The sequence below is a fragment of the Chiloscyllium plagiosum genome, unplaced genomic scaffold, assembly GCF_037043375.1.
Source record: "Chiloscyllium plagiosum isolate Xiang-an unplaced genomic scaffold, Cpla_swu_hap1 HiC_scaffold_14, whole genome shotgun sequence".
NCBI lineage: Eukaryota > Metazoa > Chordata > Chondrichthyes > Orectolobiformes > Hemiscylliidae > Chiloscyllium > Chiloscyllium plagiosum.
Window position 1 is genome coordinate 34830937 of NW_028270152.1, and position 1153433 is coordinate 35984369.

The 1153433-nt window shown below is 41.1% G+C and overlaps 7 protein-coding genes, 1 long non-coding RNA gene and 1 pseudogene across 35 annotated transcripts; 4 read left to right on the forward strand and 5 right to left on the reverse strand.

The window, feature by feature from the left end:
* Positions 1–41926: 41926 nt before the first annotated feature.
* On the reverse strand, positions 41927–98188 carry LOC122558998 (transketolase-like). Of its 2 annotated transcripts, none has more exons than XM_043708052.2 (14): positions 97977–98188; positions 93507–93624; positions 90428–90541; positions 89934–90031; positions 84948–85139; positions 82448–82575; positions 80830–81023; positions 73652–73816; positions 71625–71781; positions 71085–71215; positions 66431–66514; positions 51536–51632; positions 50116–50238; positions 41927–43623 (listed from the first exon to the last, which is right to left on the reverse strand). In XM_043708052.2, the coding sequence occupies exons 1-14, from the start codon at positions 98081–98083 to the stop codon at positions 43451–43453; spliced, it is 1881 nt and encodes a 626-aa protein (XP_043563987.2). In that variant the 5' UTR covers positions 98084–98188; the 3' UTR covers positions 41927–43450. The 2 variants fall into 2 exon arrangements, with proteins under 2 accessions (XP_043563987.2, XP_043563989.2); XM_043708054.2 differs by lacking the exon at positions 97977–98188 and adding an exon at positions 94133–94719.
* LOC148147950 (uncharacterized) lies at positions 58547–75556 on the forward strand. The gene is made up of 3 exons (XR_015759394.1): positions 58547–59125; positions 74459–74638; positions 75117–75556. It is a non-coding gene; the product is annotated as an uncharacterized LOC148147950 (long non-coding RNA).
* A 5248-nt stretch (positions 98189–103436) lies between the features above and the next one.
* On the reverse strand, positions 103437–176422 carry dcp1a (decapping mRNA 1A). 4 transcript variants are annotated; one of them, XM_043708056.2, is made up of 9 exons: positions 176325–176422; positions 158201–158241; positions 143941–144068; positions 132839–132905; positions 130820–130958; positions 126525–126647; positions 125030–125737; positions 119823–120035; positions 103437–106015 (listed from the first exon to the last, which is right to left on the reverse strand). In XM_043708056.2, exons 1-9 carry the CDS (start codon positions 176376–176378, stop codon positions 105935–105937), a joined length of 1554 nt encoding a protein of 517 aa, XP_043563991.2. In that variant the 5' UTR covers positions 176379–176422; the 3' UTR covers positions 103437–105934. The 4 variants fall into 4 exon arrangements, with proteins under 4 accessions (XP_043563991.2, XP_043563990.2, XP_087850412.1 ...); XM_043708055.2 differs by lacking the exon at positions 176325–176422 and adding an exon at positions 175673–175885; XM_087994286.1 differs by lacking the exon at positions 176325–176422 and adding an exon at positions 158334–158423.
* Positions 176423–187170: 10748 nt separating this feature from the next.
* LOC122559001 (voltage-dependent L-type calcium channel subunit alpha-1D-like) lies at positions 187171–859838 on the forward strand. 13 transcript variants are annotated; one of them, XM_087994295.1, is made up of 50 exons: positions 187171–187301; positions 208809–209121; positions 211967–212072; positions 456561–456700; positions 511205–511356; positions 512453–512605; positions 514789–514985; positions 528470–528573; positions 554576–554745; positions 566824–566898; positions 573467–573557; positions 579893–579919; positions 584209–584369; positions 594634–594859; positions 600138–600345; positions 604271–604391; positions 607779–607893; positions 612555–612645; positions 612772–612820; positions 615356–615485; positions 622328–622457; positions 625646–625705; positions 635150–635256; positions 646492–646579; positions 646672–646779; positions 646873–646925; positions 652004–652150; positions 652684–652885; positions 658924–659082; positions 662188–662298; positions 682195–682224; positions 684936–685019; positions 699134–699178; positions 699639–699767; positions 704452–704517; positions 704853–704944; positions 709259–709418; positions 717143–717270; positions 721657–721753; positions 726825–726927; positions 742268–742369; positions 748551–748681; positions 817006–817122; positions 819990–820357; positions 824178–824204; positions 826547–826696; positions 827277–827443; positions 831340–831461; positions 841631–841951; positions 856661–859838. In XM_087994295.1, exons 2-50 carry the CDS (start codon positions 208949–208951, stop codon positions 856952–856954), a joined length of 6387 nt encoding a protein of 2128 aa, XP_087850421.1. In that variant the 5' UTR covers positions 187171–187301; positions 208809–208948; the 3' UTR covers positions 856955–859838. The 13 variants fall into 13 exon arrangements, with proteins under 13 accessions (XP_087850421.1, XP_087850420.1, XP_043564004.1 ...); XM_087994287.1 differs by lacking the exon at positions 187171–187301 and adding an exon at positions 207719–208098; XM_087994288.1 differs by lacking the exon at positions 187171–187301 and adding an exon at positions 207719–208098 and having other exon boundaries at positions 699146–699178.
* A 2624-nt stretch (positions 859839–862462) lies between these two features.
* chdh (choline dehydrogenase) lies at positions 862463–949247 on the reverse strand. 4 transcript variants are annotated; one of them, XM_043708073.2, is made up of 9 exons: positions 949167–949247; positions 919660–919780; positions 904859–905755; positions 890161–890312; positions 872977–873106; positions 872746–872880; positions 867770–867912; positions 863925–864027; positions 862463–863141 (listed from the first exon to the last, which is right to left on the reverse strand). In XM_043708073.2, the coding sequence occupies exons 3-9, from the start codon at positions 905610–905612 to the stop codon at positions 862738–862740; spliced, it is 1821 nt and encodes a 606-aa protein (XP_043564008.1). In that variant the 5' UTR covers positions 905613–905755; positions 919660–919780; positions 949167–949247; the 3' UTR covers positions 862463–862737. The 4 variants fall into 4 exon arrangements, with proteins under 4 accessions (XP_043564008.1, XP_043564006.1, XP_087850423.1 ...); XM_043708071.2 differs by having other exon boundaries at positions 919654–919780; XM_087994297.1 differs by lacking the exon at positions 949167–949247 and adding an exon at positions 921709–922080 and having other exon boundaries at positions 919654–919780.
* A 42460-nt stretch (positions 949248–991707) lies between these two features.
* Positions 991708–1042805, forward strand: il17rb (interleukin 17 receptor B). Of its 2 annotated transcripts, none has more exons than XM_043708079.2 (12): positions 991708–992144; positions 996514–996535; positions 998686–998823; positions 1000352–1000467; positions 1006446–1006572; positions 1008386–1008427; positions 1010204–1010358; positions 1021423–1021497; positions 1021632–1021707; positions 1029475–1029519; positions 1038840–1038926; positions 1039869–1042805. In XM_043708079.2, exons 1-12 carry the CDS (start codon positions 992073–992075, stop codon positions 1040549–1040551), a joined length of 1638 nt encoding a protein of 545 aa, XP_043564014.1. In that variant the 5' UTR covers positions 991708–992072; the 3' UTR covers positions 1040552–1042805. The 2 variants fall into 2 exon arrangements, with proteins under 2 accessions (XP_043564014.1, XP_087850101.1); XM_087993975.1 differs by having other exon boundaries at positions 992108–992144; positions 996514–996539.
* A 40074-nt stretch (positions 1042806–1082879) lies between these two features.
* actr8 (actin related protein 8) lies at positions 1082880–1114273 on the reverse strand. 3 transcript variants are annotated; one of them, XM_043708083.2, is made up of 13 exons: positions 1114024–1114273; positions 1108922–1109092; positions 1107899–1108009; positions 1107423–1107527; positions 1105751–1105924; positions 1104302–1104395; positions 1102912–1103044; positions 1094704–1094857; positions 1093055–1093150; positions 1091980–1092120; positions 1091507–1091771; positions 1089897–1090060; positions 1082880–1083324 (listed from the first exon to the last, which is right to left on the reverse strand). In XM_043708083.2, the coding sequence occupies exons 1-13, from the start codon at positions 1114135–1114137 to the stop codon at positions 1083181–1083183; spliced, it is 1866 nt and encodes a 621-aa protein (XP_043564018.2). In that variant the 5' UTR covers positions 1114138–1114273; the 3' UTR covers positions 1082880–1083180. The 3 variants fall into 3 exon arrangements, with proteins under 3 accessions (XP_043564018.2, XP_087850424.1, XP_043564019.2); XM_087994298.1 differs by lacking the exon at positions 1114024–1114273 and adding an exon at positions 1113863–1113984; XM_043708084.2 differs by lacking the exon at positions 1089897–1090060.
* Positions 1114274–1120382: 6109 nt separating this feature from the next.
* selenok (selenoprotein K) lies at positions 1120383–1130568 on the reverse strand. 6 transcript variants are annotated; one of them, XM_087994302.1, is made up of 5 exons: positions 1130534–1130567; positions 1126133–1126223; positions 1125928–1126014; positions 1122406–1122495; positions 1120383–1120761 (listed from the first exon to the last, which is right to left on the reverse strand). In XM_087994302.1, the coding sequence occupies exons 1-5, from the start codon at positions 1130550–1130552 to the stop codon at positions 1120758–1120760; spliced, it is 291 nt and encodes a 96-aa protein (XP_087850428.1). In that variant the 5' UTR covers positions 1130553–1130567; the 3' UTR covers positions 1120383–1120757. The 6 variants fall into 6 exon arrangements, with proteins under 6 accessions (XP_087850428.1, XP_087850426.1, XP_087850430.1 ...); XM_087994300.1 differs by lacking the exon at positions 1130534–1130567 and adding an exon at positions 1130452–1130516; XM_087994304.1 differs by lacking the exon at positions 1130534–1130567 and adding an exon at positions 1129661–1129682.
* A 5512-nt stretch (positions 1130569–1136080) lies between these two features.
* Positions 1136081–1144221, forward strand: LOC122559254 (transaldolase pseudogene; annotated as a pseudogene).
* The last annotated feature ends 9212 nt before the right edge of the window (positions 1144222–1153433 follow it).

A 1153433-nucleotide genomic window follows, 5' to 3' on the forward strand; every position in this document is an offset into this window, starting at 1 on the left:
TCTCAGTTTTTCGTCATGCAAAACAGCCAAACCAATAATTTCTAAGGGATTGGTGGATGCTATGACCAAAAAGGTTTAAACTTACCTGAATATGAAATCAGGAAAGACAGGAGCGAATCCACATTCTGCTGATCTGTACTTATCTGCTGCCCAATTGTTTCAACTCTCCTCCTGACTTATGTGCTGTCTTCAGTCAGTGTTCCATCACACCCCCCTCCCCATGTCTAGCAAAGATTCCACCATAACAGTTGGTTGCTGTAGCCAGTTTATGGAATGAAACAGTTTAGTGTTAGCAGAAGACCATAATTGGTCAGAGTCCATCAAAAAGCCAAGATGCCAAAATTGCCCATTTCCAGTGATTCAACATCAGAAACTGTCGTGTCAAAATACAAGCTGCTCTTTGCCTTTTGTTTTTAAATCATCTTTCACTGTTTGCTGAAGTTTCTGCAATTTCTTGCCTTCCATTGTTTTTTACAGCATTGTAACTTTTCTTTATGTTTGTGCATTTGAGGACAAAATCAAATAGTTCATGCCATATTAAACATTAGAAGTGGGGACAAATGCTCCTGCTCTTAATATGTATGTCAGTAGAATCCCTAGGGTGCAGGAACAGGCCATTCAGCCAATAAGTCCACACCGACCCTCCAAAGAGTAACCATTCCCCAGACTGGGAAAATAAGACAAATAAAACAAGATGAAATCGTAGAAAAGTGGTGGTAGACATTTAGGGAGACATTTCATATCTCTCAAAAACAATATATTCTATTGGAAAAAAAATTGTATCAGAAGGATGAATCTACCCAAAGTTTCTCAGTCACACTTGACATTATAATAGTTTCCAGACCAATTGTTCAAAGAAAGTGCAAGGAATACACTCAATGAACACATTCGTCAGGCTGCCTTGCAAATGTATTTCAACCAGCTGATGTAAAAATTAAAAACTCTTGTAATTATAATAGTACTTTTTCAGGACCAAGTATACTCTATCCTACATTTTTGAAGTTATGGCTAGGAGTTCTGTAACTACTACCACCAGTGGTTTCTATTTTTTGCTATTTCTTAATTCAAGACAAATTAATTCTCCAACTTGATATCCTGAGCCAAGATCATTTCTCACAGCAGAACTGATCTCATTCTTTATTAACAGAACATTTCCTTTTCCTTGCTTCCTGCCTGCTTTGATGTTAACTGATGTACTGAACATTTCCAGTACTTTCTGTTTTTGTTTCAGTTTTACAGCAGATTTCTGTTCATTTACATGTGTCTATTAGTTAAAGTCAATGCAACATTTCCTCATTGCTATAGTTAAGTATGTTCTCAAGATCTGGAGTGGCTCCTAAACCCACAGTCTTCTTCTGGAGAAGTGAGATTATGACTATTGTGATAAGGTAGAACAATAACCAAACAGAAATTTCTGAGATGGAGAATGATAGCTTTTATTTGGATAGCTTTACAACCTGTCAACTCACATTATGTATAAATTATTTGGATGAAATATTTCAAACTAGAATATCTAATTTTGCGTATTATTCCAAATTATGGGAGGAAGCATACTAAAACCTTTGACAGTCCTCAGTGATATAAATTGAAAACAGGAATGAAGCAAACAGATCTTAGATTTATGATACTGTATAAAAATAAATCAAATTCAAAGAGAGCTCTTGTATGGATAATATCAAAGATGCATTAAGCCATGATTCATAAATTAATCACTATTGTGATCATTTGATTCAGGAATGCACAGCATGGAATTCAGATGGTTCAAAACACGCAATGAAGGCACTCCCGCATTGCAGAGCTGGTGTTCTTACAACTGACTGGCAGTAATTCTTATTGGAATTTGAATTATTGAAGTACTCATTTCACAGAGGGACATGAATAGCCCAGCCGTTTTGCCCAGGGTAGGGGAGTTTAAACCTAGAGGGCATAGATTTAAGGTGAGAGGGGAAAGCTTGAAAATGACTTGAGGAGCAACTTTTTCACACAGTGGGTGGTGCGTGTATGAAATGAGCTGCCAGATGAGGTGATGGAGGAGGGTACAATTATATTTAAAAGGCATCTGGATGAGTACATGTAAAAGAAGAGTTTTGATGGATATGGCAAATGGGACTAGATCCATTTAGGATATTGTATCAGCATGGATGAGTTGGACCAAAGGGGTCTGTTTCCTTGCTGTGTAACTCTGTGACTCTATCACTCCATAAGGTATTGGTCATCATTTTTCTTGTATTTCTTTGATAATTTGCATCTTCTCTCTGTTTGCAATATTTTAAATATCGCCCTGCGTATTTTTCAATTATCTTTCGGACCAACATTTTCAGTTGCAATAATCAGAATTCTTATAGAAGGAATTGTTTTCCATCTACTATCATTGGCAGGTAAAAAGATGCAGGAAGCATAGGCAAGTCTGCTTACATAAGAGGTGAGTGCCTGCATGTAACCTGAACCAATAAGTTGAATTTTTCAACCAAGATACAACCATCTGGAGATGTTGATGGTGATCTGCTTTCACTGGTTTTGCTTCCCTAGACAGCCAGACAGGTGGTTTATATCTGGTTTACTAATGTCCTTTAGAGAAGGAAATCTGCCATCCTCACCTGGTCTGGCCTACATGTGACTCCAGAACCACAGCAGGTTGACTCTCAACAGTCCTGTGAAATTGCCTAGCAAACTACTCAGTTGTATCAATAGTGACAAAGTCCCAACAAAGAAATGAAACTGGGCAGTCCATCTGGCATCGGTCGAGGTACCGGAAACAACAAACAGCCCTATCGACCCTGCAAAGTCCTTCTTATGAACATCTGGCAACTAGTACCAAAATTAGGAGAGCTGTTCACAGACTAGTCAAGCCCTTCCTGATGAAGGGTTTATGCCCAAAATGTCACTTCTCCTGCTCCTCAGATGCTGCCTGACCTGCTGTACTTTTCCAACACCACACTGTCAACACTAGTCAAGCAACAGCCTGACATAGTCATACTCATGGAATCATACCTTATTTACAATGTGCCAGACACCACCATCACCATCCGTTTATATGTCCTGTCCCATCGGCAAGGCAGACCCAGCAGATGTGGCAGAACAGTGGTATGCAGACAGGAGCGAGTTATCCTGGTAATCCTCAACATTGACTCCAGAGCTGGTGAAGTTTCACTGCTTCAGGTTAAACATGGGGAACAAAACCTTCTGCTGATTACCTTCTTCCCTCGGCTGATGATTCAACAGTCCTCCATGTTGAACAACACTTAGAAGAAACACTGATGGTGGCAAGGGCACAAAATGTACTCTGGGTGGGTGATTTCAATGTCTATCACCAAGAGTGGCTCATCAGCAGCACTACTGATCAAGCTGTTCAGGTCCTAAAGGATAATTTGCATCTTCTTTCTGTTTGTAATATCTTAAATATCGCCCTGGGTATTTTTCAATTATCTTCAGGCCCAACATTTTTAGTTGCAACAATCAGAATAGCTGCTAGGCTGAGTCTGCGGCAGGTGGTGAGGGAACCAACAAGAGAGAAAGACATACTTGACCTCATCCTCAGTAATCTGCCAGTTGCACTTGCATCTGTCCATAACAATATCGTTAAGAGTGGCCACCCACAGTTTTTATGGAGGATGAAGTCCCACTTTCACATTGAGAATATCCTCCATCCTGTTGTGTGGCACTATCAACCATGCTAATTGGGAAAGACTTCAGAAATTCAGAAAATCTAGACTGAGAAACCATGAGGCACATGGGTAGATACCAGTCTTGTAACTATACTGGAACTGCTGGGCTAGGGGAGTGGCAGGTTTTGGAGAACAAGTCTTCAGTATTACCAGAATGTTGTCAAGGCCCATAATTTTGCTGTATTGAGTGCCTCCACCAGCAGTATCTTGACCAGAAACTCAACTGGACTTATCATATAAATACAGTGGTTACAAGAGAATGTCAGAAGCTAGGAATACTGTAGTGAGTACCTCACCTACTGATTCCCAAAACCTGTCCACCATTGCAAGGCACAAGTCAGGAGTGTGATGGTACACTCCCCACATGCCTTGATTGGTGCAGCTCCAATAACCAGAAGCTTGACACCATCCAGGACAAAGCAGCTATTTGATTGATACCATATCCACTCTCTTCACCATTGATGCTCAGTAGCAGCAGTGTGAACCATCTACAAGATGCATTGCAGTAATTTGCCAAAGATCCTTATCAACACCTTCCCACCCCATGACCACTTCAACCTAGAAGGACAAGGGTGGCAGATACATGGGAACACCATCACCTGCAAGTCCATTCCAAGCCAGTCACTATCCTAACTTGGAAATATATCACTGTTCCTTCACTGTCATTAGGTCAAAATCCTGCAATTGCCTCCTTAATAGCATTGGGGAGTCTACCTCCAGCCGGTGGACTGCAGCAGTTCAAGAAGGCAATTCGCCATCACCTTCTCACAGGCAACTTGGGACGGGCAATAAATCCTGGCCAACCAGCAATCCCATGTCCCACAAGTGAACTAAAAACTAGCCCGATTCTGTCATTCTATTTCACTCTCCTTATGTTTCTGAATTAGGAAACACCATTAATATGCATGACTCGCAATTTAAATTCATAGCAAACCACCAATTTAAAACCGCAAGACACCAGTTGAATAGCAGGTGAAAGATGCCTTGCTTGTGTTTCATCACAGAAAACTGCCAACAATGCATGGACGCTGGCACATGTTTTCCAAAATTACAGGGCGTCATGTGTACATGTGTCCATATGGACAGAGATGGATTATTTTCTATTAATGAGGTCACGCCTGTGAATACATGTGCAATATTCTGTGTGTGATTACCTGCTAACACCATCATAGACAACAGAACGTTGCTTGAAAAAAAAGACAATTTGGATGGCCATTCAATAATTAGGATTCCCTCTTTATTCCAGTCTTGATATGATGTTTTAACTAACATAAAGCAAAATATGTTTCATGTAGGAATATATTGTCATAATATCTGCTACCATGTCCTTCAGCACATCCTATCAGCTGTAGTTTGAGATATAGAAGTTTGATGGTTACTCTGGTACTATTAATAATGTCTGGGTCTTTTAGAAAGCCTGATAAGTTAAAAGAGTGTTGTACCTCTCTAATTGCCATACCTTTTACGTGAGGAATGTGATAAAGATATTTCTCCAGGTACTGACTTGACATTTGAATAAACTGGCTTATTTTGCAGAGGTCTGCTATAGTGACCTGGAATGATCCGATTGCAAAGAAGCTTATTCTTATAGTGATCTAGATAGCTGCATTAAGACAAGTCTTCTGGTACCATATAGGTAAAAACAATGACTGCAGATGCTGGAAACCAGCAAAATCTGCTGCTCGTCGGATGCTGCCTGAATTGCTGTGCTCTTCCAGCACCACTGATCCAGATTCTGGTACCACATGCCTATTTGTCATTCACAATCTCTGAACAGCAGCTATTAATAAAGTAGTGCAGGTAGATGCAGAGAAAGAGAGAGGAAAGCAAGTTACAAAATAATCTGGGATAAATCCATCGGATTTCAGGATCACAATACCATTAATGATTTGAGAACCATGAATCTGGCAGCAGTTCAACAAGGTGGCTCCCCATCACCTTCTCAAGGGCAGTTAGAGCCAGGCAATAAATGCTGGTCCTGCCAGCAATGATCACATCCCATCAATGGATATAAAAATACACTGCACACTCTGCAAAAACGGCACAGAAAATACACCTAAATGGGAGCGTCTTATTAACCTTACACCCTTGGAATCAGGAGCATGGGAAGGTATGGAGAAAGACAGCATAGCAAGAAGCAATGCATGTCTCAACAGGAGAGAAAGAAATTACATGGTAATATGACAATTTCCTAACCATCTGATTCAGCTGTATGCAATTCTCCCTCCAATAGGAAGGATGTTGCGAAAATTGAAAAAGTTCAGAAATGATTTACAAGAATGTTTGCCAGGGCTAGAGGGTTTGAGCTATAAGAAGAGGCTGAATAGGCTGGGGTTGGTTTCCCTGGAGCATCAGAGGCTGAGGGATAACCTTATAGAAGTTTATAAAGTCGTAAGGGCCATGGATAGAGTAAATAGATGAGGTATGCAGAGAAGATGTTTCCACTAATAGGAGAGACCAGGACCCAAGGGCATGACCTCAGTGAAGGGACAACCCTTTAGAACCAAGATGAGGAGGAATTTCTTCAGCCAGAAGGCAGTTAACCTGTGGAATTCATTGCCACAGAGGGCTATGGAGGCCAAGTCATTGAGTGTACTGAAGACAGAGATAGTTTCTTGATCAAGGATTACAAGGAGAAGACAAAAGAATGGGATTGAGAAACATATCAGCTATGATCAAATGGTGGAGTAAACTTAATGGGCCAAATGGCCCACTTATATGCCTATGTCTGATGGTCTTAAGGTCTTCTTTCAGCTCTGTCAAGTGGTAGAATCAGGCTATGATTGGACATGTGCAGCACCATAAGGCAGAATCGGTGGTTAGTCAGGTGTGTTTGGGATGGGAGTATGAGAAAACTCACTAGACCTCGCGGAAAACAAAACCAACATGAAATGCGATTAAATTGACACTTTATCAAAAATGTAAGTATAGTGATTGTCACAAAGTCAGCCAGGTGGACTTCATGGAAATATGTTCCGTGAAGGGGCTGTTAATCTGATCCAATCTGGGAGTTGTGGCTGACAAATAAAAACAGGAATGTCCCCCCTCCCCTTCACTGTTTGATCACATTGCATTGCCCTTTGATGTCAAGGGCACTGCTTGTCACTGGCCACTCGGGTATTTCCTTTCTTCCTGGTAGTGGAAATTTGAATAAAGAATCATGCACCTTGTGTTTTTTACTGTGTCTCACACCTGCACACGCACAACATGGGTGCTGGGGAAAAAAAAGCACTACTGCAGTTAGGCAGTAGTGTGTGGAGGTAAAAGAAAAAGAATAGGAATGTCAAACATCCTAGGGAAAAAAAGAAAAAAAGAAGAAAAAAATTGACAAAAAATAAAAATAAACAGGAATGTCAGACATTCTGTTCACTCCGAGACCTGGCTCTGAGGAAGCTGGATCAGTGTCAAGGACTTTCCACGTGTAAATAAAGGGTGACTTGGTGATGGGATACCAGCCTCTGTGAAGTTACTTCAATAAGATTCATCCAAGAATCTTCTGCTGTATCTTCATCCTGCCCCAATGTTTGGAGCTCATTGAGTTTTTATGTTTTGGTTTTTCTACAGCCAGCTCCATGTTACAACATGTCATTCCTACCTTAAACATCTTTCCTGAGTGCCATGAAAGACTCAACTCGCATGCTTATCCTGCAGGACAATCATTGCAATATTGTCCTGCTTAATCTCTAGACTACAGAATGAAAATTGTGCACATGACACCAGTAGTATTTGAAGTATAGATATTAGGTGCATAGAAAGTGCCTTCAATTATCTTTTCATTGTTCATAATAAACTATTGACCTTTTAAGAACACACCATTACATACTTCAGCACTTTCAGCAGTGAGAAACCCCCACAATTGTAAGGAATATTAAATGACGCTTGTTAACACTCCCTTCTTTTCTACTGCTTTCACTGTGCATATTAATGGATGCTAAGCAAAAATTCAAAGATTTAAATTTATCCTACCCCTATGTTTTTGTCCATGCAAGTGCTGACTTCTTTCTGTTATCAAGTTTGAATGAGATGCTGGGCACAGATAAAGAACAGTTGTGTTTGATAAGAGCAGCAAATTAGCATTCAGGTGAGCAAATACCACATGCCTTGCTGTCGATAAGCAAGAAACAGTATGTAATATTCAATCTGTATTTCACATTTATATGCCCTGTTCCAACATATTCACTCTGTGTATAGTTAGGAAAGCCAACATGAATCATATTTTTCAGTTCCAAATATAATGATTGAAATTTATCTTTTTTTTAACCCATCATGAGATATAGGCATGAATAATACAGCTAGCATCTCATCCCTAATCGCATTTACAAAGACAATGATGGTGAGCGGCATTGTTGAATGCTCCAAAGCATTGCTGGAGACACTCTAGTACTGTTAGATAAGGAGAAAGTGAGGTCTGCAGATGCTGGAGATCAGAGCTGGAAATGTGTTGCTGGAAAAGCGCAGCAGGTCAGGCAGCATCCAGGGAACAGGAGAATCGACGTTTCGGGCATAAGCCCTTCTTCAGGAAGGAGGACTATCAAAAGTTTGATGTAGCAACTATGAAAGAACAGCAGCATATTTCAGAAAGGTATATAACTTGGAGTGGAACTTGGAGTGGTGTTCCCAAGCACATTTTTAAAATTCATTTGTGGGACATGGGCATTGCTGGCTGATAAGCCTTTATTGCTTGTTCTCCTAGTTGCCCTTAAGAAGGTGGTGCTATGCTGCCTTCTTGAACTGCTGCAGTCCATGTGTTGTAAGTAGACCCATGATGCCCCTAGGGAATGAATCCCAGAATTTTGACACAGCAACATTGAATGATCAGCGATATATTTTCAAGTCAGGATGTTGAATGGCTTAGAGGGGAACTTCGAAGTGGTGGTGTTCCCAATTATCAACTACCCTTGTCCTTTTAGATGGAAGTGATCATGGGACTGGAAGGTGCTCTTGAAAGAGCCTTGGCGAATTTCTGCAGTACATCTTATAGATAATACACACTGCTGCTACTGAGTATTGGTGGTGGAAGGTGTGGACGCTTGTGAATGTGGTGCTAATCAAATGGGTTGCTTTGTCTTGGACGATGTCAATTTTCTTGAGTGTTGTTGGAGCTGCACCCATTTAGGGTGCACTCCTGACTTATGCCTTGTAAATGAAGAACAGGATTTGCAGGGAGTCAGAAGGTGAGTTATTTGCTGCAGTATTCCTAACCTCTGACTTGCTTTTGTAGCCACTGTATTCATATGGCAAGTCCAGTTGCATTTCTGATGAATGGTAATCTCCAGGATATTGATAGTGGGGGATTCGGTGATGGCAATACCATTGAGTGTCAAGGAGTAGCATTTATATTGTCTCTTACTGGAGATGGCCATTGCCTGACATATTTGTGTGGTACAAATGTTGTGTTGTTGTTTTAATTTAGGATAATATCGCAAAATAATGAGGGTGTGGAAGTGGTCACTTTGGTAATGAAATTACAAGATTCACACTAACGATGTGACAAGAGTGGAGGTTATAAGACTATAAGAGATTAAGCAATGGGAATGGGAGTAGGTCTCTTGAGCCTGCTCCACTATTCCTATGTCCACTGTAACACTTGGTTCGCTGACTGATGAAGAATCTATCTATCTCAGCCTTAAATTGACACAAGGACTCTACCCCCACAGCAATTCTCAGAGAAGAAATTTCTCTGTATCTCAGTCTTAAATTGACACACTTTGTTTTCTGAGACTATGCCCTCTAGTCTTAAACTCTCCCATGAGAGGAACTATCCTCTCAGCAGGAAGATTTAGGGCAGAGTGGTAGATGTTGTCTACATGGACTTTAGTAAAGCCTTTGACAAGGTTCTGCATGATAGACTGTTTAGTAAAGTTAGAATCAAAAGTGTGGCGCTGGAAAAGCACAGCCAGTCAGGCAGCATTTAAGGAGCAGGACAGTCAATGTTTCAGGCATTAGCTCTTCTTCAGGAAAGTGGGAGGGTTGAGAGATAAATGGGAGAGGTTGGGACTGGGGAAAGGTACCTAGGAATGCAATAAGTAGATGAAGGTGGGGGGTGATGGTAATAGGTTGGAGCAGAAGGTTGAGCGGATAGGTGGGAAGAAGAGGGCGGTGTTGGAGGTTTGGATCTGGGATAAGGTGGGGAGTGACGAGATGAGGAAACTGCTGAAATTGATAATTATCCCATGTGGTTGGAGGGTCCCAAGGTGGAGGATTAGGCATTCTTCATGTAGGCATCGGGTGGCTAGGTTTTGACGGTGGAGAAGGCACGGGACTTGCATGTCCTTGGATGAGTAGGAGGCGGATTTGAAGTTACCTGACATGGGGTGGGGGGGTGGGGGAAGGCTTATTTGGCGCATGTATTCCAGAGACGTTCTCTGAAACATTCCACAAGTTGACATCCTGTCTCGCCAGTGCAGAGGAGACCACATCAAAAGCAACAGACACAGCTGATGGGGTGTTTGGATGTGCTGGAAAATCTCTGCTGAATATGGAAGGATCCTTTTAACCTTGGATGGAGGTGAGGAGGGGAGGTGTGGGTGCAGGTTTTACACCTCTTGTGGTGGCAAGGGAAGGCCCGGAGAATGGAGGGTGGGTTGGTGGGAGGGGGGGTGGGGGACCTAACGAGGGAGTCATGGAGGGAATGATCTCATCAGAATGTTGAAAGAGGTGGGGAGGGAAATATCTCTGCTTATGGGGCCTGACTGTAAGTAATGGAAATAGCGGAGGATGATGCACTGTATCCGGAGATTGGTAGCGTGGTGAGGACAAGGGAGGTTCTATTCTTGTTGCAGTTGGAGGGTTGGCGTTCAAGGGCAGAGGTGCAGGAAGTGGAGGAGATTTGCTGGAGGGCATTGTTGACCATGTGGGAGGGGAAATTGCGGTCCTTGAAGTAGGAGGCTATCTCGGATGTTCTGGAGTGGTATTGATCCTCCTGGGATCAGATGGAGGTGGAGGAATTGGGAGTAAGAGGTAGCATTTTTACAGGATGGAGGGGTGGGAGGAGGTGTAGTCCAGTTAGCTGTGGGAGTTGGTGGGTTTGACGTAGATATCTGTGTTGAGTTGGTCACCAGAAATGGAGATGGAGAGGTCCAGGGAGCCGAGGGAAGTGTCCAAGATGGTCCAGGTGAACTTGAGGTCAGGGTAGAAGGTGTTTATGAAGTTGATGAATTGTTCATCCTCCTCATGGGAGTGCAAGGTGACGCCAATACAGTCATCGATGTAGTGGAGGAAATGGTGGGGAATGGTGCCGGTGTAACTGCGGAAGATGGACTGTTCCATGTACCCGACAAAGAGACAGTTATAACTGGGGCTCATACGGGTGGCTAAGGCTACCCCTTTAGTCTGATCACATGGGATTTAGGGAGAGCTTGCCAGCTGGATACAAAATTGGCTTGATCGGAGATAGAGAGTGGTGGTAGAGAGTTGTTTTATGGAATTGAGACCTGTGACCAGCGGTGTTCTGCAGGGATTGATGATGGGTCAGTTTTTTAAATGTTTGTCATTTACATAAAGTATTTAGATGAGGATTTAGGACGCAATGGATAGTAAGCTTGCAGATGACACCAAAATTGGTGGTAAAGTAGACAGTGAAAGAGGTTATCTAAGGTCACAAAGGGATCTTGTTCAATTAGGTCAATGGGCCAAGGAGTGGCAGATGGAATTTAATTCGAATAAATGCAAGATGTTCCATTTGGTAAGATCCACAAGGGCAGGATTTATTCAGTTGATGGTAGGGCCCTCGGGAGTGTTTTCAAACAAAGGGACCTCGGCGTGCATGTGCATGTGCATAATTCCTTGAAAATAGAGTCATAGGTAAACAGGATGGTAAAGAAGGTGTTTGGCACACTTGCTTAGACCATTGAGTATAGGAGTTGGGACGTCATGTTGTAGTTGTACAGGACATTGGTAAGGCCATTTCTGCAGTACTGCGTACGGAACAAGCCGCCCTGCTGTATGAAGGATATGATGAAATTGGAGAGAGTAGAGAAAAGATTGATAAGGATGTTACCAGGACTGGAAAGTTTGAGTTCTATGGAGAGGCTGGATAGGCTGGGAGTTTTTTCACTGGAGTGCAGGAGTTTAAGGAGTGACCTTATAGAGATTTATAAAATCATGAGGGTCATGGATAAGTATTTTCCCTGGGATGTGGGAGTTCAAAACTAAAGGGCATATTTTTAAGGGGTTAGGAGAAAAATTTAAAACAGACCTAAGGGCAACCTGTTCACACAGAAAAGGTTATGGAAAAGGTTTGTTTATGAAATGAACTGCCAGAGGAAGTTGTAGATGCAAGTGCAGTTACAATATTTAAGACATTGAACAGGTAGAATTTAAATTTATTGTCATATGTAGTTGTTATAAGTCGCCCTACCATGGCATGTATAATAGTGAAAGAAGTCACAAGTAAAATGATAATTTACAAAAAAGTAAATTTAAGACAAAAGTTCATCAAAGTCCATTTAAAGGCTTCTGGTCCTTAGAAAGATGATCAAGATTTGATACACATAGCTATCCACGACAAGAATGACACACTGGGACGTCGGAACACTGAGCCAGAAGCGCTCGCCAAAAATTAAGCCGAGCAGCCGACAAGACCTCATACCTGGACAAACCCTTCAGTCAGAGATCACTCTGCAGGGCCAAGACCATCACGCCGGGAAAGACCACTACTCCGGAACTCCAGAAGCAATCCATCACGTAGGAGAAGCTCTTGGCTGAAACTGTTAAGTGAAACTAGGATGGATTTTGATGTTAACTATACTATTCTATACTAAAAGTAAAGGTGAATGGGGAAGATGAGCAACAGGCTCCTGGGTTGAGGAGCAAGCATACTATACTGCTACTCAGCCACTGCCATCTTGACTAGGATGGTACATGAATAGGAAAGGTTTAGAAGGATATGAGCCAAATGCAGGTAAATTGGACTGGTTTAGTTTGGGAAACTTAGTCAGCATGGACAAGTTGTACAAAAGGTTCTGTTTCTGTGCTGTAAGACTCTATGACTACAGCATTTACCTTATCAAGATTATTAAGATTCCGTTATGTTTCAATGAGATCACCTCTCATTCTTCTAAACTCCAGTGAGTAGACCCAGCCTGTTCAGCCTTTGCTCATAAGACAATCCCTCCACACCAGGGAGCTTCCTAGTGAACCTTCTCTAATAAATAATATCTTTCCTTAAATACAGTATTCTAGATGTGATCTGTACAGTTGCGGTAAGACTTCCCTACTCTTATTCTCCAATCCCTTTGAAATAAAGGCCAACATTCCATTAGCTTTCTAGATTATCTGCTGCATGATGTGTAATGATGATGCGCTTTGGTTGATGATCAGTGTACTTTTAGATTACTTACAGTGTGGAAACAGGCCCTTCGGCCCAACAAGTCCACACCGACCCGCCGAAGCGTAACCCACCCATACCCCTACATTTACCCCTTTACCTAACACTACGGGCAATTTAGCATGGCCAATTCACCTGACTTGCACATCTTTGGACTGTGGGAGGAAACCGGAGCCCCCGGAGGAAACCCACGCAGACACGGGGAGAACGTGCAAACTCCACACAGTCAGTCGCCTGAGTCGGGAATTGAACCCGGGTCTCTGGCGCTGCGAGGCAGCAGTGCTAACCACTGTGCCACCGTGCCGCCCACTGCCACCGTGCCGCCCACGGTGTACTTCTCCTAACACAGGACAGCACAGTCATAACAGCATGTGTATGGGTATGGAAGTGTTTGCAACTATTAAACTATTCTCAGGGGCTGTTAAGGGCAGAAAATACATACTGTCCAGCCCACATCCTAGAAAAAAATAAATAAATAAGGGAGATTGTGTTTACAGAAGCTCCAGTGGTCAATAGCTAATGAACATGGAAACATAGAAAATAGGAGCAGGAGTGGACCATTTGGGCAGTCAAACCTGTTCTGCCATTCAATATGATCATTCCTGTTGCCCTAGTTCTTCTAAAGGTAGAACTCACAGATTGGAATATGCTGTTGAAGGAAACTTAGTGAATTGTTACAGTGCATCTGGTCAGCGGTACATACACAAAGGTGTGATGGTGGTCAAAGCAGTCAAGGTTTAAGGTCATGGATAAGAAACTTAGTGGGTTCCATTATCCTAAATAGTGCCGTATATAGGTGTGAATAGGGTTAATACTCCACTGAGAGCAGTAAAGTCTATTTACTATGATGATATCATAGACACTTTGGCAGAATAAAAAAGGAGTTTATAAGAGACAGACCTAGGGATGGCATGCTCTGAACTGTTTCTGCCATAATGTAAGTGATACTAGTGTAATTTGAAAATAGTTGCAGTGATGCAATAAACTTTATATTTTTTATTCAACAAGACTCCGCTAGTTTCACCAATAAGGTGAATATCCTTTGGGCTAAAAGGTACCCATGCACACCAAATAGTATTTAATTTCTTGACTGCTGTTGTGGAGTCACACAACATTTCATTACCTGAGTGACTCGCACCTTGCAGTTTGTGGAACAGCTCTGGGAAGTCAAAAGGTGAATTACTTGCTCCAGAATTTCATAATCTAACCTAAGAGAAGTACTGCATTGTTGAAGATGCATTATTTTAGAGGAGATCTTATACAAAACTTGATCAGAACTAAATTACAGGATGATGAACTCAGGGTCAATGGCCTATTGAGTTGCAATGAAATTCAAGCCAGGGATGGTGGGCATAATTGTTCGCTTGACCAAGATAAGGCCACAGTGTGTCTCTGTGACTGCCATAAGAAACGATAGCCACAGAAGCATAGTGACCATGTTACTTTACGAACAAAACCAAAGGCCTGGACTAAAAGCTCATAAATGCAAGTTCAAATTCCACCATAGCAGTTGGGAATTTCAATTCAACTAATTAAATACATTTGGAATAAAAATCTGCTATCAGTAGTAATGACCACCAAATTAGCACACTGTCGTAAAACCTACCAATTCATGAATACAACTCAGGGAAGCAGATCTGCTGTCCTTACTCCATCTAACTGATATATGGCTACTCCTTAACTGGCTCCTGAAAGGGCCAAATGACCCAATATATTGAATTTTTATAAAAACTGATGTAGTAAGTTGAATCTGCACAGCCTACAACAATCCAAGAAGGGGCTTATCAGCTTCTCAAAGTGCTGAATGTTTTAGATTTACAATAGATCTACTGGCTCAAAACTGGACATCCATAAGGTTCTGTGGGTCATGAGCTGCAGCATAATTGTATTCAACTACAATCTGCAATCTCAGGGCTTGGCATTTTTTAAATTCACTTGTGGAATGCGCGCATTGCTGACTGGCCAGCATTTATTGCCCAAACACAGTTTTCCCTGGGAAGGTGGTGATGAGTTGCTGCAGGCCATATGCTGTAGGTCAACCTACAATGTCCTTGGGGAGGACATTCTCCACACTACCATTACTACCAAGCCAGGATACCGACACTGGTTCAGTAAGGTATGTATGAGAAAAGGCCAGGAACAGAATTAGCCATTCCTAAAAATTCGAGTCAACTAATAAACTACAACACAGGGATTGATACATTCCAAACAGTGGAAGCAGCATGTGATAGACAGAGCTAAGCAATCCTATGAACAGTGGGTCAGATCAAAGCTCTACAGTCCTGCCAAATTCTGTCTTGAATTGTTTTGGGTAATTATATAAACGTGGTTAGTGTAATGTGCTGGAGCCAGTTTGGTAAAGGACCTTCATCTTCCAAATGTTTTGGGGAAGTCCCATGCTGTCATATATCTTGGCGAAGGTGTTAATGATAGTTGATGCTCAACCTTTGAGTTTGCACAGATGCAAGTGTCATCTGTACACTGTAGTTCAATGACAGGATGAGACAACTTTGGATCTGGACTGCAAGGAGCAGAGGTTGAACGTTTGTTCTGTAGATCAGCTCCACTTCAACAGGGAGCTTGATAAGGGTGAGGTGAATCATTGTGGAAAGAAAGAGTTAATTTAATTAAATTTACTTAACACAATAAAGATAGCATATCAGGAGATGTGTCATGACTACAGCATGACTCCTGGATTCTATGGCAATTTCTAGTAAACACATCTGTGATAAGTATCTGAAGCTGATGAGCTTCAGCTCAGAGTTTTTGAGCAAGAGGCAAAGCTGCAAGCATGTAACCCTTTGGGGAGAGGTTAAGATACCCAGGCACTTTGTTCCAGAATGCAACCACATCCCTTTGATTAGCGTTATTTGACTTTGTCAGTGATCAAAAACAGGAGCGTATGACTGTGAGTCAGGTAGCTAAGGGTATAAGTAGGTTGGAGTGGAGATCCCTTACAATTGGTCGACAGTTCCGTTTTTTGCAGCTTGCATGGGCAAGATGGAAGGCTGCAGTATGAATGAATTGATAGACCATAGTACCATGGTACAGTCGGTTCTTCTATTATGCGATAGTTATGTTCTTGTGCAACCCCACGTTATAGAAAAATTACACTTTAGAAACAGCACTTAAAGTGTTGGCACTTTAATTGCATTACAGCCAACACATGTTGTAAAAGTTTACGCTGTAGAAACAACATCTTCAACTTGTCAATTATGTTACAGCAAATTTGAGGTGATGAAATGTGCGTTATAACAGAACGATCTGTCCAGGAAGCTATTCAACAAGTATTAACAGGAATGCAGCAATCATTGGGAGTAGTATAGTTAGGGGCATAGGCACCATTGTTCAGAGCTGAGGGTATGAATCCAAGTTAAAGCTGTGTTGTTTGCCTGATGCCAGCGTTCAGGATATCTATTCAGAGCTGGAGAGAAATTTGTAAGGATGTTCCAGGTATGTACGACCAGGTAAGCACCAACAACATAGGTAAGACTGGAAAAAACATTCTGCATAAGGCAGTATGAAAAACTAGGCACCAAATGAAGCACCCTGTAAATTTAATGTGTGGCTCAAATTGAAGTATATTCTGCTTCATAGGGCATTGGTACTTATATTGGAGAAAGAAGGGGATCGTACTGTTGGGATGGACTTCACCCGACATTGCTGAGGCTGATGTTTTAGTGAGTCAGGCAGCATCCAGGGAACAGGAGAATCAATGTTTCGGGCATAAGCCCTTCTTATGCCTGAAACGTCAATTCTCCTGTTTCCTGGATACTGCCTGACCTGCTGTGCTTTTCCAGCAACACATTTTCAGCTCTGATCTTCAGCATCTGCAGACCTCACTTTCTCCTCAATGATGTTTTAGTGAGTCATGTCAAAAGGCCCTTAAACTAAATGGAGGGAAAATTGTGATTTCAAACATGAAGAGTGTGCCAGTAAGTAGAACCAGAGTTTACAAAAATAGTCAAAAAAAAGAATTAAGCGTTCTGCATCTGAATTCCCACAGCATTTGCAATCAAACAGTTGAATCGTTAGTTGAAATAGAAGTCCATACATGCCCATCAGTTACTGTTGTTAGATGTGTCTACAAGGGAGACAAAATGATGAAATAATTGAAATAACTTCTCAGAGACCAGTATCCCATCACCAAATCATCCTCTATTTACACATGTATTTCTGTTCATTAAAGGGGGCATTAGCTCCTGTAGCGAGAGATGACCTTAGTTCTAAGATTCAAGATGCAGAATCAGTTTGGTTAGACTGAAGAAATAATAAGAGGTAAAGAAGTTAATTGGGAGCTGGTTATAAGCACCAAACAACAGCGACAAATTAAATCATTCTATACATCAGATAACAGAGGTGCATGTAACAAGGGGAATGCAGTAAGCATGGGTAAATCAACTAGGAGAAAGTGAGGACTGCAGATGCTGGAGATCAGAGCTGAAAATGTGTTGCTGGAAAAGCACAGCAGGTCAGGCAGCATCCAAGGAGCAGGAGAATCGACGTTTCGGGCATGAGCCCTTCTTCAGGAAGAAGGGCTCATGCCCGAAACGTCGATTCTCCTGCTCCTTGGATGCTGCCTGACCTGCTGCGCTTTTCCAGCAACACATTTTCAGCATGGGTAAATCAATCTACATATAGACTGGACAAACTTAATTAGAACTAATGTTGTGAAGGATGAATCTTTGAATGTATATGAGGTAGGTTCTAGAACAGTACTTGAGGAACTGACTAGGGAATGAGAAATCAAGTTTGACAAGTTAGTTGGAGTTTTTTGAGAATGGAGAGATAGATATATAGAGCCTTGGTCAGATCACACTTGGAGTACTGTGTGTCACTTTGATCTTCTTACCTAAGGAAAGATATGATTGCTATTGATAGAGAACAACAAATGTTCAACAAAGTCATTCCTGAGATGGTGGGATTGCCCTATGAGGAAGGATTAACTATATTTTGCCAATGATCTTGAGACATTAAGAGAATGGGAGATGATCTCAATCAAACATGAAAGGTTCTTATAGGGATCAACAGGAGAGATCCAGGAAAGCTGTTTCCCTTGGCTGGCTGAGGAGTCGAGGTCTAGAACCAGGGATAAAGTCTAAGATAAGGGGCAGTCGATTTAGGAAGGCAATAAAAAGGAATTTCTAAACTCAGAGGGTGATGAATTGTTTGAATTCTCTGCCCTAAATGGCTATAGAGACTTAGACATTGAAAATGTTGAACACTGAAACTGACAGATTTTCACATTTGAAAAACATAAAAAAAAAAGATTGTGCAAGAAAGAAGTGTTGAAATATAAGAATAGCAAAGATGTCATCAAGTTTGAAGGCTGAATGGCCTACTCCTGCTCCTATTTCTTGTGTTTTTTGTTTTCCTAAACTCCCCGCCATTAGAGATGGCAGTTTTCAGCTGATTTAATTCACTCCATATGACATCAAGAAATTGCTGAGCATACTGGATACAGCATAAGCTTTAGGCCTTAAAAAAAAAATCCCGATATTAGTGCTGTAGATTTGTACTCAAAAACTAGCTGTGCCTCTCATTTCAGTACATCTACAATATTGATATCTACCTGGCAGTTAAAAATTGCCCAACAACGTCCTGTTCACAAAAATCTTTGACTAATCAAAGCTGGTTAACATGGTTCTGTCAGGTAAGTATCCAGTCTATTCCCAATCATCAGCAAAGTGATATACATTGTTGCTAACAGAGCTGCCAAAGTGCACTTCCTCTCTAATAATTTGCCTATCGATTTTCAGTTTGTGTTCTACCAGGACCACTGTTGCAGAAACCTCGTTACAGCCTTGATCCAAACATTGTCAAAAAATCTAAAATTGAAATGAGAGCGACTATCCTTAATGCAAACCAAATGTGGCATGAAGGAGACAAAATTGAAATCAGTGTGGAGCAGGGGAAAATCTCTCCACTGGCAGGAATCATTTCCAGCACATGAGATGATGGTTATGATGTTAGGGGTCAATCATCTTAGTCCCAGAAAATCACTGCATGAGTTCCTCAGATCCAAAATTCTTCAATGTTTTTTTTCTGGGATCTGCCCTCTAGTGTAAGGTTAAAAGTAGGAATGTTCACCAATGATTACAATTTTCAGTTCCAATTGCAACTCCACAGATAATTAAGCATCTTTTTGTGTGCAGAAACATGGACACCATTCCAGCTTAGGCTGGTAAATGGTAGGAAACATTTGTGTTGTGTAAATATCAGGAAATCTCCAAATAAAGAAAGTCTGACTGCCTCCTCTTGACATTCTAAGGCATTACATCATTAAATTCCCCATAATTAACATCCTGACAATCACCACATAAATGCTGTAACTAAGAACAGGTTTAAAGCTGAATATTAAGACAGTAAGTCATCTCCTGACTCCCCACAGCCATTTATTTCCTGCAAAGCACAAGTCAAGAGTGTGATGAAATGCTTTCCTCCTGTTTGAATGAGAACTGCTCCAATATATAGCTCATCAAAACTCAACGCTATCCATGACTCACTTGACTGGCACTCGAATTCACTATTGTAAACATTTACTTCTTCCAGCTCCACTTCACTATGATAACATATTTACCATATTAGCATGTTTTGAGAATATTTACCATAGATAAGTTGTACACAGAAACTCACCAAGGTTTTTTTCATATCATGGTCCAAAACGCTACTTCTACTATGGATGGCCAAGGCCAGTAGGCAAATGGGAACACACCAACCCTCTATTCTACTCCAAGGCATGCACCATCCTGATTTGGAAATATCATAATTCTTTTATCATTTGTGACTCAATATCCTGAGAACTCTCTAAAGATCAGTTCTGCAGAAATGTCTTCTTCATATGGATTATAGTCATTCCAAATATTCAACTCCATATTCCGAAAGACCTGTCCTGAACAAATAAAACAAATCAAAATACCTTTCAAATCAAATGCCCTTTCAGCGTCCAGGGGGCTTTATAGTCTTTTGTCTTTATAGATTTGTTAGATGCAAAACTTTTAATTCATATGTTTTAATTCATTATTGGATGAAAATGCCAACTAAATGTATGTATATGTGTTACCCTAATATTTGAGTGAAAATAGCAGACAATATATCTACTGTGAAACTTTACTTTGGAAAAGTCCATTGTTGGCATCCTGCCACCTGCAGAAGATGATTGACATGCAGTAAATCAAATCAATTGGGAATGGGGCAACTTTGCTGAAAGCTGAAGAGACCAATCTATAAAGGTCAGATTCTGTTGCAAATGTGACATGTGAAATGGTTAACAGATTGTATTGTAGATTACTATTTTCAGTGTTAGTGCCTATAGCCATTATCATTATGGTGGCCCATACAATGGCCCACAGGTGATGCTCCCATTTTCTTTCCTGGGCTTGTGTCTCCCAGGTGTGAAGGCTATTGTTTAGGGCCTTAAAGGCATGCTTGCAACCATTCTTGATGTTCAGTGTAAAGGATTCTACTGGTCTTCTGGTTCTGACTTCCTTGTCTTGCAGAAAATACCTCCACATTTGTTTACGCCTGTTTTCCATCCTGCAAATGTGCCTGAGCCAGCAAAGCTCTCTCACCTTGATGGAAGCTAAAATTCTGAGGAGGTTTGCCTTTGAGAAGATTGCACCATTTGAGATTCTGTGCTTTCATGAGATGTTGACACAGTGAAGATGGAAAATGTTGAGTTCTCTTTCTTGATAGTTGTAAGTCATCCATATAACATGGCACTAAGGATGCAGGCATCATAAACTAACTATTGGCCCTAAGGATCAGCTTGATTTTATTCCATGCACATGTTGTGTGTTGGCAAAAGATGGTAGCTATTTTACCTATTGATGTACTGAAAAGACAGACTGCCTGTCACTGTGAATCCAAGGTAGCAGAATCGAACAACCACTTCCAATAAGCTGGAGGTGCTGGTTTTGGACTGGGGTGTACAAAGTTTCCTGAAGAAGGGCCTGTGCCCGAAACGTCGAATCTCCTGTTCCCTGGATGCTGCCTGACCTGCTGTGCTGTTCCAGCAATAAAGTTTCAACTTTGATCTCCAGCATCTGCAGACCTCACTTTCTCCTGTACAAAGTTACAACCACCTGATTAAGGAGCAGCGCTCCAAAAGCTAGTGCTTCCAACTAAACCTGTTGGACTATAACTTGGTGTTGTGTGATTTTTAACTTCCAATGAGGTGTTACTTATAGCACAATCAAGGATGGAGATGACACATCCTGTCCTATACTTACTCTTATCTTGATGTTTGTTATTACAGACATGAGAGGAATAATCCACAAGTCTTTGTAGCTAAGATTATGTGTGAGTCACTAGCACACCTTCATTGATGTACCTGAGTGCCACATCAAAATGTGCTATATTTCTGTGTTTGCTTTTAGCTATGACTGACTGTAGATTATCATCCAACTAAGTATACTGGTAAACTCCTTCTGTATCTATAGGGCTGTCAAAAGAACAGAAACATGATGAAAAACAAAATGTGGAAAAGGACACAACCCAAATTCACTCCATTCTTCACTAAAAACTGTCAGATGTTGTGCCATTATAGGGCAGTTGACCATGAAAGGAATGACTGAGGCTGAGGAGTTTAGATGGACAATCATTCTTCCCAAAATCATGGACAGTCTTGCTTTGCTGGACTACAACATAGTAATTATTGAAATGATGCTAGTTTGTAATAATGCTCTGAATTCTCAGTTTTGAGCATGATAGCATTTATCTGTTATCTATAAATAGTGCACTATTTGGAGTTTTTGGATTTTTATTTGGTTCTGCTATTTTTTGTATTAGTCACAGAAGCGGTTTGCTCATTATCTTTCTGTAAGAAGTTTGGACAGGTGATTTTGAAAGGATTCAACATAGTTTACATTTCATGAATTTAAATAAGACAGTAAGTTTAACTGCACTCAAAAATTGCAGAAAAAAATTTGCACTCAACTGGGGTGTCCATTAAATTTATGTACACAAACCATATCATTAACTGTTGCATAAGCACCACTCCATCACACTACTACAAAACATTTAGTAATATAACACAACCCCAAGTTGTTGAATGTAAAAAATCACACATCACCAGGTTATAGTCCATTGGAAGCACTAGCTTTCAGAGTGCTGCTCCTTGTACACCCCAGCCCAACACCGGCATCTCCAAATCAAGTTGTTTTCTGCAGCTTGTGTCTATTTGCTATTTGCTACTACAGTGTTACATGGGAGGAGTTGCAGTAAATTTAATTTAAGGCCTGCTCAAATGTGTATGAGCCAACATCAGGAAACATTAGCTGCACTCTTTCAGAGAAAATAGTGGGATCCCAGAATAGTAGTATTCAGGTCTTCACTGTTTCTGCAGAGTGATAAGCATTGCTATTTTTGGCTCAAGTACATAGATTGTTTAGTTACATAATATTAAAATGCATTTCCTCATTCTGGCAGATCTGTTGGAAAATAATGACTTTTGTTCTATTTTCATTCATGTGCTGTCACCCTACGATTTAGTTCAGCAGATCATTTAGTAGCCATGAAATCCAACTATTCCTTAAAGCTTTTACATTATATAGTGTTTTTTTTTAAATTTTCAATAAAATATTTTTATTTGGTTATGTGACCTGCATTTATGGAAATGAAATTTTAAAAAAGACTTATCTTTCATGGTAAAATACCAAATGTATTTTTTCAGTAGGTTGCTGATTTTCTCCCTCTTCTCTCTGTCTCCCTGTGCCTAATGTAAACTCTTTAAACTGTTTTACTTTTGTTACTGCAAACCAAATTATGTTCTCAGAAATCCAACAAAGAACCTGCATCCCTGCAATATTGTGATTTTTAACAGGAAGACAGAACAGTTCAAATAGTTTATCAGGAATTTCACATATTAGCAGACCTCATTGTTTATCCTTTTGAGTTAAACTGACCAGCTGTTCAGGAGTTGTTTTGTTATAGCTTGAATGTTGCATGGTAACCACAGGATGACATAGATCATTTCCCTTCCAGAGGTTTTCAGCCAAGTTGTTCATTAGATGGATGATCTCATGATTTAAAAAAGGGTGTTCTGAGTATAATGTGCGCCAGAGTCCAGCTGTGAAAGCTGAAAGACTACAGGGCATTAGTTCTTTGCCCTTCTGTTGTCATTTCAGGAGTTAATATTATTGTTTATGCCCCTTACAATGTGCCATCTGTTTTAAAAAATAGATTCCATTTTAATTGCTCCCTCTGAAACCTCAGAAAAAAAATACATTTTATCAGAGTAATATTATACTGCTTTTGTTTGATTCATTCATGTTCACAAGGATAGTTTAAGTTTTAATGCGCTGTTAATTAATATTTAGTAAAAACTGCATGTACAATTATAAATCAAAGTTATTGATAAATTACAAAAGCAAAACACTACAGATGCTGGAAATCTGAAATCAGGACAAAAAATGCTGGAAGAGCTTCATAAGCCAAGCAGAATCTGTGAAGAGAAACAAATTTTAATGTTTCAGGTCAATAGAACATCTTTGGTAAAAGCTAAAGTTGGCATATCTTTCTTAAAATAAGAATTGCAGGATTGAACAGCCTGTACCCTATGCAGTCAATGTGCATTCTACTAAATTTAGAGATGTAGAGGACAGTTTTAAGCTGTAGGTGAAATTATATATTTTGCACTGGCTTATATGGCGAGATTTATTTTCCAAAAATATAATGCACTATTAAAAGACTTTACTGTATAGAACTAGGTTTCAGAAAATACCATAATTCATAGATCTAGAATAAAATGGTTAACGTATACAAGTACTTTCTGGCAGAGATCCTGTGATAGATTCAGAGCAAAATACTGGAAATAAGTTAAAAATAGAAAATGCTAGAAATACTCAGGAATTTTGGCAACATCTATGGTAAGTCAAACAAAGTTAATGATTCAGATTGGTGACCCTTCAGAACTGTAATGTCACATTTGTTGTATTTTCTCCGATGACCACTGCTGGCTCCTTGCAGTATTTACTATCTTTACCAGTGAGTCTAGTGCTGGGTAGGGGTTGTTTGACATAGATCACTGCCACCAATCTTCCTTTGCTTTTGCATTATCCTGAGCCTATCCAGTGATTAATTGGAGTATCTACAGAAAGGCATAGTTCTTAGATAACAAGAAGATCCATTGCATGATACCAAAAAGTAAAATTACATTTGGTCAGGAATGGTTACAAGGACCTTAGACATATTGTACAAATATATATGTTCTCCCTGCAAGCTAGAGTACAAGTCTGTCTCTACCAACAGACTGTGTGGCATTCGTGGAATAAGTGGAGCCAATATATCAAGAACAATAACCACATAAAATCTTATACAAGATATTCATTGAATATTTATTTCCTCTAGATTCCCATGATACAATCATGTATATAGCTATTTAATATTTACTATTATCTAGCCTAAAGTCACTGACTTCACAAAGGCAAATGGTCTGGATATTTTGCACTTTTCTCAGAATACACTGTCTTTGGATTTGGGAGAATGCTAGATCTCTTGCTTAAGAACTGTTGACCCTGGTTCTGATCTGTGGATCATTTTTCCACTGGAGCAATTTTTAAATCTCTTGATTTCATTTGTAGAAGGTATTACTCTTTGCAGACATTTTTGTTGGTCCATTACCTTATTTGGAGGACCCTTCTCCTGAATTTCCTTCCTGGAAGACAGCTGTTCTGTTGAAATAAGCATATTTTCCTTGTGGTTTCCTGGATTTCTGGACCAGATAATTGCTCTCTAACCGGAAGAGGTAGTTTCTTTTCTCAGTGTTCTGAATGTTTTGACCAGGCCGTTTCTTCTTTTTGACTGTGTGCTGGATCTGTGGAAATTGGTCTGACTCCCATGAATTCACATGCAGCTATCTCTCTCAAATTGTTGACTAGACATTTCAGTCACCCATTGTAATTGTTTGACTGGCACTGGCTTCTGTTTTAGAAGACTTACGATTTAACAGTTCCACCATTTTAGCAAAATCTGTGACTTCCAATATGTTAACAATGTTAAAAATTGTTTTATACCAACATGTGACCTCACTTGATTCTTTCAACTCTACTCTGACTCTAGGAAGCCTAATAAAATCTTCGATAAATTGCCCTTGACCATTTGGTTGACAGCTTTGTTTGCTGTTGGCCCAGTTGTTCTTTGGGAAGTAATCAATCTCAAAGCTGTGTCATGCATGTAGACTCAAACGTGAGGAATGTTGATTGCAAAAGTTGTACACATTTTCAGCAAATGAACACATGGCTGAAGAAATGGTGCTTGAGTGAAGGCATCTCCAGGCATTGGGATCATTTCTAGAGTTATAGCAGGACTGGGCTAATATCCTTGCAGGGAGATTTGTCAGTGTGGTTAGAAAGGCTTTTGTATGATCTAGTTGAGGGAAAGATGGGTGGCACAGTGGTTAGCACTGCTGCCTCACAGCGCCAGCGACCTGGGTTCAATTCCCACCTCAGGCGACTGACTGTGTGGATTTTACACATTTTCCCCATGTCTGCGTGGGTTTGCTCTGGTTTCCTCCCACTGTCCAAAAATGTGCAGGTTAGGTGAATTGCCCATGCTAAATTGCCCGTAGTGTGAGGTGAAGGGGTAAATGTAGGGGAATGGGTCTGGGTGGATTGTGCTTCGGTGGGTTGGTGTGGACTTGTTGGGCCGAAGGGCCTGTTTCCACACTGTAAGTAATCTAAAAAAACTCAGAATTCAGAGAATAAAAATAAAGCAGTTTATAGGAAACAGAAAACTGTGAATGAAAGTATAAAGCAACAGAACTGGAAATCAACCAGATTTATCTTTCAGAATATCACAAAGAAAGCAGAATTAAAAGCATACAATCTGAATGTGTACAAAGTTTGCAACATCATAGGTGAATTGGTCGTGTCAGTCAAAATTAAAAGGTATGATTTCATTGTCATAATGGAGGTGTGGCTACAGGGTGAACATGGCTGGGAAATGAATTTTAGTTTTTCAACATTTAGGAGGGAGAAAAGGAATTGGGGTGGTGCTGATAATAAGGGATAGGATAAGTGTATTGGTGAGAGATGATTTTGAATACTAAAAAAAATATAGAATTTGAAAATGCTGGAGAAACTCAGCAAGTCTGGTAACATCAGTAGAGAGAGAAACAGATTTAATGTTGCAAGTTCAACAGAACTCTTCTTCAGTTCCAATGAAAAATCATATTGGTTTCAAAAATTGAATTCTGTTTTTCTCTCTACAGGCACTGCCAAACTTGCTGAGTTTCTCCATCACTTTCTGTTTTGATTTCAGACTTGCAGCATCTGCAGTATTTTACTTTTGTGTGGAACTGAGAAACAGCAAGGGGCAAACCACATTGGGATGAATGGTTCTCAGCCACCAAACAGTAGTATAAATCAGGAAGTTAGTGGTACATATTGCAAGAGGAATGCAATAATCAGACATGATTTCAACCTACATGTAAACTGAGTAAATATAATAAGTACTAATGCTCTGGAGGGAGAATTCTGAGATCATGATTGAGACAGTTTTCTGGAGCAATTTTTTGAGAAACCAAGTAGGGCCCTGACTATTTTTGATCTAGTATTCTGCAATGAGTAAGGACAAATGAATAATCTGGCCAAAGAACCTTGAGAGAATAGTGACCATAGTGTGATAGAATTGCCTATTATTTGCAAAATATTCATTCCATCTGAAACTTGGGTCTTAAGTTATGAAAGTTTGAGGAGAAAACTGGCTGTGGCTGTATGATGGTAGATAGGCAATGACGAGTATTTAAAGAATTAATGCTTGGTTTTGAAAATGTACACATTCATTTCAAACAAAAATACTCATCTGGAAAAACAAGAGAGCCATGGCTAACAATGAAAGTAAAGCATTAGATTAACAGAGGAGGCCTATATAGTTGCCATATAAAGGTTATAAGCCTGAGGACAGACTTTATTTTAGAACGCACCAAAAAAAGATCAATAAATTAGTACAGAGTATAGAATATGGATATAAAGTAGCAAGAAGCATAAAATTGCATTGGAAGAGCTTGTAAAGGCATGTAAAAAGGGGGGTGGGGGGAAAGCAAAGACAAATGTGAATCTGTTACAGGCAGCGACAAATGAAATTATAATAGGAAATAGAGAAATGGCATTCCAGAGGAAGACACAAAAATCTTCCTGAAATAAGATCCAAGATCCAAGAGCGTGTGAAACTGAAATAAACGAGCATCAGTGAAAAAGTAGTATTGGAAAAATTTATAGGAATGAGATTTGACTAATCCCTGGGTTTCAGTGACCTTCTCTCTGGAGTGTTGAAAGAGATGGCTACAGAGATACTGGATGTATTGGTGATCATGCCACTGTTACATTGAGAGCAAAAACAGAGAACTTCAGACCAGTTCGTCTGATGTCAATAAAAGGGAAAATATTAGATTCTAGGCGGGAGGCCTGTCACCAGCAGTGTTCCATAGGGATCGATTCTGGGTAATTTATATAAATGCTTTGGATGACAATATAGGAGGCTAGGTTAGAAAGCTTATGGACGACACCAAAATTGGTGGCACGGTAGACAGTGAAGATTTTCTAAGATTACAAAGGGATTATCATCAAATGCACCAATGGGCTGAAAAATGGCAGATGGAGTTCAATTTGAATAAATGCGAGGTGTTGCATTTTGGTACAACAAACAAGGGTAAAGCTTATACAATTAATGGTAGGGCCTTGAGTAGTGTTGTATAACAGAGGGACCTGGGGGGCAGGCACATAATTCTTTGAAGTTTTTGTCACATATGGACAGAGTGGTTAAAAAAGGTGTTTGGCACACTTGCCTTCATTGCTCACTCCTTTGAGTATAGGAGAGGGTTGTACAGGTCTTGCAAAGATCATGTTGAGGTTGTACAGGACATTGTTGAGGCCTCTTCTGGAATACCCAGTTATAGAAAGGATATTATTAAGCTGGAGAGGGTTGAGAAGAGATTTACTAGGGTGTTGGCAGGTATGGAAGGTTTGAGTTATATAGACAGGCTGGGACCTTTTTCACTGGACAGTAGAAGGTTGAGAGGTGATCTGATAGAAGTTTATAAAACAATGAGGAGTATAGATAGAGATAATGGTAGTTGTTTTTTCCCTAGAATGGGATTTCAAGAGTAGGGGTGAGAGGAGAGAAATTTTAAAATGACATTATGGGCAAATGTTTTACCGAGGTTCATGAGTGGATTGAATTTCTTGAGGAAATGGTGGATGTGGGTACAATTACAACGTTTAAAAGACATTTGGATAAGGGCATGAATAGGAAACGTTTGGAGGGATATGGGCCAGGGTCAGGCCAGTGGAACTAGTTTAGTTTAGGATTATATTCGGCATAGACTGATTGGACTGAAGGGTCTGTGTCTGTGTCTATGACTATGTGGGTATTGGATCTTTAGAAAATAACTATCTGATTTGACAGCGTCAACTTTGATTCAGGAAGTGGAAATCATTTTTGACAAATTAGTGTTACTACCATGTCAGCAAGGAGTATTAGTGCATATTTGGATTTTCAGAAGACTTTTGATTAAGTCCCATAGAGAAGTTTAGTAAACAGCATTAAAGTACATGGAACTGGGGGTGAGATGTGAGCATGGATTGCGAAACAATTAACAGACAAAAAACAGTGAGTAGCAATGAATGGGCCATTTTCAGCTTGGTAGAGGAGTATTGCAAAAATCAGTAGTATTCCATTGATTTGGATGTGAAGGCCAAATGTATTTTATTTATCAAATTGAATATGTTTCAAAGAGGCTTTAAGGGGATTTAGGAGAAAGTGAGGACTGCAGATGCTGGAGATCAGAGCTGAAAAATGTGTTGCTGGAAAAGCGCAGCAGGTCAGGCAGCATCCAAGGAGCAGGAGAATCGACGTTTCGGCAACTTCAATTCCTGAAGAAGGGCTTATGCCCGAAACGTCGATTCTCCTGCTCCTTGGATGCTGCCTGACATACTGCGCTTTTTCAGCAACACATTTTTCAGCTTTAAGGGGATTTAAACAGGCTGAGTGAATGGGCAAGGGCATGGCAAATGGAATATAATATGGATAAGGGTGAGGTTATCCACTCTGGCAAGGTGCTGAGTAATTCTTAGTTAGTTCGAGGTTGGAAAGTAATGATGTCAAAGGACCTAGGTACTTTCATTTATAAGTCATTAAAAGCTAGCATATCAGTGCAGCAAGCAATTCATGGTGCATATGGTATGTAAGCCTTTATTGCAAGAGTAATTGGATATAGTAGCAAACAAGTCTTGCTTCAACACTGGTAAGACCCAACCTGTAGTATTGTGCATAGTTCTGGTCCTCTTTGATATTCATCCTACAGAGGGACAGCTGCAGATGTTCATCAGAGTGATTCCTGGATGATGGGACACTCCAATGAGGAGAGATGGAGGAGAGTGGGCCTGTGTTCTCTGGAGTTTAGAAGAATGACAGGTGATCTCATAGAAACTTGTAAAATTCTTAAAGGGATAGATGAGTAGATGCAGAAAGGATGTTTCTCTTGGCTGTGGAGACTGAAACCACAGATACAATCTCAAAATAAAATGCAAACTATTTAGGACTGAACTGAGTCTGAATCTATTTATTTATTTGTTTGTTTGTTTCATGGGACCTGGGCACCACTGGCTGGCCAGCATTTATTCCCATCCATAGCTGCCCGATGAGAAGATGGTTATAAGCTGCCTTCTTGAACTGCTGCAGTCAATGTTCAGCAGGTAATCCCTCAATCCCATTAGAGTGTGACTTTCATGATTTTGGTCCTGGATTTTAGCAACACTGAAGGATCAGCAATATATTTCCAAGTCAGGATGGTGAGTGGCATGAAGGGCAACTTGCAGATAGTGGTGTTTTCATGCACCTGCTGCCCTTATCCTTCTAGATGAGATTCCCTACAGTGTGGAAACAAGCCCTTTGGCCCAACAAGTCCACACCGACCTTCCAAAGAGTAACCCACACAGATCCATTTCCCTCTGAGTAATGCACCCTACACTATGGGCAATTTAGCATGGCCAATTCACCTAACCTGCACATCTTTGGACTGTGGGAGGAAACCAGAGCACCTGAAGGAAACCCACGCAGACACGGGGAGAATGTGCAAACTCCACACAGACAGTCGCCTGAGGCTGGAATCGAATCTGGGACCCTGGTGCTGTGAGACAGCAGTGCTAACCACTGAGCCACCGTGCCGATGGAAGTGATCATGGATGTGGAAGGATCTTTGGTAAATTTCTGCAGTGCATCTTGTAGATAGTACACACTGCTGCTACTGAGCATTGGTGATGGAGGGCTGCACTCATTGAGGCAAATTGGGCGTATTCCATCACACTGCTGACTTGTGCCTTGTAGACAGTGGATAGGCTTTGGGGAGTCAGGAGGTGAGTTACTCGCTGCAGTATTCCTAGCCTCTGACCTGCTCTTGTAGCCAGAGGATGGTGAATCTTCGGAATTCTCTAACAAAGAAGGCTGTAATAGCTCCGGCATCTATCCTTACATTCCTATATCTATTGTAAATCTGTGTTATCGAGATGCTGTTTGTAATCTGCTGTCTTCAAGCTTGTATTTTTGTACTCAATCAATTCTATTCAAATTCTATTGCTGCAAAGTTTGTGAGACACTGCAATGTTGTAGTGATTTCATTATTTTCCATTCTTTTAAAGTATATCGATTATAAATTACCTCATAAAAACAGAAAATTCTGGAGAAACTCAGCAGGTCTAGCAACATCCGAGAAGGATAAAACTACTAAAATTTTCAGTCCAAATGCTTTCCACGGAACTAAGAAGTGTGTATTTCTGAAATTCTGTACTGAATTCTTTTTTTTCAATTGGCTGTTCTGCAAGAATTACTGACCAGAAATGTTTTAAGATCTGTTCATTGCAATATTATAACTCATTTGGTTTTTCCCCATTTCTGTATGTTTTTCTGCCTCTTTTAACATCTAGTGGCTTCCCACTTCTCAAATTTCTCCACCTTCAGCGTACAAGATGGAACATTTCTGCTTCATCCTGGGCAAAATGGACATTTTCCCACTTACTGTAGCTAAGGCATTACAATTCCACATCTTCCAAACCTTTTTTTAAAGTGCTTCCCTTTTCCAGACCTTTCTTCTTCTGTTAGACCCTTTCACTGGATTTCTTTTAATTAGGTTCTTTTCAGCTTAAGTAAATTTTAAGGCCTCACCAGTTCTGTATCCCTGTTTAAATTTATTTCCTAGCCCTTTCAGCTACATCTTATGGAACCTAATGTTGAAGATGACAATGCACATTATGAGTATACAATGGCTTTAAGAGGTGCATTTTGTCCTGTTTTTTGCTGCTTTTAATCATAATTCAGATTGTTTCATTTCCTTTTCAAGTTTCAAGCTGTTTCATTTTCAACCTCACACTTTGATCTATGATAATACATCCCCTATTATATTTCATCTATCACCTTGTTACTCACTCTTTTAACCTATTTACATGTCTTTGGAACCTTTGTGTATTTCTCAGTGTTTTCTCAGTTCCAGCACAACTTTCATGTTTATAAGCTCTAGGTCATGAATATTAAAGTACTTTCTTGACCATCTTGTCTTTGTGAAATAAAGTGCAAGTTTCCTCTGTCCTCTGCGTTTTTCTGAAACCTAACAATATTTCTATACTCCTGTCTTGTCAGCCAAGATGTATTATGTTATACAACTAAAGTGGTCCAGATTTCCAGAATCTGAAATATTTTGCTTTGATAATTCTCTATCTTTCAAGCATAAAACAGGACTCAATAAACTAAAACACGTCTATTACAGCACTTATATCTGAACAAGTTCAAAACTACAATCAAAAATAAAGCATAATGAAAATTATGTAGATGTGAATTCTGGACTTCATTGGAGCTAGCTCCTGCTTTGAGTGAATGTTTTTGACTGTATGGGGGGGGGGGGGGGGGGTAGTAGTAGTACAATCAGTGCATAGCAATGCATAGTTAATGTTCTATGCCATCTAGGGTGTAAGCTTGGTATGGTGAAATAAATCATGAAAACAGAGATAGTGAGTATTTAACACAAGCTATAATGCTTCCCAAAGACAAGGTTGTGATTTCAATGTAAAATATGTATGTTTAGAATACACTGCACCTATCAATGAGAAGATAAATTACAGTTTTAAATATTGCTTTATGTAATTTGTCACATTTTCTCTTGGTTACTTGGCATGGCACTTTCCAAACAGATAAGCAGTGACACTTGAATGCTCATGACTATATGCAGAATCAGTCCAATTTTCAAACTGACATGCTAATTGCATCAAAGCTAGAGACACTGTGTAACTTTATAAACATATCTCAGTATGTTGTTTTACTTTTAACTTTATTCTGTGTGCACACTAAAATTTCACTCCAACTAGCAGAGACACCAGTTACAATGCTCTTTCTCCATTTTCCCCCAATCCTGGCAAAATCTACAGCTTTATTCTCTCCTACATCCTCCCCCAGAAGACTCTAGTTACAATTCTCACACACTATCTCCTCCCAAAACCCAGGAGAGAATCCAATTGACTCCGCCTCCTCCTCCACTGCATTATTATCAAGACTGGCCTCTAGTGGCCTTTTATAAAAGAGACTTGTTGTGATGACTTAAAAAACACTGAGTTTGAGTTCAGCAACACAGATTACTTACAAGCATATGCTGGAGACACACTAGTAAAAGTCTCTCTGAAACATGGTCAGCATTACAATTTATAGACTTAACTCTCACATTTCATTCTGATATTTTTACTGTTCATTTGTTATTCACTATCTTTGCACTTTCATCACAGCTCTCAACAATAAACAGGCTTTTATGTTTTCACTATGTCTCCTGCCTAGCCCTTTATCACTCTATCACTGTTGATTCAAACCATAAGGTTATTCAGTTTTAAAGTTGCATTTTTTAGCGAGCTTTCCACTGAATTTGTTTCATAATCACTCCATGGGGTAAAAACACTGACTGCAGATGCTGGAAACCAGATTCTGGATTAGTGGTGCTGGAAGAGCACAGCAGTTCAGGCAGCATCCAAGGGCTTTTACCCAAAACGTCGATTTTGCTGCTCTTTGGATGCTGCCTGAACTGCTGTGCTCTTCCAGCACCACTAATCCAGAATTTCATATCACTCCATGCCTATAGTATTCCTTTCATGCTTAGAAAAAATGCTCATACTTACATTTGTCTAAGGCAAAAGAGTGCATTTAAATATCAATCAGTTGTCATACTTCAGTCCCTCCTGTTAACTCTTAGAAGTCCTTTCTAATGTATTCAGAGTAACAGCCTTCGGATAGCACATCAGTAAGTTTATGAAGTTACATTAAAGCATTCTAAATTGTTAATAATATCTGTACAAATTAATAACAGTCTTGTTCTTCAAGTCCTGGTTTCTGTGAGATCTTAATCCTTCCTTTGACATTCCTTGTATCATTCGGGGCCTTTCATAGTTATCTCCTTTCTGCTTTTGCATGATTACATGTAATACTCAGGGTGTAGGCAGATCTTGCTGACATACAGAGTGGGTGTTTCTTATATGGTGCGGTGTGTTCACTGACTGCCATTAATCTGGCAGTTTGTCTGAAATAATGCATTTAAAAGATCTGCTTCTGGCCTCCTGATGACAGAAACAGAACTCGAGACATTTAGCTTGAGCTGAGACGATTGGGAGTGATTTTACCCGGCATTTTTCCTCTTACAATCTCTCTGCACAGAATATATCTGAGCTGACCCACAGGACTGTTGTTTTCATATTTAGTCAATGTTTCCAAACAGTTATTAATAACCAATAGAATCATAGTCATAGAAATGTAGAGTACAGAAACAGACCCTTTGGTCCAACTCGTCCATGCCAAACAGATATCCTAAATTAATCTAGTCCCATTTGCCAGCATTTGGTCCATATCCCTCCAAATCCTTTCTATTCATACACTCATCCAGATGCTTTTTAAATGTTGTAATTGTGCCAGCCTTCCTCTGGCAGCTCATTCCAGACCATGTATCACCCTCTGCATGAAAAAGTTGTGCCTTAGGCCCCTTTTAATTCTTTCCCCACTCACCGTAAACCTGTGTCCTCTAATTCTGGACTGCTCCACCCCAGGGCACTTGCCTTTCATAAGTGGCACTTTTCATTACTATTCATGTGATTAGGGCTGGGAGCTTCCTCAGCAGTGGCACAGGAGCAGTTTAATTCCTGATCACATACACAAAATTTATTCATTCTTTTATTTTATCATCTGTGGGATACACGTGTTGCTGGCTGGCCAGCATTTATTCTCTGTCCCTAGTTTCCCTTGAGAGGGTAGTAGTGAGTTGCCTTCTTGAACTGCTGCAGTCCATCTGCTGTGAATTGACCCACAAGGGCATTACAATGACCCACAATGCCATTAGGGAGGAATTCCAGGATTTTGACCCAGTGACAGTGAATGAATGATGGTATATTTCCAAGTCAGAATGGTGAGTGGTTTGGAGGGTAACTTGCAGGCTGGTGTTGCCATATAATCTGTTGCCCTTGTCTTTCTAGATGGAAATGGTCATGGGTTTGTAAGGAGCTTTCTGAGGATCTTTGGTGAATTTCTACAGTGCATCTTGTAGATAGTACATACTGTTGCTATTGAGCATCAGTGGTGGAGGGGGTGAATGCTTGGAGATGTGGTGCTAATCAAGCAAGCTGCTTTTTCCTGGATGGTGCCGAGCTTCTTGAGTGCTTTTAGAGGTGCATTCATCCAGGTAATAAGGGAATATTACATCACACTTCTGACTCGTGCCTTGTAGATGGTAAGTGGGCTTTGGGGTGTCAGGAGGTGAGATATTCGCTGCAGTATTCCTAGCCTCTGACCTGCTCTGGTAGGTGTTTAAGTGGTGAGTCCAGTTGAGTCTCTCATCAATGATAACACCCAGGATTGGGGAATTCAGTGATGGTAACACGATCAAATGTCAAGGGGCAGTGGTTAGATTGTCTCTTATTAGTGATGGCCATATCGTCAGAGCCTGGCCCTTTTGTGTGGCGAGAATGATACTTGCCACTTGTCAGCCCAAGCCTGGATGTTGTCCAGATCTTTTTGCATTTGAACATGGACTACGTTGGAATCTGAGGAATTGTTAATGGTGCTGAACATTGTGCAACCTTAGGCGAACATCCCCACTTCTGACCTTATGATGGAGGGAAGGTCATTGATGAAGCAGCTGAAAAATGTTGGGCTGAGGACACTACCTTGAGGAACTCCTGCAGAGATGTCCTGTAGCTGAGATGACTTTACCTCCAACAACCACAACCACTTTTCTATGTGTCAGGTACAGCTTCAGCTATCGAAGGGTTTGCCCCTTGATACCCATTGCTTCCAATTTTGCTAGGGTTCCTTGATGTCACACTCGGTCAAATGCAGCCTTGATGTCAAGGGTTGTCACTCTCACCTCACTTCTGCGAATTCAGCTCTTTTGTCCATGTTTGTTCATAACTATAATGGGAGGAAGAACTGAGTGACCCTGGCAGAACCTAAACTGTGCTGCTTGATAGCACTATTGATGACACCTTCCAATTGGCCGGGTTGGATTTATCCTGCTTTTTATGTACAGGACATACACTGAGCAGATTTCCACATTGTTAAGCAGATGCCAGTGTTGTAACTATACTGGATTAGCTTGGCTGGAAGGCTGGGGCGGGAGGAGGTTCTGGAGCATGTGTCTTCAGTAATCTGGCTCGAATGTTGTCAGGGCCCATTGCCTTTGCAGTATCCAGTGCCTCCAACTGTTGCTTGATATCATGTGGAGTGAATCGAATTGGCTGAAGACTGGTATTGATAATGCTGGTGACCACTGGAGAAGGCCAAGATGTATCAGCATTTGGCACATCTGGCTGAAGATTGATGCAAAATCGTCAGCCTTTTATTTTCATCCTTATCTTAAATGACTTCTTTGTTTTGGGAATCAATTCCAGCAATACACTTTGTCTCCTTCTCGTGGAATACTTCCTATCCCTGAACTTTGTTTTCATGTCGCTTAACAAATTCCATTAATTACTACCTTATCTCATTCAGGAAACCCAGAGAAACCGACAGGCAAATATATAGTTAATAAAATGCCTTCAAAATCAAAACTCAAACATTACTATTTGATTTTGCTTTGTTTTTCCCTCTTGGATGACACCTTCTGTTTTTCCTTAACAGCAACTTGTTTAATTATATTTTGCATCACCAAATCAACACAATTTAAATAATAGTGTTCATGGGCAGACATTTTCCCTCCAAAATTGAAACTATTTCTCTTCAAAAGAACGACTTTTTAAAATCACATTCATTACAACCATCAAGATAGTGTGTTGATGGGCTGAGTCTTATCTTGTTTTGGCAAAGTGTTATTTTTGTCAAGTTTCATGGACAGTTTCTGTCCACAAGACGTAGTAGGTTTTCTCATGCTTTCATCCCAACCACATTACAGTAACTATTTATAAAATTCCTCTTGTAACTGAGATGTAACTGCTGTACCCCTTGTTGTCTGCAGTCTGGATTTTCTCACCCACTGTAACCAAAAGTACTCATCACTGCCGCAATATTCTGGGATCCTTTAAAAGGATGTTGTGTATCTGAGTAGATCTGTTAGTTTGGAGTTGTGCTGCATGGTTCGTGATATTTGCAGAAAAGGGGAAATTGGGACTCTACTTTGCAGGCAAGAATATTGAAGCCATGGTGGATGGGCAATGCCGAGGAAGGACACCCTCTTCCCACTGGCCCATCAGAGGAGGCCATGTCAGTCTGGTTTGAGGTTGCCACCCGTGTCAGTAGACTTAGCAGCTTAAAGGAACACTCAATGGTGCAAAAAAAAGGTTTGGTCTGCTAGGGTAAGTGCCACCATTTTCTCTGTCACCTCACACTCTACTATCTGCAACCATACGTCTCCGACCAAGGCTCACGGTCTACCACTTTACACTATTGCATTCTACATCTTCCCTCACTTACTCTCCCCACAAAATCCACCCCACATGACTAACCTTGCATGGCCTCTCTGCTACCTACTCACTCACTTGAGACACCTCACCATCTTTCCATCACACCAAGTGTCCCTGCAGCAGCACCGCAATAAGAGATATCAGTGCACTCCAAAGTGCAGCATTAAAGTGCTAAAGCATACTGTAAGTGGATTGGACATGTGCCATGATAGCGAAGAGAGATTTGCATATGTCAGCCTGCGCTTGTGGGGTGCAAGTAGCTGTCTGGAGCATGCCCTGTGACATTGATGCAGATGTCTAAGATGGAGGTCCAGAAGAGCAAGTGACAACCCAGAGTCACAAGGTACCCCATCAGACTTCCAAGTTGGTAATTCTTGGAATTATCAACAGATAGTAGAATGGGACTTTGCATATTAATGAGGTGAGATTAGGTGGTAATTTTTTTATGCACTCGGATATGGGCATTGCTGGCTGGCAGCTTTAATTGCCCATTCCTAGTTGGCTTTGAGAAGTGGTGGATAGCTTCTTGAACTGCTTCAGCCCCCATACTGTAAGTTGACTTACAATGACCTTAGGGAAGGAAGTCTCTATTTTGCTCCAATGACAGTTAAGGAATGGTGATACATTTCCAAGTCTGAATGGTGAGCAGTTTGGAGGGGAGCTTGCAGGTGGTGGTGTTTCCATGTATCTGTTGCCCTGGTCCTTTTAGATAGAAGTGGTCATAGGTTTGGAAGATGCTGTCTAAGGATCATTGGTGACTTTCTGTGTGCATCTTGTAGATGGTACACACTGCTGCTACTGAGCATTGGTGGTGCAGAGAGTGGATGCTTGTGGATGTGGTGCTAATCAAGTGGGTTGCTTTATCCTGGATGATGTCAAACTACTTGAATGTTATTGGAGTTGCACCTATCCAGGCAAGTGGGGAATATCCATCATAAATTAGGAACGTTCTGAGGGAAATGCACAACAGAAATGTGGAGTAGGGAAGGTGGAAAAAGAGAAAATGCTGGAAATTCTCAGCAGGTCTGGCAACATCTGTAAGGAGAGAAAAGAGCTGACGTTTTGAGTCTAACTGACCCAGAGGGCTTTGACAAAGGGTCAGTTAGACTCAAAACGTCAGCTCTTTTCTCTCCATACAGATGCTGCCAGACCGGCTGAGATTTTCCAGCATTTTCTCTTTTGGTTACAGAAATATAGAGGTTGTTTAGGAAGCACTTGCTGATAGTGCTGGACAGGTTTGTCCCACGGAGGCAAGGAAGGGATGGTCGGTTGAGAGAACCTTGGGTAATAAGGGATGTGGAACATCTAGTCAAGAGGAAGAAGGAAGGTTAGTTAAAGGTTGAGGAGGCAAGGATCAGACAGGGCTTTAGAGGAAAGAACAGAAGAGTGGACTTTGGAGAGCTAGAAGAAGGCATGAAAATATGTTAGCGGGTAGGATTAAGGAATACACTCAGGCATTCTACACTTATGTGAGGAACAAGAGGATGGCCAGTGAGGGTAGGGCCGATCAGAGATAGTGGAGGTAACCTCTGCCTGGAGTTACAGGAAATAGGGGAGGTCCTTAATGAATACTGTGCTTCAGTTTTCACCACTGAGAGGGATCTTGACATTTCTGAGGACAGTGTGAAACAGACTGTTATGCTAGAAAGGTTGGTGTTAGGAAGGAGGATGTGCTGAAAATTTTGAAAAACATAAAAACAGATAAATCCCCTAGGCCAGACAGGATATACCCAAAATTACTACAGGAAGCAAGGGAAGAGATTGCTGCACCTATGGCGATGATCTTTGCATCCTTACTGTCCACTGGAGTAGTACCAGATGATTGGACGATGGCAAATGTTATTCCTTTGTTCAAGAAAGGGAATAGGGATAACCTTGGGAATTGCAGACCAGTCAGTCTTACATCAATGGTGGGCAAAGTATTGGAGAGGATTCTGAAAGACAGGATTTATTAATACTTGGAAAATCATAGTTTGATTAGAGATAGTCAGCAAGTAGGTCACGCTGCACAAACCGTATTGAATTCTTTAAGGATGTGACAAAACATGTTCATGAAGGTAGAGTAGTGGATGTGGTGTGCATGGATTTAAGCAAGGAATTTTATAAGGTTCCCCATGGTAGGCACATTCAGAAAGTAAGGAGGCATGGAATACAGGGAAATCTGGCTGTCTGGAATCAGAATTGGCTGGCCCATAGAAGACAGACGGTGGTGGTAGATGGAAAGTATTCAGCCTGGAGCCCGGTGACCAGTGATGTTCCGCAGGGATTGGTTCTGGGACCTCATCTCATTGTGATTTTTACAAATGACGTGGACGAGAACATGGAAGGGTGGGTTAGTAAGTTTGCTGAGGACAATGAAGGTTGGTGGAGTTGTGGATAGTGTGGAGGGCTGTTGTAGGTTGCAATGGGACATTGACAGGTTGCAGAACTGGACTGAGAAGTGGCAGATGGAATTCAACCTGGAAAAGTGTGAAGTCATTCACTTTCGAAGGTCAAATTTGAATGCAGAATACAGGGTTAAAGGCAAGATTCTTGGCATTGTAGAGAAACAGAAGGATCCTGGGATCCACGTCCATAGATCCATCAAAGTTACCAGTCAAGTTTTTTTTAGATGATAGGATTTGTTAAGGTGGCATATGGTGCGTTGGCTTTCATTAGCGGGGGATTTACTTTTAAGAGCCGTGAGGTTGTGCTGCAACTATTAAAGTCAACCCCCTTCTAATGAAAGCCCTGGTTAGACCACACCTGGAATATTGTGTTCAGTTCTGGTCGTCTCATTATAGAAAGATGTGGAAGCTTAGAGAGGATGCAGAGGAGATTCACCAGGTTGCTGCCTGGACTTGAGGGCATGTCTGTGAACAATGGTTGCAGGAACGAGGGCTTTTCCCATTGGAGTGAAGAAGGATGAGAGGTGACTTGAGAAAAGCATACAAGATATTGAGAGGCATAGATAGAGTTGATAGCCAGAGATTTTTCCCATGGCAGAAATGTTTATCACGAGGAGGCATAATTTTAACGTAACTGGAGGAAGGTTTAGGGGAGATGTCAGAGATAGGTTTTTACATTACATTACAGTATGGAAACAGGCCCTTCGGCCCAACAAGTCCACACCGACCCGCCGAAGCAAAACCCACCCATACCCCTACATTTACCCCTTACCTAACACTACAGGCAATTTAGCATGGCCAATTCACCTGACCCTGCACATCTTTTGGACTGTGGGAGGAAACCGGAGCACCCGGAGGAAACCCATGCAGACACGGGGAGAACGTGCAAACTCCACACAGTCAGTCGCCTGAGGCGGGAATTGAACCCGGGTCTCAGGCGCTGTGAGGCAGCAGTGCTAACCACTGTGCCACCATGCTGGGTGGCACACAGAGAGTGCTGGGTGTGTGGAATGCTCTGCCAGTAGTTGTGTAGAGTCAGATACATTTGGGACATTTACGTGACTCTTGGATAAGCACATGGAATATAGTACAATGAAGCGTATATCAGTTAGTCTGATCTTAGAGTAGAATAAAAGACTGGCACAAGATTGAGGGCAGAAAGGCCTGTACTGTGCTGTACTGTTTATGTTCCATGTGTCAATGTCATAACACAATTTCACAGCCAATTCCTCCTTCTTCCGCTTATGATCATTTCCTTGATGTTGCTAAGTCATGCACAAAAGCTAGTTCATTAAGGGACTAAGCTGCCTTTGGTTTAGACAGTGAGCAATTCCATTATACATTAACCATCCATTTGCTGGTACCTGCTATGTGGGAAGCAATTAGTGTGTTGATGTAGGTTTGCTTGCTGAAAAAGGTTCATTTTCAGATGTTTCGTCACCATATTAGGTAACATCTTCAGTGAGCCTCCAGGTGAAGCACTGCTGATGTTTCCTGCTTTCTATTTATATGTTTTGGTTTCTTTGGTTGGTGATGTTATTTCCTGTGGTGATGTCTTTCCCTGTTCTTTTTCTCAGGGGGTGGAAAATGGAGTCCAAGTCAATGTGTTTGTTGATAAGAGTTTCGGTTGGAATGCTATGCTTCTAGGAATTCTCGTGCATATCTCTGTTTGGCTTGTCCTAGAATGGATGTGTTGTCCCAGTCGAAGTGGTGTCTTTCCTTAGCTGTATGTAAGGATACTAGTGAGAGAGGATCATGTCGTTTTGTGGCTAATTGATGTTCATGTATCCTGGTGGCTAGTTCTCTGCCTGTTTGTCCAATGTAGTGTTTGTTACAGTTCTTGCATGGTATTTTGGAAATGACATTAGTTTTGCTCGTTGTCTGTATAGGGTCTTTTAATTAGTATCTCCACAACACACGTCACGAGATTAAATTAGATTCAGATTTTTTTTGTGTGTTAAACACGAAGTGTGGCCACATCCAGCACCATCTTGAACCACTGCACGATTTTACTGCAATAGAGTCCATCTTTCTCTCTTCTTCTTCACTATTGGGGTAACATAATTCAAATCATCCCATTACTAAGTATTTTGGAAAACAAATTACTAACTGATTTGCTCCAATTGAGACTTGTGCTTCCAATGTACTTTCACTTTCATGTACATAAAAGAAATATTGCTGATTATGATCATTTCACAAGGTCTTATTCACCTTAATGTGAATCTTATCTTCTCTTTCTATAGTGCTAATACCAAGAGTAGGTGACAGAACCCAACCCTCCAGGAATCACAAACATCCTACAGTTGGAGAAAAGGCCAAATTAAACAAAATGAATTATCAATGTAGGAGGTGCTCACATGAAAAGATGCTTGGTTTCTTTCTTCAATTATATATTCTTGCCAGAAAAATGCTAGTTAGGTTTTCCATTCATTCAATTGAGAAGCATATATCTGCCAAAGTACTGTAGAAAGCTCCCGGGCATTAAACACATTGGTTACATCTTTCATCTGACAGAACAGTGTGGTTCAAATTAGCACACACGTTAATGCTGGATGCAGTTGCTCATAATAATTAATTGCTTAGTGAGGCAAAATTCAGATTCACTGACTCACAGCTACAAGAAAACCTCAGAACTCATTTCTCGGTTGTTAAAAAAAATTTATTATTTTGCCATGCCACAGCACCTTGCAATCAAATGTTGCATTTCTTACCTCCTCAATTTTAAGTTGAATATATTTGTAGAGTCTCAAATTGTAGAAGCAACATTTTAAAACACTTGTTTTAATTAAAATATTTTAAGTCATAAAATAACCTTTTTTATATTATGCCAGCTGTAAAATGGAGGCAGTGAGTTACTTATGCATCTCTGACTTGTACAAAACTCCATTATTTATTCTTTCACACATCAGCCAAGTTATGAGTGCTTTGGTTCTGTGAACACAACTGAGTTATAAGATTCTGAAAATTAGCTACATCCACACGGTAGCTATTTGAAAAAAAAAGGTTTTGGTGAGAGAATGATGCAACTTAGTGAATTAAGAATCTTGCTGTGTCGAGTGAAACTCAAATGCAATACAGTGTAGAAATTAATTTTGACTATATTAAATGATGTAAAGCAGCAACAATTATAAAATACCTTGATGAAGGAGAGGGACATGAATGCGTTTACTGAGGAAATTCCAAAGCACAATTGCAAGAGAAGGTATAATCAATTATGGTGGAGAAATAAGGCCAAATTCAGAGGAACAGCTTTCAAAGGGAAGTAGCTATAAGCCATGAGAAGGTGCAAAGTCAAGAAGGGATTTAGACACAAACAATTAGATTATCAAGGGCAGGGTTACAGGTGAGCAAGACAATTTGTGAAATAGGATCCAGGCAGCAAAACTTCTGAAGAGTGTAGTTTGTGGAATGGCTGATGGTTTAACAAAACTGCTTTAGTTGAGGATGAAAGTGGGCAAAATTACAGAGGTGGAAGTGGGAACTCTTTGTAATGGAGAAGATATGGGAATGGATGCTGTCATGGACCTAAATAGGACACTGAGGTTTTGAATAGTCTGGTTCAGTCCAGGAAGATAGCCTGGGAGTCGAGTGGCGAGTCACTGTCAAGAGCATAGAGTTTAATATGCTTGTAGGACATTGCTCTGTTTATTTTAGCACAGACATTAGCTTATTTATTTTAACTGCATTGATTCCAATACTAAAATAGATCACAGAGAAAAACCATGCAAACATATTAAGCATTATTCTAGTAATAACATTAACAGTCACTTCTAGTTTCTGGTGTCTTTAAACCTCATCTAATCTTTGGGAAGGTAGCCTTTTTAAATAATTGTAAGGGGAAAGAAAAGACTAAAGTAGGGTTTTCCACAGGTATCACTTAAAAACAAATCAGGAGTTGTAACCATCTGTACACCATTAAATGGACATATTTTGTGCATATCAGCTCACCAGCGGAGCAGAAACAAACAGTTGCTGTAAAACAATAGGCAATTTTCACTATAAAGACTATTTTCAAAGTTTTTACAGTTAATTTTCATAGATTATCTTAAAGCTTACAATTAAGTAAATTGAAGGAAAACCTGAAGTATATTTCTAATATAAACAAATCACTGAAAAGAATAGAACTTCAGCCCATTGTGCTACACCATACGGGGACTCTGTCTAGTTTGAAATGATGTCTTTCACAGTTTTCACTATTGCCTTTGCATCAATCTCAAACCTTTCCAGTAGCTCTGCTGGTGTTGCACTAAATGGTACACCAGACACTGCCAGGCGGTGTACTATAATGGTAGGTTCTGAAGCAAGAGCAGCTGCCACTGCTTCACCAAGACCACCTGCAAGCAAATAGAAAAGCTATTCATGTCAACAATTTAAGAATAAATGCATCATCTGAAACAGCATTTGTTAAATATATACACATCAAAAAATAAATACTAATTCTGCAGTGGTTGTTAAAGTACCCCTGTATATGAGTAGGCTCCGGTATAATAATTATCTCCAACTGTTAACGAAGGCTATAATGTGAATATTAAGTTAGTTAAGGAAGTTTCAGAAAACAGTTATATGAATTGGGGAGGGATATGGATGTATTGGAAGAAGATGAGCAAGCAAGTCCATTGATCACAATTTCGCACTTGGGAGTACAATAAACAGCAATCAGATTTTATTACTTTAAACTGAGAACAAGACATAAGTTAGATATTGTTATAAAGCAGTAACATAATGACATTACATTATGAAGTCAGAGATTATGTTCTCACAGAGACAACTAATAATTTTGCCTCCTACTATGTTCAAACAGTCAACAAGAGTAATTTCAGAAACTGATAGTATGGTTTAGTCTTCCCTTTCTGGCACCAGATGCCAAATCTTTGCTGCTGTCAATGTTCTTAGTAAGACCCAGATTCAGGAAGCATTAACACATCAATTAAAGATGATTCTGCATTTATACGAGTGTAGTTTATCTTCATCAGTTATACATTGCACCCAAGAAGTAATCTGTTTCTATATTTCTGCCATTTGCTGTCACTTGGAAACTCCATCATGAGCTCTTGTAAACTGCATTTTAAAAAAATAGAGGAAGTGCCATGTAGGGGACACACAGGTCATGCACAAAGTGTGATCCCTTTAAGAATGCCGTATGCCAATTTTAAAGAGCATGTAAAGTGCAAGAATTAGGTTGTATATAGCAAAGGGAAATCAGCGGGGATATTGGCTCGAGAGAAAAGGGAACAAAGTGGTAATATACAATGCTATAATAATAATAACAAAAGAAAAGCTGAATAAAATCTTATCTATCAGAATTTCATCTATTATTTCTAACAATAGTATTGAAGCATATTCTGTAGTTTCTGAACATTTCTATAACATTGTACAGGGACTTGTGGGATAAACTGAATTGATCTTTTAGAAAAACTGGCATGAATTGATGGGCTGAATAATTTCCTTCTGTGTTGCAACCATTCCATTATTTGACAGATATTGGAGTGCTTGGTGATTTGCCTTGCTATGGCTGTCGGATCTTTTTAAAACAGATATGCTTCTGATTTCCCGAGATGGTCTACGGTATGCAACCTATGATTTTACACTGCATGCTTTTTTTTTTAATCTGTGTTCTTGCCAGCATTTATTGAGTGTAAGATGGGTGATCTGTCTCAATCCTAACAAAACTTTGTGAATTGGCTTATTCAAAGACAGACAGCAGCAGTAGAAGGACATTTTTCTGATTTGTGACCAATGGTATTCCACAGGGATCAATGCTGGGACTCCTGTTGTTTGTAATATATAGAAGGAGAATGTAAATGGCCTGATTAATAAGTTTGCAGAACACACAAAGATTGGGGGAGCTGCGGATAGTGAGGAGGATTGCCAGTGGATGCAGCAGGATATAGAGAAGCTGGAGTCTTGGGTAGAGAAATGGTAGATGGAAAAGAAATTATTCAGACAATACAAGGTGATGCATTTTGGAAGATCTAATGTAGGAGGAATCGGCACACTGTTAATGGCAGAACCTTTAGTAGCATCAACATATAGAGGGATCTAGGCATACAGGTCCACAGTTCCCCAAGAGTAGCAACACTAGTAGCTAAGAATGCTTGTCTTTGTTGGAGGGGGCACTGAGCCAAAAAATTGGCGAGTTATGTTGCAGATGTATATAAGTATTGTTAGACCACATTTGGAATATTGTATACATTTACCAGAAGGATGTGGAGGCTTTGGAGAGGGTACAGAAATGGTTTACCAGGATGTTGCCTGGTTTGGAGAACATTAACTTTGAGGAGAGATTGGGCAAACTTCGTTTGTTTTCACTTGAACATTGAGCAATGAGGGGACGACCTGACAGAAATTTACAAAATTATAACAGGCATGGATAGAATAGATTGTCAAAGTCTTTTCTCAAGGGTAGAAATGTCAATTATTCGGCAACATAGGTTTAAGGTAAACGGGGGTAAGTTTAAAGGAAATGTGAGGGGCAAGTTTTTTTTTTACACAGGGTGATAAGTTCCTGGAATGTACTGCCAGAGCTGGTGATGGAGGGGGAAACAATAGCAATGTTTAAGAGGCACCTTGACAGATACATGAAAAGGCAGGGAATAGAGGTATATGGAGCAATGAGAGGTGCAAGATATTTAGTTTAGAAAGTCATCATGTGTTGGCATAGTCTTGGTGGACTGAAGGAACTGTTTCGGTTCGAACAAAGAACGATACAACACAGGAACAGACCCTTCTGCCCTCCAAGCCTGTGCTGACATTTTTTTTAAAGATTAGATTAGATTACTTACAATGTGGAAACAGGCCCTTCGGCCCAACTGCCCCGCCGAAGCGCAACCCACCCATACCCCTAACCTAACACTACTGGCAATTTAGCATGGCCAATTCACCTGACCTGCACATCTTTGGACTGTGGGAGGAAACTGGAGCACCCGGAGGAAACCCACGCAGACACGGGGAGAACGTGCAAACTCCACACAGTCAGTCACCTGAGGCGGGAATTGAACCCGGGTCTCTTCCATTTTGCCCTTCCATATTAAAAATGTCATCATTTAAAGGATCCATAAGTTTCTATTCCCTTCCTGTTAATATATTCGTTGTGGTGCTTCTTGAATTCCACTCGTGACTGCTTCCATCACATCATCTGGCAGTGCATTCCAGGCACTCACCACCCTTTGTGTGAAAAGGTTGCCTCGCACCCTCTTTTAAACTTCCCCCTTGCATCTTGAACCTGTGACTCCTAGTAATTAACTTCTCCACCCTGGGAAAATGCAGCATACTTTCCATTCTACGTCATTCTCAATCTTATAAACTTCTATCAGGTCATCCCTTACCCTCCTATGTTCCAGTGAAAATAAATTTAATCTATCCAATCTTTTTTCACAACTAAAATTCCCCACACTAGACAACATCCTGGTAAAACTTTTCTGCACCCTCTCCAAAGTATCCACATCCTTCTGGTAGTTGGTGACCAGAACTGTATGTAATATTCCAAGTGTGGCTTAACTTAAGTTCCATAAAGCTGCAGCATAAGTTGCCAATCCTTATGCACAATGACCCTATCAATCAAGACAAGCATGCCATTAGCCTTATTTACTAGCTTATCTACCACACTGCTACCTTTAGTGATGTGGACCTGCACACCCAGATCCCACAAGCTTACCAATACTGCTAAGGGTTCCGCCATTCAGAGTATAATTTTCACCCGTACTTGACCTTCCATAATGCATCACCTCACAGGTCCAGATTAAACTCCATCTGCCATTTTTCTCCATATGCCTCCAACTGATCTATACCCTGCTGTATCCTCGGACAATCCTCTTCACTATCTGCAACTCCACCAATCTTTGTATAGTTCGCAAACTTGCTAATTAGACCAGCTACATTTTCCTCCAAATCATTTATGTAGACCATGAACAGCAGATGTCCCAGCACCAATCGCTGGGGAACACCACTAGTCACAACCCTCCATTTTGAAAAGCATCCTTCCACTGCTACCCTCTGTCCCCTTTGACTAAGCCAGTGTTATATCCATCTTGCCAGCTCACTCCTCATACCATGGGACTTCAGCTTTTATACCAGTCTGACATGAGGGACCCTGTCAAAGGTTTTACTGAAGTCCATGTAGACAACACTAGCCACTTTTCCCTCATCAACTGTTTTTGTAACCTCCTCAAAAAACCCAATCGGGTTAGTGAGGCACGACCTCCCTCGCACAAAAAACATTGCTGTCTAACGCTAATAAGTCCATTTGCTTTTAAATATGATAGATCTTGTCGCGAAGAATCTTTTTCAATAATTTCCCTACCACCGATGAGACTCACAAGCCTGTAATTTCCAGGATTATCCCTGTTACCTTTCTTAAACAATGGGAAAATATTAGCTCTTCTCCAGTCCTCTGGGACCTCGCCTGCGGCCAAACAGGATATAAAGATGTTCTGTACTGTTCTTTGAAAATGCAAAACATTTGGCTCATACAAGGAACTTTATGTGGAACCGCAGGAGGTGGCCACAGATACTAAATGAGTATTTTGCATCAGTATTTAGAGTCAGAGTCAGAGATGTGCAGTATGGAAACAGACCATTCGATTCAACTTGTCCATGTTGACCAGATATCCCAACCTAATCTAGTCCCATTTGCCAGCAATTGGCCCACATCCCTCTAAACCTTTCCTATTCATATTGTGGAAAAGGACATGGAAGATATAGACTGTAGGGAAATAGATGGTGACACCTTGAAAAAATGCCCATATTACAGAGGAGGAAGTGCTGGATTTCTTGAAACACATAAAAGTGGATAAATCCCCAGGATCTGATCAGGTGTACCCGAGAACTCTGCGGGAAGCAAGAGAAGTGATTGCTGGGCCCCTTGCTGAGATATTTGTATCATCAATAGTCACAGGTGAGGTGCCAGAAGACTGGAGGTTGGCTAACATGGTGCCACTGTTTAAGAAGAGTGGTAAGGACAAGCCAGGGAACAATAGACCAGTGAGCCTGATGTCGGTGGTGGGCAAGTTGTTGGAGGGAATCCTGAGGGACAGGATGTACATGTATTTGGAAAGGCATGGACTGATGAGCACGTGGCTTTGTGCGTGGGAAATTCCTTTCCTGAAGAAGGGCTTATGTCCGAAATGTCAATTCTCCTACTCCTCGGATGCTGCCTGGCCTGCTGTATTTTTCCAGCACCACACTTTTCAACGTGGGAAATGAGGTCTCACAAACTTGATTTGAGTTTTTTGAAGTAGTAACAAAGAGGATTGATGAGGGCAGAGTGGTGGGTGTGATCTATATGGTCTTCAGTAAGGCGCTCGACAAGGTTCCCCATGGGAGACTAGTTAGCAAGGTTAGATCTCATGGAATACAGGGAGAACTAGCCATTTGGATACAGAACTGGCTCAAAGGTAGAAGACAGAGGGTGGTGGTGGAGGGTTGTTTTTCAGACTGGCGACCTGTGACCACTGGAGTGCCACAAGGATCGGTGCTGGGTCCACTACTTTTTGTCATTTATATAAATGATTTGGATGTGATCATAAGAGCTTTCGTTAGTAAGTTTGCAGATGACACCAAAATTGGAGGTGTAGCGGCAGTGAAGGTTACCTCAGATTACAAAGGGATTTTGATCAGATGGGCCAATGGGCTGAGAAGTGGCAGATGGAGTTTAATTCAGATAAATGTGAGGTGCTGCATTTGGGAAAGCAAACTTAGCAGGACTTATACACTTAATGGTAAGGTCCTAGGGAGTGTTGCTGAACAAAGAGACCTTGGAGTGCAGGTTCATAGCTCCTTGAAAATGGAGTTGCAGGTAGATAGGACAGTGAAGAAAGCATTTGGTATGCTTCCCTTTATTGGTCAGAGTATTGAGTACAGGAGTTGGGAGGTCATGTTGCAGCTGAACAGGACATTGGTTAGGCCACTTTTGGAATATTGTGTGCAATTCTGGTCTCCTTCCTATTGGAATGATGCTGTGAAACTTGAAAGGGGTCAGAAAAGATTTACAAAGATGTTGTCAAGGTTGGAGGATTTGAGCTATAGGGAGAGGTTGAATAGGCTAGGGCTGCTTTCCCTGGAGTGTCAGAGGTAGAGGGGTGACCCTATAGAGGTTTACAAAATCATGAGGGGCATGGATAGGATAGATAGATAAAATCTCTTCCCTGTGGTGGGAGAGTCCAGAACTAGAGGGCATAGGTTTAGGGTGAGAGGGGAAAGATATAAAAGAGACCTAAGGGGCAACTTTTTCACTCAGTGGGTGGTAGGTGTATGGAATGAGCTGCCAGAGGAAATGGTGGAGGATAGTACAATTTCAACATTTAAAAGGCATCTGGATAGGTATATGAATAGGACTCCCATTGGCCCATCTGATCAAGATCCCATTGTAATCTGAGGTAACCTTCAGTGTCCACTACACCTCCAATTTTGGTGTCATCTGTAAACTTATTAACGAAACCTCTTATGCTCACATCCAAATCATTTATATAAATGACGAAAAATAGTAGACTCAGCACCGATCCTTGTGGCACTTCACTAGTCACAGGCCTCCAGTCTGAAAAACAACCTCCACTACCACCCTCTGTCTTCTACCTTTGAGCCAGTTCTGTATTCAAATGGCTAGTTCTCCTTGTATTCCGTGAGATCTAACCTTGCTAATTAGTCTCCCATGAGGAACCTTGTCGAGCGCCTTACTGAAGTCCATATAGATCACACCCACCACTCTGCCCTCATTAATCCTCTTTGTTACTACTTCAAAAAACTCAAATCAAGTTTGTGACACATGATTTCCCACACACAAAGCCACATGCTCATCACTGGGCTGGTCCAAGCACATTTTAAAATATTACCTTCGTAATAGTGATCCTCCACAGTGATAACATGCTTTTTCTTGGTGCCTTTAGTACAACATACAATAGTTTTATCATCAAGTGGTTTAATTGTAAATGGATCAACCACTCGGATAAAGATATCTGTAAAATGAAACATATTTTTGATTAGATTATCATCTGTTTATACATCATGCAAACACTTTGACTATTTCTAACTGCAGTTTCTGGATACCCCATGCTCACAAGGAAGATAGATTAAGTAGAACTGAGAGAATTTGAAATCTCCAACTTTTTGCAGGAGGATTCCCAAGACACTGAATTCCTTGTTCTCATCTAGAAATCCCCTCATGCTTTTGTCCCCAACCTCCTCCTATCCTACATCTTCCCACTATTGAAACCCCCCTTGAAACAAGCTTTCAATTATCCATGGTTGGACAGCAGAGCCCACATTGACTAACACAAAATAAGTAAATAATAATAATTATGGATGTAGGTTTGCTCACTGAGCTGGAAGGTTCGTTTTCATAAGACATTTCGGTAGTACCTGTTTCCTTAGGCATTCATGAAGGAATTACAGCTGTTAGCAGGTGGTGCTCTGTCGGATGGCATTGGTTTCCCATTTTCGGGCCAGTATGTGCCCATAGGTGTTAGCAAGTTTTGAGATTTGTCGCTCAGGTTGAGGTTCTGGATGCAGGTTTGCTCGCTGAGCTAGAAGGTTTGTTTTCAAATCAAAGATTAATCTTCCAGCTCAGCGAGCAAACCTACATCCAGAACCTCAAACTGTGCTACATATCTTCTCAAAACTTGCTAATAATAATAATTATTAGTTGCACACTAATTATTGGATTTGACTTTTTCTTTAACACAAATCAATGTACTACTACAAATGCTGAAAAGCTAAGCTAAAAGTAGATAATGTGGATACAGAAATAGTGAACAGAATTAATGTCTCTTTCCACAGATGCTATCTAACCTGCTAAACATTTCTAACATTTTCTGTCTTTGTCAACTTTCTTACCCGGTACTTATTTAATAGAATGAATATTAATCTCTATGAATTCCCACCCAGACCTTCAGCAATGAACCTAGTTTAACCACTGTCATTCTAAAGGGAGTGATGCATTGTCAGATGTTGCAGTGCTACACTGTACTCACTAATTCATGTAGAAATGAAATTCTTATTCAATGCCAAGAAAATCATTTTTATTCTAGGAGTTAGAAGTTAATGAGAAGGATTCTATAAAGAGGTAATTACATCACATAATGTAAGATGCATCTCAGTGTTAGTTTTAATATGATCTAATAGAATATGATCAATTGTGATACAAAAAATACTGTAGCGAAGAATTTGCTTGTACAGAGATTGCTCATTAACTTTAAAACCAGCAAAGACAAATTTACTTTTATATACTTTGAACACCAATTATTTTATATTTACCCTCTTCAGCTAATTTAGCAGCTGCAGTCAACGCTTCCTGCATTGTCACCCCAGCAGCAACAACGGTAACCATATCCTTATCAGTCTTCTTCAGAACCTGTCAGAACAAACAACTACCTTTTACAATTGCTAGAATTTACAAATTTAAATAATTATAGAATAGGCTCCACAATTAGCTTGTTTTTTGGAAGGCATGGCAGAGGTGAAGGGCCTGACCACCTTTGGAGTGACTTGAGAGGAGTTTTCTGAAAGGCCTATGCCTGGTTCTTCCTCTTGCTGGGTTTAAAATCTCCCTACTTTGGCATGTGATTAATCTGTTTCAAATGTGTAGAGATGGAAAGAAGTCAATGCTTCAGAGAATGCAGGTGCTCAAGAAATGTTCACCTAAATCATTAACTTTGGCTTAGTGGGACGGGAACTCTTAGGTGACATATTTTTCTCTTGGACCATAGAACTGTAGACCACACATGAGGTACTGACAGATGGAATCAATACAGTGGCTGCAGAAACATTTATTAGGAATCAAAAATGTCACTTAATTGCATTGTCCACTAATTTATTTTGAAACTGCTGTTTTGTCTCTCTTCCAACGTCATGGAATCCACATATAAAACAACCAGAATCTCGTAAATGATCTGTAATTCTTTGGTCTAGAAGGCTTTGAATCCATCAACATTGACTTTTCTGCAGCAGCACTTCTACTGCCTTTTCTGGGGCAATGGTTCATCCAGCAATCATCAGCTCCTGCCTTGACACAGGTGATGCAAACATCCTTGTCTTTATCTGAATATGGAACTGCATAGTTAACAGGTGTCAATATCCGCAATAAGGTGTTGCCATGAGGCACATTAAGTTTGTGTCTCTGATAAAACAGGTTGTTATTAACAGACTATGCTCTGGCCATTCTATGAGGAGGATTGTATTGGTGTTTCTTATCAATCACACTTTTCAAAAGGTTTGTGTCCCTCCAAACTCCAGCACCGAAATCACCAAGGTTAAATTATTTTTTTTCCCTTTAGGACACGGGACAAAGGCTGATCAATGTTTGAGTTGAAGAGCAAGATAATGCATGCAGTGAAAAAACAAAGGGTTTGAGGCACAAATTGCGACATAAAAATCATTTAAATGCAACAAGAAGGGTCATGGAGAGAAACAAGACAAAGACCAACCCAGCAAAGTGCAAGGAAAAGTGGGGAAGAAACGCAAGAGTACAGAACAAGACAGAGATAGAAGGTAGGATCCAAGTTATTGAGTCCAGGCTACTGAGTGGTGAACGACAAGATGTTGTTTCTCATTCAGAGCTAAACTGGTGAGCTAAACTTGGTCACTGCATCCCTGGTTAAGATGCTTTCCGCATCTTAAAAGTCTACCAGTTGAGGGTTACTCCTGAGGAGAACCAACTGTGTGATATTAGTACTTTTCACACATGGTTGGGGGTTACAGGGAGAGTGGGTTGGGGATCAGAGACCATCTTGATCTCCCGGATCTGTGCCTCCGACTGTCCCCAGTTTAGGAAAATAGGAGGGCTCACATAACCCAGCAGGCAGGTCATTTTGGCTTTCCAGTCCAGAAATGAGTTGCTTTTCTCATCCCTGTGGGGAGAAAATGGCAGGTCAAGACTCTTTCTTCCAGTCGGGACGGTAGTGGAGTGGGATGCTCTAACTAGAGCTCGTCTGCTCCTTCAGTTTCCTTCTCTTTTTTTTCCCTTTTGTCTCTCGGTGGCCTCGGTCAGGTCTCTTGACTTGTGGTGGGTCCCAGCTTGGTCTCTTGGCAGCTCATGGCTGATCCCACATTGCTCACCAGCTCCCAGCCTGGTCTCATGGTGATCTGTCAGCTAGTGTCTCAGCTTTGCATGCAAGATGGACCCTGCCCGGGTACGGTCCCAGGCACTTTGGGAGATCGGGCAGGTGGCAGTTTCGGCAGCAGCGACAGTATCTGTTGCAGCGATGTCGAGAACAGATAACAGAGCAAGATCAATGGAGGACTCAAAGTCTGTTGAACTTTCTAACTATGTTAAACTAGTTTAAATTTTAAAAACTCTAATGTGAACTATTACTAAAGGAAGATTCGAGCCAATCAAAGACAGTAGTGGTAAGTTGTGTCTGGAATCTGAGGACATAGGAGAAGCGTTTAATGAATACTTTTCATCAGTATTCACGTTGGAGAAGGGTAATGTTACTGAGAATATGGAGATACAGGCTACAAGATTAGATGGGATTGCAGTTGATAATGAGGAAGTTTTAGCAATTTTGGGAGATCTGAAAATAGTGAAGACCCCTGGACCAAATGGGATTTATCCTCGGATTCTCGGGTAAGCCAAGGAAGAGATTGCAGAGCTTTTCATCTTTATGTCATCATTTTCGACAAGAGTAGTGCCAGAAGACTGGAGGATAACAAATGGTATTCCCTTGTTTAAGGAGAGTCAGGACAACCTTGGTAATTATAGGCCAGTGAGCCTCATTTTCAGTTGTGTTAAGGTGTTGGAAAAGGTTATAAGAGATAGGATTTATAATCTGGAAAGGAATAATTTGATTAGGAGTAGTCAACATGGTTTTATGAAGGGTAGGTCATGCCTAACTAACCTTATTGAGATGTTCGAGAAGGTGACAAAACAGGTGGATGAAGGTAAAGCGGTTGAAGTGTATACGGTGGTGTATATGGAATTCATTTTGAGAACGCTTTTCATAAGGTTCCATACGGTAGGCTATTGCACAAAATACAGAGTTTCGGCATTGAGGGTGATTTAGCGGTTTGGATCAGAAATTGGCTAGCTGAAAGAAGGCAGAGGGTGGTGGTTGATGGAAAATGTTCATCCTGGAGCTCAGTTACCAGTGGTGTGCCACAAGGATCTGTTTTGGGGCTTTTATCAATGATCTGGATGTGGGCATTGAAGAATGGGTTAGTAAATTTGCAGATGACATTAAGTCAAGCAGAATTGTGGATAGTGCAAAAGGATGTTATGGGTTACAGAGGGACACAGATAAGATGCAAAGCTGAGCTGAGAAGTGGCAAATGGATTTTAATACGGAAAAGTGTGAGGCAGTTCACTTCGGAAGTAGTAACAGGAATGCAGAGTACTGGGCTAATGATAAAATTCTTGGCAGTGTGGATGAACAGAGAGATCTGTGTGTCCAGGTGCGAAAACCCTGAAAGTTGCCACCCAGGTTTAAGAAGGCATTTGGTGTGTTGGCTTTTATTGGTTGGGGGATTGAGTTTTGGAGCCACGAGGTCATGCTTCAGCTGCACAGTACATTGGTAAGGCTGCACCTGGAGGATTGAGTGCAGTTCTGGTCACTGCATTATAGGAAGAATATGGAAGCTTTGGAAAGGGTTCAGAGGAGATTTACTAGGATATTGCCTGGTATGGAAGGAAGGTCTTATGAGGAAAGGCTGAGAGAACTGAGGTAGTTTTCGTTGGAGAGAAGGTTGAGAGGTGACTTAATGAAGACATATAAGATAATCAGAGGGTCAGATACAGTGGACAGAGAGAACCTTTTTCCTCGGATGGTGAAGACTAACACAAGGGGACATAGATTTAGGACAGATATCAGGGGTAGTTTCTTTACTCAGAGAGAAGGAGGGGGGTGGAACTGCCTGCCTGCAACAGTAATAGACTCGCAGACGTTAAAGGCAGTTAAATGGGCATTGGACATACTTATGGATAATAATGGAACGGTGTAGGTTAGATGATCAGATTAATTTCACAGGTTGGCGCAACATTAAGGGCTGAAGGGCTTGTACTGAGCTGTTTCTATGACCTGTTTCTTTACTTTTCTAATATTCTAAGAAGTAATGTTTAACTTTTTAACTGTTGTTTCTCTTTCTACTTTGTACCTAAGCTCTCTTTGTACTTAGGTACCTTGGTATTAAAATGGCACTATGTGTGGTGACATTCTACACTTTGCACTGTACTCCTGTACTTGAGTACACGTGACAATAAAATCTAAAAAAATCTTACATGACACATAACTGACCATCTGAAAGCTTTGTTTGTTGACAGGTCGAGAAAGTCACCCATGCAACTTCTCACCCAGAATTTAATTAGTGAGATGGCAAGAAGGGAAAATGTTTCTTGAGGACCAACCCATCCCATTATTTCCCCTTTTCACCAATTCCAAGGAAATGAAAACTGCACTTTATATGTTGTTCCACAGTTTAAACAAAGATAGTCAGACATACACACTGAAAAATACAGTGCTCTAATAATCAGAATTTGAACCATAAGTCCAACAGATAGAGAAGATTAATATTTTTAGGTTGTAAAAGGTGTTCTGGAAACAAAGAAGAACAAAAGGAAAAAAGTGGAGGTGTGGTGGCATGGAGAAAAGATGTCCCAGAGTAGTAAAGTACAGATTACTTGACTAGAACTGAAGATCAAAAAAGAGCATTACATCTGTTTGTAGATTCTATAGGCATCAATTAGTGGGAAAGATGTAGGGAAAATAAATTTGCAAGGAAATTACAGAGGTGCAAGAATTAATAAGATGCTGTAATACAGGACTATAATCATCTGTACATGCACTGAAGTTGTAGTAGTGTAGTCAAGACAGCAAATGCTCCCAGGGAATGTGTAAGAGAATTTTCCACAGCAGCTTATTTCCAATCCAAAGAGAATGGAAGCACTTCTAGACTTGGTTCTCAGGATCATGCGCAAGTAGAAGATCATTTTGGGAACACTGAACATTACAGACATTTTATGGCAAGGAGGAGAGGTGGCAATATGCTGGCATCACTGGACAACTAATCCAGTCTAGTGCTCTGAGGACATATGTTCAAGTTCCACCATGGCAGTGGGTGAAATTTAAGTTTAAATGATAAAAGTCTGAAATCGAAAACTAGTCTCAGTGATGGTGACCATTAATTGCTGTTAAAATCATTAATATATTTCCAGTCATAAAAGCCCAGCTAGTTTACCAATGCCCTTCGGGGAAGGAAATCTGCCATCTTCATCTAGTCTAGCTTATGTGACTCCAGACGCAGAGAAATATGATTGAGTTTTAACTTTCCCATAAAGCGCCAAGCAAGCTACTCAGTTCAATGGCAATGAATGATGTAAACAAATATTAGCCATGCGATCAACAAGAAAGAAAAAAGAAAAAAAGAAAAGAAAAGAAGAAATAAAAGAAGAAAGAAAGACAGAAAGAAAGAAAGAAAGATTAGCAAGAAAAAAGACAAAGAACAATCCATACTAAGAATAATTAACTGGGTGAAAACAAAATTCAATGGCTTGATAAACTGGAATCAAAAAATAGGCAAAACTGTAACCGAATCAGGTGGCAGAACTGATGGTTCAGATGCCAAAGTTCATTTCTTTAAAGGAAAAAGGTAGGGCAAACAAATCAAAAGCTTCAGGGATGGGGAAAAAAGAAGAGAACCAAGCTGAATATAGAACGTTTAAAAGAAAGTGAAAAATCATGTAAGGGAAGCAGAGAGATTTTATAAGGTGACAGGTTCCAAACATAAATGGAAAACCTTTTGTACAGTGGTGAATGCTATGTAATTTATCAGGATAGTTTTAGAATATTGATTTCAAACTACAGGCGTATGAATGTTGGATACTTTTGTGAAGGGTTTTTTAAATTCATTTATGGGACGTGGGTGCCACTGGCTGGCCAGCATTCATTGCCCATCCCTAGTTTCCCTTGAGGAGGTGGAAGTTTGTTCTGTCCTTGAACTGTGGCAAGTTCATGTGCTGTAGCTTGACCGAAAATGTCTTTAGGGAGGGAATTCCACAATTCTGACTGAGTAACAATGAAGGAATAGTGATATGTTTCCAAGTCAGGATGATGATTGATTACAACTAGGAGAAAGGGAGAACTGCAGATGCTGGAGATCAGGGTTGAGAGTGTGGTGCTGGAAAAGCACGGCAAGTCAGCCACGATACTGATATATGCAAATTACATAGCATTCACCACCGTACAAAAGGCTTTCCATTTTTGCTTGGAGCTAGTCTCATTACAAAATCCCTCTGCTTTCCTTACATGGTTTTTCACTTTCTCCTCATAAGCCTGATTCCTGATGAAGGGCTTATGCCCGAAACGTCGATTCTCCTGCTCCTCGGATGCTGCCTGACCTGCTGTGCTTTTCCAGCACCACACTGTCGACTGGTGATTGGTTTCAAAGGGAACTTGCAGTTAGCGGTTGTGTTCCCAGGTATCTGCGGCCCTTCTCCTTCTGGTTGGAGGTTCAGAAGGTGCTATCTAAGGACCTTTGGTGAATTGCTTCAGTGCATCTTGCAGAAAGTACGTACTGCTGCCACTGAAGATCAGTGCTGGAGGGAATGAATGCTTGTGGCTGTGGTGCCAATCAAGCAGGTTGTTTTGACATGGATGATGTCAAGACATGAGTGTTGGAGTTGCATCCATTTCGACAAGTGGGGAGTATTCCATCATACTCCTGACCTGTGACTTTGGGGAGTCAGGAGTGGAGTTACTTGCCAGTGTTCCTCGACTCTGGCCTGCTCTGAAAGTCTGTGTTTATATGGTGAGTCCAGTTGAGTTCCTAGTCAATGGTAACCCCCAGGATATTGATAGTAGGGGATTCAGTTATGGCAACACAGTGCAGTGGTTGGATTGCCACTAATTAGAGATGGTTATTGCCTGGTATTTGTGTAGTGTAAATACCACGTGCCTCTAGTCAGCACGAGTCTGGATATTGGCCAGATCTTGTTGCATTTGAACATGGACTGCTGAGGAGTTGCGAGTTGTGATGAACATGTGCAATTATCAGCAAAATCCTTCATTCTGACCTCATGATGGACGGAAGGTCACTGATGAAGCAGCTGGAGATGTCCGGGCCTAGGACACTATCCTAAGGAATGCATGCAGAGATGTCCTGAAGCTAAGGTGACTGACATCCAACAACCATAACAATCTTCCTATGTGCCAGGTATGACTCTAACCATCAGAGTTTCCCCTGGGTCCCACTGATTCCAGTTTTGCTTGGGCTCCTTGATTACACAGATCAGTTGAATACAGCCTTGATGTCAAGGGTTGTCACTCGCACCTCCACTTTGGAATTTAGCTCTTTTGTCCTTACTTGAACCAAGACTGTAATGAGGTCAGGAGCTGAGTGGCCGTGACAGAAACCGAACATGGCATCACTGCACATGCTGCTTGATGGAAAGTGTCATCAACAATGCTATCACTTTACTGATGATCAAGACTGGACTGATGTGGAGGTAATTGGCTGGGTTAGATTTATCCTGTTTTTTTGTGAACAGGACATACATGGGTAATTTCCCACATTGTCAAATAGATGGCAGTGTTGTAATTGCACTGAAATAGCTTGGCTCAGGGAGTTGTTAAGTTCTGGAACACGTCATCATTACTATTGACAGAAAGTTGTCAGGGCCCCTGGGCTTTGCGGTATCCAGTGTCTGCAACCATTTCTGATGTTATGTGGAGTGAATCGAATTGGCTGAAGACTGGTATCTTTAACGCTGGGGACCACTGAAGAAGGCCAACATGGATCATTAACTCGGCATGTCTGGCTGAAGACTGCTGCACGTGCTTAGCCTTAGTTTTACCTCTGATGCGTTGGGCTCTTCTATTGCTGAAAATGGGGACATTTGGGGAGCCTTCTCCTCTAGTGAGTTGTTTAACTGTCCATCATTCAGAACTGCAGAGCTTAGTTAAGTCAGTTGGTTGCAACATCACTTTGCTTTATCTATCATTTGCTGCTTATGCTGTGTGGCATGCAAGTAGTCCTATTTAATAGCTGCACCAGATTGTCACTTCATATTTTCTCCATTGAACTAGGGCTGATTCCCTGGCTTGATGGAATGTTTGAGTAGGGGATATGCTGGGCCATGAGGCTGCAGATTATGGAGTATAATTCTGCTGCTGTTGATGGCCAACAGCTTCCTGTGGTTGGAATGTAAAAAAAATGATTACACTCTGAGTTTATGAGAGGCAAGGTAAACTTTTAAGACCATGAGCTTTGTTTGAAAGAATCCATGATTCAGCCAGTTTTCTTGTTTGATTAGTAATCAGGGGGTTATTAACATTGAGAAAATTTGGCTTTCAGAATGTGAAAAATTCATTTCAGCAAATTTAAGAACAACTCATTGAATTGTCTTCGTCATCTATATCAAAGACACTGCAATGAGTCAGTTAAAGTTCAAGCAGTTAATTTTTCCGGACTTGAGCCTCTGTAATGGACAGCATTCGGAAAAAGGTTGAAAGTTTATTTTCCTTTGTGCTTTCAATTTTTTTAAACATCTCCATACTTAGATAGATAGTTCAAAAAGATTTTCAGCCCAATGTGCAAATATTTCAGTTACTAGTCACCATGTTACCAAACTAAACAGAATACTTATGATCTATCAAGCCAGGCTCCTTCTAGGATTTGACTTGCCCAGTAGGACCATCAACTGGGATAAGAAGCATATGAATAGTAAAAGTTTAATAATAACAGTAATAGTGGGGTTGATTAGAAACCAAAAAGGGGCATTTTTGAGGTAATAGATTAAGTTAAAGTTAGAAATACATCAGTAAAGGATGAGGCACAGAGGTAAGAGACAGTGGAAATCTCAGAGGCAGTTGTTATAATTTTCTAGTTTTCTTTATACTTAGGAGTGGTACAGGGGATGCGGTGGCAATGTTAAAGTATTTGGGAAACTGGTTAACCAACTAATCAATTTATGATAGTAACTACAATTTACGATTAATGATGGCTGACTTTTAGAAAACAAAAATTCAGGTGAAAATTGACAATCATTTGGGGAAATATCGTTTAATTTAGGAAAGTCAGCATGGATTCAGAGTACATCATGTTCAATTACTTTACTTCCCTTACCTTTGCTGAGTGACAGTCATTAGATGTTTTTTGGATCGATAGAAGGTTTGTAATGGAGTTCTCCAATTATCATTTTTGGGATCTTTGTTCTCCCGAAATACATGAAAACCTAAACCTTCATGTACTGGGAAAGCGCAGCAAGTCAGGCAACATCCAAGGAGCAGGAGAATCGACATTTCGGGCATAAGCCCTCTACAGGAATGAGGAGGGTGTGCCAAGCAGGCTAAGATAAAAGACAAGGAGGAGAGACTTGGGGGAGGGGCGTTGGGAATGCGATAGGTGGAAGGAGGTTAAGGTGAGGATGATAGGCTGGAGAGGGGGAAGAAGATTGCAGGTTAAGAAGGCGGTGCTGAGTCCGAGGGTTGGGACTGAGATAAGGTGGGGGGAGGGGAAATGAGGAAGCTGGAGAAATCTGCATTCATCTCTTGTGGTTGGAGGGTTCCTGGGCGGAAGATGAGGCGTTCTTCCTCCAGGCATTGTGATCCCATGGACTGGCGATGGAGGAGGCCAACGACCTGCATATCCTTGGCGGAGTGGGAGGGGGAGTTAAAGTGTTCAGCCACGAGGCGGTTGGGTTGGTTGGTGCGGGTGTCCCAGAGGTGTTCTCTGAAACGTTCCGCAAGTAGGCGGCCTGTCTCCCCAGTATAGAGGAGGCCACATCGGGTGCAGCGGATGCAGTAAATGATGTGTGTGGAGGTGCAGGTGAATTTGTGACGGATATGGAAGGATCCCTTGGGGCCTTGGAGTGAAGTGAGGGGGGAGGTGTGGGCACAAGTTTTGCATTTCTTGCGGTTGCAGTGGAAGGTGCTGGGAGTGGAGGTTGGGTTGGTGGGGGGAGTGGACCTGACGAGGGAGTCGGAGAGGGAGTGGTCTTTCTGGAACGCTGATAGGGGAGGGGAGGGAAATCTATCCTTGGTGGTGGGGTCTGTTTGGAGGTGGCGGAAATGACTGAGGACTATACGATGTATCTGGAGGTTGGTGGGGTGGTAGGTGAGGACCAGTGGGGTTCAGTCCTGGTGGCGATTGGAGGGGTGGGGTTCAAGGACAGAGGAGCGGGAAGTGGAGGAGATGTGGTGGAGAGCATCGTCAACCACGTCTGAGGGGAAATTGCGGTCTTTGAAGAAGGAGACCATCTGGGTTGTTCGGTATTGGAATTGGTCCTCCTGGGAGCAGATGTGGCGGAGGCAAAGAAATTGGGAATATGGGATGGCGTTTTTACAGGGGGCAGGGTGGGACGAGGTGTTTGGACTACGTTCAGACTGCATGGACTCCGGACTACATTCAGACCACCTGTCTACAGAACTGACTGACCCCGCATGGACTCTGGACTACGTTCAGACACAGCCACATCTCCTTCCTCAGCACCTATCTATGGAGCCGAATGACCCCGCGTGGACTCCGAACTACGTTCAGACCCTCAGACGTGGTTGACGATGCTCTCTACCGCATCTCCTCCACTTCACTCTCCTCCGCCCTTGAACCCCGCCCCTCCAATCGCCACCAGGACAGAACCCCACTGGTCCTCACCTACCACCCCACCAACCTCTAGATACATCATATCATCCTTTGTCATTTCCACCATCTCCAAACAGACCCCACCACCAAGGATATATTTCCCTCCCCTCCCCTATAACCGTTCCGGAAAGACCACTCCCTCCTTGACTCCCTTGTCAGGTCCACACCCCCCAACAACCCAACCTCCATTCCCGGCACCTTCCCCTGCAACCGCAAGAAATGCGAAACTTGTGCCCACACCTCCCCCCTCACTTCCTTCCAAGGCCCCAAGGGATCCTTCCATATCCGTCATAAATTCACCTGCACCTCCACACACTTTTACTGCATCCGCTGCACCCGATGTGGCCTCCTTTACATTGGGGAGACAGGCCGCCTACTTGTGGAACATTTCAGAGAACACCTCTGGGACACCCGCACCAACCAACCCAACCGCCCCGTGGCTGAACACTTCAATTCCCCCTCCCACTCCGCCAAGGACATTCAGTTCCTTGGCCTCCTCCATCGCCAGACCATGGCAACACGATGCCTGGAGGAAGAACGCCTCATCTTCCGCCTAGGAACCCTCCAACCACAAGGGATGAATGCAGATTTCTCTAGCTTCCTCATTTCCTCTCCCCCCACCTTATCTCAGTCCCAGCGCCACCTTCTTGACCTGCAATCTTCCTCCCGACCTCTCCACCCCCAGCCGCTCTCTGGCCCATCACCCTCACCTTAACCTCCTTCCACCTATTGCATTCCCAACGCCCCTCCCCCAAGTCCTTTCTCCCGACCTTTTATCTTAGCCTGCTTGGCACACCCTCCTCATTCCTGAAGGGTTTATGCCCGAAATGTCGATTCTCCTGCTCCTTGGATGTTGCCTGACCTACTGCGCTTTTCCAGCAACATATTTTTCAGCTCTGATCTACAGCATCTGCAGTCCTCACTTTCTCCTTCATGTACAGGGCACAATTTAAAATTTTACAAAAAGCACCATAAATGGAAACAGTGAACTACGAGGAGGATAGCGTAGAACTTCACAGGACATCAACAAGTTGTGAAATGTGAAAAATAAGAGACAGATGAAATTTAATGCAGAGAAGTTATGAAGTGATTCATTTTGTAGGAAGAATGCAGACAGACAACATACAATTAAGGGCATTACACTAAAGGGTGTGCAGAAGTCAAGGGACCAGAATGCATATGTGCAATAGTCAATCAAGGTGGCAAGACAGGTTGAGAGGGGATACGTAGTAAGCATAGGGACTTTATTAAAACAGCATAGAGTAAAAGAACAAGGAGGTTACATTAAATTTGTACAACACTGTTCAGCCTCAACTGGAGCATTGTATCTAATTCTATACGCTTTACTTCAAGAAAGATGTGAAGACCTTAGAAAAGTTTCATGAGAACAGTTCCAGGGATTAGGAATTTCACCTATGTAAATAGATTGAAGAAATTGGTACTTTTTTTCCTTGGAGAAGGTTAAAAGAAGATCTGATAAATATACTGAAAATCTTGAGTGATCAGGACAGAGCAAACTGGGAGAAACTATTCCATTGACGGAAAGATTGAGAGCAAGAGGGCACAAATTTCAGATAAGTCTAAAACAGCATTAGGGACACCATTACTGGACACAAGACTCCACTAAGTGAGAGAGACAATTTACTTCAGGGAAGGAGGTTGGTGTAGGAACCAAGTGAATGGTTCTGCATGGATAAGAGGCATGGTCAACGTGAGGTCAGGTCCAGTGATGTATAAAGTTTGGGTAGGTGCAACAGTTCTGAACAAGTATGTGAACCATATGAAAGCTGCAAACTTGCAAATAGAGCAGGTAATGGCACTGGAGAAAATGCTCATTCTGAGAGCCACTGCAGTGATCAGTCACATGCGATGATAAGTTGATTCTGATTATCTCAACTCTATGCTAGAGACATCGAAAGATTCCGTCTTAAGATTATTGTCATCATAAATTCAGCAGTTAAATTTCACCTGGGTAAATTTTTAATTTCTCTCCATAGCCGTGTCCCTGTATGATCCATTTGAAATTACACCAAGTGCTGTTAATAATTATGCAACTTGACCCATTCTAGGGAATTGGGTCATAGACTCCCTACAGAGCAGAAAGAGGCCATTTGGTCCACCAGGTCTGTACCGATCCTCCGAAGAGCATTTCACCCAGACCAAAACCATTCTGTAACTCCACATGGCTTTTTACCATGGCGAACTTACTGCCAGCAGCTCACCCACATTTGTGGGAATGGCTGGATAAACCCTAGACTCAATTACACATCGACTATGCAGGTTCTTTCATGAGCTCAACATTCTTAGTCATTGTGGATGCCCACACTAAATGGTTGGACGTACAGAGTTCATTTGTAAAATATGGGGACAATGACAGAAATGGCCAGGCTGTGCAAAATCATGAAATTGTGTCTTGGTCAACATGCAAGGTGGCCTTCACCCCTTTGATAATCCCTAGACCTTCCTGAAAGGTTTCCAGGTATTTAATTAGGACTTCACTCAGGCAAGCATTTTCTAATTGAAACATGCTGAGCCAAGCTTGGTGAATCTTTTCAACCAACTCTGCCCCAATAAGCTTGGACCTGAGGATTTTTACTACAATCAGCTGCTTCTCATAACAGATTAGAACCAAAGTTGTACCCTTAATCTGTAAATGTTCCCCACTATAGATTCTCAATCCAGCTAAGGTCTTGTGCAAACTTAAGTGTTGGAGCCCACAGCGAATTTTGTTAACAGCTGCTTCTGAGCACTGAACAGCCACGTCATTATGGACTTTAGTTAGAACCCAGTGACCATGCAACCAGCTTATTTTGACTGGTTCTGATTTGGATGTTGCTAATTTGTTCAGGATATGTCCTGAGCGAGGTTATGCAATTGTCTTCACATAAGTGGTGTTCCCCAAACCAGATTTAGGTGGACTTTCCAGGGTATGCACTACCCTGGATCGCAGCCTATGAGTTCTCTTACTCAATTTAAATTTAGTGTCTCGGGTTCGCATACCGACAGCAACTACAATGCCTTGCTGGCCCGGATCCTGAAGAAAACTTTAGCTGTGTGGCCGAGGCTTGGCTTTGTTTTGGAGTTTTCCTGTGTCCCTCTGTTCAGGATATGTCTGAATAAGGCGTTACATTTGTCTTCACATAAGTGGTGTTTCCCAAGCTGTCGGACTGGAAAAGGTATCCACTTCCATCAGAATACCCTGCAACTCGTATGGTCCACTTGCCACACTTTCCAATGATAAAGCCAGTTGTAGTACTTGTTTGAAGTCCAGTTAGACTTCAGCTAATAGGTGCTTTCGCATGATTAGGTCATTAATCCCACATATCAAATGGTCTCTCAGCATCTCATTAAGGTTAAACCAAAGTCACGTGCCTCTGCCAGTCATCTTAACCTCAACAAAAATGTAAGTATGGATTCTCCTTGTTCTCAAATTGCTGAGTAAAACCAATAGCATCTCAAAATTAGAGATCGCTTGTGTTCGTAATATTCCTTAACTAAATCTTTCAACTCTTGAAAGGTTTTAGTACCTGATGCCCCAGGGAAAGTTAGGCTCCTAATAACCAAAAAGGCTACAGGTCCACAAGCTGTCAGAATTACTCATCGCTTTGCATCTGCCCTAACATCATTTGCCTGGCAAAAAAAAAGCATTCCTTCCATAAACCCAGTCTTCAATGGCAGGATCTAATGAGTCAAGCTTCCCAAATATTAGCAGGATGCCAGAAATGCTTACCCCAACTCAAAGATGACTGCTGCAAGTGAATTTCTTCAGAAGCGTGCTTTACTCTTGTCGTCATTGAAATTACTCCAAAGAGGCTGGTATCTTGTCACCAAGTCACCCTTTACTTACACGTGTGAAGTCCTTGACACCGATCCAGCTCCCTCAGCGCCAGCTCTCAGAGTGAACAGGATGTCTGACACTTCAGTTTTTATCTGTCACCTGGGCTCCCTGGTTGAGCCAGATTAAGAAGAAAGGTTGGGTAGACTGGGCTTGTTTTCACTGGAAAGCAGGAGGTTGAGGGGCAACCAAACAGAAGTTTGTAAGATTGTGAATGGATAGAGCGGAAAGTATGAGACTTTTTCCGAGGGTAGAGGGATCAATAACGAGAGGGCACAGGTTCAGTGCAGGGGGCAGGGTTTAAAAGGGATGTGGTGGTGAGTTCCTGGAACGCGTTGCCTGAGGTGGTGATGGAAGCAGCATTTATGAAGCTACCGAATGAATACATGAAGAGGAAGAGAATGGAGGGATACGGAAACTGTAAGTGAAGACAATTTTAATATGGAAGTGCAAAATGTGTCAGCTCAGGCTTGGAGGCCCAAACGCCTTGTTCCTGTGTTGTATTGTTCTTTGTTCCAACAGCCCCAGTCAGGGAACTCATGTTCTACGATGACCACCTGGCTGACTTTGTTACAATCACTACACAAACATTTCAAGATAAACTGCGACAGTTTTTGAAAGAACAAAATCCTAATCTCGTTTGCTAGCCAACAGTAGTTGAATGCTCATTCAGACACTGGGACAAAGCCAAGAAACAAAAACACAATTAAAGATTTTACATGAATTATTTTTATTTCATCACCTACCTTAGCTTTTCCAACTTCAAACATTTCAGTATTTTTATAAATTATAGTAGTTTCTGGTCGGGTAGTTCGGATGAAGCAAATACCCTGGAGGCATAAAGCAAGGATTCAGTTGTGAAGGATTCAAATCTTACAACTTGATCTATGGAGAAGATTTTAAAAATCGAGTTGATTATAAAACAAGAAAAAATAACTCTTTGTAGTTTTATCCATTATTTAAGTGTATGCATCATGTCAAACTTCAACAAGATGTGCTATTCATGAATTTGAAGTCTTAAAGATTGTTCATTACTGCTAACATTTGCTAACAGATTTTACTTTGAAAGTACTTTCTGAACAATGACAGTATGATTTTACGGTAGCACTGTATTACAAATGCTGGGCATTATATGATCGTGATGTTTCTGAATATCCCCTTTATCTTAAGGTAAAGCTTAGAATTCTGGAAGCATCCAAGTTTGAAGACATTCTGGTGAAACACAAGCACATACCTACTGACAGCAAACCCATATACTGTAAAGCACTTCTTTTACAACAGAGAGGAGTGGGCAGGGCAGGGAAGCAACTACAAATACATGAAGAAACAAGGCAGCTGGTATCATGAGGGCACAGAAGGACTTGTATGTGCTTTCAACAAACAGGATGCTTCTAAGACTCAGTGTTCTGTTTGTAAGGAAGGAGCTAGAACCGATGGACTTTGAGATTTAAGAAATAAGCAGTTGCTGCTTTAGGCCTTGCCCACAGAAGCCAGATTTGGAAGATTCTGGCTGAGAGGAAAGGATAACAGACTCCAGGGAGAAGCAAGTCTGTTGTAGAGCTGGGAATAACATTTGGTCTTGTAATGCTATAAATCTATCAGAACTACTGTGCACTGTTCGAGAGAGACTTTAAAAAAGTGTTAAGTCCCATGTTCAGCAGCATAAATTGACCTTTATTCAGAGCTCCTTCCCAACACAGTGTGGGAAAGGTCTCTTGGAAACAAACTTCAACATACTCTGACGCTCCAATTAAAATACACAATATTTATATATTCTGCAGTGCAAAGATTACAGCAACATTTACATCAGTGTTAGCCACATCCCCTCCATCCAATCCTTTGAACAATCAACTCAGCATGTCTGGCAGCATCTGTGAAGAGAAATCAAAGTTCAAGTTTCAGGTCAGGTGACCCTTTCTCGTGTTCTGAGGAAGGGTCACTGGCCCCGAAAAGTTAACTTTGATTTATCTTCATAGATGCTGCCAGACCTGCTGAAGTTTTCAACCAACCTCTGTTTTTGCTTCCGATTTACAGCATCTGCAGTTCTTTCAGTTTTTAAATATGTGATCAATGATGGACAACTTCATGGATAACCCTAAGTCTTCCCATGTTCTCATGATGTTTGCCATACATTCTCATTATCTATCCTTGGGGTCTCTCAATACATCTTACACCGCACCTATTATTCATCCTGCCTGCTATCAAGTCTGCCTGCTATCAAGTCTCCCTGCTATCAGGAACATTCCAACACCGACTGCTGTGTTCAATTTATAATTCTCTCCAACCATCTTATGTTAGCTAAAAATCACAGTCAGCCATTTAATGTTATCTTCAGCCACTGACAGCTCAAACAGCACAACAAAAGGGCTTAGAAGACTTAACTCCATTGTTTTTAATTAGTTAATGCAAAAATAGCTTTTTAACAATATTGTGGTAGTTGCCTGTTTGTTTATGATTAATCTATTTTGATTTTAGCTTGTTTGTTACAGAAGAAGCTTTTTTTTAAAATATATTTATTACTTTTTTTAACTTTACAAATATATAAAATTATTGAAAAAATCACAAATATCAGTATAATAAAAAGAAATAAAACACAAATTACAATACAACTACTATCTACTAACCTACTCTATAATACAAAGCAAATCCTAACACTGTGCAAAGCAACACCAAAAAAAAAGCAAAAAAACCCAAAAAACTCACAAAATACAGAACAGCTATGCTCGGCATAAGGCTCCCAAACAAAGGAACGGGAGCATTGTATACATACCCGTATTAACTCGGGAGACCCCCTCCAGGGCCCAGGGCTTGACAAATCTAATCATCCTGGTTAAACAAAGGCCCTAGTTAAGATAACTGATAAATCTATATCCAAATAATTCAAGTAGGGCTGCCATGTCTTATAAAAATGGTCTGTTGTGTGGTGGACCACGTTTGTGAAAAAGTCCAAGGGAACGTGCTCCATAATTAATTTCTGCCATCCAAGCAAGGCCAGTGGCTTCTCAGACACCCAATTCATCAGAATATTCTTCCGTGCACAGTATGCAAGAATGTTAAATAGTTTCTTCCTATGCCCGTCCAAAGATGGTTAATTTGGTAGACCTAAGAGGAGAGATATTGGGACTACTTTGACTTCAGTCCTCAATATCCTCCCTATCTCTCCCGCTACAGCACTCCAATAAACACGGAGCCTGTGGCATGTCCAGAAGCAATGGGTAAGAGTACCTACACTTATTTTACATTTGGGGCACACTGAAGATGCCCCTTTTTTAAACTTCGCCAGACAGTCTGGTGCCAGATGAGCCCTGTGCAGAACTTTTAACTGCGTAGCGCATGTTCTATTACAGATTGAAATCTTTCGAGTAATCTCCCACATGTTCTCCCATGTTTCAGAAGAGATCTCCACTCTCAGCTCTTGCTCCCAGACCTTACATAACCGGTTAATATCCTGCCAGGCCTGCCACCCAACAGGCAATAGAGAGCACTAACCGAAAGGGTGCTTGTGGAGCGTAGCAACAACCTCTCTGTATTGGGCTTATAGGGCTTAGTGAGAAGCGTAGTCTTCTTCTGGATGAAATCCCTAGCCTGAAAAAAATGGAAAAGGTCTCTGCCTGGCAACCCGTATTTGCGGCTCAGTTGCTCAAAAGACATCATAACCTCCCCCCTCAAACAAGTCTCCCAAACCAGAAACTCCCCTCGCTGCCCATAGTTTGAACCCTGAGTCCATCATCCCTGGCATGCCAACTAAAGGTGTAAGAGGTGAAGTCTTGGATAAACAACTCTCACTCTGACGCATCACCCTCCATGCCTTGATTGTACTAATGACACTGGGGTTCCGGCAGTGGTCCATGACTGTCCTCATCTTATCCATGAACAATAGATTAATAAGAGGGCATTTTGCTTGGGAGGCCTCAATATCCAGCCATATTGAGTTTGGATCGTTACCTACCCAATCGCAGACAAAGGACAGCGGGGAACTCAATTGATACATTCTGATGTTTGGGAAATCAACTCCTCCCCCTCCTTGAGGCAACTGCAATTTAGTAAGTTTGATTAGGGGCCACCCACGATGCCCAAGGAACCAAACCACCCTATAAGCTTCCGCAGCGTTGACCTGGGAAACATTACAGGGAGCATACACATGGGATAAAGCAAACGAGGAAGAACATTCATCTTAATGAGTGATACTCGGCCCATTGAAATTGGTAAAGCCTCCCATCTCTGGAGCTCTCACCTAATATTGTTGGGCAAGTGAGCAAAGTTAGTCCGAAATAACAGAGCTGAAAATGTGTTGCTGGAAAAGCGCAGCAGGTCAGGCAGCAGCCAGGGAACAGGAGAATCGACGTTTCGGGCATAAGCCCTTTTTCAGGAAGGGCTTATGCCCAAAACGTCGATTCTCCTGTTCCCTGGGTGCTGCCTGACCTGCTGCGCTTTTCCAGCAACACATTTTCAGCTCTGATCTCCAGCATCTGCAGACCTCACTTTCTCCCGAAATAACAGATCAAACTTGGGGATGGCAAAAAACACCGGTATGCCTTGGCTGTTAGGCAGAGCTGTCCACAGCAGTTCTACAGAATCGCCGCCATCTGCCGAGTCGCCACCATCTTGCCGAGTTGCCTACAGTCGAAGTTTTAATCTGTGAAATACTGTCCACTAGTTTATTTTTGTTGATTGGAAATTCATCTCTCTTTCAAGGTTATCAGTCTCTTCTGGGATCTAAATGACTATCACCTTCAAGTCAGAATTGTGGTGCAGTTTCACTCCAGAACCTGAGCACACAACCCAAACTGGCACTTAATGCCAAATTAGTAATAACATATTGTCAGGGTAGTTGTCTTTAGAATGTTTAATGGGTATGCCTGCTGGTGTGGATCAGAAAGATTTCATAGCCTTATCCAAGCAATCTCAGCACTTCATTAATTGCTCAGCTAAGTACAATGAAAATATTACTTAGTTATTTATCCAATTTCCTGTTTTCTGAGGCCTTGTAATGCTCGTGGCTACAAAGCAGTGACTATACTCTGAGAGTAATTAATTGCCCACAAAATGCTTTGGGACAGCCAAGATTGGGAAATTATGATCATATCTTTCTTTCTTAAAAATAAATGAAAGGCTCTGTTAATAAGCTCAAAGCTTTGTTTGGATTTAAAACCATCCAAACCAACAGCTGTCGAATGACTTTGAGCATGTGCCCTCCATTACTGGAGATAAAAATTGTCAGACTGCCATCACCAATTTGTTGCTTTAGGTGAGGTTTGATACTGCCTCTCGCAATGAATGCAGTACATGACTTCTCAAAAAGTGGAAGAATTGGTCTAATAAAATATGTGGCTTTAAAACTGGTCAACAATTAGGAATAGTGCAATTTTAGATTGCACTGTTAAACAGTGCATTATGTACCTTGGTATTAGCAGCCAGTTCTACTGCCCGTTCAGTTGACACAGCATCACTTGGATAAAAAATTGTTGCTGTGGGAATGGCTCGGAATAAAGCAAGATCTTCCAAACCCATCTGGGAAGGTCCGTCCTCACCTTAGAAGAATTAGTAGCATTAGAAACATTCTCACAGTCCATCTCTCGTTGTTCAATTTGAAGATGTATTGTAGAATCAGCAACATACAAGATTCAAATTTAGGTTTTGTTCAGTTAGCCAATAAGAACAATATACCATAGGAAAATCAACTGTGGCTTGCACTTAATCACTGTCCACTGACCTCTACTAGAATTGAATGTCTGGACTTTTAAGTGAGCTCAAGATAATTAAACAGCCAGCTAACTGTTTTCTTCACTTACGTGCAAATTATGATCACTTACACAAGGTACTAAACTCCTCTGCAAGCTCAGTCTTCAGGACAGGTACAATGCTGCAGAAGGACAATAAAGGATGATCTTCCTGAATAATTAGCAAGTAATCTTGTGAAGTTAGTAAAATTAAACTCACCAATTGAGACACCACAGTGGGATCCAACAAGATTGATATTGCTTTCAGAAATTGCTGCCATGCGAATTTGATCAAATGCTCGGGAGAAAAAAGTAGAAAAAGTGCTGACAAATGGAACGGTCCTGTCCCGTGCACAACAACCAACACCAACACTTACCTGTAAATGAAATACAGGACCAATAATAACTATTTGCCTCACAACAACAGCAGAATGAAACAAAGGTTCCTTTTCCCTTCATTTCTGCCCACTTACTATTCTTCACAAGTTGCCTACATCAAGTGGTGAAGGAAAATAAAGCAGGAAATTCTATCAAACAGACTAAGGTCACTCAACTCTGAAATATTTTAATTAAAGAATACAAAGGAAATTCTTTTATATTCTCAGGATTTTCTAATCTATATATTTTACAAACTATCTTGACAATAAATGACAACTCAAGTCTTAACTTTTTTGCCAAAATTCATCCAAAAGTAGTTCATGAATATACTAGTGGCAGCCCAGAGGCAAGGTCTCAACTGCTGATACACTCAGCAAGGATAATACAGTGACATGAAAAGATGAACACTACAAATTAACAGAAAAGTTAAAAAGACCAAACCTGTGTATATTTTTGTTTACTTTCATGCTATATTATGTGGAATAAAACATAGAAGATGTTAAACAAAAACAGATATATCTGGAGAAACTTAGTAGGTCTGGCAGCATCAGAACAGATAGATCTGAACAAGGGTCACTAGACTCAAAACTACTATAACTAAGCCTCGCAATCCACTTCACCTTTAACGACAGGATCTACAAACACATCAACAGGATCACCAATATCAGAACTTATCGCAGAAACAGTTATGCAGATATTAGAACGAACAGTCCTCCCCAGGATCCAACTCAAGCTTTGTGTCATCCACATAGCTGACCCATTTCTCATCAGACTAGGGCAAACTAGAAGAAACCCACAAGCACATAAACACCATCCTTACCGGTATAAAGAGGAATGGAACAATAACCAACTCACCCTCCTAAATGTCACAGTAGAACGAAAAGCCAATGGAGAGCTGCAGCCCAGTGTTTACAGGAAAGTCTCACACACTAACCTGATACTCAACTACAGGAGTTGCAGGGGGACATTATTTAAACAGACTACAACGCATTGCAGCACCCAGGAATAAGAAGCCGAGAAAAAACACCTTTACAATGTACTCGGGAACAACAGTTACCTGATAAGTGCAACTCACAACAGACGTAAACAGGAAGACGCAACATGCCCAGTGAAGCCAGCCATTCTATCATACATCAAACACATTCCAGAGATGGCTACCAGACTACTCTGGCCCCTAGGCATCATAGTGGCCCACAAATCTACCAGCACACTTAAATAGCTCCTGATGAAGTTAAAAGACACTGTACCCACAGCCAGCAGAACGAACATCATATACAAAATACCCCACAAGGATTGCAACAAACATTATATTGGACAGATGGGCAGGAAACTAGCCACCAGGACACATCAGCACCAACTCGCCAGCAAAAGACATGACCAACTATCAGTGGTATCCATACACACAGATGAAGAGGGACATCGGTTCAACTGAGACAATACATCCATCCTGGATCAGGCTAACCAAAGATATGCACGGGAATTCCTAGAGGCCTAGCATTCAAACTGAACTCCATTAACAAACATATAGATTTGGACTCCAATTACCAAGCTCTCAGAAACAGAACCGGAAATAATATCACCTACCACGACAAAAAAAGACACATTAATAGCAAGCAGGACACAACATCAACCTTTCACCGGAGGCTCAATGGCAATGTTACCTTACATGGTGAAGAAACATCTGGAACAAACCCAATAGCTCAGCAAACAAACTTACAACCTCAAAACCTTAACTCTGCTTTCTCTCCACAGATCCTGCCAGACCTGCTGACCTGCTTTAGTAATTTGGTTTTGCTTATGTTATGTGGAATTCATCTACTCCAGTTGTCTGTGGAACGTAAGAAAATAAAGAAGTAAAATAAAAGTTACCATGTTCTGTTCTGCTATGAAACATTCAATATAACGCTTGGGGTATTCCTTTTTAAACATTTCTGAAAATGTTGAGTTCTTTGTATCCCCATCTAATGCAATAATACGGTCATTGCTATGACCTATTTTTGCCAGGGCAGTTCCAAAGGCTTTTCGTGTGGCTACCTGGAAAAATAAAAGAAAAGGTAAATTGCACTTAATAAATGAATACTTAATTTTCATTTTTAAAAAGGATGAAGCTTTGATACAGCAGTAGGTTATTCCTTTCGAGGATGTGTGTTGCTAATATATACTGAAGGAGATTCCGTAAAATATGTTTTGAAGGGAAGAGTGAAAGAAATTTATTTTATGTCCATGAAATGTTTCTATTTCAACCCTCAGAGTAAAAGGTGACATGCAGAGACTCTTCAGTGCCTTTTCTAAAATATTTACATGCAACACACATGCCTCAAAAGTGGAACTATTTATCAAAACCTGAGAAAACCTCAAGAAAATAGAAACATTTGTTTAAATATAGGTAGTTCTCCTATAATATCGTCGTTGCGTTCCAGCAAAACCTCACTTAATAGAAAATTGCTTAACAGAAACAATGGGGGCTACGGGCAAAGTGGGGTTAAGGGCAGACTAGCAAAAAAAAATCATTTACGATAGCTCAAAAATCACCCAAAAGTCCAATGCAAAGTACAGCACAGCCTTAATGGAGGCTGAAATTAACGAAACAAAAGTAAATTTAACACAGTACATTTTTAAAAATGTAAGAAAGGTGCTTTCTCGAGTATTTCTCACAGAATGCCGCTCTTTCCGCAGCTGACATCAGCGCGTGCGCAGAACGCACGAAGATCAGCGCCGACATCGCGCATGTGCAGAACAGCAAGAACACCAGCGCACAGGCAGAATGGAGCAGAGGTTTCAGCACGCACAACGGCGCATGCATAGTACAAAGCAAGCAAATTGAACTCCGCTGGAATCACACTATTGCCAACAGAGGTAAGAGTTCTCCAAAATATTGTTCCCTAGTTCATCAGCAACATTATCGCCAAACCGCGCTGCCGACACGTGTCATTCCAGAACTGCCTGTACACTATAACCAAGTAACAAGAAATGATACAGTAATCTTGGGTCATCTAAAACCTTCAAAAATGATGTAAATGAACTATATTGCATAAGCACATGGCTGTAACACAATTAAAGATAGTTTTTTAAATAACTCAATGGTTGTGTCCTTGTGCCATCCCGCATTAGAGAAAAATTGTGCTTTAGAAACAGTGCTAAAAGTGTAGACGATGTAATCGCGTCACAGCCAACATAGGTTTTAAAAGTTCGCACTTTAGAAACAGTGACCCTAATTCGACAATTGCACTACAGTGAATTCATGTTAACGAAATTATAGCAGAATAACCTGTACATGATTTCATTTGTTTCATTTTATGCAATCTGGATCAAGCTTTTCTCCATTTCTCACTAGTTTGCAATACTTAAATTTAACAGAGAAGAAACTCTACTGGGATCAAGCTATAACTGAAAAGAAAATGTTGAATTGCACCTGTTGAACAGCAAGATTTACCACTTTGGCTCAATTTACAAGGAGTGAGCCAATAAGTTACAACTTGGATTCTCTGACAGACTTGCATCCCACATTTTGGCTGACTTACTTCTGATTCTAATGTAACAGCATAGGATTAAATAAAAAACAAATTCTAACACATTACACTGCTTATTCCACAGGATTACTAAAGGGCAAAACAGCGAGTCTACTCCCATTAGTTAAAATGACTCGGATTTTTCATCAGCATTATTATAGAGCAAGCTGAACAACAAAGTCTAAGTCCACACAGACACAGTTAAAACAAGAAATCTAGAGCTGCAGCCTGATATTCCCTGCTTCTCCACAAACTGCACCAATAGAGTCAGCATTGGAAATCACATATTTACCCAATATAAAAGATTATCAGAAAACTTAAGGCTAATGCATTCAATGTATGCACATTTTTAACATAGTGATATATCTTAATGACTAACACAGCTTCTGGCATCAAACATGAGCATTTAATTATTCTGGAGAGATTCAGAACTAGGAGTCAGATGAGGAGAAACTTCTTTACACGGAGAGTTTCTAGGATTTGGAATGCGCTCCCTAGGAGAGTGGTGGAGGTGGATTCTATACAATGTTTCAAAAGAGAGCTGGGTATGCATTTGAGATTGATGAATTTAGCAGGCTATAGAGATAGCGTTGGAGGATGGGACAAGCTGAGTTGCTCTTTTGGGAACTAGTACAGACATGATGGGCCAAATAGCTTCCTTAACTGTAAAATGAATAATTATTGCTTTTATTTTTCCTAAACCTATCTTTCTTTTCTGTTTCATTTCCTGTACATGATTTTACCTGCATATTCTAACATACATCTATTGTTGAAATTCTGTATGTCTCAGGGAAGCATTTTCAGATGAACAACGAAGGAACAGCCGAGCCTCTTCGTAGGTTGTTGGTTAATTTGAACATTAAATAATAAATAACATCACAAATATCTCACTAAACTATTGTTTCTCAGCAAAATCTGCCAAACACTGGTTAACCCTTAATCTTGGGTTTGATCACTGAAGTAATTAGTGTCATAAAAGAAACATGAGCCATTTAAAACAAAGGATTCAGATTTCCATTAATATAAAAGAAAAATCACTTTTCTTTAAGATACATATGATAATGCAGCACAAAAAGAGGCTCTTTGGTCGACCATGATAATTCTGGGTCTTTGAAGGACCTTGCTAATTAGTCCCATTCTTCCAATCATTGCCCATAGCACAGCAATTATTTCTTGTTCCAAATGTTTATTAAATTATCATTTGACAGTGATTATGCAATCTGCTCCTCCTTATAAGTACCACCTGAATTATCATAAAGTAAGTCTGTCTGTTGCTGATGATCATGAACGGAGACTTCATCATAAATTAGAGCAACATGGTTATTTCCATCGTTAGAGTGAGCAGGCCGCATATATACTTGACACGAGATGCATCATAAAAATCTTCAGAGCAAAAGCAATATTACTCTGAACTACCCTCTGAAATGGCCCAGCAAGCCACGCAGTTGTATCAATTGCTATGGAGTTTTGACAAAGAAATGAAACTTGACAGACCACCTGGCATCGACTTAGGTACCGGAAATGACAATGGCAGAAACAGCCCGATTAACCCTGCAAAGTACTGCTTACTAACATCTGGGGGCTAATGCCAAAATTAGGAGAGCTGTCTCACAGACTAACTAATCAACGACTTGACATAGTTATACTCCCATACCTTACAAATATCACCAACACTATCACTGATATCTCCGGTCCTACAAGCAGGACAGATAGTAGATGTGGTGGTATGTTAGTATATAGTCAGAGGGAGTTGCCCTGGGAATCCTCAACATTGACTCTGGACCCCATGAAATCTCAGCTTCAGGTTAAACATGGGCAAGGAAACCTCATGTTGATTATGACGTACCATCTTCCTATGGTTGATGAATAGTAGTCTTCCATATTGAACAACAATTGGAGGAAGTATTGAGAATGACAAGAGCACAAAATGTAATCTGAGTGGGGAATTTCAATATCCACCAACTAGAGTGGTTCTAGCACTACTGATTGAGCTGGTTGGGTCCTGAAGCTGATTGGATCTGTAGCAGGTGGTGAGGAAACCAACAAGAGGAAAAAACATACTTGACCTCATCCTCACCAATCTGCCAGCTGCAGATGACAGTATAAGTGTAAGGATGACCACCGTAAAGCCTTTGTAGAGATGAAATCCTGCTTCCAAATTAAGACTATCCCCATCGTGTTGTGTAGCAATATCACCATGTTAAATGGGACAGACTTTGTACAGAGCTGTCAAAGACTGGGCATTCATTAGGCGCTGTGGGCCATCACAGCAGCAGAATTGTACTCCAGCACAATCTGCAACCTCATGGCTGAGCATATACCCCACTCAATCACTACCATCAAGCCAGGGGATCAACTCTGGTTCAAGGGAGAGTGCAGGAGGGCACCAAAAGAGTAGCAGGCATACCTAAAAATGAGATGTCAACCTGGTGCAGCTACCACACAGAAGTACTTGCATGCCAAATAACATAAATAGTAAGTGATAGGCAGAACTGAGAGATCCCTCAACCAACAAATCAGACTTAAGCTCTGTAATCTTATCACATCCAATTCTAAATGCAGTGAACAATAAACAACTCACTGGAGGTGGAGCCTCGACAAATATGCCCATCCTCAAATGATGAAAGAGCCCAACATATCAGTGCAAAACACAAGGCTGAAGCATTTGTACCAGTCTTTATCTAGAAGTACCAACACATTACGGGCTACTCCCACTGGTCCCCAGCATTACAGATGCCAGTTTTCAACCAATGTGATATCAAGAAACAGTTAAAGACAGTAGATACTGCAAAGGCTAAGGGTCCCAACAATGTTCTGTCAGCACTAAAGACTTGTGCTCCAGAATGTGCCACTGCCCTTGCCAAGCTGTTCCAGTACAGTTACAACACTGGCATCTACTATGTGTAAAATTGCCCACGTTGTCCTATACACAAAAAAAGGACAAATCCAACAAACCAACTACCACCCCATCAGTCTATTCCCAAATATCAGTAGGAAGTGATGGAAATGGTCATTAACAATGCTATCAAGTAGCACTTGCCTAGCAACAACTTGCTCACCAATACCTACTTTGGATTCTGCCAGGACCGCTCAGTTCTTGACCTCATTACAGTGTTAGTTCAAAAACGGACAAAAGAGCTGAATTTCGGAGGTGAGTGAGATCAACAAACCTTGACTTAATTTGACCAAGTGTGGCATTAGGAGCTTTAGCGAAACTGGAATCAATGGGAATCAGGGTCAAACTCTCCGCTGATTGGAGTCAGACCTAGAACAAACAAAAATTGTTGTGGTTGTTGGATGTCAGTCATCTTCGCTCCAGAACACCTCTTCGGGTTGTGTCTCAGCCCAACCATCTTCAGCTGCTTTATCAATGACCTTCCCACCATCATAAGGTCAGAGGTGGGGACATTCGCCAATGATTGCACAATGTTTAGCACTATTAGTGACTCTTCAGAAACTGAAGCAGCCCATGTTCAAATGTAACACAATCTGAACAATCTCCTGCGCTGAATCCTAAATATTATGTTTGATATGCAGTGAGTATCTCCTGAATGATGTGTGAACAATTCGAGGATCAGAGGCAGAGCTTCTCGATGGTATATTACACCACTTCAACCAGGATATTGATTTGTGACTTTTCAAACTGTTATTCTTTTTGATTTTGACATTATGGATGTATATGGTATTAGCCTTCAATATTAAAAATATTTTCAGGTGTTGAAGATAAAGAAAATTGGCATGGCAAGGCCATTCCAAAAGATAATAGTTGTGCCACACAGACACTAGGCAATGATATGTCCAAAAAGAGAGAATCTAACCACCACTTGGTGACATTCAATGCTTTTACCATCACTGAATCCCCCTCTATCAACATCCTGGGGATTACCATTGACCAGAGATTCAACTGGAGTTGCCATATAAATACAGTGGTTACAACAGCAGGTCACAGACTAGAAATACTACAGCCAGTTACTTACCTCCTGACTCCACAAAGCCTGCCCATCATCTGAAAGGCACAAGTCAGGACTGTGACTGAAAACTCTCCACGCTACCAAAAACACTCAAGACTCTTGACATCATCCAGAACAAAGCAGTCTGGTTGACTGGCATCAAATCCATAAACATCCATTCCCTCCACCACCAACACTTAGTAGCAGCAGTGTGTACTATCTACAAGATGCACTGCAGATATTCACCAAAGATGTTTAGGCAGCACCTTCCAAACCCATGACCACTTCCACCGAGAAAGGGAAGGACAGTAGTTCCATGGAAACATCACCACCGGCAAGTTCCCCTTCAAGCCACTCAACATACTCACTTAAACATATATCACAGTTCCCTCAGTGTTGCTCAGTCAAAATCCTGGAATTCCTTAAGGGCATTGTGTATCTACTAACAGCACATGGACTACAGGAGTTCAAGAACGCAGCTTGCCACCACCTTTTTGAGGGTAACTGGGGACAGGCAATAAATGCTCGCCAGCCAGAGGTGCCCACATCCACGAGTGAATTAAAAAGAATTGAACCACTTGAATAATGTCAAACATATAAAGGAGGAAATTTTCTTTCATTACTAAAGTGCAAACACTGAGTTTAAATCAAGTGATCCCTTCTCCAACTGAATAAGCTTTATCAGAATTGTCCTGGGGATTTCAAAAGACCCACAGCAGAATTTAGGACAGCTTTCTTGTCCAGGAACTCACTTCAATGTGTACCACTGAAGAAAAAGAACGGTTTCATCATTTTGAGGCTGTCTTCAGATGAAAACCAGTGAGCTCAAATTATAGGGGCGGCACGGTGGCACAGTGGTTAGCACTGCTGCCTCACAGTGCCGGAGACCTAGGTTCAATTCCTGCCTCAGGCGACTGACTGTGTGGAGTTTGCACATTCTCCCCATGTCTGCGTGGGTTTCCTCCCACAGTCCAAAGATGTGCAGGTCAGGTGAATTGGCCATGCTAAATTGCCCACAGTGTTAGGTAATGGGTAAAGGTCGGGGTATGGGTGGGTTGCGCTTCGGCGGGGCGGTGTGGACTTGTTGGGCCGAAGGGCCTGTTTTAAAGTGGGCGGCACGGTGGCACAGTGGTTAGCACTGCTGCCTCACAGCGCCAGAGACCCGGGTTCAGTTCCCGCCTCAGGCGACTGACTGTGTGGAGTTTGCACATTCTCCCCGTGTCTGCGTGGGTTTCCTCCGGGTGCTCCGGTTTCCTCCCACAATCCAAAAATGTGCAGGTTAGGTGAATTGGCCATGCTAAATTGCCCGTAGTGTTAGATGCAGGGGTAAATGTAGGGGTATGGGTGGGTGCGCTTCGGCGGGTCGGTGTGGACTGGTTGGGCCGAAGGGCCTGTTTCCACACTGTAAGTAATCTAATCTAATCTATCTATACCCTTAATCCCCACCACCCTGCCACAAATACTGAGTAATCTGATCACTAAACCCTCCCAGCCTGCATATATTTCAGGTCCATTGTCTATGTAACCAAGGTTCTACATCATTTGTGGCAGAATGTTAGAGATGTATAATGTTAGTTTGAATGTTTACCTTTTCAGCATGCTTATATTTGGGTGGCGCACCAAGTTGGATGTCTTCAATATTCACAGTTGATGCACTTTCCACTGGCTGCCCTGGGGTAAGTTTCTTGCCCTCTAGGATCCTACATTTGATTGCTTGAATAGTTTCTTGCAGCTTATCTTTTGGAATGGCCTTGCCATGCCAATTTTCTTTATCTTCAACACCTGAAAATATTTGAAATATTGAAGGCTAATACCATATACATCCATAATGTCAAAGTCAAAAAGAATAACAGTTTGAAAAGTCACAAATCAATATCCTGGTTGAAGTGGTGTGATATACCATCGAGACGCTCTGCCTCTGATCCTCGAATTGTTCACACATCATTCAGGAGATACTCACTGCATATCAAACATAATATTTAGGATTCAGCATTCACATTGAGATATATTTTCTGGTCAGTAACTCTGACTTTTTGGAATAATGCGGCATTACTGATGGGAAAATTTGGGAAGACTTCCAATTTTGAAACTCATCCATATCACATATCATGCATTTTCATTACCAAGTAAATAAATGCAGAAGTTCCAGACTGAAATAGGCCAAGGTGTTTCTTGTATGTTATCTTACAATTCATTTTGACTGTCATACTTGAATTTTTTTTTTAAACTGTTTACATTGGTTGGGGGGGGTGAACAGAAGAGCAAACCGAATTTTTCTTTTACAATATTATTGGTTGTATCAACATCTGTGACAGCTTTTGTCACTGATGAGAAAACATGGTATCAGAGCAGGTTGTTAAATGTAAATTAACCTGAGGCCTCTCACCAAAATGGAAGCTCCAAATAGAAATTTCTTTTTCTAATTTTATAGTTATGAGGCTTCAAACAAGCCTCAAAGAACAACCTATATAAATGCAATAACTTTAAATTAATAGAGTGGAGGAGGTATGCTCTCTATTGAGGTTCTCTTCACCTGTTAACACATGATATTATTTGCCAAATGATGTGGCCCTGGATCTCTTTGCTCTTATACCTCAAAATATAAGGTGCACTTATTTGTCCTGCCAAAATGTACCACTTCACAATTATTGATATTGAAAATTGATGGTATTTCTGATCTCACACATGCATATACTACTCTGTACACCAGTAATTTCAAGAATAGATTCCACTCTCTCTATTCAGTTTGTTCACATTGCTTTACCAGGTATTCACAATCAGTTCTTACTTCCCAAGCAGCAGTTGTGAATCTTACAGCAGCCCACAGTCCTCCCAAAATATGAATCTGCTTCTGACTTTTTTTTTGCCCTGGGTTTAAAGTCTCTGCACACACTGAAAAACCTACTTCTCATCAGCAGCTTAACAGACACATCCCTTCTGAAATTCCATACTTCCAGAAATGTATTAATTGCAACTTCTGCTGCTGAATGATGTTCTGACCTTCACACAGCAGAATGTGAATTTTAGACTACAGTATCAGTTAATGTCCCAGTACACGGTTTCAGTGAGCATGATTATCATCAAGTTCTGATTTTTGGGAAACAAAAATACAGACAGTAGTTTGTTTGCTTTCACTTTAGTGCATTGACTAATTCTCTAAAACAAAATGAAACAGTTCCATACAAACCAGTATGTATTCAGTGTACCTTCAATGCCTTTTCCTTTAGTGGTCTTAGCAATAATAACACATGGCTTGTTTTCGACCATGGTGGCCTGCCAAAAGGCTTTGCAGAGTTCATCAACACTGTGCCCATCTACCACTTCAGTAGTCCAGCTGTACATAAGAGTTTAGAATTCATAATTAAGCCATTACAACTCAACTCAAACACTAATCTGAGCAGTAAAACATAAGGAGAGAAATGCATGATACCATTGTCGGTTTCCTGTTATACAATGTATTTGTATGCAAAAGAAAACACATACTATTTGCAGTAGAGGCAGTTCAAAAACAGACAAAATGGAAGTGAGTTCAGTTAAAATAAAAGCTCTTTGGCAGATGCAAATGCAATTGTCTTTAAGAACACAAATACAAAAAGAAATAATTATTTGCTAAATCTGTACCCCTGCTAATCATTTCATCTCGACCTTGTCATAATCTCAGCATTCTATCTGGCTCTAAAGGAAGTTCCTGACTTCTTATACTAACTGTCATAAACACACCCTTTTTAAAATTCATTCACACAGATCTCTGAAAGTTGCCACCCAGGTAAATAGTGCAGTGAAGAAGGCATATGGCGTACTGGCTTTTATTGGTAGAGGAATTGAGTTCCGGAGTACTGAGGTCATGTTGCAGTTGTATAAGACTCTGGTGCGGCCGCATCTGGAGTAGTGTGTGCAGTTTTGGTCGCCATACTATAGGAAGGATGTGGAGGCACTAGAACGGGTGCAGAGGAGCTTTACCAGGATGTTGCCTGGTATGGTAGGAAGATCGTATGAGGAAAGGCTGAGACACTTAGGGCTGTTTTCATTGGAGAAAAGAAGGTTTAGGGGTGACTTGATAGAGGTGTACAAGATGATTAGGGGTTTAGATAGGGTTGACCATGAGAACCTTTTTCCACGTATGGAGTCAGTTATTACGAGGGGGCATAGCTTTAAATTAAGGGGTGGTAGGTATAGGACAGATGTTAGGGGTAGATTCTTTACTCAGCGAGTCGTGAGTTCATGGAATGCCCTGCCAGTAGCAGTGGTGCACTCTCCCTCTTTATGGGCATTTAAACGGGCATTGGATAGGCATATCGAGGATAGTGGGCTAGTGTAGGTTAGGTGGGCTTGGATCGGCGCAACATCGAGGGCCAAAGGGCCTGTACTGCGCTGTATTTTTCTATGTTCTATGTAGTCATCATTTACTATGCAAGCATTCACTGCCTGAAGGGCATTAGTGAAATGGATGGATTTTTAGCAGTAGTCATATGTTCACTGAAGCTAGCATTTTATTTTGCTGACTTTAAATTTCACCAACTGCCATGTGCGATTCAAACCCATGTCCTCAGAACATATGCTAGTTGCAGGATGCATGGCAAAGCTGATTTTGTCTGATCACATTATGATTTTCTAAATGCTTCATTCAGTCTTTGTGTTAAAATAAAACAATTGATTAATTATTTAGGATCTTACGCATTCTAAATTACATCAAATTGCCTAGGCTAAGTACCTGCACATTAAATGAATCATTAGAGAGCACATTTAGCAATCCAAGGAACTGAATATCAAGTATGCCTTCATCAAAGTATTTAAGTCCTTTATTTGAATCAATAATGAAGTCAAAAAGATACGAATAAGATTAAGTGGTAAAAAGTACAGAGTGGAGAACGTATACATGCCATAATTTCTACCAAATGGTCAGGACGTGTATTTGTTGCGGATCAGCATGAGTTTACATACCTGCTGCTGATTAGTCAATTGCAGAATGGGTTGCTGTGTTGGAATAATTTAGTCAAATGTTGAGGCCTACAAATTCCAAGGAACTCTTTTGGTAACCATTGTTCTTTTCAGAGCAAATTTTGCATGGTTTAATTATAAAATGTTCTTTCTTAACACTACCGCTCACTATGAAAATGGTCTCACAAGTTTTCAAATCAGAAACATGGCAAAAATATAATAGTGCTAACATATAAGACTGTAGGATTTAGGAGCAGATTTAGGCCATGAGTCCACTCCACCATTTAATCATGGATGATATGTTTCTCAACTCAATTCTCCTGCCTTTTCCCCATAACCCTTCATCCTCTCACCACTCAAGAATCTATCTTTCATCGTCTTATATACATTCAATGACTTGGCTTCCACAGCCTTCTGCGACCATGAGTTCCACAGCTTCACCACTGTCCAGCTGAAGAAATGCCTCCTCATCTCAGTTTATGATTATTATTCTATTATGTGATTTGATTTGGTTTATTAACTTTCAAACCTCTCAAGAGAAAATCAGTTAAAAGTGACATGAAAAAGTGATATTGCTATGGATTTTGCCATTTATAATTTATTATTTTTACATTTAGAAATTTTATTCAGTGTTATTTCCCCCATAACCTATAACCTAGGTTCCTATTCAAGTATCCACAATTGAAAGGTCAAATATTACTCTTTGTTTACTCCTATAGCAGTCATCTCGTGAAATACGGAATATGAACTACCAAGTTGAAAACTTACCCAAAAGCTTCACAACGTTTGCGGTAGGCTTCAACTTTGTGCTGCAGTGGCGCAGGGTCACTTTGACCCAGGCGGTTAACATCAATAATAGCCAATAAATTGTCGAGTCTGTAGTGAGAAGCAAATGCCATTGCCTCCCAGACTGAGCCTTCAGATGATTCTCCATCTCCCAACAGGCAGAATACACGGTAACTGGAGGTTGGAAGGGAAACAAAATCAGTAATTCCACACGAGGTTAATATATTGGCTACCTCTGACTCTAATACTTTTATAGAATCCCTACAGTGTGGAAACAGGCCCTTCGGCACAACAAGTCCACACTGATCTCTGAAGAGTAACCCACCTGGACCCATGCACCCAAGTAATACATCTAACTTACACATCCCAAACTCATGTGCAATTTAGCGTGACAAATTCACCTGACCTACACATCTTTGGATTGTGGGAGGAAATTAGAGCACCTGGAGGAAACCGAAGCAGACACGGGGAGAATGTGCAAACTCCACACAGTCACCTGACGTTGGAATCAAACCTGGGGCTCTGGCTAACCACTGAGCCACCATACTGGCCTTAAAGTGGGCTACATTTCTTTCAGTTCCACAGAAATTGAGAGATAATTTTGTGAAAAGACATGAGAGATCATAAAAAACATCCAAGTTTGGGTTTTTGACCATTTACAAATAAATGAAATATAAAACAAGGAAGTTGAAATTCTTCCTTCACACCAGTTTTTAAAATTGTGCAATCAGCCTTGACTTATCCAATTTAAATAAATAAAAATTTGAGGCTGATAGTAAACAAAGTCACGTTTCCTGCTTATTCATGACATCATACAATCCTTACAGTCCGGATGCAGGGTATTTCATCCATTGAATCCACACCGACACTCCGAACAGCATCCCATCCTATCCCTGTAACCCTGCATTTCCTATGGCTAACCCACCCAGCCTGTACATGCCTGGACACAATGCGAAACTTAGCATGGCCAATCCATCTGACTTGCACATCTTTGGACTGTGGGAGGAAACTGGAGCACCTGGGAGAAACCCACACAGACTTGGGAAGAAGGGGCAAACCACACAAACAGTAGGTCCCTGGCATTACAAGGCAACAGTGCTAACTACTGAACCACTATGCCGCCCAAGTGCTTATGCCCAAGCATTTTTCAATCAGCATTTCAGATTTAATAACGCAATATTCTCATAAAAAGCCAAACACAAATGGCTATTTCTTCAGAGTTGAAATGAAAATGGTGAACTTAATATCTCCATATGAATAAGGACAAACTTGTTCTTTATTTGGCATATTATACTGGGATGTAACTACAGAAAAGAGTCAGCCCTAATGATACATCCTTGGAAATTGGTACACAATTTAGGTTACTCAATTATTAAAGACAGTACCATACTTTAACATCATTTACTTTCTTGAAAAAACAGCAGATCATACCCAGAGACAGGATATGATCCATGATGGGTTGAGAATTACGAGCTTACACTTTTCAGTAAAACAATTATTTAACATATCTAATTAAGCTTTTTGCAGACACTGTTTTGGTCAATTTTGGGGTGTAATCATAACAAATGTAGTACCAATCTCCTGTTTATAATCAATGTTCAATGAATATGTAACACTATTGTAATGTTATAACACTGCTGAGACTGTTGCAAGGTGGTTATTATGCAAAAATAAGTTACTTAACTCATCAGAACAAAGTATATAAGATGCTGTTTAGTTCTGTTTTGTTGAAGCATTAAAATCTGGTGCAACGAGCAAAAAAAAACCAAAGTACTATAATAGTCCCAAAAGGTCTCTTATTCATGGGTCCTTACTTTAATATGTTGCAAGAAGAAACTGTAAGCTCTTTAACAGAAAAGCTATCAAAACCTAAATAGGTAGTCACTATGACTAAGCAGATTTCCTTATTTTAAAGTGACTGGATCTCATGGCAGTAGTTCATGCACAATAACTGATGCATAATAACTTCTCACCAGAGTCTGTTGTGCCAGGTTTGGGTCCCCATCTACTAACTAAAGTTGGTGAACTTCCAAAAGAAAGAAACCAAGACAATTGCGGATTTATTAACCATATTTTGTATGGTAATATTGACAAAGTGATGACTGAAACATTTAAAAACGTTAACAGAGATTGGAAGGATAAATGTAAACAAATTAAATCCTGAACAACACAATGTTCTGACACACCCTGGTCATCTCAACGAATTCAAATATCAGCCTAAACATTCTACCCTCACCTGGCCACTTGCCCTCACTTAAAACTTTCCAAATTTTTAACAGCTTTACAGCATTTTACTATTTCCTGCAGTAGTAGTGTTTGTAGTTATCATGGCTTTTATAAAGTAGCACCATATGCAGTAATGGCATAAAGTAACTTTTAATACAACACAATGAGATGCATTGAGTCTAAAGATTATGATGGAGGTAAAAACAATGACTGCAGATGCTGGAAACCAGATTCTGGATCAGTGGTGCTGGAAGAGCACAGCAATTCAGGCAGCATCCGAGGACAGGCAAAATCGACGTTTCGGGCAAAAGCCCTTCATCAGGAATAAAGGCAGAGAGCCTGAAGCGTGGAGAGATAAGCTAGAGGAGGGTGGGGGTGGGGATAGAGTAGCATAGAGTACAATAGGCGAGTGGGGGAGGGGATGAAGGTGATAGGTCAGGGAGGAGAGGGTGGAGTGGATAGGTGGAAAAGGAGCTGGGCAGGTCGGACAAGTCCGGACAAGTCAAGGGGATCATGTTGCTGGAGGTTAGAAACTAGGGTGAGGTGGGGGAAGGGGAAATGAGGAAGCTGTTGAAGTCCACATTGATGCCCTGGGGTTGAAGTGTTCCGAGGCGGAAGATGAGGCGTTCTTCCTCCAGGCGTCTGGTGGTGAGGGAGCGGCGGTGGAGGAGGCCCAACACCTCCATATCCTCGGCAGAGTGGGAGGGGGAGTTGAAATGTTGAGCCACGGGGCGGTGTGGTTGATTGGTGCGGGTGTCCCGGAGATGTTCCCTGAAGCGCTCTGCTAGGAAGCGCCCAGTCTCCCCAATGTAGAGGAGACCGCATCGGGATCACCTTCATCCCCTCCCCCACTCACCTATTGTACTCTATGCTACTCTATCCCCACCCCCACCCTCCTCTAGCTTATCTCTCCACGCTTCAGGCTCTCTGCCTTTATTCCTGATGAAGGGCTTTTGCCTGAAACGTCGATTTTGCCTGTCCTCTGATGCTGCCTGAATTGCTGTGCTCTTCCAGCACCACTGATCCAGAATCTAAATATTATGATGCCTGATTTAGATTTACATTAGAACTAAGTGAATGGAGCAAGCTGAAGTTAACAATGAACTGTAAAGCAGCAAAAAGATTCAAGTATCCATGTACACAAATCACTAAGAATTGGTGCATAGGCACATAAAGTAATCAGAATGTTTAGCAAAACATCATTTTCAAATCTACTTCCCTTGGGAAAAGATTAAGTGATGGCTCAGATGGATAGAACATTGGTAGGGCCCACATTTGCAATACTGCACCATTTGGAAATATATATTGTCTTTGAAGTGGATTCAGCCCATAGTTACCAGAATAAGTGCTTTAACGCTTATATTTTCAAAAAAATATACATCCACAGATTTTGTTTGTGTGAGTAGGTTAAGAGTGATCTGGTAAAGACATTCAGAATGATAAAATAAGACTCAATAGATGTTAATAGAGAGAAAGAATTTCCTTGGGCAAAGGAATCCAAAACAAAACAGAATATTCTTAAAATCAGAGCTTTGTTATTTATGAGCAAATCCATACAAAGCTGGTGCAAATCTGGAACTCTCCTTGCAAAAAGACAACGAAAATCGGATCAATTGAAGTTTTCAAAACTGAAACTGGTTAACTTATTTTTTGGTCAGGCAAAAAGGGGAAGGATCTAAATCAAAGGCAAGTAAATTGATGATGAGGTCTGGTTAACTATAGGAGAAAGTGAGGACTGCAGATGCTGGAAATCAGAGCTGAAAATGTGTTGCTGGACAAGCGCAGCAGGTCCGGCAGCATCCAAGGAACAGGAGAATCGACGTTTTGGGCATAAGGGCTATGCCCGAAATGTTGATTCTCCTGTTCCTTGGATGCTGCCGGACCTGCTGCGCTTTTCCAGCAACACATTTTCAGCTCTAGTTAACTATAATCTATTAGTTGAGTGGTTTACAAAGAATGAAGGTCTGAATATCCTGCTCTTGTTTCTAAATTTGAAAAATAAAAGATCAGCCTTTCAGTTTAGTGGTCTTATAGTAGATTTAAATTAACATAGAAAGAGAAGGCTAAGGAGTTTTTTTAGAATTATTCAATAGTGGAATGTAAGTATTGTTACCACCCATCGTTAACGGCCCTTGCGAATATGGTATGTCATCTTCCTGAAACACTGCAGTCCACATGCTATACGTATACCCACAGTGCTGGTAAGAAGGGAGCTCTGAGATTGTGGGGTGACGTGGTGTCGAGATAATGTCACTAGACTAATAATTCAGAGATACAGGACATATGTCTGGTGACACAAGTTTGAATTCCACCAAGGCAGATGGTGAAATTTGAGTTCATTAAAAGCTGAATTTATTTCTGATTAACACCAGATTCACTAATATTCCTTAGGAAAGGAACTCTTATCCTTACCTGGTCTGGTCTACACATGACTCCAAACCCATGCAATATGACTGACACTTAATTGTCCTCAGTTAGTTCAAAGAACAATTAGGGATGGAGAAGCAACCGAGTTCCAAGTCAGTGTAGTGGGAGACTTAGAAGGGAAACTTATTGGTGGTGTTCTTCTGATGCATCTGCTACTCTTTATCAACTAGGTGTGGGGTTGAGGGATTTGAAATGTGCTGTGAAGATTGGAGATTGAAGTTTTCAACATATCAACACATTTAATTTAAAACATAACATTCAATACAAACAGCAGATAATGGCTATTTTTGAGAGATAATGATATAAAACGTTCACCTGGCTTTATCAAAATATTTCCCAGTATAAGCCATGCCAGCAGCAGCTCCTAGACCCTGCCCCAAGGATCCAGTAGCAACATCAACAAAAGCTAGTTTCTGAAAAGACACGAGAGGCAAAATGTGACTTCGAAACAAATAAAATAGAAAACAATACCCATGTAAGCAGCTTTAGATAAATATCAATTGTATAAATAGACATAAATGTTTATCACTCCTCTCTCTCCCAACCCTAAAGAAGGTGTCAAGTATCTTAAGGTCTGTAGCTCCTCTTACTCTTCCTCGAGCTTTTTGTTTCCTAAAGCATGTTGTCATGGATTCAGAGAGCAGGCCCGTACCTTGAGCCAGGCTGCAAAGTTTTGAAAATCAAGGAGCGACACTCGTTGCTCCCATTTTCTAACATAATGCTGATGGTATGTCTTTTTTTTTAAGATTACCTTTCCTTTTCAGAACTCTTCTCAAAGTAAATTAATGCGATATTTTCTTAAGACTCACCGGAACAGGGTGCCCTTCAAGAATGGAACCCATTTTCCTCAGTGTTAGCAACTGATTTACATTCAGGTAACCAGCTTCTGCCCAAGCTGCATACAAAATTGGAGCTGCATGGCCCTGAAACACAGAAAATAGAATTTTGACACAAACTCCTTAAATATGCATCTTGCACTTTTAACTTTGTCATAGGTGATCAGCTGTGTTTTTCCATGCCCAATTCTGTAAAATACTGGAATCAAAAATCAACACAGAAATTTCTAAATGCTTGTTCTTCCACCAGACTTCTAACTGTCTTATGCACAAGCCTTGCCAAGAATTCTTTGCACAAAAGGGTTGGTTGCTCTCAATATTTTAAGCGTCATTCCACGGACTTGCAGGGAGAGACGGTAAGGTAGAAATTTGGAAGCAGCATCCTGCCCCTCCCTCAAAGAAGCAGTTTGTTCAATCTGAAGGTGGAGATTATTTAAAAATTGAAAATCTATTTATAATCGTAATTTTTCAGAGTACAACTGATTACTTGGGGGATTGATTGTCATTCAGAGACTTGCTTGGAGCCCATTTATACTAGGGAACAGAATTAACTAAAATAAACTAGAACACAATAGGGTTTCACCTCTATGTGTTTTGAGAGAGAGAGAGAGAGAGAAAATGTCTCAATGGACGAGGAATTGTTAAGGGCATGTCTCAATGGATGAAGAATGGTTAAGTGACTTTGTCCTCTGGTGTTATATATTCACCACACTTTATCCCATGAGAAAGAATGAATAGAAGGCAAAAACAGATCCATTCCAAATTCCAATCTCTTTGCTGACATATGCTGTCAGCAAATGCCCAGAAGTTATAGATACATGATTAAAGTTATGGCAATGCTGTGATCAACAGTTCAAATGCAAAGAGAAATTGATTAAGCAATCAATATGCTACAGTTAGCACACATTATACAGCCAAATGTATGACATTATACATGGCACACTGCACTCATAACAGGGATCAAAATATTTCTTTCCTCACAACTGCAGCTCTTGAGGCTCTCCCAAGGGTGACCTTTGGATTTTCAGGGGCTCCTTTTTCATTCTCATTAACTCGTTCATTAGGTGATATAGTTGATTTGTAATATCACCTGCTGCACTTGAGCTGACATAATGGGGAATTTGAATTCACACAGAATCAGAATTCGAATAATTTAACAATATACTCAATAATCATCATCCATTAAACTTAAAGCCACAGTATCCAAGGAAAGCATTAACTTCAAACACAACTGTATTTACATTGGACCTTTTTAACTGGCCAAGATAGCAACAAATGCTTTTCTAAAAAAAAACCTGACTCACCCATAATAAAAGAATCATTATATACATAATGATGGTAAGGGTCACTACAAAACAGTCACAGGTTTGTCTCTAAAACAGTCACTGCACTTCAAGTAATTCATAGCACATGAAACACAGATATGATAATGCACGCAAATGTAAATCTTTATGAAATAAAACTGTTTTGCAAGAAATTATCTAATTGGCAATGTTCATTATAATAGTAATGTTCATTCTATTCAGGTCTCACTCCCCAGCTGCAGTGTCACTTCCTACCAACCCTCTGTTCAGACCTTCCAAAGACAGTAACTCCTGCCTTAGCTAATGGGGAGAATGGCTCAGGCCCTATTCAGTGAGGATGACCTGAACCATTTGTTCACCATGCAAACTTGATGCTGTAATATGGCACATTAATTCTATCCTGCAATCTCAGTCAGATTATTTCTCACTCTATATCATGTAAGCAAATGAAGTGGCCGAAGGCTGTTCACCTTTGGTTCTGAGAGGTGCCTAGTTTATCTCCAATTATCCTAGAATCATGCAAAAAATTGAGCAATCTGAAAATAGCTACTCATGTGAGTCCTTTGCAATTGCATAAGTGGTGCCTGCCAGCAAGAAAATGCTGCTGTCAAGCCAAAAAGTCATTCTGTCGACTATGCAAATGAGATATATGAATTTCAGTTCCAGTATGACACGAGGTTAGCCATACACTCCAAAGACTGTCAGGCTGAGTCAAATAATGTATCCCTTTGGTTGTTTGCAATAGGCAAGGGAATTACTGTACAGAAGCAGCCGCTGCTTATAAAACTCAAAACAGTGTGCAACACTAGACATAGTTCTGTAATTGGATAATATTTGCTAAATACTCACAATTATGTGAAGAATTATGATGCCAACCTATTTAAGATTGTCTATAGGGACTTCCAATATTGAGTAGTGTGAATCTGGAAGCTAAATATATTAATACACATGGCTCTGTCCTTTATAGATAGAAAGTACATGAACACACAGCATGCTTGTTTCAACAAAGCAAATAGGTGGAAGTGATTTTCCGGTTAATTTTTCAGGGCAATGCCTCTATCAATCAGAATCGACTTGCCAACCAACTCAAACTCTTTTCCATTACAGTATAGATGTTGCTTTCCTTTCAATTGGTATTTCATGCAAATTATTACTATGGGTACAAGATGAAAAGCTTCAAAGTGTCTCTTTTCAACAAGGTTAAATGATTTTTTATTTGTTAATCAAAAGCTTGATGAACTGTCGTTATAGTTACAAATGTTTCAGCTAAACATTTTAGTTGGTAGCACTGCTGTTCTTGTCCCTTTTCATCTGATAAGTAATTTCATACATAATACTTCCCTGAAAGGATTTTAACTGAACAATTATTTTGTATTTCAGATAAGATTCATTTTGAAAATCAGCACAAAGCTGTAGAGTCAAAATCCACGTGCTATAAATTAAAGTCATTATGCACTTGCCTCTCATTCAAAATTTTAGTTATGTTAATTTTTAACAAGAAAATCTCAGATTATTACATCTTCTCAATTTACCAGTCTATACAATAATATACTAAATTTATAGGTCCGTGACTCTCAGGAAAGATTACAACGTTACATGTAGTACCTGCTTTCTTAGTCTCACTTGCTACAGATAAAACTTCAATGGCCCTTCCTGAATGGCAAATTGATAACTTAAGTATACAATAAATTTTAATGTAAAATATGATGTCAAGGTATATTTGTAATGTTTACAGCAGCGATTCTTACCTTTGAGAGTACAAACCGATCATTGTTAGGGTTCTTAGGATCATGTGGTTTGTACTTCATGGCATGGAAGAATAGCACAGACATAATCTCGGCACAACTGCAGCATGATGTGGGATGTCTGTAAATCAAACAACATGCTGACACGTCACACAGTTCATGCTCTGTTATTGATGGTTCAATTCTGCAGCATTTCCTTTCAGAGTAAGCAAAAACTTGAGATTTGTTTTATCTTAATTCAGCAACTCCTACAAAATATCATCCCAATAAACTGCGTTCAGAAATGCAGGCTATTTTTAAAATTTGCAAAACTGGAATACATTTAAAACTAAAATTATGTTGTGAAACTGTGCTGTAATGATTTGTGTGTAAAATCTTTGCAACAAGGAAAATCTGGGAATATACAGAGTACCAATAAGCTCATCATTACTTATTAAATCATAATAAACTGAAAGCACAGATTTCTGAGCACCTTTTAAACTAACTCTTTCCTTCTTTTGTACAGAGGAAATAGATTTTTCTTAGTATCTTAAACATACAAAAACAAACAGAAAATGGTATGCTGTAAAGTTTCAGTTAAACTAAAATAAAGTTTTACTTTTAAGAAACAAAACAATAATTCAAATTACTTTAAGGCACAGGTGCCAACATTCCTTGGATTCATGACCTTCCCTTCCTAGAATTCAAACTTGTCAAAAATCAAACTTGTTAAAACATTAATTCAATCAAAATTAGTCAAAATATTTGTTCTGTCAGACTTCGATTTGCTAGCATCTGGAAGGAAATGCTGTCCAACCCCAGAGATATTATTCGCAACTAATGAGCAATATTTTAATTTGTTAAGTAGATAGAAACATTTATTTACTTTAACAGAAACTTCACTGGATCAATAAATTGGTGCAGCAAACCACATTACAACTTTTTTTAGTCCATACTTCTCATGCAGGTTAGAACACATTCCATGTTGCTTATATCCTCAATTCCATCAGACAAAATCTCAAATGGAACTGGAATACTTAGACAAACTAAACGTTTATTAATATTAATGTTTAACATACTCAAACCTTAAGTAATCCTTTCATGCCATACTTAACCATATTTCCATCAATTCTGCATCTTGTTAATGTGACCTATACCTGGAACAGTACAAGGGCAATAAGAATAAAAGTAAAATATCACCAGTTTTTAAAAATATGGGATGTTGACTTTGCGAGCTGGGCATAATTTATTACCTATCTGAAGTATCCTCTAGATGGTGATGGTCGGCCTTCATTCTGGTGAATATAACCCAGCAGCTAGGCCATTTCAGAAAGCACAAAGAGTCCAGAAGACATAGGAGAATGTGGAATCACATATGGGGAGAAACAGGTAAGGGCAGCAGATTCCTTACCCTAAAAAGAACATTGGTGAATAAGATGTGTTTACGTTTAATGTTTTCATAGTCACCATTACTGATACTATTATTGTATTTCAGCTTTATTTTATTGAATTTAAATTATGCTGCTGCCATGTTGGATTTTGAACTCAAATCATTAGTAGATGATCTATACTCTCAGCATAGCCACAATGTTACCATATCCATAGTGACGCCAGCATAAAGCACAGATGACCAATTATTTTTCTGACAGCTTGCTTTTGGAATGGCAGCTAATAAGATAAGGTCCATGCTGATTCTGCAACGGACTTTCCATGGTGAAACAACACTCAGCTTGCATAAATTAGCACATTTATTTTTTACCAGCAGTTGTAAACACTCTTTGAATAAATACTTCAATTCAATCTTCAATTTTGTTTGTATTATAACCAAACCGCTCTGAGGAATTATTTATATTGAATTATGCTCTGTGCCTCCTTGCTACTGGGCAAGGCAACATAATAAAATCAAGTATGTCTCCATGTGTTAAAGAATAAATAAATAAATAACATAATAAAGATGGGACTGTCTGTAATTTGATATCTGGTCTGTGCTGAATTAGCATATTTCACTGGGTCAGCAGTTCCACAAGGTTCCACAATTGGTCTCAGCACCCTGAACCTGTGTTCTCAACCACGAGCAGAACTTTAAGGTCATCTAAGTGGTAAGCCAAACATTGATTTGTTTGCTAATGAAATGTAACCACAGGTTTTTCTATTGACTAAATCGTTATCTGATTTTTAAAAAAATATAATTTAGCAATAAAACTTATTCACAGTATATCATTGGAAACTTTAATGTCCTTAAAAATTTCAATTATTTTTAATATAGTACTAAAATACATGCAAATGTAAAAATACAGCCTTTAGAATGTTGGGTTTTGTTTTTATTATGGTGGGACCAGGTTTTATTTAAAAGAATGATTGGTGACACATCAAGTGCAAAAGGTTGAGAACCCTGTCCTTGACAAAATACAGAAATATGTCAGCAAGAATTGCTGATTCTGATGATGATCCTGGAACGTCTTTGAGAAAGATTGGGAAAGCATAAGATTAGTCTTGGTGATCTGCATGATGTGCCTCATAAAGGTGATGGCCTACTGGTACTACCGCTCAACTATTAGTCCAGAGGTCCTAGTAAAAGGACCCAAGTTTCCATCCTGCCATGATGGATAGTGGAATTTGAATTTGATAAATCCCTGGAATTAGGAATCTATGGTGACCATGAAACCATTGTCACAAAAACCCACCTAGTTCACAAGTGCCCTTTTAGGAAACTACCATCCTTACCTGGTCTCGCCGACATGTGACTCCAGATTCACAGCAATATGTTGACACTTCTGGGTAAACAGAGATAGGTAATAAATGCTGGCCTGGCCAGTCATGCGTACATCCCATGAATGAACTTAAAAAATCAAATTTGAAACTAAATGTCATTAGCAGCAACGTGGTGGTGGCAGCAGCGGCGGTGGCGGGGGCAGCATCCATAATCACGAAGTTGAAACAATGAGGGGAAAAATGTCTAAACTGCAAAATGAAACAGGCTTACAAACTGTACACTATACAATCTTCATTTTACAACAGTAGCCATTGTTTATGAACGATGCATCTTTACCAATGATTGTAAAACCAAAGAAAAGGAATTAATTTGGATTAATTCACTAGATTTACAAAACACCATTTCTGCAGTATTTCACTGTTATATTTGGCATTTTCAGTTCTGCCTCCTTACCCACTTTTTTCACTGTGGATCTTTTACTTAGAGTCCAAAAAGATAAAATTATTATTCTTGAAAGCTAGATTCATTTACTGAAGGCATTCATTCCTTGACAATGTATTTACTGGTATTGAAACTGTTCCAAAATAGACATTCCTTGACCACAGAGCTCGAAGACTTGTCAGTTAAAGACGTATCACGACTAAGGTCATTCCTGTTTTCACTTAACATTGACACAAACAATGATCATCAGTTGGCAATTAAGAATGATGCTGCTTACAACCACGCTCCTGGATAAATTGTAGCGTCCCCAATTATAATAAGCCCAGAGTTTTAAAATTAAAATTTGGACTTACTCAATGTGCCACTGGCAGGGAATCAAGGAAATCACTGATTACAAGGAAACTCACAATAACACATAATCCACTAAATATTCCATAATCGTATCATTAAATCACGCTTACCACCCCAGAGAGGAAAACATGAGCTTCTACGAAGATGGAATATTGCATTAGACTGATTAAACAAGAATTGACGCACAGTAAGCAACATAAAGGCAACTATAACAACTCAGTAAAACGATGAAAAATAAATGCTAGAATTAAATCGTTGAATATCAAAAAGTCCACATTTATTCTCCTGGGAAATATATTAAGACTCCCCTGTTTCAACACAGTCCTCTGGTCTTGGGGGCGTTACCCAAAGATGACAAACAAACCAATATCAAAGTAAGAGCACATCTGCAGTCCTCACTTTTCCCCAATATCGAAGCAAATCCACTGCAAAATGTTTTACGGATAACAGTAAATTACAGGTGTGGGTTAACTATCTGGCCGGAGAGGGTTCTCCAACTCCACTGATCGCCAGATCGTTGAAGTTTGGGCGGTGCTGGAGGAAGAAAAAATAATTTGCAAACAAACAGGGTTAGAAGCTGGTGATGTGAGGGAGCCCTGGCCTCGCCTCCACCGCCAGGCCCCGGCAGCCATCACAGCGAGAGCGCGCGTCCTGCCCCCTGCCAGGGCACACAACAACCAACAACATTTACTTTATTATCATCACCACCACCATCATCATAATAATTAAGAACATATCTTGACATTTTCCGACATATTGTTTCCCCTTCACTTTCTGACCAGTCTGGAGGGTTATTTTTAAAAAATGTTCACACATGGCGGCGGTTAAGATTTAAATCTCAGCTCAGCTTCCCGCCCCCCGCCCCTTTGGATTCAAGCTGCTCCCCAGTGGACGGGGTGGGCATTTAAACTGAAACTCCCACTCGAGGCAGCAAACTTTAAATCTTCCGGTGATTTTGTGATCTAACCACCGCCGGTTGGGGCACCTACCCCGATCCGGCCTCGCTGGTGGCAGTTATGGAGTGAATCCTCAGAGTGTTGGCCATGTCCTTCAAGGCCTGCAGGGTGTTCGCGTCTGGTCTATGATAACACGCCATGGCCCAGCTCACTGGCTCTTGTCAGCGGTGATTGAAAGAGCTCCGAGACGCTGATGGTATGTGAGAGCAGAGAGCGAACTACACGACAACCCCCGGCTTGTCCCCGCCGCCCACCGACGCCGACTGAGAGGCGGAGCGTTGATGAGCCAACCGCCTCCTACTGGCTTCCACCGACAAACTGTCAGTGCCTTCTCACCTCAGAACACATTGTAAACTACACCGCGCAGAACTATCTATCTGTGTCCTAAAGTTACCGCATTCATTTAACTTTCATCAAACCTCGAATACGAGCGGCTTATAATCTAACCGTATAGTTCGGTAACGGTCAGGCACTGATACAACCAAACAGAAAGAAAGACTTTAGGGAAAAGTGTTGGGTAAAAGTGCTCAACATTTTCAAATCAGAAAATGACAGAACTGTTACGGAACAAAAGGTGACTGTTCAGCCCATAGTGCCTGCACTCTGAATGAGTATTATGACTTAATTACTCTTTAGTTATACATTTTCTTCTCTTGACTATTAGCATATGTCTGTGCCTTCTCATTCATAAACACTTAATGATTGTGAAAACTTCTATCAAATCTCCTCAGCCACCTTCTCTCCAAGGAAACTAGTCTCAACTTCTCCAATTTATCTTCACAACTGAAAATCTATTCTCAAAAACCTTTTCAGCACTCGCTACAATATGTTCACATTCTTCCTAAAGTATGGCACCCAGATATAAATACAATACTCCACTCAAGGTCTAACACAAGTTCAGCATAATCTCCTTGCTCTTGTACTCTACTACTAAAGCTAAGAATATTGTATGCCATGTTAACTGGTCACTCTACCTATGCAGCCACCTTTAGTGACCTGTGCACACATACACCCATGTTTCTTTGCTCCTCACAGATCCATTGTTTTCTTTCCATCAGATAGCTAACTTACCAATTCTGCACAATGAACTTCATCTGCCCACTACACCAATTTATCAATGTCCTTTTGAAGTTTAACACTGTACTCACAGTTTAAAGTGCTTCCATATTTTGTGTCATCTGCAAACTTGGAAACTGTTCCCACATACCAAGACTTAGGTCATTAAAATGTTAAAACAAAATATATTGATCCTAAAATGTCTACCTACGGAACTCCATGATCATTCTTCCACCAACCTGAAAAATTCCATTAATCATTACGCTTTGATTTCTATGCCAAATTGAAATTTGTATTCATGTTGCTACTCATCCATTTATTCCATGAGCTACAGAGTTTCTTTCAAGCATATTTAAGGGCACTGCAGTGAACAAAGAACAAATACATATGTTCAAAAGCATTTCTCATCATTGAAAAAAATATCAATTTTTAAGCCCTTTGTATGCCATGCACTTTTCCTCAGATGTAGGGAAAAACACATGTTTTGGTTAGTTGCTGTGCTAAGATTATGTTATGGCTGCTAGAAGGTACGTTCCTCAAAAAGACTATCCTGAGCTTTGCCATTCCCTACCTGTTTGACATCTTCCACATTGAAACTGGAAACTAAATAAACACACCAGTCAGTGGCATATCTTGTAGAAACACTAATAGCACCAAATAGCAACATTTCTAAGTTTAAGATCACTTGTCTTTCTAGATGGAAGTGCTTGGAGGTTTGGAAGGTGCTGTCTAAAGATCTTTGGTGGCTTTCTGTAGTGAATCTCAGTAGAGAGTATGCACTGTTTCTACTGAGCATCAGTGGAGAGAGTAGGATATTTGTAGAAGTGTAGCCAATCAAGTATGCTGCTTTTTCCTGGGTGGTGTTATGTTGTTGGAGTTGCATCCATCCAAGTAAGTGAGTAGGATTCCATCACACTTATGAGTTGTGTTCTGTAGATGGGGCTTTGGAAAGTCAGGTGGTGAGTTACTCACCATGGTATTCCCAGACACTCACCTGCTCTTGTAGCCACTGTGTTTCTATAGCAAGTTCAGTTGAGTTTTTGGTTGATGGTGACTCCTAGGATGTTACTAGTGGGGGGTTCAGTGATGGTAACACCAGTGAATGTCAAGGGACAGTGTTTAGAGTGTCTTTTATTGGAGATGTTTGTTTCCTTGTGTCTGAAACTCAGCTGTACTCACCGTACAAACAAGAGGAAGACCACAAGTAACTCCAATAGAAAATGTTTTTCTGAATCGAATAGTACGTTTATGTAGGTTCCTTGTTATGCCACTTGGTTTTTTTAATTTTCCTGATTTGCTGTTAATTGACTGAAAGTAATCAGAACTGAGGAGGTGTGAACTGCACAAATCAAAAACAGGCAAAATGACTGGTCCATAGAAGTTCTGAGGAAACAATTGATAGTGGAAGATTTTCTTTGATCTTTTGGCATTAACAGAGTGCATTGCTGTATGCGTAATACAAGAATAAAATCAGCAACGTGGCTTAGGTACCCTCACAAATGAACGAGTTTAATTTCTGCAGAGTCTGATTTTAATTGTTAAAAAAATTTCCCAGAAAAAGCACTCAGGCTTATTTATTTTGAAAGGCAAAACATGCAATCTTAGCTTTTTCCAATTATTCAAGTGGAAAATGATGTTTTCACTGTCTGTTAGTGTCAATTGGATAAATCAGCACTTTAATTTTGTGTGCTTAAGTATGCAAGCATAATCAGCCATCTTAATCATTAAAACAAAACTAGTGAGACACTGGACATTACTTCTAAATTAAAAACCCATTTGTCTGTATGGCTTCATACCATTTCCTTTTATACTTATGCCCTAATATGTACATACTTTCCTGGTACTTTGAGCATCAAGTCTGTCCACAACAGTAAAACCAGGGCTTTGGTGGCCATAAGGTCCAGATTCAAGCCTGACATGTGCTGGACATGTCATGAATATGTCTAAACAGGTTGACTAAAAATATCTACAACAGTAAAATTACAGTATAAAAGTTGCCCAATTTCTCATAATTGATTTCCTATTGGATTTATGAAAATAAGAGGCAAGAGTACAATGATTTATTAACAGACATTCGTTTCTCTTTACTCTTTGTGAGATGTGGGTGCCATTAACAATGCCAGCTTTTGTTGCCCATTCCTAATTGAACTTGACATTAGTAGCTTCCTATGGCTGTTTATAGGGCAGTTAAGAGTCAGAGTCAATCATATTGCTGTGGCTTTAGAGTCACATGGCCAAATCTGGCAAGGATGACAAACTTCCTACTACTTCATTCCCGAGAGGACGTTGTGCTTCAAAACTCGTTTGTGTAATGATATTTGACCTGTATCACAAAGAAATGTGGAAATATTATGTTGTAGCCGGAACACGAACCTGGTTCAAGGCAGGGTGTTAAATATTTCTGGATACATGTTCATGAAGGAAAGGAAAAAATGGTGAGGGGTCAGTATTGTTGTACTGCTGAAGATATCTCAGAAGGGTCAATATGACAGAAGTTATTTGCCTCCGAGATAAGGTGTTGTTTATAAGGACATCAACTGTGGAAAGCATGTACAGGAACAAAATGTTCAAGGAAATTAAGTTTCTCTTTTGGTCAACCAGGGAGCTCTGAATTTATGAAAGGTGCAAAAATTACAGGTTAGTTATAACAAATGACTTCAATTGTCCAAATATTGACTGGGAAAAGAGTGTTGTGGGTCAGTTAGCTCAGTTGGCTGGAGGGCTGGTTTGTAATATGGAGTGATGGCCATTATGGAGGCCCAACCACAGTGGTATTCTTTTTCGTCTAATGAGAAAGGAAGCACTTCTAAGACATGGTTCTTGGGAATGAGGTAGATCAACTGTTCATAGATGATCATCTAAGGGTTTGTTGTATCATGTGGTGTAGGCTGGTTCCACAAAGACAAAATAATCCAGAGTAGTAATAATTATTTGAGAAAAGCCAAATGGATGAAGAATGTATGAAATCAGTTGGAACCAAAAGCTGGCAGCAAAAGCTGGCAGTTGGAACCAAAAGCTGGCAGCAAAATCACAGTAGCTGACCTAGAGATAATTCAGATAGTTGAGGTATTCTCCCGCAAAACAGAAAGGTGGGACAAACAAATGTTGAACTCCCTGGTTTTATAAAATGAATAGAAATTAAGATAAGGACAGAAAAGTGAGCTTTGACAGATGTCAGATAGAAAATACAATGGAAAACAAAGCTGAAAGTTAAGAGGAGATAAATAAAAGTAAAGAGTATGAAAAGAGACTGGCAGCTAGCATAAAAAGGAAATCCCAGAGTTTTCTATTGGTGTTAGAGACCAGACCCCCTCAAAACATTTCAAGTAGCCCACAGCCGAACTTTTCTAGTTGTTTTAAGCAAAGTGGATGTTCCAGGAGTGACACAGCTGGCCCAATCAGTTAGTTTTAGACAAAACAGAATTTATTTGCAAGATTACAAAATGAAATACAAACAAGAGAGAACAGAATATAGAATAACAACCTATCCGAAAACCGAACAGATTATCCCAACTTAATGATGTTGTTTCAACTATTTGCAACAATCCCCAAAAATACCCCTTGGCACAAAAAAAAAGGAAAAATTAAACATTGGGTCTTACAAGAGAGATGGCAGAGAGATTCAGGATGGAATACCTTCTTCCACATAGCGGTTTCTTTGACCAGCAGCCTCAAAACTGACACTGCTTGCTCTGAACAGCCAGATTGCTAAAACCAAACCAAATTAAAGCTGAGCTGGGAGAACTGGCCACTCCCCTTTCATTGTACAGTATGTTTTTTTTAAATTAAAAGCTTCCCCAAGTAGATCAATCCAGACATTTTGCAGCCTGTGTCTTTAGTACCTCCTAGAAAAAAAAAAGGACAACCTAACCTTGTTAAAAGCAGCAGGAGCATCATATTGGTATACAAGTTGAAAAAGTGTGTTAAAAGGAGGGGAGCTGATTAGGAACTAGAAGAGTTTACACATGGTGGTAGAGAGCATAGCTCAGGTATTGAATGATTACTTTAAATCGGTCTTTACCAAAGACGACAACATTATTTTTCAGTCTTTCTTAGATTTGGTGGTGTTAGAGAACTGCAAATGTTGCACACTTTTTTTGAAGGAGAATGTGAAGATAAGCTGAGAAACTATAGGCCAGTCAGTTCAATTTCATGGTGGGGAAACTTTTAGAAACAATAATTCAAGACAAAATTAATGGTTACATGAACAAATGCATAGTGATTCCTCCATTCATTGTCAATTCCAACAATATCCGTCCTGGAAATGACTTCACACCTCTTGACAAGTGTGGTACAAACCCAATTCAAGAGTATGCATATAAGTTATGCATCTTTATTGCACAAACAATAAGTTAGACAAGACTTGACAATTTAGAATTCACAAGTTAATCTATGTGTTGCTTATTAAAAACATCACAGACCAGTACAATTTTATCATAGGTTTAAAGAACAAATTTATTAGAAAAATATAATTGCAGAATTACAAAATGAACTTGATCAAAATACCCATTGTTCCACAGAATAGCTATTTTCTGAAAAAAAATTGTACATAAGGAGTGAAAATCCACAAACGTGGCATACATTCCACACATACAAAGCAAACAACGAGTAAGTTGTGAAATGGCTAAATGATGGATTGACGTTTTGTTTTACAAAATGCTGTCATGTTCCATATCTTAACTTGGCAGGAGGAGAAGTATGGGGGAAGAGAAGAGATGTGCTGAGTACAAGCATTTTATACATAGTATAAAAAGGTCCCCATTGTGACCAATCACTGGACAGCACAAACAAGAGTATTTCAACATGCTTTTCCCTCTAAAAATGTTGCTGGGAAAAAAGAGAGATAAGGAGGGAAGGAGTCTTGAGAAGATTAAGTAAAAGGGAAGGTTAAACCCCAAAAACATGCAGATTGTTTAAACAAAATTGTGAATTTGAAAGATATTTTTGCTAATTGGTTGCAAACAGACATGCATTAGGCCATATCAATTTACTAATTAAAGCCATCACAACTAATATCTACCTAAATTTTCCTCAAAAAACAAGTTATAATCATGGTACATTGAGAAATACGATCCAACCCTTGGATTTTGATTTACTAAAGGATGTGACAACAGTATGATAAAATGTTTTTAGTTTATTGAACAACTGACATACATTCTTCTAGCTGAAGATTCTGCTTCACTATCAAATGGAGTTCACAATAATATGCTGGTATAATGCAAAAAGACACCATTATGAATTGACAGTCACAAATTGAGTGTTCAAGTAGAAAAACTGTTCCCATCAGCTCTCTTACAATGATTATACATTTGATTTGTACCTTTGATAAATTTACCCTTACAACAAGTTAGATGTTTCCACTAATGTCAAACTAGGGACTTGAGTTACAGAACAAGGGGACAAAATTTAAAATGGAGATACAAAGAATTTTCTTCTCCCAGAGGGGAATGATATCCAAAAACTCTGTACTTAAGAGTGTTGTGGAAGCTAGATCATAAAGGAGGTAGATTTTTAATATATCAGAGCTGATGGCTTGCATTCGATCAGCCAATAACATTGCTAAATATCAGGGGCAGACCTCAGTGACCAAATGGCCTGTTCCTGCTTCTACCACTTTTCAAAATCATGGAGTACAAGTTTAATCAGGTCTTTAAGGTGACCCCTTTCTTCTCGCCCTCAAAGTTTAAAGATACATCCATTCTGCATATCAGATACTTTTTAAATGACTTTTTAAATGACAACTACGCACAGTAGCAATTTTATTTTTATATTCAATGTACAGGTTAACTCCCCATTGGTGGGATTTTTCCAAGTCTTCAAAAGGTGAACTTGTATATTGACACTACAATAAGTTTACCAGTTTACTATTTTTAGGATCAGTGACTACAAATAACTTTCAGATATATTATTTTAAACAGTCTGGTGTATTGACAGTCTTGAATTGACTATTACATATCATGCAAACCTATATTTTACTTGCTTAGATGGGAAATTCCCTTTTGATTTTGACATGCCTGAAAAGATGTAAAAGCAGCCACAGTTTGTATCAATTCAATATACAGCTAGTAATATAGGGTAGAGGTTTGTGCCATAACCAAGAAAGTGTCATCAGATTTTCCTGCTTACAGTGATTGTAATAGACATGCAAACATGCGCAAGTTTATTTTATTATAAAACATGGTCAGTTTTGAACTCTCTTCATTTCATGACTGCTTTTCTTTAAAAGTTTGAATTGAATTTGCAATGTACAGTAAGCATACAGGGTCAGTGGAATAAGAACTAATTAATGATTTGAAAAGGAATTTAGTGATGTCCATAAATAGACTAACTTAACTTATATTGCATATTTATTTGAAAGGAGAGTCTGTCACTCAAATACAAGTTTGTAAAGCATTTCAAATTTACTTAATTGGAAAATCTACCAAAAAAACTTTCCTCTGCATCGAAGCAATAAAAACTACTATTGCTTTTGAAAGTGTACAGCAAGTTGTATTTTCAAAAATTGAGAATTCCACAGAATACTTGTTTTATGACTAAAATATGACAGAACAACTGAAACAAATAGATAAACAAAAGACAAATTCCAAAAAGGTACCAATGTAAAACCACGTCATTTTACGTGTTCCTTATAGAGAAAAAATAGGAATAACTCATTGTACCTTTTAAGGCATCGTATATATGTATAATATATACACACACATCTGTTTTACCAAATATTTTGAGAAGTGCTTATGATATTTAAACTGAAAATAGAGTAATACCTTTTCGATGTAAACAAAGACTGATGCTCACAAAATACGAATGTAGAAGTCAAGACAATTAGTATCATGAAGTAAAGTTGTATTTTCACAGTATAAATGTTGCTCAGTACAGCAATTTGCATTATTTGTACTTGTGAAGACCTGTTACTCCTGTAGTTCAAAGTAAGTTGTTTTTCATAATTTGATATTACCTACATTCTTTCGAAGAATTTGTAGATAGGCTTCATGGATTGTGTTCAGAAAATCAGAGTCATTCTGAAAGTCAAAAGTTCATAATTTAATAAAACAAACACACCATTGCTTTATTCAACTGCATAAGATTACCCACATTTGTCTCCTATTCCAATAAACATGTAACTTAATTTAACTTGCAATTTAAGGGTAGACCCACAACACACCTGAAAGAAATGAGAGAAACTGCTTCTTTCAACATCAAAGCATTCAAGTTGTTCAAGATTTCCCAATCTTGTGTAGTGTATGCTACATGCATCATATGAGCTAGCTCCCTTCATTTTGCAACAGGTGTCAATAGTGGAGAAAAAAATGCTTTGCTTTTACCCAATTTTCTCCAGCAAGTGACTTATTACAAAGCCTGGAGCAAGCAAAGATCGAAGAGGAAGAAAAACCTTGAAGGGCTTTTCTGGGTTGCAAAGGCTTAGATCATAGTGTGCCAATCTGCAATGGATCTTGGGACAATATGTTCAGCCCAAGGATGAAGTACTAGAGTCAAAGTTGGTAGCGGATCTGGAGACAGTGGATAATGTTCTGTTGTGAAAAAGTCATGATTAACCTCTATGGAGAAAGTCATCCACAGCTTAGAAGACTCAGAAATGTGCTACAAGTATAATGTAACAAAAATCAATCCACATTGTAATTTTCTTGTGTTCCGATGTCATATGTCCATGCCTTATTCACAAGAAAAAAAACTAACATTCAAAATCATAATTTACATCCGGTTCCCTTGTAATCCTGCTGCCTTTAATTATGTTTAAAATTATCACAGCAAAAAGGTAGGTAATCTTACTTTTATCAAAAACATTCCTTCAAAAATGGAAATGTTCATATTTACATTAATGACCAATACACCATGCAAACATTTCATGTAATAACCATCATGAATCTAGACGACAATTGATGGAGCTTCAAATCTTTTTGTTAGTCATTCACTTCATCAATTGACAAGACACCAAGGACGTGTACATATCGGAGAGAACGCAGAACTGGTTTAACAAGTATGGTTCCAAGGATGAGAAACTTCAGTTAGGATAGATTAAAAGAAGTGGAGACTATTCTCCTTGGAGAGAAGGTGGCAAAGAGGAGACTTGATAAAGGTTTTCAAAATCATGAACAGGCTGAAAGAGCATATAGAGAGAACTGTTTCCCTCATGAAAGGGGCAAGATGACAAATTTAAAATGATCAGCAAAAGCAGCAAGAATGACGTGAGAAACATGTTTTCGCTCAGCATGTGGTTAGAGTCTGGATACACTACCTGGAATTGTGGTGGAGCAAGGTTCAATTGAGGAATTCAAGAGGACATTAAATATTATTTAGATAAAGGAGAGTGTGCAAGGGTATAAGGAAAAAGCAGGAGATTGGCATGAGGTAATGATTTTTGTTTGAACAACTGATGCAGGCATACTGGGCCAAAAAGCCTCCTACTGCACCCTAACACTTCAGGTGATTCTACAAAGACAAATTTCTTGCTTGAGACATGAGATTTAATTTTACAAGTGCATTTTGTCACAAGCATTCATATAGAGAGATGCAAGTTTACACCAGGGAGTTGGGCATTTTATCGACTATGTTCCAGACATTGTTTTATCATGAATTTTCATATCATCTGTAGACATGAAGAAAGTACACATTGTGGAAGGCCATATGGTAAGGATAGATTATCTTTAATAATAAAATTGGTCCAAGCTAGCTGCAGGTCATATTGAAAACTTGACCAAGAATAAATAAATCTGTCATGCACAGATAGTTGTTATTTGACGAAACGAACAATTTAGTAGCCACTGAGGAAGATTCGTGGCTCAGAGGTAGAGTCCTGCCTCTTGGACTCAGAGGCCTGGGTTTAAAGTCCCACCTGTTCTAGAGGTATAACATCTGAATACATTGATTAGAAAAAATTTTTTGAAAGAATGATATACCACTGCCTTAGAACTGTAGTATTATGCTGGAGTGATTTTTAAAAAAAACTTAAGATTTTGACAAAGAGCAATACATATTCAACCTCATCAGTTGCTTTCCCGTGCTCCCATTTCACAAAGTTTCGTTGAATAGCTTCCTAACTCAACTCACGCTTAGATGCAGGATTATTAGTCATCTGATAGAAAGGCATGCGTCACTACAATGGGGACGATAAACTTCTTGAAATGAGACAAGTGTGAATGTAAAATAGTTAATTAAGTTTCCAGAAGACCATTTGTAATTTCACAAGGTCTTTGTATAATTGAATTCTAACTTGTGCATAATCTAAAAAAACAGATTAAATTCTAATGTCAACGCAACCTGAAGTCAAGGTTTGGTCTTAAATTTCTTTGGAAAAAGAGCCCATTAATTCCAAAAACAAAAATTAAATCACGTGGAGATAAAAGGGTTCCCAAGAAAGATCAATGGTCCCAAAACTTTTACTCTAATTTCTTTTTACAAATGCTAACAGACTTAGATTTTCCTACAATTTCTGTTTCAGATATCCAGCACCTGCAGTTCTTTCAGATTTTTAAAAAACTCAATTCTTAACATTTTCAATATTGACTTTGTTAATGTAAAACCACGATGAATTTTCTTAGTCGTTTCTGCTGCTACCAGGAATGTTCACCATAAAATACTACTAATTTGTAGTACTCTATCCCTATGCAAAAAGACGAGTTCACAAGAGCTATCCGAATTTATACAAATAACTTGCTGGCATAGATTTAATGCTCAAAGACCATTCAGCCCAACGTCACCAGATGTCACTGTATTTAGAAATTGGTTCAACCTCCTTCACATTTCAAAGAAAATTCATCTTGAACAATGTATGTCCTTGTGATACAGAAATATTTTTAATCTCCATAAACCATCTTCTATATATGTTAAGGGTTATTGATATAGAATGGTCTCAACGAAAATTCTTCTGTACCATGGAGAAGCAATAGAGACAAGAAAACCATAGAGTGAAGTGCCATGGCTTTAAGATGGCAGTCATAGTCATTCTTCCCAATGGTCACCACTGTGTTTGCACTTGTTGTACAGATTTTGTTAACGGATAAACAATGAAAAGGGGATACCAAGAGAGAGAAAGTGAATGGTGTTATGGGCAAATTAAGAGGAAAATGCCTGATGTAATGTGCAAAAATGAGCACCGGACCTGCCCTTGAGCACATCAGTTCTCCCTATAAACACAGGCAAACAGGCCTTTTCAGCTATGTCAAAGAAAAAACAACTTGTATAAAAACATTTTTGGTCACCAGCTGCTTTGACATGATACTGCAACCTTCTTACAATAAACACCAGTCATTCACTATTTTGTTAATAGTTTTAGTCAATTTGTACTACAACTATGGTTTGATTTACATGCATATATTCAAGAACTATTGTCAAAAAATAAAATGTGTACTTATTAACAAACAGATGAAAGAGGATGTTGAGAAAATGTGTATGATGGCCTTTAGAGCAGAAAGCTTGCTACATTTAAAGTGACATTCCATCTTTGTTATTATTCCACGTTGAACAGGACTATTCACTTCTACAAAAAGAGATCAGCTGATTTTTTTAAAGCATTTCATTATTTTGAAAAAGGCATGAAAGGTTAGTCCTCGTGGTCATCCAACAATACCATTCAAGGGGCCCACTGCTTCTGAACACATAGAAAATGGCTATGCATTCTGGAAAGCAAGTTTAAGTTAACCAAATATTAAGTCAACAATCGTAAAACAAAGCTCCAAAATGCTCCATAACCCACTCAGTAAAAACCACTGCAGATCTCAACACACAAGGTGCTGTATAATAAGTCGGCACCATTTTAATCTGTTGAAAGTCCTATCAGTTGATTGACAAATTTAGCTTGGTGACTGAAATCACCTTTACCCTTGTATCTCAAGACAAGATGGACGAGCTATTAAAGCAGAGAACTCAACTACAAGTATACCTGATATTGCATGTTAACATCAAATTGATAACAATCATGAGTTCACTGAAAGATTGTACGACATAAAGGACTTAACACTTCACTTGTTGAAATATCCAAATGTTTATTTTGTCATATGCAATTTTGTAGTTTACACTTAATATTTCATGAAATATGATGGTTTATGTAACACTGGGACCAGAAAAGGAATTAGCCAGATTGAATGATACAATGTCAGAAGTCAAGAGGAGGCAATTACACCATTCATGTTCAAACCGACTCCATTAGTCTCTGTTCTCCCGTACTTTCCACAGAGCAATACAGATCGTCAGTGTTATAAATGCTGACACTGTTAAGGTTCAACAAGAACAGTTTCAGGTTTGATGCCAATTGGAGTTCTCTCCCCACTCCTGCACCTTCAATGGTTTGCATTGCCCGCAACAGGCTTCACATGTAAATTATTCAATTGGAAACACAGGTAATTTACTGGTCGTGGTTAATAGATGGAAAAATAACAGGTGGTTTTGTGATGGGGAGAATAAAATAATCAGTTGTGTGCAAGAGTATTTCCAATTATACAGAGCAAAAGAAAAAAAGTTAAAAAGGAAGAAAAAAAAAAGCAGCTGTGTTCTTTCCCAAAACTTTTTTACCCACGTTTGCTGATCTGCAGTGTCCTTTGCCAGGCATTGCATGTGAAATGATTCAATTGGAAAATAAGCATGATTTGGTAGTGTTGTTGGTGCTGGTTTGGTAGTGAAAATTGCCAGAGGTGATTTCACAATGGGAAAAGCTGTTGAGTTGCGTAATAGCACTCTGGATATATAAAAGAAGAGCTGAGTCTTATGTATTAGCACTTTGTTTTACCACTGGGTGGCAGCAGACTCCAGTCGAATGCTCTCCATGCAGGAATCGTCCCACTTTCTGTGTGGAGAGACATGGAGAGGAGGCTATTGCATGCAGGAGAGTCCTGCAACTGTAGATTAAGGTGTTCATTTTATGGCGTGGAGTATGTATACTCATGTATATGTTCGTTTGGCAGTTGCATTTCCTTATTTTTGGTTGCATATCTGCCCCACATTCCTGATCTTTGGACATAGTGTGGTGTGGGTAGAGCAGAGGAAATCTTGTGCGTTTGTTCCTGGGCCTGACCAAGGTGACGCTCAATAGGCCCAGGCAGCAAGCAATGGAGGGGGATATTGTACTAGACTGCTTGCCCCTCTGCTGCAACTATGTCTGTGCCCAAGTGTTCTTAGAGAGGAAGCATTTGGAAACACTAGCTTTTGGAGCGCTGTCAGCTACCTGATGAAGGAGCAGCACTCCGAAAGCTATTGCTTCCAAATAAACCTGTTGGTACTATGACCTGTTGTGATTTTTAACTTTGCCCACCCCTGTCCAACAAAGACTCCTCCACATCAAAAAAAACAGATTGTCATCCATGGTCATACTCATGTCAAAGATTCCCAGTGCTGATTTCCTTCAATTCAGCAGTCTCACTTGACCTTTGGCTCCCTAATATTTCCACAAGGTTATTTGTGCCCTCTTTTGGGAAGGCAGAATGGTGTTCAATGTTTCTGCCATTTGCCATTTATTTGTTCCCCATTACAATTTCTCAATCTTCTGACTGTAAGGAATGTACATTTGTCTTTACTAATCCTTTCCCTTCATATTTTTACAGAATATTCTGAAATGGAAGGGCAAGTAGCCAGAAGACATAAAAGAGGTAAAAACAATGACTGCAGATGCTGGAAACCAGATTCTGGATCAGTGGTGCTGGAAGAGCACAGCAATTCAGGCAGCATCCGAGGACAGGCAAAATCGACGTTTCGGGCAAAAGCCCTTCATCAGGAATAAAGGCAGAGAGCCTGAAGCGTGGAGAGATAAGCTAGAGGAGGGTGGGGGTGGGGAGAGAGTGGCATAGAGTACAATAGGTCAGTGGGGAAGGAGATGAAGGTGATAGGTCAGGGAGGAGAGGGTGGAGTGGATAGGTGGAAAAGGAGCTGGGCAGGTCGGACAAGTCCGGACAGGTCAGGGGATCGAGTTTCTGGAGGTTAGAAACTAGGATGAGGTGGGGAAGGGGAAATGAGGAAACTGTTGAAATCCACATTGATGCCCTGGGGTTGAAGTGTTCCGAGGCAGAAGATGAGGCGTTCTTCCTCCAGGCGTCTGGTGGTGAGGGAGCGGCGGTGGAGGAGGCCCAGCACCTCCATATCCTCGGCAGAGTGGGAGGGGGAGTTGAAATGTTGAGCCACTGGGCGATGTGGTTGATTGGTGCAGGTGTCTCGGAGATGTTCCCTAAAGCGCTCTGCTAGGAGGCGTCCAGTCTCCCCAATGTAGAGGAGACCGCATCGGGAGCAACGGATACAATAGATGATATTAGTGGATGTGCAGGTAAAACTTTGATGGATGTGGAAAGCTCCTTTGGGGCCTTGGATAGAGGTGAGGGAGGAGGTGTGGGCGCAGGTTTTACAGTTCCTGCGGTGGCAGGGGAAAGTGCCAGGATGGGAGGGTGGGTTGTAGGGGGGCGTGGACCTGACCAGGTAGTCACGGAGGGAACGGTCTTTGCGGAAGGCGGAGAGGGGTGGGGAGGGAAATATATCCCTGGTGGTGGGGTCTGTTTGGAGGTGGCGGAAATGTCGGCGGATGATTTGGTTTATGCGAAGGTTGGTAGGGTGGAAGGTGAGCACCAGGGGCGTTCTGTCCTTGTTGCGGTTGGAGGGGTTGGGTCTGAGGGCGGAGGTGCGGGATGTCGATGAGATGCGTTGGAGGGCATCTTTAACCACGTGGGAAGGGAAATTGCGGTCTCTAAAGAAGGAGGCCATCTGGTGTGTTCTATGGTGGAACTGCTCCTCCTGGGAGCAGATACGGCGGAGGCGGAGGAATTGGGAATACGGGATGGCATTTTTGCAAGAGGTAGGGTGGGAAGAGGTGTAATCCAGGTAGCTGTGGGAGTCGGTGGGTTTGTAGAAGATGTCAGTGTCAAGTCGGTCGTCACTGATGGAGATGGAGAGGTCCAGGAAGGGGAGGGAGGTGTCAGAGATGGTCCAGGTAAATTTAAGGTCAGGGTGGAATGTGTTGGTGAAGTTGATGAATTGCTCAACCTCCTCGCGGGAGCACGAGGTGGCGCCAATGCAGTCATCAATGTAGCGGAGGAAGAGGTGGGGAGTGGTGCCGGTGTAATTACGGAAGATCAACTGCTCTACGTAGCCAACAAAGAGACAGGCATAGCTGGGGCCCATACGTGTGCCCATGGCTACCCCTTTGGTCTGGAGGAAGTGGGAGGATTCAAAGGAGAAATTGTTAAGGGTGAGGACCAGTTCGGCCAAACAAATGAGAGTGTCGGTGGAGGGGTACTGTTGGGAACGTCTGGAGAGGAAAAAACGGAGGGCTTGGAGGCCCTGGTCATGGCGGATGGAGGTGTAGAGGGATTGGATATCCATGGTGAAGATGAGGCGTTGGGGGCCGGGGAAACGGAAGTCTTGGAGGAGGTGGAGGGCATGGGTGGTGTCTCGAACGTATGTGGGGAGTTCCTGGACTAGGGGGATAGGACAGTGTCGAGGTAGTTAGAGATGAGTTCAGTGGGGCAGGAGCATGCTGAGACAATGGGTCGGCCAGGGTGGTCAGGCTTGTGGATCTTGGGAAGGAGGTAGAACCGGGCAGTGCGGGGTTCCTGGTCTATGAGGTTGGAAGCTGTGGGTGGGAGATCTCCTGAGGTGATGAGGTTCTGTATGGTCTGGGAGATGATGGTTTGGTGATGGGGGGTGGGGTCATGGTCAAGGGGGCGGTAGGAAGAGGTGTCCTCGAGTTGGCGTTTTGCTTCAGCGATGTAGAGGTCAGTGCGCCAGACTACCACTGCGCCCCCTTTATCCGCTGGCTTGATGGTGAGGTCAGGATTGGAGCAGAGGGATTGGAGGGCTGCGCATTGTGAGGGTGAGAGGTTGGAGTGGGGGAGGGGGGTCGACAGGTTGAGGCGGTTAATGTCCCGGCGGCAGTTGGAAATGAAGAGGTCGAGGGCAGGTAATAGGCCAGCGCGGGGTGTCCAGGTGGATGCATTGTGTTGGAGGTGGGCGAAGGGGTCCTCGGAAGGTGGGCGGGAGTCCTGATTATGAAAGTAAGCTCGGAGGCGGAGGCGACGGAAGAATTGTTCGATGTCACGGCGTGTATTAAATTCATTGATGCGTGGACGGACGGGGACGAAGGTGAGTCCTTTGCTGAGGACTGATCGTTCGTCCTCAGTGAGGGGGAGGTCTGGGGGGATGGTGAAAACTCGGCAGGGCTGGGAGCTGGGAGCTGGTGTGGGTGTAGAGCTGGGAGTGGGGTCGGAGCCAGTACCTGGAGTGGGTGTGATGGTGGGGGGAATGGAGGTAGAGTCATGAGCAGGGGTAGTGTTCCTCTCGGGGTTCTGGGGGGTGGGGATAGTGACAGTGGGGTCTGTGGGGGGCGTGTCAGCAGCATGCAGGTGAGTGGCGCTGGTGGGGGCGGAAGTGGTGGCAGACACGGCAGTAGGGGTGGCGGAAGTCACTGTGCATGTGGCATTGGCGATGATGTGAGGGCCGGAAGTGGCTGTGGGAGTGGCCATGATGGGGGCAGAAGTGACATCATCAATCAGCGTGAGGGTGGTAGCTGCATCAGCCGCATGGCTAATGGTGTTTCCGAGGCCAGGGGAACCTTCTGGAATGTTCAAGGAGCGCTGGTTATGGAGCTGGGTAGATAAAAGTTTGTTGTACTTACAGTTCAACCAACTCCCATTCCTCGACATGATGGTACAGAGAACACCGAATGGAGAATTCACCACAGAGGTATACAGATAAGCCACACACACAGACCAAGTCCTGAACTACGAAAGCAACCACCCCAATACACACAAAAGAAGTTGCATCAAGACACTATTCAAAAGGGCCACAACACATTGCAGCACACCAGAACTGCAAAAAGAGGAAGAAAAACATCTCTACAATGTATTCGCAATTTCATCAACAGATGCCGAAGGGAAAGTCAACCGAATGAGGACATGCCAAAACCCAAAGGACTAGCCACGTTACCATACATCAAGAACATTTCTGATCTGACAGCCAGACTACTACGACCACTAGGATTCATAACAGCACACAAACCAACAGCCACTCTCAGACAACAACTCACCAGGACAAAGGACCCAATACCCAGCATGAGCAAAACCAACGTGGTGTACGAAATCCCAGGCAAGGACTGCACAAAACACTACATAGGACAAGCAGGAAGACAGCTAACGATCCGTATCCATGAACACCAACTAGCCACGTAACATGAGTTCAACTAGGACAACACTACTATTATGGGACAAGCCAAACAGAGAACAGCTAGGGAATTCCTAGAGGCATGGCACTCATCCACAGATTCTATCAACAAACACATCGACCTGGACCCAATATACCGGCCACTGCAGCGGACAGCTGGAACTGACAACCGGAAGCGGCAGAGACAAACCACTGTAAATGCCAGAGGAAACAACACAGAAGCGCTTCACAGGAGGCTCCCAAGCACTGAGGATGTCACCTAGACAGGGGACGAAACGTCTGCAACACGAATTCCCAGCTCGGCGAACAGAACCACAACATTAGGTGATAAGTTCTGATAGAAGAAGTATGTAACATAAGAATGGATAGCATGGAATATAATAGGTTTTTCCCATTGAAATGTCAAAAACCTGTGTGTCTCGGTTTAATGCGAAAGGGGGAAGTTTAAAAGCGAGGCAAGCTCGTATTTATTTTTACACAGAGGGTGGTAGATGGCAAGGGAAGTGGTGGAAGCAGAGATGAAAGCACCTGGGCAGGCATGAACAGGCAGGGGATAGAGGGATATGAATCATGTGCTAGCAGATGGGATTAGTTTAGACTGGCATCACAGTCAGTCGAATGGCCTGTTCCTGTGCTGTACTGTGCTAAGCTTTAATGGTCAGTTTCTTTGTGCCCTGTAATTTTACTGTGATACTCTATTTTCCCTTTCTTGATCCTCTTTTGCTGAGCTGCAAAAAGGTTTCCAATCCTCACATTTGGTCTTTATTTTGGCAGTTTTGTACATCTCTTTGCATCTAATATTATCCCCAATTTCTTTTGTAAGCCATTGTTGGGCCACCTTTCCTCTCATTTTTCTAAGTCTTCACCAAATTCAACTCCCTGCATCAAGAAATGGATGCAAGCACTAAATATCATTAAATTCCCCAGCAGTACGCAAAAAGCAGGACAAATCCAACCCAGTCAACACCATCCCACATACAAGCAAATGATTGCAGATGCTGGAAATCACAGCAGGTCAGGCAGCATCCATGAAATGAAAGCAAGCTAGCCCCGAGACTAGATGAATCTTCATCAGATCTGATGGGACACCAGCAGCTTCAAAAAAAGAAGAGATTCTCAGTCAATTTAAACATAATTCAAAATTGGCTGTTAAGTTTCTGGAGCTTTCAAATATGACCTGGGAATTAGGATGCTCAGTCAAACGTAATTCTATACCAAAAATCTTTTCGAGGAGATTTCAATGCTATTGTAATTAGTCATACGAGATTTGGACAGTACAATGAGGCTGCTACCAAGGATAAGATGGATCAACAGAGGAGTCTCAAACAGCTTAAATGGCTAAGCATACAGAAAACATCTAAAGCAAATTTTCACAGCTGGAGCTTAGTCTGGCCACAAAGAAATTCCAAAGGTGAGTAGATAATACCTTATAAAAAGCTTGAAAATAGAGAATCATATGCTGAAATCGGAGTTCTGAGTGATTTCAATAAGATAATGATAATCTTTCTTGATGATGCCTTGCACACAAATCTTGGTGATGGGTTTTCCAGTGATCGTTCTTGTGGTGGAAAGAAGGAAAACGTTGGACCTTGTCAATGGGAAGCCAAGAAAATAAGAGTGCAGAAGATCTGTGTACCCACTGATGCTTCTTGCCACTATGTGGACCTTTTGAATCCTGTGCACAGCAGGGCCTTCCAGAACAGGAAGTCAGTTGGTTGACACACCAGTGTGTGGGGAACCTGAGCCATTGCATGCCCATGAAGCTTAGAGGGAACATTGGTGAAGAGCACAGTAACCATTGTAAGTCTGATTCTCATAGATTCTTTTGATATTACATTCAACATTCGCATATTGGTCTGTGAAATGAAAATATTCAAGAACTTTGACAATGGAGATGAGTGAAGAAATAAATTGTGCTGAACCATGCCTCAGGAAGTGAAATAAATGTTATAATGTTTACAGTACACAATTTGTACAAACAAGTTTGATCAATTGAATAATTTTATCATGGTTCGAGATGTGTTCTTCTGAATTAGAGAGTAATCAAGCACTGCTGGAGCTGGGGGAAGACTGTCACGTTAAATAGTGATCCCAGGGAATTTGAAGAAGTCTACAAAAAAAACCTAGTTTTCAGGATATTCAAAAGTCATTGTTTCTTTTGACAACATCACATATAAACTGCCTTAGGTTTTTCTACCTTAAACATGGCCAGGAACTTGGAATCAAAAGGGGTTAGAGAGTATTACATCATACACTTGTCATAGAGTCAGAGACGTGCAGTACGGAAACAGACCGTTTGATCCAACTTGTCCATACCGACCAGATATCTCAACCTAATCTAGTCCCATTTGCCAGCACTTGGCCCATATCGCTCTAAACCTTTCCTATTCATATACTCATTGAGATGCCTCTTAAAATGTTATAATTGTACCAGCCTCCACCACTTCCTCTGGCAGCTCATTCCATACACACACAACACCCTCTATGTGGAAAAAGTTGCCCCTTGGGTCTCTTTTATATCTTTCCCCTCTCACCCCAAACCTAAGCCCTCTAGTTCTGGACAAACACACTCCAAGGAAAAGCCTGTCTATTTGTCCTATCCATGCCTCTCATGATTTTGTAAACCTCTATAGAGGTCACCCCTCAGCCTCCGACACTCCAGGTAAAACAGCCCCAGCTTATTCAGTTTCTCCCTGTAGCTCAAATCCTCCAAGCCTAGCAATATGCTTGTAAATCTTTTCTGAACCCTTTCAAGTTTCACAACACCCTTCGAATAGGAAGGAGACCAGAATTGCACAGAATATTCCAAAAGTGGCCTAACCAATGTCCTGTACAGCCGCAACATGACCGCCCACCCCCCCCCCCAACTCCTATACTCAAATGCTCTGACTAGTAAAGGAAAGCATACCAAACACCTTATTCACCACCTGCAACTCAACTTGCAAGGAGCTATGAACCTGCACTCCAAGGTCTCTTTGTTCAGCGACACTCCACAGAACCTTCCCATTAAGTGTATAAGTGCTGCTCTGATTTGCTTTTCCAAAATGTAGCACCTCGTATTTATCTAAATTAAACTCCATCTGATGCCACTCAGCCCATTGGCCCATCTGATCAAGATCCCATTGTAATCTGAGGTAACCTTCTTGGCTGTCCACTACACCTCCAATTTTGGTGTCATCTGCAAACTTACTAACTATACCTCTTATGCTCGCATCCAAATCATTTATATAAATGATGAAAAGTAGTGGACTCAGCACCGATTCTTGTGGCACACCAGTCTGAAAAGCAACCCTCCAGCACCACTACCCTCTGTCTTCGATCTTCAAGCCAGTTCTGTATTCAAATGGCTAGTTCACCCTGTATCCCGTGAGCTGAAAATGTGTTGCTGGAAAAGCGCAACAGGTCAGGCAGCATCCAAGGAACAGGAGAATCGACGTTTCGGGCATAAGCCATTCTTCAGGAATGAGGAAAGTTTGTCCAGCAGGCTAAGATAAAAGATAGGGAGGAGGGACTTGGGGGAGGGGCGTTGGAAATGCAATAGGTGGAAGGAGGTTAAGGTGAGGGTGATAGGTCAGACTGGGGTGGGGGCCCCTTGACCTCTTTCCACCTATCGCATTTCCGACGCCCCTCCCCCAACTCCCTCCTCCCTACCTTTTATCTTAGCCTGCTGGACAAACTTTCCTCATTCCTGAAGAAGAGCTTATGCCCGAAACGTCGATTCTCCTGTTCCCTGGATGCTGCCTGACCTGCTGCGCTTTTCCAGCAACACATCTTCAGCTCTGATCTCCAGCATCTGCAGACCTCACTTTCTCCTGTATTTCGTGAGATCTAACCTTGCTAACCAGTCCCTCATGAGGAACCTTGTCAAGCGCCTTACTGAAGTCTGTATAGATTATGCTACTTGGGCAATCCTGTTTCTCACAATCATTACACAAATTGCCAACGGCAAAGTTTTATGTGCAGGGTGCAGGATATCAAACATAAATTGGATAACACATAATATTTGAATTCCACACAGTGGTGCTAGAAAAATGATGAAATCCTAAGCAGCATGAATTCAGAGGCAGTAATATTAAAGATATGATGCTGTATGTTTGCCAGCAACACATCACTATGTTATGAAGTAATGTTAAGTGAGTTGAGCTTGGAGTGAGCATAAATCAGAAGCAACAGAATGCCCATTATTAAAACGGATGATAAAATACTTTCAGCCCAGATGGAGGCCATTCATCCCACTGAGTTTGTGCTAAAAATTAATTTCGCTATGCCATGTAATGCAATTAGGTTGAAATCACAGAATATGCCTAGAATATTATTCTTATTAATAAACCAAAAATATGCCAGTTCAGATTTTATTCAGCTTTTCTTTAAATACAATTGCAGAACTCTTTCACATTGCTCTTTCCACCTACCAAAGTTTCCTTTAACTTCCCTGCATTGTGTATAACCTATTTCTTGTATTATATAGGCGCTTGAAAATTGCCACATTGCCCTCACATGCACATCTTAAGAGTCATTCTTTTTTATATGAACGCTTCATCCTGTGTGGCACATTCCTGATAAGGTTTACAGGAGACAAGACAAATGACAGGAAACAAGATCGTACTTACTTATCATTTAAAACAAAAAGCCAACTGAAGAAGATAGAGTGCATTCATATAAAAGGCTTTTTATTACCTTTATTAGATGAGTTAATGCTTCCTGAAGCTGAGTCTTACTGAGAACAGTTGGTAGCGGTGAAGATCGAGATTCTGATGCCAATGTTAAAGGGGAAGTTGAACCGTATTTCCTTTCAGTTTCTGAAATCATTCCGGTTGAATGTTTGAACATACCAGGAGACAAAAGCATGGATGGACCAACTGAGGAGGTGGTAGTTGGTGTGAGAACCACCTATAAAAGAACAACAAAATTTAAGTACATTTTGTGGCCTGACAAAGCTGGAAAGATAAATTCTACCCTCTAACCTACACCTTCTTTGTTGGCATCTTCATGTATTTCTTGTAAATGCATTTGTTGTCAGCAAAAAACTGATTAGGCTGATTTCAGGCCAATCCTAATATTCTAATCAAAATGCACAATGAACGGAAGTAAAATAATGCAATGATGATAAAATATTTGAATATAAATCCATGTTTTCTTCAAGTTGGCTTATGAAATCTGAACATCCGAATAAGTGAGATTTTAAATTTTTCCATACTTATTTCATAATTTGTCAATAGAATGAACACATTAACAACTGATGTTTTACAGTGCATATTGGGACTGAAGTAAACCTTTTACAAATTACAGTTTTAAAAATACAAAGCTAACGCGGGGTTCAAAATTTTGGGTTCTAAACGCACCATTTTCCTACAAAAACAGAAATTGCTGTTAAAAATTCAGGTCTGGCAATTTCTGTGAGAGAAAAAGACAATTTCATGGTTTGGGAGTAAACAGATTAAAATCATACAAATACTGCTTAAAGTATTTTGTTTCATCACACAGAGGAAGCCCACTAACTACATTTGTTTTAGAGACAATTCACAATGATATAAAATTATATAAAGCTACAAAGTTTGCATAGGATATTATTACAAATAAGTTATGAAGACTTGTCATTGAATAAAGGCTTCAGTTTTTCTTGAATTACAATTGCAGAATTGAACAATCCCAGTTTATTGGAATTTGGGATTTAAACAATATTTTTTCCTCATCGTCAAGTATATAAATAAGAGGCGTCAATGGTCAATAATGTTTCAGAGCAGGAATAACTTCATTACCATAATGCCCCATAAGTTCAGACGATAAAGCTAGTTTTTCAGAAACTCTGAATGCTCCTACATAAAGGATAGCCATGTTTTGATTCACTGCATAGCACCATATGTAAAGCATCTCTATTTTCATGTTAATACTCGTTATTATCAGATAATGGGAGAATACTTCATTACAAAATTCTTCCTGGTCCCAAGAATCCTGAGACACCTCTGCATCAAGTTTATTTTCTTATTAGTGGAAGTTAACTCAAATACAATAGCTGACTACATATTTCATTTCATTGTTTATAATCAACTATATTTTTTCATATTATTCAATGCACTCTCAGTAAAAGCAGTTTAGGGATCAATTCGTGAGTAATTGTAGTTCATAGTGTTATGAAAGTGTAGGTGTGTATTGTACCTTCAAGAGAGAGAGGAAGCTAGCAAGGACTGACTGAAAGCACAAAGTGCTGAACAAGATAACAATGTAACGTTTGGTTGAAACAAGTAGTTGGCATTGGGTTACCATGGAACAAAAACAAATTCAAATTCAGCCAATTTAAATTATGCTCAAGATACCAAAATCCAATCGAATTTGAATTTCGTGTTTTGATTACATCAAACCAATTAAACGATCTGACATTTTGAACAGTTAGGGAGAGACCAAGTAAAGACTGCTAGCCAAATAGCTTACTGAAAGGTACCTGTCCGTAAGAAAAGTTGTGCAGCAGAAGGCAGAAGAGATGACAGATGACCATCAACAGAGCTGACTGGGTTTGAAATGTGATTTTTTATGTAATCGGGTTTTTAAAAAGAATTGGACCTGTATTGTAGAGTGGTATGTAAAATATAGGTTAAGAGAAATGAGGTGTAATTAGTGGTTTTAATGTTCTCTGTTGGACTTCGAATAAAAGTGTTAATTTTTACTTTAAGTAGTGAAATCTGGGTTAGTTCTTTGCCTCTCGAAATTTAACAGATTACGACGCGAGATGGACTTCTATGTGTCGGGTTTAAATTAGCAGAGGCATTGACCCAATGTTGTAACAATAGCTTCATTGATCAAGTGTATTATTGACCTGAACATGTATAACAGTAGTCAAATAGGCAAAAGAGAAAAAAAAAGTATGGGGCTCACATGAGCCCTATAAAAATATAAAATAACTTCCTTTTTCATGTATTCCATCCTCTTCTAATAAAGTCCAACATGATATATGCTTTTGTAACTGATTGCTGCATCTACATGCTAACATTACATTCCCTGTGCAAGCAAGTATACCCAAACCCCTCTCACCATCAACAGTTAGAGGTTTCATGCCTTTTAAACTATTTTCTATTCTTACGAAAGTGACTTAAGTTCGCACTTTCCCATAATTATGCTCACTAAGCACTCCACTCATCTTTTTGGGTTTGCGTCCTTCTCACAAACTTACAATCCCAGCTAGCTTTAGAACACCGTTAGAGACCAAATTAACTGCAAAGAGAATCCAAAGTAGACAAGGATGCAGCCAGAAGACCACAGCAAGCCAGGCAGCATCAGGAGCTGAAGAAGTCAACATTTCCTGGAGGGAGGGAGGGTTATACTTGGGACTGGAATTTGGGCCATAGGTTTACTTTTTTTACTTTGAAGTAAAAGCTTTCGCAGTGCTGCTCCTTCATCAGGTGCTAGCTACCTGGAGAGCTGCTCTGAAAGCTAGTTCTTCCAAATAAACCTGTGGACGAGAATCTAGCATTGTGATTTTTAACCTGGTCAGCTTTGTAACTCTAGCAGACTCAGACACATTAGTTTATTCTCCTCAATGACAATCAGCATCAATATAAACCATAAATTGCTGTAACCCCAGCATTGATCCTTGCTGCACTTCACTATGACAGCCTAACAACTTAAACAATTTATCCCTACCATACTTCCTCTTTATCAATCAATCCTCCTACATAACTAGATTTGAGAATTTTAAATGTCAGTCATTCAAAAAGATGAAAAGATAAGCCCAACAATTAAAGGCCAGTGAATATAAAACATTATATTGTGGAATGTGGCAATATGGATGCAAAAGTAGCTGAGTTACAGTAAACAGAAGATCAGTGAACACAGTTTATTTTGGGACTGGAGCAAGTTATATAGTGGAGATTCCCCAGGGACTGGAATTTGGACCACAGGTTTCCAGAAAATCTATATTAATGATCTAGCATTTGGTATGATGGGTATGCAGGGCAAAGTTTCAAATCTGAAGATAACAGAACTTTGAAATATCATGAACTCTTAGAGGAATAGAAGTACAATTTAAGAGGACATAGGCTGGTAAACTGGACAGACATTTGACAGATGAAATTAAAATATTGAGAGAAAGAATGAAGAAATGTAATAAATAATCCAATTCTGAAGGTAATAGGAGCTGAGGGATATTGAGTTATATGCACAGAAATCAGTGAAAGTGGAAGGACAGGCTGAGAAAGTGGCCAAGGTATACAGGATCCTGGGCTTTTTCAGTCAGGTCATACAATACAAAGAGAAAGCAGTTGAGATGGAAAGTATTAAAAGCTGATTTAGCCTCAACTGGAGCAATGTGTCTGATTCTGGACACTACAGTAAGGCGGCTTTAGAGAGGGTGCTGAAATGATTTCCTACAATGGTTCCAGGGACGAGGCACTTTTGTTACAAAAGGATAGATTAGAGAATTTGTAGCTACCTTCTTAGAGAAGATGGAGAGATTTGATAGAGCTGTTCGAAATTGTGAAAAAAGGTCTGCACAGATAGGTAGGGAGAAACTTATCCCATTGTCAGTTGGGTGAAGAACCAGACAGCACTAATTTAAGGTTAAAGGCAAAACGGAGAGATAATAGGACAAATTTCTTTTGCACCACACGCAGTTAGCAAGTGTGGTCAAAGTATATTTGATTATGGCTTTTAAAACGGGTCCTGGTTAATTATCTGGTAAGAATTAAAATTACAAGGCTACAAGGTGAAAGGTAGGGAAGTGTGACTACCAAAATTGTTCTTGCAGACCCTGCATGAATTCAACACACCAGAAAGATTCAATTTGTGGTGCAGCTATTTGATGATTAGGTAATTAGTACAACTTCTAAAAAATATTATAGCAATAAATCAAATTCTACTTTTAGCATAAATTTAATGGAACTAATGGATCCTTCTTCTCTTTGCTTCATCCATACAAAATAAATTAGTCAATAAACAAATGAATTAAAGAATAAACAATAAAACTAGAAAACCCTACCTACTTACTTGATCTTGTGGAACTATAGTTGATTGATTCCCAATAATCAGGACTGCATGTGTTAAAGCTTTAGCCTAAGATAACAACTTGAACTCATTATAGTGGGATTTCATTATAAAAAGAAAATAAAACAGTTGGGCTGAATGTTTTTCTTCCCCCCCAGTTTTACCTTGTTAGTAACAGGGAATAAGTCCTGGATGAGAATTTTTTTGGCAATTGGCTATACCCATCACATGCTCTCTGGTGTTTGTCAATTTGACACATTCAACTAGATCACATTTAACTTCAGAATCTTAACTAATTTCTTAAGTAAAATAATTGGTTAAGATCATAAAGGACACAAAAGCCTTGCTTGCTTTTCCACTAGGTAATAGATTTTGATATTGCCTGCTAGGGTAATATCAAAAGCAAGGTGGTTTGAAAGTTTTGCTAAGTTTTCTTTAAAAAAACAAAGGTAGCCTTCCGTGATGTGTCTTAATTTTTTTCCAGAAGGGGCAAGTCTCTTCGGGATAACAAGCTTGGCAGATGATAAGCAAGCTTGTTTTGTGTGTCCATACTCTATTGGATCAGCAATCTGAATCTGGCTCCATCTTTTCCCGTATAGATTGGGAAAACAAACATTAGTCAATTTTGCACTGAAAAAAGGGTAACTGAACATGGAGGGTATTTATGTGCCTGGCTTCTTCACATTTGCATTCAAATACTTGGATTCCTTTTATGCCAATGACTTAGTGCAATAATCTAGTTTATTGCAAAGCTGACTATATTTCTTGACATCTACCTTCTCCCTTGCCCTCCTGTGACTAACCAACCACCCACTCTTGAAACCTTTGACTTCAGTACTGAACTTGGTCTTGATTCCTAGTTTGCAGCATCCCAGGAGATTAACTGTAAATGACATTTCAAAAGTTTGTACCTGTAATGAAGTTTCTGTGGTCCTTACGTTTGGTTCTTTAAAGCTTTCTGGTGTAACAAGTATTGGAGAAAAATTGGCCGCTAATGATGGTTTGCCGAGATGCTGCTGATCATGCTGTTGTGTCAGTTTGAGTTTCTGAAGCAGCTCATGACCTTGAGATCCAATATCTGAAGTGCTTCTTTCACCAGTGCTGTTCTGTGGAGTTGGATTACTTCCTGAAGGCAGGTTCTGGTTAGTGCATGTTATTTCAGAAGAAGCTGGGCACATCAGTGGTGATACTGCTTTGACTTCTTGTTGCAAATTCTGACTGTGGCCATTAGTGTTGATGGTGGCAACACTCTGATTAGAAGTAGCTTCAAAAGTTAGCGAAGACTGAAAGAGGGGACTGGCAGAAATATTGTACAAAGGATTAGTTTTTACATCAGATTTTTGGAGAGCAGCCGGTGTCATCAATACTTGTGCAGCATCTTCTTGGTAATTTGATCGGGAAAAGTTGATTTTGTTATTCAGACTCTCGGGGCTTCCCAACTGCTTAAGTTCTGTCGCATGTTCATAAGGGAGTAGCAAACCTAAGTTTTGACTTCTTAATTTGGTGTCTGGCTGTGTTGCCAATAATATTTCTTGGTTAGAATTCATTAAGTGCTCTTTTGAAACAGGTGTTCCAAATAACTCCTCTACTGTCAAATGTTTGGTACCTGAAAGAATATGCTAAAAGAGGAAATAAAGAATCAGTATTAAAATATTTGCTTACATCTTCATTGTCATAATTATTGGAGAAGTAGAAATTTCCTCTAATTAAGTACTGACCAAAGGCAGTGGTTCCTGCTACACAGGCGGTTCTCTAGTTCTAGAACTACTCTTAATGGAGTCACCAGACAAGACAAACCAGAGAGTCTGAAATGCAAATCGGTTTTTGATTCCATGCCCATCACCAAAAATGAATGTTGTCTTTTCTACAGTTTTTTGCTATTAACACGCTCATCCACCTCTTATTTTGACAGCTCACTATTTCAGTGCACCTGGTCAGCCTTCTAGGTTATACACCCTGAATAAAATGGAGGCAATTCAAAACATTGATGTCTGATTCTAACTCACGTGAAGGACCATTTTCATAGTTTTCTTGTGCTTGCTGATTTACATTGGTTCTCAGCCTGGCAATGTCTCAACTTCAAAACTCTCATTTAAGTTTTCAAATCTCTTGGGTCTCAACGTCTTCCCATTTCCTCCAGTCCTTTAACCCTTTAAGATCTCTGCACTCCTCCAGTTGTGGCCTCCTTTATTTCCATTACTTGTCATCGGTAGATGCATTTTCAGTGATCCTGCGCTCTGGTATTTCTTGTTTAAACCCACTTTCATGTGTCCCAAAAATCCTTGTGGCCCAGCGTCAAAGTTCTATTTGATAAAACTCCTGAATAGTGTCTTGGGATGTTTAGTACATTCAGCTATTCTATAAATCCAAATTGCTGTTGTTAAAATTATCACTCAGTAAAACTACCTTGTTGTGGTGCTGGGCTGGAGAGGAGGTAGGTTCGTCTATTGACTTTTTCACTGCTAGGCCTACAGAGTTGTGTATGCCTGGAGAACTTGATAAAATACTTGAGTCACCAAATTGACATGTCTAAAAAGAAAAAAAAGTCAAACACTATATTCAATATTGAATCAACTATTAATATTTTAGCAGTGGTGATATTAGCTAATACGACAGAAAGGACTAACAATCCAAGATCAGACTACAAAACATAACTGATCAAATGGAAAACCTCAAACTACTCAAATTCTTGTATCTGCTTTCATTGCACGTCACTAGATGGTTCACAAACAAAAATGCTAATTTAATATACAAAATTTAATTTAGAACTGATACAAACTAAATGTGATTATTTTCAGCATTTATGTACTTTGATGTAGCAGCAAATGTTTAATTGTAAATCTAACTGATTACAAGAACATAAAACCAGGCAAACAGAATACACAATTCAAATGATTTGACTTAATCTTCAAAAGGAAAAGTCAGGGAGAGCAGGAAATGGTGGCAGAGTATGTTTTATACAATGACATTACATGTTAAAAAAATTCCTTTTATTTTCAAAAAACAACCTTTCTCAGGGTGACTGAATTCCTGTGACAGGGCTATCAAAGCTTTTGTACTCGAGCAAATAGATAGGTACATAAAGCCATGTTGACAAACAAAATCCCATCAATTTTTATACAGTGCGAATGTTGGTATATTAATACATGGTGTTCTGGAACCTCAAAATTTAAAGAGGACAAGGCAGCCAAACAAAAAAAAAACAGAAAGCAGAAACAGGACTGAGCTACTTGAGCTCAGGAGTCACACACTGTAGGGTAGATGCCCCTGAAGTACAAGATTTATTTCCAAACCAACTTACTAATGGCTCCAAAGGCATCCAACCTCAAAGTCATTCTTAAATCAGAAAAGCCTGATGAATGGCTCAATTTTCTCTAAGCTTGTCTAAATTGTTAATTTAAGATAAAGATGCAGATTTGGGTCTTCTGCACATTGTATGATTCATAATCAAAGTGTAATTCCAAACCACAAACTTTAATATCACAATCATTATAGATAGCGTTTTTTTTTTAAAAATCATGTCAAAATACATCTTTGTGCAGTTTTGCATTTTCTTTCATTGTTTGTATTTTCACTGTCCAGTGTGGTTGACATAGAAATACCAATTTTTACAAGGTTGTACAGGTACTCTTAGATTAAATGAGGTTAAGTTTACTTTTTTTCCTTTGACTTAAAGTAATATTTTCATATCAAAAATGGTGAATACAATTTGTTTTTGCTTTTTCATAAAATCTAACTGGAAAAATGTGACTCTTACAGCATGGGGACAAAAATAATCTTCCGGAGAAAGATAAAAAATATTGACAAGTTGATTGCACAAAATAGGAATAAATGCATCAATATGGAGTCTCAAATTTTCAATGTATTACCCTCATCTGAAAAAGATCAAAACAGCTTCAAATTATTTTGCAATAACCAGATGTCACTAAAGAAGCTCTCACTTTAATATTTGAAACCAGGATAGACAGAAATCCGATTAACAGCTCAGATTAAAATCATGCATCAAAACCATTTTTGCTCACTTCAGAATATCAATGACATTCTTTGTGAAGTATTATAAAGATTCCAAATAATTCTTCTGAAAATTCTGATTTACAAAAATGATGTTTTTCATTCAAACCTCAATTGTCCAACAGAACTTTCATATTTTAATTATTAATTTATGAACTCCCCAGAATTTCATGTTGTCAGAATTATACTGATTTCAGTAGATGGAGGGATTTTCTCCTGGAGGTTTTAAAACTGTACCAAAGCCCATCAAACTTCACAGAACAATTCCAAAAGCACATGCCGGCCACTTGAATTTTTAAAAAATTACAAAATCAGCCTGTCTCTCAGGTCTATTAAAAAAATGCACAGAGTTAATAAGGTTTTCTAATTCATTCTATTATCCATTACTTTTCCTGATATGCAGGAGTGAGCAACTGAACCATGGTGTCCCAAACCTCCACAGACCACTGACAATTTCTGCCTCAGTGCTTCCCAACCATGGGAGATGGCTGAACAACTGACTAGCAGTATTAAACATGGCCAAGCAGTTAAAGTCTGACCAGTCTCTGAATAAAGACTTTGCACAAAATTGTTGACAGCTTCAGCTAGTAGCCCTTTCATATCTCGACTCAAAAAGATGAAAATTAGCCAACAAAATTCAAAGTAATCTTTTGCGAAAAAAAACCTAAGAATTATACTAATTCATAGAATTACAAAACAGGTAGAACTATAGAAAGGTTACAGCACTGAAAAAGGTCAACCAGCCTATTGTATCAGTGCTGGGTGCATAAATTAATTGCTCATTCTAAGCCCATTTTCCAGCACCTGGTCCGAAGCCTTGGAGATTACAACACTTCAGGTGCAGATTTCAATTCCTTTTAAATGAGTCAAGGGTTTTCACCTCAGAAACTGGGCATCCAACATGGTGAAATAAAAGTGTTTCCGCATGTTCCTTTTAATCCTATCAATCTCCTTAAATCTATGCTCCACTCTGCTCGAGGAGATAGTGTGAACAGGGAAAAAAAAAATCAATTTAATTGCCCCATTATTTTGTAACCTCAATTAAGTCACCCCCAGCTTCCTGTTCTCGAAAGAAAACAATCTTAGCCGTCCAATCTTTCTCATAGCTGCAACTTCAAGTTTTTGCAAATTTAAAATAAAATATAAATATCCTCTGTACTCTCGACCAATTACATTCCATTGTTATGTTCTTTCTGGAAAACTGCAGCCTGCAGCCAATTTAGGACAATGTTTATGAAGAATCAAGGCCTCGAAGAGTATGCACAGGAAATTGAATGTACTGCTACCAAGGATGAAAGACTTTGGTTGTGTGGAAAGACTAGAGAAAAATGGGATTATTCCTCTGCTAAACGGAGAACAAAGGAAAATATGATATATGCATTGAAATTTTAATAAGTTTGGACAAGAAGAAGTAAGAAGAAACAGGTTCTAGTGACCAAAGGATCAGTAAATGGAGGACACAAAGTGTAATGCAAGAACCAGAAGTGATTTGAGAAGAATATTTACACTTCCAGTTAGGATCATTTAAGAGTTAATTTGACTTGAAAACATGATAGGAGATTTAATAACAATTTTAATAGGAAACTATATCTCAGAAAGGAAAGATTTGCTGAGTATTGAGGATGATGCAGGGGAGCAGAATAATGGGATAACTGTCAAAAAGACAATACAGGAGTGATGGGCTGAACAGTCTCCCACTGTTTTCCACCATTCAATGATTCTCTGACACACCAAAATTGTGATCCATTTTAGGGTCCAACAGCCTTAACTACTGTTTTTTTCTCAGAAGCATGGAGATTTAGAAACAGAAAATGACCTTTTCGTTCTTCAAGCCTGCTCCACCATTCAATATTATACCTTAACTAGTTGTGGTCTCAGCTCCACTTTCTTGTCCGTGCCTCCCCCACTTAAAAAAAATAAGTTGAATTAGATGAAAAAGCCCAGTATCCACTACATTCTGGCGAAGAGATTTCCCTTCTGTCTCAGGAAGGGAGAGCTTTTATTCTTAAATAATGCCCATGGTTTTAGTCTCCCCTACAAAAAGGAAGAACAGTTGTTGTTTTTGGGTTAGTTAGAGCATTTACACTCACTTTTACTGACTGTACGTTTACCAACACTAGCACACTTCATTGAAAATGTTCTGTTTTGATTAACTACTAATTTCATTTAAGAAACCTGTTTGTCAGACTGTTTTTTTAAAAAAAATTTGGGTAGAGATAAGCAATTTAAATGGTCATCTTGGTAACTGGAGAAAGTACTTTTGTTGTGGATCAGTGGAAATTGAGTGAAGATTTATTCCCCAGCCTCAAAACAGCATGTAATCCTCGTTTGTTGAATTTTCATCATAGAAATACTCAACTGTTCTTCAAATAAATAGACACATAGGTTTACAAGTTTACTTAAAAAGAAACTGAATATTCTCATCTAAACACAAGTCATGTGAAAGTCCATCATCCAGAAAGATAATGGTTACGAGTCAACTTCTAGTCTTCATTCTTGAAAATTCTAAGATATTATAAATCCTCAGTCTTTGAAAGCCAAGCAAATAATCTTGATACAAATATGCAGAATAAAAATTCTTGTTGAATTTATGTATTGCTGAGTGGTGTTTCTAGGACAGTTATTTATTAACTAACACAAGGTGGAATGACTGATCATTGATAATTGCTTCAAACAATTTAAATCCTTACTTGTTCATACTCTTCCTTGGCTTTGCTAAGCATGTCTAAGATATCAATAGGATTTTCTTCATCGTATCCACTGGGCTTGTTTGGAGTGGTTCTTCCTGGAGATTCTTGCTGAGCTCGCTGTGCTTCCATTTGTACTACTCTAAGAAGGCACAAACATATGTATCACAACAAGTAATTACCTAGGCACAAACATTACCCCACTCCAATCAGAAGGTCTAAATTTGAGCACTGATCAATTTTTAATTTAATCTATTTTGGTGTGGTACACACTTTAAAAAAAAATTAAAGTAATTGACAAGGAAGCAGGGGAAGAAACTGGAGAAGCGGAGGCATTGTTCTGTTGATTGTAGCAGAGATCTGGATAGCAGAGTACACTTGGGGACATTTGGGAAGAACAGAATCAGGTGATATCTCCTTTGTCTTAATTAGTCACGGATGAAACCTTCCACAATGTATTTATTATCTCAAGAGATCTCAATTAAATCATTTCCCAACAGAGTAATACAGTCTTTGAAAATTTATTTCTTTTACCTCAAAATTTTAACATATTTCAGAGTTTGTGATTTATAGAATGGATGTATTTAGTTGTGGAGGACTCCTGCAAAAGCTTTGTATGAACCCAATTCACATAGCGTCATTGAGATGTACAGCATGGAAACAGACCCTTCGGTCTAACCCGTCCATGCCAACCAGATATCCCAACCCAACCTAGTCTAACCTGCCAGCACCCGGCCCATATCCCTCCAAACCTTCCTTTTCATGTACCCATCCAAATGCCTCCTAAATCTTGCAATTGTACCAGCCTCCACCACTTCCTCTGGCAGCTCATTCCATACACTTATCACCCTCTGCGTGAAAGGTTGCCCAGTATGTCTCTTTTCATATTTTTCCCCTCTCACCCTAAACCTATGCCCTCTAGTTCTGGACTCTCTGACCCCAGGGAAAAGACTTTGTCTATTTATCCTATCCATACCCCTCATAATTTTGTAAACCTCTATAAGGTTACCCCTCAGCCTCCATTGTTATCTTACACAGCTACAAAACGCAATGTTTTCACAGTTGAAGTAAACTTTACATCACTTAGTTCCAAGTTGCACAATTACATTTTGGTCACATCCAACAAACTAGTCTGGTAGTCCAAAAGTGCCTGTTCTTCAGCGTCAGAACAACGATTAACTAATTTCTCATCCCCATGACTCGAGATTTTTAGAAGTTCATGACTTTTACAGTCTCAAGTAGTAGGAAACCCTGATATTAGATACAAGATCACTGAATGAACATCAGTGATCTTGTATCATTTATGGGCGGCACGGTGGCACAGTGGTTAGCACTGCTGCCTCACAGTGCCAGAGACCCGGGTTCAATTCCCGCCTCAGGCGACGCTCTGTGTGGAGTTTGCACATTCTCCCAGTGTCTGCGTGGGTTTCCTCTGGGTGCTCCGGTTTCCTCCCACAATCCAAAAATGTACAGCTTAGGTGAATTGGCCATGCTAAATTGCCCGTAGTGTTAGGTGAAGGGGTAAATGTAGGAGAATGGGTCTGGGTGGGTTACGCTTCGGCGGGTCGGTGTGGACTTGTTGGGCCGAAGGGCCTGTTTCCACACTGTAAGTAATCTAATCTAATCTATTTTGGAGGGATTACATTATACTGATGACAGGGGAAAATTATTGTCTGAGGTAACTATCACTTTATTGGCAATCCAGAAACACAGGGTAACAGAAATACTTTCAAATCAACATGTTCAGAGATGTCAGCACACACCTCCAAAGGTGGTGGGACTTGAACCCAGGCCTCCTGGCTCAGCCCTGCCTAATGGATTAAAACACAGTAATTTAACAAACCTGTTTAAAACTTGCACTCCAATTGAACATCTCTGAAACTAACAAAAATGCCCAGGCCAGGCAGTAAAAAATAAGTTTGACCTCAATATGAAATTTTGGAATGGAACATTATAATTGAAAGCACAATAACATCTTATGTGTTAAACTGATTTAACAGTATGCAATTTTTCAGGTCTTACTTTGACATGAGTTGTGCAATTCGTTGACAGTCATTCTTGTCATAAAACCAGATGCTGTAAATGGACACTAATAAAAAAGATAAAACAAAATCAATTTTTACACCTCAAATGTTTTTCAGAGAACTTTAATTTCTTATGCTAAAGATATTTACATATACAGAGGAACCTCGATTATCCGGCATTCGATTATCCAAATTTCAGATTATCCGGACAAGATTGCAAGGACCCCACGCTTGGCTAAACTGCATTATCCGGGATTCGATTATCCGAACAAAATACTGTTTGTATTTTGAACAAAATCTGCCCTGTGGCAGTCAGATAATCCAGGTTCCTCTATTATTCGAGTAATGCAAATTTTTTGTTGACTAGGTGAGTAAAGATCCAATGACAGTACCTTCTAAACCCATGACACTTCCTTCAAGAAGGATGAGGACAGCAGATAATGTGGGAAGACCACCATCTGCACCTTGCCCTCCAAGCCACTCACCGTTCTTACTTGGAAATGTATTGTCATTCCACTGTTGCTGGATAAAACCCTGGAATTCCCTCCCTAACATTACAGGTCTACCTCTAGCACATGGACTGCAGCAATTCAAGAAGGCAGCTCACCACCACACTCAAGGGCAACTATGAATGGACAATAAATGCTTGTCCAGCCAGTGTGTCTCACAGTCATAATTATAGAGCGAGAAATCATTCAGCACAGAAACAGATGCTTTGGTCCAACTCGACTCAGTCTCCCAAACTAATCTGGTCACACTTGCCTGTGTTTGGCCCATATCTATTCATTTTTTTAAAAATGTAACTGTACCAATTCCTCTGGCAGTTCATTCCACATACCAACCATCCTCTAAAAATGTTGCCCCTCAGGTCTCTTAAGTCTTTCTCTCCTCATCTTAAAATTATGCCGTCTAGTTTTCAACTCCCTTATCCCCCAAAAAAGCCTTTGCTATTCATCTTATCCATGCCCCTTATGACTTTATAAATCTCCAAAGTCACCCCTCCAGTATGCTCCAGTAGAAAGAGTCCCAGCCTCCCTTATAACTCAAGCCCTCCAGTCCTTTATGACTTTCCAAATGTTTTATTACTTCCTTAATAGATTTCAATACTTTTCCAACAAGTGGGAGGCCAATCAGCCCATAGTTACCCACTTTTTCCCCTCATTCATTTTGAACAGGGGCATCACATTAGCAATTTTTCAATCCTCTGATACTTCTTCAAAATCCAATGACTTTTGGAAACTTACAATCTATGTATCCACTCTGTCTGAGCTACCTGTAGGAACCTAAGATGAAAAAAAGGTAGCACTGTTTGGCAACCAAATGGTCTCCTAACTTTTATTGCCACGACCAAGGGGAGAAAGGTTGCATGAGGTCTATATACACACACCCCAAACACACACATTTCACCCAGAGGGGGGAAAAAAACATTTCTCCAATTGTTCTTGGATATCTAGTGATCACAGCATGAGCATAAGTGGCAAAGATTTAACAGCAAGCCATCTGTCCAACTACTTCAGTTAATAGTGCTGAATGGAGGAAGAAAAATAACTAACAATACGCAAGTAGGAGGGATCTCAAGACCATGAAAAAGATAAAACAAATACTCAATTTTAAACTCACCAATTCACAGCAATTTGCTAACTCTTTTGAATTTTTTTAAAAAGTGCATTTTTAAAAACTTAGCTGACGGTGGATGATAAAGCAAATGTTAGAACTGCTTGTATTTAATGGTCAACAAATATTTTTTCTACACTGAACTCCTTCACTGCATAATCTTAATGGCCCAACAAGCTTTTATCGGAGTTACATGGTTGCTAAAAAAGCAGACATACTAAAGATATGTAATCATAAATGATAGCTTAATGGGCAACTTAAAAATGTGAACTGATTACTTTAAGAGAGCCACCAGCTATATCAGCCTGTTAGCTGATATCTCACGTTGTGTTTCTGGCAGGGTTACCATTAGTTCTATTTGTACTATTGAAGAACACATACAAATGTGACATTATATTATATATAGTGTTCATCACCACAACTGTTCATCAGTTTATTTTGTAACATTTTTGCATGTAGTTACAATTGAAGCTTTAAAACTTTTTCACTTAGTCATAGAGATGTACAGCATAGAATCAGACCCTTCGGTCCAACCTGTCCATGCCGACCAGATATCCCAACCCAATCTAGTCCCACTTGCCAGCACTTGGCCCATATCCCTCCAAATCCTACCTATTCATATACCCATCAAAATATGCCTTTTAAATGTTGCAATTGTATCAGCCTCCACCACTTCCTCTGGCAGCTCATTCCATACACTTACCACCATCTGCATGAAAACGTTGCCCCCAAGGTCTCTTTTATATCTTTCCCCTCTCACCCTAAATCTAATGTCCTCTAGTTCTGGACTCTCCGACCCCAGGGAAAAGACTTTGTCTACTTATCCTATCCATGCCCTTTATAATTTTGTAAACCTCCATAAGGTCACCCCGCAGTGTCCGACGCTCCAGAGAAAACAGCACCAGCCTGTTCAGCCTCTCCCCATAGCTCAAATCCTCCAACCCTGGTAACATCCTTGTAAATCTTTTCTGAACCCTTTCAAGTTTCACAACATCTTTCCGATAGGAAGGAGACCAGAACTGCACGCAATATTCCAACTGTGGCCTAACCAATGTCATATACAGCCACAACATGACCTCCCAACTCCTGTACTCAATACTCTGACCAATAAAGGAAAGCATACCAAACGCCGCCTTCGCTATCCTATCTACCTGTGACTCTACTTTCAAGGAGCTATGAACCTGCACTCCACGGTCTCTTTGTTCAGCAACACTCCCTTGGACCTTACCATTAAGTGTATAAGCTGAAAATGTGTTGCTGGAAAAGTGCAGCAGGTCAGGCAGCATCCAAGGAACAGGAGAATCGACATTTCGGGCATAAGCCCTTCTTCGGGCTTATGCCCGAAACGTCGATTCTCCTGTTCCTTGGATGCTGCCTGACCTGCTGCACTTTTCCAGCAATATATTTTCAGCTCTGATCTCCAGCATCTGCAGTCCTCACTTTCTCCATTAAGTGGATAAGTCCTGCTAAGATTTGCTTTCCCAAAATGCAGCACCTCACATTTATCTGAATTAAACTCCATCTGCCACTTCTCATCTGGTCAAGTTCCTGTTGCGGTAACCTTCTTCGCTGTCCACTACACCTCCAATTTTGGTGTCATCTGCAAACTTACTAACAGCATCTCTTATGCTCGGATACAAACCATTTATGTAAATGACAAAAAGTAGAGGACCCAGCACCGATCCTTGTGGCACTCCACTGGTCACAGGTCTCCAGTCTGAAAAACAACCCTCCACCACCATCCTCTGTCTTTTACCTTTGAGCCAGCTCTGTAGCCAAATGGCTAGTTCTTCCTATATTCTGCAACATCTAGCCTTGCTAATCAGTCTCCCATGGGGAACCTTGTCGAATGCCTTACTGAAATTCATATAGATCACATCTATCGCTCTGCCCTCATCAATCCTCTTCGAATTTTTTGAAGAAGTAATAATCAAGTTTGTGAGACATGATTTCCCACGCACAAAGCCATGTTGACTATCCCTAATCAGTCCTTGCCTTTCCAAATACATGTACATCCTGTTCCTCAGGATTCCCTTCAACAACTTGCCCACGACCGACATCAGGTTCACTGGTCTATTGTTCCCTGGCTTGTCCTTCCCACCCTTCTTAAACAGTGGCACCATGTTAGCCTCCCTCCAGTCTTCTCGCACCTCACCTGTGACTATTGATGATACAAATATCTCAGCAAGAGGCCCAGCAATCACTTCTCTAGCTTCCCACAGAGTTCTAGGGTACACCTGATCAGGTCCTGGGTAGTTATTCACCTTCAAGACATCCAGCACTTCCTCCTCTTGTAATATGGACATTTTGCAAGGTGTCACCATCTATTTCCCTACATTCTATATCTTTCTATCAACTTTAATTAAGAATATCTTGTTTGAGAATAATTCACAACAAAATTCATTTTAAAATATACTTAATTCGACAAACCTCCATGAAAAAAACACAAGAACCAGGTACAGGGGCATCAATTCAGTCCCTCAGGCCGACACTGCTATTTCTTATGATCATGGCTGATCTCATCTTGGTCTCAACTCCGCTATCTGGTCTGCTCTCCATAACCCTTCAATCCATTATTAATTAAAAAAAAAATCTTTTCTTGAAATTTACTCCATGTTCCAGCATCCACTGCACTCTAGGGTAAAGAATTCCAAAGATCCATGACCTTTAGAAAGAAGTAATTTTGCTTCATTTGTTTAAATCTGCTACTCCTTAGCCTAAAACGGTGACCTTTATCTACTGGTTCTTAAAGATCCATTTAAAATGGCCATACTATAGAGGAGTTGCTTCCATGTGATTAAAGTGTTTTTAAAAAGCAATTGTTAAGTGACTTCTAGTTTACTTTAGGTCATCTGCCTGTATAAGCTCTGAAACAACAATGATTCGACTCAACAAGCCATGGTAAGAAAACAGAATTAACAGAGAAACATATACTGGCCAAATTGCATTCTTCTGGGCTTGATGTTCAAACATTTGTTGCGAATTGAAAAGTTCTATTACTATTCATGGGAAAAGAATATAAATCTAAGTGTTATGATATTCAGTAAGTTAAAACATTTAATTTTAAGGGTTTATCATTATATTACACTTACAGAACCATATGCTATTGTTAGCAAACTGACCAGTAACTTGCATGGTTTCCTGTTTTGCACTTTCTTAAAAAAAAACTCGATTCACTGGTTATTGAACTAGATTATGATAATGCAAACAAGTAAAAATTCATCAAGAAATGAAATCCATTCATAGTTCTTGTTTTCATTTTGAAAATGAAAAGAAAATGTAGTCAGCATGTTGACAAAAGCAAGCACATATTTAAAGTAGTACAAAATAAGTATTTAGTAATGCTGCACAGACATACAAATCCATAGCCACAACTCTCGATATACAAATCTCCCAATCCCAACCAAGATTCCATGACATTTGTATGAATCTCCTAAAATGGATGATTTTGCTATCAATTAGCTATAATTCTATACAATTGAACGAATGCAGTTTAAGCTGAAGACAGACTATTACAGAATTGAAGCAGAGAACAGGAAAAAGCAATTTCTTTTCAAGTTTTGCCTCTCAGATGCAGATTACTTCTTTTGGAGTCTTATTTATTATTCTCGTTTTGATTTAGCTTTCTCAATCTCTATTATTGATGGATACAGTCCTGCCCAAATAATAAAGAATGGGGGTAATTATTATAAAACAACGCTAATTCCACTTGAGTGTATAATGATTTAAAGATTAATAAAATGCTCTAATAGTAATGGAAAAATATAGCATGGGACTACATGGAAATTACTGCAATCGGATGTGTGATGCCAATAACTGTTCTAAGACTTACTCCATTAACATTGACTCAGAGGTGCCGGTGTTGAACTGGGCTGGACAAAGTTAAAAATCAAACACCAGATTGGGTTTATTTGGAAGCACTAGTTTTCGGAGTGCCGCTTCTTCATCAAGCGGTTTGAAGGAACGGCGCTCTGAAAATGAGTGCGTCCAAATAAACCTGTTGGACAATAAACTGGTGTCGTGTGACTTTTAACTCTGTCCATTAGCATTCTTACAGAAGCTTTGGTTGAAAACTTAGAATGAGTGTATTTGGAAAATAAACTTTTGCGTTCTAAGTATTTTTTTTGAAAAAGTTAAGTGATCTTATCTGTACACTTGTACATATTTAGCTTTATTCCTCGGTGTTAAACATTTGATCAGATTCTAATATACACACACTATCCTGTGCACATTTTAGCTTATTACTACCATTGCTCTAGTTGCTTCAGATTTACAAATGAAAGACAACACACACAACACACAACACAGTTATACATCTATTAACACACACACAGTTATACATCTATTACAATTCACACAACTAAGTAACTAGATGCTACACAAACTTAAGATCGTGGCTGGGAAAATTAAATCCAGTGTGCAAAGTCCAGACGTGTCATGTTTAAAAACGTGTAATGTTAAGAATCTAATATCATCAAAGGTTGTCAGTGTCCAGTTAATCATTATTGGATAAGATTGGACATGAATATCTGATAAGAGTACAAGGTAATCTCATATTGGACTGGGTACATCAGTTGAATTGAAATTACTTTATATATGACATTTCCCTCAGCCACAAACCTTTGCCTCAGGGTGGGCCAGAAACAATGTCAGGATAAACATTACCATTATAAGTCACAAATGCCTCACATATCTGTTGTCACTGATAAGGTTAGCTGCCATTACATGTCTCTAAATCAGGCATGCATTAACTGTGACACTGCATGTCTACGCGCATTTAAACTTATTGAAATCTGTCTCCAACAACTGGAGAGTGGATTAAAGCAACTGAATCATCCGTGCTGTGCTTAAGTGCACTTGGATGGAGATACAAGTACAACAGACTGACATTCACAGTGGGCTGTTGATTTGAAGTGGCTTCTATTTTCAAGGATGGAGCTGGATCTACTGCACAAAATGCTCCAAAAATTTTTTTTTTTTTTAGAATTGTACTTTTATCAGTAGCTAGATGGACACCATTCCATCTATCCACAAATCTTCAGTAATATGACTGAAACATAATGTTTACTCAACACAGTTTTCACCTCTGATCCAATCTTTGGGTATTGGACTCCTCACTAAAGAAGATGGATTTCAAAAATCTTTCAAAGAAGCTACTTTTTAAAAAATGGGGTTCTTGTCAAGAACTCTGTGCCAAATATACAGGGAATGTTATAAGTGAAAGTGATATAGTACCATATAGTTTTAAGACCAAAGCAGGTAAGTGTTCACTTCGTTTCCTGTTTGAAAAAAAGTGTTAATATTTTTAATATCACAGAACAGCAGAGTAACAGTATCCCAAACATGGCTGTTTGAAAACCAAAACAGTTAAATAAAACAAAAGTACAGACTTGGGAATTGCCTAACATTTATGCAATTGACCCTGCCCTTTTGTATTCAATGTTTATATTTAGCCCTCCTGTCTTGGATCCAACTCAGAATGGTGAATTGGTGTTCACACAAAATGCAGAATTTAAACAGCTCAAGACTGTATTGTGGGTTCATGTGTGTTTGGAACAGGCAACTCAAAACCAATAGAAGTCTGAAATCTGGCACTATCAGTTTAATGGATATCAGATGTGGGACACTAAAATACCAATGGAAAATTAATATGCTTAACCCTTTTCGATATTAATACTGTATGAATAATTGATTTATCCTATCTTGTAAAACATTTCTGACAATGGTATAAGTATATTTACTGGAATTAGGTTGATAGTTGTTCAATGATTTACTGAATTTATTGAAAATTTATAAAACAAAATTGTTTTGAAAATATTTCAAAATACAGTGTAAGAACTTTCAAAATCTTTACTTGTTGAAAGCCTATTTTCTCGTTCACCATTAAATGTGATTTGCAAAACCAGACAATACAAATAATTGTTTTAAATTCTAAAACATATGGATATGGAAGCAACGATAAAAGCAAATATATTGAGGTGTAGATCATTCATTGTTTCAGGTGTGTTTAACAAAAATTCTTCCGGAATGTGCAAACTATTAAAGTTTTGAACAAAGTTGGGTTATTATCTTTTAGCTGCAGAATCAAGATTAGAATGGTGCTGGAAAAGCACAGCAGGTCAGGCAGCATCCGAGGAGCCTGCCTGACCTGCTGTGCTTTTCCAGCACCACTCTAATCTGGAGTCTGATCTCCAGCATCTGCAGTCCTCAATTTCACCTATCTTTTAGCTACATTTAGGTGGAAGAACACAACTAGTTTAAAAAAATGGACGTGACCCTATTATAACTAATTCATTAAGTTGCAGTAAATAAAAAAAAAGATTGTTGTTGTTATAACTTGTCCTTCATATAGCAGATGTATATAAATACCAAGGACAGCTGTGAGATGCAGCAAGATTTATCTCTATATTGGAAACAGTGCCCCAGTAATAGGGAGTAGGATTTTGGATCTACACCTGGATCAAGGCTAATAAAGTCAATGATAATCATGCTGCTACCATACAGGCCAATATTTATTGCATGGAATCATGTGACAAAACTGACAAGCAGAGGGTGGTATGTATATGGAATGAGCTGCCACAGGATGTGGAGGAGGCTGGTACAATTGCAACATTTAAGAGGCATTTGGAAGGGTATATGAATAGGAAGGGTTTGAAGGGATATGGGCCAGGTGCTGGCAGGTGGGACGAGATTGGGTTGGGATATCTGGTCGGCAAGGACAGGTTGAACCAAAGGGTCTGTTTCCATACTGTACATCTCTGACTCTAATGACTCTAAATAGTTGCTGGTTTTCTTCACTGATTTTTCTTGAGTTGTTTTACACACATTTAGGAGAACATAAATTTTTTTTGAAAAATAATCAATTTTCATTATTTTAAACTTGAACATAGACAGATTCTTTCTTAATACAACATTTTTTCCATATCTGGTCAAGTAGCTAAAATTAGTGCTCCATTCTGACTAGATCTAATATATCCCATATTCATTGTAGTGTTGGAATGAACTCAAGTACTATATAAAGAATTCTGAAATCATCATACCCTATTAACGACTTGTATGAGGAAAGTGAATGTACTACAGTCATGTTTGCAGATGACAAAAAAAGGCAAGTGATGAGGATGACAGTCTGCAGAGGGACATAAAACAAGTTAAACAAATGGGCCTACTTCTGCTTTTACATCTTATGGTCTTTCACAGCCGAATGACAGTCGTAGGAACAGTTGATATCTTGTCTCAAATTCACAAAAATAATTGTTGTCCAGTTTTATAAAATCACCAATTAAGAGAAAAGGAAAGCAATGTTTTATAACATGTAAATAATTCTATTGTAAACACATAAATGAGGGCATTTAAGGCTCAAAACATTTCAATAAACTACAAAATAGCTAAAACCATGTTACAATTAGTCCAGGTTTAATGTGAGTTATTCACTACAGTCTATTTGTTAGTTATATATTCATAATTTCAATGACAAGTAGAAAGATATAAGAAATGGTGTTAGAATTCAAAATAATAATGACTTATAATTATTAAACTAATCCTAGTTTTAAGAGCAAATTGCTTATCCTTTAAGATTAGGATATTACTCCACTTCAAAGCAACCAAATACCATTTTTGCCTGATCACAATTTCATAGCTAAACATTTCTGCCATGTCAGGTTTTCTATTCAAGTCTGGGATGATTAAAGGGCCAAGGACTTTTTTCACTATCTTAAAGATGCTTCCCAAAAAGGTTGCACTCATTTTATGCACCCTGTGGCCAGTAAGGATATACCTTTCTCAAAACAAAATCCAAATTGAAAGAAATGAAAAACTTGCATTGCATGGTGCCTTTTGTGACCACATGGCATTCTTCAAGCCAATAAAGTACTCTTGAACAGTACTCTTCTGTAGGAGGTGCAGCATTTAATTTGTGTACAGAAAGATCATACAAATTGCTGTGAAATAAATTACGGTGGTCTGTTTATTAAGCAGTTGAGGGGAATGTTGCAATGTGAGCTTTTACATTCACCTGAAAAGAGGATCTTGGTTTAAGGTTTAACTTAATTGGTGCAAGTCTAAAAGTGCAATACACACTTAATACGGAAATATCTTGTGGTACAGTGGCAGTATATCTTTGAACCAGGAAGCCTGGGTTGAAGTCCCAACTGTTCCAGGTGTGTAATAACATCTCTGAATAGATTTATTAGAAAATAATCACCACGTTTTCAAATCTGTCATGTTGGAATTACTGTCCTCTTACTCAGAAGTAAGATTACTACAGTGGAGTTAAGGGAAATCCCTCTTCCCATGTGAAGAAATTACAAGGGGAGAAACAACTTAAATCAGGAGAAAGTAACAGAAAATCTTATTTTAAAAATGTAACTTTTGATTCACTGATAGAAAATCTCAGAACTGTTTCCTAACGTACTATTAAAAAAGTCATGAAAAATGTCACTAATAACAAAGCGTATTACTGAAAGTTCCCTTCTTTCCAGACCTTACCCTCCATTTCCATTTGAACTAAATTTGAATGTGCGCTTTGACTTTTTTGAGCTTCAAGTATTTATGTGGACTGGATTGAAGTGAATACTATGTATCTATTCCAATGCCCCATGTCGGCATTTAACAAGTTTTCAAAAACACCACCATAAAGTAACAATTAGATTTCATTCTTTTGGGTTAATTTTCCACCAGAAATTATCACCTCCACTGTGTTGGTTGCTGAAGGACGAGATATCTATGTGTATTAATCATTGAAGGTTGCATGATAGATTGAAAAAAAGTAGTTAGTAGAGCATATAGCAAGTTGGTTTGATCAATAATTGCAGAGTACAAAAAACAAGGAGGTTATGATACCTTTATTGGCCTCAACTGGAGTACTGTGTTCAGTTTTGGGCACGACATGAGGAAAGATATGAAGACATTGGAGAGGTCTGCCAGGACCATGACTTTTTATTTTTAAAATTGTGGATTGAAATTAGAAAACTGTTTTAAAAACCAGTATTTGAAAGCATTGCTGTATATTTTGAAATCAAGAACCCTGACAACCATTACAGACATTGTATAAACAACTGTGTGAATAAACAGAAAAATTAGATATTATAGGAAACCTAATTTGAAAAACTTCAGAATAGCTCTCAATTACATAAAAACTTAAGCAACACACCAAAAAACTATTGTCTGATACATAATAAGTTGTGATTTATAGTTTAAATTTGAAAGGTTTTTTTTCCTCAGTTCAAGGTGTTAATGCTGAAGATTAGATTATTTTCCATTTCAGGCAGTGATGAAATCAAATGTTCCTTGTTTACTTATTGACAGTCAGATGCAGAGTAAATCTCCTTCAACACTTTGTCCAGCAATATGCTTCAGTCTTAACTTCAGATAGGCACCCCCAACTCCGTGTTTTTTTTCACAATTGACATTAATTTAGCATCTAATGAGTAGACCAGTTCAGTAACTGTCCTGAGCAGCACTTCAAGTTTAAAATAGATCAGTACTTACAGTTTGAATTTCTATAGAGAAGAAATGGGTCTTGGAGCTGAAACTCTAGATCTTTGTTGATGGGTTCAACTAAATTTTTCATGTTAAGTCGATTCATGATTGTAAAGCCATGGTAAGGAGATGCTGACCTGTGAAAAATAAGTTTTTTTAAAAATCTCAATTTTAATTTTAAACAAGACAATATATCAAATAGGTAATTAATACTTAGCACATTCCTGGAGAAATGAACACGAATTTCCATTTTATCAATTTTTTTTTACTAGTCTAAAAGGAAACTATTTTCTGAGACTATATTAGATAAGCATGCTTTTTTCCTGCTTTGGTGCCATCCACAGGTTCTAATCAGGGGCCCCTCTATAATTTTGTTTGCTGCCCTACTACATAGATTTCCAAACATCATTTACTATTTTTGTTACAGTACTTAGTAGGATATCTGCTCAGATGTATATAAATATACTTATTCATATGTGGCACAATGGCTCAGTGGTTAGCACTGCTGCCCCACAGCGCCAGGGACCTAGGTTCAATTCCAGCCGAGGGTAACTGTCTGTGTAGAGTTTGCACATTCTCCCCATGTCTGGTGGGTTTCCTCTGGCTGCTCTGGTTTCCTCCCACAATCCAAAAATGTGCAGGTTAGGTGATTTGGCCATGCAAAATTGCCCATAGTGTTCAGGGATGTGTAGGTTACGTGCATTAGTCAGGAGTAAATCTAGGATAACTGGGTAGGGGAACGGGTCTGGGTGGGTTACTCTTTGGAGGGTTGGTGTGAACTTGTTGGGCCAAAGGGCCTGTTTCCACACTGCAGGGATTCTATGAATATGCCTTGGGGATCAATATGCAAATGGATTCCCTACAATTCACCACATATCAACAATTCCAGCCACTGAATAGTAGCCACTTACCTTGGCATTTTCTAAATGCGAGAATAAGGTAAATATGAAGCAGCTGAAAAACTGTTTTTCCTACAAGTCAGCTTTTCACTATAATCATTATAATCATGGATCAATTTTATTCACACAAAATGCAAGTGCCGTCACCTCAGACAGGACAATTCAGTTTCTCCAGAGAAATTTTGTTGACCCATTATTTTCGTGAATGTTGGCTGAAATTTGTAAGACTGCATCATATTACATACTTTTTAAAAATTTACTATGAAATTACTTCCAAAATGTCTCTGAATAGGCAGGTTTCTTGAAATAAAAAGCATTTAAATTTATAAAACACCTTTCATAAACTCAGGACATCACTTCACAATCAAGAAATTTTGAAGGGCAGTCATTGCTGTATTGTAGGAAACAGAAGCCAATTTGCAAACACTATCGCACAAACAGCAACAAAATATATTAAATTGAGTCTTGGTAATATAAAGAGGGATAAATAATCAGTATCTACTAATACCATTATGTTAGCCAATAAGTGGAGTGGGACTTGCAGAAGAAATCAAATCAAGTCTATTTATGAGGCAGAGTCTGTTTTTACTCAGCATAGTCAACTTAAACAGCATAATAGTGAGCAAAGTCTATTTAAAAAGCGTGCTTCTAAACACAAAACAACTCATGACTGAAATGCCAGCATAAATTTCACATAAGAGCACTGATTCTCCAGGAAAAAGTAAAAGGTAGTTACACACGAAGTGCTCATGAAATATGAACTGAAGTCACTTCTATCAGTCTGTTCTTAGGTCATGAGTGACAAGGGAATTACCCAATACTCTCCATTTGAATCAAAAATTGTGCTTTTCCATATAAAGATGTAAATATCTGTGCTCTTGGAATAACATCACATGACCCTTTTACATCCCCCTGAGAAAATTGATATGGCCATGAATTCATGGCATAATCAAAAGACAATTTTTGGCAGTGCAGCATTCCCTCAGTGGTGGAACAGAGAATAACATTGTTGGATCGCTTTGATGGAGGTACTTCTGATGTTTGAACATTATTGAAAGTCTTGAGACCCATGTGTCAGGACACTTTTTAAATTTCTCACATTAGAGTCAGAGATGTACAGCATGGAAACAGACCCTTCGGTCCAACCTGTCCATGCCGACCAGATACCCTAACCCAATCTAGTCCCACCTGCCCATATCCCTCCAAACCCTTCCTATTCATATACCCATCCAAATGCCTCTTAAATGTTGCAATTGTACCAGCCTCCACCACTTGCTCTGGCAGCTCATTCCATACACGTACTACCCTCTGTATGAAAAGGTTGCCCCTTACGTCTCTTTCATATCTTTCCCTCTCACCCTAAACCTATGCCCTCTAGTTCTGGACTCCCCACACCCCAGGGAAAAGACCTTATCAAATTTATCCTATCCATGCCCCTCATGATTTTGTAAACCTCTATAAGGTCACCCCTCAGCCTCCGACGCTCCAGGAAAAACAGCCTCAGACTGTTCAGCCTCTCCCTGCAGCTCAAATCCTCTAATCCTGGCAACATCCTTGTAAATCTTTTCTGAACCCTTTCAAGTTTCACAACATCTTTCTGATAGGAAGGAGACCAGAATTGCACACAATATTCCAAAAGTGGTCAATGTCCTTTTATAGCCGCAACATGACCTCCCAGCTCCTGTACTCAATACTCTGACCAATAAAGGAAAGCATATTAAATGCTTTCTTCACTATCCTATCTACCTGCGACTCCACTTTCAAGAGCTATGAACCTGCACTCCCTTGGACCTTACCATTAAGTGTATAAGTCCTGCAAAGATTTGCTTTCCCAAAATGCAGCACCTCGCATTTATCTGAATTAAACTCCATCTGCCACTTCTCTGCCCATTGGTCTATCTGATCAAGATCCTGTTGTAATCAGAGGTAACCTTCTTCGCTGTCCACTACACCTCAAATTTTGGTGTCATCTGCAAACTTACTAACTATACCTCCTACATAAATGATTTGGATGTAAGCATAAATGATGAAAAGTCCTTGTGGCACTCCACTGGTCACAGGCCTCCAGTCTGAAAAACAACCCTCCACCACCACCCTCTGTCTTCTACCTTTGAGCCAGTTCTATATCCAAATGACTAGTTCTACCTGTATTCAGTGAGGTCTAACCTTGCTAACCTGTCTCCCATGGGGAACCTTGCCGAACGCCTTACTGAAGTCCATATAGATCATATCTAACGCTCTGCCCTCAATCCTCTTTGTTACGTGAAAAAACTCAATCAAGTTTGTGAGACATGATTTCCCATGCACAAAGCCATGTTGACTACACCTAAATCAATCTTTGTTTTTCCAAATACATGTACATCCTGTCCCTCAAGTTTCCCTCCAACAACTTACCCACCACTAACGTCAGGCTCACTGGTCTACAGTTCTCTGGCTTGTCCTTACCATCATCCTTAAACAGTGACACCATGTTAGCCAACCTCCAGTCTTCTGGCACCTCGCCTGTGACTATCGATGATACAAAAATCTCAGCAAGAGACCAAATCACTTGCCTAGCCTCCCACAGAGCTCTAGGTACACCTGATCAGGTCCTGGGGATTTATCCACTTTTATGCATTTTAAGACATCCAGCACTTCCTCCTCTGTAATGTGGACATTTTTCAAGATGTCACCATCTATTTCCCTACAGGCTATATCTTCCATGTCCTTTTCCACAGTAAATACTGATGCAAAATACTCGTTTAGTATCTGCCCCATCTTCTACGGCTCCACACCAATACCGCCTTGCTGATCTTTGAGGCGCCCTATTCTCTCCCTAGTTATCCTTTTGTCCTTAATGTATTTGTAAAAACCCTTTGGATTCTCCTTAACTCTATTTGCCAAAGCTATCTCATGTCCCCTTTTTGCCCTCCTGATTTCCCTCTTAAGTGTACTCCTACTGCCTTTATAGTCTTCTAAGGATTCACTCGATCTATCCTGTCTATACCTGACATATGCTTCCTTCTTTTTCTTAACCAAACCCTCAATTTCTTTAGTCATCCAGCATTCTCTATACCTACCAGCCTTTCCTTTCATCCTAACAGGAATATACTTTGGATTTGCGTTCTCATTTTTGAAGGCTTCCCATTTTCCAGCCGTCCCTTTACCTGCGAACATCTGCCCCCAACCAGCTTTCTAAAGTTCTTTCCTAATACCGTCAAAATTGGCCTTTCTCCAATTTAGAACTGCAACTTTTAGATCTGGTCTATCCTTTTCCATCACTATTTTAAAACTAAAAGAATTCAGGTCACTGGCCCGAAAGTGCTCTCCCACTGACACCTCAGTCACCTGCCCTGCCTTATTTCCCAAGAGCAGGTCAAGTTTTGCACCTTCTCTAGTAGGTACATCCACATACTGAATCAGAAAATTGTCTTGTACACAGTAAACAAATTCCTCTCCATCTAAACCCTTAACACTATGGCAGTCCCAGTCTGTGTTTGGCAAGTTAAAATCCACGACCATAACCACCCTATTATTCTTACAGATAACGGAGATCTCCTTACAAATTTGTTTCTCAATTTCCCTTTATTAGGGCATCTATAATATAATCCCAATAAAGATGATCATCCCTTCCTTATTTCTCAGTTCCATCCAAATAACTTCCCTGGATGTATTTCCAGGAATATCCTCCCTCAGTACAGTTGCAATGCTGTCCCTTATCAAATTCACCACTCCCCCTCTATCCTTCCTGTAGTATTTGTATCCTGGAACATTAAGCTGCCAGTCCTGTCCATCCCTGAGCCATGTTTCTGTAATTGCTATGATATTCCAGTCCCATCTTCCTAACTATGCCCTGAGTTCATCTGCCTTCCCCGTTAGGTCTCTTGCATTGAAATAAATGCAGTTTAATTTATCAGTCCTATCTTGTTCTCTGCTTTGTCCCTGCCCTGACCATTTGTCTTGCCTTTTTTCTCAACTGTACCAGTCTCAGATTGATTTCTTTCCTCACTATCTCCCTACGTCTGACCCCCCCCCCACTAGTTTAAATCCTCCCGAGCAGCTCTAGCAAGTCTCCCTGCCAGTATATTAATCCACATCCAATTTAGGTGCAATCCGTCCTTCTTGTACAGGTCACTGTAATTTTAGTAGAAAGGCATAAAGAATTGGGAAATAGCCATTTTTAAAATGGAAAGCTATTTATCTATTCCCTCACAATAATAACTTGCTTGCTTATTGCATTTTGAAAATGCCCCAAGATGCTTCACAAAGGCATTATTAGCACAATTTGATATTCACTATAAAAAACACGAGAACTGACAAAATAAATTTGGTCAAAGCCATAGGTTTTAAGGAGGATCTTGAAAGTAGTTAGTGTTACAACACAGGGTAAACCATGCTGCAAATTTAAACCAGATGCACAGAAAAGCTCACCTTGCACCGTAATCTGTTCAACTGAGTGGCAAGGAGCTATCCCAATTATCATTATTTAAAGAAAAAATTAACAATTTTATTCTTTAAGTCCGAAAGAGAACATTAGACAACTACTTAGAACTCCTTTCTCTTAAACCTATTTTTTACCTCCCACTCTATAATACTGGTCTGATAAAAACCCCGACAAAGATTTACAAAAAACAATCTTGTTTCAAAACCAGCTCGGTGTGTTAATTCTCCCCTGTAGATTCTTCTGGGTCATCTTTTCTTCAGTCTTCTTCTGCACAAATTTCTTATGGACAGGTACCTTTCAGAGAACTATTCTGCTCACAGTCCTTGGTGCTTGGCTGGTCTTTGCTGTTCTGGCCAACTGTTCAAAATACCCGATTCTCTTTATCCCAAAACATCGGACCATCTCATTGGTTTGATGTCATCAAAACATTAAAATTCAAATTCAATTAGGATTTTGGTATCTTGGGGCATAAGCTGATTGGCTGAATTCAAATTTGTTGTGAACCATGGCAATGCAGTTCCAGTTTTTGCGTTTCAAACCAACTGTTATATTTTTAAATTGTTTAGCACACTGTGCTTTCAGTGAGAGCTTTCACACTCTCAAGTAGTACAGTACACATCTACACTTTCATAACATTAGTACGAAGAAGGGATTTAGGGAGAACATTCCAAAATTTAGGGCAATTTATTGACAACACTCTTCCTCACCAGGATAGAGATCAATTGGTAATTCCAAAACTACTTGCTCCTCATAGCCCAAGGGGTTACTCTTTTTTTTCTCCATTTGCTTTTCTAGTTGGGGAAAACACAAAACTGAATAAGATTATTTAAATTTCCACTACTTATTCTAATGTATAGCCCAGTTTTGAAACAATCTTGATCCATGTATCCAGTTGCCATATCAAATCAACAAAGATTGTCTTCTAATTAGAGGACCAATCCTGCTGCCTCTTACTGTCAACCTTTCTCTGAGCAGATTCTAATTGTGATAAGCTGTTTATAAGTATAAAGAAATAAATGGTAAAGCAAATGCTTCAGTGAGTTATAACAGAAATATTTTGAAGTCCTAACACACAGTTATAACAGAACTCTTACTCAGTATGTGCCCTAACATCAAAACAAAGCAATCTTTAAGTTCACAACTAAGTTGATGATCTAAATTCACTTTTGCTCAAGTTGAATAATACAGAATCCATCACGAAGCTTAATTCAACCTGACATCAGAGTTATCCGCGTTTAAAAAGAATCAGCGTACAGTCAAAATCCATTACTTAAATAAAGCAGGGCTCTCTGTCTCCAAAATGTCACTTATACTTTGGAAGATATGTCTCCTACTCATACAAAAATTGATTAAATGCTACAAGAAACAACTTACCTCGTTTTTGGCAATGCCGAGGGTTACAGGAAATCAATTTGTTTTAATCCTAATTTATATTTCAGCAGGAGAAGACTTAGTTAAAAGGTAGATTTGTATATGTGAAATTGTTTTATTTTGAAGAGATGTATTCAAAAGAACAGTACAGCACAGGAACACACCCTTCACCCCACCAAAACTGTACCAATACATGACTTCCTAAACTAAAATACTTTTACCTCTATGTGGTCCCTATCCCTCTATTCCCTACCTATTTATCTGTCAAGATACCTCAAATGTTGCTGCTATATTGGCCTCCACCACCTCTGGCAGCACATTTCAGGAACTTATCCTCAGTGTAAGAAAACTTGCCTCTCATCTCCTTTAATTTAGCCCCTTCTACCTTAAACCTATGATATCTAGTATTTGGCACTTCTACCCCAGGAGAAAGACTGACTACCCATTCTTGCTTTGCTACTCAAAGGCGTGGTGACAGAGATCGGCGTGGGATCACCAGGAAGACCATCACCGACAGATTCGCGGCTTCCGCGGGGTCCACGGCTATCGGGAACAACACAATTTCTGCCGTCACCACAGCCGCTTCCGCCCCCTGGGTTGCTGTCGCCGCAGCCACTTCCGCCCCCATGCCGATCTCCATCACCATGCCTAGCCCCGCCCCACACCAATCTCAGTTTGCACGCCAAACCCCGCCCCCACACCGAACCCCACCCCGCCCCAATCTCCGTCCCTGCCCTGATTCCCGCCCCCATGCCTAACTCCGCCCCCACTCCCAGCTCCAGCCCCACACCAGGTCCTAGCCCCCACACCAGGTCCTAGCTCCCAGCCCTGCCGTGTTTTCACCATCCCTCCAGAACTACCCCTCTCTGAGGATGAAAGATCAGTCCTCGGCAGAGGCCTCACCTTCATTCCCCTATGCTCTCAGATTAACGAGTTTAACATGCGGTGAGACATCGAACAATTCTTGCGCCGCCTTCGCCTCCGTGCCTACTTCTTCAACCAGGATTCTCGCCCACCCTCTGATGACCCCTTCTCCCGCCTCCAACACACCCCACCCACCTGGACACCCTGTGCTGGCCTCTTACCTGCCCTCGATCTCTTCATAGCCAACTGCCGCCGCGACATTAACCGCCTCAACCTCTCCATCCCTCTCACCTACTCCAACCTCTCACCCTCGGAACGTGCAGCCCTCCACTCCCTCTGTTCCAACCCCAACCTCACCATCAAACCGGGAGACAAGGGAGGCGCGGTAGTAGTTTGGCGCACCGACCTTTACACCGCTGAGACTAAACGCCAGCTCGCGGACACCTCCTCCTACTGCCCCCTTGACCATGACCCCACCTCCCACCAAACCATCATCTCCCAGACCACCCATAACCTAATCAGCTCAGGGGATCTCCCTTCCATGCCTCCAACCTCATAGTCCCACAACCCCGCACCGCCCGGTTTCTACCTCCTGCCCAAAATCCACAAACCTGACTGCCCCGGCCGACCCATTGTCTCAGCCTGCTCCTGCCCCACCGAACCCATTTCTGTATACCTCGACACGGTCCTGTCCCCATCTATGTTCAGGACACCAACCACGCCCTCCACCTCCTCCATGATTTTCGCTTCCCCGGTCCCCAATGCCTTATCTTCACCATGGACATCCAGTCCCTGTACACCTCCATCCCCCATCACGAAGAACTCAAAGCCCTCCGCTTCTTCCTTTCCCGCCGTACCAACCAGTACCCTTCCACTGACACCCTCGTTCGACTGACTGAACTGGTCTTCACGCTGAACAACTTCTCTTTCCAATCCTCCCACTTCCTCCAAACCAAAGGAGTAGCCATGGGCACCCGCATGGGCCACAGCTATGCCTGCCTCTTTGTAGGATGTGTGGAACAGTCCATCTTCCGCAGCTACACTGGCACCACCCCCCACCTTTTCCTCCGCTACATCGATGACTGTATTGGTGCTGCCTCGTGCTCCCATGAGGAGGTTGAACAGTTCATCCACTTTACCAACACCTTCTACCCCGACCTCAAATTTACCTGGACCGTCTCAGACTCCTCCCTCCCCTTCCTAGACCTCTCCATTTTTATCTCGGGCGACCGAATCAACACGGACATTTACTATAAACCGACCGACTCCCACAGCTACCTAGACTACACCTCCTCCCACCCTGCCCCCTGTAAAAACGCCTCCCCATATTCCCAATTCCTTCGTGTCCACCGCATTTGCTCCCAGGAGGACCAGTTCCAATACCGAACAACCCAGATGACCTCCTTTTTCAAAGACCGCAATTCCCCCCCAGACATGATCGACGATGCTCTCCACCGCATCTCCTCCACTTCCTGCTCCTCCCCCCTTGAACTCCGCCCCTCCAATCGCCACCAGGTTAGAACCCCACTGGTCATCACCTACCACCCACCAACCTCCATATACATCATATCATCCGTCGTCATTTCCGCCACCTCCAAACGGACCCCACCACCAGGGATATATTTCACTCCCCTCCACTATCAGCATTCCGAAAAGACGACTCCCTCCTTGACTCCCTTGTTAGGTCCACACCCCCCAACAACCCAACCTCCACTCCCAGCACCTTCCCCTGCAACGGCAAGAAATGCAAAACTTGCGCCCACACCTCCCCACCTTACTTCCCTCCAAGGCCCCAAGGGATCCTTCCATATCCGCCACAAATTCACCTGCACCTCCACACATATCATTTACTGCATCCTCTGCACTCGATGTGGCCTCCTCTATATTGGGGAGACAGGGCGCCTACTTGCAGAACATTTCAGAGAACACCTCTGGGACACCCGCACCAACCAACCCAACCACCCCATGGCTCAACACTTCAACTCCCCCTCCCACTCCACCAAGGACATGCAGTTCCTTGGACTCCTCCATCGCCAGACCATAGCAACACGACGGCTGGAGGAAGAGCGCCTCATCTTCTGCCTAGGAACCCTCCAACCACAAGGGATGAACTCAGATTTCTCCAGTTTCCTCATTTCCCCTCCCCCCACCTTGTCTCAGTCCCAACCCTCGAACTCAGTACCACCTTCCTACCTGCAATCTTCTTCCTGACCTCTCCGCCCCCCACCCCCACTCCGGTCTATCACCCTCATCTTAACCTCCTTCCACCTATCGCATTTTCAACGCCCCTCCCCCAAGTCCCTCCTCCCTACCTTTTATCTTAGCTTGCTTGGCACACTCTCCTCATTCCTGAAGAAGGGCTTATGCCCGAAACGTCGATTCTCCTGCTCCTTGGATGCTGCCTGACCTGCTGCACTTTTCCGGCAACACATTTTCAGCCAACATCCTGGTTAAGCCTTTCTGTACCCACTCCAAATCTTTCGGGTAAAAAGGAGAAAGTGAGGACTGCAGATGCTGGAGATCAGAGCTGAAAAATGTGTGGCTTGAGGCATGGCACTCATCCACAGATTCAAATCAATAAACACATCGACCTGGATCCAATATACCGACCACTGCAATGGACAGCTGGAACTGACAACCGGAAGCGGCAGATTCAAACCACTACAAATGCCGGAAAAAACATCACAGAAGTGTTTCACAGGAAGCTCCCAAGCACTGAGGATGTCACCTAGACAGGGGACGAAACGTCTGCAACACAAATTCCCAGCTCGACGAACAGAACCACAACAGCTTTTAAAAGATTCCCACATGCCAGACCTGGAATTACCCTTAAATAGCTGCCCCCAATTTACATTCCCCTGACCTGCCTAATATTGTGATAGCTAGCCTTTCCTTAATTAAGTCCTTTCACCCAAGGTCTATTCTTATCTGTAATAACTTAGAACTTACAGAATTATGCTCACTGTTAATGTTTTTAAATTTATAAAAAGCTGCCCATTTTGAATGCTAATTTTGCATACTTTTATAGAATATTTGATGTAATGATCCACATACATCGCTTTCTCATTAAATCATAAATTATTTGACCAAACAAAAAACATATTTACAAATATGTTTTGGGTAACGAACCAGGCCAGGTGTTAGAATTAGAGGTAGGTGAGCACTTTGGGGATAGTGACCATAATTCGGTGATTTTTACACTCGTGATGGAGAGGGATAAGTGTGTACTACAGGGCAAGAATTATAGCTGGGGTAAGGGAAATTATGATGCGGTGAGGCATGACTTAGGATGTGTGGCTTGGAAAAGTAGACTCCAAGGCAAGAGTGTAAATGATATGTGGAACTTGTTCAAGGGGCAACTATTGAGTGTCCTTGATAATTATGTACCTGTCAGGCTGGTAGGAAAGGGTCGTGCGAGGGAGCCGTGGTTTAATAAGGAATTGGAATCCCTTGTTAAATGGAAGAGGGCGGCCTATCTCAAGATGAGACGTGAAGGTTCAATTGGGGCGATTGAGAGTTATAGGGTAGCCAGGAAGGACCTGAAGAGAGAGCTAAAAGCAGCAAGGAGGGGACATGAAAGGTCCTTAGTAGATAGGATTAGGGAAAACCCTAAGGCTTTCTATAGGTATGTTAGGAATAAAAGAATGACTAGGGTAGGAATAGGTCCAGTCAAGGATAGTAGGGGGAAGTTGCGTGTGGAGGCGGAAGAGATTGGGGAGACACTGAATGAATACTTTTCTTCAGTATTCACTCAGGAACAGGGCATTGTTGTCGATGAGAATACTGAGGCACAAATAAGTAGAATGGATGGCTTTGAGGTATGTAGAGAAGAGGTGTTGGAAATCCTGGAAAAGGTGAAAATAGATAAGTCCCCTGGGCCTGATGGCATTTATCCTAGGATTCTCTGGGAAGCAAGGGAGGAGATTGCAGAGCCATTGGCCTTGATTTTTATGTCCTCTTTGTCTACAGGAGTAGTCCCAGAAGACTGGAGGATAGCAAATGTGGTTCCCTTGTTCAAAAAGGGGAGTAGGGATAGCCCTAGTAACTATAGGCCGGTGAGTCTCACTTCTGTTGTGGGCAAAGTCTTAGAGAGAATTGTAAGGGATAGGATTTGTGCACATCTAGATAGGAATAATGTGATCAAGGATAGTCAGCATGGTTTTGTGAAGGGCAAGTCGTGCCTCACAAACCTTATTGAATTCTTTGAAAAGGTGACGAAGGAGGTTGATGAGGGGAAAGCGGTAGATGTGGTATATATGGATTTTAGTAAGGCGTTTGATAAGGTTCCCCATGGTAGGCTACTGCAGAAAATACGGAGATATGGCATTGAGGGTGAGTTGGAGGTTTGGATTAGGAATTGGCTGGATGGAAGAAGACAGAGGGTAGTAGTTGATGGCAAAGTTTCTTCATGGAGTGCCGTCACTAGCGGTGTTCCGCAAGGATCTGTTTTGGGACCATTGCTGTTTGTCATTTTTATAAATGACCTGGAAGAGGGGTTAGAAGGTTGGGTGAGCAAGTTTGCGGATGACACGAAAGTCGGAGGAGTTGTTGACAGTGAGGAAGCATGTGGCAGGTTACAGCAGGATATAGAGAAGCTGCAGAGCTGGGCAGAAAGGTGGCAGATGGAATTCAATGTAGCTAAGTGCGAGGTGATTCACTTTGGGAAGAATAACAAAAAGATGGGGTACTGGGCTAATGGTCGGATACTTGGTAGTGTGGATGAGCAGAGGGATCTTGGTGTCCATGTACACAGATCTCTGAAAGTTGCCACCCAGGTAAATAGTGCGGTGAGGAAGGCATATGGCGTACTGGCTTTTATTGGTAGAGGAATTGAGTTCCGGAGTCCTGAGGTCATGATGCAGTTGTATAAGACTCTGGTACGGCCGCATCTGGAATATTGTGTGCAGTTTTGGTCGCCATACTATAGGAAGGATGTGGAGGCATTGGAACGGGTGCAGAGGAGGTTTACCAGGATGTTGCCTGGTATGGAAGGAAAATCGTATGAGGAAAGACTGAGGCACTTGGGGCTGTTTTCACTAGAGAAAAGAAGGTTTAGGGGTGACTTGATTGAGGTGTACAAGATGATTAGGGGGTTAGATAGGGTCGACAGTATGAACCTTTTCCCGCGTATTGAGTCGGGTATTACAAGGGGGCATAGCTTTAAATTAAGGGGGGGTAGATATAGGACTGATGTTAGGGGTAGGTTCTTCACTCAGCGAGTCGTTAGTTCATGGAATGCCCTGCCAGTAACAGTGGTGGACTCTCCCTCTTTATGGGCATTTAAGAGGGCATTGGATAGGTATATGGAGGATAGTGGGTTAGTGTAGTTTAGGTGGGCTTGGATCGGCGCAACATCGAGGGCCCAAGGGCCTGTACTGCGCTGTATTCTTCTATGTTCTATGTTCTAAATTTGAAGCTTATCGCTGACTACACTAACCAGTCCCATGCTACAGGGATCTGTATTGTGTTTTCCATGGATCTTCTGCAGAGTCTAAGTTAGACGTGAGAAAGCTGAACCGAAATACATCATCACCAGACTACTTCACTTCCCAAAACATTGCTTGTAGATACTATAATTGGATGGGAAGACAAAGGGTTCACTTCACCATAAGCTAACTGGTGTCACCAAATGGCAAATGTATCACTGAACATGGAAAATGAATTTGAAAAATCTGTAGTTTTCTTAAAGTTACTAATTTTTGTTTTGGCCAGTAAATTAAATGAACTTAGGCAGTGCCCTCCAATGGAAGCTGGACAATGAAACAAGAAAATGTTTGAAATATAGCATTCATACTTTAAACATAAAGCAAATAGACTTACAAATGAACAAATCAGTTGACATAAAATCTCTTTTTGTAGATCAAAGTTCTTGTTCCTCAATGATCTTTCCCTCACAAAAAACAACAAATGATATTTTTCACATCCTGAGCATGTCCATGACTAGTAGGCATCACATGGTATACAGGGTCTTGCAGACAAATATATTTTAGCTTAATGGCAAGATATCCTTTCGTCTTTGTTGGAACCTTGTTACATTTTGACTCATTTTAGTCTAATTGGACAACATTGCTCCCTGCTGTTCCTAAACAGGGCACTTTCTGCAATGAGTGATGGGCTTTTATTAGAGAAATAAGGGTGCCAAAGTGTTTGCAAGTCAAACAATTACTTTTAAGGAACTGTCATCATTGCATTGGTAAATACCAGCAACCACTTCTTGTACAGCCAGATCCAAAGCAGCACTGACATAACTATTTCACCTTTCGAGACATTGAGTGATAACTACTAGTGAAGATTCTTCCCCTGCTTTTCTTGAAACAGTAATAATTGGATCTTTCAAATCCACACAATTAGCATCTTGACAATGCAGTATTCTTTCAGCAATATTATGAATGGTCTAACTAGATTATTTGGTCTCACTATTGTGTCTTATTTCCTTCACTGGCTGAAACTGGGACATTGAGCACAGTCACTGAGCAACATTTTAACAGTTGATTACAAATATTAGTTCACTTAATCATTACATTTAATATGGTATTGAAATATATCACTGAACAGTTTTCATTCTTCACTTGCCCCTCCAGACCAGCAAGTGGTGGTGAATTATATGCTTGTTAAAGTATGTTCTCCTGCTTTGGGATATAGAAGAGTAAACCTTGAAAAACAATTCACTGGAAGTTGCATTTAAAAACATTCCTGGTATACACAAACATACCTGGTATATACAAACAAAGTACCTTCTACATCAGTCTTCTCCTGTGGAAGAAAAGAAAACAAAGTTAAGCCATCCAATGGCAAGGCTCTCACAATTCTGAAATAAAGCATTTATTGTAACCTGCAAAACTTACCTCTTGCCCTGCAACACTTCATTTGTTAACTACAAGAAATTCTTCATAACTCAAAAGACAATTAGATTACACGCTAGTTTAACAACTAGCTAATTCAAGCTGAACGTCTCTCAATTATGAGGTCCACTACTTTCCTGCAGACTACTAGGTGCAGTATGATCGTCCACTCTGTCAAAACAGTAATATAACTGAAGTAAGTATGATGCAGACTTTAATGACAGTAGCCAAGAAGTTGTCAGTTTGCCCCATCAAGGTTCTTACCAAATGAAATGATGTGGAGATACCACTGTTGAACTGGAGTGGACACAGTCTGAAATCACGCAACAGATTGATTTGAAAGCACAAGCTTTCGGAGCTTAACCCCTTCATTCTACGCTCCAAAACCTTGTAATTTCAAATAAACCTGATGGACTATAACTTAGTGCTGTGTGATTACTAAAAGAAAACCATTCAATGGAAGGTTAAATAGAGTCATGGAATAGTCATAGCACAGAAGATGGTAATTTAGCTAGTCATGCTCACACCAACTCCCTGAACAGCAAATCAGCTAGTCTCATTCCACAATCCTTTCCACGTAGCTGTGAAACCTTTGTTTCCCTTCAAATCCTTAGCCAATTCTCTTCTGCCAATGACCCTATTCAAGACCATCAGTTAGAAGAAGAAATCCAGCTACCAGTAATTAAATGACAACTACACGACATTTCACTTGTTTAATAAAATCAAAAACTGTATTATACATCAGGAAGAATTCAACAAATTAAGCTTGATTACATCAACCCAATCACTGATTAGGACTTACGCTGTAAACTCACTTCTACCTTAAGAGTTTCCTTCCTGTACCAACTCCACAGGGTTGTTATTTTTTGTATAATCAATTCAAAAAATGTAATGGAAGTCCTTCTGTTAATTTCTCTTAAGCTCCAGCACTGACTGTTGAGTCTCCAGTAGTGGCTCAAAACATTAGAGAACACCCCTTGGTCTTCTATAGTTTCAAACCGGAACCAAGCTGATTACTTCTAGCAGGACTCCAGGTCTTCTATAGTTTCAAACCGGAACCAAGCTGATTACTTCTAGCAGGACTCCAGTTGCAACACGATTAACTGACTCTTAGAGGATTTCAATAGATTGATTTCATTAACTTATGGCTAAATAAATATTCCAACTTTTAACTTTTGCCAATTTTGGCTTATGGAAAATATCAGCTCCAAATTGCAGGCTACAGCATTGTCTATCAATCTTGTATTTATGCTGTTTAAGATGGAGGATGTCTGTTTTTCTCTCTTGTACTATAGCCAAATTTGTGGATTCCACAAGAATAGGTAGGAAGGCAAGTGGTAAGCATGGCACAAAAAGTGTCTGCACAGGTTAAGCAAGTGGACCAAAATTTTACAGATGGAATATAATGTGGGGAAACGTGAGGTTATACACGTTGGCAGGAAGATTAGAAGAGTTGAATATTATTTAAGTGAAAAAGGACTACAGAAAGTCACCAAACAGATGGATTTGGGAGTCCTTGCACATGAATCATAAAATGCTAACAAAAGTTCAACAGATAATAGGGAAGGCAAAAAGAATGTTGGTCTTTATTTCAAAGGGATCAGGAATCTAAAAAGAGAGATTTTGCGAAATCTATACAAGGCAATAGTCAGACTGCAGCTGCAATACGGTGAAAAGGGATCCAAAATTTATGTCAGGGTAGATAATTTGACACTCTCAAGATTGGAATAATAAAAACTTTCATTTTACTGAAAGTCTATTTTATTTCTGCTGTCAGTTTCATGCTGAAACACTACAAAGGTATTTTAATCAAATATAGGAGTTTGGAAGTCATGTTACATCTGGACAGGACATTGGTCTTAGAATATTGTGTGCAATTCTAGTCTCCCTCCTGTTGGAACGATGTTGTGAAACATGAAAGGGTTCAAAAAAGATTTACAAGATGTTGCCAGGGTTGGAGGATTTGAGCCATAGGGAGAGGCTGAATAGGCTGGGGCTGTTTGTCCTGGAACATCAGAGGCTGAGGGGTAACCTTTATGGAGGTTTATAAAATCATGAGGGGTGTGGATAGGATTAATAGGCAAAGTCTGTTCCCTGGGGTGGGGGAGTCCAGAACTAGAGGGCATAGGTTTAGGGGGAGATGGGAAAGATTATTTCACGCATGCATGGAATGAGGTGCCAGAGGAAGTAGTGGAGGCTGGTACAATTGCAACATTTAAAACACATTTGGATGGATGTATGAGTAGGAAGTGTTCAGAAGGATATGGGTCAAGTGCCTGCAACGGGACGAGATAAGGTTGGGATATCTGGTCGTCACGGAGGGGTTGGACCAAAGGGTCTGTTTCCATGCTGTACATCTCTATGACTGAGATAATGCTGGCATTGGAGGCAATCCAAAGAAGGTTCAGTGAGCTGATCCCAGGTACAGAGGAACGATGCAGTGAGGAGAGATTGGGCCTGCACTCACTAGAACATAGAAGTATAACAGGTCACCTCATTGAAATATGAGATTCTTAAGAGACTTGGGGTAAATGCAGTATGGTTGTTTCTTCTTCTGAGAGAGTTTAGGGCTGGGGCCTAATCTCAGCCTGAGGGGTCACACATCTAAAATTGTGATAACGAAAAATTGTGACAAGGAGAAATTTCTTCTGAAGCTAGTGAATCAGTGGAAATCTTCATTGCAGAAGGCTGAAGTTGATTTTTAATTAGTAACAAGGGTAATGGAGAAAAAGCAGGAAAGTAGAATTGAGGACACAGATCAGCTATGATCTTATTGAATGGCAGAGCAGATTTGATGGACTGAATGGCCTACTTCTACTCCCATCTCTTATGGACTTCCAAGGAACTACAACTACAGAAGACCCAAAGATAACACAGTCTCTTAGCTGCCTTATCAAATACAGTCAGTCTTGCTTGCCATGGCTAAACTGAATTTAGAAATAGATGAAAACAAAAATTTTCTCTTCATTCCAAGCATCGCAAAAGACAACGTTACACAAATGGTCAGTTCCCAGATAAAAGTTCTAATTAATTTCCTTTTTATTCCAAGACTTTTGTTTAATGTAGGAAATCACATGAATAACTGGTCAATTAGTGCAATAACTACAAACATCATAGCCAGCATTTTTCAATGGCCAGATTGTGATTTCTGCAGCCTGGAGGAGAGTGGCACACAGGAACCCTGTGGAATACCTGATGCAATAGACTCTAAAGGAATCGACTGAGAAATAGAATCTATCCTTTATACCATGGTCCTGACACCCTGCAGTCTAACCTCAACACCCAACCCTGCCATTCCCTAAATTCTAAAATCAACCCGTTTGGAAATATTTGTACATACTCCTGCAGCAAGTGAGACTGGAGCCTGGGCTTCCTCGCAACCCACTTTTTTTTCAAATTTCTGAATCAACCCCTTCAGAGACGTTATCACGTAACTCTGTAGGTGGGACTTGAACCCAAGCCTCCTGGTCCAAAGATACAGACATTCCCACTGTACCACAATAGCCCTCATTCCCATGTCTCCAGTTCTTTCATTCAGCCCACCTGCTGTTTATGATCTTAAATTTCTAGCTGTTCACTTCCTAAGTTACAATAGCCCTGATCTTTTAAGTACAATGTTGTGGCTATTACGGAGACATGGGTAGAACAGGGACAGGATTGGCTGTTGCAGGTCCCAGGGTTTAAATGTTTTAGTAGGGTCAGAGGTGGGAGTAAAAGAGGGGGAGGTGTGGCATTGCTTGTCAAAGATAGTATTACATCTGTGGAAAGGACGATGGATGAAGACTCGCCATCTGAGGTAGTTTGGGCTGAGATTAGGAATAGAAAAGGTGAGCTCACCCTGTTAGGAGTTTCTTACAGACCTCCTAATAGTCCTAAAAACGTAGAAGAAAGGATTGCGAGGATGATTCAAGAGAAGAGGGAAAGTAATAGGGTGGTTGTTATGGGGGACTTTAACTTTCCTGATATTGATTGGGAAAGCTATAGCTCAAGTTCGTTAGATGGGTCAGTGTTTGTCCAATGTGTGCAGGAGGGTTTCCTGACACAATATGTAGATAGGCCAACAAGAGGTGAGGCCACACTGGATTTGGTTCTGGGTAACGAACCAGGCCAGGTGTTAGAATTAGAGGTAGGTGAGCACTTTGGGGACAGTGACCACAATTCGGTGACTTTTACTCTAATGATGGAGAGGGATAAGTGTGCACTACAGGGCAAGAGTTATAGCTGGGGGCAGGGAAATTATGATGCGGTGAGGCATGACTTAGGATGTGTGGCTTGGAAAAGTAAGCTTCAAGGCAAGGGCGTAATTGATATGTGGAGCTTGTTCAAGGAGCAACTATTGAGTATCCTTGATAAGTATGTACCTGTCAGGCAGGGAGGAAAGGGTCGTGTGAGGGAGCCGTGGTTTAATAAGGAATTGGAATCCCTTGTTAAATGGAAGAGGGCGACCTATGTAAAGATGAGGCGTGAAGGTTCAATTGGGGCGATTGAGAGTTATAAGGTAGCCAGGAAGGACCTGAAGAGAGAGCTAAGAGCAGCAAGGAGGGGACATGAAAGGTCCTTAGTTGGTAGGATTAGGCTTTCTATAGGTATGTCAGGAATAAAAGAATGACTAGGGTAGGAATAGGTCCAGTCAAGGATAGTAGTGGGAAGTTGCGTGTGGAGGCTGAAGAGATTGGGGAGACACTGAATGAATACTTTTCGTCAGTATTCAATCAGAAACAGGACATTGTTGTCAATGTGAATACTGAGTCACAATTAAGTAGAATGGATGGCTTTGAGGTATGTAGAGAAGAGGTGTTGGAAATTCTGGAAAGGGTGAAAATAGATAAGTCCCCTGGGCCTGATGGTATTTATCCTAGGATTCTCTGGGAAGCAAGGGAGGAGATTGCAGAGCCATTGGCCTTGATTTTTATGTCCTCGTTGTCTACAGGAGTAGTGCCAGAAGATTGGAGGCTAGCAAATGTGGTTCCCTTGTTCAAGAAGGGGAATAGGGATAACACTAGTAACTATAGGCCGGTGAGTCTCACTTCTGTTGTGGGCAAAATCTTAGAGAGAATTGTAAGGGAGAGGATTTATGAACATCTGGATAGGAATAATGTGATCAAGGATAGTCAGCATGGTTTTGTGAAGGGCAGGTCGTGCCTCACAAACCTTATTGAATTCTTTGAGAAGGTGACTAAGGAGGTGGACGAGGGGAAAGCGGTAGATGAAGTGTATATGGATTTTATTAAGGCGTTTGATAAGGTTCCCCATGGTAGACTACTGCAAAAAATACGGAGGTATGGCATTGAGGGTGAGTTGGGGGTTTGGATTAGGAGTTGGCTGGCTGGAAGAAGACAGAGGGTAGTAGTTGATGGCAAAGGTTCATCTTGGAGTGCCGTCACTAGCGGTGTTCCGCAAGGATCTGTTTTGGGACCATTGCTGTTTGTCATTTTTATAAATGACCTGGAGGAGGGTTTAGAAGGTTGGGTGAGCAAGTCGGAGGAGTTGTAGACAGTGAAGGATGTGGCAGGTTACAGCGGGATATAGATAAGCTTCAGAACTGGGCAGAAAGGTGGCAAATGGAGTTCAATGTAGCTAAGTGTGGGGTGATTCACTTTGGCAAGAGTAACAAAAAGATGGGGTACTGGGCTAATGGTCGGATACTTGGTAGTGTGGATGAGCAGAGGGATCTTGGTGTCCATGTACACAGATCTTTGAAAGTTGCCACCCAGGTAAATAGTGCGGTGAAGAAGGCATATGGCGTACTGGCTTTTATTGGTAGAGGAATTGAGTTCCGGAGTACTGAGGTCATGTTGCAGTTGTATAAGACTCTGGTGCGGCCGCATCTGGAGTATTGTGTGCAGTTTTGGTCGCCATACTATAGGAAGGATGTGGAGGCACTGGAACGGGTGCAGAGGAGATTTACCAGGATGTTGCCTGGTATGGTAGAAAGATCGTATGAGGAAAGGCTGAGGCACCTGGGGTTGTTTTCATTGGAGAAAAGAAGGTTTAGGGGTGACTTGATAGAGGTGTACAAGATGATTAGGGGTTTAGATAGGGTCGACAGTGAGAATCTTTTTCCACGTATGGAGTCAGCTATTACAAGGGGGCATAGCTTTAAATTAAGGGGGGGGGGGGGTTAGGTATAGGACAGATGTTAGGGGTAGGTTCTTTACTCAGCGAGTCGTGAGTTCATGGAATGCCCTGCCAGTAGAAGTGGTGGACTCTCCCTCATTATGGGCATTTAAGCAGGCATTGGATAGGCATATGGAGGATACTGGGCTAGTGTAGGTTAGGTGGGCTTGGATTGGCGCAACATCAAGGGCCGAAGGGCCTGTACTGCGCTGTATTCTTCTATGTTCTATGTACAAAAACTTCTAAGCCTGTTTGAATTTTATTTACTTCAGGGTTATTTTACCAGGTTCTCAACCAGATACCACCATTTTCTGCAAATGAAAACATTAATCCGAAAATCCAAGAGTTATATTCTAAAATATACAATTATAGATTAGATACTCAACATTTTTCAAAACACAACTGAATCAACCTCCACTACATGCTCAGGGGTAACATTCAAGATCCTTCTGTTTGACTCTAAGATGAGCAAAAGTCCGATAGCACGGAGATAGGCCCTTTGGCCCAAACTGGTACATGTCAACCAAAAATGTCCACCTACCCTAACCTTACTTCCCTGCACTTGGCCCATATCCTTCTAAGCCTTTCCTATCCATGTATTTATCCAAATGCCTTTTAACTGTTGTTAAATGTGCTTGGCTCAACCACTTCCACTAACAGCTTATTCCATACGCGTACCACTCTGTGTAAAATGTTACCCCTCAGGTTTCCTTTTATTCCTTCCCCTCTAACCTTAAACTGATGCCCTCTAGTCCTCGATTCCCAAATCCTGGGAAAAAGACTGAGTGCATTCATCCCATCCATGCCTCTCATGATCTTATACACCTCTAAGGAGCTCCCTCAGTCTCATATACTCTAAAGAAAAACGTCATAGCTTGTCCAACCTCTCCCTATAACTTAGACCCTCGAGTCCTGACAACGTCCTTGCAAATTCCTTCTGCACTCTTTCCAGTTTGATAACATCCTTCCCACAGCAAGGTGACCAAAACTGAACACAATACTCCAAGTACAACCTCACCAACATCCTGTACAATTGCAACATAACTTTCCAACTTCTATGAAGGCCAGTGTGCCAAAACCTTTCTTCACTGCCCGATGTACCCATGACTCCACTTTGAGAGAACCTTGCACCCGGAGTCCAAGATCCCTCTGTTCCACTACACTCCTTAAGGCCCTACCATTCGCCATGAAACTCCTACCTTGATTTGACTTTCCAAAACACAAGTCTTCACACTTAGCTATATTAAACTCCATTTGGCATTTGTCAGCCCAGCTGGTCAAAGCCCTGCTGCAATTTGTGACAACCTTCCTCTCTGTCCCTATTACCTCCATCTGCAAACTTACTAATCATATCTTGCACATTCTCATCCAAATCATTGGTATAGATAATAAACAGCAATGGGTCCAGCACCAATCCCCAAGGAACTCCACTCATCACAGGCCTCCATTCCGACAAGCATCCTACCATCAAGCCAAATCATGTTGAGTTTGTTGGAGTTATATTTGCTGCAAGCTCCGGAGAGGTTTCTCATTGAATCTTACCACATTAATTGTTGTTCCCACCCCAAAGATTTGTATCATATCCATTTTTCATCTCATCCTACCACACACTGTTCTCAGAACAGCTCTCTACACACTGGATATCCTAGAACTGACCAACATTCCTGATGCAAATACCATTTTCAAAAGCACATTATACAACCAGACACACACTGTCAGTCCAGAGCTGCCTTGCATGGTTTCTGACACTGGGCTCAGACTTGGCAAATGGGGAGATCTGTGCCCCATTTTGCAGACAGTGGCCTGGAGGTCCTGCTAGAAGGGACGGCATACAGGTGGGACATCTTCTTCTCAAGGACTAGGGTTGGAAGCCATATCATCAGATCATGATAAACTGCTCTGAGTTTGCCACTGTTATAAAACACAAAGTTTGCCACCTGGAGGAAAGCCCAGCATCTTCTGTTACCTCACACTCACTCTCTGCTATTGTATTCACCTCCCTCAAAGCTTTAACACTGTATTGCCTTAAATACCTTCCTCACTTGCCATCCCCCACACCAACAATCCCCATTACCACTAACCTTGCATGCCCTTTGTGCTGGCTACTCATTCACTTGGGATACTTTCCCATTTCCACCTGCAGTATTAGTTGCGCCACTCACTTTCACCTTCAGTTTGCTGTTGGTTCTTTTGCAGTCACATTATACCAACACCCCGTGGTTCTTCACCCTTCTGCAAATTAGAACATTTTCCTCCATTTTCTGTGCCTGGGCCATTCAATGTTTCAGTCACCCTGACCAAACTTTGGTAAGCAAAACAAACCCAGCTACTCCAATTTATTTATTACTTAAAAACTGGAACAGAAATGGAAACAATAAATTCACAAGTTTTCTATTAATAAAGAATCTTTCACAGATTTCACTAAGTCAATTAAAATGAGAGTTTTCCTCAAAGTTGACATGTCATCTCTCTCGTTCTAAGTGGCCTTCAGATCTTGAAAATTTTAACTTGAGGTTAGTCACACAGAAAAAAGGATTAAATGAGCCCCCTCAAAAAAGGACAGAGAATAGAGTGGGAATTATTAGTACCCGATGTTGAGGCGTTGGGAGTGGGGGGGAAAGGTTTGTCAGATGTAATTAATTGAAACATTTAATGTAAATTGAACAGATGCTCAATATGTCAATTGCTCCAGTCAGTTGGTAAATCATAACTCAGACGATGAATAGGGTTTTAAACTAAAACAGTGGGGTGGTGGGAGTCTATTTGAAGGAAAGTTTAGAAATATAAAAAGAAACCAAGGAAACTGCAATTTCGCAATTTGGTAAAGACAAGGGAATGGGACAGAACATGATATACAGCCTACAAGCCAGTTATGCTAATCAATATGACCAATGCGAATCAGATTGTAGCCTTTGTGCCACTCTTGTTCCCTCACAACTCAAGTCTTCCAAAGTCCCAGAAAGATACTTAGGTAAGGTTATAAATATTTGAGCATAGGCTGTCCATATATTTATGAAAAGGTTCTGGGATAAGATAGCTAATTAGTTTTGTGCCTGATGCAAGGTTAATATGTTTCATGTTCTCATGGCAAGGAGGGCAGAGGAGGATATTCCTGCAATCAGGTAATAGGCTTCTTTACAAATCAATGAACATGAGTGACAATAAAGGTTCTTTGTGGTCAGAGAGAGAAAACACTGCTTGATGTTGCAAGGTACAACAGCCGGATGCAAAGGGAAGATGGTCTTTATTCAAGGAGGTATATTCTGCAATCTTCTACAAATCCTTGGAGATGGATTCTGTTTCCCCCAGCACAACAAAAGAGGCTTTGTTGCCAGTAGTAGCCTTAAGAATCATCTCCAAAAAAATGAGGAAAGCATTTATAGACATTAATCAAAATAATACTGCTCATTAAGAGCAGATAAAAACTCATTGGAAACGGAATAAAAACTGTAGACTGCTTGAAAAAACTGTACGCCCCTGGAGAGTACATAGGGTCTACGAATACAATGGTAATGTAGATTCTACAGAAGAATAGGAAAATAATGTCTAAATAGCTAGCTGGAGTTTTTTGAAGTAACAGAAAAGTTCAATGAGATTCATGCTGTTGATGTGTATATGGAATTTCAGAAGGTATTAGATTAAGTGCCAAACAACAGATTTGGGAGGAAAGTTATTGGTCATGGTATATGAGGGACAGTAACAATGTGGATACACAATCAGCATTGACAATAATGGTTAATGAATATTTTTCAGGCTGGAAGATGATTAGCAATGCGGTTCACACAGATCAGCATTGGGACCTTTCCTTTACTAATATAGAAACATAGAAAATAGGAACAGGAGTGGGCTATTCAGGTCTTTTAAATCTCCTCTACCATTCAATATGATCACTGCTAATTATCCTATGCAGCATCATGATTCCACTTTCTCCCCATACCTTTTAATCCCTTTTGCTCCAAGGAATGTATCTAACTCACTCCTTCTTGAAAATACATATTATGATCGAGCTCTTGGTGTGTAGGAGGTAATTTCAAAGTTTGTAGATAACACAAAACTTAAGAGTTGTAAAATGTAAGGATGACAGTATCAGACTCCAGGGGACATTGACAAGTTTAGGGCGTGGGCAGATAAATGGCAGATGAGTTTCAAAGCAGAGAAGAATTTTAGTAGGAAGAACATTAAGAAAATAAAGGATAAAATTCTAAGGGAGTGTAGGAGCAGAAGGACCTAGGTCTGAATGTCCAGAGATCACTGAAAGTGGTGGGAAAGATATAGAGTGTACTAAGTTAAGCATACAGTATCCTTGGGTCTTAGTAATTGGGGCATAGAGTACTACAGCAAAGAGATGAACTTGTACAAGACACTTCTTAGACATCAGCTTGAGTATTGTGTACAGTACTGGTACTACATATTAGGAAGGACATGAATGCATTGAACATAGTGCAGAAGCGGTTTACAAAAATGGTTCCAAGGATGAGGAACTTCTGTTATAAGGGCAGATCGAAGTTAGGACCATTCTCATTTTAGAGTAGAAAGCTAAGAGTATGTATGTTTTCAAAATCACAAGCAAACTGGATAGAGTGAATAGAGAAAAAAAAACAGTTCCCACTTATAAAAAAAAAGGAGCAAGAACGAAAGGCTATAGATTTGAAGTGATCTGCAAAAGAACCAGGGGTGAAGGTGAGGAGAAACCTTTTCACTCCACAGGAAGTTAGGGTCTGGAATGCACTTGAAGTGTGGTGAAGGCAGATCCCATTCAGGCATTCAAGAGAGTGGGGTTGGGAGATAATCTGGATAAAAATAATGTGCGAGGTTGTGGGGAAAGGCACTTGCTAATGTTGCCTATTAATAAGCAGGTATCGACACAATGGCTTCCTTCTGCACTGTAACACTTGTGAAAGTATAAGTTGCTGACAAAAAGGAAACAGTCTTTTAATATATTTCAATCATTTGTGACAAAATTTTAAAGTGTGAAACCTTATTGGGTAATCCTTTGAACCAGTATTGAAAATTCAAGTATCTTTTTAAAAATGTTTCCAATCTCAAATAATACATCATAGCAAATTCAAAATAAAAATTGCAGGATGCCAGGAGTCTGATGAAGAATAGGTAGATACTCTATTGATTCAACATAGATTGCTATTAATATGTACCTTCTTCCTCAATATAATTTTGATCCTGATGAATAAAACCTTTGGCGGTGCATTTGAAGAATCCCAGCATTCAATATTTAACAAGGTCCTGTCCTGCTCCATTTACTAAACAAATACTTGCCAACAGGGAAGTCACTGAATATCAATCAAATATCTGACTTTAGGTATCTCAGTCAAGTGACACCACAACAGGTATCTGGTTCAATAATCCATCCACATTATGTTAACTAAAGAGCAAATGACCTTTCTTGTTGAATTCTAACAAAAATTACAACCAATTTACAGTTATAATGCTCAATTTTTTTTGCATGCACTATTCAATCAAAGGTAATTACATATTAGTTATACAGAGATTCAGCCTATCAATCCTGTCCTGGTCATCTCAAGAAATAAGTGACAATAAAAAGCATGAAAATAAAAAGCATACAATATGTAAAAAAAACCTTGATCGACTCAGGGATATTCAAGTGCAAAATAAAGTGAGCAGAAAAAATGCAAGGGATATCAATTTTTTTTAAAATTATGTTCAAAAAAGATGGAGTGGGAGCATATCGTTAATTAAAATTAGAAAATGGTGAACATGCTTAATAATTACCTTGTATCAGCAGACAAAATAATCAGCATGCTTAACATCTAGAAGTAACTACCATTAAATGAGGGACAGTGATGAACCAAAAATAATACAAGGACCTAAAGGAAAATTGTTGCCCTGGTTAGGTAATCTGCTGAGTGGTTGGAAATGAGAAAATAAATGTGACAGCGAGGTTCTCTAATTGGCAGGATGTGACTTTCGCGTAATGCAAGGATCTGCATTGGGGACTTCAATCAATCATGGAGATGCTAGGGTAGAACACCACATATCCAAGCTTGTCCAGGATATATAGATAAGCAACACATGTTGTACAAACAAAATCATTTGCATCAATAGCTCTAATTTTATTTGAATTAACAATATTAGCAAATGAATTAATGTGGGCAACGTATGTACTTTAGCTATGCAAAGCCCTGGTTTGACAACAGCTGAACTACTATGAGCAGTTCAACCAATAGGATTGTCCCATTCCATTTCCAGTGATGTAACTTGTCCTATATTTCTTTCATGAGCTAGTCATCTGAGAATCACCTTTTGCAGCTTGTGTAGTGACAATATGTTCCCATTAACCTGAAGCTGATGGTAAAATGCTCAAATAGCAGCCAAACTTACAGACAGCAGATTCAAAATTCCATGTATTTTCATTCACTGAAAATCTTAAACACCCCATCAACCCCAGTTGAAGTGGCACTTCCTTCATTTCATTTTTAAAAAAGTTGATCACTGCCTGGACTCCACAGGTTAAATTACAATGGACAGATCACATACTAGGCGACATAGCTATGGAGAAGGAGAGGACTAGGCAAAATGGAAGGATATTTAATTGGGGAAGAGGAAACTATGATGTGATTAGACATGAGTTAGGAAGCATGGATTGGGAGCAATTGTTCCATGGTAAAGGCACTATAGAAATGTGGAGACTGTTTAAGGAACAGTTGTTGCAAGTGATGAATAAATATGTCCCTCTGAGACAGGCAAGAAGTGGTAAGATAAAGGAACCTTGGATGACAAGAGCGGTGGAGCTTCTCATCAAAAGAAAAAAGGTAGCTTACATAAGGTGGAGGAAGCTAGGGTCAAGCTCAGCTCTAGCGGATTACAGGCAGGCAAGGGAGGAGCTCAAAAATGGTCTAAGGAGAGCCAGGAGGGGGCACGAGAAAGGCTTGGCAGAACGGATTAGGGAGAACACAAAGGCATTTTACACGTATGTGAGGAATAAGAGAATGGTCAAAGAAAGAGTAGGGCCGATCAGGGATAGCACAGGGAATTTGTGTGTGGAGTCTGAGGAGTTAGGGGAAGCCCTAAATGAGTTTTTTGCTTCTGCCTTTACGAAAGAAACGAACTTTGTAGTGAATGAAACCTTTGAAGAGCAGGTATGCATGCTGGAATGGATAGAGATAGAGGAAGCTGATGTGCTGAAAATTTGTCAAACATTAAAGATTGACAAGTCACCAGGGCCGGACCAGATTTGTCCTTGGCTGCTTTGGGAAAAGAGAAATGCAATTGCTTCGCCACTTGCGAAGATCTTTGCATCCTCGCTCTCCACTGGAGTCGTACCTGAGGAATGGAGAGAGGCAAATGTAATTCCTCTCTTCAAGAAAGGAAATAGGGAAATCCCCAGCAATTACAGACCAGTAAGTCTCACGTCTGTCGTCTGCAAGGTGTTAGAAAGGATTCTGAGGGATAGGATTTATGACCATCTGGAAGAGTATGGCTTGATTAAATGCAGTCAACATGGCTTTGAGAGGGGCAGGTCATGCCTCACAAACCTTATCGAGTTCTTTGAGGATGTGACTAGAAAAGTTGATGAGGATTGAGCAGTGGATGTGGTGTATATGGACTTCAGCAAGGCATTTGATAAGGTTCCCCATGGTATGCTCATTCAGAAGGCCAGGAGGAATGGGATACAGGGGAACTTAGCTGTCTGGATACTGAATTGGCTGGCCAACAGAAGACAGCGAGTGGTAGTAGAAGGAAAATATTCTGCCTGGAAGTCTGTGGTGAGTGGTGTTCCACAGGGCTCTGTCCTTGGGCCTCTACGGTTTGTAATTTTTATTAATGACTTGGATGAGGGGATTGAAGGAAGGGTCAGCAAGTTTGCAGATGACACAAAGGTTGGAGGTGTCGTTGACAGTACAGAGGGCTGTTGTAGGCTGCAGCAGGACATTGACAGGATGCAGAGATGGGCTGAGAGGTGGCAGATGGAGTTCAACCTGGATAAATGTGAGGTGATGCATTTTGGAAGGTCGAATATGAAAGATAAGTACAGGATTAAGGATAGGATTCTTGCCAGTGTGCAGGAACAGAGGGATCTTGGTGTGCAGGTACATAGATCCCTTAAAATGGCCACCCAAGTGGACAGTGTTGTTAAGAAAGCATATGGTGTTTTGGCTTTCATTAACGGGGGATTGAGTTTAAGAGTCGTGAGATCTTGTTGCAGCTCTATAAAACTTTGGTTAGACCACACTTGGAATACTGCATCCAGTTTCTGGTTGCCCTATTATAGGAAAGATGTGGATGCTTTGGAGAGGGTTCAGAGGAGGTTTACCAGGATGCTGCCTGGAATGGAGGGCTTATCTTATGAAGAGAGGTTGACTGAGCTCGGACTTTTTTCATTGGAGAAAAAGAGGAGGAGAAGGGACCTAACTGAGGTATTCAAGATAATGAGAGGCATAGATAGAGTCAATAGCCAGAGACTATTTCCCAGGGCAGAAATGACTAACTCGAGGGGTCATAGTTTTAAGCTGGTTGGAGGAAAGTATAGAGGCGGGTTCTTTACAGAGAGTTGAGAGAGCATGGAATGCATTGCCAGCAGCAGTTGTGGAAGCAAGGTCATTGGGGACATTTAAGAGACTACTGACATGCATATGGTCACCGAAATTTGAAGGTGCATACATGAGGATCAGTGGTCGGCACAACATCATGGGCTGAAGGGCCTGTTCTGTGCTGTACTGTACTGTTCTATGTTCTATTAATGACTATTTAGAAGGTTGTTGTGGTTCTGTTCGCCGAGCTGGGAATTTGTGTTGCAGACATTTCGTCCCCTATCTAGGTGACATCCTCAGTGCTTGGGAGCCTCCTGTGAAGCGCTTCTGGTGATCTTTCCTCCGGCATTTGTAGTGGTTTGAATCTGCCGCTCCCGGTTGTCAGTTCCAGCTATCCGTTGCAGTGGCCAGTATATTGGTTCCAGGTCGATGTGCTTATTGATTGAATCTGTGGATGAGTGCCATGCCTCTAGGAATTCCCTGGCTGTTCTCTGTTTGGCTTGTCCTATAATACTAGTGTTGTCCCAGTCGAATTCATGTTACTTGTCATCTGCGTGTGTGGCTACTAAGGATAGCTGGTTGTGTTGTTTCGTGGCTAGTTGGTGTTCATGGATGCGGATCGTTAGCTGTCTTCCCGTTTGTCTGTGTAATGTTTTGCGCAGTCCTTGCATGGCATTTTGTACACTACATTGGTTTTGCTCATGCTGGGTATCGGGTCCTTCGTCCTGGTGAGTTCTTGTCTGAGAGTGGCTGTTGGTTTGTGTGCTGTTATGAGTCCTAGTGGTTGCAGTAGTCTGGCTATCAGTTCGGAAATGCTCTTGATGTATGGTAGTGTGGCTAATTCTTTGGGTTGCGGCATGTCCTCGTTCCGTTGTCTTTCCCTTAGGCATCTGTTGATGAAATTGCACTGGTATCTGTTTTTGGCGAATACATTGTAGAGGTGTTCTTCTTCCTCTTTTTGCAGTTCTGGTGTACTGCAGTGTGTTATGGCCCTTTTGAATAGAGTCTTGATGCAACTTCTTTTGTGTGTGTTGGGGTGGTTGCTTTCGTAGTTCAGGACTTGGTCTGTGTGTGTGGCTTTCCTGTATAACTTTGTGGTGAATTCTCCATTAGGTGTTCTCTGTACCATCACGTCTAGGAATGGGAGTTGGTTGTCCTTTTCTTCCTCTCTAGTGAATCGGATTCCTGTGAGTGTGGCATTCATGATCCAGTGTGTGTTCTCTGTTTCTGTGTTTTTAATGATTACAAAAGGTATCATCCACATATTTGACCCAGAGTTTGGGTTGACTTTGCAGTAAGACTGTTTGTTCTAATCTTTGCATTACCGCTTCTGCTATGGAGTCCAGAGATGGGTGAGCCCAGGGTGTGCTGGTTGTTGAATGTGAAGTGTGTTGTGAGACACAGGTCCAGTAGTTTGAGTATGCAGTCTTTGTTGATAGGTTTCCCCGTCTTGTTGTCTGTTCTGTATGTCCAGCAGGTTGGCTATTGTTTCTCTGGCTAGGGTTTTGGCTAGCCACTCTCAGACAACAACTCACCAGAACGAAAGACCCGATACCCAGCATGAGCAAAACCAATGTAGTGTACAAAATCCCATGCAAGGACTGCAAAAAACACTACACAGACAAATAGGAAGACAGCTAACGATCCGCATCCATGAACACCAACTAGCCACGAAACAACACAACCAGCTATCCTTAGTAGCCACACACGCAGATGACAAGCAACATGAATTCGACGGGACAACACTACTATTATAGGACAAGCCAAACAGAGAACAGCCAGGGAATTCCGAGAGGCATGGCACTCATCCACAGATTCAAATCAATAAGCACATCGACCTGGACCCAATATACCGGCCACTGCAACGGACAGCTGGAACTGACAACCGGGAGCGGCAGATTCAAACCACTACAAATGCCGGAGGAAAGATCACAGGAGCGCTTCACAGGAGGCTCCCAAGCACTGAGGATGTCACCCAGAGGGGACGAAATGTCTGCAACACAATTCCCAGCTCGGTGAACAGAACCACAACAACGACCACCCGAGCTACAAATCTTTTCACAAACTTTGAATTTAGAAGGTTGATTGGAACAAATAGGGGAGGTAGAGAGTCTGGTGAGTCTGATAACAAAAAGGTACAGTACAGAGAACTTGAACCAGGCATTTAAGGAGTACAATTAGAAAATACTTTTACAAACAAAGTTTAGACACTTCTTTTAACAGTAAAAGATGTAAGGTCTATCATATTTTACTTAAAGAAATTGAAGGATTTGGCCAGGGAAAAGAATATAGACTCACATCACAACTCAGTGCTAGACTAATGTTATTTGAACCTTTTTAACAAATTTTAATAACATTATTTGATGATTAATGGAAGATGTTGTATAAACATACTCGGGTGAAAGGAATAGAAGGCTACGTTTCATAATAAAAGTCTGGTGCGAACAGGTTCGTGAGCAATATGAAACTGCTGAGCATGAAGGTCTTTAAACTCTAATGCAGGCTGTTAAGTGTCTATCTTCTCATCTAACTTCGATACTCAGTGCTTCAAGATATTAGATTTGAACAAGTTTAAGTTACAGGGCAAAAGCAAACAGCAGAGACACAGCCGCGTTTCGAAATCTTCAAAGGCTTCCCAGAGAAGTAAAGCAGTTGGTACAGATCGCTACCGTTTTGCTCATTTTTTTTTCCGCACGAAATTAAGAAACACTATCTTACCCACTCACTAGCCTTTGGGTTAAAAGTGTACAACGCAACTTGGCTGGTCACATCAACGATACTTGAGATAAAAGGATCATTTTGCTTCAAAGCAGAGAGGCTTATATCGCGGCCTTTACTCAGGGCCTCCATGTTGGATTTCCTAAGCTGTGTAAAGGAGAAACTCAAAAACTGTTCCCTCCCCCTGACCTCCTTCCCGGAAAGACAAACCATTCACTGCAGCAAAATATCCGCACGCTTAAACAACTCACTTTGCAGAATCAAATGGAGGAGTTTTTTTCCCCCCTTTCAATTCCCATCAGTAAAACATTAACGCATTTTGCCTAATGAGAGGTGAAACTGTAAAGGTCTGTTGACCCAAAATAAAAAAAATCCCTCCTCTTATAATAAAGGATTTTTTTTTACGATGATTTTGCAGCCGTCTCTTCAGAAATTTCCTGGCGCACAGAATTCACTGCAAAGTTCTGACCATACCTTGAAATATAATAACTGATTAGTGTACACACGTTGATTTATTATTGAGAATTGATTTTTCAAAAATTATAAAATGCCAGTGCTCAACCACAAAAACTCCCATTTCCTTTAAACAAAAATGAACTGCGGATGCTAGAAATCAGAAACAAAAACATTAAGTGCTGGAAAAACAGCAGACCTGGTAGCATCTGTAGAGACAAGCAGGGTCAATATTTCGCGTCCAATGGCCCATCTGAAGAAGGTAATTTCTGTTTTGATATCCAAATTCTCAAGACACAGAGAACACACACAAGGTGTCCAATTCTTTATTCAATTTCCACCACAGGAAGAAAGGAAACACCCAAGTGGCCAGTGACAAGCAGTGCCCTTCTCAGAGGGCATTGCTGTGTGATCAAACAGTAAAGGGGAGGGCAGGGATTAAATCAAAATAGAGTGGCGGGGGGGGGGAAGACGTTCCAGTTCTTCTATTCTGCAGACGAACAATCTCATTGATCAAGTCTGAATAAACAATTTTGCAATTTTAGAGACATATCAATTGTTACTTGTTTGAAACAATTATTTGTTTTATTCTACAAAACTTGAGTCTTACTAAAAACAGACAAATTTTGTCAAAGCTGTTCATCTTTAAATCATCAGGACATTCCAATACATATATCATATTTTACACTGAATGAATAAAGATAAAGTGATCAAAGTTTTACCATGTCATTAAAGTGATCAAAGTCTTGCGCTGTCATTAGAGAGACAAGGGTGGTTTAACTTGCAGTAAGGGGAGAGGTTGATAAAGGTTAATCTTTTTTAGTAATTATCTATTGTGCAGGAATTGAACCCACTGTACTTAAATATTAACTGTATGTTGCAAACCAACTGAGCTGAAGGAACCTTCTCAAAGAGAGTGCTGCTTGATTGATAAATGGACTCTGTTAATAATGATTGACAGTTTACCACCAAGCTTTATTTACATGCAAACCAGGAATGTTTGCTCTGATTGGTCAAGCCATTATCCTGAGGAATGAAAAAAGGGAATACGGTCATGGTTCAGTAAAATTGTTGTGGAGAATGAAGATCCAAAGACTAGATAATAATGATTTTGAAAGTGTAATTGTAAATGAATCAGAACAGAGTTTTGTTTTCTGGCATGGTCACAAAAGGAGGTTGGGTTGTGAATGAGCGGCGAGTGAGACTGATATAAACAGACTGTGAGGTTGGACTCTTAGTCTAGGAAATGATTCTTGCTTTGGGAGTTTTGTTGAATGAATGTGCATCAGGACCTATGTTCCAATCTTGGATGAACCCTTCTGTCATGTTTCCTGTAGTCCAAGGCAAAGATTATATATAGAGAAACTTTCTCATCAACAATTGAAACATGCTGTGGCGTAATGTTCTGCCATCTGGAGGTAGCAAGAGTTCTGCAATCATTGGGTACCTCAGGGGCAGGTGTGCATCTTGTCTGTTCTCTTGTCTTGAGAAGCCTGTGTTATCTAAGGATGTATGCCTCTTTCAATATTTGAGGTGCTGTTCCTCAACATTTTGTTGCATTTTAGCCACCCAGGCAGTCAGATTGGAGGACTTAGAAGATTAGAATCCCGACAGTATGGAAACAGGCCCTTCGACCCACCCAGACCCATTTCCCTATCCTATATTTACCCCGACTAATGCACCTAACACGCTGGGCAATTTAGCATGGCCAATTCACCTAACCTGCACGTCTTTGGATTGTGGGAGGAAACTGGACCACCCAGAGGAAACCCATGCAGACACAAGAAGAATGTGCAAACTCCATACAGACAACTCGGGTTCCTGGCACTGTGAAGCAGCAGTGCTAAACATTGAGCCACTGTGCTGCTCCAGGCCACCGTGCCGCACCTGAGCCACCGTGGCGCAGACTATTTTTTAGTCTGCTCATGGAACTGGCCTTTAACAGGTCCAGTCAGTGAGCTGTTGAGGAAGTTAATTGATCCAATTATCTGATTCTTTTTCTCGGATATATCTGGTGTCTATGTAGATGGAGAATCAGTATCCACCAAGACTAGAATTTGTCTGTAATCCGTTATGAGGAGCACATAGCACCCTTTTTGAGGGATATTGGAAGGCTCCACTACAGCTATCTATCAATCATTCTCATAGTCCCATGGCCTGCTTGATAATTGCTTGAATTAACCCTAGAAAATGTTGTATTTCTCCCCTGCGTATGTGTTGGATCCCTAACAGGCAATAGCAGCTGTGTCTTCAATGAACAGCCCTTGTCAACCAATATCATTCTTGACGGTGGAATGAACAAATGTTGGGGTACCTCATTGGGTCTGACATCTGGGATTTCCTCAGTATGTAAGTGTCACAGTTGCTTGACTGAAATGTTGCAAAGACCTGGGGAATCCTTCTGTGCAGTTGCGGACAAAATGCACATTGATTGGAAGGCATTCCTGTTGATAAAGGCTGTTGGCTACATGCATGAAAACCTACACCTTGTGGGGGTGGAATCCAGAAATGTCCCTAAATCCTTCAGTACTGTCAGCCTAGCTGTCTACATTGGTACAAGAGTCCACATATTGATAGTCACTATATTCAGGAGAGCCGATCTTGATGCAGAGATGAGCTACAGACTGGGAGTTCCCACACATGTTTCCAATAGATTCCTGGAATGATCCTGAGGCAAAGAAATTCAGCACCACATCGCTCTTTCATGCCACAAACATTGAGTGCCTACCACAATGATGCAGCTCAACCCATTTGCCAACATAGCACATAGCTCTGTGCAAACCTACCTAGAGAGGCACAGTCCCTGGTGACACTATTTATCTGACAATTGAAGGTCGTTGAGGCTCAGCTAGTAACCCCTGTATGGCTGGTGACTTCTTCTTCATACAGGAAACTGGATGCTTGTTGATTAGTTTGATTTTATTCTGCTTTATTGTTGTCACATGTAACTAAGTACAGTGAAAAGTTCTGTCTTGCGAGCAACATAGGCAGATTATAGCAGACAAAGACATACAGATCATAGGGTGCTTAGACAGTGAGGCATACAAGGTTACAGCTACATAGGCAGTGCACAAAGCTTAGATCAACACTGGATCAACATTAGGTTTGAAATTTGAGAGGTCTATTTAGCAGTTAAATAGCAGCAGGGAAGAAACTGTTCTTGTACCTGCTGGTGCATGTTTTCAAGCATCTGCATCTTCTGCCTAATGTAAGATTGGAAGAGAGTATAACTGGAGTGGGAGGAGTCTTTGATGTTGGCTGCCTTTCTACAGCAATGAGAAATATAGTTGGAGTCCATCGATGGGAGGTTGGCTTCCGTGATGATCTGGGCTGTCTGTCATTTCTTATGGTCCTGGGCAGAACAGTTGACCTGCCAAGCCATTATGGACCCAAATAGAATGCTTTCTCATCTGTAAAAGTTGGTGAGGGTCCTTATTGACCTGCCAAAATTTTTGTTTAGTTTTGTTAATTGTGTTCAATTCCCAGGAAAAATGGCTGTTGCACTTTAGAAATTGTGTATTCTTGATTGCCATTTCCCTGGTTACAAAGGCGGTAGTTTATTTTGTACTTGACAAACTCTGCAACTGTTTCAATCTGTGTTCTTTGTCCTTACCTATCCTGGACACCAAAGAGGACATCTAATTAAATGCTTTGTGAAACATATACTGAGATATGGATCAAGACAATCCCATTGGAATTGTAATTTTTACCTTTTCAGAAATTACATACTTGACTCCCCACATAGCATAACTTTTAATGACTGACAATTCACTCTTTTAGTCAGTGATTGTGTTGTCATCCATTTGAAATATAATTGTATACTCTTGCCAATACAGGATACCTACCAATTGTTCTACTAATGTCTTTCAGAGCGACTGACAATTCATTAATGAAAGGAAGATACATTAGCCCCATTTGTCTCTATCTCAGCTGAGGATGTGAATCCAAACAATGCTTTGGCAATATTATGATCTCCTAACTGCTTGTACTTAATGTTTTACTGTTAGGCAGACATAATCAAAGCCTGCCTCTGCTTTCTGGTTGTTATTAAAGTGGCTACTGGTGACTTTAGATTCAAAATAGCTCTCAATAGCTTTTAATCAGCTTTGATTGTGTGAAACTACAACATACAAGTGCGTGTGAAATTGTCTCACTCCAAAACTACGGTTTCATGTTTATCTGAATATAATGTCACTCATTGGCACAAAGAGACCATGTAGCAAATGCAACTGGTCTCTGTTTATCATACATGAGGGATAAAAGTACTGTACCACCCTGTAGCTCAACATTTCAATTCCCCCTCCCACTCCACCAAGGATATGCAGGTCTTTGGACTCCTCCATCGTCAGACCACAACAAAATGACGGTTGGAGGAAGAACGCCTCATCTTCCGGCTAGGAACCCTCCAACCACAAGGGATGAACTCGGATTTCACCAGTTTCCTCATTTCCCCTCCCCCCACCCTGTCTCAGTCAAATCCATCAAATTCAGCACCGCCTTCCTAACCTGCAATCTTCTTCCCGACATCTCCGCCCCCCCACCCCAGTCTGACCTATCACCCTCACCTTGACCTCTTTCCACCTATCACATTTCCGACGCCCCTCCCCCAAGTCCCTCCTCCCTACCTTTTATCATAGCCTGCTGGACAAACTTTCCTCATTCCTGAAGAAGGGCTTATGCCCGAAACATCGATTCTCCTGTTCCCTGGATGCTGCCTGACCTGCTGCGCTTTTCCAGCAACACATTTCCAGCTCTGATCTCCAGCATCTGCAGACCTCACTTTCTCCCCTGATAAAAGTACTAACCCTGTATGGAGAGGCATCACATGCTAACTTAATCTTTTGGATGCAGCGTAATGTATGAGCATTATACCTTCTTCCAATTTAATTTTTAAAAACTGGTATGCCTCGTACCACATTCTTATTCAATTCCATGGAACACTCAGTATTAATTCAATGGTACAATAGGTTGTCAATTTTGATATAAACTTATTGTCATAATTCACTAAACCCAAAAATGTCCGAGCTCACAGACCATCTGAGGTGCATTTCTTAGTTCCTGAATATTATTTTAAGTAGGATGTGATCCATCTTTATTTACCCTGTGACTCAAATACCGTATAGAACATTGAAACATTTCACATTGGTATCCCTTACTTGAACTTCAACCCTATTCGAAATGTTGAAGCAACATATTCAGCCTGTCATCATGACTGTCAACTTCAAGCTGAAATAAGTATGCTATCTAAATACCAACTACTTCATGAATTCCTTTCAAAATTTGGTTCAATACCCCTTGAAAAATTCCAGGAGCTGAAGAAGAACTAAATGGCAGCCTATGAAACTGCAATAGACCCATGTGCGTATTAAGAATTAAATATGACTCTGACTCATCATCTCCCTCAAGTTGCAGACAAGCATTTTTTAAATCTAATTTTGGAGAAATCTGGCCACCTGACAAGATTATGAATGGATTCTTCATATTTGGCAAGGTATCAGGTGGATTACATTCTAGTACATAATTTATGGTTACTTTATTATCCCCACATATTCTTGCACAATCTTTTGACTTTGATACTACCACAATGGGAGCAGCCAACTAACTCTGTTCTATTTTAAAGATTATGTTATCAGTGTCAAGTCTTTTCAGTTCTTGATCTCTTTCTCCCTTATAGCATTGGACACTGTTCGAGGCCTGTAATAAAACCTACCTGTGTTCCTTTGTACGATGTACATTAGCCTTAAATCTTTTAATCAGTTTTCTGTTTCAGTGAATACCTGGGAAATCTTAACAATCATGTTATCATCTGTTGTGAATTTTGTTTATATGTGAAAAGCTCATTCCAATTTAATTTAAGTGCTGCTGGCTAGTTTCTTTCCTAAGAAGGTTGGCTTTTCACCTTTCACCACAATGATGTGCAATGATTCTTGAAAGCGACAGGAACCAACACATCCCCTTATGGAGATTTTCTCTTCACCATAACTTGATAACTGAGTGGTTTCTCCCTCTGATACTGACTGAACCTTTGACTTATAGAGATTTAGTATTCATGGATGCACCCACATCAAATTCCAAGTTCACCAGTCCTCCAACCACCGCTACATGAATGACAATACAAAGTGAATTGAAAAAGGATGTTCTTCTGCTTTGGATTGTACAGGCTTCAATTTATCCCTCAATGACCTCATGCTATTTGGCCACTGAATGCAAGTGACTGCCATAGGGTCGTCTTGTGCTGCAGTGGTAGTATCCCTACCCTGAACTGAGGGGCCCGGATTCAAGTCCTACATGCTCCATAAGTGTGTAATAACATCTCTTAAAGGGTGATTAGGAAAATATTTTTTCATTATGCATACTAGTCTCCTTTCTTTCTGCAATAACATTTTCACAGCTTTTACTCAAAATTTCATTCTGAATGTTTTGTCTTGGTTATGGAGATAAGGCCTCAAATTCTGCTGCACCACAGATATTAATCCAATGCACTTTGATTCTCTCTGTCACACACACTTGGAAAGGCATTTGTGTACTGTCAGTTAATTATTGACATTCGTTAGACCACATTTAAGCCTGCACTAGCAATAAATGCCACTATATAAAGAGGAAAAATAAGTATCTTGGACCACTAGTGTTTAGAATATCATTAGTACTACAAAAAGTTCCTACTCAGCTGTCAGTATTAATGGCAACATTACCAGTATTATTGGTCCCATCACCAATGTTAATGAGCCATCACCATATTACTGGCACAATAATCAGTTTTACTGGTACCATTAATGTGACTGTAATGGTACCAAAATCATTGGTAAAATTGTCAGTTTGACAGGCTGTCATGACTGGCAAGCTAGTCTTCAAAAACAGAGTTGCAAACACAACCCAGTCCTTCACACATGCCAATCTTCCATTCATTGGCTCCATCTACACTTCTCACTAGCTTGGAAAAGCAGCCAATATCATCAAAGACCCTTCCCAATCTGGTTATAGTGTCTTCTAACTGCTTTCATCAGACAGAAGGTAGAAAGCTTAAAAACACGTACCAACAGGTTCAAGAACAGCTTCTACTCTGCTGTTATTAGACTTGCGAGTGAACATCTCAAATTTCAAATCTAATATTGATCTTGCTTTTTGTGCACCTTCTTTACAGCTGTAACTTTGTATTTCTTGCTCTATTAAATCTTTGACTGCTATGACCTGCCTGTACTGTACACAAAACAAAACTTTTCAATGTACCCAGGTACATGTGACAATAATAAATCAAATCAAATGAAATAACAATTTTCTGTCAAATACAGATACTGGTATTACTGTGTTATTCCTGTTGACAATTTGAGGATATTGGGCTTCCATTGTCTTGCTTTCCATCCAAATATTCAGACCTCTTCTGCATCCCTCATCTATTCTAATGGCCTGGGGAAATTAAAATGTTAGTAATCACCATAAAGATGATCTATGTGAAAATCTGGATTCACAGGGAAGGTGAGGGGATATTAAAGCAGAGAGAGGATCCACAAAGACAGGAAGAATCAATAAGGAGATTGTGGTACCTGCTGCCCTAAATTTCATATCAAAGCTCTGTTTGTATTTCAGTAGTGTGAATCAGCCTGATAAATTGTTTAGTAGGGTGGGTTCATTCAGCTTGACCCACTTAGCTTCTGGGCCTGAATCAAGTTTCAACGTGGACCAATCTTCCAACATATATGTATCTTGACAGGAGATAGTTATTAAAAATCTTAAGAATCACACAACACCAGGTTATAGTCCAATAGGTTTATTTGGAAGCCATAACTTTCAAAGCGCTGCTCCTTCATCAGGTAGCTGTGGAGCTGGATCATAAGACACAGAATCTATAGCAAAAGATTACAGTGTGACACAACTGAAATGATATATTGAACAAACCTAGATTGCTGTTAAGTCTTTCACCTTTTAGAATGGGTTTTGATTGATTAATATATACATCACAGAACTTCTTTTAAGGTTAATGTTCCAGTATACAAATACTATGGGAAGGATAGAAAGAGGGGCAAGAGAGGAGGGGGAGTAGTGTTTTTGATAAGGGATAGCATTACTGCTGTACTTAGGGAGGATATTCTTGGGAATACATCGAGGGATGTTATTTAGGTGAACTGAGAAATAAGAAAGGGGTGATCACCTTATTGGGATTGTATTATAGATCTCCTAATAGTCAATAGGAAATTAAGAAACAAATTTGTCAGGACATTTCAATTATCTGTAAAAATAATATGGTAGGGGATTTTAACTTTACAAACATAGATTGGAACTGCCATAATGTCAAGGGTTGAGATGGAGAGGAATTTGTTAAGTGTGTACAAGAACATTTCTGATTCAGTATGTGGATTATCTACTAGTGAAGGTGCAAAACTTGACCTATTCTTGGGAAATAAGGCAGGGCAGGTGACTGAGGTGTCAGGAGGGCAAAAGGGGACATGAGATAGCTTTGGCAAATAGAGTTAAGGAGAATCCAATGGGATACTATCAATACATTAAGGTCAAAAGGGTAACTAGGGAGAGAATAGGGCCCCTCAAAGAACTGCAAGGCAACCCATTTGTGCAGCTGCGGGAGATGGGGGAGATACTAAACAAGTATTTTGCATCAGCATTTACTGTGGAGAGGACATGGAAGATATAGAATATGGGGAAATAAATGGTGACATCTTGAAAAATGTCCATATTAGAGAGGAGGATGTGCTGGATGTTTTGAAACACACAAAACTGGGTAAATCCCGAGACCTGATCAGGTGTAACTTAGAAATCTGTGGGAAGCTTAGGAAGTGATTGCTGGGCCCCTTGCTGAGATAAGGAAAAGCCAGGGAACTATAGGCCAGTGAGCCTGACATTGGTTGTAGAAACATTGTTGAAGAGAATCCTAAGGAACAGGATTTACAGGTATTTGGAAAGGCAAGGACTGATTAGGGATAGTCAGAGCTTTGAGTATAGGAGTTAGGAGGTCATTGTTGTAGCTGTACAGGACATGGGCTAAGCCACGTTAGGAATATTGTATGCAATTCTGGTCTCGTTCCTATTGGAAGGATGTTGTGAAACTTGACAGGGTTCAGAAAAGATCTACAAGGATGTTGCCAGGGTTGGAGGGTTTGAGCAATAGGGAGAGGCTGAATAGGCTGGGTCTGTTTTCCCTGGAGCATCGGAGGCTGAGGGGTGACCTTATAAAGATTTATAAAATCATGAGGGGCATGGATGGGATAAATAGAAAAGGATTTTTCCCTGGGGGAGTCCAGAACTAGAGGGCATAGATTTAGGGTAAGAGGGGAAAGATATAAAAGGGACCTCAGCGGTAACTTTTTCATCCAGAGGGTGGTATGTGTATGGAATAAGCTGCCAGAGGAAGTGGTGGAGGCTGGTGCAATTACAGCAATTAAAAGGCATCTGAATGGGTATATGTATAGGAAGGTTTAGAGGGATATGGGCCAAGTGCTGGCAAATGAGACAAGATTAGGTTGGGATATCTGGTCAACATGGACAAGTTGGACTGAAGGTTCTGTTTCCATGCTGTACATCTCTATGATTTTATGACTCCAAGTCACATTCTCGAAATAACTTAAGGTTGTTTAAAAAAAAGGTGACATCTCAGGTCAGACAATGTATTAAAGGTGTGAGGTTGAGTCTGTCTGTATCCCAATCTTGAATCAGACTAGTTCTATTTCCAAAAGGAATTTATAAAATATTAAATGGATTAACTGCCTGCAGATTTTGTGCTTTTTGAGCAAAATAGAATATGTCTGCAAATATAATTCTACGAGTACAAATTCACCCCATATACTTATATGTGTGCGTGCATGCATAAGAAAGAGAGTATGTGCATTTGATTGTGAGTGCATGTGTCACCTTTTTTATAAAACCTTAAGTTATCTAAAGAATGTGACTTAAAAGAAGTTCTGGGATTTACATATTAATGAACCGAAACCTGCAAGACATTGTAAAAGATAATTTAGGTTTGTTCAATATATCATTTCAGTTTCATGACACTGCAATCTTTTGCCGTAAATTATGTGTCTTATGATCCTGCTCTACAGCTACCTGATGAAGGAGCAGTGCCCCAAAAGCTAGTACTTCTAAATAAACACGTTGGACTATAACCTGGTGTGTGATTTTTAACTATGTCCACCCCAGTCCTACACCAGCTCCTCCACATCATTTGAAAAATCTTGACATTTTTCACTTACAAATTGACAAACGAAGTAAAGGAGGTATGTCTACCCCTTTAAACTTCAACTATAGTAGCGATCAGATTTTGCATAGATTAGCATGCAACACGAATTGAATGCATCATATGAGACCGCACTGCATCATCACCACCCAGGCAAAACAAACTGAGCCATCTCAAGACCGGGTCACGAGCGGGCATGTGTGCTCGCTTTAGTCAGTGTCTATATAATTGCTTACTATTACTTTTTATTCTTTTTTACAAACATTTTATGGCTTCTGTCCAATTCATGACATAATTTGTCCGCATGTTTGCAACAAACATTGCAATTAAAAATGTAGAACGGTGTTCAGTCACGTGGCTCTATAATTTGCTCTTCGTTTATTCCTTTTTATCAAATTACAGTAAAGGTTTAACTGATACCTTTCGTCATGTAATCTGATCATTTTCATTGTAGTCGACTGTATTGTGCAATTTTAAGGTTTTTCTTTATAATTAACAAAGATCCAATAGATACGTCTTAATAAATAATTCATCTTTAATAAATGCGATACGACACATCTCATTCTGCCTATATATTATTTAAAACCAGAGTCTTAAATAAGTGACTTCACATTTATAGGCTTTTCTTATTCAATGTTAAAGTTGTGCCATAAAACACAAACAATGAACTTGATTGTTGTAATAATTGTTGAATTCGATTTGCTTTTTTGACACTATCTAATGTTGGAGTAAAGTGGGTCATTACCGCGTCTCTATGTTTCGCTCGAGTAACTCAGACGAATTAATAATTCATGTATTAAGCTCCGAGGAACAATGATTTCCTGCAACCTGAAATCCAATATCCGACAGTATTTTACATCGTGGTTTTACATTCGTTTATAACTGTAGTTGTAAGCCCAGCGGAAAGTTATGTTCCCTTTCCAAAAACATTACCGATAGCTTTATTTCCTTCGTGAGACTTTGGAACATGGCTGTATCCCATGTTGAATTGAGCAGGCAAGTACGATTTTTAAAATTTCATTTCCTCAGTGGTATAAAACTTTGTTCCCCGCCCCCTTCTTTTTATGTTAACTTCAATCATACTTAATCAAAATGTAAGAATCGTCCACTCACTGACAGATTCTTAAAATTCATTAACACAATTAGTTTAATATACATTTCGAAATATTTCATTAACGCTTTCATAGTGCAGGCTACTGTGTCTATGTCCGAAATCCGATAATTGTAAATAGTTTTATTATTGCAAATAATAAAAACAATAAAATAAACTATAATAACAGTATAATTACTGCGGGTGCTGACACAAACACAAGGAATGCTGGAGAAACTCAGCAGGTCTGGCGGCATTTAGGGAGAGAAATACCTCTGTTATAATTCTTCACCGGACTCCAAACGTTAATTCTGTTTATCTCCACAGATGCTCCCGCACCTGCTTCGTTTCTCCAGCATTCTCTGTGTAGTTTGATGAGCTGAACTGTTGTCTTTAGATACAGCATTTTAAAAAACTAAACAACAAACTGGAGAAAAGTATCTTTAATTCTTAGATAAAACAATGACCTCAGCAAATGTGTCTAGAAATATTACATTTTACAATATCTCGTCTTTACTAATAACCTACTTATTCTATGTGACAATTAATTTATTAATCCTGAACAAAATATTGAATTGTAAAAATATAAATCTCAGCTTCTTGGTTTCTGAAGATGTAGATTTCAATTACATCTTCTTGATCTAATTGTTAAATGCACTTGTTTACATTTCTAGGTCTTAACAGTAGTCAGTAGCTGTAACTTAATACTCTCAACATTTACTAATTAGTTAAACCTTGTTTAATTTTAATCAAAGGTTTTTTCAAAGATGTTGTGATTTTATATATTGATTTGCAGTATCTGCAGCACTTTTATGGTGAACTAATTTAAATGAAAACTTGCTTTGAAATCAATGTGTTTTGCATCCCTTACTTTAATTCTGTATGTATCAAAATTATTTATAGTTGTGCACTATTACATTAATATTGAACATACACCATGTTAACATAATGAACTTTTGTGTGTAGTCCATTGTATCTGCGATAACATATTTTATGGGTGCCTTATTGTCAGCATTTTTACCATTTGTAATAAGTGTGTTGTCATAATTGAAACATTTTCCTAATTTTGAAGGAATTGACTTAAAAAAATTACTTAATGCATTGCCAAAATTTAAAATAAACTCTCCTCTGCATGGGAATAATAGTACATATTATAGTTGTCATATGTAGAATAATTTGACTCCATGATTTATTGAAAATATAACTATTTTGGCAGGAATGTTACTTTTTTAAAAAAATCCTAAAAGGATAATGCAATATATTCTTAATTAGTAATGTACAAGTGTGAGTTGAAATAGATCCAAATATGTCAGTGATGTTGTGTAGATTTAACATTATTAAATATTGCTTCATATTAACAAGATAAGGGAAATAAAAGAAGAAAAACAAACAAATTTGGGCAATTAAAAATAAATCAGCAGAGTTAGGAGGGTTTAAGACTTTAATTTGTGCTTTTTTTCTGTTTGTAAAACATATGTCAAAACTGAGGAATAAACACATGGGGAAAATAGTAAAACCTGTTTCCATCAATGCTCCTTGAAGTAAGTCAAATGTCAATGTTCTCTCTGTTAATTTTTGTGAAAAAGTAGATATTCATAGACTGGCAACTGTCAGAATGAGCTGAAAATGTGTTGCTGGAAAAGTGCAGCAGGTCAGGCAACATCCAAGGAGCAGGAGAATCGACGTTTCGGGCATAAGCCCTTCTTCCTGAAGAAGGGCTTATGCCCGAAACGTCGATTCTCCTGCTCCTTGGATGCTGCCTGACCTGTTGCGCTTTTCCAGCAACACATTTTCAGCTCTGATCTCCAGCATCTGTAGACCTCACTTTCTCCTCAACTGTCAGAATGAAGTGCCAATGGACAGCTCTGATAATTGCTACCCTGTCCAAACATGATTAAGAAGCACAACAATTATTAAGGAGAACAGCTAACTGGTACCTCTTCCAAAAGGGAGCAAGACACATGACAAACATTAATTAAACAACTTTTATTAGGACAATATTAAAGAATTTTTGATGAACATTTGCAACATCATACAGCCAGAAAATTAAATTCTGGATCAGTAAGTTTAATCACGGGGAATTATTCAAAGTATTACACAGAAGTGCTTGTAATGAGGAATTTCCCATTAGTCAGAATGGGTATAGTGGCTATTATTAACATATGAAAACATTTTAAGGTGCTTCACAAATGAGAATATATGATGGCGAGATGTGCTGTGCAGTACCTTGGGTAAAAAGATAGGCTTTAAAAGGTTTTACAGATGGAGAGAGAAATGAAGATGAAAAAATTTATGATTTTCCCGTATCAATAAATAGAAATATGTATTATGTGACATAAAATAGAAAACTTTATTCCTTACACTTTTCTGATTTACTTCTTCATTATGTTTGCATTTTCTTTGACATATTTCTCTTATTTTGTTGCTATTTCTTGCCTACTATTAAATGAGACACAATATTGTAATTGGAAATGGAGTCATCATCACACAGCAGCAGGAGGAAAAGGCAGCCCTGGGACTACAGAGAACAAAAAAACTCTGTGTGATTCACAGTAGGTGCTGCTATAGGCAGCAAATGCATTTAACAGAGTCAATTACTTAAGCATAATGAATAAGCTGTGCATAATGAGAAACAGACTCATCAAAGAGACTCAGGCTGATCTACGCCACATTTGCCATAAATGCCTGGGGGATGGTCATCAGTAGAATTTAGAATTTAACTTATTATCATGTATACTGGGGCATAGCGAAAAGCTTTGTCTTGCGAGCAATTTCGGTAGATCACATAGTTAAATAGCATAGAAGCAAATAATAGGTAAACAGTGGCAAAATCAAAAACACAGAAACAGACGTATGTTATGTATTACCAATGGCATTAAAGGCAATCACCTACCCTCTCCACTTATATCACAAAAATATTCCATGTAATCACAGGGGAAAGCCTCAGACTTAGACTTTTCTTTAGGTTTATGAACATTCAACATTTTTTAGTGTACAGTATAATGAAAGAATGACAAACAAATGGTGTGAATTTATGTTACTTTGTTAGTTACTATGTTTTTTTGATTTTGTATTTTTGCCTTTGATCATCATTTTGCCCTTTTGATTCAGATACCTTAGTAATAAGTTTGCTTTTAGTGAGGAAACAGCACTGGTGGATGATTACATGGACAACTGGCAAGCTGCAGGGCATTTGGAAAGGTGCCATTTATACCATGACTAACTCAGAAGGACTTATCCTACTGCCAGAGATCTGCTTCATCTAGTGTTATTTGTTAATGCTTTGTAAGGGTAAATAATTACCAAAGATGTGAGTATTCATCAGCTGCTCCTATGCAACTCGATATGTGCCATTGGTGGAGGGCATTGGCTCACATTAGACATTTATCTGAGTGAGCAAAAAAGTAGTGTTGCCTACAACTCTTCAGTAAACATCCTGAAGCTGAACATAATTACATGGTGGATTGTGGGAACAAAGTCTTAGTATTGCAGTATAATAATCCATGAGATACTCCCGAAGTACTCATGTCATATTTAACCAAGACATACACTGCAAAGGCCATTGATTTTTCCAAGTACTCAGTGGTATCCTGTAATGCAAATCCTGCCACACCATCTAATTATGTGGGAAATGGAATTACTGTGTGGCTGTAAAGTTGGTCAATATTCAAACCATCTTCCAATCAATGCATTGAAGCAAATAAACTCTAAGTGTGATGCTGCTGCTCTTACACTTTTTGTTTGAAGGGAGCAACATGAAGATTTTTATTTCCACTTACTTGTAGGACAGAGGTTCAGGATACTATCAATCACTTTCCATCACCCCATGACTTGATACCCTTTAGGGGTGACTCACCTTTTTTATGAGCAGCTCAAAGAGTGATTTGGCTTTTTTTAAAAGCCCTTCTTTGTCAGTCATGAAAAATGTGTTTATTTCTTTTTAGAATGGATTGGATGAATAGACAAGGTCTTTACTCCAGGTGGGGGAAGTCCAAAACTAGAGGGCATAGGTTTAAGGTGAGAGGGGAAAGATTTAAGAGGGAACTAAGGGACAACTTTTTCATGCAGACGGTGATGCTTGTATGGAATGAGCTTCCAGAGGAAGTGGTGGAGGCTGGTACAATTACAACATTTAAAAGACATCTGGATGGGTATATGAATAGGAAGGATTTAGAGGGATATGGGCCAAGTGCTCGCAAATGGAACTAGTTTTAATAAGGATGAATAGTTGGCATGGACGACATGGACCAAAAAATCTGTTTCCATATTGTATAGCTTTATGACTCTATGTAGTTTTCATAGTTGAATTAAAATGTCACAGAAGTTGAGTTGAAATTACGAAACAAATTATAAAGGCTTATTAAGTGAAATAAAAAGGAATTTTATTATCTATTAAGTTCTAGAAAAAGGTTATAAAATTGCAACATCAAATACATATACAGGTACATGTGGTAAGTTTAAAAAGGAGTGTGTATCTAGTACAGACAAGAATAATAAACTTTATACAGTTTGAAAGTCCTTAGATTGCTTGCTGTGCTCAATTTTTAACCTAAAACTAGAGTTGTTTAATTGTTGATTGGTATTCTCAGCAGTAATAAAGTTTGTAGATGTCTTTATGTCCTTGGGGAATTATTGTTTCCACAATTCACTTCTTCACTGGGGACAGTCTTTTGAGAGAGTGAGATGGGAGTGGGACTTTCAGCTTGTTGTTCCAAATTCATTTTTCTTTCTTCCTGCACAAAAACAGTCAATGAAATTTCGTTTGATTGTATATTCCCAAATTTGGCTTCATTGTCTTCTCAAACTGAACATTTTGATGTCCAATATATATACTTGCTATACAAATGTGCATGAAGGTACTTTTGGCACAGTAATAATGTCGCAACTCTGAGCCAGGAGGCCCAGATTCAAGTCCCACGTACTCCAGAGGTGTGTAATACCATCACTAAATAGGTGATTGAAAATATCTAGAAGTATAAATTACCCAGGAGATGTGAATTTTTTAAGGCTGCCCCATCTGCCTGGTTTCAATGACTTCAGACAAACATGGGAATATCCATTCAACTAGTTTTGTTTCCTCCCATATTAGTTTCCTGAAACTGCTTCAATCTGTGGTCAGGTGATCATGGTAGCCATTTTAAGTCAGTGTTTTGTTTTAATCTATTTGTGCCTACAGAATGTCTCACGTGTAATAATCAGATGATGCAAGTTAACATTTGATAATGCATGATTGTAGTGGGTCTCATCAGCAGTAATAATGAGTCAGCATACATAGAGGAGGTGCATTGGCTAATGGACTGGTGCAGAGCCAACAACTTGTCTCTGAACATGGACAAAATAAAAGAGATGGTTGTTGACTTCAGGAGGGCACAGAGCAACCACGCTCCACTGGACATCGATTGCTCCCCTGAGGAGATCGTGAGCAGCACCAAATTTCTCACCTGGTTCCTCACCACCAACTCCATAGCCAGAAAGTCCAGCAGTATCTTTACTTTCTGCGTAGACTGAGGGAAACCCACCTCCTACCCCCCAGCTGCACCACATTCTACAGAGGGTTCATTGAGAGTACCCTGAGCTGCTGCATCATTGCTTAGAATTGCACCATCTTGGTTGTAAGACCCTACAATGGATAGTGAGGAGACCTGAGAAGATCATTGGGGTCTCTCTTCCCTCCATTACAGGCATTTACACCACACGCTGCATCCAAAAGGCTAAGAGCAATGTGAAAGACCCCACGCACCCCTCACTCAAACTCTTCTCCCTCCTGCCATCTGGCAGATAACGGGACATTCGGTCTCTCATGGCCAGACTGTGCAACAGTTTCTTCCCCCAAGCCATCAGGCTCCTTAACACTGTATGACCGGACTCTTTTCCATCTGAAATTCTTTGCACGACTTCGAATTGCTGCTAGAACAATGTCTATTAATTATCATTAATTGTAATTTGCGTGTTTTACACTTCTTATATACTTTATGCTGCCCTTTGTATGATCGTGTATTTTGTGCTGTCCATGTAGCACCTTGGTTCTGGAGGAATGCTGTCTCATTTTTTACTGTATCAGTTGTATATGGTAGAAATGACAAATAAAAACTACTCTACTCTACTCTACATTCACCAGTATTATAATACCCATTGTATGATTGTTATCTTTTCCTATGGTACATCTATCTGTGCTGATCTCTGCTTAGAGGTGGAGTACTGAATGTTATTCAGGGTCACCTGACGAACCACTGTATTTTCTTTTCTCAATAAGGAGAATGGGTGCAACATACGTTTATTTATCCATCGAAGGACAACATCACTTAACATGCATTATTTATCAGTTACACACAATGTGTAACACACATTGATGAAACATTTTGAAAAAGTCATAAAAGACATGAATATGGAATATACCAGTCGTCTGTTAACATTTCCAAATTTCACATTACTAATTTCTTTCAGATTCTCTGTCTAAATATGTCAACTTTTATTTCCTCATCAATGGGCAATTTTCACAACAACCTGTATTTATACATGCAGTCTTTTTAACAATGAAAAACATTTCAAGATACTTCATAAGGATGCAAGGAAAACATCTGAATGTAGATCCAGAGATGAAATTAGAGGGGAAAAGTAACATTTTGCAAAACTGCATTTTAAAGAGGCAAGGGAGGTAGAGAGTTTTAAAGAGAAAATTCCATGATTCAAGAGACACCGCTGAAAGCATGCCTACTATTTGTTGGATGAAGAGGAGGTGGTGTACAAGAGTCTGGAGTTACAGGAGCAGAACATTCAGGGAAGAGGGAACATGGTGGTGCAGAAGTGACAAATACAAGGAGTTATAAGACCAAGTAATTCAAGTACAAGATTTAAATTGTCATTTAAATAATACATTATAAATTGAGAAAAAACATATTTACATAAATAAATCTGTTTTATTTCTACTACTTCACTACATTCTTGCTATTTATGTACCAGTAAACTACAATTTTCAACAAGGGATCATATATGGGATCATGTTTATAAGTTGGAAGTTCATTTATCAGGGACCCCTTGAGCAAATTAAAACATTTATCTCATTATAAATTCTTCCTTACACACATGCAGACAGATAAACAGTTAGAGGGAAATAGTTATAGGCCAAGGTAGTTCAGTGGTTCCTACTCATGGGTTGCTGAGATGATATTTATGCTGGAAAGAACATTGTCTTAGAGTTGTCTGTCCCCAGATGGTTCCACTGACTTTTCAAGAAACACTAATAAAAGGTAGCTGACTTACCAATTAAAAGTCACAGCTTTTACCAACTGCTGAAGAAAAGATGAATTAGTTTTCTTCAGGTTTAAAATGGTTCTTAACTGAAGAGAACAGAGAGACAGTGTCTGAGGTGGAGATCAAAACACTTTCTATCTAGCTTGTTCCCAGCCTGAGAACCAATCACACAGTTGTTGGAAGGAGAAAGGATTTTGTCATTGATAATTGGTCACTGGTCCAGAAACTAATCAACTTCTTGTTGCCACCCATCTGTATCTGTACCATGAACCCCTTGGCTCTAATTTGCCCGCATTCACTTCAATTATTGCTTGTTCAAACAGACATTTGCACAACACTTGCAGTAAGTCTCAGGTTACTTGCTTTGCAAAACATGCAACAATCCTTTAAAATACTAGTTTTAAAACAGTATTTTAATTATTAATCCACAATTCTGAACAGCATAAAAATAAAAAGACACAGACATTACAAGGTTCATTAAAGGATTTATTTATACGTTCTTGAGAATTGGCATCACTCAAAAGGCCAGAAGTTATTTCTCATCCTTAAGTTGCCCTTTGTGATGATGGTAAGCAGCTTTTTTGAATAGCTGAAATCCCTGTGATAAAGCTACTCCCAATGTGGTGTTAAGTTGAGAGTTCCAGAAATTTGGCCAACAACAGTGACAGTGAAAGATGGACATCGATTTTGAAGTCAGGATAGTCTGCACTCAGAGGAGAATTTGCAAATGATGCAGTTCCTATTTGCCTACTGTTCTTGCAATCATGATTGTCATTGTTGCTCTTAAAGTTTTATTCTGAGATATTGTTTCAAAGCAATACCTCTTTTTGATTTTGTTAGCTGATCATTGAAGTAAATGCATGGGAACTCATTTCTCCAAGTAGAATTTCTTAAATGACAAAACAATAGCTGAATTCTGATTCCAATTTAAAATATTGCACATTACTTTTGATTTAAGATTTTGGAGAAGATTTGTAGCTCAGGTTGTGAGTCAGTTTGTCAGTTTGCTCGCTGAGCTGATGGGTTTGTTCTCAGACATTTCATCAGCATGCTAGGTAACATCATCAGTGAGTCTCCAGTGAAGCGTTGGTGTTTTGTCCTGCTTGCTATTTATGTGACTTGGTTTGTTGTGATGGGTGATATCATTTCCAATTCTGTTTCTAAGAGGTTGGTAAATGGGGTCCAAATCTATATGTTTGTTAATAGAGTTCTGGTTTGAATGCCAGGCCTCAAGGAATTCCCCACATGTCATTGTTTGATCTGGACCAGGATGGATCCCAGTCGACCTGGTGTCCCTCTTCGTCTGCGTGTATGGATACCAGTGATAGTTGGTCATGCTAATTGGTGGCTAGTTTGTGCTCATGTATCCTGGTGGCTAGTTTTCTGCTGATTGTGCAATGTAATGTTTGCTGCAGTCCTTGCAGGATATTTTGTATATTACATTCATTCTGCTGGCTGTGGGTATGGGATCATTTAAATTCATCGGTAGTTGTTTTAGTGTGGCAGTAGGTTTGTGGGCTAGCATGATGCCAAAGGGCCAGAGTAGTCCAGTGATCATCTCTGAAATGTCTTTCATGTATGATAGGGTTGCTAGAGTCTCCTGGCTTGTTGTGTCTTGCTGTTTTGGTCTGTTGTGCAGGGATCGGTGGTCTGCACTTATCATACTTCCAGAGTGCTGCAGTGTGTTGTGGCTTGTCTAAATAGTGTCCTGATGCAGCTCCGTTTGTGGGTGTTGGGATATTTGCTTCTATAGTTGAGCATCTAGTCTCTGTGCGTGTGTCTTTTCTGTAAATGCTCAACAGCAGTTATTCATTGGCTTTTCGTTCTACCATGACGTTCAAGAAGTGGAGTTGGCTATTATTCTCTTCTTCTTTGGTGAACTTTAGACTGATAAGGATGTTGTTTATGTGTTTGTGGGTTTCTTCTAGTTTGTTGCATTTCATGATGACAAAGGTGTCATCCACATAGTGGATCAAAGCTTGGGTTCGATCATGGGAAGGGGTGTATATTCTAACCTCTGTATAACTGCTTCTACTATAAGTCGTGATATTGGTAATCCCACAGGCAATCCATTGATTTCTTTGTATATCTATTGTTGAAGGTGAAGTGGGTTGTGAGGCATAGGTTCAGTAGTTTAAGGGTGCTGTCCTTGCTATGGAGTTGGTGCTGTCAGGCATTTGTATTGCTGGTTTGTCTGGCAGTGAGGCAAGTGTTTTTTTGGCAAGGGTGATGTTTATTGATTTGAAGGAGACCATAACCTCGCCGTCCTCTATCTTGGTGTCTTTGATGGTGTTAAGGAATTCTTGGGTGGAGTGGATGAAGTGAGTTGAGTCTTCTGCCAGGTGTTTTAGATTTTTTGCAGTTAGTTTTGAGTCCATTCAAAACATTAATTTTATCTGTTATAATGTGCTACTTTTACTTTTTTATTAATTTAATTTACATTCAGAGACAGACATCAAACCGGCAGGTAACTAGCCATCAGGATCTATGAGTACAAACTAGCCACCAAAAGGCATGATCATCTATCACTTGTATCCACATACACGGACAAAGAAGGACATCACTGACTGGGACAATGCATCCATCCTGGGACAGGCCAAACAAAGATGCGCGGGAATTCCTAGAGGCCTGGCATTCAAATTGGAACTGCATTAACAAACATATATATTTGGACCCCATTTACTAACCTCTCAGAAACAGAACTGGAAATGATATCACCCAACACAACAAATCAAGACACATAAATAGCAAATGGACACAACACCAATGCTTCACCGGAGGCTCACTGATGATGTTACCTAGCACGGTGACGAAATGCCTGAGAAGAAACCCAACCAGCTCAGTGAGCAAACTGATAATCTGAACTTTTGGTTTAATTAAGTTCACTAATTTTAGCTGAATATCTGTTATAATGTATAATAAAAACAGAAAGTACAAGATAAATTAGGCAAGTTTGTTGCAAATGTGGATAGAGAAACAGTTATTTTTGAGTCCCTTCAAAACATTTATTTCTTCTGTAACAATATGTTGCTTTTATTTCTTTTTTTTACATTCAGAAACTAAATTAACATTTTATATTTGATATTTATTCTGAGCCCACTGTATCTTTCATCTAAGTATTATCTGTATGACAGCCACAAGGGAGTGTTACATAGAACATAGAAGAATACAGCGCAGTACAGGCCCTTCGGCCCTCGATGTTGCGCCGATCCAAGCCCACCTAACCTACACTAGCCCAGTATCCTCCATATGCATATCCAATGCCCGCTTAAATGCCCATAATGAGGGAGAGTCCACCACTGCTACTGGCAGGGCATTCCATGAACTCACGACGCGCTGAGTAAAGAACCTACCCCTAACATCTGTCCTATACCTACCCCCCCCCCCCCCCTCTTAATTTAAAGCTATGCCCCCTTGTAATAGCTGACTCCATACATGGAAAAAGATTCTCACTGTCGACCCTATCTAAACCCCTAATCATCTTGTACACCTCTATCAAGTCACCCCTAAACCTTCTTTTCTCCAATGAAAACAACCCCAAGTGCCTCAGCCTTTCCTCATACGATCTTTCTACCATACCAGGCACCATCCTGGTAAATCTCCTCTGCACCCGTTCCAGTGCCTCCACATCCTTCCTATAGTATGGCGACCAAAACTGCACACAATACTCCAGATGCGGCCGCACCAGAGTCTGATATAACTGCAACATGACCTCAGTGCTCCGGAACTCAATTCCTCTACCAATAAAAGCCAGTACGCCATATGCTTACACTCCTAGGCTCCCATTGAAATAGTGCCACTTATTGTATTTTGAATTCTTCTTTGAAATTCATATACATATAACTGTGTTACTAAACATGTCAACACAAACAAAAACAGTATTTATTTCTATTTAAAATAAACTTCATATTCAATATCAAACAAGTGAAGAGGGGACTCAGTAGCGCACACACTTCCTTCAAGTTGTGTTAACTCAACCTATTACCATAACGTGGCACTGGGCGGCACGGTGGCACAGTGGTTAGCACTGCTGCCTCACAGCGCCAGAGACCTGGGTTCAATTCCTGCCTCAGGCGACTGACTGTGTGGAGTTTGCACGTTCTCCCCGTGTCTGCGTGGGTTTCCTCCGGGTGCTCCGGTTTCCTCCCACAGTCCAAAGATGTGCAGGTCAGGTGAATTGGCTATGCTAAATTGCCCATAGTGTTAGGTAAGGGGTAAATGTAAGGGTATGGGTGGATTGCGCTTCGGCGGGTCGGTGTGGACTTGTTGGGCCGAAGGGCCTGTTTCCACACTGTAAGTAATCTAACCTAAGTAATCTAATCTAATCTAAACGTAACTTTTCCTTGATGCTTTTCTGTACCTTGATGATGCTTTGTAATGACAAAGCTAATAAAATAAATATTTTAATTAAGAACTTCCTTCTCACTGATCAAGCTTTACACCAAATCACACTCACCAACTTGCGATGAAAACTCTGTTTAAATCTGTATGGCTATATGATGTTTTACGACATCAGCTGAGACAATCTATGATATTCTGAATCAACAGTGCACAACACTTGTGAATGTTTCCTATCTCTCAATGTTAGTGGATTCTTTAAAATATTCAGGTGAGATGTTAAAGGATTATTTTTTTCTGCTGCCATGTAAAGAAATTGAATGTCCTTGGGGATGTGTTTTTCTGTCTTGCAGGCAGGATGTGACAATCTAATCACACTGTTTTAAGGAATAACCTAATCACTTTACATTGCTTTTGAGTGGCATGTGACTATGGGGGAGTGGCAGGGGGTTGTGTCTTGCATGCATGACTGACTGTGATGGAAAATCCTGTATAAAGGGAGATGGTTCCTTTGTTCAGGGAGCCTCACTTGACACACTCCGCAAGCATCACGAAGAGTGTTAAGTGATCCTCCAAAAGCTGAAATTAATTGTGGCTGTTTGCAGAGGTTGGTGTTTTGCAGTTGCATTAAGTGTTTAAAATCTCAAAAAGGCAATCTAACATTTGGCGATAAGTGTTGGATTCCAACATATATGGAGCATCTAGGCGGACTGAGTAAATGATCGCCTGCGGGACATAACGTGAGACAGATGGGCCCACTCGGTAAGATTTACCTTGATCTCTCTCACTAACCAATCACTCAGTTGACCATTCTTCTCCAGGACTCTGTAGTGACTGAATCTCTGAGATAACTTACGCATTTGTATGCCAATGAGTTCGTCCCAGGGAAGTTCAACTCCCCCTGAAGTTTGGAGGTGAGAGTCCTCAGAACTATAAATTACTGGAAAGTGAGGTTCGAGTCCCCCTGGAATTCAGAGGTGGGACTTGAGGCCCTGGAACACTGTACATTGATAAAGGATAACTACTATGTCTGTCTCAATCACCCTCCGTCGACCGGCTGTTAAGAGGGAAAATCCCTCACGCGAAGGTCAGGACCAGGAAGTGGGTATAGAGGACACTGAACTAGTACATAGAGATAAGTTAGGAAGTTGAGACATTAAAAAATGGGACAGACGTTGGATAAGTCAGGTGTCTGAACCCCTCTGCATTGGTTATGCCGGGAAGACCCCCAAAATGAGGAACGATCCAGGCACCTGTCAGGATGCTCAAATAAAAAAATTGGGAAATGAAATTTGGCTGATGGGAGGGACTTGGGACATAGAAAAATGTTTAAAAGCAGAGGAGGCAATTTGGAAATGTAATACGGGGACTAATTGGAAAACTTCAATATCCATATGGAGAAAGTTAAAAATCACACAACACCAGGTTATAGTCCAACAGGTTTAATTGGAAGCACACTAGCTTTTGGAGCGACGCTCCTTCATCAGGTGATTGTGGAGGGCTCGATCGTAACACAGAATTTATAGCAAAAATTTGCACTGTGATGTAACTGAAATTATACATTGAAAAATTGATTGTCTGTTAAGCCTTTCATCTGTTAGAATACAGTGATATTTTCACTTCTTTCATGTGTAAATCACAAAACCCTTTTTTAAAAAGTTGCATTCTCGGGTTAGCTGTTAACAATGGTGATAGCTAGACAATATGTTGAAGGTGTTAGCCCCCTGTGTTCTCTGACTATGACCTGATGTTTAGATTGATTCTAATCTAAAAAGTGAGATAACAGAGTTTTACATAAATTCATGCAGTTTTTGAGCTCAGAGTTCTACCTGAATGTATGCAGCTTTTGAGCAAAGTGCAATGTAACTCTGCAAGTACAAATTCACCACACAAAATATATGTGTGCATGTGGGTCTTTGTCTGTCTGTGTGTGTGTGTGTCTGTCTGGGGTGGGGGTTGTGAGTGTGAGAAAGTGAGTGTGAGAAAGTGTGTGTGTGTGTGTGTGTGTGTGTGTGTGTAGTGAGTGCAAAGTGTCTTAAGTCTGTGAGGGGGTGCATGTGTGAGTGTGGGAGTGTGTGTGTCTTTCAGGGTGTGTGTCGGTAGCTAAGTTCGATACCCATAGGGAGGGCCTCAACCGGGACTTTGGGTTCATGTCACATTACAGGTGATCACCATTGCACTACACACACACACACAGATATTCCTACACACACATACTCTCACATACACACGGACACAGGTAGATACAGACGTGCACACGGACACCCACACACACCCTAATAGACACACACACTCCCACACTGACACATGCACCCCCTCACAGACTTAAGACACTCTGCACTCACACACACACATGCACACACGCACACACACTTTCTCACACTCACAAACCCCACCCCAGACAGACACACACACACACAGACAGACAAAGACCCACATGCACACATATATTTTGTGTGGTGAATTTGTACTTGCAGAGTTACATTGGACTTTGCACACTTTCCTCGTGTGTGATCATGAGGGAAACCCTAAGTCTTGGGAGGTGCTGAAGAGTCAGTGTGAGGATTATGATATTGTACAGAAAAACAGGAAAAATTGAGAAAGGAAAGGCAAAATAAGGAATGAGGGTTGAAATGCCAAGCCAGACTATCAAGTGGGAATAAAATAGAGGTACCTCCTGGCATGTCTGGTCTGCCAATAATGTTTCAAAATCATGACACCAATGACCAGCTATGGTCACAATGCAGATTGCTGACCTCCTCAGGGACATCTATTCAGAACTCACTATATGTCTGAAATCTCCTCAAAGCTATCCTCCTCCCTCAGCAATTGGCCATAATCAAGTGTGCTGCCCATGTAATAGTTAATACAGACATCAGCAATGGCAATGCTAGAGCTGATCGAGCTGCCAAAGACATGGCAACAGCCTGCAATTCTTTGTGCCCTCTGTGAACCGCAAGTGCTAAATCGATTACCTGCCTCAAAAACAATGGGCATACCAGACATCGTCACAGTGCAGCGTTTCCGGGGGGACATCCCTGACCCAGAAAAACAAATATGGAAGGTGCATGAGTTTTCACACTCTGCACCAAAACGCATCTAGATCACTCCAGTTCGCCAAGTGTGTATACCTGATTCTTTGTCACCAATGCTTATTGACTATGTTCATACTGATACCCACCTTGGCAAGGAGGGAAAGAGGGAGGAAATGTAAAGATGCTTTCAGCAGCTAACATAATCTCTAAAGTTTCTCCATTCACAGGTAAGGGATGCCTTCGGACTACCGCCCGCCCCTTCACAACCTGATCCAAGTCCCACTTGACTTACCCATCCCCCTGGAAATGTTACTCATTGCGCACTCAGCGGCATAGTCACTTTCCTGGGAACCTTGCTCAGTGTTTCTGGTGGACAATTGACCCCAGAATGTCTTGCACTCATTCTGGCAATCCCTCCTGCTCTCCCAGCACCAGCACTGTCTGCTGGACTAGGGGGTCACAATGGATTCAATCAGCTCCCTACTCATGAGCACGAAAAGTGATGAAGCTAACAACAGTGAAGAAGAGGTCTGTAGGCTTTTTGTCAGTGGCTTTCCTATGGATATTAAACCACGTGAACTTCACTTTCTCTTTCGACCAGTTAAGGGTTATGAAGGTTCACTGATCAAGCTAACATCAAAACAACCAGTTGGCTTTGTTACATTTGACAGCAGAGCAGGAGCAGAAGCAGCAAAGAATGCATTGAATGGCATTCAGTGTGATCCCGAAAATCCTCAGATGCTCCGGTTGGACTTTGCAAAAGCGAACACAAAGATGGCCAAAACTGATGGCTCCACCTTACCCCACAAATATACACCCTGCCTTGGGAGCACATTTCATTGCATGGGATCCTTACAACCTTGCAGGAACAGTACTGATCCCTGCATCTCTGGAGGCCTGGACTCCCTATCCACTATACACAACAGAACTGACCCCTGCCATATTGGATTTTGTTTTCAGGTTGGGCTTTACTAAAGGAGATTTTAGATAACTGGCTCGATTCCAGTGAACTTGGAGGGGGTGGAGTGGTCACTAAGGACTGTGGATTTAAGAACTTTACTGGTGAACACTTTTTTTTCCACTTGGGAAGACCCTGGGGATCTAGTAATTCTTGTTGTTATAGTCATTGTATGTGTGTGTCAATAACTTGCTGAAATTCTGGCTGTCAGATTCTTATGAATAAGCTGGTAGCGCCTTTTTCAGCCCCATTTAGTTAGTTATCATGGAATCATAAATGGAGGGAATTAGATGTTTAAAGGTTAATTTGTTCTTCTGACATGTAAGAAAATTGGATGCCCTGAGTGGTGTGTTTTGTCTTGCATGGGCAGGATGTGACAATCTAATCATACTCTATAAATGCTGTAGTTTAAGGAATAACCTAATCACATATTGTTCTAAGGAATAACCTAATCACTTTACATTGTTTTTGGGTGGCATGCGACCAGGGGGAGTGGCTGGGAGTTGTGTTTTGCGTGCATGACTGACTGTGATGGAAAACCTTGTATAAAGGGAGGATGGTTCCCTTGTTCAGGGGGCCTTGCTTGACATGCTCCGCAAGCATTGCAAAGAGTGTTAAATGATCCTCCAAAAATTGTACTTGCTGAAACAAATCATGGTTGTTCACAGAAGTTGGCGTATTGCAGTTGCATCAAGTGTGTAAGAATCTCAAGAAGGCAACCTAACACAGAATCGAAATCTATATTGTTGCCAAAAAGCTAATCAGTACTTCCTTTGCCGATACCATATCTGTATTTCAAGTTTTACTGAAATCCATCCATTTCTTTTTGACTAATGCTTTCTCCAGTGATAGTCTCCAGACAGGCATTTACTATAAACCCACAAACTCCCAAAGCTACCTGGACTACACCTCCTCCCACCCAGTATTCTGCAAGGTCCTGTTTTCCCATTTCCTCTGCCATATCTGCTCAGATGAGAAGACATTCCATTCCCAAGCATCCTAGATGCCCACCTCTTTTGAACAACATGCTGATCCCCCCTCTGTCATCCAGACAGCCCTCCACTGCACCTCCTCCATTCCCTGCTCTACTGCTCTTAAACTGCCCCCTCCCCGCCAAACACAATAAAGACAGGGTTCCTGTTGTCCTCACCTAACACCCCACCAATCTCTGCATCCAACGTATCATTCTTACACATTTCCATCAACTCCAATTCGACCTCACCACCAAGAACATCTTCCCCTCCCCACCCCTCTCTGCCTTCTGCAAGGTCTGTTCCCTTCTCCAATCCTTGGTTCGTGGATCTCTCCTCATCAATCCCCCTGAATCTCCAGGTATCTTCCTCATAACCGTAAAAGTTGCAAAACCTGCCAACACACTAACCCCTCACCTCCATCTAGGGCACCAAACAGTCCTTTCAGGTGAGACAGAAGTTCATCTGCCTCTCCTCCAACTTAGTTTACTGTATCTGGTGCCCCCAATATGTTCTTCTCTACATCGGTGAGAGCAAACATAAACTCAGGACATGTTTCACTGAGTATCTCAGCAGGGCCCGCAGGAGTTGACCTGACTTCCCAGTCATGGCCCATTTTAATTTCCCTTCCCACTTCCTTTCCAACATGACCAACCTTGGCTTCCCCTATTGTCACAGTGAATCAGATCGCAAATTGGAGGAACAACACCTCATCTTCCACCTGGGCAGTCTACAGCCTGGAGGACTCAATTTCAAATGACCTCCCTTCAGATCCCCTGACTCCCTTTCCAGCCCCTCCCCCACCCTTCCATTCCTCTGATTGATCCCTCCAGCTACCAACTGGATTCATTCCTCCCATTGACCAATCAGATGGTACCCTCTACTTGTGTTCACCTTTCCTACCTCACCATCCCACCCCTCTCCCCACCCAAAACCCTCCAATATTCCCCCTTTTGTCTGCAGCTCCCCTTACACCCACTCCCATCCCTGAAGACGACTTACACCTGAAACATTGACTTCTCCACTTCCTGATGCTGCCTGGCTTCCTGTGTTTTTTTAGCCACCTGCTGGTCTACCTTCGATTCCAGCATCTGCAGTTTTTTTGCCTCTAACATTACCTCGCCTACCTTCAGTACAATAACTTTGTCTAATTCTGTATATTTGAGCTAATTCATTAAAATCCTTTGTTGTAGATATTCACAACCTCTTTGTCACATAGATGCAATAGCTAATGATTTCCCAATGCATTGCTCACAGTATGTTGGTAGGGGAGTATTAGAAGTGGGGTACTTTAGATAATGGACGACTTCAGGTTTGTGGTGAATATTAATATTTAAGGTCAATTAATGTATATCAATCATTTGGTCTGCTAATGTCAACCTTTATTGTAAATCACAGGATACAATGACTCCGTAATGTGTTCTATTTTCTCTATTTCCTCTTCTGTTCTCCTGCTTCATTTATTCACCTGCATAACTCTCTATAGTCCTGAGCTTTTACAAAGGGTCAGTTCGACTCGAAACGTCAGCTCTTTTCTCTCCTTATAGATGCTGCCAGACCTGCTGAGATTTTCCAGCATTTTCTCTTCTGGTTTCAGATTCCAGCATCCGCAGTAATTTGCTTTTATCTCTATAATCCTCTGTTCTCTCTTTTTTTGTCTCCTTTCCTGAGTCTTGCTCGATCCTGTTTTCCCTTTCCCACTCTCTTATTTTGGTCTAAAATGTAGATCTTGTTCAATAGGTAGTATAAGCAATGGTCCAGAGAAATGTAGCCTAAGTTAGATTTCGAGATGGGGAGCAACAGAGCTCTGAGTTAGAAGTTCCATAATCCCCTCCTCCCTCCCCTAATCCTTATTATCCCTTTGTTCCCTCTCCCTCACTCCCCATTTCCACTTCTCTTCATCCACCACTTACAATTTTAATTGTCACTCTTACCCCATCTCTCACTCCTGCATCAGTTTTGTCCCAAAGCCATTTTTTTTCCGGAATTGAGTCACAAATTTTTCAAATTGTTTTTTCTTTAGGCATTTAGTCTATCATAAATACATTTTAAAATAAAAAACACTGTTAAAGATATTGTTAGTCTCACTGCTTAGTGCTGTGCAAATGGTGAAGAGAAACCAGCTCATTGCAGTGCAAATCAAGACTTTGTGTTCAGCCTCTTGAGCATGGGATTTAAAATCACTGAAACCCTTTGACTCAGGAAAAAGCGAAACACAGCTGACATTAGACTCTCTCATGTCTGCAGAACATTTTATCTCTTGTAAGTTTGTTATTTAAGATGACCAGGCAATCTAAATGGTAGAGGTTAAACTATTCATCATAAAGGGGTAGAAATTATGTATTGCTGATATACAATAAAAACTGGGTATGGGAAAAATGTCTGTGCCAAAACAAGTAGGCATAAGGCCCAATCAAAATTGCATCTTAAACTACACTTAGACTGTTGACTGTAGACCCAAATGCATAACTCCAGATAGCTTGGTAGCCAAGCAGACATTATTGTTGAGTTCTTTGTTCTTTTTGTTTATCATTGAGTATATATGGTCCAGATAGCAGCTTCTGATATGCCCGAGAAGACGTGGAGTGTCACAATGCTTATGGAGTTTATAGAGCATATTCCGCTTTCTTGGTTCTTTTTCTTTGAAGAAATTTTGCCACTTTACATTCATTGGTGTTGCCACAGTTGCTGAAGAACATTGAGTGGGACAAGGTTCAATGTCTATTTTTAATGCCTGAAAGAATGGGCATCACAAATTTAGAAGTGAGACCAACAACTGTGCAGAATGAATGCAAGCAGACTCATTGTTAAATTGGTATGCTGTGCATCTGAAACAAAAAATCCACAAATAATTCCAATATCAACCTGAATATATTCACAGGGAGATGGAAGAAGTAATGTTTGATAAACTTATACCTAATGTGGAAAATTCTATGTGTGGAGGGGTTTGGACTTGCTTTTATCACTCACAATCATAATTATAAGAAGCATGGAAAGGTTCAATCAATAAGGTTTTTTATGTGTTATGTGTTATAAGGTTCTTCGCTATTATTTGTGTCTTGAAAATTATTTTGAGTACGCCATTATGTGTGCAACTTTCAAGCTTTGAAACACTGACGATTTCTTTCCGATTAGTTAATATACACATTTGGACAGAAAAAAAAATCAAAGGTACGCTGAAAAAACAAAGTCCTGCCAGTTTTCTGATGTAGGATAATAACGTTTTCTATTTCACTCCTGGAACTATTGACACACTGACAGTCCCAAGTTGCTGCCATTAAAAGTAGAACGCTTACCTGAAATGCTAGTCTTATTTGATACACGGCTAAAAGCAGATGCATACTCCTTACGCAAATATATCCATTTGAACAAATGGTGACCTGCTGCAGAGGTGGGGGTAAATGATGGTTCTCCAACCCCCATCTTGTCCCCGGTTGCTTGGCAACAGCACTTTTGCCCACTGTAACTCTAGGCCGATTGGGATTCAGATGCCTCTGCCCTTCGGGAGAGGGTTCGATGCTTGGAGATGGGAGGGGTGGCATTTTCCATTCCTCGCCCCCCCCCCCTTTCCTAAACCAGGGATGATGTTCAAATGAAGCGAGAGAGGACACCTGAAAGCGCGCTCCCGTCACCCCGGCCGAGAGCGTCCTCCTCCTCACACGAGCGCGCCCCTTATCTCTGTCACACGAGCTCGCGCCCTGTACCATCGAGCGCGCTTTCTCAACGTCTCCCCACGCGCCCGCATCCCCCAAATACCTCCCGACCCCGCACCTCCCACCATCTCGCGCGCACCCTCAGTCGCCGCTCGAGCCCAGTGTGCAGCTCATCCCTGCTCCGCTCCACTGCTCGCACGGTTCCTGTCAAAGTCAGGCCGACAGCAGCGGCCGGGGGCCGGCAGAGAGAGGGATACAGGGACAGGGGCGCACCGAGCCAACAACGATGAAACCCGTCGGCTAAACACCAACGGAGCCCGGATGTTACACAATGATGCTGGATAAAAAAACGGAGGGAAACGAAATAGCGGCCGCTGTTTGACTATCATGGGGGTCTGGGGAAGAAAAGCCGCCTCGTCATTTCATTTTTAGTAAATTTATTTTTCGATGCAATACGAAAGTGGCGAGAATGTATGAATTAAAGGAGCCCTACGAAGGCAAGTGATGTGAGGTTGATTACAGTTGCACAATCGAGGATGCTGTAGTGACTTTGAAGGTTTTAATTCATATATCTGACATTCGCCCTAAGCTATTTTCTTTCTATTTGATTTACGGTAGATATTTCACTTCTGACAAAGGAGCAGAAGAGTCGACCGTTCTTTCGGATTATAGCATAATTCGGTTAAACCTGGTGGTTAATAAACATTTGGATTTTAAATAACTTTTTACTTAAACAGTTTTAGTCCATCTAAGATTTAATTATCGCATCATGCTGAATAGGGGGAAACACCCTTGGTTGTGGATATTGCAGACTTCGATTTCAGTATACCTGCTTCAATGGAATACATTTTGTGACAGTTAATGTGCCAGAAAGATACACACGCCGTCCTCGTCTGTTTAAATAAACACAATTTGTTTCAGATTGGTGTGTAAGGCAGTGGTGACATGAAGCCTCTGAATGTAGCCTTAAAGTAACCTCGCAATAATGCCAGCTGTTGAACCGTTGTGTTGGATATTTTTGCAGTTTTCACATGTTCGCTGTTGTTGGTTTTAAATACAAAATCATGGTGTGTTTACTCTCGACGATTTCAAAAACGGGTTTGTTATTTAGTTTGAAGGATTGCTTTAAAGCATTACACCTGGTAAACATACCACCCTTTTAGATGAAAAGGTCACTTCCACATCTGATTATGTCTTTCTTTCACAGGAGTAAATTATGCCAGCAACAGACTCCCTCTATCTAGCGACGGACGGGGTTTCCAGTCAAACTCCGAATTACCCAGGCCAGCAGCACTATCCTGGCAAGCTGCTATTGACGCGGCTAGGCAAGCTAAAGCTGCCGCAACCATGAACTCGACCACGGAATCCAACAGTGCAGCAGCCCAAAGAAAACGCCAGCAATTCGCCAAGAGCAAGAAGCAGCAGGGCAGTACTGTGAATAACAGGCCAGCCCGTGCCCTATTCTGTTTAAATCTCAACAACCCCATAAGAAGAGCATGTATTAGTATTGTAGAATGGAAGTATCCTTTTTCCTTTGCTCTTTGTCACGCGTATGATGTGCGTAAGAGCTTTAACACAACACCGTGAAAAATCAGAAGCTGCGTGTTCTACTTTTTGAGTATCTTCCTGCAAGGTCACCGCAGCATTTACATATTGCACATAAAATGCGACTGAATATATAGGATACTGTATTTGCAGGCAAAACGGTAGCAAATCCTCAGCAAAACTAATTCTAGTGGAAAATATCATTCAGCAAATTACATGTAAGGACAATATGCCATCAGCATTAACCTCAAAGTTTCTTGCATCGTTTTATAAAAATAACAAAATCAGGGCAAATTGAATGAACTGAATTCAATTGAACAAAGTGTTTTCTTAGGAAATCTATGATACTTCAATAAGCCCAATTACAGTACGTTACGATTGGCTATTTATTTGAAGGTGAACTCAAACTTTGGCACGTTGTATCTGGAAAACTTTTCAAGCTCATTCATTATGTATGTTCCATAATAGTGACAAACAAATATGTGTTCTTGTAAGTTAATTGCGCAACCATAATTTTCTAACATAAGTAATATTAGAAAATGCTGTAAGTACTCAGAGGTTAGGCAACATGTGTGGAATGAAAAACAGAGTTAACATTTCAGCTGGATGGATGACCTATCATTAAAACTCAGTACCAAACAACTGATTCCCTGAAATGGATATCTGTTGGCACCAAACATTAGTGCTTCAATATTTGAAACATTTTACACTTAGTCATAGAGTCATAGAGATGTACAGCACGGGAATGAGACCCTTCAGTCCAATTCGTCCAAGCCAACCAGATATCCCAACCTAATCTAGTTCCATGTGCCAGCACTTGGCCCATATCCCTCTAAACCCTTCCTATTCATATACCCATCCAGATGCCTTGTGGGCGGCACGGTGGCACAGTGGTTAGCACTGCTGCCTCACAGCGCCAGAGACCCGGGTTCAATTCCCGCCTCAGGCGACTGACTGTGTGGAGTTTGCACATTCTCCCCGTGTCTGCGTGGGTTTCCTCCGGGTGCTCCGGTTTCCTCCCACAGTCCAAAGATGTGCAGGCCAGGTGAATTGGCCATGCTAAATTGCCCGTAGTGTTAGGTAAGGGGTAAAGGTAGGGGTATGGGTGGGTTGCGCTTCGGCGGGGTGGTGTGGACTTGTTGGGCCGAAGGGCCTGTTTCCACACTGTAAGTAATCTAATCTAATCTAAAAATCTTGTAATTGCACCAGCCTCCACGACTTCCTCTGGTACCTCATTCCATACATGCACCACCCTCTGCGTGAAAAAGTTGTCCCTTAGGTCCCTTTTAAATCTTTCCCCTCTCACCTTAAACCTATGCCTTTTAGTTTTGGACTCACCCACCCCAGGGAAAAGACCTTGTCTATTTACCCTATCTATGCCACTCATGATTTCATAAACCTCTTTTAGGTCATTTCTCAGCCTCTGACGTTCCAGGGAAAATAGTCCCAGACAATTCAGCCTCTGATTATAGCTCAAACCATCGAACTATGGCAATATCCATGTAAACCCTTTCAGGTTTCACAACATCTGTAGCAGGAAAACCAGAATTGCATGCAGAATTCCAAAAGTGTCCTAACTATGTACTGTGCAGCTGCAGCATGATGTCCCAATTCCTATAGGATCCTTAGAATTCCTCCAGTATGGAAACAGGCTCTTTGGCCCAATGAGTCGATACTGACTATCTCAATACTCTGCACTGACCAATAAAGGCAAGCATACCAAACATGTTCTTCACTATCTGATCTGCCTGCAACTTCACTTTCAAGGAACTATGAATCTGGACGACAAGGTCTCTTTGTTCAACAACACTCCCCAGGACCTTACCATAAGTCATGCCCATTTGTCATTCCGGAATACAGCACCTCACATTTATCTAAATTAGAGTGTGTCTGCCACTCCTTGGCCCATTGGCTCATCTGATCAAGATCCTGCTGTACTGCGAGGTAACCTTCATTGCTGTCCACTGCACCTCTCATCTTGGTGTCATCTGCAAACTTACTAACTATGCCTTCTATGTTCATATCCAAATCATTTATAGAAATGATGAAAAGCAGTGCACCTAGCACTGATCCTTGTCTGAAGGGCAACCCTCCACCACCGCCCTCTGTCTCCTACCTTTGAATGGTATCCAAATGGCTAGTTCTCCCTGTATTCCATGTGATCTAACCTTGCTAACCAGTCTACCATGAGGAACCTTGTCGCATGCCTTAGTGAAATCCATATAGATCACATCCATCACTCTAACGTCATTAATCTTCTTTGTTACTTCGAAAAACTCAATTAAGTTAGTGAAACACTTGTATGCTAACAAAATATGTAATCAATTTTAATTGGCCACAAATTTGTTTTCTTTTGCATAATGTTTTCCAAAATTACTTGTAATGAAACTACTGTATTTCATGACTCAGAGATTTGAAGGTGAACCCAATCCAGATTAGATTACCTACAGTATGGAAACAGGCCCATCAGCCCACACTAACCCTCCAAAAAGAACCCACCCAGACCTATTCCCCTATCCATCTCTGACTAATGCACCTAACACTATGGGTAATTTAGCATGGGCAATTCACCTGTGGGAGGAAACCTGCACATACCCAGGGAGAATGTGCGAACTCCATACAGGCAGACACCCAAGACAGGAATTGAACTCAGGTCCCTGGTATTGTGTGGTAGCAGTGCTAACCACTGAGCCACCATGCCACCCACAAACTATCCAGTGATTTAAGATGTTTATGAAAAATTAAAGGATTTTGTTGATCTTCATTAATTATTTAGTTTAATTTTCATTGAATCAGTGCATTCCTTAACAAGACGTGCAGGCCATTTGATATCTTTATATTGATTGCTATTTTTGCCAATTGTGTGGCCTTAGCTGTTTACATACCTTTCCCAGAAGATGACTCAAACTCAACTAATCATGACCTGGTAAGTGCTCTGATTACTTCTACCTAATTACTCCTGTTAGTCTTATTTAAATATAGATAGATAAGCAACAGAAGAATCTTACCATGGGCTCAATTCTGCCTAAAAAGGCAACATTACTATTGTGGTCCAATATTCTGGATATAATATTGGATATAATGTTGCTATCAATGAAAACACCTCTAGATGCACAGATTGTCAAATTTCTTAAGATGGTACAATGTTTTCTTGTGCAGTGCAGTGCAGTGCTCACTTTCTGCAGACTTGATTGATTTTCATAGACTACACTTATTTTTGTAAAAGGGCAGGTGTATTACAAAGTTTGTGTTTTTCGTTCAGAATTGCAGAATTATACAGTGAAAAGTGAATTACTTTCCAATGTTGATATAAACTCTTTTCCTGGTGGTGATAAAGTCTTTATTAATACTGCTGTTAGTATTTAAATATTTGAAGCAGGGAAAATGAAGTGTAGTGAAGTGTAGTCCACAGTAATTTTCCTAGCATTTTATATTGTACTGCTTCTTGACTTTTCTCCCCAAATCTCATTAATGCATCAAGATTGTTTTTCTTTGAACTGATTATGCTTACTTGTTGGTCTGCTAGAGCTGAATAATGAGTTGTAACAGTAATCATGTTGAATAATTTCATTCATAAGTAATTAATTCATTAATTCCAATCATAAAATAAAGATCAAACAGATAAGCAAGTACTCCAGATATGAGCAATTTGTTTGTGTTGGGGAGTCTTAATTGGCATTGTGATTGTAGAGGAGCCTTTTGCAGACAATGTTGTACTATTTTCTGTCTGATGTGGTTAGAATTTAAGTTCAGCTTTGATACCAATCAGATGAATAATACTTCAAAAATTTTTTCCCTTTCCTTTTGCATGTAAAAAAAAGTTTAACTTCTGAATGTACATGTGGCCAAATGAGTAACAATGGTGCTCATCAACATGCAAGCGTTGATGGGATGTGGCTACACAATAGGTAAAAACAATGACTGCAGATGCTGGAAAACAGATTCTGGATTAGTGGTGCTGGAAGAGCACAGCAGTTCAGGCAGCATCCAAGGAGCTTCGAAATCGACGTTTCGGGCAAAAGCCCTTCATCAGGAATAAAAGCAGTGAGCCTGGAGCGTGGAGAGATAAGCTAGAGGATGTTGGGGGTGGGGAGAAAGTAGCATAGAGTACAATGGGTGAGTGGGGGAGGGGATGAAGGTGATAGGTCAGGGAGGAGAGGGTGGAGTGGATAGGTGGAAAAGGAAATAGGCAGGTAGGACAAGTCCAGACAAGTCATGGGGACAGTACTGAGCTGGAAGTTTAGAACTAGGATGAGGTGGAGGAAGGGGAAACGAGGAAGCTGTTGAAGTCCACATTGATGCCCTGGGGTTGAAGTGTTCCGAGGGGGAAGATGAGGCATTCTTCCTCCAGGCGTCTGGTGGTGAGGGAGCGGCGATGAAGGAGGCCCAGGACCTCCATGTCCTCGGCAGAGTGGGAGGGGGAGTTGAAATGTTGGGCCACGGGGCGGTGTGGTTGATTGGTGCGGGTGTCCCGGAGATGTTCCCTAAAGCGCTCTGCTAGGAGGCGCCCAGTCTCCACAATGTAGAGGAGACTGCACCGGGAGCAACGCATACAATAAATGATATTAGTGGATGTGCAAGTAAAACTTTGATGGATGTGGAAGGCTCCTTTAGGGCCTTGGATAGAGGTGAGGGAGGAGGTGAGGGCGCAGGTTTTACAGTTCCTGCGGTGGCAGGGGAAAGTGCCAGGATGGAGGGTGGGTTGTAGGGGAGCGTGGACCTGACCAGGTAGTCACGGAGGGAACGGTCTTTGCGGAAGGCGGAAAGGGGTGGGGAGGGGTCTGTTTGGAGGTGGCGGAAATGTCGGCGGATGATTTGGTTTATGCGAAGGTTGGTAGGGTGGAAGATGAGCACCAGGGGTGTTCTGTCCTTGTTACGGTTGGAGGGGTGGGGTCTGAGGGCGGAGGTGCGGGATGTGGACGAGATGCATTGGAGGGCATTTTTAACCACGTGGGAAGGGAAATTGCAGTCTTGAAAGAAGGAGGCCATTTGGTGTGTTCTATGGTGGAACTGGTCCTCCTGGGAGCAGATACGGCGGAGGTGGAGGAATTGGGAATACGGGATGGCATTTTTGCAAGAGGTAGGGTGGGAAGAGGTGTAATCCAGGTAGCTGTGGGAGTCGGTGGGTTTGTAAAAAATGTCAGTGTCAAGTCGGTCATCATTAATGGAGATGGAGAGGTCCAGGAAGGGGAGGGAGGAGTCAGAGATGGTCCAGGTAAATTTAAGGTCAGGGTGGAATGTGTTGTTGAAGTTGATGAATTGCTCAACCTCCTCGCTAAAAGCACGAGGTGGCGCCAATGCAGTCATCAATGTAGCGGAGGAAGAGTGGGGAGTGGTGCCGGTGTAATTACGGAAGATCAACTGCTCTACGTAGCCAACAAAGAGACAGGCATAGCTGGGGCCCATACGTGTGCCCATGGCTACCCCTTTGGTCTGGAGGAAGTGGGAGGATTCAAAGGAGAAATTGTTAAGGGTGAGGACCAGTTCAGCCAAACGAATGAGAGTGTCGTTGGAAGGGTACTGTTGGGAACGTCTGGAGAGGAAAGAAATGGAGGGCTTGGCGGCCCTGGTCATGGCGGATGGAGGTGTAGAGGGATTGGATATCCATGGTGAAGATGAGGCATTGGGGGCCGGGGAAACCGAAGTCTTGGAGGAGGTGGAGGGCGTGCGTGGTGTCTCGAACGTATGTGGGGAGTTCCTGGACTAGGGGGGATAGGACAGTGTCGAGGTAGGTAGAGATGAGTTCAGTGGGGCAGGAGCATGCTGAGACAATGGGTCAGCCAGGGTGGTCAGGCTTGTGGATCTTGGGAAGGTGGTAGAACCGGGCAGTGCGGGGTTCCCGGACTATGAGGTTGGAAGCTGTGGGTGGGAGATCTCCTGAGGTGATGAGGTTCTGAATGGTCTGGGAGATGATGGTTTGGTGATGGGGGGTGGGGTCATGTTCGAGGGGGCAGTAGGAAGAGGTGTCCTCGAGTTGACGTTTGGCTTCAGCGGTGTAGAGGTCAGTGCGCCAGACAACCACTGCGCCCCCTTTATCCGCTGGCTTGATGGTGAGGTTGGGATTGGACAAGAGGGATTGGAGGGCTGCGCGTTGTGAGGATGAGAGGTTGGAGTGGGGGAGGGAGGTAGACAGGTTGAGGTGGTTAATGTCCCGGCGGCAGTTGGAAATGGAGGTCGAGGGCAGGTAATAGGTCAGCGCAGGGTGTTCAGGTGGATGCGGTGTGTTGGAGGTGGGCGAAGGGGTCCTCGGAAGGTGGGCGGGAGTCCTTATTGTGAAAGTAAGCTCAGAGGCAGAGGCGATGGAAAAATTGTTCGACGTCACGGCATGTATTAAATTCACTAATGCGTGGACGGAGGGGGATGAAGGTGAGTCCTTTGCTGAGGACTGATCGTTTGTCCTCCGTAAGGGGGAGGTCTGCGGGGATGGTGAAAACTTGGCAGGGAGCTGGGATCTGGTGTGGGTGTAGAGCTGGGAGTGGGGGCAGAACCTGTAACTGGAGTGGGTGTGATGGTGGGGGGAATGGGGGTGGAGTCATGAGCAGGGGTAGTGTTCCCCTCGGGGTTTCGGGGGGTGGGGGTAGTGACAGTGGGGTCTGTGGGGGGCGTGTCAGCAGAAAGCAGGTGAGTGGCGCTGGTGGGGGCGGAAGTGGTGGTGACAACGGCAGTTGGGGTGGCGGAAGTCACTGAGCATCAGCGATGATGTGAGGGGTGGAAGTGATGTCATGTGTGATGCATGAGGAATTGTGAGGGGTGGAAGTGGTTGTGAGAGTGGCCATGATGGGGGCGGAAGTGGCATCATCAATCAGCGCGGGGGTGGCAGCTGCATCAGTCGCATGGCTAATGGCGGAATAGGTTCTGATGCCAGGGGAATCTTCTGGAATGTTTGAGGAGCGCTGGTTATGGAGGTGGGTGGATAAAAGTTTGTTGTACTTACAGTTTTTGATGTTTGAGATGGAATTGAAATGCTGTTTGTTGAGAGTATGAATTCTCCTGAGGATGTAGTACAGAGTGGGTCCTTTGCAATTCTGAGAGAGTGTGGCCCTCCGCTGAGGCAGGGCTGACTGTAGCGAGGTTAGGTGCCGGCGCATTGCTGCAAATACAATAGTACAGTTGAACTGTAGGAAGCCTGATTGGAGCCAGTATGAACATTCCCCAATGCTAATGTTGTTGGTTTGGAGAGAGAGAGGTTGAATGGGGATTGTGATAGAGATAGCAACAGAAGACTTTAGATTTGATTCTGGGACCTGTAGGAAACCCTTGGACCAAAAGGGAAAAAAAATTGTAACAAACCAACATTGCTTGTTCTCATGGAACCAGATCTGTGTTCAGGGATGTGCAGGCTAGGTCAATTAACCAGGTAAATGTGGGTTTATGGGGATGGGGCAGAAGTGGGGTGTGGGGAGGTGGGTTTTGGTTGGGATGCTGTTCAGAGGATCGGTGCAGACCCAATGGGATGAATGGCTTCTATCTGCACTGCGGAATTCTTTGATTCCATGACAATTTGTTTTGTTGGGGAAACAATGTGGCTTTGCAGTTCAATGCTCTTGTTTGGGCTGTGATCAGGAGTTGTCTTAATATCATCATCAGATCCTCATCTGCATCTTCAAATGGTGACCCTAATTGCTTCATGCAAGTGTTCTTGATCCTTGTAAGATTAGATGGAAAGCCAGTGGTGAGTCTCCCATTTAATTTTAACTGCGCCTCTGACTAGTTTCAGTTGCTTGTTGAGAGTTAAAATTTCTTTCAGACCTTGATTAAGAAGACAAGCAGCTGTTCTGCTCTTAATCCTTTTGCAGTTTTGTCTGTTACAGAGAGCTGTAAATTATCCTATCTATCTGGGGAATGATTTTTCCTGTATTCTGGCTCTGCCCAGTTAATCAGTTATATCATGTTCAAATATGCAATGCATCAAGCTGCTAGCTCACACCAATTTCCATCTCCCTGCTCTTGTGCATGACTTAGGAGAAGATCCAAAGGGCTTGTTCTCTAATTTTCTGCCATCCCTTCATGAAGTAAACTTATTTCTTCGATGTCACCCCGAATATGTTGAGAAAAAATGATCATAGCAATGTGGTCACTGAGCACAAGTCCATGATATGCTTATCCACTGTGTTAATGTACCTGTGTATCATACATCTGTGATGCTGCCAGACCCACTGAGATTTTCCAGCAACTTCTGTTTTTGTTTCTGACTTTAGCATACACCCTGTTCCCTGCCTAACATCTCTGTCTCAGGCTTGCTGCAGTGGTCCACCAAGCTCAGCACAAGATGGAAGAACAGCATCTCATTTTCCGCTTGGGAACCCTCAGCCTTGTGGTGTCAATATTGAGTTCAATAACTTTAGGGCCTGAGCTCTCCTGTGTCCTTACTGCAACCCCCCCCCCCCCCCCCCCCCCCCCCGGCCTTGTCGTCATACAATCTGTCATTACATACAACCCATTGTTAGTCACGAACAGTCCCCATTAATATCTATTCACCCCATAGCCAGATCGTTATCCACTCCTTCGGTTGTCCAACTGTTCTTCTCTCTCTTTGGACTCTATCCCCACCTATCATTTATGCCCTTCCTCCTCCCCACACTCTATCTTCTGCATATAAATCCATTTTACTATCTACCATCAGTCCCGAGGGAGGGTTGCTCTCCACACAAATGTGATACTTTGCAGCTAAGCAGTTCCGTAATATTCTTTATTTGTGCAAAGTTTCTCAGCAATTCTATCCAATAAAGTCTTCCCCCTTTGGGTTTCATGGGCAGCAATGTAAACGTTTATCAATCCTCTCTCTGGCTCAGGGTTGCAAGTCCTTATAGTTACATTTTCCAGTATTCCCTTTCAACTGACCTTAACTAATGACTCCTCATTTGTTGTTTGGGCACTTCTACAAAAACTCTGAGCTCTATATGGCCTTTGAGCTATTTATACAGCTTTACACATTTCTGACAGTTTTAGACAGCTCATCAGGTACCTCCAAGAGCTCCTGTCTCCTTTTCTGATAAACCAGAAAAAAGGACCTTATTCTGAAGGCGATTTGCTGCTGCTTCCAAGAATTCCCTTGTTTTCATTTTTTCTGTTTGATTTCTCTTCCATCTATATCTGTGTGCTAATCGTCTTGACCCTCCAGCTTCACTACTTGTAGCTCTTCTTTATGCCTGTCAGCCACATGACTTCTGATTTTAATTTCTTCCTCTTGGTACTGTTTCCTGGTTCAGGTTCACATGATCGCAGGGACCGTTATTTCTTATCAACTAAAATTGAATTTTATCTTTATAATCGATTCAGACTCTATGAAGTCCTTTCCAAACAAACATTCTTAAAATCAACAATGTATTCAATAGAAATTAATTTACACATTTTCCTTACTGTACTGCTTTTGGGTCAAAAGCCATCACAGGATACAGGCTGTTCATGTGATTAATTGTTTCAGCATGCTTTTCAAAAAAAAGTAACTAGTACAATGGTGCTTTGCTGTTAAAATTCTTACACAAGAGATTATTGACAAACTTATTGAAAAGGTCTCAAAAAATCAAATTTGAACTATAAATTTAAAATGTGGCCTAACAATGTTATAAGTTTTTCTTAAAAGTTAACAAATCTATAGAAATGGGCATGCTAGAGTATGAAAAAATTGGTTGATAGATTTATCTGTGTAATTGTCAGAAAATATCTCCAAATCACATGGGATATAATCACATTCAGTGTGGGTGGGCTTAAGCATATATATTTCAAGTACTGTTCTATTAAATCCCAAACGTTTTTTGCTGTAGTCATATTAAAAATAATAGGGTGGTGAAAAGGGGATTTAAACCCAACAGAAGATTTGCCCATGAAGGTAAAGGACATGGCTAAGGTACTAAATGAGCACTTTGCATTTGACTTACCAAGGAGGAAGGTGCTGAAAAAGTCATCATAAAAGAGAAGCTAGTTGAGTCATCAGACGGGCTAAAGATTGTTGAAAAGGAGGCACCAGAGAGGCTGGGAATATTTAGTCTCAGGGACTGGATTAGGAACATATGGGAAATGCAAAGGTGAAAATTTAGAGGGATATGGCCATAACCTTCCAGTCTCCCTGGATAGAGGTGGTGCCAGAGGACTGGAGAATTGTCACTGTTATAAATTTGTTTGAACAATGCTTAAGGATAAGAACAGCAACTATATACCAGTCAGTTTAACCTCTGTATTAGGAAGCTTTTAGAAATGATAATTTGGTCACTTGGATTAATTAATGGGGATTAGTTAAGGAAAGTCTGCATAAGTTTGTTGAGGACAAATAATGTTCGACAAATTTGCTTGAGAAGATTGTGATGAATGCATTTGAAGTGGTATTGTGGATTTCCGAAAGGTATCAGAGAAAGTAGCAATAGACTTGTCAGAAAAGTTGAAGTCATAGAGTCATACAACATAGAAACAGGCCCTTTAGCTCACTGTGTCTATCAACAAATACCAAAATGCACTAATTCTGATTACCTGCACTTGGGCCACAGCCTACTTTGCGCTGGCATTTTAAGTGCTTGTTCAGATGCTTCTTAAATATGTAAATGTATCTGCCTCCACCACCTTCTCAGGTACTGCATTCCATATTTCTGCTACTTTCTGGATGAAAAAAGCTTTCCTCAGATCCCTCATAAACCACTTACTACTCATGGTAACTTATGCCTACTGGTTTTGGACACATCTGCCATGGGGAAAAGATTCTCACAGTATAGCCTATGTATGCCTCTAATAGTTTTATTTGCTTCAATTGGATCTCCCCTTAGTCACCACTACTCCAGGGATGACAATCCAAACTTATCCAGTCTCTCTTCAAAACTCAGACTTTCCATCCCAGGCAACATCCGAGTGTATCTCCTCATGATCCACTCCAGTACAATCACATCCTTTTGGTAATGTGGTGACCAGAACTGCACATAAAATTCCATCTGTGGCCTGACCAATGTTTTATGAAGGGGACTTCCATGCTCCTACATTCTACACCACACCCAGTGAAAACAAGCATCCCGTATGTATTCTTCACTCCCTGTCCTGCCACCTTAGGGATCCATGGACTTGTACACCAAGGCCATTTTGTTCCTCAGTACTCCCTATGGATCACCGTTCACTATGCATATCCTTCCCTTATTAGACTTCCTAAAATGTATCATCTCATACTTATTGGGATTAAATTCCAGTTTACTCTGACCAGTTTACCAGCTCATCAATAATGTAGTCTGAGACCACCAATGTTTGTGTAATTGCAAACTTACAAATTAAACCTTCTACATTCACATCCAAGTCATCAATAGCAAGTTTCCCAGCACTGTTCTCTGTGATACACTGTTGGTCACAGGCTTCCAATCACTCAAACAATCCTCCAGCTTCAACCTTTGCCTCCTATTTGCAAGCCAGGTTTGGATCCAATTTTGTGTTTGATCCCTTGGGTTCTTACTTTTTGGACCAGCCTTCCCTGTGGGATCTTGACAAAGGCTTACTGTAAACCATATCAACTGTACTTACATCAACTATATTTAATCACATTTTCAAAAAACTCAAATTAGTCAGACAGGATCTTCCTCCAATAATTCCAGTGTTAACTATCTCTGTTCAATCCCTGCCTTTCCAAATAATCCTGTCCTTTAGATTTCTTTTCTAATAATTTCCCCACCACTGATATCGGAATAAATGGTCTGTAATTACTTGGACTGGCACTGCTGCCCTTCTTAAACAAAGGGACCAGATTAGTACTTGACACTTGATTTGTGGCTAGTGAATTATTAAATATCTCTGTCCAAGTCCCAGAAATCTCCTCCCTTGCCTCTTGTATCAGGCTGGGATGCATCTCATCAGGCCCTGGGGATTTATGTACATTTATGCCTGATAAAACATCCAGTACCTACTCCTTACTAATCTTAATATGCTCTAGAATCTCATCACCCCAACTGAAATCTTCAGCCACAATGTTTTATGCTTTGAGAATAAAAATGAGAAATATTTACTTAAGACCTCACATCCACGTCCTCTGGCTCCAAGCACAGATTGCTCCTTTGGTCTCTACCTGGCCCTTTCACTGCTAATCCTCTTAGTATTAGTATACTTATAAAATACCTGGGATTTTCCTTAATCCTATGTGCCAATGGCCTGGAAGAAATGGAATGATGGCAGCATGGACAAAAAGTTGGCTGAGTAATGGCAGATTAGTGATGAATGATTGATTTTCTTTTTGGACAGAAGGATGTTAAATAATGCTGTTTTCCAGAGGTTTGTATTATGATAACTACATTTTTTGATCAGTATTAATGATCAAGATTGTATATGCATGCCACAGTTTCAGAATTTACAGATGACACAAAGTATGGAAGTATCACGAACTATGAGGACAACAGCAATAGATTTCAAAAGAGTATCGACAGGCTGGTGGAATGGGCATACAAATGGCAGGTGAAAGTTATGCTCTGAAGTGTGAAGTATGCATTTAGGTATGAAGAAAGAGGAAAGGCAATGTATAATAAAATATATCATTCTAAAAGGGATGCAAGACCATAGGGGCCTGAGAGTTTCTGCGCAAATGCTTTTTTAAAGAGAATTATCTGTTGAAAAAGCAATTAAGAAAGCACAAATAGCAGCATAGAACTCAAGACAAGTTATGGTGAATGTTTATAAGGCAGTGGTTTGATCTCAGCTGGATTGCTGTATCCAGTTTTGGACTTGAAACTTGAGGGATGATACTATGGCATTAGAAAGGATGCAGAAAAGGTTGAAAAGAATGGTTTCAGTGGTGAAGTACTTAAATACATGGATAGATTGGAGAAACTGCTATGTTCTCCTGGCGAAGACAAAGTTGAGAGGAGATTTGTTTGAGCTGTTCAAAATCATGAGGGGTCTGGGTAGAGTAGATTGGGATAAACAGTTCCATTGGAGGAAAGGTTAAGTACCGGAGGGCATTGATTTAAGGTGAATGTGCTTTGAGTTCTAGTCTCTCCTGTAAGTGAACGCATCATCTCATCATCTACCCTGTTAAGGATTTTGAGAGTTGGGAGGTGAAACTAAAATGGCAGGGGTTTGGAAACCTACACAGGGATACAGAAGCTCTTTTCTCTCCTTACAGATGCTGCCAGACCTGCTGAGATTTTCCAGCATTTTCTCTTTTGGTTTCAGGTAAGGATGGCAGTTTCCTTCTGTAAAGGACATTAGTGTCATGAGAGGCTCTTGGGGAAGAGTGACCAAATTACCTGAGAATGAGAACATAGAATGCCTTTAGAATAGGCACAGGATAGTGATCTATAGTCATTGATTTTGAGACGAGGGTCCTGAATGTATATAAAGGGAACTACGAAAGTATAGGGCATGAGTTGGCTAAAATAAATTAGGGAATGAAACTTAAAGGGATGATGGTGGATAGGCAATGGTAAATATTTAAAAAGTGCATAAAGAAACTGCAACAGTTGTTCATTTTTGTCTGGCACAAAATTAAACATTAAAGACGGCCTGACAATGACCAACAAAGGAAATTAGAGATTGTATTAGATTCAAGGAAGGGGCATACAAATTGGTTGGAGAAAAGCAGCAGACTTGAGGAATGGAGCTAATTTAGATTTCGGCAAGAGAGGACAGAGGTATTAATTGAGAAGGGAAGTAAGCTGATTGTAAAAGCTTCTATAGGTGGGTGAAGACAGATGTAAGTCCCTTACAGTCAGAAAGAGGGGAAATTATAATGTGGAACAAAAAGCAGCAGACATATTAAATACATGTTTTGATTCTTTCTCCACAAAAATGGACAAAATAACATCTCAGAAACATTGAGAACACTGGGTCTAGTGAGAGGGAGGAACCAAAAGAAATCAATATTAGTAAGGAAATCATGTTGGGAAAATTGATAAAAGTAAAGGCTGATAAATGCCTACGGCCCAATAGTCTACATCCCGGAGTACTTAAAGAAGTTGCCGTAGAAATAGTGGATAATAGAAATGGTGGTCATCTTTCAAAATTCTGTATCTCTGGAGCAGTTCACATGGATTGGAAGGTATCTAATGTTATCCCACTATTTAAAAAGGGAGGTAGAAAGAAAATGGAATGTAAGAATGGTTAGACTGATATTGTTAGTATGGAAAATGCTACAGTACATTATAAAAGATTTAATAGCAGAATACCTGAAAAACAGTGGCAGGATTGGACAGAGTCAACATGTATTTATGAACAGAAAATGATGCTTGACAAATCTACTGGAATTTTTCAAGGATGTAGGTAGTAGAGTTAAAGGGGAGTCATTGGATGTGGTTACTTGGACTTTGCAAAGGCTTTTAAATAAGGTCCTTTATAGGAGATTAGCATGTAAAACTAAAGCACATGGGATTGGGGATAGTGTACTGACATGACAGAGAACTGGTTGGCAGACAGGAAATAGCGTAGGAATAAATGGATAATTTTCCATGTGGCAACCAATGACGAGTGGGATATTGCAGGGATCTATGTTTGGACTCCAGCTATTCATGATATGTTAATGACTTAGATGAGTGAACTAATTGTAATATCTCCAAGTTTGCAGATGGCAAAAAGATGGGTGGGAGGGTGTCCTGTGAAAAGGATGCAAAGTTGCTTTGGTGCGATTTGGACAAGTTGAGGTGGCAAATGCATGGAAGATGAGATATAATGTGAATAAATGTGAGGTTATCTACTTTGGAAGCAAAAACATGTGGGTAGATTATTATCTGAATGGCACTAGAATGGGAAACTGAGGTGGGGAGAGAGGTGTGCACGGGACCTGGGTGTTCTTCTACACTAGTTGCTGAAACTAAGCATGAAAGTGAAGGTAGATGGTATTTTAGCTTTCATAACGAGAGGATTTGATTATACAGGGACTTGGTGAGACGATGCTGAAAGTATTGCGTGCAGGTTTGGTTTCCTATAATGATGAAAGATGGCTATGGAGGCAGTGCAACAAAGTTTGACCAAACTGATTCCTGGAATGGCAGGACTGATGTATGAAGAGAAACTGGATCAGTTAGGACAATGTTCCCTGGAGTTTAGACGAATGAGCGAGGATCTCATGGAAACCTGTTAAATTCTAACCAGGCAGGGTAAATACAGGAAGGAAGTTCGCAATGACTGAGGAGTCCAGATCATGGAGCCACAGTCTAAGGATATGGGTGAGCCATTTAGGACTGAGATGAGGAGAAGGATCTTTACCCAGAGAGTCATGGGCCTGTGGAATGGATTGACAATTAAGAACAACAAAACAGATATCACTGTATAAAAAGTATGGGATATAGCTATATATGTTAAGCATTGATTGTTTTAAACTGCATGATGAATTTGAGAAATGTCAATAATCATATTTTGTAATTAAGGGAGGCTGCAAAATAAAATAAGAGGTCATAGTTTTACGGTAAGATACTGGCATAGATCGAGGATTGACTAACAAGCAGAAAGTAGAGAGCGGGGATAAGGGGGTCTTTTTCAAGATGGCAGCTGGTGATTATTGGAGTTCGACATAAATTGGGCAGTTTTCAAAAAGATATATTCTATAGGTGGAATCTTGACATCAGCATGCAGGTGAGATTCTGTTGGGATAGCCATTTGTGTGGGCTTTAGTTTTTAGGAAAAAGGTAAAGTGAAATTTACATAATTAAAATACCAAAGTAGTCAATACATTTTGATGTATTTTGATTGGCATAGAAGATTTGGTCCACTAAATTAGAACATAGGTATTAAGCCCACTATATCTTTATAATGTTCATTACATTAATTACAATGTTAATATAACCTTGCTACAAAGATCAAATGTTTATCTTGCAACAAAAAAGAGAAATATATTAAAATTGAGTTTCTATGTGGCAAGAAAATTGTAATTGTACTCATTCTGCATAACATGTTTTAATTGCTACAATATTCTAATCTAGGGCCCTTCAAACACAGTTGATGGGGGCAGGTTTTTAATGTGTTTAACATTAATAATAATCTGTCTCTAAAGATTTATTTCTGCTGTGTTAGGATGAAATGATGTGAAGTAACATGTATGGTAAGTTAGTTTTATACATTGTGCCTCAAAAGGAAATTCACCATTGCATTTGAAAACAATTTAGATGATTTGCTTTCGCTATTATTTATTTACACTACTGCATATTTGAACATTGTCTTTGTTATGTTCAATTACGATATATGGCTAAATTTAGATAGTGTAGAAAATTGTACATTGTATACAATGCAGATACACTCAGTGTTTTATTAATAATAGGATTTAGTCAATTCATTTCAATTAGCATTGTTTGTTTGGTTTTGGTATCGAATGATCTCTGTTACTTTCAAACCACTTACTACTTCATGTACTGGGTTCACATCCTTCCATCTGAAAATGGTGTCTTTAATTTGGCTTTTACAGGTGTTTGTAAAGTGTATAATACTATTCCATCCAGTATTACCTGTTTTGCCTCATTTGAGTTGAACTTTCTAAAATTATCTTTGCTTTCCTTGGTTGGGGGCGCTCCTGATTTTTGGATTCACAATGAGCTCTAAGTTACTTTGGTTTACCTTCATTGTCACATTATGGTTAACTTTGATCAATGGAGGAATCATACAATGAAATTTGTCTAATTTGGAGCAAAATATTTCATGTTGTTTGGCACAATGCTCATGGATTTATTAGTGGTGGAGGAAAAATGAATGAGGTTTTAGAAATGCAAAACACCCATACTCTTGTATAAAGGCCTTAATAGAACAGCAGCTCATAGCTATCATGTGTAGATAGTATAAATGAATTGTGCATAACCTTGAAAACATTTCCAATACATAACCAGGATAAGAAAAAAAAAATAGGAGGTGTTAAACTCACTGTTTAGTTGTTTTTCACCTGATAAATAGGCAAATGGTAATTTAAACATTTGACTTGGACATTTTGCATTCATTTTAATAGATGGGGAAATTAACTTTTTTTTCAGAGAAAGCCTGGTAATAAGTCAGCAACATTCCTGTCCAAAACAGTTAGGGTAGTCGCTTAAACATTCAAGCAGTGGTCTACATCTGTCTGTAGAACTTCAAATGCAATCTTTAAGAAGAAATGGATGAAGCATGCAAGGTATTGAGGCAGGTATTGAAATGCCTGATGAGTAGATCTCAAATTAATCTTTGGAGGTTTTGCCCAAAAAGTAAGTGTCTTTTTTTTAAGGTTTTAGCAAGGATGAGTAGGAGCCAACAATAGTGAGTTTACCACTTACTAACTTTATTGTTGAGGGGGTTTGAGGAAAACCCTTTGACTGTATTGTGTGACAACCATCTGAATCACCAGAGCAGTAGATTCTGTTTAGCATTTCACTCAAAGAAAAACACTTTGAATGATGTGACACTTTACTCATTATTCCAGCAGAATGTCACTTTGATCATGTATTCATGCCTTGGAGAGTGGTTTTAAGCTCCATGTTTTCAATTGAGAAACAGAAGTATTGCTAATTGAGCCAAGGTGCTATAGAAGCAGTGTTGCATTCAAATCATCTAAACGGGATCAGTAAATTTATCCAAAGTGCAGCTCTGCATTACAAATTAAATACTTGCTGATTCAGTTGTCTTACTCCCAAAGGGTGTCAAGTCACCAGTGCTATAAACTGTAACAGAAAATAGTTGCCAAAATTCCTGCTCCGGTTCATTATTTACTTGTTCTTTCTGAAAGGTCAGTGTGTGGATGTCTAATAACAGACCTGTTAATTTCTTTTTATTGTCATGTGTTCCGAAGTACAGTGAAAAAGTTTGTTTATTGTAGAATAACTTGGTAGAATTCAATGCAAAACTTATATGTGAATAAGATACTTGGAAAAGGTGTGTGACTGGTCAAAGCTAACTCCATCATGGGCCTGATAACTTTCTAGTGAAAAGGTGTCAAAATTGGCAAGATAAACATACATAAAATAATAGATTTTTTCTAAATTGGTGACTTGGCAAGTATTCCAGTACATTACTGTAGATTGCCACCAGCCAGTTGGAAAACCCAGGCCACGATCATTTTGACTTCTAATATGTATGTTTGGCATCATCATAGTTCTTTTTATATTTCAGGAGATCATTTACTTTTGGGAGATGCATTATTAAATTAAATTTACATTTAACTTGGGAGGGTGATGATGTAGTGGCATTGTCACTGGACGAGTAATTCTGAGTTCCAGCTAATGTTGTGAGGATATGGATTTGAATCCCACTTTGGCAGGTGGTGAAATTTAAATGCAATTACAAAATTTGAAATTAAACATTCGTCACATGGTGACCATGTAACCATTGTAGATTGTCATAAAATCCCATTTGGTGCAGTAATGTCCTTTTAGAGTCGAAAAACTTTCACCCTTGTCTGTTCTGTCCAATATATGCCCTCTGAAATGGTTGAACAACCTGCTCAGATCTACTAAACTGCCACAAAGGCTAAACAAAAAAAAAGCAGATGGAACACTTGGCATCAGTCCATACATCGGAAATGACAGTGGCAAACCTAGCCCAGAGGATAGTGCAAAGTCCAACTTGCTAACATATGGGTGTTTGTGTTAAGGAGAGTAGTCCTTATACTAGTCAAGCAACAGCCTGACATGGTGTGACAAAGGCTTATTATTGTTGTTATTATTTGAAAACTTGGGTTATAAGGTGGAGGAAAAATAGATTTAAGATTTGTCTGAATTTTTAAAAAGGTCAAAAAGCAATTTTGGACTGAGCTAAAGACAGCATTTCCAAGAAATCATATGACTTTAGCTGAATGAATAGGAAGTACCCCTGGTGAGATAATCACAAAGATGTTTGCTGACATGAATTTTACAACCCAGAAAGAGGCGCTCAAAACAGGTTCATTCAGAGGAAACAAAGATCCATAACAGCAAAGGTGCTGTGAGCAGCAGTTACAAACAGTCCATGCTGGAGAGAAGTTATGAGTTGGTTGGAAGAAATCTCTCGAAGCAGAAGGCTGTGGAGATGTCACAGAGGACATCGTCCTACAAGTCTGTTGAGGATAAGTTTAAGAAACTCTTATTCAGTGTTATGTTGATCTGAGGTAGTAGCTTAGAGTAATAGAGTCAAAGAGATGTACAGCATGGAAACAGATCCTTCGGTCCAACCCATCCATGCCGACCAGATATCCTAACCCAATCTAGTCCCACCTGCCAGCACCCAGCTCATATCCATCCAAACCCTTCCTATTCATATACCCATCCAAATGCCTCTTAAATGTTGCAATTGTACCAGCCTCCACCACTTCCTCTGGCAGCTCATTCCATTCCTGTACCACCCGATGTATGAAAATGTTGCCCCGTAGGTCTCTTTTATATCTTGCCCCCTAATCCTAAACCTATGCCCTCTAGTTCTGGACTCCCTGACCCCAGGGAAAAGACTTTGCCTATTTACCCTATCCATGCCCCTCATAATTTTGTAAACTTCTATAAGGTCACCCCTCAGCCCCCGACGCTCCAGGGGAAACAGCCCCAGCCTGTTCAGCCTCTCCCTATAGCTCAATTCCTCCAACCCTGGCAACATCCTTGTAAATCTTTTCTGAACCCTTTCGAGTTTCACAACATCTTTCCGATAGGAAGGAGGCCAGAATTGCATGCAATATTCCAACAGTGGCCTAACCAATGTCCTGTACAGCTGCAACATGACCTCCCAACTCCAGTACTCAATACTCTGACCAATAAAGGAAAGCATACCAAACATCTTCTTCACTATCCTCTCTACCTGAGACTCCTCGTTCAAGGAGCTATGAACCAGCACTCCAAGGTCTTTTTGTTCAGCAACACTCCCGAGGACCTTACCATTAATGTATAAGCCCTGCTAAGATTTGCTTTCCCAAAATGCAGCACCTCGCATTTACCCGAATTAAACTCCATCTGCCACTTCTCAGCCCATTGGCCCATCTGGTCAAGATCCTGTTGTAATCTGAGGTAACTTTCTTCGCTATCAATTTTGGTGTCACTGCAAACTTACGAACTGTACCACTTATGCTCACATCCAAATCATTTATGTAAGTGACAAAAAGTAGAGGACCCAGCACTGATCCTTGTGGCATTCCACTGGTCACAGGCCTCCAGTCTGAAAAACAACCCTCCACAACCACCCTCTGTCTTCTACCTTTGAGCCAGTTCTGTATCCAAATGACTGGTTCTCCCTGTATTCCATGAGGTCTAACCTTGCTAATCAGTCTCCCATGGGGAACCTTGTCGAATGCCTTACTGAAGTCCATATAGATCGCACCTACTGCTCTGCCCTCATCAATCCTCTTTGTTACTTCTTCAAAAAACTCAATCAAGTTTGTGAGACATGATTTCCCATGCACAAAGCCATGTTGACTATCCCTAATCAGTCCTTGCCTTTCCAAATACATGTACATCCTGTCCCTCAGGATTCCCTCCAACAACTTGCCCACCACCGAGGTCAGGCTCACTGGTCTATAGTTCCCTGGCTTGTCCTTACCTCCCTTCTTAAACAGTTTGCCAATCTCCAGTCTTCCGGCACCTCACCTGTGACTATCGATGATACAAATATCTCAGCAAGAGGCCCAGCAATCACTTCTCTAGCTTCCCACAGAGTTCTAGGGTACACCTAATCAGGTCCTGGGGGTTTATCCACCTTTACCCATTTCAAGACATCCAGCACTTCCTCCTCTGTAATCTGGACATTTTGCAAGATGTCACCATCTATTTCCCTACAGTCTATATCTTCTATATCCTTTTCCACAGTAAATACTGATGCAAAATACTCCTTTAGTATCTCCTCCATTTTCTGCGGCTCTGCACAAAGGCCACCTTGCTGATCTTTGAGGCGCCCTATTCTCTCCCTAGTTACCCTTTTGACCTTAATATATTTGTAAAAACCCTTTGGATTCTCCTTAACTCTATTTGCCAAAGCTATCTCATGTCCCCTTTTTGCCCTCCTGATTTCCCTCTTAAGTATGCTCCTACTTCCTTTATACTCTTCTAAGGATTCACTCGATCTATCGTGTATGTACCTAATATATGCTTCCGTCTTTTCCTTAACCAAACCCTCAATTTCTTTAGTCATCCAGCATTCCCTATACCTACCAGCCTTCCCTTTCACCCTGACAGGAATATACTTTCTCTGGATTCTCGTTATCTCATTTCTGAAGGTTTCCCATTTTCCAGCCGTCCCTTTATCTGCGAACATCTGCCCCAAATCAGCTTTCGAACGTTCTTGCCCAATACCGTCAAAATTGGCCTTTCTCCAATTTAGAACTGCAACTTTTAGATCTGGTCTATCCTTTTCCATCACTATTTTAAATCTAATAGAATTATGGTCACTGGCCCCAAAGTGCTCCTCCACTGACACCTCAGTCACCTGTCCTGCCTTATTTCCCAAGAGTAGGTCAAGTTTTGCACCTTCTCTAGGAGGTACATCCACATACAGAATCAGAAAATTGTCTTGTACGCATTTAACAAATTCCTCTCCACCTAAACCCTTAACACTCTGGCAGTCCCAGTCTATGTTTGGAAAGTTAAAATCCCCTACCATAACCACCCTATTATTCTTACAGATAGCTGAGATCTCCTTACAAGTTTGTTTCTCAATTTCCCTCTGACTATTAGGGGGTCTATAATACAATCCCAATAAGGTGGTCATCCCTTTCTTATTTCTCAGTTCCACCCAAAGGTTTGAGGGAAAGGCATGAATTAAAAAAATACTTCAAATTAATGCAGAGATGTTTGCTAAAGGAAACTAATTAAAACTGCCAGCTGAACAAGAAGCTTTGGTGTGGAGACAGGAGTGACCCTTCACTTCGGTATTATTGGGTGAAATAGTTGAATCTTTCTTTCTGATATTTGGCATGAGTTAATTTCAAATAGTTCCTAAATAGTATAACATTGTTTGTAATTTTATGTGTAATTATCTTTTTTTTGTTAAGTATATTGGCAGCCTCTTATGAATATGTTCAGTAACTGACCTGCAGAATAAGTAAAATCACTCTGGGATCTTTTCCGATATTACCATTATTTGGCATCATGGATCACAATGACAGTCATACTGACTGAATCACACCTTTCAGCTATGTTCTCCCTAATTTCTACAACTGCCATGTGGACGCAAAGTCAAGATTAGAGTGATGCTGATTTTCCTTGGATGCTGCCTGACCTACTGTGTTTTTCCAGCACTACTCTAATCTTGACTCTAATCTCCAGCATCTGCAGTACCCTCTGCATTCTGCCCATGTGGACTCAGAGGTCAGTCTGTGGCAGTGGCTGGTGAAACCAGAATTGAGTGCCTTGGACCATTTGCATGTGTAAACCCTCAGAGTGACTGCACACCCTGTAGTTTAGAGCAAGGTTGCCTTCCTGAGAATATCTCATACGCCACCGTCAATTTCCTTCATCTCTTCTGTCCCATCAGCAGAATATATTCACCAAAGGTTGTGACAATTGACATGTACTTGGGAAAAAAAGTCAAGGTGGTCGACCTTAATATGACTCCAGATTCTGCTAATTAAGCCATTCATGCTGGCTGACAAATCAATACTCCTCCATGTTGAATGCCACTTTGAACAAGCACTATGAGTGGAACATGCACAGGATGTTGTCTGGATGGGGGACCTCAATTTTCATGATCCAGTGTTGTTTGGTAGCATCACATCTATTGGCGCTGGCTGATTCTTAAAAGACATAGCTGCTGGATGTGTCCACGGCAGGAAGCACCAGAGGAACAATTTACCTGACCTTGTACTCACCAGTATACCTGTTGCAGATGTGAATGTTGATGATACTATCAATAATGGTGACCACTGCACAATCATTGAGGAGATGAAGTTCCATCTTCACATTGCCTGGCATTACCGCTGTGCTGCGTGGGACAGACTTTAAACAGATGTAACATTTCAAATCTGGGCATCCATAGGTGCTATGGGTCATGTTTGTTGCAGAATTATATTCATTCAGAGTCTGTAACTTCATGACCTACCCAATCCCCATTCTTTATTACCATTAACCTGGATTCAGTGAACAGTGCAGGAAGACATGCCAGAAACACTCAATGTAGTATCAAGAAATGGGTGAGTCCATTGGCTACTGCAAATGCTATTGACTCTGACAATCCAGCAGCAATAGTACTGAGGTCCTGTGGTCCAGAATTAGCTGCACCTGTAGCCAAGCTGTTGCAATACAAGATTGATGTCTTCCTGACAACATGGAAAATTAGACAGCCAGGGGATTGGAAGAACAGAGCAAGCCAGGCAGCATCAGGAGGTGTAGAAGTCGACATTTCGGGTCTGAATGTCGACTTCTACTCCTCCTGATGTTGCCTGGCTTGCTGTGTTCTTCCAGCCTCCTGCCTGTCTACTTTGCATTCCAGCATCTGCAGTTTTTTGTCTCTATCCAATATGGAAAATTACCCAGGCATTCCCTGTCCAGCAAATGAAGAATGACTCCAAGCTGTCCAAGTAATGCTCCATTAGGCTACTCTCAATCATCAGTAAAGTGATGGAAGGGGTTGTTAACAGTGTTATCAAGAGGCACTTGCAAAAGAAAAATGTGCTCACTGACCATCAGTTTGGATTCCACCAGAACCACTTATCCCCAACTCTCATTTCAGTCTCAGTCCAAACATGGCCAAAGGAGCTGAACTCGAGGAGTGACTCCAGGAGTCACTCCAAGAGAGTGACTGCTCTTGATATAATGACTGCATTTCACTGAATATGGCATTAAGAATATCTTGCAAAACTGGAGTCAGTGGGAATCAGGAGGAAACTTTCCATTGGTTGGAATCATACCTAACACAAAGCAAGGTAGTTGTGGTTGTTGGACATGAAACATATCAGTCCTTTGCCATCTCTGCAGGAATTCTGCAGAGTGACCTTGGCACAACCATCTTCAGCGACTCCATCAATAACTTTCCCTCCATCATAAGATCAGAAGAGAGGATATTTTCTGATTGCACCAAATTCAGCATCATTTGTAACACACCAAATACCAAAGCAGTCTGTGTCCATCTGCAGCATGACTGGACAACATGCACGCTTTAGCTGCAGTGGTAGGTAGCATTGTCTGGTACTTGGGTGGAGCAAATAATAATATCCAACAGTTATCACCCTTTCATGCTTAATGGCATTGCCATCAATGAATCCCCCACAATCAACAATCTAGGGATTACTATTTAACCAGAATCTGAACTGGGTCTATTGTACAAATACTGTGGCTACAAGAGCAGTTGAGAGAATGGGAATTCTGCAGTGAGAAACATATTTTCTGCCTCTACAAGGTCTATCTGCTTGCCTGGATGAGCAGCACCATTTGAGAAGCTTGAATTCTTCCAGGATAAGGCAGTCCACTTGGGTTGGTGTCTCATTTGCCAACCTCCACATTTACTCCCTTCACCACTGATGCATTGTGGCAGCATATGTACCATTGACATGACATTTCTGCAATGACACCTTTGACCTTTATTTCCTTGAAGCACAAGGCAGTGTGAGAGCACCTTCACCTGTAAGTTCTCTTACTAAATTTCATACCTTCCGGACTTGGAACTATATTGCCGTTCCTTCACTGTTGCGAGATCAAAATCCTGGAAATTCCTTTTAAATTGCGATATGGGTGTTTCACACCTAAGATATGCCAAAATTAATTAAATGTTAGTTTTAATGTGGTACTGGTTTGTTATTTTGGTGGCATATCCAGAGGTCAATAAAGAAGTGTCCCAGCTGATTTTAACGTTGAAGCTTATTTAATTTTGCAAAATCTGCCTCTTAATCCATGGTTAGGCAGGGTTACATCTTGAGATTACTTTCTAAGCCATGTGCCAGTGCAGTTAGGGACAAGAAGATATTGCAGTAAAATACATGGCTAAAAAGTTGGTGTAGTTGGGAAGGTTTCGTTGGAATGTCTTCAGGGGCAGGTGGGACCAATACAAGAAAGCCAAGGTTGCACTTAAACTGGAAGGGCACCAATATCCTGGCAGGGAGCTTTGCTAATGCCATGCAGGAGGGTTTAATCTAGAATGCTGGCAGTGAGCGGGGGTGGGGGGGTGGCGGGGTTGGGGGACTGTGGTGGGAGCCACTACAGTAGGTCAGCAAGTAAAATGACTGGGGGAGGAGTCAGACACTAAGGCCAGTTACCAAAATGCTTTTGAAAGTTTTGCAACTAATAAATTAGTGGTCTCAAAAATCAGGGTTCTGAGCTGTATTTGTTTTAATACATAAAGTATGACAGGTAGGGCAGATGAACTTAGAGCTTGGATTAATATATATCGCTATTATTTCACTTGAATGTTGAAGGATAAAGGGCAACAAAATTATGAGAGGCATGGATAGAATAGATAGTCGGAATCTTTTTCCCAGGGTAGAAATGTCAATTACTCGGGGACATAAATTTCAGGTAAAAGGGGGTAAGTTTAAAGAAGATGTGAGAGGCAGGTTTGTTACACAGAGGGTGTTAAGTCCCTGGAATATGCTGCCAGAGAATTAGAATTAGATTTTGCTGTCATGTGTACTCAAGTAAAGGAATACATATGTACAGTGAAAAGTGTACAAAGTTGCCTTTCCGAGGGGGATATAATAGTAAATTTTAAATAGCATCTTGACACATAAATAGGCAGGGAATAGTGTGATATGGACAGCAAAAGTCTTAGTTTAGAAAGGCATTATGTGTGGTGTAATCTTGGTGAGCCAAAAGGCCTGTTTCGATGCTGTACTATTCTTTGTTAAATTTCTGCTGTACAAATCCAGGTAATGATCATCTCCAAAAAAAAATCCAAGCATCTTCACTTGACACTCAATGGCATTGCCATTGCTGCATTCCCCTACTATCAATATCCTGGACATTACCATTTACCAGAAACTGAAATGGACAAACCATCTAAGTATTGAGGATGCAACAGAAGGTCAGAGGCTATGAATTCTGCAGTGACCACCAACCTCCAATCTCTCCAAAACCTGTCCACTATCTCCAAGGCTCAAGTCAGGAGTGTGCTCTCCACTTGCCCTGATGAGTGTAGTTACAGTAACTCTGAAGTTCAACACAATCAAGGATGAAGCAACCTGTTTGGCTGCCCAAGCTACTTAAAGGCATTCAGAGAGGCCACTGTGTACATCATCTTCAAGATGCATTGCAGCAACTTGCCAAGGATCATTTAACAGCAACTTTCAAACCTACAACTGATTTACTGCCTAGAAGAGAAAAGGCAAACGATATCGTATACCATTCTGATTTGGAATCTTAACGAGCTTCTTTCACTGCCTTTTTCCACTTGGTTTAAGGAGCAAATAGGAATGGGGAAAGATGCTTATCTTACCAGCGATGTTCATATTCCAGGAAAGAATATTAAAAGAAATGTTACGACAGAATGTACATGGGGGCATATTTGGATATTATGGATCCATTTGCAATTACTGAGGCAATGTAGCAATTGTACCTGTATGTAACAAGATCTGGACAGCATCCAGCTTTAGCTGACAAGTTGTAAACACATGAAAGAAGTGAAACTATCACTGTATTCTAACAGATGAAAGGCTTAACAGACAATCAATTCTTCAATGTATAATTTCAGTTACATCACACTGCAAATTTTTGCTATAAATTCTGTGTTACAATCGAGCCCTCCACAATCACCTGATGAGGGAGCGTTGCTCCGAAAGCTAGTGTGCTTCCAATTAAACCTGTTGGATTATAACCTGGTGTTGTGTGATTTTTAACTTTGTACACCCCAGTCCAAACACTGGCATCTCCGAATCATAAACAAAGGTTGTTACTCACAACTGACAGGAAATGACTATTTCTGAAGAGAGAGTACAATCATCTCCTTTTGATATTTGATGACATTAGCATTGTCACATCTCCCATGAGCAACATCCTGTGGACATCAGTCAGCAAGACCTGAAAGCTTGAAAGAATGAATGTCTGCTGAAGAACCAGAGGACAAGCATTTTTGAAGTTGCAGAATACTATCACTGTCTTGACTGAGCACACCACAGGCTTGCTAGAACTAAAATTAAGATGTATTGACCAGTCAAAGATTGCAATGTGTATCCAATCAATTTGTTCAAATTTGTGGTGACATGTTGTATTTTACATATCTACAAAGAAGTATTGTTTTGCAGACAGTTACAGTGACATCAAGAGGGGTGACAATGAGTCTGGTTGAGGAGTTTGGCTATTAAGGAGGCTTGTTAAGGTGGATGAGGAGGCATTAGGCTTGAAGAGTTCCAGAGCATGTAATTGAACAAATTACAGGCTGAGAAATTAGTTGTGGGTCAGATGTTAGGTACAGAAGGTCACAGACAGGAAAAAAAAACAGAATGGCAGGAGTTGTCAGACTGGAGGAGGTTTCGAGAAAAGGAAAGATTCTGCCATGAATTGGAGAATGGAAATTGTGACCTGTTTTGGGGATGCTTCCTTAGGAAATTCAGAGATTCTTTGTTGCTTTACAGTAATATGAATACAAAGTTCTGTGTTTTGATACTGAAATTGAGAGTAAGAAATACAGTTGAAGATTTCATGGGAAGATTTCTAAAATTGCAAGTAAAAGGTTTGTGGTGGATACTATCAACTGGGGTTTGAGGAAGAGAAGTTTCACTATTGTGTGACTATGCACTGTAATGATCCTCGCTGCTATTATTACTAGACAAATCATTTCCCAGACTGAAATCTGGCTTGACAGGTCATATAGTATTTGTTTTAGTTTTAATAAGGTCCTTCACTGAAACACATGCATATAATGCTGCAGATTTGATTTTAACATTAAAACAGTGATTTATGATGCAAAAACAACCTAGCTATTTCCATATTACTCAAGATTAACAATTTTAGAAGCTTGATAAAATATAATCCATTAACCCTAACTTGAACCCAACAGTACTCTCTTGTGTTGCTAATGCTAGAGAGAATTCCTTTCCCTGTTATATCTGTAGAGGTTAGTTTAATTGTGATCTCATTATGCAGTCTTAAATCTTATAATCTCTTCTTTGAGTCTTCATACAATTGAGCTTAGCCTTTCTTAGCTTCGAATAACTCCTCCAGGGTTTTAACTGATCACCTTTGGTCTGGAGCTTTCGAATTAAACACCTTACATTAAAGTACTGCATTTCACAGTTATAAACCGTCTCCCTACTTTAGTACCACCAATTTATACATCCAGCTTAGCTGAAGCAAATGGATGTTTTCCCAGCTATGAGTGTTTACTCCAAGTCAAAAAATCTGGAACCTTCTAACTGAAGCAAAATGCACCACTGTGTACTCTGTTAGCTTGTAAAATTCTCCCAATGTAAATAAATTCCCATTAGCTTCTCTTATAATGTTACTTATAGAGGTAGGTTTGCTCGCTGAGCTGGAAGGCTCGTTTTCAGATGTTTTGTCACCATATTAGGTCACATCTTTAGTGAGCCTCAGGATGAAGCACTAGTGATGTACCTCACTTTCTATTTATATGTTTGGGTATCCTTGGGTTGGTGATTTCATTTCTTGTGGTGGCGTCATTTCCTATGGTGATGTCATTTCTGGTTCTTTTTCTCAGCGGGTGGTAAATGGGATCCAAGTCAATGTGTTTGTTGAGGCATGGCATTCCAACCAGAACTCTATCAACAAACACATTGACTTGGATCCCATTTACCATCCCTTGAGAAAAAGAACAGGAAATGCCATCACCATAGGAAAGATGCCGCCACAGGAAATGACATCATCAATCCAAGGAAACCCAAACGTATAAATAGAAAGCGGGCTATACTACTGGTGCTTCATCTGGAGGCTCACTGAAGATTTGACCTAATATTGTGATGAAACATCTGAAAATGAACCTTCCAGCTCAGCAAGCTACAAATCTTCTCAAAACTTGCTGTTACTTAAATTACCATATCTACTGAAGTATTTGGAAGTTTTTCATTAAAACCACTCACAGACTCATACTAAAATCATGCCATTAGTTCAAAATCCAAATCCTGAATGAAATTACATTAAAATATATAAATCTCACAGCTTGCATCATAGCATTCATGATCTACAGCTTGATAGCCAGTCATGTCAGCATGTCAAATGCAACTTTGCTTAGATGTTTCCAGAGTTTACAAGTAGTTGTCACTCTTTCAGATGAACATAGAAGTTCTTTATTTCTACACTTACTTAAATAGAATAGCTTTAGTTAGATTAGGAAAATTGAATCCAACATAATAAATTCAGAACTGCCCAATTCTCTCTCTTATGCTAAAACGTAATGATGGAGTGCTAAGTTACTTTGCCTTGGATTATGTCAAATTCCTTAAGTGTTGTTGAGCTCAACTCATCCAGAAAAGTGGAAAGTATTCTATCACAGTTCTGATTTGTGCCTTGTCAATGATAGGCTTTGGGGTCAGTTGGTGAGTTATGTGCCACAGAATTTCCAGTCTATGACCTGGTCATGCAGCCATAATATTCAATTGACTGGTCACATTTTTGGCTAATGACCCAGGATGTAAGGTATGCCAGTTATCAGTCTCAATGTTGTCCAGGTCTTCCATGTGACCATACAATGTGATAGTATCTGAGGAGTTGAGAATGTTAATAAATATGAATATAATAGTTGCCAAATATTCCCATTTCTAACCTTGTTTCGGAGAGCAGGTAATTGATAAGAGAACTGAGCATAGTTGTATTTGGGACAGTACCCACTCGGATTATTGCAACGATGCTCCAGTGCTAAGATGATTAACCGCCATCAACCACAACCTTCTTCTTTTGTGCTGGGTGTGGATATTTTCAAATTAACTTGATCAGAGATGTTGGGATACACCTCTGGAATAGGCAGGTCTTCTGGTTCAAGGGTAGAGATGCTGCCACTGGACCACCAGAGCACATTGTGCTAGGTATGATTACAACCATTGGAGGGTTTTCCACTTGTTCCAGTTAACTTCAATTTTACTATGCCAATTATTTAAATTTAATGAATAAAGCAAGGAAGAAGACCCTGTGATAGAGGCAAAGTATTTGAACTTTTTAATAAGGCTGGGCTATTTTGGACTAAATTCACAAAATGTTTTTTAGACAAATATGCAGCTCTCAGGAAAGGCTGTGGATGCTTTGTAAAGTGACATTTTCAGGACAGAGATTATTAGATTGTTGCTACGTAAATGCTTTAAGAAAGTTGGGAAAAAAAGTAAATTGGGTTGAGGTCTTAATCAGCCATAATCAAAATGTATTCTTCAGCTTAAATTGTTTTTACGCAATAACTGGTTGGGATTAGATTAGATTCCCTATAGTGTGGGGCCAACAAGTCCACACTGAGCCTCCGAAGAGCAACCCACCCAGACCCATCTCCCTCTGACCAATACACACAACACTATGGACAATTTAGCAAAGTCAATGCACATCTTTGGATTATAGGAGGAAACCTATAATCAGACACTGGGAGAATGTGCAAACTCCACACAGTTACCCAAGGCTGGATTCAAATCTGGGTCCCTGGTGCTGTGAGGCTGCAGTGCTAACCGTTGAGCCACTGTGCTGCCCTCTATTATAAACATATCCATCATTTTGAGGGCAAAAGGGCATCTGGGACCTTTAATGAAGGGCGGGACCAAAATCAAATTCCTCCATGAAGGAGAATTGGGGATTGAGAAAAACACAAAGAGGATGAATTAGAGTAAGTAACGAAGAGTTAACTTGAGGGCTATTATGGACCAGGCCAGACTCTGTCGAAATATTTCAAGAAAGTAGCCCGGACCCTTTGCTAGTGGTTTTAAGCAGGTGTAAGTGGATATTCCAGGAGTGATGCAATTGGCTCAACCGGGGAGAAAGTGAGGTCTGCAGATGCTGGAGATCAAAGTTGAAACTTTATTGCTGGAACAGCACAGCAGGTCAGGCAGCATCCAGGGAACAGGAGATTCGACGTTTCGGGCACACTCAACCACTTAGTTTTAAACAAAACAGAATTTATTTGCAACATCACCAAATTAAACACAATCAAAAGAGAACAGAAGAAAGAATAACTTAACCTATCTGAAAATCCACAGATTAGTCCCACTTAACGATGCTGTTCCAAATTCCTGCAACAATCCCCATAAACACCCCTTGGCTTAAAAAGGTAAAATCAAACACCGGGTCTAACAGGAAAAAGGTCAGACAGAGAGAGAGAGAGAGAGAGAGAGAGAGAGATAGAGGATCAGCATGGAACTGCTTCTTTGACCAGCAGCCTCAAAAACTGACTGACTGCTTGCTCTGAACAGCCAGACTGCTAAAACCCAAACCAAAGGAAAAGCTGAGCTGGGAGAACTGGCCACTCCCCTTTTATTATACAAGTTTTTTTTTAACTTAAAAGCTTCCTAAAGTAGATCAATCCAGATATTTCAGAATCTGTGTCTTTAAGATCTCCTGCTTATAAAAAAAACAAGGACAACATAACCTTGTTAAAGGAGCAGCATCATCACACCTCCCTCCCTTAAAAAAACAACCATCAATATTCAAAAAAGGCTTTGTTTTAAAACCCCTCCATCTTACACAATTAGTATGCTACAACACCCATATACATTACATTGACAACAATCATGGAAAAGTGCATTACTATATTCTGTTTCAGTTCATTTACTCCTGCACCAAATGTCTCAATTTCTCATCCAAGTCTCGATAATGCATAGACAGTCACGTTTTCTCGCCCTGCCACATGCACAATTTTCAAAATGAGTGGCTGTAACAACAAGCTCCATCTAAACAGTCTGGAATTTTTCTCGTTAAATTTCCCACAAACTTCAATGGGTTATGATCAGTGTATATGATTGTCTCAGATACATTAATGGTAACATAACATTGAAATGTTGTAACGCAAACACCAAGCTCAAAGTCTCCTTCTCAGCTGTAGAATATTTCTGCTGATGAATGTTCAATTTCCTGAAGAAACACCCAATAGGTCTTGTTATTTTCTTGCCATCTTCCTGTAAGAGCACAGCACCGACGTCCACATCATTCACATCGATAGCCATCTTGAGTGGCTTTGCATAATTAGGCGTGGCTAACACTGGGGCAGTGGTTAACACATCTTTCAGGCTGTCAAATACCTCTGACAGTCCGCTGTCCACTGAAACCTATTGCCTTTCTTTTGCAATTTAGTGAATGGAGCAGCTACAACGCTAAAATGTGGTACAGATTTCCAATAAAATCCTCTCAATCTCAGGATTGATAGAACTGCTCTTTTTGTTGATGATATAGGAAACTTTCCATTTACCTTTGCTTTTGCATTCTGCGGGGCCATTTGTCCATGTCCAATAACATGGCCCAGGTAGGTGACTTGGGCTTTGGCAAATTCACTTCGTCAGGTTTATCACCAAGCCTGCGTCCTGTAGCCGATCAAACAATGCTGATAAATGTTGCAAATGTTCCTTCCGTGTGTGACTAAAAATCACCAGGTCATCAAGACAAACTACACAATTGGGTAATCTGGAAATGAGATTATTGATTAGTCTCTGAATTGTGGCTGGCGCATTTTTCATACAAAATGGCATGACTTTAAACTGATACAGTCCATTCGGCATTGCGAAAGCTGAAATTGTCTCCGCGCTCTCGGACGAAGGTACCTGCCAGTATCTTCTGAGCAAGTCCAACTTAGAAATGTAAGTTGCTTGTCCCACCTTTTCAATACAGTCTTCAAAACGTGGAATTGGATATGCACCAGTCTTTGTAACTGCATTGCCTTTGCAATAGTCCACAGATAACTGTTGGGTACCACCTGGTTTTGGCACCATTACTATGGGTGAGCTCTGGAAGGTAACTCAATAATTTATCTCGATTTTTGACAACTTTCTCATTGTCCAATTTAATTTGAGGAACGTCCAATTCAGAATCCTTTGTATTGTAACCAATAACACATTCTCCTTTTGCTTTTCTTCCCAATCCAAATATCTTTTGAGCATATTCGCATGACACACACTGAGATTTCTTTCTGTCTGGAGTCCTTATCAAATAGTTCACCTCACTCAGTCTCCTTTTGACTTGACAAGATCCACTAAGCCTTGATTTTAAAGGTTCACCTATCACTGGGAGTATCACTGACACAATATCTCCAATAGCAAAATTGCCAGTTTTTAATTTCTTGTCTGCTTCCTGTTTCATTGTACGCTGTGATACATTTAAATGCTGTCTAGCCAGCTCATCAGCTTTATTTAATCATTCCCTAAAACTTGACACACAGTCCAAATATGTGGTTTCTGAATTCTGACTTACCAATTTCTCCTTAATCAATTTAGCGGTTCTCTCAGTTCATGCCCAAAAATGAATTCAAATAGAATGAATTTGATCAATTCATTTGGTGTGTCTCTGATCGCAGAAAGTACAAACGGAATTCCCTTATCCCAATCATCTGGATAGACTTGACTCGAAGTCCTCAACATGATCTTTAATGTCTGATGCTACCTTTCTAGTGCACGCAGCAACTCTGGATGATATGCAGTTGATTTGAATTGTTTTATTCCTAAACTGTCCATAATTTGCTTGAATTATTTCAATGTGAAGTTTGACCCTTGATCCAATTGTATCTCTGTGGGTAGTCGTTTCTAATGAAAGATTTGAGTAACCCCTCTGCAATCCTTTTTTGATATTGCTTGATAGAATGGCCTTTGGAAATCTAGTGGACACATCCATTATTGTTAACAAATACTGATCAAATAGAGCAGGTGAGTTGGCTAGATAGTATTTGGAAGTAGCACAGCAAGTGACGAAACAGGCAGCAGAGCAGAGTTCAAATATTCATAATTTTGCTTGTGGCAATCAAGTGTTACTATTACTTCCAGTGGTAAGTGGCAAGGCTTAGTGAGTCTTATTAAATCGAAAGGCAATTGATTGAGGTGAACTATTTAATAAGAATGACAGGCAGAAAGAAATATCAGAGAGTATGTCATGTGAATATGCTCAAAAGATATTTTGATTGGAAAGCAAGGTAAAGAGAATTTTACTGGTTACAACACAGAGTGGAGAGCTAAATTCAGATGATTCTGAATTGGACATTCTTCAAATTAAATTGGATAATGAGGAAGTTCTCAAAAATTGGAATACATTATTGACTTAGCTTCCAGAGGAAATTTGAAATGACTTAAAAGGGTTATTGAAAGCCATGGAAAGATATGTAGGAATATGCTGGGCAAGTTATTGGAGGGAATCCTGAGGAACAGTATTTACCTGTATATGGATAGGCAAGTCAACATGGGGATAGGGATAGTCAATGTGGCTTTCTTCGTAGGAAATCATGTCTCACTAACTTGATTGAGTTTTTTGAAGATGCAATGAAGAAGATTGGTGAGGATAGAGCGGTGAATGTGATGTATATGGGCTTCAATAAGGCGTTCGACTAGGTTCCTCAGAGTAGACTGGTTAACAAGGTTAGATCGTATAGAATATAGGGAGAACTAGCCATTTGGATACAGAACTGGCTCGAAGATAGAAGAAAGAGGGTGATGGTAGTGGTGCGAGGTTGCTTTTTAGACTGGAGGCCTGTGACCAGTGGTGTGCTACAAGGATCGGTGTTGGGTCCACTACTTTTCATCATTTATATAAATGATTTGGATGTGAGGTGTAGTTAATAAGTTTGCAGATGACACCAAAATGGGAGATATATAGTGGACAGCGAAGAGGGCTGCCTTAGATTTTGATTAAATGGGCCAATTGGCTGAGGAGTGGCAGATAGAGTTTAATTTAGATAAATGTGAAGTGCTATTCTGGTAAGGCAAATCAGGGAAGGACTTAAAAACTTAATGATAAGGTCCTGGAGAGTGTTGCTGAATGAAGAGACCTTGGAGTGCAGGTTCACAGTTCCTTGAAAGTGGAGTCTCGTGTGGATAGGATAGTGAAGAAGGCGTTTGGTATGCTTTCCTTTATTTGTGAGAGCATTGAGTATAGGAGTTGGGAAGTCATGATTCGGTTGTACAGGACCCTTTTTGGAATATTGTGTGCAATTATGGTTTCCCTCCTATAGGAAGGATGTTGTGAAACATGAAAGGGTTCAGAAAAGATCTGCAAGGATGTTGCTAAGAGTTGGAGGATTTGAGCTCTTAGAAGAGATTGAATTGTCTGGGGCTGTTTTCCCTGGAGCGTCAGACTGAGCGGTGACCTTATAGAGGTTTATACAATCACGTGGGTCATGGATAGGGTAAGTAGTCAAGGTCTTTTCCTTGGGTTTGGGGAGTCCAGAATTAGAGGGCATAGGTTTAGGGTGAGAGGGAAAAGATTTAAAAGGGACCTAAGGGGTAACTTCTTCATGCAAAGGGTGGAACAATTACAACATTTAAAAGGCACCTGTTTGGGTATATGAATTGGATGGGTTTAGAGGTATACGGGGCAAGCATTGGCAAATGGGACTAGAATAATTTAGGATATCTGGTCAACATGGATGAGTTGGACCGAAGGGTATGTTTCCGTGCTCTACATCTCTATGACTCAAAGACAATACAATCAAAGTGAGTTGCAGCAAATGAAGCTCACCTATTGTAATGGTGCTAAAACCAGATGAAAACCAATGATTGTATTGCAAAATCAGTGCAGTTGCAAAGTCTGGTTCATACCCTATTCCACATTTGAAAGACTGTATTGAGATGTTGGGACGAGCAACTTATATTTTGAAGGTGGACTTACTCAGAGGACACTGGCAGGTACCTTTATCCAAAAGAACAAAGGAAATTTTGGCTTTCGTGACCCGGAAGGACTGTACCAGTTTAAAGTTGTGCTTTTTGATATGAAAAATGTGCCAGCCACATTTCAAACAATAACCAATAAAGTCATTTTGAGATTACCCATTTGTATGGTGTGTATCATTGATATGATTTTTAGTCACTCATGGAAGGAACATTTGAGGCATCTATGGGAATTGTTTGATTGACTTTAAGAGGCAGGCTTGGTGATAAACCTGGCCAAGAGTGAGTGCATAAAAGCCCAAGTCACATTCCTTGCCATTGGAGATGGGAAAATAGCCCATGGAATGTAAAAACAAAAGTAATTGGTGAGTTTTCCATTCCATTGATGAAGAGGCAATTGTTTGCCAGATACGCCTGCAGGGAATAGAGCGATATGGACCATGTGCAGGCAGATGAGATTTGTTGAGAATGGCATCATGGTTGGCATAGACACGGTGGGCCGAAGGACCTGTTGCTGTGCTGTACTATGTACTATGCTTTTGTTTTCCATTTCCTTGCCCAATTATCTTCAGTAAATTTCAATCTGATTATAATAAGTGCTGTAAGAAGGAGCTAACTGCTAAATAAGATCAGACAAGGTTCTTTAAGATACCCAAGGAGCAATCACAATCATTTTATTCAAGACTACTTTCAATCACCTAATATTTGACCTATTAGGAACAATAATGTTGCCATGGGTCAATGCATAGCACATGGAGATATCACTGCTCTATGGGCCTTTAGTTTCATGTCAAATCTGAAAACTGAAATCTAGTGAAGTGAGAGTGACTTCCCTTGACATCATAGCTAGATTGGACAGAAGGTGGCATCAAGGAGTTCTGCCAAAAACTGGAGTCAATGGGAATTGGAGGGAAGACTCTTCGCTGGTCAGTCATACCAGGCACTCAGAAAGATGGTGTGGTTGTTGGAGGTCAGCCACCTCAGTTCCAGGACAACTCTTCAGGAGTTCTCGCATGATCTCTCTCATGCTCTCATCTGCTCTCTCACACTCTCTTGCTGTCACATTGTCTCTCTTGTGTTCTCTGTTACACTCTCTTTTATTCGCATGCTCTTTCGCACTCTCTCTTTGTCAGACTGTCTCTCTCACATTCTCTCTTGCACTCTATCTCTCTCATGTGCTCTCTTGCAAACTCCCCCATCACACTTGCATTCACACTGTCTCCGTTGCGCACTCTCAAATTCTTCCTCGCATTCTTTCTCATGCTCGCTCCCTCTCATGTTCTTTTTCTCTCACGCTCTCTCTCATACACTCTGTTGTGTACTCTCTCATTCTTTCTTGCATACTCTCTCTCGTGTGCACTCTCTCTCACGTGCTCTCTTTCATGCACTGTCCCCCTTATGCTGTCTCTGTCTTTCGCAAGCTGTCTGTGTCATGCATTCTTTCTTGTACACACCCTCATTCTTTCTCTTGCGTCATGTGCTCTCTCTTGTCTGCTCTCTCAGAAGCTCACACTCTCATTGCTCTCTCATGCCCGCTGTACTGTGTACTTGCTGTTGTACTTTATCTTGTGCTCTTCCTTGTGCTCTTGTAGGATCTCACTCATCATCTCTCACATGCTCTCTCTTGTGATTTGTTCACAGGCTGTCCGTCAAGTGGGCTTTCTGTCATGCACTGTCTCACTCATTCCTCTCATTCTCTCTGTGTGCTCTCATTCTCACTCGTGTGCTCTCATTCCTTTTCGTGTGTTCTCATTCTCCTCTCTCTCTCTCACTTGCAGGCTGTCTTGCTGTTTCACTCATGCACTCGCTTTTTCATGCTCTCATTCTCTCATGTGCCCTCTCTTGTGTCTCTCTCTCTCTCTCATGCTGTCTCTTATGCTCTCTCATGCACCTTCTTGCATGCCTTCAGTTGCACTCTCTCAATTCTCTTTTGCCCGTGCTTTCTGTGTCGTGCTCTCTCTGTCTCGTGCTCTCTCTCATGTGCGCTTTTGTTGTCTCTAGCGCACGCTCTCTCTTGTGCTCTGTCTCTCACGCACTCTTTCTTGCTCGGACACTCTTGCTCATACACTGTCTCGCGTTCTTGCACTTTTGCGTTCTCACTCTCGCATTTTATCTCTCTCTCTCTCATGCTCTCTTGCACGCTCACCCGCTCTCATGTGCTGTCTCTCTCTCTCATGCACACTCCCCCTAACTTTATCATGCTCTCTCTTTCATGTGCTTGCACTCTCCATCTCACATGGTCACACTCTCACACTCTTGCTGTCTTTCATGTGTGCTCTCTCTTGTGCTGTCACACATTTTCTTGTGCCTCTGTCTCACTCGTATGCTGACTCTTTCGACAGTAACATTTTATAGCATTTTGTGTGTACCTACACTAGTTAGAATCCAGTGGTTGAGTATGGCAACTTTCTTCTACCTTCTCAAAGGCAATTAGCAATGTGCAATTAATGCTGGCCTAGCCAGTGATCCAATTTCCATGAGTGAATTAAAAAATGGTACTTTTCTTGCTGCTATACTCTGTCACTGCGGAGAAATGATGACTTGATTTATATATTTTGTCCCAAGAATGGGGCTTACTATCATACTCTTCTGAAGATGAAAGCTACCAGTGAGCCAATAGTAGAATTCTGGATTAAAAATAATTGCATTTATTCTTGTTCAGAGAGAACCTTGGTTGGACCACCATTATATACTGTGTGTAGATTTGTTTGATGCATTATAAAAAAGATGAGGAGGCACTGGAGGGAATCAAAAAGATTTATAAGAATGTTACCAGAATTGCAAAGTTGTACCTAACAAGAAAGAATAAACAGACCGTATCTCATTTCTCTGGAAATAGAAGGGTGAGAAATTGATGTAATAGTGGTCTTTAAAATTGTGAGGTTTCGATAGACTTAATACGAAGTGTTTCTGCATGTGAAAACACAGAAACCCAGAGACCAGCAATATAAGAGTCATCAAGAAATGAAACAATGAATTTTTAAGCTATTTCCTCACCAAGACAATTGTGGCAAAGTGTAATTTGCTACCATGAAGAGTAATTGAGATGAATAGTGCAGATGCATTTAACAGGAAGCTAGATAAACAGAGGTGGATTATTCTGAGAGAGTTAATTCGGAGGAATGATAGGAAGCTAAAGCCGAGCACAAATGCATGGGCTTAATATTGGGATATGACATAATTTTGTGTCAAGATTTGAGAGCACAAAAGCAAGTCTCTGTGGAAAATATTTTTAAAATTTCTGTTTGTATACATGAGTCCAATTGCCTCACCCCATGACAAATGTACCTGCTTTTGACTCTGACTTCTAAGTGTGATGTCACCTTCAGGAAAACAAAAAAAAACAAGATGTTGCTATATAATTGGAAGCAATAAATAGGAGAAATTGTACAATATCCTATTATGGTAATGGAGAAATAATTAAATTTTGCCTGCACCTGTAGTATTTGAGAGCACAATTCTTACTCATAGCTGAAACATTTAGTATAATATTAAACATGGACTATTCAGTAATACAAATACCTGATGTATACAGGCACATATTAAAGCATAACTTCAGCTTGAACCCAAATCTTTCCTCAAGCTTTTTTGTGAAATATTGTGATTAGTCTACATGCATGGTTTGTAGGTTTCAAAAAATTGGACTTCACTGGATTGAAAACTCCTTGCCGATGGTTTTTTCTATCTAATATTGATTTTGTTTAGTGTGTACATGTAATACTATTTATATTAGATTAGATTAGATTAGATTACATTACAGTGTGGAAACAGGCCCTTCGGCCCAACAAGTCCACACCGACCCGCCGAAGCGAAACCCACCCATACCCCTATATTTACCCCTACCTAACACTACGGGCAATTTAGCATGGCCAATTCACCTGACCCTGCACATCTTTTGGACTGTGGGAGGAAACCGGAGCACCCGGAGGAAACCCACGCAGACACGGGGAGAACGTGCAAACTCCACACAGTCAGTCGCCTGAGGCGGGAATTGAACCCAGGTCTCAGGCGCTGTGAGGCAGCAGTGCTAACCACTGTGCCACCGTGCCGCCCACAAATATTGTTTATTTGAATTAGATGACAATATTTCTTGCATTTCCACCCACTAGATTAACAATATAGTTTCCATGTATTGCTGTCAGTAACTGGAAAAAATTAAATATATTTCTTTTATCCTCATGCAAGCATAATTTCTGAACAACTCCCATTGAAACGTCACGAAGAGAGGATTTCCTTTTAATATATGGGTTTGTTGTACTGCTGGTTAAAATGCACCATCTTAAAATTTTACCAAAATGGGGCGATTGATTAAAGTACTATAGTAGCTACTGAGGTGGCTAACTGAGTTAGTTGATGGTAAGTTTGCAATGTAGACTAATGCTAACAGCATGGGTGTAATTCCCAAACAAGTTACCATGAAGGATTTGATTTCTCAGCCTTCCCCTTACCTGATGCATGGTGACCCTCAGGTTACATCACCACCAGTTCTCTCTCTCTAATGAGAGAGCAGCTGATAGTGCTACTTTACTGCAAAGATAGCTGCTGATTAGGCCGTAATTATAACTGGTGACTTGCAATTTATGAAATATTTTTATTCTCGTAAAACTGAACAATGGAAGTCAAGATCTTCTTATCCATTAGTTGGATCAATCACTTTGTGCCAACATTTGATGCCTTAAAAAGGGAATTTAGTCATGTTGCAGCAGGATAATGCCTAATATTAACAATGTTGAAATAATTTTTAAAAAGTCATTTCACGCTCTCATATAAATTCCTATATCTTAATGGCAGTTATCCCTTTAAGAATGAGTCAGCAGATATTTTCTTAATCATCCTGGTCAGAGGTGTGATTATACACCTCTGGAGCAAATGGGATTTGAATCCAGGCTTCCTGACTCAGAGGTAGTGACATTACCATTAACCACATCTGCCTATCAGATTCATAGAGTACAGCTGATTATCATTGGAGCATATGTTTAAGGACAGTTTTCTGCTCACTTGAGGTGCAGTGGTGGTGTCCCTATCCCTGGACTTGCAGACCCAGGTTTTGTCCCACTTGCTTCAGAGGTCATAGAGTAATAGAGTCATATAGCATGGAAACTAACCCTTCAGTCCAACATGCTGAACATAATTCCAAACTAAACTAGTACCGCCTCCCTGCTCCTGGCCCATATCCCTCCAAATGTTTCTTATTCATGTACTTATCTAAATATCTTTTAAATGTTGTAATTGTAGCCTACTCACCACTTCCTCGTGAAGTTCATTCTAAAAGTGAACTACCCTCTTTGTAAAATATTTGCCCCGCATGTCTTTTTTAAATCTCTCTCCTCTCCTTAAAAAGATACCCCCTTGTCTTGAAATCACACATCCTAGGGAAAAGAAAACTATAATTATCTCTATCTACACCCCTCATTATTTTATAAACTTCTATAAGGTCGTCTCTCAACCTCCTATGCACCATTGAAAAAAGTACCAGCCTATCCAGACTTTCTTTAGAACTCAAACCTTCCATACCTGGCAATATCCTGGTAAGTCTCTCTGAACCCTCTCCAGCTTAATAATATCCTTCCTATAACTGGGCGACCAAAACTTAACACAGAATTCCAGTAGAAGCTTCACCAACATCCTGTACAACCTCAACATGACTTCCTATACTCACAGGACTGAATGAAGGCAAGCATGCCAGATGCCTTTTGAACCAACCTGTCCATATGAGACAAACTTCAAAGAACTATGTACCTGGCCCCCAGGTCCCTCTGTTCTACAACACTACCCAAGGCCCTACCATTCATTGTATAAGCCCTACTCTTGTTTGTTTTACCAAAATGCAATACCTTGCATTTATGCAGATTGAGTTCCATTTGCCATTTTCAGCCCAATGACCCATTAGATCAAAATCCCTTTGTAACCTTAGAAAACCTTCTTCACTGTCCAACAATTTTGGTGTCATCTGCAAACTTATTAACAATGCCTTCTATATTGTTTTATAAATGACAAACAAGGAGACCCAGAACCGATCCCTGGGGAACACTGCTGGTAACAGGCCTCCAGTTTGAAAAACAACCCTCCACCATCACTCTGTCTCCTGCCGTTAAGTTAATTATGTACTCAATTGGCAAGGTCACCCTGAATCCCATGGGACCTAACTTTACTAACTAGTCTACCATGCAAACCTTTTCGAAGGCTTTACTAAAGTCCATGTAAACAATGTTATTGAGTGTGTTGAAGTAAGTTTTAAAAAATCATTATAACTCTCATATAAATTCCTTACCATTAATGACGGTTGTCCCTTTAAGAATGAGTCAAGATGGCAGTGATCTAGGAAGATAGCATTGTAGGGCTCTGCACCGCATCGCAAGCGGGATGAAGAACTAGCCTGCCCTACCCGGGCCACTGCGATATCCTGGGACTCTGGAAAGATTGTGGAGTCTCAGGAAACGGTCAGAGAGCATCCTACCTTGATTTTTGCTGTCCAGGGATACTGAAGAAGGGAGGAGGTACGTCCGAGGCCGGGCCCACGCCCCAGCCTGCAGGATGCTCGCGCTTGATTTCTTACGAGGTCCTGGTGAAGAAGCTGGCGAAATCTCACAAGATGTTGGGCAAGCAGATAGAAGAGAAGTTGGACCTGATCTCTATCATGCTGCAGAAGCATGAATAGCAGCTGGGAGACCTGGCGAAAAGGGTGGATGAGGTAGAACACAGAGTCACAGTGGTGGAAGTTGATACCGGTTCCTCCAACGTTAGGATCCAGGCCCTGGAGTCTGTAATTTGCTTGACCAGGTTGATGACCTCGAGAACAGAGGCTGGAGAAAAAATATTTGGATTGTCGGTCTGCCAGAGGGTAAGGAAGGTGAGCGGCAATTGGAATTTATTGAGGACTGGTTGCCAAAATTCCTGAAATTGGAGGCTGGAATGTGAGGCTTGAAGATTGAGAAGGCTTACTGGGTCACGGCGCGGAGGTAAGGTCTGGACCAATGTCCTTGTCCTATCTTGGTGCGATTTCATCACTATAGAGATAAGCAGAGAATCGTGGAAGCTTCCAGAATCCAGGGAAAGGATCCAAACACCTGAGTTTACGAGGGTTTAAGATCATGTTTTTCCAGGACTTCTCAGCAGCAGTGATCCATAAGAGAAAATCCTATGATGGTGACAAGAAAAGACTGAGGGAGCTGGGGATCCAGTACTCTCTGAAGTATCTGGCAGTGCTTTGGATCACCTTAGATGGATCTGTATATCTCTTTGACACGTCAGAGAAGTCAAGAGACTTTGTGGACAAGTTAACTTAATCTGAACAATTTAGTATGTACAAATCGTCGTGTTGTTTGGGTATGCCTCTGTTTTTCTTTTAAAAAAAGAGGAAGTCCAGTCGGAGCTTTGTTTTCCTTTTTTTATTGACAATAATCTGGTCAAAACTATGATCGGGGGCGGTTGGGATGTGTACTTTCAATTTCTAAATTAAGTCATACCAGAGAATAGATAGAGTACTTGCCCTTTTTTTCAAAATTTCGATGTTCACATTGTTATTTCATGGTGTATTTTCTTTCTTTACTGCTTGTGTTTGCGGTGCGGCTCTAGCTAGGAGGAGGGAAAACGGTTGGGATGGCTAGATGCCTACTTCCTGAAGAAGGGCTTATGCCCGAAACGTCGATTCTTCTGCTCCTTGGATGCTGCCTGACCTGCTGTGCTTTTCCAGCAACACATTTTTCAGCTCTGATCTCCAGCATCTGCAGTCCTCACTTTCTCCTACGGGCAGTTTATGCCCAGTTCAGGTATTTAAATGCCCTGGCTGCAATATTGGCAGTAGGATGGGAATTTGAGTTCTGGGATGTGTAGTTGCCCCCTTTGGCCAGGGGGTGAGTTTCCCAATTCAGCGCCACTGGCGCTTTATATGTTGGTTTGTTTTTTCTTTGTTATAGATAATGTTTGATAGCTTTGTAGGTTTGTTATCTGTTGTGTTTTAGTTTATGGAGTTTTTATGTTTGATGGATCTTGCAACCCCTAGGCTTGGCGATTCCTCTCTGGAATCTAAATGTTACTGCAGAAGGTTATGGCTAATGACTTGATTAAATGGTGTAACTGGAACATCAAGGGGAGTCACTCACTAATTAAGAGGAAGAAGGTCATTTTGAGTCTTTGAAAGAAAAAGGTGGATATTGCTTTATTACAGGATGACAGGGAGCATTTGAAACTACAGCAGAATGGCTTTGATCGAGTTTACTTTTCATCTTTTAAGTGGCTATATTGGTTAGGAGGACTCTCCCATTCAAGTTACTAGAGTGTGTTAAAGATACACACGGGAGGTTTGTAATCCTCAAAGCCCTTATAAACGGGGAAGAATATGGTGTTTTAAATGTCTCTTGCCGTCTGGCCATCCCCTCAAATTTCTGGTCGATGCGTTCTCTAAATTGATTAGTCTGAAGTCTCGGCATATCATTATAGCGGGAGATTTTAATTGTCTTATGGATCCCACACTAGACAGGTTGCCCAAAGGCCCCCAATTCCGTCTGTACAAACTAAACAATTAGTGGATCTGTCTATGGAGTTAGAGTTGGTGGACATCTGGAGGCGTCTCCACCCTACAGGCAGGAATTTTACGTTGTTTTCCAATCCACACAGATGTCACACCAGGATTGATTTTTTTTCTGACCCCCATGGTAACCCTGGACTTGTTGGCATCTTGTACAATTAGTAATATTACTATTATTAGTAATATTATTAATATTAGTAATATTATTTGATCACACTCTAGTATACCTGTTGGTTAAGATTAAGGATGCTAAAGAGGGCCCGAGGCACTGGTGAATGGATCCTTTTATCCTTAAGGATAATACGTTTGTGGAGTACTTCTCTAAGGAATTTAGGGTTTTCCTAGACATTAACTCATGCTCGGTTAGTAGACTGTCAGTCCTTTGGGAAACTGCCAAAGCCTTTCTCAGGAGGTTAGTTATTTCCTACTCTACCAAGAGGAAGTGGCAGTAGGGTGAGCAGCAACGTCTCCTCAAAGTACGGTTGAAGGCAGCCGAGAAGGCTTACTTTGACAGGCCCTCGTTGGCCAAGCTTTAGAGGATTATGGTGCAGTGGTCTGCGTTGAATTTCATGCTCACGCAGACAGCAAAGAAGGAGTTTACTTTCGCAAAACAATGGTTATATGAGAGTGGTGACAAGTTGGGCAAGTACCGAGCATATCTCGCCAGGAAAAGGAGTGCCCCTCAAGCCATTACGTCGATTAGGGAAGGGTCTGGGAACCTAACACGTGATTCAAAAAGATGAATATGGCATTCCAGAGATTTTGCTCTGAATTGTACGAAACTGAGCGTTCCGAGGAGGGGTGGGACAAGATGGAGTCTTTTTTCAAGGATCTGGAGCTCCCAGGTGTGACTCCCATACAAGAGTCTTTTCTCAATGTCCCTTACCAGAGCAAGAGGTGCAGGAGGCTGTGGAGCAGATTCAGAGTAGAAAGATGCCCAATCCTGATGGACTTGCCAGCAAATTCTATAAGGAATTTATAAACATATTGTCAGGCTTAATACTTAACATATTCAATGACTCGTACAGTCATGATTGCCTCCTATCATCTCTAAGAGAGGCTAATATTTCACTTATTCTTAAAAGGAAGGTCCCAGAGGACTGTGCTTCTTACAAGCCCATTTCAACTCTTACATGTGGACTTTGAAATCATCTGGAAGACTCCTGCATTAAGGCTGGAGACCGTGTTACCTTCTATTGTTAAAGAAGACCAGACGGGCTTCATAAAGGGCCACAGATCCTCCAATGATGTTAGGAGGCTACTTAATGTAATTCAAGCATGTCAACAACAGTCAATACAGGGTTTGGTGATTTCTCTAGATGCGGAAAAGGCATTTGACCGAGTTGAGTGGCCGTAACTCTTTCACACTTTGGAGCGATTTGGCCTGGGTGAAACCTTTATACGATGGGTAAAGTTTCTCTACAGTGACCATCTTGCTGCGGTCATCACCAATGGGGTACGATCAAATAATTTTAACATTTTTAGGGGTGGCCTACAGGGCTGCCCCCTTTTGCTACTGCTTTTTACATTGGTGATTGAACTGTTGGTGGAGGCCATCCATAGGGATCCTAACATATCAGCTCCAGAAGTGGGGTCAAAATTACATAAGATTTTGTTGTACATGGATGGTGTCCTCATTTTTTTTTCCAAATCCAGCAGTTTCAGTGCCTCACCTCATACAGTGCATTAGCTCATTTGACACCTTTTCCGGGTACAAGATTAATTTTGCAAAATCAGAGGCTATGCCTATGGATGGTCTTATGAAGGTGCTAGGTCTTGAGGGTGAATCTCAATTCCCATATAAGTGGTCACAGGTGGGTTTTATGTATTTGGGCTTTTTCATTACTCCAGTTCTTGATCGGTTGTTTAAAGCTAATTTTGTTCAATTATTCCACAAAATCAAACAAGACCTTCAACGGTGAGAGGCGCTTCCGGTCTCATGGTTAGGTCAGATAACGCATATAAAGATGAATATTCTCCCCCGTTTGTTGTACCCTGTATGGATACTCCCCTTGATTTTCAATAAGTAAATGTTCAACAGACTGAACGGCTGGTTCAGCTCTTTTATCTGGCATTGTAAGCGGCCCCTTATTAAATTAGCTAAACTGCAATTGCCTCACAGACTGGGGAGTGGATCTGCTGGACATTTAAAAACTATCAACTAAGCTTGCTTTTATCTTACGTGAGTGATTGGGCTTGTGGGGACCCTCTTTCAAGATGGTTAGATATTGAAACCTTTCAGGCAAGGTACCCCCTTACTAGCTTGAAGTTTTTGGACAAATTGAGGACAGTTAAGGAATATTGCCGTAACCCAGTAGTTATCAATACTGTTAAAGCATTGAGGGCAATTCGGCAGAGGGAAGGCAATATTGGAAAAATATCTTCTTTTACACCTATAGTGTGTATGCTGGTTTTTCAACTGGGGATGATGGATTCAGGACTCAAACACTGGGCAGCTAGGGGTGTGTCTTGCATAGATGATTTATTTGAGGGAGACACAATGATGTCCTTTGATCAGTTAGCACGGAAATATGAGCTATCTAACTGGGACCTCTTTTGTTTTTTTCAAGTTAGCGATTTTATTTAAAAAAATCTACACTTTTGACTGAGCAGGAGAATCGATGTTTTGGGCATAAGCTCTTCATCATTCCTGAAACATCGATTATTCTAATCCTTGGATGCTTCCGGACCTGTTGTGCTTTTCCAGCACCACTCTACTCTGATCTGCAGTCCTCAGTTTTTACTATACTTTTGACTGATCCCTACAAGTCTGACATATAGAGAAGTGTGCTCTCAGTGCTAAGAGTACACTTTCTGTTAGTACTTTATATTATCAATTAGGGGGGCAGCGCCTCAGATGAGTTTGATCGACTCTGCAGGGTGTGAGAGAGAGAGCTAGGCATTGGGGTCTCCTGAGATGCATGGGAAGATATTTTGGAAAAGACAAGAAAGATGTCAATTTGCGATCGGACCCATGATTTCCAGTTGAAGATTCTCCACAGGGTCCACTTGGCTCTGGATAGTTTGTCAAAATTTAAACCAGGGGTATCTTCAGCATCTCTCAAGTGTAAAGTTGGTACGGGCACTCTTATCCATTGTCTCTTATCCTGTGGTAGGTTTCAAACATACTGGAGCGCTGTGGCGAGTGCAATGGAGGGGATTTTGGGTGCAAAGGTGGAGAAGGATCCGATTTCTCCCTTTCTTGGCCTGCCCAGTGTGTTCCCTGTAGATGCGCATAAGACAAAACCTTTCAATATCCTCACTTTCTGCGCAAGAAAGAATATCTTTTTCCGAGAAACCCCAGGCCTGTCGGGTTGGTGGAAGATTGTTATGGAGCTTATCCCTTTGGATTTTCTCACAAGTATGGTACACCACAAAACTGAGAATTTCTATAAGACATGGCAGCCCTTTTTGGAATACATGTAACTGATTTGTCTGCCACACTAATTAGAGCTTTTATATAGCCATAACGATTGTGTTTTATGAGTCCAATATCCAGAGAGAGGGAACTGTGAATGTATCAATAGGTGAAAATTAATGTTGTCAATATTTGAGTTAGTGTTTTGTTTGGCTGCGCTGTATTTTTATTATTTATTAGTTTGTTGTTAGTTTTTTTTAGTTAAGTAATTTGGGTTTTTATTATATATCTATATTTTTATATACGTATTTATACATTTGGACATGAGGGCGGTTTGGGTTTTTACATTTCTTTTGGTGTTCTTTCTTTGTATTGTTTTGAATTGTATTGCATTGTATTTGTGTTAATATTTAAAAGTCTATTTTTCAATAAAAAGATATTTTAAAAAATGAGTCAGCAGACATTTTCCTCATCATCTTGGTTAGAGGTGTTATGCTCTGCTGTCATCAATCGTTTTGGTCACCTCCTCGCACAAAACCATGCTGACTATCCCTAATCAATTTTTGTCTTCCGACATGTCCATAAATTTTATCTTTTATAATCACCTCCAAAAATTTACCCATAACCGAAGTCAGACTCCTAGGTTTATAGTTCCCCGGTTTCTCCTTACAACCTTTCTCAAACAAAGGTGCAACATTAGCCACCCTCCAGTCATCAGGCATCTCACCCGTAGTTAAAAAGGTGCAAATATTTCTGCTAGGGGTCCTGCAATTTCTCGCCTAACTTGCCACAATATCCTGGGTACACTTGATCGGATCCTGGAGATTTCTGCACCTTTACATCCCAAACCACCTCTTCTGTAATGTTTTTGAAGCATCAAAATTTATTTCTTTACATTCTCTGGTCTCCATTTCTTTCTCCACAGTAAAAACTGACATGAAATATTCATTTATTTTTCTCTCTTACCTTGTGGAATTTAACACAAAGATGACCTCTTTGATCTTTAAGGGCCCCACCTTCTCTCTCGTTACCCTCTTGCACTTAATGTATTTATGCTATATCTTTGGATTATCCTTATCCTTGTCTACCAATGCACTCTCATATCGCCTCTTTGCCTTCCTGAGTTCTTCCTTAAGAATACCCCTACATTCTTTATATTGGTAAAGAGATTAAATTGAACTAAGTTGTCAATATCTAAAATAAGATGCTCTTTTATTCTTGACGAGAACTTAAATATCTTTATTCATCTATTGTCCCTTAATCTTACCAGCTTTACCCTTCACTTTAACAGATACATAATGCCTCTGAACTGTCGTCATCACACTCTTGAAAGCCTCCACTTGTCAGATGTCCTTTTACCTGCAAACAATCTACTCTAATCAGCTTTTGAACGTTTTTGTCTCATACCATTAGAACTTGCCTTACTCCAATTAAAAAAAACTTTTATGGAAGGCTTATGCTTTTTCATAACCATTTTGAAACTAATCGAATTATTATCGCTAGAATCAAAGTGTACCCCCACTTTTACTTCCGTCACCTGCCCTGCTTTATTGCCCAAAAGAAGATCCAGTTTGTGTGTAATGAGAAAAAAAAGGCAGTTTTCTGTCTTTTCTTTCTGCGCCTCTATATATAAGTAAATAGAAAAAATATATATAACTAGAAAAGAAAAAGAAAATGCAGTTTTCTGTGTATTAATTTTCTATCCCACTGTAAAAAAAAGCAAAATATGGAATTAACCAGGGGTAATTTGGTAACAATGGAAAAAAAACACTGATGCAGGAGCCCTCTTGTAGCGCAATGGTCATATACCTAGCCCAGGACCAGGAGGTTTGTGGTCAAGGGTAGCATGGTGGGTCAGGGGTTAGCACTGCTGCCTCAGTACCAATGACCTGCGATTGATTCCAGCCTTGGGCAACTGTCTGTGTGGAGCTTGCACGTTCTCCCTATGTCTGCATGGGTTTCCTCTGGGCGCTCCCATAAATTGAGCTGAAAATGTGTTGCTGGAAAAGCGCAGCAGGTCAGGCAGCATCCAGGGAACAGGAGAATCGACGTTTCGGGCATAAGCCATTCCTGAAGAACGGCTTATGCCCGAAACGTCGATTCTCCTGTTCCCTGGATGCTGCCTGACCTGCTGCGTTTTTCCAGCAACATATTTTCAGCTCTGATCTCCAGCATCTGCAGACCTCACTTGCTTCCATAAATTGGCCATGCTAAATTGCCCATTGTGTTCAGGGATATGTAGGTTAGGCGCATTAGCCAGAGGTAAATGTAGAAAAACAGGGTAGGAGAATGGATCTGGGTGGGTTATTCTTCAGAGTGTCAGTGTGAACTTGTTGGGTCGAAAGGCCTGTTTCCACATTGTAGGAACTTTATTCTATTCTATGAAGTTACATCTGCTCTAGAGGTGTATAATAACATTTTTGAACAGATTGATTAGAAAAGCAAAAAGTAGAAGGGTGGAAAAAAAGGGCTTTTGGGACCTTCTTGTGGAACATTGAAAAGAACAAGGTGGTTTTCTTGGGGCCCACTTGTGACACAGTAACATAATGTCCCTACCTTTGAGCCAGAAGGCTGGGATCTAGTCCCATCCACTCCAAAGGTATGTATTAACATCTTTGAATAGGTTCATTAGAAAAATAGGCTAAGAAAGGACAGTGCTCTCGTGGCACTGTAGTATTGTCCCTACTTTTGAGCCAGGAGGTCCAGGTTCAAATTACACACACTCCAGAGGTTGTAGGAAACCTCTATTTGAAAATAGATTAAAAAAGGCTTTTTTTTAGCACTGCCTTTAACAAAGACTTTGTTTGTAAATTAGTTAAGCAGAAAACCAGGGTCATTCACTGGTGGTCGAAAAGTGTGGCTGGGAAAACACAGCAGGTCAGGTTGCATCTGAGGACCAGGAGAACTGATGTTTTGGGCATAAACCTGACCTGCTGTGTTTTTCCAGTACCACACTTTTCGACTCTGATCTCCAGCACTTGCAGTCCTTACTTTCTCCTCATTTACTGGTGGTGGTGAATAAATGCAAAAATACCATGGGTGATTTGTTGATGGTAAAAATTTGTTCAGTTGCGTGTAAAAGCTCTTCTGGATATTAAAAAATAGTGGTTTTCTTGCATTGCCTTAACAGGTTTTGTATGCAAATTTGATTGGAAAACACAGGTGATTTACTGGCGATGAATAATAAGTTTAAAAATACTGTAGGTAATTTGTTTGGGGGGAAAAAAAGTCAGGTGTGGATTAAAATAAGACAAGGATGGTTTTCTTTGAGGGCATTTGTGGTACAGTGGTTCTGCTCCTACCTCTGAGCCAGGCAGCTTGAGATCAAGTCTCACCTGCTGCAGAGGCGTGTAATAACATATCTGATCAGGTTGATGAGATAAACATTTCACACTCCTCTGCAATGTCAAATAGATTGTTTCAGTCAACAAACAATTAGACTTTTCAATTGTATTACTCAAAATCATAACAAGTGCAGTTTTCTTTGAGGGGGATCTTCTGGCACCAAAGAAGTGTCCCTATCTCTGAACCAGGAGGCCCAGGTTCAAGTCCCACTTGCTCCAGAATATATAATAACATGTCTGAACAGGTTGATTAGAATTTTTTTAAAAAGGTCAGCTTTCCAAATATCTATAATTGAATAGTAAGGCAGGCTTGCAGGTCTTAATAACCTCTTCCTGTTCTTAATGGTGTTACCAATTGTGTGCACTTTTGCTGAATGAGTATTCACTGAGGACTTCTGGTGACAAAAAGCTTTTTGCTGGTGGGTATTGAAACTGGAAGGGTGGTTTTCTACATTGCCCTTGCTGAACTTTGTAGAGGGCATAAGCCCTCAGGCATAAGCCATTCCTGAAGAAGGGCTTATGCCCGAAACGTCGATTCTCCTGTTCCCTGGATGCTGCCTGACCTGCTGCGCTTTTCCAGCAACAGATTTTCAGCTTGCTGAACTTTGCACAAAGATTGATTAATTGGAAGCATGTTGATATAGTGGTGGGGGATAATCGATGAAAAGTATCATGGGAGATTTGACACTGAGAGGAAAACCATTCAGTTGTGTTTAAGAACAGTCTGCATTTTAAATAAAGAGGGAGTTTTCAGTTTATCCAATGTGGAGGGGGCCATGGCAAGTCAGAAGACTTATTTGTTCCCCACACCCAGGCTTAGCTAAATATGTCCAGACAGTGGGCTGTGAAGGGGGCCATAGTTCCTGACTGCCTTCCCTTTGTCTGTAGTTATGTTTATGCTTGGCTGTCTTTGGAAAGGGAGCACACAATGTCCACCAGTGCTGTCAATTCCTTCAGAGAGAGGTGGGCACTGCAGGGGGTGGAATTCCTTATTTCCCCTTCAAATCCATTTTGATTTATTCCTCTCCTCCTCTCCCTATCTTTCCCTCACTTTTGATGTTATTGCAGTGCCCTGATAGGTTTTTTATACAAATTGGTAACTAATTGGAAACACAAGTGATTAGGTTATCAGGTCATTGAATTGTACAAAATGGAAACAGACCACATAGTCCATGTTGACCATGTTCCTAAGCCAAACTAGTCCCACTTGCCTGCTTTAGGCCCATATCCCTCCAAATCTTTCCTATTCATGTACTTGTCCAGATGTCCTTTAAATTTTGCAAATGTATCTGCACCCACCACTTTCTCTGGCAGTTCATTCAACACATTAACCACTGTGTAAAAACGTTGCCCCTCACGTCCTTCTTAAATCTTTTTCCTCTCACCTTAAAAATATGCTTCCTAGTTTTGAACTCGCCCACCAGAGGGAAAAGACTCTTGCTATTCACCTTTTATAAACCTCTATAAGGTCACTCTTCAACCTCCTACCCCAGTAAAAAAATAATCCCAGCCTATTTCTATAACTCAAACCTGCCATTCCCAGCAACATCCTGGTAAGTCATAGAGTCATAGAGATATACAGCAATGGAAATAGATCCTTCGGTCCAATCTGTCCACGCCGACCAGATATCCTGACCTAATCTGCCAGCACTTGGTCCACATCTGTCTGAACCCTTCCTATTCATATACCCATCTAGATGCCTTTTAAATGTTGTATTTGTACCAGCCTCCACCACTTCCAGTGGCAACTCATAGACGCACCAGTCCCTGTGTGAAAAAGTTGTCACTTAGGTCCCAAATAATCTTTCCCCTCTCACACAAAACTGATGCCCTCTAGTTCTGGACTCCCCCACCCCAGGGAAAAGATCTTGTATATTTACCCTATCCATGCCCTTCATGATTTTATATATTTTATAAGGTCACCACTCAGCTTCAGATGCTCCAGGGATAAACAGCTCTAGCCTATTCAACCTCTCCCGATAGCTCAAATCCTCAAGCCAACATCCTTATAAATCTTTTCTGAACCCTGTCAAGTTAATATCTTTCCAATAGCAGGACGTCCAGAACTGTACACAGTGCTCCAGAAGAGACCTCACCACCATCCTGTACAACCTCAACATAATGTCCCAACTCCTCTACTCCAAGGTTTTAGCAATGAAGGTAAGCATGCTAAATGCCTTCTTAATGACCCCATCTACATGTGATGCAAATTTCAAAGAATTATGTACATGAATCCCTATGTCTCTCTGTTCTATAACACTACCCAGGGCCCTACCATTAACTGTGTAAATCCTGTCCTTGTTTGTTTTACCAAAATGCAATACTTCACATTTACCCAAATTAAGCTCCATCTGCCACTCCTCAGCCTATTGACCCAACTGATGAAAATCTCTTTGTAATCTTAATTAACCTTCTTCATTGTTCATCATACCACCAATTTTGGCTGTGGTATATGAATATGGAACATAGCATGCTGATTTGCTGGTGGATATAAACCATTCAGTGATATGTGAAATCACTTCTGGATGTAAATAGAAGAAAAAAAGGGCAGTATTCTACCTCATCTTTGAGCACACAATCAGGGAGGTGATGGGGTTGGGTGACAGGGAAGTGGTGCATGTGTGCGCAAGTCAGAGGTCTTCCTCATGGGTCTCCTGTGTCTGGTTAAAGTAGCTATCAATAGGTCCAGTCAGCAGGCCATGGAGGGGTTCATAATTTCCAACTATCTGCTCCTCACTATCTGCAACTACATTTGCACCCACATGCCCTTTGAAAGGGAGTATCCAATATCCACTTATTCTCTCAAAAGTTTCAGAGACAGTTAGGCATTATGCTGGGTTTTAAAAGAATGAGGGCAGTTTTCCCAGTAATGGGAGTTAATTGAGAAGAGTTGTGAGCAGACTGGAGTCTGTAGTGAACTATGGAATGCAACTAAACAATTGTAGCAAACAGATTTGACTCCTGCTTACCTATTTAGTTAATGGATAATTAACTTGTAACAGCAAAGGGTTAACTTTGATTTCTTCAGGTGAGTAGATAAATAATAATGTTTTTTCTGATGAAAGTATTGTTTCCAGAAGCTCTTGACGTGAAATGGTCGTCGTGTTTTTGTCTCTCCCCAACTGTGATTACCCATCAATATTTTTGGAATTTGAGCCATATGAGCAATGGAAGAATGAAGCGGAAATGTGGCAACTGATTATTTCCCTAATTAAGTAGAAGGTGCGTCTTTGCTTTGTCTTTACCAGGCAAAGGTAAGATCAGAAGTAAAGTATTTTCAGAATGATGCCAGTGACTTGGGTACTGAAGAGGGATTTCAATTTATGGATAAGATTTACAAAGAAGACTGATTTATTGGGAGCCGACAAGGCCACGGTTGACTGTTAATAGATTAAATGAGATGGACAGCCAGTGCTATTGAGGAATGTATAATTGATTTTGATAGGTTATTTAAAAACTTAAAAAAAAAACTACATGTTCCTGGGACTGTGCTTGTGTTATAATTATTACAATGTTCACAAATCTCACATATGGATAGATGCTTGGTTTTAAGAAGGGTTCAGCTTTATAGTAAATATTATATGTCAGAACAAATGCAGGTAGTACTGAGGAAGTGGGGAGGCTGCAGCAGGTAGTACTGAGGAAGTGGGGAGGCTGCAGAAGGATCTAGACAGTCTGGGAGAGTGGTCCAGGAAATGGCTGATGGAATTCAATGTGAGCAAATGCGAGGTCTTGCACTTTGGAAAAAAAAATACAAGCATGGACTACTTGCTGAATGGTGAGAAAATTCATAAAGCCAAAGTGCAAAGGGATCTGGGAGTGCTAGTCGAGGATTCTCTTAAGGTAAACATGCAGGTTGAATCCGTGATTTAGAAAGCGAATGCAATGTTGTCATTTATCTCAAGAGGGTTGGAATATAAAAGCACCATTGTGCTACTGAGACTTTATAAAGCTCTGGCTAGGCCCCATTTGGAGTACTGTGTCCAGTTTTGGTCCCCACACCTCAGGAAGGACATACTGGCACTGGAGCGTGTCCAACGGAGATTCACATGGATGATCCCTGGAATGGTAGGTCTAACATACGAGGAACGGCTGAGGATCCTGGGATTGTATTCATTGGAGTTTAGAAGATTAAGGGGAGATCTATAGAAACTTACAAGATAATACATGGCTTGGAAAGGATGGACGCTAGGAAATTGTTTCCGTTAGGCGAGGAGAGTAGGACCCGTGGACACAGCCTTAGAATTAGAGGGGGTAAATTCAGAACAGAAATGCGGAGACATTTCTTCAGCCAGAGAGTAGTGGGCTTGTGGAATTCATTGCCGCAGAGTGCAGTGGAGGCCGGGACGCTAAATGTCTTCAAGGCAGAGATTGATAAATTCTTGATGTCACAAGGAATTAAGGGCTACGGGGAGAATGCAGGTAAGTGGAGTTGAAATGCCCATCAGCCATGATTGAATGGCGGAGTGGACTCGATGGGCCAATGGCCTTACTTCCACTCCTATGTCTTATGGTATTATGGTCTTAAATAAATGCTTTCCTTAAGAACCTTTTGGGAAAACAGCCATCTTACTAGATTTTTGAATCAAGACGAAAAAACTAGATTGGGATGGCAGTTGAAAGTGAATGAATCCTAGCATTGCATTGGGAATGATTAGGTGTTCAGTGTGAGTCAGGTGTGTGCCAGGAATTGCCCAAAAACCAGGAATTGAGTATTTGAAATCACTCATGATCTGAATAAGGTTATGGAAAAATGAATCAGCACTGATATTGGAATGGCAATGAAATTTCAAATAAAACTTATATACAGTAGTATGTAAATGATGTGATCAGGAACATGTGTGAGAGTGTAAATGTTATAGTTGTGCACATTGCTGCTAAAAGTCGATTCAGTACTGTCTTTTTGTGAGAGTAATCCTTCAGCCACTGATGAAATGTTATGCATGTTTATTGTGGATCAGCCAAATTGCAAGCTGCACATGGCTCTGGCTTGGGCAGCACTTGCCAAAAATTCTTTGTAAATGACTAGGGTCTGTCGTCTGTATCAATTTGCATATGACGATAATCTAAAATTGCCTCATAATATATGTGATCCTGTGATCATGATTGAGCAAAAATAGACACCAAGCTTATTCAAGAATTGCCTGTCTAAAGTAGATTTTTGAGTAAATACCAGTGGAGTAAATACCAGAGTAAAGACAAGTAGAGGAGTCTATGGAAAATACAAACTTTTCCAAGAGGAAAATCAAGTGGTAAGGCTATTGTGATGAAGCTGTTGCTTTAACAGTGTTATGCTGTCTTTGGCTTTTTTTTCCAGCAAGGTTGTAAGAGACAAACTCCAAAAAGTCTGAAGGGTGAAAGGTTTGAGGACCAATTTGTCTATAGTTAACAGATACTGCCTCAGGCAGAAGGATTTCAAGTTTTAAAAAAAATTGTACAATGAAATGGGAGTGGCCAGTTCTCCTAGCTCAGCTTTTCTCTGGTTTGGTTTGGTTTTAGAAGGTAGTGCGAAGAAAGGCTGCTGGACACAAAGAAGCAAGTCAAGCCTGGTAGTCTCTCTCTGACTTCTATCCTGTAAGAACTTGTTTGATTTCACTGTTTATGCCAAGGGGTGTTTATGGGGATTGTTGCACATATTTTGGAACATCATCATTAAGTAGGATGATCTGTTGGGTTTTCAGATAGGATAAGTTATTTGGTATTCTGTTTTCTGTTCTTTGTGTTTCATTCAGTAATCTTGTTTAAAATGAGGTGGTTTGACCAGCTGATTCTCTCCTGGAATACCCTCTTTACACCTGCTTAAAACAACTTGCAAAGTTAATGTCAGGACTACCTTCGTGAAATGTTTTGAGGGGCCTGGCCTGGTCCATAAATGAGTGGGGCTTATCCGGGATTTGTTCTGTAGTTCCAAATTGGGATTCAAGTTGTTGGACTTGACGTCAGCGAGTGGTAGGTGTTAGTGTCTTTTGTTCTGGGTGTTGATTTTGTTTGGTTTAAATAGAGCTTGGGATAGCAATGGCTCTTTCAGTCACCAAGAGATTTCTGGGGGAGGAAGAAGTGACCTTGGGGGTTTTACAAAAGATGATTTAGGCTAAGCTGCTGGAATTAGCAGACAAGATGGGGTTGGAGCTGTCCCTTCCATGAGGAAAGGAGAGATAATTACAGCAGTAGTTCAGCATTTATATTTACTAGAAACACAATCAGAACCCTTTAGAAATGGCTAAAATTCAATTAAAAATGAAACAGCTTGAGTTAGAGGCAAAAGACAAGGAATTACGATTAAAAGCAAAGGAAGGATAAAGAGAGCGAGGAGAGAGAAAAAACGAGAGAGGAAAGGATGAAAGAGAGCACATTTGACTTCAGAAATTGGCACTTAGACAGGAGTTTAAAAATGTGCTTCCTGGAGTAGGGAGAACTCATGTGGAAGAGCAGAGAATAAAAATGAAAGGACTAGCAGCTGAAATGGCAAATGATTATGAGTTGGTCCAGAAAGCAAAGCTTGGCTTTCAAAATCAATTTCAAGCCATGAGGGATAGAAATTGAGGAAAAGAGAAATTCTCATGTGGAGAGGGAAAGGTAGATCTTGTGAAGATCATGTGGATAACAACATAGGTAAAAAGTAAAAAGAGGTGGGCGGCACGGTGGCACAGTGGTTAGCACTGCTGCCTCACAGCGCCAGAGACCTGGGTTCAATTCCCGACTCAGGCGACTGACTGTGTGGAGTTTGCACATTCTCCCCGTGTCTGCATGGGTTTCCTCCGGGTGCTCCGGTTTCCTCCCACAGTCACAAAGATGTGCGGGTTAGGTGAATTGGCCATGCTAAATTGCCCGTAGTGTTAGGTTAAAAGGGGTAAATGTAGGGGTATGGGTGGGTTGCGCTTTGGCGGGTCGGTGTGGACTTGTTGGGCCGAAGGGCCTGTTTCCACACTGTAAGTAATCTAATCTAATCTAATCTAAACCCTTGAAGGGGACAGATCAATTAAAAGGCTCCAGTGTTTGCACTACAATAAAGTAGGCCACACAAAATCATAGTGTTGGTGGGTTAGGAGAAGCACTGGGAAGCCAGATGTAAGAAAACAGGATAAGCCAGGGAATTTTGTTGGAGTGGTATAGAAAACACAGTGGAGACTAGAAAGTTGCACGAGAATGTTCAAGCTGGTTGGAGGTTGGTTAAGGAGGAAGTGCCAGATCTTCTTAAACCATATACCTGCGAAGGTTAAATTTATTCGCATAGGGCAGGAGCAACAGGCAAAGAGGTTATAATAACAGGATCCTCTCAGTCCATGATGCTCTGATGAGAATGAGGAAATATGTACTTCTGAAGGACTACTGCCAGAAAAGATGCGATAAAAAAATCCGCACTCTTAATACGTATACTGGCATTTTAGGAACCTTTTACAAGAGTCTCAGTTGTTTGCATAGGTACCCTACCTCAAACAAAAAGTGGGAATAAGTATTTGTTAATAATAGTGGATGTGTTGATTAGATTTCCAGAGGTCGTTCCATTGAGCAATATCAAGGCTAAAAGGATTGTAGATTAGTTACTCAAATTTTTCACTAGTTACGGACTACCGACAGATATATAATCAAATCATGGTCAAACTTCTCATCAAAATTATTCAAAGAAGTTATGGAGAACTTAGGAATAAAATAATTCAACTCTACTGCATACCATCCAGAATTGCAAGGAGTGCTTGAAAGATGGCATCAGACATTAAAGACCATGTTGAGGGCTTATAGTCAAGACTGTCCAGATGATTGAGATAAAGGAATTCTGTTTGTGCTGTTCACAATCAGAAACGCACCAAATGAATCAACCAAATTCAGTCCATTTGAATTAGTTTTTGGACATGAAGTAAGAGGACCGTTAAAATTGATAAAGGAGAAATTGGTAAGTCAAAACTCAGAGACCATATATTGGGGCAATGTGTCAAATTTTCAGGGACGATTAAACAGTATTTAAAAGTATCACAGAATGCAATGAAACAGGAAGCAGAAAGGAAATCAAAAATTTGCAACTTTGCTATCGGGGATAAGGTGACTTCCAGTGATAGGTGAACTTTTAAAAGCAAGGTTTAGTGGACCTTATCAAGTCGACAGGAAATTGAGTGAGCTGAACTACTTGATAGGGACTCCCAACAGAAAGAAATCTCACAGAGTGTATCATATGAATCTGCTCAAAAAATATTTTGACCAGGAAGGAAAGCAAGAAGAGAATGTGTTATTGATTACAACACAGAGTAAAGAACTAAATTCAGAGGATTCTGAATTGGGGCATTCCTCAAATTAAATTGAACAATAAGGAATTTGTCAAAAATTGGGCTAAGTTACTGAGTTGCCTTCCAGAGGAAAATCAAAATGACCTAAAAGAGTTAGTACAATCACATGGGGAGATATGTGGAAATAAATGGGGAAGTACTAATCTAATCATGCATGATGTTGATACAGGAGATACTGTTCTGATTAAGCAACATCCTTAGATGCATAACCGTCTGAAGTTTGCACAGGTTCAAAAGGAGATTGAATGCATGCTCCAAGACAACATAATCAAAGTGAGTTACAGTGATTGGAACTCACCCATAGTAGTGATGCCAAAGCCAGATGGGACCCAACAGTTATGTGTGGACTATCACAAAGCCAATGCAGTCACAAAGAGTGATGCATATCCAATTCCGCGTTTGGAAGACTGTATTGAAAAGGTGGGACAAGCAACTTATGTTTCAAAGTTGGACTTGCTCAGAAGATACTGGCAGTATCTTTGTCCGAAAGAGCGAAGACAATTTTGGCTTTTGTAACACTGAATGGACTGTATCAGTTTAAAGTCATGCCATTTGGCATGAAAAATGTGCCAGCCACATTTCAGAGACTAACCAATAAGGTCATTGCCAGACTACCCAACTGTGTCATTTATATAGATGACCTGCTGATTTTTAGCCACATGTGGAAGGAACATTTGCAACTTTTATCAGAATTGTTTGATCGACTTCGGAAAGCAGGTTTGTTGATCAACCTGGCTAAAACTGAATTTGCCAAAGCCCAAGTCATCCTCCTGGGCCATGATATTTTGTCACCGAGAAATGGCTCCACAGAATGCAAAAACAAAGGTAATTAGGGAATTTCCCATACTATTAACAAAAAGAGCAGTTAATACGGTTCCTGGGATTGAATGGATTTTATCAAAAATTTGTACCAAATTTTAGCAGTGTAGCTGCTCCGTTCACTGAATTGCTAAAGAAAGGAAAGAAGTTTCAGTGGACTGCAGACTATCAAAATGCATTTGACAGCCTGAAAGCTATATTAACCACTGACCCCATATTAGCCACACTTAATTGCGCAAGTGATGTGGGTGTCGGTGAAGAGAAGTAGATGATAGAAAAACATAGCGGGTATTTCTCCTGGAAGTTGAACATTCATCAGCAGAAATATTCAGCAGTTGAGAAGGAGACTTTGAGCTTGGTGTTGGCATTACTACATTTCAATGTTTATGTTACCAGTAATGTATCTGAGACAATCATGTACACTGATCATAACCCATTGAAGTTTGTGGAGAAAATTAAAGACAAAAATTCCAGACTGTTTAGATGGAGCTTGTTGTTACAGCCATTTAATTTGAAAGTTGTGCATGTGGCAGGACGAGAAAATGTGGTTGTTGATGCATTGTTGAGACTCAAATGAGAAATGGAGGTGTTCAGTGGCAGGAGAACCTCAAACTCAAATGGGATGTAGTTGTGCATGTTTGTACATTTATAGTCAGTGTAATGTATATGTTTGTTTGACAATACTAGCCAGTTTTTTTAAGGAGCTTTAAAATGAAGCCGTCTTTGGATATTGATGGTTCACTTTTTTTTAAAAGGGCAGTGTGTGACAAAGCTGTTCCTTCAACAAGGTTATGCTGTCCTTGGCTTTTTTTTCCAGAGAGTTTGTAAATGACAGATTCTGAAAAGCCGGAAGTGTGAAGAGATTTAGGGTCAATTTGTTTTGTAGCTGACAGATACTGCCTCAGTTGGAAGGATTTCAAGTTTAAAAAAGAACATTTGCACAATGAAATGGGAGTGGCCTTCTGCCAGATCAGCTTTTCTCTTGTTTGGTTTGGTTTTAGAAGGTAATGCAAAGAAAGGCTGCTGGACCCTGAGAAACAAGTCCAGCCTGGTATTCTGTCTCTCTGACTTCTACCCTGTAAGAACTTGTTTGCTTTTATTGTTTGTGCCAAAGGGTATTTATGGGGATTGTTGCACATATTTTGGAACAGCATCATTAAGTAGGATGATCTGTTGAGTTTTTGGATAGGATAAGTTATTTGGTATTCTGTTTTCTGTTCTTTGTGTTTCATTCAGTAATCTTGTAAATAAATTCTGATTTGTTTACATTGAGGTGGTTTGACCAGCTGATTTTCTCCTGGAATACCCTCTTTACACCTGCTTAAAACAACTTGCAAAGTTAATGTCTGGACTACCTTCTTGAAATGTTTTGAGGGGTCGAGCCTGGTCCATAAAACTATGGATTGACAAAAGGAGAATACAAGAATGGAGAATGAAAAAATGTAGTTCAAGTTGGAGTAATAATTCAGGAAATATTTCTTGGAGGAAGAAAGTGTTGCATATAGAGGAATTGTCTAGAGATGTTGCAGCTTGTCAAGGTTACATATTGGCAAAAAGTGGTACAGAAGTAAAAGTCCCCATGATCAAGAGGTTTTTGTAACCACCAATAGATGAGAAGATAATGTGGTAAGCGAGGCTTAACAATAAAGTTTGAAAATTGAGAAGAAGTTTGGTAATACTCAGAGGCTGCAGATAAAATGTGATTTGCTTTTGAAAAGACCATTCAAAAGCTGAGAACCAGTAAGGCCATTGGTGCAGACAGAATCCCTGTTGAAATCTCTTCTTTTTGGAAGGAGAGTATGCAAGGGAACCTGAGACATCATATTAGAAGAAAGAACAATACAGCATAGGAACAGGCCCTTCAGCCCTCCAAGCCTGCACCTACCCATTTTGCCTTTCCATACTAAAACTGTCATCACTTACGGGATGCAAATCCCTCTATTTCCTAGCTATTCATGTATCCACCCAGGTGCTTACTGAATGCTACTAGCGTGTCTACTTCTACCACTTCCTCTGGCAGCGTGTTTCAGGCACTCACCACCCTTTGTATGAAAAACATGCCTCACACATCTCTTTTAAACTCCCCCCCACACTCCTTGAATCCTTATACTCAGTGCTCCTTCCAATGAAGGCAAGCATGCATAGGTCTTTTTTACGACATTATCTACCTGCATTGCCACCTTTGGAGATCCGTGGGCTTGAAAACCTCAATCTCATTGCATATCAATACTGCTAAGAATTCTGCCATTCCTTGTATAATTTTCACTTGTACTTGACCTTCCAAAATGCATTACCTCACATTTCTCCGGATTAAACTCCATCGGCCATTTTTCTACCCATGTCTCCAAATGATCTGTATCCTGCTGTATCTTCTGATAATCCTCCTCACTCTCCACAACTTTGTATTTTCCACAAACTTACTAATTAGACTAGCTACATTTTCCTCCAAACAATTTATATAGATTACAAAGAGCAGAGGTCCCAGCAATGATTCCTGTGGGACCCTAGTCACAATCCCCCCCCATTCTGAAAAAACATCCTTCCACAGTTACCCACTGTCTCCTATGATAAAACAAGTTCTGTATCCATCTTGATAGCTCACCCCGATACCATGTGAATTCATCTTTTGTACCAGTCTGCCACGAAGGACCTTGGTAAAGGCTTTCACTGAAGTCCATGGAGACAACTTCAACCGCTTTTCCCCTATCAATCATCTTCATCACCTCCTCAAAAAACTCGATCAAGTTATTGAGGCACGACCTCCACCTTCACATAAAACCTTGCTGTTTTGCTCATCAGTCCACTTATTTCTAAATGCATATAGATCTTGTTTCCAAGGCACTTTTCCAATAATTGCCCTACCACTGATGTGAGGCTGACAGGTCTGTAATTTTCTGGATTATCACTGTTACCCATTTTAAACAATGGGACAACATTAGCTGTTCTTCAATCATCTGGGACCTCACCTGTGCCCAAAAGTATTCAAAGATGCATGTTAATGCAACTTGTTCTCTTATTTCCCTCAATATTCTGTGATAGAGCCCATCAGGACCCAGGGGCTTATCATATATACTCGAGTAATAGTCGATTTCATGTAAACATCGACCCTCTATTTTTGGACAAATAACCTGGAATTGTCCACATACCTCGTGCAAATGTCGATCCTAGTTCTTCACAGATACAGATCAATGTTTATGAGTCAGTGTGCCGGCCATCACGTCCCGCTCCAACTTTCCAGTCTGCCGGTTGTTCCACTCCGCTCCTGGTCTTCTAGCTGAGTGGCACTCCAGGTTTTCAGAATTATCGTAATTCATTTTTTTCTTTATTCATTTTGAGATCAATTGGGTTTCTGCTAATGATACGTATGAATTTTGATAGGCATGAATTTCAGCCCCTCAAAAGTAATATTCATGTAATAGTCGGCCCATAAATTTAACCTTAAAAAGTAGTCAAAAAAATTTGACCATTGCAGGCACTTGAATATAAACGGTATCTAGCTTAATACTTTTTAATACGTACAACACCTCTTTTTTAATAGGAACTAGGCTTAGAAATGTGACAAATTAAAAATTTGTCATGATCTTCCAGGAAGGAGAAAAGCCTGCATATGGTATCTATGGGAAGGTATCTACAGGGAGGTATCTCCACTGATTGTCACAGAAAGGGACATTGCAAACATCTTCCTCAATTATTGCCTCCCAGTGGCTGAAAAGCTCTTTTCAGACTTAGATTGTGCCTTTGTATTGTATTGTATGTGATCTTGACAACTAGGCAAATTAAGAAAAAGTGCAGAGAGCAGCAGCAATCTCCATACTTTCTCCTATTTGACCTTGCTCAGGCCTTTAAGAAGTTTGATTTAAAAGCGCGTACCTCCGAGGTTTCGACCTCAGTGCTACAGCGGGCGCACAGAGAGGGGAGCCGGAAGGTAAGTGGAGACCAGTTTAAATTAACGTTTTTCTTTTTGCAGTCTGTGTTTTTTTTTCAACGAGGAGCGGGAACCCGGAAGTCGTCAACAGAGGCTTCTGGGAAGGTAAGAAGTTTGAGTGGAGAAGGAACCTGAGACACTACACGTGTAGTGTCTCTCACCCTCCCTCCTCCTCTAACCTAACAAAAAGGACTCAGTCAGCTGAACAGGTAAGCTACTAAGTGTTCTTGTTTTGGAGACTAAGTGTAGAGTTATGGCAGCACAGGCAGTGGAATGTACCTCCTGCAGGATGTTTGAGGTAGGGGTGACCACCGATGCTCTTGCCGACTTCGCCTGCAGGAAGTGCAGCCAGTTCCAGCTCCTCACAGACCGCATTAGGGAACTGGAGCTGGTGTTGGATGAACTGAGGATTATTCGAGAGGCTGAGAGGGTGATAGATAGAAGCTACAGGGACATAGTTACGCCAGAGAACAGAGGTAGCTGGGTAACAGTTAGAAGTGGGAAGGGGAGGAAGCAGGCAGTGCAGGGATCCCCTGTGGTCGTTCCCCTCGACAATAAGTATACCGCTTTGGAGACTGTTGGGGGGACGGCCGAGCAGGGGTAAGCTGCAGTGACCGGGTCTCTGGCACGAGGTCCGGCTCTGAGGCCCAGAAGGGAAAGGGGGAGAGGAGGAGAGTGCTAATTATAGGAGACTCTATAGTTAAAGGGACAGACAGGCGGTTCTGTGGACATGGGCGAGACTCTCGGCTGGTTTGTTGCCTCCCGGGTGCCAGGGTCCGAGACGTCTCGGACCGTGTCTTCAGAATCCTTAAGGGGGAGGGTGTGCAGCCAGAAGTGGATGTGCACATTGGCACCAACGACATAGGTAGGAAGAGGGGTGGGGAGGTCATTCAGGAGCTCGGAGTTAGGCTGGAAGCTAAAAGCTAGGACGGACAGAGTCGTCATCTCTGGGTTGTTGTTGGTGCCACGTGACAGTGAGGCAAGGAATAGGGAGAGAGTGCAGTTGAATACGTGGCTGCAAGGATGGCGTAGGAGGGAGGGCTTCAGGTATTTGGAAAATTGGACTGCATTCTGGGGAAGGTGGGACCTGTACAAACAGGATGGGTTGCACCTGAACCAGAAGGGCACCAATATCCTGGGAGGTAGGTTTGTTAGCACTCTTCGGGGGGGTTTAAACTAATTTGGCAGGGGGATGGGATCCGGACTTGTAGTCCAGCAAGTAGGTTAGCTGTTTTTCAGGATGTCCAAGAATGTAGGGAGGCTGTGGAGAAGGTAGCACTGACAGGAAATACTTGCGGACACAGAGATGGGCTCAAGTGTTATACTTCAACGCAAGGAATATCAGAAATAAGGTGGGTGAACTTAAGACGTGGATCGGTACTTGGGACTATGATGTTGTGGTCATTACGGAAACGTGGATAGAAGAGGGCAGGAATGGTTGTTGGAGGTTCCTGGTGACAGATGTTTCAGTAAGATTGGGGGGGGTGGGTGGTAAAAAAGGAGGGGGGGGTGGCGTTGCTAATTTGAAATGGAAAACGGCTGCAGAAAGGAGTTCGAGGGGGATCTGGCTTTGGAGGTAGTATGGGCTGAAGTCAGAAATAGGAAAGGAGCAGTCACCTTGTTGGGTGTTTACTATAGGCCCCCCAATAGCAGCAGAGATGTGGAGAAACAGATTGGGAAACAGATTTTGGAAAGGTGCAGAAGCCACAGGGTAGTAGTCATGGGCGATTTCAACTTCCCAAATATTGATTGGAAGCTCTTTAGATCAAGTAGATTGGACGGGACGGTGTTTGTGCAGTGTGTCCAAGAAGCTTTCCTAACTCAGTATGGAGATTGTCTGACCAGAGGGGAGGCCATATTGGATTTGGTACTTGGTAACGAACCGGGACAAGTGATGGGCTTGTTAGTAGGTGAGCATTTTGGTGATGGTGACTACAATTCTGTGACTTTCACCTTGGTTATGGAGAGAGATAGGTGCGTGCAACAGGGCAGGTTTTACAATTGGGGGAAGGGTAAATACGATGCTGCAAGACAGGATCTGAGGAGCATAAATTGGGAGCATAGGCTGTCAGGGAAGGATGTCGTTGAAATAGAACATAGAACATAGAAGAATACAGCGCAGTACAGGCCCTTTGGCCCTCGATGTTGCGCCGATCCAAGCCCACCTAACCTATACTAACCCACTATCCTCCATATACCTATCCAATGCCCGCTTAAATGCCCATAAAGAGGGAGAGTCCACCACTGCTACTGGCAGGGCATTCCATGAACTCACGACTCGCTGAGTGAAGAACCTACCCCTAACTTCAGTCCTATATCTACCCCCCCTTAATTTAAAGCTATGCCCCCTTGTAATACCCGACTCCATACGCGGGAAAAGGTTCACGCTGTCAACCCTATCTAACCCCCTAATCATCTTGTACACCTCAATCAAGTCACCCCTAAACCTTCTTTTCTCTAATGAAAACAGCCCCAAGTGTCTCAGTCTTTCCTCATACAATCTTCCTTCCATACCAGGCAACATCCTGGTAAACCTCCTCTGCACCGGTTCCAGTGCCTCCACATCCTTCCTATAGTATGGCGACCAAAACTGCAGACAATATTCCAGATGCGGCCGCACCAGAGTCTTATACAACTGCATCATGACCTCAGGACTCCGGAACTCAATTCCTCTACCAATAAAAGCCAGTACGCCATATGCTTTCCTCACCGCACTATTTACCTGGGTGGCAACTTTCAGAGATCTGTGTATATGGACACCAAGATCCCTCTGCTCATCCACACTACCAAGTATCCGACCATTAACCCAGTACCCCATCTTTTTGTTATTCTTCCCAAAGTGAATCAACTCACACTTAGCTACATTGAATTCCATTTGCCACCTTTCTGCCCAGCTCTGCAGCTTCTTATCCTGCTGTAAACTGCCACATCCTTCCTCACTGTCAACAACTCCTCCGACTTTCGTATCATCCGCAAACTTGCTCACCCAACCTTCTAACCCCTCTTCCAGGTCATTTATAAAAATGACAAACAGCAATGGTCCCAAAACAGATCCTTGCGGAACACCGCTAGTGACGGCACTCCATGAAGAAACTTTGCCATCAACTACTACCCTCTGTCTTCTTCCATCCAGCCAATTCCTAATCCAAACCTCCAACTCACCCTCAATGCCATATCTCCGTATTTTCTGCAGTAGCCTACCATGGGGAACCTTATCAAACGCCTTACTAAAATCCATATATACCACATCTACCGCTTTCCCCTCATCAACCTCCTTTGTCACCTTTTCAAAGAATTCAATAAGGTTTGTGAGGCACGACCTGCCCTTCACAAAACCATGCTGACTATCCTTGATCACATTATTCCTATCCAGATGTGCATAAATCCTATCCTTTACAATTCTCTCTAAGACTTTGCCCACAACAGAAGTGAGACTCACCGGCCTATAGTTACTAGGGTTATCCCTACTCCCCTTTTTGAACAAGGGAACCACATTTGCTATCCTCCAGTCTTCTGGCACTACTCCTGTAGACAAAGAGGACATAAAAATCAAGGCCAATGGCTCTGCAATCTCCTCCCTTGCTTCCCAGAGAATCCTAGGATAAATGCCATCAGGCCCAGGGGACTTATCTATTTTCACCTTTTCCAGGATTTCCAACACCTCTTCTCTACATACCTCAAAGCCATCCATTCTACTTATTTGTGACTCAGTATTCACATCGACGACAATGCCCTGTTCCTGAGTAAATACTGAAGAAAAGTATTCATTCAGTGTCTCCCCAATCTCTTCCGCCTCCACACGCAACTTCCCACTACTATCCTTGACTGGACCTATTCCTACCCTAGTCATTCTTTTATTCCTAACATACCTATAGAAAGCCTTAGGGTTTTCCCTAATCCTACCGACTAAGGACCTTTCATGTCCCCTCCTTGCTGCCCTTAGCTCTCTCTTCAGGTCCTTCCTGGCTACCCTATAACTCTCAATCGCCCCAATTGAACCTTCACGTCTCATCTTGAGATAGGCCGCCCTCTTCCATTTAACAAGGGATTCCAATTCCTTATTAAACCACGGCTCCCTCGCACGACCCTTTCCTCCCTGCCTGACAGGTACATAATTATCAAGGACACTCAATAGTTGCTCCTTGAACAAGCTCCACATATCATTTACACTCTTGCCTTGGAGTCTACTTTTCCAAGCCACACATCCTAAGTCATGCCTCACCGCATCATAATTTCCCTGACCCCAGCTATAACTCTTGCCCTGTAGTACACACTTATCCCTCTCCATCATGAGAGTAAAACTCACCGAATTATGGTCACTATCCCCAAAGTGCTCACCTACCTCTAATTCTAACACCTGGCCTGGTTCGTTACCCAGAACCAAATCCAGTATGGCCTCACCACTTGTTGGCCTGTCTACATATTGTGTCAGGAAACTCTCCTGCACACATTGAACAAACACTGACCCATCTAACGAACTTGAGCTATAGCTTTCCCAATCAATATCAGGAAAGTTAAAGTCCCCCATAACAACCACCTTATTACTGTCACTCATCTCCTGAATCACCTTCCCTATCCTTTCTTCAATGATTCTAGGACTATTTGGAGGCCTGTAAAAGACTCCTAACAGGGTGACCTCACCTTTCCTATTCCTAACCTCAGCCCAAACTACCTCAGATGGCAAGTCTTCATCCATCGTCCTTTCCACCACTGTAATACTATCTTTGACAAGCAATGCCACACCTCCCCCTCTTTTACCCCCACCTCTGACCCTACTAAAACATTTAAATCCTGGAACCTGCAACAGCCAATCCTGTCCCTGTTCTCGCCATGTCTCCGTAATAGCCACAACATCGAAGTCCCAGGTACCAACCCACGCTGCAAGTTCACCTACCTTATTTCGTTTACTTCTTGCATTGAAGTATACACACTTCAAGCCACTTTCCTGTTTACAGGCACCCTCCTTGGAAATTGATGCCATGTTCCTAACCTCCCTACACTCCAGGCCCTGCACCCTGAAGCTACAATCTGGGTTCCCATGCCCCTGCAGAGTTAGTTTAAACCCCCCCCAAGAGCACTAGCAAACCTCCCCCCAAGGATACTGGTGCCCCTCAGGTTCAGGTGTAGACCATCCTGTTTATAGAGGTCCCACCGTCCCCAGAAAGAACCCCAGTTATCCAAAAACCGGAATCCCTCCCTCCTGCACCATCCCTGTAGCCACGCATTTAAGTGTTCTCTTTCCCTATTCCTCGAATCTCTATCACGTGGCACGGGTAACAAACCAGAGACAACAACTCTGTTCGTTCTAACTCTGAGCTTCCAACCTAGCTCCCTGAAAGCCTGTCTAACATCCTCGGCACTCCTCCTACCTATGTCGTTGGTGCCAATATGGACCACAACTTCAGGCTGCTCTCCCTCCCCCTCCAGGACCCGGAAAACACGATCAGAGACATCACGTACCCTTGCACCTGGGAGGCAACATACCAAACATGAGTCTCTCTCGTTCCCACAAAACCGCCTATCTGTGCCCCGAACTATCGAGTCCCCAATTACTACTGCTCTGCTCTTCTTCATCCTTCCCTTCTGAGTAACGGGGACAGGCTCCGTGCCAGAGACCTGAGCCCCGTTACTTACCCCTGGTAAGTCATCCCCCCCACAAGTATCCAAAACGGTATACTTGTTCTTGAGGGGAACGGCCGCAGGGGGTCCCTGCACTGGCTGCTTCCTCCCAGTCCCCCTCACTGTCACCCATCTATCTGCCATCTTTGGAGTTACTACTTCCCTATAACTCTGATCTATGACCCCCTCTGCCTCCTGAATGATCCGAAGTTCATCCAACTCCAGTTCCAAATGTGGAACTTTTTCAAGGAACAGATACGACGTGTCATTGATATGTATGTACCTGTCAGGCAGGAAAGAGATGGTCGTGTGAGGGAACCTTGGTTGATGAGGGAGGTTGAATGTCTTGTCAGGAGGAAGAAGGAGGCTTACATAAGGTTGAGGAAACAAGGTTCAGACAGAGCATTGGAGGAATACAGGATAGCCAGGAGGGAGCTGAAGAAAGGGATTAGGAGAGCTAAGAGAGGGCATGAAAAATCTTTGGCGGGTAGGATCAAGGATAACCCCAAGGCCTTATCGTATGTGAGAAACATGAGAATGACGAGAACGAGGGTAGGTCCGATCAAGGACAGTAGTGGGAGACTGTGTATTGAGTCGGAAGAGATAGGAGAGGTCTTGAATGAGTACTTTTCTTCAGTATTTACAAATGAGAGGGACAGTATTGTTGAAGAGGAGAGTATGAAACGGACTGGTAAGCTAGAGGAGATACTTGTTAGGAAGGAAGATGTGTTGGGCATTTTGGAAAAACTTGAGGATAGACAAGTCCCCTGGGCCTAACGGGATATATCCTAGGATTATATGGGAAGCAAGAGAGGAAATTTCAGAACCGTTAGCAATGATCTTTTTGTCTTCACTGTCAACGGGGGTGGTGCCAGGGGACTGGAGAGTGGCAAATGTTGTGCCCCTGTTCAAAAAGGGAATAGGGATAACCCCGGGAATTACAGGCCAGTTAGTCTTACTTTGGTGGTTGGCAAAGTAATGGAAAGGGTACTGAGGGATAGGATTTATGAGTATCTGGAAAGACACTGCTTGATTAGGGACAGCCAGCATGGATTTGTGAGGGGTAGGTCTTGCCTTACAAGTCTTATTGAATTCTTTGAGGAGGTGACCAAGCATGTGGATGAGGGTAGAGCAGTGGATGTAGTGTACATGGATATTAGTAAGGCATTTGATAAGGTCCCCCATGGTAGGCTTATGCGGAAAGTCAGGAGGCATGGGATAGTGGGAAGTTTGGCCAGTTGGATAGAGAACTGGCTAACCGGTCGAAGTCAGAGAGTGGTGGTAGATGGTAAATATTCAGCCTGGAGCCCAGTTACAAGTGAAGTTCCACAGGGATCAGTTCTGGGTCCTCTGCTGTTCGTAATTTTTATTAATGACTTGGAAGAGGGAGTCGAAGGGTGGGTCAATAAATTTGCAGACGATATGAAGATTGGTGGAGTTGTGGATAGTGAGGAGGGCTGTTGTCGGTTGCAAAGGGACTTGGATATGATGCAGAGCTGGGCTGAGGAGTGGCAGATGGAGTTCAACCCTGTCAAGTGTGAGGTTGTCCATTTTGGAAGGACAAATAAGAATGCAGAATACAGGGTTAACGGTAGGGTTCTTAGTAAGGTGGAGGAGCAGAGGGATCTTGGGGTCTATGTTCATAGATCTTTGAAAGTTGCCACTCCGGTGGATAGAGCTTGTAAGAAGGCCTTTGGTGTATTAGCATTCATTAGCAGAGGGATTGAATTCAAGAGTCGTGAGGTGATGTTGCAGCTGTATAGGACCTTGGTAAGGCCACATTTGGAGTACTTTGTGCAGTTCTGGTCGCCTCATTTTAGGAAAGATGTGGAAGCTTTGGAGAGGGTGCAGAGGAGATTTACCAGGATGTTGCCTGGAATGGAGAATAGGTCGTACGAGGATAGGTTGAGAGTGCTAGGCCTTTTCTCATTGGAACGGCGAAGGATGAGGGGTGACTTGATAGAGGTTTTTAAGATGATCAGGGGAATAGATAGAGTAGACAGTCAGAGACTTTTTCCCCGGGTACAACAGAGTGTTACAAGGGGACATAAATTTAAGGTGAAGGGTGGAAGGTATAGGGGGGATGTCAGGGGTAGGTTCTTTACCCAGAGAGTGGTGGGGGCATGGAATGCGCTGCCTATGGGAGTGGCAGAGTCAGAATCATTGGTGACCTTTAAGCCGCAATTGGATAGGTACATAGCTGGGTGCTTAAGCTAGGACAAATGTTCGGCGCAACATCGTGGGCCGAAGGGCCTGTTCTGTGCTGTATTGTTGTATGTTCTACGTTCTATGTTCTACGTTTAATTCTGTCAAGTGGGAGGATTTATGGAGTGTGATGATACTGCTCCTTTAACAAGGTTATTCTATCCTTGTCTTTTTATAGATATTTTTATTAGAAATTTAACATTTTTACAAGTTTACAAAAATAAACAAAACTCTCAGATATAAACATTGAGATACAATTAACTCAAATATACAATAGCCAAAATTTAACAAGAGACAGAAAAAAAAAACGAAAAAGAAGAAAAAAACACAAAACTCAACTATCTCCTAATCTAACCTACAACTAACCAGAGTGTATATTTAAGTCTCTTACACGCTCGGAATGTGTTAACATCAGAAGTAATAAAACCCGTATTCGTGCGGGATTCCTCTCCCGAGCGGCCCCGGACCAGCCAGGTTTGTAATCTCAATTAACTAAAAGCCCTTGTTAGGATAGCCGAAATATCTGTATTTATGTAATTCAAGAAGGGCTGCCATATTTTATAAAATAATTCGGTCTTTCGGTGCACCATATTTGTGAGGAAGTCAAGGGGAATACATTCCATAATTAATCTGTACCAATTTGAAAGTCCAGGGGGGCCCTCAGCCACCCAGTTTACCAAAATATTTTTCCTTGCACAGACAGAAAGAATAGAAAATAGTATCTTCCCGTGCGTGTCCAGGGAGGGAAAGTTCGAAAAGCCCAAAAGGAGGGATACAGGGTCCACTTTAATTTCCGTTCCTAAAGTTTCTGTCAGGGTACTTGCTACTTTAGTCCAATATCTACGGATCTTATGACAGGTCCATAGGCAATGTACAAGAGTGCCCACCTCTATTTTGCATTTAGGACACATTGGAGATGCTCCTGCCTTAAATTTGCCAGTCGAACCGGTGCTATATGGGCCCTATGAAGTATCTTCAGCTGGATAGCCTGGGTTCTGTTACAGATAGTAATTCTTCTAGCATTTTCCCAAATATCATTCCACGTTTCTATAGAGATTTCTAGTCCCAAATCCTGATCCCATGTTTTAAGCAGATTATCCATATGTCCCGATACTTCATCATGTAGCAAATGATAAATAGTACTGACGGAAGATACCCCCACTGGTCGTAGGACACTACATTCTCTATCTGATTTATAAAGACTATCTAATAACGTAGTCTTCTTCTGTATATAATCTCGAATTTGGAAGTATCGAAAGAGGTCTCCATTAGGTAATCTGAATTTCTGACGCAGCTGTTCAAAAGACATCAGGACCCCATCTTTAAATAGATCACCTAAACATGAGATACCCCTGGATCTCCAGAGTTTAAAAGTGGCATCTGTAAGCCCCAGTTGGAATCCCCATGCTCCCACTATCGGTGCATAGGGGGATGTTTTATGTGAGTTGCCCTCATTTTGCCGCATTATATTCCAAGCCTTGATTGTATTTAGTATTATAGGGTTTTTACAGTGATCTGTAATGATTTTCCTCTTGTCTGAAAATAAAAGGTTAATAAGTGGGTATTTTATTTGAGAGGCCTTGATGTCCAACCAGATTGATTGTGGATCAGACAAGACCCAATCAGCTATGTAACTTAATAGGGAACTTAACTCCTATTTCCTAAAGTCTGGGAAGTCCAATCCTTCCCTTGTCTGTGGAAGCTGTTGCTTCTTCAGCTTAATGAGTAGCCGCCTATGATTCCAGATAAAGGAACCCAGCCAGCCATGTAATTTACATAAAGCCGTCCTCGGCAACATCACCAGAAGCATTCTCATAGGATATAGGAGACGGGGCAGGACATTCATTTTGATTAGTGCTATTCTACCTAGCCAGGAAATTGGAAGGTCTCCCCATCGCTGGAGGTCCTGCCTTATCCTTTCCAGTAAATGCACAAAATTAGCCTTATACAACTGACCAAATACTGGAGTAATAAAAATGCCTAAATATAAGAAGCCCTCCAGGGACCAACGAAAGGGAAAAAGGGATCCGTCCACTAAGTGGGGTATCATAGCAAGGCCACCCATTGGCATAGCCTCCGATTTTGAAAAATTAATTTTATAGCCTGAGAATGCGCTAAATGTATTAATAACTTGGATTAGGCGAGGTACGGACATCAGAGGATTACTGAGGAATAGAAGAACATCATCTGCATAAAGGGTAATTTTATGTTTACCTGTACCAATCCTCGGGGCCGTTATATTAGGATCAGCTCGTATAGCTTCTGCTAGTGGTTCAATTATTAGGGTAAATAACAATGGCAAGAGGGAACATCCCTGACAACAGCCCCTACCCACACTGAAGCTATCCAAACCTAATCCATTGGTAACCACAACCTGCTTTGGGATCACGATACAATGTTGAGACCCATTTGTAAACACCTGTCTAACGCCAAACCTTTCCAATGTGTAAAACAAATATGACCATTCAACCCTATCAAATGCCTTTTCCGCGTCTAATGAAACCACTACTCCTGGTATCTTTCCCTGATGACAGGCTTGAATCATATTCAAAACCCTTCTAATATTATTGGATGATCTACGGCCCTTAATAAAACCCGTCTGATCTTCCTTTATAATATGTGGCAGTATCCTTTCTAGTCTCAGTGCTAACGTTTTAGAAAGGATTTTAAAATCTACATTTAGCAAGGATATTGGTCTGTATGACGTACAATCTTCTGGGTCCTTTCCTTTTTTAAGGATAAGAGAGATATTTGCCTCTTTCAGCGAAGGCGGGAGACAGCCCTGACTATATGCATAGTTATACATGTCCATAAGTGGACCAGCCAATATTTCTGTAAATTCTTTATAGAATTCAGCTTGAAAACCATCTGGGCCCGGTGCCTTACCACTCTGAAGTTGCCTAATTACATCAAGTATTTCTTGGACTGTAAGAGGAGCATTTAGGACCGATACTTGTTCCGGAGTTAGGCCTGGAAAGGTCAAAATTTTTAAAAATGACTGCATCCTCCTCGTCCTATCTTCATAATCCTGCGATTTATAAAATTCAGAATAAAATTCTCTAAAGATCGCATTAATCTTTTTATGATCATGAGTCAAAATACCCGTACTTTCCTTGATAGACGTAATAGTCTGAGGGGCCTTATTTTTCTTTGCAAGAAATGCTAAGTATCTACCCGGTTTGTCACCATATTCATATAACCTTTGTTTTGCAAATAATATTTCCCTCTTAGCCATTTGAGTAAGCGTAGTGTTTAGAGCTGTCCTAAGAGCCGTAATGCTTTGCAATTTAATAATAGAAGGTCTATCAGTGTATGCTGTTTCAGCTGCTTTTAAGCGAGCTTAAAGCAGATGCTGTTGTTCTCCCTTCAATTTCTTCTGGGTTGCTGAATAGGAGATGATCAAACCTCACGTGCAAGCTTTGGTGGTCTCCCACATCATTGATGGGTTGCTAGCTGTACCTGAATTAATTTCTAAAAAAGTTTTAAATTCTTGAAAAGTACTTTACAAATTTACTATCTTTCATTAGGAAGGGGTCCATACGCCAATGCTGAGGGGATGTCCCATTGTTCCTCGCCTTAGTTTCCATATATACAGCAGCGTGGTCGGAAATTGCTATACTACCTATTTTACAGGATGATATGGAATTTAAAAAAATCGAGGGGGCAAAAACATATCAATTCTGGTATGACATTTATGTGGATTAGAGTAGAAAGAAAAATCTCTGCCCTGTGGATGAAGACATCTCCATACATCTACTAATCCTAATTCTTTGTTCAGATCCATCAATTGTCTAGATCTGGGAGATACTCCTGCAGTACTCCTGGGAATCTTATCTATTTCCGGATCCATAATACAATTAAAGTCTCCCCCTATAATTATATGACGGGCACCAAAAGCCATCAATTTTGAAAAGGCTTCCGTTATAAATTTAAAGGGGTGTGCCGGGGGGGCAGTACAAATTTAAAATCCCATATTCCTCTCCATTTATGAGGGCTTTAATCAAGATATATCGTCCAGATTCGTCTTTTATCTGCTTTAGGATTTTGAAAGGGAAATTCTTTCCAACAAGAATAACAACTCCCCTGCTTTTTGAGCTAAAAGAAGAAAAAAAGGCCTGGTCAAATCCACCCTGTCGTAATTTCAAGTGTTCTTTATCCGACAGGTGTGTCTCCTGTAGGAGAGCTATATCAACTCTTTCCTTCTTAAGATTTGATAATATTTTCTTCCTTTTGACTGGCGAATTACTCCCCTTGACATTCCAGGTGTACCACTTAACCGACTGATCAACCATAATCATCTGGGCCAATCCGAGACCCCTCGGGAGAGGGAACCCTATCCAGAACATCCCGAGCATAGAGCATATAAAATTTACAAAAATAAAGCCTCTCTAATACACCCACAACAATACAATAAAAAACCATTTCTAAATAAAAAAAATATAAAACGTATCTAAGTGGAGATTTTCCCCCTTGTTCCCAGGGGGTGTCACTTCCTCTCCAAAAGTCCATCATATCCTCTCCAAACCAATGCCCCACCCTTGACCCAGGCACTCCTCAATAAAATGAGGAGAATTCAAATATAATACAAAGCTCGAGTTAACAGTGAGCACCCACCCCCACCCACCCCAACACCTGGATATATTTGGTAATGTTAATACCATATATAAACATATAACTATAAAATTACCACCTCAACAAATAATAATTAAATATAATAATACAAAATAACAAGGGAAAATAACTCCGCTCCTATGGACAGAGGTAAAATTGAATAAACTAACCACCTCTCCCCACCAACATTAACCAAAGCCCCCAGCTTTTATATATATAGATATATATATATATATATACACACACACACACATATACATACATCCCTCATATATACATAAAATAATAAAAGAAAACAACCCCGGTGGGGCGGGGGGAAGGGAGAAAATCAAATCCCTCTCCCCACTCCCCATGATAATATTAAACAATAAGGTAAGAGAGAAAAAAAAGGGGGATATAAACCAAAGTGGAGGGAAAGGCAAACCAACATCCATTATGTCCTACAGTTTATCTAAGAGAGTCCAAGAATTCCTTAGCCTTTTCTGGCGATCCGAAGTTATATACGGATCCTTCATGGTTAAAGCGTAACATCACTGGGTAGCGTAAGGAGTACTGAATATTTAAGTCCCTTAAACACTTCTTCGCCTCGTCAAATGCCTTCCTCTTTCGAACCAGAGCCGGGGAAAAGTCCTGGAATAACATGATCTTGGATCCTTTAGAGATCATAACTTGGGGGTCTTTTCCGAGATTTCTAGAGGCTTCTAGAAGTATCTGCCTCTCCTTGTAGCTCTGCAGCCGGAACAGGACCGGGCGTGGGCGCTGGTTCGAGCCGGGCCCGCGTATTGCGACCCGGTAGGTCCATTCCACCGTTACCTGGCCTGTTCCAGCCTCCAGATTTAAAAGCTGTGGCAACCACTGCTGGAGGAATGCTGTAAGCTGGCCTTCCTCTTCCCGTTCGGGAAGGCCCAGCAAACGAATATTTTTTCGGCGACCTCGATTATCGAGGTCGTCAATGTAATTCTCTAAGGTCCGGACTCGCTGTTCGAGAGTCCGGACCTGATCCACGGCCGATTGTGCTGTAGTTTTGGAGGTCGCGGCCTTTAGCTCCGCTCCTCCGACTCGGTGCTCGATTTCTTTAATGTCTCGGTCGTGCTTCTGCAGCGCGGCCGAGAGTGAGTCCCATCGATTTTGGGACTCCTCGATAAAAGCGTCAATCTTCGTATCCAGCTTGGAGATCATCTCCACAAGGCTTGTTACTGTTGGTAAGTCCCCCGGGGCGGCTGCGGACGCCTCTGCTGCAGCTGGAGAGTGGGGGAGGGGGTCCTGCTTGTTGAGAGCTGCGGGCTCCCTTCCCTTTCGTCATTTTAACTAAAGATTAGATTGTTTAAGTTTAATATTAAACAACTAATTAAATTAAACAACTATTATAAATGATTTGGCGAGTGTGGTGGGGGTGGGTGACCCACTTACCCAAGTCTTGGGAGGAGCACTGTAGACTCAGACTTGCTGGGTCGCCGCCATCTTGGATCCCCCCATCCTTGGTTTTTTTTTAAAGAGGGGCCGTGAAGACAGAGATGCTAAAATGCCTGAACTGGCTACATTAATATTGGCTAACAGATGCTGCCTAAGTCAACAATCAGAAAAGGCTTTCAAGTTTTCTTTTAAACTACTTGTACAATAAAGGGGGAGTAGCCAGTTCTCCCAGTTCAGGGTTTTATCTAGTTTTGGGTTAGTTTTAGCTGGGGACCCAAAGAAACAGCTCCATGCTGATTCTCTCTCTCTCCCTCTCTGACATTTCTCTCTTGCAAGCACTTGTGTTTGAAGTTACTTTTTTGCCAAGGGGTGTGTGTATGGGATATTGCAGGAAATCGGAACAACTCTTTGTTGAGTTGCGTTTTCATGTTGGTTGGGTTTTCAAATAATTATGTAATTCTAAATTTGCCTTTCTTTTGCTCATGTGTAAATAAATTCTGTTTTGTTTAAAACTGGTGTCCCTCCTGGAATATTCACCTTGAATCTGCTTAAAACACCGAGAAAAGTTTGATTCTGGGCTACCTTCTTAAAATGTTTTGAGGGGATCTGGCTAGGTTCATAACAGATTGGGGAGTCTTTGCAGAATCAAATCTATAGTTCCAATTTTGGGATTAGTGTTGTCGGTGTTACTATCTTTGGTACCGGGTGTAGAATTTGGTTGGTTCAAACAGTGCTTGGTGTAGCAATGGCTCTTTCAGTCACTAAGAGTTTTCTGGTGATGGAAGAAGTGACTTGGAGAGACTTGCCAAAGGTGAACAAGGCAAAGCTGCTAGTTTTGGCAATCAAGCTGGAACTGGAGTTACCTTCTCTGTAAGAAAAGGGGAGATAATTACAACAATAGCTCAGTGTTCAAATTTGCTGGAAATGCCATCGGAATCTTTGGAGATGGCAAAAAATTCAATTGACAATGAAGCAGCTTGAGTTAAGGCAAAAGGAAAAGAAAGAGAAAAAGAAATGAATGCTTTTGAATTAAAAGCAGAGGAAAGAGAAGAACGAAAGGCTCCAGGAGAACAAAAGGAAAAGGACAGAATCACTTTAGCAGAACAAGAAGAAAAGGAGAGTAGAAAGAAGAAAGAGAAAAGGAGAAAGGGGAAAGAAAAAGAGGGGGTTTGAACTTCATAAATTGGTACTGAGACAGGAAAGTCAGCTTAAAAGTATAGAGATGAAAGCTGAAGGTAAGCTTAGTGAGGAAGAGTGTGAGGATGGGCAAATCTATGGGGGCTTATAATCAAGTCTATCCAGATGACTGAGATAAGGGAATTCTGCTTGTACTTTTTGCGATCAGAGAGACACCAATTGAATCAACCAAATTCAGTCCATTTGAATTTGTTTTTTAGCATGAAGTAAGACAACTGCTAAAATTAATCAAGCAGAAATTGGTAAGTCATAATTCAGAGACCACATATTTGGACTGTGTGTCAAATTTTAAGGAACGGTTAAATAGAGCCGGGGAGCTGGCTAGACAGTATTTAATAATATCACAGCATACAATGAAACAGGAAGCAGACAAGAAATCAAAAACTTGCAATTTTGCTATCGGAGATATTGTCAGTGTTACTTCCAGTTATATGTGAACCTATAAAAGCAAGGCTTCGTGGACCTTATCAAGTCAAAAGGAGATTGAGTGAGGTGAACTATTTGATAAGGACTCCAGACAGAAAGAAATCTCACATAGGATAAATTTTTGAGTTACATTCCAGGTGAAAATCGGTATGACCCGAAAGAGTTATTGCTATCGCATGGGAGGATAGTGGAAATAAGGTGGGAAGTACTAACCTAATTATGCATGATTGAGAGATAGATGGTGCTGTTCCAATTAAGCAACACCCTTCAGGCGCAACCTTCAAAGGTTGATACAGGTTCGGAAGGAAATTGAATGCATGCTTCAAGGTGACATAATTGAAGTGAGTCGCAGTGACTAGAGCTCACCCATAGTAATGGTGCCAAAACCAGATAGTATCCAATGGTTATGTGTGAACTATTGCAAAGTCAATGCAGTTACAAAATCTGATTCATATCTGATTCCAGTTTGAAAGACTGTTGAAAAGGTGGGACGAGCAACTTATATTTCTCAATTGGACTTGCTCAGAAGATACTGGCAAGTACCTTTGTCCGAAAGAGCGAAGATAATTTTGGCTTTCATAACGCTCAATAGACTGTATCAATTTAAAGTCATACCATTTTCTATGAAAGATGCGCCAGCTACAATTCAGAGACTAACCAATAAGGCCATTTCTGGGTTATCCAATTTTGTGATATATTGATGACCTTTTAGTCACACATGGAAGGAACATTTGCAATATTTATCAGAACTGCTTGATCGACTTCGGGAGGCAGGCTTGGTGTTAATCCTGACTAAAAGTGAATTTGCCAAAGCCCAAGTCACCTCCCTGGGCCATGTATTGGACATGGACAAATGGCCCCACAGAATGCAAAAACAAAGGTAATTGGGGACTATCCCATACTGTTGACAAAAAGACCAATACGACAATTCCTGGGATTGAGTGGATTTTATCAGAAACTCATACCACATTTTAGCAGTGTGGCTGCTCCACTTGCTGAATTACTAAGGAAAGGCAAGAAGTTTGAGTGGACAGTGGACTGTCAGAAGGCATTTGACAGTTGTGTTAACCACTGTCCCAGTGTTCGTCATGCCTAATTACTCAAAGCTTTCTATAGATACGGGTGATGTGGGTGTCAGTGCTGTGTTCTTACAAAAAGACGAGAAAATGCAAAGACCTATCGGGTATTGCTTCAGGAAATTGAACATTCGTCAGCAGAAATATTCGACAGTTGAGAAGGAGACTTTGAGCTAGGTGTTGGCGTTACAACATTTCAAAGTTTATGTTACAAGTAATGTATCTGAGACAATCATATGCACTGATCATAAACTATAGAAGTTTGTGGAGAAATTTATGAATAAAAATTCTAGACTGTTTAGATAGAGCTTCTTGTTACAGCCATTCAATTTGAAATTGGGCATGTGGCAGGACGAGAAAACGTGATTGCTGACGCATTGTCGAGACTTGGATGAAAAACGGAGGCGTTCGGTGACAGGAGTCAACAAACTGAAATAGCATGTAGGAATGTATGTTTGCATGATTATAGTCAATGTAATGTACATGTATAGTAGTGTCCTAACTATGTAAGATTGAGGGTTTTAAAATGAAGCTGAAAATATGTTGCTGGAAAAGCGAAGCAGGTCAGGCAGCATCCAAGGAACAGGAGAATCGACGTTTCGGGCATAAGCCCTTCTTCAGGAATGAGGAAAGTGTGTCCAGCAGGCTAAGATAAAAGATAGAGAGGAGGGACTTGGGGGAGGGGCTTTGGAAATGCGATAGGTGGAGGGAGGTCAAGGTGAGGGTGACAGGCCGGAGTGGAGTGGGGGCGGAGAGGTCAGGAAGATAATTGCAGGTTAGGAAGGCGGTGCCCCTCTCTCTACAAGGTTTTAAAATGAAGCCAACATTGGATATTGATGGTTCATTTTTTTAAAATGGGGAGGTGTAACAATGCTGCTGTTTTAACAAGCTTATTCTGTCCTTGTTTTTTAACTGTGAGAGGGGTCGTAAAGAGGTGCTGAAATGTCTTAACTGGCTTCCTTAAAAATGGCTAACGGATGGTGCCTAAGTCAACTATCAGAAAAGACTTTAAGCCTTTTTTTAAAGCACTTGTAGCTTTAAAAACTTGGGGAGTAGCCAGTTCTCCCAGTTCAGGGTTTTTTCTAGTTTTGGGTTAGTTTTAGCTGGGGACCCAAAGAAACCACTCCATGCCGATCCTCTCTCTCTCTCTCTCTCTCTTTTTCTTTCTCTCTCTCTCTCTCTCTCTCTCTCTCTCTCTCTGACATCTGTCTCCTGTAAGAACCTGTGTTTGAATTTACCTTTTTGCCAAGGGGTGTGTTTATGGGATGCTGCAGGAAATCGGAGCAGCTCTTTGTTAAGTTGCATTTTCCTATTGGTTGGGTTTTAAAATCATTGTTATTCTAAATTTGGTTTTATTTTGTTCATGTGTAAATAAGTTCTGTTTTGTTTAAAATTGAGTGGTTTGATCAGCTGCATCACTCTTGGAATATTCACTTTTTATCTGCTTCAAACAACTAGAAAAGTTTGGCTCTGGGCTACCTTCTTAAAATGTTTTGAGGGGATCTGGCCTGGTTCGTAACAGGAGCATCCTCCTCAAATTTGTTTGCCTCCAGAAATTTATTATCATCCTTTGCTTGCTGCATGTCATGGTTCTCGCCAATATATTTACCACAGTCCCAATAAGTGTGCAAACTGGGGTCTTCAGGGCTATGTCAAAGTACTAGTGTTCTTTTCCATCTTGCTTTCCCTAAAGTTCCCCAACCACTTCATATCCACAAAGCCTCTTGTGTTGAGATAATCTACAGAATAGGTGTGAAACTGTTAAACCTGTGTCACCTCCAGTCCTTAGCTAAGACAACCTCAATCTCTGTTGTTGAGTTATATCATGCAGACAGCGCTCTCTGTGCATACACTCTGGGTACTCTCCAATTGTTGGTGAGGCATATGAGAGAATAGACTTTAAGCTAAACATCTCGGAGAGCAAGCCCTCTACCAGCCAGTTTCCACTGCACAATACCGTCCCAACTTTGAAGATTAATGTCCAGCTACTAAATTATATGCATCAATTCCCATTCTTAGGAGCCTGCTCTCAGTGAGAGCATCCATCGAAAGTGATATTCAACAACCCTGACAATGTACCAGTGTAGCCTTTGGCTATCTGAGGAACAAAGAATGTGAAGATAAAGTTCTCCAGCCTGACCACAAGCTCATGGTCTACAGGGCAGCAGTGAAACCAGCCCTGCATTGTGCATTTTAGACATGGGAATGTAAAGCAGGCATCCAAAATCCCTTGTATCACCAGTGATACCTCCAGAAAGTCCTACATGTCACATGATAGGATAGCTGCACCGATGTCAGTGTCCTCTCCCAGATCAACATCCCCAGTATTGAAGCACTTAGAATGATCATTCAGCTTCACTGGATAGACCATATTGTTTCCATGCCTCACTTGAGTCTTCCCAAATGGTGTTACCTGGAGGGCAGAAGAAACGCTTGAAGGACATAAAATGCAATATCCCCACTGAATCATTGGAATCTTGAGCTCAAGCTCTAAACTTGAGAAGAAGAATATGTAAAAAGTGGCAGTTGTTTCAAGCATCACCAACAAGCCCGCATGGACATCAAGCAGAAACAATGGAATAAACATTTGAAAACTTGAGCTTTCCATTGTGACGATATTATGGCTTTAAGAGGTGTATTTTGTCTTTTTTTTTAATAAGGAAAGGTTGAGGCAGAGTTGCAAAGCAGTCTGTTCAAAGCCAATGGAGTAAACAGCTTGTGAGGCCTTTGGTTTTTTTTTAAAGGTTGGAACAAGAGAAGCTGGTGCAGAGGAGAAGGGTTCACATTTTTGGATCATTGGAATCTCTTCTGGGATGGAAGTGACCTATATAAGAAGGATCGATTGCACCTGAATTGGAAGACAACTGCTATACTAGTAGGGAGATTTCCTAGAGCTGCTTGGGAGGATTTAACTATTAAGGTGGGTGGTGGGGGGGAGAGGGGGTGGAGTGAGACCCAGGAGAAAGAGATCAGTCTGAAACTGGTCCAGTTGTGCAAAGGAGCAAGTCAAACAGTCAGGGCAGGCAGGAACAAAGCAGAGAACGAGGAAGGACTGATAAATTAAACCACATTTATTTCAGTGCAAGAGACCTGACAGGGAAGGCAGATGAACTCAGGGCATGTTTGGGAACATGGGACTGGCATATCATAGCAATTACAGAGATGTGGCTCAGGGATGGAAAGGACTGGCAGCTTAAACTTCCAGGATGCAAATGCTATAGGAATGTTAGAAAGGGGGGCAAGAAAGGAGCAGGAATGGTGTTTTTGATAAGGGATAACATTACGGCTGTACTGAGGGAGGATATTTGTGGGAATTCGTCCAGGGAAGTTATTTGGGTGGAACTGAGAAAAAGAGGGATGTTCACCTTATTGGGATTATACTATAGACACCCCAATAGTCAGCGGGAAATTGAGAAACAAATTTGCAAGGTGATCTCAGTTATCTGTAAGAATAATAGGGTGGTAATTATATTGGATTTTAACTTGGCAAACATAGACTGGGACCGCCATAGTGTTGTGAGTTTAGATGGAGAGGAATTTGTGAAGTGCGTACAAGAGAATTTTCTGGTTCCGTATGTGGATGTACCGACTTGCAAAGGTGCAAAACTTGACCTACTCTTGGGAAATAAGGCTGTGCAAGTGAACTGAGGTGTCAGTGGGAGAGCACTTGGGAGTCAGTGGGACCAGTGACTATAATTCTACTAGTTTTAAAATACTGATGGGAAAGGATAGACAGGATCTAAAAGTTAAACTTCCAATTTGGTGAAAGGCCAATTTTAATGGTATTAGATAAGAACTTTAAAAAATTGATTGGGTGAGGATGTTTGCGGGTAAATGGACGCCTGGAAAGTGGGAAGCCTTCAAAATGAGATAACGATGGTCCGGAGACCGTATGTTCCTGTTAGGGTGAAAGACAAGGCAGGTAGGTGCAGGGAATGCTGGATATCTAGAGAAATTGAGGTTTTGGTTAAGGAGAAGAAGGAGGTTTATGTCAGGTATAGACAGCAGAGATCGAATGAATCCTTAGAGTACAAAGGTTGTAATAGTATATTTAATAGGGAGTTCAGGAGGGCAAAAAGGGGACATGGGATAGCTTTGGCATATAGGGTTGAGGAGAATCCAAAGGGATTTTATAAATACATGAACGACAAAAGGGTAACTAGGGAGAGAATAGGACCCCTCAAAGATAAGCAAGGCAGTCTATGTGTGGAACTGCATGAGACAGGGGAGAAACTAAATGAGTATTTTACATTAGTGTTTACTGTGGAGAAGGACATGGAAGATACAGAATTTGGGGGAAAAGATCATGACATCTTGAAACATGTCCATATTACAGTGGAGGAGGTGCTGAATGTTTTAAAACACATGAAAGTGAATAAATCCCCAGGACCTGATAGGTTGTACCCTGGAACTCTGTGGGAAGCTAGGGAAATGATTGCTGGGCCACTTGCTAGATATATGGGTCATCGATAATCACAGATGAGATGCCGGAAGACTGGACGTTGGCTAACGTGGCGCAACTATTTCGGAAAAATGGTGAGGAAAAGCCAGGGAACTACACACCAGTGAGCCTGACATTGGTGCTGGACAAGTTGTTGGAGTGAATGCTGAGGGACAGGATTTACATGTATTTGGATCGGCAAGGACTGATTAAGGATGGTCAACATGGCTTTGTGAATGGGAAATCATGTTTCACGAACTTATTGAGTTTTCTGAAGAAATAACAAAGAGGATTGATGAGGGCAGAGCAGTAGACGTGATGTGTATGAACTTCAGAAAGGCATTTGACAAGGTTCCTCATGGTAGAGTAGTTAGCAAAATTAGATCACATGGAATACAGGGAGGACTAGCCATTTGGATACAGTACTGGCTTGAAGGGAGAAGAAAGCGGGTGGCGATGGTGGGGATTTGCCTTTCAGACTCAAGGCCTGTGACCAGCAGTGCGCCACATGGATTGGTGCTGGATCCACTGCATTTCTTCATTTATATAAATGATTTGGATGTGAACATAGGTGGCATAGTTAGTAAATTTGCAGATGACACCAAAATGGGAGTTGTAGCGGACATTGAAGAACGTTACCTCAGAGTCTAATGGGATCTTGATCAGATGAGCTAATGGGCCAAGGAGTAGCAGATGGAGTTTAATTTAGATAAATGTGAGGTGCTGCATTTTGGAAAGGCATATCAAGGCGGGACTTGTACACTCAATGATAAGGTCCTGGGGGGTGTTGCTGAACAAAGAGACCTTGGAGTGCAGGTTCACAGTTCCTTGAAAGTGGAGCATCAGGCAGATAGGATAGTGAAGAAGGCATTTGGTATGCTTTCCTTTTTTTTGTGAGAGCATTAAGTATAGCAGTTGAGAGGTCATATTGTGGCTGTACAAGACATTTGTAAGACACTTTTGGAATATTGTGTGCAGTCGTGGTCTCCCTTCTATAGGAAGGATGTTGTGAAAGTTGAAAATGTTCAGAAAAGATTTACAAGGATGCTGCCAGGGTTGGAGGGTTTGAGTTCTTCGAAGAGGCTGAATAAGCTGGGGCTTTTTCCCCTGGAGCTTGGGAGGCTGAGGGGTAACCTTATCGAGCTTTATAATGTCATGAGGGGCATGGATAGGGTAAATAGACAAGGTCTTTGCCCTGGGGTAAGGGTGTCCAAAGCTAGAGGGCATAAGTTTAGGGTGAGAGGTGAAAGATTTAAAAGGGACCTAAGGGCCAACGTTTTCATGCAAAGGGTGGTGCGTGTATTGAATGAGCTGCCTGAGGAAGTGGTGGAGGCTGGTATAATTCAACATTTAAAAGGCATTTGGATGGGTATATGAATAGGAAGGGTTTAGAGGGTTATGGGTCAAGTGCTGGTAAATATGATGAGGTTTATTTAGATATCTGGTCGGCATGGATGAGTTAGACTGAAGGGTCTGTTTCCGTGCTGTACTTCTCTATGGCTGTATAACTCTAAGTAGCCTCAGTCAGTGGGGTCAAGGTCCCATAGAACCAGGATTTTTAGTTTCAGCTTTCAGTAGTTGCAGGGTTCTTAAGCTGGATGTGAAAGTATTTATTCCTCTCCTTGTCATAGCTAAAAGCTGGGATTCTATTTGTTTCTAGAATTGTACATAAAACAGTCTATTTACTGAATTTGCCTTTGCCAAGCTTGTGTTCATGGGATGATACTTTTTTGGAACAGTTAATTAATAGTTGTTAATACATATTTTTTTTGTCAAGCATTTCCATAGTGTACAGTTAGGCCAATTATTTTATTTTTATTTTGTATTTAGTTTAACTGAAGTGTAAAAATAAAGTGGGTTTGCTGAAAGTAGATAGTTTGACCGATTGAATTGCATCAGGAACACAATGTTTGACACTTAACCTTTAAAATAAGAAAATGTTCGGGTCTAGACTATCTTCTGAATATATTTTGAGGGTGTTCAGTCTAGTCCATAACGCCATTCACGCATTCCAAAGAAGCTTTCATACATTTGAAATGTTAACTCTGTTTTCTGTCCACAGATTAGCATCTGTGATCTTCTGATTTTCTTCAGCAATTTCCATTTTTGTTATTGTTCTTCTGGAAAAACTGGGCAAGGACACAGCAAATGCTGTAATACGAATCTTCAGTACTATTGTTGGAATGTTGTCAGGGCCCATTGCCTTTGTTGTATCTAGTGCCTTCATCCATTTCTGGATATCAGATGGAATGATTCAAATTGGCTCAAGACTGTTGCTAGGAACCTCTGAAGAACTCGGCGCTTCTGGTTGTTTGTTGCAAATGCTTTGAATTTATGGGCTTGTTCCCCCGTAATTGGGGTAGGGATATTTATGGAGCTGTCGCCATCACTGAGTAGTGTAATTGGCCACCAGAATCCAGGACTGGTTGTGGCAGAACTGCAAAGTTCTGATCTGTTGGATGTGCAATTATTCGTCCTGTCTACCATTTGCTACTTATGCTGTTTAGCATATGTTGTAACTTCACTTGGTTGACCCTTCATTTTTAAATAAACCCGGTGTGCTTCTGATGTGCTATCTTGCACTCTTTCTTGAGATGGGGGAGGTGACGATCTTGTCACTGGACAAGTCATCTAAAGACCCAGCTGGTGCTCTGGGAACTTGGGTTCAAATCCCACTGTCGTGCAAATTGAATTCAAATATAACATTTTGGAGTAAAAGTCTAATGATTACTGTTAAACCATTGTGAAGAACTCACCTGCTTCCTTAATATCTTATACAAAGGAAATTTTAGTTGGTCTGGCCTGTAGTGTTTCCATAGCAATGTGGCCAACTCTTAGTTATCCCATGAGAGCACTCAGTTCTGACAAACTGCAAAGAATTCTCAGAAAAGTTATGAAACAGAACTGACTACCTGATACTGACCTTACCAAACAACGATGGCAAGCATGTCCCTGTTAACGCTGCAGAGTTTCCTTTCCAATGTCAGGCTGAGTGCTAAAATTGGAGAGCTGTCTCACAGACTGATTAATCAATGCCCTGACACAGCCATGCCCATGGAATCACACGTTTACAGACAATGTTCCAGAAAGCACCATCACCATCCATGGGTAGGTCCTATTCCATGGCATGCAGGTGTGCGCTGTTGATTCTGGACCCAGTGAAATCTCATGGCATCAGGTGAAGGATAGGTAAAAAAATCTGACCATGGTATATATATAAACTGCCCCACCGAGCAGACAAAATTTATTTGATTAATTTGTAACCACCATAAAAAGGAAGCACTGAGAGTGGCAAATGTACAAACTGTACTCTGGTATGGGATACTTTAATGTTCATTAGCAAAAGTGGCTTGGCAGCACCAATACTGACCTGGCTTGTCCTGTTCTGAAAGATATAATTGTCAGACTGACTTTGTGGCAGATATTGAAGACTCAAAGAGTCATCCTCATGAACTCATTCTCACAAGTCTGACTGCTGCAGATATATCCATTCATAACAGTTCAATAGGAGTGACTACTGCACAGTCCTGGTAGTCAGAGTCTTGTCTTCAGCTTGAGAATACCCTCTCTACTGTATGGCATGGTCATTGTGCTAAATGGTATAGATTTCAAACAGATCGAGTAACTCAAGACTGAGCATCGGTGACACACTGTGGGCCATCACCAGCGACAGAACTGCAGTCCACAACATGCAACCACATTGTCTGGCACATCTTTCGCCTTTTAAAATGTCTGAGGCTCAGTGGGATTGGTAAGCCATTTGAGGTCTATACCTTTGGAAACAAAATCCTCCTGGTTAGCAAAGACAGTCAGAAAGTAGGTCAGCTTGAGGAAGGGTGGGACACTTTTTTGTAGGTAAAACTCAACAGCCTTTGTTATTCACAGGAGGTGAGGTATGAAGTTGGGCTAAGATTCAAGGAGGAAATGGAGGTTGCCAATATTCAGATTCCATTTGAGTTAATAGCTACGGCATTGGATGTTGTTTCTTGTGAGACTGGCACAGAGTGACTTTGGTCTTGGCAATATTTCACTGGAGGAAATTATGGCTTATCCACAACTTAATGACAGGTAGTCGGACAGCACAGCAGCATTAATGGTCGTGCTAAACTAGAAAGGCACAATATTTATGCTTAGACACTGTTGGACTCCAAAATCTGCGAAAAGTCAGTAGAATTTGGTTTCAGGAGAATCAGTTGATCCTTTTGTGTGACTATGATTTATTTAATTAGCTAATGACAGTTTACTATAACCAATCTTAATTATTGCTTTTGCCATATCACTGACTATACTCCGTGAAGTGCTACCATAGATTTTAAGTAGGAACTCTAAACTCTTAAATTTGCTGTTAGAAAGATATATTCAGCTAGAAGTCATTCGGTGACCCTTTCAGGTATAGTTCGTTTGTGAACAGTTGTTTCAGCATTATCTGATGAGATATTGTGATTTCAAAATGATGTTACATTGGTCAACGTACAGTCCTACATGTTAATACCTTTGTTCCTTTGCACAATATATTAATATTCAATTCAGGAAATTTAAACAATAAAATCCACTGATTCAATATAGAGTCATAGAGATGTACAGCATGGAAACAGACCCTTCAGTCCAACCCGTCCATGCCGATCAGATATCCCAACCCAATCTAGTCCTACCTGCCAGCACCCGGCCCATATCCCTCCAAACCCTTCCTATTCATATACCCATCCAAATGGCTTTTAAATGTTGCAGTTGTACCAGCCTCCACCACTTCCTCTGGCAGCTCATTCCATACACGTACCACCCTCTGTTTGAAAAGGTTGCCTCTTAGGTCTCTTTTGTATCTTTCCCCACTCACCCTAAACCAATGCCCTCTAGTTTTGGACTCCCCAACCCCAGGGAAAAGATTTTGTCTATTTATCCTATCCATGCCCCTCATGATTTTGTAAACCTCTATAAGGTCACCCCTCAACGTCCGATGCTCCAGGGAAAACAGCCCAAGCTCCTTCAGCCTCTTCCTATAGCTCAGATCCTCCAACCCTGGCAACATCCTTGTAAATCTTTTCTGAACCTTTTCAAGTTTCACAACATCTTTCCAATAGGAAGGAGACCAGACTTGCACGCAATATTCCAACAGTGGCCTAACCAATGTCCTGTACAGCCGCAACATGACCTCCCAACTCCTGTACTCAATACTCTGACCAATAAAAGAAAGCATACCAAACACCTCCTTCATTATCCAATTTATGTGTGACTCCATTTTCAAGGAGTTATGAACCTGCACTCCAAGGTCTCTTTGTTCAGCAACACTCCCTAGGACCTTACCATTAAGTGTATAAATCCTACTAGGATTGGCTTTTCTAAAATGCAGCACCTTGCTTTTATCTGAATTAAACTCCATCTGTCACTTCTCAGCCCATTGGCCCATCTGGTCAAGATCCCATTGTAATCTGAGATAACCCTCTTAGCTAACCATTACACCTCCAATTTTGGTGTCATCTACAAACTTACTAACTATACCTCTTATGCTCACATCCAAATCATTCATGTAAATGACAAAAAGTAGAGGACCCAGCACCGATCCTTGTGGCACTCCACTGATCACAGGCCTCCAGTCTGAAAAACAACCCTCCACCACCACCCTCTGTCTTCTACCTTTGAGCCAGTTGTGTATCCAAATGGCTAGTTCTCCCTGTATTCCGTGAGATCTAACCTTGCTGATCAGTCTCCCATGGGGAACCTTGTCGAACGCCTTACTGAAGTGCATATAGATCACATCTACTGCTCTGCCCTTATCAATCCTCTTTGTTACTTCTTCACAAAACTCAATCAAGTTTGTAAGACATGATTTCCCACACACAAAGCCATGTTGACTATCCCTAATCAGTCCTTGCCTTTCCAAATACATGTACATCCTGTCCCTCAGGATTTCCTCCATCAATATGGGCGGCACGGTGGCACAGTGGTTAGCACTGCTGCCTCACATCGCCAGAGGCTCGGGTTCAATTCCCGCCTCAGGCGACTGACTGTGTGGAGTTTGCACATTCTCCCTGTGTCTGCGTGGGTTTCCTCCGGGTGCTCCGGTTTCCTCCCACAGTCCAAAGATGTGCAGGTCAGGTGAATTGGCCATGCTAAATTGTCCGTAGTGTTAGGTAAGGGGTAAATGTAGGGGAATGGGTGGGTTGCGCTTCGGCGGGTCGGTGTGGACTTGTTGGGCCGAAGGGCCTGTTTCCACGCTGTAAAGTAATCTAAAAAAAAAATGACCACCACCGAGGTCAGGCACCATGTTAGCCAACCTCCAGTCTTCCAGCACCTCACCTGTGACTATCGATGATATAAATATCTTAGCAAGAGGCCCAGCAATCACTTCTCTAGCTCTCACAGTGTTCTAGGGTAAACCTGATCAGGTCCTGGGGAATTATACACCTTAATGCGTTTCAAGACATTCGGCACTTCCTCCTCTGTAATATGGACATTTTGCAAGGTGTCACGATGTATTTCCCTATATTCTATATCTTCCATATCCTTTTCCACAGTAAGTACTGAAGCAAAATATTCGTTTAGTATCTCCCCCATTTTCTGCGGCTCCACACAAAGGCCGCCTTGCTGACCTTTGTGGGACTCTATTCTTTGCATAGTTACCCTTTTGTCCTTAACGTATTTGTAAAAACCCTTTGGATTCTCCTTAATTCTATTTGCCAAAGCTATCTCATGTCCCCTTTTTGTCCTCCTGATTTCCCTCTTAAGTATACTCCTACTGCCTTTATACTCTTCTAAGGATTCACTCAATCTATCCTGTCTATACCTTACATATGCTTCCTTTTTCTTAACCAAACCCTCAATTTCTTTAGTCATCCAGCATTCCCGATACCTACCAGCCTTTCCTTTCACCCTAACAGGAATATACTTTCTCTGGATTCTCGTTATCTCATTCCTGAAGGCTTCCATTTTCCAGCTGTCCCTTTACCTGCGAACATCTGCCTCCAATCAGCTTTTGGAAGTTCTTGCCTAGTACCATCAAAGTTAGCCTTTCTCCAATTTAGAACTTCAACTTCTGGATCTGGTCGATCCTTTTCCATCATTATTTTAAATCTAATAGAATTATGGTTGCTGCCCAAAGTGCTCTCCCACTGACACCTCAGTCACTTTTCTTGCATACTTCACAAGAGTAGGTCCAATTTTGCACCTTCTCTACTGAATCAGAAAATTTTCTTATACATACTAAACAAATTCCTCTCCATCTAAACCCTCAATACTATGGCAGTCCCAGTCGATGTTTGGAAAGTTAAAATTCCCGACCATAACCACCCTATTATTCTTACAGATAGCTGAGATCTCCTTACAAGTTTGTTTCTCAATTTCCCTCTGACTATTAGGTGTCTAATATTAGATTAAAATGGTAACATTGTATGTGTCTATGATTGTTTTGCTATGTCAGGATCTGTGTAATTTGATTCTAGTAAGATATTTTTGGTGGCTTCATGACATGAAAAGTCAGGACTAAATAGAAGCCTGTGTACCGTTGATACCTTGCTGCAGCTGAGAGTGGAACGAAGGAATTCTCCAAGCGATATTTGCTAGATACAGTTGGTAAAGCTGGGATCCAAGAGAAATTCACTGGTGACTGTATGAAGTTAGCTCTTTGATACAAGCTGGAATTGTATTTGCAGTAGTAGAGGCAGTTGTGGGGAATTCAGCCTCGAGTGACAAGACCAAACTAGCAAAATATGAATCGTTCTCGAAGCAGTCAATCAAGAGGTGTTTTGAGGATGTTCCAAGGCGAGGTACAATTCGTTTGCCTATAATGCGCGTTTCATCAACACGATTTGGCTCTTCCGCGATTGGTGAATTGGGGAATGATTTTTTTTAAACTCGAACTCCCGTTGGCTATTTAGAAGAAGACTACACCTTAGATCAAATCTTGAATTTGGATGAGACAGGTTTATACTGGAAGTGAATGCCATCCAAAATTTACGTTTCTGAGAATGAAGGACACGCCTTAAAGTTGCAAAGGTTTGTATGACTGTGTTGTTGGGTGCCAATGCCAGTGAAGAATTAAAGCATAAGCCTGTGTTGGTGAACCACTCAGCCAAACGATTAGCCTTGAAAGCTGACCTTAAGTCCACTCTAGGTATTTACTTTCAGGCCATGCAAAATAGATGGGATGACAGGGCAATTTTTTTCTGACCTTGTTGATGTTTTTGAGGATGTTTTTAGAAGTTATTGCAGGAGAAAAAAATTTGGATTTCAAAATTCTCCTCATTCTGGAAAATGCACCAAGTACCAATGGTGATCTTTTTGAAAACATCAAAGTGCTATTTCTACCTCCAAACATAACCTCTCTCATTCAAATGATGGACCAGTGTGCAATAGCAGCTTTTGAAGCTTCTTATTTAAGGTGTACATTCAGGAGGCTGATACTCAGGAGGATAATGAGGACAGTGTTCTTCAATTTTGGAAGAGCTTTAACATTAGGAATGCTATTGACATCACTGTGTATGCTTGGGGTTATGTCAGTTAGGACTGCTTGCATGCAGTTTGGCAGAAGCTTCTCCCAGATTTTCTTCATGATTTTAAATCTGTTAAACCATCAGAGGAGCTTCCAGTAATCAAAGAACATTGTGCCACTTTTGCAAACTAAGTTGGATTTGTAGAAGTGGAGACTGAGGATGTCGAGGAGCTGCTCGAGTTACTTGTTGCTGTGGGGGAAATTGAAGTTGGAGATGAAGACGATGAAGCTCAGGGTGCAGCACCGTGAGAGTTTTCCACTCCTCTTTTGTCTTCTATCTTGAGGGAAGTCGAGAAACAGTTTTAGCTCTTAGAAGACAATGACCATAATGCAGAATGCAGCAGGGTAGCAGTTTGTGGCATAAAGTCTTATCTGGTACCCTTTGAACAACTTCTTCATGAAAGAAGAAAGATGGCAAAGCCTCAAAAAGTAGATGCCTTTTTTCAGCCAACCCCAAGGAACAGTCTAAGAGCAATGAACCACAGCCCCTACTTCCAGAACTGCACCTGAAAGTGATGATGATGCTGATGATGACCTTCAGCCCCTGTCTTAATACTGTATTGTAACTCAGCAAACTCAGAAAGCTCTTCAAATTACTTTCCAGTTTTTCAGGGTAAAGTGTTAAACTTATTGTATTATTTCATTAAAATATATTATTTTGACATTTACTTAGACTGGGCTATGATTTATGTTCGGTTAACTACTATTTTTGTTTAAATTTTTATTGAGATTTTTGGTGGTCCTCCCCAACCCCATTTTCCCATAGGTACTGTTATTTCTATTGCATGATTTTCTATAACGTGAGGTCAAATGAGAACGCAACTATCATGTTGGAGAAGCACAGATTATATTTTGAAATGAGGAATTTGAATCCCTTGGGAAGGAGAGAAAATTTTGATGAGATTTGGTGACATAAATTGTCACCAATATTTGGAGATGTTTTACCTTGACTGTACCTGCCATTTAAATTGCATTCTGTGCAGTGTTTGGCCACGGTTTGTCTGATAAATTGTATTTATAGCATGTTATTCCTGAATGTTAGAGTTGAAGTTGCACATGTATAAACATAGAAAATAAGAGCAGAAGTAGGCTTTTGGGACCTTATGAGTCTGCTCTACCATTCAATATGATCATTGCTGATCATCCACCTCTGTAATCTGTTCGTGCTTTCTCCCTGTAGCCCAAAGGACTTCATTTAATTTTCTCTTGAAAACATTCAATTCCTTAGCCTCAACTGTTTTTGTGGCAGAGGATTCTCAAGGATTAGTACTCAGTAAAGAAATTTCTCCTCATCCCAGTCCTAAAAGGCCTACCCCATATTGTTGGACTGTGACCCCTGGTTCTGGATTTCCCAGTCATCAGAAACATCCTTCCTGTGCTTACCCTATCTATTCTTTGAATTTTATAGATTTCTATGAGATCTTCAACTCCTCCACTCTGTGGTAAACCTTGGTATGCTCCCTCCATAGCTAGATCATATTTCTTCAGATAAGGAGATAAAAACTGAACTCAGCAGTCCACATGTGGCCTCACCAAGACCTCATTCAATTGCAGGAGAAAGTGAGGACTGCAAATGCTGGAGATCAGAGCTGAAAATGTGTTGCTGGAAAAGCGCAGCAGGTCAGGCAGCATCCAAGGAGCAGGAGAATCCTGATTCTTGAAGAAGGGCTCATGCTCGAAATGTCGATTCTCCTGCTCCTTGGATGCTGCCTGACCTGCTGTGCTTTTCCAGCAACACATTTTCAGCTCATTCAATTGCAGCAAGACAACCCTTTTCTCCTTCACCACCTGCTGCACTTGCATGGTTACACCCAGGTCTGCTTGTACCTTCTTCTTTCTCAATTTATCACCATTCAGATAATTTGTCTGCTTTTTTGCTACGAAAGTGGATGACCCAAAGTGGAGATTCCAAAACATTTTTTCCAGATACATTAAGGACAAAAGGGTAGCTCGGAAGAATAGGGGCCCTCAAAGGTGAGCAAGACGGCCTTTGTGTGGAGCCGCAGGAGATGGGGGAGATACTAAATGAGTATTTTGCATCAGTGTTTACTGTGGAAAAGGACATTGAAGATATAGAATGTCTGGAAGTAGATGGTTACATATTGAAAAATATGCACAATACAGAGGAGGAAGTGCTGGATGTCTTGAAACGTGTAAAAGTGGATAAATTTCCAAGACCTGATCAGGTGTACCCTAGAACTCTGTGGGAACCTAGGGAAGTGATTGCTGGGCCACTTGCTAGATATATGGGTCATCAGTAGTCACAGGTGAGGTGCCGTTGGCTAACGTGGTGCCACTATTTAAGAAGGGTGGTAAGAACAAGCCAGGGGGCTATAGACTAGTGAGCCTGATGTCGATGGTGGGCAAGTTGATGGAGGGAATCCTGAGGGACAGGATGTACATGTATTTGGAAAGGCAAGGAATGATTAGGGATAGATAACATGGCTTTGTGTGTGGGAAATCATGTCTTAAGAATTTGATTGAGTTTTTGAAGACGTAACAAAGAGGATTAATGAGGGCAGAGCTGTAGATGTGATCTATATGCACTTCAGTAAGGTGTTCGACAAGGTTCCCCATGGGAGACTGGTTAGCAAGGTTAGATCTCATGGAATACAGGGAGAACTAGCCATTTGGATACAGAACTGGCTCAAAGGTAGAAGACAGAGGGTGATGGTGGAGGGTTGTTTTTCAGACTGGAGGCCTGTGACCAGTGGAGTGCCATAAGGATCGGTGCTGGGTCCAGTACTTTTCGTCTTTTATATAAACAATTTAGATGTGAGCACAAGAGGTATAGTTAGTAAGTTTGCAGATGACACCAAAATTGGAGGTGTAGTGGACAGCGAAGAGGGTTACCTCAGATTACAACAGGATCTTGACCAGACGGGCCAATGGGTTGAGAATTGGCAGATGGAGTTTAGATTACTTACAGTGTGGAAACAGGCCCTTTGGCCCAACAATCCACACCGACCCTCCGAAGAGCAACCCACCAATACCCATTCCCCCACACCTAACACTACAGGCAATTTAGCATGGCCAACTCACGTTACCTGCACATTTTGTTTGGACTGTGGGAGGAAACCAGAGCACCCAGAGGAAACCCATGCAGACACGGGGAGAATGTGCAAACTCCACACAGACAGTTGCCTGAGGTGGGAGTTGAACCCGGGTCTCTGGCGCTGTGAGGCAGCAGTGCTAACCACTGTGCCACCGTGCCGCCCCAATTCAGATAAATGCGAGGTGCTGCATTTTGGGAAAGCAAATCTTAGCAGGACTAATACACTTAATGGTAAGGTCCTCGGGAGTGTTGCTGAACAAAGAGACCTTGGAGTGCATGTTCATAGCTTCTTGAAAGTAGAGTCGTAGTTAGATAGGATAGTGAAGAAGGCGTTTGGTATGCTTTTCTTTATTGGTCAGAGTATTGAGTACAGGAGTTGGGAGGTCATGTTGCGGCTATACAGGACATTGGTTAGGTCACTTTTGGAATATTGCATGCAGTTTTGGTCTCCTTCCTATCAGAAGGATATTGTGAAACTTGAAGATGTTCAGAAAAGATTTACAAGGATGTTGCCAGGGTTGGAGGATTTGATCTATAAGGAGAGGGTGAACAGGCTGGGGCTGTTTTCCTTGGAGCACCGAAGGCTAAGGGGTTTATAAAATCATGAGGGGCATGGATAGGGTAAATAAACAAAGTCTTTTCCCTGGGGTGGGGAAGTCCAGAACTAGAGGGCATAGTTTAGGGTGAGAGGGGAAAGATATAAAAGGGACATAAGAGTTATTCATGCAGATGGTGGTACGTGTATGGAATGAACTGCCAGAGGAAGTGGTGGAGGCTAGTATAAGTGTAACATTTAAAGGGCATCTGAATGGGCATATGAATAGGAAGAGTTTGGAGGGATATGGGCCGGGTGCTGGCTAGTGGGACTGGATTAGGTTGGGATATCTGGTCAGCATGGACGAGTTGGAACAAAGGTTCTGTTTTCGTGCTGTACATTTCTATGACTCATATTCATCCACTTTTTACTTTATTAGCCATACGTGTGCCCATTCTCTCAACTTGTCTATATAATGCTGAAGCATTTCTGCATCTTCCTCATAGGCCACCCTCCCACTCAGCTTGTGTTGTTGCGAACTTGAGATAATACATTTAGTCCTCTCGTCTAAATCATTTAATATATATTGTGAATAGCTAGGGTCGAAGCACAGATCTCTGCTGTAATCAACTAGTCACTGGCTCCACTTAGAAAATGAACTATTTATTCCTAATCTTTGTTTCCTGTCTGTCAGCTAGTTCTCTATCCATGTCAGTACACTACTCTAATCCCACGTGCTTTAATTTTACATGCCAATCTCTTCCATGGGACCTTATCAAAAACCTTCCAAAACTCCAAGTAAACTACATCCAATTGCACTCCTTTATGATCACTACTAGTTAAATAGTTGAAAAATTCTGGTAGATTTTCCAAGCATGGTTTCCCTTTCGTAGATCCTAGTATGTCTGATCCTATCACTGTTTCCAAATGCTCTATTGGATCTTTTTTAATGTTCTGTGGTATTTTCCTCCTGCCACATCAGGCTAACTGGTCTATAACTCCCTGTTTTTCTGTATGTCCCATTTTGAATAGTAGAGTTACAGTAGCTACCCTACAATCTATATAAACCATTCCAAAGTCGTGAATCTTGAGTAATTTGTCATAACTTCTTTGGAGATCATTAATCTTAATTAACTGTGATGACATTTGATCACCATACTGTTGCATTAGATTTTAAAAATTGTTACAAAGTCAATATAAGAAATATATTTGTTGAATGGCCAGTCAATTATCTCCCAGAGCTCTTTAGCAAGGTCTTTCATGACATCAGTAAACTAAAACACAATCCATAGTATAATCTGATGTAAAGCAATAGCATTAATAACAATGCTCTATATCTACTGCGATTATGTATGAATCCTTTCAGTGAAACATTTTCATGGAAGTAAGTAAATGTGCTATTGTAATATCGTATTAAATTTGGGTTAATAGATTCAGCTTAACATTGAACCAAATGAAATGTAAATCGTGATGATATTATAATTGAGATGATTATCCTAAAGGTTGTTTAGTTATTTATTTGCACTGTTTGGTTAATGCCATCAAGAATATAATTTATAGCAGATCTTTAGTTGCCCATGGTGGTGAGACACCTTAAATCACTGTTTACTATCTATAGGTTTGATGGGTTGCAGTCTCCAGAATTCTGACTTGCCAATGATGAAGGAATGGTGTAAAGTATTTCCCAGTTAGGTTGGTATGTGACTTGGAGGGGAACTTGAAAGTGCTTGCATTTCTATGAATTTTCTATGATTCTTGCTCTACATAGTAGATTTGGTTAGTTGAAAAGGTACTGTCAAAGAAATGTGGGCAGCACAGTGGCACAGTGGTTAGCACTGCTGCCTCACAGCGCCGAGACCCGGATTCAATTCCCGTCTCAGGTGACTGACTGTGTGGAGTTTGCACATTCTCCCCGTGTTTCCTCCCACAGTCCAAAGAAAATGTGCAGGTTAGTTGAATTGGCCATGCTAAGTTACCCATAGTGTTAGGTGAAGGGGTAAATGTCGGGGAATGGGTCTGGGTGTGTTGCGGGTCGGTGTAGGCATGTTGGGCCGAAGGACTTGTTTCCACATGGTAAGTAAGTAATCTAAATGTTGGTGAGTTGTTGCAGTGCATCTTGTGGATAATACACATGGCTGTCATGGTGCAGTGATGTTTGAGGAAGTGAACTTTAAGTTGGTGAATTGGCTGTTGATTAAATAGGCTGCGATGTTGTCAACTTTTGGAGTACTTTTAGTTATGCAGCAATTTAGGCTGGAGGAGAATATTCCATCACAATCCGGACTTGTTCCATGGTGGTAGTGGAAAAATTTTGGGGAGTTAGGTGATGTATCATTGCAGAATACCCAGTCTCCATACCTGTCATTGCAACCACAGTACTTAACTGGCAAGTGCTGTTAAGTGTTCAGTCAACTGAATTTTAAGGTTGAATGCTATAAACTCAATAATGAAGCAGTGGGTTGATTCTACTATTGACAGATAATTCTTACTAGAAATAATTGTGTGGTGATTACGAAACCTAAATAAATGAGAAAACTACAAAGGTAAGAAACATATACATGATTAAAAGGAGAGGAATACAACTGGATTGTAACTAATTTATTTAGTTCAATCCATTTTAAACCTTCACAAAAGAAGTAGATTACACTTTCTGTGAAGTTATGTTGTGTGGTTAGAGATCTTTGAGCAGACATAATAGGACTGTTGATATTATCCATTGTTTATTCACTACTAGACATTCTTAGTCTTCAAAGTGTGAAAACATATTAAAGATTTAGTTGGTCATTTTATTGAGGCCAGTATGTTCATCTTTGGGATTAGTGTTCTGAGTTAGGTGGAAGAACAGTGTTTCAATAATTGTCATCCACTTGATAATTGCTGATAAATGGCAAATATCGTTCCTGCTACTTGAGTGGGCAATGATCATCTCCAGTGAGTGGGAATTTAACCATCTCTCCATGATATTCAATGACATCATCGTCATCATTGAAACTGCTACTAACGACAACTTGATGATTACCATTTACCAGAGACTGAACTGTTGTGAAACGAGAAGGTCAGAGGCTGGAAATTCAAAGTAACTCTCCTCCTTACTCCCCAAATTCTGTCTACCACAAATGAGATTTTTATGGAATAGACTCCACTGGATGACTGCAGTTCTAACAACACTCCAGAAACTCAGCACTACCCAGGAGAAAGCAGACTGCTTGGTTAGTAACCTAACTAGCACCTTAAATATTTGCTCATTACATCACTGATGCAGAGTGTTTTACATACAAGAAGCACTGTAACAATTCACGATGGCTCCTTTGACAGCACCTTCCAAACCATCAACCCGTATAAACTGAAAGGACCACAAATGCATGGGAACATCACTGTCTGTAAATTCTACTCCAAGACATTCGGTCATATGGATATAGTGTGGAAAAATTACATTGAGGAGCTGATCAACCAAGATTTGGAATTATGGGTCAGGCTGGATTTTCCTGTACTGATGTTCAGTGTTCAAGGCAGCAGTGAACCTGATGGCTATGAGCGGAGGATGGTGGGTTATTGTGAGAGCTTATTGTGTTTTGGTTTGAGGACACAAATGTCTGTGACCATCTAGCTGGAGCGTGGCAGTCTCCTGGTCCTTGGTGAAGTCCAGGTAGCTCCATCTTTGATCTTGTTTGCTCTGAGGTTATGACATTTATTTTCTTCTTGGCTCATCCTCCCGTACCACTATCTTGACGTATGGGTTTCAGTCCTTCCTGCAAAGATGTTTCACCCCGCCTTGTGTTTTGACCAAACATTTGAGAGAAATACACCCAATACCAGCTGATACATTGCTTATGTTTATGCCACGAGTTGTGGTTGGAATTCTTGTGCCACAGTCTCAGCACGTATTTCTCCATAGCTGAGTTCCCTTTGTGTTCTTCAACCAATTAATTAAGGGTCTATATAATTTATACATATGGTCATGACTGTATCTGCTTATTTCAGCTATTCAGTCTTTGATAGATCAGGTAGGCCATGCTATGTGTGAAAACCACAGTATCTAATCCTAATTTATACAGGTCTTTCTTTGGGATCATGGTGTCAAGGCCTCCTCCCCTTGTTGAAATAGCGAGTACTGGAATGGACATGACAAAGTTGACAAGCTGCCAAACTCTGGCAATTTTGACTTCTGCCAAGCTCTGTTCATGCCCCAGTGAGATTTGAATATTTTGCCCACAATGCATAGCAGGCATAAGTCACTATAATTTTTAAAAAAATATATTTATTCGCAAAAAAAGATTTTTTGACTTTACAAAAATATAAAGTTATTGAAAATACAACCAATAACAAATACCAGTATAACAAAGAGGAAAAAAACCCCACAAATTCCAATACAACTACAGTCTACTAACTACTAACTTACCCTGCAATACAAAATAAAACCTAACACTGTGCAAAACAACACCAATAAATAAGTATGTGACCAAAAAAAAAGAAAAGCAAAAGAAAACACAAAATAGCCATGCTTGGCGCAAAGCTCCCAAACAAAAGAACAGAAGCATTGTATATATACTCACATTAACTTGGGAGTTCCCCCTCCAGGGCCCAGGGCTCAACCAACCGAACCATTCTGGTTAAACAAATGCCCGAGTTAAGATAGCCAACAAATCATTTGCAAGTAACTCAAGTCGGGCTGCCATGTCTTATAAAAATGGTCTGTTGTGTGGTGTTTGTAAAAAAAATCCAAGGGAATGTGCTCCATAATTAATTTCCACCATCCCAGCAAGCCCGGCGAGTTCTCGGACACCGAATTCATCAGAATATTCTTCCGTGCACAATCTGCAAGAATATTAACTTGTTTATTCCCATGCCTGGCTAAAGATGATAAATTCGGTAGACCTCAGAGGAGAGATATGGGGTCTCCTTTAACTTCAGTCCTCAGTACCCTCCCGCTCTCTCCTGCCACAGCGCTCTAATAAACACGGAGCCTGTGACATGTCCAGAAGCAATGAGTAAAAGTACCTACACATATTTTACATTTGGGGCACAATTAAGACGGCACTTTTTTAAACTTTGCCAGATGGTCCGGTGCCAGATGAACCCTGTGCAGAACCTTTAACTGCGTAGCGCATGTCCTATTACAGATTGAGATCTTTTGTTCTTCATATTTAGATTTAGATTTAGATTAGATTACAGTGCAGAAACAGGCCCTTCAGCCCAACAAGTCCACACCGACCCGCCGAAGCGAAACCCACCCATACCCCTACATTTACCCCTTACCTAACACTACAGGCAATTTAGTATGGCCAATTCACCTGACCCTGCACATCTTTGGATGGTGGGAGGAAACTGGAGCACCCGGAGGAAACCCACGCAGACACGGGGAGAACGTGCAAACTCCACACAGTCAGTCGCCTGAGGTGGGAATTGAACCCGGGTCTCTGATGCTGTGAGGCAGCAGTGCTAACCACTGTGCCACCGTGCCGCCCACGGTGTTCTTACATGTTTCAGAAGAGATCTCCAATCCTAGCTCTTGCTCCCAGACCTCACATAACCAGTTAATATCCTGCCAGGCCCTGCCACCAAGCAGGCAATAGAGGGCACTAACCAAAAGGGTGCTTGTGGAACGTAGGAACAACCTCTTTGTATTGGGCTTATAGGGCTCTTCTGGGTGAAATCCCTAACCTGAAAAAAACGGAACAGATCTCTGCTGGGCAACCCGTATTTGCGGCTCGGTTGCTCGAAGGACATCGTAACCTCCCCCTCAAACAAGTCTCCCAAAGTGGAAACTCCTCTTGCTGCCCATAATTTGAACCCTGAGTCCACCATCTCTGGTCGGAACCTTGGCATACCAACTATAGGCGTAAGTGGTGAAGTCTTGGATAAGCAACCCTCACTCTGAAGCATCACCCTCCATGCCTTGACCATACTAATAACAATGGGGTTCTGGCAGTGGTCCATAACTGTCCTCATCTTATCCATAAACAGCAGGTTAATAAGAGGGCACTTTGCCTGGGAGGCCTTGATATCCAGCCATATTGAGCCTGGATCATTACCTACCCAATCGCAGACAAAGGACAACAGGAAACTCAATTGATACCCCCTGATGTCTGGAAAATCAACTCCTCCCCCTCCTTGAGGCAACTGCAATTTAATAAGTTTGATGAGGGGCTGCCCACAATGCCAGACAAAGGAGCCGAACTAACCCATAAGTTTCTGTAGCATTGGCCTGGGAAACATTATAGGGAGCATACACATGGGATAAAGCAAATGAGTAAGAACATTCATCTTAATGAGAGATATTTGGCCCAACCATGAAATTGGAGAGCCTCCCACCTCTCGAGATCCCGCCTAATATTGTCGAGCAAGTGAACAAAGTTAGTTTGAAATCACCGATCAAACTTCGGGGTAATAAAAATGCCTAGGTATCGGAACTCCACCCGTGACCACTCAAAAGGGAACCTAGGGTCACCTTCAATCTCTGGCACTTCCTTGATGTTCCCCAAAGGCTTAGCCTCTGATTTTGCAACGTCAGTCTTATATCCTGAAATAGCCCCAAATGAATTGATGCATTGTATCAGATGGGGTACGGAGGTCGTGGGTTTGATAAAAACGGAAGGACATCATCCACATACAGTGTAATCTTGTGTACTCTCGATCCCACTTCCAGAGTGATTGTGTGGGCATTCTGATGAATGGCCTCTGCCAGTGGTTCTATCACCAACATAAACAACAATGGTGAAAGGGGGCAACCTTGCTGACTACCCCTACCAATCCTAAAGTTCCCAGACTTCACCCCGTTAATGATGACCGTGGCCAGAGGATGGTAATATAAAACATCCACCCACCTAGCAAAGACCCCACCCAACCCAAACCACTCTAAGACATAAAAAAGATATGAGCTGAAAATGTGTTGCTGGAAAAGCGCAGCAGGTCAGGCAGCATCCAAGGAACAGGAGAATCGACGTTTCGGGCATAAGCCCTTCTTCAGGAATAAAAAAGATATGGCCATTTCACCCGGTCAAATGTTTTCTCTGCATCTAAGGAAATCACTAACCCCTGAATCGATCGTTGCTGACAAACTTGGACCATATTCAGCAACCTTCTAATATTATTAGAAGACCTACAATCCCTTATAAAACCTGTCTGTGTCTCTTTAACAATATCGGGCAACACCTTTTCCAATCTTAGACAGAATCTTGAAATCTGAATTTAATGGAGAGATGGGCGTATATGGGGCACAATCCTCAGGAACTTTCCCCTTCTTAAGAGTGAAGAAAATATTAGCTTCGCTCAAAGATGGTGGTTAGCATTCATGCATATAGGAGTGAGTGTACATCTCCAACATTGGCACTGACAGAATCCCTATGAACTCCTTATAAAACTCACCTGGGAGACCATCAGGGCCAGGTGCTTTCCCACTCTGAAGTTGCTTAGCTGCCATCTGTATTTCCTAAACTGTAAAGGGGACATTAAGGAGACAAGCCTGTTCCAAGGTTACCCCTGGGAGGTCCAGGTTCTTAAAAAAAGGCCTCCATTTTAGCCCACCTGTCCTCACAACCTTCAGACTGATACGATTCAGAGTAAAAACTCCGAAAAGCCTCATTAATCCTTTTGACATCGTATGTAAGGACCCCAGCACTGTCTCTGATTGCAGTAATGGATTGGGGAGCACGCCTTTTCCTAGTCAGGTACGCTAAAAACTTCCCTGGCTTGTCCCCATACTCGAACAGTGTTTGCCTAGCAAAAGCAAGTTCTTTCTTTGCGATTGGTGTAAGTATTGAATTCAAGGCAGCCCGGAGGGCCATGATCCGTTGTAGTTTAGTCTCCAAAGGCTACGCAAAATGTGCCACCTCGGTGGCTTTCAACTGTCCCTCAAGTGGATGCTGCTGTTCCCCCTTCTGTGGTATCTGGCTAGCCGAATATGAAATAGCTCATCCCCCAGCAAAGGCCTTAATGGTCTCCCATAGAATAGACAGACTACTAGCCATGCCTGAGTTGATAGTCAAGAATTCCTGAAACTCCTTCAAAAAGTATTCCACAAATTTGGAATCCTTAAGGAGAAAAGGGTCCAGACATCAGTGTAGACCCTCACTCTTGGCTTTAACCTCCAAATATTCTGCCGTGTGATCAGAGATAGCCATCCTCAATTTTACAACCCATAGTCGAATCCAGAAGGGCTGAGGGAGCCAGAAAGAGATCAATCCTCATGTGACATTTATGTGGGTTTGAAAAAGAGGTGAAGTCCCTGCTGGTAGGGTGAAAATATCTCCAAATGTCCACCAGCCCCAACTCCTTGCATAAGTCAGTCATCTGCTTGGCCTGGGAAGAAATAGTTGGGGACCCACGAGGCATCCTGTCCACTGTTGGATCCAAAAGTCATTGAAATCTCCCTTTATAATAATGTGCCATGTTCCAAAGGCACTCAGCTTAGAGAAGGCACTAATCAAAAATTTGAGGGGTGGCGCCGCAGGACAGGAGACATTTAAAATGCCATATTCCTCCCCATGTATCAGGGCCTTAAGTATCACAAACCACCCCTGCTCATCTTTCACCTGCTCTAATAATGTGAATGGAAGATTTTTCTGGATAAGTACTGCCACTCCCCTACTTTTAGTAGTAAAGGATAAAGAATACTTGGTCATAACCCCCTTGTTGTAATTTCAGGTGTTCCCCGTCATCAAGATGGGTTTCCTGCAACAAAGCGATATCAACCCTTTCCCTGTTAAGGCTAAAAACACTATTTTCCTTTTTACAGGCGAATGATTTTCCTTAATGTTCCAGGTGCATGATTTAACAAGACACCTAGCCATACCCCCTCTCAAGAGACTCTTGAAACCCTGGGAGGGAGAACCCTGCTTAACCCCGCTTAGTGGGTGGCACGGTGGCACAGTGGTTAGCACTGCTGCCTCACAGCGCCAGAGACCCGGGTTCAATTCCCGACTCAGGCGACTGACTGTGTGGAGTTTGCACATTCTCCCCGTGTCTGCGTGGGTTTCCTCCGGGTGCTCCGGTTTCCTCCCACAGTCCAAAGATGTGCAGGTCAGGTGAATTGGCCATGCTAAATTGCCTGTAGTGTTAGGTAAAGGGGTAAATGTACGGGAATGGGTGGGTTACGCTTCGGCGGGTCGATGTGGACTTGTTGGGCCGAAGGGCCTGTTTCCACACTGTAAGTAATCTAATCTAATCTAATCTAAAATGCGCCGAGCACAGGTAAATGAAGATTCATAGAGTTGAAGAATTGTGTATACAAAAACTACTCTATCATAACTACAAACAACTATTACTATCAAATAACTACAAAGAAAACCAACTATAAAACCTTGAACAGAAGACTCTCAGCCCTGTCCCTAGGGGGCGCACACACTACCCATCCCCTCCTTCACAGCTCCTTCAAGCCTGGACTGTGCCTCAACCTTAGGGGAAAAAACAAGGAGATGATCCTTAAATCAACAAAAAAAAGAAGTCAGGATGAGCACTCTGCCCATTCCCGGTTTCATGTCACTCCTACTTGTGACTAAAAGAGAAAGAGAACAAACAAAAAAAAGGAGACAACAAAGGGCATCCACAAAATTTCCCATAATAAAATCCAGTTATTAAAAAAAGGAACAACATATTCCAAGTTCTTTTTTAAATTATTAGGGAGAGAGAAAGAAAAAAAGGAAGGAAAAACACAGGGAAAGAATGAAAAGAGGACGAACATTAACCATATTCTTCAGACCAGTCCATCTCTTTAAAAGTGTCGATAAAGTTTTAGCTTTACCTGCTGAGTCAAATGTATAAACTGAGTTCTCATGACTGAAACAGAGCACTGCAAGGTACCTCATGGAGTACTGGATACCCAGGTTCCTCAGCTTCTTTTTAACTTAATTGAAGGACTTCCTCTTTCAAATTAAAGCTGCCGAGAAATCCTGGAAAAATCATGATTTTTGACCCCTTATGCAGCAGTGCCTGTGGGTCTTTCCCCAGCAATCTGGAGGATTCTATTACTTTTTGCTTGTCCTTGTGAGTGGAAGTGCATTAGGACCAGGCGGGGGCGCTGTACCGGCCCAGACCTGTGCACAGAGATCCGATAAACCCTTTCAATCTGCAGCTGGCTGGACTAGATTTGAAGGCCTAGGAAGTAGCTGACTGGCTGCCCACCTTCTTCACCCTCTGGGAGCTCAACAATCTGAAGATTCATCCTTTGACCTCGATTTTCATGCTTCTGTAACATGGACGCGATGGATCTGGGCACAAATCTCCTCAAGCGCAGCCCCAACCTTTGAGGTAAGTCTCTCCATCCCCGCTGCCAATTCCTGTGAGTCTGTCAGGTCCCCGGAGGGTTTGGGAGAGACTGCTGCTGTTGCAGTCTCTGGTGTGCCCGGTGCTGCAGGGCAGCTGTTTGCTCACTCCTTTTCCTTTTGGCATCCTTCCCACTCCCAAATATTAACAAACGTGTTCTGTAAGGTTTTAAACTAATAATTCCTTCACATAATTTGGTCAGGGATGGCAAAAAACACCAATCCGCTTTGGCTGTTAGGCAGAGCCGTCCATGGCAGTTCTACAGAATCGCTGCCATCTTGCTGAGTCCAGTCATTATATATTGAAGTCATTTATTGCTACACAATCACTGATATGGAGTATGTCCAAGGACTTCTTCAAGTAGTACTAGTGCATTTTTTAAAACAAAACACAATGTACATTTTAGAGTGCTTTGATACCTATCCAGCCATAAATGTAGCTTTGTTTTACTGAAAATGAATACAAATACTATGCAAATATGTAATTTATTATGCTTCAAAATCTACAAAGATTGGCTAAGATTTATAAGGAATGGATTTATGCACTTTTCAAAAACAAAACTTAATTGTGATTGTAACAGTAAACGTTTGTTCATTTTCCATTAAATTGAAACAAGCAACCAATTGTTAAGAATTTGTCTGTTGTAATTTTCAAAATGCTGTTTCTTTCATTCACCAAATATGTAAATCATTATGCAAATTATGCAAGTGGAATTACAATAGTGAGAATAGTGTGAAGATTGAAGTGGTGCTACCCTGAAAACATGGCTGATGTGTTTTTAGTAATAGGAGCTGTTTAAAAAAAATTGCTTTTTGAAAATGCTGGTGACATATAGTCATAGAATTCTTACAGTGTGGAAAGAGGCTATTTGGTCCAACAAGTCCATACTGACCCTCCAAAAAGTATCTCAACCAGACCCATTCCCCAACCCAATACTCTACATTTCCTATGACTCATACAACTAACTTACACATCCCTGAATTCCATGGGCACTTTAGCATGGACAATTCATCTAACTTGCACATCTTTGGACTGTGGAGGGAAACCGGAGCACCTGGAGGAAACCCACACAGACATGTGCAAACTCCACACGGACAGTTGCTTGAGGCTGGAATCGAACTCAGGACTCTGGTGCTGTGAGGCAGCAGTGCTAACCACTGAGTCACTGTGCTGCGGGTAAATAGGATCAAGAAAGCATACAAAACCTCAAAGGCACAGGGTGATAAAATTGAAGAGCACTGGTTTTCAATGCAACATGGTTTGCTAAATCTCTAGTAGTTCGAGAACTTGTTGGCTTGAAGCCAAATTGAAATTGGGTCTTGAGTATCAAGAGGACTGCAGGTGTCAACAGGGTGTTGCAGTGTGGCGTGCTGATGAGCGTCTCAGAATTTAGGATGGCCGATCTTGGTGTGGGAAGAATATGGAAACTAACATGTGATGTGTGATCTGCCCCAATCTGACCCCCTGTATTTCTGTGAAATCAAATCTGTTACTGACTGGACAGAAATTAACTAAATGTATTCTTTTTGTTGTAGCCTTACAACTGCCCATCATGCAGACTTGTTCGGCAACTTAAGGCCTTGATAAACCATATCGAACCCAGGTTGAATTCAGTTTATGAGATGTTTCGATTGAAATTTTACAACCTTATTAAGGCCTGTATTTGTAAATGCAGAATACAACCAATGTTTTCTTTTTAACAGGTAGAATTGTTAAATTCTAGTGAATAAAGAACTATTATCCGATATGTTGTGTTATTTGTTTGTCTTTTTCAATTTGTCTTCTATGCATAAATTTGCAGAGAATACAATGTGTTTTAAAGATTACAAGTACTATTTTTCTGTGCTTTTCATTCTGGATTGAAAATACATTTTAAAACCAAGATTGTGGAAGGAATTTCTGCACTTTTTTAAAGCAAGTTCCTGAAACTCATTGTAAGCTGTATTTATACCACTGCTTTGTTCAAACAGGGAGTGAGGCTGTAGATATGCTGGCACCCGAGGGTGTGTGTACAAAGTTAATTTCAACAAGTAGTTGATCAGTGACAGTTCACAAACCAATTGTGAATGACAAGTGTCATCAGCCTGACAACTATCTGAATTGTTTCTGGAAAACTGAACAGCTTGAGAATGTGAACAATATAGGCAGAAGCGTTTGGGCCTCTGTAAAGGTAGATGACTTTTTTTCCCAGTAAAATAGCTAAAGCCTGAAGAAGCCAATTTATTTTCCCTCACCAACTGCTATAAGCTTTAGCCTTTAACAAGTAGCTAACATTCTTTTCAATGAATGGGCATATTGCTTGTACCTTCTGCAAAGAGATGAAAAGGAACTGGAGAAGGAAGATTAATGAACAGCAAGTCCCAGCGAGCAAAAGGTAGCCAGACATCTATGGATCCTGTGGCTGGGGCCCTTCAATTCCTTCCCATTTGTTCCCTAACCTATAACACTAAATTCCTTTCTTTGTCTGTATATATTTGTGTCTGGGGATTTTAGAAAGGGTTCGAGTTTTAACTGAGAGAGTTATATGTTGACAGTTCATAAGATTCTGACCACCACAAAACAACTATTAGCACTGAAATAAATTGGTAATAATTGTTAAGTACAGAAACCTGGTCTACATTTTTGATTAACCTAAGTATATCAGTCAAGTAAATTAGGGACATTGTGTACTTCAGTTAAAATTGTTTACTTTTGTGAGGACTCCATAATAGTGGAGCTTAATTTCTGGTGTGCTACCCCAATAAGGCACAACAGTGTCTGTGGAGTTAAAGGTTAACTATAATTTCACCCCTAAGTATAGCAATTGAGCATATGCATAAGGAGAAAGTGAGGTCTGCAGATGCTGGAGATCAGAGCTGGAAATGTGTTGCTGGAAAAGCGCAGCAGGTCAGGCAGCATCCAGGGAACAGGAGAATCGACGTTTCGGGCATAAGCCCGCATGCATAAGGAGTTGTGTTCTCGTAATGTCAGGTCACATGGAACTGGAACTTGAGTTCCTAATATTCCAGAAGATACCCTTGCATACAGCCCCTTGTATATAGTTATGTTTAATAAAGCCTTTTAACTTTTAATGCTCATTTCCAATAATTAGCCCTTATCCTATTACATGATGATAATGGTGACGAGACCAATGGCACCAAAGGCGAGTGGCAAAGATCAACTGAAGTGAAAACCAGAGATAGAACAATGCTGTGGGTGAAGGACGAGGCCAGCACAACAATCTGACCCGAGAGGTGGGAGGGGAACTTAAAGAGCAGCAACGAGTGATGGTCTTTAGAGCCAAACTAAAGTATCAAACTAAGAGAAGGAAAACCTACGTAGAAGCTGAAAGTGTGAGATAAACCATACAACAGAGTACATGGAAAGAAATAAGAAAATCTTTTGGCTCCAGTGAGTAAAGCCATTCAGAATCAGAAGCCATTCAAGAGAATGGGGAAGAAACAAGCACTCAAAAAATTCACCAGTGACTAGCACACACAGAAACAAGGTTGGAGCTGAGGGCATTAGTTGTGTTTGTGCTGAGTCATAAGTCAAATTCTGATCTCTGAAAATTATGGTTGATGAGGAAGCTAATTTTAAACTAAATGCTGGGGCGTTTGAATTCATGCTTTTAGATGGAGCATCATGGATAATATTAGGAGTTCTTCAAACATCTTCCATTCAACTTGGGACATGAGAGTATTCAAATCTGTTCAAGGACAAAAACACACTATACTTCATTACAGTTGGACAATTCACAGCAACTGTGTGTTGTTTCTAATCATGACCCTTCTTTATTGAGTGGCGCTACTATACAGCTTTAAACCTTCTTAGTTTATCTGATGTTAAGGTTACTGAGGTTTACTCAATGAACCTGGGGCAGTCTCCACTTCAGAACTTTCATCCCTAGGATGGCTGAAGATATTACAGATCTTGCATTTCCTTAAAAACAGAGGCTACAGATAACGGAAAAAGTGAAGCCTGCAAATACTGCAGATGCTGGAGATCAGAATCGAAGAGTGTGATGCTGGAAAAGCACAGCTGGTCAGGTTGCATCCAAGGAGCAGGCGAATCAACTTTTCGGACATAGGCCCTTCATCAGTCCTGATGAAGGGCTTATGCCCAAAACATCAACTCTCCTGCTCCTTGAATGCTGCCATACTGGCTGTGCTTTTCCAGCACCACACTGTTCACTACAGATAATGGAAATGAAGTCCCCAACTTTGAGGGTAATCATCCACAACAGGATATTCTAGACCTTAGTTTGCTTTTTAAGGACCAGATGGAACAGAATGAAGCTGCTGGACATACTGTAGTGGAAGGAGAGATCCCAAAATTTTCCGTACCTTGGATTAGGATGCTATAATTCATAAAGATCTGATATTTTGTTTTGAGGATAATCACTCTATTGTTAAAGAGGATAGGCAAGTGGTAAAACTGTCTACTTATTCTGTGCAATAACAACATTTGTACTAGTAACTGCAAGTAGATTTAATAATTCCTCCTCTCATAAAGGCTGGAATGCTATAGGGAACTAGAAAGATACTGACATTCTAAAGAGCCCACTTACCTCAATACCTGTTACAGATGACTACAGCATTTGCCTCGCTCCAGGAAGTTCAATGAAAGACAGAGGATAGTGTTAGGTGCATTAGTCAGGGGTAAATATAGGGTAGGGTAATGTGTCTGGGTGGGTTACTGTTTGGAGGGTCAGTGTGGACTTGTTGGGCCGAAGGGCCTGTTTCCACACTGTAGGGAATCTAATCTATAAGAAACCTGCCAGTGTTTCAGGCTAAATGCGCTGAATGGCCACAACTCAAACAGTTAAAGACCCAGCTGTATAAGAAGAGCTTTAACCACAAATTAGCATTGAACCTTCAGAGATTCTTGATCTGCAAAACAGCAGCTGAAATTTGCAACTGAGATATGTCAAGTTATGGAAGACTCAGGCTTCTGTGGGTGGCACGGTGGCACAGTGGTTAGCACTGCTGCCTCACAGTGCCAGACACCCGGGTTCAATTCCCGCCTCAGGCGACTCTCTGTGTGGAGTTTGCACATTCTCCCCGTGTCTGCGTGGGTTTCCTCCGGGTGCTCCGGTTTCCTCCCACAATCCAAAAATGTGCAGGTTAGGTGAATTGACCATGCTAAATTGTCCATAGTGTTAGGTGAAGAGGTAAATGTAGGAGTATGGGTCTGGGTGCTATACGCTTCGGCGGGTTGGTGTGGACTTGTTGGCCCGAAGGGCCTGTTTCCACACTGTAAGTAATCTAATCTAAAAAAAAATGATGTGGGAGGACTAAATATAGTAATGCAGAATGCCTTTGCAAAGCTTAAAGTTGAGCTTCAAGGAAGTTCAAACAAGAATTGGAGCAATCTGACAACATGTTGTCTGACTGTTGAAATAAAAGCCAAGTTATTATCAATCCCACAAGCCTTTGTGACTGAAAAAGAAAAGCTGATAAATATTTTCTAAATCCTGTACAGACAATCTATGTTCTGATGCAAATAGCCCAGCAAGCAGATGCATTGATAGAGGAAATTATTTCTCTATCACAAATATTCAAATATTCAGAACTCCAAGATCACTGTGAGCACTTAGTTGAAGAAAACCTGCTGGTACAATTCATGAGTGATGACCGAAAGAAGCGAGGACTTGTTAATTATTGAGATCACCTGCAGAGTGCGGATGAGCTTTTGAAAAAAAGCTTAGCATTGCGCTGGAAAAGGCTGTGGCTGTTTTCCCTGAAGCGTTGGAGGCTGAGGGGTGACCTTATAGAGGTTTACAAAATTATGTGGGGCATGGATAGGATAAATAGACAAAGTCTTTTCCCTGGGGTCGGGGAGTCCAGAACTAGAGGGCATAGGTTTAGGGTGAGAGGGGAAAGATGTAAAAGAGACCTAAGGGGCAACTTTTTCACGCAGAGGGTGGTACGTGTATGGAATGAGTTGCCAGAGGATGTGGTGGAGGCTGGTACAATTGCAACATTTAAGAGGCATTTGGACGGGTATATGAATAGGAAGGGTTTGGAGGGATATGGGCCGGGTGCTGGCAGATGGAACTAGACTGGGTTGGGATATCTGGTTGGCATGGACGGGTTGGACCGAAGGGTCTGTATCCATGCCGTACATCTCTATGACTCTATGAACTTGCATTCTAATCTGCAGATTACACTGCTACGTAAGAACCTGTTGTAGATAATGACTTGGCAATCTTTTTCCTCCTTAATGAACTGCTATTTCTGATGGAGTAACAGAAATGTTATTATCTGCAGAGAAGTTGCTATCCCAATTCGCCCTGTGCTCATCTTCCAAGTCATTCTAAGGAGGTTCATACATGCTTCCAGAGAGCTGAGAACACTGTTGGAGATGAATGCTTCAAGTGAAGGAGATTTGTGGCAGAGAGAGACAGAAGTGGAAGGAAAGGTTAAATTTTATGATAAAAGGGGGGACCGTGGAATCACATTAGGAAGATGTGGTCTAAGGGGCTAACTAAAACTTCTAAGTATAGCTGTTGAGTACACGTATAAGGGGTTTGTCACAGTGACGTTTGATCACATAGAACTGGAGCCTGAGTCCATAAGATTTTGAATATTCTCTCTTACAATCTCTTGTATATGGTTGGGTTTAATAATGCCTGTTAATGTTCAATTACAAGAGTATAGACCTACTCTTAGTACAGTTTCTTGATTTTCTTGCCCTTTTAATGAAATGTTTATATTCAAAACTCCTTTGTTTGCATGTGAAAATGTTTTAATTATCTATTGATCAAGACTTCATATGTTAAGGTCCCACAGAACCAGGATTTTTAGTTTTTGTTTTTAAATAGCAGTTGCTGGGATCTTGAAGCTGGGTTTGGAAGCTACAGTATATCTCTCCCTGCTACTCTCTGTCACAGAGTTTTCTCGATGTTTTTCCACCTGGATTAGAGAATTACATGTGAGACAATCTATTTTACCAAATTTGCCTTTGACAAGGGTATGTTCATGAGATGTTACTATATTGGAACAGTGACTGTTAGGTAGTTAAATAGTCTATTATACTGTTAAATTTTCCAATAAAGTTGAGTTATTCCAATTCCTTCTTTTGTTATATTTTAATTACAGTGTATGAATAAAGTGTTTTTTGTTTCAAGACTGGTAGTTTGACAAATCAAATTGTATCCATAATGCAGTGCCTGTACTTGCCTTTTAAATGAGATAAAGTTAGGGTTTAGTATATCTTCTTATTATGTTTTGAGGGAATTTTGTCTGGTCCAGTACAGTAGACTTGGAGTGATTGGACTGACCCTGGGTTGCAAAAGGAAATGAAAAATAGAACATAGAACAGTACAGCAGAGGAACAGACCCTTCGTCTCATAATATCTGTGCTGACCATGATGCCATTCTAAGCTAATCTCATCTGCCTGCACATGGTTTGTATCCCTCTATTCTCTGCCTGTTCATGTGCATGTCTAAATATCTGTTAAAAATCCCCTCACGTAAACCTATGCACCATTGTATTTGACATTTCCACCCAGAGAAAAGGACTCTGAATATCCACTGAATATCCTCTGAATATTCATAATTTTCGACACTTCTATAAGGTTACCCCTCAGTCTTGAGCAAAAACAAACCAAGTTTATCTAACCTCTACTTATAGCTCATACACTTCAATCCTGGAAAACTTCTTTTACACCCTCTCTAAAGTGTCAGCATAGTTCTTATACTGTGGCGACCAGAACTGCACACACTCGTCCAAATGTGGCCTAATGAAAGCTTTATACAGCTGCAACATTACTTGCCACATTTTATACTCAGTGCTCTGACCAATGAAGGCAAGCATGCCATATGCATTCTTTTACACCTTATCCACTTGTGTTGCCACTTTTTGGGAGCTATGGACTTGCATGTCAAGTATTAAGAAGGAGTCTTTAAAAACATCAAGGTATTTATGTTCCGGTGAGAAGAACTCTGTATGTCAATGCTCATAATGGTCTTGTCATTGATGATATATTTTCTTCTTGCATTTGACCTCTCAGAATACATCATCACCACACAAATGGCATCACCAACCCAACGAAACCCAAACATATAAATAGAAAGGAGGAATGTTCAGTAGTGCTTTGCCTGAGGCCCACTGAAGATGTTCTGGATCAGTGGTGCTGGAAGAGCACAGCAATTCAGGCAGCATCCGACGAGCAGCAAAATCGACGTTTCGGGCAAAAGCCCTTCATCAGGAATAAAGGCAGAGAGCCTGAAACGTGGAGAGATAAGCTAGAGGAAGGTGGGGGTGGGGAGAAAGTAGCATAGAGTACAATAGGTGAGTGGGGGAGGAGATGAAGGTGATAGGTCAGGGAGGAGAGGGTGGAGTGGATCGGTGGAAAAGAAGCTAGGCCGGTCGGACAAGTCCGGACAGGTCAAGGGGACAGTGCGGGCTGGAAGTTTGAAACTAGGATGAGGTGGGGGAAGGGGAAATGAGGAAACTGTTGAAGTCCACATTGATGCCCTGGGGTTGAAGTGTTCCGAGGCGGAAGATCCTGGCACTTTGCCCTGCCACCGCAGGAACTGTAAAACCTGTGCCCACACCTCCTCCCTCATCTCTATCCAAGGCCCTAAAGGAGCCTTCCACATCCGAAGTTTTACCTGCACATCCACTAATATCATTTATTGTATCCGTTGCTCCCGATGCGGTCTCCTCTCCATTGGGGAGACTGGGCGCCTCCTAGCAGAGCGCTTTAGGGAACATCTCCGAGACACCCGCACCAATCAACCAAACCGCCCCGTGGCCCAACATTTCAACTCCCCATCCCACTCTGCCGAGGACATGGAGGTCCTGGGCCTCCTTCACCACCGCTCCCTCACCACCAGACGCCTGGAGGAAGAACGCCTCATCTTCCGCCTCGGAACACTTCAACCCCAGGGTATCAATGTGGACTTCAACAGCTTCCTCATTTCCTCTTCCCCCACCTCATCCTAGTTTCAAACTTCCAGCCCGCACTGTTCCCTTGACCTGTCCGGACTTGTCCGACCTGCCTAGCTCCTTTTCCACCTATCCACTCCATCCTCTCCTCCCTGACCTATCACCTTCATCTCCTCTCCCACTCACCTATTGTACTCTATGCTACTTTCTCCCCACCCCCACCTTCCTCTAGCTTATCTCTCCACGTTTCAGGCTCTCTGCCTTTATTCCTGATGAAGGGCTTTTGCCCGAAACGTCGATTTTGCTGCTCGTCGGATGCTGCCTGAATTGCTGTGCTCTTCCAGCACCACTGATCCAGAATCTGATTTCCAGCATCTCAGGCATTGTTTTTACCCCACTGAAGACATTACCTAGTAGGGTGACGAAACGTCTGGAAATGAACCTTCTAGCTCAGCGAGCAAACCTACATCCAAAACCTCAACCTGAGCTACAAATCTTCTCAAAACTCACTACAACGCCACCATTTTCATGACATCTGCAACTTTTATCACCTTCATTTTTATCCAAGTCATTTGTACATATTGCAAACAACTGATCTTTGCCAAGAAACTCTGGTCACAGATGTCCAGTCAGAAAAACACCCCTCCACAACTACCGTCTGTCTTCTATGATCAAGCCACATTTGTATCCAACTTACCAATTTAACAGTGGATCCCTTGTGACTTAATCTTCTGGACCACCCTATCTTGTCCAACCTTGTCAAATGCTTTAGTAAAGTCCATGTCGGCAACATTCACTACCCTACCCTCATCAATCATCTTTGTCACTTCTTCAACAAACTCAATCAAATTTACGAGACGACTTCCTGCACAAAGCCATGCTGTCAATCTCTATTAAATCCATTCTTCTCCAAAGGTGACTAAGTGCTATCCTCAAGAATCTTCTCCAATAATTTCACTGATAATGCTCATTGGCCTATAATTTCCTTGATTATCCCTGTTTCCCTTCTTAAACAAAGGAACAACATTGGTTATTCTCCATTTTTCTGGGATCTTGCCTGTGGCTAAAGAGGACACAAGATGTCTGCCAAGACCCAGCAATTTCCCCCCTAGCCTTCCTCCATATCCTTGCCGTCTGTATTTTGTATCCTGACAGGAAAAGGCTGCTCTTGAACTCTGATCAACAATAGAATCTTTTCACTGAGGACTTAACTACCTTTAATGTTTTTCAAGACCAGCTCCTTCTTAATATTGACTTGCCCTAGAATATCAACCTACCCCTTCCTAATTTTACCATCATCCGTGTCCTTCTCCTTGATGAAAACTTAAGCAAAGTACTCATTAAGGACCTCACCCACTTCCTCTGACTCCATGCAGACATTTCCTCCTTTGTCATTGATTGGACTTACCTATTCCCTAGCTACCCTCTTGCTTCTAATACATGTATAAAATGCGTTGGGATTCTCCTTAATCCTACTTGCCAAGGATATTTCATGGACCCCTTTAGCCCTGCTTATTCCTTATTTAAGTTTTTCCCTGCTTCATTTATATTTCTCAAGGACCTTGTCAGATCTCAGTTTCCTAAACCTTCCCTTTTTTATGACTAAACTGTTAATATCTCTTGTTATCCAGAGTTCCTGAATCTTGCCATCTTTATCTTTCAATCTGACAGGAGTATTCTGGTCCTGATGTCTGATCAACAATGGAGTTCTTCTCACTTTTCTAAAGCTCTTTTTGTGACAGAAAGAGATCATGATAAATTCACAGAACTCCATCATTTTATTATAAAGTAAATTCTAAATGTATTTCAGCATTCATGTTGCAGTACAACAAATTATTCTGCAAATTCTGGAAATACTTCAATATTACTTGATTGTATCAGATATTCAAGCATGCTGTGTTTGTTTTGCTGATGTCACCTAAAAACTATCATGTCTGTGGAAGATCATGCATAGTTGTATTGTGTAAATAAACTTTTTTGAGTGTGCAATAACAGTGAAAAGCTTTGGTCAGAAACTGGCACATTCGCTTTGCAATTAACACAAAAGGAACGTAAATTTGAACAGTTTTTTGTGTAAATGTTCACCATTTTCTTTCTATTAAATTAAAATTGCAGAAATTCATTATGAAGGAATAATAGCCTTAGTGTCCATACATCTATTAGAGTCTGCCTTGAATAAACTTTACATTGTATTTATGCAACCCTCTGAAGTAAAGAATTTTAAAGATTCACATGTCTTTGAGTGAAGAAATTTCTCGTGTCTCAATCCTTGAGAAACAGTGGTCATACCACAGTTTGAGAGCAATTTTCCATAACATTATTCACACTAAGCATGTTCCGTAAACTAATTTCAGGTATAAAATTTGCAAATTGGCACATGCCAGAATAATGATCATGACATTTTTGGTACTGTGTAAAAAAAAAATTGTTGTCAAGTTGGATTTACATTGAAGAGATTAATTGTATTTGAAATGGTCTCAGACTTCATTATTATGAAAATCTCAGCAGGTTTGCATTCACAGTATCATTTTTGATAATCTGAGAATTTATTTTTCAACTCTGATCTTTCTGACCACAGTAGGAAAAGAATGAAATTTATGTAATTTATAACAACCATAATCAACCTTCAGGTATTAATTCTTGTCAACCTTTAAAATCTTTGAGAAATTGTATTTAAAATGTCTGTTCAAAAGGTGATACAATTTTATTGACTGATTCTTGTCTCTAATTTACTGTCATCAAAAAAGAAAATCTTCAAGTATATGTGTTAACTGATGTAACTTTTAAAACTTAAAATAGTGTATTTGATCACATTTTACTTGAACAAACATGATCCAGTCAAGAAAAGCTAACATTTCATTTCTTGTGCCAGAGATTGTGTTCAGTATTCTGCATTTAGTGTAAGGGGTTAAAGTCTCCAAATCCAAGATTTAGTTTCATACTCATAGACTCATAGGAGCTTCGAAATCAACGTTTAGGGCAAAAGCCCTTCATCAGAAATAAAGGCAGTGAGCCTGGTGCGTGGAGAGATAAGCAAGAGGAGGGTGGGAGTGGGGAGAAAGTAGCATAGAGTACAATGGGTGAGTTGGGGAGGGGATGAAGGTGATAGGTCAGGGAGGAGAGGGTGGAGTGGATAGGTGGAAAAGGAAATAGGCAGGTCGGACAAGTCCAGACAAGTCATGGGGACAGTGCTGAGCTGGAAGTTTGGAACTAGGGTGAGGTGGGGGAAGGGGAAATGAGGAAACTGTTGAAGTCCACATTGATGCCCTGGGGTTGAAGTGTTCCGAGGCGGAAGATGAGGCGCTCTTCCTCCAGGTGTCTGGTGGTGAGGGAGCGGCGGTGAAGGAGGCCCAGGACCTCCATATCCTCGGCAGAGTGGGATGGGGAATTGAAATGCTGGGCCAAGGGGCGGTTTGGTTGATTGGTGCGGGTGTCTCGGAGATGTTCCCTAAAGTGCTCTGGGGAGACTGGGCGCCTCCTAGCAATGTAGAGGAGACCGCATCGGGAGCAACGGATACAATAAATGATATTAGTGGATGTGCAAGTAAAACTTTGATGGATGTGGAAGGCTCCTTTAGGGCCTTGGATAGAGGTGAGGGAGGAGGTGTGGGTGCAGGTTTTACAGTTCCTGCGTTGGCAGGGGAAAGTGCCAGGATGGGAGGGTGGGTTGTAGGGGGGCGTGGACCTGACCAGGTAGTCACGGAGGGAACGGTCTTTGTGGAAGGCGGAAAGGGTTGGGGAGAGATAGGAAGTGTCAAGGTAGGTAGAGATGAGTTCAGTGGGGCAGGAGCATGCTGAGACAATGGGTCGGCCAGGGTGGTCAGGCTTGTGGATCTTGGGAAGGAGATAGAACCAGGCAGTGCGGGGTTCCCGGACTATGAGGTTGGAAGCTGTGGGTGGGCGATCTCCTGAGGTAATGAGGTTCTGTATGGTCTGGGAGGTGATGGGGGGTGGGGTCATGGTCGAGGGGGCAGTAGGAAGAGGTGTCCTCGAGTTGACGTTTGGCTTCAGCGGTGTCGAGCTTACTTTCACAATCAGAACCCCCGCCCACCTTCCGAGGACCCCTTTGCCCACCTCCAACACATTGCATCCACCTGGACACCCTGTGCTGGCCTATTACCTGCCCTCGACCTCTTCATTTCCAACTGCCGCCGGGACATTAACCGCCTCAACCTGTCTACCTCCCACCCCCACTCCAACCTCTCACCCTCACAGCGCGCAGCCCTCCAATCCCTCTGCTCCAATCCCAACCTCACCATCAAGCCAGCGGATAAAGGGGGCGCAGTGGTAGTCTGGCGCACTGACCTCTACACCGCTGAAGCCAAACGTCAACTCTGGTATCATATCCTTCCCCCCACCACCATTTTAGCTAAGTAGGTATCTTGGCAGCTTTAGCTCTTGGGCTGGTGTTAGACATGAGATTCAAGCATCAGGTTCAGGCAGTAGCCACTGGATGCACTATCATTATGTCCTCCTTTAACCTCTTTGGGACTGGCTGTCATGCCAGCAGTGGTCACTGCTTGAGCCTGGTGTAGCTGGGTTACAATTCAGTTGGTGGGCATCTCACCAAAATGCAACTTCGTCTCCAGTTGGAGTGGAACTTTCAATTTCAGCCAAATAATTTCTCAACAAATGGGAAATCTTCCTTCTGAAAAATCCTCCCCTATAATGTATGTATTGTAATGACATTAATATTTATAATTCATGTGGCTATTGGAACGAAGAAATTTGATTATATTTGAAAACTGATTCACAGAGTGTGAACCATGTTCTTTTTCATGTTGGTGCAAACACAAAATTAAACACATAATAATGAGACAGGTATGTGTAGATTGCTTATCCTAAAAAGAAACAAAATGTGTTTCAATAAGGTCACTTAATGGCAGCTAGTCAGTGGAGATGCATTTTTGACAAGAGATGGAAGGGAAATCTATAAAATTCAAAAACAGTGAAAAGATATCATGAGAGAACATGAAACTTCTCCAATGTAGTGTTGGAAGGCCTGGTCGAGACCAAGGATCTGAAGAAGACAAGAAAGGAAGCTTGTGAGTAATGTCTCAAAACATGGAGGAGCTCTGATCCAAACTGGACTAATGCTTTGAGTTGAATATGGATATTTTTTAACTCGTATTGAGCTGGTGGACATTTTCATGAACATGACCATGACACACAGTGGCCACATATGATGAAGGGCTTTTGCCCGAGACGTCGATTTCGAAGCTCCTTGGATGCTGCCTGAACTGCTGTGCTCTTCCAGCACCACTGATCCAGAATCTGGTTTCCAGCATCTGCAGTCATTGTTTTTACATCATGGAGACTGCTGCTATCTTGATTCTGGAGAACTGCAATGCTTTTAAAGCATTTCGAGATAGTGAGAACTGCAGATGCTGGAGAATCAGTGGATGAAGAGTGGAGGTGGAAAAAAACACAACAGATCAAGCAGCATTGGAGGAGGACGGGAGTTCAGGTCCTGATGAAAAGTTCTGACCTGAAACGTCGACTCCCCTCTTCCTTTGACGCTGCTTGACCTGCTGTGCTTTTTCCAGCCCCACTCTTTATCCACTCCGCTTTTAAAGCACTGCACCACTCCTTTAAAAAAAGGGCATACAGGACCTCTTAAGTGATTTTAAAGTTGTTTATTAGAAGCAACAGTTTAGAAATGATGTCTAAACAGATAGGAATAGCAAATGACAGATGAGAACTTTTACAGAATGGGGGGGGGGGGAACAAATAGCAAAGTGTGTGTTTATCTCTGCAGCTTGTATTAGTAGCATTATACTCAGTAGCTGAAGTGCTGTGAAGTTGCTTCTTGGTCTTCCTCCATCTGAAGAAAGCAATTGTGAGGAGGACCGTCTCTCAAACCCCATTAACATAATTCATTTTAGGAGCTGGTTTGTTTACTGGTCGTCACCTTGTTTGAATAGTTCTGACCAGTGACCAAGTGACAGGTAGGTCGTCATGGTGTCCAGTACTTTTGGGTGAGGTCATCTGTTAGCTTAACATAACTCCTGTCAGGATCTTATATAGACAAGCGGGTACATGATGCCATGTTATCCACTTAGGCTTCAACATTGATGTTCCTGTATCAGGAGTGCACAATATCTGAGTCTAATAGTGCCGTTCTGGTTATGGCGGTTCATCTTTTATCTAAATCGAGGAAGAGAAAGTGAAAAACAGTCTTGAATTTTGGCGTTCCTTTAAAAATGGAATTGTCCTCGTATTTACAGTGTAAATGAGATTTCATGTAATAGATATCACAGCAGAAAATTAACTTGTCAAAATTCTAGTATATGGAAACAAAAAGAAGAATTGCAAAAAAACCCATTGAATTAGCGTTTACCAATTCATTTAGTGCTAAAGGCACCCTACCATCAGTGTATGTTTCAAGAAAATAAGAAATATTTATTCTTAGAATGGTATACTCACCCTCGGGTGTAGGGAGGGAAGGGGACAATGATCATCTGATATTATAGTGGCTGCCCTGTGAACATTGGTCAAAGGGGTTAAAGCAATTAGTTGGGTACTTGCTCCTAGAAATATAATAGAACAATAAGTGCTCGGCTTGGAGAGGAGTACTCAGGGTAGGAGGTGAAGGATGAAGCCTGCAGGGACGAGAGTGGATCTATGTTGGAAAAGCAGCTCAAGGGCAAAGAGAATTCAAGAGTCAGATTCCATGTTCCAGTTACCATGCCAGGGCTAAGTTAAATCTGTGCTGGAGAATATGTGCATTGTCCAATAATAGTGTAGAGATGGGCAGAGGGGAGTTCTTCTTGGTTAGTTCTCATCAAGCAGACCTGATAGACTGCAGTTCTCATTGGGCAGTTTGCTGAGAGCAGTCTTCATCAAGCAATCCTTAACAGGCCAATGGAAGACAGAGTTGAAACTTTATTGCTGGAACAGCACAGCAGGTCAGGCAGCATCCAGGGAACAGGAGATTCGACGTTTCGGGCACAGGCCCTCCTGAAGAAGGGCCTGTGCCCGAAACGTCGAATCTCCTGTTCCCTGGATGCTGCCTGACCTGCTGTGCTGTTCCAGCAATAAAGTTTCAACTTTGATCTCCAGCATCTGCAGACCTCACTTTCTCCAATGGAAGACAGAGCAAAGGAGGGGAGGAAGACCAAGGGAAGAGTTCAGTTAGTGAGCAGGATATTTCCACTACCACTTTATCAAGACCAAAATTTTAGCATTTGAAAACAAAAGGAAGAATTACAGAAAACAAAGAGGCCATGATGCCCATTGAATTAGTGTCAATGTTCTGTGCGACAGCCTATTTGTTGTCTTATTTCAGTGAATCATCCCCAGCTGTCAGGATTGAATAGTTTAGATATGATGCATAAATTAGCTAGATAAGCAAATTACTGCTTCTTCATAAACTCGGTTAACCATTAGAAAATTACTTGCAAATTCTTTACTGCCTAACTGTGATCATGTACCCCAATGATCAACAGCATCCTCCTCCTGGATGTTCACAATATTAGGCCTGCTAAGTCTATAATATTCTTAAATATACCATTTATTTAGGGAAAGCTAAAGTATAGTCAGTACAGTAGCTATGGTTTCACAGTTGATGTGAAGAAAGCCCTTCCTGATGAAGGGCTTATGCTTGAAACATTGATTCTCCTGCTCCTCCGATGCTGGCTGACCTGCTGTGCTTTTTCAGCACCACACTCTCGACCCTAACTTTCACAGTTGATGTACCTACTTCCGGTATTAGCATTGTATCTGGAATCTTGCTACACATCCCTTTCTTGAAAAATGACTGCAAAAGGTAAGGAGAGGATACTTGTGTTCTTTGATGAAGTGTTGTTGGTCTGGATGGTGGATGTAACGAGGGATATCACTTCCCTTGTCACTGCCAAACACCTATCAAGCTGTTCAACCCAGACCAAGATGGTACACTTTGCACCTGGCCCTTCAATGCTCATAACTACTTGATGTCAAGCACAGTAGAAGCTCAACAGCCCTTCACATTCTAAGCTGTTGCCAATAGGGATACACCAGTTCACTGCATGAGGATGAGTCACACACATAGCTGATTGTTAATAACTTCTGTTAAATATTATACACATATTGAATAAAGTAGAAAGTTTTGATTTGATTTTATAATCATAATTTGTATTGAGTGAGGGGAAGATTTACTACGCTGGAATAAAGAATTCCAATTGGGTGCTCTTAGAACAATTGGGAATGAACTGTGGATGGGAGGGGTTGTTCAAATGAAGCATTTCTGGGTGAGTTGCTTTCTGAGGACTCTGGAATTGAGAAATGTTTAATGGCAGGTGCTGCTCATACCACTTCATTGTCATGCTTTATTCCTCCTCCACCAACTTCATAAAGAAAACTGAATCCTAAATATCATGATATTAGGCAGCATGTCATGAATGAGTACAAATCTGAAAATAGCTCCTCCAAAACTAACCAGATGACAGGGGTGTTGCTTGAATACATTAACATTCTTCTCATTGACATTTCTGGTATTACATCATGGTTTTTTTTAAATACAGTTGACAAGATCAGTGTTGGGTTTGGATGGGTAGGAGGAGTTTGCAGGGTACGTGGTATTGGTGAAGAGCAAGTGGAGCAGATGTAAAGGTGCCGAGAGCAGATCACAAAGGGAGCTCAAATGGTGGTAAAGAAGAAAAGAGATATTAAATATGTCTAAATGTTATGTATGAAAACAAGGAAATGGGTCCATTTTGCTGAGAGCAAAGCTAACAAGCGTTGCTTGGAAGGGGGTTGGGGAGGTTGGTGTTGTAATCAAAATGGAGGACAGAGGTCATGTTCTTAAGCTGTTTAACTTGATGTCAAGTCCTGAAGGCTGTAAAGTGGGGCTGTATGAAAAGAGTTGTGAAGCAGAGACTGAAATGTTCTTTCATCTTCCATTGAGCTATGATGGAACAAGTGTAGCAGGCCCAAGGTGAACATGTTGGTTTGGGAGTAAGGTTGTTTATTAAAATGGCAAACAACTGGAATTTTTTCTGGAGATGCTCTGCAAAATAGTCACATAGTTTTCATTTGGTCTTGTCAACGTAATGAAGACTGCAGTCTGAGGAGTCAATACAGCAGACTAGATTGAGTACAAGTACAATATTGCTTAATTGAGAAGGAATTTAGAGCCTTGGATGGTGATGAGGGAGGAGTTGAAAAGGCAAGTGCTAAACCTTCAGCAATTGCATCGGAAGGTGCCATGGGGGTGGTAGTGAAGAGGTATTGGAAGTGATGGGGTGATAGACCAGAGTGTCACAAAGAGAATGTTATGGTATGCTGACAGTGGAGAGGAAGGGAGGGGAAAATATACAGGTGGTGGTAACCCACTGGAGGTGGCAAAAATAGCAGAGACTCATGGAATGGAAAATGGGGACAAAGTGAACATTATCATTGTCCTGTGAGGGAGGGGAAGAATGAAGGCAAAAGTGCATGAAACAGGTTGGAAACAGCTGAGGGCCCTGTCAGTCATGCATGAGAAATCCTCGGGTGACGAGAAAGGAAGACATTTTCGAGGCATGCCTTCAGAAGTGGCATTGTTGGAATATATGTTTTGGAGAAATGATATGGAGTCCTTGCAGGATGCAATGTGGGGAAGTGTAGTTGAAGTAACTGTAGTAGTTGGCGGTCTGGAATGGATATTGGTTGACAGCCTATTCCTACAAATGGAAACAGGAATTGAGGAAGGCAAGGGAAGAATCAATCAGATAGAGATGCGAGAAGGATGGAAATCAGAAGTAAAACTGATGCATTTTCTGAATTTTGAACAAGCACAGGAAGTAGCACCAACGACATCACTGATACATTGAAGAAAGTGTTTTTGCTTGGGAGGCCTTAAGTAAAATTGGAACAAGGAATGTACCACATACCCCAGAAAGAGACAGGCACAACTGTGTGTTTATAGCCACACTTTTGACTTTGGGAAAGCTAAAAGAGTTAAAGCAAAGTTGTTCAAAGTAAGAACTCGACAAGCCTGACATATCCATCCCCCATTAGGATACCCACTTCTTCCTTGAATAGACCAAACAGTCCCCATTGACCACCATCCTCTTTTGCTTGGCTGAACTTGTTCTCACCTTCACCTTGTCCATCTCTGAGCATGACCTCTGTCTTCCATTTGATTATAGCCTCTATCTTCATATTTAGTTTATGTCTTGTTGGCTTTGCTCTCAGTGGATCAGACCTATTATCTCCTTTTCACACCTATCATTTATATATATTTTACATCACTCTCCCTTCTTCACCACAATTAACACTCCTTTTTGTCTTTTGCTCAGGGTGTCCACAGCATATTAATCATCTAGATTTTGTTGTGCAGGGAGCAATTTCAAAGTTTGCAGATGACATACAGTTTGGAAGAATTGTAAACTGAGAAGAACCGTGCAGAACTCCAGAAGGATATAGACAGAATCCTTGGTTTTATGCATAGGGGCATAAAGTACAAGAGCAAGTAGGTGATGCTGAACTTGTATCAGAACTTATTAAATCTCACCTAGAGTGTTGTGTACAGTTCTAGGTGCCACATTATAGGAAGAATGTGGACACGTTGGAGAGAGTACAGAAGCAGTTTCCAAAGTTGAGGAACTTCATTTCTGAGGATAAATTAAAGAAATTGCCATTATTCTCCTTGGAAAGAATAAAGCTGAGGAGATCTGATAGAGGTTTTAAAACTATGAGTAGGCTCATAAAAGGAGCAAAAACAAGAGAGCATAGATTTAAAGAGATCGACAAAAGAAGTATGGGTGAAGTGAGGGAAGACTTTTCCATGCAGGGTGTAGTTAGTTATGAAATGCACTGGCTAGTACTGTGATAGAGGTAGGTTCAATTCTGGATTTCAAGATGATATAATTTGGATAAATCTAATGTGCAAAGGTGATGATGCTTAATGATGCTCATTTGAAGAGCTGGTGCAAACATGATGGGCCAGGTGGCTGCCTTATGCGCTGTAATACTTCTATGCTTCTAGATCTGTTCCCCTTCCACTCCGTCAACAGCATAAAGTCACCATTTTTAAGTTCCTTTTAGTTCTGCAGAAGCGTCATTTCAGACTTAAAATATTAACATTGTTTCTCATACAGATGTGGCCAGATCTCCTGAGCATTTGCAGAATTTTCTGGTTTATGTTCTCTCTCTCTCTTTCTGTCTCTGTGTCAGGAATGTGATTATCCAAGTACAGAGAGCCCCTGTAACTTTGATATACTAGTGCATAGAGAACGGAACTATCATGATCTCACCTGATGGAAGAAATCAGTGACAGAAAATTTAAGCTCGATGATGATCTTGCCCGCTGCAGCCCATGCTTTACTGCTTCAGTTTCAGGCTCAGTTTGTGGCTGAATTCTGGCAGTACCTTCCTTGCGGATACGCAGGAATTTAACTTGGAGAAATTGAGGTTAAGAAACACCATGGATATTGTTAGATATCTATGCTAAGTTAGCTGATTTTTCATTAATATTTTTTAACCAATTTTGGTTTGGAGCTATGAACTACGAGCTGAGAGTTGAAGGCGACCTTTGGACTGGAAGCAGCAATGTGCTTAAAAAAAACTTATTTGTTCATGAGGCCAAACCTGAAAGTTAATTACAGGTTGTTTCTTATCAAAAAGTGCTCTGTGGAGACTTCAACTCTGGTCTGGAGAGGTCTTAAGTTCAAACAGTTGTCAGCTGTTGAAGGTTAACTGGGACCTCATACGGAGAGAACCAGTCTTACAAAAAGAGGCCAGAGTTTGACCTGGTTTTTGGATTATGTTTTAAGTCAGAAGTATTGTGCCTATGAAAGTTACAAGACAGAGGTTTGATTGCTCCCCGATTGTCTTATCATTGTTAGCTTATTGAAAACTTGGAGAATCTGTTATGAGAATTAAGTTAATATTCCTCAGTGCCTACTGCAGGATATTTGCATACATCGGTGTCATCAGAAACCAAACAAGATATAATCATATGTGCCAATGATATTACAAATTATGGAGTACTCAAGTGAACTGACTAGTTACATCTTTTGTTTTTCTCTTTTCTTTTGTCACTGTATCTGCTTGTCTGTCTGTCTTTGAGTGAGAGTAGGGCTGGAATGAAGGAAGTCTGAGTTTAAATCGTAGACTTTAAGTAGATTACTTTGTTTAACTTTGCTGAAGTTACTTATTTTTGTAATAAATTAAATCTTTTGTTTATGCTTTAAACCTGGTGACTAGTATTGATTGTTCAGAATGTCTGGGACTGATTATTCAAAATGTTTGGTTTGGAATTATTGGGTTAATTTTAAAGGTCATTTCTAATTTTACTGTGTTGTTAATGCAGAGGTAGGAAGGCTGATTAGAAATGACTGTCTGTCTCTGTGTTGTAACATAATTGGAGGCTTGAGTCCTTGGAATGCAGACAGTGTAGGCCTGGAGTTGGATTATTAGATTACATTACTTACAGTGTGGAGACAGACCCTTCGGCCCAACAAGTCCACACCGACACTCCGAAGAGCAACACACCCAGACCCATTTCCCATAAATTTACCCCTTCACCTAACACTAAGGGCAATTTAGCATGGCCAATTCATCTAACCTGCACATCTTTGGACAGTGGGAGCACCCGGAGGAAACCCACGCAGACACGGGGACATTGTGCAAATTCCACACAGACAGTTGCCTGAGGAGGGAATTGAACCCGGATGTCTGACGCTGTGAGGCAGCAGTGATAACCACTGTGCCACCGTGCCGCCCATGGTGGTACTTAGAATGGGTAATTGGACACCAAGTTTGTTTACAGAATTAAAATGGCACTGAATATTGTTAAAGGTTTTTTGAAAGTGGCTGAAGTTTCTCTGGTATGTTGCTGGGTATGACCAAAGGTAAACTAACAGAGTTAGCCAGCAGACTGGAAATAAAGTTATGAGAGCAAACTAAGTTGGAAGACATGATAGATTTAATAACAAATCAGTTGGGTTTAGTGGAAATAGAGATGCTAAGTGGTACACGTATCACAATGGAAGCAAAAATTTTAGTTAATTTTGGGATTTAGTTTCTGCATCTTGCCCTACTTTGAATAGCTTGTTATCATGATTATATCATAGTCCTGTGTAGCTATTTATGCTTGTCGCTTTTTAACCCTACCTATCATGCTGTCTGGATACATGAATGTGCATTCTAAACTATTGTAGATTGTCTTGCATTTCCCTCTGTCTGATTCTCCTATTTGTGAACTATTCTCTCATACTACTTTCTTTGCTAGTCTTCAATGCATTCCAATTATGCATCCCAGTGCCCATTACCATGCTAAGTTAGCTTCAACCTGGTTCCACGTATGCCTGACTTTGCTGGGAGGATGTACTTTTTAAGAAAAGTGTTAGGGAAAGGTTTGGCCCTATTCCCACTGAGTAACAATCAGATGTACTCAATAAACCAATATTTCCCTTGTGTCTTGACACACTGGCCTGAAGAAAGAGCTACAGTTTCATACTTCAGCACGTTATAGAAAAATATTAGGTAAAGAAGTTAAAGTTGATGATGCATGTCAAATATATTATTCACAACAAATGGGAATGTTCATTATACTGTATTTGTACAATGAGAATGCCATGTAATGTTCTTTAACACAATCAACTTTGAAGTCACTTTTTTTATTGTGACGACAGCGATTTTTTCGTTTATAGGGCATCTGATTGACTTGAGAGTATGTGACTGTATTTTAGCACCTGCCGGGAGGCTGTGCCTAATTAATTAGCAGCAGCTGGCTGGATGAATGGCTTAGATAGAACTATTTCAAGGTCATTCATATATTTTGCTGTCTGTAAATGTTTTTCAGATTGAGTTCTTATGTAATATATTTTCTCTTTAAAGCCTCTGATATGGTATTGCTGTTTTTTAAGATTTAAGGGGGGTGTAATATTTGTATTTGCTTGTTTTGACCATGTTGCTGTTTCTAGCTACATAAATAGTCCTTTGGATGCCATTGCTGAGTTTTCATAGTTTGGAATAATATCTGACTTGGCATACTTAGTCATAATTGAAACAACATAGACGCTGTATTTAATCTTGTTCTCAGAGAACATGTTATTTAAGGAGTAGTTTCTTTGTAAAATAAAAAAAAATTAAGATCTGCCATTGAAAATTATTTGGAAATATATACCATTCAATATTTTGGTAAAATGTGAATTGCATTTGTGTTCACAGACATGTTTCTTTGATTTCTCTGTTAAATTTCTCAATATGGCTAATTCAATGGAGAATAGTCAGCATATTTATAAAATGTAAATAAAAATTGTTACTGTTTAGTAGGTAGCCATCTAGTTCTGATTAATCTGCATAACTATTGATGAGTAGTAATTTTGATGTCTTATGATACAAAAAAGTTTGGCATTTAGTGAATAATTCCATCACACGTATTGATCTATTTTGTGTAATGTGATATTACACTGTTTGAAATTAAAATCAAATAGTGAAGGAATGCTTTACAAATATTTGTAGCCAGCAGCTGGTATTGGTGGAAGTAATTGCTAAGTTACAGCTTTTATAGATGTATTTCTCAACACCTTGAAAAGTTTGCTTTTAGAACAAATCTCATCATACTTTTATTGATATAGCCATACAAAGGACTACGGTATTGGATTGTGAGCTATGAAGTGAACACACTTGCATATCGGAGAAGGTTCTGGGACTGCACTTATAAATTAAAGGTGACCCTTTTAAAGCATTATCTGACATGTGCAATCATGATCTCAACTGGTGTTGGACAGTTGCCAACTCGGTAAAAGATAGCAATTACTTTGTTTCTTTTTATTTTCTTTTCGTCCTTTTTTTGTTTCTTCACAAGTCATCGAATCATAATGCCTTTCATTTTCTCTATCTCATGTACTTTAATCCCTAACCCAATCTATCTGTACTTCTCTGACTCCTTCCTTGTTAGGCTTGATGACTCCTTGGCTAAGCTGAGAGCTGCCTTGTAAGTCAACAAAACTTGTATTCGTGAAGGATCTTAAATGTAATATTACCTTTATTTATTTATTTCAGTAATATTACTGTGTTTTTCATGACCAATTTGGAACAAAATATTACACTGAGCCTCAGGATGATAGGTAAGGTGACCAATGGCATTTTTAAAAATTCATGCATTAGATTAGATTAGATTACTTACAGTGTGGAAACAGGCCCTTCGGCCCAACAAGTCCACACGGACCTGCCGAAGCGTAACCCACCCAGACCCATTCTCCTACATTTACCCCTTCACCTAACACTACGGGCAATTTATCATGGCCAATTCACCTAACCTGCACATTTTTGGATTGTGGGAAGAAACCGGAGCACCTGGAGGAAACCCACGCAGACATGGAGAGAACTTGCAAACTCCACACAGAGAGTCGTCTGAGGCGGGAATTGAACCCGGGTCTCTGGCGCTGTGAGGCAGCAGTGCTAACCACTGTGCCACCATGCCGCCCATCATGGGATGTGTGTGATGCTGGCTTGCCCAGCATGTATTCCTGTATTCATTATCATATATTCCTAATTGCCCTTGAAAAGATGGTAATGAACTGTTTTCTTGAACCTCTGTACTTCATTTAGGTGCAGGTATAGATCATAGGGCTCATAGGTTTGGAAGGTATAGTGGAAGAACCGAGATTAGTTGCTGCAGTGCATCTTGTAGAGCACCACTCTTTTGCCACTCTTTATCATTGGTGGAGGTAGTGAATGTTGAAAATGAAGGTTGGGTGCTGAAGAAGGCATTTGGCATGCTTGCCTTCATTGTTCAGAACATTGAGTATAGGAGCTGGGATGTCATGTTGCAAATGTACAGGACATTGTTGAGGCCACGTTTAGAATACTGTGAGCAATTCTGGTCGCCCTTCTACAGGAAGTATGTTGTTAAACCTGAGGGGTTGCAGAAAAGATGCACAAAGATGTTGCCAGGACTGGAGTGTTTGAGTTATAGTGAGTGGCTGAAAGGGCTGATGCTTTTTGCTCTGGATCTTTGGAGGCTGAAGGGTGACCTTATAGAGGTTAAGGCTGACAGGGTGGCTCAGTGGACAGCATGGCTGCCTCACAGCACCAGGAACTCAGGTTTGATTCCAACCTCGGGCGACTGTGTAGAGTTTGCATGTTCTCCCTGTGTCTGCATGGTTTTCCTCCGGGTGCTCCAGTTTCCTCCCATTGTCCAGGTTAGGTGGATTGGCCATGCTCAATTGCCCATCATGTCCAGGGATATGCAGGCTAGGTGGGTTAGCTATGTGAAATGTAGATATAGGGTAATGGGGAGGAAGGGGGATTGGTGGTGAATTGATGGGATAAAGTTTTGGAGGGGTGGTGTGGACTTGATGGGCCAAGTGGCCTGCCTTCACACTGTGGGGATCTGTAATAAAAATCATGAGAGGCATAGATAGGGTGAATAGCCAAGATATTTTCCCAAGGGTGGGGTCTCCAAACCTAGAGGGCATAGGTTTAAGGTGTGAAGGGAAGGATTTAGTAAGGATCTGAGGGATAACCTTTTCATGGCGGTGCCTATATGGAATGAGCTGCTAGAGAAAGTGGTGAAGATGGGTGCAGTTACAACATTTAAAAGACGTCTGAATGGGTATATGATGGATGTGGGTCAAATGCTGGCAAATGGGACCAGATCAGATTGGGTTATCTGGTCGAGTTGGACCAAAAGGTCTGTTTCTGTGCTGTGTGATTCTATGATGCTATGATAAGGTGCCAATCAAGCAGGCTGTCATAATGTTGAGCTTCTTGAGTACTGCTGGACAACCAGGAAAATTCAGGTTATTACTCTGACTTGCGCTTGACAGGCACTTGGGGACTGATTTGCCAAGAATTTCCAGCCTCTGACCGACTGACCTCTGACTAATGACATTGGTGCCATGGTGGGGTGACTTAGAAAACATTTTACTGTATTTTTCACGTAAAAGTATACATGACAATACATTTCCATTTTATTCTATTCTACTCTTGTTGCCACTGTATTTATATAGCAGGTCCAGTTCAGTTTTCAATTAATGGTAATTGGCGGCTTCTTGATAAATATTCAGTGATGTTAATACCATTGAGTGTCAACAGGATAGTTCAATTCTTTGTTTTAAATGATCATTGCCTGGCATTTATCTGGTGTGAATATTCCTCACCATTCATCAGCCCAAGCCTGGATGTTGTTTAGATTTTGCTGCACATGAACACTGGCTGTTTCAGTATCTGAGGAATCATGAATGCTTCTGAATATTGTGCAATCATCAGCAAACACCCCTATCGCTGACCTTATGACAGAAGGAAGGTCATTGATGAAACAGCTGAAGATAATTTGGCCTGAAGAACTCCTGAAGTGATGTCATGTGGCTGAGATGATTGACCTCCAACACTCATAACCTTGATGATAGGTATAACTCCAACTAATGATAAATTTTTCCCCATTCTCATTGACTCCAATTTGACCCCTGCTGTAACATTTGGTCAAATGTGGCCTTCATTTCAAGTGCAATTATTCTTACATCACCTCTAGAATTCATGATTGAACTAAAACTGTGAGGATGTTAGGAGCTGACTGTCTTAGGTAGAATCCAAACTGGGTATCACTTGAGCAGGTTATTACTGAGCAAGTGCTGCACGGTAGCATCATCGGCAACCCCTCTACCACTTTGGTTGAAAGTAGACTGATAAGGTATTAGTTGGTTGGGTTGGATTTGTAATTTATTTCCTTGGCAAAGCAGTAGATTTTATGAGTATAAAGAAAGGTAAAGAGATGTGATTAAGGAATTTCAGTGCTTCAGACCGAGGCAAATTAAGGCACCCAAAGTTTAAGCAATTAAAATTGGTGATTCTCCAGAGATTGGAGTTGATGAACTTGGAGTATTGTTGGAAGAGATTAGGGATCAAAAGGAGTGAGGTCACAGTGAATTGAAAACAAGGACTAGCCACCAACTCAGACTCTGTCAGCAATCAACAATTTTTTTGATCATTCCCTGTAGAACATCCAATGTCGAATAAGGCGTTCACCATTCAGTCGGACCTGTGCATAATTATTTATTGCCCCAGACAGATCTTCAGCCTCACTACCGCCAATTAATTTTTGAAAATGAATATGAGTACTTGTGTTTGAATTATAAAGAAGGGTCACTGGATCCAAAATGTGAACTCTGCTTTCTCTCCACAGATGCTTCCAGGCCTGCTGCGTATCTCCAGTAATTTCTGTTTTTGTTACAGAGTAGCTTAGTTCTCTTTCAATCCTATCCTCATTCAACTATTTAAAATTGTCACGGGTTGTTGTGATCCATGATCTGTCTGATTTCAGCTCCCATTGTTTTATATTACCATGTTCCTTCAATATTTATGTGTTGCTACATCGTGAGCGTTCTACCTGCATCATCGCAAAATCACCTAGAAGCTTTCTAACTTGCTGAAAATACAGAACTCCTAGATAACCCTCAGCAAGCATGTGGAGGGATATGGGAAATTGTGACTGCAGGATCAGAATTTTATCATTGTGCAGTGGAGGAAGAGAGCACACTTCTTGGTGAATCAGTGCAGAGAGCATGAAAGAGTCAGAAATTTTCAGGCATAGCATATAAGGGACAACTATGAGAAGGGGGACAATTAGTGCATGACTGAGAGGTTGTACTTAAATGCACGTAGCATACAAAACAAAATTAATGACCTTGCAGCACAAATTGAATTTGGCAGGCATGATGTTTTGGGGATCACAGAGACGTGGCTGTGAGGGGATCAAGGGTGGCAACTAATATCCAAGGATATGCGTCCAATTGAAAGGTCAGGCAGATGGGCAGAGGGAATGAGGTCACCTTCTTGGTAAGAAATTAAATTAAATCTAAAGCAAGAACTGATATCAAGTCAGAAGTTATAGAATGTGTGTGTGTAGAGTTGAGGAACGGTAAAGAAAAAAAGACTGTTGGAGTCATGAACATGCCTTCTACCAGTGGTTTGAATGTAGGAAAGAAAATAAATCAGGAGAAAGAAAACATATGTAAGAAAGGCACTGTTACAATAATTATGGGGCATTTCAGTATCTGGTGGACTGGGAAAATCAGATTGATAGTGGCTTTCGAGAAAAGGAATTTGTGGAATGTCTAGAGCAGCCTGCTGTTCAAACCCACTAGGAAACAGGCAATTCTGGATTTGATAATGTACCATAAGGCAGACATGACTAAGGACCTTAAGGTGAAGGAACCCCAAAGGGACAGTGACCATTAACCTGCAATTTGTGAAGGAGAAGCTGGAATCTGATATAATGGTAATAAAATTGAGTAAAGATAACTACAAAGACAGGAGAGGCCAGAGTTGATTGGAAGCGGAGGCGAGCATGTAAGAGCAGGTGGAGCAGCTTTCTTGGGGGTAATTTGGGAGCAGAGCTGAAATCCATCCCAAGGAAAATGAAGCATATTAAGGGGAGATCAAAGCAACCATGGCTGACAAGGGAATTAGGGACATCATTAATGCAAAATAAAAGTATGCAATGTGATGAAGGTTAGTGGGAAGCCAGGGGATTGGGAAGCCTTTAAAAAACAGCAGAGGAAACCTAAACAAAAAAGCAATAAGGGAGGAGAAAATTAAATATGAGAGTAAGTTAGGTAGTAATATAAAAAAAATTGCAAGAGCTTTTTGGATATCTAAAAGGTGAGGGAGAGAGAGACAAGAGAGGACATTGGACTGTTGGAAAATGAGGCTAGAGTAGTCGTGGGGAACAAAGAAATAGTGGAGGAACTGAATAAGTCTGAATCAGGTTTCACAGTGGAAAATGCCAGCAGCATATTGGAACTGCAAGAGAGTCGGGGGCAGCAATGAATGTAGTGACCATCACTACACCCAGATTCACTATACTCCAGAGTTCTGAAGGGGATAGCAGAGGAAATTGTGGAGGCATTGCTTGTGATGTTTCAGGAATAAATGAAGTCAGAGAGGAGTGGAAAATGGCAAATATGCACCCCTGTTTAAGAAGGGGGTCAGGCAGAAAACAAGAAACTATGAGTCAATTAGCCTGACCTCAGTCACTGATAAGATTTGCAAGCCCATGATTAAGGCCGAGGTTGCAGAATACTTAGAATTTCATGGTAAATTAGGGCTGAGTTAGCATGGCTTTGTCAAGGGGAGGTCATGCCTGACAAATCTGTTAGGAGATAATGAGCAAGTTAGAAAGAGGAGAGCCTGTGTATATAATATATTTGAATTTTCAGTAGACCTGTGACAAAGTGACGCACATGAGGCTGCTAAATAATCTGAGACCATATGGTGTTAGCGGTAAGGTACTGGCACGAATAGAGGATTGGCTGACTGGCAGAAGACAGAGAGTAGGGATAAAGGGTTCTTTTCTCAGGATGGCACCAGTGAATAGTGAGGTTCTGCAGAGGTCTGTGTGTGACCAAAACTATTCAGGATATATAGTAATGATTTGTGAAGGAACTGTTGCTAAGTTTGCAAATAACACAAGGACAGGTGGATGGGCAGGTAGTGTTGAGGAAGTGGGGAGGCTGCAGCAAGATTTGGACAGGCTAGGAGAGTGGGCAAAGAAATAGAGAAATGGAGATGGAATATAGTGTGGGAGAGTGTGAGGTTATGCAGTTTGGTTGGTTGGAATAGAGGCATAGACTATTTTCTAATAGGGAAAGGTTTTGGAAATCTGAAGCACAAAGGGATTTAGGAGTCCTATTTCAGGATTCTCTTAAAGTTAACATGCTGGTTCTGTTGGTATTTAGGAGGAACTGAATAAGGTTTCACAGTGGAAAACACCAGCAAGTCATGAGTTCATGGAATGCCCTTCCAGTAGCAGTGGTGGACTCTCCCTCTTTATGGACATTTAAACGGGCATTGGATAGGCATATGGTTGATAGTGGGCTAGTGTAGGTTAGGTGGGCTTGGATCGGCGCAACATCGAGGGCCAAAGGGCCTGTACTGCGCTGTATTTTTCTATGTTTCTATGTTCTATGTTCTATATTGGAATTGCAAGAGAGTTGGGGGTAGTGATGAATGTAGTGACAAATGCAATGTTGGCATTTATTTCAAGAGAGATTGAATACAAAAGCAGAAATGTAATGCTGAGGCTGTAAAAGGCTCCTGTCAAACTTCATATGGAATATTGTGAGCAGTTTTAGGCCCCATAGCGAAGGAAGTGGAGGGGTCTAGAGGAGATTTGGAAGAATAATGCTGGGATAAAGGACTTGTCATTATGAGGAGCAGCTGAGGATTCTGGGTCTGTACTCTAATGAATTCAGAAGGCTTGGGGGGGGGGGCGGGATCTGGTTGAAATTTGCGGAATACTGAGAGGCTTGGATAGAGTGGATGTGGAGAAGATGTTTCCACAAGTAGGAGAGACTAGGGCCTAGGTGTACAGCTTCAGAGTGAAGGAACTACTGTTTAGAACTGAGATAAGGAGAAATTTCTTCAGCCAGAGAATGGTGTAAATAAGGAATTCATTGCCATAGAAGGATGTGGAGGCAAGTCATTGAGTGCATTTAAGACAGAAATTCTTATGTTCTTGATTATTAAGGGGATCAAAGATTATGGGGAGAAGGCAGAAAATTGAGTTGAGAAACAAATTAGTTATGATCGAATGGCAGAGCAGATGCAATGGGCTGAATGGCCTAATTCTGCTCCTCTGTCTTATGGTTTTATATTTACTGTATATCTGATTTAGGTTATCATCACCAGATTGCTAGACTAAGTTAAGCTGTCTGGTTCATCCTTCATCTGTGAAAATGGCACATCACTCCTAGATCATTCTGGGGAGCAAAGATAATGAACCATTACTTTAAACCCTTTCATTTGTTCTTTTCCCTTCAACATCTCGGCTAGTTCATTTAGGACTCTTTGTGGGCTCTGTCACAATGATTGAGATCATCTGTTGAACTGTCTCCACTGCTTCTTCCCTTCCACACTGATCCATGACTCACCCATACTTGTTATACTATGGCCTGAATCTCATGTCATTCACTAGTTTCTTTCACATCCTCTCTCTTTGCTCTTCATGAGATCTTATCTCCTCCTCCATTGGTCCAATTCATGTAAGCTACTGACCAAACTTTCCTCTTGATCTTCACACTCGCTGACACTGTTGCAGGCTCTATTTCGGATGTACTGTCTTCTTCCTGTCCAAAAGTGCCATTATCACCCATATCACATCAAAAAAGGCCACTCTCAGTTTTTCTGTCCTTGCAGATTAATATTCCATCACCACATCAGTTAAGTTCTGAGCATGTTATCACCTTCCAAATTTGAGCCCATTTTTTCTCCCTGTTTGAAATTCTCCAATTTGGTTTCTTTTCCTGTCTTGACAGGAAATCAAAGTTATGATTGAGATCCTCCGTGATTGCAACAATGGAGGACTGATCACCCTGACCCTTCTCAACCTAATCGGACTTTTACATGGCTGGGCATTCTCCAGCTCAGTGGTACAGGCCTAATTTTATTTCACTCTTCCCTGTATTTTTTTCCTTCCAACCCTGCACCATTATCTCTGGGGGTATTCCAAGTATAAAATATTAGCCCTTTCTTTTCATTCACTTGAAGATATTACCTGCCCTTAGATGGGCAACAGTTTTCTCCAGTGAAACAATGACAGGGTCCAAAACATCATCATTGACGCCCCCATCCCCCAATGCACACTAGCTTTGCCCCGATTCCTTTCCCACAAAAGCTAACATCTTAATTGAACTAAAACTGTGGTTGTGTCTCTACATCTGATTTAGGAGTTTTGGATTTAAGTCCCACTTGCCCTAGATGTATGTAATAACATCTATAAACAAGTTGATTGGAGAATATCTATAAACTGTGGTATTCTATTTAACCTCAGGCTTTCAATTCCATTTCCATTCACCAAAGAGACTGCATATTTTTTTTCTGACTCATTTTCAAGTTTGTTGATTTTTTTCATTTAGCTTGGCAATGACTCTAGACTGTTAAGTCACCTCAGTTTCAAAGCCTGTATAGTACCTTGTATGAGTTGGACCAATTGACATGGGCATTCTTTTCAGTTTGGAATTCTTCCTCCATAGCTGTTGACTGCTGTATAGACTTTTTAAATTTACTCATCAGCTCTTCATCCTGTTCCTTTAAAATTTCTCTTTCTGCTATTTCATAATGTATCTAATTTTTCTTGTCTCAATTGTATTAGAGTTCAAAACTTTCATTTCAAGATGAAGTTCCAATGGTCTGTCAGTCTGTGCTTTTAATTCTGCATTCAACCAACTCTTCTGATTCATTAGTAATTTCTTCTCCTGTTCAAGGTATTTTTAATGATACTTCATAGTGACTTCTGATGCTTAAAGTTTATCAAGTACATTAGGTTTAAATTGAAGATTTGTTTTGATTGAATTTGCTTCTTCCAGTTTATTATTTAGATGTTTCAACTCCTCATTCAAGTATTTTACTTCTGGTGATCAATACTTATTTGTTGTAACCAGTTCACATTATTCCTTTCATTCATGAACCTTGATTCTCTGATGCATTTTTCTTTAGTAGATGCTGGTTCCATTGACATTTATTCATTCCTTGGTATGTGCATCACTGGAGGAGAAAGTGAGGTCTGCAGATGCTGGAGATCAAAGTTGAAACTTTATTGCTGGAACAGCACAGCAGGTCAGGCAGCATCCAGGGAACAGGAGATTCGACGTTTCGGGCACAGGCCCTTCTTCAGGAATCACTGTCACTGTATTAAAACCCATTCCCTTTCTGGTATTGTCTTTTGTGAAGACTGGTTAAGCATTTCTATTCCTCCTACTTGTTTACATTTTTGCTTCTGACAATTTACTTTTACATGTCCAATCTTAAAGAAATGAAAACATACTGGTTAGTTAACATTATTTTTTTCGCTATACTTTTTTTTGTTGAATAGAACAACCTTTCCTAAACCCAGTTCATGCTTTCCAGTTTCCCCATCTTTGAAGTTTTCTTTCCTCCCCTACCTACTTCTCTCTCTGGAGTTCAACCTCAAACATGTCTTTCAATTTCAGGTATGAAGTTTCTCATTTATTTTTCAAACTGCGTCATCTCAATTGAATTTTACACAACTGAAGTTCCACTTGGGTTTGATTCCTCTTCCTCCAGTCCCAGATCCTGTGCTATTACCTCACCTGTATCTGCTTTCCAAGCCCCTGCTCTTAACTCTAACTCTAAATCAGCCTAAGTATAAAGGTTCCATCTCTTATACTTGTTTGTGGATTTCAGAACCTGCGAAAGCCCATAAATTACATGACAAATGTGGACCACACAAATGCATTTATGATCTGATTAGGGACCAGTGACTTTTTTGTTCAAGTAGTCATATTGTGCGATCCAGGTAAATAGTAAGAGAATAAAATCACAATACAGGGGAACCTCGATTATCCGAATAACAATTATCTGAAAATCGGAAGGAGATCTCGAGGTCTTGACAAAAACATTACATCAAAGATGTGTGTCCAACACTAATCGCGTCTTTTGTTTATAGTGATTAAAAGTGCTGCCAAGAACAGTCCTAGACTGATGGGAGCGCAGGCACCGTCTCTAAATGACTGACCTCCCACCCTCTCTCTTCCCATATTTTCCCTGGAGTTCTACACAGGCGTGTACCCTAAACCCTCCTTTTCCAGATAATCTCTCCAACATTGTCCTGTACAGGGCAAAGATGGAATCTGTCAAAAAGTTTGCAGTTAAAAAGTTGTGTGTGTGTGTGTGTGTGTGCACGCGCGTGTGCGCTCTATTTGGAGCCTCACCCCCCCAAAAGGCAGCAGCAGCAGTCTTGTTGTTGGTGTCCAGTCGAGCTGCCCCGGAGAAGTGGGGGTGGGGTGGGGGCGGACGCGGATACAGACACAGACACGGACAGAGGTTGGGGATGGACAGGTGGGGGGGTGGTGTTGGGAGTAGGCGGGGGCGGTGTTGGACGGGGTTGGGGCAGGAGAGAGAAAGAAACCAGCAAAGGTAAGAAAGTTTCAGCAAAAAAGGGGTAGATGAGATTTTTGTTTGAATAATCAATCTTTCTTTAGCACCTGTTTTCTGGCAGAAGTAAAGTAATGTGATCTAATTTTGTATTTTCCACTTTTGAAATGTAATGGTTAATCAGTATTTCCACTGGTAATGGAAACTCTGGAAAGCTCAGGGATATTTCTATAAAAATGCAAAGTCAAAGAGCCATGCCAGTATCCTATAAATCAAAACCCCACATTAAACCCATGAATTTTCCACATTATTACCTTTTGAACCACATAATTAATTCTGTAATCTGATTGACTCTATGCCGGTTTTTGTTCAGTGTTTTAATTTGGACTGTAACTCCTCAAACTCTCTCAGCAGAACATTCCTGCTTTTACCAATGTTACTGATTCCCATATGGATCACAACTAAATTGTTCCCCTTCCAGTCCAGTTCTTGTGCACACGTGAGATGTCCTTAGCCTTGGCACCTGGCAGGCAACATAACTTTGGTGTTCCCAGTCTTAACTGCAGAGAAGAGGTGATGATATCCCTGATTACACAATGTCCTGTTGCTACCATATTCCTTTTTACTCCCCACTACTGGAATGGTATCCTTCACCATAGTACCACAGTCAGTCCGCTCATGTATGCTATAATCCTTATGCATCAAAAGAAGTAGCAAGCACATTGTATTTGTGGAGGTTGAGGTACCTGCATTGCATGCTGATCCCTCATAACTGCCAGACTCACAGTCCCACCATGACCATTGACAAACTCTGAAAATTTTGCCAAACCTAACCAATGACCACCCCCCGCAAAATCTGCTGATGCATCACAATGCCTCCAAGCTGTACTCTAGCTGAGCAATGCTGGGCTAAAGTTTTTAAATTTAAATATTAAAACTGAGTGATATGTTTTGGTAAGCAGTAATATCACCCTGTTTATGGAACAATGTCTAATTGTTATTCTTGTGAAGCATTCTACGATCAAATGCTTCACAGGAATATATTGCGACCAAGTTAATGCTGCAAGGTGTTACAGAGATGTAAATCAGTGAGCTCTGATGTTATCAGAAACTGAGAATGGTTTGAATAGTTTATGAATGTCAAGGGAATCTGGAGATTATTTTACAATGATAAAATTCCACTCCAGCTCTGAATGTTTTATATATATTTATATAACATAATAGCTACAACAAGAACAGAAAATGCAGATACTTGAAATACTCAACAAGCCCAGTAACATCAGTGGAGAAAGAAATAATATTTCTGGTTGTATCTACAAAAATGTCCTTGATCTAAAATGTTAACTCTGTTTCTCTTCACAATACTTGCCAGACCTAATTTCTGTTTTTATTATATTGACTGCAGTTTGAATCATGGCTTAATGAACATTGCCATGTTGATTTCTCTTAATTATGAGGAAGAGTAAGATAATCTATTTTGAAAATGTCAGGAAACTGGGAGCTGACATATGCATTATAATTTCTTAACAAAATTTCATGAGTTGTAAAAATTCAGAATGGAAAACTAGAGTGTTTATTGAAACAACCCTTTAGAATACAATATTTATCTGTTCAAAAGTAGTATTTTGATGCAAATTTATTGAACTGGGCTTTCTTTATAACAATTTGTGAAAAAAGTATGTAACCGTAGAAGAGTACTCGTGTCTCATTTAAATTTAATTTAAAATTGCTTTTGTTGTTCCGAAGTTTATTTTATGTATCTGCATGTTAAAATGACAAAGTCGAAAACTCAATTCAGCTGTTTGTTCAGATTAGTTCACTTGCATTCGTGCAGAGGTGTGGCTTAATTTGGAAGCACAAATCAATGTTATATGTCAGTTGTAATTTGATGTAAGTGATTAATTCATGGATGTTTAATATTTCTCATTCACTAAATTTTATTTATTTTGTTTTACTTTTGATATTGAATTATTTCATCAAATAATCTTTCACCATTTTGAGTGGGGAATACGTTAATTGTTTTAGGTTTCGATTCATTTGAATCATTAGTTTTATTGTTTTGTACAACATTGAAAGTCATGCAGAGAATGTTAAAGAACAAAGAAAATTTACAGCCCAGGAACATGCCCTTCGGCCCTCCAAGCCTGAGCCGATCCAAATGTATTGTCTAAACCTGTCGGTCAATTCCGAAGCATCTGTATCCCTCTGCTCCCCATCTACTCATGCATCTGTCCAGATGCATCTTAAATGAATCTACCATCCCTGTGTCTACCACCTCTACTGGCAATGCGTTCCAGACGCCCACCATCCTCTGTGTGAAGTACTTGCTGCATGTATCCCCCTTAAACTTTCCACCTCTCACCCTGAAAGCGTGACCTCGCATTATGGAATCCTTCACCCTGGGAAAAAGCTTGTCTCTATCCACCCTGTCTATACCCTTCATGATTTTGTAAACCTCAATCGGGTACCCCCTCAATCTCCTTTTTTCTAGTGAAAATAAACCTGACCAACTCAACCTCTCTTAATAGCTAGCACCTTCCACACCAGGCAACATCCTCGTAAAACTTCTCTGCACCCTCTCCAAAGCGTCCACATCCTTTTGGTAATGTGGCGACAGTATTCCAAATGAGGCCGAACCAACATCCTCTACAATTTTAACATGACTTGCCAGCTCTTATACTCCACACCCATCCAACAAAAGCAAGCATACTACATGCCTTCTTGACCAGTCTATCCACCTGTGCAGCAACCTTCAGGGTACAATGGACCTGAACTCCCAGATCTCTCTGCCCATCAACTTTTCCCAAGGCTCTTCCTTTCATTGTATAATTCGCTCGAGAATTAGTCTTGCCTAAATGCATCACCTCACATTTGTCTGGATTGAAATCCATCTGCCACTTTTCTGCCCAACTCTCCAGTCTATCTATATCCTCCTGTATTCTTTGACAGTCCCTTATGCTTTCTGCTACTCCACCAATCTTGGTGTCATCTGCAAACGTGCTGATCATACCAACAGTGCCCTCTTTCAGATCATTTATGTATATTACAAATTTGTGCCAACAAACATGTTGGTACATGTTTGCAATTTTGATGCTTAATCTGATACTTGCATTTTCTAGAATCTTTAATAATGAATTGTCCATTCACTTTCATTGAGAAAACAGGTAGTGCAAGTATGCAGAACAGCAAATTGACTGAAATCCCTGGTTAAAATCAGGATTCAACTGTGGGTAGCACAGTGGCTCAGTGGTTAGCACTGCTGCCTCACAGCACCAGGGACCCAGGTTTAACCCAGCCTTGGGTGACTGCAAGCTCCACACAGACACATTCTGTCCTTGGGTTTCTGCCATATGCTCCGGTTTCTACTCACAGTCCAAAGATGTTTAAGTTAGGTGGATTGGCCATGGCAGATTGCCCCGTAGTGTCCATGATTAGCAATGGTAAATTTGGGGATGGTGTGGCGGTCTGGGTGGGATGCTGTTTGCGTTGGTGTGGACCCAATGGGCCAAATGACTTCTTTTGAGGAGGCTTTTAGAAATGGTAGAGGAAAAGTAAAATATCAAGGCAAAGAAGTTTAGAGAAGAACTATCACCTTACGCTGTCCCTTTCATTGCTGAAGTCAACTGAATATTTTTTAAGTATAACATAGGAAAATGGCAGCAAATCTTTGTTTCTCAAGGCTCTGCGCTGAATAAATAGCCAATAAATAAATGTTCAGATAGTTTGCTTTTTTAATAATGCTGGTTGACAAATAGGTATTGGTCAGAATTCTGGGGGAACTCCCGTGTGGCTCCATTTCAAAAGATTTAGCAGTCTTTTACATTGACTTAAATGGAATATGAGACCTTAGATATTAAACTAATCCGCCCCCACACCCATTTATCAAATTAGATTAATAATTTGGCCAAGATTATGTGCTTCAGTCATTGACTCAAAACTTATGGCCATGCCATACCAGAGGGCTAGAAAATTGAAAATTATGCTCACAGGTGAGAGTCTTGAAGAGAATGCACATGGAATGGTGATACAAAGTAAGGCAAGACCATGGAGAGAACTTTGGGCTTTCTACGAGAGAACAGGAATCCAGGGAACACTGTAAGGACGAATGAAAATTTAGATTGGAAAGGGTGCAAGTAATGTTTTGGATGAATCATACTGTCTCTTATTTTCTTCCACCTCATGCTCTATTTTTCCTCACCCTACTCATACTGCCTGACCAACTGTGGATTCTTTCGTAGCTTCAAATTTCCTCTTTTCTAACAAAGTCTCAATTGTTATTTCTGTCCTTTGCCACAAAACAACATTTGTTATCTTGCTGGAAGTGCACTCCATCCCTGGTCTGCTTAATTAGAGTGATGTTGAGGGTGTTCAGCCCTGCTCCAGTTACTTAGCTTCTCATGCCTTGGAGTTGCAAGCTATTTTTGTTGAACATAATTGTTAATACATTACATTTGCACTCAAATTTTCTGAAAAAAGCATTCAGTTGGATTTGACTCTTTCACTCCATGTGCTCTTTGTGTTTGTGGTTTTTGTGATTTTTGTCGCTGCATCCTTTTACTGCTTTCACAGAAATCGCTATATTGAAAATTATCTCTTTTTTAAAGTCATTTTTCAACTGTTAATATTTTAATCTTTCTGTGCCTATATGCTTCAGCTCTTCTTGCTGCACCACACAGTGGTTTCTGCATGAAGAAATCATTTAAATAATTTTGATTTTCATTTAGCTTCATTCTGTTCCTTTATGATTTGCATGAGTCCATGCACACAATATTAGAATTAGATTTATTGTCCATATATAAGTGAATTCATAACATGCCCAAAGTACCTAATGAATATGACAGCACTTTTTTTAACATTACTTAAACATTTTAGAATTTGTCTCTACCTGCTTCCCCTAACTTATTGCTGAGTTTTTAAAAATTCTGCCTTGATTGTAGTCTGTATCATTTTTTTTTTAGCTTGCCCAACATTCTGCAACCCTTACTTACTCCAGTCTGCTTAACATGTGGCTAATAAATACGTTTGGTGAAATTTAACTTCACATTTTTTCCACATTTCTCAACAGTCTGTTGATTCTCATCCATCTGCTCTGTTTAATTCCCTCCCGCTTAAACCCATTTTCTGCTCCATTATCCCTGTTCAAACCATGGTTGCCGCATGTTTAAAAATAAAAATAAATCAATGTCAAAATTTCTACATATTGTGGTTTCTTTCACTCTTTGAAAGCAAAATAAGGAATGTTTAATGAGGATGTACCTTTTCTAAGTGGAGATAAAGAAGAATTTAGTTTCCAAATTATTTTAAAGCTAGTTGAACATAAAATCTGAAATATTAATTCCTGTTGATTAATTTCTTGCATGTCAATCATAAAAATCAAATATTTTCACTTTCTTCCATGTGAGAATAAGTTGATATGAAGTTTTTATTAAAATAAATCATATTACATCATATAGATAAAAGTAAAAATACAACAGTGAACATCCAGAAGTGTAAGCTACTATTAAACACCAGAAATAGAGAGAGCTAATGAAGAGTATGATGTAAAAAAAATTATTAATTGAAATAATTAAGTTATTCTAAGAGAATTAGCATTTGAGAGAAAATATTTGTAACGTTTGTTTAATCAAGCACAACTTATGGCTTGTTGTTATCATCTGGAGAATTAATTTATCATTCAACTAATACTGGCTCAACTTCAAGATTTTTCATTGTGTTTACTAACAAGAGGCTTATGAAATCAAAGCGGTTCAAATTGCAATCATTTATTGATATGGCTCTGATATTTCCTTACATGTCAGCACAAACAGAAACAAAGTGGATCAGACTGAAGGCAAATGGGATCAAGCAGACAGGGATGATAAATATCTAATTTGTTCTCTGCTATTGTACAATTGTTTCTAAACAAAGTTACTGCAGTAATTTAGCTCGGAGAACAATTACTGAGATAAGTTGGGGGATTGGGGAATGTTCATATAACTTATTCAATTTTGTATTTAAATTATCTTTGTTGTTTCTGCATGCAGAAATAATTCAAACAATTTTGATTTTCCTCTTCCTTTACTCTGATCCTTTATGATTTGCAAGAATCCATGCTCACAATATATAGGCAAATCCACAATATACCCAAAGTGACCTGTTCTGCAATTTCCCCCATAACTGCAACAAAATCAATCCGATTCAATTGTCTAGAGGGTTAGATGTTTGCAGTACATCCCAGAAATTGAATACTTCAGGTTAGTATGCTGTGCTGTATTGGAGTGGTGTAATATTGGTGATAGTATCCTTTAGATGAAGCATTATGCCAGTACCCATTATGAATGTTTAGCAAACATCAGTTTGAAAAGTTCCAATTATGTCCGAGCTACTAAAAATAGTGTGGTTACTTCTGGATGTTACCATGAGATATTTTGAGTGATGGGGTCTATTATTTACCATCCATATTTGCCTCATCTTATGTTCACTTCAAGACAATTTAAAGTACAGATAAGGTTTGATTAACAATAGTTAACATTCCTGAAAATCACTGATTTAAGTGAAAGTGCATTATTTGAAATAGGTACTCCCATAGAAACCTGTGCCAATGTTTGGATTACTTCGCTGGAAGTCATCCAGGCCAATTTGACATCTTTTTCACAGAATGGATCTTCGACTACTGCATATCTTTTCATGATATATTAAATAAGACTCTCTGCATTCCCACTACTTGGGGATGAAATTGCTTGTTACCATGAATAGGCAATCTTATTGCCATCCTTTGTTGGACATTTGAAATAAGGATCATATACATTGCAGGCTTGATGTGCAACAAGATATGAAACTAGATGGATAAACAATGAAGAGAAAATAGAGATGACAGTAGTCCCAGATATAGCTCAGTGGGTTGGAACAGTGCATAGCGAGGGAGGAAAAAATGTCAATCATCCATTAAAGACCACCGCTAGCATTGCTTGTACATTCGCCACGTGTTGGTGATCAATAATAATTGTGTTATCACAAATCAGGTGTACATTATTGAATAATGCATTGGAAAACAAAATCCGTCTTATGGTGAAACAGTGTTATTTGAAATGGAAATTGTGTTAAATGAGGACTACCGTATCAAGGTAAATAACATTAAGAAAAAGTATGAAATTTTGACATGTTTTGCTACCTTTATTTTATTATTATATCTATGATTTTATCAGGGAAGGTGGTGTCTTTAAATTCTTTATGGTCATATTTTGTTTTGCTGTGTGGGTCGAGGACATTTCTCTGACCTCCACAGAAATAATCAGGCCTCTGAGTTAACTGTCTGGTTTTGCACTGATCTGAGTCTGGTGAACTACATTGTGTTACCTGCTTAGGAAAGGCAGCTTGTAATTTTATTCAGGTGGATGGCAAACCAGTGCCATTGTTGGAATGAGCAGATAGTCAATATACTGTGTTTATCGATCTTGCAGTCAAAAATTGATGGTATTCTGTGCTTCTCCAAGCGGTGGGATACCTGACCACTCCTAAGGTCTGTGAAGTTCATCCTGTCTTTGGCCCTGTACCTGATCAACAGGTGTAAAAGTTGAATCATCAATACAGTTGTCTGTGGGCAGGGATGGAGATGCAGGAATGCAGTTATTAAGGAATTACCGATCACCTTTTAAATGGCAAGTTTACTGGCGTGAGGTTTTACCTGATGTGGCAATGCTTATGTTATCTCTCTTAAAATAAGAAGCTAGGCATGGGTATTATAGTATTGAAGATTCTACCAGACATTTATTACAACTATTATGTACAAACATTATATTCCTTAGACATGTAATTTCCAGGGCTAACATTAAGCTTTAAGTTTACAATAGAGGAGCATGCTTCCAGTAAATTTTCATGTTTCAAGTGATTTGACGAAGGTTGGAGTAAGAGATCTTTTTAACTTTAGGTCACGTGCTGTGATGCAGTGAAGGTCTGATCATGTCTATTCAAAGTGTGCTTACATATTGATTATGAGACATCGCATAAGAGTGATAGTGTAGTGTGATGGGGCTGTTGCAAATGGTGTAATAAAATAAGTTAGCACCCTTTGAAGCAGAAACCTTATTGGATTTATATTGAAATACTGGATTGAGAGGAATAGAGGAAGCAAACTTTGGGGCGGTATGGTGGTTCAGTGGTTAGCATTACTGCCTCGCAGCACCAGGGAGCTGGGTTTGATTCCAGTCTCAGGGCGACTGTTTGTGTGGAGTTTGCACAATCTCCATGTGTCTGTGTGGGTTTCCTCTGGACGCTCTGGTTTCCTCCCACAATCCAATGATATGCAGATTAGGTGAATTGGTCATGTTAAAATTGCCCATAATGTAGGTTATTAGTCGGGGGTAAATGTAGGGGAATGGCTCTGCGTGGGTTACTGTGTGGAGGGTCGGTGTGGACTTGTCGGGCCAAGGGGCCTATATCCACACTGTAGCGATTCTAATTCTAAAATTTGCTATTTCATAAATCAATTTAATTCATACAGCCCCATTCATTGCAGTTAATTTGCTTTAATGCCTTCAAAAACTAAGCATTGGAAAACGGAGACCCACTTCAATGAATCTATAATCAATTGGGCTGCTTTGTTCTGGATGGCGTCAAACTTCTTGATTATTGTTTCATCCAGGAAAGTGGTGAGTATTTAATCACACTCCGAAGTTGGGCAATGTAGCTGGTGGGTAGACATTGGAGTTTTGGTGGGGTGAGTTACTTGCTGCAAGATTCAAAGAACAAAGATAAAAGAAAATTACAGCAGAGGAACAGACCCTTCAGTCCTCCAAGCCTGCGCCAATCTAGATCCTCTATCTAAACCTGTCGCCTATTTTCCAAGGATCTGTATCCCTCTGCTCCCTGCCCACTCATGTATCTGTCTTAAATGATGCTATCATGCCCACCTCTACCACCTCCACTGGCAACGAGTTTCAGGTGCGCACCACCCTCTGTCTAAAGAACTTCCCATGAATATTTCCCTTAAACGTTTCCCCTCTCAACTTGAACTTGTGACCCCCTCGTAATTGAGTTCTCTACTCTGGGAAAAAGCTTCTTACTATCTACACTGTCAATACCTCTCATGATTTTGTAGACCTCAATCAGATTCCACCTCAACCTCTGTCTTTTTAATGAAAATAATCCCAATCTACTCAACCTCCCTTCATAACTAGCACCCTCTCATACCAGACAACATCCTGGTGAAACTCCTCTGCACCCTCTCCAAAGCATCTACACCTTTCTGGTAGTGTGATGACCAGAACTGTATGCAGTATTCCAAGTGTGACCAAACCAAAGTCCTGTACAACTGTCACATGACCTGCCAACTCTTGTACTCAATACCCTGTTTGATGATGGAAAGCATGCCAAATGCCTTCTTGACCACTCTATTGACCTGCGTTACCACCTTCAGACTTGAATACCGAGATCTCTCTGTACATCAATTTTTCCCAGGCCTGTTCCATTCTCCATATAGCTCGCTCTTGAATTGGATCTTCCAAAATGCAATACTTTGCATTTGCTCAGATTGAACTACATCTGCCATTTCTCCACTCAACTCTCCAATCTATCTATATTCTGCTGCATTCTCTGATAATCCTCTTGACTATCTGCTACTCCACCAATCTTAGTATCACATGCAAACTTGCCAGTCAGACCACCTATACCTTCCTCCAGATAATGTTTGTATATCACAAACAACAGTGGTCCCAGCGTGGATCCCTGTGGAACACCACTGGTCACAGTTCTCCATTTTGAGAAACTCTTTTCCACTACTACTCTCTGTCTCCTGTTGCCCAGCCAGTTCTGTACCCATCTCACTAGTGCATCCTGGACCCCATGTGACTTCACTTTCTCTATCAGCCTACCATGGGGAACATACGTTACTGAAGTCCATGCATATGACATCTACACCCTTCCCTCATCAATCAACTTTGTCACTTCCTCAAAGTGAAAAAGCCTCTGACCTGGTCTTGTGGCTAGTCCAATGTTAGATTCTCTCTTGTTGAAGATGGCTGTTGCCCTCTGCTAGAACCCTCTTTCTTATCCATTTTTGTGATCATTTTTGGTTAAAACAATGAGCTGATGGTTGAAGGTGACCTTTTGGACAGTGATCTGCAATTTGATTTTTTTAAAAAAGAGAGCAAACACACTAATATTTATTTCTATTTGTTGTTCAAAAAACATGGCTAGGAACAAATGGAATTTTGAAGGTCATTGATTGCTTTAATTTTACTGTAATATGCAGACAGAGATAGGGAGCTGATGTGATTTTGTTGTGTGGCTGTGTTATAACACCTGGCACTGTGTGGTGTGAATGTTACTTGCCACTTATTAGCCATGTCTGGATAATGTCCATGTATGGCTGCATTTGAACCGGGTCTGCCTCAATATTTGAGGATTCTCTAATGGTGCTGAACATTGTGCAATCATCAGTGAACATCCCATTTCTGACGTTATGATTGAGGGAAGATCATCGTTGAAGGAGCTGGAGATGAGCTTGGGCTTACTGCCATACCTTAAAGTCCAGCTTTGATCGTTCATTCCTGATGAAGGGCTTTTGCCCGAAACATTGATTTTCCTGCTCCTCTGATGCTGCCTAACCTGCTGTGCTTTTCCAGCACCACTCTAATCTAAACTCTCTATCCTAGACCTGAGATGATTGAGCTCCAATAACCAAAACATCTTCCTTTTGAGACAGGTATCACTCCAACCCAAAGAGTGTTTTCCCCAGACCAGCATTGACTCTAGTTTTAGTAAGGCTCCTTGATGCTATGATCAGCCAAGTGCAGCCGTAGTGTCAAGGGCAGTCATTCTCACCACCTCTCTCAATGCCTCCGGTAATAACACATTTGTGTTTGACCCCCCCCCTTATAAAACCCATTTTCCAAATCAAGATTTTAAAAATGACACTTAAACTTTACTCATTCACTTCTTTCCTGCTTTTCTCTCTCTCATTTTTTCATATCCCAGTTTACTACTTTCTTGTGACCTGATTTGATTCTTAAATTTCCCTGTAAATTGTTCTTGTTTATTTAATCCTGTACACACTATTGGCTCTACTGCTCACTGAGATTCAGATGTCCCTTCACCCACACCATGTTGTTATCGGTTTGCACTCCACATCAGTTACACACAAAATATTTTTGAGCTGAGTGGTGCAAGAGTAAATATAATGGTACACATCATGAGACACGCTGTTCCAGCAAATTGTTTAGATCTGTAGCTTCGCCTTCCCTGAAGGTGCAGTTCTTCAGTTCTCTGTGATAATATATATTTAGCTCGGTGTACAGTAAGTTCAGTGACCATGAGCATAAACTGTATGATCAGCATGTCTTCCTGTTGACAATAGTATTACATTAGTCATTTCAGTTTTTTTTCTGATCTTATGATGACCCAGCAAGAACACCTCAGCAATTTTGAAAAATTACTGACTAAACATAGAGAATTCAAGCCACGCAGAAGTCCATGATTTTTGAAGCCTTTTTTTTCTGACAGAATCTGCAGAAAGTCAAATGGTTTGCTCATTGAAAAGAAAATAAAGAGAAAAAGAAAAAGATTGAGTTGCTGAGAATTGCCTGTCTACAATATCATTCTTAAAATAATAAAATGTTTTAAAAATGAGCCCAAATGATTTTTACTGGCTCTAATGCAACGAGGGGTACGTTGGGTTCCAAGAGGTCAATTGTGTTAGGGGATTCTCTAATCCGAGGTACAGACAGATGTTTCTGTGGCCAGCAGCAGAAAAGCAGAATGGTGTGTTGCTTCCCTGGTGCCAGGAACAAGGATGTCTCAGAGAGGGTGCAGAATGTTTTCACGGGGGAGAGGGGCCAGCAGGAGGTCATTGTCCACATTGGAACCAACGGCATAGGAAGGGAAAGGGTTGAGATTCTGAAGGGAGATTACAGAGTGTTAGGCAGAAATTTAAAAAGGAGGTCCACGAGAGTAGTAATATCTGGATTACTCCCGGTGCTACGAACTAGAAAGGGTAGGAATAGGGGGATAGAGCAGATGAATGCATGGCTGAGGAGCTGGTGTATGGGGGAAGGATTCGCATTTTTGGATCATTGGAATCTCTTTTGGGGTAGAAGTGACCTGTACAAGAAGTACGGGTTGCACCTAAATTTGAAGGGGACTAATATACTGGCAGGGAGATTTGCTCGAGCTGCTCAGGAGGATTTAAACTAGTAAGGTGGGGAGGGGTGGGACCCAGGGAGATAGTGAAGTATCATTAAAAATACCTTGAACAGGAGAAGAAATTACTAATGAATCAGAAGAGTTGGTTGAATGCAGAATTAAAAGCACAGACTGACAGACCATTGGAACTTCATCTTGAAATGAAAGTTTTGAACTCTAATACAATTGAGACAAGAAAAACTTTCCAAACATAGACTGCGACTGCCATAGTGTTAAGGGTTTAGATGGAGAGGAATTTGTTAAGTGCATACAAGACAATGTTCTGATTCAGTATGTGGATGTACCTACTAGAGAAGGTGCAAAACTTGACTTACTCTTGGGAAATAAGGCAGGGCAGGTGACTGAGGTGTCAGTGGAGGAGCACTTTGGGGCCAGCAACCATAATTCTATTAGATTTAAAATAATGATGGAAAAGGATAGACCAGATCTAAAAGTTGCAGTTCTAAATTGGCGAAAGGCCAATTTTGATGAAATTAGGCAAGAACTTTCGAAAGCTAATTGGGGGCAGATGTTCGCAGGTAAAGGGATGGATGGAAAATGGGAAGCCTTCAGGAATGAGATAACTGAATCCAGAGAAAGTATATTCCTGTTAGGGTGAAAATAAAGGCTGGTAGGTATAGGGAATGTTGGTTGATGAAAGAAATTGAGGGTTTGGTTAAGAAAAAGAAGGAAGCATATGTAAGGTACAGACAGGATAGATCGAGTGAATCCTTAGAAGAGTATAAAGGAAGTAGGAGTATACTTAAGAGGGTAATCAGGAGGGCAAAAAAGAGATGTGAGATAGCTTTGGCAAATAGAATTAAAGAGAATGCAAAGAGTTTTTACAAATACATTAAGGATAAAAGGGTAATTAGGGAGAGAATAGGACCCCTCAAAGATCAGCAATGCACCCTTTGTGTGGAGCCGCAGAAAATGGGGGAAATACTAAATGAGTATTTTGCATCAGTATTTACTGTGGAAAAGGATATGGAAGATATAGACAGTAGGAAAATAGATGGTGACATCTTGCAAAATGTCCATGTTACAGAGGAGGAAGTGCTGGATGTCTTGAAATGCATAAAGGTGGATAAATCCCCAGGACCTGATCAGGTGTACCCGAGAACTCTGTGGGAAGCTAGAGAAATGATTGCTGGGCCTCTTGCTGAGATATTTGTATCATCGCTAGTCACAGGTGAGGTGCCGGAAGACTGGAGGTTGGCTAACGTAGTGCCACTGTTTAAGAAGGGTGTAAGGACAAGCTAGGGAACTATAGACTGGTGAGCCTGATGTTGGTGGTGGGCAAGTTGTTGGAGGGAATCCTGAGGGCCAGGATGTACATATATTTGGAAAGGCAAGGACTGATTAGGGATAGTCAACATGGCTTTGTTCATGGGAAATCATGTCTCATAAACTTGATTGAGTTTTTTGAGGAAGTAACAAAGAGGAGTGATGAGGGCAGAGTGGTAGATGTGATCTATATGGACTTCAGTAAGGCGTTCGACAAGGTTCCCCATGGGAGACTGATTAGCAAGGTTAGATCTCATGGAATACAGGGAGAACTAGCCATTTGGATACAGAACTGGCTCAAAGGTAGAAGACAGAGGGTGGTGGTGGCGAGCTTTTTTTCAGCCTGGAGGTCTGTGACCAGTGGAGTGCCACAAGTATCGGTGCTGGGTCCTTTACGTTTTGTCATTTACATGAATGATTTGGATGTGTGGGATATAGGTGAATTGATGTTATTTCTGCAAATTATAAGTTCTGATACAGAGTAAATGAATTCACATTAGTCTGTGATTGTTTTCTCAGCTAGGAGCTGAGTTAGCAAAAATGGGAATTACATAGAGGAAGGACTTAGCATGAGACGTGATTACAGAACAATGGTAGAAATACAGGCACTAGATAAAATGCTGTGAAAAGAGGCCTTTATAAACATCTGTTTCCCACTTGTACAGAGACACAGGAACAAACCCCAATTAAAAGGGCTTAGTGATAAGATGCTGTGAGGGCAGCGTAGATGGAGGGAGTAGATAATGGTAAGCAAAGGATGGGATGATGTCAAACAACTTTATAGGAGGCAGAGATAGACATTTGTCACTGACAAGGCCGGATAAACAGAGGTTGTGGGATCAGTCTTAAGGAAATGAGTGACGTAAGCGGAGGAGGGAGCAAACAATGGAATAAGGAAAAAATATGGGGATTCAACTGTATAATTTTCGAGAGATTGTTGGATTTGGTGTGCATTTGTCATTGCCTTACCTGGCATTAGACATGGCACCCACTTGCAAGTGTACAAATAAATGACACTGTTTTAGATTTTTGGTCTCGGACTGAAATTATTGAAGTGAGTGAGCTTTTGTTTCTCACAATTGGGGGCTGTCCGGGATTTTCTTTCAACGCTAGGGGGAGTGGCTGGCCTTGGACACTGGGAAGACGCGTCGCGTTCCCCATTGAGGAGCGGTCTCGTGTCCCGGTTTGGTCTGTTCCCTTGGGTGACTGGTGTGAATCCTACAAGAGAGACATCGGAATCAGATAGTGATAGGAGCTCGATAGACGATACGGTGGAAAAAAGGGGCCAGGCAACTCTGTGCACAGACCAGGGTAAGAAAATTGACTTTTAAGTGTTGCCTTGGTGGCTGCGATTGAGTTTTAGTAGTTAATAAGGGACTAACGAAGGAACTCAATATGGATTGTGCTGTGGGTGAGGAAAAAGCCTCCGGGAAAACAAAGTAAGGAAAAGGCAATGGAAATGGAGGCGGGGTCCCTTACAACATACCTCCGAAAAGTCCTTTGGGCAGGATTTTGTGGAATTGGCAAAATAATACTTGTACAAGGGAGAAAGATGATTAAATATTGTTGCTTTGTATGGACTAAGGAATCCATTCTTCGTCCCGCTGTCTTCTGGCCAAAGTACAGATTGGACGAAGACTGGGTTTGTAAATATCTGAATTTATATGTCAATGTGCAAGGGAGAGAGAGAATGAAAAGAGCTGTACAGCTGGTAGGAAGTTTAACCCTTTGTGATTTGGTTTGAGTGAACATTTGTTTGTTGGTGATTGAATGTTTGTGTTTTATTCCCTGGAGCTTGAGTTCCAGGACTGTTTTGAATCTGATTTTTATTATGGAAACTTAACATGATTTCTTTTAAGGTTAAGGATTCTATCGAGATTATGAAAAAAAAATGATAACTCCTGTTCTTTTTACAGATCATGATTGCCTTACTATCAGTTTCTAACTAATCTCTTTTATCTTTACATAAAAGCGATTTATGGAGGACAGTTGAAGTTTCAGTTCAACCTTAGATTGTAGTAAAAGCAAAATTCTATGGTTACATCTGTGACCTTGGATTCAGCCATTGTTCGTGCATTAGAAGTTTTTTTAAAACTTGAGTAGACAAATTCTTTTAAGGCAGCTCTGATTATTTTACGACCTATAGTATTGTAGTTGAGCAATGATTGGTCAGGACTATTTAAGAAAACTAATTTTGGGTTTAAATTAAAGGACTAAAACTGGGTAATTGCAGTGAATTGCAAAATTGGGAACTGTATGCATTTTGCATTTTAACTATTAAATACTGAAGAAATGAACGTAAATATATAAATAAATTTATAAGTTAGGAACCGGTTTTAAAGGTTAGTCAAGCATGAATTGATGAATTGGTGTTTGAAGTTATGGGGAGCTAGAAATATTGCAATATTTCTTTAAAGAAAGAAAAAGGGGAAGAACGTAATGACTTATCCCCTTCGGGAGGTACCCATAGGGGACAAAGAGATTGGGTTTGTAAGTGCCCCCCTCACCAGTGGGGAGGTTAGAACATTTAAAAAGGAAATGAAGGTCCTGGTTGAGGATCCGGTGGGGTTGTCTGAACACATTGATCAATTTCTGGGGCCCAGTCTGTATACCTGGGCTGAGTTAATGTCTATTTTGAATATACTATTTACTGGGGAGGAAAGGGGACTTATACGGGGAGCTTCTATTAAAATATGGGACAGGGAACACCCGATTGGAGATGGGGATGCTGGACAGGGAGAGGTGAAGTTTCCCCTCAAAGACCCCCAGTGGGAAAACCAAAACCCGGAGCATAGAGAAGAAATGAGGGAATTGAAAGACCTGATTCTAAAAGGAATAAGAGAGGCAGTTCCAAAGTCACAGAATTTGACCAAAGCCTTTGAAGTTTTACAGGAGAAAGATGAGACTCCCTCAGCTTGCTTGCAAAGATTAAGGGACTCAATGCAGAAATATTCTGGAATGAACCCTGAGGACCCAGTGGCACAGGGTCTTTTGAAAGTACATTTTGTGACAAAAGCATGGCCAGACATACAGAGAAAGATACAGAAGATAGAAGGGTGGAGTGAAAAACCATTAGATGAATTGTTGAGAGAGGCACAGAAAGTGTTTGTAAAGAGGGAGGATGAGAGACAAAAACAGAAGGCGAAAATGATGGTAGCTACGGTTGATGAGGTAGTTAAGAGGAGAATGGAACCAATAGTGAGCAACCGGAGCAGCGGGTGGCAGCATGTAGGATAGAGAGGGAGAGGGAGAGGACAAGGGGGAGCATTTGATAGAGGGTTTGGGCGACAGGGACAGAGATGGAAGTCTTCACAGGCAGAATGCTATTATTGTGGAAAGATAGGGCATTTTAAGCGGGAGTGTCCTCATCTACAAAGGGAAGAAAGGGCAATTCCGCTTATGAATTTTGATGAAGAATAGGGGTGTCAGGGGTTCCTGCCCTCGGGGGCCCACCAGGAACCCTTGATGAACTTGAAGGTGGGACCCTGTAGGGAAGAGGCAGTCTTCCTAGTAGATACGGGGGCAGCACGGTCATCGCTGAATTTTAAAACAAAGAAGGTAGAAATGTCAACACGATCAATTACTGTTTCGGGGGTAAAAGGGGAAGGATTTACTGTTCCGGTATTTAAACCTATGATGATAGAAGGTCCTAAGGATAGGGTCACAGGGGAACGGCTGTATATCCCTGATATTGGAAGTAACTTACGAGGGAGAGACTTAATTATCCTCTTAGGACTAGAGATTGGAATTCAGGAAAAAGAATTAGTTGTACAACTGGCGATGTTGACAGAGGATGCAGAGAGAAAGATCGACCCTATAGTATGGGCTAGAGAAGGGAATCGTGGAAAACTACAGATCCCTCCCCTTTTAATAAATTTAAAACGGAAAGGGGACGTTGTCTGTGAATGACAATACCCTATTTCATAGAAGGTAAACGAGGATTGCAGCCAGTAATTGAGGGACTGATTAGAGATGGACTGTTGGAGCCATGTATGTCTCCTTATAATACCCCAATTCTATCGGTGCGGAAATCTGATGGAACTTATCGATTGGTGCAGGATTTTAGAACATTAAATCGAATAGTACAGATCAGGCACCCAGTGGTGCCAAACCCCTACACGTTATTAAGTAAGATCCCTCATGACCACAGATGGTTTAGTGTGATAGATTTAAAGGATGCCTTTTGGGCTTGTCCCTTGGCGGAGGAAAGATTTGGGATTATCCCCCTATGAAATCTTATTTGGATTACCTTATCTGGGAACGAATGGAGAATTGCCAATTCCCGAAACTAAAGATTTGTTTTTAAAGAAGTATATACTGGGCTTGTCCTTCTCTTTATCTTTCCTCAGTGAGTGAGCTTTTGTTTCTCACAGATGCAAGCAAAAGAAGTACAGTTAGTAAGTTTGCAGATGACACCAAAATTGGAGGTGTAGTGGACAGCGAAGAAGGTTACCTCAGATTACAATGGGCTCTTGACTGGATGGACCAATGGGATGAGAAGTGGCAGATGGAGTTTAATTCAGATAAATGTGAGGTACTGCATTTTGGGACAGCAAATCATAGCAGGACTTATACACTTAATGATAGGGTCCTAGGGAGTGTTGCTGAACAAAGAGACCTTGGAGTGCAGGTTCATAGCTCCTTGAAAGTGGAGTCGCAGATAGATAGGATAGTGAAGGAGGCATTTGGTATGCTTTCTTTTATTGGTCTGAGTACTGAGTACAGGAGTTGGGAGGTCATGTACAGGACATTGGTTAGGCCACTGTTGGAATATTGCATGCAATTCTGGTCTCCTTCCTATCGGAAAAATGTTGTGAAACTTGAAAGGGTTCAGAAAAGATTTACAAGGATGTTGCCAGGGTTGGAGGATTTGAGCTATAGGGAGAGGCTGAACAGGCTGGGGCTGTTTTCCCTGGAGCATCGGAGGCTGAGGGGTGACCTTATAGAGGTTTACAACATTATGCGGGGCATGGATAGGGTAAATAGGCAAAATCTTTTCCCTGGGGTGGGGGAGTCCAGAACTAGAGGGCATAGGTTTAGGGTGATAGGAGAAAGATGTAAAAGAGACCTGCGGGGCAACTTTTTCCACACACAGGGTGGTACATGTATGGAATGAGCTGTCAGAGGAAGTGGCGGAGACTGATACAATTACAACATTTAAGAGGCACTTGGATGGGTATATGTATAGGAAGAGTTTGGAGGGATATGGGCCGGGTGCTGGCAAGTGGGACTAGATTGGGTTGGGATATCTGGTCGGCATGGACGAGTTGAACCGAAGGGTCTGTTTCCATGCTGTACATCTCTATGACTCTATGATTATGACTCTATTAATTGGACCAAAGATGATAAAACTGCTCATATTTATGGGCTTGAAGTATCTGTCACTATTTTTCTTTCCTGATGAAGGGCTTTTGCCTGAAACGTTGCTTTTCCTGCTCCTCGGATGCTGCCTGATCTGATGTGCTTTCCCAGCTCTACTCTAATCTTGACTCTAATCTCCAGCATCTGCAGTACCCACTATCACCTATCTGTCACTATTGTCTTCTGTGGCATGCAGAAGTTTATGCAACCAAATGAATATTTGACCTTATTTCAAATCCACTTTTGCAATATTTCTAGTTATTTGTTGGATGATTAGTCTGGAAGACTGGTATTTCATACTGCTGGGAATTTTGAATTCTCTGTCATTGTTTTGAATGAAAATAGTGATTTGGGGAAGAACAAACGGCACATTACCAAAATGCTTCATTACCAAATAAACAATCTTTATCAGTGTCTTTAAATATTTATATTAATTCACATCATTTGCACTGAAAGAATAGATTCTGCAGGAACCTAAAAGTACATTAAGCTGCACTTGATCATACGTACAAACCATACGAAAGGAACTGCCAGTTGTCACCATATTCATAGCAACCAAATAGAAAAATTCTTGCTGCTTATGGAGGAAATAAAATATATTTTATTTTAATGTTCTTTCAAAATAAGACATACTCTTTTTATGTTCTGCATTATGCACTAAAGCTATTTGGCAGTTACACCAAGGGAATACTTATGTTGTTAAAGTACTCCCAAACATTCTCATCTTTTGCCTCAAATTTGGTAAATGTTTGATAAGCTAAGTTTGGATTCTTAGCAATAACTAGCAGCATGGAATAAAGCAATTTTTACATTTTTTTCAAGGAATGTAATTTTTTTAGGTAATATGTTGGAAACAAGCAGATGTGTTTTATAAAAAAAGATGCACATTGTCCCCATGTCTGCAATAGTTTCCACTGGATGCTCTGGTTTCCTTCAACAGTCAAACAATATGCAGGTTAGGTGGATTTGTCATGTGAAGTTATGGAGAGAGGATGGGATGCTATTCAGAATGTCGGTGCAGACCTGATGGGCTGAATGGCCTGTTTCCACACTGTGGAGAATCTATGATTGATTCTGTGAACCTTTGCAGGGAACTTGATGTTTGGCACAGTTATATACTATATTAAATTACTATAATCTTTCATTCTGTTCCATTGATCATGGCTGTTACTATCATGATTCTTGTCCCGTGGCTTTCACTCGTTTCAAACATTTTCACTTCAGATTTTGGCTGCAGTGTACATCACAATTAATGGGTGCTTAACCTGTGTTCCCAATGTGACTTAATCATAGAATCCTACAGTGAGGAAGCAGACCATGTGGCCCATCCAGGCTGTACTGACCCTCCTAAGAGCAACCCACATAGACTCATTCCCTCCCTAACCTTGTTCCCTGTATTCGTGCATTTCCCATGACTAATCCACCTAATTTACACACCCCTGGGCAATATGGGCAATTTAGCATGAACAATTCACCTAATTTGCACATCTTTGGATTGTGGGAAGAAACCTGATTTCTTGGAGGAAACCCATGCAGACATGGGGAGAATGTCAAACTCCACAAAGGTCAGAGGATGTATTCTAACACAAGTCCCTGAAGCTGTCAAGCAGCAGTGCCACCTCGATAGCTACGTGTTTTCTACTGTCTGCTGATGAACCATTGTGAGCCAGCAATTTTGACATCAATGTCTCTTGCAAGTCTCTGAGTAATCTGGGTCTTCTGTCACAACACTTTCGCAAAACAACAACGCCATTTAGCTGTTGTTCTGAAATCATTTGATTTAGACCACTGAAGTGTGCTGTTCTGGTTTTGAGGTAACCACCTTGATGATTATCAGACTGCATCGATAAATGCTTCCACACCAATGGCCAGTTCCTGGTCAAATTTGAACAGCGCATTTGGAGTTGGGCATCTTTTTAGGGCACATTCTTCCTTCTTTCAAATTTACACTAGTTTTTTCCGCTAACACTAAATTAGTTCACCATGTATAGTCATTTGATGAGTGAGAAAAAGTTCTGACTTTTAGTTTGAAATCAGCTTCATACTTCATATTATTTGCTCATGAACCCTGTTTCTGTTCATCATTTGTGATTGCTGCATCGACATCTTTATGTGGGCAGATCTTAAAAACACTTGCACATCTTTGATACACACCCTGTATTGCCTGCTTCATCGTCTGTGCTGACCTACAGTATAAATTAAGTAAGGTCAGAAGTTACACGACACCAGGTTATAGCCCAACAGGTTTGTTTGAAATCACAAGCTTTCGAAGAGGTAGCTCTCTGATGTCGTGTGACTTCTGACCTTGTCCACCCTAGTTCTACACTGGCACCTCCATGTTTTAAATTAAGTAAAGCATGCATTTCTGGATGAGAGATTGAGGATAGCATTTTGGAGCTGAAAAGGGGGTCAAACCCTTATCCTAATATGTGTAAAGGTATTTTTTTTGTACTGAAAAGAATTGTATTATTTCACATACTGGACCAACAATTTTTGCTGTCTTCAAAAGCGGAAAGGTATTTTGATTAAGCTGTTTGTAAAAAAAATATTGCTACGTTAGCTCTTTAAAAAGATAGTTTTAAAAATAAGTTAAATTTAACTTTCTGGTAGGAATTTCCATTGGTATCATTGATTTTTCTGCTGAGCACATGAAGATGCTGATGACAGCATGCAAGATGCATTCTATTATTATTCATAGGATCCATTTTGCAATGGGTCCCTGTTGCACATGCACTAGTTACTAGATACTGGATACACAAAGAACATGTCGTGGATGTCTAGCTTCAAATGTTTGCTGCAGTTGTTGTGTCTGTGACTACATATCAGAAATACTTCACTGACATAAACTAAATAAAATTCCTGCAATTTTATATTTTTGAGAAATTATGTAGGACTTAAAAATGTTGCAAGATCTCAATGTATCTGTGTGGGTAATTGCAATTTGAGAGTGTTTAATGTGTGTTTGTTTCTGGAAACATTCCATTATCGTTATAATTAGTATTATAATTGGTCTGACTTTCAGAGTGTTTCATTGTTATTATTGTTCTAGGAATATTTCTAAGGAAAATGAATAATCTCAGTTTTTCACAACTAGAAATGGAGTGCTTCATTCAAGCACTCCTCTTACCTATATAAGGATATAAAGGTCTGAAACGATTAACAGTGAGGAGTGCCATGTTTCAGAGTTACTTTGTTCCTTGACTTGCTCTTATTTGCTTTTTCTAATCAATTTGCGCTTTTCTGATTCAGAATTATCCTCATCTGTCTTTCTATTTCTACTCGATGTAGGACACCTGCCCCCCCCAAAAAAAACTGAATTAGCAAATCTCCCCATCAGGACATTGGTCCCTTTCCAGTTCAGGTTAAACCCATCCCTTTTGAACAGGCATTTTCTGCCCCAGAAGAAATCCCACTGATCCAAAAATCTGAATCCTTGCACATTGCACCATCTCTTCAGCCATTGGTTTATCTTCCCAATTTTTTTATTCCTACTCTCATAAGAATGTGACACCGATAGTAATCAGAGCTTTACTACCTTTGAGGTTCTGCTTTTTACCTCTTATATTCACTCTACAAAGCCTTAACCTTCTCCCTAACTGTATGGTTCCGACCACTGTGTACAACAACTCCGTCTTCTCACTCTCGCCTTGGACAATATGCTTCAACTGTTTAGAGACATCCTTAACCCTGGCAGCAGAAAGCCAACAAACTATCCTGTATTCACACTCATGGCCACAGAATTTCCTTTATAATAATTATTCTTTTAAATCTTGACAAACGCTGCTTAACATAAGATTCATTCTTACTGCCCAAGATCTGACTGCCACATGTATTTTCCTCTGAGAGACTATCCCCTTCAACAGTGCCCAAAACGGAATACCTGTTTGAGAGAGTGTAGTGATTGGAATGAGGTTGGCCAGGTGGATCTCAATAAGTATGAGTTCCCTGATTGTCCTATGTTAATAGCCCCAATCAGGGAGTCCCAGCTGACAGGTGTGAGTCTCAGGCATTCTCCTCTCTCGGGACTGGCTCTGTGCTTGCTGGGCAGAGCCCATGTACAGTGTATGTGCAAATAAAGGGTGATTTGATGACAGGATACCGGTCTCCGTGGAGTTATTTCAGAGAAGGATAGCTACAGGAGACTTCTGAACTACCTTATTACCTTTTCTGACAGTCACACATCTATCTGATTGATCCTGCTGTATAACTTCCTCTCTAAATTTACTAACCATCTCACTCTGTATCTCTTGAATGCCTTTAGTGACGTTAAGCCTAAACATAAGCTCTTAAAAGCACTTTATATATTTTTTTTTTAAAAAGCCTTTCCTTTCTCACCCACCGGTTTTAATCTTAAGCATGCAATAGATTAAAAAATTAATCATTTAAAATCTTAAAAATCATTAAGCACTTAGCTGAAACTCATCACTGAAAAAATGTCTTCTCTCAAATCCTCCATCAGTCAACTTTCAAATCTCTGGGTAAACAGAAAAAAAACCTCTTTCCAGAGCTGCAGAGCAAATACTTGAACAAGCCTTTCCCACAAGCTGTGTGTGTAAAACAATCTCTCCTTTGCGTCTTTTTCACTTTTTTTTAACTAAAAAAGTTTCAAACAGAAATATAGCCCTCTCCTTTGCATTTATTTTCACGTAGTTTCTTTTGGACTAAAGAAGTTCCAAAAAATGATTTAAAATGGAAATTTTTTGCTTCTGCTATATAATAACCATAAGAAATCCACAAAAAGCCTGCAACTCAGGAGCAGCTGAAAGATCCACACTACTCTTGTTCCACCTTTTTTTTAAGTTACACCAGCAAGTAATGTTTCTTTATTAAACCAGACCAAGTAAGCAATGTGAATCCGTAAACAGCATGTGGCAACAAAGATACCACAAGCTGATTTCCTGAAACTCAGGCCTGATTTGTGAATCGGGATTGAAATTTTGTAAATTGGTTAAATACTGCTCAAGTATTAGTTGCTGTTGGAAACTTGAGCTTTGATCCTTATGTTGTTGGGTGTTAATTTGGATAAGCTGAAGTTGAAGATTTTTTAGTGTATAGTACAAAATGTGTTTTGCTATGAGAAGGTGAACATTAATTTATTGAGAGTTGGAAGATTCCTTCATATTAATAATAAGTACTGTTTGTTTGGATTTTCAAATGCAGTCTGTGGTATTGTTTTAAACCTATTTATTTCAGTAGTTATCAGGATTGTGAGGTTGCAGATAATCTAATGCTATGCATGAAGTATAAACAGTGCATTTAACCATAGTTCAAATGTTTTACACAGATAAAACAATTAATTACTGAAGCCTGTCAAAGGATTTTGCTTAATGATGTCATAATTGAAAATGTACAGATTGTTTTATTTTCAGTGGTGATCATGACTCAGCCCTTTCCCATTGGTCTGTGCAGCAAAATCTATGATACTTTAGATTTGCGCTGAAAGGGCAGTGTTGTCTTGGTAACATGATGAATATATTAAATTTTAAGTCTGTAACAAGACATGCGTAATGATACAGTTGGTGTCAAGGGAAGCCAGTTTCAATATCAGTAATTTTGTCTGCAATGCACAGCACCTGGAAACAACAGTACAATACATCATAGAACAGAGATATATTTTTGTTGGAGATTTTCAGTTTCTAGTCTATGAAGCATTGGTGATGTTTCCAAAGCTGTCACCAATAAAAGCTTTTTGTATCTGAATTAAATTAAACTGAGCTATATTTGAGTTTCCAAAAGCCAATACAACCATTACTAAATTCAGATTCACAGAATTATAGTATCATAAATTTATTAATTGTGCAGAAGTCAGATACACTAATTTGTCAAATGCTTCATTAAACTGACTAGAAGAAATTACATGGCCATTGGTCACATTTTGGCTTTCATAATTCTCTGAGTTAGCATAGGATAAATGACAAATCAGCACATTAACATGGAAGACTCCTGAAAAGGTTTCTTTTATCAATTTTGGGCAAGTAATAGAAATTTTCCAATCAACCTGTTCAGCGATATCATTACACACCTCTGGAGTAGGCTTCTTGGCTCAGACGTAGGGACACTTTTAATGCACTACAAGAGCTTCTAAGCCTACTGCAGTTGGTATTCCAGATAATCTTCAGTCTAAGTATTAATCAGGCCTGTGTTTAAGTCCCACCTGCTCCAGAGATGTCATAACATTTCTGAACAAGGCGATCAGAAAGTATCCTCCCTACTCTGGGAGGTGTGTTATAGCATGTCTGAACAGATTGAATTAAATTTTAGAAGAGGTACTTTATCTGGCTGTTTTGATGCAGTGGTAGTGTCTCTATTTTTGAGCCAGAAGGCCTGGGTTTAAGTTCAAAGATGTGTCTTAACACATCTCTTTGGTTTGACTTAAAAATACCTACAAGATGAAATTTGGGACACTTGTAATGTAGAGGTAGTGTCATAAAATATCTTGCAATATATCAGAGATGTTATTATATACCTCTGGAAGAGATGGGAATTGAACCCAGCCTCTTTGCTTAGAGCAATCATGAGGTTCCCCATGTAACAATGGAAATTACTGTGTTTTTGAATGAGTAGATCAGTGTTTGAATGATGATACACCAAGTAAGTTTCAAAGGGAAATATGGTTTTGGACACAGCTTACCATAGAATTGTACAAGAGGAGGCTGGCCAACAAACTCTTTGAGTCTGCACCAGCTCTTTCTAAAAGCAATGCAGGGGCTCTTATGGCACAGTAATAGTGTCTGTTCCTCTGGGCCAGGGGCTTTAAGTCCTTTCTGCCCCAGACTAGTGTTATAATGTGCCTGAACAGGTTGATTTAAAATATCGGAAAGCAATCCAGTTTTACTCGCTCGCCCACTCTTTTCCCACATCTTTTAGATCTTTTCTTTTTCAAATAGGAATTTCATGTTTATCTAATTCCTTTTTGAGGTATACTTTTGAAGCTGTATTTAACACCCTATCAAACAGTTTATTCTAATATTTAAACACTTTTCACATAAAAGTTGGCTTTTCCTCTTTCAATCTCCAGTTCAATTGCTGGGTCTCTTTAAATATTTGCCTCCTGCCACAGGAAACTATTCCCTTTTACTTACTCTATCTAACTCCTTCTTGATTTTGAACACCTGTTAAATCTCCTTTTGGCCTTCTCTAGTCCAATGAAAAACATCTTCAGTTTCAGTGTAAACCTTGGAGCTATTCCAGTAAATTTCTTCTGTGCTGAACCTAAGCCCTTCACTTCTGTCCTAAGTATCTTGCCCAGAATTGAATGCAACATTCCAGCCAGGGATTAATTAATATTTTATATACATGTAGCATAACTTTCAGGGATTTCAGCTATCTCTTGTTTAACACTCCTAATGTGTTCCCAAGCAAACATCATATTCCCACGAGAAAATATGTGATAAAGATGTATCATTCTTAGACTGAAAAACCTATTGGCTGGCTTGAACCTAACTGTCCCAAAAATCCTATTACTGACTCACCAACTCTTATACTAAGTTACTTATCTCCTGCTCATTGCTTCCCACTTCTTGATTGCTACTTGCTTTCCCCTAACCCTTCCACTCAATGTTTCAATCCCTCATCCCTGAATGCTTGTTGTTTTCCTCATCTGACTCTCACACTCATGCTCTCATAATCTGGCCTTCTCCCATTCCCTCCCTTTTACTTCCTCCCCTTCTCGCTTCCTTGGCATATCTTTTTACTTCTCCTCTCCTAAGCCCTTTCTTACGGAGAGAATTTCACTTGTGGGTAGTGAGGGTCGAGGAGAAGGAAGAAGTAAGGATGAGGGTTTAAAAGGGAAGTGATGATTTTCTTTAAAAGAAACACTGTAGCCCCTGTAAAATGAAGGTGGAAGCAGTCCTCAACAGAGAATTTCATAAATTTGCAAACATGCTATTATGATGTGCTTTAAAACAGTCTAAGTATTCATCAGGCCTGTGTTTAAGTCCCACCTGCTCCAGAGATGTCATAACATTTACCTCTGTAAATAAAAGCCAGGGATCTCACAAGTTTGATTAACCTGCCTTGTCACACACGCCAGATTTTTCTGTTTCTGTATGATCTTTAAAATTGTAAAATATAGCTTTCATTTTCTCTTTCCATTTTTTTCAAAATATATTGCCTTACTTTTCCATGTTGAATTTTGTCTGCTTGGTCAATATGCCTTTGAGGTCAATTCCTGTTGCTCAACTGTTTGCTACTCTAGAGAAAGTGAGGACTGCAGATGCTGGAGATCAGATCAAAACGTGTGGCACTGGAAAAGCACAACTGGTCAGGTAGCATCTGAGGAGCAACAACATTTCAAACATAAACTCTTCACGTTCCTGATGAAGAGCTTATGCTCAAAATGTCGACTCCTCCTCCTTGAATGCTGCCTGACCGGCTGTGCTTTTCTAGCACCACACTATTTGACTGTGTTTGCTACTCTTCCAGATTTTGTGTTATCCACACATCTTTGAACTTGTATCTTTTTCTACTGATTAATATCTCATAGCTTAGTAGGGATACCAGTTTTGCTTAATTGTTTTGATGAACGAGCTGTTGAACTATGAGGAGCAGCAGCAGCCTCCTCAACCAAGATTAGCAGCCAGTGGGCCTGTTCGAAGAACACAGGTGAGAGGAATAAGGCATGAATTGATCCTCATGATATTATCTGGTTAACTTAGTTTTTTCAGCATTTTTGCTATATAGTCATTCATTGACTCATGTTTTAAATGTTTTGTGGACTGATTGGATTTATTCCTGTCAACTTATGGTATAACCTTTTTTCATGTTTCTCTGGTTTCTGGAGTTGGGAGATGGTGAATGGATCATTTACCATTTTGGAATTTTTGACTAATTTAACTTAGATACTTGATTTTTAAAAAAATATTATTTCTATTTTTACCTAAATTTACTTCAACTAATTAGTTTCACTGCCAGAATTATTATTTTGTTACTTTTAAGGCAGAAATCTTGTATTCTACTTGATTAAAATTTAATTGATACTTACTCTCCTCTCATAATTGAGTAATTTAGTTTCCAGCAACATATAACGATAAGCATGGAAATCAGAAACAGATAACTGAAAGTTAATGCTGATTTTTTGCTGGTTTTTCCATATCTTCGTTTCCCCATTCCCAACAGTGAGCAATTCTTTATTTGTTACATTTGGATGACATCATTGTCATGTGGCATTAGGAATATGTAAAATGAAATGCACCAATTAGTTCTAATTTACAAATATACATTAGGGTAATTACTTACCAGAATTTCTTCTGTAATTATTACACAAATTTTGCATTCTTACTATCTAACTGGTGAATGATGTACAGTGCACAATGAAACATGAAAGTAAATTTTCAGTTCAGTAAAACTTGCACTCACTCTACCTTTTAACCTTTGGTCAAGTGAGAAGCATATAAACATCTTTAAGCCATATTCTCTCCCTATGCACTAGGTTTTCAAAGGTAGTTACGAACAAATAAAGAATCACTGAAATTCAAGTACAGCAAGCATTTACTTGGATTGTACTCATGTGAATTCTTTAGTTCGAGCCAACTATCATAATCCTCGTCGATAATACTACATTTTTAAAAATATATATATTTTTATTGTAAAATAAGATAATTTTTTGGATATTACTACAAATACTAAACAAAATAATTCAAAACAATACAAAGAAACCCACTAATTACATAAATAAATAATAACTAATAGCTACCAACTAACTAATAAATCAAGACAATAATAATAATGCAGCTCAATGAAACAAAGTAATAGCCCTCGACCACTGACAGCATAAATTTATACATATTCATGTATTTGTTGTTCCTCCTCTCTGGATATCAGATTTATTAAACAGAATCGTCCTGGCTATATAAAGGCCCTTATTATTATGGCAGACAAATCTGTACCCAAGTAGTCTAAAAAGGACTGCCACGTCTGATAAAAATTCTCAGTTTTATGGTGCACCATACTGCAAGAATTCAAAGAGATGTGTTCCAATGACTAGTTTACGCCAGCCTGACAGCCCTGGTTAGGGTTAGGTGGGAGCTTCAGACAATCATCCTAACAGAATGTCCTTTCTTGGACAAAACGTGAGGATACTGAAAAGCTTTTTTTTGTGCACGTCTAATGGACGTGAATTAACAAGGGCAAGAAGAAGAGATACCGGGTCCATCTCCACCTTTGCTCCCAAGACTCTCTCTATTTCACCTACCACAGCACTCCAGTATGCCTGCAGCCTGTGGCAGAACCAGAGACAATGACTCAGTGTACCTGTACTCATTTGCATGTAGGCCATATTGGAGATACTCCCGCTTTAAATTTTGAAAGGGTCTGGAGACAAGTGGATCCTGTGGAAAATTTTAAATTGCAAGGCATGGGTCCTGTTGCAAATTGAGATCCTCCTTGCATTTTCCCAGATATCCTCCCATAGAGATCTCAGAAGAGATCTCAACGTCAAGCTTACTCTCCCTACCATTTGGAGCCGTTCGGACTCGTCTAATGGACCCTCTCCCAATAGATGATTGACATTGCTGACAGAAAGTATGTTCTCAGCACTCAGCACCCTCTTCTCTGTGTCAGATCTATAAGAATCAGTTAGAAGTGTGGTCTCTTTTTGTATGAAATTTCTAATTTGAAAAAAAAGGAAGAGGTCTCTACTGGACAACTCTTATTTCTGAGCCAACTGATCAAAAGACATCAGTATACCCACTTGAATAAATCACCCAGGCAAGACACAACCGTAGCTGCCCATACTTTAAATCCTGAGTCCATCATGCCAGGCTGAAAACCTGGCATACCAACTATGGTTTAAAAAAAAATGTTTTGGCAATATTTTCCTTACTCTGATGCATTGTCCTCCATGCTTTAACAGTATTAACAACTATTGGGTTATGACAATATTCCTTAACTGTCCTCATTTAGTCCAAAAACAGCAAACTAGTAAGGGGGCAGGGGGCATCTTGCCTGAGATACTTTGATGTCCAACCATAGTGAGTGAGGGTTCCCCTGGCCCAACCATTTATGTAAGATAGCAATGAGCTTAATTGATAGCATTCGCATAGGATACTGCAGAATGGGGGAGGGGTAGGGGGGGAGAATGTTCATTTTAATGAAGCTGTCCGACATAACCAAGAGATCGGAAGCACCTCTCATTTTTGAAGAGCTTGTTTGATTCTGTTGAATAAATGGGAAAAATTGGTTTTAATTCATTACTCCCGGATGGGAGTAATGAATATACCTAAGTAGAGAAAGCCCTCCTATGACCATCTAAAGGGAAATCTAGATTCATCCTCAGGACCAGGCATTTTTGGGAAACCACCCATGGGCATGGCATCTAATTTCACAAAGTTGATCATGCAAGCTCAAAAGCTGCCAAACGAATTAATGCATTGTATCAGATGAGGCATAGAAACTGTTAAGTTTGATAAAAAGACAAGAATGCCATCTGCATACAATGCAATCTTATATGACTTTGTCCCCACTTCTGGAGCAGATATATTGGGATCCCTATGTATTGCCTCTGCCAGGGGTTCAATCATCAATGTGAAAAGCAATGGTGATAAGGGACAGCCCCTAAGAATATTAAAATTACTTGACCACGCACTATTGGTGAGGACCGCGGCAAGAGGGTCAATATACAAAACCTTTACCTGATAAAGACCTCGTCCAAGCCAAATGGCTTTAAAGTATAAAAAAGAAATGGCCACTCAACCTTGTCAAATGCCTTCTCCACGTCTAAAGAGATCACTAATCCCTGTGCCAATCATTTTTGACATACTTGGATCATATTAAGTAACCTCCTGACATTATTCGACGATCTGTGACCTTTTATAAAACCCGTCTTATTTTCCTTAATGATGGAGGGCAACACAGTTTCTAGTCTTAGTGCAAGAATATTAGATAGGATTTTGAAATTGACATTCAGGAGTAAAATAGGCCTACAGGATGCACTGTCTTGCGGGACCATCCCTTTCTTAAAAATAAGAGAGATATTTGCCTCTCTTAAAGATGGTGGGAGGAGGCCATGACCACGTGAATCATTAAACATACTAAGCATCGGTCCTGATAGTGTACTTATAAATGCCTTATAAAACTCACTGGGAAGTCCATCAGGACCAGGCAACTTTCCATTTTGAAGCTGCCTCACAGCCTTCTGCACCTCTTGCATTGACAACGGGGCATTAAGGAGAGACTCTTGCTCAGGGGTCATTCTTAAAACAAAGATTCTACCCTAACTCGTCCATCCTCACAATTTTCAGACTGGTAGTTTGGAGTAAAATTTCTGAAGTGCCGCGTTAATCCTTTTAGAATCATGAGTTAAATTTCCTGTATCTTCCCTGATCAAGGTAATGGCTTGGGGAGCACTCCTTTTCCTGGCAATATATGTTAAGTACTTGCCCGGCTTATCCCCATGCTCAAACAGCCTTTTTTTGGCAAATGTCAGCTCCCTCTTACCTGTCTGTGTGAGCATGGAGTTCAGTGGGGACTGAAGCATTGTGATCCTCTGCAGTTTAACCAATGAGGGCTGATCAAAATATGCCTTTTCAGCTGCCTTCAGATGTGTCACAAGCAAGTGTTGCTGCTCACCCTTCTGTTGTTTCTTACTGGCAGAATAGGAAGTAATTAACTAGCCAGCATAGGCTTTAGCAGTTTCCTAGAGAATCGATAGATCACTGGCCAAGTCTGAATTGATGACTACAAAAAAGCCCTGAATTCAGTAAAGAAGAATTCGGTAAACTTGCTATCCTTCAGAATGAAAGCGTCCAGCCGCCAGTGTGTCGAACCAACCATAGTATCCTTACTCTTGACCATTAGATACACTGGAGCATGATCAGCAATAGTGATATTGCCAATTGTACATGACACCACCGAGTCCAAATGCGTTGCAGGAGTCCAAAAAATATCAATCCTGGTATGGCATTTGTGCGGATTGGAGCAAAACGTAAAATTCCTGCCAGTAGGGTGAAGGTGCCTCCAAACATCTACCAATCCTAGTTCAACGCACAAATCCCTTAATTGCTTGGATCATGAAGAAGATCTCGGGGACCCTTTAGGCAATCTGTCCACTGAAGGGTCTATTAGACAATTAAAATCTCCCCCTCCCCCACAATAATATGCTGAGATGCAAGGTTAACCAGTTTAGAAAGTGCATTTATCAAGAACCTGAGGGGGTTGGGCCGGGGAACAGTAAACATTTAAGATCCTGTATTCTTCCCCATTTATCAAAGTGTTAAGGATTACAAATCTCCCTTGGTAGTCTTTAATACAGTCTAACAATTGGGAAATTCTTCCCAAAAAGTATGGCCACCCCCCTCACCTCACCATTCCCAGTATTGAAAGATGAGAAATAAACCCGGTTATAACCATTTTGTTGCAGTTTTACTAGCTCTGCATCATCTAGGCGTGTTTCTTGCAATAAGGCAACATCCACCTTCTCCCTTTTAAGACTGGAATGTACCTTCTTCCTCTTGATCGGCAAGTGCCTCCCCTAAATGTTCCACGTACACCACTTGAACACACCCTGAGCCATAACCTTCAATAGCACCATTTAGACTTCAGAGAGGGAGAACTTGAACTACAAATCATTGAGCTTCAGTACAAGAAAGTCCACAAAACACAAAAACTAAATAAACTAAGACAGCTACAACCAACAAACCTACAAAACTTGCAAAAACTACGTACACCAAAAATGGAAAAACAAAAAAGCACTAAAGGCACTTTTATAGGAATTTACCCACCATTCAAAGGGGACACCTACACATCTCAAAACTCTACTAACCATCCCCACCACCCTCTTAACTTCTACTAGCTAGGGTCATGCCACAAACACAGGCAATCCTGTAAGGAAAAACAGGATTAGTAATATACACAAGTAAGTTCAATGTAAATATGTCACCCATCCCTTGGTATAATTTAACTTAGAGTTTAAAGGTAAATACTCTATCCATCCCGCACATAATTTAATACAACTTATTACCAACAAAAGGAGACTCCACTAAGTCCTCTCTAAGGAAGGACAATCCCAAACAACTGTGTTATCTGTGCCTTTTCAATCGACTGCGTGTCCACAAAGTTCCTTCCTTTCTTTGAAGAATCAAATAAATGCATTATAATTCCTCCAAAGCACCACAGGATAGCTTAGAGAGTAGTGGATCCCAAGCTCTCTCAATCTCTTCTTGATGCTGTTGTGGGGCTTCCCTTTCCGAATCACTGCTGTTGAAAAGTCTTGGAAAAACATTACCCTGGAAACTCGCCCTTGGATCCTTCCCTTGGGCTCTGGAAGCTTCCAAGATTCTCTGTTGTCTTTATAATGAAGGAGCTGTACTAGGACAGGGCGAGGGTGCTGGTCCATTCAAGGCTTTCGTATCCTGACACAGTGTACTCTCTCAAATTTTATCCTTCCCTTTTCAGTCTCCAAACTAAGGAATTCGGGAATTACTTCTCAAAGAATTCAACTGGCCGCTTACCTTCTGTCCCTTCCAGCATGCTAACAGCACGAAGGTTCTTTCTTCTGCCCCTGTTTCAAGGTCATCCACCAGATCCAGCAAACCTATGTTTCCAGGGCTTCAATCTGACTCTTAGCTGAATTAGCTCTGCCTCCACCCCTGTGGCCCAGTGCTTGAGCTCATAAGTCCTTTTTCCCAGGTCTTGCAGCACAGCAGAGACCGAGGCCAGCGTTTCCTCTATTTTTTTCTTCACTCTGCTTCCCAAGGACTGCGCAAGATTTGGCAAGCTCCTCAACCAAGGCCTGGTGAGTAAACAAGCCCGGCGCCTCAGTGGATTGAATTGCAGCCTTGGCCCTGGGTGAACTTCCTCCTTTATTCAGCATTCTCCCACAGCAAAAACTAAGTTAAGTAAAATTTTCATGTCCTGTAGCCCTTTTACTTTTTTTTTACTCACAGTAACATGAATGGGACGGGTTCTAGTTCTGTCCTGCTGATGTCATGGCGCGGAGCCTAGCAAACGTGATCCTCCTAAGTCGTTGCCATCTTGGACCCCCACCCGATTAATAATACTTGATAAATCGGACTCCAAGATGAAACCTGGTTTTATTTATCATAAGTTTAATTTGGTATTTATCAGTCACTGAACATATTCACAAAAGAACACCAAAGATTCTTATAGGGAAGTTTCTTAAAGGACAAGAATATTAGCTTTATTACATTCAACAAGAAGTTATTGAAACAGGTTTCTTACAAATATCAGAAATAGAGATGCAACCATTTTATCCTAAAAGCAATCTTACAGATACTCAAGGCTCAGTGACAGACTCTGTCTCCAACTAAAAGTTCTTGTTCAGTTGACATTGCTGTTCTAGTTGGTTTCAGAAGAATTCTTCTTACTAACTTGTAAGCCACCAGGACCTTTTATTTTCTGCCCACAGTACAGAATATTTTAGAGACTGCGAATTATAAATGCTGTGGTAATTGATCATTTCTCTCTAAGTGTCTGCTTTTCTTTGAAGAGGCCTGTACACTACCTTTCTAAATAAACTTGTGTCAGTCTCTGACAGTCTATGACATAGAACATCTTGTTGCTAGGCAATGGCCCAATTTTTTCTCTCTCCGATTTCTTTTTCAATGCAATGGACTATAAAAAAGATAATTTAAATGCATGTGGACAAACATTCAGACAACCTGACACCACTCAGATCCCTGGAGGGCTATGGGCCAAGTTCAGGGGGTGGGACTAGTTTAGTTTGGAATTATGGTCAATATGGACTAGTTGGACTGAATAGTCTGTTTCCATGCGATATGATTCTGCGATTCCATCTCAGAAATGTAACTAAAATGATGTTCTTCCCTTCTTAATTCTCTCAATATAATAATGCAAATCAGACCTAAGGCTAAACATCATTTCTTCATTTTGGATCCCATGTTCCCAAATCATAATAAATAATGAACCTTTGTCACAATCCTTTCTACCATTTTGCTCTTTGGATGTTGTCAATGCTTGGTTACATTTTCTCCTATACCTAAGAAAAGGGTAATAAGACCTTCCTGAACTGCTGTTGTCCTTCTGTTGATAGTACTGCCAAGATATTGTGATTCCAGTATTTTTTGATTTGATTTGATTTATTATTGTCACATGTACCTAAGTCAGTGAAAAGTTTTGTTTTGTGTGCAGTACAGGCAGATCATACCATACAAAGTGCATAAGAGTAATACAATAGATGAGGAATTCAATGTTACGGCTGCAGAGAAGTTGCACAAAGAGTGAAATCATCATTAAATTAAAAATTTCAGAGGCCCATTTAGAAGTCTGATGACAGCGGACAAGGAGCTGTTTGATGTAATAGTGATGAAAGAATGTTGGCATTTTTGTTATCAGTTATTTGGAAGGTGAACTTGGTGTGTTAATATTCCTATGACTTGTTTCTCCTCAGTAGTAAAGTTTTTCTGATGAAGGGTTACTGGACCTGAAACGTTAACTCTGCTTTCTCTCCACAGATGCTGCCAGACCTTCTGAGATTTTCCAGTAATTTGTTTGTGTTTCTGATTTCCAGCATCTGCAGGTCTTTTTTGTTTGTAAACCAATCTATTTACTGATAACACACATTCAGAGTTTTCAACACACAGTAACCTACATTAATTCCAAAATTCCTTAATGAATTTCAGAAGCAAACAAAATCCATTCTACAGTACCCAACAGTAGCTCTTGTACAATAACTTCACACCAAAATTCCTTTCCCTAACATCTTGATAGTTTTAAGGTAACTGTGACTTTAAATTCTAGTCCGGAACCTTTGAAAGTTTATTCCTGCAGCTGTCTGAGTTTAAACAAACTCAGCAACAAGTCCTTTTCAGAGTTTTAACCCCACATTTCCTATCTGGGAATATTAGTAGGTATAATCCAAGGTAATCGTATTACTACATTCTCCCCTTTTCAGGAGCACTGCCTTATATATCTCCATGCAATGACTTCATAGGAGAGCCCAAAACAAAGTAAAACTGAAACAAAAGTCTCTCTTTCTCTCTCTACTTTCGGTGTTTCTCTTAGACTTAAAAAAATTGAGGTCCTTGTGGCACAGGGTTAGTGTCCTTCTATCTGAGCCAGGAGACCTGGGTTCAAGTTCTACCTGCTCCAGAGGTGCTTAATAACATCACTGAACTGGCTGATCAGAAAATATCTTAAAAAGATTCTGGTCTAAATTCCTAATATAAAACCTTGAGGTATAGTTGTTTGTCTTGCTAAGTCATAAAATCCTCAAGTAAGCAAATATCTTTTAGGCTGACAAAGTAGTCCTCACAAAATCACTATGGTTACAGAAAGACCTGCAGGTTAATCATTAATTTAAGATACACAGAAAACCCATATGTTACAACTTAAGATACAAAACTTAAATTCAAAATATATGATATTAAAAACATATGCAATTTGGATAGTTTATATCACCAACTCAGGGAGGACATCTAAGTAGAATGCTCCACTGTGTTACCTAAGTTGGTCTTTGCCTCTGATTTCTGTGGTGGCATTTTAGCCTTCCCTATCTAGCCAACCACCTTGCACAATGGCTGTAATCTGCAACCAACACTGATCTCCCACTGAGATCCATTTTATTTTATATGGCAAGGTTCCGAAGCTCTGTATTTCCCGAAGGTTTCCCGTAAAATTAGAAAAATCTGTAATATTAAAGATTTGACCAGCTTAATTTACTTTCCTGCTGTATCCCATGGTAACCACCTCTCACTAACCTGACTGTCTTCAACAAGTTGGGTGCTGTTGACTCATGGGTGATTTAAAGGCATTTTGGTAAGATAAACCAGGGCAGATCTGACACAGTTAGTGGTAGGGCACTGGGGATTGTTGTTGAACAGAGAGACTTAGGGGTGTAGGTACACAATTCCATGAAAGTAGTGTCACAGGTAGATAGTGTAGATAGTGAAGAAGATTTGGCATGCTTGCTGTCATCAGTCGGAGCTTTGAGTAAGGAGTTGGAACATGCTATTATGACTATACAGGACCACGTTTGTCAAGGTATTTTCCCCAGAGTAGAGGAGTCCAAAACTAGTGGGCATAGGTTTAACGTGAGAGGGGAAAAATTTTAGAGGGACCTGAGGGACAACGTTTTTACACAGAGGGTGGTGTATATATAGAATGAGTTGCCCGAGGAAGTAGTAGTGGTGAGTACAATTATAGCGTGTGAAAGACATTTGGACAAGTTATATGAATGAGAAAGGTTTTGAGGGCTATGGGCCAAATGGAGGCAAATAGGGCTAATTCAGTATAGGAAACCTAGTCGAAGGAGCTGTTTCTGTGTTGTATTACTGTATGATGATAGATGTCTTTTGCCATCATTTTACCACCTGTTCAATCTCCCAGCCTTGATTAGGCATTAAAATTCTGGCCATGATGTACAAACAAAAGTAAGACAGAAGTGCACAGAGAATATAGAATGCACTGTTGTGTAACATTAAAGTGTTACACATAAGCAAAAAAAAAGTCATTTTTATTGCAAGGCATTCTGGGATGTAAGAAAAAAAGTCAAGAGTGTGGTGCTGGAAAAGCACAGCAGGTCAGGCAGCATCCAAGGAACTGGGATGTATGCCAGTGCTTCGAGGATTGAATTGCAAAATTCTGTCTTTTATTTTGTGAAACACCATATGTCAGTGTCCTTGATCTTCTATTTATTTCTCTCTCTTTAATGGTTTAACTGCTATCTCTTACCAATTATAAAGCAGAAGAAATGCAGCTAAATACTATTCTGTTTGAGGCAGATATTTAGCAGGGCTGGGAGAACAGGACTTAAATGGACAGGGAGTTGTTTATGGCTTTGGTATCAGAATGGTCCAAGCATTTGACTGACCAAAGGTATCATGGAGTATGTCAATATTTCAATGAAGGCCATGAAGTTTAGCAGCATGCAGAGGTGGTTGATCATTGTACAAAGAGAAGGCTGAGCAGAATTATAGAGTTGGAAGGTCAGACATGACTGAACTGGGAATTAGACGTTGAGGTTTACTGTTCACTGTATCAATTTGCAGTGTTAGAAACATTATGGCACAGATCTGATCTTGGAGGGAAGTGTGGAGTAGTCCCATGTCTCCGTGCACTAATCTCTAAGCTTCTAGAGCCCTCTCCAAACTCTAAATTCATTGTTGTGATTGGTTTTGAATTAGCTATGAATGTTGTTCTCTCTAATTTCCTCTCTCCGTCTGCTCACAGTTGTCAGTAATTACATTGTCTAACTATAAACAGATGATGCTAATGACAACCTGCTTGACTTAAAAAGCTTTCAAAATATAACTCATTCTTCAAAAGAAAAATAGCTCAAATTAGGATGGGGCAAAACATTCTTTTCATCTTTTTCTGCTTTGCAAATACTTTCTTAAATAAAGATAAATAGCTATTATTTAACAACTTAGATGAAAGCCTACCCACAAACTCATCACTCACTTTGCGTAGTGTGGTGCTGAATTTCTATGTCTCAGCATCATTCCAGGAATCTTTAGGAAATATCTATGATCTGCCATTTGTGCCATATTGCTGCATGAAAGTGCCCATACTGTATGGGCTGAAACTTGTACCCTTCCTGTGATGAATTTGGAAGTCACATTTAATCAGGTAGGAAAATAGTGGATTAAGCCTGGGTCAGTCGTTTTATTAAATTATAACTCTTTAAACTCTTTCAGCCATTGTCTACCTTCCCAGCCATTGACAATCAATGCCCAATTAAGAAGTTAGACACATCACTGTTGGTTTTACTTCAGAAAGGTTCTTGTGCAAAGGTTTTTTGTGCTATTAATAAATCATCATGTGAAGGAGAGGGCCCATTAAAAGATCATTTCTGCTTTTGCTGCTGCTTTCTCCCTTGGGCCCTCTTCCCCAGCCCTTTCCTGCTATTACTTCTGCTTGGCTCTCTCCTCACCTGGAGATCTGGAATGAGTCCAGTACAGAGGAACCTCGATTATCTGAATATCAATTATCCAAATATCGGATTATCTATTGGCAATCTCAAGGTCCCGGTAGAAACATTATGTCAAAGACGTGTTTCCAACCCTGATCACGTCTTTTGTTTTCAGTGATTAAAAGTGAACTCGGCTACTAAAATGCTGTCGAGAACACTCCTGGACGTCGATGGGAGCCCAGGCACCATCTTCAAATATCTGACCGCCCACCTTCTCTCTCTCTCCCCACACTTTCCCTGGAGTTCACCACATGGGTGTACCCTAAACCCCCCCTTCCCCAGATAATTTCTCTAGCAGTGTCCTGTACAGGGCAAAGGTGGAACTTGACAAAAAGTTGCACTAAACGTTTGTGTGTGTGTGTGTACGCGCGCACTATTTGGAGACTCACCCCCAAAGGCAGCAGCAGTCTTACTGATGGTATCCAGTCCAGCTGATGGGGGGCAGGGGTGGATGGGTTTGGGATTGGTGGCGTGGGGGTGGACAGGGAGTGGAGTGGATGTGGGGGTGGACAGAGGTTGGGGTCTCACGTGCAGTGTGCTTCTGCCTAGTCTCCTGAACAGGGAGTGGACTGAGCAAATGCTTGCTGTGTCAATCCCATTTAACTGATGGAGGTGGGCGGGGGTATGTGGTGAAGCTTGAGCAATCCTGCAGGTCCCTTACACACAAGTGTGTCTCTGCTCAGAAACAAACTCTGAGGCAGAGAGAGGGACCAAGGCAGGCAGAATGAGAAAAAAGGATACTTCAGAAAACTCGGAGCCCCAGAGGGGAGGCATTGAATCGGTTAACTGACTAATCAGTTCTCTGAACTAAATAGTGCCCGCCCATCTCGTTTGGATAATCGAGGTTCCTCTGTACTGGCAGAAGCACCCTTCTGCTCTGTGACACTGCTGAATACATAAGAACTCCTGACCTTTGATTCACAAGTAGATCTTAGCAGGCAGGACTTCTGCTTCCAATGTTTTTGATTCTTCAATGGAAGGCCTGGTAAATAACTTAGTGACACAAGATGTTAAAGGCCTTACTGAAAAGTTTTGAAATTTTGAAATCCCTGGCCCTTCAGGAAAATGCCAAGCTCATTAACTTCCTTTAGACTCTATCCTATGTGCTTTGATCCAGCCAAGTAGAAAAGACCATGGGATCTGGACCCATTACTGGGCTCCTGCAGGTTCAAGGTAACTGCATGCTATCCTGACAATGGGGGCCTCAATTCAGTGAGCGTAAAACTGACCTGTGGCCATTGCAACTGGATGCTTAGGTCTTTGCAGGTATGCCCAACGTTGCAACACAGAAAAAACAACTCTAGTTGCAAAAAACAAGGGATACTTTGATGTGGCAGATGTTTGTGAAGCTGAAGTTGAGGGTGAGGGGAGGGGCATGTGGAGCCTTGATGCTGTTGATCTGGGTGGAGTATAAGAACATAGAATAGTGCATAACAGGAATGGGCCCTTGGACCCACGAAGTTATGGCAAACATGATGCCAAATTGAACTAATCCCTACTGCTTTCCCTTGGCTATATCTCTCCATTCCTTGCATATTCATGTGATTATTTAAAAGTACCTTTAATGCCCCTATCAGTCTCCACCACCATCCCTGGCAGCGCGTTCCAGACTCCTGCCACTCTCTGTGTAGGTGTCACCTCTCTCCATTGCCTATTTAGGTGCTGGTGTCACCATCAAAGGGATTAAGGAGACGTCATCCACACCAGGAGTATCCTGAGAGATGCTGTAGCCAGCCACTTCTATATACTCTTTCAGGTCACCCCTCTCTACTCATCTGAAGAGTCTGAGGGTCTGTTGATGGATACAAATGTTTTGACTCTTCTTGCCCAACCATTGCTTACAGAGCTCATGAAGTTGGTGATAGCGGGTGCTCATCCCCCTCCACCATCCAACAGGTACTGTCCTGGATCTGGTTCTCTTATGAGTATTGTCAATTTCTTGATGGAACAAGTATATATGGCCTGCATAGACTTCTCTGTTTGGTGCACATCGGTGTGCCAGCCTCTGGAAGCTCTAATAGATCCTGTCACATCAGCTCTGTAGCACCAATATCTGTCACCATGTCGATGATGCAGGATCAGAGGCTTATCAGCCTGAAGCTCAGTATTGCTGGGCACTCTCCTAGTGATCAAAGTGTAAGTAATGTCAATGTCATTGCCTGTCAGTTGCTCAGGCAAGTCTATGCTGTGCTCACCAGACTGTGATCCTACTAAATATATGCGACTGCACTACTGATGTGAAAGTACTTCTGCTCTAGGTTGTGGGGCAATGATATTTCAGTGCACCTTCTGAGGTAATCTGATTAAGCTTGGCAGCTGGCCAGTCTCAACTCTGCAAGAGAGGCAAGAGTAATGGGAGGGCAGTGTGCATTCCAACATGTCCTTCTGATTATTCATCATCTGGAGCTCTGTATGAGCAGCGGTGCACAGACAACCACTATACTTTGTGCTCACCTGAGGGTCTTCTGTGCCTATCTGTTTGTCCCCTCAGTTCTCTGGGCCCGACACCTGTTTTGCTATCCAGATTGTTTATTTCGCTTTCATTTCTTCCAGCTCCAACATTTCTCCTTCCAAAGATGTGAAGCTTGCTATGTAGAGCAAGCTACCTCTGATTCTTGACCTTTCCCTTGAGTTGCATGTTCTCTTCAACTGAAAGTAAATTAATTCTCATTTTTATTCACTATGAAAGAGACACGCCCTTTAGGTGGCAGCCCAACTCTTCATCGTGATGTCACAAATGGCCACACTCTATTAGCTTTGTAGGAATCTGCTGTCTGACTGGTTTCCTTGACACAGATGCAAATATGAATCTGACAGCAAGAGTTGATGCCTGGATATCCCCAATAACTGGGTGGGCAACCCCTTCTCCAAACACGTAAGCATCTTCAGCCTTAATAACGTAAATAAAAGTTACCTTGCTGGAACTCATCTTGTTGTTGATTGCCTTTTAACATGAACTGTGTATGGGGTCAACCCTGTGATTGCTGACCTCCTCTGTTATTGCCATTCAGGTTTGCTTGATTTGATGATCTAGTCCCTAGGGAACAAAACTTCTATCGTCACTTTTGTAATCAGGAGAATTATCTGTTCAGTTCTGAACTGAATCTTAATCTTCCCTTGGGTGTGGCAATATTTAGGAGAGAGTGAGGACTGCAGATGCTGGAGATCAGAGTTGAGAGTGTGGTGCTGGAATAGCACAGCAGGTTAGGCAGCATCTGAGGAGCAAGAGAATTGACATTTCAGACATAAGACTTTCATCAGGAGTCAATAGTTAGGATAGTATCCAAAGCTCCCTCAGTCCTCCCTCTGTGGTTGCTGCATGAATAAGTCTTGCTGCCTTTTAAAGTTGGACACCAGCATTTCATGAGCTGGAACTTCACCTTACCTGTGTCATTTAACTATCCAGCTCCTTGCCGGCCAATAATTGGTGTGAGCTGACAATATCATGACTGCAACTCTGCCGCTGACTGTTTGGTATGCCACCCACTTCATGTACTAGAAGCAGAACCTGATGATAAAATTGTGACCATTGTGTCAGTTGACACGTTAACTCTCTCATCATACTTTGTTGATACACTAATTATACGGGAGAGTATCCTTTGTCTGAAGTTGAAGAGAACCACAGGAGATTTCAAATATTCCATTCCTAGTCGAAATATAGTCATGCAGATAAATCAGATGCATGTTACAAACGTTAAAATATTACCAAAAATCTTGACTATTATTTATTAAGCTAACAGAGTAGTTCATGGTACTTTTAGATTAGAGTGTAGATATTTCGTAATTAACCTCTTCAGAGATGTTATTGCACACCCTCTGGAGCAGGTGGGTCTTGAAGCCAGGTCTCTATGGCTCAGAGGTAGGGACACTGCCACTACATCATAAGAGCCCTGAGATTAAAGCATAATACATTAAAAATAGAGTATATAGTGTAGTATGTGTCACACTAATAAAATTAATTTAGGTTGTGTAGCAATTAATTTTTTGGGCTAAATCTGATACAAGTACGCAATGTTTAAAATTATTTCAAATCATTGTCTCATAAATAGTATAATTCATTTCATAACATGGAGCTCATGTTTTAGAGCTTTAGTGAATTTTTAGATCATAATTTTTTTTTGGAAGAAAACAGAAATCTAGGCACTGAAGGCTTCATTAGGGACTTGAGTGAGTCACAATTCCAATTGCAAGGAATGTATTCACATTGCCCTTCTTTGGATATATTTTAAAAAAAAAAGCAACAGTGCCAGTTTGAATCAACCTACTCTGTAGGATGATGCATGAAACCTTTCATCATGTTATCTGCCTTTGATATCATATCTTTTTACCAGAGTACTGATGTCCATGTTCTACACGTCATTAGTTTCTGTCTTCGATTTGCTGTGAAGAGTAAGAATTAAGTTAAAAATAATCAATAATTTTCTCTCTCATGTTACTTGTACTTTTTATAATTTTATAGTATTAAACATAATTTTTCGAGGCAAGAAGGTGGCAACTGATGTGCTGTAGAATGGAATTTCAAATGTGTCACAACAGCAACCTGTGTTATATTTTCATTATCTTAAGTGTGAAGTAACACTTCAATATTCTCAGTTTCTCTGATTCTGGAACTCTAAATTTATTTAGCTGTGAAATTATATAATCTAATATACATTTTTGTCTTTGCCAATTTCATCCCACATTTCCTCTTTTACCCTGCTATAGACCGGGATATTTCCAGGTCTTGGCTTCAATTTGCACTCAATCAACTGATCTAATTTATGGTCGAACAAGGATTGACCTTAACTTCTCATGGAAAGATTATTTTCCATTTGTGATTCTTAATCCACTGATCACTGTTGGAAGTGCACATTTATTGACATGTTGTGAAGTCAAAACATTCTTGTCTGAGATGTCCTTACAATTAAAAGATATTTCAATACTCACTATCAATGCACAGATGTGAATAGTAGCTACTTGCATTATTGTCCATGGAAGATATGGCATTCTTGTACCTATTGTTCAGATTCCTACTGAGCTTCTGAAAATTCGGTGAGGACAGAATTGGATTGTGATTACCTTACTGTCAAATATCCTGCTAACACTCACTGTAAAGGCTTTTACAATTAATGGGCAGAATACTAGAGTGGACTGCCATCCGCAGAACTGTTGCTTGGGATAAATATTTCCAGATTAGAAAAGAAGGTGGAATGTTGCTATCTCCTACTATACAAAGCACTTTGTATAGCTTAATTTATGGAAGTATTATCATTCAACCCATGCAAGAGACCCTGATTGTAGAATTTTCTGTCACTAGAACATATTATTTTGACTCACTGCTATGTGTCGTAACAGATTTTTAATCATTGCCTATGTTCAATCTTTAACAGTGTATCAAATTCTGTATTTCTAGCTGTCAGTATTAAACTTTAATGAATGCAAAATAATGTAAGACGGGAGCCAAAAAACTGACTGCTGTCGAAATTTTGCAATGGTTTGAAAATCGTAAATTTGTTTTAATAGTATCATACATGGGTTCTTACCAAGTACTCATTAGACTAGTTAAAATCACACAACACCACGTTATAGTCCAACAGGTGTATTTGGAAGTACAAGCATTTGGAGCGCTGCTCTTTCATCAGGTAGCTAGTGGGGCAGGATCATAGGATACAGAATTTATTTTTGATGTATAGGTATTGCAGTACAGTATTGCAACCAGTGGGTAGGACTCTGGGTAGAGGTAGACATTTTCTTTCAATCTGAAAGACTTAAACTTAACTGCCAACATGAGGCTCATGCAATTTCTTTCTAAAGTGAGAGGGCGTTGCTGCCCTTATTCTGCAGCTTGATTGAGGGGACAACCATTTTTCTAATTAACCTTTTTAAGACAATCCAGTAACAGTATATTTCAATTTTCTGTGACAAAATCACATTTTGATGCAAATGCTGAGACTGCCAGTTTTCACATCTATATAATTGCCTGACTCCCTGGGCTAAGTCCATCTGTTGCCATCTCATTCATCCTTGTCTTTGTTATCTCTCGAATTGACTTTTCCAATGAATTTCTGACTTACATAGACTTTGACTAATGCAAAAATTCTACTTCCCATATCCTAACTCAAACCAAGTCTCATTCACAAAGCAGGAGAAAGTGAGGACTGCAGATGCTGGAAAGTCAGAGTCAAAATGTGTGGCGCTGGAAAAACACAGCAAGTCAAGCAGCATCTGAGGAATTCCTCCTTGTGTGTACTAGTGTACTTGTGCTAATGTTTGAATAATATCTCAGTTTTAAAAATCTTATTTCCAAATTTACACATGGCCTTTGCCCTCTCTACCTCTGTAACTTCCAGCAAAACTATAAAGAATCTCCAATCCTTCAATTCTGACTTTTTGCTCATCCCTGATTTTAATTGCTCCACCGTTGTTAGCTATGTCTTTGGTTGCAGAATTGCAGGCCTGGAATTGTCTTCTCTACCCTCCACATCTCTTTTTCCTCCTTTTAAGATAATCTTGAAAACCTACTTCTTTGATTAAAGTTTCAGGTCACTTCAAATGTCTGCTTTTATTGTTTGGTGTCAAAAGTTGTTTGGTAATGCACTGTGAAAATCTTTGGAAATTGTATTAAGTCAAAAATGCTTTATAAATGCCCCTTCTTCCTCAGGAGGCTTAGGAAATTTGGCATGTCTGTAAGGATCCTCACCAACTTTTACAGATGCACCATAGAAAGCATTCTATCTGGGTGCATAGCAGCTTGGTATGCCCTTCTCCTGCTCTGCCCAGGACCGTAACAAGCTACAGAAAGTTGTGCACACAGCCCAGACCATCACAGAGGCCAGCCTCCCATACATGGACTCCATCTACACTTGCTGCTGCAGAATGGCTGCCAACATTATCAAAAACTCCTCCCACCCTGGTAATACTCTCTTCCAACATCTTCCATCAGGCAGAAGATTCAGAAGCTTGAGCTTACACACCAACAAGTTCAAGAACAGCTTCTTTCCTGATGTTGTTATTGGTCTGCTGAATGGACCTCTCTAATTTCAAATCTGATATTGGCCTTGCTCTTGTGCTCCTCCTGTGCAAACTGTAATCTTCTATGCCTCGCTCTGCCTAAGCACCCTATGATCTGTATGTCCTTGTTTGTTTTGATCTGCCTGTATTGCTCACAAAACAAAATGTTTCACTGTTTCTCGGTACATGTGGCAACATAAAGCAAACAAAGTGCAAATTATTGTTGTAAGTCTTTAAAAAAGAGATCTTAAAGCCTTACAAAAAAGTTGTTAGTCCTTGCACCAATAAAGAGCTAATTTATTTTTAGAGCCTCCTTGAAGGTGTGCAAAAGGGTTGTATTCACAGAAATTAATTCTTGGTGCCAGACACGTTTCTAGCTATTTTAAACAAGCACAAAGAGCAAAATATTGCAAATGCTGGAAATAAGAAATCAAAACAAAATATGCTGGAAATATTTAGCACATTAGGTAGCATCCATGGAGGGTAACAGAGTTAACATTTCAAGAACTCTTGATAAAATTATGATGAAAGGTTATCTCAACCTGAAATGTTAACACTTCCTATCTAGAAGTACTGCCTGACCTACTGCGTATTTCAAACAGCTATTAATTTTATTTCAAACATAGTGGAAATTAGATTTAGCTACACCTAATTTTCACTTAAAATTGTGCAGTTGCAATTATACCGGTTGAGCTGTTCTTGACCATCAGTGAATTGATGGAAGGAGTCATCGCCAGTGCTATCAAGAAGCATTTGCTGAGCTATGACCTGCTCCCTGATGCTCAGTTTGTGTTCTGCCAGGGCAATCATTAAGTACGATTAATACATAATTAAAAATAACTTTCAGGAAAACAATTATCGTCATTTATTTTCTCATTCTTTTGCCAGTGAACCTTATTTAAAAATAATCATTGTATCTTACTATTATGAATGAAACTTACTGGAAAATGGCCACAATTGAAAACCATGACTTAACCAGGTAGTAGGGGGGATCCCATTATTTTCAGAATTTCACAGTTTTATTAATGCTTTACACCATCAAATGGAAGTTATATTTACATTAATAGTGGTCAATATATTAACATTTCTGACACAATTTGCAATTCATATTGAAGGTTTAAATGGACATTTTTTGACATTGCTGTAAGGTGTACTATTATTGACCATTTGCAAATCTATTACATAAACTTATTGGTTTGAATACAGGTTTCAAAAATAACAAAACTGTCATATTTTTGTTTCAACGTTGTGGAGCCAAATGCTACACACACACAAACACATGCAAAATACAAATCTTGCTGGGCCCAAGGGAGCCTTAGTGAGCTACATAATAAAATTGCATGCCAGAAGCATACTAGTTTCTGGCCATGAAAGATTACCAAGCAAACATCTTCTGGAAATATTTTCTCATGTAATTGCATTATCTCGGTGTAATGTTGACTATTTTCAGTTCTGAAACCATATTCCATATTGAAAAACTATCATCCCTGCCTCCAGGCTCCCTGACCAATTTGGGAGAGAGGAGGAGACAAAACATTCATTCTGTCAATTTTCTGAACAGGTTCATTAGAAGTATAAAAATATTTTTAAAATCTGTTTTTGGTGATTTTAGTTCTTACTTATGAGACAGGAATACTGACTTCATGCAATTTAGTCGACTTAAATTGAGAGTCAGACAGAAGAGTACCATGCTTATGAGCTTTTTGAGGACCAGAGTATTTCTAACAACCTCCAGATTTCCACATTAAACTGCACGCATAGTGCCCAGGTGTTGCTGCTTGAACTTATATGTAAATAATAATGATTGCCATGGGTGTTTCAACATTATTTTTGCTGCAAATGTGATCCATTAAGATTCATCACTTGAAATCATTAATTGTTGTTGGTGCCATGTTGCAAATCAAAAATTCTTTGATCAAAAATATTTTACGTTTGAAAGAAATTGGAATTAATTTGTAAAGCATTCAATAGATAAGATAACTGTCATGACTGGATTATGGTCTCCCCTGCTGGTGGATTTGAAGCAGAGGAACATGTAAAATCTTACGAGTGGGCTTCCTGTTTGAAATTTAATGGAGACAAGACAGTTTGATGCAGGTTGCCTATCCTTAGGCCTTTTGCTAACCAGTTAATGGCTATTTATGGGCCTCATTCTGCTTCCACTGGGATTTACTCACGATGAAGGATGTCATATAGAAAGCCTGGCAATCGTGTCAGTGTGGGTTCATGTTTGATGGTGGTGGTAGTTGCTGCTACTTGCTTTGTGGGCCCCATGCCTTGGACACTTCTCACCCAAGTCTTACCTGGGCTGTTCAAGTAAGTAGCAAAAGTTACCAGCAATACTCAGTTGGCAGTACTCAGGAGTGGATCTTCCGGTTGAGAATGGGTCACGAGTAGACCTTATGGCAATTAACATTGTTTCCAGTGTTAAATTTCTATGGGCCAGAGTTGGGCATTGTGGGCAAGCTTGAACTCCATGAGCATGCGAACCATGCCTCTCCTCCTGTCCAAACAGTAGTTGTTTTCAGACTTATGAGTTGGTTCAGCAGATGATTTAACAATTAATTTGAAAATGAGTATGATAATGCCAATCATTTTTTAATTGTTTTGTAAACCCATAAGCAGTAATGTTACTTTCTGTAACAGGCATTATTTGGTCATTTCCACTTTTTTATTCATTCTCGGGATGAGGGCATCACTGGCATGGCCAGCATTTACTGCCCATCCCTAAGTGCCCAGAGGGCAGTTCAGAGTCAACCACATTGCTGTGGGTCTGGAGTCACATGTAGGCCGGACCAGTAAGAATGGCAGTTTCTTTCCTAAAGGACATTAGTGAACCAGATGGGTTTTTCTCAACAATCTATAATGGTTTTATGGTCATCGTTAGACTTTTAATTTCAGCTTTTTAAAATTTGAATTCAAATTCCACCATCTGCCGTGGTGGGATTTGAATTCAGGTCCCCAGAACATTTCCTGCATCTCTGGATTAACAGTGCAGCGATAATACTATAAGGGCATTGCTTCTGCCTGTGATACTATCATTAGAAAAAATTCTGGCTCTTTTGGTTTTCCAAGCTTATTCATAAAGGCAATGTCACTTTAAGTAAAAGCAAAATAAGCAATGTTAAAATTAAGTTGAACTAAATGATAAACTACCATATCAACATCTATATCTCTTTAAAAAAACTATCTGATGCATAGAAATATTGTAATTTTTGTTAGTGTCCCAAAATATGATATCAGAACTTAGTTACTCCAACCCCTTAATGTTAAATAGCTTGAACAAACTCTACACTCTCCATTTTCCTAGAGATCTTTGTTTAATTTGTTGCAAATTTAATGCAAGTGGATGCAAATTATTATCTGAAGTCAACATCATACATTTTATTAATCATTGAAAAACTTTGTTCCTGAGATAGAGATGATCACTAATCTTAACTCCTTCAGTTGGTGTTGAAAGTGCTGAAGAAATTCAGCAGCTCTGGCAGCATCTGTAGAGAGAAAAACAGAATTGACATTTCAAGTCCAGTGATTGTTCATCAGAACTGTTCTGACAAATGGATACCTGATTTGAAACATTAATTCTGTTTCTCCAGCACTTTCTGTTTTTCTTTCAGACCTGCAGTATTTGAGTTCTTTGTTTTATTTTTCAGTTCATATCTATTTGTTTTATTTTATAGTAATGTTCTTATCATGAGAAATACTAGCCTAAATATTTTCTTAACTGGGCAAAGTAGTGTCATTTCAAAAGGGAATTGTGTTTGGTTGTCAGAAGCACTGACCTGATCCAGATGACAGATCCTTTTGTGCTATGCAATTCAAAATCCAATTATGTAAATACGACCCTAATTGCCATTTAACATAACTGTTGAGAGCAGTGCAGGCTTAATTTCTCTGGGTGATGAAGGAGAAGGCACTTGTTCAAGATCTAACTGAGCTTCTTTTACTGGGTCACTGTGGCTGCATGGATGCCAACTTCCATGATCGTAATTCCCCTTATAACAAATCTCAGTGGCTGCTCCAGGCTGGTTCTTTGCTCAATCTGGTCTGCTGTACTTGGACATATGTTTGACTGTCAGCAAATTGGCTCGGATTTTTAAATGAGTTTGGACCTCAAACTTATGTGGCCTACTTTGCCTCCCACTGAGCAGCTACAGTTTGGCCATCAACAGTCCAAATACATTTCACTATCTCTTGCTGGTAAAGTTAAAGTATGAAATGTGCTGTAGTGTTCAATTGCTGACATAATTAATAATGTATTGTTGCACTTCAAGTCTGACTAGAATAAAGATTAATTAATAAAGAATTAAAAACAGAATGCTGATAATACTCAAACTGTCTGGCAGCATCTGTGGAAAATTAGATAAACGGCTGAATTTTCCAGAAATGATGAATCCTTGCTGCTGAGGCCTGGAGACCTGACACTATGCCATGGGACTCTGGATGGTATTTAGCAGTGGAAATTATCAGGTCACCACCAAGATCACTAATTCAGAGAGCTGGTGTAGATATAATGGGCTGAATGACCTCCATCTACATCATAACAATTCTGTGATTTTGTGGTCAAACAGTAAATAGACTAAATGATAGACTATAAGTGAACAGTGGGAAACAATTCAAAATGTTCATCAAAAGTACATTCCATTTAAAAATGAAGAAATTATGAAGAAAGACCTATCCATAGCTTACCCAGCATGCAGACAATAGTATTAGATTAAGAGAAGAGGTTTAAAATACTGCAAAAAACACCGACAAGTTTGAGGATTGTAAATGTTTTAAAAAGCAATAAAGGACCATCAAAGAGTTAATAAAAAGAGAAAAGGTAGAGCTTTAGAACAACTAGCCAGAAACATAAATCCCTGCTCTGAAAAGGAAGAGAGTAGCTAAAATAAATTTTGGACCTTATAGAAGCAGAGACAGGAACAATAATGGGAAATGAGAAAATGGCAGAAGTGTTGAGCAAATAGTGTCTCTTATAGTTATATTCACATTTTACAAGACACAAGTTATGTTCTAGAAGTAGGTGCTAATCTAGAGGCTAAAAAGAGTGAGGTTATTAATGTCAACATAGAATAAGTATTGGAGACAATGTAAAGAGTGAAGTTTGACAAATTGCATGACCTGGGGGCCCATATGTTACCATTCTAAGAAAATTGCAGAGATAATGGGTTTGCTATTTATGATTTTCAGATATTTATTATCTATATTAATGATGTTGACAAAGATCCTGGAAGTGGTGTATCTAAGTTTGCTAAAAATGCAAAACCAAATAGAAAGATAGTCTGTGAGGTAGAGTGAGGCTGTAAAGAGACATAGTTGAAAAGTGTGGCACTGGAAAAGCATAGCAAGTCAGGCAGCATCTGAGGAGAAGGACAATCAACATTTATGGGCATAAGCCCTTTATTAGGAAGCCTTCAGAAGGTTAAATGAGTGGGCCATGAGATGGCAGATGGATTAAATGATAGTGTGAAGTGTTATGATCCAAGTTGATTTTATTCCTGGATAGGTAAGTTTCCAGGCTGAAATCCAGCTTGCCAGATTTTTATTTTGGTTTTAATGAGGTAGTCTTTCACTGAAAAAATACATGATGTTGTAGATTTGGTTTTCACAACAAAACAAAAGGTTATTAGACAAGAAATGAAAATAAATTCGAATAAACCAACTATTTACATGTAACACAAATTTAAAGATCTAGAAAAACCTGGTAAAATACAGTTCCATGAATCTCAAAACTCACATGCTAGTAGTAGCTCAAATCTGAGATATAGAGTAAATGGTGCTGAAAAAAAAAATTCACACCTTACATCATACAAGTTATGCATTTTGGTTGTAAAACTAGACAAGCAGAATATGTTTAAAAAGTGTGTAAAATGTAAGTGTTGATGTTCAACAACACTTGGTTATACTCATTTAGGGATTGTAGTTAGTTAGCATGCAGCAATTTGGAAGACAAATAACAATTTAGCCTTTATGAGAAGGTTATTGGTTTGTGGGAATGAAGAAGTCTTGATAGAATTGTGTGGGGTTTTGGAGAGACCCCATCTGGAGTGCGCTGTGCAGTTTTTGTCTCCAAATTTTAAAAAAATACTCCACTTGCATTGAAAATGATTCAGCGAATGTTCACTAAATTAGTGCCTGGTTAAAGATTTGTCATAGTTTGAGAGATTAAGCAAATTATATTCTCTGGAATTTACAGAAAGGAAGTTGATTTCATTGAAATGTACAGTATTCTGAAGGGGCTTGACAAGGTAGACATTGTCATGATTGTTTCCACTCGTTGGAGAATCTAAAATGCAGGGTTACGTTGTCAGACTAAGGGGCTGATCACGTAAGATTGACATTTGGAGAAATTACTTAGAGTCATAGAGATGTACGGCATGGAAACAGTCCCTTCGGTCCAACTCATCTATGCCAACCAGATATCCTAAATTAATCTAGTCCCAATTGCCAGCACTTGGCCCATATTCCTCTTAAACCCTTCCTATTCATATACCCATACAGATTGCCTTTAAATGTTGTCATTATGCCAACCCCCACACCTCCTCTGGCAGCTCATTCCACATCGCCCTTGTGTGAAAAGTTGTCCCTTTGGTCCCTTTTAAATCTTTTTCCTCTCACCCAAAACTTATGTCCTCTGGTTCTGGACTTGCCCATGCCAGGGAAAATATCTTGTCTATTTACCCTGTCCATACCCCACATGATTTTATAAACCTCTTAAAGGTAGTGAATCTTTGGAATTCTCTATCCTTGAGGATTATGGATACTCCATCACTGAAAACCCAGTCGACTAGGACCATGTACTCACTGTTATTTAAACTGCATAAGTACCCAACATTTGATAATACCTCTTGTAGAAGATGCTATTTGATTTGACTTATTGTAGTCATGTACACCTAAGTGTAGTGAAAACCTTTGTATGCGAACAGTACAGGCAGATCATGGTAAGCAAGGACATACGGATTGTAGGGTGCTTAGACCCAGTGAGGCATACAGGTTACACTGCGCATGAGATGCACAAAGCAAGATCAACATTAACATTGAAGTTAGAGAGTTCATTTATCAGTGTAATAAAATCAGGGACGAAGCAGTGCTTGAACCTGTTTGACGGAAGGGTCACAGGAGAGCATTACTGGAGTGGGAGGTGTCTTTGATGATGTTGACAGCCTGTCCATGGCAATGAGAAATGTAAATGAAGTCCATGGATGGAAGATTGGCTTTCATGATGGTCTGGGCTGTGCACACAACCTTCTGTAGTTTCTTATGGTCCTGGGCAGAGCAGTTGCCGTACCAGGCAGTTATGCACCCAGATAGTCTGCCTTCAGTTATGCATCTGTAAACGTTGATGAGGGTCTTTATAGACATGCTGAATTCCCTCAGCCACTTGAGGAAGAAGAGGCATTGTTCTGCTTTCTTGACCGTTGTATTTATGTGGGAAGTCCAGGATAGGTCGTTAGTTATTGTCACTCCGAGAAACTTGATGCTGTCAACCCTCTCAACCTCCACTCTGTTAATGTAGATAGGAGTGTGTTCTTTTTTTTCTGAAGTCAATGATCAGTTCTTTTGTTTTGCTGACATTGAGAGAGAGATTGTTGACATTGCACCACGACATCAAGCGCTCTATCTTCTTTCTGTATTCTGACTCATCATTGTTCAATATCCATCCTACAATGATGGTGTCGTTAGCAAACTTGCAGATGGCAATCTTTTAGAATTTGGCTACACAGCCGTGGGTATACAGGGAGTTGAGTAGAGGGCTGAGAATGCATCCTTGGGGGCTCCAATGTTGAGGGTTTTGTGGAGGAAGAGCAGTTGTCTGTCCTCATTAATTGCAGTCTATGGGGCAGTAAACTGGGGATCCAGTTGCAGAGGGTGGAGCCAATACCCAAGATCAGTCTGGAGGGGATTATGGTGTTGAAGGTGGAGCTGTAGCCGATGATTAGGAGTCTGATGTAGGTATCCTTGTTATCCAGGTGTTCCAGAAATGATTGCAGGTATCTGCTGTGGACCTGTTTTGCTTGTAGGCAAATTGCAGGAGATCAAGGCAGTCTGGTATGCTGGAGTTGATGCGGGCCATGACCAGCCTGTCTAAGCACTTCAGGATTATGGAGATCAGAGCCACTGGACAGTAGTCATTAAGACACATTGCATGTTTTCTTTGGTATTGGGATAATGATAGTCTTCTTGAAGCAGTTAGGGACTTTGGCGTGTGGGAGGGAGAGGTTGAAGATGTTAGTGAATACCTCCAGCAGCTGACCTACACAGGATCTGAGTGCACAGCACATCTGGGCCCATCGCTTTCCTTGAGTTGACTCTCAGGAAGGCCGATTTGGCGTCTTCAGCAGTGATGGAGGGAGTAAGTGCGTCTGGGGCTGTCAGAGAAGGTGACACTGCGCCGCTGACATTCTGCTCAAACCAAGCATAGAAAGCATTGAGCACACTGGGGAGGGATGTGTTTTTGTCTGCTATCTTGCTCTGCTTCATTTTATGTCCTGTTATGATGTTTAGGTCTTGCCACAAAAGGCCGGTGTCAGTATGGTTGGTTTGGGCCTCTAACTTGGTAGGTACTGCCTCTTGGCATCTCTGATGGCTTTGCAGAGGTCGTATCTGGATTTTGTGTACAGGTCTGGATTATCCGACTTGAATGCTGCACGCTTAGTTTTCAGCAGACAGTGTATTTCCCAGTTCATCCACCGTTTCTGATTGGAGAATACCCAGATTGACTTCATTGGCATGCAGTCCTCCACGCATTTGCTAATGAAGTCTGTGATGGTAATGGCATACTCAACTAGGTTTTCTGCTGAGTAATTGAATATGGTCCAGACTGCCGATTCCAAGCAGTCCCAGAGACGCTGTTCTGCTGCCTCGGACCAGCATTGTATTACTTTCTGTGAAGGATCCTCCCTTTTCAACTTCTGCTTGTAAGTTAGGAGGAAGGCAGTGTCATGACCTGATTTTCCGAAGTGTGTGTAGGGGATGGAGTGGCAAGGGTCTTTGATGGTTGTCCAGGTTGTTTATTCCTCGAGTCAGGTTTGTGATATTTTGTTTTATTCATTCACAGGATGAGGGTATCGCTGGCTAGGTCAACATTTATTGCTCATCCCTAATTGCCCAGAAGGCAGTTAACAGGCTGTGGGTCTGGAGTCACATATAGGCCAGAACATGTAAGCATGGCAGTTTCCTTCCCAAAAGAGCATGAGTAAACCAGATGGGATTTTTCCTACAATCGACAATTCCAGATAATTTTTTAATTCAAATTCCACAATGTTCTGTGGCGAGATTCTAACATGGTTCTCCAGAACGTTATCCGGGTGTCTGAATTAACAGTTCATCAATAGTACCACTAGGCCATTGCCTTCCCTATGTATTGGTAATATTATGGCAGCACCTTCTTGAGGTTCCTTGATTTAAATTGCCAGACTTTGGGGAATTTTGTCTCCAGAATGTTTCTGGCAGTGTAAACTTCATCCAGGGCATTCTTCATGCCTGCCTGGGGTGTTATGTAGACTGCTGTCAGAACGGGAGAGGTGAATACACATGGCAGATAGTGAGGTAAGGTAAGGTAAACTGGCAAATTTGTTAGCTCAGGGCCTTTTCTGTTTTAATCTTCACTTGTATTGAAGACAAACAAGAGCGGGGAATAATAGAACAGCTACAGCTTCTGGGATTGAAAATAAGACAAACTGTGACAGCAGGGGAGAGTCATAACATGATCGGCTGGGGGATATTGCTGCTTTAGGACTGAGTTCAACGAACTGGGAGTTTTAAAAAACGTTCGGAATATAACTATTAATAATAAGTGACTGGCTAGTAAGTCTTAGAGCATATAACATCGAACAGTACAGCACAGTACAGGCCTTCGACCCACGATGTTGTACCAAACGTTTACCCGAATGTAAAATTAACCTAACCTACACACCCCTCAATTTACTGCCATCCTTGTGCTTGTCCAGCAGTTATTTAACTATCCTGACTGTCTCTGACTCTACTACCACCGCGGATAGTGCATTCCATGTACCCACCATTTTCTGCATAAAGAACCTACCTCTGACATCTCCCCATACCTTCTTCCAATCATCTAAAGATTATGGCCCCTTGTGACAACAATTTCAGCCGTGGGGAAAAGTCTCTGGCTATCTACTCTATCTATGCCTCTCATTACCCTGTACACCTCTAGCAAGTCAGCTCTCTTTGTTCTGCTCTCCAGTGTGAAAAATCCTAGTTCACTCAACGTCTCTTCATAAAACAAGCCCTCCAATTCAGGCAGCATCCTAGTAATTTTCCTCTGCTCCCTCTCTGACGCATCCACATCCTTCCTATAATGAGGTGACCAGAACTGGAGACAATATTCCAAGTGTGGTCTAACCAGGGTTTTACATATCTGCATCTAAACCTCGTAGCTCTTAAACTTAATCCCCCTGTTATTGAAAGCCAAAACACCATACGCCTTTTTAACAATCCTATCAAATTGGGTGGCAACTTTGAGGGATCTATTTACATGGACCCCAAGATTCCGCTGTTCCTCCACACTGCCAAGAATCCTGTCTTTACCCTGTTTTCAGCATTCAAATTCGATCTTGAAAAATGAATCACTTCGCATTTTTCCATGTTGAACTCTATCTGCCACTTCTCAGCGTAGCTGTGCATCCTGTCAATGTCTTGTTGTAGCCTGCAGCAGCCGTCAACACAATCTACAACACCACCAACCTTTGTGTCATTGGCAAACTTACTAATCCACCCTTCCATTTCTTCATTCAAGTCATTTATAAAAGCAACAAAGAGCAGAGGCCAAAGAACGGATCTCTGCGGGACACCACTGGGACCTCCAGGTGGAATACTTTCCATCCACTATCACCCACTGTCTTCGTTCAGCAAGCCAGTTGTGTATCCAGACAGCCAAATTTCCCTGTATCCCATACCTCGTAACTTTCTGAATGAGCCTACTGTGGGGAACCTTATCAAATGCCTTACTGAAATCCACATACATCACATCCACTGCTCGACCTTCGTCAACTTGTCACGTCACATCCTCAAAGAACTCAATAAGGCTTGTGAGGCATGACCTGCCCCTGACAAAGCCATGTTGACTATCTTTAATCCTATCATACATCCTATCTCTCAGAATCCTTTCCAGTACCTCGCTTACCATAGACATAAGACTGACTAGTCTGTAATTCCCAGGGATTTCCCTATTCCTTTCCTTGAACAGAGGAACAACATTTGCCTCCCTCCAATCATCTGGTGGTACTCCTGTGGAGAGTGAGGATGCAAAGATCATCGCCAGAGGTGCAGAAATCTCATTCCTCGCTTCCCGTAGTAACCTTGGATATATCTGGTCCGGCCCTGGGGACTTATCTATCTTGATGCTTCCCAGAATTTCCATCACATCTACTTCCTTAATATCAGTCTATTCAAACCTATTAACCTGGTCCACAGTGTTCTCAATATCAACAAAGTCCCTCTCTCTCGTGAGTACTGAAGCAAAAAACTCATTTAGGGCTTCCCTTACCTCTTCAGACTCCAGACACAAGTTCCCTCCACTCTTCCTAATTGGCTCTACCCTCTCTCTGATCATTCTCCTCTTCCGGAATTTTTATATAAGCCAAATTTCCTCTCGTAAAATGTTTAAGTATAATGAGGATTTATCAGTATTGGTAGAATTTATTGTCACTGGTAAATCCCTTTTGGTATTGGTAATGTTTATTGCCATCAGTGAGATTTCTGAGTAGCATCAAGGTTATCGATGAAGAAACAGGAAAATGGCAGGACTGCTCTGGTTTCTAGAGTACATGCTACGCCATGTACACAAGATGCTTCCGGTATCCTGGATAACCATTTGGACAAGAAATGTCTTCAGATGCAGCAGCTTGAACTCTGTTTCAGAACCTTGCAATTGGCATCACTACGGAGCATCGCTGAGGCTAGGAATTACATGAATAATATGTTTATAGATGTGGTAACCTGACAGTTTAACAATACAAGGGAATCTCGATTATCTGAACAAAGTGAATGGACACTATTTCATTTGGATAATTGATTATTCGGTTAATCAATTCAGTGCCTTCCCTCTGGGGCTTGGAGTTTTCTATTAGGTCTGCTCCCTGTTCAGGAGACTAGCAGCAGTACAGCCCCTGCCCCCCCAAACCCCGTCCAACACCGCCCCCCACCCGCCCTCCCAAACCCCGTCCAACACTGCCTCCCGCCTACCCCCAAACCTCGTCCAACACCGTCCCCGCCTGCCCCCAAACCCCGTCCAACACTTCCCCGCCTCCCCCAAACCCCATCCCACTCTGCCTCCCGCCCGCCCCCAAACCCCATCCAACCCCGCCCTCGCCCGCCCGCCCCCAAACCCCATCCACACCCGCCCCCAATACCATACCCTGTCTGCCCCAATACTGTCCCTCGCCTGGCCCCAACACCATTCTCCGCCAACCCTCACCCATGGCACAACCCCATCTGCACCACCCCCACCCCCTTCATCCCCAGCCCCCTCTCCGGGGCAGCTGGACTGGACACCAACAGCTAGACTGCTGGCGCTGCTACTTCCTTTGGGGGGGGGGGGGGGGGGGGGCAGGTGAGTCTCCAAATAGCACACACACAGACAATTTTTTAACTGCAACGTTTTGACAGGTTCCACCTTTGCCCTGTACACTACAATGTTAGAGAGATTATCTGGGGAAGGGGGTTTAGGGTACACGCCTGTGTAGAACTCCAGGGAAGGTGTGCTGCAAGAGAGAGAGAGTGGGTTGGAGGTCAGTCATTTGGAGATGTTGCCTGCGCTCCCATCAGTCCAGGACTGTTCTCGGCAGCACTTTTAATCACTGTAAGCAAAAGACGCGATCAGTGTTGGGCACACATCTTTGATGTAATGTTTCTGTTAGGACTTCGAGATCTCCTTCGGATAATCCGATTTTCGGATAAATGGTATTCGGATAATCGAGGTTCCCCTGTATGCAGAGAGAGAAGAGATGGGTGACCATCAGGCAGCCGGAAAGAAATAGGCAAGTAGTGCAATAGTTCCCTGAATGCATACTTAGTTCTAAATACTGGTGACGGTGACAGTTGACCTGGGGGATACAGGCAGAGCCAAATTTATGGTACCAAAGTTTTCTCAGCTGTACAAGGGATGGGGTGGCTACAAGGAAGACTCAAAGAGCAATACAGTTACATGATCAAGGGAATAGATAGGCTCTGCTGTGGTTAGAGATGTGAAACCAGGATGATGTATTGTCTCTAATATGCCAATGTCAAGGCTGTCATTGAGTGTCCGCTAAGCACTCTGAGGAGGCGAAAGTGAATAATCAATACTCTTGTTCCACATCTATACCAATGGCATAGATAAAAGAGGGGTTGTGATCCTACACTCAGAATTTAGGGAGCTGATTTGATTTGATTGGATTTGATTTATTGTTACGTGTACCTAAGTACAGTGAAAAGCTTTGTTTGCGAGCAGTACAGGCAGATCATAGTAAGCAAGCACATAAAGATCATAGAGCGAATAAAACTTGACAGAATGAGTCACTAGGAGACAGCAGAGAGTTCCTCAAGAAGTAGGTCTTTTATTTGCAAACAAAAAACCGTGACACTGAGAAAGCAGATTCTCGAATGCCTATGAACCTCAGAGTCCGTGGATTTTTATATTTTTTTTATCATGTTTCTGTTACCTTATCAGCATGTCCAACTATATTAATCAAAGTACTTCACTCCAGCTACACAATAAACCAGTGATATTAGTTCCCATTCTCTCTTTAGTTATACGTTCTACTTAATGTTATTCTAATATCACGGTTAGATATTTATTGCTAACTCTGCTACAGTGATCTTCTATTCCAGACTAACCTGTCAGGATAGATACTTAGCTATTCCATCTGTTACAATAGTCTCCTGTCTCAAGCTGACCCTACTAACTATTAATTAGATATTTTAATGTCATGTCCCAAATATTTATGGTCCCAATCCTGTCATAATAATACTTAACAGAGAAACTTGCTTTATTACTTGTGTTATCTCATCTCGCCATCGTGACCTTTCAGCCTTAACTTTACTCCGCTAATTGGTGTAAGAGCATTCCACTATTCTTATCCCATCCTGCCTTCCACAGACCACAGATTGCCAGTGGTCTTCATGGCTTTAACCCTTCCCATGCTTTCATGTTCTTTATTTTCCATATTCCCCCCTTTGAGACCTACCGGTCTCATGTAGAGAAAGAGGACAGTAAGCTCAGCCCCTCTTGTGCCCAATACAAGCAATGTAGGTCCCAACAGAGACTAAATAATTTTCAGAGTCTGAGACTTAAAGGGTTCTTCCTCTATTCCTGGGGTCTCTTGAGCCAAAAACCTGTCCTCCAATAACCAGAACAGGGAAAAAGACCCAAGATCCCTCACAATCTAGGACTTGCGTGTTCTTCAGAAGTATAATTGACGCCCTCACGTGGACATATTCCTTGCACCGTGGCAGTTGTCAGATCATAATAGTAGAGCGGTGGGGTTCCGTCAGAGGTGCAAGCACTTCCTGGGGTAGCTGAAATGACCACAAGTTGCCGTGTAGTGACGTGAACTAAAAAGGACTTAATAAAAGGTAAAGCACAACAAAAGACGAAGGCAACAGCAAGGAAAACCGCACCTACAATAAGACCAATCTTGACAAACCATGCTCCCCAAGACCCTAATATATTATTCAGCCAATCAAAAGCCTGGTGACCAAACCCCGCATTGTATTTTAGCTCCCGTCTTTGATTCTTTGGTTTTTCCATTGCTTTAGTAAAAGATCCCCCAGGGCTAGTGTTGTTATGTATAAAGATACAGCAATGTTCCCCAAACATCACACAAACCCTGCCTTTTTCTGCCAGTATCCAATCTAAGGCCTGTCTGTTTTGATGTCATTTTAGTAGTAGCATCCAATTGTGCTCCCAAGGCCACAAGGGCATTGTCAGTATAATTGATAAATCTCTGCTGGTTGTAATAAATGTAATTAATCCATTCAGCATTCTTGCTAACCCCTATCACTGGGATGATTAGATTCCCTACAGTGTGAAAATAGGCCCTGTTGAAGGGGTTGCCTTTGTACACAAGAAACAGTCCTGTCTAGCCATCATTACAGCCCTACAGTTTGCCCATTGATAGTCATGGGCACGTACCCATGTTAGGGCAGCAAGGTCTGCACTTCTAATATGTCTTTGCCTCCCAGCCTGAATGACCCTGGCATTACCAGTCCAGGTCTGCCAGGTTAATGGTCTCCAAGTCTGAGTATGCAGGCCTGGCATCAGAGAGGGTGTGTATCAGGGGCATTCCCCATGTCTTCTCCATCCCCGCTGCCAGGAGAACTATGCTCCACATCTCCATCGCAATCATTTCTAGAATGATCAGTATCTTGGAACCCTGCTGTGACCTGCCTGTGTCCAAATTCCTCGGCCTCAGCTCCACTAGAGTTAGACAAGCTAGAGTTAGTTTGTCCTGGTGGGAGAGCTTTAGTACAATGATTAAGGTGGTACCATATGTATCGTCCTTCCACTTGGATGGTGGTAGGTGATGCCTTAGTCACTACGAAAGGTCTCTCTCTCTGCGGCTCATTCCAGTGTCTTCAAAAAACCCACACATACACCCAATCCCCGGGTTTAATAGATCCTTCCTCATTGACAGGTGTCGGCTCCCTTTGTGTTTCCTGCAGGTGAATAGTCTCATGTATCATAGTTAGCTGCTGCATATATTGCTTAAGTTCTAAGCTTAACCGCTCCAAGCTAGGCCCTTTGTATGGGGCTCTCCACCTTGGCACTGGCATAGGTCTACCTGTGAGCATCTCATGCTGTGTTAGATTGGTCATGCGATTAGTTTGCATGTGATAACTCATTAGTGCCAGCAGCAGTGCATCAGCCCAATTAAGGTTGGTGCTTGCGCAGATCTTGTTTAATTTGGCTTTCAATGTCCCGTTAATCCTTTCCTCCATACCCTGTGACAGGGGATGATACATACTCCCAAACCTCTGTTTGATTCTCAAAGACTGCAGCACCAACTTAACTACTTTCTGAATGAAGGCAAACCCATTGTCTGAACTAATTTCCGATGGAATACCAAACCTTAGGATAACTTTATTCATCAGAAATTTCACTACTGTCCCAGCTGCTGGTTTCAACCTTATTTCCACTGGGCTAACTGATTTCACTCTCCCCAGATCTGTTTCATGCTGTGACCAAAAAGTGACTGGTAATGCATCCAATCGCTCATTATCATATTGATCACCTTCCTCCACTGTCACTGGCATGCTCCGCTGGGGTATTACCTTGACTTCCTGTGGATTCCCTGTCAAGTTGCAGCATGCTAGGATTTTAATATAGTTGCCATCCCTGGATTCCCAACCCCAGTCGTGAGGATATGTCATTCCCTGACTGTTTCTACATGCTTGGCCATAGGTCCTAAGTCTTTAGATTGTTATCCCTTATTTAGCAGTAAGGTTACATGTGGTGTGGCGCCTGATACACTGTACCACTTTTCCAGGAATGCATTTCTCTATATTTGCAGGATCACTCCCTGCTCCCCTTATACTATTGCTTCACTTCTCAAATGTTGCGGAGTAGTGACTTCCTGGTGCCACTGCCTCTCTAACACCTCATCCTGAGACTCAGACTTAGGTGGTCTTGCTTTAGTCAACGTCGTCAACACTTCTGCTTCCCACATCCCTCAAATGTCTTGAATATCACTTGCCATATCCCCTGTCCAATAAACACTAACATCTTTAACTTCTTGCATCACTAATTGTGTATTGGCCTTTTCTACGACCAAGCCCTGTTGTGTGCACTCCAATCTTACCTCGAACTGGAGTAAAGCATCCCTATCTAACAAATTAATTGGTGTCTCTTTAGACACTAATATTGGCAGAACTACCTCCCTACCTTTCATTTCTAATCTTACTGGAGCTGTAAATCGAGTTAACTGTGATTTCCCTGAGAACCCTACAGTTTTAACAAATTTACTTGACATGGGAAGGTGAGTGGCATACTGCGCCTATACACAAGTGTATGTAGCTCCAATATCTATCATCACCGGTATCTGCTGCCCTTCTATATTAACTTGTATTACTGGTTCCTGATCAGCCTCCCATGCTACTACAGGGTAGTGCTCCTTCCCACCCTGGTTCTCAGGGCATCCCTAACACATCCCATACAGTTTAACAGGTCCTGCTGGGCCTGTAGGTGTCTGGGAAGTGGCCACTGGGGATTCTCACCATCCAGGCCCCCTGTAGGGCAGAAAGGGCCCAGTCCAATAAGGGCGATTCCTCCTAAAGTGGCTGGTTGATGGCATCCCCAGCACATCATTTCTGGTCCCCCTTGAGCCTGATTATTTATCATGTACCTTAGCCCCCCATTCCTAAGTACCTGTCCTTGGGGATTCCAGTTCTGTGTAGACTGTTGTTTAAATCTGCCCTGCCCCAGATACGTCACCTGCGGGAAAGCTTCTCTAAAAACCTCCATTGCTGGCATGGGACTTTCGGGCCCCTGTCTGGCTACTTGATACGATCCCACTTGCGCCGGCATTTGGTTCACACCAGTGTTGATTACTGTGTCGATTTTTACTGACAACACCTTCTTTAGCCTTCTCTGTTTCTTTCTTTTAAGCTCTTCGAGCTGCATTTGCGCCAGCTTCCTTTGCACCTCCTCCTGCTGGTCTGACAGTTTCTCTTTGTCTTTTCGAAATCTTTCAACTACATGAGCTTCATGATCTCTAAATTCCTAGTGGCTCATTGATGATGTCAGACCCACAACCTCCTCTAGTCCTGACCTGACTTGGGAGGGCATTGCCTCAATGATGGAATTTCAGAACATTGTGGTCAGCAACTGATTAATCTCTATGTCTTGTTCTGGTTCCAGCCTCCATTTCTTTAACTGTTTCTCCAAATAAGCAGCCTGGTTTTCACTTTCTCCCAGTGGATCCTCTCTCAGAGCCTGGGGGTCCATTATGGGTGGATAACAGTCTCTTAAGGCCTGCCATACATTCTGTTCCACTCGATCAAACCTGACCCCACCAATTATTTGATTGTCTGCTGCATTTTTCAAACAGGCTCGGACCATTATTTCCTTTAACTTCGGGAGTCCTACCAACCTCACCAGCAGTGCCTTCAAGTCTCCTATAGCCAGCAATCGCTCTGTGGTTTCATCTTCAAAAGCCCTGATCCACTTTCCCGCTCCCTCATGTAAACAGGCAGCACGTTCTTCAGCCCTTCCAGATCCTGAGTTCCCCAAGGAATGTATTGTGGGTTTCTCCACTCTTTTATATGGAGCGGTAGCATCCTTCCCTGTTGGCCCTTTTTCTGTTTACCGACACTATTTCTCAATAATTCCCCCTCGGGCTCTGAGTCCGATGCTATTTCTCATTCCTCCCATTCTTTAGGTATTGGGGCCTTTTTCTTTCCTTGTCTCCCTTTCTGCTTCCTCTGTGTCACCTTCAATGCTTTTCTCTTTAGCCCTTCTTTCGTATAGCAATGAGTATTCCTTAATTGCTTTTTGTTCCCTTAGCCCACGCAGCACACTAATCTCATGTTTCAGCTTTTCCGGCTCTCGTTGTATAGCTTCTGCTTGCTCCTGCCTGTCCCTTTTCTCTCTTTCTCTTCTTTCCCTCAGTTCATTTTTGTCTTCCGCACTTCCCTCCCATTCCAACTATCCCTCTATTTCTACTGTTCCCTTTATTACTGGACACTGCTTCAATGCCTCTTCATTCGAGTAGGGAGGAGGTCTATTCAACTCCTCCGTTCCTGGGTGCAGGGGTGGGGGGGGATGATTCCTGCTGGTCTGTTTCCCGTAACTGCTCAGCTTGTTCTTATGCAGCTTTCCTAGTCACCACAGGTGTCTGACAAGCTATCTTCAGTTCCTCACCCTCTTTCCTGAAAAGTTTCAGTATTTCCATCTCCTGCCCTCTTTTGGTTTCTGTTTTTAGATTTATCTTTCTCCTTATAATTCTTAATTAGTCCTTTCATCTGATTGCACATATGTATATCAAAGATACCTTCTTTTGGCCATTTAGTCAATAAATCCTTCGTTCTTTTTTCTCATTTCTCAGAAATTTTTACGATATCATTTCATGCCACTGGAAGTTTCTTACTCGGTATCTCAACTGTAGTTCCTTTATCCATCCTAACATATATTTCAGTCCAGCTAATGTATTATCTTTGCTCTCATATATCACTTCCTACAACCATTCAAGTCCAGTAGGGTTTTATCAATAGTATAAGCAATTCCTAACTTTATAACTTGCAATTGTCCCTTAGCAATCTATCAATTCCTAAATGTCCTCAATTGCAGTTAGTTAATACAAACAACCTAATCTCATTCATTCAGCCTAAACCAATCTAACACTGCACCTTCAAAATGCACCAATCACTAACGGTTTCTTGAGAAATTTCTCTCTTAAAAAAAACTATCTTTAAATTCCTACAGTGCAAAATAAAATCAAAATACCCCTGGATCTCGAGCTCCAGGGAAACAAAACACAAACATTTAACTACCAACAAACAATTATGCATACAAATCATATTACAATGATTAAACTATAATCTCTCTCACACACACACACACACACACACACACACACACACACACACACACACACACACACACACACATTTTGCAAGCTACAGCTGCTCTGTCTCTCCCTCTCTCACAGACACACTGCGAACAGCCAAGAACTCGGCCGTAAATCAATCTCTGTCAGCCAGAGGCTTACTTAAACAGACCCTTTGTTCATTTCCAAAAATCCTATTATCCTACAGGCTTTATCTAAAACATTTAACAGTCTTGTAACACTATAACACTATGACTATTCTCTGCTATTTTACTTTTAATCATCCACTACCAATCTGTCAGCTTTCTCAACAGGTCTATCAGCGCTTCCAGTAAAACAATTTCCCCATCTTTATTCTGCCCTATCTATCTATAGGGTCTTATAAAACAATTTCCCCTTCTTTATTCTGCACTATCTATGTATAGAGTCTTCTAAAACTATTTCCCCTTCTTTATTCTGCCCCATCTATCTATAGGGTCTTATATTTCTGCCCTATCTCTCTATAGGGTCTTATATACAGCACGTGGACTTTTTACTGAAACAATTGCTACTTTCTATTCTTACTCACCCCTTACCCCACTGCGCAGTTTTCTTGACCAATTCTCTACGTCTCCTTCAGCAGCAATTTACTCCTCGCCTTTGGATCTTGGATCGGAGAGACCCTTCAGCAGGTTCCCGCACCTCCGAGTCCCCAAGGACCAATCCAAGCCAACAGAATACAGTCTGAATTCACAGCAAAAATCCTAACTTTTTTTTTGATTGGGTACTCTTATTCTGTCAGCCTCGGGTGTGCCCCCAGTGGACTAAGAAGCGCCCTGTTATTGCCGCCCTGTGTCCAGGTGGGTCTCTGCACGACCCTGCTCGCAGCGCCAAATTTGTTGTGGAGAAAATATAGAGAATCACCAGGAGACGCAGAGAGTTCCTCAAGAAGTAGGTCTTTTATTTGCAAACAAAAAACTGTGACACTGAGAAAGCAGATTCTCGAATGCCCACGAACCTCAGAGTCCGTGGATTTTTATATTTTTTTTATCATGTTTCTGTTACCTTATCAGCATGTCCAACTATATTAATCAAAGTACCTCACTTTAGCTACACAATAAACCAGTGATATTAGTTCCCATGATCTCTTTAGTTGTACATTCTACTTTATGTTATTCTAATATCACGGTTAGATATTTATTGCTAACTCTGCTTCGGTGAAGTTCTATTCCAGACTAACCTGTCATGATAGATATTTAGCTGTTCAATCTGTTATAATAGTCTCCTGTCTCAAGCTGACTCGACTAATTATTAATTAGATATTTTAATGTCATGTCCCAAATATTTATGGTCCCAATCCTGTCATAATAACACTTAACAGAGTAACTTGCTGAATGACTTGTGTTATCTCATCTCGCCATCGTGACCTTTCAGCCTTAACTTTACTCCGCTAATTGGTGTAAGAGCATTCCACTATTCTTATCCCATCCTGCCTTCCACAGACCACAGATTGCCAGTGGTCTTCATGGCTTTAACCCTTCCCATGCTTTCATGTTCTTTATTTTCCATAGAGGATACAGGCAGAGCCAAGTTTATGGAACCAAAATTTGCTCAGTTGTACAAGGGATGGGGTGGCTACAGGGAAGACTGAAAGAGCAATACAGTTACATGATCAAGGGAATAGATAGGCTTTGCTGTGGTTGCAGACGTGAAACCAGTATGATATATTGTCTGTAATATGCCAATGAGTCACTGCTAAGCACCTGAAGAAGTGCAAGTGAATAATCAATACTCTTGTTCCACATCTATACCAAAAGCATAGGTAAAAGAGGGGTTGTGATTCAACACTCAGAATTTAGGAAGCTGATTTGATTTGATTGGATTTGATTTATTGTCACATGTACCTAAGTACAGTGAAAGGCTTTGTTTGCGAGCAGTACAGGCAGATCATAGGAAGCAAGCACATAAAGATCATAGGGTGAATAAAACTTGGACAGAGTGAGGCATACAAGTTACACTGCTCAGGATATATGCAGTATTTGAAGTTATAAAGTCCATTAATCAGTTTGATAATGGCAGGGAAGAAGCTGTTCTTGAACTAGCTGGTGTGTGTTGGAGCTTCTGTATCTTCTGCCTGATGAAAGAGGTTGTAGGAGAGTATTACTGGGGTGGGATGGAAATTAATAGCAAGACCTTAGAAGTAGTAATCTCTAGATTACTCAGTGTCAAGCACAAGTGAGTATCGAAATTGGGGATTTTAGATAAATGAAAATGTGGCTGGCAAAATGGTGCAAGAGGGAAGGCTTTAGATTCTTGATTATCTGACTAGCTCTGGGGTAGATGGAATCAGTGAAAGATGAACAGTTCACACTTGAACAGTTGCAAGGCTGAGTTCTTCGCCAGACATTTTGCTAGTGCTATTGGGGGAGTTTAAACTAACTACAGGAGGGTGGAAACCAATTGGTATTTCTTCCTGTTACAACCTAAGCATGCAGAAAACTCGGAGAGATTAGATAACTTTGAAATAAGGAATAGTCAGTTAATTGTTGGAGTCAGAGAAAATGAAAAAGTAACAAAGTCAATATTAGGGTTAATGTGCATTTATATGAATGCACTTTGTGTGATAAAACGACTGGTGAATTGCAGGTAAAGATTGTCTTGAGAAAATTCAATGTCATGGCTATAACAGCTACTTCGTTAAAAATGGACAGGACTGAGTAATACATATTTCTAAAGATTTTCAGGAGGCAGTGTAAGGGAGAAAGTTGGAGTGGGTGTTATGAGTATTGATTAAGAACAGCATTGCTGAACTGAAGAAAGAAGATTTCAAAGAGGGGTCAAGAATAGACTGTTTTGGCTCAAACTAATGAACAAAATAATACAGTTAAATTGCTTGATATAGTTTGTAGGCCAACAACCAGTCAGAAGGATGTAAAGATCAAATTTGCAAAGAAATTACAGAGGTAGAAAAATTGGCAAGTTATTAGAATATACACTTTTAATTAGTTGAATATAAATTGGGATAATAGTAATGTTAGGACCAGAGCTGGGCAAAGGTTCGTTGAGTGTGATCAGGAATATTTACTGCAGCCATGTGTTTCCTTTTCAATGCGAAAGGAGGCACTGTTCGACCCGGTTCTTGTGAATGAGGTGGACCAAACAGATGAGGTGTCAGTAGATGAACATTTAGGGGAGAATGTTGATTATATCATAAGGTTTCGGGTAACTATGGAAAAGACATTGAGCAATCACAAGTAATAATAAACTGGGGGATAGTTAGCCTTAATGAAGAAAGGATGGATCTTGGCTGAATGAATTGGAGCCAAAGGTTGGCAGGAAAACGTGGAGCGAAACATTGGGATGGATACCTTCAAAGAGGAGAGAATTTGCATGCAGTTGCAGCATTTTCTCTTCAGAAAAGGGAAAGAAATTGAGTCCAGACCTGCCTGATGTAAAAGGGGATAGTAATTAAAACAAAGAAGACTGATGTCGGGTAGAAAATATATTTGAGTGCTAGCTTGAATGTAGAATGTTCAGAAGGGAGATGAAAATAAGAGAAGCAATGAGGAAGTATGAAGAGAGATTGGGAGCCAGTTTAAAAAGGAACCTTATAATATAATTACAAGGAGAAGGCAAGAGAATGGCATTAAGTAAAATCCTCATTTGGAAACCAATGCAAACATATTGGAATGATGTCTTCTTTGCTGTAATATTTCTGTGATGACTATATTCCATGCAAGAATAAAGAAAATACATGGATTTCCTGATCTTATATAAAAGTTGAGATTGCGTTTATTCTTGTCTATGCTTTAAAGAAGCAGTGTAACGCAGTAGCTGGGAGTCAAGTTGGTCATGTTTTTGATCATGAACACTAGAACAATTCCAAAATGATATCAACATGAAAAATGAGAATTTGCCTTACATACTTCAATGATAGTTCAATGTTTACAAATTACAAATAAGCTTCCAGAATGTTAACAATTAGTAAGGACTTCATTCAAAAATTTTGGTTTGTATATGGCTGTGTTTTCAAGAAGTACAGTGCTTCTGCTTGTACAAACATGCAAGGAGGGCTGTAATCAACTAAGAGAGGAAGCTTCTTTGACTTTTTTGGATGTATAATTCAGTTTTTTCAAATAAAACAATAAAAGCTGTGCGTAGCTGCTGACCATCACTGACATAAATGTGGGATTTTAAAGGCAGCAGTTAGAAATTTGTAAGTGGTCTGCCCAGGTAGGCTTTTGTATGTCCTCTATGATAACTGCAAGGTTCCATCTCCTATAAATATGTTATCAGGAAGCCACACTAATCCTTCCAACATTGTTATGGAAAATCAACTTCGATAAATACTTCAATATTGGTATTTGGGATCATTTGATTTAGATTTAGATTAGATTACATTACAGTGTGGAAACAGCCCTTCGGCCCAACAAGTCCACACCGACCCGCCAAAGCGCAACCCATCCATACCCCTACATTTACCCCTTACCTAACACTATGGGCAATTTAGCATAGCCAATTCACCTGACCTGCACATCTTTGGATTGTGGGAGGAAACCGGAGCACCCGGAGGAAACCCACGCAGACACGGGGAGAACGTGCAAACTCCACACAGTCAGTCGCCTGAGGCGGGAAATGAACCCGGGTCTCAGGCGCTGTGAGGCAGCAGTGCTAACCACTGTGCTACCGTGCCGCCCCCGTGCTTAAATCTATGTTCTACTTCATTACCATTTATCTCTAGTCATTGAAAATACCTACAGCAATTGATGTGGTATGTTGTTAATCTTGAAGTCAATTGTGCTTCATGCTTGGAAATTGAATAACATCTCCCATGTGCACATACCATGCAACTATTCAGGCAGTTAACTATAGCTATAGTTACTTGGTTTAATCTATCCAATTAAAAATAAATGCTATTATAAACCTACAGGTAGACAACAATTACTAGTATAATAACTTTGTGTCAAAAATATTCATGAGAACTTTTGAAGTTTTTATAAAATGAAACACTTGAATTTATTATTACTTCCAAATAAACTTTTAGTCATGATGTAATAAACTATTTTTCTGGTTGTATTGGACAAAATTGAATTTTGAAATAATTTTTACAGTAAGATGGTTTTGAATCCTTTCAAAATTAACTTAATTTAACAGATTATAGTTGAAGATTGAACTTTTGAGATTTTTGAAAAAGATCAGAAGCACACGATTGCAGAAACTTTCATCCAAATTGACTTTACAAAACACAACTGAAATTCTTTATGTTGTTAATTTTTTGTTCGATTAAATGCATAGGCAGCTAAAAGATTGCATCATGAATAACTCAAAATATTAGGCAATTGTTTGATACAATATCAACCATTTGAAATCATATGTTTGATTATAATAAAATCATAATACTTTTATATTTTAGTTGAGAGAATTTATTGTAAAATAAAACTTGCCCAAGGGACATGTTAAGCTATTACTTTAGCAACAAAGAAAATGAGTTCTGTTTCATGCTGTGCTAAGTGCTCCATTGGAACATGAATAAATGCTGCCTACAGCAGTTAGGTTGAATGATTTGAGAGTAACCATTGTTGACAACCAGGCTATGAACAGAAAGTTTTTTAAAAAATGTGTTAAAACTCATGGTTGCTTCTTAGTTTAATTTAAACATCCTGGATGAGAGGAACGTTACAGGATGATTGTTAACAAATATGCCAGTTTAACATAATGACATTATAAGATTTATGTACTTTCTAAATTATACCTTCAGCATTCTATGTGCCAGCAATACTGTCACTCTTGATGAGTGCACTAAAAATTCAAGTGCAGTTCTTACATCAGCATAAAATGTTTGCAAATAATTCCATATTTAATGGATTTATTAAATAAGAAGTATATGGCCTTCGGAGAATTTATATCCAATGTTGTTTTTCCAAATTAATTTAACAGATTTTGGTATATTCCTGGTTTGCCTTTCCTCCTAAAGACAATGTGGGATCGATAGTTGAGAACTGCATTTATTTGTTTTTAACTTAATGATCTTCAATCAGAAGAGTAAAAGGAAAAAAAATGGTTTCAATATTTTCTGTTACCCCACAACAATGTACAATATCTGATGTAGAATTATATAAAACATACAGCCCAGAAAATGGCCATTCAGCCCAACTAGTGCATACTAGTGTTTCTGCTCCACTCAGTCCTTCTGTCATCGTCCATCATCTAACTCAGTCAGTATTCCCATCTCCTTCAGTTTCTTATCTAACTTTCCCTTTGATTAATCTATGCTAGTCACTTTAACTGGTCTTTGTAGTAACCACTTACACATTCTTACAAATCTGGTACAAATGTTTGTTCTGAATTCTCTACTTAATTTCTTGGTGACTATGTTAGCTTTGCTCTTTCCTGCAATTTGAAACACCATCTCTGTATCTTCCTTAGGAATACCTCTCTTAATTTTAAATACTTTATTAGTTCTCCCCTTAGCCTTCACTTCAAAAAAAAAGAAGAAAAAAAAATTCTTTCATGATAGGTACAAACTTGAAATTCAAACATCGGCAAAGTGTAATCTAACTTACATAGGTTTAACATAACTTATCCGCTTTCCCCGATCTTAAGTATAAAAAATTCCCTCAACAATAAGCTATCCTAGGAGTCTAGCTGGAGTGTTTCATGGGGAATTGGGTTTTAATTCAAGTTTAGGTATATAGAATGAATAACACAGAAATAAGCCATTTGATGCCACAAGTTTATGCTGTTATCTATCCTCCACAGGAATCTCATCTTACTCTTTTCTGTTCAATTTTACCAGCAATACCTTGTCGTTTTTCTCAGTGATGAATTTATTTAGCTTCTGCTAAAGTGTATTTATACCATTTCTTTGCTAGCAGATTTTTCACTTTAATTGTATTCTGAGTAAAGAACATTCTCCTGAATTCCCTGTTGAATTTATTAGTTTCCAACTCCTACTCACACAGAAGCATCCTGGTTTATAATATGATAAATAAAAAGATTAAAGTTTTGGCTGATCGTGTTTAATGACAGTGTTGATGACTGTAAGGACGATGCTTATGGTATTTTTTTAATACCTAATTTAATATACATTTCCATATCTTCTCAGTATCTCAGGAACTGTGTTACCTTTACAAATGTTTTATCTGATTCTGAATATACAGTTTTATAGGATGGTGTATTCCACATTTGCAAACTGTAATTTGTGATGAGTTTGTTTGCAACCAGCTTGATTCCGTGCTATCAATTCCCTGATTTTACACAGAGTTATTCCTGATAAAGACTGTGAGTTCTATTCAAGAAATTCCTCAAGAAGATGATCCCTTAATCTCCTCATCTTCAAGGATTATAATTCAAGTTAGTTCCTTGAAAATGAGATTGACTCAGCCCTCAGCTGGTGAGTTGCCCGTGTGTGTGTGTGAGAGAGAGAGAGAGAGAGAGAGAGATGGAGTGTGTGAGCAAGAGAGTGTGTGAGGGAGAGAGGGTGTGTGTGTGTGAGCAAGAGAACGTGTGTGTGTGAGCGAGAGAGTAGAGTCATAGAGATGTACAGCATGGAAACAGACCCTTCGGTCCAACCCGTCCATGCCGATCAGATATCCCAACCCAATCTAGTCCCACCTGCCCATATCCCTCCAAACCCTTCCTATTCATATACCCATCCAAATGCCTCTTAAATGTTGCAATTGTACCAGCCTCCACCACTTCCTCTGACAGCTCATTCCATTCACGTACCACCCTCTGTGTGAAAAGGTTGCCCCGCAGGTCTCTTTTATATCTTTCCCCTCTAACTCTAAACCTATGCCCTCTAGTTCTGGACTCCCCCACCCCAGGGAAAAGACTTTGTCTGCACCCTATCCATGCCCCTCATAATTTTGTAAACCTCTATAAGGTGACCCCTCAGCCTCCGACACTCCAGGGAAAACAGCCCCAGCCTGTTCAGACTCTCCCTATAGCTCAAATCCTCCAACCTTGGCAACATCCTTATAAATCTTTTCTGAACCTTTTCAGGTTTTGCAACATCTTTCCAATAGGAAGGAGACAGAATTGCTTGCAATATTCCAACAGTGGCCTAACCAATGTCCTGTACAGCCGCAACATGACCTCCCAACTCCTGTACTCAATACTCTGACCAATAAAAGAAAGCATACCAAACGCCTCCTTCACTATCCTATCTGCCTGTGACTCCACTTTCAAGGAACTATGAACCTGCACTCCAAGGTCTCTTTGTTCAGCTGTCAGCGAGTCTATATGTGTGTGAGTGAGGTAGTGGGGAATGTGTGTCTGTGTGAGCAAGAGCGAGAGAGTGTGTGTGAGAACAAGAGAAAGAGTGTGGGTGAGCGAGAGAGAGTGTGTATGTGAGTGAGATAGTGTGTGTGTGTCAGCAAGAGACAGTGTAGGTGTGTGTGTGTGAGCAAGAGAGACAGAGAATGGGTGTGTGAGAGAAGGTGAGTGTGTGTATGAGTGTGTGTGAGTGGGAGTTTGTGTGTGTGTGTGTGGAGAGGGGCGTTGGGTGGGTAGATTGTATGTGTGGGAAGGAGAGAGTGTGTATGTGTGGGAAGGAGAGAGTGTGTATGTGTGGGAAGGAGAGAGTGTGTGTGGGAAGGAGAGAGTGTGTGTGTGTGGGAAGGAGAGAGTGTGTGTGTGTGTGTGGGAAGGAGAGAAAGAGTGTCTGTGTGGGAAGGAGAGAGAGAGTGCGTTTGTGTGTGTGTGGAAAGGAGAGAGTGAGTGTGTGTGTGGAAAGGAGAGAGTGAGTGTGTGTGTGGAAAGGAGGGAGAGAGTGTGCGCGTGAGAAGGAGGGAGAGAGTGTGCGTGTGGGAAGGAGAGAGAGAGTGTGCGCGTGAGAAGGAGGGAGAGAGTGTGCGCGTGAGAAGGAGGGAGAGAGTGTGCGCGTGAGAAGGAGGGAGAGAGTGTGCGCGTGAGAAGGAGGGAGAGAGTGTGCGCGTGATAAGGAGGGAGAGAGTGTGCGCGTGATAAGGAGGGAGAGAGTGTGCGCGTGAGAAGGAGGGAGAGAGTGTGCGCGTGAAAAGGAGGGCGAGAGTGTGCGCGTGGGAAGGAGGGCGAGAGTGTGCGCGTGGGAAGGAGTGCGAGAGTGTGCGCGAGCGAAGGAGGGCGAGAGTGTGCGCGTGGGAAGGAGGGCGTGAGTGTGCGCGTGGGAAGGAGGGCGAGAGTGTGCGCGTGGGAAGGAGGGCGAGAGTGTGCGCGTGGGAAGGAAGGCGAGAGTGTGCGCGTGAGAAGGAGGGCGAGAGTGTGCGCGTGGGAAGGAGGGCGAGTGTGTGCGCGTGGGAAGGAGGGCGAGTGTGTGCGCGTGGGAAGGAGGGCGAGTGTGTGCGCGTGGCAAGGAGGGCATGTGTGAGAGTGTGCGAGAGGGAGAGAATGTGTGCGAGAGGGAGAGAATGTGTGCGAGAGGGAGAGAATGTGTGCGAGAGGGAGAGAATGTGTGCGAGAGGGAGAGAATGTGTATGAGAATGTGTGCGAGAGGGAGAGAATGTGTGCGAGAGGGAGAGAATGTGTGCGAGAGGGTGTGCAAATGTGTGCGAGAGTGTGTGCGAGAATGTGTGCGAATGTGTGCGAGAATGTGTGCGAGAATGTGTGCACGAGAGTGTGTGAGAATGTGTGTGAGGGAGAGAGTGTGAGAATGTGTGCGAGAGGGAGAGAGTGTAAGAATGTGTGCGAGAGGGAGAGAGTGTAAGAATGTGTGAGAGGGAGAGTGTGTGAGAGGGAGAGTGTGTGCGAATGTGTGAGAGGGAGAGAGTGTGCGAATGTGTGAGAGGGAGAGCGTGTGCGAATGTGTGAGAGGGAGAGTGTGTGTGAGAGGAAGAGAGTGTGCGCGAGGGAGAGAGTGTGTGAGAATGTGTGCGAGGGAGAGAGTGTGAGAATGTGTGCGAGAGGGAGAGAGTGTAAGAATGTGTGAGAGGGAGAGTGTGTGAGAGGGAGAGTGTGTGCGAATGTGTGAGAGGGAGAGAGTGTGCGAATGTGTGAGAGGGAGAGAGTGTGCGAATGTGTGAGAGGGAGAGTGTGTGCGAATGTGTGAGAGGGAGAGTGTGTGTGAGAGGAAGAGAGTGTGTGCGAGGGAGAGAGTGTGTGCAAGGGAGAGAGGGTGTGAGAGAATGTGTGCGAGGGAGAGAGAGTGTGAGAGAGTGTGTGCGAGGGAGAGAGTGTGTGCGAGGGAGAGAGTGTGTGAGAGAGTGTGTGCGAGGGAGAGAGGGTGTGAGAGAATGTGTGCGAGGGAGAGAGGGTGTGAGAGAATGTGTGAGAGGGAGAGAGTGTGTGAGAGAATGTGTGAGAGGGAGAGAGTGTGTGAGAGAATGTGTGAGAGGGAGAGAGTGTGTGAGAGAATGTGTGAGAGGGAGAGAGTGTGTGAGAGAATGTGTGAGAGGGAGAGAGTGTGTGAGAGGGAGAGAGTCTGTGAGAGAATGTGTGAGAGGGAGAGAGTCTGTGAGAGAATGTGTGAGAGGGAGAGAGTGTGTGAGAGAATGTGTGAGAGGGAGAGAGTGTGTGAGAGAATGTGTGAGAGGGAGAGAGTGTGTGAGAGAATGTGTGAGAGGGAGAGAGTGTGTGAGAGAATGTGTGAGAGGGAGAGAGTGTGTGAGAGAATGTGTGAGAGGGAGAGAGTGTGTGAGAGAATGTGTGAGAGGGAGAGAGTGTGTGAGAGAATGTGTGAGAGGGAGAGAGTGTGTGAGAGAGTGTGTGAGAGGGAGAGAGTGTGTGAGAGGGAGAGAGTGTGTGAGAGAGTGTGTGAGAGGGAGAGAGTGTGTGAGAGAGTGTGTGAGAGGGAGAGAGTGTGTGAGAGAGTGTGTGAGAGGGAGAGAGTGTGTGAGAGGGAGAGAGTGTGTGAGAGAGTGTGTGAGAGGGAGAGAGTGTGTGAGAGAGGGTGTGAGAGGGTGTGAGAGGGAGAGAGTGTGTGAGAGAGTGTGTGAGAGGGAGAGACTGTGTGAGAGAGTGTGTGAGAGGGAGAGAGTGTGTGAGAGAGTGTGTGAGAGGGAGAGAGTGTGTGAGAGAGTGTGTGAGAGGGAGAGAGTGTGTGAGAGAGTGTGTGAGAGGGAGAGAGTGTGTGAGAGAGTGTGTGAGAGGGAGAGAGTGTGTGAGAGAATGTGTGCGAGGGAGAGAGTGTGTGAGAGAATGTGTGCGAGGGAGAGAGTGTGTGAGAGAATGTGTGCGAGGGAGAGAGTGTGTGAGAGAATGAGTGCGAGGGAGAGAGTGTGTGAGAGAATGAGTGCGAGGGAGAGAGTGTGTGAGAGAATGTGTGCGAGGGAGAGAGTGTGTGAGAGAATGTGTGCGAGGGAGAGAGTGTGTGAGAGAATGTGTGAGAGGGAGAGAGTGTGTGAGAGAATGTGTGAGAGGGAGAGAGTGTGTGAGAGAATGTGTGAGAGGGAGAGAGTGTGTGAGAGAATGTGTGAGAGGGAGAGAATGTGTGAGAGGGAGAGAGTGTGTGAGAGAATGTGTGAGAAGGAGAGAGTGTGTGAGAGAGTGTGTGAGAGGGAGAGAGTGTGTGAGAGAGTGTGTGAGAGGGAGAGAGTGTGTGAGAGAGTGTGTGAGAGGGAGAGAGTGTGTGAGAGAGTGTGTGCGAGGGAGAGAGTGTGTGAGAGAGTGTGTGAGAGGGAGAGAGTGTGTGAGAGAGTGTGTGAGAGGGAGAGAGTGTGTGAGAGAGTGTGTGTGAGAGGGAAAGAGTGTGTGAGAGAGTGTGTGAGAGGGAGAGAGTGTGTGCGAGGGAGAGAGTGTGTGAGAGAATGAGTGCGAGGGAGAGAGTGTGTGAGAGAATGAGTGCGAGGGAGAGAGTGTGTGAGAGAATGAGTGCGAGGGAGAGAGTGTGTGAGAGAATGAGTGCGAGGGAGAGAGTGTGTGAGAGAATGTGTGCGAGGGAGAGAGTGTGTGAGAGAATGTGTGCGAGGGAGAGAGTGTGTGAGAGAATGTGTGCGAGGTAGAGAGTGTGTGAGAGAATGTGTGCGAGGGAGAGAGTGTGTGAGAGAATGTGTGCGAGGGAGAGAGTGTGTGAGAAGGAGAGAGTGTGTGCGAGGGAGAGAGTGTGAGAATGTGTGCGAGGGAGAGAGTGTGAGAATGTGTGCGAGGGAGAGAGTGTGTGAGAGAATGTGTGCGAGGGACATACTGTGTGAGAATGTGTGCGAGGGAGAGAGTGTGTGAGAATGTGTGCGAGGGAGAGAGTGTGTGCGAGGGAGAGAGTGTGTGCGAGGGAGAGAGTGTGTGCGAGGGAGAGAGAGTGTGAGAATGTGTGCGAGGGAGAGAGTGTGTGAGAATGTGTGCGAGGGAGAGAGTGTGTGAGAAGGAGAGAGTGTGTGCGAGGGAGAGAGTGTGTGCGAAGGAGAGAGTGTGAGAATGTGTGCGAGGGAGAGAGTGTGTGAGAGAATGTGTGCAAGGGACAGAGTGTGTGAGAATGTGTGCGAGGGAGAGAGTGTGTGAGAATGTGTGCGAGGGAGAGAGTGTGTGCGAGGGAGAGAGTGTGTGCGAGGGAGAGAGTGTGTGCGAGGGAGAGAGTGTGTGAGAATGTGTGCGAGGGAGAGAGTGTGTGAGAATGTGTGCGAGGGAGAGAGTGTGTGAGAATGTGTGTGAGAATGTGTGCGAGGGAGAGAGTGTGTGAGAATGTGTGAGAGGGAGAGAGTGTGTGCGAGGGAGAGAGTGTGTGCGCGGGAGAGAGTGTGTGCGCGGGAGAGAGTGTGTGCGAGGGAGAGAGTGTGTGAGAGAATGTGTGCGAGGGAGAGAGTGTGTGAGAGAATGTGTGCGAGGGAGAGAATCTGTGCAAGGGAGAGAGTGTGTGAGAATGTGTGCGAGGGAGAGAGTGTGTGAGAAGGAGAGAGTGTGCGAGGGAGAGAGTGTGTGCGAGGGAGAGAGTGTGTGAGAATGTGTGCGAGGGAGAGATTGTGTGAGAATGTGTGCGAGGGAGAGATTGTGTGAGAATGTGTGCGAGGGAGAGAGTGTGTGGGAATGTGTGAGAGGGAGAGAGTGTGTGGGAATGTGTGAGAGGGAGAGAGTGTGTGAGAATGTGTGAGAGGGAGAGAGTGTGTGAGAATGTGTGCGAGGGAGAGCGTGTGAGAATGTGAAAGAGGGAGAGAGTGTATGCGAGGGAGAGAGTGTGTGCGAGGGAGAGAGTGTGTGAGAATGTGTGCGAGGGAGAGAGTGTGTGAGAATGTGTGCGAGGGAGAGAGTGTGTGAGAAGGAGAGAGTGTGTGCGAGGGAGAGAGTGTGTGCGAGGGAGAGAGTGTGTGCGAGGGAGAGAGTGTGTGAGAATGTGTGCGAGGGAGAGAGTGTGTGAGAATGTGTGAGAGGGAGAGCCTGTGAGAGTGTGTGAGAGGGAGAGAGTATGTGAGAGGGAGAGAGTGTGTGAGAGGGAGAGAGTGTGTGAGAGGGAGAGAGTATGAGAGAGGGAGAGAGTGTGAGAGAGTGAGAGAGTGTGAGAATGTGTGAGAGGGAGGGAGTGTGAGAATGTGTGAGAGGGAGAGATTGTGAGAATGTGTGAGAGGGAGAGAGTGTGAAAATGTGTGAGAGGGAGAGAGTGTGAGAATGTGTGCGAGGGAGAGAGTGTCAGAATGTGTGAGAGGGAGAGAGTGTGGGAGAATGTGTGAGAGGGAGAGAGTGTGGGAGAACGTGTGAGAGGGAGAGAGTGTGGGAGAATGTGTGCGAGGGAGAGAGTGTGTGAGACTGTGTGCGAGGGAGAGAGGGTGGGAGAATGTGTGCGAGGGAGAGAGTGTGTGAGACTGTGTGAGAGGGAGAGAGGGTGGGAGAATGTGTGCGAGGGAGAGAGTGTGTGAGACTGTGTGAGAGGGAGAGAGTGTGTGAGAGGGAGAGAGTGTGTGAGAATGTGCGAAAGGGAGAGAATGTGTATGAGAATGTGCGAGAGGGAGAGAATGTGTGCGAGAGGGAGAGAATGTGTGCGAGAGGGAGAGAATGTGTGCGAGAGGGAGGGAATGTGTGCGAGAGGGAGGGAATGTGTGCGAGAGGGAGAGAATGTGTGCGAGAGGGAGAGAATGTGTGCGAGAGGGAGAGAATGTGTGCGAGAATGTGAGAGTGGGAGAGAATGTGTGCGAGAATGTGCGAGAGGGAGAGAATGTGTGCGAGAATGTGAGAGTGGGAGAGAATGTGTGCGAGAATGTGTGCGAGAATGTGCGAGAGGGAGAGAATGTGTGCGAGAATGTGCGAGAGGGAGAGAATGTGTGCGAGAATGTGCGAGACGGAGAGAATGTGTGCGAGAATGTGCGAGACGGAGAGAATGTGTGCGAGAATGTGCGAGACGGAGAGAATGTGTGCGAGACGGAGAGAATATGTGCGAGAGGGAGAGAATGTGTGCGAGACGGAGAGAATGTGTGCGAGACGGAGAGAATGTGTGCGAGATGGAGAGAATGTGTGAGAGGGAGAGAATGTGTGCGAGAGGGAGAGAATGTGTGCGAGAGGGAGAGAATGTGTGCGAGAATGTGTGAGAGGGAGAGAATGTGTGTGAGAGGGAGAGAACGTGTGTGAGAGGGAGAGAATGTGTGAGAGAGGGAGAGGATGTGCGTGAGAGAGAGAGAATGTGTGTGAGGGAGAGAGAATGTGTGTGAGAGTGAAAGAGTGTGTGAGAATGTGTGCAAGAGTGTGTGAGAATGTGTGCAAGAGTGTGCGAATGTGTGCGAGAATGTGTGCGAGGGAGAGAGCGTGTGAGAATGTGTGCGAGGGAGAGAGCGTGTGAGAATGTGTGCGAGGGAGAGAGCGTGTGAGAATGTGTGCGCGAGGGAGAGAGTGTGAGAATGTGTGCGCGAGGGAGAGAGTGTGAGAATGTATGCGCGAGGGAGAGAGTGTGAGAATGTGTACGAGAGGGAGAGAGTGTGAGAATGTAAGCGCGAGGGAGAGAGTGTGAGAATGTGTGCGAGAGGGAGAGAGTGTGAGAATGGGCGAGAGGGAGGGAGTGTGAGAATGGGCGAGAGAGAGAGAGTGTGAGAATGGGCGAGAGGGAGAGAGTGTGAGAATGGGCGAGAGGGAGAGAGTGTGCGAGAGGGAGAGAGTGTGAGAATGTGCGAGAGGGAGAGAGTGTGCGAGAGGGAGAGAGTGTGCGAGAGGGAGAGAGTGTTCGAGAGGGAGAGAGTGTGCGAGAGGGAGAGAGTGTGCGAGAGGGAGAGAGTGTGTGCGAGGGAGAGAGTGTGTGCGAGGGAGAGAGTGTGTGAGAGAATGTGTGCGAGGGAGAGAGTGAGTGAGAGAATGTGTGCGAGAGAGTGAGTGAGAGAATGTGTGCGAGGGAGAGAGTGAGTGAGAATGTGTGCGAGGGAGAGAGTGTGTGAGAATGTGTGCGAGGGAGAGAGTGTGTGCGAGGGAGAGAGTGTGTGCGAAGGAGAGTGTGCGCGAGGGAGAGAGTGTGTGAGAGAGTGTGTGCGAGGGAGAGAGTGTGTGAGAGAATGTGTGCGAGGGAGAGAGTGAGTGAGAGAATGTGTGCGAGGGAGAGAGTGAGTGAGAGAATGTGTGCGAGGGAGAGAGTGAGTGAGAGAATGTGTGCGAGGGAGAGAGTGAGTGAGAGAATGTGTGCGAGGGAGAGAGTGAGTGAGAGAATGTGTGCGAGGGAGAGAGTGAGTGAGAGAATGTGTGCGAGGGAGAGAGTGAGTGAGAAAGTGTGCGAGGGAGGGAGTGAGTGAGAATGTGTGCGAGGGAGAGAGTGTGTGCGAGGGAGAGAGTGAGTGCAAGGGAGAGAGTGTGTGAGAATGTGTGCGAGGGAGAGAGTGTGCGCGAGGGAGAGAGTGTGCGAGAGGGAGAGAGTGTGTGCGAGGGAGAGAGTGTGTGCGAGGGAGAGAGTGTGTGAGAGTGTGTGCGAGGGAGAGAGTGTGTGCGAGGGAGAGAGTGTGTGAGAGAATGTGTGCGAGGGAGAGAGTGAGTGAGAGAATGTGTGCGAGGGAGAGAGTGAGTGAGAGAATGTGTGCGAGGGAGAGAGTGAGTGAGAGAATGTGTGCGAGGGAGAGAGTGAGTGAGAAAGTGTGCGAGGGAGGGAGTGAGTGAGAATGTGTGCGAGGGAGAGAGTGTGTGCCAGGGAGAGAGTGAGTGCAAGGGAGAGAGTGTGTGAGAATGTGTGCGAGGGAGAGAGTGTGTGAGAGGGAGAGAGTGTGTGCGAGGGAGAGAGTGTGTGCGAGGGAGAGAGTGTGTGCGAGGGAGAGAGTGTGTGAGAGTGTGTGCGAGGGAGAGAGTGTGTGAGAATGTGTGCGAGGGAGAGAGTGTGAGAGTGTGTGCGAGGGAGAGAGTGTGAGAGTGTGTGCGAGGGAGAGAGTGTGTGAGAGTGTGTGCGAGGGAGAGAGTGTGTGAGAATGTGTGCGAGGGAGAGAGTGTGTGAGAGTGTGTGCGAGGGAGAGAGTGTGAGAGTGTGTGCGAGGGAGAGAGTGTGAGAGTGTGTGCGAGGGAGAGAGTGTGTGCGAGGGAGAGAGTGTGTGAGAATGTGTGCGAGGGAGAGAGTGTGTGAGAATGTGTGCGAGGGAGAGAGTGTGAGAGTGTGTGCGAGGGAGAGAGTGTGTGCGAGGGAGAGAGTGTGTGAGAGTGTGTGCGAGGGAGAGAGTGTGTGAGAATGTGTGCGAGGGAGAGAGTGAGTGAGAGAATGTGTGCGAGGGAGAAAGTGAGTGAGAGAATATGTGCGAGGGAGAGAGTGAGTGAGAGAATGTGTGCGAGGGAGAGAGTGAGTGAGAGAATGTGTGCGAGGGAGAGAGTGAGTGAGAGAATGTGTGCGAGGGAGAGAGTGAGTGAGAGAATGTGTGCGAGGGAGAGAGTGAGTGAGAGAATGTGTGCGAGGGAGAGAGTGAGTGAGAAAGTGTGCGAGGGAGGGAGTGTGTGCGAGGGAGAGAGTGAGTGCAAGGGAGAGAGTGTGTGAGAATGTGTGCGAGGGAGAGAGTGTGAGAGTGTGTGCGAGGGAGAGAGTGTGAGAGTGTGTGCGAGGGAGAGAGTGTGCGCGAGGGAGAGAGTGTGCGAGAGGGAGAGAGTGTGTGCGAGGGAGAGAGTGTGTGCGAGGGAGAGAGTGTGTGAGAGTGTGTGCGAGGGAGAGAGTGTGTGAGAGAGTGTGTGCGAGGGAGAGAGTGTGTGAGAGAATGTGTGCGAGGGAGAGAGTGTGTGAGAGAGTGTGTGCGAGGGAGAGAGTGTGTGAGAGAATGTGTGCGAGGGAGAGAGTGAGTGAGAGAATGTGTGCGAGGGAGAGAGTGTGTGAGAGAGTGTGTGCGAGGGAGAGAGTGTGTGCGAGGGAGAGAGTGTGTGAGAATGTGTGCGAGGGAGAGAGTGTGAGAGTGTGTGCGAGGGAGAGAGTGTGTGCGAGGGAGAGAGTGTGTGAGAATGTGTGCGAGGGAGAGAGTGTGTGAGAATGTGTGCGAGGGAGAGAGTGTGAGAGTGTGTGCGAGGGAGAGAGTGTGAGAGTGTGTGCGAGGGAGAGAGTGTGCGCGAGGGAGAGAGTGTGCGAGAGGGAGAGAGTGTGTGCGAGGGAGAGAGTGTGTGCGAGGGAGAGAGTGTGTGCGAGGGAGAGAGTGTGTGAGAGTGTATGCGAGGGAGAGAGTGTGTGAGAGAGTGTGTGCGAGGGAGAGAGTGTGTGAGAGAATGTGTGCGAGGGAGAGAGTGAGTGAGAGAATGTGTGCGAGGGAGAGAGTGAGTGAGAGAATGTGTGCGAGGGAGAGAGTGAGTGAGAGAATGTGTGCGAGGGAGAGAGTGAGTGAGAGAATGTGTGCGAGGGAGAGAGTGAGTGAGAAAGTGTGCGAGGGAGGGAGTGAGTGAGAATGTGTGCGAGGGAGAGAGTGTGTGCCAGGGAGAGAGTGAGTGCAAGGGAGAGAGTGTGTGAGAATGTGTGCGAGGGAGAGAGTGTGTGAGAGGGAGAGAGTGTGTGCGAGGGAGAGAGTGTGTGCGAGGGAGAGAGTGTGTGCGAGGGAGAGAGTGTGTGAGAGTGTGTGCGAGGGAGAGAGTGTGTGAGAATGTGTGCGAGGGAGAGAGTGTGTGAGAATGTGTGCGAGGGAGAGAGTGTGAGAGTGTGTGCGAGGGAGAGAGTGTGAGAGTGTGTGCGAGGGAGAGAGTGTGAGAGTGTGTGCGAGGGAGAGAGTGTGTGCGAGGGAGAGAGTGTGTGAGAATGTGTGCGAGGGAGAGAGTGTGTGAGAATGTGTGCGAGGGAGAGAGTGTGAGAGTGTGTGCGAGGGAGAGAGTGTGAGAGTGTGTGCGAGGGAGAGAGTGTGTGCGAGGGAGAGAGTGTGTGAGAGTGTGTGCGAGGGAGAGAGTGTGTGAGAATGTGTGCGAGGGAGAGAGTGTGTGAGAATGTGTGCGAGGGAGGGAGTGAGTGAGAATGTGTGCGAGGGAGAGAGTGTGTGCGAGGGAGAGAGTAGGTGCAAGGGAGAGAGTGTGTGCGAGGGAGAGAGTGTGTGAGAATGTGTGCGAGGGAGAGAGTGTGTGAGAATGTGTGCGAGGGAGAGAGTGTGAGAGTGTGTGCGAGGGAGAGAGTGTGAGAGTGTGTGCGAGGGAGAGAGTGTGTGCGAGGGAGAGAGTGTGTGCGAGGGAGAGAGTGTGTGAGAGGGAGAGAGTGTGTGTGAGGGAGAGAGTGTGTGAGAGAATGTGTGCGAGGGAGAGAGTGTGTGAGAGAATGTGTGCGAGGGAGAGAGTGAGTGAGAGAATGTGTGCGAGGGAGAGAGTGATTGAGAGAATGTGTGCGAGGGAGAGAGTGAGTGAGAGAATGTGTGCGAGGGAGCGAGTGTGTGAGAATGTGTGCGAGGGAGAGAGTGTGTGCGTGGGAGAGAGTGTGTGAGAGAGTGTGTGCGAGGGAGAGAGTGTGTGAGAGAATTTGTGCGAGGGAGAGAGTGAGTGAGAGAATGTGTGCGAGGGAGAAAGTGAGTGAGAGAATGTGTGCGAGGGAGAGAGTGAGTGAGAGAATGTGTGCGAGGGAGAGAGTGAGTGAGAGAATGTGTGCGAGGGAGAGAGTGAGTGAGAGAATGTGTGCGAGGGAGAGAGTGAGTGAGAATGTGTGCGAGGGAGGGAGTGAGTGAGAATGTGTGCGAGGGAGAGAGTGTGTGCGAGGGAGAGAGTGAGTGCAAGGGAGAGCGTGTGTGAGAATGTGTGCGAGGGAGAGAGTGTGCGCGAGGGAGAGAGTGTGTGAGAGGGAGAGAGTGTGTGCGAGGGAGAGAGTGTGTGCGAGGGAGAGAGTGTGTGAGAATGTGTGCGAGGGAGAGAGTGTGTGAGAGTGTGTGCGAGGGAGAGAGTGTGAGAGTGTGCGCGAGGGAGAGAGTGTGAGAGTGTGTGCGAGGGAGAGAGTGTGTGCGAGGGAGAGAGTGTGTGAGAGGGAGAGAGTGTGTGTGAGGGAGAGAGTGTGTGAGAGAATGTGTGCGAGGGAGAGAGTGTGTGAGAGAATGTGTGCGAGGGAGAGAGTGAGTGAGAGAATGTGTGCGAGGGAGAGAGTGAGTGAGAGAATGTGTGCGAGGGAGGGAGTGAGTGAGAATGTGTGCGAGGGAGAGAGTGTGTGAGAGAATGTGTGCGAGGGAGAGAATGTGTGCAAGGGAGAGAGTGTGTGAGAATGTGTGCGAGGGAGAGAGAGTGTGAGAATGTGTGCGAGGGATAGAGTGTGTGAGAAGGAGAGAGTGTGCGAGGGAGAGAGTGTGTGCGAGGGAGAGAGTGTGTGAGAATGTGTGCGAGGGAGAGATTGTGTGAGAATGTGTGCGAGGGAGAGAGTGTGTGAGAATGTGTGCGAGGGAGAGATTGTGTGAGAATGTGTGCGAGGGAGAGAGTTTGTGAGAATGTGTGAGAGGGAGAGCGTGTGAGAATGTGTGAGAGGGAGAGAGTGTGAGCGAGGGAGAGAGTGTGTGCGAGGGAGAGAGTGTGTGAGAATGTGTGCGAGGGAGAGAGTGTGTGAGAATGTGTGCGAGGGAGAGAGTGTGTGAGAATGTGTGTGAGGGAGAGTGTGTGAGAATGTGTGCGAGGGAGAGAGTGTGTGAGAAGGAGAGAGTGTGTGCGAGGGAGAGAGTGTGTGCGAGGGAGAGAGTGTGCGCGAGGGAGAGAGTGTGTGAGAATGTGTGCGAGGGAGAGAGTGTGTGAGAATGTGTGAGAGGGAGAGCGTGTGAGAGGGAGAGAGTGTGAGAGAGGGAGAGAGTGTGAGAGAGGGAGAGAGTGTGAGAATGTGTGAGAGGGAGAGAGTGTGAGAATGTGTGAAAGGGAGTGAGTGTAAGAATGTGTGCGAGGGAGAGAGTGTGTGCGAGGGAGAGAGTGTGAGAATGTGTGAGAGGGAGAGAGTGTGGGAGAATGTGTGAGAGGGAGAGAGTGTGTGAGACTGTGTGAGAGGGAGAGAGGGTGGGAGAATGTGTGCGAGGGAGAGAGTGTGTGAGACTGTGTGAGAGGGAGAGAGTGTGTGAGAGGGAGAGAGTGTGTGAGAATGTGCGAAAGGGAGAGAATGTGTGTGAGAATGTGCGAGAGGGAGAGAATGTGTGCGAGAGGGAGAGAATGTGTGCGAGAGGGAGAGAATGTGTGCGAGAGGGAGAGAATGTGTGCGAGAATGTGAGAGTGGGAGAGAATGTGTGCGAGAATGTGCGAGAGGGAGAGAATGTGTGCGAGAATATGAGAGTGGGAGAGAATGTGTGCGAGAATGTGCGAGAGGGAGAGAATGTGTGCGAGAATGTGCGAGAGGGCGAGAATGTGTGCGAGAATGTGCGAGAGGGAGAGAATGTGTGCGAGAGGGAGGGAATGTGTGCGAGAGGGAGGGAATGTGTGCGAGAGGGAGAGAATGTGTGCGAGAGGGAGAGAATGTGTGCAAGAGGGAGAGAATGTGTGCGAGAATGTGAGAGTGGGAGAGAATGTGTGCGAGAATGTTAGAGTGGGAGAGAATGTGTGCGAGAATGTGCGAGAGGGAGAGAATGTGTGCGAGAATATGAGAGTGGGAGAGAATGTGTGCGAGAATGTGCGAGAGAGAGAGAATGTGTGCGAGAATGTGCGAGAGGGCGAGAATGTGTGCGAGAATGTGCGAGAGGGAGAGAATGTGTGCGAGAGGGAGAGAATGTGTGCGAGAGGGAGAGAATGTGTGCGAGAATGTGCGAGAGGGAGAGAATGTGTGCGAGAATGTGCGAGACGGAGAGAATGTGTGCGAGATGGAGAGAATATGTGCGAGAGGGAGAGAATGTGTGCGAGAGGGAGAGAATGTGTGCGAGAATGTGTGAGAGGGAGAGAATGTGTGCGAGACGGAGAGAATGTGTGCGAGATGGAGAGAATGTGTGAGAGGGAGAGAATGTGTGCGAGAGGGAGAGAATGTGTGCGAGAATGTGTGAGAGGGAGAGAATGTGTGTGAGAATGTGTGAGAGGGAGAGAATGTGTGTGAGAATGTGTGAGAGGGAGAGAATGTGTGTGAGAGGGAGAGAATGTGTGAGAGAGGGAGAGAATGTGTGTGAGAGGGAGAGGATGTGCGTGAGAGAGAGAGAATGTGCGTGAGAGAAAGAGAATGTGCGTGAGAGAGAGAGAATGTGTGTGAGAGTGAAAGAGTGTGTGAGAATGTGTGCAAGAGTGTGTGAGAATGTGTGCGAGAGTGTGTGCGAATGTGTGCGAGAATGTGTGCGAGGGAGAGAGCGTGTGAGAATGTGTGCGAGGGAGAGAGCGTGTGAGAATGTGTGCGAGGGAGAGAGCGTATGAGAATGTGTGCGAGGGAGAGAGCGTGTGAGAATGTGTGCGCGAGGGAGAGATGTGAGAATGTGTGCGCGAGGGAGAGAGTGTGAGAATGTATGCACGAGGGAGAGAGTGTGAGAATGTGTGCGAGAGGGAGAGAGTGTGAGAATGTGCGAGAGGGAGAGAGTGTGAGAATGGGCGAGAGGGAGAGAGTGTGAGAATGGGTGAGAGGGAGAGAGTGTGAGAATGGGCCGAGAGAGAGAGAGTGTGAGAATGGGCGAGAGGGAGAGAGTTTGCGAGAGGGAGAGAGTGTGCGAGAGGGAGAGAGTGTGCGAGAGGGAGAGAGGGAGAGAGTGTGCGAGAGGGAGAGAGTGTGAGAGTGTGCGAGAGGGAGAGAGTGAGTGAGAGAGTGTGTGCAAGGGAGAGAGTGTGCGCGAGCGAGAGAGTGTGCGAGAGGGAGAGAGGGAGAGAGTGTGCGAGAGGGAGAGAGTGTGAGAGTGTGCGAGAGGGAGAGAGTGAGTGAGAGAGTGTGTGCAAGGGAGAGAGTGTGCGCGAGCGAGAGAGTGTGCGAGAGGGAGAGAGGGAGAGAGTGTGCGAGAGGGAGAGAGTGTGCGAGAGGGAGAGAGTGTGCGAGAGGGAGAGAGTGTGCGAGAGGGAGAGAGGGAGAGAGTGTGCGAGAGGGAGAGAGGGAGAGAGTGTGCGAGAGGGAGAGAGTGTGAGAGTGTGCGAGAGGGAGAGAGTGAGTGAGAGAATGTGTGCGAGGGAGAGAGTGTGTGAGAGAATGTGTGCGAGAGAGTGAGTGAGAGAATGTGTGCGTGGGAGAGAGTGTGTGAGAATGTGTGCGAGGGAGAGAGTGTGTGCGAGGGAGAGAGTGTGTGCGAGGGAGAGAGTGTGTGAGAATGTGTGCGAGGGAGAGAGTGTGAGAGAGGGAGAGAATGTGTGTGAGAGGGAGAGAATGTGTGCGAGAGGGAGAGAATGTGTGCGAGAATGTGTGAGAGGGAGAGAATGTGTGTGAGAATGTGTGAGAGGGAGAGAATGTGTGTGAGAATGTGTGAGAGGGAGAGAATGTGTGTGAGAGGGAGAGAATGTGTGTGAGAGGGAGAGGATGTGTGTGAGAGGGAGAGGATGTGCGTGAGAGAGAGAGAATGTGCGTGAGAGAGAGAGAATGTGTGTGAGAGTGAAAGAGTGTGTGAGAATGTGTGCGAGGGAGAGAGTGTGTGAGAAGGAGAGAGTGTGCGAGGGAGAGAGTGTGTGCGAGGGAGAGAGTGTGTGAGAAAGTGTGCGAGGGAGAGATTGTGTGAGAATGTGTGCGAGGGAGAGATTGTGTGAGAATGTGTGCGAGGGAGAGAGTGTGTGAGAATGTGTGCGAGGGAGAGAGTGTGTGAGAATGTGTGCGAGGGAGAGAGTGTGTGAGAATGTGTGCGAGGGAGAGAGTGTGTGAGAATGTGTGAGAGGGAGAGCGTGTGAGAATGTGTGAGAGGGAGAGAGTGTGTGCGAGGGAGAGAGTGTGTGAGAATGTGTGCGAGGGAGAGAGTGTGTGAGAATGTGTGCGAGGGAGAGAGTGTGTGCGAGGGAGAGAGTGTGTGCGAGGGAGAGAGTGTGTGCGAGGGAGAGAGTGTGTGAGAATGTGTGAGAGGGAGAGCGTGTGAGAGTGTGTGAGAGGGAGAGAGTGTGTGAGAGGGAGAGAGTGTGAGAGAGGGAGAGAGTGTGAGAGAGGGAGAGAGTGTGAGAATGTGTGCGAGGGAGAGAGTGTGAGAATGTGTGAGAGGGAGAGAGTGTGAGAATGTGTGCGAGGGAGAGAGTGTGTGCGAGGGAGAGAGTGTGAGAATGTGTGAGAGGGAGAGAGTGTGTGAGAATGTGTGAGAGGGAGAGAGTGTGTGAGAGGGAGAGAGGGTGGGAGAATGTGTGCGAGGGAGAGAGTGTGTGAGACTGTGTGAGAGGGAGAGAGTGTGTGAGAGGGAGAGAGTGTGTGAGAATTTGCGAAAGGGAGAGAATGTGTGTGAGAATGTGCGAGAGGGAGAGAATGTGTGCGAGAGGGAGAGAATGTGTGCGAGAGGGAGGGAATGTGTGCGAGAGGGAGGGAATGTGTGCGAGAGGGAGAGAATGTGTGCGAGAGGGAGAGAATGTGTGCAAGAGGGAGAGAATGTGTGCGAGAATGTGAGAGTGGGAGAGAATGTGTGCGAGAATGTTAGAGTGGGAGAGAATGTGTGCGAGAATGTGCGAGAGGGAGAGAATGTGTGCGAGAATGTGAGAGTGGGAGAGAATGTGTGCGAGAATGTGCGAGAGGGAGAGAATGTGTGCGAGAGGGCGAGAATGTGTGCGAGAATGTGCGAGAGGGAGAGAATGTGTGCGAGAGGGAGAGAATGTGTGCGAGAATGTGCGAGAGGGAGAGAATGTGTGCGAGAATGTGCGAGACGGAGAGAATGTGTGCGAGAATGTGCGAGACGGAGAGAATGTGTGCGAGACGGAGAGAATATGTGCGAGAGGGAGAGAATGTGCGAGAGGGCGAGAATGTGTGCGAGAATGTGCGAGAGGGAGAGAATGTGTGCGAGAGGGAGAGAATGTGTGCGAGAATGTGCGAGAGGGAGAGAATGTGTGCGAGAATGTGCGAGACGGAGAGAATGTGTGCGAGAATGTGCGAGACGGAGAGAATGTGTGCGAGATGGAGAGAATATGTGCGAGAGGGAGAGAATGTGTGCGAGAGGGAGAGAATGTGTGCGAGAATGTGTGAGAGGGAGAGAATGTGTGCGAGACGGAGAGAATGTGTGCGAGATGGAGAGAATGTGTGAGAGGGAGAGAATGTGTGCGAGAGGGAGAGAATGTGTGAGAGGGAGAGAATGTGTGCGAGAGGGAGAGAATGTGTGCGAGAGGGAGAGAATGTGTGCGAGAATGTGTGAGAGGGAGAGAATGTGTGCGAGAATGTGTGAGAGGGAGAGAATGTGTGTGAGAATGTGTGAGAGGGAGAGAATGTGTGTGAGAGGGAGAGAATGTGTGTGAGAGGGAGAGGATGTGCGTGAGAGAGAGAGAATGTGCGTGAGAGAGAGAGAATGTGTGTGAGAGTGAAAGAGTGTGTGAGAATGTGTGCAAGAGTGTGTGAGAATGTGTGCGAGAGTGTGTGCGAATGTGTGCGAGAATGTGTGCGAGGGAGAGAGCGTGTGAGAATGTGTGCGAGGGAGAGAGCGTGTGAGAATGTGTGCGAGGGAGAGAGCGTATGAGAATGTGTGCGAGGGAGAGAGCGTGTGAGAATGTGTGCGCGAGGGAGAGAGTGTGAGAATGTGTGCGCGAGGGAGAGAGTGTGAGAATGTATGCGCGAGGGAGAGAGTGTGAGAATGTATGCACGAGGGAGAGAGTGTGAGAATGTGTGCGAGAGGGAGAGAGTGTGAGAATGTGCGAGAGGGAGAGAGTGTGAGAATGGGCGAGAGGGAGAGAGTGTGAGAATGGGTGAGAGGGAGAGAGTGTGAGAATGGGCCGAGAGAGAGAGAGTGTGAGAATGGGCGAGAGGGAGAGAGTGTGCGAGAGGGAGAGAGTGTGCGAGAGGGAGAGAGTGTGCGAGAGGGAGAGAGTATGCGAGAGGGAGAGAGTGTGCGAGAGGGAGAGAGGGAGAGAGTGTGCGAGAGGGAGAGAGGGAGAGAGTGTGCGAGAGGGAGAGAGTGTGCGAGAGGGAGAGAGTGTGAGAGTGTGCGAGAGGGAGAGAGTGAGTGAGAGAGTGTGTGCAAGGGAGAGAGTGTGCGCGAGGGAGAGAGTGTGTGAGAGAATGTGTGCGAGGGAGAGAGTGTGTGAGAGAATGTGTGCGAGAGAGTGAGTGAGAGAATGTGTGCGTGGGAGAGAGTGAGTGAGAATGTGTGCGAGGGAGAGAGTGTGTGAGAATGTGTGCGAGGGAGAGAGTGTGTGCGAGGGAGAGAGTGTGTGAGAATGTGTGCGAGGGAGAGAGTGTGAGAGAGGGAGAGAATGTGTGTGAGAGGGAGAGAATGTGTGCGAGAGGGAGAGAATGTGTGCGAGAATGTGTGAGAGGGAGAGAATGTGTGCGAGAATGTGTGAGAGGGAGAGAATGTGTGTGAGAAGGTGTGAGAGGGAGAGAATGTGTGTGAGAGGGAGAGAATGTGTGTGAGAGGGAGAGAATGTGCGTGAGAGGGAGAGGATGTGCGTGAGAGAGAGAGAATGTGCGTGAGAGAGAGAGAATGTGTGTGAGAGTGAAAGAGTGTGTGAGAATGTGTGCGAGGGAGAGAGTGTGTGAGAAGGAGAGAGTGTGCGAGGGAGAGAGTGTGTGCGAGGGAGAGAGTGTGTGAGAAAGTGTGCGAGGGAGAGATTGTGTGAGAATGTGTGCGAGGGAGAGAGTGTGTGAGAATGTGTGCGAGGGAGAGATTGTGTGAGAATGTGTGCGAGGGAGAGAGTGTGTGAGAATGTGTGCGAGGGAGAGAGTGTGTGAGAATGTGTGAGAGGGAGAGAGTGTGTGAGAATGTGTGCGAGGGAGAGAGTGTGTGAGAATGTGTGAGAGGGAGAGCGTGTGAGAATGTGTGAGAGGGAGAGAGTGTGTGCGAGGGAGAGAGTGTGTGAGAATGTGTGTGAGGGAGAGAGTGTGTGAGAATATGTGCGAGGGAGAGAGTGTGTGAGAAGGAGAGAGTGTGTGCGAGGGAGAGAGTGTGTGCGAGGGAGAGAGTGTGTGCGAGGGAGAGAGTGTGCGCGAGGGAGAGAGTGTGTGAGAATGTGTGCGAGGGAGAGAGTGTGTGAGAATGTGTGAGAGGGAGAGCGTGTGAGAGTGTGTGAGAGGGAGAGAGTGTGTGAGAGGGAGAGAGTGTGAGAGAGGGAGAGAGTGTGAGAGAGGGAGAGAGTGTGAGAGAGGGAGAGAGTGTGAGAATGTGTGAGAGGGAGAGAGTGTGAGAATGTGTGAGAGGGAGAGTGTGTGAGAATGTGTGCGAGGGAGAGAGTGTGTGCGAGGGAGAGAGTGTGAGAATGTGTGAGAGGGAGAGAGTGTGGGAGAATGTGTGAGAGGGAGAGAGTGTGTGAGACTGTGTGAGAGGGAGAGAGGATGGGAGAATGTGTGCGAGGGAGAGAGTGTGTGAGAGGGAGAGAGTGTGTGAGAATTTGCGAAAGGGAGAGAATGTGTTTGAGAATGTGCGAGAGGGAGAGAATGTGTGCGAGAGGGAGAGAATGTGTGCGAGAGGGAGAGAATGTGTGCGAGAGGGAGGGAATGTGTGCGAGAGGGAGGGAATGTGTGCGAGAGGGAGAGAATGTGTGCGAGAGGGAGAGAATGTGTGCAAGAGGGAGAGAATGTGTGCGAGAATGTGAGAGTGGGAGAGAATGTGTGCGAGAATGTGCGAGAGGGAGAGAATGTGTGCGAGAATGTGCGAGAGGGCGAGAATGTGTGCGAGAATGTGCGAGAGGGAGAGAATGTGTGCGAGAGGGAGAGAATGTGTGCGAGAATGTGCGAGAGGGAGAGAATGTGTGCGAGAATGTGCGAGACGGAGAGAATGTGTGCGAGAATGTGCGAGACGGAGAGAATGTGTGCGAGATGGAGAGAATATGTGCGAGAGGGAGAGAATGTGTGCGAGAGGGAGAGAATGTGTGCGAGACGGAGAGAATGTGTGCGAGATGGAGAGAATGTGCGAGAGGGCGAGAATGTGTGCGAGAATGTGCGAGAGGGAGAGAATGTGTGCGAGAGGGAGAGAATGTGTGCGAGAATGTGCGAGAGGGAGAGAATGTGTGCGAGAATGTGCGAGACGGAGAGAATGTGTGCGAGAATGTGCGAGACGGAGAGAATGTGTGCGAGATGGAGAGAATATGTGCGAGAGGGAGAGAATGTGTGCGAGAGGGAGAGAATGTGTGCGAGAATGTGTGAGAGGGAGAGAATGTGTGCGAGACGGAGAGAATGTGTGCGAGATGGAGAGAATGTGCGAGAGGGAGAGAATGTGTGCGAGAGGGAGAGAATGTGTGCGAGAGGGAGAGAATGTGTGCGAGAATGTGTGAGAGGGAGAGAATGTGTGTGAGAATGTGTGAGAGGGAGAGAATGTGTGTGAGAGGGAGTGAATGTGTGAGAGAGGGAGAGAATGTGTGTGAGAGGGAGAGGATGTGCGTGAGAGAGAGAGAATGTGTGTGAGAGTGAAAGAGTGTGTGAGAATGTGTGCAAGAGTGTGTGAGAATGTGTGCGAATGTGTGCGAGGGAGAGAGCGTGTGAGAATGTGTGCGAGGGAGAGAGCGTGTGAGAATGTGTGCGAGGGAGAGAGCGTATGAGAATGGGTGCGAGCGAGAGAGCGTGTGAGAATGTGTGCGCGAGGGAGAGAGTGTGAGAATGTGTGCGCGAGGGAGAGAGTGTGAGAATGTATGCGCGAGGGAGAGAGTGTGAGAATGTATGCACGAGGGAGAGAGTGTGAGAATGTGTGCGAGAGGGAGAGAGTGTGAGAATGTGCGAGAGGGAGAGAGTGTGAGAATGGGCGAGAGGGAGAGAGTGTGAGAATGGGCGAGAGGGAGAGAGTATGAGAATGGGCCGAGAGAGAGAGTGTGAGAATGGGCGAGAGGGAGAGAGTGTGCGAGAGGGAGAGAGTGTGCGAGAGGGAGAGAGTGTGCGAGAGGGAGAGAGTGTGCGAGAGGGAGAGAGGGAGAGAGTGTGCGAGAGGGAGAGAGTGTGCGAGAGGGAGAGAGTGTGCGAGAGGGAGAGAGTGAGTGAGAGAGTGTGCGCGAGGGAGAGAGTGTGTGAGAGAATGTGTGCGAGGGAGAGAGTGTGTGAGAGAATGTGTGCGAGAGAGTGAGTGAGAGAATGTGTGCGTGGGAGAGAGTGAGTGAGAGTGTGTGCGAGGGAGAGAGTGTGTGCGAGGGAGAGAGTGTGTGAGAATGTGTGCGAGGGAGAGAGTGTGAGAGAGGGAGAGAATGTGTGTGAGAGGGAGAGAATGTGTGCGAGAGGGAGAGAATGTGTGCGAGAATGTGTGAGAGGGAGAGAATGTGTGTGAGAATGTGTGAGAGGGAGAGAATGTGTGTGAGAATGTGTGAGAGGGAGAGAATGTGTGTGAGAATGTGTGAGAGGGAGAGAATGTGTGTGAGAGGGAGAGAATGTGTGAGAGAGGGAGAGAATGTGTGTGAGAGGGAGAGGATGTGTGCGAGAGGGAGAGAGGGAGAGAGTGTGCGAGAGGGAGAGAGTGTGAGAGTGTGCGAGAGGGAGAGAGTGAGTGAGAGAGTGTGTGCGAGGGAGAGAGTGTGTGCGAGGGAGAGAGTGTGTGAGAGAATGTGTGCGAGAGAGTGAGTGAGAGAATGTGTGCGTGGGAGAGAGTGAGTGAGAATGTGTGCGAGGGAGAGAGTGTGTGCGTGAGAGAGAATGTGCGTGAGACAGAGAGAATGTGTGTGAGAGTGAAAGAGTGTGTGAGAATGTGTGCGAGAGTGTGTGAGAATGTGTGCGAGAGTGTGTGCGAATGTGTGCAATAATGTGTGCGAGGGAGAGAGCGTGAGAATGTGTGCGAGGGAGACAGCGTGTGAGAATGTGTGCGAGGGAGAGAGAGTGTGAGAATGTGTGCGCGAGGGAGAGAGTGTGAGAATGTGTGCGCGAGGGAGAGAGTGTGAGAATGTCAGCGCGAGGGAGAGAGTGTGAGAATGTGTGCGGGAGGGAGAGAGTGTGAGAATGTGCGAGAGGGAGAGAGTGTGAGAATGTGCGAGAGGGAGAAAGTGTGCGAGAAGGAGAGAGTGTGAGAGTGTGCGAGAGGGAGAGAGTGTGAGAGTGTGCGAGAGGGAGAGAGTGTGTGAGAGGGAGAGAGTGTGAGAATGTGCGAGAGGGAGAGAGTGTGCGAGAGGGAGAGAGTGTGCGAGAGGGAGAGAGTGTGCGAGAGGGAGAGAGTGTGAGAATGTGCGAGAGAGAGAGAGAGTGTGCGAATGTGCGAGAGGGAGAGAGTGTGCGAGAGGGAGAGAGTGTGCGAGAGGGAGAGAGTGTGCGAGAGGGAGAGAGTGTGCGAATGTGCGAGAGGGAGAGAGTGTGCAAATGTGCGAGAGGGAGAGAGTGTGCGAGAGGGAGAGAGGGAGAGAGTGTGTGCGAGGGAGAGAGTGAGTGAGAGAGTGTGTGCGAGGGAGAGAGTGTGTGCGAGGGAGAGAGTGTGTGAGAGAATGTGTGCGAGGGAGAGAGTGAGTGAGAGAATGTGTGCGAGGAAGAGAGTGATTGAGAATGTGTGCGAGGGAGAGAGTGTGTGAGAATGTGTGCGAGTGAGAGAGTGTGTGAGAGGGAGAGAGTGTGTGCGAGGGAGAGAGTGTGTGCGAGGGAGAGAGTGTGTGAGAATGTGTGCGAGGGAGAGTGTGTGTGAGAATGTGTGCGAGGGAGAGAGTGTGTGCGAGGGAGAGAGTGTGTGAGAGTGTGTGTGCGAGGGAGAGAGTGTGTGAGAGAATGTGTGCGAGGGAGAGAGTGAGTGAGAGAATGTGTGCGAGGGAGAAAGTGAGTGAGAGAATGTGTGCGAGGGAGAGAGTGAGTGAGAGAATGTGTGCGAGGGAGAGAGTGAGTGAGAGAATGTGTGCGAGGGAGAGAGTGAGTGAGAGAATGTGTGCGAGGGAGAGAGTGAGTGAGAATGTGTGCGAGGGAGGGAGTGAGTGAGAATGTGTGCGAGGGAGAGAGTGTGTGCGAGGGAGAGAGTGAGTGCAAGGGAGAGAGTGTGTGAGAATGTGTGCGAGGGAGAGAGTGTGCGCGAGGGAGAGAGTGTGTGAGAGGGAGAGAGTGTGTGCGAGGGAGTGAGTATGTGCGAGGGAGAGAGTGTGTGCGAGGGAGAGAGAGTGTGAGAATGTGTGCGAGGGAGAGAGTGTGTGAGAATGTGTGCGAGGGAGAGAGTGTGTGAGAATGTGTGCGAGAGGGAGAGAGTGTGCGAATGTGCGAGAGGGAGAGAGTGTGCGAATGTGCGAGAGGGAGAGAGTGTGCGAGACGGAGAGAGTGTGCGAGACGGAGAGAGTGTGTGCGAGGGAGAGAGTGAGTGAGAGAGTGTGTGCGAGGGAGAGAGTGTGTGCGAGGGAGAGAGTGTGTGCGAGGGAGAGAGTGTGTGAGAGAATGTTCGCGAGGGAGAGAGTGTGTGAGAGAATGTGTGCGAGGGAGAGAGTGTGTGAGAGAATGTGTGCGAGGGAGAGAGTGAGTGAGAGAATGTGTGCGAGGGAGAGAGTGAGTGAGAGAATGTGTGCGAGGAAGAGAGTGATTGAGAATGTGTGCGAGGGAGAGAGTGTGTGAGAATGTGTGCGAGGGAGAGAGTGTGAGAGTGTGTGCGAGGGAGAGAGTGTGTGCGAGGGAGAGAGTGTGTGCGAGGGAGAGAGTGTGTGAGAATGTGTGCGAGGGAGAGTGTGTGTGAGAGAATGTGTGCGAGGGAGAGAGTGAGTGAGAGAATGTGTGCGAGGGAGAGAGTGAGTGAGAGAATGTGTGCGAGGGAGAGAGTGAGTGAGAGAATGTGTGCGAGGGAGAGAGTGAGTGAGAGAATGTGTGCGAGGGAGAGAGTGAGTGAGAATGTATGCGAGGGAGGGAGTGAGTGAGAATGTGTGCGAGGGAGAGAGTGTGTGAGAGAGTGTGTGCGAGGGAGAGAGTGTGTGAGAGAGTGTGTGCGAGGGAGAGAGTGAGTGAGAGAATGTGTGCGAGGGAGAAAGTGAGTAAGAGAATGTGTGCGAGGGAGAGAGTGAGTGAGAGAATGTGTGCGAGGGAGAGAGTGAGTGAGAGAATGTGTGCGAGGGAGAGAGTGAGTGAGAGAATGTGTGCGAGGGAGAGAGTGAGTGAGAATGTGTGCGAGGGAAGGAGTGAGTGAGAATGTGTGCGAGGGAGAGAGTGTGTGCGAGGGAGAGAGTGAGTGCAAGGGAGAGAGTGTGTGAGAATGTGTGCGAGGGAGAGAGTGTGCGCGAGGGAGAGAGTGTGTGAGAGGGAGAGAGTGTGTGAGAGGGAGAGAGTGTGCGAGGGAGAGAGTATGTGCGAGGGAGAGAGTGTGTGCGAGGGAGAGAGTGTGTGAGAATGTGTGCGAGGGAGAGAGTGTGTGAGAATGTGTGCGAGGGAGAGAGTGTGTGAGAATGTGTGCGAGGGAGAGAGTGTGAGAATGTGTGCGAGGGAGAGAGTGTGAGAGTGTGTGCGAGGGAGAGAGTGTGAGAGTGTGTGCGAGGGAGAGAGTGTGTGAGAGGGAGAGAGTGTGTGTGAGGGAGAGAGTGTGTGAGAGAATGTGTGCGAGGGAGAGAGTGAGTGAGAGAATGTGTGCGAGGGAGAGAGTGAGTGAGAGAATGTGTGCGAGGGAGGAGTGAGTGAGAGAATGTGTGCGAGGGAGTGAGTGAGTGAGAATGTGTGCGAGGGAGAGAGTGAGTGAGAATGTGTGCGAGGGAGAGAGTGAGTGCGAGGGAGAGAGTGTGTGAGAATGTGTGCGAGGGAGAGAGTGAGTTAGAATGTGTGCGAGGGAGAGAGTGAGTGCGAGGGAGAGAGTGTGTGGGAATGTGTGCGAGGGAGAGTGTGTGTGCGAGGGAGAGTGTGTGTGCGAGGGAGAGAGTGTGTGAGAGTGTGTGCGAGGGAGAGAGTGTGTGCGAGGGAGAGAGTGTGTGCGAGGGAGAGAGTGTGTGAGAATGTGTGCGAGGGAGAGAGTGTGAGAGAATGTGTGCGAGGGAGAGAGTGTGAGAATGTGTGAGAGGGAGAGAGTGTGTGAGTGGGAGAGAGTGTGTGCGAGGGAGAGAGTGTGCGCGAGGGAGAGAGTGTGAGAATGTGTGAGAGGGAGAGTGTGTGTGAGAATGTGTGCGAGGGAGAGAGTGTGGGAGAATGTGTGCGAGGGAGAGTGTGTGGGAGAATGTGTGCGAGGGAGAGAGTGTGTGAGAGGGAGAGAGTGTGTGAGAGGGAGAGAGTGTGTGAGAATGTGTGAGAGGGAGAGAGTGTGTGAGAGGGAGAGAGTGTGTGAGAATGTGTGAGAGGGAGAGAGTGTGTGAGAATGTGTGAGAGGGAGAGAGTGTGAGAGAGGGAGAGAGTGTGTGAGAGGGAGAGAGTGTGTGAGAGGGTGAGAGTGTGTGAGAGGGTGAGAGGGAGAGAGTGTGCGAGACGGAGAGAGTGTGCGAGACGGAGAGAGTGTGTGCAAGGGAGAGAGTGAGTGAGAGAGTGTGTGCGAGGGAGAGAGTGTGTGCGAGGGAGAGAGTGTGTGCGAGGGAGAGAGTGTGTGAGAGAATGTGTGCGAGGGAGAGACTGAGTGAGAGAATGTGTGCGAGGGAGAGACTGAGTGAGAGAATGTGTGCGAGGGAGAGAGTGAGTGAGAGAATGTGTGCGAGGGAGAGAGTGAGTGAGAGAATGTGTGCGAGGAAGAGAGTGATTGAGAATGTGTGCGAGGGAGAGAGTGTGTGAGAATGTGTGCGAGGGAGAGAGTGTGTGCGAGGGAGAGAGTGTGTGCGAGGGAGAGAGTGTGTGCGAGGGAGAGAGTGTGTGCGAGGGAGAGAGTGTGTGAGAATGTGTGCGAGGGAGAGAGTGTGAGAGTGTGTGCGAGGGAGAGAGTGTGTGCGAGGGAGAGAGTGTGTGCGAGGGAGAGAGTGTGTGAGAATGTGTGCGAGGGAGAGTGTGTGTGAGAATGTGTGCGAGGGAGAGAGTGTGTGCGAGGGAGAGAGTGTGTGAGAGAATGTGTGCGAGGGAGAGAGTGAGTGAGAGAATGTGTGCGAGGGAGAAAGTGAGTGAGAGAATGTGTGCGAGGGAGAGAGTGAGTGAGAGAATGTGTGCGAGGGAGAGAGTGAGTGAGAGAATGTGTGCGAGGGAGAGAGTGAGTGAGAGAATGTGTGCGAGGGAGAGAGTGAGTGAGAGAATGTGTGCGAGGGAGAGAGTGAGTGAGAATGTATGCGAGGGAGGGAGTGAGTGAGAATGTGTGCGAGGGAGAGAGTGTGTGCGAGGGAGAGAGTGAGTGCAAGGGAGAGAGTGTGTGAGAATGTGTGCGAGGGAGAGAGTGTGCGCGAGGGAGAGAGTGTGCGCGAGGGAGAGAGTGTGTGAGAGGGAGAGAGTGTGTGCGAGGGAGAGAGTATGTGCGAGGGAGAGAGTGTGTGAGAATGTGTGCGAGGGAGAGAGTGTGTGAGAGTGTGTGCGAGGGAGAGAGTGTGTGAGAGAATGTGTGCAAGGGAGAGAGTGAGTGAGAGAATGTGTGCGAGGGAGAAAGTGAGTAAGAGAATGTGTGCGAGGGAGAGAGTGAGTGAGAGAATGTGTGCGAGGGAGAGAGTGAGTGAGAGAATGTGTGTGAGGGAGAGAGTGAGTGAGAGAATGTGTGCGAGGGAGAGAGTGAGTGAGAATGTGTGCGAGGGAAGGAGTGAGAATGTGTGCGAGGGAGAGAGTGTGTGCGAGGGAGAGAGTGAGTGCAAGGGAGAGAGTGTGTGAGAATGTGTGCGAGGGAGAGAGTGAGTGCAAGGGAGAGAGTGTGTGAGAATGTGTGCGAGGGAGAGAGTGTGCGCGAGGGAGAGAGTGTGTGAGAGGGAGAGAGTGTGTGAGAGGGAGAGAGTGTGCGAGGGAGAGAGTATGTGCGAGGGAGAGAGTGTGTGCGAGGGAGAGAGTGTGTGAGAATGTGTGCGAGGGAGAGAGTGTGTGAGAATGTGTGCGAGGGAGAGAGTGTGAGAATGTGTGCGAGGGAGAGAGTGTGAGAGTGTGTGCGAGGGAGAGAGTGTGAGAGTGTGTGCGAGGGAGAGAGTGTGTGAGAGGGAGAGAGTGTGTGTGAGGGAGAGAGTGTGTGAGAGAATGTGTGCGAGGGAGAGAGTGAGTGAGAGAATGTGTGCGAGGGAGAGAGTGAGTGAGAGAATGTGTGCGAGGGAGGAGTGAGTGAGAGAATGTGTGCGAGGGAGGGAGTGAGTGAGAATGTGTGCGAGGGAGAGAGTGAGTGAGAATGTGTGCGAGGGAGAGAGTGAGTGCGAGGGAGAGAGTGTGTCAGAATGTGTGCGAGGGAGAGAGTGAGTGAGAATGTGTGCGAGGGAGAGAGTATGTGGGAATGTGTGCGAGGGAGAGTGTGTGTGCGAGGGAGAGTGTGTGTGCGAGGGAGAGAGAGTGTGAGAGTGTGTGCGAGGGAGAGAGTGTGTGCGAGGGAGAGAGTGTGTGCGAGGGAGAGAGTGTGTGAGAATGTGTGCGAGGGAGAGAGTGTGAGACAATGTGTGCGAGGGAGAGAGTGTGAGAATGTGTGAGAGGGAGAGAGTGTGTGAGTGGGAGAGAGTGTGCGAGGGAGAGAGTGTGTGCGAGGGAGAGAGTGCGCGAGGGAGAGAGTGTGAGAATGTGTGAGAGGGAGAGTGTGTGTGAGAATGTGTGCGAGGGAGAGAGTGTGGGAGAATGTGTGCGAGGGAGAGTGTGTGGGAGAATGTGTGCGAGGGAGAGAGTGTGTGAGAGGGAGAGAGTGTGTGAGAGGGAGAGAGTGTGTGAGAATGTGTGAGAGGGAGAGAGTGTGTGAGAGGGAGAGAGTGTGTGAGAATGTGTGAGAGGGAGAGAGTGTGTGAGAGGGAGAGAGTGTGTGAGAATGTGTGAGAGGGAGAGAGTGTGTCAGAATGTGTGAGAATGAGAGAGTGTGTGAGAATGAGAGAGTGTGTGAGAATGCGTGAGAGGGAGAGAGTGTGTGAGAATGTGTGAGAGGGAGACAGTGTGTGAGAATGTGTGAGAGGGAGAGAGTGTGTGAGAATGTGTGAGAGGGAAGAGTGTGTGAGAATGTGTGAGAGGGAGAGAGTGTGTGAGAGGGAGAGAGTGTGTGAGAATGTGTGCGAGGGAGAGAGTGTGTGAGAATGTGTGAGAGGAAGAGAGTGTGAGAGAGGGAGAGAGTGTGAGAGAGGGAGAGAGAGTGTGAGAGGGAGAGAGTGTGAGAGAGGGACAGAGTGTGTGAGAGGGAGAGAGTGTGAGAGAGGGAGAGAGTGTGTGAGAGGGAGAGAGTGTGTGAGAGGGAGAGAGTGTGTGAGAGGGAGAGAGTGTGTGAGAGGGTGAGAGTGTGTGAGAGGGTGAGAGGGAGAGAATGTGTGAGAGGGAGAGAGTGTGTGAGAATGTGTGAGAGGGAGAGAGTGTGTGAGAATGTGTGAGAGGGAGAGAGTGTGAGAATGTGTGTGAGGGAGAGAGTGTGTGTGAGGGAGAGAGTGTGTGAGAGGGAGGGAGTGTGTGTGAGGGAGAGAGTGTGTGAGAGGGAGAGAGTGTGTGAGAATGTGTGAGAGGGAGAGAGTGTGTGAGAATGTGTGAGAGGGAGAGAGTGTGTGAGAATGTATGAGAGGGAGAGTGTGTGTGAGGGAGAGAGTGTGCGAGAGGGAGAGAGTGTGCGAGAGGGAGAGAGTATGCGAGAATGTGCGAGAGGGAGAGAGTGTGCGAGAATGTGCGAGAGGGAGAGAGTGTGCGAGAGGGAGAGAGTATGCGAGAATGTGCGAGAGGGAGAGAGTGTGCGAGAATGTGCGAGAGGGAGAGAGTGTGCGAGAATGTGCGAGAGGGAGAGAGTGTGCGAGAGGGAGAGAGTGTGTGAGAATGTTTGAGAGGGAGAGAGTGTGTGAGAATGTGTGAGAGGGAGAGAGTGTGTGAGAATGTGTGAGAGGGAGAGTGTGTGTGAGAGTGTGTGAGAGGGAGAGAGTGTGTGAGAGAACGAGCGAGAGAGTGTGAGAGTGTGAGAGAATGAGCGAGAGAGGAGAGAGAGTGAGTGTGAGAGGGTGTGTGTGTGTGAGCAAGACAAGGAGTGTGTGTGTGTGTATGGGAGAGTGTGTGTGTGAGGGAGAGAGAGGGAGTCTGCGTGTGTCTGAGCGAGAGTGAGTGAGAGGAAGAGAGAGGGAAAGTGTGTGTGAGGGAGAGAGTGTGTGTGAAGGAGAGAGAAGGAGTGTGTGTGTGTATGAAGGAGAGAGAGAGTGTGTGTGTATGTGAAGGAGAGTGTTTGTGTATGTGTGTAAGGGAGAGAATGTGTGGTTGTGTGAGAGGGAGAGTAAGATTTTGTAAGGCAGAGAATGTGTGTGAGGGGGAGAGAGAGAGAGTGTGTGTGTGAGTGAGGAGAGAGTGTGTGTATGAGGGACAGTGTGTGTGAGGAAGAAGAGGGACTGAGGAAGAGAGAGGATTTGGGTGTGTATGAGGGAGAGTGTGTGAGAGGAAGAGAGGGACTGTGTGTGAGGGAGAGAGAGGATATGTGTGTGTGTGTGAGCAAGTGTGTGTGTATGTGAGCGAGAGTGTGTGTGAGCAAGAGAGAGTCTATGTGTGTGGGAGAGAGAGTCTGTGCATGTATGTGTGTGTGATAGAGAGAGAGAGAGTAAGAGAATGTGTGTGTCGGTGAGTGTATGGTCGGGTCACCTGTAGTGTGACATGAACCCAAGAACCTATTTGAGTCTGTCCTCACGGTTACCGAACTTGGCTATCAGCCTTTGTTCAGTGACTCTGCGTTGTTGCATATCCAAAGTCTGCCTTGATGCAAATGCTCCGACAACGGATGAATGGACACTGCACAACAATTGCCAGACAGGGATGTTCCCTCCCAGTGGGGGAACACTTCAACAGTCAAGGACATTCGGTCTCAGATTTTTGGAAAAACATACTCCAAGGCAGACTTCAGGATATGCAATAACGTAGAATCGCTGAGCAGAGGCTGATAGCCAAGTTCGGTACCCATGAGGACAGCCTCTACCAGGATGTTGGATTCACGTCATACTACAGGTGATCCCTGCACACATGCACACATATGCGCACACATTCACGCACACAGACCCTATCTCATACACACACAGTCTCTCTTACAATAGAAAAAGTGTCCTATATTTGTTTATTGTGTACACCCTCTCACAGGCATATACTCTGTCACACTCACACACACGCGCTCTCAAGTGCACACACACACTCTTTCTCACACACACACACACACACACACACACTCTCTCAAGCACAAACGTACACCTTGTCACACACACTCTCCCACTCACATGCACGCTCTCCCACACACACACTCTCTCCCTTACATACACACTCTATCTCTCTCCCTCACACACAGTGTCTCTCACTCTCTCTCCCTCCTACACATATACAAATACTTTTCCTCTCCCTCACCCTCACCTGCCCCCCCCCCCCCATCTCACACACACACACACGTGCATACATACACGTCAGTCTAAAGGGTAAATTTGCATTTGCAGATACATTCTATTTTGTTCAAAAAGCACACAATCTGTTGGCAGTCAGTCCATGTGACACTTTATTAATTCCTACTGAGGGAGTAAAGCTAGTCTGACTCCAGGTTAGGAGACAAACAGACTCTTCCCCCACATGTTTAATGCATTGTCTGAGCTGAGATGTTACTTTATTTTATATACTGATAAAACCTTAAGTTATCTTGGGGCAATGACTTGAAACAAATTCTAGGATTTACATATTAATTAATTGAAACCTGCATCCCCATTCTAAGTGATTAAAAACTTAACAGCTATCTAGGTTTGTCCAATAAGTCGCATCAGTTGAATGACACTTTGATCTTTTACTTATAAATTCTGTGTCCTATATATCCTTCCCCACGAGTACCTGATGAAGGGGCAGAACTCCGAAAGCTTTATTTTCAAATAAACCTGTTGCTGTATAACCTGATGTCATGTGATTTTCAACTTTATTTGCATGTAACAGTACATGGACTCTGACCAGCTCACTCAGAGCCGGTCGTTAGAGTAGTGAGAATCTCTGAGACTCCTTTTTATATCTGTCAGCCAGACTCACTGACTGGGGCCATTAACCTGGGCTAATCAGGGATCTCATACTGAATGAAATCCACCTGGCCTCATTCCAATCATTACACCGCACAATAAACTGGTAACGTGTTTTTAAAAGGTCAACAATCACTTCCACAATTTTTTGTTTTTAAGACAGTCCTTTCCTCTCTATTCAGAAATATAGAAAAACAAACAGATATAGTCTTTATATCACAAAGCAGATGATCTCAACCACTGAAGAGAATGAGTTTGCATTTAGGTTAGTGTGATTACTTTTTTGCAGTTCATATAAGGCTTTGAAAGAAATTGTAATGTATTCTAAGTATGCTTCAGCATTCAATTTAACCGTAGAAGCTGAGTTACAGGTAGATGCACAAGTTGCAAGAGTATTTTTGCTTTCCATCAGTTTGCAGCATTGATGCTCTGAAACCATAACAGATTATATTGTTGAAACATTTCTAACTTCAGTTATCAATGAGAGAGAATTGGATGAATTTCTACAAATTCAACATAATTTTCCACATAGATTTAATTTCAATTACATAATTTTAGATGAAGCATGAATCGCTGTAGAAGAAATAATTGAAGTGGAATAGAAAAAGTGTCCTATATTTGTTTATTACAAAATATATGCATGTACAGATGTTACTCTATAAAAAGGATCTCAATCAAATTTCGTAATTAAATATGTTTAGTGATGTTAATCAATGTCTCAACAATTTAAAGACACTGAACAGTTGAAACCACACATCATTTATATGGAGCAGAACAAGATTGAGAAAAGTATATTTTGTCCAATTAATTCATATTTCTGTGGTGAGTCTGTCATGATTGAAATGTTTGTATTTGTGCTTTTTAGTTTTAAAAATCCTTCATTTCTGTGAGTATTCCTTGAAAAGCCAGCATTTGTTCCCATCCCTAATTGCCCATGTGAAGGTGCAGACAAGCTACCTTCTTGAATGATTGTAGTCAACATTGCTGTTAGGAAATGTATTCCAGGATTTTGATTCAGTCGCACTAAAGGATTAGTGATATAATTCCAAGCAGATGACAAGTGATCTGAAGAGCAATTTGCAGTTGTTTCCATGTTTCTTCATTGCTTATCCTTGTCTATGGCTAGACAGTGGTATTGAAGAAGCCTTTGCAAGTTGCTGCAGTGAATTTTGTAGATGGTGAAAACAACTGTTATTGTACACCAGAGTGAGTAGCTGTTGAATGTTTTAATGAGGTTCTGATCAAGTTTGCTTTGAATAGTGTCAAGCTTCTTGTATTGTTTATGAGAATTGTAGTTGTATGAGATTACCATGGACAATCTGGCTGAAATTTAGCTGTACTAGTAGCTTCCTCCAATTCTTCAGCTCAAGATTCTCCTACTCTTAATCCTTCTTTTACTCTTGTACTATTTATCCATTGCAAATCAGTAAGTTAATTGTAAGGCATTCTGTCACTTTTAACTGTTGACTTTGTTTTCTGTGATTGTTAATTTTTTGGTGTCTTTAAGACTCTTAAGTCACCTTGATCCTTTACATTCCAGACATTTTACTTCATATAAACTGGGTAGAAAGACAGGTAAAATTAGTGAGTTATCTGTCATTCAAATACAAATTTTATTGTCATTTCTAATATTCACTCCAAGGATCAAGGGTTGGGATGAAGCACCCAATAAAGCATGCAGAAACTTTAGAAATTTATTCAAAGCAGTCTTCAGTTAGTCCATTAGGAGTCCTATGGCAGAATCCCCTGCAGATTTCCTGCCTGGTTGAAAAGTTGGCCACGAGCAGAAAGAATTAAGAGCTTCACCAGGTTAGGTGAATATTTCCTTTCTGGGGACACAAGAAGCAGGATTGTTCCACTGTCCCCCATGTTTTGGGACATGGTCTTGGACTTATCAGCATCACTCTCAAAATCACGTAAGAGTCACATGTGGTTATCTCCTACCTGCAGCTGTTTTTCATTACCTTCTCTCCCAGCTGTGGATGAAGTGTGTTAGCAATAGTTAAATGAAGTTCAGTAGTTAAATTTGCCAGTGTTTCCTGCTACCTATTGAATCTGCACAACCATCTTGTTAGAAAAGCTTTCTACCTGAAAATTCCACTGAGTTAAAATCTATCTGTCATGTATCTGCTGCAGGTCTGGAATGATCGAACCAAGATTGATTAGAGATGAGCATGTCTATTAAGCCAAGTTAAGTTTAGGGATTATTTTCTAACTTTGTACTTCCAGCAGGGAAAAATAAGCCTTCAGAAAATCATGAACAGTTAACAAATTTCTGATATGTGCATTATGGCACACATGACTCCCAGCTGCAAATATGAGGATAATAAAATCAAAGCAGCTTAAAAGTCAAATTGTCCTTGAAAATTCATGTTTTATGAAGACACCATTGTTAACCAGTTCCAGCTGTTATCTGTGTCTAAAAAGCGTTTTTGCCTTGAAAGTATGAATGTGTTTGAAGACATTTTAGCAAAAAGCTATGATGTGTATATCAAATGAAACTTGTGCTTGATTAATTTGTCTAAATCTTGTATCCAGAGATGATTCTTCTCCTTGAGACAGAGTATTGTTGGTCAAAGGAAGTGTGGGTTTTGCTTCTGCAGGGTTTTTGTTCTTTCTGTACAAGCATAGCAAATTCTAGTGAAGGGGCATTACTTCTGATGTTCAAACTTGGCTCCACAGTTTTGAACCAGAAACAAGTATATTCGATAAATCTTAGTGAATCCAAAAGCGGTGGAAGGAGGCGCTGATGTTATTTTCTGCGAGGAAAGAAAAATGGATTGCTGATTATCTTATACATTTATCTAATACAGTGCTTACAAATGCAGAAAGCAAAGCTCAACATGTCAATACAACCTGAATATTTGGCCAACTGTCCTGTGGCTCAGTGTCGCAACATAATGGGAAAAGACTCTGAAGTTTTGACAGCCAAGCTGGCTGGTGATGGTCAATGTGATGCCTGGTAGCATTGCATAGGATTAAGGCAAACTGCAGCATATATAAATGTAGATCTGAGAAAGTGATTGGAGTATTCAAACTCAAAAAAATGTGACCCCAGTGACAAAATTCCTGCTGTGCTCAGTGACTGTTCCAAGTTAATCTTTACCATTATATATGTGTGTGATATTATTTGTCCTCACAGCGTCCATGTGTGAATGGGTTGCTCATGACACCTAAAAGTAATGCCCTTCATGCTGTATTTGATCTCAGATAGCAGTGCTTTATTTTAAAATCTAATTTGTTTTAAAATTTGTCTTTCACAGTATGAACCAAGTGACAAATATAACCTAAAATGTACATTTTCTTATGTCTTTCAGGAAACAGTGGAATATGCCTTCCTTATAATTTTTACAATTGAAACATTTTTGAAGATTATTGCATATGGACTGCTGTTACACCCCAATGCTTATGTAAGAAATGGATGGAACTTGATGGATTTTGTAATAGTAATTGTGGGGTAAGTCTAACATTTAATGCAATCCAATGTAACTAACCATTTTAACTTCTTTGGACTTATTTAAATAACCTGCATTACAATTCAGGAGGTTATGAAATGCACGGTGGGTGGATTAGCATAGAAATCACAAAATTTAGATACTAGGTACATGGCTTGGAAATTCCGCTGTTGGTTACATTTCTTCATAAGTTTCTTCACTTCAGTGAAAAATATAAAGGAGTTTTAATACTTTTGCTGTCATTGGCCCATATAGTACAAAGCAATCTCCTAAACTTATGATTTAAAGTTTATGTCACTCACATTATTTACTTTTGAGAAACTTATTTTCCACTTGGCGTGGTTGATAGTGTGGAGCAAGATTGCAGGTTTGTGACCAGTATCACACCACATACAGATCCCAGTTCTGAGGTAGCCTCCAAGTAGCTGAAGAGTGACGATCAAATGATATGTTTCCTCATCATTACTAAAGTGTTGCTTTCCATATTTTAAATTGCGATTGTTTGTGACTTGATAGGCAACTATTTTTGGGTGGCTGAACACAGAAAATCCGAAGGATAAGTTTTGAATGAGGAAAGGAAGTTGAATGAGCAACAAAATGTTATGATTTCAGCTGATGTCTCTACTGAACAAGCCAAATATCAGACTGAAATCTGGCTTGATAGATTTTTTTTTTGAAATTGAGTAGCCTGACCCTGAAATACAAACATTCAATGCTACAAGTATTTGTTTTAACAGGAAAACAGAAATTTATAATAAGTACAATAGAGTAAACCAAGCTATTTACATATCACACAACATGAAAGATTTGAAACACAGTAATAATACTGTATCCCATCCTCATAACATTGCAGCACTTGAATATCAGAGAGAATTTGCTTCTCCTTCAAAGCTATAGTTTTAACTTTACATTTTTTTTCCAATTCACACTCTTGAGAATTTGTTAGCCCCTTTCTTGATTATTCACACACCTGTGCTTAGATTTGCTCAGCTGCAGATGACTCCTCTAGTTTCTATCTGAACACTTCTGGTCAGGAGCTTTCAAACTAAATTGCTTGCATTGTGATGACCTATTTACTAACAGGTGTAAACTTTCAATTGTCGAGAAGAAACTATTTCATATAACTCACTCCGAACAGGACGTCTGTGAACTGAAACTAAAACATTTCCGAGCTATGGGTTTTTTCCCTAAATCCTGATTCTTCTCAACTGATAGCAAGCAAATGCTCTTCCATGTTTCCCCTGTTCACTCATAAAACTCTTCCAAAACATTATAACCCCCCACACCCATATACCCACCACCCACACACAAAGAAATCATGCCCTCACACTCTAATACATTCTGTCCTTCTCTCGCAGATGCACTGGTTTAAAAAAAAATTGTGATTCCAGAAATACTGATGAGTTAGTCATTAAACCCACATACCACTCATTCAAAATTCAAACTTGAAAATAAATTATATTTATTCATATATAGATCACTAAACTTACCTCACATCTTCCCCAAAGAACAATGAAAACATATCTATAAGAGGCATTTTCATTGCCCTTTAAAAATTACAATAACACTATTTCTATATCATATTAGTATTCGTAACATATTGGCATTAAACATTCATTGTGTGACAGAGCACCCATATTTTACTTAAGTCCATCAGTACCACATCACTTGGTGTCCTTCATATATGCCCTTTATAAAACATCCATAATGACATTTTATTTTTTCAACTCTAATGAAATAATTTTAAGTTCTCATTTCAAGACTTTTCCGTGAAATTGTGGTACATATAAATAACGGCTTCTTTCACATTGTTGGTGATGCATATTTCAAAATGATGTAGAGTCAACTTATGACTCAATGTTTTCTTCTCAATTGTTTATTATACATCGTTGGGATAGCATGATGGAATGCAAGCCCCATTATTCCCAAAGTCAAGACAAAAGTTAAAGATTTTTAAAAAGTATGCAGTATTCTCCAATTTGCTTGACATTCATTTGCAGGTTGACTGAAAGTATGGACCAGGCATCTGTATTTAACAAGAATGACTAATTATTGCAAAGAAATAAAATGTAGCTACAGATAAACAAATATGAACTGTCAGCATACAATTATACCAGTTAAAATTCTTACTTGCTTCTATGCTCCCCCTTACATCCACAGATACTGACAAAAAATTGATATTATGAACAGAGAGAAAACTGGGAAAAGAGTTTGGTGGTCTCTGTTCATAAGGAGCTGCTCAGATGGTCCTTGAGTTGATCAGAATGCTGCTTTTTAGTCTTTCTTCTCTCGATACTTCCACTGGTTTCAGCAGGCATAGAGTGGCTGGTTTACACTTCTAGAATGTCGTTGTCTTTTTAATAAAAAGTCATAATTTACTGCAACTGCTGAAGGAAAAAGAAATTGGTTTTCAGGCTTAAAATGACTTTTACTACAGAGAACAGAGCTGGTGAAGATCTGATAACTTCTCCCTCTCTTGTTCAGAGCCCCAAACTTTACAGAAACCCGAGAATGAATCAAATAGTTTTTGGTAGCTGATAGCATTGCTCAGTGCACTAGTGACCAGTTATCAATCAGGTACTTGTTGCAGCTGAAGCGCCATTGTACACACCTGTGCTGCAGCTCATCTGTACCCCTTCTTCTACTACTTCTTAAACTAGCATCTATGTAAATGATGCTAATAGTGAGCATCAGATTACTTGCTTTCAAACCATGCAATAATCCTTCCGCAATTCCACTTATTTTCCTATTTCAGTCTACAAAAGTACAGAAAAATACTTTCACATCCTTCACAAGTTTAATATGTTTGCTGACATGCAATTCCATACCTTTGAAAAATAGTTGACAAGCATTTGATTCCCATCTTGGTATTTTCCAGTAAGGTGTCTGCTGAAGGTGATTTTTCTAGCATCATCAGCCAGTTTGAATGGTTTCACAAAATCTGGTTTGGCTAAAACTGGTAGCGTTTTCAACACAATTTTCAGTTTTCAAACATATGGTGTTTTGGCTTTCATTAACAGGGGGATTAAGTTTAAGATTAGATTACATTACAGTGTGGAAATAGGCCCTTCGGCCCAACAAGTCCACATTGACCCGCCGAAGCGCAACCCACCTATACCCCTACATTTACCCCTTACCTAACACAATGGGCAATTTAGCATGGCCAATTCACCTACCCTGCACATCTTTGGACTGTGGGAGGAAACCGGAGCACCCGGAGGAAACCCACACAGACACTGGGAGAACGTGCAAACTCCACACAGTCAGTCGCCTGAGGTGGGAATTGAACCCGGGTCTCAGGCGCTGTGAGGCAGCAGTGCTAACCACTGTGCCACCGTGCCGCCCACAAAGAGCTGCGAGGTTTTGTCTGGTTAGACCACACTTGGAATATTGTCTCCAGTTCTGGTCACCTCATTATAGGAAGGATGTGGATGCTTCAGAGAGGGTGCAGAGGAGATTTACCAGGATCCTGTCTGGATTGAAGGGCTTGTCTTATGAAGAGAGGTTGAATGAGCTAGGGCTTTTCTCACTGGAGAGAAGGAGGAAGAGAGGTGACTACTAATAGGGGTGTACAATAGGCATAGATAGAATAGATAGCCAGAAACTTTTGCCAGGGCAGAAATGGCTGTCATGAAGGTTCATAATTTTAATGTGATTGAAGGAAGGTATAGGGAGTTGTCAGGGGTAGGTTCTTTACGCAGAGAGTGGTGGGTGTGTGGAATACACTGCCAGTGGTGGTAGTAGAGTCAGAGACATTCGGGACATTTAAGTGACTGCTAGACAAGCACATTGCTGGCCATAAATTGAGGGGTGTGTAGGTTAGATTGATCTTAGATTAAGATAAATGCTGGGCCCGACATTGTAGGCTGAAGGACCTGTACTGTTCTATTTCAAGAAGAGCAATCAATGATGCTTTCCTCTGGAGCTTCGGTGTCCATTATTGTTGGTTTCTGCAGCCTACCTTGCACATTTGGTACGAGCACATGCAATGGACGCATAACATGTTTTCAGTATGGGAAGAAACTGCACATGCACAGTAAAGAGGCATGCAATTGAAACAGATTTTGAACTAGCTTGCCTGCCTCCCTTGACTCGTTTCCTCGTTGTCACAGATTTTAAACTGAATATTTTTGGAATTTTATTTCTTTAAATAGATATTTTTATTAGAAATTTAACATTTTTACAAGTTTACAAAAATAAACAAAACTCTCAGATATAAACATTGATATACAATTAGCTCAAATATACAATAGCCAAAATTTGACAAAAAACAAAAAAAAAACAACAAAAAACCGAAAAGAAAAAAAAACAAACAAAACTCAACTATCTACTAATCTAACCTACAACTAACCAGGGTGTATATTTAAGTCTCTTACATGCTCGGGATGTGTTAGCATCAGATATAATAAAACCCGTATTCGTGCGGGATTCCTCCCCCGAGGGGCAGCGGACCAGCCAGGTTTGTAGTCTCAATTAAATAAAAGCCCTTGTTAGGATAGCCGAAATATCTGTATTTATGTAATTCAAAAAGGGCTGCCATATTTTATAAAATAATTCGGTCTTTTGGTGCACCATATTTGTGAGGAAGTCAAGGGGAACACATTCCATAATTAGTCTGTGCCAATTTGAAAGTCCAGGGGGGCCCTCAGCCACCCAGTTCACCAAAATATTTTTCCTTGCACAGAAAGAAAGAATAGAAAATAGTCTCTTCCCGTACGTGTCCAGGGAGGGAAAGTTCGAAAAGCCCAAGAGGAGAGATACGGGGTCCACTTTTATTTCCGTTCCTAAAATTTCTGTCAGGGTACTTGCTACTTTAGTCCAATATCTACGGATCTTATGACAGGTCCATAGGCAATGTACAAGAGTGCCCACCTCTATTTTGCATTTAGGACACATTGGAGATGCTCCTGCCTTAAATTTTGCCAATCGAACCGGTGCTATATGGGCCCTATGAAGTATCTTCAGCTGGATAGCCTGAGTTCTGTTACAAATAGTAATTCTTCTAGCATTTTCCCAGATATCATTCCACGTTTCTATAGAGATTTCTAGTCCCAGATCCTGATCCCATGTTTTAAGCAGATTATCCATATCTCCCGATACTTCATCATGTAGTAAATGATAAATATTACTGACGGAAGATACCCCCACTGGTCGTAGGACACTACATTCTCTATCTGATTTATAAAGACTATCTAATAACGTAGTCTTCTTCTGTATATAATCTCGAATTTGGAAGTATCGAAAGAGGTCTCCATTGGGTAATCCGAATTTCTGACGCAGCTGTCCGAAAGACATCAGGACCCCATCTTTAAATAAATCCCCGAGACATGAGATACCCCTGGATCTCCAGAGTTTAAAAGTGGCATCTGTTAACCCCGGTTGGAATCCCCATGCTCCCACTATCGGTGCATAGGGGAATGTTTTATGTGAATTACCCTCATTTTGCCGCATTATATTCCAAGCCTTGATTGTATTTAGTATTATAGGGTTTTTACAGTGATCTATAATGATTTTCCTCTTGTCTGAGAATAAAAGGTTAATAAGTGTGTATTTTACTTGAGAAGCCTCGATGTCCAACCAGATTGATTGTGGATCAGACAAGACCCAATCAGCTATGTAACTTAATAGGGAACTTAACTGATATTTCCTAAAATCTGGGAAGTCCAATCGACCCCTTGCCTGTGGAAGCTGGAGCTTCTTCAGCTTAATGAGGGGCCGCCTATGATTATAGATAAAGGAACTCAGCCAGCCGTATAATTTACATAAAGCCGTCCTCGGCAGCATCACCGGAAGCATTCTCATAGGATATAGGAGACGGGGCAGGATATTCATTTTGATTAATGCTATTCTACCCAACCAGGAAATTGGCAGGTCTCCCCATCGCTGGAGGTCCTGCCTTATCCTTTCCAATAAATACACAAAATTAGCCTTATACAACTGACCAAATACTGGAGTAATAAAAATGCCTAAATATAAGAAACCCTCCAGGGACCAGCGAAAGGGAAAAAGGGAACCGTCCGCTAAGCGGGGTATCACAGCAAGGCCACCCATTGGCATAGCCTCCGATTTTGAAAAATTAATTTTATAGCCTGAGAATGCACTAAATGTATTAATAACTTGGATTAAGCGAGGTATGGACATCAAAGGGTTACTGAGGAATAGAAGAACATCATCTGCATAAAGGGTAATTTTATGTTTACCTGTACCAATCCTTGGGGCCACTATATTAGGATCAGCTCGTATAGCTTCTGCTAGTGGTTCAATTATTAGCGTGAATAACAATGGCGAGAGGGGACATCCCTGACGGCAGCCCCTACCCACACTGAAGCTATCCGAGCCTAATCCATTGGTAACCACAACTGCTTTGGGATCACTATACAATGTTGAGACCCATTTGGTAAACACCTGTCCAACGCCAAACCTCTCCAATGTGTAAAACAAATATGACCATTCGACCCTATCAAATGCCTTTTCCGCGTCTAATGAAACCACTACTCCTGGTATCTTTCCCTGATGACAAGCTTGAATCATATTCAGAGCCCTTCTAACGTTATTGGATGATCTACGGCCCTTAATAAACCCCGTCTGATCCTCCTTTATAATATGTGGCAGTATCCTTTCTAGTCTCAGTGCTAACGTTTTAGAGAGGATTTTAAAATCTACATTTAGCAAGGATATTGGTCTGTATGATGTACAATCTTCTGGGTCCTTTCCTTTTTTAAGGATAAGAGAGATATTTGCCTCTTTCAGCGAAGGCGGGAGACAGCCCTGACTATATGCATAGTTATACATGTCCATAAGTGGACCAGCCAGTATTTCTGTAAATTCTTTATAGAATTCAGCTTGAAAGCCATCTGGGCCCAGCGCCTTACCATTTTGAAGGTGCCTAATTGCATCAACTATTTCTTGGGGGTGTAAGAGGAGCATTTAGGACCGATACTTGTTCCGGAGTTAGGTCTGGAAAAGTCAAATTTTTAAAAAATGACTGCATCCTCTTCGTCCTATCTTCACAATCCTTGATTTATATAACTCAGAATAGAATTCTCTAAAGGTCGCATTAATCTTTTTATGATCATGAGTCAAAATACCCGTACTTTCCTTGATAGACATAATAGTCTGGGGGGCCTTTTTTTTCTTTGCAAGAAATGCTAATATCTACCTGGTTTGTCGCCATATTCATATTACCTTTGCTTTGCAAATAATATTTCCCTCTTAGCCGTTTGAGTAAGTGTAGTGTTTAGAGCTGTCCTAAGAGCTGTAATCCTTTGCAATTTAATAATAGAAGGTCTATCAGTGTATGCTGTTTCAGCCACTTTTAAGCAGGCTTCAAGCAGACGCTGTTGTTCTCCCTTTAATTTCTTCTGGGTCGCTGAGTAGGAGATGATCAAGCCTCGCGTGTAAGCTTTGATGGTCTCCCACATCATTGACGGGTTGCTAGCTGTACCTGAATTAATTTCTAAAAAAGTTTTAAATTCTTGAGAGAAGTACTTTACAAATTTACTATCTTTCATTAAGAAGGGGTCCATACGCCAATGCTGAGGGGATGTCCCATTGTTCCTCACCTTAGTTTCCATATATACAGCAGCGTGGTCAGAAATTGCTATACTACCTATTTTACAGGATGATATGGAATTTAAAAAAATCGAGGGGGCAAAAAACATATCAATTCTGGTATGACATTTATGTGGATTAGAGTAGAAAGAAAAATCTCTACCCTGTGGATGAAGACATCTCCATACATCTACTAATCCTAATTCTTTGTTCAGATCCATCAATTGTCTAGATCTGGGAGATACTCCTGCAGTACTCTTGGGAATCCTGTCTATTTCCGGATCCATAATACAATTAAAGTCTCCCCCTATAATTATATGACGGGCATCAAAAGCCATCAATTTTGAAAAGGCTTCCGTTATAAATTTAAAGGGGTGTGCCGGGAAGCAGTACAAATTTGAAATCCCATATTCCTCTCCATTTATGAGGGCTTTAATCAAGATATATCGTCCAGATTCGTCTTTTATCTGCTTTAGGATTTTGAAAGGGAAATTCTTCCGAACAAGAATAACAACTCCCCTGCTTTTTGAGCTAAAAGAAGAAAAAAAGGCCTGATCAAATCCGCCCTGTCGTAATTTCAAGTGTTCTTTATCTGACAGGTGTGTCTCCTGTAGGAGAGCTATATCAACTCTTTCCTTCTTAAGATTTGATAATATTTTCTTCCTTTTGAGTGGCGAATTACTCCCCTTGACATTCCAGGTGCACCACTTAACCGACTGATCAACCATAATCCTCTGGGCCAATCCGAGACCTCTCGGGAGGGGGAACCCTATCCAGAACATCCCGAGCGTGGAACATGTAAAATTTACAAAAATAAAGCCTCTTTAATACACCCACAACAATACAGTAAAAACTATTTCTAAATAAAAAAAATATAAAACGTATCTAAGTGGAGACTTTCCCCCTTGTTCCCAGGGGGCGTCACTTCCTCTCCAAAAGTCCCTCATATCCTCTCCCAACCAATGCCCCACCCTTGACCCAGGCACTCCTCAATAAAATGAGGAGAATTCAAATATAATACAAAGCTAGAGTTAACAGTGAGCACCCCACCCCCACCCATACCAACACCTGGGTATATTTGGTAATGTTAATACCACCCCCCATGATAATATTAAGCAGTAAGGTAAGAGAAAGAAAAAAAAGGGGAGGGGATATAAACCAAAGCGGGGGGGGGGAAAAGGCAGACCAACATCCATTATGTCCTACAGTTTATCTAAGAGAGTCCAAGAATTCCTTAGCCTTTTCTGGTGATCCAAAGTTATATACGGATCCTTCATGGTTAAAGCGTAACATCGCTGGGTAGCGTAAGGAGTACTGAACATTTAAGTCCCTTAAACGCTTCTTCACCTCGTCGAATGCCTTCCTCTTTCGAACCAGAGCCGGGGAAAAGTCCTGAAATAGCATGATCTTGGATCCTTTGTAGACCGTAGCTTGGGGGTCTTTTCCGAGATTTCTAGAGGCTTCTAGGAGTATCTGCCTCTCCCTGTAGCTCTGCAGCCGGAACAGGACTGGGCGTGGGCGCTGGTTCGAGCCGGGCCCGCGTATTGCGACCCGGTAGGCCCATTCCACCCTTACCTGGCCTGATCCAGCTTGCAGATTTAAAAGTTGTGGCAGCCACTGCTCCAGGAATGCTGTAAGCTGGCCTTCCTCTTCCCGTTCGGGAAGGTCCAGCAAATGAATATTTTTTCGGCGACCTCGATTATCGAGGTCGTCAATATGATTTTCCAAGGTCCGGACTCGCTGCTCGAGAGTCCTGACCTGATCCACGGCCGATTGAGCGGTTGTCTCGGAGGTCACGGCCTTTAGCTCCGCCCCTCCGACTCGGCGTTGAATTTCTTCAATCTCTCGGTCGTGCTTCTGCAGCGCGGCCGAGAGCGACTCCCAACGATTTCTGGATTCGACAATAAAAGCATCGATCTTCGAGTCAAGCTTGGAAAGCATTTCTGCAAGGCTTGTTACTGTTGGTAAGTCCCCCGGGGCGGCTGTGGACGACTCTGCTGCAGCTGGAGAGGATGGGGGAGGGGTTCCTGCTTGCTGAGAGCTGCAGGCTCCCTTCCCTTTAGTCATTTTAACTTAGGATTAAATTGTTTAAATGTAATATTACACAACTAATTAAATTACAAAACTATTATAAATGATTTGGTGAGCTTGGTAGGGGGTAGGTGACCCACTGTGCCCAAATCTTGGGAGGAGCACTATAGACTCAGTCTTACTGGGTCGCCGCCATCTTGGATCCCCCCCCGAATTTTATTACTTAAGCCGGTGATCTATGTCTTTTATTCTAAGAAGAAATATGTAAGCTTCCTGTCAAAAAAAATAACTCCCCTGTGAATTCAGTTGAGAAAACATTTGAACCCTAAAGAAAAAAGCAAGAAGTGTTCAGAGACAGCATAATGAGAGCTCGCTGAGCTTTTTCATGAACAGGAGATGTTGCTTGCCCCTTACCTGAATATCTCATCAGTACAGAGGAGTTGGCAAAACGTGATGGTACCAAGTAAGACACCATTTACAGATGAAACATCCAACTCTTGTGAACAAACACATTCAGTATTGAAAGAACTTGAGAGAACAAAACATCAAGCATATTCAATGTCTGATGGAGAGGATGTAGGTATCAGATGAAGCTCAAAAGGCAAGATATGTGGTAGCTGAGCTTGTATGAAAGTCAAAGAAGCCCCAAGCCTTTGCTGAAACATTACTCGTGTCTGCATGTTAAAGAAACCGTAGACCTGATGCTCAGAGCTAATGCTGTAAAAAGAAGATTGACAAAATTTGAGTCTGATAACACATTTAAATGGTGAATTGACAACATTATCTGATATTGAGGAGGTGCTGCAAGAGACATTAGCTACTAATGGGAAGTTTGTTTTGCACGTTGACATGGCCACTGAGTAGCTGCAGGCAATTTCTGCTTATATCAGTGTTCAATATGTTGTTGGTAACTACATTTAGGAGAATTTTTTAAGGAGCTACTGAATCATGTTGACAAGTGAAGAAATATTTTCGCTGACCATTATCAACTTAATGGAAAACAAAGAGAAGTTTGAATTATACTTCCCCTTGACAAACGTGGATTACTATGACTCATTATATGACCTATTCAGTTTACTGTCTTCTGACTCATCACAATATCTGTTGTTGAAAGAAAAAGAGATATATGCAGAGCTCAAAAAGATCACACAATGAAGCTGAAGTTTGGAGAGGTGTCTTTGTACATGTTTTGGCTAAATGCACAATATGAATATATGATGATCTCTGACAATGTTGTTGCTGTACTCTTAGAACATAGAACATAGAAGAATACAGCGCAGTACAGGCCCTTTGGCCCTCGATGTTGCGCCGATCCAAGCCCACCTAACCTATACTAACCCACTATCCTCCATATACCTATCCAATGCCCGCTTAAATGCCCATAAAGAGGGAGAGTCCACCACTGCTGCTGGCAGGGCATTCCATGAACTTACGACTCGCTGAGTGAAGAACCTACCCCTAACTTCAGTCCTATATCTACCCCCCCTTAATTTAAAGCTATGCCCCCTTGTAATACCCGACTCCATACGCGGGAAAAGGTTCACACTGTCAACCCTATCTAACCCCCTAATCATCTTGTACACCTCAATCAAGTCACCCCTAAACCTTCTTTTCTCTAATGAAAACAGCCCCAAGTGTCTCAGTCTATCCTCATACGATCTTCCTTCCATACCAGGCAACATCCTGGTAAACCTCCTCTGCACCCGTTCCAGTGCCTCCACATCCTTCCTATAGTATGGCGACCAAAACTGCACACAATATTCCAGATGCGGCCGCACCAGAGTTTTATACAACTGCATCATGACCTCAGGACTCCGGAACTCAATTCCTCTACCAATAAAAGCCAGTACGCCATATGCCTTCCTCACCGCACTATTTACCTGGGTGGCAACTTTCAGAGATCTGTGTACATGGACACCAAGATCCCTCTGCTCATCCACACTACCAAGTATCCGACCATTAGCCCAGTACCTCATCTTTTTGTTATTCTTCCCAAAGTGAATCACCTCACATTTAGCTACATTGAATTCCATTTGCCACCTTTCTGCCCAGCTCTGCAGCTTCTCTATATCCTGCTGTAACCTGCCACATCCTTCCTCACTGTCAACAACTCCTCCGACTTTCGTATCATCCGCAAACTTGCTCACCCAACCTTCTAACCCCTCTTCCAGGTCATTTATAAAAATGACAAACAGCAATGGTCCCAAAACAGATCCTTGCGGAACACCGCTAGTGACGGCACTCCATGAAGAAACTTTGCCATCAACTACTACCCTCTGTCTTCTTCCATCCAGCCAATTCCTAATCCAAACCTCCAACTCACCCTCAATGCCATATCTCCGTATTTTCTGCAGTAGCCTACCATGGGGAACCTTATCAAACGCCTTACTAAAATCCATATATACCACATCTACCGCTTTCCCCTCATCAACCTCCTTCGTCACCTTTTCAAAGAATTCAATAAGGTTTGTGAGGCACGACCTGCCCTTCACAAAACCATGCTGACTATCCTTGATCACATTATTCCTATCCAGATGTGCATAAATCCTATCCCTTACAATTCTCTCTAAGACTTTGCCCACAACAGAAGTGAGACTCACCGGCCTATAGTTTCTAGGGTTATCCCTACTCCCCTTTTTGAACAAGGGAACCACATTTGCTATCCTCCAGTCTTCTGGCACTACTCCTGTAGACAAAGAGGACATAAAAATCAAGGCCAATGGCTCTGCAATCTCCTCCCTTGCTTCCCAGAGAATCCTAGGATAAATGCCATCAGGCCCAGGGGACTTATCTATTTTCACCTTTTCCAGGATTTCCAACACCTCTTCTCTACATACCTCAAAGCCATCCATTCTACTTATTTGTGACTCAGTATTCACATCGACGACAATGCCCTGTTCCTGAGTAAATACTGAAGAAAAGTATTCATTCAGTGTCTCCCCAATCTCTTCCGCCTCCACACGCAACTTCCCACTACTATCCTTGACTGGACCTATTCCTACCCTAGTCATTCTTTTATTCCTAACATACCTATAGAAAGCCTTAGGGTTTTCCCTAATCCTACCGACTAAGGACCTTTCATGTCCCCTCCTTGCTGCTCTTAGCTCTCTCTTCAGGTCCTTCCTGGCTACCCTATAACTCTCAATCGCCCCAATTGAACCTTCACGTCTCATCTTGAGATAGGCCGCCCTCTTCCATTTAACAAGGGATTCCAATTCCTTATTAAACCACGGCTCCCTCGCACGACCCTTTCCTCCCTGCCTGACAGGTACATAATTATCAAGGACACTCAATAGTTGCTCCTTGAACAAGCTCCACATATCATTTACACTCTTGCCTTGGAGTCTACTTTTCCAAGCCACACATCCTAAGTCATGCCTCACCGCATCATAATTTCCCTGACCCCAGCTATAACTCTTGCCCTGTAGTACACACTTATCCCTCTCCATCACGAGAGTAAAAATCACCGAATTATGGTCACTATCCCCAAAGTGCTCACCTACCTCTAATTCTAACACCTGGCCTAGTTCGTTACCCAGAACCAAATCCAGTATGGCCTCACCTCTTGTTGGCCTGTCTACATATTGTGTCAGGAAACTCTCCTGCACACATTGAACAAACACTGACCCATCTAACGAACTTGAGCTATAGCTTTCCCAATCAATATCAGGAAAGTTAAAGTCCCCCATAACCACCACCCTATTACTGTCACTCATCTCCTGAATCACCTTCCCTATCCTTTCTTCTACGTTTCTAGGACTATTGGGAGGCCTGTAAAAGACTCCTAACAGGGTGACCTCACCTTTCCTATTCCGAACCTCAGCCCAAACTACCTCAGATGGCAAGTCCTCATCCATCGTCCTTTCCACCACTGTAATACTATCTTTGACAAGCAATGCCACACCTCCCCCTCTTTTACCCCCACCTCTGACCCTACTAAAACATTTAAATCCTGGAACCTGCAACAGCCAATCCTGTCCCTGTTCTAGCCATGTCTCCGTAATAGCCACAACATCGAAGTCCCAGGTACCAACCCACGCTGCAAGTTCACCTACCTTATTTCGTATACTTCTTGCATTGAAGTATACACACTTCAAGCCACTTTCCTGTTTACAGACACCCTCCTTGGAAATTGATGCCATGTTCCTAACCTCCCTACACTCCAGGCCCTGCACCCTGAAGCTACAATCTGGGTTCCCATGCCCCTGCAGAGTTAGTTTAAACCCCCCCCAAGAGCACTAGTAAACCTCCCCCCCAAGGATACTGGTGCCCCTCAGGTTCAGGTGTAGACCATCCTGTTTATAGAGGTCCCACCGTCCCCAGAAAGAACCCCAGTTATCCAAAAACCGGAATCCCTCCCTCCTGCACCATCCCTGTAGCCACGCATTTAAGTGTTCTCTTTCCCTATTCCTCGAATCTCTATCACGTGGCACGGGTAACAAACCAGAGACAACAACTCTGTTCGTTCTAACTCTGAGCTTCCAACCTAGCTCCCTGAAAGTCTGTCTAACATCCTCGGCACTCCTCCTACCTATGTCGTTGGTGCCAATATGGACCACGACTTCGGGCTGCTCCCCCTCCCCCTCCAGGACCCGGAAAACACGATCAGAGACATCACGTACCCTTGCACCTGGGAGGCAACATACCAATCGTGAGTCTCTCTCGTTCCCACAAAACCGCCTATCTGTGCCCCTAACTATCGAGTCCCCAATTACTACTGCTCTGCTCTTCTTCACCCTTCCCTTCTGAGTAACGGGGACAGGCTCCGTGCCAGAGACCTGAGCCCCGTTACTTACCCCTGGTAAGTCATCCCCCCCACAAGTATCCAAAACGGTATACTTGTTCTTGAGGGGAATGGCCGCAGGGGGTCCCTGCACTGGCTGCTTCCTCCCAGTCCCCCTCACTGTCACCCATCTATCTGCCATCTTTGGAGTTACTACTTCCTCTCCTTCGCGCTTTTAAAGGGGGAAAAAACCTACCCAGGTAAGCTTACACTAACTGCTTCTGGGTCTCGGCTGCCCCTCTGGTCGTCGTCACTTCCCCCTGGTGCTCCCGCTCTTTCTGTGAAGAGAGAGAAATAAAACACCGCTGCCCGCTACCGGTAAGCTCTTTTAAAACCAAACGGTCTTACCTTCGCTGCTGCTCGCACTGGAAAAATCTTGCTGTTTGCAACAACATATCTCTGTGAATTTATATTTTCAACACTAATGTACATGAAAAATAACTGGAGGGAGCACTTGTTAGTGGATCGTGATTTGTGAGTGATCCTCCCCTCAATTCCTCCCTACATCAAAAAGCTCTGCGACACCGGCAGGCCCAGGTATCGCATTAGCACGATAAATTGCAACGACTTCGACTGTGTGTTTTTGCTCTGATTCATTCTCCATGAATCATCAGAAATATTTGAGTTGAGTCGACTTCGAAAATTGTTGGAGAAATTACCCAGTTGACCAGAGACCACACAAGCACGGATCGGGTGAAATTGACAAACTGTTTACTACAAGCGATATTGCGAGAAGAGAAATTGACTCGGCTGACACTGAACTGACAGTCTGTACAGATAAACCAAGGGTTTTCCTCCTCGAGCGGTGGGCATAAGCAGTTTTTAATTGGGGTACAGTAATGTGGTGTGATTTACAGTCCAATCAAGAGTAAAAATACTCTGACCAATAAAAGAAAGCATACCAAATGCCTTCTCCACTATCCTATCTACCTGCGACTCAATTTTCAAGGACTTATGAACCTGCACTCAAAGGTCTCTGTTCACCAACACTCCCTCGGACCTTACCATTAAGTGTATAAGTCCTGCTAAGATTTGCTTTCCCAAAATGCAGCACCTTGCGCATTTATCTGAATTAAACTCCATCTGCCACTTCTCAGCCCATTGGCCCATCTAGTCAAGATCCTGTTGTAATCTGATTTGTGAGTGAGGAGGAAGTGCTGGATGGTCTTGAAACAAAGGTGGATAAATCCCCAGGACCTGATCAGGTGCACCCTCGAATTCTGTGGGAAGCTAGAGAAGTGATTGCTGGGCCTCTTGCTGAGATATTTGTATCATCGATAGTCACAGGGGAGGTGCCGGAAGACTGGAGGTTGGAAAACGTGGTGCCACTATTTAAGAAGGGTGGTAAGGACAAGCCAGGGAACTATAGACCAGTGAGCCTGACCTCGGTGTCCTTCTTCGCTGTCCACTACACCTCCAATTTTGGTGCCATCTGCAAACTTACTAACTGTACCTCTTATGCTTACATCCAAATCATTTAAGTAAATGACAAAAAGTAGTGGACCCAGCCACGATACTTGTGGCACTCCACTGGTCACAGGCCTCCAGTCTGAAAAACAACCCTCCAGCACCACCCTCTATCTTCTACCTATGAGCCACTTCTGTATCCAATTAGCTAGTTCTCCCTGTATTCCATGAGATCTCACCTTGCTAACCAGTCTCCCATGGGGAACTGTGTCGAACGCCTTACTGAAGTCCTTATAGATCACATCTCCCACTCTGCCCTCATCAATCCTCTTTGTTACTTCTTCAAAAAACTCAATCAAGTTTGCGAGACATGATTTCCCACGCACAAAGCCATGTTGATTATCCTAATCAGTCCTTGCCTTTCCAATACATGTACATCCTGCTCCTCAGGATTCCCTCCAACAACTTACCCACCACCGAGGTCAGGCTCACTGGTCTATTGTTCCCTGGCTTGTCCTTACCACCCTTCTTAAATAGTGGCACCACATTTTCCAACCTCCAGTCTTCTGGCATCTCACCTGTGACTATCGATGATACAAATATCTCAGCAAGAGGCCGAGCAATCCCTTCTCTAGCTTCCCACAGAATTCTAGGGTACACCTGATCAGGTCCTGGGGATTTATCCACCTTTATGCGTTTCAAGACATCCAGCACTTCCTCCTCTGCAAGCTGGACATTTTGCAAGATGTCACCATCTATTTTCCTCCATTCTATATCTTCCATATCCTTTTCCACAGTAAATACTGATGCAAAATACTTGTTTAGTATCTCCCCCATTTTCTGCGGCTCCACACAAAGGCTGCCTTGCTGAGCTTTGAGGGGCCCTATTTTCTCCTTAGTTACCCTTTTGACCTTAATGTATTTGTAAAAACCCTTTGGATTCTCCTTAATTCTATGTGCCAAAGGTATCTCATGTCCCTTTTTGCCGTCCTGATTTCCCTCTTAAGTATACTCCCACTGCCTTTATATTCTAAGGATTCACTCAACCTCTCCTGTCTATACCTTACATATGCTTTCTTCTTTTTCTTAATCAAACCCTCAATTTCTTTCGTCATCCAGCATTCCCTATACCTACCAACCTTTATTTTCACCCTAACAGGAATATACTTTCTGTGGATTCTCGTTATCTCATTCCTGAAGGCTTCCCATTTTCCAGCCATCCCTTTACCTGCGAACATCTGCCCCCAATCAGCTTTTGAAAGTTCTTGCCTAATATTGTCAAAGTTGGCCTTTCTCCAATTTAGAACTTCAACTTTTAGATCTGGTCTATCCTTTTCTATCACTATTTGAAATCTAATAGAATTATGGTCACTGGCCCCAAGGTGCTCCCCCACTGACATCTCAGTCACCTGTCCTGCCTTATTTCCCAAGAGTAGGTCAAGTTTTACACCACCTCTAGTAGGTACATCCACATACTGAATCAGAACATTGTCTTGTACACACTAACAAATTCCTCTCCATCTAAACCCTTAACATTATGGCAATTCCAGTCTATATTTGGAAAGTTAAAATCCCCCTTCCAAAGGGATCTGAGAAGATCACACTGCAGAGCTTTGCATCGCAGCAGGAGCAGGACGGTCCTTTAACCCACCCAACCCAGGTCATCAAGGTTTCTTGGGGTGTTGGAAATATTGTGGAGCCCCAAGAAACATTTAAAAATTGACTTACCTGTATTTTCAGCTGTCCAGAAATGCCTAAAAAGGGAGGAGGAGCATCCGAGGCTGGGCCTGCAGCTCAGCCTGCAGCAGCCTCGGAGCTGATTAATCTCCAGGACCTGGTGAACCAGCTCTCGAAATCTTGCGAGATGTTGGGGAAACAGATTGAAGATAAGCTGGCTCCAGTCTCTCTCATGCTGCAGAAGCATGAGCAGCAGCATGGGACACCTGGAGGAGAGGACGGATGAGGTGGACCACAGGGTCACAGTGGTGGAAGCTGGTGCAAGTTCATTCAAGGAAGAGATCCAAGCCCTGAAGACGCAGGTTCATAATTTGCGTGACCAAGTGGATGATCTTGAAAACAGGGGCAGGAGAAAAAACATTCGGAACATCGGTCTGCCTGAGGGTAAGGAAGTGAGTGGCCTGTGGAATTTGTTGAAGATTGGCTTTCGAAATTCCTTGACTTGGAGACTGGCATGAGAGGATTGAAGATAGAGAGGGCTCACTGGGTCACAGCACAGAGGTCGGGTCTGGGTCAATGCCCTTGTCCTTTCCTGGTGCGGTTCCATCATTACCGGGATAAGGAGAGAGTCATGGAGGCTTCCAGACTCCAGGGGAAGGATCCAAAGGGCCTAATTTATGAGGGGTCTAAGATCATGTTTCTTCAGGACTTTTCAGCGGCGGTGATTCAGAAACGAAAATCGTATGATGGTGTCAAGAGAAGATTGAAGGAGCTTGGGATTCAGTCCTCCCTGAGATATCCGGCAGTGCTTTGGATCACCTTAGAAGGACCCATGCATCTCTTTGACCCATCGGAGAAGGCCAGAGACTTTGTGGACAAACTAACCTAAGTTAAACAATTGTAGCATGTATAAATATCGTTGCTTGGGTATGCATTTATCATTCTGTAAAAGAAATGGAGGAAATCCAGTTGGAGCTTTGTTTTTCCCCTTTTTTTTAACCTCTATTGATAATAATTTCGTTCAAACAAAGTCTGGCGGTGGTTAAGATGTACATTTTAAATTTCTAAGTTGGGACATACCAAAGAATGGGTGGGGTATTTATTCCCCCTTTTTTTTAATGAAAGAATGTTTTTTTATTCATATTGATATTCTATGGGGTGTTTATTCTTTTTAGCTTGTGCTTGCGATGTGGCTCTAGCTGGGAGAAGTGAAGGTGGTTGAGATGGTTAGATGCCGATTTATGGGCAGTTCGGGATGGGTAGTTGCCCCTTCCGGACAGGGGTTGAGTTCCCCTACTCAGCGCTATTGGCGCTTTATATGTTGGTTTGTTTTCTGGTTTTTCTTGTTTTTTATTTTTAATAATTTTGTATGTTTGTTAAATGTAGTGGTTTTAGTTTATGTAGTTTTCATATTTGGTGGATCATGCGACACTAAGGCTCAGCCATTTGTGGTTCGGGTTCCTACTCTCTGGAATTTAAATGTAATTGCAGAAGATTATGGCTAATGATTTGATTAAATGGTGTACCTGGAATATCAAGGGAAGTCACTCACCAATTAAGAGGAAGAAAATACTCTTGAGTCTTAGAAAGGAGAAGGTGGATATTGCTTTGTTACAGGAGACAAGGAGCATTGGGAATTACAGCAGAATGGCTTTGACCGAGTTTATTTTTCATCATTTAATACCAGAAGTAGGGGAATGGCTATATTGGTTAGGAAACATCTCTCATTTAAATTGTTGGAATGTGTTAAAGACAAAGATGGGAGGTTTGTAATTCTTAAAGCATTGATAGATGGAGAAGAATATGGCATTTTAAATGTTTATTGTCCCCCAGCTCATCCTCTTAAATTCTTGGTAGATGCTTTTTCTAAACTGATAAGTCTCAAGTCTCAGCACATCATTATAGGGGGAGATTTTAACTGCCTCATGGACCCTACGTAGACAGGTTGCCTAAAGGTCCCTCGATACCCTCGGCACAAACTAAACAGTTATTGGGTTTGTGTGGGTAATTAGGATTGGTGGACATCTGAAGGTGTCTCCACCCTACAGGTAGGGATTTCACGTTTTTCTCCAATCTGCACAGATGTCACACGAGGATTGATTTTTTTTCTGACCCCTACGGTAACCCTGGATCTGGTGGCATCCTGTACGATTGGTAGTATTGCCATTTCTGATCATGCTCCAGTGTACCTCATGGTTAAAATTAAGGATGTTACAGTGGATTCAAGGTACTGACGAATGGACCCCTTTATTCTCATGGACAGCAAGTTTGTGAAGTATTTCTTTGGGGAATTTCGGGCATTCCTAGACATCAACATAGACTCGGTTGATAGCTCATCTGTTCTCTGGGAAACTGCCAAAGCTTATGCCAGAGGGTTAGTTATTTCATATTCCACAAGGAGGAAGCGGCAGAAGGGTGAGCAGCAACGTCTCCTTGAAGCACGGTTGAAGACAGCTGAGAAGGCCTATTTTGACAGACCCTCGTTGGTCAAACTGCAGAGGATTACTGCACTAAATTCCGTGCTCATGCAGACGGCAAAGAAGGAGCTGGCTTTTGCAAAGCAAAGGTTATATGAACATGGTGACAAGCCAGGCAAATACTTAGCATATCTTGCCAGAAAGAGAAGTGTCCCACAACCATTACAGCGATTAGGGAAGGGTCTGGGAACCTAACATGTGATTCTAAAAAGATTAATGTGGCGTTCCAGAGATTCTACTCTAAATTATATCAGTCTGAGAATTGTGAGGAGGGGCAGGCCAAAATGGAATCCTTTTTTAGAGATCTGAAGCTCCCAGATGTGACTCCCGAACTACAGTCCTTTCTCAGTGCCCCATTATCAGAGCAAGAAGTGCTGGAAGCTGTGAGGCAGCTTCAGAGTGGAAAGGCGCCCGGTCCTGATGGACTTCCCAGTGAATTCTATAAGGAATTATAAGTATACTGTCAGGCCCGATGCTGAATATGTTTAATGATTCATACAGTCATGTTTGTCTCCCACTATCTCTGAGAGAGGCCAATATTTCACTTATCCTTAAAAAAGGGAAGGATCTGGAAGACTGTGCTTCATACAGGCCCATCTTGCTCTTAAATGTGGACTTTAAGATCCTTTGTAAGGCTCTTGCGTTAAGGCTGGAGACTGTGTTACCTTCTATTCTTAAAGAGGATCAGACGGGCTTCATAAAGGTTCGCAGATCCTCCAATAATGTTAGGAGGCTGCTTAACGTAATTACAAACATGCCAACAGCAGTCAATACAGGGATTAGTGATTTCTTTAGATGCAGAGAAGGCATTTGACCGAGTGGAGTGGCCGTACCTTTTCTATACTCTAGACCGGTTTGGTCTGGGCGAAGTTTTCATAAGATGGGTAAAGGTTCTCTACAGTGTACCTCTCGCTGCGGTCATTACCAACGGGGTACGATCAAGCAATTTTAATATTTCTAGGGGCAGCCGGCAGGACTGTCCTCTTTCACCAGAGGCCATTCATGGGGTTCTCAATATATCAGCTCCAGAAGTGGAGTCAAAATTACATAAGATCTCGCTGTATGCAGATGACGTTCTAATTTTCTTGACAAATCCAGCAGTTTCAGTGCCTTGCCTGATACAATGTATTCACGCGTTTGGCGCTTTTTCAGGGTCAAGATTAATTTTGCTAAATCAGAGGCTATGCCTATGGGTGGACTTACGAAAGAGTTGGCTCTTGAGAGTGACTATAGATTCCCATTTAGGTGGTCACAGGGGGGTTTTGTGTATTTGGGCATATTCATTATTCCAGTTCTGGATTGGCTATTCAAAGTCAATTTTACTCAATTATTTGAAAAAATTAAACAGGATCTCCAAAGATGGGAGGCACTTCCAGTGTCATGGTTGGGTCAGATAGCGCTTATTATGATGAATATTCTCCCTCGTTTGCTATACCCTATATGGACGCTTCCCCTGATTTTCAATAAACAAACACACAGGAGACTGAACAGTTGGTTCAGCTCCTTTATCTGGCACCATAAACGGCCTCTCATTAAATTAGCCAAACTGCAGTTGCCTCACAGATTGGGGGGAGTAGACCTTCCGGACATTAAAAATTACCAATTAACCTCGCTTTTGACCTACGTAAGTGATTGGGTTTGTGTGGACCCTCTTTCAATATTGCTAGATATCAAAGTCTCCCAGGAAAGGTGCCCCCTTAACAGTTTGCTGTTTTTGGACAAGGTGAGGACAGTTAGGGAATATTGCCATAACCCAATAGTCATCAATACTGTTATAGCATGGAGGACAATTCGGCAGAGGGAGGTAATATTGGCAAAACATCTTTGTTTACACCTTTAGTGGGTATGCCGAGTTTTCAACCAGGTCTGATAGATTCAGGATTTAAACGTTGGGCAGCTAGGGGTATATCTTGCAGGGTGATTTATTTGAGGGAGATGTAATGATGCCCTTCGATCAGTTGGTACGGAAGTACGAGTTACCTAATAGAGACCTCTTTCGTTTTTTTCAAGTTAGGGATTTTATTCAAAAAAGGATCACATTTTGACTGATCCCTACAAATCTGACATAGAAAGAGGGGTACTAAGGGCTAAGAGCACACTCTGTCAGTACTCTATATCACCAATTGGGGGTGCCACTTCAGATGAGTCTGATTGACTCTGCAAGATGTGGGAAAGAGAGCTGAGTGTTGAAGTTTCTTCAGAGGCATGGGAGGATATTTAGGAGAATGTTAGGAAGATATCAATTTGCAATAGGACCCATGCTTTACAGTTGAAGATTCTCCACAGGGTCCACTTAGCCCCAGACCGCTTGTCAAAATTTAAACCAGGGGTATCTTCAGCATGTCCCAAGTGCAAGGTCTGTACAGGTATTCTTACCCATTGTCTTTGGTCTTGTGACAGGCTTCAAACATATTGGAATGCTGTGGTGGGTGCAATGGAGAGGATTTTAGGTGTAGGGGTGGAGAAGGACCCTATTTCGCTCCTTTTTGGGCCTACCCATTGTATTTCCTGCAGACTCGCATAAGGCAAAACTTTTCAATATTCTTAAATTCTGTGCAAGGAAGAATATCTTGCTAGGTTGGATATCAGAAAACCCCCCCAGGCCTATCGGGTTGGCAGAAGATTTTTGTGGAGCATATTCCCCTGGATTTTCTCACAAATATGGTACACCACAAAACTGAGAATTTTTACAAGACATGGCAACCCTTTTTGAAATACCTGGACACAGATTTATCTGCCACACTAACAAGGGCTTTTATATAGCCATAACGATTGTGTTTCATGAGTCCAATATCCAGGGAGGAGGAACTGTGAATGTATGAGTGTTTTGTTTGGCTGAGCTGAGTTATTACTATTTATTTGTTTGTTGTTCGGTATTTAGTTAGTTAAATAGCTAGTTTAGGTTTTTTTTTTAATTTTATACTTCTCTGTATATTTTGATACATTCGTATAGGAGGGTGGGTTGGGGAATTTGTTTTTATTATTTGGGTTTAGTTTTGTACTATTTTTGTACCGTTTTGAATTGCATTGTTTTGTATTTGTTGTAATATTTAAAAATCTATTTTTTCTTAATAAAAATATATTATTAAAAAATCCCCTACCATAACTATCCTATTATTTTTACAGATAGCTGAGATCTCCTTACAAGTTTGTTTCTCAATTTCCCTCTGACTATTACGGGGCCTATAATATAATCCCAATAAGGTGATCATCCCTTTCTTACTTTTCAATTCCACCCAAATATCTTCCCTGGATGTATTTCCGGGAATATCCTCCCTCAGTACACCTGTAATGCTATCTCTTATCAAAAACGCTACTCCCCCTCCTCTCTTGCCTCCTTTTCTATCCTTCCTGTAGCATTTGGATCCTGGAACATTAAGCTGCCAGTCCTGTCCATCCCTGAGCCATGTTTCTGTAATTGCTATGATATCCCAGTGCCAGATGCCCTGAGTTCATCTGCCTTTCATGTTAGGCCCCTTGCATTGAGATAAATGCAAATTGAAACCAAAGCTGTGGGTTTCTTTTAATAAGCCGAAAGAAAAATGTTGATATTTCTGAAGTGAAACGAATCTCATGCTTGTTGATGTTCACTATCGATTTGTAAAATTGACCCAATGTCAGCAAACTGTTATTATCAGCCACTCACCTTCTCTGTCTCATACAGGTGTAAAAAAATATATGGCTCCAAAAATACTCTTAACTAATAATTAAACCCTGATATACACATAGAACAAAACCCACATGTTCACCATGCCAACAAAATAGCATGAAGTTGGGAGTGAACAAAGGACATGATACATGATCACACATTTTCACTCAGAAATGTATGCTTCGGAGGCAAAGATGTGTCACAAATGGTTGCTTAGTTAGCTGAGAGAATCTGCAGAACAGTTCCTTTTGGCATGACAAGATGGCACATCATTTAAGATAACAGGATTAAACTAGAGAAGAGGGCTAGACATTATTAGTTGTTAAATACTTTATAGGCATCAATAGTATTGTGGTAAGGTGGGTGATTTGTAGATATAAATATCTTTTCTTTTGGATATTTGAATTTTGAATTTGAGTTTTGTCTGTCTGAAGGGGTTTAAATCATTAAGTTTAAGTGTTTCTGTAACCATGGTAATTTCTTTTAAAACACAGTATTAGAGTGAGACTTTCTGGAGAGTGATGGAGATTTGTTTACACTGGGGAGATTATACATGAATGAAGCAAACAGCTGGTGAATTCAGTTTTCAGATAGAAGATTTATGAATTTTTTTGGTGAGGTCATGAGCGAAACACCCATAGCTTGTGGGAAAAACTTTTTAGTTTCAGTTTGGCCAGGTTTGCAGGTTTGGCTAAGCTGGATGTGTAAAGCAGTTACCCCTGAGATTGGAAGCTAGTTTCGAACTGATAGGTCCTCTATTCTGTTTGAGTGCTGTACTTGGATGTTATGTGGATTAACGGGATTGTATTTTTACCAGGTATTTGGAAATCTTTAAATATTTGTCATGTATATCACTTGGTTTATTCTATTTTACTTTCATTTTGTTTTTGTAATAAACTTCTGTTTTATTGTGAAAACTGAATCTGCAGCATCTTCAGGTGAAGACCCCCTCATTAAAATCGAAACAAAATGAGCTATCAAGCTAGACTTCACGGAGATCTGACCTGTCCAGTAAGAATATCTGGGATCATTACAGTGTTCCCTATTGTATTGGTGAAGGTCCCAATGACATCCCTAAGGTTCAGAAAAACTACCATAAATAGCCTATTTTTGCCCATCTCAAGTATTTATTCCTCATTAAATGTGCTGAAGGTGGGGACTCGGCAAGATGACGGCAATTCTGTAGAACTGCTGTGGACAGCTCTGCCTAACAGCCAAGGCATACTGCTGTTTTTTGCCATTCCTGGCCAATTTATGTGGTGGAATTATTAGTTTAAAACCTTACAGAACATATTTGTTAATATTTGGGAGTGGGAAGGATGCCAAAGGGAAAAGGGGCAAGCAAACAGCAGCAGGGAGGATGCTCCCCTGCAGCACCTACCACACCAGAGACTGCAGTAACAGCAGCCTCTCCTGAACCCCCCCCGGGGACCTGACAGACTCTCAGGAATTGGCTACGGCAATAGAGAGACTTACCTTGAAAGTTGGGGCTGCGATTGGGGAGATCCGTGGGGAGATTCTTGTCAGGTCCAACTACTGCATCCATGCTGCAGAAGCATGAGCAGGAGAACCAAGACCTCAGGGAGCGGCTGGAGGAGGTGGAGGGTCGAACTAAGGCCTCGGAAGCTGCAATGGAGTCCTCATCCAGTCGGATCCAGGTGCTGGAGCGAGAGGTGCGGACCTTGCAAAACCATATTGAGGTTGGAGGATAAATCTCCAAATTGTCGGGCTCCCTGAAGGTGAGCAGCTTCTTTGAAAACTGGCTGCTGAAGTTTTTGGGCCTTCACATCGAGTCCAGCAGGCTACAGATTGAAAGAGCTTATCGGGTTACAGTGCATAGGTCAGGCCCAGTGCAGTGCCCCCACTCAGTCCTCGTGCATTTCCACTCATATAAGGACAAGCGAAAAGCCATCGAAGCTTCCAGATCCCTGGGAAAAGATCTGCAGGCACTGCTGTAAAGGGGTCATAAAATAATGTTTTTCCAGGATTTCTCTCCAGCTGTATTTCGAAAGAGGAAGTCCTTCGATTAAGTTAAAAAGAGGCTGAGGAACCTGGGCATCCAGTACTCCATGAGATACCCCGCAGTACTTCGTTTCAGTCACAAGGACTCAGTTTATACATTTGACTGAGCAGATAAAGCTAAAAACTTTGTGGACACTTTAAAATAGACTGATTGGCCTGAAGAATATAGTTAATGTTTGTTCTCTTTTCTATCTTTCCCCATGTTTTCTCTTCCTTTTTTTTATTCCTTTCTTTCTCCCTAATAATTTTCTTTTTGGAAAGGGGGGAAAAGACCTTGGAATAAGTTGTTCCTATTTTTTTTAATAACTGGATTTTCTGATGGGAATTTTTGTGAATGTTCTTTGTTGTCTCTCCCCTTTTTTTGTTTGTTGTTTCTCTTTCAGTCACAGGTAGGGGTGACATGAAACCAGGGATGGGTGGAGTGCTCATCCTGACTGTCTGTCTTTTTTTCTGTTGATTTAAGGATCATCTCCTTGTTTTTTTTCTGGCCTAAGGCTGGGGCACAGTCCGGGTTTGAAGGAGCTGTGAAGGAGGGGATGGGTAGGGTGAGTGCCCCCTATGAGCTGGGGGAAGAGTCTTCCATTCAAGGTTTATAGTTGGTTTTCTTTGTAGTTTTTTTGGTCGTAATAGTTGTTTATAGTTATGATAGTGTAGTCTTTGTATATATACCTTTTCGATTCTATGAGTCTTTATTTACTTATGCTCGGCGATTTGTAAGCAGGGTTCTCCCTGAGGGGTTCAAAGGTCTCTGAAAGGGGATATGGCTAAGTGTCATATTAAATGGTGCACCTGGAACATTAAGGGAAGTCATTTGCCTGTTAAAAGGAAAACAGTGCTTTCTAGCCTTAAGGGGGAGAGGGTTGATATTTTGTTGCAGGAAACCCATCTTGGTGATGAGGAACACCTGAAATTACAACAGGAGGGTTATGACCGGGTATTCTTTTATCCTTTACTACTAAAAGCAGGGGAGTGGTGGTACTTATCCAGAAAAATCTGCCGTCTGAGGGAGCAGGCACAGTTTGTGATACTTAAAGCCCTGATACATGGGGAGGAATATGGCATTTTAAACATCTACTGTCCTCCGGCGCATCCCCTCAAATATTTGATTTGTGCTTTGAGTTGAGTGCTTTTGGAACACGGCACATTATTATAGGGGGTATTTTAATTGTCTTTTGGATCCGACAGTGGACAGGATGCCTTGTGGGCCCCCAACTATTTCATCGCAGGCCAAGCAGGCGATTGACTTATGCGAGGAGTTGGGGCTGGTGGATATTTGGAGTTGTCTTCACCCTACCGGCAGGGACTTCACCTTTTTATCAAACCCACATAAATGTCACACGAGGATTGACCTCTTTCTGGCTCCTTCGGCCCTTCTGGATTCGATTATGGGTTGTAAAATTTGTGGAATACTTTTTGAAGGAGTTTCAGAAATTTTTGACTACCAACTCAGGCACGGCTAGTAGTCCATCTATGCTATGGGAGACTTCTAAGGCCTTTGCTAGGGGATTAGCTATTTCATATTTGGTGAGCCGGAAACGACAGAAAGAGGAACAGCAGCATCTATTTGAGACACAGTTGAAAATCGCTGAGGCAGAACATTTGCGCGGCCTTTGGTGACTAAGCTACAGCGGATCACGGCCCTCCGGGCTGCCTTGAATTCAATACTGACACAAAACGTAAAGAAAGAACTTGCTTTTGCTAGACAAAGGCTGTTCAAATATTGAGATAGGCCAGGGAAGTAGTTAGCATACCTGACTAGGAAAAAAGCATGCTCCCCAATCCACACTGCAATCAGAGACAGTGCCGGGGTCCTTACATATGATGCTAAAAAGATTAATGAGGCTTTTCGGAGCTTTTACTGAATTGTATCGGTCTGAAGGTTGCGAAGACAGGAGTGCTAAAATGGAGACTTTTTTTAAGAACCTGGACCTCCCAGGGGTAACCTTGGAACAGGCCTCTCTCCTTAATGCCCCCTTGACAGTTCAGGAAATACAGGAGGCAGCTAGGCAACTTCAGAGTGGGAAAGCGCCTGGCCCTGACGGTTTTCTGGGTGAGTTTTATAAGGAGTTCATAGGGATTCTGTCAGGGCCAATGTTGGAGATGTACAATCACTCCTATATGCATGAATGCCTTTCACCATCTTTAAGAGAAGCTAATATTTCCTTAATTCTTAAGGGGAAGGTTCCTGAGGATTGTGCCTCATACAGGCTCATTTCTCTCAAATTCAGACTTCAGGATTCTGTCTAAGATCCTGGTGCTGAGATTGGAAAGGGTGTTGCCCCATATTATTGAAGAGGACCAGACAGGCTTTATAAGGGGCCGTAGGTCCTCTAATAATATTAGAAGGTTGCTGAATATGGTCCAAGTTCGTCAGCAACGATCGATTCAGGGGTTGGTGATTTCCTTAGATGCAGAGAAAGCATTTGACTGTGTGGAATGGCCATATCTTTTTTATGTCTTAGAACAGTTAGGTGAGGTGGAGTCTTTGCTTGGTGGGTGGAGGTTTAATATTACCACCCTCTGGCTGTGGTCATCACCAACGGGTGAAGTCTGGGAATTTTACAATTGGTAGGGGTAGTCCACAAGGCTGCCCCCTCTCACAGCTATTGTTTACTTTGGTGATAGAGCCGCTAGCAGAGGCCATTCGTCAGAACGTCCACATAACCGCTCCAGAAGTGGGATCGAGGGCACACAAGATTACATTGTATGCTGATGATGTCCTTCTGTTTTTATCGAACCCATGACCTCTGTACCCCATTTGATACAATGTATCAATTCATTTGGGGCTATTTCAGAATATAAGATTAACTTTGCAAAATCAGAGGCTATGTCTTTGGGGAACCTCAAGGATGTACCAGAAGTTGAAGCTGGCCCTAAGTTCCCTTTTAAGTGGTCACGGGCAGGGTTCCAATACCTAGGCATTTCTATTACCCCCAAGTTTGATCTATTATTTCAGACTAACTTTGCTCACTTGCTCGACAATATTAAGCAAAATCTCCAGAGATGGGAGGCTCTTCCAATTTCATGGCTGGGCCGAATATCTCTTATTAGGATGAATGTTCTTCCTCATTTACTTTATCCCATGCGTATGCTCCCTATAATGTTTCCCAGGTCAATGCTGCGGAAGCTTATGGGGTGGTTTGGTTACTTTGTCTGGTATCGTGGGCGGCCCCTCATCAAACTTACTAAATTGCAGTTGCTTCAAGGAGGGGGAGGAATTGATTTCCCAACATCAAAAGGTATTAATTGAGTTCCCTGCTGTCCTTTGTTTGCGATTGGGTAGGTCATGATCCCAACTCAATATGGCTGGATATTGAGGCCTCCCAAGCAAAGTGCCCTCTTATTAACCTGTTATTCATGGATAAGATGAGGACAGTTATGGACCACTGCCAGAACCCCATTATTATTAGTACAGTCAAGGCATGGAGGGCAATGTGTCAGAGTAAGGGTTGTTTTTCCAAGACTTCGCCACTTACACCTATAGTTGGCATACCAGGGTTCCAACCAGGGATGATGGACTCGGTTCAAACTATGGGCAGCGAGAGGAGAGTCTGGTTTGGGAGACTTTTTTGAGGGGGAGGTTATGATGTCTTTTGAGCAACTGAGCCACAAATAGGGGTTGCCCAGCAGAGATCTTTTCCCTTTTTTTCAGGTTAGGGATTTTATCCAGAAGAAGACTACGCTTCTCACTAAGCCTGATAAGCCCGATACACAGAGATTGTTGCTACGTTCCACAAGCACCCTTTCGGTTAGTGACCTCTATTGCCTGCTGGGTGGCAGGACCTGGCAGGATATTAACCGGTTATGTGATGTCTGGGATCAAGAGCTGGGAGTGGAAATCTCTTCTGAAACATGGGAGAACACTCGAAAGATCTCAATCTGTAATAGGACGTGCACTACGCAATGAAAAGTTCTGCACAGGGCTCATCTGGCACCAGACCGTCTGGCTAGGTTAAAAAACGAGGCATCTTCAGTGTGCCCCAAATGTAAAGTAAGTGTAGATACTCTGAAGAAGGGCCTGTGCCCGAAACGTCGAATCTCCTGTTCCCTGGATGCTGCCTGACCTGCTGTGCTGTTCCAGCAATAAAGTTTCAACCTAGATACTCTTACCCATTGCTGCTGGACATGCCACAGGCTCCATGTTTATTGGAGCATTGTGGCGGGAGAGATAGGGAGGGTATTGAGGACTGAAGTCAAAGTAGACCCGATATCTCTCCTCTTAGGTCTACCAAATTTACCATCTTTAGACTGGCATGGGAAGAAACTATTTAATATTTTTGCATCCTGTGCACGGAAGAATATTCTGATGAATTGGATGTCTGAGAACTCACCGGGGTTGCTGGGATGATGGAAATTAATTATGGAGCACTTTGCCTTGGTCTTTTTTTAACAAACATGGTGCACCACACAACAGATCATTTTTATAAGACATGGCAGCCCTACTTGAGTTATTTGGATATAGATTTGTCAGTTATCCTAATGAGGGCGTTTGTCTAACCAGATTGGTTAGATTTGTCAAGTCCTGGGCCCTGGAGGGAGTCTCCTGTGTTAATACAGGTATATATACAATGCTCCCGTTCCATCGTTTGGGAGCTTTGTGCCGAGCATAGCTGTTCTGTATTGTGTTTCTTTATTTGTTTTTTTTTGCTTTTTCTGGTATTGCTTTGTACAGTGTTAGGGTTTGTTTTGTATTACAGGGTAGGTTAGTAGTTGGTAGACAGTAGTTGTATTGTACGAGGTAAAAACAATGACTGCAGATGCTGGAATTTGTGATTCTTTTTGTTTTTATTTTGCTGATATTTGTTATTGATTGTATTTTTTAATAATTTTATATGTTTGTTAAGTTAAAAAAATTTGCAAATAAATATATTTACAAAAAAATGTGCTGAAGGGAGATTTCAAATGAGAGCAATTCGAGGAAATAAATAACTAAGAACACTAATGGGGTTTAATAGAAAGAAAACTGAATAGTCCGAATTCACTTCACTGGCTTTCATTGTTGTACCTTGGAGCCTTGGCACCAGCTTTGTCTGATGAGATCAAAGCTTATAATAAGCAAGATGGAAATCAAGGCAAGTGGAATCCATGGCATCACAATGTCATAACCACTTCATTTACTTCTGCTGTGCTGTAAGTTCTAATATGCAATAAGAGGCAGTAAAGGATGCCCTTAGCCACAGCATATCACATAAGGAAATCTAGAGTTTTACTTGTGGATGTGAAATGATTGATTGTCAAAAATAATATTAATACTGTTGCATTTGGGGCCATGGTAATTTGGGATGGATGGTTGATTAACTTCCTCACCCTTGGGAGCACTCTCCCCAGCTGGGGTAGGCCAGGGGATTGTCGCGCGATTGTCCCACCTATTTTTGCAGGGTTAAAACAATGACTGCAGATGCTGGAAACCAGATTCTAGATTAGAGTGGTGCTGGGAAAGCACAGCAGCTCAGGCAGCAACTGAGGAGCAGTAAAATTGATGTTTCGGGCAAAAGCCTTTCATTAGGCTCTCTGCCTGTATTCCTCTCCTGCCTTCGACTCCATTTCATGGAACTTGGAAAATCTAGCTGGAAGTGAATGACCATTAGTTGTTGGAGAATTGAAGATGCATTTTCTGCAAACACAGTGAAGAAGGTGATTTCACAAGGTCATCAAGAGAAGTGCTGTATGATTGCCTCTTTCCATCCTTTCCTCCTTTTTCCCTTCATTTTCCTCCTTCTCTTCACTTTCTTTATCTTCCTGGACACCAAAATGCTTGTGACAAATTTGGTGCCTTTAGAACAGCAAGACTGTTCAGCATGCAATAAACCACCACAATTCTAAACTTATGTTCTGTCAAGTACAATAGGGCTCTTTTAAAGCTATCCAGGAAGTAGAAACATTGATTTTTTTCATGGGACTATGGTTTTGGTTTGCTGCATGCGAGTTGCAATAAGTGTCATGAGTTATGCATTTAAAGGGTAGCACATGTTGTCCAGTAGCTACCTTCTGGTTTACATTTGAATGGCAAAGTGGCAGAATCAGGGCAGCATATCTTCTGCCAGGATACCAGCCATTGGCTTGCATGCCACACTGCAAAGAATCACACACCAAATGGAAATAACTAAACTCAAGTTATTTAATGAACACTTTAAATCGCACTCCTGATTGATGTCATGATTTGTGTTCTCTGCATATCTCTGGTGGATGCTGTCAACGTGAATGTTTATACCCCTTAATGAAATTGCATCCAGCAAAGCTCAAACCAGAAGTGTAATCTGCGAATCATAGTAACACCCAGGTGCTGACAACATCAAAACAAATGTGCAACAACAAAGAACAAATCAAAATTTTGCATTTGCTGTGTTCAATAATGAAGCAGATTCAATGTTAAAATTACTTTAAAAACAAGAATACATTGTTGTACAACATGGATTAAGTCCATTTGGCCCATCATATTTGTCATATCACTCTCAGAGTAGAGGATTTAAGACAGTATGACTAGCAGAAAGTAAAAGATAAAGATTGAAAACAGGTGAAAGAATAAAAATAAGCAACTCAAAAAATTAAGAAAGAGCAATGCAAAACTGTGGATACAAAAGAAATCACAGTTAAGATGGCTAGGACATCATAGAGCAAATCAGAAAAACAGCTTAAATAGAAAGAAAATTTGGGATAGAGAGAGTGAGAGTTTTGCAACTAACCTATTGAGTTTCACATCACAAAAATAACTGGCCCATCCCATATCATGCTGATCTGTGGTCTTGGTTCAGTTCATTGACCAGAAAGTGCTTTGGGACATCCTGATGTTTTGGAATGTGCTATATAACTTCATGTTACAATACTGTGAAGCTAAAATGTGTCTTGATATTACCATAATTTCAGACAAACAATTCTGAATAACAATTGAATACTGACTGTGATAACTTTGGTGCAGCATGTGTCTTGGCTGTTGTTAGCTGTTCTCAGTGAGAGAGAATTGTCCAATAATTTAAAAAATATATATAATCAACTGTGGAATAATGTGTTTTGAATTCTGGAATATATTTTCCGAGAATAGATTGAACACCTCAATGAACATAATGGAAAATGACAGCAAAGGAAATATAGAATGTTGACAATATGGAAAATTGACAACAGTAAAGTCAGCAACAGAGGGTGCTTGTATCAATATTCATGTAGTTCAGTGCATATGTAGGTCAGTTTATGAAAGTAATAGAATTCATGCAAATATTTCCTTACCCATGAGTTGGTCTGCAGAGTTGTTCTATTCAGCCTACTGGAGACTATGTTCCTTGTTTTCATGAAAAGTTATGACACATTCATTGCAAACATCAAGTTATAGCTTAATCTTGTCCATTGATTGTCACCTTTAAAGGTCTGAAAAATGTTAATGTTTGGTTAGTTCAGTCAGGAGTGTAAAATTTTTCAATAGCAGTATTTTAAAATTATTCAAAATTATTGATTATTAAAAGCATTGAATTAGATTTTCAAAATTTATCCCAAAACTGCCATGGAAACTATTGCTTGTATTACAGACTTGCTACAGAAAAACACAAATTAGCATTTTCAGTGTAATTACAAGTGAACTGGAACTAGTACATTTTTCCAAAAATAATCCAATTAGTTCTTTTCCTGTGAAGCTGGCCAGCTGCATTTTTCTGCAATTTTGCTTAAATGTGATCACTTCTGAGTTTTCCTGGTCACACGATGTGACTGCAAATGTTTGTCTAGTGAAATTGGCCAGAAATGTCCATTCATAACTGAGGGAATCAACCACTATCCCTTCAGGATATTGTATAATAGGCAGAAAATTGTAAAGCAAACAGTTCTATAATCAGTCACAAATACTTGACCATGCTGGACTGGGGAGTCTTTAATTTCATTTGAAAGAAAGTAGGAAAAAGCGAAAAGTAAAATTGTGACTAGCATTATCATAATATATAAAGCGCAGAGCTAACATATTCACGAAAGGAAGGCTTAAATACACAAACAATAAAAAGCAAACCTGTGAACAATTGTGTGTAATTTGTTCAGCATGTTCATTTGTGTTGTTTTCATCTCATTACTTTTATATTTTTGGTAATAAATGAACCTTACAGTGCCATGATTCTATTGTATTGCTGGAAATGAGGTGGGTAGGATTGCTACTTCACATTCACAGTACTGATATGTGGGGTCAACTAATTTGAATGGAGAGAGGTGAGTAAACTGTCCGAATTTGGCCTGCATCACTGAAGATATCCTGGAGAAGTAGAATATTCAAGAAAAGGAAGGCATTAGGTCCCAAATGGATGTTACTACCTATTTTAGGGAGAAATTAGAAAATAGGTGGAGGAAAGCTTGCATACCTGGTGCAGTAGCAAGCAATATTTTTTTAAAAATGCCTGCTCGAAGATTAGATTCCCTACAGTATGGAAACAGGCCCTTGACCCAACAAGTCCACACTGATCCTCCAAAGAGTAACCCACCCAGACCCACATTTGTCTCTGACTAATGCACCTAACACTATGGGCAATTTAGCATGGCCAACTCACCTAACCTGCACATCTTTGGATTGTGGGAGGAAACCCACGGAGACACAGGGAGAATGTCTGTGTGGAGTTTGCACAGTCGCCTGAGGCTGGAATCGAAGCCAGGTCCCTGGTGCTGTGAGGCAGCAATGGTAACCACTGAGCTACCATGCCATTATACTAGAAGAAGCAAGTTCAGTGCATGACAAGAATGCCAACAAGGATTAGAAGAATAGCAGCCAACATTTGTGAATATTTAAGACTCAGATCAAGAAATAGGAATGATTTAGACTTGGAAACCAGAATCCAGCAAGGGGAAACAATGGTACACAGAAATTAGTTTTTGTCTCTTCAACTTATGAATCTCAGATCTTTGGAGGACTACTGTAAAAAGGACATTGGATGTGCATGGATCAAATGAGGATGATTTTTGAAAACTTGACACTGAGTTGAAAGGTCATAACAGAGACTAATGTCATTTCCAGTGCTAATATCTGAGAATACTTCAATGTAATGAACAGGAATGGTAGTTTCCTCCACCCCTTACTGGAGAGTCAGTGGGGAATATATCCACTCTGATGCTGACTGTCCAACAGCCATTTAATCTTTGGCTGTGCAGTTCATTGGGGGTGTTTGACTTTGACCCCATTCTGTTCAAAGGGGCCACCTTTAAGAGTTGCTGGCAAATTGGATTTCTTTTTGTTCTGCAATTCCAACAATATAGGCTGAGTTGTGACCACAGTTAGAATGACAGATTGCCTCCAAAGAATAGAAACTGATGAAAACTGGACTGAAGGTACACCCATGGTACCAATGAGGCCTGGCCAGCAGGCCCCAGTAATGGGAGTGAAGAATAGGTGGGTATATTTAGCAGCTGTGGGGGAAGAGTTGGAGGTGTTGGTGTTCTTTCTCCCCTTTCAGTATATTATTTAAAGAAATGTTCATGATATCATCACTGTATCATGGCACTGAATGTATGAACGTCTAATATTCCATTTTATTCGACGATCACTTGAAGTATGACATGTTACTAGAAGGATGCTGCTCAGTGATGCCCTGTTGTAATCTAATGTTGACATATTATAGTTAGCTGAAATAAACAGTGTGTGTGTAGTGGGAGATGTAAAATTCAGCAGAAAATGTCTACTTAGGCTGAAATATGGCACCATGGACATTAGTATCCTCCTACCTTGGTAGAAGTTTCTAGCTAATGCATACAAATCTGACGCTTTAACCACTAGCTTTCTGGAACTGTTAGGGAATATCGTGGAGATGTTGTCTCTCACGAGCTGCATCTAAGTCAATATATCTACTGATCGGTGGGCACTCAGATCTGGGTGAAAGTGAGGACTACAGATGCTGGAGATCAGAGTCAAGATTAGAGTGGTGTTGGAGAGCACAGTTGGTCATGCAGCATCTGAGAGTAGGAAAATCGACATTTCGGGCAGGAGCCCTGCCCAAAATGTCGCATTTCCTGGATGCTGCCTGACCTGCTGTGCTTTTTCAGCACTACTGTAATCTTGACTCAGATCTAGGCCTCAGGCAAGGCTTATGTAGAGATCATATTTTTATTTCCCTTTTTTTATTGTGGAGTGAAATGGCAAAGGAACTGTCTTAAATAACAGCGATTTTTGAAGGATTATTGCACTTTCCTTTGAAAAGCAAGTAACCTGACACTCATAAGTATTGTTCACACATCTGCTTGTTTAAGCACTATTGGAAGCCTAGTTTGCAGATGAGCTAGAACCAAGGGATGCGAATGAATGGAGTGTTGGCTGGAAACAGGTAGCTGATTGGTCTTTGAACTAGTGACTGGTTATCAATGACAAAGATCTTCTGCTTCCCAACAACAATATGAATGGCCCTGGAAGCTTATCTGCTTGAGGATATAAATGTTTGGTAGCAACAATCGGATCTCTGTGAAGGCAGGAGCTGGCTCTTTTCTTTGCAGGATAAATAATCTGAAACCTGAAAGTAACCAGATTATTTCCTACTTTCTGTTGCTATAAACTGTGACTTTTAATTGATAAGTCAAAGACCTTTCTAAATGGAAAATGGCCTTCTGCAAACAGGTGAAATTATTTGGAGATGGAAGATCGAAAAACAACATGATGATCAATAATCATCTTGGACAAACCCTATGGACAGGAGCCACCGAACTCTCTTCCCAGTCTTTCTTTCTGCCCGTAACACCCATGTTGTTTTCCCTGTCTGTATGTGTGTATAGACAGGGGTTTATAATGGCCTTAGTAAAAAGTTATATGCCACCAGTTCATAACTGCTTATCTGTAGCTGGAATCTAATTATTTGTGATAAATAATAAATCTTGTCAAGTATAGAAATCTGGTACATGCTTTCTATTAACTTCGCTTTGAAAGACTGGTGAATTGGGGAATCCTGGGTACTTTTAGAATCTAACTTTTGTGGCAACTTGGTGAATAGTGAGGCTTGATTTCCTGCGTACTTTCCTAGTGAGGCATAACAACTGTGAATGCAAAGTCCTTACATGATGTTGTCTTCTCTTCTGATGACAGCCTGTGTGACATTTCTAGCCACGACAGTTGGAAAACCTTATTAGTGACAGGATATAGGACCTGTACTCAAATGGTTTAAAAAAAAAGATTCTATGTGAAATTGCTGAAAGACTCTTAGCAGCTCAGTTGTGCAAAGATTTTCTCAAAATATTGACCACAGAAAAAGCCCCAATCTGTTGGTATCAACCTTTCTATAACCAGCTTTGACTGTCACAAGTATAGTGGCTATGTTAAGTTTGATCAGAGTTTCATGAAGATTATGACTGGAGTTATGCAGCAAAACATGCATTCATGACTAGATTGGAAAGATGGTAGGTAAGAGGGAACAGCAGTTCTTTTCAATTCCCATTGCTTTACTTCCTCTCAACCATTTTTCAACTTTACAAAAGTGCTAGACAGATGAAAGCATGGATTTATCTTTAACAGCTTCAAGTACTTTTACCTGTACCTAGAACCTTCAAAAAATGCTTTCTGCCCATTTTCAGAAGTAGACATTGGGTTTAAATTTGATAAATCTTTGGTCTTTCCTCTTTTATACAATCTGTCAGACAATATATAAAATATAAGCAGAAATGGACCATTCAGCCCCTCAAGGAGAAAGTGAGGACTTTCATCCACTGTGTCCATTGCTCTCGATGTGGTCTTCTGTACATAGGGGAGACAGGATGCCAACTCACAGGATGTTTCGGGGAACATCTCTGGGACACATGCATCAAACAACTCCACCACTCTGTGGTCGACCATTTCAACTCCCACTCTCACTCCACCAAGGACACTGCAAATCCTGGGCTGCCTCCACTGCCAAATCCAAGCCACTCGACAACTGGAGGAAGAATACCTCATCTTTCACCCTCGGGACCCTTCAACCACATGGCATTAACATAGACTTCACTAGTTTCCAAATCCCCCCTTACCCCACCTCATCCCAGGTCCAACCCCTTAACTCGGCACTGCCCTTTTGACCTGTTCATCTTACTTCCCACCTATCCGCTCCACCCTCCCCACCGACCTATCACAATCACTCCCCATGTACATCCACCTATTGCCTTCCCAGCTCCTTATCCCCCACCCTCACCCTCCTATTTATCTCTTCATCACATTCTTGATAAAGGACTTATGCCTGAGACCTTGACTCTCTTGACATGCTATGCTTTTCCAGCGCCAAGCTTTGACTCATTCAGCTCCTCAAGCCTTCTCCACCAATCTGTAACGCTCTTGCCACATCTGTTTGTTTCAAATTTCACATTTCTGTTCCACCTCCTTTAATTCCCTTGCCTAATATATTTATCTCTGTCTTAATATACTTAATGGCCTCACCTTCACTACTTTGAGACACAAAGATCCAAAGTCACAGAACCCTCCGAGAAAAAGTTTCTCCTTACCTGTGTCCTAAAACAGCAGCCCATAATTTGAAACTCTACATCTTAGTTTTGAACTGAATCATAAGAAGAAACATCCTTTCCAAGCACACTTTGTCAAGTCCATTCAGTGTCTTATACACTTTAATCAAGTCATCCCTCATTCTTCTAAACTCCGATGGAAACAAACTTAGTCTGTCCAACCTGTCCTCAAGACAACCTGTGCATTCTAGCTATCAGTCTAATAACACTCCTCTGAACCGCCTGCAATTCATTTTCATCCATTCTTAAATAAGGAGACCAAAGTTGCACACAATATTGGAAATGTGGTCTCAATGCTCTGCATTACTGAAGATATAATCCTTACTCTTACTTTCAATCCTTATTGAAATAAAAGATAGCATTCCGTTAGCCTTCTTGATTACACACTCTGCCTATAAAGTCACTTTGTGATTCTTGCATGAGAATATCCAAATCCTTTCACTCCTTAGAATCCTGCAGTTGTTCTCCATTTAATTAACATGATGATATTTTTATTCTTTATGCGTAAGTCAACATCTTTACATTTTTCCACATCCACATTATACTTCATTTACCAGATCTTTTCCCCACTCAACTTATCTATATCCACCTGCAACCTCATGTTTTCTTCAAAATAGAATTTCTAATTGTCCTATTTTAATTGCAAATTTAACTACTGTACTGTTGCACCTTTCATTTAAGCCCTTGATTTACATTTTGAATAGTTGAGGCCCCAGTACAGACACCTGCGAGACTCCACTTGTCATATCCTGCCAATCAGACAAAGACCCATTTATGCATGCTGACTTGCTGGATGGTACAAAACAATCAATATGTGTTATTATCTTATCCTGTACACCATAAGCTTTTATTTTCTGCAAAAACCCTTGATATGGCCCTTGTCCAATGCATTCTGGAAATCCAAATGCAAGATACAGGACAATTTCAGTCTCCCTTTGATTCAATGCACGTTGCTGCTCCAAAGAACTGTAATAAATTGGATAAACATAATTTCCCTTTCACAACGGTGTGCGAACTATTCCCACTACTTTGCGTTTGTCTAAGTGTGCAGCTATAATCCCTTTAATAATCAATTCTGATATCATTTCTATGATAGACATCAAACTAACTAACCTCTAGTTTTCTGAATTGAGGAAATTTTAGAAATTACCATTAGCTTATGTGCTATTTCATGAGCAATGTCTTCCAGACCCTAAGGTGAAGTCCATCAGGACCCAGAGACTTGTTAGCCTGCAGATCCAGCAGTTTACTTGGAACTATTTCCCTCATGATTGTGATTTCTCTAAGTTCCTCTCTCCCTTCCACATCCTGATTTACAACTATTACTGGAGTAATATACTTTCAGTTTCCTCTATAGTGAAGACAGAAGCCAAATATTTGTTCATGTCATCTGGCATTTCCTAATTATTTACGATTAATTCCCCATTCCCACTCTCTAAAGGAACAACACTCACTTGACTTTCTTTTTTCCTTTTTAAATACCTCTGTTGCTCTTGCTATCTATTTTTACATTTGCTCGCTAACTTCCTCCCAATACTAATTTCTTTCCCAGATTAACATTTTAGCCATTGTTTGTTATTCTTTATATTCTGGCTAATCATCTGAAATGCCTCTAATCTTTGCACAGTTATATGCTTTTTCCTTAAGTTTGATGCTTTCCATAACTTCTTAGTTAACCAAGGGTGGGAGAACCCCCTTTTGATTATTTTCCTAATTGTAATTATTCTGGATATTCTGAAATATCCCCTTAAAGGTCTGCCACTGTCTCTCTATTGGTTTATCGTCTACCTTAGTACGCCAATTCATTTCAGCTGGCTCAGCTTTCGCATCCACATAGTTTCCCTTATTTCGGTTTAAAATGCTAGTCTTAAATCCACTCTTCACCCTATCAAACTGGATTTGAAATGCAATCCTGTTGTGGTCACTACTACCCAGTAGCTTTTGATTTGAGGTTATTAATTAATTTTGTCACATTACGCAATAGTAGTTCTAAAGTGACTTGTTTTCTGGTCGTTCTAGAATGTGCAACTGTGAGAAACTATTTCAAAAGCATTCTTTAGTCTATTACTTTCCTGGGAACAGTGTGTTGATAATTATGCCCAAAGTTTTCACAAAATGTGAAAATATAGAAACATCCTGATAAGACCACAAAAATTTAGTTTGTCTAAGCGACTGTTACCCAGGACAAAAACAAACCACACTACCTTCACTATTGGTTCCTTCGCTACCAATAAATATAATTCTGTATGTTGTACATATTTTAGCTTTAGCAAGAGCTGTGAAAAGAAATTAATTCTCATTTATGAAACTTTAACTATACCCTTTCAAAACCCCAAACACAGACACATTCAGTCAGGATTAAGACAAAGAAAACAGATGATTTTACACACACTGAGTGGAAACGAATATTCTTATGATCATATGTCCAGAATAAAAAGTGGAAAGCCCTTTGTCTTATGATTTTTTTGCAATGGTGAGACACATTTTTGATTCATTGGTTGATTGGTGCATTTTTTTGTAAGAACTCTTGTTTTAAATCTTTCTGGGATTTTCTGTCTTTTCTCCCCCTGAAGGGAGAGAGAATGCGGTCAGCAGACTGGATGTTTTCACTCTCTTACTCTTTGCATTTCCTGCTTTCTAACACGCTATAGCTCAACTAATCAGAGAACTCAATTAAAAACAGAAAATGTCCAAGAACCTCAACAGGTCTGGCAGCATCTGTGCAGAGAGAAGTGGAGTTGACATTCGAGTCCAGTGTAGAAAATAGGAGCAAAAGTAGGCCATTCAGTCCTTTGAGCTTGCTATACCAATCAATCTGATTATGGATAATCATCCAGCTCTGTAGCCATCTTGAAAACATTCAATGTTTTGGCCTCAACTGTTTTCTGAGGCAAATAATTCCACAAGCTCACTGCTCTCTGGGTGAAGAATTTTTCCTCATCTCCATCGTAAATGGCCTATCACATTATTAAACTGTGACCACTGGTTCTGGATTCCCCCGTCAAATATTCTTTCCTGCATTTACCCTGTCTCGTCCTGTGATAATTTAATAGAGTTCTGTGAGATCCCCTCATTCTCCTAAATTCCAGGGAATGTAGTCCTAACTGATCCAATCTCCCTTCATATGTCAATACTGTCATGCCAGGAATCAGTCTAAGTTTCTATGTCCAAATTGACTCCTGAATGTTTTCTTTGCTTCCATAATACAACATTGTCAGTCACACCTCGATAATATGCAACATTTGATTAAAGTCACTTATGATTATTGCCATTCCTTTGTCACAAGCATCCAGTATCCTGTATACTTTGTTCTACATTGTGGTTCCTGGTAGAAGGCCCATGGACCACTCTCTCTAGTGACTTCTTACCCCTACTATTCCTCATCTCCACCCAAACCGATTCTGCATCCTGATTTTCTGAACCAGTGTCAACTCTAACTATTTCACAAATGACAACCTTGACTAACAGTGCAACTCTTCTGCTTTCACCTACCTTCCTATACTTCTTGAATGTCTTATACTTTGTAATATTTAGGATCCAATCCTTGTCATCTTGCAGCTACACTGTAATAGCTATGAGATCATAGTTATTTACTTCAATGTATGCAATCAGTGTTTACTCGATCAATTGTACACACATTCATATACAGAAACTTTAATTTTGTCTTTTTACTCTTGTCTCAAGTGTTGGTGTAGTCCTAGTTTTTTTTTTGCCTCGTATCTGCTTGCTGAACATACAGCATGGATCGTTCAGTCCAACCAATCCATGCTGATCATAATCCCAAACTAAACTAGTCTCACTGCCTGCACTTGGCCCATTTTCCCTCCAAATATTTCTTATTCATGTACTTATCTAAAGGTCTTTTAAATGTTGTAACTGTACCCACATCCACCACTACTTCTGAAAGTTCATTCCACATACAAACTGTTCTGTGTAAAAAGCTTTGCCCCCATGTCTTTTTTTAAATCTTTCTGTGTTTGCTTTATAGATATGCCCCCAAGTCTTGAAATGCCTCACTCTAGGGAAAAGATACCTGCCATTCAACTTATCTATACCCCTCATGATCTTATAAAACTCTAAGGTCACCCTTCATCCTCCTACTTTCCAATGAAAAAAGTCCCAGCCTATCCCGCCTCTCCTTATAACTCAAACCCTCCATTCCCAGCAACATCCTGGTAAATCTTTTCTGAATCCTGTCCAGCTTAATAATATGCTTCCTATAAAAGGATGACCAGAACTGCGCACAGTACTGCAGGAGAGGCCTCACCAATATTCTGTGCAACCTCAACATGCTGCCCAAATCCCTATACTCAAAAGGTCTGAGCAATGAAGACAAGCATGTTAAACACCCCGTCTACATGTGATGTAAACTTCAAAGAATTAACTACCTGAACTCAGGTGTGTCTGTTCTACACCACCACCCAAGGCCCATCTTTTAAATGTATAAGTCCTACCCTTGTTTGTTTTACCAAAATGCAATATTTCACATTTATCCAAATTAAATGCCATCTGTGACTCCTCAGCCCATTGACACAATTGATCAAGATCACTTTGTGGTCTTGGTGTCATCAGCGAAGTTAAGCACTAGGCACTGCAGAAATTCACCAAAGATCTTCAGACAGCACCTTCCAAACCATGGCTATTTCCATCTTGAAAGACAAAGGCAGAAGATACATAAGAATACCACCACGTCAAAGTTCTCTTCCAAGTCACTCACTGTGATGATTTGGAAATATGACTTGCCAAACTCCTGGAATTCCCTCCCAAATGGCATTGTGGATCAACCTCCAGCAATTCAAGAAAGCAGCTTGCCACCACCTTGTCAAGGGCAACTAGGGATAAGCAATAAATGCTGGCCAGGCAGTGACACCCATGTTCCAAGAGTGATTTAAAAATAAAGTCTCTGACCCTTAGTTCTCATATTATTTTCCTGTCTTAGTTTGTCTCCAATCTTTGATACATTCCTTCTTTCCACATTTGATCCTTTGCTGAACTTGCATTATTTAGCTGAAAACCCTCTCTACTTTCCTAGTTTGCAATGTTAAATTCTGTATTCGGTTATGTCTGTATTCAAACCAGGGAGATGAGCTAATCATTATGCTTTCACGTTTCATACTCCTAAAGGCATTGCAAGTATTTGATATGTGATTAATTGTAGCCTTATAGCATCTTCCCTTATCTTTTTCTGAACTGTTCCCCATAATCAGTTTCATAGTCCCTTGAAACATCATCTCTGGCCTTATTCATTCAGAAATCTCTATGTTAATATTTGTCTGTTATCAAGTGTTGATATTTAAGCTTATTTATTTGGCCAGCCATCCAATCTAGCAGTTCTGCTTCCCTGTCAAACTATTAAATCATAGGATGATTCATTTAGTTGTCTCAGTCTAGTAGTTTGTTTCCATTAAAATTAGCTTAAGCAATCTGTAGTTTAGTGCAATTTACCAACAGTAATTTAATCCTCCACCTACTTCAAGGTGATTTTGTGTGTGTGTATGTATATAAAAATAGGCGTATAAATGATTTCTAACAAGCCAGAAATTATTCCTATTCATTGAAATAATGAATTTCAGCATCAACAAACTTCTGAGGTTTTCCAAATGTGTGAAGAGCTACTAACTCAATAGCTAGAGCAATTGTTGAAGATAGGAGCCTAAACAAACAATATGTTTTCAGTGAAGTTCAGTCAAGAAATATTTCTGAATATTTCACATCACTTGTGTCCTAATATTTACAACAGATACCTATACCAATAACCTTGTCTTCACAAGCAGAGTGCACTTCATTTAGGATTTCTACAGTGTACAAAGTAAGGATAATTTCATACCCTCTTTCTGAACTAATTTTGAGCTGAACTGTTAAGAGATCCAGGTATATTCTGTTTGACTGAGTCTGTGTTGAATGTAAAAAAAAACTCTCATCATTTTTGTCCTTTTTAAAAATTCATGCTGTGAGACCGATCACAGTTCCATTGTACTGTTACAGCTAATTCAAAAGCTTTTCTAAATCTTATATTAATGCTGGGCATTGATCTGTATTATTTTGTTTATATTGTAAGTGTTACAAATTTGTGAAGTCACTTCATATATGACTGTGCTCGTTTGCCTTCAAAGACTTAGTGGGATGAGTCATAGTCATACATTCATAGAGATCAAGAGCATATTGCATCCAGGCCAATCAAAAACAATCACCTAACTATTTTAATCCTATTTCCCAGCACTTGGCTCAGAGCCTTATCTGCTTTGACACTGCAAATGCACATCCAAATACTTATTAAATGCTATGAGGATTTCTGCCTACACCACTCTTTATTGGCAATAAGTCCCAGTTTTTCCCCGACCTCTAGATGAAAAAGGTTTTCCTCATATCTCCTCTAAACCTTATGCCCCTTTCTTGTATCTATGTGCCTAGTGATTAATTCTACCACCAAGGGTGAATGTTTGTTCCTGTTTACCCACCTGTGCCCCTTATAATTTTATACATTTCAATCATGGCTTCTCTCAATTTCCACTACTCTGAAGAAAACAGTGCCAGTCTGTCCAATTTATCTTTGTAACTGAAACACTCGAGCTCAGGCAACATACTGGTAAACATTCTTTGCACCCTCTCAAGTGCAGGCACATCCGTCCTCTAATGTGAATTCTAGAAATATACAGAAGTACACGAGCTGTGGACTAACCAACATTTCACATAGTTCCATCATAACCTTCCTGCTCTTAAACTCTATGCCTTGGCTTATAAAGGGGAAATATGCCACATGCCTTCTTAACCGCTTTATCCATTGTCCTGATACCTTAAGATACTGGTGTACAAGCATATTAAGGTCCCTCCGATCCTCAGTGTTTCCACATGTCCTACCATTGATCATCTATTCTTTGCGCTACCAAGTGCATCATCTTCCATTTGCCATTGAGCAGCCCACCTGATCAGACCATCCATAACCTTCTGTAACTGAAGGTAGACAAACAGGAGGCTGGAAGAATACAGCAAGCCAGGCAGCATCAGGAGGTGGAGAAGTTAACGTTTTAGGTGTAACCCTTTTTCAGGGCTGAAAGCTGGAAGAAATGTAACCCAGGTTGTTGAATGAAGTGATAGAGGAAATAGGAGGTGAGCTTGCAAAAAGTTTCAATTCCTCTCTGGCCATAGGAGAGCTGCTGGAGAACAGCCGATGTGGCTATTCAAGAAAGGAACAAGGGATAAACTAGGAACAGTGTAACCTTGGTGGTGACGAAACTACTGGAAGCAATTTTGAGGGACAGAATTGATCTGCATATGGAAAAGCAGGGATTCAACTTACTATTTACCACCCAACCAAATTTTGTATTGTGTGTGAATTTATTGATCAACCACCAACATTAGAGTCTAACTCATTTATATAAACCATAAACTGTAAAGGTTCCAATACTGACCCTTGTGGGATGCCATGACATAGACCTCCAGTTGAAAAATCATCCCTCAAGCACCACCCTCTGCTTCCTGCCCCTCAGCCAATTGTGAATCCAATTAGCCAAATTCAGTGGATACAATGAGCTGCTGAACTCCTATAGGGGACCTTATCAAAAACCTTGAAGTTGAGAACATCAGAAGTATTATACCAATTTACACACTGGTCACCTCTTTGAAAAGTTCAATCACGTTAGTCAGATATGACAATCTGTGCTGATTTTTCTTGATGAATCCCTGCTTCTCCATATGCAGATCAATTATGTCCCTCAAAATTGCTTCCAATAGTTTTGTCACCACTGGGATTAGCCTGTAGTTTCCTATTTTTTCTTGGATAACGGTACCATGTCAGCTGTCCTCCAGCAGCTCACCAATGGCCAGAGAGGAATCGAAAGTTTTTGCAAGCGCCATTCCTAGTTCCTCTGTTGCCTGACTCAATAACCTCGGTTACAGCTCTTTCAGGCTTGGATACTTAAGTACTTTTAAGCCACCCAAACAACTCAGAACCTTCTATCTGACTACTTAAATGGTTTCACAGATCTTCTTCCTGATTTCTGTACCCATATTGTCCCTCTCACTAATGAAGACTGATTCATTGAGAATGTTGCCTACATCATTGGTTCCACACTTAGACCCTACTCTTCCCCTCATCATTTTACCATTAACATACTTGTAAATCAACATAGGAGTTTCCTTTATTTTACCTACCAGTATCCTTTCATGTGCTTTTAGCTCTCCATCTCTTTTTAAAAATTCATTCTTGTACATTCTTTACTCATGTCGAGCTTCTGCTGTTTTGAGCCCTTGGTATCTACCATAAGCCTCACTTTTCACTTTAATCAAATACTGTATATATCTTGATAATGAAGGTTCACAGGATTTGATAGTCCCATCTTTTTCCTTTGTTAGAATATGTTGACCCTATACTCTCGATATTTCCTATTTGAATGTATTCCTACTGTTCTGGGACAGATTTGCCCAGATGCTTCTGCTCGGAGTCTATTCTGGCTTAACCATACTAATCTTATCAAAATCAGCCTGTTCCCAGTTTACAATTTTAGTTTTCATGCCCATTGTTGTCCTTTTCCATTACAATCTTGAACCAAAACAGGGTTATGATCACTGTTGAGAGTGTGATGCTGGAAAAGCACAGCAGGTCAGCCAACATCAGAGGAACAAGAGAATCAGTGTTTCAGGCATAAACCCTTCATCAGGATTCCGACAAAGGGCTTATGCCCGAAACACCGATTCCACAATCTCGACTCTGAGCGCCAGTATCTGCAGTCCTTACTTTCTTTAAGTTATGATCATTGTTACCCCACTGATACTTCAATTACTTGCCCAGCTTTGATACCTAAACTTAAAAGCAGGCTACCCCTCTCTTATATGGCCTGCTTATATCGACTTAAAAGCTGTCCTGGATGCATTTTAAGAATTACACTTCCTCTAAACTTTTCATATGACTAGCAATCATAAGTAATGTAGTATTTCAAAACCCTTTAGCTATGAACTTTGACAACAGGAAAACTATCATTTGGTGTGTTGGGCCTGTCTATATTATTTTATTATTTATATTAGACAATTAAGATTTGTTTTAAGAAGTTTGTCCAGTTAAGAAATATGAATAAGATCCTGAAGTCACAGGCCAAATTAAAAGGCCTGAAACAGAAAAGTACTACTTCAGTAGCAAGCAGAGTATGAGAGCACCTTAAAAAGGAGGTACCTTTGAAAAGTATCTATTAAACTCACAACTGATGAGGTTTGAAGCCAGTGGAGGAGAATTTTTTTGACAGTCATTGGGCTGCAAATGCAGTTTTTATTTCTGTAGCCTTGTTAGTGGAGCACTCAACTTCCAAGAAGAAGGCATCCTGCCCTTCTACCCTGAAGCTGCTCCTATTGTGCTACTATACTAGAAAGTTCCAATTCTGGGAAGATTCTTGAATAATGCTCCTTGTCTACCTTATTGGCCTTTTAAATTAATGATTATTTGCTATTTGATGCTACTTGATGAGCAATCACTGCCATAGATGACCCTCAGCTGTGGATGCCATGGTGTACCAGTCTCATGCTCTCATTTGTCGATATTTTCTGATCAATCTGTTCAGAGATGTTATTACACACCTTCTGGAGCAGGTAGGATTTGAATCTGGGCCTTTTGGCCTGAGAGGAAAGGACACTTTATTGCACCAGAAAAGTACCATGCCTTCATTTCTAAGCTTGCTTTAGATTCCATCTGTAAAGCACTGGAAAGATTCCTCCATCAAACTTCTGGCCTAAACTTGAAGGGTTGAATGTCCTTATTTTGTGTTGCATAATTTTGAGAATGGCTTGATTTCTATTTAAATAGGAAGTTTTCAGAAATAATTCTATTGCAAATTTAAAGTCACTGAAGCTTTGATTCCTGTTTTTACTGCACTTTTATTGTGCTTCTCCATAAATTGATTACTCACCTTATAATTGAACTTCATTATCTCTGCAGGAAAAATTGCATGATTCAGAATTATTTGATTGAAATTGTCTGTTTGTGCTTAGTATTGGTATTTACTCCATAGGAAATTTGCATTCTTTAATATAAATTAATTGTAATTATGCATGTTTAATTTTAGGACAGCTGTGTAGTATTTATCATTGATAATGCTTGAGGTATATTAGAATATAAGAAAACTGCACCATCACATCATGATGTTTTAAGCATGTGTGTATATATGAAAATCTGGAGTTGATAAGTACTGGATTATAGTTTTCAACTCTGGGGTGAAAGGACCCAGGACAGAAGGGTGATCAACTTGAACAGGCGCAGTTGTTGAAGTAGTCTGTGAAGTAATGGCTTTTAAAAGGGAGTTTTGTGACCACATCAGCAGAAGTGAAGAATTGTATTCCCCTGTGAAGTTTTGTGAAATTTTATGATCCATTCTGCTATCTACATTTGAGGAGAACTGCTGAGGAATCTGTAAGAACTGTCTTGATTGCTTTTGCTAATCACTAAGAGGTACACTGTACACTGAGAGGTGTTTCATCGCAATACATAGCCCATATTTACCATCTTATTTGTAAGACCCAGAATTAAGTCATATGTATATTGTAGATTTTATTACTATTCTAACTTGAAAGAATAGCTTTTGGTCAAAACAGTGGAATTTTATAGCCTTATTCCCTTAAGTCCCCTGGAAATCAGTTTTTCTGTGCTTCAAAATAAGGCTACTGGCCCCTAACCACATTATAACAATTAAGTTGGTGGTCAGGATGGATCAGAACATAACCTACACTATTTTTGAGAAGATTTGTAGCTCGGCTTGATGGTAAGTATGTAAGTTAGCTCCCTGAGCTTGAAGATTTGTTTTCAGACGTTTTGTCACCATACTAAGTAACATCATCAATGAGAGTCTCCGGTGAAGCGCTGGTGTTATATTCCGCCTCTCTATTTATTCCATACATACAGACAAAGAAGGATACCATTTTGACTGGAACAGCACATGCATCCGAGGACCGGTGAAACAAAGACACGCACGAGGATTCTTAGAGGCATAGCGTTCTATTTTTTTTAATTTTTTTTTTTTTAAGAATACCCGGGCTCTAACAATTCTGTTTCTTTTTTTTTAATCCCCAGCACCCATGGTGTGTGTGTGCAGGTGTGAGACACAGTGAAAGACACGAAGTGCACGAATCTTTATTCAAATTCCACCACCAGGAAGATAGGAAAACACCCGGGTGGCCAGTGACAAACACTGCCCTTCACATCAAAGGGCAGTGCTGTGTGATCAAAACAGTAAAGGGGAGGGTAGGGACTAAATCAAAATAGAGTTGGAGGGAGAAATGATGAACTCCACTCCCTACGGCACCCACCTCTGGCATAGCATTCTAACCAGAACTCCATCAATTTAGATCCTATCCACCTTTCCTTAAAAAAGAGAACCAGAAATTGCATCACCCACCTTAAGAAACCAAGACCTATAAATAGAGAGTCAGGACATACCACCAGCACTTCACCGGAGGCTCTCACTGATGATGTTACCTAGTATGGTGACAAAATGTCTGAAAACAATTTTTCCAGTTCAGTGAGCTAACTTATATACTTAACCTACACTAGATGGTCTTTCAATTAAGAAATCTGGCAGGCAGTGTTTATTTTGAACACTGATGGTTTCAGCCTGCTCTTTGTTTTTCAAGTTTGAATTGTAGTGGATTTAAACATACTGGCTATCTTCACCCTTCAAGAGTGTTTATGTGTCCTCCATCAATTTGTGATTCCAATACTATGGATTAAGGCCTTCAGACCAGCAGCAAGTCTGTGCAATTCATGCCTCTCTTACACCTCCTTTGAACAAAAATGTAATCTGTCAAAAGCAGTGGTATTTTGGAATGTGGCTATCACCTACCATTGTTAAAGGTCTGCAGTGTTCTCTTGTTTCTACTGAAATTTGGTCCTAATGTCTTTTTATGATCTTACGATGGTGGGTATTTTTAATAATTAAATGCTTTTAATATAAGATAAAATTGCAAAGAACATTACCCATGCATTATAATCACAATTAGAGTAAGTGCTCACAATAGCTTTAGTCTCGACTCAGTAACTAATGAGCGAAAAAATGTCTTTGGTTTGTTTTTGACCATACATGGAAAAAGCAGGCAATGGGTAGTGGGGAGCCCATTTGTTCCTGGCAGGACAGTTGGTTTATTTCATGGATGGGACATCATTGCTATGCTGACTTTAAGCTACATATTCCAAGTAGGTGACCATCTTTGGCTTAGTAGCTCCAATCTCGTTAAATTATGTGGCTGAGTTGGTTACATCCCCAGCCAGATCATAAAATTCTGGGTTCACTCTTTTATGCCCTCAACACCCATCTCCAAATGGTTAAATATAAATCAGAAAAAGCAAGAGTCACAACATCAATCCTTGGGTAATGCCACTCGTCTATAGCCTGAGAAATGCCCTTTGTCACCAATCCTGTTTTCTGACTTCAGCAAACTTTTAATCCATGCTGCTAAGGACCCATCAATCCCAAATACTTCTGATTTACCTGCCATGTGGCACTGTATCAAATGCTTTCTGAAAGTTTTTTTTAGATTAGATTACAGTGTGGAAACAGGCCCTTCGGCCCAACAAGTCCACACCGCCCCGCCGAAGCGCAACCCACCCATACCCCTACATTTACCCCTTACCTAACACTACGGACAATTTAGCAGGGCCAATTCACCTGGCCCTGCACATCTTTGGACTGTGGGAGGAAACTGGAGCACCCGGAGGAAACCCACGCAGACACAGGGAGAACGTGCAAACTCCACACAGTCAGTTCAAATATAGCAATACACAGCACTACCCTCATCCACAGTGTGTGTCACCTCATTAAATAACTCAATTAAATTTGCCACACATAACTAGCCCTTGACAAAGCTATGCTGATTTTCTAGTTTTGATTTAGGTTTCTCTGTGTAAACATATCCTGTATTATGGCTTTTCATCAGTTTTCCCACTATTGATATCAAGCTAACAGATCTGTAGTTTCCTGGGTTATCCTTTGCCCCTTTCTTAAACAACAGTGTCATATTTGTAGTCTTCTAGTCCCCTGGGGCTAATGCTGTATTCAGAGAGGTCTAGAAAGTTTCTTCAGTAGCTCTGTGATTTGGTCCCTTACCTCTATCAGGATGTATCTCATCTGAGGAGAAAGTGAGGACTGCAGATGCTGGAGATTAGAGGTAAAAGGTGTGATGCTGAAAAAGCATATCCAGTCTGGCAGCATCCGAGGAGCAGGAGAGGTGATGTTTCAAGGTCCCAGCAACCCACCGTCCACTCCTGGCACCTTCTCTTGGCACCAAAAGAGGTGTAAAACCTGCACCCACGCCTCCCCCCTCACCTCTATCCAAGGCCCCAAAGAATCCTTCCACATCTGGCAGAAGTTTTCCTGCACCTCTAAATACCTCATTTACTGTTTCCATTGCTCTTGATGTGGTCTCCTCTTCACCGGAGAGACAGGATGCCAACTTGCAGAACGTTTCAGAGAACATCTGTGGGACACATGCTAAACAACCCCATTTCCTTGTGGCCAATTACTTCAACCCCCCCACTCTGCCAAGGACATGCAAGTCCTGGGCCACTTCCACCGCCAAGTCCTAGCCACCCGACGACTGGAGGAAGAACACCTCCTCTTTCGCCTTGGTACCCTCCAACCACATGGGATCAATGTTGATTTCACCAGTTTCCTCATTTCCCCTCTTCCCACATTATCCCAGATCCAATCCTCCACTTGGCATCTCTAGAACTGTCATACCTGTTCATCTTCCTTCCCACCTATGTGCTCCACTCTCCACTCCGACCTATCACCATCACCCCCCACCTTCGCCACCTGTAGCATTCATAGCTAGCTTCCCACCAGCCCCACCACCCTCCTATTTATCTCTCTGGCCCCTTGATCACCCCCAGCCCACCCCACCACCCCCCCCAAAATCTGATGAAGAGCTTATGCTCAAAATGTCGAATATCCTGCTCCTCGGATGCTGTCTGACCGGCTGTGCTTTTCCAGCGCCACACTTTTTGACTCTATCCAATCTGACCCTGGCAACTTTTCTACCTGAAGTGCTGCCAGTCTTTTTTTTTAATCACTTTATCTATTACTGCACTGCTCAGCTGCTCAATACACATTTTCAACTGGGCCATCGTCACCATCTTCTAATTTGGCAAAGACCGAAGCAAAGTATTCATTTAGTACTTCTGGTGTATCCTTCAGTGAGCACTTCATTCCTAAAGGGCCCCATTCCACCTTTCAGTAATCTTATACTATTTGTTTTAGTGTAGCCTGCCATCCTTTCCTTTTAGCCTTCCTTATTCCGGTCTTAGCCTCTCTCCAATATTTGAGACACCCTTTCTATTGCTGTTATAATTCTGGTATGCATCATATGTCTCCTTTTTCTTCCTTATTTTCTCTTAAATATCCTTGGTTATCCAGGGTACTCCAGGTTTGCAAACTCCATATTTATTTCTTATGGATACATATCTAGCTTGCACCCTATTCACCTCTCTTTTGAAAGTTTTCCAATTTCCATTTGCTGTTTTATCTTTGTGCGAACATTTTCCAATTCATTTCTTTTATGATTTTCTGCTTTTAGTCTTCTAAACTGTTCCAATGAAACTCAGCTTAAAATTGAGGAACTTTTACATCTCCTTGACTAACCATTGTGTTCAACAATTTGAGATTATAATTTTTTAAATCTTTTGTTTCTTGTTTCTCTTATGTATTTTTATTTCCTTTTATTTCTGAATGGCATTGTTGCTGATTTTGATTTATCTTTATCACCTTGTCTGCTTTTAGGATGATATTTTGTTTTCCTTACTTGTCATATTACCAATTACTTTTGCTTTTTGCAATCATCTCTGTTGTTAGATAATTTCTCCTGCCTTCAAAGCTAGCAAAGGCCTTGCATTTTGTTCTTCCCCTCCCTCTTTCCTTGCTTCTTCTTGCTTAAAACCTCTAATTTTTTTCCAATTCTAATAAATGTTCATTGAACTGTAGAGTTACCTCTGTCTCTCCAAGAACAGCTGTGAGATCTGCTGAGTTCTCCCAGCGTTTTCCAATTCTTTTAATTTGATGACTTTGATGAATTTTGCTTTCCATTGTATTTTGCTTTCGATTGTATTAAAGTTGAAATGCAGGGCTGTAATTCTTATAGTAAGATAGTTTCAAATATTCGTTAGTTACACACACCTAACATATTTCTTTGTGCTGAAAACTTGTCATCTGCAGGCACTGCCATTACAAGGTTAGTTGGTAGTAATCTGTTCGAAGTAATATGATAGTTTTATTCAACATTTTATTTGTAACTGGTAGCTTCCAAGTGAAATTGCTGTGCTAAAAAGTCTTGAAATTAAAAACACAACAGATACATTGCAAATCAACAAGTAGTTACACCACCAGTAACATTTAACAATGCATTCCTTAGGTTTTTAAGTTGACCTTCCATTCCCTTAGTACTGAGTGTATTTTGTCTGCTCCTTAAAAACTCATTTTCAGTTCTGGGGAAGGTTGACTGGACTCAAAACGTTAGCTCTGATTTCTCTCCCCAGCTGCTGCCAGACCCATTGAGCTTCTCTAGCAATTTCTGTTTTTATATCTACAATAGTTACTCATTTTCCCCTTATTTAAAAGCTAAGGCAGGGGCAGGGACAGAAATCATAGACCACAATGATGCTTCTGACTTGGGCAGAGTGGCCCCACACCTGAACCAGTCACAACTTTCTCCTTTGAGTATTGGGCCCTGATTTATCCCCAACCCTGTACCAAAATAACAACTCACAGTAGATTTGCCTATGAATATTGCTCCATCTAGTGGATACATCACATGCATCTAGTAGCCCTTCTGCACCGAATATGGACACTAAGTAAAGAATAAATAAAAATATAAATCTCCTGAGCAGTGGTAGACATCTTTGGATCCTACCTTTCGTCTTGAGTTTCTTGTTTCTTGCTGGAATTTCCAGCCTATAATTCCTTGATGTAATCCACATGTCATCATTCATTTATTATCATTCATATGAATTATGCATTGCTGCTGTATTGAGCCTTTGGTGGTTTGTGTAAAAGTGCTATGAGCCAATGAAGTTTCTTGTAAGCTTGACACTGATGTATTTTTATCCTAAAGACATTGGAATATTAAAATAACAACAGAGATACTTGATGTTTTATATCAGGATACTTTATATTTATGGCTATAGTGAAATAATTGGTTTCAGATATATCTTTTATGTCTGAAGAGATATTTTAATTAAAAGTTATGCTGTTGTATTATTTCATGCTTGATGAATGTATTTAGGGGCTATTTTCTCAGTTTATTATTTAAATCTATCCATGTGCAAGAAAAATGTGTTTCCAGTGCTCCAAGGCTTGTATTTTTCACATTTTATGCTTTAGAATGGTTGAATGTATTTTCAATGAAAATTAAACATGCAATAAAAATAGAGTAATTGTGTACCATGCTACATGGAAATGAAAGTATGAAGTGGCAGAAATATTCTAATTCTATGCCTGTACTTATAATTTTGTCTCAGCTTGTTTAGTGTTGTTTTGGAACAACTAACCAAAGCAGAAAATGTGGATGGACATACAACTTCCACTGGCAAACATTCAGGTGGTTTTGATGTCAAAGCCCTTCGAGCCTTTCGTGTGTTGAGACCTCTAAGACTTGTATCTGGAGTACCGAGTAAGTTTCTCGATGGTTCCAAGACAGAATGTATTTTTTAAAGTTGACTTGATCCTCTCTCTTTCTCTAACTTTAAGCTATCAACAATCTGCAAACTCTGTATTATTCCATCTCTGACCTTGTGTACTCATGATTCTCTTTATGGCCATGCATTCAACTATGTAGTCCCTAAATTCTGGAATCCGCACCCCTATGCTCCAAAAAACCTCGTTGCCCCTTTACTCCGAGCTCTTTTTCTGTGAAATGTCTGAAACCTACATCTGGCTAAGGTTTTTGGTCACATGTTGTAATATCTCCATATGTGACTCAGTTTCAGTTTGTTTCTAACAATGTATTACGATTGTTTTACTGTCCTTCAGGTGCTATATAAGTGCACTTTGTTTACCAGATTTTAATTTATACAGGAATTTGAATGTCATTTGATTACATCATTCTTGAATCTTAATTGCCCTCTGAGGTAGCTGAGCAAGCCGTGCAGCTTGAAGACAGTTAGGGAGGGGCAACAAATACTGGGCTTGCCTGCGATGTCCACATTTTTGAAAGCATATTTTTAAAAATGTTGAGTGTATTGAAGCACTCAATTAGGGGGGCTCTTGTACTGAGGGGATACTGGTTTCGGGGAAGGGAATGGTGTCAGGTTGGATTAGGATGGGAAGTTGGGGAAAATGGGGGAGGGGAGGAAGTGGTGTTCAGGTCAGATTGGGGTGAGGAGGAGGGAGTCAGGGATAAGTGGTGACTTGGGTTTTAACTTTATACTTGCACAGTTAGAGGTTTTAATTCCTCCAAAGTTACCTTGTTAGCTATTCAGCCAAGTGAGTTGGAACTCTCTGAACTCTGCTCTTCTAACTTTAGGCTTTTTGAAATGTTCCCGATATAGGGAAATTACCCAATGGAAATGTAAACTTGCTGGGCAATTTCTGGGTTGATGATCTGTCAGGGCTTCAAAGGGGTCTCATCATGCATCTTTCAGGATACATTGCTGCAAGAGTTACCTTCCAACTCGAAGGTCTGGGCTATATGTACAATTAATTTCCCCTTAATTATTTTAGAATAAGTTTTAATTAATTTCTAACTAAGTTCTCTCTGTTATATAAAGGTTTACAAGTTGTCTTGAATTCCATCATCAAAGCCATGGTTCCTCTTCTACATATTGCTCTACTGGTATTATTCGTAATCATCATTTATGCTATCATAGGACTGGAGCTCTTTATCGGAAAAATGCACAAAACATGTTACTTCAGCAACACAAGTAAGAATCTATTAATACTTTTACTAGTCTTGTGAGTTTGATCTGCATATCTAATTTTACAGAAAGGGTTACCTTGGGTTATAAGACTTTCACTGAATGCTGACCATAGTTAAAGAGCCTTTGACATGGGGAGGTGATAGCTTTGTGGTGTTATTGCTGGACTTTTAATCCAGAGACCAGATAATGTTCTGAGGATCCGGTTCGAGTCCCGCCATAGCAGATGTTGGATTTGAATTCAATAAAAATCTGGAATTAAGAGTCTAATGATGACCTTGAAGCCATTGCCAAGTGTTGGAAAAACCCATCTGGTTCACTAATGCCCTTTAGGGAAGGAGGCTGTCATCCTTACCTGGTCTTGCGTACACATGACTGCAGATGTGGTTGCCTCTGAATTGCCCTCTGGGCGCTTACGGGTGGGCAGTGACACCCTCATCCCATGAATGAATAAAAATGAATCATTCTGTGCAATTTAGAAGAGAATCCCTAAAGTGTGGAAGCAGGCCATTTGACCCAACGAGTCCATACTGACCCTCCAAAGAACATCCCACCCAGATCCACCACCACCTACCCTATCTCTGTAACCCTGCATTTCCAATGGCTAATCCACATCCCTGTTCACTATGGGCAATTTAGCATGGCCAGTCCACCTAACCTGCACACCTTTGGACTGTGGGAGGAAACTCAAACAGACACTGGGAGAATGTGCAAACTTTCACTCAGACAGTGACCTGAGGCTAGAATTGAACCCAAGTCCCTGGTGCTGTTTGGCAGCAGTGCTTATCACTTAGCCACTGTGCTTCCAATTTTATAGGTTTACTTGGTAATACTGGATTAGATATTAGATCCCACACCCTGGTGCTGGAGAGTATGCTTATTGCATTGAGGTGGCTTCTTCAGGTCAGGCAGGAACAAGGTGAATGCCTTGGTTTCTTTAGATTGTGTGCTCTGATGAGGGGACCCGTGGTGGCCATGAACTAAGTTCTGCTGTCCTGGTCCTACCTACCTGGCCCCTGCACAAGAGAAAAACTTTACAATTTGCTCTTTGAAGACTCATCAAGATGAATGTGACCTTTTCTACTCCTTGTGGCCTCAGTAGCAGTCATCTGTTTTGGTGGCGCTGTGAAGGCTGCAAACTGTTGGCAGAATAATTGGGTAACGTGGAAGGTTTATTTAAAAAGGCAGACCAATGCTTAATCGAAGTGCTGAATGAACTGCTTAATTTGCTGCCATTGCTGAAATAGCCATTGCAGTCCTTCTGTGCACCAGCTCAGATTCAGGTTTCTTAGTTCGTCCCGATAGTGGGATTTTATTCTGGCCACTAAAGTTCCGTGCCCCTGGGTTGATAACATCACAGTGAAGAATCCAGGGCATCTGGAGCCTGAGTGAACATGATCATCGATATGCTTGTGAATCAGATTGAAAGTTTGAAGATCAAACATGGAAGAATCTGGAGGGAGTGTAAGACATAATGGATGAATTCAATGTCAAATCAGAAATAACAAGTGAAATAAAGAGAGAGCAAGAAAAAAATTGGATTACATGTGAGAGATAAAATGGAATGGAGAAGAAAAGCAGAAATTTTATATTTGCATTTTAATATCTCCAACATGTAATACTGGAAGGAGGAGTGAGACACACTTTTGAGTGTCAGACACCTTAATTAATATTAACGAACATTTGACATGTTGTTAAAAGGATTCAACTTGACAAAACAAGATTTAACTTACGATGGGATGATTTGTCCATATCTAGTATACAAATATGACAATTTCATGCCTTTTGATACCTTTCACATTTGACATGCTATTTACAGAAAGCTAATGATGGCATTATAGCAACTTTTGGATATTATCATTTATTTGCACATATGCCACTTGCTTAATTTAACTGTACCATTTGCACATAAATAACAATTCGTTTTACCATTATGTTGAGAGCATAAGCAGGACAACTGTGTCCTCCAAATAGTATTAATAAAAAGATTCATAAATATTTTAAAGTTTTAATTATACGTCTTATAGGTTTACTGGATTATACTTTACTTTTGCTAATCTGGAATTTGGTTTTCTTGTTTAACTTAAATTTTCATTACACAGACTATATTCATGCTTCTTTTATATTTGTTGTGTTAAAGTTGCAATTGAGGTTTGATAACCTAAGCTAATATAGCCTTCCATTTCTAGATGTGATAGCAGAAGATGAACCAGCACCTTGTGCATTCTCAGGGAATGGTCGCCAATGCTCCATGAATGGTACAGAATGCAGGGGTGGGTGGCCGGGTCCAAATGGAGGCATCACAAATTTCGACAACTTTGCTTTTGCAATGCTAACTGTTTTTCAGTGTATAACCATGGAAGGATGGACTGATGTCCTTTATTGGGTAAGTAATTGGCCAAGAAGTGCATGTCAATACTAATAATTCAAATAACATCAGAAGCATTACATGGCATATTTTTCACATAACGTTATGTGACAGGTTGTCTGTTGAGATAAAGCATGATTGTATCTTGCCATATTTCAAGACAGTACAAATATTTGAAATATTATGGAAGGTTTTATTAATATTTTATATTTCTCGAAATTATATGATTATGTTACAGATTACTTCATAATTCCAAAAGTTGTTTATTATTTACTTGCCTTTATTAAAATCTAGAATTGATTTTTAAAAAATGGCTAAAAGTTCAATTAAATAAAGACATATTTGTTATGTTTGGAGTGCCAACAATCTCTGATGATAAATAATGTTTTTGATTTGAAAACTGAATACTGATGTAATATGCATTAAAATGTCGGCTGCTATAATGGCTATAGTCAAATTCAAACGTACAGAGACCTATTTTTCACAAAATGTTTTCAGACTACCTAGTCTTTAATGCAGTTTGGGCTTTAAGTGTTGTTTGCTAATTGTGACTTCAATTGTACTTCATGCAGATGAATTTATTATTTCACATTTTAGTTGAGTTTAAACAACCTCAAGCTAATTCTTTCTGCACTGATTTTAATTTCTAACATTAGGAAAAACTTGGTCTCTGATTGTTAGACTACTTTGTTTTCTCTGGCTAGAAAACTATGCAAGCCAGCCAATAACTCAGAATGACTTGCTTGTGTACTATGTTATAAGCACTTCAATACAATATACATCAACCACCTGCATTCAGATTGTACTTTTGACATATAAAAACAATCTAAAACCATTTCATATTCAAGAATAGATGTCAAACACTTCTGGAAGATTCAATGGAATTGTCAAAAGATGTTGTTCTGAGAGATTTTAGGACAATTTTGGATGTGGAAAGAGTATATGGCAAATTTGTTGAGAGATTCTTCCAAATTGAAGAATGAGGTCTTGAGGCCTTGATCATTAAGATGGAGTACAGAAAGAGGGTGCTAGCTGTTGCACTGTACAATACAGCATAGAGGAAGAAATAAATGGGACACATTGGAAATGTAACGTAATAATTGTGCGCCACTTTCAAGCTACATGTAGAAGCAAATTGGCAAAGGAAATTTTAAAGAATGAGTATCTTTGCTTAAAGCAGTATATGCTAGAGCCAAACAGGGAGTATGCCCTTCTGAACATGGCCATGTGCGATGAGACAGGAATAATCGATTACCTTGATCCTGTCCAAGGCTGTACCATACACTCCCTGGAACACCGCCCAAACTTGTTCTGCAAATGCTGTGTGGTGTTCACCTTTCCTTTGATAGCGCCTTCACTGGGTCCCCTCTTAACACCCATGACACCTTCTAAGCGATAATGATAAAAATATGATGGAATTTCATCTTTCCTTTTGAAAGAGAGAAGTGTGGATCCATGACTAGTGTCTTAAACATGAAAAAAGTTAATTTTGATAGTGGAGGTAATTTGTGAAACCAGACCAAAAAGGTAGAACAATAGTGTTGTATTGGCAGACTTTTGAGGAGACATTTAATAACTTTGAACAAAGATTTATCCCAGTGGGAAAGGAAGGTTCTTTGAGAAGGATGCATCATGCTTGGCTAAATATGGAAGTTACAAATAGTATTAGTTTGGGATGAGCACTGTACAAACCTGCAAAGATTAGTGGTAAGTCACAGATATTCATAACCAGCAAAGAATGATTAAAAATGTAACAGAGGCTGAAAACATCATGAGAGAAGGCAAGCTCATAACTGTGGGTTCATTAAAGGCAAATAAAAAATCTTTGCAGAAATCAGAAAACTTTAAGCTTGTTAGCCTAACATCTGCCATTAGGAAGGTACGAGAATCTGTCATTTAGGAGGTTGTAGCAAGATACTTAGAAAATCACAATTTGAGCGGGCTGAGTGAAAATGGTTTTTGTGAGTGCGAAATTTGGAGTCATAAAGAACTAAAGCACAGAGAAAGCATTTTGGCCCGTTGTCAATGTCAGTCAAAACAGCCATCTCACTATTACACTGGGGCAGCACAGTGGCTCAGTGATTAGCACTGTTGCCTCGCAGCGCCATGGACCCAGGTTCCTTGTGAGCGTGAAATTTGGAGTCATAGAGATGTACAGCATGGAAACAGACCCTTCGGTCCAACCTGTCCATGCTGACCAGATATCCCAACCCAATCTAATCCTACCTGCCAGCATCCGGCCTATATCCCTCCAAACCCTTCCTATTCGTATACCCATCTAAATGCCTCTTAAATGTTGCAATTGTACCAGCCTCCACCACATCCTCTGGCAGCTAATTCCATACATGTACCACCCTCAGCGTGAAAAAGTTTCCTCTCTCACCCTAAACCTATGCCCTCTCGTTCTGGACTCCCCGACCCCAGGGAAAAGACTTTGTCTATTTATCCTATCCATGCCCCTCATAATTTTGTAAACCTCCATAAGGTCACCCCTCAGCCTCTGACGCTCCAGGGAAAACAGCCCCAGCCTGTTCAGCCTCTCCCTATAGCTCAAATCCTCCAATCCTGGCAACATCCTTGTAAATCTTTTCTGAACTCTTTCAAGTTTCATAACATCTTTCCAATAGGAAGGAGACCAGAATTGCATGCAATATTCCAACAGTGGCCTAACCAATGTCCTGTACAGCCGCAACATGACCTCCCAACCCCTGTAATCAATACTCTGACCAATAAAGGAAAGCATAACAAATGCCTTCTTCACTATCCTATCTACCTGCGACTCCACTTTCAAGGAGCTATGAACCTGCACTCCAAGGTCTCTTTGTTCAGCAACACTCCCTAGGACCTTACCATTTAGTGTCCTGCTAAGATTTGTTTTCCCAAAATGCAGCACCTCGCATTTATCTGAATTAAACTCCATCTGTCACTTCTCAGCCCATTGGCCCATCTGATCCAGCTCCTGTTGTAACCTGAGGTAACCCTCTTCACTGTCCACTACACCTCCAATTTTGGTGTTATCTGCAAACTTACTAACTGTACCTCTTATGCTCACATCCAAATCATTTATGTAAATGACAAAAAGTAGTGGACCCAGCACCAATCCTTGTGGCCCTCCACTGGTCACAGGCCTCCAGTCTGAAAAACAACCCTTCACCACCACCCTCTTAAATTACTTACAGTGTGGAAACAGGTCCTTCGGCCCAATAAGTCCACACCGACCCGCCGAAGCGCAACCCACCCAGGCCCATTCCCCTACATTTATCCCTTCACCTAACACGGGCAATTTAGCATGGCCAATTCACCTCACCTGCACATTTTTTGACTGTGGGAGGAAACCAGAGCACCTGGAGGAAACCCACGCAGACGCGGGAGAATGTGCAAACTCCATACAGTCAGTCGCCTGAGGCGGGAATTGAACCCGGGTCTCTGGCACTGTGAGGCAGCAGTGCTAACCACTGCGCCAGTGTGCCACCCTCTGTCTGCTACCTTTGAGCCAGTTCTGTATCCAAATGGCTAGTTCTCCCTGTATACCATGAGATCTAACCTTGCTAATCAGTCTCCCATGGGGAACCTTGTCGAACGCCTTACTGAAGTCCATATAGGTCACATCTACTGCTCTACCCTCAAATCTTCATTGTTACTTCTTCAAAAAACTCAATCAAGTTTGTGAGACGTGATTTCCCACGCACAAAGCCATGTTGACTATCCCTCATCAGTCCTTGCCTTTCCAAATACATGTACATCCTGTCCCTCAGGATTCCCTCCAACAACTTGCCCACCACCGAGGTCAGGCTCACCAGTCTATAGTTCCCTGGCTTGTCTTTACCGCCCTTCTTAAACAGTGGCACCACGTTTGCCAACCTCCAGTCTTCTGGCACCTCACCTGTGACTATCGATGATACAAATATCTCAGCAAGAGGCCCAGCAATCACTTCTGTAGCTTCCCACAGAGTTCTTGGGTACACCTAATCAGGTCCTGGGGATTTATCCACCTTTAACCATTTCAAGACATCCAGCCCTTCCTCCTCGGTAATCTGGACATTTTGCAAGATGTCACCATCTATTTCACTACAGTCTATATCTTCCATATCCTTTTCCACAGTAAATACTGATGCAAAATATTCATTTAGTACCTCCCCCATTTTCTGTGGCTCCACACAAAGGCCGCCTTGCTGATCTTTGAGGGGCACTATTCTCTCCCTAGTTATCCTTTTGTCCTTAATGTATTTGTAAAAACCCTTTGGATTCTTCTTAATTCTATTTTCCAAAGCTATCGCATGTCCCCTTTTTGTCCTCCTAATTTCCCTCTTAAGTATACTCCTACTTCCTTTATACTCTTCTAAGGATTCACTCGACCTATCCTGTCTATACCTGACATATACTTCCTTCTTTTTCTTAATCAAACCCTCAATTTCTTTAGTCATCCAGTATTCCCTATACCGTTCGATTCCAGCCTCAGGCGACCGTCTGTGTGGACTCTGCACATTCTCCCCGTGTCTGCGTGGGTTTTCTCTGGGTGCTCCGGTTTCCTCCCACAGTCCAAAGATGTGCAGGTCAGGTGAATGGCCATGCTAAATTGCCCGTAGTGTTAGGTGCATTGGTCAGAGGGAAATGGGTCTGGGTGGGTTACTCTTCAGAGGGTTGGTGTGGACTGGTTGGGCCGACATGCCTGTTTCCACACTGTTGGGAATCTAATCTATTCTAATCCTATTTTCCTGCACTGGATCCATAGCGTTGTATGCCTTGGCAATACAAGTGCTCATCAAAATACTTGATAAATTTTTTAAATGCTTCTGCTTCTCCCACCTCTTTCTGCCAATGTCGTGAATTCCAGGTTCCTCATCGTCATGGTGAGTAAATTTTTGCTCACATCTCTTCTAAGTCTTCAGACTGTTACCTTAAGTCTATGCCCCCTGGTGATTGATCCTTCCATACAGGAGAAAAGTCTGTTCTTGTTTGTAACCTATCTATGCCTCTCAGAGCTATATCCATAAATGGTTGAAAATTGTTGAGCTTATGGTGATATCCATGAATTGGTAGATATGGTGTGCTTGGATCACCATAAGGTATTTTAGAAAGTGCCGCATAAATGTTGCTGCACATGATGTAGGGTATACCATATTAGCATGAATAATAAGTTGTTAGCTAACAGAAAGCGGAGAATATGGGTACATGGTTAATTTTCTGGTTGGCTAGTTGTAACAACGGAGATAAATGCTATATCCTCAACTACTTATAATCATTATCTACGATATGTTTGTGGGGCCAAATGTATAATAGCTAACTTTGCCAATGACATCAAGCTAAGAAGGAAATTCAGTTGTCAAGAGGTACAGAATCTACAAATGGATATACAGTATATAGATTAAGTGAGTGGGAAAAACCTTGTAAAATGAGTATAATCTGGATAAGTGTGAATTTGTCCATTTTGTTCTGAAGAATAGAAAAACAGTATACTGATTAAGTGAAGGGAGATTGCAGAACTAGGTGGTACAGAGGAATCTGGGGGTCCTGGTGCATGAATCATATAACATTAATATACAGGGTCAACATGAAATTAAGAAGGCAGATAGAATTGTGTCACTTATTGCAACGGAAATGGAATTTACTGCAACTAGGGAATTTACTGCAACTGTACAGGGCATTGGTGAGACCGTATCTGGACTACTGTGTACAATTTTGGTCTCTCTATTTAAAAAACTGATAAACCTACTTTAGAAGCAGTTGAGAGAAGATTCATGAGACTCATTCCTTTGATGAAGGGCTTGTCTTATGAGGAAAGATTCTACAGATTATGCCTATATTCATTGGAATTTCAAAGAGAGGTCATCTTATTGAAACATGTGAGATCTCGAGTGGATTAGATAGGCTGGATATCTGTTGGAGTGGAGAAAGACTAAACCTAGGGGATGTAGTTTAAAAAATAAGAGATCTTTTTAAGACAGGACTGAAGAGAAATATGTTCTTTGAGAGGCTCATTAGTGGAATTCTTTTACCCGCAAGATATTGGAAGCTGGTTCTTGAAATTTATTCAAGGCTGCATTAAATATACTATGAGAGAGTTGAGGGTTGTGCAGTTGCAGACGAGGAAGTGAAACTGAGACTACAACCAGATTGGCCATGATCTTATTGGATGGTGGAGCTGCACATGGGCCAGCTTGAAGAGCCAACTCCTGCTCTTTTGTTCTTATGGTCGCAGTATTGGAAGAGTAGAAAGGGAAGCACTCAGGGCTATATGAGGTTTCAGAAGTATAGCAGGACAGTTAATGGAATGGTTTGGGAACAAGAATTAAGGTCAGAAATAGGATTTTGGGCCACTGTTGCTTGATTAACCGGCACCTTCTGATAGACAGCATGTAGATTCTATGCAATTGTTCATTTAAATGACTGAAATATGCAAACAGCGCGAGGCACACTAGCGCTTAACAGTGGCTACACTGTTAAGTAGGGGCTCTAAAATTGTGACAGACTGGCACCACTTGAAACTAATCTGGTTAGGGAGGGAGGTGTGTTTGCATTCTATCTGGAGAAAGGGGTTAAACTGAAGACTGTGAATGATAGTGCCCTGGGTACTGTTGTAGAACATAGAGACCTAGAGTTACAAGTATATAATTCTTTGAAATTTGCGTCACAGATAGACAGCATGGTTAAGAAGGTGTTTGGCACCCTTGTCTTCATTGCGCAGACTTTTGAGTAGAAGAATTGGGACATAATGTTGAGGTTTTACAAGATGTTGATGAGGCCTCTTCTGGAGTACTGTGTCCAGTTCTGGTTGCCCTATTATAGGAAGGATATTATTAAACCAGAGAGGGTCCGGAAAAGATTTACCAGTATGCTGCCAGGAATGGAGGGTTTGAGAATAGGCCAGACAGCCTGGGATGTTTTTCACTGTAGTGTCGGTGGTTATGGGGTGACCTTATTGAGATGTATGAAATCATGAGGGGTATAGATAAGGTGAATAACAAGGGTATTTGTCATAGGGTAGGAGATTTCAAAGTTGGGGGGCATATTTTTAAGGTGAGAAGAGAAAGATTTAAAAAGGACATGAGGGCAATGTTTTTTGCAGTGGTTAGAGTGTGGAATGAACTGCCAGAGAATGCAGGTACAGTTACAACATTTAAAAGACATTTGGATAAGTACATGAATAGGAACAATTTGGAGGGATATGGGCAGACTAGTTTAATTTGGAAACATGGTCAGATTTTCTGATTGGACTAAAGGGTATGTTTCCATGCTGCATGACTATAACTCCATGTAGGAGAAAGTGAGGTCTGCAGATGCTGGAGATCAAAGTTGAAACTTTATTGCTGGAACAGCACAGCAGGTCAGGCAGCATCCAGGGAACAGGAGATTCGACGTTTCGAGCACAGGCCCTTCTTCAGGAATGAGCAGAGAGTGTTCAGCAGGAGAAGATAAAAGGTAGGGAGGAGGGACTTGGAGGAGGGGCGTTGGAAATGTGATAGGTGGAAAGAGGTCAAGGTGAGGGTGATAGGTCGGAGTAGGATGGAGGCGGAGAGGTCAAGAAGAAGACTGCAGGTCAGGAAGGCGGTGCCGGGCTGGAGGGATTCGGCTGAGACAAGGTGAGGGGAGGGGGGATGAAGAAACTGGTGAAGTCCAAGTTCATCCCCTGTGGTTGGAGGGTTCCCAGTCGGAAGATAAGGCGCTCCTCCTCCGACCGTCGCATTGTTGTGGTTTGGCGGTGGATGAGTCCAATGACCTGCATATCCTCGGTGGAGTGGGAGGGGGAGTTGAAATGCTGTGCTACAGGGTGGTTGGGTTGGTTCGTCCGGGTGGCCCAGAGGTGCTCTCTGAATCGCTCCGCAAGTAGGCGGCCTGTCTCCCCAATATAGAGGAGGCCACACCGGCTGCAGCGGATGCTCCCAGGAGGACCAGTTCAAAATACGTACAACACAGATGGCCTCCTTCTTCAAGGACCGCAATTTCCCCCCCGACGTGGTCGATGGTGCCCTCCACCGCATCTCCTCCACTTCCCGCTCCTCTGCCCTTGAGCCCCGCCCCTCCAACCGCCACCAGGACAGAACCCCACTGGTCCTCACCTACCACCCCACCAATCTCCATGTACAGCGCATCATTCGCCGTCACTTCCGCCACCTCCAAACAGACCCCAGCACCAAGGATATATTTCCCTCCCCTCCCCTATCAGCTTTCCGTAGAGACCACTCCCTCCGCGACTCCCTTGTCAGATCCACACCCCCCACCGACCCAACCTCCTCTCCCGGCACCTTCCCTTGCAACCGCAGGAGGTGCAACACTTGCGCCCACACCTCCCCCCTCACTTCTCTCCAAGGCCCCAAAGGAAACTTCCATATCCGCCACAGATTCACCTGCACCTCCACCCACATCATCTACTGCATCCGCTGCAGCCGGTGTGGCCTCCTCTATATTGGGGAGACAGGCCGCCTACTTGCGGAGCGATTCAGAGAGCACCTCTGGGCCACCCGGACGAACCAACCCAATCACCCTGTAGCACAGCATTTTAACTCCCCCTCCCACTCCACCGAGGATATGCAGGTCATTGGACTCATCCACCGCCAAACCACAACAATGCGACGGTCGGAGGAGGAGCGTCTTATCTTCCGACTGGGAACCCTCCAACCGCAGGGGATGAACTTGGACTTCACCAGTTTCTTCATCCCCCCTCCCCCCACCTTGTCTCAGCCGGATCCCTCCAGCCCGGCACCGCCTTCCTGACCTGCAGTCTTCTTCTTGACCTCTCCGCCTCCATCCTACTCCGACCTATCACCCTCACCTTGACCTCTTTCCACCTATCACATTTCCAACGCCCCTCCTCCAAGTCCCTCCTCCCTACCTTTTATCTTCTCCTGCTGAACACTTTCTGCTCATTCCTGAAGAAGGGCCTGTGCCCGAAACGTCGAATCTCCTGTTCCCTGGATGCTGCCTGACCTGCTGTGCTGTTCCAGCAATAAAGTTTCAACTATAACTCCATGTAGAACACTGAATTATAGCACAGCATTGCAGCAATTGTGCTCCACATCTTTCTGATGCTTCCAAGTCCATCAGCAAGGATGTGAGCCTGAAAGTGATTAGACCAGGCAGCAGAGGGCTGCAGGTCAAAGCCTTTCTTTATTTGGATGATATTGCTGATTTCTGCTCAGATTCACTGTCAATATGCAGATTCATGAGCATCTGTGACCAGTTTGAACTGGCCTCAGGAGCCAAGGTAAATAGAAGCAAGAGTGAGGTCAAGTTCTTTGGGAACCGGGCTGACCGATCCTTTATCTCCTTCACTGTCAGGACAGATTACCTGAAGGTGCTGGTTTGGAGGTGAAATGACTTGTACAAAAAAAACTTAGGAGGAGCATATTGCCAAATTGAGGCAGAAACTGGGCTTTTGGGATTACCACTGCCTCTCCATTGTGAGTAAAACCTGGTCATTGGGTGTGGGGTATACTCGGTATTGTACGTGGCATGGATCTAATCCATTCCCAGAACCTGCGTCATTGCAGTCACCAGAGTCATCTTCCATTTCATATGGAGGTCTAAGATGGACCATGTACAAAGCTCCCAATGAGAAGGAGGGAAAAACGTACTCGATGCCCCCCTCATCCTGATGTGTGCAGCTGCATCAAGCTCTGCATATACCCTCGGTATGCAAACACCAGGTGTCACTATGTACTGAGGTTCTACCTGTCCTTGGTGTTGCAAAGGATAGGACTGGTCTCATTGCTGTGGAATGGTCCGAGTAGTTAGATCATTCTGTATCATCTGCTTTTGATGGAGAAATTCTCAAAAAATGTAGCTTTGACCAAAATGTCTATCAGGAAATGGTCCTTGAGACCCTGCAGGAAAAGGAGAGGGTGGATTCTGTCAGGTTGTCAAAATCATTTGGCAGAATGCCTCCTCACACAAACGTTATGACAACTACCAAGACATAGTGTGGCTGATCTCTGTGTGCCACTGCTTGCTGCCGTCACAGTAGCTTTTGGGGGATAGAGACTGCCATAAATCTTCTGCTGGAATGTGCCTTTGCAAAGCAAGTCTAGAGAAGGATGCGGTCGATTTTGATGAGGTCCCAAGCAGCTTCATAACGCAGGACTTTATGCTTCGGGCCGCACACTGAGGCAAATATCGACTAAGCCTGGAGGACTATCAACTCCGAGAAGGACGCTCTTTGATCTGCCCGAAACTTGTTGGTTTTCCAGTGCAAGGAGTTGACTTTGACTGAATGTTGCAGACTGACACATTCCAAGGTCCAGGACTACATACTGAGGGATGCACTAAAGCTTGGACCGCTAAGGTACAGTGGGGAAAGGCCACCATCTAAGGTCTTTCTGCCAAAGTACAGTACAAGTCTGTTCAGCTATTGGACTTTCTCAGTGCTTCAAATACACTTAACTAGTGTCTTGCATGAGTAAGAAATACCTTTGGATTGTTGGAACTGTCAGGAAAGTCAAACTCCAATGTTTGTTCTCCATATGCAAAGACTGCACAGAGCCAAACTGCTCTCGTGACTATATTTGTATATGAAGATTTTTAATGAATAAAGTATATTTTTGAAATGAGAAACTTGCTAGATTCAGCTATGTCCAATGAACTACAACTCCATCATTCACCTACCAACAATCTATCATTCAGGACTCATACTAACATTTATAGTTTCACCTCACTCTCACATTTAATTTAGCTGGAAGTCTCGGCTTGCAAATGCTACTAGCTATTCAATCATGACAAGCATAGCTCCTGAACATTGTGTGACACCTATTGAAGTCCAACTTTTTTGCAGTGGAAGATAACACCTAACTGCAGAAAGCAGAATTTGTAGGACAAGCGCATCTACATGTCCTTACTGCCATGGAAGATGGCACTGTCACTGGCCAGCCACGAGGCTTAAACAATTGAAGATGATGGTATATTCATATCTATTTCTCTTCTTCAAATCCCATTAACAATCCCACAATTTTATCAGACTTCACTTGTAAATGGCCTTACTTTCCCTATTCACTTTAACCTTATTTATGTGCCTTCTTCCTTTCAGATACACAGTATCTTGGCTTGGCAGTGGCTGAAGAACAGGAAGACAATATTGAAGAAATATTGTCATTCGCTCCCATACTCAGACCCTTCACCTCACATACTAAGCAGAAACAATATCTTCAAGACAGGATCTGCACGCGTTGTGATGCAGCAGACCTGAAGGCCTGCAGCCAGGGTATTTGTCAAGGGTAGCACAAGTGATAGCTTAGATGAAGGCAAAGTTGCACATCGATTCTGCTGTAGATGAAGACACTGGGCATTTTGTAGGGTTAATGCACATGCACACTAAAATGTTCGGATTATTTGCAGGCCTATCCGAAAACCTACCATTGCTGTCAAGGAGCCTGGAGGAGTTGGCAACAATTGGTACAGGATTTTGTCCAGAGGATGGCGCCTATTCTTTCCAGCATGGAAGTTGGTGGCCGACTCTGAGGGCAATTGCAGACCCAACATTGATGATCTGTTCGCTGAGGTGTCAACTTTCATTGGAACATGGGCACAAGCCTCCCAATATCTGAAAGGGGCAGGACAAATTCAAATTGGAAGGATTGAAGCTCGGCTTGTTGTCACAAAATACCGGCATGTAAAGGGACTGAAGGATCTCAAACAGTCCAGCAATCTGTCCTGCAACACATTGCTATGATTGCAGAGATGCCATCCTCTCTGAGTGACAGTCGCATTATGAAGCATGAACCTATTGCCCTTTCTCAGAATGAGTTTTTGCTCATCCACCCTGCCATGTCAGCAGTGCTTCTGGTGTTGCCTGTCAGTCAACCAGCTCATGCTGTCATCCACACCAGTTACTAAAATGCTATCGTTACAAAATCAGATCAGATGCTGGAAATTCTGCAGTGAGTAGCACATCACCTGACTCCCCAAAGCCTGTGCATCATTTACAAGTGAAAAAGAATATGATGGAATCTGCTCCATTGTCTCGATGAGTATGGTTCCAACAATACTCTCAAAGCACCCACACAGCAGCCCACTTGATCACCAGCTTATCTATCATTTTAACTATTCACTCTTCTCACCATTAACACACAGTCGTAACACTGTAACCTGTGAAAGATGCACCGCAGGAGGTTGCCAATCTCCTTTGTACAACTGACCTAGAGAACACCAGTATTTGCAAGTTTATCTCTGAGCACACAGCATCTTGACCTCGAATTATAATTCCATTCCTTCGTTATCAGTGGATCAAAATCCCAGAGCACTTGCCCAACAGTACTGCAACTTTACCTATATCGGGTGTACTGCAGCAGTTCAAGAAAGTGAGTCACCCCAGCTTTAAAGGGCAGTTAGGATGAACAACAGTGATATTACTATGTCATGAATGAATTAAAACAAAAATTAATATCACCTTGCCTGAAAGTTAAATGATGATTTATTTCAATGACTGTAATCACAATGTTTCTCGATGATAAATTGCAGGTCAGATACTAATTCAACAGTAGGCACTGATTGATATCATAGTCTTCCCACTGTGCATCTTTCTGGTGCACGCACTGGGTGTCCTGCCTATCACCTTTCTCAGGTGAAATCAGTAACGACCATTCAAATGGTTAGCAGTTCACTACGACCAGCACCACTATAGAGCTAAATTTTGCAACCAATATATTTTTGTAAAAGATCTACAATCATATTAATTTTTGCAGCCAACCTTACCAGTATTTTATGGTCTGGTTGAAACTACAGTTCCTGATCCCTCTTCTCTTTCACAGTAACATGCCTGTTTCTTTTTAAGAGTACAATTGCTGAAACCAAATTATCCTTTTGCCATTTTCCCCATATCAACATGTTTCTTTGCAGTTTCCTTTAATGTTTTAAACAAATTAACTATACTTCATTTTGTGGCATTATTTTCAAACTTTAACACCATTCCCTTTTGCCTTGAGACCAAATAATTGAAATACTATTTGAACAGAAGCATTGTCCAAAAGATCATCTCTCTCTCTCCTTCCAGTCATAAGCACAGTGTAAATCATAGGTTCCATAATAGTAAGAGATTGCTTTCAACAGCTTGAAAATGTTAGCTCACCCCCATATCTGTAGATGTGGTTACCAATGGGCAGGATGTGGATATGAAGCATCCTTTTCAGGGAAGTACAAGCATGAATACAAGCAAAGAATGTGTCAAAACATGAGTTTCCTACTTCAGAATGTAGGAATAAAATGTTCACCATTTTATTAACTTTTCTGGCTGAGGCTCTTAAATAATCCAAAGTCAAACAAATGTGTGAGTTGCATTTTGAAATACAATTTGTGTATAATTTGTAAATATGCATGAGTTATCAGGTTACTTGTATAAATTTTTAAGTGAAAACAAAAAAAACTATAAATATAAATACTATCTATAAATAAGTGTAACAATATGTAAATAGTTTATCTGTTATACAAGGATCTAATTTATTTTAAATAGTAACTTTTATAGCTAATTTAACAAACCACCTATGTGGCCGTGATATAACTTGCTGTCATCTTTACAGATGAATGATGCCATGGGATATGAATTACCTTGGGTCTATTTTGTCAGTCTCGTCATCTTTGGATCTTTTTTCGTTCTTAATCTTGTACTTGGTGTATTGAGCGGGTAAGCTTCTATTTCATTTTGCCTGGAATGCAAAGCCCTAAATCCAGTTACCATGTTGGACTTCTGGAAAGATGGGAAAAAAAAATGTACAATGGTTCTGTACACCAAAGGAGGACTATGTTGGTGAACAATTGATTCTCATTAAAAATATTACCTTTCCTAATTATTATTTTACTTTGCTATCAGGGCAAAAAAAAAGAAGAGAATTGCAGTAACCCTTTAGGTTGATACTAATTATCCAAGGACCAAAGTGACTGGCTGAAGGGCTTTGCCATATTAAGTTGCATAATACCATAATAGCCCTTTTCCATTTTTCAGGTTAATGATGCAATTGGATTAGAATGGCCATGGATATATTTTGTTAGCCTGATCATCCTCGGCTCATTTTTTGTACTTAACCTCGTTCTTGGTGTACTTAGTGGGTAAGCTGCTGAATTATATGGAACTACCTCTGCTCCATTAGAGGTGCTCTTATTTAAACAAATGCTCTTTGCATGCATCTTGAGAGATTGTGCATCAGTTTTATTTGCAGGTTGTTTTTTCATGGGGAGCATGCATGGCACAGTGAATTAAGAGCAAGCTGTTTAATTTGAGGTAACAGATACCTGTTACTTGTTATGAAATAATGCATCTGGAACAGTTAACTGCATGTTATCTTCAACTGTTAAAATATCTATCTTTTACATTAAAATTTGGCATTTCCTCTTTCCTGGGATTCTGATGTATAGTTTGTTGTGTGTGAGTGATTGTGTTTTCTTGGGCTCAGTGTTGAATTATCATGTTTTCCTGTTATATGAGTGAATACAACATAGTTCTGCAACTCCATCCTAGAAAGAATTAACTCTAAGTTCAGCTTCTTAATTAATTTAATTGTCTACTGTTCAGTGCCCTTTTATAATAGATCTACATGATTGAGAGATATTTTGAGTTTGATGGAAATATTTATACTAGAATAGTGTGTACAATAGGGAGTAACAATTATTAGTGTATTGGATTGAACTTTTATAATACACACAGTTTATGTGGCATGCATGTATTGTAAGAAAGGGGAACATTTCCTTATGCTTTATGAAAGAAGCAATAGCTAATCATTAATCTGTTTATTAAAAATCACATTTTAAACTTGACCAGACAAGATAATGGTCCAAGATGGCTTAAGCTGTGCCCAGTTTTCTTCTCTTTGTTTTACCTCTTTGGAGTTCTTTTCTTCATCTCTCCCGGCCTTCGGCGTCGACTCCCAGCTTCTAGTGTCGACTCCCAGCCTCCTTTGGTGGCCATTGCAACAGTCTTGTGTGGCAGCCTCCCAGCCTGGTGTAGTGGCCTCCCAGTTTGGTGTGGCAACCTCTCCACCCGGTGTGCGGCCTCTGTGGGCAGCCTCCTGGCATGGTGCCCCCTAATCCCAATGTGATTGTCTGGAGCAATATCCCCGCCTCGCAATTCTCAAGGTGAGTCCCAGTGTGATCAAGAGCCAGGGCTTGGCACGGTCTGGAGCCAGAATAAGCTGGAGGCTAGGTGGCAGCATGGTCTGGGTCAGAAGGCCACTGTTCTGGATTTTTATTTTTGCAACGCTGGACATTTTATTTCTCTATTTTCGAAGATCTTGTAACTAAAGAAGCTGTACCTAGGTACCTTTGTAAGATGATGCTGTAAGTGGTGACACATGAATTTTTCACTGTACTCATTGTGTGTGACAATAAAGTTAATTCAATTCACAGATGACACTTTTATCATTATAAATTTATATTTTAAAGAGTTTATAAATAAATGGGTTTTGGCCTTAGAACTGTAGTTTCCCACGGTGAATGTTACAAGTTCAAATTAGTTACCAAAGATGCTGTAGGAGTGTGGTAGGTAGTTAATGACGTGGGTTTGGTAAACTAAGGCAAGAAAGTTCACTCTGCTTCACAGGGAGAAATCTTCCAAAATACTGAATGCAACTCAAATTCAGTTTAAAAAAAGGTACTGCTCATAGTGCTTTTCAACATGTGGGGATTAAAAATGAAGAAAATTTCAGGATGATTTAAACTTTATGTTCACCTATTTGACAGGTTACACAGATAATCATGTAGCATGCAGTCAGCTACACATTTGCTTTGTTAGGACATGGGTTACACCTAAGTAAATGATGAAAAATGTGAGATAACAAACTTGGGAATAAATTGAATTTGAGTAATGTTCTCCCTTCTTTTCTGGTCTGTACATGCCATTTGTCCTAACTAGCTATGGAGAAGTCAGTGATCTATTTCTAGATTTTAACCAAAACCACTTTATGCCTGGTTCTGAAAGTATTGTCCTCTGCCTCATATATCACTTCATATCTCCCAATGATGAAACAGTTAAGTTCAAAAAGTAGCCTTTGAAGAAATGTGGTCTTACACCATTTCTGGCCATTTTAAAGAAGGCCACTGAAGGCAATCATGTCCCACTGCGTCAGCTTTCATTCTGCAGGACTTTTAACCATCAGAAGAGTCAAGCAAGAGGATTTTAACAAATTCTGTGTCAATTTGCTTTCAACAAATTATTTTGAGCAAGAATTGTATTAAACCAGACTATGCACTGTACAAAATGTAAACTGTTGATTGAATGTTTAATGCACTGTTTATTGTAGCAATTTGTTTTTGGGTCTATCTGTGGATTAGATTGAGGACTTTGGCAATATCTGTTCACTAAAGCTATTGCAAACGGTGCATAATGGATGAATAAAGATATTGAGGTTTTGGTCAAGAATAAAAAAGAATCATTATTTAGGCAACTGAGTTCAAATGAATTTTTTTTGAACAGTATAAAGAGTGTAGGTTGAGGAAGAAGATGGACATTCTGAAGGTTCCCTTGTTGAAGTTGGCCTCATTGGAACATATGCAACAGAGATGGAGGATCTGGGAGAATGGGATGGAGTCTTCACAGGAAATAGGGTGTGATGATGTGTTGTCCAGATAGCTGTGGGGAGACAGTGAGTTTATTATGGATATTAGTGGCCAGTCTATCCCCAGAAATGGAAACAGATGTTGAGGAAGAGAAGGGAGGAGTCAGAGATAGACCAGGTGAAAGTAAGGGCGGGAAAGAAATTGGAAGCAAATTTGATGAACTTTTCCAATTCTGTACGAGAGAAAGAAGCAGCACCGATGATTTTGATATATCAGATAAAGATTTGTGGATGGGGACCAGAATAAGACAGAAACAAGGAATATTCTGTGTACCACACAATGAGACAGGCATAACTGGGGACCATGCGAGTACCCATGGCTACCCCTCTGACCTGCAGAAGATGAGAGCGTTAAAACAGAAGTTGTTGAGGGTGAGGACGATCTTGGCCAAGTGAAGCAGTGTGGTGGTAGGTAGGGCCAGAATGGGCCTTTGTTCCAGGAAGAAGCGGAGTGTCCAAAAAGTGGTATTCATGCTGAAGATGAAGTTAGGGGAGGTGTTCAGGGAAGGGGAGAGGGAAGTAGATAGGTGGAGATGGAGCCCAGAGAGATATGAATGGAGTAAGTAAATAAGGAAATTATGGGTATCAAGAAGAGCTGAATAAGTGATAGTAAGAGCTAAAGAGAAAGAGAGATTAGAAAGTCTGGACTGAAAGCAATCCATATAATGCAATAATAGGACCAGTAGTAGATGCGAATGGATGACTGTGCTAAAAACAATCCATATCTTAACAGAACCATGTGTGGGTGGGTAAAAAATATTAAAACATAAAATCAAATTCAATAACTTTGGATTCTAAGTCCTCGACGCTGCAGGGTCCTCAAATGAGAAAAATGAGATGTTCTTCGAGTTTTTGCTGAGGCTCACTGGAACACTGCACCAGGCCTGTGATGGAATTTTGGCATGGGAACATGGTGGGAGACAACTGGATGTGCAGGGTTATTTTTGCAGACAGAACATCTGTGTGTTCTGCAAAGCAGTCGCACAGCCTGTGTTTTGTCTCCCCATTGTAGAGGAGAACACAATGTGAACAACAAATATAGCAAACTGGATTGAATGAAGTGCAGGTAAATCACTGCTTACCTGGAAATTATGTCTGGGGACTTGGATGGGTGAGGATTGATGGGCAGTTATTACATCTTTTGCAATTGCATGCGAAGATGCAATTGAGGTGTGAAGAAGTGTTCAGAATGGAGGTGGAGTGGGCCAGAGCTTCCCGGAGGGATTGGTCCCTGCAAATGTCTGATTCCAAGATTCTTTAAATCAAATTTTACTTCTTTTAATATCAGGTTGAGTTCTGAGGAATGGTTGGATGGGTTAGAATGGTATCTAGGAGAAAGTGAGGAATGCAGATGCTGGAGATCAGATTAAAAAAGTGCAGTGCAGGAAAAGCACAGCCGGTCAGGCAGCATCCAAAAAGCAGGAGAGTTGATGTTTTGATATATCTTTATCCGATATATCAAAATCATCGGTGCTGCTTCTTTCTCTCGTACAGAATTGGATAAGCCCTTCATCAGGGTGGGGCCAAGGGGGCTGAAAGATAAATGGGATGAGGGTGGGGCTTGGGGGAAGGTAGCTGGGAATGCAATAGGTGGATGAAGGTGGGGGTGAATATGATAGGTGGAGCGGAGGGTGGAGCAGATAGGTGGGAAAGAAGATGGACAGGTATGACAGTTCAAAAGGGCGGTGTCTAATTGGAGGGTTGGATCTTCCTCCAACCACATGGATCAATGTTGATCTCACCAGTTTCTTCATCCCCCCACCCATCTTTTCCCAGATTCAACCCTCCAACCTGGCACTGTCCTACCTGTCCATCTTCCTTCCCACCAATCCACTCCAACCTTCGTCCATCTATCGCATTCCCAGCTACCTTCCCCCCCCCCCCCCCCAGCCCCACCGCGCCACCCCACCACATTCCTGATGAAGAGTTTGTGCCCGAAACGTCGACTCTTCTTCTCTTCGGATGCTGCCTGACCGGCTGTGCTTTACCAGCACCACACCTTTTGACTTAGGATTGTGTATATGAGGATTTAGAAGAGTAAGTGGTGACTTAATCAAACATAATCATATGGGGAGTATAATTACTCTTGCTGGGGAATTGACGCCTGGTATCATTGCATAAAAATAAGGGATCACCCGATTAAAACAGATGAAGCAATCATCTGTCACTTCCTTAAAAGATGATGGAAATTGAGTCTTTGAATATTTATAAGGCAAAGGTGGAAGATTCTTCGTAAGCAAGGGGGTGGAAGCTTTTCGGGGTTGGCATAAATGTGAAGTTCAGGTTGCAATCAGATCAGCCATGATCTTTTTGAATGGCAGGAAGACTCAAGGGACCAAGTGGCCACTCCTGCTCCTAACCTGTATTTTCTTGTCAATAACTGAAAGTCTCTCAAATAATTCAAGGAGAAGCCAGATATTCTGTCCTTTGTTCCGGTTAGTAAACTTGCCACATGGATTTCACTACCATTGAACCATATGGACTGTAGTCATTCAAGAAGGTGGCTCACCACACATTCTCAAGTGAAATTAGTGAAGGGAAATAAGAGCTGGTCTAGCCCAAGATGTCCTCATCACATTAAAAAAAAACTTTTATTTTTCAAAATCTGATCTGTTTCTCTTGATTCAGTGGTAACCAGGTCACTTTGGCTTTTGGTGGTACAACTATCAGGAGGTCACATGTCCCTTTCAATTATGTCATTATGATTTGAACTTAAAGAAAGATGTAACCATCTTTTAAAATCTCACATTTGTTAGATGTGCCATAATGACTCTGTTTTTAAGTTGCTGCTGTCCAGTCAATAGTGTTGTAATTTTTCACGGCAGGAAATTGCCACTGTAGGCCAAAGAAAAGTTCTCAGCACTCATGAAACTGGATCAGGGAGACATGGAATGTGTGCATGGATGTTTGGACATGTAAATAACCTTTCAGAAGCTAGAAGAGCATTCCTTTCCTGCCTAGTATAATGTGATACTTTGTTTATATCTATTTCTTTTGTCCTGAGCAAGCCAGCAATCTATGACTGGTAATAGCTATGGAACTGACCTATCCAAAAATTGCTAGGTGTTTTACAGTTGTGTCCAACAATAAAGAAGGAGCCTATTACAAGTTTTTTGATAGGAACCTTAGGATAGTTTGGGGTCATTGAAGAGGAGTTCAAAATTTACTAGCAGTGGGACATAGAATGAAGAAGACTCCTTGTTCAGAGTGCTGCAATTACTGGGAAGGCAGCTGAGCTACATACATTCTATGTAGGGGACTCAGTGCAGAGTCATGAGTAGCTAGATGACCCCATGTTCACACTGAGGAGTTGAGTGAACTGTTGGAGTCAGGACTCAGAAACAAATTCTGGAGAATGAGAAACTAGAAAGCTCTCTCACTGTGCTTGGGTAGCTGTGAAAAGCTTGAAAGAAACCTGCAATACTTCAGTTGTGATCCTTTGTGAATTTTAGTGAGATTTGATGACTCACTTATCACTTACATCTGGGGATAGTTGCTGAGAAATTCGAGGGAGCTATCTTGATTGTATTTACAGTTTGATTTGCGCTGTGGGGTGTCCAATCACAGTCTATGCAATACATGAACCATATTAATTTGGGTGCTTAGAACTTATGTTACATATGCATTGCAGACTGTATTACTGTTCTATTGTATTATAACTTATTGCTGTATGTTCAAACTATGAAAACTTACGGTCTTATTCTCTGAAACCCTGGATTTCTCACTTTGTCTACTCCAAAAGCAAATGTTATTGGTCTCTAACCAGGTTGTAATGATGAATTTGAGATCTGGTCTAGGAATATAGCATTATCCATGCAAGGAATGTTTAAAACAGAAGTGAGCAGATTTACTTCCCGGGTCTCCTCTGGTGCTGATTCCTCTTCCTGCCAATATAGCTTGTTGAAAAAGCCACAACTACTTACCTGCTCAAACACTCACTTACAACAGGAGTCAAAATCTTGACCATTGTTTCCATAATGCATCATTCTTCTTTGAATAGAAGAGTAAATTAAAATTGGAGTCTGTTGGATCAGTGAAACTCCATAAGCAATTGATTCTAAGTGCCATCCAACTATCTGAATTCCAATTGATGAGCAGAAATAAAATTTGTTCTCTTCTGACATTTTGTAAAGAAAGTGGAATTGACAGTTGAAGGTGCAGATGATATGAAAATTGGTAGAGTGGACAGTGAGGCGAATGGTCTCAAATTGTAGTCTGATATTGATCAGTTGGTAAATTTGACAATATAATGGCAGTTAGCATTTAAACCTGATAAGTATGAGGTGATACATTTTGGGAGGCCCAATAAGGGAAGGATAGGCACAATGAATGGTAGGTCCTGGGACTACTGACGACCAAAGGGAGACTCGTGTACAGGACTGTAGATCCCTGAAGGTGTCAGCACAGGTAGACAGAAGGCATACGAGATGCTTGTCTTCATTAGCCAGAATGTTGCACAAAGGAATGAGGAAGTCTTGTTATAGCTTTGTAAAACATTGGTTAGGCCACGGCTGGAATACTGTGTACAATTCTGGTTGTAACACTATTGGAAGAGTGCGATTGCATTGGAGGGGGTGCACAAGCGATTCACCAGGATGTTGCCTGGGATGGAAATTCTCAGTTATCAGGAGAGACCGGATAGGCTGGGTTTGTTTTCCTTGGAGCGCAGGAGGCTGAGGGGGCAATCTGATTGTGGTATACAAAATTATGATAGGCATAGACAGAGTAGATCTTGAGGATCTCTTCCCCATGGCAGATGTGTCTAAGACCAGAGGGCATAGTTTAAGGTAAGGAGCAAGTGGTTTAGAGAAAATCTGAGAAATAAATTTCACTCCGAGGATGGTAAAAATATGGAACATGCTGCCTGAGAGGGGTGGTGGAGGCAGATAACCTTGCAACTTTTAAAAAGAACTATATGACTACTGTGAGAAACAAAAGCTCACTCACTTTAATAATTTCAGTCCGAGACCAAATTTCTGAACAGCAGCTTCTTTTTATTTGTACACCTGCGGGTGGGTGCTTTGTCTAATTACCAGGTAAGGCAATGACAAAATGCACAGTATATCCCAAAAAACCCTTGCAATTTATACTGTTTTTTCCCATATGTTTTCCTTATTCCATTGTCTGTTCCCTGCTTCACTTACGTCACTCATTTCCTTAAGACTTATCCCACAACTTCTGTTTATCCTGTCTTGTCCGTGACAAACTCTTATCTCTGACTCCCATAAGGGTGTTTGACGTCAGTCTATTGTAGATTATTGATTAGGCATATCTTTTCTTCTATCAGCATCTATTTCCATCCAGAGGCCACTTTGACCTCTTTGATTAGGGTTTGTTCCTGTGTCTCCGAGTAGGGGGAAACAGAGGCTTTCCTGTTTGCCCATATATCCACCATTGTTCTGTATTCACGTCTCATGCTAACATATCCTTTCTTTTTGCTGAATATGTATTTTCTCATTCCTGTTCTGTATCAGAATTTATACTTGCAGAAATAACATTAATTCATTTATATCCCACAATTTCCCCTTTTTCTTTTCATTACTATCTGTTATCTTCTGCATTTTTGTCTCTTTTTTTTTAAACATTGTTCCCAAAATTCGCAAGCATCATTTCAGAGATTTCATCCATCTTAGTCTCACTCATCTCCTTATTATTTAGTTGATAAAGTTCCTCTGTCAAATTTCCCCTCAGGGGCATTCGTTTCATCAAGGCTGTTTCAATCAGCCTCTGGGTGAGCCCTCGTATACAGGGTATGATACAACTGCCAATGGCCACCAATACCCCGACTACTACTATCAGGGAAGTAAGGATAGAAACCACCACCCCCTTCCATTTTCCAAACCAGGATTAAAGCCACCCTGTGAGAGATGTGTCTACTCCTGAATTCTCAGCCAGTTCCTCTGCTAAGGTAGTCAATCCCCGTAAGGCCCGAGTAATTGAACCATCAGGCGCAGTGTTATTAGGAATAAAGGTACAACAGCTTCCTCCTAACATCACACATACACCCCCTTTCTCTGCTAAAATCATATCAAGGGCTATTCTGTTTTCCCATGCCATCCTACTCGTCGCATCAAGCTGTTCTGATATTCCTTTAACCGCCTCTCTTGTATAATTTATAAATCGCTGTTGATTATAGAAAATGTAATTTATCCAGTCTACATTTTTATTAATTGTTACCCACCAAAAGAGAGCTGACTCAAAGCCTGCTGCAATCTGGTTACGAGCCTTGAATTCATCAGGTACTCCCCTAGGGACTCCTACCGAATCAAGATAAATCCTGTCATCAAAAGAAGTATCTAACAGTAATCTCTTACCCCTTCCCCTCTTTCTTACTATCTTCTTCTCAAATGCCAAGGTAAATGGAATTGCCAATTGTACAATTGCGCATATCCCTTTCCAATCCGGAGGTAGGGTGGGTCTCAATAATTTTCCTCCACAGTACCACCACAGATCTGCTTGGGGAACCTTTAATGCTGAGTAGTTCCCTCCCTTCTCCGTTTCGGTAACATTCTTAATCTCTGTACATAATTTCAGCTCCCCCAAATGTCTCGACCGACTCGTACCTCGCCTGTGCACACACGACGTGTGATTTCCGACTGCGGCGGAAAATGTGGGGGGGAACTTTTGCATCTTTCTCCTCCAAGGGAGGGAACATCAGAGATAGGGAGGTACAATTCCTATCATTCCATGCAGTCTCATCCTGATACAGGGCTATCATACATTTCATGCCCTTCCTGTCTCGCTTCCACCCGAGCGGAAAGGGAACCACCTGGGCCACTGGCCTACCGGAGGCACATGCATAGCAATTGCTCTTGTTCAGACTTTTTACAGTATACTTTACCCATTCAACCCAGGCATTTGCATCCCCGTACCCAGTCTCTATCTCGATGGTCTGTTTCAAATCCTTTACCTCTATAATTTTTACTACTTTAGGATCATCGGGAGGGGTGAAAGGTTGTATCTCATTACCCAGTAATTCTACCCGTTTTCCCTGTCCTACGCTAATTCGAAAACAACAGCCCACAAACTCCTTCCCATTTGCTTTCATTTCAATCCCAAATGTTTCATTTAATTGTACCTCATAAGTGCCACCTCCCAAAACTGCTTCGTGCCATGTGGTTTTCCTTATCGTTAAATATATGGGGTTACACTTTTTATCGGGACAATCGCGTGCTGGTCGGAAGGGGGCCCGGTGTATTGTGACAAGACCATTATACCAGGTACCATCCCCGAGGCCATCCCCATAGGACTTAAGATGTATCTCTGAGTTGCGGTATTGTCTCTGATTAGCTACATTCCCACAATTTACTAAGCTACGTACATCAGTGTCTATTACTTGTGGATTATCAGACTCAGGAACCATTAATAATACATATGAAAATGATATTTAACAAAATCCTAATACGAAGAGGGCTAGCATCATAACTCTAAGCATTCCCAGTATTCTAATCATTATGCTAAAACACAAAAAGGCTTAATATACAATTTTACAGAAATAATCCCGCGCTCGCGTCGCCGCTGTATAGTCAATTACTCAAAGTCTCTTTAGTCTGAGTTTCAGCGGGTCTTGCGTTGATTCGGCTGTCCAGACTTCTTCCTCAACTGGAGGGTCCACTGGCCCTTTGATCCGAGTGTAATGAGTCCAGCCTTTTTCCGCCGTCCTTATTGCCGTTTCGGTAGTCAAAAGAGCCTGATACGGCCCTTCCCAGTCTGGCTGCAGCTTAGTCTCTGTCCAAGATTTTATTAAGACCCAATCTCCTGGCCGGATGGGATGAACAGCAAATTCAAGGGGCGGAGTCTGTGCCAATAGACTCTGTTTTCTGAGGAAAGATAAAGAGGAGGACAAGCCCAGTATATACTTCTTTAAAAACAAATCTTTAGTTTCGGGAATTGGCAATTTTCCCTGCGTTCCCAGATAAGGTAATCCAAATAAGATTTTATAGGGGGATAGTCCCAAATCTTTCCTCGGGGCTGTTCGTACTCGCAAGAGAGCTATAGGTAAACATTTAGTCCAAGGGAGTCTGGTTTCTATGATCAATTTAGAGAGCTGTCATTTGAGTGTTTGGTTCATTCTCTCGACTCTTCCTGATGATGGCGGATGCCATGGAGTATGGAATTCCCAGGAAATCCCTAACCCCTTCATTACCCCCTGTAACACTTTAGAGGTAAAATGAGTTCCTTGGTCGGAATCTATACGGTTCACTAACCCATATCGGGGAATTATGTGCTCTAATATTGTTTTAGACACCCCATTTGCAGTGGCGGTAGCTAGGGGGTATGCTTCAACCCAACCAGATAAATGATCTACTATGACCAACATATATTTTAGTCTTCCTACTCTAGGCAGTTCAGTATAATCTACTTGTATACTCTGGAAGGGTCTCAATCCTGGGTCTCTTCCTCCCTGGGCCTGTTTTCTCAGAACTTTTTTATTTACCTTTCTGCATATTATGCATCCCTCACATATTTGTTTAGCAATGGTATATATCCCTTTACATCCATATTCCCTAAGAACTAAATCACACATTGCTTGTACTCCCCAGTGACTGCCTTGGTGTAGGACGGCCATAATCTCCTGCATCGTCATTTTGTTTAACATTTCCCTTCCATCAGGTAACTTCCAATGCCCGTCAGCTGTCTTTGTAGCCCCTAAATCTCTCAATTCTCTTTCTTCTCTTTCAGTAAATATAGGAGTTCCCCTAGGACCTGGGACAGTAGGTATTAGGGAATGAATCACCACTTCTTGTGGATTCAGGGCGGCTTCCCTAGCCACTTCATCAGCTAATCTATTTCCCCTAACCTCTGGTTCATTTCCTTTCTGATGACCATTTACGTGCACTACGGCTATCTCTCGGGGGAGTAATAAAGATTCCAAGACCCGTTTAATCAATTCTTCATGAACTAATTCCTTCCCCCGGCTATTGATCAATCCTCTTTCCTGCCATATCTTTCCGAACATGTGCACAACACCAAATGCATATTTAGAATCAGTGCATACTGTTCCCTCTTTATTTTCTAATGTCCTAAGGGCTCTCTCCAATGCATAGAGTTCGCAGGTCTGAGCTGACCACCCATTTGGCAACCTTCCTGCTCCACCACACTACTTTTTGTCCCATCTATAACTGCATACCCATTATGCCTTTTCCCTTCAATCACCCGGGATGACCCGTCTATAAAAAGTCTAGCCCCTGCATGAAGTGGAACATCTCTCAGGTCCATACGGACCTTAGTTTGGTATTCAATAATGTCAAGGCAGTTGTGCTCTGGATTCTGAGGAGAGTCTCCTTCCCCTTTCCAAAGAAAAGCAGCTGGATTTAAACAATTGTCGGTGACTAGCACTAAATCATCCTTTTCTATCAGTATCGCCTCATATTTCAAAATCCGCGAGTCTGTCAACCATCGCCCAGCTTTTTGGTTTAGGATTGTTCTCACTTGATGTGGAGTGCTTACTATTAGGGCTCCCCCAAATGTAAGCTTTCTGCTTTCCTCCACCAACAGTGCAGTGGCAGCCACAGCCTGCACACACTCGGGCCACCCTCGGGATACTGTATCCAATAGCTTTGAAAGATATGCTACTGGGTTGTTTCATCCCTCCCCACCTCTGAGTTGATACTCCCAAAGCCGCTCCCTTATCTACGGTGACAAAGAGGTGGAAGGGTTTATCTAGGGAAGGTAAGGCTAACACGGGGGCATAAATCAAATCTCTTTTGAGTTTTTCGACTAGTTCTTTTTCCTCATCATTCCAATTTAGATGTTCTGGCTCCCCCTCTATTAGTTTGAGATATAATTTCCTAGTCTTCTGAGCATAGGAATCTATCCACAATCTGCAATATCCCGTTAGACACAAAAATTTGCGTAACTCTCGTTTAGTGCTGGGCAGTGGCATCCCCACTATTCCCTTTATCCGCTCCGGGCTTATCTTTCGCTTACCCTCACTCACTAAATGTCCCAAGTATTTTACTTCTTGCTCCACATATTGTTTTTAGATACTCGCAGGCCCTGCTGGCCCAGAAAATTCAATAATTTGTTAGTGGCTTCTACTACTCTTTCTCTTCTTATTCCTGATACTAAGAGGTCGTCTACATACTGCAACAGAGTAGTCCCCTTGGGGCTGCTAAATTTTTCCAATATTTGTTCTAACTTCTGTCCAAATAAATTCAGAGATTCCGTAAACCCCTGGGAGAGCACAGTCCATCGGTATTGCTGTTTCCGCCCTGTCTTGGGATCCTCCCATTCAAAGGCAAACAAATTCCTACTTTCTTCCGCCAAGGGACAAGCCCAAAAGGCATCCTTTAAATCTATCACACTAAACCATTTGTGGTCATGAGGGATCTTACTTAACGTGTAGGGGTTTGGCACCACTGGGTGCCTGACCTGTACTATCCGATTTAATGTTCTCAAATCCTGCACCAATCGATAAGTTCCATCAGATTTCCGCACTGGTAGAATTGGGGTATAATAAGGAGACATACATGGTTCCAATAGTCCATCTCTAATCAGTCCCTCAATTACTGGCTGCAGTCCCCGTTTACCTTCTATGGAAATAGGATATTGTCGTTCACAGATAACGTCTCTTTTTCGTTTTAAATTTATTGTAAGGGAAGGGATCTGTAGCTTTCCACGATTCCCTTCTCTAGCCCATACTATAGGGTTTATCTCTCTCTCTGCGTCCTCTGTTAACATCGCCAGTTGTACAACTAATTCTTTTTCCTGAATTCCAATCTCCAGTCCTAAAAGGATAATTAGGTCTCTCCCCAGTAAGTTACTTCCTATATCAGGGATATACAGCAGTTCCCCTGTAACCCTACCTTTAGGACCTTCTATCATCATAGGTTCAAATACTGGAACAGTAAATCCTTCCCCTTTTACCCCTGAAACAAAGAAACAATAATTTGCCGTGTTAACATTTCTACTTTCTTTGTTTTAAATTTCAGCAATGACCGTGCTGCCCCCGTATCTACTAGGAAGACTACCTCTTCCCTACAGAGTCCCACCTTCAAGTTTATCAAGGGTTCCTGGTGGGCCCCCGAGGGCAGGAACCCCTGACACCTCTATTCTTCATCATAATTCATAAGCGGAATTGCCTTTTCTTCCCTTTGTAGATCAGGACACTCCCGCTTAAAATGCCCTATCTTTCCACAATAATAGCATCCTGCCTGTAGAGACTTCCATCTCTGCCCCTGTTGCTCAAACCCTCTATCAAATGTTCCCCCTTGTCCTCTCCCTCTTCCTCTTCCTCTCTGTCCTACATGCTGCCTCCTGCCGCTCCGGTTGCCCACTATTGGTTCCATTCTCCCCTTAATTACCCCATCAACCGTAGCTACCATCATTTTCACCTTCTGTTTTTGTCTCTCATCCTCCCTTTTTACAAACACTTTCTGTGCCTCTCTCAACAATTCATCTAATGGTTTTTCGCTCCATCCTTCTATCTTCTGTATCTTTCTCTGTATAGCTGGCCATGCTTTTGTCACAAAATGTACTTTCAAAAGACCCTGTGCCATTGGGTCCTCAGGGTTCATTCCAGAGTATTTCCGCATTGAGTCCCTTAATCTTTGCAAGAAAGCTGAGGGAGTCTCATCTTTCTCCTGTCTAATTTCAAAGGCTTTAATCAAATTCTGTGACTTCGGAACTGCCTCTCTTATTCCTTTTAGAATCAGGCCTTTCAATTCCCTCATTTCTTCTCTATGCTCCGGGTTTTGGTTTCCCACTGGGGGTCTCTGAGGGGAAACTTCACCTCTCCCTGTCCAGCATCCCCATCTCCAATCGGGTGTTCCCTGTCCCATATTTTAATGGCAGTTCCTTGTATAAGTCCCCTTTCCTCCCCAGTAAATAGTATATTCAAAATAGACATTAATTCAGCCCAGGTATACAGACTGGGCTCCAAATATTGATCAATTTGTTCAGACAATCCCACCGGATCCTCAACCAGGACCTCCATTTCCTTTTTAAATGTTCTGACCTCCCCACTGGTGAGGGGGGCACTTACAAACCCAATCTCTTTGTCCCCTCTGGGTACCTCCCAAAGGGGATAAGTCGTTACGTTTTTCCCCTTTTTCTTTTTTTTAAAGAAATATTGCAATATTTCTAGCTCCCCATAACTTCAAACACCAATTCATCAATTCATGCTTGACTAATCTTCAAAGCCTGTTCCTAACGTATAAATATATTTATATATATTTACGTTCATTTCTTCAGTATTTAATGGTCAAAATGCAAAATGCATACAGTTCCCAATTTTGCAATTCACTGTAATTACCCAGTTTTTGTCCTTTAATTTAGATCCAAAATTAGTTTTCTTAAATAGTCCTGACCAATCATTGCTCAATTACAATACTATAAGTCGTAAAATAATCAGAGCTTGCCTTAAAAGAATTTGTCTACTTAAGTTTTTTAAAAAAAAACTTCTAATGCACGAACGATGGCTGAATCCAAGGTCACAGATATTAACCATAGAATTTTGCTTTTACTACAATCTAATGTTGAACTGAAACTTCAACTGTCCTCCATAAATCTCTGTTATGTAAAGATAAAAGAGATTAGTTAGAAACTGATAGTAAGGCAGTCATGATCTGTAAAAAGAACAGGAGTTATCATTTTTTTTTTCTTCATAATCTCAATAGAATCCTTAACCTTAAAAGAAATCATGTTAAGTTTCCATAACAAAAATCAGATTCAAAACAGTCCTGGAACTCAAGCTCCAGGGAATAAAACACAAACATTCAATCACCAACAAACAAATGTTCACTCAAACCAAATCACAAAGGGTTAAACTTTCTACCAGCTGTACAGCTCTTTACATTCTCTCTCTCTCTCTCTCTCTCTCTCTCTCTCTCTCTCTCGCACATGGACATATAAACTCAGATATTCACAAACCCAGTCTTCATCCGATCTGTACTTTGGCCAGAAGATAGCGGGACGAAGAATGGAGTCCTTAGTCCATACAAAGCAACAATATTTAATCATCTTTCTCCCTTGTACAAGTATTATTTTGCCAATTTCCACAACATCCTGCCCAAAGGACTTTCCGGAGGAATGTTGTAAGGAACCCTGCCTCCATTTCCATTGCCGTTTCCTTACTTTGTTTCCCCGGAGGCTTTTTCCTTACCCACAGCGCAAGCCATAGTGAGTTCCTTCGTTAGTCCCTTATTAACTACTAAAACTCAATCCCGGCCACCAAGGCAATACTTAAAAGTCAATTTTCTTACCTTGGTCTGTGCACAGAATTGCCTGGCCCCTTTTATCACCGTATCTTCTATCGAGCTCCTATCACTGTCTGATTCAGATGTCTCTCTTATAGGATTCACATCAGTCACCCGAGGGAGCAGACCAAACCGGGACACGCAACCGCTCCTCAATGGGGAACGGGACGCGTCTTCCCAGTATCCAAGGCCAGCCACTCCCCCGGTGATGGAAGAAAATCCCGGACACGAGCCCCCAATTGTGAGAAACAAAAGCTCACTCACTTTAATCATTTCAGTCCTAGACAAATATCTGAACAACAGCGTTGTTTTATTTATACACCTATAGGTGGGTGCTTTGTCTAATTACCAGGTAAGGCAATGACAAAATGCACAGTATATCCCAAAAAACCCTTGCAATTTATACAGTTTCTTTTCCCATATATTTTCCTTATTCCATTGTCTGTTCCCTGCTTCGCTTACGTCACAGATTTCCTTAAGACTTATCCCACAACTTCTGTTTATCCTGTCTTGTCCGTGACAAACTCTTATCTCTGACTCCCATAAGGGTGTTTGACGTCAGTCTATTGTAGATTATTGATTAGGCATATCTTTTCTTCTATCAGCATCTATTTCCATCCAGAGGCCACTTTGACCTCTTTGATTAGGGTTTGTTCCTGTGTCTCCGTGTAAGGGGGAAACAGAGGCTTTCCTGTTTGCCCATATATCCACCATTGTTCTGTATTCATGTCTCATGCTAACATATCCTTTCTTTTTGCTGAATATGTATTTTCTCATTCCTGTTCTGTATCAGAATTTATACTTGCAGAAATAACATTAATTCATTTATATCCCACAGTCAGGTTTGTTGCACCTCATCAGCAACAAATTCATATTGAGAGACCAAAGCAAAAGATAATACATGTTTGGTTGTAATATCTGATTGTTTGTTTATGCAATTAAAAAATCCAGTCCTTGAAATTTTACTAGATGAGGCCTTAGAAGCACGCCTGCTTTGCACATACCATCTCCCTTCAGTTGATAAACTGCTCTAAATATGTTTCACCTTATTTCCAGCAATTAGCAAAATAAAGATTCTTTTTTGTTTTGAAACATGTTTTTATTGAAAAAAGGATTTTAAATTGCATTCAACCAAAAATAATACAAATCAAAACAATGCAAAAAGAACAAAACTACACTCATGTACACATAAATAAATAATATGGCTCGGCGTGACAAAACAATAACTGTCTGTCATCGAGAGTGTGAACTTGCACATATTCATATGTTTGTAATTCTGCCTCTTCAGGGTGCTAAATTCATTGAATGTAACCGTCATGGCTATATAAAAGCCCTTATTAGCATAGTTGATGAGTCCGTGTCCAGGTAATCTCAAAGGGCTAGGAGAAAGTGAGGACTGCAGATGCTGGAGATCAGAGCTGAAAAATGTGTTGCTGGAAAAGTGCAGGGCCTGACCTGCTGCATTTTTCCAGCAATCCCAAAAGGGCTGCCAGGTCTTAGAAAAGTGTATAAAACTTGTAAGAAAATCCAGAGGAATATGTTCCACGACTAACTTATGCCAACCTGACATACCTGCAGGATTTTTGAACACCCAGCATAGCAAAATGTTTTTCTTTATGCAGCAAGTAAGGATATTGAAAAGTTTTTTTTCCCTGTGCACGTCTAAAGTAAGTACACTAGGCAGGCCCAGGAGAAGAGAGACTGGGTCTATCTCCAATTTTGTCCCCAAGATCCTTTCTGTTCCACCTTCCACAGAGCCTGTGGCAAGACCAAAGGCGATGAGTGAGAGTACCCATACTCATTTTGCATTTTGGACATGTGGATACTCCCACTCTGAATTTTGAAAGGCAGTCTGGGGCCAGAGTGGACCCTGTCGAGCATCTTCAACTATAGGGCATGGATCCTGTTATAAATTGAAATCTTCCTTGTATTTTCCCAAATATCCTCCCATGTCTTAGAAGAGATCTCAACTCACAGCTCTCTCTTCCAGACTTTACAAAGCCACTTGGTCTCATCCGAGGGGCACCTCCCAACAGGTGATAAAGAGTGCTGACAGAGACTGTGTTCTTAGCGCTAAACACCCTCTTCTCTGTGTCAGACCTGTAAGGGTCGGTTAGAAGTGTAGTTCTTTTTGGATGAAATGCCTGATTTGGAAAAAAACAGAAGAGATCTTTGCGAGGTAGTTCGTACTTCTGAGTTAATTGAACAAAGGTCATCATTATTTCCCCTTCAAATAAATCATCCAAGCAAGACACACCCCTAGCTGTCCAGAGTTTAAACCCAGAATCCATTGGCCCTGTTTGGAAGCCTGATATGCAAATTATAAGGGTAAGGAATGATGTTTTTGTCTGCTGCATTACCCTTCATGCTTTAACTGCATTAATAATTATTGGATTATGGCAATATTCCTTAACTGTCCTCATTTTGTCCAAGAACAGTGGACTAATGAGGGGACGCTTTGCCTGAGAAGTTTCGATGTCCAACAGTATTGAAGCAGAGTCCCCGCAAGCCCAGTCACTCACATAAGAGAGAGCTTAATTGACAGTATTTAATATCCGGGAAGTCCACTCCCCCCAGTCTGTGGGGCAGTTGCAATTTGGTTAGTTTGATAAGGGGTTGTTTACGGTGCCAGATGAAAGAGCTGAGCCAGTCATTCAGTCTCCTGAATGTTTGTCTAATGAAGATTAAAGGAAGCATTTGCATTGGGTATATTAGGCGAGGGAGAATATTCATCTTAATGAGGTTTATGCAGTCGAGCCAGGATATTGGAAGTGCCTCCTATCTTCGAAGATCTTGTTTGATTTTGTCAAATAAGTGGATAAAGTTAGCTTTAAAAAGCTGATCAATGACGGAAGAGATAAATATATCTAGATAAAGGAAACTCTCTGTGACCACTAAAAAGGAAATCAAGATTTGCCCTTGATGTCAGGTATTTTTTCAGAGACTCTTTCCCCCCCCCCCCCCCCCCATAGGCAACTACAATTCAAAGTCAAGTGCATACTTGAAAAAGTATAGTGTGTTGTGGTTGCATCACATGATTGTATATTAACGGTTACATTTGTACATATATCTATATTTAGAAGTTTTTAAAGTGTTGTAAAAGTGACTTTAACTCTGAGATGCCATTATGAATTGGGTAATGCGTCTTTGTAGGCCATGTTTTCAGAGTTGCTGTTCAGTCTCAACATGGTGAACTGCGTCAGATTATATAAAAGGAAGAATACAATCAGAAATGTTAAGATTTCCCAATGCCTTGGGGCTAAATTTCCCACAATTCTATCAAGGACAAAAACTAATGAGTTGTATGTACTTAGGAGAGTAAGAAAGAGGAAGCAAGCTGAATAGGATTCTTCTTGTTGTTCACTGAGGGATGTGGGCTTCACTGGCTGGCTCAGCATTAATTGCCCATCCCAAATTGCCCTTGAGAAGGAGGTGGTGAGCTACAGCCTTGAACGTCTGCAGTCTGTTTAGTGTAAGTACACCCACACTGCTTTTAGAGAGAAATTCCACGATTTTGATCCAGCGACAGTGAAGACACAGCATTATGTTTCCAAGTCAGGCGGGTTAGTAGCTTTGAGGAGAATTTTCAGGTAATAATGTTCCCACGTATCTACTGCCCTTATCCTTCCAGGTGGAAACAATTTGCGTACTGTTTCTGAATGAAAGTTTTACTACTACTGATGGTCCATAGTGCCTCATGGCTACACATTCTAACGTTGCCAGATCTAAATCTACCCCCTTTGGCATAGTGGTAGTGCTAAAAACACAATGGAAGACACTCTACAATGTGAAAACATGACTTTTTCTCCACTGGACTATGTGATGGTCACTGCTGCTGATACTGTCACAGACAGTTGCATCTGCAGCAGGCAGTTTGGTGAGGATAAGGTCAAGTCTCTATTTTATTCTTTTTGGTTCCCTCATTCCACTCAGTCAGCACTGTGACCTTTCGGACTTGGCCAGTTTGCCAGTAGTGATGCTGTTGAGATGGACATTGATGTTCTCCACCCGGAGTTCATTCTGTGCTTTTTCTGCCCTTTCCACAGGGGCGCTGATTCATTTGAAGGGAGGAGATACATGGGAGTGAGTGTGGTTGACGATTCCCAGGGCAACTAACTCCCTGTCGCATGCCACTGCAATGCCTCTTCTGCTGTTGGGATAGAGCATAGCTAAGAATGGGATTGTTTGAGACATTAAAGTTCTGAGAGTATTATCATGACACATTGCTGCTTGATTGATTGTGTGAGACGGATTAATTTTGTCACAATATTTTATGATGGAGGACTTTGCAGGGTTGACTTGGCTGACTTTGCCATAATCACTGTTTGGTACTTGTTTAATGGAACTGAGTGGCTTCCCAGGCCATTTCAGGGGCTGAGAGTCAACCACATTGCTGACTCCAAGCTAGGTGAGGACAGCAAATTGTCCCAAATGAGCAATGGTTTCATGGTCATCACATGACTTTTAATTCCAGTTAAAGGTTTTAATTTCCTGAGTGTAAATGTCAACTGCTGTGGTGGTATTTGAATTCTGGTTCTGCAGACCATTAGCTGGGTCTCTGGAATACTAGTTCAGTGACAATGCCACTATGTTCTGCCTTCCTTGTGCTAAATACTCCAATACAGCTATAAGAGCTGTATTCCCTGTTAACCTTCCTGTTTATATTGAGTTTGAGCCAACAGCAGGAAATATTTTATTGGGTTATTACCTATTTACTATTGTTTGACTAACAGCAAACTTTAATTTCACTTTTTACAATTGTCTGGCCTTTTACATATCTGATCCACGTAGAAATCTAGTACATGCATTAACAGTCTTTGTTTTTCGTTGTTGAGAAGGCTGCACCAACTTTCTATGCATGATGTGGGATTATACTCTTTGTAGCAAGTGTCAGCCAGGTGGATCTCATAGAATGAGTTCTCTGAGTGGGGCTGCCACTCTGCTCCAATCAGGGAGTCCTGGCTGACAGATAGAAGCAGGAGTCAGACATCCCGTTCAGTCTGAGAGCTGGCTGTGATGGAGTTCGATCAGAGTCAAGGATTCCGTGTGTAAATAAGGTTGACTTGAAGCACAGGATACTGACCTCTGAAGTTATTTCATTCTTCTAACAGAGAACCATAGAACAGTACAGCACAGTACAGGACCTCCATCCTTTGTGTTGTGCCGGCCTTTTATCCTACTCTTAGATCATAATCATCCCACTGAATTAAGTTTTGAATAGTGAAGCAGTGGACTTAGGCTTAGGACTTCCATGGGGTATTGCTGAAGTTAACCAGTTAAATCCAAGGAGCTACCAACTTGAAGAAGTATTTGCCCTTCAATTTCTCTATTTGGTCAGATCTTATCTATTTCAGCCTCTGCTTATGTCAAGTGGAATGGCTATGCTTTGCATTTGAATTCCTGCCCCATCATTTGTGGACTTTCAACTTCCTGTTTGATGTTTAATTGTGGTCATTTGTGACATGGATGTGTCAAGACTATAACATTTTGATTATATCCATTGGTTGTGGCATTATTTCGTTATACTGCTGCATGTTGCTTTAGCTGTTCTAAGTATGCACATATTCTTGTGTTGTAGTGTCACAAGGTTAACATTTTTTTAAGCTGTTCCTGATGCTGCTCCTACATTCCCTCCTTACATCTTCATTGAACAAGGGGTGATCATCTCCTTAATGATAGTGTAGAGTAAGGGATTTGTCAGGCCATGAGTTGACAGATTGTGATAGCCCACAATCCTTCACTGATCTCCAGTTTGAGTGCCAGACCCAATCAATATCTATTCCATTTAGCATAGTCGTAATTCCACGCAAAATTATAGGGATGGGTCTTTGACTCCACAAGCACTGTGCAGTGGTCACTCTTACCAATCCTATCATGGACAGGCATATCTGTGTCGAGGAGATGAGTGAGGGCAAAGTCAAGTTAGTTTTTTTTTCATCTTGTTCGTAACCTCTCTGCCTACTGCAGGCCCATTCTAGCAACTGTACCATTACTTATTGTTGCCATTGATTATTAGTGTCGCTACTGAGCTGCTTTGATGGACATTGAAGTCCGTCCACCGTCCAATGTATTCTGTGCTTCTACCATCTTCCGTTCCTCTTTCAATTGGTGTTCAGTCGGAAGGAATGTTGATCCATCAGCTGAGGAAAATGGTTTGGAGTGGGACTTCAGTGAATAGTGGGACCAACTTTGAATCTTCTAACCCATGAAACTTAATGACTGACAAATGAATAACAGACTGATGAAGAAACAAACAAGGTGAATTCGAATAAAAGCAATGTATTACAGCTCTAGGAAACCTGAAGTAAAAACAGGAAGTGTTGGAAATACTCAGTCAGTTAAGCAGCATCTATGGATGCAGGAACAGAATTAACATTGCCAATCTCGACAGATGCTGGCAGACATTGTGAATTGAAATGCTTGGCTTCGAATCAAATCAGATACAGAAGGAACAGTAGTGAAAGGGAAAGAAGGTTTGTATTAAGAAAGGAAAGGTCCGAAAAGAAATTTTAAATATTCAATTTTTAAAGTTCTCTGATACCAATTCACTATTTGAAAGAACGAGGCTGAACAATTTAAATTGTTCACTTACTGAACCGGAACTTAATAGGCTGTCATTAACAATTATATAATGAAAATGGAATTTAAGTTATTAATTACTGGCCTTAATTTCTGGGGCAAGTTTAATGAGCAGTTAGAATGTTCTTAAAAATAATGGGGAAGCTCCTTTGCAAGATGCTGTTTGTACATTACAAATGGTGTAGCAACAGCAATTGGCCTTTAAACTCTAGAGATTGTAATGCTGTCCTCATCTCTTCTGCCCTGTGTTTGCAAGTGAAATTTCACTGTAATAACAGTACCTACCATTCCAATACATCTATTTTTAATCAAGTTCTAGCCATTCTTCTTCGTACTTCATGGTTTTTACAGTGTAGGCAAAATATAGTTGGAAACTGATAGTAGAATGTTAAGTCACTGAGTTAATTAGTGACCCTGCTGACTCTTGTAGCAGTAGCAATTAAGTCAATTCATTATTCAGGGTTTTAATTAGTTTCACTGTGTCTGACCTAATTGCCTTGGTTCTATCCAACATCTAACAATTTCTAAAAAAAATTGTAATTGATTTTGGTTGTCACCATTGTATTTATTACCTGTCTAGATGTGCCTAAACTTTCATTTCACTCCAAGTAAACAGTTAACATAAGTTTAAGTACAACATTCTTATCTCAGAGTTAACTGCAGTGTCAGATATTGATGTTACACAAAACAACTTCATCATTTGGATTGAGTATATTTGAATAAATCAATACAACATTTTAAAATATATATTCTATTTCTATGTATCCTTTCCTTTGATTGCAAATGGTTATTCTTGGTAGCAAGTAATTAGGAAAGCTAGTAAAATGTTATTGTTTGTTGTGAGAGGAATAGAATGCAAATGTAAGGAGGTTATGTTTCAGTTAAATGGAGCTCTGGTGAAACCACGTCAGGAGTAATGTCTAGTATTGTTTTCATTTTTTTTAAGGATGGATGTAAGCATGTTGAAAAGCACTTACCTGTAGATCCATGAGTTATTTTCTCCCTTTAACAGTTTGGAAATACAATCTTTGGTGATTAAGTCCAAATAGTTGCTCAAATCTGAAACATTTTATTAGCACAAATTCGGTGGCTCAGCGGTTAGCGCTGCTGCCTCACAGTACCAGGGTCCTAGGTTCAATTCCACCCTCGGGCGACTGTCTGTGTGGAGTTTGCACATTCTCCCTGTGTCTGCTTGGGTTTCCTCCAGGTGCTCTGGTTTCCTCCCATAGTCCAAAGATGTATGCAGGCCAGGTGAATTGGCCATGTTAAATTGCCCATAGTGTTAGGTGTATTAGTCAGAGGGGGATAGGTTGCTCTTCGGAGGGTTGGTGTGGACTTGTTGGGCCGAAGAGCCTGTTTCCACACTGTAGGGAATCTAATCTAATCTACTGCTTGAGAACAGTTTATGGGCCTGTGTATTTGAACCAGAAGCAGGCAGGTTTGTACAAGTTGGTGTTGGGTTTGATTTTGTTTAGAAATTTAATTCCCACTCTTACCCACCCATCTTGGGTGCCTAAGATCACCCTGCTGATTTCTGTCCCATTGCTATGATAATAAAGTAAGTGCCAACAGCAAGAACATTTCAGTTCTTTCGTAGGATGGAGTGTTGCTGAACAAAGAGACCTTGGAGAGCAGGTTCATAGCTCCTTGAAAGTGGAGTCGCAGGTAGATAGGATAGTGAAGAAGTCGTTTGGTATGCTTTCCTTTATTGGTCAGAGTATTGAGTACAGGAGTTGGGAGATCATGTTGTGGCTGTACAGGACATTGGTTAGGCCACTGTTGGAATATTGCATGCAATTCTGGTCTCCTAATGGAAAAATGTTGTGAAACTTGAAAGGGTTCAGAAAAGATTTACAAGGATGTTGCTAGGGTTGGAGGATTTGAGCTACAGGGAGAGGCTGAACAGGCTGGGGCTGCTTCCCCTGGAGCAAAGGCTGAAGGATGACCTTCTGGAGGTTTACAAAATTATGAGGGGCATGGGTAGGATAAGTAGACCTGGGGTCGGGGAGTCCAGAACTAGAAGCCATTGGTTTAGGGTGAGAGGGGAAAGATTCAAAAGAGACCTAAGGGGCAACCTTTTCACGCAAAGAGTCGTATGTGTATGGAATGAGCTGCCAGAGGAAGTGGTGGAGGCTGGTAAAATTGCAACATTTAAAAGGCATTTGGATGGGTATATGAGTAGGAAGGGTTTGGAGGGATATGGGCCAGGTGCTGGCAGGTAGGACTAGATTGGGTTGGGATACCTGGTCGGCATGGACAGGTTGGACCGAAGGGTCTGTTTCCATGCTGTACATCTCTGTGACTCTATGACTGTATGATGGAAGCATTATTGAGAAGACCAGCATTTGTTGTTTGTCCTAAATTTCCCTGAAAAGGTTCAGGTGAATCACACGAGGAAAACTGTCTGAAATGGCAGTCATTATTGGATTTTTAAGATCTATTTACTAGTTAACATTTCAGTAAGCCATTATTAAAAAGCTGGGAGATTGCTATGTTTCATATTTCAGAGCGATACAGATGCCAAGGTGTAAAAATACTGATAGTAATGTATCCTTGAAATTTGAATTCCAGGCTCAAAGGTCCACATGCAACCTGCTGCTATTGTGGAACTTTGTTTAACTTGTAATATTCTTTAAGATCTACTAAATCATCACAAGATTATCAAGAAATGAGACTAACTGAGATTTCTTTCAGATATGTAAGTTTTGGCATCGGTTACGGATTTTGGCCTGCTATGTATAGATGCACGAGACGGAATTTGTGTGGGCAACACTTTGTGGGCATCTGTCCTGCTCACCGTAGAATTTCATCACAATGGTGGTATCCTGGATGTTGCTACCATTCTGTTGCTATCCATGGGAATGAAAATTGACTGCCACTTCAGTTTTTGCGATTGTAGTCACTCACTAAGAGTGTTCGGTTGCCTCCCGAAAGGATGTATTACTGAACTAGTTACATTTTGACAATAGTAATGTTCACTTCTTTTTCATTACTAGTCCACAAATTCATTGATTTCAATTCAATAACTTGTCAATATTTTGGATTTTAGTTCTTCTGGCTAAAAGTTCAGTATCATATTGCTAACATTTCATACTATACTAGAGATTAATTGCTTGTATTCACAGGCTGGATAAGTAACATGAAAATTATTCAATTTATGAATACTTACATATTACTTGAGGTTTTATATTTAAGGTCAGCAATAACAATTAGTGATGAAGTAACAACAATTAAGTTCTTTTTCAGTATTTCACCATAATCTTTCTATCTGAAATAATTCTTAATACTATGAAATTTACAGTGAATTTTCTAAGGAAAGGGAAAAGGCTAAGGCCAGAGGAGACTTTCAGAAACTTCGTGAGAAGCAGCAACTTGAAGAGGATCTTAAGGGATATCTGGATTGGATCACTCAGGCAGAAGACATTGATCCTGAGAATGAGGAAGACATTGAGAGTGCGGAGAGACGAAATCGTATGTATCTTTCTTTATCACTACATTAGGGGTATAAGACTGACAAAACACCAATTATTTTGTTTCATTCATTACAGCTTGAACTGTGAAATGTTGCATGCATAAAATTTATTGTAGTCGTTGGTTTATTGATACAGGAATAGCTTTGTGGAATCACAATAAAATTTTGTCTAATGCAAACCTTGGACAGAGTTAAAATCTATGTTCCTGGCAGGACGTGTTGGAAACCAGAAACTTCACCAATACATATGTTAAGCAGGCACCCTTATATTACTATCCTAACTGATGTTCCTGCTTGACAAGTCTAGACACAAAACTAAAATCTTGATTGATAGATCATGCTTTATTTAACCTGGTGGCTTTTAACTGAACGCAAGCACGTAATGCTGCAGGTTAATTTTTAACAATACAGTCGAAGTTTATTACACATAAGAAATGAAAATTGTATAGAACAATCAATACTATTTACATAAAACACAATGTGAAAGATTTCAAAACATATGGGAAAACAAAATCCCATCTATCTCAGCACCATTTCTTTACAGTGTTCAAAAACTAGAGAGATCCCTCCTGTTTCACATCTGTAAATTTGATTTAACTGTTTCACCCTTTTCCTAGTCTTAGGATTTTGATAGTCTTTTCCTGGATCGTTCACAACACCGATTGTAAATTTTCTTAGTTTCAAATAACCTCTCGGGTTCTAACCAAATCTTTCTGGTCTGGAACTTTCAAACTAAAATCCTTACACTGAGGTAACTTATTTTCTAACAGTTCTCAATTAATTCCTTTCTCCAGGAGAAACTGTTCTTGCATCTGATCTCAGCCAGGTCTTCTGTGAAATGTAACCAAAACTGTTGAATCTATGGGATTTTCCCTAAACAAAATCACGTCTTGGATCTGATAAATCAAAAACAAGCTATCACCTTTTAATGTTGCTATTTCTAATCATAAAACACTGATATTACGAGTCATGTTGCAGCTGGAGAAGATTTTAGTTAGACCACGTTTGAAGTATTTTGTGAAGTTCTGATTGCCACATGACAGGAAGGATTTAGAAGACTTGAAGAAGGTGCAAAAGAAGTTACCAGGACTTTACTTGGACTTGAGTATATTAGCTATAAGGAGAAGTTGCACCAACTTGGATTGTTTTCGCTAGAGCATCGGAGTCTGAGGGACGACCTGATGGAAATATATAATATTGTGGGAAACATGGATAGGGTGGATAGTTGGCATGTTTTTCCCAGGGTGGAAGTATCAAATACGAGGGGGCATAGCTTTAAGGTGAGAGGGGTAAAGTTAAAAGAGATGATAGCTGGTGTCTAGAATGTGCTGCCTGGGGGGTGGTAGAAGTAGATTTGATAGCAACATTTAAGAGACATTTAGACAGGCACATAAACAGGCAGGGAATAGATGAGTACAGACCATATGCAGGCAGATAGCATTAGTTTTGAATGGCATAATGATTGCCACAGATATGGTGGGCCGAAGAGCCTGTTCCTGTGCTATACTGTTATAAGTTCTATGTTCTAAACTCTCATTATCACTCCAGGAAGGCCCTCAGTCAGCTGCTGTCTGAAAAATATTGCTTTAAAATTATGACTTCAGAAAAACAAGTTAATTATTACACTTCCTCATACACAGAACAAAACCCATATAGTTCTAGTCCAAAATCCAAAGCCTGAAATATGTATATCAATAAATATGTAAATCATACATCTTACATCACACTTACTACTTCAAGTAGTGAAGTAGCTGTTTACCAATTGATGATTTACTTGACTGATTGTGAAAACATCAGGTTGAAGAGATACAAAGCTGAACATAAATGACTATTCTGTTTTTTGTGAAGATTTTCTTTGTTTGTATTAATTGTTTCAAGTATTCTATGATTACCATGTGATTTGTTTTTGGATCATTGAGTGATATTTCATGCATCTTCAATGTGTCAAAAATAACTTTTTTTTTGTTTTCTCTGGTCTCTGAAAAATAAATTGTCAAATCAGTTTGAGATAAAACAATTAAACTTTTCAATAATTCTTTGATTAACTCATTGGGGATGAGAATGCAGCTCAAGAAACCTCTGCAGCAGTTGGAGCTCAAAGCCTCTGCATTATTCGACACTGAAACCTTGAAGTATTATGTCAAATGAATAACATATCCCATTGTATGGTCCAGTGGTGTTTTGAGTACAAACAGATTGTACATATTGTACATTTACTCTTCGGCTCATTATGATCCCAGTTTCTATGTAATTTAGGATCGATCTCATAAGGTGGCTAGGAGAGTTATGTTAAAATAATTTAATGTTCTCCCAAATGATATTCTCCCTCCTACAGGACCATCCTCGGTTTGCCAATCTGGTTTCTTTGATTTCCAGTTGTCATAATACTTGACGTGAAGAGCAACCAGCGCTCTCCTTCACTTCTGATAGCAATCACTCTGATCCTAATCTCTATGGTTCTATAATATTAAGCATCGAGGCACAAATATACTTAAATTAGTTCATCTGTTGAAGTTAATTCAATGAGGTTCAGGTGTGTTTAACACCTGAGGCACAACTTACCCAGATGGTACTGTACCAGTGCTGCATTATTCTCCCTAATGATTTTTCAGAAAGTTAGCTTTGCTACATTCTGCAGACTCTTTCCTTAAAAATTTGTTTCTTTTTCAAATGTATGTCAGTGCGTAATGAATTTACTATTCCATGACAAATTCCAGATTGAATTGTGCAAAACTTCTTCAACCTGTCAAAAGATTCTCATGAGTTATAGTTTTCAAAGATGCAAACAGTAATCAAATCTATTTTAGGATAACATAATGACATAATTGATTTGGTCGAAGGAGTGTATCCTTTATTCAATCTATTTGGTTAGGTTTGCATTTCGTATGCTGAGCCATTGCACATATAAATATTTACAATGATTCATATTAGCTCGGATTTTAAATTAGCACAATTGGAGAGGGATGGGGCTTGGAACCCACTTTTTTTCTGAACATTACTGCAAGAAGTGCAGGCAGTTTTAACTCCTGAACCTTATCTTATTATGATTAATGGGTTGCCTACCTGATATCATTGTAAATTTGCCTGCTCATTTTTCATTGCACAATGTCTGGTAAGCTGTTTAAAGTGCAAATGTCTTAATGTGAGGTTGGCTTTCTTCTGGAAGATTTAATTGGATAAGTGTGCAAACAATCTTCTTGGCAGTGACAAGCCATAGTGTTGGGGCAGTTGTCCCACAGTGGTAGTGTCCATGCCTCTCTCCCAGGATGCATGGGTTTCAGTCTCATCTGTTCCAGAGGTGTGTAATAACATCTTTGAACAGGTTGATTTAAAAATATCTATATCACAGAGTTTCCCATGTGCATTCCTTGAGTTCTTCTGGAGGTGGAACACTGAAGGTCTTTCTGCCAGCCTCTACAATAAGACCCCAAGGATGATTATACAGCTGTTTTGGGCAGAGATGGCTGAAAGAGTTATGATTCGGAGATGCCGGTGTTGGACTGGGGTGTACAAAGTTAAAAATCACACAACATCAGGTTATAGTCCAACAGGTTTAATTGGAAGCACACTAGCTTTTGGAGCGACGCTCCTTCATCTGATCACCTGATGGAGTGTCGCTCCGAAAGCTAGTGTGCTTCCAATTAAACCTGTTGGACTATAACCTGGTGTTGTGTGATTTTTAACTGAAAGAGTTAGTGCAACAACAGGGAAATCCTCCAATTCCTGGGCTCAGGGTGAAAAGAAGTGCAATGGTATTAAGAGAACATTAAAGGTGAGTACAGCTCATCTTCTTTCCATCTTTCATAACAGCCTGACAACACTCCTTTTACTCCCTCTCTGAGCATGCACGACAAATTTCTTCTCTCCATTGTCTTCCCAGAATAGGGAAGGGGTCATTGCGATACTTTACTATTCTGACGGCACGCACTTCTTCTCTACGTCTTTACAAGAGATGCTATCAGTGTTCTTTTCCTACAGTCCAGCGCTTTCACAATCAAAACCTTCTTGTGGGCGGCACGGTAGCACAGTGGTTTGCACTGCTGCCTCACAGCGCCTGAGACCCGGGTTCAATTCCCGCCTCAGGCGACTGATTGTGTGGAGTTTGCACGTTCTCCCCGTGTCTGCATGGGTTTCCTCCGGGTGCTCCGGTTTCCTCCCACAGTCCAAAGATGTGCAGGTCAGGTGAATTGGCCATGCTAAATTGCCCATAGTGTTAGGTAAGGGGTAAATGTAGGGGCATGGGTGGGTTGCGCTTCGGCGGGTCGGTGTGGACTTGTTGGGCCGAAGGGCCTGTTTCCACACTGTAATGTAATGTAATCTAATCTAATCTTCTCTCAGTACATCTTTCTTTCTTCAATATCCAAATACTTTGCTTTCCAATTGTTACTTCTCATTCACATTACATCTTGCTTCAGTACTGGCTATGTCTCGCTCACCTCTGAGTTAGAATATTATTGATTCAAGTTCACTTCAAAGACTTGATCATAAACTTAAGATGATATTCCAAGCACAAACCTAACATGACATTCCAGTACATTTGCAATGGCTTAGAGATGCGATCTTTTAGATCAGATGCTAAACTGAAGCTGTGTATGCTGTCGAGGGTAGGACTCCAAAAGGCTCCATGGCTACCAATCAAAGAAATGCAGGGAAGGTATCTCTAGTGTCCTAGCCATTACTTAACCTCGAAATCATGTGCTCTGGTTGACCATTACAACCTCATCTCACAGCTTCCACACACTACCACTTATTCAGTTATGTATGCATATCACCCAGATACATTGCAGTATATGTATTGACATTTTCCCTTGCAGAACAACAAGCCACACAAAAGGAAACAGCAGCAAATATTCAGAAACAGTTGAATATTCTGGACGACTTGGAAAAGATGGCATTCTGAATTTTTGCACAGGTCAAACACACCCCTAAAAGTCCCCAAAACACCTGGGAGAATTCATTCATGGATAGACCCATCAGGAGAAGTATCTGCATAAACAGAATGGAAGATAATGGTGAGGAGCTGTTCTACCAATCACAAGTTAGTTTTATCCTATGCTTGTTGCTGATAGCCCAAACCTATTAGCAGCAAATGTGGGAGAGAACCAATCTGTGGTTGAATGAGCAATTAGTAATTGTGAAAGCAAATGGAGTCACTGGAGACTATGTGATGCGGTCAGACAGCTGAAGTTAGGTGAGTTTTTTCTCACTCTCCCCCCCCCATCCTGTTTTCTGAGGCTGGTGTGGGAGCCTTGTGGCGAGTCCATAATTTTGCGTCTCAAGTCTATAATAGGAGCATTGTTGGTTGAAGGTGGAGGCTGCAAAAGTATTTGAGGAGAGATGAGATGAGGTATATTGAGGTATAGGGTGACAGGGTGGGGTGAGACAGTGAAGCTCCAACAGGGGCAGGTGGAAACAGGAGGCTACAATGCAATGGGATGGGGAGGTGGAAGGGGGCTGCAAAAGGGGTATAGGGTATGAAGGCCACAAGGGAAATTGAGGACTGAAGTTCAAAAGAGGATTTGGGGTCTGGGTGTGTGAAGGGAATGTTAGGGAAGGAAACTCCATTTGGGGTGTTGGGGAAGTAAGAGACGGTAAGGGTGGGTTTTGGCAGATGGAGGATGCAAGAATGGTAGTAGGAGGCTATGCTAGGGATGCACAGGGAAGGAAGCTGAAAGTGAAGAATGGGGCTGTTAGTGAGTATGGAAGGAGAAGGAGGCTGTATGGGGAAGTGCAGGAAGATAGAGCTGAGTAGGAGACAGAACAGTTTTAAACATGTCAACAAGGAATATTGAGCTAATTGGGATTCAAGAAATCTTAATATCACTATGGTAATGATTTCATTGCAAATGAATGTGGAGTCTCTAGTTTAAGTTTGTAAGTTCATGAACTGTTATACTTGGAAAATACATAGTAGCTGCTACAATAGTGAATGCTGTGCCAGTTGTCAAATATAAATCTTAGATTAAGATCTGAGATGAAATAAATAGGATTGTAACTACCTGGTTAAAATGTTCTAGCTGTGTGCATGTGCGATGGTCAAACATTAGCTATGGTTTAATCATTCCATAGAAGGTGTGATTCAGAAGGTAGATTTTTTTGTGTAAGAATGTGACAGTTATTTTCAAATGGAAATTTATGTTAACTTATGCCTGTTGTCTTGTTTCTTTTTAAATGTGTGCAGTGGAAATTAACACTTTCCATATGTGTTGTGGTTTTACTGAGCATTGATAATTGGTGTGGATTTTGAAGAAGTATTCTAAATGTGCTTTTGGAGCTGCATAACTCATGTCGACAGAATTACAGGAGGTATTGTTCAGTGAATGAAGCACTTAATGAGTTAGAGAGTGAAAATTTAGCCCTTGAGAAAATGAAGATGGTGTTGTTTAACTGCAGTTGTACAGGGCCCTGGTGAGACCATACATGGAGTATTGTGTGTAGTTTTGGTCTCCCAACCTAAGTAAGAATCTAACTGTCATGGTGGGAGTGCAGTGGAGGTTCACGAAGCTGATACTGGGGATGGCTGGACTGTCCCATGAGGAGAGGTTAGATTGAGTATTTACTAGATTTTACAAAGATGTGAGGGGATCTGTTCGAAATGCAAAACAGGGGTAGACAAACTAGAAGCACGGAGGATATTTTCCTTGAGTAGTGTCTCGAACTAGGGATATCATCTCTGGATACAAGGTAGATCATTTAGGATATGTTCCAGGAAGTGATACATTTTTTGACTTTAAATACATCAAAGGATATGAGGAGAAAGCAGGAATATGGCAATGCGATAGAGGATCAGCTGTAATCATATTGAATGGCAGACCAGGTTAGAAAATCAAATGGCCATCTCCTGCTACTTGTTTCTGTGTAACTTATGGCCTCAGCAGTCAGTGTAGCTTGGTGACAAGGGCTGAAAACAAAAGTGAGCTTCTGAGACAGAAGTATAGTCAGTTGATGTGACATTTGCAGCAGCAACTCCGTTATCAGCGCTGTGTGTAATTTGAAAGTAGGATCCATGTGTGGTGAGACGCTTGCAAAAGTGGATTGCAGCTGGTGGAAGTCAATTTGTTTTTAAGGGCTCCTGTTGAGGATTTCTTGTGGGCTACTTTTTTTATTCCTCATTAATGCTTTTATTAGGTGAAACAATCATATTGTAACAAAATGTTTTATATTTCCTGTTTTCTCCCATATCTCTTGACACTTTCTTGAATGTATTCAAAATGGTTCACCCCGTATCCTGAGACTATATTGGGTGCTTGGAATCCCTTAGAAGCAGATTAGAATAATTCGTCAATATCCTTAATAATAGCTTTCCATTAAATTGAAAACCACAACATAAGGAAGTCATTAATTTCCTTGACAGTACAACATTTAAATTGGTACTAGATAACTTAGAAATGTTAACAACAGAAATGTTTTTCCAAATAATTGACACAAGTCTACACGCAAAAAGGCATCACGCTAAGCAAACCTTTCAAAGACAGATTAGATCAAGATCACAGCTAATGCATTTTCACCACATGCAGAGTCGGAAGATTTTAAACAGGTGGTTACAACCCTATTCACTGTCTCTCAGTTCTCAAGTTTAAATATAACAATTGACAGTGTCTGACTACATTTGATAGTTCCTAACCTTTGGCACCTCTAAACTAGGGATTCCATATTAATTTACAAGACATTCATTTATTCCAATGATTTAAAGTTTTCTGGAATCCCAGTTAGCTGAGTATATTTTTGTTGACAGGTTTAAAACTGTTTTCTTCACCTTGTAGTGGTCCATTTTTCCTAATCCCACTACTTTGCAAGCTCCTCCACCCATACCACTTTTAGATTAGATTACATTATTTTAGATTAGATTACATTACAGTGTGGAAACAGGTCCTTCGGCCCAACAAATCCACACCGACCCGCCGAAGCGCAACCCACCCATACCCCTACATTTACCCCTTACCTAATACTACAGGCAATTTAGCATAGCCAATTCACCTAACCTGCACATCTTTGGACTGTGGGAGGAAACCGGAGCACCCGGAGGAAACCCACGCAGACACGGGGAGAACGTGCAAACTCCACACAGTCAGTCGCCTGAGGTGAGAATTGAACCCGGGTCTCCGGCGCTGTGAGGCAGCAGTGCTAACCATTGTGCCACCGTGCCACTTTCTTCACCAATGCTGTTCTGACCGTTTCCTTCTGACACCCCCTTGCAGTTATCTTCTCTCCATTTTTCCTTGTTTTCCCCAGTCTTGCACATTCCTTCCTCCACCTTGCAACTTGCAATTTGATCCATTCCTCTTGCAGCCTCTTTCACTTTCCCACTGCAACCTTGCAGCCCTGATCTTACCAAAAATCTTTTTCACCTGCCTTCGACCTAAAACCCTACCCTTCTCCAGCAGGTAAAACCCTTCGGTAAAGATGGCTCTCAATCCTGGTTTTGGCTGAAGGCAGCACTTGATCCTGGCCTTGGCAAAAGCTCTCCAGCCCCACTGGCTCCCTTGTTCAGTTTCCTTCCTGCTTGGTGCTCTTCCAAGCTATCAGCAACATGCATGGAAGAAAATTAGCCTGTGATTTGAGTAATGACTCCTTTTATTCCATTCTGTTTATGGGGCTGACTTTCTCTGGTTATTACCACGAGTGAAACTTCATTGGCATTTTGAGGATTTTTGGGGATAGGTTTATCCACTGTCCCTGTGTACTTTGAGCATTTTATGGGGAAAGAATAAACGTTTGTTGACTGAGGTCGCAGATGATCTCTGTTAGAAATTTTGGTAGGAGTAGCTTACCAACCAAGAAGCTTTTTGAATGCACAAAGTAATTCTGAGTATCTTAGGCTTGCCAAACAGAGCCTCTACTATTGCTGGAGAACATGGAGGGATCTGGCTTCACAAGACCATAAGATACAAGAGCAAAATTAGGCCATTTGGTGCAATGAGTCTGTTCTGCCATTTGTTCATGGCTGATCAAGTTTCTCAATTCTATTCTCCTGCCTTCTCCCTGTAACCTTTGATCCCCTTGCTAATCAATTACCTATCTATCTCTATCTTAAATACATTCAATGACTTGGCCTCTATAGCCTTCTATGGCAATGAGTTTCACAGATTCATCACCTTCTGTTTGAAGATGTTCCTCCTCAATAGTTCAAGGTCATCTGTTCACTTTAAGACTGTACTTGTGGGTTTGGGAGAGCTGGGAGATGAAATTTGGATACCCATTTATTATGCAACATTTGATCTCTGATGTCTCAGGTTTCATTCTAAGCAAGCAAAAGCCACCCAATGTTTAAGTGATTCAGTTAAGGTTCATTTTGGGGTCATGAGATCTCTGCTTGTTATCTTACAAAATTAGTTTGGTACATGCTTGATCAGAATGCTATCATGGTGGCACATATGACAATTATCCAAAATGACAGATCATGCTCCAGATAGGTGTTAGATGCTAACTGATGTTGCAATCCTCATGTGGGATGCCCATACAATCCTTGGATAGCAAATAGTGCTGCTCGAGCCAGACTCAACAGGAGCAAAGTCTGCACCATTTTCTGGTGGACGCCATCGTGGCTCAACGGTCAGCATTGCTGCCTCACAGCAGCAGGAACCGGAATTCGATTCCAGCCTTTGGTGACGATCGCTTGAAGTTAGCACAATCTCCCCATGCCTACACAGGGCCTGTATGGAGAGTTAGTGCAGACTGGGGTGGCACAGCAGTTAGCACTGTTGTCTCACAGTGCCAGGGACCCTGGTTTAATTCCAGCCCTAGGTGACTCTGTGTGGAGTTTGCATGTTCTCCCTGTGTCTGCATGTGTTTCCTCTGGGTGCTTCACTTTCGTCCCACAGCCCAGACATGGTAGATTACTCATAGTGTCCAAGTGGATTAGCCATGGTAAATCTGAAATTATGGAGACAGGGTGAGGTTGGGGGGGATCTGAGTGGGACCCTCTTTGGAGGGTCATTGCAGACTCAATGGATGGGATTACCTCCTACCCTGTAGGGATTCTATAATTTTTATGATTTCTTTGAATTTCGGAACTCTGAAATGCCAAAATAAGTAATACCACAGAGGTGAATTTGATTGCTGATGTACCCAGCCTTTTCACCTTTAGTACAAGCTTACATGATTCCCATGCAGACTTAGAGTTCATGTTTTGTCATCAGCTTTGTATTAATTGATTAGCCTCATCTAGCTATTCTGAACAAGTTGAATATTGAAGAAATGGATGTGTGTCACAGGTTGAAGACATGGTTATATCTTCCTCTGAAACTGCATAATGCTCTGGAGTAATAATAGCTCAATGGACATCAAACAAAGTGAAAGCCCTTCTTGTTCATAAATGCTGTTAGCTGGTCGTCTTATCTTTTTTGACAGCCTGAGTACAATCTTTAATCCCCTAGATGTAAGGGAATTTAGCCACTACTGCAAATGGCAAATTTTCAATTTGTGTATTGGCATCAATAGGAAAGATGGCTAAGTAACAGGCAAATCAATCATTGTTGACCATCTTGCTGCAACTGAGCATTGTACATTGAGGAATTTGGGTGTGATGTCTCACAAGACAGTTCAGAAGGAGCCCAGGCAATGAAAGGTGATGGTGACATCAGGTTTCAGGTGGTAAACTTCAACAAGGAAATCACAGATTGCTGGGCTAGAACCACCCGATTCATGCACGTATTGTAAAATATGGGCTTCCAGTAAATAACATATGGGGGAAGTAGTGGCATTCTGAAAATCCCAAGCCCCAGGTTAATGTTCTGGGGATATGGGCTCATGGTGATGGTGAAATTTGAATTCATTAAAAATCTGGAATACAAAGAAGCTGGCCTTATGGCTCCAATGTAACCACTATTGTCTGTGTAAAAACCTACCTGGTTCTCTCTTTATGGAGGATAACATCTGCCATTTTTGTCTCGTCTGGCCTGTATGTTACTTCAAACCTAAAGCAATGTGGCTGACTCTTAACTGCCCTCAAGCTAATTAGGAATGTACGATAAATGCTGGCCCAGTTAACAATACCCACCTCCCATGAATGTATAAAAAGCTGAAGTAATGGCAACATCAGGTTTCAGGTGCTAAGATACTTGTTTGATGGCTTTTCTGCCTTTTTTCTGAATCAAACTGCTTCTACATTTCTCAAAATAGGATTTGCTTGTCTTGAGAAAAATCCAGAGCAGATTTTTTTTTTCTTTGTTAACAGGCCAGTTATTACTGAATCATTTCATGCATACATTAATTGAAGCTTAAAGGCCAATATATGGAATGGGGTGCTTCACAGTCCATTTCAAAACACCACATCAAGTAATTGATATATCAATAAGCAATTGATTTACTTCAAGCCCATTTGACCTGTTCATCTGAGAAAAGTGTAACATGATTTTTTTGAATCCCTACCCTATGATGGAGAGGGTTTTAGATTTACAAATGTGTCACTGAATGGAAATAGATTTATGCCTCAGTTATTTTCTTTCTTTGACTCTGCCTTTTAGTTAAAAGGCAAAATAAAATGTTTTATTGGTTTGCTCTGCTGCAAGGCACTTTATAATGGCCATTTTATTTGTTACATATTTAACATAGCAATTTATTGATTTGGAATTGTTTTCTGAACTTCATTTTATTGTTGTGGGATCCTTTTTACCTGAAATTTGCTCGCTAGTCACCCTCAGTGAGGAAAATATTGAGATTGTTTTATCATTTTGGGAAGCTGTTAACTCTGTTTTGCTACTTTGCAATTTAGGAGATAATACCAAGAAGGCATTATCAGATCAAAGACAAGAATTCCTTTCAATTTAGATTGTGAAGAATTAAATACAAGTATAGTTTCAATAACATAATTTTGGATTAATTTCAGAGATAATGGTTGAAACCACACATGGATTGATAACGTTTGGGCAGTGCGCTATAAAAACAATTCTGAGTGGTTCTAATTATTGATCAGTGCAAGTAGCTTTGCATTCAGTGTCTCATCTTTTTTTTCTTGCATTATTTTTGTTGCATTAGAGTTAATGTTAACTCATTTTGCCAATTTATTCTAATCTTTGCTATGTTGCTGCTGCCATCTCATGTTTAAATAACTGGAATTGCATGAATTTAATATGAAGGGGTAACATTGGCCGAATTACTGGAAAAGAAGAAAGGAAGATTTGCATGGTTTAGCCAGTCATCCGAAACACATGGTAATTTTTATTTGCTTTAGTTTTGGATTTGTTTGTGCTTTGTGTGGCTTGTGCTGATTCTTGTAATTATTTTCTATCCATTGCATGATCAACTGTATCTGTCGATTATTTGCAGTGCTCCATAATAACAAGAATATTCTTTATCTGTCAAAAAGAGGCTGTTTTGGTTAAATGGCCAGATTATGAAAATCAGGTTGTCATTTGACTATTCTTTTGTATAGTGTGCAAATCAGTGGACATATTCGACAATCATGTTCTGAAAGATATCAAAAGTGTAAGATAAAGTTGGAACTGGATAAAAAGAAACCAACTTGAATGTGTCTTATCCACAGGTTTTATACTTCTATATGTTAAGAAACAAATTACTAAATACTTTTTATTACAGTCTTGTTGTCTTCACATCAAGTGTAACTTTTTAACTGAACTATGTGCTTTCGTCTTTCACTAGATTTATTAACTATTCTAAGTGTTATGATTTACTATGTATATACTGTATAGCAAATTTTCATGTATAAGTTCCTTCTGTTGTCAGAAATAAATGCATATGGTGGTGATTATGGACAGCTATTGATTCTAAATTTGGCCAAAACCTATTTCAAGCACAATAAAAGATGACAAAAGAACATGCTTGCTGTTTAAATTGTCTAAAAAGGTTATCCCTTTCTAGCAAAAATGCATCTGAAATCGAATGTTAACTGCCTCCATTGTAGTTTTGGTCAGATTAGTTGATCATAATAGAAATCTATCTCTGTTACATATTCTTTTTTTCTCAGTTAATTATGGATTTATAACGCCAGTCTTCCATAATCTTTTTAACTGACAGCTCATGTTGTATCCTTCATACCAATTCACTATCCATTCACCTCACGCAACTGCCTGTTAGAATCTGCGATTAATATCAAAAACTGGAAAATATGCCTGCTAGCAGCTTTCTGAAATTAGGTAATGTTTTATGAGGTCTGATTCAGTCTCACAGCATAGTCATTTTGTCCTTTTATCTCAGTTCCTCTCATTTTATGTTGAAAAGTTCCTCTGGAAACTACTTTATTTGTTTGTCCAATAATCAGGATAAACTTTCAATGCATATGGGTATAGACATGCTGAATTTACCAATTACTTGTGATAAGAAAGCACCAACTGAAATCTATATGGGGTAAAGAATGAACATATTAAATTTAGCAATAAACAAATTTGAGTGTAAGCAAAACTCCAGTCTTCTTTGGAACACAAACGCATAATCAAACCATACAATTGCTTAGCTTAGAAAGAATTGTGTGTTTCCTCTGTGTAAGAGACAAGAGTCCACGTGTTTATTGTACACATTAACTATGTCAAGTATTGTAAACTCTGAATAGTGCTGTGCGGTTTGGGGGGGGGGGGGGGGTGGGGGGTGCAGATTTGCATACTGGTAAAATTTGATTTTACTTATTGGAGGTGAGAATTTTCCAGTCTGTTTGAAATATGTTAAAGAATTGAATAGACACTCACAGTTGTAGAAAAAAAAGCATTCAATGATTTTGTTATTTATTAAGCTTATAGATTCAAAGTGAAAAGACTTGCAAACCAAACATAACTTTACCTTTGTGTTAATAGCCAAAGGCTATCATAGTCTTGCCAGATTATAGGGCTGCTCTCATTGGAGAGAAATACTGGCATGGTTTAACCTGAAGGTCACCATGCTTAAGTGAGTGGAAAGGTTGAGAAGTAGAATCCTTCGTGGTAACCTTAGCCAGTGTGGAAATTGAACCTATGCTGTTGGCATCCCTTCACATTGCAAACCAGCTGGCCAGCCAAATGAGGTAACTGACCCCATACCACATCAAATGAGATGTTAAAAACATGCTTAATATAGTTTGCAATCCCTCAAACTGAAAGATAACCTAAATATATTTTTGCTATGTGTACTTTACTCATTAATCTGTTAATAAATAATGTTAGCAGAGAATAGCAATTTGCATTTGTGTAGTGCTTTTGAAGTCTAAATGTCAAAGGGTGCTTCATGTGCCCCTCACTAACAGCATTGTGGGTGTATCTACATCCCAGTAACTGCAATAGTTTAAGAAGACAGCTTATCACCAATTTCTCAAGGGCAGTTAGGAATGAACATTAAATGCAATGCACATACCTGTATTTCATGAATGAATTTTTAAATAAATGCCAAAAGAGACATCCAACTAAGAAAAGTGTATTAAAAGAACTGTCAGGAACTTTGGTCAATGAAGTGGACATAAAGAATATAAGACCATAAGACATAGGGGTGGAAGTAAGGCCATTCGCCAATCGAGTCCACTCCACCATTCAATCATGGCTGGTGGGCATTTCAATGCCACTTACCCGCACTCTCCCTGTATCCCTTAATTCCTTGTGAGATCTTAAGGAGGTGAGGGAAATGAGGAGAGAAAGGTTTAGGTAGGGACTCCTACGGCACCGGATGAAGACTCTGGGAGTTCACAAAAGTTTTTAATTCAGATGTTTAAAGAATTAAGGGGTAGATGGAGCAGATGGAAAATGTTAAATTAGAAGCATTGTGCTACTGGCAGCCAATATAGGAACAATGTCTAATAGCTGAAAGGTTTTTGAGTTGTTGCTTATGAGTTGAGCAGACTAAATGAGTGAAATATATGTGAAGAAATGAAAAGTGGTAGCAGCTCATCAAGTTAATATCATTGAGGTGTGCGACCCAACTGTGGGTTGGCCTCAGATCTCCTGTTTTGGGCATGTATTGCAGTTGAATTGTAGTTATGTTTTTTCCTTTGTAGAGAAGAATGAAATTGATCCTAACAGCTGTGGTAAAATGTGAGAGGTACATCATGATCATGGATTGAACATTTTATACCCTGACAAATTCCAAAATTGTTGTCTATTTTCTGCCAGATAGTAGTTGATGGGTTTGCGATTGATAATGTCCATTTTTACATGACTGAAATGGTTATGACTTTGGTATAGGGGGGGGGGGGAAGCAGGGGCGCGGGTGGTTGGGGCGGGGGGGAGAAGAGATGACAACCTTTCAGGGGAAAGCCACAGCTGCCAGGTCTCTGGCACTGAGCCTGGCTCTGTGGCTCAGAAGGAAAGGGAGGAGAAGAGGAGAGCACTAGTGATAGGAGATCCAATGGTTAGAGGAACAGACAGGAGATTCTGTGGTCATGAGCGAGACTCCTGGATGGTATGTCACCTTTCCTGGGTGTCAGGGTCAGAGATGCCTTGGATCAAGTCTTCAGGATTCTGAAGTGGGGGAATGAACAGCCAGAAGTCATGATACATATTGGTACCAATGGACATAGCTCGGAAAAGGGATGAAGACCTGAGAAGTGAATATAGGGAGTTAGGTTAGAAGCTAAAAGGCAGTACGCGCAGAGTAGTAATCTCAGGGTTGCTACTGGTGCCACGGAGTAGGGAGGCTAGGAACAGAGAGTGAGTGCAGCTCAACATGTGGCCGCATTTGCTGGTGTAGGAGGAGGGCTTCAGATATGTGGGTCATTGGGATACCTTCTGGGGAAAGTGGGACCTTTATGAGGAGGACGGTTGTAGCTGAACTGGACCAGTACCAATATCCTGGGGGGGAGGTTTGCGAGGGCTCTTTGAGAGGATTTAAACCAGAGCTATGGATTAGAGGATGAGGTAGTTAGTGAACAGGCAGACACAGCGTGCAAAGAATCTGTGAGGAAGAATAGTCAGTTGATAGGGAAAAGTTGTAGTCACTGTGATGGGTTGAAGTGTCTGTTTTAATGCAGTAAGTGTCAGGAATAAGGGTGATGAACTTAGAGGATGGATCAGTACTTGAATCTATGATGTTCTGGGCATTACGGAGAGTTAGATATTAGAGGAGCAGGAATGGTTCTTAGATGTTTTGGGGTTTAAATGTTTCAAAAGGAATACGGAGGGAGGTGAAAGAGGTGAGGAAGTGGCATTTCTAATCAGGGATACTATCATAGCTGCAGAAACTGAGGTCACCAAGGAGGGTTTGTCTACTGAGTCAGTATGGGAAGTCAGAAACAGGAAAGGAGAAGTCTTTCTATTGGTAGTTTTCTTATAGACCCCGCAATAGCAACAGAGACATGGAGGAGCAGATTGGGAGACAGATTTTGTAAACATGCAGAAGTAACAGGGTTGTTGTCACGGGTGACTTCAACTTCCCTAACATTAATTGGAACCTCCTTAGTGCAAATAGTTTGGATGGAACCGATTTTGTTAAGTGTGTCCAAGGAGGATTCCTGACTCAATAGGTAGATTGACCAACTAGAGAGGAGGCCATATTGGATTTGGTGCTTGGCAATGAATCATTTCAAGTGTCAGATCTCTCAGTGGAAGAGCATTTCTGTGATAGTGATCACAATGCCCTGACCTTCACTATAATCACGGAGAGGAATAGGAGCAGATGATGTGGGAAAGTATTTAATTATGGGAGGGGGAATTATAATGCTATTAGGCAGGAACTGTGGAGCATAAATTGGGAGCTGATGTTCTCAAGGAAATGCACAACAAATGTGGAGGTTGTTTAGGGAGCACTTGCTGCAATCGACAAAATGGTATACTTATTATTGAGGGGAACAGCCACAGGACATCCCTGCACTGATTGCCTATTCCCTTTCACTCTCCTGACAATCACCCAGCTACCTTTATCCTGTAACTTAGGTGGAACTACCTCCGTATAACTCCTCTCCATCACCCCCTCAGTCTCCCAAATGATTTGGTCTGTGAGGAGCTGTAGTTGGGTGCACTTCTCGCAGGTGAAGTCAGCAGGACACTAGTGATTATCCTTACCTCCCACATCCTGCAAGAGGAGCATGCAGCTGCCCTAGCTTCCATCTCTTATGCTCTAAATTGCCAAAAAAGATAAGAAAAAGACTTACCAACCCTCCATACTGAGCCTTTTTCTTGGTTCGACGAGGATGGTGGGAGACACAACATGTGTAGTGGTTCGGGTTTAGCCACTGCCCGAACATATTAGTTCACTTTCCCAGCAGTTCCCATGCCTGCTTCCGCTCCTGTTCAGCCTTTGCTCTGCTGATTCACAAGGTAAGTATTTAATATTCTAAATTCTCTTCCCAGCTGCTCCCTGGCTCACGCTTTCTCAACTCCTGCTGCTGAAATGGAAGTTGCTGATTCATGAAGTAAGTATTTAATATTCAAATTTACCTTCCCAGCTGCCCCTGGCTTGTGCTCTTTCGACTTATGAACATCCCATTAAGATGATCATTCTGTCTTGTAGTCTCCTTGACTATATTAGAGGCAGTAATGTATTGCAATTGTCAATTCTGATTCTAAACAGCTTTGGCTTTCCCAATTCATTTTTAAAAAATGTTTTAATGCAATAGGGGCATTAATGAGCAACATTTATTAGTTATCCTCACGCATTCTTGCGAAGTTATTTGTGAGTCACCATCTCGACTGTGACTTTCACAGTAATGTGAGGTACAGAATTCTATAATTTTGACTTTGACAATAAAGGAACTGTAATACAGAGGAACCTCGATTATCCAGCATTTGATTATCCAACAAGATCGCAAGGTCCTGATGCTTGGTTAAACTGTGTTATCTGGCATTCAACTATCCAAACAAAATACTCCCTGCCCATGTCGTTCAGATAATCCAGGTTCCTATGTATATTGCAAATGGATTGTGTGCAATTTGGAGGGATCAATTTTAGGAGAGATGGTGTTTTCATCCATCACTTGACTGTTAAATTGTCTAAATCTGGAAGCACAGGATCATCAGATTTATCTATGATTATCTTTAGGTGAACACAGGAACATCATTAGGCATTTAGCATGTTGAACCTGCTCTGCCATTTAATATCAAATATGGCTGATGGAACACTTCACTGCTTTTTACCCACAATTCCCGAATAACCCTATCATGCTATTGGCAATCAGAAATCCATCAATTTCTATTTTAAATATATACTTTAAAGACTGCCCTGTGAGGGAGAGAATTCCAAATATTCACAGCCCTCTGAGTAGAAGAATTCCCCATTATCTCAGTCTTGAATAACATCCTGCTTATTTTGAAATTGTTCCCTCTGGCTCTAAACTCCCCAACCAGGGGAATCACTTCATCTGCCTCCATTCTGCCTATCTCTTCAAGTACTTTAACAGTAAATACTACAGAATTTCAAAATGTCTGTGTTCATTCTAGAGTTAATTGATGTGATATTCTGCAGAACAGTTCCATTTGTAAAGTTAATTCAAATGACAACTTTTGGGTTCATAGGTAATTTTTGTATGCATAAGCGACACCTTCTTTGAAATAATAAAAACCAGACATATAAAGAACTTTTAAAAAGCATCAGTAGTTTTTGATACATCCATTGATAGACCAAGGCAATTCCGGTATGTTATTACAGCTGCAACTTCAGCTACAAAGTTACATTTACTTTTATATGTTATTTTGAGTTATTTGATTGTGAGAAGTTTACATGCTGTATTGACAATCTTAGCTTGTTAATTAGTTTATAATCATAGTCACCCTTGGTTTTGATTCTTGACTTTAATATTAATTTTCAAAATGTAATAGATGGAAAAATGAAGTAAATTATGGATTTATTTCTGTTTTTGACGTCTTACAATAGCAAATATGCCTATTGGCGAAACTGAATCTGATAACACAGACAATGCTGGCAGTGGAGAGGGTGACAATGCAACATGCTGTGGATCATTATGGTGAGTAAAGTCAAATTATAGACTGGATTGAACATATATAGACCAAATAATGACAAGCACAGAACCTGTAAACACAACTCACAGATAATTATGTATTGTAAACTACAACAAAAAACACAGTAATATGTACAGGTACATGACAGCTTGCGTGTATGGAGAGATCTAAACAAAATAAATGTGCACCTTGACACAAAAATACATAGATATTGATATAAATACACTAAATGCAAACAGATATACACAGAAAATCACTTAGATTATTACACAGCTGTTGATAATGCTACATACATGTTGCATCTAATAAGTTCACTTGTTTGGCTATATAACTAAAAGGTAAGATCTCTTTTTCTTCATTCAGTTTCACCCTATCTTTAAGGACACCTGTGAAATGCAGGACCTATGTTTTGCTTGACTAGCTGGACACTAATAATTGAGCCTTTTTCTTGAGTGACTGCATTTATATTAGGCACACTATGGATTGACAACTATTCTTTTGGGTCTGCACCTCAGTGGTCTTATCATTCTGTGCAAGAGGAGAGCACAGAAATTGTGACAATTTGAAAGTCTTGTCAATATTAGTTCCTAGAGACAAAATATTTGCTGTATTAAAGTCCATGGCAAAAATGAATTGAAAGCACATACAGGTCTCAAGCCACTAATGTTTATGGGCAGGATAAAATTTCTCGGCTAAAGATTTCTAGTTCTTTCAGCTGATTCTTGCTGGCAAACTAAAACATTAGTCCTTTGTAGTTGATCCTATCCGATGCATAGCATGATAAAGGTTTATACTATATTATCATAATTTGGGTTTATCGTGGAGATAAAACTGATATTATGAAGATAATGTCCATCTCCTAAGAAGTCATTTGAAGCAGTGAACAAAATACATAATTTCCAAGAAAGCATGAGATTTAAGTTAACTGCCTTAAACATGTATTTTGGCTGCTAATTGCTGAATGTTTGCAAAGATGAGTTATATGACTTAAGAATGAAAGTTGGTCAGAATCAGGTTTCAGTTCAGAAGAGTAAAACAAAAAACTGTGGATGCCGGCGATCTGAAATAAAAGCAAATTACTGAAAAAACTCAGCAGGTCTGGTAGAATAGTCACTGGACTTGAAACATTATCTTTTTTTTCCCCACAGATGCTTCCAGACCTGCTGAGTTTCTCAGCAATTTCAGTTTTGTTTCAATACTGAAGAAGTTTAATTTAAGCAGAAGGGCATGTTCGTTTGTCAAAATCTTCAAATTGGTTGAAATTTCTAGGTTGAGAGACCCTTCTAGAAGTTTCCAAGTTGTGAGAACTGAAAATAAGTCAGATTATCAAGTCTAAAAGGAAATTGAGGCCGAGAGCTGGAAAGAAGAATCTAGATCATCATAATTGGAAATAGTCATTTGAGTAAGCAATTTTAAAGTTAGGATGGTAGTGATACATCATTGGGATTGAGTATCTCTGAAGGATATTCTTGCAAAAAGGGTTGAATCATTGTGCGTGTTAAGATCTTTCCAAATTTTTGTAGCTTTTTTTTTGTGTAATGTGAACATACAAAGCAGAAGTAGACCAACTTAGAGCCTGCTTCACCATTCAGCTGATTTATTTGTGTTTTAACTTCCACACTCCCATCTACCCACACTGATAATTGATTTGCTTGCCTAACAAGAATTTATCCATCTCTGTCTTAAAATATTTAATGACCCAATTGTGACAGCATTCAAGTTGCTCAATGCTCTCGGAGAAAAAAAAACTTTCTCACCTCTGTTCATCAAGAATGACCCAAAACTTTAAAACTTTTCTCCAAGTTCTGGACTGACCTACAAGAGGAAACATCTTTTCCACTTCAAACTTATCAAGACCATTCAGCATCTTTTTCATTTCAATCAAGTCCCCTCTCACTCTTCGCTGTGGACTCGTGATAGTTATCAATGATAAACATTTTGTTTTCCAACCAGTCTCTGATTGGTTCTCGGGTCGCTAAGCGACATTACAGAGACGGAGAGAAAAAGAAACGTGCAGATTTTCTCCCAGCTGCTGTTTCTTGCAGTCAGAGAAACCTGGTTTAAAACTGAACAAAACCAATGATTTTTCCTGTGGCATTTGCTGTAAGCTCTGACATGAATTGATAAATCAGAGACTTTGTAAATGCATCAGCCACTTAATACTTCTAACACATCAGTAGAAACATCAGAGAAAGGCATCTGAACAATAAGGGGTCAGGCCAGCTGAAGAAAGATCATCTCAACATTGGAAGCATGAAGCAAAGATCACTGAATTGACTGTGGTTTAAGAAGACAGCTCATCTCCACTTTTTGAAGGTAACCAGAGATAGACAACAAATGTTGGCCCAGCCAGCAAATCCTACATCCCATTAATGAGTTTTAAAAGTAAGGACTGTCTGACTGCATTGAACGTAGTTGGTGTGTTAATTTTAGTTAGTTTTAAGGTAAGATGTAACACATTCATTATATAGCAAATATACATGATGGTATCAAGAAGAGAATACTAGTCCAGATCATGCAGGATACCTGGCATGCACAAGCAATTCTTTGTTTCTTCTTCTCTGTCTCTATCTCAGTCTCACACCATCATGGCCTTTGAAACTACCAAAAAAGTGTTATCAAGGATCGATACATAGGAATTTCCTCCACTGCTTAATGCACTGTCTCCTAAAATCTGTTATTTTATACCCTTCTTTTATTGGTGCAGTCGGATGGATTGTTGTGAGGCCTTTTATTCCTGAAATATTTGCTGAATTGTGCGATATCCTAGAAAACATTAATTTTCATTGAAATGCAGACATTATCCTGCGAAACTCTGCAGCATGTGCTAGACCCAATGAGCTTCAGCTACTTCATCAATTACCCTCCCTCAATCATGAGGTCAGAAGTGGAGATGTCTACAAGTAATTGTACAATGTTCAGCATCATTCATGACTCCTCAGATACTGGTATAGACTCTGCCACGAGACCTGGATGATATTCAGGCATGGACTGATAAATGGCATGTAACATTTCACAATTGCAGGAAATAATCATCTCCAACAAGAGAGAATCTAACCATCACCCCTTGACATTCCATCTCTAAATCCCCCACTATCAGCATCCCTGGGCTAGCATTCGCTAGAAACTGCACTGGAACAGCTGTGTAAATATTGTGAATGTGAGCAAATTGAAGGTTTGAAATTCTGCAGCAAGTAACTCACTTCCTGAATCTTTAAAGCTTGTCCACACCTTAAAGGCACACGTAAGGATTGACCATAATGGACTGACCTGTATGGACACAGCCCCAACAATGTTCAAGAAGCTTGACACCATCCATGTCAAACCGGGAATATTTCAGCAACCTGAAAAATTCACTCCCTTCACACTGTGCATTATGGAAGCATAATACTTCGAAGCAGATGTAGGCCATTCAGCCAATTGAGTTGGCTTTATCATTCAGTGAGATCATGGCTGATTTGACAATCGTCATCCTTTGCTTTGCTCCCTTTTCTCCATAACTCTTGATTCCCTTACTGATTGAATTTATTTAAGGCTAAGATAAACAGATTTTTAAGATCCAGCTCCTCCAGCCCACTGAAGTAAAGAAATCCACAGATATATACTACCCTCTGAGAAAAGAAATTCCTCCTCATCTCTGTTTTAAATGTGTGATCCCTTCCCTTGATGTTATGCCCTGTGGTCCTAGACTGTCCCACAGGGGAAACAACATTTCCGCATCTACCTGTTCATGTTATCTAAGAAACTTCTATGTATCAACAAAGTTGCTTCTAATTCTTCCAAACTCTAATAAGTACAGGCATAATCAGGAGATGGTACAATCTGGAGTTTACAATGGGTCATTGTAATGTTATAGATTTTAAGGATAATTGTTTTAAAATGTACATTTTCTGCTCTCCAACTTTGAATATGGTCTAAAAATGCATTTTCAAAATAAACGCAAGAACATATATCTTGGTATCTTTGGATATTTGTTCAGAACTTGTCCGACAAGCTTGTGATTTCAAATAAAACTGTTGGACTATAGCCTCGTGTCATGTGACTTCTCACCTTTTATGTGGCTCTGATAGTGACATTAATGCAGCAACTGGGGATGGAGTGTAAGGCAATAAAATTGGAAAAGGGAAATTTGTGGCCAACAGCAACTCACATTTTTAATGTGAAGTTGAGTGACGTTTCTGCATTTTGTGGCTCCAGGTTCAGTTAAATTTGTTTTGCAACTTACCTTGAAGACCACTGCTCAGGCTGCATGTAGATGTGGTTTTCGGGGTAAATACGTTTGGTCAAGGATAGATTAGATGGTCTCTGAGACATTTACTTCAAGGTGTAAATGTCCTAAAGCCTAGTTAAAAATAGGCTGTTGTCTCCTCTTTTCACAACTGATACCAATCTCTTTCAGCAACAGTGCATTTAAAATGTGGAATGCCTGCTCTTGGCTGTATTGAACACTTCAACATTTCTTTCATGCCTGTAAACTTTGTGTTGTGTTACCAAGTTTCTTGACCGTATATCTATTAAAGGAATCTCACTTTTCGATGTGCTGGGCATCAGATTAGTATATATTGTTAATTTAGCTTAGCGACATACGGGAGAAATGAACAATATTCATAGGAGTCATTTCAAGGAGCAACTTGACAATATGCGAACTGAAATGCTTGTGCTTATTCTGTGTTTATTGGAATTGAAGACAGTTTTGATGCAAACATTTTTTGGTAAAACCTAGCACAATTTTACAATATTTGTCCTAATTTTCTCATTTTGAATGGTTTAAAGGAAGCTGAATGAATAAAAGAATTTTTGAATTGCACAGGATTTCTGGGTTTTGATTACAAAATTTACACCATTTTGGTTCTTTAAGTTTTTATGTGTATTTGAAGGCAGCCTTTGTTTTTATTCCTATTGTAAGTTGACATTACTGCATAAGTATTTTGTGTTACAAAATAGAAAATGTATGTCAATTGAAATTGTATGAGAGGTGTAGTATGGCCATTTGTCAATTATCAGTCACAATTATCTCAGCTTTTACAGGTTAGCTGGCCAACTTATAACATAGCATCTGCAGCCAATAAACCAATAATCAACTTGTAATACAAAGACAGCATAACATTTGGCAAGATCACCATCACTTTTGAACAGATATGCCTCTCACTTGATCTCTGATAGTGTTAATATGCTGTCTACACAATTCACAAAGGCAGCTGATGTTATAGTTTGTATAACATGCACATTTATCTAATTTCCACTAAACTTTATGATATATTCAGTCATTGTCACTGGATTCTTACATTTTCAAAGAGTCACTGATGATTGCCACTAAATCAATTTGATATCCATCCTAAATATCAAATGATTAAGTTTGTCTTCACATATATTTCTTCATGAAGACAAAGAAAAATATGAAGTCTATCTTGACTCTGTGCAGTGCTAATGTATGAATACGCATGAAGCATAGATTTATTATATTAGTTAGAGTATAGACCATGGCCATTCAGCCTGTTATGCCAATGCTAGTTTGCTGCAAAAGAGACTTTGCTGTCAAGACTTTTAGCACTTCAGATAATTATCTAATTGCAAAACACCACCACCAAATTTCAGTGTATCTGAGGCATAAACTCAGCTGCGTAAAAATATTTTTTGACGTGTCACTTTTGTCTATCAAGCTTTTCACTTGAAATCAGTATTTTCTTCTTGTCATTTCTTTCACCAGTGGAAACAATTTCTGCCTAATTACTCTGTCTAGACTGCTCAGGATTTTCACACGTTTATCAGATCAGTCCTCAACCTTCGCTCTCTAAGGAGAACAGCCTGGATTCTGCAATCTGAGATTCATTCTTCAAACATTAAAGACTGATGAGGCTTGGCTGGGCAAGCTTGCAAAGAGTACTAATAATATGAACCAATTAGTCTCATGGCAAGTGACAAAACTGAATTGTCATTGTGCTATCAGAATTCAGAAACTTGAATTATGTTTCTCATCTGTTTTTAACCAGGATAACTGAACTGTCTCAATATAATCAACTGATGATCAAATTTATGTAGAAAACAATGTAGAATCAATGTAGAAGAAAAAATGTCCTTACTTCAGTAAGCCACACCATCAACAATCTGTTCCATTCTTGAATTTTCTCAAATGTTGAGATGGTGATCTAAGTGCCAATGATTTCACTATCCCTTCAATTTAGCATTCATTCAATGCTTACAAATAGCATTTTGAAAAAGTGTGCAGAACAGTAGAACAATGACCTTTTGGCATATTAGCACATTTTCATAGCTTATGAAGTTCTCTGATTAATTTAGAAATGTATTCATACATTGTCCATGTTTTTTTTTTGCATTGCAGTATTCGAATTTCTAAGTCAAAGTTCAGGTCAGTAACTTTTTTTCTGCGTTCCTTTCTGTTTACGAAAATTTGGAAACTATGAATTAATTTTCTAATGTCAACTGTAATAATTGAACACTATTTTTGCACTGTTGCATTAATATACTTACATTGTGTATATAAAAGATATGCTGTGCTTAGTCATTTTTATATTTTAATTTTCTTATTAATGATATAATTTCAGCAATATGTGACTTATGTAAAATCATGTTTACTAACATTTTGTACCTTTTCAGTATCTGAATAAATCATAAAATACTGTGCTGGATTTATTGGCATGCCAGTGCCCCCTCAACTGGCTAAAAAGTTAATGGGTGCCCTATCAGGACATTTTCCAAGAGCTGCAATGGAATTAATCAACAATCAGGCAGAGGTTTGGGAAATGGAGGAGATGCGCATCTCCACCCTTGAACCCCACCCCGCCAATCGCAACAAAGACAGAGCTCTCCTGGTCCTCACCTTCCACCCCTCCAACCTCCGGAGGCAGCACATCATCCTCCGTCATTTCTGCCGTCGAGAGTCAGATCCCACCACCAGAGATATATTTCCCTCCCTACCCCTTTCAGCATTCCATAGAGACCATTCCCTCGACTCCCTTGTTAGGTCTACGCCCCACACCAACCCACCTTCCACTCCCAGCACCTTCCCTTGCCACTGCAAGAGGTGTAAAACCTGCACCCACACCTCTCCCCTCACCTCCATCCAAGGCCCCACAGGATCCTTCCACATCCAGCAGAAATTTTCCTGCACCTCCAAAGACCACCTCTACTGTGTCATTTGCTCTCAATGTGGTCTCCACTACATTTGGGAGACAGGACGCCAATCTGCGGAACGTTTCAGAGAACATCTCCAGATCATGCACCAATCAATCCCACTGCCCTGTGGCTGAACACTTCTACTCCCCCTCCCACTCTGCCAAGGACATGCAAGTCCATTGTCCAATTCGAGCTACCCGATGACTGGAGGAAGAACACCTCATCTTCCGCCTTGGGACCCTCCAACCATATGGGATCAATGTCAATTTCACCAGTTTCCTGATCTTCCCTCCTCCCACCTCATCCCAGATCCAACCCTCCAACTCAGCACCGCCCTCTTGACTTGTCCAACCTGTCCATCTTCCTTCCCACCTATCTGCTCCACCTTCCATTCTGATCTATTACCATTACCCCCCCACCTTCATCTACCTATCACATTCTTAGGTACCTTCCCCCAGCCCCACCCCAACATTTATCTCTCAGCCCCGTTGGGACCCCACCCCCATCACATTCCTGATGAAGAACTTATGCTCGAAATGTCGACTCTTGCTCCTCAGGTGCTGCCTGACCGGCTGTGCTTTTCCAGCGCCACACTTTTGACTCTGATCTCCAGCATCTGCAGTCCTCACTTTCTCCTAGTAAACCCTAGGATATTGATTGTGGGGAATTCTGTGATGATAGCTCCAGTGAATGTCAAGGGATGATGGTTAGATTCTCTGTTTGGGATGGTCATTGCTTGGCAGGCTAAGCTGGATATGACTGTATTTTGACGTTAATGCATTTGGATATGAACTGCTTCAATATCTGAGGAATTGAATAGGGTGAACTTTGGTGACGCTGAACTTTGTGAAATCATCAGCAAATATCCATGCTTATAATCTTACGATGGAGGGGAGGTCATTGATAAACTAGCTGAAGATGGTTGGGCTGACAAGTTTTTGTAGCTCAGGTAGAGGTTCTGGATGTAGGTTTACTCATTGAGCTGGAAGGTTTGTTTTCAAATGTTTCGTCACCATACTAGGTAACATCATCTGTCAGCCTCCAGATGAAACACTGGTGGTATGGCCTGCTTTCTATTTATTTAAGTAGAAAGTGGGCCATACCACCAGTGCCTTATCCGGAGGCTCACTGATGTTAGCTAGTATGGTGATGAAATGTCTGAAAACGAACCTTCCAGCTCAGCGAGCAAATGTACATCCATGTTTGGGCTGAGGATACAACCTCAAAGAACTCCGGTAAAGATGTCCTGGAGCTGAGATGAATGACCTCCAACAACTTCTGTTGCTGGTTTCCTCACCAGCTGCTGCAGAACCAGTCTCTCATCTGAATGTTGCATTACAGTACTTTTTTGGGATTACATGGCATGACTTGCAATTAAATAATTTGAATTATCTGATAAGTTTTATTTATTTCAGTGAGTATGGCATTTTGATTTGCATTTGTTGCTATACCTATTTTATTGAAGTCAGTGTAAGTGGGATATTTTCTGCACACCTCCACAGACAAGGATTTAGATGACTGAGTTTAATACAGTTTTATTCGTGTTTTCCAACTTCCCTTATTGCCACTTAGCATAAGAGGTAATGAAAAATAATAAATCATAAGGTGTATGAGTTGAGTACTTAAAATTCATGCTTTACTGTTTTTTTTTGTATGGCAGGTAGCTTCCAGATTCACAGCTTTTATTATTTGGTCTTTGTAATCAAGATCAATTTAAGAATATTAAAAAGCAGCTTGGAATTTACAACTTCTCTCATTTGTGGGTAGTTTGTAGTCTTTTATAGGCTAAGCGCAGACCCTAGATAGTGATTGAATTGAAATGGCAAAAATGTGAATACCATGCCATGTGCAATAAGTGATGCATCATCAATCTTTCAATAAAGCATCACTGAAAAATTGACTAATCAATAGAAATTGATGAAACAATCTGAAATGAGGAATTGTGAAATATCTTTGACAAAAGGGTTAAGGAATATCCCAAAGCCTTTTATTCGTAAATAAGGAGAAAGAGAGTAACTAGAGAAAGGCTCAGCCCACTCAAGGACAAAGGAGGAAAGTTATGCGTGGAGTCAGAGAAAATGGGTGAGATTCTTAATGAGTACTTGACATCAGTTTTCACCAAGGAGAGAGACATGATGGATGTTGTGGTTAGGGATAGATGTTTGATTACTCCAGATCAAGTCAGCAAAAGGAGGGAGGAAGTGTTGGAATTTTAAAAGACATTAAGGTGGACAAGTCCCCTGGTCCAGATGGAACCTATCACAGGTTACTGAGGGAAGTGAGAGAGGAAATAGCTGGGGCTTTAACAGATATCTTTGCAGCATCCTTGAACACGGGTGAAGTCTCAGAGGAGTGGAGAATTGCTAATGTTGTCCCCTTGTTTAAGAAGGATAGCAGGGATAATCCAGGTAATTATAGACCAGTGAGCCTGACATCAGTGGTAGGGAAGCTGCTGGAAAAGATACTGAGGGATAGGATCGATTTACAATTGGAAAAAAATTAGCTTATCAGTGATAGGCAACGTGGTTTTGTGCAGGGAAGGTCATTCTTTGAGGTACAGGAGTTGGCAGGTCACATTACAGTTGTATAGGACTTTGGTTTGACCACATTTGGAGTACTGCATGCAGTTCTGGTCACCACATTACTAAAAGGATGTGGATGTTGTGAAGAGGGTGCAGAGGAGGTTCATCAGAATATTGCCTGGTATAGAGGACACTGACTATGAAGAGATATTGTGTAGACTAGGATTATTTCCAGCCTTGGGCGACTGTCTGTGTAGAGTTGGCACATTCTCCACTTGTCTGCATGGGTTTCCTCCGAATACTCCGGTTTCCTCCCACCTTCCAAAGATGTGCAGGTCAGGTGAATTGGCCATGCTAAATTAACTATAATTGTTAGGTGCATTGGTCAGAGGAGTGTGGGTTACTCTTCAGAGGGTTGGTGTGGACTTGTTGGGCCGAAGGGCCTGTTTCCACACTGTAGGGTATGTAATCTATCTATCTAATCTATCTATCTAATTTTCATTAGAAAAACTGAGGTTGAGGGTGGAACCTGATTGAGGTGTACAAAATCATGAGAGGTACAGACAGGGTGGATAGCAAGAAACCTTTTCCCAGAGTGGGGGTTTCAGTTACTAGGGCTCATGAGTTCAAGGTGAGAAAAGTTTAAGGGAGATATGAGTGCAAAATGGACAAGAGGGTAGTGGGTGCCTGGAACATGTTGCCATTGGAGGTGTTAGAGGCGGGCATGATAGCATCATTTAAGATGTATCTAGACAGATACATAAATAGGCAGGGTGCAGAGGGATACAGATCCTTAGAAAATAGGCAACAGTTTTAGGTTGAGGATCTGGATTGGTGCAGGCTTGGAGGGCTGAAAGGCCTGTTCCTGTGCTGTAATTTTCTTTATTCTTTATTCTTTGTTTTGTTCAAAGATATCCATCAATATTTCTTAATGAATTGCTTTCAAAATTCATAGTTTAAAATTTCTTTGTAGTCTTATCAGTTTGTTTTATATTTCCAGCCGACGCTGGCGTCGTTGGAACCGTTGTTGGAGACGAAAATGTCGAGCTGGTGTAAAGTCTGTTACTTTCTACTGGCTAGTTATTATCCTTGTTTTTCTCAATACATTAACCATTTCATCAGAGCATTATAATCAGCCTCCTTGGCTAACATTTACTCAAGGTAAGAGTGCAGCTTTGTTTTCACTTAAGTACTAGTGAGCAGTAAATATTCCATTAAATTGTTTTAATAGTGCATTTGGATAAATTGGTTGGATAATGTCCAGTGATTAATTCTAGTCAGTATACAGCTGCAAATAGCTTTGTAGTTATGTAAATCCAGCTCTATGGTACAAGTTAGAATTGTACGTTTTCATCCAAACAATATGTACTGCAGTATTGGGTTGGATGCAGAGAGGCCAAGGGAGTCTTGCCCACTGTTTGGAGAATTGAGAGCAGAAAACCATGGTCACTTCTCTGGGGGAGACCCTAACAATATTACATGCCCCAGGCGTTAATTGACCAGCAGCTGTCTTTCTATGGGGTTTAAGACACCGGTGGTTGACGTCCTGCTTACCAAGAGCTACTGGCCAGCCAGGCTGCCACTTCCTCATTTCCATCAGGATTGTTTTGGGAGTGATGACAGCTTTCAACAATGTATCCACTGGAGGCCCAAGATCAGTGAGACACCCAATCCTCAGGTAAGTGAAGTCAGGATTGAGGTTTCTCCAGGTGGATGTTATAGGAGAGTGGGGCAGTGGGTGAGAGATAAAGATAGAGGGGTGTCATTCAGTTCCCTTCTCCCCATGCTGACTTCCTCAACCAGTCACTAAATTTGCTCGCAAGTTTGACAGATTTCCTGTTCTTTTAATTTGTTGATGAGATGTAGTTTTTGCTGGCTCAGCCAGCAATCATTGCCCTGGAGAAGGTGGTGGTGAACGGCCTTCTTGAACTACAGTCTTTAGGGGTAGGGACACCTACAGTTCCAGTATTTTGGCCCAATGATAGTGAATGAGTGGTAACGTAGTTCAACATCAGGATGGCTTGGAATGGCAGTCACAAATAGTGGGGTTTTCCTGTACATCTACTGCTCTTGTCCTTTTAAGTGAAAGAGGTGGCAGGTTTGGACGGAGCTATTGGAGGATCCTTTGCAGAATTATTACACTACATCTTGTTGATGTAGTGGGAAAGACTGTCCAGCAAACAAACGAACAAGTGAGCGCGATTCAGAGCCTTGATCCTTCTCCCCTTCAATAAGATAATGTCTGATTGGGTTGTAATCTCAAATTCACATTTCCATCTACCCCAATAACCTTTCACCTGCTTACTTAATAAGAATCTATCCATGTCTGCCTTTGAAGTGTTAAAGAACTCTGTTTCCATCTCTTTTTAAGGAAGAGAGTTCCAAAGACTGTCAATCATCCGAAAAAGATTTTGCCTTTACTCTACTTTAAATGAGTCACCCCTAATTTTTATCAATGACCCCTAGTTCTAGATTGTCCCATAAGAGGAATTATCCTCTCCTCATTTGCCCTATCATGACTGCTCAGAATCTTCAAATTTCAATCAAGTCACCTATGATTTTACTAATCTCCAGTGGCTACAAGTCTTGCCTATTCAACCTTACCTTATAAGACAGCATGTCTGCATACACACCTGCTCAATAACCTTTCTCAGAACTAACTCCAGTACATTTATATCTATTTTTAAATGAGGTGCCAGTACAGCACAATGTACTTCAGATGCAGTTTCACTGCAGTTCAGTATAAGCAAAGTATAACCTCCCTTTCCTCTTGTATTCAATTCCCCTTGTGATAAATGGTAACATTCTTTACTTGCTGTATTTGCATATTAACCTTGTGTGATTCATGCACAAAGAATACCCAGATATTCTGTGCCTCAGAATTCTGTAATCTCTCACCACTAAGTAATAATCTTTTTCATTCTTCCTGCTAAGATAAACAATTTCACATCTTCCCACATTATACTCCATTTGTCACGTATTTGCCCACTCACTTCACCAGTCAATACATTTTTGTGGCCTCCTTATGTATTGTCACAACTTACTTTCCTACTTATTGTTGTGTCATCAGCACATTTGATAACCATCCCTTCTGTAAATCATTGATATAAATTGTAAACAGTTGAGTTCCCAGCGCTAATCTGTGTGACACACCACTTGTTACATTTAGTCAACTGGGAAAAAAAAACATTTATTCTTACTGTCTGCCTCCTGTTAGCCAGCCAGTCTTCCATCCATGCCAATATGTTCTCCCCCTACATCAGGATCTTTATTTTCCATAATAACCTTTGATGAGGTACCTTATCAAATACCTTATGGAAGTCTGAGTACTATACATTCACCGTTTCCCTTTAACCCTAGCATATGATACTTCCTTGAAGTACTCTAAAAATGGGCCTGAATGATTTTGACTATAGTTAGCAATGTAGCTAAATTATATGAGAAGTGATACAAGTGATCCCTATCTCAACATTTGGGAACAATCTGCATCTTGTAACTAGGTTCTGGCCATTGAGATCTCACTCGACAGCAAAAGTTGCATATTAACAGGAATTATTGCTTGTTAACTATCTTGTCAACTGTACGTCTTGCCTCCATTAATATGCAGCTTCCAGTCTTAACACTTGCAAATGATTTGTTAGAGAATTTTTAACATGGAAGTCAGAGCAGGTACCTGACAACTCTGCTCGTGGCTGACTGCAAAGAATTTCCATGTTGATCATCACACAACAGGATTTCAGGATATGCTATATGGACATTGTCCACACTCCCCTCATGTCCATGAACATTGGCATCTAACATGTGCCACCCTCTGAGAACCTTCATGCACATCTCCAGTCCACTGACAGTATGTTTCCGTGCTTCAGTGTTGCACCACAGGTTGCATCGACAGCTACCATTATAATACTGCAACAAGGAAACTTGTGCTCAGCAACATGAATCCAGGTCATGAATTGAACCATGCTGCATTTCAGGACTATGTGCCTTTCTCTATTAGTGCTCAATCACTTTGTATCTTCCTGGATGCTTACTGTATCCCTGTCTTGCATTGCCTTTTTGTGCTATTCCCTTCAGCCAGAGATACGCAATCCTTCTGCATTGCTGTGCCTTTTCAGACAACACAATGCCAGCACGGTTGTCAGCAGTGATTAAAGTTGAAGAGTCTGGTGCTGGAAAAGCACAGCCGGTCAGGCAATATCCCAGGACTTGGAGAATTGATATTTCAAGCATAAGCCCTTCATCAGGAATTCCTGATGCTGCCTGACCGGCTGTGCTTTTCAGCACCATTCTCTTTGACTCTGATCTCCAGCATCTTCAGTCCTCACTTTCTCCCTGTCAGCAGTGATCAGTCAAGTCAAGGAAGATAGCTTTTGGTTTGGTGGTTCTCATGCCGAAAGTCAAGGGTAGCATTTTATACCAGTCCAGGCACTTGGACACAATCATTCAGCAGCTCAGGGCAGTCAGAGTCAGGATGCTATCCTCATATATGGTGAGGAGCTGAATGTCTGGCAATCCACCACCCATCTTGACTCTTTCTGACCTATTGTGCTCTGATTGTCATAGGAGACAGTGAGAACTGCAGATGCTAGAAAGTCAGAGTTGATTAAATGTGGCCTGATGAAGGGTCCTGCCCAAAATGTTGACTTTCCTGCTCCTGCAATGCTGACTTCCTCATGAAATGAGAGCACAGTAGGTATTAACCCAGATGATAGTGGGTAGCACACTTTTGATGCAGCTGGGGAGGTGTCCCAAGCGAGAGTGTGGACAGCACAGAGGAGATACAATGTTATTGGTGTAGGATGGGTTAGAATGAATGAAGGAAATTGTTGCGTGCAACAGCCTCAATGGCAGCTAGGGACAGGCAATAAATGCTGGCCAACCAGCAATGCCCACTTCCCATGAGTGAATTTAAAAAAACGAAGTAACAATGGTAGAGATTGAGCCTTGTTGTCCAGTGAATGCAGGAGCAGAGAAAGAGCATGAGGTATCCAAGAGAAGATGATAGCACTTAATTGGTAGAGTGGAGAAGATCATTTCTCTTCAACATACATTACTATGCATTCTTCCAGTCTGGTGTTATGGCCTTCTCAGCTAGTCCAGATGGAAAAGGACATACTGCCTCTGTACCACACTGTCCACCAGTATCTCCAGGTCCCTGCCTACAAAGTACAACACCAATTTTCCATACTCTGCTGTGTTAGAGAAAATGTTAGGTACCAGGCAATGAGATCAAACAGTGCTTGTCTCGGTTCAGAATGGCCTTTCAAAGATAGTGGGTGTGCCTGAGATGCTGGTCCATTCTGGGATATCCTGGCAGTAGCAACTGGTAGAATGTCACTAGAATTGCACAAGAAGGGTGCAGAACAGAATACTGGGACAAGTTTGAAAAATATGATGGCTAGACCTTGCAGAAAGAAACTTCCATAAACTTGATGAAACTCACACTTCACCAAAGAAAACATAAGATTCAGCCCAAATAGATTTCTCAAAGATGATTTCTCTTTCATAAGACCATTTTGACTCTGCCTAATTACCTTCAACCAACTAATTGACTTGCTATAAACTTGATTCATAATTGTTTCTAGCATTTTCCCAATGAAAAATGTTAAGCTCCGTGGGCTGCAGTTTCCTGCTTTCTGTCACCCTCCCTACTTGAATAAAAGAATTATATTAGTTATCTTCTGAAGGTTAGCCCTTTCTGCCCCATAGTCCAGCTTTTTCACTAGAGAGAGAGAGAGAGACAAAAAATCTTTTATCTGAGGGTCAGCACATCTCGGGTGAGGGAAGAAGTTGAGAAGAAAGCCCTTCATGGTCATGTCAGCCAATGTGAGAATTGAAACTATGTTGTTGATATCTCTCTGTTTTGCAAACCAACCATTCAGCCACCCGAGCTAACCAACCCCTTTATTATGTTATGAATGTTGAACTTTAAATTCTGATTTTGTTATAAACCTAACTTTCAGTTAATATAAACAATATGTTCTGAAAAGAAGAGATCATAAACAAATAACATTGGAGAAAAGGCCATGTGATTTCCTGTTGCCTTGGGAATGGCAGAGAAATTTGACGAAATTTGTAAATTTTAAAACCTTTTTCACTATGTTATATACCAAAGAATGATTGCTGCAGCGATGCAGGCTCTCAGTAACAGGTCTTTGCTATTTTGTGATTGGGAGCAGAAATAAAACTCTCTGAGGAAAGCAATTTTAAGAGGGTCAACTCAACTAATCAATTTCTGGAATTTCAGGATTTCTGGTTTGTCAGGACTTGAACAACCTGCGAACATAGGCTGCCTTGATACTTATCAAAGCATCTGGCAAAATGTGGGCAGTCTAGGTTTGACCTTAGTGTAGAGGGTGAATGTCTGTTAGAAGACGGAGTGTGGCTTTGAAATTTCTTGAATCATACTACCTGCCAGAAGCATGGCATAAAGGAAAAGCATTTTGTAAGACAGTTGAGTTATTTTAGGGTTTTTCTTTTCTTACCTTTAAATGTGAGAAAGTGGGATAGCAATAGGAATAGGCCATTCAGCCTGCCAAACCTGCTCTGACATTCATCGAGGTTATAGATGATTATCTGCCTCAATGCTACTTTCCTATACTGTACCGGTACCCAATTATATCATTAGTCTTTAGACATCTATCGATTTCTGTTTCGGAATGCTCAATTATTGAGTTTTCATACTCCTCCAGGGTAGAGAATTACAAAAGTTTACGACTCTGAGATAAGAAATTCCTCCTCATCTAATTTTTAAATGTTCTGCCCATTATTTTGAGGTTATATCAATTGGTCTATACTCACTAGCCAGGGGAAACATCTACATGCATCTTGTCAAACCCTATAAGAGTTTTGTGAGTTTCAATGAGATCATCTCTCACTTGAGTATAGGTTAGAGTTGGTTGGTTAAAGCCCAAAAATTTGATGTCATATATTACAAACAAATTCAGAAGAGTGAATAAATTTCTCACTTTTCACTCCTAAAGTTGATATAACAAAGTTTTGAATTTTTAAACAGATGTGGTTTTATTTCAAATTTGGTATGCACTTGAACATGCCGGATGGATTTCCTTGAGTTAATCAAAATTATGAAGTCAGTTTCCCAATTTCCGTGACAAACATGCACACAAGCATACAGGGCGTTCTACTACAAGGCGACAAGTTGTGTTCTTTTGCAACCTCGCGTTTTAGAAAATTGCAGCATGGGAAACCGCAATAGAAATTGTGCTATAAAAGATTGTGATACGGAAAATCCACTACACCCGTTCAGCAGAAAGTTCACGTTATGCAAACAACGTCCACAACTCATCAATCGCCTTATAGCCGATTCGCGCTGACAAAACACACGTTACAGAAGAACTACCTGTATGTACAAACAGAACGTGTTATAGAATGAGGTGGAACTGAAAAACAATTAAAGTTCTTTGGTGAAGGGATTATATTTTGAGTTGATTGTTCTACTGGAGGCAATTGTACAGAACAAATTCCACAGGCTGAATCTTGCATCTTATTGGTGAATTATGTTTACCTACCCTAGTTTGATTGTATCCCTTATGTCCAATTTCGACTCCATCTTATCACATGCTATTCCTGGAACAATTCACCACTCAGGTTGTAGCCCTTGTGTCTGCGTCTTCTTTAAAAGGCCGTCTGTGTACTCGATAAACTTAGCACACTGAAGCTGCCCTACCTCAGTCAAGGATATTCCCTTTTTCTGACATCTTCTGGAAGATGGCACCAATAAGATATGCTGGACAATCTCAAGGTTCTGGTTGATGGAGTGGTACAAAGGAGAGGAGTGTTCTTCCCAGAGGACCTGCAGAAGACACCACAGTACCTGAAAACCTGCTCTGAGGCCGCCACCTAGGTCAGTGCCATCTTCACTGTCCAAGCAAAAACCTACTCTGCTGCACCAGGATGAGTGTAACACCCTTCTGTCACTGTATCTCCACTACTGCACCCAACTCCCACCAAAGCACAAGCTCTGCCGTTGTCTGCAACGTCTTCCATCATCCATTCTCACACCACCACATCCTGCCCCCTATACTCACCTCCCACAACAAACGCTACATGCCCTCTATATAGTCTACTTGTTCACCACCTTTAACTAAGCTACACCAGCACTAACAACTGCGCCATCCACTTTCACCTCACTCAATTCCTATTTTTTGTTCATTACAAGAGAAACCACTGTAACATGGCATAGAGAGTCTGTATGAGTGGAAGAGTGCCTGACATGCCCTCTACGAGAAGAGAATTTTATTATTCCTGGGAGATGGGAGATAACAGGGACCATTCCTGCAGGGATGCTGAAACTTCCGTATCCCATCAATCAGGGAAGTATAATTCTTCATTCCACTGCAACTCTCACATAAATCCTGCTGATGCTCTTATTCATCACATATCACTTCTAAATACTGGCTGCTATGCATTCTGTTTCTTATCTTGCAGGTGTTGCCTGCACTGCAGTGAAATGGCCAGCTTACCCATCTCCAAGAATGAGAATGCTGAGGCCTCAAAGCATTGGCAAGGCTGCCACCTCCTCCAGCTCAGATACTGACACTTCATAGGGCACTTCATTGTGACAGCTCTGAAGCTGGGCAAGGAAGAAATACTCCTGGCATACAGAGGATTGCAGGAGAGGTCTCTGATGTAGACAATCAGGGAGTTCGTCCACATGCACAGAGTGGACCAGGAGCGACAAACTGCAGTGTAGGATGCACTGACCTTTTTGCCCAGAATCTCAGCAGTAGTTTTATGATCATGCCTGCCTGCATGAATAGGTTAGAGGATGGCATGGAGAGCCAGATCCAGCACTCAGGTTCTGCTGGAGGGGCATACATGTCTGCACTCCATTACTCTGGCCATAGGTCTTCCAGATTGAGGGATTAGAAGCAGGGATACAGAAAACCTGTAGAGCATTCCAAGTGCCCCTTCCTCATAAGGAGATATGATGGCGCCTGCAGATACTTAGCCAGAGGATGAATCTCACACAGCTCCTTCAGAGGTCTCCAGCCAGGGCACTGTAGAGGTGGCCAGGCCCTTCACACTCCACCTCCACATTACCTAACCTACCCCAACAAGTGGAAGTTCAAACTGAGGATCCTGTCTCGCCACACGCCCGGAATCAACCAGAGGGCACCCCTGTGATACAGCCTGGTCCAATCGAGAGTTGAGCATGTGTCTGACCACAAATGTCCCTCCTGCAAGCTTTCAGTGCAAGTTGCCAGTGCACCCTGTAATGCAAGTCTGTGCATCTTTACTATCCTACAAATTGGTCATAGATGTGCCATGATGGTCGTGAGGAGTTTTCAAATACTCATGCTAACATCTGTGGCCCAGGAATGTGTGTGGCCGGTGCATGTATATCATTCCCTGAGATGCTGTTTGGTCCTAAGAAACATGGAGGTCCTTCAGTCAAAGCGATGAGTTCAAGTTTCTGGGTGCCTACTGTGATTTTCATGATATGTTTTTACAATATCCAGCTTGATCGGTGTGTTTGGCAAGATATTATTGAGGTGATTTGGACCATTAACAAGGCAGTTAACAAACAATAATCCCTCTTAATTGGCAACTTGCAGTTGCCCAGCAAAAAACTTGTCATGCTACTTGTAAAAAAACATGGAGTGAGAAGCTCCAGATTTCAACATGGGCCGCACTAGACTTCTTGTCCGATTCTGCCATAAATTACATCTTATCACATTGCTTCAACCCCTATATGATTCTGACCCATGTTTTCAAATATCTTTTTTTTTCATTAGATTATTTACAGCGTGGGAACAGGCCCTTCGGCCCAACAAGTACACACCGACGCGCAACCCACCCATTCCCCTACATTTTACCCCTGCCCCTTACACTACGGGCAGTTTAACATGGTCAATTCACCTAAACTACACACTTTTGGACTGTGGGAGGAAACTGGAGCACCCGGAGGAAACCCACGCAGACACGGGGAGAATGTGCAAACTCCACACAGTCAGTCGCCTGAGGCGGGAATTGAACCCAGGTCTCTGGCGCTGTGAGGCAGTAGTGCTAACCACTGTGCCACCGTGCTGCCCAAATTCATAGTTTTTTTTCTCAGGCTTGATTTGTTTTGCAAAACTGGCACACCAGTTCCAAGAGAAAAAGCTCTCGTTCAGGTTACTGGAGGTTACTCCGAGTTGTCAGAAATGTTATTTAGTAGGCAAATTTTGATGTGTCAAACCTCAAAATGTGGACAATCCATTTTTAGTGTTTTTGATGATCCATTGTACTCGTCTCAGATACTTCAACATGGAGATCTAATACAACCAGTACTTTCATTTCCCAGTAATACTTTTATTTTTACCATAGAAAAACAAATTTGAGCTTGAAATAGGTTCTTCATCTTCTTGTGGTCTTACTGCTGCAATCTGGTCTGTTCATTTGAAGCTGAATTTTGTCAAGGCAAAAACCCTGCTGCTGGACCAAAGGTGCTAGGCAAACCCTGTTTCAGCCAGTGACAGGACCCAGATAACCAAATTGCTGGTGACACTTGATTATGCCTAATTGTCTGGGAACTATTGTTAAGAAAGGTGGCCTGCCCAATATGGAGAGGTTGCATCAATGGCTCAGCACTCTCTTAAGTAGTGTTTGGAGAAGTCAGGGCCTGGGAGTTAGGAACAACCGGCAGTGTTAGAAGATGGCGACCTGATGGAAGTTTGCGAGATTTCAGCTGGTGGTCTTTCCATGTGGTGGCATGTCTCTTATTGCAGGCAGTATTCCTGTGGAAGTGGAAAGTGCCCCTTAATATCCTATTTAAGTAGCTCAATTGGCCTCACATCAGTCATCTGCACTAGTTAGATTTCTACCACTGACAGTCAGTGTTCATGCTTCTCAGCCTGTCCTCAGCAGGTTCAGAAAATCCCAATTAATATTTCATTTTCAGAATTGGTTTACTCAATGCTATTTTTACACCCTCTAACTATTCTTTAATTTTTCGCATCTCGTAATAATTCTACTATGCAGCATACAATCACTTCAACTGACAAAGGACTAACTTGTGATTTCAAATAAACCATTTGGACCATAACCTGGTGTTGTGTTACTTTTGACCTTATCCACCCCAGTCCAACACTGGCACCTCCACATCATACAAATTGTTATCATCAATAATGCCATCTCTTATTTTTGATTATATGTGGAAAGTTTTGCATGGATGTTTTCTTTTACTTTGTTATAGTTACTGTCCCCGAAGATGCCTTGCTCAAGAGTTTCTGGAGATTTATGTAAGGCTAGTTATCATTAAATTGGTTGTCATTTTATCCTGAATTAGTTTCCATTAAATAAGTTACATTAAAGCAGCTGTGTCGCAATTGGAAACCATCAATTCAGAAATAGAAAGCATGATTGATGACATTGCTATGTCAATAATGAGTAAACATTGTTTTATTTTTCTTTTACATTATAGACATTGCAAATAAAGTCCTACTGGCTCTCTTCACATGCGAGATGTTAGTGAAAATGTATAGCCTGGGTCTGCAGGCATACTTTGTTTCTCTCTTTAATCGCTTTGATTGCTTTGTGGTGTGTGGAGGAATCATTGAAACCATCCTGGTTGAATTGGAAATTATGTCTCCTTTGGGAATCTCAGTATTTAGATGTGTTCGGCTTCTAAGAATATTCAAAGTGACAAGGTAAGATTTACAATATTTGGCTTAATTTACTTGTTTGTCAAGTTCATGCTTTATTCTAAATCTGATTTTTTTTAACTTTGATTCCATAATTATGTATCCTTAACAGTCACATTGTAAGTTATATTTTAGACCTGAGAACAGGGAATAAAATGCATATTTTATAATGTTAATGTCAAGGCATACTCTTGATCTGGAAACCAATAAATCTACTGTTGACAGTATAGAGGGCTGTTGTAGGCTGAAGCGGGACATTGACAGGATGCAGAGATGGGCTGAGAGGTGGCAGATGGAATTCAACCTGGATAAATGCGAGATGATGCATTTTGGAAGGTCAAATTTGAAAGCTGAGTACAGGATTAAGATAGGATTCTTGGCAGTGTGGAGGACAGAGGGATCTTGGTGTGCAGGTACATAGATCACTTAAAATAGCCACACTAGTGGACAGGGTTGTTAAGGAAGCATATGATGTTTTGGCTTTCATTAACAGGGGGATTGAGTTTAAGAGTTGTGAGATCTTATTGCAGCTCTATAAAACTTTGGTTAGGAAAGATGTGGATGCTTTGGAGAGGGTTCAGAGGAGGTTTACCAGGACTGGAGGGCTTATCTTATGAAGAGAGGTTGACTGAGCTTGGACTTTTTTTCATTGGAGAAAAGGAGGAGGAGAGGGGACCTAATTGAGGTATACAAGATAATGAGACGCATAGATAGAGTCAATAGCCAGAGACTATTTCCCAGGGCAGAAATGACAAACACGAGGGGTCATAGTTTTAAGCTGGTTGGAGGAAAGTATAGAGGGGATGTCAGAGGCGGGTTCTTTACACAGAGAGTTGAGAGAGCATGGAATGCATTGCCAGCAGCAGTTGTGGAAGCAAGGTCATTGGGGACTACTGGACATGGATATGGTCACAGAAATTTGAGGGTGCATACATAAGGATCAGTGGTCGGCACAACATCGTGGGCTGAAGGGCCTGTTCTTTGCTGTACTGTTCTATGTTCCATGTTCTACTCCACTATCACAATGGTTCCCGTTTATATACCTTTTCAAATTGTTAGTAAGTGTGGTCACGGTGTACAGTACACTCTAGGTGAAAAGTCCCTGATGGAACACTCTAATCTATAGTGGAGTTAGGGCGCTAAGGGAGCTTAAAAATGACAATGTGTGGACTATACAACAGTGTACCTGAAAAAGTATTTGTGGTAACAAAGGCTGTTATGATTAGAACTGCTTTCTGAAAGGTATTAATAAAGTGTAAGGTTATTAAGCAAATATACTGTAAAAACTATAATCCAGTTCCCTTGCTTCCTTTCCTTTATCACAATCTTAATATAAGACCATAGGACAAAGGAACGGAAATTAGGCCATTCATCCCATCAAGTCTGCTCTGCTATTTAGTCACCTGATGCTGCCTGGCTTGCTGTGTTGTTCCAGCCTCCTGCCTGTCTATTTTGGATTCCAGCTTCTGCAGTTTTTTTGACTCCTGCCATTCAATCATGGCTGATAAGTTTCTCAACCTCATTCTCCTGCTTTCTCCCATAACCCTTGATTACCTTGACAATCAAGAACCTCTGTCTTAAATATGATCATGACCTGCCCTTCTATGGCAATGAATTCCATAGATTCACCACTCTGTGGCTAAAGAGGTTTCTCCTTGTCTCCGCCTAAAAGGTCTTCCCTTTATTCTAAGGCTGTGCCCTCGGGTCCTAAACTCTCCTACCAATAGAAACACCTTCCCAACATCCATTCTGTCCAGGCCATTCAGTATTCTGTAAGTTTCAATGAGATCCCCCCCCTCATCCTTCTCAACACCATCGAGTATAGTCCCAGAGTCCTTAAATGCTCTGCATATGTTAAGCCTTTTATTCCTGGGATCATTCTCATGAACATCCTCTGAACACGCTCCAAGGCCAGTACATCCTTCCTGAGATATGGGGCCTAAAACCACACACAATATTCTGAATGTGGTCTAATCAGAACTTTATAGAACCTCAGAAGTACATCCCTGCTTTTATATTCAAGTCCTCTCAAAATAAATGCCAACATTGCATTTGTCTTCTTTATTATTGATTCAACCTACAAGCTTTGAGAGAATCCTGGACTGGAACTCCCAAATCTCTTTGCATTCACTTATGAATTTTCTCCCCATTTAGAAAATAGTCCATGCTTCTATTCTTCTGACCAAAATGCATGACCTCACACTTTATTCATGTCGTACTCCATCTGCCATTTCTTTGCCCACTCTCCTAAACTGTCCAAATCCTTCTGCAGCCTCCCCGCCACCTCAATACTACCTGTCCCTCAACCTATCTTTGTATCATCTGCAAACTTAGCCAGAATGCCCTCAATTCCTTCATTCAGATCATTAATGTACAAAATGAAAAGTTGTGATCCCAACACTGAGCCTTGCAGAACACCGCTTGTCACTGGCTACCATCCTGAGAAAGACCGTTTTATTCCCACTCTCTGCCTTTTGCCAGACAGCGAATATTCTATCCATTCTACCATCCTTGCCTCTAAAACCATGGGCACTTATCTTACTCAGCAGGCTCCTATGCGGCATCTTGTCAAAGGCCTTCTTGAAGTCCAGGTAGATAACATTGATTGATTGGCTCTCCTTGGTCTAATCTGCTCATTACCTCTTCAAACAACTCTAACTGATTTGTCAGGCATGACCTTTCCTTGATGAAACCATGCTGACTTTGCCCTATTTTACCATATACTTGCAAGTATTCAGAAATCTCATCTTTCACAGTGGACTGCAAAATCTTACCCATGCTAATCGGCCTGTAATTTTCCATCTTTTGCCTTACTCCTTTTTTCAACAGGGGTATCATGTTAGCGATTTTCCAGTCCTCTGGGACCCTCCTTGACACTAGTGATTCCTGAAAGATCACCACTAATGTCTTCACTATTTCTTCAGCTATGTCCTTTAGAACTCTGAGGTGTAGTTCATCTGGTCCAGGTAATTTATCCACTTTAAGACTTTTCAGATTTTCTTGCATCATCTCCTTGGTGATAGCCACCATACTCAGCTTTGCTTCCTGACTCTCTTTAATTTTTGGGATATTACTTGTGTCTTCCACTGTGAAGACTGATGTGAAATAATTATTCAGTTCCTCAGCCATTTCCTTGTTCCTCACTACTATCTCTCATTTTCCAGCAGTCCAATGTCCTCTTTTGCTCTTTTCTAGCTAGAGAAACTCTTACAGTCTTCCTTTATATTACTGGCTAGCTTACCCTCATATATAATCTTCTCCCTCCTTTTTTTTTGATGACCTCTGTTGGTCTTTGTAAGCTTCCCAATCTGCTGGTTTCCCATTGCCCTTCACCATGTTATGTTTTCTCTTTTGCTCTTATGCTATCCCTGACTTCCCTATTCAGCTTTGGTTGCCTCATCTTCCCTGTACCATGCTTATTTTTCCTAGGGATGAATTTTTGCTGTGTCTCCTGAATTATTCCCCGAAACTACTACTATTGCTGTTCCACTGTCTTTCTTGCTTGGCTCCTCTCCCAGTCTATTCTGCCCAACTCCTCCCTCATGCCTCTGTCGTTGACTTTATTCAGCTGTAATACCGTTACCTCTGATTCTATCTTCTCCCTTTCAAATTGCACAGTAAATTCAATCATATTATGATCACTGCCTCCGAAGGGCTCCTTCACCTTAAGGTCCCTTATCAAGTCTGTCTCATTGCACAACACTAAATCCAGTATTGCTTATTCCTGAGTGGGCTCCAACACAAGCTGCTCCAAAAAGCCATGCCATAGATATTCCGCAAACTCCTTTTCTTGCAATGCGCTACCAACCTGATTTTCCCAGTCCACCTGCATATTGAAAATCCCCATGATCACTGTAACTTTGCCTTTTTTACACATCCTTTTTATCTCTTGGTGTATTTTGTGCCCCAACTCCTGACTACTGTTTAGAGGCCTGTACATAATTCCAACTATGGTTTTTCTACCTTTGCATTTCCTCAATTCTACCCACCCAGATTCTACACCACCTGACCCTATTTCATTTCTTACTTTTGATTTAATTTCATTTCTTACTAATAAGCCAACCTATCTTCTCTACCCACCTGCCCATCTTTTTGATAGGATGTATATCCTTGGATATTGAGCTCCCAATCTTGATCCTCTTGCAGCCACATCTCTGTGATGCCTACCACGTCATACCTGTCAATTTTAATCTCTGCCACAAGCTCATTTTCCTTATTCCTTACACTGCGTTCAGATATAACACCTTCAGTCCTGGATTAACCATCTCTCTTCTCATTGTCATTCGTTTGCCCAGCGTGCTTGAAGTTTGATTACTAACCCTTTCTAAACAATCTGTCCTATTTGTGTCTGTGCTGGAGACTTCAAAAACATCTCCTGAGTTTTCTTTCCCTGTCATTTCTTTCATATTTTTCCACACACTTGATTCCAGCCCTAAAGATGTTAACTTGCTGCTTTGTTTCCCGCTGGGGGAAGGTTCACCTGCCCCACTTTTTAGTTTGCAGTCCAGTTGACCAGCCTATTTACCTTTTTCACTAGAACGTTGGTCCCAGCTCGGTTCAAGTAGAGACTGTCCCAGTGGTACAGGTCCCTCCTATTCTAATACTGATGTCAGTTCCCCATGAAAAGGAATCCCTCTTTCCCACACAGCTGTTTTATCCACTTGTTTGCTTCACTTATTCTCACATCCCTATGCCGATTTGCACGTGACACAGGAGTAATCTGGAGGTTATAACCATTGAGAATCTGTTCTTTACTTTGGTTCCTAGCTCCTGATAATCCCTGAACAGGTCCTTTTTCCTATTCTTGCCAATGTTGTTTGTTCTGGTTTGGACCACAACAGCTGGACTCCCCCCGCCCCCGCGCTCTCCAATATCCTTTCAAGCCGGTCAGGGATATATCTTACCCTGGCACTGGCCAGGCAACACACCACGCGGGACTCTCAATTCTGTATATAAATTGTAGAATCCCCTACAACTACCACTTGTCTTTTTACTACCCCCTCTTGAGTGGCCTCCCGTACCACAATACAGTTGTCAGTTGGCTCATCCTCCCTGCAGCCCTTTTCCTCATCCACACAACATGTGACAAAGTTATACAGTACAAGAGATGCAGTTGATGTTTTTTCCCAGTTACTGTCATGACTAAGTGGAATATTTCAGAACTATGAATTTTATTGAATTCATCCATTTTATGAATAGATCAATCACAAAATGTCTGAAGTATCTCTTAATGATGAGATTATTTTAAAACCAGTCTTCCAATAATGTAATTGTGTTTTATTAGGCACTGGCAATCATTGAGTAACCTGGTGGCCTCGTTATTGAACTCAATGCGATCCATTGCTTCCCTGCTGCTTCTGCTTTTCTTATTTATTATTATCTTTTCACTGCTGGGAATGCAACTTTTTGGTGGCAAATTTAACTTTGATGAAACGCAAACAAAACGGAGTACCTTTGATAACTTTCCACAAGCTCTTCTCACTGTATTTCAGGTAATTATACTTAACCAATGATGAAGCAATGGTTTGTTTGTACACTGTGTATAACAAAACTGTGTATTTCTCTTTAACAAATGGATCTACACTTCCATTGTATATAGTTTACAGGGGAACTAATTTTCTTTTTTCATGTATGCACGACAGAAAAGTAAAACAACAATCTTGTATCGTGTGGATTGTGATGTTCATATTGACAGAGATGAGAAAACTAAGTTAACGTTTGAAATTACTTTAAAGATTACTAGGTCATTACATGGACAATTCAACAGACTACCTGAACAGTGAAAGATGCATTCAAAGGAACTGTAAATAACTATATATAACTATATAGTGTTGCAGCCTTGGCTCTCTTAAATTACACTCCTAATGGTTGATCAATCCTTTCTAGGTCACATTTTAGAGAAATATTTTCAAAAAAGTCATGATTTTCTTGTACTATGGCAATGTATAAATTAGAAAAAAAGTAGCAGCAAAGCGTAACAAGAATACTGCAGATAAATACCAAGCGGGAGAAGGTTTTCAGGTTCATTTTTGACTCCTGGTCTCAGTTGTGTATACTTGAAAGTTTTTTTTAGATTAGATTAGATTACATTACAGTATGGAAACAGGCCCTTCGGCCCAACAAGTCCACACCGACCCGCCGAAGCGCAACCCACCCATACCCCTACATTTACCCCTATACCTAACACTAGGGGCAATTTAGCATGGCCAATTCACCTGACCTGCACATCTTTGGACTGTGGGAGGAAACCGGAGCACCCGGAGGAAACCCACGCAGACACGGGGAGAACGTGCAAACTCCACACAGTCAGTCGCCTGAGTCGGGAATTGAACCCGGGTCTCTGGTGCTGCGAGGCAGCAGTGCTAACCACTGTGCCACCGTGCCGCCCACAAAGTTCATTACACAATTTAATTATATTAGTTAAGAACTGAAAATCTTGAAAACTATTGGCTGTTTCCATTTTTGGATAGTCTCCTAAGGTAGTATTAGGATTTCTGTGTTTACAGTTGTAGTCCCAGGTGACGTGCATTGCAGCATAATATTTAATCTGTTTTTGTTGGAACATTTGATAGTTAAGCGCAGGTGACAGCTAATTGGCACATTTGCTTTTCATATGTCGAATTGTGAAACATTCAGGCATTTAATTGTCTTTGATGAAATGCATAATATATGTGCAAAATGCTACTTCAAAATACAAAAGCAATTATCTTTGTATTCAAATACAACGGCTCTGATGTGGTCTAATGTTTAATCTTAACATGTGCTCCAACAAACATTTCATTATGGAAATTTTTTTGGGTGGAATGCCTAGGTTTCATACAATACCTCCCCATTATAAAGTGCTGCCATTAGAAAACCAGAGGACCATTGGCTCAGACCTGTACTCCATTTGATGCTCAAACTTTTGTTCATTTTGCAGCCCCACCATTTACTTCAGTTAAAAATGAAGGAAAAGTAGCTTTCAGTTATGTATAATGAGTCTGTTACATTTTCAGTCATCAAGCTATTATAATTTATTACAAGTTATATTTAGTGTTGTGGTTCTGTTCGCCGAGCTGGGAATTTGTGTTGCAGACGTTTCGTCCCCTCTCTAGGTGACATTCTCAGTGCTTGGGAGCCTCCTGTGAAGTGCTTCTGTGATGTTTCCTCCGGCATTTATAGTGGTTTGTCTCTGCCGCTTCTGGTTGTCAGTTCCAGCTGTCCGTTGCAGTGGTCGGTATATTGGGTCCAGGTCGATGTGCTTATTGATTGAATCTGTGGATGAGTGCCATGCCTCTAGGAATTCCCTGGCTGTTCTCTGCTTGGCTTGTCCTAAAATAGTAGTGTTGTCCCAGTCGAACTCCTGTTGCTTGTCATCTGCGTGTGTGGCTACTAAGGATAGCTGGTCGTGTCGTTTCGTGGCTAGTTGGTGGTCATGGATGCGGATCATTAGCTGTCTTTCTGTTTGTCCTATGTAGTGTTTTGTGCAGTCCTTGCATGGGATTTTGTACACTACTTTGGTTTTGCTCATGCTGGGTATCTGGTCCTTCGTTCTGGTTAGTTGTTGCCTGAGAGTGGCTGCTGGTTTGTGTGCTGTTATGAGTCCTAGTGGTCGCAGTAGTCTGGCTGTCAGATCAGAAATGTTCTTGATGTATGGTAACGTGGCTAATTCTTTGGGTTGCGGCATGTCCTCGTTCCGTTGTCTTTCCCTTAGGCATCTGTTGATGAAATTGCGCGGGTATCCGTTTTTGGTGAATACATTGTATAGGTGTTCTTCTTCCTCTTTTTGCAGTTCTAGTGTACTGCAGTGTGTTGTGGCCCTTTTGAACAGTGTCTTGATGCAACTTCTTTTGTGTGTGTTGGGGTGGTTGCTTTCGTAGTTCAGGACTTGGTCTATGTGTGTGGCTTTCCTGTTTACCTTTGTGGTGAATTCTCCATTAGGTGTTCTCTGAACCATCACGTCTAGGAATGGGAGTTGGTTGTCCTTTTCTTCCTCTCTAGTGAATCGGATTCCTGGGAGTGTGGCGTTGATGATCCAGTGTGTGTTCTCTATTTCTGTGTTTTTAATGATTACAAAGGTGTCATCCACATATCTGACCCAGAGTTTGGGTTGAATTTGCAGTAAGACTGTTTGTTCTAATCTTTGCATTACCGCTTCTGCTCTGAGTCCAGAGATGGATGAGCCCATGGGTGTGCCATTGATTTGTTCATATATTTGGTTGTTGAATGTGAAGTGTGTTGTGAGACACAGGTCCAGTAGTTTGAGTATGCAGTCTTTGTTGATAGGTTTACCGTCCTGTTGTCTGTTCTGTATGTCCAGCAGGTTGGCTATTGTTTCTCTGGCTAGGGTTTTGTTGATAGAGGTGAACAGTGCCGTTACATCAAATGAGACCATAGTTTCTTCCTTGTCTATGTGTATATTTCTGATGATGTCCAAGAATTCCTGTGTTGACTGTATAGTGTCTGGATCCGCTGATCTGTTGTAGTTCTTTAGCCAGTTTGTGTGATGGTGTCCTTGGTAGTGATACTATTGGTCTGAGTGGGATGTCTGGTTTGTGCACTCTAGGTAATCCATAGAATCTGGGGGTGTTGTTGCTTTCAGGTTTCATCCTTTGTAGGTCAAACCTGGTTATCTGTCCATTTTTTTGTAGGTTCCTCAGTGTGTTGTTTATCCTATTGGTGAGCTGTGGGGTGGGGTTAAACACTTTCTTTTGGTAAGTGTTGGTATCTGCAAGGAGTTGTTGTGCTTTTTGGATGTACTCTGCTCTGTCTAGGATGACCATCATTCTGCCTTTGTCTGCTGGTAGTATGATTATGTTCTTATTGTTTCTTAGTGATTTTAGTGCTTCCCTCTCCTTGGTGTTGAGGTTATGTGTTTGTCTTTTCCTTGTTATCAGAGGTACGATACTGTGTCTCAATGTTTGTTGTGTCTCTTCTGTCAGTCCATTGTTCCTGAGTGTGCATTCTAGTACTGCTAGGAAGTCTGCTGTCTTGGCGTCCCTGTGGTTGTAGTTGAGTCCCTTGGCTAGTATTGTTCTTTCCGTGTCTGTTATTATAGGACAAGCCAAACAGAGAACAGTCAGGGAATTCCTGGAGGCATGGCACTCATCCACAGATTCAATCAATAAGCACATCGACCTGGACCCAATATACCGACCACTGCAACGGACAGCTGGAACTGACAACCGGAAGCGGCAGATACAAACCACTATAAATGCTGGAGGAAACATCATAGAAGCGCTTCACAGGAGGCTCCCAAGCACTGAGGATGTCACCTAGACAGAGGATGAAACGTCTGCAACACAAATTCCCAGCTTGGCGAACAGAACCACAACAATGAGCACCTGAGCTACAAATCTTCTCGCAAACTTTGAAGTTATATTTAGTGTAACTTGTCTGTATTTAGTTAAGAAAATGTTTCTGGATGCATTCAAACAGATTTTAACTGGTGAAGATTGGAATATGGTGATGTATGATGGAATTATGGCATACGGCGGACCATCCTCTTCAGGGATGATAGTTTGTATATACTTCATCATTCTGTTCATATGTGGTAACTGTATCCTTCTCAGACACTATGACAGATAAAAATAATAGCTTTCAGACTAAAATATAAAGCAGCATATTTTCCTTCAGTCACATTATTATGTACAAGATTAATGTCTGTACAAAATTGATTTTCTGTCTTTGTACTCATTCTGATTTTAATCCACCACCATTCAGAGAGGAGAAAATATTTCCAAACAAAAGTCAAGGGACTTGAAACAGTAACTCTCTTTCACTTTCCAGCGATCATGCCAGACTGGTAGAGTTTCTTCAGGACTTTATTTTAATTTGAAAGTATTACCAATTCTGTTTCCTCTACTTGTTTTTTAAAAAAACAAACACACTAATGTTTCTGCTCCAGAGAAGGCAAAAGAGACCTCTATAATTCTACCCATCCAGCAGAATAGAGCAAATAGTTGGTTAAAATGATGACTGGGCTTGTTCTGCTGCACTTTTGACTTGCTACTGTCTACTGGAGTTTAAAAACTGATTTTTTGGCAGTTCAAAGCCTTCTATCCCAATCCAGGTGGCGACTCATTTCTCTTGAAATCTGGCCACCATGATACCATTGAAACACGAGCAGTGATGACAGTGCCGAAGCCACAAATAAAAGCTGGCAATTCGCAGAAAATTACAAGACAACTCCCTCGTAAATTTTGAATATTTTTAAGGTTGTCTTGTGAACTCGGAGATGATCTTTTTGGAGGAGGATCGAAGCAAAGAATTCTGTTTAATGAACTGGCTTTTTGTCATAAACAGTTCCTGACAGTTATTGGATGGTTGAACAACAAATTTATTTTCCACACAGTAGTCTCCAGGAGCTGTTAAAATAATTGCACTGTCCTTAATACATTTCAGAAATCAATTAAAACATTCTGATATTCCCTGATTTGATTTGATTTATTGTTGTCACTGTACCTAAGTACAGTGAGAAGTTTTGATTTGTGAATAATACAGGCAGATCATAGTCACGCATAATTAAGTCCAGTGAAAAGCTTTGTTTGCGAGCAGTACAGGAAATTCATATTAAGCAAAGACATACGAATCATAGGGTGCTTAGACAGAGCGAGGCATACTGCACAGGAGGCGTACAAGAGCATGGCCAACGTTAGATTGAAATTAGGTTCATTCATCAGCGTAATAACAGCAGGCAAGAAGCCGTTTTTGAAACAGTGCGCTCAAGCTTCTTTATCTTCTGCCTGATGGAAGAAGTTGTAAGAGTGCATTACCGGGGTGGGAGGTGTCTTCGATGATGTTGGCAGCCTTTCTGTGGCAATGTGAAGGGTAGATGGAGTCCATGGGTGGCAGGTTGGTTTCCATGATGGTCTGGGCTGTGCACACAACCTTCTGTAGTTTCTTACAATCCTGTAGTTACTGTACTAAACTGCTATGCACTCAGATAGAATGCTTTCTAAGGTGCATCTGTAAAAGTTGGTGAGGGTCCTCATGGACATGCTGAATGTCCTAAGCGTCCTAAGGAAGAATAGGCGTCGTTGTGCTTCCTTGACCATCAGATTTACGTGGGAGGTCCAGTGGAAATTGTTGGTTATCATCACTCCAAAGAATTTGACGTCCTCTACTGTCTCCACCTCCACTCCGTTGATCTAGATAGAGGCGTGTTCTCCTCCTTTTTTCCTGAAGTCAAGGATCAGTTCTTTTGTTTTGCTGACATTGAGAGAGAGAGATATCATTGCACCACGACACCAAGCACTCAGTTGTCTTCCTTTGTTCTGACTCATCATTATTTGATATCTGGCTTAGAATGGTGGGGTTGTCAGCAAACTTGCAGATTGCAGTTGTATGGAATTTGGCTACACAGTCATGGGTGTACAGGAAGTAGGGATGAATATGCATCCTTGCTGTGTGCCAGTGTTGAGGATTATGATGGAGGAAGTGCAGTTGTCTATCTTCACTGATTGCAGTCTGTGGGTCAGGAAGCTGAGGGTCCAGTTGCAGAGGGTTGGGCCATGACCGAGGTCTTGGAGTTTTGAAATTAATCTGGTCGGGATAATGGCGGAGCTGTAGTTGATTCATAGGAGCCTGATATGGGTGTTCTTGTTATCCAGATGTTCCAGCAATGGGTGTCGCACTGAGGAAATGGCATCCATTGTGGACCTGTTTTGCTGGTGGGCAATAGGATTGAGGTAGGTTACATGACTAGAGTTGATGTGGACCGTGGCTCGCCCTTTGAAGCACTTCATGATTGTGGAGGTTAGAGCCATTGGCTGGATCCGTTGAGGCAAGTTACATGCATTTGACTTCAGATTGTAGCAAGGAGAGGTTGGAGATGTCAGCGAATACTTCTGCCAGTTGGTCTGCACACAATCTGACTCCATCAAAGTCATTTGCTTTCCTCTGGTTTACTCTCAAAAAGACTGATTTGATGTCTGATAGAACTGGTGCGTCTGGGGCTTTCAGGTCAGGTGACACCGTGCCACTGGCATCCTGTTTGAACCAAGCATAAAAAGCATTGAGTGCATCTGGCAGCGATGTGTTTTTGTCTGCTATTTTGTTCTGCTTCATTTTGTATCCCGTTTTGTTGTGTAAGCCTCACCACAGGTGATGGTGTCCATGGATTAGTTTGGGCCTCTAACTTAGTCTGCTACTGTCTCCTGGCATTTGTAATGACTTAGCAGAGGTCATGCATGTAATTCTTCAATAATGCAATTATTGTATTCTTGTGCAACCCCGCATTATAGAAAAAATGTACTTTAGAAACTCTGTCCCCCATTCGTCAATCGCGTTACAGCAAATTTGCATTAATGAAATGCGCTTTGTGGCAGAACGACCAGTATCTGGATTTCCAAAGACTTCTCTTAAGCCCACAAAGAAACCTTGTGCCCTCCCTGTGCCAGGCATCCATATTCCTTCCCTGTTCATGATTGCTTCTCAAACCTAACTCACAACTTTACTTGTTATTAGGATCCATTCCTTTTGTGTCCTATGGTGAGTTTCTGCTCCAGCTCCTCAGCCTTCTTGCTATTCTTGTTTTGTTCTATGTTGGGAGATATAATGGTGTCCAGATTTAAAATATCCACCTCTTCTGTGGATTTTATTGTCTGCTCTGGTGCCTCGAAATTGCACAACAATCCCAAGTTAAATTGAAGTTGAGATTTCTTCTCTTTTTCTTTAAGAAACCACTGCAATTATACAATTATTTGCAATTCCTAATAAATTTCACATTTGAACATCTCTTATTTGATTTTGTAGGTTGTGTCAGTTGCAAGTTAATATCTGTGGCACTTAAGTTGTCAAATGGCATGTAGTCCTCTTAAAATTAAAGCTGAACAAAGAATTGCTCTTACTGGATCACTAAACTGTGATTATCTTTAACTAAAACAAATAATTTAAATGAAGCATGCAGTACTTACTAACATTTTCCTTAAGTTATCTTCTTTAGACATCTTGCTGAATGTCTTTTTGGCCATTGCTGTTGATAATTTAGCTGATGCTGAAAGCTTAAATACCGTGCAAAAAGAAACTGAGGAAGAAAAAGAAAGGAAAAGAAATGCCAGGTAATTAACTTATTTTACCTATGAAGGTTCATATGAAGTTTGAAGAAGCTATATCTGTAACAATTCTACGGTCACAGCCCAGTGCATATTACTGCAGATTTTGAAGTTGTATGTTGTGATAAAGATCTATATATATTATCATTTGGGAATTTGGATTTTAAAATCTGTGCTGGTGACTTACCTTTTTGTAAAAGATTAGATTAGATTAGATTACAGTGTGGAAACAGGCCCTTCGGCCCAACAAGTCCACACCGACCCGCCGAAGCGAAACCCACCCATACCCCTACATTTACCCCTTACCTAACACTATGGGCAATTTAGCATGGCCAATTCACCTGACCTGCACATCTTTGGACTGTGGGAGGAAACCGGAGCACCCGGAGGAAACCCACGCAGACACTGGGAGAACGTGCAAACTCCACACAGTCAGTGGCCTGAGGCGGGAATTGAACCCGGGTCTCTGGCGCTGTGAGGCAGCAGTGCTAACCACTGTGCCACCGTGCCGCCCATAAAGAGTAGAGAAGAATTTGAAACCGTGAACAAAAAGTATATTTTCAAAATAAACATATGATTTAAGTTAATTCGCTCAGTCAGATATCTGGACTGTTAATGTTTGTAATATTAAGTTTTAATCCTCAGTTAAGTGGTGGTGAAAGACCAGAATCAGGTTTCTGTTCAGAAGAAAAGTTCCAGATCAGAAGGATAGGTTAATTTGTAATAATCCTCAAACTGAAAGTGTTTAGTTCTTTGAAATCTCCAAGTTGTCCAAACTTTGTAGAAGCGTCTATGTTATGGGAACTGAAAAGCCTTATTCCCTTATTCAGGTCATTCATGTAGATTGTAAATAGCTAGGGCTCAAGAAGCGAACCCTATGGCACCCCACTAGCTACTTCTTCCCATCCAGAAAAAAAACATTTATCCTGACTTTGTCTTCTGTCTATCAGCCAGTTACCTATCCAAACAAGTAAATTACTCCCAATCTCAAATGATCCAATCTTGTGAATTAACCTTTAGTGTGGCACCTTCTCAAACGCCTTCCGGAAGTCCAGATATTAGGTTAGATTCTCTACAGTGTGGAAACAGGCCCTTTGGCCTAACAAGTCCCCACCGCCTCTCCAAAGAGAAACCCACCCAAACCCATTCCCCTACATTACATTTACCCCTGACTAACGCACCTAACACTGTGGGCAATTTAGCATGACCAATTCACCTGGCCTGCACATTTTTGGACTGTGGGAGGAAACTGAAGTACCAGAGGAAACCCACGCAGACACAGGGAAAATGTGCAAACTCCACACACAGGCAGGAATCGAACCCAGGACTCTGGTGTTTTGAGGCAGTAGTGGTAACCACTGAGCCACTGTGCCACCCTATTATTACATCTACAGGATCCCCATTGTCTACTTTGCTTGTTCCATCTTTGAAGAACTCTCAAAAATTAGTCAAACATGATTTGCCCTTCATAAAATCATGTTGACTCTGATGGATAGCATTTTGATTTTCCAAATGTCCTGATATTGCTTCCTTGATAATTGATTCTAATACTTTCCCAACAACAGATGTTAAACTAACTAGTCTATAATTTCCCATATATTGCCCCTCTCCTGTTTTGAATAAGGGCATAACATTAGCATGTTGCAGCTGTATAAGTCTTTGGTTGGGCCACTTTTGGAACATTGTATTCAATTCTGATTTCCCTGCTATCACACCCTAGTCCATTCCTCAACCACGAACACCAACCCCCATCCTATGGCACCTACGCATGTAACTGTAGAAGGTGCAATGCCGGTCTCTTCACCTCCTCCACGCTCACCATCCAAGGACCTAAGCAGTCTTTCAAGGTGAAACAGTATTTCACATGTACCTACTCCAATCTGTGTATTGTATTCAATGCACCCAATGTGGCCTGCTGTACATTGGAGAAACCAAATGCAGACTGGTTGACCGCTTTGCAGAACACCTCTGGTGCACAAACATGACTTTGACCTTCCTGTAACTGATCATTTTAAGACAGCGTCCTGCTCACATGCCCAATTATCTGTCCTTGGCATGCTGCACTGCTCCAGTGAATCATGTCACAAACTGGAGGAACAACATCTCGTGTTCAGACAAGTCCCTTTACAACCTTCTGGGCTTAATATTGAGTTCACCACCTTCAGATTGTCAAACCACTTCCATTCCTTCCCTTTCTTTTAGCTTTTCTTGTTACATTCTCTGTCACCATGTCCTCTCTCCCCTCCCCAATAGCAGTGGGACTATCAGGTGTTTAGACACACCATTGTTCTGCCATTCTCACATTCCGATCATTAAATCTGAACTATCAACATCCTTTCTCTCCAGCACTCTCAGACCGCTGACCCCCAACCCCCCCCCCATTACCATTGCATAGGTGCAGCCCCCGCCACACTTCACTTCAGCTCTGAGGAGTCACCTAGACTCAAAACGTTTGTTTGCTATCTCTCCATGGATGCTGCCTGACCCACTGTGATCTCCAGCACTTTTTGTTTTCAAGGTCTGGGGAGGGAGGGGGCGGGGGGTAGACGGTAGGGGGTATGGGCCAAATGCTGGCAAATGAGACTAGATGTATTTAGGATATCTTGTTGGAATGGATGAGTTGGACCGAAGGTTTCATTTCCATGCTGTACATTCCCATGATTCTATAGAACATGGATTTTTTTTGTTTTCTTTTGATTATTTAAATTTTTTTTGTTGTATGGGTATGTTCTGTGACTAACAACCATGGAAACCAAACTGCAAAAGCAATAAAACTGATCATCTATTAAACCCTCTCTCACTCTGGGTTCTGACTTGATCTGTGTTACTATCAGCTGTGATCATCATAATGTAAGGACTATGTTTTTGAAACAAATCATAAGAAAATACATTAAGTGCTGTTGTATTTTGTGGGCGGCACGGTGGCACAGTGGTTAGCACTGCTGCCTCGTGAATCAGTGCCAGAGACCCGGGTTCAATTCCCGACTCAGGCGACTGACTGTGTGGAGTTTGCACGTTCTCCCCGTGTCTGTGTGGGTTTCCTCCGGGTGCTCCGGTTTCCTCCCACAGTCCAAAGATGTGTAGGTCAGGTGAATTGGCCATGCTAAATTGCCCGTAGTGTTAGGTATAGGGGTAAACGTAGGGGTCTGGGTGGGTTGCGCTTCGGCGGGTCGGTGTGGACTTGTTGGGCCGAAGGGCCTGTTTCCATACTGTAACGTAATCTAATCTAATCTAAAACATTTGATTTGATTAATTTTTTAAAAATATTGACATTCTGGTACTGCAACTCAGTCAAAATTTCCTGCTCCAGTGATATCTTTATATGGAGGGGATTAAGCTACTTCACACTTTTTAGAACATTTTTGTTTTTTATTCTTTTTGCATAGATTAATGCTTCATATTGTAAGTTTTGGCTGACATAGTGTAGCATTCACAATAAGATTTGTATGGGGTTTTGAGAAGCTAAATCTGTAGTAATTCCATAGTTGCAGCCAAATATATTTGTTGCATGTCTTAAACTTATCAACAATTCAATCAACTTGTCAGTGCAAAATATATGTTACATAATGGATCAAGTGCTTTTTCATTTTTAGTCACTGTTGCTAATTCATAGAGAAGAGGAAAACAACACAATGTCTAATACACCGGTCACACTTTTACATTAAGTGCTGTTGTATTGGCAATTAGTACCTGAAAGGCTTAACTGACATCACAAGGTACATTTCAGGATAGAAAGGGCAGATCCCAGCAGGGGCTAATCAGAGATTTGTGTACCCCAGTTGTTCTGCATACATTTAGCAATGAATGTATCGCATTTCAATGGTTACTCTTGGAATTAATAGCTTGTAGCTGAAGTAGTAGTGTATAATTGATCTTAACTTGAGCCCAGTTGTCTCACAAGAGTATGTATCCCAAATGTAACATAGCTAGCTACTGAGCAATATGTAATTAACCTATTTACTGTTAATCACAATTGAGCCTATCTATTGCCAAAGTATCTGTGTTGACAATCTTTCCCCAGCAAAATCAATATCATAGACAGATATCAGCCAGGAGAGTTGGTGGCAAAATAGCCACTCAAGGTATCCTAGGTGTTTCCAACAGGAACCAACATATATAAACAGTGTGGCCACGCAGAATTCAAACTTAAGAAGAATAATGACTTTGGAGAGTAGGTGTTATTCTGAAAAATGACAAAAAAGAACTTGAGCAAATGTCATTTAAGTTAAGTTTTTCTTCACTTTAGTAGCTTGGATGAATCCAAATATTTTCTAATATTTGAGAAAAATAAGAGCATACTCATAGAAGTCACTCTATGTCAGGCATGAATATTGGGTAAAGTTCTAATCTATGTTTCCTTTGCCAAACTTTCAGGAGTGTTCAAGAATCATACTATGGCAAGGACTGTGCACTTACCTTGCTTTTCTCATAGAACTAATTTCTGCCACTTTGAAAGGTTGCACTTTGTTGACATTTGGATCCAAGGTTTTCCAGCTTAAAATATAATAATATGACCTTTCCTGTGTTCTTATACTCAAGTCCCTACCACAAATGTACACAATTATTTCAGCTCTTAAGAGATTAAATTATGCTCATTCATGCTAAGCATATCAGTAGTGTACATTGCACAGATGGTAAAATGTATCATCAATGTATCTTATTTTTAGAACTGCCAATTCAGAACAAAGAATGGATGGAAAATATGAACTTGATGGAATAGGTGAAAACAATGACAGGAAAATGCTTACTGGCACTCAGGTAAAATTTTTTTAAACTGAAATTGAAAACTGCATACTTTTAAATGATACAATGCCATCTTTGATTATGACTATAAATATTTTGAAATCATTAATTTATGATTACCATGTTCTTAATGCTTCAAAGATTTCAATTGATGAAGATAAGGATCCTTATCCACCCAGTGATGTGCCAGGTATGAAAAACTAAGATTTATTTCTGTTAAGAAACTCCTATCTATGGAATAATTAAGATCTGATTTTCTTAATATTACCTCTGATCACATAGGCGTGCTGCACCACAGTGTAATGGTAAACAGAATTATACTTGGAACTTTCCTTATACTGACTTCTAAACCCCAAACTGACCTTTGATAAAAATAAAAAAAAATGGAGGTAATATTCACCAAGGATATAGTCATGTACCTCCTCACAGTAAGAAAGAAAGAAACTTTGAGTTTATTCAGCACTTTTCCGTATTTCACAGCCAAACAATTGTTTTTAAAGTACAGTTATGCTATTTTGTGGGCAAAATGCACTTTGCATACATTGGGGTCCCACAGATTTCAGTAAGTTAATTGTACAATACTATTAGCAAAGGCCTGGCACAGTGTTGCTCAAGCCTTCACGAAGTTCAGCAAAATAAAGGACTTCCCTGGATTATGGTTGTTCAGTTTTTGAGCATATCCAAACCTGAGTAGTGCTAAAAGAATTGAGAGATATGAGGCTAGAGAAGAAAAATGTATTGAAATGGAAGACAAATCCTGGTCTTATAAGATGGCTATACAGGCTAAAGGGGTAGTATGACTAACTACATTGCCAATTTCTAATGTTGCCATTGTTACGTACGCTGAATTTGATGACATTGATGTAAACTTCATTGGATTAATATTTATGTCAAAATTGTTAATATAGTAGGTTTCATCCTTTCATGACTGTTGCCAACTGAATTTTATTTCACTGTAGACTATTTGACTGGAGAACAACACAACTAAGCTTACATTTATTCTCAACTCACATCAATAAACATATATTTTCAAGAGCAGTTGGCTGGATGGCTGGTTTGCAATGCAGAGTGACGCTAAAGTGTGGGTCAATTCCAGCTGAGGTTACCGTGAAAGATTGTCCTTCTCTGTCTCTTCCCTCACCTGGGGTGTAATGACCCTCCGGTTAAACCATCACTAGTTATCTCTTTCCAATGAGAGAGCAGCGCTATGGTCTGGCAAGACTATGTGACTTTATTTTTATTTTCTAGAACAACGACAGTTACGGATTTAGTCCCAATATCAAAGGAATTGGGTCTAATTGTAGCCCCCCCTACTCTCATGTTGGCTGAGGTCTACAGCTTTAATATAAACTGAAAGGTTGATTTAAACCTGGAATTGGTTCTGGGCAGGTGGCTGAAGAGCAAATGCAGAATGCTTGAATTTCACAAATGTGGATATAGTGGCTGCATGACTTTAAGTCTGGAGTGCCTGGATATGAGAAAAGAAAGCCATTGCTTCAAATTCTGGTGCTCAGTTAATTTGAGAGCTAGTTTCTGCAGAAGTGATGATGTGTTAGTAGGCTCTGCTAGATAATTGGTGACCTTGTAGCAGCTGCCCATATATGTTGAAAGATTCAGATGATGTCTCCTGCAAATATGTGGAAGAAGGTTTGAGACAAAAAATTCAGGGTAATGATATCTTTCACTGACAATGGATAAGTTTATTTATCTGGGTTTAGTGGGCTCATGGGTTACCTCATCACTTCTGGAGCAAGTTAGAAACAAGGAATGCCATAGCAATTGACTCACCTTTGAACACTCTAAAACCCTCTACTCCAATTACAAGTCAGGATTATATTAGAATATTTTCAAATTGCTTGGATAGATAACTGTTTAATCAACACTCAAATGTTCTTCATCACTATCTAGGATAAGCATCCACTTGATTGACATTGTGTATACAGATTTAAGCAAGCACTATTTCCAACATTCAAGAAACATAGGCTACAGTGTACTAACTACAGGATGCCTTCTTTCTGTGTGTGAGGTCAGCTTTTGGATTTCCTGATGTTGTGTTTGCCCAGAGATTGTGAGCTGCAGCTGGGTATACATTATTGATGTGCAAGTTGCCAGATATACATAAGCAAGGCTCAACCTTCTAAATACACTGGGCCTTCCCCTGTATGTACGAGATGGCTGATCCATGCATACTGTTTGGAGGTTACAACTCCATCTAATAGAGATCTTATGGATATCTTTGATTTTATGTAAGACAGAAGGGAATTTTGATGTTATTTGAATCCTGCTTTATCGTGTATTTTAGATTTTCTTTGTCATTTTTAATGGCCCCATGATTTCAACATTAGGTGGTGATTTGTTCAGTAAGTTTTCATTCATAACATGATGGCAGTTTTGATCTACATTGTGTATTTTTCAAACAATGGGGGTGATAATTTGCCTAATTTAAACAGAAGCACAATAAAAAGTATAATTTTGTTCTTTTTTACAAGAGAAAATGGAATCATAAATTGAAAAATAACATTCTATCAAATATTAATAATCACAGTTAAATTTTCATTTGTTCTTTAAATATTGGTTTTGCAAATGGTTTCTCAGAAAGATGAAAGTATGATTATTTGTAAAATGAAGAGTTTTTCAAAGCAATACTTTAATGAAGAGTCGCTTTATTTATTCCTATAAGAATGGATGAATGCTTGACAGTTTTTGTTTGTTCATTTGTATGAAGATGATGATGATGATGAGCCAGAAATACCAGTTGGACCTCGACCTCAAAGATTGGCAGACTTAAACTTGAAGGAAAAAATTGTGCCTATTCCAGAAGGGAGTGCTTTCTTCATATTTAGTAATACTAATCCGTACGTATGGCATTCTATATTTTTATTCAAGCTTAAATGTTATACTAAGTAATTGACTAATGTTTGATACAAAATACAAATTAATTTGTTGAGATTATCAAAATATGATTTTAGGAGATTAATCTTTTGTAATGTAAGTTAACGTAACTACTATAATTCCATTACATTGTACAATGTCACTAAATTCATTGATTTTCTCGTGTCAGTTTTAAAAAGAAAAATAATGACAAAGTTTAACAAGAAGTAAGAATCTTTCTTAGAACTCATGGAGAGAAAAGCTCTGTGAAACATGAGATAACTGACACTTAACCAATTTCTGGTAAAATTCAGCCCAATGATTCGGGAACATTTTTTGTATTGGACGTTTTATTTTCAGGCAACTTGTACCAGTTATTCTGTCCATCTGGCCTCATGCTTCTACTTCAGATTTTACTGCTGAGGGACTCCATAGCCATTGGTTGGCATCCATATTTGGCTTAGCTGAAATCAGAAACTAAGCAAGGGAGGAAATAAATCTCTCTCTACGTTATGGCACAGAGCCATACTCTTTGTACCATTTGCACTGAATTTATCAATTTCAAAGGAGTGACATAGTGGCTCAGTAGTTCACACTGCTGCCTCACAGTGCCAGGACCTGGGTTCCATTCCACGTGGCATAAGGTGATTGTGCAAACTCCACACAGACATTCTCTCCATGTCTACATGGGTTTCCTCCAGATGCTCCAGTTTCCTCCCACAAACCAAAGATATGCAGGTTAGGTGGATTGACCATTCTAAATTGCGCATAGTTAGGTGGTTTAGTCACGGGAAATGCAAGGTGATGGGGTGGAATACTTTTCAGAGGGTCGGTGTGAACGCCATGGGCTGAATGGCCTGCTTCCACACAATAAGGATTTTATGAAATTCTAGTAGCTTTTCATAAAATTTGGTTCATTTGTCATTAGCCATTAATCTGCACAAACTACCTTACAATAGATCTAAAGAGCTCAGAAAATTAAGCGTAAAGCTAAATAAAATTCTACTGCTGCATATTCGAATAGACAAAGGGGAAGAAATTCAAGTTTATCACTTATTTTCCTAGCACAAAATCCATGTAAATTCTTATGATTACTTGCACTGCTATTAAATTACGATAGACACATGAGTTTTAATCATTCAGATAATCCATCTGAAAGAGCAGAGAAAAGGCCCAATAAATACATATATAAATCAGAATACCTTGTCTGCTAAAGAACAGTCTTATAAAACAATATATGTCCTGCTGTATTTATTCATTTTAAAAACTACCCACAATTCCTTGGCAATTACAGCCAGGAAGAAGATGGTTTCATTGCTATTGCAAGAGATTCTCAGCTTCTTCCAGGTAAGTCTCTAGTTAGTTGTTTTACATTACTGTAGATTGTTTTGTGTTTATTTTCAATTTTGTTGGCCGCTCACATTGGTGTGGATGTGGTTTTTTGATTTACAGGGCAGTCACCTCTCAGGTACTTGTGCACAAGTTTATGCTGACAACATGGTGTGCTGTTTAGTTTACCATTGTCGCTGAAAGATGAGAGAGAAAAGAGAAGTAGGTCAGACCATGCAGAACTGCAGCTTCTTTGAAAAGAAGATGAAGCAGATTGGATCTGAGTTGTTAGATCATATAAATGTACAAAAACAGAACATCTTCCTTCCAGATAATTGAGGAAACTGCAGCCCAACCCCAGACACAGACTTCAGACTGCCTGTGATTCTGAGTTTAGCCCTGAATTTCTATTCCTCAAACTCATATCTGTTGAAACATATGAAATAACAATAACAGCCTATTCACAAGATATTGCTCATCAGTATTGTGTTCTTCACAAGCCAAACAAATTCATTGCATTTTCCATAGAGGCAGTAAAATAGGAAGACAGATCTCCAGCTTTTGCTAGGATCTTAGGATTCACCTAGGTGCTGACATATCAAGACTCTACAGTATACAATACCGAGGAGGATTTTCACAAACATAGTGTTCAAGTGTTCAGCTGGCCTACAATTTGTCAGTGTATGTCTGGTTTCCTGGCAGTTGTCATGATGCCTTTATATTGTGCCAGTTTGAAATTCCCATTTCTCCTCTTCAAAAGACATGATTTGGCTGTTGGAGGGTAAGAATATCACCTGAACATATGGCTTATGACACCTACTGATGACATACGCAGAGGGCTGCTCAATTAGAAGCACATCTCAATCACAGCTTTGATTAATTAAACAATTAACATCTTGAAACAGATGTTCAGCCAACTAACTAGGTACCGTGCTATATAGTTCTCAGTAACTTTCCAGATTCTCTCTGCAATTCTGCATGCTCCATAACTTTTTGAAACAAAGGGACCAACTCTTGGAGCTATCTGGAAAGATGTATCGGTGCTGGACAGAAAGGACAGCAGGGGATTCAGGAACAACCATTTTTAGCAATTGCTGTAGCTATACGTCAGAAAATCATTGAAAAGCACTTTGATTGAATTGTCTCTGTCCTCTGCATGAGCAATTCTCCAAACGACTTCCCTCATCTTCAATAACAACTCAGGTGTTGCTATCACTTTACTAGATATAATCATACAAACAAACAATTCATAGAACTGTGTACTGTTACAAGACAGGATAAACCATCCTGCTTAATTTAAACCAGCAACACAGAAAAGATTTATCCCGTGCAGTAATCCGTGAAACTTTGAGAGGCCAAGAACTATTTAAAGTAAAAGTTAACAACTTTATTTCAAGTAGAACAGGGAATCATTAACTAAAAACTATTTACAACTCCTTCCTCTAACCTATCTTTTACTTTCCCTTCTATAATACTAGGCTGCTAAAACTCCCGATTAAGATTTACCAAAATTCAGCTTTTCAAAACCAGCAAGATGTCGAATCTTCTCGTTATGTCTTTCTCTGTCGTCTTTTCTTCTCCCTAGCGACTTCTGCTTCACAGGTTACCGATCGAGAACGGTACCTTTAAGAGAACTATTCTCCAGGCAGTCTGCAGATGCTGGTGGCTTTACAGTTCTCCTCTCAACTGTTCAATTTTCCCCCAAAGCATCGGATTGTATCATTGGCTTTTAAGATTGTCAGTATACTAAGTTCAAACTTGATTGAAGTTTGGTTTTTTTTTTGGAGTATAATTTAAACTGATTGGCCTGATTCATATTTGTTTTGTTGTCTCCAGGCAAACAGCTAATCGAGTTGTTCGACCAAATGTCACATTATATTTTGTTCAGAAAACTTGGTGTTGTGTCAGGTAGTTCTGCTAGCTTTTAACACTCTCAAAGGTACAATTCACCCACATTTTCATAACAGTACTAAGAGGATGCTCCAACTAATTTGTTTTAAATTTCAAACCAAAATAATTCTAAACCTAAAGATAACCCTAGTCCCTGGATGCATCTAAGAATTTATTTGAGTATATTGGCATCGACTAACTGCTAAGAAGGCAATCTAGTTTGCAATTGAACAGTTCAATTTCATGATAATGTAGTAGATAAGAGTGCTGATTCTATCTCCTTTATCCAGTAGTATTTAGACTGATAACCTCTGTGGTCCAGCACCTGCAGTACTTCCAGTTTAAGATATCCCTCTGTCTCATTCCCTACCTTGCAATTTTCAAATTTAATTTAGAAAGTCAGTGTTTAGTAACAGGTTGTTTATTGTTGCAAGTAGTTACAGAAGGAATAATTGCCAGTGGGGTTTACTGCTGGTTTCCTAGTTTCCAGACCATGTTTCCTAGATAGCATCTTGGTTAAATCCCCTCCTCCTTGTCACACTCAGAACTCCACTGGAGTGCTTATAGTCTGAAGTGTCCCCTCGAAGTTGTCTTTCTTTAACACCAAACCTTTATCCTTGTCAAATATTCAATAGCTGAGGTGAGCAGGCAGAAATGTGTGTGCTTTGGTCTTAGTGTGAGAAGATCATAGGATCTCTCCAGTGAGGAATGGGGCCATTTGGCCCATTGAATCTGCACTGACTCTCTGAAGAATAGCCCACTTAGACTATGCCCCTATCTTGCTTTGTAACCCTGCATTTACTGTGACTAATACACCTAGCCTACTCATCCCTGGACGCTACAATTTAGCATGGCCAATCCGTTAAACCTGCATATCTTTGGACTGTGCGTGGAAGGCAGAGCACCTGGCAGAAATCCATGCAGACACAGAGAGAATGTGCAAACTTGTCAAGGTTTCCAAATGCTGGAATTGAACCCAGGTTTATGGTGCTGTGAGGCAGCAGTGCTAGCCACTGTGCCGCCGACCATAGGCCAGGAGCCTGGGTAGTGTACAGGACTCATGACCACCGATTGTCCAGCAAATTCTTCCACCTGACAAAGGTCCTGTGATGTATAACCCTTATTCAGCCTCAGCTTTATGTGGGAAGTCTGAACTTGCATGTTTTTGCTAATAGCAGGTCTTGCCAAAGGAGATCTTTCCATTTAATCTATTCTCTCCTCAGTTCCAAATGAATGTCCCTGAGCCTTGTTATTGATAATGATTGTATTTTTTCTTTAGTGTAAATGAGACTGAATACATTCCAATGTCTGAGCAGCAGTTAACAAGGCACGGTCATGAGTCATATTATCTCTCTTGACCCTTGGTAGGAGGCTGGAATCTCCATCGGTCTGCTGCTTGTCCCCTCCTTCCCAAATTTCCCATTCGTCTGGGTGGTGACAAATTTTGACTTGTCTCTATCAGCGTATGCCTTATTTGGCTACATCTGCTGAATGTAGCCTTCTAACCAAATGTCTCTATAATCTCTTTACTTTGGAAATCTCTTCTCACACTTCATTGTATACAATCTGCAATCGTGGACTTGGATTTAACTTATTCTGTAAAATTACAAAGATGCTGTGTACTCATTGCTGTCCTGTTAGGATGAATCATTTTTCTATGATTCTGTGTTTTCTTCACATTCCAGGACTGTTAGCAGTGTAGGCATATGATGTCCTTGATGCTTGTGTGATTTCTTTGAGATTTTTACTCACTTTGCTCCTTTGATTTACATTTCAGTTGAAATCCCTAGTCTAGGTTTTCATGGGAATGTTATTGCCTTTGCTTGCTGTTTGGTTCTTATTTCTGGTCTTCCGCTAGTTTAATTTGATTTGCCATTTTACCCATTACTTCTAACTGTTCTGCTTTTCCTTCGACCCTTTTTGTAATATTATTCACCTTTACAAGGCATGCGTTTCTTGGATTAACACAGGGTAAAAAAAATCACATGCATATGTGTAGATATTCTTGGATTACAAAAGAACAGTGATCTGATGCAGTGCTCTACATTCTGATGGACTGAAATTGCGAACATGCAAGCTTGTTGAAGATAAGAAAAATCAAGCTTGTAGATATACCTGCCTCATACAGTTGGTGATGCCTGATACTTCACAATTGAAATATTTTTATCTACGTAGGTACATGTAATATCCTGGGTGATATGAAAAACTACATAAAAGTCCAATGTAAATTTGGGGACAGATTGTGGGGTCAAATCTGGGAGAATGTTCTCCTAGTCCAAAAAGAAGCTAAACAAGGAAAACACATAGACATTGAACTCTGTTATTTTATGTTGTTTTCTTTGTCCTCCCCAACCACAACCTAACCTGCCTTTGCCCACCTCCCCTCCTGACCCCTCGCTAAGGAACCAGAGTAACTCTGATTTGAAGGCATGCTGCAAAGCAAAATTGCAACATAAACTTACTGTTTATTTTAAATGGAATGTTACTGTTACCACACTGTCAAAGGCATTTTGTAAAAATGTGTGAATGCTCTTGATATTCGTATTATGCTTCATGATAAAAAAAATTAAAACTGCCATTTGACAGAATCGTTGAAAACAGTTACATGTTTGATTGTCAACCAGAGGTGTCTTGTGTATTCCCTTCTTATCAATTCCAAGCTGCTTTGGATGATTGCTAATTACAAGGGGCTTCATAGAAGATGATGACAGTTACCACAAAGTAGTGTAAAAATAAAAGGAAGTACTGTAATTAAAAGAAAGAAAAAGGAATTTAAGAAATCATAGGGACAACATTTGGCACAAGCTATTCCGGGGTACAGAACTGATGACTGCTTCCAGCTTTCTCACAGGCATGGGAGGCCTTGTTGTGATAATTATGGTGAGCGACTGGCATCCTCCTCACTTCCCAAGTAGCTCATCTATATAGCAGAATGGAATTTGGGCAGTAGCCATCATACAAGTCAGCAAGTGGATAAAGTAGAGAATACGAATGAGAGGTGGTTGTGACTGTAGACTGGGATCAGCCTGCAGTCATGTGTGGAGCTAAGAGGAGTGCTCCTTTTACTAGTCATCAATGTGTAAATTAAGTATTTTCTTATGGCCACTGCAAACTCCTGAAAAGCTGAGCAGAGCAAGCTGGTATCGGTTCTACGAATGTTCAAAAATTTTTCAAGCGTGTGTTTAAGCACATGTAAAATGCTTGAAATACTCCGCAGATCTGACAGTATCTGAGGAGAGAATGCTTAAATAAATTTTTGGCTATTTATTACCAAGTACAGAGAGTTAATGGCTGTTTAAGGTAGTCTCAAGGATTGCCTTAAAAACACTCTGATGCATTTACTAGTCACCCAATACATATATAGATCTAACATGGACCACTGTAATGTCAATGTTCACCAATGTACCCTATTTCAACTTGTAAGTTAGGACAGCCACGTTGAATTTCTTCCCTGATGAAACATTTTCTGTAACTGTGCTGAGTTAGCTGAACTGTTTCAAAAGGGGGATTAGACTATTGTAACTGAACATGACATAATCAAATAAAATTATTTTGCATATCTTCAGAGAAGGATAATGTACTCAATAATGTATAATTTACATTTTAGGATCAGAGTGGCTTGTCACAGACTTATAAATCACCACATCTTTACAAATCTGATCCTCGTGTTCATTATGCTTAGCAGCATTTCCTTAGCTGCAGAAGATCCTATACGTAATCATTCCTTTCGTAATAATGTAAGTAGATGATGTACAAATGTATTATATTTTAAATTGTCATAGCTTTTGCAGTTTTCCAAAATGTTGATTTTCCAATGTATATGTGAGCTAGAGATTTTACTTAATAAATGTTCATCTCATACTGTAAAAGATTGGAATGCTGCATACTTGTAGCCAACACATGGGAGTTACATAATTCCTTAAGCACACTGAATTTGCCTCTTCAATAATAACCACACCATAGTGAGAATTGGTGCATTCAAGAGCAGAGAGAACCTGATTGTCACAAAGAAAATAAAAATACTCACCGAGGGAAGTTACAACATTGTGAAATAATTATTCCCTGTTAAATTCAGGGCTATTTATATATGTCCATTTAAAAGTAATGTTGCTGACATTTCTGATGCATAACAGCTGAAAGTTACTGATTTGAATTTTCCTCTTGCTTTGCGTAGATTGAACAGACATATTTAAATTACCAGTGCATGACCAGCCACAGGAATTGCCATTCAAGGGACAAGGAGGTCAGGTCTGCTTTGGTGAGGTTTAGGAATAGTCTTCCAACTACCCCAAGGCAAAGCTGGAGATAGGCCAAGAACTGAAGATGCAGAGCCATGAAGTGCAGAATGATTTTTTTCTTCTCCTGAATGGCGAGCAGCAGTGTTCAGGAGAGTAGTCTTCCATTCTAGAATATATTTGCATAATTGAACAGTCAGCATCCCTGATGGAAGTTGAATGGTGTAAGTACCACAATTGGGCTCAGAATTTACATTTCTGCAAGTGCAAAACATTTGGACTCTGGATGAATGTAGGACATGATACAGCTGGAGTTTCTAAGTGTGTTTGGAGCTAGTCCTAGAGATTCGATCATGTAATCTTAATCATGTGGCATCTAATCACATGCCACTGATTTCATCGCATCTGATAATGTAACACTTGCCACATTAGCTAAAATGATTGTGTTTTCCTTAGAATGCTGGGCCCCTATAGTTGGGTATTTTGCTTGTGGTTGTGCACTCGCAGCTGATCTACAGGAAGCACTGGGAGCCTGTAATCCACCCTTTAGGCAAGTAAAAAAAAAAGCATAAACCACAGATACGAATGCCAGCTTTGAACTCTGCATTTCTTTCAAGTGCCTAGAAACAGTGCCTGGGAAATACATCTTCGATTTCTGGAAACGTTCAAACAATCTGGGAAAGTTGGCAAACTGACTGTAAACTTAATCTCTACCCTCTGACCTATGATAGAGAAAAAATAGCATGCAAAACACATGCTCATGATCAATATTCAGTAACTCTAACATGGAAAGTGAAAATATATAAGAAAACTTTAATTTACTCAACTTCTGACAACTTCAGGATATGTCAAAGTGCTTCACAGTCAATGAAATGCTTTCAGAGTGTGTTCTATCGTACTTTTAAGAAATGCTGTAGCTACTTCACCCAAAGTAAACCCTCATGAGAAACAACATGATAATGACCATATTTTTTTTAATGAAACTGATTTTAAGAATAAATATTGGTCATGGCACCAGACACAACCTCATTTCCTCTTTCGAACATTGCCTAGGGATCTTTAACTTCCACCTAAAAGAACAGATGAGGCCTTGATTTAATGTTTCATCTGAAAAACAGCACCTCTGATAGTAGAGCACTATTTCAGTACTGCTCTGGAGTGTCAGTCTAGATTTTTGTGCTAAAGTGTCTGCGATTGGCCAGGAGGCCCACTCCTTTCAGACTCTGACAAGGCTGGCACCAACTCTGTCACAGCTGACAACGTGTACTTGATTTTCAGCAAGTTGAAAATAGTGGGTTCTGGTATGACACATTAATGTCCCAATGTCTCTGATCGAGGGCAACATTCACCTCCAATCAACTACTTGTTAATCTCCTTGAAGAGCTTGTCTTTGGGCTGGGGAGAGGCTGAAGCTAATTTTAGCAATTTCAAAATCAAACATCTTAGTGTACATTAATGCATAGCTGTTGGATGCAATGTGTGGAGTGATAAAGCCATGTCTATGTAGTAGAACATTTTTTGACAAAAGGCTATTCTCAAAGAACAAACCTGTTACCATAATATTGGTGAGTTGACCATTGCTTATGCCTTGAGAATCCTGGCTTTCTGATCTTCTGCCTCCTCTTTTCTACAAGGCAGCAGCAAACCCATACAGAGCCACTTTACCTTTGAGAGTTGGATTCCAAAATCAGATCCTACCACCAGGCTTGACACACCACCACTGAGTAAATGAAGATTGTGTTTTGTTGGTGTTTTCTAATTTATATCTAAGTATCTTTGTCTAAATATCATTGCTATTTTCCTCAAAATAAAGGAAGTTTGTCGGTGTTACAAATGCAGGTCAGACTGACCAGCTCCAGAATTGATTGCGAGCAGGTTATGAGACTTTTGTGGTGCAATGGTAGTATCCCTACCTCTGGACCAGGAGGCTTGGGTTCAAATCCCAATTGCTCCAGAGGTAACATTTTTGTAATAACATCTCTGACCAGAATTGAAATAGGGATTAAAAAAAAATTGGATTCCACAACTTGAAGGGCCTGCTGCTGGCCTAGCCAAAGTTGCCAACAACAGGTCCAGGTAGCAGGCTGTGGAGGGGGCCACAGTTCTCGACTACTTACCCTCTCCTGCAGCAATGGTCATACCCAGGTATCCTAAGAGAGAGAATTCATGGCGTCCACCATCACCCTCAACGCCTTTAGAGAGAGGTAGGCACTATGGGAGTTGGAGTGTATTATTTTCCACTTCTGACTCCATTTTAATTTAATCCCCTCAGTCTTTTCCTCTGCTCCCCTACTTGTTATTGTTGCATTGCCCTTGGTGGGTAATGCTTATTAACTGATATTTTAATTAATGACAAATTATTTGCTAATTTGATTTATACAAAAACAGATGTATTGATTAAATTACTAAATTGTTGTAATAAAAAGATGAACTTACATTTTTATTGTTTTCTTCATTAAAACAATGTTAGTAGAATTATGGATTTGCAGAATTACGTGCACATGATAAGTCACTTTCCTTTCAGAGCTGCTTCTTCATTTAAGGTGACTGGCAGTTAGTGTACCTGTTATCATGAAAAATGGTTGTTCAACTTTCATCTGGCAAGAGCACTGGAATCTATATATTAATTCCCTATTACATTGGTGACTTATTTCCAGATTGTTCTGAACATTTATATTCTGCCTTTACAGATTCTTGGTTACTTTGACTATGCTTTTACAGCGATCTTTACTGTTGAAATCCTGTTCAAGGTAATATGTTGTTTGCTTCACTACCTTAATGAAGTCTTGAGAAAACTAAAATGGTTAAACTATTTGCTTACTTTACAGATCCTAGGTTATGCAGATTATGTCTTCACTAGTATGTTTACATTTGAAATCGTATTAAAGGTAACAAAGGTCCAATGTTGCTGTGTGTGATAACTGATGGAGTTATTCCTTCTTGGCACCAAAATTGCACAATAGGTGACTGCATGGTACACCTATTCTGGATTTTTTTCCCACTGAATGACACACATAATCCACTATGAACTCTTATCACTGGCCAGTTTAAATTATTGGACAGTGTAAACCATGTTGTGGTTCTCTCGATCTTTATTCTTTAATTGACATCGGCAGGCTGAAGGCAAACAAGGTAATCTTGCATGTCATTTTCTAAACTCTTTCTCGAGCACAATAACTCTCATTTAATTGCATTACAAATCATGTGCGAAAATTTCGTTCAATTGTAAGTCTCAAGAAGAAATATGGAGAATCAATCTTGAGTCAACCATTCAATTTACAGTATTTGAATTGATGTTTCTATAAGATGGTAAAGACAACTGATTCTGATATCAAGAAAACAACCTTTTTTAATTTTATTGCATATTAGTTCCATTTGCTGTCATTGTGCTGTCTGTTAAACTAGCATTTGCTACAAGCACCAGTTTCATACACAAACATACTTTGACAGCTTAGTCAAAGTACGATCCCGGAGTTCTACACCCTTTCTTGCAGCTGTGTATCAATACAAGGAGCTTTGTTTGTGTGTTCAAATGCATGTAGAGAGCTCCAATTACTAATGCTATTGTTTTTTTTTAAGATTTCAATTTAGCAATTTAAGAAACTGACAGCATGTCCACTAAACAATATAGACACTTCTAAACATCTTAATTTAAAAGTTGATTTTTACTGAGGTGATTAGATTCCCTACAGTGTGGAAACAGGCCTTCAGCCCAACCAGTCCACACAGACCCTCTGAAGAGCAACACACCCAGACCCATTTCCCCTCTGACTAATGCACCTAACACTATGGGCAATATAGCATGGCCATTCCACCTGCTCTGCAGGTCTTTGGACTGTGGGAGGAAACCGGAGCACCCAGAGGAAACCCACACAGACATGGGGAGAATATGCAAACTCCACACAGGCAGTCACCCAAGGCTGGAATCAAACCTGGGACCCTGGTGCTGTGAGGCAGCAGTGCTAACCACTGAGCCACTGTGCCGCTGAGATACAACTGATTATTTTAATCTGAGGTCATGCTTACATCTTGAGCTGATCTCACACTGGTTCTGGTGACTGTCAGGATATAACGTGATGTTAATTAAACTAAGCCACAGATGTAATGTTAGCATACGAAAACCATATAAGTTGATGGCATGTCTGCAATGTAATTGGATAAATTCCATTGTTATTGATCAAGTATTAACACTAAATTGATATAAAATATGCAAGTAAACTAACAAAGTTGGGAATGACGACTCAAAGCTTCAAAGAGGAAAAATTGTATGTCTGAAATATTCAACTAATATCAAAGGGGAAAATATTGGCACTGCACTCTTTTACACTGTAAGGATGATAAAATGATTAATTGTTGTGCAATTAAATGGGAGATGCTAATGCAACTAGCATCAACTCTCAGATGCATGATGAAGGTATCTATATACCTCTCTCTGATTGATTGTTTCCATTAAGTAGAGTAATTATGGCACAGAAGGAGGACAGCTGGCATGCTCTCTGTGGAGCAATCCAAACCAATGAAAGTAATCCCATCCCCTACATCTAGATAACCTGGGAAGTTTATTTCACTCGGATGCACATTTAATTTCCTTTTGAAATAATAATTCATCGTTTCCGCTTCCACTATGCTTGTAGGTAGTGAGTTCCAGGTCATTATTTTTCACTGCGTAATAAAATTCTTTCTCAATTCCTCCCTGCATCACTTGCTCAAAATCTAAAATCTGTCTCCCTTCGTCTTTATCCGATTAGTTAAGGAGAGCAGTTTTTCTATCTTTACCTGACCTAAGCTAGTCATAACCTTTGTACCTCTATCAAGTCTCCCCGTAATCACTTTTACTCCAAGAAGAACAACCTAAGCCCTGTAGCTCTCAGCAATGGAACCATTCTGATGAATCTTCTTGGTACCCTCTCAAGCACTCTCATCTGCTTCCAGAAGTATGGTGATCATTCAGCATAACTTCCCTGTTTTTGTGCCCAATTGATGAAATCTTTTTATGCATCTCAAGAATCTATGTTTTGTTGATGACTTCCTACTGCTTTGAAAGATCATGAAACCCCAGGTCCATCTATGCTTTTACATTATTTAGTCCTGTACTATTTAATTTACATTGCCTTTCCCTATCCAGATCTCTTTAAACATCTGCGTTAAATTCCATTTGTCACTTGTCTGCACATTCTGCTCATCTCCAAGTTTGATGTGATCAGCAAATATTGAAATTTTACTCAATTTCAATCCCCAAGTCAATTATGTCTCAAAACTCATATGGTCTTTGCACTGATTCTTGGTGAACACCATTTTCTATAATCTTTCAGTCTGAAAAAAACAATTTGCCAAGTCTCACTCTTTTCTACTAATAAACCAATTTTCTTATCCACCTAACATTGACCCTTCTGTTCCATGAGGCCCAATTTTGTTCATGAGTTTTTTTAATGTGAAACTTTATCAAAGCCTCTGTTAAAATCAAAACCAACAATGTGATTTGTTTTTCCTTCATTGCATTCTCAATTACTTCATCAACAAATTTAGTTACATTAGTCAAACATGATTTCACTGAAATACGTAAACTAACATAGTTGATTACATGCAGCTGAAAACGAATTTATTAAACTAAATATTTATAACATCAAATTTATATAATTGAAGAAAAATAGCTCTTAAAAAAAAAACATTTATTCTTGGCACAAATTCCATTGACCAAATCTTTTTACTAGGTTCACAAATAGAATAGGAGCCAAACCAGTTATTGATTTCATTTCACAAACCATAAAACCACCAACTGAAGGAGTAGAAGTTGGCCATTTAGCACATGAATACTACTCCATCATTCAATGAGATCATGGCTTGATCTTCCATGTGTCAATAAGGTTATCTCTGATTCTTCGAAACTCCACTGAGTGCAGACTCAACTGAATCAACTTCTACTTTAATTCAGACTCTCCACCCGGAATCAACCTAGTGAACTTTTTCTGGACTGCCTTCAGTTCGAGTACATCTTTCTGTAGATAAGGGAAGCAAAACCATTTACAGTATTTCAGCGATGGTCTGATTAGTGCCTTGTATAGTTTTAGCAAGACCTCCCTTTGAAATAAAACACTCCATTTGCCTTTCTTATTACTTGCTGAACTTGGATACTAGTTTTTCATAATCTATTTACGATGATTCCAAAATTCTTCAATCTTGTAGTTTCGTGCAGGTTTTTCTCCATTTAAATAATATTCATCTTCTCATCAGGTAAACTTGAAGACCAAACCCAATTTGTCCTTTTAGATTAGATTAGATTACATTACAGTGTGGAAACAGGCCCTTCGGCCCAACAAGTCCACACCGACCCACCGAAGCGAAACCCACCCATACCCCTACAATTACCCCTTACCAAACACTACGGGCAATTTAGCATGGCCAATTCACCTGACCCTGCACATCTTTTTTGGACTGTGGGAGGAAACCGGAGCACCCGGAGGAAACCCACGCAGACACTGGGAGAACGTGCAAACTCCACACAGTCAGTCGCCTGAGGCGGGAATTGAACCCGGGTCTCTGGCACTGTGAGGCAGCAGTGCTAACCACTGTGCCACCGTGCCTTTAGTGACATAGTAGCTTATTCTGAATTTCATATGCATTTCATTTACTAAATCTCTGCACAAAGTTGTGACAAAATGATTTTATTGAAGGTATAGAACATTTTCAAACAAAACTAATGAATACTTATCAACATGTGCACACTTCTCAAATTTTCAGAGAGCCACTTTCCCTTTTATCCTGTAAGAGCTCAATACTAAGCATTTTTTTGCATTTCCTTGTGTGTGCATGATGGCTTTACATAAATATGGTTACATAAATATTCTTGATGATGGATCAGTGCCATATTGGCCAGGCTACAAACATCATCGTCCTAAACTGTTGATTTTCTACTTTTCTAATTCCAACAATTTATTCCAAATCAAGTAAAATTGCAAGAGGAATGTTTTAAAGATGCTAGAACTATGAATTAAAAACTGAAAAAGCTGGAATAGTGACTTCTCAAACCTGAAATGTTCCATCAATTGTCCTCTTCACAGATGCTGCCAGACTTCCTGAGTACTTCCAGCATGTTTCTATTTTTTGATGAAGTTTATTGCAATTGCTAATTAAGAGATTTACCATTCTCTTTAATTAAGTCTCCACATCTGCACTAATATGGCCAAAGACTCATTTCAGGCTTGTGAAATCATCACAAACCTTGGTCTGGAAATGATCCTGGTCTCCTATTTAACAGAAGATAAGTGTTACTGACAAAAGCTACTTCAAATGTGTCTGAAAATAAATGTGAAGTCTACGGTGCTCTTGTTGTAGGGGATCTGCATGAAATGCTTATTATTTCAGAATATAATGCTTAAATCAGATTAATGGTGTTGAAGCTATTTAATGACAAAATGTACAATTAATTACAATACTAATTTTGTTAAAGTGTATACTTTACAAATGATCTTTGAGATGTGTGATTTGAAATTGAGTTTGAATTGTTCTCTGTCATTTTCTCAGAGAATGGGCTTGGATGGGGAGGCGACATGGAGGAGTTGGAGGTGCAGCAGTCATAAACTCAGAATAAAGTTTGTGCGAAGATTTGTAGCTCGGGTGCTCGTTGTTGTGGTTCTGTTCGCCGAGCTGGAAGTTTTTGTTGCAAATGTTTCGTCCCCTGGCTAGGCGACATCATCAGTGCTTGGGAGCCTCCTGCAAAGCGCTTCTTTGATGTTTCCTCCGGTGTTTATCGTGGTCTGTCCCTGCCGCTTCCGGTTGTCAGTTCAGCTGTCCGCTGTAGTGGTTGGTATATTGGGTCCAGGTCGATGTGTTTGTTGATGGAGTTTGTGGATGAATGCCATGCTTCTAGGAATTCCCTGGCTGTTCTCTGTCTGGCTTGCCCTATGATAGTAGTGTTATAGAACATAGAACATAGAACATAGAACAATACAGCACAGAACAGGCCCTTCGGCCCACGATGTTGTGCCGAACTTCTAACCTAGATTAAGTACCCATCCATGTACCTATCCAAATGCCGCTTAAAGGTCGCCAATGATTCCGACTCCACCACTCCCACGGGCAGCGCATTCCATGCCCCCACCACTCTCTGGGTAAAGAACCCACCCCTGACATCTCCCCTATACCTTCCACCCTTCACCTTAAATTTATGTCCCCTTGTAACACTCTGTTGTACCTGGGGAAAAAGTTTCTGACTGTCTACTCTATCTATTCCTCTGATCATCTTATAAACCTCTATCAAGTCACCCCTCATCCTTCGCCGTTCCAACGAGAAAAGGCCGAGAACTCTCAACCTATCCTCGTACGACTTCCTCTCCATTCCAGGCAACATCCTGGTAAATCTTCTCTGCACCCTCTCCAAAGCTTCCACATCTTTCCTATAGTGAGGCGACCAGAACTGCACACAGTACTCCAACTGTGGCCTAACCAAAGTCCTGTACAGCTGCAACATCACTTCACGACTCTTGAATTCAATCCCTCTGCTAATGAACGATAATACTCCATAGGCCTTCTTACAAACTCTATCCACCTGAGTGGCAACCTTCAAAGATCTATGTACATAGACCCCAAGATCCCTCTGTTCCTCCACCTGACTAAGAACCCTACCATTAACCCTGTATTCCGCATTCTTATTTGTTCTTCCAAAATGGACAACCTCACACTTGGCAGGGTTGAACTCCATCTGCCACTCCTCAGCCCAGCTCTGCATCATATCTAAGTCCCTCTGCAGCCGACAACAGCCCTCCTCACTGTCCACAACTCCACCTATCTTCGTATCATCTGCAAATTTACTGACCCACTCTTCGACTCCCTCATCTAAGTCATTAATAAAAATTACAAACAGCAGAGGACCCAGAACTGATCCCTGCGGAACTCCACTTGTAACTGGGCTCCAGGCTGAGTATTTACCATCTACCACCACTCTCTGCCTTCGACCGGTTAGCCAGTTTTCTATCCAATTGGCCAAATTTCCCTCTATCCCATGCCTCCTGACTTTCCGCATAAGCCTACCATGGGGAACCTTATCAAATGCCTTACTGAAATCCATGTACACTACATCCACTGCTCTTCCCTCATCCACATGCTTGGTCACCTCCTCGAAGAATTCAATAAGACTTGTAAGGTAAGACCTACCCTTCACAAATCCGTGCTGGCTGTCCCTAATCAAGCAGTGTCTTTCCAGATACTCATAAATCCTATCCCTCAGTACCCTTTCCATTACTTTGCCTACCACAGAAGTAAGACTAACAGGCCTGTAATTCCCGGGGTTATCCCTATTCCCTTTTTTGAACAGGGGCACAACATTCGCTACTCTCCAGTCCCCTGGTACCACCCCCTTTGCCAGTGAAGACGAGAAGATCATTGCCAACGGTACTGCAATTTCCTCTCTTGCTTCCCACATAATCCTAGGATATATCCCGTCAGGCCCGGGGGACTTGTCTATCCTCAAGTTGTTCAAAATGTCCAACACATCTTCCTTTCTAACAGGTATCTCTTCTAGCTTACCAGTCCATTTCACACTCTCCTCTTCTACAATACGGTCTCTCTCGTTCGTAAATACTGAAGAGAAGTACTTGTTCAAGACCTCTCCTATCTCTTCCGACTCAATACACAGTCTCCCACTACTGTCCTTGATCGGACCTACCCTCGTTCTCGTCATTCTCTGGTTTCTCACATACGCATAAAATGCCTTGGGGTTATCCTTGATCCTATCCGCCAACGATTTTTCATGCCCTCTCTTAGCTCTCCTAATCCCTTTCTTCAGGTCCCTTCTGGCTATCCTGTATCCCTCCACTGCTCTGTCTGAATCCTGTTTCCTCAACCTTATGTAAGCCTCCTTCTTCCTCTTTACCAGACATTCAACCTCTCTCGTCAACCAAGGCTCCCTCACACGACCATTTCTTTCCTGCCTGATAGGTACATACATATCATGGACACGTCGTATCTGCTCTTTGAAAAAGTTCCACATTTCCACCACATCCTTCCCTGACAGCCTATGCTCCCAACGTATGCTCCTCAAATCCTGCCTTACAGCATCGTAACTTCCCTTCCCCCAATTATAAAATCTACCTTGTTGTGCGCACCTATCTCTCTCCATAACCAAGGTGAAAGTCACAGAATTGTGGTCACCATCACCAAAATGTTCACCCACTAACAAGCCCACCACTTGTCCCGGTTCATTACCGAGTACCAAATCCAATATGGCCTCCCCTCTGGTTGGACAATCTACACACTGCGTTAGAAAAGCTTCCTGGACACACTGCACAAACACCGCCCCATCCAATCTACTTGATCTAAAGAGCTTCCAATCAATATTTGGGAAGTTGAAGTCGCCCATGACTACGACCCTGTGGCTTCTGCACCTTTCCAAAATCTGTTTCCCAATCTGTTTCTCCACATCTCTGCTGCTATTGGGGGGCCTATAGTAAACACCCAACAAGGTGACTGCACCTTTCCTATTTCTGACTTCAGCCCATATTACCTCCAGAGGCAGATCCCCCTCAAACTTCCTTTCTGCACCCAATCGAGACTGGGACAACACTACTATCGTGGGGCAAGCCAGACAGAGAACAGCCAGGGAATTCCTAGAAGCATGGCATTCATCCACAAACTCCATCAACAAACACATCGACCTGGACCCAATATACCAACCACTACAACGGACAGCTGAAACTGACAACCGGAAGCGGCAGGGACAGACCACTATAAACACCGGAGGAAACATCAAAGAAGCGCTTCGCAGGAGGCTCCCAAGCACTGATGATGTCGCCTAGCCAGGGGACGAAACGTTTGCAACAAAAACTTCCAGCTCGACGAACAGAACCACAACAATAAACTCAGAATAATTAGATTTCAGATGTAATGCTGTGAGGATTTAAATTTTGTTCTGAATTCCCTGGCAGATTCTAATTGGATTGAAAATGGGCTGGACATGAACACCTGTAGCATCAGTCAACAGTCAGGAAGCATTGTTTAAAAAAAAAGGAAGATTGCAGCGATATATAAATTGCTGGGAGATCAGGGAGAATGCAGGATGGACCATGAGCAAGGTGGGAAAGATGAGTTGCGGATTATTATCTGGCTGGAGAATTGGGAAGATGGATTGGTCTTTAATGTATGGAGTGTGAAATAGTTTGAGGAAGCCAAGAGAGAAGACTTCTGCTCCTCCAAGTCCATTAGCATGCTAGAACGATAGTTGGCTGTTCTTGCCTACTTGTGGCTTAGTGTTTCCCATACTCAGGGAATGTCAGCCTGCAGCCATTAAGTTTAATATATAGTTAATTTCTCTTTAAAATATCACAATAGGATCTTGGTTCTGGAACGAAAGTTTGTTATCCATTCTGATTTAAATTGCAAGGAAAGGTGGGTCGGAATTAGATTTCCTTTGTTTGAATTATTGGTCCATTCCACTCTTGCATGTTCTGTGCAATTAAAGCTCTTCTCATTATGTACCTTCCAATTTGTGAAAAATTAGTATTGTAATTAATGAATCTATAAAATGTATTATTCCATTATTTCAACTGGCACATTGAACAACAACTTGCATGTCAAAAAATAAGCTACCAAGAGGAGAGATACTTACTGGACCATAGGGCTGCTCTGTCATTAGAAAGAGATGATTGGTCGTGGTTTATCCTGAGGGTCACCACATCTCAGGTGAGGGGAGAGGTTGAGAAGGAGAGTCCTTCATGATAATCTCAGCTGATGCAGGAATTGAACCCCATGATGTTGATATTCTGCAGTGCAAAACAGCCATGCAACCATCTAAGCTAACTGACTCCCGAAAGTAAATGTCCCAAGGTATCTTGCTTGAGCACACTGAGACAACATTTGGCATTAACCATATTAGGAGATATTTAAGTGGTTGGCTGATCAAATACATAGCGATTAAGGAGCATCATATGGACAAGGTGAAAGGCTGAGAGGTTTCAGTAGGAATTCCAGAGCATATGATCTGGACAGCTGACAATATGGGCATTAATGGAAGAGCTGGAAAATTGGGATTCAGCATTTCTGGTCTTCAGTTGCCAGTGTCTTTTTTATGTATTGCATTCGCAACAAAGCAAATTGTTATAATGGTGAAGTGAGGGACCGTTAATAAACAGTATTTGGCTGAGATTGCAAATATTCAAACTACTTACTTCCATTTTATGCCTTGCCATGCTTTACTTCTTTAGATGATGACATATGGAGCATTTCTACATAAAGGTTCCTTCTGTCGAAATTATTTCAACTTGTTGGATATCTTAGTTGTGGGTGTGTCACTTATTTCTTTTGGAATTCAGTAAGTATTGCTTTTATCAAATGAACATCTACAATTTTACAATAGCCTGACTTTATGTATATTACATAAAAGTGCAATGGTCTATTTTTGTTTTCACTAGATATTTCTTATCATGAACCAGAATCAGTGAATTGATGTATTGGCTGATTTCTTATAGCTTTGAATGACTAATAAGTAAAGCAAGTTAAATCTATTGGTTTAGTGCCCTTTATAAATGATATGTGACATAGATATTGATAGAAACCTGGTGTGATATTTCTTTCAATCCTGAAAATCAAGTAAGTACTGTTACATTGCACTTGACAAAACTCTTTGAATAACACGAATGATGATAGAATCATAGAATGGTTAAAAAGCAGAATAGGTCATTTGACTGTGATTTCTATATTAGCTCTCAGCAAAAACAATGACTGCAGATGCTGGAAACCAGAGTCTAGATTAGAGTGGTGCTGGGAAAGCACAGCAGTTCAGGCAGCATCTGAGGAGCAGTAAAATCGACGTTTCGGGCAAAAGCCCTTCATCAGAAATACAGGCAGAGAGCCTGAAGGGTGGAGAGATAAGTGAGAGGAGGGTGGGGTGGGGAGAAAGTAGCATAGAGTACAATAGGTGAGTGGGGGAGGGGATGAAGGTGATAGGTGGGGGGGGGGGGGGGGGGGGGGAGGGTGGAGTGGATAGGTGGAAAAGAAGATAGGCAGGTAGGACAAGTCATGGGGACAGTGCTGAGCTGGAAGTTTGGAACTGGGGTGAGGTGGGGGAAGGGGAAAGGAGGAAACTGGTGAAGTCCACATTGATGCCCTGGGGTTGAAGTGTTCCGAGGTAGAAGATGAGGCGTTCTTCCTCCAGGCGTCTGGTGGTGAGGGAGCGGCGGTGAAGGAGGCCCAGGATCTCCATGCCCTTGGCAGAGTGGGAGGGGGAGTTGAAATGTTGGGCCACAGGGTGGTGTGGTTGATTGGTCTGGCCGAACTGGTCCTCACCCTTAACAATTTCTCCTTCGAATCCTCCCACTTCCTCCAGACCAAAAGGGTAGCCATGGGCACCCGTATGGCCCCAGCTATGCCTGTCTCTTTGGCTACGTAGAACAGTCCATCTTCCGTAATTACACCGGCACCACTCCCCACCTCTTCCCCCGCTACATTAATGACTACATTGGTGCCACCTCGTGCTCCCGCGAGGAGGCTGAGCAATTCATCAACTTCACCAACACATTCCACCCTGACCTTAAATTTACCTGGACCATCTCTGACACCACCCTCCCCTTCCTGGATCTCTCTATCTCCATTAATGACGACCGACTTGAGACCGACATTTTTTACAAATCCACCTACTCCCACAGCTACCTGGATTACACCTCTTCCCACCCTACTCCTGCAAAAATGCTATCCCGTATTCCCAATTCCTCCGCCTCCGCCGTATCTGCTCCCAGGAGGACCAGTTCCACCACAGAACACACCAGATGGCTTCCTTCTTTAGAGACCGCAATTTCCCTTCCCACATGGTTAAAGATCCCCTCCAATGCATCTCACCCACATCCCGCACCTCCGCCCTAAGACCCCACCCCTCCAATCGTAACAAGGACAGAACGCTCCTGGTGCACCTTCCACCCTACCAACCTTCGAATAAACCAAATCATCCACCAACACTTCCGTCACCTCCAAACGGACCCCACCACCAGGGCTATATTTCCCTCCCCAACCCTTTCCACCTTCCCCGCAAAGACCGTTCGCTCCGTGACTACCTGGTCAGGTCCACGCCCCCCCTACAACCCACCCTCCCATCCTGGCACCTTCCTCTGCCACCGCAGGAATTGCTAAACCTGTGCCCACACCTCCTCCCTCACCTCCATCCAAGGCCCTAAAGGAGCCTTCCACATCCATCAAAGTTTTACTTGCGTATCCACCAATACCATTTATTGTATCCGTTGCTCCCGATGCGGTCTCCTCTACATTGGGGAGACTGTACGCCTCCTAGCAGAGCGCTTTAGAAAACATCTCTGGGACACCCCCCATACCAATCAACCACACCGCCCTGTGGCCCAACATTTCATCTCCCCCTCCAGCTCTGCCGAGGATATGGAGGTCCTGGGCCTCCTTCACTGCCACTCCCTCACCACCAGACGCCTGGAGGAAGAACGCCTCATCTTCTGTCGCGGAACACTTCAACCCCAGGGTATCAATGTGAACTTCAACAGTTTCCTCATTTCCCCTTCCCCCACCTCACCCCAGTTCCAAACTTCCTGCTCAGCACTGTCCCCATAACTTGTCCTACCTGCCTATCTTCTTTTCCGCCTATCTTCTTTTCCACCTATCTACTCCACCCTCCCCCCCCCGCCCCCCCCCCCCCCCCCAACCTATCACCTTCATCCCCTCCCCCACTCACCTATTGTACTCTATGCTACTTTCTCCCCACCCCACCCTCCTCTCACTTATCTCTCCACCCTTCAGGCTCTCTGCCTGTATTCCTGATGAAGGGCTTTTGCCCGAAACGTCGATTTTACTGCTCCTCGGATGCTTCCTGAACTGCTGTGCTTTTCCAGCACCACTCTAATCTCAGCAAAAGTAATACAGCTCATCTGACTTCCTGCCATTTTTCAACACCCTACAATTTTTTCTATTCAGATTTTTATCCACTGCCCTTTTGAAAACACCCTTTACTCTGATCATGTTCTCAGGCAAGTAGTTGATCCCTTCAAATTGTGCTTCAACATCCAACCATGCATGGTGGTACACAGTTAAACAGAATATGAACATATGGCCATATGAACAAAGAACATGAATAGGTCACTTGGCCCTTCACACCTGTTTTGCAAAAAGATAATAAGATTATGGCTGATCTGATTTTAATTTCAACTCCACATTGCTGCATATTCCCAATAATCTTTCATCACCTTGATAATCAAAAAAATCCATCTACTTCTGCCATAAAAATATTTAAAGATTCTGCATCCACTGCATTTAGAGAAAGGGAATTCCAAAGACAGTCAATCGCTGAGAAAAAAATAAGTTTGCTCGTCTCTGTTTAAATGGGTGCTCACTTATTCTTCAACTTTGACTCTTAGATATAGATTCTCCCACAAACGGAAACATCCTTTCAGCATCAACTCAGTCAGGTTTCTTCAGGATTTTACATGCTTCACTGAAGTTACCACTATCCAATGATTGGAATGAGGGTCAGGTGGATCTCATTGAATGTGAAATCCTTGATTGAGGCTATTAACCTGAGTCAATCAGGGAGTCCTGGCTGACAGATGTAAACAGGAGATTCTGAGTCTTCTCACTGTAGGGACTGGCTCTGAGTTAGCTTGGCAGAAGCCATGAACTGTGCACATGTGAATAAAGGGTGACTTAGTGACTGGATACCAGCCTCTTTGCAATTATTTCACTCTGGCTGTTCTAAACCCCAGAGGATACAGGCCTAACCTGTCTAGCCTTTGGTCATAAGGCAGTCCATTCATTCCAGATATTAGCCTCGTAAACTTTCTCTGGACTGTTTCCAATGCATTAACATTCTTCTGTAAGCACAGTGATCAGTACTGTACAAGTACTTCAGATGCAGTCTGTGTGCTGTACTCAAGAGGATCAAATATGTAGTGATTAAGGAGCAGTGCTACGAGCTAGTGAGGGCAGGAATAGGAGGATAGAGTAGATGAATGCATGGCTGAGGAGCTGGTGTATGGGAGAAGGATTCAGATTTTTGGATCATTGGAATCTCTTTTGGGGTAGAAGCGACCTGTACAAGAAGGACAGATTGCACCTAAATTGGAAGGGGACTAATATACTGGCAGGGAAATTTGCTGGAGCTGCTCGGGAGGATTTAAACTAGTAAGGTGGAGGGTGGGACCCAGGGATACAGTGAGGAAAGAGATCAATCTGAGACTGATACAGTTGAGAACAGAAGCGAGTCAAGTAGTCAGGGCGGGTAGGGGCAAGATAGGACTAATAAATTAAACTGCATTCATTTCAATGCAAGGGGCCTAACAGGGAAGGCAGATGAACTCGGGGCATGGTTAGGAATATGGGACTGGGATAGCATATCAGTTACAGAAACATGGCTCAGAGATGGACAGAACTGACAGCTTAATATTCCAGGCTACAAATGCTACAGGAAGGATAGAAAGGAAGGCAAGAGCGGAGGGGGAGTGGCATTTTTGATAAGGGAGAGCTTTACAGCTGTGCTGAGAGAGGATATTCCCGGAAATACATCCAGGGAAGTTATTTGAGTGGAACCCGAGAAATAAGAAAGGGATGATCATCTTATTGGGATTGTACTATAGACCTCCCAATAGTCAGAGGGAAATTGAGAAACTTGTAAGGAGATCTCAGCTATCTGTAATAATAATAGGGTGGTTATGGTAGGGGATTTTAACTTTCCAAACATAGACTGGGACTGCCATAGTGTTAAGGGTTTAGATGGAGAGGAATTTGTTAAGTGTGTACAGACAATTTTCTGATTCAGTACGTGGATGTATCTACTAGAGAAGGTGCAAAACTTGACCTACTCTTGGGAAATAAGGCAGGGCAGGTGAGTGAGGTGTCAGTGGGGGAGGACTTAGGGGCCAGCAACCATAATTCTATTAGATTTAACATAATGATGGAAAAGGATAGACCAGATCTAAAAGTTGCAGTTCTAAATTGGAGAAAGGCCAATTTTGACGGTATTAGGCAAGAACTTTCAAAAGCTGATTGGGGGCAGATGTTCGCAGGTAAAGGGATGGTTGGAAAATGGGAAGCCTTCAGAAATGAGATAACGAGAATCCAGATAAATTATATTCCTGTCAGGGTGAAAGGAAAGGCTGGTAGGTATAGGGAATTCTGGATTACTAAAGAAATTGAGGGTTTGGTTAAGAAAAAGAAGGAAGCATATGTAAAGTATAGACAAGATAGATCGAGTGAATGCTTAGAAAAGTATAAAGGAAGTAGGAGTATACTTAAGAGGGAAATCAGGAGGGCAAAAAGGGGACATTTTGGCAAATAGAATTAAGGAGAATCCAAAGAGTTTTTACAAATACATTAAGGACAAAAAGATAACTCGGGAGAGAATAGGGCCCCTCAAAGATCAGCAAGACAGCCTTTGTGTAGAGCCGCAGAAAATGAGAGAGATACTAACTGAGTACTTTGCATCAGTATTTACTGTGGAAAAGGATATGGAAGATATAGACTGTAGGGAAATAGATGGTGACATCTAGCAAAATGTCCATATTACAGAGGAGGAAGTGCTGGATGTGTTGAAACGGGTAAAGGTGGATAAATCCCCAGGACCTGATCAGGTATACCCTAGAACTCTGGGAAGCTAGAGAAGTGATTGCTGGGCCTCTTGCTGAGATATTTGTATCATCGATAGTCATAGATGAGGTGCTGGAAGACTGGAGGTTGGCTAATGTGGTACCACTGTTTAAGAAGGATGGTAAGGACAAGCCAGGGAACTATAGATCGGTGAGCCTGACCTCTGGTGGGCAAGTTGTTGGAGGGAATCCTGAGGGACAGGATGTACATGTATTTGGAAAGGCAAGAACTGATTAGGGATAGTCAACATGGCTTTGTGCATGGGAAATCATGTCTCACAAACTTGATTGAGTTTTTTGAAGTAACAGAAGATTGATGAGGGCAGAGCGGTAGATGTATTCTATATGGACTTCAGTAAGGCATTCGACAAGGTTCCCCATGGGAGACTGATTAGCAAGGTTAGATCTCATGGAATACAGGGAGAACTAGCCATTTGGATACAGAACTGGCTCAAAGGTAGAAGACAGAGGGTGGTGGTGGAGGGTTATTTTTCAGAGTGGAGGCCTGTGACCAGTGGAGTGCCACAAGGATCGGTGCTGGGTCCTCTACCTTTTGTCATTTACATAAATGATTTGGATGCGAGCATAAGAGGTACAGTTAGTAAGTTTGCAGATGACACCAAAATTGGAGGTGTAGTGGACAGCGAAGAGGGTTACCACAGTTTACAACAGGATCTTAACCAGTTGGGCCAATGGGCTGAGGAGTGGCAAATGGAGTTTAATTCAGATAAAATGTGAGGTGCTGCATTTTGGGAAAGCAAATTTTCGCAGGACTTATACATTTAATGACAGTGTTGCTAAACAAAGAGACCTTGGAGTGCAGGTTCATAACTCCTTGAAAGTGGAGTCGCAGGTAGATAGGATAGTGAAGAAGGCTTTTGGTATGCTTTCCTTTATTGGTCAGAGTATTCAGTACAGTAATTGGGAGGTCATGTTGCGGCTGTACAGGACATTGGTTTGGTTGCGTGCAATTCTGGTCTCCTTCCTATCGGAAAGATGTTGTGAAACTTGAAAGGGTTTAGAAAATATTTACAAGGATTTTGCCAGGGTTGGAAGATTTGAGCTATAGAGAGAGGCTGAACAGACTGGGGATGTTTTCCCGGAGCGTCGGAGACTGAGGGATGACCTTATAGAGGTTTACAAAATTATGCGTGGCATGGATAGAGTAAATGGGCAGTCTTTTCCCTGGGGTCGGGGAGTCCAGAACTAGAGGGCATAGGTTTAGGGTGAGAGGGGAAAGATATAAAAGAGACCTACGGGGCAACCTTTTCACACAGAGTGGTAAGTGGATGGAATGAGCTGCCAGAGGAAGTTGTGGAGGCTGATACAATTGCAAAATTTAAGAGGCATTTGGATGGGTATATGAATAGGAAGGGTTTGGAGGGATATGGGCCGGGTTCTGGCGGGAGGGTCTAGATTGGGTTGGGATATCTAGTTGGCATGGACGAGTTGGACCGAAGGGTCTGTTTCCATGCTGTACATCTCTGACTCTATGTAGGCTAGACAAAAGGCTGAGAGGTTTAGGTAAAATTCCAGAGCAAATGATTTTGACAGCTGACAATATGGACATTAATGGAAGAGCTGGAAAATTGGGATTCAGCATTTCTGGTCTTCAGTTGCCAGTGTCTTTTTTTATGTATTGCATTCGCAACAAAGCAAATTGTTATAATGGTGAAGTGAGGGACAGTTAATAAACAGTATTTGACAGATGCTCCAAAGTATTCCCACCCTCAGTGATGGCCCTCAACTCAGTGCATCATTGTTCAGTTACTTTTTTTGTGAAGTCATGATTTTTCATTAATGAAACAAGTTTACAACTGACCAGACTCACCAGTAACAGAGGACAGTTGGCTTCAGAGCTAAGTCTAGATTCTCTCATATCCAAAACCCATTGACAGTGCTCATATGGTCTCCACGTTCTCCTTGGAGTGACAAGGTATTTTGTGCATGAGTGAGTTCTGGTCCCCAATCTTCAAGTCCTCTTTGAACAATTTAATTGAATCGTATAGGGGTGTGTGAGGATTCTGCAAAATTGTTATGACTCTTACATCCTTGCACAGTCCCAATTTGGATCTCAAGGAATATCCACAGTCTTCGCTTCTAAACCTTTTGTGCAATTCGCACAAATAGGCAGTTACTGCAGATAATTACAAGGACACCTTCGATCAAACTTTTAAAGATAAATGTTAGATGCCTCAATTGATTTGGAGGTGCCTTGCAATGTGCAAATTGTCAGGTCGAGGTCACCACCCTGTTTTTGAAATCTTTCTCCAAAACAAACCCTGTCAGGAACTCCTTGATTAACTTTTTAGTAATTTTAAAGCAAATATTTGGAAAATCACCAAGTGCCTTATGGAGAATGCATAATTTTTATATGTGTATGTCTGAAGAAAATTAATAAATTGAATGTAAGTTTCAGTAGAAATACAATCAAAATTACCTCAATTAATCTAAACCTGAACATTTGTAGTTGTTAAGTTTGTTTTAAACTGTACGTTTGTTAGCAAAGTCATTTTTATAACAAGCTCTGAGCTAGAAACCTTAGAATTAAGGTAACTTTTTCAGGTATTGATTGTCATGATTAAAATCTGCGGAGGAGAAATGTTTTAATTGAAACTGTTCTTTCAACCACTCCCTTGCGCCTCCTCTTGATTTTCAGCATTATGTGGCTTAAAGGCCTATGCAGTTGCCATAGACCACACATTGAGCAGATTTTTTTGCACTTTCTCTGTGATGAATTGGTTGAGGGCCAACCAACTTATTCAGGGAGGAGGGTGATAGGTAGGAACTGTACCACTTTCCCACCTTCACCCCAATTAAATCCATGGCAGAAAAGTCCAAGGACGGCTTTGCCATCCTTCAGACAATTGAGGCAGTTAATGCCTACTAATGGTCTCATCCTTCCACCATTGGTATTAACCTAACAGCATAATAGGTAGATCTTGATTTTTTTAGTTTACAGATTACCAATAGCGATGCCTTGTGTTAAAGGGCAGTTAGTGTCTGATCAAGGGAACTGTCATTAGTAACATTGAAGCCGACCCACATGTCCTTATTGCTGATCCACCTAACCTGCAGTCCCCCATGATCTACATCCTCCTTGCTGCTCTCACTTATCTGTGCCATGTTCCCACTCTTTGGGTGTTCTATTGGTAGCACCCACCACCTCTCTGATGACACTGTTAGGTGCAGAGTGATACAATCTTAGAGATCTATAGCATAGAAAAAGGCTCTTTATCCCATTGCATTCACAACAGTCAAAAACAGCCACCTCACTATTCTAATCCTATTTTTCAGTACTTAGTACTTAGCCTTGTATGTCTTGCATCACAAGTGCACATCAAAATACCACTTAAATATTGAGATGTTATGATGTCTTTGCCTCTGCAACATCTACGAACATTAAGCTCCAGATTTCCACAACCTTCTGGGTGAAAAGGTTTTTCCTCACATTTCATTTAAGCCTTCTGCCCCATATCTTAAATCTATGCCAGCCAGGCATTGGTCCCTCCATCAAGAGGAAAAGTTTCTTCCTCCCTGCTCTGACTATGCCCCTCATAATTTTATGCACCTCAATCATGTCCCCTCTCAATCTCCTCTGCTCTAAGGCAAACAACTCCAGTCTCTCCAACTCTCCCTTCACATACTGAAGTTTCTGATGTATGGCTGGCAGCTTCTGGTCGATTTGATTTTTGCCCTCAAAGTCCCAGGGACCTTGTTCTCCTTCAGTGTCAATTGCAATGGAAGTCACTCCAAGGGCATTAAATTTCGTTTTGCAATGGATCCAGGTTCTTTCAAAAATTGTTGCTACGTATCTGCCACATCTAGCTAAATTCTCCTTGTAAGGCCAGATGACCACCTCCTCTTCCTGCTGTAATTACTTTCTGTCTGCTTTCTTTGCTTGTAAAAGTGTTTCCAGGGAGACACCTATGAATCATAGAGCAAACCCTTGTTATTTGAATGCCATCCATTCACTTTGTTGTTGACCGCCTTCCACCTCCCTCTGTTGTCAGCCTGCCATACTACTACATGTGCATTTAAAATGGCAAACTGCTGATACTAGGGCAAGACCATCACTGTTAACTGGCTAGCTTCTTTATCTTTAGATTCTTTATTAGCTTTGGATAGCAAAATGCCATAGAATGTCTTGCTGCCCACCAATGTGTGACTACACTTCACTTCCCAAGTGATGGAGGGTGTGTGGTAAAGTTCAGGCCAATATTTATTTAGTTAATTTTTACTAATTAATTTGTGATTTAATTTAGTTTGTCATTTTCTCCATCTTATCCAATTTGTATACTTTTGCCATTTTGCCCATTCTTCTTCTGTGGTATGTATACTGCCTCAGTCAGAGGCAGCCCCCTCAAACTCCCAAAATTATATTTCTTCTTTTAACTCTGCTCCCAGCCTATGAAACCTGGTTCCTCACACCTTGGGGCCAATACCCTGGACTTAGCCACTGTCCAGTCTCTGTGGCCTCTTGTGTTTTTGGATTCTAGCTGTACTCTTAGCTATGGCCATTGCTTGAACCTGCAATTGCTGGGATAACAGAGCTGCTGATCATCTGATTAACAGGCAACTCTCAAAGATGGGATTTCCTGCATAAATGTGGGTCAGAGTGTTGCTGAGATAGCTAACATTCCACTGAGTGTAAAATGGTTGTCAGGCACAGCTTTTTCATGGCTAGTTTACCAACCGAGATTTTATTTGGGTAGAAGGGAGAGCAGGGAACATAGCACCCTGTAAAATCCAGCCCATCATCTAATCTAACTTTGGTTAAGCTTTTTCAATTCCATTTTAGTTTATAGAAACTGATCTTCTTTTCCCTACCCATTCCTTGACCTCATCCTGTGTTTCCCATCTTCTCATATCCTCTTTATCCTTAATTTCTCTGTTTGTATTTCTCTCTGTCTCTTCCCTGCTCTGCAACACTTTTGATTTTTCTCCTTTCCCTTGTTTCTTCCTCTTCTTTATTCATTCCTCCTTCTATACTCCATCCTTTTCCTTCTTTTTACCATCTCTTCTTCTTTTCGGGCTTCCACCGTCACCATTATCAGCTCCTCTCCATTTTATTTTACTGTCCCAATCCTGTCCATCCTTGTTTCTAATTTTATTACAACATTCCAATCCTCCCTACTTTTTCTTATCATATCCTCAAATTTCACTAACCCTTCTTCTATTACCACTATTTTGTTCTCTATTCTCCTTGTGATGTTCATTCCAAAAGCATTGGTATTTCCTTTAACCTCCAAGCTTGCTCTGACACCCTTAACAACCTATGATTCTCTTTCTCCACTGCAGATCTCTAACTGTCCACATTATATTCTGCTCTTTCTCTCTTTGACATTCTGACTCTGATCTGCCACCATATGTTCAGAGCAAGTTTTATCTTATCACATTCTTTCTAAACCCTCTTTCTATACTCTTCTGTACCTTTTTGTTATTGTCCTCATCCTATCGCTACACTCCTGAATATGTAATTACACAATATGCTTGAATAATCAACTCGTGTATAATCATCATTGTGGGTTTCTCTGCATCTGATTGATTTGTTGTTGCTTCTGAACTGTCACTGCGTAACATTTGCATTTGACTGCACATTTGAGTGACACTTGTTAACTAATTAAGCAGGGTTTCATCTCTGTATACTTTCCAATACATACTGTGGGGGAAGACATTTCTGGTTGCCATGTGCCCAACATATGCTGTTATGAGCTCTGTGATTTTTTGGTAGAACATTTAATAAATGGTATGTTCACCAGTTCACTAGAAATATGAAGACGTCTGCATGAACACCTGAACAATATCCTTAAATGGGGTGACTAAAGCAATTCTAACCCACTAGTTTTTAAATAAGCTAGCATAAAGAACCAAAGAACTTGTATTGATAAAGCACATCTTCAGGATTTTACAAAATAGTCCATAGAAAAATCAGAATTCATTTTTTTTTCACACAGATCCAGTGCTATTTCAGTCGTAAAGATCCTTCGCGTCCTAAGGGTGTTAAGGCCTCTTCGAGCAATCAACAGGGCGAAGGGACTCAAGGTCTATTTCATGATATTCCATGTATTTAATTTCTTCTGATCACAAATTAAACATTGTAACTTTTGGTTCACACTTCTTTGTTCACTTTACAGCATGTTGTTCAATGTGTGTTTGTTGCTATTAGAACTATTGGCAACATCATGATTGTTACAACTCTCCTACAGTTCATGTTCGCTTGTATTGGAGTTCAGCTGTTCAAGGTAAATGATGATCATACTTTATCTAGATTTTATTTCAATTTAGATGAAAGTTAAAAACTCTTCTAAATTAATTTGAAATGTCTTATATTTAAGGGCAAATTCTACCGTTGTACAGACGAAGCAAAACAACTCCCTGAAGAGTGCAAGTAAGAAAATATGGAATGAAAATATCTTTGTCGTGAAGTATTTTGATTTTCATGGTGATTTGCTTCATTTAGCTGATAAATTATTGACATATTGTGAAGATACTGAAACTATGCAGTAAAGCTATTAAACTTGTCTTTTGTAACGCTTCAAAATCATATCTTTTTACACTAATTCTGTAGTTTTTCTCATAAAGAACTTCCTGCAGCAATGTTACACTGAGAAAGCTGGTAAATGAATGCACTGTTTAAGACTGGCCCAGTGATTTTCCCTTTAGATGTTTCCTGTTTGTTTGGAAAGACCATGTTAGCTGAAACATTTCCACAGGTTGTGAAAATATGCATGCACTGGCATTCAAGTAGTGTTTTGTTGTGTCAGCACTCCAATGAACTGCCATTTTATATTATTTTAACTGAAAAGCTGGATTTTATTTTAGTCAAGACTGTGGAAACTGCTTTTGGATGCTGATACGCCAACATAAGATTTACATTGAGTGAATATGTATTAGTTTAAAATTAATTACTTACAAAAGAAGTTCATATTTTAATTCTCTTTTTATAGATATTTTTATTGAAAATTTAACATATTTCTATAAGTTTACAAATTAAAAAAACCCAAGTATAAACATTGATATACAATTAAATCTTACATAAATAATAACAAAAATTTAACAAAAGAAAAATACCGAGGAAAAAAAAACAAAACTCAACTAACTACTAATCTAACCTACAACTAACCAGAGTGTATAATTAAGTCTCTTACATTATTCAAATAAGGGGAGAAAAAACAACTAATATATAGCACAGAAATTGGGTAGTGAGATACATGCTCGGAATGTATTAACATCAAATGTAACAAAACCCGTATTCGTACGGGATTCCTCTCCCAAGGGGCCCTGGGCCAGCCAGGTTCGCAATCTCAGTTAAATAAAAGCCCTTGTTAGGATAGCCGAAATATCTGTATTTATATAATTCAAGAAGGGCTGCCATATTTTATGGAATAATGCGGTCTTTTGGTGCACCATATTTGTAAGGAGGTCAAGGGGAATACATTCCATAATTAATCTGTGCCAATTTGAAAGTCCAGGGGGGCCCTCAGCCACCCGGTTTACCAAAGTATTTTTCCTTGCACAGAAAGAGAGAATAGAAAATAATCTCTTCCCGTGCATATCCAGGGAGGGTAAGTTTGAAAAGCCCAAAAGTAGAGATATAGGGTCCACTCTAATTTCCATTCCTAAGATTTCTAACAGAGCACTTGTTACTTTAGTCCAATATCTACGGATCTTATGACAGGTCCATAAGCAATGTACAAGAGTGCCCACCTCTATTTTACATTTGGGACACATTGGAGATGCACCCGCCTTACATTTTGCCAATCGATCCGGTGCTATATGGGCCCTATCAAGTATCTTCAACTGAATGGCCTGAGTTCTGTTGCAGATGGTGATTCTTCTGGCATTTTCCCAAATGTCATTCCATGTTTCTATAGAGATTTCCAGTCCCAAATCCTTATCTCATGTTTTAAGCAGATTGTCCATTTTTCCCGATACTTCATCATGTAATAAATGATAAATAGTATTGACGGAAGATACCCCCATTGGCCATAGCACTCTACGTTCTCTATCTGATTTATAAAGACTATCTAATAACGTGGTCTTCTTCTGTATGTAATCTCGAATTTGGAAGTATCGAAAGAGGTCTCCATTGGGTAATCCAAATTTCTGACGCAGCTGTTCAAAAGACATCCGGATCCCTTCTTTAAACAGATCCCCTAAACATGAGCTACCCTTGGATCTGCAGAGTTTGAAAGTGGCATCTGTAAGCCCTGGTTGAAATCCCCATGCTCCCACTATCGGAGCATAGGGGGATGTTTTATGTGAGTTGCCCTCATTTTGCCACATTATATTCCAAGCTTTAATTGTGTTTAGTATTATAGGATTTTTACAGTAGTTCGTAATGATTTTCCTCTTGTCTGAAAATAAAAGGTTAATAAGTGGGCATTTTACTTGAGAAGCCTCGATGTCCAGCCAGATTGATTGTGGATCAGACAAGACCCAATCAGCTATGTAACTTATTAGGGAACTTAACTGATATTTCCTAAAATCTGGGAAATCCAATCCTCCCCTTGCCTGTGGAAGCTGTAGTTCTTCAGCTTAATGAGGAGCTGTCTATGATTCCAGATAAAGGAACCCAACCAGCCATATAATTTACATAGTGCCAGCCTCGGCAGCATCACCGGAAGCATCCTCATTGGGTATAGGAGACAGGGTAGGACATTAATTTTAATTAGTGCTATTCTACCAAGCCAGGAAATTGGAAGGTCTCCGCATCGCTGGAGGTCCTGCCTTATCCTTTCCAGTAAATGCACAAAGTTAGCCTTGTATAACTGACCAAATACTGGGGTAATAAAAATGCCTAAATATAAGAAACCCTCCAGGGACCACCGAAAGGGAAAGTGGGATCCATCCAATAAGTGGGATATACTAGCAAGACCACCCATTGGCATAGCCTCTGATTTTGAGAAATTAATTTTGTAGCCTGAAAATACACTAAATGTATTAATAATTTGGATTAAGCGAGGCACGTACATCGGGGGATTACTGAGAAAAAGGAGAACATCATCTGCATATAGGGTAATTTTATGTTTACCTCTACCAATCCTCGGGGCCATTATATTAGGGTCAACCCGTATAGCTTCTGCTAGTGGCTCAATTATTAGCACGAATAGCAACAGTGAGAGAGGACATCCCTGACGGCAGCCCCTATCCACACTGAAGCTATCCGAACCTAATCCATTAGTAATCACAACTGCCTTGGGATTACTATATAGTGTTGAGACCCATTTGGTAAACACCTTTCCAATGTGTAAAGCAAACATGACCATTCAACCCTGTCGAATGCCTTTTCTGCGTCTAATGAGACTACTACTCCTGGTATCTTTCCCTGATGGCAGGCTTGAATCACATTCAAAACCCTTCTAACATTATTGGATGAGCTATGGCCCTTAATAAACCCCGTCTGATCCTCCTTTATAATATGTGGCAATACCATTTCTAGCCTCAATGCTAACATTTTAGAGAGGAAATTAAAATCTACATTTAGCAAGGATATTGGTCTGTATGATGCGCAATCTTCTGGGTCCTTTCCTTTTTTAAGGATAAGAGAGATATTTGCCTCTTTCAGCGAAGGCGGGAGACAGCCCTGACTGTATGGATAGTTATACATGTCCATAAGTGGACCAGCCAATATTCCTGTAAATTCTTTATAGAATTCAACTTGAAAGCCATCTGGGCCAGGTGCCTTACCGCTCTGAAGTTGCCTGATTGCGTCAAGTATTTCTTGGATTGTTAGGGGAACATTCAAAACCGATACTGTTCCGGAGTTAGCCCGGAAAGGTCAGATTTTTAAAAAATGACTGCAACCTCCTAGTCCTGTCTTCACAATCCTGTGATTTATATAAATCAGAATAAAATTTTCTAAAGATTGCATTAATCCTTTTATGATCATGAGTCAAAATACCCGTACTTTCCTTGGTAGACGTGATAGTTTGAGGGGCCTTCTTTTTCTTTGCAAGAAATGCTATGTATCTACCAGGTTTATCGCCAAATTCATATAACCTTTGTTTTGCAAATAATATTTCCCTCTTAGCCGTTTGGGTAAGCATGGGGGGGTCTAGTTAACGATGATGGGGGGAGGTGGTTACCTTATCCTATTTTATCTCTATCTTTAGGAACGGGGTTGTTTTCCCCTGTTATTTTATATTATTATATTTAATTATTACAATATAATATATTTAATTATTTAATATAATATATATTATATTAATATATATAATTTTAAAAAAGGGGAAAGAAAATTGTTAAGTAGAGAACAACTAAATAAATCCCTCTCCCCACCCCCCCAAGATAATATTAAACAGTAAGGTAAAAAAAAGGGGATTAATATATATAAAAAAAGGGATGTAAACCAGAGCGGGGGGGAAAGAAAAACAACATCAATTAACTCTTACAATTTATCTTAAGAGAGATCAAAAATTCCTTGGCCCTTTCCGGCGATCCGAAGTTATACACGGACCCTTCATGGTTAAAGCATAGCGTCACTAGGTAGCGCAAGGAGTACTGAATATTTAAGTTCATTAAACGCTTCTTCGCTTCATCAAACGCCTTCCTCTTTCGGACCAGAGTTGGGGAAAAGTCCTGGAATAATATGATCTTGGATCCTTTATAAATCATGGCTTGGGGATCTTTCCCAAGATTTCTGGAGGCTTCTAAGAGTATCTGCCCCTCCTTGTAGCTCTGCAGCCAGAACAGGACCGGGCGGGGGCGCTGGTTCGATCCGGGCCCACGTATTGCAACCCGGTAGGCCCATTCCTTCCTTACCTGGCCTGATCCAGCCTCCAGATTTAAAAGTTGTGGCAGCCATTGTTCAAGGAACCCGATAAGCTGGCCTTCCTCTTCCCGTTCAGGAAGGCCCAGCAAGCGAATATATTTTCGACGACCTCAATTTTCGAGGTTGTCAGTGTGATCCTCTAAGGTCCGGACTCGCTGCTCGAGAGTCCGGACCCGATCCACGGCCGATTGTGCTGTAATTTCAGAGGTCGCGGTCTTTAGCTCCGCCCCTCCGACTCAGCGCTCAATTTCCTTGATGTCTCGGTCGTGCTTTTGCAGCGTGGCTGAGAGTGAGTCCCATCGGCTTCGGGACTCTTCAGCGAAAGTGTCGATCTTCGCACTGAGTTTGGAGATTATTTCCACAAGGCTCGCCGTCGTAGGTAAGTCCCCCGGGACGGCTGCGGACGCCTCTGCTGCAGCTGGAGAGGGTGGGGGAGGGGTTCCTGCCTGCTGAGAGCTGCGGGCTCCCTTCCCTTTAGTCACTTTTACTGGAGATTAAATTGTTTAAATTCAATACTAAACAACTAATTACATTAAGTAAAAACTATTTTAAATGATTTGGTGAGTGTGGTGGGGGCGGGTGACCCACTTTGCCCAAGTCTTGGGAGGAGCGTTGTAGACTCAGACTTGCTGGGTCGCCGCCATCTTGGGATCCCCCATATTTTAATTCTTACTCTTTTTCTTTTTATAAAGGGGAACTTATATTCTTTATAAAGATGGCGAAGTAGATCATCCTGTAATTCGTGATCGAGTTTGGCACAACAGCGATTACAACTTTGACAATGTCCTTGCAGCTATGATGGCATTGTTTACAGTATCAACCTTTGAAGGCTGGCCAGCGTAAGCATGTGTCTAATTTCTCCATCCACTGCTGGAAATATTGATCACGAGATCTAATTTGTTTTTGAACTACTTTATTTTTGACACAAGCAATTTTATTCAGATTAACAATGATTATTTCATTTACAAAAGTATTTTGTTCTTACAAAGTGTTGATCAAGCGGAAGAGGGAACTTTAATCCACTTTGCCTCAGATTCATTGGTTTTTAACACTCAATTTACATTTCACAAGTTTAGCAGCTATCTGAGCATAAAGTCACTTTGCACTAATGTTGAGCTTATAGTGTAAATGCATCTTTACTAATCTCCAATAGAATGTACTTAATAGCTCAGAAAAGTAGGCTATGTAGAAATGAATTTAAACTATTTGGAAAGGAACTGCTTTGATTGCTATGCATAGTGACATTGTAAAGGCATTGAAAAAAATCTTATTTACATCATCACACATCAGGGCCATTACAGTTGTCCCCCTTAGACATTTATATTTGTCGTTGTGGTAATATTCTGTCACATCCACTTTATCCTTTTTTCAGCTTGCTGTACAAAGCCATAGACTCAAATGGAGAAAATATTGGCCCCATCTACAACAATCGGGTGGAGATTTCTATATTCTTTATCATCTACATCATTATTATTGCTTTCTTCATGATGAATATCTTCGTTGGTTTTGTGATTGTCACATTCCAGGAGCAGGGAGAACTGGAGTATAAAAACTGCGAGTTGGACAAAAATCAGGTTAGAAATTACATAAAATGACAGTTTAAACATCAGTTTCTCATGAGAAATATGTTGATTTAGTACACTGAAAATTGGCATACATTGTACTTTTCTGACTGCAACAAAAGCGCATTTCAACTGCAAATTTATTGTTGGTATGAAATTATTTCTGCTTTTTAGCAATGCTCAGCTGATATCATAATTGGATCCCAATCTATAGTTGCGAGCTTGGGGAAGTTGTTGGTTAGAGGGAAGGCAGATCATTCCGTTGCTGTTGTGTAACTCTGTAAGAAGTCTAAAAGGCATTTCCAGAATTCTTGGCCAAGAAATGATGCTAAGCATTGGGAAAAGTTGAAATATTAATTCAGAAGAAATGAATCCCAAAATCATTTAGTAAAAGTTCAGAATTATGATAAAAAGGCATGATCAAAAGCAATCTCTGTATGTATGAGACATTCATGACAGGATAGATGAATTGGTGGCACAAATAGGAGTAACCAGGTATGGTCTAATTGCCATTCCAAGACATGGCTGCAAGGTGATCAAGACTGGACTGGATATTCAAAGATATTCAATATCTGTTAGGAAAGAAAGGAAAAATAAATGGGATAATGTTAATAATAAAGCATAGGATCAGTATATTAATGAGAAGCGATCTTAGACCTCAGAATGTTACAGAATCTGTTTGGCTGGAGCTAACAAACACCAACCAGCAACAAAATATACAGGAGTTGTTTATAGGCCATCAAATATTTGTGGTAACATACATCACAAAACAAATCAGAGATCATATATTAAATGTAGATATAATGCAATAATCATGGGTGAGTAAACCTCGTGGGGTACTAACGTCATGGAGGATGAATTCCTGGTGTTTACACAAAGTGACGGATAACAATGCTCAACTTTGGGAAAATTGAACTTTTAATTCAACAAAACCAAATGCCAGCATCAAATAGATGATGTACAAGCACAGCATGTTGAGAAACTAGCAAGGCGACAGGCAATCTTAGATCTAATATCATGTATTCGGAAAGAGCTAATTAATAATCTTGTAATAGCTTTTAAATTCAGAAGAAAATTCTATGCAGCTCAATCCAAAACTAGGGTCTGAATCTAAACACGAGAACTATGAAAGTATGAAGAGCAAGCTGGTTGAGGTGAATTAGGAAAATGCATGAAAATATGAGGTGGTATCTGGGCATTGGCAATTATTTATAACATATCCTCCTTTACAAGACTACATTGTTATGGTAACAAGAAAGGTAAAGGGGAATAAACTGGGGATAACATATCGGTAAGTTAAATACCATATTGAATCAAAAGAACAAACCCTCAGGACTAAAAGCATTTTAGAATTCAACAAAATTCAACAAAAAAGCACCAAGAAACTAATAAAGAAAGGAAGAAAAGAATATAAATAAAAGCTTACACAAAGCTGAAAAACCAGCTGTTAAAACAGCTATAGGATATAAAAAGGAAAAGGTTAACAAAGGCAAATGTGGTTCCGTTATAGGGACGTACATTTTTAATTAGAATCTGGGAAATGTCATAGAAGATTAAAAAAATTACTTTTTCACTGTCTTCATGGAGGAAGAAATCCTCAGATGAAAAATACCCTACCCCCTTCTGTCCTGTGAAATTCCCCAACATTTACCACTTCTATGCATTAATGCCAGGAGGGCAGCCCTCTGCTGAGTCTTCCGAAGGTCGGTAGTTGCTTCCTCTGAACTTAACCATCCATTCTTGTGGGGTGCGAACAGTTCGCATGCTAATGAGATCTAAGAGTTAAAACTGCTCAAGATTTCAGCCTTTCTTCCAGCACTAATGAGAATTGTTCAAAATCGTTCGCATTTCCTTCATTCCAAGAACACCCGCAAACAGGGCCAACCGTCTAAACCAAGCTCTTAGATGTCCGAACCACTAGGTGGCATGCAGTACAAACTGAACAAGACAGGCCCTATTCAGCTTTGGCACAATAACTGCTGCTTTGGCAAAAGCTTAGACTGTAAATTAAGAAAGGTTGTGTACTTATGCTTGATGTGTGTATTGATTGGAACCGGTGGATCTTATTGACTATGCAATCCTTTTATGGGGTTGTGAACCTGGGCCCTGGCTGATCAATATAAACAGGGGATTTAGATTCTTCCCAGTTCAGGGGACTGATTCTGAGCTAGTTGGCCATAGCCAGCGTACTGTGCACAAGTAAATAAGGGTGACTTGGTTGTGGGATACCTGCCTCTGTGCAGTTATTTCGGTGGCAATGGGAGCAAAACAATACATGCCTGAAAAATGTACACTGGAGACCATTGCAGATGAAAGGTATGATTTCAGTTCCAATCTCCTGTGAGAAGCAGTTGGTGCAGTTACTACTGATGGTAGTAAGAAGCTTGGGCCCAAGCCTATTGGGATGAAATTGGTTGAGAAAGATTCAACTAGATTGGCTCAACATTTTTCGATGAGAAAATGGTTACCTCAATGAAGTCCAAGTGAAATATCAGAGATTTTCAAGAAGGGCTTCGGACTATCAATGGGGCCAAAGTCACTTTACATGTTGACCAGGAAGCAATTCCATAATTTTGTAAGGCCTGCCTGGTGCCCTTTGCCTTGAAGGCAAAAGTAGAGGCTGAAATCAGGAGGCTGGAGAGTGAATGAATTATCAAACCAATACAGTCTGCAGAATGGGCAGCACTCGTCATACTGATTGTGAAGCCTGATTACTTAGTTTACCTTTGTGGGGATTTTAATCAAACTGTAAACTGCTTCTCGCAGCTGGATGAATATCTAATCCCTCACATAGAGTACTTGTAGCAAAGTTCGTAGGAATCTGTCCTTTACGAAGCTGAACTTGAGCCACCCCTACCTGCAATTGCAACTGGATGACGAGTCCCAGGAGTACGCTATAATTAACACTCAAGGGTTTATACCAATATAATAAGACTGCCTTTTGGGATATCATCAGCCTGCACCTTTATCCAGCAGGCCGAGGAGAACATTTTACAAGGGCTACCTTATGTTGCCATTGATTTGGATGACAAGTTAATAACTGGAAAGACCAAAAAAGAGTACTTGGAGAACTTGCTTAAATGTATTTCCCAGGCGGGAAATGTTACGCATATTGGAAGATAAAGTGAGGGCGATCAAAAAGTCCAGGCTTCCACATCTGTTCCAGAGCTTAGGTCTTTCCTTGGGTTAGTGAATTATTATGGAAAATTCAAATGTAATCTGGCCTTCATCTTGGCACCCTTGCACCTGCTATTAAAATAGGGTCAGCCTTAGAAATGGTTGCACAGCCTTTATCATCTCAGGACTTTGCCCACGACGATCTGAAGCGAGAAGTAGTGCTCACATGCAATGCCTCCCTATACTGGTACAGAACAACCTCAATTATCTGAATGAGACGGGCAGGGAGTATTTTGATCCGAAAACTGAGAGTTCGGACAATGGATTGTTCGGATAATAGAAAGCTGACTACAGCCAGTGTACTGTGCACAAGTATATAAAGGGTGACAGGTTACCGACCTCTGTGCAGTTATTTCAATGTGTTTACTTTTTATTTTATACTGTTCATTTTCCTGTATTAACTGTGTTTCTCACAATGACCATTATGAGGTGCACATTTCTCTATAGGTTCCCATCAATTACAGAAGTGCATTTCATTCTGAAGAGTAAGACTTCTTGTTAATTTGTTATTTACCCCGTCAAAATATTTTAAGAAGGTAACCTAGACTCTAACTTTTTCTCATTTTAAAGGCAGATAATCCAGGTGTGATACAGAATTTATTTAATCACTACAGTTGAAATACAAACAAAATAAAATGGAATTAAAAATAACTTAACTATTGGAAAACAGCTCGGAACACCCCTTGGCAAAAGATAAATTCAAACACAAGTTCTTACAGGCAGGAGAGATTTCAGACAGAAAAGTCAGTCAAGAATTATCTGCTGAAGCTGGGAACTTTTCTCTGGACTGCAGCAGTTTCTCTGCTACAGCTAAACCAGCAGCTTCTCATTGTTACAAACTCAACCAAACTAGAAAAAGCCTGAACTAGGATAACTGGCCACTCCCCCGCCATTGTTAAAGTAGACATTTTGGCACCTCTGCCTTTACGACCTCTCTTGAAGAAAACCAAGGACAAAATAACCTTTTAATGTGATAGCATCATCGCAAATTTTACTTAGGGTCATAGAAGTGTACAGCACAGAAACAGATCCTTCGGTCCAACCCGTCCATGCCACTAGATATCCCAACCCAATCTAGTCCCACCTGCCAGCACCCAGCCCATATCCCTCCAAATCCTTCCTATTCATATATCCATCCAAATGCCTTTTAAATGTTGCAATTGTACTAGCCTCCACCACTTCCTCTGGCAGCTCATTCCATACATATACCACCCTCTGCGTGAAAAAGTTGTCCTGTAAGTCTCTTTTATATCTTTCCCCTCTCACCCTAAACCTATGTCCTCTAGTTCTGGACTCCCTGACCCCAGGGAAATGACTTTGTCTATTTATCCTATCCATGCCCCTCATGATTTTGTAAACCTCTATAAGTCATCCCTCAGCCTCCGACGCTCCAGGGAAAACAGCCCTAGCCTGTTCAGCCTCTCCCTATAGCTCAAATCCTCCAACTCTGGCAATATCCATGTAAATCTTTTCTGAACCCTTTCAAGTTTCACAACATCTTTCTGATAGGAAGGAGACCAGAATTGCATGCAATATTCCAACAGTGGCCTAACCAATGTCATGTACAGCCACAACATGGCCTCCCAACTCCTGTACTCAATACTCTGATCAATGAGGGAAGGCATACCTAACGCTTCCTTCACTCTGCTGTCTACCTGCGACTCCACTTTCAATGAGCTATGAACCTGCACTCCAAGGTCTCTTTGTTCAGCAACACTCCCTCAGATCTTATCATTAAGTGTATTATCCAGCAATTTCACAGCCTACCTCCTTAAAGTCATTTATTTAGTATTTGAATTGCAAAATCAGGAATGTAACAATGTTGGATCATAGCTCAAGGTAATCAAACCTATAGTGGCTTGTTTGAAAAATTCCATGTACTGTATATCAACAGTGTTAACTCATATTTACAAATCAAATTTAAAAAAAATATATAAATGAAACAGCATTTTGTTACAAATCATAAAATGAAGGGCAAGAGTTTAACTTTGATCACTGGGGTAAACTGGGAGGACTAAATAAGCTATTGTTGTATGAGCTATAATCTGATGGTTAAAGTCATTTGCCCCAGTGAATTTGAGTTCCAGGCCTGTATGTCATTTTGATTGGCTTGCTGTAATTGGATGATTTATTTTTATTTGTGAAATACCTTGAGACATACTTCTACATTAAATTTGTTGCATTAATTCAAAATGTTGTTTGTAGAGAGAAAGCCTGACACAAACTATGAGTTGATACATCGTTTTTACTAATCATGTGATGGGACAATGAATGTGAACTAGACTGCTGAGCCCAGACAATCTGGTTATTAAAATTAAATAAAATAAAATAACAACTATTCAAGTACACTTACTCACATGACTTTGTGTATCAACATACATATATACCAAAGGAATGAAATGTTTGATGGCAAGAGACTCCTTATCAAAGTATGAAAATTGCATTCAATTTCTAAAACGTTATTGGGACTATAAAATTGCACAGGGATAGATTCATGAGGTTGATGTTTGCTGAAATGGACAGAAATGCAGAAGCTGATGTGTTCATGTTTGATGAGATGCATTGAAGTGAATGGGGTAAAATTGTTTATATCACGCTGAGTGGACAGTAGTGAATTGACAAATATTTTAAACATGGCTGCAAGATCAATCATTTACTATTGCCCATTTAATGCTATTGACGAAGACCATTTTTACCTCCAATATTTTTGAGGCCATGGAAATGAAAACCAGGTGATTAGTATTTTATTCAAGGTTATTTTTATTAAGTTATAATAGGTTACTTAGAAAGTATTCTTCGTTTATGGATTCTTACTGATGACGCTGGTCATGTCATCCTGTTTGATCACTGGAAACCTTCTTTTGTTTCCTTAGAGGCAATGTGTAGAATATGCTCTGAAGGCCAGGCCACTTCGCAGATACATCCCAAAGAACCCCTACCAGTATAAGTTTTGGTATGTGGTAAACTCAACTGGGTTTGAATACATCATGTTTGTCCTCATCATGTTGAACACGCTTTGCTTGGCTGTACAGGTAGGAAGAATGTTAATAAATACAACTAAAGCTAGATATAAGATTAACAGTTCTAATTTATACAGAGTTTTGCAAATATATTTTTTTATAAATTATGCTTAAGAAAATTTTTTGTATTGTTTATTTAATTAATTTAAAGATCTGGCCTGTGAACCCAAAAATGGGTGCTGAGATAACGGTGAAGGATTATTTCATGGTCATTGCTTCTAACAAGAGTGCACATAAGTCTTTGTACTGCCTACTAAATTAAGTGATGGCGGCACATAGCCAATATTAATTGTTTCGTTGAATGACTGTATGGCTCTGTCGGATCATGAGAGAACAGTGCAAATTAAAAGTAGTCTTCAATAATTGAAGGGATATGCATTTTGGCTGGACGAGGTGCAGTAAGTCATTCTAGAATTGAGTTTGATATCGGAAACTCTTAATTGTCTGGTCCACGGACTGAGAGCAGACTCAACGATTTTCCAATGCTAGGCTTGGCACTTGAAGCTATGTTGCAGAAGGTTGAGAGCAAGCAGAGAGATGTTACCCACCAATGCCTAGTCAGTAGGCCCTTCAGGAGTTGGACCAAATAGCCCAGAAGGCAATGACAGCAAACCATCTCTGAAGACCTGAATACAGTGCTGCTAAAAATCTAATGACCTCACACAAGTAGTCAAGATCAATTAATATCTTCAAATGTCATATACCATCAGCTTCATACACTGTTCAGTGCTCAATGATCCCATCATTCACCTGCCAAGAATCTTAATCAACACTTATTGACACTTCTCCATTCTTGCAAGACAAGGCACTGCTTAACCAGGAGCAATGGGGTCTGACAGTTGAGAGATGTGCACAGCTGCATGCCTTAAACCAGATGCAGGAGATGAGGTTGTTACCAGCAGGAAGGTTGAAACTAATGAGATTGAAAATCCTCCTATCCAGCCTTCTTTCACACATTTCATTTCCTCCCTATCTGATTTGCAAGCTGGTGATGGTGGTAGCATGCAACTCCTATTTTAACCCCAATCCTCATGATATCCTTATCCTTTTTCTTTTCTTCATTCCATTACCTAAGAATTGTACACTGAAATAAAAATAAAATACTGCAGATGCTGGAATTCTGAGCTAGAAAAATATTCTGGAGAAATTTAGTAGGTTTGGCAGCATCTGTGGAGAGAAAATAGAGATAACACTTCAAAATGGAGATGGCACAACAGGCTGTCACATCATGACTGGCCAAGTTACTTGGCATAAATCTGCATGATACTCTGTTCGTGGTTGCATACTGATAATTGAGGGAGTAATATGCCTTCTGCCTGTGGTACATTTCTAGGCAGCCCTTCTTAATTTTGGAGCCTGATGTATCTCAGGATTTATATACTGTGCCTGCAAAGTGTCTTGTGTGCAAACAATAGTGCCCTGCATGGGAAAACTGCAATTATGAAGCTGTGCTTGTTGTGTTTGCTTCTTTCTGGAAAGAGAAAGAGATGCATGTAATTTTCTTGCAAGTTAGCATCTCAGTGACCTACCTTATGATGCAATGTACGACATTCTGGGAGATGCTACAAGTGTCACCTATTACAGCCAAGTTGATGTTCTACGCATAAAACACTCATCACCACAATCAGAGGCAATGCCATCTTTGCCCTGTTCTTAAATTGCAGTTACGTTGCAGAAGTTTGATGATTTCAAAGGTAAGTTTTATAAAGTAGAGACATTTGACATATTGTTTTTTGCTGAGTTCCAGGGAGGGAATTGCTCCCTGAATACTCATGGTGTTTATGAACATCTCCTCCCTGTTCCAACAGCATGTCCTGCTTTGTGTCACAATTGCTTATTCCCTCGGTCTTACTAATGTCTGAAGTGAATGCATTTCATGACACCCTTGACTGAGATTAAGTGATTCATTTTTGAAATAAGGATAAAGGTCTTCTGCAAATACTTATTCACATTTATATAGTTGTAGCAATACAAGGTATATCTCAATCAGTAACTACGCTGAAAGTACTCTCTAATCCTTTTACTGGCATTGGTGGGGATGCTACTTTGCTGCTGAATGTATTTTCTACCATGCGAGGGATGTTACCTTGAAGAGCTCCAAAATAGCACAAAGGTGTCAAAATCATATTGCATGCTGACTGACATTAAAATCTTCCTGCTCTACTTGCTTCTGACAGACAGTCCCTACATAGCACTAAGATTTATCCAAAATGGCAACCTGCACAGCTTACAGCAGAACTATGTGTGTGCTTTATCATTTTGGAAATGAAATGACATTCATTGTAACATAATGCTGAGCACTCAGAAACCGAGTTTCACAGTCTGAACATTGTTTAGTGATATTTTATTAGTTCTGTGGCCTAATATTGATTTCTGCTTTATATTAACCAATACATTATTTGATTTTGAAAGCCAAAGTAATCCTGAAGTGGTGCATGCTTTCTTGTTAGGTGGTGATATTTTATATATTATTTAACCATTATAATTTTCTTCACAAAATAGCATTCTTAACCAATGTAGAATATTTAAGACAATGCTTAAATATGTTTTTTGAGTAAGTTGTGATAAGAGGAGAAACAATCGTATAGTTTTTATGACACTTGCTCAGAGATTACTTGCCTTGGAATATTCCATAGACAGGATACAGTATAGAAAAGCCACTGGCTAGCAACTGGACAATGTGAGAAAAATTCCGATTAGATTGGAGAAGAATGTTAATTTCTGACTTGAAAGTTGCAGTGATGTCAATGCTGTCACTCAAGTCAGAATTTTATCAGAGAGAATCTTTTCAAAAAATGGTGGCAGGTGCAATTATGCTAGAGAAAGATTATTGGAGCGTATCCAACTCCTCCCGGTTTCTCAGAGTGGATGTAAAATAAGGCTTAAGTCCTGGACTTAGGTGTTGAGGGAGGAATCCTGAAAATGTAATCTATACTGCTGGCTCGGTTTGAGATGTAAGATTTTGAAAACAAAAGGCCCAACTATCACACACCACAAATAAACTCTGCGGCAAAATTGTTTTATGATCAAGAACTTAGCTCACAGTGCAAACCATAAACAGAAAAGAATTGCATGTAATTTTGTAATCATGTGAAGCATTGTTGTCTCTATTTTTAGCACTATGAACAATCTCCATTTTTCAACTACACAATGGATATCCTCAACATGGTCTTCACTGCCGTGTTTACTGTTGAGATGGTTTTGAAGCTTATAGCTTTTAAGCCAATGGTAAGCACCTTTTATATTCTAATATATTACATGAAAAGTACCAGAAATCTACATCAGTAAATACACTCTCAATTTTTTACATATTTGTATTTTCTTGGGAGGTATTGTGTTCATGGATTTTTAATTTAATTTGGAGCAAGTGTGAGCATACGAGTGATATGCAGACATGCACGTTGACATAATTTTCACAATCAAAGACAGCTATGATATCTACAAGATTCAACATCCATTTGAGAAACCCAATTTACAATATGTTTGAGAGCAGATTCATCAGGGGTGCTTTTATTTAAAAGCTATGTCTACAGCCAATCAAAGAATTGTTGAATTTATTTTAGTATTTCCAATTAAAGACCGATACTTGGACCACTGTCTGCCTCTATGTAACCTATTAATGCCTTTGGCTTGAAACAGCAGCTAAAAATACATATATGACAGAATTTCCCATTTGATGAATGTAAATATAAAGATATGGAGGAGCAATAACTTGCCTTTCACACCTAAATTTTTGTTTTCCCATTGCTTTAGTTCTTGGTGTGCATAGACACCTAAGACAGATTTTAATTTTTAGGCATATCATGTGTAAGAATAAATAAAGTTTGAAGCAATCAGGTATCCAGGTTTAACCTGTTATTTACACAAAATTGGTCTCACATTGCAGTCAAAAAACTGTGGCTGTTATCAATTTCTTACAATTACTAGAATTTGTTGTTCGGATTTCCAGTTTGAGATTTAAGTTGACATAACTCAATAAACCTGTCCACCAAGACAATTTTGAAGTCAATGTTTGATATGAAAACACTGATAAAGACACCGTAGTAAAAACATGTGCTAAGTATATACCTAATTATCTTATACTTTCCATTTTAAATTTGTGCTGAGGCTTTTTTCTCTATAGCACATGACATCTTGGAAAATTCTGAATGCGAATGTCGTATTGATGACTATGTTATGACATTACAAGAAATTATGCTTCAAGCCATTGCCTATGTCATGCCAACTGTTCCTGGGATCCTGTGTCCTTCTGTCCTGTTTTGTTCAGGAAAACAGTGCACACTAAAGAGCAATGTTTAACCATCCTAACAAAATCATGTCCATCCTAACAAATGATGCCCAAATTTTCTGCATCAAGACTGATTTGATTGTCATTGCCACTTAGGCTGAACAAGAACAGTGCTGATGAGCTAGCAGTGGTGTCATTTTCATTGAATGATGAGAGTGAATATTTTTCTTAAAGATCTTCTGCAAGCATTTGTTTGACTTTGACTGTTGGACCAACTTAATAACACTTTTACTTAATAAGCTAAGAATAATCTGGACATATTTCGGTTGATGTTCCAACATGGAAGATTCTGGCTAACCTGAAACAAATTGACCTGTGTCAATTTCTAGTGCTTGTACAGTGATAGAGCACAGGATTTGAAGTGCCTTATTAGGAGGTATCAAGATGTCTCTTGTCTGCTTACAGGTCAATCTTTCCGATCAGATTCTTGAGTGTAGTGGAGTAGGAATTTCTTTTGCATTAAAGGAAAGAAAATTTGTGTACATGTCAGGAGCTAAATACCCTGAAGTCTATGTCTGACGAGGTGGTGGCATAGTGGTAATTCATAATAGTCTAGTAAATCAGAGACCTCGAATATAGTTCTGGGAACATGTTTGAATTCTATGATGGCTAATGGTAATGGGCAGTTGAGAAGCTGATACTCAAAATATTTCTTCTCTGAGAGTGTTACTATTAGTTACTCTAGCTGGAAATATGTATTTTTTTTAACTATTTAGGTTTTCATATTAAGGGATTATTTTGTTGGCATTATTACTTCACTAGCTGTATCGTTCTAATAAGTCCCTCATCAAATCTTTAGGTAATTTCTCCATTTATGTCATACAGTGCTATAATTTTATGGCTAAATGTGCCATTCCAGGAAATTCCAGCCAGACACTTTTATTTTAACCCAGTTATACATGATAATTGTTCAATCTGTTGAGTAACAATAAAACCCTTATCAACAGCATTGTTGAATAATGCTCAAGTTTACTCTGAATATTATCATTTATAGTGTAACTTAGAACTGTTAACACGACATAAATATAATGCAAAAGATGGTAAAAATATATGCCATGAATCAAACTGGAAATCCTAGCAAGTATTCACTTTTAACCAAAAGATTTTATCCATCACATGGCCAAGTGTTTTGGGACAGAACCCCATGTGTTAATTTCCTTATGCAAATTCACTCATTTTTAGAGCAAACTGTAAAATCAGATGTTTGTCTGTTTTCAGCCAATGTTTGAAGCTGTCATCAAATAATATAGAATATTCAAATGAGAATGTAGTTTTTCTGTCTCGCACGAGTTCAGAAAAGAAATTGTGTGTAAAAGATGTACTTAGAGGCCAGTAAACATAAATTTGCCCTATTTCCCACCTTGCCCTTGAAAATAAATACTGTGCAGTTATTGTTGGAATTTCTCTTGTCGTATAATTATGGTATTAAAGTATAAAATATGAATTTCATGAATTCAAGTGGTGAAATGAGAATTTGCACATTACGTCTACCAGCATAAGGCAATATTTTATGAGATTCAGATATGATGGGTTGATCAACCTTCTTCTGTATCATAGCAGAACATGCAATTTTGTGCTATATTAGAAGGTGAAATTTGCAAACTTGATTTGGATACTATTTACTGTTAATTTCCATCAAAAAAGTTTTTCAATTATCTAATATTATGAATTAATTGAACAGCTAATTATGGAGCAATCTAAATTATTTCAGTTATTAGAAATATATCTAAAACTTTGCATATAGTCTGCACTACTCATTATGTGATGTAAATGAGTAATGTGTAGCTGTATTACACGTTTCATGCAGCAATATTACCCTCATGTATATGTCTCACCTTGCTATTATACTGAAACATTCCTATTTCTTTCACTTCAAGAGTCACTTAAGCAAGATTGGTGCTCAAAATAAGTGAGATTTTTATTTAGTTGCCTCTGAGAATTTCTACCTTTCTCCAAGTGGGAGGTGCTGTTTTTCACAGTGTGATCTGTTTTGGCAATGAAGATATGAGTTCTCAGAGATTACTGTACTAATTTCATAAGATGCTATTCCCTCCCACCATACTGCTTGCTTTTAACAGCTCATAATCCTTCCTCTACAATGATTTCCTTAATCTTAAAACCTGAGTTCCAAGACCCTGAACTTAAAAAACCAATGTTACTCCATTTGTATCATGTTATGTAATTTTAAAACCTTAATATTTTGACCCAATAGTGAATATAAGTATTATCTGTTTTCACTGGATCTAAATTTCCCATTGACTTATTAATTTCAGCTTTAAATTAACAATTTACTGTATTTAAAATTCCACACAAGTACAAATACAAACATGTTTTAATGATTTCACTAAATTCCATTCATATGAAACTGACTGTAATTGTCTAAATAAGCAAGGTAAACAATTGCACAGATTTATAGCAATAATTGATGAAGATAATTAACTTTTAATCATTGTTGAACTCACTGACTTTCACTGAATGGGCATGTTAAATGTGAGCCTAACCCATGAGTATCATTTGATTCCAAAAGAGTAAGGGGCGGTATAGACATGTCCAATTTTGTTTTCAGCTAATATCCGTACATATACACTTTTCAGGAAATAATCACTGGCTGCAATTCCAGGGCAGCCTTTTTTCCTCTTCGGAAGCCAGCCTGATTGATGTTACATCTAAGCACAGTCCATTAATCAAGCTTACAACTTTCTAAATCCACATAATGTAGTACTGCACTATGTAATTTATTCACCATAAGAAAAATCATACTTGTACTATCCATTTGGACTTCTTGTAGCCCGCTAGCTCCTCACTTGTAACACTTGGAATATTTTCACTCTAGGAGGTTTGATTTGTGCTTGGTGCATTAATCATGCAGAAATGAGGGTTGCTTTTCTCCTTTACTCAATGCATTTTCAGGGTCCATGTATTCCTGGAGTTTGAATAAATTACAACTAATAGTCAGTTAAGCAGTCAGTCAGAGAGTGGTGCTGTATCACTTGGCTATTTTCAGTGATATGGATATATATCAAAGTTTTCCTATACAAGGTATTCGCTAAAAACGGATACCCGCACAACTTCATCGACAGATGCCTAAGAGAAAGATCACGGAACGAGGACATACCACAACCAAAAGGACTAGCCACACTACCATACATCAGGAGCATCTCGGAACTGACTGCCAGACTACTGCGACCCCTAGGACTCATAACGGCACACAAACCAACAGCCACGCTCAGACAACAACTCACCAGAACGAAGGACCCGATACCCAACATGAGCAAGACGAATGTAGTGTACAAAATACCATGCAAGGACTGCACTAAACACTATATAGGACAAACAGGAAGACAGCTAACAATCCGCATACATGAACATCAACTAGCCACGAAACAACACGACCAGCTATCCTTAGTAGCCACACACGCAGACAACAAGCAACATGAATTCGACTGGGACAACACTACTATCATAGGGCAAGCCAGACAGAGAACAGCCAGGGAATTCCTAGAGGCATGGCATTCATCCACAAACTCCATCAACAAACACATCGACCTGGACCCAATATACCAACCACGACAGCGGACAGCTGAAACTGACAACCGGAAGCGGCAGGGACAGACCACTATAAACACCGGAGGAAACATAAAAGAAGCGCTTCGCAGGAGGCTCCCAAGCACTGATGATGTCGCCTAGCCAGGGGACGAAACGTTTGCAATAAAAACTTCCAGCTCGGCGAACAGAACCGCAACATGGATATATATCGGTTATGCTCCTGATGAATAACGGAGGCCACAGAAAATATTATGATACTGACAAAATCCATGTGATATTCTGGATTATTTGGGAATGTCTCCTCCTTGCTCTGTGCAAATTTGTATGAGATCAATCTCATCTCCATAATCCACTGCCCATTGACTGAAAAATGGAAGATATTTGCTTTGCAGAAAATTCCCAATCTAATTATTGATGATTATTTCAATTAATTTCTACTTATGAGTATAACAGCCATTTTACAGTAATAATTTTGAATCAAATGTGTCTTGAATACTGATTTGAAGTTATTGGCAAAAGAAGTAAAGGACACATGAGAATCCTTTTAATGCAGTGAGTGCTTAAGATATAGATGCCTCCAGATCTGCCCGTACAGCTGGAGTTTGTCTTCAGCATGGTGATTGCCAGTTAATGACATATCATATTGTCATATCACTTCAATTATATTATTTGGGTTCTTTACTTGTGTTCCCCATGAGTTTTACTGTGGCATTTTAATGGTGCTTGCCTCATCTTGGAGCAGCAAGCTGGTAAATTGCATTGAGGTTTGAAGCAATTAAGGAGAATCAACTATCTCAGGATGAAAGCATCATTGCAACTGCCTGGGAATCTTGTGGAAGCCAACATAACTATGTTTTTGCAGTTGCACACCAGATGCACATTGATGAACTGGAAATCCTGTTTGGTTAATAGTCCTATATAATCTGGGATGCCTCAGTATCTCTCTCCATGTTGACCTGCACCTGTTGAAATCTGGACAGAAATGTAAACCTGGAGAACTTTCATTCTAACTGCTTTCATTATAGGTAAATCTGATTAAATTGCTGGGCCTAACAAATAACCTCAGTTACCTTTGTGTATCTCTGTTTGAGCAATCATGCATTTCTCTGAGAGAGCTTTAGAATGATCTAGAGGGAAAGAAGCTGAGAGTGGTGGCAATTTTGGAAACAGGTCCAGGATACCTATAAAGCCATGTCATACCACTGCAGTTGACTCATTAATATATTGAAACTGACCACTCATCTCTCCAGAAGGGGTGATTGACATGCAGCCCAACACACTACAGCTAGATGCAGGATAATCCAACAATCTGACATACTGTTCATTTTCCCTGGCTGCCACCTGTCCCAAATTCAAGCACTACTGCATATTAAAACTCAATCCAATGGTTCAGGAACTGCCATGTCACTATGAAATTGGGTCTAAATTTTCGTCAGGTTTACTGGAATAATTCTGGGGTTGAAGGGCTTATCATTTTGAGGACTCTGTGTCTGTACTCAAACAAGTTTAGAAGCATGAGAGGGGATCTGATTGAAATGCAGAGAATTCTAAGAGGCCTGGAGAGAGTCAAGGTGGAGAAGATGTTTCCACTAATAGGGAAACTAAGATCCAAGGGCACAGCCTCAAAATGATTGGCTGACCCTTTAGAACTGAGATAGGAAAGAATTTCTTCAGCCAGAGGGTCATCAATCTGTGAAACTCATTGCTATAGAGGGCTATGGATGTCAAATCATTGAAACAGAGAAAGGTTCTTGATTGGTAAAGGGATCAAGGGTTATGGGGAGAAAGCAGGAGAATGGAGTTAAGAAACCCATCAGGCACAATCGAAAGGCAGGGCAGACTTGGCGGGCCAAAACGCCTATGTCTCATGGTCTACGGTACTGCTTTCTGTTTTTGAATTTGATACATCCGAAAACGTGTTCAGCAGTGTAAAGAGAGGGGAATGAGCATGTGCATAAGTGCTTTATTGTCCAATCAAGACATTCAGAAATTTACCCTAACCTTGTTTGGTTTGAAATACAATCACTGTACATCACTGAATCCCCACTATCAACATTTTGAGGGTTACCATTGACCAGAAACTCAACTGGGTCCACACATAACACAGTGGTGAAAAGAGTATATCAGAACCTAGGAATACGTGGCAAGTAACTCACCTTCTGACTCCCCAAGCCTGCCCACCATACACAAGACACAAATCAGGATAATGATGAAATACTCCCCACTTGTTTGGATGAGTGCAGCTCCAATAACACTCAGGAAGCTTGATGCCATCCAAGACAAAGTAGCCCGCTTGATTGGCATCACATGCATGAACATCTACTCTCTCCACCACTGATAGTCAATGACAGCAGTATGAGCTTTCTGCAAGGTGAACTTCAGAAATTCATCTGAACCAGCAACTTCCAAACCCATGACCACTTCCCTCTAGAAGGCAAAGGGCAGCAGATACTTGGGAACACCACCACCTGCAATTTACCTTCCAAGCCACTCACCATCCTGACTTGGAAATATGTTGCTGTGCCAAAATCCTGGAGTTCCCTTCCATGGGCACAAGGATTGTTGCGGATCAAGAAGGCAGCTCATCACCACCTTCTCAAGGGTAACTAGGGATGGGCAACGAATACTGGCCATGGTGCTAGCATCCAACGATTGAATAAAATTTGTGCATATGTCACTCCTGGTTTGCCATAGTCATGTGACCTTTACCATGAATCACACCCTGCATCAGCCAATTGGAAGCACTTCAATAAACACTGAATTCTGATCAGACTACTGCCTTGTGAATACAGCTGGTGTCTGAATTAAAGCAAAAATTGATTGTGGAAGAGCTGTTTAAAAAAAAAACACAGATACTGACAGAAAGTCAGATAGATACCAGTGTGTCATGCCTTTCATGACTTTCATAGACCATTGCAAAATGACTCAACATGGCAAATCAGAAATGAAGTCCTCAAATGTAAGGTTGAAATTATGTGATGGGACTACATGTCAAAAAGATAGATTACTCTGCAAGCCCATTGCAATAACGTGATGGAAGATCTGGATTGGAGGTCATAGACAGCAGGCAAAAGCCAAACATCTCAGCCAGAGCAAGTTGAAAGCTTGGAATGGTAACCTTCAATGTGCCAAACGATATTTGTAATGTGTTGCAGCACAGTGAACCATTGACCATGGAAAAGATCCTAGAGAAGTACAGCAAAATGTTTATAGGTTTTCGATGTTTCCTAGTAATGTATAATCTTGAAGTAGGTGAGCATGTGATACCCTATTCAGCATTTGAGGAAAGTTTCAACTGCCTTCAAAGCTAGCCTAACAGAAATGTTGAGAGTGTGGTGCTGAAAAGGCACAGCAGATCAGGCAGCATCTGAGGAGCAGGAGAATCGATATTTAGGGCATAAGCCCTTCATCAGCAATGAGGCTAGTGGGCCGGGGGAGCTCAGAGATAAATGGGAGGGGGATGGGGTTGGTGGGAAGGTAGCTGAGAATGTGATAGGTAAATGAAAGTGAGGGGGAAGATGATATGTCGGAGAGGGGGGTGGAGCGGATAGATAGGCAGGTCAGGAGGGTGGTGCTGAATTGGAGGCTTGGACTGGTATAATGTGGGGGAAGGGGAAATGAGAAAACTGGTGAAATCCACATTTATCACATGTGGTTGCAGGGTCCCAAGGCAGAATATGAGGCTTTCTTCCTCTAGGCGTTGGTTAACTATTTGGCAGTGCAAGCGGCCCAGGACCAGGATGTCCCTGAAGGAGTTGAAGGGTTGGTTGGTGCCGGTGTCCCAGAGATGTTCTCTAAATGATCGGCAAGTAAGCGTCCTGACTCTCCGATGTAGAGGATACCACATCAGGTGCAACGGATACAGTAGATGACATTGATGGAAGTACAAGTAAATTTCTGTCCGATGTAGAAGGATCCTTTGGGGCCTTGGGCAGAGGTGAGGTGAGGGGAGTGGTGTGGGCACGGTTTTTCACTTCCTGTGGTGGTAGGGAAAGGTGCCAGGAGTAGGGTGTGTGCTGGTGGGGGTGCATGGACCTGATGAGGGAGTTACTGAGGGAACTGTCTCTCCGGAACGCGGATTTGGATGGGGTTTGTTTGTCGGTGGCAGAAGTGGCAGAGGATGACACAATGTATGTGGACGTTGGTGGGGTGGATGTTGAGGACCAGGAGTTCTGTCCTTGTTGCGTTGGGATGGGTGGGGTTCAAGGGTGGTGGTGTGGGAAGTGGAGAAGATGTGCTGGAGGCTGAATTTGAGGTCGGGTTGGAAGGTGTTAGTAAAGTTGATGAACTGTTCGACCTCCTCATGGGAGCACGAGGTAGCACTGATACAGTCATTGATGTAGTGAAGGAACAGGTGGGAAGTGGTGGCAGTGTAACTGCAGAAGATGAACTGTTTCACATACCCAACAAAGAGGCAGGCATAGCTGGGTCCCATGTGGGTGCCCATGGCTACCCCTTTTGTTTGGAAGGAGAAGTTATTGAGTGTTAGGACCAGTTCAGCCAGACAGATGAGGGTGTCAGTGGAAGGGTACTGACAGAAATGATAGATGAAAGTCGTTAAAAAGTGACAACTTATGCAGAATGGATTAGCAGTGAAACATTATAGTGGAGCTGAAAGTATGAATTGATGCAAAGGATCCAAATGGATCTCTGAAGAGATCTCACTACTCCATGTCAACCATTGAAGGAGTTTTGCCACAATTTGCAAGGCAAAAATCTGCAATACCCATGATGCAAATGATGGTTGTTGGTAAATTCAACTAGATTAAAGTGTTAGCCTTCTAACTACCTTCTGGCTGCCCTTGAGGGGATATCAATAGTTGTGTATCCCGTTTGACATATGCATGGCTCTTGAGAAATAGCAACACTGACAAATGATGTTGCTGGAGTGAAACTAGTGATGATTTGCTAGTTCATTGATGTGGCACTACAATGGAAGAAGTCCTTGCTGATCACAATCAAAACTTAGCGCAACAGCTTCCAGGGCATAAGCACAAATGGAACAATTCTATGATTGGATTAAGAAAGAATGACTGGCCAATTACTTTGTTTCTGAACATTTTCATCAATGCATATTTGTGGAAGAGACAAACTGTGTCATGACCAAACAGAAGTTGCTTCAAAGCCTGCTATCTGCTGCATTGTCAAAGAATGTTACTGCACAGATGCTATGGTCTACTGAGTACTTGAAGCATTTTCCATTATAGAATATCATTAGTTGTTACAGAGATACCATCTGGGTGCAACATAAAGCAAGGGAAACAGATATACAGTGAAGACATGCTAACAAGAGCAGCACTCCTGATGAAGAAAGTGGAGGATGCTACAACAATGTGAAACAGCAGGTTGTTATGCTATCAAAGTTATTAATCCAGCAAAAAATAATGGGTTGTATTTTCTGAGGAGTGTCAATCCCACTCACTTTGGCATGCCAGCTCTTTTGTTTACAAAAGAGGGGAATTACACATTTCTGATAGGGTTCAGGGCTCACTGAAAAATACAGAACTTCCATTCTGATAGTTCTTTTGCAGAATTGAGAGAGGAAGGTAAACCACTTCCCCCTTTTCACAGAAGTTATCAGTTATATTTGTAACTTAAAGGCCCCAACAGCTACATTGGCAGCGACTGTCAAATTGTATGTCCATAAGGTAGGTGTGATGTTAGAGTGCTGGGAGAAATTGCTTAGCAAAAATTAACTTTCCTGGGCAATTTGGAGTTTGGGTCAATGGGGATTCTACAGTGTCTCCACAGCCAAATTCTATTCACTTTGGCATAACGACTGTCTGATAATACAAGGTGCAACTTTCAAAGTATTCCAAGAAGTAGTAATAAAAGAAATGTCTGAAAACACCAAGGAAAAACTTGTTGCGATAACAGCATATTAAATATAATGAGATTAATTGACAGTCCAAGATGGCATGTTATTGAAAGTAAATAGCATCATCCTGAAGGGGTTAAGAGAAGAGGTGTTAAAGTGCTCCCATGAAAGGTACCCAGGAATTGAATTAAGTCAGAGGAAAACTGTAATGAGAATGATTCCAGCTAGTGGAGAGACACCCCCACCAGATTCCCATTGATTTCAGTTTTCCTTGTGTTTCTTGATGCTACATTTGATCAAGTTCTGCCTTGAAGTTACTCACACTCTACCATTTTTGTAGAGTGTTCAGTTTATTTGTCCAAGTTTGGAAGTCAGGTCCTCTTGGAACCCAAACTGAGCACCAGTGAACAGGATGTTACGAGTAAGTGCAGTACGATAGCATTGTTGGCAAATCCATCCAAACCTTTGATGCAAGTAGGCCCCCTAACTTGTTACATGCATGGGTTATAGAGTCATAGAGATGTACAGCATGGAAAAAGATCTTTCAGTCCAATTTGTCTATGCTGATCAGATATCCTAAACTAACCTCGTCCCATTTGCCAGCATTTCGCCCATATACCTTCCTGTTCATATGCCCGTTCAGATGTCTTTTAAATGTTGTAGAACAAAGAAAATTACAGCACAGGAACAGACCCTACAGCCCTCCAAGCCTGCACCGATCCAGATCCTCCATCTAAATCTGTCACCTATTTTCTAAGGATCTATATCTCTCTGCTCCCTGCTCAATCATGTATCTGTCTAGATACATCTTAAATGATACTATCATGCCTCTACCACTTCTGCTGGCAATGTGTTCAGGCGTAAAGAAATTTCCACACACAAACTTTATCCCCCTCACTTTTAACTCGTGACTTCTAGTAATTGAGTCCCCCACTCTGGGGGAAAAAGGGTCTTGCTATCCACCTGACCTTTTTTTTAAATAAAAGGAATTTGTTTTGAATATTACAACAAATACAAAAGCAAACAATTCAAACCAATATTAAAAAACAAACCCACTAATTACATACATAAGTAATAACTAATAACTAAGCTAAAAAAGGACAATCTTAACAATAATAATGGTAATAACCATAACACAGCTCAGCAAAACAAAGCAATAACCCTCGATCATCAAGCGCAGAAGTTTATACATATTCATATGTTCGTAGTTCCTTCCCTCTGGATACCAGATTCATTATGTAGAATTGCCATGGATATATAAAGGATGTTATTAGCATGGCGGACAAATCTGTACCCAGGTAGTCCAAAAAGGGCTGCTACATCTTATAGAAATTCTCATAAGAAAGTCCAAAGGGATATGCTCCATGACTAGCTTACACAAGCCTGCCAGACCTGGGGGATTTTCCAACAACCACCCTAATAGAATGTTCTTTCTTGCACAAAAAGTGAGGATACTGAAAAGCTTTTTTGTGTGTGCATCTAATGAAAGTAAATTAACAAAGCCAAGAAGAGATACCGTGTCCATCTCCACCTCCGTTCCCAAGGCCTTCTCTACTTCACTTATCACAGTGTTCCAGTAATCTCACAATCTGTGGCAGGACCCATGCTTACTTTATATTTAGGACACATTGGAGATTCTCCCACTTTAAATTTAGTGAGGCAGTCTGGGGCCAGATGGACCCTGTGGAGAATCTTCAATTGCAAGGCATGGGTCAGGTTGCGAATCAAGATTCTTCTTGCATTTTCCCAGACATCCTCCCATATTTCAGAAGGGATCTCAATGTCCACCTCCCTCTCCCATACCTTACAGAGCCATTCAGTCTCGTCCGAGGGACCCTCTCCCAATAGATGATAAGTGTTGTTAAAAGATAATGTACCCTCAACACCCTCTTTTCCATGTCGGATCTATAAGGACCAGTTAGAAGTGTGGTCTCTTTTTGTATGAAATTTCTCATTTGAAAGAAACAAAAGAAGTCCCTACTGGGCAATTCATATTTCCGAGTCAGTTGGTTAAAGGACATCACTATGTCCTCTTCAAGTAAATCACCCAGGTAAGGCACACCTGTAGCTACCCATAAGCAAAACTGAGGACTGCGGATGCTGGAAATCAGAGTCTAGATTAGAGTGGTGCTGGAAAAGCACAGCAGGTCATCCGAAGAACAGGAAAATCGTCGTTTCGGGCAAAAGCCCTTCATCAGGAACGAAGCTACCCATAGTTTAAACCCAGAGTCCATTACCCCTGGCATACCAAAAATGACGCCTTGACAGTATTGATGACGATTGGGCTATGGCAATGTTTCTTAACTGTTCTCATTTTGTCTAAGAACAGCAGGCTAATAAGGGGGCATCTTGCCTTAGATGCTTTGATGTCCAACCAAAGTGAGTGAGGGTTCCTCTGGACCCAATCTTTCACGTAAAGATAGCAACGAGTTTAACTAATAGTATTTGATTTCTGGGTGGCCCACTTCTCCCAGTCTGTAAGGTAATTTAGCCATTTTAATTAGGGGCTGCTCGCAATACCAGACAAAAGAACTAAACCAGCTGTTCAGTTTTCTAAATATTTGTTTAGTAAAAAGCAGAGGTAGCATTTGCATAGGATGCAGCAAGCAGGGCAGAACGTTCATTTTAATGAGGGCTATCCAACCTAACCGAGAGATCAGAAGCGCCTCCTAACTACAAAGGTCCTGCTTGATTCTGTCTAATAAATGAGCAAAGTTGGCTTTAAATAGCCGATCAAAAATGGGAGTAGTAAGTACACCTAAACAGAGAAAGCCCTCCTGCGACCATCTAAAGGAGAACCGAGATTCGCCCTCAGAATCAGGTACTCTCGGGAGACTACTCATGGGCATGGCCCCTGACTTCGCTAAATTGATCTTATAACCCAAGAAGCCACCAAATAGTTTGATGTATTGTATCAGGTGTGGCACTGAGACTGTTGGGTTTGATAAGAAGACAAGATCACCATCCGCATACAGAACGATCTTATGTGACTTCGTCCTCACTTCTGGAGCGATTATATTGGGATCCCTATGTATTGCCTCCACCAATGTGAAAAGCGATGGTGACAAGGAGCAGCCCTGTCGACTGCCCCTACAAATATTAAAATTGCTTGACCATACACCATTGGTGAGGACCGCAGTCAAAGGATCACTATACAAAATCTTCACCCACTTGATGAAGGTCTCTCCCAGGCCAAACCGCTTCAGAGGATGAGAAAGATATGGCCACTCAACCCTGTCAAATGTCTTTTCTGCATCTAAGGAGATCACCAATCCCTGTACCGATCGCTGTTGACATACTTGGGTCATGTTGAGTAATCTCTGTTGATCTGCGAACTTTTATGAATCCCGTCTGGATCTCCTTAATAATGGAGGGCAGTACAATTTCTAGCCTTAATGCCAGAGTCTTGGGTAGGATTTTGAAGTCAACATTCAGGAGTGAAATGGATCTATAGGAAGCAGAGTCCTCCGGGGCTTTCCCTTTTTTAAGAATAAGAGAGATGTTTGCCTCTCTTAGAGATGGTGGGAGGAGGCCACAACTATGAGTCATAAAACATATTCGGCATTGGCCTTGACAATATGCTTTATCTTCCTTATAGAACTCATCAGGACCTGGCGCCTTTCCATTCTGGAGCTGCCTCACAGCCTCCTGCACCTCTTGCTCTGACAATGGGGCATTGAGGAGAGACTCTTGTTCAGGGGTCACTCCCAGAAGGTCCAAAGTCCTAAAGAATGGATGGGCTACTGGCTGAATTAATATCTAAAAAAGTCCCTGAACTCAGTAGAAAAGAATTCAATAAACTTGCTGTCCTTGAGGATGAAGGGGTCCAATCACCAGTGCCTCATTACTCTTAATCATTAAATACACTGGGGCATGATCTGAAATAGTGATATTGCCAATTGTACATGACGCCACTGAGCCCAGATGTGCTGCAGGGTCAGGAAAAGATCAATCCTGGTATGACATTTATGTGGGTTCGAAAAGAACATGAGGTTCCTGTCAGTAGGGTGCCTCCAAACATCTACCAACCCCACTTCAGCACACAATTCCCTTAATTGTTTAGATTACAAAGAAGATATCGGCGGGCCTTTGGGCAATCCGTCTACCATAGGGTATATGAGACAACTGAAATCCCCTCCTATGATGATATGTTGAAATGCAAGGTTAGCAAGTCTAAAAAGTGCATCTGTCAAGAATTTAGAGGGTGGGCCAGGGGCCAGTAAACATTTAAGATCCCGTATTCTTCCCCATATATCAAAGCTTTAATGGTTATAAATCTCCTATGTATCTTAAATGCACTCTAATAACTTAAATGGGAGATTTTTTCTAACTAAAATGGCCACCCTCTACTCCTCATATTGAAAGATGAAAAATAAACCCGGTCAAACTCATTCTGTTGCAGCTTCAAATGCTCTGCATCATCCAGGTGTATTTCTTATAATAAGGCAACATCCATTCTCTAAGTCTGCAAAGTACTTTCTTCCTCTTGACAAGTAAATGATTCCCCTTAATATTCTAGGTGCACCACTTAAACACGTCCTTAGCCATAACCTTTCTATAGTTAGACTCTAGAGAGGAAGAGCCCAAACTACAGATCGCTGAGCATTAACATAAAAGAATCCAAAAAACCCCAAAATTACTCAGACTCGAATAACTACAGCCAACAAATCTACAAAACATACAAAAACGTCCTAAAATAATCCTTATCTACTCAACCTCTCACGCCCTCTATACCAGGCACCATTCTGGCGAACCTCCTCTGCACCCTCTCCATAGCATCCATATTACCAATGTGGCGACCAGAACAGTATGCAGTATTTCTAGTGTGGCCAAAACAAAATCCTATACAGCTTTAACATGACCTGCCAACTCTTGTACTCAATACCCCGTCCAATGAAGGAAAGCATGCCGTATGCCTTCTTGACCACATTATCGACCTGCATTGCCACCTGGGCCATGGCCCAGGTACAATGGACCTGAACACCCAGACCTCTCTTTACATCAATTTTCCCCAGGGCTACTTCTACCAGTCTTTTCCATTTCTTCTGGCAGTTCATTCCATACATGCACCATTCTCTGTGTGAAATGGCTGCCCCTTAGGTCCCTTTCAAATTTTTCCCCTCTCCCTTAAACATATGCCCTCAGTTTTTGGACTTACCTACCCCAGAGAAAAGACCTTGACTGTTCGCCCTATCCATGCCCCTCATGATTTCAAAAACTTCTTTAAGGTCACCCCTCATCCTCCGCCGCTCCAAGGAAAATAACCCCAGCCTATTCAGACTCTCTCTCTAATCAAATCCTCCAACCCTGGCAACATCCTTCTAAGTCTTTTATGAAACCATTGAAGTTTTACAACATCTTTGCTATAACAGGGAGACCAGATTGAGCACAGTATTCCAAAAGTGGCCTAATCAATGCCTTGTACGACCACAACATGATCTCCCGACTCCTATACTTAATGTACCGACCAATAAAGGCAAACGTACCAAACATCATCATCACTAACCTGTCTATCTGCGACTCTGCTTTCAAGGAACTATGAACCTGCACTCCAAGGTATCTTTGTTCAGCAACATTCCCCAGGATCTTACCATTAAGTGTATGACCAGCCCTGATTTGCCCGACAAAACTGTAGCATTCTGGTCATCTATGCCGGATTTGGATTCACAGATTTGGATTGTTTGCTTGCTTATAACTCAGCATTTTAGAATCTGAAGCATCGGTCATTTATCTACGAAACATCAACAAATCTTTCAGCTATTGTATCTATCCTGCTGTTTTTAATATTCATCTGATTTGTAGTTCTTCTGGAGTGTATGTAAATGTCCTGTCAGCTGGGAAAATTTTTAGGGAAAAGGAGTTCTCAACTTATCGTCCATTTGAATAGTTAGTCTAAGCTATACATAGACCGGAGAGTACGCAATCAATAATAAATCTCCATGTGACAATTACTAGTTTGAGCTCTTGTGCCTCGATCAGTAAAATTTAATATACAGACACAAACGACAGTTATTTTCATGTTTCAAAGAGCTGTAGTTTCTTTAAGTCTCTCTTGTGTCAATTTTCTGTTCTTTTTTCCATTTATTTTAAGAATCCAATTTATAATCTAAATTTCAGTCTAGGTTCTATTACATGCTAGAGTTAGGGAAGAATATGCAAGGTGACAAAAATCAGTTACAGTATTGGGAATTCTCTGTTTAATATTTGATCTCATATTAGCTCAAAGAGAATGATTAGCTGCCTTCTTGAGGTTTAGCAATTAGCCACTTGTTTCTTGGCAGCCTTATCAAGTTTTTGATCATCTTACATAATTAGTTCTCTGTTCTCCAGCTCTGTCTTGGCTCACGAGACAATAATCACATCTCCTCTAACTCCTCAGTTTCCAAGCAACCAACCCATATCCATTATAAATTTAATTACTTTAAGTTTGCTAATTTATTACCTCATCTTATCTTGAGCACCATCTTATAGGTTTAGTCCATTCAGTTCCTTTAACAATAGTACAGTTACACCACATTACTCAGTTACAGTCTTTGAATCAAAATAACTAAACTGTTAAAGTTTTAAAAAAAAAAAATCACACAACACCAGGTTATAGTCCAACAGGTTTAATTAGAAGCACTAGCATTCGGAGCGCTGCTCCTTCACCATCTGATGAAGGAGCAGTGCTCCAAAAGCTAGTGCTTCCAATTAAACCTGTTGGACTATAACTTGGTGTTGTGTAATTTTTAACTTTGTACAGCCCAGTCCGATACCGGCATCTCCAAATCATAAATTGTTAAAGAACACTTAAACTTCAAAAATCACTGCAAACAAACTGCATACCCATCCTTAAAAGGTTAATATGATCAGTTAAACTCTATATTACAGATTCAATGTGTTCACCCCTTCCCCTTCTTCAGACACTAGTTTCTTTGGCTCAGTTATTTGTTATTTTAATGTATGACTTCCCCCTTCACCAGCTGTCACACCATTCATGGGACAGTTGGGAGAAGGAAGGAGGGATCATTTATGTAACCTTTTCCCAAAGAGCTGAGAGTACAGCAAGTACTTAGCAGTTTGGCTTGAGTGGATTATCTAGTTTGGCAGTGGACCACCAATATAGCATTCCTTGCCATAACGAGAGACAATTGTTGGCTGTGTTAATCTTTGCATGAGTCAACCTGTACATTGTAGTACATCAGTAGACACCAATGATTTCATGGCACAGTAGGGGCATCCCACTGATATTCTTTTTTCAATTAACACCATGGGAAGCCGATTACATTGTCATTAATCTCATTGTTTGCAGGATCTTGCTTTTAAAAGTGGAATCTTGGTTCCGAAAGGTGGTAGAGGCAAGGATATTGAATCATCCTAAGGTGGAGTAGATTCTTATTAGGCAAGGGAATAAAAGGTTATCAGGCACAGATGGGAATGAAAATTTGAATTTAACACATAAGCAGTTCAGTCATGATCTTATTGAATGACAGGCCAATATATTCTGTCACATATATTCTTCTTATTTCGCAACAATTAATTGCGGTTCAAAGCAATTTGTCATCAGTGAAGAGAGACGAGAGAAGAGAGAATTATGATAAGTTTCTAAGTAAATACAAATCTCTCTATATTTGTTACTTCAGTACTACAAATATGAACGATTTAGCTACTGACCAAGTGAAATTTGTTGGTGCTTAAAAGTACACTAACATGGGCGGCACGGTGGCTCAGTGGTTAGCACTGCTGCCTCACAGCACCAGGGTCCCAGGTTTGATTCCAGCCTCGGGCGACTGTCTGTGTGGAGTTTGCACATTCTCCCCGTGTCTGTGTGGGTTTCCTCCGGGTGCTCCAGTTTCCTCCCACAGGTCCAAAGATGTGCAGGTCAGGTGAATTGGCCATGCTAAATTGCCCATAGTGTTTGGTGCATTAGCCAGAGGGAAATGGGACTGGGTGGGTTAATCCTTGGAGGGTCGGTGTGGACTTGTTGGGCCGATGGGCCTGTTTCCACACTGTAGGGAATCTAATCTAAAAATAGACATGGGATGCAGTGATTGCAGTCCAGATATTGCTTTGTGGATATAGATCCGGTTCTGGGAGGCATACAGATTTGAGACTATATCCCTATTCAGATGCATACTCCATATATTCTTCCTGAGGGATCCCAGGTGGGTGATAATTGACAGTATGTAAGCTGCATTAGGCAGTACTGAGTCTTTAAAGTCTGTCTGCTATGATTTTGGATCTGCTAGCCATGATCTCCAGGTTTTGTTCCTCCCCCTTGCACTTAGACCTCTGCAACACGCATTGTATGAATTAACATAAAGAAAACATCTTGGGCAAATCTTCACTCTGCCCATCTCTAATTATTTTTAATCAGCCCTGTTCAGACATGTTCTGTAGCATCTCTGGGGCAGGTTAGACTTGAAGCCAGATCTTCTGACCCAGAGGTAGGGACAATACAACTGCATCCCAAGACTCTTTGCTCATTATCAGTAATCTTATTCACTGTGGTGTTTTCATATCAGCTAAAATAGAAGTTGACTCAATGTGGAATGAAACAAAATTCTGTTGTATCTCTATTTTACTGTAATTGTTGCATAAAAAGCATTAACACCAAAAAAAAATTGACAGTTCGGAATATGTTTGTTTCTTGAACAGGAATTAAACTAAAACTTGACTGATCTATTCATTGTAAATTACCAAGCACTGTTCTTTAATGCAGTTTGCCTGTATGCAAGTTGGAAGATGCAGAGCAGATTAAAACATCATTAGTTAGAAAGTCATATTGGACAATGGCGCAACATGAGTAGTATGAATCAGTTACTCATTAAATGCAGTAGCTGATATTTAATTTCTTTGACTTTAAGGGAACTGACTATGAGCCAGATCAATGTGATACCATCCATTGTGAGCTATCACCCAAACCAAATTTCTATTGGTGTTTCTTGGCCTCCATTCAAGTATAGAGAGAAAATATAATCTTCAAACTTAGCAAGTAACTGCCATTCCTTTTTAGAATTAGCCTGTTCTAGTTAAAACTTAGTGTCATTTTTTCTGACCATCCACCTAAAAATAAAATTAAAATGAAGATAATCAAGTTTTGAATCAGTTATGCTTCAACGATCACAGAACCTCAGGTAATTAGTCAACAAAAAAATGATCATTCCAATGACCGGATTTGATTATTCAATTTATTGTTACAATTTCTATCAAAATATTCAAGGTTCTAATACATGACACATTTCTGGTTAAAATGCCACAGCATATGAATGTGCCTTGATTTACTTTTTTCTCTACTAAAGGAATTCTTACATTGTGGTTGTAATTGTCAACCTCTCTATAATCAGATATATAATTATTTTAAAAATGTCTTTCCAGTTTTAAGTTTGTGCTAGACCTATTGTGAATGACATTTTTTATGTGCAAATTCTTGAATCCACACAAAGGTGTCTTTCTTTGGTGCACTAAATCTTAAACTAACACTTTGTATTAGGTTTGTGTGCCAAAAAAGGAGAGATGGCTAGTAAGTGATTTTTATCTGACTGCTTGCAGCGCTTTCACTTCTGTTTCTCAGATACTAATTATGCATGGTTTGTTGGGATTTCAGTGGTGTGATCTGTCCATATTTACCTCCCTCTCCTTTCCCTTCCAGTCTAAACCTGAATTAGCTGTCTATTTGTTGCAATTGGTGTGGAACTTTTTTTCTGCTCTTTACTGGGTTGATATTTGGCCAATACACCAGGTTATCTGATGTAATGAATAGCTTTTTTAATATTGTTTTTAAAGTTAAATAAGTAAAATTGGAAAATCTTATTCATGCATTTTTGATTTACAGACATTTTTGAAGAGATAACTAAGAAATATCATACTTCAGATCACCTGATCCTAAACAGCATTCTTGGGTTTATGTAAACCATAGTTTGTAGAATCACATCGTTTGTATTAATAATTTTCATGCTATTACTTCAGTTTGATATGCCAAATACAAACAAATGTAGGAAAGGCTATGTATTCAATAAAACTTTCAGATCTAAATATTTCATAGCTATTAAATAAGGGTTCTAGTCGTTCTACAGATTTACTTTTTAAATTTCAATGTAACACTTAAATTATTGATTTTTAAAAGTCCTAATTTATTAGTTTTGTAATTGGTCTGTTATGGGTCTGTTTAGGTTGTATTAGAATGAATTCATTAAACTTTAAATTAATAATCTACATTCTTAATATTTAAGTGAATTTCAATCAAGCAATCTTCTATCATAAAAACAATAAGTGCTGAAAATACTCAGCAGTTCTGGCAATATCCGGGGAGAAAGAAACAGTTCATGTTTCGACTTGAATATGCCTCTTCAAGTTTCTCATATTCAAAAAAAAGTACAAACATTTCAAATAAATAGTTGAAGTCAGAATTGTTTAGTTCAATTCCTTTGGTACATAAGTACTCATTAATGTAAAGATTTAACATAAATATGTTTATAATTAAAGCCAAGTGAAAACGAGTAAATGCCAAACAAAAGGAAGAAAACCTTTGCTTTCACAAAGCAAAATGCAGTCATAGTTATCTGTGTTGTAATTGTTTATTATAATTTTTAATTATTTCTAATTTCAGTAGATCACCAAAAGGAGGATGCATTCAAAATTCAAATAGGAATCATCACTGATTTACAGACATGTGCCATATTTTGTTTTAGAGTAATAGAGTAACACAGCATGTCAGTGCTGCCAGGTTTCTTGCTTGTTCTGAACCTTTCCTGTCCAAATCTCTCTTAATTGTTGTAACTGTACCTGCATCTACCACTTCCTATGACAGTTCATTCCACACATGAACAACTGTGTGTGTGAAGAAGTTGCCCCTTTCTCTTCTTACCTAAATTACGCCCTCTAGTTTTGATCTCCTCTGGGGAAAAGACCTTGGCTATTCACCTCATCTATGCCAGTCATGATTTTATAAACCTCTGTAAGGTCACTCCTCAACATCTTATGCTCCAGAGAAAAAGGTTCAAACCTATATAGCCTCTCCTCATAACTCAAACCTCCAGCCTCTGGAACATTCTTATAAATGTTTTCTGAATTTTCTCCAATTTAATAATATCCTTCCTATAGCAGGACGACCAAAAGTACTTCAAAAGTGGCCTGACTGGCATCCTCCACAACCACAATATAATGTCCCAACTCCTAAACTTAGTGGTCTGAGCAATAAAGGCAAGAATATCAAATGCCTTCTTCATCACCCTGCCTGTGACACAACCTTCAAGGAATCCAAGATCTCTGGGCAGCACGGTGGCTCAATGGTTAGCACTGCTGCCTCACAGCACCAGGGTCCCAGGTTCGATTCCAGCCTTGGGCGACTGTCTGTGTGGAGTTTGCATATTCTCCCTGTGTCTGCGTGGGTTTCCTCTGGGTGCTCCAGTTTCCTCCCACAGTCCAAAGACCTGCAGCGCAGGTGGAATGGCCATGCTAGATTGCCCGTAGTGTTAGGTGCATTAGTCAGAGGAAAATGGATTTGGGTGGGTTACTCTTTGGAGGGTAGGTGTGGACTGGTTGGGCCGAAGGGCCTGTTTCCACACTGTAGGGAATCTAATCTAGTCTCTGCTTGACAACAACCCCATTCCTGATGAAGGGTTTTTACCCGAAACATCACTTTTCCTGCTCCTCGGATGCTGCCTGACCTGCTGTGCTTTTCTAGCAGCACTCTCTCTACTCTAATGTCCAGCATCTGCAGTTCTCACTTTCACCTAATAATCCCTAGTGCCCTACCATTACCTGTGTAAATCTTTCTCTTGTTCATCTTAACAAAATGCAACAACTTTCATTTATCGAAATTGAAATCCATCTGCCACTCCTTGTTAAATGTCATTGTTAAGATTTAAGCCGTGTCCATGGAAAGTTGAACATTCTTCAGTTGAAGTCTTAACCATATGTTTTACTAAATAAAACAAAAGGAATTTCTGCAGTATATGTTAATGCACAATTTATTTTATTTCAGTATATTTCTCCTAGCAGAACATGTATTATTTCTTCAAGTTAATCATGTTACCATTGAAATAATTTTTAAATAATAGAGCAGCATGATCAGTTAATTTATCATTAAACTCCTCAATAAACTTACATCAAAGTTTGAGTTGGCAAGTTTATTGATTTGTTTGTGAGCTTAATTCTCCATAGTTAACTAAAGGTATGTTCATTGCTTCACATGTGTTAATATAAATATTTGCCCCTACGTACTTTGTGTAGGGCTATTTTAGTGACTCCTGGAACGTGTTTGACTTCCTCATCGTTATTGGCAGCATTATAGACGTCGTACTTGGTGAACTTGATGTGAGTACTTTACCTTCGCAGCAATCGTTACTCCTTTTACTGCTTCACTAAATAGATCACTGGACAAGTCACAAACAATTCTGCCTATTTTCAGACATAAAAGAAGGATCTGCAAAACTTTATTTCTCTCACTTTATCTCTTTCCTTTTCTAGAATGCACAGGAGGTGAATTCCACAAAAAAAAACTGTATGAAAGCATGTGTTTTTTTTTTAATGAAAGCCTTTTTACTCTATGTGTATAGTCCATACTGTATAGTATAACTACACTGGTCAGGTGCCAGATTTCTAAAACCTGAAACATTGAACGTTAGTCCATTCTCTTTAGGTATCTATTTAGGTTGCATTGGAAATAATTCATTAAATAAAGCTGCAAACTAATAGCATAGTTTCTTGTCATCGTGAATTACTTTGGATATTTAAGTGGATTTTAATCAAATAAACCTTGTTGTATTTGATTAATACAATTGAACCAAATACAAAAATGTTAACAAATAATTGAAGCCTGGAACATTTGTGTATATTATATTATTACATTTGCAGCAGTTAATTTTAGAATTTTACACAAATAATTTTGAAAGAAAAGGCAATTGAATGAAAGAAAAATACTCATGCTTTCACAGTGATGCAAAATACAGCCAAGTTTATCTGGGTTGTAATTGAATTTGTGTTGTAACTCTGGACTCTTTCACTTTTTTCTATTGTCTTTTCTCACCCCTTTCTGCTCCTATTGAATGTTTACATTCACAGCACTATTTCGCTGATGCATGGAACACTTTTGATGCCTTAATTGTTGTTGGTAGCGTCGTTGATATTGCTATCACAGAAGTTAATGTAAGTAAAGGCTATCAGTGACTGCACCTCCAAATTATCCTTGTTTCTATATCAAGAAACTTTAACATAAAAGTTCAAAGTCTGAAATTGTCCTATTTGTGAAAATGTATCTTTACTTTAGTAGTGAGTTTTTAATGTTTGCTATACTTAAGAAAAATTCAAGACAATAACTCTAATATTGAGTATTCAACTTCCCACAATGTGATATCAAAAAAACTAAGTTACAATTAACAGTGCTCATAACTTGACTATAATATTTTGACCATATATTTAATGAAGATTTTAAACTTGAATTTGAACACCTTTCATTGAAGTTGACAAATTATGTATTCAGGTGTGGCAGCTGCCCTAAAGGACCTATGATTGACAGAACAGTATATAACCAAAGGTAAAGTTATAACCTCATGAATTCAGACAGGGATATGATAGTGTTATTGTAAAATTATTTAAATTAAACTACACTTTCATTATGCTTCCAGGCCAGTTGATCTTTTAACAAGAAATATTATTATGGTATGCAGTGTGAGTTTTCCACAACAATGTGAAGAAGGTTGTTGAGGATGCCCAAAACTACCCCAGGGTGAAAAGTGGTAGCTTCTTGTAGGTATTCAGAGGTTTGAAAATTGTTCCAATTTTATTTAGTAAGACTCGTTTTATACTGTCTGACTAAATAAATTAATTTTATTTTACAAACTTAATTTCAATTATGAGCATTGTATATTATTTTCATACATTATAAAGCATATTCCAACACATTAAAAAAGTTGGATTTTGTGTCTCTACTTTTGGCATTTAATAATTGAAAACTCGCTGCTAAAAACCTTTGGCAGAGTCAGTTAGACCATCATACTTTTCCAACTTGTCCACATTGCTTATCCATTTAGTAATATGCAGATTGACACTATGACATGAAATGAGCTGTGGGTGATTCCCAATTGTTGTAAAAGTGTTCTTCTTTAAAATTTTCTTTTCTATCACAAAAGCATAAGAACAGGTTTTTTATAGCCTTATTAGAATTGTAATTATGCATTGTTGTCTTATTTAAAAAAAAACTGAACAAATAATGTTTTAATAAAATCTTTTTTAAATTTTGAATCATATTGGCGATATAAGTTGATTATTGTGTTCTCATTCAAGACTGTACAATCCAAGACTGTTGTTCTGTCTACAGCAATATAATATGTTACCCATTCAGATTTTATTTTTTCATCAATATCTTCGTGATTTAATTAAAGAATTAATTAACACAAAGTAAAGAGTTTAAAGGAAAGCTGGGAAGCTGAATCAAAACTGAGTCAGTGACTGAAACTAGAAGTTGCATTAATATTTTGAATGTAACCTTCCACTAAAGTTTATTTTATTAAGCAAATTAATTTTCATAAGCTGTACCCTGTACAATGAAATCCCAATAATATTTTAAAGCAAAACCAATAATGGGTTTTTTAATTATCCTTCATTATGTTCATTGTGTTTTCTAGAATCTTGTTGAGGCAAGTATAAACTCTCATTCATGGCCCAGCATCATGCATCTTCTGTTTGTATTTTTGTTGCAAAATGCTTATGATCTCTGTTTATACCGAGTTTGAATTGTGGTCATCCAAATTTTCTTCCAAATTTAAATCTACCATATGCTTCACATATTAAAGTAGATATTCTGTTATTTATCCAATTCAGATTTGTTTAAATAAGTTTGCAAGTTCAATGTTGGCTAGGAAAGGAACACCTCCTAAATTAGCTAGTAGACTTTTATGAACCTGGTTGAACAAAACGTTTCAGAAACCTTTAAGGTCATCTCAAAACTTTGCATATTAACATATTTAAACAAGATCGTAACTTTTATTTACATAATGAAAAATTGTTATTTTTACACATATTATGCAAACAATTAATTGCAAGTTTTAGTTTAAACATTTTAATATGTATCTGTGGTGATATATTTTCATTGAAGCTGAAATTTTTGGCACAGAGGAATAGTTTATTATTTGTGGAATAAATTTGTCATACGGTTGACAGAATGTGTCTCTTAATATCGAAAGTCAAGAAAGGATTTATTTTCTTATTTTACTGAAGAGATCAGTATGAAAGTTTTTTGAGTTTTCAAAACTAAGATTAGCAAGCAAGCGAAAACACATTTCAATGTTGCTTAAAGGAGACAAGAAGAGAAAGAGTTTTGTCTTGTACTAATTGGGTCTAGGATGTAAGAAGCAGACTTGGTTGGAGCCATCAATGGCTTGGAGATGTAACAGGACAGCCAATTATAAATTGTTTTTTATTTTCCAATAAAAATGCAATATGTACACAAATTATTTATGTCTGCATAAAACTGTGTCCTTTGTGTTAATATATGTGACTTCTAGCAAATGCATCATGCTGCAGGCTTGATTGATCTTAAAGGGATCACGGACACATGGAAAGACCTGATTCGGAGTCTGCTTTCCTGGTCTGAAAACTTCACTTGCACAGGGTACTGATGAGATTGCAATTGGAGCAATGTGCACATTGTTGATTACTTTATTTAAGGAAGGATATTAATGTATTGAAGCTGATTCAGACCAGGTTCACAAAACTAATATTGGAATGAGATTGTTGACTGAGGAAAGGCTAGACATGCTAGGTTTGTATACACTAGAGTTTAAAAGAGTTAATTGATGTTAATTGAATTCTTCGTTATTTAATGGTTAACATATTAAATAAATTAATTGATTCTTTCATACTTCTGAGGGGTGTTGATGATAGATGTGAAGAGGTTGTTTCCAGTTATGCCAGTATCTAGAACTCAGGTTCACTCTTTAAATATCAGGGGTTATCCATTAAAACAGACATAATGCAAAAAACAGTTCTGAGTGTTGAGAGTCTTTGGAACTCTCTTCCTGAAAATTAGGTTGAAACAGAGTCTTCAAATATTTTTAAGGCAGAGGGAGACAGATTCTTGTTGAGGATTACTGGGATAGGAAAGGATGCGAATTTCAGGTTATAATCAGATCAGCTATGATTTAAAGGGGGAGGAGGTTCAAAGAGTTGAATGGCATATATCTGCTCCTAATTCATCTGTAGTACTAAAATTGACCATTAACTGCACCTGCTGTGAAACCATACCAATGATCTCCCAACCAAATTAGCACTGTCTTCTCATCTGATATTAATTTGTGTACCTTTTCCCAAAGTCTGTGTTGAGCTTCAGAACCTGATGATTTCAAGGTGAAAAACATTAACTTTTCGTCTCCTTTGAGTGATGATTAAGTTCAATGCTGTCAAACAATAATCTGTAATCTGATGCCTTTCATGTTCAATTGTATTCTCTGTTGAAAGTTTGGTTGACCATAATTTCACAGATCTTTTGCACTGGCTTTTCTGCATGATCACTTGAACTGAATAAAATAAACAAAACAAATCTAGGAATGAAACAAAAATTATTTTTTCAACATATATAACAGTTTGATGTATTACAATATTTCAGTGCTGCTAGAGTCCTAGGTTTTTAATGTTTGAAACCAATCAGAATGTAGTATTATGAAATTTAAATCTTGGGTGGGGGCAGGTAGGAGGGGTTGTGGAAGTAGTACAATCAGAGATTTGTTGCTGTTTCTCCAAATCTGGCTTTACACGCTGTGTAATTGTGTGATCTGCAGTTTCTCAGGAAGGAAGCATGAATTGTGTGTTGAATGCAGGCATCCAAAGCATCATAGGAAATAGAATCTTTGCAGTGTGGAAAGAGCCATTCAGCCCATCAAATCTGCACTGACCTCTAAAGAGCATCCCACTCAGACCTAAAACCTAGCATTACCATAGCTAATCCAAATAATCTGCACATCCCTCTTCGCTATGGGGCAATTTAGCATGGCCAATCCACCTAACATGCACATCTTTGGACTGTGGGAGGAGCCTGGAGCACCCAGAGGAGACCCACCCAGATGCAGGTAGAAAGTGCAAACTCCACACAGTCGCTCAAGGTTGGAATCAAACCCAGGCCCATGGCATTGTGAGGCAGCAGTGCTAACTATTGAACCACTGTGCTTAGTCTTTCAATAATTGTGAGGAAGTTCTCACAACCACAGACAATTCTAATCAGAAGTTCCTCATGTCTTCAATTGTCTAACACCTAGTGCAATGCAGTAATTCCCCTCTCTGAACCTCATGTTCTTAGACATAGCTCTCTTGTTAGTCCAAGATGTGATATTCTGGTTCCATGGGTTTTGTATGCTCAGATATCTCCAACATGATTTTTTTTTTGAAAGGTAATATTAGACATGGGCTTATGGTGACAATATGATGATATCACTGACTCGTCAACCAGCGACCCAGGCTATTGCTCTGAGGATATGGGTTCAAATCCCACTATGGCAAGTGGTGATGATTCTTTATATCATCAATTGTTACAATAACACATCAGGTTCACTACTATTATTTAGTGCATGAATTCTATCTGTGGATCTGACCCACGGCAATATGGTTGACTCTTAACTGACATCTGAAATGGCCAAGCAAGCTACTGAGTTCAAGGACAATTCATAGTATGCAAAAAATGTAAGCCTTACTGGTGGTATCCACATTTCTTGAAAAAATGCTTTATTGACACATTAGTCCAATAGTATCAAGGCTGATATACATCTGCCAGATTGCCATAGTTTTGAGCTAGATGTGGAAAGTTCTGTGATCTATGAGGAAGGTTTTCTTATTGTTAGTGTGCAACAAAAAGATGTAGGGATTGTTAATTAACCAATGCAGGCATGATACAAATGTCATGCTATCTGTTGATTACTGTTATTGTAGAATGTTGCCGTTGACTCAATTGAGATTTGCAAGACTATTATGTTTAAAAACTACTTTTGGTTCATAAGATTATATTTTGAAACAGTAGCTTAAAATTAACAATAATTAAAGAGAGTCATATGACTTCTTCAGGCGTCTGCCTCTCAATCAGTCCCTATCATTTAATTGTTGGAGCTCAAAGAATGACTACCTTTTCGCTGAGGCTGAAGGTTTTTTTCCTCCTGGATACAATCTCTGGATACATAAGTATACTGTATGTATACTATATGTAGACCCTGAATCTCCCAAACTTCCAGAAAATTTGTCAGCTGTAAATAATTATGCTGTAAACTATCCTTTTACTTTGAGAAGAAAGTGACTTGGAGAAGATAATAATTAGTCATTTATATTTGGGTAAGAATCTGAAATGAGAAAGATGGTAAAGAGTGACATTTTCAATATTAGGTTACAGGCTTCATTACAAACCCATGCATATGGCTAAAAGGAGCTTTGCATTTTGTTTTGTGTAGTCTGCAAGCCACCTGAAGGTAGAGAGAGCAAAATGTAGCAGTAGCCAATACTCCAATTCAAGCAGAACAAGTGCTGACTTTTATCATTCACTGTATAGACATTGTTGGAAATTCATGTTCAGGTTGAAGGTGGGTTTGCGAGGATTTAAAGGACCTGGAAGAATTGCTTAGCTTGGAGCTAAAGGAAGGAATTTATACTATGACTTCACTGTGAAAAGCAGTTTTGAGATTCGTAGTTACCTGGCATGTAAAGTGAAAAGAAAGGAAGCCATTTGGAGCTGAGATTAATTTCAGAATCGTTCCTGGAGAATGATGTGTCCATGAAGGGACAATGCAATATGTAAATCCAGCTGGAGATTTACTCATGTAAAAAGTTAAATGGCAAATCTCTTTTCTGAAGTTTCAAATATATTTTGTCAATGAAAAGAACGTAGTGTTTCGTCAATTATGTTTTAGTCATTTGTAACAGTCAAAGCTTTACTGAACATGAAATCTTTCTTTCAACTATTGATTGGAAATCCAAATTTCTTTTCCAAAATTATTGGTCTCTCAGGAATTTTTGACAGTCAGTGCCAATTATACATCTGGATGGCTGCATGCCTGAAAGAAAGCACAATGTTGAGAACTTATCAGCATTTAAAACCACTCTTGTGAAATAACTCCATTGAGGCCGGTATCCCTTCACCAAGTCACGCTTTATTTACACGTGTAGAGTCCTTGACTTCTGAACTGCCTCATGCAGAATCAGGAACAAGCACATCAATCCCTCTGATACCGTTTTTATGTCAGCCAGGGCTTCCTGATTGAGGCTGTTCATCTGGTCCAATCAGGGAATTCCTATGAGGTCCAGCTGGCTGACCTCACGACAATCACTGCAGCTTGCATGACTTAAAACCAGCCTGCAATTTGAAGGGGAGATGTACCTTGGCTGGAGAAACTGCTGAGAATAGTTATGGAAGTGTGTCCCAGCAGAAAGAACACAGAAAAAATAGTATGCCAGCGAGGAAAGCACTCTTCAATGTTTTCTGTATCACTGGAGGGCACGGTGTAGGAAGACAATATTGCTACATCTGCAAGGGACTAGAAGGGTCTTCTGGGATGCAGACTTTATAAGGTTTGTAGGAGCAGACCATCATGATTACAGCCAGCAGTATAGTTCTGTAGTATTGTCGCAAGCTGCTTACTAACCTTAAGGTCAGTAAATGCATCTTCTAATGCTCTATCCCTACAAATGAACCCGTAGCCTCACATACTGCTCAATTCACCGCCTTCCTTTCATGCAAGTACCAACTATCTCTATTGTGAATCATTTTTCATATTCACAGTTTCAAATCACCCTCCGCTAATGTATCTCACAGATTTGCCAATTATGACAGCAATATTACCCAAATAAGTTGAATTGAATCCTAATTCTAACCCATTGAATAGAGGTGGGCAGGAAATATAAGTAGTTAAGACCCAATTTGGGACAATTTTGTTGCATTGGCAGAACTTCTCAAAATGGAGCAGATCCCCCCCCCCCCCCCCCCCCCCAAGCATGTGGGAATGTTACCATCATCTAGAAAGTCTTTCTGTAGCAGTCAGAAGGCCATCTGAGCTGAATGTGCCCCCTCCACTGAAGAGGAGATTGTGGATAGGAAAGGCACTACCTACAATCTAGTGATCCAAGAGCAAAACAATATTCTTTGGGAACTGGACCGACCGATCTTTTATTGAGCAGATGACCTGAAGTTTGCTGGAAATATGGCTCAGAGGGGCAGAGGTGTGTGAAATACTTGGAAGGAACATATCACTAAGTTGAGGCAGAAACTGAGGTGATGGGGCATCACTCCCCCTCCAATGCAATCATCAAGTGCGAGGCACTGTCAGTAGTATTGCACGTAGCATAGGTCTGGCACATTCCCAGAATCTTCACTTTAGCAGTCACCTGAGCCATCTTTCACTTCACCTGGAGGTCAAAGATAGACCATGTCCACAGGGACATCATGTACAAAGCTCCGGTCAACAGGGGGAAGGATATATCTCCCCTCATCCTGATGGCCACTTTTGTGTGGTTGGATCAAGCTATGTGCAGACACTCGATTCACAAACACCAAATGTCATTATGTACTAAAGTTATAGAGACAGACCTTTCAGCCCAGCCAATCCATGCCGACCATAAGCCCAAACTAAACTAGTCTCACCTGCCTGCCTTCGCCCATATCCCTCCAAACATTTCCCATTCATGTACTTACCTAAATCTCTTTTAAACATTGTAACTATAACTGCATCCAGTTCATTCCACACGCAAACTACTCTGTAAAAAAAAAAAAGTCCTTGATTTTCTTTTTAAGTCTTTCTTCTCTCATTTTAAAAATGTGCCCACTGGACTTGAAATCCCCCACCCTAGAGAAAAGACATCTGCCATTCACCTTATCTATACCCCACATGGTCTTATAAATCTCTATAAGGTCACCCTTCAACCTCCTAAGCTCCAGTGAAAAATGTCCCAGCCTATCCAGCCTCTCTTTAAACTCAAACCCTCCATTCCTGGCAACATCCTGTATTTTCTGTGTGGTTGGGGAGGTTAAACTAAAATGGCAAGGGTTTGGGAATTCCAGACATTACTACGCTCTTGAGAGAAGAAATACCTTTGGATTTCAGTTCTAAATGACTGTCCACTTGTTCTGTAACCAGGTTTCCTAGTTTGAGATTTCCCACTTGTGGAAACAATTTCTCAACATTTACCCTCTTGAGCCCACTTAAAATCTTGTATATATCAAGAAGATCACCTCCCATTTTATTAAACTTCAATAAATAAAGTCATAACCTGTTTAGCCATCCTTGATAGGTCAACCCCTTCATCCCAAATATCAGCCATAAAGTCATGCAGCATGGAAACAAACCCTTCACCCTAACACACCCATGCAGACCATGTTTCCTGAACTGAACTAATCCCATCAGCTTGCATTTGGCCCATATTCCCTCTAAGCCCTTGCTGTCCATATACACATGTAAATATCTGAAAAATGTTTCAATTGTACTCGCCTCTACCACTTTCTGTGGCAGGTTGTTCCATATGTGCACAACCCTTTATGTGAAAAGATTGCCCCTCAGGTCCCTTTTAACTCTTTCCTGTTATGTTAAACCTATGCCCTCTCGCTTTGATTCCCCTATCCTAGAGGAAAGACGTTGGCTATTCAACTTACCAATGCTCCTTATGATTTTATAAACCTCTAAAAGGTCATTCTTCAGCCTCCTATGCTTGAGGGAAAAAAATGTCCCAGCCTATCCAGCTTCTTCTTGTAACTCAAACCTGCTAGTCTCAATAACATCCCTGTCAATATTTTTCCCCTTATGAGCTTAATAACATCCTTCTTATAGCAGGACAACTAGAATTGCACACAGTACTTCAAATATGGCCTTACCAATGTCTTGTACATCTGTAACATGCCGTCCCAATTCCTATTCTCGGTGCTCTGACCAATGAAGGCAAGCGTGCCAAATGCATTCTTCACCAGCCTGTCTACCTGTGATATCAAGTTCAAGGAACCATGCACCTGTCTAGGTCTCTCTTTGACAACATTCCTCAAGATCCTACCATTAATTGTGTAAGTCCTGCCCTCGTTTATCTTACCAAAATGCACACCTCGCATTTGTCAAGAACAAACTCCATTTGCCATTTTTCAGCCCACTGGCCCAATTGATCAAGATACTGTTTTAATCTTAGATAATCTCCACTGTCCATTTTACCACCAATTTTGGTGTCATCCACACAAACTTACTAACTATGCCTCCTATATTCTCATCAAAATTATTTAAATGAATAACAAAATAATAGAGGACGCAGCATCGATCCTTGCAGCACACCACTGGTCACAAGCCTCCAGTCTGAACAACAATCCTCGATCACCACCCTCTGTTTCCTACTGTCAAGCCAATTTTGGATCCAATTGTCTAGCTCTCCCTGAATCCCATGTGATCTAACTTTACTAATCAGTCTACCGTGTGGAATCTTGTCGAAACCCTTGCCGAAGTCCATGTAGACATTGTTTAGCACTTTGTCTTCATCTATATTCTTGGACATCTCTTCAAAAAAATACTCAATCAAGTTTGTGAGACACAATTTCCTATGTGCAAAGCCATGCTGACTCTCCCTAATTAGTCCTTGCCTTTCCAAATGCATGTAGATCCTGTCTCTCAGAAAACCATTTTAACAACTTGTTCACCACTGCCTTCCTTAAATATTAGGAAGTCTTCCGGCACATTGCCTGTGGCTGTCAGTAATACAAATATCTCTGTTAGATCCCTCTTGTTTGCAGCATATATTTAGAGTCTCTTTCCAATTTAATAACAATCTGCCTTTTGATTTTTCCTACCAAAGTAACCTTGCACTTATCTACATTAAACTCCATCTGCCAAGTTTTTATCTAGTCGCTCAACCGATGTTATCCCCTTGTAGATTCTTTACATGATCATCAGGCCTTTGCAACTATTTTTGTATCATCAGAAAATTAGAATACATTGTTCTAAGCCCCTTTCTCTTAGACATGAATATAGATGGTTAATAAATAAGGCCTGAGGACTGATGCTTGTGACTAGATTAGAGTGGTGCTGGAAAAGCACAGCCAGCATCCGAGGAGCAGGAAAATCGATGTTTTGGGCAAAAGCCCAGAGTCCGAAACGTCGATTTTCCTGCTCAGATGCTGTCTGACCAGCTGTGTTTTTCTAGCACCACTCTAATCCAGACTCTGATTTCCGTCATCTGCAGTCCTCACTTTTGCCTAGTTGATGCCTGTGACTCTCCACTGTGTACATACTTTCAACCTGGAAAAGACTCATTAACGCTGAAAATATGTTGCTGGAAAAGCGCAGCAGGTCAGGCAGCATCCAAGGAGCAGGAGAATCGACGTTTCGGGCATGAGCCCTTCTTCAGGAATGAGGAGAGTGTGCCAAGCAGGCTAAGATAAAAGGTAGGGAGGAGGGACTTGGGGGAGGGGCGTTGGAAATGCGATAGGTGGTAGGAGGTTAAGGTGAGGGTGATAGGCTGGAGTGGGGGGTGGGGGCGGAGAGGTCAAGAAGAAGATTGCAGGTTCGGAAGGTGGTGCTGAGTTCAAGGGTTGGGACTGAGACAAGTTGGGGGGAGGAGAAATGAGGAAACTGGAGAAATCTGAGTTCATCCCTTGTGGTTGGAGGGTTCCTAGGTGGAAGATGAGGCACTCTTCCTCCAGCCGTCGTGTTGCTATGGTCTGGCGATGGAGGAGTCCAAGGACCTGCATGTCCTTGGTGGAGTGAGAGGGGGAGTTGAAGTGTTGAGCCACGGGGTTGGTGCGGGTGTCCCAGAGGTGTTCTCTGAAACGTTCTGCAAGTAGGCGGCCTGTCTCTCCAATATAGAGGAGGCCACGTCAGGTGCAGCAGATGCAGTAAACAATGTGTATGGAGGTGCAGGTGAATTTATGGTGGATATGGAAGGATCCCTTGGGGCCTTGGAGGGAAGTAAGGGGGTAGGTGTGGGTGCAAGTTTTGCATTTCTTGAGGTTGCAGGGGAAGGTGCTGGGAGTGGAGGTTGGATTGTAGGGGGTGTGGACCTGACAAGGGAGTCACGGAGGGTGTGGTCTTTTCTCTGAAACGTTCAGCAAAAGACTCATTAATCCTAACTTTCTGTTTTCTGTGATAACCAATCCTCAATCCATACAAAGTTGCCTTCTAAATTGAGGCAACAAAGAGTAATATAAATTACTTTAAATATTAATTATTGATGTATTATGTATTTATACGAGGAAACAAACTTAGAAAAAGAAGGTCCAAATCTAAGTGTGTAAGATTCAATATGTCCAATATATTTAGGTTATCTGATTTTACAGGAAGAACTAATTAACTATACTTTGTGGTTTTGGTTAATTTTTAAAATCTATTTGTTTCTTCCACTCTTAATTTATTTTGGAATTTAGTTTTTGGAAAGTGGCATCAAGTCGTGTTTGTGGTATTATTTATAATAAGTTTACATGAATTTTACAATTAACATTTGTTATTGAATAATACTTTATTTTCCACAACATAAAACACCACCATAAAAGACCAGTCATTGCATGTATTTGGCACCACATTATATTTGCATGAATTTGTTGAACTCACTCTTTTTATCCTTTTTCTCTCTTTCCCATATTTTCACCATTATTACCTTGCACTTGAGACATGGAAGCCTTTCAGCTTTATGTCTAGTTTTTATTTTACACAGTCAGTTGCTGTGACAGAATGTGGGTGCTTGGAGAGAGTCATAATTGCAGCTTTTGTCTGCAAAATACTAACTTTTTCATAACATTCAAATCAATTATTATAGTTGGCTTTGGGTCACCCGTTGAATGTCATGGTTAGTAACTAGCCTTTATCATATCAATACATTTTGAGTGTTAATTTTGATTGCATTTGTGTTGATATATATAGCTTTTAAATATAGTTGCAATAAATTAAAGTATAAATGCATGGACCTCCTTTAATAAATATATCATGCATGGATAAGTAACATTTGCTTCTTACTAATCATTGAATTTCAGTGAGTGTAAAAAGTAATTGTGTTTGCATGGGGAATGGAAGAATAGTTTATTAGCACATTATCCTATTACCTCTGGAAGCTGATTTAAATGCAGCATGTGCTAATGTGATAAAATGACCAGTATTTACTGATTGATAAGGTTCCTATGAGAAATGACTTTGGATTATCTCAACACACTTGGTACTAAATTAACAACTTTTTTTTCTAAGAGACATTTTTTAAAAAGGAAATCTCACTCTGCTGTAGTAGTTGTAGTGTTCTAAGATTTGGAATAGGTAGAATCTTGGGAGACAGCATTTTATTTCACTCCTATGCAATGCTTTACCCAGCCAGAGGCATATGATACGTGGGTTTGATTTTCAGGTCTTTCCCAGGGTTGGGAGTGGAGTTAGATGGGAGTGCAAAATGATGCTACTGACCATTGTGCCAGTTTCCTGACACCAGTCATGTTCACTTGGTTCAGGACACAATCCTATTTTATCCATGATGAATACTAATTAGTAGGGCTCATGAACAAGGAATGCTGTAGTTTTCATAGGACACACCAACTACACAGTTAGCTGTTCAAACCAAATGAATGGAGGCAAGTAATCAGTACAGAGCTTGTCCTGTCCACATGATCAAAAAAACTGAGTCTTAAAATGGTGCATGGCACAAAAAGGGAAATTGATGATTGGGAAACAGGTACTGTAATAGCAGGGACAGTCAGCATTAAGTGCTTGAGTGCAGAGATTATCATATTCTTGGCAACAGAGATGAAGGAACAGAGGAAGACTCCTATCAAATGACTTGCTGAGTCATTTTGTCACTGTTTCTTCTCCTGTCCAACCAAAACCCAGAGAGAATGTAAGATCTGTTTGACATGGTGTCGCTGTTGGCCAGCATTTATTGCCTGTCTGTAGTTGCCCTTGAGTAAATGATGGGGAGCTGCCTTCTTGAGCCACTGCAGTCCACGTGCTGTAGTTGACCCACTATGCCCTTTGGGTGGGATTTCCAGAATTTTATGCAGTGACTGTGAAGGAATGATGATATATTTCTGAGTCGGGATGGTGAGGGCATGGGGGGGAACTTGCAGGTGATGGTGTTAGGTGGCAAACCAGCTGAAGAAAGCCCAATGATGAATTCCTTTTCAGGTCTATAATTTGCTGAGGAGGAAAACACTTCTCAAAAGTCCATAAATCCAGCTTGGCGACACCTCTGCTTTCTCAGGAAGCTGTCTCTGACATGGAAGCCCATTTGATTGCCAGAAATTACAGTTTCCTTGAGTTGACAAATTTTCAGCCTGCTTTTTGTAATGAACAAGCAGAACTACATGGCAGCTGACTGGTATATCTCACCAACCAGCTGCCTGTCTTCCTGTCTGGGTGGGTTTAATCATTTAAACTGGTCGTCTTGTTTAAATCTCAGTGCTTTTATTTTAAGTTTGAGTTATCATTTTATTTAGTTATTAATTTAAATATTCATTTCTAAAGCCTTTTTCAAAGCCAACAGAGAGCACCCCTACAGGGGAACCTGGGGTAAGATGCAAAAGTGTTCCCCAATGTTTATTTGCATGAATGTTTTCCTTCTTGTGAATTTTTTCTTACTAATATTAAACCAAAACGTGTTCCTGAATTTCAGCCTTTGAGTTACTAATGTCAATTGTCTTTGATATAAATATTGTCAAATAGACTGTTTGATTCCATAATAAATTTTCAGAATTATGTTGACCACAACTGACAGTTTAAGACTTTAAAAAAAGCTGGTTGTGATAGAAAACATAAATATTCTGAAAATTTACCTTTTGTCGCATGAAGTCTTTTAGATCTCTGTGCTTACACAGTTAAATATGGGAAAATAATTATGGCACACTTTGAATTCCTTTGTGGTGAACTTTTTGATTGTGTTCTCCCTGTTTTGTCTTAATACCTTTTTAAAGCATTTATTATATTTTAATGCGAATTGATTTTAATTGAATTTGCATGCAATTATCTTTAGAGTTCAGAGGAAAGTTCCAGAATTTCGATTACTTTCTTCCGTCTCTTCCGTGTAATGCGATTGGTCAAACTACTGAGTCGTGGTGAGGGCATACGTACATTGTTGTGGACATTTATCAAGTCCTTCCAGGCATGTATGCAGTTTTTTCCTTGTAATCAGGGAATTAATTGACATTATTACATGTGCATATCAAAAAAAGTTAGTCAATGTTTGCAATGTCTAGTTTATGCTAATTATATCCAATGCTTAATCATTTTTTAAAAAAAGTGTCCTGTACGGCCTCAAATGTCAACCATTTAACTAAAAGACCCAAGTAATATTTCACAATAAATCTTAGTACATGGACTATGTACAGGTTGTGCTAACAACGTTGCTAAGTTTAATACTCAGATGATATTCAGTTCTACTCATATTTGATTGTAGAATTGTAGATTCAAAGGGAATGTATCCAATCCACATCACTCTCACCTTCACATCAGGTCTTACACTGAAGTCTTATACTTGAATCCCATTTTCACAACTGGGTTGCAAATTAGAATATGGCACAGTGAAAAAAACTCCACAAAGGTCAGTATTCCATCTTCAAGGTGTCCTTTATTTACACGTGCATTGTATATGACACTGACCTAGCTAGCTCAGAACCAACTCCTAGAGTGAACAGAACCCCTGACACTCGTGTTTGTTTATTTTTTTTCTTTTCTTTTCTGTTTTTTTACCCCCACACTACCGCCTAACTGCGGTAGCGTTTATTTTTTTCCCTAGCACCCATGTTGTGTGTGTGCAGGTGTGAGAAACAGTGAGAGACACAAGGTGTACGAACCTTTATTCAATTTCCACCACCAGGAAGATATGAAAACACCCGAGTGGCCAGTGACAAGCAGTGCCCTTCACAAAAGGGCAATGCTGTGTGATCAAACAGTGAAGGGGAGGGCAGGGATTAAATCAAAATAGAGCTGGAGGGGGAAATAATGCACTCCATTCCCTGCGGCGCCCATCTCTCCCTGAACAACTCCAGGGTGTTGGTGGAGACCGCATGCTCCTTCTCCAAGGACACCCAGACTCTAACGTAACCGCGGAAGAGGGGCAGGCAGTCGGCCGACACTCCTGTTTATTTTTTTTTTCTTTTTTTTTTCTTTTTTCTTAAAGTGCACGAATCTTTATTCAAATTCCACCACCAGGAAGATAGGAAAACACCCGGGTGGCCAGTGACAAACACTGCCCTTCACATCAAAGGGCAGTGCTGTGTGATCAAAACAGTGAAGGGGAGGGGAGGGACTAAATCAAAATAGACACTCCTGTTTATATCTGTCAACCAGGACTCCCTGATTGGACCAGGTTCACAGCCCCAATCAGGAAACTTCTATTTTATGATGTCCATCTGGTTGCCCTTGTTATAATTACTACATCCCTTCCTTTGGATGCCCAGGACATGAGCCCATTCGTTTTCCTGTCGCTTCTCCTGGGGCGTTTTCTCACCAGGTCTGGTTCTTCAACTCTGCCTCGGATACTGGTGACGTGTACTGGACCATAGCCTACTATTTGCTTCCGGAGCAACTAGGCTGAAATTCATCATCTTCAGACAGTAACTGAGTCAAGGCTGTAACATCTGCCACGTCCATCTCATTCTTAGAGGTTTCTTTGATGCTAGGCGGAGGGGGAGAACCCATCGATTCTGACAGCCTTGCTGAATGTTCTGAGGGCCTGGGTATGTTTACGCCTGACCCATTTGTGAGGTTTCTGTTTCATGTGGTCCATGTGCTTGTTCAGGACAGCCTCATCTACTTGAACTTCATACGTAATGGGACCTGACCTCATGTCAACCATGCTTCATACCCATGCAGGGCTATTCCTGTGATTTTGACACCAAACTTAGTCCGCTGAAATAAACTGCCCGTCTTGCTTAGCAGAGTCTTGTGTCTAGTGTTGGCCTTCCCAATGCCGTTTCGCCCTACCGACACATACCCCACTTACACCCCCTCCAGGTCCGGGAAGATCAGTTCAAAAGTCACATGACACCAGGTTATAGTCCAACAGATTTATTTGAAATCACAACCTTTTAGAGTGCTGCTTCTTCGCCGGGTGAAGGAAAGATCAGGTTTAACCTAGTGCGAGTCTTCTCCCCATTAGCAACTCTGCTGGAGCTGCCCCTATAGTTGTGTGAGGGCAGTCCTGTCATCAAATTGGAACCGGGACAGTTTGGTATCAAGTGAAGCCTGCCTTCAAAGTTTGGACTGCTCTTTTTGACAGATGAGTGGATGATGCAAGGTACAGAGCTGTCCTTACATGCCAATGCTATTTGACTTTCGGAAGTACTCGAATTCCCTATTGGTAAATGATGGCCTATTGTCTGTGACCAAAAACTCTGGGAGTCCATTTGTTTCCAAAGGTGCTTGCAACTTTTCAATCTCCATCTTCACGTTTTACGAATGAACCCTATGCACATTCAACTACTTTCAGTGGGTGTTTACAATGATTAAAAATATAGAGTCAGTAAAAGGACCATCGTAGTCAACGTGTAACCGTGTCCAGGGTTACCCGACTAATCTCACAAATATGGGGAAGCTGCTGGCAGTAATTGGCACTCTTGAGACTGCCCCTCCAATGCAGCTACGTCAGCATCCAATCCTGGCCACCAGACATAACTTCTTGCCAACATCTTCATTTTGGAAACCTCCTGGATGACCCTCATGGAGTTCAGCCAGTATCTGGCAGTGACCTTTCCTCGGGACAATCATACCTGCTCCTCATAATAATATGCCTTCCAGTATGGTGATCTGATCTCGCTGGGTCCAAAAAAAAAGTTTCAATTCTGGTTATAATGGCCCTTTTGCTTCCCCCAACATCAACAGTTTTGTTTCACCAGGACAGGATCTTTTGTGTCCACAGTCTGATTTTATCAATGGTGACCAGAAGCTGTCCAAAAACTTTAAAACCAGAACGGACTGTTCCACTTGAGACATGACCAGTGGTGTTTCTGTCAGTGGGAGGCTACTCAAGACATCCACTTTGCCACCCAGATGGTGTTCCAATTTGTGATTCTGTTCACTTAGGATAAGAGCCCACCACTGAATTTAACCTGAAGCCTTGGGTGGGCATGTCCCTGTCCTCCTTGTGTAGCCCTAGTCGGAGTTTGTGGTCCATTACTATTACAACTGTACATCCATAGAGGTGTTGGTGGAACTTTCTCACACCAAAGATGACTGCCAAACCTTCCTTCTCTCTCTGTGTATCTTCGTTCGGCATCAGCCAAAGTCCGGGAAGCATATGCTATTGGATGTTCTCTCCGCTGGGCCACCAATGACCCAACACTATACCAAAACTATACAGGGAAGCATCACAGGTCAGCACTGCATCTTGCCTGGGATCACAGTGTACCATCTTCTTAGATGCCTCTTCACTTCACTCAAGGTTACATCTTGGTTACGAGACAATTTCCAAGGTTGACCCTTTTCTCAATAACCTTGGAGAAATCTTTAAGCACAATGGCCAAGTTCTGTAAATGCTCTTTATTTGGTCATCCCAGTTATTAGCACACCATCCAGATAAATGGCAACCTGAGGTAGAACTTTCTCCATTGTTTGCTGACAATTAGCATAGGCTAATGATACTCTAAAAGACAATCTCATATATTGGTACAAACCCCTATGGGTATTAATTGTGGCATACTCCTGGGAATCCTGCTCTAATTGCAATTGCAAGTACGCATGGCACATGTCCAGCTTCGTGAAGGACAGCTCCCCTGGCCAATTATGTGAGGAATTGGATGTTTATCCTGTGGTTTACTGTTTGTTTAAAATCTTCACAAAGGTGAACCGATCAGTTGGGCTTCTCAGTTGGTACAATCCGTACTACACATTCTGCAAACTGGACTGGCTTGATGATTCCTTCACTTTCCAGCCTCCTGATTTCTGCCTCTCCTTACATAAGGCAAACGTCACTAGGCAGGCCTTGTAGAATTATGGAACAGCTTCTTGGTCAAAATGTAAGGTGATGTAGAGGAGCCAGTGATGGACTAGGGTGGACAAAGTTAAAAATCAACTAAGCAAAAGTGAGGACTGCAGATGCTGGAGACCGGAGTTCAGATCAGAGTGGTGCTGGAAAAGCACAGTAGGTCAGGCAGCATCCAAGGAGCAGGAAAATTGACATTTCAGGCAAATGCCCTTCAGGAATAGAGGCAGGATACCTCCAAGGTGGAGAGATAACTGGGGGAGGAAGCTGGTGTGGCTGGGGAGAAGGTAGCAAAGAGTACAGTAGGTGAATGGGCATGGGGATGGAGGTGATAGGACAAAGAGGAGGGTGGGGGAAGGTAGCAAAGAGTACAATAGGTGAATGGGGGTGGGGATGGACTTGATAGGTCAGAGGGGAGGGTGGAGCGGATAGGTGTGAAGGGAGATAGGCAGGTAGGACAGGTCATGAGGACAGTGCTGAGCTGGCAGGTTGGAACTGGGGTAAGGTCGGGGGAGGGGAAATGAGGAAACTGGTGAAATCCACATTGATGACCTGGGGTTGAAGTGTTCCGAGGTGGAAGATGAGGCGTTCTTCCTCCGGGCGTCAGGTGGTGAGGGAGCGGCGGTGGAGGTGGCCCAGAACCTTTATACCTTTTCTTTTAGCTGCCTTTTGAGCAATGGCCAATGGAAGGAGTGCACCTGCAAATTAATGAATAGATGCTAAAAAATAATATGTTTCTTATTGGCATTCAGTGCCTAAGAAAAAACAATTTCTGAAAATATCAGAATACATCTTGTAATTATTCTGTTGCCATTGTAGCTGTTTTTATACAATCTAATCTGGTAAAAATGTTCTTCCTTCTCAGGCTCTTCCATATGTTGCCCTTCTTATAGCCATGCTGTTTTTCATCTATGCTGTAATTGGCATGCAGGTAACAATTTTGTTGAATGAAATCCAGGTGAAAATTTAAAATACTTTCATTCTGTGTCTTGTTGATAACTGTAATTCATTGAAAGTAGGCATAAATTAGTTGGAAATAACTGCAATTTAAGAATTTTTATGTTTTTGAATTAAAAGATTATTTATAATCTGAGGTCACTGGTGATTTGACTTAATTGCAATTTCACTAGTAGAAGTGAGTAAGTTTTATCTACCAGGACTTGAATAAAAAACAGAAAACTATCTATCCTAGTTAACTGTTCACTAAAGTAGTTACAAAAACAGTTGTGCTCAATAGTGAAATAAAGACTATTACTTGTTTTCCAGATTTTTGGCAAAGTTGCCTTGCAAGACCATACACAGATAAACAGAAATAACAACTTTCAGACTTTTTTTCAGTCTGTTCTACTTCTTTTCAGGTACAAAGCTAATCCAACAATTTTGATTGAGTGTCACTCTTTACTTGTTTTATTCTGAAAAGTCAATATGATCTGCTTGTCTGTCCATCCACCTAAAGTGTGACATCCTCTTGACCATTATTTGACTCACCTTTGATGTCAGTTGTCCTTCTCAACTATTATCAAATCCCCCACAACTGCCAGGTACTACTCTTGTTGACCCTTGACCATCAACTGTTCACAACCTCAGCCTCTGTTGATCTCCCCTTCTCACAACTGAGACTGTTGACCTCACAATCAGGACTATCCAAATCACACTCAAACCCCAATGTGTCTCACTGTCTGAGACCCTCACACCTAACAATTTCTTTACTGTGCCGACCTGCTATGAATTGGTTCCATCCAATGGTCAAAAACTCTCCCTCTGCTGGCGCTGGAAAACACAGCATAATTTTATTTTGTTTAGGTATTTAATTGTTTGCTCTTCTCAGACAGCTTTCCCACTTTAAGAAACAATAAGCTAATCAGCAGGTTGGCAGTTTTCCAGGTCCAGCAGTATCTGCTGTCTAACTGTTACGAGAATGAAGCAAATGGAATGCAATTCCCAACCCACCAGGCAGGTGGCCTGGTTTCCCTGTGGCAGTGGCTGTTGCTGGAACTGTAGCAGTCCCTGTACCATTCCGAACAGAAAGCCTGGGATGTCTGCTATTGGAATCAGGGATTTCAGGAACCAAACAGGCTCTGGCAAAGGGGTGAGCTCATCCCAAGTGCAGTGGGTCAGTGGCCCATGCAGCTGCAGAGACTTTCCATTGGTCACATAGGGCCAAAAGAGGAGAGACCCCGTTTCCCAGTCTGCATCCCTGAACTGGCAATAAGTCACTGGGTTTAACTGAGTAGCCTTCCTTGGCAACCCACCCTGTTGGCAGCAAGAACAGTTCTTGAAATTGTCCACTTGAGGGCTCTGATATGCCTAGGAGTGGGAAGGGCACTCACCATCGACTTTGCCATTGATCAAGTATTATGCAGAGGTGAGAACGATAAGCACAGCACTCTTGCGATCCAACTTGATTTTTATACCACCACATGAATTGCCTCTGTAGAAATTAAGTGCAAGTATGCTGTGAAATACTCATAATTTACCAAGTCTTATATTTTGAACTTATAAGTATGAATGAGTGACAGATGATATCCAACAATTTTGTCAAATCAGAATTTCAAATATTTGACCTAATACAACACTGCAAAGAAGTGGTTTGCTTGATTATGTTCAGGCGGGTGTCACAGTAGCTGAGTGGTAAGCACTGCTGCCTCACTGCGCCAAGGAGCTAGGTTTGATTCCAGCCTTGGGCGACTGTCTGAGTGAAGTTTGGACATTCTCACCTTGTCTATGTGGGTTTCCTCTGGATGCTCCAGTTTCACACCGCAATTCAAAGATATGCAGGTTAGCTGGATAGCCCATAGTGTCCATAGATGTGCGGGTTGGGTGGATTAACCTAGAAGATGCAGGATTACGGGGATAGAGTGGATCTGGATGGGTGCTCTTTGGAGGATCGGTGCGGACTCGATGGGCGGAACACTGCTTCTACACTGTAGGGTTTTTATGATTTTATGATAATTATGGTTGGGATTTAGTGTTCTGTCGATGTGATGCAGGGAACTCCAGCGGCAACTAGCTCTGTGACTCCACAGCAAGAAAGCTTTAAGGACCAAGCACCAATTCGATACTTAATTGCTGTTAGACAAGTTTTTCATCCAATCAGGAGCCTTGCAATAAATATCCCACCATGGCTGAGTTTGCTGTTCAGTCAGAGGCTGGCAAAATTGTAGCTTAAGAATGTTAATGAAGACCTGGGCTGCAATGCTGTGAAGAGCTGTACCAGTGAGCGAGTGTTGTTTTGGGAAGGCATATGGAGTGGGGGATTATTGGGTGAGAGGCTATCATAGGCAATGTCTGGGGGTAGCTTTTAACTGTCACCACTGCTCCCATCTCTGCTGTCTAACTGTTACGAGATTGAAGCAATTGGAATGCCATCCCCAACCGACCAGGCAGGTGGCCTGGTTTCCCTGTCAGGAAAGCAGCTGTGTATTTCGCCTGCTGGGAATGCAGATAATTGGCGTAGGAGCAGCTTGAGACCCTTGGGTCGCCATTAGTTGACTGCTAATGGCCTTAATTAATGGCAGCTGGAGAAGGTTATCAATGAACCTTTCTCCCTGATGTAATTGGTATGGTTCTGGGAAGTGTCGCACATCGCTCAAGGTGGCAAGCAGCCCAATTTTGCCCCAGATGTAAAATCTGAAGTGTACCAAAAATATGCAAGGATAAGCTGATGTTTTCCATAAATATTCAGAAAAAAAACCACGGAGATGATGAAAAAATATTCTTTCGTAACAACATCCTGTAACATAATATTTTCTGAAGTGCTTTATAAGAGCAATTATCAAACAAAATTTGACATTGTGCCTCATGAGGAGATGATAGAATTAGCGACCAAAACATTGGTTGAAGAACTGAGTTTTAAGGTGTTTCTTGAAGGAAGGGAAAGAATTGGGGAGTTTTAGGGAGAGGATTACACAGCTTCAGGCCTTGACAGCCAAAGGTACCTATAATGTAATAAGGATGATGTAAATAAAAATCACAATTGAATTAACAATTCACAAATTTTATTCAGGATCTCTCCTCTATTGTGATTCATTAATCCCTTTATGTAAAAGGTTCACATTATTTCTGCAGCTAACAGTCTGCTCAACCTTGCTTTCAACTTGCACCCCGTTTTTAAATCCAACACATTAAAGCCATTACACTCTTACTCTGGTTGCTCTCATAGTCAGGTTCTCAGCTCCACTCATTTCAGTATAATAGATGCATGCAGTGTCCACTAGTACCTTCAAGGCCTTTCGAGGAGGTGAGCACTGCGATGCACTTTTTCTCCCACCAACTCTATTTTGACACCCATTTCTTTTCTTGTTATTATGACATTACCTTGATGGGCAATGGATGTTAATTGCAATTTGATAAATTGTGAATTTCTGTGAATCTTTTGCTGTCTAATTCAACATATTTATATATGAACCATTTAATACAGTTGCTCTCATTGTCTATCTATAGTGCCTCTCCACCATTATCCAGCTAGGCGGATCTATGCTCACCGGTATCCATTCTTAGCTGTCTAATCATAGGAAGAGAATTTCTATCAGTGATTTCTTTTCCCTTGTTACCTCTGGTGTTTCCCAAAAATGACAGTCCCTTCCAATTTCTCATGTACTAGCTGTCTTGTCGTGGCATCATTAGAAAACACAAGACTGCCTAGCCACTACTTTTCTCGACCCTACTACTGTCTTTAAATGATCAGACTGTTGGTCTAAAATCCAGTAAAGGAAGAGCAGACAATTTTCTAATATTGAGAAGATTGAAGTGCGATGCATGTTGCTCCTTTGCCACTGATTTAGTTCATTCCCCTCACAACTTTGAGCCTGAACTAGATTGTTCTCAACCCAATGATGAACTTTTAACCACATATCCATACTGACAGTGAAACCTCCTATTTCTACTTGCTTTATATCATCAGTCTTTACTTCTGCTGCTGCTGAAACCCACAACCACGTGATCCACTTTATTATCTCCAGGTTTGGTGATGTTATTGATTGCTCGCCAATATTTTGTTTTCTCCTGTCTGTAGACTTGAAATCACCCAAAACTCTGCTAACACCTTGCCCCAAACCTTCCTGCCCACTTAGCACCTACCAAATGACTCTATCCTCCAACTGTCAGCCTCCACCCACACTTGTCACCTACTCCATTTACACCAACTCCCATCCACCCAACCCCATCTACCTACCATCTTAAATTCTTACCATCTTAAATTCTTACTCTCTTGCCACCCTTTGCTTGGCACCCTATCGCATTGCCACCATAACTATTGATATGATGCACTTAACCTTCTTTCCATAATTTTCAAAGAAGATGTGAATTGTCAAGCCAGTAGGACTGTAAAAAAGGCTGAGGCTTCCACAAAAATTCTTTGCATTGTTCCCTGCAAGGGTTGCTGCGCTGCATCCATTATGAGCAATCCTGCATTGAAACTGCGGCCTGAAAGGACATTGGAAAATCAGTTGGTAACTTGTTGTCAATCAGGGTCAGAAATAGAGATTCCGACCCAGATCAGAAGATTTGTGTCATGGCTCCAGAGATTTGCAATATGAGTAGGTTTTACAATGAACAGATAATTTTGCAACCATTGAAAGGTGAAAATGTCTTGCAAGATTTACATTAGAAATTAACATGAATACTAAGTTAACATTGATATTCTTTCTGATGACTTACTGCTGTCTCAATAGGTGTGCCACTGGAGAAGCCTGGCAAGAGATCATGTTGGCATGCATGCCTGGAAGACGCTGTGACCCGGAGTCAGAATATGGTCCAGGAGAAGAGTTTACATGCGGTAGCAATTTTGCTATTGTATATTTCATCACTTTTTACATGTTATGCGCCTTTCTGGTATGTGGAATTCCTAATCGTGTTGCTTGAAATTAGCTGTCATAGAAATTTGAAATTTTAACATGAAGTTATCATTCATCCAAACAGTAAATTTATGTTTCTAGGAACAGTTCAAGAAACAAATTAACACAGCATGTAGCTGAACCGTACCGCAAATAGAGAATTAGGATTAATCCTTGGGCTGTTGATGAGTGTGGTGCTGGAAAAGTGCAGCCAGCCAGGCAGCATCTGAGGAGCAGGGAAGTCAATGTTTCGGGCATAAGCCCTTCATCAGGAATGCCTGTTATGCCTGAAACATTAACTCTCCTGCTCCTTGGATGCTGCCTAACCGGCTGTGCTTTTCCAGCACCACACTCTTCGAATCTGATCTCTACCATCTGCAGTCCTCACTTTCTTTTAATCTTTGGGCTGTGTTGAAGGGGTTACGTTATCTGGGATAGTGATGTGGGCATGACCATCAGTCTCAAATCTAATAGGTTCGGATGGTGGAAAATGGGGCAAAATTAAGCTTCTCATAACTAAAACGCATGGATATGAATATCAGGTGAGAGCTGTTACAGGGTTGAAAACTACACCATTATGTAGTTTTCCCTGCATGTCAGTAATCTGTCAGGTTCTTAAATTCCCCCTGTCCTCCTATTTTATATGTCAGGTTTCAGGAAGCTCAGAAAATCCATCTGTGGAAACTTCAAAGTTAAAATCTTGGGTACTGAATCCAGTCAATTTCTATCAAGTGTCAGATCTGCCTGTACAAGGGCCATACTCTAGTTGAAAGCTAATATTGGCAGCTTCCTGTGCTCAGTAAAGGGAAATTCACACTTCTTGTCAGAATAAAAACTTATCCCCAGTGAGGAGGGAAAAATATTAATGAAGAAAATGGCTGAGCAAATGTTCTTATGATCATTTTAAATGAACTGTACCAGAGATTAGAAACAAGAAATTTTTAGACAGGAAAATGCATTTCAGTCAATGAAGTTGTTCTCAGGATGTTATTCTGAAAGCTGCCTTCCTTTTTTGTTACTACGTTATTGAATTCAAATTTTGCACAGAATCTTAGCTAAATGAACTCTCCTGATAACCTGTACAGTTTACGTATTATTCTTTGTATAAACATGCATGTTTGGATTTAGCATTACTGTTGTGGTTCTGTTCGCCGAGCTGGAAGTTTTTGTTGCAAACGTTTCGTCCCCTGGCTAGGCGACATCATCAGTGCTTGGGAGCCTCCTGCGAAGCGCTCCTTTGATGTTTCCTCCGGTGTTTATAGTGGTCTGTCCCTGCCGCTTCCGGTTGTCAGTTTCAGCTGTCCGCTGTAGTGGTTGGTATATTAGGTCCAGGTCGATGTGTTTGTTGATGGAGTTTGTGGATGAATGCCATGCCTCTAGGAATTCCCTGGCTGTTCTCTGTCTGGCTTGCCCGATGATAGTAGTGTTGTCCCAGTCGAGTTCATGTTGCTTGAGCTACAAATCTTCACACAAACTTTGAATTTAGCATTACTCTTATTATCAGCAAGCTGCCATGCCCCTTTCCTTTTGTTCAAAATAATTTGATAAATCTCCTTTGGTAAATGCAGATTAACTGCATTCCAACTCTGATTGTTTTTTTGTTCAGTTCCGGTCATACTTTATGACATTTAACCCTCTGATATTTGTCAGAGGTTTGTTTTATTCATAATACTTTCTCAAGGATTCTTAAATGTACATTATCTAGATTGAATACATAGAGTCATAGAGATGTACAGCATGGAAACAGACCCTTCGGTCCAACCCGTCCATGCCGACCAGATATCCCAACCCAATCTCGTCCCACCTACCAGCACCTGGCCCATATCCCTCCAAACCCTTCCTATTCATATACCCATCCACATACTTCTTAAATGTTGCAATTGTACCAGCCTTCACCACATCCTCTGGCAGCTCATTCCATACACGTACCTCCTTCTGCGTGAAAATGTTGCCCCTTAGGTCTCTTTTATATCTTTCCCCTCTCACCCTAAACCTATGTCCTCTAGTTCTGGACTCCCTGACCCCAGGAAAAAGACTTTGTCTATTTATCCTATCCATGCCCCTCATAATTTTGTAAACCTCTATAAGGTCACCCCTCAGCCTCCGACGCTTCAGGGAAAACAGCCCCAGCCTGTTCACCGTCTCCCTGTAGCTCAGATCCTCCAACCCTGGCAACATCCTTGTAAATCTTTTCTGAACCCTTTTAAGTTTCACAACATCTTTCCGATGGGAAGGAGACCAGAATTGCATGCAATATTCCAACAGTGGCCTAGCCAATGTCCTGTACAGCCGCAACATGACCTCCTAACTCCTGTATTCAGTACTCTGACCAATAAAGGAAAGCATACCAAACGCCTTCTTCACTATCCCATCTACCTGCGACTCCACTTTCCAGGAGCTATGAACCTGCACTCCAAGGTCTCTTTGTTCAGCAACACTCCCTAGGACCTTGCCATTAAGTGTATAAGTCCTGCTAAGATTTGCTTTCCCAAAGTGTAGCACCTCGCATTTATCTGAATTAAACTCCATCTGTCACTTCTCAGCCCATTGGCCCATCTGGTCAAGATCCCATTGTAATCTGAGGTAACCCTCTTCGCTTTCCACTACACCTCCAATTTTGGTGTCATCTGCAAACTTACTAACTGTACCTCTTATCCTCGCATCCAAATCATTTATGTAAATGACAAAACGTAGAGGACCCAGCACCAATCCTTGTGGCACTCCACTGGTCACAGGCCTCCAGTCTGAAAAAAACAACCCTCCACCACCACCCTCTGTCTTCTACCTTTGAGCCAGTTATGTATCCAAATGGCTAGTTCTCCCTGTATTCCATGAGATCTAACCTTGCTAATCAGTCTCCCATGGGGAACCTTGTCGAACGCCTTACTGAAATCCATATAGATCACATCTACTGCTTTGCCCTCATCAATCATCTTTGTTACTTCTTCAAAAAACTCAATCAAGTTTGTGAGACATGATTTCCCACGCACAAAGCCATGTTGACTATCCCTAATCAGTCCTTGCCTTTCCAAATACATGTACATCCTGTCCCTCAGGATTCCCTCCAACAACTTGCCCACCACCGAAGTCAGGCTCACCGGTCTATAGTTCCCTGCCTTGTCTTTACCGCCCTTCTTAAACAGTGGCATCACTTTGCCAACCTCCAGTCTTCCGGCACCTCACCCTGTGACTATCGATGATACAAATATCTCAGCTAGAGGCCCAGCAATCATTTCTCTAGCTTCCCACAGAGTTCTCGGGTACACCTGATCAGGTCCCAGGGATTTATCCACCTTTAACCGTTTCAAGGCATCCAGCACTTCCTCCTCTGTAATCTGGACATTTTACAAGATGTCACCATCTATTGCCCCACAGTTTATATCTTCCATATCCTTTTCCACAGTAAACACTGATGCAAAATATTCCTTTAGTATCTCCCCATTTTCTGTGGCTCCACACAAAGGCCGCCTTGCTGATCTTTGGGGGGCCCTATTCTCTCCCGAGTTAACCTTTTGTCCTTAATATATTTGTAATTGCCTGTGGAATTCATTGCCGCAGAGTGCAGTGAAGGCTGGGACGCTAAATGTCTTCAAGGCAGAAATTGATAAATTCTTGATGTCACAAGGAATTAAGGGCTACGGGGAGAATGCGGGTAAGTGGAGTTGAAATGCCCATCAGCCATGATTGAATGGCGGAGTGGACTCGATGGACCGAATGGCCTTACTTCCGCTCCTATGTCTTATGGTCTTATGGTAAAAACCCTTTGGATTCTCCTTAATTCTATTTGCCAAAGCAATCTCATGTCCCTGTTTTGCCCTCCTGATTTACCTCTTAAGTATACTCCTAATTTCTTTATACTCTTCTAAGGATTCACTCAATCCATCCTGTCTATACCTGACATATGCTTCCTTCTTTTTCTTAACCAAACCCTCAATTTCTTTAGTCATCCAGCATTCCCTATACCTACCAGCCTTCCCTTTCACCCTGACAGGAATATACTTTCTCTGGATTCTTGTTATCTCATTTCTGAAGGCTTCCCATTTTCCAGCTATCCCTTTACCTGTGAACATCTGCCTCCAATCGGCTTTCGAAAGTTCTTGCCTAATACCGTCAAAATTGCCTTTCTTCAATTTAGAATTTAAACTTTTAGATCTGGTCTATCCTTTTCCATCACTATTTTAAAACAAATAGAATTATGGTTGCTGGCCCCAAAGTGCTTCCCCACTGTCACCTCAGTCACCTGCCCTGCCTTATTTCACAAGAGTAGGTCAAGTTTTGCACCTTCTCAAGTAGGTACATCCACATACTGAATCAGTAAATTGTCTTGTACACACTTAAGAAATTCCTCTCCATCTAAACCTTTAACACTATGGCAGTTTGGAAAGTTAAAATCCCCTACCATAACTACCCTATTATTCTTACAGATAGCTGAGATCTCCTTACAAGTTTGTTTCTCAATTTCCCTCTGACTATTGGAGGGTCTATAATACAATCCCAATAAGGTGGTCATCCCTTTCTTATTTCTCAGTTCCACCCAAATAACTTCCCTGGATGTATTTCTGGGAATATCCTTCCTCAGCACAGCTGTAATGCTATCCCTTATCAAAAATGCCACTTCCCCCTCCTCTCTTGCCTCCCTTTCTATTCTTCCTGTAGCATTTGTATTCTGGAACATTAAGCTGCCAGTCCTGCCCATCCCTGAGCCAAGTTTCCGTAATTGCTATGATATCCTAGTCCCGTGTTGCTAACCATGCTCTGAGTTCATCTGCCTTCCCTGTTTGGCCCTTGCATTGAAATAAATGCAGTTCAATTTATTAGTCCTACCTTGTCCCTGCCTGCCCTGACTGTTTGACTCACTTCTGTTCTCAGCTGTACCCATCTCAGATCAATCTCTTTCCTCACTATCTCCTTGGGCCCCCCCCCCCACCTTACTAGTTTAAATCCTCCCGACCAGTTCTAGCAAATTTCCCTGCCAGTATATTAGTCCCCTTCCAATTTAGGTCCAATCCATCCTGCTTGTACAGGGCACTTCTACCCCAAAAGAGTTTCCAATGATCCAAAAATGTGAATCCAAAAATGTGAATACACCAGCTTCTCAGCCATGCATTCATCTGCTCTATCCTCCTATTCCTGCCTTCACTAGCTCGTAGCACCATCTACTTCAAGAAAAATTCTAATTTTTGGAATCTACTTTGACTCAGTTTGGGTGCTCTATACATCCCCATTCCACCAACACACACCTTACTGCTGGTTATGGAGATTGCATTCCATTTACACAATTCTCTATGTTCCCCTTCTGCTGTGCTCATTCTATATCTAATGTTATCAGCTTTCTTAATCATTTTTAAAAGGAATAATAGTGCAGGAACATAAAATAATTTGAATGGATAAACTTGACTGTATCTCATGCCTCATTTAAATGTCACTACCAAAATGTAGACAATTATTGAGAGCAATCCAGGCAGCTTACCACTGAAGAGGCTTTGATTTAAGACACGGCACTGTTGGCAGTACGCAAAAAAAGATGGCTAAAGGATGTTGATCAGTAATGGAGTGACCTTGAGAGAAAGTTAGAAGCAGGAATGCTGGGTAGGTAAAGTTCATGATTAGCGCTAAGTGGCCATGCTTTGAATGTGGACTTGGGAGGAGCTCAAATGCACCTTGTTGCTCCACATTCAGTTCAGCAATTGTTTTAAACTCACCTCCTTGGTAGCAGCCTGCTGCAGTCAGGCTGGTTATATTGCATGTGCACATGTTTTTTTTTTCTCATTCAGGTTGTACAAACTTATGCAAGAGACATGAGACAGCCATTGGACCCCTTACATTGCTATACTAAGGGACTAACACATGTTTCAGGCACATTTCTTGTTCAAAAATGTGTGTAAATCACGTGTGACATTTTGGAAGCAGGAATCTCCCTTTAGTTGCAAAATAAAACAATCACATAACATTGAATTCTATCCTTTAATTTTATCTATTTCAAACACCTTTATTATTACCAAAGACTTTTTTAATGCATTTGATTCTTTTTCCTTTGCTTCTGTAATTATTATTAAACTGTTTCAACTAGTTTTTCTTGCCAAATCTTTGCATTTAAAGTGCATTGTCTTTATAGTACTTTTATCATCCTTTATCATTTTAATAATTATTCCCCTTTCAAAATACTTGGCTTCACAAGGATGAGTTTATATTAAAACAATGACAATCATTTACAGAACAGAATTCTATCAAAGTTGGCATTTGTAGCCCTCTGGTGCACTCCAGGTGTAACACATTTGGGAATGCTTTGGAAGGGCTGTATATTGATTGGATTGATTGGGTTTCAGCTTTATATTAAGGATTACAAAGTACGCTATAAGAGATGGAGGCTGACTCTTCAGTCAGTCCAGACAAAAGTCTTGTGTAGGCATGCCAATTCACCATGCTGTATGACCCACTGCTTGTGATAAAATGTGCTACTTTCATCTGCTATCTTTAGCATAAGGATATTCAGGGCCTGCTTGGTCTTGTATGGCATAGAAAAAAAAACTGCGTAATTATTGCATATTAGCAACCAGTTCCAAATTATATTGAAATGATACACAGATTTTGAGGAGACTAGATGTTTCACTCTTTTGAGATTTAAAGGTTTCCTATACACAAATCCATATGATGTTATCGTAGTTGATAGCACTTATGACACTCTTCAGTATTTAGAGACAGGCTCTATTCCTGATGAAGGGCTTTTGCCCAAAATGTCGATGTTCCTGCTCCTTGGATGCTGCCTGAACTGCTGTGCTTTTCCAGCACCACTCTAATCTAGAATCTGGTTTCCAGTGTCTGCAGTCCTTGTTTTTACCTACTCTTCAGTATTTGCCCTTTCAAATCTATGTACAACAAAATTCAATCATATAGGAGGCAATAGGGTTTGAGCAGATGTTCCCATTGTTCTCATGTGTGATATGTCACTGGTGTTGATCCAGACTGTAAATGGCATCTGTTGACTTCACCTACCTGGAGTTTCAGGATTCTGCCACAGGTTGGATTTCTACAAAGAGGCATCATCTTTATGGCCCTGGAAAAATAACCTCCTAAGGCATATTATAACAACTATGAAGATAAACAGGAGAATAATGACAAGGCTTCAAAGCAGAACTTGCTGTCAGGAGCATGATGCATTTGACAAGTTTCAATACTTGTTCTTAGTTTGGGAATCTGAACACTGCATTTACTGTTCTGTCTACATTACCTGCAGTGCTATGTGTCTTTTAACAACTTGTATGACATTCGTCCATCCAATCCCTTCAATCTTTATAAGTATATTCTCTGCAGAAGGCTCCAGCTTCTAAAGTTTTTAATGTCAATGAATGTGATGTGTGTGAGTGCTTATTGTTAGCTTTCATGGTGTTTCCTTTTGGTGGCACTGTGTAATTAATATATACTTAATTTTATTTTGTTCCTTCTGAATACAACCTCAGTGGCGGGTGTGTAGACTGGCTGAAATTTTACAAACAGGTTTGCTCAATTTACATTTTATTGGGCACAACTAATGTGAATGTACCTCTGCGTTTCCCAGGAATTGCTATTTTTGCAATGTCAATACAACGTTGCAACCAGTAAAACAATTCCAGCAGTGAATGGTAATATTTCACCTTTGTACGTAAAATCAAAACAGAGGTCAAAAATTTACTGAGACAAGCATTCCCAAATGGCCAAATAATTTTCTCCATCTTTACATTTCAGATAATAAACTTATTTGTGGCTGTTATCATGGACAACTTTGATTATTTGACACGTGATTGGTCCATTCTGGGTCCTCATCATTTGGAAGAATTTAAAAGAATATGGTCTGAATATGATCCAGAAGCAAAGTAAGTAAATTGAATTTAATTCTATCTTGCAATTAGTTTTAAATGTTATGAGTATTCCAACTTGTTTGGCTGCAGTTTTCTGTGGAACAGAACAACATAAGTGCAGTTTAACAAATTTTTGCTCTTTGTATTTCATCAATGAGGAGAATTTTATGAACTCCAAAACATGTTGCAATGTTACTCCATCCATTAGGTGTATGGTGATTTACTCAAATAACTGACAGGTGACATTATGTGATAGAAGTGCAAATTCGTAAAGTTACCCCTTAAATCTTGCAGGTGAAAAATCCAAAGGTTTTTTTTAACAATAATATTTCACAATGTTTTGTGGTTATCTGATTGATATTGTAATCTGTGAAAGTGAGTTCAAATCAATCCATGGCAATTTGAAATTCAACATTTTTTTTAAATTTGGAAGTAAAAAGCCAGTGTATTTGTAAAAGTGATCATGAAATTGTATTGTAAAAACCCTTGTGATTCACTGAGAGACAGAAATTTGATGAGTGGAATCTTGTAGGGGTGGGCTATGGCGAGATTTGTGGCAAAATCAGATGAGATTTCCTGCGAGGCTGATTTTGATGTTGGGAGCACCTCAATGCATCTTTTATGTATTTTTTCAGGCAGTCATTTCCTTGCTAGGCACTGGTGAGTTGCCAATTAATGGGTTGTATAGATTGTTGATCGCCCTTATTAGTGCTTCAACTCGCCTCAGTAATATAGAGTTTCCGATGTTACCACACACGCTGAGCAAACTAGATATTGAGAATTCTCAATGCAGAAGTCAGAATGAGTACCTGGTGACTTCAGCTTGCCACTGGCTGTGACCAGCCTCCTCATTGTTCAACACCAAATGACATCTCAGGCTATGATCCATGGCCTCTAGCCGCATGCATCCCTTATCCATGGACATTAGGATTTAACATTTCTCAACCTGTCACAATTATAATGGCACTTTCCTGATTCACTTGCAGGGCATTTAAAGTACAGATTTACATTGCAGGGTACACTGCCAAGAACACTCTGCATACATGGAGAACCACTAATTCACTGATTCGGCCAGACTGCATCTCAAGGCTGTTTGCTTGCTCTCTTAGCACTCATTCACTCCATGTCTACCTGCATGCTCACATCATCCATACCTTACCTTGTCGTGCCAACTAGCACAGTCACTAATCAAGGAGCTTGAGCTCCTGGTCAGCAGCTCACAGTTAAGAGGCATACATTTTACTGTACAGCAGCATGCTACATCAAACTTACACATCCAATAATGGTGGATGGACCAGCCATCTCTGCAGAGCTCTGAGGGGACACCACTGAGAATCCTATGCATGGTTTGTCCTCCAGCTAGGTACGTCTTGGCACTGCCCTGCCTCCTTGTGAGGAAGAGACTTTGATGTTTACTCCATACTCTGTCTCCATGTCTTCAGTCCTGAGGATCAATGATTGAAGTGATAGAGCTTGGATGAGTGTGCCTCTCCAGCAAACACTGAGTGTGTTGGATCTGGCTGTCCATGGCAACCGAAATGTTGCATGATTAATTGCACTGCTGACACTTCTGGGTAAAGAAGGCCATTGCCTCCCACATTCCTGTCTGTCTCTCCTTCTCTTCCTGGTCCATTCTGACAAAATCCTTGAATGATTGCCTGAAGCTGAGCAGGTGCCTGGTCTCTGGCAGTCTTCCGAGTACCAGCGGCCTCAGACATTTCTTCCCCACCTAGCTGTGGAGCAGTTGCAGTGAGGTGATGACCAGATTGTGCTCCCATACTTTCTAAGGCGAAGGTTCCTATCAATATGTCAAGATCCAAACTAGTGGGAGGTGTAAGAGGCAGACTTGTCCTAATGCTTTCTTTGAAACTCTCATCCTCAGAAGCAAAGGAGGTGAATTCTGATGGAGCCATTGCACCTTATAGGTGGAGGATACAATGTCTGTAACTGCAAGACAAAAGAGAGAAATGTTTGCACCCAGTGGTTAGAGGTGGAGTGGAATGAATGAGACTAGCAGCAGGGTTAATGTGAGCATTGCTGTGGTTGAATAGTGGTTCTTAACTCGATTAGCATGGCATGGAATTCTTGGCAACTCTGCAGGAGTGATCCCAATCTTCTCCCATGAGGGCCAAGGGGTTGAATGTCAGGCAGCAATCTACCCACACAGGCCCTTTTGGCAATATTGTGTGCTTTCCTCACTTGGAATGAGATAAAGGGAGGAATTAAGTGAGGTGAAAGTGTGTGACTATGTGACACACATTTTGGTACTAGTATAAGTGGAGAAAGGTGGTGAGGCATTCAAAGGGAGTGAACAGGCAGCATGTATTAAGAGGAGGGAGATTGGGGGCTGAGGAAGGGTGGTGGATGAGAGTGAGTAAAGGAAGATCTTGTAGATGTTATGATTCCAACTGATGTTATTACTGAATGAGACAGATCCCAGAATAAAACCTGACTTGTTAGGTCATATTTTGTTTTGCCTTGGTTTTCTCCCATTGAAACACAAACATATAATACTGCAAATTTGGTTCTAACAATAAAACAGAATGCTATTAAGAAAGAACTGAAGATAGAATCGAATAAACCAAGCTATCCACCTATAACACAAATTCAATTATTTGAAAGTATACTTTAAAAATATAATCTCACTAACCCCAATGCACATTGTTATAAATAAGACTGTCAGGGTCTGGTGACATAGCCTCCTCTGCTGGTCCTCCAGTAAAAGGGCACTCCTTCTTTGCACCACTCTCCAGATTACTGTCTATGAATTGCTACACCATATACACCAATTCAAGAGGAAAGCCCATCACTACATTATCTGGGAAACTATGAAAGGATGATGAATACCAACCTCACTAGCAACACCCATGTCCAAAGAATGTTTTTACTTTTAAAGTATATGGGATACACACAAAACAAAAACGTACTATGTCATTCAAAGAAATTGCATGATCATAGGGTCACAGCATGGAAATAGACCCTTTCATTCAACCAGTCCACGCTGACCATGTTCCCAAACTAAACTGGTCCCACCTGCCTGTGCTTAGCCCATATGTATTGTAACTGTACCTGCATCCACCACTTTCTCTGGTAGTTCATTCCACACGTGAACCACTCTGTAAAATAAAAAGTTGCCCGTCATGACCTTCTAAATCATTCTCCTCTCACCTTAAAAATATGCCCCGTAGTTTTGAACTTCACCACCCTAGGGATAAGACCCTTGACATTCGCCTTATCTCTGCCCCTCATGGTTTTATAAATCTCAATAAGGTCATCCCTCAACCTCCTACTCTCAAGTGAAAAAGGTCCCAGCCTTTCCAGTCTATTTTTGTGTCTCAAATCCTCCATTCCAGGCAGTATCCTGGTAAATCTTTCTGGACCCTCTCCAGTTTAACAATATCCCTACAACCAGAACTGCCCATAGTACTCCAGAAGAAGCCTCACTAACATCCTGTGCAACCTCAATATGACATCCCAACTTCTGAGATCTGAGCAATGAAGGTAAGTGTGCTAAATGTTATTTAACTTTTGGTTCATGTGCACCTCATTTCCAATATATTTGCCAGATTACTATTTCATTTCATTCAAAAGTTATTTGCACAACCTCATTGTGAGTGTACTGTTTACACAGAATTTTCTCTAAGGGTAATAGCTTTTGAGAAGTTCCTGTATGACTGTGTTCAATTTTAATGAGCAAATTCAAGTAATGTGTAGACTGGGCCCTGTAGTATTTCATTTTCAGGTGCTAAGTTGCACACTTCTTTGCTGGATACTCCTGTTAATCAACACAAAGCTCTTGTATTACCCCAATATCACTCCCTCCCTCACTTTCCTACTTTAAAGCAATATTTAAGATTGTTTACAGATTATTAAAAGACTGAGAAGTGTAAGTTGTCAGTTCTGTGATTGGTCAACGGAAAAGTTCACACTATTCACAAGACTGGAACTGAGAAGGAGCAGTTTTGTCAACCTTACATATTTGATAGGGAAGGACTTTCATCAGATTTTGATTAGGTGTAAAGTGATGGTGCTGGGAAGTATATGGGATTTTGTTTGGCCATGTTTTCCAAAATCTTTCTAACTGTGTTATATGTAAGTAGCTTGGTTTGTTTTATTTTGTTTTGTTTTTATTTCTTGAGTTTCTTTTATTGTTAAAACTAAAATTGCAATCTTGTGTGTATGATGTTTCAGGGAAAAACTGCCAAAAAAGCATCAATTTTTTTTACTGGGATCTGACTTGTCCAGTAATAATATCAGCTGATATCATAACTCGATAGATAATGGAATTTGATGCTGAATCAGATTATTTACTTGTGAACGAACAAGGATAAAATATCATAGGTTTCGTTATCGTACTTCTTTCGCTATTTTGTAATGATTTAAAAACTCAATTTTTCACAGAGGGAGAATAAAACATCTTGATGTAGTTACTCTACTTCGGCGTATACAGCCACCACTGGGCTTTGGAAAACTTTGTCCTCATAGAGTCGCCTGCAAGGTAAGGCAATTTATAAACTTAAAAGTCTCATTGATTAGACATATAGATAATCTGACACTTTTAAGTTTGTACTTGTAGAAGTTAAGTAAGCTGATAAGTATTGTGATCCAGGACATTGCAGCTTATTTAATCCAGTTTACATTTGTGATACAAGATGGTCGATACTCAAAATGAATCAGTATCATTTTTCCTGATAGCAACTAATATACTTAGGAATATTCAAGTGAAGGCTCATAAATATGACATGGTTGTTCTTGCACAGATTGTTAGAGAATCATAGTTCCTGAAAATTATGTACATATTCTGTAAATGGAAAATCATGGCCCAATTACAAATTATGCCAGCCTATCACACAAGTATTAGCATTTTGATATTCCTAACTTTGGAGAGTTGGATTGCTGTTGTATTGTTAAATAAAAGGTGTAGTTTTTAAAATTTATACTATTGCAGATTTAGATTTAGAATTATTTTCCATTGGCACGAAAGAAATTCCAATAGTTCTTACTGTACTGCTCAGGACTGCAAAACTTAATATAAAAATATAAAGTGAAGTATCAATAATGTAAGGTTAAGGAGACAAAATGATGGTTTAGTAAATTTCCGAATGACACTAAGGTCGGTCGCATTGTGGATAGTGACAAAGGATGTTGTAGGTTACAGAGAAACATACATAAGCTGCAGAACTGAGCTGAGAAGTTGCAGATGTAGTTTAATGCAGAAAAGTGTGAGGTGATTCACTTTGGAAGGGGTAACAGGAATGCAGAGTATTGGGCTAATGGTAAGATTCTGGTAGTATAGATGAGCAGAGAGATCTTGGTATCCAGGTACATAGATCCTTGAAAGTTGCCACCCAGGTTGATAGTGTTGTTAAGAAGGCATACGGTGTGTTTATTGGCAGAGGGCTTGAGTTTTAGAACCATGAGATCTTGCTGTAGCTTTCAAAACTCTGGTGCGGCCACATTTGGAGTATTGCGTACAGTTCTGGTCACTGCATTATAGAAAGGAGGTGGAAGCTTTGGAAAGGATTCAGAGGAGATTTACTAAGATGTTGCCTGGAATTGAGGGAAGGTCTTACGAGGAAAGGCTGAGGGACATGAGGCTGTTTTCGTTAGAGAGAAGAAGGTTGAGAGGTAACATAATTGAGACATATAAGATAATCAGAGGGTTAGACAGTTTGGATAGTGAGAGGCTTTTTCCTTGGATGGTGATGGCTAGCATGAGGGGACGTAGCTTTAAATTAAGGGGTGATAGATATAGGACAGATGTCAGAGATGGTTTCTTAACTCCGAGAATAGTAGCGGCATGGAACACACTGCCTGCAACATTCGTAGACTCGCCAACTTTAAGGGCATTTAAATGGTTCATTGGATAGGCATATGGATGAGAATGGAATAGTGTAGGTCAGGTGGACTTCAGATTGGTTCCACAGGTCAGTGCAACATCAAGGGCTGAAGGGCCTGTACTGGGCTGTAATGTTCTATGTTCTATTAACAAAGTTAAAAGTTAAACATTGCAGTAATTGTGGTGTATTGTAAAACATACAAAATAAAGTTAAAAGTTACACATTGCAGAATTTCTTAGTTTTAAGTCAAAAATAAGTAAAGCTGAAAGTTCAAACATTACAGTTTTTCTTAAGAGCTTCGCCATGGTGGGACCATACTTCGAGGAATCACCTCAAGACCAGGACTTTGTATTGATGTTTCTTAAGGGAGAGGATTCTGACAAAATATTGGCAGAAGAAGTTTTAAGAGGGGTGAAAACTGATGGACAATTTATACGTAGAAGGGCTGGCTATACTTAGGATGGTTAAATCAACTGGTTCATATGGTTTACAGATGAAAATGTGTTGCTGGAAAAGCGCAGCAGGTCAGGCAGCATCCAAGGAACAGGAGAATCGACGTTTCGGGCATAAGCCCTTCTTCAGGAATGAGAAAGTGTGTCCAGCAGGCTAAGATAAAAGGTAGGGAGGAGGGACTTGGGGGAGGGGCGTTGGAATTGCGATAGGTAGAGGGAGGTCAAGGTGAGGGTGATAGGCCGGAGTGGGGTGGGGGCGGAGAGGTCAAGAAGAAGATTGCAGGTTAGGAAGGCGGTGCTGAGTTCGAGGAATTTGACTGAGACAAGGTGGGGGGAGGGGAAATGAGGAAACTGGAGAAATCTGAGTTCATCCCTTGTGGTTGGAGGGTTCCCAGGCTGAAGATGAGGCGCTCTTCCTCCAACCGTCGTGTTGCCATGGTCTGGCGATGGAGGAGTCCAAGGACCTGCATGTCCTTGGTGGAGTGGGAGGGGGAGTTAAAGTGTTGGGCCACAGGGTGGTTGGGTTGGTTGGTCCGGGTGTCCCAGAGGTGTTCTCTGAAACATTCCGCAAGTAGGCGGCCTGTCTCCCTGTTCCCTCACTTTCTCCTCGTATGGTTTACATCCTGGGTGACTAAAGGAAGTAGGGATAGACATTGCAGAAGGACTTGCTGTAATCTTTCAACTTTCCTTTGTTATGAGGGAAATGCTAGATGATTGTAGAATGATAAATGTGACACTATTACCCCAAAATAGACGCATGGGCAATCTTACTAACTACAGGCAAGTTTAATTGTAAGTAATATTTTTGAATAAGTAATCAAGCAAAAATGAACAGGCATTTGGCGAGGTTTAACCTAATTGAGGAAGACTCGTGCAAATTTGTAAAATCCAGATCATGCCTGACTAATCTAATTTAGTTTTTTGATGAAGTAATGAAGTAACAGAAAAGTTGACTGAGATGAATCTACATTGTCTATATGGATTTTAAGAAATATATGATGAATTACCACAACAGGAAGTTTAACAAAGTTGAATGGTCACTGTCAATTTGGATAAAATATTGTTTCTAGAATAGAAAACAAAACTATGGTAAATTATTGTTTTTCATACTGGAGAATGCAGACAATGGTTCTCTGATGTGTTAGAGCCACTGCTTTTTAATGACTTGCATACTGGAATTCAGTGTAAATTTCTGCTGGTTATCCCAAAATATGCTCATAATGAAAATGATCCCAGTGGACTGCAACAAGACATAGACACACATTAGAATGAGTAGACAAATGGCTGGTGGAATTTAATAATCATTAAAAGAGTAATTAACACAGAATATGGAATCCTGGGCTTCATAAATAGGGAAAGTCATCAAGGCAGTTCTGCTGAATATTTTTAAAATGATTGAACGTTTGTGTTAGAATAATGTGTCCCATTCTGATCGCCATGTTTTAGGAAGAATGGGACTCATTATTCTAACACAATCTTTGAGAGAGGCAGAGGAGATTTACCAAAATTTGTTTTTATTAATTATTTCATGGGGTGTGGGTGTTGCAGACAAGACTGTATTCATCACTCATCCCTGGCTGGCCTTGAACTGAGTGGTTGACTATACTATTTTAATGGGCAGTTAACAGGCAACCATATTGCTGTGGCTCTGGAGTTACATATTGGCCAGGCTGGGTAAGGATGGCAGATTTACTTCCAGAATGGGCAGGTAGAGTTTTTTGACAGTTGATAATACTCTCATTTTCTCCACTACTGAGAATAGCTTTTAACTCCAGATTTATTAATTATATTTAATTTCCACCAGCTGAAAATAGCTTTCAATTCCTAATTTATTAATTATATTTCATTTCTACGAGTTGAGGAAGAGGATAAATTGACCATCAAATTGAAAGAAAATCATACCATGTGGCAAAGATTAGCGATGAGAGGATTGAGAGAATGTTAAAAATGAACAAGAAGTGATCCAAAAAAGGGAGAACATGAACTATGAGGACAACAGCAGTAAGAGCCTATTTAAATGTATATAAAGGGAGAATCAAAGGTGAACATAGCCCTTTCAAAAACCCTGGGGAAATAATGGAGAATTGGAAGTGGCAAAGGAGGTTTTTGCCAACACTCGACACTGGATTCATGGTTGTCATGAGTCTCTTAATTCCAGATTTTCTTTATTGGATTCAAATTCACCATCTGCCTTGGCAGGTTTAGAACCTGGGTGTCTAGAACATTACCTAGGCCTCTGGATTAACAGTCTAGTGATAATACCACTCAGCTGTTGCCTGTAAGTAGTCGAATAACTGGTAAGAATCTTCCAAGAATTCTTAGATTTTAGAAAGATTCCAAAGGAATGGAAAACTATCAATGTAACTTGTCTGTTCACAAGGGGTGGGAGGCAAAAAGAACAGGTCAATATAAGCCAGTTGTTTTAACATTTGTCATTGGGAAAACATTTGTGCCTATTATAAAGGATGCAATAGCAGAACATTGAGAAAAATGCACCATGATCAAACAGAGTATAGCTTAAAAAAGGGGAGCTCATGCCTGATGAATTTATTACAGTTCTTTGAAGAGGTAACAAGTGAAATGGATGAAGGATATGTGATATATTTGTATTTCTAAAAGGCATTTGATAATATACCTCACATAAGGCTACTTAATAAGTTAAGAGTCTATGGATGTTGGGAGTTGTATATTAATTAAGGAGAGAGGATTGGCTAACTAATAAGCAAAGAGTTTGGTTAAAAGGGGCATTTTCAGGATGACAACTTGTAACTGGTGGAGTGCCACAGGGATCAGTACCAGAGCATGATCATTAACAATCTATATTAATGACTTAGAGAAGGAGAGTGAATGTACAGTTGACAAATGTATGAATGGCAAAGATTTGTGGGAACATAAGTTGTGAGGGTTACTGAGTCTGTAGAGGAACAGAGACAGGTTAAGAGTGTGTGGGGAAAACACACAGTAGATGGAATAATTTGTGGGAAAATATGAATAGAGAAAAGCTACTCCAATTAAATTGATGATACAATAATAAGATGATTTAATATCTTCAGGAAAAGGTGCAAGCAGCTGTGAAGAAAATATTTGCTCAGTGCATAGTAATAACCTGGAACTCTCTGCCTTCAACTGTCGTGAAAGCAGAGATTCAAAACCACCAACTTTGTTTGCTCAAATGTTAATATTTTTCTCCTAATTCTTATTAAACAGCAAGTAAAATAACATGGTGACGTCTTTTATGGTGTAAAACTAAAATTTGCCCACTTTCTTTAACTTCCAGAGATTGGTAGCTATGAATATGCCCCTGAATAGTGATGGAACGGTAATGTTCAATGCAACCCTTTTTGCCTTGGTGAGAACAGCTTTGAAAATCAAAACAGATGGTAAGATTCATGTAGATGGATCAGAATACATCCAGTAGAAAAGTATCTAAATTAACTCTAGTGATAACTGATAATAACTTAATATTGTTGTTCAAGGTTGACTGGAATACATTTATGTGAGCCATGCCTCTCAACTGACAGACTTGAAGTTGCAGACTGCAAACTCTGACAGCAGGAACCATTAGCCAAAATAGAGTATGAAAGCAAATGCTCTCCACATCAAAAAGCATCTGTGAAGACAGGGATAGTGATAACTTTTCAAGTTGATGACTTTTCATCAAGCCAACAACCTGAATTATTACTTGCATTTCACTCCCAAGTTGGGAGTACAAAGTTGACACAATTGCCAACTGACATGAGAGTAAGTGCCATTGTTTTTTGAGGGGGTATGGTGGTGGCAGTTGAAAAGGGGAGTCATGGTGTCAAAATCCAGAAGTGATGTGGAAAGTGAGCTGTATGGAATGCCTGCCTCAGTGCACTGGTTCATTGTCAAAGATATTCACAGAAAACAAAAACCCAGAACTCAGCCCACCTATTCCCTCAGCCCCCTCCCACACAGTGCAGCCACCTCATGCCCTCCATATTTCATGCACCCTCACATTCTCCATGCTGATCCATACCTGCCAAATAATGCCTCTCAACTTCCAAACCAATCTGTGCCTCTGGAGTCACTACCCCATTTGCAGGGGGGAGGAGGTGCTGTTCTTTCATTTGCTGTCTGGCTGGCTGGCTAGCCACCATTTATTGCCCATCCTTAGTTGCCCTTGGTGATGACCTGCCTTCTTGAACCACTGCAGTCACATGTTGTAGTAAACCCACAATGCCATTATGGAAGAAATTCCAGATTTGATCCTATTTCTGGCATCCATTAGTCTCGTGAGATCATGGATCTGTGGCTGGGAAGTCTTGCTTGAATCTTTGTTTGTAGAGCAGTGTCTGTTGTGGCTGTAGAGGCCCACACGGGAGTGGCAGTCTCAGCTGCAGCGACTGCACTTGAAGGTGCTCACCTCCAGTGTTGTCCTGGTGATTTTCCGGCGGGTGCAGTTTTCTTCAACAGCAAGCTTGAGTTTCTCTTTTTCTCTTTTTAGACGTCTGCATAATTCCAGCCTCCAGTGAGAGTGATCGTTTGCAATGCCCTCTCACCTCTCAACATTCATGTTTAGTGACTTCATGTCCCTCTTGCAGACATCTTTGAAACGAGGATGGGGCTGCCCTTGTGCTCTTTTGCTGGAGGTCAGTTCCCCATAGAGCAGGTCTTTAGGGATCCTCCCATCTGACATGCAGTGTACGTGGTCCAGCCAGCAGAGACAGCACTATTGGAGCAGGGTGATGAGGCTGGGTATCTGGGCGCAGGCCAGGACCTTATTGTTGGTGACTCGGTCAGTCCACTTGATGTCCAGGATGCATCTCACACTGTGAAGGAGGAAGGCGTTGTGACGCGGCTTCTGTCTGGAGTAGAGGCTCCAGGTCTTGTTGCCATAAAGCAGTGTGCTGAGGATGTAGACCCTGTAGACTGCAACCTTGGTGTGCGTTGTCAGCTTTCTGTTCTCCCAGACACTCTTTGTCAGCCTGACGAATGTTGAGCCTACACATCTGATCCATCTGTTGATCTCTGAGTCCAGGGAGAGACTGACCGTGATGGTGGAGCCAAGGTATATAAACTCGTGGACTACCTCCAGCTCATAGTTATTGATGGTAATGGCAAGGAGTGTTTAGCACCTTGAGCCAACATTGTTGGTCTTCTTCAGGCTGATGGTCAAGCTGAAGTCCTAACAGGCCCTTGACAGGTGCTTGAGGTGTTGCAGTTGCTCTTCTGAGTGTGATCACAATGCTGCATCATGAAGACAGAGGGTGGTGGTGGAGGGTTCTTTTTCAGACTGGAAGCCTGTGACCAGTGGAGTGCCACAAGGATCGGTGCTGGGTCCACTACTTTTCATCATTTATATAAATGATTTGGATGTGAGCATAAGAGGTATAGTTAGTAAGTTTGCAGATGACACCAAAATTGGAGGTGTAGTGGATCACAAAGAAGATTACCTCAGATTACAATGGGATCTTGATCAGATGGGCCAATGGGCTGAGAAGTGGCAGATGGAGTTTAATTCAGATAAATGCGAGGTGCTGCATTTTGGGAAAGCAAATCTTAGCAGGACTTATACACTTAATGGTAAGGTCCTAGGGAGTGTTGCTGAACAAAGAGACCTTGGAGTGCAGTTTCATAGCTCCTTGAAAATGGAGTCGCAGGTAGATAGGTTGGTGAAGAAGGCATTTGGTATGCTTTCCTTTATTGGTCAGAGTATTGAGTACAGGAGTTCGGAGATCATGTTGCGGCTGTACAGGACATTGGCTAGGCCACTGTTGGAATATTGCATGCAATTCTGGTCTCCTTCCTATTGGAAAGATGTTGTGAAACTTGAAAGGGTTAAGAAAAGATTTACAAGGATCTTGCCAGGGTTAGAGGATTTGAGCTTTAGGGAGAGATTGAATAGGCTTGGGCTGTTTTCACTGGAGTGTCGGAGGCCTTATATCGTGAGGGGCATGGATAGGATAAATAGACAGCCTTTTCCTTGGGGTGTGGGAGTCCAGAACTAGATGGCGTAGGTTTAGGGTAAGAGGGGAAAGATATCAAAGAGACCTAAGGGGCAACTTTTTCGCACAGAGCGAGGTATGTATGTGTGGAATGAGCTGCCAGAGGATGTGGAGGAGGCTGGTATAATTGCATAATTTAAGAGGCATTTGGATGGGTATATGAATAGGAAGGGTTTGGAGGGATATGGGCCAGGTACTGGCAGGTGGGACTAGATTGAGTTGGGATATCTGGTCCACGTGGATGAATTGGACCGAAGAGTCTGTTTCCGTGCTGTACATCTCTATGACTGTATGACTCTACCATGTCTCTGATGAGTACTTCACGGTCCTTGGTTTTCGCTGGGATAGTCTGAGCAGCCTTACGTCCTTTCTGGTGTGGAGGTAGACACCATCAGTTGATGTTCCAAAGGCATGCTTGAGAATGCCGAACAGGGTGGGGGCAAGCGCACAGCCTTGCTTCATCCCGCTGTGAATGTTGAAGGCCTCAGAAGAAGAGCCTTCAAACTGAACGATGCCCTTCATGCCTGTGTGGAATGACTGAACTATCCTAAGGAGTCTTGGGGGTGCAACCAATCCTGGCAAAGTCAAAGGCCTTCGTGAGGTCAATGAAGGCAACATAGAGTGGTTGTCTTTGCTGTTTGCATTTCTCTTGTAGCTGTCAAAGGGAAAAGATCATGTCGATTGTGGAGCATTCTGACCTGAAACTGCACTGAGACTTAGGACTTTCTGCAGTCTGTTCAGGACCTCGCGGGTGAAGACCTTTCCAATGGTGCTCAGCAAAGAGATTCCCTTGTGGTTCTTACAGCCACTTCTGTCCTCTTTGTTCTAATATAGGGTGACAATGTTGCAGTCTCTCATGTCTTGCGGCACTGCTCCCTCTTACCAGCACTGACACAGTAGTTTGTGCAGGAGGTTTAGCAGGACACCCTTTGCGTATTTGATGGTCTATCCTGATGCCTTCTCAGTAGGCAGGCTTCGATTACTTTACTCAGCTGTTCGGCAGTTGGCAATGCATCCAGTTACTCCATGACAGGCATTCCACAGCTTCTAGCACGCCATCCGAGATGCTGTTTTCTCTGGAGAAGACTTCAGAGTAATGCGCCACTCATCTCCTCATCTGCTTGTGGTTGTCTTGGATGGTCTCATCTGTTATGATTTTCAGTGGTGCTGTTTTGCTTTGGGTTGAACCAATGGTTTTCCTGATCCCCTCATACACTCCAAGGATATTGCCTGTGTCGAATGATGACTGATGCTTTTGCACAGTTGTACCCAGTAATCATTTGCACAGTGTCTGGCTGTTTTGTGGGCCTTGCTTCTTGCTGTCCTTAGCGCTTGCAGTGTTGCCTATTTGGGGTGGCATTTGTGCTCTAGTAGTGCAACACGCTTTGCCTCGATGACAGTGGTGAGTTTACTTGAGCTCACTTCAAACCAGTCTTGTGTCTTCCCCTGTTTCTTCCCAAAGGCCTTGAGTGCAGTGCTGTGGATAGTGTCCCTGAGAGAGTCCCAGCTCTGCTGAGCACCTCCTTCTGGTGAGTCTGCAAGGAACGCATCTTCCAGTGACTTGATGAACTCTGCTGCTTTCTCTGGGTGTAGGGTCTTACTGGCATTGATGCGCTGCTTGTGTGGAGACTTGTCGTAGTGCATCTTCTCTGGCCAAAGTCTGTTCTTGCAGCAAACCAGAGTGTGATCCGTGTCACAGTCAGCACTCTGAAAGGAGCAAGTCATGAGCATGTCTCTCAGGTGGTGGCATCTGGTGATTATCAGGTCTATCTGGTGCCAGTGTTTGGAATGGAAGTGTCACCAAGACACTTTGTTCTGAGCTTTGGACTGGAAGTAGGTGTTGGTGACATATAATTTGTGGAGCATGCAAAGCTCGAGTAGTCATTGCCCGTTGTCATTCATAGTGCCAATCCCATTCTGCCCCAGGCAGATTGACCAGGAGTTGTGGTCGACGCCAATTCTGGTGTTGAAGTCGTCAAGTAGCAGCAACTGTTCCTGACTTGAGGTCCCCAGTATTATGATTTGAGAACTGGTTGTAAAACTCATCCTTTGCATCTTGTGTAGAGTAGAAGGTTGGTGCATAGATGCTGACAAGGTTGACTATTGCTATTCCTATTACCGTGAACAAAGTTAAAAATCACACAACACCAAGTAATAGTCCAATTTGGAAATGCTGTTTCTTCCTCAGGTGGTTGTGGAGAATAAGATAATAAGACACAGAATTTATAGCCAAATGAGTACAGTGTCATGAAGATGTGATGATACATTAAACAATTTTAGATCAAATCTTTCATCTTTTAGAACGGAATGTGTTGGTTTCTGTTCTTTGATATGTAAATCCCTGAATTACTTTAAAATTACATTCTCAAGAAAGGTGAATCTTTTCTAACAACAGGTGTCATATCAGCTCAGACAATGCATTCAGGTGTGAGGTTTAGATTAGATTACTTACATTAGATTAGATTACTTACAGTGTGGAAACAGGCCCTTCGGCCCAACAAGTCCACACCGACCCGCCGAAGCGCAACCCACCCATACCCCTACATTTACCCCTTTAACCTAACACTACGGGCAATTTAGCATGGCCAATTCACCTGACCCGCACATTTTTTGGATTGTGGGAGGAAACCGGAGCACCCGGAGGAAACCCACGCAGACACGGGGAGAACGTGCAAACTCCACACAGTCAGTCGCCTGAGTCGGGAATTGAACCCAGGTCTCTGGCGCTGTGAGGCAGCAGTGCTAACCACTGTGCCACCGTGCCGCCCATCACGGTCTGTTTGTGTCCCAGTGTTGAGCTAGACTGGTTCTATTTCTAAAGTGGATTTACAGAGTTTTACATGGATTCAGTTAGTTTCTGAACAAAATAAAATGTAATTCTGCAAAAAACAAATTCACCTCAAACTTCTGTGTGCATGCATGTTGGAGAGACAGAGTGGGTGTGAGAATGTGATAGAGTATGTGTGTGTGTGTAGGCTTGGTTAAGTGTGCGAGTGTGTGGAGGTATACGCCTGTGAGAGGGTGTGTGCGTGGGTATGTGTGCGTAAGAGAGAGAGCTTGTCTGTGAGAGAGGGTCTGCGTGAGTTTGTGAGTATGTTGGAATGTGTGTGTGTGTGAGAGAGTGTATAGTACAATGGGATCACCTGTAGAACATAGAACATTACAGCGCAGTACTGGCCCTTCGACCCTCGATGTTGCGTCGACCTGTGGAACCAATCTGAAGACCATTTAATCTACAGTATTTCATTCTCATCCATATACCTATCTAATCACCATTTAAATGCCCTTAAAATTGGCGAGTGTACTACTGTTGCAGGCAGGCCATTCCACACCCTACTACTATCTGAGTAAAGAAACTACCTCTGGTATCTGTCCTATATCTATCACCCCTCAATTTAAAGCTATGTCCCTTCATGCTAGCCATCACCATCCGAGGAAAAAGGCTCTCACTGTCCACCCTGTCTAACCCTCTGATTATCTTACATGTCTCAATTAAGTCACCTCTCAACCTCCTTCTCTCTAACAAAAATAGCCTCAAGTTCCTCAGCCTTTCCTCGTAAGACCTTCCCTCCATACCAAGCAATATCCAAATAAATCTCCTCCCAACTCTTTCCAAAGCTTCCACATCCTTCCCATAATTCGATGACCAGAACTGTACACAATACTCCAAGTGCAACCTCTTCAGAGTTTTGTACAGCTGCAGCACGATCTCATGGTTCCCTCTTGGTATTAATAATGGTAACACACCGTATGCCGCCTTAACAACCCTATCAAGTTGGGTGACGACTTTCAGGGATCTAAGACCTCTCTGTTCATCTACACTACCAAGAATCTTACCATTAGCCCAGTACTCTTTATTCCTGTTGCTCCTTCCCAAATGAATCACCTTACATTTTTCCATATTAAACTCCATTTGCCACCCTCTTAGCCCAGCTATGCAATTTATCTGTGTTCCTGTATAACCCACAACATCCTTCTTCACTATCCACAACTTGACCAACCTTCGTGTTATCTGCAAATTTACTAACCCGTCCTTCTATGCCCTCATCCAGGTCATTTATAAAAACAACAGTGGCCCTCAGTCAGATCCTTGCGGTACCCGACTAGTAACTGAACTCCAGGATTAATATTTCCTATCAACTACCACCCTCTGTCTTCTTTCAGCTCATCAATTTCTGATCCAAACTATTAAATCACCCTCAATCCCATGCCTCCCTATTTTGTGCAATAGCCGACCTTGGGGAACCTTATCAAATGCCTTACTGAAATCCATATACACCACATCAACCGCTTTACCCTCATCCACCAGTTTGGTCACCTTTGCAAAGCCGTGTTGACTATCCCTGATCAATTTATTCCTTTCTAGATGATTATAAATCCTATCTCTTATGACCTTTTCCAACACTTTCCCCACAATCGAAGTAAGGCTCACTGGTCTATAATTACTAGGGTTGTCTCCATTCCCCTTCTTGAACAAGGGAACAACATTTGCTATCCTTCAGTCTTCTGGCACTATTCCTGTAGACAATGACAACATAAAGATAAAAGCCAAAGGTTCTGCAATCTTCTCCCTGCCTTCCCAGAAAACCCTAGGATAAATCCTATCTGACCCAGGGGACTTATCTATTCTCACACTTTCCAAAATTGCTAACACCTCCTCCTTGTGCACCTCAATCCCATCTATTCCAGTAGCGTGTATTGTAGTATTCTGCTCGACAACATTGACTTTCTCCAATATGAATACTGACAATAAATATTCGTTTAGCACTTCCCCTATCTCCTCTGTACTGTGACATGAACCCAAGGTCCTGGTTGAGGCCATTCCCATGAGAACCGAATGTGGCTATCAACTTCTGCTCGGCCACTCTGCGTGTTGCCTTTTTCCGAAGTCTGTCTTGGAGGATGGTCGCCCGGACTACTGAAGTGTTCCTCAACGGGAGGGAACACTCCTGCCTGGTGATTGTTGCGCGGTGTCCATTCGTCCATTGTCGTAGCATCTGCTCGGTCTCAGCAATATACCATGCCTCAGGGCATCCTTGCCTGCAGCATAGAATATAGACAACATTGGCCAAGTCACCATGAGTGCTCACTGCATACATGGTGGGAGATGTCCCCACATGTAATGGTGGTATCCATGTCAATGCTCTGACACATCTTGCAGCAGCTGCCATGACCGGGTTTTACAGTGTTCTTGTCTTGAAGACTGGGTAGTTTGCTGTGAACAATGATCTGTTTAATGTAGGAGATATAGAGAGTGTGTGCGCAAATGAGACCTTATCTCCTATACGTTTATGAGGTGAATTTGTTTTTGCAGAATTACATTTTATTTTGCTCAAAAAATGCGCGATTCCATGTAAAACTCTGTAAATCCCACTTAAGAAATAGAACCAGTCTAACTCAACATTGGGACGCAAACAGACCTCACACCTGAATGCATTGTCTGAGCTGAGATGGCACCTATTATTAGAAAAGATTCACCTTTCTTGAGAATGTAATTTAAAAGAAATTCTGGGATTTATATATCAAAGAACAGAAACCAACACATCTCATTCTAAAAGATGAAAGACTTGATCTAAAATAATTTAATGTATCCTCACCTTTGCATGACACTGCACTCATTTGGCTATAGATTCTGTGTCTTATTATCTTATACTCCACAACCAGCTGAGGAAGAAGCAGCACTTCGAGAGCTAGTGTTTCCAAATAAACTGTTGGACCATAACCTGGTGTTGTGTGATTTGCAACTCTGTCCACCCCAGTCCAACACCAGCATCTCCAAGTTATTACAGTGAAAGAGTAGCAATAGCCAGGATGGTGAGTGGCTTGGAAGGGAACTTGCAGGTGGTGGTGTTCCCATGTAACTACTGCTCTTGTCTTTCCAGGTAGAAGTAGTCATAGTTTGGAAGATGCTGCCTAAGGATCTTTGGTGAATTTCTGCAATGCATCTTGTATATAGTAATATTGCTTGTGAGCGTTGGTGGTGGAGGGAATGGATCTTTGTGGATGTGATGCCAGTCAAGTGGGTTGCTCTGTTCTGATCTTCTTGCAAGTTGTTGGCTGCACTTATGCAGGCAAATGGAAGTATTTAATCACACTCTTGACTTGCACTTTGTAGATAGTGGATAGGTTCTGGGGAATCAGGCGATGAGTTGCTCGCCATGGTATTCCTAGCCTCTGTCCTGTTCTTGTAGTTACTGTAATTATTTGGTGAGTCCAGTTGAATTTCTGGTCAATGGTAACCCCCAGGAGATTGATAGTGCTGCAAATGATTTAGCCTTATCTTTTGCACTGATGTGTTGGGCTCTTCCATCATTGAGGATAGGATGTTTGTGGAGCCACCTCCTCCAGTAAGTTGTTTACTTTTCCACTACTATTCGTGACTGGATGTAGCAGATTGTTGAGCTTAGATATGGTTATGGGATCATTTAGCTCTGCCTGTCACTTGCTGCTAAGGCTTCTTGGCATATAAGTAATCTTGTTAGTAGCATCACTAGGCTGACACCTTATTTTTAGGTATGCCTGGTGCTACTCTTGGAATGTCCTTTTGAACTCTCCATTGAACCAGGTTTTTATCCCGTGGCTTGATGGTAATGGTTGAGTGGGAGATATTCCAGGCCTTGAGGTTACATTTTGTAGGATTATCATTCTGTTGCGGTTAATGGCCCACAGCACCTCATTAATGCCCAGTCTTGATTTGATAGATCTGTTTGAAGTCAGTCCCATTTAGAACAGTGATCGTGGCACACAACATATTGGAGGGTATTCTCAATGTGAAGGCAAGACTTTGTCTCCACAAGGATTGTGTGGTGGTCACTCTTATAGATACTGTCATGGACTTATGCATCTGCAGCCAGGAAGTTGGTAAGGATGAGGTCACGTTTTACCTCTCTTGTTGATTTCAGCACCATTTGCTGCAGGCCAAATCTAACAGCTTTGTCCTTTCGGACTCAGTAATGCTGCTGCCACTCTTGGTGATGGCTATTGAAATCATCCACCCAGAATATAATTTGCACCTTTGCCATCTTCACTATTTCCTCTGAGTGTTATTCAACATGGAGGAGTACTGATTCATCAGCTGAGGGAGGACGGTTTGTGATAAGCAGGTCTCCTTGCCCATATTTAACCTGATGCATTGAGACTTTGAAGTCTGGAGTCTACGTTGAGTACTTCCAGTGCAACTCCCTCCTGCCTATATCACTGTTTCTTCTAGGTCTATTCTGCTGATAGTACAGAACATATGCATAGATGGTGATGGTGGCATCTGTGACTCATAGAATCATACCTTAAAATTAATGCCTGACTGTAGTTTGACTAGTCTACGAGACAGCTCTCCCAATTTTGGCACCAACTCCCAGACATTAGTGGGGAGGACTTTGCAGGGTCAATAAGGCTGTTTTTGCAATTTTTGTTTCCAGTGCCAACTCTGTGCTAGATGGTCTGTCTGGTTTCATTTCTTTGTATGCCAATCCATTATGCCAACCTATTCTCATCATCGTTCAAATGGCCCTGTATAGCCTCTAAGCCAACTTGGAACCATACCCTGTCAACTCTTGCTACCCAGCCTGTCCCCCCCCCCCCCCCCGCCCAACTTACCACTCTTCACACTTGCACATGCCATTTTAACTCATCCAGAATTTTCCACAGTTATAGCTCAAAGCCCATGCTGAAAAGAAATGTGATAAAAATTCTTTAATGTCTAATGAAAAATTCAGTTTTTTTTTAAATCACTGAAACATTTTTAATCAGTTTATTCAGTACATTTAATTTCTATTAATCCTTTATATTAAAAAAACAAGCAATGAAATTCATAGTTGCAGTTCAAAGAGTTTATAACCATTTAGAATAATGAACCATGCTGTGGAATGACAGGCACTCCATTGTGACAATGAAAGGTTGTAAAATTCATATCATTCAGCACTAATCCTGCAATCATAACCCCCAACAGTATATCAGCAAGTGACAATTTCTAAATAGGAGACTTTTTTAAATCTTTAAGGGACAAGTGTTTTAAATGCCTCAACAGCTTGACAACTCCTTTGAAATCTCTTTGATACTTGCAATGAACTTGACAGTTTGTGAGTTGATGCAATTTTTATGCACATTATGTATCTTTTAACAAGTCCAAAAGGCTTCCCACCTGCATCAAAGAGAACCTTAACTTTCCCAATGGGTATCTGACTTCTCCAAAAGCTGTCCTGGGATCAAATCGAAAAGGACACTTCATTCTCCAAAAGAGTTCCCTGCCTCACCAAAGGATTCTGCCAGCTTTAGAACTTCTCCTGAGTCTAGAGTGCCTAAATTATCTTTGAACATGCCTCTAGGGAAAAAAAAATCACATTAGACTAAGACAGTTGCACCTTAACATGTGCAGTTGTTACCATAGACCATGGATATGCACATTAGAAACTGCCTCGAACTGCAAAAATAGCAGACACTTTGTTCAGGTTTGGATTTTCAGATTTGGACCTACGGCACTCTTTTACAAAGACACAGAGGCTTTCAGTCTTTATAACAAATCAGGTTATTAACAATTTCTTTCTCCACAGATGCTGCCGAATCTACTATTTTTGGTGAAAAGAGAGCACTCTATTTTCTTATGTACAGTAATATATATTATAAAATAATATCATATTTTAAATATTGTTATTTGCATAATTCTGATAACATTAACAAAACATTTCAGTGCTCGCAAAAAGAATTGCAAGTTAAGATTTAAACAATTAATTGGTTGAAAAAATATGGAAAAGAAAGTGAATTCCATGTTTCCTTTATAAACAAGTCCAAAAAGCAGTCACGAAAGCTTTTATCCCATTTCTCGTTGAAGATTCAAGAATGTCATATTAAAGTCAGGTTACATTAAATAGAGAATAGGGTTATAGGGCTGGGGGAAGCTACAAGGAACAGGGGGACAAAACTATGAGCAACACAAAAAAATTGAAACATAAATTTACAGCAAGACATCCATGTCCATGCTATTTCCAAATTAATTCTTTAAATAGCCTGTATTATATTTAACTTGGCCTTGGAACTACATCATAAAGAGGTCGATGCAACAGGACAAGCAGAAGAGAGCTTTGCAGGATAGTGAACGAGGGTGAAGTTGTAGGGGGTACCTGACTACATGAAGCTGTACAGAAATCAGATTTTCTTGCTTGGCTTCACAGAGGAACAGTTTTCAGTGGCTCTGGTTTTCTGGGGTGGGGGCAGTCACTTGCTGAACCAAGAGTTGGAGTTCCTTACTCGTGCATCCATAGCACTCGTGGTGACTGTGAAGTTCACCTTGGACCTGATCTTTATACATCACACTTTTTTTTCAAAAACCAGTTACATCACCGTCTCTTTGCTTTTAATGCACTTTGCAATCAAGGAAGTAGAAGAAAAACCGTTTGCTTAAGCAGCAGGAATTCCTCACTTTTGCGAAGGAGAATATAAAATAGAGAGAACAATGGGCCTTTTGAGAATTTCTGAGTGAGGTGGCTTGCAAGTTGCATCCATGTGAGCCTTTGTGGTCAACTGCAAGGCTAAGCCCTCTTTTACAATAAGAAGGAATTCCATTTTTAAATGTGCAAAATAACTGCAACAATAGACAAGAAATTATGCAGATTTGTAACTGGTATCTTGGTGTCATTAGCCAAGATACACACTTTCAACCTGTGTTCTTCATCAGTGTACCCTCTCTTCCACCCAGATATTTGGTCTAGAGGCCAGTTATTTGTGAACAAGTACCATCATCTTCTAATACCTTGCTTATGCCTTCTGTTAGGCTGACCAAACAGATATATAACAGAACCAGAAACAATGGAGACCATCAGACCCCTCAAGAACAAGTTCTGATTGCTTGACGTGCTTCATTACAGAAAAATTTGTCAATGCATGCTGCATGTCACATGATTTAATATTGCAAAGTATTGCAAAAGTAGAAAAACTAGAGCTTATAGTTGGTTATAGCTTGTTTTTAGATGTGGGGCTTGACCCCTCTGCATTGAGGCATGCACCATGCAAACTTGGTGCTGCCTTTTTATTTGCCTGATTGTGACTTCAGCAAGGTATACTTATATCACATGTTGCAACCAACCTGCAAAGCTGCCTGTCCCTCCTTGAAAAGAAACAGCATTCAGGCGAATGAGCTGCTCACTCACACCCAATATAGTACAAATGGAGCACCGGAGAAGGATCCAGCGTTCACAGATGCAGCACTTGATGCCTTAGTGATAGAGATGGATAGGAGTTGAAAGATCACCTTTCCTCACTGAATTACCCTTTGATGGTGACATCGATCCACATTTCATAACTCGAGACTGTATTAAATGTTCCAGGCCTTCTTACAGTATATTCCATTTCACACCAAGTTATGTATAAGTTAATCATATGATTCTTGGCATTTCCATTTCTAAAATATTGATACTTTTAGCTGAAATTTTTCTATGATGATGCAATTATTTTGCATATATATGATGTCATCTTTTTTCCAGATATATCTTCCTTATGTCTGCTATAATGCATTTTCTGTTGCATTAATGTCCCTAATTAGATCTATTTCTCAAGAATTACAAGTTTCTACTGCACCTTTTTATTGTTGGTAGTGCTTCATTCTTATTACAAACACGTATCTTTTACTGCTCTGCATTTAAAAAGGAAATGTAATAATATTTTTCTCGCTATGCATCCAATAAAAGAAATGACAATAACAAAATTAAATGTAACATTTTCAGTATTGACTTGTTGTACCAAATGACTAACCCCATCCACCTTTTGCCATCTAAATTTCCACACTTTTTTTTCCCCACTCTTCCCCCACTTGAACTGATACCCCACCGACTCTTTGTTAAGGATCATAGCCAGCCATGCTGCTCAAAATTCCCAGGCCTACTCAAGACAAGAATTCACCTTCACGAGGAACTGGTTGTAGTCCCAAGCGTTGATCACTATTCTCTTCTGATGTTGTTAAGATTACAGAGTTAAAAATCACACAACACCAGGTTATAGTCCAACAGGTTTAATTGGAAGCACTAGCTTTTGGAGCGCTGCTCCTTCATCAGGTGGTTGTGGAGTACACAATTGTAAGACACGGAATTTATAGCAAAAGTTTACAGTGCTATGTAACTGAAATTATACATTGAAAAATACCTTGATTGTTTGTTATGTCTCTCATCTGTTAGAACAACCATGATAGTTTCATTTCTTTCATATGTAAATCGCAAAACGTTTTTAAAAGTTATATTCTCAGGTGAACTGTAACAATTGGTGTGAGCCCAGATAATGTGTTGAAGGTGTTAGCCCCCATGTGCTGCTGTCTGTGCCATAATGTTTAGACTGATTCTAATCTAAAAAATGAATTAGCAGAATCTTACATGGATTCATGCAGTTTTTGAGCAAAGTACAATGTAACTCTGCAAGTACAAATTCACCCCACAAACGTATATGTGTATGTGTGCACACAAATCCACATGCATCAGATTAGAATCAGTCTAAACATTATGGCACAGACAGCAGCACACAGGGGGCTAACACCTTCAACACGTTATCTGGGCTGACACCAATTGTTAAAGTTCACCTGAGAATGTAACTTTTAAAAAAAATTTTGCGATTTACTTATGAACGAAGTGAAACTAACATGGTCATTCTAACAGATGAGAGACTTAACAAACAATCAAGGTATTTTTCAATGTATAATTTCAGTTACATCACACTGTAAACTTTTTTTTATAAATTCTGTGTCTTACAACTGTGTCTCCACAACCATATAATGAAAGAGCAGCGCTCTGAATGCTAGTGATTCCAATTAAACCTGTTGGACTATAACCTGGTGTTGTGTAATTTTTAACTTTGTGCACCCCAGTCCAACACCGGCATCTCCAAATCAAGATTACAGAGCTTCCACTCAATAGAGTAATTGACAGATCTCGAGGGTGGGATTTGCTGTCCATAAAGAACATGATTGAATTCCACTCACACCCTATTAAGGCCTACCCCAGCATATTGTCAGTGTGTGTTGGCCAGAGTTTTGGTCAACACAGTGACAATGCACTTTAATCTTGGGGTGAGATAGGTAGTGCATGCAGGTCACCCAGCCCCAGTCAAATACCCACAAATGTTTTTCTCAAACTAGTTTGAAATCTGTGATCCCATTTTCAATTTGATGCCACGTGAACCCATGTTGGTTTTAATTCCATATAATTTCTCCTGAGCATTTGTAATTCTCTACATTTCATTCGGTTTACCTTCAAAGTATTTAAATATGAGCATGGTTCATGGATATAAATTAACAGCCAAGGTATAGCACTATCTATTACAACTAACTGAGTGAAACATGCAGTGTTAGAAAAATAATCTGCATGTAATTTAGACATGACAGCTTGCATCCAGTAGGTTTTCAATGAATGGTAAAGGTAACTTTGCTGTATTCACAGCAGACCATAGGGGTTTTCACTCATTAGAGAGAAACAGCTAGTGGTGATTTAACCTGAGGGTGACCATCCCACTGATGACAGGTGAGGTCAAGAAGGCAGACCTTCATGGTAACCTCAGCCAGTGTGGAAATTGAAGCCATGCTGTTGGTATTATTCTGCATGACAAACCAGCCTACTGAACCAACTGACGCCCATTTTATTTTTTCAATTATTTTTGACATATGTGTAAGTATTTACTAAAATTTTTACTTTACTGGAAACTGTGTATTAGATTGCTACTTCACTGTTTCAAAAGGTTCATGGAGCTGATTCTGTTGCGTGCTTTTTCTCCTTTCATACAGGTAACCTAGATCAAGCTAATGAGGAGCTGAGAGCTGTTATTAAAAAAATCTGGAAACGAACTAGCATGAAGTTGCTAGATCAGGTGGTCCCTCCAGCTGATGGTTAGTGCTATGATTTTCAGATCAATTTTTACTGCAGTTAATTATATATTAATCACAGACTGTTTACCAGTTTATGTTTGTTCTTGAATTATATAGATGTGCATTGTTAGAAAGTAACCCAATAAAAGTATTTGATATTGATTTTGTATTTGAAGGAAGAGGGAAATGTGCATTAAAATTGGAACTCACTTTGTTTTCACTGTTAAAAAGTAATTGAATTCTAAAGATTATCCATCAGTTTATTTGAAACTCCAATTCTTGTATTGAGATTTATTTCATGGAAAACGCTTAGTATTTGTTATTAATTTGCTGCAGTGTAAATACCGTGCAGTAGAATGGTAAGTACATGGGATATAAGGTCTGCAGCATAATAAGTAATGAGTAATCAAATGTATTTCATTATTAACAGTTAAAATTATCATTGACATTTGGTACTGTTCAAGCTTTGAATTTTGTTAAATACTGCTTAAGTTTTAAACGTATTTTTCAAACTTAATTAAGTAACCATTTGCTTCAATTTTGTTTCTAATGCTTGCATGGCATAAATTGAGAAAACATTGCATGTATCCAATAACATTTCAACTTGTTTGCTTGAGCTTCTCTACAGCTTCTGTCCCTTTCTTCTCTCAATCTGTAAGAATATTCTGAAGCAATTCTGTTTTAGGCCGGTGGCATGGAACTCGTGTTGCCTCTTAACAACTGTTTCCCCTAAGATTTATTTGACACGGAGAGCTGTGCTTCAGAAATATTCCACACAGCCAGTTTTGTCTTATCTGCATGTCTTGGAAATTGGAAACAATGTAAAGGCTTTTCATCTTAAAGATTTCATATATTCATGCTTGTATTACTACAAGGTTATAGCTAGCTTTCTAGCTTGCTAATTATTCAGTAAACACATGCTTTAATTGACAGAATTATTAGCCTATATATTTTAATTCATCTCATTTGTTGTGCTAAGTGTATTAACCTTGTCTTTGGGATTAGGGTTAAGGTTTTAGAACATTTCAAGTCTGAACAATCTATGTTATCAAATGGGCACAAACATAACAAATCACTCAATTGGATTCAATAAACACATTTTCTGCCAAACATTTGGTATGTCCCTGATGAGACAAAATAAGAGGTGCAGAACAAAGAGCATGCCAATAGCCCAAAATTCCCATACTTACCCACACCCATTGCTCCTTTTTTGAATCTCTCTCCAGAATGTCTGTTAATTTGTGAACAATACCCTTGCTGTCAATTTATTTATTACAGATAGTGACATTGACCCTCACTTTGCGATGGTAATTACCATATGGTTCCATAACCTCATTTCTCAATGAAAATCTTTTTTGTGTACTGCTCTCTCCATTCTACCTGAAGAAATCTTCCCTCCTTCCCTCCTTTCCTCCTCAATCTCTGCATTAAGAAGCTTGACATCTGTAGTTTGAATCTGTATCTCAACTCCCTCTGCCTTTTCCCCTCTGAAATCACTCATCATTTTTCTCCCTAAATCTTTCCTGTAATGTAACCTCTGCTATTCACCTAAGTCAATCCTATAGGATGATATCTATTTGCTTGCTTAAGCCCAAAGTTGAAGTAGATGAAAAACACCTTTCATCTACTCTCTCCAAACTGTTGACTTCTTTCCCCCTAAATTTCAAGTTTATGTTCAGTTATCTCTACTGTTTTTCCCTCTTCTGCTTCTTGCATACTAAATTGAATACTTCCCTAAATGCTGCCATAGCCTCCCTCTTAAAAATCTAGTTCTTCCACTGTTATTTTCAGCAAGCTCTATTATAACAATATTCACAATATTTATTATGTTATACTTGAATTTAGTTTTGTACTTGGTAAGGTGAGGGACGACGGTATCAGAAATCCAGTACTGTTTTGCAATTTTATTACTTGGTTGCAGTCTCAATTATCCACAGGTAATTAATTGTGCGAAATGGGGGAAAAAAGGCTTTTTCTATTCTGCCATAACAAAATCTGAATTGCACAATGGGGTTAAATCTAAATGATGTTATAGGCTATGGACTTACACTGACTGAAGAACTAGGTTGAGACGACCCAAATGAAGACAGTGAATAGTATTACCTATCCTTCTTTAGAGCTCTGTATAACCCTAAACAGGGAAACCTTTTGGCCCTGCTCTTGGCTCATTTAGTTCAGTGAATATTGGAAAACTATTTGAAGGAAAAAATACATAGTTCAGTTTGCAGCAGTAATCCATGACCTAACTGATTTTTTCCAATAATTGTGTTAAGCAGAGGTCAACCATCTGCTTAGGCTCAGAGGCAGGAGTAGTGGCCAGGACTTTCTGATGTCTTGACATTCATTATTACAGCGTAGATGAAGTTGCGCATGAGGACAGAATTTCCATTTCAGCAGGGCCCAAAGATTCTGCTGGACAATTTGATTAAGCCAGGAGGCCCAGAAAGTCTCAATATGAATTGGAGAATTTGGAGGATTTCAGTGTAATTAAGTAAATAGTTACTCAGGAAAGGGTAGACTCTTTAATAGGAGAAAGTAAGGTCTGCAGATTCCTGAATCTGAAGAAGGGCTTATGCCCGAAACGTCGATTCTCCTGTTCCCTGGATGCTGCCTGACCTGCTGCGCTTTTCCAGCAACACATTTCCAGCTCTAGACTCTTTAATATTTGATGTAGTTCCTGAGTAATTGTTCAAGTGACCCCGTACTTGCCTCTCACACCTTCAACTATACCTCCTACAGAGCACTTACACTAATGTCAGGAGTAGGCTCCACAAATGACCCTATCGTCAATATTAGGGGAGTCCAGCACATCTCAGCAAAATAAGGTTAAAGTATTTACAACCAGCATTAGCCAGGAGTACTGATTAGATGATCCAGCATGATATCCTGCAGAGGTCCTCAGTATCACAAATGCTAGTCTTCAGCTAATTTGATTAACTTAATTTAATATCAAGGAAATTGCTAGAGGTGCTGGGTACTACTAAGGTGATGTGGACATAACAACAGTCTGGCAAAACTTGTACTCAAAAAGTAATTGTGCTGTTAGCCAAACTGTTCCAATACACATACAACATCTGCCCAACAATGTTGGAAATTGCCCATAAGAAATTGTCCAGTCCACAAAAGGCAGAACAAATCAAACCCAGCCAATTAACCTAACAACAATTTATTTTTGATCATGAGCAAAGTGTTGGAAGCAGATGTCTATACTATCGAACAGCACATGTTTACCAACAATCTGCTCACTGATTCTCAATTTAGATACCACCATGGTGACACAAATCCTGGTGTAAGTACAAACTTAGTATAAATATGGACAATAGAGTTGAACATCCAGAGGTGAGCAAAGAGTGAGTGCCCATGATATCAAATTACTGTTTCACTGAGTATCCTTCAAAAAACCCAAGTAAAATTGATATAAGTGAAGTCTGGGAAAATTTTCCACTGGTTGAAGTCATTTCTAGCACCTAGTTGTTGGAAGCCAGTAGGAGTTCCTCAGGGTCCTTTCCTGGCACAAGCATCTTCAGCTGCTTCATCAATAACCTTTTTCCAATCAAGGTTACAATTGGGAATGTTCACTGATTATTGCACATTTGGCACCATTCACGACTTCTTCGATACTGAAGCAGTTCATACCCAGGAAGTCCCAGAGAACACACAGGCTTAGGCAAAGTGGCAAGTAATATTCATGCTGTGATTACAAAAGTATGTCAGAAACTATGAATTCTCTGTGGACTAACTCACTTCTGAATACCCCAAAGTCTGTCAACCATTTACAAGCACATGCCAGAAGTGTGATATAATACTCTCTATTTGCCTGCATGAGTGCAGCTCCAACAGCACTCGAATGTTAACGTCATCCAAAATAAAGCTCACTTTATTGGTACCCCATCCATCATCTCCAACATTTCCTCCCTTCACCACAGATGCACAGTGGCAGAAATGCTTTCAGTTTACAAGATATACTGCAACAATTCAGCAAGAATTCTTCAAAAGCTTGTTCCAAACCTGCAATGTATACACCCAGATGGATAAGGGAATTAGAAACATGGGTGCACTATCATCCAAGCCACACACCATCCTGACTCACTACTCCACCACTGTTCTTACCCTGTCCCTGTATAAACTCCCTTCCTAATATCACAGTTGTTGTACCTACATTCCCATGGATTGCAGTAGTATCATACCACTATCTTCTCATGAGCCCTAAGGGAAGGCAATAAATGCTGGTCGAGCCGGCACTAAATGCTGGCCTAACCAGCAATATCCACATCCCATGAATGAAATAAAATAAAAACTTATGGTTTCCACAAGTCACTTATGGAGTTACTTATGAATCAATAAAAGACAGTAAAATAAAAGCAAAATACTGCAGATGCGGAAATCTAAAATAAAAATAGAAAATGCTGAAGAGCGAAACGGTTGACTTTTGGACTGAGTTTCTCTAGCATTTTCTGCATTTTTATTATTAATAAAAGACAATGTCCTGTTTAGCTTGAGGGTAGGATTGTTATCAAATAATTTTTCTTCTAATTTTGTTTTACTCCAATTCTTCTTCAAAAGTTAGATTCAAAGGGTCCTAACAGTTTAGTTATAATTGACTGTGGGGAGAAAGTGAGGACTGCAGATGCTGGAGATCAGAGCTGAAAATGTGTTGCTGGAAAAGCGCAGCAGGTCAGGCAGCATCCAAGGAACAGGAGAATCGACGCATAAGCCCTTCTTCAGGAATGAGGAAAGTGTGTTCAGCAGGCTAAGATAAAAGGTAGGGAGGAGGGACTTGGGGGAGGGGCGTTGGAGATGCGATAGGTGGAAGGAGGTCAACGTGAGGAAGATAGGCCGGAGTGGGGTGGGGCGGAGAGGTCAGGAAGAAGATTGCAGGTTAGGAAGGCGGTGCTGAGTTCGAGGATTGGGACTGAGACAAGGTGGGGGGAGGGGAAATGAGGAAACTGGAGAAATCTGAGTTCATCCCTTGTGGTTGGAGGGATCCTAGGCAGAAGATGAGGCGCTCTTCCTCCAACCGTCGCAGCATCCAAGGAACAGGAGAATCGACGTTTCAGTTATAATTGACTGTAACAGCTTAAAAGGTTAACATTAACATGATTCTTTATCAGTTGAGTGATCTGTTAGATTTGTGCACTTGGTTCAATATTTATTTGTGCCCGTCTGCTTCCTGATTTTGTAGCCTTGCAATTTTAGCTTGCAACAGCCATGAAGGTGAATAATACATTTTACATATTTGATTTTTTAAAAATATATTTAGTAAGTAGAATATATTTTCATACTTAACTGTAATTTCATTCTTTGTAGTTCTATTACACTGATAATACTGTCAAATTTATTCATAGTAGAATAAAAGGTTCACAAAGTGTAATGTGCCACCTGACAGAGGATCTTGTTCTGTGAGGTTTTCCATTCTTAAAAGAATGATGGAATGGTAATTGCTTATTATCTGGTTTGGCAACCATAGCCCAAGGCAGCCAAAAATGTTCAAGATTGTCCAATAATTATTTTTTGCATCCAGTTAAATAATTTGCACAGCACAGATTATGTGCATATTTTACATTGTTATAAATTTGTCACTCAAGCCAAACATATGCAATTAAATGAAAAAACTACTAAAAGTAAAATTTGCGAAGGGTTTTGAGGTTGATTCAAGATTTGAATGCAGTGTTTTAAATACCTTCTTTAAAATATCAGTTTCTGTCATATAGGAAGTTAGATGCTTTATTCAAACTGCAATTATTTAACACAAGTACATAGCAGAATGACAGATTATCTACTGTTACTTGCCATTCATTTCAAATTTGTAAAACTGCAGAAGAATTACAAATATGTTCACCTTATACTGCAAATACATCTATCTAATTTGGATTTTAGAGAAAATCCCATCATTTAGGGTGTTGTCCAAAATAAAAGTGACATATTTTGCAGTCTATTGACAATTTTGGAATGGAAATGTGTGTATTATTCACCTTTCAATTAAACTACACGCGAAGGATTATTTTAGTGTCATTTAATTCTGAAACATAATTCCTTCAAATGTAATCTCTAATATATATTTAATATAATAATTTGAATAAACACATTTTATAAAGTTTAGAGCACAGGTTTACAGAAAGCAATCAAACTAGGAAGTTCCAGGATGATTAGAAAGAAGCTATTGTTCTGAAAAAGGAGGAATTTGTTTGGTCTATTCACATAGATGATGAGGTAACCGTGGGGAAGTTCTATGCCACCTTCCTGATACAGGACTACTTTAGGAAATTCAAGCGACGCAAGGAACAAGGCTTGGTTGGAAAGCAACCCAGAAAGAATACGACAGTTGCTCTTCAGGTGAGATTAATTTGATAATTTGTAAAAAATGTTTTTTAAAGTGCCTGAGCTATAACATTGGATTTTAATTATTAAAGGTCATTAAATTTTGCAGTGTGATAGCAGTGTATGCACACTGTACATTCATCAAAAATCTCTCCTTGCTAGTTTAGCAAAGGTTATAACCTATTTAAATAGGTTAACATTTCCCCTGAAATTTCCAATATACATATCAAATATTCTGTACTACTATTCCACTGCATAATTTCAAGAGTATGTTTTGTATGAATGAGCTAATGTAATGAGTTGTTACATTATTGTTGATGTAAAATGTAAAGCCTGTTGCATCATCCTGCATTCTCTGCAAAAGACAAACCTACTGTGAGAGTTGGATTAGTGAGATGCATGTAGCCTTTTCGATTTTTCACCGCAGCTTTTATATATGCTCACGGCTGATTCACCTACATGTGAAGACTATATACCCCTTTATAATGCATCTCCAGCCATTATTTTGCACGCCATACAAACAGAAATGAATTACATTTCATTGGCAACAAATGGGAAAATAGCAAAACATAAAGTGTTATGAAGCCAGAACATGGAATTTAAAGAAATATGCATTTTGAGTAGTTTGAATGGAATGTGCTTGCTTGCATTGTTGCTGCCTTGGTCAACTTCAATTATTGTCTATAGCTATGCTTGAAAACTTAAGTAACCTTGGGTATTGCAAACCAAATAATTATTCAGCAATTTATAGTAACTCGGGTTGCATTACGAATCTAACTGAGAATTAAATTATGTAGAAAATGGTAACACGTAAATGATATTTATCATGAACAGGTTTATACAGATTTGAAAAATAGCTGCCTTCTTTAGTTCAATAGTCTGCAGGAAACATATAAACTAAACTTACTGTTTTTGATGTTAGCATGTAATATTTCTTTGTCTGGAAAGTGGCCCTAATCTACTTAAATTAGATGAGTTGATGTCTGCATTAAAAAGCAAAGAAATATTCTGAGAATTTAACTATTTCTATAACTAATAACACAAACAGTGCAGTCCAGATAACTGCAAAGGTAGTTAGCCAATTCAGTCAGTTACCTGATCAACTATAATTATGCAATAACTCTAACATGAAAAATTTGATTTTTTTTAATATTTATAGCAGTATTGTGCTATCTCGCACAATCTTATTAAATTCTATTTCATGGACATTAATACAACCCAAATTCATTGTTTTCACATGAAAGCATGAACATAGAGATTATTTGGTGGAAGAGGTTAAAAAGAAATTGTTGCTTATTTTTCCAAAGTTTATGGAAATTAATACAGCAGTCAGTTTCAGTAAAATAAGATAGTTAGCTTGCTATTAGTATTGAAAATTATCTTGGCAAAGTGTTACTCCATCTATTATCAGTAAACTGTAGGGAAAACATGGCAAACTTTGGAGGCACGTATGACTTCATAAGTAATGTTTAACAGTATCAACTTAAGACATTGCTTATTTTATAACCTTAGACATTTTTTAGCATTCAAAAGTATTTGATCCAGTCAGCATAGCTGTGATAGAGCTAACATTATAGGTAGTTGTTTGCTTATGGACGCACAATGACTAAACATATTGTTAGAATAATAAAATATTTTATTTTTATCTCTACTAGCTGGTGAGCTGATAAATATAACAATTAGAAACTTAGCCTGAACAAAGAGAGTTTTATTTAGCATAACATTAATACACCACTCTGCAAATGTTTGGGTGCAATTACCATTTAATTTCCAAACCTACTGAAATACAGAATTAATTATTTAATTTATGTAACCTATTATAAGTATTTATTATAATGTTTGAAAATAGAGGCCTCTTCCGATGTAGTAATAGTTTCTCTACCTCTGGGCCAGAGGCCTAGGTTCAAGTCCCACCTGCTTCAGACGTGTGTCATAGTATGTCTGAACAGGTTGATTAAAACTATTTAAATCTTGAAAATGGGGATCCAACTGGTACTCCAAGTTGAAGATACGAAAGTAACATTGCACCTGCACTGATGAACACAGTACTTAAAGGAATAAAAGATTCTTGATGTTTAAACTTATTTATTTTGCAAAGGATGTGTACAAAGCAGTTTTAGTAATCTTAATGTCTTAAAACAGAGAGCAATGGCACTTAAAATGCCTGAATTTCATCAGTTAACCAAAGATCACATTCAGAAAAGGAAGTTGAATGAGCTATGATCACATAAATCTCAAAACATTTCAGACTTCACATTTAAGGAAGAAATGTCAATGAAACTAGTCATGTTAATACAACTTTTAATTAATACCTCGTTATTTACATATCTGCCTAAGGTTTATTTTGAAATTTAACAATTCCAACTTTCAATTCCCATGGTGTCAGGAAATGTTCCAGTGAAAACTGCATGAGGGTAGAAATTACACCTCATTGCACCCATATTACAGGTGTAAAACTGGTACAGTGAGGCTCAATCTTCGGTACCACATTTCTGTAGCCTCAGATTGTAAAATATTCAAACGAAATAAACATTTTTCAGGGTTCACTTGTGACTCTGTGAAACAGGAATTTAATTCCTTATGTTCTGAAATGAGGGAAATATTACCTGTTCCAGGCCACATTTCTGAAACATGTCTGCAATGTGCAGATAGGCATTACATTGGCACCTTGGAATGATGAAGAAGCCAGTGTGTCCTTGGCAGCAATAACTAAAGGGGAATTACTTTTTAAAAAAGACTGGAGTTGGCTTGAGTCACAGTGTTCCTCCTTGCTCCACAGATCCCTTGAGGGATCTACTGACTGGCAATTCATCATTCCTCAATTCCACATCCATCCATGAACCTTCCCCATCTTGCTTCAATGATTCTTCGCTGCTACCCCTGTAATAACTCACAAGAGGCCAGTATCTCATCACTTTTATTTACGTATAAAGAGTCCTTGACACTGATCCAACTCCATCAGAGCCAACTCTCAAAGTGAACAGAACTTCTGATACTCCTGTTTACTTCTGTCAGCCAGAGGTCCCTGATTGGACCTCTAGCTGACAGAAGGTTCACCAAGCTGACCTCATTACAATCACTACAGTCCCCTTCCTAATCAGAAGTTAGCTCAGTAGGCAGCCTGAAAATTGAACAAGTGGTAAGATGGGCTGCCTGTTGGGTACAGCAAAATTACTCACATTATGTGGCTAAGCCTAAGGCCCGTTAGACCAGTTCCAGGTCTCCAGGTTTCCACCTCATCACTTTGCACATGATACAAGGCTCATTTTATTTCCATTGTAAGAGTTTCTGATGTACATTTACATGGTTCAGCAATGGAAGCTGTGCACTAGTGAATTTCAAACCTCCATATGCTTATATACTTTCCTTTAGACTGATAGCAAAAACTGACATCCTCTTATAGCATGAGTCAAGGTGACACAAAGGAATTAGAAATTTTTAGATTACAGTTCTTCCAGGCTAAGGCATATGAAAGAAAGGGATGGAAGTCTCAATTATAAAATTTGGGTTATACAGACAGATCTTATTATTGAATGGCAGACCAGGCTTGAGAGGCCAAAAGGCCTACTTGTTGGTATAAAATTGGCATGTTTTGATTCTAGGAGAAAGTGAGGACGGCAGATGCTGGAGATCAAGCTGAAAATGTGTTGCTGGAAAAGCGTAGCAGGCCAGGCAGCATCTAAGGAACAGGAGAATCGATGTTCCGGGCATATTCCTGAAGAAGGGCTTATGCCCGAAACGTCGATTCTCCTGTTCCTTGGATGCTTCCTGGCCTGCACGTTTTGATTCTAGGAAAGATCACAGATTGCTTGTGATGTGCACATTTCAAATAGATTCACATCATTCACATTGGTGTGAGTTTGTCTCCAGTTGAGTGTTTCGCCTGAGGTGCCAATGCTTATGTTATCTCCCATAACAGAAAGAATTAGGTGTGGTATCATGATATTGAAGAAACCAACAGGCATTTATTGCAACAAATAATTATGTACAATGTTACATTCCTCAGATGCATAAGTGATTAAGCTAAAACTACGCTATTATATTACAACAGAACAGTATGCTGCCAGAGTGTCATACTTCAACTGATCCGAGGTGAAATGTAGTATCTTTATGCCCTCAACTTACATGCTGTGGCACAATAATGATATTATGAGCATGTTCCTTAAAGGCATACCAAGGATGAGACAAAACACAACACATATGGCCTATAATGTAGAAATAGGTGTTGATCAGTACCTCAAAATTTCAAATTTGGGCTAGCAGTCCAGGCAATGTGTACTTCTGATCAGGACAACCCACTAATGGAATAAAATGTGATTTTTGTTTTCTTCTGTGCTATTCTATAGCCTTAACATGTAAATAACAGTTCACCATTGGAAAATATGTCAAACTCCACAGATGAGAATTTAACATATAACTACTGCCTTCAACATTTTCCAAACCCAAGTCAACAAGTGCTGTGGTATTCAAGTAAAACTAGAGAGGAAGATGGTTAAGGGTTTAAACAAGACAATGATGTATTATGCAAGAGATTGCCCCTGGGATTGTACTTCAATTAACACATGGAGAGTCTTTGACACGTAGATGTTCATACATTTTATAATTGTGTTGTGTACTCTGGCACCCTAAGTTTCACATGACTGCAAATTATCTGAAATAACTGCAGTAATTTGTAATTCTATGCAAAGCTAGTCAAGTCTCAAGTCGACATTCCACAGTGGTTGCATTTTTGCAACACTAATCAGTTCCTCCATTTTCCATATTTCACAATGATCTTACCTCTTTATGTTTGAAAACAGAGTTAAAAATCACACACCAGGTTATAGTCTAACAGATTTATTTGGAAGTACAAGCTTTCAGAGCCCTGCTCCTTCATCAGGTAGCTAATGGAGCAAGATCATAGGAGACAGAATTTTAGCAGAAGATCATAGTGTCATATAACTGATGCGATATATTGAATAAACCTCGATTGGTGTTACGTCATTCATCTTTTAGAATAGATTGCAGATTTCTATTAATTAATATGTAAATCTCAGAACTTCTTTCAAGTCACATTCCCAAGATAATTTAAGGTTTTCTAAAAAAAGTGACATCTCAGCTCAGACAATGCATTAAAGGTGTAAGGTTAGAGTCTATGTGTATTCCAATCTGAGTCAGACTGGTTCTGTATCCAAAGTAGGAATTTATAAAATGTCACATGGATTGACTGCCTATAGATTGTGTGCTTTGTGAATTAAATAGAATGTATCTGCAATTACAATTCTGCAAATGTACATTCACCCCAGAGACTTATATGTGTGTGTGCACGCATGTGAGGGAGAGAGAGGGTGTGAGAGTATGAGTGTGTGCATGAGTGTGATGGAGTATATGCCTGTGTGAGATAGAGAGAGAGGGTGAGAATGTGTATGAGAGAGGGTCTGCATGAACCTCCACATCATATTTGAAAACAATTCTCCTCTCTATCTGTTTATAGTGATTATTTCTTTACAATCTTACAAGTTTCTTTCCTAAATGCATCAAAATAATCAGTTCCCCTTTGGTCTTGGTTTCAAATTAAATATGTCTCGACTCCTTTCAATGCTTGCAGCTATGTGTCAACTCTTCTGTATAATTGGCTATTCATTTCTGCATATATAGTTTTCTTTCAGTCTTCTCTTTGGATTCTTAGCTGTGTGAAAGGAAGCCAAATCTGTTGCAGATTCTCACTTCCCATCCCAGATCCCAGCAACCAATTGATAGTTGGATTTGCAATGGGACCGTGCAGCTTTACAACACATTTTACTGTAGCTCCTGCTTATCTGGCTGAACCCCTTCAGATATTGCTTTCTGTCAGTGCCTACCAGCTTGTTCAGAGATATTACACACCTCTGGAGTAGGTGGGACTTGAACACGGACCTCCCGGTCCAGGAATAGAGATATTACCACTGTGTCACAAGAGGACCCAAGATATTAATGAATTTTTTATTAACCTATTTTTCTGAGATGTTATTACATACCTCTGGAACAGGTGGCACTTGAACCTGGGCTTCTTGGTCTCGGGCTAAGAACACTTCTACTGTGCTACAAAAGGGCCCAAGATATCATTGACATGTTCATTTTTTAAAAAATTAACCTGTTTTTCTAATCAACCTATTCAGCGATGTTATCACACAATGTCTGGAGCAAGAGGGACTTGAGCTCCCAGGCCTCCTTGTCCCAGGGTAGCAGCACTGCCTCTGCACCACAGGAGCCCTGAAGATATTATTGAATAGGTGACTCTGGAGATGCAGTTCAGCTGCATTGCTAGTCCATGTGCTCATGCATATTTAATTGGTTTTGCAGCTTCTCTTACCCAGGCTACAAACACAGAACAGATTACCCAGAATGTGAGCCTGCAAGTCAACGTTCACATTGGTTGGACAATTTGACAACTAATAATTTGAACAGTATTTAATTCAACACAAGTAACTGAATACAGCAATAATAGGGATGATAATATTTAACCTACAGTGGATGATACTGAGGCTAAATTTTATGTGGCAGCTGACACATAAAAGAAACCTTTTGAAGCTGCACATTACAACTTCAGGGACTGCAGCTTCCCATTCCCAATTGCCCTGAGCAACCCCTCAGGCATATTAGTTTGTTAACTGTGACATTTAGCACTCCACACCACTGATCGCAAGTGACACTGCTTGAGTCCTGATAGAATAAGCCTTGTTGGATACCCTGGTCAGTCGACTTAGTTCATTGCATAATCATAGGTATAGTACTTCAATTTCCATGGTATTTTAAAGAGTGAGTATAGCAAACAAATTAGTATATTTGCATTTTCTTACTGCTTGATCTGTATTCAATGATTACACTATGGTGTATTTCATCAGATCAATAACAACGAAGTGTCAAGCCTGGTTTTGCAAGTAGGATCTAACTATTCTTTGATCCCCTTTTTTGGTTGTGACTGCGATAATAGTGAATTTTGGCTCGGATTACTGCAACATCCTGCTGCCGCAGTGAAGCTCTAAATTATACTTTTGTGTTGCATCTGACTGCTCAATAAAGCAGTTTATACTCTTGTTTGCTCTGGACAATATTATGTACTGTGCATACCTACTATCCATATGTACGTTGATTCATTTTCCTCCCCTTTACAGATCTGGCTAATACTACAAGTTATATTACCTTAATCTATTTTTCAAAATCTTTAAATAAAAACTAAAAGAACTGTGAATGCTGTAAATCAGAAACAAAAAAGCTTAGCAGGTCCAGCAGCAACTGCAGAGAAATCAAAGTTAACATTTTGGGTCCGGTGATTGTTGCAGAAAGGTCACTGGATCTGAAACGTTAACTTTGATTTCTCTTCACTAATGTTGCCAAACTGCTGAGCTTTTCCAGCAACTTCTGTTTTTGTTTCAAAATCATTATATGATGTTTAGGGCGATCAGTTTGTTTAAAGTGCACAAAGTCTGGCCACACAGAGCAATCATTTAATTTTGTTATAGCATCTCGATGTCTCGGGTTCCTGGGGCTACTGTGCTCTTTGGGAGTGCCACATTTGATTTGCTGCAGCTCTAACTTTGTGTGACGTTTGGAATATATAAATGCACAGAGCTTTATCCACATTTCTGGCAATGCATTTTGATGCTTTCAAGACACACTATCACTCTTAATTTGGTTCTTTAAATTCAGGCAATTTCCCCCAACCTCATATCTTAATTGCAGGATTTTAGATTAATCATCAAGTCTCTCCACACTTCTCAGTAGTAGTATTTTTTTTCCTTTTGGAGGTTAAATCACTTACAATGTTTGTTTCTAGGTTCTATTTAAAAACATCTAAAATCCTCCATGGTCTTTTGAGAACTGTGGCAAGAAAAAGAAGCCTCAAATCGTTAAACTTGGCAGCATGTTTTTAACCCTAAAAATCCATGCAATCCAACATTGCAGCCTTTCACAGTCTATCTTGGTGAGTATTCTGAATGAGTTGATAGATGGTCCCTTTTCTGTGGCCCATTGCTTTTGAAACCAAGTCATCATTTCATCCCAGTTCCAACTGGCTACACTTTTCCTCCTGATGCTCACTTTAAGCCTGAGAGACCTAACAGCCATGGTTTTAATTTGCTTGTCTTTATTTCTGTCTTCATTCATTATTTAACCTCACTGACAGGGCATCTAAAATCTATACAACCCAGTCCCACCCCAGACATTCCACTACCACCAAACAAACCAAGTTGGAAAGAAATGCTTTGTACTAACTTAAACTTTCATTTTTATCCCAGCTTCTTCTGGCTGTTGAATCTTTTAACTTGCATCAATTTAATACATACATTCACATGTACCAATCACTAACTTCTGAAAACAAAGAGATGAAACACAAATATGGATGTACACAATAAAAAACTTGTTTTCTTTCTCTTGTCTCTTCAACAGTACCCTCAACTGTTGTGGTACTTATAATTTTTCTTAGCCTTTCCCTGATTCCTATCCAGTGATCCTGTCAATTTGGTATTGATTCTGGACTTAGTTTCTCAGTCCCAAATATTAATTATAATTATTCTCTTATCTTCTTTGTCCCTTTGCTGGGCAGGCTACCTGATGTTTTGGTTATCCAATGGATCCCCATGATTCCAACTCTTTGATTTTTTTCAATTATCCATCAAAAAAGACGTTACTTTTGGGCCTCTGACTAAAGGTGTCATTTTCAGATTTGTCACTATTCTCAGTAACCACCATCCTTATCCTTACAGCCACCTATCCACCCGTGACAAACTGCAATTCTCTCACAATGTCTTCTCACACAATGGTTCTTGATCTACACCCACCCCTGGCGATTCTAGCCTACCAGTAGTCTGATGAGTCAATCTAACTGGTGGCCGCTTGGGTCTGTGCACTACCCTTTGTCTTGTTTCATCCTAGCACCTCCAAGTTTGATCCCATTGGTCTGTTTGTGCAAATACCAGACTACACTCTAATTTTGGGTGGGACTCACTCATTTGGTGTGATGTGTCTCATTTCTCAGCCACTCACAGACTTTCCAGTTAGAGTCAAAGAGTCATACAGCATGGAAACAGACTCTCCAATTCAACTTGTCCAGGCCAACCAACTTTCCCAAACTAAACTAGTCCTACTTGTCTACCTTTGGTCCATATCCCTCTAAACTTTTTCCATACATGTACCTGTCCACATGTCTTTTAAATGTTGTAACTGTACCTGTAAGTACCACTTCTTCTGGCAGTTCATTCCAAAAATGAACCAGTCTCTGTGAGCGAAAGTTGTCTGTCATGTCCTTTTTAAATCTTTTTCCTCTCAACTTCTCAGCACATACTCCTAGACCTTGGAATATGCCAGTCTGTAACACTAGGTCAAGGACAACTCTTTGTATTGGAACATCAAAAAGTTTTGAGCAGATCAAAGAGTTGATGGTCTTTTGAATGCAGTTGATGTTTGTTTCAGTGTACATTCGTGAGAACAGAGCTGCTCAGCCAAATATGACAAAAACCACTGCATCTCTCATCATTGTAATGGCACAGTTCAAAAAATGGTCTCTTTACCACCACTGCTCTTCTGAGGTCAGCATGTGGTGTCACAGTGTGGTCAGGGGTGCATGAATAATTGACACGAGTGCCTCTGTCACCACTTGTTTTGGTACTTATTTAAAAGTTGTAGTGATAACGTATTTTGCAAGATGACTTTGATAGTCTGCTTAGGGAACCATTTGACAGGAACCACCATCTTCTTTTTCTGACCACTGCCTGATTACCTGTGATCATAGATGTTTCTCTAAAAGATTTTTTCCACAAAATGACACAGTGAAGTATAGCTACTTGGAGCATTGTACAAGTGAGCATAAAAGGACAGAGCTTGTGAAGTGACTGTCTTCCTGATTGTAGTTAATTTCACACATTTATATATTTTAAAAACATGTTGCCAACTCAGGCATCCTAATTATCATACAGATTGCAAGTTACCCAAAATGACTACAGTACTTTATAATTCTTTGTAACTAGATGTCTCTGGTTGACACATGCTACAGTATTCTGTAAAGTTAATCAGTTCAAGTTGCACATTCTATAATGATTCTTTCTCTTTATATTTCAGAACAGTTCCCTACTCTATCTGTTTACAATAGTTATTTCATTCCGACATTATACAAGTTCCTGCCCTGATATACATCAAGTGGTCAGGTCATCTTTGTAATTTTAAATAGATCTCCGTTTTGAGTTAGTTATGTCTCAACTGATTTTAATGCCTGCAGCCACATACCATCCTTTTGTAAAGCTGGCTATTATTTTTCTGCATTTTTTTCTGTTAAGTTGCAAATATTTTTGCATTTGAACAGTTCCATTTCAGAAAACAAATATCATGCTTAGTTGGAAACCTAATTGGGATCCAAGGGTTCAGTGTTTGAAAAAAAAACTAAAGATTTCAAATTTTTGCAATTAATATTACCTCTGAATTCATGTTCTTTTTGTGTTTTACAATTAATTCATTGGCTTATTATTCTGAGAAGATATCCAACAGTGAAAGTCATTTTGATAAAGATGTTGTTGAAAAAAAAATCAGCAAAAATTGCAAGAACAAAATCTTTTTATTTCAAGTAAGAGCTACAGTTACATTCAGAACATAATTCATTTTCAGAGTGACTATCACGCATGTTATCGTCATTTGAATGCTACCTTTAGTTTAAATTTAAGCAAACTGAATATTTCTGGATATGTAATAATGCTATTTCTATTTCTTCACATTTAATAGAGTGGTGTTTCTGTTGACTCTTATTTTGAACAGCCTGAAACGATCTGATCAGGGTTACCATTATCCCACAGGAAGGCTTTGATGTGCCCTAGTTCAGCATTGGGTTGCATTGCGAACAAACAATTGAGCCCTGTTTACAAGATTGCTGATGAGGCTAACTTATAGTGTGTCAAAATGTCGCAACATGTATGCTGACATGTATATGTGATATGTAGCTTTGCTGTAAACTGTAATAGAGAACTTCTTTGACCAAGTTTTCAACTGGGATATCAATGAAAGAGGGCTCATTTGATTGCTTCATTTCAAACATGAGTGCAGGATGCAGCCCATATATAAGGAAATTCTTACCTGCAGCTGCAGTTTAAAATGTGATGAATAATCTTAGGAGATTAGGTGTCATTTCAGCAAGGACATATTTCTCATGGAATCCATCAATAATATTTATGAGAACTAGGCCGAGGGTCAATCCATGGCACCGCCATCTATTGAATATACATGATGAACCTGACCACACTGGACAAGTTGGTGATTTCATTAGTTCAATGAATACTGATTCACAGAATGGTAGCAGGTCTAGATTACCAAGACATAGTGCTGCAATGCTGGGGTGTTTTGAATAGGCTGGCAATGTCAAATGAGCACATAGACCCAGAGGAACATAAGAGCAGGAGTGGACCATTGAGCTCCTTGTGCCTGTTTTTACCATTTAATGAAACCATGACTGATCTGTGGACTAACTCTGTATCCCTGCCTTTGGCCCATATCCCTTAATAAGTTTGCTTAACAAAAGATATCTCCTTCAGATTTAAAATTAATAACTGATCCAGAATCCACTGCTGTTTGTGGAAGAGAGTTCCAAACATCTACTACCCTTTGTGTAGAGGTTTACAAAATCATGACAGGCATAGCCAAGGTGAATAGCCAAGGTCTTTCCCCAGGGTAAGGAAGTTCAAAACCAGAGGGCATATTTTTAAGGTCATAGAAGAAAGATTTAAAAGGATACTGAGGGGCAACTTCTCAGACAGAGGGTGATACGCATATGGAATGATCTGCCAGAGGAAGTGGTAGATGGAGGTACAGTTGCAACATTTGAAAGACATTTGGATAGGTACACGAATAGGAAAGGTTTACAGGGATAAGGGCCAAATGCAGGAAAATGGGTGTAGTTTTAGTTTGGGCAACCTGGTCGGCATTGATGAATTGGACTGGAGGGTCTGTTTCCATGCATGACTCTATGCCATTTTCGAACCAGCTCGGTCAGGGTAACCTTGAGGAGGAGTTTGTTGAGTGTATCTGTGATAGCTTTCTTGAACAATATGTAATGGAACTGATGAAGGAGCAAGCTATCTGAGATCTGGTCCAGTGTAATGAGACAGGAATAATTAATGACCTCAATTAAGGATCCTCTGAGAAGGAGTGATCACAGTATGGTTGAATTTAAAATACAGCTGGATAGTGTGAAGATAAAATCTAATGCCATGGTCCTGTGCTTGAATAAGAAGGACTATGATAGAATGAGAGAGGACCTGGCTAAAATAGAATGGAAACAGAGACTTTATAGTGTGACAGTTGACAAGCAGTGGAGGACCTTCAAAGAAATTTTTCAAAGTGCTCAGCAAAAATATATTCCGGTGAGAAGGAAGGACTGTAAGAGGATGGGTAATCTGCCATGGCCGTCTAAGGAAATAAGGCAGGCTATCAAAGCGAAAGAGAAGGCATTCAAAGTGGCCAGAAACAGCAGGAATCCAGAAGATTGGGAAAACTTTAAAGGTCAACAGAAAGCCACAAAAAGAGCCAGAAAGAAAAGTAAGATAGACTATGAGAAAAAACTAGCACAGAATATAAAGACAGATATCAAAAGTATCTATAAATATATAAAACGAAAAAGAGTGGCTAAAGTACATGTTGGTCCTTTAGAGGATGAGAAGGGGCAGTTAGTTATGGGATGAGGCATTTAACAGGTACTTTGCATCGGTCTTCACAGTGAAGGATACCAGTAAAGTGCCAGGAAGTGACGAAGAGAGGGCCTGGGAACAATTATTATTATGGAAGAGCTAGTGTTAGGTAAGCTAATGGAGCTAAGGATAGATAAGTCTCCTGGCCCTGATGGAATGCATCCCAGGGTACTATAAGAGATGGCAGGAGAAATAGCAGGTGGACTGGCAGTAATTTTCCAAAATTTGCTGGACTCTGGGGCAGTCCCAACAGGTTGAAAAATAGCAAATGTGATGCCACTGTTGAAAAAGGGAAGTAGACAAAGATGGGGAATTATAGACCAGCGAGCTTATAGTGGGGAAAAGGCTTGAGTCTATTATCAAGAACGAAATAGCAGGACATCTTGAAAGAAATTGTCCCATTATACAGATGCAGCATGGGTTCATGAAGGGCAGGTCATGCTTCACAAATCTTTTGGAAATCTTTGAAGACATTTCAAGCAAGGTGGACAAGGGGATGTGGTGTACCTAGATTTCCAAAGGCCTTTGGCAAGGATCTACACAGGAGGCTACTGCATAAGATAAGGATGCATGGTGTTAGGGATAGAGTATTAGTATGGATAGAGGATTGGTTGACTGACAGGAAGCAAAGAGTGGGAATAAATGAGTACTATTCTGGCTGATAATCAGTGACGTGGTGTGCCTCAGGGATTGGTGTTGGGACCATAATTATTTACATTTTATGTAGATGATATGGAGTTGGGGACCACGTGTACGGTGTCAAAATTTGCCAATGACACTAAGATGAGTGGCAGAGCAAAGTGTGCAGAGGACTGTGAAACTTTGCAGAGGAACACTGATATATTGAGTGAGTGGGCAGAGGTCTGGTGGATGGAATACAATGTCAGTAAATGTGAAGTCACACGTTTTGGTAGGAGTAACGGCAAAATAGATTATAACTTGAATGGTGAAAAGTTGCAGCATGCTGATTTGCAGAGGGACTTGTGTGTCCTTGTGCATGAATTGCACAGGGTTGGTCTGCAGGTACAAGAAATAATTAGGAAGGCAAATGGAATTTTGTCCTTCATTGCTAAAGGGTTTGAGTTTAAAAGCAGAGAGGTAATGTTACAGCTGTACAAGGTGCTGGTGAGGCCACACCTGGAGTACTGTGTGCAGATTTGGTCACCTTACTTAAGGATGTACTGGCACTGGAAGGGATGCAGAGGAGGTTCACTAGGTTGATTCCAGAGTTGAGGGGGTTGGCTTATGAGGAGAGGCTGAGTAGATTGGGATTATATTCATTTGAATTCAGAAGAATTAGGGGGGGGGGGGGGAATCTTATAGAAACATATAAAATTATGAAGGGAATTGATAAAATAGAAATAGATAGAATGTTTCCACTGGTAGGTGAGATTAGGACAAGAGGGAATGGCCTCAAGACTAGAGGAGCTGAAAAATGTGTTGCTGGAAAAGCACAGCATTCATGAAGAAGGGCTTAGGCCTGAAACATCGATTCTCCTGCTCCTTTGATGCTGCCTGACCTGCTGCGCTTTTCCAGCAAGACATTTTCCAGCTCTGATCTCTAGCATCTGCAGTCCTCGCTTTCTCCTAGTCAAGATTAGAGGAAGCAGGTTTTGAACTGAACTGAGAAGGAACTTCTTCACCCAGAGGGTGGTAAATCTATGGAATTCCTTGACCATGGAAGTAGTTGACACTACTTCAGCAATCGCTTTTAAAGCTAAGGTAGATACTTTTTCGTAAAATAAAGGAGTTAAAGGATATGGTGAAAATGGAGGTAAGTGGAGCTAAGTCCACGAAAAGATTATTCGTGATCTTATTGAATGACGGAGCAGGCTCGAAGGACTGGACGGCCTACTCTTGCTCCATGGTCTTCTGTTCTAATGTTCTAAAGAGCTATACACCTGAACCCCCAAATCTTTGGATATCCTCTGTATTTACTTTCATATCACCTGTAAAGGACCCGGATCTATCCTTTCTTTGTTCTAAATGGATACTGCAAACATTTATTTATTCACTCGTGGAATGTCACTGGCTGGCCAGCATTTATTACCCATCCCTAGTTGGCTTTGAGAAGGTGGTGATGAACTACCTTCTTGCAGTACTACCATTCATATACTGTAGGTAAACCAAGAATATTATTAGTAAGGGAATTCCAGGATTTTGACCCAGCGATAATGAAGGAAATTAGATGTATTTCCAAGTTAGGATGGTGAGTGGCATGGGGTGGGGGGGACTTGCAGGTAGTGCTGTTCCCAGGCATCTGCTGCCGTTGTGATTATAGATGGAAGTGGTGGTGGTGGGATTGGAAAGTACTGTCTAAGAAACTTTGGCAAATTTCTTATAGATAGTACAGGAGAAAGTGAGAACTGAAGATGCTGGAGATCAGAAACTAAAAGTGTGGTGCTGGAAAAGCACAGCTGGTCAGGCAGCATATGAGAAGCAGGAAAGACAATGTTTCAAGCATAAGCTCTTCATCAGGAATGAGGGGATGGGGTCCAAGAGGCCTGGGAGAAAAATGGGAGGGGGAGTGGGGCTGGGGGAAAGGTGGCTGGGAATGCAATAGGTAGATGAAGGTGGGGGGGGTGGTGATCGTGATAGGTCAGAGTGAAAGGTGGAGCAAATAGGCAGGAAGGAAGTTGGACAGGTAGGACAGTTCAAGAGGGCGGTGCCCAATTGGGGGTTGGATCTGGGATAAAGTTGGGGGAGTTCTGGGCCTCCTCCACTGCCAAATCCTTGCCAATGGACAACTGGAGGAAGAACACCTCATCTTCCACCTTGGGAACCTCCAACGACACAGAATCAGTCGATTTCACCAGTTTCCTCATCTCCCCTGCCCCACCTTATCCCAGATCCAACCCTCCAACTCGGCGCCACTCTCTTGAACTGACCTACCTGTTCATCTTTCTTCCCACCTATCCGCTCCACCCTCTACTCTAAAGCTATCACCAATACCCCCCCCCCACTTTCATCTACCTGTTGCATTCCTAGCTACCTTCTCCCCCAGCCTCACCCCCTCCCATTTATCTCCCAGCCCCCTTGCTGCCATGCCCACCCCCCCCCCCACACACACACACACACACACACACACACACACACACACACACACACACACACACACACACGTACACGCATTCCTGATGAACAGCTTATGCTCACAACATCGAGTTTCCTGCTCCTTGGATACTACCTTATCTGCTGTGCTTTCCCAGCACCACACTTTTAGACTCTTATAGATAGTACACAGTGCTGCTACTGAGCGTTGGTGCTTCCTCATTGTCAACAACCAGGTTAATATTCATGTCATCTGCAAACTTACTTACCAAATCCCCATGTTCTCTTCTATACCTTTTATATATATCACAACACTGATCCCTGTGGTGTGTCACTGGAAGACAGTCTCCAGTCACACAAACCGCCATCCATTACCACCTCTGTCTCCTATCACAAAGCAAATTTTGGATTCAACTTGCCAAGTTAGCCTGGATTCCTTGTGCCTTTACCTTCTTTATCAGTCTCCCATGTGGGATCTTGTCAAAGGCTTTGCTGAAATCTTTTAATGATGGCATGGGTGCCAGGGATGTTGACATTTTGGTGAATATGCAATGAGTAACAAGTTATTCCTGAAACAGTAGGTGGTAAATTAGGACTAGCATTGGGCAAGAGGGGTGCCACTGGAAGTAGGGTAGGTATTTAATAAATTGTGTTTGGTAAGATACAGTCAGAGATCTTACTAAGCCTCTCAGAGAGAGACCTTCTGTGAAACTCAACAAAACTGAGCCTTTGCCAAAGCAACTAAGATTCAGCTGGTATTGAATCTCTCTAACTATGTCGGAGAGTGAGTTTGTCCTTGCGCATGGTTTCAGTTTTGATGACAAATCAAATGGGAATTTTGCTGGGTTTGAGCTCCTCTGCTTCTAACTACCCACCACACTTCAGTGTCCATAGACAGTGGTGAATCCATGAAAGCGCACATTATTGATATGGTGCATGTATATTGCAGGATTTTAAACAACCTGTCTGATTGTACCCAACCAACTCGCACTTACAAAATTTGAAACACAGTGTCCAACATTCGATATGACTCTGCATTGGACAACACTTACTGGATAATCCTGTATGTGCAAAGAACTACACTGACAGCTAATTTTGGACTATTAGTTGGGTTCGCAATGGGATACACTTGTGTGTACTTGAAACTACATATAATAGAATCTTGGGCTCTGCTGTTTGCAGAAAGAAAGAACATGTACAAACCCTGCATCTGTTTCAACTCAACAAAATAGGCAATAGCCATTCACTGGTTCATTATTCAGGGTAATGCCCTGTCAATCAGAGTCAACTTGCCTGATTTAAAATTGAAACAAAGCTTGGCAGTTAACTCAGTCATTATTAATGGGTGCATTCTCCATGGCAACACCTTACCAATCAGCATTAAATTGCTGACCAATCAGCACCCTCCTCTTATAGCAGTATACAAATGTTGATTTCCCCTTTAAATTAGCATTGCTATAAATTCTCCTGATGAGTGCAAGATGAAAAGCTTTGACAAAGCTTTAATAAGGAGGGAAAATTTAAAGTACAAGGGAAAGCTAGCCAGAAATATAAAAGCAGATAGAGTTTCTATAAATATTTTTAAAAGAAAAGAGTTAACAAAATGAACCAAAGTCCTATAGAATTTAAGTTGAGAGAATAGTTAATGGAAAATGTAAGGTCCTAGGGAGTGTTGGTGAACAGAGACCTTAGAGTGCAGGTTCATAGCTCCTTGAAAGTGGAGTCGCAGGGAGATAGGATAGTGAAGAAGGCATTTGTTATGCTTTCCTTTATTGGTCAGAGTATTGATTGCAGGAGTTGGGAGGTCATGTTGCGGCTGTACAGGACATTGGTTAGGCCACTGTTGGAATATTGCATGCAATTCTGGTCTCCTTCCTATCGGAAAGACGTTGTGAAACTTGAAAGAGTTTAGAAAAGATTTTCAAGGATGTTGCCAGGGTTGGAGGATTTGAGCTACACGGAGAGGTTGAATAGGCTAGGGCTGTTTTCCCTGGAACATTGGAGGTTGAGGGGGTGATCTTATAGAGGTTTATAAAATCATGAGGGGCCTGGATAGGATAAATAGACAAAGTCTTTTCCCTGGTGTGGGGGAGTCCAGAACTAGAGAGTATAGGTTAAGGGTGAGAGGGGGAAAGAGACCTAAGGATAACTTTTTCACTCAGAGGGTAGTACGTGAATGGAATGAGCTGCCAGAGGAAGTGGTGGAGGCTAGTACAATTGCAACATTTAAAAGACATCGGGATGGATATATGAATAGGGAGGATTTGGAGAGATATGGGCTGGGTGCTGGCAGATGAGACTAGATTGGGTTGGGATATCTGGTTGGCATGGATGGGTTGGACCGAAGGGTCTGTTTCCATGCTGTACATCTCTATGACTCTGTGACTGTAGATCGTAGATGAATTAAAGGAATTATATCAGTGTTCGTTATAGAGGTTACAGGGAACATCTCAATGTCTGCAATAAATCGGAAAATAGAAGGGATGGAGCAAATTACTTTCACCAGAGAAACAATACTGAGTAAATTGATGGAGATGTAAGCCGAAAAGTGTCTGAGTCCTGGTGAATTTCATCCTATGGTTTTAAAATAAGTAGCAAATGAGATTAGTTGATCCATTGGTTTTAAATTTATAAACCTCACTTGATTTCGGAAAGGTTCAATTAGTTTTGAAAATAAAACAGAATCAAAATAAGAGATCGGGTAAATGATTCAACATAACCATGGATAATTATTCAACTCAGTACCCTGTTCCCACTTTCTCTGCATATTCTTTGATTGCTTTATCCCCAAGAACTATAGATAAGAAATAAGGGACTAGTAGGGAAAATAAAAGCATGTGGGATTGGGGGTAATGAACCGACATGGATAGAAAATTAGTTGGCAGAAATGAAACCGAGTAGGAATAAATAAGTGTTTTTCTAAGTGGCAGTCAGTGATATGGGCAGTCCCTCCCCACATCCCTTCTTATTGAAAACATTTAGTGTCAACCCCTTTCTGTTGCAGACCACTCCCCAGACTCATCACTCTGGGTGACATAATTTCTCAGTCTATGATACTGGTTCTGGACTCCCCAGTCATCGGGAACATCCTTCCTGTCTTGACCTGTACAGTCCTGTTAGAATTTTATAGGTTTCAATTATATGCCCCTCACTCTTCTAAACTCTAGTATGTGTAGACCTAACTGACACAGTATCTCTTCATCTGTTAGCCTTGACATCCCAATGTAAACTTTTATTGCATTCCCTATATAGCCAGAACAGCATTCCTTAAAAAAGGAAACCAAAACTGTACACAATAATTTGAGATGTGGTCTCACCAAGGCCCTGTAAACTGTAGCAAGATGTCCGTGCTCCTGTACTCAAATCCTCTTACTATGAAAGCCAACATATTATTTACCTCTTCATTATCTGCTTCACCTGCATGCTTACTTCCAGTGATTGATGAGCAAGGATACCCAGGTCTTGTTGCATCTCCCCTTTCCCAATTTATCACCGTTCAGATAATCTGCCTTCCTGTTTCTGTTGCCGAAGTGGATAATTTCACATTTATCCACATTATACTTCAACTGACATCTATTTTCCCACTCATTCATCACTGTACTCTCTTCAGTTCACTTTCCTACCCAACTTTGTGGCATCTGCAAACTTAGAGTATTACATTTAATTCCCTCATCTAAACTGTTCATATTTATTGTGAATAGCATGGGTCCAAGCACTGATTCCTGATGTACACCTTTCGTCACTGACTGCCACTTAGAAAAACACTTATTTATTCCTACTCTGTTTCATTTCTGCCAACTAATTTTCTATCCATGTCGGTTCATTACCCCCAATCCCACATACTTTTATTTTCCCTACTAGTCCCTTATCAAAAACCTTCTGAAAGTCCAAGTAAACCACATTATCAGTTATATGAACATTACCAATTAAATCCTTGAAAAATCATAGTAGATTTTTCAAGCATGATTTCTCTTTCGTAAATCCATGCTGACTATCCTATCCTGTCACTGTTTTCAATTGCTTTGCTATGAAATCATTTATAATGGATTTGAGCATTTTCCTCACTACCAATGTCAGGCTATCCAGTGTACAATTCTCTGTTTTCTCTCCACTCCCTTTTTTAAAAACATGGGGTTCCTTTTGCCATTCTCCAATACATAGGAGTTGTTTCGTGTCAATAGAGTATGAATGATGACCACCAATACATCTACTATTTCTAAGACTACTTCTTTCAGTACACTGAGATGTAGATTATTGGACCTTGGGGATTTATCGGCCTTTAATCCCACCAACTTGGCTATTGCTATTTCCTTCAATTCCACTCTCTCACTGCACCATTTTCTGGTACATTGGTTCTGTCTTCTCAAAGGAGGACATAAATAAAGAATACGTTTCATTGCTCTGCCATGTCTTTGTTGGAGACCTACATTTGTCTTCACTAATCTTTTTTCTCTTCACATACCTATAGAAGCTTTTACAATCAGTTTGCATATTCCCTCAAGCTTAATTTCATATTGTATTTTCACTTTCTTAGTCAATCTCTTTGTTCTTCATTGTTAAACTGTTCCCAATCCTCATGTCTTTGCTTTTTATTGGCCAGCCTGTATGTTCCTGCCTTAATGCTATCTCTAATTTCTTTTCTTAGATTAGATTAGATTCTCTACTGCATGGAAACAGGCCCTTGGTCCAACAAGTCCAGACCAACCCTCCAAAGAGTAAACCACCCAGACCCATTCCCCTAAACCCATTTACCCATGACTAATGCATCTAACAGTATGGGCAATTTAGCTTGGCCAATTCACCTGACCTGCACATCTTTGGATTGTGGGAGGAAACCGGAGCACCCCGAGGAAACCCACGCAGACATGGGGAGAATGTGCAAACTCCACACAGACAGTCGCCCAAGACGGGAATCGAACCTGGGTCCCTAGCACTGTGAGGCAGCAGTGCTAACCACTGAGCCACCGTGCTGCCCCTATCTTAATAATCGCAGGGCCACTTTTCCAATTTTATATTTGTACCAAACTTGAATGAATAATTGTTGCAATTTACCCGTGTGATGTTTAAGTGTTTCCTATTCCCTGTTCATTGTCATCCCTTTCATTAATGTTTCCAATTTATCTAGAACCAGCTCACACCTCATTCCATCTTAGTTTGTTTTATTTAGATTCAGGATCCTAATCTCAGAATCAACTACAACACTCTCTAATTTGATGAATAATTCTATCATGTTATGGTCACCCTTCCCCAAGGGGCCTTGCACAGCTAGATTGCCAATTATTCTTACGCACTCCAGGAATTCCTCCTCCATAGTATTGTTACAGATTTGATTTGCAACAAAATGCTTGGTGTGACAGCAGTCATTGCACTGATTTAGGGTTATTAGACTGAGGAGCACTGTTGAAATAAAGGTTTACTGTGCATCTAGCTTATAATATGCCTTTAGTGTTCAATTTTATAATTTCGCATAACGGGGACAGTGCTCCACACCTTGATAGGTACGTTAATTCACAACAACAACAATTGTGGTTGCCAGCAATTAAAGTAAAAATAAAATTCATTTCTACTGCTACATGGTCTACAAAATCAGGTATGCTGTGCCCATTTTCAGGCACTAAATTTCTAAAATAGGAGACAAAAAGCACATTCACGTTTCGAAACCCGAAGTCTGTTAACTGGCATATTGGTGAAGTAGTTGGAGTGGTACCAGGTGTCTATGTCAGGAACATGTAAGTGAGTGAGTATGTATTCAAAATATAGCCCTGTATTTTTGCCATGACCTCCTTCCACTTTTTTCAGTGTTGAACTCACACATCACAAAGTAGTGCTGAGCACCAGGAAGGCTCCACGTCAGCAAATGTTTGCGGAAAAGGCTCAGATTGGAGTCTTTGCTTATTAGTGAATCAGGATTTTTTTCCTACTTTTTAAGATGACTCTGGAATGATAGAATAATTTGACCCTTGTCAAGGACATGTGATATTACTTGGTTTTGTCAAACACAGTTGCATTATGATGGTGAAAGATATTAGTTTATAAACTTCAAAGTGCACAGTGTGGTTGATCGGTGCACTTGTAAGCTAACAAACTCCATGAGTACATAATTTGTCCTGCCATTATCATAATAAATGCAGGGCATCAGTTACACTGCCAGAGAAAATTATATGGGAATTAAAACATAAGAAAATTACTGTGGCATACTTTTCATTTATATTTCAGTAAACAGGTGTACAATACTTTTGGGAAAGTCTGCCTATATATTTAATGATTAAGGATCTTATATGATGCAAGAAACCAAGAGTGTCAAAGGAAAAATAGTGTTTTTTTTTAATTTACATATTTTTCTGTACAAGTTAGAAGCTCAGAAAGAGTGTTTCTTTAAGATTGCTAGTGATAAAATACTGACTCAATGACAATGTGGGAAAGACAATCTATTTCCCGGTCAGCAGGGAAAGGAACTTGCAAGTGGAACTTACACTATCTTCTAGGTAGTGGAGTTTGTGCATTTTGAAGGGAAATGCTGTCAAAAGAGGTTTGATGGATTTTCGCTGTGTATCTTGTAGATGGCACAAAACTGCTGCCATCTGTGTTCATGGGAGTGAACATCAAAAGTGTTAGATGGGCTACTGGTCAAACTGTCTATTATTTTCAGGATAGTGGCAATCTTCTTGACTGCTGTTGCATCTCAACGAGGTAAGTTCAGCGTATTGCATCTCTTTTCTTACTTGTGCCTTTTAATGATGGACAGGCTTTGAGGTATGAAAAGTTGTTACTTGCAGCAAATTCACAGTCTGAACTGCTCTTCTGGTCACACTATTTACATTGCTGTCCAGTTCAGTTTCAGATTAAAGATACCCCCTCCCTCCTGCACCTCCACCCTCCCTTGCTGTCTGGCCTCAGAAACAAACAACAGCTAGTTTGTTCCTTTTTTTAAAAAAAGAGAATCTTCTGCCCACAGTCCAAAGGTCATTTTCAACTCCCAGTTCACATCTACAAATTAAAATTGATAAATTAAGAAAACAAGAATAAATGAAACATCAGTGAGGATTCTGACATCATTACATTGCAGAGGCATTGCCAAGGAGAGTGCACCAATTAAATGACTGACAGCTGTGTTAAATAGTGCATTCTCCATGGCAGTAACTTTACCTATTAGAGTTCACTTGCAAATCAAAGAGCATTCCCTTCTAGAATAGTATAAAAATATTGATAATTACTTTTTTGGGATTTCATGTGAATTGTCTTAATGAGTGCAAAACAAAATGTTTCAACAAATTGTAATTTTTTCAGCAAATTCAGTTCTGTACTATGAAATGAATATTTATTTTTAAGCAATGACTCTTAGTTCTAGCTGTTCCTACAATAAGAAAATTCCTTTTCACATACACCCTATGAGATCCCTCATGATCTTAAATGTTTGAAGTCCGAAACTCCAGCAGCTAAAAATCTTCCTTGTAAGTCAGTTCACCTGATCCAGGCAAAAGTTGGATAAGTCTTCTCTGACTGCTATTAACTCATTTACATCCTTCATTAAATGGGAAGACTGATGCTATATACTGTGCTACAGATGTGATCTCACCTGTACTATATACAACTAAAGCACAACTTGCCTACTTCTGTATTTAATTCACTTTATGATAAATGAAAAGGTTAGTTTAGTTTTCCTACTTCCTTGCTGTTCCTGCATGCTAATCTTTTGTGCTTCTTATACAAGGACATCCAGATCCTTCTGCATCTCTTACCAGTTCAACATTATGCTTCTTTTTAAAATCCGCATACTTTCTTTGCTAGAACTCGGCCAACTCACTTAACCTATCTGTCTTCCTTTGTTGACTCCCTATATACTCTTCACAATATACCTTCTGACCTATCTGCACAAATTTAGCAATCATACCTTGGGTATTTATATAATGTGTAAAACATTGAGGCCTGAGCTCTAATCCCTGTGGCACACTACTAACATCTAACCAACCAGAAAATAATTAATTTATGTATACTTTGCTGTCTGCCAGCCAGCCAACCTTCTATCATGTTACTGCCTACACAGTGAGCTTTTATTTTCTGCAATGACCTTTGATGGGACACCTTATCAAATGCCTTCTTGGAATCTAAGCACATACATCTACCAGTTCCCCTTTGTCCACAACACAAGCCCCCAAATAATTGTTAAAGAAAACTTACATGGCTGCATGTTCCATTTTTGTTTCTGGTGGCTTGATTGATGCTTGATAGTCCGGCCACTTTCCTTCCTTTCATCAGACTTTGTAGCCGTTAAATGCAACTCAATGGCTTGCCAGGCCATTTTAGAGGCGGTTAAGAGTCAACCATAGTAGGTCTGAAGTCACTGTGGATGAAACCAAGTGAAGATGGCAGATGTTTCTTTCTAAAAGAGCATTCATGAGCAGATGCACTTTTAGAACAATCAACATTATAATGAGTACATTGATATTTGTGCAAAACAAATGTTTTTAATAGCCTGCTATAAATTAAATAATATGTTAAAATGGGCGTAGGTTTGCTCGCTGAGCTGGAAGGTTTTTTTTCCAGATGTTTTGGGATCAGGGTTCTTAGCAGAGATAGTAATGTAGAGACTTGAACAAACAACTCTGCCGACCATCCAACCCAAACTTTGGGTCCGCTACGTGGATGACACCTTTGTCATCACTAAACGAAACAAATTAGAGGAATCCTTCAAGACCATCAATAATACCCTTACTGGCATAAAATTCACTAAAGAGGAGGAAAACAACAACAAACTGCCATTCCTAGATGTCACAGAAGAATGAACAGCCAATGGGGAACTTCAAATCAGCGTCCACAGGAAAACAACATATACGGACCAAATATTGAACTACAGAAGCAATCATCCCACCATCCACAAACGAAGCTGCATCAGGATATTATTTCAATGAGCCAACACACTCTGCAGCACAGAGGAACTACGCAGAGTAGAGAAAAATCACCTATACCATGTATTCAAAAAGAATGGGTACCCAATGAACACAGTCCACCGATTTCTCAGCAACAAACCCAAACAAGCAGACAAAACATGTCCAAAAACCCTAGCCACTCTCCCCTACATCAAAGACATCTCAGAAATGACTGCCAGACTACTCAGACCCCTTGGCATCATGATAGCCCACAAACCCACCAACACACTAAAACAGGAGCTAATGAACTTGAAAGACCGTTTACAGACAACAGGCGAAACTAATGTCATTTACAAAATACCATGCAAAGACTGTAACAAACACTACATTGGACAAACAGGCAGAAAACTAGCCACTAGGATACATGAACACCAACTAGCCACTAGGATACATGAACACCAACTAGCCACTAGGATACATGAACACCAACTAGCCACAAAAAGACATGACCCTCTCTCACTAGTAGCCTTACATACGGATGAGGAAGGACACCACTTCGACTGGGACAACACATCCATCCTAGGACATGCTAAACAAAGACACACACGAGAATTCCTAGAAGCATGGCATTCCAACCGGAACTCGATCAACAAACACATTAAATTAGAACCCATCTATCACCCTTTGAGAAAAAGAACAGGAAGTGACATCACCACAGGAAATGACATCACAAACCCAAAGAAACCCAAACATATAAACAGAAAGCAGGACTTATCAGCAGTACTGAGGTCCACTGAAGATGTTACCTAGTAGGGTGACAAAATGTCTGGAAATGAACCTTCCAGCTCAGCGAGCAAACAGACATCCAGAACCTCAACCTGAGCTACAAATCTTCTCCAAAACACACTAAGACCTATGGGCGCAATACACTAAAAATGGCCTGAAAATGGGAAACGAATGCCGTCTGACAGAGTGCCACCCACAAACAGGTGTATGTCCTGTATGAATGCCAAAGAAAACAGGTACTATCTTAATCCTGGAAAATACAAACCTCCCCTTAACACCGCACTAGCCAAAACAATAGCAGAATGCTTGGAGAAATGATTAATGATGCCCACAACAGACTCCATAAATACAACGGGAACTTTTGCACCAAAAATCTTTACTCACTCATGCAACAGGCCATGAATGGATAGACGCAGTACCACAAGCCATAGATATTAGACAATGACAAACAAAGAAAATGAAAAAACTAGACTAACTTACACAAAGTAACAACACTGACAACACAGAAGCATGGATAAAAAAACTTAACTGACCGTCCCTTAACAGACACTGAAAAAACTATCTTAGTAAGAGGATAAAATTACAACTGCCAGGATGCGGACAAGGAAGATTTCTTAGCAGCATTAGAAGCAACACTAAAAGACAACCAACTCACAGAAGAAACCCAGCTAACCATCAGACAGGTAGTCGCACCAACCTTAAGCAGAAAAAAGGAAGGAAACACACTCAATACACAAGACTAAAACAAAAAGAAACATTGTAGCCTACCTGTAGACAAAGGATGCTTGACAGTCATTCTAAATTGAAAAGACTACATTGAAAAAGCGAACGTACCACTTACAGATACCAACACTTAGCAACAAGTGGCGATAGACCTGACCTACATCTAGAGAACCGAATCATAGCCCTACTCAAAAAACTTCAGAAATCTGGAGAAATAAATAAGACCGGCTTCCAAAAAATGAAACCAGATGGATCCAACACACCACGCTTCTACGGATTATCCAAAATTCATAAACCAGAAACCCCCCCTCAGTTCCATAGTCTCGCTACCTGGAACACCAACTTACAGATTGGCCAAGGAGTTACACCAAAGACTAAAACACTTAATAGAAGACTCACACCACTCCATCCACTCCACCTAAGAATTCCTGAAGACCATCAAAGACACTAAGAAAGAAGAGGATGAAATAATGGTCTCCTTTGATGTAACAGCCCTGTTTATATCCATCAACATTAACCAAGGAAACACTGACTACACTATTAGAAGACCCAAAGACAGATACAGAAATCACCACTAACTTTAGCAGCAAGGATGGTATCATAAAGCTAGTGGACCTATACCTTACCACACATTTCACCTTCAACAACAAAACCTACAGACAAACCAACGAGACACCCATGGAATCTCCGATATCAAAGTTCTTAGCAGAGGCAGTAATGCAGATACTTGAACAAACAGCTCTGCCAACCATCCAACCCAAAATTAGGATAAAGAAGGTGGTTAGGTGCATCATGGATGTCTTGGAAAAATGGTAATGTTGTCAATGATAAAAAGAAAATGATAAGTAATTAATTCATGCATCTACTTTGAGTAGAGGAAGAGTTCATACATTTCAGGTAATTAATATTGAATCAAGCACAGGGACTTGACAAAAATGACATAAGCAGAATAGCAGTTGTGAAGAAAATAAAGTCTTTAAAAATTTTCTGATCCCAGAAACCAGCCCTCCTGGTGTTTTAAAAGGAAGATGTTGAGTATTTTGTTCATGCTGCGTGTAAAGCTAAGGTAAAGATAAAGACTATCAAAAGAACAGTCAGAATGTGGACCTTGGAATATGGTATCTTGGATCACAAAGCTGTCCAAAGTTCTGAAAGAGAGGTGGGCTGGATGAGGGGGGAAGAAAAAGAGAACTGCCATGTAGTAGTTGGTAGGAAATTCAATAACAGTCACCATCTTTTGTAAGTATGATGGAAAGGCACGCAATATGTTGCTGTAACAGGATGAGGGGCAACCTAAAACAGCTTGAAAGTATCTCAGAGGAGAAAGTGAGGTCTGCAGATGCTGGAGATCAGAGCTGAAAATGTGTTGCTGGAACAGCGCAGCAGGTCAGGCAGCATCCAGGGAACAGGAGAATCGACGTTTCGGGCATAAGCCCTTCTTCAGGAATTAGGATCTTTGTAGAGGGAGGAAGAGAGCTTCTTCAAGGAAGGCATCCTTGTAAGAGGATTCGCAGTAGGTTAAAATCTTCGAGGAGAAAGTGAGGTCTGCAGATGCTGGAGATCAGAGCTGAAAATGTGTTGCTGGATCAGCGCAGCAGGTCAGATAGCATCCAGGAACAGGAGAATCGACGTTTCGGGCATAAGCCCTTCTTCAGGAATGAGGATCTTTGTAGAGGGAGGAAGAGAGCTTCTTCAAGGAAGGCATCCTTGTAAGAGGATTCACAGTAGGTTAAAATCTTCAAGGAGAAAGTATCTCAGAAGGACTGCAAGAGAATCATCATTGTGGTCCCTTTGGGACCAACAACATAGAGAGAAGTGACATAACTTACAGAACTGAACCTCAAAGGTTATACTACCCGGATTATTACCTCAGTCATGTGAAAAATAAACTAAGCAAATTAAGCATATGAATAGGTGACTGAAGAAGTGATGCAAGAAATAAAGGCTGTATTTTATGGGACACTGATATGAAAGAAAAGCATTGCACTGTTGAATGGAATTCATCTGAACCAAGCTCCCAGCAGAATTGATAAATAGGGTAGTCACATGGACTTTAAACTAGTAAATGGTGGGATAGTTGTAAAAGTTAGTAAGGATAGTTTAAAACACATGAACAAGAACAGTGTAGGTCAGCAATCATAAATTCTGCTTTTGGCACTTCGTAACAAGAAAAAAAAAAGATGTAAAATGACACTAGGAGAGAGAATTATCAATCATAGAATCCATACAGTGTGGAAACAGGTCATTAGGTCCAACAAGCCCATACCGATCCTCCGAAGAGAATCCCATCCAGATATGTTCCCCTACCCTATTACACTCATTTCCCCTGACTAATGCACCTAACCTACACATCCCTGAACACTATGGGAAATTTAGCTTGGCCAGTTTACCTCACCTGCACATCTTCGGACTGTGGGAGGAAACCAGAGCAACCCACACAGACACTGGGAGAATGTACAAACTTCACACAGACAGTCGCCCAAAGCTTGAATCAAACTCGCATCCCTGGCACTATGAGGCAGCAGTGCTAACCACTGAGCCACTGTGCAGCCTGTAAATAAGAAGCGTATGAGTGAGACATTACAGTTAAATAATAGATTAGGATGTGTGGCCCAAATAAGTATTACTTACATAATTATGTGGAGTATACGGAACAAATTGGATGAATTGCAGGTGCAAAATTCAATTTGGAGAGTACAGCATGTTAGCCATTCTTGAAATGTGAACTAGATAACTGTCAGGACTGAGAATCAATTATGCCTGTTTATGAGAACTGCAGGTCGGACAGGGAAAATGATGACAAAGCTGTAATTATTAAGATAAAATCACTTTCACTGGCAAGAGAGGAAACTTATCCTGGCAAAATAGAAAGCTACAAAGAACAGCAAAGGGTAATGAACCAGTAGGAGTCAGTATAGGGGAGTATAAAAAGAGACTTCTGAGTTTATCAAACTCATCAGAAAAAAATGAGTTCAATTATGAAAAAGAAGATGCTTAGGAAAAACTTGGGTAACATGAAAATAATTCTGGTAACATGGTCAATGATAAAAAGAAAATGACAAATTATTCATTTGTGAGTTGTTTGAAGAGAGGAAGTTGTCAGAAATCCCAAGGAATTAAAATAGAATGGGGGCAAGGATTCACCAAAATTAACATAAACAGAAGAGCAGTAATGAAGAAAATAAAGGCAAGGCAGAAGCCAGACAGCTTCTATCCCAGTGTTTTAAAGGAAGAGAGTGAGAATTTTTCTGATGCCCCAACTATAAACTTTGGAAGGTCTTTTGATTCTGGAACTTTGTCTTTCTGATTAGAAATGCGTGTCCCTCTATTATGTGACCATCAGTAGGGTCTTGATTCTGTGGTAGGTCTACTCATATTGTCTGGTAATTCAGTGGGCCTTTCCCAAAGGATCCTTCCACAGCTGGCAGAGATTTTCCTGTACCTTTAAACACCTCATCTATTGTGTCCGTTGCTCTTGATACATTGGGAAGACAGGATGCCAACTTGTGGAATGTTTCAGAGAACATTTCTGGGACACACACTAAACAATCCCACCGCCCTGTAATCAATCACTTCAATTCCCCTTCTAACTCCACCAAAGTCATGCACATCCTGGGCTGCCTCCACTGCCAAATCTAGCCACCTGACGACTGGAGGAAGAACATCTCATCTTCTGCCTTGGTGCCTCCAACTACATGGAATCAATGTCAATTTCACCAGTTTTCTCATCTCCCCTTCCCCCACCTTATCCCAGATCCAACCCTCCAACTCAGCACAGTCCTCTTGAACTGTCCTATCTGTCCATCTTCTTCCACCTATCTGCTCCACCTCCACTCTGACCTATCACCATCATCCCCCACCTTCATCCACCTATCACATTCCTAGCTACCTTCCCCCCCAGCCCCACACCTCCTTTCATTTATCTCTCAGCCACTTTGGGCACCCTCCCAGATTCCTGATGAAGAGCTTATGTTCACAGTGTCGACTGTCCTTCTTCTCGGATGCTGCCTGACCAGCTGTGCTTTTCCATCACCACACTTTTTGACTCTTTCTCAAAGGAGGCCACATAGGTCTCTCACTGGCATTTCAGCAGAGACTGACATCTCAATTGCTTCCATAACATTCATCTATACTGTCATCTATAATATACTCAACCACCACTCAAACAAAGGGATCACACTTATAATCTCTTACTACCGTGGCACAGAACCATAGGATATGATGATTCATGTTTAAGATATTGGTGAATTCAATTTGACCCACAAGTGCAATGAAAATTCTATGAATCAGGATAATCAATTTCAGTTGCAAAAGATATAACCTTATTGCTGGATTCTTAAATGCAATAGGCAGCTTCTAATTTACGTGTATGTTTCAATAATGATTTATTTAGCCATATCTGATTTTTGACTGGACAGTTTTGCAATGTCCTATGATACCTTACATGGTGGTCATGCAATTAAAATAAGATGTGCTATTTCTGAATGATTTCTGAAGAAATTGATTCTTAACTTGTGACACAAATTTTATTTTGGATTACCACTAATTACATATGATCAGCTTTACTTACAATTTTCCAAGGTTGGGGTTGAATGGAGTGAAGCTTAAATGGTTTACTTATCCTTTATATTATTTATTCTCACTTTTTCATTAATTTCACCATGTCAAATCCCATAGTCTTGTGTTCCAACACAGCCCCAATTGAGATGCTTTTAATATTTCTATGGCCCAGATTTTGTGGTCAGTGGCGAAGCAACGGCACTCACTACTGACCTCGAAGAAAATGCCCACAAAGGTCTACTGATATCTGTAGCATGGATTTCCCCTTTCCCAACATTAGTTTGAATCTGGTGTGAAGTCAAGAGGATCTCCAGGCATTCAACAATGGTGATGTCATTAATCAGGGTAAGCAGCCAATCACAATGAAGTATTCTCATGGACAATAAATCAGGAAGTAAAATACACTTGATTATTCTTCACTTATAATTCATGCTTAGGGAGAGTGATATAAATGTGTTTAAGCTAAATTACTATAAACTTTTCTTTACACATAATGGATAAGTGTGCTAATACACAAATATAAGATTAGAATTTCAGATCCATTCAGGCTGTTCAAAAGTAATTGTGAACTTGTATTTTGTTAAGAACCTAGTTACACCACATTCAATAAAATGCAACCTTTTCAGAGATTTTACTATGAGCCTAATATTGAAAAAAGAGCACGTTCTCAACAGCTCAGTGTTTCTAATCAGTTACAAACTGGGTGGACTTTAACAGTGCACCTTAAGGGAAAACATAGAATTTAAGCTCCAGCATTTATATGCACACATACAAGATTTTCAGTGTTGTTAGGTTCAGAGGAGTAATGATGGTGAACATTTTATGTTTTGCCGTGACTATTTCCATTAAATCAGGGCGAGCGTTGCTCTTACATAATTAGTACTAATGTTGTGGAACTAAGTGGTACAATTAATGACCACATTATTATTTATTCTCTGCAACCTAAGGTTTGAAACTTTTGGCTGGATAGATCCTCTTTTTGCAGATTGTGGAAGTCCAAAGTGACATGGATTTGCCAAAATTCTGGAGTGCAGAAAACAAAACTGCACAGAATCCATGAATGTATTAAATAGTCTCAATCAGAGACAAAAAAAAAATGTTCCTGTGAGAAATGGAAATATTTAGGCTAATGCTGTTAGGGGTGCTTAACTGGAATTGATCTTGTGGATTAAGATATATGAAAGCAAAATATGCTATCCTTTGGCCTTGCAATACCTGATGTAGAAGTTGCTTGCATTACATTTGAGTTATATCTGAATTGTACTTTTTGATAAACACATCCATTGTATGTAAACAAATCATTGTAATCTGCATGGTATGGACAGTTTGTTCCATAAAAGAACCATGTGCAAACTTTCTATTCCCTTTGGGTAGATGTATTTGCAGTAAAAGAATGTGCAATATCATTTTGGGTGATTTTGGAAGTATCTACTGTAAATTCACATTTCATCATAGTTTTCTCTCTGTTCTACTTTCAACAATGCTTTGACAGTGCCATCCATTTGAATTTTGGCTCTTATTACAGTTAAAACCTAGTAAAGGCCTGATTGAACCCACTTATTATTCATTATGATTTTTTTAAAAATTTAAGTCCAGATTCCAGTTACTTACTATTTTGATGACAGATCACCAAAGAAATGGAATACTAAACTGTTTGCTGGAATTAGCTGTTTTGAAAAATGATTGCTTGCTGGTGGAGAAATTTAAGCTTAACTGTCTACCCTTCCGATTTAAGCCACTGATATTGGCCATTGAGTTGGCTTAATGCAGACATTACATTGCATTTTTTGCAATATGTTCAGGCTCTGAATACATGATGTGCATTTTCAAGTGTACAAAAATGACATTGCACATATGCTCATTTTTAATATGTCTGTTCAAAAGGAGTGGACATTTGCACTTCTCAACATCTAACCCTGAAATCGTTTAGCATATTAGCATAGATACAAACCAAACAACTTTGCTCACGACATTGAATTCAAATATATCTAACAATGTAAAAATTTAGAATGCATCATTGGAAATTTAAAATTATGAATTTCTACTCCTCAATTCCTAATGTGTAATTTGAATATAAAATGGTCAAACACTTGATGTCTCATATAAGTATCACAAGTAAAAGTGGTATTTGCTACTGTTAAATCGCTAGCCCACTTCTGTTTGTAATTATGTCTATACACATAATAAATATTAACTCATTTTGTACCTGTTTATAGCCAATATTTAGAAGCTTTTTTTGTCATACCAGCTAATTTCAAATGCACAATGCATTTTACAAGAAAAACTATTGGGCAATTCTGTTATTGGCTCATAAAAATCTTTTCAAGAGTATTGTGACAAGTGTAAGTTTGGAATTTCCTTTCAAATGAGCGTGAACAGCATCATTTCTAATTACAAAGCAAATTTTACCATATGTTTTTCTCAGAATTCAGCAAAACTGTATTATTCTAAGTTATTTGAAAACTTATTTTTAAAGAGGGCCATCTAGTAGTTTCAAGATGTAGCCACACTTTCCTTATTTTAGAAATTCCAAGGTGCACAAAATAACTTCTAAATATTGTGGAAAACCTTAATAATGTTTCTCGTATAACCTTTGGATCAATACTGCTCTGCTTTGGAATCAGTGGATTTTTTTTAATGGTAGGTGCATCCTGTATTTGAACATTAGTTTTCAAAAGGATTAATAATATTAACAGCAAAAACAATTGGCCTATCCAAATGATTTTTGTCTGTATAATTAAAAATTTAAGGTGTGGTCACACGAAAATGCAAGTGCTACTGACATCAGTCTTGGATTTTATCCGATCATGGCCCATTTCCAAAGGACGTTGATGGTAGAGAGTCATAGAAAAAAATTGGTGGTGCTCAATTGAACAATTTCAAAGAAAATCACCTTGCTGCTGGCAATCATCTTGGATTTCATCAGATCATATCCACTTTTAAACGGAAGTGCCGGTGCAAATCATGTGCATTTGATGACAGGGATTTATCATATACAGTGATCTGGGAAAAATGAGAGCCACGGTGTCCATCATGGATTCAATTAAATTATATCACTTAGAAAAAACATGGTGGCTTTTGATATTAGTGGATCGCATTAAAATTAGATGAATGGCTGAACAGTTCCAAAGTTGATGAAATCACAAGGAAATTAAACTACTAGAGACATCTGGATTTTTCTGATCATCTACTTTTGATAGAAAACAAAGTTTTTTTTCTGGGAGCACATCATACTTTAGATTTTGTGATAAATGACTGGACTGATTCAAAGATTTTGAAATTGCAAGAAGTGCCACTTGCAATCATTGTGGATTTCATTGGATTGCTCCAGATTTGAAAGGAAGCACGATTTCATGTTGGAATCTATGTACAATATTGACTAAATCATTTTTATGATGTGATAATGAGAAAATCAAAACGCTGACAGAAGTTACATTGCATATTTTCTAACTATTTCCAATTGCATAAAGATGTCAGAATTTTATGGTAGGATGTCATGTTGAATGTTTCAATAATCAACTCCATGATTTTAAAATGAAGTCAGATAAGGACCCAATTGATAAATTGATTGCATGGTGCAGCAGATGGCAAAGGGAATTGGATGAATGTACAGATTATTTTCTTAAATTATTTGAAATATGCATGACATTGATTGCTCAAATACAGGAATGTCATTTTAAGGGAAGATGATAAAGAAACATATAAACCCAATCTGGCTTGATTAACCCATTTATTATTGCTTAGCATGGCATTAAGCCAGAGACAGTGTACTAAATCTGTCCCATATACCAAACTCATGTGTACAGCAGTTTATCCAACAAAGAAAATGAACGTAAAACTGTTCAAAGCAATATTCAAAGAAAATAGTTTTGCAAAATATTTTGAACAATGTGATGAAGCATGATAAAATTGGATATCGAAAAGGAATGAAAGTATGTGTCAGCATAGATTGAGTTGTTTTTGCAGTTATATTACAGTACACTCAACTCGCAACAAGATCTCAATATCCGGGTAATAGATGTGGTGGCATTCTTAATTGGGTCACTTAAAGTGAAGGGGATTTTTCTCATATTGCTCAAGCATGTTTGCACCTTCGCAAAAAAAGTAACAGTATTAATGGAAGAATCATGAAACATCTTAAACTCTCGCTTAAAAGTAACAGCTCATGCTCCCAATATATTACCCAACAAATTCCTAAGGATAGTGGAGAATCTGAAACTCCACTAATATGTAAGCAAATAATCACAATACAATTAGCTCCAATGTCTTAAAACCAACCTTAAGAGTCACCACGTAAATACCCCGCGATAATCAATTAAAATTCTTTGATCCAGTTAATAACTAATTAATTTGATAGTTATTTTAATCAATCTGTTTGGACACACTTCCAGGAGAGGTGGGACTTGAACCAGGACCTTCTGGCTCAGAGGTATGGACATAACTACTATGCTGCAAGAACCCTCTAATTAAATTGATATGCTGAAACCAAATGATAGGATTTTCTAGTAGGCCTAGTACATTAACATTTGATAAATATTTTGTGAGTGTATTACAATTATTCATTTTCATCAAGTTAAAAGTTGACATCTATATTTTTACTGGAAAAGCAGACTAAAAATGAATCAAAACAACATTAGTATTTTGTAATTAAAAACAGAAATTGCAGGAGAAACTCAGAGGTCTGGCAGAATCTATGAAGAGAAAGTGGAATCAATGTTTTGGGTCCAATCATGCTTCATCAGAACTGTCAGAAGCTGCCAGATCTTCTGAGTTTGTCCAACAATTTCTGTTTTTGTTTCAGATTTCCAGCATCTGCAGTTCTTGGTTTTATAACCATTTTGTATGTGTATACTGTGTGCATGCATCTGTATGCACATGCATATAAACATCAAATAGTTTCAAAGGTATAATCTTAGTTTTGAATGCAGTTGACAGCTATAAACAGTTCAAGCTTAATCCTTGTTGCGCATGGTATCTTTTGGATGCCTTGCTGCTTTTGCTGCCACATAAGTACTCCCATTATCTGTCTGTTTCTTTCTATATCTCATTAAATGTTAACAGATCATTACCTAAGGCTAATGTTGGTGATATTGTGAGAACAATTCAAAATCCAGTGACATGACATTTGTTTTCTATTCCAATCAGGACATTAAACAGTATTTTCAAAAGTTAATGTTTCTGCTATTCAGCAATTGAAGAAATGTCATAAAAAATGCATTAAGCACTGTACACTAAAACTGCCAGCAACAAATTGCAAGCTACTGTCTTCATAATATCGATAAGTTACAAGATACTTCAAAGAGCTTAATTTCTATGCATACTTAAAAGATCAGAATAAGACCATTAATATTTAAAATATTAATTGCATTTTACATGTCAGTAGTATAAAAGTGTTATGTGAAATTGATAAATTAGATAATAGGCCTCCTGTCATTTTCCATTTGTGCTCATTCATGCTCAGGTTCCATTTGGAAAACAAAAAGATAAGATGCAGAGCCCCATGGTTTCTCTTTTTCATTTCTCTGATTTTATCAAAGAATTTCTCCTTGTTGGAGAAGAGTGATTACATCCACAACAAAAATTGTAGCCCCTTGCAAATGAAACAGTAGTGACATCACATCAACTGATACCTCATTTTTATTTTGCTTCAATGGAAGTTGCTTATTTGGAGAAGTGTCCCATGGGCCCATGCTTAGATTCACTCAAATGAGGGGATTACAACAGGCCTTGGTTCCCACGTGGAGCTGTGCAAATTTCAGGAAAGCATTTGAGTTTGAAGGCGTTCTGGCTGATGATTTTGGACACCCATCGAGAAAGCCCCAGTTAGGAACTAAGTCACTGCTACAGGGTTTTACATTGCTGCAACAGGAGTTCAACTTCCACTGCTACTCGGAGACAGAGCCTCTGTTAAAACATAATGGGCCTGCTCCAAATGAATATTGGGTACAGTGATGTATTGAACCTTCAGATATAATTTGGTTTTAATCAGGCCATTGAAATGCATGTCTGAAGCTCGCAACCTGACTTGAACTTAGATGGTTTTGTGTGAGTTTAGTGTTGGTAAGCAGCGAGAAAATAACTAAGTCCTAAGTATATAAGTTTCACCAGTAAAAATCACCTTTTTATGAAGCTTTTACAAATGATGAAAAACTCAGAGCTTTCATGGTGCTTTTCACTAAAATAATCATGGTCTTTGATGAATCATGGTGAATATCCTTTTGATGAAAATATTGCCAATCTGATTCAGGCATAGTGATGAAAGTATTTTAAATTTGATTGCTTCCCTGTCTGAGTACCTTCCTTTTTAAGGAAAACACAAACATGAAACTGTGAAATGGAGTTGTATAGCAGCCTGCATAAATCAGATGAGAGATTTTTAAAATGTAAAATGTGCAGGAGGTGGTTGTCATTCTGGTTTGCTCATATGCATACTAACAGTAGAAAATAGGAATTTATTTTTAGCTCTGGTTAACAAATTAATATAGAAATTATTTTCCATATCAAGGAATTTGCAATAAACCAACCAGAGAATTGATTTATGAATGTACTGTATGCCTTTTACTTTGTGATATGCCTTCTGGACTCAAGAAATAAACAACACTGGTTTTAAGTGTCTTGTTCGCTTAAGGCAGAAAATTTCTAATTAATGTTCACATGAAACACTTAATATAAGCAAATTATAATTAGTTTTTAGAGGGGGGATCTGCAAAATGTCAATTTATTTTAAATTACATTTAATTCTTTCATCCAGATATTTTGTTTCCTTTCATGATGACCCCACATGACTGACCAAATAAGTCTTTGACAGGAACATAATCAATGCATTAGAATGGTTGGTTATCTTTCTCACTGATTGTCCTTTCCCTGTGTGGGGATGAAATGAAAATCTCACTTAGGTACAGTATTACCTGATTTATTTACCGACTAATTGTTTTCAGAATTTCAGTTACATGCATTTTACATTCAAATTCAATTTAAGCTACACTTGTAGGAGCTAACGCAACAATGTAATTATAAAACAATTGCCAGTCAATCTGAGCCCTTTATCTGCACAGTATGATGCTTGGTCAGCAAATACTGTACTTGTTATACTTGTCACCTTAAGCCATTGAAAATCTTTGTAAGTTCCACTGAGTTTAGTAATAGAATAATGGCAATTTGGATTTATATAATTACTTTCATGTAATGAAACATCCAAGCTGTTTCATGAAAGTATGCTGTTCATTGTTCTATTGTAAAACTAAGTTTGACATCGTGTCACTTAAGGGATATTGGGGCAGATTTTCTACTGGGCAGATATTCACTTCACAAGCAGATATAGAAGTTGTGCATGAGGACACTTCAGTGGGCGGCACGGTGGCACAGTGGTTAGCACTGCTGCCTCACAGCGCCAGAGACCCAGGTTCAATTCCCGACTCAGGCGACTGACTGTGGAGTTTGCACGTTCTCCCCGTGTCTGCGTGGGTTTCCTCCGGGTGCTCCGGTTTCCTCCCACAGTCCAAAGATGTGCAGGTCAAGTGAATTGGCCATGCTAAATTGTCTGTAGTGTTAGGTAAGGGGTAAATGTAGGGGTATGGGTGGGTTGCGCTTCGCCGGGTCGGTGTGGACTTGTTGGGCCGAAGGGCCTGTTTCCACACTGTAAGTAATCTAATCTAATCGAATACCATTATAGCACCCACCGAAGAAAATGCACAGGAAATTGAATTTTCTGCTGGGCAATTCTACTATGCCTAGAATCCAATGAAAGGCCCATTAAAAAAAAAGCATAGACGTCAGATGATTCTGATGAAATTATGTAGAATAGCTATGAAGAAAAGTTAGACCTTTAAATGCATAGTCTAATTCCTGCAGCACTCTTAAACTGACCCCATCTGTACCTCACTAACAGCTCCACACCCCTTAGGTCCAAGACCCTAGGATCTGACACTCTTGGGGGACTCCAATCCCTCCCTCACGGCCCAAAACCCCAGTCCTGATACCAAAAACCACTCCGAGGAATCAAAGAACTCCTTTGGTTTCCTCTGACAGTTCTGTGCTACAAAAGAATCTCCTCTCAGAACTGCAGAACTGCAAAATTGGATGAATGTATGTCTTAGAGGGTTGTGGGACTGGAGAAGATTCCAGACATAGGAAGGATCAAGGCCAGGAAGGGATTTGGAAAGAAGGACGATAGTTTTAAAATCAAGGCATTTCTTAACTGGGAGTTGTGAAGAGCATTCAGATGATTGGTGAATGGTATAAAACATGACTTAAAACACAAGTGACAGTTTTGAGTGGCCTCAGGTTTCTGAAGGATAGAATAAAGAGGATATGGCAGAAGTGAGTTTCAATAGTAATAGTTTAGAGGTTTCAAAAACACAAATGAGGGTTTCAACAGCAGATGAGCTAACAGAGATGGATCAAATGATGCTACAGAGGTGGACGTAGGTGGTCTTGGTAATGGCATGGTATGTTGCTGAAAGCTGCTCATAGATAAAATATTACATAACTACAAAGGTTGTGAACATAGTTTGCAGTAGACAAAAGAAACACTGGGTTTTCATTGATTTTGACATGATTCTGGATTCGTGAACAGTTTTCGAAGACAAGAGTAAGTCTTCATAGTGCTTCATCTAGCCAAATCTGGCAATGAATAACTAAGTCAGTAATCTTTCATTATAATTCATATTTATCTCACTTGGATTAATGGATTTTGGGCATATGCCTGAAACGTCAACTCTTCTGCTTCTCGGATGCTGCCAGACCTGCTGTGCTTTTCCAGCACCACACTTCTTGACTAAAACCTCCTGCATCTGTAGTCCTCACTTTCTCCTTAAAGTGAGAGGAGATGAGTGTTATACAATGGAAGATAACAAAGCTAAAGGGACTGATGATATAAGTGGGATGAGGACATCAAATGTGGAGCCAAGGGTATGAGTGTAAATTGGTAAAAAGGATGAAAGGTTTTTTTTTCCAGAAATGGACACAGAAGCAAGTGTTCTTAGGAGGAAGATGATGATTGTGGATGCAAAGTGATAGAAGGAAGAGATTTGAGAATGACTTATCTGTAATAGATATGCTGGGAGTAGCCAGTCTATATAAAATTGAAAGGCCGGAGAAGAATCTGTGAAAGCAGATAGGAGTTTACAAGGAGGGAGTGATGAAGGGAATGTAGAAGTGTGGAATTCTGAAGAAGATAACATGATGAATTAATGTGCATGTGATATCACCAAGATGAGAATTCTTTCTGTGTAGAGCCTGAGGGAGGAAACCAGTGAACTGCATTTGAATTATGTGCCAATGTTTTTGAAGGTATGTAGACAGCTCCATTTTCCCTGTGGCTATTATCTATAGAGTATGATGGAGGATTTATTTCCTGACAGCATTAACAGATAATAAACACATTACGATGCAACTTCATACCAGGATGCAGCATTTCATTCCTATCAATCTCCATTTTAGTGGATATCAATTCCAAGCAGTGTGAAACTATTTAATATAATTTTTTTATTTTTAATCATTTTGCTGACTCCAGATCATTAAATTATATTGCAATACTTGTATGAATGTATACCCGTAAACACTTTTACTTCGCCTAAAAGTGGCAATGTTTATGTCCTTAGATAATCAATCCCTAAAATCCATATACCTACCAGTAGGTGCAATTATTGGGGTAAGGCACAGTTTGCTGGGTCTTTGTTAGTTTCCAAGCTGGATTGGGACTTGTCAGGGTGGGAAACTCTTGCATCAGTTCATTTTCAGCCAGAAGATATTATTAGAAGCATGACCTTTGCAATGGTATAATTGCTGAAATTACCATCAGTTCTCCCTCCCCATTATTCAATATTTGTGCATGTTAAAGCTCTACTGTGCATTTTTCTGGTGGAATGCACCCACAAGAATGTCCCTGACTCAGTTGAGATTTCAGAAAAGGACGTTTATGTAGCAAGCAAGCAGTCTGCTGAAAATGGACCATTCCTTTCTTTTAGTCTAATTCTTTACCTGCTAGCTTTGCCCACAAGTTGCTGGCCAGCTCTGTGTTTTCCTTAAACCTAGTAACAGCTGAGCACACCAGCTATTCTGGTATTGATGTGGTACTCTGACATTATTATGAAAATTGCCAACTCCAGGAAAGCCAATTGAGTTAGATGTATTGGTCATCAGTAGTCAGACATCCCATTCAACTCCGCTCCCCTTGATGGAGAAGGATTATGGGTTTTCAGCCTGCATTTCCAATTTAACAAATGCTTCCATTGCACTAAATTCATGAGGATTGCTGTGTTTTATAATACTTGAAATACACTTGAATATGAGCAAGAAACTTCCAAACTCAGTCATTTTTAAAAAACAGATTATCTGTTCCTTTAAACACTTCAAAATATAATATACATTTGAATAACATACTATATTAATTGCTTATATATATTCCAATCTCATTTTCTATAATCCAATATTTCTTAACATACTGTGGTAAATTTTCAGAAGTCAGTACAATCTAACAAATGAGACTTTCACAGTGTTCTAATATCCTAAACAAAATCTCAACTGTGCTCAGAACAACTGCTTCATAGTTCTTTTACCTGTAGGTATACCTACTTTTGATTCTGGATCAGTGGTGCTGGAAGAGCACAGCAATTCAGGCAGCATCCGAGGAGCTTAATTGCTGTGCTCTTCCAGCACCACTGATCCAGAATCTGGTTTCCAGCATCTGCAGTCATTGTTTTTACCTTGTTTATACCTAATTTTTATGCATTTGCTGTCCAATATAGCAATATTTAGAGCTGAAGATAGATGTATGGACTGAAATTGTCTAATCAGTGTAGGAGACACTGCTTCCAATGATGAACCGTCAGAAACCTGCACACTCAACTCGATATGTTTAAAAAGGTCAGAATTTTGATGCAGTAATGAGAAGGACTCATTTAACTCAGGCATACACACAAAAAATAACAAAGACAATACATGCTGAAGGCACGTCTTCTTAGGCACTAATTGCCGTAAGATAAATTGAAATGTCCATTATGAATGTTGGTGAATATGTGAATGGAAGAATGATTGAATTAGTAGAGTAGGTAGATGGACAGGTAAATGGAGAACGGGTTGGGTAGCAGGTAGTGAGGTGAATCAAGTCGGGAGTTAGTCAGGTTAGGTTGGGGGCCTGATTGGATGGGGTAGTCATTGTAGTGAGGGCTAGTGAGTTCAGTTTGGAGAGGTGATCAGGTTTAGGGGTAGTTGTATGATGGAGGCAAATCAGTTGAAGGTATAATCAGATGATAAGAGGAATAGTCAGCTTTGTTCAGGAGGTAGTTCGGTCAGCTAGAAGGACTACGTGGTTTGAGGTGTTTTTTGAGAGTGATTGGGGTGTTCAATTTTCCAGTTACCTAGGAGTTAGATGAGGATGTTTCTGAGTAACATTTCATGGAAAAGAAAGGTTCAGGGAAGTATGTAAACCTTTCTAAATTGTGCATTTTGGAGGGTCCTGGGAACAGCAGAATTGCTCATCAGAAGTTCAAACTTACCAAGCAATTCCACGTACATCAGTGCATTCAGTCCTTATGCGCATCTTGCATTATACATCTAGTCTATGCTGAGACCCCAATTATAAATAAAATTTTCCTTTTGCTGAAGAAAATAAGTAATCATAATCGATCATAGCATAACAAGGGGGAAATATAAAGTGACAAAATGTTTAGAATCTACTTTTCATGTATTGTAAATGCAATATAATTATGCCATTTGGCTCCACCCATTTGGTGCTAGCATTTATACTTCTCACGATATATTTTAAAGATTAGAATATTAATAATATCCAAAGATTTGGTCGAAATAGTATAAGAATACAATAAGTTATTGCACAATTGAATCTGATACAATACCCTGCATTGTTCAACATCAATGATAACAGTTTTTCATTAATTTAAGCTTAGATCAAATCATAATATATGGTAACAGATAAAGGTAATAGAAGAAAACTATTGCAAACTATAATTATTCATCAAAAGTACTATAAATTCTTATGGGTTATGATCATGTCTGCTATATATTTGTTTAAAATAGAGGAGCACTCAGGACGACAATAAAATAAAAACACATCCACCCCTACCCATGAATACTATTGATGGCTCCATGGAGAGTATGCGTAGGGCTAGCATGTGCACTTGGTACAGACTAATTGAGTTTCATCCCATGCGCAATGAACATTGCTTCATTTTAAATAAAGAGAGGATTGGCAAAGTACTTCAGTTCAAATGTACACGGTGCCGTGTGACCAGCAGTTGTTTTCTTTCAACACAAGCTGAAATGTGGTCTACTGAGAAGAGCAGTTCTGTGGAATTGAATCTGGATTACTTTCTTTCATATGTGCACTGCTACAGTGTAGGTGTTTTATTATTTGTTTATTGTGAGCATGGAACATATTTGGCTTTACGATCTGTGTTTTTAATGTCATTGAACAGTTTGTGAAAACACAAGGCTGGGTACATAAATAGCCATCATAACATTTCAGAAACCTTATTTGTTAGCACTGCTTTTACTCGTGCACAGATTAAGTTTGAGTTGGGATCCCAATTTCAGTATTTATAAGCATTATTGAAACAAGTCTATAAATTATAATATCAAGTAGAACAAACAATATAGAATGCTATGCTAAGCCATTTCAGATAATTGTTAATTGAATAAAGATTTGAGTCATGTTGGACAAAACAAAATTAATTGTTTTTAATAACTACAATAGAAGATATGATTCAATTTCAGTTAACAGTTTTCTTTTGGGAAACAGAAGCTATTTTAACCCTTGCAGTGCTGAAATTTCTTAGAAATTTAGAATATAGTTATTATAGTTGTAATAATACTTCAAATGGAAAAATATCAGTTTGTAAAAATGTAAATTATGATTATTATGCAATAAGTGAAATGGTTTAAAATAAAAAGTACTGTTTGATGTTGTTAGGATATCATTATAATGTTATATAATATTCAAATGGTTGACTTTATCAAATTGATTTTAAAGCAAGTATATTTCATTCAGTTTGTAATGAATTGCTTTACTATTGATTTTAGAACATGCGTGCCTTACTACTCAAGGAAATTATTAAGTTTTACTAGTATAAATTTTGACTGGTTAAATTTATAATTTAAATTGCAGTTTATGTTTTCCATTTCATGGTTTCTGTTCTTAGAAGCTTTGAAACTGGGAAAAAGTATAGCCTTTTGAAAACACCCATTTACCTTACAATGAAAATGAATAATGTAGCATAATCTATTATGATTAAATTATTCAATATTGTTTGAGTGCTTCTGTAGCTTCAAAACTACATTTGGAACTGAGTTGTTTCTTCACCCTGCCAGCACTATCACAAATGCCCAAACAAAAAATGAACCATTTTGTACATTTGTTACCAACAGTGAAAAATACTCCTCTTAATTTATATCAGGCAGTTGTTGAGAGAAGTTAGTGAGAACTTCAAATCTTTCAAGAATACATGCATTTTTACTATTAGATGTTATTGTTGAAGACAATAAGAAGAGCAATTAGAAAAAGTAGTAAGTGTATCTCTGAGCAATAAGGTCTGCTGGTAGTTGAAATCACCACAGATATTTAACCACTGTGATTCCAATGGCTGGAATTTTAACTTGTTTTAAGCAGATGATCAGGGGACCCAACAAAAGGGCAACAACGTTATTTGAAGTATATAGAGATCTCGCAATGATCTCAGAATTGGGGCACAACTGTAATATTAACCTTAAGTCTGCAGGGGGAGCTGTTACAATTTCCCCGACATAGGCAACTTGCTGGCAAACAGGAGCAATGCCAGAAGAGGCCCATAAAGGTTAGTAAATGTGATTTTTTTCTGATTGCTTTGTAAACCAACAGGAGTAGGATTCTACTCTGAGTTTACCATCCCTCCTTCAAACAATAACTAACTGCTGAGGGCTGTTCCATTAGCTTCAACTCATGATTCCTAAAATCCCTTGAATGAGCCACCATTTCCATTGTATTTGGGTGCAGGACTCCGACCAGGAATTAGAATTGGTCTAAAGTCTCAAGATTTGTCATATTTTATGTTCTATTTTCTTGTTATTAAACTTTTAAAAATTGATTTATTATGAACCTTGGCGCTGCAGAGAAGTATTCAATACAATTCAGTAAAATAAGATTTGTATTATATGTGAGCTATCACTCTGATATGCTGTTCAGTATTAAGATGTCAGACTAATGGTGCACAATGGTGCATAGTATGGAAAGGATTGTGAACAGCAAATTCTGGAATTCCAACTGCATCTTAAATGAAATACTGAACAAAAAGTTAATTTTTTCTGTTAATTATATACACATTTAAGAACATATATATATAATCCTAATATTTGCACATGCATAGTTATTCTGTTATAAACACAAATTAATAAATGCAAGTTCTGATTTTTTGGATCTCATTTTAGTTTTATCTTGGGTAAGGTTGATAAACCATGTGAACTTCTTTGCATTGTACTTTGTCTTATTGTCAAATATACAGAAAAAAGCCTTTGTTAATTAGCAGCTGATATCATAATGCTATGTAACAGCCTTGTCTATGATAAATTTGAGTTTTTCATAAACATGACTTTCCATAAATGTAACATTTACTTTATATAACAGTCATCCATATTTTCATTATGATTTTTCTCTTGCACTATTCTACCATGCTATTTCTATGATAACTGACCTTCACTTTATAGTATGCTATTTTTTCTGTTTCCCTCTGATTGGCTTATTCTGGTTTATGACTCACACCTAACCATCATGCTACCAGTCTTCGCCCTCCTAAATACACACAACTGATTGGTGGATAATCAGCTTCAGCCTTGGTTCTCCCCAGCCCTGCCTGAGCACACTGATTAGATATTACAACCTAATATTTCCGTTACTCCAGCACTGAAGATCTCCCAATGCTGTCAAACAGGCAGAATTCCAACCATTGGTGAACCAGGAATTCTCTTCCTAATCCTCTCATTCTACTCACTACCAAATCAAGCATCCCTCATTTTCGTTATCAAACCTGAATATTCCATCTCTGTTGTATGTAACACTCAACATGCACACACAATAGGTTTCTCGAACACTCCATATCTTAACATCTCCCAGTACTACTATACACTAAAATTCTCAATACTTGCAGATGCTAGCATCTCCTCCAAAACTTCTATATCCTCTGAACCTCCTTCCCCTCTTTTATACTTACCTAATCAGACAAGATTTGACACCAAGCAAAGAGCAAGAAATTTAGATAGCCATAAGTTTGCTTATAGAATGAGATTTTAAAGGAAATCTTAAAGCATTTTAAAAGTTATTGTACTTTCAGGAGATTTGCAGAATGCAGCCTGTATACCTGAAGACATTGCAGTACATAATAGTCTAGAGTTGAACATAATGATCTTGGAATGTTGTACAGCTGGTGGAGATTACTGATATAGGGAAAATTTTGGTTATGAATGGTTTTGAACATGAGAGTGGGAATTTTAAAATTCAGGAGTTGATAGTCCAAACATTAATGTACGTAAGTGGAATTTAATATTATATTAGGGTACAAATAACAAAGATTTGGATGATCTCAGATTTACACAGGGCTGGAGTCTGAGCTGAAAATCATTGCATTAATCATGAAGAAATTTAGCAGTTAAACTGAGCAGGAGTGGAAAAGGATGATGTTACAGAGATAATGTAGTCATCTTAATGATGGAAGATATACAGTTAATCCAGGGTCAAATCAGAACCTGAGTTTATGAATAGTCCTGATTGTCCTGTGATCTTGGCCAGCAAGAGAAATGAAGTCAGTGACAAAGGAATGGAATTAACATCATTTTCCAAAGGTGGAAGCAGATTTTCCAATCATTTGTACAAGCAATCTGGCTATCAAAGCAGGGGAAGGATCAAGAGAGGTGGAGGTGAGGGAGAGCTGGATGTCATCAGTATATATGTAAAATCTAACATTTTGGCTGGAACCTATTGTACCCTCAGGAACAAACTGGGATGCTGGGGATATGTAAAATTGGGGGAGATATCAGAACACTGTGACTGTCAAATGGAATCTTGCACCCTTGGAGAGTGTGGTGAGTTTGTAAAGGGGAACGTTTTGGAGGGAAAGTGACAGGTGGGACCCCACCACCTACCCGCCTACACCCCGATTAAGGCTGAGGTAGGAAGACCCATGGATACACTTCCTGACCCTCAGCCAAGTAAGGCTCTTAAGCTCTTTCTCTTGCTGCTTCTGGTATTAATCACACTGGTATTAAGGAACAATTAATAGGAAACCTCTGCAAGTTTGTTTGCAGATTCTGAGAAACATCTCCCTTTTCTTCCTGTTGATTCCTTTTGCTCCCTTCCCAACAGCTTCCAACTTGTAACAACCAAGATCCGACATGCTGAGAGAGCTGTAGTTGGCCAGCAGCTTTCTGCACGTGTGATTTCTACCATAGCCCCATCTGGTGTCCTTGATTCAAGGGTAGGTTATACTGCTAGGAGAAAGTGAGGACTGCAGTTGCTGGAGACCAGAGCTGAAAATGTGTTGCTGGAAAAGCGCAGCAGGTCAGGCAGCATCCAAGGAGCAGGAGAATCAACGTTTCAGGCATGAGCCTGAAGAAGGGCTCATGCCCGAAACGTCGATTCTCCTGTTCCTTGGATGCTGCCTGACCTGCTGCGCTTTTCCAGCAACACATTTTCAGCTAGGTTATGCTGCTGGTCTGTCAAGCGCCACTGTGGAACAAAAGGCAGCCTGACTGACAGCCCCATCATATCTCCAACATTTCATGCATCATCTTCCAATCTCCCTGTGTAGTTTAACAGTAGGTTGCAGGTAGTCCAATGATGGATCCTTAAGTCGTTCTTTCTGTCACTGCTGGCAATTTACGAGTGGTGGGTGCAGGGAAAATCATTCCATTTGTGGGCTTGCTTGCAGATTTGGTATATCTGATTGGGGAGGCATCCCAGTAACAAGGACAAATGCATCATTGCAACCCACTGGGAGAATTCGCTGCCAGCATCATCAATACTCCACAGGGTGGCCATCACTAGTGCCCAAATATCTATCCCGGCAAGCTCCCATCCCTTTGTTTTCCAGCTGAACCTTGAGTGATGCTGTCATCTCAGCAGTTGCCATTGCTCCCAGTGTCAATGATAGAATTGGAGAGTTGCCAGTCCCCTGTCAAGCTTGGCAGCTGTTTTCGAGTAGAAGATACTGTATCAGTTGGGATTGGAAGGGGATACTGGTGGGTGTTTCTCTAGCTATTACCAGATAGGCAAGAACAAAATTCTCATTACTTAAGGAATTGGCTGGAAATTTGAACTTTCTGCTGGGCAGGTGCTCTATACCTGGAATTCTCTCTTAATCTCCATTTAAATAGGAGACTTCAGACAGTTCCAGTGTAATTAAGTAAAATAGTTATGTAGGAAAAGTTAGGACAGTAAACACAGTTTAACTCCCGAGTAACTACTAACTGACACCATATTCTCACTACTTACAACCCCCAGAACCTGATCAAATGCCTCCAGAATTGCAAAGTACCCCCATCCGCCAGGACTGGACACCACACCCCTCTCCAATCCACACCTGAATCCCACCCTCACCCCTTGAGACCACTGGCAGACCTGACCCAACCTCTGAACCTTCCCCATTGCTCGGACCAATTGCCACATCCCCCTCAGCTGCTGTCCACCTGACCTGACCTGACTCCTGACCTCCCATGTCCCTGCCACCCAACTGGATCCCCACACTCCATCTCCACCTCCTGTTGGGCCCAAATTTCTTGCAGCAAGACCCACTCATTTATCTCCCTGTGCCCATAGGACTGGTCTGGACTGGACACCTCCGCCATCCTGGTAAAAACAATGACTGCAGATGCTGGAAACCAGATTCTGGATCAGTGGTGCTGGAAGAGCACAGCCCTTTGCCTTTATTCCTGATGAAGGGCTTTTGCCCGAAACGTCGATTTTGCCTGTCCTCGGATGCTGCCTGAATTGCTGTGCTCTTCCAGCACCACTGATCCAGAACCTCCATCATCCTGTCACCCGACCCGACTGAACTCCACAGAACTAACACAAACACACATCCTCCACCAGAAACAACATTTCCAACCAACTTGACCTACCTTAAACACTTGTCTGCCCCTTGCATCCTACTTGGTTGTCACCTGACCCCTTTCCCATCTGGCACCCTCCCCAGTTGGCACTCTGCTCCCTGTCCAGCTGGCACTTGATCTATTTGGTATCTACTTACTTATTTATTTACTTACTCCCTTATCCTCATCCTAACAGCCCCACCCCATCCGCCTGGCAACTAACTGTCCCAGCACCCGAACATCACATTTACCTTTTGTACTTATTCTTTGACCATTGTTGTCAAAGTGTCTGTCAGGACCAGCTGACTGCTGTGAAAAGGGAAAGTGATTTGCTTTTCTCAAAGTTCCACACCAAGAAAGAACTGTCAAAGTGGAAGTTCAGTTGCACATTTCTGAGGGAGACCTGAGTGAAATCTCCTCTCAGAAATGTGCAACTACCTTATAACATTAGAAAAAAGGCCAGAGTGGCAATCTGCAGGAGATTGCCTATTGTCAGAAAATCTGGCCCAACCTACCACATCATTGTGGACCCTCCTCATTCAAAAGATTAGATTTAATTTATGTCTATGTGTCACGCAACAGATGAGCCTCATCAAGCCCACTGTTACTTTCATTAAAAAACAGAATTGTAGAATTGATAACTCCAAAGTACTGTTTAAAAATTGTAAAATACTATATAATAGAATTCCAGATTTTATTTATTAATTTGATAATAGTAAATTCGAAAAAGTTACAAATGATGCAATCTATTATACTGTATTTTTCTAAAGCAATTAAGTAAACTTGTACTGAATAAACTGTCATACTAAGATGATACTTACATAAAAGCAATGACAGGAAATCCAAGTACATACCAATTTGTTGCTTTAGGTCATGATTTTAGATTTGAGGCTACAAAGTTTTAGGAGCAAGTGTGTTCAATTTTACAATTTTATAAAATGATCCTCAAGTGTCTTTGAAATTGTAATTGGTAATATATATCTAAATATTCTTGTATAATGGAGAATATTTGCTATAGTAGGTTTGCTGGCAAAAAAAAGTCTTCCCAATGCCATCTTTAATAAATGAATAAATCCTAAAGAAATGTCCATTTATTATATCAAATTACCATAATGTATCACATTTCTTTATTGTTATAAAGTTCATATTGAGAAACCATCAAAAATAGTGATGGTTAAATGTTTCTCCAGACAAAGTAAACAAATTAGATAGCGTTTGATGCAGAATGCCTATTCTTTGTGTTAATGTAAATGAAAAATAACATTAATATCAACATTTTTCAAGCATTAACTCTGAAGGGAAGGGAACTTCATTTTGTGACTTTTGAAATGTTTCTATAAATAGTCTGAAGCTGCATTTTCACATTAATGGAAATCTTCATCATTGGATCTAACACCAATTACAAACCAGGTGAAATCAGATATATCTGACTAAATCAAAGTTGCCAAAGATGGATGTATATGCAACTTAAAATCGTCAAATCCAGAGTTTTAATTATTTAAATAATTAGGTTTTGCTGATGTTTTTTTCCTTTGGAAACTCTGGAGATTATTTAGCCTTTTGTGCAAAATAAACATTTCAGTAGATTTTTTGAAAAGATGTCTGAATGCCAAATTCAGTTGATGGTAATAATTTAGGATAGAGTAGGGTATTATCAATGTGCTTGTGGAACAAGGACAGTTTCACTCAGACTTGGAGGTGCTGGTGTTGGATTGGGATGGACAAAGTTAAAAATCACACAATACCAGCTTATAGTCCAACAGGTTTCACTCAGTAAACATTTATTCCTGCAGGTGGCAACCAAACATTCAGACACTTAGATTCCTTTACCCTATAAAAATCCACAGTATCTCCAATTGTTCAAAAACTTTCAGTAGATGATTTCTGAGAGATTGATTGCTAACACCTATCTTCAAACCACACAGTACCATGAATGAATACAATGAGGCTCATTCTGCCCTCAGGACCTAAATTAAGTTCTCAAGCCATGGGGCCATGCAAAATTCTCAAAAAAAGATTATTGCAGTATTGCAAATTATACATCCTAATATCACAGTTTTAAGAAGCAAAATTGTGTAGAAGAGGCAGGATATAGTTTAGGAAATATCTTTCTCCATGGAAAAATTACTCTTTGAACAGTTGTGATTTGGAGATGCCGGTGTTAAACTGGGGTGTACAATGCTGATGGAGGAGCGGCACTCCGAAAGCTAGTATGCTTCCAATTAAACTTGTTGGACTATAACCCGGTGTTGTGTGATTTTTATCTTTGAACAATAGAATTCTCATTAAATCAGTAAAAGATTAATTCCTGAACTGTCACAGCATCACAAATTATGAGTCCCCACAAAACCTTAATCACTAGGCAACACGAGTGCAGTATGGATGTGTGCACAAATCTTTGAAGGTGGCAGTACAGGTTAAGAAAACAGTTAATAACCTAGATGGAATCCTAAACCTCGTAAATAAAGCAAAGAGTTCATGAAGCTATCCTAATTCTGTGTAAAGCATTAGTTCAGCAGGCATACTATCACTAATTATGAGCATTATAATTTGGAAAAGGAAAGATGTATTTGGAAAAAGAATAAAAGACCTTCTGTCTGGACCCATTACATTAAATTTTGTACTAATAGATTATTCCAGTTTACAAGGAAGCTGTCCAGACCATCGTGCCTGCACCAGCTTTTTAACTGAGCATCATCACCTGGTGCCAAATCTCAATTTATCCCCATACCCTTGTGCATTATTTTTATCCAAATAATCATCCAATGCTCTCTTCAGTGTCTCAATTGAACCTGCTTCTACCACACTTCCAGGCAGTGCATTCCATACCCTGACTACTTGCTGAATGAAAAAGGGTTTTCTTCACTTCATCCTTGCTGCTTTTGCAGATCACTCTAAATCTATGCCCTCTTGTTCCTTTTATAAGCTAGAACAGTTTTTCCTATCCAGTCTATCTAGCATGCTCACAATGTTGAAAACCTCTATCAGATCACTTGTGAGCCTTTTTTCTCTTTGAGGGGAACCATCCCATCTTATTCATCTATCCCCATAGCTGAAGTCTCTCATCTTTGGAACCAATCTTGTAAGCCACTTCTGCATTCTCTCCACTTTTTACATCCTTCCTATAATGTGGTGGTCAAACTGTACACAATCCTTCATTTGAGGTCGAACTTGTATATGTTTAACATCACCTCCTTGCACTTGTACTCTTTTCCCCTATTAAGAAAGCTGAGGATACAATGTGCTTTCCTGACTGCTAGACTTTTCATGCCACTTTCAGTAACCTGTGGACATATACATGACTCACTTCAGGTGTCTCTACTATTCTCCCTTGGATTATTCATACTTATTAAGTTACTTTAAAATCTTCCCAATCACACTAGCAAAATGACTTACAAGGAACTTAGTCCCAACTCATACAAATGCTATCTTCTCCAGCGCCTCTCCCAGGAATCTAAAGCCCTCCTTCCTGTACTGTCTTGCCAGCCATGCATTAATCTGCCTTTTCTCATCTTTCTGTACTCACTTGCATGTGGCACTGAGTAATTGTACCCCTATTTTGTATTATTTTTCAGTGTTCGATCAAAGTAAGAACACTGTTCTTGCCACCTTACTACTTCACATTTCTCTCCATTAGATGGCCACTCATCTGACACCTACCTGCCCACTCCACTGACGTGACAATGTGCTTCTGGAATTCTACATTGTCCTCCTCACAGTTTTCTGTTATCTACAAACTTTGAAATTGTCCCATCACAATCAGTCTGATTATTATCAATTTTGTGACCATGTTGCAACTGAGTCTTTTTTCCTACTGTTGGAGGAAGCTCTTCTGCATGCAGTTAAGGAACACTTGCCCTTTGTTTTCCTGTAATGTACAAGTATTCCAATCTATGTTTGGCTAATTGAAATTTTGCATTATAATTATGTTGTAATGTTGCGATCCGAATGTAATTTCCTGTAGATTTGTTCCTCTACATTCTTTCCACTAGTTGGTAGATTATAGACTACATCTAACAATTAAATTGTATCCTTTTTGTTACTTAGTTTGATTCTGTGTTTGGACCCTCTGAGACTTGCTCTTTCTGCAGCATTACAGTGCTCTCCTTAACCAGTGTAGCTACCTCCTTCCTTTTCTTCCTTTTCTATTTTTTCTGAATACCTTGTACCCAGGAATATGTACACCCGGTCTTGCCCTTCCTTGACCCAGGTGTCTTGTCACCACAATATCAAAATTCCATATAGCAATTTGCAACTGTAATTGTAACTCTCCAAATTTGTTTACTATACTCCACACATTCACATGTATGCACAACAACCCTGATTTAGACTTTATATTTTTCTTCCTTACTCTGATTTCACCTACTATCTTGCAATGTCTATGCTCGTGCCAGTTGCATCTCTAAGTATTTTGTAAAGCCTTGTCTCCACTTCTACTATTTTCTTTGGGATTACTCAGACCTATTAAGTTACTTTAAAATCTTCCCAATCACACTAGCAAAACGATTTACAAGGATCTTAGTCCCAACTCATACAGATGCTATCTTCTCCAGTGTCTCTCCCAGGAATCTAAAGCTCTCCTTCCTGTACTGTCTTTCCAACCATGCATTCATCTGCCTTTTCTCATCTTTCTGTACTCACTTGCATGTGGCACTGGGAGTAATCCAAAGATTGCTACATTTGAGGTCTTGCTTATTAACTTCCTACTTAGCTCCTAAAAATCTGATTGCAAGACCAAAGTCCCCTTCTGACCTAAGTCAATGGTACCATAATCTCAGGCTGTTCATCCTCCCTCATGTGACGATACTATGGCTTTAAGAGGTTATTTTATCCTTTTTTTTAAGAGCGTTTTTAAGGCTGAGATATCATGCAGTCCAGCAGAGCCCTGAGAGTAAACGGCTTGTGAGGCCTTGAAGTTTTTTTTAAAGTTGGAACAATTGAAGCAGCCTGAATGGGTATAGTCAAGCTGTCACAAAACCAGGATTTTTAGGTTTTAGTTTTTCAGCAGTTGCTGTTGGTGTCTTGAAGAAGTGAAAGCTGATTTTTCCCCCTCTCAGTTATAGCCAAAAGCTGGGGTCCTCTTTCTGTTACTGGAGTTGCATGTCAGCCTATGTGTTTTCTGAATTTGTCTTTTGCCAAGGATGTGTTTAAGGGATGTTTATTATATTGGAAAAAGTTAATAAGTAATAATTACTGTATCTAATATGCTATTAAGTTTTCCAATAGAGTCGTTATTCCAATTCCTTCTTTCTTTTGTTGTATTTTAACTTAAAGCAGATGAATAAAGTGTGCTTTGATTTAAATCCGGTCGTTTGACCAATTGAATTGCATCTGGAATGCAACACCTTGTAATAACCTTTAAAATAAGAAAAAGTTAGGTATATTTTAAGGGGGTTTGGTCTGTTCCATAACATCCGGATAATGGCTTGCAGCCACATCCTGAATCATTGAAGGCCACAGAAATGTCCGTCTGTTCCCCTAACTAATCAATCCCTATTGCTGCTCCGTTCTTCTTCCTTTCCTCCTGTATGGCTGAGTCACTGGTGGCGCCATAACCATGGCTCTGTCTGCACTCTGTTCCCAAACCGTATTGTGAGCAGGATGTCAGAGGATTCTTCCAATGTCTATCTGCTTCTTTTGGACTGCCTTGCAGTCAACATTCCCTTCCTTCCTTCCGACTCTTAAGCCACAATGTGACCTGACCACCTCTCTGAACCTGTTATCCATGTAACGCTCAGCCTCACTGATAAGCCAATATCTCCAATCATCATTCAGATTCCAAAACCTGGAGGTCAAGTTCCTGCAGCTTGAAATTCTCCCTGCATGTATGGTTATCTAGAACTCAGTAGGGTCCCTAACTTCCCACGCATTACAGGCCACACATTCTACTTGATTGATCTGTTTCTGTCATGCCTTAAACTTAAATTCACTTGATCTTTCTTACTTAGTATTAAAGTTTGCATAAGCAAATTAAGTTTATTTTCTTTACAAGTCTTTGCTTATTTATGACTTTACAATTTGGTCCTGAGTTTGACTTATTCCAGTTGTTTCTCAGTTAATCCCTTCTTCCAAAAAAAGTTTTTAAAATCACGAACCAATCACCCCATCGGTTCCCTGTGATGTCACTGTTTGATTTTTATTTTCCCCAGTCAACAGTTTCCCCAAAACTGCAGCTATTAAACTATGTCTCCATTCTCATTATATCATCTTGCTGCTGTGTTGAAGCTGAAATACTAGATTGAAGAACAAGTGTTGCTGTTTTTCATATGGAGAAGATTAAGAGGGAACTTTGCCAGAGGTGGTCAAAATCAAAGGATTTTGGATAAGAATGAATAATGTCTGAAGAATCAATAACCAGGTGACATAGGTTTAAGACAGGAAAATGAGAGGTAATATGAGGGAAATCTTAATTAGTGACAAGTTTATGGAATGCACTGCCTGCTTTTTTGCAACTCTGCCCAGTTTCCTGTTTATTTTGCCTTTCCCTGGTCCTTTCCTTTGGAAATACCAGATATTGTCTATTGCATCCTTTATGTATTAACAATTCTCCCAAGCACTACTGTGGCAAGGCAACAGACGAAATAAAAACTATGTGCACGGGAAACTCAGCAGGTCGGGCAGCATCTGTGAAGTGAGAAACAGAGTTAACATTTTGAGTTCTTTAGAAACATTAACGTTGTTTCTGTCTCCACAAAGACAGTCCCCCCACCCACAAAGATGGATAGGAGTGCTAAACCCTCTGTAGACATCAGTTCTGTCTTGTGGTCAAAAATAATGCAGCTAATGAGCTACTATATACTAACCATCATGTTTGGGAGCATTGTTTGTGAATTCTTTTAAAATTGCCTTGAAAAATTTGGAGTCTTGTTAAAATTCTTTCAGGTTTAGAAGTTGATTAATTTACTTTTGAGTAAGTGTCTACCCACACCACCAATAGTTAAATACTCACCAAGATTCCTTCAACAGCACTTCTCAAACCTACAACCTCTGTCACCTAAAAGAACAGACATAGCAGATATGTGAAAACACTACCACAACCAAGTTCTCTTCCAGGCCACTCACCATCCTGTACTGGAACTAAAGCACTGTTCCTTCACTGTCTCTGGTTCAAAATATGGAACTCCCTTTCTATCAGCAAGTGGCAGAACTGTTACAAATATCAACAAGAAGCCTACACCTCTTTTTGGCCAACATTCAGTCTCAGGATTCTTAAACAATCACTGTCATTAGAAGATAAGTAAATGTTTTTAAACATACTATATTACTTCATTGCTGTGAAACCAGGTGGACCCTGAGTGCTTTTGTACTGCACAGTATGTTCATTGCCCCTGGTTCTATTGCTATTTCACATTTACCCCACCAGGACTAAACATTAGCCTGCTGATGAAAGGTGACTGCCCAAAATGTATTTCTTTGAGTGGGTGAGCTTCCATTGGAACATTCACTCCCTTCCCCACTGATGAACAGCGGCGACAGTATGCACAATCTACATATTGAATTGCAGCAACTTATTAAGGATTCTTCAACAAAGATCTTTCAAACCTGAGACCTGTAGCACTTAGAGGACAAGGTCAATAGATGGACAGGAATATCGCCAGCTGCATTCTGACTTGGAACCACTCACATTCTGACTTGGAACTATGTTGCTCTTCCTTCACTGTAATACAATCAGAATCATGGAGCTCACTTCCTAATAGCACACCAGTGGACCTACTCCCCATTACACTGCAGTGGATCAGGATGGTAGCTGATGACACGCTCAGGGACATTTATTTTTTGAGATTTGGGATTTGCTAACATTCCTAATTGTCCTTGAATTGAATGATTTACTAAGGGCCAATCCAGAGGGCATAAAAGAGTCAATGACATTGTGGGTCTGGTGTCATGTGACAGCCAGACCAAGTAATGATGCAAGTATTTCTTCTGTAAAGGACATAAATGACCAGGTGAGTTTTTATGACAATCAACATAGTCACCATTACTGTGGCTTGCTTTCAATTCCGGATTTATTAATTGAACTGAATAAAACCTGCTGAATTTGAACCCATACTGTCAGATTATTAGCCTGGGCTTCTGTATTACCAAACATGTGATATCACAACATTACTAGCTCCAACATAAAACACTGGCCTAGTCAGTGGCAAGCAGATCCCATGAATGAAAAGAAGTCACCAGTATTAATCCTTGGCCTCATATCTCCAGGTTTTTAGATGTTTTTACCATACCTGAAACAGAGAACTGAATTCATATCTGTCCATTTTCTTACATCTTCCTGTATATTTATCCAAGCTTTCAGTGGATGGACTGCAATCATCTTACTAAAATGAGACCAGATTTAAACTGTTTTATTTTACAGACCGCAAATTAATATAAAAGAATATGAGAATTAGAATTCACAGATTCAAAGAATTGTTATGGTGCAGAAGCCGTCCATTTGGTCCATTGAGATAGCACAGCTCTTCAATGAGCGTCATTATCTAATGCTAATCTCCTGCTTTGTCCTCATACCTTTGCACACTTGCTTTTTCCTAAATAATCATTCAATGCGTCAATTGAATCTACCCCCATGACACTTTCAGGCAATGTGTTCCATACCCTAACTACTCTCTCATCACCCTTGCTCCTTTTGTACATCACTTCAAATCAATTCTGTCTCATTGTTATTCTTTTTACACATGAAAGTAATTTCTCCCTATTCTATCTAGCGCACTAATGATTTTGCAAACTTCTATCAGATCTCCTTTTAGCCGCCTTCTCTTCAAAGGAAATGGTCCCAACTTTTTCAAACAGTCCTGATAACTGAAATCTTTCATTCTGGAATCACATTTGTAAATCTCTTCTGCACTTTCTCCAATGCATTCACATCTTTCCTACAGTGTGGCATCCACAACTGGACACAATGCACCAGCTAACAGCTATCTCCTCCTGTCGTGCCTTCTTCAATTATCTGTGCACATATACACCCAGGTCCCTCTGCTCCAGAATTTCCCATTTTATATTGTCTTTCAATGTTCTTCCTACAAAAGTTCATGATCTCATATGTCTCTGCATTGAACCTGATCTGAAACCTACCTGCTCACACCACCACCTTGTCAATATCCGTTTGGAGTTCAGCATTGTTGTCCTCACAGTTTACAACTCTTCCAAGTTTTGTGCCATCTGCAAACTTTGAAATTATTCCTTGCACACCCAGATCCAGAAGGAAATGCATGGATCCCAATATTGACACCTAGGAAATTTCACTACAGCCTTCCTCCAGCCTTGAAAAATATCTATGGATCATTAGACTCTGATTATCAATCCATCTTTTTTAATGTGACTACTAATTCTCTCCAAAATAATTGTTTCTAGAAGTTTCCCTATCACTGAACGTAAATTGTCTGGTCTGTAATTTCTGGGATTAAATTGCAACCTTTCTTGAACAAGGCTGTAATGTTTGCCTTTCTCCAATCTTCTGCCTCCTCTCCTGAGTCCAAGGAAGACTGAAAGGTTATGGCCACTGTCTCCACAATTTCTACTCTCGCGTTCTTCAAAATCCTTGGATGCGTCTCATCCAGTCCCGATGTCTTGTCTATTTTAATTGCCAACAGTCTATTGAAGTCACCTTCTTTATTAATTTGGAACCCGGTTAGTATGAAATTCCTACTCTGTCACTATAGGCTGGACAGCATCCTTCTGTTTTGTAAAAGTCGAGGAGTAAAGTATTAATTTAACACATCAGCCATGCCTCCAGCCTTCATGTGTTTTTTTTTGTTTCCAATCAACCCTATTCCTCCTTTAACCATTCTTTTACTATTTCTATACCAATAGAAGACTTTAGGATTCAACTTTGTGAGCTGCTAGTCTTTTCTTATAATTCATCTTTCTTTCTCTTATTTACTTTATCCCCTCCCCTCTAAACTGTCAGCATTCCTTTTGGTTTTCAATTTATTTTCTCCTTACACTGTCATAAGTACATTTTTTTCTTTGTAATGTTAATTTCTACCTCCTTTGTCAACCAGGGAACTTAGGCTTTGTTTGTGCCTTTCCCTTTGTTTGTCATACCTTTTAATAGTAAATTAATTTATTTCTGCTAAGTCATACTTTTTGTGAATAGGGATGTTGATGAATATTGTATTTGCAGGTTGGTAGGCTAAGCTTTTTTTTTATAAAGTCAGCTTCTTGGTTCTAACTAGCTTTGAGTCAGATGTAGTTTTCACATGGTGGTTGAAGTTCTTGACCTTGACTGAATCAATTTGGCCCATGTGCTTTTATCCCATCTTGCACTAGGAAATGGGGGATCATTTGGTCCATCCCTTGTCTGTCAATTGGTCAGATGGACCTGTAATGAAACTAGCATTAGCTTCCCAAATATGGATATTCATTGATCAATCCCTTACCACATCCCTCCAACACCTCACCGTATCACCTCCAAACATACAGATAAGCAATGGACTTTAACTTAATGCAAGCTGGAATTGACTGAATGTATTAATATTTGACTTGATAGGATAAATAGTTTCAATGATTGATGCAGTCTTCTCAAAAGGATCCAAATTAGGAATAGGCGTCCTCTCCAGGGAGGAACAGCATACTGGCTCAGTGGTTAGCGCTACTGCCTTTCAGCACCAAGGACCTGCATTCAATTTCAAGCTCGGGTGACTGTCTGTACGGAATTTGCACATTCTCCTCATTTCTGCATGGGTTTCCTTTGGCTGCTTTGGCTTCCTCCCACAGTCCAATGAAGTGCAGGTTAGGTTGATTGGCTGTGCTAAATTGTCCAGGGATGTGTAGGTTAGGTGGATTAGCCATGGGTAATGCAGGGTTACAGGGTAACGGGAGGGACTGGGGGTGAGTCTGGGTGGGATGCTCTTCGGAGGGTCGGTGTGGACTTGATGGGCTGATTAGCCTTTCTCCACACAGTAAGGATTCTATTATTAGTATCAAAGGAAAAAATGTTACATTTTTAGAATGCCTTGGACCTCAGAACATCTCAAAATGTGTTACAGTAGTAACAACTTTGTAAAACTTATTAATTTGCTGTAATGTAGGTTATGCTACAGCCAATTAGTGATCATTTATCTAGGCTCTACAACCAGCAATCTGTAAAGACCAGATCATTGTGTTATGGTGGTGTTTGGTTAGCAATAAAGATTTGTCAGGAGAGTGGGAGGAATTCCCAAGTTGTTCATAGTGCCACGGCATTAATTGTGTCCATTTGAGAATGCAGGAATATCCTCTGTTCCACATTTCATCCAAATGATGGCATCTTCAACAGTACAGTTCTGATGTTCCCATGAATTTGCTGCCATATTCTTGTAAATGGCATTTGTTGCAAATGTGGAATATGTAATTAGACAGTTTGGAACATTGTTAGTATCTCTCATACACAATACATACTTTGGAGAGAATATAGTGGTGTTTGAATAGGTGGATGTTTAAAATGATTGACAAACTATTGATAATTCCATGACTAGATTCCATGTCAAGCTTCTTGAGTGCAGTTGTAGTTGCACGTAATCAGGTAAGTGAAGAGAATTCCGTTAAACTTCTGACTTGAGCCTTGTAAACTAGTAGAAAGGAGTTTCAAAAGTCAGGCAATGAACTATGTGGTGTAGAATAATTATTCCCTGATCTTCTTGAGTAGTCGCACATTTATAGACAATAGGCAATAGGTGCAGGAGTAGGCCATTCAGCCCTTCGAGCCTGCACCGCCATTCAATATGATCATTGCTGATCATTCCTAATCAGTATCCTGTTCCTGCCTTATCTCCATAACCCTTGATTCCACTATCTTTGAGAGCTCAATCCAACTCTTTCTTAAATGAATCCAGAGACTGGGCCTCCACTGCCCTCTGGGGCAGAGCATTCCACACAGCCACCACTCTCTGGGTGAAGAAGTTTCTCCTCATCTCTGTTCTAAATGGTCTACCCCATATTTTTAAGCTGTGTCCTCTGGTTCGGCACTCATGTTTCCTATTGCCAGAGTGTCCAATCCTTTCATAATCTTATACGTCTCAATCAGATCCCCTCTCAGTCTTCTAAACTCAAGGGTATACAAGCCCAGTCGCTTCAGTCTTTCAGTGTAAGGTAATCCCGCCATTCCAGGAATTGACCTTGTGAACCTACGCTGCACTTCCTCAATAGCCAGAATGTCTTTCCTCAAATTTGGAGACCAGAACTGCACACAGTACTCCAGGTGTGGTCTCACCAGGGCCCTGTACAGCTGCAGAAGCACCTCTTTGCTTCTATACTCAATTCCTCTTGTTATGAAGGCCAGCATACTATTAGCCTTCTTCACTACCTGCTGTACCTGCATGCCTGCCTTCATCGACTGGTGTACAAGAACACCCAGATCTCTCTGTACTGCCCCTTTACCTAAATTGATTCCATTGAGGTAGTAATCTGCCTTCCTGATCTTGCCACCAAATTGGATAACCATACATTTATCCACATTAAACTGCATCTGCCATACATCTGCCCACTCACCTAACTTGTCCAGGTCACCCTGTAATCTCCTAACATCCTCATCACATTTCACCCTGCCACCCAGCTTAGTATCATCAGCAAATTTGCTAATGTTATTGCTGATACCATCTTCTATATCATTAACATATATAAAAAGCTGCGGTCCCAGTACTGATCCCTGCGGTATCCCACTAGTCACTGCCTGCCATTCCGAAATGGAGCCGTTTATCATACCCTTTGTTTCCTATCAGCCAACCAATTTTCAATCCAATCTCGTACTTTGCCCCCAATACCATGCGCCCTAATTTTACTCACAAACCTCCTGTGTGGGACTTTATCAAAAGCTTTCTGAAAGTCCAGGTACACTACATCTACTGGATCTCCCTCGTCCATCTTCAGAGTTACATCCTCAAAAAATTCAAGAAGATTATTCAAGCATGATTTCCCCTTCATAAATCCATGCTGACTCTGACCTATCCTGTTACTACTATCCAGATGTGCCATCGTTTCATCCTTTATAATAGACTCCAGCATCTTTCCCACCACTGAGGTCAGACTAACTGGTCTATAATTTCCTGCATTCTCTCTCCCACCTTTCTTAAAAAGTGGTATAACATTAGCCACCCTCCAATCCTCAGGAACCGACCCCGGATCTATCGAACTCTGGAAAATAATCACCAACGCATCCACGATTTCTAGAGCCACCTCCTTCAGTACCCTGGGATGTAGACCATCAGGCCCCGGAGACTTATCAATCTTCAGACCTAACAGTCTCTCCAATACCAAATCCTGGCAAATATAAATTCCCTTAAGTTCAGGTCCTTCAGCCACTGTTACCTCAGGGAGATTGCTTGTGTCTTCCCCAGTGAACACAGATCTGAAATACCCATTTAATTCCTCTGCCATTTCTTTGTTCCCGGTAATATATTCCCCTGTTTCTGTCTTCAAGGGCCCAATTTTAGTCCTAACCATTTTTTTGCCTTGCACATACCTAAAAAAGCTTTTATTATCCTCCTTTATATTATTGGCCAGTTTACCTTCGTACCTCATTTTTCCTCTGCGTATTTCCTTCTTAGTAATCCTCTGTTGCTCTTTAAAAGCTTCCCAGTCCTCAGTTTTCCCACTTATCTTTGCTATGTTCTACTTTTTCTCTTTTAACTTTATATGTTTCTTAACTTCCCTCATCAGCCACGGCCACCCCTGCCTCCTCATAGGATCTTTCTTCCTTTTAGGAATGAACTGATCCTGCAACTTCTACATTATACACAGAAATATCCGTCATTGTTCCTCCACGGTCATCCCTGCTAAGGTATTGCACCATTGAACTTTGGCCAGCTCCTCCCTCATAGCTCCATAGTTCCTTTTATTCAACAGGAGTACTGTCACTTCCGACTGTATCCTCTCCCTCTCAAATTGCAGATTGAAGCTTAATGTATTATGGTCACTACTTCCCAATGGCTCCTTCACTTCAAGGTCTCTGACCAATTCTGGTTCGTTACACAATACCAGATCCAGAATTGCCTGCTCTCTGGTCGGCTCCAGCACCAGCTGCTCTAAGAATCCATCTCTGAGGCACACCACAAAGTCTCTTTCTTGAGGTCCAATGCCATCCTGATTCTCCCAGTCTACCTGCATGTTAAAATCCCCCATAACAACTGTTGTTTTTTTTTTAATTTTTTTTTGGGTTTTGCCCCCAACATGGTCATCAATAAACCCTTAATCTCAGACATTTATTGAAATCAAATGCCCCCACCTCCCCTGTCAGGATTCGAACCCAGGTCCCCAGAACCGTTACCTGGGGAGACTATACCGCTAGACCATGCCCTCCCCGGCTGCAATACATCCCCCATGTTATGTGGCTGGTCCTGCTGAAAATGTGTTGCTGGAAAAGCGCAGCAGGTCAGGCAGCATCCAAGGAACAGGAGAATCGACGTTTCGGGCATAAGCCATTCTTCCTATGTGGCTGGTCCTGTCAGTTTCTGGACAGTGATGATCCCTGGATGTTGATTGTAGTGGATTTGAGATGGTAATACATTGAACCTCATTGGGAGCTTGCAAAACTTTTTCTTATTGAAGGTACTCAACTGATATTTGCATGTTGCAAATATTACCTCTCACATTTCAGCTCAAGGCTGCACATCAAAAATCCCCTCTGAATATTGAACTGTAGCAGACTTAATGAGTGGTTGCTGCTCAGAAAATAGCCTTTTATGAACCAATCCTGAATGGTATCAATCCCATAAGTGATTACCTGAAAGATAACCGCGAAGTTTATTTGTGGCTATGACTCTGCTACCTCCAACATTTCATCGTTATTGATGTTTCAGTTGTTTCAAGAAAGCACCACTGGTTGCCTTGATTACTCAGGTCCCAGAAATCCTGCTGGTCTTGTTGCTGTGTATTCAGCTTACAATTCTAGCTCTTAGGTACAAACAATTTTTGAAATCTTGAAGATGCACAATCAATTATAACTAATGCCTCACACTATTAGATGCCCTGCCCCAGAAAAATCTTGACCATTATCTACTTCTGGAGTGTCTTGCAGAAAGTGGTATGGTGGCAAATGGATGGACTCTGTCTAATTCCTGGTGTGCTACAGTTCCTCAGGCAGCTCTATGGCAGTACAAAGAAAACTTATTAATTCGAACATGTAAGAACTTCTTGAAGTACATTTTTTAAACAGTGCCCATTATGATTATTTACCCACCTGCTAACTACATAGAAGAGAAACAAAGGGCCTCCTCAGGCATGTTCTGCCATAGGCATGTTGATACAGCACAGAAACAGATCCTTCGGTCCAACTCATCCATGCCAACTAAGTTTCTCAAACTATACTAGTTCCACTTGCCTGCATTTAGCCCATATCCCCCTAACCTTTTCTATTCTTTTAAATATTGTAAACTGTACCTGCATTTACCAATTCCTCAGGCAGTTCATTCCACAAATGAACTAACTGTGTGTGAGAAATTGCTCCTCAGGTCCCTTTTAAATCTTTCTCCTCTGACCTTTAAAAATATGCCCTCTCATTTTGAACTCACCACTCTAGGAGAAAACCCTTTGCTATTTACTTTGTCTATGACCTTGATGATTTTATAAACTTCTGTAATGTCACCCCTCAACCTTCTTTTTTCCATTGAAAAATGTCCTTATAATTCAAATCCTCCAGTCCCAGTAACATCCTGGTAAGTCTACTCTGAACCCTCAATTACCCTGTATTCCTAAATATCCCCTTTCCTAGTCTGGCCTATGTGTGACTCCAAATACGCAGCAATGTGTTTGACACTTAAATGCCCTCAGAATGACTTAGCAAGCAACTCAGATCAAGGGCAATTGGGGATGGGTATCAAATGCTGGTCTTGCCAGTGATACCCACATCCCATGAAATAATAAGAAAAAAAATCTCAATAAAGTAAAAGAACATAAGATTTAGGTTGAGCACCCTGCCTGCATCACTCTGTGATAATCTCATGGCTGATCTGTTTGTGGTCTCAATTTCATTTTCTTGGCTGGCCCTCCCAGAACCCTTGAGTCCCTTGTCAATCAAAAATCTTTCCAATCCAGCCTTGAAAAATTCAATGACCAAACTGTACTGTAATTTAAGTCATCTTCCTGCCACTCAATAATCCAATACATCCATTTTCTTTAAAGCTTGTCAAAACCTGGAGGTTTGAGAAAATTCCTCCAAATATCAACATTCTTCAACAGTACCTAGCCTTGAAGTTCTAAATATGATTGAAATGGTGTTTCCTGAGGTTTCTGAGTTAGGCAATCACCACTGTGCTTTCCTAGATAAGAGGACATAAACAGACAGAATGTAAATGATAACTAAGTAATCTTTATGACCCCACTCTTTTTATTAATAAAAGGGCTCTTGGAGAGGTGAAATAGGCCTGAAAATGGGTTACCTTGCACTTGATGTAAAGTGAGCAAATGGGTGGAGACATAAATGCATCAGTTTGAGGGATTATTTATATTCCAGATGTCATTGCACAATACTGAATTTCTCCCATAATGGGGAATATAATTTGTTAATTGCACAAATAGTATTGATCTACCCATCCAACACTATCCAAGACTATCTCAACTTCAGCTCACTGAACAGGATACCCACTACTGAAAATTAAAAAGTAGCCATTCTGGGATTTCTCTTACATTGTTTACGGATCTCTCATGCGAAAGAAAGCTGCCTTCCCTCCCACCTGGAAATTGTTAGACTTTGTCTTAATTCCAGAAAATAAACAAGAGAAACGTTTTTCTCAGAAAAAAGAAGTGCTGGATCCACGCTGTGAAGCACCAACCAAGAAATCCTGTGTTTTCGCAATTTTGCATCCCATCACAAGAAACAAATCAAGAAATGGGTATATCCACTAAATGCACCAAGAACTAGATGGATTTTTGTCCCCATTTTGCTGCTGTCTCACAGCACTAAGGACCCAAGTTCAATTCCAGGCTCAGGTGATTGTCTGTGTGGAGTTTGCATGTTCTCTCCATGTCTGCATGGATTTCCTCTGGGTGCTCTGATTTCCTCTTACAGCACGAAGATCTGTAGATTAGGTCGATTGGCCATGCTGAAATTGTCTGTAGTATTCTGGAATGTGTAGGTTAGGTGGATTAGCCAAGGTAAATGCGGTTATGGGATGTGGTGGGGGCCTGGGGCTGGGTCTGTGAGATGCTCTTCGGAGGATTGATGGGCCAAATGGCCTCTTTCTGCATTGTAGGAATTCTATGATTTGTTGTCCCCCTCTCCTGTGGCCCAGTTTCAGATACAGAAAGCTTGGATTGCTACAAATACTCAGGCCATAACCAGACGTCAGCACCTTCCATGCAAGCTTCAGGTACTAATCACATGTCCTTAGGCTGCTCACTGTTTTGAAGAGGATAATTTAGGCTATCTTCCTCACCAGCCACACACATAGCTAAGTGAGGAGGGGGAAGAGGATGGAATGATGGCTAGCATGGGGCTCCAGGAGCTCTAGAGGTACAGTATAGCTAGCTGGAGCTGTTCCCCTGCTACACCGTGTTAAATTTAAAAGTAAGTATTTATAATTTAGTGGCAGCTTCCAACCTTTGTCTTTTCTGATCTCTGGTTACACCATTGAACAACCTATAAAACCCTTGGGAGAGGAAAGAGCAGTATTGGTTCGAGGTAGCCTGCACGTTGTTTGAATATTACCCTGCTCAATATAGTGTTAGATGTACTTCATACTCAGGAAACAACACTGAAATTGGTGTCTTTGTCTCCATCTCACACCTACAAAGTGGGCAAAGCAAGGTTCAATTTACCACCTTTTCTCCATCTGAGAAGTTTATTGAATCTGTAGTTATATAATCATGTGATTACTAAAACTGATTCGGTCACAATGTTTAAAAGGGAATGAAGAAAACAGGTAAAGAAGAAACTTAAGTACAGGGAGAGGTGGTTCACCATGACTTCTCAAGAGCAGCATGGAATGAGTAATAAAGACTAGCATAGCCAGTGATGAGCACATCCCATGAATGATTTCTTTTTAAAAGTGCTTCTCACTCTTTGAGACAGAAATTGGGGATTGTTTTGCTTGTGTTACACAATAGATGCATCAATGATCTATTTTGGAAATAATATTTTGCACCCATATTATGTCTGAAAGATACCCATCCAATAATAGGTCAATATATTTTTCAGGTGTCCATGCCAGCTTCTAAAAAGGTATTGTTTACCTTACACATGGCTGGTTTAAGTCCTTTTATGAAATTGTATAATTGGTGAAGCAGGAGCTAAAATTTTCCCATTGTTCAGTGACCAGTATGTTTTTAAAAAATATATTGAAGAATTGTTCTTTTTGAAGTTAGGAGTTAGAGTCTTCTCCTAACTCCTTCTCCCATTCCCTTCTCACATCCCCTCTTGGTGAGACAAGAAGCCCGAGATCCTAAAATAACCAAGCCATCTGTGGAGGAAACAACTCCCCCAAATAGTATTGATAAGACAAAAGGTTGAACGTAGGTTCAGCGGTAGATCCTGGTGAGTTACGAGGATGAAATCACTGGCTTGAGAACAGAGTTTATGGCAGCTCCAAACAGACAAAAAACATTGGTCTCCCTGTAAATGATTAGAGGAAATTTGGCTAATTCTGGAATCAGATGCTGTCTGACAATACAAGAGTGATGGTGGCAGACAATGCCATCATCATCAGAGCAATGCCATTCTCAACAAAATATATGTATTAAGTTCATAAGATTTATTGAATAATGCCAATATGTTTTGTTACAATATCTTGTTTCAGGTGTATGACACCTTATCTATCATTTCTTCCTAATAATCTTTTTGAGGATAGAATCCAGGATTTGATTGACAGTTTGTTGTTATATTGCTTGCCACGGTCCTCCCTTTTTTGTATTATGTGTCAGCCACATCTGAGATCAGGGTGGCTGACTGGTTTCCCCTTTAAAAGCCTTCTGAGAACACAGCTGGGCATTGCTCTCTGAAGTTATGCACTGTATCTGATTCAAAAAAGGATTGCAGCTCTTGTGATTCAGCAACACCCAAATCTACAACAATTTTGTGAACAATCCATGAGTTTTGCCTTACCTGTGTTATTCCACTGTTTAATAGACTCCTAGTTACAATTCACAGTTGATGCACACTCACTTCTCATAGTGGGCATTATTTTGTCCACAGTATGAAAACAGACAATATTGTCGATAAACCAACAAAAGTAAATTCTTCCAGGAGTGATAGCGAATTTTATAATGAAAATTATAGGTTTTTATACTTGGACTTCCTTCTATGTGGGTTGCTTGCATTCTGTGTACTCATTTAACTGACACACAGATTATACCTCATGAATCCAGCCTCCTGATCCAAATGTTGGATAACATTGACGTAGTAGCCTAATAGTTCATCAAGTTATACCACAAAATGAAAGTGTGTCATTTCAAGCCAGCTGTTTCCCATTTGAGTTGGGCCATCAGGTGGAAGTAGATGTTTCTCTTCGGTAAGGGAGACAGAGAACTGAATCCACATCACACTTGTGTACCTTCCTTAGTTACCTGGAAGATAACATTAACACAGACTCAAAAGCAGTCAATTTGCCTAGATCCTTGGTCATGTCACTAGAAGAGTGTTTGGGATATTAATATATAGTGACATTTCCAGATAATGCATTTTATTTTTTAGGCTGGGCTTAGAACTCTGCATGACATTGGACCAGAAATTCGTAGAGCAATTTCATGTGATCTACAGGAAGAGGATATTATTGAGGGGACTCAAGAAGAGGATGAGGATATATACAGAGTAAGTTAACATCCCTTCAGTAACTCCTGTTTTGTGTTGCCTTAAGAAACTTTCAGTTACACAGACTATTTGCAGTGAAGGAATATGGAAATAATTTACCTATATAGGCATATAAATAAAAAAAAACATTGGTTAGCTTGGCATTAGCCTTTATTATGCATTCATTTTACCATGTTTGTGCAGCATTCATAGACATGGTAGCACTGACCACATTAATACCACTGACTATTTTAATTGGTGGTACAGATGTGGTGTCATCCAGTAACTAGGAGAGTTGACATAATGTCCAGAAGTCCATTGTAGAACATGACAAAATAGCACCTCATGATGATGGTGCATATTGTAGTCACCATTTATCATCATGTGCCGGCATAAGCTTTAAACAAAACATGTTTTTTGACATGTAAGTAAGTTCATATAAAGTTTCTGGTGAGATACAATGGGTATTCTTGCATCCATTGAACTTGACTACCGGTCTGCCTGTATTAGGATGTATGATATGTAACATTACATGTTTTTGCATCCACTGTATTATTTTGAGTATCAGAGACAGACAAAATTTAAAATGGAGTGCAGCCAATATATCCTGGCTAACAAAACGGAGGTAGAAATTCCTCATGATTAGTATCTATTCCATTAATATTGATTATACTGATAATGAACAGGATCTGTAAGTGGTGGCCTGAATGATACTGCCTGTTTCGTGATATCATCCTTGAAAAAAAGCTCTAGCTGATTATGCTTTACTTAAGGAGGCAGTCTGTTTCTCTTACGAACATTAGTGAAAGTTGAAATAATTTATTGCTCACTACGCCACTGAGGTTGCTGTGGATGTCCCTGTAATAGACAATTGTCTTACTGTATTTATAGTGGGAAATTTTAGAAAGAAGAGGCTATTTAGCTCAAAGGTTTTGGTTTTATTGACGTTCCCTTATCGGTGGGTTCCCTGATGTAATGCAAACTAGCATCCAAACTGTAAAATACCCTTTGAGTCTCCAATAAGTATTTGTTTGTCAAAAGTAATGAAAATTAATGCTCTAAAAATGTTGCCTCTTCCATAAATTGAACAGACCATTTGGCTTAACACATATTGCTGTCATTTCTACTTAAAGGATTCTTCAAGTAATTTTAAAGATAAAGAGTAAATACCCTATACTCATTGCTGTCAAGCCCGGCAAACTAATATGAAAGATGGGTGAGAGTTAACACAGACCAAATAAAAAAGAGTCATAGAATCATGAGAGAGTAGTAGTACAAAAACTAACATAACAACAATTTACTGATATATGGTTTTGAGTCTGTCAGCTCCACGTGGGCCCATGACACAGCAATATCCAAACTGAAACCATTATTTATACACATCTAATAGTGTGAGACAGTTAAATCATATAAAAGCATTGGAAAGTTTCCAATTGTACTTAGAATTATTTCAATTAAAATTCTGCAATAAATAAAAAAGGAAATTTAATGACAAACAATTGCTGTTGTTCAATTAGGTTTTGATTAAGTATCTTTCTGCATGTGAACGAAACCCCATACACATTCACTAAAACTTCCATCGCATGTGCTTTGTTCAACCCTTTTATAGCAACACATTTATGTTACTGCTATTTTTGCTTTTACCGCATTCATTTCCTGTCATTCATGTTACAGTCCATGTGGATACGTTCTACATTGCTACAATAAGGCCTCCTATTAAGTGACCTACTGCTAATAAGGATATTGTCAATTATAATCATATAGTGGCAGATAGAACACTCAACATGCAGGTTGTTTTATCTTGTACTTTGAGCTAATACTGCTACTTACACATTGAGATTCTGGTTTGGAGCATCTCAGGCTCTGGGGATCTGCACACACAAAAATTGCCTAAGGCAGCTTGTTTCTTTTGTTTTAAAGGTCTGATGTATTGTAACATTCTTTATTTAGTTCCAGATGTTGTAGTTTACTAAACACACTTGTCCCTCTTTCAAAGGCACTCAGTACCCAACTGAGAGCCATTGTAATGTTTCTGCCAGCTCCCTCACTCCTGTTCTGTGACACTGTTGCAAGTGAAGCTCAGTAAGGAAGAGGCCAGCAGCAGCAGGCATTGGGAGTCCTAGGTCTCAAGGAGGGCTCACTTAGCTCAGTTAAGTGCTTGGTTTGCTGTACATTTATTGGGCCTTCACAAAAAGGCAAATTACCCTAAAAAACTGACTCCAGGATAAGGTCAGAAATCTCATTCTGTCTCACTTACGACCAGGATGTCTTCAATCTGACCCAATCTCCTCACTAAATTGCCGATTTTTTTTTTGTTGGGCTTGAAATAAATGTTCTTTTAAAAAGTCATTATATAAAAGGGGAGGCAATGGCCTAGTGGTTTATCACTGGCCTGTCAATCCAGTGACCCAGGTGATGTTCTGCCGACCCAGGTTCGAATTATGCCACAGCAGATGGTGCAATATGAATCCAATAAAAATCTGGAATTAATAGTCTACCAATGACCACGAATCCATTATTGAATGTCAGGAAAAACCCATCTGGTTCACTAATGTCCTTTAGGGAAGGAAACTGCCAAGCTCACCTGATCTGGCCGACAGGGAGAAAGTGAGGGCTGCAGATGCTGGAGATCAGAGTAGGCCAGATCACATGATCTGGCCTACATGTGATTTCAGATGCATGGCAATGTGGTTCACTCTTAACTGCTCCCTGGGCAATTAGGGTTGGGCATGAAATGTTAGTCTATCCAGTGATGCCCTCATCTTGTGAATGAATAAAAAAAAGGATTTTAAAAATATAATATACATAATAATACTACAAGATTAAATATATTTATAATAATGCTTAAAGAAACTCAATTTTAACTATTTTTCTTTTGACATTTTCAGAGAAGTGGTGGCCTGTTTGGCAACCATGTTAACCATGTACCTGTAAAAGAACAAAACTTCGTCCAGCAAACAAATGTTACACAGCGGCCTCTGCAGGTTAAACGACCCTCAACTCCACCAATAACTGATTCTGAAAAATCACCACCTTCATCCAACTTTGAGAATTCCATATCACATAACCAATTTAATCATAGTTTTTCAGGAAAGGTATCTCCAAATTCCACTAATGCTAATCTCAATAATGCCAATGTGTCCAAAATTGCAAATGGAAAGCACCCCAGCTCCTTAAAACATAAGCAAGCCACTAGTAAAAATTCCAACTCCGACACATTGTATGTTGAAAAGCCAAGAAGGTCGAGCAGCAGAAGGTAAGAACTTTCAATCACTTCTCTTATAGAGTAAGCAATACTTTAAAAATTAAGATTTGTTCATTATTACAAAATGCACAGTGAAGTAATATTTGTTCATTCAAAAGGGAATTGATTAACTGAATTGAGAAAAAGATTCAAATGTTTGCCTTAAAATGTTTACATTCTTTATCTGTTTTAATTAAACATGGCACATGTGTCACAATGAACAAAGAATATTTGTCTTTTTAGTTGAGAAAATGAATTCCCTGATATATGAAATGTAAAAATGTCAATATTAAATAATGAACTTGCCACCTTTTTAACTTATATACATTAATCTGCTATTCTTATCTGGTCTAACCGACATCTGCCCTCTAAAATGGCCCAGCAAGTCTCTCAGGTGTATTTACAAAGTCTAAAGAAAGGAATGTAACAGACAGCACATCCTATCATTGACCTAGGCACCAGAAATAACAACTCAGTCCTACTAATCCTGCTTATTAATATTTGGACCTCGTGCTGAAACTGGGAGCGCCATCCCACCAACTAGTCAAATAACAGCCTGCAATCGTCATACTCATAAACCATAATTTGCAGACAATGACACAGATGTTCCACTGACCATCCCTAGGAATATTCTGTCTCACCAGCTGAAAGATCCAAACAGAGGTGGTGCAATCGGGAAGGATTTCCCTGGGAGTCATCAACATTGATGCCTAATCCTATTAAGTTAGCAAATCAGACCTGAGAAAGGAAACTTCCTGCTGATTGCAAGAAGTGCTGGGGAGAGCCAAGAGTACGGAATGTACTCTGGTTGGGGGCCTTATGTCTATCACCATGAGTGGCTTAGTGGCACCTTCTATTGACTAAGCTGGCTGAGTCATAAAGAACAAAGCTGCTAGACTGGGAGTGCAGCAGGTGGTGAAGGACAAACTTATACTCAAGAACGAGCTGCACGGGAAATATGTTTAAAAGGTTTAATTATGTTTGATTTTATGACATTAAATCATATTGTAAGACTACAGTTAGTTAACTATAGGATCTGTCTTACAAAAACAGTTATAGAAAAACAATAAAGAGACTAATATTGCGAAGCATTGAGCAGTGAGAGTTAGGATTCAAGATGATACCCTCACTAGAAATTGGTGTCAGTTCAATTGCTTACAGTGATAGAAACAGTGCTGTCGGTGCTCTCTTGTTTCACCCATTGAATTCCACTTTAGGATGATTACTTGGCTTTTCAGCAGGTGGTGTATTTTCTTGCAGTCCAGCATAATGATCATTTGCCATGCTAATCAGTTATTACATCTGTAATTAAAATGTAAATCTGTAATTAAACCTTGTTTAAAGAGGAGTTGGCAAAATCACTGTCATCATATTTCCAGTTGCTAATTGCCTTGGCTGGCTGGTCTTGAAACAGAGCAGGAATGGCAATTCATTTTGCTAGTTAGCAGGTTAGAACTTTGGAGATGGTTTCATTGCAATATTTTTAAAAGCATTTTCCGCCATGATAGCTTCCCGAAAATCAGTCTTGTTTTTCTAAATTTAGATCCTGGTTTTGAGTTAACTCCTTTCAGGTTAGTTGTACAAGTTATTTTTGTGGAGAGTGACCTTCTCCCATACATAACAGTCCTTTTCTCCACTATTTCTATAATATTAACCAAATCATTAATTCATCAAATCTATGAAGCCTTTTCTGTTAGTATTGCAATACAAACTACTTACATGCAACCCCAACTGAGGATGCAGTTGTTTAAAATACCTATATTAGGATATTAGCCCCATTGAAAAGTTTGAGAACTTCCATGAAATTCACATCAACCAAACCAAGGATTAATGAAAAACCAGTCAAACTTCCCTCAGTTTGAAATTTATAATGGTAATATTGTTTTTATATATTCAACTTCCAAGATTGAAATATTGCCAAGTGGAAGATTTATCATCTGCGTTAAACACAAATTACGTCAGTTGGCTTAAAATGAGTCTGTGACTTGTGCTAACCCTGGCAGTTTAATATACTCTAATTACTAGGTAATTTCAACCATGAATATAGATTCGTGAGTATCAGCGATGACACCCTAGCATTTGGTAGCCATTAATTAAGTTTCATTAAAGGTCAGTTTTGCACTTAAAATCTCAATAGGCAGTAAGGCAGTAATACTTTGTTCACCTAGAGAATCCATTTTGGATAATACTAAAAACAACATTTAGAGATGCATTGAGAGGGGTTGTGTATTTACAAATATGCATTTAACCAACTGTCATTTTGACATATACAGTTGCCTCAGGTGATGGTACTTAACTTTAGAATGTGGAGGCTAGTGACAAGCTCAGTCATCATTGGAACTGGTGCCTTTCAGTTGAAAGATTAAACTGAGATCCTGTCTACCTTTTCATTGGGTGTAAAAAAAATCTTATGCACTGTCTGAAGATTGACATACGATCAGTTTCACAAATTGTATGGCTGCATACAAACTTCCAAAATTAATTTAAGATACAAGAAGAATGAGCATTCTGAAAACTTTTCAATGAAATTTATATCCACTGAGAAAGTGAAAAGCAGGATGGCTTACTAAATTGTTTTTGCAGATAGCTGGCTGGAGCTTGATTGGCTGAATGGCCTCCTGTTTTGCAATGTTTCAATGATACCTTCGCCCTGTTTTGTCAGGGAACTTAACCTTTCGAAAATTTTGCTTTGTTATTTTTCAGACAATGTTTTTCAAAATTCTGCTACACATTAATCAGTAATATACCAATAAATCTTGTATTTAAAGATTGAAAATGCCAATCTGAGTTTCAGATCAAAATTTAGCCAAACTGAGTCATTTTTGGTCTGTTTCAAAACACCCAAAGTTTTCTATTTCCTACCAGAATATATTACTTTTGGGTGATGGAAAACATTAATGCACCATAAAGATATCATGACACAACCTTACTCTGTACTTGTTGTCTCTTTGGCAGAGATAGTAGGGAGCTGTCAGTCCCATGGGTATACTAAGTGAGAAACAGTATGTAACATTCCACCACTCCATGGCATATTATTAGAGCACTGATTTACTGATGTGGTTTAAATATGAAATCATAATAAATAGCATTTGGGTCTTTGAACCTGCCCTGCAATTTATAAGACTGTAACTCCACCTTGATCTTTCGCCATGACATAGATCTATTCTTATACTAAATGAGTTAGTTCTTGTGGCTTGCCTCTTCTACTTGCTCCATTGTGATATCATGGCATCATTGAGCCATGATTATTAACCCTAAGACAATGACAAAGCCACATAAAGAGAGGAAGAACAAAGAGATGTGTTTGCAGTGCAGATTTCTCCACATCAATGCTAAATCTGTTCTACTCTTTGATAATTAGACATGCATTTACTGTGGGAAAAAGTGATATGTACTAATTCTTTACATGTTCAGGGAAATTGCCAGGAACAACAGCTTGGCCAAATATTGTCAAAATGTTTGCAATGTAACTTGTAAGTTAGGATGCCAGGTAGTCTAGAATGCCAACTCACAACTAAAAGATTTTGAGAGAATATTCTTAGCTGCCAGATTAATAAGCTTTTGAATAAAACTAGAAATTGACCTGATTAAGGACCACATACTCAACAGACTAACAAAAATAGTAAGCAAAGACGTCATCTGATATAATACATATAATTATATTTATCACCAACATTAGTTTTCAAGCAACAACTATTGATTGATTTCATAATTTTAAAGTTTAATTTGAAAGGTCAATGTTGCTTTTGTGAAAGAGCAATTTTTGAACTAGAAAAATATTGAAATATAACTTATTTTCTAACCTTATTTTTCAAACTACTTTGTGGACCAGAACGCGGTATCATGAAACTAACGTTAGGTATGTCCTTTAATATTTGAATTGTTCAAATAATACTTTTCACATATTATTTTGTGGTTGAACACTAAAAGTGGTACAAAAACAAAGAATTGTGAATCCTTGGAATTTGAAATGAAAATGGAAAATGCTGGAAGTAGTCACAGTAGGTGAGATAGCATCTTTAAAGTGAAGAACAGATCTAATGTTTCAGCTCAATGACCTTTCCTCAGCATTGATCTCTTTCCAGCATTTTGTGGGTTATTTTCTAATCTTCAAAGTTGTTTTGATGTGTTTTAGTTTAAATATTGAAGCATTGATTTTGATACTTATTTAAATATTATTAAAAATCACACAACCCCAGGTTATAGTCCAACAGGTTTAATTGGAAGCACTAGCTTTCGGAGCACTGCTCCTTCATCAGGTGGTTGTGGAGTACACAATTGTAAGACACAGAATTTATAGCAAAATTTATAGCAAATGTAACTGAAATTATACATTGAAAAATACCTTGATTGTTTAAGTCTCTCATCTGTTAGAATGACCATGATAGTTCCACTTCTTTCATATGTAGATCACAAAACTCTTTTTACAAGTTACATTCTCAAGTTAACTATAACAATTGGTGTCAGGCCAGATAAGATGTTGAAGGTGTTAGCCCGCTGTGTTCTGTTGTATGTGCCATAATGTTTAAACTGATTCTAATCTGAAAAATGAGTTAACAGAGTCTTACATGGATTCACCCCATATATGTGTGTGTGTGTGTGTGTGTGTGTGTAAGTAAAAGGGTCTAAGTCCATGAGAGGGTGCATTCTGCACAACAATCAACAGACAGGAGTGTGCCCTCCCAGTTGGAGAACACTTCAGCGGACCAGGACATTCGACCTCAGACCTTCGAGTGACCATCTTCCAAGGCAGACTTCGGGACAGGCAGCAGCAAAAAGTGGCCGAGCAGACTCCCAAACTCTCACATGCACTCTCTCACAGGCTTAGACCCCATTACACACGCTCACACACACATGCATACACGTTCTCTCACAGACACACACACCCACACGCACAGAGACACATATATGTTTGTGGGGTGAATTTGGACTTGCAGAGTTACATTGTACTTTGCTCAAAAACTCCATGAATCCATGTAAGACTCTGGTAACTCATTTTTTAGATTAGAGTCAGTCGAAACATTATGGCACAGACAACAGAACATAGGGGGCTAACACCTTCAACATCTTATCTGGCCTGACACCAATTGTTACAGTTAACCTGAGAATGTAACTTTTAAAAAGAGTTTTGTGATTTACATATGAAAGAAGTGTAACTATCATGGTTATTCTAACAGATGAGAGACTTAACAAGCAATCAAGGTATTTTTCAATCTATAATTTCAGTTATATCACACTGTAAACTTTTGCTATAAATTCCGTGTCTTACACTTGTGTACTCCACAACCACCTGATAAAGGAGCAGCGCTCCGAAAGCTCGTGCTTCCAATTAGATCTGTTGGACTATAACCTGGTGTTGTGTGATTTTTAACTTTGTACACCCCAGTCCAACACTGGCATCTCCAAATCTTAAATATTATTGTTTTCCTCACAGTATTTTATTACAATCATAAAATGTTTTGATATTTTTATATGGAATTTGTTTTTGTGAATTGCATATATTAACAGTTCATATATTTAGCGTTCATTAGCAGAGGGATTGAATTTAGCGTTCATTAGCAGAGGGATTGAATTCAAGAGTCATGAAGTGATGTTGCAGCACACTTGGTTAGGCCACATTTGGAGTACTGTGTGCAGTTCTGGTCGCCTCACTTTAGGAAAGATGTGGAAGCTTTGGAGAGGGTGCAGAGAAGATTTACCAGGATGTTGCCTGGAATGGAGAATAGGTTGTACGAGGATAGGTTGAGTGCGCTAGGCTTTTTCTCATTGGAACGGCGAAGGATGAGAGGTGACTTGATCGAGGTTTATAAGATGATCAAAGGAATAGATAGAGTAGACAGTCAGAAACTTTTTCCCCGGGTACAACAGAGTGTTACAAGGGGACACAAATTTAAGGTGAAGGGTGGAAAGTATAGGGGGGATGTCAGGGGTAGGTTCTTGACCTAGAGAGTGGTGGGGGCATGGAATGCACTGCCTGTGGGAGTGGCAGAGTCAGAATCATTGGTGACCTTTAAGCAGCAATTGGATAGGTACATGGATGGGTGCTTAAGCTAGGACAAATGTTCGGCACAACATCTTGGGCCGAAGGGCCAGTTCTGTGCAGTATTGTTCTATGTTCTATGTTCTAACAGGAATATCAAAATGCCAAAACTTTTTTTTAAAAATAAGCTTGTTTTAATGTTATACCTTAATTCACTGTAGATCTGATTCAGGTGATGGTTTTGTGCCCACTATTTCTCAAGAGGAACCAAAGCCAGATGACTGGTTTGAGGATGAACATTATTCAGGAGATCAGGAATATTTTAGTGGGGAGGAGTATTATGAAGAATACGGTACGCAGTCAGTGGATAGGTAAGGTAACTGCATCATAACTATATCCATCTTGTAAATCAATTTAGGAAAAATAAAAATTCCCTTTCCTATGGAAAGCAGTGATAGTCTCACCACTTATATATGGTCATTTTTAAAACCATTTTAAAACTGTTAATCGAGAGTTAATTGTCAATATTTGCTGCAGATAACAATCACATTGGTTGCTTCTCCATTCTATATCATTTGTGAAGATAAGATTAATGGAAGTGTAACTCAATAAATTTAACAGAGTCTTTAAGAATAAAAGATTTATAATATTTTCATAGTTTTATTCATTCATGTTATCAGGGAAGAAATACACTGTCAGCTTTGGGTCCAATACTGGCATAAATGCAACAAATCAGCAAGGACTGCCACCGTTCACTTAAATGTATTAGGTCAATTAAATATGTTAGTGTTAGCCCTAACAGCCATTCATAGATCTGCCTAGTGGTGCATAATCAAGACTACAAGGGAGTATAGATTGTAATTCAAATATGTTAGTCGGATAATGGCTGTATACCAGCTGAAAAATGTTTTATTATGTTCCTTTTCTTCCAATTTCCTTTATACAATGAAGACAAATACATAGTGACTATCAGAATCAAACTCAAAGTAATGACCTGGATTTTGAAAGACCAAAGGGTTACCATCACCCCTGTGGTTACTATGAGGAAGATGAGCCTTACAGTTACGCTGGATACCGGCGCTCACCAAGGCGACGATTGCTTCCACCAACACCTATAGGTGAATAGTTTCTTAGACCAGTTCAGTAACATTTTTGTATTTCTTTAATTCACTTTTGTGTTTACATTGGCGCGTTCTATTTATTGACTGTAATCTAACAGTGCAGTACTGGAAAATACTATTTGAAGTTTTCAAATGTAAGTTTACTTTATAGGAGCTTTTGATGCATTTTAATCAAAATTTTGCTATTGTTACGAACATTATAATGTTGCAAGACTTGCCAGAAATTTCAGAAAAAGACAAGTTTTGTCTTTCATTTGTTAATAAAGTCAGTGGAACCCAATTGAATGCATATACAATGAATTGGGAAAAAAATTACTTACGTTTGTCCAATGCAAAAAATACTTGGTGAATGTTTAGAGACCATTGTCTTTTTTCACAATTGATGATGTTGAGTTACAAACCAGTAAGAGGGCTATTCTCATATAAATTGCTCAAAATATACATTTTGAGGAAGTTGCCTAAAATTGTATTTCTCTTGAGAATTCTATCTAGATCAAGTTTTAGATTCAATTAAGTAAGTTATTTTTGTCACACTTTTCATAAATGAAAAGTGGCATATGACACAGGTAGAGCCACCACTGATGGGATCTGCCACTACATATGTTTGGTGCTTACATTCAATTTGGAGAAAAAAAAATTCTTCTGCAGCAACAGAAGGCTTACTTTCAACTAAATTATTCTCACAATTCCAAGTACTGACATTATCCCAGTTTTTAAATAGACTTAAATCCATAAAAACAGCATTGTGTGTAGGATCTTGGACTGTGGATGCTATGCTATACATGAGTAAAAAGTGAAGGACGGGGGGCTGATAGAGGTATAATGAAGACAAGTTATTTTTAAGAATACTCTATAAAAGCAAGAGAGAGAAATTGTTTCAGAAAAGAAACCCTGTAGACAGGATGACAGGTGTTTGAAGTTTAATGGCTGATACAGCACATAAGGCACTTTCAGCAGAGGTAAAGGTCACGGGACAGCAAGTCAATCCATACAATAAGTACAATTACATGTCTCTGAATATCCCACTTTTATAAAGAAACATGCATGACTATCATATGCAGTTACAAGTTATGCCAGTTACCCAATATACATTGGTTCTACACTGTCCTGCTCAGTATAAAATTTTCCCAAGTTATGTGTTGTACAGAGTTTAACATTGTCTTCTGCGCACCAAGATCTAGATCATTTATATACATCAGAAAAAGCAAGAGTCCCAAAACTGAATTCCACTACAAACCTTTTCCCAATCAAAAATACCCATTAAATCATTATTCAGTTTACTAATGCTGAGCCAATTTTGTATCTATATTGGTGCTGTATCTTTTATTACCATAACCTGTAACTTGCTTCACAAGTTTATTTGTATGTGGCACTGGGAGTAATCTGAAGATGGTTAATTTTAAGAGTTCCTGCTTGTTGGTTTTCTACTTAGCTCTCTAAATTCAGATTCAGAATCACATTCCTTTTCCAACCTATATCATTAGTACCAATATGTACCAGGACCACTGGCTGTTCACCCTCTCCCAGAAGAATGTTCTGTAACCATCCTGTGATATCCCCAACCCTAGCACCAAGGAGGTAATAAGCCACCTGGTCTGTTTCCATGCTGTATCACTCTATGACTATGACTATAAGAGTCATATTGAAGGCAGCAGAAACATCTGTCTGTTCCCCTCACTGAAGAAACCCCTATCAATACTGCCCTTCTGATCTTCTTTCTCCTCTACTGTACAGCTGGGCCAACAATGTTGCCATGATTTTGACTTTTGTTGCACACCTCCAAGGATCCATCTCTCTTAGAGATATCTAGAATGGAAAGCAGTTAGTGAGTTGGACCCTGGGACTTCTGCACTACCTGGCTCTTTCTCTTGGATCAACTGGCAATCATCCATTTCCTGTCTGCCTGTTTGCCCTAACTTGCTGTTTAGCTACCTGTCTGGATGTGCTAGCCATCTAGTTCTCTGCCTCGCGGATTCACCTCAGTGACTCCAGCTGCTGCTTCGTCTCTAGAACCTGAAAATCAAGCTTCTGCATTACAAACTTAGTGTTTAAATCATGCTGGTCTCCTAAAAGCACATATGCATTTATCAGTCTTTGTTGATCTGGCATTTACTTATTCCTTGGATGATATTCTTCTCCAGGCAGTGATATGCCCATGGTCACTATTGTTGTTCCATTGGTCATTTTATACTGCGTGCAGGTGATGAATTCACATCTTTTTGATCAATTGCTTATAGTGGAGGTGCAAACTGACAGTTGCTCAGCCACAAGTCTCAAATTGCAACATGGTTGAGAGTCTTGAAAATTGTCACTCTGACTGACTGTCTAATGTTCAGCTCTAACAATGACTTGACATTTTAACGAGTGAAGTCTGCCTTGTCATTTCACTTTGGTTTTGTCACTTTTGTAAGTACAGTTTGGTTGTACCCCGGCTTTGCTCTTAGGATTGGGTTCTATCCCTCTCCCTGGCACCTGACTGAGACTAAGCCAATCTGTTAGCAACCTTGGTGTCATATTTGCACCTGAAATGAGCATTCACCAAAGCATTTGTGCCATCACTATGACTATCTGCTTTCTCCTCCAAAATATTGCCTCTGTCTTTTCTTATATCTGCTGCTGAAACATTCACTCATGCCTTTGTTATCTAATGACTTGACTATTGCTAAGCAGTCCTTGCTGCTTTCCTACATTTGTAAACCTGAGACATCCCAAACTCTGCCTCCCATGTCTTAAAACATGTCAAGTATCTTTTTTCTATCATCTCTGTACTCACTGACCTACATTGACACCTGATCAGGCAATGCCTTATCTTTATTTCCATATTTTCCCTGTGGCCTTGCCGCTCACCATTTCTGAAATCTCCTTCATGATATATACTGTATATTGTTCTAATTCTGAACTCTCAAACATCCCTGATTTTAATTGCTCTTCCATTGCTGGTTTTGCATTCAGCTGCTTATGTCTTATACTCTGGAATTCCCTATCTACATCTTTCTAGCTTGCTTTCTTCCTTTAAAATGCTCCTTAAAACTTTCCCCATCATCAAGCTTGTGACCTGATTTCCTTACATGGCTTAGTGTCATTGTTTTTTTACAATGCTGCTGTGGAGAACTTGGATTTTTTTTTTATTATTCATTTGTGGGACTTGGGCATCACTGGCTGGCCAGCACTGATCACCCATCCCTATTTGCCCTTGAGAAGGTGGTGGTGGTGAGCTGCCTTCTTGAATCACTGCAGTCCATTTGCTGTGGATTGACCCACAATACCAGGAGGGACTTCCAGGATTTTGACCCAATGACTGTGAAGGAATGCCAGTATATTTCCAAGTCAGGGTGGTGAGTGACTTGGAGGGGAATTTGTAGGTTGTTGTGTTCATAAGTACCTGCTGCCCTTGTCCTTCTAAGTGAAAGTGGTCGTGGGTTTGGAAGGTGCTGTCTGAAGATCTTTGATGAATTTCTGCAGTGCATCTTATAGATAGTACTGAGCACCAGTGGTGGAGGGATCGAATGTTTGTAGATGTGGTGCCAAGCGGGTTGCTTTGTCCTGGATGCTGTCAAGCTTCTTGTGTTGTTAGAGCTGCACCCATCCATCACACTCCTGACTTGTGTCTTGTTGATGGTGGATAGACTTTGGGTTATCAGGTGAGTTACTCACTGCCATATCCCTAGTCTCCGACCTGCTTTTGTAGCCACTGTGTTTATGTGGTGAGTCCAGTTGAGTTTGTGGTCAATGCTAATCCCAAGGATGTTGACAGTGGGGGATTCAGTGATGGTAATACCGTTGAATGTCAAGGGGCGGTGGTTAGAGTATCTCATACTTTTTATTCTGTTATATTTTATAAGAATACAAGTTTTGTGATATTTACTCAAGTAATAATAAATTTGTGTTCACAGCAAATCGGAGGCCTTCCTTCAATTTTGAGTGTCTGCGCAGACAAAATAGTCAAATTGATGTCTCACTATCACCTATATTCCAACAGCGAACTGCTCTCCCACTACATTTAATGCAACACCAGGTAAATACCCTGATTCCAATACATGCATTGATCCTTCATTTAATGTGAAAATGATCATATAGTGCTTCACCAAAGGAAATTTCTCAAATTATTAAGGATAGTAATAAGTGCAATTGTAAAATTGCTGCAGTTCTTTCAAAGACTGTTATCGGGAAGTTCCCTCACTCAGTTATGGTGGTGAATAACTGAAGAATACAGACTAACAATAAGCTCGGTTAATTGACTTTTTCATCACAATTGTGCTGTACCGAGTCACACATGCAGTTGATGTGAAACTGTTTGTATACATATGAGAGCCAGAAGCAAGCTTGCTTCTGATGTAGCCTTTGCTCAAGTAGCCTGCAATGCCCAATGTATACCTAACTACATTTAAGAATTATGTTTGCATGAAAACTTAGAAATAATGATGTCAATGAGGAATCATTATATTGAGACAAGGCAACTGATGAATAATAGAGAGGAAAATAAAATCTAGCACGTTACATGTGGTATGTAGCAATTGATACGTCATAAAATAATTAAAACATAATTCCTTAAAGTATCCAGTAGCAAGGAAAGTAACTTTTGATCATATATGTTTTGTGCACCAGTTACCTACTTTTCTAGCCAACCTGTTCAGAGATGATGTTACACACCTCTGGAACAGGTGAGACTTGAATCCGGGCCTCTCAGTAGGCTCTGCCACATTTTTTAATGAAACACCTTTCCTTAAGTGCACGTTTCCTATTGTACATTATGTAAAGGAACACAGGAATAGGAGAAAGCCATTGAGATTGCTTTGCCATTCAATATGATCATGCCTGATCATCCACATCAAACATTTTCCCCCACATTACTCCCATAACCCTTTATGTCACAGTTATTAAGAAAACTGTCAATCTCTACTTTAAACATACTTAACAACTGAACTTCCAAAGCCCTCTGGTGTGGAGAATTCCAAAGATTCACAAGTCTCTGAATAAAAAAATGATTCTTCTCATCTAAATCCTCAGTTTCTTTTCCCTTATTTTGAAATTGTGTCTCCTGGATCTAGACTCCTCAACCAGGAGAAACATCTTGCCTTCATCAACACTGTCTATCCTTTTAAGTATTTTAAAAGGGAGACCCGCCATCCCCAGAACAAGTCTGGTGAACCTTCGTTGCAATTCCTTTGTATCAATAATATCCTTCCAAACGTTAGGGAGCTAAAACTATGTACAGTAGTCCAGGTTCAGTGTAACCAAAGGTCTATACAATTGATACAAGTCTGTACTATACTTGGGATGTACATCAATTCCTTTTGGGATAAACAAATATTGTTGGGATGTCATGTTGCAGCTGTACAGGACATTGTTTAGATCATTTTTGGAATACTGGGTTCAATTCAGGTCTCCCTGCTACATGAAAGGTGTTGTTAAACTTGAAAGGGTACAGAAAAAATTTACAAGGATGGTGCTGAAGTTGGAGGATTTGAACTGTAGAGAGAGGCTGCATAGGCTGGGGCTAATTTCCCGAGAGCATCAGAGGCTGAGGGGTGACCTAAAAGACGTTTATAAAATCATGGGCATGGATAGGACAAATAGCCAAGGTCTTTTCCTAGGATAGGGGAGTCCAAAACTAGAGGGATAATTTAAAGGTGAGAGGAGGAAGATTTAAAAAGGACCAATGGGGCAACCTTTTCACACAGAGGATGGTGCATATATGGAATGAGCAGCCAGAGGAAGTACGATTACATTTAAAAGGCATCTGAATGGGTATATGAATAGGAATGGGTTAGAGGGATATGGGCCAAATGGGACTAGATTAATTTAGGATATCTGGTCAGCATGAATGAGTTGGACTGAAGGATCTGTTTCCATTCATTTCTAATTGCTTGCTGTATCTGCATATTAGCCTTCAATGACTTATGGACAAGAATTCCTCAGGCCTTTGTCTACCTACACTTTCTACCACTCATCATTTCAGAACTATTCTGTCAGGACGGACAGATGTGCAAAGCGGATAACTTTACATTTTTCTTTGTTGTATTCCATTTGTCATGTTCTTGTCCACTTACTAAGTCTATTTAAGATTTCTTGAAGCTGATTGTGTGTTACACGTTTGTGTATTCCTTACAACATTCATTCCCACTAAACTCTATATCATCTACGAGTTCAAAATATTATAATTAGTCCCTTTGTCCTCAGGATATGTATTGTGAAAAGCTGGTACCCAAGTATGATTCTTGGGGTACCCCACTAGTCACAGCCTGCCAATGCAAGGATGATCTCATTTATACCTTCTCCCAGTTTTCTTCTATTGGCTAATCCTTAATCTATGCCAGTTCATTACCTCTTATCCCATTTGTTATAATTTTATTAAGCAGTCTCCTGTGGGGCACTTTATCAAAATCTAAGTGTACTATGTTCACCTTTATCAATTCTGTTAGTAACACTTTGAAAAATAGATTGTCAAACACAATTTCCCATTCTATTTCCCATGCTATCTCTAATCATCTCATGATTATCAAGTGTCTATTTGTCACATCCTTTATAATACTCTAGCATTTTCATACAACTGCTGTTAGACAACAGGTCTGTGACAATAGACAGTAGACAATAGGTGCAGGAGTAGGCCATTCTGCCCTTCAAGCCTACACGACCATTCATTATGATCATGGCTGATCATCCTCAATGAGTATCCTGTTCCTGCCTTATCTCCATAAACCTTGATTCCACTATCCTTGAGAGCTCTATCCAACTCTTGCTTAAATGAATCCAGAGACTGGGCCTCCACTGCATTCTGGGGAAGAGCATTCCCACACACCCACCACTCTCTGGGTGAAGAGGTTTCTCCTCATCTCTGTCTTAAATGGCCTACTCCTTATTTTTAAGCTGTGTCCTCTGGTTCGGGGCTCACCCATCAGCGGAAACATGTTTCCTGCCTCCAGAGTGTCCAATCCTTTAATAATCTTATACGTCTCAATCAGATCCCCTCTCAGTCTTCTAAACTCAAGGATATACAAGCCCAGTCGCTCCAATCTTTCAACATAAGATAGTCCCGCCATTCCAGGAATTGACCTTGTGAACCTACGCTGCACTCCCTCAATAGCCAGAATGTCTTTCCTCAAATTTGGAGACCAGAACAGCACATAATATTCCAGGTGCGGTCTCACCAGGGCCCTGTACAGCTGCAGAAGAACCTCTTTGCTTCTATACTCAACCCCTTTTGTTATGAAGGCCAGCATGCTATTAGCTTTCTTCACTACCTAATGTACCTGCATGCTTGCCTTCATTGACTGGTGTACAAGAACACCCAGATCTCTTTGTACTGCCCCTTTACCTAAATTGACTCCATTTAGGTAGTAATCTGCCTTCATGTTCTTGCCACCAAAGTGGATAACCATACATTTATCCACATTAAACTGCATTTGCCATGCATCTGTCCACTCACCTAACCTGTCCAGGTCACCCTGTAATCTCCTAACATCCTCCTCACATTTCACCCTGCCACCCAGCTTTGTATCATCAGCAAATTTGCTAATGTTACTATTAATACCATCTTCTATATCATTAATATATATTGTAAAAAGCTGCGGTCCCAGCAACGATCCCTGCGGTACCCCACTGGTCACGCCTGCCATTCCGAAAGGGAGCCGTTTATCACTACTTTGTTTCCTGTCAGCCAACCAATTTTCAATCCAAGTCAGTACTTTGCCCCCAATACTGCCCTAATTTAGCTCACTAACCTCCTATATGGGACTTTATCAAAGGCTTTCTGAAAGTCCAGGTACACTACATCCACTGGATCTCCCTTGTCCATCTTCAGAGTTACATCCTCAAAAAATTCCAGATGATTAGTCAAGCATGATTTCCCCTTCATAAATCCATGCTGACTCTGACCTATCCTGTTACTACTATCCAGATGTGTCGTAATTTCATCCTTTATAATTGACTCCAGCATCTTTCCCACCACTGAGGTCAGACTAACTGGTCTATAATTTCCTGCTTTCTCTCTTGCTCCTTTCTTAAAAAATGGTACAACATTAGCCACCCTCCAATCTGCAGGAACTGATCCTGAATCTATCGAACTCTGGAAAATAATCACCAACGAATCCACGATTTCTAGAGCCACCTCCTTCAGTACCCTGGGATGTAGACCATCAGGTCCCGGGGACCTATCAGACTTCAGACCTAACAGTCTCTCCAACACCAATTCCTGGCAAATATAACTTCCCTTAAGTTCAGGTCCTGCAGCCACTGTTACCTCTCGGAGATTGCTTGTGTCTTCCCCAGTGAACACAGATCTGAAGAACCAATTCAACTCTTCTGCCATTTCTTTGTTCCCCGTAATATATTCCCCTGTTTCTATCTTCAAGGGCCCAATTTTAGTCTTAACCATTTTTTCCCTTTCACATACCTAAAAAAGCTTTTACTATCCTCCTTTATATTATTGGCCAGTTTACCTTCGTACCTCATTTTTTCTCTGCGTATTTCCTTCCTCTGTTGTTCTTTAAAAGCTTCCCAGTCCTCCGTTTTCCCATTCATCTTTGCTGTGTTATACTTTTTCTCTTTTGACTTTATATGTTTCTTAAGTTCCCTCATCAGCCACGGCCATCCCTGCCCCCTCATAGGATCTTTCTTCCTTTTTGGAATGAACTGATCCTGCATCTTCTGCATTATACCCACAAATATCTGCCATTGTTCCTCCACTGTCATCCCTGCTAAGGTATTGCACCATTGAACTTTGGCCAGCTCCTCCCTCATAGCTCCATAGTTCCCTTTATTCAACTGAAATATTGTCACTACCGATTGTACCCTCTCCCTTTCAAATTGCTTATTGAAGCTTATTGTATTATGGTCACTACCTCGTAATGGCTCCTTCACTTTGAGGTCCCTGATCAATTCTAGTTCTTTGCACAATACCAGATCCAGAATTGCCTTCTCCCGGGTGGGCTCCAGCACCAGCTGTTCTAAGAATCCATCTTGGAGGCACTCCACAAAGTCTCTTTCTTGAGGTCCAATACCATCCTGATTCTCCCAGTCTACCTGCATGTTGAAATTCCCCATAACAACTGTAGTAACATCTTTGCGACAGACCAATTTCAGCTCCTTATTCAACTTACACCCTACATCCATACTCCTGTTTGGGGCCCTGTAGATAACACCCAAGAGGGTGTTTCTACCCTTAGAATTTCTCAGCACTATCCATACTGACTCTACATCCCCTGATTCTAGGACCCCCCGCGCAAGAGACTGAATATCATCCCTTACCAACAGGACCACCCCACTCCCTCTGCCCATCAGTCTGTCCTTTACAGAGCACGTATAGCCTTGAATATTCATTTCCCAGGCCCCGTCCACTTGAAGCCACGTCTCGGTTGTCCCCACAATATCGTAGCTGCCAATTTCCAAAAGAGCCTCAAGCTCATCCATCTCATTTCTAATACTTCGTGCATTCATATAATAGTATTTTTAATTTGTTACTGCCCTCACCCTTCCTATCAACCCCTATTTCACTCAACCTTATGGCATGACCCCTTTTTGAGTTTTCTGTTGTCTTTCTTGACTTCCCTTGTTCTAACTTTCCCTTCAATTTCGTTCTTAAACTTCCAGTTTGTCCCCACTCTGCCCCCCCCCCCCCCCCCGCTATTTAGTTTAAACGCAGCTGTGTTGCAGTAGCAAACCTGCCTGCCAGAATGCTGGTCCCCAACCTATTAAGGTGCAAACCGTCTCTTTTGTATAATTTATGCTTACCACAAAACATGTGATGTTAGCCCTCTTAAATAGTGGGCTAACATTTGCTACCTTCCAATTTGCAAGAACCATTCCAGAATCTATGGAATTTTGAAGGTGATCACCAATGTCTCCACTATATCCACAGCTACCTCTTTCAACACTCTGGAATATGGTTTGTAGGGGAGTCTAGAACTAGTGGTCATACTTCAAGAATAATCATAGAATCCCTACAGCATGGAAGTGGACTATTCGGCCCAACGAGTCCACACCAACCGTCCGAAGAGCATCCCACCCTGCCCTACCCCCTACCCTATCGATGTAACCCTATATTTCCCATGGCTATTCCATTTTGCTTATACATCCCTGGATACTACGGGACAACTTAGAATGGTCAATCCACCTAACCTGCACATCTTTGGACTGTGGGAGGAAACCAGAGCACTTAAGACTGAGGTTAGGAGTAGTTTCTTGATCCAGAGACTGGTAAGCCTGAGGATTTCGCTACCACAGGAAGTGGTTGAGGCCAAAACATTATGTTTTTAAGAAGGAGGAAAATATAGCTCTTGTGGATAAAGGGATCAAAAGATGGCTGGGGGTGGGAAGAGCGGGATTTGAATATTGAGATCAATGATCAGCCATGATCATATGAATGGTGGATCAGGCTTAAGGGGTCAAATGGCCTACTCCTGCTCCTATCTTCAATGTTTCTATGTTTATTATTAGGACATGGGCAGTTATCAACCTTCAGTTACATTCATTTCTCCAGAATAACCTTCTTACTAATTTCTGTCAATTTCTCATTCTCCTTGGTCCTATTGATCTGTAATTCTTGGAAATTTTGTGTATTTTCCTCAGTGAATACAACACCAAGTAACAATTTGGTATCTCTGCCATTTCTCTGTTCCCCATTATGAATGCTGCTGACTCTGCCTGTAATGAACCCACATTGATCATCGTCAAACATTTCCTTTTTTACAAATCCAGTTTGCTTTCAAGCTTTTTACCAGCTGCAAGTCATAGTCTATTTTCCCTTTATCAGTTTCTTGATTCTCCTTTGATGTGTTATAAACTCTCCCAATCTTCAGATTTGTTTCTATTTCTGTTTCTAAAAATGTATATATTTCTGTAATCCTATAGCATGATTATTACTGTTGCACCCTGATCTGCTGTCAATCACAAGAACAGAGAATAAATTTGCTCAGAACTCAAATACATTACACGTGAGCTTGTTCAGTCCAGCATGTTATGAACTGGAGAAGCAAAACTAAATCAAAAATTTTAAATACAATAAATCAAATTTCTATTTATCTCACTACGTATGGCAGTGTAAGTAGTGTTTCTCTAAGTTTCTTTACCAAGAGAGAACTCAGCCAAGATGGATTCTCTATAAAATGTGTTTTCTGCTGCTCACAAAACTTTCATCCTGAAATCTTGAACTATCATACTTGTACGAATAGCCTTGTAATTCAGTACTTCACAAAGAGAATTCACATTCTTTTGATGTTACATGAATGTTAAATGGGAGAGAATGATAACACCAAAGAATAAGATTAAATTTGACTGCAATAGTAAATAAAATTTGGTCATGGCTTTGTGCGTGGGAAATCATCTTACTAACTTGATTGAGTTTTTTGAAGAAGTAATGAAGAGGATTAATGAGGGCAGAGCAGTGGTCGTGACCTATATGGACTTCAGTAAGGCATTCAACAAAGTTCCTCGTGGGAGACTAGTTAGCAAGGTTAGATCACATGGAATACCGGGAGAACTAGCCATTTGGATGAAGGATCAAAGTTAGAAGACAGAGGGTGGTGGGGCAAGGTTGCTTTTCAGACTGAAGGCCTGTGACCAGTGGTGTCCCATAAGGATCAATGCTGGGTCCACTGTTTTTCATCATTTATATAAATGATTTGGATCTGAACATAGGAAGTATAGTTAACAAGTTTGCAGATGGCACTAAAAGTGGAGGTGTGGTGAACAGCAAAGAAGGTTGCCTTAGAATAAAATGGGATCTTGATCAGATGGGCCAATGGGCCGAGGAGTGGCAGATGGAGTTTAATTTAAATAAATGTGAGGTGCTGCATTTTGGAAATGCAACAGAAATCATGTCTCACAAACTTGATTGAGTTTTTGAAGAAGTAACAAAGAGGATTGATGAGGTCAATGTGATCTATATGGACTTCAGTAAGGTGTTTGACAAAGTTCCCATGGGAGACTGGTGAGCAAGGTTAGATCTCATGAAATACAGGGAGAACTCGCCATTTCGATACAGGACTGGCTCAAAGGTAGAAGACAGAGGGTGGTTATGGGGGGTTCTTTTTCAGATTGGAGGCCTGTGACCAGTGGAGTGCTACAAGGATCGATGCTGGGTCCACTACTTTTCATCATTTATATAAATGATTTGGATGTGAGCATAAGAGGTATAGTTAGTAAGTTTGCTGATGACACCAAAATTGGAGGTGTAGTGGACAGCGAAGAAGGTTACCTCAGATTACAACCGGATCTTGATCAAATGGGCCAATGGGCTGAGAAGTGGCAGATGGAGTTTAATTTAGATAAATGTGAGGTGCTGCATTTTGGGAAAGGAAATACTTAGCAGGACTTATACACTTAATGATAAGTCCTAGGGAGTGTTGCTGAACAAAGAGACTTTGGATTGCAGATTCATAGCCCCTTGAAAGTGGAGTTGCAGGTAGATAGGATAGTGAAGAAGCGTTTGGTATGCTTTCCTTTATTGGTCAGAGTATTGAGTACAGGAGTTGGGAGGTCATGTTGCAGCTGTACAGGACATTGGTTAGGTCACTGTTGGAATATTGCATGCAATTCTGGTCTCCTTCCTATCGGAAAGGTGTTGTGAAACTTGAAAGGGTTCAGAAAAGATTTACAAGGATGGTGCCAGGGTTGGAGGATTTGAGCTACAGGGAGAGGCTGAACGGGCTGGGGCTGTTTTCCCTGGAACGTCGGAGGCTGAGGGGTGACCTTATAAAGGTTTATAAAAACATGAGGGGCATGGATAGAATAAATAGACAAAGTCTTTTCCCTGGGTGGGGGAGTCCAGAATTAGAGGGCATAGGTTTAGAGTGAGAGGGGAAAGATATAAAAGAGACCTAAGGGACAACGTTTTCACTCAGAGGGTAGTGCATTGTGGAATGAGCTGCCAGAGGCAGTGGTGGAGGCTGGTACAATTGTAACATTTAAGAGGCATCTGGATGGGTATATGAATAGGAAGGATTTGAAGGGATATAGGCCTGCTGGCAGGTAGGACTAGATTAGGTTGGGATATCTAGTTGGCATGGATGAAGGGTCTGATTCCATGCTGTACATCTCTATGACTCTATAAGTCAGAGCAGGACTTAAACACTTAATGGTAAGGTCCTGGGGAGTGTTGCTGAACAAAGAGACCTTGGAGTGCAGGTTCATAGCTCCTTGAAAGTGGAGTTGCAGGGAGATAGGATAGTGAACAAGGTGTTTGGTATGCTTTCCTTTATTGGTCAGAGTATTGAGTACAGGAGTTGGGAGGTCACGTTGCAGCTGTACAAGACATTGGATTTTTGGAAGAATGTGTGCAATTCTGGTCTCCCTCCTGTTGGAAAGATGTTGTGAAACTTGAAAAGGGTTCAGAAAAGATTTACAAGGATGTTTCCAGGGTTGGAGAGTTTCAGATATAGGGAGAGGCTGAATAGGCTGGGGTTGTTTTCTTTGGAGCATCAGAGGCTGAGGGATGACCTTATAAATGTTTATAAAATCATGAGGGGCAAGGTCTTTTCTGTGGAGTGGGGGAGTCTAGAACTAGAGGGCATAGGTTTAAGGTGAGAGAGGAAAGATTTGAAAGGGACCTAAGGAGCAATGTTTTCACGGAGACAGTGGTGAGTGTATGGAATTAGCTGCCAGACGAAGTGGTGGAGGCCAGTACATTAAAAGGCTTCTAAAAGGCATCTGGATGGGTTTTTGAATAGGAAGGGTTTATAGAGATATGGGCCAAATGCTGGCAAATGGGATGAGATGATCTAGGATATCTGACTAGCATGGCAAGTTGGACTGAAGGGTCTATTTTTGTGCTGTACATCTCTATGACTCTATGTGTAAAATGGACTACTTCACTTTGGCTCCACAACCCAAGACAACTAACACACCAGGGACCAGTGGAAAAAGTGAGTAGAAAAAAAATCAGTGATAGTAGGAAGAATCATAGATTCACTCTGGATTGCCTTACTATTTTCACACTGACCGATATTTAGCCAGCACCAGAATAAGATGAAGTTTTCATGATTAAATTCAGAACTAAATGCTTCAGTAATTTACGGTGACTGTTAATGCTTGAAATTTCTCTTCGACTACTGAGGCAATGTATCACAAAGGAATTGGGAAATCACCTACTTAACATAGATTCATGTTTATTTTTCTGAACAGTAATGAAAGATGATGGATTATGTAATTATATTTGTACCATTGATTTCTTTCTCTATGAATAAACAGGTTATGGCTGTGGCAGGAATGGATTCTTACAAAAGTAGAAGACTCTCACCAGCACGATCAACACGGTCATGGGCAACGCCTCCAGCTACGCCACCCAGCAAAGAGCGTTCCCCATACTACACTCCTCTGATCCGTGTAGATCGTGTTGAATCCAGAGAACATATGAATGGTAATCTTCCCTCGATGAGCAGGAGCTCTTGGTATACTGACGACATTGACATTCCTTACAAAATCTATACCCCATCAAATCTAGCTGTTCCCAATAACTTTTTACAACGATACTATGAGAAACGAGGGAGTGCAGACAGTTTGGTAGAAGCTGTAAGTATTCAACCTTTCTCATATGATATAATATGATGAAGTTCAAGCATTAAGAAACAATCTATATCTGATGTAATGCAAGATACTGTTGGTGATCAATTTTTTCATTTTCTCACCATTCCTCTTTGACATTATTCCTTCAAGTGAGAAAGTTGAGTCCCTGACACTGATTGTGGACTCCACAAATTGAATGTGGTTAATCAACCTTAGGGATAGTTTCAATAGGATGGAAGAATACAAAATATTACTTCTTGACTCCTTTTGTTGTTTACTGGTTCACTCAACAAGCACATATGAACCTATTATACTGTCCTAACTGAGACAAAAATGCTTAATGAGTAACAAAGAGCCCTGTAGTTTCAGCTTGTGAACATCTTGATAGCAGTTTTAATTATTAAACCATCTTGCATGAGGAGCTATAGCTTGAAAGAGAGAATCTATTGCTGACTGACAGCAAGTTATGAACACCAGGTCGGTCATGATATGACAATAATACCTTTGCTCCCTTTAATCTCCTTTCGGGAGCAAGATCATTTTAATGGTGGTCAGCAGTGTTTGACAACGTGAGGTGAGATAGCTCACTGCTTGATTTTGGTGCACTTCTGGCAAACAATACATTGTATCAGGAACAACACTAATTTATGTTAATTGACTGAGATGACATTATTGACAAAGATTAATTTTGCACAAAGTAGGGCAACACAGTCTGAGTAGCAACAGTCTTGCAGCACTCTACTGGGACCATATTTTCAGCTGCATGTATAAACATTCAACGTTGGCTGGGATGCAAAACAGATGATAGCAGATTAGTCACCCATTATGGAATCTTTATGGGCACAAAAAGTGGACATTTGGTCCATTTAGTCCATGTTGGTCTTCTCTACAGTAATCCAAGCAGCCATTTACACCCTACACATTCCATTGAAGTGAATGACAGCTGGGAGGGAAGCTCTTGCAAAGCATTCTCAACCCCATCTTGCCTGTACATTGAAGGGCATAGAATCATTGCTGAACAAGTATTACCAGAACATAAAGTTCCTGAAACTCCTGTTAAACTAGCTGGAAATGACTCTGGCCTCCATACTGGTATACTGAAACCTGTAAAAAGTTATCCAACGTGGAGGACTTAAATTAGAAGAGGTAGAGCAGCAATTTTCATCAAACTAGGAAAACCAAGATGAAGAGGTAGCAAATAGAGTAACAGTAAGCACATTTTACGCCAAGTATGAAAGGGAGGACATAACTGCACAGCAACTTCTCTGACTGCTTATTATCCTGCCTTGAAATGTTACACAATGCCCTTCTGCATTTATAGTACTTGTTACATCTTTCACCATTCCCTTTAAACCTGCCTTTAAGAACTGATTCCTTAAGATAACTTCTATTCCAATCATGTACGAAACATGAAAAAATAAGAGCACTCAGTCAGTTGAAAGCCAGAAGTCATTAAAATGATTAATTTCCAAGACAATAATTCCCTTGAGTTTATTTCATCTACCGGTGAGAAGCATGTACCTTTTTTAAAAACAAGTTTATATAGTCTATTACTCCAATCAGTAGTGCTCTAGTGGCCTCAGCAAAATTGTTGGAAGATTATTGTTTTAGATATTGGGATCCTTGAGATTCTCATGATGTAACTGCATAACTGCATTTCAGTTGCTGCCTGTCCCAAGTGCCATACTGGTACTCTCGGATAGAATTTACAAATGTGGCAATGACCAGACATTCATGGATCATTACAGGACAACATAAACCCCTCCTGTAGCATCACCATTACTCCTGTGAGATTTGTAACAGCACTTCCATTTATCTGGTAGACAGCATATTGTAGAAAATGAATGAGCCCCAGAAACCCTTATCTATGTCGTCAAGTAACCTGGCCAAGGTAGATACTTTGTTCTCAAAAATAAAGCTTTATTGCAGCCATTTGAGCTTCCACAGAAGTACCAAAGACTAGTGACATTGACTTCTATTGTTAGGACACTGCTGCAGAATCCCTAAATGTGGGGACACAATATCACAGTTTAACCACAGTATAGAAGGAAATTATTTGGCCCAGCGTGTCTACTGTAGTTATCTAATTAGCATAATGATTTAGTGCCGCCATCTTGCCTTTCCCCATACTGTTACACATTGTTTCTGTTCAAATGATTATTTAATGCCTCTTGACACAGCATGGAAACAGACCCTTCGGTCCAACCCGTCCATGCCGACCAGATATCCCAACACTATCTAGTCCCACCTGCCAGCACCCTTCCTATTCATATACCCATCCAAATGCCTCTTAAATTTTGCAATTGTACCAGCCTCCACAACTTCCTCTGGCAGCTCATACATGTACCACCCTCTGCGTGAAAAAGGTGCCCCTTAGGTCTCTTTTATATCTTTCCCCTCTCACCCCAAACCTATGCCCTCTAGTTCTGGACTCCCCTCCCCAGGGAAAAGACTTTGTCTATTTATCCTATCCATGCCCCTCATAATTTTGTAAACCTCTATAAGGTCTCCCCTCAGCCTCCAACACTCTAGGGAAAACAGCCCCAGCCTGTTCAGCCTCTCCCTGTAGCTCAGATCCTCCAACCCTGGCAACATCCTTGTAAATCTTTTCTGAACCCTTTCAAGTTTCATAACATCTTTCTGATAGGAAGGAGACCAGAATTGCACACAATATTCCAACAGTGGCCTAACCAATGTTCTGTACAGCCGCAACGTGACCTCCCAACTCCTGTACTCAATACTCTGACCAATAAAGGAAAGCATACCAAACACCTTGTTCACTATCCTATCTACCTGCGACTCCATTTTCAAGGAGCTATGAACCTGCACTCCAAGGTCTCTTTGTTCAGCAACACTCCCAAAGACCTTACCATTAAGTGTATAAGTCCTGCTAAGATTTGCTTTCCCAAAATGCAGCACTTCGCATTTATCTGAATTAAACTCCATCTGACACTTCTCAGCCCATTGGCCCATCTGGTCCAGATCCTGTTGTAATCTGAGGTAACCCTCTTCACTGTCCACTATACCTCCAATTTTGGTGTCACCTGCAAACTTGCTCACTGTACCTCTTATGCTCGCATCCAAATCATTTATGTAAATGACAAAAAGTAGAGGGCCCAGCACCAATCCTTGTGGCACTCCACTGGTCACAGGACTCCAGCACCACCCTCTGTCTTCTACCTTTGAGCCAGTTCTGTATCCAAATGGCTAGTTCTCCCTGTATTCCATGAGGTCTAACCTTGCTAATCAGTGTCCCATGGGGAACCTTGTCGAACGCCTTACTGAAGTCCATTTAGATCACATCTACTGCTCTGCCCTCATCAATCTTCTTTGTTACTTCTTCTAAAATCTCAATCAAGTTTGTGAGACATGATTTCCCACGCACAAAGCCATGTTGACTATCCCTAATCAGTCCTTGCCTTTCCAAATACATGTACATCCTGTCCCTCAGGATTCTCTCCAACATCTTGCCCACCACCGAGGTCAGGCTCACCGATCTATAGTTCCCTGCCTTGTCTTTACCACCCTTCTTAAACAGTGGCACCACGTTTGCCAACCTCCAGTCTTCCGGCATCTCACCCTGTGATTATCGATGATATAAATATCTCAGCAAGAAGCCCAGCAATCCATTCTCTAGCTTCCCACAGAGTCCTCGGGTACACCTGATCAGGTCCTGGGGATTTATCCACCTTTAACCGTTTCAAGACATCCAGCACTTCCTCCTCTATAATCTGGACATTTTGCAAGATGTCACCATCTATTTCCCCACAGTCTATATCTTCCATATCCTTTTCCACAATAAATACTGATGCAAAATATTCATTTAGTATCGCCCCCATTTTCTGAGGCTCCACACAAAGGCCGCCTTGCTGATCTTTGAGGGGCCCTATTCTCTCCCTAGTTACCCTTTTGTCGTTAATATATTTGGAAAAACCCTTTGGATTCTCCTTAATTCTATTTGCCAAAGCTATCTCATGTCCCCGTTTTGCCCTCCTGATTTCCCTCTTAAGTATACTCCTACTTTCTTTACACTCTTCTAAGGATTCACTCGATCTATCCTGTCTCTACCTGACATATGCTTCCTTCTTTTTCTTAACCAAACCCTCAATTTCTTTAGTCATCCAGCATTCCCTATACTGACCAGTCTGTAATTTTTTGGCTTAACCTTACAATAATTGTGAACAAGGATGTAATGTTTGCATTCTCTAGTTTTTTGGCACCCCTCCTGAGTCCAGTGAAGACTGAAAAGTTATGACAAGTGCCCCTGAAATTTCCACACTCACTTCCTTCAATATCCTTGGATGCATCTCATCTCGTTCTGGTGCTTCATCAATTTCAAATGCTCCTCGTCACAAACCTTCCATCTATCACAATGACCTGGGTAGCTTCTTAGAAGAAACAGGTGCAAATATTCATTTAACACATCAGCCACACCTCTTATTCCCATATGTAAATCCTCTTTTTCTGTCCCTAATCAACTCTAATCCTTTCACCTGAAGTGCTTTTGATGATTTTGGGATTTTTTTTCATAATGCTTCTTTGCTTCTCTAAAATGCTTTTTCATCTCCCCTTTGAATCTTCTGTTATCCCTTTGGTTTGCAATTATATTTTCTACTTGAAGCTTGTCATAGCAATTTTTTTCTTTATTTTAAATTTTATCTCCTTTTCCATTCAAGGAGCGTGGGGTTTATTCACCCTCCCTTTCGAGTGATACTGAAAGTGGCTCTACATTGAAGAATTGTGATGCCCTGAGAGATCACAGCACAAAAGCTAAAAATCAATTCATAAAGTCATAGAGATGTACAGCACGGAAACAGACCCTTCAGTCCAACTCGTCGTTCCGACCAGATATCCCAACCTAATCTAATCCCATTTGCCAGCATTTGGCCCATATCCCCCTAATCTCTTCCTATTCATATCCTCATACAGATACTTTTAATGTACCAGCCTCCACCAATTCCTCTGGCAGCTTGTTCCAGACACATACCACCCTCAGTGTTAAAAGGTTGCCCTTTTAATCTTACCCCTCTCACCTTAAATCTATGCCCTCTAGTTTTGGACTCTCCCACTCCAGGGAAAAGACTTTGTCTATTTATCCTATCCATGCTCCTTATGATTTTGTAAACCTCTGTAAAGTCACCCCTCAGCCTCTGACACTCCAGGGAAAATAGCCCCAGCCTATTCACCCTCTCCCTGTAGCTCAAACCCTCCAATCCTTGTAAATCTTTTCTGAACCCTTTCAAGTTTCATATCATCGTTTCTAATAGCAAAGAGACTAGAATTGCCAGTATTCAAAAGTGGCCTAACCAATGTCTTCTATGGCCACATGACCTCCGAATTCCTATACTCAATAACTGACCAATAAAGGCAAGCATACTAAATGCCTTCTTCATGATCCTGTCTACCTGCAACTCTAATTTCAAGGAACTATGAACCTGCACTCCAAGGTGTCTTTGTTCAGCAACAGTCCCCAGGACCGTACCTTTAAGTGTATAAGTCCTGATTTGCCTTTCCAAAATGCAGCACTTCACATTTATCTAAAACTCATACCTTAAGTCAAAACTTTTGAACACCTAGTGCAATTGGTTGTTTGTGGAAAGCATTTGTCTTTCTATTGCTCATGCATTGATACCCTCTGTGTCATTCTGTGAAAATTACCAGATAATTTGTATTTATAATTTGTGGACGGCACGGTGGCACAGTGGTTAACACTACTGCCTCACAGCACCAGAGACCCGGGTTCAATTCCCGCCTCAGGCGACTCTCTGTGTGGAGTTTGCACATTCTCCCCATGTCTGCGTGGGTTTCCTCCGGGTGCTCCGGTTTCCTCCCACAGTCCAAAAATGTGCAGGTTAGGTGAATTGGCCATGCTAAATTGCCCATAATGTTAGATGAAGGGGTAAATGTAGGGGAATGGGTCTGGGTGGGTTACGCTTCGGTGGGTCGGTGTGGACTTGTTGGGCCAAAGGGCCTGTTTCCACACTAAGTAATGTAATCTAATCTAATGTAATAATATTGATTGAGAGGCAAATAGATTATTAGGTCATTTTCATATTCTGTGAAAGAGACCCCAGCATTTCAAAATATTTCCACTGGACCTTTAACAAGTACCTGAGAGGGTAGACATAGAAACATAGAACATAGAAGCAGGAATAGGCATACCGCCCTTCTATACAATAGGCTCATGACTGATCATCCAACTCAATACCCTGTTTTCACTTTCTCCCCAGACCCTTTGATCCTTTTAATCCTAAGAACTATACCTAACTCCTTGAAAACATTCAATGTTTTAGTGTCAGTTGCTTTCTGTGAGAATTCCACAGACTCATTGCTCTCTCAGTGAAGAAATTCCTCATTTGTTTTAAATGACCTACACTATATCCCTGATTCTGGACTCAATGGTTATCAGGAACATCCTTCCTGTGTTTACCCTGTCAAGCCCTGTTAGAATTTTATAGGTTTCTATGAACCTTCCCAACAGAAACTCCAGTGAATATACTAACTGATCCAGTTTCTCTCCATTTGTCAGTTTTACCATCCCCAAGAATCACCATTTGCCCCACTTATGGGATTAATGGAGATTTAGTGGAGATTTACTTTTGGTGCAGACTTGTTGAGTATAATTCATTACTCTCAATATCTCACTGATTTATGAAGTATCTCACTTTATGAAGTGGTCGCTGTCTACCACTTGGAAAAAGACATGTTTATCCCTATAATTTGTTTGTCAAGCAAACACTTCTCCATCCCTACTAGTAAACTACCCCCAATCCTATGTGCTTTAATTTTATACACTAATCCCTTATTTGGGACTTTATTGAGAAATTTCTGCAAGTCCAAGTAAATCACATCTACTGCTTCCACTTTATCAAATCTATCAGTTACATCCTTAAAAGATTACAGCAAATTTGTCTAGCCCAGAGGTGGGAAACCTTTTCATGTTGGTAGGCCGCATTATGTTAGTTGTAATCTAATAAGGCCGCATCCAAAAAAATTCAATTATATATTCTTCAAAATTCACATTTTTTAAATAGTGGCGGTCAGTCTGTGAGGATTATTTTGTTGAATTTTCTTTTACTCTCTGGTATTTTAAATACATTCATTTTAAGATTAAAATAAAAATAATAAAGGATGAAAAAACATATTAATAAATAACTAAAAGATTTGTTAGACAGTCGTCTGAGGCGGGAATTGAACCCGGGTTTCTGGCACTGTGAGGCAGCATTGCTAATCACTGTGCCGCCCTCAATGTCGCTCAATTTATCCAACTTGCATCTCATACCACCTAAGTTTGCTTTATTTAGATTCAAGACTTTAGTCTCAGAATCACAGACTACATCACTCTCCACCTCAATGAAGAATTTTTGTATTATGGTCAGTCTTCCCATTAGGGGCCTCACACAACTAGCTCGCTAATTATGCCTTCGTAATTACACAATACCCAGTCTAGGACAGCTGTTCTTTAGTTGGAACATAGAACACTACAGCACAATACAGGCCCTTCCGCCCCGATGTTGTGCCGACCTTTTATCATACTGTAAGATCAGAATAACCTATAACCCCTTCGTTGTACTATCTTCCACGTGCCTATCCAAGAGTCGCTTAAATGTCCCGAATGTATCTGACTCTACTACCTCTGCTGGCAATGCATTCCACGCACTCACCACTCTGTGAAGAACCTATCTCTGACATCTCCTCTAAACCTGCCAATCACCTTAAAATTATGCCCCTTTGTGACAGCCATTTCCACCCTGGGAAAAAGTATCTGGCTATCTTGTACACCTCTATCAAGTCACCTCTCATCCTTATTTGCTCCAATGAGAAACGCCTGAGCTCCCACAACCTTTCTTCACAAGACATGCCCTCTAGTCCAGGCAGCATCCTGGTAAATGTGCTCTGTACCCTCTCTAAAGCTTCAACATCCTTCCTATAATAAGGTGCTGACCAGAACTGAACACAATATTCCAAGTGTGGTCTAAGTAGGACTGTACAGAACTGTAGCACAGCCTCACGACTTTTAAACTCAATCCCCTGTTAATGAAAGCCAACACACCATACGCCTTCTTGACAACCCTATCAATTTTGGTGGCAACGTTTGAGGGATTTATGGACATGGACCCCAAGATCCCTCTCTTTCTCCACACTGCCAAGAACCCTGCCTTTGAATTTGAATGCAGGATACAGGATTAACCTTCCAAAGTGAATCACTTTTCCAGGTTGAACTCCATCTGCCACTTATCAGCCTAGTTCTGCATCCTGTCAATGTCCCATTGCAACCTGCAACAGCCCTGCTCACTATCCACAACTCCGCCAAGCTTCGTGTCATCAGCAAACTAACTAACCCACCCTTCCACTTCCTCATCCAAGTCATTTATAAAAATCACAAAGAGCAGAGGGCCCAGAACTGATCCCTGTGGAACACCACTGGTCACCAAGCTCCAGACTGAATACTTTACAACATACCATGACCCTCTGTCTTTTATGGGTCAGCCAATTCTATATCCAGGGCAAAAGTGAGGACTGCAGATGCTGGAAAACAGAGTTTAGATTAGAGTGATGCTGGAAAAGCACAGCAGGTCAGGCAGCATCCGAGGAGCAGGAAAATCAACATTTTGGGCGAAAGCCCTTCATCAGGAATAGAGGCAGGGAGCCTCCAGAGTGGAGAGATAAATGGAGGGGAGGTGGTGGGGGGGGGGGGGGGGGGGGGGGGAGAGAGCTGGGGAGAACATAGCAAAGAGTACAGTAGGTGAATGGGGGTGGTGATGGAGGTGATAGGTCAGAGAGGAGAGTGGGGGAAGGTAGCAAAGAGTACAATAGGTGAATGGGGGTGGGGATGGAGGTGATAGGTCAGAGGGGAGGGTGGAGTAGATAGGTGGGAAGGGAGATTGGCAGGTAGGGACAGGTCATGGGGACAGTGCTGAGCTGGAAGATTGGAACTGGGGTAAGGTGGGGGGAGGGGAAATGAGGAAACTGATGAAGTCCACATTGATGCCCTGGGGTTGAAGTGTTCCGAGGCAGAAGATGAGGCGTTCTTCTTCCAGGCGTCGGGTGATGAGGGAGCAGCTGTGGAGGAGGCCCAGGACCTGCATGTCCTTGGCAGAGTGGGAGGGGGAGTTGAAATTTTGGGCCATGGGGCGGTGGAGTTGATTGGTGCGGATGTCCCAGAGATGTTACCTGAAGCGCTCTGCGAGGAGGCATCCAGTCTCCCCAATGTAGAGGAGACCGCATCAGGAGCAACAGATATAATAAATGGATGTGCAGGTAAAACTTTGATGGATGTGGAAGGCTCCTTTGGGGCCTTGGATGGAGGTGAGGGAGGAAGTGTGGGTACAGGTTTTGCAATTCTTGCGGTGGCAGGGGAGGTGCCAGGATGGGAGGGTGGGTTGTTGGGGGTGTGTGGACCTGACCAGGTAGTCACAGAGGGAACGGTCTTTGCAGAAAGTGGAAAGGTGGTGGGGTCCGTTTGGAGGTGACGGAAATGTCAGCGGATGATGCGGTTAATGCGAAGGTTGGTAGGGTGGAAAGTGAGGACCGGGGGGGTTCTGTTCTCGTTACGGTTGGAGGGATGGGGTTTGAGGGCAGAGGTACGGGATGTGGATGAGATGCGTTGGAGGGCATCTTCAACGATGTGGGAAGGGAAATTGTGATCTCTAAAGAAGGAAGCCATCTGGTGTGTTCTGTGGTGGAACTGGTCCTCCTGGGAGCAGATACAGCGGAGGCGGAGGAATTGGAAATACGGGATGGCATTTTTGCAGGAGGTAAGGTGGGAAGAGGTGTAATCCAGGTAGCTGTGGGAGTCAGTAGGTTTGTAAAAAATGTCAGTGTCAAGTCTGCCATCATTATGGTCGGGGTGGAATGTGTTGGTGAAGTTGATGAACTGCTCAACCTCCTCACGGGAGCTCGAGGTGGCGCCGACGCATCAATGTAGCAGAGGAAGAGGTGGGGAGTGGTGCCGGTGTAACAATGTAAGATGGACTGGTCTACGTATCCAACAAAGAGACAGGCATAGCTGGGGCCCATACAGGTGCTTTGTTCTAGAGGAAGTGGGAGGATTCAAAGGAAAAATTGTTAAGGATAAGGACCAGTTCAGCCAAACGAATGAGAGTGTCAGTGGAAGGGTACTGTTTTCCAGCACCACTCTAATCCAATTCTATATCTAGGCAGCCAAATTTCCCTGTATCCCATGCCTCCTTACTTTCTGATTGATAAGGTTCCACTGCTCTACCTTGATCAATGTGTTTTGTCACATCCTCAAATAATTCATTGAGGTTTGAGAGTCATGACCTGCCCCTCTCAAAGCCATGCTATCTCTAATCAAACAATGGTTTTCCAAGTAATCATAAATCCTGTCTCTCAGAATCTTCTCCAATACTTTACTCACCACAGACATGAGACTGACTTGGTCTGTAATTCCCAGGATTATCCCTATTCTCTTTCTTGAACAAGGGAATAACATTTACCACCCTCCAATCATCTGGTACCATTCCAGTGGACATTGAGGATGCAAAGATCATCACCAAAGGTGCAGCTATCTCTTCCCTCACTTCCTGTAGTAACCTAGGGTATATCCTGTCTGGCCAAGGGGATTTATCTATCCTCGTGATTTTCAAAATTTTCAGCACATCCTCCTTCCTAACATCAACCAGTTCTAACATATCAGCCTGTTTGATGCTGTTGTCAGAAATGTCAAAATCCCTCTCAGTAGTGAATACTGAAGCAAAGTATTCATTAAGGACCTCCCTACCTTCTCCAACTCCAGGCGCAAGTTCCCTCCACTATCCCTGATTGGCCCTTCCCCCACTCTGATCATCTTCTTGTTCCTCACATAAGTCTAGAAGCGCCTTAGGGTTTTCCTTCATCCTCTCCGCTAAAGTGTTTTCATGCCTCCTCCTCGCTCTCCTAAGTCCATTCTTCAGTTTCTTCCTGGCTACCTTGCAACCCTGTAGAGCTCAGTCTGATCCTTGCCGCCTCAACCTTAAGTAAACTTCCTTCTTCCTCTTGACTAGATGTTCCATGTCCTTTGTCATCCAAGGTTCCTTCATCCTACCATCCCTTCCTTGCCTTAGTGGGACAAACCTGACCAGCACTATCAGCAAGTGCTTCCTGTGGCCTCCTCTATATTGGGGAGACAGGCCGCCTACTTGCGGAGCGATTCAGGGAGCACCTCTGGGCCACCCGGACGAACCAACCCAACCAACCTGTGGCACAGCATTTCAACTCCCCCTCCCACTCCACCGAGGATATGCAGGTCATTGGACTCATCCACCGCCAAACCACAACAACCCGACGGTCGGAGGAGGAGCGTCTTATCTTCCGACTGGGAACCCTCCAACCGCAGGGGATGAACTTGGACTTCACCAGTTTCTTCATCCCCCCTCCCCCCACCTTGTCTCAGCCGGATCCTTCCAGCCCGGCACCGCCTTCCTGACCTGCAGTCTTCTTCTTGACCTCTCCGCCTCCACCCCACTCCGACCTATCACCCTCACCTTGACCTCTTTCCACCTATCACATTTCCAACTCCCCTCCTCCAAGTCCCTCCTCCCTACCTTTTATCTTCTCCTGCTGAACACTCTCTGCTCATTCCTGAAGAAGGGCCTGTGCCCGAAACGTCGAATCTCCTGTTCCCTGGATGCTGCCTGACCTGCTGTGTTGTTCCAGCAATAAAGTTTCAACTTTGATCTCCAGCATCTGCAGACCTCACTTTCTCCTTCCTAAATAACTGCCACATTTCTGTCATGTATTTCCCTGAGAACATCTGTTCCCAATTTAGACACCACTGTTCCTGCCAAATAAATACTTTCCTATATCGTCTGTTCCTATCTTTCTCCATGAGTTTAGTAAAGGTCATGGGGTTGTGATCACTATCATTGAAATGCTCTCCCACAAAGAGATCTGACACCTGCCATGGTTCATTGCCAAGCACTAAATAGCCTTCCCTCTAGCTGGCCTATCTACCAATTCAGTCAGGAACCCTGCCTGGTCACATAACCCTTCCTAACAAAATCATCTTCTTCCAAACTATTTGAACTAAGGAGGTTCCAACCAATATTAGGGAAGTCAAAGTCACCCATAACAACAACCCTGTTATTTCTACACCTTTCCAAAATCTGCCTACCACTCTGCTCCTCTGTGTCTCTATTGGGAATTTTCTACAGACTCCACAATAGTAACAAAGTGACTGCTCCTTTCCTGTTTCTGACTTACACCCATACTGACTCTGTAGACAAACCCTCCCTTTCTGCAGCTCTGATACTAACCTTGATTAGCAACGCAACTTCTCCACCTCTCTTATCTCCCTCCCCCCACCCCCATTCCTTTTGAAACATCTAAACCCTGGAGTATCCAACAACCATTCCTGCTCCTGTGACATCCAAGTCTCCATAATGGCCACAACATCATAGTTCCAAGTACTGATCCATGCTTTAAGTTCCACCCTTATTCCTGATACTCCTTGCTTTAAAATAGACACATTTCAACCCATCACACTTAACGCACCTTTGCCATAAAATCCCTATCCCTCCTCACAGACTCTCTGCACGCTGTATCTGGCTGTTCACTACCTACTCCATCATCTAATCCATAGCTCCGGTTCTCACCCCCCTGCCAATCGGGTTGTTTCTTCAACGCATTGATCCAGAAAACCATCTCGTATACACTCCAGGAATTCCTCCTCCTGACAGTGTTACTGATTTCATTTGGCCAATCTATTTAGTTCCCATTCCTGGTTGCTGGGTAACCAAGTCTCCATGATTCCAACTATATCATACCCATTTATACCTAATTACACAATTATTTATCTACTTTCTTGTGAATGCTCCGTGCATTATGCCTCAAGGCCTTAAAGCTATCCATTTAACATTCATTTTGCACTCTGCCTGTGTTTGACTCTTGCCCTTGAGTTCTCTGTCAATTTTCTTATTTTCCATTCTGTCTTTGATTTTGCACTCATTTCTATCTCCCTGTATAGGTTCTCATACCCTTGCCATTTTTGTTTAAACCTTCCACAATTGCACTGACAAATACTCGCTCTCGGATATCAGTTCCAGTCCTATCAAAACAAAATTCGTTCAGCTTGTATTGGCCCCATCTCCCCCAGAACTGGGCCTAATATTGCAGGGATCTAAATCCCACCTCCGTCCCAACTTCTGCAGCTATATTTTTAGCTGATAAATCCAGCTAGTTCTACTCTTGACTAGCATGTGGCATAACTGGAGATCCTGAGATTATTCCCATTGAGGTTCTACTTTAGCTCACTTGGCTGAGTGGCTGGATGGTGATGCCGACCGCGTGGGTTCAATTTCTGGACTGGCTGAGGTTACCATGAAAGACTCTCTCTCTCTCAACCTCTCTCTTCACCTCAAGCATGGTGACTCTCAGGTCAAACCATCACCCTTCATCTCTTTCTGTAATGAGACAGCAATCCTAGGGTCTGATCAGACTATTACAATTATACCTTTTTAATTTTCCTAACTCCCTATATTGTGCTTTTAGGATTTCACTATGACTTCATTATCAACGTATACAAATGACAACTGGCTTTTCACCCCTTGAAGCTGTATTGAGACATCCTTAACTCTCACACCAGGGAGGCAACATACCATTATCCTTACACCTGAGTCCCCTATTCCTATTGCCTTTGCACATACATTCCTTTTTTCCCCATGCAGCAGAGTCAACCATGATACCTTGAATTTGGTGTTACTACTTTCCTCTGAGAGACCATTCCCCCTACAATTATTCAAAGCAGTATATCTGTTTTGCAGGGAAATGGCCACAGGGATTCCTGCACTGGCTTGTAATGCTCTCGGTGTGCCTTGTGGTTATTTGTAATATTCTCAACCTCATGGATGCTCCACAGTATCCTCAACAGCTGCTCCAACTCAGAAATTCAGGCTTCCAGGAAGTGCAGTTGGATTCTCTTTCACATGTTCTGGTTCTGGTCACCAAAAATATGTCTAACCTTCCACATAGAGCAGGAGGAGCATACCAAAGCCTTGAACTCCTATTCCATGACTGAGCCCTTTAAATTGAATCTTTACATTGCCCTTAAAATCAAATAATCTTAATTTCTCTCGGGCCGTTCTTCTCTAATCCTCAGCGCTATTGCTCTTACAAACTATTAGTGATAGAATTAGTATAAATTTTGACTGACGGAGTCAGAATCATACAGTATGGAAACAGACCCTTTGGTCCAACTCATACATGCCAATCAGCTATCCAAATCTGACAGAAAAAAATTGAGTAGAAATATCTCCTAAAATCTTTAACATTTTGTTTTAATTCAGTGAAAGATATCTTCACTTTTATAAAATCAAGAGGAGTTAGTGTTCCAATTATGAAAAGGAAAAATACGAGGTTTTGTCAAAAATTCCTGACACTACAATTTCCTGGTTCTCATATTTACTATTTAAATTATAAGAAAAAATATTAATGAGAACGTGGAAGTTGGTTAGCACAGTTTGGAAGCATGCTATCAGTCAGCAAGTGATACTTGGGCAATCAGAGGATCTTAAGTTAACATTAACATTTCCCTGACAAATGTTTCTATTATTTTAATTCAATTTTGAGTTTCTCAAAACTTCTAATGTATATCATCTTGGGTCCTATTAAAATACACTGGAACATGACTAAATGCTTAAATTGATGTAACTTTTTATATTAAAATTGTTGCATTCACCAGATTAATAATTACATTATTTTTCTCCTACTTATAAGGTCCTAATATCAGAAGGTCTTGGCCGATATGCAAAAGATCCAAAATTTGTTTCAGTTACTAAACATGAACTTGCAGATGCCTGTGATATGACCATTGATGAAATGGAAAGTGCTGCAAGCAATTTATTAAATGGCAATCTTCATAATGGAACTAGTGGGGATGTGTTTCCTGTTAGAAACAGGTCTGACTATGAACTACAAGATTATTACCCAGGATACAGTGATGAGGAGACAGACACTGGAATATATGAAGAGGACCTAGGTGATGAAATGATATGCATCACCTCTTTATAGCATACATTTAATAGAGTCAATTATATAAAAATGATGGAAGTGCCTGACAGTCAAGGAATTCTTATGGCACTAGACAGACGAAGTGACCAGTAGAGTTTCTTCCAAGTGATAGCACAATGGTCTAAACTGATGGCAATCTGATACTATAACCTCCATTTGTTGTCTGATACAGCAGTGTGATATGATCAGAACATGGTCATTCTAAATATGTGTGAATCAGTCAAAATCTAACAGCAAATAAGTCATTGAAGACCAAGGAGCGAAAATCTTAAGATGAAGTAAAGCCACATTTTTACCATTCAAGGCTATCATTTTTCCTCGGTCAGAATGTCATACAACTTATAATGTTGAACAAAGCACTGTATTATTTTTTGTGACAGTGCATAAGGTGAAAGGGAAGTTATTAAAAAGGTGATGGCAATCAAAGATGACAGATGTCATTACCTCAGAAATACACTTGGACTTACGGCTGAAAGCAAGTGTTAGCATATCAAAAGATTTGAAACTATCAAACATATCTTTTCACTTCAAGTTTTTTCATGCAAATATGAACCATTCTCAATAGCTTTTTAAAATCCTAGCAGATCTGAGAAAATATCTTTTTTTAGGGGGGGTATGGAAAAGTACAAAATTATTAATGTTTTTTTCTGAAATATTTTGAGAGTTTACATAGGATATATCATTTTTGTCTTACTGCATCATTTGCTATTGTGGAGAGAAAACTCTGGTCAACCTACATTGGAAATAGTAATGGCATTCATCTTACCTTCAAAGTTAATTAAAAGTAGTTTCCTTCAATTACAAATTAGAGAAATTGTATATGGTTGTAACATAAAGATAACAAATTTGTATTTGTAAAGAGATGTTCTATATTTTGTAATCCTGGTACTGTAACTGATAATCAGCAATATTTATGGCTCCAAATTACTGTCATTTATTCTATAGATTATTGTTATTTTTTAATAGAAGTACAAATTCATAAGTAAATGTACTGATAGAGCTGCCTTTTCTTTGAGTATAAGTTTAACTTTAGAGTTTGTGCAAAGTCTGAAGTCAAAGGAAAATCTTTGGCAAGAAATTTTTAATTAAGGTAAAATATAAAACTAACTTTACACAGGATATGCAAAGATGATTTACTTGCACTCTTACTTGGAATGACTAATATTTAAAAACATTTAAATCTTTAGTACACCTCCATATTTCTTTCTGAATCATTTATAGCAGTTGACAGTTTTCATTGCAACATTCATTTTACTAAAAGCTAGTTTACGGAAACAAAATCATTTGGGATAAGTTTCAGTCTGCATAATCTGAGCAGCTCCTTTCAGTTTTTTTTAATCTGGATGGTTTTAAAAACACAATCTGAGTTTTGCATATCTAGTATAACACTTTCATGGTAGACCAACTTGCAGTTAAGATGTACAATTATGTCATCCACTGAGGTTAGCTATTATATTTTGGTTAGTGTAATTATTAGCATTCCCAGTTTACTGCTGAGGGCTATAACTGCATGCATCCCAAGATAAAGTTCCTTTTGTGACTGTCCTTCAAATTACATTTATCAGCATATGCATCAGTAGTTTGAGTTTAGTTTAAACTAAACATGCCCATTTATACACTTTATTTTCAATGCATAAAATACTTCACAGAGCAGGTTTTCTGAATTATCAAATGATGCTTTTTTTGCTATGTACGTTTTCAGAATTTTTAATATATATTTTAAATGATGGCCTGTTTAAATTGCAGGTACATCATGAGTAGCAGCCACTAAAATCTTTTAAACTGTATGCATTTTTAAACACTTCTATATATTCTATTAGTAACAAGAACTAAAACAGGATATTTTACCTCAGTCAGGGATACATAGGGTTTTAAATTATTTTTATTTCATACCCAGGGTATTCTTGATCTTCAGCATGGCGGAATAGCAACCTATGATTGCACAACTCTTTCCTTGTGTGCAACCTTCATGACTACTTTTATATGAAGTAAGCCTTTTGTGTAGTATGGTATTTGTATATTCAGTTTCTAAGGTTGATTATTTTGTGATTGTACGTATGGTACAGTAAGGTCTGTATGTGTATTTTCCATACCACCATACCTAGTGCTGGAAATGTATATACACATAGTGTATATTTCTGTAAGACTGCATTAAATATATTGGCATTGAAATTCAAGTAAAATCAAGTTAATTTTTCATGAGACAAGGCTGAACTGTCATTACAGTGAAAAGTATAGGTGACTCTTGGTCTTTCAATACTTTTGCTTTAGTCCTAAAAGAAGTTGCTGTACTTCCACATGAGATTACTATTATTGATTTTTCACAAAAATACAAAAGTGAATATTTCATTAGTTTGTAGCTTTTGTAATATTTGTTCTTGCATACCCTTACCTATCGTCATGTACAATGAATCATTATTCTGACATGCCTACCATATCTTAGAACTGCAGGTTTTGGAAATCTGAAACAAAAACAGAAAGTGCCGGAGAAGCTCAATAAGACCAGCGGAAGCTGTGGAGAAAAGAAGTTACATTCCAAGTCCAGTGACCCTTTTGACCAAAGATCACTGGACTCAAAACATTAACTGTTGTTCTCCTCACAGATGCTGTCGAATTTGCTGAGTTTCTCCAACATTTTGTTTTTGTTTCTGCCACATTTGATATTCTTTAAGGTGTCCGCTAACTCATGTTTGGGTTGTACACACTATAACTTATTTATCTTAAGGAACAAAATACATTGATAAGTTATCCTGTACAAAGTAAACAAGTAATTAAAATGTGTCCCAGAAATTAGCCATATGCTACATCGGTCATGGTACTTCAAATGTTGAACATTATTTGTACATTAAGCATGCACAAAATCAATTAAAAGTGATGCAGCGGTTTAAGGATACTGTTTTGTTTAATTTGGTATGGTTGAATTTATTTTAATAGGCTCAGGAGGAAGGTACTTTCAAGTCTGATACAATTCTTCTTCTTACCTTCACCATTCCAAAGAAGAGTCATATCGGACTTCAAAAATTAACTCTTTTCTTCACAGTCGCTACCCAACCTGGACGAGCTTCTCCAGCACTTTCAGTTTTTATTTCAGATTGCCAGCATTCACAGTGCTTTTAACTGTGACACAAAGTCATCTGGAGACATATTTAGTCAGATGACCAAAACCTTAGGTTTTAAGGACAGTATTAAAAATGGAAAGGTGAAGAGGTACTAAGGTGTAAATTCCAGAGCTTAGGGCTGAGGGCAGCTAAAAGCCCACTGTCAGCAATTAAAATGAAGGATGTGCAAGAAGGCAGAATTTAAACTGTGTAAGTATCTTGGCAGGTTGGAAGGCCACATTCTAGTTGAAACAGTTAGAATTTTAAAATCAAAATGTTGCGTAAGTTGGTGAAGTGGTGACGTGGAAGTTATTAGAAAGAATTCTGAGGAACAGACTATATCAGCAAGGTAAAAACAATGACTCCAGATGCTGGAAACCAGATTCTGGATTAGAGTTGCTGGAAAAGCACAGCAGTTCAGGCAGCATCTGAGGGCTTCCTGATGAAGGGCTTTTGCCCGAAACGTCGATTTTACTGCTCCTTGGATGCTGCCTGAACTGCTGTGCTTTTCCAGCACCTCTAATCCAGAGACTATATCAGCATTTTATTAATCAGAGATAGTCAGCATGGATCTATTGAGAGAAGGTTGTGTTTAACATGTGATTGAATTTTTTGAGTAAGTACCAAGAGTGTTGCTGAAGATTATGCATTTGATGTATTCCAGTTGGACTTTAGCAAGGCTTTTGACAACATCCCTCAGAGCAGACTGATCAAAAAAGTGACAGCCCATGAGATCCAAGACAAAGTGGAACATCAGATCTAAAATTAGCTGAGAGGCAGGAAGCAAAGGGTGATGGTTGAGAGATGTTTCTGTGACTGGAAGTCTATTTCTAGTGGAGTTCCACAGAGTAGATGCTAGGGAATTTGCTGTCTGTGGTAACAATTTAGACTGAAATGCAGGAGATGTGATCAAGAAGTTCACAGATGACATGAAAAGTGATAGGGTGGTAAATAGTGAGGAGAATTGCCATAAACTGCAAGAAGATATCAATGAACTGACCAACTGGATAGAACAATGGAAAAATGAAATACAACTGGAAAAGTGTGATGTGTAATGCATTTGGGGAAGGCTAACAAGGCAAAGGATTACACTATGAATGGTCGGGCCCTGCCAAATCCATTCAATCTGCTGATTTGTTACCCACAAATCTGCATACTTGTGAGATCAACTCCGCATTCCATTTTGAATTTTTTGGTTTGAGCCAAACCAAAAAGATTTGAAACATCTCTGAAACATTGGGATTGTATACAAATGTATTCCTCTACACGTGAGTGTATTTCCGACATATACACCTCCTGCGCCAATGGGTGTGAGCATCCATTAATGCTTTTAGAACAATACAGGGCATATTTATATTTATTTGGAGGGTGTATTGGATACATAGGAGGTGGACGTAGTGGTATCCACATTTTTTACATGTAGGAAGTCCGCTCCCCCATCCCTCTTGTTATTGAGGACTAAATGTACTGAAGGTCAGAGTGACCTTGGTGTGCATATCCACAGATCCCTGATGGTAGCAGGGCAGGTATATAAGATGGTTAAGGAGGCACATTGAATACTTGTATTCTATGACTTGGCTAACAAACGCAAGAACAAAGAAGAATGGAACTTTATATAACACTAGTCAGGCCACAGCTGGAGTAATGTATATGGTTCTGATCACCACATTAAGGAAGGATGCGATTGCACAAGAGAGGGTGATGAGTAAATTTACCAGGATGTTGCCAGGGCTAGAAGGTCTGAGCTATGAGGAAATATTAGATAGGCTGGGGTTGTTTTCCTTGAAGTAGCTTAGAATGAGAGGGGATCTAATACAGGCATATAAGGTTACAAAGGGTGGAGATAGGTTTGATAGAAAGGCACTTTTTCCATTAGCAGACTGACCAATAATAAGGGGGCAAAGGTTTAAGCTAAAAGGTAGAAGGCTAAGTTGAGGTGATTTTTTTTCACTCAGATGGTGGTGGGAGTTTGAAAGTCACTGTCTAAAAGAATGGTTGAATCAGAAATTCTGAACATTAAGGTAGTGTTAGGTGAAGGGGTAAATGTAGTGGAATGGTTTGGTTGCTCTTCGGAGGGTCGGTGTGGACTTGTTGAGCCGAAGGGCCTGTTTTCACACTAAGTAATCTAATCTAATCTAGTCAGATCTTCATTGACCAGCACAGACATGATAGACCAAATAGATGTCACAGTACAGAAACAGACTGAGTCAACTTTTCTCAGCAGTTGAATATTTGAATAAGGCTACAGCAGTATCCGTTAAGCTATTATAAATCAATGACAAATTTGGATATTAACCAATGGGTTATACCACTGTGTGTGCTTTGCATGACTGATGCATAAGCAAACCAAAGCCTTATCATCTTGCCTAGGGTTGAACAATGATATCAGACATAACATGAGAGACAAATATTAGGTGAAATACATGATATTTAATGTGATTAACTGACTAAATGAAGGAATATTTCATTGAAAATGAAAGGATACAAAGAATGCAAGATATAAAATTAGGCTCAAAAACATTATACTTTGTACCAATTAAGTCATTAACAAAAATTTGGGGGGTTTCACATTTTATTGAGTACAATTTTAAATATTCTACCTTTTGTCCATTGGTTAAAAAATCATTTTTTTCCTCACGCAAAAGGAGAGAATTTAAATCTGTGTCACCTTTGCATTGTCAAAAGTTAAGATTTGTGTTTATAAACAGGAACGTCCTTGTCACAAAGTGCCGGACACCCCTTGATGATGTCAGCAGCCTTCTCAGCCAACATGATTGTAGGGGCATTTAAATTGCCACTAACAACACTTGGCATTATCGAAGAATCAACAACCCGCAGGTTCTCTACCCCTATAACTCTAGTCTCGGGGTCAACAACTGCCATGGGATCAGAAGGTTGGCCCATTTTACAGGTACATGATGGATGGTAGGCACTGTCAGCTTTTTCTCTCACAAATGCATCAATTTCCTTATCTGTTTGGATATGGCTTCCAGGTGTGATCTCTGGACCACGGAATCTATCAAATGCCTTTTGGGCAAAAATTTCCCTGCTTAGCTTCACTGATTCACGGAGTTCCAGGACATCAGTTTCTGCAAAAATGATCAATTACTTCAATGAGACCAAAAGTTAAAACAAAGTAATGTTACACAAATATGTAAACATAAATCAGAGCTTATTTTGCTTTAGATAAATGTGTTCTGCAACTAAGATGTTCTTGTCAAAATTCCAAAAGAGAATTATTTTATGTTGAAACATTCCATTTGAAGGCCCGTTCCCAACAGTTTTAAACCTAACCAGAGAGCCAGTAGCTCAATAGTGCCATTGCTACCAGTGGCCATTTCTGAGGTTCCAACTGTATGGACAGGGGCATCCTTGAAGAGATTTAAATAAATTAGGGCGGTCACAATTGGGGTCAGGAGTGTCATGGAGTACTGGCAGCATTGATGTCGCAGTAACAGCCACTGTCTCCAAGGGCCTTTTCATAAACAGGATACACTATTGGGCCCTACTCGGAGACCATCAGCTCTTGCTGAGTTTGTCACCACACTCCGTCAGTTTTTCACTGATGGTAAAATGGCATAGCAATGATGGGACATCAACTTCCCAACTAACCCTCCTCTCCCAAAGCCTTCCTGCACCATTCGACCAGCCTTTCCATCCCATAAACAGCCTAGAAAATTCCAGCCATTGTAATTTTCTCAGCATTGGTTAGCATCAATAGAAATTCACTATTTCCTAATCCAGGAAATTCAGCTCTTTTTTAAATAAGTTATTTATAGTTTATGGCATATCACCAAACACATATTGACTGAACTTCACCAAATGTATAAATACAGTAATTTATTATGACTAAAATAGAAAGGGATAACTACCTGTCGATAAATAGTTTGGTTCAATAACTGGATGGTCTTTGGGGTTTGTACTCTTGAGCTTCATCCAACCCACACTTGTGGGTCTCATTGGGCCCACATGAACCTAATAAAAGAGTCAAATAAAATATTTTGAAGAATTCAAAAGATCAGCTTGAAGGTACACAGTAGGTCATTTTTTTGATAAGTCCGCTGAGGAAGTAATGATTCAATAAAATTACATAAAAGAGATTCTGTGCCTGGTAGCAAACTGACCTTCAAACATCTTTTAAAACACAATACATACCAAATTTTTGAAACACTGAAAATCAAATTAGGTGAGCTTTTATTGATAAATCACTGAGTCAAGTCCATAGACAATTTTAACCTTGTTACTATCTCTGTTAGATAATACCAGCATACTGAGAAGATTTTCCATTGGTATGGCGAGTCTTGTGTAACGGTCTAATTAGTTTTCAACAGATTACACAACATTTACTCATTGAACCATTTTGCTCCATTCTCTTCATTTCGCTTTGTGTTTGAAGCATTTCAGACTACTGGTTACCTCAGAGGATCAATGACTATGCCCCAAACCACAACAATTTCCTGTCTTTATCCAAACTTCTATTCCATGTTAACCTTAATTGATATTGCTCAAATTGACATTGATTTTAGCCTCCAGAACATTACATGTAATTCCTGCAGTTATATCTTGACTTCACCTTCTTCGTCATTTCCTGATTTTTGTAACAATTGAAATCATTCAAGTACATTAAATTACTTAGATGGGACTGACAGTTTAAAACGAAAATTCAAATAGGCCAAAAGTAACAGAGTAGAACAAAAAGGTCATATATGTTTCAGTGAGCAAAACAATACACATAGTAAACACTTTCAGCTCAAGCAATTTGCTGTCACAGTAGTGTTGCGATTTTCCTGGACTTAATCTAAAGTGATTGTTAGCTTCTGAGGGTTTACTTGTCATCCCTTTTCTTGCCCACCCTAGTCTCTACTAAACCCAGACCTGGTTTCCACAGTGAGGGCTTTTCCCTTATGATTCTTCCGCTAGCACAAGCTAGATAAATCTTCCAGTGTTGTTTCAATTTCTTCTGAGAAGATTTCGAGTGCAAGCTTCCACCCACATTCCTGCACAGTTACCTGTAGCAATAACTCAGCTTCTAGCTACTCTCCCATTCCTGGAACACTGCACTGCCTGAGAAATTCAGTGACATTTTAAAGAGGAAACTTGCAACACATTCTTACAATGGCTTACCAAGGACCCTTACCCCTCCCAAAGCCTGTTTCATGGGAGGTCACAAGGCACATATTCAGGTAGAAATCGGATTTAAAACCCTCAAGCCCCCAACTCTCTTTAATATTGAAAGTAAATGGATAGTTTAAAGCATAACTGATTGCAACCCAACATAGTCAACACCTTCTTGAGACTTTGAAAGAGAGCACTCTAAGCAAGTAAATATATATGCTGCTTTTGTTACTGCCAAGAGTGAGCACTTCTTTACAAACAACAGCTCAGATCTCCCTTTAAACTTTCACAGCCAAGTTACATTGGCCTGTTGCTGAGTAGATTTCAGAACAGGTCAAAAGATTGCATTTATTTTCACCCTAAACTAAAGATAGAGTCCCAAACACAATCTTATGTGTAATATAATTAGTTGCAGTTATCTTTTTTTTAACCACACATGAATCTATTCAATAAGGTTGTACAGCAGTTTGCCTTTTTTTTAAAACTCATGGGAAGTGGGCATCACTGGCTGGGCCAACATTAATTGCCCATCCCTAATTTCTCTGAGGAGGTGGTGGCCGGCTGCCTTCTTGAACTGTTGCAATCCGCTTAGTGTAGACACACTCACAATGCCACTACCAAGAAAGGACTTCCAGGATTTTGACCCAGCAACACTGAGGAACAGCAAAACATTGCCAACTCAGAATGGTGTAGGGGAGCTTACAGGTGATGATGTTTCATTTAGTGTCGCTGCCTTAGTGCTTCTGAATGGTAGTGGTCGTGGAATTAAAACATACTATCAAATCAGCCTGGTGAATTTCTTCAATGCACCTTGTAGATGGTACATACTGTTGCAACTGAGCACGGGTAGTGGAGGGAATGAATGTTTATGGATACCGTGCCAATTAAGCAGGGTGCATTGTCCTGGATGGTGTCAAACTTCTCAAGTGTTGTTGGAGCTCTACTCATCCCAGACAAGTGGGGAGGATTCCAACATACTCTTGGCTCACATCTTGTAAAAGATGCACAGGCTTTGGGGAGTCAGGAGTGAGTTACCCGCTCCAGGATTCCAAGCTTCTGACCTGCTCTTGTACCTCTGTATTTATGTGGCTAGTCATATCAGTTTTTGGTCAATGCTAACCCCGAGAATACAGGCCAGGCCATTCAGGAGAGATGTTAGGAAGCATTTCTACACTCAGAGTAGTAGATGTTTGGAACTCTAGTCCATAAATGCCAGTCCATGCTAGATGAGTTGTTAATTTTAAATCTGAGATAGATAATTTTTTTAAGCAAAGTTATTAATGGATGTGGGATTAAAGGAGGTAGATTGAGTTAGGTCACAGATCAGCCATGATCTTATTGAATGTTGGAGCGAGCTTAAGGGGCTGAATGGCATACTCATGTTCCTATGTTCCCTATGATTGGAGAGTCACCACATCCGATCCAAGTCACAAAAGAAAATATAAGGTTCTGATCATAATGTACATCACTACTTCTTAACTTACAATTTGCTCACTTACAATCCTTCTAAAACATTTCTAGGATAATAAACAGATCATGCACATAGCTTAATATCTTTCCAACTCCACTTAGAAAAGTACTTAGAAATAAGTGTGCATGAGTATCAAGTTGAAAAACTTCCTTCACTTGCTCTTTCTAATCTCTGCCAGACACTTAACATTATCAACTTTATTAGAACTTGCAGAATTACTGAAATAAACGTGCACCATCACTTTAGACTTGGAATTCAACACATTAAATAACATTTTCAAATTAAGTTAAAATAAACCAGTCAATTGAATTATTACATAAACAAACATTTCCAAAGTTTTAATGTGGATAGCAAGAAAGATCTGTTAACAGTTTAAGAATAACTAAATACGCACTAGGGAAAAGAAAAGACCATTTCACCATGGAACAGATATTCACACAATTTTCCTCTTGGAAAAATTTAATAATTCAATAATAAAAATATGTACCCATCACTCCTATCAATATCAAACTAAAAACATAAATTCAGTAATCATCCAAAGAATATCATCTCGACTTCCTTCTAAATACTTCTAGTTGTGTTTGAAAAAATAAGTTTTAATACTACTTTTAAACTTGTATATAAAAAGTGCTTTGTATACTTTCTCTAAAGTTAGAGTGCATGAAGTTCTTATATTGATTTATGCAAGACATATACAATATATAACCACCTTAATAAGATAATTGAAAAGGTCATGGATATGAGAAATATATTAGTCTGTTTTATACAATAATCAGAGGCTATGATAGAAAATTTCAAGCAGTTCATGGTGGTTTTGAACTAAATTCAAATTATAGTTTTTCTTATTTTTAATTATTATTGTTGCAATTGCTAAAGGCTCAATAAACATTTGCTAACAATTATTCCAAAAATTTTAAAGTTGCACACCTAATTACGTAAAGTGATTATAATGTTGCCATGCTAAATTTCTTGATTCATAAAATGATAGTAGTTTACGAATGTAAAATACAATGTAACATTATGAATGTCAAACAAATTAAAAAGGGTCACACTTTCAATGGAAATTTACATGTGCTCACTTTAACTTGCAGCCTTTTAGTAGTTAAGAAAACACACACATTAAGAGCTCACCTGATAAGCCTCCATGTTAGGCGCAACACGTCCATGATCTATCACCTGTGATGGCAAAAAATGGAACTGAATATCAGGATGAGTTGCCCCAGGATGACTTCTGATAAACCCACCAGTTTCTAAGTGAGCAGTCGCAGCTTCACCTGAAGAAAACAGTTGCATTAAAAATTACTTCATTCAGTAACAAAAACAGGCTGTTATACGAGTACAGAAATTGTTCAAAAAACATACACAATTAATGTTTTCAATTTGAGATTTTATATGGTTTAATTAAAGCAAATTATTATTATTATCTATTGCTTTGGTTTCAGAGCTATTATACAGCAAATACATCACTAAGACTCTTGCTGTCTTATTTGGAGATACGGTAAAATTCTTATATGCTAAAATTAGATCATTTATGCTGCAAGATAAATACGTACTAGGGATACCTGATCCAGGTTGATTCACTGACTTCAAGAAACAGCTCCTGAGTCCTAAAATTGCCCAATATCTTAAACTATTTGAAGATTTTTGTCACCCCACCCCACCCCACTCATTATTTTTGTTAAGGAGAGCTGTGTAACATTCATCTTATATTTGCCGTACAAGTCTCTGGGTGAAACTGAATCTCTATTTCCATCAACTTGGAGTGCAAAACTCATTTCATAAGCTTCTAAATGAAGGTTAGGATCACATACCAGTTTGAGTAACCTGAAGGTATCCTGACATCAGCCTCAAAAAGAAATACTACATTTGTGCCTGCCCCTTTGCATCTTTAAAGGGACTTTTAGCAGGTTACTTTTAGCAGACCCAGGTAAATTTCAAACATAAAACGTTTCTAAAATTTAACATAATGAGAAGTCAGGAAGAACATTCTGCCAGGATGTACTTGAAAACTTTACTTAACAACAGCCTGAAATTCTTCCCTGGGCAAAAGTGAGGACTGCAGATGCTGGAGATCAGAGTCTAGATCAGAGTGGTGCTGGAAAAGCACAGTAGGTCAAGCAGCATCCGAGGAGCAGGAAAATTGCTGGTCGGACAAAAGCCCTTCATCAGGAATTAAGGCAGGGAGCCTCTGGGGTGGAGAGATAAATGGGAGGGGGGTGGGGCTGGGGAGATGGTAGCCAAGAGTACAATAGGTGGATGGAGGTGGGGATGAAGGTGATAGGTCAGGGAGGAGGTTGGAGCGGATAGGTGGAAAGGAGGATTGGCAAGTAGGACAGGTCATGAGGATGGTGCTGAGCTGGCAGGTTGGAACTGGGGTAAGGTGGGGGAAGAGGAAATGAGGAAACTGATGAAGTCCACATTGATGCCCTGGGGTTGAAGTGTTCTGAGGCAGAAAATGAGGCGTTCTTCCTCCAGGCGTTGGGTGGTGAGGGAGTGGTGGTGGAGGAGGCCCAGGACCTGCATTTTCTCGGCAGAGTGGGAGGGGGAGTTGAAATGTTGGGCCACGGGGCGGTGGGGTTGATTGGTGCGAGTGTCCCGAAGATGTTCCCTAAAGTGCTCTGCAAGGAGTCCAGTCTCCCCAATGTAAAGGAGACCACATCAGGAGCAACGGATACAATAAATGACATTGGTGGATGTGCAGGGCCACCACCCCGGAGGCTCCCTGCCTTCATTCCTGATGAGGGGCTTTTGCCGAAACGTCGATTCTCCTGCTCCTCCAATGCTGCCTGACCTGCTGTGCTTTTCTAATCTAGACTCTGAAATTCTTCTCTGCTTATTGTTGAGAAATATACACTAGGCATCTAGCTTGACAGACTTTAAAATTAGGTTTGAGTCAAGTGGGATTCTAACTGCTCCAATGATTATTCTGTGCATCCAATTTGCTCTAGTTTAGTGGCATAAATGATATTCTATTCCATAATCTTTGCACTACTCTTCTGACTTAATTTGGTTTAATTTTCTCAATGTTTACTAACTTTGCAGTTTATTACTATGCCTCTGAAAAAAGTCCTCTTAGTAAACTCTACAATCTTAGTACAATAAAGATGCTATAGAAGTTCAAGTTGCTATTTGTCAGGTTTATCTTAAGTTTGTATACATTAAATTTCAATATTATTGTATCATTTATTTACATAACTTTCAACTTACCTTTGTTGCTCCTCAGTACATCAGAGTTAACTGCCATCCTAGTTGGATATCACCTTCAAATTTGACTTCTTCAAACTGAGATCTTAATTTAGTTACTAATTGTCAATCAGAAGTAATGAATCCTAAACCTCAAACACCAGAGTAGCCGCTCAGCAACTAGCCAACAATACAACTCTGTCAAAAGGCATTTATTGTTTATCTCTTTTCACCTTAGATGGTCATTACAATCATATCACCAATACCAGACTTATCAGGGGCCCAAATCAAAAGCCTGTACCAAGATTTGTTCACAAGGACCATCAATACATCACTGAGAAGGAAAAGGCTCTTCTGCAATATTACCAAATTACAACAATTTTCAAGATTTTAATGACTGTCAATTCGATATATCAGCCCACAATGAAACACTCCTAATCATATTACTGAGCTTCATCTAAAAGTTGAGTACAAGGTATATCGAACAATATTAAACAAAACAAAAATGCTTTTCTTAAACACAATAGAAAAGCATGCAACTCAGCATTGAAAAGATAACCTTAAATTGCATTACCAAATGAAAAATAAGTAACAGGAAATTAGAAGTTGTTGTCTAAGGGTGTGGGAAAGTGTTAATTCTCAGGAGTGCCTTAAACACTAACAGTGTGATGATATCATATAGGCTTATGGTAAAAACAGCTTGAAAGGAGGAAGACCCTCCATCGAAATCCTCATCATGTCTGAAAACAATGTTTATCAGTGTAGCTTGTTCATAGTTGCTGACATGCAATGAATTACATTCTATTTAAGGCAAGAGCCTGTTCTCATTAGATGAGCAGGTCGTTTTTGTCTGTAGCACCAAGTAGACCAAGATCGATTCTTAGCCTGAAAGGATGGTGGGAGGAAATCTGCCTTATAGTGAATAATCTTACAGAGAACACTTACAATATGGTGAACATTGGTACTGTTGGCTCATATGCCATGGTAGCAGCAATGTGGATTCCATTCAGCTGCTTCTGATAACACTGGCAGCAATACAGGTCAGTAGATTCATCAGACATAACTTTAAAAAGGCTGCTTGTGCAGACAGCAGATGCAAGAGAAATACAAGAACCTGACAGAAGAAAACTTTGTGGCAAGATTCAACAAGGCAGAATCTACAATCAGTAGTATAACCATTTCAGATCAGGTAAGAAAGATCCAGCAGCGGGACAGAATTTGAAACTCTTGTAGGAGCAGTCCCAAGTTGGTGTTGGTGTTCAGTCAGAGAGCAAACAGACAATGGAAACTGTGACAGCAAAGTTAAATCCCAAGAAGGCATGGGAAAACTTTAAAACTGGCACAGATTTACAGGCTAGAAAATTGAAATTAAGTGAAGAACTTAACAGCTCATTTAAAGTGTTACTACATAATAACAAGTGAGCACCATGAGGCACCACTACAGTTGAAGGAAATCAAGAGAAGGAGTAAGACTGTTATCTGGGCCTTCCTCACAGTTCTTTGTAACAATGGCGATCACATTAGTGTAACTTGCATTGCATATACTTGCTAACATGTAATAAACTCCGTTTTGTTTAAGACAAAAATCTCTTCCTGTAGACTATCAAATGGCTTTCTTCTATCACACTGGATAACAGTCCAAAATAGATCCTTACCTTCAATTCCACCTTGTAGCGAACAATAGCACAGAGAGTATTTATAACATGATGAATAGTAGAATGGATTCCTGATACAACAACAGAGTCAGTTTCTGATTAGAATGTTAAATTTTATCTAATGCAGAAAGATTTTCAATCAAATGTCTCAGCAAAATATCTTCTGGCAAATCAGGTTTTGTGATGCTGTCAAAGTACCAAGAAAAACAGAGAAAAACACATGCTACAACTAATTTTCCTTGTCAACAACCTCACCAGACTCTCCAAGACAAACAGTAACTCTTTGCCACCACTGATAGAAAACCCGTATATCATTCTTAACTCTTCTCTCAATAGGCAAGTTGTCAGTCATCTGTAATATTAATTCAGATGAAAAAATACAGCCCAACAATTTTTGGCTAAGCTTCAAAGTTATTGGCACATAACAGAAATACAGTATGCAACACACAATGAACAAAATAATCTTTTAACATAAGATATGGTGTGAAAGCTCAGTAAATATGTTTCAGCTGACATGTCATAAATAATTTGCACATCCGTTCCCTATCTCCATCCATGAACTTATGGTTTTTTGAAGGGTGATGAATAGTGGCGGATAAACTCAGTACAACTATAATTTCTTAGTAAAAGTTTTCAGATATGAACATAAAGGCTGTCTAGAGGGAAACTATTTGCACTAATTTGGGAAACTAAGAATCAGAGAGATAGCCTAAAACTCAGAGCCACCTTTTCAAGAACAAAATTAGGAAACATTTCTTAACCCCAAGGGTAGTAGAAGTTTGTAACATCTTTTCGACAAACTAGTACTGATGCTACTTCAATTTAAAATTTAAGTTTAAGGAATTGATATATTCGTGTTATCCAAAGGTATTGGGGAACGCAGAGCAATGGCAGGGGTATGGAGTTAGGTTGCCAATAATCCACAATGTCACTCTACTTCTGCTATAGTTGTGTCGGCAGTACAAACTAATGTCCATATTTTGCTAACATTGAGATGGATAGTACCAAAAAAAACCCAGAATGACCTGCTGGTATGGTAATTCTGATAATGAAAACTTTTAAATGAAAATTTAAAGGTGGCTCATGAAGTTTTCAAATTATGAAGTTGTGACTATTTTCTTTGATGGATTGCTCCATTCCGGGATTACTGTTGGGACATTGAATGATAAAACAATTTCAAATGGTCAACTGACCTACTCATGCTCTTATGAGCCTAATGTATTAATGTTTATTTCAAGGTCCAATCACTGGAAGGTAACAAAATTCTACCTGTGAATTTCCAAAGCCATTCCAGGCCAATCTTGATCATCTTGAATGATTTCTGAGATTGGTATAGAGTAATAGGTTCAGTACATTGTTGCTGTACATACAATTCCAGATGGTCTTGCAGATTCTGGCCAACACCTAGGAATAAGACAGTTACAACAATCATCAGAGCATAAACTGGATTAAATTAACTAAATTAATACTTTGTTTCTTTCTGAATACTTAAATTATTACCAGGAAGGTGGCAAACAATAGGAATTCCCAATTCTTTGAGGTCATCTGCGTTACCAATGCCAGACAACATAAGAAGCTGGGGTGAGTTTATTGAACCTCCACTTAGGATTACGTCTTTTGTGGCATAGACCTACAAAGATAAACATAAACTAATCAATTATTACCAGAATTCTGGTTTCACAACACTACTTTACCTAAACAGAAAGTGCTGGAGAAAACTTAGCAAGTCTGGCAGCATCTGTAAAACGAAACACAGTTAATGCTTTGAATTCAATGATCCTTCGTCAGAACTGAAAAATAGTTGGGAAATGGTGGCACTTATGCCGATGGTGGTGTTGGTGGCGTGCGGTGGGTTCGGGGGCAGCTGTGGTGAATGGAGAATGAAATCAGTTGACTGTGCTGGGAGCAATCCATACAAAACACGACCGAGGAACATGGGGTAGGTAACAAACATGGAGAAAATTGTTTTGATGTTGTGCAACTATGACAAATAGTCTGGTGCAGCCTTGGACAGCAAGTCCAAAGCAGAGAATCCGCCTAGCCGGCATATTCCTGATACAATGGGCAATTTAGCATGTCCAATCCACCCAATCTCCACATCTTTGTGACTGTGGGAGGAAACTGGAGCACCCAGAAGAAATCCACGCAGACGTGGAGAGAATGTAGAAACTCCACACAGACATTGCCCAAGGCTGGAATCGAACCTGGTGCTAACCACTGAGCCACTGTGCCACTGCGCCCCCACTCACTCCAATCTCTCTTAAAACCTAAAGCTTGATTAGCAATAACCGTTAACAAAAAAATGGTTTAAATCTGACCCTGATTAGTTATAAGACCTGGCTTTGTTTTTCTGTTAAGTTGAAATCACACTGAGATATTAAATATATTCTTGAAACGTGGGCTGGATTTTAACAACAGTTCAGAGATCTTACCAAAGCAATCCTCCTAACCACCACCTTAAATAATTTACTATTATCAGATTGGAGGTAGACTTTCAACACACATTTCAGGTGTTCAGGCTTAAGTTAAAAAAATTTAAAACTATGGTGTTGTTCAATCAGCATGTAAAATGGATCATTGAGGATAGGGGTGACAGGTGAATGCAAGTTGATGCAAGTAAGGACTTGGGAAGCAGGTTTTTGGGTCACCTTAAATTTACAGAGGTTAAAATAAGGGAAGTTGGCCAGGAATACATTGTTATAGTTATGCCTATGGGGGCAACAAATGTACATGAGGGTTTTATCAGAAAATGAGATCAGGGAATCGTGGAGTTGAGCGATTTTTTTTGTTAAGAGTTGGAAATCAACAGTTTTAGTGATGATGCAGATTATATGATTGGTAATACTGTTTGGAATCATATATGACACCAACATGACAAATAGTCTGGTGCAGCCTTGGACATTGAATCCAAAGCAGAGAACAAAGTTTGTGGTGATGACTGAAGATAATCACTTTATTTAAACAGAGCAGCAATTTATGATGATTGGTCAAGAGAGTTGGCAGTGAAGTAGAGTTGAGTGTCTTCAGTGCACACATGGAAACTGACAACTTGTTCTTGAATGATAATACAAACAAACAGTATACTGATGAGAAATCAGCAGAGGATAACGACAGATCCTCATGGAATGGTGGGAGAGCAGGAAGATTTGAAGGAAGGCTGAAGATAGAGAACAGTTAACAATTATTAGGTAATATGACAACAAACACACCCTGCATAAAGAAGTTTATTCTAAATTCCCTCTAGTTACATTAATAACACATAATTTAGGCTCACACAAATAGAATTTTTTTCTATGTCTAAGGGTGATGATTTAGAACTAGATGTTCCTCAAGGCATGTTTTTCAGTATCAAATGAACATGGAGTATCCACTCCAACCAGGTGGTCACACACAGGCTCAAATTTAAGCTTTGAGCCTCAGTAACATTATCAAAGCAGGCTCCTATCATTTATCATTTCTCCATGGACAGAATGCCTGCCTCTTCCACGTGACTCATTATCTGGGTGGCAGCTGCTTGCTCGGCTGCACTCAAGCAAACCCAAGCAAAGGAGGCTTGACATCTTTGTCTAGGCCAGCCCAATGTTTCTTAATCAGGTGTTTCTGCTAAGGAATGACGCAATATCTGTGGCGGATTGTCAATTGTTGGGGGAAAAAAAAGAACATCTGGTTCACTAATGTCCTTGAAGGATGGAAATTGCCATCTTTAAGGGCCCTTTAGTGGTGCAGTGGTAGTGTCCATACTCTGGACCTAGGTTCAAGTTCCACCTGCTCCAGAAGTGTGTAGTAACATTTCTGAACTGGTTGATTAGGAAAAATAGGTTAAAAAAAAGCATGTATCTGTGGCTGCTGCAGATGCCAGAATAAAATCATGACCCAATATTGAGTTGATTTTTGCTGAGGCATTCTTTGGCATTAAACATTGATCTCTGAAATTGCTTCATACTACACCTGTCTATATCATAAAATGGACACAATAAGATTAACTTTCTAACATTTTTAACTTTAAAGTGTTGAATATGCATGAAAAGGCAGGTGCAAAAATATGTTTGGACAAGTTGAATTCCAAAGAAAATTGAGGATGGGAGGCAATGTGAATACTGCAGTATTTGTGTGTCAAAGTGATTCAGCCATTAACATGAGGAGGACACAGAGAGGCTGCAAAGAGATGTTGGCTGGTTAAGTGAGTGAGTGGGCAACAAGGTGTCATCTAGATTCTAATGTGAGGAAGTGTGAGAGACGATTCACTTTGGTTGTAAGAATAAAAAAAGTAGTCTCGGGGTTGTGAACAGGTTCCATTCTGGAATCCATTTGGAAGTCGATTTGTGCACAAATCAGAACACAATGCAGGACAAAGCAAAGCAGCTATTTGTAAGTACAGGAAACATTTGTATGTTGGGTCTTTGAAGTTACACTCATGTATAGGATCACATTCATAAGTTGGACATTCATCAATCGGACACAGCCTGTATCTTTTAAAAGCTCTGAAACTTTAACTTTTTTTTATTCACTCGTGGCATGTGGACATCACTGATGGGATAGCATTCATTGTCTGTCTATTGTTGCCCTTGCAAAGGAGAAGGTGAACTGTATATCAACCCAATCATTAACAACAGATAAGTAAGCTCTTTGGCATTGCAGCAGTGAACTAGGATACCTGGGTTCAAATTAGACCTGCTCCATTGGTATAAAATAAAATCTCAGAACAGGATGATTAAAACATATCCAACAACAGATAAATGGGAAATTTAAAAATTATGGCTGAGATTAGGTGCTGACTGCACAAGGTATGAGACGACATTTTCATCAGAGGCTAGTCCTTCCCACAATCACCCAATCCCAGCACAGATTAACCTCCAAGTATTCACGGAGCCTTGCCAACAAAATCCTGTCTAGCCAGAATCAGAGGTCAGCAGCAACTGTGAGTGGAAAGCTTGACTGGCCTCTCTCTACAAGAATCTCAGGGAGTCTCTCTCCCACTGCAACTCCCAGGTCATTTCCTCTGCCCCGAAGCTCTTCAACCATGTCCTGAAACAAACTCGCAACAACTTCCTCATTTCTCCTTCCCCCACATCATCCTAGTTTCAAACCTCCAGCTCAGCACTGTCCCTTGTCTTGTCCGGACTTGTCTGACCTGCCTAGCTCCTTTTCCACCTATCCACTCCACCCTCTCCTCCCTGACCTATCGCCTTCATCTCCTCCCCCACTGGCCTGTTGTGCTCTGTGCTGCTCTCTCCCCACCCCCACCCTCCTCTAGCTTATCTCTCCACGCTTCAGGCTCGCTGCCTTTATTCCTGATGAAGGACTTTTGCCCGAAACGTCGATTTTGAAGCTCCTCAGATGCTGCCTGAACTGCTGTGCTCTTCCAGCACCACTAATCCAGAGTCCAGGCAACACAGACATGAAGAGTTGTACTCGTGAAAAGATGAGTGTGCCTTTTTAGGATATCATGAGGCCACACTCACAGCTAGATATGTCGTCAGAATCGGGGATGGAGTAATTTTCAACAGCCACACCCCTTCCCCTCAGCAAAATCTTCAACTTCTCCCAGATTTAGGCAAAGAGGACCCCTTTCCACAACATGACACACAGGTGTCTCTATCAGGAAAGCAGTAACTCTTCTTGCCTGCTGGTACAGTAGGTAATTAAACCAGTGGGCGAGGCTCTTAAGTGGCCTTTAATTTATCACTGAAAGATTGTTATTTGTTGCAGATCAGGGATGTCTCCCATAGATTTTCCTGCCTAGAACTTCATAGCTGAGGCAGCAGCAGCTGTCTCACCAGTACTAACACAGCCATCACTTGCCTTTCTTGCTATTTCTTGCCAGAGGAAAATCCCACCCAATGCAAATTAAGCAAAAATAATTTTCTATTAGCAATTCCAAGAAAAAGCAATACATCAACACCATTCTCTATATCTGAACAAATAAGGAATTTCCATAAACATATTTGTGATCTACATGTAGTTTGGAAAGCAAAGTGTTACACGGTCATCACAAAACAATGACTCTTTGTTCATAAATTGGAAGAAACTCAAAAACAAATGGAACACTACAACAATGCTACTTTGTGCTTTCACTAGTACTAAAGTCTGTGATAACGTATCATCTGTTCCAAGAGGGCATGTAGTGATAGATTAATAGTGAACAAACCCCTAAAACTATTTTATCTTCCTATATTTTAGATCTTGGCACATTTTAAAAGAAAGTAAATTGAAGGGGATATCAGAAGTAGTTGATGTAAAAAATAACTTGAGTGCTACTTCAGTGTACAGTGTGAAGTCAGGAGCTAGTTGATGAGGGGAACTATAACTTAACTGAAATAAATACGCAAATTTAAATAACACAACAAAGAAGACAAAGGGGTAATGTGACATGATTGCAGCATATCGGAGTTATTAGATGCCATATCAGTCCATGGCAACTGTACCGCAGATAAATGTTTGCAGCTGAAGGAGCTTCAACTCAAATAGTTTGAGCTGTGGGCTAAACTTCATTCATTGCGTTGCATCAGGAAGGGGCAAGTTACCTGGTCTTATTGTTCCATAAGGCCGTCATATCACTTTAGGTTAGCTTTGTTTGATTTTGTCAGTGGCTAGAGACAGGAGGTTGTGACTGTGAGTCAGGCAGTAAAGGGGGCCACAAAGTTGGGAGTAAGGAGTCTCAGTCCTTGCAATTGTCCAACAGATTCAACGTCCTTGCAGCTTACATAGACAAAAGCGAAGGTTATAGTGTGGATGAGCTTGCAGATCATGGTATGGTGATGCAGAAAGCTAATCAAACAGAGATGTTAAAAGGAATGTGATGGAAACTATTCTCAGCACTTAACAGCGAGAACCTAAAAGATGACTATGTTGCCTGTCCAGTGGAAAGGTTCAGGATATTTGTGCAGGATATGTTAGGACACTGTATGGGAGGGGGAGAATCCAGTTGTCATTGTCAAGTTGTTACAATATCATGGGTAAGACTAGGAAGGAGGTTCATGCAATGACAATATGAAGAGCAAGGATCTAAATGCAAAGGCAGAACCTTAAACTCAATAATGTCTGAATTAATGCTGTGTTAAGAAGGTTTATGATTCAGGTTTCATGATTTAAAGTTATTATTTAGAAACTTAGGCTCTAAACCATGTTTGGTTTAGGTTTGATTTGATTTGTCTAGATTGAGAGAGTTAGGGGTCATCGTTTTGGTTTCAGTTTTGAATTCAGAGAGTGATTCCAAATTGTCTGGAAATCTGAGCTGAAAAATGTGTTGCTGGAAAAGCGCAGCAGGTCAGGCAGTATCAAAGGAGAAGGAGAATCGACATTTCGGGCATAAGCCCTTCTTCAGGAATGAGGAGGGTGTGCCAAGCAGGGAGGAGGGACTTGGAGGAGGGGCGTTGGGAACGCGATAGGTGGAAGGAGGTTAAGGTGAGGGTGATAGGCCGGAGAGGGGGTAGGGGTGGAGAGTCGGGAAGAAGATTGCAGGTCAAGAAGGCGGTGCTGAGTCTGAGAGTTGGAACTGAGAAAAGGTGGGGGGAGGGGAAATGAGGATACTGGAGAAATCTGCCTTCAACCCTGTGGTTGGAGGGTTCCTAGGTGGAAGATGAGGCGTTCTTCCTCCAGGCGTCATGTTGCCCTGGTCTGGCAATGGAGGAGGCCAAGGACTGCATGTCCTTGGCGGAGTGGGAGGGGGAGTTAAAGTGTTCAGCCACGGGCCGGTTGGGTTGGTTGGTGCGGGTATCCCAGAGGTGTTCTCTGAAATGTTCCACAAGTAGGAGGCCTGTCTCCCCAATGTCTGAAAATCTGTTTATATACCTTTAAATGAAGCTTTTCAATCTACAGAGGTGAATAGTTGAGTGCAGTGTGAACAATGGTAAAAGAGAGAAAAAATGTGGGTTTAGAAAGACAGAAATAACCAGAAGGTCATCGAGTATGTAAATTTCTTTCAGAGAGAGAAGTAGGTCATACAGAAAAAAAAGGCCTATAATAGCAGCAATGCACTTCAGCAGTGTTCAAAACAGGCAGAGAAGAAGAAAATAAGTTCTGTGCAGATTAATGTCAGTAACAGAAATCTCCAGAAACAGAAGGCTGTGGAAGCAGAGTTCAGGCAATTCTTTTTATGAAATCAGTAAACAGCGTTACTGGATTGATTAAGGGTTTCAGGAAGAGTCAGAATTTTTTTTAAATACATAAGTTCACCAAACAGAAAGCAATTACAGACATACTCATTGAAAGTTAATTTTAAAATGGAAACAGGGAGATGCTTCATTGAGCATCTGCTGGATTATTCTTTGGGAGCAAAAAGGTTGAATCTCCACCTCTAATATGTGTAATAAGACTATTTCAAATATTTTTGCACAATGTGAAAGAGTTCTTTTTTTTAATAACCTTTTTTTTGTTAGAAGTACATTTTGTTAGAAGCCTCTTGTGAACATGTTCAGTAACTGAGTACAATGGTACACACAAATTACCAAAATAAAACTTATGGTCTATCAAACCCGGCTTCAGTTTTGGAGGAGAAAGTGAGGACTGCAGATGCTGGAGATCAGAGCTGAAAATGTGTTGCTGGAAAAGCGCAGCAGGTCAGGCAGCATCCAAGGAACAGGAGAATCGACGTTTCGGGCATAAGACCTTCTTCAGGAATGAGGAAAGTGTGTCAAGCAGGCTAAGATAAAAGGTAAGGAGGAGGGACTTGGGGGAGGGGCGTTGGAATTGCATTAGGTGGAAAGAGGTCAGGGTGAGGGTGATAGGTCAGACTGAGGTGGGGGCGGAGAGGTCAGGAAGAAGATTGCAGGTTAGGAAGGCGGTGCTGAGTTCGAGGGATTTGACTGAGACAAGGTGGGGGGAGGGGAAATGAGGAAACTGGAGAAATCTGAGTTCATCCCTTATGGTTGGAGGGTTCCCAGGCAGAAGATGAGGCACTCTTCCTCCAACTGTCGTGTTGCCATGGTCTGACGATGGAGGAGTCCAAGGACCTGCATGTCCTTGGTGGAGTGGGAGGGGGAATTAAAGTGTTGGGCTACGGGGTAGTTGGGTTGGTTGGTCCGGGTGTCCCAGAGGTGTTCTCTGAAACATTCCGCAAGTAGGCGGCCTGTCTCCCCAATAAAGAGGAGGCCACATCGGGTGCAGTGGATGCAATAGATGATGTGTGTGGACGTGCAGGTGAATTTGTGGCAGATATGGAAGTGTCCCTTGGGGCCTTGGAGGGAAGTAAGGGGGGAGGTGTGGGTGCAAGTTTTGCATTTCTTGCGGTTGCAGGGGAAGGTGCCGGGAGTGGAGGTTGGGTTGGTGGGGGGTGTGGACCTGACGAGAGAGTCACGGAGGGAGTGGTCTTTTCGGAACGCTGATAGGGAAGGGGAGGGAAATATATCCCTGGTGGTGGGGTCCGTTTGGAGGGAGTTTTGGATCTGACTTCACTGTATTATCACTAACTGGAACCATAACAAAGTGGAGCTCATCTGAGATTGAAATTTGAATTTAGGAGGGATTTGTCAATCTTTAAGAATGAGTAAGTGGAAGTACTGAGCAAAGAAAAAACTGGAGAACTGTTGTGAAGTATGTCCCACAGACTGAAATTTTGGAATGGCATTGACTGTTGTTTCTGGGAGTGGATAAGAGAGGAGAAAGACAAAGAGTGTAATAAAAAAGGGAAACACAATTAAAAATAGCTGTCTCCAAAACAGTTCAGGCAGAAAAGACAAAAGTCCTGAGTGTCATTTTAAGAAATAAATGATCTGCATTTGCAGTTGCTTAAGGGATTCAGGAAGACAATTAACTAAAGAAATAGTTAACGACAGTGAATGCAGGAGTTTGCCCAATCAATTTGATTAGGAACTTTAAAGTTGAAAAAGGATGACCCTTCACTCAGGTTTGTATATCTGTAAGGTTGTGTGAAAAGAGTTGAATCCTTGCTTCTGAATCTTGTAATAGGATTGTTTCAACCAGCTCTTATATAGCATAAAAGAGTTCATTTCTTTCCTTGTATGTGTAGAAAACTTGGATATTCTTTTTAAAAAAAAATACATTACTAGTCTCTTGTGAATATGTTGAGTAACTGACCGTTACCGTAAACAGATTCCGAAAGTAAAGCTTATGGTTCAGGTTTCCCTCTGGAATCTGATTTGACCAGTATTATTGTCAAGTGGGATATTAACACCTGAGCCACATGCACATTGAGATGGGGTACAGAAGGTTAGTGAATAAAGTGCATTACTCAAAGACAGATGTGGGAGAAGTAGGTTCCAATTTGTGAGATACTGGCACCGCAGCCTTGGAAAGATGGAGCTGTTCTGTTGGAATGGACTTCAGTTGAACTTGCTGGAGGTAATGTACTCATGAATGATATAGGTAGGGAAGTAGAGAGGGCTTTAACTAATCAGGAAGAGTAAGGAATTATTGAGGGGAAGACTGTGCAAATTAAATGCAAGACTATAGATAAAAGTAGCAGTAAATGTAAAGATAAACAGAGGATGTTAGGAAGAGCCAATGACTGCAACCATAAGAGCATGTCAGCAAAGAGGACCAGAGGTAACAAAAACCTGAATTAAGGACTCTGTATCTGAACATCAATGGTATGCACAATAATTCATATGAATTGAGAGCTGAAATAGAAATTAATTTGTACACACTCATGCTTATTAGAGATATAGCTACACAGGAACCAAAGCTGAGACATGAATATCTAAGGGTACCTAACAATCAGGAAGCTGGGTAAAGGTGCCGGGGTAGCTTTGTTAATTAGGTGTACCCTTGAAAATATGACACAAGTTCGAAATGCAGAAAATGTTTGGACGGAACTAAGAGGCAGAAAGTGAGGATCTGAAACCTGAATACAGGCTGAGGTAACTAGTTGTCAGGAACAACCATTTAACAGATGCTCTTAATAACTTAGGCAGCAATAAAAGGGCTTCTAGGCTGCAAATTGATAATTCTGCTAAAGCTGCATAAAATGGCTTTTGTTACTAATTGCTAATTCTGCTAGAGCTGCATAATTGACTAACCACAGTCTGCTTCAATAAAGAATAGCAGACAATGCTCCCTTTACAGCATAGAAATAAGTGGACTAGATAAAACTGTAAGTAATCTAATCTAATCTAATCTAAAAATGTAAGTAATCTAATTACTGGCCAGCCTAACTGACCTTCAGATGCAGGCGCAATGGCTCGGTTAGTGAGATAATGCTGGCCTCAGTGTTGGAAAACAAAATTGGTTCCCAGGAAATATCACTGGACCAAGTAACTGTCAAATAAAGCAGTATTGCGTATTGATTGGTAATTGGTTGAATGTACTGTGCGGTCATAGCCTGTACCCTTCTTTAAGGAAAGTATAAAAATGTCTTTGTTTTAAGCCATGCATGCAGTTCCTCCGAGGAATACGGATATAGACAACCTCTGTGTTTCGAGATGCTCTGTACCTGGCCATATGAAGAAATAAAGAATGAAACCTGAAAGAATCAGACTGATTGTGAGTGCTTATTGACCAATCACAGAACAGAGACACCCGTACTAGCTACCGCCCCCTCCCCGCACCCCTAGGTCCAGACAGAGTCATAGTGATAGAGTTGTACAGCATGGAAACAGACCCTTCGGTCCAACCCGTCCATGCCAACCAGATACCCCAACCCAATCTAGTCCCACCTGCCAGCACCCGGCCCATATCCCTCCAAACCCTTCCTATTCATATACCCATCCAAATGCCTCTTAAATGTTGCAATTCTAGCAGCCTCCATCCTGCATCCTCTGGCAGCTCATTCCATACCCGTACCACCCTCTGTGTGAAAATGTTGCCTCTTACGTCTCTTTTATGTCTTTCCCCTCTCACCCTAAACCTATGCCCTCTAGTTCTTGACGCCCCCACCCCAGGGAAAAGACTTTGCCTATTACCCTATCCATGCCCCTCATAATTCTGCAAACCTCAGCCTCCGATGCTCCGATGCTTCAAAAGAAGCAGAAAACTTTGATGTGAGTTGTTTATAGTTCACCAAGCGTCAATGAAAATACAAAGCACAGTATGAATTAATTAGCCAGAAGTGAACCTAACAGTGGTAATACAGCAATCGTGAAGGATTTCAATAGACTACGGTAAATAGGTAATACTATTTAGTACAATTGTTGCAAAGTACAAACTCTTCGAATATATGCAAGATATTTTTCTCAGAGCAGCATGCAGAGGAACAAAAGGAGAACAGGCTATTTCAGACATAGAACTGTGAAGCCATCAAGGGTTCTATTCGATGAAGAAGAAAACTTCTAATGTTGTTTAAAAAATGGCAAGCATGTGGATTGGAAAGATTTTCTGCAAAAGACCAAGTTAAAAATCACACAACACCAGGTTATAGCCCAACAGGTTTATTTGGAAGTGCTTGCTTTTGGAGCGGTGCTCCTTCATCAGGTAGCTGTGGAGCAGGATCATAAGACACACAATTTATAGCAAAAGATCTCAGTGTCATGCAACTGAAACAATTTATTGAATAAACCTAGGTTGCTGTTAAGTTTTTCATCTTTTAGAATGGGTTGCAGGTTTCGGTTCATCAATACGTAAATCCCAGAACTTCTTTCCAGTCATATTCTCAAGATAACTTAAAATTTTATTTAAAAAAGATGACATCTTAGCTCAGACAATGTATTGAAAGTGTGAGGTTAGAGTCCGTCTGTATCCCAATCTTGAGCCCAACTGGTTCTATATCCAAAGTAGGAATTTATAAAATGTTACATGGATTGACTGCCTATAGATTGTGTGCTTTTTAAACAAAATAGAATGGATCTGCAATTACAATTCCACAAATACAAATTCACCCCACAGACTTATATGTGTGTGTGTGCACAGCGGTCAGGGACATTTGACCTCGAACCCTCGGGTAACCATCCTCCAAGGCGGACTTCAGGATATGCAACAACGCAGAGTGGCCGAGCAGATGCTGATACCCACGTTCAGTACCCATGAAGATGGACTCAACCGGCACCTGAGGTTCATGGCACACTACAGGTGACCTCACTACACTACACTCTCTCACACACACACAAGCACACATACACACGCACTCCTACATACTCTCACACTCACGCAGACTCTCTCTCATACACACGCTCTCTCTCAGACACACACACATACACCTCCTACACTCTCACCAGGCACACAACCTCTCACAGGCTTATACTCCATCACACTCAGGCATACACTCTACCAAGCATGCACACACGCAAACGCACACTCTCGCCCAGATACACACATGCACACTCAATCCCTCTCTCCCCCTCACATGCACGCACGCACACACACACACATACACATACACATATAAGTCTCTGTGTTGAATGTGCATTTGCAGAATTGTAATTGCAGATACATTCTATTTTGTCCAAAAAGCACACAGTTTGCGGGCAGTCAATGCAAACAGTCTACCCATGTAACATTTTAACCTCACACCTTCATTACATTGTCTGAATTGAAATGTCACTTTTACTTAATAAAACCTTAAGTTATCTCGAGAATGTAGCTTAGGTTAGATTAGATTAGATTCCCCAGAGTGTGGATACAGGCCCTTCGGCCTAACCAGTCCACACTGACCCTTTGAAGAGGAACTCATCAGAGTCCCTGACTAATGCACCTAACACTATGGGCAATTCAACATGGCCAATTCACCTGACCTTCACATCTTTGGACTGTGGGAGGAAACCGCAGACACAGGGAGAATGTGCAAACTCCACACAGACAGTCGCCCGAGGCTGGAATCGAAGCTGGGACCTTGGCGCTGTGAGGCAGCCGTGCTAACCACTGAGCCACCATGCCATGTGACTGGAAAGAAGTTCTGGAATTTACATATTAATGAACCGAAACCTGCAATCCATTCTAAAAGGTGAAAGATTTAACAACAACCTAGGTTTGTTCAATATATCATTTTAGTTGCATGACACTGAGATCTTTTGCTAAATGTTCTCTGCCTTATGATCCTGCTCCACAGCTACCTGATGAAGGAACAGTGCTCTGAAAGCTAGTATTTCAAAATAAACCTGTTGGAATATAACCTGGTGTTGTGTGATTTTTAACTGTGTCCACCCAGTCCAACACTGGCACCTCCACATCATGGCAAAAGACAAGAGATTTTTTTTTTTAAAAAGAGTACATTTAATATAGCAATAACTTAGCACAAAACATAAAAACTGACTTTAAAAACGTCTACAGGTATGTGTGGGGGAGGTGGTGGTACGGGTATTATCACTAGACTGTTAAGTCAGAGACCTGACAATGTTCTGGGAACCCAGGTTTGAATCCCACCATAACAATAAGAGTCTAATAATGACCAGCAACACTGTTCTCAGTTGTCCTAAAAACTCATCTGGTTCGCTAATGTCTTTTAGGGAATGAAACTGCCATCCGTACCTCGCCTAGCTTACATGTGACTCCAGACTCACAGCAATGCGATTGACTCTAAAACTGCCCTCTGAACAATTAGGGATGGGCAAGAAATGCTTGCCTAGCCAGTGACATCCACATCTCATGAATCAATTTTTTTAAAAAAAGGAAGAGAAGAACAAAAACGCCGGTGTCTATTAACACAGTTTCACTTGTAACTATGTATGCATGTTTCCAGAAATGTTACACATCCTGTAGAATTTCAATGAGATTATACACAAAGGAACTGCAAATGTGCAGAATAGAAGCATCCTATTGAATGGAGTTCAACAGGCCAAAGTGAGGGAGTGGACTGAGGGCACAGACAAAGTCAGGAGGGGAATAGTGAGGATGAGGATGGAATGAGGAAGAGGAGGGAGTGAGGGAAGAGAAGAGCACGCAGAAAGGGGGGTGATGAAGGAGGATTGGGAGGAGGGTGTAGTACGGAGGTGGGAGTTAGAGCATTGAGGGACAGGAGAGAGGACAGGTGGTGGTTATGGAGGTGGGAGGGAGAACAGAGGGTGGAAAGTGATGGGAAGGATGGGGGGGTGTTGGTGAGCGAGGGAGGATAGTTCATCCCCTCCCCCATTCACAACCAACCCCCAACACCCACTTCATAACCACACCAAGTTTAAAGCTGAATCCACTTAAATGCGCAAATTTAAGTCATACATAGTACATATGCAGGTGGTGTCAATGGACATGGCAAAACAGATATGGATTCAGTAAGCAAATACACTGTGTCTGTCTTCACGGACAGGGATATCAAAAAGACCTCCCAAGAATAATGGTAAATCCAGAGGCTAATGCAAGCAAGGAACTACAAAATATTAATGTATGTAAAAATGTAGTGCTAGAGAAATGAATGGGACTTAATGTGAACAAATCCCTTCAACCTGATGATCTATATCCCAGACTGTTGAAAGATGTGACTGCAGGGGTGATAGATGCATCAGTGGTCTTCGTTAAAATCCGATAATCTCTGGAATAATCCTGGCATACTGAAAGATGTTTAACGTAACCACACAATTTAAGAATGGAGGACAAAAGAAAATGGGCAGGTATAAATCCGTTAGCCTAACATCAATCAAAGGAGAAATCCTAGAACTTATCTATTCAGTCATGAGATATGGGCTTCACTGGTTGAGCTGAATTGGCTTCTTAAACTACTGGAGTTGTAAATTGTGCGGAATATTGTGCAATTATTAGCAAACATTCTCACTTCTGACCTTACTATGCTAGCAAAGTCTATCTATAATAAAGGATTTGATAACAGGACATTTGAACATAACAGCAGAACTGGATATAGTTGACATGGATTTATGAAAGGGAAATAGTGTTGGAGCTTTTGAGGACATAACTAGGAGAATAGATGGGAAATCAATGAGGTTGTTCATTTTGGTAAGAAAAACAAAAATTTAGAGTGCTGTGTTATCCCAAGCCCTGAACAACGTGAGCAATGGTGAGTCAGTTGGGAAAATACGGTGAGAATGGAAAAACAACATTCTCAACACTGAGAGGAAAAAAATATCTGATGTTCTACTAAAGATTTTAACAACTAGATGAGACTCTTACTAGTGAGTGGTGAGGGGCCTATTTTACATGCATTAACGTCTTATCATTACCGAATTTCATCTAATGTATATGCAGTTTGCCCCAAACAGTGGCGAGAAACTGATGATGACAATTCCCAGCATGAAAGTCTGAATGGGTACCTGTTAGCAACAGCTCACCAGGGCCTTTGCTAGGCCTCTATGTTGGCCAGCAATCCACACATATCAGAGCACACTCCACGGGCAGTGACTGACTACATCCTCCAACTATGGAGACTGGCATTGGCAAAGCACCAGCCTAAAACCAGTATGGCAAATTTGGGACTCACTTTAAATACAGGTCTGCAATTTGGAGCTGATATACACCCTACATTGTAATACTCCTGCCAATCTGTTATATGCAGAGATAGGCTCTCATTACATGCATTGGAACAGGATGTATCAGAGGGCTCCTAGTTTGCTTTGAGGAGAAAGTGAGGTCTGCAGATGCTGGAGATCAGAGATGGAAATGTGTTCCTAAAGAAGGGCTAATGCCCGAAACGTCGATTCTCCTGTTCCCTAGATGCTGCCTGACCTGCTGCGCTTTTCCAGCAACACATTTCCATCTCCTAGTTTGCTTTATCTGGTGCTAAGTAACTGAGCACGGTTTGGATGCTCACTGTATCTCTTCCTTGCTTTTAGACAGATACTCAAGCAGCTTTCCATGACTGTGGTCAGTCAGGGTGCTGATTCTGCATCAGTCAGGAAAGATAATGAGGTAGCCCAATTGAATTACTGGGAAGCACAGAGGGCAGGAAAGATTGTTAGTTTGGGAGGTGAGGTGGTTGAGAGCCATTGAAGAAGATGGTGGATACAATATTGAGAGTAGTAGACTACGGGTCTTGGTAAAAAGTAGATCAAATGGCAGTATTACAAGTATGAAGTAGCAGTGGAAAAATGATAGTACTTACCCTTAACACACAGAGTGTCAAAGTCATTTACCTCTTTGTGACATTGTTGAGGATTCCTCCATTTTGTAATGGAGGAATCTGTAGTAATCTGGGGGGCTACTTCAGACCAGACTCATTTGACAAATTTGCAGCTGAAGTTTAAATATTGCACCCAAGCCATGAAGGCTGGAAGTTCAAAGCAACAGCAGGCATTTCACTGCTGAGAGCAAGACAGCGCAATAGTCGTACTGCGGAGGGTGTAGTGTACACTTAATGAAGTGAACAGTGTAAAACTGCATGAGAAAACCCTCCATGAAACTCCCCAAACTTGACATGTAACTTACTTTTGAGAAAATTCAACTGCAGTATTGTTTTTAATAGAGAGGGGCTAGGAATCATTGAACTAAGGAATGTAAATGTCCTTGTTCATGAGTCTGTGGGGGTGAGATGCATCAGTGGTCATCTTTAAAATTCCATAGTCTCTGGAATGATCTTGGAATATTGGAAAATGTCTAATGTTATCGCACTAATTTAAGAATGGAGAGCAAAAGAAAATGGGGAGTTACAGATCTGTTAGCCTAATATCAGTCATAGGAGAAGTACTAGAATCTCTTTTTTATTCAGTCACTAAAAGTTAACATGTATATACAACAAATAGTTGAGGTGGCATACAGTATGTTGGCCTTTATCATTATAGGATTTGAGCTTAGGAGCAAAGATGTCTTACTGCAATTATATGGAGCTTTCACATGACCACATTTGAAGTGTTATGAGTAGTTTTGACTTCTTACGGAAGGAAAAATATATTTGCTACTGAAGAAGTGCAACACATGTTTACCAAACTAATTTCAGGGATGGAGGGGCTGTTCTATGAGAAATTATTATATGGACCCAAATTCTCTGGAGTTTAGAAGAGTGCAAGATGATCTCAGTCAAACATACAAAATCTTTAGATTGAAGAATCTATGTGTGATGGTTCCTTCACCTGGCTAGTGTTGAGGTGTGGGAAGGGGAGATGGCTACAATTGGGGACACAGTCTCAGAATAAGGTGTAGACCAGTTAAAATGGAGATGAGAGGAGTTTTATCATTCAGAGGATGAAGAACATTCGGAATTCTCAGAGGATTGTGAAGATACAATTGGTAAGTATGGTTCAATACTGAAATTGATGTTTTTTACTGTGTAGAAATCTATCAAGAGAAAATGAGATAGTGGAGGAAAATGGTGTTGAAAATCAGTCGTGATGAATGGTGAAATGGGCTCAAGCGACTGCATATATTTACTTCAATTTCTTATGCTCTTAAATATAACTTCAGTAATATGGAGAAACTAGAGAGTATAGGATTGTTCCCTTAAGCAGAGAAGGTCAAGAGGGAAATTTAAAAGAAGTGTTCAAAATCATGAGAAATTTTCACAGATTAAATAAATGTTTCCAAAGACAAATGGATTAATACCCAGAGAACACAGATTTAAAATAACTGAGAACAAGAGGGAGATGTGGAATTGTCTTTCCAAATATTTATGATAGAGAATGCATTGCCTGAAAAAGTGGCATAAGCAGATTCAAGACCAACTTTCCAACTTAAGTTAAACTAAATTAAATTAAGCTTAAATTCATTTCACAGACAAAAATACCAACTACATATCCAATGTTTTGGAATGTTGGAGACTTTCAAATAAATTTCTGATGAAAGCATGAGAATATTTGGTTATCTGACAATTCCTGCAATGGTGATGGATTGCATTTGATTTGGATGCACCATCAAGCATTTTTACATATATAAAAAATGAGGAAAAAATGGAGGGACATCAAATAAATGCAATGCTTACAGTACCTTTATTGGTAATCCAGCTTGAATGAATTCAACTCCAATGGCTTTGGTGCCATCAAATAAAATTTTTGTTACAAAGGTTTTCTCTTCTGCTGTTAGGTTCCTGCGTAACAAAGCAGGGTGCAAGTAAGCACTGGCCGCACTCCATCTTTTTCCTGAAATACAGAAAATTTTGACTATAAGTAATGAAGTAACTATTTAGTCTGCATTTTCTGTAGCTTGCAATGGAAAGATATAAAAATTACATTCATCATAAACTTGGCTAATCAAGTTAACTTTCCATGACTCAAGCAATGCCTTCAAGATGTCCCTACAGTTGTGATTTGGAAATGCCAGTGTTGGACTGGGGTGTACAAAGTTAAAAATAGTGGCTATCACCTGATGAAGGAGCGTCGCTCCGAAAGCTAGTGTGCTTCCAATTAAACCTGTTAGACTATAACCTGGTGTTGTGTGATTTTTAACTTTGAACTCCCTACAGTTGGTACTACTGAATTTATTTAAAAAGGACTTTTGCAAAACTTATTCCATAGTAATTATCTTAGATTCATATGTGGTAAATAATGTTTTATATTTTTGCTTACATTGTCACTGTGCTCATATAGTGTTGATGGTAACCGTTTTTTAGATTTATGCCTGACATCAAGCATATCAAAAATGCATCCATCGGGTTACATCCAATCCCCGAAATCCATTTTGTTTTAACTCACTTGTAACCCAGATTTATTTGTGCATTTTTGTTGGTTTTCTGTCAACAATTTCCTTAGCCTTCTGAGGAAGTACAGGCATTGGTGTGCTTTCTTGTTTGTAGCATTGACATGGATGGGCCAGGATAGACAGTTGATGGTGTTTACTCCTAGCAACTTGAAGCTCTCGACAAACTATACTTCAGCAGCATTAATACAGACAGGGATGTGTCCTCCATTCCACATCCAGCTCCTTCATTTTGTTGACATTGAGGGAGAGATTGTGGTCTTTATACCAGATCACTAAGCTGTCTATCTTCTTCCTGTACTCTGTCTTGACATTGTTTGAGATCCTCTGCTCCTCTGGTGCTGCTTGACCTGCTGTGCTTTTTCGAGCTCCACACTTAACTGACACTGACTTTCCAGTATCTGCAGTCTTCACTATCTCCGAGTTGTTTGACATCCAACTCACTACTGTGGTGTCATCAGCAAAATTTAAATGGACTTTGAGCTGAATTTGGCAACACAGTCGTGAGGAGTAGAGTAAGAGGCTGAGTACACAGCCAGGTGGAGCACCGGTGTTGCAGATTATTGTGGAGGAGGTGTTGTCGCCTATCCTTACTGATTGCAGTCTGTGGGTCAGGAAGTCAAGGGTTCTATTGCAAAGAGGGAAGCAGAGTCCCAGGTCTCAGAGTTTGGAGATAAGTTTTGTTGGAATTATGGTGTTGTAGGTGGAGCAAAAATCAATAAATAGGAGTCTGACGTAGGTGTCCTTGGTATCCTTGGGATCAGTGTAGGGCCAGGGAGATGGCATCTGCCATGGACCTATTGTGATGGTAGGTGAATTGTAGCAGATTAATGCATTTGGGAGGCTGGAGGCGGATATGTGCCATTACCAACCTTTTGAAACACTTCATAATGATGATTGTCAGAGCCACTGGGCGGTAGTTTTTAAGGCACATTGCCTGATTTTTGTTCGGCAGTGGGATGATAGTGGTCTTCTAGAAGCAGGTGGGAACCTCACATCGTAGTAAGGAGAGGTTAAAGATGTCTGCAAATACTCCTGCCAGCTGGCCTGCGCAGGATCTGAGTGCACGGCATCCATCCGGGCCAATCGCTTTCTGCGCTTTTATCCTCACGAAGGCCAATCTAATGTCTGCTGCAGTTACTGTGGGTACAGGTGCAATTGAGGCTATCAGGGCAGATGGCATCATTTCACTGACCTACTGTTCAAAACAAGCATAGAATGCATTAAGCTCATCGGGAAGGGTTCAGCGATTCTACTCAACTTCGCTTTGCAACCCACTATATCATATAACTCTTGCCACAATCGACATTGGTTCGTGTGGTTAGTCTTGTACTCTAGTTTAGTCTGGTATTGAAGGAGCCAATGACATCACAAAGACCCCTGTCACACCAACTCGTCACCTCTATTATGTTAACTTTTAGATTGAGCTCCCCATCATTTCACCCCCTTTCAATTTTCCTGTAGGGATACGGGTTTTGGAAGACTTAAAAAATCACAGCTCTTTCAAAAATTCATGACCACTGGGAGAAGCCTGCTAAGGAATAAGGAAGGTTGACACCTTCAAATATTACTATTAGATACTAAATCATAATGTAGATGCATTTTTAATGCAATGGACCTGCCAAATTAAGTTGATTCTTACATTGATCACTATTCTGGCAGTATCAGCATGCAATACAGGATTTTTACCATGAAGAAAATGCCATGGTAGAAAAAGTAAAAATAAGGAGTATCCTGTCAGCCTCTGCTGCCATGTGTTGTGCTGCGATTTGAACTGATTGACAATACTGACTGGTAGATAGCCATGCTTTTGAAAACTGTACAACATCTCTGCACCTGTTCCTCTTCAATGATTGGCAGGCACTCTACTTTTGAAATGGAAATCAAACATAATTAATATGCTTTACTTAAGTTAACAATAAGACTGTCAGTTTGAGGCAACATACCTGGAGATTTTTGTTATTACAGGTGCACCCAATCTGAGTATTGGTTAAATTTCAAAGCAGAAACTTTATTGCTGGAACAGCACAGCAGGTCAGGCAGCATCAAGGGAACAGGAGATTCGACGTTTCGGGCACAGGCCCTTCTTCAGGAATTCCTGAAGAAGGGCCTGTGCCCGAAACGTCGAATCTCCTGTTCCCTTGATGCTGCCTGACCTGCTGTGCTGTTCCAGCAATAAAGTTTCAACTTTGATCTCCAGCATCTGCAGACCTCACTTTCTCCTCTAAATTTCAAAGCAGTCAAGCACTTCAGCTCAACAGGTGGTCTATTGATCAAAAAATGATTGCCACCTTTAAGAAACTGCAACTGCAAACTATGCTTTTGATGTGGTTATTTGTTTGTTTATAAAGCTAATAGACACTTAAATTATTTTAATTATTTTAGCACTGGCAAAGATTTTTTCCAGTATGAGTGATAATAGATTTGATTTTATGATTTTATTAGATCATTTGAGTTTAATTTCCCTCAATAACTTTAATACCATTACTTTTGCACTATATACAGTCAGTACTGGGTGAGAGATAATGGAGAGTACATGGGGAAATTAAAGTAGCACAGAGATGGCATGGGTAATCTGAAAGAGCACAGAGCAACAACAAGGGGTAAAGGAACACGGAGGTTGCTTCAGCAACAAGGGACCATAGAGTGGTATGGTGAGAGTTCAGGTTTACTGGGTTGGTTTTTAAATATTGTTAGGAGTTGAGCCCCTGTGCAAAAAGGCAAGAATCCTAAACAAAGTCACATATGGGTCACGGGTACATTTCAGACGCTGGAAAATGGCACAGAACTTCCCAAGCACACATGAAGGCACAGCCCTGCATGCAGTCTTTGGCATTCCATGACATGCATGTATGTCCCATTATGACAAAAGCATAGACACTTATAGTCTATATAACAGAACCAATATCTGTCTAATCAAAATTGCACACACACATTCTACTTTTTCAGTTTTTGGCCATCACTGCATGGAATATTCTGCAAAGATTCCAATGAGTCAAGATATTAAGCTTCTTTATGAACTAACAAAAAAACTGGATGATCACTCTGGTATTTCCAATTTTACAAAGTGCCACTACCACCAAGAATTTCCAAAATACCAAAATACCCGTGACTTACCAGATTCCTTTTGATTTGATTTAAAAAATAAATGTTTAAATTCTCCTTCCACCTCATTTAGTTTTCTTTCTCAACAGTGTTTGATGCACTGTTAAGGGCAACAATCACAGGTACAGAAGAAGCCCAAGTACCAATGAGCCTACCATTTAACAACAATCTCATACTTGAAAGTCAATTAACTGCAGATACCAGATAGTCTGGCTTCTACAATTTTAAATAAATAAAGACAACAGCAGAAATTGAGCTAAATCATCAATGTAAATAAAAAATGCTTAATAATTCTAGAAAAGTAACACTGTCTTTGTTACTGAGGAATGGAGCCAATTGTTATGATCATGTTAGAGATTGTTAATATTTACAGTGAAAACAGAAAATCTCAATTAACCTACAGAGCCGTGCCTTCAAGTTCCACACTTATATTCAAAAGCATTGAGCAGTCTTGACAGCTTTCTGTCGTAAATAATTCAACTGATTCAATACTTCCAGAGAAGAAATTCCTCTTTATTTCCGTCCTAACTGAGCAACCTCTTACTCTGAGTTTATGCTCTCTGATCCTGGACTCTCCTACAAGGGAAAATAACCTCTCAGAATGAACCATATCCACACCCCTAAGGAACTTTTTTTGTTTCAATAATTCTAAATCTCACTTTCCCCCCACCAGCATCCACCTATCACCTGCCCAGCTCCCCTCCCCCCAGCCCCAGACCCACCCTCCTAATAACCTATTAGACCCCTCCACCCCCACAACATTCCCGATGAAGCGCTTATGCCTGAAAAGATGACTCTCCTGCTCCTTGGATGCAGCCTGACCTGCTGTGCTTTTCCAGCGCTACATTTTTCAACTCTAACCTCTAATGTGTACAAGTCAACCTAAGCAACCTCTTCTCATAAGACAGTGACTCCATATTTAGAATCAAACTATGAACTTTCTCAGAAAGTCTCAGATAGTCTCCATCTTCCAAGATTACAATTTCCCTTCCCATGTGGTCGACGATGTCCTCCAGCACATCACCGCCATTTCCCGCACCTTAGCCCTTGAACTCCAACCCTCCCAACATAACAAGGACAGAACCTCCTTGGTCCTCACCTTCCACCCCACCAACCTCCACATACATTGCATCATCCTCCACCACTTCCGCCACCTACAAACGGACCCCACCACCAGAGTTATATTTCCCTCCCCAACCCATTAGCATTCCAGAAAGATTATTCTCTCGTCAGGTCCACGCTCCCCACCAGCACACACCCCACTCCTGGCACCTTTCCCTGTCACCGCAACAAGTGCAAAACCTCACCACTTGCCTCACCTCTGTCCAAGACCTCAAAGTGTCCTTCCACATCCGACAGAAATTTACTTGTACCTCCACCAATGTCATCTACCGTATCCGTTGCACCCAATGTGGTCTCCTCTACATCGGGGAGACAGGATGCCTCTGTGCGGATCATTTCACAAACATCTCTGGGACACCCGCACCAACGAACCAATCCCACTGCCCCATGGGTGAACACTTCCACTCCCCCTTGCAATTCGTCAAGGACATGCAGGTCCTGGGCCTCCTCCATCACCAAACCATTAACACCTGCCGCCTGGAGGAAGAACACCTCATATTCCACCTTGGGAGCCTGCAACCACACAGGATCAATGTGGATTTCAACAGTTTCCTTATTCCCCTCCTCCCACATTATCCCAGTCCCAAGCCTTCAACTTGTCCATCACCTTTCCCATCTATCCGCTCCACCCCCTTCTTCGACCAATCACCTTCATCTACCTATCGCATTCTCAGCTACCTTCCTGCCAGCTTCACCCCCTCCCATTTATCTCTCAGACCCCCGGCCCACAAGCCTCATTCCTGATGAAGGCTTATGCATCCTGCTCCTCGGATGCTGCCTGATCTGTTGTGCTTTTCCGGCACCACGCTCTTGACTCTGATCTCCAGCATCTGCAGTCCTCATTTTCTCCTAATTGCTACAAACTAGGCAAATCTTTCGGCTGCTTTTTGCTTCATAACATCCAATCTGAGCTTGTGCTTCACCACTGTTTGCATAGTAAATGATAAAGTTAGTACTTTATCTAAGTTCAAGTCTGATTACCAAATACCACATGTTCTATCTCTCCCAACCTCATTAGAGGCAGATTACAAAAAAGCAAAGTTACAACTGCTTGGATTCTGTGAAAACCATACACAATTTTAACAAAATAATGTTCCACCCAGCTCCAAAACAATGCGGCGTCCTTTTAGGATATCCTCAAGCAGAATGCGAATTAATTATTTTACGATCAACAATTTTTTTTTCTCTGTAACCTGTATAAATAATTTAATTTACTCAGAGTTTACAATCCTTTCTTCAGAATTCCTATCTTTAAAATAAAGCTTCCTTATAAATCATCTTCCTCCAATCTCACTTGCAAGATCTTGCTCAACTACAATCCTAACAATAGATCATCCATTTTTCAAATGCTCTCATTGTTGACTCTGACCTTACTGAATAAATGGAGACTATTTTTTAAATGTAATAAACCCAGGCATGTTTGAATTATATTTATATAAGAATTGTATTTACCAGCTTGTTAATCAAATGCTTCCATTTACCTTCTGCTAAAACTCTGATTCCCAAAAATACAAGTTATATTATTCTCAAACTTATGAATTATTAACTGGATAATGTGTAACAAATTTAAATTTAAAAAGCCACTTTGTTTTGTATTATTCCTCCTTCGTGAAATTTCCATAAAAAGCAGCAAGTTATTTAAGAGAAGTAAATAGTTCAATAATATCTGAAATACATAACATACACACGTTCTGTGTGTGTGCTCATATGTACAGAAAAACACTGATGTGGGCAGAACCAAGTCATATTTTTTCACATTCCAGGAAATTGCTCCTTACAAGAAATTATATGAACTATCTTTTCACAATTTTAGATTTTGTCAGAAATCAATTATATGTTGCCCCAAGATTCTTCTACTATCATGAAAAACATGAACCCTCCAAATCTCTAGTTCCCACACTTTGGTCAAGGATAAACTCAGGTAAGGAAAAATGATAAGCTATTTCTGTGAAAAATATCACTGTTTAGTCTAAATCTTGTCCTCACCTGACATCTGCACAAAGGAAATTTCCAATAGCAATCACTGAGTAGAAAAGCAGAAACGTTGTTATTTCAATAGAAATAGTAACAAATTACAAGTTAGCAATTTAGCTTCTGACTTTTTGGTTTATATGACTCAATACTGCAAATACCTCTGCAGTCCAAAGATAAAACATTGCATTAAACCTAAATTTACCGTAATACTCTACAAATATCTGTGGGAATTGCGGTAGTATAAGAATTCTGGGGAAGTTCAAAATGTTAACTGGAGTATGTTTGCCGTTGAGATGATGTTCAAAGACCTCATGATTAGCTAATGAAAAATAGCGATTTCTATCACTGTTCTTGCCAACAGTTATCTTTTGATCAGCAGTGATAAATCTGATTGATTGATTATTAACCCCTTCACTGTCACTTCACTATGGGACTATGCAGTTCATTGATAAACTGCTTTTGTTTATTCTACCGTGACATTTAACTCCAGTAATTACATTTCAAAAGCAATTTTTTTCTTATTCTTTCATAGCATGTATGTAGCATTGGCTAGGTCAGCATTTATTGCTCGTTCCTAAGAGCTTGCTGCTGAAGACAGTTCAGTATCATTGCTGTGGGGTTAGAGTCACATGTAGGACAAACCAGGTAAGGACAGCAATGAATTAGTGAATCAGATGTGTTTTTCCAACAATCGACAACAGTTTCACGGTCATTAGACTCGTAATTCCAGATATTTTTAATTGAATTCAAATTCCACCATTTGCCACAACAGGATTTGAATTCAGGTACCCAGAACTTTACCTGGGTCTCTGGATTAATAATCTTGCAATAATACCAGCAAAGCATTGCCTGCCTTAAATTGGTTGAAAATTTTGAGAAAAAAAAGTGTCTTATAAATGCAAACTCTTCACTTCTTGACGATCTAAGACATTCTTTATGTTTAATGCTGCGATGAAAATTCCAATTCTTCCAGAAAAAAAATGTAATAATGAGGTCATGCAGCTTTTCACTCCCACACAGTCAAGTGACAAATTAATGTGAGGAATGAACTGGACGACAAACTTAATAAATAATATATTTTAATGAAGTGAAGTATCAACGTATTGTTGAAAGGGAACATCGTGAAAAGTTGTTTGTGACCAGGACTACACACTGAGCAACTACTGGAAATTATATAACAAAGGAATAGGAAAGGACAGTCCAAGACATCAAAGACACACAACTTGCAACAGTACAACTCTTGGCACTGGGCCTATAGAGAGAGTCAGCTAGTCTGAGAGGCAATGCATTAATTCATTCAAAGTAGCAGGAAGGCACATAAACTGGCTTTAAAATGTCTAAAACCAGGTTAAACAGTCATTGCAAAATACTACCAATGTGCTGCTAAAGTGAAGCACTTTAAATTCTTTTGTGTGAATTCCAACCTAGAAAGCAAGTTATCTTCCCATCCAGCTATAAGATCAGAAGATGACCATAAGAAATAGGATCAAAAGTAGGTCGTTCGGCCTCTCAAATCTACTCTGCCATTTAATAGGATTGTAGTTGATCCAACATTCCTCAAATCCACTTTCCTGCCCTGTCCCCATTCCTTCTGATTCCCCTACCCTAAGAAAATCTACTTATCTCAGCCTTAAATATATAGGACTCTGCCCCATAGCTCTGTGTAAAAAGGAGCTCCAAATTCTCTCATCACATTCAGAGAAGGAATTCCTCCTGATGGTAGTCTTAAATTGGCGCCTCTTTATTCTGAGACTATGCCCTCTGGTCTTAAAATCTCCCGTAATTGGAAACATCCTTAAGCATTTATCCTGTTGCGTTCCTTAAGAATCCTGCATGTTTTAACGAGATCACCTCTCATTATTCTAAATTCCAACAAGTAACCATTTAACCTTGATTCTGGGTAATTCAAGATGGAGGACAGGAAAAACTTCTGGCTGTAAGAGCTGTTCCTTTTTTAGAGGTATTTTAGGTGTTGGAGGTGATTTTCTCGAATTCCAGGAGCAGCGATTACTGTTTTATATGCTGTTGCATTTTTTTTGGAACTTTGGAAAAAAAAGTCAGAACAACAGCAGTTTTAAAAGGGAGAAGAGCAGACAAAGGAAGCACATGGTAAGGACAGTGCAGGAGAGAGAGAGAGAGAGAGAGAACCTGCACAATTTCCACCTTTGCTGTTTGATTTCATGTATCGCTGGACATCGGAGTGCATCTGGGAAGATTAACAAACAGTGAATTTCACAACTAATCTTGGATGAACTGTTGGGCGAAGTTCACAGCACAGAATCAGATAAGTTAATTGTTGTTTTAAGTCTGTCCAAGAGAAAGGCTGCAGTAGTGAGCATAGTGGATTCTTTCTTGATTATATGTTTTTGGAGTTAAGTCTCTTGATTAAACTTAAAATATAAGCCATAGCTATTAATTTAACCTGGGGCAGTGTTTGGAGAGGAATTAAACGGTGTTATTTTCTGGGTCTGTAGATTGTGAAGGAGCAAAAATGGTCTTTGCAGTGATATGTACTTCTTGTCAGATGTGGGAGTTTAAAGAGAGTTTAAGGGTTACTGCGGATTATACCTGCCATAAATGCTGTTGGATGCGAATCGTATCAGATTGAGTGGATCGGTTGGAGAGACAGATAGAAGCGATGAGGAATTTGCAACAGCAACAGTATGTGATGGATGGCAGTTATAGGAAGGGGCGGAAATCTCAGATACAGTCACATAGATAGGTTAACTCCAGGAAGGGTAAGAGAAGTAGGCAGCTAGTGCAGGAGTCTTTTGTGGATATACCCATTTCAAACAGGTATGCTATTTTGGAAAATGTAGGGGGTGATGGATTCTCAGGGGAACGTAGCACGAACAGCCAAGTTTCTAGTATTGAGACTAGCTCTAATGCAACAAAGGATATGCTGGCTTCCAAGAGATCAATTGTGTTAGGGGATTCTGTAGTCTGAGGTACAGACAAACGCTTCTGTAGCCATCAGGGACAAAGCAGAATGGTGTGCTGTTTCTCTAGTGCCAGGATCAAGGATGTCTCACAGAGGGTGCAGAATGTTCTCACGGGGGAAGAGGGGCCAACAGGAGATCACTGTCCACATTGGAACCAATGATATAGGAAGGGAAAAGGTTGAGACTCTGAAGGGAGATTATAGAGAGTCAGGCAGAAAGTTAAAAAGGAGGTAATCAAGAGTAGTAATACCTGGATTACTCCCAGGGCTACGAGCTAGTGAGGGCAAGAATAGGAGGATACAGCAGATGAATGCATGGCTGAGGAGCTGGTGTATGAGAAAAGGATTCACATTTTTAAATCATTGGAATCTCTTTTAGGGTAGAAGTGACCTGTACAAAAAGGAGGATTGCACCTAATTTGGAAGGGGACTAATATACTGGCAGGGAAATTTGCTAGAACTGCTTGGGAGGATTTAAACTAGTAAGGTGGGGGGGGTGGGACCCAGGGAGATAGTGAGGAAAGAGATCAATCTGAGACAGGTACAGCTGAGAACAGAAGTGAGTCAAACAGTCAGGGCAGGCAGGGACAAGGTTGGATGAATAAATTAAACTGCATTTATTTCAATGCAAGGGGGCTAACAGGGAAGGCAGATGAACTCAGGGCATGGTTAGGAACATGGGACTGGGATATCATAGCAAATACGGAAACATGGCTCAGGGATGGGCAGGACTGACAGCTTAATGTTCCAGAATACAAATGCTACAGAAAGGATAGAAAGGGAGGCAAGAGAGGAGGGGGAGTGGTATTTTTGATAAGGGATAGCATTACAGCTGTGCTGAGGGAGGATATTCCCAGGAATACACCCAGGGAAGTTATTTGGGTGGAATTGAGAAATAAGAAAGGGGTGATCACCTTATTGGGATTGTATTATAGATCCCCCACCAATAGTCAGAGGGAAATTGAGAAACAAACTTGTAAGGAGATCCCAGCTATCTGTAAGAATAATAGGGTAGTTATGGTAGGGGATTTTAACTTTCCAAACATCGACTGGGACTGCCATAGTGTTAAAGGTTTAGATGGAGAGGAATTTTCTGATTCAGTATGTGGATGAACCTACTAGAGAAGGTGCAAAACTTGACCTACTCTTTGGAAATAAGGTAGGGCAGGTGACTGAGATGTCAGTGGGGGAGCATTTTGGAGTCAGCGACCATAATTCTATTTGTTTTAAAATTGTGATGGAAAAGGATAGACCTGATCTAAAAGTTGAAGTTCTAAATTGGCGAAATTGTTCGCAGGTAAAGGGTCGGCTGGAAAATGGGAAGCCTTCAGAGATGAGATAACAAGAATCCAGAGAAAGTATATTCCTGTCAGGGTGAAAGGGAAAGCTCGTAGGTATAGGGAATGCTGGATGACTAAAGAAATTGAGGGTTTGGTTAAGAAAAGGAAGGAACATATGTCAGGTATAGACAGGAGAGATCGAGTGAATCTTTAGAAGAGTATAAAGAAAGTAGGAGTATACTTAAGAGGGAAATCAGGAGGGCAAAACGGGGATATGAGATAGCTTTGGCAAATAGAATTAAGGAGAATCCAAAGGGTTTTTACAAATATGTTAAGGACAAAGGGTAACGAGGCAGAGAATAGGGCCACTCAAAGATCAGCAAGGTGGCCTTTGTGTGGAGTCACAGAAAATAGGGGAGATACCAAATGAATATTTTGCATCTGTATTTACTGTGGAAAAGGATATGGAAGATATAGACTGTAGGGAAATAGATGGTGACATCTTGCAAAAAGTCCAGATTATTGAGGAGGAAGTGCTGGATGTCTTGAAATGGTTAAATCCCCAGGACCTGATCAGGTGTACCCGAGAACTCTGTGGGAAGCTAGAGAAGGGATTGCTGGGCCTCTTGCTGAGATATTTGTATCATCAATAGTCACAGGTGAGGTGCCGGAAGATTGGAGGTTGGCAAAAGTGGTGCCACGGTGTAAGAAGGGCAGAAAAGACAAGCCAGGGAACTATAGACAGGTGAGCCTGACTTCGGTGGTGGGCAAGTTGTTGGAGGGAATCCTGAGGGACAGGATGTACATGTATTTGGAAAGGCAAGGACTGATTAGGGATAATCAACATGGCTTTGTGCGTGGGAAATCATGTCTCACAAACTTGATTGAGTTTTTTGAAGAAGTAACAAAGATGATTGATGAGGGCAGAGCAGTTGATGTGATCTATATGGACTTCAGTAAGGCATTCGACAAGATTCGCCATATATTCATTTAGTATCTCCCCCATTTTCTGTGGCTCCACACAAAGGCCACCTTGCTGATCTTTGAGTGGCCCTATTCTCTTCCTCGTTACCCTTTGTCCTTAACATATTTGTAAAAACCCTTTGGATTCTCCTTAATGAGCAAGGATCATTAAGATCTCATGGAATACAGGGAGAACTAGCCATTTGGAGACACAACTGGCTCAGAGGTAGAAGACAGAGGGTGGTGGTGGAGGGTTATTTTTCAGACTGGAGGCCTGTGACCAGTGGAGTGCCACAAGGATCGGTGCTGGGTCCTCTACTTTTTGTCATTTACATAAATGATTTGGATGCGAGCATAAGAGGTACAGTTAGTAAGTTTGCAGATGACACCAAAATTGGAGGACAGCAAAGAGGGTTACCTCAGATTACAACAATATCTGGACCAGATGGGCCAATGGGCTGAGAAGTAGCAGATGGAGTTTAATTCAGATTAGTGTGAGGTGATGCATTTTGGGAAAGCAAATCTTAGCAGGACTTATACACTTAATGGTAAGGTCCTAGGGACTATTGCTGAACAAAGAGACCTTGGAGTGCAGCTTCATAGCTCATATTTGTAGTGGAGTCGCAGGTAGATAGGATAGTGAAGAAGGTGTTTGGTATGCTTTCCTTTATTGGTCAGAGTATTGAGTACAGGAGTTGGGAGGTCATATGCGGCTGTACAGGACATTGGTTGGAATATTGCGTGCAATTCTGGTCTCCTTCCTATCGGAAAGATGTTGTGAAATTTGAAAGGATTTAGAAAAGATTTACAAGGATGTTGCCAGGGTTGGAGGATCTGAGCTACCGGGATGGGCTCAACAGGCTGGGGCTGGTTTCCCTGGGGCGTCAGAGCTTAGGGGTGACCTTATAGGAGTTTACAAAATTATGAGGGGCATGGATAGGATAAATGGACAAAGTCTTTTCCCTGGGATCAGGGAGTCCAGAACTAGAGGGCATAGGTTTAGAGTGAGAGGGGAAAGATATAAAAGAGACCACGGGGCAACTTTTTCACGCAGAGGGTGGTACGTGTATGGATGTGGTGGAGGCTGGTACAATTGCAATATTTAAGAGGCATTTGGATGGGTATATGAATAGCAAGGGTTTGGAGGGATATGGGGCAGGTGCTGGCAGGTGGGACTAAATTGGGTTGGGATATCTGGTCGGTATGGACGGGTTGGCCCGAAGGGTCTGTTTCCATGCTGTACATTTCTATGACTCTATGAACATAGATCTTCCTCATTAAACCTGCCTGAACGGCCTCCAATAATATTTTGTCCTTAAATAAGAGGACCAAAACTCACCAGCAACTTGTACAAGTAGTGTTAGACTTCTCTATTCATATACTTCAACTCCCTTGAAATAGGGCCAACATTCCATTAGCTTTCCTAATCACTTGCTGCACTTAACCATCACTCTATTCCTATTACAAAGGTCACAGTGTTTTGAAAATTGACTTTTAGAAACTGGGTTGTAGAAGCACTTCTCAGATCTGCATAAACAAACATCTCAGCACATAGACTGATTAAGTAGAGTCATAGAGATATACAGCACGAAACAGACCCTTTGGTCCAATTCATCCATGCCAACCAGATATCCTAAATAACTCTAGTCCCATTTGCCAGCATTTGGCCCATATACTTCTAAAACCTTCCTATTCATATAGCCATCAAGATGCCTTTTAAATTTTGTAATTGTACCAACTTCCACTACTTCCTCTGGCAGCTCATTCCATACACGCACCACCCTCTGCTTGAAAAAATTTAGATTAGATTCCCTACAGTGTCGAAACAGGCCCTTCGGCCCAACAAGTCCACACCGACCCTCCGAAGAGTAACCCATCCAGACCCATTCCCCATATTCACCCCTGACTATGGTCAATTTAGCATGACCAATTCACTTAACCTGCACATCTTTGGACTGTGGGAGGAAACTCACGCAGACACGGGGAGAATGTGCAAACTCCACACAGACAGTCACCCAAGGCTGGAATCGAACCTGGGATCCTGGTGCTGTGAGGCAGCAGTGCTAACCACTGTACCGCCCCTTAGATCCCTTTCAAATCTTTTCCCTCTCACCTTAAATCCACGCTCTCTATTTTTAGATTCCCTCACCCCTGGGAAAAGACCTTGGCTATTTACCCTAGCCATGCCTGTCAGGATTTTATAAAGTTCTATCAGGTCACCCCTCAGCCTCTGATGCTCCAGGGAAAATAGCCACAGTCTATTTAACCTCTTCCTAAAGCTCAAACCCTCCAATCCTGGCAACATCTTCGTTAATCTTTTCTGAACTCTTTCAAGTTTCACAACATCCTTCCTATAGAAGGGAGACCAGAATTGCATGCAGCATACCAGTCATGGCCTAACCAATGTCCTGTAACAAAATAGCTTCTTGTCAAGTGTTAGTAGAGCACATAAATGTTAATTGGCTAAATTATGTGATTGCTGATTGTGAAAACAATGTTTCAGTTGTACATTTCTACCATTCAATTACAATAAATTTCAAATGTAAATAATTTCTTTAAATCTGAGAGCAAAATGTATGGCACAATAATCATTAACTTTCAATACCTTTGTAAATTGTCATATCCATCCAACCGACACCCTCTTGCTGAAATCCATTCATGTCATCAGTAAATGGGTAGCCAGCTTGTTGCCCAGCTTCAAGGAAAGTGCTATGAAGAGGATGGTTTGTTTTTCCACGTGATACATGTAATAGTCCATTTCCTCCTCTATACCTGTCAGCTCCAAGCTCATGACATTGAGCCTTCCTAAAATAAGGAAGGCAGTGATCATAATCCCAACCAGTAGCACCTTGTCTTTCCCAACGATTATAATCCTCTGCATGTCCACGGATATAGACCATTGCATTCAATGAAGAGGATCCTCCCCAAACACGACCTCTGGGCCAATACATTACACGGTTATTCATATGTTTCTGAGCTACAGTATGATAATACCAGTTGTACTTGTCATCACATAGATTGTATATCAAAGCAGCTGGCATATGGATTTTCCACATTAGTCTCTTGCTGTTCCATATTGTATCTTTAGGTCCAGCTTCCAAAAGCAGCACCGAAATATCAGGATCTTCTGACAGACGATTGGCCAAGACACATCCTGCAGAACCTGCTCCCACTATTACATAGCTATATGTTTGTACCTTTGGTGCGCTGGTTTTGGCTGATACACTTAAGCTCTTGTGTTGCTGGGATCTAGCAAACAAACTGTTTGACACACTCACTTTTGCGAACCCAATCAATCTGTGCATACTTCTTGCTGTCAGAACAGCATGCGTCAAAACAGTCCTGGAGATGTAGAACATAATTTCTGTCCTGCTTATGTTGACTTGATGTGCTGGTCCAGGAGAACGAAAGCCTTTTTACTTACTGATACAAAGTTCAGTAAGTACTATGTACTGTTCAAAGTACTATAATTCTAATGCTCAGTGCCGTTGCTCTTCACGATCTATGGAGAAACAAAAACAGATATTTCTCGACATTCACTGCAAATATCAACACAAAACACTTTAAAACTACAAAACAAGAATATACAATATTCTCTAATTAATTACTAAACAAAGGCCAAAGTGTTTTAAAAGTCAGCAGTGAAAATATATGATGGATTTAATGCAGCTTAATTTAAATGAATAAATAAAATCTTTTATAGATGCATGCACCCGCTCCAGTTGGCACATCCAATGAAACAGAAAAACAAACTTTAAGGTTAGGAGGCTGGACTACAATGCAATAGATAATTTCATGACGCTACCCAGAATTAACTGGTATAATGCTCTTTGGGAGATTTTTACCAGTAAGCAAAGGTCACTGCGTTAATGATACACTCTAGATACTCATTACTCCAAAGTCAGAAATTTAATTTTACAGCAGTTGATACAAGACTAACTATGTATCACTGCATTATCTTCCTCCCCATATCAGATGAATTACTGTAATCACTGAAGTAAATAACTGGCTGTCCATTCTGTTCACTCCTCAGCATTTCACTAAATCATTAATTTTCAACTGTACAGTTCATTTTGAATTAAAACAGAAGTTATAATACTTTCAGTGTTTGACTTCTTTTGTCTAGCTTTTGGCTTGCTTCTTTTAACTTCCTCTTTATCCAGCCATATCCACAAACTATCATTTGCTTCCCAGGGTCAACATCAATCCATGAGAAAAACAAAATGAATTGCATTGATCATTTCATAAATCTGTTTCACAGATCTAACTTTCATGGAAATATGCTTTTCTTGCTCCAGGTGTTTCAAACTCTGAAGATGTTTCCATTTAATTTCTAAACCAAAACCTCGTCTTTAAATGCTAAGTGCTGGGGCATTCTGAAGGAAAATGTCATGGAAAATACACCAGATAGAACATGATATCAGTAAGTCTTCTGAAATAGATGTTTCGTTACACATTTTAAACTGGTATGTGAATATAAAACAAAAAAGGGTAAAATATAAGGTAATTACAAAAGAAAAGCTGATCGGAGAAGATTTATTACACAGCGAATAATTATGATCTGGAATGCAATTTCAGGTCTGGGAATGTGCCCACAGACTCCCATAACTACCTGGACTACACCTCCTTCCACCCAGTATCCTGTATAAAGCTCCCAGTCACTGCCCATTTCAATTCCCCTTCCCATTCCTCTCTAACATGACCATCCTCGGCCTCTTCCATTGCCACAGAAAATCAGACCACAAACTGGAGGAAACAACACGTCATCGTCCGTATGCCCGAAACGTTGATTCTTCTGCTCCTTGGATGCTGCCTGACCTGCTGTGCTTTTCCAGCACTACACTCTCGGCAGCGCGGAAGACTCAACATTCAGTTCTCCAATTTCAAATAACTTCCCTTCCCAACCCCCAACTCCCTTTCCAGCCCCTCCTTAGAAAGTCTATAGCCTGAAAACTTGTCCTTAAACATTTAGACTAAATGTAATGTTGAGTTATAGAACACAGTTGATGCACACTAGAAAATAAGCCAACAGGCAGGGAGGGTAGATTAAATTAGATTAGTTACAGTGTGGAAACAGGCCCTTCAGCCCAACAAGTCCACACCGACCCGCTGAAGTGCAACCAACTAAACCCCATTCTCCCACATTTACCCCTTCACCTAACATTACGGGCAATTTAGCATGGCCAATTCACCTAACCTGCACATTTTTTGACTGTGGCAGGAAACTGGAGCACCCGAAGGAAACCCACGTAGACACAGGGAGAATGTGCAAACTCCAAACAGTCAGTAGCCTGAGGCAGGAATTGAACCCAGGTCTCTGGTGTTGAGAGGCAGCAGTGCTAACCATTGTATCACCCACAAAAGGGGGAACCCAAGTTATGCAGAAGATAAAAACATGACAAAAGAGGCACATGGTGAGGACAGTGCATGAGAGAGAGAGAGAGAGAGAGAGAGGGAGGGAGAGAGAGAGAGAGAGAGAGAGAGAGAGAGAGAGAGAGGGAGAGAGAGAGAGAGAGAACCTGCACAGTTACCGCCTTTGCTGTTTGAATTCATGTATCGCTGGACATCGGAGTGCATCTGGGAAGATTAACAAACAGTAAAATTCACAACTAATCTTGGAGGAACTATTGGGCGAAGTTCACAGCACAGAATCAGATAAGTTAATTGTTGTTTTAAGTCTGTTCAAGAGAAAGGCTGCAGTAGTGAGCATAGTGGATTCTTTCTTGATTATATGTTTTTGGAGATAAGTCTCTTGATTAAACTTAAAATATAAGCCATAGCTATTAATTTAACCTGGGGCAGTGTTTGGAGAGGAATTAGACGGTGTTATTTTCTGGGTCTGTAGATTGTGAAGGAGCAAAAATGGTCTTTGCAGTGATATGTACTTCTTGTTAGATGTGGGAGTTTAAAGAGAGTTTAAGGGTTACTGCGGATTATATCTGCCATAAATGCTGTTGGATGCGAATCGTATCAGATTGAGTGGATCGGTTGGAGAGACAGATAGAAGCAATGAGGAATTTGCAACAGCAACAGTATGTGATGGATGGCAATTATAGGAAGGGGCGGAAATCTCAGATACAGTCACATAGATGGGTTAACTCCAGGAAGGGGAAGCGAGGTAGGCAGCTAGTGCAGGAGTCTTTTGTGGATATACCCATTTCAAACAGGTATGCTGTTTTGGAAAATGTAGGAGGTGATGGATTCTCAGGGGAACGTAGCACAAAAAGCCAAGTTTCTGGTATTGAGACTGGCTCTAATGCAACAAGAGGTACGTCAGCTTCCACGAGATCAATTGTGTTTGGGGATTCTGTAGTCGGAGGTACAGACAGACGTTTCTGTGGCCAGCAGAGAAAAAGCAGAATGGTGTGTTGTTTCCCTGGTGCTTGGATCAAGGATGTCTCACAGAGGATGCAGAATGTTCTCACGGGGGAGAGGGGCCAGCAGGTCATTGTCCACATTGGAACCAACGACATTGAAAGGGAAAAGGTTGAGACTCTGAAGGGAGATTACAAAGAGTTAGGCAGAAATTTAAAAAGGAGGTCATCAAGAGTAGTAATACCTGGATTACTCCCATGCTACGAGCTAGTGAGGGCAGGAATAGGAGGATAGAGCAGATGAATGCATGGCTGAGGAGCTGGTGTATGGGAGAAGGATTCACATTTTTAAGCCATTAGAATCTCTTTTGGGGTAGAAGTGACCTGTACAAAAAGGACGAATTGCACTTAAATTGGGACTCATATACTAGCAGGGAAACTTGCTAGAACTGCTTGGGAGAATTTATACTAGTAAGGTGGGGGGGGGTGGGACCCAGGGAGATAGTGAGAAAAGAGATTAATCTGAGACAGGTACAGCTGAGAATAGGAGTGAGTCAAACAGTCAGGGCAGGCAGGGACAAGGTAGGACTAATAAATTAAACTGCATTTATTTCAATGCAAGGGGCCTAACAGGGAAGGCAGATGAACTCAGGGCATGGTTAGGAACATGGGACTGGGATATCATAGCAAATACGGAAACATGGCTCAGGGATGGGCAGGACTGACAGCTTAATGTTCCAGGATACAAATGCAACAGGAAGGATAGAAAGGGAGGCAAGAGAGGAAGGGGAGTGGCATTTTTGATAAGGGATAGCATTACAGCTGTGCTGAGGGAGGAAATTCCCAGGAATACATCCAGGGAAGTTATTTGGGTGGAACTGAGAAATAAGAAAGGGATGATAACCTTATTGGGATTGTATTATAGTCCCCCTAATAGTCAGAGATAAATTAAGAAACAAACTTGTAAGCAGATCTCAGCTATCTGTAAGAATAATAGGGTAGTTATGGTAGGGGATTTTAACTTTCCAAACATCGACTGGGACTGCCATAGAGTTAAAGGTTTAGTTGGAGAGCAATTTCTTAAGTGTGTACAAGACAATTTTCTGATTCAGTATGTGGATGTACCTACTCGAGAAAGTGCAAAACTTGACCTACTCTTGGGAAGTAAGGCAGGGCAGGTGACTGAGATGTCAGTGGGGGAGCACTTTGGGGCCAGTGACCATAATTCTATTCGTTTTAAAATTGTGATGGAAAAGGATAGACCTGATCGAAAAAGTTGAAGTCCTAAATTAGAGAAAGGCCAATTTTGACAATATTAGGCAAAAACTTTCGAAAGCTGATTGGAGGCAGATTACAGCTGTGCTGAGGGACGGCTGGAAAATAGGAAGCCTTCAGAAATGAGATAACAAGAATCTAGGGAAAGTATATCCCTGTCAGGGTGAAAGGGAAGGCTGGTAGGTATAGGGAATGCTGGATGACAAAAGAAATTGAGGGTTTGGTTAAGAAAAAGAAGGAAGCATATGTCAGGTACAGACAGGATAGAACGAGTGAATCCTTAGAAGAGTATAAAGAAAGTAGGAGTATACTTAAAAGGGAAATCAGGAGGGCAAAACGGGGATATGAGATAGCTTTGGCAAATAGAATTCAGGAGAATCCAAAGGGTTTTTACAAATATATTAAGGACAAAAGGGTAACCAGGGAGAGAATAGGGCCCCTCGAAGATCAGCAAGGCGGCCTTTGTGTGGAGCCACAGAAAATGGGGGAGACACTAAATGAATATTTTGCATCTGTATTTACTGTGGAAATGGATATAGAAGATATAGACTGTAGGGAAATAGATGGTAACATCTTGCAAAATGTCCAGATTACAGAGGAGGAAGTGCTGGATGTCTTGAAATAGTTAAAAGTGGATAAATCCCCAGGACCTGATCAGGTGTACCTGAGAACTCTGTGGGAAGCTAGAGAAGTGATTTCTGGGCTTCTTGCTGAGATATTTGTATCATCGATAGTCACAGGTGAGGTGCCAGAAGACTGGAGGTTGGCAAATGTGGTGCCACTGTTTAAGAAGGGCGGTAAAGACAAGCCAAGGAACTACAGACTGGTGAGCCTGACGTCGGTGGTGGGCAAGTTGTTGAAGGGAATTCTAAGGGACAGGATGTACATGTATTTGGAAAGGCAAGGACTGATTCGGGATAGTCAACATGGCTTTGTGCGTGGGAAATCATGTCTCACAAAGTTGATTAAGTTTTTTGACGAAGTAACAAAGAAGACTGATGAGGGCAGAGCAGTAGGTGTGATTTATACACAACTGGCTCAAAGGTAGCAGATAGAGGGTGGTGGCAGAGGGTTGTTTTTCAGACTGGAGGCCTGTGACCAGTGGAGTGCCACAAGGATCGGTGCTGGGTCCTCTACTTTTTGTCATTTACATAAATGATTTGGATGCGAGCATAAGAGGTACAGTTAGTAAGTTTGCAGATGACACCAGAATTGGAGGTGTAGTGGACAGCAAAGAGGGTTACCTCAGATTACAACAGAATCTGGACCAGATGGACCAATGGGCTGAGAAATGGCAGATGGAGTTTAATTCAGATAAATGTGAGGTGCTGCACTTTGGGAAAGCAAATCTTAGCAGGACTTATACACTTAATGGTAAGGTCCTAGGGAGTGTTGCTGAACAAAGAGACCTTGGAGTGCAGGTTCATAGCTCCTTGAAAGTGGAGTCGCAGGGAGATAGGATAGTGAAGGCGGCATTTGGTATGCTTTCCTTTATTGATCAGAGTATTGAGTACAGGAGTTGGGAGGTCATGTTGCGGCTGTACAGGACATTGGTTCGGCCAATGTTGGAATATTGCGTGCAATTCTGGTCTCCTTCCTATCGGAAAGATGTTGTGAAACTTGAAAGGGTTCAGAAAAGATTTACAAGGACGTTGCCAGGGTTGGAGGATCTGAGCTACAAGGAGAGGCTGAACAGGCTGGGGCTGTTTTCCCTAGAGCATCGGAGGCTGAGGGGTGACCTTATAGTGGTTTACAAAATTATGAGGGGCATGGATAGGATAAATAGACAAAGTATTTTCCCTGGGATCGGGGAGTCCAGAACTAGAGGGCATAGGTTTAGGGTGAGAGGGGAAAGATATAAAAGAGACCTCAGGGGCAACTTTTTCAAACAGAGGGTGGTACGTGTATGGAATGAACTGCCAGAGGATGTGGTGGAGGCTGGTAGAATTGCAATATTTAAGAGGCATTTGGATGGGTATATGAATAGGAAGGGTCTGGAGGGATATGGGCCGGGTGCTGGCAGGTGGGACTAGATTGGGTTGGGATGTCTGATTGGCATGGACGGGTTGGACCGTAGGGTCTGTTTCCATGCTGTACATCTCTATGACTCTATGTGTTATCATCAAGTGATAACAGGGTGCTCTCAGGCAATTAAGAACATTTGCCTTAACAGCAGCGAATCTTTGTAAATAGGAAACTGAGTGATAACATTCCCGGCTGTTCCCTTGTGAAATTAACGACAGTGTTTCATTCTGACCTTGAAACAAAACTTGGTATTATCAAAAGCCTTGTAATTAATGGTCAGGTCCTATTAAAATTGATAGATTCTTATTACCCCTTGCAAGCTAGGCAGACACAGAGGGAACAACATCTTTTCTGTTACAAGTCAGAGAGAGACCATTTTAGTGCTGGGACTGCCGAAGCCAGTACAAAATTAACTCTTCATGCTTACTTGCTATGGATTGAATTTAGTTGCATTTTGAGACGTTATGATGATTTTGAGTAGCCATTACTGGTTATAAAATGCAAACTCTGTAAAAGGTTATATTGAAGAAGCTTTAACTTACTTGCTGTCTGTGAGGGAGACCTTACCGACAGCCCCACTGTCAATTCTAACTAATCAGATCTTATGTTTTATTTGAATTTAAATCACAATCCTAAAAAGAAAGCATGTATAATTCGAGACTAATGAATAACTTTAGATGCAACCTGATGGTAACATCTCAGCCTCAGGTACAGAATGATTCGGTGCTTAAAATAAAAAGCAGGAGTCTGCTCCTAGCATAAAAATTATTTGAGGAGATTTAAGATGGCGGCGACCCAGCAAGTCTGAGTTTGTAGTGCTCTGCCTAAGACTCAGGCAAGTGGGGCAGCCGCCTTTACCACACCTTTTAATTCATTTAAAATAGCTTTTGCCTAGCATACTTAGTCATTTTGCATCAAACTTGAACAATTTGGTGTTTTTCTTAAAATGACTAAGGGCAAAAATTCCCGAAGTTCGCAACAGGCAGGGACCCCTCCCCCACCCCCTCCAGCAGCAGCGGAGACATCTGCTGGACCGCTCGAGAGCAGCGGTCCAGGCTCTCGAGCAGCAAGTCCAGACCTTGGAAGAGCACATCGATGACCTTGATAATTGGGGTCGTCGAAAAAATATTCAGTTGCTAGGCCTTCCCAAATGGGAAGAGAAAGGCCAGCTTGCAGTTTTTTTGAAACAATGACTCCCTCAAATATTAAAGTTGGAGTCGGGATCAGGCCAGGTACGGGTGAAGTGGGCCTACCAGGTTGCTGTACACAAGCCCGGACCAGACCAGCGCCCCCACTCGGTTCTGTTCCAGCTCCAATGCTATAAAGAGAAGCAGATGCTCCTGGAAGCCTCCAGAGTCCTGGGGAATGATCCCCAGGCCATGATGCACAAGGGTTCCAGGATTATGTTATTCCAAGATTTTCCTCCAGCCGTGGTCCGCAAGAGGAGGGCATCCGATGAGGCGAAGAAGCGTCTAGGAGACCTAAATATCCAATATCCCTTGCGTTACCCAGAAAAGCTGCGCTTCAGCCATGAAGGATCCGTATACAACTTTGGATCACCGGAGAATGCTAAAGAATTTTTGGACTCTCTTAAGTAGACTGTAAGATTCAAACCGTATGGATAATGATTTTACTTTTCCCTCCCCGGTTTACCCTTTCTTTCCTTCTCCATCCCTTTTTTGTTCATTACCTTCTCCGGGGAGGGGGAGGGAAGGGAGCTTATTTGTTATTCACTATGTGATTTCTTTTTTTACAGGCCGTGCGGCTTACTTGATTTGTGTGGGGGGGGGGGGGGTTTGTTTTGTCCTACCTTATTTTTAGAGCGGGGTTCTCTTCTTCTGTCGTCTTACTTAGTTTTCTAATAATTGCTAGGATTGTAACTTTGTAGTTTTATATATTTATATTTTGTATTAGATTAGATTAGATTAGATTACTTTACAGTGTGGAAACAGGCCCTTCGGCCCAACTAGTCCACACCGACCCGCCGAAGCGCAAACCACCCATACCCCTACACTTACCCCTGCACCTAACACTACAGACAATTTAGCACGGCCAATTCACCCTAACCTGCACATCTTTGGACTGTGGGAGGAAACCGGAGCACCCGGAGGAAACCCACGCAGACACGGGGAGAACGTGCAAACTCCACACAGTCAGTCGCCTGAGGCGGGAATTGAACCCGGGTCTCTGGTGCTGTGAGGCAGCAGTGCTAACCACTGTGCCACCGTGCCGCCCCGTATTATGCTTGCTAAACACACCTAGGTGTTCGTGTGGGGGGATGTGGGTCAGTCACTTTTAACTTTGGTTTTATAGAACACTTGAATTTGTCGACTCCATTTTATAAAGACTGGGTCGAGGGCAGGGCACTAGTTAGGAGAGGTTATGGTGGGGTTATTGATAGGTAGTTATGCCCCCTGGGAGCAAGGGGGAAAATCTCCTTTCAAATGTGTTTTGCATTTTTTTTTTTACTTAGGAATAGTTTTTAATTGTATTGGTGTAAACGTCTTAAAGAATTTTTGCTTTTGTGAATTTTCCATGGTCTTTACTCAGGGTGTTTTGGGTGGGGTTCTTCCTCCTGGAGGGGGTCTCGGGCTTGCCTGGACGATCATGGCTAGCCATTCGCTTAGGTGGTGCACCTGGAATGTCAAGGGGAGTAATTCACCAATCAAAAGGAAGAAGATGTTATCAAACCTCAAAAAAGAAAGGGTTGATATAGCTATTTTACAGGGGACACATCTACTTGACAAAGAGCACTTAAAATTACAACAGGGTGGTTTTGACCAGGCCTTTTTCTCATCTTTTAGCTCAAAAAGTAGGGGAGTAGTCATTCTCATTCAGAAGAATATTCCTTTTAAAATCTTAAGCCAGATAAAAGATGAATCTGAGTAGTATATATTGATCAAAGCCGTAATAAATGGAGAGGAGTATGGGATTTTGAATCTTTATTGCCTCCTGGCACACCCCTTCAAGTTTGTAATAGACTTGAAGTCTGTACTTGTAACAGACTCCAAGTTGATGGCTTTTGGGACCTGCAATACAATTATACAAGAAGATTTTAATTGTATTATGGACTCAGAGACAGATAGGATACCCAACAGTACTATGGGTATATTTCTTAGATCCAGACAATTGGCGGCTCTGAATAAGGAGCTAGGGCTAGTAGATGTGTGGAGATGTCTTCACCCCAGGGTAGAGACTTTACTTTCTACTCTAACCCACACAAGTGTCATACTAAAATTGATATGTTTTTTGCTCCTTTAACCCTTTTGAATTCCATATTGTTCTGCAAAATAGGTAATATAGCAATCTCTGATCATGCCACAGTATATATGGAAGTTAAGACTAGGGACGATGAGACATTGGCATATGGATTCCTTCTTAATGAAGGATAGCAAATTTATAAAATAATTTTCTCAAGAATTCAAATCTTTTTTGGAAATTAATTCAGGTACGGCCAGTAACCCATCGATGATGTGGGAAACTATTAAGGCTTATGCACGAGGTTTGATCATCTCATATTCTTCGACCCAGAAAAGACAAAAGAAAGAACATCAGCGCCTCCTCGATGCTCGCTTGAAGGCAGCTAAGATAGCGTATGTTGATAGGCCCTCTATTACTAAGCTACAAAGGATCACAGCCCTTAGGACAGCCTTGAATTTGCACTTACCCAAAAAACAAAGAAGGAAATATTATTTGCAAAGCAAAGACTATATGAATATGGCAACAAGCCTGGCAGATACCTAGCATATCTTGCTAGGAAAAAAAAAGGCTCCTCAAGCTATCACATCCATTAGGGAAAGTGCTGGTACTCTGACTTGTGATCATAAAAGGATCAATACAGCCTTTAGAAAGTTCTATTTTGAACTGTATAAATCGCAGGACTGTGGGGATAGAACTAAGAAGATGGAGTCCTTTTTTAAAAACTTGGCCTTTCCGGATTTAACCTCAGAGCAGGTGTCGATCCTGAATGCTCCCCTGGCATCACAGGAAGTACTTGACACAATTAGACAGCTTCAGAGTGGCAAAGCATCTGGACCAGACGGATTCCAGATTGAATTTTATAAAGAATTCATAGGGGAACTGGCTGGTCCACTTATAGACATGTATAATCACTCACATAGTCAGGGCTGCCTCCCACCTTCGTTGAGAGAAGCAAATATTTCTCTCATTCATAAAAAAGAAAAGGCCCCAGAAGATTGCTCATCATATAGACCAATATCCTTGCCAAATGTAGATTTTAAAATCCTTTCTAAAATGTTAGCATTAAGATTGAAGAGGATATATCATATATCATAAAAGAGGACTAGATGGAGTTTATCAAGGGCCGTAGATCATCTAACAACATTAGAAAATGGGTCTTAAATATGATACAAGCCTGTCAACAGGAAAGAATACCGAGGATAGTTATCTCCTTGGATGCAGGGAAGGCATTTGACCGGGTTGAATGGTCATATCTTTTTTACACACTGGAAAGGTTTGGTGTTGGAGAGGTATTTTCTAAATGTATCTCAATATTATATAATGACCCCAAAGCAGCTGTGATTACCAATGGTTTAGGTTCGGATAGCTTCAGCGTGGGTAGGGGCTGTCATCAGGGATGTCCTCTCTCACCCTTATTATTCACGCTAATAATTGAACCACTAGTGGAAGCTATACGAACCGACTCTAACATAGTGGCTCCGAGGGTTGGTTCGGATAAACATAAAATCCCTCTCTATGCAGATGATGTCCTCCTTTTCTTAAGTAATCTTTTGATATCCGTGCCCCGCTTAATTCAAGTAATTAGTCTATTTAGTATGTTCTCAGGATTTAAAATCAATTTTACGAAATTGGAGGCCATGCCATTGGGTGGTCTCACTAGTATATCTAATTTATCGGACGGATCTTGCTTTCCCTTTCGGTGCTCACTGGAGGGTTTTCTATACTTGGGCATTTTTATCACCTCAGTATTTGGTCAGCTGTATAAAGCCAATTTTGTGCACCTACAAGAGAAAATAAGGCAGGATCTTCAATGCTGGGGAGATCTCCCAATATCCTGGTTAGGCAGAGTAGCTTGAGTTAAAATGAATATTCTGTCTTGTCTCTTATAGTCAATGAGAATGCTCCCTTTGATGTTGCTGAGACTGGTGTTACGTAAACTACACGGCTGGCCTGGTTCCTTTATTTGGAATCATAGATGGCCCCTTATCAAATTAGAAAAGCTGCAGCTTCCACAAGCAAGGGGAGGACTGGATTTTCCAGACTTTAGGAGATAAAAGTTGCTCTCTCTTTTATGCTGTGTAGCTGATTGGATCTCTTGTAACCCACAATCAATTTGGTTAGACATTGAGACCTCCCAAGCAAAGTGTCACTTCATTACAGATTACATTACAGTGTGGAAACAGGCCCTTCGGCCCAACAAGTGCACACCGACCCACCGAAGCACAACCCACCCATACCCCTACATTTACCCCTTACCTAACGCTACGGGCAATTTAGCATGGCCAATTCACCTGGCCTGCACATCTTTGGATTGTGGGAGGAAACCGGAGCACCCGGAGGAAACCCACGCAGACACAGGGAGAATGTGCAAACTCCACACAGACAGTCGCCAGAGGCGGGAATTGAACCCGGGTCTCAGGCGCTGTGAGGCAGCAGTCCTAACCACTGTGCCACCGTGCCGCCCACATCAATCTTTTATTTTTAGATGAGAGCTATTATGGACTATTGTATAAATCTTATTGTATTAAACACAATTAAAGCCTGGAGGATAATGCGGCAAGATGAGGGTAACTTACAAAAAACCTCCTTATACTCCTACAGTGGGAGCATGGGGTTTTCAGCCAGGGCTGACAGATGCTACATTAAAACCTGGAGGTCCAGAGGTGTCTCTTGCTTAAGGGACCTGTTCAATGGGGAGCTTATGATGTCTTTTGAACAGCCACCCCAGAAGTTTGGACTGCCTAATGGAGACCTTTTTCGGTATTCCCAAATACGAGATTATGTACAGAAGGAGACCACATTATCAGACAGTCCCTACAAATCGGATAGGGAGAGAAGAGTGGTATGAATTGATGTTAATCCATTTTGAGTACATACTTAATTATTTAATTATTACGTTATTTCTTACTAGTAATGTAAGATATCTTATTTTATGCTTTGGTTTGTTTGTAGGATGGATTAGTAGTTAGCTAAGTTTTTTTTCTCTTTTTTTTCTTTTGTTGTGTTTTGGTTATCATTTATTTCTTTTTTATATATATTTAATTGTATATTAGTGTTTATACTCATTTGTATTACTTTGTAATTTTGTAAAAAATGTTACAAAAGTTTTTTTTTCTTTCAATAAAAAATACCTATAAAAAATTATTTTAAATCTAACTTTGAAGAGTTTCTGGCACAATGGGTCAGGAAGCCATTTTATGGTCAAAGTTTGCCCTCCTTGCTAAGAAGCCATTTTGTAAAACAATTGTATCTGATATGCGAGCTTTGCAAAGTTACCTTATGAACTCTTCAATTAGCTCAGACTGGTACCTCTTTATGATCGGAACTTCTCACCTGCAGACGCCTAACTCAGCTAGATTTGTTTTTCCCACCTGATGAATGGCTCAGGGGCTGTAGGCAAAAGTGAGGACTGCAGATGCTGGAAACCAGAGTTTAGATTAGAGTGGTGCTGGAAAAGCACAGTAGGTCAGGCAGCATCCGAGGAGCAGGAAAATCGATGTTTCGGGCAAAAGCCCTTCATCAGGAATAGAGGCAGGGAGCCTCCAGGGTGGAGAGATAAATGGGGGAGGAGCTGGGGAGAAGGTAGCAAAGAATACAATAGGTGAATGAGGGTAGGGATGGAGGTGATAGGTCAGAGAGGAGGGATGGGGAAGGCAGCAAAGAGTACAATAGGTGAAGAGCTTCAGGGCAGAGAAGATGACCTGGGGGTTGCAGTGAGAGAGAGACTCACTGAGATTCTTGTGGAGACAGGAGGAGAACTTCGTTAAGGTAGGCATCCTTGCAAGAGGATTCGCAGTCAGGTTAAAATCAACTAGGCAAACGTGAGGACTGCAGATACTGGAAACCAGCGTTTAGATTAGAGTGGTGTTGGAAAAGCACAGCAGGTTAGGCAGCATGCAAGGAGCAGGAAAATCGACGTTTCGGGCAAAAGCCCTTCATCAGGAATAGAGGCAGGGAGCCTCCAGGGTGGAGAGATAAATGGAGGAGTGGGGGCTGGGGAGAAAGGAGTGATCAGTCAAGCGCACGGAGCAACTAACTTCTCTTCCTTATGAATTATTGTCTTTCACTGTTATCCTGTCTAACTAAGAACATGCAGTGTTTTTGAATAAAGGACACCACTTTGTGACAGTACAGTAAAGTAGCCTGCTGGGGCTCTTGAAGAGCTGACATCCTACTCTCCTGGGTTATTAGAATCTAGTTAGTTTAGCTTATAGGTATCAGTGTTATGTTGTAACAGTTATGATATTGGTAAATAAAGGAGATGACTAAAATTAAATTAAACTGTCTGTAAGAGGTTTTTTACAGACTACCAAAGAGAATGATCTCCGGGACAAATCAACAGTGGCTTACAGATTAAGTCCACGAAGGATTCTCTGGGCTGTCTCAAATCTGTACTTTAACACTCCTCCCTTCCATTCCTCTGACTGACCCTTCCTTCCATGTACCAACCGGATCCCATCGACCAAGCAGGCCATACCTTCTACCTACGCACACCTATCACTACCTCACCACTCCGCCCTTCTTTCCACACAAAACCTTCATCCCAACCCTCTCTCCCCGCCCCCTTACCAGTACATCCTCTTACCCCCACCTCCAGTCCTGAAGAAGGGTTACACCCAAAACGTTGACTTCTCCACTTCCTGATGCTGCCTTGCTTGCTGAGCTCTTCCAGTCTCCTGCGTGTCTTTGTAGAGTTTGAGACAGATTCAAGTCTGGAGAGTATAGATACTAATTTAAACAGAACGACATTCAGGATTATGCACAAAAGGCAGGAAAATGGCACTGAATCAGAACGATCATTCAGAGAGCTAGGGTAAGGACACGATGGGCTCAACAACTTCTTTTTGCACTTTAACAATTCTATGATTCACAGATCAAATTTTCCACTCCCTTTAGCAGATAAATATGGAAAAATTGGAAAACCCAGCAAAAAAGAGGTTTTTGATTTTCCCCTTAAAGTTGAAACGGTGAGTTCTGAATCTCACTAATGTGTAGCAACTATCTAAATTCCATGCATTTGCCTCTCATTATTATGTCATCACACCTTTTTTTAAACAAATTCGTGGAACATGGGTATCGCAGACCAGGCAGCATTTATTGCCCACCCCTATGTGCCCAGAGGACAGTTAAGAGTCAACCACATTGCTGTGGGTTTGGATTCACATGGGCCAGACCAGGTAAGGATGACAGGTTCCTTACCTAAAGAACATCAGTGAACCAGATGGGTTTTACCTAACAATCGACATCATTAGACTCTAAATTGCATAATTTTATTGAATTCAAATATTACCAATTGCCATAGCAGGATTTGAACCCAGGTCCCCAGAACATTACCTGGGTCTCTGGATTAACAGTCCAGTGATAATACCACTGGACCATCATCCACCCCTATCAACCTCCTCATTTCTACAAAAGTCTCAATTCTTCCATCCTTCCCCAAGAAATTAGATGGTGCCTATTTCTGACATAAATATTAAAGTGATTAAAGAGCAACGTCAGCACACTGTACATATCTCTAGGACTTAATACAATTCCACATTCTTCATTATTTCTCTCCATGATCCATCAACATCATCACCTTTTGTCACCAAATCTGTATCACCAAACCACCAGCCACACCACATCATCATGGCTGCATTTGCACCCTTCGTTCGTATTCATACCAGGGAAGTGAGCATCGCTGGCTGGCCAGTATTTATTGCCCATTCCTAGTTGCCTTCTCGAATTGCTGTACTGCATGTGCTATAGGGAGACTCAATGCCATTAGGAAGAGAATTCCAGGATTTTCACCCAGTGACAGCAATTTTCACACCAACTCTTTGGAGGGGAGGAACACTTACATCTTGCATGCTTCTGCCAGGTCATTGTATATACATGGACACACATGCATCTTACACATTTACACAGAATACATCTTATGGTTCTTATCTTAAATTCTTTGTGCAAAATGGAGGCTGTCAAGCTCTCTGCTTTGAACTGCTTTTTATCCCAAAGGGACACAGAAGCAGCTTGTTACAATTCAGAGCACCGAACAGAATGGTGGATTTGTTGTTGTACGGCAACATGTTACGTCCACATCACACCTCCAGTACCTGCTAGCAGCTTACACAGTAAATACACACTGCATGGATTTCAAGCATTTGAACTTGTCTGAAATTCAAAGCAAACCAGTCCTTCGTGGAGTCAAGAAGGGCTATGAACAAACTCTGGGGTGGGGGACTCCACAGTCAGTCAGCTGAGGGGGTTTATCATGGTCAGTCAGGCACTTGGTCCTGCCACAGTCCTGTGAAATGTGTCCTTAGTGTCCAGGGACTCGGACACAGTCAGTCCAGCAGGTCAAACACAGGGATTACAGGTATGTCAGTCAGGGCCATGTGGAGACATCCCTTCAGGTGCTAGGCCTTGCTCAGTCAGTCTTGCCAAGTTAGTCTGGGGTAGGGTAGACCATGGTAAGTCCTGGGATTTTGGGTATTCATGAGCAGGGTGGGTATTCCATAGTCCTGGGAAAAGTGAGAAGCAGCACTGGACTGGGGTTCATTGAGGGAATGATCATCATGAAAGTGGCAATTCAAGGTAGATAGAACATAGAACATAGCAGAAAATAGAAAGCTGCAAGGTGAGAAAGGTTTGCATAAGTTACCTTCATTCTGGTCTCTTTATGAGGAGATGTATAGCCAACAGGGCATAGCAATTTGTTGAAAATGTGTTGCTGGAAAAGCGCAGCAGGTCAGGCAGCATCCAAGGCGCAGGAGAATCGACGTTTCGGGCATGAGCCCTTCTTCAGGAATGAGGAGAGTGTGCCCAGCAGGCTAAGATAAAAGGTAGGGAGGAGGGACTTGGGGGAGGGGCGTTGGAAATGCAATAGGTGGAAGGAGGTTAAGGTGAGGGTGATAGACCTGAGTGGGGATGGGGACGGAGAGGTCAGGAAGAAGATTGCAGGTTAGGAAGGTGATGCTGAGTTTGAGGGTTGGGACTGAGACAAGGTGGGGGGAGGGGAAATGAGGAAACTGGAGAAATCTGAGTTCATCCCTTGTGGTTGGAGGGTTCCTAGGCGGAAGATGAGGCGCTCTTCCTCCAGCCGTTGTGTTGCTATGGTCTGGCAATGGAACAGTCCAAGGACCTGCATGTCCTTGGTGGAGTGGGAGGGGGAGTTGAAGTGTTGAGCCACGGGTGGTTGTTGGTTGGTCCGGGTGTCCCAGAGGTGTTCTCTGAAACGTTCCGCAATTAGACGGCCTGTCTCCCCAATATAGAGGAGGCCACATCGGGTGCAGCGGATGCAGTAAATGATGTGTGTGGAGGTGCAGGTGAATTTGTGACGGATATGGAAGGATCCCTTGGGGCTTTGGAGGGAAGTAAGGGGGGAGGTGTGGGCGCAAGTTTTGCATTTCTTGCGGTTGCAGGGGAAGGTGCCAGGACTGGAGGTTGGGTTGGTGGGGAGTGTGGACCTGACGAGGGAATCATGGACGGAGTGGTCTTTTCGGAACACTGATAGAGGAGGGGAGGGAAATATATCCCTGGTGGTGGGGTCCTTTTGGTGGTGGCGGAAATGACGACGGACGACGGGCATAGCAATTTGTAAAGCCATGAGTTCAGGGGGTGAAATGGGGACATTAACATTTAAGTAATGGGGATGAATGGAAATGGAGGAGGATAAAAGGTCAACAGGGACCAAGGGATAACAACACAAAAGGGAACATGAGGACAGAGAGATCATTCTGAAAGTCAATTATAAGGACACAGCTGAAACTTTGCTATCTTCTTACCAAATACTATGACAAAATTGTTACCACCTCATACTGAGTAAGTTACCATTTTCTCTTTGGAGGCAGAGTATATTTATTTGAATGTGAGGGTCTGCTAGGGGAGTTGTACTTATAATGCCACCTAACTGGTATTAAATCAATTTTATAGAAAAGTAATTTATCTTGCAAAAATGAACATAAAAAATATTATGGCCTCAAGCAATCCTGACTATAACATACCCTGCATGAAATGGGCCCTTGGAGGATTCCTTATGGCCTTGTTGGAAATTGACAACAGCAGCAAAAAAGACAGCAATTACAACATCGTTACCAAAGCCTTTGAGAACAGCAACCTTCAGTATCCACCCACCATACAGTCTCCAGAGGCAGGAACCACAGGAAGAAAATTCCCTCAAGTAAATGGAGGAGAATAAACACACCCCAAATCTAACGGCCATCCTGTCATTTTTTGCAGGTCTCAGAGTGAAGTGGTGAATTACTTGCCACAGAATTCACAGTCTCTGACCTGATCTTATATCCAATTCAAATCTGTTCAAGTTGTTGATAACACCATTGATTGTCAAAAGGCAGTCATTACCTTTCTGTCGTTGGTGATGACAATTGCCTGGCACTTAGGTGGTGCAAATCTTACTTGCCATTTAATCAACCCAAGCCTGAATGTTATCCAGACTTCTATTTGGATACAGACAGCTTAGGGTTTGACAAGTTACAAATGATTTTGAATATAATGCAGTCATCAGCAAACATTCCTAACTCATGATGAAGGGTAGGTGGTAAAAATTGAAAAGATGTTGCAGGCCATAGCACTTAAATCCTGTTAATTAACGGCTCGCCATGTTCACAAACACATTCAATTTTTTTAACAACTGATACTTGATTATTTGTTGCAATATAATTCCGCAAAGGAAGGGAATTTAAACAATCGCTCACCTCTTACACATTACCTTTGGCAATAAGCATGGAATTGCAAGAAATTTAACCAACATCCAGATGATCTTTCAGTAGTATTTATTTTAAATTTTTAAAAAATCTTTAAAATACACTAACTGGATCTACATACAAAGGGTATTTACAACAGTTCCAAAATATGTACTCTTTTAGAATTAATATGGCGCAGACAGGGATCTGGAATTATTTGCAGTTGGGGTTATCTAAAGGACAGCAGTGGTCCGACGAAAGAAGCTACATCACCAGATACAGCCATGGGGGTGGAGATAGTGGCCTGAGTCAGTGCTGAGTTCGAGATTAAGTGAAATGCCTGAAGAAGATGAATGATTTGTGTCACATTTTCTCCCTGTTCCCTCACGGGGCCACCACTCCTCACTCTTAATTCTGCCAATGCACACATCTCTCATCAAGGCACACCACACAAAGATGTTATTCAACCTATCATGTTTGCACCAGCTGAATAAACGAGACATCCATTCTAATCCCACTTACTGGCAGCTTAGTTTGGGCCTTGCAGTTTATAGTGCTTCAGGTACAGATCCAAGTTCCTTTAAAAAGAGCATGGGATTTCCACCTCAACCGCCAGTAGAAACCACTTTCCATAAGCAAATACAGCTACCTGACCATTACACTTCGTTTTCTGTCAATTTTGGATCCAACCCACCCCCAGCCTTGTATCCCTTGATTTTTAACTTTTCAGCTGAGTATATGTAATGGAACAAGTGAATGCAGCTTTAGCTTCTTCAAATGGAATTCTTTTTCTCACTGTTAAAATATTGATAGCAATCCTGTTTTTTCCTCTCTATTAGAAAAGCTGGAAGTCTTTGCTTTGTCATTCATATCAAGGTTCCTTAGCACCTGGTACTTATCCACAACAAAAACCTTCTTGTTTTCTAACTCTTCCACAAGAAATCCCACATTCTTTACTGCTTGTCTTCTATTTTTAACAGCAAACTATATTCAGAAACTGATGCTTATGAGCTAAATGCCACAAGTATTTACATTTTTTTTATATATATGTAGAAACAGCACCTCAACATCAAATACAGAGCAGAAAATTCAAATAATTTCCTCTCCAATTCAAAGCAGGTTAGTCTGTCTTTTACATACATTTTGATGTACCTTTCTTAAAATGAGATTCATACCTGATTGCTTGTTTTGTAAGTGTAAATTGACTTGTGAGGAGAGGGTTGGCCCTACAATTCTCAAACAGAACTCAGGACTGAAATCAAGACATAGCTCTTCATTCAGAGGGCAATGGATCTTTGGGGTCCTCTACTCAAGACAGTCGTGAATAAAGTCATAGAGATGTACAGCATGGAAACAGACCCTTTGGTCCAACCCATCCATGCCGACCAGATATCCCAACTCAATCTAGTCCCACCTGCGAGCACCCGGCCCACAGCCCTCCAAACCCTTCCTATTCATATACCCATCCAAATGCCTCTTAAATGTTGCAATTGTACCAGCCTCAACCACATCCTCTAGCAGCTCATTCCATACACGTACCACCCTCTACGTGAAAACATTGCCCCTGAGGTCTCTTTTACATCTTTCCCCTCTCACTCTAAACCTATGCCCTCCAGTTCTGGACTCCCCAACTCCAGGAAAAAGACTTTGTCTATTTATCATATCCATGCCCCTCATAATTTTGAAAAAAACTCTAAGGTCTCCCCTCAGCCTCTGACGCTCCAGGGAAAACAGCCCCAGCCTATTCAGCCTCTCCCTATCACTCAAATCCTCCAACCCTGGCAACATCCTTGTAAACCTTTCCTGAACCCTTTCAAGTTTCACAACATCTTTCCGATAGGAAGGAGACCAGGATTGCACGAAATATTCCAACAGTGGACTAACCAATGTCCTGTACAGTCGCAACATGACCTCCCAACTCCTGTACTCAATACTCTGACCAATAAAGGAAAGCATACCAAATGCCTTCTTCACTATCCTATCTACCTGCGACTCCACTTTCAAGTAGCTATGAACCTGCACTCCAAGGTCTCTTTGTTCAGCAACACTCCCTAAGACCTTACCATTAAGTGTGTAAGTCCTGCTACAATTTGTTTCCCCAAAATGCAGCACCTCACATTTATCTGAATTAAACTCCATCTGCCACTTCTCAGGCCATTGGCCCATCTGGTCCACATCCTGTTGTAATCTGAGGTAACCCTCTTCGCTGTCCACTACACCTCCAATTTTGGTGTCATCTGCAAACTTACTAACTGTACCTCTTATGCTCGCATCCAAATCATTTATGTAAATGACAAAAAGTAGAGGGCCCAGCACCGATCCTTCTGGCACCCCACTGGTCACAGGCCTCCAGTCTGAAAAACAACCCTCCACCACCATCCTCTGTCTTCTACCTTTGAGCCAGTTCTGTATCCAAATGGCTAGTTCTCCCTGTATTCCATTAGTCTCCCATGGGGAATCTTGTCGAATGCCTTACTGAAGTCCAGAGATCACATCTACCGCTCTGCCCTCATCAATCTTCTTTGTTACTTCTTCAAAAAACTCAATTAAGTTTGTGAGACATGATTTCCCACGCACAAAGCCATGTTGACTATCCCGAATCAGTCCTTGCCTTTCCAAATACATGTACATCTTGTCCCTCAGGGTTCCCTCCAACAACATGCCCACCACCGACGTCAGGCTCACCGGTCTGTAGTTCCTTGGCTTGTCTTTACCACCCTTCTTAAACAGTGACACCACGTTTGCCAACCTCCAGTTTTCCGGCACCTCACCTGTGACTATTGATGATACAAATATCTCAGCAAAAAGCCCAGCAATCACTTCTCTAGCTTCCCACAGAGTTCTCAGGTACACCTGATCAGGTCCTGGGGATTTATCCACTTTTAACCGTTTCAAGACATCCAGCATTTCCTCCTCTGTAATATGGGCATTTTGCAAGATGTCACCATCTATTTCCCCACAGTCTATATCTTTCATATCCTTTTCCACAGTAAATATTGATGCAAAATATTCATTTGGTAACTCCCCCAGTTTCTGTGACTCCACACAAAGGCCGCCTTGCTGATCTTTGGGAGGCCCTATTCTCTCCCTAGTTACCCTTTTGTCCTTAATATATTTGTAAAAACCCTTTGGATTCTCCTTAATTCTATTTGCTAAAGCTATCTCATGTCCCCGTTTTGCCCTCCTGATTTCCCTCCTACTTTCTTCATACTCTTCTAAGGATTCACTCGATCTATCCTGTCTATACCTGACATATGCTTCCTTCTTTTTCTTAACCAAACCCTCAATTTCTTTAGTCATCCAGCATTCCCTATACCTACCAGCCTTCCCTTTCACCCTGACAGGAATATACTTTCTCTGGATTCTTGTTGTCTCATTTCTGAACGCTTCCCATTTTCCTGTCATACCTTTACCTGCGAACATCTGTCTCCAATCAGCTTTCGAAAGTTCTTGCCTAATACCGTCAAAATTGGCCTTTCGCCGATTTAGAACTTCAACTTTTAGATCTGGTCTATCCTTTTCCATCACCATTTTAAAACGAATAGAATTATGGTCGCTGACTCCAAAATGCTCCCCCACTGACACCTTAGTCACCTGCTCTGCCTTATTTTCCAAGTGTAGTCAAGTTTTGCACCTTCTCTAGTAGGTACATCCACATACTGAATCAGAAAATTGTCTTGTACACACTTTACAAATTCCTCTCCATCTAAACCTTTAACACTACGGCAGTCCCAGTTGATTTTTGGAAAGTTAAAATCCCCTACCATAACTACCCTGTTATTCTTACAGATAGCTGAGATCGCCTTACAAGTTTGTTTCTCAATTTCCCTCTGACTATTGGGGGGGGGGGTCTATAATACAATCCCAATAAGGTGATCATCCCTTTCTTATTTCTCAGTTCCACCCAATACCTTCCCTGGATGTATTTCCAGGAATATCCTCCCTCAGCACTGCTGTAATGCTATCCCTTATCAAAAATGCCACTCCCCCTTCTCTCTTGCCTCCCTTTCTATCCTTCCTGTAGCATTTGTATCCTGGAACATTAAGCTGCCACTGCTGCCCATCCCTGAGCCACGTTTCTGTAATTGCTATGATATCCCAGTCCCATGTTCCTAACCATGCCCTGAGTTCATCTGCCTTCCCTGTTAGGCCCCTTGCATTGAAATAAATGCAGTTTAATTTATTAGTCCTACCTTGTCCCTGCCTGCCCTGACTGTTTGACTCACTTCTGTTCTCAGCTTTACCTGTCTCAGATCAATCTCTTTCCTCACTATCTCCCTGGGTCCCACCCCCCCACCTTACTAGTTTAAATCCTCCCAACCAGTTCTAGCAATTTTCCCTGCCAGTATATTAGCTCCCTTCCAATTTAAGTGCAATCTGTCCTTCTTGTGCAGGTCACTTCAACCCCAAAAGAGATTCCAATGATCCAAAATTGTGAATCCTTCTCCCATACACCAGCTCCTCAGCTATGCATTCATCTGCTCTATCTTCCTATTCCTGCCCTCACTAGCTTTAGCACTGGGAGTAATCCAGATATTACTACCCTTGGGGACCTCCTTTTTAAATTTCTGCCTGACTCTCTGTAATCTCCCTTCAGAGTCTCAACCTCTTCCCTTCCAATGTCGTTGGTTCCAATGTGGACAATGACCTCCTGCTGGCCCCTCTCTCCCGTGAGAACATTCTGCACCCTCTCTGAGACATCCTTGATCCTGGCACCAGGGAAACAACACACCATTCTGCTTTTTCTCTGCTGGTCACAGAAATGTCTGTCTGTACCTCAGACTACAGAATCTCCTAACACAATTGATCTCTTGGAAGCCGATGTACCCCTCGTTGCATTAGAGCCAGTATCAATACCAGAAACTTGGCAGTTCGTGCTACGTTCCCCTGAGAATCCATCACCCCCTACATTTTCCAAAATAGCATACCTGTTTGAAATGTGTATATCCACAAAAGACTCCTGCACCAGCTGCCTACTTCTCTTACCCCTCCTGGAGTTAACCCATCTATGTGACTGTACCTGAGACTTTCCCCTCTTCTTATAACTGCCATCCATCACATACTGTTGCTGTTGCAAATTCCTCATCGCTTCTATCTGTCTCTCCAACCGATCCACTCGATCTGATACGATTCGCATCCAACTTCATTTATGGCAGATATAATCCGCAGTAACCCTTAAACTCTCTTTAAACTCCCACATCTGACAAGAAGTACATATCACTGCAAACGCCACTTTTGCTCCTTCACAATCTACAGACCCAGAAAATAACACTGCCTTATTCCTCTACAAACACTGCCCCAGGTTAAATTAATAGCTATGACTTATATTTTAAGTTTAATCAAGAGACTTATCTCCAAAAAAATATAATCAAGAAAGAATCCACTATACTCTCTACTGTAGCCTTTCTCTTGGACAGACTTAAAACAACAATTAACATCTGATTCTGTGCTGTGAAATTCGCCCAACAGTTCCTCCAAGATTCAGTGAATAGTGAATTTCACTGTTTGTTAATTTTCCCAGATGCACTCTGATGTCCAGTGATACATGAATTCAAACAGCAAAGACGGTAACTGTGCAGGTTCTCTCTCATGCTCAATTATTCTATTTTTTCAATATGGAAGTCAACAGAATTTTGGATACCAGAGTGCAAAAGATGGATTTCAGGTAGAAGATCAGTCCTAACTATATTGAATGAAAGTGCAGGTTTGAAAGAGCAACTGGCCAACTCCTGCTCATATTTAGCATGAAAAGAGATTGAGCAGAATGGCCTATACTCTATAGAAAAATTGAGAAATGTTCCTAGTGAACCAGATAAGGTTTTCAGAAAGGATTTGACAAAATAGATTGCAAGACTGTTTCTCTTGACTGGAGAGTCCAGAACCGGGAAGCTCAGAATTAGAATGAGGAATTTCCTACTGAGATATGGAGATATTTCTTCAATGGGAGGGCTGTGAATTTTAAGAAATTTCCACATGAGAGCTGTGGATGCTCAGTCACTCAGTAAACTTAGGATTAAGATCAATCATTTTTGGTTTTTAAGGGAATCAAAGACTATATGGATCAGGCAGGGGAAACTGAGGTCAATGATCAGCCATGATTTTACTAAATTACAAAACAGGCTTGAGAACTCACATGGCTGACTACCATTCTTAATTCTTCTGTTTTATCTGATATGCTGGGATTTCATTTTTGCCTATCAATTATCCAATCCTTGCTTGGCTTCAGTTTATAAGAGACCATGCAAAATCTTATTTCCTGTAACAGTTGCATGTAACAGCTACAAGTAACAGCATTCCACTTGAAGTTTTGTCTATTCGATCTCTGCTTCAGCTTGAAATAAACAGGACTATGATTCCATATTGTTTTAGACAGCAATAGTTGGTTTCTGTGCAGGTGCTTAGTCCTGGTTACATAAAATGTGACATGCCAGTGCATCATGTACAAGTAACATTGTTGCAGAATGTCTGTTTTTACAATGAAATTGTTTTTTACATCAAATAATTTCCCTTCTTCATAGGAGTTAAGAGGGATAAAAGTATTTTGCTGTTTCATTAGCAATTATTAGAGTATTTCGATAATCTGAAGTTTGTGAACAAATTGAGAGTAATTAACTCTAATACATATGAAGCGACAAATTTATTTTCAAGTGTTGCTTTAACTTTCAGCAAATTAAAGTAATTTGATTCACTGTCTGAGCTAATACAAGTATGGTTAGTACACAATGCTTGCAGTCACCTGTGAGAAAGGAAGGGGAGGGATAGAACAATTGAAAGGGGAAGGAAGTTTGAAACATGACCTCAAATGAATAGGAAAATTGAAAAGGTGTTTTATAGGCAGTTCCTCTGCAATGGCCCATTTTCCATTTTCACTGAAAGCTATTTCCTTCATTTTACTATTTCTGCATCTCATTTGACACTGAATTCACCCACTCAAATTTACAATACTTGTTCAGAAACAAATGGTTCATTTCAGATTATTTCAACCTGATGGAATAAAAAAATCAAACAACTGCTTGCCCTAGATTGCAGTCCAAAATATTGTCAACATTAAAAAAAGACATGAGCAAGTCTAAATAACATGCGGCACTGCTTACTGCTCTGCCACTTCAACAACGGGCAATTCATGGTGCAAATAGCTCTCTCTTGCTAAAAGTGAGTCAGAGTTTTCTAACATTCAATATACCTCAGGGTTTTCTAACATTCAATATGCCAAGCAGTATTAACAGTGACACCAATTCTAGAAAAAGGGGCAGTTCTGGAATCTAGATGCATTTAGAAGGTGAGCCACAATCTGGCAGTATTTTAGCTTTGCAGGGGCTTGAAGACTTTTGAAAGGGGCTTGAAGACTTTTGAAAGGAGCTCAGATTTTGAGAATGTCAGCAGGGACCACACAGCTCAAGACAGGGGTTTGGCAAATGTCAGAATGTAAAGCCTGGCAGGTTTGAATGATTTAGTAGATAAGGAGATGCCTAAAAAGTTACAACCCAACTTGTCACTGAGCCCTTTAATAGCCCCTCAATCCTAAACAAGCATATTCTTTACCTATTAACTCCTTTCCCCCAAGCGATCCACAACTTTTTGTGTTCTCAATTGTCAGCCATCTGGGCCATTACATTGCAGCCCTTAAGCATATAAACCTACTCAATTTGTTCCTTAAAATTAGTGGATGACACTCTCATAGTACTCCAAGTTTGGGAGAAGATTTGTAGCTCGGGTGCTCGTTGTTGTGGTTCTTTTCGCCGAGCTGGGAATTTGTGTTGCAGACGTTTCATCCCCTGTCTAGGTGACATCCTCAGTGCTTGGGAGCCTCCTGTGAAGTGCTTCTGTGATGTTTCCTCTGGCATTTATAGTGATTTGTATCTGCCGCTTCCGTTTGTCAGTTCCAGCTGTCCGCTGCAATGGCCGGTATATTGGGTCCAGGTCGATGTGCTTATTGATTGAATCGGTGGATGAGTGCCATGCCTCTAGGAATTCCCTGGCTGTTCTCTGTTTGGCTTGTCCTATAATAGTAGTGTTGTCCCAGTCGAATTCGTGTTGCTTGTCATCTGAGTGTGTGGCTACTAAGGATAGCTGGTCGTGTCGTTTCGTGGCTAGTTGGTGTTCATGGATGCGGACCGTTAGCTACACACACAAAAGAAGTTGCATCAAGACACTGTTCAAAAGGGCCACAACACACTTCAGTACACCAGAACTGCAAAAAGAAGAAGGACACCTATACAATGTATTCGCCAAAAACGGGTACCCCGTAATTTCATCAACAGATGCCTAAGGGGAAGACAACAGAATGAGGACATGCCACAACCCAAAGGACTAGCCACACTACCATACATCAAAAACATTTCTGAACTGACAGCCAGACTACTGCGACCACTAGGAATCATAACAGCACACAAACCAACAGCCACTCTCAGGCAACAACTCACCAGGACGAAGGACCCGATACCCAGCATGAGCAAAACCAAAGTAGTGTACAAAATCCCATGCAAGGACTGCACAAAACACTACATAGGACAAACAGGAAGACAGCTCACAGTCCGCATCCATGAACACCAACTAGCCACAAAACGACATGACCAGCTATTCTTAGTAGCCACACACTCAGATGACAAGGAACATGAGTTCGACTGGGACAACACTACTATTATAGGACAAGCCAATCAAAGAACAGCCAGGGAATTCCTAGAGGCATGGCACTCATCCACAGATTCAAGCAATAAGCACATCGACCTGGACCCAATATACCGGCCACTGCAGCGGACAGCTGGAACTGACAAACGGAAGCGGCAGGTACAAATCACTATAAATACCGGAGGAAACATCACAGAAGCGCTTCACAGGAGGCTCCCAAGCACTGAGGATGACACCTAGGCAGGGGACGAAACGTCTGCAACACAAATTCCCAGCTCGGCGAACAGAACCACAACAACTCTCATAGTACATAATTTTCTGATATACTTTCTTAACATGTGCTCAAAATGTTCCAGTTCTGAGTATTATTGATGAAGTCATAGAATCATAGAATCCTTAGTGTGGAAACAAGCCAATTGGCCCACAAATACACACCGATCCTCCAAAGAATAACCTACCTAGACCCGTTCCCCTAATACTCTACATTTACCTCTGACTAATGCATCCAACCCACACATCCCTGAATACTATGGGCAATTTAGCGTGGCCAATTCACCTAACCTGTCTGGATTGTGGGAGGAAATCGGAGCACCCGGAGGGAATCTACGCAGACACAAAGGAAGTGTGCAAACTCCACACAGACAGTCGCCTGAGGTCCCTGGTGCTGTGAGGCAACAGTGCTAACCACTCAGCCACCGTGCCGCCAGGATTTATCCATCTTAAATATACAAAATTTAGTTGTTGAAAATTTATTCCAAATATTCAAAGTCATCAGTTTGTGCAGCTTCAGTTGTTACATAAATTCCTTAAGCCTCAATAATGCCTTCGAAGATCAATTTTTGAATTATTTCCAAAAACAATCTTAATAGGCAATTTCTTTATTTCCCTACTAATCTAAATATATCATGTAAGCAGCTGTTGAACACATTAGCCACTATCCATAATTGGATGGAGAAAATTGTATTTCTGATTCCCAAATTAAAGTGAGTAATAAATGACATTATTGGGCTTGGGATCTCAATACTTTCCTTGGTATACATAGATATTCTTGAACCTCTTTATATACTTGCTGGTAAAATCAGATAAAAAGTAGGAGATTGTATTTGATAGTTGTGAGCACTTAGCTTTCCTAGATATTAAATAGTGACCAGTTCATAACAGTATTTAAGAAGAATGAAATAAAGCTTCTGATGAAAAGTCACTAGCTTCAAATATTAACTCTGGGCTCAATCCTATTAGAGATCAACAAATGTCTTTTTTGGCAAATTTCATAGAGAGTTGCTGTCCATAAGGACTAGCAATGCTTTCTTGCACTGTCTTCCCAACTTTCCTCATTACATATGTATCACACCTATATCATGCCCATGCTTGTCCTATTCTCCCATCTGTTGTGAATGAGGCACTCACCACTACTGTGAAATCTCAGGATCCTAACAGTGGTGCCATCTTCAAAGTCCAGCCATGGACCTGGTCAAGCATTGTCAATCGGAGTTGCTTTTTACTGTGCACAGAGTGGGAGACCAACCACAAACCAATACTTTTCAAGGCATAGCTGACATTTCATTCCACAAGTGGACAGTCCTACACCAATTGCTGTTTAACAATCAAGCTGGTCAGCTTACCTATCCTTAGTATCATCTCATCTTACAACCCTAAGTCAATGCTATTCTTTCTCAATATCCAGAGTCGACCAGTAACTTTTCATTGTTCAATGTGGGACCATAACACAAAGGAAAGCCTTCAAACATTTCGAGCATTTTTATTCATCCATAGCAGAAGTCAACAATAAGCAAACAAACACATGCTGCATTTGCCTTTCAGAACAAAATGGTCACTTGCCTTCTGAGCACCACAGATTTACAATCAATGAGTGATCGCTACACTGGGTTCTCATCTACCAAAACTGGTGTCAATTATGTCCTGTCTGGCTTGTTGTGCTCAGTCATGCAGAGGGTGACATTCCAACTGCTCCATGTCTTCACCTTCCATCTGTCTCTCTCCCAGCTCTTTAACATCTATTACATCCCTCATTGCCTGCTTCAGTTGTCTATGATACCACAGTACACTCTACCTGTAATGTCCTACAAGGCTTCGCCCAAGACCAATCCGGTCATCAGAACCTCATCTTCAGGAAGCTATCCCATTCTTCACCATTGCTTTAGGTTAGAATGGGCTTCATTAAATTGATTAGGAGAAAGTGAGGACTGCAGATGCTGGAGGTCAGAGCTTAAAAATGTGTTGCTGGAAAAGCGCAGCAGGTCAGGCAGCATCAAAGGAGCAGGAGAATCGACGTTTCGGGCATAAGCCCTTCTTCAGGATTCCTGAAGAAGGGCTTATGCCCGAAACATCAATTGTTCTGTTCCTTTGATACTGCCTGACCTGCTGCGCTTTTCCAGCAACACATTTTTAAGCTTCATTAAATTGATGCTTAGCTTCAGTCAGGAGTTGTGTAATGGAACCATCAGCCATGTTTGCAGAAAGCAGCCTTTGCCTCCCAGTAACCATCTTTGTGCAAGGCATCCAGCCCAATGTTTTGTTCATTAACTACTCTGAGAAGCCTCTATCTTTCCATCTTTTCATCTTGCCAAGCTTCCTCTTGGCAATTACAGTCATGTTAATTATCAATTCTCTTATCTTTCTAGACTTTGTGCAGTTTTCCAAAGGATTGTTGCTGTGTTTACAGGACAGTTCATGATTACCAGCCAAAATTGGAGTCCTGTAAGCAAATCTCAGCACCACATCTTAAGAAGGATATATTGATCTTGGAGGGAGTACAACTTAGGTTTACAAAAATGATACCCAGTCTTCAGGGGCTAGGTTTTGAAGAGACATTATACAAATTAAGCCCATTTTCTCTAGAATTTAAAAGGTTGAGAGGTGATCTGATCAAAGTCTTCAAGGTATTAACAGGGTAGATAAAGATAAACTATTTCCACTGTTCAGAGATTTCAGAATGAGGGGGCATAGGCTAAAAATTAGGGCCAGACTGTTCAGGAAAGATGTTAGGAAGCTCTTCTACAGAAAAAGGGTGATAGAGGTTTGGAACTCTCCTCCACAAATGGCAGTTGACACTAGATTAATTGTTAAGTTTAAATCTGAGATATGTAATGTTTTGTTAAGCTAAGTTATTAAAAGATATGGGCTAAAGGCAGCTACATGGTGGTGGGCCACAGATTAGCTACGATCTCACTAATGACCTTCCCCTGCTCCTAAAAAATAGTGGCTTCTCTTATTTAAGAAACTTGACAGTCTTCTAGATATGACCTTATTTCTAAAGCAATACTATTTTTAAATCCTTCCATTAAACAACCTTCTGTCTCTTCCTCGGATTTCTGAACTTTTGCCCATAAAGTTCAGGAACTCATACAAGTGCATTAGGCCCAGCAGCTTTCACAGTTTCATAATCTGCAAACTATTCATTCAAAAGGATTAACTGCCTGCCAAAGGACTCCAATAAAAGCATTCAATTTACTCATAGCCACTGCAGCTTTATACGAATTTTCTTAAACGATACAAAACACATTTCAATTTCTTCCTCACAAAATGAATTTATGTACTAAGTGCATATTCCCTGTCAATTCAGAGCTAGGAGTTAAAGCTGACCCATCATTAAAATACTAGATGGCGGCAGAGTAAGACACTCCAACCAGAGGTTCTCTGTTCCACTCATTCTTTACTTTTCTGCTTTTCTGCATTTTTATTTATTCAACTACTGACTTACCCAAAGGGGAATGGAGGAGGCAACTGCAGACTGGAGTCCACCACCAGCGAGTCCACAGAGTGGAGGCCGATGCAAGGAAGCAGTCCCGGAGTGGAGGCCAGCACGGGGAATGAGGCCCAGAGAAATCTTACCTTGCAGCAGCTGAGAGTGAGTCCACAGCGGACTGGAGGCTTGGAGCAGAGATGGTTGTTGGACTGGGGTCTGACGTGGGTAGTCAGACCACGTGTGGAAGCCCCTACGCTAAGCTACTGTAATGTAATGTTTATTTGTAATTTGCTTGTCTGACTATAATGTCTTTCCTTTTAACATAATATATTTTTTAACTTCTACTATGAATCACTGTAAAGTAATGCAATTACTTTTTTTATTCTTCTTTTTGTATCTAAGATTTGTACCAAGGTACTAAAGTTGGCACCATAAGAGGTGACATTGTAAACTTTTCAATGTACTCCTGTACTTTAGTACACGTGACAATAAAGGAAAATCTATTTCTAATTCATTAAATTTCCTAAAACAAAGAAATACAGATAGTGGAAATCTAAAATAAAAATAAACATTGCTGGAGAAACACAATAATATCTGTAGAAAGAAAGCAGAGTTAACTTTTCAAGTCCAATGACTCTTTTTCGAAACTGATAGAAACTAAGAAATGATGGTATGTTTGCTGAAGACCAGGAGTCAAGTGGGGGAGGGGGTGAGATTTGCCTGATTTTCCGTGTTCATGTAATTATAGATTTTTACTGATCATTTCAATTAAATTATCTGGCTTCCTTCTGTCTGTGCAATTTAAGACTGTCCCTATCTAATTTTTCCTTTTCTCTATAAAACTCAATTTCTACTCTTTCATTTCTCGTTCTTTTTAAACTCACCCTGTCTCATTTGCAATTTAATCCTATGATTTTTTTTATTATTTCTTCTTTCCTCAAGGTTCAGATATTGAGTCATTACTACAGCTACTTTCTTCTTCTAAATATCCAGTTTTAAATTTATTTCCAACATTTCCATGATTATCTTTGAATGAACCTTCGTTACCTGTTAGTTACAAGCACCCAAAGATAGATACCATCTTGTGAGAAAGACTTCCACAATAGACACAACCATGTTAGCAATGAATGCACCAGGGATCACTGTGTAATCTTATTCATTTAAACTGTAGTAAATCCAAGTGCATTCATCTCAGCATGTGGATTCAAAATTCTGGATGAGCTTCCAACTTGTAACAATCCTCATAGAATTTCTTTTCAAAAGTTTCCAATCTCAAACTTCAGGTCAAAGGCATGACAAGATTTCAAGTTTTAAGACTTGCAAATTTTATAAGGCTTCTTCAAAGCAAAAGCTAAAAGCAACATTGATAAAATACTACTTTAGTTCGCAATTTAAACTCTAAAACCCTGCATTTGACAGTTAAAATGACTAAGAATCTTGTTCCACAGTTATACCTCACTTGGTCCCTTAATTAGGTAGTTTTCTTTCCACGAAGAATCATCCAAAGTGATTATTTTCTAACTTTTCTTCTTCCAATTGAAGAACTTCAGACTCCCAAAATGACATTCACTGTGTGCTCCAGTGGAGATCCCTCCCTCTAGCTAAAGCTAGATGAATCTTCCAGCTCATAAGTTTGGTCTCTTCAATCAGAGCATGAGATCCCGCCCACATTTTGCATGATGAACAACAGAAACTTGATTCTTCTACCTCTTTGCACTTCCCTCAGATTCTTGCAGACTGACTTTATCTGTAAGGTTCAGTGGAATTCTTAGAAAACCTGTAACCTGGCCTAAAATTTGGCCATTGTATAAGGTAGAAATTCCAACTGACTATCCTCTAGACCCCTCAAAATTAATTGTATCTTTAAATTAAGTAGACAAATTAATCATTTACAAAACCTAACATTTTTTATACTTCCCTGGGACTTGGAAACTAACAGGGAGGAGAGAGTGAGGACTGCAGATGCTGGAGATCAGAGCTTAAAAATGTGTTGCTGGAAAAGCGCAGCAGGTCAGGCAGCATCAAAGGAACAGGAGAATCGACGTTTCGGGCATAAGCCCTTCTTCAGGATTCCTGAAGAAGGGTTTATGCCCGAAACGTCGATTGTCCTGTTCCTTTGATACTGCCTGACCTGCTGCGCTTTTCCAGCAACACATTTTTAAGCTTCATTAAATTGATGCTTAGCTTCAGTCAGGAGTTGTGTAATGGAACCATCAGCCATGTTTGCAGAAAGCAGCCTTTGCCTCCCAGTAACCATCTTTGTGCAAGGCATCCAGCCCAATGTTTTGTTCATTAACTACTCTGAGAAGCCTCTATCTTTCCATCTTTTCATCTTGCCAAGCTTCTTGTTGCTGGAAAAGCACAGCAGGTCAGGCAGCATCAAAGGAACAGGAAAATCAACGTTTCAGGCATAAGCCCTTCTTCAGGAATGAGGAGAGTGTGCCAAACAGGCTAAGATAAAAGGTATGGAGGAGGGACTTGGGGGAGGGGTGTTGGGAATACGATAGGTGGAAGGAGGTTAAGGTGAGGGTGATAGGCCGGAGAGGGGGTGGGGGCGGAGAGGTCGGGAAGAAGATTGCAGGTCAAGAAGGTGGTGTGAGTCTGAGGGTTGGGACTGAGAAAAGGTTGGGGGGGGGGGAATGAGAAATCTGGAGAAATCTGCATTCATCCCTTGTGTTTGGAGGGTTCCTAAGCGGAAGATGAGGCGCTCTTCCTCCAGGCATCATGTTGCCATGGTCTGGCGATGGAGAAAGCCAAGGACCTGCATGTCCTCGGCGGAGTGGGAGGGGGAGTTAAAGTGTTCAATCACGGGGCGGTTGGGTTGGTTGGTGCGGGTGTCCCAGAGATGTTCTCTGAAATGTTCTGCAAGTAGGCGGCCTGTCTCCCCAATGTATAGGAGTTTACATTTTTAAACTTGGAAACTAACAGTCTATCTACTGTCAGGATAACATTCTGGTTATTGTTTATGGTTAAAAATCACACAACACCAGGTTATAGTCCAACAGGTTTAATTGGAAGCACACTAGCTTTCGGAGTGACGCTCCTTCATCAGGTGCCAATCACCTGATGAAGGAGCGTCACTCCGAAAGCTAGTGTGCTTCCAATTAAACCTGTTGGACTATAACCTGGTGTTGTTTGATTTTTAACTTTGCTCACCCCAGTCCAACACCGGCATCTCCGAATCGTCATTGTTTATAGCTGTGAATATGCTTCTTCCCAGTAAAACAATCTGACCCCTCTTTAACCTTCAACAACCAAACCACCTCGGTACATTATCAGCAGAATTCAGAACATGTCACAGAATCACTTATATTCCTCTATTTTAGGGTAAAATAAAGAAATAGGCCCAAATAGTACAATCTTAGAAAACCTTGTACAAGAGAGATAACATGTTGTTGAACTTTTAGTAGGCTTTGACAACTGCTGTTGCCCAGTGATCTGAATTGTGAGATCAGCTATTTAGTATAAGATGAAGGAATAGAAATTTGTATATCTAAATTTGCAGATTACATTAAAACAGGAGGCACAGTAAATGGGAGCAGGATATTACAAAGAATCTGAAACTGATTAGGGGGGAAAACTGTGACAAGGAGTTTAAAATCGGGAAGCACAATATCATTCTATTTGGAACAGAGTAAAATAAATCAGTTTTTCAATGATCAGGGATGAGGCAAATTGTCAAGGCTCCACTGATAGCACTTTTCAGATCCATGACAACTATCAAGAAGGACAAAGGCTGAAGTTACAGGGGAACACTACCACCTGTAAATTCTCCTTTAAGCCAAACGACACCCTAATTTAGAACTAAATCACCATTGCATCATTGTCACTGGGTCAAAACCTGAACCGCCCCACTGATACCACTGAGTGTGTATCGACAACAGTTCAAGGTGGTGACTCACCCATTCTTCTCAAGAGCAATTAGTGCTGAGCCATAAATAGTAGCTTTTCAAGTGACATTTATACCCAGAGAACAAGGGTCTGCATGTCCAAGAATACAAATCACTAAAAGCTGATGTAATGTACAAAAAGCAAAGACTTCATGGAGTCTTGATCTTTATCTCAAAAGGTGATTGAAAATTGAGAAACCACTGAGAGGAAGGATCTGTAATAGACAGCTTTAAGCAGGGAACTTCGGGAGGGTTATGTGAATCTGTTAAAGAGTGACTTGTTAAGGTAGTCACAGAATCACAAAACTGTAACAGTGTGGGTTACCACCATTCAACCCATTGAGTCTGCGCCAGTTTCCAACGAGCCTTATAAGTTAGTGCCATTCTCTTGCCTTTATCCCATAGCATTGTACATTGCTTTTATTCAAATAATCATCAAATGCTGTCCTAATAGCTCAATTGATACCGCATCCACCACACTTCCAGGCTGTACATTCCAGACATGAGTCGTTCGCTGTGTGCAGAAAGGGAAGGAGCAATGGTAATTTAAATCAAGGAGCAATGATAAATCAATAGGTATATTCATCACAGTAATGAATTAGATTCAATAACTAATCACAGGATATAAACATTAAAGGGATTGAACTAAAAGAACATTTGCATAGGCATGTATAATATAGAAACAACCAATTATTTAGAACTTTTAACTTTGTAAAACTACATAAGGTAGTTCACAGGAATAATATCAAACAAAACTTGATACCAAGCCACTTAGAGATACTAGGATGGAAACAATGCAGGTGCTGAGGTGTATATATAAGATAGTTAGTGGGAGGTTTGGAGAGGAAATTTCAGTGTCAGGCCCTGGCAGCTTACAGCACAGTTGTCAATTAAAACCATGAATGCACACAAAGGGCCAAAATTGGAGGAGTACAAGAAATCTCAGAAGGCTGGAGGCGATTAGACAGATGGGAACAACTTGATATCAAGGATGGAAGTTTTAAAATAGGCACTGCTTCCCTGAGATCCAATGTAGGTCAACAAACACAGGTGAATGGGACCAAGAGGGAGTTAGTAAATGAGCAGCAGATGTTTTTAATGCTCAACTTGAGAGTGTGTCTCGTGTGAGGGAAGAAAAGGATGGATAGAAAATCTCCAGGATTATGACATACAAACTGGCTTAAAGTGCTGAATACAGATCAGGATTACATCTACTTGGGAGTACAGTCTAAAACTGCACTTTGAGTACGGGGGGCCAAAAGACTATACAAAAGCAGAATAACGTGCTGAAATGTACAGATAATGTGATTAGAAAGTTCGAGGAATAAGCAGACATTTTCACAACCTCCAACGTGAGTCTCAGATAGCACACTGCCTCCCTTCCGACGGTGTACAGGATACTGAATGTTTGCTCAATAAGCACACCGACCTGGACCCAATATACCAACCACTGCAACGGACAGCTGGAACTGACAACCGGAAGCGGCAGATTCAAACCACTATAAATATCGGAGGAAACATCACAGAAGCGCTTCACAGGAGGCTCCCAAGCACTGAGGATGTCACCTAGACAGGGGACGAAACGTCTGCAACACAAATTCCCAGCTCAGCGAACAGAACCACAACAGTTAACTCTGACGAGCAATTTAGAGATGGAGGGGGTATGAGGGCATCGGATTCCTAGAATCAGTTCAAAAATAGGAAGAATTTAAATAAAATGGACAGGATGAAACTTAATAGGGCTGGGACCAATATATTCATGTTAAATTTAAACTCATTTGGTGCGGTGTTGGTGTTGAGATAGCTCAGGTTGAAGCATTAATGATATGAAAGTGTGCATAGAGGCCAGACAGACAAATGGCATTAAAATAAAAACTGTAGTAAAAATAGGAAGGAATTAACGAGGAGTAAAAATGACAAAAATAAAACAAAGAGCTGCAGGTACTGAAGATCTGAAACAAACAAAAAACAGGAATTGCTGGAGAAATTCAGCAGGTCCAGCATCAGTAAAGAGAAAACAGAGTTGACATTTCGAATCAAGGAAATACAGCAAATCAAAATATGCTTGAAGTGTACATGTGTAAATTGTTGGAGTGTGATGATTAAGGCTGGTGACCTGCAGGAACAAGTAGCTACATGGAACTAAGTAATCAAAACAAGAAAAAGAGGGATGTGTCAGTTACTTTAAAAAAAAATTCACACGGCACTAGTAAGTGATAAAGTACTTCACGGTTCCAAAATGTATTTGGTTTGAATTAAGGAACAATAGAGGAACTATTACACTTCTATATATACTATAGCTCAACAGACAGAATGAATAGAGCAGCAGGTTTGCAAGCATATTGTTGCAAAATGCAATACATTTAGAGTTATGATAATGGAGGACTTCAATTATTCTAACTTAGCAGGGAAAATAAGAGTTAACGCCAAAAAAGTGGAGGAATTCTTGAAATATTTGTCATAAAACTTTCTTGATGAGTTTGTTTCCAACTTAATGAGGAAGGGTTAGGTCTAGTTAGAGGGAATGCTGCCTTCCCATACATTTTCAAGGCAATGATGATGGCTTGAAGACGAAAGAGATAGTGCACTTGGTGCTGGAAATGGGGTTCACTGTGGACATGACAGTCCTGCCAATGGGACCTATGCAGATCACTGCACAAATAATCATTTTATCCAATGTCCATCATTCATTTCAGCTGAGTTCCTCCTAACTCCCCATCTCTACCAACTGGGGGAGGCAAGGTCAGGGATTGCACCTATCTCACTCAGTCTCAGGGAAACCCATGTCTACGACATAAACTTCTTCTCGTGCCAGATCTGCAGCCACCTGGCTTAGGAGGAGGTTATCAGCAGGGATTTTATGTGACACACAAAGGAGCTGCCTATCACATCCTTTGGATGGCAGAAAGCAAGGAGGTATGTTACATATAAACTAACCCACCTCCAAAGCTGTCAAAGCCGTGCAGTCAGCTGCCACACCTATCCACTGCAATCCACATCAGACCCCAGAAGGACACCCTATGCTGACAGTAAATACCTAGGAGAAAGTGAGGACTGCAGATGCTGAACAGTCAGAGTCAAAAAGTGTGACACTGTAGAAGGTACAACAAGTCAGGCAGCGTCCAAGGAGCAAGCACAGCAGGTCAGGCAGCGTCCAAGGAGCAACTACAGCAGGTCAGGCAGCGTCCGAGAAGCAAGCACAGCAGGTCAAGCAGTGTCCGAGGAGCAAGCACAGCAGGTCAGGCAGTGTCCAAGGAGCAAGCACAGCAGGTCAGGCAGCATCTGAGGAGCAAGCACAGTAGGTCAGGCAGCATCTGAGGAGCTGATTTCAAACAGCAAATACCACCAAGGCTGCTAGTGAGGTGAGAGACCATATTGCTCACCCAGACCACTTTTGGAAAGGCATTGAGTGATTAGGGATAGTCAGCATAGCTTTGAGCGAGGGAAATCATGTCTCACAAACGTCATTGAGTTTTTTGAGGAAGTAATCAAGAAGGATGATAAGGGCAGAGTAGTAGACATTGTTTACTTGGAGTTGAGAGTGTGGAGCTGGAAAAGCACAGCAGGTCAGACAACATCCGATGAGCAGGAGAATCAATGTTTCGGGCAAAAGCTTGTCTATCTTGTCTATCCTTTTCCATCACTATTTTAAATCTAATAGAATTATGGTCCCTGGCCCCAACGTGCTCCCCCACTGACACCTCAGTCACCTACCCTGCCTTATTTCCCAAGTGTAGGTCAAGTTTTGCACCTTCTCTTGTAGGTACATCCACATACTGAATCAGGAAATTTTCTTGTACACACTTGTGAGGTATTGCATTTTGGTAATTCACAAAGTCAGGATTTGCATGATTAAAAGTAGGGCCTTGAGTAGAACACAGAGATCTAGGGGTTCACATACATGATTCTTTGAAGTTTGCATCACATGTAAACACGGTGGTTAAGAAGGCATTTAGCACATTTGCCATCATTGCTCAGTCATTTGAGTATAGGATTTGGGACGTCACGTTGATGTTGTACAGGACGTTGGTGAGGCCTGTTCTGGAGTGTTATGTCCAGTTCTGGTTGCCGTTATACGAAGGGTATTATTAAGCTGGAGAGGGTTCAGAAAAGATTTAGCAGGATGTTGTTGGGAATGGAGAGGTGACTTATAACGAGAGGCTGGATAGGCTTGTACGTTTTTCACTAGAACATATGAGGTTGAAGGGTGACCTTATCGAGGTTTAAAAAATCAGATGAGTATAGACAAGGTGAATGCAGGTGTCTTTTCCCTAGGGTAGGGGCTTTCAAGACTAAGGGGCAAATTGTTTAGGTTGGGAGAAAGATTTAAAAAAGACATGAGGGGCAACTTTTTTTTTTACACAGTGTATGTATGTGGAATGAACTTCCAAAGGAAGTGATGGATGAGGGTAGGTACAATGTTTAAAACACATTTGAATAAGCACATGAATAAAAAATGTTTGAAGGGATATGGGCAAAGCACAGGCAGGTGGGAATAATTCAGTTTGGAATTATGGTTGACATGGACTGGTTGGACCCAAGGATCTGGTTCATGCTGCATGACTGTACGACTCTAAGATTAGATGATGAGTATCATTCTCATGATCAGAAAAAGACATCTGACAGTGACTCATGAATTTCTACTCCGAACCTCATGAGCCTTTGAATTTTAGACACATTTCGTCGCTCAGATCTGTCTCTTGTACACCGCTACAGATGTCTCGTGATCTTATAGCACCCTTTCACTTTGGAAGACGACTGTGTCTTATCTGGCCAGTTATATTCAATTTGAATGCAGCCATTCTGCAAGTTTTACACAATAAGATGTCAGGTTTGATTCAGGTTGGGTTTGGAAGTGGCCATTTCAGCTCCATATTCCTCATGTTCATAGACCCAGCCAATCTACGGAGGATGTGAGAGTCCAAAGAGACTTTCCTGACAACATGTTTCCTCCCACAGTCCAAAGATGTGCACGTCAGGTGAATTGGCCATGCTAAATTGCCCGTAGTGTTAGGTAAGGGGTAAATGTAGGGATATGGGTGGGTTGCGCTTCGGCGGGGCGACGTGGACTTGTTGGGCCGAAGGGCCTGTTTCCACACTGTAAGTAATCTAATCTAATCTAATCCTCTGCAAGAGTCAACTGAAATAAATATTCTGCCTTCTGCTCACCCATGACAGATGAGTGCCTTGCCAGAAGAACTCCGGTCCATCAGGTGCAGTACGACATGCCTCCTCTATCTGGACATCTATCTTTGCAATCCTGGCCAACAAATTGGCAAGAGTTGGAAACCAAGGTGATCACTTGTTCAAGATGCTGGACAGGACTGCTCCAGAATATTGTTCATAAATCAGCTGATTGCCATGACATTGTGGCACTGGATGAGCACCTTAATCCCATCCCAGAGTCTGTCACAATTGTACAGAGAAAACCGAGATTTTCCAGGACAGAAAGCAATACAAGGTTGCTGCCAAAGTATTGAGTCTCCAGTCTCGGCAAAACTATGAGGCACTGGGGCATTTCAGATAGAAACTTTCCACCATTAGACTCTGCAATGTTGTTATCTTTGCCATTGAGCGTCCTCCAAAGTTATGTGCACTGATGACAAATTTCTTCCATCAGGTGCACAATCAGAACATTGATATGCAGTTTCAGTTAATGGAGCAAATAAGCCTTCAGATATTCTTTCTGCAATTGCCTGTCTTTTATCCAGACCTGATCAAGATTTAGGACATAGACACTTTATGCCAGAGCTCTCCCCCAGGATGAGTAGTGACTGTTGTTTGAGAGGAGCTGTGCCCTTCATCAGCTGGGGGTTAGGTGGATAGTAGAGGAGACGGCTTAGGATGCTGGAGTGATCTGACGTGTTAGATGGTGAAAGAACTGGCTGGATGACCCCAAACAATTGGCATTTAGCACCTCAGTTAATTTCCAGTACACAAAGTCATATAGAGCTTCATGACTGTGGGACTTAACCTGAAAATACACAGAGTATCAAGACAGTGTATACTGAACATCTTCATCCTATCTTCATAAATCAATCTTTCATCCCAGGAATGAATCATATAAGCTTTCTCTGAACTGTTTCTAAAATACCTATCTTTTTCAAATAAGGAAACCAAAATACTGAGCTAAGAAATAAACTTTCTCACACAGTAACTATTAAGGATATGAAATGTACTGACTGGAAGAGTGGTGGTGATAGGTTTATTATGGACTTCAAAAGGGTTTTGTATGATTATTTTGAGAGTTTGTGCAAGGGAACAGGAAGGAAGTAGAAAACTGGCAGTAAGTAATGTTGCTCATTCGAAGAGTCAGTGCAGACACAATGAGCCAAATGGTCTCCTTCTACTCCATAATACTTCTGTGAAAAAAGGGCATAGTACTACAGATGTGGTCTCAACAAAGTCCCGTGCATCTGCAGCAAAATGTATCTACTTTCACATTCCACACCTCTTGCAATGTCAACATTCTGTATGCCTCCTTATTCATTTGGTGTGTCTGCACATTCATTTTTTGTTCTCATACCAGAACACCCAGATTCTTTAATTCAAGTGAGTTCTACAACATCTCTGTTCAAATAATGTACTCCATTCCTGTGCTTCCTACCAAAACGGTCAAGTTCACATTTTCCTACATTATTCAATCGGTCAAATTTTTGCCCATCGACTTGACCTATCCAGATCTCTTTGCAAACTCTGTACATCCTCTTGACAACTTACTTTCCTTGTTATTTTGGTATCAGAGACAAAAGAAAACTGCAGATGCTGGAATCCAAAACAGACAGGCAAAAGGCTAGAAGAACACAGCAAGTCAGACAGCTTCAGGAGGTGGAGAAGTTGATGTTTCAGGTGTCACCCTTCTTCAGGACTGGGGATGAGTGTTGGGGGAGCGGTGGGGGCAAGGTGGTGAAGTGGGGATAGGTGAAGACAGGTAGAGGGTACAACCTGGTTGGTCAATAGGAGGAATGAATCTAAATGGTGGCAGGGAGCAGTGGAAGGAATGGGGAGGAGCTAGGAAGGGAGGCTATTTGAAATTGTAGAACTCAATGTTGAGTCCTCCAGGCTTTAGGCTGCCCAGACGGAAGATGAGGTGCTGGTGCTCCAATTTGCGCTGTGGTTCATTTAGGCATTGGAGGAGGCCAAGGATGGCCATGACAGAAAGGGAGTGATTGGGGGAATTGAAATGGGCAGTGACTGGGAGGTCCAGTTCTCCCCTGCAGACTCGGCTGCGATGCTCGGTGAACCATTCCCTAAGTTTACGTTCGGTCTCCCCAGTGTAAAGACCACACTGAGAGCAATGATGCAGTAAACTAGTTTGGAAGAGACAGTTTGGGGCCCTGGATGGGGGGTTAGTGTACTGGCAGGTTTTGCATCTTTTGCGGTTGCAGGGGAAGGTACCTGGGAGCTCGGTGGGGAGTGGCACAAACCAAGGACTGTTAAAGGGAATGGTACTTGTGGAAGGCAGAGAGGGGTGGGAGAGGAAGATGTTCTTGGTGGTGGGATCTAGTTGGAGTTGGCAGAAGCGTTTAAGGAAGATGCATTGGATGCGGAGACTGGTAGTTGAGGACCCGGGGGCCTCTGTCTTTTAATACGTTGGGGGAGGGCAGTTTATAGCAGTGGAACGGGGAATAGATGTAGTGTGGCAGAGGGGTGTCTGGATGGGGGGGGAAGAGAAGGAAAGCACATTGTTCAAAATAGGTGGACACCTGGGATGCTCGCGAGTGGAATGTTTCCTTGTCCAAGCAGATGTGGCAGAGGAATTGGGAGAATGCGAGGAAGTTCTTGCAGGTGTCAGCAGCAAATTAGATCCATGCCTGCATTCAATAAAAAGAATGGAAGCTCCAAACTACGATAGGTCAATAAGGTAATGGGCTAACTTTAGAAGGCTCAAGTGTCAGAATAAGACGACTAAAAAAATGGAATTCAGGGTGAAGAGAAAGAGGAAGACTCGACAATGGGATTTTGGGAATGGAAGAATTTAGGGGAGAAAAGTAAATTGGGAGGGCTAGGGAGAGAAGCAGAGGTAAAAGAGAGGCTCAGTAGAGAATGGAGAATGAGAGTCAGAAACATGAGGGTGAACTGGAGTTCACCAGAGGATGATTAGGGAATCAGAAGTCGGGCTTAAGGCTAAGGCAAGGCTGAAGATATCAGGGTTCAGAATTTCCTGCAGAGCCATGAGCAGCAGCAACATAGTAAATGAGAATAGCATGAAGATAGGTGCGGTGAGCAAACAGATAAATGAAACTGGGCATTTAAAAGGCATTTGTATAAGTACACGAATAAAATAAGAGCCAAGCACAGGCAGATGGGTCTCACTTAGTTTGCGATTATCAATGGCATGGATTGGTTGGACCAAAGGGTCTGTTTCCATGCTGTATGACCCAATGGCTCTATAACCAGAATCATAGCCATCACTGATATGAGTTTCCTGTGGGTAAATGGTAAAAGGTTGACTCAACTGGATGGAAATCAAGGATTTTCACTGGAAGGAGAAAGAGTTTTGAGTTAGGGTTATTAGATCATGGAAAGCATCAGTACAAGTGGGTATTTAAGTAGAGACTTTAAAATCAGTTAAAGGCAATGGGATCATTATTTGAAAATGAAACATTTAACAGTAACCGAGGCAAAGTGAGTGCTAGCCGCAGCTGAGAACTATGAGACTCTGAGTATTACCAGAATCACCTGCAATTGTGCAGAAACTGGCTTAGTCCAACAAAGTAGGGTGCATCGGTGATTTATGCTCAACACCAGCCTCTTCGCAGTGGGTGGGATCTAAATTCTCCCCAACACCCACTCTCGTTTCCCCCCCCCCCCCCAGCCCCCGAACTGAAAAAAAGGGGGGAACCCTGAACAAAATAAACGGAATAACAGTCGCAGCTGACACCGTTCTGAAGGCGGTCCCAAGAATACCTCCAGCCTGAGCTGGTCAAGGCAGATTCCAGGGAATGCAAAGGAATCTCACTAAACATGAGGCCCTCCGCCTGGGGGTGGTGGGTGCTCACCCTCGGGGCCTGTGTGTCCACCGAGTGGCGAGCTGCAAATCCCTGTAACTTTCAAAACTATACTGCTTCCCTTTAACCGCTGCTTGAAAATTTCGACTCAATAAAACATTTTAGACAACATGAACCGAACCGAACCGAACCGACCACACCACTTTGGAGAAGGTGCCAGCCAGGATCACGCATCCACTCACCCCCGCCCCTTTCTGCTTTGTCCACCGACCGTTGGAATCGCGATCGCCGGCTGAGCGCGACCCGGGGTGGATCGCCCCCCTGGAATGGAATGGAGCGGCTCCCGCTGGGTGGTTGGCGTCGTGCGGAGCCGGATTACACGGATCGGACTGCCGCCCAGGTCACATCACTGAACGAGTCCTGAGATGATTTGCGGCTCAGGTTGAGGTTCTGGATGTAAGTTTGCTCGCTGAGCTGGAAGATTCGAAAACGAACCTTCCAGCTCAGCCAGCAAACTTAAAATCAGAATATTGTAGGACACAGAATTCCCTGGACCATCGGAGGCTGAGGGGGTAACCTTATAGAGGTTTATAAAATCATGAAGGGCATGAATAGTGTAAATAGACAAGGTATTTTTCCTGGGGTCGGGGAGTCCAGAACTAGAGGGCATAGTTTACAGTGAGAGGGGAAAGATATAAAAGAGACCTAAGGGGCAGCGTTTTCACACAGAGGGTGGTACGTGTATGGAATGAGGAAGTGGTGGAGGCTAGTACGATTGCAACATTTAAAAGGCATCTGAATGGGTATATGAATAGGAAGGGTTTAGAGGGATATGGGCTGGGTGCTGGCAGGTGGAACTAGATTGGGTTGCAGTATCTAGTCGGCATGGACGGGTTGAACTGAAGGGTCTGTTTCCATGCTTTACATCTCTATGATTCTATGATTGCAGCGAAGTACAAGCCCTTCGGCCCTCGATGTTGCGCAGACCTGTGGAACCAATCTGAAGCCTATTTTTTTTAATTAGAAAAGGTTTTTATTTTTTACAAAATTATAAAGGTACAAAAGATAATATAGCAATCTCATGCTATAACAACAATAACAACTAAAAGAAAGTGAGGACTGCAGATGCTGGAGTACCAGAGTTGAAAAGTGTGGTGCTGGAAAAACACAGCAGGCCAGGCAGCATCCGAGGAGCAGGAGACATCAATAACAATAAACTACCTAATACTTTACAGAACAAACCAAACCTATTGCAAAGACAGAGAACAATCTTCCCACATTGAAATTCAATAAATAATTAAACGTAACAAATTAAATCAAATTAACATAAATTGAACTAAACTAAATTACACCACTCAACGGTCCTCCACCGAAGCTACATTCAATGGGAACATCAGGTAACATATCCGTATTATTTCATACTTCCTCCCCTCAGGGCCCCTGGACTGCCAAATCCAGTCTTTGTGGCTGTACAAAAGCCCTAATCAGTATAGCTGATAAGTCTGCGTCTATGTGATTCAAAAAGGGTCGTCACGTCTTCTAAAACAACTCAGTTTTCTGGTGCACCACCTTCGTAAGAAAGTCTAAGGGGACATGCTCCATACTAACTTATGCCAACCCATAAGACCCAGGGGATTTGCCGATATCCAGCTCATTAGAATGATTGTCCTTGCACAATATGTAAGAATATTGAATAGTCTCTTCGCGTGTTCATCTATCGAAGGCAGATTCAACAATCCCAGAAGAAGAGATACTAGATCTGCCTTAACTTCAGTTCCCAAGATCCCCTTCAATACATTCGCTATGGCATCCCAGTATCTATGAATCTTATGGCACAACCACAAGCAATGTGTGCGAGTATCAATGTCTGTACTGCATTTAGGGCACCTTGGAGATGCACTTTTCTTAAATTTTGCTAGCCACTCTGGGGCTAAATGAGCCTTGTGGAGAATCTTTACTTGCACGGCCTGTGCTTTATTGCAAATCAAAATCTTTTTCACATTCTCCAAGATATCCTTTCATGCTTCCAATGAGATTTCTGCTCCCAATTCCTAATTACAGACTCCGTAAAGTCTTTCCATATCTTCCAATGAACTCCCTCTCTGTAGGTAAGACAGGGTGCTGACCGAGAGAGTGCCCGCACACTGAAGCACTCCTCTCTCCGTATTGGACGTACAGGGCTGAGCCAAGAGCTGGTGCTTTTCTGCATGTAGTCCCTGATCTAAAAATAACGGAAGAGGTCCCTACTGGATAACCCATATTTATGATTCAACTGGTCAAAAGACATCAAGATCTCTCCCTCAAATAGATCTCCCAAACAGGAGACTCCCCTGGCCTCCCATACCTTGAAGCTGGAATCCATTGATCCTGGCCTGAATCCTGGTGTTCTGACTAAGTGAGTGAACAGGGAGGTCTTATGTAGATTACTCTTGCTCTGCCGCATCATTTTCCATGCTTTGACTGTGTTTATAACGATCAGACTTTTACAGTGCTCAGCAAAAGTTTTCATCCTATCCATAAGTAACAAATTAAGGAGGGGACATTTGGCCCGGAAGACCTCAATGCCAAGCCATATTGACTTCGGATTCTTGCATGCCCAATCATTCACGTAAGACAACAAGGAGCTTCATTGGTATCGGTTAAAGTCTGGGAGATCTACCCCTCCCATTCCCTTTGAAAGTTGCAGCTTAGCAAATTTAACAAAGGACGTCAAATAAAAGATCCAAGTCAGCTATTAAGCCTCCGCAACAATGGGAGCATTCTCATGAGGTATAGTGGGCGAGGAAGAACATTCATTTTAATCAGAGCTATTCAACCCAAACTTGATATTGGTAACCCCTCCCAACACTGAAGGTCTTGTTTTATCTTCTCTAATAATTGTACAAAATTAGCTCTGTACAATTGGTGAAAAGCAGGAGTAATGAAAATACCCAAATACAGGAAACCTTTTCGTGATCACCTGAAAGAAAATTGTGTTCCATCTTCCAGGTCAGGTACTCCCACAAGCCTTCTTCTTCCTCTTGACAAGAGATTCAATTTCCTTAGTAAACCACTCCTGCACTCAACAACCTCCTCCCTGTCTGACAGGCACATACTTATCAAAGACACACAGTTGTGGATAGTGCCAGAGGATGTTGTAGGGTACAAAGGGACATTCTACTTCTTCTCGTTCTCTCAGCCTGACTATACATATGTTTGTTCTTCGACCTCAATTCTTGAGGTCATCGACCTGATCAAGTAAGGCCAGCACCTGACTTTCCAGCACCTGAATCTGCCCCGCTGCCACCTCCACCGTGGTGTCCAACGCAGCGGCTCTCTGTTCGACCTCTCCCACACGTTGAACAAGACATTGGATCTTCTGCTCATGCTTTTGTAGCATGACATAGATCGGTTCTAATTTAGTACGGAATCCCTCCAGCCACGACTCAATCTTCTCTTGGAGTTTAACAAATTCCAAGACTGAGTTCTGCTGCTTCAGTTAGTTCACAGACACCGCCGTGGGAATCGCTGCAGGGGATTGCCCTGTATGTTGTGACCTCTTTCCTTTTGTCATCTTCCTTTTTTCCCTAAATGTTAAAAATAATATTTAAAGGCTCTGGGGGTTTTATTCTACTGATTTTTAAGAAAAAGTTTATTAATGGCTAGTATGGGTGAAAGCATCTCTTTGCTTGGGTTATGGTGGAGAGCCCAGCAAGGCAGATCTATCAGATCGCCACCATCTTGAATCTCCATCTGAAGCCTATCTATCCTACACTATTCCAATCTCATCTGTATGTTTATCCAATGACCAGTTAATTGCCCTTAAAGTTGGCGAGTCTATTATCAAAATAGGGCTTTTCCCAAATCTGAGTAGGATGAACCCACCATCTCACGAATTGTCCCCTTCCACTCAAACTCTCCTTCCTCTGTAGGTCATCCAACTTTTTTTTAATAGCTGAGTTGGATAGATTCTTGATTAACAGAGAGTCAATCCCATTGAACCTGCATTTAAGGAAGACCTGGGGAAAGCAGTAGGTGGGAGAGCAGAGTTGAGGTTTCAATCAGATCTTATCAAATGGTAAAACAGGCCTCAAGTGTCAGGATGGCTTACATATGGTCTTAGTTCAAATGTACTGTGTTGATAAATTCTGGATTTTCATTTTGGATTTTATTTTCTCAAGTGAAATTAAAAAGAAGGATCCGCCATTGGTTTCTTCCCAGACTCTGCAAGATTGTTGCAAGCCCCAATTAAAACTGTGGAAACATCTCACAGGAGTGATCAATTCCAGATCTCAGACTAACCAGAACCAGAATGGCAATTATAGTCAACAGTAAGGGAAGCTGTGAGAAGATAAGAATGCAAAAAGGGGAAAACAATGAGATAGCGGGGAAAATGGAGAAAGAAGCAAAAAGAAAAGAAGTAGGTTGAGGAAGATGACATTAAATATATTTAAGAATTAGGAACAAGAAACAGGGGTAGACCATTTTGTCCCTCCTTCCTGTTACAGAATTCAATGAGATCATGCAGATCTGTGGGCTAACTCCATATACCTGTCTTTTGCCCATGTCTCTTGATACCTTAGCTTAACAAAGACATATCTCTCTCACATTCAAAATTACCAATTGATCGAACATCAAACTCACATGTGAATAGGGCAATGCATTATAATGATTAAGTCAATAGGAATAAACTACACATTGATTTAACTGTTCACTTTCTTTTGATGTTCTTATTTGGAGAAATTTCACTCATAATATTCCACTTATCATTTCCCTGCTACATCCCATCTTTTTTCTCTAATGTTGAAGAAGTACAAACTCAAAAGCACCATGGACCTGATGTTATGGACAAGGCCAGACTACTCAAAACATTATTAAGTAAACAGCCCAGACCATAATTTTGCAATTTGTTTCAGTAAGTGTACAGTGAAAATTACTCGGACTAAGTTGGCTTGGGTGACTACCAGGATTAAAAACAGACAAAACTTTATTCACAAAATTACACAATCAAATACAAAGAACAGAATAAAGAACCCCTACAGAACTCAGTCTATCCTAACTAGACTTAATTATGCTGTTTCGGATATTCACAACAATCCCAATAAGCAAATCCCCTTAAAAATAGTAAAAATGGAACAAGTGCTTATAGGGTGAAGTTAAAAGGTTAGAAGGAGAGAGAGAGTTTAGCAGCCTGTTTTCACACAGCTGAACTCCTAACTAGTTCTAGACTGAACTGCTCAGCTAGAGAGCTAACCACTCCCCTTTCATGATGCAGGTTACTTGTGAAACATGACCACTTTGGCCTGAAGTCTCATCTGTTTACATATACACAAAAGGACCTCTCAAAATCCTTTTTCATCTCTGTACCAAACTAGTCACCTCGGATCAAGGAGGTTTTTATGACTCCTCTGGAAAAAACCAAGGACAGTATCCTTAAGAAAAGGAACAGCTTTAAGAAATAAAGAGACCTGCTTTGTGACACCTCCCTCCTTAAAAAAATTGAACCATCAATATCAAAAGATGACTTCATTTTTAAAACCCTTCAACAACCTGATTAGTCGTCTGAACACACATATACACTATACTAAGTATAAACATGCAAACACGCATAACCACATGCAAATTCAGGCCATGACACATCCGCTACTGAACATCTCCATATCTCATTCGAGCCTCGATAATGCATTGGCAATCATATTTTCATGATCTGCCACATGCACAGTTGTCAAACTGAACGGCTGCAACAACAAGCTCCATCTAAACAGTCTGACATTTTTGACCTTAAATGTTTCCACAAATGTCAATGGGTTATGATCAATGTATACGATTGTCTCAGATGCATTACTGGTAATACAGACACTGAAATGCCAACACCAAGCTCAAAGTTTCTTTCTCCACTGCTGAATATTTCTGTTAATAAATGTTCAACTTCCTGGAAAAATACTAGATGGGTCTTTGTCATCCTCCTGGGTGACACGGTGGCTCAGTGGTTAGCACTGCTGCCTCACAGCACAAGAGACCTGGGTTCAATTCCCACCTTGGGCAACTGTCTGTGTGGAGTTTGCACATTCTCCCCGTGTCTGCGTGGGTGTGCTCTGGTTTCCTTCCATAGTCCAAAAATGTGCAGGTTAGGTGAATTGACCATGCTGTATTGTTAGGTGAAGGGGCAAATCTAGGGGAATGGGTCTGGGAGGGTTGCTCTTCAGAGGGTTGGTGTGGACTTGTTGGGCCAAAGGGCCTGTTTCCACACTGTAAGTAATCTAATCCCACAGGAACATGGCACAGACACCCACATCACTGGCATTGATAGCCACCTTGAAATACTTTGTGTAATCCCGTGTGGCTAATACTGGGCAGTGGTTAACAGTTTTTAGGCTGAAAATGTGTTGCTGGAAAAACGCAGCAGGTCAAGCAGCATCCAAGGAGCAGGAGAATCGACGTTTCGGGCATGAGCCCTTCTTCAGGGATGAGGAAAGTGTGTCCAGTAGGCTAAGATAAAAGGTAGGGGGGAGGGGCGTTGGAAATGCGATAGATGGAAGGAGGTCAAGGTGAGGGTGATAGACCGGAGTGGGGGTGGGGGTGGGGGCGGAGAGGTCAGGAAGAAGATTGCAGGTTAGGAAGGCGGTGCTGAGTTTGAGGGATTTGACTGAGACAAGGTGGGGGGAGGGGAAATGAGGAAACTGGAGAAATCTGAGTTCATCCCTTGTGGTTGGAGGGTTCCTAGGCAGAAGATGAGGCGCTCTTCCTCCAACCATCGTGTTGCTATGGTCTGGCGATGGAGGAGTCCAAAGACCTGCATGTCCTTGGTGGAGTGGGAGGGGGAGTTGAAGTGTTGAACCATGGGGTGATTGGGTTGGTTGGTCTGGGTGTCCCAGAGGTGTTCTCTGAAACATTCCGCAAGTAGGCGGCCTGTCTCCCCAATATAGAGGAGGCCACATCGGGTGCAGCGGATGCAATAGATGATGTGTGTGGAGGTGCAGGTGAATTTGTGGCGGATATGGAAGGATCCCTTGGGGCCTTGGAGGGAAGTAAGGGGGGAGGTGTGGGCGCAAGTTTTGCATTTCTTGCGGTTGCAGAGGAAGGTGCCGGGAGTGGAGGTTGGGTTGGTGGGGGGTGTGAACCTGACGAGGGAGTCACGGAGGGAGTGTTTTTTTTCGGAACACTGATAGGGGAGGGGAGGGAAATATATCCCTGGTAGTGGGGTCCGTTTGGAGGGAGCGGAAATGACGGCGGATGATAAGCTGTATATGGAGGTTGGTGGGGTGGGTGAGGGCCAGTGGGGTTCTGTACTGGTGGCGGTTGGAGGGTGGGGCTCAAGGATGGAGGAGCTGGAAGTGGAGGAGATGCGGTGGAGGGCATCGTCTGGGGGGAAATTGCGGTCTTTGAAGAAGGAGGCCATCTGGTATTAGAACTTGTATGGTATTAGAACTGGTCCTCCTGGGAGCAGATGCGGCGGGGACGAAGGAATTGGGAATATGGGATGCCATTTTTACAGGGGGCAGGGTGGGAGGAGAAGGGCCTGTGCCCGAAACGTCGAATCTCCTGTTCCCTGGATGCTGCCTGACCTGCTGTGCTGTTCCAGCAATAAAGTTTCAACTTTGATCTCCAGCATCTGCAGACCTCACTTTCTCCTGGGAGGAGGTGTAGTCTAGGTAGCTGTGGGAGTCGGTCGGTTTATAGTAAATGTCTGTGTCGATTCAGTCGCCCGAGATAGAAATGGAAAGATCTAGGAATGGGAGGGAGGAGTCTGAGATGGTCCAGGTGAATTTGAGGTCGGGATGGAAGGTGTTGGTAAAGTGGATGAGCTGTTCAACCTCCTCGTGGGAACACGAGGCAGCACCGATACAGTCATCGATGTAGCGGAGGAAAAGGTGGGGGGTGGTGCCAGTGTAGCTGCGGAAGATGGACTGTTCCACATATCCTACGAAGAGGCAGGCATAGCTGGGGCCCATGCGGGTGCCCAGGGCTACTCCTTTGGTTTGGAGGAAGTGGGAGGATTGGAAAGAGAAGTTGTTCAGGGTGAGGACCAGTTCAGTCAGTCAAAGGAGGGTGTCAGTGGAAGGGTACTGGTTGGATCAGCGGGAAAGGAAGAAGCGGAGGGCTTTGAGTCCTTCGTGATGGGGGATGGAGGTGTACAGGGACTGGATGTCCATGGTGAAGATAAGGCGTTGGGGACCAGGGAAGCGAAAATCATGGAGGAGGTGGAGGGCGTGGGTGGTGTCCCGAACGTAGGTGGGGAGTTCTTGGACTAAGGGGGACAGGACAGTGTCGAGGTATGCAGAGATGAGTTCGGTGGGGCTGGAGCAGGCTGAGACAATAGGTCGGCCGGGGCAGTCAGGTTTGTGGATTTTGGGCAGGAGGTAGAAACGGGCGGTGCGGGGTTGTGGGACTATGAGGTTGGAGGCATGGATGGGAGATCCCCTGAGATGATGAGGTTATGGATGGTCTGGGAGATGATGGTTTGGTGGTAGGAGGTGGGGTCATGGTCAAGGTGGCAGTAGGAGGAGGTGTCCGCGAGCTGGCGTTTAGCCTCAGCGGTGTAAAGGTCGGTGCACCAAACTACTACCGCGCCTCCCGTGTCTGCCGGTTTGATAGTGAGGTTGGGGTTGGAACGGAGGGAGTGGAGGGCTGCACGTTCCGAGGGTGAGAGGTTGGAGTGGGTGAGAGAGGTTGAGAAGTTGAAGTGGTTAATGTCACGGTGGCAGTTGGCTATGAAGAGATCAAGGGCAGGTAAGAGGCCAGCACAGGGTGTCCAGGTGGATGGGGTGTGTTGGAGGCGGGAGAAGGGGTCGTCAGAGGGTGGGCGGGAATCCTGGTTGAGGAAATAGGCACGGAGGCGAAGGCGGCGGAAGAATTGTTCGATGTCACGCCCCGTGTTGAACTCGTTAATCCGGGAGCGTAGGTGAATGAAGGTGAGGCCTCTGCTGAGGACTGATCTTTCATCCTCAGAGAGGGGTAGTAGACAGTTTTTAGGCTGTCAAATGCCTTTTGACAATCCGCTGTCCATTGAACCTTCTTGCCCTTTTTTAACAATTTGGTGGGTGGAGCAGCCACACTGCTAAAGTTTGGTACAAACTTCCAGTAAAATCCACTCAATCCCAGAAACTGTAGTACTGTGTGAGAAATTCCCCAATTACTTTTGTTTTCGCATCCCTTGAGGCCATTTGTCTGTGTCCAATAGCTTGGTCTAGGAAGGTGACTTGGACTTTGGTAAATTAACTTTTAGCTAGGTTTACCACAAAGCCTGCCTTTTGAAGTCGATCGAACAAGACCAATAAATGCTGTAAATGTTCCTTCCATGAGTAACTAAAAATCACAAGGTCATCAATGTAAACAGCACAGGTGAGTAATCTGGCAATGACCTTATTAGTTAGTTTCTGAAATGCGGCTGGACCGTTTTTCATACCAAATGGCATGACTTTGAACTGATGTAGAAGGGCTTATGCCCGAAACGTCGATTCTCCTGTTCCCTGGATGTTGCCTGACCTGCTGCTCTTTTCCAGCAACACATTTTCAGCTTTGAACTGATTTGGTGTTATGAAAGCTAAAACTGCTTTTGCTCTCTTTGATAGACATACTTGCCAGTAGCCTCTGAGCAAGTCCAACTTAGAAATGTAAATTGCTTGTCCCACTTTTTTGACACTGTCCTCCCACATGGAATTGGATATGCATCAGTCTTTGTAACAGCATTGACTTTGCGATAGTTCACACATAACCATTGGGTACCATCTGGCTTTGGCACCAGGACTATAGGTGGGCTCAAATCACTGTAACTCACTTTGATTATGCCATCTTGGAGCATGTGCTCTATCTCCTTCAGAACCTGTGCCCACCTTAGAGGGTTATGCCAACAAGGATGTTGCTTAATCGGAACAGCATCTCCTATATTTACATTACACACAATTAGGTTAGTACTTCCCAGTTTATTTCCGCATTACTCCCCTACATAATAGCAATAACTCTTTCAGGTCATACAGTCATTGAGTCCTAGAGATGTACAGCATGGAAACAGATCCCTTGGTCCAACTCGTCCATGCATTCCAGATATCCCAACCCAATCTAGTCCCACCTGCCCTATATCCCTCTGAACCCTTCCTACTAATATACCCATCCAGATGCCTTTTAAATGTTACAATTGTACCAGCTCTTCACCACTTCCTCTGTCAGCTCATTTCACACATGCACCACCCTCTGCATGAAAACGTTGCCCCTTAGGTCCCTTTTATATCTTTTCCCTCTCACCCTAAACCTATGCGCTCTAGTTCTCGACTCCCCCACCCCAGGGAAAAGACCTTGTCTGTTTACCCTGTCCATGCCCTTCATGATTTTATAAACCTCTATGAGTCATCTCTCAGCCTCCAAATGTCCAGGAAAAACAGCTCTAGACTATTCAACTTCTCTCAGTAGTTCAAATCCTCCAACCCTGGCAAAACCCTTGTAAATCTTTTTTGAATCCTTTAAAGTTTCACAACATCCTTCTGATAGAAAGGCGACCACAATTGCATGCAATATTCCAGAAGTGGCCTAACCAATGTCCTGTACAGCGGCAACATGACCTCCCAACTCCTGTACTTAATACTCTGACCAATAAAGGAAAGCATACCAAATGCTTTCTTCATTATCCTATCTACCTGCAACTCCACTTTCAAGGAGCTATGAACTTGCATTTCAAGGTCTCTTTGTTCAGCAACACTCCCTAGGACCTTACCATTAAGTGCATATGTCCTGCTAAGATTTGCTTTCCCAAAATGCAGCACCTTACATTTATCTAAATTAGATTCCATCTGCTACTTCTCAGCCCATTGGTCCATCTGGTCAAGATCCCATTGTAATCTGAGGTAACCTTCTTTGTTGTCCACAACACCTCCAATTTTGGTGTCATCTGCAAACTTACTAACTATACCTCTTATGCTCACATGCAAATCATTTTTGGGCAACATAGTGGCTCAGTGGTTAGCACTGCTGCCTCACAGCACTAGGGACCCTGGTTCAATTCCTGCCTCAGGCAACTGTCTGTGTGGAGTTTGCACATTCTCCCCATGTCTGCGTAGGTTCCCTCCAGGTGCTCCGGTTTCCTTCCACAGTCCAAAGATGTGCAGGTTAGGTGAATTGGCCATGCTAAATTGCCCATAGTGTTAGGTGGAGTAGTCAGGGGTGAATGTAGGGGAATGGGTCTGGGTGGGTTTCTCTTCGGAGGGTCGGTGTGGACTTGTTGGGCCGAAGGGCCTGTTTCCACACTGTAGGGAATCTAATCAAAATCTAATCTAAATATAAATGGTGAAAAGTAGTGGATCCAGCACCGATTCTTGTGGCACTCCACTGGTCACAGGCCTCCAGTCTGAAAAACAACCCTCAACCACCACCCTCTGTCTTCTACCTTTGAGCCAGTTCTGTATCCAAATGGCTAGTTCTCCCTGTATTCCATGAGATCTAACCTTGCTAACCAGTCTCCCATGGGGAACCTTGTCGAATGCATTACTGGTCCATCTATATCATGTCTACCAGTCTGCCCTCATCAATCCTCTTTGTTACTTCTTCAAAAAACTCAATCAAGTTTCTGAGACATGATTTTCCACGCACAACGTCGTGTTGACTATTCCTAATCAGGGAGGAGAAAGTGAGGTCTGCAGATGCTGGAGATCAAAGTTGAAACTTTATTGCTGGAACAGCACAGCAGGTCAGGCAGCATCTGTGCCCGAAACGTCGAATCTCCTATTCCTAATCAGTCCTTGCCTTCCCAAATACATGTACATCTTGTCCCTCAGGATTCCCTCCATCAACTTGCCCATCACTGATGTCAGGTTCACCGGTCTATAGTTCCCTGGCATGTCCTTACCACCCTTCTTAAACAGTGAAACCATGTTAACCAACCTCCATCTTCTGGCATCTCACCTCTGACTATCAATGATACAAACACCTCAGCAAGAGGCTCAGCAATCATTTCCTTAGCTTCCCACAGAGTTCTCGAGTACACCTGATCAGGTCCTGGGGATTTATCCACTTTTAGGCATTTCAAGACATCCAGCACATCCTCCTCTGAAGTGTGGACATTTTTCAAGATGTCACCATCTATTTCCCTACATTCTATATCTTCCATGTCCTTTTCCACACTAAACATGATGCAAAATATTTGTTTACTATCTCCCCCGTCTCCTGCGGCTCACACAAAGGCCACTTTGCTGATCTTTGAGGGGTCCAATTCTCTCCGTAGTTACCCTTTTGTCCTTAATGTATTTGTAAAAACCCTTTGTATTCTCCTTAATTCTATTTGCCAAAGCTATCTCATGTCTCCTTTTTGCCCTCCTGATTTCCCTCCTTTTCCATCACCATTTTAAAACTAATAGAATTATGGTTGCTGGCCCCAAAGTGCTCCCCCACTGACACCTCAGTCACCTGCCCTACCTTATTTCCCAAGGGTAGGTTAAGTTTTGCAACTTCTCTAGTCGGTACACCCACATACTGAATCAGAAAATTTTCTTGTACATGCTTAAGAAATTCCTTTCCATCTAACCCCTGAACACAATGGCAGCCCCAGTCTATGTTTGGAAAGTTAAAATCCCTTACTATAACCACCCTATTATTCTTACAGATAACCGAAATCTCCTTACAAATTTGTTTCTCAATTTCCAGCTGACTATTAGGGGGTTTATAATACAATCCCAATAAGGTGATCATCCCTTTCTTATTTCTCAGTTCCACCCAAATAACTTGCCTGGATGTATTTCCGGGAATATCCTCCTTCAGTACAGCTGTAATGCTATCCCTTATCAAAAACACCACTCCCCCTCCTCTCTTGTCTCCCTTTCTACCCTTCCTGTAGCATTTGTATCCTCTAACATTAAACTGCCAGCCACTGTTCATCCCTGAGCCATGTTTCTGTAATTGCTATGATATCCCAGTCCCATGTTCCCAACCATGCCCTGAGTTCATCTGACTTCCCTGTTAGGTGCCTTGCATTGAAATAAATGCAGTTTAATTTGTCAGTCCTACCTTGTTCTTTGCTTTGTCCCTGCCTGCCCTGACTGTTTGGCTTGCTTCTTTTCTCAACTATACCAGTCTCAGATTGATCTCTTTCCTCACTATCTCCCTGGGTCCCACCCCCAACTTACTAGTTTAAGTCCTCTTGAGCAGCTCAAGCAAATCTCCCTGCCAGTGTATTAGTCCCCTTCCAATTCAGGGTCATTTCGATTTTCTTGTGGAAGGTAACTCAGAAATTTATTCCAATTTTTGACAACTTCCTTGTCCAATTTGATTTGATGAATGTCCAATTCAGAACCCTCTTGTTTTCTTTCCTTATCAAAATACCTTTTGATCACATTTACATGACACACTCTGTGAGATTTCTTCCTGTGTTGAGTCCTTATCAAATAGTTCACCTCACTCAATTTCTTCTTGATTTGATAAGGTCCACTAAACCTTGTTTTTAAAGGCCCCTCATTACTGGAAGCAACACCAACACCTTATCCCCAATTGCAAAATTGTGAATTTGTGATTTCTTGTCTGCTTCCTGTTTCATTGTATGCTGTGATACTTTTAAATGCAGTCTAGCCAATTCTCCAGCTTTATTTTATCGTTCTCTAAAATTTGAGACATAGTTAAAATGGGTGGTTTCTGAATCCTGACATATCAATTTCTCCTTAATCAATTTTACTTCATGCCCAAAAATTAATTCAAATAGACTAAATTTGGTCGATTCATGTGGTGCATCTCTGATCGCAAAATGTGAAAACAGAACTCCCTTATCCCAATCATCTAGTTAGTCCTGACCATAAGCCCTCAACATGTTTGATGCCAGCACTCTAGTGCTCCCTGCGATTCTGGATGGTACACAGTAATTTGAATTGCTTTATTCCCAAGTTATCCATAACCTCCTTGAATAGTTTGGATGTGAAGTTTGATCCTTGATCTGACTGGATCTCTATTGGTCGTCCATATCTCATAAAAAAATTAATTAATTCTTCTATAACCCTTTTAGCTATGATGTTGCGTAATGGGATTGCCTCTGGAAATCTAATCGACACATCTATTATTGTTAATAAATACTTATTCCCACTTTTTGTTTGAAGTAGGGGGCCCATGCTATTAATCAAGACTCTTCATCAAATGCTGGAATAGGTACAACAGATGCAGGTTTTATTACTGCCTGTAATTTTCCGATTAATTGATATGTATGACACATCTACAAAATTCAACTATACCCTTGTGTAGTCCAGGCCAGTAAAAATGTCTTTGTATTTTAGCCTGTGTTTTCCTAATTGACCACCGAGTGGTAGCTCATGGGCCACTCGCAGCACCTCCTTTCGATACCCTACTGGCAAAACAATGTCATAGAGTCATAGAGATGTACAGCATGGAAACAGACCCTTCGGTCCAACCCGTCCATGCCGACCAGATATCTCAACCCAATCTAGTCCTACCTACCAGCACCCGGCCCATAGCCCTCCAAACCCTTCCTATTCATATACCCATCCAAATGCCTCTTAAATGTTGCAATTGTACCAGCCTCCACCACATCCTCTGGCAGCTCATTCCATACACGTACCACCATCTGTGTGGAAAAATTGCCCCTGAGGTCTCTTTTATATCTTTCCCCTCTCACCCTAAACCTATGCCCTCTAGTTCTGGACTCCCCAACCCCAGGGAAAAAGACTTTGCCTATTTATCCTATCCATGCCCCTCATAATTTTGTAAACCTCTATAAGGTCACCCCTCAGCCTCCAACACTCCAGGGAAAACAGTCCCAGCCTGTTCAGCCTCTCCCCGTAGCTCAGATCCTCCAACCCTGGCAACATTCTTGTAAATCTTTTCTGAACCCTTTCAAGTTTCACAACATCGTTCTGATAGGAAGGAGACCAGAATTGCACGTAATATTCCAACAGTGGCCTAACCAATGTCCTGTACAACTGCAACATGATCTCCCAACTCTTGTACTCAATATTCTGACTTGAGTAAGCCAACTTTCTCTTCTAAGTGTCAATTTTTGAGGTTCAAAAGCTCTCTCTTTCTCTTTCTCCTCTGCTGCTGTCTCTTTTTCCCTCTCCTGCTTTTAATCGTAACTGTTTCATTTCTATGGCCTTTACCTTATCTCTCACCTCAACCTGCTTCATTTGCATTTAAATTCTTGCCATCTCTATAGATCTTGATCATTGTTGTGGTTCTGTTCGCCGAGCTGGAAGTTTTTGTTGCAAACGTTTCGTCCCCTGGCTCGGCGACATCATCAGTGCTTGGGAGCCTCCTGCGAAGCGCTTCTTTGATGTTTCCTCCGGTGTTTATAGTGGTCTGTCCCTGCCGCTTCCGGTTGTCAGTTTCAGCTGTCCGCTGTAGTGGTTGGTATGTTGGGTCCAGGTCGATGTGTTTGTTGATGGAGTTTGTGGATGAATGCCATGCCTCTAGGAATTCCCTGGCTGTTCTCTGTCTGGCTTGCCCTATGATAGTAGTGTTGTCCCAGTCGAATTCATGTTGCTTGTTGTCTGCGTGTGTGGCTACTAAGGATAGCTGGTCGTGTCGTTTCGTGGCTAGTTGATGTTCATGTATGCGGATTGTTAGCTGTCTTCCTGTTTGTCCTATATAGTGTTTAGTGCAGTCCTTGCATGGTATTTTGTACACTACATTCGTCTTGCTCATGTTGGGTATCGGGCCCTTCGTTCTGGTGAGTTGTTGTCTGAGCGTGGCTGTTGGTTTGTGTGCCGTTATGAGTCCTAGGGGTCGCAGTAGTCTGGCAGAAGCATAGATAACCTTTAACTTTAATGACCTGTCATCAGAACTGGCAACAATCAACAATATTATGCTTTATATTATTCAACCAAATTACCTATTATCCCAAGATCATCCAGAAAATTCTGAAACACAAATATGTCTCTAAATATTTATTGTTCAATTTTGATTACTGATGGCAGATTATAATAAAAATCTCAGATGCAGTGAAGAGAGAATAACAATTCTGACATGAAAGTGGAAGGAGCTGTTATTCAGCCCGTTTAATTTAAGGCAATGGAAACCAAAATCTGGTGCAGTGTATCATATCTAGCTGATCTATCATTGCCCATTTTATACCATCACAACTTTGTTTTAAGGTGAAGATCATGGTATAAATGACAAATGACATCAGCTTTTACCTGAGAAAGTAAAATCCTGAGCTTAGCACTGTTGGCCTGAATTGAGATTAAAAAGGCCAAAAATATGTTTTTTGCATGTAGTTTGAAATAAAATAATATTGTTAACTGTTTATGTAGCTAGATTATCCACTTTTTCACTATAAAAGTTAATAAATTTTCAGTGATTTGATCTACTTTTAGAAAGAGCGTTCAATTTCAGATGAGATGATATAATGGGATAAAACAACTTATTAAGAAACGTAATTATACTTAACTAAAAATGCTCAATATCCTAGTTTTGATCATTTGTACTTTCTATTAACTCTGATAGCTACAGACAGCTCTTAACATCAATCCTTCTTTCTTTCTCTATTTGGAGATGCCAGTGTTGGACTAAGGTGTACAAAGTTAAAAATCACACAACACCAGGTTATAGTCCAACAGATTTAATTGGAAGCACACTAGCTTTCGGAGCTTCCAATTAAACCTGTTGGACTATAACCTGGTGTTGTGTGATTTTAACTTTCTTTCTCTATGTATTCTTACAAATTGCACAAAGAACTTTTCTGAATTCTGACACCAAGAATTCTTCCTGTGTTGTTGTGTCCTGATATAATTGATGCGAGTTGCAAATGAGAATTGGACATTGAACGACAACTTTTTTTTAAAAAGGAGAGAACAAGAGAGTAATGTGAATAGTTGGAAACCAGCCTAATTACTAAGAACATTAAAATGAACTGGCACTGAGGTGTCATTATGCTCAGGGACTTGCAGCTAGTTGGATGTTGACTTCGTCAATCAGAAGGACTGGTGCTGGCCAGCCAACCACAGCGAATATTGGAAAAGAAAGAGAAGCCAAAAGGTGAACTGCAATTTGACATGGTTTTTGGGCAGCAGGCAATATTCTCTGGAAGCTCTCAGACTTTTTTTTTGTTTTTCTGTCTCTAGTTATTCTCTTCTGATTGATTTATCTAAGTTATGGACAAGAGTAGACCTGATCTAAAAATTAAGGTTGTAAATTGGAGGAAGGCCAGTTTGACGGTCTTAGGCAAGAAAAAGGAGGAAGCGTATGTCAGGTATAGACAGCAGGGATCAAGTGAATCCCAAGAAGAGTATAAGGACAGTAGAAGTATACTTAAGAGGGAAGTCAGGAACTCAAAAAAAACAGCTTTGGAAAATGGGGCAAAGGAGAATCCAAAGAGATTCTAAAAATACAGTAAGGACAAATGTGTAACTCGGAAGAGAATAGGACCTCTTAAAGACCAGTAAGGCCGCCTACATGAGAAAGTGCAGGAAATTGGTGAGATACTAAACAAGTATTTTGTATCAGTGTATACTGTGGAGAAGTATTCAGAAGCTAAAAAAAAACTTGGGGAAACAAACAGTAGTGTCTGGAAAAGTGTCTCTATTAAGAGGAGGAAGTTCTGGACATCTTAAAATACATAAAGGTGGATGTGAGAGGTAATTTCGGTTTAAACTTTAAGATGTGCCTGGACCACAGACTGATCTATAATAAAAGACAAAACTTTTGTTTCTTTTCTAACAACCATTTTATATACTCAAAAGTAGAATAGTTTAAATTGTGCAGAATGCTGACAATTTGTGAGCGATAGTAAAAACAAGCAGGCTCTTGATTGATGAAGCCATTAACACAGGCAGGGAAGGATGAGTCCTTGACTGATAAGACTGCTAGCACAGACAGAGAAGAATAAGTCTTTGACTGATAAGACTACAGGGTGAGAAAAACAACAACTTTAGAGACTCTGAAGACGTTTGTTGCAGACTTTGTGATAAGGGTGCAAATTGAAGAATAATGATGTTTTTAAGAATGTGAACCTCATGGCTTGTTAGAGCCAAGGAGGGGAGGGACTTGTACTGTATATAATGGGAGACTTTGTAAGCCTCAGCGCGCTTTTTCTCAGAAGAGTGCCCAACTCTGCAGACTTGCTAATAAAACTTTGTTTTCCTGAATTTGTCTAGAGCGATTATTGAGAAGCGATTTTCGTTTCTAACAACTTGGGGGCTCGTCCGGGATCAACACTCCGGCCGCAAGGGGAGTTGAGGAAGGATATCGGAGAAGGTGCACCCTGCTGAGTTCAGCAGTCCCTGATTCCTTGCTTGTCGCCCTGCGCGGTTTGAGCGAGTGATATCCGGGAGGCTCAGGAAAACAAAGGAGGGGTGTACCCAAGGCAGTGGGGACGGTTAACGATCGAGTAATTTCGGTGCACCGAACCCAGGTAAGAAAAAACTTGCGGGGACCGTGTTTCCGGAGGACTGGGTACCTACGGGGTGCCTGTGGATTTTTTCTACAGAGACGTGGGACTCAGGAATCTAGAGACCGGAGCTCGCCTGTGAGGGATTTTGCAGAGACCGTGTTTGAGGAGGAACGTGTACCTACGGGGTGCCTGTGATTTGTGTCACAGAGACGTAGGACACAGGAATCCAAAGACCGGGGGTGCCTGCAAAGGAACCTGGGCGATCACGGGACTGAAGGTCCGGGAATTGGCTACATTGTGATAGATTATCACGGGAAAAATACGAAGTCCTCGGAAATGGGAAATAAGGGATCTAAGGTGATTAAGGGAAAGGTAGGCTTAAACAGGGACAATGACACATACCCCGGGGTACCTGACGATAGTCCGTTAGGGAGAATGCTAAATAATTGGGATCAGGGTGGAAGAAAGGGAAAATCTAAAAGGAAGATGGTAAAATACTGTCAAAAGTGGTCCCAGAAACCTATTCAGGGCGACTCAGTGTGGTGGCCTAGATTCGGTACTGACGAAGACTGGGTCCGGCAAGCCCTCATTTTATATGTCAATTCAAAACCTGATGTTAATCTGGAAGAAAGTGATTATGCCCTTTGTTGGCTGCCGGTTACGATATCTTGCCAAATGCAGGTGACTAATAAAGACTCGAAAGGGCAGAAAGAATGGGACCCTTTAGATCACTTACCGCCGCCCTACGTGACCCCGTCTGCCCCACAGAATGTTCCTTCGGGTGACGACGATTCAGGGGAAGGGGAAGAAAATGGGGAGGAATCACAAACTACCTCAGGGGTACAGACCAGATCTCAAGCTGAAAAGGGTCACAGACAAAACCCTGTCTCGATTGCAAGAATGAATCCACTCCGGGAAGTGCCCATGGGGGGCGAGGAGGGAAGGACGGGATATGTGAACGTTCCCTTGACGAGTACTGAAGTACGGAATTTCAGGAGGGAGATGAAGGGTCTACTAGAGGACCCCATGGGACTTGCTGAACAATTGGATCAGTTCCTGGGTCCAAATACTTACACGTGGGAAGAGATGTGCTCCATCATGAAAACATTGTTCTCTAGCCAGGAGCGTCAGATGATACGACAAGCTGCGCTCTTGGTCTGGGAGAGAGAGGGGGGAGAAGGAGGGGAGCAGAAGTTTCCCCTCACCGACCCCGAGTGGGATAAGAACACGGAGGGAGGACGGCGCAACATGAGAGACATGCGGGAATATTGGATAAAAGGAATAAGACACGCAGCCCCGAAGGGGCACAATTTTACCAAGGCCTTTGGTAATCATCAAAACCCGGAGGAAACCCCTACGGACTTCCTAGACAGGATTAGGAAGAATTTGCAGCAGTTTGCTGGGGTGGACCCTGAGACGGACGTGAGGCAACAACTCATACGGGTAGAGTTTGTATCAAAAGCCTGGCCGGACATACGAAAGAAGTTAGAGAAAATGGATGATTGGGATAGTAAATCTTTAAGTGAACTACTACGGGAGGCGCAAAAGGTGTTTGTGAGAAGGGACGATGAGAAGCAAAGGAAGGCGACAAAGATAATGATGCAAACGGTGCAACAAATGACAGCTGGAAGAAAGGAAAAGGGAGAGCCGTGGTAGAAACAGGAAAGGGGAGAGTCGTGGCAAGAGCAGAGGAAAAGAGAACCATGGCCGGAACAAAGGAAGAGTGGAGGAACGCGAGACCGCGACAGGGAAACGAAGAGGACACTCAGATGTTACTATTGTAATGAAGAGGGACATTTTAAACGGGAGTGCTCCCGCTACAAGCGGGAGGTGAGGTCGTACGCCCTGATGGAGGAAGATTAGGGAGGTCAGGGGTTCCTACCCTTGGGGCAAAAGGACTATCGACAGGAACCCCTGGTAAACTTGAAAGTAGGGCCCCAAGGATCGGAGATCACATTTATGGTGGACTCGGGAGCCGAAAGATCAAGTATAATCCAAATACCCCCCGGTACCCGAGCAGGAGGAAAGGTTATGGGGGTATCTGGAATTGGAGGACAGAAATTACAAGTCCCAGTGGTGGAGGACGTGGAAATTGGATATGAAAACAGAACTACTAAACGAGACCTCCTTCTACTGCCATCGGCGGGGTTTAATTTGTTAGGAAGAGACTTGCAAGTCAAACTAGGGATCGGAACGGTACCAAATAACGGGGAAATGGTGGTAAGGTTGTTCGCCCTCACCGAAGAAGATGATCAACAAATAGACCCGGAAGTATGGTACCGAGAGGGGAACAGAGGGGGTCTAAACATCAAACCTCTCCAAATCACCATGTTACCAGGAAGAGGCCCGGTAAGAAGGAAACAATACCCGATTGCTATGGAAGGACGGGAGGGGTTACAACCTGTGATAGAAAGATTAATCACAGATGGACTACTGGAGGAATGCATGTCCCCTTTCAATACTCCAATACTCCCTGTGAGGAAGCCGGACGGGACATATAGGCTGGTGCAAGACCTGCGGGGGTTGAATGAAGTAATCCAGGCTAGATACCCGGTGGTACCTAATCCCTACACGTTAATGAGTAAAATTCCCCCCGAACATGAATGGTTCAGCGTAATAGATCTGAAGGATGCTTTCTGGAGTTGCCCCCTTGACGAAGAAAGTCGGAACCTTTTTGCCTTTGAATGGGAGAATCCCTTCTCAGGACGAAAGCGACAGTTAAGATGGACGGTCTTGCCACAGGGATTCACGGAGTCACACAATTTGTTTGGACAAATACTGGAGCAGATCTTAGGAGGATTTCAGTGTAACGCGGAGAATCAATTGCTCCAGTATGTCGATGATCTCTTACTCTCAGGACCAAGAGAAGAGGAGGTACGAGCAGACACCGTTGCCCTGCTGAACTTCCTGGGGAAACAGGGTCTACGCGTCTCCAGGACAAAACTCCAGTTTGTGGAGCGAGAAGTAAGATATCTGGGCCATCAAGTCAGTAAGGGGCACCGCTGTATCACGCCAGAACGAATATCAGGGATTACGGGTATGCCAATACCCAGGACGAAGAAGGAAGTCAGACAATTCCTGGGACTAGTAGGGTATTGCCGGATATGGATTGAAAGTTACACCACTTTAGTAAAATTTTTGTTCGACAAACTGGGACAAGAAGGACAAAAGGTGGACTGGTCAGATGAGGAGGAGCAGCGATTTAATATTATTAAAAATAAACTGATTCGAGCTCCGGTATTGGCTTTACCCACCCTGAAGGAACCGTTCCAGTTATATGTCAATAGCGCCGGCGGAATTGCCCAGGGTGTGCTTACTCAGCTGCGGGCAGGGAAACGTCAGCCGGTTGCATTTTTGTCAAAAATGTTAGACCCTGTGTCATGTGGATGGCCGACCTGTATACAGGCAGTGGCAGCTACGGCAATGTTAGTAGAAGAGGCCCGAAAACTTACCTTTGGAGGAAGGATCACAGTATACTCCCCACATTCGGTTAGTACCATACTGGCTCAAAAGGCTCACCGCTGGTTAACAGACTCTCGCATCCTGAAGTATGAGACGATTTTGATGACCGGAGACGATCTCAATTTTGCAAAAGATCTCAGTTGCAACCCTGCCCAGTTTCTATACGGACGTCCTGCAGACGGGGAACAGGAGCATGATTGTGTGGAATTTGTGGACTTGCAGACCAAAAGCCGAGAGGACCTGCAGGAAGCCCCGCTGGGTGAGGCACAGGAACTGTATATCGACGGGTTCTCCCGGTGCATCAGTGGAGTACGATACAGTGGCTATGCTGTTATAGATGGTGCAACGAAACGGACGATTGAGTCCGGACGACTGCCCGGGAAGTGGTCAGCCCAATCCTGTGATTTGTACGCCCTCCAGAGGGCCCTGAAGTTGTTGGAAGGGAAAGTGGGGACCATATATACTGACTCAAAGTATGCATACGGAGTCGTTCATACTTTCGGGAAAATCTGGAAAGAGCGAGGATTGATAACTTCCCGGGGAAAAGAATTAGCTCACGAACAAATGATCAGCCTAACGTTGGAAGCCCTGGCGTTACCTACGGAACTTGCAGTAGTCCATGTACCCGGTCACCAGAAGGGGTCGACACCGGAAGCGGTGGGAAACCGGCTGGCAGACGAGGAAGCCAAGCGGGCAGCGGTCGAAAAATCCGTCCAATTGTTAACGTTAATACCGTTGCGGGAAGGGCTCGCTAAACAACCCGTCTTCACCCAGGGGGAGATTGATAAAATGGATCAATTGAGTGCCCGGCTAGATACTAACGGGAAGTGGACGGTTCCTGATGGGAGACAAGTACTGAACAAACAGATCACCCGGGGTATTCTGCACCGATTACACCATCAGACCCACTGGGGGGTGCAAGCCATGTGTGACACAATCCTGAGAGACTATGTATGCAGGGGGATATACACATTAGCCCAACAAGAGGTAGTTGGATGCCCCACTTGCCGGCGTATTAATCAGAAGACCATGCGTTCTATGCCAGCCGGTGGTCAGCCCCTAGCGATTAGGCCATTTCAGAGGATCCAAGTCGACTTTACAGAATTACCCCCAGTACAGAGATGGAAATATCTGCTAGTAATAGTAGACCATTTCACTCACTGGGTAGAGGCTTTCCCAACTGCCAAAGACGATGCACCAACCGTGGCCCGACTGTTGTTAGAGAACATAATCCCGAGATATGGCATAATGGAATCTATCGACTCCGACTGCGGGACGCATTTTATTTCTAAGCTACACCATTTGATCTGTACTGCCCTGGGTATCCAATGGAAATTCCACACACCCTGGCATCCTCAGAGTTCGGGTCGAGTTGAGAGAATGAATGGCACGCTCAAGACTCAATTGACTAAACTGATGTTAGAAACTAAGTTACCCTGGCCAAAGTGCCTGCCCATTGCCCTATTGAGGATACGTACGGCACCTCGCCGAGATGTCGGGGTTTCCCCCTATGAAATGCTGTTCGGATTACCGTATTGGAGTAAGGTTGATGGATGTCCCACTCTACAAGGGGGGGATGTATTTATCCGAACCTATTTACTGGCCTTATCCCGTTCTTTTGCAGAACTCCGGAGGAAAGGTCTCCTGGCTCAGACTCCGCCGCTCGACTTCCTCCTGCATAAGGTGGAGCCCGGAGATTGGATACTTGTTAAGACCTGGAAGGCCGAAAAGCTCCAGCCGCGGTGGGAAGGTCCGTTCCTGGTTCTGTTAACAACTGAAGCAGCTGTTCGGACGAAAGAAAAAGGGTGGGTCCACGCGTCAAGGATAAAGGGGCCTGTTCCGCCTAAAGAAGAAAGCACCTGGACATGCGAGCAAGGGGACAAGCCGTTGTCGGTAAAACTGAAAAGACAGCAATAATGAACTCTACTTGGACTGTATTGGTGGGGATATTGATCAGTTTACTCCTGTATGTGGGGGAGGGTGAGGGGAGATGTGACCAATGTCGAACTACAGTAAGACTTGGGATTCGAATCTATTCGGGATCATTTGTGTCCCATTCCTATGTGGACGATAGGTGTTACGATGTGAGTGCACGCCATGAATGTTGGGAGGATGGGAGACCCTATTATCAGGTATATAATAAAGGATACGGTGGCAAAATCCATGGATGCCCTATAAATGACCGCTGGGTGTGTATCAGCAAAACTGGGAGGTGGGACCTATCCTCCGTGTTGCTCAGGGAGCAGGTTGACAGAGTCAAGGAGACCAAGATACAGATCCCTGATCGGGGGTTGGGGAAAGAGCAAGACCGTCAGGGAACGGTCGTGCTCCCTAAAGTGCCATCTGTATACGCAGAGGTAGAAGGAAAGATTGAACTCCCTGATGTTACACAAAACCTGTTTATTGATCTCGCCTCGAGAATAGCCACTGTTTTAAATGTTAGCAATTGCTGGGTCTGTGGGGGGCCGCATATGTCGGAACAATGGCCGTGGACTGGTCAAAGCTTAGACATAGGGGAATTGCTGCAAACCACTTGGACTCATGACAACGACAGAAAAAGCCAGGGGTGGAGACTGACAAACAGCCCTGAGGGCCAGTTCTGTATTGAAGGCAAGGGGACCGTGAAGGTAGGGATTAGCCCCTGTCAGAATATATTGGATGCAACCACGCGAGTATGGTGGCCTGAGAATATTGCTTGGTACATTGCACACCGAGGTCATCAAAATTGCATTCGGTTATGTTCTGATTCCTCCTCTTACGAGCTAAGTGCTGACCCTTCCGATGGCATGAAAAGAGTGTGGAGCGGTGGTTGTCAGGGGAATCAATGCTGGAATAATCCTGTCCAGACTCTGCCACGGGGTCAACAATCCGAATACTGGAATTGCAGTGGTCCTGGTCCTTATGGGGGCATCCCTGGGGTAAAGGAGTTGTGGGATGACGTTGTGAGGCAGGGAGGGCCTGCTCCAGATGGCCTATTTTGGATATGCGGTAATCAGGCATATTCCAAACTGCCCATGGGATGGGCTGGAGTATGCTTCCTGGGTCTAATAAGACCTGAATTCTTCCTATTACCCCGGGAGGAAGGCGATGATTTGGGAGTTAAACTCTTTGACTCCCTGCGTAGGTCGCCAAGGGATATCCAAGTCGGTGATTGGGGGGATGAGTGGCCACCGGCCCGGATTATTGAATACTACGGGCCGGCTACGTGGGCACAGGACGGATCATGGGGATATCGTACTCCTATCTATATGCTAAATCGAATTATCAGGCTCCAAGCAGTCGTAGAGGTCATTACTAACCGGACTGCCCTGGCCCTAGAGTTGTTGGCTAAGCAGCAGGATCAGATGAGGGCTGCTATTTATCAAAGCCGACTTGCCTTGGATTATTTGTTGGCCTCGGAGGGGGGTGTGTGCGGGAAATTTAACCTGACAAACTGCTGTCTAGAAATTGACGATAATGGTAAAGCGATTTTGAAAATTTCCGATGAAATTCGGAAATTGGCCCATGTGCCAGTACAATCTTGGCGTCCTCTTAGTGGCATCGGATGGTGGGATGGTCTCCTAGGTGGTAGCTGGTGGCGCACGGCATTGCTGGTGGTTGGGGGAGGCATGATTCTTCTTCTCGTAACACCCTGTCTAATTCCTTGTATTCAGTTTTTAATTCAGAAAAATATTTCCCGACTCCAGGCAGTGGTGGTTCCACAGCATGGGACATGGGAAATTAAAGTGATGTTGCTGCGAAAGACCAAGGATTTCCCGGGCCCTTGAGGGAAGGGGGGGCTTATCTTGGTCAGGCACATCTTAAAGAAAGAAAAGGGTGGAATTGTGAGAGGTAATTTCGGTTTAAACTTTAAGATGTGCCTGGACCACAGACTGATCTATAATAAAAGACAAAACTTTTGTTTCTTTTCTAACAACCATTTTATATACTCAAAAGTAGAATAGTTTAAATTGTGCAGAATGCTGACAATTTGTGAGCGATAGTAAAAACAAGCAGGCTCTTGATTGATGAAGCCATTAACACAGGCAGGGAAGGATGAGTCCTTGACTGATAAGACTGCTAGCACAGACAGAGAAGAATAAGTCTTTGACTGATAAGACTACAGGGTGAGAAAAACAACAACTTTAGAGACTCTGAAGACATTTGTTGCAGACTTTGTGATAAGGGTACAAATCGAAGAATAATGATGTTTTTAAGAATGTGAACCTCATGGCTTGTTAGAGCCAAGGAGGGGAAGGACTTGTACTGTATATAATGGGAGACTTTGTAAGCCTCAGCGCGCTTTTTCTCAGAAGAGTGCCCAACTCTGCAGACTTGCTAATAAAACTTTGTTTTCCTGAATTTGTCTAGAGCGATTATTGAGAAGCGATTTTCGTTTCTAACAGTGGATAAATCACCAGGACTGGGTCAGGTGTACTCTAGAACTTTGTACAGCGAAGCAAGTCATCGCTGGGCACCTTACATAACTGATAGCCACTGGTGAGGAGCCAGAAAACTGGAGGTTGGCTAATGTGGCACCATATTTAAGAAAGGTGGTAAGGAAAAGCTAGTGAAATATAGATAGGTGAGCTTGATATCAGTGGTGGGCAAGTTGTCGGAGGAGATTGTGAGGGATAGGATTTATATGTATTTGGAAAGGAAACTATTAAGGATAGTCAACATGGCTTTGTATGTGGGAAAGCATATTTCACTAACTTAATTGAGTTTTTCGAAGAAGTGACAAAGAGGATTGTTGAACGCAGAGCAGTGGATGTTGCTTATATTGACTTCAGTAAGGCATTTCGACAAAGTTCCTTATGATAGACTGGTTGACAGGTTATATCACATGAAATACAGGGAGAACTAGCCATTTGGATACAAAATTGTCTTGAAGGTAGGAGAGGGTGGCAGTAGAGGGTTGCTTTTCAGACTAGAGGCCTGTGACCAGCAGTGTGCCACAAGGATCGGTGCTGGGTCCACTGCTTTTTGTCATTAATGTAAATGATTTGGATGTGACGATAGGAAGTATGGTTTGTAAGTTTGCAGATGACAACAAAATAGATGATGGAGTGAACAGTGAAAACAATTATTTCAGAGTACAATGGAAACTTGATCAGATGGGTTGAGGAGTGGCAGGTGCAATTCATTCTAGATAAATGTAAGGTGCTACATTTTGGTAGGGTAAATAGAGCAGGACCTAGACACTTCAAGATAAGGTCCTGGAGAGTGTTGCCAAAGAAAAAGACCTTGAAGTCCAGGTTCATGGTTCCTTAAAAGTGGAGTTGGCAGGGTAGTGAAGAAAGCATTTGGTATGCTTGCCTTTATTGATCAGTGCATTGAGTATACGAGTTGGGAGATCATTTTGTAGCTGTACAAGACATTGGTTACTCCACTCTTGGAATACTGCATTCAATTCTGGTCTCCCTGCAATAGTAAAGCTGTTGTGAATCAGAAAAGGTTTACAAAAAATGTTTCCAGGGTTGGAAGGTTTGAATGAGAGGGAGAGGCTGAATAGTCTGGGGCTTTTTGCTCTGGAACATTGTAGGCTGAGGGGATGATCTTCTTTAATTTTATAAAATCATGAGGGGCATGGAAAGGGTAAATAGTCAAGGCCTTTTCCCCAGTGTAGGGAAGTCCAAAACTAGAGGGTACAGGTTTAAGGTGAAGAGGGGAAAGATATGAAAAGGACCTAAAGGGCAACTTTTTCATGAAGAGTGTGGTGCTGTATGGAATCCACTGACAGAGGAAGTGGTGGAGGCTGGTACAATTACAACATTTAAAAGGCATCTGGATGGGTATATAAATAGAAAGGGTTTAGAGGGATATGGGCCAAGTATTGGCAAATAGGACTAGATTAATTTAGGATATCTAGTCAGCATGGGTGAGTTGAAAAGTCTGTTTCCGTGCTGTGCACCTCTATGACTCTATGACTGTATCCCGGAGGTTTGCAGAAGCTGATTGCGTTGTCTGATGACTTTGGAATTCAAACAAGATACAATCCTACATGCTCTATAATACAATCCATCAGATTCCATGAAGGTTTGGTATTCATCATTGAATAGTTACTGAACTAACAACTTACGATTTCTCTTCATTTAAACCTTAACTCTGTCTGTCAGTGTGTGAGTGAAAGGTGGTGATCAAAGAAGATTGTGTTTAATTCATAGATATGAATTGAACTACAAGGCAATCTGTGTTCTGCTAAAGTTACAGTATTAAACAAAAATCAACAATTAATTCTAAGTTTCAAACTTGGTGTCCAAGATGAGTTATTTGTAAAGTCTGATTAGGAAAAACTGGGCAATTTTGAGGCCCATTGAATGTTACAATTTCACATGTAACAAATGCAATGAACATGAGGCTGATTTGGTCTGGCTTGCTATCCATGTTGTAACCGTCCCTAACACTGAGTCACAGTCAAAACACAAATACATAAACAATCCAACCATTTATATGATTCTAAAGAGTAGAACGATGCAGGCAGCGCTCACATATTAGCCCTTCATCAACAGGAATGGAAAGAAAATGTACATTAAAAGAACTTATAACACACAAAAAGCATAAAATATATTTAAAAAGTGTACAAAAAGGTTCACTTTTTCTACTTCGTGTGTTAGTCAAATCAATAGTACTCTTCATGTATGACTTTAAATTAAACAGTCCATTGTGTGTAATACTCTCAATTACTCTTAATTACTTCTCAAAACATTTATACAGTCAGGAGGTGGGAGACCTGGAAAAATGGTGCACAGAGAACAACCTAGCTCTCAATGCCAGCAAAACCAAGGAACTCATTGACTTTCGGTGGGAGGTTACTCATACCCCCCTATACATTAACAGCACAGATATGGAACGAGTGGAGAGTGTCAAGCTCCTGGGAGTGTAAAAACAATGACTGCAGATGCTGGAAACCAGATTCTGGATTAGTGCTGCTGGAAGAGCATAGCAGTTCAGGCAGCATCCAACGAGCAGTGAAATCGACGTTTCGGGCAAAAGCCCTTCATCAGGAATAAAGGCAGTGAGCCTGAAGTGTGGAGAGATAAGCTGGGGAGGGTGGAGGTGGGGAGAGAGTAGCATAGAGTACAATGGGTGAGTGGGGGAGGAGATGAAGGTGATAGGTCAGGGAGGAGAGGGTGGAGTGGATAGGTGGAAAAGGAGATAGGCAGGTTGGACAAGTTCGGACAAGTCATGGGGACAGTGCTGATCTGGACGTTTGAAACGAGGATGAGGTGGGGGAAGGGGAAATTAGGAAGCTGTTGAAGTCCACATTGATGCCCTGGGGTTGAAGTGTTCCAAGGCGGAAGATGAGGCGTTCTTCCTCCAGGCGTCTGGTGGTGAGGGAGCGGCGGTGAAGGAGGCCCAGGATCTCCATGTCCTCGGCAGAGTGGGAGGGGGAGTTGAAATGTTGGGCCACGGGGTGGTGTGGTTGATTGGTGCGGGTGTCTCGGAGATGTTCCCTAAAGCGCTCTGCTAGGAGGCGCCCAGTCTCCCCAATGTAGAGGAGACCACATCGGGAGCAACGGATACAATAAATTATATTAGTGGATGTGCAGATTCCGTAATTACACCGGCACCACTCCCCACCTCTTCCTCCGCTACATTGATGACTGCATTGGCGCCACCTCGTGCTCCCGCGAGAAGGTTGAGCAATTCATCAACTTCACCAACACATTCCACCCTGACCTTAAATTTACCTGGACCATCTCTGACACCTCCCTCCCCTTCCTGGACCTCTCCATCTCCATTAGTGACGACCGACATGACACTGACATTTTTTACAAACCCACCGACTCCCACAGCTACCTGGATTACACCTCTTCCCACCCCATCTCTTGCAAAAATGCCATCCCGTATTCCCAATTCCTCCGCCTCCGCCGTATCTGCTCCCAGGAGGACCAGTTCCACCATAGAACACATCAGATGGCCTCCTTCTTTAGAGACCGCAATTTCCCTTCCCACGTGGTTAAAGATGCCCTCCAACGCATCTCGTCCATATCCCGCACCTCCGCCCTCAGACCCCACCCCTCCAACCGTAACAAGGACAGAACGCCCCTGGTGCTCACCTTCCACACTACAAACCTTCGCATAAACCAAATCATCCGCCAACATTTCCGCCACCTCCAAAAAGACCCCACCACCAGGGATATATTTCCCTCCCCACCCCTTTCCGCCCTCCGCAAAGACCGTACCCTCCGTGACTACCTGGTCAGGTCCACGCCCCCCTACGACCCACCCTCCCATCCTGGCACTTTCCCCTGCCACCGCAGGAACTGTAAAACCTGTGCCCACACCTCCTCCCTCACCTCTATCCAAGGCCCTAAAGGAGCCTTCCACATCCATCAAAGTTTTACCTGCACATCCACTAATATCATTTATTGTATCCGTTGCTCCCGATGCGGTCTCCTCTACATTGGGGAGACTGGGCGCCTCCTAGCAGAGCACTTTAGGGAACATCTCCAGGACACCTGCACAATCAACCACACCGCCCCGTGGCCCAACATTTCAACACCCCTCCCACTCTGCCGAGGACATGGAGGTCCTGGGCCTCCTTCACCGTCGCTCCCTCACCACCAGACGCCTGGAGGAAGAACGCCTCATCTTCTGCCTCAGAACACTTCAACCCCAGGGTATCAATGTGGACTTCAACAGCTTCCTCATTTCCCCTTCCACCACCTCATCCTAGTTTCAAACTTCCAGCTCAGCACTGTCCCCATGACTTGTCCGGACTTGTCCTACCTGCCTATCTCCTTTTCCACCTATCCACTCCACCCTCTCCTCCCTGACCTATCACCTTCATCTCCTCCCCCATTCACCCATTGTACTCTATGCTACTCTCTCCCCACCTCCACCCTCCCCTAGCATATCTCTCCACGCTTCAGGCTCACTTCCTTTATTCCTGATGAAGGGCTTTTGCCCGAAACGTCGATTTCACTGCTTGTTGGATGCTGCCTGAACTGCTATGCTCTTCCAGCACCACTGATCCAGAAGCTCCTGGGAGTGGTCATCCACAACAAGCTTTCTTGGACTCTTTGTGTGGACACACTAGTTACAAAGGCCCAATAACATCTTTTCTTCCTCAAGTAGCTGAGGAAATTTGGCATGACGACAAATGCACTTGCAGATTTTTATAGGTGTGCCATCTGGATGTATCATTACCTGGTATGGCAACTGTACCATTCAAGATCCAGAGACAGTTACAGAGATTGGTGAATCTGGCCCGGACAATCACAAAGGCCAACCTCGCATCTGTCGACTCCATCTATCAGGCCCGCTGTCAAGGAAAGGCCACCAGCATTCTTAAAGATCCATCCCACCCTGGCAATGCTTTACTACAACCTCTACCATCGGGGAAAAGATATAGAAGCCTGCATGCACCAGCCGGTTTCGTAACAGTTTCTACCCTACTGTTGTTAGAATACGGAATGGAGTCACAAACCCCTAACATTTGCCTGTAGCCGTCTTCTTGTTTTTGTCACTCTTTACCTATTATTTACTATCTATGCATATAGAAGCATTTTGTAAGCTAACGTATAACATTTTTTTCATTTCAAGTTGTTTTTGAAGGAAGGCAATGTGCACCTGTGATATTCACTGCAAGATGAGCTAATATTACACACAAATTTGGGGTTTAGACATGATTGTAATGTTTAGCTGCTAAAAATTGACCTTTAAGTTTACTGTTCATTTACAATCAGTTGCAATGCTTATACATTTCTGACATTTGTTCAAAAGATTTAATCATGAATTACTGTTTTCTTTTATTCATCCATGGGATCTGGGCATCGCTGAATGAGCCAGGATTTATTGTTCATTCTTAGTTGTCTTTGAGAAGGTGCTGCATCTTGAACTCTGTAGTCCAGTTGGTGAAGGTAAATCCACAGAGCCATTTGTGAGGGAGCCCCAGAAACAAAAACAGAAATTGCTGGAAAAGCTAAGCAGGTCTGGCAGCATCTGTGAAGAGAAATTAGAGTTAACATTTCAAGTTGAGTGACCCTTCCTTAGAACTGCCATCAGTTAACATTGATTTCTCTCCACAGATGCCTCCAGATCTGCTGAGCTTTTCCAGTAAACCCTCCCTCATGAATTAGATGCAAGATATTAGGAGACATCAAATGGCAATTTCACAGATGGAGAAAGTCATTTTTCTCATCTGTCTGTCAACTTCATACTGCTGTTTGACTATTTCCTCAATGTCTGTGTTTTTCCCTTATATTGTTTCTTTGTAACTTAACCCTCACACCAAAGCTTCGCTTTTGCTACTTTGTCCCCTTAACCTAACTTTCTGAAAACCTTCTACTTCCTCTTTCAGTCCTCTTCTTCTTCTGTCTCACCACTTCCTGTCTTTCAATTACTTCTTTTTAGCTCTCTACCTTCATCTTCCTCTTTCTGCCTCTATATCTGAACATAAGATATAGGAACAGAAATTAGGCCATTTGGCCCAATGTGTCTGCTCTGCTATTCAATCATGGCTGATAAGTTTTTCAACCTTATTCTCCTGCCTTCTCCCTATAACCTTTGATCCCCTTAACAATCAAAAACCTATCTATTTCTGTCTTAAATGTACTCCATGACATGGCCTCCACAGCCTTCTCTGGCAATGAATTCCAAAGATCACTATCCTCTGGCTGAAGAAATTTCTCCTCATCTCTGTTCTAAAGGATCTTCCCTTTACTCCAAGACTGTGTCCTCGGGTACTAGTCTCTCCTGCTAATGGAAATATCTTCCCGATGTCCATTCTATCTAGGCCTTTCAGTATTCTATAAGTTTCAGTTAGATCCTTCTCAACCCCATCGAGTATAGTCCCAGACTTTTTAAATGTTCCTCACATGATAAGCCTTTCCTTCCTGGGTTCATTCTCGTGAACCTCCTCTTGACCCACTCCAGGGCCAATGCATCCTTCCTGAAATGTGGGGTACAAAATTGCTTACAATATTCCAAATATGGTCTGACCAGAGTCTAATAATGCCTCTGAAGCACATTCTTGCTTTTATATTCTAGTTTTCTCAAAATAAATGTCTTCATTGCCTTCGTAACTACTGACTCAATCTGCATGTTAACCTTCAGAGAATTCTGGGCTAGGACTCCCAAGTCCCTTTGCAGTTCAGATTTCTGAATTTTATCTGCATTTAAAATATACTCTATGCCTCTATTCTTACCATCAAAATGCATGACCTCACACTGTTCCACATTGTATTCCATCTTTGGAATCTTTGGAATTCATTGCCAGAGAAGCCTGTGGAGGCCAGGGGTAGCACAGTGGCTCAGTATATAGCACTGCTGCCTCACAGCACCAGGAACCCAGATTCAATTTCAGCCTTGGGCAAGTGTCTGTGTGGAATTTGCACATTCTCTCCTTGTCTTCCTGGGTTTCCCCTGGGTGGTCCAGTTTCCTTCCACAGTCCAAAGATGTGCAGGTTAGGTGAGTTGGCCAAGCTAAATTTCCCACAGTGTTCAGCGATGTGTAGGTGGGATGCATTAGTCAGGGGTAAATGTAGAGTGATAGGATAGAAAAATTGGTCTGGGTGGATTACTCTTTGGAGGGTCACTGTGGACTTGTTGGGCTGAAGGTCCTGTTTCCACACTGTAAGAATTCTATGATCTGCCACTTCTTTGCCTACTCTCTTAACCTGTCTAAATCCTTCTGCGGACACCACCCCACCTCCTCAATACTACCTGTCTCTCCACCTCTCTTTGTATCATTTGAAAACTTAGGCAGTTTGCCCTCAGTTCCTTTATCTTGATCATTAATGTATTAAGTGAAAAGTTGTGGTCCCAAGACTGACCCTTGAGGAATATCACTAGTTACCAGCTGTCATCCTGAGAAGGACCCTTTTATTCCCACTTTCTGATTTCTGCCAGATAGCCAATCTTCTATCCATGCTAGTACCTTGCCTCTATTACCAAGCTCTTATCTTACTCAGCAACCTCCTGTGCGGGACCTTGTCAAAGGCCTTCTGTAAGTCCAAGTAGATAACATTTATCGGCTCTAATTTGTCTAAGCTGCTCATTATCTCCTCAAAGAATTCTAACAGATTTGTCAGGCATGGCCTCACCTTGATTAAACCATTCTGACTTTGCCCTATTTTATCATGCACTTCCAACTATTCAGAAATTTCATCCTTCGCAATGGACTCCACAATCTTACTAACAACCAAGGTCAGGCTAATTGACCTGGTATTTCCCGTCTTTTGCCTTACTCCCTTCTTAAATAGGGGAGTTACATTAGCAATTTTGCAGTCCTCTGGGACCCTCCCTGACTCCAGTGATTCCTGAAAGATCACCACTAATGCCTCTACTATCTCTTCAGCTATATCCTTCAGAAGTCTGGAATGTAGTTCATCTGGTGCAGGTGATTTATCCACTTTCAGACCTTTTAGTTTTTCTAGCACCTCCTCCTTGGTGATGACCACCATAGTCACTTCCACACCTCCCCAGACAGACTGTCTCAAATTTTTGGGATGCTACTGGTGTCTTCCACTGTGAAGACTGTCGCAAGATATTTGTTCTGTTCCTCCACCATTTCTCAGTTCCACATTACTACTTCTCCAGTGTGATTTTCCAGCAGTCCAATGTCCACTTTTGCATCTCTCTAGCCCTTTATATATATCTAAAGAAACTCTTGCATTTTTATATTACTGGCTAGCTTACCCTCATATTTAATCTTCACCCTCCTTATTTCTGTTCTAATTGTTCTTTGTTTGTCTTTGTAGGTTTCACAATCCCCTGGCTCCCATTACTCTTCACCACATTATATGCTTTCTCCTTTGCTTTTGTGCTGTTCCTGACTTCCCTGGTCTGCTATGGTTGCCTGATCCTTCCTTTAGTGTGCTTCTTTTTCTTAGTGATGAATTTTTGCTGCATTTGAGTCCATTTCTGGTCGCCCTACTATAGGAAAGATACAGAGGCTTTGGAGAGGGTGCAAAGAAGGTTTACCAGGATGCTGCCTGGACTAGAGGGCTTGCTTAATGAAGAAAGGTTGAATAAACTCAGACTTTTCTATTTGGAGAGAAGGAGGAAGAGAGGAGACCTGATCGAGGTATACAAAATAATGAGAAGAATAGCCAGAGACTTTTCCCCAGGGCAGGATTGACTGGTACGAGAAGTCATAGTTTGAAGATATTAGGGGGAAGGTATAAAGGAGATGTCAGAGGTAGGTTCTTTACACAGAGAGTTGTGAATGCATGGAATGTGTTGCCAGCTGTGGTGGTGGAAGCAGAGTCATTGGGGACATTTAAGCGACTGCTGGACATGCACATGGATAGCAGTGAGTTGAGGGGTGCGTTAGTATATTTTACATTAGGATTAAATCTCGGCACAACATCATTGGCCAAAGGGCCTGTTCTGTGCTGTACTTTTCTATGTTCTATGTTCCCAAATTACTCCCACAAACCCTGCCATTGCTGTTCCACTGTCGTTCCTGCCCAGGTCCTCTCCCAGTCTCTACTAGCCAGCTCCTCTCTCATGGCTCAGGGGGTGCCTATATAGGTGCCTGTAATACCGTTACGTCTGAGCCCACACTCAATTTCCCATGACTACACAGTGGCTCAGTGGTTAGCACTGCTGCCTTGTAGCACCAGGAATCCGGGTTTGTTTATCTGTGGGTGACTGTCTGTGTGGAGTTTGCACGTTCTCCCCGTGTCTGCATGGTATTCCGCCGGGTACTCTGGTTTCCTCCCACAGTCCAAAGATGTGCAATTTAGGTGATTAGTTATACCAAATTTTCCTTAGTGTCTAGGGATATGTAGGTTAGGTGCATTAGCCATGGGAAATGCAGGGTTATAGGGTGGGTCTAGGTGAGATGCTCTTTGGAGGGTCAATGTGGACTTGTTGGGGCTGAATGGCCTGTTTCTGCACTGTAGGGATTCTGTGGATTCTCATCTATCAACCAACTCTCTCTCAATTTTCATCCACTATCTCTATCCGAACATTTCCCCCTTCCTATTTTTGTCTCCTGCAGCCTTCATTTTCACCCATTATCACTTGCTCTCCCACAATAACTACTTTTTCTTTCTTTTTTTCTACATTTACTTATATTTTATTCCTGTTTGACTTTAAAATTTAATATTTTTGTAATTGGCTGTTAGCAACAATTGGATAGAGTACTGGAGTACTCTATAGTTTTGGTCTCCTCATTTAAAAAAAAATGGCTGCACTAAATGCAGTTCAGAGATTTTATTCAAATCATTTCTAAGACAGGAAAAGGTTGAAGAGATTGAGCCTTTACCCTTTGGAGTTTAGAAAAATGTGAAGTAATCTTATTGCAACATATACAGGCTTGAGAGAACTGTGAAGGAAAATAGTTCAAAGATAAGACCATAAGATCATAAGACATAGGAGTGGAAGTAAGGCCATTCAGCCCATCGAGTCACTCCACCATTTAATCATGGCTGATAGGCATTTCAACTCCACTTACCCGCATTCTCCCCGTAGCCCTTAATTCCTTGTGACATCAAGAATTTATCAATCTCTGCCTTGAAGACATTTAGCGTCCCGGTATCCACTGCACTCCGCGGCAATGAATTCTACAGGCCCACTACTCTCTGGCTGAAGAAATGTCTCCGCATTTCTGTTCTGAATTGACCCCCTCTAATTTTAAGGCTGTGCCCATGGGTCCTAGTCTCCCCGCCTAACGGAAACAATTTCTTAGCATCCACCCTTTCCAAGCCATGTATTATCTTGTAAGTTTCTATTAGATCTCCCCTTAACCTTCTAAACTCCAATGAGTACAATCCCAGGATCCTCAGCCATTCCTTGTATGTTAGACCTACCATTCCAGGGATCATCCGTGTGAATCTCCGCTGGACACGCTCCTGTGCCAGTATGTCCCTCCTGAGGTGTGGGGACCAAAACTGGACACAGTACTCCAAATGGGGCCTAACCAGAGCTTTATAAAGTCTCAGTAGCACATCGCTGCTTTTATATTCCAACCCTCTTGAGATAAATGACAACATTGCATTCGCTTTCTTAATCACGATTCAACCTGCATGTTTACCTTTAGAGAATCCTTGACTAGCACACCCAGATCCCTTTGTACTTTGGCTTTATGAATTTTCTCACCGTTTAGAAAGTAGTCCATGCTTGTATTCTTTTTTCCAAAGTGCAAGACCTCGCATTTACTCACATTGAACTTCATCAGCCATTTCCTGGACCACTCTCTCAAACTGTCTAGATCCTTCTGCAGCCTCCCCACTTCCTCAGTACTACCTGCCTGTCCACCTATCTTCGTATTATCGGCAAACTTCGCTAGAACGCCCCCAGTCCCTTTATCCAGATCATTAATATATAACGTGAACAGCTGCAGCCCCAACACTGAACCCTGTGGGACACCGTTTGTCACCGGCTGCCATTCCGAAAAAGAACCTCTTATCCCAACTCTCTGCCTTCTGTCGTACAGCCAATCCTCAATCCATGCCAGTAGCTCACCTCAAACACCATGGGCCCTCACCTTACTCAGCAGCCTCCTGTGTGGCACCTTATCAAAGGTCTTTTGGAAGTCTAGCTAGACCACATCCACTGAGTTTCCTTGGTCTAACCTACTTGTCACCTCTTCAAAGAATTATAACAGGTTTGTCAGGCACGACCTCCCCTTACGAATTCCATGTTGACTTGTTCTAATCCGACCCTGCTCTTCCAAGAATTTAGAAACCTCATCCTTAACAATGGGTTCTAGAATTTTACCAACAACCGAGGTTGGGCTAATTGGTATATAATTTTCCATCTTTTGTCTTGATCCTTTCTTGAACAATGGGATTACAACAGCGGTCTTCCAATCATCTGGGACTTTCCCTGACTCCAGTGAATTTTGAAAGATCTCAACCAACGCCTCCGCTATTTCCTCAGCCACCTCCCTCAGAACGCTAGGATGTAGCCCATCGGGGCCAGAAGATTTATCAATTTTAAGACCTTTTAGCTTGTCTAGCACTATCTCTTTTGTAATGGCAACCATACTCAACTCAGCCCCCTGACTCCCTTTAATTGTTGGGATATTGCTCATGTCTTCCACTGTGAAGACTGACGCAAAGTACTTATTAAGTTCTCCAGCTATTTCCTTATCTTCCATCACTAGCCTTCCAGCATCAGTTTGAAATGGCCCAACGTCTACTTTTGCCCTATTGTTTGTTTCTTATGTATTGAAAGAAACTTTTACTATCGTTTCTAATATTACTGGCTAGCCTACCTTCATAAGATAAAGTAATGTTGCACTTAACCTACTCCAAAAATGGTGAAAATAAATCTGAAGCCAGAAGTTAATAACAGGCATTAGTGACATCACCCTGGTGCAATGAGAGAAGGCCATATTTCACTTTGACAAAACTGCTAAGTCAATATCAGAGCTGCACACTGAAGAGCCAGTGTGCAAATATCCAATGCTTCCAAAGTCAGCTAACATGGCAACTTGGATCTTTGTAGAGCAGATGTCACCTTGGTCATATGTGGTGAACAAAGGAACTTCCTTCATGACAGGCAACAAACCAAGACAAAATTATCTCTCCATTTTCACAGAAAACAGTACATTCATCAGTTGCGAAAGTCAACTGTTCTTCAGCAACAGAATAAATCAGCAACAATTACCACGGCAATAGTGTTCACTATCATAGAATCATAGAATCCCTATAGTGTAGAAACAGGCCATTTGGCCCAACAAGTCCACACCAACCCTCTGAAGTGTATCCCACCCAGACCCATTCCCCTGACTAATGCACCTATCAAAATTATACTTCCCAGAGAAGGAACATCATGTTAGGAGCAAGTAGATACATGAAAAACTGCAAACAACAATGCACAGAGATATCATTAGGAGACCTGCATGATTGAAAGATCATGTATGGAGTGCATGTGTTGAGACTGGTAATTGGAACTAACATGAGTCAGCATACTGTTTTGGTAATGAATGATTTTTCTTTGTGACCACATATGTCGACTAACTTGTAACTGCAAGTGTATGCCTTTGTTTCTTATAAAGAGGTAATGTTTGGAGAAATATAATTGTACTAAGTAAAGCGATCAATAACCAGGGATCACAGTTTTAAGGCAGGGCGTTTAGACCGATTTGAAGAATTTTTTGTAGATATCTGGAACTCATGCCTGAAAGAGTGGTGTATTTAAGAACCGTTAAGATGAACACAATGTGCCAAACCTTACAAGTCTACAGTTCAACTGCTGGAAAATGGGATTAGAGTAGAAGAATGTTTGATGATCAGCACTGACATAAAGGCATGAAGGTTGTCTTTCTATTTTACTGGCTGGCTTGCCTTTACTATGTTATCTTTATCTTTTCTGCAAGCATTTTTGTGCACATTTTGTAACAGTCATTGAAAACTTTACTCGAAAACACCCACAACAGGTTATTCCCTTCTGGTGGATGGGAGGTTGGGGTTCCAAGGGGCATAGTCATCTGGTTGCATTTGTAGTGTTGTTTTGGTGGTAGCATAGATAGTCAATGTTTTACCTCAATATTGTTGGTATTATGATGCTGTGTATATGGCAGTCTGAAAGTGAACATAACCTACTGGTCCTGTCGTTTGTCGCAGAAGGTCATAGTGGAAGATGGTGCAAGACAGATGAAAATGGCCTGTTATGACAGCAGATGTCCTGAGGAGGTGCTACAGGCAGGACAGAAGGAGAATTCATTCTATCATCAATATTTGTCATAGTTTATTCTTGATCTTGTGTTGACAAATAGTATTTATGAAGCCTGCTGAGGTAAAGTGGACAACAATAATTCTTATTTACAAACATAACTAACAGCAACAATATATAACATGACCTTCACTTGCCGTGAGGCTGTAAATTCATTACTATGCTGTGTTTCATTTGCGCATCATTCAGTAACCCTTCGTACAACAATAAATTGTATATAGAAAATTAGCAATTTTATTCACATATTCCCTGCAACTAGTAGATGGCCAGAAACACCTCAGGCTACATGGACTGCAATAGTTTCAGCTACTGGTTTACCAGAGATTCTGTGAATACTTTCCAAACTGACTAATCATTAATTTTGCTGTTTAATTGCGCCGTTGATAATCGTCAATGCACGTTGATTTTTGCTAGACAACCAGCGTTCACGTAGACTACCTCCAATAAATGGACTTGCAATTTTCTCCAAGTCACACAAGGTCCACTACGTTAAAAATCACACAACACCATGTTATAGTCCAACAGGTTTAATTCGGAAGCACACTTGCTTTTGGAGCGACGCTCCTTCATCAGGTGATAGTGGAGGGCTCGATCGTAACACAGAATTTATAGCAAAAATTTACAGTGTGATGTAACTGAAATTATACATTGAAAAATTGATTGTCTGTTAAGCCTTTCATCTGTTAGAATACAGTGATAGTTTCACTTCTTTCATGTGTAAATCACAAAACCTTTTTTTAAAAGTTGCATTCTCGGGTTAGCTGTTAACAATGGTGATAGCTAGACAATATGTTGAAGGTGTTGGCCCCCTGTGTTCTCTGTCTATGCCATGATATTTAGATTGATTCTAATCTAAAAAGTGAGATAACGAAGTTTTACATAAATTCAGGCAGTTTTTGAGCTCAGAGTTCGACATGAATGCATGCAGCTTTTGAGCAAGGTACATTGTAACTCTGCAAGTACAAATTCACCCCACAAAATATATGTGTGCATGTGGGTCTTTGTCTGTCTGTGTGTGTCTGTCTGGGATGGGGGTTGTGAGTGTGAGAAAGTGTTTGTGTGTGTAGTGAGTGCAGAGTGTCTTAAGTCTGTGAGGGGGTGCATGTGTGAGTGTGGGAGTGTGTGTGTCTATAAGGGTGTGTGTGGGTGTCTGTGTGCGTGTCTGTGTGTACCTGTGTCCGTGTGTATGTGAGAGTGTGTGTGTGTGTGTAGGAATATCTGTGTATGTGTGTGTAGTGCAATGGTGATCACCTGTAATGTGACATGAACCCAAGGTCCCGGTTGAGGCCCTCCCTATGGGTACCGAACTGAGCTATCAGCCTCTGCTCAGCCACTTTCCTCTGCTGCCTGTCCCAAAGTCCACCTTGGAGGATGGTCACTTGAAGGTCCGAGGCTGAATGTCCTGGACCACTGAAGTGTTCCCCAACTGGGAGGGAACACTCCTGTCTGTTGATTGGTGTGCGGTGCCCATTCATCCGTTGTCATAGCCTTTGCTCGGTTTCCCCAATGTACCACGCCTCCGGGCATCCTTGCCTGCAATGTATAAGATAGACAACGTTGGCTGAGTCATATGAGTACCTGCCATGTACAAGGTGGGAGGTGTTTCCACGCATAATAGTGGTATCTATGTCCACAATCTGACACGTCTTGCAATGTCCACCGTGACAGGGTTGTATGGAGTTGTCCTGAGAGCCGGGCCGTTTGCTACGAACAATGATCTGTTTGAGGTTCGGCAGTTGTTTAAAGGCAAGTAGTGGAGGTGTGGGGAAGGTCTTGGTGAGGAGCTCATCCTCATTGATAATGTATTGCAGGTCAAGAAGAACATGGCGTAATATTTCAGCTCCTGGGAAGTACTGAACAACGAAGGATACCCTGTCAGTTGCAGCACCCTGTCAGTTGTCAGTGCTGCAACTGAAAGGGTAACCTTCGTTGTTCAGTATTTCCCAGGAGCTGAAAAATTATGCCATGTTCTTCGTGACCTGCAACACATTAGCAATGAGGATGAGCACCTCACCAAGACCTTCCCCACACCTCCACTACTTGCCTTTAAACAACCGCCGAATCTCAAACAGATCATTGTTCGTAGCAAACTACCCGGTTCTCAGGACAACTCCATACAACCCTGTCACGGTGGACATTGCAAGACGTGTCAGATTGTGGACATAGATACCACTATTATGCGTGGGAACACCTCCCACCTTGTACATGGCAGGTACTCATGTGACTCAGCCAACATTGTCTATCTTATACATTGCAGGCAAGGATGCCCGGAGGCATGGTACATTGGGGAAACCGAGCAAAGGCTATGACAACGGATGAATGGGCACCGCACAACAATCAACAGACGGGAGGGTTCCCTCCCAGTTGGGGAACACTTCAGTGGTCCAGGACATTCAGCCTCGGACCTTCAAGTGACCATCCTCCAAGGTGGACTTCGGGACAGGCAGCAGAGGAAAGTGGCTGAGCAGAGGCTGATGGCTAAGTTCGGTACCCATAGGGAGGGCCTCAACCGGGACCTTGGGTTCATGTCACATTACAGGTGATCACCATTGCACTACACACACACACAGATATTCCTACACACACAAACACACACACACTCTCACATACACACGGACACAGGTACACACAGACACGCACACAGACACCCACACACACCCTTATAGACACACACACTCCCACACTCACACATGCATCCCCTCATAGACTTAAGACACTCTGCACTCACTACACACACACACATTCTCACACTCACAACCCCACCCCAGGCAGACACACACACACACAGACAGACAAAGACCCACATGCACACATATATTTTGTGGGGTGAAATTGTACTTGCAGAGTTACATTGCACTTTGCTCAAAAGCTGCATGCAGTCATGTAGAACTCTGAGCTCAAAAACTGCATGAATTTATGTAAAACTTCGTTATCTCACTTTTTAGATTAGAATCAATCTAAACATCATGGCATAGACAGAGAACACAGGGGGCCAACACCTTCAACATATTGTCTAGCTATCACTATTGTTAACAGCTAACCAGAGAATGCAACTTTTAAAAAAATATTTTGTGATTTACATGTGAAAGAACTGAAACTGTCACTGTATTCTAACAGATGAAAGGCTTAACAATCAATTTTTCAATGTATAATTTCAGTTACATCACACTGTAAATTTTTGCTATAAATTCTGTGTTGAGCCCTCCACTATCACCTGATGAAGGAGCGTCGCTCCAAAAGCTAGTGTGCTTCCGATTAAACCTGTTGGACTATAACCTGGTGTTGTGTGATTTTTAACTTTGTACACCCCAGTCCAACACCGGCATCTGCAAATCAAGGTCCACTGCAACTGGTTCGTCATTCACAGGTCAAGAAGGGTTCTCCTAGTTGGTCGCGGTCCTCCTGTGGCCGTGTCTCCTCGAAGGGGACAGCTTTCTGCTGATTTATCCGGGTTGCCTTCACAGCAGGCGGGTGCCTCAAGGTGTGCACAGAATTGAAAAAGTTCGAGGCTCGCGCTACCCGGGTAATAGCCCACTGAGTACAGGGGCAACGTTGTTACTTTGACCTATGGCTGACAGATATTCAAACTAATGATCATGTATCAGTGCTCTGAGATCAATAATTTCACTTCCCTCTTACGGTGATGTGGCCATTAACAGGCATATGACGTTCACATTTCAAAGAATTCTAAAACACCGCCTCGCTGCACGGGAGCACATCAGTTGTGCTCAGTACCAGGAACAGTGAGGAACTCAGCTGGAAAAATACACCGACAGGGATGACATCAAGCCTAGGATGGTATATTTCACTTTATTTTGCTTCTCTTTATATGAGAACGGCTTCTGTCACGGTAAGAAAAGTATTATATGTTTGTAATCGAATCCAGATTTTTGCACAGTAATTTACAATTTTCTACAAGTATACCAGTCATAGAGTCTTACAGCGCGGAAATAGATCATTAGGTCCATGCTTATCACAATCCCAAACTAAACTGGTCCCTTTTGCCTGTGCTGAATACCATAACCCTCCAAGTATTTCTTATTCATGTCTTTTAAACGTTCTAACTGTACCGGCATTCTCTCACTTCCTCTGGAAGTTTACTCCACACATGAATTACTTTCTGTGTAAACATAAAGTTGCTCCTCATAACTTTAAAAAATCTTTTTAAAATCTTTCTCCTCTCACCTTAAAAATATGCACCCTAGTCTTGAAATCACCAACCTCAGGAAAAAGACACCTGCTTTATTTATACCCTTCATAATTTTATAAACCTTTGTAAGGTCACCCCTAAACCTCCTACATTCCAGTGAGAAACGTCTCAGCCTATTCAACCTCTCACCATAAATCAAACTTTTCATTCCTGACAACATCCTCGTAACTCTATTCTGAACCTTCTCCAGCTTAATATTATTATAACAGGGTGACCAGGGTGGATACAATACTCCAAAACAGGCCTCACCAACACCCTGTACAACCTCAATATAACATCCCAACTCCAATACTTAAGAGTTCTGAGCAATGAAGACAAGTGAGCTGAACACCTTGTTAACCACCCTGTCTGTTTGTCATGCAAACTTCATATAATTATGTCTCTCTGTTCCACAACACTGCTAAAGGCCCTCCTTTTAATTGTATAAGTTTTGCCCTTATTTGTTTTACCAAAATGCACTACCTCAAATTTATCCAAATTAAAATCCATTTGCCAATCTTCAACCCATTGAGCTGAAAATGTGTTGCTGGTAAAGCACAGCAGGTCAGGCAGCATCCAAGGAACAGGAGAATCGACGTTTCGGCATAAGCCATTCTTCCTGATGAAGGGCTTATGCCCGAAACGTTGATTCTCCTGTTCCTTGGATGCTGCCTGACCTGCTGTGCTTTACCAGCAACACATTTTCAGCTCTGATCTCCAGCATCTGCAGTCCTCACTTTCTCCTTCAACCCATTGACCCAATTGATCAAGATCTCTTTATAATCTTATATAACCTTCTTCACTGTCTGAATCAGAATCAGAAAATTGTCTTGTACACACTTAAGAAATTCCTCTCCATCTAAACCTTTAACACTATGGCAGTCCCAGTTGATGTTTGGAAAGTTAAAATCCCTTACCATAACTACCCTATTATTCTTACAGATAGCTGAGATCTCCTTACAAGTTTGTTTCTCAATTTCCATCTGACTATTGGGGATCTATAATACAATCCCAATAAGGTGATCATCCCTTTCTTATTTCTCAGTTCCACCCAAATAACCTTCCTGGATGTATTTCCAGGAATATCCTCCCTCAGCACAGCTGTAGTGCTATCCCTCATCAAAAATGCCACTCCCCCTCCTCTCTTGCCTCCTTTTCTATCCTTCCTGTAGCATTTGTATCCTGGAACATTAAGCTGCCACTGCTGCCCATCCCCGAGCCACGTTTCCGTAATTGCTATGATATCCCAGTCCCATGTTCCTAACCATGCCCTGAGTTCATCTGCCTTCCCTGTTAGGCCCCTTGCATTGAAATAAATGCAGTTTAATTTATTAGTCCTACCTTGTCCCTGCCTGCCCTGACTGTTTGACTCACTTCTGTTCTCAGCTGTACCCGTCTCAGATCGATCTCTTTCCTCACTATCTCCTTGGGTCCCACCCCCCCCCTCCCCCCCCTTCCCCACCACCACTACCTTACTAGTTTAAATCCTCCCGAGCAGTTCGAGCAAATTTCCCTGCCAGTATATTAGTTCCCTTCCAATTTAGGTGCAATCCGTCCTTCTTGTACAGGTCATTTCTAACCCAGAAGAGATTCCAATGATCCAAAAATGTGAATCCTTCTTCCATACACCAGCTACTCAGCCATGCATTCATCTGCTCTATCCTCCTATTCCTGCCCTCACTAGCTCGTAGCACTGGGAGTAATCCAGATATTACTACCCTTAAGGACCTCCTTTTTAAATTTCTCCTAAGGCTGAGAAGTGGCAGATGGAGTTTAATTCAGATAAATGCGAGATGCTGCATTTTGGGAAAGCTAATCTTAGCAGGACTTGTACACTTAATGGTAAGGTCCTAGGGAGTGTTGCTGAACAAAGAGACCTTGGAGTGCAGATTCATAGCTCCTTGAAAGTGGAGTCGCAGGTAGATAGGATAGTGAAGAAGGCGTTTGGTATGCTTTCCTTTATTGGTCAGAGTATTGTGTACAGGAGTTGGGAGGTCATGTTGCAACTGTACAGGATATTGGTTAGGCCACTGTTGGAATATTGCGTGCAATTCTGGTCTCCTTCCTATCAGAAAGATGTTGTGAAACTTGAAAGGGTTCAGAAAAGATTTACAAGGATGTTGCCAGGGTTGGAGGATTTGAGTTATAGGGAGAGGTTGAACAGGCTGGGGCTGTTTTCTCTGGAGCGTCGGAGGCTGAGGGTTGACCTTCTAGAGGTTTACAAAATTATGAGGGGCATGGATAGGATAAATAGACAAAGTCTTTTCCCTGGGGTCGGGGAGTCCAGAACTAGAGGGCATAGGTTTAGGGTAAGAGGGGAAAGACATAAAAGAGACCTAAGGGGCAACTTTTTCACTCAGAGGGTGGTACGTGTATGGAATGAGCTGCCAGAGGAAGTAGTGGAGGCTGGTACAATTGCAACATTTAAGAGGCATTTGGATGGGTATATGAATAGGAAGGGTTTGGAGGGCTATGGGCTGGGTGCTGGCAAGTGGGACTAGATTACGTTGGGATATCTGGTTAGCATGGACAGGTTGGACCGAAGGGTCTGTTTCCATGCTGTACATCTCTATGACTCTATGACTATAACCGTCCACTGTACCACCAATTTGGTGTCATCTAAAAATGGACTCAGCACAGATCCCTGTGGAATCCAGTTGGTCACAGCCCTCCTGTCCAAAAAACATCCCTCCACCATCACTCTCTGTCTCCTGCCATTAAGCAAATTTTATATCCAGTTGCCAAGCTCATCCTGAATGCCGTGTGATTATAAATCATTACAATAGGTGAAAAAAATCTCCTAATGTTAGCAATAATTTATCAAATTAGGGATAGTTTCCTAATGTTTGCACTTCCTGCTTTATACTGTGCAGTATTTTCTACATACTGTACTATCTGTATTATAGTAAAATAAATGTGGCTTCTGCAAGTTTGGTGAAATACTGTTAATAATATTAAATAGTTTGGGCAGCTATTGCTTACACCACTTAAATTGATGTATTTTTCTATTAAATTGCTTTATTTTGCTGTAAGAAATGTGTTCATTATGTTTCCTTATGACTTGATATTGTAATGTAAAAGAAACTAAATGCATAACTTGGAGATGCCGGTGTTGGACTGTCGTGTACAAAGTTAAAAAAAACACATAATACCAGGTTATAGTCCAACAGGTTTAATTGGAAGCAACACTAGCTTTTGGAGCGCCGCTCCTTCAATCACCTGATTTTTAACTAAATGCATAACCTTCTCCAATTATCTCTAGTGTCCTCCAAAGATCTGCCCTTCATTTCTGATTTTCTTGCTGTGCCAGGTAACATAATCTGAAAACATTAGTTTTCATCTATACCCTGACCACAATAAAATCTACCACTGCTCTACCACTGTCTCTAACTTCTCACATTTCTTGTCCAATTTCCAATATTGGATGAATAGAAATTCCTTCCAAGCAAGTATGTAGAAAATTGAAGCTATTGTCATTGGATTCTGCACAAATTCTTAGTCAGTGGCACTATTATTAGCCTTGATAAATGCTTGAGGTGTAATTGGGTTGGTTAGAAATGATACTGTAATTTTTGACATTGAGTTAAGCATCTGGCAGCATATCCATATTATCACAAAGACTGCCTATTTCCATCTTTGCCCAATTCTACTTTGACTTTTCTGCTGATGAAACCCTTATCCACGTCTCCCTTACTTTAAATTTGACTACTGCCGAAGATTCCTAGCCAGCCTCTTGACTTTTGTTCTCAGTGAATTTGTGATTATTCAAAACTTGCCTCCTTCCTAACATGCACAAAGTTCCATTCAACCATTATCAATGTGCTCAATGATATTGCTTTATTTAATCATTGCTTCAACTTCAAAATTCAAATTCTTGTTTCCAATCCCCTATGTTTACAACTGCCTATTTCTGCAACTATATTTTCCTAACCATATGCAAAATAGATATTATTTGTATTTAAAACAGATCATAGCATGCATTCTGTTGGACTTCATCTGATTTGAAATAAACTTTTTTTTATGCTGACAGATAACCTGCACAGAAAAACAATGTAAGTATGTATTTTCATTAATTGTTAAAGTTCTACGTTTTTGCATTATATGTGTACATACATAATCTTCTGAGAATCTTCACTTTTCCAGTTCTGGTCTCCCGGGCCTCCTAGATTTTGATCTCCAAACTACTGATGGCTGTGCTTTCAACTACCAATGTCTTAAAGCTCTCTATCCCTCTCCTGAAAACTCACTGGACAGAACCTCTTTGGATTCTCAGTGACATGAACTATAGGGAGAAATCCAAGAGAATTGCACAAGAAGTCAAATGAGGCCCCTTTTGATGGTGGGAGCAACTAATTGCATTTTTTAACAGAGTGCCAGACATCAAAACAAGACTCTTGCTAGGGGCAGTGAAATGCCCAATTAAAGGGGGTCATTTTCAATATCACCTTCATCAACAGCAAATCTATAGGGAGAGGCTGAACAGGCTGGGGCTGTTTTCCCTGGAGCGTCGGAGGCTGAGGGGTGACCTTCAGCCCTCAGGGGCATGGATAGGGTAAATAGGCAAAGTTTTTCCCTGGGGTCGGGGAGTCCAGAACTAGAGGGCATAAGTTTAGGGTGAGAGGGGAAGATATAAAAGAGACCAAAGGGGCAACTTTTTTACGCAGAGTAGTACGTGTATGGAATGAGCTGCCAGAGGAAGTGGTGGAGGCTGGTACAATCGCAACATTGAAAAGGCATCTGGATGGGTACATGAATTAGGTTGGGATATCTGCTTGGCATAGATGAGTTGGATCGAAGGGTCTGTGTCGTGCTGTACTTCTCTCTGACTCTATGGCCTGGTGACTCCAACTTGATGGTTGCTTCTCTGAGCTGCTGTCTTGGATATTTAGCACCAGTGTTTCAGGCACACTTCAGTAAGCTTGGCCCCCCCCCCCCCCCCCCCCCCCCCCCCCATCCTTGGACTGGCAACCTGCATATGCCTTGATGGCATAGAGAGGCTAGATCATGTCTGATCCATTTGCGATATTCATCTGCACTTCAATGTTGCACTTAGGCTTGCATCTGCAACTACAATTGAAATGAATTTGCAAAGAAAATTTGCACACAAGCACAGGGACCTAACTCTCAGGTTGGACTAGGCTGCACTCCAGAGTTGCCAGTTCACAGTCTTCGTGTTCACTTACTTAGCACAGACTTGCATACTTACAGCATCTGTGCCTTGTCTTGCCTCACCTTGCCTTGCTGTGCCATACCTTTTAGCATGTTGGTGTCTCAGCTATAACTTAAAAGCTCACAGTACTTCTATTTTGAAGCTGTTCTGTGCAGAAACAGAGCTGGACTGCTTGTGGTGCTTGACAGTGCTTGACTCTATACCGTATCGCCTTGTATATTCTTCCTATTTTTAATACACCTTCCTGCTCTTTAAATAATGTTCCAAGCATCCAATGGTTATTATTATGGTGAAACTTCCAATGGTCTAATAGCAGCCAGTTCAGGACCTACTTTTTTTGGCTTTCCAGAGTCATTCTTGGCCTCTGTTTCCTTATTTTCTGTTTGCCACCAGAAGAGACGATCTCTATCCAACTTTGCAGTTTCCTTCTCTCTGTGAAATCACTATGGGTTCAGCTCAATGAATGGTAACAACAATAAAGATTTGAATGAGTTAGAATTTCAGTAGGAAGAGGTTCAAAATGTGGAAACGTTATCACAGAATCCCTACAGTGTGGAAAGAGGCCATTTGGCCCATCGAGTGTCCACCAACCCTACAAACAACATCCCACTCAGACACCTATCTTAATCCCATAACTCTACATTTCCCACCTCACCTGCATCTCTGGAAACTGTGGACAATTTATCATGGTCAATCCACCTAACTTGCATATCTTTAGACTGCAATAGGAAATCGGAGGATGTGGAGACACAGGGAGAATGTACAAACTCCACATAGGTAGTCACCTAATGCTGGCATCAAACCTGGGTCCCTGGTGCTGTGAGGCTGCAGTGCTAACCACTGAGCCACTATACCATTCATTTGCTTATTGAATAGATGAAAATCATGCCTACCCTTCAGTGTTAGTAGATTATCATTGTATAGAGCACATATTGAGCCAATTTTCACATTTTATGCCTGTGAACCTTATTTGCTTGAATATAGTGTGCATAATTGCATGTAAAAATATGAAATCGTATACTTTTAATGTAGTTAATGAACCACCACCAGAGTGGATAATGCCAAATGAGAAAACCCCTTCAGATATATTGGATCTTCAAGTTCGGTTACAACAATCGGAAGAAAGTCAGCGTTCAGTGCTTAATATCAGCTGGACCATCAGCCCAGATGGTGAGATAGTCTTCCAATATATACTTATTATTAATTCATTCATGGGATGTGGGAAATTTGGCTAGGGCAGCATTTGTTGCCCTTTGCTAAGAAAAAGTGATTGGCAGTCATCTTCTTGAACCACTATAGTCCACGTGATGTAGGTATACCCACACTGCTGTTCAGAAGAAAGTTCTAAGATGTGGTTTAATGTAAAATATATTGCTCATTTAAAATAATTACTGAAAATCCACCTATTGCATTGCATGGTGTGTAGGTGAATATGCCCTTTCTAAGCATGCTCAATATAGAATCACAGAGCTGCATCATGGGGAGGTGATTTTCCCACCTCCAGGACAGCCAATTGAAGGCCCATATTGCCTTTGGAAAAGCACACCAAATCACAAAATAATCAGTCAGCTGTCAGGCCTATCCTACGGTCAAGTCCTCAGAGATCGCAATTATCAAAAAGTGCCATCCAGAGGCCAACAATTCTTTTGATCAGTAGTGTCACCACAGAAGTGCTGGCTGCTTTTGGAGTGCCAGTCACAGAGTGACCAGGCCAGATGTAAATAATAGTGGGAGGGATTTTGTGAGACAGTGGTTGTGGAATTGGAAGAACGTAAGGTATTTAGAACAAGGACACGAGGTTGGTTCTCAGTGAACTCCCCCTTCTCAACACAGCCACTTGTCCACCCATTCCATCAGATTGTCTATGACTCCTCAAAGTGTATCACTGTCCTCCTCAGTTCACAATTCACAATGCGTTCAAATTTTGCCTCTTTGCAAATTTGAAATTGTGCTGTGTCCATCCAACTTAAGTGGTGAATATCAATGAAATGGAGTTGCAATCCTGGTGCCAACTCCTGGAATCTCACCATAATATCCCCTTTTCTGAAAAAAACAACCATTCACCATTTACCCCGACTCTTTTTATCCTGTCACTCAGCCAATTTAATTTCCATGCTGCTACTGTGCCTTTTATTCCATGGGTTTCAACTTGCTGTAAAAAACTTATTATGTGATGATTTATCAAATACCTTTCTTTAAGTCCATGTACGTGGCATCAACAGAATTACTTCACCCATCCTCTCTGTCACCTCTTAAAATTCTTAATCAAGCTAGTCAAACACAATATTTCACCAATTTGTACTGGATTTGTATAATCCATATTTATCCAGTGTGGTTCAAACTTTATGTAATGAAACATAAAAAATTCAGAGCATTTGGCATTATGAATTTTTCATGTTCAGATTCGAACATTTGTTTGAGGAGAGTCAGGATGCAACCCATAGATTTAAAAACCAAATAAAAAACAACAGTTTGAGAAAAAAAACTGATTTCGCAGCTACAATGCAGACCATTTTCATTTAAAGCTGTCCCTATTTATTGTTGTTTAGTTGTAACAAAGTTTAATTATTGCTGCACTGCATGAAATCTTACTAAGTATCGCATGGTTCATTTTCACATTGTTTACTGTTGTAACTGACTCGATTGGTGTCATTTTGATGTAATCTCTCCGATTTTGACTTGTGGTCTTTTTTTCTAGGAAGCATTCAAGAACTTAGAGCCACTATGATATGCATTCAAAGTCCTCAAACAACCTGTTTTCGATGTGATTACAGTGCATTGTTTGAATCAGCACAAAATCCTCAAGGTCAACCAGTGAGTTATGTAGACTTCCTAATGAATGTAATATGCTAAACTAATATTCTTTAAAAAAGTGTAAACCTTTGCTTAGACAGGAACTTACTAAATATAATTTTCTACTGTAATGATTTCATGAATCACAAGACAACCAACCAACATAATTACTATCAGAAATCATAAAAAATATTTTGAATGATTGTCAGTGTCTAACATGTGTCTAACATGCAGTTAGAACATAGAACATAGAACATAGAAGAATACAGCGCAGTACAGGCCCTTCGGCCCTCGATGTTGCGCCGATCCAAGCCCACCTAACCTACACTAGCCCACTATCCTCCATATGCCTATCCAATGCCCGCTTAAATGCCCATAATGAGGGAGAGTCCACCACTGCTACTGGCAGGGCATTCCATGAACTCACGACTCGCTGAGTAAAGAAAAGTTATGATCTTTTTTTAAAATTCTTTTAATAGATATTTTTATTGAAAATTTAACATGCTTTTACACATTAACAAAAGAAAACTAAAAAAACTCCAAGTATAAACATTGATATACAATTAAATCTTAAATAAATAATAACCAAAATCTATCAAACAGAAAAAAAAACTGAGAAAAGAAAACAAAACTCAACTAACTACTCATCTAACCTACAACTAACCAGAGTGTATGATTAAAACTCTTACATTATTCAAGAGAAAAAAAACCAATGGATAACACAGAAATTGAGTAGTGACATACATGCTCGGAATGTGTTAACATCAGATCACAACAAAACCCTGCGGGATTCCTCTCCTAAGGGGCCCCAGACCGACCAGGTTCACCCTCTCAATTAAATTGTCAGTGTCTAACATGTGTCTAACATGCAGTTAGAACATAGAACATAGAACATAGAAGAATACAGCGCAGTACAGGCCCTTCGGCCCTCGATGTTGCGCCGATCCAAGCCCACCTAACCTACACTAGCCCACTATCCTCCATATGCCTATCCAATGCCCGCTTAAATGCCCATAATGAGGGAGAGTCCACCACTGCTACTGGCAGGGCATTCCATGAACTCACGACTCGCTGAGTAAAGAAAAGTTATGATCTTTTTTTAAAATTCTTTTAATAGATATTTTTATTGAAAATTTAACATGCTTTTACACATTAACAAAAGAAAACTAAAAAAACTCCAAGTATAAACATTGATATACAATTAAATCTTAAATAAATACTAACCAAAGTCTATCAAACAGAAAAAAAAGCTGAGAAAAGAAAACAAAACTCAACTAACTACTCATCTAACCTACAACTAACCAGAGTGTATGATTAAAACTCTTACATTATTCAAGAGAAAAAAAAACAATGGATAACACAGAAATTGAGTAGTGACATACATGCTCGGAATGTGTTAACATCAGATCACAACAAAACCCTGCGGGATTCCTCTCCTAAAGGGCCCCGGACCGACCAGGTTCACCCTCTCAATTAAATTGTCAGTGTCTAACATGTGTCTAACATGCAGTTAGAACATAGAACATAGAACATAGAAGAATACAGCGCAGTACAGGCCCTTTGGCCCTCGATGTTGCGCCGATCCAAGCCCACCTAACCTACACTAGCCCACTATCCTCCATATGCCTATCCAATGCCCGCTTAAATGCCCATAATGAGGGAGAGTCCACCACTGCTACTGGCAGGGCATTCCATGAACTCACGACTCGCTGAGTAAAGAAAAGTTATGATCTTTTTTTAAAATTCTTTTAATAGATATTTTTATTGAAAATTTAACATGCTTTTACACATTAACAAAAGAAAACTAAAAAAACTCCAAGTATAAACATTGATATACAATTAAATCTTAAATAAATAATAACCAAAATCTATCAAACAGAAAAAAAAACTGAGAAAAGAAAACAAAACTCAACTAACTACTCATCTAACCTACAACTAACCAGAGTGTATGATTAAAACTCTTACATTATTCAAGAGAAAAAAAAACAATGGATAACACAGAAATTGAGTAGTGACATACATGCTCGGAATGTGTTAACATCAGATCACAACAAAACCCTGCGGGATTCCTCTCCTAAGGGGCCCCGGACCGACCAGGTTCACCCTCTCAATTAAATTGTCAGTGTCTAACATGTGTCTAACATGCAGTTAGAACATAGAACATAGAACTTAGAAGAATACAGCGCAGTACAGGCCCTTCGGCCCTCGATGTTGCGCCGGTCCAAGCCCACCTCACCTACACTAGCCCACTATCCTCCATATGCCTATCCAATGCCCGCTTAAATGCCCATAATGAGGGAGAGTCCACCACTGCTACTGGCAGGGCATTCCATGAACTCACGACTCGCTGAGTAAAGAAAAGTTATGATCTTTTTTTAAAATTCTTTTAATAGATATTTTTATTGAAAATTTAACATGCTTTTACACATTAACAAAAGAAAACTAAAAAAACTCCAAGTATAAACATTGATATACAATTAAATCTTAAATAAATAATAACCAAAGTCTATCAAACAGAAAAAAAAACTGAGAAAAGAAAACAAAACTCAACTAACTACTCATCTAACCTACAACTAACCAGAGTGTATGATTAAAACTCTTACATTATTCAAGAGAAAAAAAAAAATGGATAACACAGAAATTGAGTAGAGACATACATGCTCGGAATGTGTTAACATCAGATCACAACAAAACCCTGCGGGATTCCTCTCCTAAGGGGCCCCGGACCGACCAGGTTCACCCTCTCAATTAAATTGTCAGTGTCTAACATGTGTCTAACATGCAGTTAGAACATAGAACATAGAACATAGAAGAATACAGCGCAGTACAGGCCCTTCGGCCCTCGATGTTGCGCCGATCCAAGCCCACCTAACCTACACTAGCCCACTATCCTCCATATGCCTATCCAATGCCCGCTTAAATGCCCATACTGAGGGAGAGTCCACCACTGCTACTGGCAGGGCATTCCATGAACTCATGACTCGCTGAGTACAGAAAAATTATGATCTTTTTTTAAAATTCTTTTAATAGATATTTTTATTGAAAATTTAACATGCTTTTAAACATTAACAAAAGAAAACTAAAAAAACTCCAAGTATAAACATTGATATACAATTAAATCTTAAATAAATAATAACCAAAATCTATCAAACAGAAAAAAAAACTGAGAAAAGAAAACAAAACTCAACTAACTACTCATCTAACCTACAACTAACCAGAGTGTATGATTAAAACTCTTACATTATTCAAAAGAAAAAAAAACAATGGATAACACAGAAATTGAGTAGTGACATACATGCTCGGAATGTGTTAACATCAGATCACAACAAAACCCTGCGGGATTCCTCTCCTAAGGGGCCCCGGACCGACCAGGTTCACCCTCTCAATTAAATGAAGGCCTTTGTTAGGATGACTGAGATATTTGTATTTGTGTAATTAAGAAGGGCTGCCATATTTTATGGAGTAATTCGATTTTTCTTTTGATGCACCATATTTGTAAGGAAGTCAGGGCGAGTATATTCCATAATTATTCTGTGCCAACTCGAATGTCCATGAGGGCCCTCAGCCACCCAGTTTACCAAAATATTTTTCCTTGCACAGAAAGAGAGAATGGAAAATAATCTCTTCCCTGTCATAATTTTAGGTGTTCTTTATCCAATAAATGTGTCTCCTATAGGAGAGCTATATCGATCCTTTCTTTCTTGAATTTTGATAACATTTTCTTCCTTTTGATTGGTGAATTACTCCCCGTGACATTCCAGGTGCACCATTTAATCGATCAATTACCCATAATCACCGGGCAAGTCCGAGACCCCCGGGAGAAGAAACCTTATCCAAAACATCCCGAGCATAGAGCATATAAAATTCACAAAAATAAAGGCTCTTTAATAAACTCAGAACAATATAATAAAAAACTATTTCTAAATAAAAAAATATAAAACGTATTTAAACGGAGATCTTCCCCCTTATTCCTAGGGGGCATCACTTCCTTTCCAAAATCCCATCATAACCTCTCCCAAAGAGTGCCCCACCCTTGACCCAGGTACCCCACGATAGGATAAAGAAAATTCAAATATACTACTGAGCTAGAATTCACAATGAGTACCCTACCCCCCCCCCCCCCCTCCCCCACCTACATCAATACCTGGATATATTTGGTAATATTAATACCATATATGAACATAAATGACTATAAAATTACAGTCTTAGCAAATAATAATTAAATATAGTAATACAGAATAGCAGGGGAAAACAACCCTGCTCCTAAGGAAAGAGATAAAATAGGATAAGGTAACCACCTTCCCCCTATCTACATTAACTAGACCCCCTGGCCAATGTATATATAAAAAAAGGAAGAAAATCGCTAAGTAAAGAATAAATAAATAAACTCCTCTTCCCACCCCCCAGAAATAATATTAAACAGTAAGGTAATGAAAGGAAAAAAAAAGGGGGTTAACCGGGGTGGGGGGAGGGCAAAACAACATCAACTAACTCTTATAATTTATCTAAGAGAGTCCAAAAGTTCCTTGGCCTTCTTCGGTGATCCAAAGTTATACACGGACCCTTCATGGCTGAAGCGTAGCGTAGCTGGGTAGCGCAAGGAGTACTGAATGTTTAAGTCCCTTAAACGCTTCTTTGCTTCGTCAAATGCCTTCCTCTTTCAGACCAAAGCTGGGGAAAAGTCCTGAATTAACATAATCTTGGATCCTTTATAAATCATGGCTTGTGGATCTTTCCCAAGATTTCTGGAAGCTTCCAAGAGCATCTGCCTCTCCTTGTAACTCTGCAGCCGGAACAGGACCGGGCGGGGGCGTGGTTCGAGCCGGGCCCATGCACTACAACCCAGTAGGCCCATTCCATCCTTACCTGGCCTGATCCAGCCTCCAGATTTAACAGCTGTGGAAGCCACTGCTCGAGGAACGGTGTAAGCTGGCCTTCTTCTTCCCGTTCGGGAAGACCCAGCAAACAAATATTTTTTCGACGACCTCGATTCTTGAGGTCATCGATCTGATTTTCTAAGGTCTGGACTTGCTATTCGAGAGTCTGGACCCGATCCACGGCCGATTCTGCTATGATCTCGGAGGTCGTGGCCTTTAGCTCCGCCCCTCTGACTCGGCGTTTGATTTCTTTGATGTCTCGGCCGTGCTTTTGAAGCGCGGCCAAAAGTGAATTCCATCAGCTTTGGGACTCTTCAATGAAGGCATTGATCTTCACATCGAGTTTAGAGATTATTTCCACAAGACTCGCCATCGTAGATAAGTTCCCCGGGGCAGCTGCGGAAGCCTCTGCTGCAGCTGGGGAGGGTGGGGGAAGGCTTCCTGCCTACTGAGAATTGTGGGCTCCTTTCCCCCTAGTCATTTTTACAGGAGACTAGACTATTTAAATTTAGTGCTGAGCAACTAATTACATTAAGTAAAACTATTTTAAATGATTTAGTGAGTGTGGTGGAGGCGGGAGAAGTCTTGGGAGGAGCACTATAGACTCAGACTTGCTGAGTCTCCGCCATCTTGGATCTCGCAGTTATGATCTTATTGAAAGCTCAGGTCCAAGAGGCTTGTGCCTATTCCTGCTCTTATTTCTTGTGTTGTCATTCACCTTTATAAACAAAATCTGGTATCCTGCCTTCTGAATACTGATGTGATAACTCACTTAATAATGGTTCAGGAATCCTTAAGACTGTAAGACCATAAGAAATAGGAGTGGAAGTAAGGCCATTCAGCGTATCGAGTCTACTCCACCATTCAATCATGGCTGATGGGCATTTCAATACCACTTACCCACACTCTCCCTGTATCCCTTAATTTCATGCGAGGTTAGGAATTTATCAATCTCTGCCTTGAAGACATTTAATGTCCCGGCCTCCGTTGCACTCCGTGGTATGTCACGGTATACATTGTATTTCAGAATTTTGTAAGGTTGTACAAAATATAGTAAAAGCTACAAATATCCCTGAAATATAACACCTTGTTACATTAAAAATATCGCTTCCTTTTTTCAAGTGGCAATTTTATTACGCTGAATATCCTGTTAAGCCAGCAACCAATTACTTTGTGACAGCATTCAACATCCCAACAGCAAATATTGGTGAATATCCACCAGAGAAATCCACTAGTCTTTTCACACCATGTAAGTGAATTACGTATGTTATGTTTTTCAAGCATAAGGCACTTTTCAAACATTTTTTCTGAGTGCGTTTTCAATGACAATAGATTAAAGTTGGAGGTATGTAGTGGTAGATGGAGGGGTTTGGGATGGAGTGGACAGAATGCTGTTACCCTATAAACAGTGTTTCTACTTGTAAATTACTTTAAAATGTTAAACTTTCAAAAAAAAAATCAACTTCACCACTGGGAACTGCAGGCAAAATTTAAATTTCAATTGCTCTTCATAATTTGTGCACTTTCTATTAACTGCCTTTTACATTTCAAAAGTCATTGGCCACCTTTCAGTTTTCAGTTAGCTATGTGTAAATGATGACAGAAATTAAAAAAAAAAATAAAATCATTACAATCTAAAGAATTTCAATTGTCTCATTCACTCCATGACCTACAAAACTAGAAAGGAAACTAAGCTGTAGACCAAGTGCAGGTGGTTACCCAGAAGTACAGATCATTTAACTGATTGGGGCAAATGAAATATAATGCAATGAAATATGAAATTATCCATTTTGGAAGGAAGAGTAGAATTTTATTTTAAAAGCTGTCAGGGAATAAATGTTGGTGTTCGGAGGGATATGGATATCTATGCACAAACCACAGAGCTAACAGGCAGGTACGGCAAGCAAATAGGAAAATAAATGATATATTATCTTTTGTTTCAAAAGGTTTAGAGTACAAGCTTAAGGTAACCATACTGCTTTGCATAGAGCTTTCTTGAGATCATACAAAAATTGGTCACAATTTCATTTCTATAACTAAGGAAAGTGAGAGATGGGTGGAAAAATGGTTCGCTAGATTATGAGGTAGGTTTATGAGGAGAGAACAAGTAGAATGTACCTGTATTAGTTTAGAAAAATTAGACAAGACCTTTATTGCAATATAAAAACAAGAGAGGGTGGATGCTGTGAGACTGTCTTCTCTGATTGGCCGGTCTAGAATTGTGAGATTTGGAATCAGAGTAAGGGGTCAGGCATTTAGGACAGAAATAAAAGAATGCTTGTGTCTCTTCGCAATTTTCTGCTGCAGAAGGCTGTCAATGCTCACTTGATGTGTATATTCAAAACTGTGATTGAAAGATGCTTAGGGACTTAACGAATCAAGTGATATGTCAGGCAGGCCATGAAAAAAATTAGGTTTATGGAGCTATGATCTTATTGGAAGTTCAGTTCCAAAACGCATATGCCTATTCCTGCCCTTATTTCTTGTATTGTTATCCACCTTTATAAACAAAATTTGAAATCCTGCCATCTGAATACTGATGCAATAACTAACTTAATTGAGGTTCAGTAAATTTTTGGAGAAAGCAAGTAAGCAAATGAGAAAATCTCCTTACTTCTGCTGTGTTAGCTGAGGTCATCTGACCTGAAAGAAAGTCTGGCACAAATATTTTCAATGTATGTATCTGGATTAGGGAATAGGAATATTAACTTTAGGTTTCAGTTTCTGATTCCTAACCTGTCGGCCTTGCTGTAAGTTTGTGTGTATGTCAGGAGACAGGTTAGCAGAACCCCTGTACTGTCAATCCTGTTTTGGAAGTCTAATTGGCCACTAATTATCTCCTAAAGGTTAGCAGAACATCCTTGTGGCCAATTGATATCCTGAAATTCTTTGCTTTTGCATTTAAAAATAAAAAAAAGTGAGATATAGCAGTTAGTTTCACGGACTAACTCAAAAATTTAGGTTAACATCATAATCCTATTTGCAATCAGTTCAATGCATCTTGAGACTATAGGCTTTTACACGGCTTTTGTGAATCTGACTATTTTGTTTCAATTGTATAGCTTGTTCCATTGCGACAATGAAAAATCATGAAAGCTGTGAAGGTAGGCAACTTGTTTCTTTAAAATAAAACTCTAAAAATGAACTTTATTGATTTTCCTTAGCAGCCAGATTTCTCAAGTGCACAATAGGCATCACCATCATGCAAACTTTAATTTTATTTTAGTAATAGTAATAATAGTATTGGCTGGAAATAATATTAGCTGAAATCACACCAGCTCTATGCTGACTAGTAACAAAGCCAAAATCTTCTGTCAATCTACTTACCTAATGGCTGAATGTAAAAAATGAATAAACAATATAAACGTAAGCAGAAAATTTTATGGTGGTTTAAAAGATAACAGAGCAATTGTAGTCATATGCCTATATTTCTTCTACTTTAACATAAAAAATTGTCATTATACTAAGTTTGCAGCACTATTCTGGGGCAATGGTCCCCTCCTTTACCAAATGAAGTTTATGCACGGACTTTCGAGTAGTCAACAAGAGTATTGGTCACTGGCTGGACAGAAACCCAACCCCCCCCCCCCCCCCCCCCCCCCCCCCCCCCCCACCTCCCACCATGTTGCCTCTTTCTGGGAAGCATCTTGTGCTGCTCAGGTAATTACAGGCACAAATGCTACCCTGAAGGCAGGATCCAATTCACATAGCACCTGGTTGATCAGAGGCTGGTAGTTCTTTTGTACTCAGTTGCATCACTTAGGAGGTGATGGCTAATGTTGGTATGACACTGACTGAAGTCTAGTATCAAAGACGGATCCAGACAGTTGAGTGATGGGGAAAGTAGTGGAGATTGGGGAGATGGGGAGTGTGAGTGGAGGGTGGGGGTAGCAAGGGTGTCAGCAGCTAGGATAGTGTGCAGCTCCCAGTTGTCTGCCTTTCTCTCAGGGTCCTTTGATAGGATGTGTCTTTAAACAAGTGACCCTTCAGGAGCTCACAAACAAACCAGGCCAAGCTCATTTTATGCCATTGCACTGTCAATATTGTGTTGGAAGTCTAAATGGCCACTAATTATCTACTAAAGTCCCAAACTATAGCTGTGTTGGCAAGGTTGTCCATAAGCCTTCCCACCCCAGATGTAACCAAGGCACCTGGTTCTCAACCATCCTGCCTGATTATATGCCCTCCTGCCTTGAAACTTGCCATAGTAGAGGACACCTATGATAATGTCTCTAACATCAGGAAATAATTTGAGGCTAAATTTGAGTTTAATTAAGATATTGATAAAAAGAAATAAATGATGCAATTGTGGAGTCTCAACAACCTCTGGGTGTAGTTGAAACCAGGCAGACAATGTGGGCTTCTCAGCTTACCTTCCTTTGATTCTTGATTCACTGCCAAGTGGCTGTCTCCATACATTGTTTTCCAATAGGGTTTGGAGGTTATGGAAGGCAATTAGAAAACTCGGAACAACAATAGGCAATCGGTGGACACTAATTAAACTACCATAGTGACGATTGGAAAAATGGCCTGGGGGCCAGATTGAACTCAAGAACCAGGACCCCACCTCCTGGCATGAAATTTCTCACACAACTGTCCACCCCACCATACCCTCAAAATTCAGCCTTGCATTATTTACACTTTTTAATAATTGCTTTGAATAGATAACAAATTTTGAATATCATCTGATAAAAAATATTTTTATGTTTGCAGAAGTAGGGATTATATTGTGAATTGTGTCACCTAAAGAAATCAATTGATTTCAATATGATATTCATTTTTGCTTTCACATTTTCTAACCGCATCCATTGAAACATTTAAAACGTTTAAAAGATTGAATAAATTATCTTTGCAATTACTGAATTATTATGGATTTACAGATGCCCAATGGAATCCAAACATATCTTTGTGTATGGTTAATAACGACGTGGTTATCAGTTTTACTGCCAGTCCAAATTCATTACGTTATGATGTTGAGCTGGTCATGTGCGATCTCATTGTGACACCAAAATTAAATGGAACAACAATTTCTAAGGTATGTAGTTTAAAATTTAGTACATAGAAAATAAGACTCACCAAACCTTGGAATCCTGGAGTACTTGCTCTGCAGAATTATGCTGTTGTTTTTCTCCATGTGAGCAGTCTAAGCTAATGTTTCCAAACAAAACCCTCCCATTTCCTTCATGCATCAAATTACCATTTGGAATAATTTACAGGTTCTGCTTTAAGAAAATCAGTTGCAGAGAAATTCATGTTCTAACATTTTACCATGTAAAGAAATTATTTTTATCTTCCCACTCCTTGTTGATAAGTATTAAAAATTATTTTGAGCACAGCAACACTGTTTGTCTGGACATAATTTAAGATGTTTGCATTTTGGATCATTCCACACTTGCCAGTATGATCAATAATTGCTATAACCCAAGAGTCCACCCTTGTGATCAGAACTCTATATGTACGTAGAGTCATAGAGTCATACAGCACAGAAACAGATCCTTCGGTCCAACCAGTCCATGCTGATCATAATCCCAAACAAAAGTAGACCCACCTGCCTGCACTTGGCCCAAAACCTTCCAAACATTTCCCAATCATGTACCTATTCAAATGTATTTTAAAAGTTGTAATTGTATCCACATTCACCACTTCCTCAGGAAGTTCACTCCACACACAATCACTCTCTGTATCAAATATTTGCCCCTTGTTTTTTTTTAATCTTTCTCCTTTCACCTGAAAAATGTTCCCCCTAGTCTTGAAATCCCTCACCCTAAGGTATTTTGACTCATACAGCAATGTTCAGATTATTCTTTGAAATAGAAGAAACTCCATATGAACATTGAAAAATTTACCATAAATGGCCATTATTTACAAACACCACATTCACAGGCACAGTATCTGGGTTACATTTAGTTACTTCATTACAACTGAGCAGCATGCTTACAGTAGAATATCATGCTTTAAGTGATCCCAGAACAGGACGTAATTTAAGATCCTCAGGTCACATATTATGGGTACTGTGATATTATGTTTTTTAAAGATTTTGACATATTGACAGTGAGACGTAACACAACAGATTGGTAACTGAACTTCAACAGTTGTTACTAGGAGAAACTAAATAAATTAGGGACACATTCCATGGAATTGTAAGGGTTAAGGGGCTGATCTATTCAAAGTTTTCAAGAATTTAAGAAGATCAGACTGGGTAGATTTGAAAAAAAAACTACTCAACAAATTGGAGAGACTGGCAAAATTCTCTTCTGCAAATGGCAACTGATGTCAATACATTTGTTAATTTTTAAATATGATCTTGATAGTTTATTTTTAATCCAAAGTTATTAAGGAAAGTGGTATAAGATTTAAAGGAGATGTATGGAAAAATCTTTTCATTCAGAGGGTGGTGGAAATCTGGTAGAGGCAGAAACACTCATAACATTTAAAAAGTATTCAGATGTACTCTTGCAATGCCAAAGCATATAAGGCTATGGACAAAGTGCTGTAAAATGGGATTAGAATAGTTAGGTAATTGTTTTTGCTCAGCAAGGACGCAATGGGCTGAAGATCCTTGTTGGTCTTTATGAATTTGGATATATGAGACAAAGGTGATTATGTGGAGTTTGATTAAAAATCAGCCATGAGATCAACAAATGCTGGACATTTTTAAATCAATGTTCAGAGATGTTCTTAAACACCCCTGGAGCAGGATAGCAATTGAACCTGGATTCCCGGTTGACAAGAGTGCTACTCATCAAATGCTAGCTATTTTTAAAAGTGTACATGTTATGGTGAGACTTGAACCAGGCCTTCTGGCTCAGGGACACTATCCTACAAACACCCTTCTCATCACATGCCATACTGCTGGTGCAATGAGATTCAAACCCAGAACTCCGTATGAAGTGATACCAGAATGGGTTCTCAGACGAAACCTGTTTCTTAATAGATGACGTTTGAATTGTAGCCAGTGTAGAAATGTTTCCTGTTTAGTACAAGATGTAACATAAATTATTCCGCTGCTTTTTATCTACAGACAGCTTGTGAATATGCAAAGTAATAGTCAAAGCAATGCCACTTATTTAGCCTAATCCCGTTCCTCTCTTCAAAAATATGACCTTATAAAACATCAATTAGACTTCTAACTTATTTTTTATGTTATCATTCTTTCAAACTATTCCTGTAGCAAATAACTAGCAATCTGCATTCAATCTAGAAGTTCAAACCAAGAGTCGTTTCTCATAGCCCGTTCAATATTTGTTTATCCCTTTGATCCTTATCCCTGTAAATTCTCAGTTTACAATTAAAATCTGGCTGAATTCTGACAAATTCAAGAATTTGCTTGCAGTTCTGACAGTAAAACTAATTACCTACTTAAATACCTCTTGCTGTGCCATTAGAATGGATTTGTTGCTTGGCCACTAAAGACAATTGTTAAATGTTCGCAGTCATCTTGGCTGCTGATCTTAGATGATGCATTAGCTTATGCTATTACAAAAAACAGAAAATATTGGAAAACATGAGCAAGATCAGCAACATTTGTGGAAATTGAGAAACAAGAGTTAATGCATTAAGGCAATGACTTTTAATTAGAATTGGAAAAAGTTGGTGACATAACAATTTTTAAGACAGAAACTAGGCTGAGAGATTTCACATTTCCTAAACTGGCTTGGTCAATTTTCAATATGGTCATAGAGATATACAGCATGGAAACAGACCCTTCAGTCCAACTGTCCATGACGACCAGATATCCTAAATAAATCTAATCCCATTTACCAGCATTTATTCCATATCCCTCTAAACCCTTCCTTTTCATATACCCATCCAGATGCCTTTTAAATGTTGTAATCATCCCAGCCTCCATCACTTCCTCTGGAACGTCATTCCATACGCACATCACCCACTGCATGAAAAAATTGCCCCTTAGTTGTATTTTATATTTTTCTCATCTCACCTTAAACCTATGCTCTCTAATTTTGGATTCCCCCATCCCAGGGAAAAGACCTTGACTATTCACCCTATCCATGCCCCTCATGACTTTATAAACCTCTATAAGGTCACCCTTCAGCGTCTGATGCTCCAAGGAAAATAGCCCAGCCTTCAACCTCTCCCTATAGCTAAACTCTCCAACTTTGGTAACATCCTTGTAAAACGTTTCTGTACCTTTTCAAGTTTCGCAACACACTTCCTATAGGAGGGAGACCAGAATTGGGCAAATTCCCTTTGATTCCATATCTTGTCACATATCTTTTGTTATATCTCTAAATATTTTTAAACATTAATTGAAATCACATCAAACAATTTATTTAATTTATTCCGTGCTGTTTAAACAATTGGTCAAGCATGACTTGATCTTGTGAAATCCATAGTGACTTCCTGATTGGCTTCTGTTTTTGTATGATAATTTCACCCTGAAATAAATAGATATTAACAATTTATTTATTTATAACAACGTATTATTTCCAAGTTATTTTACCTTATTTTCAAAGAGGGAAGTCACATTGCCTTTGTGCAGCATACTGACATGCATTTCTTATCCACAGTATTTCACAGAATTTTTTGACCATAAATTAAGTGTTGAAATGTGTGTTCTTTACGTTGAAATAATTTTTTCGGTCATATTTCTCTTGAACTAATAACTTTGCATAAGGGCTGGATTGGCATCCAGGCCCATTTAAAATATGAGAAAGACCACACAGTCTCCTGTCAGTAGGAAAACCTCTTTTGGAGGCAGGAGTGATCCCAGGTAGACATCTGCCCAGCGGCAGTGGGTTGTCAGTTAGGTTCATTATTTAACCAACTGACAGCAATTAGCCATAATCCAACTGGGGGCTTCAGGACTATCAGTGGCACAACATTCCTATGCCTTCGGAAGGCTACTTGGCAAATCCATCGGGGACCCACTAAAGGGAAAGAAATTCAAAAGCCCTTCCCTGCAACCTCTGTCCAAATTTACTCACCCGTGGCCTGGATTGCTGAGCAATTTTAAGCCTTTCCCTGACTGCATTAAAGCCATTGTTTCCTGTGGAACTGCCTATAATGGAGCCTCTAACTGGTTGAGTTGGATTTCTGCTCTTGGATTTGAAATGTGGTGAAGACCTGATTGTGGCCACTCTGATAGGTCATGTCTCCCTCTCAGTAATGAACATGGGATTTCATAACAGTTCTCCAACCAATAGGCTGAAAGCACGTCAATTATGTTAAATTGCACTGTAATATTTCTACATATATCTAATGTGAACATAGAACATAGAACATAGAACAATACAGCACAGAACAGGCCCTTCGGCCCACGATGTTGTGCCGAACTTCTAACCTAGATTAAGTACCCATCCATGTACCTATCCAAATGCCGCTTAAAGGTCGCCAATGATTCCGACTCTACCACTCCCACGGGCAGCGCATTCCATGCTCCCACCACTCTCTGGGTAAAGAACCCACCCCTGACATCTCCCCTATACCTTCCACCCTTCACCTTAAATTTATGTCCCCTTGTAACACTCTGTTGTACCCGGGGAAAAAGTTTCTGACTGTCTACTCTATCTATTCCTCTGATCATCTTATAAACCTCTATCAAGTCACCCCTCATCCTTCGCCGTTCCAACGAGAAAAGGCCGAGAACTCTCAACCTATCCTCCTACGACTTCCTCTCCATTCCAGGCAACATCCTGGTAAATCTTCTCTGCACCCTCTCCAAAGCTTCCACATCTTTCCTAAAGTGAGGCGACCAGAACTGCACACAGTACTCCAACTGTGGCCTAACCAAAGTCCTGTACAGCTGCAACATCACTTCACGACTCTTGAATTCAATCCCTCTGCTAATGAACGATAATACTCCATAGGCCTTCTTACAAACTCTATCCACCTGAGTGGCAACCTTCAAAGATCTATGTACATAGACCCCAAGATCCCTCTGTTCCTCCACCTGACTAAGAACCCTACCATCAACTCCTGTATTCCGCATTCTTATTTGTTCTTCCAAAATGGACAACCTCACACTTGGCAGGGTTGAACTCCATCTGCCACTCCTCAGCCCAGCTCTGCATCATATCTAAGTCCCTCTGTAGCCGACAACAGCCCTCCTCACTGTCCACAACTCCACCTATCTTCGTATCATCTGCAAATTTACTGACCCACCCTTCGACTCCCTCATCTAAGTCATTAATAAAAATTACAAACAGCAGAGGACCCAGAACTGATCCCTGCGGAACTCCACTTGTAACTGGGCTCCAGGCTGAATATTTACCATCTACCACCACTCTCTGCCTTCGACCGGTTAGCCAGTTTTCTATCCAATTGGCCAAATTTCCCTCTATCCCATGCCTCCTGACTTTCCGCATAAGCCTACCATGGGGAACCTTATCAAATGCCTTACTAAAATCCATGTACACTACATCCACTGCTCTACCCTCATCCACATGCTTAGTCACCTCCTCGAAGAATTCAATAAGACTTGTAAGGCAAGACCTACCCTTCACAAATCCGTGCTGGCTGTCCCTAATCAAGCAGTGTCTTTCCAGATACTCATAAATCCTATCCCTCAGTACCCTTTCCATTACTTTGCCTACCACAGAAGTAAGACTAACAGGCCTGTAATTCCCGGGGTTATCCCTATTCCCTTTTTTGAACAGGGGCACAACATTCGCTACTCTCCAGTCCCCTGGTACCACCCCCGTTGCCAGTGGAGACGAGAAGATCATTGCCAACGGTACTGCAATTTCCTCTCTTGCTTCCCACATAATCCTAGGATATATCCCGTCAGGCCCGGGGGACTTGTCTATCCTCAAGTTGTTCAAAATGTCCAACACATCTTCCTTCCTAACAGGTATCTCTTCTAGCTTACCAGCCCATTTCACACTCTCCTCTTCTACAATACGGTCCCTCTCGTTCGTAAATACTGAAGAGAAGTACTTGTTCAAGACCTCTCCTATCTCTTCCGACTCAATACACAGTCTCCCACTACTGTCCTTGATCGGACCTACCCTCGTTCTCGTCATTCTCAGGTTTCTCACATACGCATAAAATGCCTTGGGGTTATCCTTGATCCTATCCGCCAAACGATTTTTCATGCCCTCTCTTAGCTCTCCTAATCCCTTTCTTCAGGTCCCTTCTGGCTATCCTGTATCCCTCCACTGCTCTGTCTGAATCCTGTTTCCTCAACCTTATGTAAGCCTCCTTTTTCCTCTTTACCAGACATTCAACCTCTCTCGTCAACCAAGGCTCCCTCACACGACCATTTCTTTCCTGCCTGATAGGTACATACATATCATGAACACGTCGTATCTGCTCTTTGAAAAAGTTCCACATTTCCACCACATCCTTCCCTGACAGCCTATGCTCCCAACGTATGCTCCTCAAATCCTGCCTTACAGCATCGTAATTTCCCTTCCCCCAATTATAAAATCTACCTTGTTGTGTGCACCTATCTCTCTCCATAACCAAGGTGAAAGTCACAGAATTGTGGTCACCATCACCAAAATGTTCACCCACTAACAAGCCCACTACTTGTCCCGGTTCATTACCGAGTACCAAATCCAATATGGCCTCCCCTCTGGTTGGACAATCTACATACTGCGTTAGAAAAGCTTCCTGGACACACTGCACAAACACCGCCCCATCCAATCTACTTGATCTAAAGAGCTTCCAATCAATATTTGGGAAGTTGAAGTTGCCCATGACTACGACCCTGTGGCTTCTGCACCTTTCCAAATTCTGTTTCCCAATCTGTTTCTCCACATCTCTGCTGCTATTGGGGGGCCTATAGTAAACACCCAACAAGGTGACTGCACCTTTCCTATTTCTGACTTCAGCCCATACTACCTCCAGAGGCAGATCCCCCTCAAACTTCCTTTCTGCAGCCGTTATACCATTTCTAATTAGCAATGCCACCCCCCCTCCTTTTTTCCCACCCTCCCTAATCTTACTGAAACACCTGTAACCAGGAACCTCCAACAGCCATTCCTGTCCCTCATCTATCCACGTGGTTGCACAATCCCAATATTCTTCCTCTGCGAAAACTTGGGAGAAAGAACTCCATTAACATTTCTTCTACTTCCTTACTCCTCATTGTAATTCGATTACCTTTATTGCTCAGCTACTCTATATCTAGCCTGATTGTCCTCCATGTGCGATTAACATTTCTCATATTAGCTTCACTATGTTCTCTTTCACACCATCTTAGCCTTTCTAATCAGTTTTGTTCATGCAGGGAGTGATGACTCTTCAATATTACTTCTTTAGCCGTAAAGTGATTTGAGACATCTGCTTTGTAAATGTATATCTGTCTTTTAGCTACTACCCTATGTTTCAGTGGTTGGTTTAGCTCAGTTAGCTGGATGGTTGGTTTGCAAAGCAATGTGATGCCAACAGCATGAGTTCAATTCCAGCACCTCTCCCCTCGTTTGAGGCATGGTGGCACTCAGGTTAAATAACCAGCAGGTGTCTCTCTTTAATGACAGGGGAGCCCTATAGTCTGGTAAGACTGTCATGACTTGACTTGAGCCTATCTTCCTTTATATGTATCCTGGATATCTGCTGTGTAATTGTCAAGTTTTTCTGTTAAATAATGTGCACTGAATGTAGACTATTATTGTGTGCTTCTGATGTCTCAAAATACTTTGTAACTAATGGATTAATTTTGACATCATAGAGTCATAGGGATGTACACCACGGAAACAAACGCTTCGGTCCAACTCGTCTGTGCCGACAAGATATCCCAACCCAATCTGGTCCCATTTGCCAGCACTTGGCCCATATCCCTCTAAACCCTTCCTATTCATGTACTCATCCAGATGCCTTTTCAATGTTGCGATTGTGCCAGCTTCCACCACTTCCTCTGGCAGCTCATTCCATGTGCGTACCACCCTCTGTGTGAAAAAGTTGCCCATTTGGTCTCTTTTATCTCTTTCCCTTCTCACCTTAAACCTATGCCCTCTAGTTCTGAACCCGTCTATCCAAAATTTTGTCTGTTTATCTTATCCATACTCCTCATGATTTTATAAACCTCTATAAGGTCACCCCTCAGCCTTTAAAGCTCGAGGGAAAACAGCCCCAACCTATTCAGCCTCTCCCTATACCTTAAATCCTCCAATATTGGCAACATCCTTTTAAATCTTTTCTGGACCCTTTCAAGTTTCACAACATCCTTCTGGTGGGAAGGAATCCAGAATTGCACCCAATATTCCAGAAGTGGCCTAACCAATGTCCTGTACAGCTGCAAAACGACCTCAACTCCTGTACTCAATACTCTGACCAATAAAGGAAAGCATACCAAACGTCTTCTTCACTATCCTAACTACCTGTGACTCTACTTTCAAGGAGCTATGAACCTACACTCCAAGGTCTCTTTGTTCAGCAACACTCCCTAGAACTTTACCATTAAGTGTATAAGTCCTGCTAAGATTTGCTTTCCCAAAATGCAGTACCTCGCATTTAACTAAATTAAACTCCATCTCCCACTCCTCAGCCCTTCGGACCACTTGACCAAGACCCTGTTGTAATCTGAGATGACCTTCGTGACTGCCCACTACACCTCCAATGTTGGTGTCATCTGCAAACTTACTAAATATACCTCCTATGTTCATATCCAAATCATTTATATAAATGACGAAATGTAGTGGACCCAGCACCGATCCTTGTGGCACTCTACCAGTCGCAGGCCTCCAGTCTGAAAAACAATCTTCCACTATGACCCTCTGTCTTCTATCTTCAAGCCAGTTCTGTATCCAAATGGCTAGTTCTCCCTGTATTCCACGAGATCTAACCTTGCTAATCAGTGTCCCATGGTGAATGTAGTCAAACGCCTTACTGAAGTCCATACAGATCACATCTACCGCTCTGCCCTCATCAATCATCTTTTTTACTTCTTCAAAAAACTCAATCAAGTTTGTGAGACATGATTTCCCACGCACAAAGCCATGCTGACCATCCCTAATCAGTCCTTGCCTTTCCAAATACATGTACATTCTGTCCCTCAGGATTCCCTTCAACAACTTGCCCACCATCGACGTCAGACTCACTGATCTATAGTTCCCTGGCTTGTCCTTACCACCTTTCTTAAATAATGGTAGTACGTTTGCCAACCTCCAGTCCTCCAGACCTCACGTGTGACTGTCGATGATACAAATATTTCAGCAAGGGGCCCAGCAATCACATTCCTAGATTCCCACAGAGTTCTAGGTTATACCTAATCAGGGATTTATCCACCTTTATGTGTTTCAAGACATCCAGCACTTCCTCCTCTGTAATATGGATATTTTTCAAGTTGTCACCGTTTATTTTCCCACATTCTATATCTTCCATGTTCTCGTTCAGTATCTCCCATCTCCTGCGGCTCCACACAAAGGCCGCCTTACTGATCTTTGAGGGGCCCTATTCGCTTCCGAGTTACCCTTTTGTCCTTAATGTATTTGTAAAAACCCTTTTGATTCTCTTTAACCTTATTTGCCAAAGCTATTTCATGTCCCCTTTTTGCCTTCCTGATTTCCCTCTTAAGTATACTCCTACTGCCTTTATACTCTTTTAAGGATTTGCTCGAATACTCCTGTCTATATCTGACATATGTTTCCTTCTTTTCCCTCAACTTCTCTAGCCATCCAGCATTCCCTATACCTACTAGCCTTTCTTTTCACCATAACAGGAATAGACTGTCTCTGGTCTCTCATTATCTCATTTTGCAGTCATCATTGTAATGCAAGCAAATATTGTAGGCAGGTTGTGCACAGCAAAGTCTAACAAAGAGCAGATGAATAAAAAGATTTAATACATTCCCTCTCATAGATTCAAGCTTCATTTCAGAGATTTAAGCACAAACTGTGAACTGACACTCTCTATAATGGGAGTTGGGAGACTGTTGAAGATGCTGTCTTTTGAACGTGTTTGAAAACTGGGGGCCATCCACTCTAAGAAGTGGCCATAAAAGATCTAATGCAGTAATTAGAAGAGTAAAGGTGTTCTCCCTTGCGTCGTGGCAATTATTTATTAACCAACATCACTAAAATAGGTCATTATCATAGCACTTGGTGTTTAGTTTTAGGTAGCCAGACAGTGAGAGGCTGTGACTGTACTAATTGGAATGTGACCGGACCAAGTCCCTTTCAAATATAACAAGGAGGTAGACGAGATCTTAACTTTTATCTTATTTCAAGATAAGTGTAAGGTGTTGTGTTCCAGAGGTAATATGATTGGTTACATTGCTCACCTTTAAGCAAAATATACTTTATTCTTAAAGTTAAATTTTCAGGTCATTGACCTTTCATCAGGACTGGAAAAAGTATGAAATTTAATATATTTTGAGGATAGAGGAGTGAGAATAAAGGACAAAAGGAAGTTCTGTTATGAGTTGGAAGCCAAGAAAGATTAAGAAACAGAAGAATCTTGCATGGCTGAAGGGAGTGTTGGTGGAGTAAATAGAGAAAGAAGAAAATGTGGCTTGTGCAAATATACCTTGGTCTGAAAGTGAAAAGAAGAGAAAAACAAAAACAAGATTGGACAGGAATGGGGTGGGTCTGGCAGAATAGATGGCAAGGATCAGAGATTGCTGAATGAAATTTGGTTAAACTCAGTAAAGAATCTGGAAGGCTGTAAAGTGCCAAATCAAAAAATAGGGTGTTGCTTCTTGTGTTTACATTTAACTTTACTGCAACAGTACAATAGGTTTTGCAATCGAATTGGACCCTGTCCATTGCCCATTAGTGATTTAAGGTAAACATTTCTTTCCAGTGACTTTAGGCAAGGTTTCTTTTCATCTCACAATATATTGTTTATAAAATGCTCTTCTTGTAGTTGATTTGTGTTGATGCAGTAGGTTAGTGTTCTAGTGTTTCTGAATGAATGATAATATATTGGCAATCTTGTTTGTGTAGATATCAAACTTTTCACAATTTTGCCTATATAGGGTTGAGATCACACATGAGGTGGAGAGATAACAGTTCCAGCAGGGACCTGCAACCAAATAATCCTGCTTTACAATTGCAATAATGCAGAAAAAAGCCCAAACAGCAGAAATCGGAAAACATCAAATGGGAAAACCTTTAAACCATTATGTTGGAGCAATGCCACAACTGATTTGGGGATAGTTACAAATTGGTTAAAAACAGATTTTTTTTTCATCTAGTCAAACAGATCAAGAATATCTATCACATTTGTGAGGAATGATGTACTGGATCTTTCTGAAGGATATTGTGCAACAGTAAGTCATTCTTATTAATATGATTCCCCTTGAGATCATATAGAATGCTTCAATATGCTAAACATTCTATTTTATTTCTGCAGTCTTTATTGAATGAACAATTAATTGAAATTATTTATTACTATTGATTTTAGATAAGACCATATTTCCCTCTGTGTCAACATAACTGCTATGTCCATGAAAAAGTACTCAACTGCTCCAAGAAAGATGGTAAAAAAAATTTATAATTCTTATAGATATTTTGCTGTTGGGCGAGCCAATTTTGTCATCAATTCTCTATTTCAATTGTAATTTTTATGTTAGATATTATCACAGGAAATTCAGAGTTCTTTTGGCTATTGTTTGCAGAATAAATCTTATGAATTTGGATAATTCAGAATATTAACCAACATTTTGGGGAGTTTTACTTGTCAATTTCTTTTAACAAGAGGTGCAACTATTTGCACGATGGCTTTTGATGTTCTCAATATCTTATCAATGTGTTAAGCCACTCCTGCTGCCTACACATTAAGTACCAGTCTCGAGTATTTCAAACTGTGAGTGTCTGCACGTACATTGTCCCTGAGGCTGCTTCCTTCTTATCAACTCCACATGAATTGTAATACTCCTTCATTTACACTTATACATGGTTATCAAATACAGAAGTATACTGCAGTATTCCTAAGACTGCTCTTTTCATCTACTCATTCCAGACTGGTGTCATCTTTCTTACTGATCAGTGTCATGTCATCAGCTGCATCATCATGATTTACATAGATCTCATTACACCTTGCTCAGAACACATTTGCGATTGCTATAGAATCATCTTGCCAGAACACAGGGCATAGTCCTGTGTCCATGTCCACCCTGAATCTGTTAAGGGGCATTTAGGCAGGAGAGTTGCCGATGGGGACCTGGCCACCTTCTTGTCTTCAGCCTGATTACATCATGGCTGGATGGCCCTGTCTTAGTCTGTTACTAACTGAGACCCTTAAGTTGTTAATTAAGGACGACTTAAAAGGTCTCATTACACTGTCACTACAATTAAGCCAAGTTATGCAAGTCCCAAATTTTCATGATCACAAAGAAAATCAGAAATTTATCTTCCATTAATAAAACTGTTAACTTTCATCATTTCTATCAGTCTCTGTACTTGCATTGCCTAAATTGTCTTTTAATCATGTGGGCCTCTTAATGGCATGCATGTAAAGTCACCATAGTCCTGTTCTTTCATTAAAGAGAAAGATGATTGGTGGTGCTTTATTCTGAGGGTCACCATGCTTCAGCTGAGGAGAGTGGTTGAGAAGGAAGAACCATCATGTTAACCTTAGCCAGTACAAGAATTGAATTGTTAGCGTCACTCTGCTTTGCAAACCAGGCATCCAGATAACTGAACTAACCAAACAACATTATAATTAGCTGCTCATCTGATATCTGCTTACTCCAGGGAGTATTGTCCCATGGTAAGTGCTGTTGTCATGGTTGCTGATCCATTTCCATTGAAGATTCATGATGAAGTTGTGGGACCGATAATCATTCTGCATTTTGTGCACATGGTGAGATCACATCTTCCTAATCAGAGGTCTGCAGTCTCTCAGCTTATCTAGTTGTATGTAGATATCTGTACATGCAACAATATTCCTAGATGTCCACATTCACCACATACAATTGAGGTGGCACCTGCTCAATACAGGTCTCAAGTTGTCATGTAGGATGACACTTGTTGAGAAGATTAAGCATTTACACACTATCTGACTCTCCAATGTTCAATTCTAGCAGTGAATTTTGATTTTCTATAGTTTCACCTTGATTTTGTCTATTCACTATTAAAAGAGTGCACGTACAGGATTGATGTCATATTGTACAAGCAGCATATACAGCTAATGCATTTGCTTCAAGGCATGTCTTCAAGTTTTAGAGGAATAGTCCTCACTGATGTCTAAGGAAGCACCTGTCAGTCAGGGGTTCTGGCACAGTGAGTCAAGGGGAGCCTCCAATATCAGTCCAGGGACTTGGACATAATCAGATGTCTGGTTTGGGCAAACACAATCAGGGAGCCCACATGATTTCAGTCCAAACGTTGGCCATGACCATGCTGTGAGTGGGTGTGTTAAGTGTTGCCATCTGTGAGAGTGGAGTCTGCAATGTGAGGCTATTCAAAGGGCAACATAGGGGAGGTGATGCTTGCAAGCTCAGCATTCCTAGTGACCTTTAGGCAAACAGTGTGCAGTCCAATCCCTTATATCAAGCCATATAAGGGACAGGTTAATGTCTGAACCTTCCTAATGCCTCTGATACAATAGCAATACCTGTACACTTGGAAGGTTGGAGCCCAGTTGCCAAAATTACAGTTACCCATGATTCCCCCATTGCCTGCTCATGATGCAGTAGCTGCCGGCCACACTTTGGTCGATGGAACATTGTCTATGGATGAGGATTGGTGGCTTTATGCCTTAAACCTTAACTTTTGGCTACATTTGCAAAAAAAGTTAATAGTCAGAAGTGTACATATATTCAAAAATCAAGTGTCACACATGCCATCAAGGTGCCATTAAATTCTTTCTCTTTTCCATTACATCTCAGTGTAGGCCGTCATTCAGCAGCTGGGGTGGAGGGAGCCTGCCATACAGTGAAGCCTATTTGGTTAGCTGAGAGGCACAAACATACTGAATGTGTCCTTGCCAGAGATAAGTGCATCCTCCCAGGCTTGGTAGAGAGGGAAGATAGTGGCATTCACTCTGGAAGAGTGGAGGAAGTCATTGACCTTTCTGCATTGCTGAGCATTTCTCTGAATGAATGAGATCACGCTGGCTAGATTGGCAATCTCAATCCAGGCTGGCAGGGTCTGGTATTGTGGCCGCCTTTGACAGTTCAGAGAGAAAAGGGTCACCCTCCTCTGCACCGCTCCATCTACCAGGACATTAAGGTCCCTGTTGTCAAATTGTAGTGCCAATTTTCCGTTATTTGCCATGTTACTGCTAGTGTGTGCAATGCAGCTTTGAATGCCAGCGCTTGTCTGGGTCTGCAATGAAGTTACCTAAGCCAGGAATACCAGTTTGTTCAGAATATCTGGCCAATGGAGAGTTCTTTTGGCTTTGCCAAGTGAGAAAGTCCAACTAGCATTGGATGAGAAATATATTGTATTTGTGGGTTTAGTGGTTAACCAGGGTATTTGGTACAATAGTGCAAGAAACCTCATTAGGCCTCTTGGAGAGAAATCCTCCATGAAAGTAACACAAAACTGACCCATTAGATTTAGCTCAAGGTCTCATGTTGAAGTGTTGTTTTGCACTGAACTTGGAAGTTTGCACACCCTCTTTTAGCAACTTCAACTTTCTCCATAATGAGTGCTACTTTTGACAGCATGTTGGTATTGTTATATGTGTTTCCCTTGCTTTCATGTCATGTCTAGATGATGTCTCTGCAAATGGGGTACGTTCTTTGCAGATGCTTTGGGGCAAATAGAAGTGGCTTGAGGAAGATGCATCAAACCTTCTTTTGGTCAGCCTCCAGTTACTTTGTTTCTCTTAAAAAGGAATTGGTTAGAATGCTTAGGCACTCTTTTGCTTTTCAAGTATAGTATCATTGAGTTTGCATTAATTTATTAGCTGCAAATGAAACTGGGTTTCCTTCCTACATAGGAGTTGCTCCAAGTCCTGTCTCACTAACATCTAACTACAAGGTGACTTCATCATTTACAGTGTAGTACTTCAGACATTGTTATACCTGTTTGATACTAGCGAAAGCTGCTTCTTATTCTCTATCATAATATCAGCTCACATCTTATGTAGTTCAAAGTTTGGGAGAAGATTTGTAGCTCGGGTGCTCGTTGTTGTGGTTCTGTTCACCGAGCTGGGAATTTGTGTTGCAGACGTTTCGTCCCCTGTCTAGGTGACATCCTCAGTGCTTGGGAGCCTCCTGTGAAGTGCTTCTGTGATGTTTCCTCTGGCATTTATAGTGATTTGTATTTGCCGCTCCCGGTTGTCAGTTCCAGCTGTCCGCTGCAGTGGCCGGTAAATTGGGTCCAGGTCGATGTGCTTGTTGATTGAATCATTGGATGAGTGCCATGCCTCTAGGAATTCCCTGGCTGTTCTCTGTTTGGCTTGTCCTATAATAGTAGGGTTGTCCCAGGTGAACTCATGTTGCTTGTCATCTGAGTGTGCGGCTACTAAGAATAGCTGGTCATGTCGTTTCGTGGCTAGTTGGTGTTCATGGATGTGGATCGTTAGCTATCTTCCTGTTTGTCCTATGTAGTGTTTTGTGCAGTCCTTGCATGGAATTACAGTCAGCACAGGAATTCTTGGACATCATCAGAAATATACACATAGACAAGGAAGAAACTATGGTCTCATTCAATGTAATGGCACTGTTCACCTCTATTGACAAAATCCTAGCCAGAGAAACAATAGCCAACCTGCTGGACATACAGAATAGACAACAAGACGGGGAACCTATCAACAAAGACTGCATACTCAAACTACTGGACCTGTGCCCCACAACATACTTCACATTCAACAACCAAATATATGAACAAATCAACGGCACACCCATGGGCTCACCCATCTCTGGACTCATAGCAGAAGCGGTAATGCAAAGGTTAGAACAAACAGTCTTACCACAAATTCAACCCAAACTCTGGGTCAGATATGTAGATGATACCTTTGTAATCATTAAAAACATGGAAATAGAGAACAAACACTGGATCATCAACGCCACACTCACAGGAACCTGATTTACTAGAGAGGAAGAAAAGGACAACCAACTCCCATTCCTAGATGTGATGCTACAGAGAACACTGAACAGAGAATTCACCACAAAGGTATACAGAAAAGCCACACACACAGACCAAGTCCTAAATCACGAAAGCAACCACCCCAACACACACAAAAGAAGTTGCATCAAGACACTGTTCAAAAGGGCCACAACACACTGCAGTACATTAGAATTGCAAAAAGAGGAAGAAGAACACCTATACAATGTATTCGCCAAAAACGGATACCCCCGCAATTTCATCAACAGATGCCTAAGGGAAAGACAACGGAACGAGGACATGCCACAACCCAAAGGACTAGCCACACTACCATACATCAAAAACATTTCTGAACTGACAGCCAGACTACTGCGACCACTAGGACTCATAACAGCACACAAACCAACAGCCACTCTCAGGCAACAACTCACCAGGACAAAGGACCCGATACCCAGCATGAGCAAAACCAATGTAGTGTACAAAATCCCATGCAAGGACTGCACAAAACACTACATAGGACAAACAGGAAGACAGCTAACGATCTGCATCCATGAACACCAACTAGCCACGAAACAACATGACCAGCTATCCTTAGTAGCCACACATTCAGATGACAAGCAACATGAGTTCGACTGGGACAAAACTACTATTACAGGACAAGCCAAACAGAGAATAGCCGGGGAATTCCTAGAGGCATGGCACTCATCCACTGATTCAATCAACAAGCACATCGACCTGGACCCAATATACCGGCCACTGCAGCGGACAGCTGGAACTGGCAACCGGAAGCGGCAGATACAAACCACTATAAATGCTGGAGGAAACATCATAGAAGCGCTTCACAGGAGGCTCCCAAGCACTGAGGATGTCACCTAGACAGGGGACGAAACGTCTGCAATACAAATTCCCAGCTCGGCGAACAGAACCACAACAAGAACATATGTAGTGATCTGCACCCTGATTGCAAACTAGGCAAGAACTTTGCTATAAAGCTAAGTCAATGCATTGCTTTCACATTTGTCTGCTACAGCTGTCTTGTACTTGAACTATGTATTTGACTGCAGGCATCTTCAGTTGCATCTGTTTCTTGTTTAGATTCATCTGGTAAGCTCTTTCTAGTAGTTGCTTAATTTTTTTCTTCATGATTGTGAAAGTGTATCTCCGCATTGGCATCTTGTGTCGCCACATTCACAGAGTAGCAGATTATCTACAATCGCTTTCACTCTGTGAAGATCATTGCCTATCACATGCTGTCTGTGCTGACATTTTTCTGAAGCAGTGGAAATTTAATTTGCCAGTAATCATCCTTTGCAGAGTGTAGTAAAGAGTTCTGCCGTAGCAATTTGTTGTAATCATACTTAAATGGGTGACTTGTGGTAGTGAGATTTTTAAAAAAGTCTTATTGAGATAATTTGTTTATTATATACTTGCAGTTTTCTAGTTTTTTTCATTGGCACCAAGTCTGTCAGAGTAGTCACTTTTTAAATATTCCTTTCTTTTCCAGGTCTTCTGTGTTATCTCTCAGGGTAGTTTGAGGGCAGCTGGAATTCTCCTTGGCAGATGCATAGCTAGTCTCACACTTGCATCTGCTTTGAAATGATTTTCACCAGAAAGACAGCCAAACATATGAAATAGGAGCAGACGTAAATCATTTCACTCCTTGAGCCTGCACCAATATTCAATAAGATTATGGCTGATTTGTTTGTGTTTGAATTTCATATTCCCAGCTGTACTTATATCTTATTTTCTCCCAACAAGTATGAATCTATCCATCTCTGTCTTATAACTATCAATAATCTTGCCTTAACTGTCTTTTGGGGCAGAGAGTTCCAAAGTTGCAAGACTTTCTGAGAGAAAAAAAGTTCTCCCCATCTCTGTGCTGAAAGGGCAACTCTCTTTAGTTCTAGTCCATACTGTCTATCAAAAGTTCAAAGTTCCCAGCAAATTATTTTATAGGTCAGAACCTCCACAAGCTCTGACACAAGTTGTACATCCAATCTCCAATGAGCCAAAGACAAAAATATTTGGCCCAACACAATCTTTTTTCATTCTCCTGCCATAACTTCAGAGGAGCAATGGAAATCCCTGAACAGAGGAACCTCGATTATCCGAATATTAATTATCCAAATTTTGGATTATCCAAAGAAGATCTCAAGGTCCCTATAGAAACATTGCATCAAAGATGTGTTTCCAACACTGATCACGTCTTTTGTTTAAAGTGATTAAAAGTGAACTCTGCTTACTGAAATGCTGCTAAGAACAGTCCTGGACTCATGGGAGCCCAGGCGCGGTCTCCAAATGACTGACCTCCCGTCCTCTCTCTCTCTCTCTCTCCCCCTACCTCCCCTCCCCCCCACACACACTTTCCCTGGAGCTCTACACAGTTCTAAATCATCCCCTCCCCCAGATAATCTCTCCAACATTGTCCTGTACAGGGCAAAGGTGGAATCTATCAAAAAGTTGCAGTAAAACGTTGTGTGGGTGGCTATGTCTGTACGCTATTTGGAGACTCACCCTCCCAAAGGCAGCAGTAGTCTTACTGTTGGTGTTCAGTCCGGCTGCCCCGCGGAGGTGGGGGGGTAGCGGATGGGGGGGCAGTGTTGGACAGGGTTGGAGGGCAGGTGAGGGGCACTGGTAAGTGTGGTGTTTGGGGTCGGGAGGTAGTGGGAACAGATGGGGGGGATGTTTGACGGGGTTGGGGGGTGTGTGGAGATGGGGGCAGAGGGGGGCAGTGTTGGATGGGTTTGGGGGGCAAACTAGGGGCTGGGTTGGACAGGGTTGGGGCGGGCGGGGGGGCATGGTGGGGGCGAATGGGGGCAGACAGGGGGGCAGTATTGGACAGGATTGAGGGTGGGTGGAATTGGACAGGGGGGCGGGGGCTCGTGCGTGGTGTGCTGCTGCCTTGTCCCCTGAATAGGGAGCAGACTTAAAAAACTCCGAGCCCCAGAGGAAAGGCGTTGATTCAAATAACCGAATAAACAATTATCCGAATGAAATAGTGCCCACCCTCCCATTCGGATAATTAAGGTTCCTCTGTATATGGCTGAAAGGGTTCTGCTGTGTTTATGAACATATGATGGCTGAGCAAAACCAACTGAAGGAAGTTTCAGTCCGTGATAGAACTTTTGAATCAATGTGCACTCTACAATTCATTCAGAATTGTTTCCAGTTTTTAAAAAAGTGTAAATAATAATGCATTTATCAATTAACTTAAACTTTTAATACTAATTGCTGTATTTTCTTTGAAGACTACAAGTTACCAAACACTGGAGAAAGTCTGCGTTTATTTACAGGTACGTTTAAGAGTAAAACAAATAATTATAACTTTTAAAAATTGATATGGAACAGATGAGGGAACTCAATTTTTCAATTTTTAATCAAGTCAATATTAATATGAGACTAAGTTTATTATTTTCTGTGTGGTGATCCCCTGACTTGGAATTTCATCTGAAGCAGCTTTGAAGAAATTGTGGCTTCTGACACTGTCAAACTGTGAGTGTCAGAGGTGGGAGGGAGAAAAAAAAGTCTAAACTTACAAATCAAAGTTAATCATTTACTAGCTTTCTATATCAGTTATACTGGAAAATGATATACATCAGCAACTAGTCAGGTGTCATGGTAGTGTTGATACCTTTAGGCCAGAAGGTCTGAGCTCAAGTCCTATCTGCACCTGAGATGTGTTATAACATCTACTCAGGTTGATTAAAATAAGTTACCATCAGTGTTTGTTCCATTTTCTTGCTTCTGATGATTTAGGTTGGAATAAGGTTCTAGCATGTTGGTGCCTCAAGTGAGTGAATGACTGGGGGACAGGGCACAGCAAAGCTGTGCCTGATCTTGTCATTCTTATACATCAACTCTTCAAAAATTCTAGTAAGGGATCAATTGCTGGAATTGCATACAGTAATGGCAATGTTATGTTTTACTTCCTATTCAAAAGCACAAGTAAACAAACTGTGGAGCCTCAAAATTGGGCCACCATCAATTAACTTGGAACAACACTTTTGCAGTAATCAGTGTACTAACATTCCTTTTGTGACTGATAAACATTGCATTGGATGGTGCATCTACCCATTGGGCCATCAGAGGAGAATAAAATGCACTGTGCGTTAACTGTGGCTAAAATTGCTTCTTGAACTCATGATAAACTAAGCATTCTATTCCCCTGACACTACAGCAACATCATCTTTGAAGCTAGAGATGTGAACAAAGTACTCTTCAAATTTGATTTATAAGAACTAATCAAAAATGGAAAAAATTGTTAGCAGTACACAATTGGTTAGTAAGTAGGTCAAAAATCTAATCACTTATCTAATACATCTTCTTGTTTTTCTCAATATGTTTCACTATCTTCTTGTGGTTTCTTTCAGACCATCAGACCCCTATCTTAAAATGTGATTCATATCCCAGCCAATGTTTTTTGGAAACTCTTATCAGTTCTTAGCATTGCATACTTTACAGCATTTGCATTTTTTAAAATTGCCCTATTTTTCATTGAAGAGAACAATTTTAGAAAAAAAAGTTAAACTGGAAGAAATTTATGGTTTAAGAGGATATCTTTTCCTTTGAAATTCATAAAATCCCTTCACAGCACTCAGGCAAAAACGAACATATTGACAAAATGTAGCTGAAGAATAAGTTAGATATTTTGTCTGCTCTTGAAAGGTATTCAAAATCTCCCACAAAAGGCTGGATTGTATCCAGCATGAAATGACATGCTTAGATATCTGTCACTGAGAAGAAAGTAGCATTGTGGAGGATTCCAAAGAAGTTGAGGGAATAAGTTAGATTAGACCTGAAAATAGATGTGAGTGTTGGAATGATGATGATTGCAATACATGCAGCATACAAACTTTGTGCTGCCTGTTGTTTATGATGACTAGGGCATGTAACCAGTGCTAAGTGTGTTGATGAGTGGCTGCACACTCTTGAGAGGCAAATCTTGTGAGGTTAGCATGACTTCCAACTAGACCATGCTAGTTAAATGAAACCTGCATTTCTTAAAAGCAGAGCTGCGTTTTGTGTTGCATCAAAACCTAAATTCATTACAGAAATATCTTGGATTCAAGAAGGAAAATGGAATACTCGACATTCTCAGTCAGAGTACTTAAGGTCACGAGTTAGGCAGCATGATCATTGTCCTCTATCCACAAAGGGACCAAGAAACTTTCCAGGCAAACACAGAGAAAGTAATGGGAACAGATAACAGAGGCCTAGCTCAGAGAAGGGCAAACTGATTGTTAAATATTCCTGAGTGCAAGGTGCTCAGAAAGTATAGAAAATGAAGGAAAGGAGGAAGGGCAACAACACTGTGGGTGCTGGAGAAAGATGTCTCAGAAGATCCAAGAACAAAATCAATTGGCTAGAACTGAGGAATAAAAGGGGTAGTTTACAGACTACTAAATAGTGGAAAGGATGTAGAGGAACAAATCTGCAGAAAACTTATACAGATACAGTAGAGTAATTATAAAGGGAGACTATGATTACCCAAATATTGACTTGGATAGTGTAGAGAAGGGCAAGTGTTCTTGCACTGTATTCAGGAGAGCTTCCTACAGCAGTATATATCCAGTCCTACAAGAAAGGATGCAAAATTGAACATGATGCTTGAAAATGAGATGGGCCAAATGGATTGAGTGTCAGTGGGGTAGCATTGAGGAAACAGTGATCAATATATTATAAGATTCAGGAAGATGGTGGAGAATGATGTGCAACAATTTAGAGTGAGAAAAATCAATTGGAAGAGATCAGACATCAATAGGGCAACAATGGATTGGTGCATGCTACTCTAGACTGAGAGGTTGGTGGGAAAAATGCTGTCTAAACAATGGGCTACCTTCAGAAAGGAAAGGGTTTGGGTTCAGTCAATGTATGTTCCCCCAAATGGGAAAGGTAGGACAAACAAATCCAGAACTTCCTGGAATAAAAAGTGTGCTTATGATGGGTTGTCTGGTAGAAAATTAAATTGAGAACCAAGAGGGGTACCCAAGGTTCACAGAGGAGGTGTAAAGCAAATAAGAGAAGGAAAGAGAAATTGTGAGAAAAGACTGGAAGCCAACATAAAAGGTATCAAGAAATCTTCTAAAGACAAACATAAATAGCAAGACAAACATGAGGACTGCAGATGCTGAAGATTAGAGTTGAGAGTGTGGTGCTGGAAAAGCACAGCAGGTCAGGCAGCATCCGAGAAGCAGGAGAATCGGTGTTTCAGGCAAAAGCCCATCATCAGGAATGAGGCTGTGGGCCGAGGGGATGGAGAGCTAAATGGGAGGGGGGGCAAGGTAGCTGAGAGTGTAATAGGTGGATGGAGGTGGGGGTAATGGTGATAGGTCAGAAGGAAGAGTGGAGTGGATAGGTGGGAAGGAAGATGGACAGGTAGGATCGGTCATGAGTGCAGTGCTGAATTGGACGGTTGGATCTGGAATAAGATGGGGGGAGAGGAAATGAGGAAACTGGTGAAATCTACATTAATGCCATGTGGTTGGAAGGTCCCAAGGTGGAAGATGAGGTGTTCTTCCTCCAGGCTTTGGGTGGTAAGGGTTTGGTAGTGGAGGAGGCCCAGAACTTGCATGTCCTTGGCGGAATGGGAGAGGTTCGGCCACAGGGCATGGGGTTGGTTGGTGTGGGTGTCCCCGGAGATGTTCTTTGAAGCGCTCTGCAAGTAGGCGTCCCTATCTCCCCAGTGTAGAGGAGACCGCATCGGGAGCAACAAATACAGTAGAAACATGTGTGGAAGTGCAGGTAAAATTCTGATGGATGCGAAAGGCTCCTTTGAGGCCTTGAACAGAGGTGAGGGGAGGGGTGTGGGTGCAAGTTTTTCAATTCCTGCAGTGGCAGGGGAAGGTGCCAGAAGGGGAGGGTGGGTTGGTGGGGACATGGACCTGACAAGGGAGTCGCAGAGGAAATGGTCTTTACGGAAGGTGGATAGGGGTGGGGAGGAAAATATACCTCCAATGTTGAGGTCCATTTGTTGGTGACAGAGGTGGCGGAGGATGATGCGATGTGTTAGTAAAAGGATGAGTAGGGACATTTGGGACAAAAAAAGGCAGGATAATGGCTGAGGTGTTAAATGAATACTGTGCATTGGTTTTATCAAAAAGGGAGTTACTACCTAGGCCATGATGACAAAGGACAAGAAACAATGTGACTAGAAGGGTTCAAGAATGATGAGGTAGAAATGTTGGATGGACTGTTGTTATTTGACAAGGCACTGTGACCAATGAGATGCACCCATGGATTTTAAAGGAAGTGAGAGTGGAAATTGCAGGGGCAATTTAGTCTTCCCTAGACTCAGGGAAGGTGTCAGAAGACTGAAAAGTTGCAAACATTATGGTGATATTCAGGAAAGGTTGTAAGGAGATTCCTAGCATTTGTAGACCATTCAGATTAACTTCAATGGTGAGAAGCCTCCAGACTCAATTATTTGGGATAGAATTAACAGTCGCAAGGAAAAAGGTGAGTTGATTGGCAAGAGACAGCATGAATTTCTAAAGGAGAATTCATGTTTAACTAACTTGCTAAAGTTTTTTGAAGAGGAAACAGAGAGGATGGATGGTAACTTTGTTATTATAGACCCTCTAATAGTCAGAGGGAAATTGAAAAACAAACTTGTAAGGAGATCTCAGCTATCTGTAAGAATAATAGGGTAGTTATGGTAGGGGATTTTAACTTTCCAAACATTGACTGAGACTGCCATAGTGTTAAAGGTTTAGATGGAGTGGAATTTCTTAAGTCCATACAAGACAATTTTCTGATTCAGTATGTGGATGTACCTACTAGAGAAGGTGCAAAACTTGACCTACTCTTGGGAAATAAGGCAGGGCAGGTGACTGAGGTGTCAGTGGGGGAGCACGTTGAAGCCAGCGACCATAATTCTATTCGTTTTAAAATCGTGATGGAAAAGGATAGACCAGATCTAAAAGTTCTAAATTGGAGAAAGGCCAATTTGACGGTATTAGGCAAGAACTTTCGAAAGCTGAATGGAGGCAGATGTTCGCAGGTAAAGGTACAGCTGGAAAATGGGAAGCCTTCAGAAATGAGATAACAAGAATCCAGAGAAAGTATATTCCTGTCAGGGGGAAAGGGAAGGCTGGTAGGTATAGGGAATGCTGGTTGACTAAAGAAATTGAGGGTTTGGTTAAGAAAAGGAAGGAAGCATATGTCAGGTATAGACAGGACAGATCGAGTGAATCCTTAGAAGAGTATAAAGGAAGTAGGAGTATACTTAAGAGAGAAACAGGAGGGCAAAAAGGGGACATGAGATAGTGTTGGCAAATATAATTAAGGAGAATCCAAAGGATTTTTACAAATATATTAAGGACAAAAGCATAACTAGGGAGAGAATAGGGCCCCTCCAAGATCAGCAAGGCGGCCTTTGTGTGGAGCCACAGAAAATGGGGGAGATACTAAATGAATATTTTGCATCAGTATTTACTGTGGAAAAGAATATGGAAGATATAGACTGTAGGGAAATAGAGGGTGACATCTTGCAAAATGTCCAGATTACAGAGGAGGAAATGCTGGATGTCTTGAAACGGTTAAAGGTGGATAAATCCCCAGCACCTGATCGGATGTACCCGAGAACTCTGTGGGAAGCTAGAGAAGTGTTGCAGGGCCTCTTACTGAGATATTTGTATCATCGATAGTCACAGGTGAGGTGCCAGAAGACTGGAGGTTGGCAAATGTGGTGCCACTGTTTAAGAAGGGTGGTAAGGACAAGCCAGGGAACTATAGACCAGTGAGCCTGACCTCAGTGGTGGGCAAGTTGTTGGAGGGAATCCTGAGGGATAGGTTGTACATGTATTTGGAAGGCAAAGACTGATTAGAGATAGTCAACATGGCTTTGTGCATGGGAAATAATGTCTCACAAACTTGATTGAGTTTTTTGAGGAAGTAACAAAGAAGATCGATGAGGTCAGAGCAGTAGATGTGATCTATATGGATTTCAGTAAGGTGTTTGACAAGGTTCCCCAAGGGAGACTGATGAGCAGGGTTAGATCTCAAGGAATAAAAGGATACAGAACTGGCTCAAAGGTAGAAGACAAAGGGTAGTGGTGGAGGGTTGTTTTTCAGAATGGAGACCTGTGACCAGTAGAGTGCCACAAGGATCGGTGTGGGGTCCTCTACTTTTTGTCATTTACCTAAATGATTTGGATGCGAGCATAAGAGGTACAGTTAGTAAGTTTGCAGATGACACCAAAATTGGAGGTGTAGTGGACAGCGAAGAGGGTTACCTCAGTTTACAACAGGATCTGGACCAGATGGGCAAATGGGCTGAGAAGTGGCAGATGGAATTTATTTCAGATAAATGTGAGGTGCTGCATTTTGGGAAAGCAAATCCTAGCAAGACTTATACACTTAATGGTAAGGTCCTTGGGAGTGTTGCTGAACAAAGAGACCTTGGAGTGCAGGTTCATAGCTCCTTGAAAGTGAAGTCGCAGGTAGATGGGATAGTGAAGAAGGCGTTTGGTATGCTTTCCTTTATTGGACAGAGTATTGAGCACAGGAGTTGGGAGGTCATGTTGCAGCTGTACAGGACATTGGCTAGGCCACTGTTGGAATATTGTGTGCAGTTCTGGTCTCCTTTCTATCGGAAAGATGTTGTGAAACTTGAAAGGGTTCAGAAAAGATTTACAAGGAATTTGCCAGGGCTTGAGGATTTGAGCTATAGGGAGAGGCTGAACAGGCTGGGGCTGTTTTCCCTGAAGCGTCGGAGGCTGAGGGGTGACCTTATAGACGTTTACAAAACTATGAGGGGCATCGATCAGACAAAGTCTTTTCCCTGGGGTCGGGGAGTCCAGAACTAGAGGGCACAGGTTTAGGGTGAGATGGAAAGATATAAAAAAGACCTAAGGGGCAACGTTTTCATGCAGAGGGTGGTATGTGTATGGAATGAGTTGCCAGAGGAAGTGGTGAAGGCTGGTCCAATTGCAACATTTAAAAGGCATTTGGATGGGTATGTGAATAGGAAGGGTTTGGAGGGCTATGTGCCGGGTGCTGGCAGGTGGGACTAGATTGCGTTGGGACATCTGGTCAGCGTGGAAGGGTCTGTTTCCATGCTGTACATCTCTATGACTCCATGACTGTATTGAGGTGTACATGGACTTTCAGAAGGATTTTGATAAAGTGCCGCATAACAGACTTGTGAGGAAAGTTATAGCTCATGGAATAAAGAAGTCAAAATTTGCTGAGTGATAGAAAAGAGAGTAATGGTAAATGGATCTTTTTGAGCTGGAGAAAAGTTGTAGTAGAGTTCTCAAGGGTTGAGTTTGGGATCCTTCCTTTTCCCGATATATGTTAATGATTTGGATCTTGATGTGCAGGGTACAGTTTCAACGTTTGCAAATGACATGAAACTTGGAAGCATTGTGAGGAGGGCTGTGTGAAATTCTAAATGTTTATAGACAATTTAATGGAGTGGGCAGATAAGTGGCAGATGAGCTTTGATGCAAAGAAGTTTGAAGTGATGCATTTTGATAGGAAGAAAATGGGGGTACAGTTCTCAAAGGAGTGCAGACTGATGTATCTGTGCATTGATCATTGAAGGTGTCAGGATAGGTTGAGAGAGCAATTGATAATGCACACAGTATCCTTACCTTTATTAATAGAGGCATAGAGTACAAGAGCAAGGAAGTGATTTTGAACTTGGCCATCAAGCATCTGGTGAGGGAGTCAGAGATGGAGCTATTGATTCCGAGGCAAGGATACATTGCATCACAAGACATAAACCTTCTTGTGGCTAGACAAATGTTTAATTATAGCTGCAGATAATATATTTACATAGCATTTAAATTGATTCCTGAACTATACCAAGCCATCAATCAATAGAGATATCTTTGGGACAGGTCAAAAAACCACCCTCAAGTGTAAGGTTCCAGCGAGGAAAGATTAACTCAAGCATATGTTAGGGAGAGGCTAATTTGTTCAGCCTTTTAGAATTTGCAACAGTCTTTTAGAATTGTTAAGTTTCTAATTTCACTGCAGTGTTTCTTCACAGATATTAATCATTTTTGTATGCATCATACATGCTCAGCGAATGATAGCTTGGGTCTGCTAGTTACTCCACCATCTTGTCTGCATTCAATTTCCTTTGTCGTATTCTCTGTGCAACAGTTCAGACATGTTGTGAAGGCTTTGATTGGAACATCTGCTGACGCATTATTCCTAGAACCAGTAGTAATGTTAATTTTGAAACAAAATGAAAAATTGCTGATAAAACTCAGCAGGTCTGGCAGAATCTGTTGAGAGAAAAAGGGTCACAGGACTCAAAACGTTAACTCTGTTTCTTTCTCCACAGATGTTGTCAGACTGCTGAGCTTTTCCAGAACTTGCCGTTTTTGTCCCAGTACCAGTTTTGGTCAAGTATCCCACCATGCCTTGAAGAGCTCTCATAGCTGCAGTGTCTACTCTAAAATTGTTCATGCATTTTCTATTATCATTTTAATGAGATCAATCGCCTTTACATATACAGCAGGGACAAATTTACAAGATTATTTGTGGATTTTAACTAGATAGAGAGATGATCGTGGTAGGACTGTAGTAATGTTCTGTAGCCAATCCTCCCAACATCTGAGTTTTTATGCCAGTTTCAGAACAACACAAAATTGCTATAAAGCTCAGCAGAATCACACAAAATTACATAAAGTTTCAGCAGTGAAACAATATAATTTATTTAAGTAAAATATTGTTCCTTCCTAATATTAGCATTTTATTCTTTACATGAATTTAGTATAAAAGGTTTTAAGAAACAAAAATAATATAAAAGTGGCAGGTGGAGTTTAATTTAAATAAATGTGAGGTATTGCATTTTGGTATGGCAAATCAGGGCAGGACTTACACACTTAATGTTAAGGTCTTGGGTAGTGTTGCCAGACAAAGAGACATTGGAGTTCAGGTTCATAGTTCTGTGAAGGTGGAGTCACAGGTAGACAAGATAGTGAAGAAAGCATTTAGTATGCTTTCCTTTATTGGTCAGTGCATTGAATTTAGGAGTTGGGAGGTCATAATGCTGAACAGGACATTGGTTAGGCCACCTTTTGAATACTGTGTTAAATTCTGGTCCCCCTACAGATGTGAAACTTGAAAGGGTTCAGAAAAAGATTTACAAGAATGTTGTCAAGGTTGGAAAGTTTGAGCTAGAGAGAGAGAGACTGAATAGGTTGGGGCTTTTCACCCTGGAGCGTTGAAGGCTCAGGGCAACCTTATAGAAGTTTATAAGGAGCATGGATAGGGTGAATAGTCAAGCTATTTTCCCTAGGGTAGGTAAGTTCAAAAATTGAGGGCATAGGTTTAAGGTGAGAGGGAAAAATTTAAAAGGGACCTAAGGAGCAACCTTTTCATGCTGAGGTTGGTGCATGTATGGATTGAACTGCCAGAGGAAATGGTAGAGATAGTACAATGACAACATTTAAAAGGCATCTGGAAAGGTTTAAGGGGATATGAGCCAAATGCTGGCAAATGGTACTAAAATAATTTAGGAAATTTGACCAGCATCGACAAGTTGAACAGAAGGGTCTCTTTCTGTGCTGTACAACTCTAAGACTTTATAACTCCATTTAAAAATTGTAAAGATGTATATACTTGCTTTGTATAAAATATTTTTATTTCTGTACAGGACGTCCATATTTGATCCATGTTTTCATTGTACTCAGTGTGACCTTACTTGCTTTGGGAGTTGGGCTGTATCTACTTTGTAAATTAGGTAAGCCATTTGAATTATCTTAACTAAAACCTGCTGTTTTTGTGAATTTGACTTCATGTGTCGGGGTGTCTAGTTGAAATAAAATCTACAAATGCACATTGGCGCACATACTAGAACTTGGTTTCTTCCAGGTTGAATTTTTAATTTCTAATCAATTCATAGAATCATAGAATCCCTACAATAGGGAAACAGGCCATTTAGCCCATTAAATCCACACCAACCCTCTGAAGAGCATCCTACCCAGACCCACAACGCTACCCTATCCCTGTAACTGTGCATTTCCCATGGCTAATCCACCTAACCTGCATATCCTGGGACACTATGGAAAATTTAGCACAGTCAGTTCACTTAATCTGCATATTTTTGGACTGCGGGAGGAAACCAGAGCGCCCAGAGGAAACACTGCAGACACGGGCAGAATTTACAGACTCCACACAGACAGTCACCCAAGGGTGGAATCAAACCTGAGTTCCTGTTGCTGTGAGGCAGCAATGCTAATCACTGAGTCACCAGTTCACCCAGAATTGGAATCCTAATTTACATAATTCCAAATTCTCGTGTAAATACTAAATATGAGGCATTGTAGAGTAACAAACATCCGTCTACCATCCTACTTTATTGCCAGGTTTACTGTTGTAGAGATTTTGTCCCTTGCTCATTTTGCCTCTATTGCCTTTTCTTTCAAATTGCTACCATCATGTCAGCTGCCATATTTATGACTTTTGCCATAAAGCTGAATGTTCAGAAGATAACCTGGCTCAGCTTTTCCTTTAGTCTTCCCTTAGAGATCCTGAATATAGTGACTATAGTATTCTGATCTTTCTCTTCAACTGAAACAATCTAATCCATATACAGTTTTGATTTTGAGATCTGTTTTTAGCTGATTTATTTATGATTGATTCCACATTTTGTAAGACAATTTACTCTAATATTTTTTAATAGGCAAAGTCAATGAAAGAATTGTATTCACCAATGAAATACGTCTGCAATCAGTTAAAGTTTTGATCATTTACTCAATGGAGAATGCACTCTTCCAAAATGTTGTCCTGACATTTGCTGAATTTCTGCAAAGTTCCACTGGAATCCAAGTAATCATTGATATGTGGCAAAAGATCAACATTGCTGAAGTAGGCACTGTTCAATGGCTTGCCACCCAGAAGGAGAATGCGGATAAGATCATTATTGTATGTTCAAAAGGTGTCAAAATGAAGTGTGATGCCATTTGTTGCAAAACAAACATGAATCCAAATTTGAATAATTCAGAGGACATATTTTCTACTGCCTTAAATATATTTTGTAGTGATATACAAAATGGTTCATATCTGCATAAGTACATTATTGTGTATTTTGATCAAATAAGCTCAGTCAAAGATATTCCTAGTATTTTTAGACCATGTGTGAAGTACTGTCTTGGGAAAAATATCAATAAGTTTTACAGAAATCTATATGATGCTTCACAGAAACCATGTGGTAAATGTGCTATTCTGATGCCATACTGCAATTACAAGATTGAATATAATCAGAAGATGAGAAAAGCAATTTTGGAATTTAAGAATTGGCAGAATTCAAATGCACTTGAGATTACATTGGAGGATTTAGAGTTGCTACATGAAAATAATTTTTAAACAAGTTGATACAGGATACCCTCCTCCCTCGTACTAAATCTGAGCAGAGCAAATCTGAACTTTAATTCTTGGTCTGTGGTGACATGATCCAACTTCAATTATTGACTCTGTCACCTCAGTGCCTTTGGGCTAAGGAGGAAAAACAATGTCCATGCATCTTGATGGCAACTGAGCAACTTGTACCAGAATGATATGTGCGAACACCAAATGATCAAACTTCTGGTCATGTTTTGCTGGCAGTGATTATTTAGACTACACCTGTCATCAAGGGAATAATTTCATTTTCCTTAGCATCTCTAAGTAATTGGAATCAGTTGACCTGATATCCATGTGGTAATTCTCTCTTGTGCCTTCTTTAAAGCTTTGACATCCTTCCTAAAGTGCTGTGCTCAGAACTAAATACAATTCTCTGACTGAGGCCTGAGCAGTGTTATATAATATTTAACATTTGTTCAATTACATTCAAGTGTAGTTATCGTGTCTTTGCATGATAAGCTTTTGTCTATTGTTTTTATTGTTTTTTTTCCAAGTTAATTGCTTAAAACTTTGACTTTATATGAATTTACAAAGACTGAGAAAGAGATCAACAATGATTTTTGAGATTGAAAATCTGTGAAAAAATATTTGGATAATGGATTGATAGATGTCTTCCTCGACTTCAGGTGAGAAGTGCACTTTCATCTACACTGAATGAAAACAACCTTGGAGAGAGATCCATTAACATAGAATCACCATGGTTTAGCTTAATCACCAAGTTCTGCTCAGATGCTATTAACTACTTTTCTAAACAAAACTTCAAAACAATTATTTGACTCTGTTATCCTTCCACAGAAGTTTCGACCAGAACAAGCATCCACGAGCCTAATTTATAAGTTTTTTTCTGTGTTTCTAGATTGCATCCTTGTATTCAGCCTATCATTTTTTTTCACTGAATGACACTCAGCTTTGTTATCCTTGTAAAGCAGAAATGGACGAGTATGAACATAAAATGATTGAGGACAAAACATAGTGAGGAATTATCTAGCTTTTAAAAACAAACAAATAATGTAATCTGATATAATGTATCACCTTCTGCCGTCAATGAGTCATGCACCAGTGTTGCCGGTTTTTCACTAAATCGATTCTAATTCCAGGCAATTGTCCTTATTGAGTTCAACGGGTTAGCATATTTTCTAAAAATCTTTTGAAATACACAGATTTCTACATTGAGGTCCAGAGATTTTGGAAGCTGATAACTCTTTTTAAGAAGGCAGTTTAACAAACAGTATTTAAAGATACACTTTAAATGCAACTTATCATCACCTTTCTTTCTGCAATTTAACCATTAATCAGATAAGTTTTGTAAATCACAGAAAATGAGGGAAGAAAAAAGTAATGAGGATGCTCAGAACTACCACGGGACAGAAAGTATATGTCAGTCAGTCCTTGTGAAAAGTCATCAGCCTTAAAGATTGGCTCAAATCTTCAGGTATTTGTAGTATTGGAGATGGGACTCATTGGGAGATGTGTATTAGGACCCTGTGGAACACCTTGTGCACACACGTCTATTGAAACTGCTTGGGAAGTTCAAACTTCCAATGGGTTGCTTTCTGTTGTGTGAAACATTACTCAAATGTCTCTGATACAGGGGATAGTTACAAGAGACTTATATTTGCACAGGAAATGTTATGCTGTTTAATACCTCATCTAACTTGGGGATTAGCCAGATTAATCCTGTTTTTGTCTGTCTTCTGCCACTCGAATATCTGCTCTGGTAAAGTCAGTGTTGACCATTATTGACTTCAGTTGAGATTATAAACTCTGTCTGCAATTTTTGCCAACTTATTTAAGGGAGGATATAATTGCACTGGATGGAATACAGTGAAGGTTCATTAGGTTGATTCCTGGAAAGGAGGGGTTGTTTTCTGAGGAAACGTTAAGCATATGGGACTGATATTGGGCCATATCGTTTCCATACTTACAGAAAGTGTTTTACAACCAACCACACATACAGGTTAATTCCTTAGATCCTTGATCAAATTAAAATGATCTATTATTGAACAATAACTAAATCTTGCTGATGATTATACAATGCTCAGGAATATTTGTGATTCTTCAGACTCTGAGGCAGATTGTTTTAATATGCAGTGGGTCCTGAGTAACATTCATGCTTGGGCTGGTAAGTTGAAGTAAATAGCATGTCACAAAAGTGCCTGACACCACACCGATCATCTGAAATTTGGGACACCATTAAGCCTCAACATGGGTAAGGAAAATCTCCTACTGATTATACTCCCTTTGCAAGGGTACAGAATGTACTCTAGATGGAAGATTTCAATGTCCATCACCAAGAGTAGTCGGGGCGGGGGGGGGGGGGGTGCTTTGACAACAGCACTATTGACTGAGCTGGTCTGGTACCAAAAAACATAGCTGCTATACTGGGTCTGCAGCAGGTGAGGAAATCGACAAGGGGGAAAAATATATTTGACCCCATCCTTGCAAATCTGCCAGCTGGAGATGCATCTCACTATGCAAGTATCGGTAAGAGTGACCACTTCCCAGGCCTTGTGGAGACAAAGTCTCGCTTTCACGTTGAGAATACTCTCTATCGTGTTGTGTGGCACTACCACCATGCTAAATGGGGCAGGCTTTGATCAGATCTAGAAACACAAGAGTAGGCATCCATGAGGCAGTGTGGGCCATCAACAGCAGCAGAATTGTACTCCAGCACAATCTGCAACTTCATGACCCAGCATACCCTGACTCAAGCCAGGGTATCAATTCAATGTGGAGTGAAGGAGATCACGCAGGACTAGCATTAGAGATACGTAAAGATGATTTGGAGATGCCGGTGTTGGACTGGGGTGTGCAAAGTTGAAAATCACACAACACCAGGTCAGTTCAGAATGTAACTTTTTAAAAACGTTTTGCGATTTACGTATGAAACAAGTGAAACTATCATGGTCATTCTAACAGATGAGAGACTTAACAAACAATCAAGGTATTTTTCAATGTATAATTTCAGTTACATCACACTGTAAACTTTTGCTATAAATTCTGTGTCATACAATCATGTACTCCACAACCACCTGATGAAGGAGAGCGCCAGGAAAGCTAGTGCTTCCAATTAAACCTGTTGGACTATAACCTGGTGTTGTGTGATTTTTAACTTAGAGTCATAGAGTCATAGAGATGTATAGCATGGAAACAGACCCTTCGGTCCAACCCGTCCATGCCGACCAGATGTCCCAACCCAATCTAGTCCCACCTGCTAGCACCCGGCCCATATCCCTCCAAACCCTTCCTATTCATATATCCTTCCAAATGCCTCTTAAATGTTGCAATTGTACCAGCCTCCACCACTTCCTCTGGCAGCTCATTCCATACACGTACTACCCTCTGAGTGAAAAAGTTGCCCCTTAGGTCTCTTTTATATCTTTCCCCTCTCACCCTAAACCTATGCCCTCTAGTTCTGGACTCCCCAATCCCAGGGAAAAGACTTTGCCTATTTACCCTATCCATGCCCCTCATAATTTTGTAAACCTCTATAAGGTCACCCCTTAGCCTCCGATGCTCCAGGGAAAACAGCCCCAGCCTGTTCAGATTCTCCCTGTAGCTCAAATCCTCCAACCCTGGCAACATCCTTGTAAATCTTTTCTGAACCCTTTCAAGTTTCACAACATCTTTCCGATAGGAAGTAAACCAGAATTGCACGCAATATTCCAACAGTGGCCTAACCAATGTCCTGTACAGCCGCAATATGACCTCCCAATTCCTGTACTCAATACTCTGACCAATAAAGGAAAGCATACCAACATAAAGATGAGGTTGTCATTCTGGTGTGCCAAACACAAACAGTTCTGAATGGTGGTGGACAATTAAACAACTCACTGGAGAAGAAGAAGCACCAAATGCTACATCTTCAGTAGTAGGGGGATAATTAGTCAGGTTTGATTTGTCTTGCTTTTTATTTACTGGATTGTGAATATATTTTCTTTCAATTTTATTTGCTTGAATCCAAAAATTTTTACAAGTGAATTTGAACATTATGCATACACTTAAAGTAGAATGGTCATGATAAAGCTATCCTTGATTAATTATGTAGACAATACTCAGTACTAAGGGAATACAGCATTAAATATTTAGTTTTCTTAGAATATTCAATATTTATGTAAGTGAAATCACCCTCAAATATTTTATATTCTATAAACAGCCTCTAATTCTACAATGCAATTTAGAGTTGATTAAATAAATACTCAACAGCAATTATACAAGTGTTGTCCTCTTATTGTTACATTCTCACATGCCAACATTCAGAGAGTATTCTAGAATTTTTAAGTTAGGATTCTAAAGTGTTGATAATGGTAAAAAATAAATTGTTTCTGCTATAATATACTTGTTGATATATTCTACATGGAGGTAATTTTGATGGTTAGAAAGCTCTTCAGAAGGAGGACATTTCATTATAGGACCCAGTCTATCGCTGATAAAGCTGGTTAAATTCCACAATCATCTGACATTTCTCTTGGTTAAGGTTTTAAGCTGGCAATATATGACCAGGTAGCTTTACCTTGCTGGAGTTTAAGGCTGGTAGAACCTTTCACCATGGATAGACTATTTTACTCATGGCGAAAGTGAAGACTGCAGTTGCTGGAGATTAGAGTCGAGTGTGGTGCTGGAAAAACATAGCAGGTCAGGTAGCATCTGAGGAGCAGGAGAATTGACGTTTCAGGCAAAATCCCTTAATCAGGAATGGTTAACATAGCACAAACTATAATTAGGAGCTTTAGCACCCTCAGAAATAATTGAAGAGAACTACCATTTGTTGCTTGAAACAGTTGAACAGCTGATCAAAGGCTTTCTTTGGGTGGCATAGTGGCTCAGTGGTTAGCACTGCCTGACAGCACCAGGGATCCGGGTTCAATTCCCGCCTGTGGAGTTTGCACATTCTCCCCGTGTCCGCGTGGGTTTCCTCCGGGTGCTCCGGTTTCCTCCCATAGTCCAAACATGTGCAAGTTAGGTGAATTGGCCATGCTAAATTGCCCGTAGTATTAGGTGGATTAGTCAGGGGTAAATATAGGGGGGTGGGTTTCTCTTTGGTATGGACTTGTTGGGCCGAAGGGCCTGTTTCCACACTGTAGGTAATCTAATCTAATCTAAAAATGAAGCAAGCAGTTATAACATATTAGCCTCAGTTTCTGACCACTTCTATGGGGAATTGAAATCTGCTATAAAGTGCCTTTTCAGCTTTGAATAACTACAGAAGTTATTACATGATTAAATTTGTAACTCTAACAAGACTATAAACTCAAAAATCACAACACCAGGTTATAGTCCAACAGGTTTAATTGGAAGCACTAGCTTTCGCAGCACTGCTCCTTCATCAGGTGCTCCTTCATCAGGTGATTATAAACATTGATGATAACTGTTGACAATTCTCTCAGTTATCAGAAAGTAAAATGTTAAGAAGTGAAACTATGTGCTTATTTAAATTATTCTGAGAGTTGTATTTCTGCATGTAGACCCTGAACACACTGTTCATTATCAGTACGAAAAATACACCAGGATTTATATTTTCATTATAAACATTACAATTAAGTTTCATCTTATGGATTAGGTATTAAAGACTATTTGCTATACAGCACAGTAAAATGAGTTGCTGTGTGAAATCAGTCATCATTTCTTACCAAAGAATGGATTAACAAAACAATACAGTACGTGTTACTTATTCAAATTGCATGATTAATCTATAGAGTTGGAGATATCACTGGGCAGGCAGTGTGGCCATTTCCCCATAAACAAGTGTACCATTTTGGATACTGTTAGGAATGCCCCCTCAGGTGAAAGCAGCAGCAGCAGCAGCAGCAGCAGCAGCCATATCGGTGACACCACGACTGGCACTGTTGTATGGCAGGCAGGGTTGAAATGTAGGTGAGAAATAGTGATAGGGAACTGTATAGTCATGGGCATAGATAGGCAATTCTGTGCCTGCAGTGAGACTCCAAGATGATGTGTTACCTGCCTGGTGCCAAGGCCAAGAATGTCTCTAAGTGCACACAGTATATTTTGAAGGGAGAGGGGTGAGCACGCAGAGGTTGTGGTTCATATTGGTACCAATGAAATAGGCAGAAATGAGGTCCTGTAAAGGGAGTACAGGGACTTAGGGAGGAAGTCAAAAAGCAGGGTCTCTGGAGTTGTAATCTTGGAATCACTTGCTGTGCAAAGTGTCAATGATGCTAGGAATAAGAAGATAGTACAGCTAAATAAGTGGCTAAAGAGCTGGTGTAGGATGGAGGGCTTTAGGTATGTGAATCATTGGGTTATCTTCCAGGGCAGTTGAGACCTGTACAAGAAGGCCGGTTGCACCTAAACTACAGGGACACCAATATCCTGGCAGTGAGGTTTGCTCAATACACTCAAGTGTGTTTAACCTAATATGACAGGTGTGTGTGTGTATGTGTGTGAGGGGGGGGGTGGGGGGGGGTGGTTGGGTGAGGAGGGGGTTGAAGTACTAGAGAAGTAGGTCAGCTAGTAAAATGATCAAGGACAGGTCAGAAGGAGAATATCACAACTGTGGAGGACACCTTGGATAGCTCTTCCAGTCAGGCCATATCGGTGGAGTACAGGAATAGGAAGGGTGCAATCAATTTGATGGGATTGTATGACAGGCCTCCCAACAGTCAACTGTGATACAGGAATAGATATGTGGACAGATTATGGAAAAATGTAAAAATAACAGGATTGTTGTGGTGGATAAGTTCACCTTTCCCTGCATTGATTGGGACTTGCTTAGTGCCAGGGGCTTGGATGGGGGAACATTTGTTAGGACTGTTTTTTGAAACAATTTGTAAATAGTCCAACTAGGGAAGGGGCCATACTAGACCTAGTATTGAGGAATGACTCCAGCAGGTCACAGTGATCAAAGTTTCAATGTGGGAACAATTCGGAAACAGTAACCATCATTGTATAAGTTTTAAACTATTTATGGATAACAGTAAGTCCTTGGGTGAAAATGCTAAATTAGGGAAATGCTAACTACTGTAATATTAGGCAGGAACTGGGGAAATGTAGATTCTGAGCAGCTGTTTGAAAATAAATCCAATGTGGAAATCTTTTAAAGGCCAGTTGATTAGATTTCAGGACCAGCATCTTCCTGTGAAAATGAAGGGTAAGGATAACAAGATTTGGGAACCTTGGATGACAAAAGAAGTTGAGAGCTTAGTCAAAAAGATAAAGGAGGCATATGTACGGCTTAGGAAACTAAATACAGACAGAGCCCTCAAAGAATACAAAGATAGCAGGAAAGAACTAAAACAAAGAATTAGGAGGGCTAAAAGGGGCCATGGACTCTTTTAGGCAACCAGGATTAAGGAAAATCACGAGACGATATATAAAACTTTATACTACCCATAGAGAGGAACCTCAATTATCTGAAAGATATGGGTGGGCAGTGCAGGTACACAATCCTTTATCTGAAATCCCAAAATCCGAACAGTTCCAAAATCTGAGGCTTTTTTTGTGAAGATGTTTTCTCCATAACAATGTTGTTGGCTGGCAAACAGTTAACCCAACTGCACACTCACATGACCCGCGTCACTCAGATGTGACGTGGTGGCGTGGCCCAGCACTGACAGGCGTCAATTCTGTCTCAGCGCTCATAGTACTCAGGTGCATCTGCTGTTCGGTAATTTTTTAACTTTCGCCATGAAACTGTCACTTATTCCGAAATCTGAAAAATTCCGAATTCTGAAAACCAGTTGGCCTTGAGGGTTTCGGATAAAGGATTGTGAATCTGTATTTTGTTTAGTTAGTCGAATTCCAGATAATCGAATGCTGGATAATATAGTTTAGCTGAGCATCAGGACCTTGCAATCTTGCGGGATAATCTGATATTCAGATAATTGAATGCTGAATAATCAAGGTTCCTCTGTTTAAAGAGCTAGAGGGTATTAGGAAAAGGGTAGATCTGTTCAGGGACAAAGGAGGGTATTTATGCCCGGAAGTGGAGGAAACGTGTGAGGTTCTTAACAAATACTTTACATTAGTGTTCACAAATGATATGAACACAGCAGGGCGAGTCACAGCAGGGGGATTTTGGTATTCTGGTCCTCTTCCATATAAAAAAGATGGTGTTAGATGTTTTAAAAGCATTAACATAGACACGGTCCCCAAGACCTGATGGGATTTATCCCTGAATACTGAGAGAGGTAAGTGAGGAAATTACTGGGGCTTTGTATGAAATCTTTATATCCTGATTAGTCATAGGAGCAGACTGGAGAATAATTCCTTTGTTTAAGAAGGGCAACAGGGATACTTTGGGCTATTACAGGCTGAGGGCCTTTATATCAGTGGTAGAGAAATTGCTGGAGAAGATGCTTAGTATAGCATTTATTCATATTTGGTAAAAATGTTCACACATTAGGGGTATGGCTTTGTGTAGGCAAGGTTATATCTCACAAATATGATTGAGTTTTTTAAAGAAATATCAAAGATGATTGATGAGGGTAGAGTGGTAGATGTTATCTATCTGGACTTTAGCATGGTCTGTCATGGTAGTCTTATTCAAAAGGTGAAGTCACATGGGATCTACTAAGATGGATACATAACTTGATTAGTCATAGAAGACTAGATATAGAGATTAACTGTAGAGGGTGTTTTCTGACTGGAGATATGTGGCGAGCACTGGGAAATGACAAATGGAGTTTAATCCGGACATATGCAAGATGGTGCGCTTTGGAAAATCTATTGCAGGAGCAAAGTATACTCTTAGTAGCATAACATTAAGAGAGATCTAGCCATTCTATAATGCTCTGAAAGTGGCAACACAACTGAATAAAGTGGTCAAGACGGCATACGGCATGCTTTCCTTCATCGGTCAGTGCAAAGAGTATAAAAACTGCCAAGTCGTGTGGCAGCTGTATAGAACTTTAGTTAGGCCACATTTGGAATGTTGTGTCCAGTTCTGGTCACCACACTGACAGTAGGATGTGGAAACTTTGGAGAAAATACGGAAACGTTTTACCAGGATTTTGCCTGGTTGAAGGATTTAAGCTATGAGGACAGATTGGACAAACTTGGCTTATTTCCACTTGAACATCAGAGGCTGAGGGGCATCCTGATAGAAATTTACAAAACTATGAGATGCATGGATAGAATGGATACGTGTAGTCTTTTTCTCAGGGACGAAAATTCAATTATTAGTGGATATAGATTTAAGATAAAAGGGATTAAATTTAAAGGAGATGTGAGAGACAGGTTTTTTTACACAAAGGGTGGTAAATGCCTGGAATGCGTTGCCAGAGGAGGTGGTGGAGGTGGATACAATAGCAACATTCAAGAGACATGTTGATAGAATTATGAAAAGGCATTATGAAAAGGAATCGTATGATATGGTCCACTTGCAGGCAAAGGTTTTTATTATAGAAAGGCATCATGTCTCAGTGCCTTCTTAGTGGGTTAAAGGACCTGATCTTGTGTTGTACTGTTCTTTGAATCATGGAACTTGCAATATCTAATTTAATCTGATCATTTTTGTTTTAAAATTTCTTGTTTTGCATACTATGGTTTAACAGTCTACCCCTCAAAGAAATAACTTTGTCACGAACATGTTTGTATTGTTATGGACTAGGCCAGAGCCCCTCAAAACCTTTCAAGAAAGTGGCCCAGATCCTAACTTTGCCAGTTGTTTTAAGCAGGTGTTAAGTGGATATCCCAGGAGAAATGTCACTGGTCAAACCAAATAGTTTTAAATAAAACAGAATGTATTTACAAGATTACCAAATGAAACACAAACAAAAGAGAACAGAATACAGAATAACTTAATGTATCCGAAAATTCAACAGATAACCCAACTTAATGATGCTGTTCCAAATACTTGCAATAATCCCCATAAACACTACTTGGCACAAAATGTTGAATTAAACACAAGGTCTTACAGGAGAGAAGTTAGAGAAATAGTACCAGCATGCACCTGCTTCTTTGGATCCAGTAGCTTCAAAACTGCCTGACTGCTTTCAGTAAATAGGCAGACTGCCAAAATCCAAATCAAACCAAAGAAAATCTGAGATGGGAGAACAGGTCACTCCCCTTTCATTGTGCAAGTGTCTTTTTTTAAAACTTAAAAGCCTTCTGTCTGAGGCAGTATCTGTTAGCTATAATCAAATTGGCCTTAAAATCCTTCAACTTAGACTTTTCAGAGTCTGTGTCTTTTACAGATAAAAACACAAGGAGAACATAACCTTGTTAAAGGAGCAGCATCATCACAGTATGTCAGGTGATCTGCTCAAATTTCAATCCCACTGCTAACTGATATTAAAGATAATTCCTTTTTAGAAGGAAATTATTAATATGGTGACTTAATTATGACATTATGGATTAGGATGTGGGCGGCATGGTGGCACAGTGGTTAGCACTGCTGCCTCACAGCGCCAGAGACCCGGGTTCAATTCCCGCCTCAGGCGACTGACTGTGTGGAGTTTGCACGTTCTCCCCGTGTCTGCGTGGGTTTCCTCCGGGTGCTCCGGTTTCCTCCCACAGTCCAAAGATGTGCAGGGTCAGGTGAATTGGCCATACTAAATTGCCCGTAGTGTTAGATAAGGGGTAAATGTAGGGGTATGGGTGGGTTTCGCTTCGGCGGGTCGGTGTGGACTTGTTGGGCCGAAGGGCCTGTTTCCACACTGTAATCTAATCTAATCTAATCTAATCTAATCTAGAAGTTACCAGTTGGAGTGTTTACCGGCCAGTAACAGCAACCACAATATAGGACAAAGTATACAATAAAGATGTATTGGGTAATTTTGATAAATGGTCTGCAATAATCTTGGATGACTTTAGTATACATTTAATCTAGAAAACTTAGATTGGCAATTTTTCATAGAATGCTTTAGAGATAGTTGCGTAGAGCATGCTCTGACATTGGCTAGAGAGCAAATTATATTAGACTTGGAATTGTCTGATGTGACAGGATTAATTAAAGGTTTCAGAGTAAAGGCACCCGAAGGTATCAGTGACTACAGCATGACTGAATTATAAGTCCAGTTGAAGGGAGAAAATGAGTTTAAGATTAGTATTTCAAATTTAAATAGGGGCAACTAAGTGGGAATGAATGATGATCTTGCTGAAATGAACGACCTCATTAGATTTGGGGATAGATCAGGAAACAAATAACGACTATGCAATTCCAAGTTCAAAGGGATCTAGGGGTTCTGATGGATACATCATAAAATGTCAGTATCCAGATGCTTCATGTAATCAAGAGGATAATCGGGATGAGGGATTGAACATAAAAATAAGAATGTCATGGGGAGGTGTGGTGGCTCAATGGTTAGCACTGCTGCCTCACAGTGCCAGTGACCTGGGTTTGATTCCATCCTCGGGCGACTGTCAGTGTACAGTTTGCACATTCTCCCTCTGTCAGCGTGGGTTTCGTCCCAGTGCTCCAACTTTCTCCCAAATCCAAAGATGTACAGATGAGGTGGATTGGCCATGCTAAATTGTCCATAATATCCAGGGCTGTTCAGGCTAGGTAGATTAACTATGGAGGGTTACAGGGATAGGATGGGGGTGGTTCTAGGTGGGTTGCTATTCAGAGGGTCAGTGTGGATTTGATGGGCTGAATGGCCTGCTAGGGATTTATTGTTGTCACATGTACCTTGTACAGTGAAAAGTTTTGTGAGGATACAGGCAGATCATAGCAAACAAGGTCATACAGATCATAACGGTATTTAGACAGAGTGAGACATACAAGGTTACGACTGCACAGGAGGTGCACAAAGCAAGATCTTCTGATTAATTAGATTAAGAGCTAATTAGATTGAAATTAAAGAGGCCCATTCAGCAGTCTAATAACAGCAGGAAAAAAGCTGTTTTTGAACCTATTAGTGCGTGTTCAAGTTTCTGTACCTTCTGTTGGAAGACGTTGGAAGAGTGTATTACAGTGGGAAGGGTCTTTGATGATGTTGGCAGCCTTTCTGCAGCAACACGAAATGTAAATGGAATCCATGGATAGATTCCATAATGGTCTGGGCTATGCATACAACTTCTGTAGTTTCTTATGGCCTTGGGCAGAGCAGTTGCCGTACCACACTGTTATGCACCCAGATAGAGTGCTTTCTATGGAGTATCTGTAAAAGTTGTTGAGGGTCTTTATGGAAAAGCTGAATTTTCTAAGCTGCCTGAGAAAGAAGAGGCGTTGTTATGCCTTCTTTACTGTCACAGATATGTGGGAGGTCCAGGACAGACTGTTGGTTATTATCTCTCCTAGGAACATGATGCTCTCAACCCTCTCAACCTCAGTTCCATTGATATAGATAGGGGCATGTTCTCCTCTTTTCTTCCTGAGGTAAATGATCTGTTCTTTTGTTTTATCAACAGTGAGAGAGAGATTGTTATCATTACATCACAACACCAAGCTCTCTTTCTCCTTCCTTTATTCTGTTTCATCATTATTTGATATCCTGTCTACAACGGTGGTGTCATCAAGGTTGTAGATGGTGTTCAGACAGAATTTGACTACACAGTCATGGGTGTACAGGGAGTAAAATAGGGGATGTGTATGCATCCTTGCAGAGCACCACTGTTGAGGATTATGGTGGAGGAGATACTGTTGTCCATCTTCACTGATTGTGACCTATGGGTCAGGACCTAGGTTGCGGAGTTTTGAAATTAATCTGGTAAGGATTATGTTGAAGGAAGAGATGTAGTCAATGAGTAGGAGTCTGATGTGAGTGTCCTTATTATCCAAATGTTCCAGGGATAAGTGTAGGGTTATGTAAATGGCATCCGCTATGGAGCTGTTTTCCTGGTAAGCAAATTGCAGGGGATCAAAGCAGGCTGAAAGGCTAGAGTTCATATGGGCAATGACTAACCTCTCAAAGCACTTCATGATTATGGAGATCAGAGCCATTGTAGTTGTTGAGGCGTGTTGCATGTGTTTTGTTTTGGTATTGAGATGGTGGTGGCCTTCTTGAAGCAGGTGGGGACTTCAGATTGTAGCAAGGACAGGTTGAAGATGTCAGTGAATATTTCCACTAGCTGGTCCACACAGGATCTGAGGGCACAGCCAGGGACTCCCTCTGGGCCAGTCACCTTCCTTGAGTTTGCTCTCAAGAAGACATTATGATCCTAGCTCAACAGACTTCTGTGGTAAGTAATTCCACAGATGAATTGTTTTGTGAGAAAGAAATCTTCATCTCTGACTTAAATGATGACCTCTTACTCTGAGGTTATACCCTCTGGTTCTAGACTCTCCCACAAGAGGAAGCACCTGCTCCACAGTTGACCTGTCAAGGCCTCCTTTGCAATACAGGTCAATAGTCCTTTGGTCTTCTCTATTACACTGTCAGGCTGAGAGAGTTCTACATATGCTACAGCAACATGAGATCCTAATGTCATTGATAGTGAGGCTGAGGAGCCATTGTTTACACCTGGAGACCATTGGGAGAAATGCCCCATATAGAGACTATGCATCTCCCCACTGACTGAGAATGAGGACCTGGAGGTGGATCCAGGTACCTTATCCCTTTCCACTTTGCTATTGCTTCCTATTGCTCACAGAAAATGAATTAGCATACAGGTCTGTATGCATCTGTGGTAGCCACTAACTTGGTAGTTAGATCTGTCTCTCCTTAAACGTTATCAATATTTTAATGGATGGAGGCTACAGATGAATATGAAAGAGAGATTCCAGCTCCTGTAGAATCCTATATTATCAGATCCAAGATGTGGATACCCTCAAGAAGTTCTGTCAGATCTTTGGCTACTTAATTCTGTCTGTCCAGCACCTGTTTTTGTTAGATGACTCCAGAGCTATGTTATCAGCCCAGGGCTCAACAAGGGTCTGGCCTCTTAGGTTTTTCGCAGGTCCTGTCATCTAGTCTGACATTTCTGTGATGCTGGTACCAGCTTGTGACCTCAAATCTCTACTCATGCAAACCCACTGAATTGACAAGCTTTGTGCTGGTGGAAGCAATGGCCAAGGATGTAATCTCTTTTCTCTTTTGCTCCTTCACACAGATGGATGGATGGATCCCCTCTGGAGTTTTCACCTAGGTATTCTAATGACGTGAAGTCTTGTGGTATAGTAGGTAGTGTTCCTGCCTCTGAGCTAAAAGCTCTGAGTTTGAAACCTAGTCCAGGACTTGAAGGAAATGGAAGATACATTCATAATGTGATCAAACAAGTTGATTATTAACCTGTAAATCCTTTCAAAATTGTCATGATTCCAGCTGATAGTAATACTGGACAAGTCAGATTTCAGATTGAAACCTGGCTTGGTCAACTTTTGGAATTTGGTTACCTTAATGGTCAGTTACATATTCATAACAGACTGCCAATATATATTTAACAAAAAAAAAATCAGTACACAAAAGAAAAATGATGCTTTACATAAGACAATTTTGGAGAGATATTACCATTTTAAAAAACGCAAGATTCAAAAGAAAGCCCTCTTGCGTTGAGTCTGAAGGAGGAGACATTGTCAGCTAATCCAGCGTGATGCAGCAGAACTGGAAAGTAGCCATTGCATCATCTGGAGAATCTGGATCCACTACTCAATGTTGAGCCTCTATTCATTCACAGTTTGCCAATTGGGTGCTGGCATCCATTATGGCAGGAGCAGTGGTTAAAATGGGAAGGTATTCATTAACTCCTTCTGCTTTTGGGGATCCAAGATGGCGGCGACCCAGCAAGTCTGAGTCTATAGTGCTCCTCCCAAGACTTGGGCAAAGTGGGCCACCCACCCCCACCACACTCACCAAATCATTTAAAATAGCTGTTTAATTTAATTTGTTGCTTAGTATTAAATTTAAACAATCTAATCTTTAGTAAAAATGACTAAAGGGAAGGGAGCCCGCAGCTCTCAGCAAGCAGGAACCCCTCCCCCACCCTCTCCAGCCGCAGCAGAGGCATCCGCAGCCGCCCCGGGGGATTTACCTACAGTGGTGAGCCTTGTGGAAATCATCTCTAAACTGGATGCGAAGATCGACGCTTTTATTGAAGAATCCCGTAGCCGATGGGACTCACTCTCGGCCGCACTGCAAAAGCACGACTGAGATGTTAAAGAAATCGAGCGCCGAGTCGGAGGGGCGGAGCTAAAGGCCGATAATCGAGGTCATCGAAAAAATATTCGTTTGCTGGGCCTTCCCGAACGGGAAGAGGAAGGCCAGCTTACAGCGTTTCTCAAGCAGTGACTGCCACAGCTTTTAAATCTGGAGGCTGAATCAGGCCAAGTAAGGGTGAAATGGGCCTATCGGGTTGCAATACGCGGGCCTGGCTCGAACCAGCGTCCCTGCCCGGTCCTGTTCCGGCTGCAGAGTTATAAGGAGAGGCAGATACTCCTAGAAGCCTCTAGAAATCTTGGAAAAGATTCCCAAGCCATGATCTATAAAGGATCCAAGATTATGTTATTCCAGGACTTTGCCCCAGCTCTGGTCCGAAAGAGGAAGGCATTCGATGAGGCGAAGAAGTGTTTAAGGGACTTAAATATTCAGTACTCCTTACGCTACCCAGCGACGCTACGCTTTAACCATGAAGGATCCGTGTATAACTTCAGACTGCCGGAAAAGGCTAAGGAATTTTTGGACTCTCTTAGTTAAATTAGCTGTTTAATTTAATTTGTTGCTTAGTATTAAATTTAAACAATCTAATCTTTAGTAAAAATGACTAAAGGGAAGGGAGCCCGCAGCTCTCAGCAAGCAGGAACCCCTCCCCTACCCTCTCCAGCCGCATAAGAGATAATGGATGTTGGTTTGCCTTCCCCCCACTCCAGTTTATATCTCCCCCCTTTTTCTTTTTTCTTACCTTACTGCTTATTATTATCTTGGGAGGTGGGGAGAGGGATTTATTTATTTGTTCTCTATTTAACGATTTCTCCCCCACCGGGTTGGTTTTTTTATTATTCTATGTATGTATGTGTGTATGTGTATATATATATATATATATATATATATATATGTATGTATGTGTGTATATATATATATTTTTATAAGCCGGGGGGTTTAGTTAATGTTGGTGGGGGGAGGTGGTTACCTTATTCTATTTTACCTCTGTCTCTAGGAGCAGGGTTGTTTTCCCTTGTTATTTTGTATTATTATATTTAATTATTATTTGTTGAGGTTGTAATTTTATAGTTATATATGTTTATACATTGTATTAACATTACCAAATATATCCAGGTATTGGTGTGGGTGGGGGTAGGGTGCTCACTGTTAACTCTAACTTTGTATTATATCTGAATTCTCCTCATCCTATTGAGAAGAGCCTGGGTCAAGGGTGGGGCATTGGTTGGGAGAGGATACAATGGATCTTTGGAAAGGAAGTGACACCCCCTGGGAACAAAGGGGAGAATCTCCATTTAAATACTTTTTTTTTATTATTTAGAAATAGTTTCTTATTATACTGTTGTGAGTGTATTAGAGATCCCTTATTTTTGTGAATTTTATATGCTCTATACTCGGGATGTTCTGGATAGGGTTTCCCCTCCCGAGGGGTCTTGGATTTGCCCGGACGATTATGGTTGATCAGTCGGTTAAGTGGTGCACCTGGAATGTCAAGGGGAGTAATTCGCCAGTCAAAAGGAAGAAAATATTATCAAATCTCAAGAAAGAAAGAGTTGATATAGCTCTCCTACAGGATACATACCTGTTGGATAAAGAACATCTGAAATTACGACAGGGTGGAGTTGATCAGGCCTTTTTTTCTTCTTTTAGCTCAAAAAGTAGAGGAGTTGTTATTCTTATTTGGAAGAATTTCCCTTTCAAAATCCTAAATCAGATAAAAGACGAATCTGGACGATATATTCTGATTAAAGCCCTTATAAATGGAGAGGAATATAGGATTTTAAATTTGTACTGCCCCCCGGCACACCCCTTTAAATTTATAACGGAAGCCTTCTCAAAATTGATGGCTCTTGGTGCCCGTCATACAATTATAGGGGGAGATTTTATGGATCCGGAAATAGATAGGATTCCCAGGAGTACTGCAGGAGTATCTCCCAGATCTAGACAATTGGTGGATCTGAACAAAGAATTAGGATTAGTAGATGTATGGAGATGTCTTCATCCACTGGGCAGAGATTTTTCTTTTTACTCCAATCCACATAAATGTCATACCAGAATTGATATGTTTTTTGCCCCCTCGATTTTTTTAAATTCCATATCATCCTGTAAAATAGGTAGTATAGCAATTTCCGACCACACTGCTATATATACGGAAATCAAGGCGAGGAACAACAGGACATCCCCTCGGCATTGGCGTATGGACCCCTTCCTAATGAAAGATAGTAAATTTGTAAAGTACTTCTCTCAAGAATTTAAAACTTTTTTAGAAATTAATTTAGGTATGGCTAGCAACCCATCAATGATGTGGGAGACCATCAAAGCTTACACGCGAGGTTTGATCATCTCCTACTCAGCGACCCAGAAAAAATTAAAGGGAAAACAATAGCGCCTACTCGAAGCTCGCTTAAAAGCAGCTGAAACAGCTGATAGACCTTCTATTATCAAATTGCAAACGATTACGGCCCTTAGGACAGCTCTAAACACTACGCTTACCCAAAAGACTAAGAGGGAAATATTATTTGCAAAACAAAGGTTATATGAATTTGGGGACAAACCAGGTAGATACATAGCATTTCTTGCAAAGATAAAAAAGGCCCCTCAAACTATCATGTATATCAAGGAAAATGCGGGTATTTTGACTCATGATCATAAAAGGATTAATGCAATCTTTAGAAAATTTTATTCTGATTTATATAAATCGCAGGATTGTGAAGACAAGACTAGGAGGATGCAATCATTTTTTGAAAATTTGACCTTTCCGGGCCTAACTCCGGAACAGGTATCGGTCTTAAATGCTCTCCTAACAGTCCAAGAAATACGCAACTTCAGAGCGGTAAGACACCTGGCCCAGTGGTTTTCAAGCTGAATTCTATAAAGAATTTACAGAAATATTGGCTAGTCCACTTTTGGACATGTATAACTATGCATATAGTCAGGGCTGTCTCCCGCCTTCGCTGAAAGAGACAAATATCTCTCTTATCCTTAAAAAAGGAAAGGGTCCAGAAGATTGTGCGTCATACAGACCAATATCCTTGCTAAATGTAGATTTTAAAATCCTTTCTAAAACATTAGCATTGAGACTAGAAAGGGTACTGCCACATATCATAAAGGAGGATCAGACGGGGTTTATTAAGGGCCGTAGATCATCCAATAATATTAGAAGGGTTTTGAATATGATTCAAGCCTGTCATCAGGGAAAGATACCAGGAGTAGTAGTTTCATTAGACGCGGAAAAGGCATTTGATAGGGTTGAATGGTCATATTTGTTTTACACATTGGAAAGATTTGGCGTTGGAAAGGTGTTTACCAAATGGGTCTCAACATTGTATAGTGATCCCAAAGCAGTTGTGGTTACCAATAGATTAGGTTCGGATAGCTTCAATGTGGGTAGGGGCTGCCGTCAGGGATGTCCTCTTTCGCCATTGTTATTTACGCTAATAATTGAACCACTAGCAGAAGCTATACGGGCTGATCCTAATATAATGGCCCCGAGGATTGGTAGAGGTAAACATAAAATTACCCTTTATGCAGATGATGTTCTTCTATTCCTCAGTAATCCTCTGATGTCCGTACCTCGCTTAATCCAAGTTATTAATACATTTAGTGCATTCTCAGGCTATAAAATTAATTTCTCAAAATCGGAGGCTATGCCAATGGGTGGCCTTGCTATGATACCCCACTTACTGGACGGATCCCATTTTCCCTTTCGTTGGTCCCTGGAGGGTTTCTTATATTTAGGCATTTTTATTACCCCAGTATTTGGTCAGTTATACAAGGCTAACTTTGTGCATTTACTGGAAAGGATAAGGCAGGACCTCCAGCGATGGGGAGACCTTCCAATTTCCTGGTTAGGCAGAATAGCACTAATTAAAATGAATGTCCTGCCCCGTCTCCTATACCCTATGACAATGCTTCCGGTGATGCTGCCGAGGCTGGCACTACGTAAATTATATGGCAGGTTGGGTTCCTTTATCTGCAATCATAGACGGCCCCTCATTAAGCTGAAGAAGCTACAGCTGCCACAGGCAAGGGGAGGATTGGATTTCCCAGATTTTAGGAAATATCAGTTAAGTTCCCTATTAAGTTACATAGCTGATTGGGTCTTGACTGATCCACAATCAATCTGGCTGGACATCGAGGCTTCTCAAGTAAAATGCCCACTTATTAACCTTTTATTTTTGGACAAGAGGAAAATCATTACGGATCACTGTAAAAACCTGAAAATACTAAACACAATTAAAGTTTGGAATATAATGCGGCAATATGAGGGCAATTCACATAAAACATCCCCCTATGCTCCGATAGTGGGAGCATGGGGATTCCAACCGGGGTTTACAGAGCCACTTTTAAACTCTGGAGATCCAGGGGAATCTCATGTCTAGGGGACCTATTTAAAGATGGGGTTCTGATGTCTTTTGAACAGCTGCGTCAGAAATTCTCACGCCCCCCCCTACAACCCACCCTCCCATCCTGGCACTTTCCCCTGCCACCGCAGGAACTGTAAAACCTGCGCCCACACCTCCTCCCTCACCTCTATCCAAGGCCCTAAAGGAGCCTTCCACATCCATCAAAGTTTTACTTGCACATCCACTAATATCATTTATTGTATCCGTTGCTCCCGATGCGGTCTCCTCTACATTGGGGAGACTGGGCGCCTCCTAGCAGAGCGCTTTAGGGAACATCTCTGGGACACCCGCACCAATCAACCACACCGCCCCGTGGCCCAACATTTCAACTCCCCCTCCCATTCTGCCGAGGACATGGAGGTCCTGGGCCTCCTTCACAGCCGTTCCCTCACCACCAGATGCCTGGAGGAAGAACGCCTCATCTTCTGCCTCGGAACACTTCAACCACAGGGCTTCAATGTGGACTTCAACAGTTTCCTCATTTCCCCTTCCCCCACCTCATCCTAGTTCCAAACTTCCAGCTCAGCACTGTCCCCATGACTTGTCCGGACTTGTCCTACCTGCCTATCTCCTTTTCCACCTATCCACTCCATCCTCTCCTCCCTGACATATCACCTTCATCCCTTCCCCCACTCACCCATTGTACTCTATGCTACTTTCTCCCCACCCCCACCCTCCTCTAGCTTATCTCTCCACGCTTGAGGCTCACTGCCTTAATTCCTGATGAAGGGCTTTTGCCCGAAACGTCGATTCCACTGAAGATGTTACCTAGTAGGATGGTGAAACATCTGGAAATGAACCTTCCAGCTCAGTGAGCAAACCTACATCCAGAACTAACAGTTTCATTAACAAACTACAGGACTGTTTCATAGTATAGTATCAATATCATTCACTTTTTGATTTTGTGTTTCAAATCGGAATTTAGTCATCGCAATAGCAGATGAACATGGGAGAATACAGAAACCCTGATGCATTCAACTATACTGGAATTGAATGGGAAGTTTTAACTTCTAAAGATCAAATATCTAGTGTCTGGAAACTTCTGAAAAAGACTTCAAATCTGACTTGTAGGGTGAAATGTTGTGCTAAAGTGCCCTAACTGGTTCTTTAGACTTAGAAGGTTGTTAATTTGCTGAGTGCAAGACCAATGCCCTTAATTATTTTCCTGACAGTCTAAGGTCTGGAGATCCCTTTAAAGTGGAAGACATTTAATCTCATGGATTTCCTTCATACAGAATACCTGCCCTGCTCAACAAGTAATTTCTTTGCAGTATTTTGAATTATTGGACATGAGTCATCTGCTCTCAATGGTGGCTTTCGTGGAATTGGACACGCTATACATTCAAGATACATCAGCAAACATTCCGTCTCAATCAGCCGGTAAATCTGTATTGAAGTATTCAACCTCTTTATTTCATCTTGTTGATTAGTCTGGACTTGTACTTTTGCTCTCAATGATTGCTTTGTTAGTGAAACTAATATGTCAACTCCCTCACTTATGCAATTTGAAGATTATTTCTTGCTTGGTATGATCTTTGTCACTGTTATTGAGGATTTTTCTTGGAAAAATGAGGAGATTAAATATTCTGCTTAAACTTGTCTCTTTCAAGTGGGTGGCACGGTGGCACAGTGGTTAGCACTGCTGCCTCACAGCGCCAGAGACCCGGGTTCAATTCCCGCCTCAGGCGACTGACTGTGTGGAGTTTGCACGTTCTCCCCGTGTCTGCGTGGGTTTCCTCCGGGTGCTCCGGTTTCCTCCCACAATCCAAAAATGTGCAGGTTAGGTGAATTGGCCATGCTAAATTGCCCGTAGTGTTAGGTGAAGGGGTAAATGTAGGAGAATGGGTCTGGGTGGGTTACGCTTCGGCGGGTCGGTGTGGACTTGTTGGGCCGAAGGGCCTGTTTCCACACTGTAAGTAATCTAATCAAGTCACCTCAGATCTGACATCAGACTAGTGATAAATCTGTTATCACTATCTATTCATCCAGTTGAGTTACCCTCTGAATTTTATCAGTTGAAGATTTATTTGTTTGCTCAGTAGTGTACTAATCATTGGCTATCTTATCATTTACGTTTCCTTACAAACCTTGGAAATCTTGTCGTCTGACCATTCTGCAGTGTTAATAACAGTGGAAAACACATCTGCTAATCTGGTATAGGCTAATCTGGATTAAGATCTTCAATGCCCTTGGAGATCCCAGACCACTATACTGCTGACCAGCTCTGGCCCTTGGTAATCCCCAAGTGACCCTGGTGCAGTTTCCTTTGGACATCTTCCCAAAGTGAAGCTGAAATGACCATGATTGTTAAATTCTATGGGTGCTCAAAGTATGTTTTCATGGCCAACCTGCTGGCCTATTCCTCTGGCCAACCCACGGCACAACACCATCCGTGGGTTGGCCATCCAGGTCCCTCACCTTTCTTGTCAGGACTGGTTGAGCCAATTGTGGATTAATGACCACTGTCTGTGCCTGTGAGACTTCTTTGTTCCATTGTGCTAAAAGGGATTTACATGTCAGTTCTGCTCACTGAACTGGTTTTCCCCATTGGTCTTGTGTTTTTTTACCTTAAGAATTGAATGGATTTTGCTGATTTCCTGGGCCAAGGTTGATCTTCTAACCTAATATGGGATGTCTCTGTATTTCTTCTTCACTCATCAACTGAAGGTGAAATCTAATGAAGACCTATTAGCAATTCTGATAACAATTCTATCTCTTTTGTATTCTGACTTTATGTAATCACAGTCACATTTTACCACTAATCTAGAGACCACTAATAAACTTATATATGGATTATCCTGGATACTAAATTCTTTTGTTAAATCTTGCTCATTTATGCATTCTAGTGATTTTCATTCACTCATGGGACATGAATGTCATTGGCTGAGCAGTATTTAATGCCTGTTTTAGCTGCATTTGTGAAGGTAGTGGTGAGCTGCCTTCTTAAACAGCTGCAATCCATATGTTGCAGAGTGACCACAATGTCATAAGGGAGAGAATTCCAGGATTTTGACCCAGCAACAGTGAAGGAACAGTGATATATTTCCAAGTCAGAATGCTGGGTAGCTTGGTGGGGAACTTGCAGGTGATAATGTTCCCATGTATCTGCTGCCTTTGTCTTTCTCGATAGAAGTGGGTTTGAAAGGTGCTGTCTGAGGATCTTTGGTGAATTTCTGCCATGCATCTTGTAGATCGTACATGCTGCTGCTACTGAGCATCGGTATTGGAGGGATGTGAATGCTTATGGATGTGGCACCAATTAAGCGGGCTGCTTTATCCTGGGTGGTGTCAAGCTTAAATGTTGCTGGAGCTGCACCCATCCAGGCAAGTCGGGAGCATTCCATTGCACTCCTACTTATGCCTTGGTGGACAGGCTTTGGGAGTCAGGAGGTGAGTTACTCACAACTATTCCAAGTTTATGACCTGCTCTTGTACTTATGTGTCCAGTTGAGTTTATGGTCAATGGTAACCACCAGAATATTGATAGTGGGGGATTCAATGGTGGTAACATCTAAGAATTGTGGTTAGATCGTCTCTTATTGGAGATGATCATTAGCAATGATCATTTGCATGGTGCGAATGTTACTTGCCACTTGTCTGGATATTGTCCAGATCTTGTTGCATTTGAACACGGACTGCTTCAGTATTTGAGGAGTCATGAATTGTGCTGAACATTGTGCAATCATTGGTGACCATCCCCACTTCTGACCTTATGGTGGAGGGAAGGTCATTGATAAAGCAGCTGTAGATGGTTGGGCCTAGACACTACTCTAGGAAACTCCTGCAGGGATGTCCTGAAGCTGAGATGACTGACCTCCAACAGCCACGGCCATCTTGCTATGTGTCAGGTATGACTCTAAACAGCGGAGAGTTTGTGCGATATCCATTGATTCCAGTTTTCCTAGGGCTCCTTGATGCCACACTTGGTCAAATGTGGCTTTGATATCAAGAGCTGTTACTTCTACTTCACCTATGGGCTTCAGCTGTTTTGTCCATGTTTGAACCAAGGGGGTCAGGATATGAGTAGTCTGAGTGGAACCCAAACTAAGTGTCAATAAGCAGGTTATTGCTAACCAGGAAGTGCTTGACAGCACTGTAGATGATACCTTCCATCACTTTACTGATGATTGAAAGTAGACTGTTGGGGCAGTAATTGGCAGATTGAATTTGTCCTGCTTTCTGCGTATAGGCTATGCCAAGGCAATTTTCCACATTGCCGGGTATGTGCCAGTGTTGTAACTGTACTGGAAGAATTTAGCTAGTGGAGCAGCAAGCTCTGGAACAAAAGTTTTCAGTACTATTGACGGCATGTTTTCAGGGCCTATTGCCTTTGCAGTATCTAATGCCTTCAACTGTTTATTGATATCACGTGGAGTGAATCAAATTGGCTGACAAATGATATCTGTAATGCTGGGGACCATTGGAGGACAACGAGAAGGATCATTCACGTGGCACTTCTGGCTAAGATCACTGTGAATGCGTCAGCCTTATCTATTGCACTGATATATTTGGCTCTTCCATCATTGAGGATGGGAACATTTGTAGAGCCCCCTCCTCTGGTGAGTTGTTGAATTGTCTACCACTAGTAATGACTAGATTTGGCAGGACTATAGAGCTTAGATCTGATCTGTTGGTTATGGGATCACTTAGTTCTGTCTACCAGTGGGACAGGACATCTCTAAGGATGGTGGTGGTGTGATGTCTGGGACATTGTCTGTGAGGTATGATTCCGGGAGTATGATTATGTCAAGCTGTTGCGCTAGTCTGTGAGACAACTCTCTTAATTTTGGCAGTAACCTCCCCCCCCAACCCATTGTTGACATAAGATGGCAGATGTGACCTTTAAACCCGCAGTGGTAGTGTGATGATATCATCAGTATGTCTCTTGAGAGTATACTGACTATGAGACATACCACAACATCCACAACCCTACTCACTTATCCATCTACCAATTACCCTCTTACCACACTACCAACTTGCCACCCACTGATCTACCCACCTTATCCTTCACTATTTTATCCAGATGTCTATTTGCCCAGGTGAAACCCTTTTCCTTTATCCATATATCTCACCATTGCATCCCTTTACTCATTTACATCACACATATTTAGTTAAGAATCATGAATGTTAAATAAATAAAACTAATTACACCTAGAATTATTAAATAAAATTCACAATTAACCAATAACATTAAATGTTGAAAAAAGAGAACTTAACAGAAAGCTATGTAATACCTGAAAAGAATACTTTCATGGGGTATGGGTGCGACCAACATCATCAGCATTTGTGACTTGTCCTTCTTTGCTCTTGAACTGAATGGCTTGCTAGGCCATTTCAGAGGTCACTTTGGGGTTAATCACATGGTTATGGGTCTGGAGACTCTAGTATACCCTAAAGGGTATACCTAAAGGGTATAAGTGAACCATATCTAAGTTTTGCAGAAATCAGTAATTGAAAGGTTGTTATTATTGAGACCAGTGTTTTGTCCAGATTGACTAAGTACAAATTTCACACAGTAGTCATGATGAGATTTGAACCTACCATCCCACAGCATTAGCCTGGGCATTTTCATTTTTACTCCAGTGAAAATACCACTACATATGTTAAACCTACCTTGCAGTTTAAATCTGTATGTTGCCTATTGCTGCCCTTAGAGGCCATTCTCTGCATTTGGAAGAGCATGTTGAGTGAGGGCCTAACTAGCTTACTGTGTCAGAGGCATTAAGAATGGCCAGCATTGGAAATGCACATTCTCCCCGTGTCTGCATGGATTTCCGCCGGGTGCTCCGGTTTCCTCCCACAATCCAAAAATGTGCAGGTTAGGTGAATTGGTCATGCTAAATTGCCCCTAGTGTTAGGTGAAGGGGTAAATGTAGGGAAATGGATCTGGGTGGGTTGCGCTTCGGTGGGTTGGTGTGGACTTGTTGGGCCGAAGGGCCTGTTTCCACACTGTAGTCTAATCTAATCTAATCTAAAAAAAAAGCTGCAAGAAGCACAGGCAGGTAACTGGATACTTTGACCTCTGATTGGCACCAATCAGAACAGTTTTGACAGAAAAAGGAAGTTCTGGGCCTCTCTTAACTTGTAGAAATTTCAAGTCAACTCTCCTTGAAAGTTGCCACCCAGTTGTTAAGTACAGTGTGTTAGCTTTTATTGGTAGAAGGATAGAGTTTTCAAACCATGAGATCATGCTGCAGCTGAACAAAAGTCTGGTGCAGCCACATTTGGAGTATTACATACAGTTCTGGTCACCGCATTATAGGAAGGATTTGGAAACTTTGGAAAGGGTTCAGAGGAGATTTACTAGGATGTTGCCTGGTGTGGAGGCAAGGTCTTACAAGGTATGGCTGAAGAACTTCAGGCTGTTTTCGTTAGAGAGAAGAAGGTTAAGACGCGACTTAATTGAGACATATAAGATAATCAGAGGATTAGATAGGTTGGACAGTGAGAGCCTTTATCCATGGATGGTAATGGCTAGCACGATGGGACATAGCTTGAAATTGAGGAGTGATAGATATAGGATAGATGTCAGAGATAGTTTCATTATTCAGTGTAGCAGGGGCATGAAACGCACTGCCTGCAACAGTAGTAGGCTTGCCAACTTTAAGGGCATCTAAATAGTCATTGAACAGGCATATGGACAAGAATGAAATAGTGTAGGGTTAGATGGGCTTCAGATTGATTCCACAGATCGGCGCAATATCTAGGGCTGAAGGGCCTGTACTGTGCTGTAATGTTCTATGATCCACCTCTTCAGATTACTCATAACATGCATCTGGGAACATACAAAGAAGAAAGGAAGCAATTCTCATAAGAATATTTTTCCCATGTTGAGGAACCACTATCTGAAATACGAGTTAGTTAAATTGTGTCAAAGTTGTGATTTCAAACAGGCAAATCAAAACTCTGTCAACATATAATCTGGGCTAATCTTCACTTTTTGTTCCAAATGAGATGAAAGATTTTGTGTGCAAAGCCAAGACACATCTCGTCAAAAGTAAACTTGCAGTTTCGTTGGTTTCCTATTTCCATTTGTCTTTGTTTGGCACATGGATATTTTCAGGATTTATTACAATGAAAACACAAAAAAAATCATTTCAATGTACAAAGCAGATCATCTACAAATAGTTTTAGTTTCATATCTATTTCTGCTTGTGCTGTTTATATTATCAATATCATCAAATATAAAGAGTCTAACCCCCACTCCTGGACATTCAACAAGATTCCAACACTAAACCCCTCACCATCAACATCCCTGAAGTTACTTTTGATCAGAAACCTAATTGGACAATATTTATATGGTACACTGTAGTTGCAAACGTTGGGTGGAGACTGTGAACTTTACCATGGTTAACTCACCTTCCAAAAGCCCTGAAGACTTACCATCATCTATAGTTCTCACTTACTGGGATGAGAGCAGCTCCAACAGCAGTGACACCATCCGCTCTTCCTAACCTCATACTATCCTGATTTGTAAAGTTATTGTGCTATCACAGAGTCAAACTTATACAAACTCCCTCGCTAATAGAACTGTGTGTGTCCAATATCTACACCACAAGCACTGCAATGTTTCAAGCAGGCAGCTCACCACCACTTTTGCAATGAACAATTAGAAATGGGCAATATTCTGCCAGTGACAGCTAGACTCCATGAATGAAATTAAGTGTATCCAATATGAAATTAATTTGTTCAATATGACTAAAAGAAACCTGAAATGTTGCTATAGTTACATAAACAGAGTTTCTAACAATACAATAGTTCCCTCTGGTGGTATGAAGTTAAAATGTTCCAAAAAACAAAATTACTGAGGAAAGGAATAGAAATAAAATTTAGAACAGTATAATGTTGTGTCAAGTGTCAATGTAAACTTTTATTCCTTAAAGAAGATATTTTAAGAAGACCCTTTTGTAAATTAGAATCAGTGCCCTATCAAGAATTATCATTGGCATCAAAAAACCCTGAATTCTGATCAGGAGTCATCAGCGGGTAACAACCTAACTCCAACTTGCTGTCTTATAGAAATGAGTAGGGATTATATAACATTTAAACTATCAGCCTTTTACCTGCTGCCACCACCCAAATTAGGATCTATTCAAGTTACTGACAGTGAACTAAATAATCTTTACTTGCTGATTATCAAGGAAGTGAGGCTTTTACTTAACAACTTAATCATAATCATTGGCTGCACTTAAAAACTGAGGCCTGGAAATTGCTGTGACAGTTTAATTAATAAATTATACCTAAATTTAGGTTCACTATTACAACCACTTTGGTAGTACCAATTTCCTGACAAATCCATTTACATGGAGAAAGTGAGGACTGCAGATGCTGGAGATTTGAGTTGAGAGTGTGGTGCTGGAAAAGCACAGCAGGTCAGGCAGCATCCAAGGAGCAGGAGAATCAAAGTTTTGGGCAAAAACCCATTCCTGATTAAGGGCTTTTGCCTGAAACGTCGATTCTCCTGCTCCTCAGATGCTGTCTGACCTGCTGTGCTTTTCCAACACCACACTCTCAAATTCAATTAATATGTTGGAATATAAGATTCAGCCCAAGCAAGCAGATGGTCTGAGGAGAGTGAATAACACATACCCATATATTCCTCAAGATATGAAAATTAATTCAAAACCATCTATGCATCATTTATGCACACCAGGCACATTGGGATAATGTTTTCACCAGGTGGCCAAATCATGGCTTAATCAATCAATAATAGACACTGCAGTTGTGTTTCCCCAATGCTGTACATTGTTTTAAGGTTAAATTTGTTGGATTAAAACCACCCACAGTCCAACATATCCACAGATCAAACAAAATTTTACTTTCTAACTATTTATTATTTTATTTTGGTTTTCTAGATGTTTATCTATTTCCTTGGCCATTGTTGCTCCAACAGCAGGAAGTGCAGGAGCGAGAAGTAGGAGGCTGTCAGAGACATCACGAGGTTACATAGTTAGGTCGTTGCTTTACCCGAAACACTACTCAGGTAGTGGCTCCCACAATCCTCCTCCTCTAACCAAGCATAAAGTTCTGTGCGTTGGTTGGTAAGGTGGTCAGTGTTTTCTTTTGTATTTCATTATCTCAGCGTCTATTTGGGAATTTAGAATAATGGGGATGGAGGTTAGGGCAGTTGAATGTTCCTCCTGCAGTATCTGAGAGATAAGGGTCACCTCTATTGTCTCTGCTGACTTCATTTATGGGAAATGCACCCAACTCCAGCTCCTTGAGAATCATGTTAGGGAACTGGAGCTGGAGCTGGATGAGGTTCGGATCATTTAGGAGGCGGAGGGGGTTATTGAGAGGAGTTACAGGGAGGTATTTACTCCACAGCCACGAGAAAAAGGTAGATGGGTTACTGTCAAGGCTAGGAAAGGGAACCAGCAGGCAGAGCAGGGATCTCCTGTGCTGGTTCCCCTCAACAACAAGTACTCCATTTTTGATACTGTTGAGGGAGGTTTTAGCAATTTTGGAAGATCTGAAAATAGATAAGACCCCTGGGCCGGATGGGATTTATCCTCGGATTCTCTGGGAAGCCAGAGAGGAGATTGCAGAGCCTTTGACTTCAATCATTATGTCATCATTGTCGACAGGAGTAGTGCCAGAAGACTGGAGGATAGCAAATGTTGTTCCCTTGTTTAAGAACGGGAGTCGGGACAACCCTGGTAATTATAGGCCAGAGAGCCTTACTTTGGTTGTGGTAAGGTGTTGGATAAAGTTATAAGAGATAGGATTTATAATCATCTGGAAAGGAATCATATGATTAGGGATAGTCAACTTGGTTTTGTGAAGGTCGTGCCTCACCAATCTTATTGAGTTCATTGAGAAGGTGACAAAACAGGTGGATGAAGATAAAGTGGTTGATGTGGTGTATATGGACTTCAGTAAGGCATTTGATAAGTTCCACACGATAGGCTTTTGCACAAAATACGGAGTTTTGAGACTGAACGTGATTTAATTATTTGGATCAGAGATTGGCCAGTTGAAAGAAGACAGAAGGTAGTGGTTAATGGGAAAAGTTCATCCTGGAGCTCAATTATCAGCGGTGCACTGAAAGGATCTGTTTTGGGGCCACTGCTGTTTGTCTTTTTTATCAATGATCTGGAAGTGGGCGTAGGATGGGTTAGTAAATTTGCAGATGACACTAAGGTAGTCAGAATTGTGGATAGTGCTGAAGGATGTTGTGTGCTATAGAGGGACATAGATAAGATGCAGAGCTGAGCTGAGAAGTGGCAAATGGAGTTTAGTGGAAAAGTGTGAGGTAGTTCACTTCAGACGAACTGGAATGCAGAGTACTGGGTAAAAGTCTTGGCAGTGTAGGTGAACAGAGAGATCTCGGTGTCCTGGTGCATAAATCCCTGAAAATTGCCACCCAGGTTGATAGGGTTGTTAAGAAGGCATATGGTGTGTTTCCGTTTATTGGTAGGAGGATTGAGTTTTGGAGCCACGAGATCATGCTTCAGCTGTACAAGACACTGGTAAGGCCGCACCTGGAGTATTGCGTACAGTCTGGTCACCGCCATTAGAAAAAGGATGTAGAAGCTTTGGAAAGGGTTCAGAGGAGATTTACTAGGATGTTGCCTAGGATGTTGGAAGGAAGGTCTTACAAGGAAAGGCTGAGGGAACTGAGGCTGTTTTTGTTGGAGAGAAGAAGGTTGAGAAGTGAATTAATCGAGACGTATAAGATCATGAGAGAAATAACTGGGGTGAACAGTGAGAGCCTTTTTCCTCGGATGGTGAAGGCTAACACGAGGAAAGATTTAGGACAGACATCAAGGGTAGTTTCTTCACTCAGACAGTAGCAGGGGCATGGAACGGCCTGCCTGTGACAGTAGTAGACTCGCCAATATTAAGGGCATTTAAATGGGCATTGGACGTACAGATGGATAATAATGGAATGGTGTAGGTTAGATGGGCATCAGATTATTTTCACAGGTCGGTGCAGCATTGAGGGCCTGTACTGCGCTGTAACGTTCTATGTTCTTCTTTAGGAGGATTCCATTATTTTTGGTACCACCAACGTTAAACTGACTGTTCTGTAATACTCTGGGCATGTTCTGCATCCTTCATAAATATTAGAAATTACATTAGCTATCCTCCAGTCCTCTGATATAACCATCAATTTGAAACAAATGATCAAATATATGTAGAAATGCCTCCACGATCACTTCCCTAAGTTGTTTCAAAATGCTTTGATGTGATCTAGCATTTGATTAGGTTATTGAATTTGCATGTATTTTATGTTTCTTGATCATTTAAATCCCAAGTTCCTTTTTGCCTTTCTAATTGTGTTTTAACTTCTCTTATTCTCTTCATGTTCTCTCTTATCATGTAGTTCTTAACATCTGCCTCTTTATTAACTTTTGATTGTTCGCTTACATCTTTTTTCATTCTTGGAGAGTTGCGCTAGTGTTTATTTTGTTCATTCCTTTTTGTAGAATATTTTTATTTGGTACTCCATTGAAATTTTATGTTTCCATTGTTATTCCACAACATTATTTACCTACATTTCGTGCTTATATTTACTTGTCTTATTTATCTTGTTCATTTTCCATTACCTGTTCATTAATTAGTGAATCTTGTCGACAGGACAGAATAATGTGCTTCTTTGATTTGTGCTCAATTTCCTCCTTCATTTGTACTGGAAATCAACAATACAATATAGTTATGCATTTGCTTTGATTTAAATTTACAGGTTATTTTATGCTGGAGTATGCAGATTGTAGAATAAGATAATTATAAAGAATATAAGGCTGCTATTCAGCTTATGCTCATGCCAGATCTTTGAAAGAATTATTCAATTTGCTCCATTTTTGTGTTCTTCAATTTATTTTTTGAAATTGATCTACATTTTTAGATAAAATTAGAGAGGTAACCAACATTGTCTGTAATTAATACATGCACTGTATATAAAATTATATTGATCTGTTATTAAATTATGAAACTTAAATGTAGTAAGCAGCAATTTCTGTCTGAATTGTCCTGATTACTGGCCTTCTCGCAAACACTTAGCATTAATTTAAATGGAAGGGAAAACATAAGCCTTATGAGTAGGTGCTGGTCGGTTGCAAGTGAAGAGCATCCATACCAAGAAACATCAGGAGGGCGGTGGGCGTGTTGGCAGAGCTTGGCTCCTGAGCACAGGGCTTGGCTGCTCATGGCTCATGCAGCAGGTTCTGGCACACCCCCATGGCTTCATCATTATCTTTCCAGCTTGGTAACATATTTTTTGTTTTGGTTGTCCTGTGTCCTCCTCCTGAAGTCCTCCTATGGAAGGCCGGGACTTTGTGTATCTTCTTCCCCTCTCCATCTTAGGTGGCAACATCAGAAAATGAGCCAGGACCTGTCAGTCGACTCGGAGCCAGGACCCCATCAGTTTATGTCCAGTTTCAGAGGAAGTGCGGGACATGCGCAGCATAACCATCTCTAGTTCGGAAGTGGCGATGTGAGAGCAATGGTGCTGGGAGCACATTGTCAGGACACCGGGAACGAATTCAGACAGTTGTGACTGGAGGAGCAAAAAGGGTGTCACAATTTGGTAAAAACAATGACTGCAGATGCTGGAAACCAGATTCTGGATTAATGGTGCTGGAAGAGCACAGCAGTTCAAGCAGCATCCAAGGAGCTTCAAAATCGACGTTTCAGGCAAAAGCCCTTCATCAGGAATAAAGGCAGTGAGCCTGGAGCGTGGAGAGATAAGCTAGAGGAGGGTTGGGGTGGGGAGAAAGTAGCATAGAGTACAATGGATGAGTGGGGGAGGGGATGAAGAGATAGGTCAGGGAGGAGAGGGTGGAGTGGATAGGTGGAAGAGGAGATAGGCAGGTAGGACAAGTCCGGACAAGTCATGGGGACAGTGCTGAGCTGGAAGTTTAGAACTAGGGTGAGGTGGGGGAAGGGGAAATGAGGAAACTGTTGAAGTCCACATTGATGCCCTGTGGTTGAAGTGTTCCGAGGCGGAAGATGAGGCGTTCGTCCTTCAGGCGTCTGGTGGTGAGGGAGCGGCAGTGAAGGAGGCCCAGGACCTCCATGTCCTCGGCAGAGTGGGAGGGGGAGTTGAAATGTTGGGCCAGGGGGCGGTGTGGTTGATTGGTGTGGGTGTCCCGGAGATGTTCCCTAAAGCGCTCTGCTAGGAGGCGCCCAGTCTCCCCAATGTAGAGGAGACTGCATCGGGAGCAACGGATACAATAAATGATATTAGTGGATGTGCAAGTAAAACTTTGAAGGATGTGGAAGGCTCCTTTAGGGCCTTGGATAGAGGTGAGGGAGGAGGTGTGGGCGCAGGTTTTACAGTTCCTGCAGTGGCAGGGGAAAGTGCCAGGATGGGAGGGTGGGTTGTAGGGGGGCGTGGACCTGACCAGGTAGTCACGGAGGGAACAGTCTTTGCGAAAGGCGGAAAGGGGTGGGGAGGGAAATATATCCCTAGTGGTGGGGTCTGTTTGGAGGTGGCGGAAATGTCGGTGGATGATTTGGTTTATGCGAAGGTTGGTAGGGTGGAAGGTGAGCACCAGGGGCGTTCTGTCCTTGTTATGGTTGGAGGGGTGGGGTCTGAGGGCGGAGGTGCGGGATGTAGACGATATGCGTTGGAGGGCATCTTTAACCACGTGGGAAGGGAAATTGCGGTCTCTAAAGAAGGAGGCCATCTGGTGTGTTCTGTGGTGGAACTGGTCCTCCTGGGAGCAGATACGGCGGAGGCGGAGGAATTGGGAATACGGGATGGCATTTTTGCAAGAGGTAGGGTGGAAAGAGGTGTAATCCAGGTAGCTGTGGGAGTCGGTGGGTTTGTAAAAAAATGTCAGTGTCAAGTCGGTCGTCATTAATGGAGATGGAGAGGTCCAGGAAAGGGAGGGAGGTGTCAGAGATGGTCCAGGTAAATTTAAGGTCAGGGTGGAATGTGTTGGTGAAGTTGATGAATTGCTCAACCTCCTCATGGGAGCACGAGGTGGTGCCAATGCAGTTATCAATATAGCGGAGGAAGAGGTGGGGAGTGGTGCCGGTGTAATTACGGAAGATCAACTGCTCTACATAGCCAACAAAGAGACAGGCATAGCTGGGGCCCATACGTGTGCCCATGGCTACCCCTTTGGTCTGGAGGAAGTGGGAGGATTCAAAGGAGAAATTGTTAAGGGTGAGGACCAGTTCGGCCAAACGAATGAGAGTGTCGGTGGAAGGGTACTGTTGGAGACATCTGGAGAGGAAAAAACGGAGGACTTGGAGGCCCTGGTCATGGCGGATGGAGGTGTAGAGGGATTGGATATCCATGGTGAAGATGAGGCATTGGGGGCCAGGGAAACGGAAGTCCATGGTGAAGATGAGGCGTTGGGGGCCGGTTCATGGTGAAGATGAAGCATTGAGGGCCAGGGAAACGGAAGTCCATGGTGAAGATGAGGCGTTGGGGGCCGGTCCATGGTGAAGATGAGGCATTGTGGGCCGGTCCATGGTAAAGATGAGATCACAATTTGTCTGTTACAAATATTAATCTCAAATGGAACTGTGACAGACTGTACTAGTGGCAGATGCATGCTGTGCAGGACTAGACAGTACTATTCAAAATTCAGAATGGTGGCAAGCATAACTGTCAGAGAAATTAGCCCAATAAAGCAGATAGGGTGAAATTGACAAGCTGTTTATTACAAGCGATATCGCTGGAAGATAAATTGACTAGGCTGACACAGAACTGACAGTCTGTACAGGTAGGTCAAGGGTTCTCTTCCTCGAGCTGAGGAAGAAGCCAGGTTTTATAATAATCTTGCACAATAAGGTTAATTAGAAATGGGGGAAGATACAATTTGTCTGGAAATTGAGTAATCTAGTTACAATGATGCTAACTGGAAAACAGTCGTCAGATGAATGTCCTGATTCTCAATACAATGCAACATCCTTACAGTATCAATGGGTCCAGAGCTTCCAGTCCTCTTCACAGGTAGGTGCTAATGTCTCTTCTGAAACAGTAAGGTGCTTCCATTGTCTTGTCCTGGGAGCAATGCTCTTTGTGGTGCTTCTCTGTCTGACCTGTTGTTTGTGTGACTTTGGTATTACTGGGTTATGAGACTACCCTTGGGGCTTTGGGACAGCTGTGTTGATCTGGGAAGTGGGTGCTGGGAAGTGTATTCCCTTGTCTGCAAGTGCTGTCTGGTTTCGCTTATCAGCCTGCTTGGTCCCTGCAGAAACACTCTGGTTGTTTTTGAAATAGTTTGGCCAAATTTGCTTTCCTATGTAAAAAAGCAAATTACTGCGGATGCTGGAATCTGAAACCAAAAGAGAAAATGCTGGAAAATCTCAGCAGGTCTGGCAGCATTTGTAAGGAGAGAAAAAAGCTGACGTTTCAAGTCTAACTGACCCTTTGTCAAACTTTGTCAAAGTTAGACTCGAAACATCAGCTCTTTTCTCTCCTTACAGATGTTGCCAGACCTGCTGAGAATGTTCAGCATTTTCTCTTTTGGTTTGCTTTCCTATGTTCTGTATGTGCCTACTATGGGTAGGCAGGGTGGCAGATCTTTTCCCACAATAACCCAGTCCACTATGGCTCTAGGCAATTTACAGAGACAGAACAGTGCTATGCCACAATAGAGAAAAAATCTCCAGCATTAACAAGGGTATGTAAAATCATTTCAGATTATGCTATAGGATTACAGGTAAAAACAGAAACAGGCCATAAACTATTGGTTCGGAGAAAGTGAGGACTACAGATGCTGGAGATCAGAGTCGCGAGTGTGTTGCTGGGAAAGCACAGCAGGTCAGGCAGCATCCGAGGAGCAGGAGAATCAATGTTTCGGGCATAAGCCCTTCATCAGGAATGAGGCTTGTGAGCCGGGCTGAGAGATAAATGGGGGGTGGGGGTGGGTTGGGGGAGCTGAGAAAGCGACAGGTAGATGAAGATGTGGGAGAAGGTAATAGGCCGGGAGGGAGCAGTGATGGATAGGTCCGGACGGCGGTGCTGAGTTGGAGGCTTGGGATTGGGATAAAGTGGGGGGAGGAAAAATGAGGAAGTTGTTGAAATCCACATTTATCCCGTGTAGTTGCAGGGTCGCAAGGCAAAATATGAGGCATTCTTCCTCCAGGCATCAGGTGGTAACTGTTTTGCAGTGGACGAGGCCCAGGACCTGCACGTCCTTGATGAATTGGGAGGAAGAGCTGAAGTGTTCAGCCACGGGGCAGTGGGGTTGGTGGGTGCAGGTGTCCCAGAGATGTTCTCTGAAATGATCTTTAAGAAGGCGTCCTGTCTCCCTGATGTAGAGGACACCACACTAGGTGCAAGGGATGCAGTAGATGACATTGGTAAAGGTACGGGTAAATTTCTGATGGATGAGGAAGGATCCCTTGGGGCCTTGGACGCAGGTGAGGTGAGGGGAGTGGTGTGGGCACAGGTTTTGCACTTCCTGTCGTGGCAGGGAAAGGTGCCAGGAGTGGGGTGTGGGCTCGTGGGGAGCGTGGACCTGATGAACGAGTCGCGGAGGGAATGGTCTCTCCGGAACGCTGATAGGGGTAGGGAGGGAAATATATCTTTGGCGGTGGGGTCTGTAAAGAGGTGGCGGAAGTGGCGGAGGATGATGTGATGTATGAGGAGGTTGGTGGGGTACAAAAGTGAGGACCCGGGGGACCGGGTGGGGGTGGGGGTGGGGGGATTTCTGTCCTCGTTGCATTGGGAGGGGTGGGGTTCAAGGGTGGTGGTGCGTAAAGTGGAGGAGATGCACTGGAGGGCACCGTCAACCACATGGGAAGGGAAGTTGCAAACATGGAAAGAATAGGCCACCTCGGACTTTCTGAGGTGGCATTGGTCATCCTGAGAACAGATGCGACAGAGGGGGAGGAATTGGGAATAATTGTGTTTTACAGGAGGTAGGAAGGGAGGAGGTTTAGTCTAGTTAGCTGTGGAGTCGGTGGGCTTGTAATAGATGTCCGTGTTTAATCAGTCGCTGGAACGGTGATGGAGAGGTCCAGGAAGGGGAGGTAGGTGTCTGAGATAGTTAAAGTGAATTTGAGGTCAGGGTGGAAGGTGTTGGTAAAGTTGGTAAAGGCGGCGCTGATACAGTCATCGATGTAACGGAGGAACAGGTGGGGGTGGTGCCAGTGTAACTGCGAAAATTGGACTCTTCCATGATTAAGATGAGGCGTTGAGGCCCGGGAAATGAAAATCTTGGAGGAGGTGAAGGGCGTGGATGGTGTCACGAACATAGGTGGGGAATTCCTGGACTAAGGGGGAACAGGACAGTGTCAAGGTAGGAAGAGATGAGTTCAGTGGGACAGGTGCAGGCTGAGATAATGGGTCGACCGGAACAGTCAGGTTTGTGAATCTTCGGTATGAGGTAGAATCGAGTAGTGCGGGGTTCATGGACAATGAGGTTGGAGGCTGTGGATGGGAGATCCCCAGAGGTGATAAGATTGTAGATGGTCTGAGAGATGATGGTTTGATGGTGGTAGGTGGGGTCATAATCAAGGGGGTAGTAGGAGGTGGTGTCTGCGAGTTGGCACCTGGCTTCAGTGGTGTAGAGGTGTTGGGGCGGCACGGTGGCTCAGTGGTTATCACTGCTGCCTCACAGCACCAGGGACCTGTGTTCGATTTCTCCCTCGGGTGACTGTCTGTGTGGAGTTTGCACATTCTCCCACGTCTGCGTGGGTTTCCTCCGGGTGCTCCGGTATCCTCCCACAATCCAAAGATGTGCAGGTCAGGTGAATTGGCCATGACAAATTGTCCATAGTGTTAGGTGCATTAGTCAAGAGTAAACATGGGATAGGGGAATGGGTGTGGGCGGATTACTTTTCGGAAGGTCAGTGTGGACATGTTAGGCCAAAGGGTCTGTTTCCACACTGTAGGGGAATCTTATCTTGAATCTAATCTATTGCATTCCCCTTGTCTGCGGGTTTATTGGTGAGGTTGGAGTTGGAACGGAGGGAGTGGAGGGCTGTGCATTGTGAGGGCAGGAGTTTGGAGTGGGTGAGGGTGGTGGACAGGTTGAGGTGGTTGATGTCACGGTGACAATTTGAAATAAAGAGATCGAGGGTGGGTAACAGGCCAGCACGGGGTGTCCAGATGGATGGGCTGTGTTGGTGGCAGGAGATGGGGTCCTTGGTGGGTGAGTGGGTGTCCTGGTATGAAAAAATGGGCCCAGAGGTGGAGGTATAGATAAACTATTGGTTACCCTACTGAAAGTGAAATACCTTGTCAAAATGCCAATAACAGTATAGTGGTACAGATTAAGACTCGGAGATATTCAATTTGGATTCAGTCACTAAGTATGTACTTGGGAAATACTAAATAATAGCAGACACACTCTTAAGCATATCATCAAATGCAACCAAATAGGAAGATTTACACTACACTGAGGAGAGTGAAGCCTAGACTTGCTAATCATTTAGAACTTACTGGCTGCTTAAAGAAAGTTGCAAGTGATAAGACAAACCTAAAAAAAGAGATGAAAAATGTCTTCAAATCTGGAAATATTGTCTTGAAGGATGGCCAGATAATATACTTAACAATCCAATGCCACCAGTACTTTAGGCAATGCAAGTACGTCACTGTTATTGATGATTTATTAATCTTTAAATGAGAGATTAGTTATACTGAGAATATTTTGGCCTGATAATTTTCTAAAGCTTCACTGAGGGCATTTGGGTTTTGTTGAGAATGTAACAATCAATTTGGTGGTCAGGTATCACACTCTATAAACACCTTAACTGCATTCTTTGTACAGTAAACTTCCAAGAAGAAAATGAAGCAGTATTACCTGCTTTTCCATCAAGGTCATGGGAGCACTTGGGAGTGGATGTATTCAACTTAAAGGGAAAAATCTTCATCATGATTAATGATAAAACTTCAGACTGATTGACTTGAATCATTTACATTGTTTCACAGCTGTTAATTACCAATCCTTCAAATTATTCCACATATGGGACCCTGGTCTTTGTAGTGTCAGACAATGGACTACAACTTTTCAAATAAGGGAATTTCAAAATTTTCAATGCAACTATAACTTCAATCATGTTACCAGTTCACCACAGTGTCCTCAAATGAAGAGGCTGAGAGAGGGTTATGAACAAAGTTTTATTAAATTAAAAAAAAAACAAAGTTTGTGTCCTTGTGCATGAGTCACAGGAGGTTGGTCTGCAGGTACAACAAGTAATTAGAAAGGCAAATGGAAGGGGTTGAATTTAAAAGCAGGGAGTTATGTCACAGCTATATAGGGTGCTAGTGAGGCCACACCTGGAGTAGTGTGTGCAGTTTTGGTCTCCTTACTTGAGAAAGGGATGTACTGGCACTAGAGGGGGTGCAGAGGAGGTTCACTAGATTGATTCTGGAGTTGACGGGGTTGGCTTATGAGGAGACAGAGTAGACTGGGATTATATTCATTGGAATTCAGAAGAATGAGGGGATATCTTTTAGAAACATATAAAATTATGAAGGGTTTTATAAGGTAGAAGTTTTCACTGGCAGGTGAAACTAGGACAAGAAGGTATAGCCTCAAGATTAGAGGGAGCAGATTTAAGACTGAATTGAGGAGGAACTTCTTCACCCAGAGGATTGTAAATCTATGGAATTCCTTGCCCAGTGAAGTAGTTGACGCTACTTCAGTAGAAGTTTTTAAAGCTAAAACAGGTTTTTTTTAACAATAAAGGAATTAAGGGATATGTTGAGAGTGTGGGTAAGTGGATCTGAGGCCATGAAAGGGTCAGCTACGATCTTATTGAATGGTGGAGCAGGCTCAAAGGGCCAGATGGCCTACTCCTTCTCCTAGTTCTTATGTTCATACTGTATTGAATTAAGTTCAAAAAATCACACAACACCAGGTTATAGTCCAACAGGTTTATTTGAAAGTACTTGTTTTCGGAACGCTGCTCCTTCACAGATACAGTGCTCCAAAGTCTAGTGCTTCCAAATAAACCTGTTGAAATTTAATCCTTTGTTGTGCGATTTTAACTTTGTTCACCCCATTCCAACACCAGCACCTCCTCATTTATTGAATTAGTAATCCTTTTCACGACAGAATGGCTTATCGCTGTCAGAGTTACTAATGGATAGGAGATTGTGTTGAACAAATGGAATTTATATTCTCAGTGAAACTGGACATTGCACAGCACAATGAGCAAAATAGCAAGAGGAAGAGCTACAGTCAAAACTTCAACAACAGGCACAGTGAATGAATGTTTCAAGTGCTGGATCCCACGGAGGCAGAATAGGTAACAGACTAGCAATGAGAATGTGCGATTATTGAAGAAATACCATAACCGAGATCATTTATTGTCGAGATGTATAGAATGATGCTAACATTATAAGTAATGATGATGATGATGATGTAATAGTCACGTGAGTAGATAGAAATTCTAAACTCATGAAGATATACTCAATGTAAAGAACCATTGTAGATATTGAATTTTTGCACAAAAAGACCACAGACTCCAGCAGCATATTTTTACGAGACTGAATAATCCGAAATTCTACCACACAACCAATCAGTTGGCAGAAGTAAATAATCAATTTTTTTTTCCCATTAATTACCTTTAGCTAGTATTTAAACATAGAGAGTCCACCATAGCCCCTGGTGAACAAGGAAATGCTCAGCATGCTTAAAGAAAGAACTATTATTTAAAATAATTCCCTGAAATCATCTCAAAAATAAGGTCATAATCTGCCACCAACCTCTTCCAGTTATTTTCTGCTACTTCCCTACATTTTTTCTCTCACTAATTATCAAGTTATTAGATATTTAAGCATGCAATTTGTCAGTCACTCAAATATTTAGTATGAATGGCCACACTTTACTCTAAACTTACTATCACACTTGTTTAAAGTTAGAAATCACACAACACTTCATCGGGTGGTTGTCTGATGAAGAAGCAGTGCTCCGAAAGCTAGTGCTTCCAAATAAACCTGTTGGATTATAACCTGGTGTTATGTAAATTTTAACAATGCACACTTCAGTCCAACACTAGCACCTCCAAATCATGACACCTTTTAAAGATATTATTGCAGCTAAAATTAATGGTTCATTACTTGAATGCATGAAGCATTCAAAACAAAAATACGTAAAATGACATCTCAAATTTAAATTATTAGGTCTAATCTTATAGCCATTATGGAGACACAGATACGAAGAGATCAAATATGGGAACTAAACATTCAGAGGTGTGTGACTTTTCGGAAGGACAGGCAGGAAGGAAAGATGCTCTGGTAGTTTTAGCTGTATGTTTGAAATAAGTACAATTGCAATAAATGATTTTGGATTGGAATCCGAATGGGTGGAAGTAACAAATAACAAGACGACACTGGTAGGAGTAATCTATAAACCCCTTAACATAGGTGGGACTGAGCATAATTCAGATGATACTGATAGCATGTTGAAAGGCAATACATTAATCTGAGGTGATTTTAATCTTCATGTAGATTGGGAGTCAGATTGGTAGAGGTAACCACAAAGAATTCTTAGTTTCCAAGAGAGCTATGTTGCAGATCCAACTAAAGATCAGGCTATTTTTATGAGGAGACATTGAGCCGGTTAGGCCTCTGCTTATCAGAGTTTATAAGAATCATAGAATCCTGTAAATTTCTAATAGAACTAGACACAGGAAGGATGTTCCTGATGACCAGTGAATCCATAATCAGGAGTCACAGTCTTAACAAGATGGGGTAGGCCATTTAGAACTGAGATGAATAGAGATTTCTTCAACCAGGGAGTGGTATGCCCATGGAATTCTCGGACACAGAAAGCAGTTGAGGTTGGCACATTAAGTGTTTTCAAAAAGGAGCTGGTTATAGTACTAAAGGACTTAAAGAGTATGGGGAGAAAACAGTCATTATCATATTGATTGGCAGAGCAGGCTTGAAGGGCCAAATGGCCTACACCTGTTCTATTTTCTATGATACTACATACAGTAGCGCCTTGACATATGAATGACCCCGTTCACGAACAAATTGGTTTACGAACAGGATTGTACGTAAAATTTTGCTTCAACGTATGTACGAAATTCAAGGTACGAATGAAGGTACAAGCACAAAAAGCCCGTGTGCGACCACGTGGTTTCATTGTTCTGCTTTGCTACGTGCTTGTTGAACACAAAAGCTCTCAGGCACTGCGTGATCTCATTCAGTTCGTCTTTGGCGCATACGTTGTGAACAGCGTTCATTGCTACGTCCAAGCATTCTTACGCTATCCGAACAATGGGAAAAATTGATTCAGTTCGCAAACTTTTCGGTTCGCGAATCAGGTCTGGGAACAGATTAAGTTCATTAGTCGAGGCGCTACTGTATATTAAATTACATTAAATGCAACTTGCCAGACAAGTGTCCATTTCTACCTTAGATCCAATTACAGCCTTGCTTTTCCAATGCCAGTATAAATCTTTGTATCTTGGAATTGCGCATAGACTTGAGGATAGTTCCACCCAGTTATCCTTCAATTGAAGATGTGAATAAGGCTTTCTTTGTAACATTAATTTTTCTCCATTGGCTAAAATAGTGCTTTGCATGCCTTGCGATGCAGTGTCAGTATCCTTTCCTCTGGGGCAGAAACTCTGAGTTCAAGTCCCTTCCAGTACTTGACTACGGAAGGACTGTTTATGACGTAGAACAACAGCTAATCAGCCTATGAATCCTTCCATGACTTTACCACGATTTCCCAATGGGAAAAAGGTACATTTGAAACTGTGTGAAGCAACAGCTAAAATAGTACCTAAATCTCTCAGCCAAGACACCATAAGTAAACTGGGAGCAGAACCTGCATCTTCTGAGCTATTGATATTTCACCGCAAGATATTTCTTGTCTGCTGAAGGAAAATTGATTGAAATCCTTTTTAAATGATGTCAGGCACAAGAAACCGGAATCAAATCTTAAAAAGTATTTTTAAATATGAAAGGTAATATGTAAAACAAATGTGCTTACATGCCTAAAATTTAAGACAATGTGAGATACAAAAAAGTTTTATTGATAATAAATAGCAAATATTTGCATGGTAGCAGCATAATTACAAAAATGGTTTTGCAGCCATGACATGGATTTGAATAAACCTTTACTCTTGAATATTTAAAAAATCGTACATATATCAGATTATTTAACCATTTCTGAAATAATTCTAGAACTATTGCTTTTTTCAAAAAAGGACAACATGTATTTATTTTTTAAAAATCAATATTAATAAACCTCTACGCTTTCAGAAAGGTCAGCCATCGGCTTTTATTAACAAGGGTTGTTGTGGATAGGACATTTCACCAAACAAATGGTGCTCTCTCCCGTAACATGCGTACTCCAAACCGCTGCCACTCTCGTTGGTGTATCCATAGCTCCTGCGTTGTATCCAGACAAGCCAGAACAGCACCACCTTTCCATGCTATCAAACGTGGATCCATGTCCTAATTACAAAAAATATATAAAATCAAAAAGAATTCAGCTTATGAATGTCTCCAACAGAGTGATGAAAAAGTACTTTAAAACTGTGCGGCATTATTTTTCATTTTCTAAAAACTAATGAGGATTTATTAAACTTTGATGAATGTCAAATAGAATAAAAAGAACAAAAAGTAAGCAGAAATGCAGATTTTCCAAAGTTCTTATTTAGACGTGCAACCAAATTCCAAAAGCTTACATACTTTGCCCAAAGAACAAACAGTGACCCCCTCTATCTCCCAGGAGAAAATCTCAGATATATTCCCACCAGTAGATCTACTCAGATACTCAAAATTCTTGAAAACTAATTTAATTAACTTTTAAAAGAAACAAAAGACACAAGTCAAAAGACATTACCACACTTAGCGCCAGCACATTGTAAATATGAAATATATCACTGGTGTGGAGAAATTTATTAAAGAATACTGAGGGCACAGAACAATTAATCACAAAAAATTAGAATGGTGGAAGAAAATGTTACCTATGTGCAGGGAAGCATACAAATAATTTAATTTGCTTTATTTTCTTCCAATTTCCCCTCACCTCCCAGGATATGTTTCAAGACAAAATGGGTTTCTACTAAGGAATTTAAGAAATAGGAAGAGCTTCTAGCACCTGCTCTGCCAGACAATATGATTTGTGGCTGATCTTTTGCCCCAGTTCCACTCCCTTGCCCAATGCCCATATACCTCAATTCCCTGAGAGTTCAAAATCTATGGTGAACAGCCTTAAAATTGGAATATCCACAACCCTCTAAGGTAAATAATACTTAATACTCAAAAATTTTGAGAGAAGAAATTTCTTAATTCAGTTCTAAATAATTAGCTCCTTTGTCTGAGACCATACCTCAGTGTTCTAGATTCCCCGGTCATTGAAAAAAATCTCACTGAGTATACCCTGAGAATCTGCTTCAAACTTTTGTACATTTCACTCAGATCGCCCTTCATTCTACAAAACTCTAGAGTATAGCCTCACATTACTCATCTTCTAACCACAAGACAATCCTATCAGCTCATGCAAATAAGTCCTTCCTCAGAGAGACAACAAGACTGGACACCGTACTCTATAAAAAAGCTATTCAGCTGTAACAAGACCTCCTATTTTTGTACTCCAAACTCTGATAAAAGCCCAATATGATATTTGCATTTAATAAAAATAGAAAATACTCAGGAGACAAACACTCAATGGGTTAGCTAACATCTGAGCAGAGAAATTGTTAACCTGAGTTCTTTGTATAAGAAATAACCCATATCTCTTTAAACATCAACATTTTGAAATGTCACATCCTTTAAAATATTTTGCTTTTCACACACACTAAAATAAATAATCTTACACTTCCCATGTTATACTCCAGATATCACATTCTTACCAACTCACTTAAATTGTCTGTATCTCTTTGTATTCTCCTCACAGCTGAACTCCTTAAAATTCTATCTCGCCATTTCATCTTGGTCTCTTCACTCAAGTCATTAATACAGATTCTAAATAGCTGATGCCCTTGTCCTTGCAACACTCTGATAGTTCTAATTTACCAATATGAAAGCAGCCATTTATCCCTAATCTCTGGTTCCCTGTTCAATTACCAATCTTTCATCCGTAGTAATACAATACTGTCAACTCCATGAGCCATTATTTTTCTAGAATTTCTACGATTATGCACACTAACCTTTTGCGTGGCATCTTATCAAATATCTGTTGGATATCAAAGTATCTTCTAGCTACTGGTGTCCTTTACTAGTTGCAGCTTCAAAATGAATACATTTTTCAAATACTTTTGTTTTCCTAAAACCATGAACTTTGTCTGATTTCCAAGTGCATTGTTAAAACTCCCCCCATAATTATAGATTCCTGGATTTTATCACCAAAGGACATGAGAAAGGAACAAAACAGGAAAGAGATAGAGTGCTTAGTAGTGTGGTATAAAGATAAAAATCTTTCCCTCAATGTCAGCAAAAGTAAAGAGCAGATGATTGACTTCAGGAAGCAACAAGGAAGGCATACCCATATCTACATTAACAGAGCAGAGGATGAGAGGGTCAGGATCATCAGGTCCTTGGGAGTGATGATAACCAAACCCTGTCCTGGACCACACACATGGATTCGACAGTCAAGAAGGCATATCAACACCTCTTCTTCCTCAGGAGGCTAAGGACACTCAGCATTTCCATAAGGTTTCTCACCAATTTTTACAGATCACTGCAGAAGGATTGTATCTGGAAGCATTACTGGTTGGTTTAGCAACTGGACTGCGCAGGTCCGTACGAAACTACAGAAAGTTGTGAATGCAACCCCTTTCCATTACTCAAGTAATCCATGGATGCCATCTATACATGTCGCAGTCTCGGAAAGGCAGCCAACAAAGATCCCACCCACCTTGGTTATAAGCTCTTCTAAACTCGGACATCAGGCAGAAGATACAAAAGCTTAAACACAAGTACCAACAGATTCATGAACAGCTTCTTCCCTGCTTTTATTAAACTTTTGAATGAACTTCTCAAAATTTCAAATCTAGTGTTGATCTTTGCTGACTAACTTTGAATTCCTCGTTCGGTTCAATCACACTATGATCTTTGTATGTTATGATCTGCCTCTATCGCATGCAGAACAAAACTTTTCGCTATGCCTAGGTACTCGTAAGAATAATAAATCAAACCAAATTGGAAAGAAAGGTGTAACAATCTACTGTTTTTCAGACTGGAGGCCTGTGATCAGTGCTGGGATAAGGATTGGTGCTGGGTCCACTACTTTTCGTCATTTACATTAATGATTTGGAAGTGAGCATAAGAGGTATAGTTAGCAAGTTTGCAGATGACACCAAAATTAGAGGTGTAGTGGACAGCAAAGAAGGTTACCACAGATTACAATGGGATCTTGATCAGATGGGCCAATGGGCTGAGAAGTGGCAGATGGCATTTAATTCAGATAAATGCAAGGTATGGCATTTTGGGAAAGCAAATCTTAGCAGGACTTATACACTTAATGGTAAAGTCCTAGGGAGTGTTGCTGAACAAAGAGAGCTTGGAGTGCAGGTCCATAGCTCCTTGAAAGTAGAGTCGCAGGTAGATAGGATAGTGAAGAAGGCGTTTGGTATGTTTTCCTTTATTGGTCAGAGTACTGAGTACAGGAATTGGGAGGTCATGTTTGCGGCTGTACAGGACATTGGTTAGGCTACTGTTGAAATATTGCATGCAATTCTGGTCTCCTTCCTATCGGAAGGATATTGTGAAACTTGAAAGGATTCAGAAAAGATTTACAAAGAAGTTGCCAGGATTGGAGGATTTGAGCTAAACGGAGAGGTTGAATAGACTAGGGTTGTTTTCCCTGGAGCATTGGAAGCTGAGGGGTGACCTTATTGAGGTTTATAAAATCATTACGGGTATGGATAGGATAAATAGACAAAGTCACTTCCCCAGGGTGGGGAGAGTCCAGAGCTAGAGGGCATAGGTTTAGGGTGAGGGGGAAATATATAAAAGAAACCTAAGGGGCAACATTTTCACGCAGAGGGTGGTACGTGTATGGAATGAGCTGCCAGAGGATGTGGTGGAGGCTGGTACAATTGCAACATTTAACAGGCATTTGGATGGGTATATGAATAGGAAGGATTTGGAGGGATATGGGCTGGGTACTGGCTGGTGGGACTAGATTGGGTTGGGATATCTGGTCGGCATGGATGAGTTGGACCGAAGGGTCTGTTTCCATGCTGTACATCTCTATGACTCTAAAGGGACAACAGTGAGAAACAAGGAATGAATGATATTAAGTGCTAAAATCATGCTACAAACAAGAACATTTTTTTGCATGTTTCTCAGGTGTGCGAGATGTGCTGGGGAAACCTCTGCAGGTATGGAAGCAGTATTCATTTATTTCACAGCATGAAGCTACAAGCTGTGTTATGAGAAAATTGAGATTCTTTAGAAAAAAGGGACTTGATTTTTAAATTAGAAATGGTAACGAAAGCAGTTGGTTATTCTATACTTTAGGATTAAATACTCTGCCTATCAAAATGCATCACAGAAGTACAGATTGTCACAGAATCCTGGGGCTTGCAGGATTTTCTATTCTCTATTTAAGCTGGATGAATGAGGTTTTAATATTCATAAATACTCGCCATCAAACCAGGTGAAATGAAACTGTAATCTTTATATTTTAATATGAGGTTTCCAGAAGACAAGTAGGTGCTGTCTGTTCTCAGGTTATAAGAGTAAAATCAGAACATGATTTGCAAATTTAGAAAGGATCTCAATCCTGCCTTGTGTTGAATGAGGTTGCAGTCTAAAATGTAAAATTCAAGTAGATCAAATCAAGCAAAGAGTGGGTAAGATCTTCATTCTATTTTAAATCCACCCCCCCCAATCCAAACGCACACCACTCAACAACACATCTAGTTTCAAATAGGCAGAACAAGTTAAAATAGATTTAATTGCTCAGAGATGAACTGGATATGCAACTGAATTCACTGCTAATGCTGATTGGCAATATAATGAGTTATATTCTAGAAATTACAGAATATGTACATTTCTATAGCATTGGTTAAGTGAGTGGAATAAATGAAATTCAAGCTTCACTCATAAGTCATAATTATTGATGTAGTTGGATCCATTCAGAAAAACTGTTCTATTTAAACTACTTTCTCTGTAAAAGATAAAACATTTTATAATAGAATCTATAATTCTATAATCTGGCATAATAGAAACTTGTGGTAAAGACCAGAAGATTAAAGGTCATCCTTGATCATTTACAAAAAATGCATACACGATTCAACATACTTTTAAATGAACTTTTAAACAGCATGCAATTAATTTCTTGTTGTATACTGAACAAGCGAGAACAACAGCTTTCCTACGAGCCAAAATCTGTTCGAAATGGCTTCTCAAATCTATGATGTCCCATAAAGTATGTTTCAAACATTTTTACCAAGGATTCCTTGTCCCTGGTGTCTGGAAATTGGAAGGTAAAGATTAGATCAGATAAGAGGTCAACTCCCACAGCACTTCATCTGGACTGCTGATGTACTCCTGTGAATATAGTCCCAAGATACTTTGGGGTGGAAGGGGTTGGGTCAGATATCCTTTGTGCGTGTGGATCACTTATGGAGACAAATTCCCTTTGGGTCTTTCTAACTGTGGAGAAGGTTGTGCATAAAAGATGCAGAAACCACTTGGAAGTGTCCAAATTGTCAAGACCTGTCAAAAACTGTCAACAAGAGTCTAGAATGGTCAATAAGTGTCAAGAGTGTCAAGTGTCTAAATGGTTTTATAACCTTCAATACAGAATTTTAAGTAATAGAACTATACGTTTTCACCTATGTGCGCAAGTACTTGTAGATACTTAATAGCTGGCATGGTAGATGCAGGTGAAAAGTTGGAAGCAGGTGAAAGTTGGTATAGGAGTATAAGAGGTCATGAGAATGGATTGAAGGTATTAAGTTGTTTGGTTGGGGTACAGGGAGTGCCGTGAGGGTGAGGGCTGGAGGGAAGTCATACATTTCTTCCCCTTTTGAGGCTTAAGATTGGCCATTGTATTGTGAAAAGGCGTTCTGGTGAGTAACGTATGTATATGCTCATTGGATAACTGCTTGGAAGTGTCAATTTTTTCAAAAAGTGCAGAGTTTAAATAAAGCTTTTGGGTATTTCAGAGGGCCTGTTTGCATAAAGCTGTTGTAAGATATGTACTGCATGACTGATATAACAAACTATCATTCTTATGATGGGATGCTTATGGACAGTTCCAACAGTTTATTGAATGGAAATAATTGTTGACATAAATACTTAAGGGAAATGCTTGATTACTTAGGTATGAAGCACTTGAATGCAGTGTGCATTTATGTAAGTCATTGAGCACCCAAATGAAATATTTGTTAAAATAAGAGATTGACTAAAGCTTTTTTTTGTATTAATGAGTGTGTATTTTTTCAAGGGCGATATCATCAATACTCTGGTAACATTATTTGCTGTCAGGATGCCTCCAGATTAATGTACATGCTGGATAATAATTGGGCAAAGACTAGTGGGTGAGGTTTTGAGCTGGCACTAAATTGGCACAGGGGCCATAAAGGCTCTTGGGGATGCCAGGGAATGTATGGGTACACAGGACCATGGGAGATGGTTAGATGGGAATACGTTGGCACAAGAGCATGGGTTTGCATAGGGAGTATCAGAAGCCCAGCGTAGCATAGATGGGGCATGGAGAGTGAGAAATGATGGAATCCCAAGTTTGAACAGTGTTGGAGTCCCAAGCTGAACTTCTGCTCAGACCATTGCAGGAAATGGCATAGTCCGCCATTTACTCCTGGCCCGACTCCAAATTCAGCCTGGAACAAAGGGGAGTGTGGGCAGCCATTTTTAAGGATTTTAATTCAGAGATGAACTTCCAACCTCATTTTCATGTTATTGCTAAGATTAGGATAGCGTTTTTGTTAACCTCCTCGTCTATCAAAACTCTTGATAGACAAAATTGTCTGGATTAGCCAGATATTAAAACTGACCTTTTATAACAATACATTAATTTTTTGGTGCAATATAAAATACATTTTTCCCACCTTGGGCCTTGTGATAACTTCAACATTCTCTACTATTCTGCGAAAAGATGGTGGCATCTTGTTCAGAATTCTGTGTTGTAAAAATTCTTGAGCCCCATGGAACATTAGACCTCCTCCAACCACCAAAATGGAACTGTACATTTTCTTTTTTGTTTCGTCAGATCCTGAAAGTGTATATGTTTTTCTTAGGTAATGCACCATTCCAGAAGTAATTGATAACAGATGTAAAATTTATCCTCATTAAATTACATAACGTGCTTTGCTCAGAAAATATTTTATGAATTAATCCATTAAAAATTATACACTCAAACTTCATTCAAAAATTACAGTGATATTGATGAGGAAGTTCAATTGTTCCATTGTAATCTCACAAAAATAACTCAGTTTCACAAGTTTACGATGGCAAACAAAAAGCTGAGCTCAGTTGATATCCAAATTCTGTACCATTAAATTACTATGTTTCCTTAAATATATTATTGACCTTTTGCTCATATATTTTACATAAATTACTCAAATAATTATTTTTGGAAATATAGAGTCATAAACTGTAAGTATAAAAGGTGATCATAAGATCCACTGGGGTTCAGGCAACTAAAAGCATGGCACCAATTGTGGAGCAATAAAGGAATTAGATGGGCACAGATATCACAGAGTTATGAAGCTGGAACATATCAAAGAGAAAGGGAGGACAGAAGAATTTGAAAACAAGGATGAGGGTTTTTAAATCAAAATATTGCTTGCTTGGCAGCCAAGATTAGTGAGCAAAGCAGTCACAATGAAACAGGACTTGCTGTGAGTTTATGGAGGATAGAATGTGGGACACAGCCAGGAATGTATTGAAATACCTGTGTCGAGAGACAATGAAATAAGAAATTAAGGTTTCAGCAGCAATTGAGAACCAAGACAGGAATGTAGTCGAGCTACATTTCAGAGATAGAAATAAATGGAAATAATCTTAGCAATAACATGAAAATGAGGTTGGAAGTTCATCTCTGAATTAAATGTGACACCAAAGTTGTGAATAGACTTGCTTAGAGCTCAGACCGTTTCTATGGAGAGGGGTGGTTTCAGTAGCTACGGAACAGATTTGGAGCAGGCACTGAAAATAATGGCTTCAGCTTTCTCAAATATTTAACTGGAGAAATGTTTTGCTCATTCAGTAATAAATATCCTTTATATTAATGCTATTCAAATATGTATAAATTTTTCCAAATGGTGGCAACAGTTTTTGCCTTACTCGTTTTCAGTGACAAAGCATGCCATCGCTCCATATAAAAAGTTTCGTCTATAATCTGCCCTCATTTGATCATTTTAAATTACTGACTCTTCTCCACTGGGTCCGAGCCAGAAAAAATAGTAAAGTAATCAAAATGTTTCATAATTCTAAAACCTCCTCTTGGATTCTCCTTTTGATAATGAAATGTCCAAAACTGTTCAGTTACTTCTTTTTTCTTGCATTTTGTGATTCAAAATTGCTATTTAACTTTTGTTTCAATGAAACACAAAATATACCTGATTATCCTCCAAGTATAATATTCACTGAAACCAGTTTTCAAATTAATCCCCATTATTCATTTTTATAAAATAATAAATGTAGCAGTCATTCTTACCACAGCAATCAATACTATGCAGTATTGATTTATCAAGCCCCAAAGCCTTTCCTTCAAACTGTAACATGGTTGTTTTTCTGGCCATCAGAGTTGCTGGCAGATCCTCCGAATCATTTGCTCCTAGTAGACAATCATGTTGAGAAGTTCCAAGTTCTAGTTCATGAGAATGACTCTTCTCTGCACTATCTGTATTCTGAGTACTTGACTCTACATCAAATCCAGCAAATTTAGCCAGAGCTTTCCTCTCGGCAATAGCTTTGGCAGCCTAGACAACAGAAATGGTAACACATTAAATTACTTGGTATAAACTAATGTTTGACTATTTCAAAGAATTTGTACGGTTAAAACAACTATTTATTCTACAGATTCTTCAGCAAGCTTATTAAATCACTGCACAATGATGTCATTGTTGGCTTGTTTCTCTTCCATTTTGTTGCATAACTGTTAAATATTATGAAATTCATAACCTTTACCTGCTCCTGTTTACTCTGGGTTGCCACTAGATAATGTTCATCATGTGGATCCTCTGAATCACCTTGTGATCTGTGTTGCAGTGAAGTTATCTTCTGTCCCACAATTCCAAAAGTAGCTGGATAAAACAATGCCATTGGTGCCTAAGGATGTATGCAAATATTAAACTGTTTAACTATCACTCAGTATAATTTGTCTTTTGTGGTTCTGAATAAAGTAACGGAAGGTTACAAAACAAAATCCCTAAGAGCCTTTCAAAGAGATCAGGTTATCATTTTCACCAATTTAAGGCAAGAGTAGTCTCATTTATAATAAACAAAATAACTACAGAAATCGCTTCAGAAAGGTTTGATGATGAAGAGTCACTAAACTCGAAACATTAAGTCTGCTTCCTCCACACTGATGCTGCCAGACCTGCTGAGTTTCTCCAGCAATTTCTGTTTTAGTCCCATTTAAATTTTGTTTATGATGCAAAGTGATGCCAACAGCACAGGTTCAATTCCTGCACTGGCTGACATTACTATGACGGTCCCACCTTCTCAATTTCACTGCTCACCTGAGGCATAGCAACCCTCAGATTAAACCACCATCAGTTAGCTCCCTCTGATGAGACAACAGCTCTGTGATCCTCTAGACTTTGGTCACTTTACCAACATACAGAAACAATTTTCAAACATGAAAATGTGTAAACCTCTTTAGTTTCCTTGTAATCACAATCATCTCCTGGTGATCTCAATAACTTGTTAATATAATGCAAGAAAAGCACATCTTTATTTGTAATTATACATTTTCACCAACGGATGATACTGCTGCATTCCCTTTAGAATCCATTGTGGAATACGATGGTGGTTAGTTAGTTATCTAAAGCTATCTTTAGCTTTGACTGAACCTTAGTGCATAAAGATCTAGTGTTTCTGCACCCATAACAGAGAATAAGTAAATAATGGCAGCCACCGAGACAATACAATTACATCTTCAAAACACAATATTTAGGTCAGACTGAACATGAAATTCTACAGTCATTACAAATTGTGACGTTACTCAAAGGAAATACTTCAATATATAAAGTTCAGACACCTGTAGTTTTTCATCTCCTTGTCGCAACTGGTATAATAATGCTGGAGAGTCTGGTTGACGGACCTTGAATTCATGATCCTGAATTCCAGAGATATCCTGTTTAGGGAAATGGAATAGGAAATTTGATTTACTCCACACATTTATAAAACTTTCATTTTACATAATCATTCAAATATTGTCATTTAATGAAATTATTAAAATTTTGGGAGGTGGGAAGAGGGTAAGATGCAGGAAGGGATGAAAGTGAATCTGAGAGATTAATATTTTAATGTGATTTTCAAACTACATCCTGATTACTGAAAAGTTGGGATAGTGGACTACCTTTACAGATTAAAATTATTAAGTATTTTTAAGGTTTTTATGGGCAATTCCTGTGCATACCTTGATATTCTTCCACATTTTATGTTCTGTAAACTCCTAACTCTCATCAAGTCCCAGTCACCATAAGCCCTGTGCTCTCCAAACAAAATTGTTAAGACAATTATTTAAAGTCTTCATTCCCATTTATAATTTCTTCTGTTGAATCACCTCTTCCCATTTCTATTCTACTCCAGTTCTATTGCTTCTACAAGGTGTGACCTCTGCATTCTTCCAATTCCGGCCTCTTGCTTTTCGCCACTCCATCAATTGCTGCTAAAGCCCAAAGTCACCAATTCCACCTCTTCTCTGATTTCCTTGATTTCTTTAGGGACTTTCTGATATCTTACCATGCTCAAAGTGCTATATAAATTCAAGTTGGTGCTTTTGTGCTATTCTACAGAATACTCTTGTCCTGTCTGACGGATTTCCGTTAAATTGAAAACATTGTATAAAGTTAAATTGAAGACTCAATTTAACTTTATACAATGGCAGACTCACATGGTAGAACGAAAGCAGCCTTTTCTTTCCTCCAACCCTGCAATCACTTTCGGAGAAATCAAAGAGAGATTTCAGTGGATCTGTGTCTGAGTACATCAGATGACCCAAGTAAAGCAAGTTTTGGAAAACTGAAAGGGTCAGTTCATAGGCTCCTAATTTTTCACTATTTACATCAGTGAAGGAACAAAAATTATAAAGCTCATTTACAAGCATGAGCTGTAATTTTACAATCCTAATTTTCCAACATATACTACAGCATACCTAGGTACAGATATGTAGAAAAAAATTTAAAGCCAGCACTCTCTAATTTTGTGCTGATTTTCTATAGCTGGTGAAAAAATATCTGATACGGACACACACTGACAACAAAATTGAGCCAACTCTTGGTTCACAGCAGGTGCAAGGTATGTCACCCTCATCTGTGGAGTTGAAACTGGAAAATTAACAATGGGTTAACTTCATAAAGCAAAATACACAAAATATTCAAAGATTATTCATTAGGATTTTTTTTTGTTTTGGAAGTCATTAGCTCGGCCAGCATTAATTGCCCATCACTAATTGCCCAGAGCACTGACTGAGTCAACCACATTGCTATAGGTCTGGAGTCACATATAGGCTAGGTAAGGGTGGCAAATTTCTTTCCCTAGAGGCACAATTGAATCAACTGCATCTGCCTTTTTCCAAAATATATTTTAAAACATGAAAAATTGAAATTACAAGATCCAGAATTGTGAATTCACTTATTTTCCTGCAGCTTTACAATTCAAACTTTTATCAGAAAAATGTTTGACCTGGTCTAGATGACAGAATGTCTCTTTAAGCTGCTGAAGAAGCAGACAGTCCATTCGATTAAATAGGTGACAATCTCTATAAGGGAAACCAGACCGCTGCATAAGCCAGAAGAAACACCTGGTCACATCAGATCCTCCATAGGCTAAACGCAATCTGTATGGCATAGATAAATCAGTTGTCAGAATACAAATTACTGGTGGTACAGCACTAAATGAAAATGTAGAGTTCTAAACAGACAAATACTGGAAAAAAAAGTACATTTATCAAGAATTATGCATATAGATAAACTCAAATTGCAATTTCCCTTCATTCAAACCATCAGCAACTGAACATCAGCCACTGCACACCAAAGAATTCTTTCACTGAACACAATCACCCAGTCACTTCTCTTTTTCTAAATCCTCTCCATCACTTTGAACTGACTTTTGCCACTCCTCTATTAACTCCTATTTTTGCATGGTATCTATTTTTGTCTGAAGTTACCGTCTAGGAGAAAGTGAGGACTGCAGATGCTGGAGATCAGAGCTGAAACCGTGTTGCTGGAGGACCTGCTACGCTTTTCCAGCAACACATTTTCAGCGCTGAAGATACCCTCTGTAAAGCATATGGCACTTTTCTATGTTAAAAGCACGAAGTAATATTATGGACGAAGCCACAGGATTCCAAAACAAAATGGATCACATCAAAGTTCAGCAGCCCTACCACGTCCAGTTTTGAATACGTCAGGGATGGAAATAAATTATGCAGTGGGTGACTCGCTCGTATCGGTCCAATTTAGATAAGCAATTATGCCACACAAACACTGAGTTATTGACTGGTTTATTCATGAGCTCACGGGGAGAGGCAAGTCAACCAAACGGTCACAAGTTACTTTGGCGAGTTACAGGGAGTTGTGTGAGAGCACAGTGGCCCAGTGGTTAGCACTGCTGCCTCACAGCACCAGGGTTTCTGGTTCAATTTCAGCCTTGGGTGACTGTCTGTGTGGAGTTTGCACATTCTCCCTGTGTCTGCGTGGGTTTCCTCCGGGTGCTCCGGTTTCGTCCCACAGTCCAAAGATGTGGAGGTCAGGTGAATTAGCCATGCTACGTTGCCCATAGTATTAGGTTCATTAGTCAGAGGGAAATGGGTCTGGGTGGGTGACTCTTCAGAGGGTCGATGTGAAGGGCCTGTTTCCACACTGTAGGGAATCTAACCTAATGATTATATAGGTTACAATCGTTTAACAATTAGCAAACTGTTAATTGCAGGATAATCAGCAAGCTGAAGAGATGCGAGAGAGGAGCAAAGGACTTCTGGGAAGGTTAGTCTAACTGTTTAAAAACCTTACTTCAGGTGTTGAAGCCTCCATTTGCCGAGAGGTGCAAGGGAGGAGCGAAGGACTTCTGGTAAGTCATATATTTGTGTGGTTGTGTTACCTGAAACACTGCTCAGGTAGTGTCTCCCACCCATCCTCCTCCTCTAACCAAAAAAAAGGTTCTGTGCGCCAGATTGGTAAGGTAACGAGTTTACATTTTATTCCTTATTTTTCAACAGTCTCTTTGGGAATTTCGAATAGTGGGAATGGAGATTAGGGCAGTTGAATGTTCCTCCTGCAGAATGTGGGAGGTAAGGGTCACCACTAGTGTCCCTGCTGACTACATCTGCGGGAAGAGCACCCAACTCCAGCTCCTCGAAAACCGCGTCAGGGAACTGGAGCTAGAGCTGGATGAACTTCGGATCATTCGGGAGGCAGAGGGGGTTATTAAGAGGAGTTACAGGGAGGTAGTCACTCCTCAGGTACAAGAAAAAGGCAGATGGGTGACAGTCAGATGATGGAAAGGGAACCGGCAGGCAGTGCAGGGATCCCCTGTGGCCATTCCCCTCAACAATGTATACCGTTTTGGATAATGTTGGCGGGGGAACGACTTACCAGGGGAAAGAAGTGGGGCACAGAGTCTGTCCCTGCTGCTTAGAAGAGAAGGGGAAAGAGGAGCAGAGCAGTAGACATTGGGGACTCCATAGTTAGGGGGACAGATAGGAGGTTCTGTGGGGACGAGAGAGACTCACAGTTGGTGTGTTGCCTCCCAGGTGCCAGGGTTCATGATGTCTCGAATCATGTTTTTGGGATCCTCAAGGGGAGGGGGAACAGCCCCAAGTCGTGGTTCACATAGGCACCAATGACACAGGTAGGAAGAGAGATGGGGATTTAAGGCAGAAATTCAGAGAGCTAGGATGGAAGCTTAGAGCTAGGACGAACAGAATTGTTGTCTCTGGTTTGTTGCCTGTGCCACGTGCTATTGAAGCGAGGAATAGGGAGAGAGAGAGGAGTTGAACACGTGGCTACAGGGATGATGCAGGAGGGAGGGTTTTGGATTCTTGGATAATTGGGGCTTTTTCTGGGGTAGGTGGGACCTCTACAAGCAGGATAGTCTTCATCTGAACCAAAGGGGTACCAATATCCTGGCTGGGGGGGGGGGGGGGGGGGGGGGGAATTCACTAAGGTGGGTTTAAACTAATTCAGCAGGGGGATGGGAACCAAAATTGTAGTTCGAGTATAGAAAAGGCTGAGAGTAGGGAGGTCCGAAATCAAGTTTCAGGGACGCAAGATGGCACCAGCAAGCAAGAAGTTGGTTTGAAATGTGTCTACTTCAACGCCAGGACTTCTGGTAAGTCATATATTTGTGTGGTAGTGTTACCTGAAACATTGCTCGGGTAGCTCCAGGAGCATCTGGAATAAGGTGGGTGAACTTGCAGCATGGGTTGATACCTGGGCCTTCGATGTTGTAGAGAAAATGAGGTCTGCAGATGCTGGAGATCAGAGATGGAAATGTGTTGCTGGAGAAGCGCAGCAGGTCAGGCAGCATCTAGGGATGCTATTCTCCTGTTCCCTAGATGCTGCCTGACCTGCTGCGCTTCTCCAGCAACACATTTCCACCTTCGATGTTGTAGCCATTTCAGAGACATGGATAGAGCAGGGACAGGAATGGTTGTTGCAGATTCCAGGATTTAGATGTTTCAGTAAGAACAGAGAAGATGGTAAAAGAGGGGGAGGGTGGCATTGTTGATCAAGGACAGTATTACAGTTGCAGAAAGGATGTTTGGGGACTCGTCAACTGAGGTAGTATTGGCTGAGGTTAGAAACAGGAAAGGAGAGGTCACCCTGTTGGGAGTTTTCTATAGGTCTCCGAATAGTTCTAGAGATGTAGAGGAAAGGATAGCAAAGATGATTCTTGATAGGAGTGAGAGAGACAGGATAGTTGTCATGGGGGATTTCAACTTTCCAAATCTATAGAGTACTATAGATGGTCAGTTTTTGTCCAGTGTGTGCAGGAGAGCTTCCTGACACAGTATGTAGGCAGGCCAACAAGGGGCGAAGCCACATTAGATTTGGTACTGGGTAATGAGCCCGGCCAGGTGTTAGACTTGGAAGTAGGTGAGCACTTTGGTGATAGCACTCACAATTCTGTTATGTTTACTTTAGTGATAGAAAGGGATAGGTGTATACCACTGGGCAAGAGTTACAGCTGGGGGAAAGGCAATTACGATGCGATTAAGCAAGATTTAGGAAGCATAGGATGGGGGAGGAAACTGCAGGGGATGGGCACATTAGAAATGTGGAGCTTATTCAAGGAAAAGCTCCTGTGTGTCCTAGATAAGTATGTACCTGTCAGGCAGGGAGGAAGCTGTAGAGCGCGGGAGCTGTGGTTTACAAAGGAAGTGGAGTCTCTGGTCAAGAGGAAGAAGAAGGCTTATGTTAGGGTGAGATGCGAAAGCTCAGTTAGGGCGCATGAGGGTTACAAGGTAGCCAGGAAAGACCTAAAGAGAGAGCTCAGAAGAGCCAGGAGGAGACATGAGAAGTTGTTGGCAGATAGGATCAGGGTAAACCCTAAGGCTTTCTATAGGTGTTTAAGGAATAAAAGAATGACGAGATTAAGATTAGGGCCAATCAAGGATAGTAGTGGGAAGTTGTGTGTGGAGTCAGAGGAGATAGGGGAAGCACTAAATGAATATTTTTCGACAGTATTCACTCTAGAAAACGACAATGTTGTCAAGGAGAATACTGAGATACAGGCTACTAGACTAGGTGGGATTGAAGTTCACAAGGAACAGGTATTAGAAATCCTGCAGAGTGTGAAACTAGATAAGTCCCCTGGGCCAGATAGGATTTAGAGCTGAAAATGTGTTGCTGGAAAAGCGCAGCAGGTCAGGCAGCATCCAAGGAATAGGAGAATCGACGTTTCGGGCATAAGCCCAGATGGGATTTATCCTAGGATCCTCTGGGAAGCCAGGGAGGAGATTGCTAAGCCTTTGGCATTGATCTTTAAATCGTCATTGTCTACAGGAATAGTGCCAGAAGACTGGAGGATAGCAAATGTGATTCCCCTGTTCAAGAAGGGGAGTAGAGACAACCCAGGTAATTATAGACCAGTGAGCCTTACTTCAGTTGTTGGTAAAGTGTTGGAAAAGGTTAAAAGGGATAGGATTTATAATCATCTCAAAAAGAATAATTTGATTAGGGATAGTCAGCACGATTTTGTGAAGGGTAGGTCGTGGCTCACAAACCTTTGAGAAGGTGACCAAATAGGTTGATGTGGTGTATATGGATTTCAGCAAGACATTCGATAAGGTTCCCCACAGTAGGCTATTGTACAAAATGCAGAGGAATGGGATTGTGGGAGATATAGCAGTTTGGATCAGTAATTGGCTTGCTGAAAGAAGACAGAGGGTGGTGGTTGATGGAAAATGTTCATCCTGGAGTCCAGTTACTAGTGGTGTACTGCAAGGGTCGGTGTTGGGTCCACTGCTGTTCGTCATTTTTATAAATGACCTGGATGAGGGCGTAGAAGGGTGGGTTAGTAAATTTGCAGACAACACTAAGGTCGGTGGAGTTGTGGATAGTGACGAAGGATGTTGTAGGTTACAGAGAGACATAGATGAGCTGCAGAGCTGGGCTGAGAGGTGGCAAATGGAGACTAATGCGGACAAGTGTGAGGTGATTCACTTTGGTCGGAATAACCGGAATGCAAAGTACTGGGCTAATGGTAAGATTCTTGGTAGTGTAGATAGATCCTTGAAAGTTGCCACCCAGGTTGACAGGGTTGTTAAGAAGGCTAAAAGTGTTTTAGCTTTTATTAATAGAGGGATCGAATTCCGGAACCATGAGGTTATGCTGCAGCTGTACAAACTCTGGTGCAGCCGCACTTGGAGTATTGTGTACAGTTCTGGTCACTGCATTATAAGAAGGATGTGGAAGCTTTGAAAAGGGTGCAGAGGAGATTTACTAGGATGTTGCCTGGTATGGAGGGAAGGTCTTACGAGGAAAGGCTGAGGGCCTTGAGGCTGTTCTCCTAAGAGAGAAGAAGGTTTAGAGAGACTTAATAGAGACATATAAGATAATCAGAAGGTTAGATAGGGTGGACAGGGAGAGCCTTTTTCCAAGTATGGTGACGGTGAGCACGAGGGGGCAAAGCTTTAAATTGAGGGGTGATAGATATAGGACAGATGTTAGAGGTAGTTTCTTTACTCAGAGTAGAAAGGGTATGGAATGCTTTGCCTGCAACAGTAGTAGATTCTCCAACTTTAAGTACATTTAAGTCGGCATTGGACAAGCATACGGACATACATGGAATAGTGTAGGTTAGATGGGCTTCAGATTGGTATGACAGGTCGGCGCAACATCGAGGGCCGAAGGGGGCCTGCACTGCACTTCTATGTTTCAAGCTAGGCACCTTGCCCAGTCACTAGCTTCAGTCACGTAGTGTCTGGACAGTGTTGGTCAGTAGCTGCTAAGCAGGTATTAGTATACAATAAGTCCTTGCAAAGAGAAGAGTAGTCCCCTGCAAGGAAATAATTTCTTTATCAGATATCAGTACAGCTGCAAGGCCAACTGTCTTCGCTGAGCATGGGAAACACAAGCTTTAACAAGCAGGCACTAAGATGAGATTCAAAATGGTTTCCAGGTTTTTAATATGTGACAAAATGGATGGCCCGAACCTAACAATTCTCCCACACAATAGTAGTAAGCAACTCAACTAAGCTCCATTAGTCTGCACTCTATCAATAATGGGGGAGCACAGCATGTCAGTGCAAACATTTGGAACCATCTTCAGCCCAACATGTCGACTGGGTGATCCGTCTCCACCTCCTTCTGAGGTTGACAGCAAGACAGATGCCAGTTCATTTTAAAGGAAGTCTTCACTGAAGCAAAGAAAGCAAAAAAGCGGATGAGTTTAGGGAAAGAATTCTTATTTACAAATGCTGATCGTAAAGCAAAAGGAGTTGTAATGAGGATCTGATTCACTCCACGTGACATCAAGGGTGGGTTGAAGGTACTAGATACAACAAGAACAATGGACCATCAACACTCTAGCAGTAATACTGAAGACGTGCTCCTGAATTAGTTGCAAATCTACTCAAGCGGTTTCAGCACAGCTCCATCCAACTCTGACCAGAATATAAATATTGTAGTTAAAACAGGTCAGAAGCTGGGAATTCTGAACCAAGTAAACACATCATAGTTTCCAAAATGCAAAATTACCAAAAGCAAATAGGAATTTGATAGAATATCCTCAACTTACTTGGATGAGTGCAGCTCTAATGCTGAAGCAGCTCGATACCATGCAGGATAAAGCAACCCACTAAACATTCACTCCTCCCACCACCAGTGCACAGTGGCAGCACTGCATATTATCTATAAGATGTAATACAGCCAAGGCACTTTCAACAGGTTCTTTCAAGTACACAACCTCTTTCTTTCAGAAAGGCAAAGGCAGCAGAAGCCTGGGAATACCACAATGTGCAAGTTCACTTTGAGGTATACATGATCCTGGCTTGGAAATACATAATTACTTCCTCATTGTTACTGCTTTAAAATTCTGCAACTCCCTCTCTAATAGCACTGTGGGTACGCCTACACAATATGAGTGCAGCAATTCAAGAAGGCAGCTCATTCCCTTCTTCTCATGGGTAATTAAGAATAGACAATAAATACTTGCTACCGATGCTGACAGCCTGTGGAAAATTAAAAGTACATTTACAAAAATATGCTTCTGAAAACTACAGAACAAAAGTGGTAATAATTTGCAGAACACTGAAAGACACATGCTCAAAGAAGAGATGTCAATGTGGACTTAAATCCTGGTCGTGTTCACTTTTTTCCTCCACTTTTGTACTGTCTGCCTTTGTAGCAAGGTCAGAATAATCCTGTCATGGAAACTCGCAATGAGTTAATAGACTCCGGTATTTCGCCTCAAATGTGCAAAATGAGATTGGTAAATGTGACCTCAACTAAGCCCAAATTAACTGCCCACTTTTCACTAAAATGTGAATAAGTCTCCCAGGTAACTGTCCAACAATTTTGCTTGTATGTAACCTGTTGCATGTTTTAAAACAAGGTTTTCTTTTGGCATCACGGCAGCACCGGAGCATTACTATTTATCAACCATCATTATTCTGCTGATAACTAATACTAATATATTACTGATGTTGTGATCGAAAACAAGTCAGTGAGTCCCAGAAGCGAGTTGCGGCCGGAATCCAGAGCAGAAGCAGATGCAGACCGAGCACAGGCCAACCTGGAAGTCAGCGCATGGAGGCAGCAAGGCCTTGTGTTCTGAAGCCCTGTGGGCATCGATTCAGTGAAAAGGACTATAATTTGAGTACTTCTAAAAATTTTTTATTCGTATTCTGGACTTTGAATAATTTGAGTACTTTTGAAAATGGTGTATTCCAATGTTAGACTTTTGCTTACTTTCTCAATTCTGTAACAAATACTTAGAAGTATCTGTACCCTGAACCTAAGATGGTGCCAAACAGGCGACATTACAAACTTTTCACTGCACTCTATTCTATTCTAAGTCCGTTAGAAAACCATTTAACTATACAAAGCATTAGTTCATTTTGAAGTTAAAAATCACACAACACCAGGTTAGAGTCCAATTTCATTTTGAAGGTAGCATACATTAAAAAGTTCATACATGAGATCAAAATGAGTTCAGCTGTACACCAAATAAATGAAACCTGAAATATCGGAATTGCAGATATTTTCTTTCTACCATTAGTGCCTGTGACAAAAGCTCTATGCCCAGGTTAAAACTCTTATGAACTTCTTTGTCCTCAGATATGATGCATAACAAGTTGGGGTATTCTTCTGGTAACGCTAATCCAAACCCAATTACTTCAGAATCAAAAGTTTCTAATCCATCATTAAAAGTAGAACATTGACTGACCTGGTATTACGATGTGATACTCCATCTTCTACACAACATACACTAGTCTTCTGTTCTCCCACATCTACAACACAGGCACTACTTAAACCACTTCCAAATGTGGCACAGATGGATTCCTGATGAACAACAACACCTAGAAAATATTTTTAAAAAGGCAAAGATTAACTAATACTGACCAAACATATATGATAACAGAAATAGTTTTAAGGTAGAATTCTGCTAATTCTCAATTAGTTGAACATATTTTAACTAAATTATAAATGAGCAGTTCTTAAACTATAATAAACCTAACAGAAAAATTATTCTAGACTTATAAAATATCATAAATGCAAAATTAAACAGGAGGTAAAGTAAAAGTTTTCAATGCTGAGGAGGTGTCTCTACCTCAGAGGGATGCAAATTTTTCACACTGACTATATGTAGTGATGTGATAGACTGTAGTTTCTCAGGGAATCAGGGATAAGGCAAGCGGACAGGAAAGTGGAATAGAAGCCCAATATCACTTATAGTCATACAAAACGGCAGAGGTGGCTTGGCAGGCTATAAAATGACACTTGATCTTGTTTCTTACCTTTTCAAAATTTACCCTTTGTTTTTCTCACAGAAATGATTTATACTTGGTTGCTGAACATTTTAATATATACATAAGAACATAATAATTAGGAGCAGGAGTAGGCCATCTGGACCCTTCAAGCCTGCTCTGGCCATTCTATAAGATCATGGCTGATATTTTCATGGACTCAGCTCCACTTACCCGTGCTCTCACTATATCCCTTAATTCCTTTATTGTTCAAAAAATCTATCTTAGCTTTGAAAACGTTTACTGAAGTAGCGTCAACTACTTCAGTGGGCAAGGAATTCCACAGATTTAAAACCCTCTGCGTGAAGAAGTTCCTTCCCAATTCAATCCTAAATCTGCTCTCTCTAATGTTGAGGCTCTGTTCTCTTGTCCTAGTTTCACCTGCCAGTGGAAACATCCTCTCTACTTCTACCTTAACTATTCCCTTAATAATTTCATATGTTTCTATAAGAGCCCGCTCAGTCTTCTGAATTCCAATGGAATACAATCCCAGACTACTCAGTCTCTCCTCATAAGCCAAACCCCTCAAATCCAGAATCAACCTGGTGAACCTCCTCTGCACCCGCTCTAGTGCCAGTTAGCAGACCAAAATTGCATGCAGTACTCCAGGTGTGGCCTCACCAGCATCCTGAACAGCTGCAACATAACCTCCCTGCTTTTAAACTCAATCTCTTTAGCAATGAAGAATAAAATTCCATTTGCCTTCCTAATTACTTGGTGTACCTGCAGACCAACCCTGTGATTCATGCATATATTAAAAATAAATGTATGCACCTTGATCACTGGCAATAACATACTATGTATGCTTACCTGAGAATCCTATATTGTTCAAAAGTAGGTTTATCAATTCTTTAACATGTTGTCTGTTGTAGATATCTGGGATTAGCACAATACACCTGTAATACTTGTGGAATTAAAACATAGCAATTAATACTACATTTTAAAAAAATCTTAAAAGTGAAATGCAAACAAGACGTGCTTTAATACAATTTTTGCACATTAAAATTCTTGCATGGACTGCAACATTGTTTCACAATACCATGAATACTCCTATGTCAGGTTCTACCTATTAATAGTAAAATATATTTTAAACATTTAAGCAATATTTTGCTCCCAAGTACTTTCCATGGGCTTGATGGCATAATAAAGACTCACTTCAGCACAGTATTAAAGAAATTCTGCAATTTTCCCTGTTCCTTCTTTAAAACTTGGTGTTCCAAATATGGAAATACATTAGATGTTACAGTATTTTATTAAAAACTCCAGCAAATTCACCTTCAGTGTGCTAGATGCACACTTATTCATATTGGAATGATCATTTAATCAAGAAAACCTGATTTGCTGAGAAACTGGCCTTGGAACCAATTTTCAGTAACTCACAGTCCAGGTTTTTAGGACATGTCAATACCTCCTAAAGGATGATGGAAATCAAGATGAAATAGGTCTTGAGGTTTGATTAAGTGGAATAGATTTTTTAAAAAAGGCAAGAGGAAACAGGAAATTAAAATTCAATTGAAATGTAACTAGTCTATAGTGGAAGCACAATGGATTTGCAGCAAAGTACGTACACAATTTTCCACTATGCCTAATCTGTTTTCCACTGATGTTTACAGAACATTAATTTAAACTCTTCAGGAGAATAATTTCCTAGTCCCCACTGTTGCTTTTACATAGTTAGAAATTAAAAATTTTGGCAATAATTTGCAAGTCAATTAAAATAAAAACTGATGTGGTACAAAATTGCTTGCTGATTTTCTATGAATATACATCATGTTGCTGCCACAGACCAATTCCACATTAAATCAGATATTTTTAATCCAAATTAAGTTTCCATAGGCAATATTAACATTATTCCTAGAAATTATATTCGTATCATCACAGTGTATTACTACCTTTAAATTGCTGAAAATTTAAATATTGCAAATGAAGAAGGAAAACCAGTATCAAATGTTCCTAATACAGGGAACAATACAAAGTATAAAATTTGCAAAAAAGAATTCTAACATTGTTTTCATTCAACTTCTCATTAAAAATGATAATGTTTGTTAAAGGGAATTAATTGTCTAAGTGAATTAAAGAGAGTTATAAAACAAAAGCAATAAAGTCCAATCTACATGGTTTCCTAATTTCAATAAATTATTAATAATAAAAAATTTACACCAAAACATAATTGATAGCAAAATGGTCAATAATTTTAATACTTCTTAATAAAATAAATTCTAAGAGTTTAACTGTTTTCATTAAGAAGCCAATGTTAACCTTTAAATCTTTACGAGGTATTTCAAGGAACTTCTGAATGGCGTATGTCCAAATAGTTTCCAGATCAGCCAGTACTGCAGTGAGAGAGCCTCCAGGTCCTTCGTGAAGGTTAAACTGGCCTCTGCGAATTGGCCAATGTAAATTGTAGCAGTCTGATGGGTTTACATACAATGCCTTTTGGAAGAGAATAAATTGATATATTGGATTGTATAATTTCAGTTTCTATTTCGATACAAAATTATTGTTTTATTTATTACTGAATTAACACAAAAACAAAACACACTATATTCTAAAAATATTGGAACAGACCAACTTGGTACAAAAGGTTTTCCTATGCTGCAATATATATAAAGAGGAGATTGTTGTGGTTGGAGATCAATCATCTCAACCCGAAATCATCACTGTGGGAGTTCCTCAGGGCAGTGTCCTAGGCCTAGTCATCTTCAGATGTTTCAGACTTTCTCTCCAGCATAAGAAAGGAATGCTTACTAATGACTGCACACATTGAGCTTCATTCACAACTCCTTAAACAACAGCAGTCCTTGTGCATATGCAGCAAGACCTGGACAACATCCAGGCTTGAGGTGATGAGTGGCGAGGAACATTTGCACCACACAAATGTTCCACAATGAGAGAATGTAACCACCAATTCTTGACGTTCATTAATATTACCACTGTTGAAGCCCCAACTATCAATATCCTGTGGATTACCATCAACCAGAAACTGTACTGGTCCAATCATATAAATTGTGTAACTGCAAGAACAGGTCAGAAGCTGGGAATTCTGCAATGACTAACCCATTTCCTGACTCCCCAATGCCTGTCCATCAGTTATACCCCATTGGTCAGGAGTGTGATGGAATATTCTCCTCTGATCTGTGGGATCCAACAACAAATACTTAAGAAATCTGACAGGATATTGGACAGAGCAGCTACCTCTTCAACACTCCCTCCTTTCACTACTGATGCACAATTGCATCAACAACTACAGTACAGTAGCCTCACCAAGGTTTCTTTAACAGCAACTTCCATATCTGCTGCCACTACCATCCTGAAGGAGAAGAGAGCAGATGTATATAAATATCATAATCTGCAAGATCCCCTCTAATGCACACATCATTCTAACTTGGAAATATCTCACTGTTTTCTCATTGGAGCAAAATGCTCAAATACCCTTCCTAATTGCATTGTTGGTGTACGTGCAGCAAATAGACTGCAGTAGTTGAAGAATACAGCTCACCACCATCTTCTATGGCAAGTGACATCATATACTATGAATGAATAAAAAGAAATTTGACCTTGTGTGTCTTCAAATTAAGGATAACTGATCTTTTATGTTCGATTGAGTGGGCAGATACAGTTTTGGTTTATTAGCTTAATCGATACAACAGTGCACCCTTAAAACTCTACTGAAGAGTGAACTTAAATTATGCCCTCAAATCTTTGAATGGGACTTCAACTCTTAACCTTTTGACACATAGGCAAGATTGCTACCATTGAATGAAGTCTAAAACTTGTCCAAGTCACAATTTATTTGAGAAGTTTCAGGACTTTCCGACATCACATTTCACAGCTGACAGAAGTTACTTAGTAATTACACAGCTTAATAACCACAGTCAGAAGTTTCATTGTTGGTGAAGTTTATATAAAGATTTAAAACAAAATGCTCTACCTCTTCTCCTACAAGAAACTCAGGTTGATGTGACGTGTTTGTCCATTTGACCCCTGAATTGGTGTCCAAGACTGCTGGCCTCATCTGTTTGTTATATGCCCTCACCTGAAAAATACATAAAACGTTATAATGTGTCATCCACTATTCAAAGTTCTCAAATACTTACATATGTTATATTCATATTGGGGAAACATACACCCTGCCACGCACTACCATTTTTTAAAGCATTTTGCATTTCAAATTTTTCGGTGCAATAAAATTTAATGTAAACTCTCTGGAAATTCTCAAACTATAAAGAGTTTAGCAATATGATCTGAAACAATCGATCATACCTTACTATAATTACCGAAGTAATACCCCAATAAGGAATACAGGTATTCACCAAGTTTATTTTAGAAAGCAAGTTACCCACCACTTCCCAAGTGTAAGATTAATACTGTAATAAAATCTTACCCCAGAAAACTGCAGTATTGTACCTGATCTGGAGGAGCTGGTATTCGCCTCGCACCATTTGACATCTTTTTGGACCATATAGCTTGATCCACCATTTTAAGGCCATTCTGTCTTTGCTCGTTACTTTCTGGTTTCTTTAAAGAAAAACAAATTTCATTGACATATTAATTTCCAACTTTAGATTAGCATTGCATTAGCAATTAAGTTAGTTATTACATAAACACACATTTCTCCAATGAACAAAACTGATGAAATTTGTCTTCTCAGAGATAGGATATTTGGGCCTAGAACTTGCAGTTTGGCAAAATGGCCAGTGTTCCTCTGAAACTGAAAGCAACTTGGGAAACAACATGTGAGGTAAAAACAGAATTTGAGAAGGTGCAGTCAGTGATTCAACACTTCTCCAAGTGGTACACTGCTAATGTTGCCCACAGTTTAGCCAAGAGTAAATATGTATGTTGACAGAATTTTTTCTTTTATGCTATTAATCTCATTTCAAAACCTCTTGGAAAATTACAACACATTGACAGAGGTGTAACTGAATTTTTGACAGCATACTAAGTTCGTAAGCATGCTAAAAATTTCTTTGGCTCTTGAAAATTAATTTATTATTTGCAGGATATTAAATCTTTAAACTATGATTTGAAAATACAGTTTGTGATTTTAGCGTCTAACCTCATCTCAAATGTATGCCCAGTCATCAGTTCCACTCACTGAAATTTAATTGAAAGTATAATTAGTGCATTTTACTGCTTAGCTTGCTATCTGTGGGAGTAGTTAAATATGGTTGCTTATTTACCTGGCTTGATAATGTCACACCAGGCAATCCCTGTTCCCTGTTTTCCGTTGGGAAAGGGAAAGATTACAAAATCATTGTAGGCAATTTTCTTCAAGAATAGCACCAAGTGCTGTTATTTTGCAGCTGACACCAAAACTAGGGCCAATGATTTCTCACCATGATTATCTCCAATATGAATGTCAACAGGTTAAAAGGTTTAGCGGAGATACTTTGGAAAAAAGGCAACCACACAGCAAAGCAAACTTACATTGAGACCATCCCTATGTAGCCATGGATCCTCATAGTGAGGCTGTCCTTGTTGTTTATGTCTTCGGGCAATAATATGAGGTACACAAACAGGAAGTGTATCTGCAGCTCGTCCAATCCTTAGAGTAGATGAACCAGGATGAATAACCACAATGAAGTTACTCTGAATTGGCTTCAAAAGAAAATATTAAAAGGTTTAGTTTGGATCCAATTTTTAGAATGTACACAAGAAAAATCAAGGATTGAAAATGTAACTAAAATTTAGTCATCTTCTGTCCAATCCTTGTTGGTTACTGATTCTAAACATTTTGAAATCCTTGGGTAATATTTTCTCCAATATTTTTAACTCACTTTCATTAATTTAATTTCAAATCTCTAATCATATTTTTTGGCTTTAATAAGATGTCCATTGTCCTAATTAAGGATGTTGCCTACTCAGTGTCAGGTTAATTTCTGACGGAGGTCTTCATGTGCCTGAATAGGCCAGTTTTCAATTCGCAGATTTTTGGGGATATGGGGCAGCATGGCCCACAAGGAAGTGAGATTTGCTTCTTTTTCTTTCTTTCTCTGCTACCACTCATTTATGAAAGGTGTTTGGGCTCAGCATGTTGCAGCTTCATGAGCAAGTTGGTGCCGTTTCGAATGATTGGTAGCGAACTCCTCCCAGTTTTAAACAGGATCTTGACCAGATGGGCCAATGGGCAGAGAAGTGGAAGATGGAGTTTAATTCAGATAAATGCGAGGTGCTGCATTTTGGGAAAGCAAATCTTAGCAGGACTTATACACTTAATGGTAAGGTCCTAGGGAGTGTTGCTGAACAAAGAGACCTTGGAGTGCAGATTCATAGCTCCTTGAAAGTGGAGTCGCAGGTAGATAGGATAGTGAAGAAGGCATTTGGTATGCTTTCGTTTATTGGTCAGAGTATTGAGTACAGGAGTTGGGAGGTCATGTTGCAGTTGTTCAGGACATTGGTTAGGCTACTGTTGTAATACTGCGTGCAATTCTGGTCTCCTTCCTATCGGAAAGATGTTGTGAAACTTGAAAGGGTTCAGAAAAGATTTACAAGAATGTTGCCAGGTTGGAGGATTTGAGCTATAGGGAGAGGCTGAACAGGCTGGGGCTGTTTCCTCTGGAGTGTTGGAGGCTGAGGGGTGACCTTATAGAGGTTTACAAAATTATGAGGGGCATGGATAGGGTAAATAGACAAAGTCTTTTCCCTGGGGTCAGGGAGTCCAGAACTAGAGGGCATAGGTTTAGGGTGAGAGGGGAAAGATATAAAAGGGACCTTCGGGGCAACCTTTTCACACAGAGGATGGTATGTGTATGGAATGAGCTGCCAAAGGAAGTGGTGGAGGCTGGTACAATTGCAACATTTAAGAGGCATTTGGATGGGTATATGAATAGGAAGGGCTTGGAGGGATATGGGCCAGGTGCTGGCAGGTGGGACTAGATTGGGTTGGGATATCTGGTTGGCATGGACGGGTTGGACCAAAGGGTCCGTTTCCATGCTGTACATCTGTATGACTCTATGACTTCAAGGAGAATGGCTGGTACCATTTTTGTTCTCCGCTCCTGGAAAGCTGGCCATTTGAACGTTGAGAAAACGGGACTTGAAGAGTCCCCTGTTCAAAGGCAAATATAAAATGATTAATTAAGTACACATACCTTAGCTACTTTCCTTCTAAATTGTCCAGCTCAATTTAAAACAATTGGGTAACTTGCACATTTTGTCGATGGTGATACTTAAAGGTTATTCCTCAGTCATAATTCATCACATATACACTTGAAGACTAGGTATGTCATTTGACTATACATCCTCTCTAATATATATGGTTTCTAAGTTTCCTTCAACATAGCTCAGCATGAAAATTGTTAGCTGACAATTTCCCTATCCAGCTATTCTGAGAATGAAGCAGATAAAAACCCAGCATCACATGCAACAATCATATTTATGAACAGGTTAATTATGAAAATATCCACAAACAACAAGCATTACCAAAATGTTCAACCATCTGCCCTGACCTTTGATGCCACCATTAGACAATGCCTTGAAAGTAGTTAAGTGATTAGGATCTTGTTTAATTCTGACATTGTGACATTAAAAAAGGCAGAAGTTGGATCCTCTGGAATAATGGCTCACCTCCTGATCTCAAAGCTTTTCCACCACCTGTTAGACTCAACTTATGAATATGACTCAATAAATGTTACTCACCAATTACTACTACTCAGATGGAACAGTGAGGGCAGCTCAGCGGTTAGCACTGCTGACTCACAACCCCAGGTTCAATTCCACCCAGGTGACTGATCTGGGTGAAGGAATAGGGGGCATTCTGGTTAAGTTTGCCGATGATAAGAAGACGTTAAGCGGACAGACAGGTAGTACTGAGGAGTAGGGAGGCTGCAGAAAGATTTAGACAGTTTAGGAGAGTGGTCTAGGAAATGGCTGATGAAATTCAACGCGAGCAAGTGCGAGGTCTTGCACTTTGGAAAAATGAATACAGGCATAGACTATTTTTTAAACGTGAGAAAATTCAAAAAGCCAAAGTACAAAGGGATCTGGGAGTGCTAGTCCAGGATTCTCTAAAAGTTAATTTGCAGGTTGAGTTTGTGATTAAGAAAGCAAATATAATGTTGTCATTGATCTCAAGAGGGTTGGGATGTAAAAGCAGTGACGTCCTACTATAAAGCTCTAGTTTGGCCCCATTTAGAATACTGTGTCCAATTTTGGGCCCCACACCTCCAGAAGGACATACTGGCATTGGAGTGCGTTCAGCGGAGACTCACATGGATGATCCCTGGAATGGTAGGCCTAATATATGATGATCGGCTGAGGATCCTGGGATTGTATTCATTATAGTTTGGAAGGTTGAGGGGAGATCTAACAGAAACTTACAAGATAATGCATGTCTTAGAAAGACTGGACGCTGGGAAGTTGTTTCCATTAGGCAGGGAGATTAGGATCCATGGGCATAGCTTTAAAATTAGAGGGGGTCAATTTAGAATGGAAATGAGGAGACATTTCTTCAGCCAGAGAGTGGTGGGCCTGTGGAATTCATTGCCACGGAGTGCAGTGGAGGCCGGTACATTGGGTGTCTTCAAGGCAGAGATTGATAAATTCTTGATCTTGCAAGGAATTAAGGGCCAAGGGAAGAGTGCTGGTAAGTGGAATTGAAACACCAATCGCCATGATTAAATGGCAGAGTGGACTCGATGGGCTGAATGGCCTTGCTTCCACTTCTATGTCTTATGATAGTGTAGACTGTTTGTGTGGGTGCTTCGGTTTCCTCTCACAGTTAGGTAAAGTGGATTGGCCATGCTAAATTGCCCATAGAGTCCAGGGATATGCTGCTAAGTGGATTAGCCATGGGAAATGCAGGATTATAGGGATAGGGTCAGGAGGGTCAGTGTGGACTCGATGGGCTGAATGGCCTGCTTCCACACTGTAGGGATTGTATTTGTAAGTGCAATTAGCCATGTTACTTGAGCTCAGTACCATTCAGATTATAGCAGTCTATTTGACTGCCACTGGATGCATTATCAATTCCCTAAACCACAGCTCACTAACTGTACTGAAAACAACCAATGCTGGAGATCACAGCGGGGCAGACACAATCCGTTGAGAGACAGCAGGCTAATGTTTCGAGTCCAGATGACTTCATCAGAGCTGAAGTACACATCAGTTCTAATAAAAGTGTCATCTATACTTGAAATGTTAGCTTGCTCTCTCTCATGGATGCTGTCTGACCCACTGTGATCTCCAGCATTTGTTGTTTTCAGTACAGATTCCAGCATCTGCAGTAATTTGCTCATTAATTGTAGTCCATCACCCTCCATCAGAAGGATGTTATAAAACATGGAAGGGTTCAGAAAAGATTTACGAGGATGTTGCCAGGATTAAAGAGTTTGAGCTAAAGGGTGAGGCTGAATAGGCTGGGACTATTTTCCATGGAGTGTCGGAGGCCGAGGTGTGACTTGAAAGAGGGGCATGGATAGGATAAATAGGCTAGATCTTTTCTCCGGGGGGAGTCAAAAACAAGAGGACATAGGTTTAAAGTGAGAGGGGAAAATATAAAAGGCACTTAAGGGGCAACTTTTTCACACAAAGTGTGGTGTGTGTTTGGAATGAGCTGTCAGAGCAAGTAGTGGAGGCTGGTACAATTGCCCGTAGTGTTAGGTGAAGGGGTAAATGTAGGGGAATGGGTCTGGGTGCGTTTCTCTTTGGCGGGTCGGTGTGGACTTATTGGGCTGAAGGGCCTGTTTCCACACTGTAAGTAATCTAAATCTAAAACATTTAAAAGCCATCTGGATGGGTATATGAATAGCAAGGGTTTAAAGGGATATGGGACAAATGCTGGCAAATGGGACTAGGTTAATTTAAGATATCTGGTCGGCATGGACAAGTTAGACTGAAGGGTCTGTTTGACTGCTGTACATTTCTATGATTCTATCACCAGTCAAGAGATCAATCTAATCTTAATGTCACCTCTCCACCTGCAGTCTATCACCAATTAAGGTCAAGCTCTGTGACAGGGTCACCCTAACTTCCAAGTCTGATGCAATCAACATTCAACACTCATTATTTCTTGTGATGAATCAAGATCCCAGAATTGCTTTACCCTTAACACACTCTCTACAGCAGCTGTAATTCAACAAAGTAGCACCAGCTTCTCAAAGCAGGTAAGACAAGCCATAAATGAAGTCTTAACGTTCTTCAAATACTACATAAAATAAAAGTATTGAGATTTAATTTCTCAACAGGAATAACTTATCTTTACTGTAACACTACTCGCGTCTGTATGTTCTGTCAACATATTTTGTTTGAATTTAATCGTTTCCCCTCTAATGCACCTCACAATATATTGCTGCACTATTTGAGGAACCAAATGTTGACAGTTTGCGTAAGAGATGTATAACAACTTTACCCAATGCTGCTAAAACTCACCCAGGAAGGCTGCCAGCGGTGAGGCCCAGGCCCAGGCTCAAGCCGCGGCCTTCAGTCCAGGCCCAGGCCGGCTGTGAGGACACAAAGCCAGTCAGCGCCGTGACTCAATGCCGCTCGATGCTCGCTCTCGGCCTGGGGACACGATTCCGGCTCGCACTCACCTCGAGGACAGATTCCGGGATGGCAGCGGGGACTATCGGACGCTTCACACCGCGCTGTTCCTTTTCTTTTTCCTTCTCTTTCTCTTTACCGTTGTCCTGTTCCACTTGGGTCATTTTTACCGGCTCCCTACCCGACACCGAGTCACAATTTCAAACCCGCGTCAGCGCTCCCCCTGTGTCTGCAGATCCTGTCTCAGTGTAGATCCTGTCAGTGACCTCTCAGATCTTGTCTCAGTGTAGATGCTGGATCCAAGTCAGCGCTCCCCCTGTGTCTGCAGATCTTGTCTCAGTGTAGATCCTGTCAGTGACCTTCAGATCTTGTCTCAGTGTAGTTGTTGGATCCAGTCAGCGCTCCCCCTATGTCTGCAGATCCTGTCTCAGTGTAGATCCTGTCAGTGACCTTCAGATCTTGTCTCAGTGTAGATGCTGGATCCAAGTCAGCGCTCCCCGTGTCTGCAGATCTTGTCTCAGTATAGATCCTGTCAGTGACCTTTCAGATCTTGTCTCAGTGTAGATGCTGGATCCAGTCAGCGAACTCACTGTGTCTGCAGATCCTGTCTCAATGTAGATGCTGGATCCAGTCAGCGATCTCCCTGTGTCTGCAGATCCTGTCTCAATGTAGATGCTGGATCCAGTCAGCAATCTCCCTGTGTCTGCAGATCCTGTCTCAGTGTCGATGCTAGATTCTCAGTCATCTTGCCATGTCGGCAGATCCTGTCTCAGTGCTGACCCCTGTGCCTACAAATTCTCTCTCAAAACACATCCTAGGTCCTGTGGCAGTGTCCCCCACCCTCAGTGTCTGCAAAACCTGTCTGTGTTGATCCCTGTATTTGCAGATCATCTCTGTGCTCCCTCTTGTATCTACAGGTCCTCTCCCTTAATGCTCCCTACTCCATATCTGTAGATCTTAGATTCTGTTAGTGGTCTCTCTGTTCGCATGTTTCTGACATGTACATAGTGGGTACTCATGTGACTCTGCCAACGTTGTCGATCTCATACACTGCAGGCAAGGATGACCCGAGGCATGGTACATCGGCGAGACCAAGCAGTGCTTCCAAATAAACTTGTTGGACTATAACCTGGTTTTGTGTGATTTTTAACTTTGTAACCCTATTTAGCTTCTCTTCTTTACTGGCATATAATCAACAACCCCTTTGTTTGCCGACTTCTCTGGGCTCCATATCCACCAGTTCACTTATTTCTTTACAGTGTCTCCACCATCAGCATAAATACCTCTTCCCAGCTGTTTCTAGTTTTGGAGGGTCACTGAACTTGAAACATGGTCTCTTTTCTCTCCACAGATGCTGCTGGATCTGCTGAGATTTTTCCAGTGATTTGTCTTTCGTAGAATAAAATCCTTACAATGTAGAAACGGGCCCTTTGGCCCAACAAATCCACACTGACCTGCTGAAGAGTAACCCATCCAGACTCAGACTCATTCCGCTACATATAATGCCTGACTAATGCATCAAACATACACATCCTTGAACACTGGACAAGTTACCATGGCCAATTCACCTAACCTGCACAGACATAGGGAGTATATGCAAACTCTACATGGACAGTCACCTGAGACTAGAATCAAACCCGGGTCCCTGGCACTGTGAGGCAGCAGTGCTAACCCCTAACCTTATCTCGTCTTTGTTTTGTAACTTTGTAGACTTAGATGGTGTAAAGGTCTTTCCTGGATTTTCTCCTCTTCTGTTGCCCTTAGTCAGTGGCTTTTTGATGATTTCCTTTGCACCCTTCTTGGAGGTTTGCTATCTTTTCTTTTCATCAGCTATAGTACTTATCAATTTCAAACATAGAATCCTTTGTGTCTGTAAGGTGTGATAAGCATACATTATATTGATTTAGATATTCCAATGGCCAAAGGATCATTAAAGCAGAGTGGCCTGGAGAATCCCTGGTACAACTGACTCTGAGAATTGTCCAGGAAATTACATTTTTGGATGGCCAATTCCCCTAAAAGTCCTATAAAGTTGGAGAATTTAGAGGCTTCTGACTCACTTAAATTCAATAATTACCCAAGAAAAATTGGGAGGATTGAAAACCCAGTATAAATCCTGGAATACTATTAAATCTCTCCCCCAGCTCATGGGCACGTCCCGCTCCAACATCTCTTGGTATGGGTGGCAGCTGTCACAAGTGAGCCACTGCTCAGGGACTGGGCCCTCTGTCAGCTGGGTTTTAGGTGGCTGTGAAAGGAGATGGCTCAGGATTCAGGGGTTACCAAACTCAAGGACGTGTTAAATGGAAGAGGAGAGGACTGGATGACATCAGAAAAACTAGCCAATAGGGCATCCATCAGTGTGCAGACTGTGGCCAAAGCTATCCATTGCCTGATTAACATGGTAATCAGGCCTGAGAATACACAGACTATTAAGACAGCTCAACTGTGTAATATACGTCCAGGTAAAATTCTGTCCATCCAGAATTCAACTTGAGCCCTGGAGATTGAACCCTTCTTTGGACCTCTGGATCCCACAATTTGAGCAGGCTTGAGATGATTCAAGACAGCAGAGGAATTTCCTGTACGTTCTGCTCAGCACTCTCTCTACTTTATCCTTCTCTGCTAGTACCCTACATTCTGGCAGCTAGTGGAAAGCTCTCTGTAATGAGTTCCTCCATCTTTTCTTTGGATACTTGGGTCTCATATTTAATTAGAATGTCTTCACTTGCAGCCCCCCATCAGTTATTTAAAAGGGGCTGCCTTTAAACTTTTGGCTGCACTTCAGCTTTATGCTCCTGATCTACAGGCACACCATGCAGAAAGGGGGGGGGGGGGGCGGGGAAACGACAGATAAGAGAATAGCGAGCCTGCTCCTGGGCACAGGCAAGGTGGCCATCAACAGTTCCAGACAGCTGTTTGTGAATGGTTCATGGCACCTGACTGTCCACCTGCATTCTGAGGTTAAGTCTGTGCTTAGAGCAGGAGCATGAGGGTTTCAGTGGCATGGTAAAGGCCATCCATGCTAGTTGTACTTCACAGGGGTTGGGGTACATCATCATTCCCAAAAATGACATTTTAAATTAAAGTTTGCTGAGTTTGGTTTTTGCTACAGTGCCCCATTGATGTGGGCTGTCTAACCCACTTGTTTAAGAGTATGTGAAGCAATATTCCCACTCCCATGGTGCACATGGAGCAGTGTTCAATCACTCTGGATGGAAGACAAGGACTTCCCTAGTATAATACAATCTCAATGAAAGATCACAGCATTCAAACAAAGGACTTGTTAATTTGGCCAGAATTGGTCAATCGAACAATAAAAGGGCTTTTGCCCCAATGGTCTTGTAGTTCAAGCTTTTAAACATATTCTTAGTGTTTAAAAAAACCCTGAATGGCTTCACTAAGGTATATTTTCAAGGTGAATGCCTGAAATTTTTACTTTTAAAATAAAACTTAAACAAGTTAGACAGACCTAGTGGGGCACTGTAACGAAAACAAAGATAAACAGAATCTTATATAACTGCAATGGAAACTTATTAAAATTAAATCAGTGTTGTTAGTAGGGGTGATAACGCATCCCAGCCCCTGTGGTGCCCAAAAGTTCCTAAAAACCTCTGTGGTAGACACCACATGCTCTGTTTAAATAGGCCCCCAAACGCATAAGTGATGTGAGACAGTCAGATACTAAATTTTTGCTTTTTACCTTGAAAACAACAATGTAATACAGACCAACAATTAAGCCTCATCATGCTAAATTACAATCTCAAATTTTAATATATCCATATTCTGTCCATTGATTAGTGAAAATTGCACCAAACCAAATAAGAATAAAGAACAGGCTAAATAGAGTCCAATTTATTTACGTTTAAAATAAAAAACAAAAACTTGGACTTACATTGTGCCACTAATATTAAAAGACATTCTTGGCTCTTCAAAGATGCAATTTGATCTTGGCATCCATCAGAAATGAGATGGAGTTTAAGCCAGTCCTTAAGACCAGGACTGAAATGAGGAAATTCACAGATAGCAGTAAACATAATTGAGGCAAAGAAGTAAAAGAAATAAGACGTTTGAGAGTATTGTTGAGCTGGATGTGATAGAGCAAGGATCAGGAAGACATCAAATACAGGGACAAAAACTATAAATTTGGAAGCAGATGTTGGATAAACACATTTTGCAAGAGGTTCGTAGTGGGTAAAGGTTATCCACTAGGCTAGGAAAACATCAAAATAGTTGAATTTACAGGAACCGGCAACAGTTGTGCACATATAGAGGGATGGGTGTTACTTGGGAGGAAAGGAGGGGTTAACAGTGGACTTTTTGTCAAATGATTGAATCAATAATTGACATTAGTATTTTTGTACAACTGTTCTATCATATTAAAAGTGAGCAACTGATGCATTGAGTAAAAACAGATTGAGTTGTTAAAGATGATCTGATTTGGAACTTGCGTGGTCAGTGGCAAATCCACCTGTCTCAAGAAAACTAAATTTGAGAGCACATTTCTCTTATACTGCTTGGCTACCTGAGGCTGCACCTACACAGAACATGTGCTGAGGCTATGAACTGAAGCATTTAGCCATGTTCATCATCTTTTCCCCCAATATCTGATCAATACTTTTTTTACTTTGAACTGCTGTAGCAGTATCGCACTGGTATCTTTTACTACTGTATGTGGTGTCTTGGTAACTGCTTCCTAATCTCTGGGAATTTATCAAATTTTGGAAACATGGAAGAATCTATGAATCTTGCCTCATTGAATGAGCAATGTTCCCTCTGGCTAAAATTCTAAAGCAAAGCACACTGCTGACATTTTAAATTGGAATATTTTAAATGAAAAAATTTTTGCAGCAATCTTTCTGAGGAGAGTTTGAATCATGAAGCACAGCTGGAGTAAATAGGGCATCAATGCACCAAAATTGATTCAGCTTGAGAAGTAGCTAGCAGGAGACTGAACTTTGTGACAAGGCTATGGATTTTGGGTCAGGCCAACAGACAATAGCCTCAGTCCTCCCAAAGTTTAACTCAAGAAAATTATTGTTTATCCAGAAGCTCGGGGAGGGATGAGAGAGTGAGACAGCAAGAGAGAACACACTAGGTATTATAATATTTGTATAATCTGATCCAATGTTGGCATATGATTCTGATAAAGAATGGCTAATAGATTCAAAAGAGGGTGATAATAATAGATAGTTGTGTCTTTGCTGATATGTGGGGGTATAGAGACTCCAATGATCATGGTGCAGAACAGAAAAGGCTGTTGCTGGAGATTTTATGCTGACGATATTTGAACAAAAATCACACTGATCTTGAGATTTGACAATTTGTTACTCCTTCGAGAATTTTAACAGAAATGTTCTGTTTCTGGAGTTTCACATGAACAAATCCAAGGAATCTAAGAAAAGCTCCTCAATAAGAAATGTCATGTAAAATGGGCTAAAAGAGACAAATATATAAATAATACATGAATTTTATACTTACCATCCCAATAATGTCACACCATAAGCTTGGCTATTTAGATATGGTCTCAGGACACATTTTCTACACACACTGTCTCAAAAGATAGTGGACAAAGGGTCAATTCAAATGTAAAAACAGTAGATTTTTGTTAGGTAAGGATACTAATGTTATCGAAGAAGGTGGGCAATGGAGCTTGAAGTAAAAGATCAAGCATGATTGAACAGAATAGTGTCATATTTATGAAATTAAATGGCATAGTTCTTTTCCTATAGCTATAGGTGTATCTCCTGGCAAAACCTGACATAGTATCCATTGAGTTTGTATTTGTCACAATTAGAACAATATGTGTAAAGATCCATCCCACATTGTTGACAAATATAAATTATATAGCTAATGAGGGAACTATGACATGTGTGAGCGGGCTTACTTGTTGACAGGTAATGGAAATATGTAGTGATAACTTCTAAACTAAGCAGCTTTCTGCAGATATACGGTGGAACTAGTGTGGGACTGGGAATGGTGCAATGACCTTGCCATGATCTGGGAACAGGAACAGTAACAGTACATTCAACAACATGATGAAGTGTGCCAGTCACCATGTCCTTGAAGAAGCCAACCCATATCTAAAGCCTCGACTGTTCAATAACTACCTAAAAAAAAAAGTTAGTAACTATTCTTATGGCAAGCAAGGAACCAATCAGAAACTCTTACCTCTGTTCTGTACTAATAAAGTGTATTTTTAGATTAAACTCCAATACCACTTTTTTCAAAGAAAGATTTCTGTGACTTGATTCTTTACAACCTGTGTACGTTAGGCAAATGAATATTACTTCTGTAAACTTCAGCAAATTGACAAGGAAATCATTAAATATAAAAGAAAAGATCAAACCAATGTTCAAACGAATAGCCAAAACAAATATTGCTCTTGTATCAAAAAGTGCTTCTACTCCACCATTGAAACTAGGCATTTTAATTTAAGAAACAAGACATTTAAAATAGTTTATTGGTACATAGACCCAAAGAATAAAAATGTTCAAAATAGGATTATTCAACATAAGTTTGAAAGGAATGCTTGTAAAGTCAATTTTATTAAACACAAGACATTGCACAGTTGCTTTTCAATTGTGCCAGTGCCTATAAATTCAGGTTTTCCTAAGCACAACATCATTAATCAGTGTGTTTAACACCTAGCAACTCTTCTGGGTGGACAAGCACATTCACATTATTACTTTAAACTGGTCTTTACAACTTTCCCATCTTCTTGGAATTCTTGCACATCACCTTGTGAACGCACGTCCAACCGCCTGCTTTGGAAAGCAGGCGTTTACCTATAAAAAAAGTTTTACAAAATATATTCATCACTTAAATTTTCCTCCTACATCAATACAAAAAATCTAATAAGTAATTGCTGTACATCAAATTAAATTTTAATCAGCTCTGCCATTGAATAGTGAGGTGCAGTTTTGCACTTGGAATTCCACAAACTCAAAATGTGGAATGCAGACTGGACAATTCCAAGCACGTGACTGTTTACAAATAAACATGGTGAAATTATTTATGAAAAGCGTAGTTTTGATTAACAAGTGAGTGATGCATGAAATCCTGACGTTTAATCCTGTGATTTTCCCTCCAGAATGTCAGAAGTGAAGATGTCACCGATGATTGCATGTTTAATTCCTTTTGTAACAACTCAGATAAATAAACTGTTTCTGCCTGAAGGTAATGAGTCCTGGACAACATTCAGGTTTGGATTGATTAATTGCAAGTAATATTTTAACTACATAGTGTCAGCAATAAATGTCTTCAACAAGAGAGAATCCAACTCTTTATGATATTCAATGCCAGCAATGTCACTGAATTCTCCATCAGTACCCTGGGAATTATTGATCAGAGATGCAACTTGTTTTTTATTCACTTACAGAATGTGGGCATCTCTGGCTAAGCCAACATTTATCGCCTATCCCTAGAGTGAACTAGTCATACTGTGGCTACAAAAACAACCCAGAAACTGGGAATTCTGTAGCAATTAACTCACATCTGGATTCCCCAAAATCTGCAAATCCATGTCAGGAGTACGTTGGAGAGCATTCCATCAATCTGAATGAGTACAGCTACACTTTAAGAAGCTTGAGTCTATCAGAGCAGCCTACCCGATTGCCAACCCATCCAACACCTCAAACTCCACTGGTAGCAATCAATCAATCTCCAAGATGTTTTGCAACAAATCACCCAAGGGTGTTTTGAAAATGCCTTCCATGACCACTACAACCTAAAAACGACAAGGTTGGATGACATATTGTCACACCACCAGTAAAGTTAATTCCATCCTGACTTGAAACTATATGGCCTGTCTTTTACTGTAGCCTTGCGTAAATCCTGGATCTTCCAAGCAAAACGGTTGGTATTCCTACACCATAAGGATAGGGTTAGTTCAAGAAAGTGGCCAGCACCAATTTCTCACAGGTAAGTAGGGATGGGCTAAAAATACTGGACTTGGCAGTGATGCCCACAACCCTGAACAAATTAAGAAAAAAATTCATAAGTGCTATGAAATAAGAATGGAATTTGACTTGGTAGGCTAGTGTAACAAGTGACTTAGCTGACTTGTTTTATTAACTATTTCCTCGCTTGTAACAATTAAAAATAATTTGTAAAATTAAACTTGCCAAAAGTTTTGCTCTATTTGCCATCCATTGTAGAACACAAACAAAAAACCAGAATTCTAACTGAACCAGTCAACAAATTGTTTCATATACTAAGTACTGTTATGATTTGGAGGTGTTGGCGTTGAACTGGGGTGGACAAAGTTTAAAAATCGTACAACACCAGGTTATAGTCCAACAGGTTTATTCAGAAGCACTAGCTTTCTGTGCACTCCAAAAGCTAGTGCTTCCGAATAAACCCATTGGACTATAACCAAACATTGTTATGTTATTCATAAGTATATTTCTGTTTTGAAACAGGCACGTTACCTTCCTCATCCTCCAGACATTGGAGGTGGTGGAGGACCACCTCCACCATGGTTTATTCGACCCATCTTTCTCCGTGGAACTCCTGGAGGGCTGTTAAAAAATTAGGTTTGCAAGGAATTTAAATTAAGATTGTTACAACCAGATTCACTTAGCCAAAACATATTGGGTAATAATCCAAGTTGAACACAAGTTACATACAGTCAGAATGTGGTAACCAAACCGCTTTCCCATTATTTATAAGGGATGTCTACATTATAACAGAAAATAATATAGCAACTGAAGGAGGAGCAGATCATACCTGATCCACTAGATTAGTCACAATTGTATTAACTAATGCACTTTTCTCTTTGCCCAATATCCCTCAATTCTGAAACACCAAAATCTGTCTATTCTAACCTTAAAAAGTATATTCAACAATTAAGCATCCAGAATCCTGTGGAATCGAGAATTTCAAAGGTTCACATTATGCAAGTCAAAAAATTTCTTATGATCCTACAAGATTCATCCCCTTATCCTGAGATGATACATTGTGCTTTCGATTGCCCGGTCAGGGGAAACAACATCTGGGCCTACTCTTTCAAACACCCTACAAAATCTAGTACACTGATTAGTCAGTGAGAGAAGATACTCAGACTGTTGCTTTCATGAATTAATTTTAGACAGCACCACCTAATTTCCGATGATTTGATGACAAGGAGAATTGCATACACTGACAAGCCACAATACTCTGAGCAGTTTATATAGAAAGAGTATTGACGATTAAGGAAATAAGTCACTGTTGATGCCATGTAATTTTGTTGTCACTGCTGCAGCACTTTTACTTGTCCCCAATGGCAATCAAGAAAACTGCCATTGAAAACCTGGTCTTTCTGACGGGGGGTCCAAAAGATTTTTCACCAAAATCAACATGAGATCTATGCTATAGGTCCATTATTGTATTTGCTACATGTAAAATGGCAAATGAGACAAATAGTAAAACAAAATTATTTTAGGTTCTCTAAAAAACTGCGAAAACAGTGACTGATCACATTTTTTTCCCCGACAGTGTGGAAGCAAGCTACCACACCAACCCTCTGAAGAGCATTCCATGCACCCACCCTATCCCCTGAAACCCTTCATTTCCCATAGCTAATCCACCTAACCTGCACATTTTGTACTGTGGGAGGAAACTGGAACACCCTAGGAAACCCATGCAGACATGGGGAGAACATTCAAGCTAGAGGCTGGAATTGAACCTGGCTCTGTGGCACTGTGAGGCAGCAGTGCTCACCACTGAGTCATCTTACCACCCCTACTTAGAAATCAATTCTTCTCCCATGTTTTGTCACAATAGTAGAAAAATCATAAGTCATAATGAGACACAAGTATAATTCTTCCAATTGCTTAGGTTGTTATTTTACCCTTTCCACGTTCAATATGTTTCAGTACTTAACAGTTTCAAATAAATCTATAGCTGAATGCTCACTGAGCTAAAACGTTCATTTTCAGACATTCCATCTAGTTGCTCACTGAAGATGTTACCTAATATGGTGACGAAACATCTGAAAGTGAACCTTCCAGCTCAGTGAGCAAACCCATGTCCAGAACCTCAATCTGAGCTACACATCTTCTCAAACTCGCTAAATCTATAGCTTTATTGAGTAGAAGTCTTTAGTTGCAATTCTTTCAAAATCTCTTCCTCTCTCTCCCTCCCCCCTTTATTTACACCTTTGCAATTGGAGCAGTTACAAAAATGTACACAACATGATCATGTTTTTGCGGCTGGATATCATTCAAGCCTCTTTAATATTCTATGAATGTAGCATACATTTTTGAAGTTTCACTTATGGAAACAAAAGTGCATTGTATAGAATTTACTTAAACGTGTTCAAGAACTTGTAATATACAGGCTTTGCAATCCAGAATGCTTAGGTATCAGTAAATAGTATCATGTCGAAATCACATTTAAAGATGTTCATTATTAGCTTCATGCAACGTCAAAGCAACTTTAGATCAGCATGTTAATGGTGACATTATCCAATCCATTTTGATATTTCAGATGTATTTCAAGAATAGCTTAAAATAGTCATGTACATGAAAAATTACAGTTGACTATAATTTCAAATTTTTAAAAACAATTCTCTTAATTACTTTTCATCCAAATAGTTACGTCTTTGAAGAGATACAGGTGCCAATGTAGGAAATGTTTAACATTTTTAATCAAAAGGTGTTGATCCATTTGTTTTAAATACTGAACAAAAATAGTTGAGTATTGCCAAAAGAAATATATTTGGTTGAAGTTTTTCTACTTGCATTTATCAGGACAGAATCACAAGAATACCAAATCTCAAAGGAAACAATTTATATTGGATGAGAAAAAGTGTTGGTTGGCTGACCAGCAGCCTCTGATTGGCAAAACTTTGATATTTGGACACAACGCGTGTACACATCAATTTTATTTCTAGAAAGGATATGTGACTACATGCAAATATACTGTAGTTTCTAATGTCCATAAGTGAATCATAACTGCAAGTCAAACAGTGTAATTATTAGCACAATCAGGATTACTTAGCATGTGTGTGCAATTGTGGAATGATCCTAACATTGGAAACATGGTTAAGTTTTACAAGAATGGGCTGGTAAAATATAGAGAGTAGGCGGGAGTGAAGATTGTAGATGCTGGAGATCAGAGTCTACATTAGAGTGGTGCTGGAAAAGCACAGCAGGTCAGGCAACATCCGAGAAACAGGAAAATTGACATTTCGGGCAAAAGCCCTTGAAGGCTTTTACCTGAAATGTCGATTTTCCTGCTCCTCAGATGCTGCCTGACCTGCTGTGCTTTTCCAGCACCACTCTAATCTATACTCTGAACTCCAGCATCTGCAGTCCTCACTTTTCGCCAAATATAGAGAATAGTCAGTTTGTTGCAGTTTGCATTGTTTGATAGTGATCCAGTTGTTGGGACATTTGGTTGACAGAAATATTAAAATTCTAAATTTAGGCTGCATGAAGGAAAAAAATAAATGCATTAAAAGGTCTGTTTCCATTCGTATCATTACAGCAATGGCAATGCAGATTGTAGGGCTTAAATTTAAATTCTAAAAACATGATTCTTTGTTCTACTTACTATGGCATTATGATTAGATTAAATTAGATTAGATTACTTAGTGTGGAAACAGGCCCTTCGGCCCAACAAGTCCACACCGACCTGCCGAAGCGCAACCCACCCAGACCCATTCCCCCACATTTGCCCCTTCATTTAACATTGCGGGCAATTTGACTTGGCCAATTCACCTAACCTGCACATTTTTGGACTGTGGGAGGAAACCGGAGCACTCGGAGACACAGGGAGAACATGCAAACTCCACACAGAGTCGTATGAGGCGGAAATTGAACCCGGGTCTCTGGCGCTGTGAGGCAGCAGTGCTAACCACTGTGCCACCATGCCGCCCACGGTTTTATGCTTAAAACAAGTAGTGAACCTTTAAAAAAATGATTTTTACTGAAAGAAAAAAAATCTGCTTGCTTTTAACATAGAATTACCCTCTTCCATCGTCGGGTCTACCCCAGGATGACTGACTTCCAGTTCTTTTATATTCTGCTCCAGCTGGATTGAACAATGTTCTGAAGCTGAATATGGAACACAACTGATTACTAAATCAGAATAGATAGTAGTTCATATACTGCTTTAATAATAGAATTGTTTGCACACTGAAGTTAGATAATAAAATGTTAAGTTGAAACTTACAAAAAAGAAATAAACTCCACTATTCCCCAGAAAAACTGAATTATTGATGACAAACTCCATGGTGCTTGACTCCTGCTATCCACTACTTGCCCTATATTAAAAAAATTACAATGAATAGTGTTATGTATTTTACTCAGTCCACAACAATGCATTACAAAAATATATTTTCAACATGAATATTTAGATGCCCCAGGTCTTTAGCTCCCAGAGTTTACAATGAATAGCTCAAATCCTAGAATGCAGTATCATTACAATGTGAATGATTGGATATAGTGTTGAAAATCATACTTAATTTTCCTTGCCCAATCTTTTATATGTTCAATAGACACGTAAACAAGTACTAATGACATATAGAAGCAATATCACAGCCAGCACTGTGCCTAGGAAATCTCTTGCAAGTAGACAAATAAACAACTTTCCACTAGATTAGGAAAGGTTCTGCATTCCATCCAGGTAGGGTCCACTGATAACACTTTCAGAGTCCCCTCTAAAAGATTAAATGTTAAGGGACATTACAGATCAAAGATGAATTCTATATTTGTTAGAATATCATTTCTGTTTAGTGATCCATATTAGCATTGTTTTTTGATTGTTAAAGAGAAAAATAAATTCTGTCCTCCAGATATCTACAGACGTTACTGGCAATATTTGAAAGCAGGTGGTAGACCCCCCACCCTATTTAAGGCAGAGGTATAAAAGCAAACAAAAAAGTGCCAATCACAAAGACACTTTCCCACTGCAGTTGCATACTTTCTGTTCAAACGTTTTTATGTAAGATAATTTAAACTTTTGGAAGATTATTATAGAAAAATCCTTAATCCAAATCTTTGTTTATAAAGCACAAATAGTACAAATGACCCTTCAGTCCAACCCGTCCATGCTGACCAGATATCCCAACCCAATCCAGTCCCACCTGCCAGCACCTGGCCCATATCCCTCCAAACCCTTCCTATTCATATACCCATCCAAATGTCTTTTAAATGTTGCAATTATTCCAGCCTCCACCACTTCCTCTGGCAGCACATTCCATGCATGTACCACCCTCTGTGTGAAACAGTTGCTCCTTGGGTCCCTTTTATATCTTTCCTTTCTCACCCTAAACCTATGTCCTCTAATTCTGGACTCCCCGACCCCAGGGAAAAGACTATCTATTTATCCTTGTTAAAAATCACACAACACCAGGTTATAGTCCAACAGGTTTAATTGGAAGCACACTAGCTTTCGAGCGCCGCTCCTTCATCAGGTGATAGTGGAGGACACAATTCTAAGGCACAGAATTTATAGCAAAAATTTACAGTGTGAGGTAACTGAAATTATACATTTGAAAAATACCTTTGTCTGTTGAGTCTTTCATCTGTTCGAATCCCATAATAGTTTAACTTTTTTAAAAAAGTTGCATTCTCAGGTTAGCTGTAACAAAGGGTGTTAGCTAGACAATATGTTGGAGGTGTTAGCCCAATGTTCTCTGTCTGTGTCACGATGCTTAGATTGTTATCTCACTTTTTAGATTAGAATCAGAGTTTTATATGAATTCATGCAGTTTTTGAGCAAAGTACAATGTAACTCTGCAAGTACAAATTCACCCCACAAAATGTGTGCGCATGTGGGTCTTTGTCTGTCTGTGTGTGTGTTTATCTGTCTGGGTTGGGGGTTGAGTGTGTGAGAGAGAGTGCATGTGTGTGTAGTGAGTGTAGAGTGTCTTAAGGCTGTGAGGGGGTGCACGTGTCTGGGGTGGGGGGGTTGTGAATGTCAGAGAAAGAGAGAGAGAGAGAGAGAGAGAGAGAGAGAGAGAGAGAGAGAGAGAGAGAGAGAGAGAGAGAGAGAGAGAGAGAGAGTATATGTGTGTGCATGAGTGTAGAGTAGTCTAAGTCTCTGAGAGGATCCTCAGACCACTCTACACACTCAACCCCCAACCCAGACAGACACAGACACACACACACAGACCCACATATTTTGTGGGGTGAATTTGTACTTGCAGAGTTACATTGCACTTTGCTCAAAAACTGCATGAATTCATGTAAAACTCTGTTATTTCACTTTTTAGATTAGAATTAATCCTAACATCATGGCATAGACTGAGAACACAGGGGTGAACACCTCCAACATATTGCCCAGCTAACACCCTTTGTTACAGCTAACCTGAGAATGCAACTTTTAAAAAAAGGTTGTGATTTACACATGAAAGAAGTGAAACTATCATGGTATTCGAACAGATGAAAGACTCAACAGACAAGAAAGGTATTTTTCAAATGTATAATTTCAGTTACCTCATCCTGTAAATTTTTGCTATAATTTCTGTGCCTTAGATTTGTGCCCTCCACTATCACCTGATGAAGGAGCGGCGCTCCAAAAGCTAGTGTGCTTCCAATTAAAACCTGTTGGACTATAACCTGGTGTTGTGATTTTTAACTTTGTACACCCCAGTCCAACAGTGGCATCTCCAAATCATGTCTATTTATCCTATCCACGCCCCTCATGATTTTGTAAACCTCTATAAGGTCACCCCTCAGCCTCCGATGCTCCAGGGAAAACAGCCCCAGCCTCTTCAACCAGAATTGCATGCAATATTCCAACAGTAGCCTAACCAATGTCCTGTACAGCCACAACATGACCTCCCAACTCCTGTACTCAATACTCTGACCAATAAAGGAAAGCATACCAAACGCCTTCTTCACTATCCTATCTACCAGCGACTCCACTTTCAAGGAGCTATGAACCTGCACTCCAAGGTCTCTTTGTCCAGCAACACTCTCTAGGATCTTACCATTAAGTGTAAAAGTCTTGCTAAAATTTGCTTTCTCAAAATGCAGCTGAATCAGATCATTGAAGTATTCACATGAAAAATGAAAAAAAAAAATCAAAGAATTAAAATTTTCAAAACAGCGAAAATCCCAGACAACCACGATCATGTAATAAACAAAGATGCATTAAATCAGTAGCTGCATTTAACCTTCAGCAGTCCGAGAGAGGTAAACCTAATGTATGACTCTCAACCGGTGTAAAGGTAAATACAAAATTTGTTAAGTATCCCATTCAAGCTGGATGTTTTTTCGTATATTCTTTAGCATAAACTCATCAAGATGAACATGCGAATTAAATATTTAACATGCTGTCAAGTGAAAATACAAAAAAAGCAAACATGGGTTTTTGACTCATTTGTTATCTCACCAATTAGTTTGTTAAGGAATTCACCTGAAAAAGCTATTAGATGAGGTAAAATAACCAACAAAAAATTGTGTTTCTAGAGAACAAAACTAGCTCAACATAAATAGTTAGACACCACAGATTAATTGCATTTTGCACAAAGTGACCAATACTACTGCATGGGTTGAACCCCCACGTTTGGAGTAATGAAAGCTCCATGAAAACTGGCATAGATATTGTTTTCTAGAGCATCTACAACCCATTTGTTGAAATTACAGTGGACAATCCCTGCAAAGATTCACCCTGATAATCTCTGCCTGCGTAAGCAGTGCAGTATCAACTGAAAGGTACATTGTTTGAAACATTTAGATTTTAAACTCTCACCTGGCATTTAAATTACAGATGATTACTATGGCTTCAACAGGCTGTAACAAGAAACATTGAAGCCTGAAGGACAAGGTTTAGCTTTTTACATACATAATGTGCTGACATCTTCCCTATCTTACCCTTGCCTCAAACGTCATACTCTGATTATTTCTGGATTCTTTGATCATCTAACAGAGTATTGTATCATTCCCACAGGAATGGGATAGGCAGTGATTCTGAACACCTCTGGCAAGAGTCCTGGATATTTAAACATGTCCAGGAATCAAAATCTCATCAAGCCTCGACATGCACCTTTACTTATCACCCACCCCACCTCGACGTGAATAAAGCCAGGCCTTTTGTTAAAGATCAAGCAATAAACGGAGGTGAACTGGCTTGCTGCACGGATGTCCAAAAACGTTATGCATCATCGCCGTCATGGTCTTTCGTTCATCCTAATCAAATATTTCCACTGACTGTTGTTGCTGGATGTCAAAAGTTTGCCAGTTGATGACGTACATCAGTCACTACACACATTTATTTAATGTACGCTCCCCTTTCTCTGGCGCAGCCCGGTTTAAACCACACACACACACAAACAACAGTTCAGTTTGATTAGTGCGGGCACATCCTATCATTAATAGTGGCGGTGATGTGAGCAGCAGCGGCACTCTCCTTCCTCCATCAGGTTACACCTGACACTGAGGGAATGCGAGGATGGGGAAGAGGTCCCGGTAGGAAAGCGGGTCCATCTCACCTTCGGGAACAGGGAGAGACAACACTCGCTCAGTTTAAATACACTCACTTACTATTACCCTCCGCCAGATACATTCCCCAACGTCATCAAAATGCAGTTTTAAAACCCCCTAACCGACGCCGCCACTTTCTCACCGTTGGACACGTACACCATTTTGTCATAATCTATTTCCGTTTCCGCCTTACGGCCGGTTTTTTCCGGTCAGAGGATAGAGCAAAGAGCGGTTCCACAACCGACAACTGACATGTTGATACACGTGAATTTCCAAGATATATTTTCTCAAACTCTCAGCTTCTCATTAATGTGAGCCCATCAACACGCAAAAGAGCAGATTGTGTAAGTTTTATGAATTTAAATGAGTAGTATCCAGCATAGATTTGCCATTGAAAGCCTAGGTGTAACGTGAGCCAGAGTTATTTTAATATTAACATAACTGAACCTGAAGAGAAGGAAACAACTGTGCTGAAGACTTTTACTCTAAAATTTGCTATGTCCCTAGTCAAAATGATATAGTTAGAACTGTGGTATATATCTGTTAAAATGGAAAATTTCTTAGGTATGTCCAATCCGCAACAAATGTGGCAGTTCCAACCTGTCAAATTTCCACCCCATCCACCTTCTGTCAATCATCAGCAATGTTTTGGACAGTGTTATCAAGTGGCACTTGTCCAGCATCAACACTGCAAAAAAGTACCTTCACCATCATTCCCCACTTAGGTACATAGTAACAGTGTACATGCTACCTACAAAATGCAAGGGAGGAACCCATCAGACCTCCTTTGCCTGCATCATCAAAACCTACTGTGGGATATAAATGAATTAATGTTATTTCTGCAACTATAAATTCTGATACAGAACAGGAATGAGAAAATATATATTCAGCAAAAAGATAGCATGAGACGTGATTACAGAACAATGGTGGATGTATGGGCAAACAGGAAAACATCTGTTTCCCACTTGTACGGAGACACAGGAACAAACCCTAATTAAAGACGTCAAAGTGGCCTCTGGATAGAAATGGATCCTGATAGAAGATATGCCTAAACAATGACTTACAGTAGACTGACGTCAAACAACCTTATGGGAGTCAGAGATAAGAATTTGTCACGGACAAGACCGGATAAACAGAAGTTGTGGGATAAGTCTTAAGGAAATGAGTGACGTAAGCGAAGCAGGGGACAAACAATGAAATGAGAAAAAATATGGGAATTTAAAATGTATAAATTGCGAGTTTGTTGGGGTTTAGTGTGTATTTGTCATTGCCTTCCTTGGTATTAGACATTACACCCACCTGCAGGTGTACAAATAAAACGACGCTGCTGTTTCAGATATTTGGTCTCGGACTGAAATTATTGAAGTGAGTGAGCTTTTGTTTCTCACACTACCAATCTCTATCACCTAGAAGGACAAGTGCAACAGTTGTAAGAGAACATGACCACCATGTAATCCTCTAAAGTCACATGATTTGGAATAAAAATGCTGTTCGACAAATATCACTGTGTCAAAATTTCAGAACTTACTTCATAATAGCATTGTTGGTGTAACCACATCAAATGAACTGAAGCAATGCAAGAAAGCAAATAACCACTATCTTCACAATGGCAAGTAGAGATAAGCACTTGGAGCTGGAAATGTGTTGCTGGAAAAGCGCAGCAGGTCAGGCAGCATCCAGGGAACAGGAGAATCGACGTTTCGGGCATAAGCCCATCTTCAGGAATCCTGATTCCTGAAGAAGGGCTTATGCCCGAAACATCGATTCTCCTGTTCCCTGGATGCTGCCAGACCTGCTGCGCTTTTCCAGCAACACATTTCCAGCTCTGATCTCCAGCATCTGCAGACCTCACTTTCTTCCCATAAGCACTTGGAGGACTGCCAGATACTATCCACTTGCTCAAACCTAAGCAAAAACTGACCCAGTGGGGTCAGCAATCAATGGCATCATCAGAATTCAGAGGAAAGAGCAGCAGTGGCAGATGGGCAAATGGGACATAATGGCCTTCATAGCCAAGAAGGTGCTTGAGTATAGCAAATCATGGGACTACCTGTCTCCGTGGGTAGGTCAGTGGTTGCCAGGGCGAGTCATGTGCAGTACCTTTAAGGCTGCTGGGAGAGGAGCATACACCTGCGCTTCATTGCTCCTGAGGGCTGGGTCACAGAGAGGTCAAGGATCCTTGACCTCTCAGAACTGAAGAATAACATCCTGAGGCTCAGTCCCATGGCGGCAGATGCAGTTAATTCCCTACCCCCCCCCTTTAGTTTCTATGGGTGGACTTGATTGATTGACTGTGGCCCATCTTGTCAATTGACATGGCTGGACAGACCTGTGTAATATGTTTTCAGATCATAGAACATCGAAGAATACAGCGGAGTACAGGCCCTTCGGCCCTCGATGTTGCGCCGATCCAAGCCCACCTAACCTACACTAGCCCACTATCCTCCATATGCCTATCCAATGCCCGCTTAAATGCCCATAATGAGGGAGAGTCCACCACTGCTACTGGCAGGGCATTCCATGAACTCACGACTCGCTGAGTAAAGAACCTACCCCTAACATCTGTCCTATACCTACCCCCCCTTAATTTAAAGCTATGCCCCCTTGTAATAGCTGACTCCATACGTGGAAAAAGATTCTCACTGTCGACCCTATCTAAACCCCTAATCATCTTGTACACCTCTATCAAGTCACCCCTAAACCTTCTTTTCTCCAATGAAAACAACCCCAAGTGCCTCAGCCTTTCCTCATACGATCTTTCTACCATACCAGGCAACATCCTTGTAAACCTCCTCTGCACCCGTTCCAGTGCCTCCACATCCTTCCTATAATATGGCGACCAAAATTGCACACAATACTCCAGATGTGGCCGCACCAGAGTCTTATACAACTGCAACATGACCTCAGGACTCCGGAACTCAATTCCTCTACCAATAAAAGCCAGTACGCCATATGCCTTCTTCACCGCACTATTTACCTAGGTGGCAACTTTCAAAGATCTGTGTACATGGACACCAATATCCCTCTGATCATCCACACTACCAAGTGTGGTAGCCCAGTACCCCATCTTTTTGTTACTCACTGACTGGTGAATAAATATCTCCCCAGTTGTATTTGGTCTACCCCTCTGGGTTTGCTGCTGTGGAGCAAATGGACTGACTGTGACTGACTCCTTAGGCTGAATAAGCATGAACCCTCTGCCTGATAACACCCTGACCGTTTGTATGACCATTACCAGTTCCATGTGTTACGACACAGGGTAAACCCTCCTGCTTAACTTAAAACCAGCAACACAGTAAAGATTTATCCCGTGCAGTAATCTGTAAAAATTAGAGTGGCCAAGAACTACTTAAAGTAAAAATTAACAAGTTTATTTCTTAAAGTATAACATACAATAATTAACTAACAACTGTTTACCATTCCTTATTCTAACCTATCTGTTACCTTCCCTTCCATAATACTAGTCCGATAAAACTCCTAATTAAAATGCACAAAACAAGACTGCTTATCTCAAAACCAGGCAGTTTTTGTTCTTCTATTTAAATATTCCTGTGTCTTGTTTGCTTCTTCTTAGGAATTTCTCTGTCATGGGTTACTGATTGAAAAGGTACCTTTTTAGGAGAGCTACTTTTCAAGCAGTTTGTTTACATGCTGGGCTTGGCAGATGTCCTCTCAATTGTTCAATTTACCCCAGTCTTATTATTCCCAAAGCATCAGATTGTGTCATTGGCTTTTAAGGTTGTTGTCAATATATGGAATTCAAACCGAATTGGAGTTTGATATTTTTCAGAGTATAATTTAAACTGATTTTCCAAATTCGACTTTGTTTCTGTCTCCAGGCAACGAGCTAATCGATTTGATCAAGCGCGTGTTACATTGTTGCCTGATTGAGAACACTTGGTGCTGTGTCTGGTAGTTCTGCTGCTTTTAACTCTTAAAGTACACCCACAGCTTCATAACACATAGACTGGTATGACAGGCTGTCTTTGATGTAATTTGCTAGGCTCTCTTGACTCAAAGGTGCCTCCAAGAACTTCAATGAGGACTACAGCCCTAGAGTTGTATGTTTGTCATGTAAACTGCTGGCAGATGGTGTAGGTGTAAGATTGACATAGCATACTGTCATCCAGCAAGACGTGCATCCCCTAGATTGAGGACTGTAATTAGGCAAAGTGCTAACGGAGCAAGTGAGCAGTCCTGACATGCATCCTCATCTAATCTATGAATTTGGTACCTGTCCCAGTTCTCGCTGCAGCCTTTTAATGCTAGTTACTGGTGCATGCTGCAATGTAAATCTGTGCATCCAAAGTGCAATGCCAGTGAATTGTAGAAGTGCCAGGATAATTGTGATGGGTTGGCAGATGCCTTATGCCATTGTCCATGGAGGAGGGGCGTGTGTGGCCAATGTCCTTGATCATGCAGAGAGATGTTGTTCAGTGTCCAGCATGGAGGTTGTTTGGTGCAAATAGCAAGCCGAGTCTGCCAGGTACACATTCTAGTTTCCCTCTTGAGATTTCTTCATGTCTTGCTTGTTTGTGCAGGTTTGGTAAAATGGGAATCAGAATATCAATGAGATGAGTCCTAGCATTAACAAGGCATTTATCAAATGTTAATCGCCGTAAACTGGCATTTTGTCACTTCCTAGCAAGAATCTCACCATGCTGTTTGTGAAAAGCAGAAAAGATTAAATGAGATCATCACAATGTCTAGATGGACCTCACTGCACTTGTAGCCTAATTCTGTCACACATCTCACCATAGCCTGTGACACTCAGACTCCTAAAAGTTTTGTTGTGATTCCAGACTGCAAAATTCAGCTCCACAATTCCACTCATGCTGCCACAATTGAAGCCTGAAAGTGGCACACATTGAATTTCTGGTTACTTTCTGTGTGGCCTGGCAATGCCTCATGCTGAGAAGGAGGTTGACTTGGGGGTTCAAGGTGCTTGCTCAATGTGTGAGTGGTCAGGTGGTGTCATCAAACAGCGTTTCCAATTGATTTGCTCCTAGCTTCCAAAACCTGTAACTGCACAGGTATAATTGTTAACCTGTGCTAATCACTTACAGCTGCATAAGAAACCTCCTGATTACTCCATTTAAAGGAAAGTTTGGGCTTTATTTTTGATAGTCTTGTGATTAGTTAGTACATCTATTCAGGAATGACTAATAATCTGGTCACTTGCGAATATTGAGACAATAAGAAGAATGGGGACTGGCGTTGTGGTGAATTTATAGCATGACCAGTACGTGAATTAGAGAATGCAGAGAGGGAAAACAATGACGAGGCAAGAGGAACATGAGGGTTTCCTACTGAGGGGCCAATTCAACACTGGTTTTCAGAGAACACATTTCAGGAAATTACCTCATCTAGGAGCATGTCTAAGGTACCTCAGGTTTAACAAGGAGCAGGTTACAGAACTGTGTCACTTCCCTCAAGAAAATTTGGGGGCTTCACAATAGGCTGCAGATGGTTGCCAGTGACCAGAAAGTTCACAGTCACATTAAACCTCCGTGTGACTGAATCATTCTAGTTGATATTGGCTGACATGGGTGGGGTTGAAGAGGAAATTGGAGAGTAAGCTAAGTAGTAACATAAAATAAAGTCGCAAGATATTTGTAGATTTCTAAAAGGTAAGAGAGAGATAAGAGTGGAAGTTGTACTAATGGAAAATGAGACTGGAGAAGTAGTCATGGGGAACAGAGTGGCAAAGGAACTGACCAGGTACTTTGCACCAGTCTTCACAGTGGAAAACACCAGCAGCATACCAGAACGTCAAGAGAGTCAGTGGGCAGAGATGTGTGTAGTGGCCATCACAAAGGAGAAAGTGCTGAGGAAGCTGAAAGGTCTAAGGTGGATCAATCAACTGGACTGCACCACAGAGTTCTGAAGGAGGTAGCTGAAGAGATTGTATAGGCATTAGTGGTGATCTTTCAGGAATCAGTAGAATCAGGGAGGGTTCTAGAGGACTGGAAAATGGCAAATGTAATACCCTATTCAAGCAGCTTCTCTCCATTTAGACAGAATATGTTTATTCAAGAAGGAAGGAAGGCAGAAGCACTGGAAACTATAGGCCACTAAGTCTGACCTTGATCGTTGGTAAAATTTTAGAGTCTGTTATGAAGGATGAGATTGCAGAGTACTTGGAAGTGCATTCAAAAATAGGGCTGCATCAGTATGGCTTTGTCAAGGGGAGGTCATGCCTGACAAATCTGTTAGAATTCTTTGAGGAGATAATGAGCAATTTAGACAAAGGAGAGCCAATGGATGTGATCTATTTGGATTTCTAGAAGCTTTTGACAAGGTGCTACATTGGATGCTGCTAAATTAGATAAGAGCCCATGGTTTTAGGGGAAAGCTACTTGTATGAATAGAGGATTGGCTGACTTTGGTAGGAAGCACAAAAGGACTTAGAAGTCCTAGTTTAGGATTCTGTTCAGGTTAACATGCAGATTCAGCTGGCACTTAGGAAGCCAAATGAAAGAGGACAAGAATACAAGAGCAGAAATGTATTGTTTAAGCTATATGAGGCTCTGGTCAGGCCACGTTTAAAATGTTGTGAGCAGTTTTGGACCCATTATCTATTGAAAGATGTGCTAGGTAGGAGGGTGTACAGAGGATGTGTATAAGAATGATCCTGGGGATGTGGGGCCTGTCAAATGAGGAGCATTTGAAGATTCTGGGTCTGTACTTCGTAGAGTTTAGAAGGATGAGTGCGGATCTAATTGAAACTTTCAAAATACTGAAAGGTCTGGATGGAGTGGATGTGAAGAAGATGTTTCCATTAATAGCAGAGACGAGGACCCGTGTGCACAGCCTCACAGTGTAGGGACGACCATTTAGAATTGTCATGGGGAGGAGTGTCTTCGGCCAGAGGTGGTGAATCTGTGAAACTCATTGCTGCAGAGGGCTGTGGAGGCCAAGTTATTTAGTGTATTTAAGACATAGATATATTCATAGTTGGTAAAGGGATCAAGGGCTATGTGGAGAAGGCAGGCGAATGAGTTTGAGAAATATATCGACTATGTTTGAATGGGAGAGCAGAATCAGTGGGACAAATAGACTATTTCTGCTCCAAAACTCATGGTCTACAACAAGTATCTCTCAACACGTCCTTTACTGCTCCTCCCAGGGTGTGACAAAACTCCTATATGTGAGGAAAGACAATTTAAGCATATTCTGTCTAAATGGAGAGAAGCTGCTTGAGTGGGCGTGTGGACTTGCTAACATAGCAATATTTGCAATGGTCCAAGGGGACATCTTTGAGACAAGAGACCTGGGTTCGAGTCCCAACTGCTCAAGAGGTGTGTAACAAAGTCTCTGAACTGGTAGATTAGAACAACAAGACTGCCATTCCATCAACATGTCCTGGATGTGTGACTATGACCTGGAGAGGATGGATATTGGGAAGATTAGTAGGAGAGACTAGGACCCAGGGCATAACCTTAGAGTAAAGGGAAGACCTTTTAAAATGGAGATAAGGAGAAACTTCTTCAGCCAAAGAGTGGTAAATCTATGGAATTCACTGCCATAAAAGGCTGTGGAAGCCAGGTCATTGAGTATATTTAAGACTGAGGTAGATAGGTTCCTGACTGTTAAGGGGATCAAAGGTTATGGGGAGAAAGTCGGAGAATAGTGATAAGAAACTTGTCAGCCATGATTAAAAGGTGGAGCGGACTCGATGGGCTGAATGGCCTAACTTCCGCACTTATGTGTTATGGTCTTATATATAATCTACTATGTCAGTGAATGTCTGCAATATTGACAGCAGTCACTTTGATGTTATCTGCTTTTCTTCATTAGTTCACAGAATAAGAGCATCACTGGTTAGGCCAGCATTTATTGCCCAATCCAATGGGTTTTTTCTGACATCTGACAATGATTTCATAGTCATCATTAAACTTTTAATTCCAGATTTTTATTGAATTTAAATTCTACCGTCTGCCATGGCAGAATTCCCAGAATATTAACTGGGTTCCTGGATTAACAGTTCAGTGATAGTACCACTAGGCCATTGCCTCCCTGCCTTTGCTCTGGTCTTTCGCCCTCCAAGAAGAGCCAAAGGTTGCTCAGTGACAAGGACTCCACCCTTTACAGTTGATGGTGTTCTCTATCACCTCAAGATTCAAAAAAATGAATAAATAATGAAAATTATACAGTTGTTAGAGTGTCTTGGAGCAGATCACCAAGCTGCCTGGACCTGCATTTGTGCTTCATTTAAATGAAAACCCCTACCTGCTGGAGCTTTACATCAGCCATGTAATGCCATCCCACCCATCATGCCTGCTTTTTTGATTTTTGGGCACTATGACTGCAAAAAGATGAAATATTTGGTCTCAGATGTACAAAACACTAACGCTATCTTGGTAAAGGTGCATACGCTTAAACACCACTAGTAGTGACATGTTGATGCAAAATAATGTTCAATACTGATTTGGCATCAGAGTTGGTATTTTCAAACTCTCCATTCTAGCTAGTTCCCGGTCTCAAATTTTGCATATCTGAACATAATATTAAACAGAGAGTTGGATACAAACACTGTACAAAAGGATCATGAAATATGTACAAGTCAGACATGAGATTATTTATTTTGTCTTTTGGTGTACTTGCATGAACTCTTGGAGCTGTCTTATAATAAACTAAAGCTGGGTTATTTTGCAGGGAGTGGTATTCAAGTACTTCTTTCCTTTAAAATTAAGTGCTGATGTTATTGTCCCAAATGATGTGATTAGCAGACAAGTCAGATCCCAGACTCAGATCTGGCTTGATAGATCAAATAGCATTTTGATTTGGTTTTAGATTAGATTAGATTACAGTGTGGAAACAGGCCCTTCGGCCCAACAAGTCCACACCGACCCGCCGAAGCGAAACCCACCCATACCCCTACATTTACCCCTTACCTAACACTACGGGCAATTTAGTCTGGCCAATTCACCTGACCCTGCACATCTTTGGACTGTGGGAGGAAACCGGAGCACCCGGAGGAAACCCACACAGACACGGGGAGAACGTGCAAACTCCACACAGTCAGTCGCCTGAGGCGGGAATTGAACCCGGGTCTCTGGCGCTGTGAGGCAGCAGTGCTAACCACTGTGCCACCGTGCCGCCCACCTTTAACAAGGTGATGTCACTGAATCATTAGCACCCAAGCTTATAGTTTTGGTTTAAGGAATAAACTAAAGTTTTTTTAAGCAAAAGAAATTTAGAGCAAATATAATAGACCAAACTATTCACAGAAAATACTTTAAAGATTTTGAAATACATGGTAATTTGATTAATCTTCAAACACTTCTTTGACTGTTCCCATAAGGAACCCTTGTATAGTACTCACACCAATGAAAAATCTCTTTTTCTAAAGATTTTACGGTTATGGAATATCTGACCACCTTTTCCTAGAGCTTTCATATACCTGAGTTTAAATGTTTTCTGCTTCAAATAGCCTCTTCAGAGTTTTATGCAAACACTTCTGTTCTGGGACAATCAATAATGCCTAACTTAAGGTAATCTAGTTTTACTATCTTCTCAGGAGTACACCTTTATCCAAGGATATCTGCATAAATACCTCACACTTTTTCCCAAGCTATGGTTCTTTCCTTTAAATTTAAATGAAAACAAATGCTAGAATTTTCGAATAAAAACGTTGATGCAGAATTATCTACCTTGCATAGCCATAATGTAAATAAATGTAATGTAAATAAAAACCTATTTATATTAAAATCTACTCCTTTAATCTGTTTTAAAAGGAATCATCATAGCTACAGAAATGCATACAATTTAATCACTACGCTCTTTAGATACACAGAAAAACAAAATATAACTAATTAATATTTAAGAATCTAAGCATAAATGACGTAATAGCAAAGAGGCATCTTGATAGATATGTGAATAGGCAGTGAATAGAGGGATACAGAGTGCGTGGTGGCAAAAGATTTTTAGTTTCGTAAGGCATCATGTGTTAGCACAGCCTGGATGTGCCGAAGGACCTGTTCTGGTGCTGTACTGTTCTTTGTTCTTAAATATACATGTAAATCACTGTCCAAATAACACTGAAACAAATAGCTTTCAGATATTGAACTTGGTGAATTGACAGAGCTTTCTCTGGAATTGAACATGGCTGGATGGAGAGAGGCTATGCAGAACAGACAAAACTACTGAAAGAGGCAGCAGGAGGAGAAGGAGAAGCACATTCAGTCGGAGACCATGATAGAATAGAAACGTCAGGAAACATTTCTCTTATCCTAAATGCTTGCATTAAAAAAGGTGACTGACAACAACTTGCCACTCCCAAGGTACACAATATCAGCATCAACACAGGGTAATGACAAACTTGCCTGATGACATGATCATAGCAATCAGGATGATCAAGGTTCTTAACATTTGTGCATCTGGCTACTTTCAACCAGCTATTGGTGACATAAGCAGCATTTTTCAGATTTTTACTGCATTGCTGTATATAGAAGTCTACTAGCTCTCTATGCATGGATAAATCTTTTCATTTAATCCCCTCTTGCCAGAAACAAGGAGATAGAGTTGTCATGATGTTTTATATGGATTACAGATTTCCCTGTGGGCATTTGCATATACTGTGAGGGATTTCACTTTCCCTTGATGTATAGCAGGTGTATGATCACAGGCAATATGTCATGCAGATGAATGACTGTAGTTTACCTGGCATGTCATGATTTTTTCATTCTGTGGCAGTCTACTATTACACCTGTATTTGATCTACCATGCTCCTTGATATTGAACATAGATTTCTGGCAGGCTTTTCGGTACACAGCACATTTGGTTTTGTATACACCCACCAGCTTGGATTAGGTCCATCACATGATTCCTCTGTAGCAGAACTAATATGTAATCTCATACTTTGGCAAGCTGGCACCTGGGATATTCCCTCCCTCCTGTCTTAACTCATGCAAACTTGTTTCATCACAAAACTCCCTTCCCTCCTCTTCTCTATAATACAGTGTAATCCCTGATCTGTTGACCGTGACTGTAGGATAGAATAATAGTGATTCTTCATTTTCACTATCTTCTTCCTCTTTCCCCTTTGGCTGAAGCTTCCAGTTCTTGGATATCCAAATGGCAGATTTCTTTTAAAATTTCAAAAATATACATTTTTCATAAAAAATCTCTTTGTATATATATACATCGTCATGCAGTTTGGTTTTGTACAGTAGCATATCAAGTAAGCAAACAAACATTTGAGTTTGACTCTATCTCAACAAACCAAAGGCAACTTTTACACATGCATCTTTCCTTATATGCATCGAAGCGTGGTGGGGGGACAGACCCCCAATTAACTTCAGCAGGAAGACCTCAGATGGTTGTCTTTCCACTGCACCTTGGTGGCAGCTGTCCCAAGCTTTAGTGCACACCTCAACGTATAATTCTGCACCTTAGAATGTGCCAGTCTGCAACACTAAGTCTAGGTCATCTCACAGTTCTGGAAGACCAACAAGTTTTGGGCAGACCAAAGAGTGTTTTTCACTGAGTTGATGGTCCTCCAGGTGCAGTTTGTGCAGAGAAGAGAAGTAAAAGGTGTGTGTGTACACCATCTGCCCTTTCTGAATCGGAGGAGATTGCTGGATGAAGTCCCTTTGCATAAATGTTTAGTGCTGTCTCCTTTGTGGTAATTAAAAAACACACTTGTCTTACATTTCCTAACAGTTTCCTGTAGTTATGCCTAACCTTTTCCTCCAGGAAATGGAAGGTAATATTGTTGATGTGATGTGGCTGTTATGGTGATGTGGACGTCACATTTGAATTGGTGCCTGTGTGTGAGCTGTGAATTTTGGTATGAAGCTTGTAACAATGCTATGTATATGAGGGTGAGGTAAAGCACTTGAATTTAAATTTTAAGTACTGATAGAGATTTTTATGAGAGATGAAGGTTTAGTGAATTAAAAACCACTTATCTTGACTCTTATGAAATCATAAGCTTTTTTCTAATTCCGAATAACCATTTGGAGCAGCACTCCTGGCATTGTACTCCATTATATTTATTTTTAATGTGAGATAAAATCATTCTTTTTCCATGTGCTTGTGTTTTGTGAAAGCCAGCAGCTTGTGAACATTAGAACATTTAAAGTATTGAATGGTGTCTGCTCAAACAGCTGATGGAGTTCATGATGATAGTAGTGGACACCAGGACTTCAATTCCATTGATGCATACAAATCTCAGGAAGCCACAACCAATTCTTCACTCATACTTGCTGCTGTTCAGATGCCAACTTATGAAAAGCTACTGGATGATGCTTTTGACTACACAAAGAGTTGTGGTGGATCAGAGTCTGAACAACTGTCCACTGTCATAGACAAGCAGTTTGTCAATTTTGGTGTTGAAAGTTTGAAAAAAATTCCTGGCAGAGTTTGTATAGAAATTGACACAGAGTTATCATTTGACCAAGATGCCATGGTCCAGAAAGCCCAACTGGGAGAAAGTGAGGACCACACATGCTGGAGATCAGAGTCAAAGAGTGTGGTGCTGGAAAAGCACAGCCAGTCAGGCAGCATCCGAGGAGCAGGAGAGTCAAGGTTTCGAGCATAAGCTTTTCATCAGGAATTAGGGGGTGGCCAAAGGTGGCTGAGAGATAAATGGGAGGCGTGTGGGGCTGGGGAAAGGTAACTGGGAATGTGATAAATACATGAAGGTGGGAATGAAGGTGATAGGTCGCAGAGAAAGGTGGAGTGGAAGGAAAATATACAGGTAGGACAGTTCAAGAAGGTGTGCCGAGTTGGAAGGTGTTCTTGTGGCACGTTTCAGAGAACATCTCTGGGACACAGGCACTAAACAACCTTACCGCCCTGAGGCTGAATGCTTTAAGTCCCCTTCCCACTCCACCAAGGACATGCAGGTCCTGTGCCTCCTCCACAATCAAACCCTAGCCACCTGACACCTGGAGGAAAAATGCCTCATCTTCTGCCTTGGGTCCCTCCCACCACACGGTATCAATGTGGATTTCAACTGTTTCCCCATTTCCCCTCCCCCCATCTCATCCCAGATCCAACCTTTCAACTATGCATCGCCCTATTGAACTGTCCCACCTGTCCATCTTCCTTCCCACTTATCTGCTCCACCCTCCTCTCTTCACCTATCACCTTCACCTCCACCTTCATCTACCTATTGCATTCCCAGCTACCTTCCCCCCAGGCCCACCTGCCTCCCATTTATCTCAGCCCCTTTGGGCAACCCCCTCATTCCTGATGAAGAGCTTATGCTTGAAGAATTGACTCTCTTGCTCCTTGAATGCTGCCTGACCGGCTGTGCTTTTCAGCACCACACTCTTTGATCCAAAAGGCCCAGTGCCTAAGTCAGATGTACAAGGATGCAGGAGTTGACAAGGATCATATTCTCATCAAACGTAGTTGGCTGAGGCAACATTGATTTGTCCATTGTGGGTCGCATTCTAAAATTGCATGTGGCTGACACTGATAAGAAAAGCTTTGAACCATCAGCAGACTCAAGTGTGCAAAGTGTAACAAAGATCTACAACTATCGTAAGAAGTTTGGTGCAAGACTATTGTCATGGGAGTATCTTTTTGAAACACTGCTGAAATCAAGGCATTGCTGTAATTATCTCACAATATCTCCAAAACTGCTAGAAGAACTTAGGAAAGGCAGTGAACAGCTAACACCTGCTTTGAGCATTAACAACACCCTAGCACTTGACCGACAGAAAGTTGAAATGAATGAGCAGATCTTTTGTTGGTATAACAATAAAGACCAGAGGGTGTGAATTGTCTGATGGGATCTGCAACTTTTCCACTGATGCTGTTAAACTAGAAAACATGCTAAAGGTATGGCTTTTTACTGCCAAGAATGGATGCTAGGTGTCTCTTGCACACATCCCTATCTTGAATTCATGTGATTTGATGGCTGAAAATTTAAACTTTCACTTTGACCAACCATGTACTGTATATGGTACACCATACATTGTGTCATTGGTGTACCTGCTGTTGAGCAGTGCTTTGATGTTGGCTTGTGTGATCTAGTGCAATTCTTTCTAATAAATGCATAAACCTAAATAAAATTACAGTACAAGATGTTCCAATGTTTGAAACATTTATTTCTGTCAGAGAATCAGGACACTCTTGGAGTGTTTTGATATATCATCTGGTTCAGTTTAAGGGTCAGTGAATAGCTGTTCAAATAAGTCAATAGGTCAGTGAGAGAGAGTTAGAGAAGGTGGCTCTATAGAGTTAAAGTGTTACTGTTAGCTTTGTTCCCATGCAATTCCATCAAAGTTTAATCCATGGGCTATAGAGTTCTGTGCAGCACAGTTAGAAAGCTGGACTTCAAATAGTGGTGTGTTGGTGGAATGCAGCGTTATGAAACACAAGTGGATGCGATCTCAGGAGAAATTGAGTAGTTGGGGAATGAGCAGTTGTTAGTAGTTTTATGGCTGAAGAGATTGGACCGTGATTGGATTGAGAGACTATAGCCTGGTCAGAATTGTGGGATATAGTCTCAGAGTAGGTCAACTCAGATAGAAATGAATACAAGAAGGCAGCGTTAGGAAGCTCAGGAAAATGTCAACATTGTGAAATCGCTGTTTGGTTAAAAAAAAACTAATTGTGCCAGTAGTTAGGTCCTTGTGATAAATCTGAAGCATCCTGAGGAAATACTGATTTTGGAGAAGAAATTGAACTACCAGGACATGAATAGTTATTTGGACAATTCATAGTTAAGCTTTTCTGAATGAGTTTTAAGCCTCAATCTTCAGAAGTGAAGAACTAGAATTTATTGTAAAGGCTTCAACATTTGAACGAGACTTGGTGACTGTAATGGAAGACATATATATCGTATTCTGGGATTTTGAATTTCAAAATATAGACAGATGGATGTAGATAGGTTCTGTGAAAGTTTATTTATAAAATGAGAAAGTCACTTTGGAACAGTGACATAAATACATCAATTATAAGAAACTATGTGCTTGCAATTGAATGCCTGGGAAAATCCCGAAGTGTTAATGGATAAAATGTTGGGTATATGACAGGAAGAGGAAACACATTAAGGCAATAAGTTTCATTTTGATTTCAGAATGGAAGGTTATAAGTTTCAGTTCAAAAGAACCTAAAGGTTAGTTCATAAGGTGGAATTGTTTTTCCTAGCAGAAGAATCAATTTAGTGCAAAAGCAGGAACCTCAGCAGAAGTGGTTTCTAGTCTAGAGCTCTATATCAAGAGAGTTTGGATAGAAATCTTCAAATGATTAGAACTGAGAAAGCTTCAGATATTAGCATTGTTAAAGGTTCATGACAGCAGATTTGTAATGAAGTTGTAAAATTGTTTCCACAATTTGAAAAGAAGAAATTTAAAAGCAAAGTAAAGATTTTTAAGAGCTGAGAGATAGGGATGATATTTTCCTGGAATTGACTATAACAGATTGTGTTGGTAAACTAGCCAACGATTTGTTTTGATGATTGTATTCTAATTATTTTCACCTTCCTTCTCAAAAGTGCTCAAATTCTCTCAGTTCCTTAGCATCAAGCACATCACTTCATTGCCTGCTCCGATTGTCCAGACCATGGTACGTCTGGATGATGTAACACAATTTGCCCACACTATAACCAGGAGGGCTACACCAGATCAATCCAAGCAGCAGAACTGCATCTCCAAGAGCCCTATTGTCTGCTCCATCATGACCCTAGTTGTATGCTGTGCACTAGCTTGGTGTAAGTGCCTCACTGGTTGAGTGAACAAAACATTGTGTTAAAAATGGAGTCTCTGCGGCACTCCCAACAGCTTCCCATCCCAGACCCACATTGATTAGTTAGGCTTTCATTGCATTCAGTTGAGACCATTTTCACAAGTACATTGGGTACCTGGTCGGCATGGATGTAATGGGCCGAATGGTCTGTTTCCATTCTGTTTGCCTGGGTTTTGTCCCAGCCAATTTCCAGATTTCAGGGAAGGTAGCTTGTAGTGAAGTCAATGAGCATTGTGCTACCATCAGCCCCTATAATATTCCACCCCAGAATGTCATTCAAGCATTGTGACAACTAGTCCCAAAATAGCCATTAACCATTCTTTCTAAATTGTAAATATTCTGGAAATTTATTTGTATGGAGCTTTTTCCTTCAGCCACAGAAATATCATAAAATAGAAATTATAGTAGAGAGTAAAAACAATAACTAGATTAAAAATACAGTAATGAATTATAAGGAAGGTGTTTACTGTGTAATTACACAGCTTCCAATGGTTAATTTCAGTCTATTTGTACAAATTATTGGAATTCCTGTTATCAAAATTAAATGGAATTCGAATGAAAAGAGCTAGCAGCTTTTTTGTTTCTCCCTGGCATTTAAGACAAATTGAAAGTAACAGAAAGTTCAAACTTGTTTTCTGAATTGACTTTATATTTAATTGGAAATATATTTAGAGCATCTTTTAAATATTTGAATACTGAAAGTTACAGAAAATATGGATCTGGGAGATTGATTGAAATCATTAATTGAAAATTAAGTGTGGTTTCATTTCTGAAAATGTCAGCTTATAAACTTTACAAAATGACACTTTCATAATAATCGATTAGTATGCGTGATGCAGACATTAGTTTCCAGAGATGTGAGCGAGGTGAATGCCAAACTCATATTTTTCTTCATAAATGTAAAAGTGGGATCTCCATCCATAAGCTTGCAGGTGTAACTTTTTTTTAACTGTAATTTTATTTCAGAACTTAACTACCTTTATCTGGCCCTTGCTGTCATAGTTTTACAATTATTTTCCATCCATATTTGTTCTTAAACTGCATGAGAAGTCTTAATACAGAGATAATGTATGATATATTCTTGTTAATTGAAGAAAATGCCTTTCATAAAACAAAAGCGAAGTACTATGAATGCTGAAAATCTGTAATAAAAACAACAGGAAGTGATGGAGAAACTCAGCAGGTCTGGCAACGTCTGAGAAGACAGAAACAGAATTAATGTTCACTGGACCCGAAATGTTAATTCTGCTTTCTCTCCACAGATGCTGCCAGACCTGCTGTGTTTCTCCAGAGATTTTAGTTTTTGTTGAACATTCATATGTTTTGTGAGAAGAGATATTTTGAGGAAAGATGTTAATACTGTATGCCACTAGAGGGCAATGTTTGTTTTTGATATTGTCAAAGTTTTTAAGGGCCTTCTGTATTAAAGGGTAAAAGGAGCTACAACGATCCAAAATTCTGAAATATCTATACATTTATTGACTTATGGAGAATTTCATATTCCACAGATTTTATGAATTTAGGTTGACAAAAATGCAAAGATAAAAATCAGGACTGGCCTAAGATCTATTTGGTGCTCAAGTTATTTAAGAAATATAAAGTAAAAAAAGTTTTATTCAGCAATTTAACTGGGCATTTTCAAAACCATGCATGGCTTTATTTAAAAAATCCCATGATCAACACCATTAATATCATTGCCTATACTTTCCATGCACTGAGCTACATTGATTTGATACCAACGGAAAAACATTTGTAGTCACAAATAAAATGGGGAGTCATGGACATGAGAAATTCACGGATCAGCTTGTAAAATAATGATTGAAGTTGTGATTGAGGAAATATCTGTGTAAAACAGGAATTTTCCTATAGAAATTAAAGCACAGCCTTTAAGAAAACAGTACTGGCTGAAGACTGTGGCAGCTTGCTGAGGACCAGCAGCTTGGTCAGGTAACTGTTAGCACGGTCGATCATCTGTTTCATGGATGGATTTGTGCGACTTTTCAAGAATATTTACCAGAACAACTGGCACAAGCAGCTAATCCTATGCAGCATCTCTCAAGACAGCAGTACTTAGTCTCTAGCTTTCCCTGCCTGTCAATGGAATATAACGGGTAACAACACGTTGCCCTGAATAAAGCACACAAAACAATACTTTTCACTGTATCTCGGTACCTGTGATTATAATAAATCAAATCAAAATATAATCAAAAGCTGTTTGCATTCGTACAGCAATTTAACATAGTGAAATCTTTGAGGAGAAAGTGAGGTCTGCAGATGCTGGAGATCAGAGCTGGAAATGTGTTGCTGGAAAAGCGCAGCAGGTCAGGCAGCATCCAGGGAACAGGAGAATCGACGTTTCGGGCATAAGCCTGAAGAAGGGCTTATGCCCGAAACGTCGATTCTCCTGTTCCCTGGATGCTGCCTGACCTGCTGCGCTTTTCCAGCAACACATTTCTAACATAGTGAAATGTCCATTCCTTGTTACATGAATGCTGTTTAATAAAATTGAACTACCTAAGAAGATATTAGCACAGCTGACCAAAAACCCCATACAAACACGCCTGGTGGATGGCATGCTACAAAGGAAGGCTGACATCTTCCAGAGCACTGGCAGAGGTGGCTGCTCCACCAGCATCTATTGACTGGTCAGAGGTTAACTCACCTGGCTCAACGCTGTGGAGGAACAGCTTGGATATGCCCTTGGAATACTCACTATTTCATCTCCACATACATCACAACTAACAACTGTGTCACCTATTATGATCTCATTCACTTCCCCTGTTTTCTCACAACAGTAGAAGACAGACCATAATAAGGAGGAGAGAATCCACAGGAATGAGAATCCAGAGAAAGTATATTCCTGTTGGGGTGAAAGGAAAGGCTGGTAGGTATAAGGAATGCTGGATGACTAAAGAAATTGAGGGTTTGGTTAAGAAAAAGTAGGAAGCATATGTAAGGTATAGACAGAATAGATCGAGTGAATCCTTAGAAGAGTATAAAGGAAGTAGGAGTATACTTAAGAGGGAAGTCAGGAGGGCAAAAAGGGGACATGAGATAGCTTTGGCAAATAGAATTAAGGAGAATCCAAAGAGTTTTTACAAAGACATTAAAGACAAAAGGGTAACTAGGGAGAGAATAGGGCCCCTCAAAGGTCAGCACAGCGGCCTTTGTGTGGAGCCGCAGAAAATAGGGGAGATACTAAATGAATATTTTGCATTAGTATTTACTGTGGAAAAGAATATGGAAGATATAGACTGTAGGGAAATAGAGGGGGTGACACCTTGCAAAATGTTCATATTACGGAGGAGGAAGTGCTGGATGTCTTGAAATGCATAAAAGTGGATAAATCCCCAGGACCTGATCAGGTGTACCCGAGAACTCTGTGGGAAGCTAGAGAAGGGATTGCTGGGCCTCTTGCTGAGATATTTGTAACATAGATAGTCACAGGTGAGGTGCCGGAAGACTGGAGGTTGGCAAACGTGGTGCCACTGTTTAAGAAGGGTGGTAAGGACAAGCCAGGGAATTATAGACCGTTGAGCCTGACCTTGGTGGTAGGCAAGTTGTTGGAGGGAATCCTGAGGGACAAGATGTACATGTATTTGGAAAGGCAAGGACTGATTAGGGATAGTCAACATGGCTTTGTGCGTGGAAAATTATGTCTCACAAACTTGGTTGAGATTTTTGAGGAAGTAACAAAGAGGATTGATGAGGGCAGAGCGTTAGATGTGATCTATATGGACTTCAGTAATGCATTCGTCAAGGTTCCCCATGGGAGATTGATTAGCAAGGCTAGATCTCATGGAATACAGGGAGAACTAGCCATTTGAATACAGAACTGGCTCAAAGGTAGAAGACAGAGGGTGGCGGTGGAGGGTTGTTTTTGAGACTGGTGGCCTGTGACCAGTGGAGTGCCACAAGGATCGGTGCTGGGTCCTCTACTTTTTGTCATTTACATAAATGATTTAGATGCGAGCATAAGAGGTACAGTTAGTAAGTTTGTAGATGACACCAAAATTGGAGGTGTAGTGGACAGCGAAGAGGGTTACCTCAGATCACAACAGAATCTGGACCAGATGGACCAATGGGCTGAGAAATGGCAGATGGAGTTTTATTCAGATAAATGCGAGGTGCTACATTTTGGGGAAGCAAATCTTAGCAGGACTTATACACTTAATGGTAAGGTCCTAGGGAGTGTGCTGAACAAAGTGACCTTGGATTGCAGGTTCATAGCTCCTTGAAAGTGGAGTCGCAGGTAGATAGGATAGTGAAGAAGGCGTTTGGTATGCTTTCCTTTATTGGTCAGAGTATTGTGTACAGGAGTTGGGAGGTCATGTTGCGGCTGTACAGGACATTGGTTAGGCCACTGTTGGAATATTGCGTGCAATTCTGTTCTCCTTCCTATCAGACAGATGTTGTGGAACTTGAAAGGGTTCAGAAAAGATTTACAAGGATGTTGCCAGGGTTGGAGGATTTGAGTTATAGGGAGAGGCTGAACAGGCTGGGGCTGTTTTCCCTGGAACGTCGGAGGCTGAGGGGTGACCTTATAGAGGTTTACAAAATTATGAGGGGCATGGATAGGGTAAATAGACAAAGTCTTTTCCATGGGATTGGGGAGTCCAGAACTAGAGGGCATAGGTTTAGGGTGAGAGGGGAAAGACATAAAAGAGCCCTTCCGGGGCACCTTTTTCACTCAGAGGGTGGTACGTGTATGGAATGAGCTGCCAGAGGATGTGGTGGAGGCTGTACAATTGCAACATTTAAAAGGCATTTGGATGGGTATATGAATAGGAAGGGTTTGTAGGGATATGGGCCGGGTGCTGGCAGGTGGGACTATATTTGGTTGGGATATCTGGTCGGCATTGACGGATTGGACTGAAGGATCTGTTTCCATGCTGTACATCTCTATGACTCTATGTGCCTGGTGTCAGGCTCCTCACTCCCTACAAGGAGATAATTTTGGCTCTTGCTGGAGAAAATTTAGATGCAGGAACATTCATATCCTGCCCAGCGAATAAGTACCACTCTTCATCTAGCGTAACTCTTAAGTGAACCCTGCTGTCACTCTCAATCATTGCACACTACTCCTTAACCATTGACTGTAACACATTTGCTCTCTTTGCTCTTGAAGGTTCCGCAATCCTCTTAAAATGTCTTCTGGCTCCACTAGAAGACCCATATGCTTGCCTCTGTGCATGTGAGTACTGAGGCTTCAGAGGAAGTATCAGGAAGACTGCCTCCTGTACTCTTTGCCAACTCTGATACTGATATTTTGGTTGTGATAGAAAGTGAGGGTGCATATTATAGTGAGCACCTCACTGTGACTGCCGTGCAGCTGGCTGAGGAAGAAACACCCTAGGTCACTTGGAGGACTCCTGGAGACCAGGCAGCTGCTCAGTTGCAGGCAGGAGAGGATCCTGTGGTTTCAGCAATCAGCGACTTCATCTACATATACAGGGAGTGGCAGGCAGGCATCTGGGATGCAATTCCCATCACTGCCCAGAATCTACAGCAGGGCAGCAAAATTTCTATTAGCCTCTATTGACAGGTTGGTGACAGTCAACGGGAACCAGGCTCAGCACACACAGAGTCTGCACACCCATTGGTTCACAAGACTGAAGGTCAGGTGACAGGGGAATGGGGATATTTGACCTCACTCCAGCTGCCCAATTCTCACTGCAGGTACTCAACTGGAGCAGGAACCACACGCAGGATTCTTGGCAGTTTCCACTCAGAGCACTACACAGATGACCAGGCCCTCTACTTTCACCTGCCACCTCCCGCATGACAACTTTATAGCAAGGAGGATCAATTTGCTTCTGGCCAGAAGACTATTGGCCTGTCAGGCCTAGCCCCTCCAGTGCGGTCATTCCACTAAGCCATCAGGGCCAATACCCATTGCAAAAGAGCAGGTTCCCTCCACCCCATTGCAGAACCAGGGAGTGCAATTGAACATAGTGAGAGGGAGAGAAAGATGAAAAAGTGGAGTTAGTTTGGAGCAAGCATGAGTTAAATCTTGTAATTACCTTCTAGTTTTCTTGTCATGGTTTTATAGACATTTATCTTGTTCGGTGAAACAAAAACAGAAATTGCTGGAGAAAGTCAGCAGGCCTGGCAGCATCTGTGAGAAGAAAACAGAGTCAACGTTCAGACTGTGGTAATTCTTCATTAGAAGTATTTGTCGCATGGAGAAACTGGAGTAATGCTGAAGCTGAAGTTGGGAAGGTGGAGGAGAGGAGAGGTGAGTAGACATGAGGAGATGGAGCCCAGAGAGAGAGCAAGATATGAAAGGAATTTGCTTCCTTGTCAGCATTCTGCACGGACTGTTCCCTCCGGGACACTCTGGGCTACTCCTTGATACTCAACGCCTCCTCCCATGCCAATGGCATCTTCCCATGCAATCACAGAACATGTAATATCTGCCTGTTTAACTCCTTATTCTTCACCATCTATGGACGCAGACATACTTTCCAGGTGAAGCAACGATTTACAAACGATTCATTCAATCCAGTTATCTGTGTTCGTTGTTCGCATGTGGCCTCCTCTACACCAGGGAGATGAAACACAGCCTGGGTGACCACTTTGCAGAACACCTCCATTCTGTCTGCAAAACCAACCCTGAACTTCCAGTTGCCTGCTACTTCAACATACCACTGTGTTCTTATGCCAACATTTCTGTCGCAGGCCTGCTGCAATGTTCCAATGAGTTTCAGCACATGCTGAAAGAACAACATGCCTTTAGGCCCCCTAGGACTTAACATTGAACCCTAAGACTTAATAGGACCCTGCAGCTTCCAGGACTTAGCATTGAATTCAAAAAAATTGGAGCCTGATCCCATCCTTCCATGTTTTTCTACCCACCCAACACCTGGTCCTCCTGTTATGACATGAGTTATTTTTAGCACAGTCACCCGTTCCTACATATTCCTTAGTCCATTATCACATTATATGGAGTAAAGATGGCACAGCTCATTCAATTTCCCACCCTTTGCTCTTACTTCCTCTCATTTATTTTGACACACCCTGCTATCCATTATCTCCTTGTTTGCCTACCTCTTTCATATCTCTCTCTCTGGGTACCATCTCTTCCTTTCTGCTCACTTCTCCCCACCTCCTCTTTGGCTGCAGCATAAATACCACACTTTCTTACTACAATTCTGATGAAGAGTCACTGTACTCAAAACATTAACTCTGCTTTCTTCAAACATATGCTGCCAGACCTGCTGAGTTTTTCCAACAATTTCTGCTTTTGTTTCAAATCTCCAGCATTTGTAGTTCTCTGTTTTATTTTACCTTGTTTGGTGAGTCTGCTAAGATGGAAATCTGAACATTCATGA

What these genes read in the sequence shown, in the direction of transcription:
- LOC122558998 (XM_043708052.2), bottom strand. Translation starts at nt 98,083, where the DNA reads ATGGCGTGTTATCATAGACCAGACGCGAACACCCTGCAGGCCTTGAAG. An exon ending in ATCGGTTTGTACTCTCAAAG is followed by an intron (nt 90,542 to 93,506) that starts GTAAGAATCGCT and finishes TCTGTGTTTCAG; the next exon opens with GGCCATGCAGCTCCAATTTT. An exon ending in TGCTAAATTAGCTGAAGAGG is followed by an intron (nt 50,239 to 51,535) that starts GTAAATATAAAA and finishes TTCATTTTACAG; the next exon opens with ATATCTTTATCCGAGTGGTT.
- dcp1a (XM_043708055.2), bottom strand. Translation starts at nt 175,885, where the DNA reads ATGGTTTGTCTTTCCGGGAAGGAGGTCAGGGGGAGGGAACAGTTTTTG. An exon ending in ACTTTGTTTGTATATACCAG is followed by an intron (nt 144,069 to 158,200) that starts GTATGTTTGTGT and finishes TATTTTTCACAG; the next exon opens with GTCAGCATCTCCTTACCATG. An exon ending in CCACAGAAACTTCATTACAG is followed by an intron (nt 120,036 to 125,029) that starts GTACAAACTTTT and finishes GTTCTTTTATAG; the next exon opens with GTGGTTCTCACACCAACTAC.
- LOC122559001 (XM_043708059.2), top strand. Translation starts at nt 208,071, where the DNA reads ATGTATGAATTAAAGGAGCCCTACGAAG. An exon ending in ATCATTCCTTTCGTAATAAT is followed by an intron (nt 622,458 to 625,645) that starts GTAAGTAGATGA and finishes CTGCCTTTACAG; the next exon opens with ATTCTTGGTTACTTTGACTA. An exon ending in GCTTCCACCAACACCTATAG is followed by an intron (nt 827,444 to 831,339) that starts GTGAATAGTTTC and finishes TTGTGTTCACAG; the next exon opens with CAAATCGGAGGCCTTCCTTC.
- chdh (XM_043708073.2), bottom strand. Translation starts at nt 905,612, where the DNA reads ATGTTCTACATCTCCAGGACTGTTTTGACGCATGCTGTTCTGACAGCA. An exon ending in AAGCTGGATTACCAATAAAG is followed by an intron (nt 873,107 to 890,160) that starts GTACTGTAAGCA and finishes TTATCTTTGTAG; the next exon opens with GTCTATGCCACAAAAGACGT. An exon ending in ACCAAACTATTTATCGACAG is followed by an intron (nt 863,142 to 863,924) that starts GTAGTTATCCCT and finishes TCATTTTTGCAG; the next exon opens with AAACTGATGTCCTGGAACTC.
- il17rb (XM_043708079.2), top strand. Translation starts at nt 992,073, where the DNA reads ATGACATCAAGCCTAGGATGGTATATTTCACTTTATTTTGCTTCTCTT. An exon ending in CTGGACCATCAGCCCAGATG is followed by an intron (nt 998,824 to 1,000,351) that starts GTGAGATAGTCT and finishes CTTTTTTTCTAG; the next exon opens with GAAGCATTCAAGAACTTAGA. An exon ending in CACTAGTCTTTTCACACCAT is followed by an intron (nt 1,006,573 to 1,008,385) that starts GTAAGTGAATTA and finishes TCAATTGTATAG; the next exon opens with CTTGTTCCATTGCGACAATG.
- actr8 (XM_043708083.2), bottom strand. Translation starts at nt 1,114,137, where the DNA reads ATGACCCAAGTGGAACAGGACAACGGTAAAGAGAAAGAGAAGGAAAAA. An exon ending in AAGGAGATGAAAAACTACAG is followed by an intron (nt 1,092,121 to 1,093,054) that starts GTGTCTGAACTT and finishes ATACATCCTTAG; the next exon opens with GCACCAATGGCATTGTTTTA. An exon ending in GCATAGTATTGATTGCTGTG is followed by an intron (nt 1,090,061 to 1,091,506) that starts GTAAGAATGACT and finishes ATACACTTTCAG; the next exon opens with GATCTGACGAAACAAAAAAG.